Below are 1153433 nucleotides of genomic sequence, written 5' to 3'. Positions count from 1 at the left end.
CTGAGAAGTATTTGATTCAGTTCAGCATAGACTTTCTTGCGTGTCTGAAGGGGGGCTGGGCATAAGTTTGGGGTAGGAGGGTGTCAGGCTTTTGCTTAAGATCCCACCATTAAGTAGTTAGTCACTTTGTGAAAATGCGAACCAGTGGGTCCGGAGGACAGCATTCAAGGTGTCTGTGAACTTGGATGGGAAAAAGTGCATCCTAATTTTCACTGACCTCTAACTAAAATTTAGCAGCTCCTCCAAGAATGGAGGCATCAATCATGGCAGTCCCAGGCGATACCTGTGACGTCCTCACCAGCAGAAACCACAGGTATTTTCCTACCATGTTAGAGTTGGCGCAGGCACCTTGAAATACTTACGCTCATCAGTACTTTGGAATTATGGTACTGATTAGACCTACTGCTAGATCTTGCAATTTAAAATGTTAATAAAGATGCATATATGTTACTGTATCATTTTAAAAATGATTTTTATAATTATACTTCAATATAATTTTCTTTGTAATCATGAGTATTTTCTTTTATGTATTAGAAAGTATTATTCTGAGAAGGGGTGCGTAGGACTCACCAGATGCCGCAGACACAAAAATTGGTCCCCTGTGAAATCGATGTATATTTCGGGATTCTTCCTTCAGTACGGGGTTGCAGCTGTTTTGAAGAAGAGTTCATTGTTCGCCTTTCACCTGTTCAGAGAGGCCCTCACCAGACATCAGGGGGAAAGAGGAACAACCTGGGGAACCTTAAGAGGTTCTGATATGTTTAAGCCTCAACTTTCCATCTATAAAATGGGGTGGCCAAGCCCGTCAACAGGAGGTGCTCTCTTCTCATTCCTGACTGGTTGGGAGGTTGGCAGAGCTGTTCATGCTCCAGGTGCCCGGATTTGACACGGCTGGACACTGAGCCTGGCACAGTGGCTTCACAAAGTCAGCTGGATCCCCTGCGCTTCCTGCACGCCTAGATGCAAATGGCTTTTTTTCATTTGGGATCCAAGATGCTGAGTCACTGGCCAGACCACAAGAGTAGTTTTTGTTGTAGAAACAGTCCAAGAGGCCGCTCCCCTAATCCCTGCCCAGCAAGCTAGGCCTCGACCCAGTTCTGATTCTGAGGGGATGCCTCCAGGAAAACACTGCAGGGGGTGTGGGAGTGGGTGGGGCTTAATGAAACAGGTTCTAGGAGGGAAGTACAGGTTTCAGAGTTTCCTAGGGGTGAGCCCAAGGCAGGTGCCCCTCCCCTATACTTTGTCCAGAGTCTATGTTGTTCCTGAAGTCTTGTGCACCCAGTAACAGGCTCCAGTCTGTGGGGACCCTGAAGGGGAAGGCAGTTCCTGTTTGTAACGCCCTGACAATTAAGCCAGAGGTGTGAGAGGCAAGCCTAGCCCAGTAGGTACAACACACCTCCCAAAAGAGCTTAGGCGGTGCCCAGACAGGCCAGGACGAGAGGCCTGGAGGGAGCAGAGTGTGCTAAATGGGGGGGCAGAGAGTTGGCAAAGAGGCAGAGGCACAGGGGAGGGCATCCTAGGAAGGGATGTCAGCCTGAGCACAGAAGCAGGAGGGGTTTTGACTGGCGATAGTGAGGGGGCACTGTGGTGAGATTAACCAGGATCGGAGTAAAAGGCAAATATTGGAGCAGCGTAGGCTGTGGGAAGTAGGGTGTGGATTATGAAGGACTGGATGTTCATTGAAGTTGTTTTGAGCAGGAGAGTTGATTCTGGCTGTGTTGCAGGCTTGCAAGGAAGGGCAGGACTCCAGGTTTCTGCATCCAGGCTCTAACTTATTCCTGAGTTATGGCTCTCCTATCTTTCTAAATGTAGCAACCTTCCATCCATCCATTCACTTGTCATCCATTTATCCACCCGCTCATTCTCTCATCCTCTGCCTTCCTCCCCACTCCCATCACTAGTCCAGAGACTGTTCTCTGCTGGGTTCCAGGTTTCTAGAGTAGTTCCTGGCATACAGTAGGCCCTCAACAAATAGTTTTGAACAAATTCTCTCCCTGAGCGTTCACTTAGCTGTTCACATTTTGCACAGGACGCTTCTCCTGGAATATTGAGTCCTTTTGTCCCTGCTTATCACTGGAGCCACATCTGGTTATTGGGTCACTCCACTATCCCAACAGAGCCTCAGAGAGTCCCTTTCTTCTCTAGTTTAGCCTTGAACTGCATGAAAACACCTTGAACTGCATGAAAGAAGACCTGGGTGCTGGTTTCAGCTCTGCAGAGGCAAGATGCATGGCCTTGGGCACTATCATTCTCCTTGTTTCCTTGGCAGAGAGATGTCAAGCTTGGGCTAGGAGAGCTTTGAGAGTCTCTGGACTCTAATGGGCTATGATTCTATAACCTTAACTCATTCCACTGTAGGGCAAGGGAAACCACGTTAAAAACTGCTTGAATTCAAAGGGAAGTTTCTGCAGAGTCAGCGATTTAAGGTACATTTCTTGGCCACACAGAGATGCCCTAGATGAATGGCTAACCATTCCTCAGCCCTAGGAAACAATTCTCTTCTGATAGTCCCATTATGAATGCATTACCCCCTTCATCATTGGGAGGATACAGGAGCGCCCAGAAAGGGACTTAATTACTCTGAGATTACGTTACTTTCCTGATTAAGTCACTTAATAAATGACCACATCAAGTAGCCTGAAGCGAGGCATTTCCTAAGAGGGCCTAAATCACTTTTAATTTTCAGGGCTGTGTGTTTTCCTTGTGCAGCCTGGAGCGGCCATGCCCAGCTTGCCATCTGAGAAACATTTCTTCAAGGTGTCAAAAGGACGTGTCATGCATTTGGAATGAGGGCTAAATTAAAAGGCCATATAACACGTCGTTATATAAATAGCGGGGCTGTTTCCAATATAAACCACCCATTTTGGCTGTCTTTTCTTGAGTGGAACAACGTGTAGTGGGACACTTGCCTGACATTTACACCCCCATAAGCACATACAAAAACAACTATACACACATGTACATACATGCATAGGCACACATGCATGCAGGCAGGAAGGGAGGTGCAGGGCCCCTGGAAAATGACATACCAATTAGCCACCAGGATTTGTTGCTGCAGAAAAGGTGGGAAGATCGGTGACTGCTAAGTTGGCACTTCTAGCTTTCATGCCTGTTCTGAGAATGGCTTAACTCAGAGGTGAGGGAAAACGGAGTGATTTCATCCAACTTCCTCAATTGTTGTTTTTTAAATTAATTAATTAATTTTTGGCTGTGTTGGGTCTCCGTTTCTGTGCAAGGGCTTTCTCTAGTTGCGGCAAGCGGGGGACCACTCTTCATCGCGGTGCGCGGGCTGCTCACTATCGCAGCCTCTCTTGTTGCGGAGCACAGCCTCCAGACGCGCAGGCTCAGTAGTTGTGGCTCATGGGCCTGGTTGCTCCGCGGCATGTGGGATCTTCCCAGACCAGGGCTCGAACCCGTGTCCCCTGCATTGGCAGGCAGATTCTCAACCACTGCGCCACCATGGAAGCCCACCTTCCTCAACTTTAAGATGAGGAAACCATTGCCCAGAGAGGTCTGGGGACTTGCCAGAAAACACACAGCCAGAGGGAGCCATGCCAGTATAAGGACCCAGGTTTCTTGGTTTTTTGTTCCACATAGCCCTACCCTCTGAGGTTTCAAGGGTATCATTTACATCAGTGAGCAAAATGGCTGTCCTTGTCACTCTGATTCTGCTCTGCCTGGAAACTGGGCTGATAGGCAATCTCCAACCCCCATCCTACCTCCCCACCCCCAGCTCTTGTTGTCCCACCTCAGCCCAGCCACACAGCAAGAATGTTCTGGGAGCTATTTCTCCCTCCCACCCCAGAATTCATACCCTGGTGTAGTCTTTCCAGCACCGAATCTGGGCTGGCCCTTTTAAGCATTAGAGTTGGTGGAAGCAACACTGTGTGGCTTCTCAGGTCATAGAAAGCCTTGCAGCTTCTGTCCTGGACTTTGGAAACGCACAATCTGGAGAAAGCTGCTATGGTGTAAGAAGTCCACTGCTGAGAGACTACCGTTCTGTGAGGGAAGCCCAAGCTACCCCATAGCAAGAGTGAGTAGAGGTGTCTCCCAGCTGTTGCTACCGTCTGGGCCTGGGTGCCTGACACATGCATGAAGAAACGCTTTTCGGATTCCCAGGCTGGTCAAGCCTTCCCAAGACTGCAGCTCCTGCTGCTACCTGAAAGCCACTGCAGGAGAGACCCAAAGGGAGTGCTGCCCTGCTGAGCCCAGAAGCCATGAGAAATGGACATAAATTGTGGTTTGAGGGCCCTGCATTTTGGGGGCGGTTAGGCTGCAATAGATAAAAGGAAGGGACACAGACGCGTGTCATGCTTTCTCCCAGCTCTGCCTGCTGCTAGCCAGGGCCTCCTTCACCCCATCCCCTGGGTCCAGTCTCCCTCTCCCTCACCCTGAAGTTATCCCACCTCAGACAAGCCACAAAACAGATAATTGAGAGCAGGCTGCCTTGGCTAGTGATTTTATCCCAGGGAGAAAACTAGTGCTGTTGTCAGCGAGAGGTCCCAGCTGCTCACGGCGTGTTCTGAAGCTTCTGGCCCTGGAGAAGCCGTTGGCTTTGCTTCTACCTCATGCCATTAAGAGAGCATTTCCAATACCTGACAGGGGCTTTCAGATACTTTGCTGTTCCCATTTCTGCTTTTTAGCCTTGAAGGTTTTTTCTTTTTTTTTCATTTTCAGTTTTTACCAGTTAAACTCTCACTGGGTGGGATAGCCCACAGCCAGCCCTTCCAAGACAAATGAGGGTGAAAGAACTCAGCTCTCAGCTCAGGAATAAGCAAACTTCTGGGAAGAGAAAAAACCACCAAGCACTCCTAGGCCTTTTCCCCAGACTCAGTAATGTGCTCCATCCATCTCTTCCTGGCCCTATGGGGCTGAGGGACCATCTAGAGTAAATAGACCAGAGGCTGACCTCCAGAAAGCCTAGGGGGTGGTGAGAGGGCAGGGTAGTTTTCCAGAAAACTAGACCCAAACAAAACAAACAATTTCTGGGCACCCAATGTCATCAGGTGCTGGGCTGGGTGCTTCCTCGTTGGGTAATTTACTGAACCTCTCTGAGATCTGAGAGCTCCTGGCCCAAGATTGACCTCAGGCTAAGCTCGGGAAGGTGCTGATCTTTCATTCTTCCCATGGGGCTCCATCACTATCTCTAGTGGCCTAGAGATCTACCTCCTGCCCCCGGGGAAACCGAGGCTCAGACAGGCCGCTTGGTTGGAGACTTCAGAGCTCTGAGAAGTGCTTCCCCTGTTCTTGTTTCCCCTGTAGGGCTGCCTGATTTAGCAAATAAAAAGACAGGACAAAAAAAAAAAAGAGAGAGACAGGAATCCAGTTAAATTTGAATTTCAGATAAATAACAAATACTTTTGAGTATAAGTATGCCCCATGCAATATTTGGGATACAACTATGTTAAACAATGATTCGGTGTTCCTTGAAATTCCAATTTAACCGAGTATCCCATCTTTCACGTGGAAGTCCTGATTTATAATGCTCTGAGTAATTCTTCATTTGAGGAAAGGGGTCTGCTGCAGGGGAAAATACATTTACAAGTTACTGATTTAGATTAACTCACTTATCTGGCTCCCTGCGGGAGCCAGCCGTGAGTCAGGCTGGGAGCTCACCTGGGTCAGGTCTTTGGTCCGGTGTTACCTTCTCTATGGCACTGTCCTTGATCGCCCATTTAAAATGGTACAGCAGGGATCTCATTTGTGTCACTCACAAAAATGGTACAGCAGGGATCTCATTTGTGTCACTCACAACTGTATCCCCAGGTCCGTATCCCCAAGTGCCTGGCACTTGGTCGGCTTGCAGTCAACATTTGTTGGATGGATGAACGAAGGAATCTGGGACTCACGGCTCACAGTCAGAAGCTCTCCGCTCTGAAGCCCTCTGCTTTCCCTGTCATCTCTTTGCTGCCCTGCAGCCTCCTTGGAGCCAGGGAATTTAGGCAACAGCTGCTTTTGGGGGACCATGTGAGGATGCATGTTAGGGGTGGGCTTGGGGAGGGCAGCCCTTGGAGCTTTGCCCTTAAATCCCAGCCACTCCTGCCGTCCTGCTGGGTGTCCGCAGCTGCTGGTGTCAGGCAGGAGAGTAGCGGAAGGACTCTCAGGAAGGGAGAATGGTGTGACTAGTGCGCAGAGGGGCTCTCTCTGCAACGATGGGAACTTAGAGCACAGGTGCTCTTTCCCAACAGCACTGCCTCCTTGCTCAGAGTAGAGAGGCGAAGGTGTCCCGGAAAGAGCTCTGGACTAGAGTGACCCAGTGTGACCGAGTGCCCGCCTCTGCTCTGCCGGTCACCACCTACTGAGGGGCGGAGGGTGATGGGGAACTGCCCTTTCCATCTCAGGCTTGCAAATCACTGCTGGCCTGGAACCCTCACAAGTAGGGGAGCTGATCCCACCCCCATTACCAAAGACATATCCCAGCCCGAGTCCAACTGGGACAGATGTTTTTTTTCAGAAAAAGAATGTCAAACACCTCTGTCAAGGCTTTGACTTTGTAAAAATAATAAAATAAAAGATTCTGGAAGAGATAAGAAAAGAAATTATATATAACTGGAGCACAAGGGACCTACGAGGTCTTGTGATCAGACCCCATTTACTGATAAGGAAACTAAGTCTGGAGAGGCTGGGGTGGGCCCTGTTCCTCAAGTGACTCGGAAGGGCTGGGGGTAGGGGTGCAGAGCTAGAGCCAGGCTCCCTTCCCCCCATCTTGCCACCTACACGCATCTAGAAGTTAATGCTGTTGGGTGACTCTGAAAGTGGGTCTCAAGGGGTCAGGTCTATTGTTTGGGGAGTTCAACAGCGCCGAGAGGCTTAGGGTCTGCAAAACAAGAGACTCTAGGGTTTCTGGTGCCGGTTTCTCCAGGCAAGGAATGGAGGCAGAGCCTCGTCACAAGAGTGGCCATGGGCTGTGGGATTTACTTGCTCTTTTGCCATGACCTTGGGCAGATCTTGTTAAGGGATGAGATCCTTGGCTTCCAGAAGCTTCCATCCCTTAACTTGATGGGTGTTAGGTCTTGAGTGAGCTCCTGGCACGTGTGAGGGAGCGAGGGGTAGGGCAGCTGGCACCTCACCCCATCACAGGGGGCGCGAGGTCAGGGAGGGCCACTGGGAAGGACGGGGTCCATGAAGCTTCCTCCACAGATGGGGCTGGGGGGCTGGAGGGGGAGGGGGCTTGCCCAAGGTTTCATAGCTAGAGATGCCCCACTTCCTCCCTTGGCCTCCCCCTCCTGGACATAGCAAACAGGACAGCAGCATCTTCCTTTTACTGAGTCCTGATGAAGGCCGGCCGCAGTGCTTAGCATGTTACGTGTATTAGCTCACATACAATTCCAACAGCAATATGAGGTCGATGCAACTTATTCGCATTTAATAAATGAGGGAATGGAGGTCAAGTCTCTCGTGCAGCATCACGCAGCTAGGAAGCTGCAGAGGAAGAAGGAAAAGCCCTAGCACCTAACACTGATTTTGTGGGAAGGGCTTCACCTCACTGTGAGGTGAATGCGGAGGGAACCCCACCTTTTTTTACCTCTGCTGCTTAAGGACCCAGCTGTGCCTTTGAGCTTTCCCAAATTCTAGCCTTATTGGCTTAACGTGCAAACAGATGCCACTTCAGCTTTGCAGCCAGGGGTCCTGATTTATTTTGTGAACGATTCCATTTATCAGTAGCTTCATTACCATGTTCTCCGAGTGTCCAGATTACAAAGTTTATAAATAATTGTTTTCTTAATTGAAACATGTCAGGAGATTACAGGTGAGAAGCAGTTAATTATCTTTCCTTTCCAAATGGAAATTGACCTTAATTGTGAAATATTAATCCACATGTTTTATGCATTACACGAAACCCCCATTTTTGACATGGAGAGCAAGGAAGGCAGGTCTGAGGTTACATAATTGTTTTTAATGTAAGTGCATCGGTTAATTAATACTTGCAAAAAACCCAAGGTTTTTCAGGAAACTTACAATTACAGTCAATTTAAATGTACAGCTACATTAATATGGTGACAAGTCCAATAATACAGCTTAAGTGATTGCAGGCTAGTGCTGAACAGATGTGTGAACAGGCATGCAGGCGCTGGGTTGAGTATCACATCTTATTGGAAAGGAGAGCAGTCAGAGACCCCACTCCTGGGCCCCAGCCTCGCCTCCAGCCCGGACTTCAGCCCCAGCCCTGTTGCACGATTGTAGAGCTGGCCCCTGATATGGGCCACAGACAGATCTGCTCTCTCTTTCTATATTTTTTAAAAAATTGTTTATTTATTTTTGGCTGCATTGGGTCTTCATTGCTGTGGGCGGGCTTTCTCTAGTTGCAGTGAGCGGGGCTACTCTTCGCTGTGGTGCGCAGGCTTCTCACTGCGGTGGCTTCTCTTTGTTGCGGGGCACGGGCTCTAGGTGTGCGGGCTTCGGTAGTTGTGGCTCGTGGGCTCAGTAGGTGTGTCATGGGCTCTAGAGTGCAGGCTCAGTAGTTGTGGTGCACGGGCTTAGTTGCTCCGCGGCATGTGGGATCTTCCCGGACCAGGGCTCGAACCCACGTCTCCTGCATTGGCAGGTGGATTCTTAACCACTGTGTCACCAGGGAAGCCCCTGCTCTCTCTATTTTGATCAAGACATGACATGCACATCTGGCACTGAGGTCCGCATTTTCTTTCTTTCCTTAGCTATCGAAGAGAGTTATTTCTCAGCACTGAGAAAGTGGGCACCTCTCAGACTGGTTAGAGTCCAAAAGGGTCAGAAGGGTCCAAGGAACCCACAAGAGAGAGAAGAGCACTGGAGCTGCTCCTTCTTGCCCCCCTCCTTCTTAGCCCTTCGACCACCTTCCTGTAGATAATCCATTCATGTATCACCCATCAGTTGCCAGGGAGGACAACGACACCTGCACGGGGAGCCGGGGACGCTGCTGCCCCTCACCTGATGGCCAAAGCTGATTGGTTCACATACACACCTGACCATGCTGGGATAGTCTGCCTTCTTTTCTCTAGGATGTAACTTCGAGCCAGCGAAGACGAGCGTTGGCACCAAGTGCCCTGAAGAGAAGGGCCACAAATTCTGCTGCTCAGGCCCCCAGCTCCCCTGCGTCCTCCTGGCCTGGGGGTGCAGCTCTTCACTGGATCCTGAGGGCTCTTCTAGATATCTTCCAGTACATGCTAAGCCCTCTCCTTACCCCCTTATTTATGTATTTATTTATTTAGCCAGCCACTGTTGGTGTCTGGTACCAGTGGCCACAAGAAACTTAACGAGGACCAGCCACTTCGTGGTGAGGTTTGTAACCTGGCCTTCCCAGCTCACCAGCTCTGTGACTCCTGGCAGATCTCTTTCTCAGAATCTCCATTTTCTTATCAAAGTGAGGAAAATAAAAGACCGAATGCATACATGTATTATAAGGATTTTATGAGATAATCTATGTTTGGCATACATAATGTTCTGAAAAAATAAACAAACAAACCTGTTAGCTGCTGTTATTATTACAACTTGAGCTTAAAGAGTTGCAAGCAGGAACTCTGAGTTCCCTTTTACCATGCTTGGTGGAGCACATAGATAACAAACACAGATGACAAAGGGATTTACACTGATCTTTAAGTGGCCTTTTGACATTCAACGGAAGGTACTTGACCCCTGACAGCAAATTAATTTCTAGAACAGGGTCCTAGCCTTGGTGACCATTCATGGTTATCCAGCTCTTTACATCACAAAGGGGAGTCCTGTGGGCTGCTCTGCACTTTTTTTTTTTTTGCGGTGGTTGGGGTGGTGGTGGTGCTGTGTGAGTTATGCAGGATCCTAGTTTCCTGACCAGGGATGGAGCCCGCATTCCCTGCAGTGGAAGCGAGGAATCTTACCCACTGGACCACGAGGGAAGTCCCTGCTCTGCGTTGTTGATTGGAGCTAAGTCTGAGATGATGAGGTCAACCTCTGAGCACAGAAGCCAGAGAAACAGTCTTCCAGACCACAGGCAGCACCTTACTTAGCCAGCCAGTATGTGCCATGGGTCATCGGGGGCCTGGGAGCGAGTGTGGACGGCTCCATGTAACACTTCACCACTGCTGGAAACAGCTCAGAGTGTTTGACCCCAGCTGAGCCTGAGGCAGGGGTTGTTAGCCAACTGGGGTATCAAAGACTGGGATATCTGGGGTGTGAGACTTGGAAAGCGTGTGAGAGAACTCTGCCTCTTGGGCTCAGATAAAACTCCACATGGATTTAGCTCTGGAAGGAGATTCTCCAGGTGGAGTGAACAGCTGGGACCAAGAGGCCATGGTCTGCCGGCGTGATTCATCCCTGGGTCTCTCCCATCCTGATACCCACTGCCCCTGCCTTGTTGGCCCCAGGAGCAGGGGCTGCTCTTTTAATGCCCCAGCCCAGTTGGACACAAATGCTTCTCTTAACTCCTCTTAGCTCAGCTGTGACAGCTGGAATTTCTCAGAAGGCTTCTTAAAGGAGGGCAAAGGGAAATAAACCAGAAAATAAGAGTAAAAACCTGTCCAGCTTCAAGAAATCAGGTCCCTTCAGCTCTGTCTCATTCCCAGGAGGGTCCCAAGGAGAGATTCTCTCATTCATCCTCATCCCAAGGGTTGGGACACGTCCGCAGGCCCCTTGCTGGCTTTCCTTCTTAGCCAGATCCCCGTCGCCGTCCAGAAGGGCCCTCATGCACATCTTAGCCCACCCTGGTTCTGGCCAGAACTCCTCAGGCTCCCCCTTCATCTGCAAGACCTGAAGGGTTCAGGAAGAAGCTTGGTTCCTCAGAGAAGGTCCTGTCTTGCACAAACAGGAAGCAGTCTGGCCCTGTGCAGGTCCACTGTTGCAGGAGCATCTATACAACATGTCTGGAGGGGTGGTTTCTCATAAAGGTTTTACCTACACACTTATTTCACAGGTGAGAAAACTGAAATTCAAACGAGGTTAAATGACACGCCCAGGGTCCCTGACTGACGTGAAGGACAGGATTCAATTCATGTCCCCTGATGCCAAGCTGCCTTCTCTTTATTTTATTTCACACAGCCTGCTAGTTTATTATTTCATGACTTCCGTCCTCACTCCTCTCTCCTCTCTCCTCTCTGCCCCAGAATTCACTGTCGCATGACCAATGTCGCTGAAGCTGCTTTGATTTACTGATGGAGAAAATGTTTACAGAAAGTCAGCGGAAAAAAAAAGAAAAAGAAAGTCAGCGGACACGCAGTAAGTCCTGGTTGAGTTACGTTGGCAGAGTTGTTGATAATCGTAGTGATAATAATGAAACTAACCGATGCATTTTAAAGGGGGAAAGAACTTTCGTTGAAAGGGGATAAAAAGAGAGCAGTGACTTAAAATCCAATGACTTTGCAGGAGCAGGGGAATTTTTCCTGGGATTCCGTTTCAGCTCCGTGTGAGCTTTGGTGGGGGGATGTACCTGTTTCACAGGAGTGTGGGCGATAACATAACAATTACCATTAAATGTTTTTCTTTGAAGATTTTGCAGTCGAATAACTAGGAACAGCAAAGGTTTAGTGTGAGAAGCCAGGGAAACGTGGCCATAGGAATAACGTTCACATTTAATTGCTTTAAATGACAGCCTCAAATACAATGCAATTAAAAACATACAATAAACATGTGGTGGAATTTAGAGCATCTGGGTCTGTTTAAATTGCTCTTGTTTTTCAACATCAAGGGTATTATTGATAAAAACAAAAATCTTTGTAATCACTAAATTTAATCCAACTAACGATGATGAGAAGGCCGTTGTAAACATGAAACATAACTTGAGAACTAAAGCTTACATATTTTCCTCATTGGGAAAGGCATGTTTTGAGTCATTTGCATTGGAGAAAGCTGCAGAACCATCGAGGCAGGGCTTCTGGGCTGAGAGGCTGCCAGAGAGAGCCCCCAGCCAGCTGGTACTTCAGAACGATGCAACTGTTGGTCACAGTGATTTTGAGCAGCAGTTGTTAAGACCTTTGGTCTCATACCCATAGGAGGGAGAGAAGCAAGTGTGCATTGAGGTAGGAAGAAATTGAAAATCGGTAGAAGAAAAAAAAATGTCCCCGGGGAGAAACGTTGCCTAAGAATAAAATATAAACGAACCTATTTATGTTTGGCTTTTGCAATTCAAGTTTTAGGTCTAGTTTTACATTTTTATCCCTTCTTGATTCCATGGGGAACTTTCGCCATCAAAATTTCCATTGAATTAACAAGTATTTATTGAGTGTGTGGTCTTGGGCACCATGGGGGCTAGAATATGACCCCTCTTCTTGTTTGTGTAAATGGAGGTGCACTCACTTGGGAACAGGCACTGCTCTGGAACCATCCAAGGTGTCTTTTCTGGGAACATGGTGACAACAAATGTTGGCTGGTCTTCTCTATTTGTGCCTCACCCCTGCCTCCTAATTCACACACGTAGTTTTGCCCTAGTCGGTATCATCCCTTAATAAAACATGAAAGGATTCTTGGGACTTTATAAGGACAGCAAAAGATTAATTGAGAAGACCCAAATGCACACAATGGAATAGACTAATACTTAGTTTATTAAACAGCTATCCCAAGCACATCAATAGAAACAGTAAATTACATATCACGGATATACATGATAGGAGCCATGCTCTGATGGTTAATAGCACCTCCTCCAAGTTCCATATTGGTCTAACTTTCTAAGGAGGGGCTGTCCGAGGCAGCGTTCTGTCCCGGTGTTGTATCATCATCCAATCTGCTTCTGTGTCCAATCTGGTGTCCATACTGAAGTGCTCCTTCCTCAAATCGAAGGTAACATATTATTGCAAAACTTTCTTATTATTGATGTCTCTCATGTTCAAGTTCAGTCTTTTAAACAACATTAGCTGTACTTCTACTGCGTGAGCTATCTACCTGGCCACCATGAGGACGGATCCATGAAGTACTTAACTGTCGGAGATGGCTCTCTGGATATACTAAACTGTTTAGGAATGTTTCCTAGCACAGACCTCTGTATACTTCTTTGAAAATGTTATATATTCTGAGTGAGGAAAAAAAATCCATCAACTCATTAGAAAATGGGAAAAAGACATTTACAGAAACTCACAGAAGAACTCAATAGAAGGTAAACTAAAAATATTCAAATCTTATGAAAAGATGCGTCTCTCCAATAACATACAAGGCAATGTAAAACAATATCAACTTTTAAAATTTCCTGTCAGAGTAGGAAAGATGACAAATACTGCTGATAACCACTTTGGCAAAGGTGTGGGGGAAATAGGCACTTCTATGCTGGGGATGGGAGAGTAATTTGTACAGTGTCTTTTGGAGAGCAATTTGGCTTTGTCTGTAACAGTTAGAATGGACATATCCTTTGAATCAGAAATTCCACGTATAGGAATTTATCCTATGGAAATACACAACTGTGGAAGAAATAGATATATTCATTACATTATTTATAATAGCATAAAGTTGGAAACTCCCTGTTAATCATTAGGGAATTAGTTAAATAAACTATGGTAATTCCATAATCCACACAATGGAACCCTGTGTGATTATTGAAAAAAGATGAAGTGGATCTATATGTGTCCATCTGGGAAAAGGTTCACAATACACTCAAAAAACCAAGTTGTCCATAAGTGTGTATACTTTGACTTTTTTTTTCTTGAATTGTGTTTTCACGTGCACAGAATTTTCTGGAAAAAAATAAGGGGTTTGTCTTTGGGGGGGAGGATTTATGGCATACTTTCACTTGGTACTTTATAGACTTTTGCCTTATTTGAATCCTTTTTTTAAAAACAAGGAACCTGAATATAATGAAACAGAAACAGACTCATAGATACAGAGAATAAACTAGTAGTTACCAGTGGGGAGAGGAATGGGGGGAGGGGGAAGATAGGGGAAGGAGATTAAGAGGTACAAATTGCTAGGTATAAAATAAATAAGATACAAGGATGTAATGTACAGCACAGGGAACATAGCCAATATTTTATAATCGCTTTAAGTGGAGTATAATCTATAAAAATATCAAATCACTATGTTGTACACCTGAAACTAATATAATATTGTAACTCAACCATACTTCAATTTAAAAAAATAAAAAAACAAAACAAGCAACCTGTTTTATTTATAAAATTAGAAAATCCACAAATAATACTTTTAAAATAGAAGTCTATGGGGGCTGCTATGAGATGAGTTTAGAGAATGTTAAATCTTGCTGGGAAGCACTGGCTTTCAGCCTATGACCCATTATCCTCTCTCCCTGTTCAGGAGCTTTGTCTCTGGGTCTCATTTACATTTCCCCTCCTTCCTCTTCCTAGCTGGACCCTCCTAGGGTCCGTGGCTGGGTCTGACAATTAAACTGACAAAGACAAACTAACAGGAAAAAAGCATACAAGTTTTATTAAATATCATAGTACAGACCCAAAGAAGTGAACAGAGCAGAAAGCTTTTGTACCTTTTAAACAAAGAAACAATAAATTTTTGAAGAATTGACAAGACAGAGGGGTTTGGGTTACAAGTAGAAAATGGTGAAGAAATAACTAGGAAGATAAGGGTTAGTTTAGCAAGGTTTGTTTGTGTGGATTTCTTGGCCCCCAGTTCCCTGTCTCTGTTGATAAGAATGTCTTCCTTCCTCCTGGTGCAGAGAGGGTACCTTTCACATGGGAGTTTTATGGCCTGTTTCAGGGAAGAAGCATGAGGTGGGGGGGGTCAGAGTGAACGTCCTGCTTCTGCCATTATTTTTTCAAATTCCTTCAGCTTAAGATACACCAAGATGCCATATCTTGGGGGTAGTGTGTTTTGGACCCCATGACCAACATCTCCCCTCTTATGTTGACCATGTGACTTGCCATCTCAGTAGCATCCTGTCTTCCTCACCTCTTGTAGCCAGTTTCGCCAAGTCCGCAAAAGCAGCCTGCATGGTGTTCTTATATCTCTCTTTTGCATCCCCAGCAAAGTTGAAGAGCCTTTCTTGAACTTTACATCCTAATGTGACCACAACTTCCCTGAAACTCCAAAGCATTGTGTTTCCTTCTCTGATGCACCTGTCTGTTCTAGTTTGTATTGACTTAGTTCTGTGTGTTTCTCACCCTCCCTCCCCCACTCCATCTGGATCACAAGCTCCTTGAAGTAGAGGACCTTATTACTCACATCTACCTTTACCTTACTTACCTTTACCTCTGCAAATCTTGCACAGGGCCTCATGTGGTAGGTGCTCAAATTACTTGCTTGTTGGATTAACTTGAATCCCAGACTCCAAGTGCAGTGCATTGACTCGAGTTGAACTGGTCCCTGTTACTGCCTGTGGTCTGAGGACCCCTTTAGACCTGGCTCCCAATCTCCGGAGAGGCCTGAGGAACAGGTGCTACTTAGGTTCTGGTGGTTGTAAAAAACAGAGACTTACTTAAGCTACCTCAGGAGAAGAGAAGATTTATCTTAAGGATGCTGATGGCCTGGACCAGAATGTGGTCTAGAGCTGAGGGAGCTAGCACAGGCGTCTCTCCCACGAGTGGCCTGGTTGCTCCATCTCACTGTATTTCTGCATCTCTTGGTGTATCTGCTCCATTCTCCTTCTGATAACTCTTTGAGTCTGGCTTCTGTAACCTGTAACTCCTGTTCCCATGTAACTTTGGCTTATACTAGATTATCATGGCCTCTCTGGTTTCTTCTTACATCACAAACCTTCTGTTTTAGCCTTATCGCTAATTATACCCTTCCCTTGGCGTTTCTTGGTTCAAGTGCTATAGAAAGAGAATCCGATGGGCACAGTTTATTTTTTGGATTGGCTGCCCTTGATCCAGGTGTCTGCCCCCGGTCCAGTCAGCTCTTGCAGTGCTAGAACAGTGGGAAGAGTGGGCCATTAAGGCCCAAATATGGCTACTTAGCGGCTACCCTTAACACAGGTGTCTTCTGTCACAGTAGCGTGGAGGGTGTGTCAGGCTTCTGCAGCTAGTTCTGCCCAGTTTAGGGATGTCATACAGTGCTGTCTCTAGCTGCTGCATTGGGAACCAGGAACCCAAGTGAACGAAGGAAGGGCCAAGAGAAAGGACCTCCTGGTTGGCTGGAATCTCAGTTCTCTCATAACATTGCCTCGCCTGCCCCCAGCACCTTCTCACCAGACAATGAGAACGTTTCCCAACATGAGATGTATGAGGGTGAATGGGCTAGAAGGAAATCAGCAAACAAAGCAGTCCTCATACTGACTTGAGGAAATGCTGTGAATTTTACAAGTGAGAACACCGATCTTCACTAGGAAGATCACAACGAGAGAAAAAGAAGATAAACCCAACAGAGAACTTGATACCCAGCCAACTCAGAGGATGAAATAAGCCAGGCCCTTAGGATGCTGAAATGAGAGTCTAATAAAATGGCAGGTGATGTAATCAAGAGTAACTGCAGGTTTAGATACGAGAGTGCATTTAAAAGGATTGAGGATTGATCCTCCAACACTATTATAGGGTTGACCAACAAAGGGGACGCATCCTAGCCCTTCTGTTTGCAACTTCAAGGGAATTTCCTAAATTGCCAGTGGATTGGTCTTTTCTGCACTGCAGGAATTTTCTCTTGGTATGAATATGAAGATATTTTAAAAGAGAAAAGAAAACAGTTACAGAGCAATCTTTGTTCTGTATTTTGAGGATGATTAAATCCCTTTCTCCCTCCCTCCCTCCCTTCCTTCCTTCCTTCTTTCCTTCCTTATGAACATGTCTTCTGTCCAAGGCTTAGTATGCACGGAGTTTTTTACTCAGCAGCATGAGAAGTACAAATATATCCAGTACCAAAGGAAGTCTATCATTTATCGAATGCTTACCATGTGTCAGGTACTGTCTAATGCTCTTTACACATATCAATTATTAGCCTTAAAAGGTAGGTACTAATATTATCCTCACCTGTAAAAGGAAGAAACGGAGGCACAAGCGGTTCAGTAACTTTCTCAAGATCACGGTCAGAAAGTTGCAAAACTGAACATTTGGCCTCAGTGCCGGTGGGACTATGACCAATGTTAGTGGACCACTCGGGCAATCGCAGGATGTGCAAAGAGGGAAGCTCAGTGAGGGAAGGATGGAGGGAGCAAGAAAAGGAAGGGTCTGCTTGTCAGCTCACAGAGGACCCATTTTCCCCAGGATGATTTTTCTGGAGAGGGGAGTCTGAGGGGGGAGAAGGACCGCAGGGGCAGTTCAGTTTACCACAGGTTCCATCTGAGCCATTAAGAAACATGGAAGCAGGGGCTTCCCTGGTGGCGCAGTGGTTGAGAGTCCGCCTGCCGATGCAGGGGACATGGGTTCGTGCCCCAGTCCGGGAAGATCCCACATGCCGCAGAGCGGCTGGGCCCGTGAGCCATGACTGCTGAGCCTGCGCGTCCGGAGCCTATGCTCCGCAACGGGAGAGGCCACAACAGTGAGAGGCCCGCGTACCGCAAAAAAAAAAAAAAAAAAAGAAACATGGAAGCAGCTGATAGGGAAATCAGTAGAACACGAGTCCTGAATTTGAACGCTGCCTTCACTGCTTCCTACCTGTGTGACCTTGGACAAGCCTTTTATCCTTTCTTTCCATAGTTATGATCAAGTGAGGGGGCATTTTTTATACTCTGAAGGGCCATTCAAACATTTGATATGAAATGTCCATGGCCAGGTGGGACGTATTTGAGTAGAGCTAACTTCTGTGCCAGTGGCCAGCCCTTGCTCTGTATTGTAAGTACAGGACTGGTTCCTCAGTCCTCAGCCAAAATGTATTCACTTGCGTTGACCTGTCCCTTCAGTAAAGGTGAGTCCCAGCAAGGATGTGGAGTCTGGAGGAGCTGCCCTGAGAAACACTCAAGAAGAGAAAGGCCAATGGCTTTTCTTCGGAGAATTTGCTCCAGGACTATTACCATCTTTCTCAGACTAGCAACTTCTAGACCTTCATGAGGAATTACTAAGACAAGTTGGCTTGTGGCAAAATAAAAGGGAAGAGAAGGCAGACACAAACGGCCCCATATTGTATGATTCCGCTTACGTGAAGTGCACAGAAGAGGCAGATCTATAGAGACAGAAACCAGATTAGCAGCTGGTGGGGAATGAGAGGAGTGTGGAATGGGGGATGCTTGCTGCTGGGCAGGGGCTTCTTCTTGGGGGTGATGAAAGTGTTCTGGAATTAGATAGTGATGATGACACACTCTTGGGAATATACAAAAAGCCTTTGAAGAGTACACTTGAAAAGGGTGGATTTTGTGGTGTGTGAATTAAATCTCAATTTAAAAAGGTACAATTAAGAGAGGAGGCTCCCAGCAAGCTTCCCACTGCCGTGAAGATTTCCTCATCACGGAAGTCTCTCTGAGTGGAGGCAAAGCCATAGGGACCCGGAGCTGCAAAGAATGCCGCCCACTGAGGGGCCTGACTGAGGAGTAGACTCACAGGCAGATCCCCACACCCCCCGGCCCTGAACAGACGGCCTGTGGAGAGAGAGGTAGAGAGACCGCTCCCCAGACCCCCAGGCCCACTCCTCACTGGGCAGCGGAAGACCACAGCAAGTCAGCTGCCGCAGAGGGGACCCAGGTAAAATTTCTGCCTTTGAAAGCATGCCCCGAGCACTTCAAGATGGTCCCTGGGAGAGGAAGCTCTGACCCAGACTCGGCACATATTTTGTGATTTGGTGGTATTGGGTGGGGGGCAGGGACTGGTCCTCGTCAATGTCAGTCTAGAGCTGAAGGGTTGAAAGACTCCCTTGACTCTTTGCACCTTCACTTGTGGCTTACCTCAAGCCATGCACTCTCTCCTTCCTCCTGGAGGAGGTCCTGGGAGGAGAATGCTGTTTTTTTTTTTTAAGAAAATATAGTAAGCATTCATCTTGGTCTACAAATTCAGGTTCATGCACACACACACGCACCACTTTCTGTATTTTCTTTAAATCAACATAATTCCAGCTGTAAGCTCCCATCCTGTGCGCTAGTGGGAATTTGGTCATTGCTGGCTCCACCTACCACGTGGGCCCAGGCAGCACCAGGGTCCGGTTTACATGGTACCTGGAGGTGCGGAAGAGCCTTCAAGCTTTAGTGAGTCAAACTCCAGGCCTGAGTTCTCCCTTGAAGTCTGGCAGCATGGGCTGGGGGTCTTGCATGGGACAGGGACCCTCTCATCTTTCCTGCTGGGATCTTACCACCTCTCCCTGGAAGCTGCCCTGAGTTGTTTGGAGGGTCCCTGCTCGTGCAGGACCCATCACAGCCTGTTTTATCCATCAGATACAAAAGCCTAAGAGCTTTTCAAGGGCTCAGAAAAAGTCTGATCATCGGAAGAAAATCCATGGGCTCCAAAACACAAAAAAGAGAACAGCATAATAGAAATGAAGAAATGTTTAATTGTGCTTAGAAATCGAATACTGTCATCCTCATCGTGAAACTTAATATTCATGAACACTGCACTCTATGTGAAAACAGTTTGTTACTTAGCTTCTCTCATTTTGTGAGAATTTCTGTGTATAATAACGTTTGCTAAGTCATTCTTGGTCAGGAAAAAATTAGCAGCACCAGGGAACAACTCTAGAACCCACTAACCCTTCATGCTAGGCAAGTTTTCTTTTTCTTTTCTTTTCTTTTACTTTATTTTAGGCTGCGTTGGGTCTTTGTTGCTGAGCACGGGCTTTCTCTAGCTGCGGCGAGCGGGGGCTACTCTTCATTGCGGTGCACAGGCTTGTCATTGCAGTGGCTTCTCTTGTTGCGGAGCACGGGCTCTAGGAGCGCAGGCTTCGGTAGTTGTGGCTCGTGGGCGCTAGAGTGGAGGCTCAGTAGTTGTGGCACACGGGCTTAGTTGCTCCGCAGCAATGTGGGATCTTCCCGGACCAGGGCTCGAACCTCTGTCCCCTGCATTGGCAGGTGGATTCTTAACCACTGTGCCACCAGGGAAGCCCTAGGCAAGTTTTCTTAAAGCAGAACTTTGCAAAGTTTCATGTGCCTGGTGAGTCATGGGGATCTAGTTGCAATGCAGTTCTGATTCAGTAGGCCTGGGGTGGGACTGAGATTGCGTTTTCTAGAAAACCTCCCAGGTGGGGTAAAGCTGATGCTGGTCATCTCCAGACCACATTTTGTGTAGCAAAGCTCTAAGGCATGCTTTCATTTATTGCTTCTTGTTCAAGAACCTCCAGTACCCTCAGCTGACTTTAGGGTTAAGTCCAGAGTCCACTGGTTCCATCAAGTTTTTTTTTTTTTTTTTTTTGGTACACGGGCCTCTCACTGTTGTGGCCTCTCCCGTTGCAGAGCACAGGCTCCGGATGCGCAGGCTCAGCGGCCATGGCTCACGGGCCCAGCCACTCCGCGGCATGTGGGATGTTCCCGGACCGGGGCACGAACCTGTGTCCCCTGCATCGGCAGGCGGACTCTCAACCACTGCGCCACCAGGGAAGCCCTCCATCAAGTTTTGATACTTTGATATTGACACATCTTCCCCACTGGGGTCCCAATGAATTTCTGTGTCCAGGCAATGCTTCTTCCAGCCCCCAGGCTTATTCCTTTGTCCAGGCTGTCTCTCTGCCTATAACGCCTTCTCTTCTGATCTCTGCCAAGTGGGACCCTGTCTACTCTTCAGCCTCCCACCCGACTGCTGCTTCCTCTGTGAAACGTGTCCAGACTTGCCTGCCAATATCACTTCCTTCCTTCCCAAAATTCAGTTTTTGTGATCCTCAGTGTGGCTCTGATTACGTACCCTCTCCTGTTGTTAGCTAACTCTTTTGAAGATGTCTGTCTTCCTTCTCTGACTAGGCTGTAAGGCGCTGGCCGATGTTGCCAAGGTTTCTCACTCTTTCTGTAGTCTAGACTTGGCTCTGTCATTAATTAGCCACACGATCTTGGAAAAATCACTTTATTTCTCTGGGCCTTGAGTCCCTCATTTGTAAAACGAGGAGTCAAACTAACTCAGAGACTGCTGAAAGCCTGTCTGCTTCTGAAATTCCCTGGTTCCATATGGTTCTGACTGCCCCACGTTGCCTAGGACATGGTTGACATCCAAGAACACACCTAGTGGATTTAATTAAATTGAAATTTTAAGCAAGGAAAGTCTATATGTCCCCAGAGAGGTCATGGATAAATGGCCCTGGGGCAATGCAACAAATCACGGCTGTAGGAGAGATTCATTCTTCCTGAGCCTCCCCCATGTCTGGAATTTGCCACCTTTTCTCAGTGCTAGGCTCTTCATTCCTTCTATTCTTTACTGAGACCACAGAGAAAATAAAATGCAATGAGGGAAATGCTTAGGGGTGTGAGAGAGAAACAAGAGAGGAAAGGGGGTGGGAGAGAGGGAGTAGGGGAGGGAAAAGTAGGGGGGTAGGAGAAGAGTGGAACATGAGGTCATGATGTGGAGGGACAAGACTTCTCAGAGATCATCTGTCACAGCAACCTAGCCACCAGAAGATGTAAATAAACGAAGACGGTAATTCCATCTCAGATTTGCGGTGCTGTGAACAGCCCGTGGAAGCTCCGCTCTCACGGTGTGTCATGTCACCCACAGGCCTTGATGGAATTAGAGCCCTAATTTATTTATGGTTGGGGATATGCTATTCCTTATGGCATTGCAATTGTCTTTTATTTTATAGGCTGCTTGAAGCAATTTAATATGGTTGGATCCTGCAGAGGACGCATACCAACAAAACTCAGCAAGTGAGAGTTGGCTGGCTTGTGGGCTCACGGACAGCCAGCAGTCCAGAGCCATGCGAGGCCTGCCGGGACATGGGGCTTCAGGTTTTCATCGTCCTCATGGGGATCTCCCTGAGGAAGCAGGGACGCTACAGCGGGATCATCAGTAGTAGTCAGGGTAGGGATATTCTTCTCAGAGACCTGGCCTCAGCGGCGCTGGAAACAAACCCCCAGCAGGATCAAAGAAGGCCGCAGTTCAAGAGGACAGCTCCTCCGTGTTTGGAGTGGAAGCAGGACTTTGTTCAAACCACTCCGCATCATGTATGGAGGGCCTCGACCATCAAACAGTGTAGAATAGTGTCAGGATTTGGAGTCAGAATCCCTGCATGCATGTCTTGCCACTGTCTGTGTTGTCTTGGGCAGGTCACTTACCTGAACCTCAGTCCTTACAGGTAAAATGGAAATAATATTTTCATACCGCAGAAGGTTGTTGAGACGTAGGTAAAGTGCTTGATAATCTCTGAGTGTTGCATAGACGGTGGCTCCAGCCGGGGGAGGCAACGTGTGGCTGACTTCACCCGTGGCACAATCCCTCCTCCAGAAGCTCTTGAATCCCTAAGGGAACCAAGTCTCAGGACGATAAGGCCGCCTACTGGCATCCTGCATCCCCTGTGCTTTGACCAACCGTCCTCATGGGTCCTGAGTCCTCTCTTGCTGAAGTAACCAGACACTAGATGTCTCCAGGCTACACCACTGGCAGGCTTTAGATTCTTTTTTATTTATTTATTTATACTTTTGGTTGTGTTGGGTCTTCATTGCTGCGCGTGGGCTTTCTCTAGTTGTGGTGAGAGGGGGGTACTCTTTGTTATAGTGCGCAGGCTTCCCATTGCGGTGGCTTCTCTTGTTGCGGAGCGCAGGCTCTAGGTGCGCTGGCTTCCCTGGTGGTGCAGTGGTTAGGAATCCGCCTGCTAATGCAGGGGACACAGGTTCAAACCGTGGTCTGGGAAGATCCTATCGTGCCATGGAGCAACAAAGCCCATGAGCCACAACTACTGAGCTCACGTGCCACAAAGACCGAAGCAGGCTTTAGATTCTAATGGGCCAGGGGGTTCTTATCTCTTCTAACCTTTCCTCTCATCCCTCTTCTGCAGGAGTAATACATGCTTTGTTCATTTGATGGTTTTGTACATTAACTTTTCTGTCTTGAGACCATGGTAAGCATTCATTATGTCCTGCAGCAACATATTTTTTCCGTCTAGATTTCAAGTTTCTAGAACGTTCTGGAGTTTCACTTGAGGAAGACAGAGCTAGGCACAGACAGGAACTACAGTTGAGAACTATGTAACTTACTATATCCTAATTCCTCTGGAACACAGCTGTATGTATTTTAAAAAATTGTTAAGTGCTGAAATAAAGAGGGGACTTCCCTGGTGGTCCAGTGGTTAAGACTCTGCATTTCCGGGCTTCCCTGGTGGCGCAGTGGTTGGGAGTCCGCCTGCCGATGCAGGGGACACCAGTTCGTGCCCCGGTCTGGGAAGATCCCACATGCCGCGGAGCGGCTGGGCCCGTGAGCCATGGCCACTGAGCCTGCGCGTCCGGAGCCCGTGCTCCGCAATGGGAGAGACCACAACAGTGAGAGGCCCGCGTACCGCAAAAAAAAAAAGAAAAAAAAAAGACTCTACACTTCCAATGCAGGAGGTTCAGGTTCCATCCCTGGTTGGGGAGCTAATATCCCACGTGCCATGTGGCACCGCCAAAAAATAAAAAAATAAGTTAAAAAAAAGAAAAAAAGAAAGGAAGAAAGAGGAAGAGAGGAAGGAAGGAAAAAAGAAAGGAAGGAGAAAATTTTATATAACTGTACATCTTAGTATACACTGTAATTTCTTCACCTATGAAATGAGGAGTTTTGACCAAATGTCTCTGGCTGTCACATCCTATTAATAATATCCTATAGATCTATAGTTGATTCCATCATTGGCAAATATATTACATAGGGTTCAATGCCCATAGCAGACACCATTAATTAATCACAGCACTGTTCTGTGCTTCAAACAGTATCTTCCCAGATCATGTTACCAAGAGATGAAACCCATTTGGCTCCTGGGTTTACTCATTCAATCACCAAACTATTACTGAATAACCTTCATTTTTTTTACTTAAAATTTTTTTATCTTCCAACCTTCCCTATTCCCTTAGCTCCCTCATAACCATTACCATGCGGGAATTTCTATGAGAAAAATGCAATGGGTATGATTTCTGGATGAAGCCAAGAGGAGCAACGTCACGGAAGAGGTGGCATTTGAAGTATTATTAAAACAACACTAATAACCACTACCGTTTAGCAGAGGGCCTGTTCTATGACTGGCATTGAGTCTACACTTGATCTTACTAATCCTAACAATACTTCAAGATACTTATTATTTTTACCATCTTACAGATGAGGAAACTGAGGCTCAAGAGGAGTTAAGTCACTTGCCCAGGGACACACAGCATACAAGTGGCAGAGCTGAGATTCACTTTTGTAGCCCATGGTGGGTAGGATGTTCATAGATTGAAATAAAAGGAAGGAGACAGAGGCAGCACCTAGTAGCACCCCCCAAAATGTAATATTTAGGTATAAATGTAACAAAGTACATCTATACAAGATCTATATGAGGAAAACTACAAAGCTCTGATGAAAGATATCAAAGATGTCAAACCATGGTGAAAGCTATCTCCATCCAAAAATGGAGAGATATTCCATATTCAAGGATAGGAAGACACAATATTGTCAAGAGGTTAGCTCTTCCCAACTTCATCTATAGATTCAAGGCAATCCCAATCAAAATCCCTGCAAGTTATCTTGTGGATATCAACAAACTAATTCTTAAATTTATATGGAGAGGCACTTATATGGCCCAGAGCACAATATTGAAAGAGAACAATGTTGGAGGCCTGATGATAAGACTTACTGTAAAGCTACAGTAATCAGGACAAGTGGTCTTGGTAAAAGAATAGACAAATAGATCAATGGGACAGAAGAGAGCCCAGAAATGGACCCACACAGATATAGTCAACTGATCTCTGACAAAGGAGCAAAGGCAATTCAGTGGAGCAAAGATAGAAAAACAAATGGTGCTGGAACTACTGGACGTGCAAATAAAAAAAGAATCTAGACACAGACCTTACACCCTTCATAGGTAGAAACAGAGGGGAGGGGACAGAAGAGGCCTGAGGAAAAGAATATTGGATAATTATTTAAAACATATTGCAGTTGATATGTAAATGGCCCATGTGTAATGAGATCAGTGTAAGATGAGCGCACGAGGAAAACTGGCCCTTTGGAAAGCAGACCCAGGCATCCCAGAGCAGAGAGAGCCACCCAAGGTCACTGAGCGCTCACCAGGACAAGAGGAAGGAGCAATGGATCCACTAGAAAACTTCTGCAGACTGGGGAGCCCTGTGTCTCCATTCCTGCAAACTTGCTACAGGAGGGGGCAGGCCTCAGTTCTGGGTAGCTCGTGTGCTGTCTTCTGTGAAGAGCTCATGACTGGACGGGTAGGTTCCAGGATGAGTAGCAGGGTCCCTCCGCTTCACGGTTCATTGTAGAGAATAGAGTGCAGAGGGGTTGGTGGTGGTTCAGCCTTCGTAATGTTATTCTCTGATCTCTCCAGATTAGGGGGAGAAGGGTGTGTCATTCAATGGTCCTCGTAAAGTCTGGCTACCAAGAGGAGCAAGGGTGCGTTGGGGTGGCCAGGCCAGGCTGGGCCAAGTCAATGGGAGAATTCGGCCGAATGATTTCCTGAGGCAGCTCTAAACATCGGCTCAGGGTGAGGCACAAACAGCCGTGTGAGATTCTGAGAGGGAAACGACGGGGCAGGACAATCCCGGGATGCCTTCTTCCAATGGTCTGAGCAGGTAGTGGGTACCATGAGGAGGAAGTAGAGGACCTGGGGGCCAGTTCCCAACTTGATGGTAACGATTTCAGCGCCTTCCAGATGAGGGGGCAGAGTGAGGGGAAGGCTTACGAATGGCTCGCCAATTTCAGAGAGGTTGTTGGACATGATGGCCGGTGCCTTTTTCCGGGGAGGATGAGGATAAGAGACTTGAGGACATTCAGTGAACGAGGTTCTCACAGTCAGTGTGTCCCCACAATCACTTCCCATCCCTGGGCCTCCGTTTCCTCATTTTTAAGTGAGACACTTGGAGTAGATGGCTCCCCAGTGTGCCTTCCAGCTATACATTCTGTCCTATGAGAAGACACAGGAAGCCCTTGTCTTCAGGGAACTCCGAGTCTAAATCAGGAGGCTCACGCCGGGCACAATGTGGAGATGAGTTATGTAGATGGTGAATGTGGAGACGAGGGGGTGAGCCGGGGAGGCCAGAGATGCTTCAGGAAGCTCAGAGCTGGGGGCCTGGGGCCAGGACTGAGCTGAACTGAAGCCCTCTGATTGGGATGCAGGTCGGATACTGGCTGTGGTTGTGAAGCTCTTTCTCAGACCCCCGGCTGCCGGGCCTCCCCACAACCTCACGGTGGGGCAAGGGGCCGTCTCACAGACCCTGCTCCTTGTAAGCTCGGTGGCTCTCCTGCCTCTTTGGGCCACAGAGACGCTAACCTGCAGGCCCTGAGAGGCAGCTCAGCCCGCATCTTGAACTCATTTTCCAGCACGAGGGGGTCTGGTTTTATGTCGCAGTCCAAGGCACGTGTTTACTCAGCTTCTCTGCTCCCCAGCCCAAGGAAAGATAACTGAACTTGATGGATAACCACTAATTGGATCATTACCTTCATTTTGAAATGATTGCCCCTAGCCACCAGGGGCATTAGTTCCAAGCTGGGGCCCCCCAATCCGGCCCCAGGCAAGCTGTGGAGCAGAGGACGGCTCCATCTCAGACCCCAGCAGGACCGTGACCCCGCAAGGGCTCACAGCTGTGCTCCTGCCACACTATCCCCTCCAGCCAGCCCCCTCCCTGCTCCACCAGTCGGGCTGCACCTTGCTCCCTTGGACACTCCCTTCCCCCTCCCCCGTGCCCCCTTGTCCTTGTTCCCAGTGCTCCGGGGAACACAGCTCCCACTGAACCATCCTCTCTGCTTTTCTGACCATCCCTCCCTCAGGGCACCACCTCCCTAGGTCTTCCTGCGTATGCTTTACCTCCCCAGACAGAGAACAGGGTCCTTGAAGGCAGGCCAAGCCCTCTTCTCTCGGGCTCCCCTGCACTGCTGGCACTGGTCTGGGCACCCAGCAGTGGCTTCTTAGCTGATTGATGTTGTGGGGCAGGAAGGGATGGGCCGGAAGGGAGGGCGATTGATTCCAGCTGAGGAAGGAGGGAGGCAGGCACAGGCCGAGGGGAATGGATGCCAGGCGGGTGGGGGCAGGAGGGTCAGTAGCTCTGAAGGAGTCTGCCCCCCCTCCCTGGTGGCTCTGACCTAGGAGCTTGGGTTAAAAAAAATAGTTTACAGAAGTAATCCCTCTGAGAGTGATTAAATAAATTACCATAACTCCTGAGATGAAATATGACAGCCATTAAAAGTGCTTTGAAGACTATTTAATGATATATAGGGATAAAACCAAGTTACAGGATATAATGTAGAATAGATTCCATTAAAAAATGTTGTTGAAACATACATATAGGATGATGGTAGCTGACAGGTACTGGGCGTTTATGGCACTGCCTGCGTCGTGCTCTGGGCTTCCTCTGTGTTAGTTCCTGCAGGCTTCATACCAATCCTAGGAGCTAGGTTCTGTTCTTATTCCTATTTTATGTATGTGGAAACCGAGGCACAGAGATGAAGTAACTTCCAACTTTCTCTCTTGAAGCCTTTGGAGCTCTGAATTTCTTATGCTGCCTTGAGGGCCCTTCCACAGGGGAATTAGGTCAAAACTGACCAGTCATGTTCTAGGGAGTGTGGTTGGGGGTTTGTTTTGTGGAAGGTGGACCAGTTGTGCTCTGTGTGTTCCCAGAAGAGAAGGGGGGTGGGGGTACCTGGAGGAAGCACGACTTCAGCTGCTGGGCAGGGAGGAACCCTGTGTCCCTGGAAGTGATCAAGAATTAGCTGAGGGGGCTTCCCTGGTGGCACAGTGGTTAAGAATCCGCCTACCAATGCAGGGGACATGGGTTCAAACCCTGGTCCGGGAAGATCCCACATGCCACGGAGCAACTAAGCCCGTGCGCCACAGCTACCAAGCCTGTGCTCTAGAGCCCGCAAGCCACAACTACTGAGCCTGCGTGCCACAACTACTGAAGACTGCGCACTTAGAGCCTGTGCTCCACAAGAGAAGCCACTGCAGTGAGAAGCCCACGCACCACAACAAAGAGTAGCCCCCACTCGCCGCAACTAGAGAGAGCCCACGCATAGCAACAAAGACCCAACTCAGCCATAAATAAAAAAATTAAAAAAAAAAAAGAATTAGCTGAGAACCAGCTTCCTTGGACACTGGAGAGGGGCTTTCACACTAGGATGACCTCTGAGGACTTCTAATCCTCACAGCCTATGAAGAATGCCAGCCTGGGAATGAGATCTAGGCTTTCCCTGCCCAGGTGCCTGCACATAGAATCCAGGGGCTTATGAGTTGCTGTTTCACCCCTCATATGATCTAAATGTTTGTATCCTTCCAAATTCGTATGTTAAAACCCTACCCCCTGCATCTGATAGTATTAGGAGATGGGCCCTCTGACAGGTGATTAGGATTAGATGAGGTCATGAGGGTGGGGACCTCATGAATGGGATTAGTGCCCTTATAAGGGTCACAAGAGAGCTTGCTCCTTCTCTCACCCTCTCTGCCTTATGAAGATAGAAGAAAACAGCTGTCTGCATCTCAGAGGAAGGCCCTCACAGAGAATCTCACCACAATGTCACCCTCATCTTGAACTTCCAGCCTCCAGAGCTATGAGAAATACATTTCTGTTGTTTAAGCCCCTGAGTCTCTGGTACTTCGTTATAGCAGCCCATGCTGACCAAGAGCCCCCTCTGGGACATGGGTGCCCTATCCTGGCACTCTCCAGATTTCCTTAAGAGAGTATAAACCATGGTCATTCCTCCTAGTCCTCTCTGTCTCTCGAACACCCATGTGCTCCATGTGCTAGAGGCCCTGGAGCCCAAGAACAAGTTTCTCAACCTTTTCTACATAGGGGCACCTGGGCAAGTTTGGGCAGTGAAAGTGAATATTCTGGAGAAAGGTCATGCTACCCCAATAACAGTGTTGTCCTGCAGAGAAAGGCTTGGAGTAGGGAGACTGAGCGTCTTTTGTCCCCTCCTGAGATGTTGTGTAAATCTGGCCTAGCCGGGCCTGGGAGGTCTGAGACGTATGTGTGTGGTGAGGTGGGGGGACGTGTCTCCTGACTGAGATCTTCAACGTCCACTTACAGTTTTCTAGGCAATGTCCTGACCTTTGAAAAAGGACACTGGGATGAGAAATTCAAGCTGACATCCTCCCGTTATCTCACGGTGTGCCCACTGGTGTTGATTGTGGTGTTTGGTAATAAATCAATCAAGTTCTCTTTATTGCCTGGTAAGTGTGTATCCAGCTTTGCATGTGCTTATGCATGTGTGTGTGTGTGTGTGTGTGTGTGTGTGCGCACACATACATGTCTGTGTGTGTGTTTGGGGACGTGAGGCATGAAGAGAAGGCGTGGCCCTGCTCTGGGGGTTAGACAGACCCAGGAGGAAACCATTCATAGTAAACCCACAAAGCCGGACGCTGCTCTGTGGAGTTGGAAAGACTAGAGTGGCTTGTCAGCCACGAAGCAGCGCGTGCCTGCGGTCTGAAAAAGCCCCGAGTAGTCCTATGCCTTTTATACTTAGTAAAATACCTTTTACTCTGTGTTTCAAAAGAGGTCACTGAGCGCCCTCAGATGTGGAAGGAGTTGATAGGAAAGCTCTGGGCAAATCAGCCGCCTCCACCAGCCAAGCCCGTCCCTCTGCACTTTCTCCTCCTTCTACTTTTTCTCCCCACTCCCCTCGATTTAAACCTGTGGGGAAAATACCCCTCTTCTTCTGCCCTGTCCACAGCATCGCTTTTCTTTCTGGGGGGGGGGGAAGTGGGGTGGCATTTACTGGTGTTGAGCACCCAGGATGAGAGGCCTTGGTACTGGGCACTGCTTCTTGGGGACAGAACGTGAGCGAGACCCAGTGTTTATCCTCCTGGAACTCAGGAGGGACACTGCAGAGCCACGAGGAGTCAGGGTGTCAAGGACGGCATGAGGCTCCACCCCCCGGGGCGGCCGTGGGTGCTGCGAGCAAAGGTGGGGAGTGTGCGTGACAGGGGAGGGGACGACGGGTCCTTTGGGGGAAGGTGGTCAGTGTGGGTCCAGCCTGACTTTTGAGGGTGAGCGAGCACCGGCCACGCTTAGGTTGAACAAGGCGGCAATAAAGGCTGCTGTCCAGGCCCTGCAGAATGCGTGACCTTTCTCACTGACCCTGGCACCCCTGGCCAGGCAGGGATGCAGCCTGACATCTGACTTAGTCTCTGCTCTTCCTTGCGCCACCTTCCCAGAAATCTGACCTTCTCCCCTGGACCTGTCTGGATATTTCCTACTGGGCTCCGTGGGAAGCATCCCATGGCTGTGTACTCAGGATGTCTGCCCAGGCTGCGCTGAGGGCAGAGCCAGGCTCTGGGGCCTGGCCTGGCAGTGGTCCTCTCTCTTTCCCAGGTGTGAGGAGGACCCTCTGGAATGTCCCCACCTGCCTGGGACTGATTCTGATGGCTCCTCTGACCTGGTAGATGCGCCCTGGTTCTAGGCAGCACCAGCTTCCTCATCTCCCCCGACAGGGCCTGTCTTCCTTGGACCCCAGGTTTTCTCCCCTGTGCTGACACGGTGCTCCTTTCCTCAGGACCCTCGGGCCCAGGAGGAGTTGTTAACTTCTCGGTGGTCCCCGTGGACTCGGCCAGTGCCTCCTCTGAATCCACTGACCTGTTTTTTCTGCAGGACACCAGTCAGTTCCACATTCTGCACTCTCCTTCAGGCAGCTCAGCCCCACTCTTTTGAATGGTCCCTCTATGTCACTCTGTGGGGCTGGTTCTAACTCTTGGCCATGACTCTAATCTGCTGACCACATGGCAGCTGCCCTCTTCTGTCTTCCCCTCGACGGGAAGTGTCTTTAGCTCTCCCCGCCCCCTCCGTCTCTTTCTAGTATCCATCTGGAGAAGGGAGAGACAAACAATGAGCTGAGTGTTTTACTTTTTTTTTTTCCTCATTTAAGCCTCTCAACATCTCTCCTACATGGCGTTAGGCTTTTTCCCATAGAGAAGGAATCTGAGGCTCAGAAAGTTATTTCAGTTGCCCAAGGTCCTACCAGTGCTGAGGCTGAGCTGGGTTAGAAACTAGTCTCTCTGGCTCCAGGGCCCCTGCTCGGTTTTTGTTATGGGTTGAATATGTCTCTTAAAAAGAAGTATTGAAGTCCTAACTCCTGGTACCTGTGAGTGTGACCTTATTTGGTAATAGGGTCTTTGCAGATATAATCAAGTTAAGATGAGCTCGTAGTGGATTAGGGTGAGTCCTAATACGATTGCTGGTGTGCTTATAAGAAAAGAAAATTTAGACAGAGCCCCAGGGAGAACACCATGTGAAGACGGAGGTGGAGATCGGTATGACACCTCTACGAGACAAGGAACCCCAAGGCTATTGGGGGAGAGGCATGGAACAGATTCTCCTTCAGAACACCGCATGGAACCAACCCTGTGGACACCTTGGTTTTGGACTTCTAGCCTCCTGAACTGTGAGAGAATAAATTTCTGTTATTTTAAGCCACCCAGTCTGTGGTCATTTGCTGTGGCAGCCCTAGGAAGATAATACAGTTCCTTATACTTCACTCCAAGGATGCCAAGAATGCCTCTTTCTCCTGGCCTAACACCAGTGGACTCCTTCAGAAGCCACTCTCAGAATCCTTCTCTCTGGGGTTGACTCAGATCTGATTAAGAGCCTCTTGCACGAGTCCACCTGGGAGCCGCCCCAGAAAGGGACAGAGGACAACGAGTAAGTAAGCAGCTTATTCTTGCAGCCATCAGGGAAGGCTTTGCGGTGGCAGAAGCGTGGTGGAGAACAGAAATTGGAGATGAGGATGAAGAGCTGATTTGAGTGGGAAAGGAGAGCAGTGAATGTAAACGCACCTGGCATAAGGCACGGTGTTTATTACATAGTAGGTGGTCAATTAATGTCAGTAAAAGAACCTTAAAAAATGTGAGATGTCTTGAAAGCAGCTGGAACCAGGTATGAACCACTGTTAAGTTTGCTAGATACAGGTTTTAGGCAAGAGTATTGTTTTTTTTTTTTCTGTATGCGAGCCTCTCACTGTTGTGGCCTCTCCCGCTGCGGAGCACAGGCTCCGGATGTGCAGGCTCAGCGGCCATGGCTCATGGGCCCAGCCGCTTCGTGGCATGTGGGATCCTCCCGGACCGGGGCACAAACCCGTGTCCCCTGCATTGGCAGGCGGACTCTCAACCACTGCGCCACCAGGGAAGCCCTATTATTTATATTATTAATGACAGGTCAGGCTCTTTGCTGTCCCGCAAGTGCCCCATACACATTGAGTCTCTATGTCTTTGCTTATGATCTCTTTACCCACTTGGAAGTCCATCTTTGTTAGTTAGGATTAGATATGGATGCAAGTAACAGAAACCCAAGACAACAGTGGTATGTTTCCCTCCTGGAATAGTCTGGAGGCACGTCAGGGCTGGTATGGGTGACTTAGACCTTTCCATCCCTGCTGTGCCTGGGTTGCCATTTCCAAGGCCACCTTATAGCCCAAGGTAGCTGCTGGAGCTCCAGCCATTACATCCACATTTCAGCAAGGAGGAAGAAAAGACAGAGGGCAGACTTCTGTCTCTAAGGACACTCTGTGGGAGTTGCGTATGCCACCTTTTTATATATTCTATTGGCCAGAAATTAATCCCATGGACACATCTACCTTCTGGAGAAACTAGCAAATGTGGTTTTTATTCTGGGTGGTCATGTGCCAAGCTAAAAATCAGGGTTCTATTATCACTGAAGAAGGAGAGAAGAATATTTAGGGGAGAACTGTGGATAGTATCTCTGCCATTCCCTTTGTCTCATCTCTGTAGATCCATATTTCATTTTTCAAGATCGAGTCAAGTTCATCTTCCAAATAAGGAGTTTTTGTTAGGGAGATACATAGCTAGTCCCTATGACATGTTATGCCAGGCAGCGAGCTAACTGCTTTCCATGGATTATCTCATTTAACCTGCGCCACAGCCCTGTGGGCTAGGCACTAGCATTGCCTCAGGTTTATAGATGAGGAAATGTGGCTCAGAGCCGTGAAATGTCACAGTCTAGGTTTCCTGGGAAACAAACTCTGAGATGGAGTTTAGCAATTGGCGGGCAGGACGTGTATCAGAGAGCGCTTTGGGGGCTGCATGCCTGTGGCAGGGAGGGGATGGAAGCAGGATGGGGCAGAGGGAGAAGCTGAGCTGTGATGTGGTTCCAGAAAAGGTCTCAGCGGAGTTCCCAGGGAACGCGGAGCTGGGATAGCCCTGCAGAGTCGGTCCCCGTTGGCACTAGGAGGACAGGCCTTTAGGCCCCTGTGCTGATCACTCATTTGGACACAGGCTGCCCCAGGAAGGGGCCTGACCTTGGGCTAATCACTTTTCCGCTGAGACAATCCCCAAGGAGGCTGACAGCTGAGGGCTTTCTGCCGGCAGCACATCCCATGGCTGCTAGTATAAGTCCTTCCTTCCTGAAGCAGAATCCTGGAGGGATCAGAGTTCCCCACATGAAGTCACGTGACTGAGCTTGCAGCAAGTAGCCAGTGACAGAGAGACAGGACTAGTCCCAGGACATCTGACTCCAGAAATTAGGCTTCTCCTTCGCAACGAGGCCCGGCTTGCTCAGAGTCACAGCTAGCAAGGAACGCCCACAGTCCAAGCACCCTCATCGATATCCTAAATCAATTTGCTCTACTGCCTCTCTAGGGTCTCCAGTGGTGGTTCCTCCTGGGGACTTTACCTCTGTGTTTCCTATGCACCGGGTTCTTTTTTTCTCTCTGAACAACCTCTGGCACTTAATACTACTTTGGCTGAACTATTTCGAGTCACTCATTTTTTTGTTGTTGATAAAGGGCTCCTAGGGGCTCAGCCCTCTGCCAGGTGGAGTTGGATTCTGAGGACAGATCCTGTCCCAGCAGAGCTGCAGGCTGCTTGGAGCGCTGAGGCTGACGCCCGCGGAGATATCGGCGATTGAGGCAGGACTGAGTGGCCCTGTGAGTCCTGTCTGCCAGTGCTCTGGGGTTCAGAGGAAGGAAAGAGTGACTGGGGCTGGATTGAAATGCTCCCGGACTCCACCCACCCATCACAGGCTCCCGGAGGCTGGGGCCAGATGTTCCCCTCTTTCGGAATCCATCAAGTGCTAGTAAATGGGAAAGGATTTTAGAATCAGAGAACTAGAGGAGGATAGTCGTGTTTCTTATCTCAGAGATGGAAAACAGAGGCCCAGGAGGCAAAATGACCTGCCCAAGGTGACACAGCCAGGCGGTGGCACGGCTGGACTGAGAACCTGGGTCTTCTGACTCCCGGCCTTGTCCACCACCCGGAGTTGCCCCTGCTAAGTGAGGGCAGAAGGACCAGACGCAGACTTCAGGCTGGTCCCTGCCTTCTAACATTCTCAGCAACACATTCAGGACCACCACTGTCACCAAGAGAGAAACATAACATCGGACTGGGAATAGCAGGCCCGTGGAAACACCCCGCAGAACCCTATACCCTATATACCCTGATTTCCACCAGCCCAGCTGCCTCCTTGCCTGTTCAAGGCAGCTACCCCAAGAAAGGGGGCTGCGGAGAAGAGAGCACAAAAGTCCTTTCTATTTGGGGCTTAGCACCTGGGACTGCAGACAGCGCCAAGCCGAAGGAGAAGATTTAGGAGTGATTCCGTAGGAAGCCAGAGTGTAAGAAGCTTTAGCTCAACAGTTCAATAAGTGAGAAGCTTTTGCCCACCGCCTGAGAGAGGCTCCCTCACACACTGTAACCTGCATCTTCCCCCAAAACATCTTAGCTCCATGAAGCAATAAAACAGTCTGGCCTAAGTTACTGAACTTCTTTGAAGTCCTGAAGCGGCCCATAAATAAGGTGGGTACTTTGGAAGGGAGCGTTTTTTTTAGGAGGGATCCCTAAACGGCGTTCAGAGTCACATTGATTTGTAGCCGCCTCTAAGTCAATTTCCTGGGGTTCATAAATCTTGATTCGAGCAAAACGAAAACGTCATCAATATTTATTTGATGCACTTCTTACCACTCCTTAGGAAAGGAAGAAAAAAAAAAATGTCAGCATTCTCACCCACCACCCGGGAGCAGGCATGGGACACGGCCGTTCCTGGTTCCTGGCAGACTATTTCGTTGTGAACCATAAACTCCGGGTAACAAATGTACCATTTCATGGTCAGCAAGAGTGGTAACTGTCACTGGAGAAATAAAACTGAGTTATTGTTTCCAGTTTCAAAAGAACAGCAACAAGTATAAAAAAAAAAAAAAACTGTATATGATCTCTCTTCAGACACCTGCAACCATCTAATGTTTCACTGAATCCTGCCACAGAAATGCATAGCTTCACTCACTAATCCATATGGCTCCAGAGACCACTGTTACATGAGAACTTCAACTGATGGGGCCAGGCAGCCCAGGGCAGCTTAATCTTTTTTAATTCAAATCGACTGAGTCCCATGTGGCCGGGAGATGATACCCTATATGCTGCAATCAGACTGACCTAGACTTCTCGTGCTCTAAATGATTAATGAAACTGCCTCGAGTTTGTTTCTATGGTGATTGGAAACCCGACCCGGACAGAGGAATCTGCCATTCACGGGAACAGAACCGAAAGGGGGGCACTGGGGACCCTGGCTGCTAGTCGCTAGTCGGGAAGTGGGGATGCACAATGCAGTGAGTTCCTCTCCCAAACCTGCCACTGGGCTCAGAAAGTGGGGTGAGGGGATAGGAAAGAAAATGGCTCTTTTAGGGAAGTTTTAACTTGACTCAACTGCAGAATTATCTCCTCCCCACCCCCAGAAAAATCTACAAACTCTTTAAGTGTTTCTAAAGCAAATGACCCCAAGAGTTGAGGGAAGACAGTATTGAACTCACTTTTGGTTTCCTAAAATAAATCCATGAATAAATAAAATAAACTAAAACCCTGAAATCTTTTGATTCCTTCTTTAGAATGAATGGTTTTGTCCATTATGAATGTTACAAAACCTGCCGAGTATCTCACATTACTTGTTTACTCTCTGGTCATGTGTGGTTTTATTTGTTTTTCTTCCTCATTTGAAATAAGTACCATTTGGGCTTCACACAGCAAAACTTTGCAGTCAGAACTGGCAGAAGTAGGCAGCGTGGGACTTCGGGGACATTAGATGCTGCTGACAGAGAAGCAAAGGGTATGAATAGTTAGTGCCAATGGTTACCTGCTGCCGTCTGCCTGGAGGGACAGTTGGGTCCTGCTTCAGGATAGAGTCCGTCCTAGCTTTCTCGTCAGAGCCCCCAAACCCTGCTCGGGTGTCCCAGCTCCATGAAATCCTGAACCTTTAGAGAGGTCACGCCGAAAATACCAAAGGCCATACCTTGTCATTTTAAAATCCAAGGCCATTGACCGAGGAACAATGACTATAAAAGTTGGTGAGGGCATCATTCCCCTTCTTTCATTTTCCCTCCACTGCCCACCTACCTTTCTTCACAAGATCCCCGGCCACCTCCTTAAACATGGTTCCCTACCTGTAAACCTTTGATGCCCGTGTTCCCTAGAGAAGAAATTGCAGACTTTAGTAGGACCCACAAGGCCCTCCAAGGTCTCTCCCCACCTCCTGTTCCAGCTCGATCTCCCACATATCTCTGCCATCTGTTCCCTGAATGTCCTGCATGATTCCCCCATTCTCTGCCTTTGCTTTGCTGTCCCCTCTGTCTGCGATGCCCTCCCCAACGTCTGGGTCTGTTCCCCAAGACCCAGCTCAAGTGCCGTCTCAGCTAATGGGCATCCCAGCTCCTCAGCAGAGATCCTCCTCTTTCCTTCCTAATATGCCTTTTATCTTAGGGTGTCCCAGGCTCCGCCTTGCATGATAGGACATCTTGGTCCCGGTCACAGGGCTTGGCACATGCTGTGTGCTCAGTCTGTTTGCTCAGTTGAATTTCTTCTTCCAACCCTGCTCCTTGGCCCCTGGCTCCACGGTTAGCTGGGAAGTTCATCTGACCACCATATTTGTTGTCCCCCTGATGGTCACTACTAGCTGTCCCCAGAGGAGCAAAGGCTTCAGGACTTTGTGGATCAGGAACGCTTCTGGGAAAGCAACCCGGAGCTGCTCTAGTTCGGCTCTAAGCCTCTCTTCTGACCAAGCTGGGGCTCACTGGGCCCAAGCTTTTACAGCAGTTTCTCCAAATTGAAACCTTCCCTGTTGAGGGCCTGAGCTGGTTACAGCCAGGCTGGGCGCTGTTTAGAGGGTCTGTCTAGCCCAAGCTCTCACCCCAGCCCCTGACTCGGCCCTGCAGGGGTGCAGCCGTCAGGCAGCGTCCTCCCTCTGCCCTTGGCAAGAGGAGGGGAACCTGAGTAAGAACCGGCCTCAGCCAGCCTCTCGCCCATCCAATTAGACATTTCCACAAACTACCTGCTGGTGAGCAATCCCTTGGCCTTATCTGACTCTCCCACGGCGGGGGGTATCATGTGTGCCTGTTGTGTTCTCTGAAGGCACAGGTGGCAGAGCTTGGGTGTGGAGCCCTGTCGAGGAGGGAGCGGTATGCAGACGCCCAGGAACAGATCTTTGGGTGAGCAGAGACAGGGTGCTCCGTGTCAGTGATGAGCCCGCATGCGTTACGTCCCACATAGTCCCCATTTCACCAACTGACAGACCCCATCCCAAATCTCTCACCTGGACTCCCCCGTGCCCTAGCACAGAGCTCGTGGCATACGTCTCTGACATTTGTCCCGGCCTCTGCTTCACTTGTTAAACGGACAAGGCCATAACCCCTGAGTCTGTAACGCTTTGTAAATGGTAAAGAATATCTCTCCCCTGTTCCTCTTCCCTTCCCTTCCCCACCACTCTGTCCAACCAAACTGGTACTTGTTGTGGCTGTACATGTTTTTAAATCACATTTTATTTTCAGGGGTTCAGAAAAGTCCCATTGCTTCCATTCAGAAGGTTCTTCCCTGGATGTCGTGGGCACTCTGCCTGGGCTAGGCGGGGGGTGGGGTCTGGTGGAGAAGACTTGGGGGAGTTGATTGCTGAGGTGAGGAATGTGAGACGTGGTGAGAGGGAAGTGAAGCCATGAATATTTAGATGAGGAGGAGAGTGGAATTCAATCTGACCCTGATACACAGGAGGATTGGATTGATAGCAATAATCTAAAATTAGAAGCACTCAGTCATGGGAGTTTAGAGCTCAGACTCTAGAGACAGACTAGGTTAAAAACTGAATTTGCCACTTACCAGCTGAATGACCTTGGGCGAGTTACTTAACCTCTCTGTGCCCCAGCTGCTTCATCTGTAAAGTGGAGATATTAAAGCCGTTCCTCTATAGGATTGTAGTGATGATTGAGTTCCTGAAACAATACTTGACACATAGTACACGCTAGCTGCAGTTACAACTAAATAAAGATCAACTTCATGTACCTTCCTCAGGATCTCTCTTCTAGAGTTCCTTTTGCTGTTTTCCCAAACTCTCCGCCCCCCCGCCCCCCTTTTATTTGTTGTGGAGGAAAGGAGGGTCTAGCTCACTGCTGTCCAACAGAAATAGAATACAAGACACATAATAAGAAATTTAAAAATTTCTAGAAGCCACACTAAAAAATTTAAAAGAAATAGGCAAAATTAATTCTACCAGTATATTTCATTTAACCCAATACATCTAAAATACTATCCTTTCAACATGCAATCAATACAAAAAATCATAGATTAGATTCGTAGGACTGGAGCATGTCTGAGGTGGGTGTCCAGAATTTCAGGCGCTGGCTTGCGCTAGCCCCAAGTTCAAAGTTATCCCCAGAGAGAACTGAACCCACAAGATTTTGGAGTGAAGACCTTGCTCCATCTTTGCCCAGCCATCTGTGAGGAGGTGGGGAAGGGAGCTGCATCCCTACTGTCTGCTCCTATAGAGGGAAACTGAGCCAAGCTCTGCCCTGAGGATGCTCTGGGTTAAGAGTTACTGATCCACAGGGAGCAAAAATGAGATGGAGCAGAGGGAATCCACCTCTGTCTTTTGGAAGTTAAACATTTCAATTAAAAGGCCAGATTATCCAGGTCTAAATCCTGCTTTGATTCTTAAGTTTTAAACTTTGCTCCTCAATTTTCCCATCTGTAAAATGGGGTAATGATAGTACTGACCTCAAACAGCTGTTAATGAGGATAAAATAAGTCTTGCAGAGCGCCCAGAATGGTGCCTGTCATGTAATATGTTTGTCATATAAATGCAATATTTTAAGGAACTACCAACTATTTGATTCACTGCAGTATCTCCAGCCCATATAGGTGCTCAATAAATATTTGTGGAATGAAATAAGTGCTTTCAAGGAGAGCTTTGGCAACAGATAGAAGGAATAGTTCAATAAGCCACAAAAGTTACTCCAGCAAAAATCGATGATTGCTAACGTGTCTCCCGGGGGTGATGACGAGAGGTGAGTGTGGACAGCAGAACTTACTTTGTGACTGGGGGGCGAGGCTGGGGGTCTTTCTCTGCTCCTCACCCACTGCTCTTACTGTTTCCTCCATGTGTTTAATGAGTGTTTAAGGGCTACCAGTTTCAAAAGGTGCCAGTGATGTGGTCCAGGACACCCCCAAGTCTCTGTCTGACCCTGACTTCTAGCTTTGTCTATCTTTGGGTGAACTTGGGGTGTGGCAAAGGCTAGCTGGGTCACATTACACAATTCCAAGGAGAACAATCCAGAAACACAGGCCATTCTCCCAAGGACATGGGAGTTGACACCACGATGAACATACTCCTCCTGTCCCACCTCCCACCCCCCGACGATGCAGAGTGGGGTTGAGTAGAGAGAAAGAGGATAAACCCTATCTGCCATCTTCCTGTCCCATGGCTTCCCGTAACTTCCAAGGGAGTCCAAGTGGACTCCAAAATGTGCCCCCCTCCCCGGCCCTGCCCCCCTTTCTATGGTGGGGACATAATTAAATAAGGTATCACCTGTTGATAATCAAATGAGAACGACATATAACACATTGTGTGACCCAACAACATTGAGGACCATTAGAATGTGTCTCTAAAGATTGCCAAGCCCACTAGGGCAGGTGGCACAAGAGAATTACAGGGAGGTGGGATTCTGAGGATGCTTGGGCTATTTTAGTCAGTCTGGGGTATTCATTTGTTTGGCTAGTAAACTAATGACACCTTAAAAGCACTGAGTAACCACGGCCCCCGGTTTCCCACCAATACTCTGATTTTATCTCATAGGGACTCTGTGGCCCAGCTCTTCACCCCGGCTCCTGCACCAGCCCTGGCCCAGCCTCTGGTGTGCATGTGGGCTGCAGTCCGCTCCCCCAGACTGTAGACACTTTGGGTTCCTGTAAGTAGCTGTGACAGGACTCAGCAGTATTCCCTGGATGAAAGCTGTTTTCTTTTAAAAAACAGATGTTGATGACAATAAAAGTCTCAAGAGGAGGCTACAATATAAGTGGATTTTTAAATCACTTCTACTTAGAGGAATTCACAGGACATGTTTTAAAAAATATAGCCCCCTACATGATTCCTATTAGTAGCTCCATTGATGAAAAGACTCAACCACATTTGGTTGAACATCCTTAATACTAAGGGGCACCTCAAAACACATTTCCAGATGAAAAATGATGTAGATTTTTTTTCTTTTCAATTAGGCCTAACTTTCTGTCCGTGACTCTCCCGTTACCTCTGTTTTTATCCTTTTTAAAAATTAAAAAAAACCCCAACAATGCAAGTAGTCTCTTTCATTTCTGAGACAACTAAAAAGGAGAAGCAAAAAAGTAAATGATTTTATTGATATTTTTAACTATTTTAAAAATGGGAAGCACGTTAATATGATTGAAAATCTAAGAACAAAAAGATAATCACCAAAACCCTTCCCTCCCACCCCACTCCAGCCACCTTGCTCCCCTTCCCAAAGGTAACCAGCATTGTCAGTTTTTTGTGTAACTTTCCAGAGATATGTCCCTCACAAACAAGTATACACCCGCCAATTCTTTTTTCCTTTTTTACATATCATAGACACATGCTGTTCTCTCTATTGTTTTTTTCAGTTAGCGATATATCCTGGAGATCATTCCTTTCCATTATATAAGACTTCTTCATTTTTTCCAGCTGTATAGTATTTCATTGTATTCATTTAGTAAGCTGGCTGCAGATAGATATTTGGATTGTTTCCAATCTGTTGCTATTACAAAATGTCTGCAAAGAAGTGCTTTGTATACATATAATTTCTCATGTATGCTTACATATCTGTAGGATAAATTTCTAGAAATGGTAGCTTAAGGTCAAAAGATATGGGCATTTGTAACTTTGATGAACTAAACTTTCATTTAAAAGTCACTGGCGATCCCTTCTCCAGGGTGAGTCATGTTACCATTTTTTATGTATAATTTTCCAGAGTCGCTCATTTAATAAGCACTTACTGAGCCCCTAGGGGCTGAGTGTTCTGTTAGGCACTGGCCACACAACACTGAACAAAACCGACTTTGAGACCAGAGGGGAGGTACGCTGTGGGCAGAGCAAGTGCTCAGAACTGCTCAGGACACTTGGGTGTGAAAGAGTTATTCCCCCCAAATCCCATCACATCTGGCTGTCAGCACCACCCATGCCATGGTCTGCACTAAGTTCAACATTCCTTGTTGGGGTCATTTCCTTTCCCATGGATCATCCCAAAATCCTGGGGTTTTTGCGGCCAGAAAATCGGAGGCGGCTCTCGCATGCTCATCCCACTGCCACGGTCCTGGTGGTCCTCACATTCTGCCTGCTTTGCGAGCATCGCCGGCTCCCAGCCCTTGGCCGTTCCCATCAACCCCCGTGTGGGTTCCCACCAGCCAGGATTGCTTCAGAGTTGGAGGCACAGGCTTTCCAACCTCAAAGGAAACCCTCGTCCCTACCGCCTTCTGCACCTGGGAATTACTCAGTTTCCTGCTTTCTTTTCAAAACACCAGTTTCCATTCCTTCCTTCCCTTGCCCAATGCTAACTGCCTCCTCAGAAACCCACCAACACCTGGGAGATGAGACACTCCCCCAAACCTAGACATTAAACCACAGAGGTCAAGCTGCTTTGAGAATTGGGGGAAGGGAATCCCATTTTCCTTCTTGGGTTTTCTGTATTCATGGGACTAAAGCAAAAATGTATATGTATATGTTATGCCATCGCATAAATACATAAATTAAATTATAAGTGCAAACTATAAGTGCTGTTTTCTTTACTGCTGTATTCCCTGCACCTAGAATAGTGCCTGACACATAGTAGGTGCTCAGTAAATATTTGTTGACTGAAAGAATGAAGTATTATGAAGAAAAAAAAAAGGGAGAACGCCTGAGAGGAAAAATTAGTTAGTGGTGACTGCTTTGGACTGAGTAGTCAGAGATTCTCCAAGGAGATGACATTTCCAGTGATCCTTGAGGATCAGAAGAAATCAGCTCCGTGAAGTGTACGCGGAGGAACTGTCCAGGCAGAGTGTGGGGGACCTGAAGAGGAAGGGAACTTGCAGTGAAGCGAGCACAGGAAGAAGCCCTGGGCAGCGGTGGCACAAGGAGGTGACAGAGGAGGGCAGAGGCCGATCGGGGGCAACCTTGGAGGGTGTGTTAAGGAGTATAGACTGAATGCAAACCGTAATGCAAAAACTTTCCATAATTTTAAGCAAGGGAATAAAACTTTTTTTTTAGAATCTCTTTGCATTTTGGAAGGATCTTCCCAGCAGCTGTATAGGAGTGGATATGAGCACTGGATAGAGAAGTGGGTAAATAAGAAGATCATTAAGAGAGGCCATTGCTGGGCTTCCCTGGCGGCGCAGTGGTTGGGAGTCCGCCTGCCGATGCAGGGGACACGGGTTCATGACCCGGTCCGGGAGGATTCCACATGCCGCGGAGCGGCTGTGCCCGTGAGCCATGGCCGCTGAGCCTGAGCGTCCGGAGCCTGTGCTCCGCAATGGGAGAGGCCACAACAGTGAGAGGCCCGCGTACCGCAAAAAAAAAAGGGTCATTTTAATCGTCAGAGCAAGAACAGATGAGGGGTGTGGAGAGGATGGAAAAGTGCGGGAAGATTTAAGATACGTCTTGGGGACAGACTTGGCAAGACTTGATCCAATGTGGGAGATGAGAGAAAGAGGGATATTTTAAGTATTATTGTGAGCTGGGAATAATTGTGAGGGGAGGGGAGATTGCCGTTAAGAGATGGCTGAGGGAGGCATGCTGCAGAGTTTGTGTGTCTGTATCTCCGGTGTGGTGTGAAGAGTAAAGGTAAGACTCAAACTGCCTGGGTTCTGGTCCTGTCTCCCAGGTCAGCCATGGGATACTGGGCAAGTGACCCACACTTGTGCCTCAGTTTCCTCATCTGGAAGAGAATAATAATAGTTCCTTCTTACATTTTTGAGGGTTAATTGATTAATCAAATGCTTATAATAGTGTCTTTTACATAGTAAAGTACCTAATAAAATTTAGCTATTTTTATTATCTACTTCTACGTTGGCATTTATTTATTTTATTTAGTTAGTTTTGGCAGTGTTGGGTGTCCATTGCTGCACGCAGGTTTTCTCTAGTTGCGGCGAGCGGAGGCTACTCTTCGTGGCGGTGCGTGGGCCTCTCTGCAGTGGCTTCTCTTGCTGCGGAGCTTGGGCTCTAGGTGCACGGGCTTCAGTAATTGTAGCACGCGGGCTCTAGAGCGCAGGCTCAGTAGTTGTGGCGCACAGGTTTAGCTGCTCCGTGGCATGTGGGATCTTCCCTGACCAGGGCTCGAACCTGTGTCCCCTGAATTGGCAGGTGGATTCTTAACCACTGCACCACCAGAGAAGTCCCTACATTGGCATTTAAAACAGATGGACAGTATTCCATTTTATGAATAAATTACTTATCCAGATCCCCATTTGTATTGCTTCCAATGCTGCAGCTTAGTAATAATAGGATAGTGCAGACTCAGGAGCTAAACTGCTTGAGTTCAAATCCTGCCCATATATTTATTAAATCTATAATTTTGGCAAGTTACCTAACCTCTCTGTGCCTCAGTTTCTTCATCACCAAAGGTGAGGCTAATGATAGCACCTGTCTCAGAAGCTTCTATAAGAGTGAAGCGAGTTAGTGGGTCTAGATCATTCAGAACATATTAAACACCATGTCAGCATTTGCTTTTATCATCATGTGCCAGCTTCTCTTTTAAGCATGTTACGTGTATGTCCTCACTTAATATTTATAACATCCCTATGAGTAGGTACTACTCTTAACCCAATGTTACAGACCAGAAAACTGAGATACAGACACGATTTGAAACTAGACTCCAGAGCTCCTGGTTCTAACAACTACTATCAATGGCACGTCAATTTATATGTATCTTTGCTCATCTGTACAACTATTTCTTTAGGATACATTCCAAGAAATGGAATTGCATGATTTAAAAGTTCTTTTAAAGTATGACCTTTGATACATGAACACATCATTTTCCAGAGAGTTTGTAGCAGTTTACAATCCCATACAATTTACAATAGCTATGTTTTCTTGGTGAATTACTCTCTCTACTGTTAAGTAATTCTTATTAATTCACTAGATTTGGAGCAGTGGGTGAAGTCATGCCCAGTGACATCGCTGGTGGAAGTGACTCTCTCGGTGGCAGGTAATCGGGTATAGCGGCTGGCTCCCCTGGCCTTAGTTGTGCGCTGGGGTAGGCAGGCTCCTGGTGAGGCCAGGCATGTGGACAGCAGAGACTGGGAAGGGGCAGGACCACACGTTACGTTTAGTTGTCACATTCCTTAGTCTTCTCTGACCTGGAACAGTTCCTCAGTCTTTCTTTTCATGATCTTGATTTTGAAGAGTGTCATCCAGCAATTTGTGAAATGCCCCTCAATTTGGGATCAGACAGGGAATAACTATTTTAAATATGTTACAGAATTTATAGGAAAAGATGGCTATAATGAGTAAAGAATTATATGGGTTTTTCAGAAAAGAAATGGACATTCTAATATAAAACCCAATGAAAATTCTAGAACTGAATAATAAATTATCTAATACCATTCCACTTGATGGGATTAGAAGCAGATAGGACATTGGGTATCACAGAACAAAGGATCCATGAACTTGAAGATGGGACAATACAAATTAATCAAACTGAAGCAAAGTGAGAAAAAAAATTTTTAAATGAACAAATTGTCAGTGACACATGGAATAATATCAGATCGTCCAATGTATATGTAATTGGAGTCACAGAAGAGAGAGAGAGTATGACAGAAAAGTTTTCAAGAAACCGTGACCAAATATTTCTCAGATTTGATGAAAAACATTAATACACAACCAAGAAATTTAACAAACCTCAAATGGGATAAATATTGACACCTAGACCCATCATGGTCACATTGCTCAAAAAGATAAGAAGAAAATATTAAAAGAAGGCAGAGCAAAAAAAGATTCCATACAAGGTAACATGGATATGAATTATGATTTTTTAAAAATTAGAAACAGTGCAAGCTAGACCACAGTGGAACAGCATCTTTAAAATGCTGAAAGAGAAAAACCTTCAAGCTTGAATCCTAGAGCTAGTGAAATGATATACCCTTCAAAAATTAAGGCAAAATAAAGACATTTTCAAGTAAGCAAAAGTTGAGAGAATTTATAGTCAGCAGACCCTCAATACAAGAAGTGCTAAAGGAAGTTCTTCAAACTGAAGAGAAGCAATCCCAGATAGAAACACAAGTGAACAGGAAGAAATAAAGAGTTCCAGGAAATAGCAAGCATGGAGATAAGTAAAAAAGATTTTTGTCTCTTTCCTCAGTTTCTTTAAAGTACAATTGACAGTTTAAAGCAAAAAGAATAATAATAATCTATCATGGGGTTTATGACATAAGTAAAAATAAAATATACGACCATGAATACAAAGCACCAAAGGAGATAAAGGGAAGTTTATTGTTGTTTAGTTTTTCACTCCATGTGAAATAGCATAATACTAATAAATGGTAGTCTCTAAAAAGTTAAAGTTGCATATTGCAATCCTTAGAGTAAGAACTGAAAATAAAACAAAGAGGTATAACTAAAAATCCATTTTTAGAATGCTAAAAAATAATCTCCAAAAAGTCAGGAAAAGTGGGAAAAGTGAACAAAAACAAAGGGACAAATAGAAAAGAAATAGTAAGGTGGTAGATGTAACCTAATATGATAATTATTTATCAATAATTACATAAATGTAAACAGACTAAGCGCCTCATTTAAAACCTGAATGCCTTGGACATATATCTGGTTCTAATAACATTATTGGCCATTCGGTTTCTAACTTCCTTTCACTGCTTTGGTTTTAACTTTCTTTTTACATTTTCTGGTACCCGTGGATTTCCTTTGTACTTTTGAGATAGGCTAGGTAGGAATTATATTTAAATAAGAAATCCCATGTGTTTGGAAGGAGGACAGGGAATCTGGGGGCTGCTTACAGTGGTTTGGTTCATCATAATGGCAGCTTTATTTTTGAAATTTGAATAATTAATCCATCCTGAATTTATTTTGTTTTAAGGGAACAGATAAGTTTCTAACCTCATTTTATAAATTACTAGCCTATTGCCCTTATTTGTTAAATAATCTAGCCTTTCTCCACTGATTTGAGAAGCTACCTTGATTTCAAACTAAACTATTTTGTACCTTTGTGTACATTACTGAATTTCCATTCTGTTACCATGGTTGTCTGTTTTGTACTATTGTTTCTGCTTTACATTATTTCAGTTTTAGTGTCTGGTGGGTGAAGGCTCCTGTCATCACCCTTATTTGAGAGCATCATAGCTATTCTATTCACATGAACTATAGAAGAGTTTTGTTAAGTCTAAACATTTTCTGTCCGGACTTTATTTTGGGATAATGTTAAAGATGTAACATAATTGAGGGGAAGAATTGGTATTGAAGTGGTATTAGATTTTTCCTCCTCCTAGAAATGTGGCATGCTTATCCACTTATTCAAGACATAAATGTCTCAGGCTTCCCTGGTGGCAGTGGTGAAGAATCCGCCTGTCAATGCAGGGGACACGGGTTCGAGTCCTGGTCCGGGAAGATCCCACATGCCTCAGAGCAAATAAGCCCGTGCGCCACAACTACTGAGCCTGTGCTCTTGAGCCCACGAGCCACGACTATTGAGCCCGTGAGCCAGAACTACTGAAGCCTGCCTGCCTAGAGCCTGTGCTCTGCAACAAGAGAAGCTACTGCAATGAGAAGCCCGCGCACAGCAATGAAGAGTAGCCCCCGCTCGCCGCAACTAGAGAAAGCCCGCGCGCAGCAACGAAGACACAACGCAGCCTGAAAACTAAGAAAAAAAAAGACATAAATGTCTCTCAGGAAAGTTTTGCAATTTTCTTTGTGTGGCTTCTGTATGTTTGTCATAAGGGTATTCCTACATCCATATTTAGGAACTTGTTTTGCTACAGTAAATTAAATCTTTTTATCATATATATTTATCTACACATACAGTTTTTCTTGTCCTGAATTTATATTTAATGAAACAAAGTATTACAAGAAAAGTTTTTCTTTTAAAAAAATCATTAATGTGATATTGTATTCAAATTATTTTTCTTCCTCTTTTTTAGCCAACTATTTTTATTGAGGTATAATATGTGTACAGTAAAGTATATAAATGTATTAATTAATTAATTAATTTTTGCTGTGTTGGGTCTTCGTTTCTGTGCGTGGGCTCTCTCCAGTTGTGGCAAGCGGGGGCCACTCTTCATCGCGGTGCGCGGGCCTCTCACTGGTGCGGCCTCTCTTGTTGCAGAGCACAGGCTCCAGACGCGCAGGCTCAGTAGTTGTGGCTCACGGGCCTAGTTGCTCCACGGCATGTGGGATCCTCCCAGACCAGGGCTCGAACCCGTGTCCTCTGCATTGGCAGGTGGATTCTCAACCACTGCGCCACCAGGGAAGCCCTATAAATGTATGAATCTTAAGTGCTCATCTTGATGAATTTTTCCACACGTATACCTAGGTCAAGGCATGGACTCTTTCTCTCATGCTCCTTCTCCACCTACACCACCCCCTGAGGTAACTATTGTTCATTTTTCTATCAACAGGGAAGAGTTTAGCCTCCTTGTGAATTTAATATAAATCGAATCATGCAGTATGCATTTTAGTGTCTGGATTCTTCCACTCAATATAATAGCTTGAGGTTCACTCACTTTGCTGCACTTAGTAGTAGTTTGGACTTTGTTTTGTAGTAGACTACTACTACTACATTAATATGTAGTCGTCTGTGTGTGTATGTATACATCTGTGTGTGTGTACTCATACACATAAATATTTATATACTCTATACCACAATTTATCAATTTATTTACCCATTCGCCTATTGACGGGTCTTTGGGTTGTTTCTAGTTTTGGGCTATTATGATTAAAGCTATTATGAAAATTCTTGTACCTGTGTTTTTAGGAATATACGTACACTTTTCAGTTGGGGGTATACCTGGGTGTAGATTTGCTGGGATATAGAGTGTGTACATGTTAACTTTAATATATACTATCAAATGATATTCCAAAGTGGTTATACCATCCTACACTCCCACCATCAATGTTTGAGAGGTCCAGTGGCTGCATAACCTCATGGACATTTTGTATTATCCGTCTTTAATTTTAGTCATTCTAGTGGGTTTGCAGTGGCGTCTCATTAGGTTTTCATATGCAATTACTTGGTAAGTGATGTTCAACACCTTTTCATATGCTTATTGGCCATTTAGATATTCTCTTTTTTAAAGTGCCAGTTCAATATTTTCACACATTTTAAAATTGGGCTGTTTGAGTTTTCTTATTGATTTGTAGTTTTTCATAGATTTCAGGTATGAGTCCTCTGTCCTATCTGTTCAAAGATATTTTTCTGGGGCTTGCTTTTTACTCTCTTAATGATTTCTGTTGATGAACAGAAGTCTTCAATTTTAGTGAAGTTCAATTAATCAGTTATTTTTCATTTAGGGCTACTGCCTTCTTGTGTCCTGTTTAAGAAACCTTTGCTTACCCCAAGGTCATGAAGATAGTCTCCTACAGTTGCTTCTAGAAACCTTATTGTTTTACCTTTCATATTTAAATCTACGATTCATCTCAAATCAATTCCTGTACGTCATATGAGGCAGGGGTTCACAGTTATTTTCTTCCCAAGTTTCAGCACCAGTTGTTGGAAAGATCATTATTTCCTCCACTGAATGGCAGTGGTATTTCCTTGTGAATCGAGTGATCATACAAGTGGGTCTGTTTCTGCACTTTATGTTATTATTGGTCGAATTATCTATCTTGTCACTAATACCACTTTGTCTTAATTACTATGGCTTTTCGTCTTTGTAAGACTTGAAATGTAGTAGTGTAAATTCTTCAATTATGTTCTTTAAGATTTTCTTAGCTATTCTAGGTCCCTTGCATTTCCCTGTAAATTTTAGAATCAACTTGTCAATTTCAGCAACTGTAAACTTTCTGGATTTTGATTGGGATTGCACTAAATTTATATATCAGTTCAGGGAGAATTAATGCCTTAACAATATTGAGTCATCCAATCTGTGAGCACATGTGTGTCATTTAGCTCCTTTAATTTCTCCCATCAATTTGTTGTTGTTGTTGTGTTTTCAGTATATAAGTCTTGCATACTGACTTGTGTTTTGTTAATACTTGTAAATTTTGTTAAATTTATCACTAAATAGTTCATATTTTAATGCTATTATAACGCTGTAGGGTTTTTAAGTTTTCATTTTTCTAATTTTTTTATGGCTCTTTTACAGAAATACAGTTTTATTGGTTGACTTTGTATTAATTCAATTATTAGTTCAAACAGTTCATTATAGATTCTTTGGGGATTTCTACATAGACCATTATGGCAGCTGCAATTAAAGAGTTTTACCTCTTCCTTATCACTTTTTAAGGACTTTTATTTATTTTTCCTTCTGAAAGGGCTTCCAGATAATCTCTCTATAGACTGATGGTCCTAATTCAAGTCATGTGTAAAATGATCTATAAAAAGTGTCAGAACAGAGAAGGCTTAGTTGGAAAGCATATTGGATAATTTAATTGAAGCAACAATGGGTGAGTATGATTCCTCACTGAATGCCCCTGTTGATAGAGAATGTTTACCTTCACAAAAAGATAAGCAGAAAATATTAAGAGAAGGTGGAGCAAAACAGAAAGATTACATACAAGGTAACATAGATATGACTTATGATTTTTTAAAAATTAGAAAGAGCGCAAGGCAGACCACAGTGGAACAGCATCTTTAAAATGCTGAAAGAAAAAAAATCTTCAACCTTGAATCTTAGAGCTGGTGAAGTGATATATTCTTCAAAAATTAAGGTGAAGTCAAGACACCCACACATAATAAACATGCACATCAGCAACCACACGGCGAGTGAATCACCTTCACGGCAAATGTAAGAAAATTTTACCTGAAGGAAAATTTTTGTTCAATCACCAAAAACGCTCAAGAACTTGAGTGAGAGGTCTCAAGACAAACTTTGCTTATGTCAAGCTTTGTCTCTTGATCTTTTGGGACTCTTTGGAAAGCAATTTTCCCTGTATTTATCCACCTAAACACAGACAAGATAAGGGCAGGGTTCCTATTGTCTATTCCTACTCTGTAGTGTACCAATCAGGTGTTCCATGAATGTTCCTTGAATGAGTGAATGCATGACTAAATGAAAAGAGTGAATGAGTGGAATTATGGATAAGAGAAGTCAGCCCCAATCTTCAGTTCTCTTTGACAATCCACCCTGTTGAACTTTGAATGTATCCGCTATTTTCTGTTGCATGTTCAAATAATCCCAACCGTTTCCCATTTAGAACTTGGTTCCACTAAAGGAATATTCCAATCCATAGTAGACTATGTTCAAAGATGGCCACAGCCATCTCTCTCCCCCCACCACTGTAATCCCACTTCTCAGAGGTTGCCAATGGGAACAGCCAAGCAATAAAGTAGGAGAAGTAGATGTTGGACTGAATTAGACCTTTTTTTTTTTTTTGCTGTACGTGAGCCTCTCACTGTTGTGGCCTCTCCCGTTGCGGAGCACAGGCTCCAGACGCGCAGGCTCAGCGGCTATGGCTCACGGGCCCAGCCGCTCCGCGGCATGTGGGATCTTCCCGGACCGGGGTACGAACCCGTGCCTCCTGCCTCGGCAGGCGGACTCTCAACCACTGTGCCACCAGGGAAGCCCTAGACCTTTTTTAAAAGCTGAATTTGGTTGTATCAATCCATGTCTGTACATTGTATAGTTACGGTCATGGAAGAAATGCCATAATTATTGTCTAGCTTCAATGAGCTTCATTCGCCATCTGTCAGCTCTGGCAGGGCAATGAAAGAGGCCCCTCTACTCCATTTATTGAGGTAAGTGCTTTCACTCTCTGTCCACATTCAACACTCCTGCCAACGTCTACCAGCCCTCCACCCCTCACACTATAGTTTACTCACTATTCATGCTCATGTCCCTCTTGGTATACAACTTCCCTAGACCCTACTGAGCCCAGCCCCGTGCTTTGCAAAAAGTAGGCCCTTGGAACAATATTTTCTAGATGCACAAAATAAGGGAGGAAATGAGGAGAGGGGTAGACATAAAAGATGAGTTACAACTAATACTGAATGTTATATTCTGCAAGGTATAGTATACATACATTAAACTACATTGGATTCCTTTCTAGTAAATACGGTTCTGGGCTTAAAGTGGTTTTTCGAGAGGCATTAGAAATTCCTACTTTAGCTTAATCACAATGTTTAGTTTTCTCTCGAAGGCACCTTATTTATTTAATGTCACAATACTCAAATCATTTCATTCTGCAATGTTCAATAAACAGGAAAAAAAAGAAACCCTCAACATCTCTGCTAAATTGTTACCAACAAAGTAAACATTTCTCCCCCAGTTTTTCGGAGTTGATTAAGCACCAGTATATTTAAAAATGTTTCCCAAGCCTGAGAAAGTCTCCCCTCTGAACATACAACCATTCGGTGTCGAATGTTTTCCTACCACTTGATTACAATTTGGCAGTAGGTTCTGAATAATTTACAAATTTAAAATTTCTGTGCCCAAAACACACATGTGTTTGCAGCTAAACAGACTTGAAAGAATATGCAAATTGCACTTTTATGTCAAAAATGAGTGAATGCAGCTTCACGCAGAGAAAAAGCTAACTGCCACCCTCATGTTTTTGTTTAGACTAATCTGTGTGCTGTCGCTCCCACATCAGACTGCATCAACATTTTCTTTGGGATATTAGACGTAAATGTTTATGGCTGCAGATAGCCTAGAAGGGATTGGCACTTATTAAAAACGACCCTGGAGTATTTTCTTTGGTTTCCACATAAATATCCCGGGGAAACGTTCAATCAAACGAGGCTGCCAGGTGGAGGGAAATGAACATTGTAGCAGAGCCCTGGGGTCTCCCGGGTCCTGTGAAGTGAGGGGCCCCATCCAAGAATGGAGTAAGAAGGCTGACCCCAGAGAACTGGGTGGGGCTGCCTTCTTTTCACTGTGGAAGATAAGGCAGCGGCTGACTGGAAATGTCTCTCCCTGAGGCCAGGAATCCAACCCTCTCCACAGACCAAAAAAAATCACATTTAAAAGAGCCATCAAAAAACTAGATACCATATGTGGATTTCATCCCACCTTCAGCTGTAGGGGCCAAGGCTGGGTGTGGTATCAAGACGGGACAACCTCCCACGGGGCAGTCGGTGTCACTCAGGCAGGTGAGAGCCCATCGTATCTTCACAAATGGCAGGAACTGGTTTTCGAAGTTTAGGCCTGGAAATGTTCATTCTTGAATCCAGAAAAAAGCTGAGAAACTTATCCTAGGCTCTCAGACGCTGAGGATACTTCTAGCTCTCCCTGCTTCAGCTAAAATGTATTCAAAAGCCACTACGTAAAGGCCTATTAAGTTGTCCTGATAAAAATCACTTTAATGTAATCACCGTCCTCCAGCTTTTCCCCTAGACTCCCTGAGATCTAGGGAATGTAATCCCCCTCTCAGTGGCCTTCTACCCCCTCTCATCCACTACAACAGCTAGCGCCAAGGTCGCAAACAGCCTCCACAAGCCCAAGCAAAACGAGCAATTTTCAGTTCCCATCTTATCTTACCTCTCAATGGTATTGAACTCTTGGCCTATCCCTCCTCCTTGAAACCTCTTCTATGGGCTCAGTGACACCATCATCATTTGCTTTCCCTTTATGTCCAGCTACTTCTGTCTCCTTTGCTGCCTCCTTTCTCTCTACACCGTCTTCCTAAGTTGACAGATCAAATGCCATACGATCATTTCAAGAGGCACAAAAAAAGCATTTGACAAATCCAACACCCTTTCACGTTAAAGACACTCAGCAGACCCGGAACAGAAGGGAACTTCCTTAATCTGATAAAATACTAATACTCGTTGAAAATTAATACAGATTTTGGTACCTGGAAGTGGGAGCTGCTGTAATGGATTTCTGAAAATGTGAAAGAAGGAAATTGTGCTGTTTGTGACAGCACGGTTGGACCTAGAGGGTGTCATCCTGAGTGAACAAGTCAGAGAGAGAAAGACAAGTGCCTTATGATCTCACTTATATGTAAGTCTAGAAAACAAAACAAACGAACAAACAAACCAAAACAGAAACAGATTTGTAGACACAGAACAAACTGGTGTTTGGGAGAGGGCAAGGAGTGAGAAGTTGGTCAAAACAGGTGAAGGGGATTAAGAAATATAAACTTCCAGTTTTAAATAAATAAGCCATGGGGATGTAATATACCGCATAAGGAATTTAGTCAATAATACTGTAATAATTTTGCATGGTGAAAGATGGTTACCGGACATATATTGGTGATAATTTTGTGATGTATTTGATTGTCAGATTAACTATGTTGTACACCTGAAACTAACATAATATTGTATGTCAACTATACTTCAATTTAAAAAGTCTTTTAAATTAAAAAACCCCAAAATATCTGAAAATGCAGAACGGGCTTTGGAATTGGGCAGTGGGCAGAGGCTGGAAGCATTCTGAGGAACATGACAGAGAGAGTCAGACTGCCTTGAACAAACTGTTAGTAGAAATATAGCTGGTAATAAATCTGCCAGTTAGGACTCAAAAGGCAATGAGAAGCACAGTAGAGAAGACATCACTTGCCTTAGGTAATACCTACATCATCACCAACAGGCTGTTAGTAGAAATGTAGGTGTTAAAGGTGGTGCTATGAAGGCTCAGAGGGAACGAGGAACACGTTACTGGAAACTGGAGGAAAGGGGGTTCTGTTAGATATGGCAGAAAGCTTAGCAGAATTTCGTCCTACAGTTATGTGGAAAATAGAACTGGTAAATGATGGATTTCGACATTTAGCTGAAATTTCCAAGCAAAGTGTTGAAGGTGTGACCTAGTTTTCTTGCAGCTCATAGTACAATGCAAGAGAAAAGAGACAAATTGAAGCAAAAACCATTTTTTAAAAGAAGGATCTGGGATTTCATGATTTGGGAAATTCTCAGCTTAACCAGATTGCAAAAGATGCTAAGATTAAGAGATTCCCTGTCAGGGAAGAGTATTACTGGAAAAAATTTAAGAGTGTAGCTGGGCAACCTCTTGCTAATACCTCAGAAAAACAAAAAAGTTAGGATACCTAGTTACACAAAAGGCTCTTAGAGAGTAAGTGTATAACACATAGATCCCCTCTGCCATCTCAGCAGAAGACAAAAATAGAGGTGGGATTATTTAGGAAGAATCTGGGGAGGGACTTCTTGTCTAAAGGGACAGAGACAGAGTCTTAAGAATTTTATACCAGCAGAAACACTGCCAGCTTGGCCCAATAGGGACAGAGAGCAAAATAAAAGAAGGGTCTTGGACCCCCAACATTCTGCAGGCAGGAAACAGGCTGATAAAAATACTCAGCAGTAAACACGTTGCCATTCATGTAAAAAGGAAGGATGACTCAGAATATGGAGCCGCAGGTCCAGGGGTAGAGCCATGGACCCAGAGGTTGGAACTGAGAGCCCCAGAACATTGTTTCCAGACCTTGTAACCCAGTGGAGTTGGCCTGGCTGGATTTCTACATTTCGGGGGACCGGTGACTCTTTTTCCTTTTCCTTTTCTCCCTTTTTGAATCAGAATGTCTGTGCCTTTTTTACCTTTGTATTTTGGGAGCATATAACTTGTTTCTTTACTTTCACTTGTCCACATGGAGAGGAACTCTGCTCCAGAGTAGATTATACTGAATCTCACTCATACCTACGTTGATGATTTAGGTGATGGTATTTGGAACTTTTGAACTGGAGAGATATAGGTGAAGTTTTGGATTTGTTGATGCTGTAATGGGTTGAGAATTTAGGGGATCTTGGGATGGGGTAAAAGTATTTTGCCTATGGGACAGACATAAATCTTTGGGGGTCAGAGAATGGAATATGGTGGGCAGAATAATGCCCCCCTAAAGATATCCACATCCTAATCCCTGGAATCTGTGAATATGTTACTTTACGTGGGAAAAGGGACTTTGCAGATGTGACTAACGTTATAGACATTGAGACGGAACGAGTATAATGGTATATAATAACCAGTATAACTTGAATCCTTAAAATTGAGAACCTTTCCTGCTGTATTCAGCCAGAAGAAGATTTTCTTCACTGTGGAAGAAAAAGGAGAGAGATGCCACATTGCTAGCTTTGAAAATGGAGAAAGGGGTCCATGAGGCAAGGAATGTGAGTGACCTTTAGAAGCTGGAAAAGGCAAAGACTCCCCTAGAGTCTACAGAAAGGAAAACAGCACACCTGACACCTTGCTTTTAGCTCAGTGAAGCCCATGTTGGACTTGTTAAATGTAGAACTGGGAGATAATAAATTTGTATTGTTTTAAGCCATTGAGTTTGTCACAATTAGCTACAGCAGCAAAACAAACACAGTTGTCTGTGAAAAAGCCATAGATAACACCAACTTAATGATGAAAGACAAGGATCAAGAACAAAGACAAAGATCAAGAACAAGACAAGAGGGACTTCCCTGGTGACGCAGTGGTTAAGAATCCGCCTGCCAAGGCAGGAGACATGGGTTTGAGCCCTGGTTGGGGAAGATCCCACATGCCGCGGAGCAACTAAGCCCGTGCGCCACAACCACTGAGCCTGCGCCCTAGAGCTCACGACATTCAGCTACTGAGCCCATGTGCCACAACTACTGAACCCTGCTCACCTAGAGCCCGTGCGCCACAACAAGATAGGCCACTGCAACGAGAAGCCTGTGCACCACAACGAAGAGTAGCCCCTGCTTGCCGCAACTGGAGAAAGCCCACACGCAGCAACGAAGACCCAACACAGCCAAAAATAAATAAATAAATAAAATTGTATAAAAAAATTACTCTCAAAAAAAAAAAAAAAAGAACAAGACAAGCTTGTTCATTCTTGCCACTTCTATTCAACATTGTACTGGAGGTTCTAGCCAGGGCAGCTAGGCAGGAAAAAGAAATAAAAGGCATCAACACTGGAATGGGGAAAGCAAAACTAGCTATGTTTACACATGAAATGATCTTCTATACAGAAAATCCTAAGGAATCCATTAAAAAAACTATTAGGACAAATAAATGAGGTCAGCATGGTTGCAGGATATAAGATCAATATGCAAAAATCAGTTATATTTCTATAACACTGCCAGTGAACAATCAGAAAATAAAACTAAGAAAATAATTTCTGGGGGCTTCCCTGGTGGTGCAGTGGTTAAGAATCCACCTGCCAACGCAGGAGACACGGGTTCGAGCCCTGGTCCGGGAAGAAGCTACATGCCACGCAGCAACTAAGCCCGTGCACCACAACTACTGAGCCTGCGCTCTAGAGCCTGTGAGCCACAACTACTGAAGCCCATGTGCCACAATTACTGAAGCCCGCCCGCCTAGAGCCCGTGCTCCCAACAAAAGAATCCACTGCAATGAGAAGAACAAGCACAGCAACAAAGAGTAGCTTCCGGGCTTCCCTGGTGGCACAGTGGTTGAGAGTCCGCCTGCCGATGCAGGGGACACGGGTTCGTGCCCCGGTCCAGGAAGATCCCACATGCCGCGGAGCTGCTGGGCCCGTGAGCCATGGCCGCTGAGCCTGCGCGTCCGGAGCCTGTGCTCCTCAACGGGAAAGGCCACAGCAGTGAGAGGCCCGCGTACCGCAAAAAATTAAAAAATTAAAAAAAAAAATAGTAGCTCCCACTTGCCACAACTAAAGAAAAGCCCACGCGCAGCAACGAAGACCCAATGCAGCCAAAAATAAATAGACAAATAAATAATTTTTTTTTTTTGTGGTATGCGGGCCTCTCACTGCTGTGGCCTCTCCCGTTGTGGAGCACAGGCTCAGTGGCCATGGCTCACGGGCCCAGCCGCTTCGCGGCACGTGGGATCCTCCCAGACCAGGGCACGAACCCGCGTCCCCTGCATCGGCAGGCGGACTCCCAACCACTGCGCCACCAGGGAAGCCCAAATAAATAAATTTTTAATAAAAGAAAGAAAAGAATTTCTAATAGCATCAAAAAGAATAAAATACTTAGGAACAAATTTAACAAAACAAGTGCAAGACAAGCACTGAAGATTACAAAATGTCACCAAAGACTTAAAGAAGACTTAAAAAAATGGAAAGACATCTCATTCTCATGGATTGGAAGACTTTATAATGTTAAGAGTGCAGGCTCCCCAAATTGGTCTTCAGGGTCAGTGCAATCCCTATAAAAATCTCAGCTGGCTTCTTTGAGAATATTAACGAGCTTATTTTAAAATTCATGTGGAAATTCAAGGGACCTGGAATAGCCAAAACAATCTTGAAAAAGAACAAACTTAGAGGACTCACACTTCCTCATTTCAAAACTTACTACAAAGCTACAGTGACTGTAGTATCGGCATAAAGATAGACATGTAGATCAATGGAATAGAATTGAGAATCCAGAAATAAACCTTTATGGTTTTGGTCAACTGATTCTTGACACAAGGGTGTCAAGACAATTCATGGGGAAATAATAGTCTTTTCAATAAATGGTGCTGAAACAAGACAAGGTTGTATGTGAAGGATATTCACATACAGAGGAATGAATTTGGATCCCTACCTCCAAAACATATACCAAAGTTAACCAAAAATGATCAGAGACCTAAGAGTGAGAGCTAAAACTATAAAACGTTTAGAAGAAAATGTAAGTTTAAATCTTTGTGATCTCAGATTAGGCAATGGTTTCTTATATATGATACCAAAACCACAAATGATAAAAGGAAAAACAGGTAAGATGAAGTTCATCAAAATTAAAAACTTTTGTGCTTCAAAGAACACTGTCAATGAAGTGAAAAGACAACCCACAAAGAATGGAAGAAATTTTTTGCAAATCATATATCTGACGAGAGATTTGTATCCAGAAGAAAAAGACTTGTACACTCAGTAATAAAAATTAAAAAAAACATTTTAAAATGGGTAAAAGATTTGAATAGACATTTCTCCAAAGGAGATATACAAACGGTACACATATACCATATGTAGAAGATATACAAAAAAGATATACAAAAGCATATGAAAGAATGTTCAACACCATTAGAGAAATGAGAATCAAAACCACAATGAGGGGGGACTTCCCTGGTGATCCAGTGGTTAAGACTACACAGTCCCAGTGCAGGAGGCCAGGGTTCGATCCCTGGTCGGGGAGCTAGAGCCTGCATGCATGCCGCAACTAAGAGTGCGCATGCTGCAACTAAAGATCTCGCATGCCACAACAAAGGATCCCGCATGCCACAACGAAGATCCTGAGTCCTGCAACTAAGACCCGGTGCAGCCAAAACAAACAAACAAATAAATATTTAAAAAAACCCAAAACACCCACAGTGAGATGTCACTTCACACCTACAAGGATGACTATAATAAAAAGATGAACAATAACTAGTGCTGATGAGGATGTGGAGAAATGAACTCTCATACATTGTGATGGGAATGTAAAATGATGCAGCTGCTTTGTGAAAATGGTTTGGCTGTTCCTCAAAAAGGTAAACATAGAGTTACTTGATGGCCCAGCAATTTTATTTCTAGGTATATAAGGGAATTTAAAACATGTTCACACAAAAACTTGTTCATAGCAGACTTATTCATAAGAGCCAAAAAATGGAAACAACCCACATATCCATCAATTAATAAATGGATAAACAAAATGGATAGTTATATATATATATACACCATGGGATATTATTCAGCTGTAGTAAGGGAAAAAAATACAGCTAAATGCTACAACATAGACAAACCTCAAAATCATCATGCTAAGTGAAAGAAGTGAGACACAAATAAAACGTTCAGAATAGCAAATTCATAGATACACAAAGCAGATTAGTGGCCACCAGAGGCTGGGGGTGGAAATGGAGAGTGACTGCTAATAGGTACAGGGCTACTGTTTGAGGTGACAAAAACATTCTGGAGTTAGATAACTGTGGTGGTTGCACAACTCTGGGAATATATTAAAATATTGAGCTGTATATATATATATATATATATATATATATATATATATATATATATATATATATATATATATATATATATTTTTTTTTTTTTTCAGTACGTGGGCCTCTCACTGTTGTGGCCTCTCCCGTTGCGGAGCACAGGCTCCGGACAGGCAGGCTCAGCGGCCATGGCTCACGGGCCCAGCCGCTCCGCGGCATGCGGGATCTTCCCGGGCCAGGGCTCGAATCCGTATCCCCTGCACTGGCAGGCGGATTCTTAACCACTGCGCCACCAGGGAAGCCCGAGTTTTGAGGTTTTCCTCCTCCACTTGTAGGGGCCAGATTTAACTTACGTGACTAGTTACTTATTGGCTGTGTGTTAGGCTCCTACATGGACCACATCTGGGTTATCCTATCTGTACCCACTGTTGGGTGGTGATGGACACTTGGACTTGGTCAGCCTCAACCATGTGAGCTGTAACATGCCTCTGCTCCTTATTAGGATTTAACTTAATGGCAGTATAAGCTACCCTGTGTATTTGCTGAAAAGCAGAGACACTAAAAGGTATGCTGCCAGCCTCACAATTCTGCCCTTCTCTCCACAGCTTTGCTGGAGAAGCCTTAGACCAGGAGTAGAGAGGGAGAGGTGTAGAGGAATGCATTTTGGAGAAGGTTCATTTTATCCTCTCTTCTGCTGACAAGAATTGTTGCGTGTTCAGTTGAGTGTGCTGCATCCTGACCTTGACCCTTGCCCTTTCCTGCTCTTTCAGAGCCCAGGTGTCTTACAGTGGCTGACCACATACTGCCTAAGCTCCATGCCTTTTATGTGGTCCAGCTCACACTGTTGGTGACCAATAAACACAAGCTTAGCAGGTAAGAACACAGGCTTAGGGGGTCAGACAGCCTTGAGTTTGACTACTGTGTGACCTTGGGCAAGTTACTTTACCTGTCTGAATCCCTGTTTCCTCATTTGGAAAACTGAGATAATAATACCAACTCCCTCATGAGGTAGGGAGAAGAAGAAATGAGCTAATGTAGGGAAAGCAGAGCGCCTGGGACATGCAGGGGTCCAGTAAATGTTAGCTGTCACCACCACCGTGATCATCGTTCATTTTCATCATCATGATTGTATTCATCAGTTTTAGCTGCAAGTGACAGAAGTCCATCTCAAATGAATTTAAGCGAAAAGGAAAATATCTTGGCTCAGTTAATTGAAAATTCCAGGCACAGGCTGAACCCAGAGTTTCAACGATGTCATCTGTGCTCAATCTCTCTCTGTCCAAATCACTCCACTTTCCTCTGTCTTGACTGCATCCTCCAGCGGGTGACTAAAACGCAGCTGGGGGACTCTAGCCTGCAGAGGCCCACCTGCCTTGTCTTCCCACCAAAGCCTTGTGTACATGCATGTAGAAATGCCAGCCCACATGTCCAAGCTCCATCCACAAACCCACCTCCCCGTGAACAGCCTCCCTTGGCCACCCCTCCTCCTCTGAAAGGCAGACCTGGGGACGAGGCTTCCACAGGCTCTGGAAACAGATTCAGGGCTGTTTGGGCAGGCAAGCCTGGGGTCCTGGTATCAGGAACGTGGCCTGTGAATGGGAACAGAAAGGACGCAGACTCTAGATAGGCGTGTTCACGTGGTCCCACACAATCATGACCCCAGGAGGAAGGGGAGGGCTGGATGAGGGCTGAGCAGGGCCTTCTAACACAAGGGGCTCTGGTTGCCAGGCCTAAGAGAGCTATTTACTTTTTATATAGTACATGTTTCATATGGCGATCGTTGTGGAACAGTCTAAAAGCAATTCAAGACAGGATACCATTCAGTGTCATGGAGTAAGAAAGAAAGGATTCCTTGAGAAGGAGGCCTTGGAGGATGGGAAGATCAGGATAGACCAGGACATAGAGAAGGGCATTCCGGGTGAGGAGAGCAATGTGAAAAAAGGCCATGAGGTCAGATGGGATCTACTGTGTTGGGTCAATGGGGAGTTCAGTCTAGTAATACAGAAGGTATCTGCTGGGAGAAACAGATGATGGCCCATGGGGCCTACTGGTAGAAACTTTTTAGAAAAGCTCTAAGGGGGAGTCCAGGTCCAAACCTGTTATAATAAGAACTGGGGAGACTTTGAAGGTTTGTGAATAGAGGATGCTGGTTGAAAGTGGTGTTTGGGAAGCTGGACCTGGCAAGCACCATGTTGGTGGACCAAGGGGCCCACCCAGAGCTGAGATTTGGGGGAGTGGAGGAGGAACCAGACAAGGATTACTGTGAGGATGATGAGTGGGGGTGGGGGAGGAGTGGGGGGAGGAAGAGAGCTCTTATGCATGGTCAATGGAAGAGGGTAAGATGGCAAAGGGACCAAATCCAGAGCTGATGTCACCAGGAAAACCGAATGCCTAGCCCCGGGTGAGCTGTGTACAAATTCTTCCCAAGTTGAGCTGTCAGGACAGATGGGATGGACACAGGTCCAGTCTAATTTGTGGTTAAGATGATCAACTTAACTGCACCAGGTGTTTGCTTTTCATTTTTGTTCCAGTCCCCTGATGGGCAAATGAAATTCAGTGAGTCCACGCGATCTGACCTGGCCGCGGTTACTGTGTCTGGGTGTCCTACGGGCAGAGCTGGCGCCTCAGGCTCAGGCTGACGCGCTGGTGAAGTTCCTGTGGGCAGAACTGAGGGCTTTTCCCTGGCTGGTTTTGCTGGGCGGTTTGTAGGGCCTTGTCTGTTGACTGGGGGTGAATGCAAACTGGAATGTATTTGTAAAGGGGGCTTCCAGGCCTGGCCTGTACCCACCGGCTTCTCATCTGAGCAAGGGGAACCGCAGGCATCTGGCCAGCCACGAGACTGTAGCTGCGGGCCAACAGGTCCAGGCAGGCCCCTGCAGAGCTGTGGCTCCTAGAGCAGGAAGTACTCAGAGGGACCAAGGGTATTCCTGGGTGAGAGAAAAATCACGCCGGGCCATGCGATTCCCCCCAGCCTTTAAGCCAGGCAATTTGTAATTATGCGGTATCCATCAGCCCACAATTATTTATTTACTCCCTGTTCTGTGTCTGCCTTGTTGGTACCACATGAGAAGCAGAAGAAATCCAAATGACTTCTGAAGAGTCTAGTTTAAGTATGAGGACTTGGGTTCAAGTCCAGCTCTACCCTGTACCACATAAATGGACATTAACAAGTCCTTTAACTTCTCTTGTCCTCGGTTTCCTTGTCTGTAAAATGGGCACAGAAACACAATCTATTTAACAATGTTGATGTGAGAGACACATGAGGTTGATAATGATATATAATAAGCAGGCAGGTGTTTATTCTAATCTAATAAATGGAGATTAATGTAGTTTCTAATTTTATAATATTTGTTAAAATAATAAAATTTGTTCTAAAAGTCAATGAGTTCTGTGAAACTTTTCCTTGCTCTTAAAAAGCAAGTAAACTGATTAAGGGAACTAAAACTAACACACATGTAACAGGAATGAATATAAGAGAAAGAAAATATACCATATTTTGTGAAACAGAGGATAAGAGCCACTTGACATTTTCTCAATATTGGGCCAAATAAATTTGGTCATTTTCTTCCTTTCTTACTGCCACCTACCTCTTTGGAAGCATCTGGCTTCCCCCTAAGTTCCTAAAGGTGGAAAATATCTACAGTCAGAAGCTACTGTCCTCTCAGCCCCTGTTTACAGATGGGACAACCAAGGCCGTGGGAAGGGGAGGAGTCTTGTACTGCAAAGATTGCACCTTTAGGAAGCGGTAGGGCTGGGACTTGACCACAGGACTTCTGGCTCTTTCCATCCACTCTATTGCCCTCTGACCTGGAAGTCATCTTCCGGTGTAAGATCTGGGTCATTGAAGGGGGGACCCCTGGCTCCCTACCCGCTTCATTGCAGGCCATGCCTTGCTTTCCTTACCTGGGCGAGTCCCTCACACATGACCATAGGGGCAGAAATCACTGTCTTTGAAAATATTAATTTTGGAGTTAAAAAAAAAAACCCAAACAACAAAAACAGAGCAATGGGGATTTTCAAATGGCAATGAGGTAGAGAGACAGGTAAACACCCCTGTAACAGTGCTTCTCTCCCCAGGCAGGGGCCTGTCCACTCTGACCTTAGACCTTCCCGGTCCACACAGCCCATAGCTGTGGCTGCTCTCTGAGCAACCTCCAACCAGAAGTCTTGCAGAAATGCCTGACTCTGACCTGTGGCTGGGAAGGATGAGGAGGGTGGGGCTGTCAGGGTAGCTACAGCAATAAGGATGCCCCTCCAGGTGCTTTGGTGGTGGTAGTCGGAGTCCAGGTGGAGGGGAGCGGCCACCAGCCTCCCACTGAGCTCAGCGTTGGAACTGGGGGCAGCCAATAACTCTGCTTGGTTTTGCCATTTCCCTATCTGGCAGGAGTTGCTAATCCTTCATTACTAAAAATAACTTCTTTATCCAGGACCCAATCAGCATGAAACCTCCTATCATTTGGATGCTATTTCTTCCAATCCTGTATGGTTACTGATTTTCCTAATGATGTCCCTGAGGCCCTGCAACACCCTGGAATGCTTTCTGAATCACTGAGGGAGAATGCAGCTGTGTTCAGTCTAGTTTTAATGTGATGTGATTCTTACTTGTTTTTCCAAAGCATCGAATAAAAGGCAACTCTCATGGGAACTTCCCAAATGTTGTAGAGAAACAAAAGACACCTGTCTATGGAATGACAGTACATCTGGTCATTTCAGCCACTTCCGGGCACCTGCACGTCCATGTCAGTCCACGCGTATCTGCTCAGCTCTGGTTAGAGCTGTGAGGTTGGGTGTTTGTGGAAGTGGTGTGAGGCCCGCATTTTTTGTGTATCCTCCTTCCCTCGTTTGACTGCAAAGTTCTCAAGGGTGAGGAACATTTCTCATCATTTGTCTTCCCAACATGCTCTGCTGATGACTGCTCACTCCAGGAGCCGAGTCCCTGGGGCTGCTGAGCTCACTGCAGGGCCCACTCTGGCAGGATAACTGCCCATTCCTTGCAGACTCGTGTCACCTGCATAAATGTAAACCTGCCTCCCTAAGGTGGCAAATCTTGGCCCTTTCCCTGGAAGTGTCTGCCAGCGCTTCTCTCGAGGAGAGCTATCCACTCCCTAGTTTCTGCCCGCTCTCCTCACAGGCTGCCTTAATTACACTATCTGCCTCCAGGGACCAGACGTGGTGAAGGATGAGGGGAACTGGCTGGCAGGGCAGAGGCGATAGGAAGCGTTGGTAGCGAGACGGTAGGAAGCACAGATGGGCGTTGCCCTCTTTCCATGAAGTGGCTCCTATAACATAAGGCCCTTCAGGGCAAGGATCTTCCATGCCCAGTTCACCTTTATTTTACCAGCATTGAGGAAAGTGCTCTGTTTATGCTCAAGAAATATCTGCGGGAGGAACAGGACTTGGGGTCCCAAGTCAGCTCAGACATTCATGAGCTCCATGCATCGTTCACTGTCCTCATCTCTAAACCGAGGGGGCTACTTTTGTAGTTCATTTACTGTATTATATTTCATTGCCTAAATCTCAGAAACGTAATGTTGAGTAGGAAATAAGAGTAAGTAGTAGACAATGACATGCAATATTATCATTTTCCAAAGCTCAGAAGACAAGCAAAATAAAATGATATGGTCTTTAGAGATCGATAGTATCTCATCAGCCATTGCCACGATAATGCTGCGTAACAAACTAGTCCCCAACTCAGTGGCTTACAACATTCATGTATTCTCACTCGGGCGTCTGTGGATTGGCTGGGAGTTGGCTGATCTAGTCTGGACTCAGTTGGGTTTGGTTCTGACTTCAGCTTGGGTCCAGGTCTGCTCCACGTGTCTCTCATCCTGCTTGGACCAGCAGGTGAGCTCTGGAGCATGTCCTTCTCATAGCAGAGGCAGGAATACAAGAGGAGAAAGTGGAAACACGTGATGCCTCTTGAGACCTAGGCTCAGAATTGGCATCCATCCATGCCTACAGCAATCTACCGGCCAAAGCAAACCTAAATCACTGGGCAGGGAAGCGTATTCCACCTCTAATGGGAGGAACTGCAAAGTCATATGTCAAAGGGCATCTAAAGGACTTGGAGCAATAATGTAATCTACCTCGCAAACATTGCTGGCAAAATTATAAAAATAATCAAGGGAACGATAAATACAAGATTCAAGGTAGTGGTTATTTCTATGCAGGAGGTGTGAGAAAGGAATGGGAGGAGACTTCATTGTAATGGTCTAGTTCTAAGAGGGTATGGTGGGTTCGCAGGTTTTATGATTACTCTGTGTTCGGCTGCACCCCACAGGCCTGCAAGCCTTATAGTTGCCCAGTTGCAAGATTGAAGAAAAAGCCCAGAGGCAGTGACAGAGACGTCAGTGGACCGTTGGATAGGGAATCTTACAAGTCTGAAGCAAAAGCTCTGGAGCAACACCCCACTGTGTACAGCAGACAGCAAGAAGGAAAGGGCAGCAGTCTTTCCTACCGGAGGGAGGTGATGAGGGGAAGGAGGCTACCAGTTAAAGGGGGAAGTGACTGTCAGGTTGGCTCATCAGTTACCAGGGAAACCAGCAGCAGGGGCAGAGGGCAAGCATGTAGGCAGTTACTGATTAAGTCCTATAATTAAGAGGATTGGACAGTCATGTGAGTAGGGTGTAGGTGAAACAGGGACTGGTCAAACAGATGTACAGAGAGAGCAAGAGAACAGCCATCTTGAATGCCCTGACCATAAATGATGGTTTGTAATTTTTTTGCGGTACGCGGGCCTCTCACTGTTGTGGCCTCTCCCTTTGCGGAGCACAGGCTCTGGACGCGCAGGCCTAGTGGCCATGGCTCACGGGCCCAGCCGCTCTGCGACATGTAGGATCCTCCCGGACCGGGGCACGAACCCGTGTCCCCTGCATCGGCAGGCGGACTCTCAACCACTGCGCCACCAGGGAAGCCCCTGGTTTGTAATTTATGTAGACATTATTCTGTCCGTGTCAAATCTTACCTAATAAAAACAGTAAGTTTAAATAAATACTGGATGCGATACACTGATAGGAGAAGTTCTTTCCGGTGCTGACATTGTATGTCCTACAATTCTAAGGTAAACAGGAGCTGAGAGCTCTCGTTTGACGATGGAAAGCCTCTGAATATTCAGCAGTAGTCCTGGCTACCCAGCACCCAGAAATCAACCCGTGCTGGTTCTGTCTCAGGCCCAGTGGGGAAAATGAGAAGATATGTTCTCTACGGGAAGTCTCTAGAAAACAGTTTGGATGGCAGCTGAGATAGTACTGAGATCCCTGGCTTTGATTCCAATCTCACTGGACTGAACTCTTAACTGAGACACTCGCCAGCTGTGCAGCCTTGGGAATATTACTTAGCCTTTTGGAGTCTATTTCCTTACACGAGACAACTGTACCCTGGAGCGTCGCTATGGATCCTTGAATAAGTGAGTTTCTATTTGCTTTCTGATGTTGAGCAGAGAGGCCACCTTAGTTAGTTAATTAGTTAGATAGTGAGCTGCAAAGTCTGATACCTGTGTTTGAGTCTCACCTGTGCTGCTTATAAGGCTGGGTGCTCAGGCTGTGATTTAACTTTTCCAAATCTCCGTTGCTTTCTGTAATGTGGTGATGCTAACATTTTTCTTCAAAAGGCATGTTGGGTTTAAATTAGGTAGTGTGTACCATGAATCTGACGCACGTAGGGGCGTTCAGTAAATGTTAATCCCTTTCCCCTCCTGCTTCCAGCTTCTACACAGCTTCTTTCTGGCTGTGGCTCAAAGAGGATGGGGGGAAAAGGTCAAGTTCACGGCCAGGTGTCTTAAGGAGAATCCCAGTTCCCTTGGCTCCTTGGTAGGGGTGTCTCAGGTGTGGGTACTGGGAGGGGGGTTGGACCCAGGGAGAGATTATGTTTTCCATTACCCAAACATCTCCAATTTCAGCCTCCAATTTGGGGAAGCAAAATCATTTTGGGTCCCCACACAGTATCTGCCTCTGGAACTGATTATCTGCTGTGTTAAGTTCAGAGGCATTCTGATAAGGGTAATTGAATTAGGCTTCTCGGATGGGAGAGGGGCTCCTACAAGCAGGCCTGCTGCCACAGTAGGGGGTCTCTCTGTCCAGGCCCTGCAGGCAGGCTCTCCCTCCACACTTCTCTATGGAGCACGCCCTCCTGGGGTGCCCAGCGCCTCCGGCTTTGCCTTTGAAGATCTTTGCAGAGCAGCCTCTCACACTCTCCACACTTACAAGGCCATCGTGCTTCCCTGGGGTCCTGCCCTGAATCTGTTCCCAGCCCAATTTGGAGGCGTGGGGTATGGGGGGAAGGGAGGGGAGAGGAGTCTTCCCTTGAGGCAGAGGAATTTCTGGAGGTCAAGGAAATGTCTTTCCTGGGGACAAAAGAGCAGGAGGTCAAGGTTCAAACGATGTTGACCTAAATTTTTCCCAATTCCGGAGAGTTTCTCTCTCAGGAGAACTTGCCTCCACTCGCCCAACAATCTTGGCAGGACTCTGCCCATCTGAAATGACAGAAGCCCGGTCATTTGTGGATATGACTGTGACAGCAACCACTCAAGTTTTCAAAAATCAGCAGGCTGCAAGAAAAGTAGTTTGATCCCCCAAATGTGTGCAGACTCAGCCGCCATTTCTCACACCTCATTATGGTCTCCACACCCCCGCTCTCTCCCCGTTTCATGACCAGCGCTGAGAAAATCACAGGGTTGTTGTCTATTGCTGCATACCTCTGAGGGGCTGTTTCTTCTTCCTCCCACCAAACCAGGGTCCCATGGAAACTCAGCACAAAAAGGGTGACAGAGCAAAGTGACTGCCCAGTGTGCCCCTCAGGGCTCTCGGTTCCGTGATCTGTGGGTCCCACGCTACTTCTCTAACTTCTGCCCCACCAACCATCCTGTCTATCCACCTCCGGAGGAGCCAGTGAGCTCCCGTCATTATTATAAACAAAAGTGATGCAGTTTTAGAGACCACTAGAATAGATGTGGGTTCGAATTCTGACTCTGGAACTTAGTACTTGTGTGATCTTTGGCAAGTTAGTAACTTGGGAGGATTGGCAATAAAACAGAGGTTCTCAAGCTTTCTCAGTTTATGGTGTCCTCAGTATGTCAGTCAATTTTTCACAGTGTCTCTAGGCCTTAAGAAACACATAAGAGTCCCATTTACTAAAAGTTAGAATCAAATAGGAACCCTCTTACACTGTTGGTGGGAATGTAAATTGGTGTAGCCATTACAGAGAACAGTATAGCGGTTCCTTAAAAAACTAAAAATAGAGCTGCCATATGATCCTGAAATCCCACTCCTGGGCATATATCTGGAGAAAAACATAATTTGAAAAGATACATGCCCCCCAATGTTCATAGATGCACTATTTACAATAGCCAAGACATGGAAGCAACCTAAGTGTTCACTGAGAGATGAATGGATAAAGAAGATGTGGTGTATATATATATATATATATATATATATAAAATGGAATAGTACTCAGTCATAAAAAAGAATGAAATAATGCCATCTGCAGTAACATGGATGGACCTAGAGATGATCATACTGAGTGAAATAAGTTAGACACAGAAAGACAAATCTCATATGATGCCACTTATATGTGGAATCTAATAAAAACATACAAAAGAAATTATTTGCAAAACAAAAGTAGAGTCACAGATATAGAAAAAACTTATGGTTACCAGGGGATAAAGGTGGGGGAGGGATACACTGAGAGAACGAGATTGACATATACACACTACTATATATAAAATACATAACTAATAAGAATCTGCTGTATAGCACAGGAAACTGTACTCTATATTGTGTAATAACCTATAATGGAAGAGAATATAAAAAAAAGAATATATATATATCTGAATCACTTTGCTGTACACCTGAAACTAACACAACATTGTAAATCAACTATATTTCAATGAAAATTTTTAAAAAATTAGGACCAAACAGCTTAAGTATCTATGTCTTGACAAAATAATAAATATATATTAAAAGAAAAAAGTAGTAGTTTTATTTCATTCTTAAGTTAACAACAATTACTTATTAATGAGATGCATGCACCTCTTGCAACTCCTCAGACCTTGCAATCTGATGGGACCCTGCTGCCCTAATCCCTTGTTCCATGCTGATTTTCATATGGTTCTTGTTTATTTATTGCAGCTGCCACCAGAGAGCCAGCTCCACAAGATATGACATCATGGAAAGGAATGTAGTGTGATCTCACGTTAAAACTGTGAACTACCTTGAGCTAGGAGTTTGTACAGTGTCTAACAGATGTTGAGTATCATACGTTTCCTTCAAAATCTAAAATAACTCCCGGTTCCCCTGTGAGTTTGCTGCAGCACCCCAGAGTGGGGAGTATAACACTAATGTTTGAGAAATGCCTAACATATTATAGGTGCTTAAAAAAAGGTAGCTATTATTATTTCTCTTTAAACTTTTAAAGTCACTGTTGGTTGACTTATGACTGCATTGCCATGCCACCAGACTAGACTACAATCTCATTGAAGGCTATCTTATCCAGCTAAGACAGTCTTCAATGAGACTGGCACTTAGTAAGTGTTCAATAAATGTTTCTAGAATGGATGGATGGATGGATGCCTTTTGGACCATCCATCTGTTGGCTCATTCATACTAATTTCCATCTGTCCATCCATCCATCCATCCATCCATCCATGCATGTATCCAATCAACAGTAGAAAGTTGACTCTGCTGTCAGCTAGAACTGCCTTGCCTCCTCTGCCCCCCTCTAGTGGATGGTGTTGGCTTCTCTTTGCCTTCTTGTCCTACCTCATGTTGCCTTGAGGAACCATCATTCTTTGGGCTCCAGCTCTGGAATTGTTCTTTCATGTGTGGAACTTTCTTTCTCCAAGGTCTCTGCAAATTCCTCAAGGATAGAAACAGGTCTAATTCACTGAATCCCCATACTTTTTCCGACATGGAACGTTCCCTGCAGGACTGAACATAAAGTAGGTGCTCAGTAAGTACTTGTTAAGTGAATTATTTGATTTATGCTACGGCTCTATGCAACAAACCAATGTCAACATTTTGATCAATTTGTCTAGTGACTCAATTACAAAAATTGGGCTGGTAGTGACCATCTCATACATAGAAGGAAGGAGGAATTAGGATGACTTCAGCAGTCAGTGAGGGCTTTGCTGAGAAGGAGGCCTGGGTGTTGAGTGGTGGGGCAGGATTCAGAGGCGCTGAGGAATGAGGCAGGCATTCAGGATCGTGATAGTGGGCACAGCATGGGAAATGGCCTGAAGGAGGAAATGGGCTTGGTGTGAAACAAAAGGCTTAACTGGATAGAGAAGGAATGAGATGGCGTCATGTGGGATAACGTTGGATTAGCAATTTCTAAGATATTGAAAGCTAGGGAGAAGTATTTAAAAATGTGAACATTAGTAGTTAAGTGGAAGGTATACCATAGAGTTGATTGTGTAAAGGTGGTTGCACCACATTGAATCACTTTACCTAAAGAAGAGGGACAAGGGGTGGAGGGGAAATTAAAATAATATGCCCTGTTGCAGGAGAGGTCCAAATGAAAACATTTTGCTGGGGTCTAACTGGCCATAGGTCTGATGGTTTTCTATCCACCGCACAAGTAAATAGCTCAAGGGCAGGCTGCCGGCCAGCGTAAAACTTTATGTGGAAAATACTGCCAGTGTGGCTATGGAAAATGCCCTCTTGCTGACCATAATTATACAGAATGTGTGCAAATAAAAGCTGAAGGAAAACACTTTTGCAGTGGTGTATTTTTTCTGTTCTTATTTTGACAGAGTGGAAGACAAATTCACAGACGTTTTTCTCAGTCTCCCCGTAGGGGCAGAATGAGCTCATGCGGCAAGGCTGGGCTGGGGGTTGGGTTTCAGAGAGAGACCCCAAACTAGCTTCTACACAGAGACCTACGTTTATGGGTCTTTCGGGCCTGAGTTAGCCTCGGGGCAGCAGGGGGATTGTTGAGGAGGAGCCCAAAGAGGCATTGCCTTGTTTAGCTCTGCCTAACCAACAAGGTTTGATCTCATTCAGCCAAAGGGAAATGGGAGAGGTTGGGATGTTCAAACTATGATACCCACCTTTTAAGGTTAACTTCGGTGGAAGGTGATTCCTCTCCGTCTTCAGCTGTTTCCTGGGTTTCCCATCAGAGATAACCTCTAACTCTGAAGAAGCCCACAGCACAACAAAGGCCTCCAAGAAAGCCCTCTCCAAGCGGCAAGATGGCAGATTTGGTTTCTTCAAATTTTACATCTGCCCTTCCAGAAAGTTGTCCTTTCTCCTCTTTTCTTTGACGTTTTTAGGAATACTTGAGTGAAAAATGCTCAGGTGAAATCCCTGTATTTTCTAGTCTGGCTGTGGTCCATTCACAGGTTACCCGGCCCCTTCAGGGCCGGGCTCCAAAGTGCCAAGGGGCAAAGGACCGTCAAAGAAGAGGCACAACAAAGGTCCCTGCAGTTGCAGAAGGTTTGCTTCAGGAGCATGTACTCTGGATCTGGAGATGGATCAGGAACGGGAAAGCTAGAAGGAACAGTGGCGGCCCTGGAGACCAGCCCTCCCTGCCAACATTTCTCGTTCTGTCTGCCTGTCTGTTCCATTCTCTTCTCTGCTCACTCATAGTTTGTTATTTCACCTTGCATACGGCCCATCATGACTGCTGGCTCCCTTCACCTGTGGCAACTCTCTAGACAACTTTTGGTCTCTGTTTCCAAAGCTAACTGGTTGTTTCTCTGTGTCTTAAGAGAAATATAACTGGCCAACTGCTCTCGATCATTTTTGGGGGGCAGGGCCTAGTGCTCCGGTCAGCCTGTGGCTTCACTGCCCTTGTGTTGGGCACCCACCCAGAGTGCAGTCAGCTGAGGGGTGGGCAACATGCCACTCAGGAGGAGAGACTGTGAGTTGGGGTGTGGATAAAGCAGGCATCGATTGCCATCTCTAATGCAATAGTCATTCTGAACAGCACTGGTGGACAAGGTTATGGCAGGGACTACACACACACGTAGTTTTTATCAGTTTAGCTAACATTTATTTTACATGTGAAAAATATTTTTATAGGAATAAAAAACCTGGCTTTGAATACCATGTGACTGTGATATAGTCTAAGACATATAGGTGTGTTTATACCCAATAATATCCAAATGACTTGGCAAAGAATAGAAACTCTTTAGTATCATGTTGGGAAAAAAAAAGAACACATTCCGTCAAAGACAAAGAAAAATGATTTGACCGACTGAACTTTTAAAAATTTGCTTTTTAAACAAAATTTCTTCTACCCAAGGGAGAGAGGAGAAATAGTAATGTTTAGGTTACAATCTCCATTTCTTTTTCAACTTAACTTCCTGGTAGGACAACCCTCCTTTGTTCCAACCCATCCTCTGGGATACGTAAATGCGACCAGCACCTGTGAGCATGCATTCAGCATACACTGGACCCTGTGGCAGGTCCCCTCAGTTACAGCAGATACTGTACTCAGGCATAGCAGAGGGATACACAAAGGGCGGGCATGTCATTTAGGATTAGGTTTGGCTACTTGTAACTGACATCCAAAACAGCAGTGGATTAGACGAAGAAGTTCGTTTCTCTCTCAAGTAAAAGTTCAGGACGACGGAGTGGCTTTACTTCACAAAACCCTCAGGAACCCAGATTCATTCTGGGGTCTCCCCATTTGGGGGATCTCCAGTTCACAGGCTGGTCCCCCTGCTGTGGTCGAGAATGGAGTGCCCCCTGCCACGTCTCTGTTACAAGCAGCAGGGAAGAGGAAGAGGGGAAGGGGTAGCAGAGGGCAGGCGCCAGCTCTCTTTTAAGGAAGGTCCTTAGAATCTGCCACACAAACTTCTCCTTGCATCCCACTGGTCACATGGCCACACCGAGCTACCGGAGAGGCTGGGAAATGGAGTCTTTATTCCAGATGGCCATTTGCCAGCTAAAAGTTCTACTACTATGTATATTAGTCAGGGTTCTCCAGAGAAACATAACCAATAGGATGCATTTATATGTAAAAAGCGATTTGTTATAAGGAACTGGCTCATGTGAGCATGGAGGCCGGCAAGTCCAGAATCCTCAGGGTGGGCTGGCAGGCCACAAAGCCAGAAGAGCTGAGGCTGGAGTTCCAGTCTGAAGACCAGCAGGCTGGAGAGTTCTTTCTTGCTGCCAGTCTTTGTGTTCCATTCAGGCCTTCAACTGATGGGATGAGGCTCACCCACATTATGCAGGGCAATCTGCTTTATTCAAAGTCCACTGATTTAAATGTCAATCTCATTCAAAAACATCCTTACAGAAACAACCAGAATAATGTTTGATCAAACATCTAAGCACCATGGCCCAGCCAAGTGGACATGTAAATGACACCTATGTGTCATTTATGTGTCAACATCAATATGGCTATTGGGGTACAACAGCAGTCCCCGTCACCCTGGAGATCAGCAACTTCTACTCTGAGCAGGAACGTTAAAAATCCCTGAGGGCAATGACTGTGTTTGTATTGGTCACCACTGTATTTCAGTGATTTTCATAATACTTTGCACAATAATGGTGACCATTATTCGTTGAGTGAATATTGTTTGTTTGATAAGGAACAAAGTTAACGTATAGAGAGGATTAAAATGAGTTGGAACCACAGATGAGAACAGGATCAGCAAACTCTATAAAAGGCCAGAGAATAAATATTTTCAGCTTTGTGGGCCATATGGCCTCTGCCCAAATCCTCAACTCTGTGACTGTAGGGGAGAGCAGCACAGATAATATGTAAATGAATGGGCATGAGCAGATCTGACCCACAGACAGTAGTGTGCCAACTCCTGGACTAAAATATCAGAGCTGGGAAGGACCTAACCTCTCATCTGATAGGAAACTGGAGTTAACTGGCTTGGTCAAGGTTACACATGGGTAAGTGGCAGCAGAAGTGGGAATAGATGATAGGTCTCCTAACTCCTTGTTCAGAGTTTGAGCCCTAACATTCAAAAATTAATTTTTGAGGGTCAACAACGTAGAATGGACAGCTCCTCCTCCTTACTCAGTGTCACAGACCTTAGAAGAACAAGATGTGTGTGTGTGTGTCTCTGTGTGTGGCTTGTGTGAGGGGTATGTGTGTGAGTGGTATGTGCGTATGGCGTGTGTATGTATGTGTGTATGGTATGTGTGTGTGTGTGGTATGAGTGCGTGTGGTGTCTATGTGTGGATTGTGTGTGATGTGGGAGGACTGTGTGTGTGTGTATGTGGTGTGTGCTGTGGTATGGGGGCGCTTGTGTGGTTTGTGTACATGTTGACGGTCATGTGGAAGGATTATTGTCCTTCTGTGAGTCTGAGAGGGTACTGGTGTGCCCTGACATACGTCAGCTTCTTTGTCAGAGGAGACAAGAGTGTAGCGTGACAAATCCATACCCACTTACTGAAGTTATTCATGCGTTAATGGGTAGTTCATAGACTGAGGCCTTGTCCTCTTGGTAAGCAGTCATACTGATCAGGATAACAAATGGGAAGAAGATGCCAGGTGGTAAATGACGGGAAAGAGAAAGCCTGACCCACTTCCCGGAGTCTGAAACTATAAAAGCCAAGCTTCGGCCACTGCGGCTGCCATTAGCCATCCAATACGGTAGCCACGAGCCATGTGAAGCTACTAGGCACTCGAAATGTGGCTGGCATGAAATGTAGACCGAAGAACTGAGTTTTAAATATATTTACATTTAGTTCATTTAAATTTAAAAACTAATACTTAAGTTATTAGAAAACTTTTAAGTCTGTTTGGAACGACCTGTTTATATGAATCTACTTTTTCAACTGGATATTTAATGTAATTTAAATACAGATCTAGTTTTTCTAATAAAAATTCAGGATATGAAGAGAGAATTAAACTACACATGGGTGGTGAGGGTTTCAAAGGTATATGGGTATGTCCAAATCATCATATTGTATACATTAAACATCTGCAGGTTTTTACATCAGTTATACCTCAATGAAGCTGTTAAAAAAATAAAAGTAAACTACAGATGAGAACCTCAAAGCTTTAATGCAAAACAAAAGAATTTAAAACATCTCATTAATAATTGTGTATATTGATTATATGTTGAATACGTGTTGATAATTGGGCTATTGTATGTTAAATATATTATTAAACTTAATTTCAACTGTTTCTTTTTACTTTTTGTAGTGCGGCTACTAGACAATGTAAAATGACGTACTTCGCTCATGTTGCATTACTGTGGGACGGTGCTGTTGTAAACACACCAGCCCTACACGGCCCCAGGACGTCCTGATCTACGCTCTCATTTTCCCTCTCAGCTCCTACAGCAAAATTTGTCCTAACCAGGGTTCGACAGCTTCTCTGCTAGTCTCTGATTGTTTCATAAAACCATCTTTCTTTCCTCCCTGGTTGGGTGGAAGTGGAAAGAAGACTTCGGCACTCTCAACAGAGCCCAACATACAATAGGGATGGGACGGGCTAAGGACTGAGTGGAACAATTCCTGAGCTGGAAATCTGAAGGCTGGGACTTTGCTCTGACCTTACAGTAGACACAGTGGCGATTTTTGCAAGCCACCCCACTGCCCTGCGCTTCACATCCCTCACCTCTGAAATGATTCCTTGCACTCTTCTCAGGACTATTTTAAACATAAGCATTAATATCTGAGGAGAGCTGGAGAAAATGGAAATGCTATTCCAACGTTAAATAATTTGCATTATAAAGTGGAGGAATTCTGCTCTGGCCAGCCCTCCCTTCCCTCTCCTCCTATCCATTTAGCAAATACTAAGTGCCAAATGCGCGCTTCGGGCCAGGGCTGCACTGGGCTTACTGCACATCACAGACCGTCTTCCTTACTTGGCTCTACTCCACCCCTTCCCCGCCAGGGGAATCCTGGTCGTCTAAGCGTCTCACGCCTTCTCACCTCCTGGAATCACCTGAAGTTCACAGACACACCCTTGGGGCCAACAGTAGTTTACCCAATTTCATCTTCATCATGAACCCTGCATGAAGCCCTGAGGAAGAAATCAGCTCACACACTGCGTTTCAGGGCCCCCGTTACCCCCCGCATGATGAAATGTACACAGAGACCCTCAAAATTGGTGTTAAAAGCACATAAACCTCTTGGGTTGTTGAGATTCTAGCCCAAGCAGGGTGTGTGTGTAATATCACTAAAAGCAGGTATGATGGATAAAAATGAATGATGGCCCCTTCTCAGCGTAAACCAAGTTGCTCATCCCTCAGGGTTGTTTATAAATAGAGGGGAGTCCATTTGTTCACCATCCCGGGGACAGGCCGGCACTCCATTTAGATAAGGACCACATTTTGTGCCCAGCCATCACTCTCCAGCTTGCAAGGTGGTGATTAATCAAACAGTGTTTTGGTTTCTCCTGATACACATCTAGTTCTTCCGGTTTAGAGTGAGCTGAAGATGGCTTCAACAGTTTACAGAACAGCCCGGGGGCCAGTACATTAGAAGGCCGTGAGAATGAACGCCTAGGAGGGCCTATCGGGCTGGACATCGCAGTTGAAATTACAAGTTGAGAGCAGCTGCATGAATATGGATTCCAGAAGTTTAGTCCAGTGGAGGCCTGGCCTTCTGGGGTCATCACTGACCTATTATGCTCAGTCTGAGAGAGCGAATAACACTTGTCATTAAGATAGAGACACATGGAGTTGAAGGAACACCAAAATTGGACAAATCAGAAGGCGTATATTTTTCTGATAAGGTACTCAGATACAGACCAAGGGTAATACGGTCTCCCCACAGCCTCCTCAACTCCATCAGCAGCAATGAGGAGAGGCCCCGGCTTCCACGTGCTCTTATGAGACACTCCCACCCCAACACTCACAGCCTCGGGATCATGATCTGCCTTGCAGACCTTCATGCTCTTTACCCCTGTTTACGTCAATCACGCAAGGAGCCCAGGACTCCCAGACCATCCTTCACCCCTGAACTCTCCCCTCCAGACAGCTCCACAAAGCCCAGTCTTAGCCTGTCTCCCACTCCCCCAGTTCCCCAGGCTCTCTGGGTCTCATGGTCCATTGTATCCCCTCCATCCGCTGCTTCTCTCTGATGCTCTCTCCATGCTCTTGTTCCAACCAGAAGCTGGCTTTCCACTCAGGACACAGCTTCCTCTGTATCCCTCAAGTGGGGGCTGTTTCCTCTCCTCCGTCTCTCATGCTGCTGGGGCTGGGGCTGGAGTAGTGGCCCTCTCTGATCCTCAGTTCCGCTTGGGCATCGCTGTTCCTCCCTCCTCAATAAAACGCCTGCTTTGAAGCACATGCCATCAGCCTACAGACCCTGTGAGCGTCTCCTGTTGCAGTCATCTACGGAGCCCCAGCTCACTGTGCTGCTTCCCACACTCTGCAGTTATAAGTTTTGGTGATTCCATCGTCCATGAAGGGGATCCTCCCAACATCCAGACTTCTCAGTTCCTTCACAACCTCCTCTCCAATACCTTGTGTGCTACCCTATCACAGACACACACCTTATAACCTTCCCATCACTAATGACTGCCACCCTCTCACAATCTCAATTTCAACCCCGCCCCCCGCCTCTAGGATCACCACCTGCTGCCTTGTAGTACATCCCTCTAGTACTTGATTCTAACAATCCTTTGAGCTGGGGCTGCCATACACAGTTGTGTATCTTGGGTACTGCACAGAAGTCCTTGGCCAAGGGGACAAGTGGGCCTTGAAATCCAGCCCAAGCTCCAGAAATGACACTATAAACCCTGAATCATGGCTCTATCCACCCAGGGGAAGAGGCAGCTTTTTCTTTGCACAGTTGTGGGACCATATCACATAGAGGGGAAGTGTTTATCTAATTCATTGAAGACACTCCGTGAACTAGCACCAGCTCTGGTTTAGCCCCACTGGGACCTAGAACTTAGTGCTCTCACTACTGTTCCAATGCCCCTCATGCCCTTCCCTCCGTTGCCATCTTAGATTACATGTTCTGTGATTATAATCCCTTCTCTCAACTCCCTGGCCAACTTTCTCCCTTCATTGTATTCCTGGCAAAAGCCCAATCCTTTCAAAATGGAAACTTCCATGCCTGCACCCGTGTAGCTGAATATGGCTGGAGAGAAACATACATGGGTTCACGTCCATGAGCCCTAACTCCAAGCGGACCCTTAGTTCTGCCCGGTACTCCTGGTCTGGTCACTCTCCCACATTCTCAGATATCGATCTGTTGTCTATACCCAGTGAGAGCCTGCCCCCCATTTCTGTGAGAACACGAGCAGCAGAGCCCTCCACATGCTCCTGACATGACATCCACCCACGTGTCTGCATCTGTCCCCCATACTCTGCCTTCCCTCCCACACTGTGCGTGAACTGTCCCTGCTCTTATCCAAAACCAGCCCCTCCATTAGTACCTCAGATACGTCCCTTTTGCCTTACAAGGGCTTTCTGTAATCATCCTCTCTCCTTTCTTTTGTGTCATCACATTTTTTCTACTACTGGATCCTTTATATGAGTATATTAATGTGTTGTTATATCTCCCATATTTAAAAAAGCTCGCTCTTTACCCTACAACCTCCTCCCATTTCTCTGCGCCCCATAGCAAAACTTCTCTCAAGAGCGGGCTGTACCCGCTGCCTGTTCCCCATTCCCTCTCCAATTCAATCCAGTCAGGCTTCTGCCCCCACCACTCCACTGAAATCTTTCTTGTCAAGGTTCCCAATGACCACCATGTTACAAATCTCTTGGTGAATTCTCAGTCCTCATCTTACTTTCACCTACAGCAGCTTTGACACACCTGATCACCCTATCCTTCCTGAAACTCTTTTCTTGGCTTCCAGGACTCTACTCTGTTGGGTCTCCTTTTATGATTGGCTGCTGCTTTTCAGACTTCTTTGCTGGTCCCTTCTTCTTTGTTTCTTCCTGCTCTAAGCTGGTTCTTTCTCATCTCCTCAAACGCTGAGCACTGACATGGCCTTGAATGTCCTTGGGCTTTGTCTCTATCTACACACACTCCCTTGGTGATTTCATCCTTTCTTGTGGCTTTAATTATTGTCTATGTGCTGATGACCCCCACATTTCCATCTCCAGCCCCCTGAACTCTAGACTCACATATACAGCTGCAAGCACAGTATCTCCGCTTCATTATGGGACTCGGACATAACATGAAGAAGAGCTTCTGATTCTACCATCCACCCCAACCTGCACATCCTCGTCTTCCCATCTCAGTAAATGGCAACTCCAACCTTCCAGTGCCTGGGGTGCCATCCTCGACATCTCTCTTTCTCAGCTCTCTCTTCAAAATTGATCCAGAAACCAGGCACTTTTTGTCATCTCCACTACCACCACCAAGGTCCAAGTCACCTTATCTTTCATCTGATTTATTACAGTAGCCCCAGTCAGGGACTTCAGCTGGGGCTGTGGTCAGATCAGCTCCATAGTGGCCTGAGCTTCCTTACAATATAATGGCTGGGTCTAGGGACAAGCGTTGAGAGAGAGAGAGAGAGAGAGAGAGAGAGAAAGAAAGAGAGAAAGAGAGAGAGAGAAAGAGAGAGAGAGAGAGAGAGAGAGAGAGAGAGAGAGAGGAGAGAGAGAGAGAGGGAGAGAGAGAGAGGGAAAAGCTGTGTTGCCTTTTCTATCCTAGCCTTACTAAGGGAAAGGTATTACATAAAGTACTGAAGGCATAAAGATGAATAATAAGTAGTTTTGAGTTTCCAGACTGGAAGGGTACTGGGGAACTTCACATGTTAGAACCCAATGTTCCAAGTGCTGTCACAGGATTAAGCAGGGGGCACCGTGGGAAGTGAGATGATGGAGGTAAATCAGAATGGGGGGTTTGACTTGAGTCTGAAGGCTAAGGAGGAACTACAACGTGGAGGAGTAGAAAAGGGCTTCTATGTAATGCTCACATGCTAGAAAAAGAGGTTAAAAAGGGACTTATGGAGTTAACAGCTGAGAGACCTTGGGGTGAATCAGATAGACTTCTTGCATTTACTAGTTAAACTTGGAGAAATTATATAATCTCTCTGAACCTGTTTTCTCACTTACAGAATGGGAATTATTCTTTAGACTTGAGAAAACTCCTCTCATAATGTATGACACTTAATAGGCCTTCAAAAAATAATGATTTTCCAAAATGAGTTGGTTCAAATTGCCCAATATAGGTTTTTTGAAGTTTTTTCTTTCACCAGTCCTATTCCAACAGGCCCAAACCGTCTCCAGCGTTTCAACCTAAGACATAAATGAAGAAATCTGGGGAGCAGAAAAGCAGAAAGGTTCATTTCCCCCAGTCGCAGTTGAATCAAAGCCACACAGCCTGACTTACTGTATCTTCTCGTTCACATTCTCAATGCAGAAAGTCCTCGCAGCCGGCCATGGACTTGGTTCTGGGGCCTAATTTGGGGTTGCTGTCCCAAGATCTGGACTGGCCAGTGAGGCAGATTTCCAAGTCACGTTCCCCGTTATATCAGCTGGGGCGGACAGAGAGTGAAGAGAAAATAAAAAGGAAATAGAAGGTTTCCTTTTAATTCAATTTTTCAAAGTCTGTGCTGTAGAGGATAGAGTATACAACAGCTGGTCCCTGCCTTCTAGACGCTTACAACATATTTGAAGGGACCAGACACAAGCATATGAATCCGGGAGTAGAAGTCATAGAATATATCATGTGTTCCAAATGTCAGGACAGAAGGTACAGATCCTGGGGGCAGGGGAAGCTGGGTGGGAGGCTTCTGTCTTGTAGAAGCTGTGGTGGTCAGAGGTGTCCACAGCCTGCCTGTCCAGGTCTGACTCTGCTGGGGCACATGCTGTCTCTGCACCTACTCTCTTTTTCAGCGGTTCCTTCCAAGACTGCAACTTTCTGGAAAGTGCGTGCCAGCCGGACCCTAAAGCCATTAGGCCACAGATGCATCAAAGGGCCTGCCCCACATGCTTTGAGGATTAGAGTCGGTCTTATTTAACAATCTAATTAATGTTTTGATAATTTAACAATTTTGTATGCTTTCTGGAGGGCTTTCGAGGGGAGCGACCTTGGCAAATAAAGCCACGTTTCCTTTCATTCTTAGAGATGCCTTTTCTGATCCTATTAATGAGAAACATCCTTTCTATCTGGGCTGGGCCAAGAGAGTGAGAACAGGCTTTCCTGCTATTGGGATGCGGTGGGGAAGCCCCAGCAGTGTGGCCAGCGAGGGATGAGGAAGGTGGGGGGCAGAACTGCAGCCGTCCTCTCAGCACTCAGCCACCCCAGTGTGAAGCCCAGCCCCTGTTCACGTTCTACTGTAGCCCTCAGAGAGTGCAGCACTGCGAAAGGTGCTCTGACAGCGCGCTGTGCTGCATGGACCAGGCTCTTCCACTCTCTGGGACTTCATTTCTTCCTATTTCAAATGGACGTGGCAATCCTTACCTGACCGGCCTCAGGGGGTGATGAGCCAGGCCAACTGTAGCAGCGTAGGAATCACTGGGGAAGTTTAAATTACAGCCTGAAGCCCAAGGACAAGGAGTGCACAAGCTCTTGGTAGGCTGAGGTGCCCTCCAGGGAAAGGCACAACTACCTTCCTCCTTCCAGATCAAGGCCCTGAGGAGTGGTGGTGAGCAGCACGGGCTGGACGCACGGATGGGGGTTCTGATTCCTGCTCCATCACTGCCTTGCTGTGTGCCCATGGGTGCACATTAGTTAGCCCCCCTCAGCCTTTTCATCTATAAATGGGTACAACAATAGCTTCATCCTTCGTAGAGCTACCGTGAGAGTCAAATGAGGTGATGTACAGGCAGTGCTCACTTTGCAGAGTTCAACTAAGTATGAATTTCAGTTATCATGGTGTAGTTCAATAACACCGGTCCCAAAACATGGTTGCAATTTCAGTTACCGTGTGTATTAACTGTGAGTAATTGCATGAAGAACAAACTTCTCTGCTAGCTCTTTGACCCATAAATCTCTAGGTAAATGACAGAGGCAGGTCATGATCAGTGACCAATTGCATCACTTCTTGCAAAGCCTGTCGGTGACTGGTCCCGGCACATTTGTTACTCAATTCACACACAGGCAGCAAAGCATGTAGCTGTGCTGCCTCCTTGTGTCCCAGTGATAAACCCATGTGCTAATCACAAGAGGGAGCTGGCCAAGAAAAACAAAAGTGCAGCAAAGAAATAAAAGTGATCACGTTGGAAGTGAAATTCAAACTCAACATAAATGGAATCAGAGAAGAAAGAGCTGACCACGGGAATGTGGATGATGCCGCTCTTTGAGAGACTCTTGTATGCAGTGGGAGGAGCTAATGAACTTAGTGGCATAAGTGTGGAGAATGGTTGTGATGAAAAGGGCGAAGATGTCCCAGAGGAAGTGACACCAGCAAAAAACTTCACCTGAAAGGAAATCTCAGAAATACTCCACAACAGTGAAAGTACAAATAGTGTGTTAGAAGCTGATCCAAACTTAGAAAGGAGGATGACAATTTGCCAAGGCATAGAAAAGATGCTTGCTCTGTGTCATATGTTCTACAGTGAGAAGGAGGCGACCACTGTTCAAATTTTCCTGATAGACTTTTTACAAAGAAACAGTACATGTTAGCTCTTAACGTTTCTAATGTTTTAAGTTTCAGTATACTAAGTAAATGTTGGTTTTACTATTGTATTTCATTTCAATAAACATTTAAAACTGACAGTAGAGAGGTCTTAATGTTTTGACAAAAATTTTAAAGTTCACAGAACAATTAACATTTTTCCCCATGACTATTAAGATGGCTTTTCAGGGTTTCAGCACACATGGTTATTTTATAGTCCCTTACTATCAAGCAAAGTGAGGGCTCCCTGCATATACAGATAAATGCTGATAGATGGTAGCTGCCCTTATTATTACTCTATTGACCCAAGGAGTCCAAAGGAGCGAGTTGCATTGACTCTTCCATCGCCCTTTCTACTCATCTATCAGGTCAGAACACACTGACTGAGGAAACCCTGGGACAATGAGAGGTTATAATAACCAGGAGGAGGACGGGTCCTACGTTGGCAAGCCTTATCCGAGAACTTTTCTCTTGGAACGAGTAAGTGACTAATCTTCAACCACAGGCCACAAGGTCTGTGGAGATTTGCAAATGCTTCTTAGCATCTTTGAGGGTGCTTCTAAGATACTCCACATTTGGTGGAATCTTCAAATCCCACATTTAACTGAGCTGACGTTAGAATGGATAGAAACTTTCTCGTGGGTTCAAGCACCTGAAGACCACCCCTCCCTCAACCAACTCAAGAGAAGGGGTCTGTAGAGAGGGCCACAGATGGGTCCTGAATTTCCAACTCCCTCTCATTTCTCTAGTGAACCAGTCACTCTAAATAAAGCACTTATTTTATGCTCAGGTGGAAGGAAGGTGTGTGAGATGGGGAGGCAAGGGTTGTAGATGATTTGGGAGATGAGCTCTGTGCCAAACTGCCAGGGTTCAAATCTTGGCTCTAAACCTTGTATCTGAGGGACTGTGGGCAAGTTACTTACCCTCTCCATGCCTCAGTTTCCTCATTTGTAAATTAAATAGGAGTATCTTAGTCAGTTCAGGCTGTTATAACAAAAATATCATAGACTGGGTAGCTTAAACAACAAACGTTTATTTCTCACAGTCCTGGAGGCTGAGAAATCTAGGATCAAGGTGCCGGCAGACTCAGTGTCTGCTGAGGACCTGCTTCCTGGTTCACAGACAGCCATTGTCTTGCAGTGTTCTCACGTGGCAGAATGGCGTGAGAGAGCTCTCTGGAGTCTCTTTTATAAGGGCACTAATTCCATTCACGAGGGTCCTACCCTCATGACCTAATCACTCCCCAAAGATCCCGCCTTCTAATACCTCCACACTGGGGACTGGGCTTCAGTGAACTTTGAAGGGGCACACACATTCAGTGCATAACAAATAGTATCTATGGGGTTGGCCAAAAAGATCGTTCGGGATTTTTGTACCATTGTATGGAAAACCCCGAATGAACTTTTTGGCCAACCCCATACTTATACAGATGAGAGGTCTACAAGTGATCACCTATACTAAGCCCTTTGCCTAGTCTCTGGTATATAGTGACTGCTCCATACATGTTTGTTTTATTACAAAGTAATTAGTTAAAAGAAAAAAAAAATTCACATTCACACAGAAAGTTCCAAAAGATCAGATTTTTACCATTATCCAAATAAATTAACTCTATCCTAAATCATGTGGTACAGAGAATTTGTGCTGCCGGTATAAAGACGTAAGCATTATTGGGAGGCAGACCTCCGTGATCCAGTGGTAGCTTCCCAGCATCACCCATCTTATGGGCTCTCACTTCCTCTTCACCAAAATTAACTGTTCTCCTCTGAATGAGATGCTACTGGGTTAATTATTTATAAAAAGAAGGAGCTTCCCTTCATCTGTCTGCACCAGTAGGGACCATGGTGGCCGCTGTTTTATTTGCTGGAGGTGGGGGCATTCAGATCCTCTCCCAACCCTCTCCCCACCTTCTTCTTGTTAGCAGTGGCATGTTTTTTTGAGAGAGTGGGCTAGGGTTAGGGGTTAGGCTGTGGGAAGAGATGGAGATAAGGTAAGAGCATGACCTTGTCCATGAAGTTCTGGCCATTCCAGCCCATGCCAAGCTCTTCCTTCTCTGATCTCTTTATTACCACTGGTCCTTGGCACTCAGCATATCCCATACATTTGTCAGGTGTCATCCAGCGAGGTAGATATTACCACCCTTGATGCTAAGATGCCATCTTACCTCTCACACAGAGAGCCCTCGACAGCTGTAAGCAGTAAGTACATGCTGACTGACCAAGAGGAGGGACCTCTCAGGGAAGTGGGGTGGAGGCTCTTGGGCTGGGAAGAGCCTGGTGGGAGGGTGAGGGTTGGACAGCCAGAGCCTGCGTCTGTCTCATTTTTCTCCCCATAACTGGCAGTCAGGACAGTTTCCCGCCTCCCACCGTGTCGGCCTGGGAGTGTGCCTTGGATGATTTAACAGGTCTATGAAATGAAAGTTGGAAATGGGGGAGCTGCCTTTTCTGGAGACAGTGGGAGGGAAGGGCCTCGTCCCTCTAAGGACCGTGTGGCAAATAGGACAGGCCGCATCATTTGAGAAGCCCCGTGCAAAATGAAAATGTGAGGCTCCGTGTTCAAAAACTGTTGATAACTTTAAGAACGTCACAGCAGGGCATTAGACCAAGTGTGGGCCCATGTAAGCACCTGGAGCGCTTCCTGTGGACGGTCCTGACAGTTCAGTGTTTACACGGAGCATGGTGATATCCAAAAGAAAACTGCTTTTGTATTACAGCTCAGTTCCTTGAACTATGTAACATGTGTATCAATAAATGCATTTACTCCAAAAAAAAGAGCAGGGCCCTGCACTGCACAGGCCTTGAACCCACGAAGCCTGCCCTGCAGCAACCCAGGAGCTCTGCCTGGCTGGGGCACGGCACATTAACTCACCACCCACCGCTCCGAGCCCTCAGTGGGCTGGGGATGGTGGTGTAAGGGAGGAAGTACATAGCGTCCAGCTCCTTCCTTGCTGGCTGAGAGGAGGGATGGGAAAAAAGGAATGCTGGCAGGGCTAGAGCGCTGTGCCCTCAGAAGAGGCCCCAGCGGCCCCACGGACGGAAATGTTAAACACAGAGTCTCTGTGTTTATCTCACCCCATCGTCATGCAGCGTGACTAAGGCCTGCCTGCAATTCTACCCTGGGTGTGCTCGGGAGGAATCACAGCCTCTCCATGACAATATTTACTCCGCTGTTGCCCGGGGGAGCTCTAAATTCAGAGAATGGTGGTGGTTTTTTCGAGCTCTCCACCCTCACGCGCAGCTGCTTCTGCCCGCTGAGAGTGTTCTGGTTTGGGTCAAGAGTAGGATGCAAGTCATCTCTGGGAGAAAACCCAGGGGAGCCAAGACCTTCAAACTCTTACTATGGCTACCGACACAGTTCAATTTGCCCACCATATTTGGCCTGTGAGTGGTTTTGTTTTCTCTGAGCTCTTTGGGATGAGGACGGTGGCCAGGCCTTCTCTTTCAACCCTGCCCCCTCTGTACCTGAGGACCTATATGTAGGTGCCATTCACAGAATGGAAGGAGGAAGGGAGGGGGGCCAGGAGGTCTTTCTCGTGTGCTAAGTGTGTTGGGCATCATGAGTTGGCTAGAGGTGGTGTGGGAAGGAGGGCCGAGGAGGATCTATGTGCTCCTCCCGCGGGAGCCATCTCGTTCTCAGCTGCTCAAGGCAGCCCCAGCTGACTGGAATTCAGGTGTTGACTTTTCCAAATACTTTAAGAGCAATGAACGCTTAACAGCTTTGTGAAGCTCCCCACAGAGGCACCAAGGTTTTCCGAAGGATTTAGCCTGTCGTGAGTGTGTAACGCCTAAGAAAACTCTGCTTTTGAGAGTGATGTCCCAGAAAAGCCACGTAATACAGGGAGATGAGCCTCCTGTCTGCAGGAGTCTAGCAAACAGAACGTCCTTTTGCTTCCCATGGATACTTCTATCCTATTTGCATTGGTGGCAATACATTTCCTCTGGCATTGATTTCTATATGTCAAACCTATCAACCTACATTATTAGAATGATTGCACAGGTTTTTATCTTTTTTTTTTTTTTTTTTTTTTTTGCGGTACGTGGGCCTCTCACTGTTGTGGCCTCTCCCATTGCGGAGCACAGGCTCTCAACCACTGCGCCACCAGGGAAGCCCAGGTTTTTGTCTTTTATCTTAATAGCATAAGCTGATATATCTAACTAATGTAAAGGAGAAATAAGAGGAAAGTAATTTGTTATAAGCTGAAGTGTCACTATTTTAATCTATGTAATGTATATGCTATATATATTATGTTATATATGACATGTTAGTGTTATATATATTTTGTCAATTTCAGTTACTTAGAGGTAATTTAGGACTCCTCCCTCCAGACTACCAAATACCCAGATCCTTCTGTCTTAATTAATCTGGACACTTAATGTTGTTACATGCATACATTGAAGAGAGAGGCTAATTCTTTCAGCTGGTGGCTTCATTGGACTGCTAGCCATTCTGCCTTTTTATAATGTGGCACAATTACATCATACCATATGTCAGCAAATTGTCATTTGCTCTGTATCTTTTCAAATAACTTACTATTACACATTTCATTTGCAAGCAAGATTGGCTGCAAACTACGTCATGCTTTTATGAAGTTGGGCCTTGATAATGGAACACATATGTATAGCAGTCAGTATGTCAAGGGTGACCATGACGATTGCAGCCTTTTCCAATTGTTTTAGCCAATTTACAGAACTGAGTAGTAAACAGAACTTGCTACAGGGCTAACTTGATACTCTACTGTTTTCTGTAGTGTCTTTACTTACAAGTTTTCAAGCCTGGAGGGGCTGGGGAATTTTCTTCAAGCTAGGTCCTTAGTATCCACGATTCCCAACTTATTTCCCCACCACACAACTTCTGAAGCTTTTTCCCCCACTGTTGCCACTCACCTCACACTAGAGACATCCTTTGCACACAAAGTGACAGACTCTTGGTGGCTTCTCCAATAGCAACCGTCTACCGCTTTCCGGTTACCAGTGGTGATCTCCCGCCATAGAGTTCAAAATGGCTGCCTCGGTCTGGTCATGTGACCCAGTCCTGACCAGTGGGGCCTGAGAGGACGTTGACCTGAGGCTTCTGGGAAATATTTTCCTCCTCAAGAGAAGAGCAAAGAGAAATGGCATTTCCGGCATTTGGGTGTGGAGTGTGGCAAGTTAAGAGAATCCACACGCGGAAGATGATGGAGCAGAAAAATGGAGAGAACTTGGGTCCTAATGCCATGACCAAGTCTCTTCATTGACCGATCCTGCTCCTGCCCAGCCTTTCAACTTCTTGCTATGCGCGCTGATAAATTCCCATGTTTTTTTAAGCCGCTTTTAGTTTTGCACTTTGTTATGAGCTGCTGAGAGCATCCCTTCCAACTAACAGCATTCACTAATTAATGGTACACGTAGTAGATGCAGAACTCTATCAGGTATTAATGAAAAATTCAAAAGAAAGAGAAAATGGGTTTGTTTCCTTGAGTGAAATTATAATCTAGTTGACAGAAATAAAATACAAGTACAAATTAAGAATTTCTGCCCAGTACCTCAGGTTCATGTGCAAAGTACTACGGTATAAGTTAAATACAAATTGCAACAATTTCTGCAAGATTTGTTTATATTATCAGTTTTCAACATGGTGTTTTCAGTGTAAAGACAGGACCAAAGAAAAATTAAATATAAAACGTGGCTCCCTCCCTTTTCTTTTGTGAATCTGCTTGGAAGCTGACTTTGCTGTCTTTGAAAGCCACATACTCTGGTGTTGTTTTGGAAAGCACTGGGACAGAAAATATTTCTCAGAAATGGGAACTCACCTATAGAGGCTGCTGAACGCATACACTGCCGCTTATGTCTGATTTGAAATATGCAAGCAATTTGCCTCTTTAAGAATCTATTACCATCAGGTTAATAACCTTCACCTGACATCTAGAGAGTAACTCATAGGCGCCTTCATGTTCTTTTAAACTCTATCTGCGGCTGAGCAGTTAGCCAATGTTAGCACAAATGCCAATGTGATGGTCAGAAATAATAATTTTGTGCCTCTCAGTCTTCCTGGAAGCCACTTTCATTAGGCGTGTTCTGAAGATGGTAACAGAGTGCACTTGTAGGTTTGTGTTACACGGCATTAATTATGGTGGCAGCTCTGACTCAAACTTTCAAAGTTTGGTGAAATAAGCCTCGTTTGGAAGATAACCTGGTCAGTGGGGCTTCACATGTGTTCCCAGAAATACCATGAAATAAGACCATGATCTGAATTCCCTTAGAGGAGTCGCGGGGGTCCGGCAGCTGGGGAGTATCAGGACTTGATAGGACCACTGTCCTGATAGGAGGAAGTGAGAGTGACAAGAGGGGGTTTATGGATGCTGGTATTTCTGTTGTGTTGCGGTAGAGAGACACAAATGTAGAGTACAAGAGCTGCATAAACTCCAGATCCTTCCACAGAAGCCTTCCGTGCTACCTCAAGTTCAAGCTCCTCACCCAGCTGTTCAGCTCCTCTGCCCCACAGTTGGTCCCATTCGTCTCCTTGCCATCCTCCGAAGTATGTTCATTCTGGCTTCCCTGCCTTTGCTCATGGAATGCCCACTGCCTGGAATGCCTCTCTTCTTCCCATTTTTCTTCTACATCCCTCCTCCCTGCCTGTTCTTCACTGCCTAGCTCAAGTCCCATCTCTTACAGGACTATCCTGGTCCTCAGCGAGCTCTCTCTTCTTTTTTTTTTTTTTTTGCGGTACGCGGGCCTCTCACTGTTGTGGCCTCTCCCGTTGTGGAGCACAGGCTCCGGACGCGCAGGCTCAGCGGCCATGGCTCACGGGCCCAGCCACTCCGCGGCATGTGGGATCTTCCCGGACCGGGGCACGAACCCGTGTCCCCTGCATCGGCAGGCGGACTCTCAACCACTGCGCCACCAGGGAAGCCCTCTCTTCTTATGATAATAGTAATAACAATGTATTAAGCATGCAGGGTGTGCCACGTAATTCACACTCACTATTGTTCATCCTTGAAACACCCCTTGCAGATAGATAATTTGAAGAAATTGAGGTCCCAAGAAGTTTTAAGTGACTTGCAAGAAACTACACAAGTAAAACGTGGCTGAGTCTGGATTCCCATCAGTTCTATCTGGCTCTAGCTGTTCCAACTCTTTGACCGTACCTAATTGCCTCAGCTTTGGCGCCTCCTATCCAGACAGCTTCGCCTGCTTGGAGAGGGAATAATCAGGACTTTGGCCTTCCAGACTGCTAAATGCTCCTAAGTCATAGGCAAAGACTGTGCCATGGTGCACAGTATGGGTGTGGTGGGGTGTTCTGGATGTGAAAGCCTACTGTGACGGGATGGGGTTTTCCTACTCTCCATACACTGTTTCCATCCATCCCCACCTTGGGACCTGGTATGCACAGTGAAAAGGTCATTTGGTAACGCAACTCAAGAAATTTGATCATCAGAGCTCTTAGCAAAATGACGCTAGATTTTCTTGCAAAGGTTCCACCTCTAGGAGCTAAAGGCCCCAACCTGCTCAGAATGGAATGAGATAGAAATGCAAGCTGCTTAACGTTTATCAGAGGCTAGGGAGAGGCTATAGGACTCAAGGATCAGGGGACAAAGGATTAAAGTGGAGAGGATCTACAGACATTAATGATTTGGTTTCCTCATGATAGAAAGAGGGGTGGCCCCCTGGCTCTTTTTGATCAAGAGCCATGATCAAAGGACTTGCGGGGGAATTCCCAGGTGGCGCAGTGGTTGAGAGTCCGCCTGCCGATGCAGGGGACACGGGTTCGTGCCCCGGTCCGGGAAGATCCCACATGCCGCGGAGCGGCTGGGCGCGTGAGCCATGGCCGCTGAGCCTGCGCGTCCAGAGCCTGTGCTCTGCATGCGGGTCCTAAAAGGATCCTCAGTGGTCGACTGAGGAGCTGGGGGACGGGTTGAATAGGCAGAGGGGTACTCCTGAATTCCCGCACTACTGCAGACTTCAGGTGAGAGCTCTCCTTGAAAAGGAAGGGTTGTTTGTTTTTAGTTGCTTTGTATATTCTAAGTTTCAGGAAAAATTGTCCCACTCTTGGAAATGGACAAGAGTGTGCTTTCCTGGGTTGCTTTGAATGGAGTCTGTTGTCTAGTGGACCCTCTAGGTCCACTGACTCAAAGGGATTCAGCTTTGACTCTAATGATTAGGCTAATTAACAATTCTAGGGATACAAGTAAAGTGGTAAAGGATTTATAGCTGAAAATGATTCTAATCTATAGGAGTCAAAGACATTTTGTCCAGTAGTGATACAGTTATTTCAACCCTACTGACAAAGTGATCCCGAATAACACACTTTGTTGTGTTACAGGCTGTTAACCGGTTTTGCAAGTAGCTAGCAAATTCATTTCCGATTACCTGTACATGTATGCCTGTTCTTTAAATTCTTCTTTGAATTAGTTTTAACATCTTACTGGTTCTCTCACTTAATGATTTAAATAAAATCCTTGACACATGTTCATTCTGTATTTGGATAAAGGTCATGATTTTACCTTTTGGAAAATTATAGTTTAGCGTGGACTCAGAGTGCTTGGCTCGCTGAGGATGTTTGATAATGAATTCTGCTTTACCTTCTGCCTACTAGTGATGGCATCGTCCTGAGCTGAGCAAATGTAAGAGAGGCAGGGCTGTTTATGTTTGTCTTTCAGCTGTCATACCTCAGTGACTTGTGGGAATCATCAAGGAATTCTCATAACTAGAGTACCTTCTTAAAGCATTTTTAGCTCTCCTTCCACCGTCTCAAACCATCTGTGGTAAGGAACCAGTATTTTTATTTCCAATCCACTGCAGAATAATATTTTTGTCAAATATAATAAAAGTGAATTACTAGAAAATAACCAAGTGCTCAGATGTTGCAGCTATGTCAGATGGCTATAAAACTTGTTGAGTGCTTTCCCTAAATTCTCATACTTATCTCATGGAAGATGATTACAAACAGTTTGAAGGCTGGCACTGGTTTACGGTTTATACTTTGGGGAGTACTGCTTTATCTAAAGGGCAGAAAAGACTTCTATTTCCCTGGACCAACTTGTCCTACAAAATCCCACCAGACCAAATAGGCTCAGGTATACAGAGTTCTTCCTTGTGGTTGGGCAGGTTTGGTGAGTAATATAAAGTACGGGGACAAGGACTGAATCTCCAAATGGTTCAATCAGTTCCTTATTCTGAAACAAGGGCCCTTCCAGGATGAGGCTTCTGAAAGGAAGGTCCTCCATGGACATTCTTGCACTCCTAACTTTCCTCTTCCAAATCCAGTTTCTTGTCTTTATTCCTCTTGTTCCCTGTATTAAGTCAAATACAGGTCTGGCTCCTGTAATAAAATCCAAAATAACAGTGGCTTAAACAAGATGGGAGTTTATTTTTCTCTAGCAGTCTGAGCATGAACAGTCCCTAGCTATTATGACAGCTTTACAGTGTGTGAAACTGACTCCTGTCTTGCTGCTCTGCTATCCTATCCTCAAAATAACACCTTCCCCTTTGTGGTCTAGGAGCCACTCCAGCTCTCCTGCCATCACGTTCTAGCCAGTGGAAAGGGGGATCAAAGGAAAAGATGAGGCCATACTCCTTCCTTCTAGGGACATGACCCAGAAGTTGCACATATGACTTCTGCTCACATCCTATTGGCCAAAACCTAGTCACACAATGGTTCGCTGCCATACCAGGGATGCTGAGAAAAGTAGTCCTTATTCTGGGCACCCATGTGCTCAGTTAAAATTCAGAAATCTGTTACTAAAGCAAGAAGAAGAGATGGATATTGGGGGCCAACTAGCAATCTCTGCCACCATCTTCTTAAAGTTTCTGAGTCAGGTGCCGCTGTTTTTCCTTCAACAGTTCCTTCTTCCAACAAAAGGAGGAAATTCTGCCTCTTAGTACCTTGTTCCTTACAAAACTTTTTCTTTAAAATAAATTTATTTGTTTATTAATTTATTAACTTTTTGGCTGCGTTGGGTCTTCGTTGCTGTGTGTGGGCTTTCTCTAGTTGCAGCGAGCGGGGGCTACTCTTGGTTGCGGTGCGTGGGCTCTAGCTGCACAGGCTTCAGTAGTTGCAGCACGCAGGCTCAGTAGTTGTGGCTCACGGGCTCTAGCGTGCAGGCTCAGTAGTTGTGGCACACGGGCTTAGTTGCTCCGTGGCATGTGGGATCTTCCCGGACCAGGGCTCGAACCCGTGTCCCCTGCCTTGGCAGGCGGATTCTTAACCACTGCACCACCAGGGAAGTCCACGGCTATTTTTCTTACTAGGAAGTCAACACCTAAGTAAGGCAATACTTGAAACATTTAAAGGCACTATAGCATACTCTCACATGGTGAGAAGACTCTTTCTCATATTAGCATGGTTCGGCTCTGCCTGTTTGGGAATCATTGTGCTGAAGAGCCCTGGACTCTCTCCTGTCCCACCTGAGCCTGCTTGAATTACTCTCCCTTTGTTATCCAGGAGGGATGGTACCAACTCCGCATTCTGTATTCCAAGAAGCCAGGGATGATCATAAACAACTAAAACTTATTGAGATTTACCAAGGGCCAGGGGCTCCCCTGACAGCTTTACTTGGATTACTTTACTTAATGCTCATACTGACCCTTTGAGGTTGGTGGTATTAGTTTTCAATTTACAGATGAGAAAACTGAAACTTAGAAAGGGTGAGTAACTTGCCCAAGAGAATACAGAACCAAGCTCCCAAGTGGTTTAGATTCAAAAGAACATTTATATTTTTATTTGAAAATGAACAGTTATTGAGAATTTTTCTAATGATCACTTTCTATCATTTTTTTCTAATTATCAGTTTGCACCGCAGCAAAGTGTGAAGAGAAGAAATCGACATCACCCATCATACACTATTTTCACAAAGAAGGACGGTGCTGTAAAATGTTGCTGTATTTCCTTATAGCCTTTGCCTCGGTCAGTCTGTGTCTCTCTATGTTTATCCCTAGTTTTACTTGAATGGCTAATAAGCTAGGTTTTCCCAGAAATGCTTCCAGCTCGTAGGCACACTACGCCCCCTCGCTGTTAGCGTAGCTTCCGCTAAACCTCCAGCTTCACTGTGACCTTCAGAAATCGCTCAGTTTGGAAGTAACTGCAGGACGGGGCCCTTGTCGTGTAATATCCACACAGGGAAACGCCTGGAGAGGTTTTTCAGGCAACAACAGTAATGCTCGGATATGTAAAAAATGTCATCTGTGCTCTTCAAGTCGTAACTCAAATCCTCCCTGTTGGCTGCAGCTTGAACCCCAGGGCTGCAGTGGAGACAGGACGTGTGGCTCGGTCCCAGTCTGAAGGCCTCAGCTATCAACAAGAAATTCCCTCAGAGGAGATCCCAGGCTTTTTCAGGCAGGAGCCAGGAAACTGAATCATATGATGACATTAGATAATTTTTAAAAAATGAAGTAGCTCCAGAAGGATAAAATGCTCGGGACTATGCATTCACAGGCAGTAACTTACCCCGCTCTGCGTGGTGTCGGGGCCTACAGACTTGGGACATGAAAGACAAAATTTTACCTGACTAAAGGTAGCTTTCCTCGAAGCCAGTTTAATCTGGAAATGTTCCCTCAGATCGTTTAGGCGGAGCGACGTTAAGGAGCCTGTGATTCTTCGAACGTGGGCACATTTGGCCAGACGTTTTGGGGCAGGGAATACTCCCAGGATGCCACAGAGAACAAGACGAAGCATTCTCAAGCCTTCTTTTCTCTCTCATCCATCATTTAAGGCCCATCCTTCTCTCCTCTGAGTTCTTTTCCACATGTACTGATGCTTAGCAAAAGATGCCTTGTTCCATAAGCCATCTTTTGAGGGCCTCGGCGGCTCGTCTTCAGCGCTGGACGCTGCATTCATGGTGGCCTCTCTTGCTCTCCCCGGCGTCACCCTCATGGCCAAGCCAGGTATTACAGCACACAGCAGCTGCTGAGTGTTTTATTTGTTCCTGCGCTAAGCTGCAGAGGAAACATTTCTGAATCCAGCTACGCCAAAGAGCTCCCCAGACAGGCTTCTGGGGGCTCTCCATTCCCCCATTTAATCCTCACAATTCTCTGTGAGGTACTGTTAGCCCCATTGACAAAGGAGGAAGCTGAAACTCAGAGAGAGAGGTTTGCTCAAGGTCCCGCAGTGAGCAAGTGGCAGAAGCAGGGCTGGAAATGAGATTTTCTGAACCCCCGAGTCCAGCATTCTTGCCCTGATATGACAGCTGTTCTCACTTCGCCACAATTAGCGGGCTGTGGGAAAACCTATAGCCATGTGTGTGTGAGGAGGGGGCAGAGTAGCTCTTCCACGGCCCCTGCATTGCTTTGTCCGCGGGCCCATCGCGCCAGGCCGGGCTCCACGGTGCACTCTGGGCAGCCTCGGGCTCCTCCTTTTTCTACTGAGATTCTTTCATTCCTTTTCCCCTGCCCCCTCACCTCCCTGCCAAACACAGAAACGACCCCAGGAATAAAATGCAAGAGCTCGACCAACACAAAGCAAAGGTTAGAAATTGAATGCCACCCCTCCCGAAGCCAGGAAATTCCAGAGACGCGGTTCTCATGGCAAGGGGACTTCAAGTTACATATTTTGCAGTCTGGCTAACCAGTTGTACTTTGCAGTGTGAGGCTTAGGACAGGGTCTGCCTGTGCCACGAGGGTGCCTCCGGGGCTCTCAGACCCATATTAGATTGCACGCAGGCTGTACTGTGGATTAGCTGTGAGATGTGCAAATGTATGGTTTACAATGTGGTAAGAGCCTCGTGGCCCCCGGGAGCAAGCTCTGAGAGTGGTTACTCTGCGGGGCTGGTGTTGGGGGGATTTGCCCTTCAAACCTCAAGGCTGCGTTAGCATAGTTGGGGCCTACGGAGCTCCCCTGCCATAAGCAGCGGTCTACACTTCATTTAAAGTGATTTTCACGAGCCCTCCCTCTTCCCACGCAAACCGATGTGTTTCTCTGGGTAAAACCTTGAATGCTTCCCAAGTCCGCATAAGCCAGATGCCCAGGGTTTTAGAATCGGAAGGCTGGTCTCTGTTGGAAGCGGTTTCCTAGTCAGATGTGAGCTAAAGATGGAGGTCTCGTGGCCTACCTCCCCCTGGTCTGTGGGTCCCCAGTGAATGGGCAAAGCCCCTGTTCTAAAGGTCTTAGACTGAGCACCTACTGCCCACTGCCCTCTGGCCCCAAGGTAGGGACTGGAGAGTTCTCCAGCCCATGGGCAAGGCACACGGAGGACCCTCACTCCAGCCTGGAGAACAGCAGTGAGGAAACCCCAAGCTTTTCTCCAAAAGTCACCCTAGACTGGAAGCTGGAGAGGCCCATGTTCCTTTCCTGAGTCGTCCGTGACCCCACAGAGCAGGTCCCGGCTCTACACGTTACTTCCATGGTCCGTGTTTCAGCAGTGGAAGCTGAACCCGAGTCTCAGACAAATCACTGAATTGGCTGTTTGACTCGGGCATCTTTCTGGCTTTTCTTCTGCACTCATTTCTCCCTTCTAGACCCCTCCTCTATTTCGCTAGGACCTTCTTGTGCCTTGCAGGTCCCAGTCCCTTTCCAGGCCGGTCTGCCTTAGACCCTGTTCCCCTCTGGAGCTCTCTCCCTCCCCTCCTCTAACCCTCTTCCCCAGGCCTTTTGCCAAACTTCCTCCGAGCTACCTGTCACTCACAAAAAATCTGATAAAACTGAGTGATAACAGCTGATGTTACTGGGTTCTGTATCTGAAAAGCATAGTAACAAATACTCTCTCTTTAATCTCACATTAGCCTGTGATGTTCTTGCTGGATGGAGGAAATAAATATCTATCTTTCAAACAGGTTAAGTGGCCCACCCCAGATCAGGCAACTAAGAAGTGGTAGGATTTGAATCCAAGTCTTCTGATCCCAAATACCTGATACCCTTTCCTTTAGGAGCTGCTGCTTTCTCACCACTGCCCTGCTGGGGGTTCACTGCTGCTCAAGACTTAATTTGTTACTTATCCCAGTGGGGTTTGTGTTTTAGGAGCCGGCACTTCTGCCAGAAGAGCAAGCCAGCAACAGAGCGAGGCTGGTGGGAGTGCCCTTCTGACTCTCTTCCAAGCAGACGGCTCCCACTTGACCTGCTCAAGAGAGAAATGAGCTGTGCTCATGCAAAGAGCTTCTGAGGGTTCTCTGCTGCCAAATTCTAGAAGGCAGAGCCAGGGAGAGGAGACACTGCTGGAGGTGCCGTTTGGAGTGACAAGCTGACACTGTGGAGCCCCCAGGCTCCCCTCCTCGCCCTCCTCTCCCCTCCAGAGGGTTGTATCTTCGCCCCGAGGCAGAGAGGCTTCTCTCAGAGACTCTGGTTGTGGTTATAAAACTGTTCCTGTTGACTGGGAGGTTCATTCCTAACTGTGAGGCTGGTAACACCCCTCCCCAGTCCCCAAGAAAGCCCTGATTCCCCTTCCCTCCCTGCCTTTCTCCCTTCCCCTCCCTTATTAAATATTTGTTGAATGAATAAATGAACCAATGAATGCTGCTCTATCCCTCTGCTCTCAGAGCCAAGTCACCCAGACAGTTCATTCTTGTAGACGGAGCCTGAGGAGTTTAAGAGGTCACCTTGTGCTGGAGCAATGCTCAATTTTTAAAAAATGAATTACTAATGTAACCCGTAAGGTCCTATAGTTCTTGGCTAGAGAAGATAACTTAGCAGAAGTCACTTTAGTTTACAAGCAAATGCATTCAGATGAAAAGTGATGCAGGTCCCTTTTACATAATTGAACTAGATGGTTGCCCATTTGGTGTTAACTGGAGAGGGACTGGAATAGCTCTTCTATCCGAATGTCACTCACATCAGCCTGTCTCAGTGCCTGGGATTCCGCCATTAGAGATGCATTACTTGGCAGTTTTAAGAGCCTCTTAAACTCCTTGCCGTTGACAAGCTTTGTCAACAACTCAATATGTGGTTGGTATGACACTAAATATTCAGATACGTGCATCTCTGTGGTTGGAATTGCATAAAGATAGCATCATTATCCTAATCAAATTAAAGAAAATCTACACATGATGAAATTCACATGCTTCTTATTTTCTGAAACTGAAGGCACTTGGCTGACTCTGATTTTGCCTCCCCCTTTCTTCCCTTCCCCACTTTTGTCTTCTATATTCAGATACGGGTTCAGGAGCACCTTCTGCTCTTTGGGGTCTCCAGCAGGACAAAGTCATGTCCATGGATTCCAGGCCCAAAGCTTAGAAAGGGAAGGGAGGGCACATAAGGAGTAAGTGGCATTGGAAAGCAGAAAGATGGGGAGACAAGGGGACAAGCAAAGAATAGGACAGGAGAGAGGAAAAGAAAGGTGCTTTCGATGGGGACAGGAAGGAGAACTATGCACCCATTTTGTACAGGAAGCAAAGATTCGTCCTCGTGGGGCTCAGGCTCTAATCCGTTCCCTGGACTCATCTTATTCTAGTTTGTCCTAGGGCCTGCAATCCTCCCTTTAGGGATGAGCTGCTGCAGAACTCGACAGCTCTTTTGCAAACTTCACCGGCTAGCCTGGGGTTGGTTCTCTACACTCTGCTTGGAACTGCCCATCCGCCGTCGTCTTCTGTTCCTCTAATTGAAGGTCAGGTGCTGAGGCTGGGCTGTGCAGACCGGGCCTCTCATGTTGCTGTTTTGTTCACACCTTCCTCGGCACTTTCACAACCGGAAAAAAGAAGTTCCAGAAAGAACTACATGTGTGGCTTGGGCGTCTCATTGAGTTGCTCGGTGGGACTGTCTACCCCAAGTGCGGGATGATGGAGATAGAGATAGGAAGTTCAGCAGTGGCTGAGCAGTGGACTTTCTCCTTCGCAGCATCCAGCTCACAAGCCTCTGTCCTCTGGGTCCTTGTTCAGAGATCTGGGCGGGAGTCCGGGAGTGGGTGCTGGGGCCACGGTGTTAACTGCTTCTGGAGAACCAGACTGCTGAGCAGATGTAGCTTTGCCCGTTTTCTTTTTTGAACCAAGTCTGTGCCTAGATATTGGGTGTTTGGAAATCAGCCTTGACCCGACGTCTTCAGACGTCAGGGCCATGCATTCGCCCCCTTGGGCGGTGTTTTCTAAAGCGTTGGCTCTCCACCGCTAATGAGAGTTTCTGTCCCCATAGCATGACCTGCAGTGGGCAAAGGCTGCCTCACCCTTTGAACTTCTGCTGGGGCTTCTGGGCTACAGGCGTGGGGAGAGAATTCACCACCCTTTTCGACTCTCGCTTCCAGGGTGGGTATTCATGGTTCCAAGGGGCTCTCTCCTCTCAGCCTCCCAAGCATCTCATTCTACCTCCTTTAGAGCTTTGAAAATACTCACCAAAACTCAGGAAAAGACTTCTACCTTTAGCTTCTCCTACTGAGCCAGAGGTTTATAACTTAACTCTCTTTCCCCCAGTACTAAGAAAAAAAATAAACCCACTAATATGTTCACATAAATAATACTTTTATGAAAAATACCCAGGGATGTAGCAACAACAACCAGAAACCTAATGAGAAGCCCAGCATTGTGTTCCAGTTTTGAAAATCTTTTTAAAAATCGGTTTGATTCTCACACATACGTCTGCATCCAGTCTGCTGTGACATCACATGTCATACAGGCTGTGACAAACTCCAATGTACAATTGTAAGAGAATGAGAATGAAGAAAAGCAAATAATACCTTTGTATTATTGTGAAAATAGTTTCAGCTGATAGACCACATTGAGAACGACTGCTTTACAACATCAGAGTTGATAGGTTTCCCAGCGTCAACTGCCTTCTCTTACCCAGGTACACACATGCTTGCGCACGCTTGTCTGTCTAGTATTTCTGTTTTGGTAATGTCATGACGTTCTTGGGATAACTGAAAACTGTGCACTGGGAATCAGCATCCTGCATGGCTAGCTAGCGACAGAACAGAGGGAATGGTCCCACTTTAGAGCCACAAAGTCTCAGCTTTGGATCCTGGCTCCGTCACTGATACACTCTGGCCTGGGGACTATTACATAATCTCTTTAAAGCCTTGGTTTCTTCTTCTGTAAAAGGGGACAACAAGAACTTCTCTTCATAGAATTGTTGGGAGGATGAAGGACACATATATGTAGAGCAACACGTATCGTATCTGGCAGTGGGAGAACAGGTGTTCAATCCACAGCAGTTATGATTGTTGTCATTGCTATGATTTTTCAATAATGACGTAAGCTACATGAGTGTGAGGACTTTGTTCACTTCTGTAACTCCAGACCTCTAGCGAGTGTTCCAGAAATATGAATGCATGGCAATTTACACAAACAACTTCCTTCAGAACCTCTTAGCCTGACTCAGCCTATGAGAGAAGATCGGGTGGTCCCTACCCCTGGGAGCTCTTGGTCTAATTAGAGGGGAAAAAAAAGACCCACACTTGAGAAACGGGGCAGTAAGCAAAGGTGTGTGATGAAGGGTCACAGGCAGAGCTGCCAGCCTTTATTGCAGTGGCTCACAGGTGGGAACTTCTAACACCTGGTGCGGGGATTGCTGTTGGCTCTGAGGTCTATTTGCTGGCTGTTGTTGTTGTTTTTAACCCCTCTAGCCACTTGCCTGCACAACCATGCAGCGGGAAGGAGCCAAAACAGGTTGTCCTCAAAGATGACTACCGCCAAGCCCTCCTCTGCACATGTGCTGCCTCCCATTAAGAGGTTTATTTCATCTGGGCTGGCTTCAAGACTTACTTTGAACAGTAGCATGCTGTGGAGATGGTATTCTGGAACTTCCAAATGAGACTTTCTTAAGGCAGCTTCTGCTTCCTCCCTCTTGGAAGCCCGGGGCCATGTGAGAAGTTGGGCCATCCTAAAACTACCCTGCTGGGAGGAAGGGCCACATGGAGAAGCATCGAGGCACCAGACATATGCATGAAGCCTTCCTTGACCTGCCAGCATGGCCCAGCTAGCAGCTGAATGCAGCTACACGAGTGACCCCAGTTGATATTATATGAAGCAGAATTGCCTGGCTGAATCCAGCTAAGCCACGGAGTCCTGAGAAATAATACATTGCTGTCTTAAGCCATCATGTTTTAGAGAGGCTGGTTTCACGGTAAGAGAAAACTGAAGCGCGAGGGCAGGGGCTGGGCAAGAAGAGAGAAAGGTGGCAGAGCTACTGTGCTCATAAACCTCTGGGTCTGGTAGACGGCACCCTTCCCCTCCAGCCTCTGGGCACAGAGCAGATAAGGAGCCTCGACACACCTTTGCTAATGTGCGTCTGGATTTGAATTTATATCCCCAAAGGAAATTTCATCAACAATTGTCAAGTAGAAAAACTTTAGGTAACAGACGGCAGAGCTCCCAGGAGAGACATGTCCAGGGGTCCCTATTAGTAAACGTGCTTATCCCTCCTGTGGGTAATTGCCACTATTATGGGTTTTCTCTTGAGTATTTTTATTTTGCATTCTACTTCAGTTGGGGCTACCTAATTCCTGCTGCCAGGCCTTTTCTCATGTTTTTCCCATTCTCTAGACTACCCTTTCTCTTCCAGTCGAATCCAACGATCCTTCGACATCCCACCTGGCCCATCAGCTCCACTGCAGGACTGTCCTGACCCCAGCTTGCCCTGGTCACAGCCTCCCATGAAGGCCCACGGCTCCTGTTGTGTGTCACATACATTTTGCCACTTAGAATCCAAGTATCACAGGTGGTTAGAGAGGACTAGACCTCAGAGGTGGATCCCAGAATAGGAACCTGGAGCTCAGGGAAAGTGACTTGCCCAAGGTTTTGCAGTTAGTTAGTGGAACACGGAGCACCAATACGGCAGCTCCATGGTTTTGGTAACCCACATTTACCAAACATCTGAGTTAAAATGGAACCAAACCAGGACCACTGAGAACTGGCAAGAGCAAATTAGGTTTATCCGGAGGCAGTGCAGGGGATGCACAGTGTCTTGAAGAGCCAGAGGCAGACCCAGAAGATGCGGAAGAGGAGGAGCCCTAGATGGAGACCCTGCTCGAGAAGGGAGGTCGCTGGAGAATGAAGGTGGAGGGGTCCTTTGGCCATCAGGAGATTCAGAAGCAGAGTAAGAAAACTGCCAACACGTGGGACTAGACTGAGGTGAGAAAAAGTATTTGAGTTATTTGCATAAAGCCCATTCAAACTATGCAGGAAGGTTGGGTTTTTCCAGAATATTGACACTTGGGACCAAATGGTGGCCTTGGTGCCAAGAAGTGTTTGTACACCCATTGCCAAGACCTTTAAAAAGTTAAACATTCTGTGGTGGAAAAAGCTATTCCTTTATTTGTACAATGTGTTATTTTGCACCTAGGGGAAAACACGGTGATGTGAATCACCCTACGTTTCCATCCCTCTTAAGTCGGGTTGTGTTTGGGAGAGCCAGTAGACTTGAAAGCAGTAAGCATGAAAAATAAGCAGCTTACTGAAGTATTTCAAAACAATTCCTTCTTCTCCAAATGGAATCAGTCGATATTAAACAGAACACAACCGGCTGATGTAGGAGGGTTGGGGAACGGCAGGAATATGAATGTCAGTCAGAGCTGACTGTGCTGAGGATGGTGTAATGTCCCAGGCATTGCTTTAAGCACATTGTCTCACTGAACAATGAGGTAGTACTATTATTTACACGTGAGGAAGTAAGGCCCAGAGCAGTTCAGGAACTTGCCCTAGGTCCCCAAAGTGCTGGGATGATAATTCAGGTCTGTCTGACCCCAGCCCAGCTGATGATGGATGGCCAGGGAAGCAACAGCATGGAGATCTGAGATGGGACCACAGACAGGCATCAAGCCCTAAACCGAGAACAGTTTTGATGTGCTTAACATCGGGAAAGGATGGATAATCTGCCCTTTAGTGACTGTACCACTTACTGGCTACCTGAGACTTCTTGCTTTTTTCTGTTATTTACATTTTCATGCGTTTTTATCTTGTCCCCTCAACTGGACCAACAGCTCACAAAGAAGGGGACTGTCTAGTGGGTCTCTTGCCCCCTGCTCGGTACCTATTATGTTCGGAAGCCCGTCAGTGAAAACATAACTGATTAATTAGTCTTGTCAGTTTCTTGCTCTTCCCTCTTTGTACATGAATGACAGTCAGGCCTGTATATTTTTTAAATGTGGTGAATAAACTTTGTAAACACTTGACTGGGGGGTTTCTAAATTCTCTATCAGTGGAATGAATTTTAATGCTGCCCCCAGTTTTAATGAAATTCCCTTTATGCTGCTTCAGGTTGATGTTTAGAAGTTTACACTAGACTGTTTGTCAATTTTTCTTTTGCATTTAAATTGTCATTCTAGTGAGGTGAACAAAATGAATATTCAGGCTATCAAAATACCATCTTGGGGCTATCAGACTATTGCGAAAGTTGTTTTTTGCTTTAAAGAAAAAGAGGCTCTACAGTTGTCCTTTAGATTTTTTTTGTTGGAATAACATGTTGGCATTACAATGCTGAAAATATGGTCAAGAAGAAAAAAGAGAAAACACACACACACACACACAGGTTAATGCTAACCCTCCACTACTGTGCACCTGGGAGCACGGAGCCGACCCTATCAGGGTCTAGAATAGTTGACACACTGTCAACATGCCGATGACTTTCTGATCTGATTCCATTTGTTACTCTCTCCCAGGACTGAAATGGAGAAAGGGCCACACATCGTCCTACCTTTAGCAACAACTAGAACATCTTCCCAGCTGGAGAAGGGAAAGCCTCCCTCAGCATGATGCCAGCTTGGAAGGCGAGGAGCTGTAAAGGCCCCTGGGTTCATGTGAGTAGGGTTTAGTCTGGGCATTGTATAGTCTCAGAGAGAATAAAAAGGTTTCCTGAGGGAGGCTTGGGCAGCACTGGTGAATCAACTATTGTCGTATCGGACTTCAAGGAAGTCCAGCATTAGGAAGTCCCCCGTTTTGCGCAAACTGATCAAATACAGATGTTTCCAAGGGGTTGACGTTATTCACCATGACTTCACTGGAGATTGAATGGTGGCCAGCCGGTCAGCAGTGGGGTGAAGGCATGTTTTGGCGAAGGGGTGTAAATGTATATACAATCGACAGGATGTGGATGACACTGGACAAACATCTCTTCTCTTGATAAATACGTGTTTTATTTCCAAAAAGTTTTATACCAAGGAGATGTAATGAAAAATAAATATGGTTCCAGGCTTTGCTTAGGTGTCTCTCATGTATGTCAAACTCTGAAAGAGATGACGGGGAAAATATAGGGTTCAAACTTCCGTCTTCCTGAAATATCAGTTTTCATATAAAACTCATCAGCTGAGCTAAGTATTAGGCTTGATCAATGGCAGGAAACTAGGGGATCAAATGCTAATAAATCAGAAACAGATACCCCCTCTCGAGCAGAAAATATATCACAAAACTGACAACGAGAAAATCATCTGATGATTTTTTTAATGCATGCGCATGGAGAAAAGGAGCTTTTTTAGGGGGAGGAGGAGGGCTGCATCTTAAACAGTGACAAAAAATAAGATTCTTAAACACCTTAATCAGACTTTTACATGAACATATGCAAAAGAAACAAGGAAGATCCTGATTTGGGTGAAGGCTGGCTCCTGAGGCATGATGTGTTTGTGTGGGTGTGCAGATATTAAGATGGCAAAGTGAACACATTAAAATCTTACTACTAATATTTTGCTAGATATTTTAATGCATTTTCTCTCTTCCAGAATTACATCTGCAGCCCTCACCTCTCTGTCTTTTAAAAATGTATTGTCTCACAATCCCATTCCCTTACTTCTTAGTATTTTTTCTCATTCATTTTCATTTTGTGAAGTAAATGTTCTAGTGTAATAAAACGTATGTCCAGAAAAATGCACAAATCTTAAATTCACAAATTCCTAAGCTTGATGAATTTTCATAAAGTGGACACACCTGTGTAACTAGCACCCAGCATAAGAAACAGAACATTACCAGCATTCCCCAGAAGCGCCTCTTGTCTTATGTTCCCGTTGCAAACAGAAATCACTATCCTGACTTGTCACACTATGGATTTGTGTTGTCTGTTTTTGATCTTTATGTAAATGGATTCTTGGATGTATTCCTGCATCTGCATTTTTGCTCAACATTATGTTTGTACAATTCATCCATGGTGGTTTGCTGCGCACTTATTAATATTTTAAACTGTATTGTTTTTAATAATATACATACATTCATTTCATTAATGTAGTCTTGTAGGTACAGAAATGTCTCTATTTCAGCACATTGACCGGCATCAGTATTCAGAAGAAAGTTCAAAAGAGTAAACCATCCCCAGCAGAAATCACAAAGAATCTACTGAAAAAATTCTGAATTGACTTGATGGTAATGAAAGGCACATTATCACCAACAACTCTGAAACGTTCATCTTTGTTTTCCCTAAAAATACACATACAATTATTTTTTCTTTTACCCAACTTAAACAAGAATCCAGAGAGTGTGGTCCTGCTGCCTGAATGCAAACTGTTTGCTTCTGTGAAAACAGAGCAAGCTCAATTAAATTAGAAAATCCTGGTATTCAGTAGGACCAAATTTCCCTTCCTTCCTACTTTGCCGTTCCACAGTCTATCACCTAGAGTAATTAAGACCAGGGAGGTATCATCTTCACTGGATTAACCTTAACTAAATTGTGCTCATTCAACATGTGCCCTTTTGATTAGTCCGAGCAGGGCCTGCTGTCTCGGATACACCCACCTTGTAATTCTACACACTTAATTAATTTCAGATGAATAGCGGAGAGGATAAGCTAAATTCTCTGATTAATAAACTATAAGTCCTTATTGTCTGTCAGAGTAGCTCAAGATTTTCATTCTTCCCTTATTTCTTTGCCATGCAAGGGCGAATGGAGATTGAAATGTGCACGCACACACACACAAAACATACACACAGCTGCAAGTGTGTGAGGTCGGTGAACAGATCCCTGAGCAGTTTCACCACTGTAAAGGGCAGACCTTGAGAGAGAAAATACTGCAAGAATTGTTGGTAAAATAGATTATTTTTCTGCCAAGCGTAATTTTTAATGTCCTCCTTTACCTGAACCTTAGTTTTTATTTGCACATATTTTCGTATCCACGTACAGATACAAAACTTCAATATTAATGCCACTAATTTTGTACTTTTAAATGCATTTCTCAGAAGTAAAATACTATTAATAGTCTGAGAACCTTTCTGAGAAATGGTTTGAAGTTATGTGTTGAGTCATCAAATTTGACAGCTCTCAAATATATAATCAAAATTTGCCCTCATGGGCATCTCTGACAGCAAAGAAAATTATTTCCTTATAATAACACAGATCCCAAGGATGTTTATACGCTATAATTTATCTCATATTAAAAGATGGCTCGAAAATTATACAAGATAGATTTACAGCCTCTCCTTCAACCCAGAAAATTTGTGTCTGGTTATTAGTGACTTAAAAACTACTACTGATCTGCATAATTGTACATAAAGAGTTTCCCCAGTAGCTTTTATGTCCTATGATTCAACTTAATGAGGTCAATTATATTCAGGGAATTTAAATTACTGATACTTAGGGAATATAGCCAACATAGCTGTTAGTTTCTAGTTGGTATGCAAGGAATTCTAGTTACATAAGACAAAAATAACATATCTTAATATAGCCAATTTTATGTTTAATTAAGCAGAGACTTTTTTAAGGCCATTAACCTATTTTATACAGAAAATTGTTCAAGAAACCATATACTCAACTCATTTATGTCTTCAGATGTTGGAGCTGTTCCGATTTAGTCTTTGTTCTAAAATGATTAAAAAAAAAAACCTTCTAGTAATTCTGTTAGTATTTTCTACTAGTTTAGAAAGTTTAACTGTGAAATTCTTGCACTCCATTTTTAACCACAAATTCCCAAACTACTAAATATTCCTACAAGTTAAAATACTGCTCAATAATGTACCACTAAATGAGTGACAGGGTGTGGAAGATTTTACTGATCATTTTACTAATTGCTCATTTGTGAAAATTCTCAAACTGGTGGAGTCATTTGGTTAATTGAATGCAAATATTAAATAATTTTTGATTGATGACATGCATGCTGATAGGCACATCGTTTTCCAGGATGCATCAGCTAAAATGCTTTATCAGGTTTGTATTATCTCTTCCATCCGAGGCTGGGCACATGGGCATTTTAACTCATGTCAGGAAATCTTATTCTCTCTGCCTTCCCTAAAACCAGATCCTACATTTGACCTTTTAGAAAAACACGAAAGCAAGTAATTTAAGTCAGCCCACACCTGCACCATCTTCCAAAATATCCTCATAGGAATGTTTAGCACGTCTCATTCCTGAGCAACTGAGGCGGCCAAGGGACAATTTATTCCCTTTAAAGAACAAAACACTGACATTGCAGTGTGTCATGTTTGCGGTTGCAGTAAAGTGTAAATATTATTCATCCAAGGGCAGCTAAGCTTGGCCCTGCGATTTAGATTTACTATACAAACCAACTATTTTTGAATGATGGAATTAGGCATTTACATAAGGGGACTTAACAGTTCTTCAGCCTGGTTATGTTCTGCTGTTTATGTTACACAGTCGGGACCTGTGAATGCTGTTTTGGGTGATACATTACTAAGAATTTTTACATCAGGAAAGTAACCGTATTATCCGGGATTGTTAGCTGTAAGGAAAGTTGTTTAGCTGAATTCTGCACCTTAAAAAAGTAATAGAAAAATTCCTTAGAAAGTCTCCGAAAAATATAGTATAGTAGTCTCATCACCTAGCGATTTAATCGCCGTGTGTCTCGTACTCCTGTTGGCCTCTTTTAACAGGACTTCCATCAATAAATTCAAGTTTTTGTTTTTGCTTACAATCGGAATTTCAATTAGGGCAGGTCCACAGAAAGGAATTAAAGTTTGGATCCTTTTCGACATCATTTGCAGCTATTTATCACTCTGTCTTGTAAGACTAGCTCCCCTTTCCGCACACCCATTGCTGCCGCCTCCCTCGCTCGGTAAATGAGTCTGCGCCAAGCAAGGTCCCTCTGGGCCAGTTCGAATTTCTGTGCCTTCACCCTCGGATTGTCGGATCCCCCTCGTCTTTTTCGTGCATATCTCTGAAAAAAAATGTTTTTAAAAAAATTCGTGGTATTTCTACGCACGGATGGAAGGCAAGCGGGAAAAGAGGGTGCAGGTGCGGGCGGTCGGGCGGGCGGCGGCAAGGGCGCGGCGGGCTGGTGGCGGCGGCGCGGAGGCTCTTTCCGGCGCCGGGGGCGGCGCCCCAGGCCGGGTGCGGCGCCCGTTTGGCGCACGTGGCTCTCGGCGCAGCGCAGCCGGAGCGCAGAGAGTTGGGTGTCGGCGGGTGCCTGCGGTTTCCGCCTGGAGCCCGTCGCGCTGCGCCCAGCCGGGAGGGAGGAACGCCCGGGGCCCCGGGGCCGGCGGGCGGCGCGGGCAACGCTCGCTGACCCGGGGCTCCGGCGGGCGGCGTCTGCGCGGAGTCCCGCCGAGCATGCCCCGCGGCCGAGGGATGTCCAGAGGCGCTGGGCGGAGTGTAGGCGCCGAAACATATCTCCGATTCGCCGGAGGCCGACGGGAGGGCCTGGGGCGGCTGGCTAGGCAGCGGGGCAGCTCGGTGGAGAAGGCCCTGCACCCGGCGCAGCGGCCGCCCCTCCGTACCTGAAGGTTTCCGAGGGGAGTCGCTGCCTTAGCGGCGGCGTGCGGGGACTGCCGAGCTTGGGGCCCGAGAGACGGGCAGGCACGGGGCCAGGGGACTCGGGGTGGGGGGGCGGTGTGGGGCCCGGCCTGGGCGCCTTGTCCGGCGGCGGAGGTGGGCTGCCGCCAAGTGGTTTGCAGCCCCGATTCCGCCACCTCCTGGGCCACGGTAGTGGGCCCGTGGAGACAGGCAGGGAGAGGCGAACGAGGGTTTGCTCGAACCCTCAGGGCCCGGGTCGGAGGGCAAGACCTTAGGCGAGGGTGGCCGCGCGGCCTGGGAGCCGCGAGACCGGACGGCATTAGTGGAGCCGTCCCGACATAGGGGAGTTGGGGGGATGGTTGTGAATAAGTACGGAATGATCAAGGCTCCGGGTTTTTTCTCTCCTCTCTCCGCTTTCCCCGAAGCCCTTTAGAAGCAGGCGATTTGCGGAAACGTGGCTGCCCCGCGCCTCGGGCTCCCACGCCGCATCCCGCCCCAGGGAAGCGCCGCTCAAACCTGACCCCGGCTTGGGGACTTGACCCGGGCTTGACCTCTCCCTCCGCTCCGCCCGCACTCGCGGGATCTAACACTGCGGGCTGCCGGCCAGGACGTCGCCAACATCGCTCCTTAGTCTCGGCGCCCAGCTCCGGGCTCTGGCGCCGAGCTTCCAGGCTGGGGTCGGGACCACAGGACGGTGTATTCTGCGGGGTTTGGGGGTAAGCAGGGGAGAAGATCCCGGCTCTCCGGTGTCGCTAGCGGGTCAGGCCCAGAGCGCATCCTGCTCGCTCCGACCGTGCCGTGGAAGAGCGAGGCCTCCCCAGCAGACCCGGCTAGCCAGGGTCGGGGTTTCCCGAGCAAGGCCGGGCATTTGGTCTCCTGGCGGCCGAGGCTTTCGCGAGGGTGGGTTATCCTCCAGCCACTTTAGGGAAGAAGCGACGAGGCCAAGGAAGTTATGGACGACGGGGCACCCACCACTCCCTGCCCTCAAACTCGGGGGCTCCATTCCCTCTGCGGTTACTTGCGGCGCACCCCATTCCTCCCCGACACACTGCCCGCAGCGCTCACAGCCAAAGCCCGCGGCGGTGTGCACCGGCCTGTGCGGGGTGGAGAGGCGGCCCTCTTTGGGTCTCCTGCCTGTCACATCTGCACTTATTTAAAGCTCGGCTGGTGGTCCTCGCTCTCTGGAATGCCGATTGTGGGCCTGGCTGCCTACGACATTTGCACTGATTAGCGAGCCGGTCATGGGGGAGGCCAAAGGCGGGGCGGGGGGGGAGGGGGAGCTTTGGGGAGACTCGAGGTTCACAGTATTCTTCTTGACCCCGTTCCGAGAGCCAACTTGTAACTCAGCGATTCCCACCGCACCAGATAGCTGAGTGTGTCAGGAAACAGGCCTGAACTTCGAGATCGTTCAATGTGTATAGGAAGTGGCCATTGCACTTTAGCGTGTATGTTGTGGTCCGTGTGCACGCACAACCCGAAATCTGAAGGCTCCAGCGCTGAATCAGGCAGAGTGGGTGGACAAGTGCTGCGGCCCCACGCCACTCCAGGCCCTACAGGTGTGCAGGCAGCGTCTGAGATTTGCAGCTTCCTCAACGCTCGACTCTTAAGAAATATCTGCTGGTGCAAGTCCACAAAAAGAGATTGACCTGCTGCATTTAAAATACTGTAAACAAGCTTTAAAAAGGCACAGGATGCCTTCCTCAGAGTCCACACCCTAAGGGGAAGAGGCGTGGGGCAAGTTCGTTGGTGAAAAACAAGATGTGTTCCACCCTAAGGCGAGTCCCACAAGCGTAGGGTCCGGAGAGAGGCAGTTTTCATTCCATAAACCTAGGAGAGCTCAGTCTGATTTTGCATTTGCCTCTGGACTTGGTATAATTAAGGGTGAAAATAAGGCCCCTCTGTATTTCTATTCCCCTTTGCTGTCTGTGACGCCTGTACCCCAGAGGAAAGTTGTTTTAGTAATCTGGAAAAGAGAAACCATGTGCTGAGTCAGCAAAAATCACGCACCAGGCCAGTTCAGTTCAGTAACACAGCTGTGTGTTATGCACACGCTCTCTAGGCCTTGCGGAGATGATGAAAAATATATTGGAATTTTCATGGCATAGAAATGCCCACAAAGCCCGTTGGCAGTTGAGAGTCATATTAAATTCTGTGTCTTCTAATACAAGAATTCTGTTCTGAACATGTCTTCTAACAAGCATTAGACCCAACTCCATTTAATACGAGAGAGGACAAGACAAATGCAATTCTCCAAACAACCCCCAATTTTTTTTTTTCAAACGGTTGTGCTGCAGAATGTTTAAACATTCCTTTCTGCTTGTGTTCTTGTGACAGACGTTCAAGGTGGCTCCAGTGCATGCAATCTGATTTTTCATTTTGAATCATTAAAAGCATTTCTCGAAAATGCATCTTTAAAAGGTCCGACGAGTCTCCTTGCAAATCCTGTTAGAACCTTAATAACCCATTGGTGGTCCCGCCTTCCCCTTTATGTGCATGGAATAAATGTATTCACAGAGAGCCACTTGGAAGGCAACTCACTTCTTAAGCAACTATTTTGGAGAATGATTTCTTATCTTTTAACTGTACAAGTCTTATCCCAATTTGCAGAACTGGAGCATTTCAACTTTGGAACTACAGCCCAGATCATTGCATTTTTAGTGAGAGTATTTCTGGGAATACTTCTTCATAATTCTCTTAATCTCTTAGTTGGAAAATGTGTGGCTTTTTTCTTACACTAGCATATTGCGTAAAAAACCAGCCAAAAGTTTGCTTCTATTTCATTCATCTTTTCTATCTTAAAACTTAAATAGTACAACTTTTATGCTTTTACTCTTTGAATTCTTAAAGATATAGCTGACTTTTTTAGGTTGTTTCAGCATAATGCAAAAACATCTGGATGTAAAATGAAAAATTTAGTCTGTCACCGAGGTTCCAGATGTTTGGTGCTGTGTAGACAAAACATCAGGATGAGTGACTGAAATTTTTCTCTCCTAGCCAGATGGTTTAGTGCCTGGTGCTTCTATAAGGAAGCATATTTTCCTTTCTCTAAACATCACATCCTACTGTATCCCACGTAAGGCATGATTTACGCTCTTTCATCGACAAAAATGCTGGGCCATTTGGAGTGTAGCAAAGCAATCCGTAAGTGAAACTCTCAGTATGTGTTTTGGAAAATGTAGTCCAAGTACAAGTGTTCGTGTGTACTTAGGAGGGAGTGGTGGTGGAGGAGCCAGAAATGGGAAGGTAAGAGAGAGAGCCTTGTTCAATGGGGGGAATGACTTGACTAAAAGGACAGCCTTCTAAGAATCCATTTGTGGCATCCCATAGTCTTAAATAGGCTAAAGGTAGCATTCAGCAGCAGCTTGGACAGGGCTGCCTTTTGCCTGAGATGCAACTGGGCTGTGAAATATGGTTGTGTCCTCTGAGGCCCTCTTTCCCCTTTATTCCTTCTTGAAACATTGTAAAATAAAACAAGTAAATGTAATGTAACATAAAAACATGATTGCACAGGTGGGGAAATTCCATATTTGAAAAGTAAGGAAACAACGTGGTGAATATTTAATCAGTCAAAAAATATAGTGCCAGTGAATAGATTTCTCTTCATGTGAAATGTCACCACACTTTACAGTTGTTAAACTGGGGGATGAAGAGAGAGCAACATTTCTTCCTTCCCCAGAATCACAGAGATTAAGATCATGAGCAGAGTCTGAGCTTTTCCAAGTCACTTTGCCTTAGCCATGCAGAGAAAGAAGGAACAAATACAAGAGAGGCCTTCCACGAGAATCAGCAGATGAAATCAAACCCAGAATGAATTCCATTCTACTTATTACCTCACACACTCCCTGCGTTATAGAAGAGTGTTTAGACAATGGATGGCAGTGAATGTTAAAACATCATAAAATTTGACCACGTTAACAATTGCTGCAAGAAAAACATACCATTTTGAATAGACCTTCTTATAACTCAGTATCTGAGACTCAGATAATAAGACCCGGGATTTCAATACTGGCCCCAAATCAATTTTTAAAAATAGTTTACAGGGATCTAGTAGAGTTTCAGGGGTACACATACTGAGTCATCAAGAGTCTTGAAAGTCAAAAAGGAATCTTTAACACCATATAAAACAGAATCACAGTTATTTTTCTTGATTGCTATAATGGGGATGTTTTGGGGACTGTTTGGTGATGCATTTATTAGGATAATAAAATGAGGGGGCTGGAAGAGACTTACCCAGACCTCCTCTCTCCTTTTATAGATGAGTACATTGGGCACCAAAAACATTAAAGGACCTACCCAAGGTCACATATTGAAAAAGTGGAAAAGTCAGAACTAGAACCGCTTAGTTCCGGTTGTGACAGAGTCCAGAGCTCGTACTATGGCAGCTTGCCCTTGGAACATTACCACTCTGCTCAGTCACAGATTTCCGAGCAGTGTCCAAGAAACTGACACCCGTCACTACAGGCTGGAGACAGCTCAGAACCATTCATTTGTGTTACACATCTAAGAACAATAATACAAAGCCAGCACGAAGGCAGAGTTCCCCCATTTGTCTCCATAGTAAGAGGGACTATTGCAGAACAGAACTAATAAAACTCCAGCAACTTCAACAATTTGGCTAGTGGTCCTGATGACAACAAACGACAGCTTAGCTTTTTATAGAGAACTTGCAGCACCTTGGAGGAATGCCATGCACACAAACTGCTACAGTATCTTTTCTTTGAAAATAATGCATTCAGACATTCAAAGTAAGTGACCTTAATGGGGAGGAGGAGGTGGCTGTAGCCATGTCAACACGATTCTTTACAGAAGACAAAGTGTTCCACCTGACTCACAACCATCTTAACTCCCTGTTCCAGTGGCTTGTATGATGAAATGGAAGGTTAGGAGGCATTGGGTAGGTGGAGGGTGAAGGATGGGGGTCGGAGGATCAAAGAGGAATGCGCTGCTTAAGGATATTTAGATAGCAACTTGAAGCATACATACGTCCCCAGTTTTCAGGATCTAGGACCTCACTGGTTCGGTTCTTCACGGCATGAGCGAAGGAGTTGGTCTCATACGTGATGTTACCAAACCTCTTCCGTTTTATGTTTTATTTAACATCAAATGAGAACACAGAAGCATTGCTTCTAAGAAAGGAATACAACTCTTCATCATGAGTGTTTTGGTCCAAGAAATGCAAGTAAGGATAGCGATTAGGAGAAATGGGGGTGGGAGGAGTGAGTGAAGTCAAGACTCAGTATTCGGAGTTGTGAGGGAAGAGACAGTCATGTTTCCATTGGCCTGGAGAGAGGAAAGATCCTGTTAAGGCCTTCTCTTCAAGCTAATCCAAGGTCAGTGCCTCCTGAGAAGCAGGATCTGGCCAGAATTTGAATTGAGGGATGGGAGAGGTAGCAATGCTGGGAAAAGAGGTCTGACAACCTATATTCTTCTTTTGAAATGCTTAGGGGAGCAACTAAACCAGCCAAAGTTAAACCAAATAAAAGCAGCATGCCCGCTTACCTCTAATTTACTCTCCCAAACAGATCATCATTTGGGCTATTCCCCTGAAGTCAAGCATGAAATCTATTTAGCCGGAGAGCTACCCATTTCCTCTGACCTGCAGAAGAGATGCCCTGTTCTCTAAGAATCCCTGGAATGCCAGAATCCAGAGAAAACTGGAGCCACATGCCTGGGCCCCTTGAGATCCTCCCATTCCTACCCCCATGCCAAAGAAACATGTTAACAAAGAAGGAGCAGACTTTCAGCACCACCTGACCCAGAAGCACAGCTGCTGATTCATCAGTGTAGGTCACTGCATGACTTTAAAGTTGCTGTGGATTTAAGAGTGTCTCTTATCAACTGGAGGATTTAAATCTTTTTTGCGCCTGGGACCTTTTGGGCAGTTTTGTAAAACCTATAGCCTCCTCAGAAAAATGCTCTTAAATGCACAAAGGATATTGAACTAAAGTTATCAGAATAATTTTAAGAAACAAATTTGTGAGACAGTATTACATTTGCTTCCGTATTAACCCATTAAATGTAAAATCTACTGGTGGGTCTAATAACTTATGTAATATTGAAATAGGGATAAGTGTGAGTGATAATTCAAACTATCGTCAACAACTATAATGTGATACAAAGGTATCTGTGATTTCTGTTGGTGACAAAGCCACAGGGACAGCCAATGCTGTCTATGTTCATAATGAAAAGGAATGCTAATTTTCAAGTAGAGGTTTGTAGAAATGAAGATGTAATTTTTTCACACCCAAGTTTATGAACTTCTGCTTTTATGTGATTACATTTCCAAATCACTTGACTTCCAAGTGAAGGAAGGACCCCTTAGGAGGAAGAGCGGTTCTAGTAGTACTTTAGACATATGCAGTGGTCATAGCCGTTTGAATCTGTTTTGATTGGATTATACTGAGTCCAAATTTGGAAGTTAAACGTTGAGCCTGTGATATTAGACTTGGTCTGAGGTGAAAAGTAACTTTATATTGTAATCCAGTAGAGTGGAGATCTTGAGAAGTGTTCCCTTGCCAAGAGGACACTGAAGGGAGTGTCAAAGATCACCTGTCAAAGTGGGGTGGGGAGGGGAGGCATAACCAGAGCCAGGAAGGACTTGGTAAGGTGAGTGGGTCACCTCTGCTTGGTGCATGAGCCTGGGGTGGGGCTCAGACTGGAATGTGAAATGCAGAGGGACCTAGGGAAGGGTTACTGACTGCTGATGGCAGGCAGAGAGTCTCCCAGGAGGATGACAGTTCCAGCCTCCAAAACCTGTGGCCACAGAGGAAATAAGTCCAGGCACAAGTCAGAAATGCTATAGCCCCCCCCCAGGGAATCTCTAGCAAGCCAGTGGAGCAGAAGGGATCTGCACGTTAGGACAGAACAGCCTGTAGCCTGGGAACCGAGGGCAGAGAGAGAGAACCCAAAGCAGAGGGGCTTCCTGAAGGTGAAGAAACAGGCTGATATTATGAACTTCACTCAAATTAAGAACTTCCATTCATCAAAAGACATCATCATTAAGAGAATGAAAAGGCAGACCACAGACTGTGAGAAAAATATTCACAACATGTCTATGTGACAAAGGATTCATGTCTGAGAATATGTAAAGAATTCTTACAAATCAATAAGAAAACTACAAACCAAAGTTTATGAATGAACAAAAGACTCAACAGCTACTTCACAAAATAGGATATCCAAATGGCCAACAGGCATATGATAAGGTGCTCGATGTTATTAGTCATCAGGAAAATGCAAATTAAAACTTCCCTGAGATACACACGTAACAGACAGGCCACAATTTAAAAATAAAAACAAAACATTGACAATATTAAGCATTGGAGAGGATGTGGAGCAACTGAAATTCTTACATTGTGGGTAGGAATTGGTATAAAGTGGTACAACCACTTTGGAAAACTGGCAATAGCTACTGAAACAAAGCATCTGTTCATAACCTAAGGCCCAGCAACTCCATTCCTAGGTAGAGGCCCAAGATTGCATTTGCCCATCAATTGATGTACAAGAATATAGCTTTATATACTTTACATGTTTATAAATATAAATATTATATAAAGTTATATAAATATATATCAACTGCATTCATTATAGCACCAACATGGAAACAACCCAAATTGCAGTCTGTTTATACAGTGGAATATCATATAGCGATGAAAAAGAACGAACTCTTGCAATACACAAAGTGGATGAATCTCACGGATATAATGTAGAGCAAAGGAAGCCAGACACAAAAGAGTACACATCGTGTGAGTCCATCTACACGAAGGACAGGCAAAACACAGCCCTAGCACTAGAAGTCAGGATAGAATTTACTTTTGTAGGGGGTATTGATTGAGAAGGGGCACAAGGGCACCTTCTGTGGTGCTGAATTATAAATATTATTGACTTTCTGAAAAGTGATTTGGAAATGCAGTCAAGTAAAAGCAGCTGGCCATACTGTGGATTCAGTCCTCCTGACTCTGTGGTTTTATGTTACAAGAAGATTTCACTGGGCCATATGAGCATGAAGAGAGTGCAGAGGCGAGCGACAGACTGGCAGAAGATTTTCACAGTAGATATATCTGACAAAGGGCTTGTATCCTGTTAAAAATGTGTGGAAGACTTGAAGTGCCTTTCACAAAAGAGAATAACTGAATGGCCAAGAAATATAAAGAAAAATGCTCAACATTATTATTCTTCAGGGAAATGCTAATTAAAACCACAATTGGATACTAATACACATCCACCAAAATGACTGAAATTAAAAAGACTGGCAACAACAAAGACGGCTGTTATCTTGAGCAACAGAACTCTCCTAAACTGCCGATGGGGGTGCAAAATGGGATAGCCACTTTGGAAACTGGCTGTACCTACTAAAGCGTAATGTGCTTAGCAGGTTAGAGCTCCCTGTGGCTGGTCTAGGAAGCGAGTTAAATAAGGACAGGAGGAGGACCAGGCATTTTGGCTAACGAAGTCCACCAAGCTTAGAGAACCATATTCCAAGTGTCTGGGTTTTCCTTCGATTTATAGCAAAGCGCCTTATGCAAAATCCCAGCACTGTATTGGTTTAAATAAAAGGGAAGAGGAATCGTCCGTGCTTAGTTCAGAATAGTAAGGGAGGTGACAGATCAGGAGCCCCAGAAAACTCTGGAGTGAGTGGGAAAGTCAGGATGGCCACAGGGTTCTCTCCTGGGGCACCAAGTGAAAAGACCAGGAAAGCCACTCACCTCTTCCCGCTGCTGTCCAGGAGATGGCCCCCTCCCTTCTTAGAACTCCTGCTACCCATGGGTGGCATGGATCACACAAATGTCCTGAGCAAAGGTGTCTCTGCAGCCCTTACTTCTGTATTTGATGAGCCAGGGCTGTAGGAACTGAAGTGAGAGTCCACATTCATTGTGAAAATCCAGCCTGGGAGGGGAGGACAAAGGATGGAGGAGGGGTGTGGCGGAAGGGGAGCAAAGTGACCAAAGAAGCAGGGAAGCCCAGAGCCAATGGAAGTCCGAGGCCCAGGCTTCCGGCTATCCTCATGTGAGCCCATCCATCTGCACGCACTTCTGGTCACACATCGATGCTTCCCATGAACACTGGTGCCAGGATGGACAGGCTCCAGGGTGACTCATAACAAACGGCAAAGGGCAGAAGGATGGCTGGGGATTTGACATCTGTTCTTTGGCCCGTCAGTAAAACTCCTTTCCTCTAGACACCGAGGATGGTAGTTATAAGTACCAGCCTTTGTGTGTCACTGTCAGAGTATTTTTTCCTAGTTTGAGAATTTTCTCAGGAGATGCAACCAATGAAAACAGCCACCCCCAAACTTCCCGGATCATAGGTCCAAGTTCCAAGCTATCATTATCCTAGTGCAGCTAAATCCTTGAAGAAAATATGAAGTAGAAGATCTAGCTGTCTTGCAGATGAAAGATTTTTTAAATGATACCATTAAACTTCAACCTTATTCACATTTGTTCTGTTCATTTGGCTTTGAGGTTTGGGAGGCTGACTTTTCAACCTCATGTTCGTCGTCGTCACCACCTACTGATATGTACTAGGCACCTACTGGGTGTAGAATGCTGCATTTCTCATAGAAGGGATAAATTTTTTTCATAAAATTTATCAATAGAATGGCCTGAGGTCTTGTTCTTAAATCCTAAGATACAATTCATTCATTCATTCATTCACTCAAAGAAGGTTTACTGAGCCCCTACCATGCGCCAGGCACCGTGTAGGCTCTGCCCCTAAGATGTTTATAGTCCAGTGAAGGAGGGAGATTTTAATTTTAAAAATTCATGCCTCTCTGCACATTTCACCCTCCCCCCAACCCTAAACTACCTGAAATAGATAGTTGTCCATCTTAGGATAATCAGGAGTACATAGTGGGAAATAAATTCACTGCACTTGAGAGGGCTACAGACTAGGGGAGAAATAAGCAAATCAGCCCAGGGGACTGGTCATCATATGATGCAGGGGGTTGGGTTGGGTGGAGGGCAGCTGTGGCATCCTCCAAACTCAGAGACACAGTCCTGCAGGAAGAACCACACGTATGTTGTTCTTATTTGGCTGTGTGAGGCCTACACTCCCCACATGGTTAAGAATCCCCAAAACTGACCACAAGAGAGTAGGTGGAGTCTGGGGGGAGGGGTGGGAGGTGAGGCCTCAGGACAGGCAGACCTTGACTGAGGTCAAAGGGAACACCGTTCTAGGTCTATCTCACTTGACTCTGGGTCTCCACCGACAAACAAGAATGATGAGGGTTCAGCTAATACTGCTGTGCACTCAGGAAAGAGGAAAGATGATAGATTTGCATGCTGCTGTCTGGTTTATCAGGCTCCTTCACATGTATGGTTGCATTGGTTAACAGCCTTTTGAAGTAGGCAAGGCGGGCCCTGTCACAGATGAGAGAAGGGAGGTTGCTTTCTACAGGTTAAATACTTTGCTGCATACCACACGACCAATTAGTGGCAGAGTGGGGATTTGAACCCATTCCCTCTGTTAGTCCCGTATTCTTTCCACAGGCATAAATGTTATTATTTGACCTTGCAGAGCTGAGAACATGGATGAACCCCCCTCTCTCCCTCCCTCCCCACACAACCGAGGAGCCCAGAACCTCCCACGGTGAAGGCTTACTCCTGAACTTGGCAAACAGCATTGATGATTCTGCCGGGAAGGAATCTTGCATTTGTTGGACACTTCCCAGGAGGGCTTGTCTCCCTGTGTGCTGAAGGGAAAACAGATGTCAGCAACAGGTTCTCAACCTCCAACATTAAGTCCCACTTTATGATTCTCTTCCACAGGCAGATTGAGAAAGAGATTCTTGGTTGCCTGACTGGGCCAGCTCTATGCACATGGGAAAGAAATGGCCGTTCTAGAGCAGCGCTCAGCACACTTCCTGTAAAGGGCCAGGTAGTATGTGTTTTAGGCTTTAGGGACCACTTGCAAAACATGTGACTGCCTTTGCAGCACAAAAGCAGCCGTGAACAATGTGTAAATGACGGGGCGTGGCTGTGCTTCAGGAGAACTTTTTGGACTCTGAAATGAGAACGTCACATAATGTTCCCATGTCACAAAATATGACTCTTCTATTGATTTTTTTTAACCATTTAAAAATGTAAACACCATTCTTAGCTCGTGAACCATATAAAACAGGTGATGGGCCGCCCACGGGCTGTACCTTGCCAAGCCCTGTTCCAGAGGACCAAAGAGAACTCTCAGTCCTAAATATCGCCCCTACATGAACTGGGAATTCCACCATTGGTACTTCGTTTCTCTTGGGGTTAAACTATACTTCTCCAGACTCTTCTTTTAAGAAGTAGGCATCTTGAGAGGAGGAGCATATTAGATTCCTAACAACTTCATTTAAAAAGTTAATTAGATGAGTGAGGATGTAAGTGCCATGAGGGCAGGATTTTTCATGTTTCGTTCACTGCTCTGTTCATCATGTGCCTATAGGACAATGAACAGAGCTGCAGAGATACTCTGAACAAATTCTGGCTGAGTGGATGAATGAACTTTCCCCTCTGATCTGAAAGACCGAAGCCACTAGAAGGGGCAGCTGGGAGAGAACAGTGAGGGCAAGAGATACCAGGTGAGCTGGGCAGAGGGGATGAAGATAAAGCTTAAAAGTTAATGGTGTTGGGCTTCCCTGGTGGCTCAGTGGTTGAGAGTCTGCCTGCCGATGAGGGAACACGGGTTCGTGCCCTGGTCCGGGAAGACCCCACATGCCGCGGAGCTGCTGGGCCCGTGAGCCATGGCCACTGAGCCTGCGCGTCCGGAGCCTATGCTCCGCAACGGGAGAGGCCACAGCAGTGAGAGGCCCGCGTACCGCAATAAAAAAAAAAAAAGTTAATGGTGTCCCCCCTGTGGGCACTGGGCCTGGGAGACGCTCAAGTCTGCTGATGCTCCAGGAAGCCAGTGGGCTTGGCAGAGGTGGGACGCAGGGCCCGCCAGAGCCCACGGAGCCTGGGAAGGGCGTCAGGAAAGCTCCAGTGGCTGCTCTCGGCACCGCCCAGAGAAGCGGCACCCAGGCCCGACGGCTCACCCAAGCCATTTCAGTGGAGCGGTATGGTCCCTGCCAAGGACAACGTTAGGACTCGGCAGACTTGGAAATTCCCCGTAGCATCAAAGTTAGAAGGGTCTTTGGGAGATGGGGCACATCTGAACAGACGGGATGTCAAAACCTACTCCTGCTGCAGGGAAGAGCCGAGGAAAGGGACGGCTGAAAGAGGGGAGACGATGAAGGCCCTCCTCAGCAGCCACGTCTTCCTGGGTCAGACATATCATAAAATGCTGTAGGAATAAATGAATACGATGCCCATGGTGAGCGCTACTAAAAATAACCAGGGCTCCTCACTGTGACCACAATGAAAAGTATCAAGCTGGACATGTAACTGGATGGAAAAGTTCTTGGAGATGAGCTGTCCCAGCAAAGGGGCTTGATTTCTCACCCTGAAAAATCTCTCCATGTGTAGAGATCAACAACCAGCCATCCCCTGGCTGCCCTCTGAACGGATCCTTATCTCTTGCTTATGGGCTCTTAGATCTGACTTGGTGATTTCCAAACCTGGTAAGGGATGGACCAAATCATCCACTTCATCTCTGGTTAGATAAGTCAAGCTGGGGCCCTGTGAGACCTTCCAGATATTGGTACAGGGGCTGAGGTTCCCACACACCTGGCCCAGGAGCCCTAGGATGGGGAGGCACCAGTAGGATAATCTCAGATCCCCACTGGAGCTGGAGTCTGTACCCGCAACGGGGAAGGTCAATATTTGGGGCCAACGCAAGAATCACGAAATGTTAGGGAAGGCCCATGATGAAGTGTGGAGACATAGGCTGCAGTCTCCTCCTTAATGCACCCAGGGCGGCATGGCGTAGGAAGTAAGAGTTCTGTAGACCTGGATTGTATCCTCAACCTTGATCTCACTAGGTTTCTGACTTGGGGTAAGTTATTCTACCTCATGGTGGCTTGGTTTTATCAGCTGTAAAGTGAGTGATATTTACCTCATTGGCTGGTGTGACGCTTGAGTGAAATGATATGTGTAATGCAACTAGTACAGCGCCTGACACGTAGGCAGCGTGTGATAAACAGTATTTGCTGTTGTTATTTTTGAATTGCCATTTGATGAGACCATTTCCACTTGCTGTTAATCAGCAAGGCTTCCCCTCCCCCTTGTCCAGCTTCTCCGAAGAGAAGGGAAACCCCCTCCATGTCTCCTGACATCACACCACCCACTTCTCCAACTTGCCTGCCCAAGTCCCCCAGTGGAAAGGAGGGCAGGCAGGTGTCCAGTTGGGTGTGGCTCCAAGTGGCCCTTCGCCTTTGTGAAATTTCTTTCACATCTCAGCTTTAATTTAAACATTTTGGCCAACTCTGTATTTTACTCCATGAAGTGTGTTAATAGATTGTCTTATACATTTGTTCCCCCATCATCTATGAGTAACACTGAGGCTTCAAGAAGACAAGAGTTCACCCTGAACACACGAAGACTCTCAAACCGACATGATTTCTGCCTTTGGACACATCAGCAGATCGGGGGCGGGGGGAAGGCCCAGGTTAGACCATCACGGATGACTTCACGAAGAGGCCTTCACAGAGGCCTGAGCTGGCCGAACAGGGCTTGGACATGAGGAAAGAGGGAAGAAGGTAACGAGCAAAGGTCTGGAGGTAGAGAATACAAATGAAACTCTCAAAGAACCACAAAGAAACTTTGTTCCAGAAACCAGGAACCAGGGTTCTTTCTTAAATGAAAGTCATAATCTGTGTCTCGTTCCAGTAAAACCTGACCCCACAGGAGCCAGATCTGCTGTCCCAAGGCCATCAGTCACCTTCAGCAGCCACGAGGTCTCTTCTCACTCTCCTCCCTCACTCCCTACACATTTGCCATGTGGACAGGAGGCCCCATGCAAGCGTGGCTGGTGCCAGGCCTTGCTCACACGCCTCCCTCAGGACTTGCAGTCATTAAGAAAGTTCTCATAATGAGCACTTTGGCCTCAAAGCACCCAGCCTTCCCTGCCCCTCTCACAGCCAGCCTTCAGGGTCCGCCCTCCCCTGTCCCAGGCCTGGCACCTTCTCATGGTGGGAACGGTCCTGGATTCCCTCCCTCTCCCCTTCTTTCTCTGTGCAGCCTCCTTCCTGGAAGTGTTAACAAGGGCTGAAGGCCAGGGGGGCGTGAATCATGGCGCTCAATCAGTTCTGCTACACAAAGTGTGAGCTGCCTCAGCACGCGGAGCTAACTTGCTTTTTATCACCAGAACACTCGCATTTATCTCTCCAATGTTAGTCAGCTTCCTCTGGCTTCAAGGGGAGACATCACAGAAGCAGAGCAAGGTACATTCAATTGGGGGATCGAACAGTGGCTCCCTCCCACTGGCACATTCACCTCCAAGGAAGAAGGTCCAAAGAAAGCTGCCTTGGGATTCCCTGGTACAGGATGGTGCCCCTTGGCGCTCACCGGGTCCTAAGAGTTATTTCATGAGGTTTATTCAGCATCTTGAAATGACAATCCGTGCCTCTGGAGCCTGGCTGCAAGGAAGATGAGGCAAGTGGACTTCTTTTTCTGTATCCAAAGCAGGCAGCTGTGTCCCTGCAGATGGGTTCTGTCTCTTCACTTGTTGAGCATATCATAGGTATCAGTGACTACTTGGATGAAAGATTTACTGGTTTCCAGCCAACATGTTTTTAGATGTTTAGTCCTTTTCCACACAGAAACCAACATGGGGAACATTAGCATAGGAGGACTCTTTAATTTGGAGAGACAGAAGTTGTTATAGGGCAGCACGCAATGGCATGATGGCCTTGGCAGGTGGAGGAAATCTCGAAAACAAGCTTAGGCTTTTTAATCCAAATTTGAACCCAGCTCCTCAGTTGTAAAAAGGGGACAATGTTGCCTAAATAACTGGTACACTGTGAAACAATTCAGCCAGAACGGACACTTGGCAAAGGGTTTAATACATCGTAAATCCCAACCATGATCATTTACTTCTTCCTCTCTTTGGTCATCAAATTCAAGCTTGTACGGTGGATCCTTTGGAAGAGAAAGACGTGTACCTTTTAGACAGTAGAAGTCAACTTCTGCAATTCATTCTTTCTAGATGCGGCTCTGATGGCAAATACAAAGAGTTCACTGGAGAACTGGGACGCATCATGAACGCCGGATGCGCCGCCTTTAGAGGCTGTGGAAGAGGTTCCTCGTGGTCCCCGCACCAGACCATGCCCAGGTGTCTCAGCATCACGAGATTCCAGGCTGGACAGAACCTGAGTGCCGATACCATGGAGGCCTTTCTTGGGCTCTGACTTTCTTTGTCTCACTCTGGCCTGCCAATGGCACAGTGCCTGAGCTTAAAGTCAACAGGTGGTCAAGAGTGGCTTCAAAAGTCTCCTTAGGGCTTTGGGAAGGGACCTGGAGATGCTTGGAAGAGGTACAGCAGAGCAGACCCCATGGAATCACTGTCTTCTGTCAGTTAGGTGAGTCATGGTGGATGGCAACAAGGTGCCTTGTGTCCCCTCCTCTGGGCTTGTCCCCTGCTTGAGGCCCTGGACAGTGAGTCTCAGCTCTTCCGATCCTTTCTCCACTCTGGTCAAGGCTAGATGCTGCCCTGACAGAGAGTTAGGAGCCTCCAGCCACATGGGTGTGATGACCTGACCACAGCTCCGACAGGGTTTACCTTCCCAGGCTAAACTGGATAGCATTTGTTCAGTATCTGTTTAGCTTAGGCAACCCCACTGAACTTCAAGAACAAGTCAAAAGACCAATGAAGTTTGTGCAAAACAGGTTTTGCTTGTTTGTTTTTGTTTTCTTTTACTGCTGCAATGAGAGGGCAAGAACTAAACCTCAAACCTCTTTCTTTGCGAGGTTACCTTTATTTAAATTACACCTATTTTCCAGGAAGCTAGTAAATACAGAATGTGTCCCAGAGGTAGGCGTGGAGGAGTAATGATGTAAAAAGTAAAGTGGGGCTTCCCTGGTGGTGCAGTGGTTGAGAGTCCGCCTGCCTATGCAGGGGACACGGGTTCGTGCCCCGGTCTGGGAAGATCCCACATGCCGCGGAGCGGCGGGGCCCATGAGCCATGGCCGCTGAGCCTGCGCGTCCAGAGCCTGTGCTCCTCAATGGGAGAGGCCACAGCAGTGAGAGGCCCGCGTACCGAAAAAAAAAAAAAAAAAAAAAGTCAAAGTGATCTGCCCGATCACACGGCACGGGCACACCAAGGGGAAGGAGAGGCTGCTCTGGGACTTAGTTTTCTAAACCTCTAGTTTACAATTCTCTCTGGCAGTGGTCTGTATTTTTTGTTTAAAACTTCTCCAAATTTGCTCTCCAAACTTCGGCCCAAGACAAGGCTGTACTGGTCCTGGAGGTGAAGCCCAGCCATGTCAACCGAAAGGCTTCCTGCTGTCAGATTCTCCCTGGCTGGCCCCTAAGGCCCTTGCTTCTGGCTTCCCACTGCAGCTGTGGTGCCGTCACCAGCCAGAGTGTCCCCAGCCACATGTTCTCTGCTTCTGCTCCTGTTCCCAGGTGGCCAGGATGGCTGGAGCACAGGTTATTACGGCCACGCATGTTGGACGGAGCCAGGTTTCCATCTACAGTTTGCTTCTCAATGCTGCCCATGCCCTATTATTCATTACTGTTTGACTTTCTACCCCATTTCCTGCCTGCCTCCAATTTCCAAGCCATCCCACTCTTACATCACCTTCATCCCCGGCCCCACTCTCAGCACATGATCTCATCGGTTCCTTCCTCAAGAGGCTGCCAGTACTCTCACCCCCACCCTTGCCTTTATCTCTGGCCCATCACCCCTCCTTCTTGCTGCTTTTTAAGGTCAATCCCTCCACCCCTTTCTGCTCCCACCTGCCCCGATCGTGCTCCATCAGAGAGACCCCTCTCTGATATCTTTTCAATCTCTCCCTTCTTACTAATTCCTCATTAAATATTGTTCAAGGGCCCATCACCTCCGCCCCACCCCCCGCCGCAAATCTTTCCTTTCACATTATCACTGTGAAATTTCTTTAAATTCACTTTTGCTGCCTCTACTTCCCACCCCCTTTTTACTTAGACTGTCCTCCCAGAGGTAACCATTATCCTCTTTATTGCTTTATTGAACCCAAACAGCCCAGCATCTCCCTTGCTGGGGCCCCCTTGAAGCATCAGAAATGTGTTCCAGCTCTTCTCAAAACTCTCCTCTCTTTCCCTCTTGGCTCTTCTCCTACTCCCCCTGCTGTTCCCTCTTGTCCGTTGCATTGGCACCTCTCAATGTGGATGTTCCTGTCCTATTTTGGTCCCTTTCTCCCGCTGCTGTCCCTTGGATATTGCCTCATGAGAGTCACTGCCAAGAATTCCAGCTCCGCGTATCCAACTGGAACGGATGGCTTTTTCTCTCCCTCCCCGCAAACCACTTCTCTCAGAGTTCTGTCTCTGTCATGGCTGTGGGCATCCTCCCAGGCACCCCGAAAATAGCAAACGACTTGCTGGTGCTTCCCTTGCTCCCACCACATCTCGTGGTTGACCTCTGCAGGGCCCCCAGCACCCGTTCCCCCTCTCCAGGAGCACCGCCAATGTCTTGCAGCGTCTTGTCTTCCTCTCTGACCTGGGCTACTGAGATAACCTTTGGTCCCCCTGCCTCCACTGTCTTCCCTCCTCAGCCTGCTCTTTTTTATGGCTCACAGCGTCTATAATGAACACACAGATGGGGTCACATCACCACCCCCTCACCCACTCACCCCCTTCTCAAGGCTCCAACATCTTTAAGAGGTGACTGTGGTTTGCAAAATAAAGCATGGCTTCTGTGGCCTGCTGACCACAGTTCTCAATGTGGCCCCAGATCAACTTCAATTCCACTTCCCACCACCCTTTCCACCCCCGCCGACACCCCCCACAGCCCACAGACACTTGTCTTTTTCTCCTTTCATTTGAGACCACTTATCATTCTCTAGATACAACTTTTACTTTCATACCTCCATGGTATGCCGTGTCTTTCATGCTTATGCTGGTTCCTTACCCTGGAACATCATTCTCTCTTTTTGAAATCCTCCCCATCTTTTCAGTCTCATCTCCTCCTCCTTCTTCCTCCTGGCACAGCTCACTGCTTCCTCCCCTGAAGTCACGCAGCATTTTGTTTGTATCTCCATTACAGCACTTGACAGACCTAGCAACATGGCTTGCACACAGTGAGAATTTACTCTGCTGAATGCACGAGTGAATGAATGAGTAAAGTGTTCCAGTGTTGTATGGGGTGAAAAGTATAATCACTTGAGTGGTAGAGGACGTGCTCTCACAGTATCTATACCTTAGTTTCATCAGGATCCCAGCTCAGACTCAGCCACGGGCCACGTGAACAGCCCTCCAGCTTCACTTCCTCACTACCTTTCCATTCTTCCTTCTGGGGCATGGGCCTCTCCTCTGCACCTTTACCCTGGATTATATTAAGTCTCTACCTCTTCCATAAGTCTGCTGGCAGTCCTTTCATCAAGGGGCTTCCTACTTCTTCACAGGGCCACTGTGAAGGTGTCTGCTGGCTATGGCACCAGTCACCCCCCCACTGCTTTGCCCTCACTCTTCCAAGAGTTCCCCTCCTGCTGTTCAGATGCTGGTAAACTTGGATGCTTTTTCTATCACCCTCTCATGACGGGCTTTTTGCCTTGCCCATCACTGACATCATAGTGAAGATCTGAGTCCCTATGTTTCCCTGCCAAAGACTTCTGCAGTGAAGCCTCTTATGAAGTGCAAGTTTTGTCCCCTATTAAAGGCAATTTGCACCTTTGGAAAGGGACAGGGGAGCTCTGAGATGTTGAGATCCTTCCTCATGCTCCCAAAACCTGCAAGCAGCCATCTCCTCTATCTTCCACTGCAGTAAATTCAGGGAGGCCAGGACCACACAGAAGCCCTTCCCCTGAACAGTGTCCTAGCACGCGGCAAGAGGAAGCCATGCTGGGGTGGGACAGCTTGTAATTCTGGCCTGCCCCGAGGGTGAGTCAGCATTCCTACAGGTGGGCCCTGGTTCCTCTCCCCCGCCCCGTCTGGAGGGAAGATGCCAGCAGCACACCTTGTGGGCAGCCCCTGAGCCAAAGACCCCGTGGCTCTCCATCTGCACATGTCCCACAGGGCAGTGGGCCTGGTACCTCCTTCCCAGCACTTGATGAGGGGGCCTAGGAGGCTCCAGAGGAGCAGCCGCCGCCCTGGGAAGCCGTCCCTCTAGTGGTCGGATGAAACACCGACCTTCCAGAGAAGGGACAGGGCCTCGGGTCACGAGTCCATCGCCTGTACCTGCACGGGCCTGAGAGCGCTGAAGGCTCCCATCCCCAGGTGGGGTGTAAACGGAGCCAGCCAAGGCCACCACCGCCATCCAGGTTTCCCCGCACGAACCCTCCTACAGGCGCAAGGCTGGAAGGCCGCCTCCTTTGCCATGGCTTGAAATGGTTTGCACCGACAGAGGCCAGAGATGTAATAACCGTTCTCTATTTTCTATGAGAAGATTTATTCAAAAATAAATTTAGCTAAGGGGAAAAAGTTTAAAAAAAAAAAAAAGGAAAACAGAGGGACAGATTTTCTTGTTGACCGGCTGCCAGGGATTGAAACGTTGAGGCAGCCAGTCCCTTCGGAGGAGACAGCTGTAACATTTCACGGTGTAAAGTCAGCGAATTTCCACCGGCCCGCCTGCCAGAGACCACAAAATGGTTTCAAACAACGGCTCGCTTCATGCTATGTGTGTGTGTGTGTGTGTGTGTGTGTGCGTGCGTGTGTGTGCGAGTCCGCGTGTGTTTGAGAAAAAGGCGAGGGTGGGAGCTAAAAAGTGTCCTCCCGCGGCCGGCCGAGAGGACAGGGGCGCGGGAGCCGATTAATGAAAATGTTTCGCTGGCACGAGGGGTTAGGTTGCCCCACTGCAAAATTGCTTGCAGATTTGAAAACAGCATGTTTCATTTCAAACTCATTCTCTTGCCATACATTAGCACTTGTCAATGTAACCATTAAGCACAGGCAGTGCAGAAATTTAATTACAAAACCATTTATTTTATTGAAAGAAAAATAAACCCAAGCTACCTCAAATGCATTAGGTAGGTTCAAAACATGTTCAGCTGATAACACCCAAGGGTAGGGAGGCTGCTGCAGGAATAAATGCGTCTTTCATGTGCGGTGGGGACTCGATATTAGAAACAGCTGCCTATAGGTCGCTCTTTATTTAAGTTCAATTATGAATTAAAAAACAACTGATATAATGAAGGGACTTTTTATATCTGAAGTTACTCAGCTGTGGTATGCATTCTTCTCGTCCCATTTCTGCCTCCCCTTTTGGGCGTTTGAATTAAAAATGTTAATTAGGCAAATGGAACTTTTTATTGAATGGGTCTCCCTCCTCCCCACCTCCAGCTCAGGCTTGTCTTTTGTTCTCCTAATCGTGGAAGAACGCAAGGTCTGTGGTATTAAAGGAAGTCACAAAAATGTGCTAAACACATCAAAAAGTCTCCAATCTGTGTCTTATTTATGTCTTCTTCCCCTCTCCCCCATGTGTGTCTTCTGTACTGTTGGAAAGCCGGCAGCGTATGGCTCTCTGGTGAAATAATAGATTTGGGTCAAGCCATGGGCTGATGTCATGCTGGAGACGGCCTCTCTTAGCACTAATGGGCTGCCAATAACGCGTCTGTTTTACTATTCTGCTGGAAAGGGGAAAAAAGAGTTATAACCTTAGCGGTTTGGACTGATTTGTCAATTTAAAGTGTTTTTTTTTTTTTTTCTTTCCTGTCTGAGATATCTACCCTCAATTTCTTACAGACATCTCCCGCAGTCCACTCAGAGGAGGAATCTGGAAAGCGAAGATTTTTTTTTTCTTTCCCTAGTGAGAATACGAATCTCTAAAATTTCAAGGAGGCATCATTTGTCTGGCAGGAAGTGGGGAGCAGGATGTAGATCCCACAGAGGGGGCTCTGGGACTGAAAGTTCAATTTTAGCTCTTGGAACTAAACTTTTGCACAGTAGCGGACCAGTGACACTGAGACAGCGAGGGTTTACATGTGTCATTGTTTCCTAGGGTGAGACCTAAGGAGGACGTCCTGGCCTGTTTTAGAAGGGCCTCCAGACCTCCCTTGCCTCTTGCAGGACCACTGTTGATGCTCTCTGAGGGGGGCGGTGGGGATGAGCATCTGTCCAAACTGCGCTGAAACCTGCCAGGAGCAGAGCCTGAGCAGCCATGCTGTCCTGGCGTCTTGGAAATTATACCCGCTCCCTCGCCTGGATGGGCACCTCTCCTCAGACCCAAATGCTCTGCTCTGTGCTTAACACATGCTCTCCATGCCAAATACCCAGGGAGCCTCAGGCAAGAAAAACATTCAGAAATAGAGAAACTCACCACTCCAGGTAGCAAACCTTTTACCAGTAGATTTAGATAATCACTTGTTTGGGAAGGAGGAAATGGGGCAGAAGAAAACAGGATGAGGAAGTTGGAGGTGGGCGGGGGCAGGTGTTTGCGTCCTACTTTAATATTCTGAGAGAACTGGAATCTAAACTGAGGGCTGTAAATCAAGGAAGCCCCAGAGTAGAGTGGCCCTCCATCCTGTTATCACATGTGCACCCAGCAGAGAAAATAGCAAAACACGACAAACATTCGCTGATGGGGTCAAGAAGGTGATGCCCCATCCTGACCCAGCCAAGGAGAGACGCTCATATTCCATGACTGTGTGAGAGAAAGAACAAGGAGGAAAAGGGAGACGATGGGGAGAGAGGGCTGACTGGCTAATGCACTGTTACTGAAAGAATTTCCACTGGGAATACGTGCTGCAGACTTTCTGAACATCACATCACACTCAATAAAAGCACATGCCAACACCACGTGCTCCTGCTTATGTCTCTCCCTGTCCAGTGCTTGGGATGGATGAAGTTGCTTCTGTTGGCTCCCAACTCTTGTTAAGTGTGCAATTTCTAATTAAGTGATGTTTCCTGGCCTGGGTTGTAGGCAGGAGAGTTCCAAAAATGTATCCTAGTTTTAAAAACAGCAATGGTTTTTAAAATGAAGCAACTCAATGGATTCTTCAAGAATGATTTCTTTTCTCTTATTCCTGCTGTCTTTGGGAATAAGAAGTAAACTCCTAGGAAACAGAAGAGGTTTCCTCTCCTAGGAGTTGAGCTGACAAAGCAGATGGAGCAAACAAGGTCTTCAAAACCATCCTGTGGCTTAGAAGAACTGGGGAAAGTGAAATGAGCTTCCATCCACAGCAGCCTTCTGGGCAGTGTGGATGGATAAAGAAAATATGGTGTATATATACACAATGGAATATTATTCAGCCATAAAAAGGAAGGAAGTTCTGCCATTTGCTACACATGGATGAATCTGGAGGGTTTTATGCTAAGTGAAATAAGCCAGACGGAGAAAGACAAATACTGTATGGTATCACTTATATGTGGAATGTAAAAAACAAAAACAAAAAAAAACAAACTGATTTCACAGAAACAGAGAATAGAATTGTGATTTCCAGGAGCTGGGGGAGGAGGGAGAAATGCGATAATATAGGTCAAAGGGTACACATCTTCAGTTATAAGTTCTCAGGAGCTAATGTACAGCATGGTGACTATAGTTAATAATGATGTTAAATACTTGAAAGTTGCTGAGAGTAGGTCTTAAGCATTCTCACCACAAAGAAAGAGTTCACTGTGTTAACTATGTGAGATGATAGGTATGTTAATTGTCTTGATCTTGATAATCATTCTATAATGTATATGTATATCAAATCATCATTGTATACTTTAAATATATACAATTAAAATTGTCAATTTTTCTTCAAACTAGTTTAAAAATAAATTTTAAAAAGGGATAAACTTAAAGTATAATGGTCAATAATAATCATAAATGTGCACGTGTGTAAGAATAGAAGCTCAAGATACATGAAGCAAAAAATGACAGAATAAAAGAAATAGAAAAATTTACAATTATAACAGGATATTTTAACACTTCTTTCTGCAACTGATAGACCCACCAGACAAAAAATTCAGTAAAGACCTAGAGCTTCAGAACAACTTACTGATATTTATGTAACACTACACCCAACAAATGAAGGACATTATTTTCAGCTGTACAAGTTCACCAAGAGAGACCACATCCAGGCTAAAAACAAAGTCCTAATAAAATAAAAAGATTGAAATAATAGTAGTGTGTATCCTCTAATCACAATGTAATTAAATTAGGAATCAATAAAAATAAGATACATTGGAAAAACCCAAATATTAGGAAATTAAACACACACTTCTAAACAACCCATGGGTGAAAGAAGAAATCAGAGAGATACAAGAAAATATCTAAAATGTAATGATGGTAAAAATACAACAAAACTTGTGAGATGTAGGTAAAGGAGTGCTTAGAGGGAATTTTATGGATTTAAATGCTTATATTCAAAAAGAACGAAGGTCTAAAATCAGCGACTGAAGACTCCACTTGAGCCTAAAGTAAACCAAAGTATAGCCTACCGTCCAAGTCCATGGATGTGGAACCCAAGGAGATGGTGGGCCAACTGTACTAGACCATTTCATATAAGGGACTTGAGCATCCGTGAATTTTGGTATATGTGGGGGTCCTGCAACCAATCCCCTGCAGATATACTGAGGGATGACTGTAGAAGAAACAATAAATATGAGAGTGGAAATGAATGTAATAAGAAGCAGACAAGCAATAAAAATAATCAGCAAACCCCAAAGTTGTCTCTTTGTAAAGAACAAAAAAATTTGATAAGTTTTATTAGACTGCCTGAGAAAGAGAGCACAAATTATCAATATCAGAAATGAAAAGGGATTATCACAACAGATCTTACAGACATTAAAATAATAAAAAGAGAATATGAGAATGTTTTAAAGGAATGTTTAAAGAATGTTTAAAGAAATTATATCAATGATTTCTACAAAATAGAGGAAATAAAAAAATTCTTTAAAACTCTAAATCCCTAACATTTACACAGATGAAACAGAAAAGCTGAATTCTAGGCACAGGTGATTTCACTGGTAAATTCTACCAAACATTCAAAGAAGAAAAAAGCTCAAACTTACACAAACTCTTTCAGAAAATAGAGGAGGATGGGGTACAATTCTCAACTTGTTTTATGAGGCCATCAAAACTTTAATACTAAAACCTGTCAAATGCATATATAAAAGAGGTTAATATCCCTTATGAACATAAATGTAAAAATTCTTAACAAAATATTAGCAGATTAAACCCAACAATATCTAAAAAAGAATAATATGTCATGACCAACTAGGGTTCATCCCAGGAAGGCAAAGTTGATTTAATATTCAAAAATTAATCAATATAATTCACCACATTAACAGATTAGAGGAGAAAAATAATATGACCACTTTGATAGATGCACAGAAAGCAGTTGAAAAAATGTAGCATGTATTTATGATAAAAACTCTCAGCAATCTAAATAGAGAGGAACTTTTTCAGTATGATCAAGGGTATAAAGATGAAATATTGAACACTTTCCCAGTAAGTCTGAGAACAGGCAAGGATGTCTACTTTCATAACTTCTGTTCAACATCATACTGGTGGTGCCAGCCATTGCAACAAGGCAATAAAAAGAAATAAATGGTTTAAACATCAAAAAGGAAGAAAAACAAACTATTTGCAGATGGCATGATTTCTTAGGTAGAAAATTCTAAAGAATCTACAAAACTATTATTAAAACTATGAATGGATTTAACAAGGTTGCATGTTATAAAGTTAATATACAAATGAATTTTGTTTTTATATACTAACAGCAAACAATTAGCAAATGAAATTGAAAAAAGTTAATTTACAAGAGTGACAAATATACTTAGAAATAAATTTAACAAAAGATATGCGAGACCTATACACTGAAAACTGCAGAATATTTCTGAGAGAAATTAAAACATAAATATATGGAGAAATGTACTACGTTCATGAATTAGAAGAATCCATTCCTTGTTGTAAAGATGTTAATTCTTTCCAAATTTATCTATAGATCCAATGCAAAATTCCAGCAACCTTTTTTGTAGCAATGAACAAGTCAATTATAAAATTTATGTGGAACTAGAACCCACCTAGGATTGCCAAGGTATTTTATATAAAGAAGAACAAAGTCTGTAGTCCTCTACTACCTGGTTTCAAGGCTTGTCATAAAGCTACTGAAATCAAAACGGTGGTATTGGCCAAAGGACAGACATGGAGATCAATTGAACAGAATAGAGAGTTCAAAAATAGACCCACAGATATATTGTCAGTGATTTTTCACAAAAGTGGAAATGCAATTCAAAGGATAAAGGATGGTCTTTTTGATAAATGGTACTGGAACGATTACACGTCTATAGGTCAAAAAGAAAAAAAAAAGGTAAGAACAGAAAGAAAAAGAAAAGAAAGAACCTCTCTGTACCCTCCACACCTTGTAGCGTATTCAAAACTAAAAATGGACCATAGATCTAAATATAAAACCTTAGATTATATAACGTCTAGAAGGAAAAAAAATTTATGACCTTGGCAAAGATTTCTTAGATACATCAAAAAAAATCATAAGGGCTTCCCTGGTGACGCAGTGGTTGAGAGTCTGCCTGCCGATGCAGGGGACACGGGTTCGTGCCCCGGTCCGGGAAGATCCCACATGCCGCGGAGTGTCTGGGCCCGTGAGCCATGGCCGCTGGGCCTGCGCGTCCGGGGCCTGTGCTCCGCAACGGGAGAGGCCACAACAGTGAGAGGCCCGCGTACCGCAAAAAAAAGAAAAAAAAAATTCATAAAAAGAGAAATTTGATTTTATCCAAATTAAGCAGGAAATAAAGTATTATTTTATTAATAGTTGGAAAATTGAGGCTTGCACCAGGTCCCAAGGCTAGCAAATGGCAGAGCCTAGAAATGAACTCAGGGCAGTCTGACTCCAGAAACTACGTTTTTGTGTTCAGAAACAACTCCATTCACAAGATACAATGCACGGAGCACAGACTTCAACAGCTCAGCTGTGCTGCTGGGCTCATAGGCCAGGACTACATCCCCAATCCCCACCCTGAAACTGGGGAGGCCTGAGTGCTTGAGCTTTAACAACACTGAATGAGCTTTCAGCAAACCTGGCAATGCTTCATCGCAAAAGAAAAATGTTATGACGGAGGTTAGAACTGGGCTGTCCTCCCTGAAGATTTGGTAGCTCAATCTTACTGACTTGTTATTGCTTAAAACAAGGGCCATCCATGTGACTGGTGTCACCCCAGAGGCTGTGCTGCAGAGAATTCTGCCCCTCAGTCAGGGCTTGTACAGGGAGGGGTGGGTAGGGTTCGGGGCTGAAATCCCATTGTGGGCCCTCACTCACTGGACCTGCCGCTGCCTCTTTCTTTCCTGCAGTGCCTAACTCAGGACTAGGCACATGGTAGATTTCAATAAAGATACTGCTTGACAGATGGTCTGGAGATGCCATTATTCACATTAGGGATTTATTTGTAGTTCCAAACTCCAGACTTAGACCATTAGATTATTTTCTCTGTGTTCTATAGAGCGTCACATATAAATCTCTTTAAAGTTCAGACTCAAATCTAGTAGGTCTGGGGTGGGGCCCGAGATTCTGCATTTCTAACAAGCTTCCAAGTATTGATACTGATGCTGTCCATGGACCACACTGAGACTATCAAGGATAGAGAACACAAATGCCAGAAATAGTTTCTCTCTTCCCTTTTTTTTTTTTTTTTTTTTTTTTGCGGTACGCAGGCCCCTCACTGTCGTGGCCTCTCCCGTTGCGGAGCACAGGCTCTGGACGCACAGGCTCAGTGGCCACGGCTCACGGGCCCAGCCACTCCGCGGCATGTGGGATCCTCCCGGACCGGGGCGCAAACCTGCATCCCCTACATCGGCAGGCGGACTCTCAACCACTGCGCCACCAGGGAAGCCCTTCCCTTTCAACCAAGAGAGAGTTCAACATGAATAATCATTTTCCTCCGGGGAGGAAAGGCTCAATTAGTTCATTTCAATTCGTTTTGTGCATTCATTTATTTTTAAAGGATGGATTAAGAGTATACTATGTTTGTGTTACGGCTACCAGACCAGATGGAGAGCTGTGAGTGCCAGGGCAGGCTCATAGGATGGGGCCCTTCAAACACATTTGGGCACAGGTATTTAGAGGCCATACCAGCTTTCCCTGGTGACGGGGGAAATGTAACCCAGCCTCCCTACTGTCTTTCCAACCAGTTGGACTCTGGTTCACACTGGCAAACTCCTTAGAAAAGAAGTGTAGCAACTATCTGCTGAATGCCTCTGAGTGTCTCTTCCAGCCACACTTTCCTTCTTTCCACGAGACAGATCAAAGTGTATGCTACTTGCCCTCACACTCCCCCTGAGAAGAACCCTGCTAAGGTTAAGTTTTCCATCTTGTTATTTATAATAGCTTGGCATCCTCAGGAAAGGCCTTGACTAAGCCATCTTTCAATTGGTACAATTACATTTCATTCACCTATACTTTCTACTCAGCCCACTGCTGAGAAAACATAGTCTTTGCCTTCATCAAGCTTTCCATCTTCTTAAGGAAAGCAGGCTCACAGCTAAGCAATAAGAACATGTAGCGGAATACTGGATCAGGCTGTACCCAGCTGACTGCTGTGTAGGCAGGGACAGGTCACTGTGGCCTGGCGGGGCTTGTGGAAGGCTTCATGCAAAGGGCTGGGCCGGGCCTGAGGGACAGGAACATAATGTGAATCCAGAGGCAGAAACTAAGGCCAGGAAGGAAAATTTGCAGTCTGGACAAATGCACACAGGAGCACGCCTGCAGGTAGTGGGAACCCAGCTCCTCTGGGTTTTCAGAGATTCTCCAGCCCCTATGCCCCTCTTACTGGCACCTGGCCAAAAGATCCACAAACATTTCCATCCTGAATTCAGCCAGGTTGGGATATTTCATTCTAACAAAGAGAGAAGCCAGAGGCTTTGACCTGAATGCAAAGGATGAAAGTGGAAAAACAACGTTTGAATTTTTCTTCAGAAAAAGGAAGCAACCACCAATAATCTGGAAATTCTTAATAGAGTAGCAATTTAGGACAGCAGCTGAAAGTGCTTGACAGAGTAGAAAACTGTGAGGCACCTTCCCTGAACTGCAATTATGATCCCACTGTTACTAGGAGAAAGAGAGCGGGTGACACAACATTGCCGTCTTAGGTCTTTAAAAATCCACATCTGCCTCCGTTATCTGATGCTACAGCCAAGCCCTGGGCCTTTTCTTCAAGAGCACCACAGTAAAAGCATCCCCATGCATTCTTGCCATTCTTCTGCCTTGCGGCAGGCTTCAGGTCAGAGCAGTTGCAAGATTGGCTCTGTCTGTGGTGTGTTTGTAGAATGAAGTGTTTTAACCGTTTGGCGGAAGGAGGGAAGGGTGAAACCAAGATGGCTGGAGCGCTTACACCTGATGGGTCACTCTTGGCAAGAGAAGGGAACTACTGGGTAGCAGGGCAGAGGGAGGCCTAGGGCCCCTTCCTGTCAGCCCCCAACTCTGTGCAGCTGCCCAGAACCTTGAGCTGCTAAGGTCCCTTCAGAGGGGCAGCTGGGCAATGAGGAAGGCCCAGGTGTTAACAGCGACTGCAGAGAGTCAGAGCACAGCCCAGGCCAGTGCCACTGGGGTCACAGGGATCCTAGGTACCCACTACTTGGGACTTCTGCTCAAGGGGGCTTTGAGTACCTTGGCTTCCTGGCCATTCAGATTTAGGGGAGGAAAGACAATGCCAGGAACAAAATTGCATCAACCTCCCACAGAGTCCCATAGCATGTGGGGTATATTACATACCCCTTGACCAGGAATTCAAGGTCTTTAAAATACAGACCCAAACTATCTGCCCAACCTAGTTGCTTCCCTGCACACACCATGTGCTCCAGCGAGGCCAGGGTTCCCAGTTCTTCACTGCCCCTCCAGCCAGGCACAGCCTTTCCTCCTCTCTCCCCTTTCTTAATCCTACCCATCCTTCAAGATCCATGAAGCTTGCTGATTCTACAGGCCCACAATAAGCTCTTCTTCCTCTAGAACTGGATTACCCAAACTGCAGACCACGCCAAATTTAGCACCAGCAAAGCACGGACAACTAAAAGCATTGTTTGATTCCAAATAATTTGTTACCAGAAGATTTCTTTTAAAAGTACTGAAATAATCATCATGGGAAAACTATAAATTTTCTTGTATTTCTTTACTCTTATTTTGTTGTTTATAGTAATGCTTATTTTTTAATTACCTGGAGGGGGACACCCTGTAATCTTTCCCCTAGACCTGAACCATGCCTGTCCCTCTTTGACCACTTCACCCAGTGACAGCCTGTCCTGCATATCAGGGTCCCTAATCATTCATGTCTTACATATGGTTATGTAACTATTTTCTGCCTCACTTTCTAACTAATCAGAATCTCCTTCTGGGCAGGCACTAAGTTTTCAGCATGGTTAAAGGATGTGATGCATGGAAAGCTGTTAGGACAGTGCTTGGCACATTGTAAGAATTCACTACATGTTAGCTATTACTATAGTTGTTATTATTTTACTTCTTTGTATCACCCTAGAGAAGAGGTTTTTATTTTCCTCAAAGGTTAGACATGGGACTTCCCTGGTGGTGCAGTGGTTAAGAATCCACCTGCCAATGCAGGGAACACGGGTTTGAGTCCTGGTCTGGGAAGATCCCACATGCTGTGGAGCAGCTGAGCCTGTGTGCCGCAACTACTGAGCCCACACTCTAGAGCCCGTGAGTCACAGCTACTGAGCCCATGTGCCAAAACTACTGAAACCCACTCGCCTAGAGCCCATGCTCCACAACAAGAGAAGCCACTGTAATGAGAAACCCGCGCACCGCAATGAAGAGTAGCCCCCACTCGCTGCAAATAGAGAAAGCCCGCACGCAGCAACAAAGACCCAACACAGCCAAAAATAAATAAATTAAAAAAAGAAAAGATTAGACATGGGCAACCAATAGGAGCTCAATAAATACTTGTTAAATTACTTTGCAGGGATATACTGTCTACCAAATTAAAGTGTGGGATCAAGAGCCAGCATATCATAATGGTTACAAGCACAGCCTCTGGAGGTATAATACTTTGATCCAAATCATGGCGCCACCGCTTGAGTTCGATTACTTAATCTTAGGGTCTCTGTTTCCTTGTCTGTAGTGCCTACTTCATAGGTTTGTTATAAGAATTAAATAACATTTCAACAGTACATCACACTGTGCCTAGAACATTATAAGCCCTGTGTCAGTATCTGAAATACAAACATTACCACATAGACATTTACCTTAGAGAAAAAGCTTTCTAAGAAGTACCAAGAAGGTTAGTGCTTTTTTTTTTTTAATCAGTTTGAGAGAGTAAGTTCCTCTTTTTGCAGATGAGCCATTGGTATGCTAATTACATTAAGTCCCAACTCTTCTTCAAAGCTGATGCAATAGGATCTTTTCTTGGCAGGATTTGACTAATGATTAAACTTAAAGTGTATATCTTTGTAATATTTGTACTCAAACTCTTCTCTACCTTTAGGGGGGTAGATGCTGTGCTATGCCACCCTGACCCCTCCTCAGGACTGCTGGGAGTGCTGCCAGCTGTCAGACCTCCGCCAGAAATCTACCCTCAGCTGGGGAGAGCCCTCAGGAACAGCCATATCCAATGACTGGTGGGTGTGGAGAACAGAGGCCAGTCCCCCTCACACCAACTTGCAAAAACTGTGAAGGTCGTCCCAGCCCCAGTCAGCTGAGGTCTGTGATAAGACTGCCTTTCCTTCTTGCCTTCCACAGGTATTAATCGCAGGAGCTCTCCCTAATAGATGTCCTGCCCACTAATCTCCATCTCAAAGTCCACTTCCAGGGAACCCAGCCTGTATGTAGCACCAGGTAGGACAAATTCATTTATTTTCACTAATTCTGATAAGACCTCTAATTTACAATGACCCGGATTCCATCTGTAACACAGGTGAGTACACGTAATTATGAAAAGATTTAATTATTCATAGCAATCTCTTTTACTTTAAAAATATTCCCAGTTTGAACAATAAAGTATACCGCCATGCTATCTGTACACAACCTCATTGTCCCCAGGCCTCACTGCTACTGTGGAAAATGAGCTCTTATTTTTATTTTTTATTTTTTTGCAGTACGAGGGCCTCTCACCGCCGCGGCCCCTCCCGTTGGGAGCACAGGCTCCAGACGCGCAGGCTCAGCGGCCATGGCCCAAGGGCCCAGCCGCTCCATGGCATGTGGGATCTTCCCGGACCGGGGCACAAACCCGTGTCCCCTGCATCGGCAGGCGGACTCTCAACCACTGCGCCACCAGGGAAGCCCTGAGCTCTTATTAACATAGCCTAAATTGCCCTGGTGTGGAGCTCCTCTTAAATATAACTTTGGAACCTCAGCACCCTTGCGAAGCTCTTTCCACTAATCCTCCCCTGCTGCCCGGAACATCTGAGCAACTCTCTAGAGCTCACACACTCTCAACAGATCAAACTGTCGTTCAGCTCCTGCTCTCAACCCTCTTCTGAGGCTGCTGCTTGCACCCAGCACTGACAGCAGCCCTCTCCACTCTCCCCGGGACTGGTGGCTCTCACTGGCACTGCTGCTCCCGGGCATCAGACAGCCTCTGGGTGTTCCAGCATCGCCACAAGGCCCAGATGGCCTGAGGAGGCCCGTGGGTGCTCAGCCCTGACCAGGGTCTGAGTATCTATTTCAGTTGTATTTCATATATCTACCCTCCCATGAAATAAGTAAAGAAACACATTCCCTTTGTCTGGATCCCACAGCAGGATGGCATGGGCCCTAAATGGGGGCAGTTCATCTCATGTTGCCCACAAAGCTCTTTCCCACTCGGAGTCACACAGAGGCCATCAGCGTGGCTGGATCAGGTTGGGGTTGGATAACAGCCTCTGAACTATACCTGGAACCCCTACACCTACCTAACTCTAGTGGCTCAAGTTCTTTTTCCAGAATTTTCCTTACACTCCACATAATTGAGTTGGCACAAGCAGATGTGGAGGAATTGTAATCTAACTCTGCACAAACCAGGTATATATACAGGCAGTCCTCGCTTTGCAGGATACCGCAGGACCATAAAAATGCCTGTGTAAGTTGAAACCCTGCAAAGTGATCTTGATAATCGATGGGGAAAATTACAATTGTTCTGTGACCTTTAGAAAATTTTGTCAAAATGTGAAAAACTCTTACTGTAAGTTCCAAATGCATTAGGAAATGAAAAATTAGTAAAACTAATATTTACATATTACACTGTAATTTAAAACATTAGAAACATTGAAAATTAGTGTTTTGGTTTTTTATAAAAAAACTTATCAAAAGTAGTTTGAACAGTTCCTGCCTTCTTCTTCTCATTATATAACTGATGTTACAGAGCAAGCATCTTGTCTATGCCTTAGTGCTTTTTCACACTTCTTTCTAAATTTGGATTGGCTTGCAATATTTCTTGCAATGCCATGAAATGTCTATGAGCATTCCTTTAAGGTGAAGTTTTTTCGCCGGCGTCACTTCCTCTGGGACATGTTCATTTTCTTGGAATTTGGGTGCAAATTTCACTGTAGCACCCTTATCTGAGCTAGCATCTTCACCAGTAGCTCAACATCAGTCATCTCATGCTGAATTATGAAATAGTGAAACAAGCCTTTATTGGCAGCAAAAGTTCTTCTTCAGTCTTCTTGTAATTACCTTTTTCTTTTGATCCGGCAACTTACTTCAATGCTTCGGCCTGAATACTAGCCAGACTAATTAGGATTTTAAAATATTACAGTCTTCAATCCAAAATAGAAAAAAAACACCTCCGTTTCAACCTTAAGTGGCTTTCTGTTTCTAGTGCAATATAAACTAAAAGATGATGAAGTGACTTTATCTTGTTTTTTATACTCATCGGACTTTCCAGTATGGTTTGAGACATCACTTCTAGGGCCCCATGTCTCATCCTATCTTTGTTTTGCGGTTGCCATTTCCATATCTTCTATTCACATCCAATTTCACTTCCAGCATTAACACTTTTTCTCTGTTGTACTTGTATTTTTGTTATCTAACCCTCTATAGATTATCTATATTTGTAAGATATCATGTTAGTTTATCACAGGGAGATAAAGAGGCAACGTAGCTATATGCACTGCTGTCTGTGCATGAACTGAGTGGCAGATGCATGGTGACCAATCACAGACAGACTTTGAAAGAACTGACGCTATTGCTCACATCATGATGCACATGTGTTGTTTACAAAGTGGTCTGTGACCTGAAGAGTGGGCAGTGAAATTTGTACTCTATGCAATTACAGTCATGTACTATGGTGATGTAAATTTGAACCATTTTGTTGGGGACTGGTATTATTTAACTAAATCATGATAACTGAAATTTGTGCATATCAGAACCATGAAAAGGAAGGACTGTTTTATGAATGTTGTTTATCAAATATTTCTGAGCATATTTCTAGCATGCCATTTCACCCACCTTGTGGTTGGGAGGTTGCATGTGTTTACTCCTGGCTAGTGAACTGTGAGTGGAAGTTACATGTATCACTTTCATGCCAAAGCATTTGCTTGCCAGTCAGCACCCGCACAGCCTCTGAGGATATCTGAGAAGGTGGCTGCTCTGTTAGCCTGAGGCCCCTGCTAAGATGTCATAGACACATAGCATAAGCAAGATGTAAGCCTTTGTTTTAAGCCATGGACATCTTAGGGTTGTTCATTTCTGCAGCATAATAGCCCATCCTGATTGATACAGTATATAATTAGGAGAGAATCTAGGAAAAGGAGGACAGGGAACTGGGCAGAAGTCAGAACCCAGAAATTGGCAGCTAATAGTTAAAAAGGCTCCAAACTGGGGAGAGGTTGGGGGCTAGAGAAAGAATCAAGGGCATGTACTGTCACAAAGGCCAAGATGGCCTCCATTGGCCCAGCCTTCTCTCACTAAGCTTTTGATCCCCTAAGAAGTCTCCCCAGGCTCTGCACATCCATAGTCTTTCTCCCCATCTCTCCACCCCATCAGAGCCCACCTGCGGGGAGAGAGGGTCCTCATTTTCTCCGCCTTAGAAGATAAATTGTGACAATCACCCATCCTAGAGGTATATGGATTTTAAGCCACATCTTTCAAACACTCTGTCAAAATCCTTGCGGAACTGAAAACGGGTAGCCCTAAGCCCAAACCCAGCTTGGGACTATGTTTTGTTTTGGCTTGCAAGAGTGTTTTTGCTTGTTGGGCTTTTTGGTTTGTTTGTTTTAAGCTGAATGAGACCATTTGGGTAAGGGGCATTTTCTCTCTAGTTAGAGCAGAGCCTACCACCCTGTTTTATACTTTCCCTGTTTTCTGAGTCCCAGAGGTACTTGTGTTTGCCACCTCTATCTTACAGCAATCTTGTAGACAGGTGTTAGTAGCCCATTTTACAGGTGAATGAACAAGAACTGGAGAGGAGACGGGCCTGAGTGAGGCCTAATGGAAATGGGATGGGTAGTGAGTGCTCTGGGAAGCAGACCACATGGGGGAGAATGGGTGGGGGGCCCTCTCCAGCCCTGCCCAAACTAAAACCCACATTCTCTTTTCTTCCCTTTTACAGAGACAGCTCAAGGAAGCATGATAAAATGAGGCCTAAGATAATATTTGGGGGGAGAGTTTATTTTTCTATGGTCTGTTTGCATTAGACCGTCAGGCGAAGAGAGGCAGTTAAAGACTTGTCCCAAATGGCTGTGCTGGAGAAGCACAAATCCAATGTCAATAGATGGAAATACAAGTGTTTGGTTTCATTAAACTTCTTTTTAAAAAACATTTCTTCTTTCCTTTTCCTGAGGCAATTCAAGGGAAAGATGCATAGCCGGAAAGAAGCAGGGAGGAGGAGGGAGCAAGCCGGGGCCAGTGAGAAGCTGGTCCAGAAGACTTGCTCCCCTCTCGGTGTCTCCGCCAGCCCAGGAGGTTGTCAGAACTGACTAGGGGCAGCCACCTGGAGTCATCCGCCGGTCCCAAGGACTGTTGTTGATTGAGGGCAGAGGAGCCAGAGTTCTAGCATTTGCCCAGCCACAAACTTTAAAAAAAATAAGTGAATATGAACAAATTGTCAAATCAGGACCAGCTCTGGGAAAAAACAATTTGAATTCTGTATTCTCCTGTGGCCCCTGTTGCAACAGCTGTGTCCTTTCCCTCCCTCACCACCTTGCTGGCCCACGGCTACCCCAAGGCAGAGGCCACATCTGTAGAAGCAGAAGGAGGCAGGTAAAGTAGGCAGGATCTAGTCAGCTTGGGTTTTTAGGTTAAAATCCCAGCTCTGACACTTGTTAACTGGGTCATTTTGGGCAAATTCTTTGTACCTCAGTTTTCCCATCTGTAAAATTGATAAATAATAATACCATGGCTGTTGAAAGAATTAAATGAGGAAACAAATGCTTAGCATAGTGCCTAGCATATAGTAAAGTGTTCAGTGAACACTTGTTGTTGTAATTTCATTATTTTTAGAGCTCCCTCTCTACCTCTGTCCTTGCATTACATTCCGCCCCCCAGTAATCCCACTGCATTTGTCAACATAGATAAATGTACCCAGAAGAGTGAAAACACATATTCTCTTGCAGGGTACTTTGCACATTGTCCACCAAGACCCTCTCTCCAGTACGTTTCTAAACAGCTCCATGAATACCACTTCCTTATCCATATGGCAACATCTGCTTGGGTTGCCCTCTTCATTCACCTCCATCCACTCAAATCTAGTTCAAGGGCCACATTGTAACAATATACTTTCTGTTCCAAGAAAACCAACCCCAAGTTCATATAAGAAGAAAGAAAATGTATTGACTACACAGTTGAAAAGTCCAGGGGACAGGTATGTCTTCAGGCATGGCTTGATTCAGGGTCTTGGATGAAGTCACTAGTACCTGGTGTCATCTCTTGGTCTTGCTTACTCCAGATTGGCACAACTCTCAGACAGACTCTACATTTGTGGTGGCAAGAGGTCTGCATTGCAAGGTGAACTTCAAGTTCAAGCCCAGTGAGAAAGAGAACTTTCCTCTCTCCTAATAGCCCCAGCAGATGTTGCATGTGTTCCTTGGCTGTGATTGGGTCATAAGTCCATCCCTGGACCAATCTTATAATTGGGAGATGGAGGGAGGAATTTGGTGTTCCCACCGGTAACCCAACCTGCAGTTCCTGGGCTGATGGGGGTGGGGAGGGGTGCTTCTCAGAAAGAAATCAGGATAGTTTCCAAAATAAGGGAGAATGGACACAGGAGCCAAACCCCTGCAAATATCCACTACACACACATCTCTTCCAAAACCCATCCCCAACAATTCTAGCCAATTCTCTTCTCTGAATTCCTGACCTAATTCTTCATAATGCCACTCGTGCTGGCCATGTATTTTGCTGTGATCCCTTTGTTGAGAATAAATCTTGCTATATCAGCTACTCTATGAACTGCCTGATGAGAAAACTGTTCCCATGCCCTTCATTTGCCAATGCATCATGTACTGCCTTCTTGTACTGCACTGTTACACTTCTATTACTGATATTGAACTTCCCATATATGTATGTATTACCTTCCTTACAGATTGTAAACTTCCCCATGGAGGGAAATAAGGATACTTCTTTCTATATAATAATTGCTTGATAGAAGTTGTTGACTGATCAATAATTGAATGATATTTCTTCTCTTATACCTTCCATTGGTTAAATGTCTAGTAGGTGCTAAATAATAGTCTTAGAATTACAGATTTAGAAGAAATGTTGAATTAGGGCAGGACCTTATAATCTAATGCAGGTCCCTCATTTTATTGTATATGGAGTTAGAACAGGACCCAGGGTAACACAGTAATTATATAAGCAAGCTTAGAAAAAAATTTAAATCAAGATCCTTTGAACCACAGTTGGCACTTGTAATTGTTGATTACCTGATTGATTGAAAATTCAATGGTTTTTCCACTGAACTTTTATGTAAGACCAGGAGCAAGCCAAGGATGCCCACTCTCACCACTTCTATTCAACCTAGTATTTGAAGTTCCAGCCAGAGAAACTAGACAAGAAAAAAGAAATAAAAGACATCCTAATAAGAAAAGAAGAAGTAAAATTATGTTTGCAGATGACATAATATTATATGTAGAAACTCCTGAAGATTCTACAAAGAAACTCTTAGAGCTGATAAATTTAGTAAAGTTGCAAGGTACAAAATCAACCTACAAAAATTAGTTGCATTTAAAAAAATCATTTTATTGTGGAAATAACACTTAACATGAGATCTACCCTTTTAACAAATTGTTAAGTGTACAATACAGTATTGTTGGCCTTAGGTACAACTTTGTACAATAAATCTCTGGAATTATTCATCTTGCCTACCTGAAACTTCATGCCCATTGATTAGTAATTTTCCATTTCACTCTCCCCCTAGCCCCTGAAAACTACCATTCCACTCTTCTGTGAATTTCACTATTTCAGATACCGCATATAAGTGAAATGATGCACTTACCGACGTATCACTTCTGTGACTGACTTATTTCACTTAGCATAATGTCCTTAAGGTTCATCCATGTGGTCACATATTGCATAATTTCCTTCTTTTTAAAGGCTGAATAATATTCCATTGTATGTATATACCACATTCTCTTTATCCATGCATCGACTTTGATCAAAGCATATTTAGGTTGTTTCCATATCTGGGCTATTGTGAATAGTGCTGCAATGAACATGGGGGTGCAGATATCAACTTGAGATCCTGATTCCATTTCTTTTGGATAAATATCCAGAAGTAGGATTGCTGCATCACATGATAATTCTATTTTCATTTTTTTGAGAAACCTTCATTCTTTTTTTATAGTGGTTGTACCATTTTGCATTCTCACCAACAGAGTGCAAAGGTTCCAATTTCTCCACATCCTCAACATGTGTTTTTTGGGTTTTTTTGATAATAGCCATCCTGACAGGTGTGAGGTAATATCTCATTGTGGTTTTTATTTTCTTTTCCCTGATGATTAGTGATGTTGGACACCTTTTCATATACCTGTTGGCCATTTATATGTCTTTTTTGGAGAAATATCTATTCAAGTCCTTTGCCTATTTTTTAAATTGGGTTATTAGGTTTTTTGCTTTTAAGTTGTAGGGGTTCCTTACACATTTTGGATATTAACCCCCTAACAGATATATGGTTTGCAAATATTTTCTTCCATTCCATAGGTTACCTTTCACTCTGTTGACTGTTTCACTTGTTATGCATAAGCTTTTTAGCTTGATGAATTCACACTTGTCTATTTTTGTTTTTAATGCCTGTGCTTTTTATGTCATAAACAAGAGACAATTGCCAAGACCAATGTCATGAAGGTTTTCCCTTATGTTTTCTTCTAGGAGTTTCATAGTTTCAGGTCTTACATTTATGTCTTTAACCTACTTTGAGCTGATTTTTGTATATGGTGTAAGATAAGGGTCCAATTTAATTCTTTTGCATGTGGATATCCAGTTTTCCCAACACCATTTGTTGAAGAGACTATCCCTTCCCCACTGCATATTCTTGACACCTTTGTTGAAGATCAATTGACTGTATATGCATGGATTTATTTCTGAGCTCTCTATTCTCTTCCATTGGTCCATGTATCTATCTTTAGGCCAGTACCATACTGTTTTGATTACTGTAGCTTTGTAATATATTTTGAAATCAGGAAGTAATTGCATCTTGATCCCTAACATCACTAGAAGCTCCAGTCTGCCTACCTGGGCCTATTGGCTGGAGGCCCAGTGGGAAGACCAGCTAAGTCCAGCACAGGAGACAGGAGTACAGCCCTTAAACAGACAAAATAAACAAACAAAAATCTTATCTGGCTTTTCATTCCTCAAGGACCAGAGATTAAGGCAGAGTATATCCTTAACGCGTACAGGAAATAAATCTATAAAATAAGAAATACCAAAGGAGTGTTAAGCCAGTTTAGACACTTCATCCAAAGTCTTTGCCATTACCCGCAATGTAAGCTTGTGTACCTCCGGCGGTAACTCTGTCCCAGGCCCAAGATATCTCTCTGGGCCTTGGCCAGGGGCTTGATCCCAATGCAATTCAAGCTGAGCACTGGGCAAGGCCCAAGGTGAGCACTGCTTAACCTGATTCCCAGGTCAAAGGATCCCCAGGGACACCAACTAGCACCCAGCAAGGGCGAGGAGGGCTGCGGAGGCATAGAATTCAAAAGGCTCTCCAGTTCTCCTCAATCCTCTTTACCAGACAGGGGGGGCTCCCTAGTTGCCAGACCCAGGGCAAGAACCAGTGATCAGGCCAACATGGTTCTCTGTCCCACAGGAAATCTCCAGATAACTCCAGATAACTGCTCTAAGTTAGGTGACAGTCAGTTCTGAGGGCACACTATCGCTGCACCAACTGTACACCCCAGGCCACATCTCTGAGACGTTTGATTTCTCAGTGGACGATCAAGGCCACATCTCTCCTCTGGCCTGTGCCATGGAGCCATGGAGCAGTGCTGCCCAACAGTGAAGGGCACTGCTCTGGAGCCGAACTGCTGGGTTTGTATCCCAGCTCTGCCCCGCTTTCCATGCCTCAGCCTCCCCATCTCTAAGTTGGAGATAATTCCTATCTTGTAGGGTGGTTATGAAGATTGAATGAGGTAATTTAGACAAAATCTCTCAGAACGGTGCCCGGAACTTGTACTATAAGGTTGGCTGTTATTACCATGCGTCAGGAGCCCACAGAGCTCTCAAAACCACCATTTGAGCTAATATAAAGTCCAGGGTGCAGCTCCCCAGGACTTTGGGGGAAAGCTGAGCCTCTTGCACACAAGGGCCAGAAAGAGATGGCCTTTGATGTTCTCCTTCTCACTCTGTGGCCTGCAGATTAGAGGCCCTCCCAGCCTCCAGCTCCAGGGGGCCATTGGGACCGTGCTATTGACTTGGAAGGTAACACCCCATGTTTACACAATGCGGCCTGGCAGTCCGGATGTGGCCTCCTTTCCCAGCAGGCTCGTGCCAGGTGGCTCCATTTCTATGGGGTGCATTTCAGGCCTCCTCTCTATTATCAGCGTCTCACTTTCAGCTGCTGGATCAGGGGCAGGATTCTTCCCTTCCTCCCTCTGCCCCATCATTGGGTGTTTGTTTTCACTGGCAGCCTGGATTCCAGAGGTGAGCCACCTCCTGTCCTGGTGAAGGCTTCTCCCAGCCTGATGCTCAGACTCACCCCACATTGCCTCAGTTAGAACCCAACTCTTGCCTCCCAGTCTCAACCCCAAATGAATCTGTCTTGAGTGAGGGGTGGGAGGTGAGGAAGGGACTAGGTAATAACTATCCTGTCCATGCCACCCACAATTGAAGAAAAAAATCTTTCCTGCAGTGATGACTAGCACACCAGGAAAGACAGAAGGGGAGGAGAAGAAAATGGTAGAGAGGGAAGAAGCAAAGATTTACCCTGGAATCATGAACACCGGATTTACAAAATCTGCCATGCGCCACCCCCCGCTGCTCCTTCACTTGTACAGTGGCCCCTCCTGCTGTGCCCTTTCCCCTCTCCTCCCTGAAGCTGCCCTAGGACATCAGCTGTCACAGTCCTTCCTTCCTGATCATTCCTTCCCCCACTAGAAAAGACACTCTCAAGTAAAGCTGTTTTGATGCTCTCCCTCCCTTCCCTTCTCTCCACCCCCTGGCCAGGGGCAGGGGACGGGGGGCAGGAGCTGTGAGCGCTCCCCACCATACCCAGGTCAGCGCAACTTCCTTATGTTAGATGAATTCCTCACAACGGGGTGGGGGGCATTTCATCTTTGAATAAACAAACAAACAGAGAATTCTTTCATCAAAGAGCTCCCAAAGAAGCCTGTCAGGGGGAGGGGCATTTAGCAGCTTGTCCCTTTCCCTCCCAGGTTTTCGTCCTCACTGGCAATGCTCTTTTGTTCTCAGTGCCATCAAGTCACCTGGTCCGCCTTGTTCTGCCCAGGTGTGGGCTGCACCTCCACTGTCCCCCTTTGCAGGACTCAGGCTGGAATTCTCTAAAAATAATCCCAAAGAAAATCAACAAAATGAACAAAGAGAACACAAACAGCTGAAGGGCAGAGGCACTGACTGACTGAGTGCCGGTACCTAATCCAAAAACGACCGAAGTCTCACCACCCCTGGGCCAGCCGGGCCTGGGTTCCTCCCTGCCCATTCCGTCCCCCACTAGAAAAGACACTCTCAAGTAAAGCTTTTTTGATGCTCTCTCTCCCTTCCCTTCTCTCCACACCCTAGCCAGGCACAGTGGGCAAGAGAAGGGGCAGGAGGTGTTCAGAGTGCAGCAAACAGCTGGCCTTGTGTCTGAGCTAGGGTCAAAGGGGAGGCGGGCCCCTAAGTCTCTTGGTCACTCAGTGTGACCTTTGGAGAAGGGAGGTATCCACAGAGGGGGACGTAGGGTGGGGAGGGGAGCTGGTGAAACTAGGCTTGGAGCCAAGGCCAAGGTCTAGATGTTGGGAGCAGGCGCCTGGTTCCAGCTCTGCCTTTGTCACTCTGGCCACGTCCCCATCTTTTCTGGGCCTCAGCTTCCCCATTGGTAAGAGGAGGGAGTTTAAGTAGGTGATCTCCAAAGTTACCTACTCACTTCTAGCACTTGGAAATTTTTCAATTTTCCAATTTCAACCACCAGTTCCCCGAGGTAAGAAAACACCAGTCCACTTAGATGGGTCTCATATATGGTACCTTGGTGTAAAGGCATCAACTCCCAACAGCTAACTTCCTGAATGTTGACCAGGTGCCAGAAACAATTTCAGTTACTTTACATGTGTTGACTCATTTCTTCCTCACAAGATCCCTGAGCAGAAAGGCCTAGTCTCCCCATCTCACAAAAGAGAAAACTCATGCACAAAGAGGTTAAGACCATCCCAGGGTGGTAAGTAAAAAGATCGGCTTCAGGCAGTGTGGCTCCAGGGTCTGTGCTCTGATCCCCTAAACTACTTCTTCATAATGTGTGACTACAATATCTATCATAGGCACAACAGCCAAAAGGTGGAAGCAACCCACATGTCCATCAACAGATGAATGGATAAACAAAATGTGGTATATCCACACAATGGAATCTTATTATGCCTTAAAGAGGAATGAAATTCTGATATGTGCTACAACATGGATGAACCTTGGAAACATTATGCTAAGTAAGCCAGACACAACAGGACAAATATTGTATGATCCCACTTACATGAAATATCTGGACTAGACAAATTCACAGAGACAGAGAATAGACTAAAGATTACCAGGGGCTGAGGGGAGGGGAGAATAGGGCGTTATTGCTTGATTGGTACAGAATTTCTGTTTGGGATGATGAAAAGTTCTAGAAATGGATAGTGAAGATGGCTGCACATTACATATGTATTTAATGCCACTGAATTGTACACTTAAAAATGGTTAAGATGGTGAATGTTCTATGTTAAACATTTAAAAAAAAAATCTGTAACAGAATAGACACCGCTTATTGAGCATCTGCTATGCCCCTACTGCAGCAGGTGCTTTATGTATCACCTCGTTCAGCCTTTACAACAACCCTGTGCACTACGCTACGCTGACATTCCACCTAATTTATAGGCAAGGACACCAAGGCTCAGAGAATAAATTCCCCAAGGTCTCACAAGCAGTAAGTGGTAGAGCTGATATAGAAACCCAGGCAATACTGACAGCAAACTCAGAGAAGAGGGTAGAGAGAAACTTGAGCAGGCTAGGAACAAGCTGATATGAACCAGGGTGTGGGGCTTCTCACATCCCTCCTGTGCTGGCCACGTTCCACAAAACCCACGTTCATCTTTCTCACATCCCTTTCTGCATTTGTTATGCTTTTTTGCCCCCTGTATTTTAGCCAACTAACGCCCTCCTGCCTCACCCCTCCACATCACCACCTCTGCCTATGTCTGCCCAGGACACCTCCCCAGCACAGTAGGACAACCTGTCAGAATTTTGTGCAGGGGGAGGGCTCAGAGCCCATCAGTGTTTATTCTGTGCTGGGCAAGACAGGGGCCCAGATCTCTACTAAAGGTGACCCCCTGAGCAAGCAAATCCCACACCCCCTCTGGGAGTTCTGCTGGGGCCAGGGGTCCTGCTGGGGCCAGGGGCAGCTGGCTGATGACTGACTGTCTGCAGAAGAACCTTAGGGAGGCTGTGCAAGTGACTCCATGGGGTGCCAGGCCTTGGTAGGCACCAGTTTATCCCAGTCAGGGCTGCAGGTTTCCTCTGCCTTGTAAAAAAAAAAAAAAAAAAATGCACATTCAACTTTGCATTCAGGTCCCCCAGGAAAGCCAAGCACACCTAGGTCCAGGCCACCACACTCCTGTCCATTTAAGCCTCCTGAGGCGTTAGCCTAGCCAGGAAGCTCACGCGGAGGCACAGAGCATCCTTAGAAACTCCTCGTATGGGAAGGTTCAGGCAAAAGTGCCAGATGCCGAAGGTTGTGACTGGCAGGGCTGGAGGGGATTTTGTGTCACCCCACGACTTGGTTTCTCTAGCCCGAATCCCCCTAGACATTTCCCTAGCATTCTCCTCCTCCAGGCCCTGCGCCCAGCCAATGACTGTAAATCCCCAGAAGATGTTCACTGATGATCTGGAATCCCTCTCAGGGGACCCTGAACAAATAACACTGACCCAAGAAGTGAAATCCACGGGATTCCAGACCTCAGGCACAGTATGGAGGAAAGATGTTTAAGCAGATGAGTCTTCCTAAATACCCCTTTAATCATGTCCAGTAAGACTGACCCCCACCAGCGGGCAGATTTAAAGAATAGGCTCCCATGCTCTCGGGAGAGTCACTGTGGCATAACAGAGTGGACTCTAGTGTCAAACTTCCAGAGTCTAACTCCCGAGCTGCCACTAACCAGATGGGTGATCTTGAGCCAGCTGTGGCTAAATATTCCTTCTTTATAAACTAGAAACAATAATAATGCCCACCTCAGAATACTGAAGAGAACCAAATGGATGAAGCACATAAACTACTGAGGACAGTGCCTGGCACAAAGGTCCTATTCAATAAATATTAACTAACATTATTATGCAAACAGATAGTGGTAGTCAATTGTGGCATCTTTGCCCCTGAAACCCTGGGAGTCAAGACTCCTTCTCAATGCAGCATAGCAGGTAGCTACTACCAACTGGCCAGGGCACTGCATCTAAGACAAGATCTATTTGCAACCATTGTCCGATTTTTTCTCCACTGAGTTTACTGCCCTTCCCCTCTCTGTGAGCTGGGACTCCTCTACTTCTCCACCCTGTCTCCTATTACGCCAATTCTAGGACCACCCTCCTCATAACATGTACATGCACTTTAGATGCAAAACTGATCCCTGATTTCCCCATGCACAATTTTATTTATTTATTTATTTATTTATTTATTTATTTATTTATTTTTTCTGCATCAGGTCTTAGTTGCAGTGAGCAGGTTCTCCAGCTGCGGGGTGTGGGCTCTCTAGTTGTGGTGTGTGGGCTCTGTAGTTGTGGTGCCCAGGCTTAGTTGCCCTACAGAATGTGGGATCTTAGTTCCCTGACCAGGGATCAAACCCGCATTCTCTGCTTTGGAAGGAGGATTCTTAACCACTGGACCACCAGGGAAGTCCCTTTCCCATGCACAATTTTAAACAGCTTTATTGAAATATAATTCATAACTGTATGATTCACCCATTTAAAGTGTACAATTCAATGGCTTTTAGTATGTACAGAGCTGTACATATATCCCCACAGTCAATTTGAGCATATTTTCATTACCCCCCAAAAAAACTCTTACACCTCTTACCCATCACCTCCAAAAATTTCCTTCCCCCATCCTACCAGTCCTAGGCAACCACTAATTACCTTTTGTCTTTATAGATTTGCTTATTGTAGGGACTTCATATAAATAGAATCATATAATATGTGGTCTTTTGTGACTGGCTTCTTTCACTTAGCATAATGTTTTCAAGGTCCATCCACACGGTAGCATGTATCAATACTTTATTTTTATTGCTGAAAAATATTCCATTTTATGAATATAATACATTTTATTTATTTATTATAAATTTATTTTATTTATTTTTGACTGCATTGGGTCTTCGTTGCTGCACCTGGGCTTTCTCCAGTTGAGGTGCATGGGCTTCTCATTGCAGTGGCTTCTCTTCTTGTGGAGCACGGGCTCTAGGCACGCGGGCTTCAGTAGTTGTGGCTCGAGGGCTCTAGAGTGCAGGCTCAGTAGCTGTGGCGCACGGGCTTAGTTGCTCCGCAGCATGTGGGATCTTCCCAGACCAGGGCTAGAACCTGTGTCCCCTGCATTTGCAGGCGGATTCTTAACCACTGCACCACCAGGGAAGCCCCATACATTTTATTTATTGATTCATCCATTGGTGGACATTTGGGTTGTTTCCACTACTATGAATAATGCTGCTATGAACATTTACGTTGAAGTTTTTGTGAGGACATATGTTTTCATTTCTTGGATAGATCTCTAGGAGTGGAATTGTTGGGTAATACGATAACTCTATGTTTAACCATTTCAGAAACTGCCAGAATGTTTTCCAAACAGCGGTACCATTTTAAATTTCCACCAGGAATGTATGAGGGTTTAATTCTCCACTTCCCCACCAACACTTGTTATCATCTGTATTTTCGATTAAACCTATCCTAGAGGGTGTAAAATGCTAACTCATTGTGGGTTTGATTTGCATTTCCTGATGGCTAATGATGCTGAACATCTTCTCTCAGGCTTATTATTGGTAATTTGTATATATTCATTGGAGAAATATCTATTCAGACCCTTTGCCCATTTTTAAATTAGGTTATTTGTCTATTTATTATTGAGTTGTAAGAGTTCTTTATATATTCTAAATACAAGTCCCTTATCAGATGTACGATTTGCAAAAATTTTCTCCCACTCTGTGGGTTGTTTTTTCATTTTTTTGATGGTATCTTTTGAAGCACGAAAGTTTTTAATTTTGAAGCCATTTTAAGTAATTTTTGTATTTGGTGTGAGGTAGGAGTTTGACTTCATTCTATACATGTGGCTCTCCAGGTGTCCCAGCACCATTTGAAAGATTTTTCTTTCCCCAATTTAATTGTCTTGGCACCCTTGTCAAAGATCAGTTGACCGTAAAGTTGAGGGTTTATTTCTGGACTCTCAATTCTGTTCCATTGATCTATTATATTTATCCATATGCCAGTACCAAACTGTCTTGATTACTAAGCTTTGTAGTAAGTTTTGAAATCTGGCAGTGTGAGTTCTCCAACTCTTTCCTCATTTTCAAGATTTTGACTAATCTGAGTCCCTTGCATTTTCATATGAATTTTAGGGTCAGCTTGTCAATTTCTGCAAAGAAATCAGCTGGAATTTTGATAGAAATTATGTTGAATCTGTGGATCAATTTGGGGAGTATTGCCATCTTAAAATGTCTTCCAGTCCATAAGCATGAGATGAATTTCCATTTATTTAGGTCTTTAATTTCTTCCAACAATGTTTTGTAGTTTTCAGAGTATAAATTTTGTATTTCTTTTGTCAAATTTATTTCTAAGTACTTTATTATTTTGACACTATTGTAAGTGGAATTGTTTTTAATTTCAGTTTCAGTTTACTCATTTTTAGTGTAAAGAAATAAATTGATTTTTGTATATTGATCATGTATCCTGCAACTTTGCTGAACTCACTTATTAGAGATAATAGTTTTTTTGTGAATTATTTAGGGTGTTCTCTATATAAATCATGTCATCTGAGAATAGAGATAGTTTTACTTCTTCCCTTCTAATTTTGATGTCTTTTACTTCTTTTCTTGCCTTATTTTCCTGCATAGAACCTCCAGCACAATGTTGTATAGAAGTGACAAGAGTAGACAACCTTGTCTTGTTTTGAGTCTTAGGAGAAGAGCTTTAAGTCTTTTACCATTAAATAGAATGTTAGCTGTGGGGATTTGTAGATGCCCTTAGTCAGATTGAGGAAGTTCCCTTCTATTCCTAGTTTCTTAAGGTTTTTATCATTAAGGGATGTTGAATTTTGTGAAATGCTTTTTCTCTGTCTATTGAGATGATCATGGAGTTTTTGTCCTTTATTCCAGGGGTAAAGCCTACTTGGTCGTGGTGTATAATCCTTTTTATGTATTGCTAGATTTGATTTGCTAGTATTTTGTTGAGGGTCTTTGTATCTGTACTAGTAATAAGTATTGGTCTGTAGTTTTCTCATGAAATCTTTGTCTGGTTTTTGGTATCGTGGTAATACTGGCTTCACAGAATGAGTTGGGAAGTGTTTCCTCCTCTTTTATTTTTGGAAGAGTCTGTGAAGAATTGGTATTAGTTCTTTAAATGTGTAGTAGAATTCACCAATGAAGTCAGTTTTGGTAGTTTGTGCCTTTCTAGGAATTTATCAATTTCAACTAAATTAATATATTGTCATATATTTGTTCATAGTACTACTTTACATTCATTTTATTTCTGGAAAGTCTGTGATGATATCCTTTCTTTAACTTCTGATTTTAATAAGCTGATTCCTTTCTCTTTTTTTCTTCATCAGTCTAGTTAAGGTCTTGTCAATTTTTTTATCTTTTCAAAGAACCAACTTTTACTTTTGTTGATTTTCTCTATTGTCTTCTTAGCCTCTATTTCATTAGTTTATGCTCTAATATTTACATTTTCTTCTTTCTGTTTTCTTTGTGTTTAGTTTTCTCTTCTTTTCCTAATATCTTAAGGTGGAGCATCTAGTTATATGAGATCTTTCTTCTTTTTTAGTGGAAGCATCTACAGCTATAAAACTTCCTCTAAGGACTGCTTTAGTATGGTATCTTTCATTCACACTCAAATATCTTCTAGTTTCCCTATGATTTCTTCTTTGATCTATTGGTTTTTCAATAGTATGTTGTTTAATTTCTGCATATTTGTAAATTTCCTAATTTTTTTCTATTATTAATTCCAAGTTCATGCTATTATGATTAGAGAACATACTTTGTATAATTTCAATCCTTTTCAATTTATTGAGTTTTGTTTTATAGCCTAGCATATGGTCTATCCTGGAGAATGCTCCATGTGTGCTTAAGAAGAATGTTTATTCTGTTTCTTTTCAGCAAGGTAGTCTATAGATGTCTGTTACTTATACATGGTTTATCTAAGTTCTCATTAGTTCCCATTCCTAGAGTGCCTTTCCCTTTATCTCCATGGTACTAAACTGTATCCTTTACTCAAAGCATAGAGTAAATCTTACTTCAAATGCTGTGTAAGCTGCTATGGGCAATTAAAAATAAGGAAAAACTTATGCATTCATTATTAATGCTGAATAACAAATTACCCCAAAACTTAGTAGCTTTAAACAACAAACATTTGTTATCTCAGATTCTATGGCTCAGGAATCCAGGAGCAGCTTAGCTGGATGGCTCTGAATCAGCATCTCTCATAAGGTGGCAGCCAGACTCTCAGCCAGGGCTACAGTCATCTCCAAGCTTGACTGGGGGAGGATCTGCTTCTGAGATCATTTATGTGGCTATTGGCAGTCCTCAGTTTCTTGCTGGCTGTTGGCTGGAGACTTCAGTTTCTTGCCACATGAGCCACTTGCTTGCTTCTCCCAGAGCAAGTGATCCAAGAGAGAGCCAAAGGCAAGGAAACACCCAAGACGGAAGCCACAGTCTTTTATAACCTAATCTCAGAAGTGAGATTCTGCCATATGCTATCAGTCACACAGACAAACTCTGTACCAGAGTCTACACAGGATGTAAATACTAGGAAGAAGGGATTATTGGGGGCCATTCTGAAGGCTGGCTGCCAGAGTTTACAAATAATTTGTTTGAAGCAGCATAACACTGATCCCTAAATCTAATAAATGGCACAAAAAAGAAAACTACAGGTCAATCTCACTGATGAATTATTGAGACAAAATTCATAAATAACTTATTAACAAACAGATTCATGTGGCACCTTTTAAGAATAATACCCATATGTAAGTGGGGGTTTATCTTGGGAATGCAAGGATGGTTCAATATTCATAAATCTGTTAATATGATTCACCATATTAAAAGATCCAAGGAGAAAATTTAATCATTTCCATAGATGCTTAAAAGGCATTTGAATAAAATTCAACATTCGTTTCAATTCAACATTCATTTCAATGAATTCAGACTTGTTTCATAAATTCTTAATACAAGAGGGTGTTGGGCTGCACCCCACAGGCCTGCAAGCCCTGTGCTCGCCCAGCCTCAAGACCAAAGAAAGAGCCTGGAGTCAGTGACAGAGACATCAATGGTTTAATGGATGGGGGAGTTTACACATCAGAAACAAGGTCTTGGAGTGACACCCTACCATGTGGCAGGCAGAGGGTAGGACATGGCAGCAGTCTTCTCTCCTGGGGGGAGTGGAAGGTTACCAGTTATAGGCGGAATTGACATCAGGTTGGCTCACAGTTTACCAGGGAAACTAGCAGAGGAGCACGCCCCTTACCGCCCTTTTTATAAGCTATCATGGTGGAGATATTCTGATTTAAAGATTAGAACAATCACTAGCTGGGATGGGGTCAATTATGTAGGAAGGTCAGTCATGTGAGTAGGGTGTAGGTAAAGCAGGCACTGGTCAAGCAGGGGATGTACAGAGAGCAAGAGAACAGCCATCTTGGGTGGCCTGATCATACAGAGGAATAGACGGATTCTTCCTTGGTGTGATAAAGTATCTTTCCCAAAAGTTAGCATCTTGCCTAAAGGGAAAACAATAAAAGCAATTCCATTATAGTTAGGTAAAAAGACAAGGGTGCCCATTATCATTATTATTTAAAAAGCTCTGGAGAATTATGGCTTTCTCAGGGTATATGCCCAGTAGTGGGATTGCTGGGTCATATGATAGTTTTCTATTTTTAGTTTTTTAAGGAACCTTCATACTGTTCTTCATAGTGGCTGTATCAATTTACATTCCCACCAACAGTGCAGAAGGGTTCCCTTTTCTCCACACCCTCTCCAGCATTTATTGTTTGCAGATTTTTTTGATAATGGCCATTCTGACCAGTGTGAGGTGATACCTCATTGAAGTTTTGATTTGCATTTCTCTAATGATTAGTGATGTTGAGCATCCTTTCATATGTTTTGTGGCAATCTGTATATCTTCTTTGGAGAAATGTCTATCTAGGTCTTCTGCCCATTTTTGGATTGGGTTGTTGGTTTTTTGATATTGAGCTGCATGAGCTGCTTGTAAATTTTGGAGGTTAATCCTTTGTCAGTTGCTTCGTTTACAAATATTTTCTCCCATTCTGAGGGTTGTCTTTTTGTCTTGTTTATGGTTTCCTTTGCTGTGCAAAAGCTTTTAAGTTTCATTAGGTTCCATTTGTTTATTTTTATTTCCATTTCTCTAGGAGGTGGGTCAAAAAGGATCTTGCTGTGATTTATGTCATAGAGTGTTCTGCCTATGTTTTCCTCTAGAGTTTTATAGTGTCTGCCCTTACATTTAGGTCTTTAATCTGTATTGAGGTTATTTTTGTGTATGGTGTTAGGAAGTGTTCTAAATTTCATTCTTTTACATGTAGCTGTCCACTTTTCCCAGCACCACTTATTGAAGAGGCTGTCTTTTCTCCACTGTATATTCTTGCCTCCTTTATCAAAGATAAGGTGACCATATGTGCGTGGGTTTATCTCTGGGCTTTCTATCCTGTCCCATTGATCTATATTTCTGTTTTTGTGCCAGTACCATACTGTCTTGATTACTGTAGCTCTGTAGTATAGTCTGAGGTCAGGGAGCCTGATTCTTCCAGCTCCGTTTTTCTTTCTCAAGATTGGTTTGGCTATTCGGGGTCTTTTGTGTTTCCATACAAATTGTGAAATTTTTTGTCCTAGTTCTGTGAAAAATGCCATTGGTAGTTTGATAGAGACTGCCTTGAATCTGTAGATTGCTTTGGGTAGTATAGTCATTTTCACCATGTTGATTCTTCTAATCCAGGAACATGGTATATCTCTCCCTCTGTTTGTATCATCTTTAATTTCTTTCATCAGTGTTTTATAGTTTTCTGCATACAGTCTTTTGTCTCCTGAGGGAGGTTTATTCCTAGGTATTTTATTCTTTTTGTTGCATTAGTAAATGCGAGTATTTCCTTAACTTCTCTTTTGGATTTTTCATCATTAGTGTATAGGAATGCATATACCCTGAGAAAACCATAATTCTAAAAGAGACATGTACCACAATGTTCATTGCAGCACTATTTACAATAGCCAGTACATGGAAGCAACGTAAGTGTCCATCGACAGATGAATGGATAAAGAAGATGTGGCACATATAGACAATGGAATATTACTCAGCCATAAAAAGAAATGAATTGACTTATTTGTAGTGAGGTGGATGGACCTACAGTCTGTCATACAGAATGAAGTCAGAAAGAGAAAAACAAATACCTATGCTAACACATATATATGGAATCTAAAAAAATATATGGTTCTGACGAACCTCGGGGCAGGACAGGACAGGAATAAAGATGCAGACGTAGAGAATGGACTTGAGGACACAGGGAGGGGGAAGGGTAAGCAGGGACGAAGTGAGAGAGTAGCGTTGACATATATACACTACCAAATGCAAAATAGATAGCTAGTGGGAAGCAGCTGCATTGCACAGGGAGATCAGTTCGGTGCTTTGTGACCACCTAGAGGGGTGGGATAGGGAGGGTGGGAGGGAGGCGCCAGAGGGAGGGGATATGGAGATATATGTATATGTATAGCTGATTCACTTTGTTATACAGCAGAAACTAGCACAACATTGTAAAGCAATTATACTCCAATAAAGATGTTAAAAAAATTAAAATTAAATCATGGGGGAAAAAAAAAGAAAGCTCTGTAGATAGAAGCCAATAAAATTATGCAACAGAAAGAAGTTGGAGGTGTAAAATTTGAAAATAAGAGGCAAAGTTATCATGATTTGTAAATGACATGATTGTATATCTTGAAAACCTAAGAGAACCAACTGAGAAACTGCTGTAAACAAGAGAATTTGGTAATGAAGCAGCAATATTTTGTTTATAATAAGAAATATATATTTGGTCTTCATCTCATTTCTGGTATAGAGCTCCTAAAACCTTTAGAATTTCCTAAGTGATTAGAGCCATAAAAGTGTCTTTTGTTATGTTATTGAGGTGACTTAGGGCCTCACCTAAGGATGGGGACTTGTTGCTAGGAGAACCAACCATGTGAATAAGGCGTTGAAAATTTCAGTCCCATACCTGACCTCCAGGGAGAGGAGAGGGGCAGGAGGCTGAATGGATTGCCAATGGCCAACAGTCTAATCAATCATAACTATGTAGTGAAGCTTTGATAAAAACCCAAAAGCACAGAGCTTCCAGGCTGGTGAACACACGGAGATGTGGGGAGACTAGCATGCTCAGAGAGAGCATGGAAGCCCTGCACCCTTTCCCTATGCTCTTCCCTCTGGCTGTTCCTGAGTTATATCCTTTTATAATAAACCTGTGATTTATTAAGTAAAATCTGAGTCTGTGAACTACGCTAGTAAGTTAATCAAACCTGAGAAGGAGGTTGTGGAAACCTCCCATCTATAACCAGTCAGTTGGAAGTACAGGTGGCAACCTGAACTTGAAACTGGTGTCTGAAGTCCAAGGAAAAGTTCATGGAAACCTCTAATATGTAGCCATTAAGATAGAAGCACAGGTAACAAACTGGGCTTGCACTAGCATTTGAAGTTGGGGGGTGGAGGACAGTCTTGTAAGACTGAACCGTCAACCTGTGGGATCTGATGCTATATCCAGGTAGACAGTGTCAGAATTGGGTTGAATTCTCTGACACCCTGCTGGTGTCTGAGAACTGCTTGGTGGTGTGTGGGGAAACCCCCTCCCCACCACACACACATAAACACGCACATTGGAATTGGGTCCAAGAATCCAAAAGAGAAGCCAATTACAAAATTAATGTATGGTAAACAATACCTTTTATACATAAAAGTATCAACCAGTTAGAAGATATAGTGGAAGAAAAGATTGTATTTTCAATATCAATTAAAGTATAAAATAGCTGGGAATAACCTTTAAAATGTGCAAGAAATGTATGAAGAAAACTTTAACATACAAAAGGGACTTGAAAAAATGAAAAGGTATAATACCATAATCTTAGATTGGAAAATACATCACTGTAAAAATATCAATTCTCCACTCAGTTATTTTCTAAATCTAACACTATCTCAATAAAGATAACTACAGGACTCTTGTGAAATTAGAAAAGCTGATTGTAGAAGTAAACAATCAAGCATCGATATGAAAATTGGGGACAGGAGAATAATGAGCAAACTTTAGAGTGAGAATCAAGAAATCAGGGCTCCAGTCCAGCTCTGCCCTCATAAATTGAAGGACCATTCATCACTTCTGTTGGCGCTTCAGTTTCCTCATCAGCAAAGTGAAGCCCCCAGGCTCTAGAATGTTCTGATAGATTCTGTTATAAGAATACTCAAATACCCCAGACTTGGTTGGAGCTATGTCTATTCTAAACAGGTCCAGGACAACTTGGCTCAGCAAGGCACCTAGGTATGGGAGTTTCTGGGGTACCAGCTTCACCCTATGCTAAAAAGTGTTCCTACTCTTACCTTTACCCACATCCTTTCTCTGGTATCCCTTCTCCCTGGGATATAGTCAGTTGATTTGACCTGGCCTGTCCCTCCATTACCTTCCCACTGAGGAAGTCAGCAGTGTATTTGGATCTTGGTGTAGCTCCTGTTAGATCCTTTCTTAGGAGCCAATTTGCAAAGTAAAAGTAAGAAGATGGGGTGCACAGAGACCCCTCAGAGGGAGGATGAACTAACTACCCAGGGGAAAGAAAAGAGAACACAGAGACACAGAGAACAGACACCGGGCATTTTAGTCCCAGAGAGTCCATTCTGAGAGGATCATTGCCATTGGGCCTGATAGAGAGAAACGGATGCTCAAACAGAGAGCCCACAGGAAGGCACAAGACCTATACCCAGACTCAGGTGGAATTAATTGATCAATATCTTCATCTATGAAACAACAAGTGCATAATAGACTGAACTCAGTATTTATTGCCTTGAATAGAGAAGAATAATTTGCACAAGAAGAAAAGAAAAACTTCTCCTCTACCCAGTCAGGAAGGGGAAGAAGATGCTTGGTTAGGATGTGCTTTCTCCAAAATCCAGAGAAGTCACAGGAGAGGGAGATGGGGGAGGGTGGCCAGAGAGCAGTGAGGAAGACTTCACATGAAGAGAGAGAAGGGTAGAGGAATGGGGGGAGAAAGATACTAGCCCAGGATGGCCAAGCCCCATGAAGGTTCTGTGAGTGGGCTGACATAAAGTACATTGAACAACAGGGGGTGGGACGATGCCCCAGTACCAGGCCCAAGCATGGGAGTTTTAGAAGCAACTCTCTGGGAACTAGTATAATTCCCTATGATATTATTGCAGGGCTTCAAAGGCGCTCAGAGTTTGACCACTTCCAAGCATTCTCCATCTACCCTCAGAAATGTAAATCATGCTGTATTATTGCCTGTGGCCAGGCAATGGTTTGAGTTCAGGTCAACTCAAGTAATCGCTAAACTATTACCATGAGTCCAGCTCCACACTAAGGGCATGGTGACCAAAAGGGAAGTCAGAGCAGGGTCCTTGCTATTAAGGAGTTTATAGCTGGAAAAACACAAATTTCATATTGGAAAATCGTATGATTCATATTACTCACCCAAGTCCCCAATGAAATGTAAATGGATGAAAAAGTGAGTGAGGTAGGAGTTCAGAGGGAACAGAGAAAGACAGTGGGCTGGTGGCCAGGGAGAACTTCACAGAAATGGTGGAACCTGACACCAATATGCATCTGTGAGAATTTAAGATCCCTCTTCCTTCCTCCCTGCCCCAAGCTACAAGGGGTCCAAGCTGGAGCCCAGGAGTGGAAGAAGCAGCTTCTCTTCTGGAAGCTTAGAGGTGACGCTCTAAGTGAGAACTTTTTCCTATCCTATCTTTTTCAGTGCTGTTTATTTGAAAAGGGAATAGATTTTCCTGTTCCAACAGCCAAAAAACCAAAAATAAATCAAGAAAGGAATGACAAGGATGGACCTGGAAATGAAGTTAAAATATCTAGGCTTGGTGAAGACACCATGAAATGGTTTTCTCCTCATAGTGGCTGCTCAACTTATAGGGACGGCGCACCAGATTGCTCTAATGGATCTGGGGACGTATTCTTCTCCCTGACAACCCTGCCCACCCCTCTTCCCACACCATTTCCTCCAAAAGCCTTTTGCAGATGGTACCTCTCAGTTCCCAGAACCAGTCTGGAGCAGTGATTAAAAGATCAAAATTCCAGGAATCATTTTTTTCTTCTTGTACACCTTGGCAAATGCTTAAGCTACACTGAGACACAGTGAATCATTTAAGAATAACAATCAAGATGCTGGAGAAAAATTAAGAATTCCACTAGGCATGGGGCCAGTCCTCAAAAAAGTGGTTGTTTGGGAAAAGGTAGGATTCTGTGAAGACACTGGGAACGCTTCCTCCCCAGAGGTGCTCAGACCTCCCTCTTGCCTCTCCCCATTTTACATGGACAGGAATCAGTTACATTACTACCAGTTTTCTTCATATTACAGAGTTGTAACATAGCCTAGAAAAAAGAAATAATGAAAGACTCAGGACGTTATTAGATCTAATAACCCTGAAGAGTCCTTTATACCATGCCCCACATTCCACTGAAAGGACTCCCAGTGTCCTCTTGCCCATTTCGGTCTTTCAAAATTTTTCCTGACACTCAAGAAGCTCTCCCAGAATGAGGGGGAAAAAGACAAAGAGATTTAAGCATACAATCGAGTTTAAATAATTATTGTAAATATCATTTCAAAGCATGTAAGGTAAACAAATTATTTTTTGAAATATAATGTAAAATGTTAATAATTTAATAGTAATACATTGTTTCCCCATATCCCAGATCACACAACACACACACAGAAGATGTGCATAAGAAAGGATAGAAGGAAGTCAAAGAATGAAAATGTCTTCGTGTTACACATGGCTATTTAGCATTTTTTATTCTTAGCACTGGTATTTAAAAGAAATATGGCTTCAAGCACGTTTACTGACAGTTTTTATAATTGATAAAACAATCTGTGGGGTGTGTGTGTGTGTGTGTGTGTGTGTGTGTGTGTATGTGAGAGAGAGAGAGAAAGCACACCCAAGAGAGAGCAGCTAGTTCCCTTCCCTTTAATTTGATAGGAGGTCGTTTTTCCCCTTAGCTTTACTGAGGTATAACTGACAGATAAAAAGTATATATATGTAAGGTCTACAACTGATGATTTGATATATATATACATTGTGAAATAATTACTGTGTTAAAGCTAATTAACATACCCATCACCTCACATAGTTACCATTTTTTTTTCTTTCTTTTTCTGTGTGTGTGTGTGTGGTGAGAACACTTAGCATCTGCCCTCTTAGCAGATTTCAAGTATAGAGTCTGTACAGTGTTATTACCTATTGTCACCATGCTGTACATTACATCCCCAGAAGTTATGCTGCATAACTGAAACAGTGCCACGTGACCACCATCTTCCCATTTCCCCCAGGAGGTCACTTCTAAAGAATCTGTCTTTTGTCCCCACTGTTATCTCAGTTCTTTCACATTTCCCTAGCCCTGCAGGCCTCCATTTCTGGTTTCACGTGCCTTCACATCCAGCTTTGTACATTCTCGAGGGCAAAGGGGAAGGGGGGAGGTATAGGAGGAGAGAAGTGGACAGTGGATGATGGGGCTCTGCTCTGTATACTTTGCCCTCTCCGACATCACAGCCTAAATTGAGCTGAGCTGGGGTTGGGGGCGGGGAGAGGTGCACACTATGAAGATACTTCCCAGCCCTTTGTGCTGTGCTGTTTCTAATTTTTTGTTATTATCAATAACACAGAAATGAACATCTTTATACATGTTTTAGCTTCAAAACTTGTATTATTTCTGTACAAGGATATGGAGTGAGACTTTCCCTCTTACCCCAGAAAGCAACCAGGACTCAACACTAAGACTGAGGAAGCATGAAGTGCCACGCTACGGCAGGCAGCCACGCTATGCTTGGCTCCCAGGGATCGCTGCCTCCTGGTACTCACACCCGTATCTGAAGTGCAGTATATAATTAACAATCATTCCGTAAGTCTAAGTAGAGACTTTTTGATATAACTTCTAGAAACCTGAGAAAATGAATAAGTGCAAGGACATTTATTCAAAATAAGTTTTCCCAGTTAGTTGATTCTCCATCCTTTGCATTCAGCTAAATAGATGGAGGACCTAATTGAATTGTCAGCTGATAGATGATTAAAAATAACTTTTGATGATAGGTCACCATGTGATTTTGGTATACAACTGGGAAAGAGTTCAAAGAATTGCTATAATAAAACTCTTTCTATTCCCACCATATTTTTGTGAACACATTTTCTCAGCATGTATATCTACAAGAAAGGAAAACAGGAATAGAACTGAAGCTAAACACTGTCTTATTCTAAAAATAAATAACACTTATCTATGGATAGAGGAGCAAACAAAAAAGAAAGCCTTCCCATGTCAATGAAGAGATACATTTACAATAACAATGTATTTTTGTTATTTATTAAAATTTGTATTACATTTATGGTATTTTGATCAATTGTATAATAAAATTATTTTAATGCATAATCTAGAAAAGTTTTTTTTAACATTTAGAGGTTATAGTCACAGGAGATTTTTTAATGTTAACTTTAATATATACACACATTTTAATTTTTTTATACACACATTTTTATTGCAGAGAGTATGATAAGCATAAAAAGATATTAGAATAAAATTCTATGGGAGAAATGGAATAAAAATGCAGATTCAAAAAGAAATAGAAACAATATAAGATTTCTGATGGTAAAAAAAAGCTTCATGTACTTTTAAAACAAATGATGGTGAATATCAAACTGCTATGGTATTTATATTTCTTTGGATACATCTAAAAAGAGTAATGTTTCAGTTTTATAACTGTCACATTTCCAACATGCCAGAAATTGCACGCTTTTGTGATTACTTTTTAAATTTGTGATGAAAATATTTAGCTGTCAATGCGCTCATGCTGCCGCTCAGACCTGGCTTAGCTCTTCTCCTTATCTGGAATATTCTTTCCTTCCTAGCCAGGACTGCATGGGTACGGAGGACCTAGGACAGGCGCACACAGTGCGGGTGGGGTGCCTCAGGCTGCACTGTCTTCATCGCAGCTTTCCAGGGCTGTCCTGAACCCACCATTCTCCAAGAGCCAAGCAGAGGCACATCACACAGCTCACCTTAGGGATTATGCCCTCTGAGCTGAGGATAGCAACAGGCCCTGCTCACACAAATAAAGGGTCCCCAGGATTTTCAGGGCACAGACCCCTTCATTGTCCTCTGCCCTAATCAGTGATGCTTGGCTTCCTATGGGGAAGTGGGCTGAGGGGCCTGGGCTCCGTACCAGCCATCTACCATCCACTGTACAGCTTATGCCTCCTCCCAGCAAGCCCTGGGTAAGCACTCTGGAGACAGAGAGGGAAGACTGAGCACCCAGGCTGATGGAGGAGACAGTCTCTACACAGAGGTGGAGAGGGGACATCAGAATCCCTGCCCCCTTGTCCTCAGCCTAAAAGAGGGACTTTATGCTCTTAATTTTTTTCTTTATGCTCATAATTCAATATAATTGATGATTTAAAGGGTCCAGGGCCTGAAATAGTCACAGTGTACCTTTAGGACCAGCAACAACAGAAGATAACTACCTATATAATAGCAAGGGCATCAAACGCTTTGGGAAAGGCAATCTGGGAAGGCTGCCTGGAGGAAGTGAGATATTTGAACCAGTTTTTAAAGGAGATTTGAGTCTAAGCAACAATTCCATTATTAATTGCCTCCTGGAATGTTCTCTCTGTGGTGAGGAGTTATAACACTGACGATGCCAGAGATCAGCTAAAGACAGATTAGGCGAATTTTGGAGGAAAGGGGTGAGGGGGGTGGAGTGGGAGGAGAGAAAAACAAAAGAAAACAATCCTATTTCAGATCCAATAACATTGCCCTGCTTCATTTCATTACTAGAGATGAACGAAGCTTACAGATGACATTATAAGTTGAAATGTGATCCCCTGGGAAAGAGTATCAGCTACCTCAGTAATTATAGATCTGCTCCCTGCCTGCAGAGAGCTCCAAGAACTAACAGGCAGTATCCCCTTCCACTGAGGCCCATGAGGTTTTAGTTGTAAAGAGCATAACCCAGCACAGCTCTGACACTTGTTGCGTTGGTCAATAAACCCACAGGAGCTGTGCCCTGCTGCAGCTCAGTGGACAGGCCAAGGGGGATAGTCTTGGGAGAGGAGGACACAGAGCAGTGGGTACCTACCAACTTTCCAACCTAATATGGCCACTCCCTTCCAGGAACTCTTGGCTCCAGGATAACAAAGCTGTTTGCTCTTGCCCCACACCTCCCTGCCCTGTGTTCTCCTGCCTAAGCCACCTCCCTCCTTTATATGTCCTTTATTCCCATATCCCCATGTCGACCTCCTGCCATTCCTAAGGCTCCTCCTCTGGAAAGGTTTCTCTGTGTTCCCATCAACCCACCCAGCCCTTTAGCTGAAGATTGCCTGTCATCCTCTGCACTGCAGGCCCTGAGCCCCCATCTTGCAATTCTCTCATGAAATGGATCTCTTTCTACCTTGCACTATGGTAATTTAAATGGTCTGGTTTCCCCTTCCAGCCCGGGGCTAGAATTATCAGTCCCTGTTCACTTCAAATCCACAGACATGAGCTAAGCATTTCCTGGGTGCCAGGCACTGAGCAGGGTGCACTAATGAGGGTGGGAGATACGGTTCTGTGGCCAGGCATTCCCATCCCAGTAGGAGAGCAGAGGCCAAGCACAGCCCAGGCACCACCCTTCCTGGCCAGGTTCAACGCTTGTTCTATAACTTCGGCCCAGAGTGTGGCTTAGTTCCAGGTCGTTGGAAAATGGTTTATCTTTAGCCGAACGCAGAACAGCCTGTGACTGGGTTAGGGTCCAGGGAGCAGTGGTTGGAAGGAGGTCCAGCAAATATTGCTCAGCGCTCAGGGCACGGGCTTCCGGGGAATGGTGAGAATACCCTTGGTCATCATATTTTCTCTATGTGGAGGCCCAGGAGGGACTCTGAAGCCAAGATTCCTATGCACCCCAGCTGAGTACAGGGAGAACATTCAGTTCACATCCAACAGGTGGTTTCTAATGCTCTGAGAAGCTAATGGAAGTTCTGGATGTTCTTTCCAGAAGTGCACAGACTCCTGCACCCACTATTTGGCACATAATTTCAGGGGATTCACCTACTCTTGGAAATCTATCCACAAATCCCTGGATCAGTATCTTGGTGAAAACAATGAGTCCTTCAGCATGGTTGCGGTGGAACAATGGGCAAAACCTATACTCCCTGGGGGGAAATTTGCTCAGTAAATGTTTGTTGAATTAATGATGACCTTGAATTTAAGCAGGCCAAGATCCCCACTTGTGTTCACTGATCACTAATTATTTCTTGTACTGTCTGGTAGAGCCAGCATGAAGTCTCAGCCAGAGCCCATCCAGTGTTCAGGTGGAACAGGAGGCCTCTGCATGGTGGCATGTGGGTTCAGTGAATGCCTCACCCCTCAAACGTATCTTCCCCCAACAATCTTCCTTTGGCGGCATCATGTCTGAAACTCCACCATTGACACAACCATTAACACAACATCCCTTTGAAGCAAGAGGTCGGAGTCAAGAGGTTACTGAAGTCCTTTCGTCCTTCCAGGAGAGCCCAGGGGTTAAGAACAGACGTGTAGAGCTTCTCTTCCTCTTAGCCATGGGCTTGGCACATGGACTACAGTGCATCATACACACAGACTTCCCGACCTGGGCTCTGCCTCCCTCAGTGGTGATGTTCAGACTGTGGGGAACTGCAGAGACCTTAAGAGCGGTTTCAAAATCGAAATGCCACCTGTATGATCTGACAACACTGAAACACAGAAATATCCTGGAAAATCTTGAGAGTCAGTGAATGAAAACTGCCAAGCACCTTCAGCCTCCAGACTAGATTTATCCACGCGGGAAAGGGGTTGGGAAGGATGAGGATGAACATTTACTGGGTATCTGCTATGTGCCGGGTGATTTCCATATACTATCTCATTTAATCGTCACAATATGGGGAAAAGAAAGTATGATTTTCCCCAATGACAAGTGAGGAAACTGAGGCAAACGTGCCCAAAGGTACACAGCTGGTAAAATAAAGAAGCCAGATTCAAACTGAGGCTGTCAGTTTTCGGAGCACATGAGCTTCCCACTGTACAATAAATTCGTTTTGTTTCAGGACAGAACACAGATCAGACCTGTGATCACTTCAGCTCAGAAATAATGGAAAATCAGGGGAGACCAGGGTTGCCCTGAATGACATCAACTTTAAAGTTGGGGGATGAGTCCAAGCCCCACTATTTCCCATGGAACCAGTGCTGGGTTTGTTTCATGATCACGAGAACGAATCACTTTTCTTTATCAATGTACATGCTTTGCAGACCTTAAGATCCTTGTAAAATATGAAAATAGGAAAGATTTTCCACGACAGCCCAAGTCCAAATCTTCCAGAGGCTGGGGAACTGCTATACACACACTTCCACAAGATGCCAGGTTCTGAGGCCCAGCAGAGCCCGAGAAGGCTGACCCCTGTGACTCCAGATGACTGTGACCAAGGACTCATTTGCCCATACACTTCACAGTGCAAGGAAATTAGCAATCTGGGAAAATATTCAGTTTTCAACCACATTTATTATTTCAATTTTTTTTTAGTTCAAAATATCTTTGTTTTACTTTACCTCTTTGGCATTTTCTATTGTTTACGTGACCAAGTGTATTTCCCATAAATGTGATAATTATCATCAAGACAGTCAACGTCCAGGAATTCATCTGCAGTCTAAAAAGCACTTTCCTACAAACGCAAATCACAATCATGGGCCGTAACCAAGACTTCCTAAGACAGACAGTGTTGAGATAATTTTTTTCTTTGGGAGTAAGCAATTTTTGGTGTATTTATTAATTTTTGTGCCTGGATTTTTCCTCTTCTATTTCTCATAATTTTTTTTAACTAGATGATTTTGAATAAATCATTCTCCTACTGATCTCATTAGACAGGGAAATAGGAACCAACCAGGGTATCTACACACAAATTAATAGCTTTGCACACTAATATTAGCAAACTGATGACTTTCGAGGTCTAGTTAGAGTGGTTTCTCAGATAAAAACCATTTGTATAACATTAAAGAAAATAACTCCAAAACTGTTTTTCACTTCATAGAGGGCTCTGCAGAAAATATATTTGGCACCTCAGGTTGTCTTGTTGTTAATCAGCTCTTACTACAGGGGTTCACACCAGAATAATGTTCCAAAAGCTCTTTATCTCGTGACATAAGCAGAATGACATTTCAAAATCTCATTTTAAAAAGGCATTAAAAAAAAAAAGGCATTAGTCACCAGTATAACAAAACACATGCTCTGTACCAATAAAATTTAATGTTCAAATAAAAAATGCTTATTTACATGTATTTTTATATGGCTTCCGATATAAAAGAAACCATGTTTTCATAAAAGAAACCATGTTTTCATGAGATATTTCCCTTTGGGGAGTGGACCCTCCCTCCTATTTCTCTGACTAATGGGAAGCCAGCCCATCTCGTTGTCATCACCCCTGGAGATGAGGCAGAGATCCAAGAAGGGAGGAGCACATTCGGTAGTTATGACTTTGTGATTTGAAGATAAACAGTAGCTCTGCCTCCCCACTCCTCGACTCAGTCTGGTATAAGAACTATTTCTACAGGTGGGTCGTTGTTGCAATGAGCTTCATCATTTCTCTGCCACCAAACCCACCTGTGGTGGACCCTGCAAGAGGTCCCTTCTTTCTGCACCAACAATACTCAGTTGCATGTATTATAACAAGAACAAAAGGTGACAAAAGGTAGAGTTGTTTTTTTTTTTTTAACAGTCCTTTTTTAGTCCTAATTCCAGAGGAACCATCCATCAACAAAACAACTTATTAACTTTTACTTCATCCAAGATAACGAAATCTTATGAGATAGGGCAATAGTTCGTTTTACACCACTGTAACTCTATTTGATATCTGTAGGTTAAAATTTCCCCTTCAATCTAACTTAAATTTCCTCACTGAAGTTTATGCGCTAGCAGTATCTGATTTTTACCTGTGTTACTGAGTTTGATGTATTTCTTACATGCATTTAGAATTCACGTAGCTTAACATTGTAAACATAATACTAGGTCATTCATAGACTTGTCTTATATGCTTAGCATCCTGGGAAAGGATATCAGAGTTAAGGATGGAGTTTCTTGTAGGTAATATCTTCCTTTTTGGTTCTACAAACAAAAGTTAAGTGTTGTGTTAAGGAATATTTTATTTTACTAAGAGGTTAGAATTTTATTCAGCAGCAGGTTAATGATTTATTAGTCTTATTAATAAGATGACAAAGCCCTAACATTTTAAATTAAGCTTAATAGTAACAGAGAGGGACCAGGAGGACAGAGAAACAAGTCCTGGAAACTATTTATTTGTGTGTGTGGAATAAGTACAACCACCATTAATTCTTCCTTCTGCTTACCTGAAAGCCTTGCAAATTCTAGACAATCTACCTCTCTGTCAGAGTTCAGAAAGAGAAAGAAAAAACAAAATGAAGCTGACACAATTTTTTGCCCATGATGTCATTTGCTGTCTTCCAAAGCCCGTGGGTCTGATTTTGATGTCAGGGTGCATAGCTCCACAGTGACAGGCCCAAATGTATTTGAAGGGGGAAATAACCTTTCAGCTCTGCGGCAGTCATTTTCCCCACGAAGAAAAATATAGCCCAGGCTGAAATCACTTAGTGTCAATCAAGGTAACCAGATCACTTCAGCGTTAATAATGAATTTGATCACATGCCCCCCACAGAGAGAAAAGTGTGAGATAGCTGAACTCTCCTTCCATGGGACACCCACTGGCTTCTATGTCAGGCCACAGTTCTCCTAGCCCAGCTGGGAAGCAACAGGGTAATTTTGTCTGCCATCCACTCTAATTGCTAAACTGAGAGAATTATCAGGGTTGCCAGAAAGCGATTTCAGGGCCCTGAGTCCAGGCTGGGTGGCTGGTATGCAGAGCAATGCCTGGGATTGTCATTAGGGATGGACCCAGGTTTTTTGTGGGGTCTAAGGCTTATACAAGTCGGAATCTCTCCTTAAGGAAAAGAATACAAAATTACAAAAGCAAAATTAGGAGCAGGGCCTTGGAAGGGGCCCTCTTAAGTTAGAGGTCCTGAAGCTTAAATTTCATTAACATCATGGTAAATCTGCCTCTGGTTGTCATGGAAACCAAAAGAACATTAGCCTCCTGTCTGGGTCCTGGATTTTGGATTGACTGTCTCCAAGGAGGTATATTCTCTCTACTCTTATGTATTCATTTGTACCTTTCTGTGTTTTATTACATGAAGATGAAGTATATACAATGCTATCATGGGTACTGGGTCATCCCTTTACCAACCCCTCAGCCCACCTCAGATGTAACGTTGTGTTTCTGACTGACACCAATCATCAGTTGGTATGCCCTGGCTGTCCTCTATGATGCCAACGTTTAAAGGTTAAGAATATGTCCCAAATATCCCTAGTTTCCCCTAAATAATCTGCAGTAAAACTTTTTAAAAAGAGGATAACTACGAACTCAATCACTACAGACAAAAATAATGGAACAATGTAATCAAGGAGAACTCTGAAGCAGTCAGTTTTCAGGCAAACCAAAGATTGCCTGTCCTATTTAAGTTCTTACAAGCAAACATTTATTACCACAAATGGGAAAAATCAAATAGTGTTTAATCCCTCAAGTGCAATGTTGGTCCAACATTTCAAAATATTGTTCAATTAATAGACGAGAAGAGAAAAATTATATGATTATCTCAACAGAAGCAGAAAAATTATTTCATGAGATTTAGCACTCATTCCCAAGAAACTCTTAGCAACCTGGAAATAGAAGAAAATTTTCTTTTCTTGAAAAAGAATGTCAACCAGAAGCCTAGAGCAAATATCATTCTAATGATAAAACAGAATTATTTCTATTAACATTAGAGATAAGGATGCTCACAACTATTTCACATTGACTTAGAAGTCCCAGAAGTCCCAGCCAATTAACTGACAAAGAAAAGAAATAAGACATAAGGATTTGAAAGGAAGAAACCGTCAGTATTTGCAGACAGCATGAAAGTCTAAGAGAGTATGAAGCAAGCTATCACAATTCACAGAGTTCAGTTAGGAGGCCAAGTACCACATTAACATATGCAAGCAATAGATTGCCTCTGTTCCACAATAACTATGACAAAATGTCATGAAAAAAGATCTTATTCACAAAAGCCACAAAACCACAAAACTGCAAGATACCTAAGAATAAACTAAAAATATTCAAGATCTAAATGATAAAATTTTACTAAAGGACATAAAAGAAAACCCAAATAAATGGAGAAAATGTTCATGTATCTGGTTGGAAAGACTTGGCATCGTAAAGATGGTTGTTCCCCTCAAATTAATCTATACATTCAGCGAAATCACAATCAAATTCCCAGTGGGATTTTTCAAATAACTCACAAACTGATTCTAAAATTCTTCTAGAAGAGAAAATGTGAAAGAATATCCAAGGCAAATTTGAAAAAGAAGTTCTAAAAGAGAGAGCATGCTGTTCTAAATTTCTGAAGTAGCCCAACAGAGGCTGGGCTTGAAGATGAGTAAGAAGGAACACTTAGGCACACAGAGTACACGACTTGCATGTCATTGCAACTGACCTTAAAGGATAAGAGATCATATCAAGCAACAGAGCTTAGGGAGCACAGTTTCTTGGATTTACCTTAATTCCACCATAAGATACAGGCTTGAGTGCTGCCCATGGTCAGCCTGCCAGGGGGAAACTGCCAGGTACTGAGAAGTCCCAATCTGTGTTTTCTGGAGCCCATAGATTCCCAGCCACAAATCTCAAAACTCTAGAATGTTTTTACAAAACCACTGGATAATGTTGGTAAGGCACATTATCCAGACCTATTATCAGATTCAATTTCTTGCTATATTGCTATAATGCCATATTGCTGCACCAAGCACAGATTAAACGGTAATAACTAGGCATCACACATGTCTGGTTGACCTGAGACAATATGACAGGCCATGTGTGATGTCTGGTTATTATCACTACTTGTCCTAAAGCCCATTTTTTGGTGAACTGCTTCAAAAATATAGAAGAGCATGGGCTCCCTTTTAGAACTCCTTTCTCAGAATTTCAGGCAGGCATGTTATTTATCTACTAGGAGGAGCTGGGCAGGTCAAGCCTGGCCATTGCCTGTCACAATGTCAAAACATAATGTAAAGCTATGGGAAATAAAACATTGTGACATTGGTTTAAAATAGCTCAATAGGACATAAAGGGAAAACTGAGCCATGAATATATGGTTTTATATATATATATGATACATGCATTATATGATAAATGTGACATTTTAAATCAATAGGGAAAGGATAGATTGGCTGTTCAAAGAATGATATTGGAGCAACTTCCAGACCATTGGGAGAAATTCATTTACATCACTACTTTTCACTATTCAAAAATATAAATTCTAGGGCTTCCCTGGTGGCGCAATGGTTGAGAGTCCACCTGCCGATGCAGGGGACACGGGTTCGTGCCCCGGTCCAGGAAGATCCCACATGCCGCAGTGGCTGGGCCCGTGAACCATGGCCGCTGAGCCTGCACGTCCAGAGCCTGTGCTCCGCAACGGGAGAGGCCACAGCAGTGAGAGGCCCGCGTACGGCAAAAAAAAAAAAAAAAAAAAAAAAAATTCCAGAAGAATTAAAGACCTAAACACTATACAAAACTATAAAACCTTAGAAGAAAATCTTAGAGAATGTGACATAGGGAAAGCCAATGCAAAAATATAGAGGAAAAAGTGATTAAATTTAATTTTGTCAAATTTTAAAGTTCTGTCAACAGAAGTCACCGTAAACATACTAAAAGGAAAGTAACAGATTACAAAAAGATATTAGCTACACATATAACACAGGATTGGTATTCAAACTATAAGGAATTCACACAAAGAAAAGACAAATAGCCCAAGAGAAAATGGGTGAAAGCTATTAATCAGCAATTCATATAAGACCAACTACAAGTCAATATTAACATAACAAAAAAAAGTAAACCGATCAGCTTCTCTGCTCACTAGGAATAGATTAAACAGTAGTGAGATACCACTTCCATTATTTACTTGTGGTTGACAATGCTTTTTGTTTGTATACAGAGAAGGTCTTTATTTTTCCTTCATTTTTGCAAGATATTTTCACTGGGTATAAAATTCTGACTGACAGAGGCTTTTTCCCACCCATAGCACTTTTTTTTGGCTGCACTGGGTCTTTGTTGCTGTGCGCGGGCTTTCTCTAGTTGCTGTGGGCAGGAGCTACTCTTCGGTGCAGTGAGAGGGCTTCTCATTGTGGTGGCTTCTCTTGCTGCGGAGCTTGGGCTCTAGGCGCGCAGGCTTCAGTAGTTGTGGCACGTGGGCTTCAGTAGCTGTGGCACGCAGGCTCAGTAGTTGTGGCTTGTGGGCTCTAGAGCGCAGGCTCAGTAGTTGTGGAGCGTGGGCTTAGTTGCTCCATGGCATGTGGGATCTTCCCGGACCAGGGCTCGAACCCGTGTCCCCTGCACTGGCAGGTGGATTCTTAACCACTGCGCCACCAGAGAAGCACCCCCACCCACAGCACTTTAAAGATGTCACTCCATCATCTTCTCATAGTTTCTGACAAGAAATTTGCTGTAATATTTTATCTTTGTTCCTCAGCATATAATGTCTTTTTTTTTTTTTTTTGCGGTATGCGGGCCTCTCACTGTTGTGGCCTCTCCCGTTGCGGAGCACAGGCTCCGGACGTGCGGGCTCAGCGGCCATGGCTCACGGGCCTAGCCGCTCCGTGGCATGTGGGATCTTCCCGGACCAGGGCATGGACCCGTGTCCCCTGCATCGGCAGGCGGACTCTCAACCACTGCGCCACCAGGGAAGCCCTTTTGTTTTTTCACTGCTTTCAAGCTTTTCTCTTTATCCTTGGCATTCAACAATTTGAATATGATATGCCTAGGTTATTTTGTTTTGTTTTGTATTTATTCTGTTTAGTGTTCTCTGGGCTTTTTAGATCCATGAGTAGTGTTTATAATTAACTTTGGAAAATTCTCAGCCATTATTTCTTTAAGTATTTCTTCTGCCTTTTACCTCTCTTCTCTTTCTGGAATTGTAACTTCCATGTATGTTAGACTATTTGATATTTTCCCACAGATTTTGCATTCTCTGTTCTGTTGTTCTTTCTTTTTTCACTCATGTGCGTGTGCTTCAGTTTGGGTAATTTCATGAAGATAGATCTTCACGTTCAATGATCCTTTCTTTGGCTGTAACAAGTTTACTTATGAGCCTATTGAAAGCATTCTTCATCTGTTACCGTGTCTTTCATGTGTAGCATTTCCATTTGATTCTTTCTTATCATTTCCATCTCTCTACTGAAATTACCCAAACCATCTGCTATTATGCATTGTCCATCTTTTCCATTAGAACCTTCAACATATAAACCATAGCTATTTTATTTATTTATTTATTAAACCATAGCTATTTTAAATTCTGCTGATGGCTTTGTCTCTCGACAGTGTGTTTTTTCCTTGCTGTTTTGTATGTTTTATAATTTTTTTGTTGAAAGCCAGACATCTTGTATGTGACAGTAAAAATTGATGCAAATAGTTTTTATGCCTGGAAATGATTATACCTTTCCCTCTGCTAGGCCTTTGGTATAGGGGTTTGAGTCAGTATATTCAGAAGATGCTCTATGGCAGACACTGTTCGTTGTCTCCCCAACAGTAATCACTTCTTCTTCCTTGCTAAAAAACTCCAACATTGATCAAGTATTATGTGACAATGCCTTTAGGGAAGATAGGACCTTCCTCCAGTTTCAGAAGCTGAATCATGTTTGGTTTAAACTTATCATGGAAATCTGATTTCTCTTTGCCAGTGATTGGTTTAAAAATATGCTTGTGATCCAGTCCACACTAATATTAGTGTGAAGACTTCAGGGAGGAGTCTGGGAAAGATTTTCCCACATGATATAAAAAAGGGATGTGGAAGAGGCCTTAACAATTTTCCACCCTCTCTATCTTTCTGCCATGCTGTTTGAAGCTGTGGATGTCATCTTGTGACCATGAAGGGAGAACCAGAGGAATCTTAGAGACATGACTCAAAGCCCTAACATGATTGAACTGTTGAATGAATCCACCCTGGAATCACCTTATCTCTGGATTTCACATTGTATGAGAAAATGAAAAGTCTCTATTGCTAGTCTTGTTTCTTCCAGGGAAAGCTATCCCAGAGAATCTAATACTTAAAGAGTATTCATTGACAAAATGAACACAAGGCTCAGGGCTAGGCCACTGCTTAGCTCCAATAAAGTTCTCGATACTCCTCCACACCTCCTCTCTGCCCCAGCCATCCTGATCTTTGATTGCTTCTGTGACTGTGTTAGATGGTTTACACGTGCTGTTCTCTCCGCTGAAACCATCTTCCACAACGTCTTTGCCTAGCTAATTCCTATTCATCCTTTAAGTCTCACTTAGGGCATTGCTTTTTATGAAAGACTCTCTGCCCCCTGAGTATGTTTACGTGGCCCTCCTATGTTCTTCCATGGTGCTCAGTACTATCCCCTAAATAGTACTTGTCACACTAAATGGTTATTGTTCCTCACTAGACTATAAGCTCTGTAGGGCAGCGACCATGTCTGTCTTATTCACTGCAGCACTCCTGCATGGAGCTCAGGGCCTCACAGGTGGTTAGTCCACAATAAATATTTTTTGAATAAATGAATGAAATCTTACCACCTAGAAAGGAAAATAAGGCACACATATGTAAAAGAAATAAAAATATAAGTCAGGGTATGCTAAGTATCAAATAATCCCCACTAAATTTCAAGGGAGTTGGAGAGAGTATCTGGGAAAAGCTTCCCAGTGGAGGTCGAAGTGAGCTGGACCTTGCAGGAATTGTACCAGAGGGAGGAAGGCATTTCTGGCAGAAGTCGAGGTGCCTGAAGTGGGGAGAGAAGCAAGTAAAGCAGCAAGGCTGGATCCAAGGTGTCAAGTGAGGTGAGTGCCAGAGATAACACTGGACCAGATTATAGAGGGTCTTAAAGGGGTCTGAGCTTTATTGTGTAAGCAAAAGGAATGTCTTAAATATTCTGAGTGGAGCAGTGGCACATGCAGAGCCGAGCTTTTGACTATGAAATCTTGAGAGAGCAAGAGGCGGCTTGGAGCAGGTGGGGTAGAGCCAGGATGACCAATGAGTCAGTCGTTGTGATACTCCGAGTGTGAGCAGATGGGGGTATCTGCTTGAGTAATGATTCCGCTCCCATTTTTAACCCATGATTGGGTTAAAAAAAAAAAAGCGTGATTAGCGTATACAGCAGATACAAAAAGCGATTTAAAGAAGACCTGTAGAAAGAACAAGTCAGGCAAAGATTATTCCTCACCATGACCCTATAGACAGGAGATCAAGAAGCAGACCCAGGAAAAGAAGGAAAGAAGGTTTCCAGGCTACTTCTTTACCAACAAAAATGAGCTCTTTTTAAGTCATCTGTTTTGGCTGAGGCTACGAGAAGAAACTCGGTTCATTTTTGCAAATTCCAATGTCATTCACGGTTTGCAGTGTTTTCAACTGCAAGACAATTTTCCTGCTGTCACTAAGAGCTATAACTTTTCTTCAGACTACAAAGTTATGGTCAAAACAATACCGAAGTGGGTGAGTGTGCTTTTCTCTAGAAATGCCCTTTAAGAAGGGGCGTGAGGAGAGAGATTCAAGTAAGATTTTTGTTTCCCATAGCACTTTAATTATATAACAGCTTGAAAATTCTTAACACCTTTCATGTGAGGTGATCAAAAGCAATTTTATCGCACTCGTGGTTTTATTTATATGCAGAAAATCTCTTCAGATTTCAGAAGAGAGTTGATATATATTTGCATCAAAGCTACCAACTCATATACCTGACAGCAAGTCATATTTTACCAAAAAATGAAGCCTTAAAATTTTACTGTCATAAGGTTTCCAGTCCCCGCGTTGTATCTTAGCCTTCCTGCCAAACTTGCCAAGAGAGAAGGCGCCTTGAATTTTTCTGACCCTATTGTGTCAAACACATCTCTCATGCTTCATACTTTGTCTCAGTTCTTTTCGACAATCAGGTCTGAGATTTAAGAAATTCTCCACAGGAAAAACCTCAAAACAAGGACTGTACCTCCTACTCACATCTGGAGCTATATATCAAAACCTGTCCTCACAGGTTAGCTGCCAGCTCCTCCTGACAGAAAGGAAGGGATGTCCGTCTTTTGACTAGGAACTGGCTCCCCTAGGTGCCTGCCCTTCCCTCCTTTTCCCTCACGTGAACCCTTGTTTCCCCTTTAGGAAACTGCTCTCCTTCTAGAGCTCGGAGTCCTTGGACTGTCCGCCTCTGATATCCCAAGAACCCTCACGATAATTCCTCAACAGGGCTCAGCCATCTGTGATCCACCCCTCAGGCCTCAATCTGTGAAGTCAAATTTCTTCACTTCCAAGGAATATGCATATTTTAAAATACTAAGGCCCCACTGAATCTGAATCTGGGGGTGAGGCCCAGACATCAGTTTAATTTTTAAAGCAGCCCAGGTAACCTGCAGCCCACCTTCAGAACCACTAGGTTAGATGGTCTCCGAAGTTCTATCACCTTTAACATTCCATGATTCTAGGAGGTGCTAATGGCTTACTAGGATACACCACTTCCCTTTTCCTTTCATCACCAGAGACCCTGGAAACATAATGACGAATCCTAGAAAGGCAAATTGTTTCAGTTCAAAGGCCTACATCAATGGCTTTGTAATTGTTGTCTAGAGCTCTGGGGTGAAGTTTAAGGCAATATGTGGGTGAATGGGGAAAAAAGTTGTATCAACCAGCAGTGTCTGTCAAGAGCAAGAGGAATAGAGCGGCACTCAAGATTTTTCCCAGGCTGTCCTAATCCAAAGAGGACATTACACAGGAAGAGATCTCAGACATGGATCTAGATCAGTGCTATCCCTTGTTTCAGATATGTACTGCTGTGTAACAAAACATTTCAAATTGAAGTGGCTCAAAACAACAAGCACGTGCTCATGATGGGATAACTTGGACTGGGTTTTAGGGAGACATCTTATTGCTTTTCCAAGTGGTGTGAAGGGGCAGGACTTGACTGGGGCTGGAAGAGTCAAGATGACTTCCCATTACGTGTCTAGCACCTTGGCTGGGGAGGCTGGAATGGTGGGAGGTTGGCTGGGCCCCCCTCTCCAGCAGGGTAGTCAGATGTCCTTACATGGTGGCTCAAGGCTCTAAGAGAGTGAAAGTAGAAGCTACTGGGACTCCTAGGAGCCTTTTGCAAGGCTCAGAACGGGCACATTCTGCAGAATTCTGTTGACCAAAGCAAGTCACAAGGCCAGGCTAGGTTCAAGGGGAGGAGAACTCCACTCAATCCCTTGACAGGAGGCACAACAGGTGTGTCCAAGGAGGGGAGGAATTGTTGGCAGCATCTTTGCACACAGTTTACCACACCCCTTACTCAGCTCATCGAATGGGTCCTATTGTGTGTCTACTGGCCTGAAAACTGTATTATAAAGTAGGTGACAAGAGTATGTTGATATTCCTAAGTAACCACTTGTAATTTAAATTGTTTAAATAGTAATATAACCGCAGACACATGCATATTATATTCACAAACACATATATTTTCATCACTGCCTTAGCTAATATCTAAATATTATCAAATATGGGTCATCTATTAGATTATTATCTTCACCAGTGACCATCAGGAAGAGATAACATGGTTGAATTTTTACCTGACAATCCCTTGGAAGGACTGTATTTTGTTTTATTTAAGAATACAAGGGGAAATGGGAAATTAAGCCTACAATAGGAAGATAGCTGTTTCCCCCTGACCTAAACCCAAACTGGCGGATACTCAGTCTCTTGGGTGTCCGTTTCAGGATATGGCACATAGCAACAAGATTAAGAACAGGAAGTGAAACCAGGGGCTTAAAATCTGCTTCTTCTGAGAAATTACAACCCCAGCCCCACTCTGGCCTTCCCCTCTCGCTGCATATCCTTATCTCATCTGTCTCTTTTGGGAGACTGTGTTCACTTACTGAAACCCTTTGTATCCCTTCATACCATATGATCCCAAAGACTCTGGGGGGGATCTCCTTTTATTTTAACTACTCTTCAAACAGACCCTAGCCCTGGGACCACAACTCCAAGCAGAAAGATTTATTATCAGTTGAGTTTCACTTGTTTCCACATTGTAGTTCTATTGGTTAAAATTCCAAGACAACTTTTTGTTATTTAAACAAAAATGAGACTTGGGATATTTTGTAAACCACAAGACAATTCATAAGAAGGCCACAGAGCCATGGTTGATAGACTGCTTGTCCCATGAAGTTTGCTGGAAAAAATACATAAATGATGTCAGACAGAACCACACAGGCTATGCCCAATCATTTACTCAACAAGTATTCACTGAGCACTTAGTATGTTCTTGACATGGTGTTAAACACTGAGAAAACAGAGAAAAATAGGACTGTTCTGGCTCTAATAGTTGGAGTAGAAGAGAGAGACATAAAATCCATTACATCGCACACAATATATTAAGTATCCTAATAACAACAACAGAAAATATGCAGCATTTACCATGAATCAGGCATTGTCCTAAATGCTGCAACTTATACTAATCCACTTACTCCTCAGAATAACCCTATAATCTACATTCTCTTATTATCTCCATTTTACAAATGAGGAAGCTGAGACACAGACAGCCTAAAGAATGTGTTCAAGGCAAGCCCCTAGGAGGTGGCAGAGCTGGAATTTAACCCTATATGGTCTGGCTCTAGAGTTTGCTCCTTTCACCAGCACACAGAGAAGACAGCAACTAATTTGTCTGGGGGAGTTGGGAATGGTCCTATGGAGGTAGTGATGCTACCATTTGAAAGGATAGGGGCAGTTCCCCAGGGGAAGAAGAGACATTTACAAACTTGAAGACAACCTTGAGAACTGAGGAGAAAGCTGGTGAGGCCGTGGAGCTGGGGTGTGATAAGGAGGTGACGGCGGGGCCGGGGGGGGCAGGGAGGTGGGCATTGATGGTGACGAGCCCGGTGTACTGTGGCTGTGAAGGCGAAGGGTCCATTTGCGGACGGCCGACTCCCCCCCACATCCCCTGTTCAGAGCCTCACCCTTAATTCAGAGCCATGTCCTCACAAACAACATGTTGCAATCTGAAGAAGAGAGATGCAAAAGAATGGTCGAAGAAATCTCCATGCATAGTTTCAGTCAACACACATTCTCTTAGCTACACTTCATGTTTTGCAGTTGAGAAAACAGTCAAAGAAACAAGTGTCACCCAGTAAATTCATCTAGAAAGCCAGGCCTCAGACCAGGTCTTTGGATTCCTTATTCAGTGCCCTTTCTGTTGTGACCAACACAGTCCGTCCCCATCACTGGACCCCAAAACCTCCAAGGGTCCATTCAGCTAGACCTGGGTCCAGAGGGCCACTGTCACACAAAAAGGAGAGCTAATGACATTTAGAATGCTGAGACTCTAGAGGAGGCAGATGCACCCACAGCGAAAATGACATTAGAGTCTCGTCATTATCACAGTCACAGTGTGACCTGCAGGTCTTGTGTCCTCACCTGTAAAGTAAAGGAAGAGTGTTCAAGATGATTTCCAAAGGGCCCGTCCAGACTCATCTTTCTCTGCCTCCATCACTGTCTACACGTAGCTTCATTATTTTAGTCAGCTGCTGTTTTTGGCCATCACTGAGTGTCCAGTTCCACTCAAAACAGAGCTAAGCTGACAGACTGTGCCATTAGAGCTGGAAGTGCAGTGTCTGGGACACAGCCTCAGGCGTGTCTGTATTCCAGCCAAGTTCCTCTCTTCAGTTAAAGCTAACCTTGAAGCGCCCAGCATTTCCATGTCCCACTGAGGGATCTGCTTTGTAGGCTGAAATGAGATATGTGTCTCCCTATTAATATCCTCACACTGTCTGAATGCATTTTAAAAAGCTCACCGTGTTCGGCAACTTGTGGGCCTGTTTTTGTTATTGTTGGTTGGAGCCGTGCATACTTGACTTAAAAGTTAGCACCAAATGCAGCTTTATCTGATCAGGGAAGCATGAAATAGAGAAGGAATGGGTAAATTTCCTTTGCAAAGCAGATACCCCTGGATGCATTTTTCATGCTAGAGATTTCCATCAACTTGAATGAATGGCAGTGGTGGTTCTCACCAGGTGAAGGGAGTGCCAGTGAGGTCAGAGAGAGAACAGTATAGAGTACTGCAAACACAGACTGAGTCTACTGGGCCCAAGGAAAGGGACATGGGGCAATGACCATGTTAACTTGATTCCCTAATCTCCTCCTCTGTTTATGCAGGGCTCTTCGGTTTTCAAAGAGTCTTTATATTCCTTTATTCTTTTGACTTGCCACAGTACCTAGGAGGTGACCAGGACATAGGTCATTATCTCCAGTGACAGGAAGCTGAGGTTTGGCAAATGGCCAAGGTTAAATGGAAAGACTAGAACCCAGGTCTCCCAACTCCCTAGTCCAGGGCTCTTTCCTCTGCACCATGATGCCACAACCACTGGGATTCAAACTTGAACTTTTTGAAGGTAGAAACTGCCTCACTCATCAATGTATGCCTCAGGACTTGGCATACACAATCAAGAAATTTTTGTTGAATTTCTTGAACTTTAGTTTGACTAATGAGAGAGCCTGGCCTTTATGAACTTACTTAGGTTAGGCACAGACAGAAAAAGTCAAAGTCATTACAGTACCTGCAGCCTCCTATGTGATCTGGTCCCCGTTATCTTTCTGACCTCATCTCCTTTTACTTCTCCCATTGGTCACTTCACTCTGGCCACCCTGGCCTTCTTGCTGGTCTTTACACATGCCAGACATTAGTCCTGCCTCGGGGCCTTTGCAATGGCTGTTCCCTCGGCCTAGAACACACTTCCCCAGATACCCTCACGGCTAACTTCCTTGCCTCCCTCAAGTCTATGTTCAAACATCACCTCCTCTATAGGCTTGCCCCAAACATCATATTTGAACATGTAACTCACCCCCACTCTGGTACTTTGCAATTTCTCTTACCTTGTTCTGTTTTATTCATTGGTATTTTTTGCCTTCTATCCCATTGCACACATTTCTTATTGTTTATGATTATTTATCATCTGCTTACACCTACTAGAATATGAACTCCAGGAGGGCAAGGATTCACTGATGTGTATCCCAAGGGCATAGAACAGTGTCTGACACACAGTAGACTCAATAAATGTTGAACGAATGGGTTTGCAAAGTTACAAACACACTTTTATTTCATAGAGAGGTTTTCTTTCTGGTCTATCCAAGTGTATAAGCATAACTGTGGTATAACTGACCCTTTCTGGTACTGCAGGTTGGTCGGGGAGGAGCGAATCTGTCCCGTTGCTTTTGTTGGCGGGGAGGAGCAGCTGTGGCCTGAATCACTGATCTAGAATCTTCTCCCACTGGGCATGGGCATTTTGACCCTAGGTGGGGTTCTTGTAAAGAGGAATAGAGGGGCAGATGGAAAAAAACAGGAAAACATATTCCTCATGGCAGAATTTCAGAGGGGCTCTCACATCTCAGAATCAGTAAGGGAGAGCACTGAGAGGGCTGCAGAGAGCACTTCGAGATGTTGAGGAACAGACAGAATGTGGCACCAGACCCACTGACATTGCAGCACAGGGGCCAGGACAGGGATTCAAAGCAGACGGGCAGGCACTGAGTTCAACGGGCACACGGCTTCTTCCAGCCCTGGGCCCAGGCCCGCACTGACTAGTGGGGCAGGGGCTGAGGGGGCAGGGCATTTCCAATCATGCCAAGCCCGGGTACAGGCGAGCTGGAGCGCTGGCTTCAAGCGCCCAGACATCTGTATGGAGCAAGCTGGAGCCTTTGCTGTCACGGGGCTGCTTGGTCCTAGGCTGGCCACCTGGGCAGGACCCAGGAGAGACTGCAGCTCGGGAAGGAGGCTCATGCTGTGCTCAGGCAGGACGAGCAGCCGCTAGTCTGGAGACCTCAGGACTTCCTACATCACCCCAGGCCTGGTCCGGGAACTGGGGTCAAGTGGAGCCAAAGGGGGAGAACGGGGGGAGGGGTGTGAAGCAGCCCCAGCTGTGAGAGACGGAGGGGAGCAGGGCAGGGCCAAGCAGGGCTGACCCGGGGCGAAAGGCTTCTTCTCAGAGACGCCCGGCTCTTTATTCACCAAGGCCTTGTAGAGAGAGACTGCATGGGCTTTCAGAGTCAGGGTCAACGCCAATGTCACCGTTCTTTAAAGCTGGGCAAATTGTTACCACGTCAGAGCTTCAGTTTCCTCACTCTCTTTCCTCACAGGAGTGCTGAAATAACCAACAGAGAGCGAGCGCTCGGACAGCCTGTGTACTTCACGGGCACACTGAGGGGCCCCTCTCGGAAAGAAGCAGCGGCCTCCGAACTTTCTACCATGGCCCCCAGCCCAGGCAGGTTGGAGGAGCAGAGCCTGCTGCACGGCCTCCAGCCCACTTCCCATCTCCCACCCCACGCCCAGCGAGAGATGGTTTATTTGAACTAAGAATTTAAATGTAAATATGCAACATCCCTTCTCCTCTCCCTCCACGCAGTGGGAGAGAGCGTGTGTCCACCTCTGTCAGCTGCAGCGAGAGTGCCCTGTGTGCAGAGATCCTATCTACACCGAAAAGAGCAGAAATATTAGACGCGGCTAAATAAGAAAACACAGATTATTGCTGGAGACCCCTAAGGCCTACTTTGTCTGTGCAATAGTTTGTTTTACTTTTCACAGAATTTATTTTGGCTGCAGCCAGATTGATGGTGATTATATCTGAAATCCCTCCCACATATCTGTCACATAAACACTTCGTTTAATTCAGGTCTGTAAAAGCTACAGGCCAACAGGGAGCCGGGTTTTCCAATTAATTAGCAGACGCTAATGCTGGGCATCTTGTCACATGGTCCAACGGCTCAGAGGCTGAGGGCCCAAGAGGCGATGGCATGCGGCCCTGGCCCCTTTCTCAGGAGTTTGATCCCTTGGCCAATAAAGGAAAACCAAGGAAAAGATGGAGGAGGAAGGTCGCTCGCTGTCTAGGCTGCCTGGGGAGCGGGATTCCAGGCTGCAGAGTGGGCCAAAGTCGTCCATCTGGGCACAGCCAGAGGAGGAGGGGGGATTCGTAGGCGTTTTGAAGTGGATACAAAATAAACCCCAGGCTTCCCCGGACTCTCTGTCGATAGAATCACTGGATCCGACACCTTCTGAGAAGGAAAAGGGCCGTAGGGGCCTGTGGCTGGGGAGGGAGGCCCCTGCTCAGGCAGCCGAGGAGGGACATGGAGCCTGGAGCCTTGGCAGCAACGGCTCTGACTCCCCGAGAGCCCCAAACCGCCTGCTCCCCAGTGGCTGCTAAGGCCCTGCTGTAGCCAGCAGGATTTCCTTCTGTCTGATGGGAGCGTGCCCCTAACAGGCCGCATATGCCCGCCAGCTGTTGCGCGCCTTCTGCCCACAGCTGAGACAAGAAAAGCATTATTTCCTCCTGGCCTTCTCATCTCTGGGCCTCTCTAACTTCACAGGCCTGCTTCGGGCATCGTTAACTCGGTGCTGCTTCTCAGGGTGAGTCCCTCTTTGCTCAGAAAAGCCCCCTTTTTATTCTCTCCATCCCGTTTGCCTTTCCGGTTGACGCGGGGTTCCTCCACTAAGGGGCTGGGAGTATGCAGAACTTCAACAAGGATATTTGGTTTTCAGAGGCTTTACCTGCAACCTTACTGATTTGGAAGAGCCTGTCCCAAGCCTGGGAGAATTCCCGGTAGCCCAAGAACAAACATTTTTTGAGCCTCTGGTCTTTATACAGACCATCTCATTTAATACCAAAAACCCGGCCAAAGAGCTATTTTGAACCCCATTTCGCAGATGAGGGATCCGAATGGAGAAGGGAAAAGATGAACCAGAGGTAACCCAGCCAAGAAGAGGCTGAACTAGCCCTCAATCCGCGTCTGCCTGAATCCATGTGCTAGAATAATCCAGGGCTTTCCAGAAAGGACACTGGGATTGGAAGCAAGACTTTCCCACTCTTGTCTTTGCCGTACCACTGTAAGGATGGCCTGAGTCAAGTCCCCAGCCTTCCCTGGGTTTTGTTTCCCTCTGTGTAAAGGAGGGGAGGGTAGCATCCCCCAGGCCCTGCCCTCCAGAGCTGCCTGCCTCGATTCTACCTCCAAACAACCACAAGAACTGGGCCAACCTCAACTCTCAACCTGCGGAGGGACGGGAGGCCAAAAACCCAGCTCAAGCCATATCCAGTTACTAACTAAACACTCGTCTTTCTTCCCGACTGAAACTGGACAGACCTGGCGCTTAGGGCTCTTGAATTTTTAACCCTTTCACAGCACCTGGTTTTTTTCCCCACAAAGCGCATAAAACACAAGTCTCAGATTGGTCAGACATTACTCAGCTCAGACCTCACCTGGGGAGAAAGATCTGCAGGAGCCTTAGCGGGACACACCATTTTTGACTTAACCAGTCCTAGGCGTTCACTTCTGTCCCTTTTTGCAAATGTTACTTTGGAAGTGTGATTCCTATTTCACCCTCCTTCTTGAAACAAAGGGTGCCATTGTTTAGACGGCCGGAGGAGAGAGGGAGGGGACAGGAGTTGGGGTCAGGGGTCATGTCTTAGTACAGACATGCTGTTCCCTAAGGCGGAGCTGGGGTACGCAGGCTCCTGGGAAATGCCTATCCAATCAGGGCACCCCAAGTCTGCGAGGAACTCCCCATCTCATTACTTCAAAGGGTCATTTAACTCCTTATTCCTCTGAGGTCTCCTCTCAGGACAAGCCTGGGGTTAGAGTTTTGTTCTCCTGCACTGAAACTGACTGGATTCCAAGATTTTTAAAGCTCCACTCCCAGGGCCAAAAACAGACAAACAAACAAAACTGAAACAGAACGAAAAGCAACCTCGGGGGACAGTACTGTAGAAACCATGAGGATCCAAATTCCCAAACTCTTGCATTCAGCCCAGAATTAAGGATGTGATAGTCACAGCCAGGAAACAAATGCAGAGCCTGAGTGCTGGCCTCCGGGCTCAGAGGCCTAATTGTCAGACTGTGTTTCCAGATGCAAGGTTCCTGCCTTTGGCACGAACGTTTTCTATAACAAACCCACTTTGGGGTCATTTATCAGTGCATAAATACACACCTGGGAGGTGGGGGACAAGCCCCCATTTTTCTGGCTTTATAAATACGGAACTCACATTTCTCCCATTGACATTTGCAGAGGAATGATCGATTAGAGGGCCTTGCACCATGGAGCAATTTCAAATAAACGAGAGTCGGCTGTGCTTGCTCCAGCTCTCCACGCTCTACGGAGGAAACAAGCTTTCCCTTCCAGCCTCTTCCTTGTTAGGTGAGCAAAAGTAAAGACCCCAGCTGAGAGGCGGTCCAGCTTCAGGATTCTGACTCAACAAGGTATGGGGAGAAGGGTGCGAACTCTCAGTTCCACGTGCTGCTCAGCAAACGGCGTGGGAACGGGAAGTCCAGAACTCAGAGCCCTCAGGCCTCCAGGACTACCTGGGACCAAAGAGATGGAAGTGGGTGAGACTCACCGCTGGGTGACTTCCCAGCGTCACTAGTTATAGGGACCTAGGACCACCTCTGATTGTGGGCCAAGTCGGTAGTTATCCAAATGGAAAGATTTGAGAAAACCCCTAGCACTGTTGGCTAACCCAAAATATTGTCTGCATCTGATGCCTGCAGTGACACCACTGGAAACCCATTTCTTTGGGTTGACCATGTTACCAGCTTGTAACATGGTGAAGGTGCAGTGGGAGGAGGTGGGAATATACCGGGAGGAGATGGGGGTGGACTGGAAATTGGTAACAGGAAAAAATGCACCAGAGCCAGTGAGGACTCAGAAAGGGCCCTAGGGTTAGACCTGGACATTAATGGTCACCTTAATGAAGGCAGCTCCAGTCAGTGTGCGAGGAGGGTTGTAAGGCATGAAGTAGAGGCAGTGTGTATGAAACTTCTTTCTTCCACAAGTCTGGGACTGAAGGAAAGATGAGAGAGCTTCAACTACTGCTAGATAAGACAACTGAACGAGGGATTTGGGGGCACCTTCTAGACTTTTGGGGCAGTTCGCATAATACACTATATGTGAAAGTACCTTCAAGACAGTAGGGGGCCACATGGGTGAGAATTTGGGGTCCTGATTGTTAACCGGTAGGAGTGTTGAGTCAGCAGACAGGGGAGACCTGAGCGTCGGCCGGCCAGCCGTGCTGTGCCCTCCACCTCTCTGACCCTCCACAGCCTCTCGGGCTTTCTGTCTAGAACGTCAGTGACTGTGGCTTCTCCACTTCCGCCGTTATACCCGCCCCAGGAGATGAAGCCTGAGCCTTGAGTGTCTGGGAGGGAAGGGTGTGAGGGAGGAGTACTCCAGCCACCCCCTCCTCCCATTAGACCCTCTTTCAACACCAAGCAGGCGTCTGGCACTTGCTGAACTTTTAGAGGGAAAGACCAGCTTGGTGAGGGGAGGGCTAAGTGGAGCCAGTGAATGTCTTAGGAGGAGAATTAAATTACCCCAAAGAGGGCTCTCTTCTTGGAATCCCTGAAAGCTTGTGTGACAATATAATTAAGTAGGAGGCCACAACAGCCTGTCAAATTGGAAGTGTGCCTCTGGCTTGCCTAAGGGGATGGGTGGGTGAGCAGGGCTGGGGGCGTCAGGCCTGCCGTCAGCGCAGTAATTCCAGGTATGCACGTCTCTCTGTCAGTTCCTGAGAATCACAGACGAAGTAAACAGAGGCCCTGAGCCTTTAACAGGTGAGGATGCCAGCTACTCACCGGCTCACTTCAGCAGGACAGAGCCACCCACGGGAAGTTCTGACAGCCCAGCCCCACTCGACCTCTTCTTTCCCCAAGCTCAGCCTCATGGTCACCAACGCTAGTTAGCACTTTAGGTTGTTTTATTCTTTTTGGCGCCTATGCAGGAGCATTGCCCATGTATCACCACCACATTTGCTCCTCTGATATGGAGACTGGTGCAGCCAGGAGAGGCTTTGCATCCAGTGCAGAGATGCAGAGAGAAAGAGAAAGAGAAGGAAGGGACGGAGGGAGGGCCCTCAACGGAATAACAAGAGACCTTACTGCTAACTCAATGGCTCAGTTTCCCCACTTGTAATTCGTCCCCCTCCACCTCGACTTCTTCCCAGTCCACTGTGCCGCATCGTCCAGGTCCACCACCACCATCACCACACAGCTGTTTCAACCGAACTCAGGGCTCCAAACGGAACACATCTTTGATTGGAAATCATTGCTGAATAACCAACGGTGGCCTCCGAAGCAACTGCCATTATCCACTGACCACAGACACTAACACACATATGTAGGGATAAACATATATGTGTTCTGTCTCCCAAGCATTTTAAATAAATGTTACCACAACACCTCAGCTATGTATACTTTTTTAAAAAATCAATATTGCCTCAAGCTAGCAAATAAGGAAGGAAATCACTGGGAAATGCATTATTCATGAACTTGCCAGAGCGCTGATGACTCGCAGTGATAAAAGTCCCAGTTGTGAGCGAGCTGCAGTCTGATAGCTCCGTATCGAGTCAATCTATCCAGCCTGCTTCCTGTTTTTGGGAGCAGGGATATCGGCTCTCATCACTTTTCTCGTCTCTCTCATTTAGGAGAGTGGGATCTGTGCACCTGTGGGAAATGAACCTGGCTTCTGCTCCGGTCATGACACGCAGGGAGCAGCATGGAACCAGGCGGAGGAGAGGACCGAGCTCCGGCAGGGGGAAACCCTGTTGAGAACTACTTAGAATTCTGTCCTCTGTAGCTCTTCAGCTCACACCTTCCTGTGAGTGCGAAAAAATCACTCTCAGCTTTTGAGAATTCTAATCGTCATGAGGAAACAATGAGTGGACATTAGTCAATATAGAGCCCTTGCCTAATGAAATTATGGGAAAGGCTCTCAGAAGCCTGAGCACAGGGCTGGTTAGGAATGGCTTGGCTGCCTCATCAGTTAGCTTTCCTAGCAGAGACAGGTCACCAAGCCTGGAGAATGGAGGATGAGGAGAGAGGAAGGGCTCGTGGGGTAGGGAATCCTTGGGACTTATTCACAGATCCTCTGCTGGCCCATCGAGTTGCCTTGGGCAAGACACTCCACTCCACCTGGGCTACTGAGCACCTCCCCACCATTAAAGTAAAAAGTCAGGAACGCCACAGTGTCAGGAAAAGCAAATCAATTGCTTCTGAAGTGTTGCATGAGCTTGAGTGGAGAGAGAGGGAAAACGGAGGAGTAAGAAAAAATTGTTGCGTTCAAATGAAATGTCAAACGATTAACACAGACTCATGCATAACTTATGTGCACCTGAGAAATGTGTTATGTAAATGAACACAGTTCCAACGAGCACTAGTTCACACATGATCACACATGCAGTGGGCATGAATCCCAGAACAATAAGCACTGTGCCCGTATAAGACACAGAGATCATTGCAACAGGGAGATGATGGGTCATTTCCAGCCCTGCTGAATCAGCTACAATCATTTTCATTAAGCCTCTGGAGGAAAGTAAGAGTCAGCCGTCTGAAGCAGTTTGTTACAGGCCCCCACTACACTCCTTGCCAGAACTCCTGGCAGGCAGGGCGACTGGTACTTCTAGACAGCAGGGTGCAAGTCAGAGATCAACGGATGCAGTTCCAAAGGACGGGGTGGAGGGCAGGAGCAGGGTCCAAGGACCCAGTCCTCCAGCTGCCCAGGTGCCAAGCAGAGGGGAACAGAAGCAGTGTCATCCCCTTTCAGTCCTGGCCAAACCGGTCTCCTGGGCAGGCAGGCAGGGTGAGCCAGAACCAGTGCCGGGCAGAGCCCAGGCAGCAATGCTCAGCTGAAGGCAATGAGGCCATTACTCAGCACAAGCAATGAAACCCCCATTAGAAAAATCACACCATTTTTCACATGAAAAAGTGTGAGTTACAGATTTTTTTCTTCTTTATGTTACATTGGTATTTTCATGTGCATACAGGGCTTTGAAGGAGGTTAACAAAGATAGACGAGTAGCAGTTTCGTGGGTCCCACTTTACCAAATAGAGAAGAATCATCATTTATACTCACATGGTCGACTGTATTCAAGCACATGTTCCTGAATTGTGTGACAGCTGTGCTTTTAATTGAGCTACCTTTCCTCCTGCAACTTTATTTGTGCCACAGCAGTTACCTGAAGGAAATGCTTGCAGGAACCTCTAGACGGAACTATCATGATACCCACCAGGAAGTGGAAAGAATAGCTGAGGAGCAGAGAGCTTTCGCCAAGCTCGTGCATTGCACTCTCAGAAGACACATGTCCTTCAGCCTCTTGCGCAGATGTGGCACCTAAGTACCAGAGCCCAGGAGCAAAAAGCGCTAACAGCAGAACCACATTACCACTGACAGCCAAGGGCGGGCTGTGGAAACAGTTCTGTGTGTTTGCTTTCTGGGTCATGAATCTGGGTTCATTTAGTGTAGGGGCTGGGAGAAAAATACACAACAACAACACAAAACCCCTCTCCTTTTCTTAATAGTCCCAGAGTGTATCCCCGTGTTACAAAATAACATAGAGTAATAGGACTTGGTGTTAAAAGTCACCCTAAGAATCATTAGTCTGGTGTTTTCAAAACCGGGGTTTCCCAGAACATTTTTTCTAAGAGATGTTAACAGGTAGCCTGTATAAAAAGTATCCCACAGTCAATTCGTTTGGGAAATATTTCATACTCTCCCCATATATTCACAATGCACACTGAAATACTGAAGGCACTGAGAAGGACTGTAGTAGATAACTCTTCATTTTAATTTATTGAGCATCTGCAAATTTATCTAAGGATGGGACAATTTTCCCGTCAGTATAGCTAATAATATACTGTGTAGTATAATAATTATACTGTGTATAATACAAAATAATATTATTTTGGTTAAACATATATCTGTCTTCCCTCTCTCCACCCCCCAGATGAAGCCCTCAGAATACCTGCTTGAATAAGGCAGCTTGTCGTATATGATTGATTCCTTTAATGGCCCCAATTTTTCACCCTTCCCTGTATCCATATCTTTCGCCACGTAATTTTGCAGTTCCTTCCATAAAAGAGGAGTATATTCCCCACTCTTGATGCTGAGTTGGATCATATGACTTGGTTTGGCCAATAGAAATGACTGTGTGCCAGTTTCCAGCCTGTATGATTCAAGGGGTTGTATGGTTCCTCCTGCTCTCTTCCACCTGTGCCATTGCCACTAGAACATGCCTGGGCTAGCCTGCTGAGGTTGAAAGACATGTGGAGCAGAGCTGAGCCGCCCCATCTGCCCCAGACAAGGCCAGCCTAGATCAGCCCATAGCCAGTCAACCACAAGACAGGTGGCTGAGCCCAGCCGAGAACAGCAGGAGTGCCTGGCCGACTCCCCGCTGACCCCAGAGGGATGAGCAATACGCACTTACTGTTGCAGGCCACTGAGGTTTCGTGGTTGCCCGTCATGCACCATGCAGCATTACTGAAACAACAGATAATCGGCGCAGTACAGAAGGAGGCACATGGGCTTTGGAGTCAGTTATATTTATATCCAAATCCTAGCCCCACTCTCTTTCAACTGTGTGAACCTGAGCGAGCCACACAACATCTCTTAGCTTTAGCTTCCTTGTCTACACAACAAAGATAACGTCAGAGCATCATCATCAGGATCAACAGAGGTAACATATGAAAGCAACTAAAATAGTGTCTGGCACATGATGGGTGATCAGTAAATGTTGCTTCCTTTGCCTGGAATTCTTTAACTGAACCCACAGAACTTTCATCTAAGGCTGAGTACTTTGGTGTCTTCATGCATAGATGTGAACAGTCTGGAATCAGAATGCATCAGGATTCCCAGGCATAGAGGCCACCCTGATGTACATACTGTGTAGCAGCCACTGCATCACTTAGTGATACAGCAAAAACTTCTTTCCAATATTTCAATTTCTATATCAAGAGTCTTCTACATCCTTTTCAAAGGTCACAGAGTAACCCACAGAGTGAGTACATCATCATTTATTTTGCCATTTGGGATGTTTCCATCATTTTTCACCACTAAATAAGGAGTAGATGTGTATTAAATACCAAGATAGATGAAGTGACGTAATTATAAAAGAGCACATAATGAACAAAAGAACAGCAAAAAGAAGACAGTCTTTAAAACTGACATTCACAATAATGGCCCTGTGTCATCAACGAACACTTAACATCTCTGCAACATTTCTGTTGAAGAAGAGGCACAGGTAATATATTCTTGAAAACTGTCTGTCCTGAATGGTTAAAATAAAAGCTTTGCTGTCTGCAGGAAAAAGCCCCAGTTGTCTGAGAAATGTCACTTCTGAGGTGCACCAAAACCAGATAACTCAAATTTGCCTGCAGATTCTTAGACAGAAAAAAGATGAAGCCCAACCTTTTCAAATTTCAAGGGTTCCAACTGGTGAGATTTGGCTGTTAAAACCATCATGCTCTCCACCCTTGTGAACCTATATTTATTCCTGGTCCTCTCAGTACGTAAGACAAACAAGAGCAGCAGCATCTGCCTTTCTCCAAAGCCCTCTGTGAGCTCACAGTCCCCTGAAAATGCCATTTTCCCCCTCCCTAAGCCTTCCAGGGGAAACAGTAGGTACCTCTGAAAACAGCCATGGCCAACTAATCACCATTAGCTGATCGCTCGCTCCTGGAGGAAGTCATCCTGGCCTACAGCGGAAGTCCATTTCCAGTTATTACCACTAGACAAACGGCTTTTAAATTACATCCTAAAAGGCTAACAGGCCATTTGTCTTTTTCAGTAATGGCACAGAGATACTGTATTACTGCCACCCCAGCCCTGCAAAGGAGCTCTGACTTGCAAGGGGGAGTGTGGGTGGGTGGATAGGAAAGGGGTCCAGGAGACAGAAACACCTGACTTGGGGGGCGTGGGGTGGGATTTGATTCAGAAAACCTGGCGGCTTTTCTAGAGCCAAATGGGGGCGCGCCGCACTGGCTAGACCTCGGAGAAAGCAACGCTGAGGTGATTTTCCCTGGCAGGTGTCTAAGATTAACAGAGAGAACTGGAGCTGAGCTTCTGGAATGGGAAAGGTGAGTGAAGAGGAGGGGCACTGGAGTAGGGAGAGAGAGACCAGACAACGCCTATGACCGGGGCTCGGCCAGCAGGCTAGAGTTGGGACTTTATCCTCAAACATGCGACCCCAGGAGCATGGACTTCCCAAGGAAGCAGCCAGATGCTCTGACTCTGAGCTCAGCCTCTGGGCTTCCGGCCTTGCCCCTTACTACCCTTGGGACATCTTAAAAGCCGGGAACTGCTACCTCCACCAGGCCAGGCGTTAACTCTGTGACATGTTGTGAATAGGGAAACATTAAAGAAAGAATTCCGGCATTCCTCCTCCATGCTATAAAGCCTTTGTTTACCTTATTAGTCCAGGCCTGTCAGTTCCCCCGTGAGATGACAGGTCTGGAGGGTGAAGGAAGCTGTCACCGCATGGTTTCCACGCTGACAGTCTGTCTCGCCTTCGTTTCAGCACATAGCCTGCCTCGAGGCACCAAGTCACGCCACATCTTTCAGATCGTGGCCTCCCGGGGGCATGGCGAGACCAGAGCCCCCCGTCTGGAGCCCAGAGAATCACACAGAGGGGCCTCTGGGCCTGCCAAGAACAAAAAGCTGGCAGCTTTCAGGGATGGAGTTATCATCATCTCACGGCTGGCTCTCCCCGCCTTCCCAGGGAGGAGGTGCCGCTTCTGTGGGACTTTCTCCCTCCTGCTTTCTGCAAGACACCTGAAGCCCCCCCTCGTGGAAGCAATCACTGGCTGTTTAAGATACTCCACATACTAACCTCATGTCCCTCAAACTGGAGTTTCCCACTCTTAGATATGCTCACCGTACGAAGAGTAAGCATCACTTATGTTTAGGAGAGTCGATTTTATAATGATAAAGAGTTTGTGGGGGAACCACTATTTCTAGATTGGAACAAACACAAACATTAAGAAATAAAATGCATATTTTGTGTGCATTTTTAAAGATAACACAAAGTCCAAGGTATTTCATTCTTACGGAACGGAGTTAAGCCCCTGGGTTACTTGGATTTACATTTCCACTCTTCTCTGATATTAGGGATGCTTTGGTGAAAAGTTTAAGAACCACTTAACTCGCATGACAAATTACAAAATAGTTCCCAGTATCCAGTTTCCAGCAAGTCTACAGAATATGTCTGTCTCAAGTTCTTCATTTATAGCAATAATAAAAAAATAGTATTCATATGCCAAGTGCTATTCTAAGCACTTTATATGAATTATCTTCTTTAAATATGGCCACCAACCAATGAAACAAGGACTATTGTAACTGTTCAAAGAGGTTAAGTGATATGTCCAAGGTCATGAAGCTTCAAAGTGGTGGGACCAGGATTTAAACCCCGTCACTAGGACACCAGACCTTCCTTTCTTAGCCATTCACCCACACAGACTATAAAATGAAGGGCCTGGATCGAGCGATCTCAAATGTCTCTTTCAGCTTTGCATTCCCATGGCTAAAGTACAAGAAATACAATCAAATAAAGAGAAACCCTTTCTTATAAAGGCAAATCCAAGACAGTCAGGGTGTCCTTAGTTTGGTCTCCTCCAACCTTGGTAGGAGGGAATTTCGAGCTGGCTTCACTACTAGAATCGATTCAGGCAAAATGGAATCTGAGAAAGCTTCTTGGAGGAAGCCCTGGGAGTGGGCTCGGAGAGCAAGGACCCGAGGGGCTTTCCAAAGCGTACACAGTGCCAACATGTGTAGAGTGGGAGTGGCTGCTTAGCAGCTGCACCTGCCTAGAAAGCAAATGGAGGAGACGACAGTCAAGGGACAAACGTGTGATGTGAGAGGAGGCAGCACGGCCGAAGAGTGGGCTCAGCAGGAAAGCCTCTGTCTGTGGGCTCCTAAGGGCTCTGAGCACAGTGGCCCCTGAAGGACAGGGACACCTGGGGCCCAAACCCTACCTTCCTGCCCCTTCCAAATGGCCTTCCGGCCCTGTTCTTATAAAAAGCACAGTAAAGGCAGGTTTAATCCACCAAGTCAAGGGAAGAAGCAGACAGCCATGCAAGAGGTCCAGGGGAAGAGAATACAAAGGGAGGGGAGCCTCAGTGAGAAGGTGTGTGTGAGGGAGGGGAGGCCCCACCAGTCTCATGGCCCATCAAATGCTGGGGAATGGCAGTGGGGCCATGGGCTCAATACTGGAGAACATGGAGCTTTTATTAGCATTGACCTGAAGGCTCTCTTTACCCATCTGTCTCTAAACGTCCCCCCCCTCCTCCCCCAAACAGTCCAGAGCTCAATGCCTCCCCCAAAATGCTTGGCTCAAGATAATGCTGCCAAAGAACCTGGCGCCATATGGCCAAGGATGGGATGCGGGGGAGATTTCAGAATACTGAACTCTTGGTACAGCCTGGGTATCAACCAACCAGGACAGGGTTCTCACCAGATAACTTTGTGTTAAGTCCCTTCTGCCATTTAGCTTTGTAACCTTCAGTGACGTCTCCCCACGTGGGGCAGGCAGTCATCCTCATAATTAGCTGCTGTGGATTTCCCCCAGTGGCAGCACCTGCCTCTCTGCCCCAAATCCCTCTTCATACCCACATACTTCCCTCAAGTCCTGGGCTCTCTCCAGCAAAGACCATTAAAGCACATGACCCACCGGGGCTTCCCTGGTGGCGCAGTGGTTAAGAATCTGCCTGCCGATGCAGGGGACGCAGGTTCGTGCCCCGGTCCGGGAAGATCCCACATGCCGCGGAGCGCCTGGGCCCGTGAGCCATGGCCGCTGAGCCTGCGCGTCCGGAGCCTGTGCTCCGCAATGGGAGAGGCCACAGCAGTGAGAGGCCCGCGTACCGCAAAAAAAAACCAAAAAAAGCACATGATCCACACATCATTCACTCTAACCTCCAAGCTGTCACCCAACCTCTCCCCCTGGAAAGTGCCCTCTCCTCCCCTTCACTGGCCACATGTCCCTGCACTGAGCTCTGCCTATGGCCTCCTGACTCCAAGAATTCTTCCCTCCAGTCCAAACAGTGTTGTTAGCATCTCTTCCAGGACACTTTACCTGGACTTGGCGTTTGATGTTAGGAAGCTCTGCTCTTGAGTGAACACTGCCCTATCACGTTCATTTGACTGCTTCATCCATGAGTTCTGCCGCCCCACCAAGGTTGTTTGCTCCTTGAGGGCAGGGAGCAGGCTTCAGTCTCCTCTTGTAACCCCATGGTGCCCAGGGCAGGACTGAGCACTCTGCAGGTGTTTAACAACCACCAAGCAATCCAAACTGACCTATGCCTGGATCTGAGTCCTGGCCCTGACACTGGCAGTCACCTCTGTTTGGGGGCCTCTATAAGCTGAAAGGTTGGACTGTGGTTCCCAATGCTGGCATCACATCAGAGTCACCTGGGGACTTAGAAAAAGTCTCACTAGCCAGGGCCTACCCCAGGTCTTCTGTTTGAATAGTGTTGGGTGGGAACAGACATTAGTTTTTGTACAGTTTTAAAGCGTTCCCAGTGATTCCAAGGTGCAGCCAACACTGAGAACCACTGGATGAGATCATCACAGTCCTGTGCACTTTGTGCTTCCACGAACTGAAATGAATTGGACGGTATTCCAGGTGAGGTCATCCCTGAGAGAGGGTTAGCTTTAAAGCTCCTCCTCACTGACAGGCAGAGAGAGGCCACCGGTGAGGCTGTAGTAATAGCTGCTGTCAGAGCTCACGGGAGGGTCACACCTACACCCATGGCGGGTCCTCCCCTGGGGCTGTTCTTAGGTGACGCTTACTCCAGAGGACTCTTAGGTGCTAAATGAAAGGGTTAAGGCCTCCCCCACATCTGCCCCCCGCCCCCTCCCTACGTGCTCTTTAGAGTGTCAGGAAAAGTTCAAGATTGCTGCTGGCAGGTGTGCCAGAACTCTTGCCTGAACATATTGGATTATAAAATATGTGGATGTGACAAGCATATCTGACAGGTCCGTTTGCTTCATACTAAGATGATGTTTAGAAGAAAGACATGTTTTTGCACCGTTGTGGTTTAGAGTTTTCTGGTTGTTTTGTGTGTTTCCCAAGTGTTTTCATTCTTTCCTCCTTCTTGAAATACGGTCCTGACTTTGAGTTGTGACATCTATTAAAAACTAAGCTAATGAGAAAGCGAAACCCATGGGAGTACATTAAATGCCACTTAGGAAAGTTGATTCCGGATCCTTCTCAAAGCCAAATCTTGGACACTAAATCACGCTCAATCACAGACCTTCATTTTTCCTTGGATAGAAAAGTCTTTTTGTAACTCTCCCTCATTGTGGCGCTGCATAAATGGGGCACATTCATATTCTCTCTGACCCTCCCTCCCTCCTTCCTTCACTCTCTCACTTGTTGAAACAAGCACAGTAATTGCATTACCAGATTTCCAGGATTAACTTTTCGTTCAAGGAAAAGAGCTCAGTTTGAGCGTGTATCTGTAATTAGAGGTGGTAGGGTAATTAGCTGCACACAGCTAGATTGTGTCTACAAGGAACCTAGAAGACAGGTCTGTTTGTTCTGTTTCATCAAACAATTTAATCAAACAGTGAGTGCCTTGCTCACAGGCCTCACAGAACAAATATTTGCTGATTGATTAATTCATCAAACAACTGGTCAATTCAGCTAAACCAGCTCTTTGCTGTCCAGTAAGCCAAGGAAAGAAAAATAATTGACCTAAGTCTTTCACTTTTTAAATGGCTGCTTTGCTGCCTTATAGAAACAACCGCAGAACAGCACATGGTAAAGGTGTTGAAATCCACTTCTTTCTTTCCTTTTAATGTCTTTCCAAAATAAATAGCATTTAAAAATTAATAGGCTACAAAATGAAAATCTACAAAAGACACTCATCACTTTGTCTACCCAAAGGCCCCTTCCCTGAGTAGCCTGTCTCCTTGGCGTCAAGGTGTGTCCCATCATTGAGAGGCTCTTAAGTCAGCGCATCCCTCCAGCAGAGCAGGACTGACCCGTGGAGACAGCCTCTCACGTGCCAGGAGAAGGTGCAGCACATCGCTGGGGATTTTGCTGTGGACATGATGCCAACATCTAGATGCACAAGGAACACCCAGACCGGACCCTGGTGTCATGCCCCCCTCACAGAGAAACCTCTGCTTTCTTTGTTGCTATTAGCAGATGGTAATGACTGGCTAGAAGCCCTGCTTGGCCCTGCTCTGCTGGTAGAAATTCCTGGTGGGGAGAGAAGTGTTTCAACACACTTAATTTTCCATTCTGGACCAAGTGACCAGAGGAGATTTGTCTCTGTTGGGCCCAGAAGAAAGAAGTTTGCCCCACAGCAAGGCAAGGCTCCAGCTGTGCACAGAGTTGCCTGGCCAGAGAGGCTCTCTGCTGAGGCTGAGGAATGGCAGGGAGGCTGTTTTCCATGAAAAGCAATTTAAAGTGACATGATGTTAAAGGCCAAGAGTCCAAAAAAGGCAAACAGCCCATCACTTGTGAGTGATCCCCTGAGTCCAGTCACATTTTTTAAAAATCCATCTCACAAATCGTTCAGTGTTTAACTTGAAGTCCATTTGTTAATTTGGTAAACACTGGCATGATATTGACAGTATGACTCTAATCCAGGCAGGAAGGAAGTATCAGGTGTCAGATGACTTCAGCCCCCTTTCCAGTCCCTCCTCACCTGAGGGTCAGGGAGGGGGTAGTGACAGTTCAGACAGCAGGTGGAAGAGCAGCGAGACAGGGGCTCCTTAACCCTCCGTGTGCCAAAATGCTCTCACTTGGGGTGGAGGGTGGAACCTGCAGATCTTGCCTCTCTTTTAGCAGTACAGAGCAGTTTACCATTCACAAAACACTTCTCACAGTTCCTGACTAATTAAATCTTCTGGCCTATGAGACCAGCTGTGATAAGGGTTAATTTTTAAATTAACTTGGCTGGGCCACAGGGCCCAGCTATTTGGTCAAACATTATTCTGGGTGTTTCTGTGAAGGTGTTTTTTTGGATGAGAGTAACATTTTTTTTTTTTTTTGCGGTACGCGGGCGTCTCACTGTTGTGGCCTCTTCCATTGCGGAGCACAGGCTCTGGACGCGCAGGCTCAGCGGCCATGGCTCACGGGCCCAGCGGCTCCGCAGCATGTGGGATCTTCCCGGACCAGGGCACGAACCCGTGTCCCCTGCATCGGCAGGCGGACTCTCAACCACTGCGCCACCAGGGAAGCCCGAGATTAACATTTTAATCAGTGGACTTTGAGCGAGCAGATTCCTCTCCATGATGTGGTGAGCCTCATCCAATCAGCTGAAGGCCTGAATATCGAACAAAGTCTGACCATCCCTGAGCAAGAAGGAATTCTGCCCGTTGACTGCCTTTGGACTTGATCAGCAACTCTTCTCTGGGTCTGCAGCCTGCTGGCCTACCCTGCAGATTTTGGACTTGCCAAGCCTCTATAATCACATGAACCAATTCTGTAAAATCCGTCTCTCTCTCCTCTCTCAGAAATATATTTCTGTTGGTTCTGTTTCTCTGGAGGACCCTGTCTAATACACCCAAAGTGTTATCAACCCTATTTTATGGATGAGGAAACAGCTTCAGTGAGAACAGAAACCAAAATCAGGCCACTGCAATGTAAATTGGTCACAGAGACAGGTGCTGGGTCTGCATTCTAACATGATGACTTCGCCATTTAGTAACATAAAAACCCAGGGCTGGAAGAGAACCCAAGAGTCGGGCTTTAGCCCCTGCCATCAGACAGGCATATGTCTTGATCATATCACTTCTATTCTTGAAGATTTCCAGGCATGTAACCCCACTCCTCACTTACATGACCCGTTGCTTCTTCCTCCACTGCCAATTGGAATGACCTTCTCTCCTAATTTAAACTCATTTTCTTTGGTGATATCACCCACACAGGAGAAAAGTACTGCTTATAAAGTTTCTAGCAGGAGCCCTCCATGAACTAAAAGACAATTTTAAATAGCATGTGGCCCAAAGCTAAGAACACAGCAGCAGATGCACAGAATAAACAAACAATTGTGTTTGTGGTATCCTACAAAGGTGATCTAGGCTTTGTAAACTATAAGGCAAATATACAAATGGAAAGTACTGTCATCATTAATGTTCCAGGTTGCAGGACCGGATGAAGTTGAGAGTACACTCAGTTTCTCAGGTCTAAGAAGCAGATCATAAAAGCTTCTGGTTCAAGGCTGAGACTACTCCATTCTAAAAATTAGTTTAAGTGAGATGATATGAGATTTAACACTCTAAACTTAACTAAATAAATTCTGGACCCCTGGCTTAGACCCTCTCCAAACCCTCCAAATCCTTTCCTTTCTTCATAGTAAAATAAATAGGTGCCCCTTCTCTTATTAAAGAGAACTGTTTTGGTCGCAAGAAATGGAAACCATCTTACATTAACTTAAATGCACAAGTGTAGGTCTCACAGACCCTGAAGGCAAGAGCAACTAAACCTAAGGAGGGGACTGGAATCAGAAAATGGAAAGCCATGGGGAACCCAGGGGCTACTCCTTCTTCCTCTCACAAGGACTCCATTCTTGTCTCTCTGCTAACTCAGTCCACATAGTGGGGAAAAGCCTCCTTCCTGGTCCAAAATTTATAATGTCTTCTTTGTTCAAAAGTCTAGCCAAGAATGAAATCTCTTGGTCCTTATTCCAGATTCTTGGGTAAGGAATTTTGACTGTTCACCTTTAAGCCAGATGTTCACCCCTTATCCAGTTGACTGTGGCAGGGGTCTGGGGTCAGTTAGTACCTCCCATGTGGCTGGCAGAGGACCTATGACTATACACCCTTGTGATCCAGGACCGTAGGATGGAGACAGGAAAGTCACCCCCTAAATTGTCAACCATACCAGTGTTTCTGAAAGTTGCTCTGCATCCAAACCACCTGGAAAGCTTAGAAAAAACACAGATTCTGCAAGTCTACTCTAGCTCAGAGACCTTGGACCAATAGCTTCCAGCTGCCAGCAGCATTGTCTACTTTCCCCAGAATGTTCTAGGAAGGGGAAAGGATAATCAGTGCATATAGAAATAGCCTCTTCCCCTTTTCCCACCCCACCCAAATGGTTCTGTGCAACTGTCTGAATCCCCTTTTTGGGGAAAACACTGTAAAATATCATCAGGCAATGCAGAGTGAGAGATGGGGAATAATAATCTAATAACCCTGTATCAGCCTTTCACCTTGTGTCAAGTGCTTCCCCTCTTGCTAAGCGCTTCCTGCCAGCTGGTCATTGAGCGAGGCTGTTTAATAATTATGGCCTCTTTCCATCTTCACAACGATCCCACAAGGTACATGCTTTTTATTCTCATTTGACAGACGAAAAAAGTGAAGCTCAGAGAGGTTAAGGGACTTGCCCAAGGCCACTTAGCTAGTCAGTGACAGAACCACTTGTATGCTTGTCTCCCTCAGTTCCATGAGGCCAGGGATGATATGTCATTGCTTTTGCCCCTCCCAGGATCCATCTGCAGCACCTGGTGCCTGACACAGGACAGCTGCTCAGTAGTGTTTATGGGGCAAATGTAAAATAAATGAATGGCAGCCTGACAGTCTTCAGCAAGCCCATTCCACGTGTTCCTACCAGAGCTCCCCACCCGTCTGGTTGTTGCACCTTGGCAGGTCTTGGTGGGTTATAAGTCGACTGAGATACATAACCTCTCAGCTGCTGGGGCAGCCAGAGCCCTTAGACCAGTAGCTTCCTCTGGCTGGAAGCAGCCTTGTCTACTTTCCTTAGAATGTCCAACAATATTCTGTTCTACAGGTGGTATGATTTGAGAAAGTGTGGGAAGTACAGCACAGTCTCATTTAAAGAGTAAATATATGTCCTGCTAATTAAAAACTTGGAAGGTGGGCTGTGAACCCACCCCAACCCTTTCGAGTTATCCTGAGACATTTAGAGAATTGTTCTGGGACTTCCCTGGCAGTCCAGCACGTTGAGACTCCGTGCTCCCAATGCAGGGGGCCCGGGTTTGATCACTGGTCAGGGAACTAGATCCCGCATGCCGCAACTAAAGATCCTGCAAGTCACAACGAAGATCCCGCGTGCCACAACTAAGACCCAGAGCAGCCAAATAAATAAATATTTAAAAAAGAAAACAAAAAAGAAAATTGTTCTGTATCCTCTCTCTTGGGAAAGTCCTGGATGACAGCCCTCATGAGCCAGCAGCCTGCTCCCTTCCAGCAAGAGCACCCAAAGGCTCCAGAGTTAAACTCAGACCTTAATGAAAGGCCGGCAGCATCTGGCATTCTTCACGTGAAACCCAGAGGCCCCCAGCTTGATGCCAGGACTCCGAAATGCCTTTCCTGCCAGGGGATTATGTTCATTTGCACAGGATCTGAGACAGAAATTCCAAAGAGATGATACTGGAAACCAAAGGCCTATATCGTATTAATAATACAGACAGGAAGACTCCCTTGGCAGCTGGTAGCAAACCTATTACATAAAGAAGGGGCCCTGGTCCCAACCCCAGCCCCAGCAAGCCAGCCAGGTCATTTCAGATTACGAATAGACACAATTCAAACTTACTATGTCTATTAGAGACTTCGTCTCTGTTTAGCTATTAGGTTTACGCACTTACATGCTAATTTCTGAGTCAAAGAATCAGAGATCTCTCCAGATGAGGTATCCACCACAGCTCAGCAGGCTACAAAAATCAAGCTGTACTTACCCTTCATTGGATCCTCCGTGCCCGTGTCTGGGTGCAGCTGCAGCAACGAGCAGAGGCCAGAGTCGGTGGAAGGCTGGGTTACAAGGCACAGCAAGGAGAGCATCAGCTCTGCATTCAGAGACCTTGGGTCAGAGGCCTGTCTCGGCCACTCACCAGCTTGGTGACTGTGAAAGAGAGAGAACCCACATTTTTAATTGACGATTTTAAACTTCAGCCAGCCCAGGCACCCTCAGCTCTCACCTATCCCAAACCCCGATTCCAGTTCCCAAATTCCTATACCCACCACTTCTTCAGTCAGCAAGCAAGCTAGCTAAGCGGAGGTCAAAAGCAGACAATCACACCTTTAAATGGTATGATTTCAAATATACACAGACAGCCCTCAGCTTTCTCATCTATAAAAGGAGAACGCTAGTAATCCCTGCCTGGGTTCTGAACCCTTATGGGTTCATATTCTTGCTTGGGATCATTAGTTGTATAACTTTATTTAACCTCTCCTGGCCTCAGTTCCTCATCCATAAAAGGGAGACTGTCCTGTGGAGAGGGGTCATGAGATTGGTATATTTCTTCTTTTGTAAACCGCCACTTGTTCTTTTGGAACACTTAGATTATATTGGTTTGTAAGAGCTCTTTATATATTATAAACTTTAGCCCTTCCCCATTAATACCACATTTTTTGCTTAGTTTACCTTTTATTTATGACATATAAAGTGCTTAGCATGGTGATTATGACATTGGCAGCAATTTTATTATTGAGAAATGGTTTCTACGTGGAAAGTTCTAGAACAAGATGAGCTATCATTACTTTGTTATTACCAACAAGGGCAAGGCTGGACCCAAAGAAAAGGAGCTCTACCTTCCTGGAGAACTGAAGCCAATTTGAGCCAGCTGGAAGCAAGGGGTGCTATGGAGACAAACGTGACTGCCTAGGGCTATGCTAGAGACCTGAGGTCCTCAGGTGAGAAAGACAAATGTTGAGAGGAACCAAGATCCCAAAAATGAAGGGCTTTCCTGGAATCAGATTACATCCCATCACCACCCACAACATATACACACACACACACCATATATCGGACATCACACATATACATACACATCACCCACATCACACACACATACACATAACCCCCCCTCACACACACAACACACACATTCATACTCATCACGCAAACGTACATTTCACACCCATCTCTCTCTCTCTCTCACACACACACACACACACAACACACATGAGAGCAGTAGAAAGGCTCACAAGAAAGACTGCCTTACATCACACCTTTGGAGAAAACAGAGAGCAGCTCACCTGAAGAGCCGGCACCGGCTAGAACAGAAACCAGGCTGAGAAAGTGCCTTTGTGTGAACAAAGGTCACGGTTGCTTAGCAAGAGGAGCTTCTGGGAGCAAAAGGAAGACAGTAATCTGGGTGCCTGTGTGAAGACCTTGCAGGACCTACACTTTCTATGATCCTCAAAGCAGCCCTCGGAGGTGTCCGGGACAGGTATTTACAGGCCCTTTCACAGAAGGGGAAACTGAGGCTTAGAAGGTGCATGCTTTATTTTAAAACAGTTCACAACTATCAGAACCAGGGCCAGGGTCTGGGTCTTTTGATTCCTATTCAAAGTCATTCATTCAACAAATATTTACTGAGACCCTACCTTGGGCCTGGCCTTCAGTTGTCGGTTTGTTTTAACACCTGGTTATAGAAGGTTTCTGAGTTCCTCAAGCCTTTCCATGTTGGCCTAATGCACCCTAGGATTCCCAGAATCAGCATCTCAGGCTGCAAGGATCCTTGGAAAGGACTCTGGCCAGACTGGCATGTCTCAGGGTTTTGCAAATATTCCTATATCACATGCCTAAGAAAACAGAACATGGTTCTGTTCGCCAAACAGCTGGACCGTGGCAGCTCTAATAAAGACCAAGCTCAGGGACCAAGCAGAATCCTCCAGTTTATTTAATAGCATAAGGGGTTTGCAAGTCTAGGAAATACCTCTGGTTTCACTGCCCTGGTTGAAAACCCTTTTACATTCTACTTCCTGCTGACTCAGCACGATGAACATGGCTTGGGTTTGGGCTGGAGGGGTGGAAGATACCTTTGTCCCTAACCCCAGTTCACTGGCTTGCCAAAGCAGCCCCGTGGGCTCCGTCTCACTTCGTTCCCCCAGCAAGCTCCACCACCACCGCCTGGACTGTTCATGGGTCTGAGCAGTGATGAGACCACAGAGACCCAAAGCGTGCCCAGGAAGAGGTGCGACATGGAACTCACAGCTCTCTTGGTCCCTCCCTCCTCCCCGGTACCCTCTCCCTCAAGAACTGCTCCCCTTTCAGGAAAGTCTAATCAGCAGGCGGCCAGATCCGTGGTAACTGAGCTCAGACACTGGATCGAATGTCCGGTGGGCCCCCACCATAAACGGCAGGTCACATAATTCAACTTGATCCCTCACTCCATCCTACACTTTATATGCTTCGGGGGACACGGCGGCTGATGGTGAGAGAGATAAGTCCCTGCGATGGGGCTGCAAGATGAGGGATTGCTCTCAAATGGAAAAGTTACTTCGGATCCAAAGAGGAGCAACTGGCTCAAGACCTTGCAGAGGGGAGAGGAGGGGAGGGGAGGGGAGGGCCACCCTGGGGAAGCCCAACCCCAGTCCCCGTTTTCCACTCTGACCCCCATCAGGAAGACTCGACCCTCCTCCTTACTCATGCCCCAGGCAACCTCAGAACCCTGTTGGGAGGTTTTGGAAGCCCCATTTTCTCATCTGTAACATGGGAAGGAGAAAATCTGCTGAGAAAATGAGATAAAATAGCAATGCACATCAGTCTTAGGAGGAAGAAACTTTGAACTGGGCAAGAAGGTTATTTTCCATCCACATGACCTGGTAGCCACAGAGCAAATGCTTCATTTTGTTCACCAGCAGTGACAGGGTTGAGTGGGAATGACGGTGGCACTTGGTTTGTCACCGAAGGCCTATGCAGTTGATATGTAAGAAGACAAAGTCCTCCACAGGGCCTCAGAAAGAGGCTCGGACTCCCCCTTCTGTTTTCACAGACCCAGCGCCCCCAGACCCCAGGAAACCAGAAACAAAGGAGCAAGTGGGCCAGGCCTTACTCGTCTCCACCTGCTCGCACACTCCCAGCTCGGGAATCAGGCCGGAGGCCCATCCTCCCAGCGGAGGCCTCGTACCTTTTGCTGCAGTGTGCCCCAGGGTGCAATCGCCCCTTTTGCTGCTGTGTACCTTGGGGCGCCATCCCCCCATCACACCTGCGTCTGGGCTTTTCCTGTGCGCAAATCTCTCTCGTAACAGTTGTGGCCGGACAGGCCCAATGGTAGGGCCGCTGTGCAACAATCTTTAGACACATTGCTAAATATTTCCAGCTGCCCAGAGGGCCCCTGTACTATATGAGGTGAGACTGTGACGTTTCACCGCACAGGCGAGGACAGCCAAAGGGCATCCCCTCGACTTTTCTCTACTGTCCTCCATTTGATGAAAGACTTGTGGTTAAACCTTTATCTTCCATAAACATTTAAAATGCGGTTACCTTGATTTCCATGTCTCATTTTTGTTTTATTAAAAAAATGGGTTCCTTGCAGTAAAACATCTGATACTGTGGATGTTCTGCAGAAAACAGATGTTTCTCCATGTAATAGACGTTGGCGGGCCTCCGCATGCCCACCAGGCCTCAGACTACCACTCAGATGCACGTACCCACACATGTGTCTCATGAAAGGCCGGGCATGGCTGGGTCCCACGAGGGACCCTGAGGCCACAAGGCCGCAAGGCTTGAGCCCCCACAGCCGTGGCACCCTTGAGCCAAGAGGCCAGAGAGGTAACATGACCTGGGACTCACTGAGAGGGCTCACTGCCTCTGAGTTCCGCTCCCTCTCTCTGCCTCTAAGGGGGGCAGAAGCTTCAAACCAAGTAGGCACAATCTTCCTCAAGGGCACACAAAGCGCCCTCGCCAGCTCTATCCCTCAGGCGCTGGGGTGGACTGGCTCGCTCATTTCCCCAGGAATTTTCTCCCCGTCCCCTCTGGAGATTCGCCTGAAACTGGCTGAGACAGCTGAGGCTTGCTTCCTTCCCAGGGATAGTAGCACCTTCACGGACCCTGAAAAATTAAGGGTTATCAAGACCCAAAAGAATTAGCTCCCTGCTATGGAATGTCTCAGGTACTTAGAAAGCTGTTTCTGGGCAACAGGGGACTGTCACGCTGGAGGGGGTCTCCACCATCCACGTGGCCCTACCCACAGGACAGTGTCCTAGAATTTGCCCAGCACTGGGATGACTGGGTTCCCTTTCAACCTGCCTCTCCTTCTCCTATGACCCCAGCAGCATCACTTCCCCTCTCTGTACCTCAGGATCACTTAAGGAAGCTGGACTTTCCTCTCACTGAGCTCCTGTAGTTCCTACAAGCTGAAACTCTGAGCCAATGATTCTGTGAACTTATTTCCCTAGAATTATATTTATAATTCCAAGTAAGATTTGTGGATGCTTACAGAAGTGTACACAAATTTAAAAAAGAGAGAGAGAGAGAGGATGATGATGACGACGACGATATTATAGCAAATGACTAAGAATCTAGGGTAGAAAAAATAAGATGAATCCTGGTTGCTACACAAAATCTTTGCTAAGGAGAACTATAAATTTGTGTCTGGGCTTCCCAGATGCAGAGCAACGAGGATAATACTGTCAGTTACAAGAAGTACGGTGTCACTGAGGTGAAAAAACAGACCATTACTCAGAAGAATCACAGATATTCTCGGGAGTGAGACTTCAAAGCAATTTCTCACAGGGAATTTTGAGGTGTGTAGTAAACCAGTGCTTTTCATCTTGAAAAACAAAAACAAATGGATAACTCTTTTTTTCAAAATAAAATTTATTTTCAAAATGCAAAGAAACAAAATAGACAAAAAAACTGCTCTGGCTGAAGGGGAGTTTGGGGACAAGGGCTCCATGCTCTGTGCAGGACGCCAAAGTAACCCACAACCTCGCTCCCCAAACAGCTCAGCTGGATTGACCAGGCACTGCATGAGTCACTGTTTCCAAACCCTGCCAGAAGGTAGGAGCCCCCTGGAGGGCTTGCTCAGCACAGAGAGTCCACAGCCCCCAGCAAACCGACTGCACCAGAATCTTGGAAGGAAGGGAGACAGGGTCTGATCTGTGTCTCCTGGTGATCTATGTTCAGCAAGCTTTAGAAACACTGCCATAAACCAATACCACAACAGTCTGGCTCAATGAAACAGCAAAAGCTCCTTAGAATGGCGAGCCCCATCCCTGGGAATGTGGCATTCTTTGTAAGGTAAGGCCCCAGAGGGGTAAGAGTACATGGAGTAGGCTGCCAGGGCCACAGACTGCTGATCCGGGAGGAGGCAGAGAATTTCTCTGCTCCCTCTCCGGCAGCCGCGCCCACACCTCCACACCAGCCGCCCCTTCCATCCTGCTCTTCCCTGCTCTCGAGGTGAAGCAGTCTTGCTGTCCTCTCCTCAGAGACATGCAAATATCATGGCAACAATAACAGGCAGAGCAGGCGGCAAGGCCTCCCTTCTGTGCAGCAGAAGTTGCAGAAGCACAAACCTCAGGTGACCTGATGGGCTGTGGACATGTGCTCCATCTTCCTACTCCAGCTCACCCTCCATAAGCCAGGTCAGGCTCCCACAGACTCTGCTGTCATCAGGGCATCCAGCTTGCAAAGTCCTTCCGTGACTTTCCATCGGCCATGACTTCTGCGTATGGAATTATATCATGGCGGTTTAGAGCTTGGGCTCTGGAGCCATATCAGGTTCAAACTGTGATGTTCTCACTTTTGACTGGTGTGTCCTGGGCGAGTTCCTGCCTACTCAGAGCCCAAGTTTCCTCATCTGTAAAATGAAGGTGTCCACTAGGCAGGATATGCTAGCTTGTTTTGCAGTAGCAAACAACCCCAAAATTTCAATGGATTAAAACAACAAAGGCTTATTTTTTATGCAAGCAAAGTTGGCGATGGCTCCAGAGACCTCCCAAGGCACTTGCCCCGCTATGTGGAAGCTCAACAATCCAGGCTATTTCAACCATGTGCCACTGCTGTCTACCACACGCTTCCACGATTAGAATGGGACTCTGGAGGGCCTCGCAGAGACTTTTAAATGCTTCAACCCAGAAGTGATGCACGTCACTTCCCCTCACCAATCACTGGTCAAAACCAGTCACATGGGCTTCCCTGGTGGCGCAGTGGTTGAGAGTCCGCCTGCCGATGCAGGGGACACAGGTTCGTGCCCCGGTCCGGGAAGATCCCACATGCCGCGGAGTGGCTGGGCCCGTGAGCCATGGCCGCTGAGTCTGCGTGTCCGGAGCCTGTGCTCCGCAACGGGAGAGGCCACAACAGTGAGAGGCCCGCGTACAGCAAAAAACAAACAAACAAAAAACTAGTCACATGGCCCTGTCTCCAGCAAGGGTATGGGGAAGCATAATCAAGCTTGTACCTAGGAGAAGAGAAGCAGACATGGGGGAGCACTAACCATGGGGCAATGCATAATGGGGGGTTGGTAATCATGCGATCAATGTAAATCTTCAGCACACAGAAAAGTTTTAATAAATGTTCAACATCATTATTACTATCATGGCCTTCCAAAGCCCTGCCTTCTCTTCCGTTCTGGTTCTGGCCAGTGTTCTAAGGAGCAGTGGCCCATTTCCTAGCTTGCAAATCCTTTTACCCTCCAGGCTGGGATTTTTGTAGCTCTTCCTTTCCATTAAGCCCAGTATTAATCATGAGATTTACATCAGCCATCGTAAGAACTCTGGATGTTACTACAGCAAGAGGCCAAGGATGATTTATCATCCAATATATACACACAGCACACACATACTTGTTAACACGCGCATATTACAGAGGTCGTTAATTAATGTTTCATCAGCACTATCGCCATCAGTGAATACAGCTGGTTCAAGATCAAGAAGCAGGAGGGGTCACCAGATGCAGAGGGAAGAGCATTCCTGGGAAATGAATGAGAAGCCTGGGTTCTGAAACCTAAGTGTCCACATCTGTGAAATGGGGCTAATGTTCCTGCCAAGCTCACTAGGTTGTTGGTAGGACCCAGCAAGAGCAAGAAGCCGAGTCCCCTGTGAAGCATCATCCAAATGCAGGCCATAGTATCCCCTGACAGGTGCCAAGTACCACGCTGCCTCAGAAAAAAACTCAGCAGAGTCCTTTGAACATCTCAAGTGCTTCTTTTCTATCTCCCAGGGTTTCTCTCCCTAGAGATCTCTGTCCCCCACTAATTCTTATTCCCTTGATAACCAACTCACCATCAGATTGCATAGCCCAGTATTTTCCTCTCTCCAGACTTCCCGGTGAGGGGAGGGGGGAGGTCAGATTGTATTGGGGAGTGTGTGCAGGTTCCCAGCGCTTTTCCTACCAGAGCGCCGAGCTCTGGGCAACAGCTTACTGCTGCCCTAATCGTAACGAGGCTCACGCCACCATTACACAACTTTAGTACCAGCTTTTATGCGGGCATCTGGGGATGTGTGTACTTATGAGCAATCTGTAATGAAAAAAAGACCGACCTGCAGCAGGCTGGGAGAAGAGGGGCCCAGAGCACCAGGCAGGGCAGGCCCCATCACAGGGGCCGCCCCAGGCTCTGGGGACAGGGCTGCTGCCCTGGGACATTTAAGGCACTATTTGATCTCTTGTTAAGTTCCACATGGCTTCAATTTCCACGTGCTCTGAAAGAGAATGGAATTAGAGTCAACAGATCCATCGTGTCTTTCATAAAGATGTGTTCTTAATCAAGGAGATGGAGGAGGAAAGGAAACTCACATTCCTGGAAGGCCTACTATGTGCCAGGACCATGCCAAGAGCTTTGTTTCTATGCATTATCTCATATGAGCCTCACAGTAACCCACTGAGGTAGGATTTGTTATTAACCTTTGTGGTAGTTTGCAGAAAAAACCCCAAAAAGCCACAATATTTTGAGGTGGAGTCTGTTTCTCCATCCTCTGAATCTTGCTTGGGCCAGTGTGTTTGCATTAGCAAACACAATGCAAGCAGGGGCTTGAAAAGTGTCTGTGTATCAGACTTGCCTTCTCTTGCTGCTTTGAACCATTTCACTGCTATGTGAACAAGCACAAGCTAGCCTCCTGGAGGATGAGAGACCACATGGGGCATGACCCCAGCTGGGACCACAAACATAGGAGCGAGGCCATCCTAGCCCATCCAGCCACAGCTGAGGCAGCCCAGACCTGAAGAACACCCAGCCAGCCTGGAGATTCACAGGAAATACTAAATGCTTCTTATCATGAGCCACCCTGTTTTCGGGTAGTTTGTTGTTCAGTAAGAGCTGCCTGATACATCCTTTGTTACAGATAAGGAGTCTGAGGCCCAGAAAGCTCAAGTCAATTCTCCAAGGTTCCTTAACTGGTTAAACGGCAGAGAGGGGTTTGAACCCCAGGCTTATATTCAGTGCGCTGAATTACCATGGTTCCCCTACAGCATGCTGGCATGTGGAGTGGGACTCCTGAGAGCAAGCTGTCCTGAGAGGTGCTGACTCCCCCCACAGCCATTGCCACCATTCCCCTCGGAGGGAAGCTGGAAAGCCTCCAGTGCTCCGGAGACTTTCTGCCTAGGTGGGCTTCACATCTTACAAAAGGCACAGCACAGACCTGAAAACTTTTCTCTAGATGGCATTTTCATAAATAGAGTCTAATTTTTACATTGCTTCTTATTTAAGAATTGCTCCATCTTTCCGCCTAAAGAATCATCAGAAGACTGAGGTAGCCCCTGCAAGTTCTCTACTCCTCTGGCTCAGAAACCCTCACCTCTGGTCATGTGTGAGTGGTTTGAAGACAAACCTTTTTGTGTGTGATTTTTGTTATGATAAAATATACACAACATAAAATTTACTATTGTAACCGTTTTTAAGTGTACAAGTCAGTGGTGGTAAAGACCTTCATAATCTTGTGCACCATCACCACCATCCGTCTCCACAGCTCTTTTCATCTTATAAAACGGAAACTCTGCACCCATTAAACAGCATTTCCCCCATTCCCTCTCTCCCAGCCCCTGACAAGCACCATTCTACATTCTCTATGAATCTGATGACTCTCGGCACCTCATGGAAGTGGAATCATACAGTATTTGTCTCTGTGTGACTGGCTTATTTCACTTAGTATAACAGCCTCAAGGCTCATCCATGTTGTAGCATGTGTTAGAATTTCCTTCCTTTTTAAGGCTGAATAATATTCAATTGTATGCTTATCCATCCATCCATCAGTGGACACTTGGGTTGCTCTCGTATCTTAGCTACTGTCAATAATGCTGTTATGAATATGGGTGTACAAACATCTGGAAGATAAACCATCCAGTGTATCTGGGAATCCTCTTGTTCAATAGTTATACTAAGGGGAGTCATTTTGGATGTTTGAATTTATGCCCTGAGGAAACTACCTTCCTATCCCAACATCATGTTCCAAGGAGGGCTTGCTTAAATATGGACACACCAGGATCAGGGAGCCCCAGTTATGAATCCTCTGTGCCCCCAAAGGCAGTTAACTGAGAAGAAATCTCCCCAGCAAAATCCACTGTGCTTGTCAGTCTGTTCTTGGGCTAACCTGTGTACCTCACAGCGCAGCGGAACGATCACATACTTGTCAGTCTGTTCTTGGGCTAACCTGTGTACCTCAGAGCGCAGCGGAAGGATCACATACTTGTCAGTCTGTTCTGGGGCTAACCTGTGTACCTCACAGCGCAGCTGAAGGATCACATACTAGTTCTGGGTCCTAGGGGCAGGGCAGCCCTCCTTCCTGATGCCGAATTGGTTTTAAGTAGAATTTTGAAATAGCCACTGTTATATTTTAGCACTTCTGGGGCTCCTTGTCAGGTCCCTGCCTTCCCTACTTTGGAATGAGCCCTCCACCACCTCCTACCTTCCCAGCATCAATGTGCTCCACACCCTAGAATAATCTCTCCTCTCCTCCTCTTCTCTCTCCCCCTATTCCTCTCCCCTCCATTCCCCTCTCCTCATCATGTAGATGGGCCAGAGCTGGTGGGCCTTCTTTGGCTGTTCCTATTTAGTTCATTTTAACTATGTCTCATCCTCCATTTAGAATCCCACATATTACCTAGAAGCACCAGTGCTGTTTCACTGGTCTCTCACCTGGAAACAGAAGTGGAGAATCTGCTGGTAGCTGCACCAACTAGTTCAGTAACAACATAAACTGGATTCTAATCAATCTGGAATTTCATATGTAAACTCTCACATCTATGGTGAGGAAGGGGGTTGAGTTTGGGATCCTTCACAGCTTAAAATCTAAAGTCTGAACCTGTTTAAAAATAAAGTGCGTAGAAGACATTTTTTGATATGATTTATGGGATACTGTATGGAACCTGGAATTTATTCTTGAAAGCAATTGTGTGCAGAGAAATTAGCAGACACTAATTGCTTTCAAGAGAAAATTGCATCTCATTACAAACTATTGAATTTTTTTTTTTTAAATGACCTCCTTCCCTGCAGTGAAAACATCTGGATTCCCAGGGGCATGGGCAAAGCCAGAGCCTCTTCCAGCCCAAGATAGGTTTTGCAAGTTGCTGGAGCTCTGAGTGAGAAAGGTCACAGGACAGGGAAGTGTGGGATTTTGTTGTTGTTGTTGTTGTTTTTTGCATGGCAAGTTAAATCTAGTAATGGGGCCATCAGTAACACGGAATTGTTTAAAATCTCAGCTTCAAGCCCAAACTCCACATGGCATTCAAGGCTCTCTAAAATCAATCCAGCTCCTCGGCAACCTGAAAATCCTGTCTTCTGTCTTGGACTGGAAGAGGCTCTCCACAGAGCTGCCTCCTGAGTGCAGCGCTGACGACAGCAGGAAAAATGCCTTTCCAAGGTTGTGGCAATCGATGTGTTCCACGGCCAAGAATGAAAATTTTAAGAATGGTCACTCATTAAGTAATCAGCAAGAATGACTCAGGCACCCATGATGTGCGCACAGTACACCAGCAGCTAGTTATCAAGATCCTGCCTATGTAAACGTATCGGTTGGAGCACAGCAGCCCAAGGTCCCCAACAGCTGAAGGAGCCACAGCTTGATCGCGTCACGTCTGAGCGAGCTGCTACACACTTTTATTCTTCAGATGGTCCTTTTCCCAAAGGTAGAAGACGACTCCCTGGGAATGCTGTGTGGAGCAATGTTTTTTCAGACCGTTTTAGTCACAGAATCCTTTCTTCAAATTGAAATTTCACGTGGAAGTCCCGGATTTAAAACCCAAGGCCTACAGGACGGACCCCTTCCTTTTTGGTTCCTTAGGGGTCCATTTTTGGCTGCTTCTTGGGAAGGGGGCTGGGGGGTTGGAAGGCTGTACCCTGCTGTTTCTACAAGCAGATACTCCACATGACCTGGTAGTCCAGAGAGAGGGCCCTCCATGCCCGTCAAGACCATAGGAAAGTAGTTGCCCTCAACCTACTCTGAACCCCTCCTTACCTGCTTTCTCCTGGCTGAATCCCCACTGACTTTTCTGAAGGTCCAAAGCTGTTCTTTTCTGATGAAATCAGTCGACTGATCCAAAGCTAATACAAAGCCAGGCAGTGCAGTGAAGGATGGGGTGGGCAATACAATTCTGAGCCTCGTGTTTCACACTTTCTTCTCTGCATCACACAAGGGACCACACTTCACTGCCTGGGCCTTCAGAAAGGGTGATGAGGATGCTTCCTCCTTCCCTGACTCTCCTCTTCTCCCCTCAATTCCTTTAACCCTTTCCTCCCCAGAGGGTGGCAACCCTAACCATCTCCGTCCTTTCCCTGCCAGCCCCACCCTTCCCCATTCATGTATCAGTTTCTAACCCCTAAAGTCCCTCCCCATATCTTGCAAACATCACAGACTTCAGCAGCATCCTCTGACTGTCCCGGAGCCTCTTCCCAGCCCAGTATCTGCTGCTCTATGGAGTGAGGGAGGGTGCACTCTGGTCTTAAGGTTTTCCCACAACGTGGGGGCAGGATGGACAGTGGAGACGTCCTTTCCTGGATGCAACTGTCTTCTCAACAATAACTCACCATCATGAGGATCAATTCCCTAAAACAATAGCAACAACAACAAAACACTTCGGCTGGTCTTCAAGAGAGATTTATACTTCTCCTTTAATGCAACTTTGACTTATCTGGGGAGAGTTAATAACCCTGGCCATGAATAGCACCATGCCCAAATCTCTTCCTGTAACACCTAGGATTCTTCCTTTGTCACAGAACACAGAGAGGGGAGGAGTTGTTTTGTCTGTCTGTTTTAACTAGATAAAAGCAGAGTTGGTCTTTTTAAAATGGTGGATGGGTGGTAGAAATCCCTGCCCCTTGAACCCTCCATTTCTCTGCTGGCAGGTCCCCTGAATAAGGTTGCCAAACTTAGCAAATAAAAATATAGGATACCCAGTTAAATTGGAATTTTAGATAAACAATGAATAATTTTTAGTATAATTATGTTCCAAATACTGCATGGGGCAACCCTACCCCTGAGACAGCCCTAAGGAGCACTGACTGAACCCACTGTGTGGGAAATGTTGGCTTCAGTTAGGGGATCACAACAGTTGACCTCCAAGAGTCCTTCATCCCAAGGACTCTGATTTCTTATATACCAACACACTAAGAGTGGGGGGTACAAAGAACATGGGTCCTTGTTCTTGGCAGAAGGGCCCCCCTTCCTGAGCCTCAGCTCCCACCTAGGGCCCTGACTGTGGTAATGTCTCCTTCAGCTCAGGGGACTCAAACTCTGCACCTCGCTCTTTCCTCAGCTCCCAGACTGTCTCCATTTAGCATTACCAAGTGACCACCAACATTTGGTAACGGGCTCTGGCTCTGCCTCCCGTGTCTCCTTGACCTGCCTTCAAGGCTGGGACCGCCTCACTCATTCTCTACAACTATCACCTGACACTTGTGATGAGTAGCATTTGGCCAAGAGCTTGGCTGGGATATCAAGTCTCCCTCCAGACCAGCACAGGCCAATCTTTCCTTGCAGCAGGAGGGCCTGAGGCATCCAGAATGAGAATCCGTGTCAGGAAAGTAAATGAGGGTGTCCCTTCTTAAAAACAAGGAGCCAAGATCACCATATGAGAGACAGAACTGTGTTTAGTTTGGCTAAACTCAGGTCTAATGGAGGGTGTGTGTGATAACTATCTCCAGGCTTGGCTAGGGGATACAGATCGAAGAGGAAAGAGGAGCTGGGCAGGGGACTCAAAGAGTCAGAAGATAACGGAGGAGGGGAAACACAGTCCGAAATGCAGGAATGTACCCAGCTCTGGTTCACTGGATATGTTGAAGCAGGCTTACAGATAAAAAGATAAAGATGCTGTCAATAATGCTAGAGTCATCCTCCAGCAACCTCAACTTTCTCTCAAACTGAAAAGAAAAAAAGAAAAAAAAAAGAAAAAAGAGAGAGAGAGAGAGAAACCACCTCCATTTCTGTCTCATTTTAAAATGCAGGAGGATCACAGGAATCAGACTCCCTCACTTCAGACTATACTACAAAGCTACAGTAATCAAGACAATATGGTAATGGCACAAAAACAGAAACATAGATCAATGGAACAAGATAGAAAGCCAAGAGATAAACCCACACACCTATGGTCAACTAATCTATGACAAAGGAGGCAAGGATATACAATGGAGAAAAGACAGTCTCTTCAATAAGTGGTGCTGGGAAAACTGGACAGCTACATGTAAAAGAATGGAATTAGAACACTCCCTAACACCATACACAAAAATAAACTCCAAATGGATTCAAGACCTAAATGTAAGACCGGACACTATAAAACTCTTAGAGGAAAACATAGGAAGAACACTCTTTGACATAAATCACAGCAAGATCTTTTTGGATCCACCTCCTAGAGTAATGGAAATAAAAACAAAAATAAACAAATGGGACCTAATAAAACGTCAAAGCTTTTGCACAGCAAAGGAAGCCATAAACAAGACGAAAAGACAACCCTCAGAATGGGAGAAAATATTTGTAAACGCATCAACGGACAAAGGATTAATCTCCAAAATATATAAACAGCTCATGCAGCTCAATAATAAAAAAAAACCCAATCCAAAAATGGGCAGAAGACCTAAATAGACATTTCTCCAAAGAAGACATACAGATGGCCAAGAAGCACATGAAAAGCTGCTCAACATCACTAATTATTAGAGAAATGCAAATCAAAACTACAATGAAGTATCACCTCACACCAGTTAGAATGGGCATCATCAGAAAATCTACAAACAACAAATACTGGAGAGGGTGTGGAGAAAAGGGAACCCCCTTGCACTGTTGGTGGGAATGTAAATTGATACAGCCACTATGGAGAACAGTATGGAGGTTCCTTAAAAAACTAAAAATAGAATTACCATATGACCCAGCAATCCCACATATACTGGGCATATACCCTGAGAAAAACATAATTCAAAAAGAAACACTGACCCCAATATTCATTGCAGCACTGTTTACAATAGCCAGGTCATGGAAGCAACCTAAATGCCCATCAACAGACGAATGGATAAAGAAGATGTGGTATATATATACAATGGAATATTACTCGGCCATAAAAAGGAACAAAATTGGGTCATTTGTTGAGACATGGATGGATCTAGAGACTGTCATACAGAGTGAAGTAAGTCAGAAAGAGAAAAACAAATATCATATATTAACACATGTATGTGGAACCTAGAAAAATGGTACAGATGAACCAGTCTGCAGGACAGAAGTTGAGACACAGATGTAGAGAACAAACGTATGGACATCAAGGGGGGAAAGCCGCAGGGGGGTGGGGATGGTGGTGTGATGAATTGGGCGATTGGGAGACATGTATACACTGATGTGTATAAAATTGATGACTAATAAGAACCTGCTGTATAAGAAAATAAATAAAATTAAATTTAAAAAATTTTTTTAAAAAATGGAGGAGGATAATGCCTAGTTAATGTCAGCAGCAGGCACACAGCCTCCACCCAGAATAATCAACACATGAACTGACAAGTGAATGGACAAATACATGAAGGTAGCTGCTCAGTTAGAACTCCCTCTACATTCGAAACCAGAATATCTTGGTTCAGATCCCAGCTCTACTACTACTTACTCCATGGCCTTGAGCAACCGCTTGATCTCTCCAAAGCCTCAGTTTTCTCATCTAAAAACTGGCATTAATAACTGTATCAACTTCACCAGACAACGGTAAGGATCAAAGGAGGTGACATATCAGAAAGGGCTCATAAACTCTAAAGCAATTTCCAAGTACTAAATATTGATACCACAAAATGCAATCCCTACCTTTAAGCAGCTTACAGTCTAGGTCTGTACTGTCCAATATGGTAGCCACTAGGTACGTGTGCCTACTGAGCACTTGAAATGTGACCGATGAAAATTTACACAGGCTGCAAGTATATAACACACACTAGGGAGTGTGTGCGCTTTAATACAAAACAAGAATGCCAACATATCTCGTTACTATGTTTTATACTAAACGCATGATGAAATGGTAATATTTTTATACACTGAACTAAATAAAATGGCAGTAGCTTATTAGTACACAAATGCTGGCCAACCAATGTGTCTTGAAATGTAAACTAATGTGTCTCCTGGGCCTCTGCTGATCAGAAGAGCAAACATAAATACTTGGAACTCTAAGCAACCTTCAGGGCTGTCCAATACAACACCTTATTTTTTTCAAATGAAGAATCTTGAGGTCCAGAGAGGGTTGAGACTTAATCAAGACCACACAGCCCATGAACGACCCAGTGTATTTTCCATGAGACCACAGTGCAGTTTTTAGAGCTTTTCAAACCTTTTTTTAATAAAGATTGCCTAAAATCAAGTCACATGATAATTCTGGGAAATAACAACATATCCACAGCTGGCAGATGAAAAAACTGAGGCCCTGAATGACTAAACACACACAATTAGTGGCATCTTTGAGGCCAGCACCCTTTCACCCCATGCTCTCCCTCCTACCCCAGGCTCCCTTTCCAGGTCCAGAAGATGGTGCAATAACACGTAGCATCCCCTTCCCTGGTGCCTCCACCACCTCATGTTCAGGACACGCCCATGAGCATTCTTCAGCCTAATTAAATAATGGAACCACACTGATCCTTTCTTCCAAGGTCCAGGGGCACTGTTTCCTCTCCACCCCAGTTCTGCTTGGGAATGTTGACTTTGGAAAACGGCACCAAATACACTCTAACTGCAATTTCCAAATCAGAAACAGCCTCCAAATCTTTATTCAGCAGAGAGTAAAAGATCTCAGAAGGGCTGAGCCTGTCTAGGCCACGAGAGCCTAGAAGCTCTTCTGCCCAAAGAGCCTCCGGGGACAAACAGGTCATTACAAGTCAGCTCAAATCCACAAATGGGTACCTGCTGCATGTCCTGGAATTCAGAGGTGACTAAAACAAAGCTATCACCTCTTAGTCATTCCTGGTCCAACAGAGGAGATTCATACAAATGGTTAGTTGGACTATGAGGCAGAAAGACATGGGTACCGTACTTTGGGGGCCCAGAAATTAAGGAGCCTCAGGTTCAGGTAGGCTTCCTGGAGCAGGGGGGTCTGACCAAAGTCTTAGAGGGTGAGAAGGACATCATAGGCCGAGAAGGGACGGATAAACCCTCCAGGCAGAGAGAGCAGAGATTCAAGACAACTTTAGTCTTTGAGGACATGTGACACTGGGCTGGCTGTTCCTTTCTGGCACTCTCCAAGGTGACCGTGAGCTAAGCTTCTGAATCAGCAATATTGATAGTACCTCCTCACCTCTCGGGGATGCTTCATGGCCAATCTCATTGCATACTCACAAACACCCCAGAAAGCAGGCAGAGCAAATGTCACACAGCCATTCTCCAGATCAGGGAAGACTCGGGGAGATTAGTGCCCTGACTGGCTTCACATAGCAATTAAGTGACAGAGCCCAGGCATCACCAAGCGTTTCTGGGTCCTCCACCTCTGATCTTGCTTCCATACAGTTCAGCAGCTGAGAATTGCGTAGCTCCAAGGTTTTTCCACAACCTCCCTTGTCTTAAAGGCAACTTAGTTATTGCCAAGTACCACTTATGGGGCACTTTGCATGAATGGCCTTGCTCCTGCAGCTGTTTTCTCAAGGTTTGTGTCTTATCTCCCAAGGTGCTTCTTTTATCTCTCACAACATCTAGAAGGCGCTCAGTAGACTCATAGATTCATTGATTGGTAGGCCTAGTGCAGAGATGACGTCAAAAGGGAAAGGACATGTTAAAAGGATTTTAAATATTATTGCTACCTAAATTCATAGACACTTTCTTTGGAGGTCTTTAAAACACAGGGCTAGCCTCTCTAATTACGCCCTATCTCCATGCCTGTCATGTACCTACAAACGTCTCCTTAATCACATTCAACCTACCTACTCGCCTCCCTGATATTATGACTTTCCAGACTGCTAGATAAACACCAATCCGTTTAACATCTATATCTTGGGCACCAATGCACAGGTGTGTGTGTGTGTGTGTGTGTGTGTGTGTGTGAGAGACATAAGGGGAGGAAGGTGTTGTAAGGAGATGCATAGCCGTGCCCAGTCCACTAAGCCGCGAGTGGCTATCGAGCACTTGGATTGTGGCCAGTCTGAAGGAAGACCTGCTGTGAGTGTAAAACCCACACTGGCTTTCAATGATTTAGTGCAGACAAACAAAGAATGTAAGATAGCTCATTAATATTGAATATACAACAAAAAGATAATATTTTAGATATAATGGATTAAATAAAATACACTATTAAAATTAACTTCACTCGTTTCTTTTTACTCGTTAATGTGGCTACTAGAAAGTGTTAAGATACACGTGTGGCTCACGTTATATTTCTACCGGACATGACCAACCTTTAGAGAGGGTCTAACCCGGGAAGGGAACAGACTTGTGAACAGCCACGCAAGTAGGACCCAGAGTGTGGGGAGCGGCATCTCCCTCAAAACCTTAGTCTTATGGATCTTAATTTCTTTATCCATTTTCTCCATATTTGGTCCTTTAACTTGTCCAACCCAGTAACTATTTATATCTCCCATTCCACCAACCGATTCAAACACATGCAGTTCAGAAGGCAAGTCAAAGGCATCCTCGACCCATACCTGCCCACCACACATGCCTCTTGTCTGATTCCCTTTTCTTTTTATTGCTGATTTTGCCCAACTGCTGCCTTATCAGTCACAGGACAAAGCACCTGGCACAGGGTAGTCCCTCAACAAGGACGTGAATGTGGGTCTGAAAAATGGGTAAATGAATGTACAAAGTGCATAATGCAGATACGTGTGTGTGCGTGCGCACGTACACACACACATACACAGAGTCTTGTATTTCTTGTTTCATATACACGTCTTGTGTCTTTAGCTAGCTATGAGACTTCTGCCTTAGGACTTTACTTAAGCTTTAGCCATACTGTTTTTATGCTAGATACTCAATACATTCTTGTTGGCTAATTAATTCTTTTCTTTTTCTAAAGCCAAGGAGAAATCACTTCCTTCATAAAGTCTCTATCGTCTCCTTCCACACTGCTCTTCCTCCTGATTCCCATTGACAGCCTATTCTATACTGTGTGACAATTATGTCTTGTGTTTTCTTTTTGTTTCATGAATGAATCCTGCACTCCCTTTGGTCTTCCCTCTACCCACACTCCCAGTGAACTGTAAACTTCTTTGAAGCCTGAAACTATCTTCTCTTAAAGCTCTAGCACAGAGCTTAGCCCATGGTAATTGTTCAATAAAGACTTGCTGGTTGGTTGCTTGGGGGGATATACCTATAAGAGTCTTGTGATATATAATAGGAAACACACAGGCATACCTCAGAGATATTGTGGGATCCGTTCCAGACCACCACAATAAGTTGAATATCACAATAAAGTGAGTCAAATGTTTTGATTTCCTAGTGCATATAAAAGTTATATTTACACTATACTGTAGTCTAAGTGTGCAATAGCATTATGTCTAAAAAAATGTACATGCTTTAGTTAAAAAAATACTTGATTGCCAAAAAATGCTAACCATCATCTAAGCCTTCAGTGAGTTGTAATCTTTTTGTTGGTGGAGGTTTTGCCTCGTGTTGACTGATCTGGGTGTGGTTGCTGAAGGCTGGGTGGCTGTAGCAACTTCTTAAAATAAGACAGCAACGAGGTTTGTCGCATCAGTTGACTCTTCCTTTCCTGAATGATGTCTCTGTGGCAGGCAATACTGTTTGACAGCATTTTATCCACAGTAGAACTTCTTTCAACTAAGTTTATCAACTAAGTTTACAACATAACCTAAATCTTTGTCGTCATTTCAACAATCTTCATAGCGTCTTCACCAGGAGTAGACGCCATCTCCAGAAACCGTTTTCTTTGCTCATCCATAAGAAGCAATTCATCATTAAAGTCTTACCATGAGACTGCAGCAATTCAGTTACATCTTCAGGCCCCACTTCTAATTTTGCTATTTCCACCACATCTGCAGTTACTTCCATCACTAAAGTCTTAAACCCCTCAAAGTCATCCATGAGGGTTGGAATTAACTTCTTCCAAACTCCTGTTAATGTTGATATTTTGACCTCTTCCCATGAATCACCAATGTTCTTTATGGCATCAAAAATGGTGAATGCTTTCAGAAGGTTTTCAATTTACTTTGCCCAGATTCCTAAGAATAATTACTATCCATAGCCTTATGAAATATTTTTCTTAAATAATAAGACTTGAAAGTCAAAATTACTCCTTAATCCATGGGCTGCAGAATGGACGCTGTATTAGCAGGCATGAAAACGACATGAATCTCATTGTACATCTCCATCAGAGCTCTTGGGTGACCAGGTGCATTGTCAATGAGCAGTCGTATTTTGAAAGGAATCTTTTTTTCTGAGAGTAGGTCCCAACGGTGGGCTTAAAATATTCAGTAAACCATGTTGTAAATAGATGTGCTGTCATCCAGGCTTTGCTCTTCCGTCCATAAAGCACAGGCAGAGTAGATTTAGCATACTTCTTAAGGGCTCCAGGAGTTTTTGAATGGTAAATGAGCATTGGTTTTAACTTAAAGTGACCAGTGGCACTGGCTCTTTACGACAGAGTTAGATTGTCTTTCGAAGATTTGAAGCCAGGCCTTGACTTCTCCTCTCTAGCTATGAAAGTCCCAGATGACATCTTCTTCCAGTATAAGGCTGATTCGTCCACACTGAATATCTCTTGTTTAGTGTAGCCACCTTCATGATTATCTGAGCTAGATCTTCTAGATAACTTGCTGCAGCTTCTCCATCAGCACCTGCTGCTTCACCTTGCACTTTTAGGTTACGGAGATGGCCTCTTTCCTGAAGCCTCATAAAGCAAACTCTGCTCACTTCAAACTTTTCTGCTGCAGCTTCCTCATCTCTCCCAGCCTTCAAAGAATTGAAGAGAGTTATGCCTCACGCTGGATTAAGCTTTGGCTTAAAGGGATGTTGTGGCTGGTTTAATCTTCTATCCAAATGACTAAAACTTTCTCCGTCTCAGCAGTAAGGCTGTTTTGCTTTCTTATCATTTATGTGTGTCCTGGAGTAGCACTTTTCATTTCTTTCAAGAACTTCTCTTTTCATTCAGAACTTTGCTGTTTGGTGCAAGAGGCCTGGCTTTTGGCCTATCTTGGCTTTTGACATGCCTTTCTCACTAACCTGAATCACTTCTAGCTTTTGATTTAAAGTGAGAGATGTACAAACTCTTCCTTTCACTTGAACACTTACATGCCATTGTAAGGTTATCAATTGGCCTAATTTCAGCATCATTGTGTCTCAGGGAATAGGGAGGCCCAAGGAGAGGGAGAAACGTGGGGGAGCAGTCAAAATACATTTATTAAGTTCAACATCTTTATGTGTGCAGTTCATGGCTCCCCAAAATAATTATAATAGTAACATCGAAGATCACTGATCACAGACCACCATGACAAATTAATAATAATGAAAAAGTCTCAAATATTGTGAGAATTACCAAACTGTGATACAGTGACACAAAGTGAGGAAAATCCTTTTGGAAAAATGGCACCGATAGACTTGCTCAATGCAGGTTTGACACAAACCTTCGATTTGTAAAAAGGGCAATATCTGTGAAGCACAACAAAGCGAAGTGCAATAAAACAAGGTATACCTGTATATTCGGTCTTGTCCCCTTTCCTGGTACAGAGGCTGGGAAACCCTTGGAATTTCCTAAGAGGTGAGAGCTAGGGAGGTGTCTTTTTTTCCATGAATGATGTGGCTTTTGGAAAGCCCTTAGGTAAACTAAGGATGGGGGTGCTGGTTGCCAGAAAAACCAATCATGTGATTAGAGGGTGGAACTTTCCATTTCACCCCTGACCTCCTGGGATGGGGGAGGGGAAAAGCTGGAGATTGAGTTCAATCAGCAATGGTCAGTGATTTAATCATTCTCACCTCTGTAACAGCAGCCTCCACGAAAACCTAAAAGGATGGGTTCGGATAGCTCCAGACTGGTGACCATACAGAGGAAATTCGGGGAGAGTCGTCCACCCAGAGACAGCATGGAAGCTCTGTGCCCCTTCCCGCATACCTTGCCCTATTCTTCTCTTCCATCTGGCTGTTCCTGAGTTATATCCTTTTATAATCAACCAGCAATCCAATAAGTAAAACGTTCCTCTTAATCCTGTAAGCCTCCCTAGCAAATTAATCAACACCGAGGAGGAGGTCATAGGCTCCAAACTATAGCCAGTTGATCAGAAGCACAGGTGACAACCTAGACTCGCAATCACCTCTGAAGTGTTTATGTGCTGAGGGGGGTTGGAGGCAGTCCTGTAGGACTGAGCCCTTAACCTGTGGGATCTATTTCTAGGTAGTGTCAGAATTGAATTAACTGTCAATTTGAGTTAACAGACACACACTGGAGGACTTCAAAGGAGATGTATTTTGTAAGCTTGGTGCCTGGATTTCTTATCCCTTCTCTCTACCCCTAGCATTCACCTATGTCCATTAAAAATAAAAATACGCCAAATAAAAATTACTTCAAAGGGTGAGGCCCCCTCCCCCCCAACACACACACCCGGGGCTCCATGCACTGCCTGTCAATGGGTTTCTCCTTGCTAAGAACTCTCTTCACGAATGAATCAATTGGTCTGCTCAGAAACCAATCACAGTAAGGTCATTTAACCTGGGGCTCCAGAAAGAGGCCTCCAACCAGGAACTTCTGCAAAAACAGGTGCTGATTAAGAACTCCCTAATCTGTATCAGCTCTTGCACAGACAAGGATGGCTGTGAGTGGCCCCAGCCAGGGCAGGGAAGGCAGGCGGGCCTCTGAGCAGTGGTGAGTTCCCGGCAGGGAGGACAGGAGACCTCAGAACGAACATGACACCATGCTCTTTCCACACACAAAGCTCCTAGAAAGAGCCCACACATGCCAAAGTTTGGTCCCTCATGTTCACCAAGCCAGCAGACCAGGGCATAATCTCAGAAGACTCCACCTCCTGTGGCCTAGAGGCTGTCCCTGGGTCCTGCCCTCTGGCTTCCCAAGGCTCCTCTTATAGTCGGAGACCTCAGTGCTGTTCAACAGCGAGACACTGGGTGAGGGATGGCTGGAAGGGGAGGAGGGGCCCTGCTTCTGCAGTTGTATCTGGCCTCTTGACCTTCTTTACCACAAGGCCACTCCTGTTATCCTAACTCTCTTGAATTTCCATGGGGCTATGGGTGCCTTGCCCACAGAGCAACAGCCCCATGGCATCAACCAAAGAACGTGTTTGGAATAGGAGAGAGACTAGGCTTTGGCCCACAGGTGCTCCCTGGGCCACCAGTAGACCATTGCTGGGAATGCTCAGTGAAGCCGGCCATAGCCCTGAAATCAGGCCTAGGATTCTCCGACCTTCTTTAAGGGAGCATCAGGTCCCTTACCCAGCATCTCAGATCCTACAGGGCCTAGACCCGACGGGCCCGAGAGAACAGTGCTCCTCTAAGCTACACCCCACCTATCTCCGGGACCCCTCTCTCTTGGCCCCAGTAATGTCTTCTAGACTGAAATAACCAGGTTCACCAAGTGTCACAGGGGATGAGCCTTAGAGCTGTCTTTTTCTAGGAGGTCTCTACACCCAGGTGTGGAACCCTGACGTAGTTTTGAGGGTTCTGAGGGCTCATCCCTGACTCACTTTTAATTTTACCCAGGCCCTTAGAAGACTCACAGCATGGGTACTAACCCATTAGGAAACTTGAAGGCTATGGTCAGCTCCAGACTTTGCTGGCCTTTGGGGGGTTGCTCTGGCTGTCCCAGAGATGGTGGAGCCGCCAGGGACCCCAACAGAGGCATGCGTGGCAGCTTATTCACCATCCACTCACCTCCCCTCTGTGCTGTGAGGGGGATGGGTCTTCAGGCTCTCCAGGAAGGCCAACCCCTAAAGCTGCTGTGATGTTTGGGATCCCCCAGAGCTGACCTTGGCGTTCTCAGGGGCCATCCTCCTTCACTACTGCCAGGGTCTCTTAAAGCCCTGGTGAATGAGAGAGGACCCTGCACTCAGGAGAGAAGGGAGCCAGGAGCAAGGGGAGGAAACGGAGAAAAAGGCCAAGCATCTCCCAAGCCCAGGCACCAAGCCTGGTAATTTGCACCCTCTATGCCCCTGGCAGCACTCCGGAGAGCACCTCTCTCCTCTCTGGAGACCCCACTGGCTCTGTGGGAATATTCCTGGTTGTGCTGTGTACACAGCAGGTAGGCTGTAGTGGCAAAGGCAGGTTTGAGCTCACAGCCTCGATTCAAAAGGGCCATCCACATTCGAAACTCGGCAAGACTCTGAACAAATTTCTGAACAGCTCTGGGGCAGCCGAGATTGGGAAATTATGAGTGTACCCACCCTGAAAAGCTGCGTGACATATGGAAACGTTCTGATCACCAGAACTTACACAGGCCTTGGCTTGCTCTGCAGGTGCCGTGATGCTTCAGAATTTCTCACCAAGGCTCTGTGCTTCGTTCTTCTTGGGGCTAAAGCGAGGCTCTTAGGCCCAGGGACCTGCACATAACCAGTGGGTACGTGTATCCCCTGTGGACATCACTGCCATGTAGAAAAGTGGAGAATCACTGGACTGCCCTCAATGCTCTGAGAGCAGGAGAGCCTATCTTGTATCCAGCACCCTCCACAGGGCCAGCCACACGATAAGTGCTCAACAAAGACCCGCTGATTATAATGCATCAGTCTCTAAATGGATTTGTTAGTGACCTCAGTATAGGAGACCCACAAACAGGCCTCTCCTGGCCATGAGAGGGACACACTGCACCCCCATGCTCCCCTTCCCAGGGAACAGGCCGAGTCAACAGAGCAGGGCAGGCAATAATATGGGTGATGGGAGATCTAGAATGAGGGCAGTTGGAGGTCTGGAGGTCGGCACCCAGCATGACCTGGAAAGCTGCTGAGCCCGTGAAGGGACCCAGGCAGCCACGGAGCCAGCATCGCAGAGGACTGGCAGGCAGAGCAGGCACGGGGACCTTTCTGGGAGCGCCACTGGGATCCCAGGGAGGGCTCGGTAGGGAGCCCCGAGCAAGCTTCAACTCCAGATGAACTGGGCCCTGAGTGAGGCGGGGCAGGGCACAGACTGAAGCTCCAGGGGCTGAGAGGAGCCTCAGAGGAGATGGCCTGCGGCCCAGCTGCTCGTCCAGAGCCCCTGAGTTGCAGCAGCGTGCGCCCCGGCATCCAGGTAAGCCTGAGCTGGAGGCTCTATTCCTGGCCCCTGCAGGAAGGTGACAGGGACGCGGCATCAGGGCCTCTGCAAATCATTTCAATAGTCGGAGCCAAAGAACCACACTGACTGACCGCGAGAGGCCAGAAAGTAAACATACCACCTATGACCCGCGCCTTCAAGGAGAACCCTGAGAGCCCCGGCCGGGCCAGCCGCGCACACACCATCTCACCGTCCCGCGGCCTGACGTCCCCCTCAAGCTCCGCATTTCTCTTAGGCAGCGACTTCAGCCCACGCTCTTTGAGTGCGTGTGCTCCTGGACGTGTGCACACACCCACCTCAGGCATTCGAGGAGCAACGGTTTATGTTCTTCACTGTCCTCACAGGCATTTCTATTGAAGTTACATTTTCCTCAACCTTTACTGCAGGTGAAAGAAATGCATAACTGGGCAGGATGGAATTACTGACACGTTCAGGATATATGAGGGACGTTAAAGGCAGTTAGGATCTGACGACAGCTGCCAAGAATCTTTCCTATAATCATAAGTGAGACAAGCGCGAAGCCACGAAGGCGACAGAAAAATCCCAGCACGAGCCAGGGCAGGTGTTTCCCTGCTGCAGTTAATGACCCTGGGGGAGTTTGCCGCAGACCCAGAACATGTGCAGGTGCCCCTGGCCCCGGGCTCGGAGGGCCAGGGAGCCTCAGGGTGGGTCACTCATTCCTGATGTCAGTTCTTACCTGCGTTTTCCCGGCTGGGACTCCTGCCTGGGAAGCATGGCCTCCTGGCATTCATCTGTGGGAACCCCTGCCAGCCTCCGGGTCTCTCAGGCTCAGGCGGACCCTCTTCCTCCTGGGCAGGAAGCAGCCGTAGCCCCTCCGCTCCACAGTGCTCTTGCAGAGCAGGGCATCTCCTGGTTTCGCTGCAGGGCGCACGCTGCTCACGCAGGCAAACCTTTCACTGGGCTCTTATTAGCTACACCCTGGAGATACCCCAACGAACAAGGGGGTACCTACTGCCTCTACCGTTCTTTACTTTCAAACGCTTCCTCCCTTCCTTCCAAAAGTACTCTGTTCTGACACTGGCAAGCAACTTCATATGATGGATACACCCCACTCTGTCATCCCTACAGAGACCCTCAAGGAGCAGTCAGCCTGAGAGAAGCTGTGAAGTCCACAGAGCTTAACTCGGGGTGCTCAGCATGTCTGTCCTTCTCTCCCTCCACTCCTCTCGCCCCGCCCGCACCCAGGGCTCTCCAGCCTCTGGGGTCTCACACAATTGGAGAACTCAGAGGCATGGGGAAGGGATGAGGTGCAAGGGGGGAGGGCTGCGGCTTCAGCGCTAGGCCTGAAGGCAGATTCCAAGCAGTGGAGGCTTCAGGGATGGGCCTTCGCTCCAGGCGCTCCACAGCTGAGGCCGGACAGGGAATTCAGCCCACCCCCCGCCCCCCGCATTGTAGGCTAGTCAGACTGAGGGGGTGCGGCTCCCTCAGCCTGCCAGGAGCCGATGGGGAATGCGGAGGCTCTGGGACCTAGGGCAGACCCGCCTAAATGTCCTCACCTTTCCCCCCCACTCCTCAGAGAGAACTCCAGTTCCTAGGCTCTCGTGGCCATGTGGACCAAGCTAAGAGTCAGGGGAAATGACACCCCCATGTTCTAAGGCCCCTCATTGAACCAGGGTGTCATGGTTTGGTTTGGAGCTCTCCCCTAAGCTCCCAGATAAACATAGGTGGAGAGTCCACAGGCACCAATTCATAGCAGGAAGGGGCTTTAATGGTGGGAAGCTCTGGGCCAGGGGTCTTCTGGGAAATCCAGGGGGAGGCAGGAAAGGCTCCCAAGGCTTTTGGCTTTTCTATCTCAAATGCCACCTGCACTCACCCCAGGATGGCCCTCCTGCTGCCATGATGCTAAGCCCACCCAGATGATTCTTACTTCACCCCAATTCAACACAACCCTGTCTACCCCATTCATTTGCTGCATGGCCTCCAAGATCTGTCCACTTTCTAAGCCTGTTTCCTCATCAGTAAAATGGTGAAGATAGTAGCAGTGCTTCCTTCAGGGCTATGACGATTAAATTTCATGTGATGCACCTGGAGCAGTGGCTGACACACAGCAATTACTCACTGAACGTCAGCTGTTGTGGTTGGTGTTACAATTGACCCTTGAACAACATGGGTTTGAACAGTACCGGCCCACTTATACGTAGATTTTTTTCAACTGTAAATAGTACAGTACTGCACCATCTAGGCTTGGTTGAATCTGAGGAGGCAGAGCTGAGGATACGAATACGGAGGGCCTACTATAAGTTATATGTGGATTTTCCTCTGTGTGGAGGGCCAGTGCGCCTAACCCTCAAGTTCAAGGGTCAACTGTATTAGTATTATCATCGTTATTCTCCCTGGGTGAGCTCTGGGTTCTCCACTGACAGTTACCTTTTATGTGCAATCTTGGGCCTTATGGGCCTGGAGCCGGTGGGGAAAGGGAGCTGGGACCACGGAGTACTACTTACTGCTATCTGTTCGCACCGTTGCCAACTCCTTTCCACTGAGCACCCGCTCCATGCCGGCGATGGCATCTAGACAGGACTTCCCAAATGTTAGTGTGGAGATCTTGCTAAAGCACAAAACACCGGGCCACACCCTCGGAGTTTCTGTTTAAACTTGCATTTCTCCCTGGTTCCCAGGTGGGGCCGATGCCGCTGGTCTGGGGACCACACTTTGAGAACCACTGCTCTAGGATGCCGGAGGCATCCGCTTTGTCACTGCTGTGCCCCCGGCACAGTTCTCAGCACAAAGTAGGTGTTCAGTTACCACCCGATGCTTTGTTCGTGCCTTGCCTACTCTGTGGTCAGCTGGCACACCGCCTCCTGGCTTGGGGCAGCCGGACCCTCATTTGAGAAGCATGCGATCTGACTACTCAAGCGGCAGGGAGATCACTCAGTGCTGAACCTCCGCAGAGAGCCTCCAACAGAACTGGAGGCCAGCCCACACCCGCTGGCGAAGCTCCCCACCCTGCCACACCCGGCACAGGCTCCCCACAGCTGTCTGTCACAAGTAATCCGTGACATGTCCCGCATTCTTAACTGTCCCCGAGACAGAATGGAGCTGAGGTGAAAGGCAGATAGTGAGAATGGGGAAGGCAGGCAACCTGATGCCAGTGACAGCAGTGCTCAGCCTTTCAATAACCCACCAAACTCTTCTAGCCTTTTTTTTTTCTTCTCCTTCCTTTTTTCTTTCCCTCCTTCTTCCTCCTTTTCCTCCTCTTCCTCCTGCTCCTCTGCCTCTTCTTCTTCTTTTTATATACAGTTGACCCTTAAATGACAGGGGTTAGGGGTGCCAACCCCAGCACAGTCAAAAATCCGTGTATAACTTATAAGTTAACCCTCTGGACCCACAGTTCTGCATCCACAGACTCAACCAGCCACAGATCGTGTCGTACTGTAGCATTTACTGAAAAGAATTTGCATGTAGGTGGAACCGCACAGTTCAAACTTGTGTAGTTCAAGGTTAACTGTACTTTTTATTGGTTCCCAGTTTTTCACTTTTATCTTCTAAAATGTCTTCGACCATGACAAGGCACCCCCATGACCAATGATGAGATTTAGGAGTTCCTCACTGAGATAGAGGTTTAGCAGACCTTGGAGGATGTAACGCCTTCCAATCTGCTGCCTCCATCACATCTGCCTAAATCTTCCTTTGTAACATGACTCCATCCTGCAACCCAAACATTAGGCTCCCATGAGCCTCCACCCACCACATTCCCCATGAACTCAGCTCATTTTTATGATCATGGTAGACTCTTGCTCTGTCTCCAGGGAGGTCTACATCATTCTCCTTGTTGGAGCAAGTCCTCAGGAGAAAATGCCAGTGCAGCAGAATAGAACCGTGTCACCTATTCTCTTCTTGGGAAACAAAGTGAGGAAAAGCAGGGCCAGATGAAGACAGGTGGATTAGGTGATGGAGAAGCCGTTTCTGCTGAGGGTCAGAAGGTTGACGGGGAAAGCCTGGGGTGGGACCGAAGTGGAGTGGCTGCCAAGGGCCCCTCAGATGAGCTTCTGCAGGGCCCCTGGGGATGAGTGTGAGAGCCTAGCAAGCAGGAAATACATAAAGGCTGCCTGGCTCCAACTCCCCCACCAGAATTAACCAAGAGAACAGGCCTGCACTGTGCTATGAGCTCGCGGCAGGTAGGGGTACATGGAGCAGGGGAGGCCCTCTTCCCCTGACTCCAGGGCTGGGCACCTGGAACCCCGCAGGGAAAGTGCCCTCTCAGAGCAGTCAGTGATGGCCTTCTGGGCATAAGCATAAGGTGGTCCAAGGGTCCGCTCTGAAGGACAATACACGAGATTATGTGAGTTCTAATGGGGTTTTGTTCTTTTCTTAGACACGGCACATATGGTCCAATAACCTGGGCATTTTTCTGCTTTTTTTTTACCCTAAATTAAAGGGTTTGGGGCTTTGTGGGCCACACTGCATTCCTACGGTTAATGAGAACCACAGATGTGTCTTCTTCAGTTTGGGTTGAATCCCCCGTGGACTAGTTCGTTCTTTCAGCCTCCCCACAGCACCTGTAGGGGTTTCTGCCCACGGTGGGTTTGAGTGGTGCTCACCCGTCTACTCTCATGGGTTCAGATAATAGCAGTGGGGAAGGAGATTAGCTACGGGGAAGGAGAGGTTGAAACTCAGAGCTGCTGAACAGCCCCGCAGGGCCGGGGCCACCTATTATACAGGTAAGATTTGGCAGGCCACGCAGGGCTGAAATAGGACATTATAAACAGAGTGGCTCAACTCCCTCTTCAATCAAGAAAATGCATTTTTGTTTGTTGTTGTTTTGCTTTTCGTTTTTTTTCTGATCCTTCTTTCAGGAAAATGGAAAAGAGAAGGGAAAACAAACGAAAACATAAAACAATGTTCTCTTAAGCTTGACAGTGGCCAGAGCTTTTGATGATTCAACAGCAAGTTTACAAACTGTTCCCATTTGGGTGGTTTCACTGAGCAGCAGATAAGCAGCAGCTTCTCTGCATCTACTTATGGTATCAGCAACAAGCAACAGCATTTCTGGGACTGTTCACCATCGTAGGACCCTTGACATTAATCAACTCCATGCTCTGGCTCCCAGCAGGAAGAGCTCAACTCGAAATCACTCCAGGTTACAGACAACACACTCCAGTGAGTTACCACCTGCACAGCCTCAAACTTCACATCAACCATCTGAGAGACAGGTGAGAGACCCGTCGTACAGCCAGTGTTAGAGGCAGAGACTGAAAGACTGAAACCAGCCAGGGTCCCCGTAGTCCTTGGCCAGGGCCGGGCATCAGATTCACTGGGGGCTGGGGTTTCCAAAAGGTGCAAGCCCAGGCCCCGCCCTCAGAGGTTCCTTTTATAGATCTGACCCAAGGCATCTGTATTCTGCAAAAGCAGCTCAGTGATTCTGGTGTGCACCCAAGGTCACCATACACAGCTGAACAGTACATGACAGCCCTGTGGGCCCTCTAGTTCTAACCACTGGATTCGACCCAGCAAGGCGGCCAGCTTCCATGCAGAAACATGCTGGGACAGGATGAAGAAGGTTGGCAGGATGACCCTTTGCTAGCAGCAGAAAGCCCTTGTCATTCCGATCCTGAAGAGGCTGGGTGGAAGAGTGTCAAGCCACACCACCCAGAAACAGCTTAAACTACTGACTCATGGCCTATCCATCAGTCAGCAGGGTCCTGCCCAGGAATGACTGGCCCAGAGGGTATGGGCTTTTGAACTCTTTAGAGGAAAACTAGAAAAGAATTTCTTGGTTTAAAAAAAAATGCGAGGCTCAAAATGTAATGTGCCAAAACTTAGGGGGAAAGGTCAAAAAACCCTGCTGCCTGCTCCCAATAACCAGCTAAAACTCTCCAGTGACGCTGACTACTTTGGTGGTTTAAAAGCACAATGCTTGTGCCAGACTGCCGGGTTCAAATCCCAGCACAATCACTTACTGTGTGACCTTGCACAAGTTTCTCTCTCTCTCTCTCTTTGAGCTTCAATTTCCCCATAGGGTTGTTATGAAAATTAAGTGAGATAATATTCATAAAGTGCTTAGGACGGGGCAGGTCCAGAATGCTGTGTAAGCGTTAATTACTGTTGTCACTGGGTGCGATGTTCTCACGACCGCTTCCAGTCATTCTTAGGCACCAAGCCCCCAAAAATGAAGATCTGAGGAGACATCCCAGTGCTCCTGAGGGCAGCAGCAAGATGAAGACTCTCCCCTCTTCCAGCCTTTTGGAGAGACGGGTTTTGGAGAAAGATTGGGTTAGGAAGTATTTAGATGGACTGGTTGAGTCAACTGTGATACATTCAGATGACGGGATGTGATGTGACTGTTACAAATAACGGCGAGTGCATAGGAACACACACGGAAGACCTGTGTGATCCAGTGCTGAGTGGAATAACCAGGTAACAGAACAGAATGGCCCCGTTTCTGTTAAAAGCATATACGTGCAACATGTATGAATCATACTCTACAAGCTCAGATATGCAAGAAGTATCACATGTCGTTATTTAAATCAACTCAAATCTGACTTCAGGTTTTACCCTGCTGGGCTGGCAGGCAATTCACTCTTGGCATCGCTGAGTTTTCTTCCCCTACCCAGCATCACACGAGAACCAACATGCTAACGCGGTGCCCAGAAAACAGAGGCTGGCCTCTAGCCCCCCATCCCTTGGCCACGGTCAAGCCCACGAGTCTCTTGCAGGTAGATGGCTGTTCATGAGATGGGGATGTGTGGAGGTGCTCCTCTAGCAAGGCTGGGAGCTCAGGTGCCTTTAACCCGTCCCCTGGGGCAGTCATTTCCCTCAGGTGTCCTGTCCCCTCTTCAGGTGCTGCCAGGACAGCTTGGGTTCCCTGCAACTTGGGGCCCACCAGTCTGCATCCCTGACCAGGGCCAGGTGCTGTCTTGTCCCTTCTCCCAACCCCCCGCACACACCTGCCATAATACGGGGCCGGAGGGAGCTTGGGCTTTCCTGAGAGACGGAAAGAGGGGCAACTTCTGCTGCTTCCTCTACCAGAGGCTCCCCAGGCTAGGAATGCATGGGCTTAGAATAGGGAGGGAAGGGGCCAGGGAGAACGCACGCTGATTAGGAGCCAGGACGTTACTTAACTACATGCTTGTGTGTGCATACGTGGGTACGGACAAGTCTGTGTGTGGGAGCCCACATGTGGTATCTCTAGGGGAGGGGAGATTATGGGTGATTGGAATTTTCTCCTTTTAATTTCTCTGTACTTTCTACAATTAATATGAATCATTTGTATCAAAAATTATGAAATTTGACAGAAGCGTTTCGTAAGGAAGCTAGGACTTGTTTAGAAGCCCGAATGACAAGTTTCTGAAATAGGGGGAATTTAAAAGCTGGGCAATGGAAGCAGCCTTGTGTGCAAAGTGATTCTACCTCTAGTGCATGGTCTGAGCATTAAGTTCTTGTCCCGTGTAAATAACTACATGGTGCTAAGAGGCACTCAGAGCTCTGGGTGGACAAGTCAAGAGCTCCTCCCTGCCCCACCATCCCCTCCACCAGGAGCCAGCTTTCCCGAGTGCGTGGACGGGGCTGTGCCTGCTGATGCCGGGCAGTGTGTGTGTGGTGTGTGTGTGTGTGTGGGGTGTGTGTGTGTGAGTGGGTGTGTGGGGGTGGTGGGGGTGGGGGGGTGGTGTGTGTGGTGTGTGTGTGTGGTGTGTGTGGTGTGTGTGGGTGTGTGTGTGTGTGTGTGTGTGTGTGTGTGTGGTGTGTGTGTGTGGGGGTGTGGGGTGTGTGTGGGGGTGTGGGTTGTGTGTGGTGTGTGTGTGGGGGTGTGTGGGGTGTGTGTGGTGTGTGCGTGGGGGGGTGTGGGGTGTGTGTGGTGTGTGGGGGGTGTGTGTGTGTGGTGTGTGTGGGGGGGTGCGTGTGTGTGGTGTGTGTGGGGTGTGTGTGTGTGTGTGTGTGTGTGTGAATTTTCCATGCTGCCTCCTTCCCTGAGCCCTCGTTCAGTGCATCCTTCTCTGAGCTGCAGCAACACCTCCAGATGTGTTTATGTGTTTCACCACCTCCCCTCCCACAAGCCTTCCCGGGGCCACAGAACAAAGGAGAGGAGCAAGAGGGTCTGGGTGTCACTCATTCCCGTTCTGCTGACCCGGGGAACCTGGCTTATTTGTTTTGGTGAGCGGGCCAGCTGCAAGCTGTTTGGTTTGGGGCTATAGGATTAGGACTGTTTTCCTTTCTGAGTTTGGTGCAGTCGGGGGTGAGGCGAAGGATCCCAGGCTGAGGACAGCCAGGGTCTGGCCTCTCAGCTCTGGTTTCTCAGTGCTGCTGCTGGGGATTCCAGCTCCTGCAACAAGTATGAGGACGCTGCCTTTCAGGGAGGGGCAGCTCCCTGGACAGGGCAGCTGGTTGTCACCATGCCACAGGGGCTAGCTCCCCTAGCTCCTGGAAGAAAGCCCCTGGGGGCGGGGGGGGGCGTAAAATACAGAGGAAATAGGCAGGGCCACAGCCCCTCTCTCAGCCTCGGGGCTCCCCATCTCAGGCCTGTCAAAGGCTGTTTCCCCTCCCCCTCCCAGCAGATTCTCAGCACCCCCAGGATAAGCAGTGTTTGGGGTCCTCAAAGACCCTTTGATCTTTAGACCCTCAAATCCACTGGAGTGCCAGGCCATAAATATTGTGCTACTACCCCTGTCACCAGCCCTCTAGAGTGACAACGCCTATGTTTTAAATTCTGGCTTAGATAACAATGGCTAGGTTGTATTTAATGATTCCCATGTCTGAGCTTTTTCCCCTAACTTCATTAGGAGTTCTTTAAGGTAGACACCATTTTCCTACAGGCCAAAGCATAGGGCAAAAAAGGACCGGGCACCTAAAACACACTCGTTGAATGACTAACCTGGATGGGCAGCTGGATAGGTGTACAGACAGACAGATGGACAGATAGATGGATGGCAGACGTCCTTCATGGAAATCTTCCCATAACAGAAACAGTTTTTATGTGCATTTATCCAACAAATATTTATTGTGCACTAACTACATGCCAGCCATTGTTTTAGGCCATTGAGATTCATCAGTGAACAAAAATACAAAAAAGAGCTCTACCTTCCTGGAACTTATATTCTATCAGGAGGAAATCTATAAACAATAAACACTTAAAATCAAGTAATTTCATAGTATGTCAGAAAGTGATAACTACTATGGAAACAAACTAAGTAGAACAGGATGAGGAGGGCTGGGATTTGAGTAGAGGCAGTTGTACTATAAACAGGAGTCAGAGTGGGTCTCACTGAGATGGTGACACCTGAGCAAAAATTTGAGGGACATGAAGGAGTGAGTCATGTGGCTATTTGGGGGAGGAGCATTCCAGGAGAGTGAACAGACAGTTTGTAAAACGGAGCATCCTAGGTGTGTCTGAGGAAACGCCATGGGGTCAGTAGGCTGGAGTGGAGTAAATAAGAAGGATAGTAGGAGAGAGTTGAGAGAGGTAGAGTTGAGACGGTTGGCAGATTCTGTAGGACCACAGAGAAATGGGGAACCATTGAAAGGTTTTGAGAAAAGGAATGACATGATCTGATGACATGATTTGATTTAAATTTTGGAAGACTCCCTCTAGTTGCTGTTTTGAGAACAGATTGCAAGGAAACAAAGGTGGGAGCAATTAGGAGGCTATTATAGTAATCCAGGTGAGAAATGATAGTTTCCAACCAGGGTGATAGCCATAAATGCGGCAAGACTAAGCAATTGAAGGATGGAGTTGGCATCAACTGAGATGGAGATGGCTGTGGGTAGAGCAGGTTTATGAGGCAGGGGTGGGCATAGGGCAGACCAGGAGAGCATGCTGAACTTAAGATATCATCCAAGTAGACATCCAAATAGGTATCTGAAGGCTGGAGGTATAAACTGAAATTTGGACATCAACAGTGATATATGATGTGCAAAGCCATGAGATCACCAAAAATATTAATTGTAGAAAAAGGAGAGAAGAGTACCAAGGACTGAGCTCTGAGGTATATCAACATTAAAAGATCAAGGAGATGAGGAGGAACCAGCAAAAGAGACCAAGAGGGAGCAACTTGCAAGACAGGAGGAAAACAAAGAGAAGGTACTGTTCTGGAAGTCAAGGGAAGAATATGTAACAAGGAGGAAAAGTGATCAACTTGTGTTAAATGCAGCTGATCAACTAAGTGGTAAAGACACACCTGACCACTGAACTCGGCAATAAGAAGGCTGTCAAGAGTAGCCTGTTGAGTACTGGGGGCAAAGGCTGATTGGAGTGTGTTTAAGAGAGAATGGGAGGAGTCCACACATTTATGGTCAACTGACCTTCAACAAGCATGCCATGAACACACAATGGGGACAAGACAGTCTCTTCTATAACTGAATATCCACAGGCAGAAGAATGAAATTGGATCCTTATCTCATACCATATACAAAAATTAACTCAAAATGGATTAAAGACTTACATGTAAGACCTGAAACTGTAAAACTACTAGAAGAAAACCTAGGGGAAGCCTTCTTGACATTGCTCTTGGCAATAATTTTTTGGTTATGACACCAAAATCACAGGCAACAAAGGCAAAAACAGACAAGTGGAACTATACCAAATTAAGCTTCTGTACAGAATGAAAAGGAAACCTATGGAATGGGAGAAAAAAACTGCAAACCACATATCTGATAAGGTGTTAATATCTAAAATATATAAGGAACTCCTACAACTCAATTTTTTTAAAAGGTGATTTTAAAATGGGCAAAGGACCTGAATAGACATTTTTCAAAAGAAGATATACAAATGACCAACAGGTACATGGAAAGATACTAAACATCATTAATCATCAGGGAAGTATAATTCAAAACCACAATGACATATCACCTTATACCTGTTAGAACAGCTATTATCAAAAAGACAAATATAACACGTGTTGGCGAGGATGTAGAAAAAGGGAAACTTTGTGCACTGTTGGTGGGAATGTAAATTGGTACAGCCACTATGGAAAATAGTATTAAAGTTCCTCAAAAAATTAAAAATAGAACTACCAGGTGATCCAGCAACCCCACTTCTGGGTATATATCCAAAGGAAATGAAATCAGTATCTCAAAGAGATATCTCACATGTTTATTACAGCAGCATTCACAATAGTCAAGATATGGAAACACCCTAAATGTCCACCAAAGGACAAATGGATAAAGAAAATGTGACATATATATCACAATGGTATATTATTCAGCCTTACAAAATGAAGGAAATCCTCCCATTTGTGACAACATGGAGGACATTATGCCAAGTGAAACAAAACAGAAAGACAAATACTACATGATCTCATTTGTATGTGGAATGTAAAAGGGTCAAACTCATATAAGCAGAAAGTAGAATGATGGTTGCCAGGAGCTAGGAGGATGGGAGGGGGAAATGAGATGTTGGTCAAAGGGTACAAAATTTCAGTTATGCAACATGAATGAGTTGTGTATAGCATGGTGATGATAGTTAACAGTACCATATTGTATACTTGAAAGCTACTAAGAGGATAGATTTTAAAGTTAGATCTTAGGGACTTCCCTGGTGGCGCAGTGGTTGAAAGTCTGCCTGCCAATACAGGGGACACGGGTTCGAGCCCTGGTCTGGGAAGATCCCACATGCCGTGGAGCAACTAAGCCTGTGCACCACAACTACTGAGCCTGTGCTCTAGAGCCCGCAAGCCACAACTACTGAGCCCATGCGCTACAACTACTGAAGCCTGCGCACCTAGAGCCCGTGCTCTGCAATGGGAGAGACCACCGCAGTGAGAAGCCTGTGCATTGCAACGAAGAGTAGCCCCCACTCGCCGCAACTAAAGAAAGCCCGCGTGCAGCAATTAAAACCCAACACTGCCAAAAATAAACTAATAAAATAAATAAATTTTTAAAAAAAGATCTTAAAGTTAAATCTTAAATTAAATCTTAAAGTTAAATCTTCTCAACACACACACACATACACACAATGGTAACTATGTAGGGGTGATGGATAAATTATTGAGCTTGATTGTGGTGATGTTTTCACAATATATCAAAATATATCAAAACATCAAATATATCCAAATAGCCTATCGAATATATCAAAACATCAAGATGTACTCCTTAAATATATATAATTTTTATATGTCCACGATATCTCAAAAAAGTTGTTTTCAAGAAACAACTAATTGGAGACAGTGAGTACAGACAATTTTCTGGAGAAGTTCTGCTGTGAATGGGGAGCAAATCAAAAGTTGCAGAAGTGGGTTCAAAAGGAGGATTTTATAAAGTGGGAGAGACAATCACATGCCTGCATGCTGATGAAATGATTCAGGAGAACATGAACAATTGAAGATGGAGGAGAGAAGTGGGCAATATGGCCAGAGCAATATCCTTGAGTAGGTGAGCAGGGACGGGATCTGATGCCCAGGTGGAAAGGCTGGCTCTAGAAAGGGGCGTGGAGAATTCATCAAGTTACAGCCAAGGAAACGGAGGATATGAGGGAAGACGGAGGCAGGCAGGGAGATGTGGTGGAGTCCGTGGAAGTTCTCTTCTGGTGACTTCACCTTTGTCATAAAGAGGGAAACAAGGTCACATGGGAAGAGGGCGTTAGGGATCTGGAGAAAGAAGTGACAGTGTAAAGTCATCATCCAGGATAATGGCAGAGTGAGTGGACTAGGAGAGTAGAGGAGGATGACCTGGCAGCAGCTGAAGGCCACCTCGGAAATTGTGGGCATAAATTTCAAGTGACACAAGTCAGCATGGTTGTATTTTTTTCCCCCTAAACCAGCATGGAGTAAATGGGGAGTTGGATTTAACCTTGATTGTGGTTTACAGTACAATAAAATGAGAGGGGCAAGGGAGTGATTATAACGACGGACCAGGAATTTAAGTTGTATTCTAGAAAGAAGGGTTTCCATTTTAGTAAATGGGAACATGTGAGGTCTTTCACTTTGCCAGGAGTGAGCTGTGGATGGAAAAAGGCTAAGACTCACTGCCCTGGAGCCATCATTAACTCAGTGACTCCCTGAGGATTTAATGGAGGTGACCTGCCTTCCGAACTCGCCCTCAGGACTGTCTTGCCAAGAGGTGTGATATAGCACAGGGGCTGGCAGTAGAACAAGGAGGTGAGGGGTTGTCATATTTGTACTAAACTCGCTCTTAGGCTGCCTGTGGGGCACCCCATTCACCCCAAGACACAGTCCTCTCTGGGACATCAGCAAGCCTGGCCTTACCAGGAATGAGTTCAGCAGTCACCTCTGACCTCAGCCAAGTCTCTCAGCTCCTCCAACTGGGCCAACGTACCTCTACCATGCAGCTGCCTTTCCCTACCCTGCCATATGTGTTAGTCCCAAGATAGCAGCTCTATCTCAATTCATGTCCTCTGAATTTATTTTCAGGGATTTCTGAATCTCTGCTCCTGGCTTATATGACCAAGTCCTTGGCTGTTCCGCCCTCCATTCCTCCCCACCCAACCGGCCCCATCAGACATGCAGACTAGACCTCTGCACACCCACCTCACCAGACAGGCTCATTCTTACGTACTCAGACTGAAAGTTTGCTGGCTCAGCCTCACCCACCCACTGGCAGACAATCAATGTCTAGGCCTCTTTCCAGAATCATGACGACAATAATAATAACAACAGTAGTAACTACCACAGTATAACTACTGAGAAAACAAGAACCTGATCTACTTTGCTCACTGCTATGTTCATGTTCTCAGAATCCAGACAGAGCCTTACAATAGTAGGTACTCAGTAAACATTTGAGGAATAAAGGAGTAAACGAATAGCATCTACCCAGTGCACATAAAGCCCCAAGGACGGCACTACAGCTTTTCCACACGTGATCTAATTTTAATCCTCCGAGCAACCTCCTTCAGTGCAGGAGATGATACTGTACTAATTTTATGAAGGCGGAAAACTAAGATGCTAAGGGGTCATATAGCTAATAAATGCCAGAAACAGAATTAGGACCAGTTCTATCTTCTAACCCACTACCTTATATGGATCCAACCCAGTGAGTCCCCAAAGTCACCTTAGTCCTCCCCACACCTCCCCTCAAAGGACAGAACAAAAAGTTGCAACTGAGAGCACCCAGGCCAGAACCCTCACCAGTCAAGCCACATCTCGTGATTCACGGCATAAGAATGGCAAACCCCTGGCTCTCAGAAATGTCCTTGTTTCCCCAACCCCAGCTCTGGGACGCCAGGCTCCAAAGATGGCCCAGCACCTTCAGGAAGCTCTGCCCAGGGGTACCAGATGACCATCCAGAGCTCTGGCCAAGGACCCCAGAAAGTCCTCCCCCTGGTGACCACCCTTAGTCCCTTACCTCCACAGCCAGCCCCATTGTGCATTTTGGGCCGGTACCTCGGATATGAGGTGGACTTCAGTAATTTGGCAGTCCAGATAGTAGTCTTTGCAGATGAAACAGATGCAAAGACTACAAGGTGTCCCCATTCTCTCTTCATTTATAGAGAACTTCCAAGTTTTAGATGGGTACATGGCTACCCAGCTTGTCATGACCATACAAATAACTTCTATGCAATAGGATAACACCAGAAGTAATAGGTGCTTTCACTAGATCAGTGATTCCCAACCAGGAGTGACTTTCTCCCCACTCCCCAGACATTTCTGGTTGTCACTACTGGTGGATGCTGCTGGTATCTAGTGGGTAGAGGCCAGGGACGCTGCTAAACATCCTACAATGCACAAAACGGTCCCCACAATAAATGATTTTCTGGCCCAAAATGTCAACAGAGTCAAGGTTGAGAAATTCTATTCTAGATCATGCCCTTAAAAGGAATGTACATGACCTTCTCCAGTCCCTTCTACCTGTTCTCCAGGCTATGAGCTGAGGAAAATTGAAGCAATGTCCTTGGACCTAGAAATAGAAACCAGAAGCTTGGAGACAGCAGAGCCACCATGGCAGCCTACCTCCATTACTACCATGAAAAAGAAACAGCTTCTTTTGTTTAAGCCATTGTATTTTGGGGGTCCTTTTGTTACAGCAGTTTAGCCCATACCCTAACTGATACAATGGATTTTAAGAGGCCAGTGACCCAGACCACCTGAAATGACTTACACAGTCATTTAGGGCCAGACTGTGTCCTTTGGCCCATACTCCCAGACCACTATCTGGTGCTTGTCTGGGATGGTTTCTAATCCCAGGATAAGTAGGGTTTCAATTTAGTATAATTTCATGTAATTCCGTTTCTCCCATTCCCCGCACCCCCCCTCGCCTTTCTTGCTGTAATACCCTGCAGTAAGCAGAATTAACGCCTCCCTAAACATGTCTATGTCCTAATCTCCAAAACCTGTGAATGTCATGTTACAAGGCGCAGGGGAATTAAGGATGCTAATCAGCTAAGGAGGGTATCCTGGATTTTTCAGGTGAGTGCAATGTTATCACAAAGGTCCTTAAAGTAAAAGGGGGAGGCAGAGAGGCAAAGATGGAGTGATGCAGTGTGGGAAGGACTCCACTGCCCACTGCTGGCTTTGAAGATGAAGCGGGGGCCACAAGCCATGGAATGTGGCAGCCTCTAGAAGCTGGACTAGGCAAGGAAATGGATTCTCCCCTAGAGCCTCCAGAAGGAACACAGCCCTACTGATATCTGATTTTAGCCCAAAGAGACCCATGTAGGACATCTTACCTCCAGAGCTGTAAGATAATACATTTATGTTGTTTTAAGCACCAACTGTGTGATAGTTGATTAAGCAGCCACTGGAAACAAATATTCACCTTTCTTCCTTTCTCCTTCTTCCCTCTCTTTCTTTCCAGTCTAGCTTCTACTTAATCTCTGTAAGAGTCTGAGCCAGTGTGGCAAACAGACCAAGGCCCAAGCTGGTCAACTTCTGGGGCCTCCTGGAAAGCTCTTAAGAGCAGGATAGAATGAACACCTGGGAGAAGAGTCTGGTCATGCTAACCCAGAGCATGGTCTGGGTTCAGCAATTCATGGATTCAGGACTAATTCCCTTTATGACTTGCTTTCAGAAACATACATTTCACCTGCACCCAAGATCCTGCAGTCAGCAGCCCGGTCCTACTCTTTATGAAATCCAGGTTATCACTGGATTATCTGCAGTTCCAAAGGTGTCTCTGCCCAAAGCCAGGGACCACTAGGTGATAGTCATACTAACTGGAGGTGGAATTACCCAACCCTCTAATTCCAAAGTGTTTAGCTTTGGAGCACAAAAAGTTAAACACCTTCTTGCAACACATAGTAAACATGTCAGTGTGTTTAACATGTTAACCGTCCTCTGTTCTCCTGCCCAAGTATTTAGAAAAGAAACAGGTTATGATGTTTAACTAGTGAATGGATATATGTGCTCATAGCAGCTAACACTTTTTAAATACTTGTGGATGCTTAAAATTATGATGTGTTTAAGATTTGAACACATTTGCTTTTCTACACTCTTAATCCAATGAGTGTTGGCTAAACTTTTTTTTCCCCGAACAGCAAGGGTTTGCCCACCTTGCAAAGGCCAGTCTGCAATAAGTTCCTAGAGCTGTAAACTGCATTGTTGTTGGTGTTTTTGTTTGGGGGAGTTTTGTATTTTTGTTTGTTTTTCAACATTTTCTTTCATACATGGACCCCCTCACCAGGAGAGTGTAAGTGATAGTCATTCTTTGGAGGACGTCTGGAGTCCTATTCTATTAGAGAATCTAAAGGATTTTAATGGAATCAACACGGAAACTTTACCAATTTCACTATAATTTCAGAAGATAAAAACCAAAGAGGCTCCAGGTGCTGCCCAGGCCACGCAGAAGTGTGTGGAGGGCCTGGGGGTTAAGCCAGACCTCCAGGTGTCACCTGGGGCTCTACCTGTCTTCTCCAGCGAGCCTGCCCAAACCAGTAGCTGGAAAAGGCATTAAACCCTCCTGCTCCCTTCCAAGTGTGGGCTCACAGTACGTAATCGTGGAAAGGGTTGTTTGGGGTGGTTGTCAGTCTGCTTTCCTCTGCTGCACTGTGACCTCCCTACCCGAAGCCTCCATCCTTTCTCGCTTGATGTCTCTGGTGATCTCCCCATCCACTCGTGCCCACTCATTTCTCCATACCCCACTTCCCACCACAGCCCCTGCTGGACGTGGCCTTTAAATGGCCCCTCAGACACCCTGCCCTGACCAGCCTTGTTTCTTGCCAGTTGTCTCTCTCCCTCTCTATGCTTCAGCCACCCTAGCCTTCTTTTCATCCTCTCTACTTCCTGCCCCAGGGCCTTTAAATATTCCCTCCTCCATGATGAAAGCCATTCTTTTCTAGGTCTCCTTCAACTAGATAACTGTTTTAAACAGCGATGTCTCAGGAAAGGTCTTCCCGACTATCCACAGCCCCTCAAGTCTAGGCAGACACCCCTTCTCTATTCCATCCCAGCACTCTTTGTCCCCCTAGCATGTAATTATCATGTACTTAGTTCTGCCTTCCCCCATCGGTTTAAGCCTCCCATGAGGGCAGGGTCTGCCACTGTCTTTTCACCAGTGTATCACCAGCACCCAAGGCCAGACACAAAGTCAGCGGCTGATGAGTATTTGTTGAACGGCCAATGGGACTTCTGGCTCTTCAGCTAGTCTTGTGATCAAGGAAAGAAAGACTGCACTGTGAGTCGGGGGCTGTGAGCATAGTTTCTGACCTGGTGCAAGCTACTTAATTTCTTTGATTCTCAGACTGTCTGCACGCTGGATGGGGAATCCGCTCAATTCAGCCAATGTTTCTGGAGCTGGTACAACGTTTAAGGACCCTGCCAGGCTCTCCTGGTGCCTGCAGAGATGAAAACCACAAGGGGCTTGCCTTCCTTGCCCTCAAAGAGCTTGTAGTTTAGTGTGCAAGGTTAGACTTCTACATAAGTAACCACAATAAAAGGCAAATTTGATAAAGCTTCAAGATAATTTGAAAGGACTAGGGAAAGCATAGAAGAACCCACTTGTAAGTGACAGACTAAGAAGGCCTTGTGGAGGAAAGGACATTTGAGCAAACTTATGAACAGGTAGGGCTCCAACAGGCCAAAAAGTGGGGGAAATAAGAGGGAGTCTTCTAATCACATCAGTGACATTAAAGGCCCAGAGATGGAGAAGCCTGGGACATGCTTCAGGAATGTCTAGGATCCAGCTTGGCTGCCATGTAAGACACAGAACAGGAAGTGAAACTGGAGAGGTAGATTGGAGTCATGCATAGTAAGAGATCTTGAAATGCCACTCAGCAGTTTGGAATAAATTCATAAGGCAGTAGGGAGTGCTGGAGGGCTGTGAGTGGGGAGTGACCAGTGAGAGCTACACTTAGGGTGGTTAATCCAGCTACAAGGACTGGGCTGGGATGATCACTTGGGAGGCAACTACAATTGTTCAGGAGAGAAGGGAGAAGGCAGATGGCAGTGAGAGAAGGCAGCTGAAATCAGAGGCCGAAGATACCAAAGATAGAAGCAGAGGGATTTAGGGGCTGATTGGATATGCAGTCAAGGAAGAGAGTGAAACCCAACAAGGATGTCAAGATTTCAAGTCTGGACCAACAGGAACACGACGCTGCAATGAACAAAAGCAAAACACAGGAGTAAGAGAGGTAGGTGGGGGCCAGACAGCATGTTTCAGAAATGTTCACTGAGAGTCCCTGATGAAGCTGCCTGGTAAAAACACTGCAGGCAGTGAGAAACGCAGGAATGTGGATTAATACCTTCCCAGCCTGGCCACAGGGCTACTGGGGAAATCAAAAGAGATGGTGGGACAGAAGGCACTTTGGGATGTACAAGTCACTCTGGACGTGTAAGGCATGATGGTCTGTATTTTTGTTACTGGTACAGAATACATCTCTAAATATCTCAGAAGTAAAGATGGGGAAACTACGTCTGGTCTCTCTCTCTCCCTGGAGATTAGAAACCTAAAATTGTTCCTTGAGTGTTAAAATCCACCCATAGGGCTTCCCTGGTGGCGCAGTGGTTGAGAGTCCGCCTGCCGATGCAGGGGACACGGGTTCGTGCCCCGGTCCGGGAGGATCCCACATGCCGCGGAGCGGCTGGGCCCGTGAGCCATGGCCGCTGAGCCTGCGCGTCCGGAGCCTGTGCTCCGCAACGGGAGAGGCCACAACTGTGAGAGGCCCACGTACCGCAAAAACAAAAAAATCCACCCATAAAGAAGCAGCCTGGAGGTCCTTGAGAAAGACATAATGGGTTCAGGGCCAGCAGATAGTGGGAAAGGGGTTGAGTTGTCCTTGGGGACATGAGAAGGGAGAGCACGAGGCACCACTGGCCTTACCCACCCAGGCACTATCTAGGGATGCAGGGGCAGGAGCATTTCTATTTCCTTGGAAGACTTATCCCAGGCAGCACATGGTTCTTGGACCTAAGTATTCAATCAATCCATCAATGTTACTGATACCCGGATTCTGTCACCAGCAAACCTCATTAACAATTCCCAGGAAACAGAAATAGAATCTGGGTAATAAAATAAAGTCTGACCTTCTTTTCCTTTCCTTTGTGCTTAGTCTAGTTTCACTTGTTCACAGGGTGCTGTGGACAGAGGCCTTGACCCCGGCGCTTCAGAATGGAGTTCCCGGCGCAACGTGGCTGTGCCGACACCTCAGCTGGGAGGCTGCGTGCAGAAGCTGCGCGGGACGCTCAATTCAAGATGGCGGCGGCGGGCCGTGAGCAGAGGCTTGTGCCGGGCACTGGAGCTGGAGCGGGAGCAGCACAGCTCCGCCCACCCCGGAAGAACTCGGCCCCCTCCCCTCCCTGCTGCCAAGATCCCTATAAGGCAGCCTCGCCCACGGCCTGATGGGAGAGCCAGTGTTCTAGAGGTCTGTGCTCTAGAGGTCCCCTGCCCCCGGCGGGGGGCCTGTTAGGAACCGGGACGCACAGCAGGAGGTGAGCGGCGGCGAGCAATCGAGCGAAGCTTCATCTGCCGCCCCACAGCTCGCATGACCGCCTGAACCCCTCCCCCAACCCACTGCCGGTCCGTGGAAAAATTGTCTTCCATGAAACCGGCCCCGGTGCCAAAAAAGGTTGGGGACCGCTGCTCTAGAGCATGAGCTCGCACCTCTCCATCCTCTGATCAAAGAATAAAGATTCCCTTTGCTTCTCAACTGACCTTGGTCTCATTCTATTGGCTCAAATGACACCAGGCAGGAGGACCTTTGTCTGGGTCCGACTGGAAAGGGTCCGTAATAATTCTGTTCCCAGAGATTCAGATTTAATTTGGGGTATGGCCTGGATATTGAGGGGTTTTTTTAAAGTTCTCTAAATAATTCCAATATGTAGCCAAGTTTGAAATATATTGCTTAGTGCCTTAAGTGATCTCAAATTGTACAAATAACCTTCTCATTTCAACCTGACCTCTCCTGTGATTTGCCACCAGGGAAAGAATATGTGAGCCGGAAGACCTGGGCAGCTTAAACCTCACACCCATCAGAAGGGCAATTATCAAAAAGACAACAAATAACAAGTATTGGCGAGGATGTAGAGAAAAGGGAAGCTTTGAACACTATTGGTGGGACTGCAAATTGGTGCAGCCACTATGAAGAGTCCTCAAAAAATTAAAAATAGAACTGCCACACAATCCAGCAATTCCACTCCTCAATATTTGTCCAAAGAAAATTAAAACACTAATTTGAAAAGATATATGCACCTCTATGCTCATTGCAGCATTATTCACAATAGCTAAGATATGGAAGCAACCTAAGTGCCCACTGATCGATAAATGGATAAAGAAGATGTGGCATACTATATACAATGGAATATTACTCAGTCATAAAAAAGGATGAAATCTTGCCATTTGTGACAACATGGATAGACCTAGAGGGTATTATGCTAAGTGAAATAAGTCAGACAGAGAAAGAAAAACACCATATAATTTCACTTACATGTGGAATCTAAAAAACAAAACAAATGAACAAACACAAAACAGAAACAGAGTCATAGATACAGAGAACAAACAGGTGGTTGCCGGAGGGGTGAGGGGTGAGGGCAGGAAAGAAATAGGTGAGGGAGATTAAGAGGTACAAACTTCCAGTTGCAAAATAAATGAGTTGTGGGTGTGAAATGTACAGCGTGGGGCATATAGTCAGTAACTGTGTAATATCTTCGTGTGGTGACAGATGGTAACTAGACAATCACGGTGATTGTTTTGAAATGTATAGAGATACTGATTCACTATATTGTGTGCCAGGAACTAACATAGTGTTGTAGGTTAATTGTACTTAAAAAACCAACCAACCAAACAAACAAACTCATAGAAAAAGAGATCAGATTTGTGGTTACCAGAGGTAGGGGGTGGGGAGAGAGGGGAATTAGATGAAGACGGTCAAAGATACAAACTTCCAGTTATAAGATATTTAAGCACTAGGGATGGAATGTACAACATGATAAATATAATTAACACTGCTGTTCGTTATGTATGAAAGTTGTAAAGAGAGTAAATCCTAAAAGTTCTCATCATAAGGAAAAAATTTGTTTTTCTATTTCTTTAATGTTCTATCTGTATGAGATGATGGATGTTCACTAAATTGACTGTGGTGATCATTCCACAATGTATATAAGTCAAATCATTATGTTGTACCTTAAACTTATACAGTGCTATATACCAATTATATGTCAATAAAACTAAGAAAAATTTTAAGTAAGGTTTGGAAAATTAAAAAAAAATCAATACAGAATTATTTCAGACCTTGAATGAGCCATAACATTTTTTTTCCTGCCTGCCTCTTTTATTTAATTTTTTAACATCTTTATTGGAGTATAATTGCTTTACATTGTTGTGTTAGTTGCTGCTGTATAACAAAGTTAATCAGCTATACGTATACATATATCCCCATTTTGATGGCTTTGGAGCAGTCTCTCATTTCCCAGTTTTCTCATCACTTGCAAATGGGTAGCATTAGCCCCTCACACTCACTGAAGTCTGAGGCAGCCTCCAGATAGAATTATAAACCTGTGTTCAAAATATGATTTAAATGTCTTTCTCCCTGGGCTTTCCATTTTTTTCCCATGATTCCTTTGGGGACTGGGTGTGGAAGGCTGGTTCCCTGCAGGTGGTCTCCCAGAGAGGGAGACAGCCTTCTGTAGAGCCCTGTGGTTCCTCTGCAGTTTTCTGAGCCAGGGAACTTCTTGGGAGGTATATTAAAATGTTTAAATTTTAGATAATACAATAAATCACTCATCTCCTGAGGATAGTACTACTCATTGCATGATTCAGTGTCAGAATTTCAGCTGATGACGCCTGCTGGCTCGAGGTAACTGTCTGCTGGCTGGTCCTGGGACCGGTCAGGAGGCCCGAATTCATGGCACACAGCTGCAAATGTGAGTCACAAAGCACTTGATAGACATGGAGTTAGAGCAGCAGAGACCGTTTCTCCTTGCCTCTGGCATGCACAACCTGGTAGACTTTACTAGTATCTGCTAATCACCAGCTCTCATCCCCTTTCTGGCAGCAGGAAGGCTGCACGCCTCAAGCCACATAGAGCAGGGCAGAGCTGTATGCTGTGAGAGGGACTTCCAGCCTGAGGCAGGGAACAGCCCATGCATGGTTTTCCCTCTCTTCCTCTGCCTCGTTGATTAAGGAGGCCGCTTTTCAGACACAGGGCCCTCATGGGTCCCTGAGTTGTCATCCGGAGGACATTTGTTTTCCAGAGTCATTGGGACTGGTGTGAGTGAGAAGTAAATTGTGTGTGTTAAAACACTGATACTAGAAGATTGCATATGGAAATGTGACCCATACCCCATTTTTCATTTATTTCAGTGACATTTTAGCTCCTATAACAGATTGGTGACTATATGAATTTCTTACTGCTGTTAAAACAAATGGCCACAAACTTGGTTGCTTAAAGCAATACAAATTTATTATTTTACAGTTTGAGAGGTCAGAAGCCCCAAATCAGTCTTACTGGGCTAAAATCAAGGTGTTGACAGGGTTGGTTCCTTCTGGAGGCTTTAGGGGAGAATCCTGTTCTTGCCTTTTCAAGCTTCTAGAAGCTACCTGCATTCTTTGGCTCATGGCCCCTTTCTCCATCCTCAAAGCCATCCTTTTTCTCTCTCTGATCTCTGCTTCTGTATTCACATCTCCTTCTATTACTCTGACCCTCCTGTCTCCCCCTTATAAGGGCCTTTGTGATTACACTGGGCCCCGCCAGATAATCCAGGATAATCTCCCATCTCAAAATTCTTAACCAAACCTACGTCTGCAAAATCCCTTTTACAATGTAAGGCAACCATATTCACAGGTTCAGGGGATACATCGTGGACATCTTTAGCGGGGAATTGTTCAGCCTTCCACAGTGCCCCATGCATTTGCTTATCTGACTGACCCTCCCAGTCTGGTGGGATTTGGCTGGGAGCCACATGGCCTTCCCCAGGCAGCACGCTTCCATATCACCAAAAGCCATACATCTCTTCTTTTGAGATTCATAAAGTTCCATGTAGAATTGATTATGGGGAAATATTCCAAATGAAGATAAGCTGTATGCACCAGGGTGTTTGTGAAGCATTACAGATTTTGTTATTAAAAAAATTAGAAACACCTACATGTGCAGCAATAGGGGAACGTGCAAAGAAATTCTAGAGCAACGCATGTTTGAATTTTATGCAGCCATTATAAATGTTTATGACAAATTTTAATAACTGAAATTCTTTAAAATAATTTTTAAAGCAAGTTGCACATTTATATAATCTTAATTCTGAGAAAAACATGTAGAAGAGAAATGTATACACCAAAATATCAACAATGCCTTTTTTTTTTTTTTTTTTTTTTTGCGGTACACGGGCCTCTCACTGTTGTGGCCTCTCCCGTGTTGTGGAGCACAGGCTCCAGACGCGCAGGCTCAGCGGCCATGGCTCACGGGCCCAGCCGCTCCGTGGCATGTGGGATCTTCCCGGACCGGGGCACGAACCCACGTCCCCTGCATCGGCAGGCGGACTCTCAACCACTGCGCCACCAGGGAAGCCCTCAACAATGCTTTTTATTTGTTTTCCTAGAGGTCATGCATGACTTTTATTTTCTTCTTTACACTTTCTTTTTTTTTTTTTTTTCATGTCCACAAAGGATTAGGACTACTTTTGTAATCAGAAAGCTCTGTTGGTGATAAGAGCAGATAACCAGACTGGACAAGAGTGACCTGGCAGTCGTGGAGAATCACTGTTTATGAGGAAAGGTGCTTCATCTTCTCTCTGTAAGCACTTGAGGATTTGTGGCAGGGTGATTCCTTTTCCATGTGTGCTCAGACCATTGAGTGTCCCTTCTTTTGGGGTATTTGCCCTGAGGGAGCAGCTAGGACTTCTGCAGAAGGCATAGGGACCCACTGGGCCATCCTGAACAATGAGGTCCAAGGTTAGAGATATCAGATTGCTGGTTACCCACAGGCTTCTGTTCAGCTCAGCAAGGAGATGATCAGAAGAAGGTCTTCAGTGTGAGTATGAAAAAGTGCACCATCTTCCTAGGTGGCCAGAGCAAAGGAGAAACAAACAAACTCAAGCCACAGCTCCAGGGCACAGAAGCAGTGCGGGTCTGAGACCTCATCATCCCCAATGTCAAAATGGATGTCAGCCCATGTGGCATTGTCACCTCCCTGGTGGGGACATGTCCCTCCTAAAAGACCAAGGTGGGTGGGGTGGGTGAGGAACTGAGGCAGATGAGCAAGCCACCTGCATTGCAGATGTGATCTGAGTGCAAGGACACCGAAATGCTCTCTGCTTTTCAACTTTCTCTTTTCAGCCCAATCCCTGGGACCCCTTCCATTCACCAGCCTTGAGGGAAGTTAATCCACTCATCACCAAACACCTCAGGAGGATTGAATCCACAGCTGCTTCCCAAGAGGAAGGGGGCAAGGCACAAGAAAACTCTGGGCATGGGTGAGGATGATGCCCCCTCTGTGCTCATGGATACGGGGGCCGCCATGGTGCTCGGCCAGGTTCCCCATCCTTTACCTTCTTTCTCCAGGTCCTGATCCAAAGTCCACTCTCAAGGATGCTGCCTGTCTCAGACTATGAGCTCCTTAAGAACAGAGAGATGGGGCCACTCCCAGCACAGGGAGTTTAAAGGTGACCAAGAAAGGGGAGGGAGACAAGGGAGGAGGGAAGAGCGTGCCCCTTTATCCTAGTCCCATGCCTTGGTTCATGCTGAAACCTAAGGAGGCTGTCCCTCGACCACTCCAGTCCTAGTCGCCCTCCCCCTCCCCCGGCCTCGCCATCACTTAGCAGAGAGTTTAGCCAGCCTGGACTCCGCCTGCCGGCGCTGTGGCTGTGCACTGCCTGTGCAACGGTCCTGAGTCCACACCTCCACTGTGAGCTGCTCCTTGTGGGGACTCACAGGCCCTCGCTGCAGCCTTGATTGATTGGGTGATGGGGTGGCCAGGGGCTGAGACGCCCTGGTGGCTCCTGCCGAGGAAAGGGGAGTCCAGGGCACATTCCAGCCCTGTCAGCGCTGGCTCAGCCCGAGTGGTGCAAAGTCTCACGCCCGGGGTCCCGGGAGCCCCTGGTGCCAGCTGCAGTTTTATTGGTGGTCTGTGACTTCAAAGGCCTCTCCTCCTGAGTGGCTGAGCTGGGCGGGCTTGGAGCAGGAGGCCTTGAGCCCAGGGCACTGGGGAGCTCCTCTGGACCTGGACCTGGACCCAGCCTCTCCCCAGCCTGCCCTGTCACTGCCTTCTGTATTCACTAAAAGCCACTTTCCCAGCTCACTCTGCGACCACAGCAGATGGAGAGGAGCTGCTTGTTTAGGAGACTGCTTTCATGGACCTGTGTGTCCCAGTTTGCAGGCAAAACACTTGTGACCAAACATCTATTCAATGCCCCAACACTTTTTCCTATAGAAACCCCCGCAGTGGCAAGACAGCAGGCTGGGCTGTGGTCTGGGTGACATGGGTCCCGACTTGACATCTCTGTGCCTTACCTCACCTATAAAGGGAAGTGACACCCAGATCTGGCTGCCTGCCTCACCGTGCTCGGAGGCCTAGAAGAGGTCAAGTGTGGGAGAGGAGGAAAAAATCTCTCAGTGAAAAGTAGTGCTCACTCCACACTGCCGGCATCCTTCTCTGGCAGGCCTGAAACTCAATCAAGTGTTTAAGACACACTCTGAGTTTGAATCACAACTCTGACATTTCCCAGCTGTGTTACCTTGGGAGAGTTACCCAACATCTCTGTGCTTCAGTTTCCTCATAGGGATTAGTTAACACCGGGGAAACACTTGACTAGTCCCTGGCACCCAGTAGGTGCTAGAACAGTGTTTGCTATTATTATCATCACCACACATAAACCTCACCTTGCTTGTTTATTCCACACGAATAGGTGCGTCTGTCAGCGAGATGACAAGTTTCCAGCATTCTTTCCTCCTCCCCACGACACACATGGACACACAGGCACACCCCCAGGCTGGTATGGTAGCAAGAGCAACCCAGGGGTCAGATCCTGCTCTGCCATCTGCTTGCTAAACGAGCTTGGGTAAATTATTACAACCCTGCAAAACCAGCTTACTCATTGATAAAGACAGCCAAGAATAACCTGCTTCACACAATAGTGGAGAATTTACATGAAATTTAAGGAAAGCTACCAATAAGTATCAGTGAAGCTCAGTGTCTAGCCTATAGAAAACGTTTAGTGAACCTTCTAGTCTCAGGGCTGGACACACCATAGCTCAATAAACACGTGCTGGCCTGAGGTCAGTTCTGCACAAGATGTGTTAAATTGGAGGTGATGTGAAGTCACCAGCCTCACACCCCCATCACAGGCCACACCTTCCACGGCAGCCCCACACTCAGAAGGACTGAGAGAAGTGAACCCCTTAAGGGCAAGGGCTGCATCTTCTCCTTCACACTTGCCGGCAGCTGGTCCAGCTCGGTACAAACAATGCGAGACGCACCCCCGCAGAAGTGACCCTGGCTGTCTGAAATCCTGTCCAGAAGAAAATGATTGAGAGAAAGCTGAAGAAGGAAAAGCTGCCCTGAAACATACCCAGAATCTTGCTGGAGATGGAAACTAACAGGGATGGAAACATGACAGCAACAAAATACAGACAGTTTTGAAGTCTGCCCACCTGGGAGTCAAGCCACATTGAAAATCAATAAGGCATCAGGCCGGGAGCACGGAGAGCGGACTGGATACCTGCTTCTGCCTCCTTTAAAGCAAGGAAACCTTTGAAGTTGCAGACGACCAATAAAAATACAGCTGGCGTTTACAGCTTCAACTCCTCCTGCCTTTGCTTTTCACCAAGTATCACAAGCTGTAGCCAGAGTTGCCTCGGGCTGGAATGTTGGCCCAGGACCACAGGGCCCATGCCGTTGACAAGGACAATGTCTCCTGGCATGCACTGGCCAGGGATTGGTGATTAACTGTAGGCCTGCTGGCACCTTTCCAGGACAACCGTGGCTTGGGTTCTGGCCACCAGACGCAGTGGCTGAGATCCTCCAAAATCCTTTAGTAAGGTGAGCTCTGTCCGAAGCAGTCTAAGTCAAGGCCAAGTTGAACCACAGGGAAGCTCTCGTTTGCATGGGATACCTCCACTTGATTTAGCGTGCTTTCCATCCACTGGCTCTTTCTGTACTCCCTTTGGAAGGCCTGTTAACACCAGAAGGATACCTGCAGGAATGACGTCCCCCACCTCAGAAGATGGAGCAATCCAAACAGAACAGATTTAATCGATTAGTGACAAAGGCAACAAAAGTTATAAGGAAAGGGCCCTAGAACCCAGTTTCCAGCCCAAGGCCGATCGCTTAGGATGCTGAAGTTGGAGGCGCTTCTCATTTGTCTCATTTTTCTGCTTAGCACCCATAGGAAGCGCCATGACCTCACTCTTCTTTCAGTAAGCACGTAACAGGCTCAGGGCTCATGGTCCAGCCGGGGAGACAGAAAACCTCCAACAAGAAAGCAATAACGGAGTCTTTGAATGGAAGATATTATACCATACAACGTACATGGGCGATGTCAGGCTTAATGACCAAGCTGAGCTAATGTCAATAAACAGAGAACTATTAGGAAATTCATTAATCAAGGCCTTGTTTATACTCCTATTTGTCAACCAAATTATTTGTTTGACTTGTGGCCTCCCTGGTTTATTACGGTCATTTCTGTCATCAGAAGAGCTGGGTTGCTGGAATTTCACACATAGGCAGGGCCTGCACTGTCTTCAGTATGCTGTCTTGGTCACCCTTTCCAAGAACCAGAGATCTCATCAGGGGCCAAGGTCTGTCTTCAGTTAACAAACAACTGCTCTTCGGAATCCAGGGGCTCACTGGACCTTAATTAATTGATTTGCTAATCACTGTTTCCTGCTTCCAGAAGCTGACCTCTGGAGCACCCTCCTGCTCTTGGGGGAATGTCATCGGGAAGAAACTCGAGGCTGAAAAGCAACAGCAGGGTTGAGGGGGACCAGCAGCTCTCTGAGGACACCTGAAGTCCCGCCCAACCTGGATTTGGTCTTTAAAAGGTCATCTCTCGGGGCTTCCCTGGTGGCGCAGTGGTTGGGAGTCCGCCTGTCGATGCAGGGGACGCGGGTTCGTGCCCCGGTCTGGGAAGATCCCACATGCCGCGGAGCGGCTGGGCCCGTGAGCCGTGGCCGCTGAGTCTGCGCGTCCGGAGCCTGTGCTCCGCGACGGGAGAGGCCATAGCAGTGAGAGGCCCGCGTACCGCAAAAAAAAAAAAAAAAAAAAAAAAAAACCCGTCCCCACCCCGCTCCACAGCCCAGAGGTCAAGCTCCTCTGTGAAAGTGTCCCCCTGACCACGGAAGCCGGAAAGGATTTGTCCCACCTCTGGCTTTCAAACTACTCAGTCCCGACGATTGCCTCTGCTCTGTTCTGTTGGCACTGTTTATACCCAGCTTTGCAACTAGTGGGTAAATTCTTTGAGGGCAAGCCAACCTTAGGGGTCTCACAGCTTTGCATCCTTTCTCCTTGGCCCCTCTACTCACACACTCACACACACACACACACACACACTCACACACACAATGCTGGACCAACAGAGGATACTCTGCTCAGTGCAAATGTAACTTTCATTAGGGGTTTTGCTTCTCCCCAGACCCTAAGGTACCCCTGTTTAAGACCTTGCCCATAAGAAGATAAAGAATGATAATCACCTTGGCAACCACCTTCTCTGCTTTCATCTCCTAAGTTGAACTAATTTTGGGGGTTTCCACCTTCTTTGAGCCAGTGCTTCCTGTTTAGGAAATAAATGTTAAATGATTTCACCACTCAGAGTGATGATTGCAGTGGATTTCTGGGTAGCAAGCAGGCAGGGGAGCCCCCTTCCTAAAAAGTAGACATCCTTTATTACTTTGAAGGGAAAAGGGTGAAGGGCCTTGAGGGGAGTGGGATGAAGGGTCAGATTTCTCCATAATGACTCAGAGTAATATCTCCTCTCAGCAGCCACCCTATGAATTTTGACACATTTCAAAAAGCAGGAGTCTGGAAAAAGCAGTCAGAATCTCTTACCTTCTGCAAAAAGCTACTGTGCAGTCTGTTCCTTTGTAGTTTGGGTTTTTTTGTTTTTTTTTTTTTTAAATCAAACCATCTTGGAAAAATCAAAAAGCAGATGCACTCATAATTGAAGTTGGCAAGGGCAACAGAAACCTTGTTATAGGTGTTACAGGCCCTCGCACCCCAATTAACCTGGGGGGGGGTGGCTCAGTGGCTGTGGGTTTCCCTGCACAGATGTCCGAGGGGAGAGGCCCTGGTGGGCAAGAGACTGAGGTGCTCTGAGACCCTTCTGGAAACTCAGGGCCCAGGGCCCTCGCCCAGTCCTGATGTGGAATCACTCTCCAGCCTTCGGAGAGCCATGTCCAGGGGAGTCCTGGCCCAGGGCCGGCCCTGGAGAAGCGTGGGCCACAGCAAGGCCCACCCGAGAGCGAGCCGGGGAGCGCCCACAGCCATGACCCAGGGCCGAATTTTACTACCCGCCATTTACAAATTTAAATTTAAACAAATTTAAAACACCTGGACATTTACGTCTCTGATGGGTCGAGTTGCACTGTTCCATTATATTAACTAATGCAGGCGGTGCGCTTCAAAGGCCGCCATCTCCGGGAGGCCGCTGGGCACAGCCTGGGTGAGAGCGTGGCCTGGGCCGCAGGTGGGAGGGCAGCCTTGGGAAGAGCCGTGTGTGCGTTCAGAGGTGGAAGCTCGCGGTGAGCCCCAGGTTCTCACCTGTGACACGGCCCCTGCCGGCCACACCCTGCCCCCGACACACCACTGCCCCAGACTTACCAGCAAAATTTACTCCATTTGGTCAGGTCACGGAGCTCTAAAGGTCAGAGTGGGCACTGAGTGGAGAGGAGGTTTGGGTTGACAGGAAATATCAAAAAGCTAAGACTGGATGGCGAAAGCGGCTCAGAAGAAGCTGGGGAAAAAGTTTAGGATGCACTTGGGACTTTGGGCCCAACAGACCTCTTCAAGGCTGGGACAGCCAAGAGCAGCACTGCGGTAGGGGCGGGTGTGGGGGCCTCAGCATCCTGGGACCATCCAGAAAGCAGGCCTCAGCGCTGACCCTGCAGTGGGTAGGGGTCGGGGCTGGGTCCAGGGCTTTCCCCAGGCTCAGGAGGTGAGGACCAACTGCCCAGGAGCCGGGCAGGTGTTTGGAGACTGAAACCAACAGACTGGTTTAGGGGCTCATATGAGGTCCACCTTGGAAACTTTCAGAAAACCCCAGAGGAGAGGTGAGGGTGAGCTGTGACATGCTCTGGCCCTGAGGTGAGGGCTGTGAAGTTTCTTAGCATTTGTGCTCCACCTGTGAAATGGCGGGAACGCCTCCTGCTTCTTCTACGTCGCAGCGCCCTAGTGTGAGGACCAGAAAGAAAGTTTTCTGAAGGCACATTGTAAACTTAAGATGATGCAAATGAGCTCATATTAGTGCATTTGGGAAACGGGAGCCTGGGGAACACCTCATAGCCACGGCAGCAGGAGGAGAAAGGCTGGGAGAAGGGGCTCTCACTCCGGCCTCTTTGCCGTCCAGGCCCCATCCTTCAGGGCCCGCTCCCCTCCTCTCTGCATCTCCTCCGAGCATCTCTGCCAAGTTGTGGCTCCTTCCCAGTCTCTGGTGCTCTCTTCCCAGCCACGGCACCAGGGTGTAGAGAAAACACCAAGACGTCTCTTCTTTGTGCAGCGAAAAGGTTTGCTAGAACAGGTTTGCTCTTTGGTTTCACAGCCGTTATGTGGATAATAAGTCACTAATCAGTCCATACACAGGTGGCGCAGAACACTTAGGAAGGTGCCTGCCTCAGACCAGGGCTTCAGAGGCCTGAGTCCCAGACCTGGATCTGCCTGCATCTAACCGTGGCCTCAAGTGAACACGTACTTCACCTCCTCGGTCTTGTCACTTTGCAAGTGAGGGCACGGGGCTGCAGTCCTTGAAGCCATCCCATTCTCTTCTGTGGCTCTTGACCTTGGCGGCACATGTGAGTCATCCGAGGAACTTTGGAACAGAACCATTGCCTGGGCTCAACTCCCGGAAGTCCAGAAGTTTTGCTGTAATTGGGCTGGGATGGAACCTCAGGGGACTGCACCGTGTGGGCACGGCTCGGAAAGCCTGTGCTAGTTGCTGTGACGATTTTATTAAGCGACTGTCCAGTCTACATGGAGTGGTCCAGGGGCCAGAACCTGGAAACGTAAGAGGGAGCCCCTGGGAATTTCACTTCCCCTCCTGGAATAAAAAGCTTAAGAACTAAAAAGCTCTAAAGGTGATTCTGTGGTCTCTTTTCAGATGGTAGCACCGAAGTCTAGGCCACCAGTTGTACTACATAGGTCTGCTATATAAGAAGTGGGCCAAGTCATGGCCTCGGGGTTGGTTGAGTTCATTGGCCACAAACATTCCATTGAACTATCTTCAGGGGGTCTCCTGGGCAGGAGGGGTTTGCAGCTGGAGGGGTCTGTAGCTGGAGAGGCCTCCCCTGCTGTATCCAAACCCCCAAGTTGGAGGGGCCCTTTGAACCCCCATGCCACCCAGGCAGCATCCCTGACCTGTAATGTGTGATCAGTCATCCCTCTAGGCCTCAAGGGAACCTGAAAGCTTTGAGCTGGTTTGCCCCAACCACTGTGCAAAGTCTGTTGTGAGCAGACATATGAGAGAGAGACCCCAGAAAGTCACTCCTCTATGGACCAGAAGGGGAAGGACTTGGGGAGCAGAGAAAAGTTCTCCATCAGAGGCTTTAAAAGAAATTCTCTAGGAACCCTTTCAAGGATACCAAATGGCAGATGCTGGAGCCCAAGGAGCACCTACCTCAGACAGGAAGGGTGCTTATCCCCCTGTTACCTCTGCCGTAAAGACCCAGGGGAAGGGCTGAGGACGTGTCATCCATTGGTCTGCTCTACTGAAATAGGGTCATTTCTAATTAACCAGATTCCACATAAATGGGTGCAACTGACATGCTTGGAAAGATTTCCTTTCTTAAGTAATAAAATGAATCCTTTCCCATGATTGCATGTTTGATTCCAATGTGCTTGCACAGAACACTTCACTACCCCTTTGGATGAGTGAGGCAGGTATTAATGTCACTGTTTTAGACACCTAGTGTAAGTAATGACAGGGCAAAAACGTTCTGTAACCCAGGTCTCCTGAGTATCTGCCACGGTCTCATCTCTACCCCATGTTGCTGTTAAACAGTTCTCTCTCCAGCTACAATCAAGCTTATACCATTTGTTTGTTCAGGAATTTTATTTTTAATGTAAGGGCATATGTTGTGTCCCCAGTTATATCATAAAGATGTAAAGCATGATACGAAATTCTGTTTGATGTTCCCAACTTTGAAAAAAGCGTGTATGTGTGTGTAACTCACATAGGATAAAATAACCAAAATAAGAGACATCAAAATATTAACCATGGTTATCTATGGACAATGAGAATGTGGTTGACCTTTTTCATTTTGCCTTTCTCTATATTTTAAGACCTTTAAAATGAGCATGTGTTAATTTTGAGATTTTTGAAACAAGGTATTTTAAAAATAGAGTTTTGCTTCAGCAAACTGTGTAAGAGTAAGCTTCAGCTCAGCCCCGCCTGTGTCATTTTGAATCTAAAAATGACACCTATGCAGTTGGGAATGACAATCACCAAGGGAGGGCTTGTGGCTTAGCACCCCAAGCAAAGCCCCCGATTAATGGCCATTAGCCATTGCAATGGCCAGTTTCTCAGGGATCACTCCAATTAGGATCTTCTTCACAGCTTACAACACCAGCCCTCTGACTTCAGACAGGGAGCATCTGTGGCACAGCTGGAGCAGCAGGGTTGGAAAATCAATCACTGCCCAACAACTGTGCGACTGATGGCCCATCAATCAGAAACATAAGGCGTCCGCTCCATTTATAAAACACATACATTCTCTTGCGAATCTGCAAATGCAATAAGCAGTCCCAGCACTTCAGCGCTGGAGAAATGGCAGCACCACTCACTTTTGACTGGATGATCACAGATCCGCATCACCAGTGGAGCACGACTGACCCTCCAAGCCCCTGCTGTCCTCAGGGACCCTGAGTCTTCCTGATACCCACACTCAGGGCTGGCTTTGAGATTTTCATTGGCCCTGAAAGCAAGTCATGCTGTAACTCTGTGGGAATGCATCAGTACTTGAAGAATTTCTTTGAGACTTTCTAAAATGGCCATTTCCTCCTTCCTTCCTATTCTCTTTTCCTTCCCTTCCTCCTTCTCTCGTTCTTTCTAACCTCCACACATTAAAGGAGAAATGTCTTTTCCCTAGATTATGGTCAGGTGATGACCAGATCTATGGGACTTCAACACTCACCGTGTGAACATATATATATATATATATATACTGAATAAATGTATAAACAAAAGAACTCATATACAAGTCTGTCTGCTTGTAGAAGCACCAAAGCTACCTCTCTTCCCCCCAACGACACCCTGATGCTGTCAGGTGGTATCTCCTTCACTAGCCTCTGGAGGAAGTCATTGCGCTTTGGCTAATGGGGTGGAAAGATAGCCCAGCCAATATCTCTGGTCCCTACCAGGAGCACTTAAAATGTTCCTCTTCGAATAATAATAATGACGATGAACATTGTATGCTGCTGTGTGATTTATAGACGATCTCATTTGACCCTGAAAGTCTTGTAAAATAGGCATTGTCATTACCAATACAGATGAAGATGCGGAAAGGCAACTAAGGGGAAGAATATTTAATGAGCGTCTGTCAGTGCTGCGCCTGGCGCCATGCTAAGCACTTTTCCAATGTGAGATCATGTATTCCTCAGGACAGCCCTGAAGAATGTGGCATGTATGTATTAGCCCCATGTTACAGATAAGGAATTAAGGCTCGAAAAGGAAAAAGAATCAGAGAGATTGTAAGACATACCAAGGTTACATGGCACATGACCAGGTGAACTAGGATTTCTGGCTCCAAATCCTCAAAACTTTCCGACTACAGTTTTGTGAACTAAAGTATGGTAGGGACGTTGTTCTTTAAGTCATATGACCTTTCCTGGTTGATTGATGGCCTGGAGCTCAGGAATTCTTTCTAGGAGCAGGGCGCTGGACCAGGAAAACCCCAGAATGGCCCAGCCTGAAGTCCAAACTCACCCTGAGAATAGTTCCCTATGACCTACCCTAGTCCAACTCAGCCCTGAGGCTGGCACTCGGGGTTCTGGGGCTATCCTGACTTGCATATGTTACGTCAGGCCAACTCCTCTCAGTCCCTGCCCAGACCCCAGAACTGCAGGCTCTCCTTGCTCCCAATAGGATGCTTCCTGAAGCCCCAGGATCCTCCACCTGCACTGGTTTGGGGAAAGAAAGGTTGAGCTGCCTTTGCCCATGGCTGTGAGCACCTTTCTTTCCCTCTGTGAGCCCAGAACACATGCCACGGGCAAGAGGCAGTGCTGCTGGGGCCCCATTCCCCTTCCGAGAAACGTAATGGTATTACTACAGGCTCAGGAAACTCCAGGCAGCAGAACCAGACTGCGAAACCACGGCATGCCTCGGGGTGAGCTATGAAACAGCGACGCAGTTAGTGCACCGGCAACCTGGCTGGGTTAATGGTGTTCAGAAATAATCATTGTAGCGAGCAGTTATTGATCATTTACATGTGGCAGGTGGAAGGGTGATTCAACTTTTCTGTATGGTTCCCAGGGGAGGCATGAGGCCCACTGGGAAGAAGGTAAAGGGAGACAGATTTCAGGTTGTAAAGGGGAGAACACAGCTACGCAGAGATTCAAAGGGCCGCCTTGCGGGGCCGTGGTTCCTTGTCACTCGAGTTGTTCAGACGCACTGTGGACAATCCCTTGCTGTGATGTTGGAGATGGAATCATGGCATAGGGGAGCACAGGGTAAGGTCTGAGGATTTTTAACGTCCCTTCCAATGATGAGGTTTCTACGATTCTGCTTCCGTGTTTTAGCCATGCGCCTCCTCTTTACCATCCTTCAGACCAAGCACTTGCTGATATTCTCCAGCTCTTCTGGGCAAATGCTGTATCCCCGAAGCTCCTGGAGGGGTGGGGATGTGAGATCTCCTTTCCCTATGTCTCCCCACAAAGGTTCAAGGCCACGCCCCACAGCTTTGCACCAACGGGGCATTAATTAGTTCATACGCGGAGGCCTTCCTGTACTCTGAATCATAGCAACGTTAGATAAAATAGGAGATGGGGAAGTTACAAAGTCTTAGTCCCAATAGCTCAAAACCAGATAAACACCTCTGAGGACCTGAGATCAAGTAGAAAGACAAGCTAGCAGACAGGCGGCAGCTCAGCTCTTACAGGATAATGAGGGCATAAGTGCTCTAAAGAGGCAAGAAATGGATCCAGATTCATGGTCTGATACCAGGGGTTGGGATGCGGCTTCCCTGCCTGGGAAATGAAGCAGGAGATAGCTCTGAGCGCTGCTTGAGGCTCTGCTTTACCTGGAGGGGCAGGGGACATGGTGCAGCCTTGCATACGGACAGGGGCCCACCTGCCCACTGGCTCAAGACAGGAGAGCTGAGCAACACCAGGCCTGGGTCTAGACAGGATTCCTGGGACACTGTGTGAGGACCCTGCCAAACTGCTAAGCAGAGGAGTAAGTGCAAAGAAAGCGATAAAGAGCAAAACTGGATTTCAAATGAGCTTGCAAACAAAATTCCGCAAACCTCAGAAAAAGAGCCTGACATCAACAATCAGGAAATGACTTTAATCCAAAGGAAATGAAAATAAAAGAGAAATCTGAGGACAAATTTAGAATAAGTAGGTTTAGGGAAAGGAGGTAAAAGAAGTAAAGAAAGAAAAAGCAATTATATTTTTAAAATTGTGAAACAAAGAAGAAATAAATTAAGACAGAGAGAGAGAGAGAAATAAAATGATAATCTTGGAAATAAAAATATAGTTGATGAAATAAAAAATGTAAATTCCCCATGGGATACAGTTAAAGAGAAAACTAATAAATTAGAAGATAGTACCAAGGTATTTAGTCAGAATGCAGCATAGAGAGAAAAAGAAATTCTACATATGTATTATATATAATGCATATATACACACATGCTGTTTAAGAGACATGGAGCATAGACTGAGAGGCTCAAACATATATTTAATAGAAGCACCAAAAAAAAAGAATAGAAGGAATAAGAGAAGGAACATTCAAAGACATGATGCTGGGTATTTCCCCAAATTGAAGAGATACAACTCCTCAGGTTGAAAGTCATCACCAAGTACAGATCAGGATCAAGAAAAATACCTTGAGCCATCATTATGAAACTGCAGATCCTCAAGGAGAAGAGGAAAATCATCAGAAGCTCCTGGAGCCTGCCCCATTAGAGCTCAGAGAAGGCACACTCAGGGAAGCCGGGGCCTAGGAGTGGTAACTTCTCCTTCCCTGTCTCTAGAACAAGGAACCAGCTTGGCCCCCAACACCAGGAGGGAGTTGGTGTCCAGCCTGGTGTGCAGGGAAGCACCCACACACGCGCCGTGCCAGGGAAAGGGAGCCTGTTGGGTTCCTCCTGTGCTTCCTGACAAGTTCTTTATAAGAACTCTCAGAGTCACAGTTAGCCCTTTCTGGCATTTTCAATGAACATGGAATCCAGAACTTCTCTCTGTCGCTGAAATGATGTTTCTTTCCTGGTTCCCAAAGAAATGGGCCTTTTGCAAGGCATTGGATTCCTTCCCTGGCTTTTGCCAATTGCTCTTTTTCTTTACTTTGTAACTTGCAGTTTTTCCCACAGTATGTCACGCTGGACAAAAATGTGGAAATGAGGTTTTCACATGTCTGAGACAGACAGCAAACTCCCGTTGGACAAAAATCTCCAACCTGGAGCCCCCCAAGCCTGAGTCAAACTTTCCACGGACTCAAGATCTCTACTTGCAATTTGAGAGGCAAAATTAAGTTGTAATATTCCAGCAGATAGCTATAGCCACTCAGAATGCTACTCCTGGCTCTTTGGCCGCATCACAAACCAATGCAGAGGCAAACTGAATTACCTGTCAGGAACTAAATAAAAGGTTTGCTTCACCTAATACTCCCAGCGTGCAGGACAGCTATGAAAACAAGCCTGCTTGTATCAATCAATCTGCTGTTTACAGAGGCCCAAAGAGGAGCTGAGACACACAAGTGGGCTGCTTGAAGCTTCTGGAAGGTTAGATACTCTTTAATGCATTTGTCTACCATTCGCTCTTCCTCAGCTAGACTCAAAGAAACCACTGCTAACTCCCAAGAGCTCTTAAAACTCTTCCTTAAAAATATCCCATAATAATCTTTCCTTTCAGATGTCCAAAATGGCTAGTAAGGAAGCCCCACCCCATTAGCTTATCCACACCAGAAAGCTCGTCTCTCCCCGAGAAAAGCCTGTTTTCTGGGGTCTGCTGCCTATTCATCAAGACCTCCAGGCTGTCTGTTATCCCTGCCGGCATCGGCCATCAGTTGAGTCACAATAGAAAGAAACTTTTGGCACCTGGAGACTTTGGTGAGCTAGGCTAAGTTCACATCCGTTGTGCTAAACCTCAGTTTCCCCAACTGCAACATGGAGAAAATTGCCCCATCTACTCTACTTCCAGGGTTGTAGCAAGCCTACCTGTGATGATGAGTGAAAACCAGGGCCAAACTAAGGAGGTGTTACGATCACTGATTCAAATGGATATTAATCACCGCCTGGAGTCGGAGGGCCAGAGGGCAGGGGAGGAGGAGGGTCCATCTTCACAGAAGTCGGACATGGAGGCTGCGGGCAGCACACTGAGAACAGAGGGAAGGGGCGGGGCTGGACCGAGCACAGAGCAGAGCCCTGAGGTATGAACCGGGCAGAGACGGCCCGCCCTCAGCACCACCAGGACTCTCCTCTAAGGCTTAGCAGAAAGCCGAGTCAGCCCACCCCTGCTGTCTCAGGGGAGACTCTGAAAAGGTAGCGAAGTAGCAGCTGGCTGGAAATAAAGGGCAAAATCGGGACTGGGGGGCAAAGTTTCTATTTTTAAACAGCTTTTCTCCCTTGGGCCAAAAGTCAGCAGCGTCAATTGGTAGGGATGGACTCTACACTGTCGTGTCCCTAGGACATGTTACTTAATGTCTCTGAGCTTCGGCTTCCTTCTCTATAAAATAGATTCGGAACCAGTAAATAACTTTCTAAAGTGAAAATCATTATGGAAACCATTACTGCACCTTTATGGTTTCTGCCCCTTTTCCCTAGGATCCTGGAGGACTTTAATGAATGAAATGGGTTCAAGCGTCCTCGCTCTGGCGTTCGGAAGGATGTGAAAGAAAGGGCAGACTGGAGCCGCACCAGAGGGCAGTACAACCTGGGTCAGGGTCCTCAGCCCCAGGTCACGGGGACAAGTGGGCACATTTTTCAATGCCAATGTGAATGGTGTGATGCCCTGAGGCTTTGCCTGCTTGCTTTGTCCTTGGTGTGAATGTCCTAGACGTATAAGGGATGGATCAGAGCAGATTCTCCCCATCTGCCCCTAGATCCTGACACCCAGGTCCTACCCCCGCCTCTAGCAGGGCTCCCGGGACCAGAGGGGCTTCGTGCCCTTTCTCTAGACCCCTTCCCCATGCTTCACTCCCTGTCTTGTTGAGTTCCCAGACAAGTGCTGGCACAGCTGGGCCAGGACCAAAGTCTGTGACTCACCACCCCTCTGCTGGCCCTTCTGTCACTGGAGGAGCCCCTGGGCTCTATCTGCAGTCCCACCTCCCGGCCTCTGCCCTCTCTGCCTTTCACAGGTCAGGTTAGAGTGCACCTCCTCCAGGAACAGCTTCTCAACCTCTGTGATCTCCAGAGGGCCTTCCTTCACCTGTGCCCCTGCAGCCCTCACTGTGCTGGCTCCCAGCACAAGCAAGCAGGCAAAGCCTCAGGGCATCTCTTCAGCTGTCACACTCTACTGGAAGTAACTCAGGAGAGAGAGAGGCTCGGGCCAGCCCCACAGGTCTGCAGCCAGGCCTCCCTGCCCCTCCCCACCTCCTGACAGGGGATTGGGGTAGATGGACGGTACTGGAAACCCCACGGGCCACCAAAGCAATGTCTTATCCCCAAAGTCCTAGAAGGGGCTGAGAACAGTCTCACTCCTGACCTGGCCAAACTCAGGGAGGCCCAGGCTGCCCCAGCACAGCTGCCCTTTTAGTTAATGATGGAATAGATAATGGCTTTTAGAGATCCTCTGATTCCTTTTTCCAAGAGCAGGGAAAAGGAAGATGCTCCCTGCCACATCTTTAACCATCCGTTATCAGGAAGGCACTGCATTTTAAATTTCTCTCTGTGGTGTTTTCTTTTTTTTTTTTCCCTGAGCAGTGCTAATAAAATCTCTAACCCACGTGGCAGCCCCACTGCTCATCAACTATTAGCTGCCCTCAGGCTGCACCAGTCTGTTTATATTATAAATAAAGGCTGAAATATGCTGCTTGCTCAGTGCAGGCTCCTTGGGGGCCGGTGGCGGAGCAAAGCCAGCCCCTCCCTCCTCCCTCTCACCCCAGTTGGGGGGAGGGATGGCCCAACAGAGGCCTTGCCTGAAGCTAGCTCCTTTGGACATTAACAAACCACTACAAGGATCTACGATCCATCCCTGGAATCCTGGTTTAATTATTTAGGAAGAGTGCTTTATGCTCCCCCCAAGCTGTGCCGCTCCCCAGAGCCTGAGGAATCATTGTTCAATGCTTATTACCGCCGCAGGCCCCCCAGCACAGTGTGCCAGAGACCTCATTTCAATATTTACCACTTAGATCACTTAAGGGCTGTCAGCTTTAATAACATTTTATCAATTGGATACTTATATTATTCACGGCTTCATAAAAATAACAAGACCTGCCTTGGCATTTCAATCATAGCCGGGCTAATTTCAGTGACTGCTTGGGGATTTCGTTTTTATTAACGTTTAGATCCTACGTGACTGCTTCTCTTCCTGGATGCATAGCGCATGAAGTGGCAGGCAGTGGGGACTGAGCTGCACGGATCTCTATCCTGGGTGTGTGGTCAGCGAAGGTAGGCGCCCACACATCCCCAGGCCAGGCTGAGACGGCGCCCGTGGCGGGTGCGGTGGCTCAGGGCTCTGTAGGTGGGAAACCCTCTGCTCGCCCTTCACGATCGGGCCCCCAGCTTCACGTCCTTCCTTCCCGCTCCTAGGCTGCAGCCGCTGGGAACTGTCCCCTGAACTCCAGAGGCAGCATTCTCTTCCATGGGGCTCAGCCTGGAAAGCCTCTGCTCTGTCCTCTGCCTGCAGAACCCCTACGCAGCCTTCCAGGCTCACCTCCAAGGTCACCTCCGCCCTGAAGCCTGCCCTGCTTTCATGGGGGCTGCTCAGAGCGTGCCTGTGAGTGAATGGCGCCTCCTGGCCCTTCTGGTCACTTCCTGCAGATTCCCACCTCTTCTGGGGCCCCAAGCACCAGAGTTCAGGCCTTTTCTAAAGTCACCATCACTCTCCCTTCTGGTATCCTGAAGGACTGTGGCATTTACCTTGACTTTTCCTGCATTTTGCTGAGAAAAATTTTTTTGCAAACCCCTTCTGGTCTCCAAGGTGTTTGCTGTTGCTCGTAATTGCAGGGCAACACCAGGACTGCTGTTAATTGTTCAGACCCCAGAGATGTGACCCTTTCAGAGGAAATCCCACCTCATTCAGTGGCTGCCCCATCCTCAGTACTCTTGGCTCCAGCTCTAACTCCCTTTCTTGCTGCCCCCAGGCCCCCTGGCCCCTCTTCAGCCCTGGGCCTGCAGGTGTACTGCCTGCTGCAGCCTCTCAACTGGCCTCACCTGCTCCCCTTGACCCCTCCAGCCCATTCTCCTCACAGAGACCACAGTCCTTTCATGTCAATCTCCTGATTAAAGCCTCATCGTGGGTTTTTACTGCTCTCAGAACCAAATCCAATCTTCACCTTTTGCACGGTCCCTCCCTTGGCTCGGGGGCCTCACCGCCCAGCCCCTCCTCCAGCTCACAGTTCTCTGGCAGCTGCTCTATCAGAGACTCGACCCACCAAGCGCTTCTCTCCCTCAGAGCCTTGCAATGTTGGCAACCCTGGAAGGCCCTTCTCACTGCTCCCCACATGGCCAACGCTTGTGTCCACTTCCTGTCATCTAAGAGAGACCGGCCCTGACGCCTGGCTTCTCCTTCCAGCCCGTCATCCTCTATCTTGGTCCCCTTTGCTGCCTCCGTGAGACTGATCACAACGTGCAATTATTTTTAACTTCTTTGTTGATTTGTTTTGCTCCATGAACTCAGAGACTGTAACTGGCTGTTCAATGAAAATGTGGTGACTGGGTGAAATTATCCATTCCGTTCTTCCCTCGCCTTTGTGAGAATCCCTCACACTCAGCAGCCTTCCCTCTCACATCACCTTGGGTACACAGATGAGTAGGTAAAGGGGATCAGATGCATATGAGCCGTTCCTGTTACTGGGAAATGCCCAGACCAACCCACGGACAACATGCACAGTTGGTAGGGGCACGGGCTCTGGAGGCAGCCTGTGTCCACTTGTCAGATGTGTGCCTTTGGGCAAGTTCCTTAATCTCTCTGTGCCTCAGTCTGTTCATTTGTAACTTAGGGTTAGTGATACGTCATAGGGTCACTATCAGGATTAATATACGTAAAGTCCTTAGAATTGTGCCTGGTACACAGTAAGCGCTCTGTGCATGCCAACCACTATTGCTGTAGGTTTAGAGTGGCCTTCTGCATTTCCTACCGGGAAAGGTGTCCCCTCTCCCCTGCATACACACACCACCACTGCTCTCTTGGCTGGCTGGATGTCATTCACTGTTGAGCCCAGGGAGGTCCTTTCAGTGAAGCCGTGACTCCCTCACTTTTCGGGATGGGGAAGGAGGAGGTGGGTGAATCCTCGCTGCTGGCTGACCAAGCAGATCTCACACCTGGGGAGACTGGCTTTCTTGCAAGAAGATGCTTCTTGTTCTTGTCTACCGCACGAAGGTTGACTCTCTGGATCCCCCAAGAAAAAGCCTATTCTTTGTGATGGAGACTTACAGGAAGTCAGTTTCTCACAAGTACTCCCAAGAAAGGGTTGTCACATCTGCAGGCCCCATGGGGCCACCAGTGTCCCTGGAGAGACAGGGAAGGGGAAGCCTGGGCCGGCTTCTCTGGTCCCCCCTGCAGGAGGAGCAAAGCTTGGCCTGCCACTCATCTCCAGGGCAGCCGGAGTGTTCTCCACACACACACACACATGTTCCAGAGCTGCCAGGCTCCAAATGTGCCCCATAAACTATACTGATTCTACCGGTCAAGTTCTCCATTGCTTGAAGCTTCTATTTCTGTTAGAAAGACATTAAGTGCCTCTCAGGTGGCAGGGCTGCAGGGTTTCGGCCTCTCTCTCTGTGTGTGTGTGTGTGTGTGTGTGTGCGCGCGCGCGCGCGCGCGTGTGTGTGTGTGTGTGTGTTGGGGAGCTACGTGGAGTAAGACCTGTCCCTTTTGACACTCTGATTTGCCTGGGTTCTGTCCTCCCAAATGTTCTAAATTGCAGGTGAAATCACCCTGACAGAACTTCCCGCTGACAGCCAGTGTCTTGTTACAGACGGAGGTGTTGATCCTTCTCTAATCAACGGTTTAATTAAGTCTGCTGAGATGAAAGAGTCATTTTTACTTGGGGAGCAAATATTTATAGACAACCCTCTCCCCGGCCCCTGCACCGGAGGTGTTACCAACTTGAGGACTAAATCAAATAAAAATTATAAAACTCATTTCTCCACTCTACTAAAATCACTGGCAAACTCAGACAGAACTCTCCAGACCGTGAGCTGCCTACAGAGCAGCTTCATTCGTGGCCGGAGAGCCCAGCAGACATTGTGGCGCACGGTGGGCACGTGGGAAGCACTTGTTGAATTCTGAAAGAGTGGAGAGCCTGCTCGATGGCTTTCTTCTCCAGCAGGAATCACCAGGGCACTGTGATTCAGTCAGACAGACCTGGAATTGAACCCTAGCAGCCTGGTCACTCAGCTGTATGACCTTGGGCAAGTTGTTTACCATCTCTAGGTCTCTATGGCTGTTAATCGGGACAGTAATAATACCTAATTTTAGGGTTGTTACCCTGAAAGCCTGTAGCACGGTTTTTGGCACACAGAAGCAACTTTAGCATTGGCTGCTAAGAGCAGAGATGGTGGCAGTAAAGGCAGAGGTGACAATTAATCCTCAGAGCCTCTGATCCCATAGGAAGGTCTCCTGGGCAAGCTTTTAAGCCATCTCATTTCATAGACTTCTCAGTTCTGTTAAGAATGTATTAGGCTCCCTCATGAGGGAAGTGGAAATTAAAACTACAATGAGATACCACTTCATACCCACTAGGATGGCTATATTCAAAAAAACAGAAAATAACAAGTGTTGGCTACGATGTAGAAAAAACGGACCCTTCATACATTGCTGGTGAGTATGTTTGACGGTGCAACCACTGTGGAAAACAGCTTGGCGTTCCTCAAGAGGTTAGACATACTGTCACCAAATGATCCAGCAATTTCACTCCTGGATACACACCCCAAAGAACTGAAAACAGAGATTCAAACAGATACCCGAATGCCAATGTTCATAGCATCATTATTCACAAGAGCCAAGAAGTGGAAACTACTCAAATATCTATCACCTGATAAATGGAAAAACAAATGGAGATATGTCCATACAATGGAATATTATTCAGCCATAAAAAGAATGAAATTTAATACATGCTACATGAACCTTAAAACCATCATGCTAAGGGAAAGAAGCCAGACACAAAAGGCCGTGTATCGTATGATTGCATTTATAAGAAACATCCAGAATAGGGAACCCTATAGAGATAGAGAGTAGATTAGTGGTTGCTATGGCTACTCCATCTCCCCCCATACAGCTGAGGGGTATAGGGAGAGACTGCTAAGGGGTACAGTGTTTCTTTATGGGGTGATGGGAACATTCTGGAATTAGTGATGATGGTTGCACATCATAGTATATACTAAAGACCACTGAATTGTACAGTTTAAAGCAGTGAATTTCATATGATGTGAGCTATATCTCAACCAAAAAATAAAATTAAAAAAAAGAGACTGTATGGGGCCCCCAGTGGTCTCACTTCCAACTCATCCACAATGACTGTTTTCAAAGTGAAGCCTCTACAGTAGAAAACCTTTACTAACATTTTACAGTTTGCAAATCATCTTATGCCAGCCATGAAAATAGGCATTATTATCGCTATTAAACAGATGTGGAAACTAAATTCAGAAACATGAAGCAAATTGGCACAGATGAATAATAAGTAGAAAAGATGGAACTGGAACTCAAGCCTTCAAACTCCAACACCCTCTATTTTCCCTACCGATGAAACACAATGTGACCGACGGTGCTCTCAGATCTTCCCAACAGTGAGCTGCTTCCCAACAGAGTCTGGATTACCGAGGACTTCAGCCTTCCGCCTTATGTATGTGGGCAGCATTCCTGACGCTATCTGTGCCGGGCCCCCAGAGTACAAACTCTGCAGGTCAGAGAGCCTCGCACAGGACCTGTGAAACAGGTCACCCAATTCCCATTCTACCCAGGCAAAGAGTTTGTCACTTATCCAGCTGCCAGGTGCTCCCCCAAATGTCCCGCTGCTTTTGACATTGACTAAGCACCTCAAGCCAACAAGAGGCAGTAAGGAAGTCCCTGTTTACGGTTATTTCTGTCTCCTTCCTGCCCCATGTAAACCCCACTGCATTTGGAAGAGGGCTTCTCTCGAAGTTCAGAGACTTTTAGGTACAGAAGTGAATCAGGTGTTGGGAGCATCCAATCAGTGTGTCAAGAAGAAAAGGACAGATGTGAAGGAGCTGAGAAGAGTGAGGAGGGCTTTCCATTCCACACTACTGGGACGGGGAGTGAGCGAAAGGGAGGAAGGGGAAACCAAGGAATAAGAGTGGAGAAGGTGTAGAGTGTGTGGAGGAGTTCCTGAGGAGCTCTGCCTGCCTGGAGCAAAAAGGGCAGAGATGAGGCTGGAATAGCAGAAGGGAACCAGATTTATTTTATTTTATTAAAAAAAATTTTTTTTTTTTGTGGTACACGGGCCTATCACTGTTGTGGCCTCTCCCACTGCGGAGCACAGGCTCCGGACGCGCAGGCTCCAGACGCGCGGGCTCAGTGGCCATGGCTCACGGGCCAGCCGCTCCGTGGCATGTGGGATCTTCCCGGACCGGGGCACGAACCCGTGTCCCCTGCATCGGCAGGCGGACCCTCAACCACTGCGCCACCAGGAAAGTCCGGGAACCAAATTTAAAGGGCTGTGGCCACCAGGATAAGGAGGAGGCCACTCCCACAGGCAGTGGGGAGCCATTGGAACTTCTTGAGTAGGGGGCTGACATGAGAGTTTCCAAGTCTCCACAGTATAAACTGTCCATATGGAAAAGCCATTAAAAAGAAAAACACCTGCTCGGGGGGCCTTAAATGGAGTTTCTGTGGGTGGCAAGAAAGGCTCTAATAACCAAGTTGAAGGTTGCTTCGGGAACAGTAGGACTAATGGAGTACAAAACTTTTGAACAAAACTCCTAGCCATGAGATGCTGGAGAAAGGTCATGAAATCTCAACGCCCGCTTCTTCATTTGACCCCCCCCCCAGTACCTCACCGGACTAGACGACGACTTCCTTCAGAGCTGGTCAGGTTCAATAGGTGCAAAGAGGCCTTATCACTTTTTTCTGTAGTCACAACAAATCATTTCTTCTTAAGGCTGAAAGCGACCTTGAAGTCACTGACACTTCCATGTCAGGCCGAAGTTCCAAAGTCACATCCTTGCTACACTGTGGTCCAGCCTCTCGCTGCACACCCACAGCGACAGGGCTGTCACTGTCTATTAGGTGACCCTCTCTAGCTTTAGAAATGTCTGGCTTTTAGAAACTATTTCCTCTGACAAAGTCAAAACCTGACTTCCTGTGGGCTCCTCTCGTTGACCTCAATCTACCTCTTAGGGCCATTCAGAAACTCATTTGCTCATTCTTCCACACGACGGCCCTTCAATATTTTAAGCCATCTATTATACCCCCAGCATCTACTCGATGAGTCTTCTCTTCTTTGTATTTCTTATATGACACTGATTTGAAGCCCTAAGGCTTAGTTAGTTTGCTCTTTTTTCTTTTCTTACAGTTTACTTTTTAGGGAAGGAAAAATTCATAGTTTGCATTTCTTCTGAGATACTTCTGAACTTCCCTTCCATGGGTCAGCATTGCATCAAAAACTTTAGAATTTAGGCATGGCTTTATCTCCTCTTCACCCAGGAAGTGCTACATCTTGGGGCAACGCCATGCGTGGGTGACAGCAACAGTGGGACCTGCAGCCAGACCCGTCTGCTGAGGTATAGCAGGTTCTGAGAGGAAGTCAAGTACAACTGCAGAATGTGACATCTAAAGGGCACGGAAACAAAGCGCAGCAGCCATCAGAGTCAGCCTGACAGTGAGGGTCTCAAGGAAGATGTCCCCATAGATCCAGGGGTGGACATTCAGGAACAAGTGATACCCCACGAGCCAGGCAGATAGTCCGCACTTGGGAAGTTTTGCAGCAAGTGGCCAAGCCTCAGGCCCAGGGCCCTAGTCTTAAGGAGACTGGTATTCCATGAAGGCCATCAGGACACAGGTACAGAGAACTGAGCCCCAGACCTGGTGGCATGCCAACTCGGACTCACTGGTAGTGAGCCCTGGGGCGCCATGTTGAACAAGATTCTGGTTCCCCTCCGCTTGTCCAGCCTCATCTCTGCCCTTTTTGCTCCAGGCCGGCTGGGCTCCTCAGGAGCCCCTCTACACGCTCACCACCTTCTCCACTCTATTCCTTGTTTCCCCTTCCTCCCTTTCTCTCACTCCCCATCCCAACAATCTGGGATGGAATGCCCTCCTCACCAGCCCTTCTCAGCTTCACATCCAGCTCTTCTTCTTGACCCAGATAACTGGATGCTGACACCTGATTCATCTAGATTCTAAGATTCTAAGACTGCTTCCAGAAAAGTTTCATGATTGTTTGCCAATGTCACTTCAGGCATAGGAGGGGAGGGTGGTGGCATTTCCAAACTAGCCACAAGGTCGGTTGCTAGACCTGGGGCCAGGGTAGAATGGGAAGAGCAGCAAATGGTACTTGATGCTGTTGGACCAGAGCTGCTTCAATCCCTCCTGCCGAGGGACGGGATCCAGAGAGAACGCTGCAACATAGCTGAGCCTGTACGGGTCTGGGGAGAGAGAGTCTGCCAAGGCTGGGAGGGCAGGCAGGCCTGCCAGCCACAATCCTCAGGGCCCCAACATGAGGTTCTGGCTGTATAAATCTCCCAAATTGTGCTGATACTTTTCTCAGCTTATGTGGTAAAGTTGGGCAATCAGAAAAGCACTCTGCAGAAGCAACTTTCACAGTGAGCAGAACGAGAACGCCATCTGTTTTAGGTAAATAAATAAATAAATAAAGTGGAGCGTGGGGTGGAGAAGAGAGATGAAATGAGGGTCGAAATAGTAATATAGAGAAATAGACTTCTAGCATAGTAACTGGCAACATATTTGTGACTGCTTTATGTATATTTGAAAGTTTCATATCACTACTTGGAAGGTAACCCTGCGTGTGAAACCCGTAATAGAAACTGACTGGGTTTTCTCTGAATGACTTTATTGTAAAACACCTACATTCTTAATGAGGCACAGGAAAGTCAGAGGAGGCCACCAGGATGGACCATGGCAAAGGAGGAAGCGCGGCGTATCCTGAGATGTTTGAAGCCCGTCAGGACATTGGAGTAGGATTTTATGGAAATCCAATCAGCTCCAAAATCAAATCACAATTATTTAACCCATTATCACTGGTCCAGAATAATGCCAGACACATTATTCTTACCAGTCCTCACCCTGTCAAGATGAGGAAAAAAAAATACAAGTGTTTACTTTGATTAGTATGCATCCTGTTATGAGCCCCACCGTCGCTAAGTGCACGCAGCACCTTTAACTAAAGAAACTAATTGCAAGCCACTTTCAATATCTCTTGTTTTTTAATTTAATGCCCTCGGAGAGATATAATTGGGCTGGAGGGAAGAATTTTCACTGAAGTCATGAATTTGCTATATAAATACAAACAAGAAAGAAAGCTAATACAGTAAGGGAATATGGGATTAATTTTGAAATTGTCTGATTAGTGGATTGCTGCCCATCAATAATTGCCTTATATTTTCCCAAGGCCCTCTCTTTATTAGAGTCTGGCACCGCATCTGCCCACAGTCTGTCAATCAGCCCGTGCAGCTGGGAGGGTCTGCAGAGAGACCACAATTGGAAGCCTGCTGGGGCGCCTTGTTAGACAAAGCAATATATCCCAGACGTGAAAACGCTGCCATCTCGACTCGGCTGCTAACGTCCTTACACTCAATCCTCCCAGGTTGGAGAAGGGGCTCATGTGACTAGGTCTGATTTTTTAAAAAGGAAAAGAAAAAGTTGCAGTCGTTTCTTTACATGTATTTTACAGGCCTGGGCTCTGCTAGAGTTTGAGGTCACAAACGCCTTCCCCCTCCCAGGGGCTGAGTTGCCGGTAATGTAGTTAAAAAGAGCTTTGCAACAGCTGGAATTTCTAAAGCAACATCGGCATCATGGGGGACAACTAAACATGCTTCATACATTTAAACATTATGAAGATTATCACAAGGGTTACGAGCAAGTGTGCAGATGGTGGGTTTCTAACTTAATTAATGCTTAAAATCTGGAATGTTCCCCAAGCTCTCAGAACCTTTCCTGTCTATCGTCTCCAGGCCTGGTGTTCCCAAGTCCTTAAAGACTCTTGATCAGAGAAAGCTGAGGAGGGTCTGTTGACTGAACTCGCCATAAACATCTTTTCAAACCACACAGACACACACACACAAAGTTGCAACCTGGCTAATGATATGTTTATGCCATGTCCATTTCCTGAAATATTTATGTCTCTCTATCTTGCCAGCAATCAGTCAAAATATACAAAAATGGATTTGCATGTAAAGATGCTTCATTTGGAAGACAGAATATGATGATAATAGGACAAAGATGGCTCACAGCATGCTCTTTTTTTTTTGTTTTCTTCTTATCATCTACTGTTTTCCTTTTCTGTTTGGTAAACTGAGCATTTGTTTTAAATTGCGATTTTGTTCTTGTGAGGTAGGAAATAAAACGATCCTGGAGCCAAGACCCCTGCAGCACCCAGAAGGGTTTATTAGCTACTCAAGTGCAATTTCCTCTCAATGTGCAGGTCCCCGCTCTGCCCTGTGGCCAAGACTAGCCTTGTCGCCATCTTCTACTGGGCACCGTGGACATCTGTGTCTGCCCCTCGCCACATCGACAGCCTGCTAGGCTCAGGGGCCGAGGTCTGGAGGACAGAGCTTGACTCCCTCCAGTCTTGTGTGATAGGAACATGGCCGGTACACTGAATGCCTCGTTTCGTGCAGAAATCTTAGAAACACATCAATTCCCCTTCCCGTTATGTGCCATTTGGGTCCCAGCCCTGGAGTTGCTCACACCTCCCTCCTTCATGGCTGTGTCTCCCATTCTGAAAGACTAATAAGGGTAGGGCTCACTGGTGTTGCTGCTCGGATGGCCAAAAACATCCCAGTGGTGCTTAGTGCCCCGGGCACACTGTCCTGTGGATTAGCAGGACCAGGGCCACTCTGAAAATGTCCATCTCCTTCTGTTAGGTGGGAATGCAAATACTTACAGCAGAGGTGTGAGAGTTAAGCCAATAGAATGGAAGCACGTCTTAAGCTGTAGCCTAGAGCTTTCTGCCAAAGTAAGGGGCTATTTTGCTATTAACAATGCAAACCTTTAACGACTGCTTGTACAGCGGCACGGAGGCAGCCACCTTGGCGCCTTGCTTTGCTCTGGAGGAGCTGCCAGCTTAGGCCACGGGGACTCCGGGCTTGGCTCACACCAGCAAGCTTCCCCGGTACTGGATGTGGCCCCAGAGATGGCAGAGTGTCTTCCCCACCTCCGTTTCTCTTTTCCAGTCTGCTGCCCCTCTGATATTGGACCTCTTCTCACTCCACCTTGAAGGAAGTCACAACTTCTTTCCTTATGAATTACAACCCTCAGTAGAACAAAGCAGTGGCAGGCAAAGTCCTCCTTCCAGGTCTTCAATTGGCTTTAAGGACCACCATAGTGGTACCTGCTACTCCCCAAATGCACCCACCCCTCCTCCCAGGTTGATCTTGTTGTCCCCGAGGAAGACCTGGTCTTTCATTTATTCACCTTCTTTCCTCACCTGTGATACTTCCCTTCTGTACTTCGCTGGCCCAAGCCCGCCCCTCTTGAAAGCCCATCCTCACCTCACAGCTTCCAACTTCATCTCCCTCCACTTTCTCTGACCACACCAGCCCTTGCCATCTCCTCCTCTCTGATTCTTGTGGCATTTGTGATAGGTAGTTGCCACTGGACAATGATTGGTGGGTGTGTTCCTTTCATATGTGTTGAGAATCTCCTATGCGCTCGACACTGTGCCGGAGCAGATCCACACCAGAATATAAACCTTGATGTCATGTCTCATGTGATGTTTGTGACTTTCAACTGCCTGGCTTGATTTTAAGCTCCTGGAGAGCAGGAACCATATCTTATTCTATATTTTGCAAATGTTCATAGTTATCTGTCAATAAACATTAAGTAAGTGACTCAGGGATAACCAGGTGCTGCAGAGGTTCAAAGGGTGAGGTTGAACCACAGAGAAAACAAGCTCTTGAAAATCAAAATGTTGGTGCCCCAGTCAAAACAGCAATGTCCCTTGCCTCATAGATGGCCTGCCCCATAGTCCTCAAACACATAGCATGACAGATAAAATTAAAAAGTCACAACATATTCATATCCTCTCTCTAAAACAAAAAAATCAACTCTGTGGTTCAAACACAAAATGGAAAGACAGTACCATAAGTGGGCCGAAATCATTAGTTTGCCGATTCTCCATCCAGAGGCAGGTTCCCTGCTTGCAAAGGAGGCCAAACAGCTGCTTGAGACCTAGGGCTCCTGCCAGGAGGAGGCCACCAGGACCTGGGCCAGAGCTAAATCCATGAGATACCCAAGGTCACTGTGGGACAGGAGCCTTAGTCACCAATATGTAAGGCTTAGTTCTGGACTGGGAGGCCCAGGAAACTGGATGGAGACTTCCACAAAACTGCTAGACCAGGGCAGTGAGCTCAGGGGTAGCTCTTCCTCCTTGTCCAAATTTATGAGTGTTGGAGTGCCCCATGCTCAGTCCTTGGACCTCTTCTCTTCTCCATCTACACTCACTCTCTGAGTAACTCTGTCCTCTCCTACAGCCCTAATATTATCAAGGTGCTAAGGATGCCTGTATTTACATCTCCAGACTCAACCTCTTCCTGGGCTCCAGATACTCGGATGTCTCCTAAGTATCCCAAAGTTCCCATGTCCAAAACACACCTCTAGATTCCTGTCCCAAACCAGCGCTGCCCCAACCTCTCCCCTTCTCAGTAAACAGCATGGCCATTTACCCAGCTGCTCAGGCCCAAAACCTAGGGGTCATTTTTGAGTTCTCGTTTTCCCTCACACCTGGCATGCAATCCCTCAGCAAGGTCTGTTGGCTTTACCTTCAAAAGATATCCTGAGTTTGATGACTTCTCACTACCGCGACCTCTTGAACAGTACACAAAGCCAGCCAACACCTCTTGCCAGATTGCTGCAGCCGTCCAGCTGGTCTTCTTGCTGCCATCTTGTTCCCTACTCTCTGTGCTCCACACAGCAGTCCCAGTGATGTTTTAAGATCATAAATCAAACCATGTCAGCCCACTACCCCAAACCCTCTCCTGGCTTTCCCTTATACTTAAAATAAGATCTAAAATCCCTGTCTGATGTGGCCTCATTTCCTACTCAGCCCTTCCTGCATACTGGGCACCAGACACTTGGGCTTCTTGCTCTTCCTTGAACCCATCATCCTGTTTCCTGCCCTAGGATCTTCCCACCTCCTTGGTGTTCTTCTCCAGAATCTTTGGATAGTTCCCTGCCCCTACGCACCCCAGCTTTCACCCAAATGTCACCTTCCAAAGAACGTCTATCCTGTCTGCAATGCCTAGCTCCCACATCCTTGTCACCCTTTATCCTCCTTCCTGCTTCATCAGTCTTCACATTAACTGCCTGAAACGATGTATGTTGTTGTTGTTGTTGGCGTCTCCCCCATACAAGATCCATGATGACAGGGATTGTGCTGCTCTTGATCACTGTTACCTTTCCTGTGCCTGAACTGTGCTTGACACATTAAAGGCACTCAGCGAATACTTGTTACGTGAGTAAATTAGTGAATGGGTAAATAAGTAAGCAATAAGCTAAGACAACGTTAGTATCCTCATTATCATGTACACGCGACTCTCATGGAGCAATTTTTTAAAAACTGGGTTTGTTTGTGGGGGAAAAACGGTCCCCAAAAGAAAGAAAAACACTGGGGCTGATGACAGGACAGCACAGATCATAAAGAGAACCTCTAGCTCCCCTAATAAAGCAAAACCCAGACAGCACAAGTCTGGAAAAGGATGTCATGGGGAGGTGTGGCTGGACCCCCCCCTCCCCCCCTCCCCCCCAGGAGCTCTGGAAAAGGATGTCATGGGGAGGTGTGGCTGGACCCCCCTCCCCCCTCCCCCCCCCCTCCCCCCCAGGAGCTCTGAACCATTACTGCTTTCATCCCAGCTTTCATTTCTCAAAGCAGAGCTAAGACCAGACTGGAACATCTGAACAAGATGTCACCAAAGGTCCAGGGAGACTGAGGAAAGGCTTGGGTATAAAGTGAGGGGGGCACCAGGAGTTGTGAGGGCTACAGAAAAAGAAGAAAGAGCTCCAGATGGGACATTTCACTCAGGGCCAGGCTCACTTACAGGATGGGCCACTTTGGAAAAGATAACATAAGCTTCGGGTGGCAGAAAAAGGTCTTAGAAATGGACGTGGGAATGTGCTTATACTTTTACTTGTTCACTTCAGTCTCCCTCACCATACACGCAAGATGGAAGATATAATCCCAGTTTTTTTACAGGCAAACACTGTGCCTGGGGGCAGGAGTTGAAATTAGGTCTGCATGACCAGAAAGCTTTTTGAAACACCTTGGATCACCATTCCATTAGGACCCATTGAGCCAAGGTCCCTTCTCCAGCTGGCACCTAAAGAACATTGCACGAGTCTGCTCACATTCCACAGTCTTTAAGAGTCTACAAACATGTGTGCTGGTTTGTTTGAAAACAGATGCTATCGGGACTTCCCTGGTGGCACAGTGGTTAAGAATCCGCCTGCCAATGCAGGGGACACGGGTTTGAGCTCTGGTCCGGGAAGATCCCACATGCTGTGGACCAACTAAGCCCGCGAGTTGCAACTACTGAGCCTAAGTGCCACAACTACTGAAGCCCTCGCACCTAGAGCCCATGCTCTGCAACAAGAGAAGCCACCACAATGAGAAGCCCACGCACTGCAACGAAGAGTAACCCCTGCTCACCACAACTAGAGAAAGCCTGCACGCAGAAACGAAGACCCAACACAGCCAAAAATAAATAAATAAAATAAATAAATTTAAAAATAAAACAAAAGCTATCACCCTGATTCCCCAATGATTCTCACACCAAAATGGGCTGGGGGTGGCAGGAGGAAGGGCAGGGGATGCACAGGGGAAGGAAAGCTCTGAAGCAAAGCTACTCCCTAACCATAGGCCAAAACCTTGCTAGAAACATGACTGATGATGTGATAAGAGGGTGCCCTACCATACTAAATGCAAAACAGGAATTGCAAGGTGCATGTAAAGGACTAGGTAACGGGTTGCGTATTAAGAACACAGTTTCCATTTAGTCACTTGGAACAGAACAATCTGCAGCATTAAAGGAGAGGAAAATTTGGCAGGGCTCACTGGGAGGAGGCATGGGTGGAGAGAATTCCTAAAAGAGATCCTAACTAATCACTTGAAGCAGGAGACCAAAAGCTGCCTTCGGAAATAGATCAAAAGAGTTGTATCGGCCCAGGAGTGCACACACCGTATCAATCTCTAGCCCAAGTGTGTGAGCCTCCAGGCATCACCTCGGAAGCGTGCCCAGAGCGGCCTGGTTTTATTTGTAAATGCACAGGAAGGGTCTGAAAACAATCCCAGAGCAAGGCTCTGGGGCAGCAGCCAGGTGGAGTAGGAGTCAGGACCAATTGGAAATTCCCTCAGGTTTACTTTCCTACTGATCTCATTCCCATGGAACACACACTAAATCCATCCTTAAGCTGACAAATTAGTGGGGCCCCATCTAAGAGATGGGAAAGGGCCTGAGGCAAGAAAGACAGGCCAGGCCTGGCTTGCACCAAGGAGAGGACCTGCCTCTTTGGCCTATATCCTCATGAGCTGTACTCCAGTAACTGAGGCCATTGCTGTCGCCCATCTCAAGAGCTCCAGACTGGGCCCAGAGGCCAGCCTTTGCTCACCTAACATTCTGCACAGATAAGTAACCAGATAGGTACTGTTTTGTTTACACAAAGGGGATTAACTATGCACTTTGTTGTCCATCTTGCTTTTCTTGAGGCCCGAAGGCTACAAGGTATGTCATGAATTGAGGACCCAGGTGAAGAAAGACTGATGGAGTGTTACCCTGTAAGGTGAACTGTAATTTATCTAGTCCTGTACTGATGGACATTTAGGTTGTCCCCTCACCCCAGTTTTTTTTTTTCTATTACAAATAATGCTGCAGTGAACATCCTTGTAACACAACTCGGTGAACTCTTGCAGGTATATCTGTAGGGTAAATTCCTAGCTCAGCAACTGCACTTTAAATTCCTTCAGAATAGGAAAATGAATTAATCACCTTTCTTGCTTCTTTGCCTAGCATAGTCACAAAATTCTGTGTATAGTACAGACTCAATAAATATTTGTTGGACTCAATAAATATTTGTTAACATGAGTTAATGACAAAGACACAATCTATACCCTGAATTACAAAGCCCTAAGCATGAAACAGATAACAGGACAAAATGGTTTTTAACACAGTGATAAGCGGAATGATCTGGACCAGGTAAAACTGCTACAGGAATTCCAAATGGAGGGTTAGAATCTCAGATTTTTACCCTTTCCTACACCTGAATTTTATATAGCTTTGCTAACGTCTTGTTCTAACAAGCCAGTTATGGATAGGCCAGCTCTGCCTTCTTCCTCTTAGAGATAAGAGGAAGAAGAGAAAGATCCTGGTCACAGCTTGCTCCCTTCGCTGAGATTTCTGGGAGACATCTAGAACAGCATTTACTCATTAGGCCTGATCTTGGAACACAATTTCCCAGTGACCTGAGTGGCTCCATATGTTTACCAAAGATGGAAAAAAGCTGCTATAATTTGGAATTTTATATTTTCCCCTCAAAATGAATTTTTTTCAGAGCTACCTAAGGATATACTCCACCAATAACCAGAAGTTTCTGAATTCATACTGTATTACAGACATGAGGATCCCAGGGGTCTCAGTGGGATTTGGGACAGCTGTTTTTGACTTTGAAGCTAGCTGCTATTTCATTAAGATGATGTCATCATTATTTCATCAGCCTCTCGTTCAACACTGTGAGGACTTATTATCACCACTTTACAGGCTGGGAAACTGAGGCACAGAGAAGTTAAGTACTTGCCACCCCATACTTCCTAACAAGCAGAACTGATCTCGGATCTGGGTCTTCAAGTCTACTCTCTTGCCTTTGCTTCCAGGAGCAGTTCTATCACGAAGCTTCAGCTTCCAGCCCACACTTGCACCTCTCCTTTCAGGACCCTGGGAGGGGCCCTCACATCGTGTTTATACGGTCACATGTTTTCATAAAATTTGCAGAAGCAAGATCTTGAACTGTAGTTAAAAACCACTGTCTCTTTTCATTCTGACTTTCCTCTCTGACTCATTCACCTAGTGTTGGGTGGCCTCTGAGTAGTGGAGGGCATTTTTAGGATCTGGCTAAAGGGAAGGTGAGTTGGGCTATGTTCAGTTTGAGTCTGGTCAGAGATGTGGTTCACAATCACTTTGATGTCGAGTTAAATTATCGCTGGCTGTCCTTGTGCAAAACAAAACCAACCAAACAAAACCTTAATTTTACTAAAATAATATATGCACATGGGAACAAATCCAATAGTACAGGGGGCTTAGAGACAAGTTGGATGGTAGCACAAGACTTACAACAAAGTAAGTTCTCCCCACCTCTCTAACTACTTTCATTTATTTTAGCAATTTCTTTTCACAGTATCACCATATTTTTAAACAATATCCTAATATTTCAATATTCTAAGTCAAAAAACTGGTGGACCTGTAAATTTTCCTTAGAAAAATTATTTTAAAGAAATTTTGCTTTTGTATAGGAAACTATCTAAATTTGGTTTTGTATATTATAAATGGTAAATATTGTAGTAAACCTTATAATATTTTTATAATACTTTCTTCATTTATCAATATTAGACATTATCTATTGATTTCCTGTCATTAGGTAAAGCTATAGCTCTCTCAAACCTATTCACTTCCTCTCTCCCATTTTCTTTTTATAGTTCTGCTTTAATATTTGGTTAAATCAATAGTCAGAGTTTACAGTTTATATGACAGGGATAATATTTTTGCAAATATTAAATCAATACATTGTATTTTCCACTTAAATAATTATTTCCAACAGAAAAGCAGGCTTACGTTTACCAAAAAGACAAGTACAGGAATGTTCATAGGAAAATTATTCGTAATAGTCTCCTACTAAAACTTATCCAAATGCCTATCAACAGCAGAGTGGATAAAAAAATTGTGACACATTCATATAATTGAGTACTGAACATTTATGATAATAAATGAACTATTGTTGCATGTGACAACATGAATGAATATTAAAAACATAATATTAAGCAAAGGAAACCAGACACATGATAGTACTATATGAATCAATTACATAATATATCAACAACAGACAACACTAAAATAGTCAGAAATTAGTATAGTGGTTGCCCTGGAGTGACTGTGAGGAGGTGAGAAGAGGCTTTTGAGTGCTAGTGATGTCCTATTTCTTGATCTAGGTCCTTTTAATATGGGCGTATTATATATTCATTTTGTGAAAATTCAACAGTATATATACTTAAAATTTCTGTATTTTTCTATACATGTTTTACTTCCATAAAAAGTTTATTTTAAAATATCATTATAAAAAAGATATTTTATACCTCTATTATTAAATATCTATTGATCTCCCAGCTTTTAAAGATTTTGTTATTCTTACCCTAACATCTGTGTCTTTATCCCTTCTCCTCCCAACTTTTGTTACTTTATTTTTTATAATATCTTGGATTAGAATATATTCTCTTCTGTAATCAAAAAAGCCCACATTTCTTTTCATTTTAGTTCTATAGTGAAATAGATTTAATGCTTACCACCAGGTCATTTTATTGTAGTTTTGTCAGTTTTCTCTTAGGTAACTAAAGTGCATGCTCTTATTCATCAAAAAGGACAATGAAACAATAACCCCTCTACCATGTTCTTGCATATTCTAAACAGTTTGCTGGGCTTCCCTGGTGGCGCAGTGGTTGAGAGTCCGCCTGCCAATGCAGGGAACGCAGGTTCGTGCCCCGGTCCGGGAAGATCCCACATGCTGCGGAGCGGCTGGGCCCATGAGCCATGGCCACTGAGCCTGCGTGTCTGGAGCCTGTGCTCCGCAACGGGAGAGGCCACAGCAGTGAGAGGCCCGCGTACCGAAAAAAAACCAAAAAACCAAAAAAAAACAGTTTGCTGGTTGCTTTAGTATAGTAATGGGATAATAGTTTGGCTGGGAATAAAATTCTTGAGAAAAGAAAAGTATATTCATACTGCCTTTTAGTCACTCTGAGGCCTGTCTGATTTCACTTCCATTAGTTACTCTATTTTTTTTTTCCTTGCTTTCCCAAAGAATTCTTTGAGGTTCAGTAATTTTACAACACTATATCGCTAGGTTGACCATTCTGGCTGTTTTTCCTGGATGCTCCATTTGCATATAAAGATTCATACCCTTATTTTAGTTCAGGAAAGTTTTCATAAAGTATATCTTTATACTTTTGTCCTTTATACATTTGTCCTGTCCATTATTTCTGTTGCCTTCTTTGAAGACCTTACATTGAACTCCTTGGCTTGTCTACCATAACTATTATTTCTCCTTTAAGCCTCTACTCATTCATTTGCTTTCATTTCATTTTGCAATCTTTCCTCATTTCTACTCTCTCTGTTAGTCTTAAATGAAGAGTGCATACCCCGGGCAAAGACTTCCTAAGGAATATGCACGCATATATATAGTTTTAACAGCATCAATTTCCACGTCCTCAATTTCCATATATTCTCTTTCCAAAAAATTGATCTGCCAGAAAATGTACCTGAGGAGGTGTTTTGTGAGTTCTTTTTTCCCATTAACCCTTTCACAATCTCCTTCAGTCAAGGCATCATAAACCCTCAATAGGGCTTCATGTCTTTCCTCCTCTTGTATACATTTATGTTAAGCTTGAAACAAGGCATTAGAAACTGAGTATTTTGCCTGAATTGGCACGTTCTGAATTCATTGTAGCATAAAGCAGCAGAAGAAACGATAATTTTTGTTTACTAATTTCACCTCTTTTACCCCATAACTATTGTCAGGAATGCACTGCCTCAGGACTTCCCTGGTGGCGCAGTGGATAAGACTCTGCAGTCCCAATGCAGGGGTCCTGGGTTTGGTCCCTGGTTGGGGAACTAGATCCCACATGCATGCTGCAACTAAGAGTTCTCATGCCACAACTAAGGAGCCCACCTGCTGCAACTAAGATCTGGCTCGATCAAATAAATAAATAAATATAAAAAAAATAATGTATTGCTTCTAAGGAAGAAGCTTGTGAGAGTACACAAGGGACAAATTTATGTAAAGCTCTGGCTCTTATCCATCTTATCTACACCCATTAATCTACGAATTTTAGTATTAACATTTCTTTAAAATTTTATTTATTTTATTTTTTTGTTGTGCTGTGTGTTAGTTGTGGCATGCAGGATCTTTCATTGCACGTGTGGGCTCTTTGTTGCAGTGCACGGGCTTATCTCTAGTTGTGGTGTGCAGGTTTTCTCTCTCTAGTTGTGGCACGCGGGCTCTCTAGTTGAGGCACACGAGCTCAGTAGTTGTGGCACACAGGCTTAGCTGCCCTGTGGGATGTGGGATCTTGGTTCCCCAACCAGGGATTGAACCCATGTCCCCTGCATTGGAAGGAGGATTCTTTACCACTGGACCACCAGGGAAGTCCCAACGTTTATTTTTAAATGATGTATCAATCTGCCACAAATCACTCTTTCTGAATTTCCACCATTCTTGGTGATGGAATTGGGAGAGTATTTGCATTCAAGGCATGGATCGTGCCTTAGTCCATCTCAGATGCATTTCTGCATGATTTTTGGGAGGAGGAAGTGAAGCACTCCACACTAACTTCCAATGCTTCTAGCAGATTAGTGCAACATCTGGAAATGAAATATACATCTAAGTTAGGGTTTTATATTTTCTTGAACACTTATGCAGACTGGTAGGGGAAACATTTTCATTACTTTTGCCAAAAGATGGTTGGATGCTATGAACTAATATTTATTTTTTATTGGGGCATATGTCTCCTTCTGTTACTAGTCAACTACCTGCTGATCAATTATTCTTTTTCACCATGTAGTTATTAGATTTATATTATTATATATATTTTTTATTTACTTTAATTTTTATATTCCTATTACATTATAACAGGAATGTTATAGATTCTACTGTAAATAATACATATAGCAACAATGATTAATAAACTTTTTATAAGTCCCCCACTAACTGATGGTCTAACACTTTCCTTTTGCTATTACTTTCCACAAAGTAGTTTAAATTGCATTCTTAAAAATAGACAAGTAAGAGAATGAAAAGACAAATCATACTGGGAGAAATATTTGTAAGACATGTCTGATAAAGCACAGCCATCCAAAATAAACAAAGAACACTTAAAACTCAACAAGAAAACAACAATCCATTAAAAAATGGGCCAAAGGCCTTAACAGACACCTCACCAAAGACGATATACAGATAGCAAATAAACGTATGAAGGGATGCTCCACATAATATGCCATTAGGGAAATGCAAATTAAAACAATGAAATACCACACTACACACCTATTAGAATGGCCCAAATCCAGAACACTAACAACACAAAGTGCTGGCCAGGACACTAACAACACCGAATGCTGGCAACAGGAACGCTCATTTACTGCTGATGGAAATACAAAATGCCACCGCACTTTCGAAGATATTTAGTTTAGTTTGGTGGTTTCTTACAAAACTAAACATAGTCTTGCCATGAAGTACAGCAATCTCACTCCTTGGTCTTTCCCTAAAAAAGCTGAAAACTTATGTCTACACAAAAACCTGAACACGGATATTTATAGCATATTTATTCATAATCGCCAAAATTTGGAAGCAACCAAGATGGTCCTTTAGTAGGTGAATGGATAAATAAACCAATACATCCAGTCAATGGTATTGCACAAAAGAGATGGGTTCAGCACAAAAGAGCATTCAGCACAAAAGAGATGGGTTATCAAGCCATGAAAAGACATGGGGTGGGACTTCCCTGGTGGTCCAGTAGTTAAGACTCTACGCTTCCACTGCAGGGGGCATGGGTTTGATCCCTGGTTGGGGAACTAAGAACCCACATGCTGTGTGGCGCGACCAAAAAAAAAAAAACCAAACCAAAACAAAAAAAACTTGCAGTCTGAGAGAAAAGACATGGGGTAAACTTAAACGCATATTAGTAACGGAAAGAAGCCAATCTAAAAAGCCTACTTACTATGAGTTTTCAACTCTATCGCATTCTAGAAAAGGTAAAACTATGGAGACAATAAAAAATGATCAGTGGTTGCAAGGGATTAGATGGGAGGGAGAGATGAATTGACATAGCGCAGAGGATTTTTAGGGCAGTGAAACTACTCTGTATGATACTATAATGGTGGATACATGTCATTACACATTTGTCCAAACCCACAGAATATACAAGCCAAGAGTGCACTCTAATGTAAACTATGGACTTTGGGTGATAATGATGTGTCAATGTAGATTCAACAATTGTAACAAATGCACCACTTTGGTGGGGGATGTTGATAATGGGGGACCTTATGCATGTGTGAGAGCAGGGGATACATGGGAACTCTCTTTACCTTCTGTTCAATTTTGCTGAGAACTTCTTAAGTAATAAAGCCTATTAAAAAAAAATAGAACATCTACCGCTGTACAGGTGTAGGATAAAATGTTCCCAAAACATAAACTAGAACATAGTATCTTGAACTTTATAAAACCAACTTTATTTAATTAGGGATAATTCCTCCTTCTCAGATTTTGATGTGCTTTTCTAATAATATCAAACACGTAATTATAAACATGCTCCTTTTCAATCATTAAATAAATTACTAACTTATCTCTAACAACTGTCAAGTATCCAACTCTGTCCATCTGTCTTCCCATTTTAAGACATTTTAGGATATTCTAGAAAACTGAAATTCAGCACGATTATACTTTGTTCACAAAGGATTTATAATTTCCAATTAAAAAAATCTCAGTTTAAAAGCTATAAAAATGAAATGTATCTAAAACTTACAAGAATAAGTAATAGAAATTTTGTCTTGGAAAGGCTTTTTTTGGCAAAATTATAAGAAATTGAGAAAAAGAATGTCTTTAAAGACTTAGGAAACAAAATTTTTTGCAAATTGTGTGGTTTCTAATTCCTGGGTTTCAACAAAATTGCGGGAGGATCTAATCAAGTTGTCAGTGATGGAGCATTAAAAATAATTTTTGACGATCACTTATAATTTTTGATTTTGGCATATAACTTGAAGGAATTTCCAAGCCCTGGGTGATATTTTTAAAAATAAAACTCCTTTTACCTCCATCAAGTTATTTATGTAAACATGGGTTCTCGGCTCTGATATCTAAAAAAACTAAAAGGAGGAACAGAATTGACGCTAAGCCTGTCTCATTCTGAAAATGTCGTACTTGAATATTTACCTATAGTTACATGAATTAACAGAGAAATGCCTCACCAATATCATTAAGTGATAACTTTCTAATAACTTTTATTAATATTTAGGAGACTTAAGGATATAGGAATTTAAAACAAATTAAAAAATGTTTATTGAGGTATAATTGACATTAGTTTCAGGTGTTACAACATAATGATTTGTTATTTGTATATACTGCAAAATGATCACCACATAAGTCTTGTTAACATATATGATTTTTGTTGCAGAGAACTATGATAAGGTAATCAATAAAAACTTTTTTAAACAATGATATTGCACTGGGATATAATTATATGGAAGAAATGGAAAAAAATAGAAGTTCAAGGTAAAAAGAAATGGTAATATTTGACTAATAAAAAGAACTTATTCGTGTATTTTGGTGCATGTCAAGGCACTGTAATATTTAGATCTGAATGGATAATTTAAAAGAGTTATGTATGCAGCTCTTGGGTTGTAGTTTGCTGAATCTTGGTCTACAGCTAAGAAAGTGATAGAGAAAATGTAAATAATGCAGATGAAACTTACAAATATGACATGTCTGTAGCCATTACACTGTGAATAGCAAATAAAAAAACCCAAAATAAAAAAAACCAAACTATTCTTCTAATATTCAAAAACTATTATCCAACTCAGCAAAGATGTCACACATGCCTATTGATGAATGAATGAAACGCCAACATATGTCTTCATTATTTCACTTTCATCTTACTTGTTAACATCAACAAAACTATTATTCAACATCCATTTGGAACTACACTTGGGGAGCCAGCTGTTAAACATTTATCAGCAGCATGCACTATATTGGACTTAAATGTATGATTCGTTATTTAGTTCATCTCCTTTTGTTCCTAAAAACCAAATTTTGTCTTGGGGAAATTTCTGTCACCAGCCTACCCATTTTCCTCGTTATTGTGCACCAAGGATTTAGGTCTTACATTTCAGGATAAGTTCCTTAACTCTGAGAAACACACTTGGTAGTCTGTTCTGAAACCTGCAGGCACAAATCCTCTGCTTCTCTCTGCATGCTCCCCTGCTTGAGCACCACAGCTTTTGTTTTGTTTTTGTTTCATCCAGACTGAGTAATCTCTGCCCAGTTGTTAAGACTCTGTGCTTCCACTGCAGGGGGCATGGGTTCGATCCCTGGTCCAGGAACCAAGGTCCCACATACCGTGCAGCATGGCCAAAATAAATAAATAAATAAATACAGTAATTATTGATGTATTAGGGTTTACATCTACCATCTTATTATTTGTTTTATATTTGTCTCATCTGTTCTGTGCTCTTTCACTCTTCTTTCTTGCATTTTAAAAAGAGATTAATCAAATAATTATCACTCCATTTCCCTTTTGATTAGCTAACTACTTTTGCATTATTTCACTATTCTTTTCATGGTTACCTTAGAGATTAGAACATGCATCTTGATTTACTAGAATCTAACATAAATTTGTATTTTCACCAATGCAAGGGCCATAGAACACTTTAATTTCCTTTTCTCTCCGCCTGCCTTTTGTACTTGGTACTATCATTGTCGTGAATTTTATTTCTACATATTTTAAACACCTCAAGATAATATTATAAATGTTTTATATTGTCAGTATGTTAATATATTTATCCACGTATTTTTATGGTTTCAATATCAGGGAAATGCTGTCCTCATAGAATGAGTTGGGAAGTATTCCCCTCTTCAGTATTCTGGAAATGTAAGTGTAGAATAGGTGTAATTTCTTTATTCAATGTTTGGTTAAGTTCCCCAGTGAAGCAATCTAGGCCTGTAGTTTTCTTTGTAGGAAGGTTTTAAACCATAAATTCAATCTCTTTAATAGATAAAGCATAATTCAAGCTATCTATTTCTTCCTGAGTAAGCTTTGGTAGTTTGTGCTTTTCAAGGAATTTGTCTATTTCATCTCAGTTGTTGAACTGATTGGCATAAAGTTAGTCTTTTACTCTTTAATTATTTTTAATATGAATAGACTCTATAGTTATATTACTGCTCTTATTCCTGATAATAGTAACTTGTGTTTTATTGTTGTTTTTCTGATCAGTCTGGGTAGAAGTTTATCCTTTTTTCCCTCAAAGAGTCACTTTCTGGTTTCAATGACTTTGTTTTTCTGTTTTCTAATTCATTGATTTTTGCTCTTGTGTACTACTTTCTTTCTTCTGCTTATTTTCATTTGCTCTTCTTTTTTTAAATTTATTAAGGTGGAAGACTTAAAGGGCAAGGATTCCAAAGAGAAGAGTGGTATATTCTGTAAAAATTTCTTTCAGTGAATTTGCTGGTCTTAAGTGGCTCAGGTACAACAGGGAAAGGACCAAAGCAAAGAGCGTCAGCTAAGAACCTGGGAAGCCAATCAGATCTTTTGGCAATCTCTCAGGCTGGGTGACAGAAATTATAGAGATCAGAACCCACCAATGAGGAAGGACCCTCGTATACATCCCAGACTTCCAGTTAAGACTCTGGAAGAGTAACACTGTAGGTATAAGGCTCAGTTGGAAATAGAAGAGTATGCACAAAAGACTGAAACCCACCTTCAAATGAGCTCATCCCAGATTGGTTTAATGTCCCTACACTAACTGCCTGCTAAATGGCAGGTAAATCTTCTCTGGAAGAAGAAAACATTAGCCAGGGCCTCAATTTATATCTACAATTTTCATATATGATGTCTGGCATTCAATCAAAGAATTACCAGATATGCCATCTGTCAGTTCAAATGTGTTATACATGGTGTTTGTGGTCCTGGTTGACAATTAAAAAATTAAAAATAGAACTACTATATGATCCAGATATTTCAATTCTGGGTATTTATCTGAAGGAAATGAAAACAGTAACTCAAAAAGATACCTGTAACCCCATGTCCATTGCAGTGTTATTTTAATAGAAATAACTGAAGTGTCCATTGATGAATGGATAAAGAAAATGTGGTATGTTTATATGTATATAGAATATTATTGAGCCATAAAAAAGAAAATCTTGCCATTTGCAACAATATGGATGATCTTTGAGGGTATAATGCCCTCAAAGTGAAATAAGACAAAGAAAGACAAATACTGTATGATCTCACTTATATGTGGAATCTAAAAACAAAAACAAAAAAACCGAGCTCATAGATAGAGAATAGACTGGTGATTACCAGAGGCAATGGGTGGGGAGTGGGCAAAATGGGTAAAGGCGGTCAAAAGGTACAAACTTCCAGTTAGAAAATAAATAAGCCTTGGGGATGTAATGTACAGCACGGTGACTACAGTTAATAACACTGTATTGTACATTTGAAAGCTGCTAAGGCAGTAGATCTTAAAAGTTCTCATCACAAGGAAAAAAAACTGTAACTATGTGTGGTGATGTACATTAACTAGACTTAGTGTGATGATCATTTTGCAATATATACAAATATCGAATCATTATGCTGTACACCTGAAACTTATATGATGTTATATGTCAATTATCTCTGAATTAAGAAACAAAAGAAAGTAACTAGTCCCATCGGACCCCAGAAAGGTTATCTTCATGAAGAAAGTAGATTTTATTAAAAGGTAGTATGGTGAAGAAAATTAATGTTTTAAAGTTATGGTGAATATATATATATTGTATATATCATAAATAACCTTTATATAATGTATATATTGAAAAGAAAAAAGAAAGGTAATTAAAAGGCTGGGGGGGGTACTGTACAAGAAATGTGAAGCAACTAAAATACAGTATATTTTTTTTTCCTCAGAGTATAAAAAAGATAATTCATTTGACATGAGACTTGGAACACTCTCCTTCAAGAGTTAGTGATACAGGATTATGTTTCCTTCTCTGAGGCTCCAATAATACTATTTTACTCCACGGTTCACAATATTTACACAGTCTATAATAATTTAACCAATTTCTATTTTTTCCATTTTTAGAATAGGTTACAGACAAAAAAAAGTACACTTAATTATACTTACAAAGAAGAATATAAATGCCATAAATCTTAGTGTCGTAAAAATAACGGAATACTAGCAGATGTTGCAGGGCAACATAGAGAATAGAGAAAAGAAGAGAAAGAAAGGAGAAGGAACTGCAGATATGTTTTTTTTTCTTAGTTACAAAGTGGTGAATCAAAATACATACAGTCTAAAGTTGATGGGCAAGAAATAGAAGTTTAAATATGTTTGAATAATAACCAAAAATAGATTGAAAAATAACCAAAGAACTAAATTAATAATAAAATGAGCAGTCTCTCATTTTAAGATGGAAAAATAAAGAAATCTCTGACTCTGTTATGGACTAAATGTGTGTTTCCCCCCAGAATTCATGTTGAAACCCTACCCTCCAATGTGATGGTATTAGGAGGTAGGGTTTTGAGGAGGTAAATTAGGGTTAGGAGAGGTCATGCAAGTGGAGCCCTCATGAATGCAATTCCTCTTGTAAGTATCACGAGACAGCCTGCTTCCTATCTCAGCCTTTCACCATGTGAGGACACAACAAGACAGCAGTTTGCAACCCAGAAAAGGGTCCTCACTAGAACCCAACCATGCTGGCACCCTGATCTCAAACTTCCAGCCTCCAGAACTGTGAGAAATAAATTTCTGTTGTTTATACGCCATCCAATGTATGGCATTTGTTATAGCAGCTGGAGTTGACTAAGACCGAATCTGCTTGCTAAAACCAATCTGAAACAATAAGAATAAAAATGGAATAAAAACTCCATTTAGGAGGAAATCAGGTAACACTCATGACCTAAATTTTAATATTTATAAAGGGCTGCTGCCAAGTGCAGTGAAAATTTGACCACAGAAAGGACTCCAAAAGACGATACCTATTGTTGCAGAGCTCAAGTAGAGTCTACAGTTTTGCAAGGTAGTGGTATAACTTGAGGAGCAAAATCCAGTTCCTTGTGTGAAAAAAAAAAGCCTGAGGTTTGCAAACTGGCTCTAGAATTCTCTATGATCCCTTTTGAAACCACACAGACATGACATTCTGCAAAAGAATTTTTAAGATAATAGAGAAGCTAAGGTTAATGGGTGGCCCTGAAGCTACCAATTCTAGTCAATTAAAATTTTGTAAAGTTTGAATATACACTCACACTCACAAAATACTCCACTAGACCTTGTATATGCAGGGCTTTGTTTTAAGTTAGGACAAAGCCTTGTTGGTCCAGAGGTTGTTCAAAGCCTCTTACACCTCTCTCACATTTTCCTTCCCCATGTAACTGGTCCAGAAAGGACTCTGTGTGCAAAAAAGAGAACCAAAAACGAACCAGGAATAGTTTCACGACCCTATGAATGTATGTAAAAATATTGAATGATACACTTTAAGTGGTAAATTATATTGTATGTGAATTATATTTCAATAAAACTTTTAAAAGAAGGAACCAGGAGACAAAATCATTGCAGGAAAAAGGCAAAGGAGAAAACAAAACAAATTCCACATTCATCAGAAAAAAATTTATTGTGGAATAGCTGAAAACTGTGACCAAAAAATTTCTTATGGATTCAAATAATTCACTGAAGAAGTGGACTCCATGAATCAAGAGTCCAAAGCACAGATAAAAGGACTGAAGTAAGAAATGATAAGACAACAAAGGATAAGATAAAATTGACTTGAATGAACCCAGGAAAGACGTAGAAAAGTAATGACATACAGAAATGGAAATCGCAGAAAGAAGAATAAATGTTGTTGAAAACAAGCTAAAGAAATGGAGGACACGCTCAACAAAACTGAGCAAAAGAAGAGAAAAAAGAAAAGAATTTTAAAGAGTTATAGGGAAAAATATACATGGAAGACAGATGGGATATTCAGTTATGCATTCAGAAGATGGAACAATCTCAAGCACATAAAAAATATTCAAAATGTAATTCAAGAAAATTATTCTGAAATATAAGACTTGAATCTGTACATTTAAACAGGTACACCATCTTCCACAAAGAATCAACAAAGGTTAATCAGCACTAGAACATATCCTAATAAAGTTACTGGACTTCAAAGATATGATCTTTCAGACAGAAAATCAAATCACCTCAAGGGGAAGAGGTAGAAATCAAGCTGCTTCATACTTCTTTAAAGCAACATTCAACATTGTAGCAATTTAATGTCTTCAAAATTCTCAGGGATCCTATGACCCAAGAATTTTAGTTCCAGTCAAAGTATAGTTTAAGCATAAAGGCAACGTGCAGATGATTTCAAACATATAAATCCTCAAAGAACATAGTTCCTACGAATCTTTCTTTAAAAAACTACCAAAAAATAGCTTCTGTCAATTGAAAGACAAATGGAAAAGGTAAATAATTAAGTATCCAATTCAGTAAGTTAGAAAAAAAAACAACACAGTAATCTTAAGAATAAAAGAAAGGAGATACTATTAAAGATAAAGCAACAATTAAAGAATAGAACACTATACAACAAATAAACATATCTCCAGAATGTTCTTAAAACAAAACCAAAAAGGTAAAAATTTAGCAAAGCTAGATAAACAATATAAATAAAGAAGCACATATATAAATATGAAAAATGAGTATAGAAAAATAAGCATAGATACTTAAGAAATTTTAAAAATTGTAAGAGAATATATTGTTCAGCTTTATGCAAATACATAATCAGTTAGGGAAATATAAACTATTAAAACTGACCCCAGTGGGCTTCCCAGGTGGCGCAGTGGTTAGGAATCCACCTGCCAATGCAGGGGACACGGGTTCGAGCCCTGGCCTGGGAAGATCCCACATGCCGTGGAGCAACTAGGCCCATGTGCCACAACTACTGAGCCTGCGCTCTAGAGCCTGAGAGACACAACTACTGAAGCCCGTGCACCTAGAGCCCGTGCTCCGCAACAAGAGAAGCCACCTCAATGAGAAGCCTGCGCACCACAACGAAGAGTAGCCCCCTCTTGCCACAACTAGAGGAAGCCCGTGCGCAGCAACGAAGACCCAACACAGCCAAAAAAAAAACCCCAAAACAAAAAACTGACCCCAGTAAAAGAAGAAAGTTACAAATAGGTCAATTTTTAGAAAATTTTGTAAGTGAATTCTATCAAATCTTTACGGAACATGTAACTTTTCTTTTTTCTTTTTTTGGAACATGTAACTTTAATATTATTTAATGGTTCCAGAGTACTAAAAGGAAAGTTTCCAAAATCTTTTCATCAATTCGACGTAATACTGACATGGTCCAATCCCTAAACATTGTAAATAAAACATTAGCCAATAGACTCTAGTAGCACATAAATCAAATATATATCATGATGAAGGAAGACTCAAATCAATGATGCAAAGATGACATAATATTAAGGAATCTACTACATAATACAACTTAAATATATATCAAAAGAGAAATACTACATGAACATTTCTGTAGATGCTGAAAAGGTATCTAATAGCACTCAATATCCCTTTTGATTAAAAAAATGCTATTAATAAAATAGAAATAGACAAATAGTTTCTTAACATGAAAAAGTACATGTATCATTACAAATGCCAAAAACTATCCAGTGAAACACTGAGTTTCATTAAATCAGAAACAAAACAAGAATGCACATTATTACCAGTATTATTTAACTTGGGCCGATATTAGCCAATGTCATTAGAGAAGAAAAGGGAAGATTACAAGGGAAAGGAAAGAAAAAGGAAGAAAACATTACTATTTGCAGGTGAGATAATATTATGACAGAAAATCAACTTTAAAAATCATTACTACAAGAATAAGATAATTTAGTAAGGTGGCTGATAACGAAATTAAAACATGATCAATAGTTATCCAATATATGAACAATTACCTAGAAAATATTCAATTTACAAAAACAAGAACTACGATGGAATACCTAGGAATAAAAATACAAGATTCACATGAAGAAAACTTAGAAACACTTTGAAAGGTCATTAAAAAAGACCTGAATAAATAGTAAGACATTCTTAGATGATGGAAAATGATGGCAATCCTCTCCCAATAAATATATAAATCAAACTTCCTCAAGAAAAATACCAACACTATTATTTTGGAAATAAAGGGAGAAAAGACTAATGATGGAGGACTAGCCCTACCAGATACTGAAAAAAAGGATAAACATTATAGTAATGAAAACAGTTTGGTACCAGCACACGAACAGACAGATCTGGGACAGAACAGATATCCCGGAAACAGATGCAGATAAATACTGGGAGTAGTTTCTGATACAGCTGGCATTTCAAATCAGTGGGGTAAAATGATATATTTAATAAACAGTATTAGGATAAGAGGGTAGCCATCTGGAAAATATGAAACTGAATTCTGTCTTTCACCTACACCAAACTAACTTCTAAATAGAGTATTTAAAAAAATAAACATAAAGGTAACAGAAATGATATATCTGACTTTGTAAAAATTTTGGTTTTCTTTATGGCAAAAAATTCCAATTATATTCTTCATTTCCAAACATTCATTTAGTTCTTTTATCAGACCTACTTGATCACTTAAAAAATATTCTTTCTCCTTATTCAAATGGCTTATGTGTTCAACCTCTTCTTTCATTTAAATACATTATATTTATTTTATAATCTGTGTCTAATAATATCAATATGTGGAGGCTCTGTTTTTTACCTGCTGTCTCTTATCACAGTGGTTTGTTTCTTATTTTTGTTTGGTTTGGTTTTAAATTTTTGACTGTGGTATCATATTCCTTGAACTTTTCTGAGAGAATTCTCCTTCAGAGAAGACTTGCATTCACTTCTGCAGATGTCAAGGGGCACAATGTTAAATGATTTTGAGACCACTCAGTAGTATGAAATCAGCAGTGCTAATCAGCATTTTTTCTAATTCTCACTTTCATTACTTTTTTTCTAATTCTCACTTTCATTACTTCTTTGATTGATGGGTTATTTTTAAACTTCCAAATATTTGCTATTATTATTTTTTGCTACCCTCGATTATCTCCATGAGCATTCAGCAAGTGAACCTTTATCACTATGACCTTATTCAGGTCTTGGTTACCTCTCCCTTGTACTAGAACAATCACTCTGTATGATCTATAGCACCAATGTTGTCTCTGCACTTAGGGGAGAATGCTCTTTATTGTGTGTGTGTGTGTGTGTGCGCGCGCATGTGCGTGTGTGTGTTTAAACACATGTCTAATCCAGATCTTATGAAATTATTCCAGAGGAAAATTCACAGACAAAACCTCTTAATGAGGATATCAGTGATGAATTAAATCACCTGGCTTCACCTGAAACAATGGAGCCCATTGAATCAAGGCAATCAAACATGCCTCCTCTGAGGACACATAATTGATTTGTTTAATTTCTGAAAGGTCATCTGCCCTGAGAAAGGGAAGGGGAATTCTGCATTATCTTCCACAGTCTGCAACCTTATCCCTGACAGCTGCAGGGACACGTGCATGGGGAAGAATCTCTCCTTCTCCTCCTTCCCCCCTCCTGCCTTGCATTCACACATAGCTGTGTGGCAATTTTCTTTTATCACCATGGCCTGGAATGGGTTTTATTTGCTAGGCATCGTGTTCTCCACAGAGGCTTCCCATGGGAAAGTCTCTCTGAGGCCCCTCAAATCACCAGACCAGGCATTTTTTCCCATCTTGGGTTCATTCTTGGATGGACCTCAGTATATCAACAAGTTTTGATGAGTATACCTATCCATGCCCAACTCTGAGTCAGTGCCTATTCACACTGTCTTAGACATTCCCAGCTCCAGAAGGCAAAATACAAAGCAATAGAGCCCAAATCGAGCCAAATCCAGGCTCCCATGAACTTGTACTTTGATGGTTTCAACTGCCTCCTAACTTATATCCCTAATTTCTATCCCTCGTACCACCCCAATGTGCTTATAAGTGTCTGCCAGAACAATTGTCCTCAAATTTAACTACATATTTAAATGACCACCATCCCCTTCCCTCCACCAAAAATCTTCAGAGGATCCTCTTTGCTTAGAAAATAAGGTACAAATGAAGAGAACCACCAGGAATGATGGACAAAGAGGTTAATATAACAAGCTCTATAGAGTTTCTTGCTTTCCTCTTGCTGTCCTTTCTTTTATCAGCTTCTTTAATAGACATAAAATTATATAAAGTAATAATTATACTTATGTATTGCTAGGTTTGTAACATATATAGGAGTAACAATAATATAATATGATATAACATAACAAGTACAGAAAGGGGGAGAGAGAATAGAATTATATAGGAGTAATGGTTCTGTCTCACTGGGAGTAAGTTTCTATAAATCCGAAGTAGGTTCTGATCAGGTGTATCTGGTAAGCATAGAGAAACAATAAGAAAATAGCTCCAAAGACATCACGAGTAAAGAAAACTACAGACCAACATCTGTTATGAATACAGAGGCAAAAATCCTCAACAAAACACAAGCAAAGCAAATCCAAGAATATATAAAAAGGAGAATACACTGTATAAGTTTGCTAGGGCTGCTAATAACAAAGCACCACAAATTGGGGGGCTTAAGGAACAGTTCTGAAGGCTAAAAGTCTGAGATTAATGTGTTGGCAGGATTGGTTCCTTCTGAGGAATCTGCTCCAGGTCTCTCTCCTACCTTCTGAGAGTTCCATGGTTTGTGGCAGTGTAACTCCAATTTTCAATTGACATTCTCCCTGTGCGCATGTCTACGTCCAAATCTCTCCTTTTTATAAGGACATCAGTCACGTTAGATTAGGGTCCACTGTAATTCAGTATGACCTCATCTTTAATTACATCTTCAGTGATCCTTTTTGCAAATATGGTCATATTCTGTGCTACTGGGAGTTAGGACTTCAACATATACATTTTTCCAGAGACACAATTCAACCTATAACATACACCATGACCAAGTGAAATTTATCCCAGGAATGCAAGATTGGTTTAAGATTTGAACATTAATTAATGTAATACACCATATTAATAGAATTCAACACCCTTCAGGATAAAAATATTAAAGAACTAGGAATACAAGGGAACTTCATCATTCTGATAAAAGGCAAATACAAAAACCTCACAACTAAATCATACTTAATGATAAAGGACTGAATACTTCCTTTCTCCTTAAGATCAGGAACAAGACAAGAATTCCACTGTCACTACTTTTATTCAACATTGTACTGGAGGTTCTAATCAGAATAATCAGGCAAGAAAATTAGATAAAAGGAATTCAGATTGAAAAGGAAGTAAACTATCTGCATTCACAGATGGCATGATCTTACAACAGACAGTCCTAATGAATTCACTAAAAAAACGATTAAAAGTAATAAATGAGTTCAGCAAATTTGCAAAATACAAATCAATATAAAAAATCAATTGTATTTTTATACACTTGCAGCAAACATTCAGAGAATGAATATGTACAAGAAAACAATTCCATTTATTATTGCATCAAAAAGAATAAGATACTTAGGAATAAATTTAACAAAAGAAGTACAAAACTTAAACTCTGAAAACAACAAAACATTGTTGAAAGAAATTAAAGAAGACCTAAATAAATGGACAGACTTCTCTCCCATGCTTTATGGATTAGAAGACTCAATATTGCTAAGATGGCAATACTTCCCAAATTGACCTACAGATTTGATACAATCCCTACCAAAATCTCAGCTGATTTCTTTACAAAATTGACAGGCAGATCCTAAAATACTTATGCAAACACAAGAGATACAGAATAGCCAAAAATGAAAAAGAACAGAATTGGAAGACTCACATAACACAATTTCAAAATTGCTACAAAGCTGAAGTACTCAAGACTGTATGGTACTGCCATAAGCAAAGACATAAAGATCAATGAAATAGAATTTACCTATATGTCTATAGAATAGAACCCATGTGTCTATGGTCAACTGATTACTGATAAGAGTGCCAAGATAATTAAATGGGGAAAGAACTGTCTTTACAACAAACAGTGCTAGGATAACTGGATATTCACATTATTAAGAATCAGCTGGACCTCTACCTCAATCCATATACAAATTAACTCAAAATGGATCAAAGACCTAAATGTAAGAGCTAAAAGTACTAAACTCTTGAAGAAAACACAGGTGTAAATCTTTATGACCTTTGGTTAGGCCGTGGTTTCTTAAATATAACACCAAAAGCACAAGCAATCAGAGGAAAAAAATAAATTGGACATCCTAACAATTAAAAATTTTGTTCCTCAAAGGATATTATCAGGAAAAATTTTTTAAAAGTCCAGAGAATAGGATAAAGTTTTTATAAATCATATATCTGATAGAAGACTTATATTGAGAATACATAAGGAACTCCTACAATATAGAAAAAATAACCTAATTAAAAAGTGATCAAAGAGTTTGAACAGACAATTCTTCAAAGAAGATATACAAATGGCTAATAAGCAAATGAAGAGATGCTCAATATTATTATCCAGGAGGAAAATGTAAATTAAAACCACCTCACACCCACTAGGATCGCTATAATAAAAAATACCGATAAATAAGAAGTGTTAATGAGGATGAAGAAAAACTGTAACCCTTATACACTGCTAGTGAGGATGTAAAATGGTACAGCCACTTCGGAAAACATGCTGGCAGTTCCCCAAAAGGTTAAACACAGAGTAACCATTTGGCTCAGCAATTCCACTCTTAGATATATACACAAGGGAAATAACAACATATGTCTACATGAAAACTTGTACCTGAATATTCATGGCAGAATAATTCATAATAGCCAAAAAGTAGAAAATAATCCAAATGTCCTTCAACTAATGAATGGATAAAAAAATGTGGTATATCCATACAGCAAAATATCATTCAGCAATAAAAAAAAATGAAGTGGGGGACCTTCAAGATGGCAGAGCGGTAAGATGTGGAGATCTCCGTCCTAACCAGAAATACATCAAAAATACATCTACATGTGGAACAACTCCTACAGAACATCTACTGAATGCTGACAGAAGACATTACACTTCCCAAAAGGCAAGAAAATCCCCACGTACCTGGGTAGGGAGAAAGAAAAAAGAAAAAACACAGACAAAGGAATAGGGACAGGACCTTCACCTCTGGGAGGGAGCTGTGAAAGAGGAAGTTTCCACACACTAGGAAGCCCCTTCACTGGTGGAGACAGTGGGTGGGCAGGGGGGAAACTTCTGAGCCACTGAGGAGAGCGCAGCAACAGGGGTGCAGAGGGCAAAGCGGAGAGATTCCTGCACAGAGGATCAGTGCCGACCAGCACTCACCAGCCTGAGAGGCTTGTCTGCGGGGCTGGGAGTTGAGGCTCCGGCTTGGAGGTCAGATCCCAGGGAGAGGACTGGGGTTGGCTGCGTGAAGTCAGAAGGGGACTAGTGCGCCACAGCTAGCTGGGAGGGAGTCCAGGAAACAGTCTGGACCTGCCAAAGAGGCAAGAGACCACAGTTTCAGGGTGCGTGAGGAGAGGGGATTCCTTCCTCATGTGCCCACAGAAGGCAGAGCACCACCTAAGCGAGCTCCAGAGACAGGCGCGAGCTGTGGCTATCAGCTTGGACCCCAGAGATGGGCATGAAATGCTAACGCTACTGCTGCTGTCACCAAGAATCCTATGTGCAAGCACAGGTCACTATCCACAACTCCCCAACCCCCACCACCGGGGAGCCTGTGCAGCTCGCCACTGCCAGGATCCCATGATCCAGGGACAACTTCCCTGGAAGAACACACAGCACGCCTCAGGCTGTTGCAACGTCATGCTGGCCTCTGCTGCCACAGGCTCGCCCCACATTCCATATATAACTACCGTACACCCTCCCTACCCCTGGCCTGAGTGAGCAAGAGCGCCCTAATCAGCCGCTGCTTTAAGCCCCTCCTGTCTGGGTGGGGCACAGATGCCCTAGGGCGACCTACAAGCAGAGGTGGGGCCAAAACCAAAGCTGAACCCCAGGATCTGTGCGAACAACGAAGAGAAAGGGAAATCTCTCCGTGCAGCCTCAGGAGCAGCAGAGTAAATCCCCACAATCAACCTCATGTACCCTGCATCTGTGGAATATCTGAATAGACAACGAATGGCCCCAAAATTGAGGTGGTGGACCTTGGGAGCAACTGTAGACTTGCGGTTTGCTGTCTGCTACTGATTTGTTTATGATTTTTATGTTTATCTTAGTTTAATTTTTAGTGCTTGTTATCATTGGTGGATTTGTTTATTGGTTTGGTTGCTCTCCTTTTTTTAAATTAGTTTTTAAATTTTAATTATTTTATTTTATTTTATTTTTCTTTCTTTTTTTTCTCCCTTTTCTTCTGAGCCGTGTGGCTGACACGGTCTTGGTCTCTGGCCCTGATGTCAGGCCTGAGCCTCCGAGGTGGGAGAGCTGAGTTTGGGACATTGGACAACCACAGACCTCTGAGCCCCTCGTAATATCAATCAGTGAGAGCTCTCCCAGAGATCTCCGTCTCGACGCTAAGACCCAGCTCCACCTAACGGCCAGCAAGCTCCAGTGCTGGATGTCCCACGCCAAACAACTAGCAAGACAGGAACACAATCCCATCCATTAGCAGAGAGGCTGCCTAAAATCATAATAAGGTCACAGACAGCCCATAACACACAACCAGATGTGGCCCTGCCCACCAGAAAGACAAGATCCAGCCCAACCCACCAGAATACAGGCACCAGTCCCCTCCACCAGGAAGCTTACACAAGCCACTGAACCAACCTCACCCACTGGGGGTAGATGCCAAAAACAACAGAAACTACAAATCTGCAGCCTGTGAAAAGGGGACCCCAAACACAGTAAGTTAAACAAAATGAGAAGACAGAGAAATATGCAGCAGACGAAGGAGCAAGATAAAAACCCACCAGACCTAACAAATGAAGAGAAGTAGGCAGTCTACCTGAAAAAGAATTCAGAGTAATGATAGTAAAGATGATCTAAAATCTTGGAAATAGAATGGAGAAAATACAAGAAACGTTTAACAGCAACCTAGAAGAGCTAAACAGCAAACAAACAATGATGAACAACACAATAAATGAAATTAAAAATTCTCTAGAAGGAATCAACAGCAGAATAACTGAGGCAGAAGAACTGATACATGACCTGGAAGATAAAATAGTGGAAATAACCACCACAGAGCAGAATAAAGAAAAAAGAATGAAAAGAATTGAGGACCTCTGGGACAACATTAAACATGCCAACATTCAAATTATAGGGGTCCCAGAAGAAGAGAAAAAAAAGGGTCTGAGAAAATATTTGAAGAGATTATAGTTGAAAACTTCCCTAACATGGGAAAGGAAATAGTCAATCAAGTCTGGGAAGCACAGTGAGTCCCACACAGGATAAATCCAAGGAGAAACATGACAAGACACACACTAATCAAACTAACGAAAATTAGGTACAAAGAAAAAATATTAAAAGCACCAAGGGAAAAAAAACAAGTACATACAAGGGAATCTCCATAAGGTTAACAGCTGATCTTTCAGCAGAAACTCTACAAGCCAGAAGGGAGTGGCAGAACATATTTAAATTGATGAAACGGAAAAACCTACAAACAAGATTACTCTACCCAGCAAGGATCTCATTCAGATTCGATGGAGAAAATAAAACCTTTACAGGCAAGCAAAAGTTGAGAGAATTCAGCACCACCAAACCAGTTTTAAAACAAATGCTAAAGGAACTTCTCTAGGCAGGAAACACAAGAGAAGGAAAAGATCTACAATAACAAACCCAAAACAATTAAGAAAATGGTAATAGGAACATACATATCAATAATTACCTTCAATGTAAATGGATTAAATCCTCCAATCAAAAGACATAGACTGGCTGAATAGATACAATAACAAGACCTTTATATATGCTGTCAACAAGAGACCCACTTCAGACGTAGGGACACATACAGACTGAAAGTGAGGGGAAAAAGATATTCCATGCAAGTGGAAATCAAAAGAAAGCTGGAGTAGCAATTCTCATATCAGACAAAATAGACTTTAAAATAAAGACTATTATAAGAGACAAAGAAGCACACTACATAACGATCAAGGGATCAATCCAAGAAGAAGATATAAAAATTGTAAATATTTATGCACCCAACATAGAAGCACCTCAATACATAAGGCAAATGCTAACAGCCACAAAAGGGGAAATCGACAGTAACACAATAACAATAGGGGACTTTAACACCTCACTTTCACCAATGGACAGATCATCCAAAATGAAAATAAATAAGGAAACACAAGCTTTAAATGGCACATTAGACAAGATGGACTTAATTAATATTCATAGGACATTTCATCCAAAAACAACAGAATACACTTTCTTCTCAAGGGCTCATGGAACATTCTCCAGGATAGATCATATCTGGGGTCACAAATCAAGCCTTGGTAAATTTAAGAAAGTTGAAATGGTATCAAGTATCTTTTCTGACCACAATGCTATGAGACTACATATCAATTATAGGAAAAAAACTGTAAAAAATACAAACACATGGAGGCTAAGCCATACGCTACTAAATAACCAAGAGATCACTGAAGAAATCAAAAAATACTTAGACACAAATGACAATGAAAACACGACGACCCAAAACCTTTGGGATGCAGCAAAAGCAGTTCTAAGAGGGAATTTTATAGCAATACAATCCTACCTCAAGTAACAAGAAACATCTCAAATAAACAACCTAACCTTACACCTAAAGCAATTAGAGAAAGAAGAACAAAAAACCCCCAAAGTTAGCAGAAGGAAAGAAATCATAAAGATCAGATCAGAAATAAATGAGAAAGAAATGAAGGAAACAATAGCAAGGATCAATAAAACTAAAAGCTGGCTCTTTGAGAAGATAAACAAAATTGATAAACACTTAGCCAGACTCATCAAAAAAAAAAAAAGGGAGAAGACTCAAATCAACAGAATTAGAAATGAAAAAGAAGTTACAACTGACACTGCAGAAATACAAAGGATCATGGGAGATTACTACAAGGAACTATATGCCAATAAAATGGACAACCAAGAAGAAATGGACAAATTCTTAGAAAAGCACACCCTTCCAAGACTGAACCTGGAAGAAATAGAAAATATAAACAGACCAATCACAAGCACTGATATTGAAACTGTGATTAAAAATCTTCCAACAAACTAAAGCCCAGTACCAGATGGCTTCACAGGCGAATTCTATCAAACATTTATAGAGAAAAGCTAACACCTATCTTTCTCAAACTCTTCCAAATAATGGAAGAGGGAGAAACACTTCCAAACTCATTCTACGAGGCCACCATCACCCTGATACCAAAACCAGGCAAAGATGTCACAAAAAAATAAAACCACAGGCCAGTATCACTGATGAACATTGATGCAAAAATCCTTAACAAAATACTAGCAAACAGAATCCAACAGCACATTAAATGGATCACACACCATGATCAAGCGGGGTTTATTCCAGGAACGCAAGGATGCTTCAATATACAAAAATCAATCAATGTGATACACCATATTAACAAATTGAAGGAGAAAAACCATATGATCATTGCAATAGATGCAGAAAAAGCTTTTGACAAAATTCAACACCCATTTGTGATAAAAACTCCACAGAAAGTAGGCACAGAGGGAACCTCCCTCAACATAATAAAGGCCATATATGACAAACCCATAGCCAACACCATTCTCAATGGTGAAAAACTGAAACCATTTCCTCTAAGGTCAGGAACAAGACAAGGTTGCCCACTCTCACCACTATTATTCAACATAGTTTTGGAAGTTTTAGCCATGGCAATCAGAGAAGAAAAAGAAATAAAAGGAATCCAAATCAGAAAAGAAGTAAAGCTGTCACTGTTTGCAGATGACATGATATACTATACATAGAGAATCCTAAAGATGCTACCAGAAAACTATTAGAGCTAATCAACGAAGTTGGTAAAGGGGCAGGATACAAAATTAATGCACAGAAAGCTCTTGCATTCTTATACACTAATGACGAAAAGTCTGAAAGAGGAATTAAGGAAACACTCCCATTTACCACTGCAACAAAAAGAATAAAATATCTAGGGATAAACCTACCTAAGGAGACAAAAGACCTATATGCAGAAAACTATAAGGCACTGATGAAAGAAATTAAAGACGATACAAACAGAGGGAGAGATATACCATGTTCTTGGATTAGAAGAATCAACATGGTGAAAATGACTATACTACCCAAAGCAATCTACAGATTCAAGGCAATCCATATCAAACTACCAATGGCATTTTTCACAGAACTAGAACAAAAAATTTCACAATTTGTATGGAAACACAGAAGACCCCGAATAGCCAAAGCAATCTTGAGAAAGAAAAACAGAGCTGGAGGAATCAGGTTCCCTGACCTCAGACTATACTACAAAGCTACAGTAATCAAGACAGTATGGTACTGGCACAAAAACAGACATATAGGTCAATGGAACAGGATAGAAAGCCCAGGGATACACCCATGCACATATGGTCACCTTATCTTTGATAAAGGAGGCAAGAATATACAATGGAGAAAAGACAGCCTCTTCAATAAGTGGTGCTGGGAAAACTGGACAGCTACATGGAAAAGAATGAAATTAGAACACTTCTTAACACCATATACAAAAATAAACTCCAAATGGATTAAAGACCTAAATGTAAGGTCAGACTATAAAACTATTAGAGGAAAACATCGGCAGAGCACTCTATGACATAAATCACAGCAAGATCCTTTTGAACCACCTCCTAGAGAAACGGAAATAAAAACAAAAATAAACAAATGGGACCTAATGAAACCTAAAAGCTTTTGCACAGCAAAGGAAACCATAAACAAGACAAAAAGACAACCCTCAGAACGGGAGAAAATATTTGCAAACGGAGCAACTTACAAAGGATTAATCTCCCAAATATGCAAACAGCTCATGCAGCTCAATATCAAAAAAACAAACAACCCAATCCAAAAATGGGCAGAAGACCTAAATAGACATTTCTCCAAAGATATACAGATTGCCAAAAATCATATGAAAGGATGCTCAACATCACTAATCACTAGAGAAATGCAAATCAAAACTACAATGACTTATCACCTCACACCAGTCAGAATGGCCATCACAAAAAATCTACAGACAATAAATGCTGGAGAGGGTGTGGAGAAAAGGGAACCCTCTTGTACTGTTGGTGGGAATGTAAATTGATACAGCCACTACGGAGAACAGTATGAAGGTTCCTTAAAAAATTAAAAATACAACTACCATATGACCGAGCAATCCCAATACTGGGCATATACCCTGAGAAAACTATAATTAAAAAAGAGACATGTACCACATGTTCACTGCAGCAGTATTTACAATAGCCAGGACATGGAAGCAACCTAAGTGTCCACTGACAGATGAATGGATAAAGATGTGGCACGTATATACAATGGAATATTAGTCAGTCATAAAAAGAAACGAAATTGAATTAGTTGTAGGGAGGTGCATGGACCTAGAGTCTGTCATACAGAGTGAAGTAAGTCAGAAAGAGAAAAACAAATACCGCATGCTAGCACATGTATATGGAACCCAAAAGAAAAAAAAAAAGGTTCTGAAGAACCTAGGGGCAGGACAGGAATAAAGATGCAGACATAGAGAATGGACTTGAGGACACGGGGAGGGGGAAGTGGAAGCATAGCACAGGGAGATCAGCTCGGTGCTTTGTGACCACCTAGAGGGGTGGGATGGGGAGGGTGGGAGGGAGGCTCAAGAGGGAGGGGATATGGGGATATATGGATACGTATAGCTGATTCACTTTGTTATACAGCAGAAACTAACATAACATTGTAAAGCAATTATACTCCAAAGAAGATGTTAAAAAAAAAGAAAAAGAAATGAAGTACTGATGCATGCTACAACATGGATGAACTTTGAAAACAGTATTCTAAGTGAAAGAAGCCAGTCACAGAAGACCACATATTATATTACCCCAATTACATGAAATGTCCAGAAGCGGCAAATCCATACAGACAGAAAGTAGATCAGTGGCTGCCTAGTGCTGAAGGCGTGGAGCCACTGCTAATGGGTACAGGGTTTATTCTTGGGGTGATGAAAATAAATTCTAAAATTTATTGTGGTGATGGCTGCAGAACTCTGTGAATATACTCAAAATCATTGATTTGTACCTTTTAAATGGTGAATTATACTTCAATTAAGTTGTTACCAAAACCAAAACCCAAAGAAGATCAAGGTAAAGTTTCCCGAAACCAATTTTCGACTGCAGACTATTTTCCTTGGTCCTGGCTCTATTCACTGGGGCCAGCAGCTTTTATTAGTGAAGACTTGGCCAAAGCCCAAAGGAACTCTCTTCATCTGTGCTTTGCCTTGAGCAATTTATTTTTAAATAACCCTTGTCAAATTAGACATACACAGTCTGGTTTTGCATATCCTCTCCTATGGTTTTTGATGTTTTTATCTTGGGGATGGGGTGGGGCATCAAGGGTATGTTTTCCTCTTTAAAAGATGTGATGGGTTAAAGGCCAATTAATTGTCAGTTTCAGTTTTCTTGGTCCCTGACTCACATCCATTTTCAACTCCAACAGCTTCCAGTATCAATCACACAGGAGCCAAACTCTCCATGAGGCAGAGAGATCTCCCCACTGCTCTGAATTTCTACTTTCTTCTTTAATGGATCTGTGGCCTCTGCTCAGTGTTCTTAGAGATCTAGGTGGGAGGGAAGTAATCTAAGGGAAGCTTGTAAACAATGAAGATACAGAGGTTTCCTTAGCACCTAGGTTACCTGGTGCTGCTATAAACTGTGAGGCCAGGGCTGGCGAGGTTCTGGGGCTGGCTTGCTTCACAGCTGGTTGGGGAGCCTGGGTTAGAGTTGATTTCCACAAGTACAGGATAGGATCAAGGGATAAGAGGGGGAAAAGAGGGAGACGGTGAGTTCATGAGGCGGTGCATCATGTAAGCTAAGTTAGTTTGGAGGAATCGCAGTCCTAGTGCTCCAGAGGCTGTACTGGGCCAGTTTATGAGGCTCCCAGATTCACTTGCCTCCTCCTCAGCCAGAAACTCCATAGGAAGCACTGTTTGCAGTGGTTCATACACTTATCATGAAACACATTAAGGTAGATATAGGGGTACTGATATGGAAAGATGTGCATGACATATTGTAAAAAATAGAATATATTTATATAATCTGACCCTGATTTTTAAGAAAATCTTCATATATGAAGGAGTGTATATATAGAAAAAGGTTGAGGATATACATAAATTATAAAAGGTGACTACTTCTCAAATGACAAGGGACTTTTATTTTCCAACTTTTATATTTCGTTATTTATACTTTTTATAATATATGTATTTTCAATCAGGAAAAAAAATATATTTATAATAAAATGACCAAAAGTAACTTCAGATGTTTCTTATGGGTGTTACTACAGGTAAAGTGACAGTATATCTTACTTAGTTGTTTTGGTTATTGAAGTAGCAAATTATACCAAATTTGACTCAATTGGCCTTTTGAGTTTTAGCTCCATGGAATCATTTTAACCCTGTGAAGCAAAGAACCTGAACAAACGTTAGGTTTGACTTTCACTGGTGCCACCTTCTCTTTCATTGCCAAGAGACTTAAACCTGGGAAGGAGACGGGCGGATGTCAAATGGTCAAAGAACCAGCCACTGGGATGGGAGAAAGGCAACCAAAGGTTTGCTCCCTTGAGGAAATTTCCCGAGTTATTGTAGACCTGGTCATAGGAGGTGGAAAGTTTGTCAGAAGTGGGCCGCTTTCAGTAGCAGGCTGTCATTCTTCCATTACTTGACTGCTTTTGCAAAAAAAATACTGCAACAAATCTGGAGACTTATACTTGGCCTAATTGCTTGGATAAAACAAGACTTGAAACTTGAGACAAAACAAAGCTGGGCTATTCCAATGCTTTTTTCTCCCCTCCCTTACCCCATCTCTCCCCTTACCACTGTATCTTCAACTTTAGATTTTTCTGTAGGATTGAGCTATATAACATTTCAGACCTGTCACATTAGATGAGCTATATATAGTTGTGACAAATTCTCTGCTCCCTGAGAGGTTTCCCTGTAGTATTTAGATTAATAATTTATTTTCTTTCTTCAGGGTTAGACTTTTTTCTTTAAAAAATATTTAGTGGGGGGATACTGCAATCCTTATATAGATTCTTGATATGAGGTAAGAGAACAGCAAATCTTTTCTGGGGGTGGTTTTTAAATTAATTTCTAAAAAGGTAATTTTTAGTACTGACAGGACAAGAGTCTGCTTATCCCACTCTCCTTCTAAATAATAAATGCAGCCATCATGCACAGAATCATCCTCACCATGTAAAATGAGTGAGTGGGAAGAAATCTATATCTTTCTTCCTGTGGAACGGACTGCTTTGGCAATGAGCCCAGTCATTCAGGACTTCTCCATGATCTGTTATTTAAATCCAACTCATTATGACTAATTTTAGGCAGGAAGCCAAAATAAAAAGATCAACTAAATATATTTTTGGTTTTTCCATCCTGTCCTTTCTTTCCATCTCCAATTTTAACACAAGTGCTAACTCTGAGGTCAGGGTTAGATGTATAGACACCCTCAACACAAGCACTCCATTAATCCAAAACCAAGCATTCCAAAAGGGTCTTGTGGCTTCAAATGAGATGGGATGACACTATATTCTGAAGTAGATAGCAGCCAGGTTTAACTCCAAAATGCCCATGATATTTAACTTAAGATATTCTTTGCTGCAGCTTAAATTCCAACTCTAGGCTACAGACATCATCAAGATACCATATTCATCTTTCATCCCCAGCACCTGGCACAGGGTCTCATAGGAGGTGTCCAACAAATGTCTTCTGAATGGAACTTTTAGGTCTATAGGCCCATGCTTCCTCTATTTTTTCTTGTGTGCCAAAAACATGGCTATTTAGTCAGTTCTCAAAGCCCTTCTATGTTTGTTTGTAGTTCTTTTAAAATTTTATTTATGTTTAATTCATCTGGAACTAATTTTTGTGTTAGTGTGGCAATATGATTTTGCCCCAATCTGGAATGCCACTTTTAACATATATTAAATTCCCATTGATTTTAAATTCTCTGCTTATTCCACTCTTCTGTTTATCTATTCCTGTGCTAGTACGACACTATTTAGATGACAGAAGCTTTTGCGCATACTTTAATATCTGACAGGACAAATTCCCCCATATCATCCACCTCAATTATTCCTTTAAGATATTGATTTGACCTTTTTCACACTCTTCCAAATAACTTTAATTTTTAATTTAAGTTTGAATAAACAAACAAACATACAAACAAAAAGCAAAGTTGATTGAAATGATGATTGAAATTTTGGCAAAAGTAGATATACCTACATCTATATCTATCCATATCTATCTATCTATCTAGATATGATAATTTTTGGAGGACTAATCTTTCTACAATATCATGTCTTCCAGTCCAGGAACACAGTATACTTTAACATATTCTGCTTTTATTTCATATTCAATAGTAAAGTTTTATAATTTTTCTTCATATTAATCTTGCACATTACTTATTAATTTTTAGATTTTTAAATCAATCAATCAATTAATTAATTAATTTTTGGCTGCATTGGGTCTTCATTGTGGTGCATGGGCTTCTCATTGTGGTGGCTTCTCTTGTTACGGAGCACGGGCTCTAGGCACGTGGGCTTCAGTAGTTGTGGCATGCGGGCTCAGTAGTTGTGGCATGCGGGCTCAGTAGTTGTGGCTCACAGGCTCTAGAGCGCAGGCTCAGTAGTTGTGGCGCACGGGCTTAGTTGCTCCACGGCATGTGGGATCCTCCCAGACCAGGGCTCGAACCCGTGTCCCCTGCATTGGCAGGCGGATTCTTAACCACTGTGCCACCAGGGAAGCCCTATTTTAGATATTTTATAGTGTGCTGTTGTAATATATAGGAACCATTTATTCCATCATATTGTTTAACATGATTAAGGAAAACTGGATTTTTCTGAAAACTTATATTTAACCATTTTATTGAACTCTTTTATTAGCTATTTATTCATCCACTCAATCAACATTCGGTGAGTACCTATCACATGCCAGGCATTTTTACATGTAGAGGGGGTAGGGTACAGCACAAATGTATATCAGGGAATACATTTTTCTGTAAACCTCCGTTCGCCCCCCAATAGCTGAAATGAATATATGAAGCTCTTGTTTTTCTCACATAGTGTGAAGTCTAGAGTAGGCAGTTAGTTCAAGACTGCTTTAGTGCCTCCACAATGCCAAGATGGATTCAGGAACTTTCTGTCTTTCTGTTCAGCAGTTGCTATCTAGTGCTGGAGATGCACTGTTTGCCCTCCAGCACTTCCACATTCTACGTGCACTCCAAGTAGGAAGGAGGGCCAGGGCAAAGGATAAGAAAAGCATAATAGTTGAGCCTGACCCCCCCTCCCCCCAACTCTTTCTAGCCTTCCTAGAACCTCACCCCATGGCTTTTGCCTACACTCTCTAGCCAGAGCTATATCACACGGCCACATCCACATCCACTAGTCACATTATTGATCCCCTCAAATGAGAATTCCCTTAGTAAGGAAGAAGGGGAGAATTCTGAATATACATCTAGAGGACTGTGCCACAACAAGACAAAATCCCTGCCCCTACAGAGATGGTCAAAGAATTTACAGCTGAGTGTCTTAGATTTCCAACAACCCAGCTCTTGGATCTCTCTCTGCTCCGTATTATTTCTACTCATTCCATTGGTGATCTTAAACAGTCTCATGGCTGTAAGTACAGTTATACACTGCTGACTACCAATTTACGTCTCCAGCCCAGCCTTCTCTCCTGAACTTCAGACTGAAATAGCCAACAGTCTACCTATCATTTCCACTCAGACGTCTAATGAATATCTCAAATTTAACCTGTCCAAAATGAACTTTTTCACCAAAACTTCCCTCCTATCTTAGTAGATAACAATTTCATCCTTCTGGTTCCTTAGGCCAAAAACCATCCTAGACTCCTGTGTGTCTCACATCTTACATCCAATACACCAGGAAACCCTGTTTGACTATACCTTTACCTTTGAACTGTATCCGGAATCCTACCACTTCTCACCTTTTCTAACACTAACATTCTGGTCCAAGTCACCATTACTTTATACCTGCATTACTGCGACAGTCTCCAAAAATCATTGCACATATAGATAATCCTGAATTCTCAGTTCTTTCACTTCCTCTTCTCTAATGAGCTTATCCTTGTCCCCCTACCATGCCCTACCCATTGTTACAAAACCACTCCCCAAACTGTAATTTCAGAGTTAATAAGCATCCAACTTTTGACAACCACTCTTTCCCGTCCATTATACCCTCTATTATTCCCACTATAACACTTGCTCCATCAGGACCTATAATCCATCAATCCTATTCTTTCTCACTTCTCCTCACTCTCCCCTCATATTCTTACTTTTCTTCTTATTGGGCTTAAATTCCACGTTCAGTGATTTCATTGTTCACATGCCTTCAACTTCCTTGCCCTTCTTTCTATTGTATTCACTTGGCAAACTCCCAAACCTGATTGATTAGATCTGTCTCTCCACCTAATCTGGACCTGTACCACATAGTTGATGTGGATGAAGAAATATATAACCAAACTGATTGATCTTACATTCAATTGATCACTAACCTGGTAGGACATTTAACACGGCCTGGAAATCATACTCTGTTTCCCTAGGTTTTTCACTTTTTTCTTACCTTTTCTTTTCTTCTCGAACTTTCAACTCCTTTTTGCTCTGCTCTTTGGTCTCAGTCTTCTTTTATATTTCAGTAAGAAAAATAGAGGTAATACAAAGAGACCTTCCATGAGCACCCATCATCTATCTTCCTTCCTGCATCTGTGCCCACATATTCAATCTTCTCTCTTTTAATATGGATGAACTCTTTGTATCCCTATCTTAGACCAATCACTTGTGCACTATTCTATCCAATCTCCTCCACTCAGTGATCTCATTCTGGTAATTCTCCTCTTTGTCTCCTGTATCAAATTTTCCTGGATCCTTTCCATTTGCATATATTATTATTTCTTCTGTCTTTGAAATAAATACACAAACTCTCCCTGGATTCCATTTCCCCCTTCCAGTAACTCTTTTATTTCTCTTTTTCCTTTACAGCAAAACTCCCTGAAAAATTACCTATATTCAGTATTTCCAATCTAACTCCTCTTACTCTCTCTTAAACCCATTCCAATGAGGCTCTCACCTCCACCATTTATCAGAAAAAACTCTTGTTAAGGTCAATAAAACATTTGTCCCAGTTAAATTCCAGTCATTTTTTTATATCTCAGTTAAACCCCAATGAAACATTTTCTGACTTTTCGGAAAGGGCAATCCATCTATTATATGCTGTCACCATTACACTGCTTATCATGCTTGTAATTTTATATTTTTATATGATTTTTTGATTAATGATTCTTTCTTCTTCAATAAACTTCAAGCTCCATAAGGGCAGGGATAATCTCTATTTCTCTATCATAATTGTATGGTCAGTGTTTAGCACAATGCCTGGCACAAAGGAGACCACTAACACAATCTGGAAAAATGAATGCTTTTTTATCATCATCCCCATTTTAAACTTGGGAAATGGAGGCCCAGAGAAGTAGAGGTACCAGCTCAAAGGCACACTGTAGATTATTGGTAGAATAGGGACTAGAACTAGTTGGACATACTGACCACCAAGCACCATGCTACATTCTGCGGTTACCAGATAAATGAGATGTGCCTCTCTCCACCCAGCCTACACCTTATAGAGCACCACCATGTTTGGGCTGAACAGGACAAATCATGCAACCCAGTGCAATATCAAGTCCTCCTTGTGTCCCCAAGGGCTTAGCTACCAGGTCAACAGAGCTGCTTCATACTGTCGACTGCTCTGTTCCTGTATTCAAAGTGCCCAGGAAGAAGGCCTTTTCCCCCAAAGCATTTGTTTGACTACGTACGGTGATGGATGTTAACCAGACTCCTTGTGGTGATCATTTTGCAATATATACAAATATCAGATCATTATGCTGAATACCTGAAAATAATATAATGTCATATGCCAATTATACCTCAATTTTTTTTTTTTTTTTTTTTTTTTGTGGTACGCGGCCGTCTCACTGTTGTGGCCTCTCCCATTGTGGAGCACAGGCTCTGGACGCGCAGGCTCAGCGGTCATGGCTCACGGGCCCAGCCGCCCCGCAGCATGTGGGATCTTCCCGGACCGGGGCACGAACCCATGTCCCCTGCATCGGCAGGCGGACTCTCAACCACTGCGCCACCAGGGAAGCCCCTATACCTCAATTTTTTTAAAAAAGCATTTGCTTGAAATTACATTGCATGCTTCAGAATAAAACTCTTCAGGTGCATATCACTCGTCACTGATCTACAAACTAGGAACTGGGAGGAGTGAATGGGAAGATCAACTTAAAGTTACAACATTAAGATCCGTTGTCAGTTGAAGACCAGTAAGAGAGAAAAAGCATTTCAGAAATGAAATCATCAGGCAAACAGGAGTTGAGTTATACAACTTTTAAGGAACCCACTTATTAAAAATATCTATGTATACTGGTTGGAAGGCTGCATATTTCAAGAAAAATAAACCACCAGTCAGAACTGTCAATAAACACAGTCCGATTTACCACTTTGTAAGGGACTGTGACTATTAAGGTGATCATATGATTTATTATCCAAAATGGGGCACTTTGGAAATAAAAAGTGGCACTATTAAAAATTATGCCAGGACAATGAGCATTTACCAGGACTGACTGTCCCAGGCAAACAAGCAGGATTGGTCACCCTCCTTAGCCAACCATCCACTCGCTACACATGAAGAAAACCAGGCACTCATTCAGTCATGCAAATGACTCCACCAGGGAAATGAACCACAGCAGCCAGAATGGACAAGATACCCGTCCAGTGTGGTCTCTGTTTAAATCATTTTTACCCTGTATGGTCATGCTAATATTTACCATCTCCACTGAATAAAAACGGAGTTAAGAGGACTGGCTTCATCTACTTGTTTTTCTTGCCCCTTCACACCTGATCTGTATTGAATCTTTAGGCGGGCCATTTCTATCCCCATCTGGAGTTTGATCTTAATGCTTAAGAAAGAATATGCCTTTCTGTGATAAGTCAAACAGAAAGTCATTCTTCAAATTAATAGAGGCTTCCCTTTTCCCCAAAGGCACAGTTAGTTGGCTTATATGAAACTTGTATGAATATGTGCCACATCTTCGTTAATCAAGATTGACTCTTAGATCATTCACTGAATCAACATAGCAAAAACAAGATCACTAGCCACAAAATTTTATTGTAGGGATCAATACGTATATCCTTCTGAGAAATAGTTCGAGCTATTCACTTGATGGTTACAAACACATCAGGATCTGTTTTATCGGGATATCTCTGGTTTGTCTGGCAAAGGAAAATCATGAGTCAAGTCCAAAAGGCCTGATTTTTTAAAAAAATCTATAAAAAGAGAGGATTAAGTACTGCCAGCCCTACTGTCAAGAAACATTGTACAATTTAAATCAAGAAGATAGTTCCATACAAATCCAGCAAGGCATGTTGGCAAGTAGAAATGAAACAATCTATTATACAAAATGCAAAAGGAGTCAAAGATGAGTTATAAAAAATAAAATTTTGGTCAGAAAATCATTACTACATAAAGCCAAATAAAGATGTCTATTAGTTGCTTTTTTTAAGGGGAAAAGAAATCAAACCGTTAGCTCTCTATTTATCCAGAAGGAATAATAAGGAAAGTGTCTGGAAAATACTTCTGATATTAAGTGAATTCTTTCTCATCTGCTATCTAGAGCTCACAAACATCTGACTTATTCTTGCCAAACTGTAGAAATGAGGGAATAAAAATCAGTGTTTGGCCACCAGTGGCACACTCACAACACCCGAATGAGGTCCAGAGTAATCCGAGATCGGGGAATGTCAATGTTGAGTACTCGGACTTCCACTCTTTCTCCAGGGCCCAGCCCAAGACTCCTTCTCTTCTTCGTCTTAGAAAGTTTTGCTTCTGTTACATTTCGTATGGGAATCAGCCCTGATCTCCCCACTCCTATATCCACAAAAATTCCAAATAGGGTGGCATTCTCGACTTTGCCTGTAAGAACTGTCCCAACCTGCAGGTCTTCCAAGCAGACTATGCTTCTCTTGAAATCAGGTTTATCAAAATCTACAAGGAAAGGGGAAAAAAGACAGTTTGTATAAATAATAAAGCACTGTTAGACACAACATAGATTAGTGAGTAAGTATGGACTATGTGTCGATTGTGTGCCCAGACCAGTATTAAGCATTGAGGGGGGACGTAAAAGGAGCTGAAGATACAGGCCTGCCTTCAGAGAAGAGGCATCCTAGTGGAGAAACAGCATGTGCCAAGCAGAAACAATTCAAGAAAATTTACTCAGATACCTCCTTCACCTCAAATTCTATCTTGCTAGCATGTAAACATTAGCACTATACATAAGGACTAAAATTTTAGATCAGAGAGTCTTATTTTCTTCTTTATGAGGAGGTGATGAGAAAGTATATTTGTTCAATGAATATGCAAGGCTAAGTCACAAACACTGAGAAAATAAGACCCTCGGAGATAGAAGATTGGGAGCTTTTCCCCCAGTACCTGAGTTCTCAAACTGTTTAAAGGGGGTAGAACATACATAAATGTTTAGTCAAATGTGGATGAAATTTAAATGGTCTTCTCACTTCTCCCCATAAATTTTGAACTCAAGGATCAATTCCTATCCACTTTGAATATATTTATCCAATCAACATTTATGGATTCTTGATTATCTATTGCTCAGAAACCCAGATCAGCTCCTCATCTCCTTTCTCCTCTTTCAATTCAATTCATACAACATTTATTAACCCCTATTATTACCTCCTGGCCAGGCACTCCGCTGGGTGCTTGAGAGACAAAGATGAAGCATAGATCTCTGTTCTCAAGTTCCTTACAGCCCTCTTCCCTTGCTCACTCCAGGACATTTCTCTGTTCATTAACACTACACACCCAAAGGTAGGCACAAAGCCTGCCAAGGAATCATTATGGCTTTAGTTAAAACAAAACAAAAACAACAACAAATGTTTTATGGTGGAGAAGGTTAAAACTCACAATTTAAATGGGGCTTTTGGATTATCTGTGGATTCCGTTTACCCATTTACCCATGCTCCCCTTGGCCCCCTTTCCTAGGATTACTGAATGTTGACTCTAATAACAAAGAACACATTCTATGCTCCAATCTCCTTTTACTAAGACCTCATTTTCCCCTCCGCCCATTCCATTTCCTTTTCCTCCACAGCTGTTGCCTTTATCCTGATTACTTGTTGAAGCTATCCTTTACATTTGTATTAACAACTGGTCACCTCTTGGTTCCCCTCCCACAGCCCAACCATACTGAAATCAACGTTTTTAAAAAATTCACCTTTTGCCTTTAAAACAAAACAAAAACCCTCTTTAAACCTGAAATCTCATTTTTTTCATAAAAAAGCAATATGTTAACATTGGAATTGATTGTGTAGAATTCCACCTGATGCTGCAGCAGTGAATTCCACAAACAAAAAACCCACTGAATGTGCCATTACACTGGGCAAGGACTGTGTCAAAGCAAAGTGAAACAAAGTTGTTGATCAGGGTCAGAGGTAGGATGGTCTCTGAGGCCCCACAGGCATTGTTTTTATGCTTAGAAACTTTTTTCCCCCTTCTTTCTTACAGAGGTCCAGCTGCTACAGATTCCCCAAGGGTTCCTGATCAGCTGCTTAGTTTAATTTCGCATGGAAAATCAGAGTCAAGAACTACTTAACATGTTTCTGAAGACAGCCTGGGTCACTGAGAAATCAGAAATCCTCCATGTACCAGGCAAACTTTAACACTTTGATTGCCAAGGCTACATATTCAGTCCTTTGTCACGTGGATGCCTCTGATGAAGCCAATTATGGAAACTAGCAACCAGAGTGTTAACAAAATAGAATTGATTATGTCACTGAGAAAACAGAAGACAGGATGAGTATGAAGAAAGAATGAAGCAAGAAAGGAAATAATTTTGAGAAAATGGAGAAAAGAAAAGAGATGTAGCATAAATACTGTAATACAGAAACATCCAAAATACTATCTGCCTCTTCAAAAGTAAGACTGTCTGCCTTCCTTCCTGGGGATGTTTTTAGTATTAAAACGAAAGTTCTCAGGCATCTAGGAAACTGTGACTTACTCTAGGGCAAAAGTTTGTTTCAAAGAGATTTATTTGAAATTTCACTTGTCACAATGATAAACACTGCAGTAACTGGTAAACTCAGTTGAGAGCCCAGGTGCATCTGTTTCTGCTCAACCAGGTAAGGACCAACTTAGCTGTTGGTTGTTTAGCTGAACAATATAATTTGAGTATTGATCTTTGCTCTGAGTCTACAGTGTAACTGGGATAATGGAGCAATCAACAGCAAGACCGAAAAATAAGATGGACAAGGAAAGCCAGTACAGAGGCATATTTGCCAACCCTCTAATGTAGTGGTTCTAGGCATAGCACCCTCAAATCCCACCGTGCTTGAAAACTACTGCTCACTTAGTATTCCTGCTAGATAACACCTAGGTGGAATTCACACATAAGAATACCTGCAAAGGGAGATGGATTTGTCTACTGAAATATTCACTTTGGATGGACCACACAGAGGCTTCTACTCCTGCATTTCTGGCACAGGTCTTACTGTATGTTTCATTTTATTTTTCTCCAACCTTACAATTAATTTCAAACTTACACAACAGTTGAGGGAATGGTGCATTGAGCTTGCTGGGTTAGCACAAATTCCCTTAAACCTTTTCAAAGAAACCACCTCAACACAGCCCAACCTAGAATGCAAAGAGCCAAGCCCTAACATGGTATAAAACTGGTGTGAGACAAGCACAGACTCATTTAAATCTAAGGGCTTCCTATTCAAATTTCCTTGGGAAGTAGGTCATTTGAAACCTTAATTCCTTCTCACCGGGTCATTGCTCTCAACAACTATGGCTGTTATACTTCCCTCACCATCTACTTGTGCTGAAAGCCGAGAGACTTTTAGTTAGAAGGAGAATAAACAGAGAGATAGTATCTTATTTGTTAAATGTGTTCATTGACATAGAATCCAGGAACTTGGAAGGCTGTAATTTAGGGAGAAGATTCACTTTAGTTTGTGAATCGAATGCTTTACCTTGGACTTCTAACTCTTATGAGGTAAAAACAGTTTACAAAAGGATCATGAAGAATACATGCCTCCATGCACATGCCAGCACATGCATGATGCACTTAGTCTAGTGTGATGGGAAATAAGCCTGGGACAAGGGTTCTGGAGACCTGGCTTTTAGCTTCGGCTTTGGATACTAACTGGCTGCAATGACTTTGAAGGAAGGTCACTACGCTTTAGTTTTCTCATGGATAGAATGGGAGAATGGAGAATCCAACGGCTTAGGATTATTGTGAGCTATGCAAGTGAAAGGTGCTGTTATTCAAGTTCAATTGTTTACCTGTTCGAAAGTCAAAGCTCTCAGGCTGGCTGAGACCATCTATGATGACCTGTAAGGTGTGTACTGTTGTTTGCAATCTTTCTGCAGTTTTCTCTATTCCTTCTTTTTCAAGGAATGAATTTATTTTTTGTTGCATTTCAGGCTTGCCAATCTCACACAGTGTCCCTCCAACAAATGACAAAAACCTGCAGAGGAAAAAAAACCCCAACACTTATTAATAATATTACTTATTTTCCAATCTCCTTATACAGGTCACTCCTTATTCATCTCAGATCCATATATCAATCAATCAATTGGTCTTTATTGAAAATCTATTATGTGTCCCATGCCATAACAGATGACGTGTCTTGGGGGAATAAAAGGGAGGGGATAACTTTAGGTTTTTGTGCTATTTTCCAATGAAGCATCTGCTCAGAATCAGCACCAGAAACGTCTTACAGTGCAATGTTCATTAGAGTTTAGTGTCATATATATTTTCTAAATAAGGATACCTATATTTGCTTCATGTTTCCCAAAATTTCAGTTAGGAAAACTTATTTGAATTTAAATTATCTATTAGGCAAACAATAAATTGATGCTATCAAAATCTGGCAAAACATCCAACAAGCATTGCCAGCTTTTGACAAATAACTCACTCTATTCATATGCCAGATCGTCGCTCTTGACTTCTGTGTACCCATGATGACAGTGTTACCTGTGCAAGCATACGCTCAACCTAATAATTCTCAAATTTCATCAACAGTCAAGCCTCACCTGGACTAAATAATATCAAGTACGTTAAGCATTCAGAGTCAACAGAAAAAATATGAGGGGATTATCAAAAAGAAAAAGTAACTTTCTTCCAAAATGGAAGCATTGCAAGCAAGACCTCAATTGTATAATCTTAAGATGAACATTACGTTATATTCTTTACATATTATATAGCTGCAATATTTATAAAATAAAAACATTTGTCTTTCTCTATTTCCCTTTGCTATGTTTACCATTTCCCTTGCTTGTACAGCTGCCTCTCAATTACTTAGCTTTGGAGTTCAGTAATAAGTTAATTAAGAAAAAAACAATTATAGTGTTAAGCTGAATTTCCCTTCAATCTCATCTGAATATTAGGCTGTAGCTTACTTTCTTGATATTCCTTGGCTGGGTATTTTTCTACATCAAGTTCCATCCCCTATGATTAATGGCTCTTAAAAAATGTCAACACAGTAATCAGACAGATAGTGATACTAATGCCCTCAAATCCTTTCCTCTAATGATGTCTCTGGAATACAAACAGGGGAAAAGGAAACGGAGGCTTGTCTATGATCAGAATTGGGAGGTATCCCATTTGTCAGGTTGCTGCATGATCACAAAAGGAATGCTTGTGATTTTCAGTCTTTTCTTACATTGTTGTGTTCAACTAGAAAAGACCTCTTCAGTGATAATCCGGTAGTGATAATCTGTTATCTGGTGGAGATAGCTGTCTCAACTCTCATTTAGCCAGGGGCATCTCTTTGGGTTCGAACAAAGAGGTTCCTCCTACCTTTCCAAAGCTGTATTTTTAGTCAGAAACAGATTCACCAAAATCCAACTTATTTTCTTGAATATATTTTGGTTAAGGGTTTAATGAAAGACCAAAGAGTTGTCGCTTGGGCTCCCTTTTTTTAAATGAGCTTCCATCCCAACTGATGGCCAGTGAGATACACACTTTGTCTCTGTGCGTCCATGGCTTCCCTGGCCCACGGAGAGGCAGCGGTATCTGTTAGTGCTGATGGATGAGCAGTAGCACATAAGGGCCCTAGTGACAGGGAACAGCTGCTAAAGCTCTGACTGATGGGGCAGATGACACAGGACAACCTCTGCCCACAGCCAACTTCCTTGCACAACTTTCTAAATAAAACAGGCCCTGCTGAGCAGACTTCCCTGCTATTTACCCTCTTGGCTTGACTGGTCTGCAATTGGCTATTTAGCAGAACATCTTTCAAATCCCCAAGATTCTGGCTTACAATCAACTGATAAAATGCCAAAAAAAGTATATTCATGAGTTGAAAATCTATAATAACCTTGAACAGCATTTTATAACTAATAAAAGTAACTAAAAGGCAGAAACTTCCCAAAGTAATGTACAAGTCTTGGTCTCAATAACAAAAACACTGGCTCAGGAGGCTACTTGGAGTCTTAAGGTTGTGTGTGTGTGTGTGTGTGTGTGTGTGTGTGTGTGTGTGTGTAACTAACTGCTCCTAAAGTAACTTCCATATAAAGAATTCTGTTTATAGTGGTTACAGATGTACAAAGAATATTGGTTTGTTTAACCTGGGTGCATATTTCATATATTATTTTCATCCTCACACACACAAGCCTGAGGGCAATGGTAACTGAAATCAATAAAAAAGCACCAAATTGTGCTCCTAGCTAATGCTTCAGTATTGATCAACCCCATTTTTAAATGACTATGAAACAAAGTCAGATGCTTTTTTATTTTGAAAACTTTCTTAAAGTTACAACAGGGTTGCAGAAAAAGGAAAACAGGAAACAAAAGGGGAGAGGGACTATAAAATGAACTGGGAATAGCTTGAGTTTGACCTCTCCATTATTGGATTTCAAATATATTCAACTGTAAATGATAGGAAACAATGTTTCTTGCTCAGTAGCCACTCAATAAACATGTGTTCTTTAAATAACATAAGAATAATTTATTCTACATTATTCTCAATTTTTACTCTAGAATCGAGTGTAATAAGTAATGTCCAATACACAGTTTCATTTTACAATTGAGTATAATAAGAAATACACAATACAAAGTACTTTCTGGCTCAAAAGTGCCATATAAAAACACACTGTACTTTATGTGAACGTAAGAATGTATGTGAACATGTTCTGAAAAATATTTTCTGAAAAAACAGTGCTTGATAGATGTTCTCATTTAATCCTGACAATAATCCTGAAAGGTTGGTATCACATCATATAGAAAGGGAAAATTGAGGTTTAGGGAGGTTAACTAACTTGCCCAAGGCCACACAGCTCTTTTCACCAACTGGAGTTTCATGCTATACATATCAGTGTGTGTCTGTTTATAACCGCAGTTACATCAAAATTAAAGTGCTATATTTGGTTAAGATATAAAACAATACTTTGGGTAACATTTCACCAACACAATTTAATGGCAGATTAGTTTTAAACATTAGACAGTTAACACTGATAAATCCCAGAGAGAAATTATTATATATATGCGTTTAAGTAGACAATTCTCTCAAAAGTCCATGCGTTATTAAAATCATAGTCTCATTTTCTCCACTGTCTCTGGAAGGCTTTCAGTTTGCTAAGGACTGCTGTCTGACCTGCTGTTTTTATTTAATATGTAATTTCATCCATCTTACTTAAAGTAAGAAAGTAGCATAAATGCAACAAATAAGCACATCATGTTCTTTCAGCACACATCTGCACAAAGTTAAAATACAGACCTTGCAGCAGAAAGACTGCTTGTTTTTCAAACAGAATGCTATATAACCTAAAATCGCTGATATTTTTAACAGAAACTTGTTACAAATGCTAGTTTTCCCCCTCAAAAAATAAGAAAAGTCTTTGTAATATTTTTCCTGAAGAATAAGAAATTCTCAAGATTCATAAGACTTCAGATATAGCCATTCAGTTTTATGTAATCATTTCCAGCATGGAGAAAAAAATTTAGGAGCCCAGGACTCATTACACTAAAGCAACATGATACCCCACAGAGCACAGAAGAACCGTGGTGATCCAACTCCATCACTTTAAAAACAACTTAATATTAACATGTGCTTTGTGGGCTAAACACACCGGATTTAAAACTCTGCAAAGAACCATGCTGCAAGGGCAAAGTACTTCTAGTTGTCTATCCACTCAGGACACTTTTAAAAGAGACTTTTACACTTTATTTTTATCCATTAGTTTTTACTGTCTTAAAGTAATCACATCAATAAACCAATAAATGCAAGAGCACAGTCATTTTAGAAAAAGTAGTTACAGATAAAGCAGGTCATTATTTGCAATACAGGCAGACGTCAGTCAATGATTTAACAGAGAGCTTACACTCTAAGAGCTAACCTGGCCTTCTTAACTGATTATAGAGGAAGAGGTGGGACACAAAAGTTCGGCAATAATTTGTTACACCGAAAACCACAGATTCTATATATATGTAAAAATTTACTGCTTTTAATAATAAAGACTAAATATAAATTCCAACGTGCCTAAGGAGGGAAACCTGCTACCCCTTTACACTATCTACCAGGAGCTGAAATTCACCCAGGTGAGCGTGTAGCAGCACACTTTAGTTTCACTTAAAGGAGTGTGGCTTTACCACATCTGCTGTTTCAGCAGTCAAATCAAAGGGGTGGCAGTGTGAACTGCACTTTCATCAACATCAAAGAATCTTTTCCAATTTCTAACCTCTTTGTTAAACCGAGAAACTGAACTGGGCCAGAATCCTTAAAAATCTTTGCTGGTGCAAAATCCACAAGTAATAGTAAATTCAAGTAGAGTGCATTTACAGAGAGGCGCACAGAACAACCAACCGACTGTGCTTAATTAGAAGCTAGTAGGTGCCTAGTGAGGGTGATACTGAAATGGCTTTTGCTAGTGTATCATCAGCCATGGAAAGTTATAGCAAGTGATTTTTCATAAGAACTTAATAGCTTTTGATAACTTATATACTGCACATAAACTTTTAAAAAATGTAACCCTTTCAGAAAGGGTTAACAAGGTTGTTCTGAAAGCCTTTATAGACTTTGATCTGAAAGTATAGTTTTAAATGGTATGCAGCTATCTGGGTGGCAGGGGGGCACTTTCAGTGTCATTGCTTGGAAACATTCGGAGTGTCTTTGGAGCACCTCCTGCATCTAAACACACTCTTGGATCTATGAGCAGCAGAAAAAAAAAGAAGAACCAAAAAGGAGAAGCTGCCATAGATTAAGGAATGCAGTTTGTCTTCCAAAAGACTTGGTTTATAAGCATCAGACTTTACCTGCTTCTAACTTTGAAGAACTTAGTAAATGTTTCCTCCTTTTTCAAAAGTCTGTTATATTGATACGTGCACAGAAACTGGATCCTCGATGCACATTGCATTAATTGTATGTAGGAGAACAAACGTATTCTTAGAAAGCTGTTTTATTTTATTTTAGCAATTTAGTACAGGGAATTGACTTCGTAAAAAAAAAAAAAAAGCCAGTTAAAATGTGATATCCTCTAAAAGTGTGAGATTTAGGATGATCTTCTCTTTAGAAATAGTTGAAGAAGACATTGCTTATATAGTTACATCAAAAAAAATATCTAAGATCAGTGAAATAATAACCAATGCCACAAAGAATAAGCAGCATTGATTTGTACGTAGCTTTTCCTATTTCAGAACCACTTACTAGGTATGACGTATTATGATATAATTCAAGATATAATTTAAAAAACCAAATGTGTGTGTATGTGTGTGTATATATACACACACACACACATCCAAATGAGTGTGAGTATATAAAAATGGGAAAGCGTCATGTATTGGAATATTGTGATTACTGCTCTAAAGATTTCTAAAATCTTATCTTAGAAATAAATTTACAAGTGACAAAGGAAAATCAGTTTTATTACACTTGTTAAAACAATAATCCCCATTAAAAAAACACAGAAAAACCCCAAACAACCCAATTACTCAGTGTGATCATCCTCCTTCCATTGAGTCTGGGTTGTTTTAAACATGCTCATACTTATACACACAGATACACACAACACCCTCAAATGATAAAGATTTGCTAAAATCAAGGCTCTTCAAAGGAATGTGACAAAATGCTAAAGTGAATTAAAAATAATTTAGAAAAGTGTTCAGCTAAGTATTCATTTACTGTGGAAGAAGACTCTATGAAAGATGGTAACAGAGCTTTTGCCTTGAATGAACTTATTCTAATTTAAGTACTGACAGTCTATTGGAATAATCTTCCACTTATATCTGCTCTTTTAGAGGTAGGATTTTATATGCAGACAAATAGATATTTTGAAAGTGCTCAATAAAGATTTAAAGTTCATTTAATTCTCTCAACAATTTATTGTGGATATAAATTTGCAGATAAGGAAATCTAAACTCAGATAGATTAAGTGATCTGCCCAAAGTCACATAGCTGAGACCACAAGGTTGTAGCTAAGGTAAAAGTCATATATCACATCTTCATTAGCATTGCTTACCTCTTAACTCTGGCAGATTTTCAATGTAGACAGAAGATTTAGATCCCAGATAAAATCTGGCACCCAGGACCACTGCCTGGGAGCAATTTATTATTATTTTTTAAACCAAATTCAAAAGGAAAAAGTTTGGCTCTTTTTGAGTTACCGAATAAGAGTTATACAAAATTAAGTTAGTGGTTTCAAAGGCTGCGGACTCTCTACAGCTCAAAAACACTGTTCAGAATTCATGTAATTTAATTTACTGTCTGTAAAGCCATAACGTGGATTAGTGCCTGTGAATACTTGAAAGAGGAGGGCAAATAAAAAAGTAGTATTCAAAAACATACAGGCTAGTGATAGCAGAGCTAAAATTAAACAGCTCTGGCACTACTAGGTGATAAAGCCCATGTACTGTAATAAAGAACTTTCTTCCTTGGGAAATAGCCTTTTTACTATGAATTCCATCCTGTCAAGGAATCCTCCTTTTAAGAAATTTGAAAATGCATTTCCATAAATCTCCCCAGTTGTCCTCTGAATGCGCAGAGCCATTTTTATTCCATTTAAAGAGTGGGCAATTGAGGTCAAAGGGATTTGCTTATGGTCACACAGAGAGTCAGAAGACAGGCTAAGATTAAAATCCATAGCTAGAGTGGGGACAGGAAGGGGAGAAGGGAGATAATGGGAGACTAAATCAATACCCTACTGAGTTTCAGGCTCCAGACTGAGTGATCTAAACCTGAAGAAGAGAAGAGAAGGAGAAGGGCAAATACTTTGGAGACTGGAAGAGACGGAAGCAAGCACAACTTTATGGCTGGTCGGCAACTCCCTCTCACTTCTGTTCCACTGGGTACTACAAGGCTACTCCAGATACTCAGGTGAGAAAACAGTGTTTTCTTCAATTCTAGGACCCAGTGTTAACATTAATGAACAATGTTAAATTATATTATAATTTAATTATATCTGGCTCACATGGTAAAACATTTTTTTCCCTCGGAAACTAACAGCTGTAAATCAACCCCCCCCTTTTCTTTTATGAGTCAGCTTGACAGCCCCTTCTCAATCACGACAAAAATAACAGCAATGACTATAGCAATAACAATAGTTTACTCCGTCCCAGGTGCTAAGAATTCTATGTATATTAATTCATGCAATCCCATGAGATAGGTACTATTATTATCTTCATTTAACAGATAAGGAAATGAGGTAGAGGGAGGCTGAATAACTTTCCCAGATCAAATAGGCATGATCTGAACCCTCAGCAGTCTGGCACTGTACTGCCTCTACAGTGAGCTGTGGGAAGTTAGGCACCATCTCAGATTCTTAAACCTCCTATTTACCTCTACTAGCCTTGCCCAAAACTTCATGCAGCGTGTGTTAGAACAGTGTGTAAGACATCAGATATGACAATCAGTTCCTAAGTATCCCACATCCTGGTCATCTGATTCTCAAATGGGTAGAATCTCTTTCATCATTTTTTTCTTTTGTGAAAGCACTTTCAAAAATATGATGAATGTTACTTCCTGGGAATTATAGTAAGCTGTTTGGGTTTTTAACTATAGTATTAACAAGAAAAAAACAAACACCAAAAATCACTTTTAGTAATCTGTCCTTTTATCATCTTTAGGTTTGGTCTCTCTTTTATGATGCTATGTCTCTTTATGAAAAGGCAATCTAATATTGTCTAATCATAGTTCCATAGAAGAAGTTAATGTGCAGTAACTAACTGACACACATCCTAAGACATCACTTATCAAAAGCCAGAAAAGATTCTGCCTTAATTTTCATGTCCGAATGCTGCCAACTCTTGTGAGGCAAGTCCAGAAAAATTTAAGATCTTTCAAATTTGCAAGTAACTTTTTAGGTCTGTTTATCAAATCTTCATTTATTTTACAGCATTTGTAGCTGGGTTTCTTTTCAGGAAAGTTTCCCACAGAGAAACATGTTTTTATCATTGTAGAAGTTAGTTGGCACGTGAATGCAGAATAAAGCTGCAGTGAATTTTAGATGTGGGAGGTGTGCTAGACATACTCATTAGACTGACTTACCCCTCCGAAAAATTACAAAGCACCACAAGTCATGGGCCTTCTGAGTTGCTCACAGTCAAAACTATGAATACCAATGCTCTACTTCTGCCATTTTGTTTTGTTTTTTTAAAACAAAAACAACCTCAACTCCCTGTATTACAGCTGCTTATTAGCTAGAAGGCTTCTCTTCTCGCTGGGCAGAAAGCTAAACTTGGGAAGAATGTGATAAAACCTCTGAAAGCAATGCTAAAAAAAAAGAGTTCAGAGGTGCTCAATCCTTGAACAGGAATGGGAAAGAAACAGAAATTGAGATCTGCTCAGTCATTAAAGGTCTTCAGTATGGGCCACCAGTCACTGTCTGGTTTGACTATGTTAGCTCCATGGCAGAGAGCAAGGCAGGACCTCCGAAGGGACTCTCCACCCCCTTGGCCCCCAACTGCTTTTAGCCCAGAAGCACCAGTTGGGATCCATGTATTCATTTATCTAAACACAGAATCCTTGTTGGGTTAATTCTACTTTTGTGGGTTTTCTCCCCACCAGCTTCATTGAGATGTAACTGACACATAACATTGTATAAGTTTAAGGTGTACAACCTGTTGATCTGACACACTTAACAACTGCAAAATGATTACCACCACAGCATTAGCTTAATACCCCCATCGGGTCACATAATTACCATTTCTTTTTTGGGGGGTGAAACATTTAAGATCTACTCTCTTAGCAACTTTCAAGTATATAATAGAATATTATTAACTATAATCACCATGCTGTACATTAGATCTCTAGAACTTATCCATCTTATAATTGGAAGTTTGTACTGTTTGAGCAACTTCTGGTCTTAAAAACCAGACACAAGTTTTTTCCGTAAATTAAGAATAAACAGTGCTTGGCTTTTGTACAGAAGAGCTCCTGTCCCCAGGAAAATATTTTGTGAGGTTATATGATTACTCCTGTTCCAGACCTGAATTTTAAGTTAATGGTTATTTACTCTCTGAAAACATACTTTTCCACATTGATCTAAGGGTCAGAAATAGGTATATCCTCAGTAATAAAGGAAATAGCACATTACTATTAGAATAGTGCAGATACTGATATAAATCATCCCTCGAAAGACAACTTACCTAGTCCATCATTTTGGTGCTGCATATCATATTCCTGCTACACAGGCTGTTAAGCACTTCTAGAAACTAACCTTTTAAAAATTTTCCCTGATGGCCAAAATAGAAATAACAATTAAATACTAGCTAAAGCTTTATCAAAATGAGTGCCGAGTAAAAATTTAACATTAAAGTTCCTGGCATTTCTCAAGTTAAATCAAGAACATAACAACTTTCAAGCTTAACTATCTGGAGCGAATCAAATTCTTAATGCAGCAGATTCTTTGGGAGAGTGCCAGGTCTCACTGTGACACGTACCAATCAGCATAATCTGCAGCACAAAGCACTACCTCCTGGTACCTCGTTCAAGCAAAAGGGGAAATCGGACACTTGCCTTTGGCTCTCTTGATCTACCAGAATGGCAGGACAAAACCAGAGGAGGCGTGGGGGGTGGCAACCGCTCCCCCCCTCCCCCGCCCCGCCCCGGCTGCTGGCGATTTCACTCAGGGCCCGCAGAGCCAGCGCGATGAAATCACTCACACTTGGAGACACTGTGGCAATTTCTGGAGGACGGTAGAAAATGGGAAATAATCCTCTGTCATGGTCTGTCTCTGTTTTCTAGTCTGTAAAATCTAGGAAAGCCCAGGCTCTGGACACAATACTCTGTGGAGGCTTGGGATTTAACTTGGGGAGGTCCTAAAATTCCTTCAATCCACAAAAGATTCTCAAAGAAGCACTTACTCAACACAATGGCAGAAAGGATGATCGAGAGGTTCTATCAACAGTTTTGCTTACACAAATGCATTGACCTCAGCCAGTTTAGACTACATAAAAAATTTTTTTTAATTGGAATAAAGCTAGACACTTCATTTTGCTCTATTAAAACTGTCAATTCCTGGGCTTCCCTGGTGGCGCAGTGGTTAAGAATCCACCTGCCAATGCAGGGGACACGGGTCCAGAAAGATCCCACATGCCGCCGAGCAACAAAGCCCGTGTGCCACAACTACTGAGTCTGGGCTCTAGAGCCCGCGAGCCACAACTAATGAGCCCGCGTGCCACAACTACTGAAGCCTGTGCGCCTAGAGCCCATGCTCTGCAACAAGAGAAGCCACCGCAATGAGAAGCCCGCACACCACAACAAAGAGTAGCCCCACTCGCCGCAACTAGAGAAAGCCCGCGCACAGCAACAAAGACTCGACGCAGCCAAAAATAAATAAAATTTAAAAAATAAATAAATTTATAATAAAAACAAAATTGTCAATTGCTAAGTAGTTCTGTTTCCTCAGTCTTCTCCTATGTAGTCATCTTTCATTCTTTATTTCTATCATTTATTCTTTCATTAAACAAATAATGTCATATCAGTCTGTGTCCTAAAGCCATGAGACTAGAAGACACCACTGGGGAGTGGTGATCAAAGTTTAGTTCTTTAACTTCTCTCTTCCCCCATTGCCCTCCTTTACAACGAGTTTCCACTTCATCCTCCAGTGTCTCTGGCATTCACATAATTTTTGTCATTCATATCCACAATTACTGTCTTTCATACCCTTCATTCAATCTGTCAGCAAATCATATTGACTCTTCTTTAAAAATATACCTAAGAATCCGATAACTTCTTACCAACTCTTTTATCATTTTAGTCTCAGTCATCAACATCCTTCACCTGGATTACTGCACTTAGTCTAACTTGTCTCCCTGTTTCTACCACCACTCCTTATAGTCCCCCTAATACAGCAAACAACGGGATCCTTTTAACATGTAAGTCAGAGCATGTCACTCTTCAGCATAAAACCTTGCTGTGGCTCCTGATTCTGGCTCAGAATTAAGGCCAAGTCCCTATAATAGCCTCCCAATGCCCTTTTCACCTGATCTCCTATTTTTCTCTCCCTTGCTCACTCTGCATTAGCCTCACTGGCTTCCTTGCTATTCCTTGATCATGCCAGGCCTGCTCCCACATTAGGGCCTTTACACTGTCTGGTCCCTCTTCCTGGAACATTCTTCCCCCAGATATCTGCACAGGTAACTCCTTTACTTCCATCAAGACTTTGCTCAAATGTCGCCTTGTCAATGAGGTCTACCCTGACCACCCTACTTAAATTGGCAAGCCCTTATCCATAACCCTGGTAACCCTGATCTCCATTACTCTGCTCTCTTTTTCCCACTGATCTTATCACCTTTATCAACTATACAATTTATTATGCTGGTTGTATACTACCTGTCTCCTTGAGAGCCGGGATCTTTGAATGTACTCCAAGATTGCAGAACAGTACCTGGAATACAGCAGGTACTCACTCAGAAGGTATGTGTTTAATGAATGAATGAACAATCTGTTAACTCCAGCCTTGATTAATGGAAAGACAGTAGTGCCATTAACTATTCATCATGGGATAAGAGAGGAAGACCAAGCCTTTTGTTTGTCTGTCTTGTTTTTTTTTTTTTTTTTGCGGTACGCGGGCCTCTCACTGTTGTGGCCTCTCCCGTTGCGGAGCACAGGCTCCGGACGCGCAGGCTCAGTGGCCACGGCTCACGGGCCCAGCAGCTCCACGGCATGTGGGATCTTCCCAGACCGGGGCACGAACCCGTGTCCCCTGCATCGGCAGGCAGACTCTCAACCACTGCGCCACCAGGGAAGCCCTGTCTTGTTTTTATATAGGGCCGGTGAGGAGGATTAGTGGGAGGAAAAGAGGGAGTTATAAAGGGAGGGAGAAAGGAGGATACAAGTTTTAGTTTTAGATATATTGAGTTGGAGCTGCTAAGATATTCATGAGAAAATCTCTCACAGGTAAATGGAAAAGGAGAGCTAGAGCTTAGGAGAAAGGCCTGGACTAGAGATATTGAAATATAGGATTGGAATTAGCAGTGGAGGGGTGAGAGATAAAGATAGTCATGTGAGTGGATGCAGTCATTCAGGGGAAAATATAGAATAAAAGAAGAAGGTGACTAAGGTAAAAACTTGAAGAATATCTACATTTAGAGGGCCAGAGAAAGAAGTCAGAGAAGACAGAATGTGAAAACAGTCATGGAAGAAGATCAGTAAGTTGCTGGTGTCAAATGTTGCAGAATGGGTGAGTGGTTTAAAGACAGAAAGAGGCCACTGATTTTGACCATCAGGAGGTCATTAGTTGAGAGAGTAATTCCAGAAGAGTGGTAAGGATAGAAGCCAATCAAGAAAGGCTGGGAGAAAGCAAACAGTAAAAATTAGAGGCAGATAATTCTGAGAAGTCTGGCAATGAGAAAAAGGAGCACTGAGAGAGAAGTTCTAGGAGGAAGTAAGATAAAAAGTGGTTGCTGCTTTTAGCTTTTAGGAAGTGAAGAGTGGGAGACCAGAGCAACAATATGTCTGTGGGGCAAAACAAAAGGGATAAATTATGGAGACATTAAAGACACAAGAGACAGTCATAACATTTTACAAAGTTAAAAGAACTTATTCACTTGGCTGTCACTCTAACACTACCCCACACCAACTTTTAGAGGTGAGGCAACTATGACTCAGAGAGACCAAGAGAATGCCAAGGTCAAGTGTCCTTAGCGACAACCAGTGAGACGTGAGAATTGGAAGAGAAGCTGAATCAAGTGATGGAAGGGTAGCTTGGGGAAGTGTGGGACAGAATGAGTAAAGATATGGAGACAATTATAAGGAAGGTAGCTCTCAATTTTTTCAGTGACGTGGAATGTAAAGTAATCAACTAAATGTGAGAAGATCCTGAAACAAGTAAGAGATTGAGAACAGAAAGGGTTCAAAGGACTATTGAAATAAAAACTACCTGTAGCAAGAGTAGGTTTCTTAATCCCATGTTCCCCTTATATCTTCTATAATATGGAGTTTCTTACTGTTTTTAAATGGACATTTACTAAAAACCTCAAATTATCCCTTACTCTCTTACTTAAAAACACCTTCTGGCAGAGGTGAGTGCAATTCTAGGATGAGTATGCTACTCCTGCTCTTTACCCTCCTTGTCTTTTAAAATGAGAAGATACCAAATGTGGTCACTATCAACCTGCTTATTTTGAAATGTACATGTCTCATTCTAAAAAGCATAATGAAAGGAATTCTTTTCAGTGCAATACTCAGGAAACATCATACCTGCAGCAGAACAGCATAAAATTCTACATACGCTATGTGAAGAATCCATTTCTTACAGACCCCTTAAGAAAATAAATAGGCAAAGTTTCCTTTATTGGAGGAGGTAATGTTTTCTCCAGAAGAAAGAGAGAGTCTAATTTCAGCCATGTGATGATAGAGAATAACAGTCAAAGCTAGCACATTACAGATATTCTGTTTTTTGTTTTTCCTTTAGAAGCACACAAAACACAAGCCTTGTTACATTTCTGTGCTGAACACAGACTGTCTTTAAGGGTATGATTCCCTTAAATCTGAAAGACCATTACTATTACATTTAAATCTGGCTCCAAACTAGCTATTTAATTGTGAGCTCAGGCTTTGGAGTGTCATAGATCTGGTTCAGATCTTGGTTCCACCAGCTGACTTATCTTAGGCAACCTACTTCACCCATCGGAGACTTTGTATACCTAAAGAAGTGGGAATATTAACAGTACTAACCTCGTTAAGATTGCTGTGGGGTTTAAACAAAATGATGCTTCTAAGGTGCCTGGTAATGAGGAAATACTCAATGAATGTTTGTTTTTATTGGACTATTAACTAATCCTCAAATCTGACCTGAGCTATATTTTTTGGTCTCCAACCCTTTAAACATCTTTTTTCCTCTTTCTACTGGCTGAAAGACCTCGCCCAAATGTCACCTCCTGCAAGAAACCTTATAAGAAACTCCTATCTGGAAATGAGATCTTTCTCCTGTGAACAACTTTGTGCTTTGCAAAGGACCCTTACTAATTATTGACCTTTACTATGGTTATTTGTGAATAAGTTTCATCCTCCCTATTTTGGTAGGCTCCTTAGGACCATAAATCCCCTCTATTCATTTTTACATTCTTCAGGCCCCCCACCACAGTGCTTTGTACATTTGAAGTGATGAATGAAATCATCAGCAATAAAATTCACAGAATAAAAAATGAAACCATAAAGAACATGAAAAAAAATATGGGGAACACTGAATTGATCTTAGAAATCAGATATCTTAAGAGAAGATCAATTTGCATAAAAGCATGAAAAAGAATAGTAGGTTTACTTCATAAAAATTAAACATTCATATTTCAAAAACATAATAGCATTATAAGCAGATATAAAATTAAATAAACTAGAAAAAAATTCAGCCCATACAACACTTTAATATTTAATAGAGAATCCCTACATGTAAATAAAACTTTTAAGTAATATAAATAATAAAAGTAGTCCAAAAAAAAAAGTAGACTTTTTAAAACCACTAAACGACTAACTTAGGTTACAAAATACCATGATCTCAGTTTTCTAAAATATGAATGTGAGAGAGAATATCATAAATACAAAAGTAAAAAGACTTAATGGCTTCACATTTTGTTGTATTTCTGGGAGTGACATCATGGTAGGGTAGCATTAAAGCTATTTATGTTCCTACTGCTTTTCTAATATAACTAAAAATGAAATTTACTGCAATGGAACTTACTTTTACAGAACTGAAGTCAAACCAGTGATGACCTAATCACACCCATAGTGGGCTTTTCTTCCCTGGGAAGACACTTTTTTAACGCTATATGAAAGTTTGAACTACCTATATGTTGGGTGATGTCTTTACTAAGTAAACTTGAAAGCCAGAAAAGACCATCGCAGTTCCAAAGTGGATAATGGGGATGGTAAGAAAATTAGATAAACTACCAGTCTGTCTCCAGATTTTAAAGGTCAGGAGTTGAACTTCATGTAGAGAAATTTCCCATGAAAAAGTCCTCAAGTACCCTGCTTGTGAGAGACAAGCCTACTCCCAAAGGAAGCATAGCGAAGGGTGCAGTCACTGGTAGGGCTTTTATGCTCCACATGCAGAAACTAGCCCATGTGAAAACTGGTAGAGAAGTCCTGTCTGACAGGAGAAACTCAAGATTTCTCAGGCTTGAACACTGCTGGTGGCATTGCCAATCAGTATGTTACTTGGCAATGTATATTAAGAGCCACATAAACTTTCAAACCCTTTGGCAGAGTAATTCCACTGCTAGGAACCCATCATAAGGAACCCCTACTAGCACTACTATTACTAAACTGCAGTTCCATCACTTGATGGAATATTATTTAGTCTTTTAAAAAGGGATATGCAGAAACAAAAAATTTGTGCTTATATTAGAAAGCAAATAGAAAAACTTATAAACCACATTAGAACTACATCATAGAAACAAACAAAAATTAAAAAAAGACACTGGCTTTGCACAGAGCAAAATGCTAATTTAGTGCCCATGGAGATGTCAATTGTTGCAAGAAGTCTATAAATCCATATGTACATACGCCTCTTCTCAAACAACAAACACTAAAAATACAATTACTATAATATGAGACCACAATTTTATTTAATATTAAAAAAATGAGAACCACGTGCTAGGATTAAGAATGGGACAAGGATGCCCATTCTCACCACTCTTATTCAACATAGTACTGAAAGTCCTGGCCGTTGTAATAGGCAAGAAAAAGAAATAAAAAGCATGAAGATTAAAAAAGAAGTAGTAAAGCTTTCATCTATTTGCTGATAACATAATTGTTTATATAGGGAAATTTAAAGAATCTACAAACACACACTAAGAACTAGTAAGTGAATTTAGCAAGGCCACGGGATACAAGGTTACTATAAAAAAATCAACCGTGTTTTTACATATTAGCAGCAAACAATTAGCAACAAGTTAAAAAACATTCCATTTACAACAGTGCTGAAAAGAATAAAATACATTTAATAAAACATATGCAAGACCTCTACTCTAGAAACTAAAAAACATTGCTGACAGAAATGACAGAAGATCTAAATAAATGGAAAGAAAATAAGTTCATGATGAAAAGACTCAAGAAATATTATGAGAACATCAACTGTTCCTAAATTCACCTAGACTCAATGTAATCCCAATCATAATCCCACCAGGTTTTGTTTTTTTTAATGTAAATTGACAAGTTCATTCTAAAATTTATAGGAAAATCAAATCACCTAGACTATTCAGAGCAATATTAAAAAAACAAAGTTGGAGGACTGACGCTACCTGACTTAGAAACTTAGCATAAAACTACAGTAATAAACATACTGCGGTATTGACAAACAGATCAGTGAAACAGAATAGAGAGGCAGAAATAGACCTACACTTACACAGTCATCTGACTTTCAACAAAGGTACAAAACAATGGGTAAAGACAAGTTGTGTTGTTGCTATTACTTTTCAAACTGGTGCTGGAATAACTAAATGTTCATAATGAAGAAAGAAAATGAACCTTGACCCCTACTTCAAATCATACACAAAATGTAACTGCAGATATATCACTGACTTAAATGTGAAAGTTAAAACCATCAAGCTTGGGATTCCCTGGTGGCACAGTAGTTAGGAATCTGCCTGCCAGTGCAGAGGACACTGGTTCGAGCCCTGGTCCAGGAAGATCCCACATGCCACGGAGCAGCTGGGCCCGGGTGCCACAACTACTGAGCCTGTGCTCTAGAGCCCTCGAGCCACAACTACTGAAGACCACGTGCCTGGAGCCCAAGCTCCACAGTAGGAGAAGCCACCGCAATGAGAAGCCTGTGCGCCACAACTGGAGGCCTGTGCACAGCAACGAAGACCCAATGCAGCCAAAAATAAATAAATAAAATAAATTTATATTAAAAAAACAAACAAAATTAAAACCATCAAGCTTTAAGAAGAAAACATTGAGGAAAGATTCATGACTTGGGGTAGGCAAAAGTTTCTTAGGACAAATAAAGCAGTAACTTCATATAAAAGAAAAAAACGGATAAATTAGACATCATCAAAATTAAAAACTTCTGCACATCAAAAGACGTTAACGAGAAAATAAAGATGTAAGCCACAAACTGGGACAAAATATTTGTGGAACATATATTTGACAAAGGACTAATATGCAGAATATGTTTTTAGGGGGCAGAGTCAAGATGGCGGTGTGAGAAGACGCCGAGTTAGCATCTTCTCCCCACTAGGGCACCTGGCAGCCACTGGTGAGGGACCCTTACACCCAAGGAGACGGAAGGAATCCCCAAGTGAACTGGTAGGACGTGGGGGACAGAGTGGGGAGGAGAAGTGGAGGCCAGACAGGATCAGCACCCCTGAGGCCAGGGAGATCAGGAGAAGTAAGCAGGAGGGACCCTCTGGAGGAGCAGGAGAGGAGCTGAGGGTGACTGCCCAGTCCACTCGGGCCCGGGGAGCCTGCTGAGCTCCCAGGCTGGTCCCCTGTCCTCCAAGGCACCCCCACCTCCCTGGCTGCATTGGTCTTGGGGGCATACAAAGGAGGCCAAGGGGAGTTCAGGAGAGGCAGGCAGGAGGGACCCTCCAGGAGGAGTGGGAGAGGAGCAGAGGGTGTTTGCTCCGCCCACTAGAGCCCTGGTAGCCTGCTGAGCTCCCAGGCCGGTCCCCTGCCCTCCAAGGCCCCCTGCCGCCAACCCCTGGCCGCATTGGTCCTGGGTGCATAGGAAGGACGTCAACAGGAGAACAGGAGAGGCAGGTGGGAGGGGCCCTCAGGGACTGGAGGAGCAGGAGAGGAGAGGAGGAGCAGGAATGCCCTGCCCACTTGAAACCAGGAAGCCTGGTGGGCTCCCAGGTGAGGTCCCCCGCCCTCTGAGACCAGGGGTGGGGGGACACGCCTGGGCCCCTTCTGCTCCTTGAGCCTAAGCCCCACCCCCCACAGCCCCCAGGGCCTTTTCCAGCCCTGTGGGCCCTAAGCATAGGCCCCACCCACTGCCCAAACCTTGCCCTTGCTTAGGCCCTGCCCTCCACAACCACGGCCTTTCCCCTTGCCTTTTTTTTTTTTTCTCTTTTCCCTCCTGTTTTACTATTGTGGTACTGTTGTACCTTCTGGTTGTTGTTTCACCTATATTTTTATTTTTATATTCTTTCTAACATATCTGTTAGTTTCCTAGTCTAATTTTATTTTTCACTTTGTTATTGTTCTCTCTCTCGCTCTCTCTCTCTTTTTTTTCCTGCCACTGCATGCTGCTTGCAGGATCTTGCTTCACGAGCCAGGGGTCGGGCCAAAGCTCCTGCGGTGGGAGGTCTGTGTTGGAACCACTGGACTAACAGAGAACCTCAGATCCCAGGGAATATTAACTGGAGTGAGGTCAAACAGAGGTCCTCATCTCAGCACCAAGACCCAGCTCTACCCAACAGCCACCAAATTCCAGTGTTGGAAGCCTCAGGCCAAATAACCACTAAGACAAGGACAAAATCCCACTCAAAAAAAAAAAAAAAGAAAAAGAGACAGCAAAAAAAATACATCACAGATGAAGGAGGAAGGTAAAAACCTATAAGACCAAATAAATGAAGAGGAAATAGGCAATCTACCTGAAAAAGAATTCAGAGAGTAAAGATGATCCAGAATCTTGGAAACAGAATGGAAGCATGGATTGAGAAAATACAAAAAATGTTTAACAAAGATCTAAAGAACAAACCAACAGAGATGAACAACACAATAACTGAAATGAAAAATACACTAGAAGGAATCAATAACAGAATAACTGAGGCAGAAGAATGAATAAGTGAGCTGGAAGACAAAATGGTGGAAATAACTGCCGAGGAGCAGAATAAAGAAAAAAGATGAAAAGAATTGAGGACAGTCTGAGAGACCTCTGGGACAATGCTAACGCACCACATTTGAATTATGGGGGTCCCAGAAGAAGAAGAGAAAAAGAAAGGGTCTGAGAAAATATTTGAAGAGATTACAGTTGAAAACTTCCCTAACATGGGGAAGAAAATAGTCACTCAAGTCCAGGAAGCACAGAGAGTCCCATACAGGATAAACTCTAGGAAAAACAAACCAAGACACATATTAATCAAACTAACAAAAATTAAATTCAAGGGAAAAACAAAAAATAACATACAAAGGAGTCCCCATAAGGTTATCAGCTGATTTTTCAGCAGAAACTCTGCAGGCCAGAAGGGAGTTGCAGGATATACTTAAAGTGATGAAAGAGAAAAACCTACAACCAAGATTACTCAATCCAGCAAGGATCTCATTCAGATGCAAGGGAGAAATCAAAAGCTTTTCAAACAAGGAGAAGCTAAGAGAATTCAGCACCACCAAACCAACCTTACAACAAACGCTAAAGAAACATGTCTAGGCGGGAAACACAAGAGAAGAAAAAGACCCACAAAAACAAACCCGAAACAATTAAGAAAATGGTAATAGGAACATACATATCAATAATAACCTTGAATGTAAATGGATTAAATGCCCAACCAAAAGACAGAGACTGGCTGAACAGATACAAAAACAAGACCCATATATATGCTGTCTACAAAAGACTCACTTCAGACCTAGGGACACATACAGACTGAAAGTGAGGGGATGGAAAATGATATTCCATGCAAATGGAAATCAAAAGAAAGTTGGAGTAGCAATACTCATATCAGACAAAATAAAATTAAAAATAAAGACTGTTACAAGAGACAAGGAGGGATCCTACATAATGATCAAAGGATCAATCCAAGAAGAAGATATAACAATTATAAATGTTTATGCACCCAACACAGGAGCACCTCAATACATAAGGCAAATGTTAACAACCATGAAAGGAGAAATTGACAGTAACACAGTAATAGTAGGGAACTTTTAACACGCCACTTACACCAATGGATAGATCAACCAAACAGAAAATAAATAAGGAAACACAAGCTTTAAATGACACAATAGACCAGATAGATTTAATTGATATTTATAAAACATTCCACCGAAAAGTGGCAGAATACCCTTTCTTCTCAAGTGCACATGGAACATTCTCCAGGATAGATCACATCTTGGGTCACAAATCAAGCCTTGGAAAATTTAAGAAAACTGAATTCTTATCAAGCATATTTTCTGACCACAACGCTATGAGACTGGAAATCAATTACAGGAAGAAATTTTGTATAAAACACAAATACATGGAGGCTAAACATGTGCTACTAAATACCCAAGAGATCCCTGAAGAAATTAAAGAAGAAATAAAAAAATACCTAGAAACAAATGACAACAAAAACACGATGACCCAAAACCTATGGGATGCAGCAAAGGCAGTTCTAACAGGGAACTTTATAGCAATTCAATCTCACCTCAAGAAACAAGAAAAATCACAAATAAACAATCTAACCCAACATTGAAAACAACTAGAGAAAGAAGAACAAAGAAAACCCAAAGTAAGTAGAAGGAAAGAAACCATAAATATCAGAGCAGAAATAAATGAAATAGAAATGAAGAAAACAATAGCAAAGATCAATAAAACTACAAGCTGGTTCTTTGAGAAGATAAACAAAATTGATAAACCCTTAGCCAGAGCCATCAAGAAAAAAAGGGAGAGGATACAAATCAATAAAATTAGAAATGAAAAAGGAGAGATCACAACTGACACTGCAGAAACACAAAGGATTATAAGAGACTACTACAAACAACTATATACCAATAAAATGGACAACCAAGAAGAAATGGACAAATTCTTGGAAAGGTACAATTTTCCAAGATTGAACCAGGAAGCATTAGAAAATATAAACAGACCTATCACAAGTAATGAAATTGAAACCATAATTAAAAATCTTCCAACAAACAAAAGTCCAGGACCAGATGGCTTCACAGGCGAATTCTATCAAACATTTAGAGAAGAGCTAACACCGATCCTTCTCAAACTCTTCCAAATAATGGAAGAGGGAGAAACACTCCCAAACTCATTCTATGAAGCCACCATCACCCTAATACCAAAACCAGAAAAAGATATCACAAAAAAAGAAAATTATAGGGGAGGGGCTTCCCTGGTGGCACAGTGGTTAAGAATCTGCCTGTGAATGCAGGGGATGCAGGTTCGAGCCCTGGTCCGGGAAGATCCCACATGCCATGGAGCGGCTAGGCCCGTGAGCCATGGCCGCTGAGCCTGTGCGTCCAGAGCCTGTGCTCCGCAATGGAGAGGCCACAACAGTGAGAGGCCCGCGTACCGCAAAAAAAAAAAAAAAAAAAAAAGAAAAGAAAATTATAGACCAATATCATTGATGAACATAGATGCACAAATCCTGAACAAAATACTAGCAAACAGAATCCAACAACACATTAAAAGAATCATATACCATGATCAACTGGGATTTACCCCAGGTATGCAAGGATTCTTCAAGATATGCAAATCAATCAATGTGATACACCACATTAACAAATTAAGGAATAAAAACCATATGATCATCTCAACAGATGCAGAAAAAGCTTCCGACAAAATTCAACACTCATTTACAATAAAAACTCTCCAGAAAATGGGCATAGAGGGAACCTACCTTAACATGATAAAGACCATATATGAGAAAGCCACAGCAAGCATCATACTCAATGGTGAAAAACTGAAAGCATTTCCACAAAGATCAGGAACAAGACAAGGATGACCACTCTTGCCACTCTTATTCAACACAGTTTTGGAAGTCCTAGCTACGGCAATCAGAGAAGAAAAAGAAATAAAAGGAACACAAATGGGAAAAGAAGTAAAACTGTCACTGTTTGCGGATGACATGATACTATACATAGAAAATCCTAAAGATGCCACAAGAAAACTACTAGAACTAAACAATGAATTTGGTAAGGTTGTAGGATACAAAATTAATGCACAGAAATCTCTGGCTTTCCTATACACCAACAATGAAAAATCAGAAAGAGAAATTAAGGAAACAATCCTATTTACCATCGCAACAAAAAGAATATCTAGGAAAAAACTTGCCTGTGGAGGCGAAGACTTGTACTCAGAAAACTATAAAACACTGATGAATGAAATCAAAGATGACATAAACAGATGGAGAAATATACTATGTTCTAGATTGGAAGAATCAATATTGTGAAAATGATTATACTACCCAAAGCAATCTACAGATTCAATACAATCCCTATCAAACTACCAATGGCACTCTTCACAGAATTGGAACAAAAAATTTTACAATTCATATGGAAACACAAAAGACCCTGAATAACCAAAGCAATCTTGAGAAAGAAAAACGGAGTTGGAAAAATCAGGCTCCTCAACTTCAAACTATACCACAAAGCTACAGTAATCAAGACAGTATGGTACTGGCACAAAAATAGAAATATAGACCAATGGACAGGATAGAAATCCCAGAGATAAACCCATGCACATATGGTCACCTAATTTATGACAAAGGAGGCAAGAATGTACAATGGAGAAAAGACAGCTTCTTCAATACGTGGTGCTAGGAAAACTGGATAGCTACATGTAAAGAATGAAATTAGAACATTTCTTAACACCATACACAAAAATAAACTCCAAATGGATTAAAGACCTAAATGTAAGACCAGACACTGTAAAACTCTTAGAGGAAAACATAGGAAATATACTCTCTGACATAAACCACAGCAAGATCTTTTTTGACCCACCTCCTAGAGTTACAGAAATAAATACAAAAATAAACAAATGGGACTTAATTAAACTTAAAAGCTTTTGCACAGCAAGGGAAACCATAAACAAGACAAAAAGACAACCCTCAGAATGGGAGAAAATATTTGCAAATGAAACAACAGACAAAGGATTAATCTCCAAAATATACAAACAGCTCATGAAGCTCGATATCAAAAAAACAAACAATCCAATTAAAAATGGGCAGAAGAGCTAAATAGACATTTCACCAAGGAAGACATACAGATGGCCAAGAGGCACATGAAAAGATGGGTCAACATCACTAACTATTAGAGAAATGCAAATCAAAACTAGAATGAGGTATCACCTCATGCCAGTCAGAATGGCTATGATCAAGAAATCGAGAAACAATAAATGTTGGAAAGGGTGTGGTGAAAAGGGAACCCTCCTGCACTGTTAGTGGGAATGTAAATTGATACAACCACTATGGAAAACAGTATGAAGGTTCCTTAAAAAACTAAAAATAGAATTACCATATGATCCAGCAATCCCATTACTGGGCATATACCCTGAGAAAACCATAATTCAAAAAGAGACATGTACCACAGTGTTCACTGCAGCACTTACAATAGCCAGGACATGGAACCAAGCTAAATGTCCGTTGACAGATGAATGGATAAAGAAGATGTGGCACATTTACACAATGCAATATTACTCAGCCATAAGAAGAAATGAAATTGAGTTATTTTTAGTGAGGTGGGTGTACCTAGAGTCTGTCACACAGAGTGAAGTAAGTCAGAAAAACAAATACTGTATTCTAACGCATATATATGGATCTAAAAAAAAAATATGGTACTGACGAACCTAGTTGCAGGGCAGGAATAGAGATGTAGACATAGAGAATGGACATGAGGACATGGGGTAGGAGGGGGAAACTGGGGTGAAGTGTGAGTAGCATCAACATATATATATTACCGAATGTAAAATAGCTAGCAGGAAGCAGTAGCATAGCACAGGGAGATCAGCTCGGTGCTTTGCAATGACCTAGAGGGGTGGGAAAGGGAGGATGGGAGGGAGGCTCAAGAGGAAGGGAATACGGGGACACATGTATGCATATGGCTGATTCACTCTGGTGTACAACAGAAGCTAACACAGTATTGTGAAGCAATTATACTCCAATAAAGATCTATTAAAAAAGAAAAAGCATATGTTTTTAACATTCTCACAACTCAATAATAAAAAAGGTAAACAACTCAATTAGAAAATGGCTAAATGATATGAACAGATAGGTCACAAAAGAAGCTACAAAAATGGCTAATAAGCACATGAAAAAGTGCTCACTGTCACCAGGGAAATGCAAATTAAAACCACAAAGAGATACTACCACATACACACATATACTAGAATCGCTAAAATTAAAAAGACTAACATCAAATGATGGCAAAGAGAACGCTTAGCATTGTTGGTGAAGTGTAAAATGGTACAACTACACTGGAGCGTAGTCTAGAAGTTTCTAAGAAAACTAAACACTCACCTGATTTATGACCCAGCAAATCCTCTCCTAAGTAATTTTCCAAGATAAATGAAAAAAAATGTCCACAACAACAAAAAATTATAGAAGAATGTTCATAGCAGCTTTACTCATAATAACCAAAAACTGGAATAACCAAAAAACTGGAAATAGGCAAGCTTCCTTCAATAAGGAGAATAAACTATGGTACAGTCATACAATGGCATATTATTCAGCAATAAAAATACTTATCCATGTTACAACATGAATTAAAAATCTCTAAACATGTTGAAAGAAGCTTTATACAAAAGAGTACACTGTGTGATATCATTTACATGAAGTTCAAGAAGAGGCAAACTAATCTGGCTGAAGAAATGAGAACACATGGTTAGTGCTGAGAGGCTAGGTAGGGATTTTCTAGGAAGAGGTACAAGGGAACGTTCTAGGATGATGGCAAGGTTTTTTATCTTGATAGAGGTTTGGGTTACACAGATGTAGGTATTTATTTGCCAAAATTCAGCTCTTGAACACTTATAATTAAAATGTATATGAATTTTACTTCAAAAGAAAAAAAATAGGAATTACTGAGTTCTAGTTAATGATATACATGCCAAAGTATTAGCTGACAGTGTGTTGATGTCTGCAATTTTCTTTAAAATATGTATAAAGAAAGGGATGGACTCATGGACAAATAGATGGGTAGATAAGTGGAAAAACAGGCATAGTAAAATGTAAATGATAAAATCTGGATGTGGGTATACAGGAATTCACTGCAAAATTTTTTTTTCAACTTTTCTCTATGTTAAATTTTTTCACAATAAAATGCTGGGAGAAAAACAGATACGACTGCTTTTGATGTTGACAGAATATTATTTTTTACTTCCTTTTTTTATTTTCTAAGTTTTCTATAATGTGCAGTAGTCTTTACAATCTTAAACATTTTTAAAAGAAATTAAAATTATATTTCTTAAAATAATCAAATATAAATTATTTTTAAAACAAGTTAAAAATCTTACTTTAGATTAAATGAAAATTAAAATATACACTATTTTTAAACTCACTGTCATTTAATTCACTAAAAGCCTTAAAATATTTAGTTATGTAGAAAGTCATGGTTTTTGAACTAATTAAAATTTTTCAACTAATCAAATGTGGTATCAAAGTTTTCTCTTTTAATGTCTAATATTAAACTTTCCCTTCTACTCAAACTTCCCCCTGTGTTAATTAATGTATGCTCATTAAAAGTACATCATTTATTAAACTCTATAGTAACTAAGCAGGGCAACATTTCTTAAGAAATCTGAGAGTTGGCTGTTTACTAAAGGGCTTTACCTTTAGATAAGCACAAGCATTAAGCCAGGTGCTAGTCATTTGTGTCTTGTTAATTTCCAAAACAAACAGAGGAGAGTGCCATGCTATTTCCATTACACCCACTTCACCGTTAGGACCAGGGTTTAGGAGCTTGACATTGCTCCAGGAATAATGGTTTCATTCCTCACTGAAATAAAATAATGTGCCACATAAGTCAGCAATGTGGAACTTCTGAAAAATGTTGTCATGTTAAACATGGTCATATTTTTAAAGTCTCCATTATGCCAAAACAAAGGCCATTTGCTGTAGAGAACTCACTCTGGGCACAGAAAACTCTCACATGGGCCTCAGACTTACCTCATCGCTATGTCATATGATTCCGGGTGAATACAAGTTTGGTCCAAAGGATTTGGCTTTAGTACAGCATTCACTGCAGTTTTGCTCTTCTTCTTGCTTTGCTTCTCATTTGTGACTTCAACACCTGCTGAAGATGCCACAGCAACTCCCTGCATTTCACCAGCAGATTCAGTTTGCTGACTACTGTAACCATTCAAAACAACATGGGGGCGGTGGGGGGAGGGAGGGTTAGGGGGTGGGCAGAAAAGAGTCTTTCATTAAAAATGTGCTTATTTCTCTGCCATACAAATATACACAAACAGCAACCAGATTCTGACCATTCACTTCACAGAAATTACCACTTAGCTTAAACACTGTTAATAGGGTTTTCCGTTACTTAAAGCCAAAAACATTCTTAAGTGATTCTGCTTGTATAACTGGCATTCTAGGAGAGAACAGAGAGAAATGGAGGAAAATTAATTAAATAAGGAGAAGGCGAAGGTGATTTCTCAGAGCTGAAGAAAAAGCTCCCCAAAGGAATCTACTGAGTATAAAATAGATTGAATGGGAAAAGAATAAAAAAGACATATTGACATATCATGGGGAAACTTTAGAATATAATTTTTAAAATTAAGAGAAAAAAATAAAACAGATTATTGAAAGGAACTAGAATCAGACTGGCATCAGTTTTCTTACTGACAAACATCAGATGCCAGAACACAGTGGAATAATATTTTAAAAGTCTGAGACACAATGATTTTGAATCTAGAATCATATACCTAGCCAAAGTAGCATTAAAATTAAAATCATTTTCAGACATGTAAGGACTGAAGTACAACCCATATAATATACCCTCTCTGAAAAGAGTTTCTTAAGTATACACTCCAGCAAAAACAATGAATTCACGAAAAACGATAATGTGGGCTACAAGAAACAGTGATGAGCACAGAAACCATAAAAAAATTATTAGGTTAAATAACTGCTCATGAATAATGTAGAAAATATATTAAAAGGACACAGTCTGAAACTAAAATCCCAGATGATCTCACCATAGCACATAGTGTGGAAGGGAGGAAGATTGGTAAAGAGACCTAAGGTTCTAGTCTTCTCCAGGAGGAGGACAGAGAAACATATTAACTCCAGAGACCAATCCAAATCAAATTTAAAGATAATCACCAGAAGAATAAAAGTAAGATATACAAACTGAAATCACTAAGAGGAGATAAAGATGAGTAAGGAAGACAAGAAGAGAAACAGGGAGAAAACGTGTTAACTGATAAATCCAACAAACAGCATGAAAGGAAAAGAATCAGAAGGCAAGAAGAGCAAATATATAGTAAGATGGAAGATCAAGTCCAAACACATCAATAAATATAATAAATGTGAATGTATTAGTAAGACTGAGCAAACCTAGAAAATCTATTTGTTTATAAGAGTCATAAAAAATTGAATGTCATAGAAAGTTTGAAAATAAAAAATACCAAGCATATTCTGAAAAGGTAGATATAGCAACAATGCCAGCAAACAAAACAGATTTCAAAGTAAAAAACATTCAATGAGATAGCAAGAGGCATTCTGAATAAAAGTATGACCTATCAAGGAGGTATAATAGTCATGAATCTTCAAGTCCTTCATTACCAGTTGAAAAAATTTAAGGCTTTAAAACAACCCAAATGTTCATCAACAGGGCACTGATTAGATTAAATTATAGTCCATCTATAAATTAAATACTGTGCAGGCATTATATATAAATGATAATTTATATATAATGATATAGATAAATATATAAATCAATATGTAATATTTAGAAAGAGATCCAAGATATTTTACTGAAACTAATAAAACAAGTTTCAAATAGTGGTATAGCATGATTCCTTCTGTATGCATTTAAAAATAACAAATACGTTATTACTTTATATAAATTTATTTTCAGGAAGCAATATATAAGAAACTATTTTGAAGTGACAAGTTGAGGTGCCCTTTTCATTTTATTCTTTTTTATACTGTTTGAATTTTCTAACCAAGTGTTCAAAAAACATAAAGTAAGAAACCCAGTTTTTTTTGCTTCTGGGTTTGGTGGTCTACTTAGAAAGAACTTCCACTACTCCAGCGGTCTGCAAAATTTACCCATGTTTTTTTCTGGTACTTTTAGAGTTTTACTTTTCCATTTAAGTGTATGATCCATCTGGAATTTATTTGGGTATAAGGTATGGGGTAGGACTGTATTTTCTCCCACACATACCAAATTCCAGTTGTCATAATGCCACTTACTGGATAATTAATCAATTTTTCCAACTATTTGAAATATCACCTTTATCATAAACTAAATTCCCTCTGGGTTTGATAGATTTCAGACTCCTGTTCTACCTGCTTCTACATCAAAACCAAACTGCTTAATTACTATGGCTTTATAATATATTCTACTATCCAGTGGGGCTGGTTTTTCCTTAGTCTTTTCCAGGAAAAAAAAATTATTATTATAACTTTGTCAAAAGAAAAAAATACACATGAATGAATCAGGTAGTCCCAAAGAAGCAAATAAATAAAAGCCATTCTTTCATGATTACAAAATGCTAAGAAGCTTACCAAATTTCTTTGCATTTGTGCTACCAGGATTAGAAAGCAAGGATTTAGCTCTTAATCGACACATCTGATAATTAATGCTTTGGCCAGTTTTCAGTGAGGAAGGAGCGGGGAAACCCAACTATGCTTAGGGTAAAAGCTGTCAGTATGAAGTGGTCATTGAGAAGTCCTCTTTGTTACCTCATCTTATACCAGTCCTTCCCACTTGTGGTGCTCCAATCACACTGGCCTCAGTTTCATTTCCTGAATACACCAAAGTTGGTCCTGCCTTAGGATGTTGCACATGTACTGTTTCCCCTGCTTGGAATGCCCTCCTTCTGATCCCTGTGTGACTGGCTCCTTCATTTCATTCAAAACTCAGCTCAAATAACTTTTCAATGAATAACTCATATAAAGCAGTTTATTGCTCCCCAAAGGCAGTATCATATTGCTTTGTTTTAATTTTTATAACACTTATTACATCTGAAACTATTTATTTTTACTAGTTTATTTATTGTCTGTCTCATTCATTAAAATTTAACTTCATGAGGCCAGGGAATTTGTTGATTTGCTCACTGCTGTATTCCCAGTGCCTAGCAAAGATTAGACAGTTGACACAGATTGAATGAAGGAATGAACAAATAGCTAGGATTTATGCCAGTGAGAAGGATGGGTAACAGAAAGAGAGGAGGTTGATAATAGAACAGACAGCGTACACTTCAATAATGACCTGCAAAATGTTCGAATATAATCCTGGTTGACTCTGATGAAACCAGCACACTGTTGGAAAGATTTTGGACCTAGCCCTTTCACTTTCTTCAGCTGTTCTCGGTTGATGAATGGCCCATTTTTCTCACGCCATTCAATAATATTTTTGGCTCGGTTGGCATTGAGTCCAGCAATATGCCTAAAAAAGTAAACAAAATGAGTTATGTGGCCAATGTAATTGTTCTAAGAGTAATGAAAGAAAAGATCTCATCTGAAAAGACAATGATATAAAACATTTGCATCATAAAAGCAACTATAATTACATCTTGTCATATGTCTCTACACTATTCACATTCCTTGTGTTTCTGAATCAAGTAATAATTCTGCCTATTCCTGGTTAGCTTACAAAGTGAGTTAGCAGTAGAAGTTACAATAGCTACAGCTGCATTGTACTATTCTATTTTTTTGATCAGCCTGTTCTCATTAGTAAAGACTTGAACTATAGAAAGGTACTTATTCATGATATAAAAACTCTATCATTACACAGTTGGCTTGGTGTTGATTAGAGAATCTTAATTTTATTACAGAATTCCATATATGGCATTATGGAATGTTTGTCGCTGTGGTAGAAAAGCAACACCTAACAATGCAAGGGTTATTTTCTGCTATTCCAATTTCAAAGCAGAAAGATCCATATTTTTTCCAGAGGTCCAGAATTTCATGCTGCATCAGCAGAATTGTATAATAAATGCAAAACGAGGAACAAAAAATCAGCTCTTCTACAGTCACAGGGGAAAAAAAAAGAATGTATAAGACATGATCATAGTACAATGAAGATATTGAGATGTGACTTGTGGAATCAAGGTAAAAATATGGTAACCATACCTTGAACCCTCAGGATTTATCTTTTGGTGACTGCCAGCTTTGACAGATGTAAGCAAGAGACTGAACTAGTGAAAAATATCTACGCTCCTGTGGTGGGAAACAGCTCTTTTCAATGTTAACCTAATTTAAATTCTATTAGAGACATTAATGCACTCGATAGTCACCATATGTTCTTCACGTTAGATTTCCAGTATTAAAAATAACATGAATTGTTATAACTCTTTTCTTAAATGATGCCTTCCGCTCTGACTGATTATTGGAAGCAATGTATGAACTCACAGATTTTTCTATACTTGACAACTTTATACACGTGTCCCCTTGCTCTAGCTGAGTTTGAACTGGATAGCAAGTAAAACTCAAGATTCTGTGATCTTCAGCCACAGACTTCTTGTCTCACCTTAACAAAACTTCTGAACAGATGTTAATATCCACTCCTACAAAGCTGACACATTCTTCTACAACACTATCCAGTGTGGCCTTGAGTAGAGTCTGAGACACATCGTGCTGAAAAGACAAAGATCAAATATGAATCAAAAGTAAAGAACATGCAAAAAACCACATTTAAAAAAAGACAGACAAGATGAAAAGGCAGAGGGCTATGTACCAGATGAGGGAACAAGATAAAACCCCAGAAAAATAACTAAATGAAGTGGAGATAGGAAATCTTCCAAAAAAAGAATTCAGAATAATGACAGTGAAGATGATCCAGACCTCGGAAAAAGAATGGAGGCAAAGATCGAGAAGATGCAAGAAATGTTTAAGAAAGACCGACAAGAATTAAAGAACAAACAAACAGAGATGAACAATACAATAACTGAAATGAAAACCACACTAGAAGGAATCAATAGCAGAATAACTGAGGCAGAATGGATAAGTGACCTGGAAGACAGAATGGTGGAATTCACTGCTGTGGAACAGAATAAACAAAAAAGAAGGAAAAGAAATGAAGACAGCCTAAGAACCTCTGGGACAACATTAAACACAAAAACATTCACATTATAGGGGTCCCAGAAGGAGAAGAGAGAAAGGACCAGAGAAAATATTTGAACAGATTATAGTCGAAAAGCTTCCTAACGTGGGAAAGGAAAGAGCCACCTAAGTCCAGGAAGCACAGAGAGTCCCATACAGGAGAAACACACAGAGACGCATAGTAATCAAATTGGCAAAAATTAAAGACAAAGAACAATTATTGAAAGCAGCAAGGGGAAAACGACAAATAACATATAAGGGAACTACCATAAGGTTAACAGCTGATTTCTCAGCAGAAACTCTACAAACCAGAAGGGAGTGGCATGATATACTTAAAGTGATGAAAGGGAAGAACCTACAACCAAGATTACTCTACCGGGCAAGCATCTCATTCAGATTCGATGGAGAAATCAAAAGCTTTACAGACAAGCAAAAGCTAAGAGAATTCAGCACCACCAAACCAGCCCTACAACAAATGACAAAGGAACTTCTCTAAGTGGGAAACACAAGAGAAGAAAAGGACCTATGAAACCAAACCCAAAACAATTAAGAAAATGGTCATAGGAACATACATATCGATAATCACCTTAAACGTGAATGGATTAAATGCTCCAACCAAAAGACATATAGGCTTGCTGAATGGATACAAAAACAAGACCCATCTATATGCTGTCTACAAGAAACCCACTTCAGATCTAGGGACACATACAGACTGAAAGTGAGGGGATGGAAAAAGATATTCCATGCAAATGGAAATCAAAAGAAAGCTGGAGTAGCAATACTCATACCAGATAAAATAGACTTTAAAATAAAGAATGTTACAAGAGACAGGGAAGGACAATACATAATGATCAAGGGATCAATCCAAGAAGAAGATATAACAATTGTAAATATTTTTGCACCAAACAGAAGACAACTGCAACTGCTAACAGCTATAAAAGAGGAAATCAACAGTAACACAATAATAGTGGGGGACTTTAACACCTCACTTACACAAATGGACAGATCATCCAAAATGAAAATAAGGAAACAGAAGCTGTAAATGACACAAAAGACCAGATAGATTTAACTGGTATTTATAGGACATTCCATCCAAAAACAGCAGATTACACTTTCTTCTAAAGTGCGCACGGAACATTCTCCAGGATAGATCACATCTTGGGTCACAAATCAAGCCTCAGTAAATTTAAGAAAACTGAAATCATATCAAGCATCTTTTCTGACCACAATGCTATGAGATTAGAAATCAATTAAAGGGAAAAAAACTAAAAAACACAAACACATGGAGGCTAAACAATACGTTACTAAATAACCAAGAAATCACTGAAAAAATCAAAGGGGAAATCAAAAAATATCTAGAGACAAATGACAATGAAAACATGATGATCCAAAACCTATGGGATGCAGCAAAAGCACTTCTAAGAGGGAAGTTTATAGCTATACAAGCCTACCTCAAGAAACAAGAAAAACCTCAAATAAACAATCTAACCTTACACTTAAAGGAACTAGAGAAAGAAGAAAAAACAAAACCCAAAGTTAGCAGAAGGAAAGAAATCATAAAGATCAGATCAGAAATAAATGAAATAGAAACAAAGAAAACAATAGAAAAGATCAATAAAACTAAAAGCTGTTTTTTTGAGAAGATAAACCAAATTGATAAACCATTAGGCAAACTCATCAAGAAAAAGAGGGAGAGGACTCAAATCAATAAAATTGGAAATGAAAAAGGAGAAGTTACAACAGACACCGCAGAAATACAAAGCATCCTAAGAGACTACTACAAGCAACTCTATGCCAATAAAATGGACAACCTGGAAGAAATGGACAAATTCTTAGAAAGGTATAACCTTCCAAGACTGAATCAGGAAGAAATAGAAAATATGAACAGACCAATCACAAGTAATGAAATTGAAACTGTGATTAAAAATCTTCCAACAAACAGAAGTCCAGGACCAGATGGCTTCACAGGTGAATTCTATCAAACACTGAGAGAAGAGTTAACACCGATCCTTCTCAAAATCTTCCAAAAAATTGTGGAGGAAGGAACACTCCCAAATTCATTCTATGAGGCCACCATCACCCTGATACCAAAACCAGACACAGATACTACAAAAAAAGAAAATGACAGACCAATATGACTGATGAATATAGATGCAAAAATCCTCAACAAAATACTAGCAAACAGAATCCAACAACACATTAAAAGGATCATACACCATGATCAAGTGGGATTTATCCCAGGGATGCAGGGATTCTTCAATATACACAAATGAATCAATGTGATAAACCATATTAACAAACTGAAGAATAAACCATATGATCATCTCGATAGATGCAGAAAAAGCTTTTGACAAAATTCAACACCCATTTATGATAAAAATTCTCCAGAAACTGGGCATAGAGGGAACCTACCTCAGCATAGTAAAGTCCATATACGACAAACCCACAGCAAACATCATTCTCAATGGTGAAAAACTGAAAGCATTTCCTCTAAGATCAGGAACAAGACAAGGATGTCCACCCTCACCAATATTATTCAACATAGTTTTGGAAGTCCTAGCCACGGCAATCAGAGAAGAAAAAGAAATAAAAGGAATACAAATTGGAAAAGAAGAAGTAAAACTGTCACTGTTTGCAGATGACATGATACTATACATAGAGAATGCTAAAGATGCCACCAGAAAACTACTAGAGCTAATCAACGAATTTGGCAAAGTTGCAGGACACAAAATTAATGCACAGAAATCTCTTGCATTCCTATACACTAATGATGAAAAACCTGAAAGAGAAATTAAGGAAACGCTCCCATTTACCACTGCTACAAAAAGAATAAAATACCTAGGAACAAACCTACCTAGGGAGACAAAAGACCTGTATGCAGAAAACTATAAGACACTGATGAAAGAAATTAAAGATGATACCAACAGATGGAGAGATATACCATGTTCTGGGATTGGAAGAATCAATATTGTGAAAATGACTATACTACCCAAAGCAATCTACAGATTCAATGTGATCCCTATCAAATTACCAATGGCATCTTTTAAGGAAATAGAACAAATAATCTTAAAATTTGTATGGAGACACGAAAGACCCCAAATAGCCAAAGCAGTCTTGAGGGAAAAAAACGGAGCTGGAGGAATCAGACTCCCTGACTTCAGACTATACTACAAAGCTACAGTAATCAAGACAACATGGTACTGGCACAAAAACAGAAACATAGATCAATGGAACAAGATAGAAAGCCCAGAGATAAACCCACACACCTATGGTCAACTAATCTATGACAAAGGAGGCAAGGATATACAATGGAGAAAAGACAGTCTCTTCAATAAGTGGTGCTGGGAAAACTGGACAGCTACATGTAAAAGAATGGAATTAGAACACTCCCTAACACCATACACAAAAATAAACTCCAAATGGATTCGAGACCTAAATGTAAGACTGGACACTATAAAACTCTTAGAGGAAAACATAGGCAGAACACTCTATGACATAAATCACAGCAAGATCCTTTCTGACCCACCTCCTAGAGTAATGGAAATAAAAACAAAAATAAACAAATGGGACCTAATAAAACTTCAAAGCTTTTGCACAGCAAAGGAAGCCATAAACAAGACGAAAAGACAACCCTCAGAATGGGAGAAAATATTTGCAAACAAATAAACAGACAAAGGATTAATCTCCAAAATATATAAACAGCTCATGCAGCTCAATATTAAAGAAACCAACAACCCAATCCAAAAAATGGGCAGAAGACCTAAATAGACATTTCTCCAAAGAAGACATACAGATGGCCAAGAAGCACATGAAAAGCTGCTCAACATCACTAATTATTAGACAAATGCAAATCAAAACTACAATGAGGTATCACCTCACACCAGTTAGAATGGGCATCAACAGAAAATCTACAAACAACAAATGCTGGAAAGGGTGGAGAAAAGGGAACCCTCTTGCACTGTTGGTGGGAATGTAAATTGATATAGCCACTACGGAGAACAGTATGGAGGTTCCTTAAAAAACTAAAAACAGAATTACCATATGATCCAGCAATCCCACTACTGGGTACATACCTAGAGAAAACCATAATCCAAAAAGACACATGCACCCCTACGCTCACTGCAGCACTATTTACAATAGCCAGGACATGGAAGCAACCTAAATGCCCATCGACAGACGAATGGATAAAGAAGATGTGGTACATATATACAATGGAATATTACTCAGCCATAAAAAGGAACGAAAGTGGGTCATTTGTGAGATGTGGTTGGATCTAGAGACTGTCATACAGAGTGAAGTAAGTCAGAAAGAGAAAAACAAATATTGTATATTAACGCATATATGTGGAACCTAGAAAAATGGTACAGATGAACCGGTTTGCAGGGCAGAAGTTGAGACACAGATGTAGAGAACAAATGTATGGACACCAAGGGGGGAAAGCAGTGGGCGGGGGGGTGGGAGGGTGGTATGATGAATTGGGAGATTGGGATTGACATGTATACACTGATGTGTATAAAACTGATGACTAATAAGGACCTGCTGTATAAAAAAGTAAATAAAGTAAAATTCAAAAAAAAAAACCAAAGTTATGTTACACTGCAAAAAAAAAAAAAAAAGTAAAGAACATACAGTTCTTGGACTAGTCCCTTTGCGTATACTACTGGTAGCAGGCTGAGACACAGCAAAGTAAATTTCTTCATTTCTTTTAGACACATTGTTAGCCAATGTAATTGAGCTGAACTTAAGGAATCTGTTCTTACTCTCTAAATTACTCATACACTTGACTCAAATATAACAGCACCAGTATTTTTCCCTTTTGTGAAATTCTGCCAGAGCAGGGGTTCTCAAACTTTAGCTTGCCATCAAAATCACCTGCAGGGTTTGTTAAAACACAGGTTGCTAGGCCCCACATCCAGAGTCTTTGATTCAGTAGGTCTGAGGTGGGGCCTGAGAATTTGCATTCTAAGAAGCTCCCCAGTACTGTTGTTGCTGTTGGTTCTGGGAGCACACTTTGAGCCATACTGGTCACTATCATTCACGCACTGCCTTGTAGTCTTATCTTCACTTGCATATGTATTCTGTCCCTTAGTTCTTCTTAACAGGAGAGAGTGAATTATAATAGGAAGCAGAACACAAATACTCAGTAAATTTGACAGTAAACCAAACTCTCATATTTCATGAAACTGAAGATACTACTGCTTATAAGAAGCACCATTATTTTATATACCACTAAGAAAGAAGATATACCACCAATTAAATCATGACACAATGCTTTCTTGTTACTCAGAATTTTTGTTTTATAAAAATTAAAAGAACTCTTAGACTTATTTAGAAAGTTTTAAAATCATGTATCATGCATAGACAAAAAGGAAAATATAAGCAATTTAATCTGATTAAGGTATTCCTGAAATTTCTTCACATTAAACATTCAACTTTTCTGTATCACTTTGTAAAGTCAGAGTCATAGATGTCCAAATTCTTCCACCCATTTTATCTTTTATGCTGCTGAGCACCTAGATAATGCAGCATTTCTTAAAAGAGTAATACTCTATAGTTTCTGAGATTTTCTTTCAAGCTGTCAGACGCTCATTCTGTAGTCCTATCTTAATCTCAACACAAGAGATTTTAGACAGCAACAAAACTCCTACTTTTCCTTAAAGGTCCTTAAATGTTTCATTGTTCAACAGTTTATTGACTAGAACAGTGAAGAGCCTGCAGTTCAGCCATGTCTCCAGGATTCACAATCAAATTCACGAAGATGCTACACCATGATTTGCCACAGGGCCAACCAGAGGACATCATTAATTGGAAGATGCATCCTACTATCAGAGTGTTAAAATGTGAGAAAATATGCATCTTAGAATTGATGAAATGCAGTATCTGAATAACTATTTGTTCGTTAATTGAAGCCAGATTACCATAGTGAATGGTTCAAAACACTTGATGTTATTCACAATTCTAAAATTAAAGATCCTCCGTTAATGTTCCCAGACATGAAACTGTAATTCAGCATTCTTCTCCTCTCCATATGTCTTAAGGAATCAAGGATAGGTTTGATAACCTTAAATTCTTAGGAAGACAATATAGTAAGTAGACTCTCTAGGTATTGTGATTACACTATTATCATTTAATAACAGCTGAAGTTTTTGATCTGCCAGACTGTTTTTGTTTTTCAGAGATAACCTAGTTGGTAACTACTCAGACCACAGCTTAAAAATATAGACACAATTATAAAAATCTAATAAGCAAATATAATCATGAAAAATATCATAAAGTAAAACCCAAGACATCACTAAGAACCTGATTATTTATGAGCCACAGCTTTTAAGAAGCTGGATAGTCTTTTCTAAGTAGATGAGAATCAGCAAAATGAAAAGGGGACTTTACAAAATGAGAGGGTAGAAGATGGGTGACAATATAGAGGCAAGTACAATGAAAGTAACGAGAAAAAATATTTGAGGAAAGAGACATAACTTTAAGCAAATAGGAAAAACTAAGAGTAATAGTTAGGGGTCGCTAGAATAAATGCAAACAACTCCACATACTTCCAAACACACCAGATGCTTAGGATATCTAAATGAGTAGCAGTCCCTATAGCAGACAATCTTGGTTGCCTATCCTACCTCTAGTCTCCAACACCCTTTTCCTCCTTCCAGACAGAAGCCTGATTGTGTTTCATGCATCCACTCAACCTCTGTAAGGCCATATGCTTTAGGGAAGCTGGCCCTATTTTCAGCAGATGATAATGACCAGTTAAAACCAATGGTTTTCAAACTGAGGCTTGTGACCAATTAGTGGATCATAAAGTTAATTTGGTTGCTTGCCACACAGCATTAAAAAAATCAATAAAGAAATAGAATAGACCACATCAAGCCTGTTGCACATATCCTTAACATGGAATGAACAGTGTAATAAAAAAATGCAGCCAACTGAGATTACCATGTGAGAAGAATATATAAACTGGCCAGGAACATGTGTTTTGTTCACTGATGTCTCATTTGATCTTTTGATAAATGATGGTCCCTTTGACCATGGATTGATAGAGAGGTTAAAGAGTAACTTTACAGAGTTATAAAGCAAAGTATTTTAAAAAGTAAGTCAGAAAGAGAAAAACAAATATCGTATGTATGAATTCATATATGTGGAATCTAGAAAAATGGTATAGATGATCTTATTTGCAAAGCAGAAAGAGAGAAACAGATGTAGAGAACAAATGTATGGATACCAATGGGGAAAGGGGGGTGGGTGGGAGGAATTCGGAGATTAGGATTGACACATACATACTATTGATACTATGTATAAAATAGTAACTAGGGAGGACCTTCAAGATGGGGGAGGAGTAAGACGTGGAGATCACCTTCCTCCCCACAGATACATCAAAAATACATCTACATGTGGAACAACTCCTACAGAACACCTACTGAATGCTGGCAGAAGACCTCAGACTTCCCAAAAGGCAAGAAACTCCCCATGTAGCTGGGTAGGGCAAAAGAAAAAAGAAAAAACAGAGACAAAACAACAGGGATGGGACCTGTACCTCTGGGAGGGAGCTATGAAGGAGGAAAAGTTTCCACACACCAGGAAGCCCCTTCACTGGCGGAGACAGGGAGTGGCGGGGAGGAAGTTTCTTAGCCATGGAGGAGAGTGCAGCAACAGGGGTGCAGAGCGCAAAGCAGAGAGATTCCTGCACAGAGGATTGGTGCCAACCAGCACTGACCAGCCTGAGACGCTTGTCTGCTCACCCGCTGGATTGGGTGGGGGCTGGGAGCTGAGGCTCTGGCTTCGGAGGTCAGACCCCAGGGAGAGGACTGGGGTTGGCTGCGTGAACACAGCCTGAAGGGGGGGTGCAAGTGCACCACATCTAGCTGGGAGGGAGTCCGAGAAAAGCTCCTGAACTGCCTAAGTGGCAAGAGAATATTGTTTCAGGGTGTGTGAGGAGATGAGATTCAGAGCATCGCCTAAACAAGCTTCAGAGATGGGCACAAGCCGCGGCTAGCAGCGCGGACACCAGAGAACGGCATGAAACTCTAATACAGCTGCTACAGCCACCAAGAATCCTGTGTACAAGCACAGGTCACTATCCACACCTCCCCTCGCGGAAGGCCATTCATCCTGCCACTGCCAGGGTCCTGTGATTGAGGGACAACTTCCCCGGGAGAACACATGGCACACCCCAGGCTGTTGCAATGTCACACTGGCCTCTGCCGCCGCAGGCTCACCCAGCATCCCGTACCCCTCCTTCCCCCGGGCCTGAGTGAGCCAGAGCCCCCTGATCAGCCGCTCCTTTAACTTCCCCCTGTCTGGGCAAAGAACAGACGCCAGAGAGCAACCTACATGCAGAGGCGGGGCCGAATCCAAAGCTGAACCCCAGAAGCCGTGCCAACAAAGAAGAGAAAGGGAAATCTCTCCATACAGCCTCAGAAGCAGCAGATTAAATCTCCACAATCAACTTGATGTACCCTGCATCTGTGGAATACCTGAATAGAAAACGAATCATCCCAAAGTTGAGGCAGTGGACTTTGGGAGCAACTATATACTTGGGGTTTGCTGTATGCGACTGACTAGTTTCTGATTTTTATGTTTACCCTAGTTTAGTTTTTGGCGCTTGTTATCATTGGTGGATTTGTTTACTGGTTTGGTTGCTCTCTTCTCCTTTTTTCTTTTATTACTATTTTTATTTTAATAATATATTAAAAATTCTTTATTTTAATAACTTTAATTAATTTATTTATTTATTCTTTCTTTTTTCTCCCTTTTATTCTGAGCCATGTGGCTGACAGGGTCTTGGTGCTCTGGCTGGGTGTCAGGCCTGAGCCTCTGAGGTGCGAGAGCCAAGTTCAGGACATTGGTCCACCAGAGACCTCCCGGCCCCACGTAATATCAATTGGCGAGAGGTCTCCCAGAGATCTCCATCTCAACACTAAGACTCAGGTGCAATCAACGACCAGAAAGCTCCACTGCTGGATGCCCCATGCCAAACAAATAGCAACACGGGAACATAACCCCATCCATTAGCAGAGAGGCTGCCTAAAATCATAATAAGTTCACAGACACCCCAAAACATACCACCGGACATGATCCTGCCCACCAGAAAGATCCAGTCTTGTCCATGAGAACACAGGCACCAGTCCTCTCCACCAGGAAGCATACACAACCCACTAAACCAACCTTACCCACTGGGGGCAGACACCAAAAAAACCGGGAACTATGAACCTGCAGCCTGCAAAAAGGAGACCCTAAACACAGTAAGTTAAGCAAAATGAGAAGACAGGGAAATATGCAGCAGATGAAGGAGCAAGGTAAAAATCCACCAGACAAAACAAATGAAGAGGAAATAGGCAGTCTACTTGAAAAAGAATTCAGAGTAGCTATAGTAAAGATGATCCAAAATCTTGTAAATGGAATGGAGAAAATATAAGAAGCGTTTAACAAGGACCTAGAAGGGCTAAAGGGCAAACAAACAATGACGAACAACACAATAAATGAAATTAAAAATTCCCTAGAAGGAATCAATAGCAGAATAACTGAGGCAGAAGAATGGATAAGTGACCTGGAAGATAAAATAGTGGAAAAAGCTACCACAGAGCAGAATAAAGAAAAAAGAATGAAAAGAATTGAGGACAGTATCAGAGACCTCTGGGACAACATTAAACGCACCAACATTCACATTATAGGAGTCCCAGAAGAAGAGAAAAAAAAAGGGATTGAGAAAATATTTGCAGAGATTATACTTGAAAACTTCCCTAACATGGGAAAGGAAATAGTAAATCAAGTCCAGGAAGCATAAAGAGTCCCAAACAGTGACATATATACACTAATAGGTATAAAATGAATAACTAATAAGAACTTGCCGTATAAAAAAATAAATAAAATTATAAAATAAAAAAAAAAAGCAGCAAGGGAAAAGCAACAAATAACATACAAGGGAATCCCTATAAGGTTAACAGCTGATCTTTCAGCAGAAACTCTACAAGTCAGAGGGAGTGGCAGAACATATTTAAATTGATGAAAGGGAAAAAACTACAACCAAGATTACTCTACTCAGCAAGGATCTCATTCAGATTCAACGGAGAAATTAAAACCTTTACAGACAAGCAAAAGCTGAGAGAATTCAGCACCACCAAAGCAGCTTTAAAACAAATTCTAAAGGAACTTCTCTAGGCCAGAAACACAAGAAAAGGAAAAGACTTACAAAAACAAACCCAAGACAATTAAGAAAATGGTAATAGGAACATACATATCGCTAATTACCTTCAATGTAAATGGATTAACTGCTCCAACCAAGACACAGACTGGCTGAATGGATACAATAACAAGACCTGTATATATGCTGTCTACAGGAGACCCACTTCAGATCGAGGGACACATACAGACTGAAAGTGAGGGGATGGAAAAACATTTTCCATGCAAATGGAAATGAAAAGAAAGCTGGAATAACATTTCTTCTATCAGACAAAATTGCTTTAAAATAAAGACTGTTACAAGAGACAAAGAAAGACACTACATAATGATCAAGGGATCAGTCCAAGAAGAAGATATAACAATTGTAAATATTTATGCACCCAACATAGGAGCACCTCAATACATAAGGCAAATGCTAACAGCCATAAAAGGGGAAACTGACAGTAACACAATCATAGTAGGGGACATCAACAGCCCACTTTCACCCATGGACAGATCATCCAAAATGAAAATAAATAAGGAAACACAAGCTTTAAATGATACATTAAACAAGATGGACTTAATTGATATTTATAGGATACTCCATCCAAAAACAACAGAATACACATTTTTCTCAAGTGCTCATGGAACATTCTCCAGGATAGATCATATCTTGGGTCACAAATCAAGCCTTGGTAAATTTAAGAAAATTGAAATTGTATCACGTATCTTTTCCGACCACAACGCCATGAGACTAGATATCAATTACAGGAAAAGATCTGTAAAAAATGCAAACACATGGAGGCTAAACGATACACTACTTAATAATGAAGCAATCACTAAAGAAACCAAAGAGGAAATAAAAAAATACCTAGAAACAAATGACAATGGAGACACAATGACCCCAAACCTATGGGATGCAGCAAAAGCAGTTCTAAGGGGGAAGTTTATAGCAATACAAGCCCACCTTAAGAAGCAGGAAACATCTCGAATAAGCAACCTAACCTTGAACCTCAAGCAATTAGAGAAAGAAGAACAAAAAAACCCCAAAGCTAGCAGAAGGAAAGAAATCATAAAAATCAGATCAGAAATAAAAGAAAAAGAAATGAAGGAAACAATAGCAAAGATCAATAAAACTAAAAGCTGGTTCTTTGAGAAGATAAACAAAATAGATAAACCACTAGCCAGACTCATCAAGAAAAAAAGGGAGAAGACTCAAATCAATAGAATTAGAAATGAAAAAGGAGAGGTAACAACTGACACTGCAGAAATAAAAAAGATCATAAGAGATTACTACAAGCAACTCTATGCCAATAAAATGGACAATCTGGAAGAAATGGACAAATTCTTAGAAATGCACAACCTGCCAAGACTGAATCAGGAAGAAATAGAAAATATGAACAGACCAATCACAAGCACTGAAATTGAAACTGTGATTAAAAATCTTCCAACAAACAAAAGCCCAGGACCAGATGGCTTCACAGGCGAATTCTATCAAACATTTAGAGAAGAGCTAACACTTATCCTTCTCAAACTCTTCCAAAATATAGCAGAGGGAGGAACACTCCCAAATTCCTTCTACGAGGCCACCATCACCTTGATACCAAAACCAGACAAGGATGTCACAAAGAAAGAAAACTACAGGCCAATATTACTGATGAACATAGATGCAAAAATCCTCAACAAAATACTAGCAAACAGAATCCAACAGCACATTAAAAGGATCATACACCATGATCAAGTGGGGTTTATTCCAGGAATGCAAGGATTCTTCAATATACGCAAATCTATCAATGTGATAAACCATATTAACAAATTGAAGGAGAAAAACCATATGATCATCTCAATAGATGCAGAGGAAGCTTTTGAAAAAATTCAACACCCATTTATGATAAAAACCCTGCAGAAAGTAGGCATAGAGGGAACTTTCCTCAACATAATAAAGGCCATATATGACAAGCCCACAGCAAACATCATCCTCAATGGTGAAAAACTGAAAGCATTTCCACTAAGATCAGGAACAAGACAAGGTTGCCCACTCTCACCACTCTTATTCAACATAGTTTTGGAAGTTTTAGCCACAGCAATCAGAGAAGAAAAGGAAATAAAAGGAATCCAAATCGGAAAAGAAGAAGTAAAGCTGTCACTGTTTGTAGATGACATGATCCTATACATAGAGAATCCTAAAGATGCTACCAGAAAACTACTAGAGCTAATCAATGAATTTGGTAAAGTGGCAGGATACAAAATTAATGCACAGAAATCTCTGGCATTCCTATATACTAATGATGAAAAATCTGAAAGTGAAATCAAGAAAACACTCCCATTTACCACTGCAACAAAAAGAATAAAATACCTAGGAATAAACCTACCTAAGGAGACAAAAGATGTGTATGCAGAAAATTATAAGACACTGATGAAAGAAATTAAAGATGATACAAATAGATGGAGAGATATACCATGTTCTTGGATTGGAAGAATCAACATTGTGAAAATGACTCTACTACCCAAAGCAATCTATAGATTCAATGGAATCCCTATCAAACTACCACTGGCATTTTTCACAGAACTAGAACAAAAAATTTTGCAATTTGTATGGAAACACAAAAGACCCCGAATAGCCAAAGCAATCTTGAGAACGAAAAAAGGAACTGGAGGAATCAGGCTCCCTGACTTCAGACTATACTACAAAGCTACAGTAATCAAGACAGTACGGTACTGGCACAAAAACAGAAAGACAGATCAATGGAACAGCATAGAAAGCCCAGAGATAAACCCACGCACATTTGGACACCTTATCTTTGATAAAGGTGGCAGGAATGTACAGTGGAGAAAGGACAGTCTCTTCAATAAGTGGTGCTGGGAAAACTGGACAGCTACATGTAAAAGTATGAGATTAGATCACTCCCTAACACCATACACAAAAATAAACTCCAAATGGATTAAAGACCTAAATGTAAGGCCAGAAACTATCAAACTCTTAGAGGAAAACATAGGCAGAACACTCTATGACATAAATCACAGCAAGATCCTTTCTGACCCACCTCCTAGAGTAATGGAAATAAAAACAAAAATAAACAAATGGGACCTAATGAAACTTCAAAGCTTTTGCGCAGCAAAGGAAACCATAAACAAGACCAAAAGACAACCCGCAGAATGGGACAAAATATTTGCAAATGAAGCAACCGACAAAGGATTAATCTCCAAAATTTACAAGCAGCTCATGCAGCTCAATAACAAAAAAACAAACAACCCAATCCAAAAATGGGCAGAAGACCTAAATAGACGTTTCTCCAAAGAAGATATACAGACTGCCAACAAACACATGAAAGAATGCTCAACATCATTAATCATTAGAGAAATGCAAATCAAAACTACAATGAGATATCATCTCACACCAGTCAGAATGGCTATCATCAAAAAATCTAGAAACAATAAATGCTGGAGAGGGTGTGGAGAAAAGGGAACACTCTTGCACTGCTGGTGGGAATGTGAATTGGTTCAGCCACTATGGAGAACAGTATGGAGGTTCCTTAAAAAACTACAAATAGAACTACCATATGACCCAGCAATCCCACTACTGGGCATATACACTGAGAAAACCAAAATTCAAAGAGTCATGTACCAAATTGTTCATTGCAGCTCTATTTACAATAGCCCGGAGATGGAAACAACCTAAGTGCCCATCATCGGATGAATGGATAAAGAAGATGTGGCACATATATACAATGGAATATTACTCAGCCATAAAAAGAAACGAAATTGAGCTATTTGTAATGAGGTGGATAGACCTAGAGTCTGTCATACAGAGTGAAGTAAGTCAGAAAGAAAAAGACAAATACCGTATGCTAACACATATATATGGAATTTAAGAAAAAAAAATGTCATGAAGAACCTAGGGGTAAGGCAGGAATAAAGATGCAGACCTACTAGAGAACGGACTTGAGGTTATGGGGAGGGGGAAGGGTGAGCTGTGACAGGGCGAGAGAGAGTCATGGACATATACAAACTAACAAACGTAGTAAGGTAGACAGCTAGTGGGAAGAAGCCGCATGGCACAGGGATATTGGCTCGGTGCTTTGTGACAGCCTGGAGGGGTGGGATAGGGAGGGTGGGAGGGAGGGAGACGCAAGAGGGAAGACATATGGGAACATATGTATATGTATAACTGATTCACTTTGTTATAAAGCAGAAACTAACACACCATTGTAAAGCAATTATACCCCAATAAAGATGTTAAAAAAAAAAAAAAAAGAGACATGTACCACAATGTTCATTGCAGCACTATTTACAATAGCCAGGACATGGAAGCAACCTAAGTGTCCATCGACAGATGAATGGATAAGGAAGATGTGGCACATATATACAATGGAATATTACTCAGCCATAAAAAGAAACGAAATTGGGTCATTTGTAGTGAGGTGGATAGACCCAGAGTCTGTCATACAGAGTGAAGTAAGTCAGAAAGAGAAAAACAAGTACTGCATACTAACACATATATATGGAATATCAAAAAGAAAAAAGATTCTGAAGAACCTAGGGGCAGGACAGGAATAAAGACGCAGAAGTAGAGAATGGACTTGAGGACACAGGGAGTGGGAAGGGTAAGTACCACACAGGGAGTGGTACTCTTTTTGATTTATGGTTTTCTCAGAGTATATGCCCAGTAGTGGGATTGCTGGGTCATATGGTAGTTCTATTTTTAGTTTTTTAATGAACTCCATACTGTTCTCCATAGTGGCTGTATCAATTTACTTTCCCACCAGCAGTGTAGGAGGGTTCCCTTTTCTCTACACCCTTTCCAGCATTTATTGTTTCTAGATTTTTTGATGATGGCCATTCTGACTGATATGAGGTGATACCTCTTTGTGGTTTTAATATGCATTTCTCTAATGATTAGTTATGTTGAGCAGCTTTTCATGTGTTTGTTGGCAATCTGTATGTCTTCTTTGGAGAAATGTCTATTTAGGTCTTCTACCCATTTTTGGATTGGGTTGTTTGTTTTTTTGAGTGAGCTGCATGAGCTGTTTGTATATTTTAGAGATTAATCCTTTGTCAGCTGCTTCATTTGCAAATATTTTCTCCCATTCTGAGGGTTGTCTTTTCGTCTTGTTTATGGTTTCCTTTGCTGTGCAAAAGATTTTAAGTTTCATTAGGTCCCATTTGTTTATTTTTGTTTTTATTTCCATTTCTCTAGGAGGTGGGTCAAAAAGGATCTTGCTGTGATTTATGGCATACAGTGTTCTGCCTATGAACAAAGTTGATTGTAATAATAATTTTACAAACAGAGAAAACAATAAGAATGACAGACCCCAGATGTATTGTCAGTAATGATGTTCTTATAGATGACAGTTTAAAACCTTCAAAATTAAAAACCAAAGAAAAACATCCCCACCAGAATGGCTAAAATGAAAAATATGAAAAATACCAAGTATTGATAAGGATGTGAAGCAGCTGGAATGCTCAAAATATCATCATGATAAATGCATGTTAGGTCAGATATGCAAGGCAAGGCAGTTGTATGGGGGATTTATTTTGTATGGTTTAAATATAACTTCACATAAAACTGAATCAAATATATGTACACAATGTAAAAATGCATTATTGTTCAATATAAATTAAACTAAGTAACTGCAAACGAATAAAAAATGAAAATTCCTAGAAACAAAGAAATCGCCAAAACTGACTCAAGAAGAAATAAGAAAATCTTAACAGACCTATCAAAAATCTCCCAGAAAAGAGAAGTCTAGGACTGGATAGCTTCATTAATGAATTCTACCATATATTTAAAGAAGAATTAACATTAATCCTTCTCAAGCTCTTCCAGAAAAATAAATGAGGAGAGAACATCTCTTAACTCATTCTGTGAGGTCAGCATTACTCTGATATCAAAGCCAAACAAAGATACCACCAGAAAAGAAAGCTATAGATCAATATTCCTTATGAATATAGGTGCAAAAATCATCAACAAAATACTAGCAAACCAAATCGAACAATGTATTGAAAGAATTAAACACCATGACATAGAATACATATCATGCATTCAGTGGATGTAAACTCAAGAACTAGATACATATTTTTTTCAGTTGAAAAACAATTTGTTGGCATTTTATAACTTAATTTTGAAATAACTTCAAATTTAGAAAAAACCTGCAATAGTAGTATAAAGCATTTCCTTATAGCCTTCCTTCAAATAAATACGTCAGTGTGCATTTCCCAATAACAAGGACATTGTATTACATACCATTGTATGATAAATAAAATAAGGTAAGTCACCAAGAATGTAATATTATCTAATGCATAGGCCATACTCGAATTTCATCAATTGTCTCAATTCTACTTAACATCATTTTCTTCCCAGTCCAGAATTCAATCCAGGGTCACACATTGCATTTAGATGTATCTTTTTATACTCTGTGCTAGGCAGCTTCCAAGATGCTTCCCAATGATCCCCAACTCCTGATTTTCATGCATTTGTGTATCCTGTCTCCTTGAGTGTAGAATTCACTGATGATTCTTGCATGTATCAATTATTATTAAGATTATTTTACTACTCACAATTACCTATTTGTGTGAAAAAGTATTTATCTTGACTCAGTCAAAATTTAGAATAGGCCCAGTAGTGTACCATACAGTCTTACTGTCCTCATGTGTTCTGGACTGGAACAAATTCATGAATAGCTTATACTATATATTAAGTCTTTCCAAATTTTTGCATTTGAGGGTTTAAAAACCTTATATTTAAATATAAATAAAATAGTGTTTAAGTTTATCATAGGTAGTAAGGATAAGTATTATATTGAGAAGCTTTTATTGTGAATTATGTTTGTATAGAGAGACATGTACATATACACAAATATATGTGTGATGAGTATCTTGATCATGGTATAAAATGTATTTCCTACTGTGTGTCATGATCAAAAGGTATGAAAAATAATGGTATAAGCCAATCATAGTGGTCCCATTCCATTTACTCAATTAGGGCAAATGAAACGTGAGGGTAAATCTGATGGGGCCTTCAGAAAGAGACTTCACTCTCGTAAATATATACCCTTATGAAGAGCTGGTCTTTTCTTCTTTTCATTCAAGTACGACTCCTGCAGCCAAAGTAAGCATTATATTATGTGACTGGGACCAGCTTCAGGACAAAGCTGACTCAATGAGTATGGCAGGTGGCACACATGGAAAGACTTTGGTTCTCTTTCCTGAAATCCTGTATTGACAAGTTCTGGACTCACCCCTCCTCTGACCTTCTAGTAATGAAATTTCCTCATTGTTTAAGAAAGAATAATACATTTCCTTATCTTTCAAGCCACTCCCAGTTGGGATCTCCGATGTTTTTCTAACTGAAGCAGTCATTTTATTTAGGGGCTTGAAGTCCAGTGGGAAGACTAAAGCAATGAAAACAACTAACAATGACCATATACCAAAGCTCTTGAGATTTTACTGTCAGGCACTGTTATGTCTTCTATAATATTACCTAATTTAATCCTCAAAAGAATTATAAGACGTATGTGTATGATTTCATGCACCTTCATATATAAGAATTTATTCTAAGGAAAGAGCAAGACAAATGTGCAAAGATGTGTGTGTGTGTGTGTGTGGGTGTGTGTGTGTATGATCTAAAAATTCACCCAGAAGGTACTGATACAAATAAATTATGGAACAACCACAACATGAACTATTATGAAGTCATTAAAAAACATAAGGCAGAACAGCTATCTTACCAAAATGCCCTGTAAGAAAAAAGATCCAAGATAACAACATACTGAGTTGAAATACTTTTTAAGTCCTCTAGCATCTAGACTCATGTAAGAAAAATTTCTGCTGTCATCTATAATCCTGGATTTTGCCTACATTCTTCTCCAACTTTTTGCTTAGAAAAGCACTAAAGAGTTAATAGTATTTTCTAAAAGTAAAAATCATATATGTTTAGGGGAGGGAATACTGAACAAAGTTCCATATTGTCCTCATAATAATGTTTCTGACATTAAAGTAGCGGCATTGATTCTGTCATTCTAAAAACATTTTCTAAGCAACTATTATGTACCAGACACTGTGCTAGTTGTGCTCGGTGTTGAAAGTACAGGAAAAAGCATATGAATTTCATGTCTTCAAGAAGCTCAGTTTACATTTGCTTAAAGTTGGGCTGTGACACATCATTCTACTGGCAGTCATGAGTGTAAGAGGCAAGAGGACCCCAGGACTGATTGTGCTAACTGTCAAAGACTTGATGCCAGGAAAGATGAATTGTTCCATTTTTAAAAAGTAACCTAACTCTGAATTTCAGGGCAAATTATTTGAATTTTATAAACAGACTGTTCGAATTCAAGGAAACATTATTTGGGCAATTAGATTTTTACCTAAAATTTATGAGATTTTTAAAAAGGAATATAAGCAGTCATTTATGCTAGTCAGCTTTTTTGAGGTCAGAATCCACATTGTTATTATTGTTCTACCACAAACTTCTAAAGAATTGCTGATCCAAACTGCTCTTTTTTTTCGGTCCTAAGCACTAAAATTATCTCACAATTAGTTTTAAAAATCCTTCCAGATGAAACACTGGCTATGGACTATAGCAACAAAATTTCACTTTGCATATTCCATATAAATTTTAGGTTTATTCCCAAGTGGTTTTCTGATGCAATATTCTTGAGTATTTTCTTTAGCAATTATTACTCACTCATGTCCCTTCCTATCCCTTACTATTGCCAAAATATAAAATGCAGTTGGAAACTGAAGATGCAAAAAAGCTTTACAGGAAAAGTCTAGCCAATTTCAAATAAGACAAGTTTATTTCCTCATCTTACATTTACTTTTCTTTGATTGACATGTGACAGTTTAAAAGAGTCACCCAGAGGTGTGTGGGTTGAATGACCCATGAAAAACAGGACTGACAGAAGAATGGAAAACATTTGAGAAAACAGAATATGTATTCTTAAGAGCAGCTCCTCCTCCAAATCTTCAAATCCAGCATACGAGGTCATTATATAGTCCCTTTAAAGATTAAGACAACATTCAGTACCATAGAAATACTGTATTTAACACTATTTCCTAAAAGTAAAAATCGCATATGTTTAGGGGAGGGAATATTAAACAAAGTTCCATATTTTCCTCATAATAATATCTTTCTAAAAACATATGTGTCCTAACTCTACTGGATCATACATATTTACATGTAACAGACAGACATTCTTGAAAAAAGTCTGGAAAAAGACTTTAAAAATATTTCTTCATAAGCACAGTGTTTTAAAAAATTCTTTTAACACTAGGAAAACATTTTTGTTTTTTAAATGAATAAACTATAGCTACAATGAACAGTTCATTGTGCCTATGGGGCTCTGGGATTAAGATGGCAAAGGGCATTTCAGCACTGGAGGTACTTTTCTGAAAGATCTGGAAACATAGATTAAAGTACGGCCAGTGGTCATAACAGGTAAAAACAACATAGGAAGAGGTTCTCCTTGTAAATCCTCCTCCTCTGATAAAGCAGATGAAGGGTATGCTGAAGAATCCTTTATTGCTAACTCAGTATTTAGGCACCCAGTTGGCATTAACTTATACCATTTAATGTAAATCAATTTATTCGGGCTAACTTGACAGAAAGATCCCTAGGACAATGATTGTCTTCTCTGTTCTGCAGAAGACAAATGGAAGCTATTTTTTTTTAAATGAAACTTCCACCCTGACTCTGGGGCTAGAGTAGCTCCACTCCTAAGGCGTAGATCTTCTGGGTCTCAAAGGAGCCCCCACAGCTGTTCAGTGAGGTCTCCCCACTCTGGATGACCAGAATTTGTTTCCAGGACACTGTATAACCTCTGGAATCTCCAATCAGCACAAAACTTCAGCAGTTTTTATGCGCTGGCATTATGGAGTCTTGGCCTACAAATGTGCACCTTAATATCTGGTCAAAGACCTATTTGAAAAAAACAGACAAGACTTCTACTTTTAGCTATGACGGAGTAATTGGTACCAGAGTACTTTTCTCACCACGAACAACTAGAAAACTGGGTGAAATATATTTGGTGACTAATTTTAGATGTTAGACAACTGGCAGTGCAGGACTATGATTCTAGAGAGAGGGGAGCTACCTAAGTTGAGCCTCCACAATTGCCCACAATCTCTTTCTGAAGAGACTTTATAGACTGTGGCACAGGGAGGTGGCAGAAGCAGATCACAGCAGTTTTACTGAGCTGGGGAAGCAGAGACTAGAGTTCAAGATTGCTGAAGTGACTGGAATTTTAAGAGTAGTATACCAGAGGGAATGGAGCTTTGAAGAGCAGAGCTCCAGAAATCTGTATGAGGCCCCTAATGTATTTAGCTAAATACTAAGCTACATATACCCAGGGCACCAGGACAAGACTCTACAAACCAGGCAAAAAACAGCTGTCTGGAAGTTTGAGGCTATACAGAGATTCCTGTGATTGCAGAGCTGGAAGACATAGGATGTTCTACCAGTCACAGTGGGGAGACCTCACTGATCACTCAGATACTCTGTTGATACCTCAGAAAGGCCAGGGCTTAGAAGTGGGCCTACTCTAGTCCTAGAGTAAGGGCTACTCTACACCCATCCTAACAAACTCTATAAAACAATCCTTTCCAGACTGGTTCACTGGTATACTTCACCAAACATTTAAGGAAAAAAATCATACCAATTCTCTACAATCTTTTCCAGAAGATAAAAGCAGCTTTATTCATAATTGCCAAAACTTAGAAGCAACCAAGATGTTCTTCAGCAGGTGAATGAATAAATAACTGTGGTACAACCAGACAATGGAATATTATTCAATACCAAAAAGAAATGTGCTTTCAAGCCATGGAAAGACATAGAGGAACCTTAAATAATATTATTACTATATGAAAAGAAGCCAATCTAAAAAGGCTATATACTGTATGATTCCAACTCTGTCACATTCTAGAAAAGGCAAAACTATGCAGACAATAAAAAGATCAGTGGTTGCCTGGGGTCAGAGAGGAGGGAGGAAGGGATTAGCATAGCTCAGAGTATCTTTAGGGTAGTAAAACTGTTCTGTATGATACTATAATGGTGGATCCATATCATTATACATTTGTCAAAATCCATAGACTGTACAACACCAAGAATAAACCTTAATATAACTATGAACTTTGGGTGATAATGATGTGTCAATGTAGGTTCACCGAATGTAACAAATGTATCACTCCAGTGTGGGATGCTGATAGTGGGGGAGACTGTGCATATGTGGGGACGAGCGGTAATGGAAACTCTGTTTTTCCACTCAATTTTGTTGTAAACCTAAAAACTGTTCTTAAAAAAAGTTTAAAGTTTATTTAAGATGACATAATAATCCTTGCAAGATTCAATCTGATCTGATAATAAATTAACTGATTGCCAGAACAAAATTCAACACTCTAAAAGAAGACAAAACTTGCACTCCCAAGAACATAACATCCACAATGTCCACCATATAATAAAAAATAACTAGGCACAGAAAGAAGCAGACAAATATGATCCATAACAGAGTGAAAGTGAAGAACAGTCAGTGAATAGGAACCAATGTAAGATAACCCGGATGTTGAAAATAGCAGACAAGAACTTTGAAGTACTTAAAGGAAAACAAGGTCATAAATGAACAGATGGGAAAAGAAATAGTAGCAGAGAAATGGAAGCTATAATAAATAAACAAATGGAAATTCCAGATCCGACAATATAGTATCTGAAACGAAAAATTTACTGGAAGGGTTTAACAGCAGCTTAGAGATGAGTAGAAGAAAGGGTCAGTGAACATGAAGAGAGAGCCAACAGAAATTATCCTTTCTAAAGAACAGAGATAAAACAGAGAGGGGGGAAAAAAGCAGAGCCATAGTGACCTGTGAGAAAATATCAAAATATCTAAATATGTGTAATCAGAGAAGAGAGAATAGGGTAGAAAAATATTTGAAGAAGTAGTGACTAAAATTTCCCCAATATTTTGAAAAACATAATGTATAGATCCAAGAAGCTCAGTGAATTCCAAAAAGGATAAATACAAAGAAAACCACACTTAGGAATGTTAGAGTCAAACTGCTGGAAAACAAATATAAGGAGAAAATCATGAAAGCAGGCAGAGAGAAAGAACACATTGCATATGGAGGAACAACAATATGAGAAATGGCTAACTTCTTATCTGAAACAACAGCGGTCAAGAGACAATGAAATGACATCTTTAAATGTTGCATTAAAAAACAAAAATAAAACAAACAACCTGTCAACCCCAAATCCTGCATCTTTCAAAGATGAAGGAAAAATAAAGGCATTTTCAGGTAAATGAGAACTCCCAGCCAACAGACCAACACTACAAAAAATGTTAGAATTCTTCACGCTAAAGAAAATTGATACCAGGTGGTAAATGGTAAGTATGTGGATAAATATTTGACTATGCACATGTGTATGTGTGTGCATATGTATCCTAATTTTACTTAAAAGGCATATGACCATTTAAAGCAAAAATTATAGCACTATACTTTGGGATTTATATATATGAAAACAATCAAACAAAGAATGGAGGGTAGTGAGGTGGTATAATATTAACTCAGACTATGAAAAGGTAAGAATATAAATTGTAATCCCTAGAGTAACCACTAAAAAAAAAAAAAAAAAAAAAAGCAAAAAAAAAGCATGAAAGTCTAGGTGAAAAGTCCATAGAAGAATTAAAATGGAAAGCTAAAAATTATTTAATTTTTTTTGGCCAATATAAGGCAGAAAAGGAAAAACACAGGATAGAAAAACAGATGGGGCAAATAAGAAAAGAAAACAACAAAACTGTAGACCTTAATTCAACTATATTAATACTTATATTAAATGTTAATGATGTAAATGCTTCAATTAAAAGGCAAAGATTGTTAATCAAGATATAACTATATATTGTCCCAAAGAGACACAATAAATACAAACAAATGGGTTACAATTAAAAGAATGGAAAAAAAAGTATCACGCAAACATTAAGACTACAAGGACTAAAGCAGCTATATTAATATCAAACAAAACAGAGAAAATGTGTATTACCTAATCACTTCAAGAGCTTCAAAACACTTGCAGCAATTCAACTGCTAAATGTTTACCTAAGGGAAAATTTTATAATATGGCCCCCCCAAATCTTATACAAGGATGTCTATAGCATTTTTATTCATTAATAGTCAAAAACTAGGAACAGCCTAGGTGGCCATCAATAGGAGAAAGGATTTTAAAATGTGTATTTTCATATAATGGAATACTATTCTGCAACAAAAAAGAACAAATTGCTGATACATACAAAAACATGGATGAACTGAAAGAACTTGGGTCCAATGGGATACAAACTGTATACTGTCATTTATGCAAAATTCTAGAACAGACAAAACTAATGTGTGCTGAAAAAAATCAAAACAGTGCTCTGTGTGTGGGAAGGGGCAGGAGTGAACTTTCTGGGATGATAGAAATGCTCTACATTTTCACAGATGTGGGTTATGCATTTGTCAAAATTCATTGCAGTGTATCACTTTGCTCTTTTCTGTATGTAAATGATAACTTAAAAAAAACTATAAACAAAAATCCAACCTAAGTTTCTGAACTAGAAACTAATTAGACCAGATAATCATTTTAGGAGGGATTGGTGATACCTTAACTATAGATCTCTCTCAGGATTCATAACTCTAGAGCAGGTATCTGGGGTTTTTGTTCTTTGGAATCTGATAGAAGAGGTCCTCCCAAGGTGGCTCACCTCCTGAACCCAAAAGGTAATTCTTTTCTATATACAGTAATTTTCAAAGCCAGAATCATTCTCAGCATAGTTTTAGTAGACCACATGGGAACTTAGTTAATGAAAAAAAGCATGCAGTTAAATGGCTCAAGCATGCTAGTTAGCTGCTTGTTTGGCTATCATTCCATAATTATTAACATAAGATACTGATCCTGCCTTAAGAAGTTTCCCATGATGACTAAAATTTAAACAAAATGTATAATTCTTCATGAATCACGAAGCTAAAAAATGAGTCTTTTCATATGCTATCATAACAGCCCAGTGTTTAAATTTTAATCTAGTCAGGCTTTCATTCCATCTTCTAGTAGGTGCTCCTATGTCCCCTAGTGGATACAGGTCGACATGGTGGAAGAAAGACAGGGGCAATACTGGCTAAGTAAAGGTCCATAAATCCTAAATGTCTGCCTTGCCCACAGACTTTTCCAAACCAGTGCCTCACACCATCTAATTTACTGTAAACAAAGAAAAACATTAACACATCTAACTTAAGCCACACTTATCTGTCCCATGTGTGGCCATGTACAGGGCCTGGGCTAAAACATAATCCTGGCTTAGGACATATGCACGAACAAATGCATACCAATTAGCTAGACATTTTGACCTAACATAATACAAAGGAGTCAACATTTCCACTGTAAATCTCCATTTTTATAGATTTATAGCTTAGTCATAAACATGGACTTCAGAAAAATTTAGGGTGCAAAGATTAGCCACAAGAGGGAAATTTCCCTTCTAATAAGTTAAAACATGGTGTGTGGGAAGTCTGATCTGCAACTATTGTTTGTATGGTACATATATGAGAGAGGGAGAGAAATCCTTCTGCACAGAAATTCTGACAGCCTGGTGTTTAAACTGTTTGGGAGTGAGGGACAGGGGTTAGCGTTAAAAGGAGGTACTAATGCAAAGTAATAAAAAAGGTTTTTTCCTGCCCAAATGGTAGAAACTAGGTTCCTTGTTAATATTTAATTAATAAGTTCTAAAGATACATTTTCTCTCCCCAAATACACATACATTTACTCATTCGTGGCCACACATGCCGCCAGATATGAATTGGCTTCCAGTCCATTAATACTACACAGTAAATTTTCCCCAATCACACCTGAGGCTGACACCACCAGCAAAGGATCCACATCAATGTGTTTCCATGGGGGTAGAAGGTTAATACGGTAAAGTAAGGTTCCCTTTTGTTTGCAAGTCCCTTGCCTCTACAAGACTATGACAACAGAGAGCCCAGGGCTCCACGGAACGTGAAATGATTACTCTACACCTAGCCTCTTGCGCTGGTGGGAGTGAAGACAGGGATCCAAAACTCTGCCCCCCACACCACTCTTAACCCCACTGCCTATTTTATTTTTTTATCCATAGTACTTATCATCTCCGTCACACAGGTTTGTTGTGTGTATAAGTTAATAAATATTTATGTGTTGTTCACTGCTGTATCTTAGCACATAGCAGGCACTCACTACTGTTTTAATGTGTATTTCCTTGAAAACTGGTTTAATTGAGGATCTCTCTGTGAGTTTTCTGGCCATTTAGACTTTTCTCTGCATTCCCACTTCTTAACACCATGCTTCTTAACACATGGTAGGTACTCAATAAATTACAACTTAATTGGATAAAGGGAGGAACACCAGGGGCAAATTTCTAGCAGTTTTGCTTTTGGATTCTTCTTGCTGAAGTTGGGAATTTGGTTTAAGAAAAAAGAGTTACCTTAAAATAAAAAGAGACAGTAGTGACATAGAATTGCTTGAGGGCATTACAGCAATACAATTTAAATTCATATTATAGAAAAACTTTTTTAGCAGGAGTCAATCAACAGCAAGCTCAGAAGGTGATATTTTAAGATGAAAATCTAAGATGCTCTAACATAACATGTTAAGACTGACCATGGCCACAGGCTCTCTCACTCCAAGCCACCAAATCCTCTGGCAAATAGTTTCTGGTAGGTTTCTAGGTCAATAAAGAGTCCTGTTAACTCAGACCTTACTCACAGACTAATCGCTGATGCTTCTAATTAGAAAAGCTTAAGTATTTATTTTCCTGGGAATTGAGTTAAACTTAAGCTTCTGTCATTTTGAACATGAGCTAAAGTACAAGCATCCTGTCATATAATAAAAGAAGACCAAAGAAGCTGGAAGATTTGGACCCAGAATGCAAAGAAACCCTTAGGAAGAAAGTCCTGACTCACCAGCTCCCAGGTCAAGACTTGTAAGACTCATTTATGGGAATCCATTTATTTACCATAGACAATCTCATAGTCAACATGATTAGAAACTGACTAGGCACCTCTAGCAGAAAGGTCAAAAAGCATACCTTGATACATACCTTGATACAACTAATGGGTTTGGGGAAGAAAATACTTTTTGATATGAAAATGTTGCATTTAGACATAATCTTTTCTTTAAAGCTCAGTGTAGTATAATGACTCATTTTCGCAAAGTATCTGTATGAGTCATGGCAGAATTGGGCAAAATCAAACCCATTTGACCCCCAGAGTAACCAGGCCATGGACAAGGGTTAGGTCATAAAGTTAAAGAAAATACAAATTAGAGAATTCTATAATTTAGAAGTGGGAGACAGATGTTCCTAACTCTTCTTTACCAAGGAAAGAATTCTAGGGCATAAGAACTAAACGCTGGTCCTTATAGGATCAGCTATGCAAGCAAGACCAGAGTGCAAATAATTCATCTTATTCATTCCTCAAACCACCAAGGGGAATATTCTGTTGGAGTAAATCTCAGTTCAGAACTGACAGTTTATTTTAAATAAATTGGGTTTTAAAGTGAATTAGCAACTTATTTCCATTTTAGTATGAAAGTTTTTTTTTTTTCTGATATTGAGAAGAAATGGGAGGGAAAGGTGGTCTAGCTGTCTTCTTTTACGTGCCTCCCTTTTATAATATTCTAACAAAACTTCTTTCCTTCTCTTTGAGGCAGGAGTGTCTTTTGTCCATAAGAGTAGGTTTGTAATAAATATCTGCTGTTTTGAATGGAAAACTTCAGAATCAACCAAAGTCCCCCATTCCAATGGGAAGAAGCAGTAAGTTTCACTCTCTTTAAAAGTCACTTTGACCCAGGTATCACTTAAGAAAACCAACACTTTATCATTAATTACTGTAGCAGACAGACCCTGAGGTGACCTCCGTGATATTCACCTCCTCTAGTTCACTCGTTGTGTAATCCCCTCACCTTCAGTGCGAGCAAGACCTGCGACATGCTTCTAAGCTGTGGAATATGGCAGCGGTGATAGGCTGTCACTCCAGTGATTAGGTTACATTATGGAGGAAAGGTGATTCTCCTAATGCCTTGATGAAATAAGCAGTCATGCTGAAGAAGGCCATGTGGAAAGGAACTGTGAGTGACCTCTAGAACCTGACAGCGGGCTACAGTCAGCAGCTAGTAAAAAGCTGGAGATCTCAGTCACTCAGCCAGGCAATGAATTCTGCCAACACCGCGAATGAGCTTAGAAGTGCCCTGAATAGACTCAAAGCAAGCAAATAAAAAATAAACTTTCTATAAGAATTCATTCATTCATTCATTCAATAAACATTACAAATGTTTACTGAGTGTCTACTTTGTACCTGGCCTTGTTCTAATTAATGAGAGTACAGCAGCAAACACACAGATAGCATATATCATTAAATAAACAAATTAAAATTATAACTTGTGATAAATGCTATACGGGAAATAAATAGAGTAACATGATAGTCCAAGGAGTTAAAGGTGGCTACCTGGGTGACTGGAAATTTACTCTTTAAAGAAATATATTAAAACTGACACGAGGAATGAGAAGGAGCCAGTCATGGAAAGAGCCAGAGAGATTATTCTAGGATGAAGAAAAACAAGTGCAAAGGCCCTGAGGTGGGAACAAACTACAGTGTTCATGAAAGGAGGGCAGTGTGGCCAAAACACAATGAGGACGGCAAAAGTGGTCAGAAATAAGCCTGGAGAAGCAGACAAGGATCGTATAGGTCCCATGGCAAGGAGTTAGAATTTTATTCTAACTACAATGAGAACAGAGACAAGATCTGACACACATGTTCAAAAAAGTATGCTACAGAACATGGATTGACAAAAGACAAAAGTGGAAGCAGGGAGTCCTGGTAAGAGACTTTTCAGTGTATCCAGAGGGAGATGGCGGTTGTCTAGAGTCAGGTGGCTGGGGTGGAAAGAGGTAGATGAAATTAATATTGGGGGTGAGAAAGCAAAAAAAGGGAGACTCAAGGATTTTAATAAAAGTGATTTTTAAAAAATGAGAACAGGTTTGTAGCTTTACTATTTGGTTGGATGATGATGCCATTACAGAAATAGGGTAAGATGAAAGAGAAACAGGTTAATCGTTTTCGTTTCAAATTTGGAGGAGGCAGGGAGGTTAGTAGAGGGACGACAAGAGTTCTTTGCTAGACACATTAAGTTTGAGAGGTCTACTAGACCTCTAAATTGAGAGCTCCGGTTGGTGGGTGGATATATGAAGTTTGGAGTTCAGGGGAGAGATCTGCGGTGAAGCATTCTAAGTATAAACTGTCTAGCACGCAAATGGGAGGAACATAATAAACATAGAAAACCTTGAGAGGGAGGCAGAGTGTAGGGAGAGGATCTGGCAACATCAAGGAACAGAAGCGGAAATGTGCATATTGTAAATAGCTAAATAAACAAAAACCTTTTGCAGTTCCTATATGCAAATAATTCTGAAATTCATCTTTAAAAAAGAAGAGAAGGTGGTAACTACCTACTTGTTTTATAAGAAATGCTGCCTCCAGAATCCTTTTTATGTACATGTAGTAATTTTCATTGGGTGAGGTATGTAATCTTTAATGACAGGTACTTCATAAGTAAATGTCTGTGACAGGGTTGAATTTTCATAATTTGGTACAGTTTGCTCCACAAGGGAGCAAAATACAAAGTGTTACAGAGAAGCTATACTAAGCTGTCAAAGTTCTTCAAAATCCTTGTACAAGAAAACCCATTTTGTAGTGATAACACCAGAAAATATTTAGATTGGGTACTATAATATATATCGGGAATTTTACAATGCTAACTTAATTTATCCTCACAACCCTGTGGTTCTTATTATTGTTACATTATTATTTCCATTTTACAGAAGAGGAAACAGGCACAGAGAGGTTAAGTAAGTTGCCCAATGTCACACTGCTAGGGTATAGTTGAATGCAAAGGGTCTATCTCTTGAGCTGGAGCTCTAAACACCATGCCCCCCTGTTTCGCATAAGTAGTATCAGTTGATCTAGCAATGCAAATTCCAGCTGTCTTACTTGGGTTGCAAAAAAACTCCACTGACTTCAGCTATTTTATTTTTTAAGGGAAAGTTATGTATCAATCAGGAATACATTTTTTTGCTTATAAGATATTTTCTCTTCATTCATAAGGCTTATCATGATGAAAAATGTTCTGACAAAATAGACATGTTTTTAAAATTCTGTATCACATTGTTCTTATTACAAATCTTATATAAATGGTAACAGTGTCTATGCATAACAGAAAAAAAAGGAGATTTCTGAAGAAACATGGCAACTTACTTTGACAGGACACTAGTCTTTTCTATCATGAAACTATAATTTACTTTCTCCTTTTCACTTTCCCTCTAATTTTTCTATCCTTCTGTCACTAAGAAGGACCCACTGTAGCATTTTACTTGACAGACTGAAAATAATTATGATTTGTCACCTAACCAGCTCAGCTATGAATGACAGATGCAAATCTCTCTCAAAGAAAACTTTAAGACATTTCCATTCCTGCTTGGTTCCTTCACAGTAGCAGCACAGTAAGTACAGAGTTTGGGACATAAGTATCCACAAGTCGGAGTCAGAGGAAAAGGAGTATGTTCCAGCCACTGGCAGTTTTCCTTCTTTCTCCTGGGTAATGATATTAGTCCTGATCAAGTTCCAATTTTGACTGTAAACAACTGCATTTTTAAAAATGGAAAAAGCAAAGATTTTATGATTATCCACCTCCCTTCTGTTGGCAAACAGTGAAGGAGAAAAGAATGACGTCCAAAGGTCTTCCATTGGAATCTCAAAATTTTAGAACTGGAAAGGTTTATAAGAGATCATATATAGTATAACCCATCAATTCACAGATGAGAAAATCTAAACCCAGATGAACTTTACCTGTTAATATACCTTCTACCACGAAAAATAACTACAACCTGAGTTTCCTCAGTTTGGTGTTTCTATAGCCACGTTTCAAAAGACAACAAATTTTCCTTTATTCAGCAAACACCTGAGGACACAAAAAGAGGCAAAGTTGAAAGCTACTAATAGAAACACAGTATGATGAAGTACCATGGTTCCCAAATACCAGTTCATGACAAAGTTTTCAGTGATCAACAACAAAATGAGAAAAAGAACAATGTGAAAGTTTTTCAACAAGATCAATTTATTCAATCTAAGCAACCGTCCTTTACTATAGAATTATGACTTTCCTACTGTTTTGGTACTAAAATAGTCCGTTCCCTTTTCCTTGTTTGTGATAAGGAAAAAATTTGGAAACATGTCAGTTCTCCACAACTCTACTACATTAGTTATCTACTGCTGTGTAACAAATTACTCCCAAATCTAGCAGCTTAAAGCAACAAACTTTTATTATCTCACACAGTTTCTGAGGGTCAGGAGTCCAGGAGCAGCTTAGCTGGGTAGTTCTGATTCTCAGTGAGAGTTCTTGATGTGGTTGCAGTCAAGATGTCAGCTGGGGCTGAAATCACCTGAAGACCTGAGTGGGTTGAAGGATCCGTTCCTAAGATGCTCATTCACATCATTGTTGGCAGAAGGCCTGAGTTCCTCATATGCTGTTGGCCAGAGGCCTCAATTCCTCTCCATATGAGTATCTACCAGGGCTGCTCATGACATGGAAGTTGGCTTCCCCCACAGGAAGTGATCCAAGAAAACGAAAGCATCCAAGACAGAACTACAGTGTCTTTTATAACTTAGTCTCAGGAGTGATATACCATTCCTTCTGCCATATCCTATGGTCACAAAGACCAGTACAACGCAGGAAGAGACTACACCAGAGTGTTAGTACCAAGAGGCAGGGATTATTGAGGGCCATATTGGAGACAGGCTACCAGAACCACAGATATTTTAAAAAATTATTTTATCAGGCCCTGAAATCAAAAGTATAGAAACTGCCTGGAGTAGAAAGGACATAAAAGTTAAAAGATCAGGGACTTCCCTGGTGGCACAGTGGTTAAGAATCCGCCTGCCAATGCAGGGAACACGGGTTCGAGCCCAGGTCTGGGAGGATCCCACATGCCGCGGAGCAACTAAGCCCGTGCGCCACAACTACTGAGCCTGCACTCTAGAGCCCGTGAGCCACAACTACTGAAGCCCACACGCCTAGAGTCCATGCTCCGCAGCAAGAGAAGCCACCGCAATGAGAAGCCCACGCACCTCAGTGAAGAGTAGCCCCCCTCGCCAAAACTAGAGAAAGCCCATGTGCAGCAACGCAGACCCAACACAGCCAAAAATAAATAAATAAAATAAATTTATATTTAAAAAAAGTTAAAAGATCATTGCTCTAGTTGTAAGTAAAACACTAGCTAGTGACGGATAAATCACCTAATTTTTTAGGCTTCAGTTTCCTTAGACATTAAGGGGTTTGGGTTTGACAGTCCTTAGATAACTTTCAGTGCTAACAGACTACAATTCTACACTAGGAATGATGATGACTCTGACAATGACAAAGACTATGACAAACTTGATAACTTGCCCAAAGTCAGTAGGCTAGTAAATGGTAAAGCCAAAATTTGAACTCAGGCAGCTAGACTGCAGAGCCTATGCTATCCTAACCTTAGGAAACAAATGAGAATGAAAGGTAATGAGGAAGACCAATCAAGTCATATAACATCTTGCTGCCTTACTCTCATCAACTGTAAAAAGGAGAGGGTAATATCATCCTATCCCTATTAAGTACTTCATAAACACTAATTAACTATTTTATTATTATTGACTTAGGATAATGTAATGTAACAGCCCGCTCTAAGAAACCTGTCTTCAAATCAACTTGTAATAAAATAATGCTTCTTGTAATGTGAAATTTCCATTGTAAAATCATCATGCTTACTATATTGTTATGGTATCACTTCCAGACGACTTTGGTAAAGAACACCGACAGTCAGGAAACCTTCTGTGCAGGCTTAGAATGGAGGTGGGGTAGTGGTAATTTTTAATCTTAGTATTTTTCTTTCGTGTACATTCCTTTCTTCTTTTTCCTAACCTAAGAACTACTTTTAATTTCGCAGGGAAACTTTATAATAGCTTAGTTTTTAATGAATCTTTTTTTTCCAGTTAATATGTTTTTTGAGAAAATATCAAATACTATGCAAATAAATGGACCAAAGACCATACTATAATGGTTTAGAGTTCTTATCTTTCTCTTTTAGTTAAAATAACAATAATAATATACATATGCTAACTGGAATCATATTGAGAATAATTTCAGTTACGTGTTTTCTGTATTTCCTTTGATTGTCCTTCTCAGTTCCCCAAATACTAATGCTCTTCTATACCAGAAACAGAAACTACTGGGGGAACTCCTTTGGTACCAGTAAGAAACAAGGAAAATCTACAACTCTGTGATTGTTTCGTGTTCAGTAAAGGCAACCTTCCGGCATGAAAGCAAGGCCAGAAGTCAGCTAGAAAAAACGAAGTGAAATTTCTCAGAAACCTTGCCAGGGGATGAACATGAAAAATGGGGGCAAAATAACGCTGTCAAAGTTGTTCTCCATTTTAGGAACTCAAGGAAGACAAGAGGCATCTCAGGAATAGTAGACAATATTTCTCTTGCTTTTAACTAAGATAGTAGGAAAAAGCATTTAAGGTTTCAGGCATTCAAGAGTGACAACTGTCTTTCAGTTAGTTGGAAAGAACTTGAAAAAAACAGTTGTTGGAATAAATGGAATGTGCCTTGGCTTCTGTGGTCAAAATTTCTGAGACTCAGCTGAAACAAGATTCTGGCTTAAGACTTATATGGTTTTCATCACCCTATAAACATTAACATTATTGATGCAGATCCGTCGCTTGAAATATTTTACCCATATCCTCTACTGCAAGGAATTTTCTTTTTACCCATTCATCTCTAGTGACAAATTTGTGGCACTTACAAATTTAAAAGGCTGTCAGAATCTAATAATGAAATCTGGGGGAAGTCATGTGGGGGGCACAGATCAGAAAGAACCAAAATTAATTTCAGAGGATTTACTACACAGGTTAGGGGTCACAATGAGGTGAGTTTCTCTGTACAATGTGAAATCTACAGAAGCAATACCTTCCTAGAAGTAAAGAAAAAGTAGAAAAGGAATTAGTGCTAGTCAAGCCAATGCATGAAGTTAGAAACACATTACAGAAACCAATGCATAGATGGCATAGAAAACCATATGTTGTCAGTGACTTAAATCCATGCCTGGGCCCATGCTTGTTTTAATAATGGCTATTACTAAAAGTCAGACATACTTTTCAATTGATAACTCACCTAGGAAACTTTTCCAATCTCAACAGGGATTGAATTTAAAGGCTTGAGTTCTACAACTTTTCCCCAGGAAAGTGTAACAAAAATGGAAAGGTAGTTCAAAAAGAAACAAGGCCAGGGCTTTTTTCCTTTCCTAAGCCTCTGTGAGGTACCTGCTATTATAGAAAGTTCAACGGCTAAGACAACGTTTTCCTCAAGGTGTCTTTCGGCAGAAGGAGGAAGTTGCAAGCTGATGCATTCATGCTGGGGACCCAGTTGAGGGGGACTTACGAGTTGCCCTAAGTCAGGCAGAAGCTCTAGAGAGGCTCTGTCCTGGGATATGTTAGAGATCACATTGTATAAAACCTGAAGTGTTAATTCAAAGTCAGACTATAAAACAGTTGCCTTCTGAGAGAGGTAAGAGTTAACATGCCATAGACTGATTCCCAGCAAGCTGACTTCACACAAAAGGAGATGGCCTTCAGCACAGAATATCATGGAAGGAGTAGTCCAGTGCTTAAGACAAACCTGATAGAAAGTTGGGCTGGTGAATCACGCCACTATTTCAAAATGCCCCCAGTGCTGGAAATGCAAGTCCGGAGTGCCCAGTCCTCTTTATCAGGCCAGGGATTTGTCCCCCAACCACAAATGCCAGCTAGCATAACAAGAGTGGAGACAAAAGCTCTGCTACACTATAACACGACTGAGTCTCCCCAGGCCCTATTTATACAAGAGGAGGAAATGATCCTTGCCTACTCCTTAAACCTAAAATCTCACAGTCTAGGGACTGGGAATCCTTTTCTCGAGTCTGAGTTTTCAAATGTGTGGTCTGGTCCTTTGAAATTCTTGTGTACAGTCCTCAAATGCAAGAGGCTAGGAGGCAAAAGATGCTTCAAAGCTCTGGTGAGTATGCTGGTCAGGTCATTAAGGCTTGTTTGCTGCACACCTGTTTTAGTTTCACAGGGTTACCGAAAAAAATTACCAAAAACTGCGTGGCTTAAACCAACGGAAGTTTATTCTCTCACGGTTGTGGAGCGTAGAAGTCCAAAATCAAGACGCTGGCAGCTGGTTCTCTCTGGAAACTGAGGGACAATCTGTTCCATGCCTCTCTCCTAGCTTCCAGCATTGCCGGCAACGTTTGGCATTCCTTGGCTTGCAGCTGCATCACTTCACATTCCATCTCCACCTTCACATGGTGTTCTCTCTGTGTGTCTGTTTTCTCTGCTTACAAGGACACCAGTTGTTGGATTAGGGCCCACCCCAACCCAGTATGACCTCATCTTAACTAATTATACCTACAAGGATCCTATTTCCAAATAAGGCCACATTCTGAAGCCCTGGGTAGACATGAATTTTGAGGAGACGCTACTCAACCCGGTACACCTCCAAATTCACCAAAAGCAGCATCCAAAATATTTATTCCATCTTTCCAGCCAAATATTTACTTCTTCTTCTCTCACCAAAAAAGAAAAAAATGCAGGGTTCTTCACTAAAGAAACTAAAAAGTTTGCCCCAAGGAAAAAGTCTTCTGAAATGTGGCGTGTACACATTCCTCAGTTCAAGAATAGCTACCTCCCCTCAAGAGATCATGATAAATCAAAACCTGCTAATAAAACAAACTCTACCTGCATATAGCAAAGTTCCATTCAGTTCTATGAAGCCATATCCTTACACAGGAAGAGATCATCAAGGTTCTCCCAAGAAAGTAAAAAAGTCTCTGTCCTAAGAGATATCAAGGTAACAAACAGAAAAATAAATGACCAAAAAAAAAAAAGCAGGAGGAATGGGGATAGAGGGGAAAATCTCTTTGGTGTGTATTCTTAGGAAAATCAAAGAAAATATGATAGCTAAAAAAAAAAAAAAAGAACAAAAAATAACATAATATTACGTAAAAAGGGAATTAGAGAACAAGAAAACATATTTTAGAAGTTCAAAATGATTACCAAAATGAAATATTTAAAATAAAATGACTAGAAGATAAAATTGAGGGCTCCGCCAGAGCAAAGACAATGACAAAAATCAAGAGCTGAAAATTTTAGAAAAGAGAGACAGAGAGGTTCCATCTAAGAGCTCCCATTCCTACCTTAATAGAATTAGAGAAAACAAAGGACAAGAAATCAAATACAGAACACAAGATATTTTCCCAGAGTGGAAGGACATCTTCAGAATATAAAGGTACAAGAAGCATCCAGCCCAAAGAATGGAAAAAGACAAGCACCCATGCTTATAAAGGAAGATGCAAAGAACAGGTCACTCTCAAAGAAATGAGACTCAGATCACCACCAATACCACCAGATGATAGAAGACAACAGAATGGATGCAATATAATCTCTGAAGAAAAATTATCTCAACCACCTAAAATTATACACCGTGTGAAAATATTATTCAAGTGTAAGAATAAAATACCTTTTCGACATGCACAAACTCAGAACATTTACCTCTTACACACCTCTAAACAGTTACCCATCGGTGGTAGGATTTTACTTACTGCTTTGTCTTCTTTTCTAACGTTCCATGTACTATTAGTATAATAAGTGTATTCATTATCAAAGTATTTATAAAGTTATAAATTATGATAAAATTATCAAGATATTTATAAATGTATTTGTTATATTTATTATAAAAGTACTTGCTTAATGAACACCCTTTCCCTAAAGAGTTTAAAGCAGAGGTTACTTCTGCGACTTTCTTCCTTTTCCCATCACTCGTAAATAATTTTTAAATGGCACATCACGTTTCCTAGATATGAAAGTTAAGTGACTTAACCCTCATGAGATTATTACACATTCTGGAGAGCATATATTTTTTGTTCCATATAGAAACCAATTTTCTACCTCTAATCAGAATCCCCCACATTGGTTTCTTTTGTCAAAAGAAAACCAAAGGGTAAAACAAAACATATTTAAGATATTAGGCATTAGGTATATAGTACTATGAAAGGTGTATATCAAAGTATTTAACAGAGAGCTTTGTTTTTATAAACTCAGATGGTTATTGTAGGGGTTACGTTATGTTCCTGAATACGTTATGTAACAGAAACTGAGTATATCAGAATTAACATATTTGAAGTCAACAGAATTTTATGAGAAATAGGTATACTATTCCTTAGTATAAAGAAGAACGTTTATACCAAGTTTTCATGGTATACACCAGTATTTCCTCCCTATATCTTAACACATAATGTAAAATTAACTAAATATGAATTAACATGGTTTATTGTTTAATAAAGTATCAAGAATAATACTAAAAACCTTTCCTCCATTCATGCATAATCAAGAATGGCAATTGTTACTGTAAAGTCCCCTCCTCAATAGTATAAACAGGATGGTTAAAGATTTTCAGTGATGCTAAAGTATAATCATTATGCATACAACTTAACTATTAATGGCACTGACTTTGAATCCAAGTAGACTTAGCTTCAAATCTTGCCCCTATTACTAGGAGATTCTTAACCTCTTTGAGTTTCAGTTGTTTCCTCATTAAGATTGGAGGGGAGGACTTCCCTGGTGGCGCAGTAGTTAAGAATCCGCTTGCCAACGTAAGGGAAACGGGTTCAAGCCCTGGACTTGGAAGATCCCACATGCTGCGGAGCAACTAAGCCTGTGCGCCACAACTATGGAGACTGCGCTCTAGAGCCCGCCAGCCACAACTACTGAGCCCGCGCGCCCTAGAAACCGTGCTCTGCAACAAGGGAAGCCACCACAATGAGCAGCCTGCGCACTGCAACGAAGAGCAGCCCCCACTTGCCGCAACTAGAGAAAGGCCGTGCGCAGCAACGAAGACCCAACACAGCCAATAAATAAATAAATAAAAAAGATGGCGGAGAAACAGCACCTAGCCTTGTAGAATGGTGAAGATTAGATTACATGATTAATTTAAGTTTTATTATAAGACTGGCACATACTAAGGGCTCAGCAAATGGTAACTTATGATCAACATCATCACCACTACCACTATTATCACGTGCTGGGTGAGCAAAACCAAAAACAAAACCCAAGCACCGAAGTGGACCTTCTACTACTGACAGAAGAATTCAGCACTAGGCACAAAGCTGTACAAATAAAAACATCTGCATCTCAGAGGCCTGGGAGGTTACATAAATGTATGAATCAGGCCAGGAATGAAACAGAGATGGGTAGGGGCTGGTGGTACACTGGAGAGGACTGTGCCCTCTCCTAAAGGCATCCAAACTTAAATTATTTTAAAATTTCAGGGACTTCCCTGGTGGTCCAGTGACTAAGACTCCATGCTCCCAACGCAGTGGACCCGGGTTCGTTACCTGGTTGGGGAACTAGATCCCACATGTCACGACTAAGAGTTTGCATGCCACAACGAAGATCCCGCGTGCTGCAACTAAGAACCAGTGCAGCTAAATAAATAAATAAATAAATAAATAAATATATATATATATATATTTAAAGTTCTTTCAAAAAAGGTAAAATAAAATTCCAGTGCTAGCCAAGCAAAATCCTCCACTGGTGGAATATGGCCCATAGGTGATTGTTTTTCACCTTGTGAACTACAACCATTATTCAAGCCCTCAAGCTGCACCGAAAGAAATTAGAAAACAGGATTCCTAGATTCCAATGTGTCACTACTATTTTTTTCTAAGTTTCTCATTTAATAAACCTGTTTTTCTTCCAGCAAATAAAAGATACATGCTTTAATTATAGCAAATTAGGAAAGTGCACAGGTGCATAAAGGAGAAGAAAATAATATACGCAACCTTATCATTCAGAGCAACTCAACTTTTAGGGATTTTTCCTTCAACTTTTCCTAGGTATATTTTTCTTCCATAATACAAGTACAAATCCAGCTTTTTGACTATTTGAATATTTTATTTAAGATTCTTTGGAAACATTAAATGATTGTAGATTATTCAATTATATAGACACACTTTAGTTAATCCAGTCTTTTTTCTAATTGAACATTTTCCTTTTCTTTCTCAGTTCAGTTATTATAGGTAATACTATAAGAATATGTTTATGCATAAAATTTTAAATTAACTTACTTCCTTGGGATACAATCCCCAAAAAAGAATTGTTCAAAACAAAAAAGGACAATTTAAGGTCCTTTATACATAGTGTCAATCTGTACACTGAAATAGTTACAAAGGATGACATTCCCCCAAAAGGACAGAGGAATGCCTTTTTGGCTACCTGTTCACCAACTATGGGTCTATGAGTATTCGTAACACTTATATCAAATTAAGATTCCAAAATTGTTCCTTTCACATCATCAAAATAGGGGAAAAGAATTTAAACTCTTATTTAAAAAGTGATTCTGAAATCAATGCCACTATGACTTCAAAATTATATTATTTTAGGGCTTCCGTGGTGGCGCAGTGGTTGAGAGTCCGCCTGCCAGTGCAGGGGACACGGGTTCGTGCCCCGGTCCGGGAAGATCCCACATGCCGCAGAGCGGCTAGGCCCGTGAACCATGGCCGCTGAGCCTGCGCGTCCGGAGCCTGTGCTCCGCCAACGGGAGAGGCCACAACAGTAAGAGGTCTGTGTACCGCAAAAAAAAAAAAAGTTATATTATTTTACTAATAATGTGTTATAATGTATTGATCCTCTGAAATCTTCTATATTAATACAAATGGATATGGTATGATTTTATTTCAATTATCTAAGTTACTGGGGAGCAAAACCAGGGTGAGATATTGAAATTTAGGGATAATATCAAAATTATCATTTTAGCCAATAATTTCAACCAATATCAACCCTGAATTTCTCTCTGTTTCAGAGCTGTAAGTTAAAACACTGAATCTTACAACAACATTCTCAGAGGGCATACTGTCCAGCACTAGCTCACACTCTTGTGTATATGCTACAGAATGTAGTCTATGCACCTAAAAGTAAAGCAGCAGCAACATGCCAGCTACAGTTAATACAAACTGTATAATCACCCTGAATCAGCTATTTAAATTAAATGTGCAGGGGTGTGAGCTGAGATGGTGAAGATCAAAGCTTCATAAAGGTGATCAGGATCTATAGTGATTACCTATCTCAGCTCCTTGTCTTAAGACAGGTGAAACCAGGTATCACGTATAGATATTAGGGTTAATAGCTCCACATAGCACAACAAGTAGTGCCCAAAAATCTGGAAGTGAAACCAGAGTTTTCCATTTCCCAACAGATAGCATGAGACACAAAAAACCCACAGGCCCAGGATACTAAATTTTCTTATTCATCTCATAAGACTGTTATATGAAAATCAAATACAGTAACAGCTACGCATTTGAAAAACGAAAAATCATTACTATTAGATGTTAATAAATTATTGCATTTTGAAGCACTAATTATCAGTGAACTATAATAAGAAGATACTGAATTCAAAGTTCCTTAAAGGCGGGAATCATGTATTTTGTGACTCCTATGGTTTATAGTATATTGCCCTTGAAATTGAAGGCATAATTATTTGTTAGGTAAATTAATAAATAATATTAATAAACTATATTTGTATAGTATATGCAAAATGTTTTTCAAAATATTTTCACATAATGAATGAATCTGTAAGTCCTTGTAGCAACATGTTTACAAACATGTGAGATCCTCTATACTGGGAGAAACAATAGCAATATTCCTAAATTTTCTGTGCTCTGTAACATTAATTGCAAAATAAGTTCTTCTCAATTAGCATCATAAAGTAAAGCACTGTCCTAGTCCATTAGATGTTCAAGGGAGGGAACAAGGGAATGACTATATATGTCAATAAAAGCAATTATAGAACAGAAAGATGTTGGGATGAATATCCATCAAGTTAGTTTTAGAACACATAAGAAGCATCAGAGTTTTGGAGGGGGGAAAAAAGGCAAAAGTGCCCTATCTTGGCTGAGTAGCACTATTAAATTCAGATGCAGGGTTCTATTTAGCTTGGACAGGTCCCAGCCACAGAACAAAGTCAGTCTGTCTTAGTACCATAACTGAATTCTACAAGTTAACAGCTTTTCATGAAAAGCTGCCATTTCAAAATGTCAATCAAATCTGAGCATAAGTGGGAACTCCTGCAGAAATAACCAGCTGCAGGTTTGAAAAACATTTTTCACTGAAAGTGGAAACACAAAAGATGTTTGAATGGGATCTCTTTTCATTCCTGTAACAGTAGACGGCCATTTTCACAACATCAAGGACAGAAAACAGAGGACAAAATTGCAAATAATGTCTTGAAAGGGCTATTTGCAGGGGTGATGACTGATTCAAGTTACAAATGACAGAATTATTGGCAAATGGGAACTCATTAATATGAAATTGTTTGTTTCTCATTAACTGATCACAGTCTCAGACTATTCTTTTAATTGCACTTGAATGATTATGCCATACAGAATGAAATGTTGCCTCAAGTTTTGACATTTATTTCAACTTCTTTATAGAAATTGATGAGGGTATCACCTGGCTTTATGGGGGGAAAATCCACCAATTATAGTTTATGAACAAATAAAAAAGAAACATTATTTCACTTTTCAGAATGTCAAAGATGATAAAAATACCATGCATTAATATTGCACCTTTCTTCCAAGAAAAATTCCCTTATAAGCATGATGTAATAAAGTGAAACTAAATAACAGAGTAGTAAATATGATATACTATGAGAGTTTATATAGAAAGGAGATAGGACTTACTCAGGGAGATGCACATTAGAAAATAACTCTACAGAAGATCTGCCACCATGCTAGACCTCCAGAGGCATAAGATAGCATGAAGATTAATCAGAAAATAACTTTAAAAAATTGTTCCACAACTTGAAGAAAGTGATACAACACAAATACCCTCCCATTTTCTTTTTTACATCACACATTTCAACAAATCTTTTTTAAAAATTTGTTGGCAGCTAATAGGAGAATTAAAGTTCATAGAAATGATGACTCCTCTCAATACCAATGCAACTGTCTGTGCAGTAAAGATGATATCAATGTTGATTTTCTTTTACAGAAATGAAAGGTAAAATCAAAACTAGTTTAAAAGGCACTACCCATACCATAAGGTTCTATTAGAATTTTGGGGGCTCCCACAGTTGACCAATTTTTATCTATTTGTAAGATTTAGAGAACTTGTTTGAATCTTGTTTACTTATTTTACCCCATATTATTGTCACTTAAATATGAAAACAAAAAAAGCAGTATTTAGAAAGTAGACTTCCCAACCCCAAATAAATGCTACAAACTGTTCAAAAAGTGCTTTCATATGGTATGAGATAATTCAGGGACACTAGAATCTGTCTTCCTTTACTTCATAAAAAAGTTCAATTTCTCTCATTTTCAGAAATTTGGACTTTCTGTGTTTTGTTGACACAAATGTTAACACACATCTATCCCAAATGCAGATTTATTTAATTTTAGTAGGTATGGTCTCATTAACATACTTATCTCTAGCCCAAATTGTGATTCCCTGGTTTCACTCACCTTTGTATACCTGAGAATTTCTCTTGGGCTCAGACTCAACAACAGCAAAGCCTTCAAATAAACATCTAACAGTATTTGTATATAAAATTAAGCAGAGATATAATAAATCTCACTAATCTCTCTTAATCTTTCCAAAAGAGCTACACTCATGTTCAGCTATATACTACACACATTCTCCATTATAAAGAGAAAATACATCCTCTTTATCTGAATGAGTAAATGAATTCAGTTTTAACAGATGTTTCCAAATATGTGATAGTTAAGCCTTGGCACAGTAGTACCTTTTGCTTTACTTTAAGAACTTTTTCACTTAGTACTACAGCATCCATAGGTCTTCCTAAGAGAGCATCCAATATTTAGTTCCGAATGCTTTTAATTCTTGTGTTCAAACAGCTGTATGAGGTTGTAGAGCTTGTTTAAAAAAAAAAAAATTGTTGGGCGGGGGGTGGGCATGAGTTGGTAACCAGTTGTCACCCAAAGACAACAGTTACTTTTACTGGGGTATTACAAATGCAAATGGTTAATGTGGTATAAACTGTACACTAGATTTTAGTTAGAATGTCTAAAGCTATTACACAAGGCATTCATCTGCGTTCCCTGTTTATGGGAATGAAACATGTAGTCATTTGAAGTCCACAATATGTATACTGTGTTTGTAATAACTGCAGATTTTACAAGCACATTATTCTTTCCATTAGGATTAAAACCTCACCGAATAGCAATTTGTGAAAGAATTCTAGCAGGGCCCCGAGCCCAGAACTCTGACCTCTGATGAGATGCTTGGCAGCAACAAACTCCGAGTCTAGGCAAAACATCTGGTTTGAGTTAGACTTCCTGAAAAAATAGCCCCTGTACTGGGTAAACTGGTATTCACTCAGCTTTGTATATATACTTTGACTGACTTCAACACTGCTATAGGAAAAAAGAGAGAAACAGAGAGAGAGAGACAGAGAGACAGAAAGAGACAGAGAAAGACAGAGAGAAAAGTAAGACTCTACTAGAATGCTTGTCAATCACGACAGATCCCTTGGTGGCCTCTCTAGAATGAAGTTCTCTTATTAGCTAGAACAGTCTTTCCTTCCATATTCCTTGAGTATCTCCCCCCACATTATAGCATAATAGAATGTAGGATAACTTCAAAGTAAGTCCAGACTTTTTATTAGCAAACACAACAATACATTACTTTTCTTTTAATCACTCCAGAGGAGGAATCACTGGTTAATTTTGACTTCATTCTGTTTACATATATGAGGGAAAAAGATAAAACAGTAATGTTTTGAGGGTTCCTATAAATTTGGTACATACTAAAACTCCAAAAAATTAAATAGCTTCTAAATAGTGTTCCTTTCTTTTAAATGATAAGCTTACTGTAGTAAATGTTTATTAAGAGGTTCTTTGAGTTTTTGCAAATTTAATAAAAACCTCAATTCAAAAATGATTCTTCTAATATATATACTAGAGAAAAAATGCTCTGGATTAATATGGAAACATGAAACAACAATTTGGAGACAGGTCATTATTTAAAGGTTCTCCTGCCCATTTTCACATTCTGATTAGCAGGTTTAGTAAGACAAATGTGGAAATCCATCCACCACAATTTACAGTTCATTTAAACTCATCATAAAATTGTTTCACATTTTTATACAGACACACCATCTTCTGAAGCACAGTTCTTAAACATCAGACTGAAAATGGCCCCAAACTATGAATGGTGCTAAAAAAGAAAAGGCCAGCGTCTAGGTGAGCTGTTTTTTATAGCCAAAGGTTAACGTTTGGACCTAACAGAAACATAAAAGCAGGATATTCCAACGCAGTACTCCCTACCTTGACTGTGATTTGATTTGAGTTTCTAGTAAAAGCAAAAATATAACCCAATTTATCCCACTGTCAATGTGTAAGATTAAGGTCATATGGGATAATGATTTGGAACATGATTTCAACTTTGAAGGACGTGGGAGAGTTCTGTCATTCTCAGATGGTTGGTAAATTGCCATTTCACCTTTCTATATATCACCTTAGTTTAATTATTACCTTTGTGAATAGAAGTAGAAACTAATTTAAATTTAGTCTTTTGAGAGAATAGTGTGGAAGAGAATGCAAATTAATAGCTGTACATTTCTTTAGGTACAAATTTACTTTTCTGCCCAGTGGCATTTCTAGGGACCCTACTGAATAGTAACATGTTATAAAACATCAATATCTTTCTTCAACATGTACCAGCATTCTGCAAACCCCACTTTTACCTTACTTCAGGGAGCTATTCAGAAATAACCAAGATTATTTACGCCCTGCTTAAAGATTAAAAATAAAATCTTACTGACCAAACTCAAACCAGAGTCTGCTCGAAGTTCCTCAGAACCTCATGAGACACATGCACTTGTTTGTCTACTTGCCACAAACAGCATGGTTTTTAATGTATATCACAACTATTATTCAGCAAATTATAAACTTTGTACTATCTCCACATTATACAATTTTTAAAAATTCATATTTCTACCATCAAGTCTTATCATTTCTATTATAATCAGAATCAACAAAATAATCATGCAAAATAAAAAATTTTGCTTCTCCAAACTCTGTTTCTTGAATTCATAATTTACATATATTTTAACATAAAATGTTCCTTTGCCAGCTTTGAGTAAAATACCATGTAGCCTAAGTTCAGCACTTCCTTCCTCCACACCCTTGCAGCCTTCTTTTGTACACATACCATAAACGCAACCCCTCTACATTCCTTAGCTCACTATGAACTGAAATGTTTCTCTAAGATATTCATTTTGACACAAAATAAAAGGTAATAACAATGTGACAAAACTTCTCATTTAAATGTAATTTTTGAGAGAATATATTGTGAAATAAAATGCAGATTGATAATAGCAACTTTCTGTAAACACACATTTACTTTTCCACTCAAAAGAAGGATAAACTAAAGCTGTAGTGTTCATCTCAGAAAGAAGGCAGAGGCATTTTTTAAAACTGTGTAAAAATGCATGCAGAATTATCATACATATTTATACATAATCACACTGCAGGTATATGGCAATAGACTCAGGGATGAAGTTTTTAAAAATAACCATTGCCTGGGATGCCTACATAAATTATATTTGAAAGCCTGCTTTCCCTTAAACCTGACTGTGAAACAATCCATATTTGGGTCAGAGCACAAACATAAATGTACATGACTTGACACCTGTAGTTTTTTCATTTTGTCTGATGATGATAAAAAAGAAAATTATTATCATAATTCTGAAGGCCACTCAGATAGAGAAACCCTCCAAAGTACAGGGAAGAGGACTCCTCTGTCATCCTCCTTAGGACAGAAGTAGCAAGTAAAACACTTTCTTCCTGATACAGCTTTGGAATATATGTAGTTCAATCCTGAGAGTACAGATCCAAAAACTGAGTATGACAATGAATAGTAACAAAAAATAATGGTGGTGATTTTGTATTCTGGTAGTACTTTTATACTGGAATTAAACAGCAAATTTGCTTTCCAAAAGGCATAAAGAGCATTTCACTGCTAACTCCCCGCATTTTTTAAAGCTATGGCCACAAAGACACATTTATAAAATAAGCCCCCACTTGTTAAAACTGTAACACTGCCACCATCACTAGAGTTTCACCTTAGTGACTTAAATAAATATAAATAAAGTAATAAACACTATATGTTTTATAGAGTTCTATGAACCAGCAAAAAAAAAAAAAAAAAAAAATCACCTTACAAAATAACCTCCTGGCAAATGCAAAAGAAAAGCTAAGTTTGGTTTGCCCATATTTTCTGAGTTCCCAGAATATAAGAAGCAGCTAGGGGAAACCTAACTTATTTAACTGAGAGACTTTTACCTATTTCATTTTCCACATTAGCCTTTCTGGAAAGCAAGGGGAAAAAAGTATTAAACAGGAAAGGATGAAAGAAGTAGAGAAGAGCAATCAATGTAATAAAAAATATCTGGGGGTTTAAAACTAGATATCTTTCATAGTCTAGGTTTTAAGATGACCTTGATGGAAATCTTTCTATTGACTGGGGTTAAATATTGAAAATAAGCTCTATAAGAATCAGACATGATGGCTTGCTATCCTAAGTGGTCAAAATGTTCAGCAAGTAAGTTACTCACTTTGCTTCCTCATCAATTAAGTGATGGTAAAACTCTTCATGCTACTGCTGTCAGATTGCTTGTCAAGTAAACTGTTTCATTCAGAATTGAGGAATAAAAATTTTAATGGCTACTGTCATATGAACAACTTTAAAAAATATATAATTTCATACTTGTTAATATACTAATGGAGATTTTGTAAAGTTTGAATATAATTTTCAAGTCATCACCTGTATAATAGCAATAACAACAATACTTATTTTAAATAACTCCAAATTATATACAGTTGAGTAAATTTTAATTTGTTTTCCTTTAAGGTCTTCTAAAGTTGAGGCCAGCATGCTGAAGAAAAATATTAAACTATCTATAACCCTGTGTCAACATATGATGCTACTGGGAATGGTAAGTGAATTAATTTTCCAAGGAAAATTAATTACTTATGACTTACAGTTGTAAAAGCAAACAACGTAACTCTGGATTAGGGCACATTTAATTTCTGTTTGCAGTAGCGATTAAATTAATTTCATATAATTCATGGTATGTAATAGAAAGCAGAACAAAAATGAAATTCTAGACAATGACTGACACAGAAAAATGTATATATTTATGAAGCTGATCCAAAAATAAAGGTCATGGGTATTAATCACTGGATACTAAAACAGTAATTTTAATAGCTCTATAATAATGGATTTTTAGCATAGTTTTTGAGAAAGCTTCACCGAAAAAAGTGTAACACAGAGAAACAAGATAAAAAGCTGTAATAATAGCCTGTGACATCTCCTAAATTTCTCCCTTCCCCCCTTAAAAGGCAGCTGGAATAAGAATTTGCACATCTTTTCTTTATAACAATAATTTTTGTCCACATAGATTTTGGGCAGCTAAAATTTAATATACCATTAAATAATTTGGGGATGAAGTTCTTAAAATTACAACTAAATTCTCTTCCCCTGACACCAAATAGTAAAGTGCTTCTAAAATGGATCATCTGTGATTCATTTGATCGAATTATGTACCTGAGTACTACTAAGACAACAGATTTTGGCTAATAGGGCCCTAAGAATATATGCACAGCTGCACATATAAAAATACTCATCTTTACACCCCACCACATCCTACCTGTTCCAGTTAAGCCATACATAACCTTTTAATTTTGGACTCCAACTTCATGGTATAGTTCATGTGTTAAGATAAAGAATTAAGTCTTGCCCTGATACTAATTGTAATTAAATAGCTTAAAGTAGCTATTAGAAAATGAAATGTCATTCTCATGGTATATTAAAACACACATGCAAATTCAGAACATTTCATATTCTGCTAATAATCTTAAGTACTGACCACTAGCCACCTGGTGAAATCATTGTTAGTCAAATTCCCACTGACGTTTGGGATCATCTGGCTATGAGAGATCAAGCAATTTTGACACATTCTTTTAAAGTAAACTATTTCTATGATTTATGCTTTTAGAAAAAAGTATATGTGGATTTCTAATGAAAGATAGAGCATAAACACATGCAAATAGAAATAAAAACTATATATATATACATATACTTTTCTCAAAATTTTACTTTTTACAAATTTTAAAGTATTCCCTTTTGTAGTCACACCGTCTATAACAAAAAAGCACTCTTCCCACATTACTTTATCTTTAAAAATACATATTTATATAGAGAAAGACTATCATTTATGTAATGCCTTTGAGATCAAAGAGAAAAAAATTACTAAAAATATTCTAAATTCCATTTTAATCTTAAACCTATCAAAGGAAGAAGAAATAGTTACATTACTTTGGAGTTTATGAAAATAAAAATTCGTGGCACCGTAGTTTTTAAAGGGGTGTTTTTTTGAAGTAACTGCACTGTGAAAAGATTCATTAAGAGAGAAACTTTTCCATTCCTAGAGAAGCTGCGATTTAATCATGATTAGAAACCCTTTTTGCTCTATTTTGAAGAATAAAACTAAATGAAGCAACAGAAACCTCACCTTTCTGGCTTGTTTTCTTAAAACCCAGGGTTACTCTTATTTCAAAATGGACCTCACTCAGCATAATCCAGATTGAAAGGGGTTTGTTTATAAAATGTCCTCGATAGGTTCTCTTTAGGGTAAGAGGCACATTCAGCTTTTTTTTTTTTTTTTTTTTTCAGCTAGTAAAGCTACCCAGGAGGCTGAAACATCACCTTGGACTCTCAGAATTTAACTTTCCTTTCATTCTTGGCTTCGACACTGGAACAGGATTGTAAGAAGACAGAAAAAGAAGGAACAAAGGAACAAAACCATGTCCTTCCACACCAAAAAAAAAATCTATCCTGCTGCCCACATCAGTGCTGCCTAACTACACTCAGGAAAAGAAAACAAAGGAAAGAAAAGAAAGAAAAAGAAAAAAGGAAGGAAAGGAAGGAAGAAAGAAAGGGGAAAGAGGAAGGAAGGAAAGAAGGAAGGGAGGGAGGAAGGAAAGGAAGGAAGGAAGGAGGGAGGGAGGAAGAGAGAGAAAATGAGAGAACACAGAACCCTTTTCTGATTGGCAGTAGTCTACAAGACGGGGAAGTTACACTGAAACTCCCTCATTAGAAAACACACACAAGACACCCTCTACATTCCCTCAAGCCTGAAATGAATTTCAGAAACCTCTTCAGGCATCTTTCTTTTATTACAACCCACATTCATATTTCAGTAGAATCACTACAGGGGAATCACTAATTTTTTATCTAAACTATGACGTTTTGGCAAATGCTATATAACCAACTATAAATCTACAACAAGCCTCAAATACTAAAGACTTGGTAATTATATGATGAGAAACAGCTTGATTATGGGCGAGGCAAGGCAGGCTGTCAACAAACAAACAGCTGTTTCTTATTGACAATCCATAACCAGATCATGCATCCCAACCAAGTGAGGAGTTTGTTTCTGTTGTGTTTGTTTTTGACTGTTCTACCCTCTTCCCCTCCCACCTCCAAAATACTGAGTCAATTTAAACATTAGATGTGAACCACAACAGAAGAATCAGATATGCAAGGATAACAAGTAAAGCACTACAGACTTACAAAACATTCTCTAGGTAATAACTAACAGAAGTTTAAAGTGTACTTTCTAATTCAACTTCAAATGCCTATCTTTCCCTGTGCAACACGTCCTGTCATTACTATTTATATGAGGCAGCTCAGGCAATGGGCCTGTTTCCTCATTCCTGGATTATGAGCACAGCAATGCCGCCACTCTGATCCTTTGTTCTGGAAGTTTTCCTTGCAGATTCTTCTGTCCTCCCTTTTAGCAGAAGGCAATGAACATGCTTATACCTGCTAGTGTGAACTAAATGACCTCTAAGGTCCCTTGTGACTTGAAATTAAATGATTCTAGGAATACTTGAGAAGCTCAGCATATGAATAAATAATAGAAATAAATAGAACCTTAACACAAAGGTTTAAAAAAAAACCCCACCAACATCAATGGAATCTGTTTATTTGATAGTTCCATCATATGAAATAAAATGCACCTTTGGGCATTTTCATATATATGTGAAATATATATCTGAAATATATATATTCCTTTTAACATTCAGAAACCATACAGATAACCTTATTTTATTTTCCAACAAGGCATGAAGAAGTAAAATTAGTTTCCCAAGGTCACAAAGCAAATGCAGCTAAACCAAAACAAGACCACAGCTCCCTTTGGTGAACTGGGGCTTTGTGTTCCATTTCACTGAACCACACTGAAATGAAGAAAGGACCAGTGAGAACGTTTACACAATTTCAGTCTAAGGTAAGTTCCCTTTAAACACACCCTGAATTATAACTACACACCTGCAAGGGGGGGCATATGTCAAAGAGCATAGTTATGTGCCCTAGGTATGACTAACCAAGTATTTTAATCTAGAATCCAAATTTCCTTTGCAAACTTAATGATAAATACAGAATTTCTCTACAAGAAGAGAAATTCTCCTGTCTCACTCTCAACTACAGTGTTCCACTTTATTTAAAACCACGTCCTTACCATAATTTTTAAATCTCAATCCTTTAAAAAGTAACCAAACCATGATGAAGACAAATGCACATGGTGTCAAACATACTGTCTCTCGGAATGTGCAAAACATGGTTTCATTCTACTAGTAAGGATACCTGAAAGTTTGAGAAGCCAAACCAATGTCATTAAAATTAAGTCTTGCCTACAATCCAATTCCTTTTAAAATTAAATTCTTACCATAGTCTGTGACCATGGATGGTCATAACTAATCACTGTGGCTGAATCAGTCTCAAAGTGGACACGTTCTCACCAGGACTGACAGCACGTGATGACTAAATAACAACACAACCAGGGGTGCCAGTGTCCCCTCCCAGTCCACCCTGTTTACATAAACCACAGGCCTGGACCTCCCTCCTCTACACTGTCTCTAAACTATACAAATAATGTTTCTTCTGGCCTTTGCCAACTCGCTGGGGAAGCGCTATGAGGGAATGACATAATTTTTAGAGGAAATTTAGGGCTCTGAAGAGATATGTGGTGTGTCACTCCAAAGAAGCAGAGAGAAAATATAAAACTGACTGTCATCCTTACTTTCATAGAGCCTTGTAATATGCCAGGTATAAAATGCTTTAATGAATTCTTATCAGTTAAGACTGATTGATTTCTGAGTCCTTCTGTTTTTAAGTGGTTGACACTTGGCACATCTGGAAAACGAAGGGGTCTTTCAAAAATACTGCCAGGAAGATGACCTATTTTCCATCAGGTTCACATCACCAGATGATGCTGGATATGGCACAACTCCAGAGAAAACAACCTTTTCTTGGTCTCTCAGTGGCTGTTGCTATGAGTATACAACAAGTGCTTTATACCCCAAAAGCTTATCAGGTGGATGGCTGTTCTGTTAATTTCCTTCTAGAGTGTGTGTACTTCTAGGTGGCATGATATCCTCACCTTCTCCCATAACCACCCCCCACTTCCAAACAAACATTTGTCAGAGACTGTTTTACCTAAGATTGATTTTCTTTTCTACTACAGCATTTGTTTATAAATGCATCCAACAAAAGGGAAGAACAACAGGTGCCTCACTTTTTCTTAACTCATATCTGATACCAGATAGCTATCCTCATTGGTGGAGGGGTTAGCAGATTGACTTATTTATGGAGTTCTCCTCTGAGGTATATGTGGGCTACCTGGAAACCGTAAAGATGTTACCCACTTCCCTAATACCCTAACACATGAGCCCCTTTCTTTTCTCCCCCCCTACTTAACTTGCAGAACTATTTAGATCATTCACATTCATTAAATACCCAAAATAAAATAAAGGAAAAAATTTCAAGTTTAAAGTTGGACAAAAACCTTACAGGGGAAAAAAAGGAAGAAACCATTTTGTAGATAAACTTCATGCTCTGGTGCTGAAAGTTAAGGTCCACAAATCAAAAAGCAGTCATTTCTACAGAGCTAGGCTTTTCCACCGCTCTCTCAGTGAATCACGCTGTGGTTAGTTGAAAGTGCTGTTCACATAATAAATTAACCACCTCATTTCCTTCATCACCAAAATATACATAGCACCCCCATACAGATTTGTTTTAATAAAAGTAATAAAGCAAGCCCAGAGGTTATGGCTGTTATGACACAATCACACCTCTGAGATTTAAAAACACTCACTTGCACATCATGCCTCAAAAAGTCTTTGCAATCCGCCCTCCAACGAAATCTAACTGCACTCATACTCTCTGGCCCCATTTATTCCAAATAAATAATGAACAAAAGCCTTGTATATGGCAGGAGAAAATTCTCCCTTTCAGTTATACATTTGAAAAGAAAATACATCTTTTTTAATAATACTGTACAATAAACAGCTTGGGTAGCCTGATCTAGATTATTAAAGAAAATATATCACCAGAGGGACTTCCCTAGTGGCACAGTAGTTAAGAGTCCACCTGCCAATGCAGGCGACACGGGTTCAAGCCCTGGTCCAGGAAGATCCCAGATGCTGCGGAGCAACTAAGCCCGTGCGCCACAACTACTGAGCCTGTGCTCTAGAGCCTGCGAGCCACAACTACTGAGCCCACATGCCACAACTACTGAAGCCCACGCGCCTAGAGCCCACGCTCTGCAACGAGAGGCCACCGCAATGAGAAGCCCACGCACGGCAATGAAGAGTAGCCCCCACTCACCACAACTAGAGAAAGCCCGGGCGCAGCAATGAAAACCCAACGCAGCCAAAAATAAATAAATAAATAAATTTATTTTAAAAAAAGAAAGAAAGAAAATATATCACCAGAGTTAACAGTGCACAAAGAAGGAAGCCAACTAGCCTACTATCTCACCCAAAACCAAAGATATCTTCTAAAGTTAATTGTTCAAAAAGAAAAGCAACCCGTGTTTATTTCTGTGGAAGTGAGAAACAATCTTCATTCTATATAAATCCAGGCAAATTAGTTTTTCTTACCTGTAATGCTATTTTAAATTATTGAGAAAAACCCAGGGAAAAAGACCTCTCATCGATATAATTTTTCCTCAATACAGACTTTTCTCCTTAGAACTCCTTTCCATGATCACCAGAAGAAAGACATTGTAACACAACTGTCCACAGCATAAGAGATTTGCTGGACAAATGTGCCATGAGTGAACTCATACCATAAATGAACAAGGCCCATTTTCCTGTGTCTGCACCACATTACAATCACTTTGCAGACAGTTCATTTCTGACCTAAATTCTATCAAACTCACAGTCCTTTCTATAGGATCATGCATTTAATGCATATTATTACTATGATAATGATGAAGACTTCCTCTTGAATTTAAAATATAATCTTACTAGTAATTAAATTTATCTGTGCTATTCTCAAAGCCCACGATCAACACCCACCTCCAACACACATATTTAGAGGAATGAGTTGATCAACATTCCTGAACAATATCAGATATATAGAACATAGTTTTTAAATTCTCGGAAGTGGCCTTCCTAATATTTACACATTTTATTTCTCTTCCCAATCGCTATAATTATCTAGCACAATCCTTACATTTGAGTTTTCAATAATTCTTTCTAATATGAACATTATTATATTATACAGATAGTAGTGTTTTGCACTGAGTAAAGAATTACATCTCAGGTTCTCTCTTTAGTATGCCAAACAATTATCCATACATAATTATATACAAATATTCAGCAAAATATAATAGTAATATCTATATGAATGCCAGAATTAAACATCTTTGCAACAATCGTATTTTTAGTCTATAGGCTATCCATCCACGTACAACCAATATCAGACCTAACCAGTATACTAAAAACCTCCTTAGAGCTCTGTGGAGAACAAAGATGAAATTTTAAAGAATTTCCATAAGCTTACATTTTAATAGACAATTTCACTTTAAAGGAAAGAGTCTATTCTGATGAATTCCATGGCAACAAAGATTTTTCTTTGATAAGGATATTATACTGTATTAATCATAGATCCTTAGAAATACTGATTTACTAATTTAATCACAATCAAAGAACATTCCTATATAAGTGCTCCCTCTGATCTGTCCCGGTAAAAATTATTTCCATAGGGAAAAGGATGTGTGTTGTTGGGAAGAAAGAAATGAAGAGATACGTGCTATGAAGACTAGTTCTTTCATCCCCAGCAATCCTTTACATTCCACAGCCATTCTCACTCCACATGGCTATTCTAATGTTCTCTGCTCCTTAAGTTCTCGCTTTTCCCGAAAAGAGATTCATTAAAAAAAATACTAGTAACCAACATTTCAAGTTTACCAAACAAAATTTTTAAGTGAGAGGGTATAAAATTTTATGGTGCGTTCACAACAGAGTGAAAAATATAATAAGTGAGCAGCTATACCGATAATCTACCATTCGTTCATTGATTCAGCAAATACAATACTTACTGAGTATCTATGTGTGCCAGGTCCTGGGAGCTGTGGATAGAGGTGGAAACACCTTGTCCTCATATGAGAGTTTACATTCCATTAGAGGAGAGACAGTAAACAAAAGAATACTATGATTTCAGCAATCTTAAAACTAGCAGCTGTTTCTTTGGGGTGGGGGATGAGGCGTATACAACAGTAGGCTCCTACTTCAAAGAGAAAAAAAATGTTCAACCCCTCCCAGTCCTGCTCTCTTCCACTTCTTCCCAGTCACCCACCACCCCAGGAGCTTCTCTCTTCTGAACTCTTGTCCATTTCCTTCCTTAGCCTATTTCTTAGGTAAGCTGTGGGTGTCATCTCCTCAGGCATCTAGCTTCCTCTCTCTCTAGCATCTTCAACTTCTCCCTCTCTGTTTCTACTTCCTTCCTATAAACATTTAAACACATTTAAATCCTGACCTCCTTTGAAAATTCTCTCCTTTAAAGATCTGTATATACCTGTCTCTAAGTGCTCACCTTTCAATCAGTCCTCAATCTACTTCTGACTTCTGCCTCCACTACTCCAATGAAATTATTCTTGTTAGGGTCACCATCAACAATAAAAAATAATAAAACATGAAAGACACATTTTTAGTTCTTATCCTACCTTTATTTTTTTCAGTGTTTTACAATATTGATTTTTGCTTCTCAAGCTCTCATCCCCCTTAGATACTGGCATGTCCTGATTTTCCTTCTATATTACAAATACTGTAATGTGAATTCAAAACACCTGGAAATCTTGTTAAAATCAGATTCTGATTCAACGGGTCTGGGGTACGGCCCAAGAGGCTTTCAGTAGGGTCTCTTGCTACTCGAAGTATAATCCTCAGACAAACAGCACTGGTATCACCTGGGAGTCTATTAGAAACGCAGAATCTCAGTCCCCACCTTAGACCAACTGAATCAAAATCTGCATTTTAACAAGACCTTGTGAAGGGTTTTTTTACATTCAAGCTTGAGAAGCATTAGAGACCAGTGGTTCTCAAACCTTAGCCATTAAAACACAGATTCCAGTGCCCCACCCACAGAATTTGTGATCCTATATGTCTGGGAAGGGGGTGCAAAAATTTGCATTTCTAACAAGTTCTCAGATGATATTGATGCTGCTGGTCCAGGGACTGTACTTTAAGAAGCAGTGGTTCTTAACCCTGCCAGTACATTAGAATCACCTGTGGAATTTTAAAAAGTTTGTTGCTGTCTAGGGCCTACCCCAGACCAATTAAACTAAAATATCTGGGGAGGTAGTGTAGGCTAGGATTATTAAAAGCTCCCTTGCCTAATCTTAAGGTTTCTAATTTAGGTAATTTAGGAGTCTGTTGGTTGTGGGGGTGTAGTGGTGAAAAGAAAATAGTATAGGATGAATGCTAGTCATATTATGGTAACATTATTACAACACATTATACTATAACCCCTTAAACATCTGTTCTACCCAACTCTGTCCTGTAAATAAACACTAGAAGTTATAACAGTCTACAGGTTTGTCTTAGGCCATGTCTCTGAAATGACCATTTCAGGTAATGGAGCAAAGCAAATAATATTTAATTCTTAAAATTCACAGAGAAGAATCCAATATTTGTGAAATGAAAAAATATAGTGTTAAAACTCTGCATTAAAGAGTATTTGATTTGCTGTGAAATTAGTCTTAAAGATGAAAATTTGAAAGAATATTATGAAGAGAAATGTAACCTAGTATTAAAAGTATTTTTTCATTTTCACTGGAAAATGAAAATAGCTTTATTATTTTTCTGGTTACATAAATCCTCACAGTAAAATACACACACACACCCCCCAACGTATAAGGCAGAAATTAAAACCAACTGAAAGCCAAAGTTCCTGAGATAAAACACATTTATCATTTGACCCAGCTTTCTTGCATCTTTTTATAAAATTTGACTTACTTAACAAAAAAGTTATAAAGTATAAAGGACACCATGTACCCACCAAACAGCCTAAGAAATATAATATACAGTTGAAACTCCTGTTATACCCCTCCCCGTTCCCATTCCCCTCCCATCTCATGCCCCACTCAAGGTAACCACTACCTTAGATTCCAGTACTTATTTCTATATTCTTACTTTGTACATTGGTATTCATAAATAGTACACAGTATTATTTTTCATATTTAAAATTTTTATACCAATCATAAAATACTATACATATTCTGCAACTTGCTTTCTCTCTTAATATTGTATCTTATGAGGTTTATCCATATTAATATAGGTAGCTCTAATTGGGTCATCTTTGCTCCTATGTAATATTCTACCATCTGAGTATACTACAGTTTTATTTTCCTGTTTTCCAGATGAGGGACATACTGTTTCCAAATTTTTACTACTATAAATAGTGCTTCAGTGAAATTCTTGTACATGTCTTCTTGTGCACATGAGAGAGAGTTTTTCAAGGCTATAAATATCTAGCAACAAAATTAAGTTGAAGAGAATCCCAGTCTCTCAATTTACTAGTTTCCAGTTGCTCTCCAAAGAGGCTGTGCCAGTTTAGACTTCTACAAATAATGTGTAAGATTCCCAATGCTCCATATTGTTGCTAACATCCAAACTGTCAGACTAACTTTTGACAACCTGAAAGGTTTCCCATCATGGCTTTAGTTTGCATTTCCCCAATTATTAATCAGAGTGATAATTTTTTTCACATTTTTATTTTCTGTGTGTGTCTCCTCTTCTGTCAATTGCCTGTTCACGTCCCTTGCTATTTTTCTGTGGAATTGTTTTTTTCTCTTAATTTATAGCAGATCTTTATAAATTATGGATCCTTTGTAGGTTTTATGTGATGCAAATACCTTCTCCCTGTCTGTGGATTTTCTATGTACTGTTTTCTGATTCAGAGATGTTTTAGATTCTAATGCAGAACTTAAAAATCTTTTCCATTATGGTAGGTAGTACCTTTAGTGTCATGTGTAATTTTTTTAAATCATTCATGATAAACCTAGTTTAAAATACTGTGAAAATACTTTAAAGTTTTAGAAATCCTAAAAGTGATTTTTGTGCCGATGTATGAAACCAGAAGGCGAACTTAAGTAGAAACGGAAATTGATCTAGTTTCATTGTCCAAGGTCAATGACATACAAAGAGTAAGTAAACAAAAGACAAAGGTAATTACCTATTTCATTGTTAATAATTTAAGGTATTATTGGTAAAAGGTTTTTCAAACCATACCAACATTTCACATTTCTTTTAAAGATAAGTAATGGTGTTATACTAGGGTGTGTGCATATGTACATGGCTTATTACATCGTCAGTGATTTCTAAGAACCTGAGAAAACTATAGTTAATACCTCAACATAGGAAGCATAATTCAACCAGAAGTGAAAAAACATACCCAGAAAAGACATTTTAAAACTTTAAATTTAGGAATAACCAGGAAATTCTAATATATGAGTTCATGCTCCCAGTCAAGGTCAATTACTTGTTTTTGTTCAATTACAGAAACAGCTCAGTTATGGTCAAAATAAATGAAATACCTAAATTGCAAGGCTAAGTTTGAATTTCATGCATAAATACCTGGTAAATCAGGGATTCAAGTACAGCCCGTATCCTGGGATTTACAGTTAAGGGACAAGATTGTAAAAACGTTTGTCAAGGAACTCATCTATGTGAATACTGCCCAATTTCTAGAACAACTTCCTCTATGTTTCTTTCACATTTGCGTTTTATCCATTTCAAAATATTGCTTTAGTATAGGGGGCAAAATCCAGGTAAAGTCATCTAAGTGGATATCCATGGGACAGACTTTTTTCTATATTCCACTCTACAATAACACATAATTAAAGGATTAAAATGTTTAAAAAGATTTGGACAAACAATACAGGACAGATGAGAATCCTTATTACCCTTTACATACCTAAACTAAAACATTTCATAATCCCTACAATATTAACTATAAAATAGGTTTTAACAGAGTAATGTCACCACTGAAGAGTTGGGTTATTTTGGTTTTGTTTAGTTTTTATCCAGAACTGATCCCACAGAGGGGGTAGGGAAATAAAATACAAATTCCCACCTTTGAGTTTTTATGATGAAAAACTGCAGCTGGGAAGATGATTTTCCTTTTACAGTGACTCCTCATTATACATAATAATGAGGAATAAAGATGGCCTGGATATAGAAAATCCACTAAGGAGAAACTCATTTTGGAAAACCATTTCACTCTCTAATATCATCAAATGATCTAACAGAGAGGCACAAAGGAGGAAAGGGGACTGCCCTGTCTTTCCTACTTTACCGTGCATACTCATTAACAAATACAGGTGTAAATGAGCATGAAAGTATCTAAAACACAGTTCAAAGAAGAAATAAATAGCAAGTAAATCCAACGTATTCAAGTTGTACTCTCAGGATATGACAAGGCCAAGCTAAAACCATCATTCCCCATGTCCCACAGAACTCAACAGAGCCAACCCTGCATCATCCTGCTCTCACCCTGGAGTGTTTTCTTGGGAGTAACACCAAGCCACTTTCCAGCAAAGTCTTTAGGGGTCAGTTAGGGATATGCTGTCATTCGACCACACTGGCTGCCTCTCTCTCCAGAAATAATGACAGGCATGTGTTTTTGAAATCAGCTCTCCCCATTTTCTAAGACAAGGACTGGAGTGCTGCCTTGAGCATTTTAGCTGTTATTAAACCAAAAGTATTTTAGTTTCTATTGAAATAATATTATAGCTTCTATTATTTCATCTATTTAACATTCTTTGAACAGCTTTCATTTTTAAAATCAGCACTGTTTGTCCGGCTACTCATAATTTAAACCAGAATAAATGTAAGTATTAAATTTATACTAAAAGCACTTAAAGGTCCCAACTAAAAAGAAATCCAGCCCCACTCTGGTCGTACCGGAAGTCTATTGTATCAAGGTTTAAAATTAAGTGGCCCATCGGCTAGGAAATGGAAACAGATATTTGTTTTACAGCACATCTTTCCTAATACATAATCACTATAAGAAGTTTGAAAAAAAGTAAAAAAAAAAAAAAAAAAAGAAAGGAAAGGAAAAGAAAAGATTCCCTAATCACACCACCAACAAAGATATAAATATCAGTCACCAGCCAGTTACCTTTTTCTTCAATGTAAATGCACATCTCTAGTTCTAAAACACAAATTGGTTTAATTCTGTATCAACAACTTTATTGCAATTTAAAAATATGTCAAGAGCAATTTCTCATGTCATTAAATCGGCCTTGAAAGTCTAAATTTTTAATGGTTGTATAAATATTTCAACTGGTGGATATACCATAACTCATTTAACTATTTTCCTATTGTAGCTGCTTCCAACATTTTGCTGTAACAGCAAACTTGTATGTGAATTTTAGAAATAGTTCTTATTACTGCCTGAGAAGAGACTCCTAAAGGAAGAACTACCAGGTCAAAGGGATGCCTTTTCTTAAAGTGCATCTTGATTGGTATTAACTATTCGCTAGAAATAACAATTTACACTTCCACCAGCAGTGTTTGTGAATGCTCATTTCACTGTACCCTTCTTACTTGTACAGATATTTATCACTTTATTACAACTTTACTCAACTGTTAGGTTGAAATAATAACCCCTTGTCTAATTTGGGTTTGTTTGATAAAGAGAGAAATTTATATTTTCATCCATGGTGAATGGTATGTAGAGGCTCTTTGTCAATGTTTTGTAAATGTTTTATATAAACCAATATATAAATGTGTACAAATCAACAAGAAAATACCAAACTCTAATAATAAAATATGTACTAGTTATATGTACATGTATATTTGTGGCCAATAAATTCCCTACTTCATCATCTGTCTTTAAACTTATGTTACATAGCACAGCAAATCCACTCCTAGGTATATATTCAAGAGAAATGAAAACATACATCATAAAAACTTGTACACAGTTTTACTATACATCCATATCTCTCTAGATAAAAAGCCAATAGACTAGTTTGGGATGGATCCACTGAACAATGCTAGCTCACCTAAGAACTGAATATCTAATGATAATTTCTTGTTGCTCACTAACCAATACCTATTTAAAAATAAAATGCTAAATCTACCCACCCCAAATAAAATAAATTAAAATAAAAACTTGTACACAAATGTTCATAGTAGCATTATTCATAATGACCCCAAAATGGAAATAACCCAAACTTCCATGAACTGATAAATGGATAAACAAAATGTGGTGTATATATCCAATGAGATACTATCACCCATAAAAAGGAATGAAGTTCTGATACATGCTACACTACGGATGAACCTTGAAAACATTATGCTAAAGGAAAGAAGCCAATCACAAAAGGCCACATATTGTATAATTTCATTTATATGACAGATGCAGAATAGATAACTCAATAGATACAAAAAATAAATCAGTAGTTGCTCTAGGGCTGGGGAAGAAGGGAGCGCTGGAGAGTGACTGCTAATGGTTTCCTTTTGGGGTGATGAAAATGTTCAAAAATTAAGGGTAACAGTTTCACAACCCTATGAATATACTAAAAATCTTTGACTTGTACACTTTAAGTGGGTGAATTTATTCAAGTATGTATGTATGTATGATTTGTGATTATATCTCAATAAAGCTGTTTTTAAATGTATGTGTTGCTATGTTTTTCCTGAAAAAGAATCCTAATACTTCATCACTTCTTTTTCTTATACCCTCTCATGTTGAGTTGATCTGATCCAGACTAATATATTTAAAGATGAACATTATAGTTAAAAAACTATGAGACTCAACAATACAAATACACTTTACTGGATATGTGTGTATTGTAAAGCTCTCCACTGTTTCCTTACCTTGATCCTGTTTCCTCACAACATGCCTTTCCCTTCTTCGGACCTCCATTCCCCCTCCCCGCCCCATCCCCCCGACCCTCCCTCCGACACTTTAGGCAGGAGTAATTCCATAAATAATTCTTTCAAAGAAGGTCTGTAACAACCAGAGAAGGTGAATCATTACAGATCCAAAAATGCTTTTATTTTCCTCTCACACTGAATTGCTGGTTTGCCTGAATATAGAATTATAGGTTCAAAATAAAATTTTTCTCACAACTTCAAAACTACTGCATTTCTATCTTCTATTACTTGTTTTTTACCAATAATAGGACTGATGTCAACTTGATTCTTTCCTTTGTAGATAAACTATGTTTGCTCTCTGGAAGCTTTTAGTTAGTTCCTCCTCATTACTAGCATTCTGAAATTTCACAGGAAGGCATCTGAGTGTAGGTCTTTTGTTACTCTTTTATGCAGTATTCATTAGGCCTTTTCAAAAGACTTGTCTGTCAACTGGAGAAATTTCATTCTATTATTTCTGTGATTATAACTCCCCTTCACTCATTGTTTATTTGAACCTTCTGTTAGATGAATGTTGAAGCTTTAGAAGGAGCTCTACATCATATGACTTTTTGTTCATGCTTCCCACCTTTTTCAGTTTAAGACTGCACTCTAAGGAAGGAATCTCTTAGCTCAATCTTCCAATTCATTAATTTGCTTTTAGCTGTGTCCACTCTATTTCACCTGTTTATATGGGTTTTTTTTAAATCTTAACAATCATATTTTAAAATTCTTACATTGGTTTAATTTCATTCTATCCCATATTTGTTTTAGAAATGCAATAACCACTTATCTCTCTGTGAATGTTAATTTAACTTATTTCAGAGTCTGTTGCCTGTTCAGTGTTTCTTTGGGTGTTAGTTTTTTAAGTTTGATGCCTCATTTTTCTATCATAGGTTTTCCTCAAACATTTAGTGATTCTTGGCATCAAGATCGTTTCAGAGTCCCTCTTTGTCTGTGTATGCTGTTTCTGTTAAGCACCATGTGCCTCGAGTGATAATGTGGGATATGATGCCAGGTGTCATGTACATGTCAGGAGTTTGTCCTGCCAGGAAGAGACTCCTTGAGCTTCCTGACAATCAAAAGTTACTTGAGGGATCACCCAGCCTCTCTGGCCTCTGTGTTATACTCAGTGCTTTAGCTGGGACTCACAGAATATTGAGGGAGGGGGGTCTCCACAGGCCTAGCCACTCTATACACACCTGCTTATCTAATCCTGCAGGTCCCCTCCCCACTACTTGAATATGATTCTGCTTTGAGAACCCTGCTGATCTATATATTTTCGGGTGTGGCTCCACCATGTTTCATTCTTCTGTGGATGTGATTCTTCAGGCTTAATATCTTTAAAGAGTTCCTCAAATTTCTACCCACTGATGGGACCCTTTCTTATTTTTCCCAGACTATTATCAATTGATTCATGTAAGTGAGTGTTTACATAGGTACAGATATATATGTACAACCTTTCTGTCATCTTACGGAATTTGGTGTTGTGCATATGCCAGTGGTGGTGGTAATTTAGTTAGAATATCATGAGCTCTGCCCACCATTTTGATCATTTTCTTAGTGTCATTATTTGCTAAATAGTCTGTACTCCAATGTTAATATGGCCATATCTCTTCATCTCAGACTTGTATATCCAACTCCTAGTTTCCTGTATTTCTTACAGGCACCTCAAATTTAACATGTTTGAAACTGAATTACTAACCTTATCCTCACCATATCTGCTCCACTCAGGCATCCTCAGGACCTTTGGAGCAAATTCTTCACAACTCCTTTTCCCTCACTATTACCAAGCAGTCCCTAAAAACAGATTTAACTTCTTTCCATTTCTACTGCCATTAACTTTGTCCAAGCCACCATTATCTTTCACCTGGAGTAGTCAGAGTCAACATTTAAAAATACAAATCAGATCATGGCATTCCTCTGCTTAAAACTCTTCCTTTACTTCTCATTGCTGTTGGAATGAATTCCAAACTGTTTTCACGTTAAATGCTATCTCTGAATCCAAATCTGGAGACTAGGTCCCTGCTATTTACTTAAAGACCACTTTGATGCCAATAGGTTATTAGCCTCCTGGGCTCTATAAGTTTGACTCTCTCTTTCCTTTGTTTCACTAAGGAACCGAGGTATTCCATAACTTCCATAACTTCACCTTAAATTAATATAACTATAATTTCTCTTAACTATGATGCCTATATCATAAAACTGCTATAAGAGGTATACTCTTTAGTTACTAGGCATTTTATCTATCTGTAGCTAGATCAGTCCCTTTAGGAAGCATCCTCGCCAGTGAACAAGTCCAGTTAAAGGTTTGGATGCCTCTTGGTCTAACTTGCTGTACAATGGGAAAACTCCAGTTAAGTCCCAATATATGACTGGTTAGTCCAGGCTTTGACAGTGTGAGCCTGGGTAAAAATCCTAACTACTCTAGGACACAGCTTCTTTTCCTGTCAGATGAGCAGGGTAGGGTTGTATGATCTCAAGGGTCTCTTCCATTTCTAGTGGCCACAGATTCCATGACTTCATATAATATTTCCTTAGAGAAAGTATAGTACCTATCACTCAAATCTCATGAAAATTATATAGAGAGTAATATTCTATTTCAGGCTTAAGAAGAACTTTCATCAAAGAGAAAATAATTCAACTTGAGGTTTCTGGAGACCACTTAAGCCAACATGGATTCATTTTGCCAAGATTTAGTGCTGCCCTCAATTGCCTAAGGAACACAGTCTCAAGAACTGAAAATACAGCAGCAACACCAAGAAGCACTATTACTACTAAACAGTAACAAAAATGAAAGGTTTTAGCTCATACTGGGCAATGACCAAAAACTAACTATAATACTCAAATAGGAATGAAAACAGGAAAAAAAATCACAGTAGGTACCAAAGGCTTCTTCCTGAAAGATCAATAAAGATCAATAGCTCATACTGGTTTAGAAAAAGAGGCAACATACCCCCTTTCTCCACACCCCTTCCATTTTTACAGCGACATTAAAAGGAGAGGCTCTTCAGATTAAGTTACTAGTCGTATCTAGAGTTTTAATAGTCTTTAAACTGATTATAGTCCATTATGAGCCTTAATCAAAATCATAAAGACCAGGAAAAAAAACTCCCTCCTTCCTGAATAATTTATAACACCTAACTACCTTTCCACAAACTGTATAACCTTTGAAAATGGGAACTTATTCCCACTGACAATTACTATGCCAAGTTTGAGTACCGTCTCTGTACTGATGGATTTCACAAATTAAATGATCCACACTGCTTTACCTGATACATTCCAACTCCAATGTGCTTCGGCTCAATTTTCACTAGCTCAGCTAATGGATCTTGTACACGCCTTGCTATGGAAACTGAAAAAACAGAATCAGAAAACAAGTATGGCTTAATGTAAAAGCAGTATCCAGATAATTACTATTTTAGTTCCTCATAATGCATAGTTATCCCTCTTTATTCCTCCCCCCAAGGAGGCCAACAATTTAACCAAGTTTCAGAGTTCCTTTTTTTTTTTTCCACACAAAAAGTGAATGCAAAATTTCAGGATTAATTATGTCACCAGAACTCCTAGGTATTCCTGAGCACGAACACACTGAAAGGGTTATACATTTGGAAAAACAAATAAAACACTTAGTGGCTATATTTATACAATTACCTGTTCGTTCTTTAAATATAGTGTAGTAGGGCACCTCACACTTTAAAGAACAAGTAGATATTTGTTTTACTTTTAAATAATCCTGCATTGCTATAAACATGATACACATTTGTACATTAAATATGCTTATTAGGACTAGATCTTGATAAAGATGAGTAAATGATAGAATCATATCTTATTGCAATCAGAGATCGTTAGTTGATTAGTGAATACTCTTGAATCACCTTGAATATGATTGCAAGATTAGTCTGAGAAGTGATCTACGTCCCAACTGCTTGTTCCTAACACATGCACAGTCCTAATTACATCTCTTTCTTGACCATTACTTTCCATTTTTAAGAGACTTGAGAGTTAACTTTAAACATCCTTCGTGTCATGATTTTTATTTAGTCATCATTTATTATCATCTTTTTAAAAGCCATATGTTATTAACAAAATCTCATAACTAATTTAGCTTATAAGATAGATTTAGAGAAAAGAAATTTAGTTGCATTGAGTGTTTACAAATGAACAGCTTTTATTTTCTAAACACATGAAAGCTAGTCAGTGTCACCTACTCATACAGAAGGTTGGATGAAATATAAATTCATTAAGTAAAAACACTAAGGCCATTAAAGGAAACCCCATGCCTGTTTTCGTGTTAAATTGTTCAAGGTCTGGTAAAAGAAGCCAACTTCTTAGACGTAACTATCAGATTCTCCAGTCAGTGATTTGTGCCACCTCTCATCAGAGATAAGATCTACTGTGAACGTAAAGTTCACTGCACATTCAAGTCTTTTTCATATCTTTTATGATTACTGCTAACAGACAGTGACAATGGCAGCTTGCAAAGTAAGCTTAGAGAGCAATAAGCTGATGTTTTACAATCTGCCTATTTCTCCCACAGAAGAGATGGGGATTCCAAGGCCTTCACATACACCTTTCTCATCAAATCTCATAAAAAGTTAATTAGTGCAAGCATGCCAGGTTATAGGAGAAATGGTTTCCTTTAATAACCACATTTATAGTCATATGAAAACATATGCCACCAGAGAAATACCTGATATCCTCTAAAACCAAATAGTCAGGCCTCCATATCTGTGGGTTTCACATCCACAGATTCAACGAACTATGGATCAAAAATATTCGAAAAATAAGTTCCATAAAGTTCCAAAAAGGAAAGCTTGAATTTGATGCTCTCAGCAACTATTTATATTGCACTTACAACTATTTACATAACATTTACATTGTATTAGGTATTATAAGTAATCTAGAGATGATTCAAAGTATATTGGAGGATGTGCATAGGTTATATGCAAATACTATGCTATTTTATGTAAGGGACTTGAGCATCCTTGGATTTTGGTATCTGAGACGGGTCCTGAAACCAATCTCCTGTGGATACCAAGGGACAACTCAACTGTATTATTTCTTTATTCTAGCCTTTACATATATTATACAATAAGAGTGATTTTCAAACACGTACATACATTGCCAAAATATTTTTGGATTAAAAAAACAACCCACAACAGTAGACCAAGTTAAGGTAACAGGCATCAGAACGTTTGCTGTGTAGGAAGGCAATATTAGAAATTCAATAAAAGTATATCAATAATAGGTAAATCTCTCAAATCTACACCTTCAGGAAAACCCACATTATGAAAACCTAAACTTAGAAATTGTGTGAGTAGATCCCATATTTTAACATTTCTGAAATACACAAAAGGCTTTTAAACTATTTTCTACTGGATTCCCTCCTAACAGTTCACTGCCAGTGTATCCTTTGTTCATCCTAATACTGCTAAATATTAGCAACAATGGATTTAAAATGATGGCTTCTAGATAACATATTAATTCTACAATAAGTCCCAATGGCTTCTGGAGTTACACTGTACCCAGTAAACAACCCCCAACATAGATCTAATATTTCTAGAATTGGCATTTCACTTTCAGATGCTGTTCATTCTGTGTAGCATAGAAACCCAAGCATGGAAGAGATGGGAGGCAGGAGGAGGGAGAGAGATGAACATTGTTTAAAGTAGAATTCGAAAAGTAGTACACTCAGGCTTTGGAGAAAAGATGGTGGTGTTTTCCTGCTGGCAGGATAATCAAGAGAAGGGTTATGCAATAAACAGTAATAATGATCAGGCTGACAACAGATTTCTGAAAGTAAGAGACAGATAAGTAGTTCAGGCAAAAGGAGTTTAACAGATTGCTGATAAAAAAAAAAAAGAAGAGGGAGTAAGAATCATGGCCCGAAAACTTGGGGCACATTCATATTTTGAGACAGAAAAGAGAAGGAGGAAATGGTGAAAGAGGCAGAGAAGGAATGGTGAGGAAAAGTATAGCAGAAGAAGTCAAAAAGACTTCTGGAACATGTTACTTATGTAACATGTTACCCTATGTCCCTATGTCCCCAAGTTTTTAATCCTAGGTACATACTCAAAAGAAATGAAAACATCGGTCTACATAAAATCTTGTACATGGATGTTCACAGCAGCATTATTCATAATAGCCAAAAAGGTGAAAACAACTGATAAATGGATGAATACAATGTGGTATACCTGTATAATGGTAAATTATTTGGCAATACAGAGGAATGGAGTACTGATATATGCTACAGCATGAGTGAACTTTGAAAACACTATGCTAAGTGAAAGAAGCCAGCCAATCACAAAAGACCTCATATTGTAATGATTCCATTTATATGAAATATCCAGAATAGGCAAATCCATAGAGACAGAAGGTAGATTAGTGTTTTCCAGGGATTGGGAAGAAGAGGGGAAGGGGGACCGATTGCTAATGGGTATAGGGTTTCTAGGGGCGATGATAATATTCTAAAATTGGATAGTGGCAATAGTTACACAACTCTGACTATACTAAAAAATGATGACATATACTTTAAAAGGGTAAACTGTATGCTATGTAAACTATATCTCAATGAAGTTGTTATGTATTTTTTAAATGCAGTTTGTCCAAATGTATGGCAAATATTGACTATTTTGCCCACATGTAACGTCAACATTTCTCTGTATCACTGCAACTATTTACCACTGTTTAGGAAGTTCTAGTTAACGCAATTGGAAGAGAAAAGAAAGAAGGTATAATTACTCAAAAGACAGAAACTAGATTATTATTACTTGCAGATGATGACTGTCTACGTAGAAAACCCAAGCAAGTCAACTGAAAAAATATCAGAACTAATAAGATTTCAGTCAGTTGGCTGGTGTCAAGACACCCAGACAAAAACTGATGCTCCACCATATGCCATCAACAACCAATAAGAAAATATCATGAAGGAGAATCCATTCAGTGTCTGTGGTGTGTGTGTGTGTGTGTGTGTGTGTGTGTGTGTACTGCAGGTGAGTAAGAAAAATAAAATGTGCATAACATGGATGAAGGTATAAATTTAATGGAATTTCACTGTATTTCTACAGAGTTTGAAAAATATTAGTTAAATGGCTCTGAAGTTTACATAGAAAGGAAGAAATGCATAGGACAAGTGCAATTAAAAAAAACATTAAGGCAAGTCATATTATAAGCCACAGTAATTGAGTCTTGCATTGTAGCAGACTAGACAGACCAAGGAAAAAGGGAAAAAAGTACATATAGGAATTTCATTTTTAATAAATGGTAATTTGTTAAACGGTAATGAAACATATTGTGTAAAGGAAGACAGTAAAAAGCAGGGAAAAGGAGCTTCGACCGAGTGAAGATTATCATCCTAAAAGGTAAGCAACCAGAGAGCCATATGCAGTAGCACTGAAAACAACATTTCCCCCTCATTCATAAGGTATCTTATATCCAAAGAACAAAAGGGGTTCTATTGGTTTTGGTCTTCAGTTCCATGAAATACATAGAAGCTTAAAGCTTCTAGAGCAAATAAATGTATTGCTTAAAAGACTGTACTAAACTGTGTTCTCTTTAAAATTTGCCTTACTCTTGTTATCTGAGACTATCGAAGTGGAAATCTTTATTTTTAAAGTCCAATACTCACTTCTTTTTTGTACTTCCTCTTGCCATCAGACAGCAACAGAGGAATCCCCATGCTGTCTTATTTCATTCAACAACTTCAAATTAGAATTTTTTTCACTAAAAAGCTTATTAAAATGTAGTTTTAATGCTCTTAATGCAAATTTATTATAATCTTGATCCTCTAATTAGTAATTACATTTTTCAATAAGGAGCTGACAAATCTGCTGACCTAATATAAATACTCTATATCTTGATTGCAGTGGTTGTGGCTACCTGACTAGTACAAGCTTTTCAAAATTCATAGATGGTGTACCTAAAAAGGGTGAATTTTACTTTATGCAAATATACCCTTAAATTTGAAAGAAATATCTTTTCTCTAAGGATATCAAACTTTTTCTTTATTTTTCTTCTTTCTGTATAGTCTCTATTTCTTCCATGTAGTGTACCCCACCTCCCACCCCATATTTTGGCATCTGTCTTTAATAGCATAAGTTTTCCTTACATGTTAAGTGACCCCAGACTTTCCATCAGGAGTAGGGTACTAAAAAGCTGACTGTAAGTGCTTTGCTCAAAGGTGAGGTTTGTCAACTGTGGGCTTCACTATAGGGTGATTTGGCCATTTCTTTGTGAAATCTCTGATCTCAGTTTCTTTAAGTGTTTTCTCTTGTGTTAGTCAGAATCCCCTAGTCTCCCACATAAGGTTTCTTTAGGTGTTTTCTCTTGTGTTAGTCAGAATCCCCTAGTCTCCCACATAAGGTATCTACAACAGCATGTCAATAATTATTTAATCTCTCTTTTTTTTTAGTAGGTATTCCCACTCTCACCTATAACCCATGTCCTCCAGTGCAGAAACCTTCGGTTTAACCCTCTCTAGAGAACAATTCTCCAGTCTTCTGCAAAAGTGGAAGAAGGACAGTTACTCAACTGTGTGGAATGGGAGGTCTAATTCATTTCTTCTTTTTTTACTGATGTGAAATTCACATAACATAAACTTAACCATTTTAAGGTGTATCATTCAGTAGTATTTAGTATACTTACAACATTGTGCAAACCACCACCTCTATCAAGTTCCAAAACATTTTCATCACCCCCAAAGGAAACCCTGTACACATTAAACAGTCCCTCTTCATTGTCCCCTCTCCCGAGCCCCTGGCAACCACCAATCAGCTCTCTGTGTCTGCAGATTTGCCCATTTTGGACATTTCACATATATGCAATCATACAATATGTGACCTTTTGTGTTTAGCTTCTTTCACTTAGCATGTTTTCAAGGTTCATCCATGTTGTAGCATGTATCATTACTTCATTCTTTCTTATGGTTGAAAATACCCTTCCATCGTATGGATAGACCACATTTTGTTTATCTATTCACTTGCTGATGGACATTTGGGTTGTTTCCAGTTTTGGGCTATTGTGAATAGTGCTGCTATGAGCATCTGTGTATAAGTATTTGCTGAGTACCTGTTTTCAATTCTTTTGAGTATATACCAAGGAGTGGGATTGCTGGGTTATATGATATTCTATGTTTAACTTGATCTCACTGCTTTTTAAACAGACTTTCAATCAATCCTCTTATTTTAGACCCATTCTCAGCCCTCCCAAGATACTTCTAAAGGTGCTTAGTGCATTTCCTGAGTCTTTAGGGTTTCTACGATCTATTTCAGGTTAGCTCTGTTTTCTACAATGCTGTCTCAGTATTCCACTTTCTCAAGTTGGCTAGATCTCATCCGGTTTCCAGCTTCAAAACTATTGTTGCTGTTATCTCCTCTCCCATTCTCCTTGTCCTAGTAAGTTTATGCCTTCATTCTATCAAGTTACTGTCATTTTAATGAGACTTCAGAAGAGAGTGAAGGAGTAACAGGTATATTTAATCTTCATTTTAAATCAGAAATCCATAATAAACTTTTTAATACCAACTATCTACTATTCTATCCATCCAATTTAAACTGTCTCAGTACAATGAATTTATTATGAGGGGAATGTAAGCATATATAAGGATAACTTCTGTTTTCAATAAGCTGATAAACTGGTCAAGAAGATGTAGTAAGATAAAGGTCATTTTCTTACATATGTTTAACACTTGTATGAATGTTGAGGTTCTGTTATATTTGATACGGTAAACTTATGGAGGGTTGAAAGGTAAAACCCACACCCATAGGTAGGTCAGGTCTCAGATGAAGTACGAAGTCATCCCAGGCATCAATCACTAGGAAAGAGAAAGATGCCTAGTGAGAAAAAAGGAACTGAAGTGGAAGTGGGGCCTAGAAAGCCAAGAGTGGAGACTCTCAGTTAATTTCAATATTTGCTTCCAGGACCAGACTTTGAAGACTCAGAATGTCTAGGTAGGTGTTTTGAGTTGATATGGATCAAACATAGTCAATGCCAATGTGGAAACAAGCTAAGACAGAGAAAAATGGCACACCTGCAGTGAATCACAAACTGAAGACACAACTAGGTTTTGAAATCAGAGTAACCAGGACTATATACCAATTCCCCTTTTTATTATTTCCTATTTTCATAGTCTTGTTAGAATGTTGTGATCTTGTTCCCTTATAATACTGTGGCAGTTATGCACCCACATGTGCCAGTGGTGAAGAGGAAATAGCAGCCCCCTTAGCAAAGGGAAGTCTGAGGAACTGCCACCTCCTATATAATATTTTTCTAATGCCCTGTTGGATGATTACCTTTCAGTGCCCACTTGGGAGGCTCTGAATTTTATTTTCTATAAAGAAAAGTATCCTTTTATTACAGAAGTTACGTACATAAATATTATGTACACACTTGGCTATGCAGCCTCATTAAGCCTTGGTTTCCTCATCTGTAAAGTGGGAATAATAAATGACTCATAGGGCAATTGTGAGGATTAAATAAAATAATCCTGGTAATGTATTTATCACAATGTTTCATATATATTAAGTGCTTAAAAAAGATTAGTGTTAGCAGCTCCCTCCTCCTGTTATTATTATTACTATTGTTATTACAAGGCAAGTACCAAAAGAGAACATGGCAAGGAGGCAGAGACCACACTGAGTTGATGTGACATAGAGAAAAGCTTCACTGAAGAAGTAAGACTTTGAGCTGGGATCTGAGTTTGAAAAGATGACCATTTTAGGGGACTTCCCTGGTAGTCCAGTGGTAAAGAATCTGCCTTCCAATGCAGGGGACGTGGGTTTAATCCCTGGTCAAGGAACTAAGATCCCACACGCCTTGGGGCAACTAAGCCCTCGCACCTCAACTAGAAAGCCCGCGTGCCACAAACTACAGAGCCCAAGTGCTCTGGAGCCCAAGCACTCTGGAGCCCAAGCGCCACAACTAGAGAGAGAAAACCCACACGTCACAACTAGAGAGAAGGCTGAGTGCCACAACGAAGACCCGAAGCAGCCAAAGAAATTAAAATAAAATAAATAAATAAAATAAATAAATATTTTTAAAAGAAAAAAGAAAAGATGATCATGTTAGTCAGGGGACTGTGTCGTCGAATGAACAACTGAAGGGAAACTACAAGTTCTTTTGGATCAAAAAAGAAGTTTTTAACTTTAGATTAACGCAAAAATTTTCAAATACATATCATCAGGTGTAGATTTTAAGAACACTCAATGAAATTTAATGAGAATATTTAAGGAAAAAAAAATTAAATAAAAAGTCTATTTCCCCTAATTTGGAATTTCCCCAAATTGGGGGATTAAGAGATACAAACTACTATATATAAAATAGATAAACAACAAGGATATATTGTATAGCAATGGGAATTATAGCCATTATCTTGTAAGAAGTTATAATGGAGTATAATCTGTAAAAATACTGGATCACAATGCTGTGCACCTGAAACTAATATAATATTGTAAATCAACTATACATCCATTAAAAAAAATAAATAAATCAGTAAACACACATACACAAGCCACTTCCAACAAAGTAGTCTAAACATCCACCTATTACACAGGAAAATGCTCTGACCAGATCTATATTTTGCTTGTGATACCAATTATTGTCATTAGATGTAAAAAAATATCTTTTTTAAAAATAAATTTATTTATTTATTTATTTTTGGTTGCATTGGGTCTCTGTTGCTGTGCGCAGGCTTTCTTTTTAGATGCAGCAAGCGGGGGCTACTCTTCATTGCAGTACCCTTCATTGCAGGCTTCTCATTGCAGTGGCTTCTCTTGCTGCGGAGCACGGGCTCTAGGCACGCAGGCTTCAGTAGTTGTGGCTCCCGGGCTCTAGAGTGCAGGCTCAGTACCTGTGGCGCATGGGCTTAGCTGCTACGCAGCATGTGGGATCTTCCCGGACCAGGGCTCGAACCCGTGTCCACTGCATTGGTAGGCATATTCTCAACCACTGTGCCACCAGGAAACCCTCAAAATATCTTTAATTTCTTCACACACAAGATTTAAACTATTCCACATCACAGAAACCAAAGCAATTTTATACAACTAAAATCAAATCAGGCTGATTTAAACAATATAGTAATGACAATTCCTATTAGCAAGGCAAGAGAAACTGGTCATTTAACAAATATTTAGCTATAGCCTGAAAGTCTGTGCATGTTTATACATTTGCACTTTAAATATTTTATGTTAATATATTACTTTCCTCCAACAAAAAGCTGTAATAAGTAATATTTTGCAATAATAATAAGAGAACTGAGTATTTTATTGTTTTTACTATTAACTCTCTAGCATTTAATTTTACTAAAGATGTTTTGGGCTAATTTTTCACCACACTCTAGAATACTATGCAGTGTTCTTTAAAAGCAGTATTCTTCTACTTCTTTTCCATAATTCCCAGTATTATTCCAATCAAACACTTTCTTTCTAACATGACTGCAATGTATCTTCTAAAATTCCTTGGATATTTAAATATTTTGCTTGCTACAAATACAAGTCCAAAATATCAAAATCGCACGCTTTAGTGATGACCCACAGTTTCTTACCTGCACTTCTCAAATTAGGGTCCAGTCCTGGCATCTCTTTATTAGCTTCAGGGCTGACACTGTAGACTGATGCTCCTGCTTCACTGACGATACTGAAAAGAAAGAAAAGGGGAATATCATTTTCCAAACTTTCTACCTGCCCCAAGAAAATAAATGAATGAAACTAGGTATTATAAGAAAAGAAAACTGCAGGGCAAAGCACTCTCTTTATATTTCAATGATACCTATACTATTTAATTTTACATTAACATAAAGTGATTAAGCAATGCTTATTTTCTACACATAGGAAATACACAGGCTTAAATCCATAATGAATTCATCCAGTCGTTTTCTGTTTAAGAGAGAGTTTATAAATGAACACAGTGGATACTCCTCCATGATGCCAACATCAAAATTTTCAGAATACTTAGCTCCTCTTGTGTTTATAATCCATTATTGACTGACATTTATGACTCCCGTCTGAATCATTCTAAAGCATCTTGGGAAGCACAGACATGTGTGTGGATATGTGCATATGTGGATATACACAAAAAACCATTGCCATAAACATTGCCATTATTATTACTTGGTTATAATTAAAAACCACAATGTGAAAAGGAAGGGGAGCAGACAGGATCCCACTTCTTTTCAAGAGGGTCTGAAATCATCCTTTTGGTGAACTTGAAACATACCACTTCAGGCAGGTGTTAAACCACTTCATTTCATCACTTCTTTAATCAAAGCATCACACATATCATCCTGTTCCGTTCTTCTTTGGCTCCATATACTTTACAATCCACAATGGCAGCACTCTCTTACAGATGACGGTTGTATAGTGGTTGACATTTGTACAGTTTACCAAACATTTTAAAATTAGAGGCTTTCTTTATGACATAATACGTAAAGAAGCATCATCTACTTTAAGTATTTACAATACCTTTGGTTCTCTACCATGTGACCATCTAGATGTCACAATTCAAAAGCAGAAACATGTTAGTGCTTAATTTTTAATCCACTCTTAGAAACCTCTCCCATTCTCTGCTCTTCAGTAGTTACTTCAATTGTTAGACAAGTTGAGCAGATAACTTTTAACATTATTGCCCCAGTGTAACAACTCAACACTGATAAGTAAAATGTGAAACGGTTAGTTCGCTACTCCAAAGAGTTCTTTGAAGAACTCTTGATTGAACTTTGGCAACAATTATAAACCACAGAGACTCGAGAAGATTATTTGGGGGCAACGAGAAGATTTATATCTTTTGCAACCAAGATCTACTAACCCAAATTTCGTAATAGGCAAAATGAACACTCTGCAACTGAAAAGCAAGGCTGCTCATCCTGTTCCTCATCAACAGCATCATCATGATACAATAAGAGGTGCATATTATATACAAAGCACAAAACCAACCCCTTTATGAAACAGGATAAATAAGAATAGTCAGCCATCAGCCATGGAAAATTTGGTTTCAAACACAAATGAACACTCAGCCTAACAAATTTTTTTCTAAAAAACCAGAGTATCTGTGAAGTGCAGAAAAAAGAATATTTTAAAAAATCTTACCACAAATTTATTTTCTGGCATTGCCAGAAGCCTCCAAAATTACCTCTATTTGAGCAAAGGAACTTAAATGGTAAATAAAAGTTCCCATTAACTGTGGGCTTCAGCAGTTGGGTACCTGAGAATTTGCTGGGTGATTCACTGTCTCTTGGAAGTTATAATTCTCAAAAGACTGAGGGAAACTGTTGCAAAGAAAAACACTCAGATAATAAATATTCCTCCAAATACCAAATTGCCACTTCTTTTAAACAGAGGAATACAAAACAGATGTGACACGCTGCACCCAAAGATTTTAGATTAACATTAATATTAAATCAATACAAAATGCAGTAAATTTCATATGCTTTAGTTACTAGACAGCATGGGTCCAATAAACTGTTCAGTACTACGCACAGATCAGAATGCTTAAATAATCTAAATGAAGAGAAAAAGCTCAACACTGATTACTTCAATATAAAACATATAAGGATCTAAGAAGTATATGTGGCAAGAGTTAAGTGAAAGAAATCAAGCTGGGAGTGGTGATGATTCTTTCCAGGAGAAGCTGCTAAGAACAAAAGTTATAGCATTTCCCCCCTTCCTTTTTTTCTTTCCTATTTAGAGTTCAAGGATAGACATTAACTAGAAAGTATGCTAGATTTCACAAGGCACTTTCTGTTTATTAGGAAGTTTCCCAATAAACTATTAGAAAATTATTCCAATTATCTCTAGTATATTTTGAGGAAAGCAAAAGTAAACTTTGCACAAAATACAGATATCTAACATTTAATACGTATCATATGTCACAAAACAAATTTCACTCAGGTGTAAACTAATTAGGCTCATAATCTTAGCAATTTGATTATTTTATTTACTTTGCCATAAAGCAGACAAGACTCTGAGTAAAATTTATAATTTTGGGGGAATTTAACTGACACAGTTCTAACTGAACTCAAAGGTTTTGAGATTATTACAGTACTTGAAGCCCTTTCAAATTGTTTGTTTAGACAAATGCCTAAATAGATACATATCGTATATCAAACTTCAAATATATGAAAGTACACTTCAGAAGCTACCACTGGACTTAACGTTTTAGCAGATCTATGTGTTAATGTGCTAATTCTTTAGAATTAAATTGATAATTTTTAAAGCACTTTATCTAATTCAGCACTTTTCTAGAGTCTTTCTAGGCTTTTTAATCTGAAAATATATACGTATAAACCACACACTCATAACCTAAAAAACAAGTGAAATGCCCACAATATAGATGGATTTACTTTTAAATTCATTTAAAAAATTTTAACAAAAACCCTGCAAGTTAAAAATGCCAATTTTTGTTATCTCAAGTAAAATTCAATGCTGTTACATAAATCTGATCATTTATCAATATAATGTACTTTATTTTTTACACAAATATATGTTTAAACCACAGAATTTATATCTCCACAGTTTATAAGTCTCTTCTACCAAGATAAATTGTATGTTGATGAATCTTTTAAAACCGCGCTTGCAAGTACTTTTCTTACAGTGCCTATTCATTCTGACAGTAAAAGAAGGGCAACTTCTTTTGCCAAATTGAGATGGGAGAATTTTTTTCATGAGAGAGGAAAACTAGCTGGTTTTTTTAAGTTATTGGGCTAATAGTTTTCACATTCATTTACAAGGTTGCTTGAAGCCTCTGTATGAGTCTCCTCCCCTCTTCTTATTTCCCAAATATGAAAATAGCTTTTTTGTTTTTCTTATTTTAAAATAAATTGCATGCTTCCTATGTTAACAAGAAAATTCAATTCAAAGTTAACCTACTTAAATGAAAACACAATTAATATTTAGTAAGCTATCAAAAATCAGCCGGGATATATTTGCTTAAACTAATAAAAACTGATTTCTCATTTTTTATAAAAGTATACTAGAATTGCTTAAGTGTTACCAATATCTAGAAGCTTCCTTTTCCTTCTGCCCACCGAAAAAAATAGGTACTAAAAAGCTCCGATACTAAATGCACAGCTCATTTCACTAAAGTTTTAAAAATAATTTATCTAAAAAGTTTTTCCAAATTTTCAGGCTGAGAAACATTCATATGAAGAGAGGGTAGGTAAATGACCTAAGTTTCTCAACAAGTAACAGAAAATGCTATAAAAAGTTAATCAACACAGATCTTAAGTTTTTGCTTTGCATATGAGAACCTGTTTTGAAGTATGAAAGGATAGCTGTTTGTATTTTGGGGATAGGAGACAAGGCCAAAAACCAAACCACCATAAATAAAAGGGGCTCTAGGGTTTAATGTTTAAAGGATACTTATTTCTAAAAAAAAACAAAGCAATTTAAAATTCCTTTATTTAGTGATGAATTGTCATTTCAGGGAGCCTCAAATGAGCAATACCTAGTCACTTTAAAAACTAACATGGGAATTCCCTGGCAGTCCAGTGGTTAGGACTCCACGCTTCCAGTGCAGGGGGCACGAGTTCGATCCCTGGTTGGGGAACTAAGATCCCGCAAGCCATGCACACAGCCAAAAAAAAAATTTTTTTAATTAAAAATAAATTAAAAACTAAGGTAATCTGGTGATGATAAGGAAGCAGGGGAACAAATAAAATCCTATACTATTAAAGATATTTAAACTGTAAAACTCTTTTGGATGGTAATTTGAAAATATAGATCAAAAGTCACAAGAATATACATTCTTTCTGAACTGGCTATTATATTTTTAAGAATTTATATGAAGGAAATTTTAATTTACACAAAAATTTAAACAGCGTTATTCATCACAGCATAGCTCCGACCAAAAGAAACTGAAACCAAAATGCCTATCATTAAAGAGTTCTTTAATGAAAACCTATACTGTCATTTAAAATTACTGTTGTAATGTATTAAGTGGAAAGGCTGGTTATAAAAGTAAGACATGAGACCAACTTTGATATTTTTAAAATATAGGTATATACAAAAGAAAAAAAGGTTTATGTTAATATTAATAGTACTTAACTATGAGTTATTCCTTTAAAAGAATTTTTATTTCTTTAAATTTTTCTGCAATAACTGTAATATTTATTTGTAAAAAGAAAAAGTTTAAAATTTAAGTTTCAAATGACCATTATTTACCTGGCCAGGAGATCCAATGTTGCATAATAGCCAACATTTTTTTTTAATCAAACTTTCTTTTAAAGTTATCAAAGTTATTTTGAACTTAAGTGTGGGTAAATATGTCATTTGTTAGTAATAACTTCCAAACATGACTCCTAGGAAACCTCAAATAATAATATTTTATGATATTGTTTTATAACATGAAAGAAAGGTCAAGAATAACTCTTGATTTGTACATACAGGTCATATAAAAATCAAATGCACAATGAAAAATTTTATAAGAAAGTACATATAATATACAGTTTAAAGTTGTACTTAGTCCTTGGCCTGTGCATCCAACCCCCAAGTTATTCTTCATGAACACCACAGCACAATCAATTCACTACCCACAACAGAAAAGGTGTGAGGTGACACAGTTGTATACCAGGAAAGTAGTGTGTGTGAGAAAAAAAAACACTAAAGGCAAAATATGGTGAAAAAGAAAAAGAGCAGAAATACACCACCTCAAGATTTCAATGGCACCAAATTTACATGTAGGTATGTAACACTAGCACCATCTGGTGGAAGACCAGTTAGATGCCATTCTCCAACTATCACAGTTTTTTAAAAAAAATTCTAAGCTATCTTTCAAAGAATGAGCATTTTCCAAAGAGAACGAGTCTAGCAATGGTACAGTAATTATTTACACAGAGGACCCATAACAAGCCTGTGAGAACTTAAAATGTCTACCAAACAGAGGGTGAGTACATCCCGGGATGGACATCTTATCACATCCACTGAGCAGTATTTCAACAATACAGAATTCCCTTGGCTACTTTTCCTTCAGTGTCTCATAGCATATCAGATGAACACTTTCTAGCCACAAAAGAAACCTAAAAAGGACAACCCCAAATTAGCAACTACCAAACATAACTGTAATTTGGAATTTGGGGTTCCTCAAAGTAACAGCTACCGACTCTTCTGGGCCATAAACATAACAATAGTATTCATTCCACATGAGAATCTGATTCTGGTTTATGTTCACAATGATGCTGAGCTGCTACAATGTACCACAATGTGTAAAAATATTACACTTAAATCACTTCTACTGCTGTCAGTGGGCCACTCAATTTGACAAAATCACTGGTACCTTCAAATGCCATCAAGGGGAAAGCCAATTAACAAACTGAAGGACAAAGATGGAGAGCTTCTCTCTATTTGTAGGTTGAGTCCCTCTGCTGAGGTAGAAGCAGTTTCTGACAAAGAATGGAACCAGCAGAAATTGTCGGTCTCCACCACTCTCAGGGTAAGCATTCCTTTTATTTTCTTTCTCCCTTCCCTTCACTGTCTTCTGTTTTCCTTTTAAAAACAAAAATTCCTCCTTTATTTTTTTTTCCCCATTTATGTTTGAGTCCAACATGAAGTTGTTACAAGTACTGCACAGTACCACTAAAGGGAGCTCAAGGAAAAAAGTCACAGCAGCAACCAACCACAAGGCCTGATGCCTAAGTGGTGTTAGACTAGGCACAAGGACAAGGTCCCCACTGAACCAAGACACGAAAAGCAGGCTTGAAGAGCAGAACACTGGGACATCCCTGGAGGCGCAGTGATTGAGAGTCCGCCAGCCAATGCAGAGGACATGGGTTTGAGCCCTGGTCCGGGAGGATCCCACATGCCCCAGAGCAGCTGAGAATGTGTACCACAGCTGCTGAGTCTGCGCTCTGGAGCCCATGAGCCACAACTGCTGAAGCCCGTGCACCTGGAGCCTGTGCTTCGCAGTGGGAGAGGCCACCGCAATGTGAGGTGTGCACACCGCGGGGAGGAGTGGCCCCTGCTTGCCGCAGCTGGAGAGGACCCACGTGCAGCGGTGAAGACCCAACGCAGCCAAAAAAGTAAAATTAATTAAAAAAAAAAGAGCGGAACACTAACTGTGAAAGAGGCTGTTGTTTGCAGCAGTACTGTAAGCATTCCATGTTCGCTACTAACGAGTTCCCAAAAACTAACAGGGCAAGGAAGAAATACTGATCTAATTTTTGTGCTTTCATCAACATTTTGAAATGTCCTGATTTAAAGAACATGATGTCAACCTACCTGCCATCCCTACTGCCCCAAACATACCAAAAAGTATGCTTCTCCTGATTCTTGCAGTTAACTCCAAAACGGTCAAATTTTTAGGTACTCAGCTTGTATTTACTCATAGAATAACAGATTATCTGTGTTTGTTTATTCTTGTTCAAATGCAACTCTACATTTAGATATAAATCTAAGAGTATGAACTGGAGAGTTTTCTTACAAAGGGAGAAGTTTGTTTATTTTTTTCTTTTCTATCCCTATGTTTTTTTTAAGCTTAAGTACATCTATAGGAATTTATCCACTAATAAATAAGTGGAATTCAGACTGCTACGGCATAGACTTTTCAGAATGAAACTTATTGCAAGATATTTTATTCCTTTATTATCCATCCAATAACAGAAGTCAGAATCAGAATTACTAATTTAGAGGGTTATAATATTCTAATATTTTGCTAATAATAAGTGCTAAATAATAAAATGTGAATTATTAAAAGTTTTAAGAAAGAACAAAAAAGAGAGAAGCAAAGGGAAAAAGATAATGAGAAATAAAATAATTAAAGAGAGAGACAGAAGCCAAGATACACTTTGCCAGCAACTAACAGCCCAGTTCTTTTTACCTACAGTTGAATAAAGTTTTGGAAATAACAATGGTTTGTGCTACATTCCCTAATATTCTTCCAAATGCTACTGCTAAAAAGCTCAGTGGACTCCACTAATAAGTCACATACATTTTATCAGTTTTCACATCCTGTTACTCACTCCTCTTTTTCTCCCTTGTCTGATGTTTGTTTTTGCCTCCCACCCCCCACCCTGCCAACCTCTACTTTCCTCTGACGTGAACTTATACCTCTGTAGAAGTCATCACCGCCCACTTAAGGGACCCTATCTACAAACTTCACTTAACACATTCACCAACCAGCAGTCTCCAGTTTGAATCATCAGGCTCTTTTCTGGGGCAGCCTCAAACTTTAGAATTTCTTTTGGCCACCCAGATAATGCTAGGGGAAAAAAAAACCAAACAAACTCTGAAAGCACAGGCCAAATGTAAGATGACGACTCTAGATCAACCACTTTTTCTAATCGTGGTTTTCAAAAGTACACTGAACAGATGGAGGGAGAAAATGAGTTGTTCAGTTCAGCTGGCTGCTCCATTTACTACTTTATCTATGGTCAGATCTTTACTTTCTTGGGATCACTGCACATTTCTGGCTCTGCTATATTACACTGTGTAAATATTTAGGAGAAATAATTCCTTTCAAGGATCTAAACTTCCACTGTCGTTATGGCAAATGAACCTGTTTATGCTATGTTTGTTAAGTAACAGCAAGCCTAAAAGAACACAGGAATTTACTAATATATGTGGTACACAAACATCACAATCATAAAGCTTCTCATAGGGTCATATCAAGAACATGAAAGGCCAGTTTATTTTTACTCCCACTGCCCTGTAATTTTCTTTAACTCTACTACAACAGTCCTTAATTCAAACCTTTCCTACAGTTACAGTAACAGGGTAGACTGAATGTACATAAGCTGTACCAAAACTACTCACATCTCCATTTAACCTTCCTTGATTCTCAAGTGGTTATCAAACTTAATCCTACATCTGAATCTGCTGGAGGTTGTTAAAACACACATTGCCAGGCTCCACCCCCAGAGCTTCTGCTTCACTGGCGCTGAGAATTTGCATTTCTAACCAGTTCACTGGTGATGCTGATGTTGCTGGGACCATATAGGTTTTAAAGTCTTATTAAGGTAAAACTTACATTTCATAAAGTTCACCCATCTTAAGTATACAATTCAATGACTTAGCAAATGTTGTACAATCATCACCAAAATCCAACTTCAGAACATTTCCATCCAGAAAGATCCTTTGCGCCCATTTGCAGTCCTCATTCCCATCTCCAATCCTAGGTATCCACTAATTTACTTTTTGTCTCTATACATTCACCTGCCTGGACATACCATATAAATGGAATCATAAAATATGTGGTCTTTTCTGTCTGGCTTCTTCACTTAGCATAATGTTTTTGAGATTCATTCATGCTACAGTATCAGTACTTCTTTTTTATTGCTGAATAGTATTCCACTGTTCTAGAAATACCACATTTTGTTTATCCATTCACCAGTTGATAGAATTTGGGGTTTGTCCAAGTTCTCTGGTATTATGAATAATGCTGCTATAAACATTCATTTACAAATATTTGTGTAGACTTATGTTTCATTTCTCTTGGATATATTCCCAGGAGTGGAAATGCTGGGTTGTAAATTCATGTCTAATTTTTTAAGAAACTGCCTAAGTACAATGAATAAGGGCTCCAGTTTGTTCATTTCCTTGACAATACTTGCTGTTGCCTTTTTGACAACTATTCTAGTGGTTATGAAGTGGTATCTACTTCTAGCTTATTTTACATTTTTAAATCATTGATGATGTGAACACTTACTTAATGTCTTTGTTGGCCTTTCCCAATCTTCTTTAGTAGAATATCTGTTCAAATCTTTGCCCATTTTTATTTGGCTTGTCTCCTTATTATTGACTTATAAGTGTTTTTATGTATAAATACAAGTCCTGCATCAGATACATGATTTGCAAATATTTTCTCCAAATTTTTGGTTTGTCATTTTCCTAATGGTCTTTTGAAACATAAAAGTTTTAAATACTGATGAAGTCTAGGACTACACTTTGAGAGCCAGTGTTCTAAAGCCTCAGGTGGGGCATGCGGTGGTGCGTGCGTGCGGCGCCGTTGAGCAATGGGATAAGATAGAGGGGCGGCGGCGCCGCCAGGCCCACTCTCCGTCCACTCCACACATCGCACCGCCCGCCCGCTGCCCAGCGTCCGCCGCCTCCTCCGCCATGGCAGTGGAGGGAGGAGACCATCTCCCCGGAGACGGGCACACCTTCCCCAAGCACGGCCAGACCTGCGTGGTGCACTACACCAGGATGCTTGAAGATGGAAAGAAATTCGATTCCTCTAGGGACAGAAACAAGCCCTTTAAGTTTGTGCTGGGCAAGAAGGAGGTGATCTGAGGCTGGGAAGAAAGAGTTGCCCAGATGAGCGTGAGTCAGAGACCCAAACTAACTGTCTCCCCAGACTATGCCTACACTGCCTCTGGGCACCCAGGCATCATCCCACCAAATGCCACTCTCATCTTTGACGTGGAGCTTCTAAAACTGGAATGACAGGAACGGCCTCCTCCCTGAGCTCCCCGTTCTTGGATGTGCCATGGAAGGATCTGGCGCCTCCAGATGTGCACAGCAAGTCCATATGGAGCTTTTCCTGAAATTCCACTACACTCTTTGTATAAGCACCTTCCTTGGCTGAATGTGTTCCGTCACCAGCTTTGCTCTTCCCCTTTCTCCTGGTATGTATGTTGAGCTGAACTACATTACATAAACCTCGAGTTACTCATTTTAGTTTGTTTTCATTTTGGGGTGAAGACTGAGTTTCAGTCCTTTGGATCTAGGTTTCCAGTTAAGTACTAGTCAAGTGTTAACAGCACAAGAAATGGGTTGACTTCAGAATAGGAACTGGTGTGTGGGGTGCAAGAATCTTTATTTTATTTTGGATGAAAGTTTTATCTATTATATATATCTATTAAACATTCTTGCTGCTGTGCTGCAGAGCCATAGCTGATTTGAGGCGCTCTTGAGGACCGAATTATTCTCCAAGTTGAGAGACATCCTCGGGTTGAATGAAAAGCCCGACCCCAAACTAAAGTGGCCTCCACTGCCCCACCCTCCCCTCCCCTTAACCCTCTGCCTTTTGAAAGCATATCCTTTTCACTGAGATGTTGGACACTACAGGGTCTGTCCCTGGGCTAGCAGGGACCTCTGAAGCCTTCTTCATGGCCTGGCTTTTTTTTTTCTTTCCATCCTGTGGTTTTTCTAATGGATATTCAGGACTTTCGTAATCTCATAGCTATCCAAGCTCCACTTCCTAAATTTTAAGGACTTTAATCAAAAGTTAAATTGAAGGCGCTGTTTGTAGACACTTCACACCCATGAAAGCCCAGCCATCATGACAAATCCCTGAGTGTTGTCTTAAGAAAATGATGCTGGTCATCACAGCTTCAGCATCTCCTGTTTTTTGATGCTCAGCTCCCCCTGCTGATCTCAGAGTTTCCTGGCTTCTCCCTCTCACCCCTCTGCTGTCCTGTGTAGTGATGTGGTGAGAGAAACTGCTGCCTACTCCCTTACCTCCACACTACATATGAGTTTCAAGTTTTATTATTGCAATACAAGTGCTTTATGCCGGCTTTTCTCAACAACAACAAAAATGCCTCAAAAATTCAAAAGAAATAGTAAACCCTTGAAAAATGTGAAAGCTTAGTGGTTTCCATCTGCAATAAGCAATATGTAAATGTCATGCATAGTATCTGCTTTTCTGTTTTGTTTTGTTTTAGCAAAGCCTATCAGAACTACCATCCTAAACATACTTATTCTTTTTATGAGAAAGGGAAAAGAGAACTTGCAGCTTACTGGCTTTAATACATTATGGAATGAATAAATTCAGCTGCAGGTGGGCCTACCTGGGAATGCTGGATGGCATGCTGGCATTAAAGAACATGGACCCATGTCAGCATTTTCAGAAGCATTGGTCAGTCCATGGCTTTTGACACCATTCTTAAGAATATAAGAAATATGTCCACCTTACGAACTAATGGGAATAAAGATAAATGGTGCACCATAGAAGATATTATAGAAAAAGAGCATATTACCTGAAAGATACATTTGATTTATTTTGATATTTTTATTAGGCTTCACGTCAGGGCATTTTAAAACAATTCATATACCAGTACAGCCCTTTCTTTGTTGAAAATTCACTGTACCTTAAGTGAAGAGGAGCCAAAGATGGCAGCTAAAATTCAAATCTTGTCTAGGACCATAACTTGCAAATGTATAAAACATACTTCAGGAAAATATAGGATATGTTTGATTCAGGTATAAGCAATATTAAGATGATTCATTTCCAGGGTGAAACCCAAATTACTACACGTTTACCTCTTGATGATTATCCATGTCCACAAATCATAACAAAACAAATCATAAGAAAAAGAAGCTTATATGAACACACTATTTCTATAACCATGACCTAAGATACAGATTTTGTGATTTTATGGAAAAACTATAATGATAAGAAGGATCCAGTTAAAAGATAAAGAAAACCCATTTAAATTTGCAACAACAATCCTTCTTTATATAATTCAAGTCAACCTAGGACCCAAAGCAAGAAGTTTTGTATACTGAAGAATTCCCATGCTTCTGCTATGAAATGTTTTCAAATATTTATGTTCTAATTCATGGACCCTGCTCATAAAAGCCGTTAGTCCTCATTGCCTTTCAGTTGCTGGAGATGGATTTTATTATTCTACTAGTCTTTATAAATTACAATACAAGGAAGAAGCCTGCTGGCCAAAACTCATTCTCCTTTTTTCACTGAGCCGCTCAAAGCCACTTAAGAAGTTGTCCAAAGAGATGTCAGAGAATACAGTTTCCCAAGTGATCCACAGTCTCTCAACATGGTCTGGCACCTAATAAAACTTACAGGGCATCTCATCCAACCTTTTTACATTTTTTGCAATTCAAAATAACTAAAGTTATTGGAACATCTTTCCCAAATTACACAAAATTAAGCTATCATCATCTCTGTGATGTTACTGGCCCTGAGATCCAAGATAAAGATCAAGATGTAAGAAATAAAGGAAAGAGTTTACTCAACAGCATACAGCCAATTATAATTTATCCATAAGATTGAAAGGTAGGAATAAGCAAAATAATGTTAATAGGTTTTTAAGCCTTCATTTTATGACATGTTCAAGTCCCTTCTTCAACCAGTTAGATACCAGTTACTAGGTGGAACAAACTCAGCAGGTTACACTACTTTTCCTGTCCTTATTTAGCAATCAGTCCTCTGGTCTTAGAACACTAAGGCTCAATGAAAAAAAAAAAGGAAGCAGCAGCAGCAAGGACCTCAAGCAGGAGGTCTTACTCCTGGTCATTTAAAATTTGACAGTCATCAGTGTGTGTATCTGTATGACAATATGATCATAACAGAAGTCCATCCTCCAAAATCTGCAATTTCCTAGTGAGGTTCTTGATAACAATAAGGTGCAAGGAGAACTGCACCCCCTGACCCCAGCTCTTACCATTTATCCCATAAAATCCAAAAAAGTAATCACTAAAACCTCTGCTTATACTAACAGCAAATTAGTATCATGCCAAATAGGTACAAAAGTGAATAAGAACACATAAACAAACACCTTTGACTCTTCTGTACAAAATCGGTGTGCCTCTCTCCAAAGTAACAGAACTATACCACTTCAGCAATTCATCCATTTATGAACAAATGCCCTCAGCCTATTCCTGAGAAAGGGAAGAATGATCAGTTATATCTGTCTTCATCTTGTCTGAAAATCTTGACATTTTTCAGCAAGTAAAGTTTCCAAATGGCAGGTGTCAGAATGCCTTAGCCTCACATGTGGTGCTGGAAGGCAGGAAAAGCAGCAGCAGTATGTGGTCATGTCAGAGCCACATAGAAGCTGCCTAGAGAGCACATTCTGAAAAGAGCAAACCTCAGACTTGGTTAAATCAATCTACTGCCAGATGCCACTCTCAGAAAAAGCTGCAGTGAGAAACATTTGCAAAGCTGCCCAGAGAAACATTCAACTCAGAGCTCTCACAAAAGGGAAAATAGCTGAGTGCAGTGGCACCTGTCCATATCCTGTCTGATAATTTGTTCAAACTGGCTCAATGCAGAGATGAAAAATTGCCATAGAATTCTTTGCTTAGTCTACAAGTGAGTATTATTTCCTCAAGGTCATTTTCAGTTAATCTGAAGTAAATAATATGAATCTTCTGCACTCCCATAATATCTATAGTTTTCTAAAAGTGTTTTAACTCCTATAAGGAAGTCAGGATCATAAGTACCCTGTTCATTTTACCTGTGGGGTTAGAAAGAACCAAAGAGGTAAATAAAATTAAATCAAGATCATCTGAAACTAAGACTCAAAAAGGAAAAACTGGTCTCTGTACTGTTAGGCCAGGCTTCTTTCTACTTAGATGCCTACACTCTGCCCACTTCTCGCCTCCCAATCATCTTTTCACAGGTTTACCCAATAATTAGAAAGCTTTGGAGCTTTTTATTTTATTTTATTTTATTTATTTATTTATTTTTGCTGTACGCGGGCCTCTCACTGTTCCGGCCTCTCCCGTTGCAGAGCACAGGCTCTGGACACGCAGGCTCAGCGGCCATGGCTCACGGGCCCAGCCGCTCCGCGGCATGTGGGATCTTCCCAGACCGGGGCACGAACCCATGTCCCCTGCATCGGCAGGCGGACTCTCAACCACTGTGCCACCAGGGAAGCCCAGCTTTGGAGCTTTTTGAAAGTTGTTTGTGAAGGTCAATCAATAAGCATTTTTGTTCCCAGAGGTTAACGTAATTGGCATGATGGTCTACTTTATTTCTCCTCAGATCTGAGTCTATGAAAATGTAATGGTTTCTGAGGAAAACTCAAAGCAGGAGATGCCAAAGAAGCATAAGAACAAGTTATGTTTTAGGGAGGAGCATTCATTGTCAAGTCATCTGGTTAGATACATCGGAAACTAAACAAATTAGGATTCATTCAGATGAACAGTACATAGTTAATGATATAACCATCCGTGGAAAAGAATATTCAATATCATTTAGGTTTTTATACTCTATTGGAATATACAAAGGATCCCTGGGCCAAGGATTGATACCTCAAAACACCTGATTTCCTCTCATACCTCAAAAGACAAAGCACAAACAAGAGCCAGGACTTCCTTGAAGTTAACAGTATTTTAAAATAAAAGTGTCAAAATGAGGACATTTGGAAGCATCCAGAACAAGCATGATCTTCCAATTATTGCACAAAGAAATCGGATTCTTCCTTAACATTTTACTCCCTGTGGCTACACCACTGAAATGTATTAATTTGCCACACAATTGTGCATACTTTCAAACTAAAACAATTCACTGGAGTCTGCATTGTCTTGTCTTGCCTTCTAAGCACCTAGAAGGTACTGTTCTTCAACTCTGTGCAGTTGGTTCAAGTAATTTCTCATCTTTGTATTTTCCGATCTTATTCTAAGGCCAGTTAACATATACGGCACAGAAAGGATCAAAGTAAATACTAATTAACACAGACCCACATTCAGATAAGGACTAAGAGTATTCTCACATACATATTCTACAGTTTGAAAATCAAATGTATTAAATAAAATTAAAGTATTAAATAAACAGAAATTTCCTAAATTAATTTCTTATTCACCATTTAGTCTGCAAGTTTCTATTTCTATAAAACAAGTCATTTTGATGTGATCATTTTCCATGTCTGCTGTCTTTTTCCTACACACTTTGCTAACTTAATTGATTCCAGACTTCCCAGCATCTCATGCTTTTCTGTTTTACTCATTGAAATAGAAGAATTTGTTTTTTTCATTAACATGGATAAAAACCAATTTGTGTTCATGTTTGGAGTAAAGATGAGTGTTGGTAAAAACAAAGTGTGATGCTGTTGTCAAGGAATGTTTATTGCTCAAAATCATGCAAATGATAAACAGACACATGAAATGGACAAGATTTGTGCTGGCATCAGATTTAGTATACATTTCAAATGAAATAAAAGCAGAACTAGGACAAGCCAGAAACAGATAGCTCATAATTTTCAATGTCATTGTAAAGAGTCATACTAAGTCATCACTTTTTTTCATTCCACAAAAAAGCAAGAGTACAAGCTAGGGCACTTAAATGTTAGTTGGTTAATGACATTCACCGCAACCTCTTTAATTAAGCCTATGCTTATTAAAAGTCACTGAACATTCTCTAAAACTTAAAATCTTCTAATATCTCTTTTGGTATCCCTGGCAATTTTAAATCTTAATTGTTGGGCCTTATTTTGGGCAAATGTATTTTATCTCAACAATGCTAAGATGAAATCAGAAGTGGGGGGGGGAAAAGATCCCAAAACTAACAAATGAAAAAACATCATCTCCTGGTCTAATCTTACCTAAAAGTAATGACATCTCCCCTATCCCTTCATAAAGTTTCCTGCCCCAAATTCTTAAAACCTGGCCAGTAGATATTTATACAATTTTTAAAACACAATATACTAAAGAAAGTTAGAAGTTTGTTTGGATACTTAGTCATGCTGTAGCTTGAAGGTATAAACTCTTGAAAATTAAAAACAAATATAAAGATAACACAAATAAGAAGAAAGCTAAAGCTGTGTTCTTGAGATTCCCAAAGGTAAGAAAGGAAAAGAAAGTTATAGCAGTCACTTAATATGTACTTAACACCATGTGTGAAGAAAATCTGCGATATAATCTGATCCTGAAGAATTTAAACTACAGACTTCCTGATTCCCCAGTGCTGGCAATCACATCCAACAGTAACTGTGCGCAATGGCTGAAAGAACTTTTTAAATTATTTCATTTCCCCTAAGTTTGTTTTAAGTATGAAGTCTCCATTCCAAAGTAAATTTTAAATGATTTGATGTTTTTCTGAAAATACATTTTATATCAAAGGGCTCCAGTGAATTTTTCCTGTTAATTTCTAGTGTAGTAACTCAAACTTAGGACAATTACAAGTAAAGTTACAATCTCTAAAGTAATATTAATGTTTCACATCACACAACTGGTGTCATATTCCAACATCATTTTCATCTGAAAGTTAAAAAAAACAAAAAGATGTTAGAATACAAACTCCAGTGTACATGTGTTAATGTAACATTGACTTTTTACTCCTAGAGGAAAACTGAATAGTGGTGTTTCTTCTTTATGAGAAATTATAAACAGTGAATTGCTAGATGTCATAAGTGATTTTACTAAAAATGGATATAAAAGTGATCTAAATCCTAAGTCTTCATGAAACAAAACAAATCATTTATAGTCATAGGCATTCTTAACAATGCTATGAAAGATGTTTTCCTTCTTTTTCCCTTATTTAAATGGGAGGGGGGAAAAAAGAAGAGAGAAAGGGAGGCGGGGAAGGCAAGGGAAGGGAAGGGAAACAGATAAATGTTTTCAGGAAAGAGAGAGTGAGCAAGTGCACACATACACATATATGACTGGCAAATCTATTAAAACTTTTTTTTCACTAAATTATGTAGGATACAAAGTAATAATGACTTGTAAAGAAGTAACAGAACATAACCAATCAACCCTAAGCAGTCTACTTCTCCAAATCATCCACCCACCCCAATCTCAGGGGGATACACTGGTAGTGAAATGAATGCATTTTCCTCACCTGGAATAAATCACTACCATCATGAGCAAGTTTGAGAGTATCCATTTCCAACCTTATCTACTGGTTAAAAAACAAAACCTCACATATTAGAAACACACTCACAAAGAAGAAACTAAAAAGCACTCTTTTCTGTTCTTTCACCTATTTCTCAGGCATAGAAACCAGGCTTCTGTCAGCAGATATTTTTCAAACACATGCTTCGGTTTCAATTTGGCCCTTAAATATTCTCCAAAATACTTGGAGAAACGCAGGTTTCTAAGACAGTTTTTCAGAAATAAATTAGCATGCATGCTTATGTATTGTGTATGCACTCTATATTTTCTTCAACCTTTAACTTCTCTATTTAAAAATGTAAATTTTCCGTTATATAGAAAGAGATACACACCAAATAACTTGTACTGAAATTAGTCTCTTCCACCATTTTCAAATGCCATAGGGAAAATTTTTAAAGCAAATAATACTTCTGAGTTAGAAAGATGTAGATTATAACATAATTAAAGGAAAGAGGCCAAAAAGTTTTCACATTTTATACCTGAATTTATTGTCCTTATGGAATACTGTTTTTGTCACAAAGATTAGTATTTACTGCATTAGCCCCACATCCTAACATCTACAGAAAAAATTCTTTCAACCATGTAGGAGTATTTTAGGTGAAGCTCCTATGAAAACACCTGCCAAGGAGCTTGAGCTATCATATTAAATGGATCACAGGGTTTACAAAGTGTTGCAGACGTTCAAAGGCATTCCCTGCACTGAGTATCACAATCATAGCAAGAGAAGACTTTAGGCACATGCCTAAGTTGTTTCCCTGAATTGTTTCTTGTCAAATTAAAATGTCAAAAATTAGTCTATCAAATGCCGTCCCTGAGGAATCTAGCTCAACCCAAAGAGCAGCTACCAATTAGTAAAGTCGGGTGTTTTAATGGGGAAAATTTTTCTTTTTCTATTGATATCTGAAATTAGCAGGGCCCCCAAAGAAAAGTTTCATCTCAGCAGTTAGTTTAAGTGCTACTGATAGCTATAATCACATGCAGGCTGCAATTCCTTTTGAAAGGCTTTTCAAATGAACAAATACAAAGAAAAAAGAGAAACACGAGTGTTTTCACAGTGAATGACTGCCTAGGATTACAGAGGTAATAAAAAGCCAAGGTTAGAGATCCAGATATACATGAGTATTGTGAACTAACAAAACAAAGTCAAATGAAATTCTTGCTTACTTTTTTGACAAGGTCAGTGCACCCATCCCTTAGCACAATATATGACTGAATTTCGGGTTGTAGAAGGTGCTTCAGGAAAATAAAATCCACCACAAATCATTTAATATTCTCTATTAAGATCCTCCAAGAAAAACATTTCCTGTTCACTTGGTTTTTTACCAAAAGCTGCCTATCTCTCAGAGGCTGCCTTGTTGAAGTGTTCATTTGTTAGCAGCACAAGTGTGCAGAGGTAATAGATGTTCTTTGGCAGCCAAATCATACTGTATTTTTTTTTTACCTGATAGTCCAGATGAATTTATATAGTGCAACATTTGTAATCTACCCACAGAAATGTGAGCCATGTCCATGTACTAGAAAGAGCTACTGGTTGTCCATGAACTTCCCCCCAAAGGTTCTAAAACTTGATTTCAAAGGACAGAAATACAAGCAACAAGACAAACTCACAGAATAAGACTGTTTACATGAGACATGTACTTAAGTTGCCTAGGCTTACAGTTCGGCAAAAATCATTATATGATCTGTGGCTACTGAAGTAATCAAAAGGTTCAATTGTAACTGTGGCAAGGGACATTAAAAGCAAAAATTCAATGATATGTATATATTCCCACGTATACAGTCCTTTTGCACTTTTCACAAAAAGCCTCTTTGACTTGAATTATCAAACATTTCCCAATATTGTTGCCCTTTAAAGTCTCCATTCCCAAACACTAAGTTTCTTGGCTTTGTGGCTCAAGCGATGGCAAACAGATCATTTCCTGTTCCCTCCACTTACTTCATCACCAACAAGACTGCTAGAATCCAGTTATGTTAAGAACTATTTTCAACAGCCACCTTCAATTTCAAATGTCTGACATGATCACAGACTTCCAATGTTAATCCCCTTTCAAGGTGAAATACCCACGCTAGGGCCCTTTAAGACACACAGCATGGCTATTTTCTTGGCTTTGCCCTATCCTGCAAAGCTGCTGAAATACATTTGAATCCTTTCTCTCCTCCCCCATCACTACCAACCATCTCTTAAGCAAAGTAATACGCAGACCCGCATGCTTTTGTCAAGACCTAAGTCTTGAACAAAGCAGTTTTCATGGTTAAAACATTTTCCTAAGTATGCCTCTAAACCTGAAAGCTATTTAAAGAAAGGAAAAGAAACTTTTCATGTAACTGACTCTCATTTCCCCAAGTTCGCTGCCTATAGACTATATTTCCTTAGTTTACATACATTTGCATGACCTGAGTATATTTAATTTCCAGATCCTTATTGCTAACCACAATTCTGGACTTAGAAACTTTCAGTCTTGTCTATTCAGGAAGAATGCCCATCCCTTAACCCAATGTAAAGAAAACCTGAATCTATAAAGAATAATATTATCAACAAACTAAATTATACTTATCCGTTGAGGAGAGATTTTTAAATTTCAAAGAATAATATAATTTTCTGGCACACCAAATTCAGGCATTTATACCAAGAGCACATATCTAAGTCTTTACTATTTCCAAATGACAACCAATTGGGGCTTTGAACAAAAAAACCATGATTCTGCTTCATGTGTAGGTGGACTTATTAAAATCTTTTCTTAACCTGAATTTTCATAAGTCAAATTCCATTTTAACTGCATTTTAAAAGCAACAAGAGAGCTCAGGAACTCAGGAACTACAAAACGAACTTTTTACAGTACAAAGAACACCGGTAAAGCAACTGATCATCCTTTCAATTACGAGCTTTTAACTTGTGATTTTGTGTTTAGAATTCGCATAGTGAATAATACTTTTCTTTAAGCCTGTACCACACCTATGTTAATCATGGAAACATGGACCTCTATGTTCTACTGTTAGAGGAAAGATAGGTCTATCCCCTTAATGTACATCTAGTTTATGTTCCCAAGGAAACTGGGAAGAGTTAAAAACGTCATTCTGAGAAGGACCAAGCAAGAATACAATAACCACTCACAAATTACCCTTGGAGTACACTCCTCAGCTAACAGGAAGCAAAATCAGAAAGTAAAGGGAATCAGGATATGTCACCCCAAAATATGCCACTTTGACAGAATAATTATTTTAAGCTGAAGGAATCTGAGAAATGGCAAGTATAGGAAGGATTCGCTTCCCCTTCTACCCTGAAGCAGGTCGTAAGATTCTCATGTGAGAGGTGTCCTCCTTATATTTGGAGGAAAGGAGCACCCTTATCTCCAAAGATGGGGCGATACTGAGAGGAATCCGAAAGCACAAGCTTGCTGTTTCCCCCAGTTTACTACCCTTAGCTCATATCCTTTATGTCTCCTATCATGATTTCCCACAACTTTCTACTCTTCAACAAACCTAGAATAAAAACACTCAGGCTTAACCGTTTCTTTGGATCTTCACTTCCTTATAAAGGCTCCTGTGCCATGTAAAACATAATTAAATAAATTTGTATGCTTTTCTCTGCTAATTTGTCTTTGTTAGTTTAATTTTCAGGTCCAGCCAGGGAGCTCAAGAGAGTCAAGGAAGAGTTTTTCCTCCCCTACAAATCCAAGAAATCAGTTTCCACCTTCAAACTCTTTCCTTCCTGTTCATGCCACTATTATTCTATAACATTTAACCCATTGCTCCAGCAAGGTCACACCCCCAGGATAGCACAGTAGAAGTGGTGGAGAGATCTTCTCTTTCTTACTCCACTTTCTTCAACATATAAAACTATGTTAGGCCAAAGGGAATCCCTAAGTGATTATTTCCTGTCACCTGCTGAGATTTCAGGCTCATCTGGGTGCTGATGAGAACATATGACTAGTCTGCAGTCTAGTTACATAACAAGGGCGGCTTAACCCCAGAGAGTTCTACTCCTCCAGAATGCTCCCTTTAAAAAAAACCTTACCAGTTAATAAAGTAATTAGTTTCAACTTAGCATTGAGACAAATTTAGTTCATGCTGAATTTGAAAACATTTAAAAGTTGAAGAAGGTGGAAAATTCAAAAGAGGTGTTGCGTTTCACTACCTTTACAAAACTATCTAAGAGTTTTAGGGCCCACAAAGAACAAAATCTGGCTGGCTTGATCACGCAGCCTCAAGTCCCTTCTGGAACACGGGCTGTTAGACTAGATCTTTGAGGGTATTCTACCTCCAATACTACATCATGTATGACTTAGGAAAATTCCTTAATGCTAAAAAACAGATGAAAATGGATTAATCTGAATATAAACTCAGTTTCGTTAAGATGTTTTTTGCTATTTTCTCCACCATCTCCAAATGAACGATCGAAGGTAAAAGGTAAAATTAAGAATGTTAAAAATAGGCAAGCTTATTTCCTTAAGCCAAACTTTCTGGAAACACCATATTTAAACAACAGAGAGGTGCAAAGCACGTGTGCTGGAAATAGCATGAGATTTAAGATCAGGTAACCTGGACTTGAGTCCCCATTCCACTAATTCTTTCATTCGTATCAACCTGCAATTCAGGTTCCAAACCTGTAAAATGTGAATAATACAACCAGGGGTTTACTATGAGAGCTAAATAAGAAGAGGTGTAATGGCACTTGATAAGCAGTAGTAAATACATGGGACATTATTACAAAGAATTCTGAATCAAAGAACTTATTAAAATCTACTTTGGGACCTCCCTGGCGGTCCCATGGTGGAGATTCCCCACTTCCACTGCAGGGGCCATGGGTTCGAACTCTGGTTGGGGAACTAAGATCCCACATGCCACGCAGCACACACACACAAAAAATCTTCTTTTATTCAACTCTACGAAAAGTACATCATGATTTAAGTTAGAAATACGTAATACAACACAAAGTGATTTACTATAAAGTAAAAATAGTTTTCCCAAGTAAAACTCCTAAAGTCAATATTTGAAGGCAAGGTTCCTGAGTTGTTTTTCTGTTTTGTTTCGTTTTAATTTTATTTATTTATTTTTGGCTGCATTGGGTCTTTGTTGCTGTGCGCGGGCTTTCTCCAGCTGCAGCGAGCAGGGGCTACGCTTCGCTGGCGGTGCGCGTGCCTCTCACTGCAGTGGCCTCTCTTGCTGCGGAGCACAGGCTCTAGGCGCATGTGCTTCAGCAGTTGTGGCACACGGGCTCAGTAGTTGTGGCACGCGGGCTCTAGAGCGCAGGCTCAGTAGTTGTGGCGCACGGGCTTAATTGCTCCACCGCATGTGGGATCTTCCCGGACCAGGGCTCAAACCCGTGTCCCCTACATTGGCAGGCGGATTCTTAACCACTGCGCCTCCAGGGAAGCCCGGTTCCTGAGTTTTGAGGGGAGTAACTCCCCCCCGCCCCATTTTTTTTCTTTACGAAAAATAAACTATTTTAAATTCTTACTAAGAGTTTTAATTCCTGTAACTTAATTCTTCACAAATTCCCAGTTTATGAAATCACATTCTATGAGTCAGTGACCTACTGATAAAAGCACAGAAGCCAGGATAATTTATTGTGGAGAGGTAGCAGGCAGGATAACCAGCAGTACTAAATAATACAAATATAACTTCACAAGTTAATGGGTATGAATCTCAACAAAAATAAATAGAGAAATAAAATTTAGGCAACTCACCTATGGAAGAAAAGGAAAAATGATTACTTTACTGCCACACGTTATTTCCGAAAGTGCAAAAACACCATTCAAAAACACATCCCAAGACAGACAATTTAATTATGACTTAGTTTAGCTAACTTTCAAGGTAAAATTAGGTAGCAAAATAATTTTCTCACATGCTTACACAATCCATGACTGAAATGAAAACACATACACGTCATACTTCTGGACCCTTCTCGGCAAGAATAAAATGGAATGGGGGAGGGAGGGTGTTGGGACTATCTGACACCTTCAGGCTCCATCATTATCAAAATCAATGAAGAGTCTGACTCTGGTTTTCCAGAGAAAATATTTATTTTTATCACAGGCTCTCTGGAACAAATGCCTTTTGAAGTGTTCAAATTCTCATTTAAACTGCTTTAAAAATTATTAATCACTTATACCTTATATAAACAACTTTCTTATAACTTCAAATTTTATAGCACAAACAATTTTCAAGGCATTTTCAACCAAAACTCTAAGTCTGTCTTAGATTATGAACAGTTATGACAAACCATATTTTTTATCAAATATCCTTATTCAGTCCTTTAATCACTGTATATCACTCTTTAATTTTAAAAGGAATTTCTCAATCTCATGAGAAAACATATCACTAAACAATGTGACACGTGGAAACTAATAGTGCTTCAAGCTCAAGAACAATAAATTCAGTGAGAATCTGGGAACAAGAGAGTAGATGAAATTTTATCCTACTGGACACAAAGTGTAAAACCCCTTCAGAATGAAAGAAGACATTATTAGCCATAATAAAATAATAATATAATGAGTGTTAGAATTTACAGGGTCAGACACTGCTGTGCTGCATACATATTAATGTCTTTGATCTTCACAACCACCTTGTTGTCATCCCATATAACAACTGAGGAAACCTAGGTACAGAGAGGTTAGCTAATGTGCTGAAGGTTATGCAACTAGTAAGGGCAGAGTTACAATATGAGCACAGGTAGTCCTGACTCAAGAGCTTATATTCTTAACCACTATTTTGAGCTATTTATTATATTCAGCACAGTACAGACCTCATTAAACGTCATAATCCTGAGAGGCAGGTATTATTCTCATTTTACTAAGTAGCAACCTGAAGCTCAGAGAGATTAAGAAACTTGTCCAAAGTCAGACAGCTAGCAAGAGGCAGAGCTGAGGTTCAAACCCAGGACTGTAGGACTCTGAAGTCTATGCTCTCATATTTAGCACTGTACACACCACCTACCAAGGAGGCAGTGACTACATCACCACCACAACCCCTCACCAATCACTGTGATACTTACTTCTCCTCCTATAGCTCACTGCCATAAAAGGGTAGGTATAAAACTAAAATAAATTAAAAGGGTAGGTATAAAACTAAAAGGGTAGGTAAAAAGGGTAGGTATAAAACTGCCATAAAAGGGTAGGTATAAAACTAAAATAAATTATGTGAAGAAGGAAAATGAGCAGCCGAGAAAGACCTGAAACATCACCTAAGTATTGTGATTATTTCTAACTCAGCTCTATATTCAGAAAAACCATCATCACCACTTTTTTTAAATATGTCATCAAGAGGCAGAACATAAAATCTCCTTTCCATAATCACTGTGAATGTTAGTTGATTCGCTCCATGATGAGTCCTGGAGACACACTACAGGGAATCCCTGGGTGTAACTGTGATGTTTTTTAGCAAACCCTGTCTTGTCCTTTTTGTTGCCTACCTTTTCCTCCATTCAAAAAACACTTTAATCAAGTACTCAGCCTTGACTCTAAACACAGGGAAAAGGAAAGGGAGAGATCTAATAAGTTCACTTGAAAGTGCCAGAACTTACTGTGTTCAACTAGAAAAAAGGGATTTGAGATATACTACTAAATATACAGATTGTACCAAGAGTTAAAATAAGAATCTTTTACACTTAGGAAGGGAGCAAAGTAGACACTATAACATATAAACAAAACTATAAGGCAGAACACTATTTTTTTGAAAAATAAGTACTAGGGGTAACTAGTAGTTGGAGTTGTTTTCACAGATGGAAGCTGTGTGCTTAATAATAACCCTGGAAAGAAAAATTCATATTCTATAAAAGAACCATAAAATATGCACATGCAATAAAATAGCATTCAGCAGTCCTTAAAAAATGATATTATCTATAACACATAAAAGAGTGAGGAAAAAGATAGGTATTCATTAATGTTAAATTGTATAACATACACAACACAGATATACTTGGACTCATGTTCACCAAAATAATGACTGTGACCTCTGGATGGTGGAGTACAGATAATTTTCTACACTGCTCTTTAGACTACTCTATACTGTTTGAACTGCTTATAGGAGTACATATTTACACAAAAACAATAAAAGTATTCTTAATTTGTCAGTACTTAGTGTACACATAGAGAAGACACATTACAATTTCACAAAATATATAGTTAAAAACCAAACAAAAGCACTACAAGAAAGGAAAACAACAGACCAGTATCTCTCCTGTACATAGATAACAAATGTCCTGAACAAAATATTAGCAAATCAAATCTAACAATGTATGAAAAGAATTATACACCATGAGTAGGATTTATCCTAGGAATGCAAGACTGCTTAAACATTCAAAAATCAATTAATATAGTCCATCATATCAACAGGCTATATAACTCACATCATCATAGCAACAGATACAAAAAATCATTTGACAAAATCCAATACCCATTCATGATAAAAAGTCTCAGTAAACTAGGAATAGAAGGAAACTTCCTCAACTTGATAAAGACTATCTACAAAAAAAACTACAGCTAATATTATACTTACTGGTGAGACACTAGAGCTTTCCCACTAAGATCAGGAACAAGACAGGGATGTCCCCTCTTACCACTCCTTTTCAACATCACACTGGAAATTCTATCTTATACAACATGACAAGAAAAGAAAAGAAAAGAAAAGGTATACAGGGTTGGAAGGAAGAAATAAAACTGACTTTGTTCACAGATGACATGATTTTCTATGTAGAAAATCTGAAAGAATCAGCAAAAAAATTCCTGGAACATATAAGCAATTATAGCAAGGTTGCAGAATACGAGGTTAATGTACAAAAGTCAATCACTTTCCTATAAACTAGGAATGAACAAGTTAAATTTGAAATTAAAAACACAATACCATGGCAGGGAGGAAGGATCAAGATGGCAGAGTAGCAAGACGCTGAGCTCACCGCCCCCCCCCCATCCACCCATGAACACATCAAAACTACAACTACAGGGAACTGCCTGGTGGTCCCATGGTTAGGACTCCATGCTTTCACTACTGAGGGTGTGGATTCAATCCCTGGTTGGGAACTAAGATCCCCGCAAGACATGTGGCATGGCCAAAAAAAAACCCAAAAAACAAAACCCAAAAAAACAAAACAAAAAACAAACCTACAACTACATGTAAAGCAACTCGCACTTAAAATGACCTGGAGACTAGCAGAACTGCTCTTCTACAACCAAGTCTTTAAAGAAAGAACCACACAGAGTCTGGTGAGAGGCGAGGAAAAACGACCTAGTTGGGACCCACACCCCTAGCAGGTGACCTAGAAGAGGGGGGAATATCACAGGCTCAAGGATCCTCCCTGAGGAGTGAGGTGTTCAAGCCACATATTAAGCACCCCAGCCCTGGGGTCCTACACCAGGAAAACAAACCCCCTTAGCTGGTTTGAAAACCAGTGGAGCTTCCTGAACAGCTGTAAGAAACCAAGACTCTACTCTTAAAGAGTGCTCACACTGACGTTCTTGTTCCCAGTCCTAGCACAGAGGCAGCAGATTGAAAACTGCCTGGTGTTCTAGTCAGCTTGCCAAGATGGCCCCAGAGTCTGTACTGGGCTCCTGTTCCTGACCCTCCTGTTCTGATGCTGCTCCCCCATAAGGCAGAGGCTACCATTGCCAACAGTAGTGCACATACTTGGAGGGAATGGAGCTGGCTTGGGCTACAGACCTGCCTATGACCAGGGCACAGGCAGTAACTGCTGGTGGGCCTGGCCATGACCAAGCACATACTTGGGAAGGAGCAGAACCAGTTCAGTAGTGCAGCTCCAACCCCTCCAGCCCCAACCCAGCCTCTAACCAAGGCGCATACACTGGGGGAAAAAGTTGAAACAGCTCAGAAGTACAGCCCCAAGCCCTCGGGCCCTGGACACTCCCAGCTGAGGCAGCATCACAGAAACTCAATCCCCTCAGGGCTCCAGGCCCAGCCCACTGGGCTTGAATCCACCCCCAACTGGGCAGTGACAGTCACTGAGAACAGGGGAAGCCCTGACTTGCACCTAGCTCTGACTCTAGCTCCTCCAGCTCCAGCCCTACCTCCCACCAAGGTGGTGGCTGCCAGCACATCCGAGGGGAAGATGCAGCTCGTGCTCACTTCAGATCTAGCTCTCCCACCAAAGCCACAGGGCACACATATCCTGCAGAGGAAAACTCCCTCACAAGGACACACCTTCAAGACCTGGCTAGGTAACTGTTTCACCTAATTTCACAGAGTAAGAGAAAGATAAACAAAATGAGAAGAGAGAGGAATATGTTTCAAATAACAGAAGAAAAAAACCCCTAATGAAACAGAGATAAATAATTCACCTGATAAAGAGTTCAAGGCAACAGTAATAAGAATGGTAACTGAACTGGGGAAAAGAATAGATGGACACAATGAGAACTTTAACAAAGAACTAGAAAACAAAAAAGAACCAGACAGAGCTGAAGAATACAATAACTGAAATGAAAAATACACTAAAGGGAATTAACAGCAGATTAGGTGATACAGAAGAACTCATAAGGTATCTGAAAGATAGAATAATAGAAATCATCCAATCAGAACAGCAAAAAAGAAAAACAAACTTTAAAAAATGAGAATAGTTTAAGAAATCTCTAGGACAACATCAAGCATACTAACATTCACATGATAGGGTCCCAGGAGAAGAAAGAAAAAGGTAGAAAATGTATTTCATGAAATTATGGCTGAAAATTTCACAAACCTGAAGAAGGGAACAGATATCCAGGTACAGGAAGCACAGAGTCTCAAACAAGATGAATCAGAGACCCACACCAAGACAGATCATAACTAAAATGTCAAAAGTTAAAGAGACAATTCTAAAAGCAGCAAGAAAAAAACGAGTTATATACAAGAGAATATTGCAGCTATCATTTTCAGCAGAAACTTTGCAGGCCAGAAGGGAGTAGCATGATATATTCAAAGTGATGAAACAAAAAAATCCGACAATCTAGCATAGTGTACGCAGTTATCATTCAGTAGGATGCAAAGTCCCCCACTGTCATTGTATTATTGTCAATTTCTCCCTTTCTGTTAACATTTGCTTTATATATTTGGGTGCTCCTATGTCAGGTGCATATATGTTTATGAATGCTATACCTTCTTCTTGTATCGATCCCCTTATCTTTATATGATGCCCTTCTTTGTTTCTTATTATAGACTATGTTTTAAAGTCTACTTTGGGGACTTCCCTGGTGGTCCAGTGGTGAAGAATCCGCCTTCCAATGCAGGGAACACAGGTTCAATCCCTGGTTGGGGAGCTAAGATCCCATATGCCGCAGGGCAACTGGGCCCGCATGCCACAACTACTGAGCTTGTGCACCTCAACAAGAGAGCCCACATGCTGCAAACTACAGAGCCCACGTGCTCTGGAGCCCACCACAACTAGAGGGAGAAAACCTGCATGCCACAACTAGAGAGAAGCCCTCGCGCCACAACGAAGATCCCGTGTGCCGCAACTAAGACCCGACACAGCCAAAAAAAAATGAAAGAAAAACTTTAAAAAATAAATAAAATAAATAAATAAAATAAAATAAATTAAAAAAAAATAAAGTCTACTTTGTCTGATATGAGTATTGCTACAACAGCTTTCTTTTTGTTTCCATTTGCATTGAATATCATTTTCCATCTTCTCACTTTCAATCTGTGTCTAGCTCTGAAAGGAGTCTCTTGTAGGCTACATATAGATGGGTCTTTTTTTAATACAATCTGCCACCCTAGCCTTTTTTTTTTAAAAAAACATCTTTATTGGAGTATAACTGCTTTACAATGGTGTGTTAGTTTCTGCTTTATAACAAAGTGAATCAGCTATACATATACATATATCCTTGTATCTCCTCCCTCTTGTGTCTCCATCCCACCCTCCCTATCCCACCCCTCTAGGTGGACACAAAGCACCAAGCTGATCTCCCTGTGCTATGTGGCTGCTTCCCACTAGCTATCTATTTTACATTTGGTAGTGTATATATGTCCATGCCACTCTCTCACTTCATCCCAGCTTACCCTTCCCCCTCACCCTAGTCTTTTGACTGGACAGATTCACAGACACAGAGAACATGCTAATGGTTACCAGGGGTGAGAGGGGGAGGGGGAAAGGCAAAACAGGGGATGGGCATTAAGAGGTAAAAACTACTAGGTATAAAATGAACTTCAAGGAGGTAATGTACAAGAGAATATAGCCAATATTTTATAATCTTAAATGAAGTATGATCTATAAAAATACTGAATCATTATATTGTACACCTGAAAATATTGTAATTCAACTATACTTCAGCAATAGATAGATAGATTTTTAAAAAAATACTATTTACATTATCATCCAAAAATGAAATACTTAGGTATAAATTTAACAATACATGCATGAGATCTATGTACAAGTGAGTAAAACTACAACACTCTGGGGACTTCCCTGGTGGCACAGTGGTTAAGAATCGCCTGCCAATGCAGGGGACACAGGTTCGAGCCCTGGTCCGGGAAGATCCCACAGTTGCGGAGCAACTAAGCCTGTGCACCACAACTACTGAGCCTGCACTCTACAGCCTGCGAGCCACAACTGCTGAGCCCACATGCTGCAACTACTAAAGCCCACGCGCCTAGAGCCCGTGCTCCGCAACAAGAAAAGCCACCTCAATAAGAAGCCCGCACACCGCAATGAAGAGTAGCTCCCGCTCGCTGCAACTAGAGAAAGCCCGCAGATAGCAATGAAGACCCAATGCAGCCAAAAATAAATAAATAAAATTTATAAAAAAAAAAAACTACAACATTGATGAACTAAATAAAGGGGGAAATATTCCATGCTCATGGATAAGAAGACTCAATATTGTCAAGGTGTCAGTTCTTCCCAGAGATCTATAGATTCAATACAATCTCAATCAAAATCCCAGCAAGTTATTTTATGAATATGGACAATCTACAATTTACAGTTGACCCTTGAACATGGGTTTGAATTGCACAGGTCTACTTATACACAAATTCTTTTCAATAAATATATTGGACAATTTTTTGAAGAATTGCAACAATTAAAAAAACTCACAGTTGAACTGCATAGCTTGAAAATTAAGAAAAAGTTAGATATGTCATGAATGCATAAAATATATGTAGATACTAGTCTATTTTATCATAAAATATACACAAATCTATCATGAAAAGTTAAAATTTATCAAAACTTATTCACACATACACTTACGGACTGTATTCCTGGTGCTATTCCTGGTCAAGAGAAACATAAACAAATGTAAAGATGCAGCATTAAATCATAACTGCATAAAATTAATTGCACTACATACTGTACTACTGTAATAATTCCAAAGCCACCTCCTGTTGCTACTGCGCTAAGCTCAAGTGTTGCAATATCTGCTTAAAACACTGTGTGATGCTAATCATCTGTTTGAGCAGTTCATTTCTCTAGTAAATTGCATATCACAGTAAAAAGTGATCTCTTGTGGTTCTCACATATTTTTCACTGTATCTAGTGCAATACTGTAAACCTTGAATAACACCTTGGGACCCACATGAAGCACAACTAGTGATGATGGAAGTGCTCCCGAGAAGCAGAGAAGTCATGACATTATAAGGAAAAGTTGAATTACTTGATATATACCATAGATTGAGGTCTGCAACTATGGTTGCCCACCACTTCAAGACAAATGAGTCTAGCATAAGGACCAATGTAAAAAAAGAAAAGGAAATTTGTGAAGCCATCAATGCAGCCATGCCAGCAGGCACAAAAACCTTATGCTTTTTGCAAAATACCTTTCTTTCTTGTACTGAAAATGCAGTTTTTATGTCGGTGCAGGATTGCTATAAGAAAGGCATACACCTATAGACTCTAAAATGATTTAAGGAAAAAATGAAGTCATTATATGACAACTCTACACAACAGGAAGGTGAAAGAGAGAATTTAATGCCAACAAAGGATGAATTTAATAATTTTAGAAAGAGATCTGACTTTAAAAATGTCAAGATAACAGGAGAAATAGCTTCTGCTGACCAAGAAGCAGCAGACAAGTTCCCAGAAGCCATTAAGAAAATTATTAAGGAGAAAGGATATCTGCCTGAACAGATTTTTAATACAGACCAAAATGCCCTATTCTGGGGAGAAAATGCCACAAAGGACATTTATTAGTAAGGAAGAGAGACAAGAACCAGGACTTAAGGCAGAAAGGGATAGGCTAACTCTACTGTTCTGTGCAACAAAACTGCCCTTATCTATTAAGCTGCTAACCCCTGAGCCTTGAAGGGAAAAGATAAACACTGCCAGTCTTCTGGTTGTACAAGAGGGCCTAGACAACAAGCACCCTTTTCCTGTATTGGTTCCATGGATGCTTTGTCCCTGAGGTCAGGAAGTACCCTGCCGGTAAGGGACTGCCTTTTACAATTCTTTTGATATTGGACAATGCCCCTGGCAACCCAGAACCCCACCAGTGTGACACCAAATGTATCAAAGTGGTCTACTTGCCCCCAAACACAACATCTCTTATTCAGCCTCTAGACCAAGGGGCCCATAAAGACCTTTAAGGCTTACTACATGCTGTACTCTAAGGAAAGGACTGTCAACACCACGGAAGAGATCCCCAATAGAAAGAACATCATGAAAATCTAGAAGGATGACACCACTGAAGATGACTATGTTACAGAAAACTCCATGAAAGCCATCAAGCCCGAAATGATAAATTCCTGCCGGAGAAAACTGTGTCCAGATGTTGTGCATGACTTCACAGGATTTACAACTGAGCCAATCAAGGACATCATGAAAGAGATTGTGGATATGGCAAAAAAAAAGGTTGGGGGTGAAGGGTTTCAAGATATGGATCTTGGAGAAATTCAAGAGAAAACTGACACCATACCAGAGGAATTAACAGAAGACTTGATGGAGGTGAGTGCTTCCAACCCAGTGCCAGACAACAAGGAAGAAGATGTAGAAGCAGCAGCACCAGAGAACTAATTGACATTATACAATCTGACATAAGGGTTCCCATTATTCAACACTGCTTCTGACTTCTTTTACAACATGGACCTTCTATGATACAGGCTCTGAAACTAAAGCAAACAGTGGAAGAAGGACTGGTGCCATATAGCAACATTTTTAGAGAAATGAAAAAGCAAAAGGCAGAAATTACAATGTATTTCTGTAGAGTTACACTGAGTGTGCCTGCCTCTCCTGCCTCCCCTTCCATCTCTTCCACGTCTTCAGCCTCTGCCACCCCTGAGACAGCAAGACCACCCCGCCTCTTCCTCCTCAGCCTACTCAACATGAAGACAATGGGGCTGAAGACCTTTATGATGATCCACTTCCACTTAATAGTAAATAATCATTATGCCATACAGTTAATAAACTTATCTGTTGTGTATGTGTGTGTCTGTGTAAAAATATAGTAACTGTACAGCAAAACTGTTTGAGACATTTTTGTGTCATCATCATCACCACCTAGGAAATCACTGTGTATAACATTGTGCACAAGACTTGTATTGAAGTGGATAGCCTACCCTTACATAGGCATAAGGTTAGAGTGATACTTAGTATAAAACTAATAATGTGTTAGTTTTCTTACTGTTTTATTACCTTGCTTTCAAAAAATTTCATTATTGCACAGTGTGCCTCTCTTTCTCCTAAATGGAGAAACTGTATATCAGCCTACCATTACAGGTAAGTGGTACTAAAAAAAAAAAAAAAAAAAAGTATTTCTGATACTGTATTACAAATATGACTAATACTGTATGCCACAAAAATTTTATAACGATTCATTCATTAGGGTATAGGCTAGGCCACCATGAAGCAATCTTATCAATTACACTAGGCTACCATAAAGCAATCACGTTGCTACTTCTTCATTATCAATGCTTGAATCATTATATCTATAAATATGAATTTCTTTTTTATATTACCTTTTTGCTTTTGATGTCTAGTGTTAGTAATACTAACTATATAACATCTACAGTGTTTTATATCATGTAAGACAATACTGATGTAGGTACTGACGGATGATTCATCTTAGAAACAGATGACATAAATGTATAGTATCAATAAATACAGTACAGTACTGTAAATGTACTTTCTCTTCCTTATGATTTCCTTAACATTTTCTTTTCTCTAGCTTATTTTATTGTAAAAATACAGTATACAATACACATAATACAAAATATGTGTCAACTGACTGTTTATGTTAAGGCTCTGGTCAACAGTAGGCTATTGATAGTTAAGTTTTGAGGGAGTCAAAAGTTATACATGGAGTTTCCACTTCATGGGGGGTGTTGGCATCCCTAACGCCTACGTTATTCCCGGGTTAAGTGCTTATGGAGAGGCAAAGACCCAGAACAGCCCACATAACACTGAAAGAAAAGAACAAAGTTGGAAGGCTGACATTACATGACTTCAAGACTTATTATAAAGACAGTGGGGGGCTTCCCTGGTGGCACAGTGGTTGAGAGTCCGCCCGCCGATGCAGGGGACACGGGTTCGTGCCCCGGTCTGGGAAGATCTCACGTGCCACGGAGCGGCTGGGCCCGTGAGCCACGGCCGCTGAGCCTGTGTGTCCGGAGCCTGTGCTCTGCAACGGGAGGGGCCACAACAGTGAGAGGCCCGCGTACCGCAAAAAAAAAAAAAAAAAGACAGTGGGTATTAGTGAAGAATAGACAAATAGATCAATGGAACACAACAGAGAGCTCAGATACAGAACCACATAATATAGACAACTGACCTTTGACAAGGAACAGAGGCAATACAATGGAGCAAAGATAGTCTTTTCAACAAACGGTGCTAGAAAAACTGGACTTCCACATGTAAAAAAGTGAACCTAGACACAGACCCTACACCCTCACAAAAATTAACTCAAAGTATATCACAGACCTAAATATAAAATTATAAAACTCCTACAAGATAACACAGGAAAGATGACCTTGGGCGTGGAAATGACTTACAGTATTTAGATACAACACCAAAGACACGATCCATGAAAAAAACAATTGATAAGCTGGATTTCATTAAAATTAAAAACTTCTGCTCTGCGAAAAATGATGTCAAGAGAATGAGAAGACAAGGTACAGACTGAGAGAAAACATTTGCAAAAACTATCTGATAAAGAACTTTTATCCAAAAAATGCAAAGAACTCTTAAAACTCAATAGTAAGAAAACAAACAACTCTATTTAAAAATGAGCCAAAGACACTGCACCAAAGAAGAAACACAGATGGCAACTAGGCTTATGAAAGGATGCTACACATGATATGTCATCAGGGATATGCAAATTAGAATAATGAGATACCACTACAAAACTATTAGAATGGCCCAAATCTAAAACACCAACCACACCAAATGCTGACAAGGATACAGAGAAACAGAAACTCTCATACATTGTTGGTGGAAATGCAAAATGGTACAGCATTCTGGAAGACAGTTTGATGGTTTCTTACAAAACTAAATATACTATTACCATACAGTCCAGCAGTCACGCTTCTTGGTATTTACCCAAAGGAGCTGAAAACTTACAACCACACAAAAACCTACACACAGATGTTTATATATAGCAGCTTTATTCACAACTGCCAAAAACTTGGAAGCAACCAAGATATCCTTCAACAGGTGAGTAAACTGTGCTACATCCAGACAATGGAATACTATTCAGTGCTAAAAAGAAATGCACTATCAAGCCATAAAAAGACATGGGGAAACTTCAATGCATACTACGAAGTGAAAGAAGCCAATCTGAAAAGCCTACATACTATGTGATTACAATTAAATGACATTCTGAAAAACGCAAAATTATGGAAACGGTAAAAAGATCAGTGGTTGCTAGGGGTTTGGAGGTGGGGGGAGAGATAAGCAGGTGGAGCACAGAGGAGTTTTAAGGCAGTGAAACTACTTTGTATGATACCACAATGATGGATAAGTATCATTATATAGTTGTCCAAACCCACAGACTACACAACACCAAGAATGAAACATAATGTAAATTTTGGACTTTAGGTGATTACGACGTATCAATTTAGGTTCACTAATTGTAACAAATGTACCACCCTTGTGGGGGATGTTAATAGCTGGGGGAGAATGTGTGGTGTGTGGGGCAGGGAGAAGAAGGGAAATCTCTGTACCTTCCTCTCAATTTTGGTGTGAACCTAAAACTGCTATAAAAAAAAAAAAAGATAAAGCCTTAATTTAAAAAAAACTAAGAACTTTCACCATATATATGCTGTAAGGGATTTTAAAATCGTTCTGTAGGGTAAGGCATTTTGTTAATGTAAATGCAAGATAAGATATACTAGAACCCATTAAGTTCTGGTTAGACAGAATCCATTCATTTAGTCAAGAATACATGAGTAAGTACCATGTGCTACATGCTGCCCTATATCCGGAGGAGATAAGAGTAAATGGCCAAACTTCCCTGTGCCCATGGAACTTATATGTTAGTAAATATTTACTAATTATTAAATTGAAAATGTATAAAACTCAATAGCGAAAAACATATATACTGATATTGAGTCACAGTATACCATAGCAATAAAAAAATACAAATTTCCACCAAAAAACAGCTTTCCAGAAGAGTTATACTAATTCATACACACTAATTCATACACAGTATATGAGGATATCTATCTCGCTACACACTTGTCAGCATTATTACTTAAATTTAAAAAAATAAATGCAAACATTATTAAAACATATATTCTTCCCATTGTTTTGCTATGCTTATTTTATCTTCTAAATAGCCCTGTTTTGGCATTTTCTATTGCATTTAGTGATCTCTATTCCTATTTTTGCGAGTGTCACAATGCTTTGTAATATGTTTAATTTCAACTTTTACATTAGTGAGAGTCTTCATTTTAACATACTGTGATCACAAACAAGTCTAAAAAATAAGTAGGTTACAGCAGGGCAACTAAAAGCAGGAAAAGTGCTAAATCCCTCAGAATAGATGAAAGCTGTTTCAGAGAAAGGAGAGGCTGGTGTGACAAGCTCTGAATAGGTCTAGTGAATTCGCTGAGCATTAATTTGTTGAAATTTCCTGCTGACATTACAAAAAAGTTAACTCTCAATTAAGTCTTTGAATATAGTTTCAGAAATAACCTGATCAATTTGATATTTTACTTTTTATGTACATACAAGAGTAAAATATGGTAAAAAATGTAAGTCTAGGTAATTCGAAAAGCTCTATGTGATGATAAAGCACAATGTCATAATTTAATAGTCACTTTTTTTCTTAAAGGTACATAAAAAAATGGTGTGTCTTAAAACTGATAACATCTTAGATTCATTAAAATACAATAATACATTTAGCCCCCACAACGACCCTATGAGTTAAGTATTATTATCATGAACATCTTTACAGGTAGGAAAACTGAAAGGCTAAATAAATCATCCAAGTATATAAAACTTATAAAATATCAAAGTTAACCTTACTCTTCTATGCAATACAGACCCTTCAAAGAATCTACCGAATATTTAAGTAATTATCCACAACACCTCCCAACTTATTTGAGCCCTGCTACATGAGATTATTTTGAGCAGAATGAATAGCAGAACAGTATTATGTAGAAATTTCCAAACAAGGCTGGCAGCACTAGTCAATCCAGGTATTTGTGAGCAGAATGGAAGAGGGAAGAAAGAACTGAGGTACTGGAAGAAGCCTCAAAGCCCCAGGTCATGCCTCTCATTACCTGAATACAGGTAATACTTTGTTTGGAAAACGACAGCTAAGGATGAGGTAGGTAGTAATCTTCCACTTTGCATTTTTACAACATGCCCGGGGCTTTCTTAAGAATCATCTTCTTTATCTTTTTGAAATACTATAAAGGAACAGTTTGGAAAAGGACAGATCACAGAATAATGACCCCACATTTTTCTATATGAAGAACATAGTTGTATTCAAGCAAATAAATCACTTTAAACACAAATGTCTGGTTTGATTATTTTGTTCACATTAATGAGCCAATTTACAAACTGCCAAAGCATATTTTGTTTGTACAACTAAAAAAATTTATTTCAATCTCATTTTGCTCAGAGATGACAGAGTTGGACTTTCTCTACGACTTTCTCAATGTGAGCTCCTGAAAATGAACAAGGCTGAAAAAAGAGGTAAGGAATGGATGGATCCTAGGAGGGCACTGAAAAAGAAAACAAAATATTTAGTTTTCTCAAATACAGATAAGTATCAGTTATTCCTGGAAAGACAAAGGGAACAACTTTATAGCCCTTACCAAACTACCATACTCAAGGGTGCTCAACTGTACAACAAGGGTACCCCTTTGCCCTCACTACCACCTCACCTCACCTCACATCTCTTTCAAATTACACCTTGACTTCCACAGGCACACGGAAAGGAACACCTTAACCAAAGCAAAAAAGAAACAACACGTTCATCTGGCCTGTTGTGCTTCCAAGGGCCCGGGTGGCCATTTGAGTTTACAAGGTTATCTTTGATTAAGTTTGATTTTCACTGTGCTCTCCCTCTCTTCCATTCTACTCTCTTTTATTTCCTTAAATACATTCAACATGTGTACACTATATTCTTTATGTGATAATCCCAACAACTGCATGTTTGTTGGTTCAAAAGTAAATTTGTTACTTCTGCTAACTCAGGCACATATATTACGTGATTTTTTTTTTTAAGCATGGATTAATTTTCTCTGGAATTTTAACTCCAGAAAAATCTTTGATGTCTGAGTTTAACATGGTTTCCCTTCAGAGAGGATGGAATTTGCCTTTGCTACACAGTAGTGGAGTACTCTTCAAAATACTTAATCATTTAATCCCTGCAACAACCTTATAAAGTTGCTCTTAGTGTTTAAAAAAGATATATCTATACAATGAGATATCATCTTACACCAGTCAGAATGGCCATCATCAAAAAATCTAGAAACAATAAATGCTGGAGAGGGTGTGGAGAAAAGGGAACACTCTTGCACTGCTGGTGGGAATGTGAATTGGTTCAGCCACTATGGAGAACAGTATGGAGGTTCCTTAAAAAACTACAAATAGAACTACCATATGACCCAGCAATCCCACTACTGGGCATATACCCTGAGAAAACCAAAATTCAAAAAGAGTCATGTACCAAATTGTTCATTGCAGCTCTATTTACAATAGCCCGGAGATGGAAACAACCTAAGTGCCCATCATCGGATGAATGGATAAAGAAGATGTGGCACATACATACAATGGAATATTACTCAGACATAAAAAGAAACGAAATTGAGCTATTTGTAATGAGGTGGATAGACCTAGAGTCTGTCATACAGAGTGAAGTAAGTCAGAAAGAAAAAGACAAATACCGTATGCTAACACATATATATGGAATTTAAGAAAAAAAAATGTCATGAAGAACCTAGGGGTAAGACAGGAATAAAGACGCAGAACTACTGGAGAACGGACTTGAGGTTATGGGGAGGGGGAAGGGTGAGCTGTGACAGGGCGAGAGAGAGTCATGGACATATACACATTAACAAATGTAGTAAGGTAGATAGCTAGTGGGAAGCAGCCGCATGGCACAGGGATATTGGCTCGGTGCTTTGTGACAGCCTGGAGGGGTGGGATAGGGAGGGTGGGAGGCAGGGAGACGCAAGAGGGAAGACATATGGGAACATATGTATATGTATAACTGATTCACTTTGTTATAAAGCAGAAACTAACACACCATTGTAAAGCAATTATACCCCAATAAAGATGTTAAAAAAAAAAAAAAGAACTAAAATAAAACAGTATTGAGGCCAAAAAAAAAAAAAAAAAAAATTCAGACCTGTGTGTTTTTAGGCAGAATTTCCCTTCTTTAAACTAAACAGCTACCATCAAGGAGCATTCATTCCTACTTGACTGACTAAACTACACTTTAAAAAAAAAAAAAAAAAGATATATCTAAAACGTGAGACACAGAAAAGACAAAAGTAAAAGAATGGAAAATTACATCCCAGGAAATTACTAATCAAACAAAAGCATTTCCAGATGTCAGTCAAGGAGGGCCCAAAAGCAGTCAGCAGTGGGCAGTGCAAAATCAGGAGCAGCAGATTCTGTGGCCCCAGTGGTACTTCTGTGCTATTGCTGGGTTCAGTCAGGCCCATGCCTGCAGAAGTATATCTGTTCAAGTTATGAATCTGGTTTGATTGAAGAGCATCTGGAAGAGATACCCTTGGCAGCCCAGGATACCTTGTGAGAAAGATTCACAACTGTTCACACTGCCAAAGAGCAGTTTGCTTTTGGCATCTTTGATGACAGCTTCAAGATCTCCACATTCACCACCAGAATGCAGCCAAAAAGCTGCAAAGAGCTTGAGAAGCAGTGGAAGAGAGCACCAGTTCCAGGATATATAACTAACTCCTACAACTCAATAACAAAAGACGGACAAGCCTATTAAAATGAATAAAGGGCCTGAACAGACATTTCTCCAAAGAAGACATACAAACAGCCAATAAGCACATGAAAAGATGCTCAACATCATTAGTCATTATGGAAATGCAAATCAAAATCACAATGAGATACCGCATCACAGCTACTTGGATTGCAATCATAAAAAAACCTGGGATAATAATAAGTGTTAACAAGAATGTGGAGAAACTGGAACCCTTGTGCATTGCTGGTAGGAATGATATATGATACGACATGGATGGACCTTGAAAATACTATGCTCAAGAAAGAAGCCAGACAGAGAAGGACAAATATTATGTGAGTCCACTTATTTAAGGTACCTAGAATAGGCAAATTCATAGAGACAAAAGGAGAAAGAGGTTACTAGGGGTGGGCAGAAAGGTGGTAGGGCAAATTATTATTTAATGGGTACAAAGTTTGGGTTGGGTATGATGAAAAAGTTTTGGATACAGACGGCTGGTAGCAATTGTTACACAACATTGCAAATATCTTTAATACTACTGAATGGCACACTTATGAATAATTAAAATGATAAATAACATGTTATGTATACTACAGTAAAAAAAAAAGTTAAAGCAGTGCTGGTGATAAATAAAAACTAAAAGGATAGAAATAACACAAAGTATGTTTTACAACCAAAATGGAATAAAATTAGAAATGAGAAAGAAATTTGGGAAATTCACAAATATAGGGAAACTGAACAATACACTCAACTAATTGGTCAAAGAAAAAAATCAAAAATGGAAATTAGAAAGTATTCTGAATGAAAGTAAAGACAAAACATACCAAACATTATGGAATATAGCTGAAAGATTGCTTAGAGGAAAAATTACAGCTCTAAATGCCTATATTAAAAAAAAGAAAGATTGCAAATAAAGACTTATATGTCCATGTAAGACACTGGAAAAAGAGCAAACTAAATCTAAAACAAGCAGAAGGAAGTAATAAAGATAAGAACATAAGTTAATGAAGTAGAGAACAGAAAAACAATACAGAAATTCAATGAAATAAAAAGTTGGTTCTTAGAAAATATCAACAAAATTAACAAACTGTTAGCTATACTGACGAAGAAGAGAAGAGATGAATTAAATTACTAAAATTATAAATGTAAAGAGGACATTATTACCTTTATAAAAATAAAAAATGACTTTAAAGGAATAATAAGAAAAATACCAATAAATTAGATAACTTAGATTAAATGGACAAATTCCTGAAAAGACAAAAACTACTGAAAATGACTTAAGAAGAAAGTAGACTATCTGAATAGACCAGTAACAAATAAAGATGCTGAGCCAGTAATCAAAGAACTGTCCACAAAGAAAAACCAGGACCAGATGGCTTTATGACTGAATTCTACCAAACATAAAAAAAAAAAAAAAATTAACACCAATTCCTCACAAACTCTTCCACATAGAAGGAGGAACACTTCCCAACTCATTCAATGGGGCCAGTATTACCCTGATACCAAAACCAGGCTAAGACAGCACAAGAAAACTACAGATTGATATCACTTATGAATGTGGATGTAACAATTCTCAACAAAATACTAGCAAACCAAATCTAGCAACATATTAAAAAGAATTATACACCAAGACCAAGTGGGACTTACCCCAAGAATGCAAGATTGGTTTAGCATCCAAAAATCAATTAATGTAATATATCTTATTAACAGAATAAAAAACAAAATTCATATGATCACCTCAATAGACACAGAAAAGGCATTTCACAAAATCTAACATCCTTTCATGATAAAAACACTAAAAAAAAATGAGGATAAGAAGGGAACTTCCTCAACTACATAAAGGGCATGTTTTAAAAAAAACCCAAAAACCTCATAGCTAGCATCACAGTTAATGGTGAAAGACTGGATGCTTTTCCTTAAGAATAGGAACAACATAAGGATTCTATCCTGGCCACTTTTATTCAACACCGTATTGGAGGTTCTAGCTAGGGCAATTAGGCAAAAGTAAAATAAAATAAAATTCATCCAGACTGGAAAGGAAAAAATAAAATTATCTCTATTTATAGACGACATGATCTTAATATAGAGAAAATCCTAAGGAATACACTAAAAAACTGTCAGAACTAATTAACATGTTCAGCAAGGTTGTAAGATACAAGATTACAAAAATCAGTTGTATTTCTATACACTTGAAATGAACAATCCAAAAGTGAAATAAGAAAATTCCATTTATAGTAACATCAAGAAGAATAAAATATCTAGCAATAAATTTAACAAAAGAAGTATAAAGCTTTTACTCTGAAAACTGTAAAACACTGTTGAAAGAAATTAAAGAAGATCTAAACAAATGGAAACACATAACATGTTCACGGATTGGAAGACTTACTGTTTAAAAAATAATAACAATCTCCAATAATCTCCAAATTGATCTACTCATTCAATAATCCCTATCAGAATCTCAGCTGACTGCTTTGTAGAAACTGACAAACTGATTCTAAAATTCATATGGAATTGCAAGGGATCCTGAATAGCCTAAACAACCTTGAAAAAGAAGAACAAAGCAGAGGACTCACACTTCCTGATTTCAAAACTTACTATAAAGCAATGATAATCAAGATAGTGTGATAAGTGGCACTAGGATAGACAAATAGATCAATAAAATAGAATCCACATATAAACTTACACTTATTTGGTCAACTGATTTCATTAAGGGTGCCAAGATCATCCAATGGGGAAAAAATAGTCTTTCTAATGAATGTCACAGGCACAGCTGGATAGCCACATGCAAAAAACTGAAAATTGACTCTTACCTTACACCATATACAAAAATTAACTCAAAATAGATGAAAGACCTGAATGTAAGAGATAAAACTATAAAACTCTTAGAAGAAAACATATGAGTAAATCTTCATGACCTTGGATCTGGCAAAGGATTCTTACATCAGATGACCTCAAAACATGAGCAACCAAAGGAAAAAAAAAGATAAACTAGATTTCAGCAAGATTTAAAACTTTTGTGCTTTAAATGTGATCATCAAGAAAGTAAAAAAGGCAATCCACAGTATGGAAGAAAGTATCTGCAAATCATCCATCTGATAAGGGACTTGTATCTAAAATTTATAAAGAACTCTTAAAACTCAGTAATAAAAAGACAAATAATCTAAAAGAAAAATTAGCAAGGGATCTGAATAGGTATGTAATCAAGGAATTTATACAAATGGCCACTATGTATATGAAAAGATGCAGGACGCCATTAGTCATCAAAGAAATTCAAACTGAATCCACAAGGACATCACGTCATACCCACTAGAATGTCTATAAATCAAAAAGTCAAATAATTAGTGTGGTGACGATGTGAAGTCAGAACCTTCATACACTGCTGTTAGGAATGTAAAACAGTACCAACACTTTGGAAAACAGTCTGCATTGCCTCAGCCAATTAGACATAAGAGTCACCACAGCAATTCCCCACATGTCCACACAAAAACTTGTACATGAATGTTTACAGCAGCATTATTCATAATAGCCAGAGTATAAATAACCCAAATGTCCATCAACTGATGAATGGATAAACAAACTGGTATATCCATATGATGGAATATTATTCAGCCATAAAAAATAACATTCTGATACATGCTACAACATGGATGAACCTTGAAAACATTATACTAAGTGAAAGAAGACAGTTACAAAAGACCATATATGCTATGATTTCATTAATATGAAATGTTCAAAACAGAGATATCTATAGAGACAAAAAGTAGATTAATGGTTGCTTAGAGCTGGGAGGAAGGGGATGGGGGGTGATAGCTAAAGGAACAGGGTTCTTTTTGAGATGATGAAATGTTTTAAAATTGACGGTGGCAATCACTGCACATATTTGTAAATATACTAAAAATCACTGAATTGTACATTTCAAATGGGTAAAGTGCATGGTATGTGAATTATATCTCAATAAAGGTGGTATTTAAACAAAATAAGTGAATTGAGGCTTCCAAAACAACAAACAAAACTAATAAGAACCCAAATGTCCATCAACTCTAGAATAGAAAAATACTGTATAATTATGGAATGCAACACTAAAAAGTAATGAATCACAGTTATATATGTATATATATCAAAATGAATGAGTCTATGAAATAATCTTGGATAAGAAAGGAAAAACTACTCACAGAAGAATACATGCAGTAGGATTCTATTTCTATAAAGGAGCCATCATGAAAAATAGGAAGGGAATTACTAACACAGAGTTCAGTAGAGTGACTATTTCTGGCAGGGGAGACAGGAGATGTGTTGAAGGAGGGACAGACAGGGGGGCTTCAAGAGTACTGATAATGTTATATGTCTTAAAAGCTGAATGGTGAGGACACAATATATAATTGTTTAAATTATACATTTTCTTTTGTTTGTAAGGTATATTTTAAAAAAAATTTTTTAATGTACTGATAACATTTGGTTCTAACCTGGAAAACACACCTTTTATTTTTTGTATCCTCCACAGCCCTTACAGGAGTACATGATGCCCAAAAGAATTATGTATGCAAATATATATATATACGTACTCTCCATATACATATGTGCAGGTAGAGGGAGGGGTTAACCAGTTTTAAATCAATTCACACTTCTGAGTACCAGCACAGGCAAAACACTGAACAAGGTACTCTTCTAAAAGCATGGACAACAATGCCTCCCCTAGACACAAGGGATTTTCCAGATAACAGTTACACAGTAGGAACAGTACAAAGAACACTATATTTTAAGTGTCATAGTAGAAGTACATAGAAAGTTTTGTGAGGATACAAAGGAAGACAAGATTAATTCCAACTGCAGGCACCTAAAAGACTTTCATGGAGGATGTGGCACCTCAGACAGGCCCTGAAGTATAGGTAGGATTATAATAGGCAGAGGATCAGGAAAGGGTATTCCATTTTTTTAGTAGTTATAATAAAAATAGTAGCAGCTAATATTTATTAATTGCATACTATGTGCCAAGCATTATTCTAAGTGTTTTAAAATGTATTACCCCATATAATCTTAACCAAAATCCTTTGGTAGATACTATTATTATCTCCACTTTGGAGATGAAGCGACAGAGAGATTAAATAACTTGTCATTGTGGCAGTAAGAAATAAAGCTGTAATTTGAATCTGGCTCCACAGCCTGTTCTTTCAACTACAAAAGAGGTAGAAAAAAGAAAACCACACATGTTCAAAGAACAAATATTCCAATTTACCTGGCATATAACAATTATTGATAACTGAGGATACTTGGTAAGAGGAGAAAGGGCACTTAAGTGGAATCCACTGAAAACAAGAACCAAAATATCACTGTAAATAAAGGAGCACATCAGGGGAGGACTTAAATGAGACTACCTTGCAAAATAAAATATTGAAAATGGATATATTTTAGCTTACATTTAATAAAATATAGGCTTATAAATTATAACTGTGCTAATTCTTATAATGAATCAACTGTTGGTTATAAGATTAAATTACATGATTACTTAACGAATGGCATACCAAAAAGATAACTATGTAGACTTGGATTACAAATGCTTGAATGATGAATATCATGTCTTGGGTTGAAAGGAAATATAAGAGATTATATTAGAAAAGTAGCTTGAGGCCAGCTCATGAAAGGCTTAAGCCTTAACCCTCAAAGGGAGAAGACCAGCAAACACGAGACACTGAAAGAAAGAAACAGGAGAAACATTCCAGAGGGAGAATTGACAGGACTTGCTGACAGTATGAATGGAGTATATAGCAGAAAAAGAAATAAAAGATTACCAATTTGGGGCCCAAGGAATTGCTAGCCCATCAGCGAAGGAGGGGCTTAAAGAAGAAAAAAAATCACATGAAGAAAACTGGGATTGGGAGCCAAAGCAAGGAGTTAAGTTTGGTTGAAACAGTGGGATACTCAGGAGACTGGCAGCAAGCCACTGAAATTTGAGTCCAGATCTCTGGAGAAACTAAGGATGTAGATTTAGAACCCAGAGATGCAAAAGATGAAGTCCCAGAAGTGGATGGAGAAATTAACAAGGAAAAGAAGATACAGGAAGATAAAGAGAAGAAAAAGGGAATGAAGAAAATATTTGGGTGCTGTCTAAGAGCACAGAAGGATGCATAGAAAGGATGACTAGCAGAAGTTCAAGTAAGATCATTCAAAAGCAGTGGGAGAAATATCAGTATACGAAACTGAGAAGGAGTCCAGATGAGCTCGACCAAAGGGTAACTGAAATATTTCACTTCTATGTAGTAACAAAAAAAGGATGCTGTGCATACACCAGATTTTGGAGACAAACTCCCCCTCAAGATATTAAATTCAACAGAACAGATACAGTTTACATTTTTCCACTTAACAAAAACCTGTCACTTCTCACTAAGGAAAGGCAGTCAGAAGGAAGACAGAAAAGAAAAAAAAAAAAAGCAGTAAGAAAATGAAAGAGTGGAAGAAATCAAACCTGAAAAATCTAAGATACTTCAAAAGTCCAACATGTTCCTGAGAGAGTCTCAGATCAGTTTTCTCTATCAACTTCTCATACCTGCCTGCCAAAAACCATGAATGAGAAAAATATCGAGTCCCAAATTGAAAAATTTGAGGAGAGGTCCTTAACATTCTTCCAGTCTTTCTGCACCCAACAAAATTTTATTAAAATAGAAAAAATACCAATTTCTTGATAGAAATTTTAATTATTACTCTTCCCACCAAAGTCTAAACCACCTAAAAGTAGCATTTCATTTTAGAACCAGACACAGAATCTCCCAAAAGGCTTTGTTAGGGCTCCCCTAACAAAGGAGCGGAGATAAGAAAGAAAACAGGTATCAGGGTTCTTCTTATATAACCAGTGAATTTTAATTTAAAATAAACCTAGGACCTGGAAGAGAAGGAAATCATTGAATCCTAGAAATTAGAGCATGTGGCTTGAATAGAAATGAACATCCTTAAAGTATTTCTTGTTATACATTGAAGACATTATAGAGGCTTCTTCACATCTGTATCTTTCGTCAAAGTTTTTGCATTTTGGTCACACCAACATCTGAATTCTGAGCCAGAGACATCCACAATATGTTACTAAGTGTCGCTTAAAATAGCAAGTAGAATATGACAATGACAATGATGGCCGCATCATGATTTAAACCATGGAACTATCTGAATTTAAACCTGTTGGGAGTTGGGAGTGTAGTCTAACTTCTTATGGCCCCTTCTGCGGTTCATGAAAATTATGTTGAAAGGAAAAATAAAAATACTTCGAAGAATAGTAGAGTTTTAGGTAAATGAGATAACTAAGTAAACTAAGAATCAGTCAGAAATATACTGATCAACTGCTAAGCTGGTGACTCACCTCCAAGCTCAAACTGCTTATCACTAAGTAACTAATAAATGTCACTTACAACCCTTCACTATGTTGACTCTTATCGATCAAGCTTTACATTAATTTATAGTTAATAAGTTTGAGTATCATGCAATAATACTGAATAATAATAAATGCAATAGTAGGGCCAAATCATGTGCTTTTAACGATACTAGTCCTAAATTAGATAGGATACACAAAACCTCAAAAAAAAAAAAAGGTCAAAGCATGAGTCACTATGTCAACCAAAACACTCCAGAAGTCTGCCTCTGAAAAGCTAAAATCCTTGCAAAAAAAGATCCTGATGACTTTTTTAGGCAGTGTCATGCTTCATTGTCTCCCAATTCCCTATGACTATGATGAGTCATGTCAAATTATTAAAGGAGGCTTCCGTGGTGGCGCAGTGGTTAAGACTCCACCTGCCGATGCAGGGGACACGGGTTCAGGCCCCGGTCGGGGAAGATCCCACATGCACGGAGCGGCTGGGCCCGTGAGCCATGGCCGCTGAGCCTGCGCGTCCGGAGCCTGTGCTCTGCAACGGGAGAGGCCACCAACAGTGAGAGGCCCGCGTACCGCAAAAAAAAAAAAAAAAAAAAAAAAAAAAAAAAATTAAAGGAACATATCTTATATGCAAAAGAAGATGCTGTTAACTGTGAAGGGGGGATGGGTAAGGGGTTGAAGAAAATTGTGGCATGAGTGGAAATCTATACATCTTCCAGCTTTCATTCTACTATTCATTTGCTAATTTCCATCTCTCTCAACTCCAGAGGCCAGTCTTTCTAATGCCAGGGGCGAGCCATATATGGCTTATGGCAACGGCAGCAAGCTCTGGATTTCCTATATCAACAAATGGACAAGATGTACCTCTCCCACCTCCTTCCTTAATCACAGACTCAAATGCCATGCAAACTAAATACACTGCTCACTTTCGACATATACTAAGTAAACTATCCCCCTTCAGGAGACCTCTGTAGCTCATTCTATGTTGACAGTCTGTCTCAAATATCTGCTTTCCTTAGAAAGAAAAGGCCATTACCAAACTCCTCTGTGTCAACTGTAGTGTTGGTTTCTTATACCTTATAGGCCAAACACTTTAGTTCAATAAATCACCAAGACCAGGTCTGGGTTATAATTTATTTTCCCACCATATAGGAATAAAAAGTTAAACATGTAAATGCAAACAAAATTAAAGAATATCAGGAGAATATGCTATTTTTAAAGCATTTTAATACTATAAAAATACATCTTAACAGATACTAATCACAAAAAAGTTTTTATTACAATAGATTTTAAAAGACTTCCACAAGTCAAGGTTATGTTAATAAGTTGAAAATAAAGTATAAATTTGGAAACAAGTAAATTTCATTTTATGACATTCTGCAATTTCTATTCCTCACTATTCTGATTTAGTTCTATGGTAAAGATGATAGGAACAGATCCACAGACAATGCTTGTGATTATCTAAAAAGCAAAAATGGTTTTAAATATTTTTTCTTAAGTAAGAGAAACATCCAACAAATATTTGTGAAACAAAGAAGGAATCAATTTCAAAACTGAGCTACGAGAAGTTCTACCCCATATATTCAGCCTAGAACAGAGACGATAAATAGCCTCTAAAACAGGCGTTTACAGGAAAATAAATATTCCACAATACATATGGCAAACCTCCTCTGAGTCCTGTTTCCTTTGTTCTTCTTAAGACTCAGTTTCCCACATTACTATGTTTAAAAGCTTTTTCTCAATTGGCTCAGTAAAGAATAAACAGGCTGTGAAGTTAAACTAATTAAACAATCTCTAATAAGATACTGACACTGCCTTTTATTCTTGCTTTCACAGAGGTCTAATGAATTCTCTTTGGTCACCCTCTTAAGTCTTCTTATAACCCAGATGAGTGCCTCATCATTCTGATCATAAGTACCACACTGGACTAAACACCCCCCAGCCCAAAGGAACATACAAAAACAAGCCATCGTGGGAGGAGCACAGTTGAAAAAGAATATGTCCTTAACTTTTCATTCACTCTCTTCTCTAGCTAACCATTGCCACTCAACCACCACCACCACTGCCACCGTGAAGCACCCCCCCAAGACTGGAAACAACTGCTTTAAATTTCTTTTAGTGCAGCAAGCGATAGCTTGTAAAAGGATGCAAAACAGCTGAAACATTTGACAGACAGTGTTAAATACCAGGGAATTCCTATCAACCATTTTACTTTAAAAGGTACTTTGATGTTGGCTATCTTTCATGTACCTCTTTCATGGCACATTAATAAAGAAAACGGAGCTGAAGTAAATCAAGTCCCAAGGTCACATCTAGAATTACAGCACTGTAGGTACCTGATGAAATACGGATTAATGCTGCATGAGCAGTGAATAAATAAAAGCTCTTCTACCCACCAATCAGGCAAGTTTTACAAGTGCTTCTGAACTTTATTCTGCAACTAGACCTGAGACATCTTTAATCCCCTATGCCCCTGAAACCTAATTATCATAATGTGAACCCAAATGTTAGGGTCCCTTCAAAATGCAAGTGCTGTGAAGCGGAAAAGTAATGGGAATTAAGCTGGGTGTAACCTTAGAAATGTACGGATGTGGGAAACTTGAAAGTGGTATTTCAATAAGTTAGGAAAGCGTAACACAAAGATTTAGCCACATAAAATACATTAGAATCAAAAGGTGCCCCCTCAAAAAAAAAAAAACATATAAAACACAAATAAGGTGGATTCAAAAACTATTTACAAATACCAATTTCTGGCCCCAGAATCTTCAAGTTCTACATAACCAAATGAAAAAGATGTCAACAACAAAGAATTCTAGCAGTTTTGCATTGTTCTAATGCAACTGAACTATGAAACAGAACCAGAGTGATTCTGCACAACCCAAACAATTCTCATAAAGAAAAAAATTTTAATGTTCCCAAATAATCAACTGAATACAATGCTGGCCAAAGGTGAGGGAGAAAAGCAAGCTGTTTAATGCCAAAGAAAAGAGAAAAATATGAATCAGAATAGGCCAAAGAGTTGACAATCTCAAGGCAAAACTCATTCCGTTAGTAATTTGTTGATAATGCATTTACACATCTAATTTATTCCAGAAACTACAATTAAAAAAGAAGTAAAATTACATAATACGAATACATTCTTCTTGTATTCACTATACATCTGTGTTCACTATAACACAGAATTCAGTGTAAATCAGGACTGAATTGGGCTCTAATCACAGAGACGGTCACTTACAGTTCCAAAATATCTACACTACAACCCTATAATATGGTTGCTAACTTCACCAAATACATGAGTTTTTGAAAGATCAATGTATAATTATTTCACCTACCTATTTATAAGCATTAGAATCTTAAAAATGATTTTTTCTACTCAACAATGTGTCTACGACAAAACAGCATCTATCTGATGCACGTACTTTAAGAAATAACAGAACTATGTTATTTGTATTTTCATATGTATATATGAAATTGGTGAACTCCACTCTACTTTCAAGATCATAGTAAAATGTTAGTTTAGAGGAGGATTTAAGAATATAAGACTGTACATACACAAACTGATATGGATGGAGAAAAAATATAAAACAATTGTTCAAAATAAGGCAGTGTTCCTTTCATTTCTAAAGGTTATCAAAAACACTCATAACATTCCAAAGTTCATCAGTTCTTACATTAATGTTGAACATATTTAATATACATTTTTGGTTCTGTTATAGCAAATACACTTGTCTAAACAGAACATCTGTTTTGGTTACAATGCATTGTATCTTTGGCAAGAACTTATAATAAAACTAACAAAAACAACCAAGAATCTTTATTGGATCTGGCAACAAAAGCAGATTTGTAACCAAAAACCTTAAGACGTGAAATGACCATCACTGGGCTCTAGGCCAGTTCTAATCTAAGTCAATAAACAAAGATCTCCAAGAGTTAAGGCGGGGAGAGGGAGGCTGGGTAATTCCTGCAGATACTTAAGCTGGACTTGGAGATGCAGAAACACACGGGTTACAAACTGCTAAAACATATTTTATTTTGATCAAAAACTGTCAAACTGAATCCGAATCCAAATAGTATTTTAAAACCACACACACACCATAATTATTCATTCCTTACGTCTCCTTTCCAACATACCTCACTGAAATGGTGTACTTATACAGGTATATTTTAAAAATATTCTGGCCCTTTCAACAAAATGAACATAAATTACACTGGCTGTAAAACAATTTTAGTTTTAAATTTACTTAATTTCACAAACATCCCAGAAAGTAAGCCTTATAAACAAGACTCTAGTGTTTATAATAGTCAAAGAAATGGAGGAAGGAGTATCAGTAGGTGAAAGGAAACAAAGTCCTAGAATATCACAGCACATTTTCTAAAGCCATCGCTGTAGAAAGAAGTGAGACAAATACTATAACACCTTAACTTGTCATTAAGCATAATAATCAAACTAATATCCAAAAAACAATTTAGGCTGTTCTAGTTCTAAAGCTAATTCACCTTGTCCTACACATCTCTTCCATCTAAATGTTCATCTGTATCCTATATAGTATCCTTTTATAATAAACCACTTAAGTAAGTAAACGGTTTTCCTGGGTTCTTTGAGCCACCCTAGCAAATTAATCGAAATTAATCGATTGGGAACTCCAATCTACAGCCAGTTAGCTGGTCAGAAGTCCAGGTGACAACCTGGGCTTGGGACTGGCATCTGAAGTGTGGGGGGTGGAGGCGGAGTTAACAGTCCTGTGGGAATGAGCCCTTAACCTGTGGAATCTGATGTTATTTCTAGGTAGATAGTATAAGAACTGAATTGAATGGTAGGACACCCAGCTGGTGTCAGAGCACTGCTTGTTATACATGGGGGACTATATATAGGGGGACGCCACACACACACTTTGAAATTAGGTCAAGGAACCCAAAAGAATTGACAATAAGAAATACTCTCTACATGTCAACCCAGTACACAATACATGTATGTAACTAAAACAAATATTCATGAAATAATACTTAGCCTTACTATATGAAATGAACTCTATTTTCTATTCTTGTCTATTGAATTTTTTTTTAATGCTGTTGGGACCCACTGCATTGCCTTCACCTTCCACCAATGGACTGCAACCTACAATTTGAAAAACATGGCCCTAGAGAGCTCATATGACGTGGAAAAGATGAGGATAATGAGGACATGAATCTGGATGCTGTAGATAAATGAGGATATAAATTCATCACACTTTACTTCAGCCTGGGTGGTTTCCTTAAAATATATCTCATATACCATACCACACAAACAGAATTCCTATCACTAAAAGAATATCTGTTATATCTATATCTACCAAAAAATGTCACTTCTTCTCCCTCTCTATTCCCTTACCTTGCTTTTAATTCTCTATATAGAATTTATCACTAACTGACATAGTATACACACACACACACACACACACACACACACACACACACACACACACACACACGTTTTCATCTGTTTTCCTCACTACAATAAAGGCTTCAAGAAGGCAGGCACCTTGTCTGTCTTGTTCACTGCTCTTACTCCCAGCACATAGTATTGTGCCTGCCATACACTTTGGTACTAACAGTACTTTGCTGATTGTATGAGAGCACATGGGATGGTTTTGTTCTGGCTCAAGTCCCAAAAGCCTGTTTTGCTAACGTTAGCAATCCTCCAACTTCGTCCTATAAAATGGGTACGTGTTTGAGGAGAGGGACAGGAGGGAGTTAGAGCTGAAAGAGACAATTTCTTTAAAAAGATAGTTGGAATGCTGTGGCATTTCTCCGGCTGCTCCAATACCTCACGTGAAAGTGTCCCACTCACCCCATGCCAAGTGATGGGGCTTCACTGGGACCAACCAATATGTGAACACAAGAAAGAGAATAAAGGTAAGAACAAGCATAGGAGAGAAAGAGAATGAAAAAGGGGAGAGCTGCACTAAGGATAAGTTGCTGTTCCCCCTTTGAGAGTAGGCAAGGATGTATGAACCAATCGGGCCTGCAGGAGGAAGTGGGAGGTAGCTTGAAAGAGATTCTGTCCAAGAGCACTGAGTAGCAAAAGGAACCAGAGAAGAGCAGCCTGTCTGAAGCCTGGATCTGAAGAAGGAGAGTCAGAACCAGTCAGCCAGAGAAGATATCTGCCAAGTCACACGGATGGCAGCTCAAGGACGCTGTTGGTGAAAATCTCAGAAAACAAAAACGAAAGTTTTTCAAAAACAGCCCATGGAAGAATGAATCAGCAGTGGTAAATGGGCCACCGAAAGGACTCTATCCTTAGACTGCAACTGTCCCCACTTTGTAAGACTATGCTCCTTTTCCCTATTCTCAACTCTGAGGACTAAACCTGGAGAAAATTCAGCTAGTGAATTGGGGAGAAGAGAAAAATAAGAAGGGAAGAAAGAGGAAGCTAAACAAGCCCCCTGCAAAGCCCTACAGTAAAGTAGTATTTCCCAGAAGGACATGGAATTTAATTTATCTCAAGTTGGAGCTTTGATTATTACACTAGAGAAGATATTTTGATTGCTAAAATGAGACTGTTCTAATGACTAAAAGGAAATGAAGAAGCTGAGATCTCTCCATTATTTCAGACAAGGATGAAAAGAACTACTCAGGGGCCATGGCTCATGATTACGGAGTAGGATAGAAATTAAGTTTTCTTCTTGTACCTTACTGAGTCTACCTCAGTCAATTAATCATTTACATGTGATAAATATCTGTCAAATAAATGAATATATAACTAAAATAACTAGAATAAAATATAATAAAATATTAATAGCATTCTCGGAGTGGTGAATTACAAATTATTTTTATTTTCCTTTTTGTATTTTCCTAGATTTTTCAAAACTCTTTTGAGCATGCTTAAAAGAAAAGAAAGACTATTAAATTGACAGAGAAAAATGTCACACACATGTTTCACAGGCATTCATACCCAGAGGAAACAAGTAAAAGAAACAAGTAATTCTTAATTCAAAAGTATAAACTGAGGGAATCCTTGGCAGTACAGTGGTTAGGGCTCGGAGCTTTCACTGCCACAAGCCAAGCAGTGCGGCCAAAAGAAAAAAAAAGTGTAAATCAAAATTATTTAAAATGATCATCTTCTAATTTTCCCTTATGGTTTATGTCTCTGCTGTCTGAAAATGCCAAATTTGAAATTTAAAGTAGACTAAAAGTAGAAAATCAAGTATTGACCTTGTTGCCAGTAATAGGGAAGATTGGCTACCTGGATCAACAGTTTACTGAAAACAAATAAACATACTAGATATAATACAGCTTCTTAAATGCATCAGTGAGTTGGCAAGAAAATAAAAATACTCAAGCTAAAAAAAAGAACATGGAAACCTTGATTTCTGAAGCTTTCACCTGAGGGCATTGCTGAGCCAGGTGAATTTTATGGCCTCAGAGAGCTTCACAGAACTAGAGGATTAGAAGACAAAACCTAGGGTCCACCTAAGATCATAGTAACAAACGATTCCCCCAACTCCCTTCCCACATATAAAGCCGATATCCCAAAGGGTTAAACCTGCAGTATAAGGGTCAAAGTATATACCCTGTACCCTAACTCCAGGATATTGCAATAAAAAATGGACTATCTCAAACCTTGTCACAGGAGGAATCTCTGATAAGAATATGGAACCATAAGCCATCTCTCTCGTTTGCAGCCTAAATTCACAAGACCTGGGTGGCCAGGAAAAAATTCAAGCTGAGAATTTAAGTGTCTACAGGAGCCTGGCAGAAGCAAATGCAAATCTTCTTTCAAGCGATTCACAATCAATCCAGGCCTCCATGAATTCTCACAGACAAAGTTCCATGAAAATAAGGAGTTTTCAGTAAAAATTAACCGAACAGAAAAGGAAACAAAGCAGAACCAGCAGTAACAACAGATGGCAGAAACAGAATTGCAGGGATTTTAGATATCAGAATTATCACAGTCTGCAAAATAATAATTCTTAGTATGACTAAGGAAATAAAAGATAGGTTTAAAAATATATTCAGGAACAAGTAAAAAACTGTAAGAATGATCAAGCAGATTTGAAAAATATAAACTTTCTAGATATAAAAAATATAACTGAAATTAAAAATTAAATTGATGGATGTCAGTTTTCTACAAATTAAATTATAGAGTCAACTTAATTCTAATCAAAATCCCAGCAGGCCCATTAGAAGAAACTGAAAAGCTGATTCTACAATTTATGTAGAAGTGCTATGGACCTAGAATAGCCAAAACAATTTTGAAAAAGAAGAACAAAATTGAAGGACTACACTATCTAATTTCATCACTTATTAAGCTACACAAATCAGCACTGAGTAGTATTAAAGATACAAAGATTAGTGTAAAGACATACAGCTCAATTAAACAGAATAGACTCCAGAAATAGATCCATACATTTATGAGCAGTTGATTTTCAACAAAAATGTCAAAGCAATTCAATGCGGAAAGGAAAAATCTTTCAACAAATGGTACTGGAATAATTCATAGCCATATAGAAAAAAAGAACTGCTTATCATATATAAAAATTAACTTTAAATGGATCACAGACCTAAATAAATTTAAAGCTATAAAACTTCTAAAACAAAACACAGAGGAAAATCACAGTGACCTTAGTTTTTCCAAACATTACTTAAACAGGACAAAAAGCAAGAATTTATAAAACAAATTGATAAACTGGACTTCATCAAAATTTAAAATGTTTGCTTTTCCAAAGACCATGTTAAAAAAGGAAAAGGTAAGCTTCAGACTGGGAGAAAATGTTTACAAAACATGTATTTAACAAAGGAGTTGTATTCAGAATAAATATAAAATACTCTTACTCAATAATAGGACGAAAAACAATCCAATTTTTTTTTTTTTTTTTTTTTTTTTTTTGCGGTACACGGACCTCTCACTGCTGTCGCCTCTCCCATTGCAGAGCATAGGCTCCAGATGTGCAGGCTCAGCGACCGTGGCTCACAGGCCCAGCCACTCCGTGGCATGTGAGATCTTCCCAGACCGGGGCACGAACCCGTGTCCCCTGCATCGGCAGGGGGACTCTCAACCACTGCGCCACCAGGGAAGCCCAATCCAATTTTTTCTAATGGTAAGAAGATTCGGACAGATACTACAAAGAAAATACATGGATGACAAATAAGCAAATAAAGATGCTCAACATCATTTATTGCTAAGGATGTCACTTAAAACTACACTGCAATATCACTGCACATCCACTAAGATAGCTAAATTTAACAGACTGGCCATACCAAGCAGATGGATGAGAATATGGGGAAGCTGGAACTCTGATACACTGCTGGTGGGAATGCAAAATGGTAAAACCACCTTGGAAAACAGTTTGGCAGTTTCTTAAGGTAAACATACACCTACCATACAACACAGCCATTACACTCATACTTATGTACCAAATATAAATGAAAGCATATGTCCATGCAAAGACTTGAACAAGAATGTTCATACAGTTTTATTTGTAATAGCCAAAAACTGGCAACAATCCAAATATCCATCAACAGGTAAATGAACAAACTAATTATGATTTAACCATACAACAGAATACTCAGTAACAAAAAGAACAAACTATGGCATATATAACATCATGGATGAACCTCAAAATAATTATTGCACTGTGTGAATATATACTGTATGATTCCAATTATATATGTCTAGATGATGCAAGCTAATCTATAGCTATGTAAAGCAAATCAGAGGTTGCCTGGGAAACAGAGGGATCAGGGAAGGCAGGACGGATTATAAAGGAACATAAGGAAATTTGGGGGCTAATGGGTATGCTCATTATCTTTTTTTTAAATTTTATTTATTTATTTATTTATTTTGCGGTACGCGGACCTCTCACTGCTGTGGCCTCTCCTGTTGCGGAGCACAGGCTCCGGACGCGCAGGCTCAGGGGCCATGGCTCATGGGCCCAGCCGCTCCACGGTATGTGGGATCCTCCCAGACCAGGGCACGAACCTGCATCCCCCGCTTCGGCAGGTGGACTCCCAACCACTGCGCCACCAGGGAAGCCCTCATTATCTTAATTGTGGTGATAGTTTCATGGGAGAACACATATGTCAAAACTTAGGAAACTGAAAACTTTAAATATGTGCAGTTTATTATATGCCAATTATCTCTCAAGCTGAAAAACTAACAAATAGGACTTCTAGAAGTGAAAAATATAACTTCTAGAAAAAGAAAATTCAATGGACGGGTCTGAAAGCTAAAGAAAAAGCTAGTGAATTGGAGAAACGATTTGAAGAAATCAACCACAAAGCAGCCCAGAGAAACAAGAAATGGAAAATGAAAAGAAAGAGGTTAAAAGGCATGGAGGATAGAGTGAGAAGCCTGAATAGATATTAGAATTTCAGAGGGAGAACAGAGAGAAAAAATGGGACAGAGGTAATATTTGAAAAATGATGGCTGAGATTTTGAAGAATGAAAAGATATCACTCCACCGATTCAAGAATCCCAATAAATTTTAAGTAGAATAAATAAAGAAAGCAGTATAAATGCTACCTAATAGCAAAAAGGAACAATAAACAATTTGATATTTTATTTCTTATCAACATAGCTATACTCTTCTGACTGAGTTGTCAATGATAAATTTGGAAACAGAAATGCCCTTTCTCCTCAGCTCATTACAAACACCATACTAAACATGCCTATAAATAAATACTGAAATTATGGTCAATAAGTCTGTACTGATAGGTTTAAAACTAAAGATACATCAAAGATTGGAAATAATCCAGCTGTCAAACAACAGGAGATGTCAAAAATATGGTATAACCAAACAAGAGAAGTAAGGTAGGGAAAAGGGAGGGAAGAAGGAAAAAAAATGAGGGAAGGAGAAAGGAAGCAGGAAAGGAGAGGAGGGGAGGAAAAGGAAGGGAAGAAATCAGGTGTCTCTGCTGTTTACAAAACACCAGAGTTGGCGAAAAGAGAGGCCTTAAGAAAGAATGGGGGAAATCGGCACCCATTCCTTGTTCAAAACTACCCTCAGGTTATCTAACAGCCTTCTACTCTGTTTCTGTTATCTAAGCTGACTGAAGTTCTCTCATTAATTTTTGGTTTCTTGGAGAATAAAGTTTCAAAGCAGCCATACAAGTAACTGAGGATAATGAGGTTTTGTGGCTTCAAAACAAAAAGTCAGAAGACTTAAAAGTTTCAAGCATAATACAAAACTCAAAAGCCATAAAGAAAAAGACAGACAAATCTGAGAAAATAATATTTTAAATTCGATATGAAATACAGCTCAAATTGTAAACACAAAAACAGGGGAAATGATTAGCAAAATTTGCAGAAATTATGACAGATTAATCATTACTATAGACATTTACAAATCTGAACAAGATAAGCAATTATGAACAAGATGAAAACCTCTTAAAGAAAAAAAAAATGGGCAAAGGACTTCCCTGGTGGTTCAGCGGTAAAGAATCTGCTGCAGGGGACACGGGTTTGATCCCTCGTCAGGGAACTAAGATCCCACATGCCACGGGGCAACTAAGCCCGCATACCACAACTACTGAGCCCAACCAGAGAGCCGGTGTGCTGCAAACTACAGAGCCCACGCACTCTGGAGCCTGCGTGCCACAACTAGAGAGAAGCCCAGTGCTTCAACGAAAGATCCCACGTGCTGCAACTTAGACCCGATGCAGCCAAAAATAATAAATAAATAAATAAATAAATAAATAAAATGGGCAAAGGCCACAAACAAGCCATCCATACATACACAAAAAATCCAGAAATGGCCAATAAATATATAAAAAGATATTTGACCTCATTAATAACAATAATAATGTGCTGTTCTAAGCCCTTTATACTATATATAAACCCATTTAACATTCAATGATAACTCTATAGGATGCGTACTATTATTATTCCACTTTATGCATGATGAAACTGAAATAGAGACAGGTTTATTGGTATGAGAAGATGATAATATATTAAGTAGGGAAAAGGTTGTAAACCATGTACAGTGAGTTCCTTTTCATAATACACACACGCACACAAGAAAAATCTAGAAATATGCTCTAAAATATAAATAACGGTTTAGATAATAGAAAATCCTGTCACTTACCTATATTTTCCAATCAATCTATAATAAATATTATTATCTTTAAAGAAATATATGTTTTTTAAATTTTAATCAAAAGATTCTCATTAGCTTCACTATTATGCAGTTTTCACAAATGAGTTAACCCTTTGAAGATCAATCTATTCCCTACAATTAAGTTATACTCTGAAAGGTACATCAAGTTATCTCAAGCAACAGAGCCATGATTCCTTAAATTGTATCTTCCGGGCTTCCCTGGTGGCGCAGTGGTTAAGAACCCGCCTGCCAATGCAGGGGACATGGGTTCGAGCCCTGGTCCAGGAAGATCCCACGTGCCGCGGAGCAACTAAGCCCGTGCACCACAACTACTGAGCCTGCATTCCATAGTCCGCGAGCCGCAGCTACTGAGCCCACGTGCCACAGCTACTGAAGCCCGTGCACCTAGAGCCCGTGCTCCACAACAAGAGAGGCCACCGCAATGAGAAGCCCGCACACCGCAACAAAGAGTAGCCCCCGCTCGCCACAACTAGAGAAAGCCCGCGCACAGCAACAAAGACCCAATGCAACCAAAAATAATAATAAATTAATTTTAAAAAATTATATCTTCCTTCTGTTAAATGTCTGGTATGCTTCTGAAATAAAAGAATAAGAAAGAGGTCCAATGTGTATTCCACAGATGTCCAAAACCAACGCTTTTTTCCTAATAGGGTCTGGCTACCTGCTTAACCTTCACTGACCAGGCCCCTTGGTATACATCTAACCTCAAAAATTAAAACTCCAATCCTCCACCACAGCTCCCCTTCCCTTTCCTCATTCTGTCGTCACATACCACACCTTATCGGTTCATTCCATTTTCTAATTCTTTTCACTATGCTAATGAATAATGTCATTCGGAAGCAAAATTAATTTCTCTTCTTTTCTATATTTGCCTGCTCAAAGTCATTCATATATTGCAGCTTTTAGAGTAGAAACATTAAGCATGGGGTCTGAATTAACAGCACAAAATTTTATTTTCCATTTTCTGCTCCCAGGTTTTGAGGGGTTTCATGTATCTGTGATTCTCCAGAATGTACATAATGCTGTGATTTCTAGCAATGTTTCCACTAACAGCATGAATCTTGCCAATCATGGTTTAAAATATAAGACAGCAAGTATTAGAGATTACTTATAATTCTTTCATAGTTCATTAATAAATATATAACTCTAACCATACAATATTTTTATTTCAGAAATCATCATTTATCTTTGGCAAGATATAAGTCTATAATCCATCAAATGCAAATTTCTATATCAATGAAAAAATACAGAAAACAGTACATCATAGGTTTACCAAAGCATTAAGCAGAGGGGAAATTTTCCGTAATTGTTGCAGACATTAATTCCTGTCTATAGCCTTGAAAAGACTTATCTGATTAAAAATAGTTTTATTGTTAATATTTGACAATTCAAATTAGTAATATTTATTGAGATGCATCTATAAGTACAGAAATATGCAATGTGAAGGAGGCAGTGCATCTATCTATAAGTACAGAAATATGCAATGTGAAGGAGGCAGAGATAAGTAAAACATAGTACCCTGATTTAAGAAGGTATCAATGTAGGAGAAACCAGATACAGTGCATATAAACACAAATGTCTCATAAGGAGCTAGCCATTTCTACATTTCAATAAATTTTACCATTGCTACACAAAAGAAAACACTATTTTTTACCAAGGAAAAACGGATTTTTTAAAAAAAAAAGAGAGAGAGAAGGGCTTCCCTGGTGGCGCAGTGGTTGAGAGTCCGCCTGCCGATGCAGGGGACACGGGTTCGTGCCCCGGTCCGGGAAGATCCCACATGCCGCAGAGCGGTTAGGCCCGTGAGCCATGGCCGCTGAGCCTGCACGTCCGGAGCCTGTGCTCCGCGACGGGAGAGGCCACAACAGTGAGAGGCCCGTGTACCGCAAAAAAAAAAAAAAAAAAGAGAGAGAAGAAAATAATCAAGTGTGACATTTTAAAATGAATGGGAACAAATATTCAGACACTCAAAAAATAAAGTGACCGCCTACTATGGGCCAGAGGATTGAAAAGAACAGATCATTCTAGCACATACTTAAAACAAATGACACATATAATACTGTAGAATTTCTTTTCACAAACACTTGCAACTTTAAACGTGTGACAAACTAAGATCTAGCATAGTTATATTCTACAACTTAATCCACTTTTTTTCTCCTTTGGTAACTGAGATTTGAAGCTCTGGATGACTTCCTCCATAAGAGATATAAGTATCAGAGTTTACAAGGTATTTTAAGAGAAATGACAGAAAGAAGTTGGATGGATGGGTCAGGATGCATGGGGTTTACAAGTTAGAAGATAAATCATGGTGTATGTTAACCTATGGCAAGTAGGTCAGGGCAAAAGCTGTTAGAAGGAACAGATAAGAAGGAATGTGCTGGTGGATGTGTCTGGAAAAGGTTTTCCAGGATGAGCAGAATTATAGGAATGCCTATCAGATTATCTGTTCAAGACAATCTGTTCAGATTATCTGTTGAAAATGACTGCTAGAAAAGCATGGGAATTTCAACTTAAGTGTAGTTTGCGATGTAATTTCAAACCAGTAGATGAGAAAATATGGTTTCTTCATAAAGGCATGTTGAACTGGCAAAATGATAACAAAATGAAGTTGAACAGCTGATTCCCTAAGCACACACTGTAACTTCTGATTAAGTATTTGCATCACTGAGGATTTCAAAAGCACATAATAAAATACTAGCAAATATATTCCAAAAGTACATTAAAAGAATAATACACTACGACAAAGAAAAGTTCAACTCAGAACTGCAGAGATGGTTCAATTGTAGGAAATCTACTACTTTTACGATTCAGCATATTGATCAAAAGAGGATAAAAAACCTCTTTAGAGAAAAATTATTATGGCAAAATTCTGAAAAAGCATTAACGTTATCTTTTATTCTTGATTTTTAAAGTATAATAAAACAGGAATCAGTATTTTTAAAACACTCATAAATAAGACTATTTCCTTTAAAAGATTTTAAAAAAATACATACAAAAGGCAGTACCATACTTAAGGGAAACACTAGAAGCATTCTAATAAAATTAAAAGAGGAAAAAAAAAATCCACTATCACTACTACTATTTAATAGCTTTTCAAAGATACTGCATGATACCTTTAAAGAGAAGAAAATAAAAAGGTATAAAACTAGAAAAAGAACTGATAAATTCATCATCTTTTGCAGATGATATGACCATATCATATCTCTTGAAATCCAAGAAAATGAACTGAAAAACTAATTATAAACAATGAAAGAATTCTGTACTATGGTTGGGGGACCAAACTAACATTAAAAAAGTGCTCCTTCATAGAGATATAAAGTAACGTAGTAAAGTAATTCTTAATACAAACACAAAAAGAGAGACATATAAAAGAAAGTTTTAATATTGAATATAAAAAATAATTATAAAGAAAACTTCAAAATGTTACTGAAAGCAAAAGCATTCCCCATTTTAATGATGGAAAGAGAAACTCAGAGAGGCAGAGTAAGTCTTCCAAACTTGCATAACTAGTAAATGGTGACAACAAAAGATGAACCCAGATTTGTCTGGCTCCAAAGCTCATCCTCTTTCTACTACCATATACTGCTGCAAGTTCAAGAAAGAGAGCCTCTGTAAGCAAGCAAATTCAGGTGTTTCACTATTCACTATTTAATGTTTCTAATAATTTGAAAGTTCTATTTATAATCACTATAAATGTACCCAAGATATTTATATCTAATTAATGTGAACAAGTTAAAAAGAAATCAAAGAAGTTGCCTGAAATAAACTGTATTTGCTATGTCAGGTCCTTATGGTAGGTTCTCAAAAGGACTGGGTACGTGTGCAATTCCCAGAATAGAGAAGATCCACAGTATTTCCCAGACCAAACTGAATAAGAAGGAGAGGGAAAAACGCTGAGCCAAACTATTCAACCTGATCCTTTACTGAACCATGATCCCATGGCACCTACAGTTTGTCCCTGACCTTCTAATCCCCTTTGGTTACTCTGCATTTGTTTTTCTAGCATCTTGATTATACTCTTGGCACACGGAATATTACACTAAATACAAGACCCCTCTCTTTTGGCCTATCTGAATGGATCCTAGAATTCTTCTTCCTGTGTTGGCTTTTGGCTTTGTTTTGTTGAACGTGATCCCATACTTATCAGTTGACTATTCTTAGTTATTACATTTCTCAAAAAGCAGTGGGAGATGGCTCTTACATGCTCTCCCCTAGATATCATCTATTATAACTATCTTCTCTCCTGAATTAAACCCTTTAGGATTTAGCATTCTACCATACTTTGGAAAAGGTAAAGGTGGCCATTTGAGGTTAAAAGGGAAAGTAAGGAAACAATGGTGAATGACAGCAAAACTACTACAGATCTAGGAGCAGGACTAAAGAAATGGGTCATGCTAATACAAAGTTATTTAGAAGTCAACTGTATGCCTATACAAAATGAAAGCATGTGATGAAGAGATTAACAAGAAACGAACATCAGAAATGCTTTAAAAAAAAAGAAAAGAAACACTTTTAATTTGTAATACTTACCTTGGCTCTCAGTTCTGAAGGCCAATGACTCATAGTCATCAAAACTTTGGGAGAAGAAGGCTAAGTTATCCATGGTCTATAGCTGCTAGACCTATACACCATTCTACTTACTAGTCACTAGTTAGCTAGAGCCATCACACAAAGTACTGCCTGGAAAATCCCATGAATTCAAGTAAGCCCTAACCTGCTGCATCTGTGAGCGGTTTCAGGATACTGAAATGCCAATTTCTCCAAGACGCAGACACTTTACATTGTCCTGCAAAGCTCTTATGAATAGGAAGAAGTGATATGAGGGCAAATAAGAAGTACATCTTAAAAAGACAAGGGAGAATTTATCACAGAAGGAACTTCAGAAGTTCCTTTGCCTCTCAAAGAAAACAAACATTCCTAACATCCTTACCAGTAAACAATGTCCAGTGGTGCAAAGTAGTTTTTCATTATCAGGTCAGCAAAGTAAGCTTCTGTTTCCCGGCAGGCAGTTCCATTTCCAATCACCACTGTGCTGCAGCTTCAAGGAGAAACAGAATGAGAAACTGGATGAGATCAAGGCACGCTTCTAAATCAATCAGGAGAAAATGGACAGAATGCACGAACAGTATTATATGATGCTCTTATTCTCTCATATATCCAAGCAATCTCTCCACTATCTCACAGGGGCCACGCAGACTTATGTAGAATCAAAGACACTGCTCCTGCACTTGGTATTATAGGAGGCAGTGGAGAAATGTCTTATGGTCACACAATCTCAAGAATAGTCAGCTTTCTTCCCATCTAGAAGGAAAGAAATTTAGACATGAGTAAGTAAACTCTGGAACATTCTAAGCCATAATAAAGAATTATGACTGAATTATGTGATATGTTTTCAAGTAATTTCTGAAGCTTCTCTAACTACTGCCACATCCATTCCTCAGATCCATGAAAAAGAAAGAGAGAGAGAGAGGGAGGGAGGGAGGAAGAAAGAAAGAGAGAGAAGGCCCAAACTGAAGAATTAAAATCTCACTTTTGGTCATATTACCACCTTTGTTTAGTGAAGGCGGCAGAGGAAGGGAGTAGCATTCCTCCAGAGTCTCCAAATGTAGAGTTCTCCAGCAATTTGCCCCAGCATTGTTTTACATGGTTCCTTTTCTAACACCAAGGCACTTCCCTTAATCCCTCCCACCAAATTACGGACTTCAAAGATATCTCTGATTGGCTGAGCCACTGAAATACTCAAAAGGTTACTTATTTTCATACTTGAAATTCAGCAAAAGCCTCTTTATTTTCTCTGCCTCTCGGAAGCCTTGTCCACAATGCAAGTATACCACATCGGTATGAAGTATCTGACCTTAGGAAAAAATGAAAAGAAAAGGCCATTTTGTAAGAAATTACAAAACATAACACACCACTGATTTGATTAAGCAAGTTGAAATGAAAAGGGGACTGGTTCACCTTTTAAAATGCAGTCTGAATCTTTCATATTCCTTAATCAGATTCCCCCTTAAGCATTCTAAAATTCTGTTACCTCCAAAGTTATTAGAACTCTGTTTTGCTATACAAAAATCATTATCAACTAGATAATATGCCATGATACTAAAAGAGAAATGATTTTTAATAACACTTAACATCAAAAATAGTAAAAGCTGGGACTTCCCTGGTGGCGCCGTGGTTAAGAATCCACCTGCCAATGTAGAGGACATGGGTTCGAGCCCTGGTCCAGGAAGATCCCAGATACCACAGAGCAACTAAGCCCATACTCCACAACTACCGAGCCTGTACTCTAGAGCCCACAAGCCACAACTACTGAGCCCACGCACCACAACTACTGAAGCCCACACACCTAGAGCCTGTGCTCAGCAACAAGAGAAGCCACCACATGAGAAGCCTGCGCACCGCAACGAAGAGTAGCCACCCAAAGAGCAGCCCCCACTTGCCGCAACTAGAAAAAGCCAGAAAACCTGCATGCAGCAATGAAGACCCAACGCAGCCAAAAAATAAATAAAATTAAAAAAAAATAGTAAAAGCTAACATTTACTGAATATTTACTATATATCAGTGAGTGTTGTAATACTATTCTATTTCTTCCTTTGGGTTGTAGATATGTAAATTTCTTTACCTTATGTAATTTTTTCAGCTGCATACTTATGAACTGTGAGCTTCTCTGTACTATATTTCAGACAGAAATATATTTTAAATTTTGAGGGTAACTCCTAAAGAACAGAAATAATGAGCTAAGTGACCAAATTAGGAAGTTAGGAAAAGGACGACAGAATAATCTCAAAGGAAGTGGAAGGAAGAAAATAATAAAGTTAAAAAAGCAGAAATTAATGAAATAGAAAAAAAACATATAAAACAGAGAGGACCAATGAAGCTTAAAATTTTAAATCACCTGTTAAGAAAAATACATACTTTTAGCTATACCAATCAAGTAAAAGAAAGGATGACACAAGTAAATTATATTAGAAATGAAAAGGGAGTATAACTAGAGATTCAGCACAAATTTAAAAGATACAGAGAGATTATTATAAACAACTTGATGTTAATTTAGATTAAATGATGAAACGGATAAATTCTTGGAAAAGTCTTACCAAAACAGACTGAAAATACATATGCATGTATGTATGTATGTGTGCATAAAATTTTAAAAAGAACCATTCTATAAACAATACAAATACAGTAAAGGACAAAAGCCATATGATAGCTCAATAGATTCAGGAAAAAACACTGACAGAATATACTTCCCGTTTATTGTAAAAATGCACAGCATGAAAAAAGAGCAACTTAGAACAGCAAAATCAAAAGCCCATGACTATATTTATAAAAAAAAAGTATCCCCACAAAACACAAAAGGTGAGCAGGTGGGAACAATGCACCAATAACCACCAAGACCAATGTGCATCAGCATTTCTGTGGGAGGAGGCACAGAGAAACAATGGAGTATCTCATGGACCTGCGATTGGAGGAAGCCTCAAAATGTCAGAAGGTACTTCCCTGGAAATCAAAACTGGCCCATCTGAGAATAGAAAGTAAAACTGGAAAAGACCTTTGCATACTGTAATTTATAGGTCAGTACAAAGGTTGCACAGTAAGTTCAGAAAGAACTGGAAAACTCTGATCTCTGAACTCTTGAAATTAACAAGTAGAACATTCTTTTCAAGACAAAACCCCACAGAGAAAAAACTGTTGAGCATCATATTCACATTGAGCAAGGTAAGGACAGTATGGACAAAAGGGAAAAAAAGTCTAGATAAAAGGAAAGAAAGCAATAGGAAAGCAAATTTCAGAAAGTATAAGGTTATCTCTCTATCCAAATAGATAAGGTTTTTCTTCTCAATAGTTTGGAAAAAGTAGAAATGATAGTTCTAGAGATATACAGCTAGCTTTCCATCCTAAAAGTTGAGAAAAACTAATTTGATGTAAAACTAAGCAACAGAAAAGGATCATAGTCAAATTTCATATAGAATGATTATTTTTCAAATCAGGAAATAAAAAAGACTAGTATGATGTCCTTACAGAAAGATGTGCCCCAAAACAGAGGAAAAACTGTAACCTAATATATAAGAACAAGCTACCAAAAAAAAAAAAGATTAGAGAAAATGAGAATAAAATAAATCAGAATTAGAAATGTCAGAAGTAAGATGAAAGAACTTAGGAATGAATTAAATATGAAAGAAAAAGTTATTCCAGGAATGAAAACTTAAACCAAAAGAAACATAAGAAAAATGTAAACAATCAAAAAAATTAAAAGGTGAAGAAGTTCACCACAGAACTGTAATCTATTTTTTATAAATACCAAATGGAAATTCAAAAACTTAAAAACATAACTTAAATAAATAACTCAATGGATGGATTTAATAGCACATTAGACATAGCAGAATAGAGGATTAATTAACTTAAAGACAATCAATAAAAAATAAAAGAATTGAAAATAGAAGAGGAAATTGAATGGTCTAAAATACACGTAATTAGAATTCCAGAAAGAGATGCAAGAAGGTCTACAAACCTCAAGCAGAATTCACATCCCCTTCCCTCCAAAACAAATAAATAACACACACACAAACAGCTAAGCATATAAGAAAACTTCTGAAAGCCACAAAGAAAAAATCTTAGCAGGCAGAGGAAAAAATTATCACCTTCAAAGGAGCAATAATAAGACTTTTGTCTGACTTCTCAACAGAAACTGTAAAAGCCAGGAAAAAAAAAAAAAAAGAAAGAAAGAAATGACATCTTTAAAGCACTGAAAATAACTGCCAATCTTGAATTCTACACCCAGCAAAAATATTTTTCAAAACCGAAGGCAAATCAGAAACTTTCAGACAAAAAAAACGAGACAATTTGTCACTAGCTGATCCACATTAAAAAGAAACAGACTAGAGTTTTAGGAAGAAAGAAAGTGATCTCAAATGGAAACACAGAAATGCAGAAAGAAATGAAGATAATAGAAAGGGCAAATAAATGAGTAAACAGGAAAAAAAATACTGACTGGACAAAACAATAAAAATGTCTCATGGTATTTAAAATATACACAGAATCAGGACTTCCCTGGTGGTCCAGTGGTTAAGAATCCGCCTTCCATTGCAGGGGACGCAGGTTCAATCCCTGGTTGGGGAACTAAGATCCCACATGCCACAGGGCAACTAAGCCTGTGAGCTGCAACTACTAAGCCCGCGCACTCTGGAGCCCACGTGCCACAACTAGAGAGAAACCCACGCACAGCAACTAGAGAAGCCCGTGTGCCGCAACAAAAAGATCCTGCATGCTGCAACTAAGACCCGATGCAGCCAAATAAATAAATAAATATTTTTAAAAAAACAAAAATAAAATATACACAGAATCAAAATGTATCATATATAAATGCAGTCAGTATAAACAGAAGTTGATGGGGGATAAGCAGAGTTATTAAAGTCTGAGCCCAGTTAATCCTCAATATATCTATTGTGACCTAGGAAAGGGCATAAATGATAGTAAATGTTGACTGAGGCTACAAACAGGCCCAACAGGAAGCTTCATCCTGATTCCTATATCGCTTTTTGTGAGAAAACCATCTTCTGTTCCTTGAAAATTAGCATTATTTCCAAATCCTCATGAAGTATATGAAGTGAAATTTATGACCAACCAAACAACTTCTATATAAAACGCTGAAAGGTATGCTTACTGGTAGGAGAAATTATAGCTAATTTGCAACCGTGTTTATAACCGGGATCCACTCCCATCAAGGTACGCCCTGGGACAGGGCTTGTTAAAAGGAGCTGACGAAGGTTCCGTCCAAACATCATTACTGATTCTTTCTCTGCATCTGATGTTAGTTTGGCTCTTTAGAAATAGAAAAAGAGAATAAAAAAGATAAAGTATTCAGTTTTCATTCATTCAAATTTTCTTCCAGAAAAAGAACACAATTATTCCTCATTGGAGCATTCATTATAACAAAATAACTTAAGGTCTTTAGAAATAGAAAAAGAGAAGAAAAAAGATAAAGTATTCAGTTTTCATTCATTCAAATTTTCTTCTGGAAAAAGAACACAATTATTCCTTATTGGAGCATTCATTATAACAAAATAACTTAAGAGAAAAAAATCACATACAAAATTATATTGAGTCTCTTTTTGCTAAGCTCAGTAATGCAGATACCTCAAACAATTTTGTGGTATCAAACCTGCTGAGTTTGTCATACCTACACTCCTCTATCTGCTCACCCTTATATAAGAAATCTACATGTATAAAGTATCTGTGTATATGAGAGAGACAGGGTGTATAAAGATTTGGACATTACATGAGATGTCAAAGTTTATCAGCTGATTAAAAATATAAACACATAATTAGTGGTCAATTACTGAATCATAAGTAGCCTCCTCCAACAATGCTTAGTTTTATACCCTCACCTATATATATCTCAAGGCCATCTTCTCACTTTATTCCATTCCCCACATCTATCCCCTCGTCATTCTCACAGTGATGTGACATGACCACAGATATTAATACCAGTCCAGAACCCTGTCTCACATAAATAATTTCCCAATTTTATCCAGAGAAGCTATTAAAAGTCTAATTTTCAAATTTTTTCTAGGATAAAAATATATATCTCTATTGGACTTAAAGGCATTTGGAAACTAAGTTTTACACCATTTGCCTATTTAACAAGAGTTCTTAACATATTATCTCCTGAAACTCAAAAGAATTTATTAAAAGTGTGTCTTCTCTATTAGCCTAGGTTAAAAACAAACTGCATGCCAATGGCCACAAGAGCAAAAGCAATTCAGGGCACATTTCTATCAGCGTTGAGGTAGAATTATCTACATATCTAAAGGCACATACAGCTAACCAACATTTGTTTTCCTGGCTTAATTCAGCTTCTTATGGCTTTTCTCTCATCTTCTCTAATATTTCACTGTCATTCTCCCTGCATTCAGCCAAGCAACATGAAGATATCATTTCAGGTATCTCTAAATCTTCACGTTTAACTTTATTTATTGAGTGAGCACTTGTACTCAATCTTATATAAAGTACTGTGATTGATGTAAGAGATACAAAGCTGAAAAAATCCCTACCCTGAAGATCACTGTCTAGTGGAAGAGACAGAAAAATAAACAGATGAGTATAACACATGGTAGGGATAGCTAAATTAGGATAACTTTCTAAGAGATGTCTTCTCAGGTGAATCAAGAAGGATAAGTAATAGTTAAGCAAACAAAGGCAGGGATAGTAGCTGAAGAGCATTGAGAAAACACTCTGGGCAATAGAAGCAGCAGATGTCAAAGCTCATGGCTTATTTATAGAAAAAGCAAGTAACTTCATATGATAAAATAAAAAGAAATACCAAGACAAAGGGCTACAGAGGAAGAAAAACACAGACCACAAAGGGTTATTCTAAAGAGCTTGGATTTTATCCTGGAGACAAAGAAGATCCACTGAAGGATTTTAAGTAGAAGAGTATGAAATAATCAGATGGGAATTTAAGGATGGCAATGTGGAATATGTATTAGAAAATACAAGACAGAGATCATCTATGATCCTAGTATAGTAATTCAGACAAGAAATGATGATAACCTGAACTAACCATGGATATACTTTCTCCTAGTAAAGATGGAGATAAAGAGGAAGCAAAATTCAAGATATAATAAAAGATGGCATAATAGACAGCACTTGGTAATACTGATAATGTAGTTTTCATGAAAGAGGTATGTGTGAAAAATGACACAGGGATGAAAGATCATGACAGTCATGGAAACAAAAATGCAGAAGTAGACTCTGAATCTTATATAGTCAACTGAATAAAATGGCTGCAAAATAATATAGTCTATTTGATCTCTTTTAATACACACATATGAATGGAGAAAAGTCTAGTTAACAATGGCTATCTCTACGTGGTGAAATTATATGGTTTTTTTTCCCTTTGTTTTACTGATTCTTTCAATTTTTCTGCATTTGGACAAATTTCTTTTTAATTAGAGAATTAAAGTAATTTAATTACTTTAATAAATCAATTGAGGGTTTTCCCCCTCAACTGCTGTTTCAGGTAATTACAAGTATTTCTATGAAGAGACACATCTGTAGACAATGTCTGCAAACCAACTTTTGGAATGAAATAAGACATATTTTTTAACCACAGGCATTTTAGAAAAAGAGGAGGAAAGTGCTCTTGCTTGCCACTGCTAATGGAAGTCGGAGAAGAATTATACATTAAATAATCCCACAGCAAACTGCACACATTAAATCTCAATGAAACTATTCCACAAGCAGTAAAGCTATTCACATCAAATATATGCAAAAATGTCAAATGCACCACTGGACATTATATGCGACATGAGAACACAAGATAAAAGGATGAATCAAGAGAATGAATGATTTTGATAAAAAAGAGGTTGGACAAAGGACCTATATGTCCTTTTTAATAGTACCTGCTCACTCCTGACTCTAAATGCCCCCAAAGTCAATGGCCAAGTCCAGTAAAAGAAAAACAGACAAACATAAAGGCTGCTACAAATTCTAGTGAGGCTGAAGAGATGTCTAGAAATCTATAGTTTCCAGGTGACCCTTGCTGAAACACTAAATAAGTGGGAATGAAGAAAATCTATAGCAAATAGAAAGGCATATATGAAGGCATGGCTGGTGTCTAAACATTGACTACCAAGACAAAGGCTAGAGAGAAGCAGGAAAGAGGGTTTTTGCCTCCCAACATTTCTGTCCACCTCCTCCCCTAAAAACAATTCGGTACCTCACCTCTTTTGCAGTTCTTTGTAACCTTTAGTTCTTCTGCTAGTCCATTTAGATGGTCACCTTAATAATCTCCTAATATTTGTTCATCACTGCTGATAATTATTCATTGAAACAACTCCGTCTGCTAATATATATTAGCTTTCTCTCATAGTAATACATTCATCACGTGCTCCCCTGATATCCTTATGCTTTTTTTGGCTCTTTTACCTCTAAAACTGCTGCCAACTAACTTCTCCATTAACTTCTTAGTTTGTTTCTCCCAAGCCAAATCTCTCATCAATAAAACCATTTGTCTGGCTTGGTTGTCAAATTGCAAGACTAGTATTGCAGAACTGGAAGGGGTACACATTAAGTGGTCAAGATTTGAAAAGTATACCGTAATTAAGAGCTGTGTTTTGTGATCTATGCATGTGAATGCCTCTACAGATTGAAATCTATGCTTAAATTTAAGACTCTGTGATTATGACTCAGTTCTTTTGATTGGCTAATGGATCAACAAATATTTACTACACGCTTTAATGGGCCTATTACCATACATAAAAGTAAACAGTCCAGAAAGTTAAATAAGACAAGATGCATACCTGAACTCTCTACAAAGGAGAGGATAAATAAGGCGTTTAAAGGAATCATCCAGTGAGTTGTATAAGATCTTCATTAACTCTGGCCTTGCAAAGCCACGTGGTCTCCACCTGCAAAAAAGAAAAGCCTATACTAAAACTGATGTAACAATAATAAGGCCATAAAAGGGCTCCTGGAAGAGCAGAGAGGAAGTGGAAAAGGGGAGAAGAAACTTTATTGAATCCAAAGTAACATAATCTGTAAGGAGAGACAGTGATGTCTGAAAATTATTACTATGACATCTGGAGTTCTTATTTTTAAAAACCTGGTAACCATGGTAACACATAAAACTTAAGGGAGGAAAAAACTTTCCTATTCTGGGGAGAGTCCCCAAGGCATTATTAATAATGGTAAAAATTTTTAAGATATGAGAAAGTCACCAAAAAATTACTGAACCACTTCTATAGACTGAATTATGTCCCCTAAAATTAGTATGTTGAAGCCCTAACCCTCAAATCGGATGATATTTGGAGACGGGGCCTTTGGGAGGTAATTAGGTTTAGATGAGGTCATGAGGGTAGGGCCCCCATGAGAGGATTAGTGAGTGCCCTTAAAAGAAGAAATATCAGATACCCCCTTCTCTCTCCCCCCACATCAGGTGAGGACATAATGAGAAGGCTGCTGTCTGCAAGACAAAAAGAGGGTTCTCACCAGAAACCAAATCAGCCTGACCTTGATCTTGGACTTCCAGCCTTCAGAACAGGGAGAAAATAAATTTCTGTTGTTTAAGCCACCTGGTCTATGGTATTTTGTTATGGCAGCCGAAGCTAAGACAAGCACTATGTCCTTCTTTTTCCATTTCTTAATCTCTTCCTGAGAGTTAAAGTAGATTGAGCAAAGGAGAAACTCTGTTCTAACCTTTGCCTCTTGTCATCCTTGAGTAGAACTCACTCTATTCCTCAGGTTGTACTGTTCTACTAGGCAGTGTATCTGCATACATACTGATAAATACAAATGCCAGAGAACCCACTGTTAGTAGAAACTGGAGAAAGAACAGTAAGAGAAAAACACAAGCTAAAAAGGACAAACAAATTCAGTCCTACCACCTCTGTGTTCCCTACTTCTACAGCATCTCTGCCCATGTCCTTCAATGGCTCTTGAATAGAAAACATTAATATTTTATCAATGGTTCCTAATAAACCATTAATATACTTCAGGGGCACTGTCATCTCCCTTACTTATAATGTGATACACCAAAGGCTACATAATAATAACTAATTGAATTCCTTCCATAGAAGGGTATTATTTGAGTCTAGTTTTGTTTTTTAATTTGAACGAAAGTGCTTTTAGGCAGGTCATACATCCTTCCTTCCATCCAAATCCTTGTTTCTCCCTACTGTCACCTATAACTGAGGGCATGAAACGTAGGGAGAACTAGGATATGAATTAGAAAGTTATTAATATTATTTTGTTATGTTACAGGCATACCTTGGAGATACTGTGGGTTTGGTTCCAGACCACCACAATAAAGTGAATATCACAGTAAAGTGAGTCACATGAAGTTTTTGGTTTCCTAGAGCATACAAGAGTTATGGTTATACTATAATGTAGTCTATTAAGTATGTAATACCATTATGTCTTAGAAAACAATGTATATACCTTAACCAAAAAAATAATGCTATTGGAAAAATGGTACCAATAGATATGCTCAACACAGGGTTGCCACAAACTTTCAATTTGTAAAAAAAACAAAAAAACCCAATATCTGTGAAGCACAATAAAGCAAAGTGCAATAAAACTTATAGCTGTGTTGTTGTTATTAATTGGGGAAATTCAATGTCAAACAAAGACATCCCAGAAGAAACATCTGAGACGGCTTTAAAAAAATGAATTGTGGTTTACCAAGTAAGACAAAGGAATAAAAGCATTCTGGGAAGAAACCATACCATATGTAAAAGCTTAGAGGCATGAAAGAGCATGATAAGCTCGAGTAACTAGAAGCAGATTAGTAATACAAGGGCATAAAGCTGCAGGATCAGGTTGCGGGGTAGATGAGGCTAGAAAGTATGGCAGTAGCCAGATTACTGAGGCTCTTATCACCATACTCTGGAGCTTGGCCAGTTAGGAGAGAACATAGACAGCCCTGGGTCATGGGACAATACACTAGGAAAAGAGTCCTTAGAGGCAGGAAGGCCCTAAAGGAATGATTCTTATAATGAATCTATCCGATGTCTGCTGGGGGGTCATTCCCTTTAAAGCCAAACCAAGGTTTCCACATTGCTTGTAGGAAAAAAAATGGAAATCTTTAACATTAGATACCCAATTTCTCTGGAAGCCCCAGTAGGCTTCCTTAAACCTCAAGGTTCTCCTGTGGCGTGACTGCTCACCTCCCTGGAACAGAGTGCTGTGGGTCTATTTTATAACTAAGGATGCCTCAATTATACTCATTCACAGTGACCTTTAGACCACAGACCCAGCTATACTCACTTCCTGCATTACAGAAACTCCTCTTTCTTCCTCACCCCACAGCAATTTCTGTCTCTTGACTGGCTTCCTGTGATCTATTCATTTAGCACTCGAAGGGACCTGAAACAGTATAGCGAAGCCACAGACCTTATTACTTCTAAACTTAAAGGAAATACAATGGGTTTCCCTTACAGGGTATCACTGTAAAACTTGATTCTTCCTCTAATTCAATAGTTAAACACTGCTGAATAAAACTAAGAAGGACCTCACTTTAACTAAATTTCACAATACAAAATACATGCTATGTAAGATGTGCACAATGAAGCATACAAATTAAGACAGAGGTCACAAACTCAAATACCTACGGGGGGTCAGGAAAGTACTGTAAACAAATGAATAAGACCCAGGGCCTATACGTATGTTTTTGACAGAGACATGCTTTATTCACCCATTACAGACAAAGAAATATTCTCCACTTTGGCAAAGAAATATATTCCCCCACATTCGGTATCTATAGATAAAGATAGGCTCTCTCCATCTAGCTTTCATTTTCCCACATTTAAAATAAAAATGGATACAGGATATAGTTCCCCTTAAATCTACCACAAGAAAAAAGCAGCACCATTTAGTGTAGCATTTTCCCAAAGTGATATGACAGACATTTGCGGACAGAATAATTTACAAGACTATCCTATGCATTGGCACTAAAAGCTAGTTTTAAAAAAGAAAAAAAGCTAGTAGCCAGCCTCAGTCATTCATCTGTTATTCCTATAATATCTGATAAATTAAATTTTTGATTCAATTATCCTTAATAAACAAAACATTTCAGATATACTATATACAGTATGTTTCTATTAATTCATTTTTCATAAAAGAAAATATACTCTTTATAAAAGATTCATATGGTACAGGATTATAGTAAAAGTCTCTCTCCCTAGAAATAATCACTATTAATAATTCTTATGTACTTCCCAGATATTTCCTATTTAAACATACACAACATATGTACTTTTTAAATTAAAAAAAATTTTTTTAACATCTTTATTGGAGTATAATTGCTTTACAGTGGTGTGTTAGTTTCTGCTTTATAACAAAGTGAATCAGTGATACATATACATATATCCCCATATCTCTTCCCTCTTGCGTCTCCCTCCCACCTTCCCTATCCCACCCCTCTAGGTGGTCACAAATCACAGAGCTGAGCTCCCTGTGCTATGCGGCTGCTTCCCACTAGCTATCTATTTTACATTTGGTAGTGTATATATGTCCATGCCACTCTCTCACTTCGTCCCAGCTTCCCCTTCCCCTCTCCGTGTCCTCAAGTCCATTCTCTATGTCTTTATTCCTGTTCTGCCCCTAGGTTCGTTAGAACCTTTTTTTTTTTAGATTCCATATATATGTGTTAGCATACGGTATTTGTTTTTCTCTTTCTGACTTACTTCACTCTGTATGACAGACTCTAGGTCCATCCACTTCACTACAAGACACTATATCCATTGCCTGTCACTGTTTTTGTTTTTTTTAACACAATGGACATCTTTCCATTATCAGTACATATAGATCTCAATATAGCATTTTAAAAATGAAAAAAAGAATATTCTGTAAAAATCTATAAACAGACCTGTTTTGGATGCACCACCTACAGAACTCATTCTTCACTCCATCAGAAATGTTAACCTTGACCGTCAGTATCTTCAAATTTTCTCCACGGTTAATTGCCAGAATCTGAGTGCAAACATATATGGCAAAGACTGATGATCCACAAAATATATAAATGATCAATTTAACCAGTCAATATTTGTGAAACAAATTGGGTGGTTATCCAGCCTAGAGCTATATCAATTTTGTATTCATTTATTTACCAAGAATGTATTCAAAAATAATCATTTCTTTATATTTTTTCAAGTATTTTCAAAATAAAATACAGGTACAAAGCCTATAATATTCACAGGAAGAGATAGTGTTGATCTAAAAATCTCATTTCAGATCCTATTAATTGAAAGTTTTTGATCATCTAGAGTTAGAAGGATATACTTCTTATATTTGTGAAAAAACATTACTAAGATAAATACAAACATGGAAATTTCTAAGTGGAATATTTAATAACTACTGTTACCATTTATTGAGCACTTACTAATTGTCAGGCCCATCTAAGCACTTTAAATACATTAACTCATTTATCTTCAAAGCCACCAGTGATGTATGTATTAACATCTTACTCTTGTATGATAATTTTTCTAAGACTAACTTTTCCTAAATCACAAAGCTAGCAAGTAGCAAAGGAGGAATTTAAATGCAGATCGACCTGTCTCTGCTTTTAATTAATATATTAAAAGAACAATTGCTTTAAAACACATTAAAAACACTCCTTAAAGAAAAGCAAACAAACCTAAAGCAAGAAGAAGAAAGGAAATAATAAAGAACAGAGGGAAAATTAATAAAATGGAGAATAGAAAAACAACAAAAAATATCAACAAAACCAAAAGTTGGTTCTTGGAAAATATCAACAAAATTGACAAACCTTTCACTAGAGTGACCAAAGAAAAAAGGGAGACATTCCAATTATCAAAATCAGGAATGAAAGAGGGGCCATTAATATGAATGTTATAGAAATAAAAAGAATCATAAGAGAATACTATGAACAACTGTATGCCAAATTAGATCACTTAAATAAAACGAACAAATTCCTAAAAAGACACAAACTTCTAAACTAGAATAAAAAAGAAATAGAAAATTCAAAATTATCTATAACAAGAGATAGAATTAGTAATTTTAAAATTTCCCACAAGGAAATACCCAGGCTCATATGGCTTCACCGCTGAATTCTACTAAACATTTAAAAAAGAATTAATAAGAATTCTTCACAAACTCTTCCAAAAATACAATAGAAGAAAAAACTTCCTGACTCTATTTACCCTGTTCTTGCAAGAACACTGCAAGAGAAAAGTAAAGACCATTGCCTCTTATGAATATAGATGTAAAATTTCTCAATAAAATACTAGTAAACTAAACCCAGAAACATATAAAAAGGATTATACACAAGGATCAAAAGGGATTTATTCCAGAAAAGCAAGGTTGGTTTAACATCCAAAAAAGAAGTAATGTAATACATCATAACTATAGAATAAAAACAAAAATTACATGATCATTTCAATAAATGCAGAAAGAATATTTGAGAAAATTCCAGCAGTTGTTTATGATAAAAATACTCAAGAAACTAGGAAGAGAAAGCAAATTCTTCAACATGATAAAGGGCACATACAAAAACTCCACAGATAACATAATGTTTAATAGTGAAAGACTGGATGCTTTCCCTCTAAGATTACAAGGGTGTCTCCTCTTGCACTTGCTTTTCAACATTGTACTGGAGGGTCTATCTAGGGAAATTAGGCAAGAAAAAGAAATAAAAGCCCTCTAGATTGAAAAGAAAGAAGTTAAAACTATTTGCAGATACTATGATCTGTATACAGAAAATCCTAAGGAAACCACTATAAAACTATTAGAACTAATAGAGTTCAGTAAGGTTGCAGGATAATCAATTTCTACACACTAGCAATAAACACCCTAAAAATAATTTTTTAAAATTCCATTTACCATACCACCAGCACAAATAAAATACTTTCCAATAAATTTAACAAAAGAAGTTCAGAATTATACACTGAGAACTATAAAATATTGTTTTTAAAAAAAATTGAAGAAGACCTAAATAAATGGAAAGACATCCCAGGTCCATGGATCAAAAGGCTTAATATTGCTAAATAGCACTAATCCCCAAATTACTTCATAAATTCAATGTGATCCCTATCAAATCCCAGCTAGCTTCTTTGCAGAAATTGACAAACTAATTCTAAGATTAATATAGAAATGCAAGGGACCCAGAATAACCAAGTCTATTTTGTAAAAAAAGAACAAACCTGGAGGACTTCCACTTCTCAATTTCAAAACTTACTACAAAACTACAGTAATCAAGACAGTGTGGTACTGGCATTACAGATAAACATACAGATGAATGGAATAGAATTAGAATAGAGTCCAGAAATAAATCTATACATCTACCATCAAGTGAATGTCAACAAGGGTGCTAAGACAATTAAATGGGGAAAATACAGTCTTTTCAACAAGTGATGATGGGACAATTGATGGCCAAATTCAAAAGTATGAAGTTGGACAGCTTCTTCACACCATACACAAAAATTAGCTCAAAACTGATCATAGACCTTAATATAAAAACCAAACCTATAAAATGCTTAGAAGAAAATACTTGAGAAAATCTTCATGACCTTGAGTTACATAAGGCCTTAGGTAAAACACCACACGCATAATCAACACAAGAAAAAAATAAATAGATTGGATTTCAACAAAATTATAATTTTTATATCTCAAAGGATACTATCAAAAAATTGAAAAGAAAGCACTTAGCACAGGAGAAAAGTTTTACAAATCATGTATCACATACAGGACTTATATCTAAAACATACAAATATCTCTTATAACTCAACAATAAAAAGACACAACCTAACAAAAATGTGCAAAAGGTCTAAGGAGACATTTTTTCAAAGATAATATAGAAATGTTCAATAAGTACATGAAAAGATGCTCAACATCATTAGTTAGAAGAGAAGTGCAAACCAAAACCATAATGAGAAATCAGTTCATACTAAAATGGCCATAATCAAAAAGAGACAGGGACTTCTCTCATAGTGCAGTAGTTAAGAATCCACCTGCCAATGCAGGGGACACAGGTTCAAGTCCTGGTCTAGGAGGATCCCACATGCCACAGAGCAACTAAGCCTGTGTGCCACAACTACTGAGCCTGTGCTCTAGAGCCTGCAAGCCACAACTACGGAGCCTGCAAGCCACAACTATGGAGCCCAAGTGCCATAACTACTGAAGCTTGCGCACCTAGAGCTTGTGCTCCACAACAAAAAGAAGTCACTGCAATGAGAAGCCTGCACACCACGATGAAGAGTAGCCCCCGCTCGCTGCAACTAAAGCCCACGTGCAGCAACGAAGACCCAATGCAGCCAAAAATAAAATAAAATAAAATTTATATATAAAAAAAGATAGACAATAAATAAGTATTGGTGAGGATGTAAAGAAACAGAACTTTCATAAACTGCTGGTGGGAAGGTAAAATGGTATAGCCACTCTGGAAAACAGCAACCTTAATTTATATAAATTCTAAAGGTATTTTCAAGTAAAATGTTAAATATAGAACAAATCCTCAAAGTTTAAAAAATTACAGATACTGGGGCTTCCCTGGTGGCGCAGTGGTTGAGAATCTGCTTGCCAATGCAGGGGACACAGGTTCGAGCCCTGGTCTGGGAAGATCCCACATGCCACGGAGCAACTAGGCCCGTGAGCCACAACTACTGAGCCTGCATGTCTGGAGCCTGTGCTCTGCAACAAGAGAGGCCGTGACAGTGAGAGGCCCGCGCACCGCGATGAAGAGTGGCCCCAACTTGCTGCAACTAGAGAAAGCCCTTGCACAGAAACTAAGACCCAACACAGCCATAAATAAATAAATAAATAAATTTTAAAAAATTACAGATACTTTAAAAAAATTCTTTAAATATATTTGAGAAATTTCTAAGGTAAACATTGGCAGAAATAAAATAATCAGTTAAAAATAAACTTCTAATACAAAATAAACTTTAGTTTGGGCTGGACAAAATCTTCAATGTCTGCCAGCTCTCTGAAATACTGAAAGGAACACTGAACAGTAAATAAAAGTTCTTCATCCAAGAATTTATCAGTAATAAATTCATTCATGCAGAATACAATATTATAGGGGAAAAAGAGTTATTTAATTCAGATTTATATAAATACACTATTAGGGACTTCCCTGGTGGTGCAGTGGTTAAGAATCCACCTGCCAATGCAGGGGACATGGGTTTGATCCCTGGTCCAGGAAGATCCCACATGCCATGGAGCAACTAAGCCCGTGCACCACAACTACTGAGCCCGCGTGCCACAACTACTGAAGCCCGTGCGCTTAGAGTTCGTGCTCCGTAACAAGAAAAGCCACTGCAATGAGAAGCCCACACACCACAACAAGGAGTAGCCCCCGCTCGCCACAATTAGGGAAAGCCCACGCGCAGCAACAAAGACCCAATGCGACCAAAAAAAAAAAAAACCCAAATAAATAAAAATATAAATACACTATTGTATCAAAATATATTATTGGAGGGTGCTTTTTTTCCCACCATACCTAGTAAAGTCATAGGTCAAACTTTAAAAAATCTTAACATAGAAGATCCATGGTATAAAAGGGAGTGGAGTAGCAGAAACAGAGCTTGGGGCAAAAACTGAGGTTGAAAGTAAATACAGAGTTAAAGCAGAATTACTGTAGATGGCAGTACTGAATGTGAAACAGGTATTTTAAAAGACAAAGAAAGTGAGACATTAGTGAAAGAAGCTACAGAAAAGAATGGGAAGGCTGAGTTACAAATTCATGTAGTGGAAAGCAGCACATTAAGGACCAATGTGGAGAAGAAAGAAAACAAGATGCAGCTAGAAGAATTAATTTAGTAGACAGCTATAACAGCTCTTCCCACAGCATTTGGAGAAGGAGTTCCAGGTACCGCTGTTCCTTTACTACTGTCTATCATCATTCTCCCTCACTTCTGTATTCTGGGATGCTGTATGCTGGGCTATCTAGGTGAAAGCTGAAAAACAGAGTCTGGAGTCAGGGACATGAGGCCTTAGCACTACAGGGATTAAAAATCCATCTTTGTGAGCTAGTATATCATCACTCTAGCCTGCAAGATAACTAGAAAGTTCTCAAAACACAGGTCCGTTTTTCAAAACTGATATTCCCAAAATGTTCTACTTTCTCAGGTCTTAAGACTGTCACACTTAGAAGCCTGTGTTAGTCACAAACTTAGATTCAACCACAAACTAACTCAGAATGCCACATGTGCTAATAAGCACACTAGTTAAAATGCAGAGACCAAAATGTTTTCAAGCAAATACTAGAAAGACTAAGTTTTAATAGAGTAAAAGTATTCATATTTTTCCAAAGTTGCAATAAAATTAAATCAAATAAAGGGAGATAAAATCCAGCAGCAAAATCATTTCTGCAAAAGGAATTTTAGTATTTTAGTCACTGGCTTTATTAAAAACTCTTTTTCATTAGGCTCTATCAGTAGACAATAGCTAGGTAAGTAAAATTTCACTCTTCTAACAATTTTTCCAATTATCAAAAGTATTCATTTCACCACATATTTTACAGTGTACACAAAGGTAAAAAGAACAACTTCGACATAATAGAGAAACACTTCAAAAGTTCAACAGCAGGGACCATGTCATCTACATACCCCAAGTAGGCACCAATACATAATAAGTGTTCAAGAAGTATTTGTAGCGTAACTGAAGACTCTTCATGTTATGTTACACACACACACACACACACACACACACACACACACAGAATAATAACATACCTTTTCATATCTATACCACCGTAAGTTTTTTTAATTACATTTTTAAGGAAGATAACTAAACATTATCAATGAAAAGCGACGCATTCTTGTCTTTTTCATTATCCTCTCCTTATAACGGTAAAATTCAGAAAGGAAGAAAAAGTAAATTTAAAAAATGATTCATTGAGGAATTTCAGGTTTAAAGAACACTGGCAGGCCCCTCATTCTAAATCCCCCCCTCATACTCCTATAAAACCAATAAAGTGAATAAATAAAACAACACAGGACCCACATCTTCAGCATTTCTAAGAAACAGAGAATTAGATTGGCATCTGATTTCAAAAACAAGCAAACAAAAAAAAAAACTTGCAAAGTAAGACAACAACAGAGCAACACGTTTGACAAACTTAAGGAAAGAAAGTGCAAACAAAAAATATTATACTGGGCTTCCTTAGTGGCACAGTAGTTAAGAATCTGCCTGCCAATGCAGGGGACACAGGTTTGAGCCCTGGCCCGGGAATATCCCACATGCCGCGGAACAACTAAGCCCATGCGCCGCAACTACTGAGCCTGTGCTCTAGAGCCCACGAGCCACAACTACTGAAGCCCGTGCGCCTAGAGCCTGTGCTCCACAACAAGAGAAGCCACCACAATGAAGAGTAGCCCCGCTTGCCACAACTAGAGAAAGCCCACGTGCAGCAATGAAGACCCAACGTAGCCAAAAATAAAATAAAAAATAAAATTTAAAAAAATCATTGGATTATTAAAAATATATATATTTACTGAGCTAAACTATCCTTCAAGTATCAAGGACATAGGAAACAATTGTGACTGTGTAAAAACTCAGAATTACAGGCATATCTCGGAGATATTACAGGTTCAGTTCCAGACTACTACAATAAAACAACATCACAATAAAGCAAGTCATACACGTTTTTTGGTTTCCCAGTGCATATAAAGGTTATGTTACACTATACTTTAGTCTAGGTGTGCAATAACATTATGTCTAAAAAAAAAGATGTACATACCTTAAATTAAAAGTGGCTATCATCAAAGAGAACACAAATAACAAATGTTGGAAAGGATGTGGAGAAAAGGGTACCCTGTACATTGTTGCTGAGAATGTAAATTGGTGCAGCCACTGTGGAAAACAGTTTGGAAGTTCCTCAAAAAACTAAAACTAGGGCTTCCCTGGTGGCACAGTGGTTACGAATCTGCCTGCCAATACAGGGGACGTGGGTTTGAGCCCTGGTCTGGGAAGATCCCACATGTCACAGAGCAACTAAGCCCACGAGCCACAACTACTGAACCTGCGTGCCACAACTACTGAAGCCCATGCACCACAACTACTAAAGCCTGCATGCCTAGAGCCTGTGCTCCGCGACAAGAGAAGCCACTGCAATGAGAAGGCTGCGCAACACAACGAAGAGTAGCCCCTGCTCACTGCAACTAAAGAAAGCCCATGCTCAGCAACAAAGACCCAACAGAGCCAAAAATAAATAAATTAATTAATTAATTAAAAAACAAAACAAAACAAAACCTAAAACTAGAACTACCATATGGCCCAGGATTCCACTCTTGGGTATACACCCAAAACAAAAACACTAATTTGAAAAGATAAATGCACCCCAATGTTCATAGCAGTATTATTTACAATTGACAAGATATGGAAGCAACCTAAGTGTCCGTCAACAGAAGAATGGATAAAGAAGATGTGACAGATAGATAGACAGATATAGATACACACTGTGGAGTACTACTCAGCCATAAAAAAGAACAAAATTTTGCCATTTGCAACAACATGGATGGACTTGGAGAGTATTATGCTAAGTAAAATAAGTCAGAAAGAGAAAGACAAATACTGTATGATACCACTTTTATATGGAATATAAAAAATACAACAAACTAGTGAATATAGCAAAAAACAAATAGACTCACAGATATAGAGAACTAGAGTACCAGTGGGGAGAGGGAAAGAAGGAGGGGCAAAGATAGGATAAGGGGATTAAGAGGTACAAACTACTAATATTATGTATAAAATAAGCTACAAGGATATATTGTACAACACAGGGAATGTAGCAAATATTTTATAATGACTACAAATGGAGTATAACCTTCTAAAATTGTGAATCGCTATACTGTAACCTATAATTTATATAATATTGTACATAAACTATACTTCAATAAAAATTAAAAATAAATTTTTAAAATTAAAAAATACTTTAATGCTAAAAAGTCATAGTCATCATCTGAACCTTCAGCAAGCCATAATCTTTTTGCTGGTGGAGGGTCCTGCCTCCGTGTTGACAGCTGCTATCTGATGGGGTGGTGGCTGCTGAGGGCTGGGGTGGCCGTGGCAATTTCTTAAAAGAAGACGACAATGAAGTTTGCCGCATCGACTGACTCTTCCTTTCAGGAACAATTTCTCTGTAACATGCAATGCTGATAGCATTTTACTCACAGTAGAACTCCTTTCAAACCTGGAGTCAATCCTCTCAAACCCTGACATTGCTTTATCAACTAAGTTGATGTAACACTCTAAATCACTTGTTGTCATTTGAACAATCTTCACCAGGAGCAGATCCCATCTCACAAAACCTCTTTCTTTGCTCATCCATAAGAAGTAACTCCTCATCAATTAAAGTTTAGTCATGAGATTTCAGCAATTCTTTCACATCTTCAGCCACCAGTTCTAATTCTGTTTCTCTTGCTATTTCCATCACAGCTGCAGTTACTTCCTTTACTGAAGTCTGGAACCCTTAAAAGTCACCCATAAGGATTAGAATCAATTTCTTCCAAACTCCTATTAATATTGATATTATATCTCTTCCCACGAATCACAAGTGGTCTTAATGGCATCTAGAGTGGTGAATCCCTTCTAGAGGTTTTTTTTTTTTTTTTTTTTTTTTTGCGGTACGCGGGCCTCTCACCGCTGTGGCCTCTCCCACAGGCTCCGGACGCGCAGGCCCAGCGGCCATGGCTCACGGGCCCAGCCGCTCCACGGCATGTGGGATCTTCCCGGACCGGGGCACGAACCCGTGTCTCCTGCATCAGCAGGCGGACTCTCAACCACTGCACCACCAGGGAAGCCCCTTTCTAGAGGTTTTCAATTTACTTTGCCCAAATCCATCAGAGGAATCATTATCTATGGCAGCTATAGCCTTATGAAATGCATTTCTTAAATAATAAGACTTGAAAGTTGAAATGACTCCCTGACCCATGGGCTGCAGAATGGATGTTGTGTTAGCAGGCATGAAAACAACATTAATCTCATTGTACACCGCCATCAGAGGTCTTGGGTGATCAGGCATATTGTGAATAAGCAGTAATATTTTGAAAGGAATCTTTTTTCCTGAGCAGTAGGTCTCAACTGTGGGCTTAAAATATTTAGCAAACCATGTTGTAAACAGATGTGCTGTTACCCAGGCTTTGTTGTTCCATTTATAGAGCACTGGTAAATGAGCATTGGCTTCAATTTCAAGTCACCAGCTGCATAAGTCCCTAACAAGAAAGACCCTATCCTTTGAAGCTTTGAAGCCTTGAAACCAGGCATTTTACTCCTCTCTAGCTATGAAAGTCCTAGATGGCATCTTCTTCAAGTATAAGGCTGTTTCGTTTATAATGAAAATCTGTTGTTTACTGTAGCTACCTTCATTAATTATCTTAGTTAGACCTTCTGCATAACTTACTGCAGCTTCTACATCAGCACTTGCTGCTTCACCTTGTACTTTTTTTTTTTAATAAATATTTATTTACTTACTTACTTATGGCTGCGTTGGGTCTCCACGGTTGCGTGTGGGCTTTCTCTAGTTGCAGCGAGTGGGGGCTACTCTTCGTTGCAGTGCGCGGGCTTCTCTTGTTGCGGAACACAGGCTCTAGGCACGCGGGCTTCAGTAGTCGTGGCTCATGGGCTCTAGAGCGCAGGCTCAGTAGTTGTGGTGCACAGGCTTAGTTGTTCTGCGGTATGTGGGATCTTCCCAGACCAGGGATCAAACCCATGTCCCCTGCATTGGCAGGCGGATTCTTAACCACTGTGCCACAAGGGAAGTCCCTCACCTTGTACTTTTATGTTATGGAGAAGGCTTCTTTCCTTAAACCTCACGAACCAACCTTTGCTAACTTCAAGCTTTTCTTCTGCAGCTTCCTTAACTCTCAGCCTTCATAGAACTGAATAGAGTTTGGGCCACGCTATGGATTAGGCTTTGGCTTAAGGGAGTGTTACAGCTGATTTGATCTTCTATCCAGACCACTGAAACTTTCTCCATATCAGCAATAAGGCTGTTTCACTTTCTTATCATTTGTGTGTTCACTAGAGTAGCAGTCTTAGTTTCCTTCAAGAACTTATCCTTTGTATTCACAACTTGGCTACCTATTTGGCACAAGAGGCCTAGATTGCAGCCTACCTTGGCTTTTGACATATCTTCCTCACTAAGCTTAATCATTTCTAGCTTTTGATTTAAAGTGAGAGATGTGCAACTCCTTCCTTTCACTGAACACTTAGGGGCCACTGTTGGGTTATTAAATGGCCTAATGTCAATATTATTGTGTCTCAGGGAATAGGGAGGCCCAAGGAGGATAGAGACGGAGGGAACAGCTGGTCCATGGAGCAATCAGAACACACATAATACTTAACAATTAAGTTTGCTGTCTTATATGGGTGCAGTCATGGCACCTCAAAACAATTACAACAGTAATGTCAAATATCACTGATCACAGATCACCAGAACAAATATAGTAATAATGGAAAATTCTGAAATATTGAGAGAATTACCAAAATGTGACACAAGAGACACAAAGTCAGCAAATGCTGTTGGAAAATGGTGCCAACAGACTTGTATGAAACACAGTTGCCACAAACCTTCAATCTGTAAAACACACAGTATCTGCAAAGCACAATAAAGCAAAAAGCACTACGGAATAAGGCACACCTGTACTATACACATAAAATCTTCTTGAGAAATATACAAGAGCAGAGGCCAGCAAACTATGGCCCATGGACCAAATCCAGTCTAACATCTGTTTTCATAAATAAAATTTTATTAAAACACAACCATGCTCATTCATTTATGTATTAGCTGTGACTGCTTTCATGCTGCAATGGCTGTTGTGTAGCTGCAGGAAGAGGCATCTAGCTCACAAAGTCTAAAATATTTTCTCCCTGATCCTTTACAGAAAAACTTTGCCAACTACATACTAGACTAGAGAATAAGCTTCAATCAGCTTAAAAGAAGACTGGAAAATTTTGGCAAAAGGACTAAGGGCAAGCATTTCATATAATTGTAGGGCTAAGAGTAAAACAAGGGTGAAATCAATTTCCATTAAGAAAATACAGGTTGCAATCCTGATACCAAAGTAGACTTCAAGCTAAAAACCATTAAACAAGATAAAGAAGGACAGTTCATAAGGTTAAGGCCACATGCTGGTTTTGGAATAGAACAGGGGAATACACACCACACTTTAAAGATGCTGTCAGGTGTGATATCACCAAAGTGGTGGAGTAGGGAATTCCAAAACTCCAAACCTCTACAAAAGCAACAAACTGGCAAGAACTGCCAGATTCTACTTTTTCAGAACTCTGGAATCTAATCAAAAACTTACAACAATCAGAGGAACACTTAAAGAAGCTGCAGAATTTTGGTGAAAGAGCACTTTTAACTTACCCACTTACCATCCTCCACTCTGCAGTTCAGCAGTGGCAGTGAAGATAACAGCCTACTTCTGCTAGTACCAGAGGGAGCAATATGGACCTTATTCTCCAAAGTTTGTGATTATGTGTTTCGATCTGTCTCATGGCTCCCTGACGGTTTGGCTCAAGGGCTTGCCTTTGTTTTGCTTGTCTCAGAGCTTCCCCAGGAAGCTCCTGGGTGGCATTTGTTCAAAGTATTTAAAGGCAATGTGTTAGCTGCAGTTTCAAGGGGTAAGGGATAACACCTGGGGATAAGGGATTATAGTCAGGGCAACCATCAGACAGACCAGAAAAACCTGGGAAGGAAGAGGCTAGTAAAGGAGATAATTGAGAGGAAAGGGGCTTTTTTAAATTTCCACATATTTTAGGAAATCTAAGAGGTCATGCACGCATTCAGGACTAGACAGACACCTGCTCTGAAAAGACCTGGGAAGACATTAAGTTTTCACCTCTGTCTGACCTTTGAGCTCCACACGAAGACAAAGTGAAGGCTAAGGTAGAGTTGTAAACAGCCTCGCTAAGCATTGAAGGGTGCCCCAACATAGAGCAAATACGCAGGACCAGGAAAGTTGTTATTTGTTTTGGCTCTAGGAATGAAGGAAATCTCTGTCAAGTAACTAGCTGTCCACTAAGCTAATAGACCAGGGACTGCAGTGGCCAAACATGACAAAGAATACAGACTACAGAAACAGTTCAGAAGTCGCTAAATAAACCACAAAACCCCACAACAGCAACAACAACAAATGCCGGGGAGGGGGGAAGAATCTGATTTTCAGTGTTGCCAACTTATAATATTCAAAATGACAAGTTTTAACAAAAAATTACATGGCAGGCAAAGAAACAAGAAAATATGACCCATTTACAGAAAAAAGAAATTAACAGAAACCATCTCTGAGGAAGTTCAGACTTCGGCATTACTAGACACACTTTAACTGTCTTAAATATGCTCAAAGTTAAAGGAAATCAGAGTCCTAAAGGAAATCATGAGCATGTTATCCCAACAAATACAGAATATCAATAAAGAGCTGGGTATTATAAAAAAGAACCAAAGAGAAATTCTTGAGCAAAAAAGTACAATGACTGAAATGAAAAATTTACTAGAGGGGTTCAATATTTGAACAATCAGAAGAAAGAATCAGCAAACTTGAAGATATGTCAATTGAGATTACATAGTCTGAGAAGAATTAAAAGAAAGAAAAAAAAGAAATAAACAAAGGCTAAGAGACTTGTGGGACACTCTCAAGCATGCCAACACACATATAATGGGAGACCCAGGAGAAAAGGGATCAAAGAATATTTGAAGAAATAATGGCCAAAATTTTCCCAATTTTGATCAGAAACATCTAACTACACAACCAAAAATCACAACAAACTCCAAGAAAAATAAACTCAGAGAGATCCACAGCAAGACAAATTATAATCAAATTGTCAAAAGTCAGAGAATCTTAAATGTAGCAAGAAAATCAAGTGCATTCATCATGTGCAAGGGCTCAGTGAGGTTAACAGCTGATTTCTCGTCAAAACCATTAAGGCCAGAAGATAGTGGGGTAACATTCAAAGTGCTGAAAGAAAAAACTGTTAACCAAGAATTCTATATTCAGAAAATCTATGTTTTGCAAGATAAAAAAATTCTGGAGATTGGTTGCACAATGTTAATATACTTAACATTACTAAACTGTACACTTAAAAACAGTTAAGATGGTAAAGTTTATATGTATTTTATCACAATTAAAAATAAATTTTAAAATATAAGGAGAAATTAAGACTTTACAGATAAACAAAAACTGAGGGAGTTTACTTGCCCTACCTGAAATGTTACAGAAAGTCCTCCAGGCTGAAATAAAATCTAGATAGTAACTCAAAAGCATACAAAGAAGTAAAGAATACTGGTAAAGGTAGCTACACAGGTAAATACAAAAGTCAGTATTACTGTATTTTTGGTTTGTAAAAAAAATTTTTTTCTATATGATTTAAAGCCACATTCCACAATGTAGATATATAACCTATAACTACAATTAGGATAAAAATTAATAAAATGAAATGTGAAATTAAAAGACTGAGATATAAGTATGATTTATATAACTGAGATCTCTCATATTTTATTTATTCTAAATCAGTTATCTCTATTTTGTATTTCACATGGAAAAGATCCAGAATTGAGCTCAAATCCAAGCATACTGGGAAGGAAACTCTAATAAGAAAGATCACCAGCCAGAGAGTCAAGATACGGAAGTGTTATACTGTTAGCACAGCTAGTAAGTCTCAGTGTCATTTACTAACTTCTGTGGGTCTTGAGTTCCCCATTTGTCAAATGGGGAGGATATAACAATATTATAAAAATTTATATGAAGGAAGAAAATAGTTGATTGAAAATTCTTTAGTAAATAAATAAGCAAATCTGAGGTATTATCATTATTACTACTATCAGCATGCATAAGCAGTTTTCGTATTTACCTGATGATGTTGGATGTTTCTTATGTTGCACGAAAAATTTTGGTAGAGCAGAAACTTATCAACATCTTTTTCATTTACTTTTTTTGAGGATACCTTTGCCAGAGATGACTGGATACAAATATATCTATTTTGGCACCTGTTCAGATACACAAATATTCAAACATTAAGTAGTTATTAACATGTGCTTTAGTAAAGAAACACGTTATATAGAAAGAAGATTAACAAAAAACTAAATGAGATTTACCACATGAGATTTTTTTTAATGATGCTCAACTATAAAAATGTCATTGACCCATCAAAAGGGGACTCCTCGCCTATTCATGCTAGCATAGGTGTTCCAGATCTATTTATATTTCAACCCAATCCTCCCATAAAATGCCTAAATGAGTTCAGATACTATCTGCAGTTATGCAAGAGACTAATAACTCTGGCTTAGATATCATCCTTTTCTAACCACTAAGTTAGAGAGTCAGAACCAATTAAAAGCTAAAAAGAAGGGAAACAAGATGATGTGTTAGGACAGCTTCCAATGACAATTTATGAAATTGAACCAAATTTCAGCAGCATAATTACTTGTAAAAACACATTTAAAAACCTGCACAATTCTCCTACTTCAACTCATTCCTGTGAGGGCCACTGAGGAAAAAGAAAAATTCTCTCCCTTACATTAACAAAAACCCTGACAAGCTACAGTAGTCAACCGGTTCATTTTCACCTTTACTCTCCTCTGCACAGCTCACACAGCTAGAGATGTGGAGAGAGAGGAAGAGTAGACCTCTGCCAAACCCTGTCCTCTGATACACAGAAGCACAGGAAGGACAGAGTGCCTAAAAATAAGGTTTTTAAAATAATATCCTTTTTTAATAAGGCATAAAATCCATAAGCCCAAGTAGGGTCTAGGTCAAAGGGTTTTACTCTCTTATAAATTGGGACTATGATACTATGGATAAGCTGCTCTCTCCATCAGCTAAAATTCATTTTGACGTCAGCACTTTTATCCATACCTGATATTAAACATTCTCAAGTTAACCCAACCACTGGTAAACATTATAAAATTAAGTGCATACAACTCAATACGTTTAAAAAGCAATGCCACCCATTCTAAATGGTTATGAATCTCTCTGTAGCATATATTGCACAGTGCAGTGGTTTTTAAACTGTGTTCCTCAGAGGCCTCTGCTAAGATGCTTCAGCGTAAGGAGGATGAACAGGCAGAGTTCCAGGCTCCCTGCCCAGAATTCAATTAAAGCAACTTTACTTTTATGTTTTATGTATTCGGGTTCTGTTGTTTGAGCAGAGAGCTGTGCTACTAAAAAAAAATTTTAATTTTTAAAAGTCTGAAACTAAGTTTTTAATGAACACTGGAGTTAGCACTAACCATGCGACCCTTAACATCATGAGTCCACAAGGCAGAAAACTCTAAGAGTTACTCACAATTTCCGAATGAAGTCAAGCGTGTCTTTGTCTTTAGCAATCATGTCTGCTAAAATATGCTGCACTCCTGTTTCAATATCCTGGAGTGCTGAAAGCCCTTTAGGAGAAGGGTAAGAGGGAAAACAAAAGCAAGAACTACAGATTGGTTTTTAAATCTATAAATAAATCACAATAAATTTATTCCAGTCAAAATAAAACCCTAAGTTGACAAACTTAAGACAGAAAAGTATCCTCCGTGGTGACCTAAATGGGAAAGAAATCCAAAAAAGAGGGGATATATGTATACATGTAGCTGATTCACTTTGCTGTACAGTGGAAACTAACACGACATTGTAAAGCAACTATACTCCAATAAAAATTTAAAAAACAAACAAACAAAAAGACAGAAAAGTATCATAGCAGTGACTAGCTTCCCTCAGCAATAAAATCAAGTCTCCAAAAACAATAATACAGGACCTTAACATACCATATAACCTAGTGGTGAAAAATGCAGCTCTGGAGCCAGCTGCCTGGTCTAATCCTGGCTCCACCATCTACCAAATGTATGACCCTGGGCAAGTTACTTGTTCTCTCTGTGCCTCAGTTTCCTATAAAAATGGAATAATAATAGTATCTACTTCATGAAGTATTTACAAAGATTAAGCATTATAGGATTAAGCATTATAGGTTATAGGAAATATATATTAATAGAGTCATATCCCAAGGTATACTATTTCATTCCAGTTACAAAAATTCTCCTTTGCAAATAATTTTATTAATATTCCTGTTTTGGCTTATGAGACAGTTATTCACATTTTCAATGACCTATTTGAATTTCTCAAACCTCAAATGAGCACAAAACAAGAGCCATTATGTGGTTGTTCATCTTCACAGCTGAACTGTCTACCAATGGCACATTAAGTTCTCTCCAAGTGCTTTCAGTTTGCTAATTTACAGCAGTGTGTCTTGTACATTATGGCTCCTGCAATATGAACTTATACACTGAGAGAGATCATTTGCAATGCATTATTTATTTCTTTTGTCTTTATTGCTCTATTTTCATTAAAGCTTCTTTTTTTCCTTCCATTAAAACTTGAATTACACAAGCACTAAGTATCATAAGTATGTTTTTCTGAGGGTATGGTTTTAGTGAGTAACAAGTACAGAAGACAAAGAGGACAGGAGAACAAACTTACAGAGTAATTAATAAAGAGAAAATGCCTTGTTGGGTTGTATTATGATAACTGATAACTGATCTTAACTAATGATGTAACTGCATTTATTCCAAAGAAATTTAAAGAAAGAAATTTGGCCACTGAAATTAATAGGAATCCTGTTTACATTTTAGGAGAGTTTCCCTATGAGGGAATTTTCAGGAACAAATTACCTTTGAGAGGTGTTAGATTGCATACGTAAAGACTTACAACAGCTGTGGCGCATAGTCAGGAGTCAGTAAGTGTCTGCTCTTGTGTTAGCTTTCTCACTAGATCAGTCTTTATCCTAGAAAACCACTCACTATGCATTCATTCCTGGAGTCCAAAAGTACCTCACAGCATCATTACCCGAAGTTTAATGAGAATACCAGGGTGAGAAGTCAGTAGTAAAGATGGAACCTACAATGAGACCAATTAATGAGAGAGACTAGAAAGAGGAAATTATAGATTTTGCAATTGTAACAATGGGCTTTTGTAAAGCCCACATCATTCAGGGGAAAACAATTTGTAAACCTTATGTTATCAAACCTACTTAGTAGGAACTCAGTATGTGTGTGAACTAAGGAAAACTTTGTACCAGAGGAGGTGAAGAGTGGAAGGAAAGAAAATAGACCAGAAGAGAAAAATAAAAACTGACCATAAATCATTATGCATCTAACATTCTGAAAGCTCCAACGTTTGATTCTATTGATAAGAAAATATACCATCACTGGGCACAGATAGTTCCCACTGTGGCTAATCTTAACGCATGGCTATATGGTCTCAGTTAATATTAAAATATTAAAGTTGCAAACATTTGAAAATATAACGAAAAAAGTAGAACAAACTTGAATTTTACTCATTTCAACCCATCTCTAAATTCAAATATTTACCACTGCTTTTTCTTTTCATTATTGCCCTTTTCAATATAGATATTAGGATGTGTGTATTTGTGTATGAGCAGATATTCATATTTTCACAGACACATAATTTTTTTAATTGCAAATTCACATTTGCCAGATTATATAAAATAAACATAGATTTTGGTATGCTTATTCTCTACAGTTTAGTACATACATCCTGTAGATTTTGTTGTCAGAGACTGCCCCCTACAGACACTCTCCCAGCTTAAAGGAAGGAAGGCTAAAAGGAACTAGAATCAGAGTAGTAATCACCAGAGCATCAATCTCCCCATTCAATCCTAGCATCAATCTCCCCATTCAATCCTTTCCACTCCCTGGAAAAAGCCACTCTTACTCAAAAAGCTCTCACTCCAAGGCTAATTTTGACAATAAAACCAATATACCTTGACACGTATCAGTTGACACTTTCCTTGGGTTCTTCTTAGAAATATCTCTCCCTTACCCCCTTCCTCTCTCATTCTCTCCTGTGCACGCACACACACGAAGTGAAAGTAAGATTCACTTAAGAAAAAGACAAACACTTTATTCATGGAGAGTAGAAGTGTGGAAGTAGGACTTCACTTTACAATCCATGTCTGTCCGAATTGTTGAAGTTCTTTTCAAAAAGTAGATATGATTTTTATAATTAAATAAGTTTTTAGAAATAGAATAAAAAATTTAAAAGACAATACAGGAGGATCTTTATAACCTTGGATATAAAGGAAATTCTTTAAAAAGAAAAAGAAGCAATTATCTAAAAAGAAAAGATTAACAAAATTGAAAAGATTAATAAATTAACTATGATAAAATTAAGACCTTCTATTTACCAAAAGACAGCATAAAGAAAGTGGAAAGAGGGCTTCCCTGGTGGGGCAGCAGTTGAGAGTCCGCCTGCCGATGCAGGAGACACGGGTTCATGCCCCGGTCTGGGAAGATCCCACATGCCGCGGAGCGGCTGGGCCCGTGAGCCATGGCCACTGAGCCTGCGCGTCCGGAGCCTGTGCTCCGCAACGGGAGAGGCCACAACAGTGAGAGGCCCGTGTACCGCAAATAAATAAATAAAAGAAAGTGAAAAGAGAAGTTACAAGCTGGGAGAAAAGATTTGTAGCACATGTAACTGAGCAAGAATATCTAAAAAATACTTATAAATTAATAAGAAAAAGTGAAACACCACAATAGAAAAATGAGCAAAAGAGTAGAACAGGCACTTCATTAAAAGAGGAAATCTGAATAGCTAAGCAGGAGGTATACTGGGATTTGTTTTATTAGAATTATTTACTCTTTATATGCTGTAATATTCTTTTGTATCATCATTACTTAATGAAACAATTTTTTTAACCTAGGTTTTCAAATTAAAAAAAGAAACAGGAGCGACCTCTTTATTAAGTAAAGCTGGTACCTTTAACATTGGGCCTAATGTAAGAGAGCAGATTGAGGTCCCCTGGATTCTCAAGCAGTGTCCTGGCTGCTCCTTCTAATCCCAGCTGCTTTGCTCTCTGGGCTTTGGTGCCCTTGCTCCCAGTTTTATATGGTGCTGACTAGGAAAAAAAGTCAGAAAACATACCAAATTATTCAGTTTTAAAAAGCAAAAGTTAAAAATAGGACACAAAATTAGAGGACATGTGAGAATGCTAAAGACATCCTCTTCTCAACCCTTTCCTCTTCCTTCAAAGATTAATGCTAACAGAGAATACAAGTTGTACGAAAACAGTTGTTTCTTATCAGACTCTTTATACTTTTCTACATGCTTACAGTTAGCTATCTGCTTGGATTCACTCATCACACAAACTCAGTGCTTGGACTGCCAGGACTGCAAGTCCTCAACTCAAGCAAGCTCCTCTAAAAGATGTCCTCACACAATGCTTCTACTTCTTAGTCCACATTCACTCCTCAACCCACTGCCCCCTGGCTTCTCTTTCCACACACCTTGCTGAAAGTGGTATCACAAAGATCCACAATGATCCTCTAATTACCAAATATACATTTTTCAGTCCTTATCTTGCCAAAACTCCCTGCTATATTTAATTACTTAACCATTGATCATTACCTCCTTCTATGACTCTCTTCCTTAATCTTTTATGGGCATCATCATCTCCTGATTCTCTTCATACTTCTCTATTCTTTCCATGTCTCCTTCTTAGGCTCTCCCTTCCTCCACCCATGCTTCAAAAGTTAGTGTTCCTCAATGTCTATCCTGACCTGCTTACCCCATGATCTCTCCTTGAGTGAAATCTTCCATTTTCATGGTTCCAAATACCAATTACATGCTGCAGACACTCACATCTATGCCTCCAGCTCAGCACACTCTCCCTTAAGCTTACGCTTCTGTTACCTACTCTCCTTTTTCCCCACTCAACTGGGAATTCCTTGAAGACAAGGACTATGTATTAGTCATCTTTGTATTGGGTTGGCCAAAAAGTGCCTTTGGTTTTTAAGTAAAAATAAAAGACACTTTTCATTTTCACCAAGAACTTTACTAAACAACGTATTCACCCTTTTGTTCCACTACCTTCTGCCATTTTTCAGGCAACTTCATAATTCCATCTTCCCAAAACTTTTTATCTTTTTGAGCAAAGAACAGTTCCAGGTGCCTTTCACAGTCTTCCAGGGAACTGAAATTCTTTCCATTAAGAGAATTTTGTGAAGACCGAAATAAATGGAAATCCGAAGGTGCAATGTCTGGCGAATATGGCGGATGAATCAGAACTTCCCAGCCAAGCTGTAACAGTTTTTGCCTGGTCATCAAAGAAACATGCGGTCTTGCATTGTCCTGATGAAAGATTATGCATTTTCTGTTGACTAATTCCAGACGCTTTTCGTTGAGTGCTGCTTTCAGTTGGTCTAATTGGGAGCATTACTTGTTGGAATTAATCATTTGATTTTCCAGAGGAGCTCATAATAGAGGACTCTCTTCCAATCCCACCATATATACATCCCCTTCTTTGGATGAAGACAAGCCTTTGGTGTGGTTGGTGGTGGTTCATTTCACTTGCCCCACAATCTCTTCCGTTCCACATTGTTGGACAGTATCCACTTTTCATTGCCCGTCACAATTTGTTTTAAAAACAGAATGTTTTCATTACGTTTAAGTAGAGAATCGCATGTGGAAGTGTGGTCAAGAAGGTTTCTTTCGCTTAACTTATGTGGAACCCAAACATCAAAGCAATTAACATAACGAAGGTGGTGCAAATGATTTTCAACGCTTGATTTGGATATTTTGAGTATGTCAGCTATCTCCCGCGTGGTATAATGTTGGCTGTTCTCAATGAATGCCTCGATTTGATCGCTATCAACTTCAACTGGTCTACTCTACTGTGGAGCATTGTTCAGTGAGAACTTTCTAGCTCGAAACTTCGCAAACCACTTTTGACACGTTTGATCAGTTAGAGCACCTTCTCCATATGCTGCACAAATCTTTTTTTCCACAAATCTCTTTTTGCATTTCAGTTGCATTTTTACCTTTCTTGAAATAATAAAGCATAATATGCTGAAAATGTTGCTTTTTTCCTTCATCTTTAATATTAAAATGGCTACACAAAAATTCACCAGTTTTGATAAGTCCTTTTTTTAAATGCACGCTGATATGACAGCTGTCACATACAATCTAACAAAATTGTTTTGAATGAAGTTAAAGACAACTAAGTGCTACTAGAGCCATATTATGGGAAAAAACGATCGAACCTTTTCGCCAACCCAATAAACCCAAGTGCCTATCACAAAAAAGTGCTTAATAGATATTTACTGAATAAAGAATATTTTATTGAATTAAATAATGATGGTGGCTGATGACTTTAGCTTTTTATTTCAAGCTCTTTAACTATAAGACCCAAATCATAATATACTGAGGTAAGTATTACATTAAAAGATAAAAAGGATTCCTTACCACGTGTTCTAGTTCTTCAAAAGTTTTACAGTTCAGCAAGGCTTTTAACAAGCACTCAGACATCTTCCCCTCCTTCTTAATTTTTTGGATTGTGTTATAAGTCTTCTTTGCAACAGCCCTGAAAATAGAAACTTTTATAATATACAAGACCTATATGTTAAAACTTTCTTTTTGAAGCTATATCAAACTTACAGAAAAGTTGTAAGTAAGGTAAAAAGAACTTTTCCCCCGCTCTGAACCATTTGAGAATAAGTTACCATCATCCCCAAGTACTTTAGTATGTATTTTCTATAAACAAGAATCTTCTCCTATAACCATCAAAAGCAGGTAATTAAAATTGATATTAACATTGATATAATACTGATATATTCTAACCCTCAGATCTCATTTAAGTTTCACCAATTGTTCCTATATATGTCCTTGATAGTGAATTCAGCTAAGAATGGGTTTTATGTAATTGCTAGGTGTCTACAGTCTCCTTCAAGCTGAAACAGTATTTCAGTTTCTCCTTGATTTTCAAAACCTTGATACTTTAGAATGTATTATTATTACAGCCTTTCATCCTATTTCATTACCTGTTACGATTTATAATTTCTGCTTAATAATGGTATTGCTAAAATGATGGGCAAAAGTTAGAGAGATGATAATATAAATTACTAAAAATGACTGATGGAAAAGAAAACTAAATCTACTTATGAAAAAAAAGAAAGGCAGAAGATTATAAGTTAATGAGGAAGAATATGCAGTCCTTAGATCACACTTCTGTGTCTTCTACATTCCTGGTAGCCCAAGACTGTTTTCAGAGGCTGAAGCCTACCAGGGTCATTTCGACAAAAGGCCAATGACCTACTGGCTTGCATATGAGGGAGAGGAAAGGCATCTTTAGAGAAAATTCAGACGTTTCTTACTATCCATAATCATAATCTTTTTTTTTTTTTGCGGTACGCGGGCCCCTCACTGTTGTGGCCTCTCCCGTTGCGGAGCACAGGCTCCGGACGCGCAGGCTCAGCGGCCATGGCTCACGGGTCCAGCCGCTCCGCGGCATGTGGGATCCTCCCAGACCGGGGCACGAACCCGCGTCCCCTGCATCGGCAGGCGGACTCTCAACCACTGCGCCATCAGGGAAGCCGCATAATCATTTTTTGATTCACTTTTTTAAGTGACCCTCAGTAAGAAATATTTTTACCTTGCAACCCAGTATATACACATATATAATTTCATATTTAATAAACAGTTAATAAACATGATAGTTTTATGAAATAATATTTACCTTTACCACAGAAACTGCACTCATATTTTCTATTCTCTATTTCATTTTTGTTAAAGTGGTAATGACCTACCAAATCAGTTTCACTACTCATTTATGAGTAGCAATTAATAGGGTAAAAACCAATGCTCTAGTTATAGAAAAAGCTGAGCTCAAGAAAAGTAGAGACCATACCTCATTACCAAAAAGAAATCTCTGTACGATATAAAAAGATCTTCTAAGTCCTAGTCAATGCCACCACTTACTTGGAGAAATAGTCCTCTACTAATATTTAATGTATTCCTCTATTAATAGATACCCAGAGAATGAACTCTGTTGCAGCTAAAGTGTGTTTTTAGAGAAAAAGAAAATAATAATGTTAATCTTGACATAAAGCTCCTATTTGTCCCCCACCCAATCAAAAACTGGTAGAATACCTTTAATTTTTTTAAGTAAACTATTCTTGATTATGTTTGTGACACTTTCCCCAATTTCAGATCCCAAACCCTTAAGATTTTCTTCATTACTTTGCCTTCAACCAAACAGAAAGCTTACTTCCGAATTTGCAAATTGCTGGACTTCTAGATGTGGCCTGTAGATGATTTTGTTTGACCTCAAAATTTTTTTACATAAAAATTCAGATTATCAGTTTTTCAAAAATAGGAAGATACAGCAATCTGGGTAGAGAACCCCACATGTTATAATCTGATGGAGATGAGTAGCAGCTGCCCCTCTTAGACAGGACTTGTGATCTCCAGTTTGCGTCCCTTTGTGCTTGATTATACTAGCCTGGCCCTGGGTGATCTGAATCTGAAACCACTTGAATAACTAGTCATTTATTTTTCTGGGTTGGCTAATTGATTTTGCCTCTTGATGAAATATAACTTTCCACATATTAGCATTTAAATCTTCCTGGCACTAAAAGAAATTCAACAAAAGGGGTAAAAATGTTAGTGAGAGGCAAGTTCCTCCAAAATCACAGAGGCTTATTAGGCTCGTTCTAAAAATAACACTTAGTGCTTTTAAAATGGCTTCATGGTAAGATTATATCCAATATAAATCATATCCTTGTTGAAGAACACACATAGCAACAACACAGCACTTGGCATGTAGGAGACATGCAAAAAATAAATGAATGGTAAAGACTGTTTTAATAAACTCTACTGAATACAGTTAGTTTTATAGCCTTTATATGCTTATTTCTGAGTTATTACAATAAATCCAGAGGAATAATTTTTTAAAGAGTGCTTTCCATTCTATAACCATACAAAACTCACAATCCACTAACATTAAATTACCATGCCCTATAAAAGAATAGAAAAAGGAAATATACATATTTCCTACCAAACTCTATATAGCCAAAGAACTCTCCATTTAGGGACTTCACAGTATTAACAGGACAGTTTTATGTAAGCTATTGAAGACTTAGACTAAAATGTATTTTTCTGAGTTACCTGCTGGTAGTTCTAATTTTTCCATTATGCAAAATCATTTCTATGAGAAAAGATGACATTCAAACTCATAGGCACAGACTCTTAATAATGCAAACCACCTTTTGCAGATACATGCCCAAGCTATGCATGAACACACCAGCAGAGGGACTCTGCACACCCCTAAATAAGTAAAATGGAGCTGGCTTCCTCTGTCAGAAGGGGACTATATCCAGATTACAATAAATCAAGAAAACAAAATATTGGAACTGTCAAAATATACTATCACTCACTTCCTCACTGTTTCGCCTCATTGGCTCACACACCCTCTTTCCCCTTACACAAAGCTCATCCCTTCCCAGGTTTCTTACCGTAGCTCCTCTAGAGTTTGTTGAACTTCTCTCAAGGAATCAGCATCAAGGTTATTAATAAGCTCTTTTCGATAACGTATAATGAAGGGAATTGTGTTATCATCATTAAAGAGACGAATAACGTTGGCACAAACCCAAAGTTCAATATCAGTTCTCTCAGATAAAACCTGTAAATTAATATTTAATGATTTAAAACTCTGAAAATTAAACATCTGTATTATAACATATGGTTTAAAATACAGCAATTAAATAATGTTCTCCAGCCACTTAGAAACAAACTGCTGTGGTTTTAAAAAAAGAAGAAAAGGAAATTGTATGAAATATATATATATACTGACAATCACAGAATAGTCATTTCACTCATTCTATAAAATCCAATCGAAACCACTCTGTATTGCCCGAACTCTACAGGGCTCAAATGAGATATGCATTTTTCATCTCTCAGATTGGCACCAAAGAAGGAGATGGTAACTCACTGTGCTGGCATAAGTGATGGGAAAAGGCACTTTCAACTATTGCTAGTGAGAAAGTACAATGGTAAACCTCTGGAAGAAGAACAGTTTGGCAATATCTATCAAAATTTACAATGCATAAACTCTATGACCCACCAGTTACACTTCTGGAAATTTGTTCTGATATATTCATACCTCTGGAAAATGACATTATTTACAGTGATATTTTTTGAAGAATTTTTTCCAGTATGGTAGAAGTCAGCAAAAAATAGTCTACAATGGGGAATTGATAAATTATGATATGCCTGTGGAGCAGAATACCACTCAACTTACTCTTATATGAACGGATATGGAATGAATTACAAGAACTTGGAACATGGCTTATTTTGGGGAAAGGTAACTGGTTAGCTTAGAACTAGGGCAGGAAGATCTTTCTATATCTTTGAAATCTTGTATCATTCCCATATACTACATATTCAAAATAATTATTTTTTAAAAAACAAGTCTACAGTTTTCAGCAAAAATGTACATGTAAGCAGAAAAGTTTAGAGAAGTCAGCCTGGAGAAAAGAAAGAATAAAATGCAATTCCAGTAACTGTTCAGTAACTGTTCTCAAAACCTAAGCCGATTTATTTATTTATTTATTTTTTTCTCGGTACGTGGGCCTCTCACTGTTGTGGCCTCTCCCGTTGCGGAGCACAGGCTCCGGACGCGCAGGCTCAGCGGCCATGGCTCACGGGCCCAGCCACTCTGTGGCATGTGGGATCTTCCCGGGCTGGGGCACGAACCAGTGTCCCCTGCATCGGCAGGCGGACTCTCAACCACTGCGCCACCATGGAAGGCCCCATGCCGATTTTTTTAAAGTAAAGCATGAGAGGCATAAGCTTTATTATTATTTCAATCTTGATGCTCAAGATATGCCAAAAATGTAAGAAAAAATTCAAAAATTATTAAAGCATTAACATGGTCAACTGCTTAACAAAATCAAGTCAATATATAAAATACACTGAATTTCAAAACTACAGATGAAATAAATGGCTGAGCTCCAGAGACTATTAAGGATACCCTCATTCCTCTGTGCACTGTATATCCGAAGGCCTACATCTTAGCACCCATTCTCAGAATGCCAGCTTTACGTCTCCAGCCCTACCTCTCTTCTGCATGAGCTCTGGACTCATTTAGCCAGCTACCTGACCTACCTCTTGAAATCCTATTAGGTATCTCAAACTTTGCATTCGCAAAAGTGATCTCCCTCTCAAACTTCTTCCTCTTCCAGTTTTCCCCTTATTATGTCCATTCAAATTACCAGTTCAGGCCTGAAAACTAAGAGTCTTCAACTCTTTTGACTCCTTTAACTCTTAAATCTACTCTATCATAAGAATCAATCAACTCTAGTGGCAAAATATTTCTTTAGTCTATTACTGCTCTTCATTTCTGCCCTATAGCCCAGTCTAGTTCAAGCCAGGATTACTGCAACTGCCTTTTACTATTCTTCTTGCATCCATAGCAATCTCATCTATGTCAATTTCCATAAAACAACAAGAATTATCTTTCCAAAATCTATATTGGATCATGTCACCTGACTAGTCAAAACCTTTCAATGATTTCCCATAGCATTTAGAATCCAAAGTCCTTACCATGACCCAAAAAACATGGGCGTCCCTCTCCAACCTCATCTTATCCAGGCTTCCCCTCATTAGAAGCCAGCCCCAATGGGCTGCTCCTAGAACAATGTTCACTTCCTAGAACAAGCTCAGTTGCTTCCCTCTTCAGAGGCCTTCATGAGGCTGCGCCATCATGCAGAAATGCTCTTCTTGCTTGATATCATCCCTGACCCCTACAAAGTCATGTTCATTAGTATTTTCTCTCTCATCCTGTACCTCTTCCTGTTCCCTATTCCAGTTAACATTATCTCCTACCACAGAAACCTTTGGGGATACTGTGGTTATCTCCCCCAACAATACCTCCCCATTATGTAGCAGCTTTGTGGCTGAAGAACACTTGACCTCAACTCCACCTCTACAGCATTTTGTTCAGTAACCAGTTGTTTTAGAATTACAACAGCCAGAGTTTGGACAGAGAGATGAGTCCAGTCAGCAGGAAGCTCAAGATCTGGCTTAGAACTCTGGACCCTGGTACAATTTCTTCCTCAGGAGAAATATGGTTTATACAAGTAGAATCTTGAAGTTGGATGGCAGTGCAAAGAGAATTGTGGAGAGACTATTGCAGTGCACTTAGGTAACTTTCCTGTTACCTAAATCAGTAAATCTCCTTTATTGCTTAAGCTAGTTCAAGATAGGTTTTCTCTTATTGCAACCAAAAGCATTCTAATCAATGTCCTCAGTTTCACTGTGTGTTCTCTATCTCGCTCTTCTAATCTGTCACCAAGGAAGCAAACTGAACTTCTAAAATGTCTGTTCTTTCCCCTCAAGCTCCCTTTCTATTATCTTCTGTTATCTAAACCACAGAGCATTTTTTTTTCTCTATGCATTCCACCCAACCTTTCTGCATTACTACTGATTATACTTCTAAGACACATTTATAATAAGTCCCTTATTTTTTTCCTCTTTTTCTTCTTTTGAACATAAGCTTCAATGACTCTTTCCCAACTACTAGTAAAAGTCCAACCATTGTAGCCTAGTTTTAAAATCCTTTCCCAAGCTTGCTCCCAAATTTCACTGTCCTCATGGAATAAACGATCTAGAACGGAAGATAAAACATTAATATAAATAAGTACAAATAAAACAGATTACACCAGGGAATAAGTGGTATAACATCTTCAGAGAAGAGAACCATCTCCCTGGTGTAATCAAGGAAGGCTTGCTGCAGGGGCAGCATTTCAGCTGGCCCTTGAAAGGCCAGATTCTGAAAGATGGACATAAGACACGAAAATGACAAAAATGCTCATTATTTTGGAACTGAGTGATTGTTAGAACCCACGGGCTCCCACTATCCTAAACTAGTTCAGTGACTGTTAACTAAAAGGGACCCAAGACAGCTAAGACTCCAGACCCACATCTGAAGTGTACCAGGTCCTGACAAATCCAGAAGCATCATATGTGTTGAGAGTGTATACTGCTGCTTATGAAAATTTGCTTCTTGAAATTAAGGATAATAAAACTACATACAAGCAGTCACAACTTTGGGGCCTCCAAATCATCCAATTTCTTCTGTCTTAATTTAGTCAAACATTTATTTTAGCTCATATTATATGCCAATAACCATACTAAGCCAGTAATAAAATGTAAAAAGCCAAGTCCCTCTTGCCAAGAAGCTTATAAGCTAGAAAGAAGAAAGACACTCAAGTCGACAGTTAAAATACAGTGTGATCTGTACTCTGACAGAAGCATATACAGGCTCTTTGAGAGCACGTGGGAGGAAGAAACATCTACCTCTGCAGAAATTGAAAAGTAACAAGGGAATGAAGGTATCTCAGGCAGCCAAATGAGGGCAGGAATTCTAGGAAGAGAGAAGAGCATATCAAAAGCCACTGATGAGGAACCACTGCACATTTAAAAAAATTCCTATGTTCAGTAATGCTAAAATGTACAAGGTGTATTGAGATGAGTGAGAAATGGAAAAAGGGATGGAGCTAGATGGTGAATTCTAAAAAAAGTTTGAACTTTATCCTATACTTAATATCAAGCCACTCAATGACTGATCTGCTCATTACTTGATTTCAGCTGTTGAGTCAACCCCCCACCCTGTAAACTCCCTTGACATTTTATGAGTCAATGAGATTTGGGGACTAGAGTAGTGGTGCACAACATGTGATTCCCAAACCAGCAGCATAAGCATAATCAGGAAACTTGTTAGAACTGTAACTTCTTGAGCCCCACCCCAGATCAACTGAATCAGAACCTCTAGCGTGGGGCCCAGCATCTGTGTTTTAGACAGATGAGGCAAACGCCAAAGAAACAGCTAAGCGTTAAAAGTAGAGATCAAACTTTAGGGATGGGCAGGGAACGACTAAAATTTTTACTTTTAAACTACTACTTATTTCAACTATTACACTTATTACTTTAATAATTTTTATAGTTAACTGGTGAATAGGAATGAGGGTAAAGTAAAAAGGAAGGCAGTCTCGATATTTTTTTCACCTCTAAGACTTAAATAGACAGACACTTTTTGTGACTGTTGTTGTTTTAAGCTAATACCTGTATAGGGCTTATTATGCTCTACACACTTTTACATATTCAATATTAACTCATTTTACAGATACAAAAACTGAGACCCAAAGAAGTTAAGTAAATAGCCCAAAGTCCCACAAGCTATATTTCCTTTTCAGAAATTTGTGTGCAAAGCAAGATGATTTTCTTCAGCCACAAGTATCAATACAAATTAATCAAATCGCCTTACTTTTCCTCCTGAATCCAACTGCGATGAGACACGGTGCCTTCATACTGTCCTCTACTGTCTAAAACCTCCAACAAAATGGCCTTCTCCGCAAGTGGCATGAGAATTTCCTCCTTCAAAATCTATATTCCCATTTCCTCAGTTAAAAAAGGAAACTGCTGGGTATCAACAGCTAAACTATTGCCTTAATCATACAGGCAGCATTTTAAAAGAACTAGCATCTAAATTAAATGACACTCAAATGAGCAGATTGACAGATAATTTTTTATTTAAAATCAAACCAGCAACTGGACACCTCCCTTCTAAAACAGTTTTGATTACTGCTGTTCTCTTTTCCCTTACCTATTCATTTTATTATACCACTTATTTTACCACACACATAAGCTTCCTTAAAGACTGCAAAAGGAAAAACTATGCTGTTAGAAGTCAGAAGAGTGGTTTTAGGCAAGGGGATGGAGGATTGAAAAAGTGTATGAAGGGATTGTAGGGGGCTGGTAATGTTCTGTTTCTTGATCTGAAAGCTTGTTACAATGGTTACCATTTTTATTTATTTATTTATTTTTGTGTGTGTGGTACGCAGGCCTCTCACTGCTGTGGCCTTTCCCATTGCAGAGCACAGGCTCCGGACGCGCAGGCTCAGTGGCCATGGCTCACGGGCCTAGCCGCTCCGCAGCATGTGGGATCCTCCCGGACCCGGGCACGAACCCATGTCCCCTGCATTGGCAGGCGGACTCTCAACCACTGCGCCACCAGGGAAGCCCTTTGGTTACAATTTTGAACATTCATGAGTTGCATATTTAAGTACAATTTTATATATATATATGCATATATGTATACATATATTTCAGAAAGTTTTTTTTAAGCCCATAATAAATACCACGAGCTAAATTATAAAAATAAAAAGGGCCAATACAATTTCTTTTCCTTAATCTCTCCTGGAACACACAGGTTGACCTAACGGATGGTGCATGCTTAGGTGTAGAAGTGCAACAAGAAAGCCAACTCAGAGACACCTGCCTCCTTACTGTCCCTCTTCCTTCCCCTATACTTTCATCCCATGCTCTTCTTCACCTATATAATCCCACATCATCTTCTTGCAAGAATGGGGAAAATGGCTAATAAAGGGGTTTTTGCTTGCTTTTCTTCCCTAATTTAGCAAACATTACTAAGATATTCTATATGGCTACTCCATGCCCACCCCCCTCAAAATAAAGACACTACATAACAACAGTCATCACTTGGGAGCATTTAATTTTCTCAAAAACTGCTTGTAGCTAGTCACCTCTTAAAATTCTTACAAAGGTTATGGTACTCACAATATATTTGTGTAATGATAAAATATACTTTAACAAAAACTAGTTTCTAATGGCAACCACACATGTGTGGCTTGGGGGAAGGGCTGAAGTAGGTTGTTTCTCAAGGAGTCTGGTGATCGCCAAACCTGATTAGGAAATAGACACAAAGTGTGTTTATACGTAAAGTCTACAAATAAATTAAGTATTGACAATGTAGTTTTCCCTCCCCAAACAAGACAGTGATATTCCTGAAAAAGCTGTGGACTTTTCAGAAATGAGAAACACACCTTGAAGAGAAAAAACATTTAGAGGATCGAAGTGTCATGGTGGGTAGGGTCCATGGGGAACAGCACACAAAATGAAGGAAACATAAATGACATTTCCCTCATGTTCAATTAGTAATAATAATTCCTATACAATTAATTTCCATTGACTATTTCTTACTAACTAGGAACTTGTTAGGACTTCCCCAAAGAACTTGGACATACATTTCATTTTGTGACAGATAAAATGCATACCACAGGCATTTCACTGACTCTGGTCCTCACTCAAATGTTCAAAGCCTTCCTGATTGTCTCACTTGGCATTGCTGACCCTCGCTCTTCTCAGCTCCTTTCCCCCTAACACCTGCCACTATTGTAAAACATGTTTGGAAGCAGGAATGCAGTGCTAAGATAGAAGGATTCTCTCTCCTGCTTATAGAGAATAAAAAGTATAGGACAGGAAGTCCACATACACTAAAAGACTTGTCTGTAAAAGTAACTCAAGGTTAGACAAGGATGACTGAATCTGGGTAAATTTTTTAAAAACCCAAACATGTAAATCACCCCTAAAGTTCCCCAGGCAATTTCCCTAAACCGATCTAGAAAATGCTGAGCGTACTAGTTGTCCTCAGGGTGCTCAGCGAGGGCGGCAGCTGAGGCACCCGCTTCTCCCAACTCACAAGCAAGGAGTGCCACATTCTGAGTATAGGCTTGTTTGAGCTGTCAAAATCACTTTCAGTAAGGAGGAGGAGAAAAAATGCTTGGAATTGAACAGAAAGACAAGCACACCCATATTACCCAAATAGTATGGCCAAAGGCCATAAAAATAGTTCTAGGACCTGAAAACTTGCTTCCATTTGATATTCAAACAACACAACCATGGACACTGCTGCTACCGATTTACAAATGAAGCTTTTACTCCTGGCTGCTCTTCTTCTGCGACTCACCCTCTGGCAGTTGAGAACCTGTTCTCTCTGTACACTTCTCCCTCTTCACAAGCTAAAACTAATGGTAAATGAATTGTGGAGCTGTCATCTTCCACCTTCAGTGAAGAAGCGGGGAAATCTGGTCTGTTGAGAGGAAATAACAACTCAGACAAACAGAGAAGGGGCAAAACTGGGTGATCATGAAACCTCTGAAAGAGAGAAAACTGAGAAAATGACTTCCTCGAGTCCTCAGTTTTCCAATTTTTGGTTCAAGGCCTTTAGGAGACTTGATCACACTTTGTCCCTTGCATCTCTGAAAGGACCCTGGTCCTTGGTAATAAACTCTTTTCTGCTTAAGCTCATTAGAAGCAGGTTTCTATTACTTGTAACCAAGAGACAGCTGGCAAAGGTAGCGTCATTTTCATCTCTTTCTCTGTTACACAGATTAGGAGATAGGGGTGTGAAGCAAAGTTTCATAAAATAAGTAGCCCTTGACTTCCTTTTGTAAAATTTATTTCCACAGTTCAAGCGATTTCCTGGGCTTTGAAAGCTTCCTCCCTCCCTCCTGCTCAGGGTCAGCTACTAAAGGTAGATCTATGTCAGAGGTAAGCTTAAAAGTAAAGGAGAAGAGAAGGGAAGTGGGACACATCCACCTGCCCCTGTAGGTCTGGACTGGAACGAAGGAGTCTGCCTGTTAAGAAAGGCTTCAGGGTGAATCTGATTCAGGCTGCCATGAACCAACCTTTTAAAACAATTCTTTGTAGGCCTAAATGAAAAATGAAAAAGAAGGCATAGAAAGGAGCCTAATTATACTGTTTCTCCAGGAAACTCTGAACTGTTCAGGAACAAGAAGGAGAAGAAAGCTATGAGGCAACATTCTATTCCTTAATAAGTCAGAGAGAAGAAAAATCATAATTAAAAATTACTGGTGATGTTCAACTAATAGGTAATAGAAAAGGCAGCATGGATAAAAAGAAGTTCCTCTGAAAAAAAGGTAACACACAGACAATCCGAGACTGAGAAGCAGTATTACCCAGCAGAGACACTAAGCTCTAGAGCAGTAATTCACAGCAGAGGAAGGAGTACACATCAAATCACCATGGGACAGACAATAAGGAGGGAGGTTATCCCCATTTACACAGAGGGGCACTGCTATGATTAAGTTTGAACCATTCCCAGAGTGTTGGGACAGACAAAAGGTTGAGAATCACTGTTTAAGAGTCACTCTTCAGGTCTTCTCTACCATCCCCAAAGCCAGCCAAAGAAACTGGGAGAAATCCAATTTCTCCTGTATTAAGAAATATAATTATGGCAGCTCAAGTTAGAATTTGGATAAAATTTTCCTTTAAGAAATTACTAGGCCTTGTTCGTCATCTATTACAACATTACACTAAGAGTTAACAGATGTACTAATGGTCAATGACAATAACTTGCACTGCTTTTATAGGCAATATAGTCCAAGTGCAAAGCAAAAACTTAACAAGGAACTTAGGAGGGCCCAATCTGTTGATGCAATCTGTCTGTATAGGACATGTTCACTAGAACACCAAGGCGGAGATCTACCTTGCCTGAGGTCACAGCTTTTAGCTAAAGAACTGATGACAATAAGCAATAATACCAAACCGCATACCCAGGAAAGGAACCAGTGGGCAAAGCCTCCAGAGACCACTGGCAAAAGTGAAAAGAGAACTGAAAACTCCCAGCCCTTCCCTAGCCCCATCCCAGTCAAAAAGAAAGGAATCAAACAAATTGAAGTGACAGAAAGAGGCTGCACATACCTGTACTATGTCCCAGTTCATTTCCACCTCCTCCTTAATATTGTTGGCATTTGCTGGAAACCTGACAGGCTGCCCCTGAGGACACATTTCCGTCTTCACTTTCTTCAGAGGGGACTGACTGCATGTGAAGTCGTCTTCACTCTCCTCCTTCTTGCACCCACCTTCCCACGTGGCGCTTGTGGACGGTGTCTCTGTGCTGTTATTCCCGCTCTCTAAGCTGCTGGCTTTGTTGGTTTCTTCATCAGTTTTCAGCTTTTTGGTCCTCCGAGCTGAAGGTGACTGAGCTGAATTTTTCCGTTTCATCTTTGCTGTTTTCAGAGTTTGCACAGTCTCCAATTTATTTTTTCTGTCTTCCAAATCAACATCAGCAATAGGCACAGAGCTATCCTATCAAATCACAAAGAGATCACACAAGAATTAGATGATAAAAACCAATGGCTCTGGAATATTATTCAGCAATGCAAAGGCACAAATTGTAGACATACACAATAATTTGGAAGAATCTCAAGGAAATTATGTTGAGTGGAGGGAAAACGCCAATCTCAAAAAGTTACATACTATATGATTGCATTTATACAATATTCCTGAAAAAATTAGTGGTTATTGGGGGTCAGAGATGGGGGTGGAGGTTGGGAGGGAGGTAGGTATGACAATAAAAGGGCAATACTAGGGATCCTTGTGATAGGACTGTCCTGCGTGGTGGACACACAGACCTACACATATTGTAAAATTGCACAGAACTAAATATACACATACACATACACACATATAAATGAATACAAATAAAACTGGAGAAATCTAAATAAGATCAGTGGATTTATCAATGTCAATATCCTAGCGTGATATTTAACTATAGTTTTACAAGATGTGACCATAGGGGTCAATGTGATAAAGGGTACATGATATCTCTCTGTATTATTTTCACAACTGCAGGTGAAGGTTTAATTTTTTTAAATAAGTGGAGAATAGGTGTACACCTGGCAGAAAAAACAAGATTTAAAACTTGCAAAAGTCAACACTTTAGAGGGAGAAGAGTAACACTCACAGGTTCATAAAACTCAACATGCTACACCTGCCACCAATTTACGCAGAAAGAGAACACAAAACATGGCAGGACAGCAGGGTAGTACCAGGCATTTTTCCTTAGTAAGAGGCTGCAGAGCAGTACATGCAGGTGTCCAAGGGCTACTCTCTGCACCACCCACCCCTCCCCCCAGGTGACAACTCAGGTGTGAAGCAATGACATCTGGCACTCATTTTGAGACTAGAGTAGTAAATAAGATACAGACCCTGCCCCACAGAGTTCACAATTTCACAAGCTAGCCTGTTTTTAGTTACCTAAGTGATGTAGATGGCACGAACTCAAACAAAAGAACTGCTCCCAAACTAAATTTCAGTCAATATTGAATTTTCTCTCCTATCAGATAATTTTCCATAATTACTGACTACTGAAAACACTGGGAACTATAATAAAGAGCACACCTCCTCCATCCTAATGCCCACCCACCACCACCTAACCTGGAAATGATATATAATACATTAAATAGCCCTCCAAGTATTACATTTTTAATTGGAACATAATAGATAAGAACAGAGGTATAAAAATAGAATGCCTCCTCAAGTCCATAAGAGTTGATAATAACCTGATCAAATTAATTGACATAGCTAAAGAATGTGTCAATCATACAGAGAGTTGTCAGCCCTAGAGGAACAGAAAAAGGAGAACTGTAGAAAGCAAATACAATCAGCATTCTAAGTAACATACAAAGAAGAGGAAAGGTTAGCAAACAGATTCTGAGTAATTTGCTCCCAATGGTTAAGACAGCCCTCCTGTGAGATGGATACATCAGATTACCTTAGACTCATGCAGTTAAAACATTCAGTTCTCATTGTGACAAGCACAGTACCTCGACCACAGAAGGCATTCAATAAACCCAAATGAATATTTATCTAATTCTCCTATTCGGAGCCCATGCTCATCAAGTAAATTTCTGACTATTATTTAATTCCCTACTTACTTCAGCCTCCAACGAGAGACAGTACTAGTCATAAGAATTTAACTCCTTGCGACGGTTATATCAAACTATTAATTATTAAACCAGCACTCTGGTTTTATACACCACTCTTATGAGCATGGCTGATGTAAAAACACCCACGAGAGATATATTGGTTCCTGAAATGCTGACAAAATCATGTTCTTGACTTAGAAACCCAGTTCCATTACTTACTATCTGTGATCCATGAGCAAGTCACTTAACATCTCTCCCCTTGGCTTTCTGGTCTATAAAATCAGGATAATTAAAGCACCTGCCTCAAGGGATTGTTGTGAAGATTAAGTGATATCATGCAAATGCAGTGCTGAACATGTCACCGGGCTAACGGTAAGCAATCAAATATCTGCTGTTACCACCATCATTACCATGACTACCACACCCAGACTACCTCCCAGGAGAGGGAAAAGGAAGTAGATGAAGAAATAAAGAAAAAGTAAAATGACTAAAGGTGGGGGGTTTAAAGTAAGAGGGAAAAAAAGAAAAGCCAGCAGTCAAAAATTAGACACTTAAAGGTATCTTCTCTGGAGTCTTCAGGCAAAATATACCTAGGGTTTCTCAGTGTTGTTCATAGACCCCTGAGACCCTTTCAGGGGGTCTGCAAGGTCACAACTATTTTCATAATAATGCCAAGGCACTGTTTGACATTTCACTGATGGTGCAAGAGCAATGGCAGCAAAAAAACAAGGCAGTGGCACCAAGCTGTACTAGAAATCACTGTTCCCTTCACTGTCACACACTTGCAATAAAACAAGGTCAGCTTCACTTAAGAATGAAGCAGTAAAAGTTATTAATTTTTAAAATTTCAATCCTTGAAAGCACATCTTTTTCACAGTCTGTACTGAAATGTACATAAAGCACAAATGTACACATAAAGCACTTCTGCTGCAGGCCAATGCATACTGACATGCAGTGGTTGTCTCACAGTAAATCAATTAGTGAACCAGTATTTTCCAAATGACCAACATATAACGTTACAAAATCATGCATAGGTAAAAGAGCCATTCAAACAACACAGACCAATGGATTTTAATGTAATAGAATATAGTATGGTTACAGATTCCACAATGAAACCTTTTAAACTACCACTTACTGAGTTTTGGTATAGTATAAAATAATATCTACAATTATCTGAAAAGGCTATTAAAACACCATTCCCTTTTCCAAATACACATCTGTGTGGAGGCTGGGATTTCTTTTTTATTTCAAATATCTTCTAGTAAATCAGACATTAAAGACATTTGCAAAAATGTAAAACAACGTCATTCTTATCATTAATTTTTTTGTTTGGGGAAGTATATACCTATTTTTCATTAAAACATGTTATTTGCATTAACATGTAATAGGATTATTATTTTTTTAATTGATGAATATTTTCTCATTTTTAATTTCTAATATGGTAAATATTTACAGATATAACCCAACTCAGCAAAAGTTCCTTGGGGTCCTCAGTACGTTCTAAAAGTGTAAAGGATTCCAAAGACCAAAAATTTTGAGAAAAGTGAATCCAAACATGTTTAGATCAAAACACAGATCAAAAACATATGGAAAGGGCTTCCCTGGTGGTGCAGTGGTTAAGAATCCGCCTGCCAATGCAGGGGACACAGGTTCGAGCCCTGGTCTGGGAAGAGCCCACATACCGCAGAGCAACTAAGCCCATGCGCCACAACAACTGAACCTGCACCCTAGAGCCCGTGAGCCTAAACTACTGAAGCTCACGCGCCGAGAGCCCGTGCTCCGCAGCAAGAGAAGCCCATGCACCACAACAAAGAGTAGCCTCACTCGCTGCAACTAGAGAAAGCCTGTGTGCAGCAACGAAGACTCAATGCAGCCAAAAATAAAATAAACAAACAAACAAAAATATGGAAATAACTCTCCATTTTTAAAGCTTCTAAGATTCTACAGCCTTCCTCAGTGACATACTCAAGTTTAATAAGCTATGAAAATATTTTTCCTCCTTATATTTAACCTGAATCTTTGACACACTGAAAAATCACAGTTCATTATCTTTTGCCTTCATGGGTTTTTTAATCACTCAACATTTCAAATGGTAATTATGTAGCCTATAACTAAACCCAGAACTCCAGGAAGAATCTGACCATTCTTTTTGCTATCTCTGAAAGTCGTAAACTGTCTAGATCAAAAAAGTGGCTCACTGTAAATATCTTTATCAGTTGAATCAGTCAGCAGGCCTTGGCCTTGACCTTGTGTTGTATTGTGTGAGCTTGAAAGATAGCTGGAAAGGGATATGGAGTCAAGGGAAGGCTTCTTAAAAGTTAGATGTAAAACAGCATTTTATACTTTGTAGCAATTGAGGAAGAAAAGTTGACAAGAGAAAAGAAAGGAGATGACAGAGGGAACAGAGACCTTGCACAAGAGTGGATGAGATCTTAAGCCCAAGCGGCGAACCAATCCTTGGTAGGAGGAATGACATTTCCTCCATGGCAATAGGACAGAAGGTGAACACAAATATAGATAGCTTGGTCGTGAGAAAACTGGAAACTTCATATATTCTCAAATAAATAAAAGGCAATGTCATCAGCTGAGTGAGAGAAGAGAAAGGAATTCAGGAAGTTTAAGAAAAGAGAAAAAGGTGGAAAAACAAACCTGCTGAAGAAAAATAATGAGGTTACCAGATATTTCTGATGCAATTTTGAGGTCTGAGATTATGAATCTAAAGTAAAACAAAAACAGGCCACTGGTGAGACTGCTTCCTGCAATGGTTAGCTGCTCAGTGCAGGCAGGAGAGGCTATGGCTCACCCAGTGCTGGGGTTTAATCAGCCATGTAGGATCGAATAAAAGAAGGGCAAAATGGTGAGACTATTCAGTAAAAAGTGATTATGTAATCTAGGCTAGATTAGGTAGGAAAAGAAAAGGGCTGATGGACAGTGACAGAGCCCTAGAGTCAAAGAATTAGGTAATGGATCTCAACTCTGGCTGTACATAAAAATCACATGAGGAGCTTTAAGAAAATAATACCACTGGTGCCAAGGCCTACCTCCAAAATTCTTTCCAGATTTAATTGGTTTGGAAAAGGGGCCTGGGCATTGGTTTTTTTTTTTTTTTTTTTCCCAAGTTCCCTAGGCTGAGAACTACTGATGAGAAGTTGTGACAAATTTGCAAAATTACAGCAGTAAGGGCACCTGAGCAAGTAAGCTGGAAAAACAGGAAATGATGAGCTGATGGTACAAAAGTGAGATAGGAGGGAAAGAAATGTCAGCGGTAGCACAGTTTCTGGTCATGACAAGATTCAGGTTGAGCTCACGAGAGGTGTGGTGAAGGCAGAGAAGAAGAAAAAGGCACTGGAGGTGGGGAGGTTAAAGAACCAGGAACACAGGGTATTAGAAGGCTCATCCAAGTGGAGGAGGGTATCACTGAGAAGAGTGAAAGAAGATGCAGAGAGGAAGATACAAAGCAGGAGCTAAAGTCTTCAAAGAATGAAGAGGAATGGCCAATGGACTGGCAAATTACAGCAACATGGAGAGGAAGAGACTGAGTAATGATGGATTTTGTCTACAATGTTTGCTAACCATAGATTTTTAAATTATTAAGAGGCTACCAATTCTACCTCCACCCAAAACCAATTCTAGCTCCACCTAATTAGGGTTTTCAATTATTTTGTTTGGTGGTGGTTACACAAGAACAAGATGCCAAACCAATGAAATGAAATAGTCTAACATGCTCTATGTGCTTTGATTGAGCCAAAAAACTTGTGGAATATCTCTTAAGTGAGAGACTTTCTATGTGAATTCCCTTTTTCCCTTTAAAAGAAATATACATATACCAAGCACCATGGGAAGGATCAAGAAGTCACCATGACAAGCGTTCTTAAGCTGTATGCTCTTGAACCATACTTTAAAACTTATGTGTACATTTTACTGAAGAGAAGGTTCATAACTATAATCAAATTCTCAAAGGGTTTGTGACCCCAATACAAAGAACCCCGGAACTAAGAGATATTTCCTAATTAGGCAGTCAAGCTACTTTTAAGTGCAGCTATGCCATGCTCAACAAAAAACCTCCAAATTCTGCCAACAAGTCAATACTTTCTCAGCTATAGATAAAGCCTACCCACCCACCCACTAAAAGTGTGTTCAGTGAAAAGCTTGCATGCAAAGATGAAGAAACAGAGGTGCTGGCTGATAGGAGAAAAGATCGATTCAAATGTCCTATCCAAGGGTACAGCAAGGTACGATGTAATGTCCCCTCTATACACGATAAATGAGTCCCTGGGAAGTCACGCATCCACTGCATATTAAAAGAGTATTCTTTTAAATGAACTAGGGAAGCTGTTATTTAAAGGAATACCACAGTAAATGATTTTGGAAATGCATAATCCTTTCGGTACTGCAACAGAGCCTATAATTTATTGTTGTTGGTTTTTTTAATCCAGATTGGTGTAGCCACAGTGTTTGCTTACAGCACGATATACATATGTGCCAGTTGATAAATATTCCTTCTGCTCCAACACGGTGGATCTGATGGTAAATACTATTAAGGCCCCTGGCAGAAGGCACCATTGCCCTGCAGTTTTTGCCATTTACCTGCTTTGTCCTAATCCATGTAAGGAGAAAGTAGCATCACTAATTAGGAAGGCACAGCAGTGTTCCTTCTATCCAGCTAAAGCACCTACCAGCTCTTCCTTAACAGCCACACCTTCTGAGCCATCTTTGGTCTGTAGGGTGTTCTTCTTCACCCGTGGCGCCCTCTTCAGTTTGGATTCCTTGGAAACAGGCAGCTTACGGCTTCTGGGGACCTTCTTTTGGGGCTCCCAGGCACTATCCTCCTTGTCATCTTCAGAGGCAGATGATCTAAAAGTAAAACAATAGAAAAATTTCCAGAAAAAATGAAGCCAAATGTTAAAGGTGAAAAAGAGATATATGTTTTTTGAAAAAAGAATAAGGTAGAAGGCGTTTAATATAAAATGAAGTGATGTGAACACAGAATATGAAGAGATATTGCTAAGAACTAAAGCAAGAGAGTTGACCAGAAACACCCTCCAATACATTATAAATCACAGGTCTCCCTCCGTTCTCCTCTCACCTAACCAATACACGCACCTGTACACTCAAAACATAAGAAATCATGTATTACCTTAAGTAATAAGTGGGTCATGTCACACCATAGTCATAGTGAGGTTTTCCATTTTTAAACAGTGTCTAAAGACATTTTTGATTGTCCCAACTGAGGTGGGGGAGGGGATGCTATTGGCAACTAATGGGTAGAGACCAGGGATGCTACTAAACATCCTACAATGTAAAGAACAGTCCCTGTACCAAAGAATTATCTGGTCAATAGTGCTGAAGTTGAGAAACTGTGCTCTAAAGGAATATAACAAACTCCACTGCCCTCATGGACCTTATATTCTAGTGTATATATTTTATATTTAGTTGGTCACTTTCTCCTTGTTCAATAGTTTATCACCAACACCTAAACACAGCCTGGGACACAGCATGAGTTCAATAAATATTTGTTACATAAATGAATGAAAAAGACACAGCCTTCTTCAACACAAATGACTTCAGAAGTTAGTAAATGGCAGAATGCATCGCCTTAAAATACACATCATTCTCCCACCCCATATGAAACCAGTATGCTTACAACTCAGAGAAGGAAGAGAATTCATCTTTGGATACCACAGTCTGGACCTTTACTTTTGCTCTTCTTGGCAATGATGACATCTAAAAGAAGAAATACAACATGAAATCAGTGTGATTTAAATCACTGATCACTTATTTTCTCTACAAAATGATGTGCCATTCAAAACTAACACTCCAATACCTCTGCTGCTAGAAAATGTCACGGGGGAAAATGACAGTCATTCACAAGCCTAAACACTTGTTTCCCCTCCTATGTGGCTGCCAATTATAAGGGCAGCTAACAGCCTTCCCATGGTTTCAAAAGCCTGATGAGTATGGGCCATCTCTGGAAACATATAAGTTCCTGTAGGGTGAGAATTCTTCATTTTTTAGAATTATATGCTTGCATATACTGCAAGTATTATTTGATAATTTATCAGACAGCAAATTATAAAGTCCTTTATTAAACTCTATCTCAAAGACAAGAAATACCTTCCTTCTTCTTTATCTTCTACAGTATAAGTAGAGGCCCATCTACAAAGTTGGCAGTCAAATAAGCAATGCTGACTGACTGAATAAGCAGCCAGGCTATTCCTAAAACAAGATAATCTAGTCCCTTATAATAAAAGCTCACAATTTTTAAGTAAAATAATTAATCACAAATGCCACTAGAAAACATTTCCCAAATTCAAAGGCCCAGCTCTAAAAAAAACAACAAAAAAAAGGACTCAAATAACCAGAGACATCATACAATACAGGAAGTAAACAAATTTACTTTAGCTGATAAATTTTATTACCTAAAGACTGTATGTCAAACCATAAAAACTACATTAGACTCTGACATGCTGTAAACCTTTAAACAAGTTCCTAAACCTGTCATATGTTACAATGCCTCCGTTCTAACTTCCACTTGGAGAAGGAACAAACACCTCACAGAAATACCAAAGTGGTTGTCACAAAAGGGAACATGTCTCCCTGGCAGCTATAGCTCAACTCAGTCCAGTGGGTACAGAACTACTGGACAGGAGAGTGCCCAGAGGGAACCAGGACAACAAAAGAAGTAGACAGGATATTCTTCCATCTTTTCCTTCACCGCCTTTTCTGAATTTTATGTTTATCAAGGTCATCATTCCTCAAATAAGTGCTCCTAGATACTGATCATAAAGGAACGGATAATTTGTGATTTCTGTGTTGTACGTATTTTACCACAATAAAACAAAAACAGAAAGAGTAAGTCAGTGTATGATGGAGTGGCATTTCAATCAATTTTATTTATTCATTTATTTTTGGTTGCGCTGGGTCTCTGTTGCTGCGCGCAGGCTTTCTCTAGTTGCGGCGAGTGGGGGCTACTCTTCGTTGCGGTGCACGGGCTTCTTGTTGTGGCGCGGGGTCTTCTTGTCGTGGTGCGCATGTTTCTCATCGCAATGGCTTCTCTTGTTGCAGAGCACAGGCTCTAGGCGCACAGGCTTCAGTAGTTGTGGCTTGCGGGCTCTAGAGCGCAGGCTCAGTGGTTGTGGTGCACAGGCTTAGTTGCTCCAGGGCATGTGGGATCTTCCCGGACCAGGGATCAAACCGGTGTCCCCTGCGTTGGCAGTTGATTCTGAACCACTGTGCCACCAGGGAAGTCCAGAAATGAATTATTGAATAAGTGGTATTAAGACAAACAGCTATCCCTCTGGAGGAAAAGAAGTGTTTAATTCTTGCTGCCACACCATGAACTAAAATATATTCCACACTGACTAATGATTTAAATGTACCAAATAAAAGTACAGTACTACAAAAGGCAAAGAAGACTGTTTTGATAATTCTGAGTGGAGGTGGGAGAATTAAGGTTTTCCTAGGCATGACTCGAAATTCCAAAAGCCAAAAAGATTAGCAAATTTTACTATATAAAAATTAAAACCCCAAGTCAGCAGTGGGAGCATTTCAGAACCAAACCAATTTACTCTGCAGTATCCTCAAAAAAAAAAAAAAATCACAGGACATGGTATCTGATACCTTGGAACTAAGGGTAAAGGGAGTCAGGGCTGGGTGTAAGCTATCTGAATCAAAGGAATATCTCTAGATGCCCTACTCCACTTCGTGCTATTAACAACTGCCCCAGGAAAAAGTCTGGAGGTTTATTCTCTGGAGAAGGTAAAATAAGTCTCTAGACTAGAGGACATGAAGTACAGTTGTGGACATGGGAACCATACAGGCTGAATGTTAAACTGAGATTCCCGGCCCCCTTCCCCCACTATGCTCCTAAAAAAGCCTCCTACCCTCCAGGGAGGAGCATGGGAAGATTCTTTGGAGAATCTGACCAGCCCAAGAATAAAAAGCTGAAGGTGCTAAGCTCCTCGACAAACAGCCCAACCAGATCATCCACTCCCATCACCCCCTTCTACATTACACCTGAATTCAGAACTTTCCCACACAGACCACCATGCACCAATTCTAACTCCACACTTCAGCTTGAACAGAAGTGTGTTATAAATAGGGGTAGACAAATCCTTGGGAAGCTCATAAAATTGTAATTAACCACTGGAGAAGACTTTCCTAAAACAAATATTTCCAAATGCTCCTTTATCAGGCACTCTGGAGGCAATGCTGCCATTAAGAGGTGATCTTGTCTTTTGACAAGTAGCAAAAACAATATGAATTTGAAAAAGGAGGTGGGAAAGGAGAATATGCATGAACACATAGGCCTATTTCTGGCAAATCAGTTTTAGAAAGAGTATATACAGAAGGTAAGGACTTAGAAATTCTTTCTTAAAAACTGTGTACCTATCTAGGTATACTCCCAGGGGTATGTATACTCCCAGGGGTATCCATACTCCAGTTTTACCACCAATGTTCTGGGAAGTGTCCATCTCCAATCCTCCCATGTTCTCTTATTTCCTATCATAGGATTTGTAGATTAACCAAAATTTAATCCATTTGCATGGTTTTAAATACTTGTATCACCTACATACTAACAAACCTAATACCTCCATCACAAATCTTACCTCTGAGATTCAGATTTACATAATAAACTGCCTGCCTATGAAACTATCTAGATGTTTCACAGTTATCCCAAATTTAACATATCCACAATGGAACTCCTGATAAACTATTCCTTGTCCTAAAACCCATTCGGATCTCAGTCTTTCCCATCTTTGTACATGGCACCACCATCCACCTAAGATGAATGGTTCTTTGCTAAGTTAGAACGTTGTTAAAATTTTAACAGTTTCATTGAGCTATAACTAACATACAATAAATTATTTGTGTTTAAAGTGTACAGATTTGATAAGTTTTGACATATGTATACTTATCTCCACCATCAAGATACTGAACATAACCATCATCCTCTAAAGTTTCACTTGCTAAACCAAAACCTTGCAAATCTGTTATTTCTTTCATCTCCCACATCCAGTCTGTAAGTAAGTCACATAAATTCTGCCTCCAAAATGTATCTTAAATCTTGATGATCTCCAGTGAGGCTTCAGTCCCAAACGCTTCTCACCTGGACTACTGTAATAGCCTCTTAACTGGCCTCCCTGCTTCCACTCCTGCTCCTAAAACTCATCCTCCACAAACCCATTCAATCTAACATTTAGAAAATGCTTTAAAACCATTCAATGACTTCCTATTCCATCCTCCATTTAAGAGTCAAATCATATTTTTTACCACAGCCTTCTAGAACGCCTTGAAGAAGTGACCACTGCCTACCTTTCTAACCACATTTACCACTCCCTGTAGCTCCTCAGCCACAGTCACAACATTCTTTCAGTCCGTGTAACAAGCGTGATCCTTCCCCACCCCAGGTTCCCTCTGCCGGGAGCACTATTCCCCCTGCTCATCAATAGGCTGGCTCCTTCTCAGCGCTTAGATCTCAATATTTTAGGCCTAACATGCATTTCTCAGATAAAGTATTATTATAGGACACTATTTATTTCCTTTATACAGTACTATGTAACATAATCTATAATTATCCTTGTTTATTGTCTGCATTCCCCACGTTTACTTCATGGCGGTAAGCACCACAAAGTTTGAAGAAACCACATTTGTCTTTTTCACTTCTGTATCACATGGAGCCTGGCACTTAATAGCTGCTCTATAACTATTTTCAAATGAACATAAGAATATATATATATAAATAGTCTCTACACAGGAATATACATTTCTTTCCCCAGCACTATTAGGCAACATCACACATGGCACTCATTGCTTTCTTGAAAGAGTGATGGTACAAGAGAACATCCCTATTGTTAGTGGCTTGAGATTTTCACTCCTCCAAGCTCTCTTATCTCTGTGGGTACGAAAGCTGACTCAGAATCAATAACTTGGAGGTTGCTATGATGTTACTGAAAGGAGGCACCAAGCCAGGGCAAGTGAAAAGCGGAGGAGAGGCTGGAAAGACCTGCACACACACAAATATTACATTAAAATTGTAAAAACAACAATTAGATAACTTAAAGGAAAACAGGGGGAACAACTTTTTAAGAGGCACCTAAAGAAGTTTCCCTGTGTACCAACAAAAGTCCTTGGAATGTCAGCACAGATCCCTAACTTAGTAATAAAAATAAAATACTAGAGCTGGAAAGAGCCTCAGAAATCAGACAGTCCTGCTATTCTCTTTTATGAATAAGAAGCCTGAGATCCAGTAAAGTGATATGGTTTACTCAAAGGGAAGATCTATGTGGCATAAGGACCAGAACCCAGAGCCCCAAACACAAAGCCTGGGCTCGTTTCCCATTGCACATACATTATATTTATGACATGCTGGCGAATGGGAGGCTCGAGAAGAGGTGCCTGGAGTGTTCCCTTTCGTTCCTTTCCTCTACAGTTATTCAGTACCTCCTACGCGCCAGGCACACTACTGAGGATGCAGCTGATTCTGCCAGGGCCATGATCTGATAGTGAAAAGGGCGCTTCCTCCCCCATCTCCGATTTGAGGTTTGAAAACAATCTAGGTCTGCCCGGGCTTTCCCACGTCTGCCCCTTTGCGCTAAGAGCTTGTCTGAGAAGACGCGCCAGGTGACACGCGGCAGGTAGGAGGGGTTTTCGAGGGTACGGTATGAGATACAGACTGCAGACAGTAAACTGTAATGAAACTTCTCACTTTAAAAAGGGATGTTATTTCCCAAATGAGCGCTCAGAACTTTCTTAATGGCCCCAAAAATACCGGAGCCCGGACGCCGGGCTCCCGCGAGCCCGCAGGAAGACCGCCAAGGCGGACGCTCAGCTCACCTTCCCGCCCGGCGTGTCAGAAGGCCCGGGATTCTGTGTGTGCGACCACATCTTCCGGTTCCCGCCGGAAGTTTTTCAAACGCCGGAAGTCCCGCCTGGTTTTTCCCTGACTCGCCGCATAGGCGCGCAGCTCCCGGAGAGGGGTGGAGCCGAGCCAAGCGGAGGCGGAACTAGAGCGAGGATCCCGTGGGACCCGCTCGTCGGCTGGGGGCGGAGCTCCATTTACCCACATCCGGCGGAGGGGGTCGTGAGGTTCTTGAAAAGGTCGACGGCTTCCCAGTTTTATTTCTTTATCTTCTGTTAATCCGCTTTGCTTGTATTTTCTTCTCTTTTAAGTTTAATCAAGAATGTTTCTGTTTATTGCATTATTTGTAATTTGCAAATGTGGAAAAACGAAAAACAATCAAGCTTTATTCTAACGTCAATCTTAAATGTCAGTTAACTTCCCTAAGGGTGTTTCCTAAACCCTGAGGTAAAGGTTTGCTCGAGGCTTATGGAACTATCCCAGTTTTGCCTCTTCTGTTAAGCCCTCACGCAGCCCCTGAGGTTTATGGGAGAGTTTAGCCCTAGAGTCATTACTGTCTTACGTTGGTCTCTCAGGCAGCTTGGGGGAGGCTTCCATCAAGATGTCGGAATAGAAGGACAGGGGAGATCACCTCCTCTCACGGGTACATCAAAAATACATCTGCATCTGAAACAGTTCTCACAGAATACCTGCTGAACGCTGGCAAAACAGCTCAAACACTCCAAATCACAAGAAAGATCTCCACGTGACCAGGTAGGACAAAAGAAAAAAAAAAAAGGAATCTCAGGCAGCTTGGTACACTGCCAAACACACTGATTGGGAAACCCGGTTTTCTCAGGAACTTACTCGTGCTCTGGGCAAATACTTTATGTCTTTGGATTTATTTCCACGGCCTACCCCTCCATCTCACTCCTTACCTGATAAGGTACCCCGCACATATTAGTGGTGAATATTCACTGAATTAATTTACTTGAGGCAAATGCAGGTCCCAGTTACCTAACCTTTTGGGGCAAGAATGGAAAAATCCATTTCATTTTTAGATTCTTGAAAAGTGCTGTGTCTTAAGTCCTGATAACCTAGTAACCTAGGTGAGCTATCCTCCATATCCAGCAGTTCCATTTCCCTTCCCAGAAAACAAAAATAGCCCCTACTTATTATCTTGATGAGGCCAAGTATCTCAACCCCACTTCCATACTCAAAGCCCCACTTTTTTTCACTAACGGAACTTAAAAGCTATTATAAAGGTCTCCCAAACAATTCTTCTTTCACTTTCCCTTTAATATATTTTCTCAAAATCAGTTCTCATTAGAAATGAAAAATGACTTGTTTTTTGGTGTTGTGTTTTTTACAAAGTACATTAAACTCTAAGCGCCAAAGAAATTAGATTGTAAAATTAGGGAAATAAGGCTGCTGTTAGTCTAGATTAGAATTTAGCAAATCAAAACCCCATGGATTCGTTTTAGAAGACTCTAAAGAGCAGCTTTCCATGCTACTGAATCATTTCCAGGAACTCTTAAGTGCTGAAGAGCTGAGCAAGCTATTGAAATGGCCCTTTGGGTGCTACAGATTCACCCACAATGAACATAAATTTTATTGGCTAATTTTTGCAATGGGGAGGAAAACAGGACCCCTTAACCTTATTAAGGTCTCTTTGTCTATATCTAAGATCCTTGGTGATAAGGATCCATTTCTGAGATTGATTAGGGATTTGTTTTTTTTCTTAATTTGCAGCCTTATGTTGCGTTTTGCAATGGTTGCAGTAGATCTGCAACTCTGCTGCAATCAGTCTGCTCCACAATTTCTAGTTCTGAAGGAATTCTAGAGAACACATTATAGTTCAGGATATGGGGAAGTGAAACCAGGTCATAATAATCAACAACAACAATTTACAATTTATCATTCACCTACTTTTGATGTCGAAGTGTGCTACGTAGGTTTAAGGTACAGGTGGGTAAAGTTTAACCAATATTCTACAAAATCTTTTGACAAAATTCCTGTCCTGAAGGAATTTTCAAATAAGACTGGGGACTAGATACAGCCACAAGAGACAGAGACTCAGACAAGACAGTCTAGATTCAAGGACTAGGTTGTACATGGGAGTAGCCACATTACCAGTGAGAACAAGAGTAGGGCCTGGCCAGCGTAGTGTTGGACCTTGATTCCCCTCTCCTCTACCAGGGAGAATTGTCTTTCAACTGGGGAAGAAAAAAGATTAGTAAGCTAAAGTAAATAACCTGGTGAGGTTTTAGACATCAGACACCTGGGGAAAATAAAAGCTAGGGCAGTATCTTCCAAAATTAATGTAGGTAGTGACCTACTCCAAAGGCAAGTAAGTTTGTCCAGAACATATTTCCCTTAGAATTTTGCAAGAAAGCTACTCCCACTAAAATATGTCAAGGGAAATTTGTAATCACTAGGTACAAACCAGACTCCACGGCAAAAACTGTCTTTTCTCTCTAGAACCTTGCCCAGTCTCTTGTTTACCTTTGGATCTTAAGTGCTGAATTCTGAGAAATTCATGGGTTTAGACTTACAGCCTGGAATAATCTGAACACCAGCCTGAGACTAATGCAGTAGAGTTTGGGAGTAATGAAAACATGTTTTGGATTTTCTTGGAGGTTATTTATTTTATTGCTCCAAAGCAAATAGCTCTTTGTATGCTATTCATTGGTATGTATTACTGTAATAATAATAGTTATAACTTACAGTCATTCCTCAACGTGCCAGGTGCTAAATTAATGTTTTTACATGTATTTGTGTATTTAACTCATATCAGCTCAGTGAGATGTTGCTATTATCCTCTTTTTATGAAATGAGAAGGCCAAGGTATAGATAAGTTAAATAACTCTTCCAAAGTCACATCAACTATTAAATTGCAGATCTGGGATTCAAACCCAGTGATCTGCCTTACTCCAAATCTAGAACTCTTAAAGACATCCATATACTACCACCAACTTGAAGCAAGTTCTTTTCTTTCTCCATGATGGTGGCCAGTGTAAGACTCAAAATCCTTGAGATGCTCAAGAACCATTGAATCTCTAAATGTACTAAATAAAGTACTATCCACCCACCTAAAACATAGCAAGGCCATTTTCCCTATTGACTTCAAACTAATTTACGTTCCATGAGAACAAAAATTTTTAATATAGATGCAACTGTTTCACCCACTAAATTGTAAGATATTTGGATCTAAGTCCTGGAACTAAGTCTTAATCATTTTAGTCTCCCCGTCTCCAATTTCTCCTTCCACCCACACAGTGTCTAATAATACGTTACAAATAATACGTACCCAATAAAATAGTAGACTAGCTCTTGGACCCAAGAATGTGCCTGGAGTAAAGAAAAATCCTTCCTTGTACTAGAAAAGTAATCTAAAGCTCCTGCCACACGGAAGGGGGGGTTACCATTTTAAAAATCAAGTGTACTTTTGGAAATTCAAACATTTTGTCACTTAAGAGTCGATCACTTAGCAAAGGCAAAAAAAGTCTGTTTCAGATTAGAGGATGTACAAATTGAAACTGAGCCCTATTTCATAAATGTGTGTGTTACCTCCTGCCCATCCACTTTCCCACTATCAGAAGCTCTCATTCCTAAACACTACAACTCATTGGCTTCAATGAGCTTCTCTCAATAACTCAGCCAGGAAAATGGAGGATTTTCTGCAAAATCTAAGACATTGGGAAGCAGAGAGGGGACTGCCTCTGTTTCCCAAATGAGAAAGGGGTTTCTTGTCAAGTGAGGTGGACTGGGCTGGTAGACGAGTTCCCAAACTTAGACTTCCCTGTTGCTCTTTCATTCTGGCTAGGAACAGCAGCATAATTCCGGAGTGCTAGTCTAGTACTGAGGACAATGCTCTAACCCAGAGTGAGTTTGTCAGTCTTTTGTGTAAAAGAAGAAAGATTCAAGGGATTAAAATCCTGAGTTTTGAAAAAATATTGAATGGATCTTGAGAAGGCATCAGTTAAGCGTGAGGAAATTAATTGTACAGATTTTTCAAGGAAATGGATATTCATGCATCATTCAAAAGGATTATACACATTTAAATTTATCTTACGTGAAGTAAAATTGTGGGATTTACATATCAAGCTAGAATATAATTTTAATCTTTCGCTGAAAACTGAAATTTTCAGTGTTTTGTCCACTTAATCTTTTACAAATCCTCAAAGGATTTTTGTAATGAATGTAATTAAAAGCAATGTTAAGGGAGAAAAAAGTCTGAATCATCGACAAACCACTGTATCTATTGCATGGCCCACTGTTCCACTTATCATCTGCCTGGCGAAGTCACTGGCTCAATCAGTGGCACTCAATCAGTTGCACTCATGAGCAGACATATTGCAAAATTTTCTCCTGGTGAGTGTCTCATCCTCAAGTAAGTGTCCAGGGACCACTTCAAAGGCCTACAATATCCATTGAATGGCCTGAGATCCAGGCATAGACACCCCAGAGAGCTCATTAGGAGATCCTAATGATGGCATGGCTGGTTGAGTTGCAGGGAAGGAATGGAAGGCAGTATAGTGGGACCAGATTTATTTTGTTCATCACCACAGGGAGCCATGTCTGAAGACTCTGTACATCAGAACTAGTAGTTTGTTTGCAGTACCTTGAGTCCCATCTTCCAGCTTAATAAACTGGAACTATCTGCAAGGTGCTTGTTTGAAACACTCATCCAGAACCCTATAGTCAGCGTTTTAATACTAGGAGCTTCACACACTAGCTGGAATTCAAATTTAGAAAAGCATCACGTGTCAAATCAGTCTATGTCCAAGTTTGTGTGTACTCATGTTTTTAAGTCAAGTTTATTGAGTATAATTTACATAGAGTAAAACTCAACTTTTTTATTCTGACAAACACATACAGGCATGGAACACAACCACAATCAAAATATAAAACATTTCCATCACCTAAGGAAAAAAAAAAATGCCCCTGTGTAGTCAACCTCCTCCCCTATGCCAGCCCTCTGGCAACCATTCATTGTTCTCTGTCCCAATAATTCCATCTTTTCCAGATTATCATGTAAACAAAATCACACACTATGTAGCCATTTGAGTCTCTTTTTTTTTTCCACTTAGTAGAAGGCATTTTAGATGAATCCATGTTGTTGCATGTTTCAGTAGTTTGTTTCTTTCTATTGCCAGTTAGCATTCCATTGTGTGAATGTTTGTTTAGCCATTCCGCAACTGATGGACATCTAGGTGTTTTCTTTCCACTTTTTGGCTCTTGTTAACAATGCTTCTATGAAAACTCACGGACAAGTTTTTGTGTGGACGTGTGTTTTCATTTCTCTTGGTAAATAAATACCTAGGAACAGGATTGCTGAGTCACATGGTGAGTGTTTAGTTTTATAAGAAACTACTAAATTGTTTTCAAAAGTGGCTGTACCATTTTGCATTCCCACCAGCAATGCATGAGAGTTCCAAATGCTCATCCTCACAGGGACTTGATATTGTCAGGTTTGTCTATTTGTCTGTTTGTTTGATTTTTGCCATTTAATAGGTGTGTAGGAGTATCTGATTAGAATTTTAATTTGCATTTCCTTAATGACTAATGTTTAGTTATTTGCCACTCACGTATCCTCTTTGATGAAGTGTCTGTTCAAATATTTTGACATTTTTTAGTTGGATTTTTTGATTGTTGAATTATAAGAGTTCTTTATATGTTGTGGATACTAGTTCTTTATTAAATATGACACTTGGCTTTAAGAGTTTTGAGTTATTACATGCAACTGCCATCATAATAGCACACAGAAAAATGATTCCTCCTCTGACTATGAAGAAAACTCTAGCACAGCCAAGTGTCCTTCAAGAGGCTAGCTAACAGATGGTATCAAAACCACCAACCTTTTTACATGCATGAATTTTCCTGAAACGACCATTACCACAGACAGAAAACATTCTTTGTAGAAAAATGGCCTAACTTCACAGTGAAGGATGATAAAAGTATGAGCTTAAAATACCCTCAGCATTTGTCACCCTAAAGGAATGCTTTAAAATTGAGAAAGTGGCATGCACAAGCTTTTAGCAAATTATGTGGAAAGTTAGCTAAACCATAATGTTCATACAGAAGTGGGTATTTTGTTTAGACTGGACCATGACCTGAGTATAAGAAAATCCAAAGAGTTTACCAAGAAACTCCTGTTGGTTTCTGAAAGAGAGTTTAGCAGAAGTAGGTGTGGCATATATAAGGGCCTTTCATAACTTTCTGCCATGAGCTTTTTTTAAAAACATTTATTTATTTATTTATTTATGGCTGTGTTTATCTTCATTGCTGCACGCATGCTTTCTCTAGTTGCGGCTAGCTGGGGCTACTCTTCATTGCAATGCACAGGCTTCTCATTGCAGTGGCTTCTTTTGTTGTGGAGCACAGGCTCTAGGCACGTGGCCTTCAGTAGTTGTGGCTCGCAGGCTCAGTAGTTGTGGCTCTCAGGCTCTAGAGCGCAGGCTCCGTAGTTGTGGCACACAGGCTTAGTTGCTCTGCAGCATGTGGGATCTTTCCGGACCAGGGCTCGAACCCGTGTCCCCTGCATTGGCACACGGATTCTTAACCACTGCGCCACCAGGGAAGTCCCTGCCATGAGCTTTTGTTAGTTAGGAGACCCAGATCTATAATTCCTATAACTTTCAGGCCTGTTTCTAGAAATCATTAGCTAGTACTTCTCAAATTTTAATACACATAAGAATCACCAGCAGAACTTCTTTTTAAATGCTAATTTCCAGCCCCTAGCACCCAAAATCCCAACTGAATGAGTTTACCATGGCATCTACATGTATCTCAGTACACTGGATGATTCTGATGGGGTGTTTATACATTACTGGAAAAACTGGCCTAATTCTTACCATGTACTTGATTTAGAAAGCTTAGAGGACTGAGCTGTAGCAGTAGGGTTTCTACAGTGTTTTATGGTGCTTAACCTTAAACGCCACCTTCCAAAAGGTAGACCAGGTAGTTCCTGCTAGCCACACTGACTATGATGGTATAGTTTATTAACTGAAAATAACTTATACTTACAGATTGCTTAATATTTGTAAGATAATTATGGTAATTATATACTTTTTTGTTTTGTTTTTAAAATAGTTTTTGAGGCAGATAGATGATATATTTATCCCCATTTTAAGGTGATAAAACTGAAGCTTAGAGCATTCACCCAAACTCACCCCAAATTACAGAGCACTATTAAATAAATGTAAAACGAACTAAAAGAGTAGTTTTATGCAAAATAGTTTTATACCTACTTCAACTAAACCCTTATATATTATTTATCTATTGCTGTATAGCACATTACCCTGAAATATTTTTTTCATGCTGTAAATATTTTAAATAACCTCCTGGTAAATAAACTGGATGAACTGGATTCCAGAGAGACTGAGTCTGGTCAAGTAAGAGTGCATATTCAAAGATATATTGAAAATAATGTCCCAACTATTTCATAATATAGCAAAAACGTCCAGTTATAAGACAAATAAGTTCTAGGAATGTAATGTACAACATAATGACTGTAGTAAACAATATTATATTGTATATTTGAAAGTTACTAATAGAGTAGATCTTGAGTTCTCATCAGAAGGAACTGTTTTATGTCAGTTGCATGTTAAATAATCAACCTTATTAAAAAGTAAATTTATGTAAAAGTAAGTCTGTCCTAATTCTAGGAAGTATTGTTTCTGTACCCCAGCACACAAATCCCTGAAAATTGTTCATTTTACTGCTGGGCCTTTAAGCTTTCTTTACCTCAAACCTGCCTGTTGATGAGAGGGAACCATAAATGCCAACAAGAATTGATGGTAATCACCCTGGAACCTGTTGTTATCCACACCCAACCAGCACTGGTTGGATCCTATCTATGTCAAACTTGAAAGCTCTGGCCCTGAAAATTCTGCCTCTATTCTGTATTGAACTTTTTGAGTTCTTTTTGGAATAGGCCTGAGATCTCAGCTTGGCCCTACTTGGTAACTATTCTTTGCCATCTGGAATTGCTAGGATTGATTTTGCTTACTTGAGATTTAATACTACTTTTGTGTGTATAAAACATTCAGAGTGGTCTGGGAAGTGGCTACTTCCATTTCTAAATATCATCATCAACAGAAATGAATCAGCAATTCTGTTTTAGTGACACACATAACTGCCAGCATCTTAGAGTCATGCATTGCAGCTGCCTCCTGGTTTATTTAGCAAACACTATGTATGAGCTATCATGGTAACCCAATGGTTGCCAAGTGCTTTGGTGCCAATTAAACTGTTTTTTTTTTTTTTTTTTTACTTTTCAAGACGTTTCTCACCCCACCCTCCCTAGATACTGCTAGATGATTCTGCTGAAAGTCATGTCTTATAAAAGAAGAACATCTGATATATTTATGCTTTGCCTTATAGAACAATTTCATCAGTAGAAATGTGAAGGAAGCAATGAGGCAAACAGCTATAGTGAACTTAATTTTAACTAATAAAAATCTGCTTGATTATTTACAAGTAACAGAAAACTTGGGAGAAAGGGACAATGTCAGTTGGAGTTAGTGCCCAGCCAGGCACAATGCTGGACTTGGGTTGAGATTGGGGCACGTGATGGCACAGCCATTACTAAGAACAATCACAAAACCATGTACAAATCTGCACAGAAGTAGTGGTATCAGGAGGACTCATGTCCAGTTGCACTTTTTGAATTTGAATTATTGTTCAAATGTTTCATTTATTAATATAATTATGATTCAAAATGTGAAGGATACAAAAGGGAATGCAACAGAAATCGTCACCTCTGCTTCCCAGTCACTTTGTTCCCCTCCCTTTGAGTGATCTTTTTTACCAGTTTCTTGCAAATTCTCCTAGAGAAAATTCTTTGCATATGCAATCAAATGAAATAATATACTTTAGCAAACCTAGGATCCCATTGATTGGAAGATGTGCCATTATTATGTTTATATATTATTAATATACATATACTATATATATTATATGGTGTGTTGTATTATATGGTATGTATTATACATATACTATAATTATAGTATGTTATACTACTACAAAAGAAATTTTTAAAAAAGCACTGTCAATTAAACTGTGATTTGCCTCTATTATACAATGAATTCTGGTTTCGGAGACATTCAAAGTGTGAAAATATGTGCATTTTAGAATCAATGAAGTATGACTTATATTCTTTTTTTCAAATTTTACACAAAAGATTGTAGCCTATGTTTATGATTCTGTATTATGTTTGCTTCACTCAACAATACATCCTGGAGCTTATTTCGTATCAGTACATAAGGTATTTCCTCCTCCTTTTTTATGTGGGAGAACTGTGAAAAGAGGACTTTAATGAGTATGTTCTATGACAGAAAGTGAAAAAGGAAGGAATAGGACACTCTTTGGAAAAGATAGTGAATAAACTGCAGATGACTGAAAGAAAAAACCATAATAACCCTTATTTTGCTTGTTTCTTCTCCAAGGATAAAGATATTCATATTGGAAAGTGTAAGATAGATAGCATGAAAAAAGGGCTCAAGTTTGCCATAAAAGAAAAAAGAATAGTAAGATGATGTCTAGATAGTTTATAGGAGTTAAAGCCTCTGAACCCGAACAAATACAAACCACAGCACTAAAACACACAGACATGACAAAATCACTTGGGGGAATTTTTGTGAAATAAGGAAGAGGTGACTGAAGATGTGGTGAAAGATTTGTACAAAAGTGAAAATTATAGGAAATACAGACTAGCAAATTTTCCCATTCATAAGTTTTAAAATACATTATTAAAAATACAGTTTATTAGCACTTAAAAAGTTAAAATGTCATGCTTATTTTAATTGAAAAAAAAAGAGGTGATTAAAAGGAACCAGAATAGGTTCACTAGAAATGTTATGCCATGGCTAGGTTGTGGCTATGGTGAGGGGGAAGGAACTGAAGAGAAGCTTGCTTTGCCAGCATACTAAACGACTGCCCCGCCAACAGTCAGGGAACATTCCCTTCATTTGTGCTCTGAGTGACACACTACAAAGGACAACAAGGTAAAAAATGGAACTGGAGTCAAGTTATGTCTCAGATGCTACCTAGTAACCTTGGAAAAGTCACACATTTTGTTTTTCCTTATCTAAAATAAGGAGACTTCTTTTATTGATTACTAAATTCCTTTCTGTAAATTACATTTTAACTATAATCTGGTTATAACTATATTACATATAACTATATATTATCACTCTAATGTAGAAAATTTGAAAGATCAAGAGTTTTTTGATGTAAGCAAAATGTCTGATGTTTTTCATGATATCTTTATGGAAGTGATGAACAAATATGGATTAGGTTCCCATCTAGTTCCAATCAGGCTGACATTTCTATGCAACAGGTTGATCAATAAATCAAATAAAAACATAAGATTGGGAAAATGGGAAAACCAGTGTTCAAAATCACCTCAAATTACTGAAAATGTGCCTGAAATCAATAAAAGGAAATTTAATAAAGTTGATCTTGAACACCTCTACTTTGATTGTAAAAAAAAAAAAGTCATTTATGATGTGGAGAAATTATGTTGCTGGTGGAAATGTAAAAATTGGTGCAGATGCTGTCGAAAACACTTTGATGGCTCCTCAAAAAGTTAAACATAGAGCTGCCATATGACCCAGCAATTCCACCCCTTGATATACACCGGTGGGAAATGAAAATGTGTTCATACGAAAACTTGTACATGAACATTCATAGCAGCATTTGCAAAAGCAGAAAAGGGAAACAACCCAACTGTCTTATCAATTGATGATTGGGTAGTATGTCCACACAATGGAATATTATTCAGCCACTAAAAGGAATGAAATACTGATACATGCTACAATATGGATGAACCTTAAAAACATTATCCTCAGTGAAAGAAAACAAACACAAAAGGCCACATATTATGTGATTCCATTTATATGAAATGTCCGGACTAGGCAAATCCATAGAGACAAAAAGTAGATTAGTGATTGGCAGGGGGTGTGGTAGGGGGCATTGGGGAATGCCTGCTAATAGGTATGAGGTTTCTTTGGAGGATAATGAAAGTGTTCTGGAATTAGATTGTGGTGATAGCTATGCAATCTTGTGAATAAACTACATACCACTGAGTTGTACATTTGAAAATGGTAAATTTTATGGCATGTGAGTTATATCTTAATATAAAAATTAATTAAAAAGTTATTTACAGGGGCTTCCCTGGTGGCGCAGTGGTTGAGAGTCCACCTGCCGATGCAGGGGACACGGGTTCGTGCCCCGGTCTGGGAAGATCCCACATGCCGCAGAGCAGCTGGGCCCATGAGCCATGGCCGCTGAGCCTGCGCGTCCGGAGCCTGTGCTCCACAACGGGAGAGGCCACAACAGTGAGAGGCCCGTGTACCGCAAAAAAAAAAAAAAAAAAAAAAGTTATTTACAGAAAATCAGTATGAGAGACCAGACTTCATAGTTTAATAAGGTGAAAACAAAACAGCAATTCTGAGTTGGCTGTGAGCTCTTAATTGAATCAACAGACTGAAATGGCTGCTTAAGAGAGTACGCCATCTTGAGTTTTGTTAATGCTTACTGAGAACATATTGAGAATTAGGCCAAGCATTTCCAGGATCATCAGAACAACTCTGTAAGTGGCTGTTATTATCTTCATTTTACAGAAAAGGAATCTGAGGTTAAGTGACTTGCCCGAGGTCACCCAACTAGGAAGGGGAGGGCCAAGCTTTGAACCCAGTTAATTTGACTTTGGGAACTATGTACCTGACCACTGCACCATACTTGTGTTAAGAAAAGATTAAAGTCCAGATCAAGGAAGGTGATAGCCTGACAGCCAACTACACTAATCATACTTTATCTTGGCCATCATGGCCAGTTCTGAAAACCACACTGATGGTTTTAGATTATGTCCGCAAGCTCTTTGATGCAGCCCCCTTCAAAAGGTGAAACTAAACTTCCCTCCTTGAGTGTAGGCTGTGCTTTGTAACTGGCTCCTATAGAATAAGGAGGAAGTAATAGTGTGTAATTCTGATATTAGGACATAAAACATGTTATGGCTTCCCTCTTGCTCTCTCTTTTGGATCACTACCTCTGGGGGAAGCAAACTGCCATATTTCGAGGACGCTCAAGCAGCCCTATGGAGAGTTCCACACGGCGAGGAGCTAAAGCCCCCAGGAACTCAGGCCTCCTGCCAAAAACCAGCAGTGACTTGCCAAGCATGTGAATGGGCCTTCTTAGAAGCAGATCCTCCTGTTCCAGTCAAGCCTGCAAATGACTGACTCTTGACTGGGACCTCATGGGAGACCCAGAGCCAGGACAACCCACCTAAGCTATTTGTGGATTCCTGACTCTTTCTTTTTGGACTGATGAAAGTGCTCTGGAATTACATTGTAGTGATGGTTGCACAACCTTGTGAATATACTAAAAAAAATCACCGAGTTGTAAACTCAGAAATGATATAAAATAATACACAGTTAAAGCATCAACTAAGTTTTAGGGTAATTAGTTTCATGGCAATAGATGACTAATACATAACTTTAAGGGACACTGAAAAACCTAAGTGTGTCCCAAGAAGGACAACCAGGAGGTCCCTAGGGTTTTAAGCCCTGTCATGTGTGGAATGTACTTGAGGTGTTTTTGTCTGGACTAGAGGAGTCTGAGGCGGACCTAGCTTCTGTGTGCAAAAATCTTCCAGCAGGGTGACATCAGCATCAAAGCTGAATAAGATGTCCCTCGTCGTGTCCCACCCCTCAACAGCAACAATTTGGCATCCATCCATGGACAAAAGTGCCTGTGGGAGCTGTGGAATCCAGTGTCATGCCAAGGGGCCTGGGAGTATTCTTGCCCACCTGTGCATCAAGTAATAAGCATACAGACCTCAAAGCCATGAACAGACTCCGCCCTTCCTGACCATGGACTGAGAGCCCCTGGGAAACATTGCCTTAGACAATCACCCGTGGATGAGAGAGGCTTTGTGGAAGTCCAGATTTCCAGTGGAGGTGTTCCAGCACACTGTTGGAGCAAAGAAAATGCAAGTTTGGACACGTTGGAGAGGTTAGTAAAGACTGGAGGAGGTGACTGCTACTTCAAATGCCAAGACAGTGATGCAAAACTTCACAGAACATGAAAAATCAAGGAAACATGACACCACCAAAGGACCACGATAATTTTCTAGTAACTGACCACATTGACATGGAGATCTACAATTTACCCAACAAAGAATTCAAAATAGCTGTTTTAAGGAAACTCAACAAAACTAAGAGTTGTTTTTCTGAAAAGATAAAGAAAATTGACAAACCTATAGCTAGACTAAGAAAAAAAGAAGATTCAAATAAATAAAATCAGAAATAAAAGAAGAAACGTTACAACTGATACCACAGAAACAGAAAGAATCATAAGAGACTACTATGAATAATTATACACCAACAAATTGGACAATCTAGAAGAAATGAATAAATTTCTAGAAACATACAACCTACCAAGACTGAATCATGAGAAAATAGAAAATCTGAGCAAACCAATAATGAATAAGGAAATTTAATCAGTAATCAAAACCGCCCCAACAAAGAAAAACCAAGGACCAGATGGTATCCCTAGTGAATTCTACCAAACATTTAAAGAAGAATTAACATCAATCTTTGTCAAACTCTTCCAAAAAACTAAAGAGGTAGGAACACTTCCAAACTCATTTTACGAGGCCACTCTGATACCAAAGCCAGGTAAGGACACTACAAGGAAAGAAAACTATAGGCCAGTATCCCTGATGTATATAGGTGTAAAAATTCTCAATAAAATAGTAACAAACCAAATTCAATAACACATTAAAAGGATCATACAGCACAACCAAGTGGGATTTATCCCTGGGATTTAAGAATGGTTCAACATATACAAATCAGTAAATGTGATACAACACATTAAGATAATGAAAGATAAAAATTATATGATCATCTCAGTAGATGCCGAAAAAGCATTTGACAAAATACAACCTCCTTTCATGATTAAAAACTCTCAATAAATTGGGTATAGAAGGAATGTACTTCAACATAATAAAGGCCATATGTGACAACCCCACAGCTGACATTATACTCAAAGGTAAAAGGCTGAAAGCTTTTCCTCTAAGATTAGGAAGTTTGAGGAGCAGGAAGTGGTGCCCTATGGGATACAGAGATCTGAGAAAATCTCCCAACCTTTTTTTTTTTTCTTTTTTAACTTTCTTTCCCATTCGAGCCCCAGGCAAGCCCCAGACATAAAACTACAGTCCTGTGATGGATGGATAACATCTGGGCAGTAATGGCAGTGGCTGCCAATAGGCACCTAAAACCTAGAGGGAGGGGATTGCTCATCTCTCACAATTGGAATGTGATCCTAAAAATATAGGGAGAATCCCCATTGCTTTTTTTCTCTATATATTCTCCTGCTGTTTGGCCCCAGAGGTAGACTCACTTGCAGGAAGTAAATGGCAGAAAAGGGAAATTAAAACTTTGGATTTCTAATCAGAAGACCAGGAAAGGGGAGCCTTGGAAACTAGACAAGAGGCAGCTCAGGAAAGGGATTCTATAAAGTATGTATCAATTTTTGGGCTCACACCTGAGCTGCACATGCATGGCTATGATCCTAAATTCATACCAAAGACTTAAAGAACTGAACTATAAAGGAGATCACCCAGACACATCTCAGACTGGTCACTGGATGGCACTGATGTGCAACAGATCTGAATAGCACAGCAAAGTCTTTGAAAGTTGGACATTGAAATCATAGCTCATAGGAGGCAAATTAGACCCTGCAGTCTGAACTTAAAAGGCTTATTGCCTGTTAAAACAAACAGGCAAACAAAAAGTTGATATTCTCCATGGGATTTAAATGAGACACAGAATTCTTATGATATTTTAAATGTCAATTTAAACATTTAGGATCCAATCCAAAAGTACTCAACTAATGAAGAACCAGGAACAGCTCAATAACTAACAAAGGAAAAGACAATCAACAGACACAAATTTCTAGAAAATACAGATGTTGAAATGATCAGACTTTAAAGGAACTTCTATAACCATGCTCCAGTAAGTAAGTGTGAATACTCTTGAAACAAATGGAACGATAAAAAGTCTCAGAAGAAAAATGGAAGCATTGAAAAAGAACCAAGTGGAGTTTTTAGAACTGAAAAACGCAGTAAGCAAAATTTTAAAATCACTTCAGAGGATCAGTTGCAGAGTGGAAATGACCAGAGTCAGTGAACTTGGAGATAGGTTAATAGAAATTATCTAGTCTTGAAAGCAATCAAAGAGGAAATCTCAAGGTAAATTAGAAGGTCTTTTGAACTAAATGAAAATGAAAATACACATGTCAATTTATGGGATACAGCTAAAATAATGCTTAGAGGGAAATTTTTAGCACTAAATGCTTAAATTAGAAAATGAGAATAGAAAGCAAACTACAGACTGATATCCTTCATGAATATAGAAGTGAAAATCCTTAACAAAATATTAACAAATGAAATTTAGCAATATATTAAAAAAAAATACATGATGACCAAAACAAGGCTGATTCAGCATTTGAAAATCAATCTATGTAGTACACTACATTAACAGACTAAAGAAAAAAATTATCATATTAATTGAAGCAGAAAAAGCATTTGACAAATTCCCATCCATTCATGACAAAAAAAAAAAGTCTCATAAAACTAGGAATATAAGGACACATCCTTAACCTAATAAACTGTATCTACAAAAACCAACCTCTTCCTCAAGATCAGGAAAAAGGCAAGGATGTCCATTCGTATGATCCCTATTCAGCATTGTACTTGAAGTCTTGGTCAGTGCAATAAGGCAAGAAAAAAAGGAAAGGAAGAAATAAAAGTGTCCCTACTTGCAACTGATATGACTGCTTACATAGGAAGGTCCAAGGAATTTACAAAAAAAAGTTTCTAAAACTAATAGTTGAGTAGCGCAAGGTTGTAGAATACAAAGCCAACATACAAAAAGCAATAGTATTTCTATATACTAGCGATGAACAACTGAAAACTTAAATCTTCTAAAATACCATTTATATTAGGCCCCCCAAAATGACACCTAGGTATAAATCTAAGAAAACATGTGTAAGACCTATATGCTAAAAACTATAAAAACTACAAAACACTGATGAAGGAAATCAAAGAAGCCCTAAATAAATAAAGAAAAATACTATGTTCATAAATTAGAACACTCAGATAGTTAAGTGTTAATTCTCCCCCAACTAAAGTTGCCAAATTTAGGAAAAAAATTACAGGCTGCCAAGTTAAATTTGAATTTCAGATAAATAATGAATAATTTTTTGTATAATTATGTCCCATGCAATATTTGGAATGCTATGATGTTAAATATTAATTTATTTTTATCTTAAATTCAAATTTAACTGAATGTCCTACATATTAATGGCAATTCTACAAGGCCCAATTGATTTTATAGATTTAATGGAATAACAATCAAAATCTCAGCAGGATTTTTGGTAGATAGAGGCAAGCCAATTCTAAAATATATGTGGAAAGGCAAAGAACCTAAAATAACCAAAATAATTTCGAAAAAGAAAAACAAGAGTTCGAGTACTCACATTACTCAATTTCAAAACTTATCCTAAAGCTAAATAATCCAGACAGTGTGGTCCTGGTGAAAGTTTAGACACATAGATCAATGGAACAAAATAAGATTCTAGAAATAGATCCTCACAAATATGATGAACTCATTTAAGACAGATTATTTTATTAAGATAAGATTCACATTACATAAAATTCACCATTTTAATCATTTTAAAGTGTACAATTCACTACTGAGATGAAGATCAAACCAGTGGTTGCCAGGCATGAGGGGCAGAATTTCACCTATGTTAAAATAAGGGAATTTGGGGTGTGTGTGATGGAACTGTTCTGTATTGATTAGAGTGGTGGTTTTATAAATCTATACATGCGTTAAAACTCATAGAACTGTACACACACATATGTACACATCCAAGTACACTTCACTCTTTGTAAATAAAAGGGATACATATATTGAAGACATTGTGCTCAAATGTTTAAAATGCTAAGGATGCACCATCAAAAAAAGTTTGGGATTGGTGCGGGCCCCTTATTTTACAGTTGGGGAAACTGAGGCCAGAAGGCAAATGTAACATAAGCCCAAAAGAATTACAAAGCAGCCACAGGGGTGGATTTTTTCTTGGAACATATCTCTGATGCCTGTTTCTTACCACAGGCTCACCCAGGTTTAATTGGGCTTCTGTTTTTCTTCAGGCAGTTTCTAAATTCAGAGTTTTCTGTGAGAGACAGAATCATGGTTATGTGTACAAGTTAAAACAAAATCAGTATGAATGAAAGAAATATATATCCTATTTTACCGAGTATGCAGTCAGCATGAGCCCGGTTGCTGATAGGCAGACCTATGGGGAGATGCTTGCAGGATGCCTGAGGTTGCAAAACAAACAGACAAACAAACAGGTGGACTCTGGGCTACTTGTGTCTTAATCCAGGCTCTGCTACCTACTAGCAGTAGGACCCCGGGTACATTGCTTAGTTTTTCTCCATTTTACTTGCTTCACCTGTAAAATGCACCCTAATTTTATGTACTACTATGAGATTAAAAAAAAATTTCACCAGCCATTATAATATGACATATTACCATGGATTATAAAACGTTAAAATGTGATTTTATTTATTTATTTATTTTTAGGCACGGTGCTGCGCTGCTTGTGGGATCTTAGTTCCCCAACCAGGGACTGAACCCAGCCCTGGCAGTGAAAGCGCCCAGTCCTAACCACTGGGCCGCCAGGGAATTCCCTAAAAGGTGATTTTTAAAAATGTCTTAGAATTGGAGAAATATGGTAATACCTATTTCACTGGGCTGTTTAAATGATTAAAAGAGTTGTTACATGTTAATGCATGGCACACAGCTCTCAACCAGTAGTTGTTAACTGTCATTAATGTTGCTACTATTGTTACTATGACTCCTATTACTACTTTAAAAAGTGAAGAGTAGGAGACTAGCCTTGCAGTAAATGGTAGTAAACTGCCCCTCCCACTCCACCCTGCCTTCTTCCCCCCTCTACCCTCTTTGCTGTTGAATTTTCAAGCTCTGGCACAAGCAAACACAGAATGTGGGACGAGACCAGAGGAAAACGTGAGAAACATTTACCACTTCTCTATTCTTGTTAGAGAGAAACCACAATGACACACTCTGGGCTGTGTTGGCAAGGTCAGTTCTTGCATTGGCTTGTGCCCTGGTTCCCACGAGACGAGGGAGTCAGAGTGGGAACTTGAACGAATGGAGCAGTGTTTGTGCCAATCCTGCGCCGAGGGACGGGGACCGGAGGCCGTGTCCAGGGTGGCAGGAGCATGGACCTTGTCTGCAGTTCTGGGTCTGCCGCCTGCCCACCCTGGAACCTTAGTTAGGCAGGTGGCTTCACGCCATTTCAGTCTGTTTCTTCTCTGAGAGACAGAGATAAATAATTACTACTTTACAGCCACTGAGGGTTCCAGTTGGGTTAAATGGCTGGAAAACTCAACCGCAGCTGCAGACGGAAGCTGGTTAGCCACATGACTTGTTTTCTTATTATTTATATTTTTATTCAAGTTCCTTGAATGTTTCCTACAGTCCTCTATCTTATCGTAGGAAGGAGCAGTGTAGAAGGGGTACCCCATACATGGTCTCAGGGCCATTCTTAGTGGGGTGCTGGGCCCAGGGCAAATCCCTTTGTGCGCCTGGACCCTTCACACCAAAACCCCACTATCCAGAAGCCATGGTTAAAAGGCTATGGGGAGAGTGGACTGTCAATGCTAGAGATAAAAAGGATTTTTAAAAAATGTGCCTTAGGGGGCTTCCCTGGTGGTGCAGTGGTTGACAGTCCGCCTGCCGAGGCAGGGGACATGGGTTCGTGCCCCGGTCCGGGAAGATCCCACATGCTGCGGAGTGGCTGAGCCCGTGAGCCATGGCCGCTGAGCCTGCGCGTCCGGAGCCTGTGCTCCACAACAGGGGAGGGCACAACAGTGAGAGGCCCGCGTACCGCAAAAAAAAAAATGTGCCTTAGGGAGTGAGTATGTAAAGGCATTTCCTAAGACCTACTCAGTGTCAGGCACTGTACCCATCTGTAGCACAATACCTATTGTTAATCGATAAGGCGGTTGTTACAACACCTTGTTACATTTGAATCAACCAGGGCCCACTGAGAGGCGGGTAATTTGCCCCAGATCCCAGAACTAAGTCCCTGAGCTTCCAAGCTGGACTCCACTCCACACTGCACTGTGCTAAAGGGACAGGCCAGCCTGTCCAGGTTGCCCAGGTGACAGTGCTGAGGGCTCTTAATGAGAACCCCTGGTCTGCTAAACACTAGCCAAGGATCCTTTCTTCCTTTCATTTTTTTCATTTAACAAACGTTTGTTGAGAGCCTAGCCTGTCTGTTGAGACCTAGGAGTACCCCAGGGAACCTGACATACAGTCCCTGAATCAGGGAGTTTGCAGAGCAATGGGAAATACCACAGGAAGACCCGGGTTGCATGTGGCCTGAAGCTTAAACATTTGAAAAGCCCCCTTTAGGAAAAAGAATACAAAATTAGGAATATAAAATTAGGAACAGGGCCTTGGAAGGAGCAAGGGAAGGGCCCTGAAATTTAAACTGTATTAGCTTTGCTGTAACTCTGCCTTTGGTGAAAACCAACAAGTAGACCAGCACTAACAACAACGTGTATTCAGGGCTGATGGGGGAGCGTTTCTCTGCGAAGAAGTGCTGTCTAAGCTGAGACCCACAGGATGGGGCAGGGAGCCCTGGCAGAGGGAATAACTGGGTGCAGGACTCAGGTCAGGAAATGGAGCTGGCGTGGTTTTCAGGGAATGAAGAGGGAAATGTCCATTCTCGTTCCTTCACTAGACCTCAGGCCTCAGCGACCCTCCCACAGCGCAGGGCCCTGAAGGGGCCACAGCCTGGAGGTTAACAGGATGTCATCCCGGGCAGGGCTTCCACCTTTCCTCCAAGCTCCCTGGGGGATCTCCGGTCCCAGAAGAGGGCTCCCGTGCTTGGTTCCTGCACCCCACCAACAAAGGCCTGCCTCGGCTAGGCCTGGCTTGACTCTCCTGGTTAGGTTGTTTGCATTTGCAAGAATAAAACAATCCAGAAAAGCTTCCTTTGTTAGAAGTTAACGACAGAAGTGCAACAGGTTCAGAGAAAGAAAAGATAAGGGAGGGGAAGGGAAAAAAAGCAGACAAAGACTGACTTTTATAAGAAAATCCTTCAGTGAGATAAGAATTTGAGAGATAGCTATCCTCACCCAGAGGGGGGTGCAGGTAGTGCCCCCCAACCCTCCACCACCACCCCATCCCAGGAAAAGCAATCAGCAGGGTGCCCAGTAGCTCTAAGTTCCTCAGGGGGCAAAGGGCATGTTTAGTGCCTTCCCCGCTGGACCAGGATGCAAATGTGCCCCAGCCAGCACTCCTTCGTTAACTACCACCCACACCGCCCAGGCCAGTTAGGCAGCTGAGGGTGGGTAGAACGGCCTCCATGCAACCCACCAGCTGGAGCAGCAGCCTTTGCCTTGCAGGGCAATGAGGCGTCCTCATTGAGGAGACTCAGTTTCCAGGGAAATGGGAGAAGAGCCACCCACCAGTGACTTGATCATACTCAGATAGAGGGGGTAAGGTTGGTCTTGTGGGAGGCCCCATCTAGGGAGCCAGGTTCTGCTCTGGGCCCTGATCCTGTGTCCACTTGAGTCCCTACCCTTCTCTGAGTTCCAGTTACTCTCCTCTGTAAAATGGGGGATGATAATATTTGCTTTGAACTTGTGGTTGAGAAGTGAGTAGTAAAGGAGGGATAGACGTAAAATCTTCCTTAGAAGTTCAAAGTACAGAACAGTATTATTATACATCTGATGCTTGCGCCTGGTGACTCACTTTCACCCCACACTGCCCTGCAGCATCTCCCAGGTCACCTGGAGGGAGGACCTTGACCAAGTTCACTTGTGGGTTGAGAACTTCCCCCCACCAGGAAACAACAGGTGTCTCCCACCACGTCACAACTTTCACCAAAGATAAGGGCAACTTGGCATGTTAATGGGCAGAGACAGGGAGGGGCTGGAAGACGCTGTCCTCTCTAGACACTGTAGCCCAGCACACTGCTTTCTCCTGTTTCTTGACCTTTATCTTGACTCGCACCTGCACCTGTATCTCTCTTCACAACTGTAGAGTCTTTGTAGCTCTTTTTAACACATAAGATAGGGAAAGAATGAGGATAATGAAGAATGGATCAAATTTGTACTATAGGTTAACCCAAATGTCATCCTAATCTCCAACCAAGGGGAAAGGACCAAGTGGGAAACAGCTCTTTGCTCACCAAAAGCCATGCTCCCCTCACCCTCCTGGCACTTGACCAGACTGTTTCCCTTGCAGCTACATGTGGCCATGTGACTAAGTCCTAGCCAATAGGATGTGAGCAACCTGGCCCATAAATACGTTTCTGGCTCCATAATCCTTCATGTTCTTTTCTCTTTATGGATGGGTCCATTGGCTACAATCCCCAGGGTGACTATGGAAGCCTGAGAGGAACAGGGCCACCCCTCTGGCCTATTCACCCACTCAATACCGTTAGGTGAGAAAACATAAACGTCTCTTGTGTTTGAGCTTTTATATATTAGAGGCTGTATCTCCGATAGAGCAGTTAGCCTACCCTAATTCAAACAGAGCAATATAGCCCACAAGTCCTGCCATCTCCAGGAAGCCCGTGCTGATCTCTTCCTTCTTTGCACCATCTATACCTCTATCAAATGCTACCTTATGTTGCTTTCTGATCATTTCACAGGAACGTAAGCTAAAATTTAAACTAGGGACTCATGTCTTCCTTTTTTATTTTATGCCATGCCTAGCAAAGAGATGCTTAATAGTTTTGGATTAAATCTTTTCTTCCTTCTGTGCACTTAGTGGGAAGTTCCTCCACCAGGAATGCCATTTCTCTTTCTCTCTGATACTTTACCCCATGTCCGCGCCCACTTTCCATCTCTCTTTCTCCACGGGGGCTTCCCTTACCACTCTAGGCCGTAGTGATCTTTCCTTCCTTAAAGTGTACGGAACCTATGGTCACTCACCTGACATTTTCATCGAGGAAACGTTTGCATTATTGTCTTAGCGTTCTGCAGTGTAATTAATGATGCATTTAAGAGATGGGCAGAGGAAGAGAAGAACAAAAGAAACTGGAAAGGAGAAGCCGAGGAGGCAGGGAGAACATTTTGGAGAGCTCAGATGTCACGTAAACCAGGGGAAGAGAGCATTTTAAGGACGGAGGGGGAACAGCATCCCATGCTGCCGAGAGAGTGGCCAAGCGAGGTGTTCACTCCAAAACTGGGCTTAGCGGGGTGGAGGTGACTCGTCCCCTCCATGAGAGAGGGCTCAGTGAGCCTCATGGCATGGGCTGAGGAGGGAGTGGATTGTAAGAAAATAGACAACGTGAGACTAGGTAATGCTTAACTTTAGGGAGGGAGGAGAAGAGGTTTGAGAGGTAGCTGGCGAGAGATGTGTGGTGACGAAAATATTTTTTAGGATGGGTGAGACTTACTGATGGGAAGGAATGGTGGAGAGGGAGAGGTTGAAGGCGAGGAGTGAGGTGTCATCAGCAGTGAAGTCCCTGAAACGGAGGGGTGGGTAATGGATCCAGGGCACAGGTGGGGGCCTAAGCTGGAGGGACCCGCTTCCGTGACAACCGGTGGGATGGAGAAGTGACACTCATCCTTTCTTCCTTCCTAGGTGGTTGTTGGGTTAAGTGGCAAAGTTAGGTCAGCCCCCAGATGATGGCTTCTGTGTTTTTCGTAAAAGGAAACCAAGTGGGCTTCCCTGGTGGCGCAGTGGTTGAGAGTCCGCCTGCCGATGCAGGGGACGCGGGTTCCTGCCCCGGTCCGGGAGGATCCCGCATGCCGCGGAGCGGCTGGGCCCGTGAGCCATGGCCGCTGGGCTTGCGCGTCCGGAGCCTGTGCTCCGCAACGGGAGAGGCCACAACAGTGAGAGGCCCGCGTACCACAAAAAAAAAAAAAAAAAGGAAACCAAGTTATCTGCTGGAATGAGGGGAGCAACCTCTGAGGGGACCCCAATCCTCTGCCACTCCCAGTGCTTCCCATTCTGAATGCGACTCCTCCAGCAGGGTTCCTTGGCCATTTCTCACAACCCTCACCTCAGCTTTGGGAACTGACCAGCCGTCTTAAATCAAGAAAAAAGCAGGGTTGGTGTCTGTGGCCCACAGGGAGGCCCTTTGAGTTCTAACTCCTCAAAAACCTGGACCGCAACTCTTTCATTTCTGTTTTTCCTGGACCCAGCATGGATTTAACTGGCAAACGGATGGCTTATTGCTCTAATGCAATGATAGGAACATAATTCTTCACTTTAAGAAGCCTAGTTGTTGAAAAAAAAAAAAAAAGAACATTATTCACAGTATTTTCATACCGCAGGTGCTTGCTGACTGCATCTGTCCCCTGCTCCCGATGGGCATGTGGGTATAGCCAATGGTCCCATGCCAGGTGGTCTGCCCCTTGACCTCAGCTTTTAAAGAAATCCTAGAGCTCCCAGAGTTTGGAGCCCCAGTCCGCGGACACAAGAGTAAGCAGAGGCGGTCAGAGCGCCGGAAAAACCGGGCTGGGCGCGCTCGCGTCCGCCAGAGGGCGCTGTCGGCTCGCGGAGTCCGGCGCAGTGGCCGCAGGCCCCGAGGTGCCCTCGCGACGCCGCCCAGCAGCCCCAGTGACTTATCACTACAGCCCCTGGTTGCCTTGGAGCGGAGCGAGCCAACCATCGCCAAGGCGCTCATCTGGGCAAGGACGGGAGAGGCTAAAAGATTCGTGACACTCTTATTTCACAGGGCCATCCTTGTGACGAATATTTATAGAGCGCCAACTTGTACCTACCATGTCCAAGGTACTGGGGAGCAGGTATGGAGATGAGTCATATTTCAGAGAAGGGGCAGAGTTAAGACAGGTACCAAATAAGAGACTTATAGCTGACTGGGCAATAAGAAGTGAGGAGGAGGTGGTAGGGGAGTTCAGGGAGGACGATACATAGCTTCAGCTGGGGGAATAAGGACCGGGCCCACGGAAGATTTGGGCTTTAAGGAGAGAAGGAATTGCCACCCTGCATCACATGTTGGTTGTAACAAAACCTGTGAATTTAACCTGTTCTGGTTTTACATTTGTTATAACTACATGATCCTTATTGGTAACGAGAAGCAATGTTCCCTGCCCTGGAGCCCCAGCTCCTTGATCCTGAAAAGTAAATTAGAAGTAGAAATGGATTAATCAAATGTCCAGAACTTGTTAGAGATCTATAACCTGATCTGAACAGTCAGATCAGTCATTCTGCTAATTGATAAGATATCCACGGGGAGCCTCGGGAAACAGCTGCTATACTTGGTGCAGGTATCATAAAACCATCTGCCGAAAACACATCTGATTGGTGTTAGGAGAGAAGAGGTAAAAATAGAGAAGTTGAGGAACAATAAAGTCCTTTTGTTTTCAGGAAGACCTCTAGCAATATCATAGTCCCCCGAGAATTATTGTAAGTCTATAATATTGTATTTCACCCAGGCCAGTTAAACTTGAAACCAATACATTAAAACAAACCTGAACCTTAGATTTACAGAAATTTTGTTTCCGAGGTATTAAAATGGAACTGGGGTTATTATCATTACATGGCATTGCATTGGTTCCAGCAGGACAATGTAGAAAAAAAGTGAACTTAAACTAGTAAGTGCAAGCATTGGTTTTGACCTCTAAATAGTGTTTTGGTTATTATGATTATTTTTTTCAATTTTCTTGTGTGGCAAGTCAGTTAACCTCTCTAGAACTGAGTTTCCTCATTTAATAGATGAATATAATAAGAATTAAGGATATAGGCCAGGTAATCTCTCAAATCCTGCAGAGTGAAACAAACAAGTTTTAGTTCTATTGAGTCCAAATGCCTCCTTAGTGCTCATTTGGTTCTGAAGTCGCTTCTGAAGGACCTGCAGGTCCTGTGAAGTTAGACATATTGAGGGAAGGGGAAGAGGAGCTTAGGTGGTTGCTAGTCTGACACTTGGTAGGATTCTCCAGTCACCGGAAGTCTTCTGTATGCCGTGGCCCAGGGCCATTGGACGTCAAACAGTCCCACTCTGATTGTGATAGCTGCTCTCCCTAAATGACTATAGCTCTTTCTGACTGTGCCATTTATCTGCCATTTACTATGTGCTATCTTGAATTATCTCTAGGCACCAGTTATCTGAAGACAGGGTCTAGGGCAGTCTTCAGTGCTATTCACCAAACAGTCCAGGCTCCTCCCCTCTGCAGGTAGGAGAGCTTCCCAGCCCCCTCATGTCTGGGGAAGGGAGGCCACGTGACTCGTTCTAGCCAACAACTAGTGAGCAGAAATGGAGGTTAGCACTTCCGGTGGGCTATTGAATTGCCTGAGTAAGACCTTCTAGAGGTCCTTTTGCTCTCTGCCTGTGACCAGCTATGTTCCAGAAAGTGAGAATGACGTGAATGAGTGAGAATGATGCTGATACGGAGGCAGACCTGCAGCCAACCCTGCCATGGACTTTCAGCAGTGTGAGAAGAGATCTCTTGTTATTTTTAGACCTTGAGATTTGGGGACTGTTTATTAGAGCAGCATGAACTGGCCCATCCCAACTAATAAAGGGTCACTGTGTGTCATCATCTTCATTTCCTCAGTGCTCTAGATGACATGGCACTCAATACCGACTGCTAAATATATGAATGACTGCCTGAATTGATCTTTCTATCTCCCCCACTGGAGTAGGAATCATCCACGTATCTGTTTGTTCTCCTAGAACACCTGCCCCAGTATTCTGAACATAGCAGGTACTCAGTAAAGACGGATGGGTTAATTCATAGATTTAAAAGTCCCAAGATGCAGCCCAACATCACAGCCAAAGAAGATGTGGTATGTGATACTATTTTCCATATGGCACCTGAGAGAGTGGGGCTCAGGGTCAAAGGAACTGAGGAGGGAGGGGCGCCAGGCCCTTTCCTGTCCACATCCACCTTTAAGCTCTATGGAGTTACCTCTGATCCCTCCATCTCTCTGCACGGTGGGAATGAAGCCTGGTCTCTGGGTCATTGCAACAGGGTTTAGAGCAGAGACAGGGCCCAAATAAGCAGACATGGCAGGCCAGATATGGGCCAGAAACAGGAGGGTAGGCCTAGGGCGGGGTTAGAATTGGGGTTGGAACTAAGGTGGGGACTGAGCCAGGGCAGGGTCAACAAAACTCTGCAAGGTTTTCTACTGTTGTGCTCCTGCATATTCCATCACAGGGCCCAGGTGGTTGGACTCTGTTTCACGGAGCGTGTGTGGAATGTATGAGAGACCCTGACCAGGCAGACCTTTGCAGAAGCCATTAACATCCTGTAAACGGCGACAACCAGCAGAGCAACAAGGCCATGAATCTGAACGCGCTAGTCTAAGGTTCTGGCGTCCCTCCCTGCTTCCTTTTACCCAGCTCAACAATATCCACAGACCGTTCCATTTTTGATCAGATGGAGTGTAAAGCATCCTCAGACTTGGAGCTTCTGTTTCTCCGACAGCCTGTGTTTGGGGTGAGTCTTCTGGAGAAAAATTACAGCAGAGGAAAGGATCCATCCAGTTATGCTGCTTTTCCACTTTACAGGGATCCTTGTCTCTCATGGAGGAAGTTCAGACTTCCTTTGCAGGCTCTACAAGGCCTTAATTATTAAGTCCAACCTACCTCACCTCCTCTTACCTCACAGGCCAGGTACACCGGTCCCTTACTCATCCCAAACAGCCATGCTCTTACCTACCTGTGCTTTATACACTCTGTTCCCGTTGCCTCCAATGCCCTTTCCTCTCCTCTTTGCCTCTGAAGGAATTCCTGTTGAAAAGCCTAGGCCTGCCGGGTGATGCCTTCCCAGGCAGCCCCAGGCAAAGGGCTGATCCTTCTTCCGTGCTCTCCCAGAGGCTGGTGCAGCCCTCCGTGGGCTACTATCACACTGCCCTGGGGACTCTTGCTCCATCAGCCTTTTTCCATAAGCCTTAATTTTAAAAGGAGAAGGTCACCATCCTGATCATTTTTGTCAAATTCTTCTATCACTTTTCTTCCCTTCGTCTTCCCTCTCCCAAAGATCACAATACAACTAGGCCATAGTCGGAATCCAAAGGGTGTTTTACTGAATGTCTATACCCATGGCTGTCCTGTCTTTCAAGACTATACAGGGGCCAAGAGAAGGATGAAGTAGGCAGTAATTATTGACTGGAATTGTACATTGTAAAACTTCTGCCCTGCAAGGGCTTGTTTTTCTTTTCACATGAAATCTGGAGCAGAGGGTCATTTTAGACCCACTGCCCCTACTCCTCAGGTAAATTTAAGGGTTTCCCCCTAAAGAGGCTCACGTCTGGCATCTCCATGGTGCCCCTGGAGGATACATATTTTCATTCAGCCAAGTTTGAGAGGAGGATGGTGAGAGATTTATTTAGAAATAAGGATGTAATAAGGGCAGGAAATTAGCAATGTTTGTATGTAGACAGCCAGCATTCTCCCTTTTTATTTAAATACTCTTCCAACACAAAACAGAAAGTTTGTTTGGCCAAGTTTTTTAGTTACCCCACTTTCCTCCACCCCCAGACAGAAAGACTTGTAATTGAAAGGAAAGGTCACCCTGGGATCGGCTGCATCTGAGGACTGCAGGCTGATTTATTCACACGGTGTAACAAACATTCTGCTAAGAGGCGGATGCTGCCTTCCTGTAACCTTACCCAGGTCCAAGGAAATGGGATTAGAAACTTGTAGCTTATTGGTTTTAACAACGCCTGGTCACTGGGATGGCAACAGACCCTATTTAATATCATTGGGGTTCTTGCCTGGGGAGGTGGGGGGAATCTAATATCATGCCAAAAGTTCAAGTTTAGTGTGTCTTTAATTCTAAACGTATTTCCTGTTGAACACATAGAAGAGGAGGGATTTTGACCAATGTCCTTCAATCCCTGTACTTCTCTGTTTGCAGGTAAGATAGGACTCACCCAGAGAAAGAGTAGAGAGAAGGTGTGAAACACTCAAGAATCCCTAACTTCACGAAATCTGTGCCTTTCTCCACCGCCCCAAAGGGCTGGGGCTGGTGTGGGGCAGGTGAAGCCCTCATCTCGGGCACAAAATTTCAGGGGTGCCAATAAACTCAGTAATACAAAGACTATTTTAATGCAATATTTTAAATTATTCAAAATTTGGATATTATGTTCACCCCGGAATTCTACATTCGTTTTGATTTTTTTAAAAAAAATATTGCATTAAAATATTATTTGTCTTGATGGCCGAGTTTGTTGGTAGGCCTTCAATTTTGCCTCTTTGTCAGGCATCGTAGTCATCTCTCTCTAGCTCTTGCTCTGCTCCCAAATGCATTTTTAAAACATAAGCCCTATTTGCCATTCTCGCCCATCACATGCCCCATGAAGGGGGAAACATGTTTAGTAAGAACAGAATGATGGCAGTAAGAAACAAGGTGGAAAAAGTTATGATGATCAAAGAAATAAAGTTAAACAGCAACGAGATATCCCACCTGTGCTTTGTCAAACGGGCAGATTTTAAAATATGCCTCCAGTTGGTGGGAGTGGCTCTGGAAGGCACAACTTTTATATCTTGACATTTTACATGTGAGCGGTCTCAATTGTCCTTAAGACTGCTTGGTAGCTCTCTCTCTACCCCGCTGCTCCATCCAACAGGGCGGGCTTCGAGAAATTACTTCTAAGTTCAGGAGAGCGCGGTGGCTGCAGGCCTTCGGAGAGGATCTGCCTGGGGCTTTTCGGATCATTTTTGCGACCTGCGTGCTGCACTTGGTATCCTGTTGTTCCAGGGGCCGGCCTTCTTCTTCGCCTTTAAGCCTTTTTAAGCCTTTAAGCCACAATGATAACCTTTTTTCCACTGAGAAAAAGTGATCGAGAGGTGGGTTTCAAATTTTGGCCGACACTAACCAGACTCGAGAGATAAACACTCAGCTTACCACGATTCCTACAAACTCCCTGACTTGACTTGACACACGGGGCAGGGCCGAGGTTTTCTTTTTCCGTTTGCACAACCCCCCGGCTCGCAGGTTGCGGAGATGACCTCTTCCCAGCGCTGTCCTTCTGCTGTTCCAGCCAGGGCCGCCACCGGGACCTCCGCGCTCTCCGCCCCGGCCTCCCAGGTTCGTGTCCCCAGGCGCGAGGCCGTCCCTCGCCGGGCCGCCTTCCCAGTCCTCGGCTCCCCGCGGAGGAAATTCTTCCCCAGCAGCCCAGGGCTCGTCTCACGTGATCAGCAGCCGCCGCGGCTTCCAGCGAGAGTTTAAAGGTTACAGAGGAAATTAGCACGGACACAGACCCTCGCCCCTCGGAGGACGCACCCCGTTTACGCGCATCTGGGACGGCCGCTGTCAGCGCGCTGATCAGAGCCCAGAAGGGCACAGGCAAGGTCCAGAGTAAATATGAAGTCACTTCGTAAAATATAAACAAACACACAAACCGAGCCAGGGTGCTACTAAGCTTTCACTTGTCAACAAGTTTCTCGCAGCCCGATAAGTCTGGGACAGACCCCCAAAGGGAGAATGCCCCCAAAGAAAGGGAAGAGAGAATAAATGTTTTAAAACTCATACGGAGCCTTGCACGCCCCTCCCTTTCCCCCTTCCCCCACCACCGCGGAGCAGAGCGTCTCCGGACAGAATGACAGACAGACCGACCAATACTCCGCAGGCTGCCCTTGCCAGCCACGGTCCGAGGAGGGGTGGGGCCGGGGGAGGGTCCCGAGTCCTCTCCGGCTGCGCGACCCCTGCCACTTCTCCACCCTCGGCTCTAAAAGACAGTGTTGGCCACAGAGCCTGGAGAGATGCGCGGCCCGCTCGTCCCCCGGCGGAGACCACAGACCAGGTATCGACAGCCGGCGGGCTCGCACCCCAGCCCCCAAGGCTGCCACTCTCCGGGGTCCCGCGCGGGGTCCCGGTCTGGCTCCTCCGCCCGCCGCCGCGACCCCGGCAGGCTCGCCCGCTCTCGGTCGTCCTCTCCTCGGCTCACTTTTCCTGTACTGCTCCCCCAACCGGCAAAACTTTCTATTTCCCCAAACACAGGAGCGCGCCCGCGCGCGTGCACACACACACACACAGACACACACACACAGACACACATACACACACTGACGTCTTTTGCGCATTTCCTGCATTAGAAGGAGGGAGACTCGCTCGCACACCGACGGAGGGAGAAGAGACCGAGGGGGAGAGCGGGCGGGCGGGCGGGCGGCGAGCGAGCGGCAGCCGAGAGCTGGGACGCGGGGAGCGCGGCAGGCGGGCGCCAGCGCCCGGGAGGTGGGGCCGCGCGGAGTCGCAGTCCCGTCCCCGCCGCCGCGCTGCGCACCGCCCGCTGCCGGCCTGCGCCCCGAGCCTTAGCGGCGGCCACCCCGACTCCCGACCCCGCGCGGATGTGAGATTCCCGACTCCTGGCGCTTCCCGATCGCCGACTGAGGCGCGGCGCGGCTTCGCCCAGGAGGAGGCGGCCGGGCTGGCCGTGTGGCTTGTGGATTTTTAAAAATTTGGCTCCGAGGAGGACCATTTCCTCTCGACATGCATCCCTCCGGATAGACTGCACATCCCTTGGTCCATCCCCCCGCCCCGCGCGGTCAGAGGCAGGCGCTGGGTGTGCGAAGAGGATCCGGGTTGAAATCTGCGCCCCCGGTTCTCGTCCCCGCCCCGTCTCACCGCCCCCTCCCCCTCCCGGAGTCGAAATTTCCCGGGGATTATGTTTCGGAAAGGTAGGTAAGCGCCGGGAGCGGAGCCCGCTTCCCCGCAGCCCGGACCCAGTGAGGCGGCGAGGCGACGACACAGCCCCCGCGGCTTGCAGCGGAGCCAGCACCTCATCTCCTCTTCTGGAGGTGCTGCTGTTGGGGTAGGGGGGGAGAGACTTGCTCCAAACACGGACGTCCCCCAGCTCTCCCCCCCTCCCTGTTTTCCGTTAGGAACCCGGTGAGGAAATACATGCACTGGCTGAGAATCGCCCGCGCCAGGGCGCAACGCTACAAGGTGTAGGGAGAGTGTGCGGTGGGGCGAGAGGGGACCCAGGAGTCCCCGTGCTCGGAGCGCCGCGGCGTCGGTTCTTCGTTCCTGCCCTCGGGGCGGACGGAGTGACCCCGGCCCCCACTCCCCGCCCCGACCATGGTAGTGTTCAATGGCCTTCTTAAGATCAAAATCTGCGAGGCCGTGAGCTTGAAGCCCACAGCCTGGTCGCTGCGCCATGCGGTGGGACCCCGGCCGCAGACTTTCCTTCTCGACCCCTACATCGCCCTCAACGTGGACGATTCGCGTATCGGCCAAACGGCCACCAAGCAGAAGACCAACAGCCCGGCCTGGCACGACGAGTTCGTCACCGATGTGTGTAACGGGCGCAAGATCGAGCTGGCCGTCTTCCATGATGCCCCCATCGGCTACGACGACTTCGTGGCCAACTGCACCATCCAGTTTGAGGAGCTGCTGCAGAACGGGAGCCGCCACTTCGAGGACTGGGTGAGTTGGGCGCCTCCTGGTCCAGGAGCGCGGCTCTGGGGTTCCGGGGGAAGACTCTTGGCCTTGGCTTTGGTCGTGGGGCGCAGGGTCTTAGTGCCATCTGAGGTGTGTGTGTGTATGTCTCAATTACTTTGGGGAAGCACAGTCCACTTCGTAGTTGGGAAGAAGTAGGCATTGGGGCAAGGAAGAAGAGACTTGGAAAGAGGGTACGGCCCTCTGCCCCTTCCAGACAGCGGGTGCTACAGGGAGCTCGCAAGCTGGGAGCCCCGAGCCGCCGGTGCTGAAGGTTGGCGGAGAACCCGGCGCCTTCTGCAGGCGCGCGGTGGGCTGGCTGTGTGTGATTGTGTGTGTGTGGGTTCCTCCGTCCTTGGAGAGGCACGTGGAGCCCTAGACTGAAGGCTTCTTGCACGTCCTGGCTTTGTCCTGCGTAGCACTGAGGAGCTGTTTTATCTTTCCCTCCGGGAGGAAGCTAGCTCGTTTCTATTCTGTTGCCTGGCGGTTAGCTCATCTGCTGACATACAGGGAGAAAAATGTCTTCTCCTCTAGTCCCCTCCAGGGTCCCAGAAACATCGGCCGAGCTGGTTTTGCCCAATGCATTGCCTATCCATCCAGAACGAGTGTTGTATTCTACAAATGGTTCTGCTAGTGAGTAATTGGAAGTCAGTGCTTTGAATCCGACTTCAAGTTATGTCGTTTCCCTGTTTTGATTTTCAAGACACTGTGCAATGAGATACTAAGTATGAGACTGAGTTAATTGATGACATTGTCAAAATATTAGGGACTTGGAAACAGGCCTTGTGCACCTACTATAAGCCAAATGCATTAAACCTTGGCATTCGGAGAAGCAGGGAGAAGCAAGCTTGCTTTAGCTCTGTTTTAGGGGAAAGGTGTTCAATTAGGAAATGGATTTCTTTATTTTCAGATTTGTTACATGTTTCCACCAAGAGCAGGTGTGGCTCTGGGTATATATGTTTTCAGGGTTTTTTGGTCTACCCCAAAAGAGAGATATCTGATCCTCATGGAGAGGTGTTTAATTATTGAAAATGAATAACTTCATGATTGTCCTATGGTCAGAGGTTGCACATGAATCACCTTGGCATATCGCCTTACATATATATACATATACGTACACCCGTATATATGCATATATAGATGTATATATATTTTAAGGATATGGAATTTTAGGGGAAAATAGGAAGAAGCCTCTTCCCTTTATGCTCACAGCTGTGATGTAGTCTGCCCGAAACCATGGTTACGGGGCTTACAGGGAAGCTCCAACAGACCACACCAAGTATAGCCCTAGGAGATTGTGGCTTACACTTTGGGAAGCAGGCAAACCTTTATGGAATCCCAAAGAACACAATGCTATTCCATTCCATTCCAGTTCACCAGTGGCCCTTGCCACTGCCTCCCTCGCACCACTGGCATTCCCACTCATTTCCCATTTCCTCTCCACACTGGCCTCCAGTCCTTTCACTCATGAAAGCGGTGCATGTCTGAGGGGGAGCTGAAGGTATAACTAATTTCAAAGCCAAATCTTAACACCAAAAACCTGTGGTTTTCAAGTTGTTGTTGTTGTTGTTGTTGTTTTAGAACGTGAAGGGGAAGAAAAAGCTATGACTGTGGTAGTGAGGAGATGGGGCGTTTTGCCGTGTATTCAGATGAAGGAGTTGGACAGTGAGCCAGAGAGCAAGTAGGGTGAACAGCAGGTCTGCTTTTATCCATATGCAGATGCTGGTTGGAGGGAAAGGTGTCTGAGTGTCTCTGATGATGCTTTGCTGGGGCCCACCCAAATCTTGGGCACATTGGGGCACCATCCCCACTTTGGAGCATGTCCAGTGAAGTGTGCCTTGGGCACTAGTCTTGTTTGGCTATCATTCTCTAAGGTACTCAAATTCACGTGGAACTTGGCCCTAGACCAGATCATCTAGTGCACAGGCAAGTTTCACAGACAAGGACGTTGAGTCCCAGAGCAGCTAAGTGGGTACCTGAGGTCATGTGACAAGCAAAGGGGGCAGAGTTGGAAGGAGGGACCACACCTCCTATTGTTCACGGCTGGCCCAGTGGAGAACTGACCCCTCTGGCCTCCCAGTCTAATTCTCCTTGCAGAGTCATGTGCTGTGGTCCCTGATGTTTTTATTGTACCTGATAATTTAAACTGCTTTCAAAATCAGTGTTTCTTTTGCCTTATAGCAAGTATGTATTAGATATGACAGGTATTGGATAGATTCAAAAACTTGAGATACGGAAAGGCCAAAGTCACAGGATGAATCAAGTAGTGGAGCTTGTTCTGTTTGCCCATTTGTGGTTGTTTCCACAAGGGTTCTTTGGCCATTCTGGTTTTTCCAGACTGAGGGTGAGGATGCAGCAGCAGAGGTGACTGGCCCTTGGAAACAGACAAGCTGCCACTGGAATGGCTGAGGTCACCTTTCCCATCCCTGTCAGCCAGGGGACACCCACAGAATCACACCTTTGGGTAGAATTTCCTAGGCTCTGGCTTCTGTGCTCTTCACCTGACAGTGATGGAGAGATGTGGCTGAGAAATCTGGCCTGGAGTAAGGAGATGCTGAGGGCCTGCAACAGCCACTTCTCTCAGTGCTGTGGAACATTTCATTCAGCTACATGATGAGTTCCCACGTAGTCACTGAGTTCCTGTTTTGTGCTCGGATCCAACCAGGGACGTTTAGCTCTCTGGGTAATCCAGGAGTAAAAGAGACCATGGGTTACTCTCAGGAGGCTCGGTTTCACTAGGGAAATGACACTGCATAGATCCATATAGACACTTAAGTAGCGATTATGTTATAAACGAGTGGTACCTTAAGTATGTTACAGGAATTCCAAAAGGGAGTGTGCTGGGGTGGCTGGAAGAATCTGGAGGTTCCTGGAAGGAGGCATGAACTGGGTGTGAAATGATGGGTAACATTTAAAGAGACATTTATAAGAGGAGATAGTGTTCCCTGGGCACGGACACTCTGGAATAAAGGCAGAGAATGCCTGTGGTCAGAGACACATGGCTGGAACTGATGGTGCCTGTCAGAAAGGACAAAGGCAAATTTGAGGTTTCCCAAATTTAAGACCTTTATCTGAGTACTGCCTGTACTATTACATATTTATTTAATATTTTTAAACATTGATGCTTTTATTTCCCACTGAAGCCCCAGTATTCATGAAATCACAGGTTTGGATACTGTAGTTACAATTTTTCTTCATTTATATTAACATAAACATTGGGCCTCTAAAAGAAAAAGAAAAGTTTATCTCAGATGCCTCTTAAAATCATTAGTGCTACGGGGGCCACCCTCTGGAAACACTGGAGCGGGAGAAAGTTTAGAAAATTGAGGTGGATTCTAGAATGTTTAAAACCAGGCTGAGATCATTATTCTCCAGACCATGAGAGATGTATCAGTTCTGATGACAAAAGGGATTGCTTTAAAGAAAGCTTATTACAGAGAGAGGGGAAGATTGCATTTGTACTTGAAGCAGAATCCCATTAAATACTATTGCCATAGCTTGTTTCCTAAGAACTAGATAATGACGCTACTCAGACTTTGGCGTGCAGAAGAATCACTGGTTGAGGGGCTTAAAAATATAGGTTCTCCTGCCCCACCTTCAGAGCTTTTCATTCTGTAATTTAGGACGAGTGCTAGGAATACTCATTTTTAACAAGATGTCCTGGAGATTCTGACCAGACCATACCTTAAGAAACACTGAATTAGAATAGAAATAATTAATGTACCAAGACTTTGTACATAGAAATGTCCTGAGATTTTTGAATGGACTTTTATCGTTCCTAAAGCAAGATTTATAAGCAGGATTGGGTAGACTAGAAGTATTGGGATTCCCGTGAAAACCAGAGGCTGAATGGATGTTGGCTGGAGCCGCGCTTGCATTTTAGGACAGATGATGGGGGAGCAGGGGGATGGCAGAGAGGGTGGGTGGAGCGTGCCGCTACAGCTGGCTGGTCCTGTCACACTCTGGAGTTTACTCTTTGTCACCTCAGTAGTCTATATCCTTAGCCTCAGTTCTCTCCTGTTTTCCCCTTCCTGCCTCTGAAGATATCTTTGGTTGGTGTCACTCCCATGCTTCATCCTGTGGAAGAGGCACTCATAACAGTGCTAATGACAGAAAGTCATTGTCTGAGAGGTGGCGTGGCAGAGCACCTAAGGGTAGAGCCCTGGAGCCTGGCTGCTTGGACTTGAATCTCACCTCTACCACCAACTACTTTCGAGACCTTTAGGGAGTGATATAACCTGTGTTTCTGTTTCTTCCTCTGTAAAAAGTGGGGATAGTACAAGTCCCTACCTGTAATGAAACGGGCTTGTCATGGGGGTAGAAGGAGCACATAAAGTGTATAAGCCAATGCCTGGCCCTCAGTCAGGACTCTGTGAATGTTTAACAACTATAGCTATCATTGTTATGTCCCCCTAAACCTACCATGGGGCTGGCCCTAGAGAAGGTTCTTTCCTGAGTTGATTATTATACAGGACCTAAGGAAGCCAGTTTTTCTTAGCCTCCAAAATGTTTTTCATTCGGGGAGTCTCATTTGGCAAGGAATGGGACTCTAGTGTTTCTGTTTCATTTTTCCAAAGTAGCGCATTGACAGGGCTTCTTAAAATTATCCCACCCTGCTGACCCTGGGGGATAGGCCGATGCCCCTTTTGGAGAGGTTAGGCTTGGGGGGGCTGGCGATGCCCCTGGGCCCCAAAGCCCTTGGGGAGAGTCTTACAATGCCGAAGCCAAACAGAGGGGCCTAGTGGTTCAGCTGGTGGTGCCCTGGGCAGAGCCTGAGGACACGTGTTCCAGTGAAACTACCCTAGCTGAGTCTGCTCTGCTGGTGGCCTGAGCACGTGTTGATATACGCTGCCTAAAGGCCCATCTCCTCTGTCTTCAGGACTCTTGTAAGGCAATCTTTCGGAGGATTTCTGAAAACTTCTATTATCATTTAAATAGAGTAAGGTGGGATGGTCTGGAAAGGGGCACCGAAGCCCTGGGAAGGGTCCACACCCACTTTGTGGGCACCTATGCCTTGAATTCGTCCCCCAGCACCTGAGGTTCCAGATCTCTCCCTGCTCTACTTCCTACCGACTCATATAATACTTAACCATCTAATTAAATATATTGCTCCCCACGGTACCTAATTACTTATTTAATCACTAAGAGTGATTCTTGATCCAGTGCTATCATAGAGAGCTGCTTGACTTTGGGTGCCCGAAGTTAAAGGGCCTCGAGCCTCATGGGCTGTCAGGCCTTGTCTGTCTGTCCTGTTCCTCTTTCTCTGTCTTTGACCAGCAGCAGATCTAGTGAATATTTAAGACCATCAGCTCCCTAGCTCCTCAGTGGGCCCCTCGCCCTGAATCTGTGAGCTCTAACTGCAGGATGCCTGGACCAGTCACTAGCTGGGTGTCTTTGTGTACGTGACTTAGGCCCTTTAAGTCTGTTTCTTTGTTTGTAAAATGGGAATATAATAGTTCTTACCTCTTAGGGTTGCTGTGAGAAATAAGGGAATCTATGTAAAGTTCTTAGCAAGGGGCCAGGCTACAGTACATTCTAACAATTTTTATTAATAGTTGAAGGGTTATGTGCATGTATTCATAGTTTTAGAATCTTAAATCAGAACATATTGTCCAGTGAAAGATATTTTTCTCTTTGATTTGTGAATGTATTTATATGAGAAGTCTCACATTGTCTAAAAATAAAGTTGATTTAGTTACACTTAACAATTGCCTTTTTGGAAATATTAGAATTACTTGAAATGAGATTGTTTTGGAAAGTCTAGAACTGTGACCACTGGAGTCAAAGGTTAATTATTTATTGAAGTATATGAGTAATTGGAAATAAGAATATTTGGGAGCTGCTCTTTTGGTTTTGCTGTAGCAATTTCATCTAGTTTCATGGGTTTAAATACATTCTCAGTGCTGTTGACTCTAAATTCCTAATTCCAGCCCATACCTGCTCTTGAGACTCACAACTCATATATGCAACTGCCTTCTTGTCATGGCCATAGGATGGTATAAAGGGCATCTCAAACTCAATTATGTCCCAACCTGATGTCCCCCCTCCCCAGTTTAAGCCTCTCGTAGTTTTCCCCATCTCAAGAAACGGCAACTCCATCCTTCCAATTGCCCAGGCCATTCTTGACGCCGCTCATTCTCATGCACCCTGCCCCGTATGCAGTCCCTCAAGCAACATCTCTTGTCTCTGCCTTCAAAATATGTCCCACATCTGATCAGCTTTCCATACCTCTGCCGACGCCACTCTGGCCCAAGTCCAAGTCATCTCATGCCTGGATTATTTCAACAGCCTCCTAAGTGGTACCCCCTGCCCCAACTTCATCAGATCATGTCACTCTGCTCACAAACCTCTCAGGGTAAAAACCCTTATCACCATCTGTAAGGCCACCATGGTCAGGCCTCCTGCTATGACCTCTCTGACCCCATGGCCCAGTACTCCTCACCGTTCAGTCCTCTCCCAGTCACATTGACCCACTTGACACTCTTACACTTACTCACTATGTTCCTGCCTCAGTCTTTGCACCTGCTATTCCATCTTTCTAGAATATTCCTTCCTCAGATACCCTCATGGTTCAAGTCTTTACTCAAATGTTACATTCTCAGTAAGGCCTTTTCTGACAATCCTGTCTAAAATTTTACTCTTCTCCTTGAAACTTTATATGCTCCTTTCCTGCTTTATTTTTGCTTTTTAGCTCTTATCTATCTTATATATTATATAGTTTTATTATTTGTCTTCATCTCTAGCACCAGAACAGAGGTTCAATAAATGTGGAGGTTTTTGTTCACTGCTCTATTCTTGGTACTCAGAACAATTCCTGGCACACTGTTGCGTTAAAGAATGAATTTAGTCAAACAAAGGTGTATTCCCCTAGCACCCTCTGTGGTCTAGCACTGTGGTAGATACTGGGGGCTTGATAAAACAAAGTGGTGTATGGTATCATTCCTGCCTCTGAGGAGTAGGAAGTCTAGTTGGGAAGACCAGTAAGATAAGCAGTTGAGTGAATTCCTTGAACGATCTTTCTGTATGGTTGAAAGAAGAAAGGATAAGGCAGGAGAAGAGGATATTTTATTTTATAAAAATCTATGGGATCCTTAAAGATGGATCTTTTTGTGAGAGAATGCTGTATTATTTCCATGAGGCAATTTGCACCAAGCTGAAGCATCTCTATCAAGTCTGAGGTTTCTTTATTTTTTTCCAGCCTACTGAGATATAATTGACAAATAAAAATTATATACATTTAGGGTGTACAGTGTGATGATTTACTATATATATACATTATAAAAAATTATATATGTATATATATATATACACAGACAGACATATATATATATATATATATTCTTTTTCAGATTCTTTTCCATTGCAGGTTATTACAAGATATTGAATATTATTTCCTGTGCTATACAGCAGGTCCTTGTCAAACCATTTTTAAGGGTGGAAGCTGTCACAAACAAATAAAGGTTCCAAAAAGTATAGAGTTTCCTCAAAAAACTAAAAATAGGGTTGCCATATGATCCAGCAATCCCACTCCTGGGCATATATCTGGACAAAACTATAATTCAAAAAGATACCTGCACCCCTATGCTCATAGCAGCACTGTTCACAATAGCCAAGACATGGAAACAAACTAAATGTCCATCGGCAGATGAATGGTTAAAGAAGATGTGGTGCATATACATAGCGGAGTACTACAGCCATAAAAAGAGGGTGAAATAATGCCATTTGCAGCAACATGGATGGAACTAGAGATTATCATAGTAAGTGAAGTAAGTCAGACAGAGAAAGACAAATACCATGTGATATCACTTATATGTGGAATCTAAAATATGGCACAAAAGAACTTATCTGTGAAACAGAAACAGACTCACAGACATAGAGAACAGACTTGTGGTTGTCAAGGGGGAGGGGAGGTGGGAGAGGCATGGATTGGGAGTTTGGGATTAGTAGATACAAACTACTATATATAGAATGGATAAACAACAAGGTTCTACTATATAGCACAGGGGACTATATTCAATATCCTGTGATAAACCATAATGGAAAAGAATATGAAAAAGAATGTATATATATGTATAACTGAGTCACTTTGCTGTACAGCAGAAATTAACACAACATTGTAAATCAACTATACTTCAATAAAATAAATTTAAAATAAAAAAAAGTAAAGGCTACAAATGGTATATAACCATTACGGAACAAAATGATTGTCTGAGGTTTCTGAAAGAGGGAACTGTATACCCTGTGGGTGCTCAGGGCCCATGCAAGGTGCTGTGATAGGGGGAGAAGGAAAAGGCCCACTTGTCTTTCCTTTGCAGAGTTTAAAACTAAGTTTAAATTCTCATAAGGGCTTTAGATGCAACACCCTTTGTAATTGGCAGCAACAAGAAGTGAAATTTTACATTCCAGCACCTGAACTCACAGAGCTCATTGAAGCACATGCAGACAAAGCTTCCAGGGGTTTCACTTAGTTGAAAAGAACTCTGGAGCAGGCCTGCAGTATTTAACATAAGTAAAAGCTATACTTGGCAAAACATTATATTTCTCTTCAAGTCCCTCCGGGTATATATGGGCTTGTTAAGTAATTACAATCTATTATAATGCTAATTAGCAGGCTGCACCTGTTTGAAATCTAATTTTCTGGCAGAAACCATGCAAAGTGGGCAAAACTCTGCACTGTGCTGGGAGAACGGGAAGGACAGGGACGGACTGTTGTCCTTGTACCTCGCCGACCTCTAAACAGAATGGAAATTCCGGACAGAATACGATTGAGCTCTGTAGTATCTATTGCCTGGGAAGAGGAGGGGCACAAGCCTGTCACCAGATCCAGGTTCAGGAATGAGGACCTCCCCCCCATCCCCTGTCCTGGTCCCCTCTACCTCACCTTGAAGTCTCAGAGAGTTAGTTTTGAAGCTAGTGAAAAGTCACTTTCATTTGCCAGCAAGGAATAAACTCATTGAGCTACAGACGCAGCTTCAAGGTGTAATCAGGTTCAAGAAGGGTTTAGCGGGTGCATCTATGATTAATTATTGACGAAAAAATTGACTTGGAGTTTGCTTATGTCCTTCTTGAATAGATTTGTTTATTTTTTTCAGACTAGAACAACTCTTGGTGCCCATTGTCTTTCTGCAGCCAGATGTAAGCATCTTGTTTTCTTCCTTTAAAATAAATTCTGGGTTTATTTATATATTAGGAAAAAAAGACTTTTTTTTTTTTTTACGTCAGTCATGGAGTCATAGAAAAATTGAGAAGAGATACAGAGATTTCCCATACACCCTCTATGTATGCATGTGACCCCTCATTATCAGCATCTCCCACCAGAGGTACATTTGTTACAACTGATGAACCTATACCATAATCAAAATCACCCACTGTCCATAGTTTACATTAGGGTTCGCTCTTGGTGTTGTACATTCTGTGTTTGTACAAATGTGTAATAACATATATCCATCATGATAGTATTATATGAAGCAGTTTCACTGCCCTAAAAATTGTAAGCATCTTGTGAGCAGACGTGTCTTCAACGCCAGTCAGAGTATGAGCCACTCAGAAGGTGCATGTAACCTACTCACTCATCCGTGGGTTGAGTAAAAGGTTGCTTCTTTGGAGTCTGTCTTGTAGAATCTTAAATAAGCAGCACTCTTTCATCAGACTAACTTAGCTTCTGCCCCTCTTAGAAGTTCATCATCCAGTACAGTGCTGAAAAGAAGGATGGTGGAACCCACAAAAGATTCTAACCAGTCGACAAAGAGGAGTCTTCCTTCATTGTTCCAGCCATCCTTTCAGCCATTTAGTGAATATTCATTGAATACCTTATATGCCAGGCACCATGCTAGAAGCTGGTCCCCGATCTCATGGAGTGTATAGACTAGTAGGAGACACAATATTAATCAAGGAATAACACAAATGTCCTGGTATGTAAAATTACAGCTAAGAAGGAGAGCTCTTCACACAAAACTTTCAGAGCCTGGGGACACCTAGACCTCACCTCTTCAGAGTTGGATTGGCTAATACCTTCTTCTTTCCCTGAAAAATTTGTTGAATGGTGAGTCAGGTGACTTCTATTACCAAGTGGCATTGGACCTTAAACTCCACATCTGTGAAAGCAGGAGTTTGCACAGTCTAGAGACTTAGCAAGGCCTGTGTGAACAACGATCCTGACTTGGCTGTCTGCATTTGGGGCCTTGACTGTGCTCAACCTAGCACTTGATAGTATTTTATCTTTATTGGTCTCCATGTAGCTAAGTCTTGTCTCCCCTGAGAAACTTCCAGCTTCTGCCTTTTCCCCTCCTCATCCTTCTTCGTTGTTGTGATCAAAATCACAAAGTTATTTTTGAAAGCTCACTTCTTCGCCTAGTGTTCAAGGCCCACAAAAATACTCTTATTTTTAAAATGGAGCCCTCTGTATCCTTGAGCCATTCAAAGGATATTCTAAAAACAAACAAACAAGCAAGCAGAATTTCTAGAATGCAGGGTCTGTGAATCCATCTCTCTACCTTCCAGACTGATGATTACCTAAAATGTTTGGGGCAGCTGATCGAATCATCAATCCGCCAGCAAGGATGGAGCATGTGATCGACCAGTATTTGCCAGCATATCTTTCAAATAGTTTCAGGTTGCTGTGATCAAAGAGTTTGGGAAATGTTACAGAGTCAAATGCACATTAGTATATTAAAGACTCCAAGATGGCCTGTAGCAAAGGGACTTGTATAACTCTGCGTGGAACCACTTATTTCCAAAATTATTTTGTCATAGAATGCTCTTACTTGTTAAAAACTGTTAGCACCATAGAGCTAGTGTTTTGTGGACATATTTTGCAAAATATTATAATTAGAAAAAAGAAAGAATGGACTTCCTCAAGTGGGCCACTTGGGGATTCAAAGGTAACACCCTTTTATGAAAGTGAACTCGAGGAACTGTGGGAATTCACAGGAGGGGGCATTACTGTGGGTTCTGATAGTTGGCAGAGACTTCTTGGTAAGATTTGGAGCCAGTCCTTGTAGAAAATGGAATCTGAATAGACAGGGAAGGGAGCCTCTAAGTTGAAAGGAGACCATAAAGAATATTGGACTGGCAGTTTCTAGCATTTTGGGTTATGAGGGCAGTCAGGAAATCAGTGAGATTAAAGTAAGAATGCATTCCAAAAATAATTGCTTCAGTAACAAAACACACACAAAAACCCCCCAAGGAATAAGATATCCAATAAAAGGGAACAGTGAGTAGCATGGGGTATTCATTCATTAATCTATCCATCTGTCTAGCTGGCCAGCCAACTAGCCGGCCAGCCATTCAACAAATACATATTGAATAGTTTCTATGTTCTAGGAATTTTGCTCAGAGCACAGTGTTGAACAAAATCACTCGTGATATATTGAACTCTTTATTAGCAAGGAAAACTATCCTGAGGGCTAACATCAGTCTCTCATCCTGTATTTCCAGTTAATTTTCCTTTGTTTATTTCTTGATAGGCCTAATAGAGATGGAGAATAGCTTTGTAGCATCCTTCATGTAATTGAGTGGTGGCTTGTCCAAATTCATGAACATAAAAAAAATTGTGTGGGCTTTGGAGTCAGTCCATCCTGGGTTGAATTCTGGTTTATCAGTTTTGGCTGCATGATCTTGGGCAAATTATTTGACTTATATCTGTACCAGCCTCTTATCTATAAAGAGGAATAATAGCTGTCTTGTAGAGTTATTGTAATATTAGATGAGAAATGTGAAAGTGCCCAGCTTCTAGGAAGTTTTTAAAAAAATGGTAGTTAATTATTATTGGGAAATATCTGCAATTAATATTTCTTACTAGATACAGGTAAAATTGTGCTTTGAAGATTTTGTTCAGTAATTCCCAGCTAAGGAGTCTTAAGCAAAACCTTTTTCAGTCCCTACTTCCCTCCCTCCCTGAAATGAGCTAGCAACAGGAATTCAGGGTTTGCTAATTCCAAGTGTGCAGAACTAGAATCCCACACTTAGCTCTTCTTAGGTGACCCCTTGGGGTGGGAGGTACAGGGAACATAGATGACCTGCCCTTGGGCTCTCCTTTGGTCCTGATGGACAGACCTTCCCAACAAATTGCTCCCTCTTGCCTTTTTAAAAAGCAGAGACAGTGTTGCATTTTGACCTGAACAACACCTGCATCAGTTTGTGAGCCTAATGTGGTAACTGAGGTTTGAGGGTTTTTTAACAGCCCAGTTTGCTGTGGTCCAGGTGTATGTCCCATTTCTCTGGGCCAAAGCATCTGACTTCATTTCCCTACTATGTGTGTCTTCTGTAAGCCCAGCCTCCAATGCAGTGCATGCCGGTCGCTCTGTTGTCCTAGCCGAAATGCTGGCGGCACCCAAAGCCACTCCATTTAGAGAGTAGGACTTTGCTTTTGACCCAGACACTGGAGTTGCTAAGGAGTACCAAGAGTTGAAGAATAGCCAGTCTTTTGAAAAGATTACTGTGTGCTCATAAGGAACTATACATTTACTGGTTAATTTTCTGTTAAGACCCTTGGTCTTTCAGCTCAGATTTCATTTTAGATAATTTATATTGAAATAACAAAAATAAGTGTGGCAGATAGCTCATCTGCCCTTCTTTATGGGTCAGTTCTCAGAAACTGCCTTTTCTTCTCTTCAGTCATAAAGTCCTTTTCTTCCTTCAAATCCTTCTTCAGACTTCACCCAGGAGCAGCAGGTCTGGTTCTTTTGTAGCTTTATGACTTTGTGAAGATTCACTTAACATCCTCAAACTTTGGTTTCCTAGTTTATAAAAAGCGTTAGTACTAGTTTTCATTTTAGAGAAGACTATCTCATTTAAGTTACAGGTGCCTGAGTACTAATTCAGGACGGCAGCTTTAGGACTGGTTTTCGTATCTTTATTAGTCTGGTTCTCCGGAATCCAGAGGATTTGTGCGAGAGTTGTACGGTAGCACTAAATCCCCTTTCTGGGTGCTCAGAACCAAGGATAGTCTCCACCCACCCCAGGAGCTTATAGGGTAGAGTCCAGCCCCATCATCCTGCCAGACATCCAGGGCCCTGCGTGGCTTGCCCCCTTCCCCGTTTAGCGGATCCCACATCTTCTGCGCTAGGAACCTCCTCCACGAGGGCTTGTTTCTGTCCTCTGCACCCAGTGTTTCCTTGTGCTCTGATTCCCCATGTCCATCTTCCTGGGATATTCTTGCCACCCAACCAACCAGTCTCATCCTTTTTGGGCCATGATTCGTAGAACTCTCCAGGCTACTGCTCTTTTGGCCTTTGGAATCCTGGTGAGGTTTCGCATCTGTGCCCTCCCTTTACAAGTATTGGTGTCTGCTGTTGACGACCCCATACCCTCTGTCTCTGTTCTCTCACAGAGGCAGCAAAGGTCTCTGAGAGGAAAAACTTGTGCCATTTTGTGCTAACACTTGGCGTATTGCCTTGAACATAATAGATACTTGCTGGGCCAAAAATTTGAACGTTAAATACAGTAAGATTTACCTAAAAAAAGATGTCCTTTAGATATTTGTTCTGGGGTGTTCTCCTTCCTTCTATGACAGAAAAGAATGTCATATTTTAAAAATTACACACACACACACATCTGTATGTGCTTTAAAAAAGAAAAAGGCAAGAGAGAGTGCTGATACATGGGGAGGATTTTTATCTTTTACTTTTATTTCAGCATTTTTAAAAAAATTAATAAACTTTATTTTCTAGAGCAGTTTTAGGTTTACAGAAAAATTGAACAGGCAGTACAGAGAATCCCATAAACTCCCTCTGTCCCCTACCACCCCAGGTTTCCCCAATTATTTAATATATATTTTGACTTTGAAAAAAAGCAGGGGAAAGATGCAACACAGCCACTGCAAACTGAGGCAGGTGGTGTCATGGTTAAATGCAGAGGCTTTGCATTAGAGGGAGGTGGGTTCTAATCCTGGTTGTACCACTGAACCAGCTGTGTGACCTTTTGACAAACTGGGTAACCACTCTGAGCCTTCATCATCCGTAAAACAAGGTCAGTAATCTCTACCTATTACTATTGTGTTGTTTGGAATAAATAATATAATGCATAGAAAGTGCTTAGAAAAGTGCTTGTCACATGATAATCACTTTAAAATTTTAGCTATTATTATTCTAATTCTATTGTAGATTATGTGGTTTGGGATTTATGATGTCAGAGTCCATTTGATTTGATTTTCTGTGTTGGAGGGTGACTTGGGCTTGGGGGTTGCTTTTTGTCTGAGGGCCGTGTCTCCGATAGACGGTAGTTCTTGTTGTAATGAGTGACATAGGAAATGACTGTGGTTTGCCGAGTTTGTATTTGCTGTCTGCGTCAGGCATTTATAGACCAGCATACATTCACAGAGTGCTGTGTTCACAGGGGCTTGTTTATTCTTTATCAACTCAGCTGCGCTGCTAATGAGCTGTGTGACCTTGGGGAAGAAATGTAACCTCTCTGATCTTCAGTTTCCTCTACTGTAAAATAGGAATAGTCATATTGGCTCTGCCTACCTCATGGTGTTGAAAGACTCATTTACTATACCTCTGAAAAATGAAATATGTCACACACATGTTAAGCAGCGATGATGAACCACTTTGGGATTTGGGGGAGGGGTGTGGCATTTTCATGTGAAGTTTACAGATGGGAAAATTGAGGCTAGAGGTTGTCCCCTGGCAGGGACTAGGGTGGATCTTATCTCCCCAAAGTCCCTGATAAAACTGAGCGGTGAGCAACATTTGGATTTCTGAGCCAAACAGTCTGCCTTACCCTCACATCATTAGGGCTGAGGATTTAAAATTGATCTGCGGGCTTTGTTTCTAGGAAACTGGCGTCTTAGAAGCCCACCCCCACAAGCAAGAGAACATGTCTCTTTCTCCTTGCTTCCTTATCCCTTCTTGGCTCTTAAAATTTTTGTCTTTATCACTGCTTATCATATGACTGGGCACAGACAACCGAACGCCAACTATTTTAAGGGGAAAAGGGGAGGAAGACAGATAAGACAGTGATTCAGAAAAGAGCAGGAAAGTGGAGTCATGTGGTCGTCCCCTGTGGGTGGGATGTACAGCAGTTTTTGAGACTGAGGAGGCCTCCTGAGTGCCTGGAGAGTAAATTAGGCCTGTCGTGAATGTGTTTTGAAGCCCTTCCCTGTGCTGGGAGAGATCCAGGGCCCAGAAGGAGCACACGATCCACAAGTCATGCCCTCCAGCCCTGCTCTGTGTCTGGGGCGTGCTAGGTGCAGTGGAGGCTCCAAAGGAGAGGCCTTGGCGCCTGCCCCCTGGGAATAGGAAAGGGTGAAGCGATGCCCACTTGAAAAGACCGCTCACATCAGTTTCAGAGTGAGAGGAAACTGGGTCTTGTCCTAACCTATTGGTGTGTTAGACCTGCGCGGTCTCCTAGGAGTTTCGACTCGCCCAGGAAACAACAAGAGTCGGAAGTCGATGCAAAACGCAAGAGGTTTATTGAAGGCCGGTGCACCGGGGTTCCTTGGTCCTCACGCAGGAGGTCGAAGAAGGAACCCTTTTGGGCGCGAATATGTCAGTTTTATAGGTTCCCACTTTCCCGTATGTAAATTATAGATTTGGTTGTGTTCTCCTGCTGATTGGTCCCGGCTTAGGCTCGGACCAGAGAGGGAACTTGTCCCCAGCTGCCTGATTGGTCTTTGACAGACGCCTTTTTTACATTTTGTTATCTCCCTCCTTCTCGGAAGGGGGCCGGACATCCTGGAAATTCACCCATTGTCTAAGAAGCCCCTATTGTCTGGAGAGTTCTTAATCATTAGCTGGAACAATGTCCCTCGAGTCCCACAGGTGAAGGTATAAATTAGTGAAGCCTTTTTTTAGAGAGCAGCCTGGCTGGTAGTATCTGTAAAAACCAAAATGTATATAATCCAGATAATATTTATAATTAATTCCATTGTTAGTTATCAATCATATGGATATGTTACACCGATACTATCTGAGATCCAAACCATCGCTTGTCCCTGATGGCTGAAGGGGGGGCCATGTTGGTGCCCGCATACCGTGAAGACTGCCATGTGACTTCTCTGATGGAATTGGGATTTTAGACAAGGGAGCATCATTTGACCCTTTCAAATTTAAGTCGATTAAGAACTTTCGGAGCTTTCGTCTATTTTTTTGTAGGAGGATCTGTTTTTCTTTTTGATGGGGAAAGACATGAGAAAAGAGAATAAGGGTACATCTTGTTGAGTTTTTCAAACCACAGGTCAGGGCCCATCCACTGAGGTCATGAGATCAATTAGGTGGCTCTCAAACAGCGATTTTAGATATGGAAATAGAATAGAACAATGTCAAAATGACCAGAATGCATTGCAGGCAGTAAGCGTAAATATTACTTTAGAAAACTTTTGCTTCAGTTTTATGTGAGTATTATTTATATGATGATCTTAATTCTCACTGTGGGTCCCAGTAAAAATTTTAAAAAATTTGAGAAACATTGGCGTAGAACACAATTTCTAATTTAACAGACTTTTGATGAGTACCAGTAAGAGGGAGATAAGAAAGGAAAGAAGATAGGTTTCCCTGCATTCAATAAGCTTCCAGTTGGACTTCCCTGGTGGCGCAGTGGTTACGAATCCACCTGCCAATGCAGGGGACAAGGGTTGGATCCCTGGTCGGGGAGGATCCCACATGCCGTGGAGCAACTAAGCCCGTGTGCCACAACTACTGAGCCTGCGTGCCACAACTACTGAAGCCTGTGTACCCTAGAGCCCATGTGCCACAACTACTGAGCCCGCATGCTGCAGCTACTGAAACCCGCGAGCCTAGAGCCCGTGCTCCACGACAAGAGAAGCCACTGCAATGAGAAGCTCACGCACTGCAACGAAGCCCCGACACAGCCAAAAAAAAAAAAAAAGTAAGCTTCCAATTTCCTCACCCTCAAAATTCCATAAAGGTGGTGGCTTTTGAAGAATGGGTGGGATAGACTGCTTCTGGAAAACCTGCCTGAGTCTTCCTTAGTGAACAAGTTCACAACAATGTAGGATGCAAAAGTGACCTGATGAACTGAAATACCTTATGTTCTCAAAGAGCCCCCATCTCCTGACACCCCTGCAAATGGCATTCAGTATCAGATAGTGGTGCCTAAGGGTTCACGTGTTGAACTATCCGAAGTTCAAGGTTAGAGAGCTCCGTTCGTGCCCTGTGATGTGTGGTGGGTTTCTCCAGCACTAGCTACACTTCAGCCAGCACAGGATAGTTCTGTACTTTTTCATCAGGAATGTGGTGTCTTTGGAAAATAATGTGTTTTGACCTCACCCCTCATGGCACTGCACAAGGTTAATACATTTGTTCAAAAGCCTGTACTGTTTCTCTTGATTTTCCCATCAAACTTGTATGGTGGTAAATAGATGTTCTCCCTCGTAATTTAACATTCGAGGACAACAAGACCCAGGGGAGTTAAATGATGAATTGGAGGCTGGGGCAGGTGAATGAGGACCTGGGTCTCTTGGTTTTTAGGATGAGGCTATTTACTGCACAGGTACAGGTACATAGTCTCCCAAACACACTGACCTAGGGGACCCAGGGCCTGGTCCAGAAAGTATTGATGTCAATACCATTATACACTTAATACCGTTATATATTTGTACATTTAAGCTGTATTCAAAAGGCATTCAGATGAATCAAAATTCCTTCCTAGGGCTTCCCTGGTGGCGCAGTGGTTGAGAGTCCGCCTGCCGATGCAGGGGACACAGGTTCGTGCCCCGGTCCAGGAAGATCCCACAGATCCCAAGATCCCGCGGAGCGGCTGTGCCCGTGAGCCATGGCCACTGAGCCTGCATGTCCGGAGCCTGTGCTCCACAACGGGAGAGGCCACAACAGTGAGAGGCCCGCGTACCACACACACACAAAAAAATTCCTTCCTACCTTTCTCTTTCCCTCCTCTTGCTTCTCTCTCTCTCTCTCTCTCTCTCTTTCTCTTAGGAATGATCAGATGGAGGAAAGGTCCATGGAACATTTTCCCTCCAGCTGAAATTATGCAAAAACTGCTATTTAATACGAGATATTCACTTAACGCTTATGTATAGATGGAAAACTCTTAAGAGCTCAGAACGTCGGTGATTTGATCAAAGTAAAAACTCCAGTAGAGACAGTGAAAATATGAGAAAACAGGTTTCCTCATTCCTATCAAGGTGATTGTATAGCTCCACCACGTTGGATCCAACCATCACCCACCTACCAGGCTTCCATCCTCCAGCATTTTCCATCCATCCCATTTATTGGTCATAAGTTAATGCCAATACCATGTGTCTAGAACTTTTAGTAAGGGAGGTTGATCTATTTATTTATCTTTTCAATTTGCTCTTCAGCTGTTGACTGGGGCAGACGATCAGACCACCTTTGGGCTGACGAAAGTTGAAACTTGCCTGTTTGATGAGATGACCATTTGCCTGTCTCTCTGGGGTTGGTCTTTACATGTCAAGGGGATGGTAAAAACCGTGATGAGGGGTAATTTTTAAAAAATAAGTTCCCTTTTTCTTCCCCCGACTTCCAGAATTCTCTGGACTGTCAGGATACGTTGATTTTGTAATTCAGCCTACTGTACTGACAAGATCCTTCCTTTCAAGTTGGAGTAGGGTTTCCCAAAATGTGTTCTGCAGAATAAAACAAGTTATTCTTTCAAAAAAGGAATACATTCAAAAAAGGAATGCTGTGTCAAGTAGATTTGGCAAACAATGGATTAAATAAAGCAAAACACTTACTGTAGGACTTTTCAGAGCCTTTAATGTGCTGATTTCCGTTAGTCTTCTTTATGGCAATTGAGTGAATAGTGCTCCCAGACTCATTGGGCCATACAACACTGTTTGGGGGACAGTCCTTATATATCTTGAAGTAGTATCATTTAAGAAGTACTATCTGAGAATCTGGCCTCTACCATATAAAGCAAATACTACATATTTGGGGCCGTTGACCAAGGGAGACTGATGTGGTGAGCAGGAAGGGATCATTATTAGTTTCCGTTAATCTTTTAATTAATTTACTTATTATTTTATTTTATTATTTTTTTTGCGGTACACGGGCCTCTCACTGTTGTGGTCCCTCCTGTTGCAGAGCACAGGCTCCGGACGCGCAGGCTCAGCGGCCACGGCTCACGGGCCCAGCTGCTCCGCGCCATGTGGGATCTTCCCAGACCGGGACACGAACCCACGTCCCCTGCATCGGCAGGCGGACTCTCAACCACTGCGCCACCAGGGAAGCCCCCGTTAATCTTTTAATCATTAAGTCTAGACCTTTGTTTTTTAAAAATAGGATCCCAAGTGTTGTCCATAGGCCTCTGACCCTAAAGGGAGAGAAGCTGAGGCTGGACAGTTGTTTTTATATGAAAAAAGGAGTGCAAATAGGGCTTTTATTAGTAGGATTTTCTACATGATATTCTAGTAGTTCATTGTTGTTCTGTCTTTAGCCAGTGACATTATAAAGCGGTCGCCAAGCTAATGTTATGCTTCCTGGGGTCATTCATATAGAATTACATGGGCTGAGGTCAGAGGCCCGTGGTTCCTCCTCCTTCCTGACTCAGGTCAGGCTGAATAGTATCCAAGTGCCATTTAACTCTTGCTCCTTCTCTTCAGAAATCACTTGTTACTGGGTTGCTACCAATCAACTCTATTGTGGAGGCATGTTTTAATATTTCATTTCCTTCCGTTTATTAGAAAAGATTGGGGGAAAGCTACATGCAAAGATCTGAGTGTGATCGTGAGAGCTGACCTGCAGTTAAAAAACGTGAAGGAGGCAAAGATTGATTTCAGGTTTTCATGTCTTTGAGGGCCCCTCCTCGCCTGGGGCCCAGTCAGGGCTCCTGGGTTCCTCTTGGCTGATAAACTCATTTACACTGGGGTGTCCACAGATAATGAGTTATACAGGCTGGAGAGGGAGCAATCCTTCACCCAGAAGGCGATATCTTCACCTCTGGAGTTTTCAGATGTCAGTGATAGGTGAAGATGAGCTTTTTTGGTGGAGAGGAAGCTTTCAAACCAGGTACTGTCCTGTGACCAGGCTATTATGGAGACTATGTCAAGGGCTAGGGTCTTCACATAAACCTTCAGCAGTGGGTCAGGACCCAGCTCACCTATGCTGAGTGGACATATCTCGAGATTACCTCACACTGAAATGCTTGTCTCCCTCGTCTGTGAGGGATTAGTGCTTTTCCGCTTTAAAGGAAAAACAGGCCATCAATTACTGCGGAATTTTATGGCACTGTCCAAAGCACAGTTTGGAAGCCAAGGAAAAATAAAACTCCAGCTTCTTTATGGAAAGTCAAATGTAAAAGAGAGATTGCTTCCTGAAAAGAGGGAGGCGCTGCCTAAGGGGAGTGGAGGGATAAGAGACTCGAATTTAGTCTGTAGAAACTCGTCTTCTGGTGCCCCTGAGGATTTTAGGAGAACTCCGGGCCTCAAACTGATGACCTTGGAGGCAAAGGGAAGCAGGGGGTTGAACTGTTTGGAAAGTAGGTGAGAAAAGTGATTATTTTTGGTAGCAAGATTTTTGTGTTTGGATTATGCCTGCTGTAGATCTAGTATCTTAATTTACATTCGCCTCAGCAAGGCGAAGAATTCCCTAGGTCATTCATACACCTGATTCCAATTCGAGGCTTGTTAAATGTTGGAGAAGGAAAGGAAGGGGTGGTGTGGAAGTTTCTGAGGCTGGCAGACCAGGGAGAAAGCAGACAGATCCTGGGGGCTGGACTTCATCATAAATTACAGACAAACAGAACACTCTAGAACATTGTATGTTGCAAAGCAAAGTAGGACCAGCACAAGAAAGCGCTTTGTACACATACGTGAAGCAGTCTCCTTTCTAGAAAATGTTTCCTCAAACTAGGAAGATCAGCAAGCCTTGTATCATCTTAACCTGAGCCTTCAACTCTTTTCAGCTGTCCTTTTCTGACAGTGGATACACATGATGCTGTAAGTCTTTGCTTTCATGCCTTTATCCCATCTCAGAAGCAGTGGGGGGATTGTGACCGTATGGGGGGAGTAGTCATTTCACTGTCATTTCTTGTTTCAGCATTGGAGTGAATCTGAATGAATCATAACAGTTGCATTTAATAAATTCTCCTGGGTATTAGCTACTTTTAAACCGGTCAGACGAGTTTTAAGGTCCATGTGGTTTGGGGAAATTCAGCGGTGCATTTCCTCGTTTGGTCACCCCTTATTTCCCTCCAACTTTGTTCCTTTTCAGCAAGCTGGTCTACTTGGCACAGTTATCTTTGATCATCTGAGGTAGGGAGGAGGGGAGACTGGGGAGGGGCTGGGCTGAAGATCATGCAAGAAGCATTCAGGCCTCTGCTTGTTAGCCAGCACTGCTGGGAATTCCCAGGGGTCTTGGGGAGCTGGCCTTCAGCTCGCAGAGGGCCCCAGGTGGGAGGCCGCCATCCACCAGGAAGCTTCCAGCTAGCACATGCCGGGCAGGGGAGGGGGCAAAACTCTGATGGTGGAAATGAAAGTATCTCAGCATTTTGCTTCTTTTCCTCAAGTCCCTGCCTCCACTCCAGGCTCTGACACGAGCAGCTTTAGCCTCTCTACGTTGACTTTCTGCCTCGGCTCTACAATCATGGTGGTTAATGGATGCCAGGTGTGTTGGTTTTTTTTGGCGAAGTTATTTACTACCAGAGTGGGGAGATCTTCTGGGTCATGGGAAGTTCAGGGAGCCCCAAGACAGCGTCACTGGAGGGGATCATTACCAGAATCACCCTCAATCTCAGGAGGTCTGCCCCCACCTCCCCTTGCTTCTCTGCTAGATGTTCAGCCCTGTCGACGTTTCATAGCTCACCTGAGCAGGTGCCCCCAGTAGCCTGTATCTTGATAATTGTTTGCCTCACAGGGCAAGCATTACAGTGATTGAAGTGTTGCTCTGTGAAGGAGATTTTTAAAAACCCAAACAAGTGCAACAAAACCATTTAAAACATTTTAATAATTTCTTAAAGGATGCAGAGCCCTTTCCTCGCCTAACACATGCAGTTCAGAATGACATCAATAAAGACTATATTTTCACACTAAGAGGAGAACTCAGTTCAAGGCTGGAGTGTAGATAGAGAGAAGGATGGTTCTGCTTGAAGTAAATTCTGACCCACCCACCAAAGGAAAGCCAGGAAGTGGCACCAGGGGGTGCAGATACCATAACCCTTTCATTCTCTACCAGACACACACATTGTTCCACTGTGATGGAAGATTTGTGGTTATGAAGAGGGTAGTGAAAAGCTCAGTCCAGGTTCTAGGGAGGTTTGGAGTAAAGGCAGCACACGCCCATCCTTCTGTGGTTAGTCACTGCTAGTTGCTGAAGGAGGGAGGTGTCAGGCATCTCCATTCTTCCCTTTTTTCTTCCTCATTTCTAGATCATTCACTCATTCATTCAACAGATCATTAGGGAACCCCTGCCTTGTGCCAGGCATCAAACCAGGCCCTAGGGATATAACTAGGTCATGATAGATGTATGCACCCTGACCTCAGAGACCTTCCAGTCAAATTGGGGGACAGATAAGCAAATGGGCAATTACATAGTATGGAAGTGCTGTGACGTGTGCCACTCTAAAGGGGCCTCGAACTAGGTTGTGGGGTAGGGAGAGGCTTTTGGGAGAAGATGACATTTAAGCAGAGACCTAAAATGAGAAACTAAAAACGTGACTGCATTGTGAAGTGGGGTGGTGGATGGGAGTGGGTTGGAGGCGTGGGCAAGAGTAAGATTTTTTGTGTCAGCTGGTCCCTCCCTCCCCCACCCTCCCCCTCCCTCCCCCTCTCTTCCTGTCTCCCTCCCTCCCTTTCTCCCTCCTTTTCTCCCTTCTTTCCTTAAGAATTAATCCTTGGATCACAAGGAGCTACTTTGCGCGCATAGCAATTTGTGAGTTTGAGCTCTATTCTGGGGGCAACAGGGGAGCCAGGGAAAGAGTTTTAAGCTGAGAAATAGCCTGACCAGATTTGCAATTTATCACCCTGGAGGATGGACCAGAGATAGATTGAAAACTTAGGGAACTGTGGTGGTTAACCCGTTAGAGATGCCGGTGACCTGGAGTGGGAATTGGCAGGGCTGATAGTGATCGGAGAAGGCAGAGCTGGCGGTGGATTGAACACGGGGATGAGGGTGGCTAGCATCTAGGATGAACCTCACGTTTCTGGCTTGAGCCATGAGATGGCTCTGGGTGTCTTTGTGGGTGCTGGGGCCTTTGATGGCTGCTTTAGATCTGCTTTGGGGAATTTCATCTTGGAATAGATAGAGCTGTTTAAGGTAGCGAACATGAGGACAGTTGAAACGTGAATTAAGTGATAGAAAGTCTGCAGAGATAGTGGGAAGTGAGATGAGCATATCACTAGCTTTTCCTGCCCTCTTCTCTGCCCGCACAGTGTAAATATCAACCTTATTTTATGTGAGTCTGAAATATCCTTTAGGACCAAATCAACCAAGTTGGTGGTTCATCCACTGATCCAGGAGAAAAGCTTTGTTTCTTTGTTGTAACAAGGGAATTTTGACTTACCTAGCTTTTCTGCCTTCCTCAAGTCTTTCTTTTTGGTTTTCTTGGATTATATGTGTATGTAAATACTTCATTATTGAAATTTTGGGCTTTTCTGCTTAAACTTTTAATATTCTACCCATGTTCACATGCATTCGGAATATACAGTATAATTCTTTTGAATTACATAGTGCAAAATATTCTTAAAATGTCCTTTTTTTAATTAAAAAAAAGAAACCAAAGTTAAGATTTAAAATTTTATTTTGGTATTTGTTACTAGTGTGATGTATAATTCTAGTGAAGGATCAGGTTTTAAAAATCTCTCCAATGTTGTTACATTCTGCAGATTGCAAATGTTTTGCAACAGCTCTTGCCAAATAAAAAATGTATGTGCTAGTTAAGGGCACCAATTGTTTCTAAACTTCTTTCTGATTTTAAGGGCACAGAGTAAACTTGGGTAAATCAGAGTGTTAAAACAAGTATCAGGTAAGGACATTTTATAGATGAGAAGTTAGAAGGCAAAAACGTTTATATTAAGGAAAATTTGGAGGGAACTCTTCTTCCAAGACAATTAAATTATTTACCATTCAGAAATTTATCCTGGAATTTTCTGGAAACCTTTTTCATTTCTCTGAGTGTAAGCTCAGGCTCAGTGGACTCAGATTTCACAAATACAATGTATTTTTAAATTCTAGAAGTCATGCATCTGTGGGCATTTGGGAAACTTAGTGCAAATAAAATGAAGAGATAAATATTTCAATTGTTTCTGCTTTATTCTCCTTCCATTATCTCATTATCAGCAAGGTTCATCCTTGATGAAGCCTAGACAAGTGGAAAGTTTCTCATTTTGAAGTTTAGTTGTTTTTTAATTGGTCACGCCAAAGAAAGGCTTACATTGATTTTGGAAGACAAAACATGTCATTGTTTTTTTCACTCATGCCCAACTCCTACATGGCTGACTGGATATTGTTCAAATTTTCCAAAAGAAAAAAAAAAAAAGAAAGAAACACCCTTATTTTGGGTCAGAAGCCAATCATGGAAAATTTCATCCCAAAAGGATAATTTTTCATAAACATGTAAGCAGCAAATGGCAACGTGACTACAGTAAACTCTGCCCCTGAACTTCCATAGAAAATCTCTCGCTGTAAATACTCAACTTCAGGCACACACATTAGGTCCAAAAGAAAAACACAGTATCGGAAGCCTAATTATGCATTTCCACTGGAACTGAGACATCTTCTTCTGAGACCTGTAGTGGGGTAGGCACAGGCCCCAACTTCGTTTTTATTCCTCATTCATTCATTCATTCAGTTTTATAGCATGTCTACTATGCAAAAGGTGGTTTTGCTAGGGAAAACTCTGCCCTCTGCAATCCAGTTTGGAAAATAAAGTGCACATATTAAAATCTAAGTCCATTTGTAATAAGTGCCAAGGATGTGATAGAGACAGGAAGCACTATATATCTAAGAAGGTCAAGCTCATGGGTATACGGGCTCTAATAGTTGGGGAAGTCCTCCTAGGAGAAGTGGAACTTGAGTGATAGGCTGAGAGATGGGGTGGATTGAAGCACATGTGCGATACTTACACAACGAAGGGGGTGTGGGGAGCGTGTGATCGCAAAGAGCAAGTAGCCCGGCACCTGCGGGTGTATGTGGGCCTCTGCTATGGGTTTGTTGATTGACCTGTGTAGACACTCTGCTCTTCCGTCATCTGGGTTTCTGCCAGCTGGAACAGAGAGGCTGGCTCAGCTCAGCCCTTCTGGGTTTTGCCCGAGGACTATGCAAAGTGAAGGTGAAGTCTTTGCCCAATAGAGCAAAGGTCATGGGAAATCTATTTTCCAAATCCAGGCTCTGCCTATTTCCTGCATTTTTATTCCATGTTATTAGATCTGGGAAGGGGTTTAGCGTCTCTCGATGTTAATAGAGGATTTTGAGAGAGAGTGTATACTGAGAGAGAGAGAGGCAAAGAGAATCAGAGATGAACAGGTGTGTGTTGGGATGAAGGGTGAGGGTACGGGTTTGAAGCTAGCGTTCACAGATGTGGTGCTGGCTGTCCTAGAAACAATAAAAGTCACCAGACAAATCATGAAGGGGTGGATTTGTATTGGGAAATTTCTAGAGGCTGTCAACTTTGTTGAGTTTAAATGGTGAGCACTAGCCATCACAGGAGGCCTCGCTGCAAGATTTGTTCTTTCCAAGTTAGGAGATTCTGGTGTGTTCAGGCTAATAGAATGGACTCTGCATACCCCTCTCTCCCCTCACTGGGAGGGAGAATGGAAAAAGAGGATCATCCTCCTGATATCCCAAATATGAGCTAATACATGGTAGGGATGCTCACCCCAGCCCTTTAGGCTCAAACCTGTTCCTTTGACTGATAGTTTTTTGGTGCCCAGGGTTAAACATTAAAGTCAAGCTGTTTATATGCTCAGGACATGGAGAGCCAAACTGGGAAAGTAAGATAAAGCACAGCCCACTTCTGCCATTAGACCAGAACTCACACACTCTTGGATATATGCATACATCCATAACCAAGGCATCTTGCTGTTGAATGATCTTCAGGAGAGCAGAAAAACATTTGAACAAATGTCCATATTATAGAGACTTGCCAATAGCCTTCTACATTTCAGCTTGTGAAAGTAAATGAGGAGGTATGGTTGTCTCAAGGTGCTTATAACAAAAATCTGACTGATACACATAAAGCAGAGCTTTGTCCTAAACACTCTACAGTTCTTATACATCATATTTGTTCTTCACTCAACAGACATTTATTGACTACTATGCTCCAGGCACTGTGCGAGAGGTTAGATATTTTAAACCTTGAGAAACTTAGGCATTACAGCCTATAAAATGTCATTTAAAGACATCGTGTTTTCTTCCTATACTTACTATAACCACTCTTCATTTTTCTCATGATAGGAAGTGATTGTGATTGAGTATCGAGGGCCACATAGTTATTCTAGACTTTAGCCAGGTGTTTTTTTAAATTTCCATTTAGAAATTGGTCCTGTTATATTTATCTGTAAACCAAGTCATAACGTTTTCAGAGTGACCGGGTAGGAATTTATGCACATAACTAGAGGCCAATCAGATCTGTTTTGGTTTTAGTGTTTTTACCTGTGGTTAATGCCCCGTTTGACTCCGTAGGTGATTTCATCTGTGTTATTATATTCCAAAATTTGTCTAGTTGTGTTGGTTATCCCTTCCTCGGCCTGGGGGTGAGACCAGGGATACCAGAAGCTAGGGTCATTTCTTGGTGACACAACTACCATGAGTGGACAGGAATGGGTAATGCCTATGGGAATCCAAACACTGAGACTGTGAGAGGAATGCACACCCTGTATTTAAAACAGCAAAGGGGCTGGGTTCCCCCTAAGTGAATACAGTCAGCAGTCGCTACTCCTATAACGTGTATTGTCTGGGTCACTCATTTGGCACTTATTACATCCTGTCTTGGGTTATTAGTAACCGTTGCATGCATCTGTTTTTTCCTCCCCAGCTACACTGCCCCGTTGGTGTAGTTACAGGCTTTCCTCCCCATTCAAATTCTTTCCCAGCGCTCTTTATGGGGAGCAAACTTGATGATTGTTTTTATTATGAAATAGGGGTGTTTGATTTATTAAAATATAAGTATTTTTTTCAAACAATTATAAATTGCCTAATCGAGCCTACTTTTAAAAAACAGATTGATTGAGGCATCGTTGACATAGAATAAACTACATGTGTACAGGTGATAAGTGTACAATTTGATAAGTTTGGACTCGATAACTTTTTTTTTTTTCAAAAAAAATTCAGTAAGCACCGACTTTGTGTAAGTTGCCAATCTAAGAGTGTGAGGTAGGAAGTTTCAAAATGACGCTTGTGTGGTGGTGAGGGGGTGATTTGGCTCCCAGATGACTTTCCAATTGTAGTTTTCTGCCTTGGTGAGTTGGGGTGCTTCTGGGATGCAGTGGACATGTGATAAATCCTGCTCACTGAAGGTCATGTGTGTGTAGTTGTAAAGTCTTCATCTCTGTGCCCTTTAAAAAAGCAGTATTTTACGTCTTTTATTTGTTTATTTTTTAATGAAGGACAGTTTTTAAAAATATATTTTTTCCCAGCTATACTGAGGTATCATTAACAAATAAAAATGGACCTATTTAAAGCATACAACATGCTGATTTGATATACTTATATATCGTGAAATGATTACCACAGTTAAGTTAATTAACATATCTGTCACTTCACGTACTTTTTTTTTTAATGGAGGATCGTTTATAATGCCCTCTGCAACTTAGGACATTTTATCCTCTTGACAAATCCAGATGATTTTACTTTCTGAGTGAAGGGATGCTGGCTGGCCAAGGCTTGGTTGGAAGATTCAGTCAGGAAAGTAGGTGGATATTCTTATTGCTGCAGAATCTCTTCCTCTCTGGATCCTTCTTTGATTTTCATAAGGGCTGAGTGAGTCCTGCAAGCGAATTGAGTGCCAGGGCAGGCCAGCTGAGTGTTAATTGATTCTAATTAACACCCCCATAGACTGTAACAATTTTTTTTTTTTTTCCCTCCAAGCAGTCAGCCAAGTGGCATTAGGAAAGGTGAGACATCTTTCTTTGGAATCATGGAAGAGGAAAAACTATTTTCAGGCTCTGTCTCTGCAAGTCCTGCCTTTCTCAGGAATAGGGAGGAAGTGAGATAAGGAAAAGAAATACCTGAGGAGACAGGTGCCAGGAAATATTCACTCTAAACCTAGCTGTGGGCTTAGTACAACAGGAAGAAGATGCTTAAGGTCTTTGCACTCAAGTACCTGCCAGTCGAGTTGGAAAGAATGAGAGATGGGATGTAATCAAGCCTTAATGTTTCATGGGAGCTGGGGAAATGTTTCTTGGGAGCAGTATTTATGGACATTTCAGAAGGCGTTTTCTTACCTTGAACGAGTCATTAGAGCTGGAACTGGACGCTGCTGCCAAGAGAATAAAGTCTAAGAAAACAAACAGTCTGCAGACAGTCCTGAATGCTCCCTCCCCTTTCATCCACACTCAGCGGGGACCCAGTGCCTGCCTGTAGTAGTAGAGGCTCCCGTTTTCCCATCCCTTGGCAAGGCAGACAGTTTCCATTAATGGGCAGCTAAATTTGCAGCCAATTCTCAATCATTTGTGGTGTTAGGGGGACAGAAATAATGTGGGAAGCTAGAGCCCCAAGTCAACCCAAGGCCTTACTAGTCAGAAATTTCAATCTTCCTTGCCATCTAACACCACAAACAGCTTCAGAGTACAACTGGCTTGGTCTTGGGGGACTTGGGGGAGGGAGGAAGTGAGAAGTTATGCCAGAGCTGGACAAAATTGTGAAGTGAGGTGGGGATATCTTCATTCCCCTCCCCTCCGTTCAGTAATGCGATGGTTTTGATGGTCACTTCATCAAATCTTACTCTCCGACACATGTGCTATCAGCCATGTAGACCCCAGTATGACTGTAAGCCTCTGGGTTCCCATTTTTAGGAAATTTGCCTTTTGAATTTGGGTCTTCTTGGTGAACCGAAAGGCCTGGGCTTCTGGTGAAGGAATCATAAGGAGTTGAGGAATGGGCAGGCCCGATTCTGAGATGACACTCGGGAGGAGAAGGTCTGCCTCCTGTGCACTCAGGAGAGCACCGCGGGCAAGCTTCACCCTGGGTTTTCAGAGGTGCGAGCTAGGCCCACAGTAGGAAATACCTTTTGCCTGTGGCACAGGGCGCACACGTGAGGAGGAATGGAAGGATATTTACCTTCCTACGTGAGAGGCACCTGATCCATTTTAATAACCTGTGGCTTAATTTAAATAATGTTGACTGGATCTACTAAACCGATTCCACTACCCACAAGTAGCATGTGAGTTACAGGACCAGGCCAAGCTGCAGTTTTGGGTTTCCTGTACCAGGGCGCCTCGTCAGGGGGCTGGTGTGGGCAGAACCTTGACTCTCATTTCTCTTGCCAAGCGGGTGCCCAGACTTGGGGCTGGGTCTTCCAGAAGAAGGGGTGCCTTTTAGAATGTGTACACGGAGTGATCCTTGTGCCCAAGACTTGTATGCATGGGACTTGTGTGCCCCACCCAACACCATTTGGAATTTACAAATAAGATCTCTGTGGCTGGTAATGTCCTGACAGTAGGCACTGTGCAGAAGAAAGAGAGGGTAGAAAGTTACAGGTCAGGAGAGACTAGATCCAGAGTGAGAAAGGATGCCTGCTATGGCTCTGGCACTGGTGAGAGTACAGTTGACGGGGATTGGTTCCAGCGCCCCACAGATACCAAAACTGGTGGATGCTCGAGTCCCTTATCTAAAATGGTGACGTATTTGAAGTATATAATCTGTGCACCTCCTCCTGCATATTCAAATGTCTCTAGATTACTTGTAATACCTAATACAATGTAAATGCTATGGAAATAGTTGCCAGCATGCAGCAAGTTCACGTTTTGCTTTTTGGAACTTTCTGGAATTTTTTTCTCAAATATTTTCTATCCGCGGTTGGTTGAAACCTTAGATGTTGAATTCGCGGATATGGAGGCTCCAATTGTATCTGTTCCCGGCTTCTTCCTCGCATCCCATTCGCTTTGTGGTCAAAAGATCAGGAAGGTGCTGAACCACGACAAGGAGAAAAGGGCCCATGTGACACTGGCCACTGCTTCTTAGATTTCTCTGAAGGGAGGAGCTAAATTTCTGTCTGTGATGGAAAAATTGGGAAAGAGCAATAAGGAAAAAATATATGTAATAAAAAATGAAAATAAACAATAAAGGCAGCAAACGTCTGTTGAAAACTTTCTCTGTACCAGAGACTGAATCAGATACTACATTGTTTAAATAGCTCCTTATAGTCACCATGGATTACAATAAATTCTTTTGAAAAAAGATGAGATTTACCCATCTGCATGAGTGCTCTCATTTGAATTCTATGATTTTTCTTTATTTCTACCTAGTCACTAGGCATAAATTTCCTGAAAACAGAAGAGACTCAACTACTGTTATTCAAATAACGACCATTTTGCCAGGAGGGAATGTCAGGGAGTTAATTAAAGCTAACAAAACCATTGCCAGGTTTCCTAGGGTAAGGAAAAGTTTTCTTTTCCCCCGTGTTCTTTTTTTTTTTTTTTTTTGCGGTACGCGGGCCTCTCACTGTTGTGGCCTCTCCCGTTGCGGAGCACAGGCTCCGGACGCGCAGGCTTAGTGGCCATGGCTCACGGACCCAGCCGCTGCGCGGCATGTGGGATCTTCCCGGACCGGGGCATGAACCCACGTCCCCTGCATCGGCAGGCGGACTCCCAACCACTGCGCCACCAGGGAAGCCCTCCCCTGTGTTCTTGATTACACTATGGAAAGCATAGAAGACTAACAGGCATTTCTTTTGTGTCACTCAGAGTTTCTCATTCAGCAAATACTTACTGAATATCCACTGTGTTGCAGACACTGAGTAGGAACCTGGCATGAAGCAGGACTAAGAAATCCTTGACCTCAGGGAGCAGGGTTGAGGGGAAGGTAAGGCTTACTCATGAGCAAGAAAGGGCCCTGAGACCCCCTTATATGGGGATCACTAAGGGTCCTACGCAGTGTGTACCAGTTAGGATTAAGTGTGCCTGCATGTGATAGAAAACCTAAATTAACAGTGGCTTAAAGAGACAAAGTTTTATTTTTTCAAGGGTAAGAAGTTTTGATCAGGGCTGATATGGTTTTCCAAGATGCTTTCAGGGACCCAGGGTCCATCCAACTTTCCACTTCACCATCCTTAGTGTGTGGTCCTCTCTCACATGGTCCAGTGTGGCTGCCAGAGCTCCAGCTCCACTGTGGCTGCCATAGTCATTCTAAGAGAAAGAGAAGAAGGAGGGCATACTTTCTCCCTTTTAAGAAAGGTTGGGAAATGTAGTCTTTATTCTAGGCAGTCATATGCACAGCTAAAATTCAGGAGGTTTATTACTAAGGAGGAGAGGGGAGACTCGATATTAAGGTAAGCAACTAGCAGCCTCTCCCCAAGCATGGGGTACAGGGATGTGGGAAAGCTTTGTAAAGGAGGTGGGATGTGACACAAGCTTTCATGGACTGGGTAGTATTTGGATGAGATTGGCTGACACCCTGTTCACTGTACACTAGACCCGTCCTCTGCTGTGGCAGTTGTAACAGAGCTTGCGAAGGTCCTCCTCTGGCAGCTTGGTTGCAACTTGTCCATTGATAGAGCCCTGACCACCCAGTAGTCCCAAGAGTCAAGTTGTAGCTTAGCATGTTTTGATTATTATTGTTATTTAAAAATTTAAGTACAGGAGATTTTGTAGGTATAACCGAGGAAATCACACCTGCACGTTCTTAGAATGGAATCTTAGTTCCTTGTTTTTGGTCATCCACAAAACATACTCCTGACCCTATCAAGCATGGCAAATAAAGGGGAGGGGAAGGCAAGCTGAAATCCAGAGAGACCCAGCAGGGGGAGTGCAGTGGGATGGTCCTAGAGAAAAGCTTTTCCTTCTTCATAATTTCCTTGCTTCTGTTTCCCCCACATCCCAGAGTGGATATCGGCAGTTTGATATTCTCCCTTCTTTTTTTTTCTCCTCTGAGCTTCTGCAGAATACAGAGCCAAGCAGGATTCCATGGATTGTTAAGGGTCATGCTGCCAACAAAATAAGGATGTCTAATACCACTGCCTGTATTAAACATTGTTCTGTAGGTACTCGCTGAGGCACCTGGACAAGAGAAAGTATACCTGTGGAAAGCAAGAGGTGGAATTATCATTATATGCACGTGCTATGCTTATATACTAAATGATATACTGTTTATTATAAAAAACCAGAGAGTACAGTAAGGTAGTTCGACACGAAATTAATATACAAAAATAGCTTTAGAGAAAAACAACCAGGTAGAAATAGGAAATAGAGTGGAAGCAGAGACTCCATTCATAGCAAGGATAAGTGAGAATAATTAAGATGAGCTAGTTTTACAGGATATTATATATTTTAAGTGATATTATACATATTTAAGTAGTATAATACTGACCCTTGAATAGACAGGAAGATCAGTAGTATAGAACAGAATCCAGAACTAAGACACCGATATATATATGGAAACTTTGTCTTTAGATAAGGGTGGCATTTTATATCAGTAAGGAAAATGATAGGTTATTCAATAAATAGTTTGAGACAACTGGATAGCCATCTGGAAGAACAAAAATTGGAACAATACCTCACTTCTTATGCCAACATAAATGCCAGATGGATAAAAATTTAAATATTAAATGTAGTAGAAGACAAGTTTTAAAAGTCTTGTGGTAATACAGTCTTCCTAGGTATAACACAAACCCTAGAAATCATAAATAAAAAGATTTATATATTAAATTTCAAAAAACTGAAAAAACCCAGGCCTCATTGAGGCTAGGTCCCTGACAGCTTCATGGACAATCAGAAAGTCAAGAAACAAACAATGAACAGAGAATTATGTATAAAAACCAAAGGACTGGGCTTCCCTGGTGGCGCAGTGGTTGACAGTCCGCCTGCCGATGCGGGGGACACGGGTTTGTGCCCCGGTTGGGGAGGATCCCGCATGCTGCAGAGCGGCTGGGCCGGTGAGCCATGGCCGCTGAGCCTGTGCGTCCGGAGCCTGTGCTCCGCAACGGGAGAGGCCACAACAGTGAGAGGCCCGCGTACCGCAAAAAAAAAAAAAAAAAAAAAAAACCAAAGGACTAATATCCTCTATAAAGAGCTCTAATCAATTAATAAAAGATCAACAACATAATGGAAAAATGGGGAAAGACAAGAACAGATTATTGACAGAAAAAAGAAATAAAAGTTACTCACATATATAAGAAGATATTCAACCTACAACAGGGTTTGTTTGTTTGTTTTTTGATTATCAGAATGGTAGTTAAAATTTTTTAAACTATCAGAATGATAAAAAAATTTATCATTGAGAGTGAAGGGAACCAGACATTCAAGCATAATGGGAGCATAAATTGGAACAACTTCCATGGTGGGTGTTTTGATGCTCTTTTTTGAAAATAAAAAGTGCACATTAACTCAATAATTCCACTTCCAGAAATGCTATCCTTCAGAAATATTTATGTGTAAAGATATGTATGAGAAGATTCATTGCCTCATCTCAATGTCTTCATTACTCTGTGTTTCATTCTGCTCATCTGTGAGGTGGGAATAATGATTCTAGTTTCCTGAGACTTGAAATGGCTGGTATAAGAACATCTCAGAAACAAGCTAGGCTGCCTGAAAGAAGAAGAAAGATAGTCTTTAAATTCAGGATATTATTCTGGTGTTTCAGAAAAACGGTCTCAATTATAAAGCTATTGGCTGTGCTTTGAAATACCAGGGCAAAGCCAGCACAGCCATGCTAGGTTTACACCTGCTTCGCTACTCTGGTATCAAGAGTTGTGTTTGGAAACACTTGGAAGGCCTTTGGAGGCCAGCGTGATGGAATGGCTGGTAGCCTTTTTGGCACAGGGCCTCAAGAGATGGAGCAATGGGTCAAAGCACACCTCACCACTTGGGGACATGTGGCCCGACCTTCCCGAATGCCTCAAGATGGAAGCTCTCCTAGGGCTGTCTTCCTGGGTCCAGCATGTGGAGAGCCCTCAGATTTGACATTACTTTCACACCAACATTAATTTGACACAGATAACGATGCAACCTGTTACACAGCCCATCAGCATAATTATAGGTAAGGAAATTGCTAAGGGAGGTCCCTGAGCAGTTGGAGGCCAGAAGGAAATATTTTCAAGTAATTAATGGGTGACAGGTGAAAGATTTTATTATTAAAAAAAAATAAGAGGGCTTCCCTGGTGGCGCAGTGGTTGAGAGTCCGCCTGCCGATGCAGGGGGCACGGGTTCGTGCCACGGTCCGGGAAGATCCCACGTGCCGCGGAGCGGCTGGGCCCGTGAGCCATGGCCGCTGAGCCTGCGCATCCGGAGCCTGTGCTCCGCAACGGGAGAGGCCACAGCAGTGAGAGGCCCACGTATTGCAAAAAAAAAAAAAGCAAAAAAAAAGAAAGTCCTAGAATAAGATGTTATAGCTCATATCTGTCCAGAAAAAGGATATATACTAGAAGAAGTTAAGCTGAAATTCATGGAGGCGCAAACTTTGATTTTAATCTCTTTTCTTCTTTAAAATATCATTTTAAAATACCTTGTTATATTTCCTTGTTTTTTTTTTCTTAACCCCCAAATAAGGCCTAAAAAAATAACCATTCTGAGAGTTCATAAACAGCAGAGGCTAGAATTTACCAAAACAAAGAGAATTTAACTTGGATGAATACATTATGCATAAAAAATAGAGCATCGGTCTGGGCTTTGTTAATGGCAAACGCCTAAACCACCAAATGATTGTGTTGATTCTGTGGGTTTCTTGAAAGAGACCAAGTATTTAGCAACTCTCTGACTTATGTAACACTTCAGCTAGAGCATTGGTTAAGTCAAGAAAAATAAGGCACGGGGAACAGGATTTCAAATAGAGCTTCCTATCTGATTGGAAGAATACACTGTAGTGATGTGTTACGATCGTTTTATAAATTGCACTGATAGCAAATGCACCTTGGGCCTGGGGTCAAGGGCATTAGCTGAAGAGACTGTTGTATCAGAAGGCTTCTGAAATGCCTGCATGAAGCAAAATTCAACAGTTGAGCATCAACAACATAAGCGAATTGGTGATGACCTTTTGGGAGCTCATGTTTCAAAGCAGATCTCACTGATGTGGCCAGAACCTTAAGAACACAAGGAAAATGAACCAAATGTTGCAGGCACAGATGAGCCATCTGCCTGCTCTGTTTAGAGCAAACCTCATACAAGAAAAACAGGGTGAAAGAAACGTGAATGAGTTAGGGATCATTTCTTTGCTTTTCATGAAGGGAGAGATTTAAGCACAACTTGTAGCATCTTGGGAATAGAATTTGATTTAAAAGAAAATCTGGATCACAGATTCCCTGTTTTAAGCATGTCATATAAATAAAACAAACAGCAGTGACGCCTCATTTACCTGGGGAGTAGATTTCAGGTAACCCTGGGCAACCGGAACAGGGCCATGAATACGGAAGTGCTGTGGAAGAGCAGCGAGAACTGAAGGGCCAGAGGTCCAGCCTCCAGCCACCCTCAGGCCATTTTCTGGACCTCGGTTTCCTCATTGTTGAAATGAAGGTATTAGTTTCAAGGTCTCTCTCCCTGTTAAAAATAAAAAGTGTGTAATCTATGCTTTATTTGTGTTTATACATTTATATATTTATAATATTTAAAAAGATTTAATAAATATACTTTGTAAAGAGTTCAAACAGTAAAAAGGCAGATGACGAAAAATGACCTTTCCCCTTATCCCAGACTACCAGCTCCCTCTGCAGAGGCAACCATTATACTAGCTCCTTGTATATCCTTCCAAAAATATTCTATAGGCGTATTATGTATATATCTCTTGAAAATGAATGGGATAATTGTCATACACACTGTCCTGCTTCTTGTCTTTTTTACTTAACCATTTTGCAAACTTTTTACAGTTTTGGGAATTGTAACTATAGGCTCCATCTGCTTTCTTCCTTTTAAAGACTCTACAGTATGATAATCCGTAGTTCAGTCATTAGTTTAACTAATGTCTTGTTGATGAAGAGTCAGTTTATATTCATAGATCTTTCCTTCGACTCCCTATAGCTCTAAATTCCTATGGCTTTAACATCTTGGTGAAAAGATATCTGAGTAAGAAAAAAAAAAGATAGCTGTTACAAATCACATGTACTGCTCCTCTTGGGAGATAGAAGCCCACCTGTTATCAGCCCTTGACCACAGGTGCGTATATAGTGAGGCGACTCTAGTCCTTACATCAGCGGAGGCGGGAGATAGAGGAAGCATGTTGATTCCCACAGGGTGGGCCTCCTGCACTGTCATTTTTACCCAAGTGAGAACCCCTGTTGATGCCTGGGTCATTCATTAGTAAATGGGTAAATCAGATTTGAGACCAAAACTTCACTGCCTTTTAAAATGATAAATACACGTTAGAGGTTTTGCATTTCAGAAAATTAAAAGAAGAATTTGGAGTTGCCGAAGAACCTGTCAAAGAGAGGGCTGAGCACGTGGTGTGGGAGACCGAAGTAAGGGAGTTCACAGTTAGGGAGGTAGAGGGTGGCGTGATTTTCCCTCTGTATCTAATGACTGAGTGAAGAGACTCCTGCACTCTCAGGGTTGCCGAGGGGACAGTGGAAAGGCGATCGTGGACTGCCCAGGTGCTCCCGAGCTGCAGAACAAGTGACAGTGGCAGTGTGGGCCCTGCTCAACTAGCCCCAGGCAGATGAAGTGCTGGCAGAGTGGGGACACAGCACATTTATCTTGGAAAGAATTTTATGTTTAGTGTTTACCAAAAAGCTTCAAAGTAGTCATCATGGGAAAAGCCTGAACTTTGTTGGACATCCTCCTCTTATGGCTTAGTAGTTGTTTTATTTAAAATCACACACGTGGGGAACACTGAGTTTTTAGGACTGAGGATCTACAGGCTGTAACCAGGCCCGAGAGGGGGCTTCTGGAAACCAGCGAGCTGTGTCCGTCCGTGGCCAGGCTGGGCAGTTCCCCTTTCTAAGCCGGGCAGGGAAGAATGGACCATTTGCATTTGTGGGGCAGGGGGTGGTCGTCTTGCCACCCCCACCAGGCTTGGTTTCCTCACAGGAACAGGGCTGGGCACACCTGCCGCTGCTCTGCTGTGTCTCCAGAGAGGTTGTGGGTTTTCACTGTGACTCATGAGCCTTATTTATGGCCACCACACCAGTGGAGACACACAGACGGAGTGACACAAGCTAAGAGAGTGTTTCCCCTCTTTCCATTCAGAGGTTTTTCTGGAACGCCCCCAGCATGTTGGCTTTCAGTGTTCAAGAAAGAGAAAAGAGAAAAAACTCATTCTTGGGCGAATTCAGCCACCTTCTCCCCACCCTGTTCATTCCCAAAGGCCTTTGGTTCAAGGGTCCACTTGGCTGAATTGCAAGCATTTTGGTGTCAGCATGGACATCTTGATAATTACACTCTGCTTTACTTTGCGTGTGAAGAGAGACGCTGTCCTTATCAGCCTCCACTCCCCATGCCCCTTTTAGTGAGTCTCGTTTCTGCTGGCTGGTATTTGAGGTCATCAGCTTAGTGGAACAGGGCCCTGTGCTAATGAGTCCAAGGTCACAGCTTTGCACAGAGGGTGGCCTTGCTCTCCCTTGGAGGACACCTGCAGGCCCCGCCAGCTGCTTTGCCCACGTTTCCATGAGGTATGGGGAGGCCAGGTGAAGAGGGTACAGGTAGCTTAAACTCAGCCCATCTCTTTTTCTTTCTGGACACAAAACACAGAGCTGAGGTTCTAGTGATTATGGGTCAGTAATTCTGTCTTAGGAAATTATAGTTTAAGTATGAATATACATTCAAGTTTAAGGGATTAATTTTTAGAAAACTCTGCATGCGTGGCCAGAGTTCCTTGGTGTGCGTGGTTCATTTTTGTTCATGAATTCACCGGGATGTTAATGAGTTTCAAGGACTCTATGGATACTGAGAGTTCACAAAGAGAAATTAAGATGCAGTTCCAACCTGTGTTAGTTTCCCAGGGCTGCCGGCAACAAAGTACCACAAACTGGGTGGCTTACAACAACAGAAATGTATTCTCTCAAGGTTCTGCAAGCTACAAGTCTGAAATCAAGGTGTTGGCTGGCCCATGCTTCCTCTGAAGCCTGGAGGGGAATCCTTCCTCGTCCAGCTTCTGGTAGCCCCAGGCTTTACTCGGCTTGTGTCAGCAGAACTCCAGGCTCTGGCTCTGTCTTTAACATGGCTGTCTCCCTCCTTCTGTCTTCTCTTCTTATAAGGACAACAGTCATTGGATAAAGGGCCCACCCTAATGACCTCATCTTCACCTGATTACATCTGCAAAGGCTCTATTTCCAAATAAGGTCACATTCACAGGTGTGAGGACTTAGAACTTCAACATACCTTTTTGGGGGACACAATTCAACCCACAACCCCACCTGTCCTTAGGTACCTTCTAATTCATGAGGGAAACTGATGGAAAAGGATGGTGAAATCAGTGCTATAAGAGCCCCAAGCACTGTGTTGTAAGAGTCCAAGGAAGGATACACACACTCCCAATACCAAACATGCACCTATGGCATGATGTGGAATGGTTAAGTTATAAAGGCTCTGTGGAGGAGTTTTCCCGGGCATGTGGCCTTGAAGGATGGGATTTAGTTCTAGAGAAGTAGGCAGTGAAGGGCATTTCAAACTGAGAGTAAGCAGGGACTTCCCTGGTGGCACAGTGGTTAAGACTCTGCGCTCCCAATGAAGGGGGCCTGGGTTCGATCCCTGGTCTGGGAACTAGATCCCACATGCATGCTACAACTAAGAGTTTGCATGCTGCAACTAAGATTTCGCATGCCACAACTAAGGAGCTGGTGAGCCGCAACTAAGACCTGACGCAACCAAATAAATAAATAAATAAACCAAGTGTGAGCAAAGTTATGAAAGCACACTTGGTTAGACCTGGGAAGAAAGATGCTTCCGGCAGAAATGTGAGGGCAGGATTGGAGATCTGGAGACTGGAGGCCAGTTGGGAGATTCTATAGGAGCCCCAGGCAGCTCTGGAGGACCTGAACTTGGAAATGGTGGTGGGGTGAGAGGTCAGGGACAGATTATGAGGAGTGGGCTGGGGGCTGGGGAGTTGGTGGAAGGTGGCAATGGACGGGTAGGGGGAGATGATCAGGGGAGAGCTGACCCTCAGACTAACGGTGGGATTGACTGGGAGGAGGGTGATGCCTTTCGACAGGAGGGAGAGCTCAGGAAGAAAGCACATTTGAAAGGGAAGATAATAAGTTTGTTTGTAAATACGCTGAGTTTGAGGTCATTGTAGCTCTAGGTGTAGAGGCTCAGCACAAATTCTGAAACTCGAGATTAGCACTCCGGAGGAAGTGGTCCAGGTTGGAGGCGAGAATGCCAGCATGCTAGCTGGAATCATGGGAGTGGATGAAGTGACCTGGAGAGAGAGGGGACAGAGGCAGAAGAGCAGAGGGGCAAAGCCCAAGCCTTGGGGAATGACCGGGGGATGGACAGGGGTAAGAGACAGTTCAGGTCAAAAGGCAGGGAGGGAGTGGAGAGTTTAGAGGAGAGAGTACACCCAGCAGGGCTGCAGCGGCCTTGCGTTAGCCGAGAAGACTGGAAACTAAGGAGACTGTTAGAGCTGACAGCTGGTGTTCTGTCTGAAGGCTGATGGGGAGAAAACCCTCTCAGTGAAGTGATGGGGACAGAATCCAAATTGCAAGAGGTTGAGGAGATGAGCGGGAGATGTGGCAGCGAGGGTGGACTGTCACTCTTGAAAAGGAGAGAAGGGTACACTGTCACTTCTTGCCAGGATGAAGAGAGAAGGCAGGTCACCTGAAGAAGCAGAGTAAAAAGAAGGAATAGTCAGTCAGGAAGATAGAAAAGCGGATCATTAGTTGGTGAACTGAGTTCTGGAAGAGCCGGCAGGCTGTGGGGTGTGTAGCCGGGAGAGAAGGAGAAGTTTAATTGAGACTCTCAAGGGAATTTTGAGAACAGTGTAAGGAGTCATGGTGTGACTGCAGTGTGAACCTTGTGGGGATTTTTAATCCATGAGGATCATTCTTGTGGGGGGCTCCCTGAAGACTAGAGAATGGACCAGTTGACCTGTGGACACAGAATTTTGTGATTATTGGCCTCTGCTGCACCCCACCGCCACGGGGACTGAAGGGTCACACCCAGCTCCAGTAACTTCCTCAGAGAGTGTCTAACTTTGTCATTTTATGGCTGTTTCCCAAACTAAGGGACAGCTCCGCCATCCTAGACAGTCTTTCTCTGACCCAAGAACTAATGTGTCCTCTGGGTAAACAAAATCGCTATAGGAACCTGACCTAGAAATAGCCATTTTCCCTCTGTCACCATCCAGAGGAACTACTATGCTTTTCTCCTCACCCTACCTCTCTCTAGATCTGAATTTCTGGATCTGGATCTGGATCCAGGAAATGGGCAGGAGAGTGGGGGTGGGGTTAGGAAGCCTGAAGTGAGTGACCTCAACCCCTTGCCGTGCTTATATTTACCAAAGGCATCAGTCAGTCCAGCCCTGTGCTAAGTGCTTCCAGATAAAAGAGGGATGGGTTCCCTGCCTTCATGGACTTCCATGGGACTTAGAGCCTGTGCTACGCTGGTAGAGGAGACAAGAGTTCCCTGAGAATTGCATGTGTGCTAGTGTTGTGGTTCAGAAAGGAGAAGCAAGGTCGGTGTTGGCTGGAGTGGTTGAGAAGGGCTTCGTGGAAGACAAGAGTGGGACTATGAATGATGGGTCGATTGCATAGATCGATAAGAAATGCAGTAGCATCCCAGGTTGATGGTCAACGTGCTGGAAACAACGTGGCGTGTCCATGAGACAAGGAAAAGACTGGCCAGACTAGAGGGGACTGTATCTGGGAGTGAATGTGATCGGATAGGAAGGAGGCTGGAGTTTGGAGGGCTTTGAGTATAAGGCTGAAGAGTGTGGACTTTTTCCTGAGAGTGAGTGGGAGCTGCTGAACATTATAGAGTAGGGGTCACATGGGCAAGTCAGTGTTTTGGAGAAAGAATTGCCTCTCCTGTCTACTTCACTTTGGCTGTGTAGAGCTAACCGGCTCATGAAAGATGTGTTGGCTGTGTTCCCTGCCCTTGTGGAACTCACCTACAGGAAGGGCACTTCCTCCTTCCTGTTTCTCCTCTCTCTGTTAGGAAACATCCCCCAGGAACTTGGGTTCATTCCTCCAAACTGCAGAATGTAGGTTACTGTAAAGCTTGAGGGGGAAAACATGTTTTTCAATTTTTCTCTTCTTTTTTTTCCCCCCTCAACATTGGTCTTTTGCCCTTAGCCTCTGAGGATCTCGACAACATTCTTCTTCGGATGTTTCCTATTCCCACAATGAGTTTTCTGAAACCATCACCGCTCCCAGAAGAGAACCCAATCCCAGACCGGAGGTGGAGAGGCCGATTGCGTAGCAGTCTTTCTCACCTTTCCTGCGGGGAGATGGCGTGTGTTAGATAAATGCACCACCACTTAATGAAATAACTACCCATCACAGAGCTCCTTGAAGAAATCCTAAAATAACAATAATAGAACATGTGCCACGCTCGTGGGCAGCAAGGGCTTTGTGGGGAAGGGGGTAGGCAGCAGAGAAAAGAAACAGATTTTAATGTCGGGCTGACAAGAGTTTATTATACACATCAGTGGTTAAAATAATTACTTTTTAAATTATGAAAAAGGCTTTGGGGGGGGGCCCTGTTACATATCAGCTGCAGTTCCTTGCAATAGATTTGCTGGGGCCACAAAAGAGACACCTTGCTTTTCCAGATCCCTGTGGGAATTTTGGCAGGAGGCAGCGAAGTACACCCACTCTCCTCCTGCCCTCACGTTTCGGCTTTTGGTTGCAGTGCTCTGTGTGTCCTTGCTCTCCTGAGGCCTTCTTCGATTTCTCCATCTCCCGTCTTGGGTTTGCTTCTGCTTCTCCATCTTCCCACTGCTCTCAGGAGAGAAGTCACAGGGCCACAGGGCAGAGGAAGGTGCCACTTGGCATCCTCTTTTCGTTTTCTCTGAAAAATTTAAGCCTTGTCTGGAATAAGCAAAAGGTGTGACAGGGAGCTGCCAAGATGGTGGGATGAGTGCAGACCTGAGAACTTGGATCTCAGTTTTCCCACCCAGCTAGAATCTTCTCGCAGGAAGCAGAGAATGCTGACTGTCAGATTGTTCCACATGGTCTGTGTGTGATGTTCCAGCATCAGACCTCTCATTACATTTCTAGACTCATCACAGAACTTGAAGAGCTCTAATGCCCTTACCTGTGCAGGTAAGGACGACCAGGCAGCGATTGCTCAGGACACGGCTTGGTCATGTGACCACAGCTCCCTAGACACAGATCTCCTGTTCTCCCCCTGGAACCCTGAACCCCACTTCCTTTTTTATTCTGAACGTCCTTTCCCCCTTGGCTTCTGTACCTGCCAAAAAGGGCCATGTTTGGTACAGAGCTGAAGGCAAGTCCTTTTATGACCGCTCTTCCATTCATGCCCATGGTGATACTGGGGATTATCCCCTGAGATGAAAGGTGGATTTCACTCTAATACTCAGGAAGACGCCTCCATATAAAATGAAATGCTCTGGTGAAGATGACAAGGATCACTTCCTCCTTGCAAAGCCAGTGCTCTGCCTGGGAAGGCCTGGGAGGTGGAGAGGGGAATGTCACCCCTGGCCTTGCCCCGTCCTCCTGGCTGCCCACATTCTGCTTGGCTCTGGTCCTGAGGATTTTTTTCTTTTTTTTTGAGCTTCGGGAAACTCTGGTCTGGCTCACATTGTCGCCCTCTCTGCCTCCTAATGGTGTTCTGCTTCTCTACTGGTTTGGGCCAAAATATGGGTGTAAACCCATTTTCTTCTTCGTTTAACCAGAACAGATGAGGACTTTTACTGTCAAAAACAAAATGAAATAACCAAAGCAAACAGACAAAACAAAACAAAACCAGAGTGGGAATGGCAACCAGAACCTCCCCCCGAAAGTGAAGAAATTGGGGTCCAACATAGAACAGGCTTCTGCTCTTTACTCCGTGTGGACTGGTTGGCACATGTACAGGACACCTCCAGCCCCCTGTTTTCACTCTGGCCCTGGTTACCTCATGCCTTAGGTGGCTTCCTGCAGGTGCCAGCTTCACCTGGAGGCCCAAGGACCTCACCTACCTCCATTCCCAGGAGCTGGCCGGAAGGAGCTTCCTGTTTCTAAGCCCTGCCCTTTCCTTGAGGCTCCCATTTTAAAGCTGAATGAATTTCCAGACCAGCCCAGCTCACCACCCCAATTCCCAGCGAGGTTTTTGTGGATGAACCAGCACCCAGATATTCCTGCAGGCAGGTAAACTTTGTCCCCAGTTTCTTCAATTGTGTGTGGATTCGCTTTCTACCTTGAAAGAAACTCAGAACATTAAAACTCTTGAGGACTTCATTCTCAGCCAGTGTGAATGGAGTGCAGCCTTTTGACAGAAGAAAGAGACCAGTTTCCAAAGAGCTGTGAGCGTGTGTCATCTCCCTGTAGACTTATTTTCAGTTTCCAGGCATCTGCGATTGGTGTGGACGTCAAGCCTGTGCTAGCTTTATCTTCCACACATGCTCCATTGGGTGCCACGTACAAATGTGAACAGTCCCCACTCATTTTGTGGACGAGCTTCTGGACAAGAGGTTAAAATAGGATTTTGTGTGTGATTATCTACTTCATAGATGTACATTAAAGTGCCCAGATTACCGGTAGGTGAATTTGATGGAATCTTTTTTCTACCAGAATCCCAAATTGTATTTCGAATCTTATTTTAGTAAAGTTAATGTAATCTGGCTTGATATAAAACAGAAATCTCCAGTTGGGGGCTGGGAGTGAAGGAAGGGGCTGTTTGGGGGGAGTGTCCCCCCCCTCCCCCCCAGTCAGCGTGGGGCTATGGCTCCCTGGGGGGAGGGTGGGGGAGGTGACAGCCTTGATTTTGCCCGACATCTCTGCTAACGATGCGGTGCTCGAGTAAACAGCACGTTAATGGACTTCCCAGATATGTGAAATTCAGCAGCTGTTGCAAACAGCAGTGAGCACAGGAAAAAAAAAAATATTATAGAGGAAGAGAGAAGGGAAGAGGAAAGAGCGGAAGAGGAGGGGAGAGAGGTCGGCAATGTGAGCAGGAAACAACAAGGATGAGATTCCATCTTTCAAATCCAAATTCTTGTATCTGGGCATGATTGCAAATGCACGGAGCTTAGGAATCCATCTGGAAAACCCACGAATCTGAGGAAGCCCCCGAGGGCGACCAAGGGCAGCCGTGCGGCCTGGAGTCCTCTGGGTTTCTTCGGATCTGGTTGTGCATGTAGAGGTGAACCGAACAGGCATCATATAGAGAGGCAATAGGTGCTGACACCCCTTTTGAGAGAATGAACATCCGTGACCTTCAAAATTCACCATCAGTCTTAGGTTAAGATTTACGTATTGTCCAGGGAGTGGTAACAAATTATGCCTTGTCAGCTAATCATAAGACCCTTTATGAACTGCCCCCAGTTTTATCTTTTTAGCTTCATCTATTTCTATTTTTACTGGATACCCTACACCACAGGCAAGTGGTGTGGTTTGCTGTTGCCATAACATCTTATTCTTTGCCTCTGCTTGGAAGCTTTGCCCTACGCCCCCCACCCCCTCCCACCCTCCTCCCTGTCTTACTGGCCTTTGCAGGCAGAGGAGGGGCTTCCCCGAAGCCCCAGAACTCACCCCCTGTAGCCCTTTTGCACTTAACTCTGTTGGGGCATTCACCTCACTGTCTTCTCATTATCTGATTCCCTGTCTCTCTCTCCAGCGTCTCTAAGGTGGGGACAAAATGGACCTCTGTTTTTTTTCTTTCCCTCTATCAGTCCCGTTGTCTTAAATTGTTCCGTTGACACTGTAAGAACTCAGTAAAGGTTGTCTGAGGGACTGAATGCGATACGAGTTACAAAGTGAGAGTGAAGGAATGGCCACATGGCCTTCCTGCGTGGTACCACACAGAGCTCCTCAGGTTGAGGGGCTGCTGATGGGGGCTGAAGGACCAGTCCCGGTGCTGGGTCACTATAGGCGTAGCTCTGCTGTCCTCATCAATACACGGGCCAAGCTTGCTTTAGCCATGGTGACTGTTTAAAACGGATCTCAAGGAAACCTGCCGTGTTTTCGATGGTCCTGGAGAATTTCAGAAGCATATAGGTGTGTGTGGTGTTCAGGGTTGAGCAGGGTGTTAAAAGCACGAAATTAAATCCTCAGAAAGTAGTGGCTTTGAGGAGACTGTGTGTGGCTGGCAGCCGCCGAGGAAGGTGTGAAGTGGAAACACCCCTTAGGGCCCTGGGAAACCCTAGTGCCAATGTCGCCTCTTGTGTCTACTGGGGAGTGAAGACATTTGTTTCCCACACTGATGAGGGCTGGATGCAGGGTGCCGGGAGCTGTGGAGTTGAGGGGGTAGCGCTGGGTGAGAGCCCTTTCGTTCTCAGCGATTGCCAGCCATGGACTGGGCTGGAGAGGGGAGGCAGTCTGGGCCCAGCCTGTGAAGGTGGAAGGCTTAAGTCACAAGGCTAATGACTGCCCTCAACTAACCAGGCTGCTTGGGGCTGAAGATAAACTGGTTAGCTGAGTTTTCTTTCCAAGGACAGAGGACTAAGGTCTGAGCCCCCCCTGAGAGCCGGGAGCTGTGCTAAGAGTCAGGAAGACAGCCGTGAGCAAAGAAGGGAGGTGCTCGCGGTCGGATAGCGGAGAGAGACACCTATCAGATAATCCCAAAACAAATGGAAAATTGCAACAGTGATGAGGGCGATGAGGGAGAGAGAGATGGTGTGCAGAGATCCTGAAGTAGGGGGTTTTGACCTGGTCTGGGAGGTCAGGGAAGGCTCCCTCGGGTCAGGTGCTTGAGCTCCTTGGAGGAGTTGAGCAAAGAGTTGGGGAGAGGAGGTCTGAAGCAGAGGGAGCCCGCAAGAGAAGCACAGCACTGTTGATCTTTGATGTCATAGACTCCTTCACGGTATTTGAGTCTGTGCTTCCACCTGGCTGAGGATAATCTAGGAAATGAAACTGAATGTTGCTATGACCAGGACCTTGTAGGACCTTGAGGTTATCACTCCCTCATAGGTGGGTGTTATGAGTTGAATTGTATCCCGCTCCCCCAATTTAAGGTATGTTAAATTCCTAACCCAGGATACCTTAGTATTGACCTAGTATCTCAGAATATGACCTTCTTTGGAAGTAGGGTCTTTGCAGATGTAATCAACTTACGGTGAGGTCATTAGGGTGGCCTCCAATCCAGTATGATTGGTATACTTATATAAAAGGGGAATTTGGACACAAAGACAGATGCAGGGAGAAGATGGCTATGTGAGGATGGACGCAGGGGTTGGTATGATGCGGCCACAGCCAAGGAACACCTGGGGCTACCAGAAGTTAGAAGAGGCAAGGAAGGGTTCTCTTTTAGAGGCTTTGGAGAGAGCACAGCCCTGCCAACGCCTTAATTTCAGACTTCCAGTCTCTAGAACTGCAAGAGAATGCATTTCTGTTGTTTTAAGTCACCCAGTTTGTGGTTCTTTGTTGTGGCAGCCCTAGGAAACTAATACAGTGAGGAAGAAAGGAGAATGAGGGCTTGTGTTGAAGATTAAACATAAGATATTTACACCTAGAACAAGACCTGAAAAATAATAATAGTCCAGTAACTATTGTTATCTTATTGGGTAGATTCCATTTTGTTTTTCAGATTTGTGTGTGTGTGTGTGTGTGTGTGTGTGTGTGTGTGCATGCACACATACTTTGTGTTTCTTTTTGTAAAAACTGGAAAAACTCAGAAGTTAAATCGGGCTGCCTTATATAGATAGACTATTGATAGCTACGGTAGAGAATTTTTACTTCCTTATGCTCAAAAAAATGCCCTGGTCAGTCCACCTATGGTAAGATCTCTGGCCCTTTATCAGAGGACAGAGCTTTAAAATGCAGGTGCCCTGGGAGGTAGGTCACAGTGACTTGCAGAGGCGCTAGCGGATAAATGATTGATTCCCCACATCCTCTGGGGACAATTTTGATCTAGAGAGGGGAGAGCACAGAGCCTACTAGGGCAATAAAGGCCTGAGCTACAGAAGAGGCCATTCCAGAAGGGATAACACAGTGAAGAAAGAAAGTTTTGCCCAACTCGTTGTAGGTTAACCCAGGCATGGCCCCAGGTGAAGGCGGAACTCTTCCTGTTGGTCCAGGCAGCTTCCCATTCCCACTTACATTCCAGGCTGATAAAGGCCCATCTTTTACATCGGTGTTTTAGAAAACATCTGAATTCTTAGACATCAATGGGTCTGGATTATTTCCTTCCTTCCTTGGTATCTGAAAATTAGACTCACCTAGCAATACAAAATCACAAAGCAAATACAAAGGTGAGTAAACCTGAAATGGGGAGTTACCAATGAAGCCTGAATCAACGTGGTTTTGGTAGCTGGCAAGGAGGCCTTGGTGTCAGGTGGCCTGGGGTTCTAGTCCCAGCCCTTGGACAAGTTATTTGCCTTTTGTCAGTGTCAGCGTCCTCATCTGTAAGATAAAGATGATAGTACCTGCCACTGCATGCAGTCCTGTGCCGGTGATCAAATGAGAGCATCAGTAAGTTGCCAAGTCAGATGTTGCTGTGTTTACTCTGAGCTGTGGGATTTATGCCTCCTGAAGGCTGATCTCTGGGATCTAGTTTTTCTTTTTTCTATTTTTTTTCCAGTTTTGTTGAGGTATGGTTGACAAAAATTATATATGCACATATTCTTTGATGTATAATGTGGTTACATCGGATAAACTCATCGTTAGTTGAAGATACCAAGTCGAAAATACTTTTAATACACCTAACCTATTGACCATTGTAGCTTAGCCTCACCTACCTTAAATGTGCTCAGAACACTTACATTAGCTTTCAGCTGGGCAAAATCATCTAACACAAAGCCTACTTTATGTTTCCCCTTGTGATCACGTGGCTGACTGGGAGCTGCGGCTCACTGCCCTGCCCAGCATCACGAGAGAGTATATATTGCATATTGATATATTGGGAAAAGATCAAAATTCAAAAATCAAAGTACAATTTCTACTGAAAGCGTGTCAATCTCATACCATTGTAAGGTTGAAAAATCCTAAGTCGAACCATCATAAGTCAGGGCCATCTGTATTTAGGTTATGCAACATGACTTTTTTTAAAGGTGTACAATGTGATGATTTAACATACGTATACATTGGGATCATTGTGAAGTGATTGTGAAATGCTTACTACAATCAAATTAACATATCCGTCACCTCACATAGTTACCGGTTTTTTTTTTATGGTGAGAACACTTAAGATTTACTCTCTTAGCAAATATCAAATATACAATATGGTTTTATTAACTATAATCACCATGTTGTACATTAGATCCTCAGAATTTATTCATCTTATAACTGTACCCTTTGACCAATATCTCCCCATTTCCCCCAGCCCACCCCCAGCCCCTGGCAACCACAGTTCAACTCTCTGGTTCTATGAGTTTGACTTTTTTAGATTCCACAAATGAGTGAGATGATACACTATTTGTCTTTCTGTGTCTGGCGTATTTCATTTAGCATAATGTCTTCCAGGTTCATCCGTGTTGTCACAAATGTCAGGATTTCCTTCTTTTTTGTGTCTGAGTAATATTCCATTATATGTATGTCTCCCTTATCCACAGGGGATATGTTCTAAGACCTCCAGTGGATGCCTGAAACTTTGGAGAGTACCAAACCCTATATATACTATGTTTTTTCTATACATACATACCTATGATAAAGTTTAATTTATAAATTAGGCACAGTAAGGGATTAACAACAGTAACTAATAATAAAATAGAACAATTATATCAATATACTGTAATAAAATTATATGAATGTGGTCTCTTTCTCAAAATATCTTATTGCACAAATGTAATGCTTTTCCCTCTTAACTAAACAACACGCACTATGGCTGTAATTTTTGCAGTTTGAGGTGCGACAGCAAAACTAGCACACATTTTTTTTTCTTCTTCACAGTTTCGCACAGAAGATTCATTCTTATCATAGGTCTTAGCAACGTCAGCATATGATTTTTTTTTCCTTAACAAGTTGAGAACTTTCACCTTTTCACTTAAAGGAAGCGCTTTACGACTTCTCTTTGGCATATCTGAATTGCCAGCATCACTACTCTTGCTGGCTTTGGGGCCACTATGAAGTAAAATAAGGGTCACTTGAACATAAGCACTGAGATACCGCAACAGTTAATCTGATAACCAAGACAGCTACTAAGTGACTGAGGGGCGAGATATGCTGGCCAAGTGGGCAGGATGGAACGGGATAGCATGACATTTCATCACCCTGCTCAGAATGGTGTGTGATTGAAAACTTATGAATTGTTTATTTCTGATATTTTCCATTTAATATTTTGGGACCACAGTTGACCACAGGTAACTGAAACTGCAGAAAGTGAAACTGAGGCTAACAGGGGACTACTGTATAGATACCACATTTTTTCTTTTTTTAAATTGAAATCTAGCTGATGTACAATATTATATGTTACAGGTATACAATATAGTGATTCACAATTTTTAAAAGTTACTCTCCATTTATAGTGATTATAAAATATTAACTATATTCCCCACGTTGTACAATATATCCGTGCAGCTTATTTTATACATAATAGTTTGTACCTCTTAATCACCTACCCCTATATCTCCCCTCCCCCCTTCTCTCTCCCCACCCATAACCACCAGTTTGTTCTCTGTATCTGTGAATCTGCTTCTTTTTTGTTACATTCACTAGTTTGTTGTAATTTTTAGATTCCACATATCAGTGATATCATACAATATTTGTCTTTCTCTGTTTGACTTATTTCAGTAAGCATAATACTCTCCAAGTCCATTCATGTTGTTGAAAATGGCAAAATTTCATTCTTTTTTATGGCTGAGTCGTACTCCATTGTATGTATATATCTTTTCAAATTAGTGTTTTAGTTTTTTTCGGATATATACCCAAGAATGGAATTGCTGGGTCGTTTGGTAGTTCTGTTTTTAGTTTTTTGAGAAACCCCAATACTGTTTTCCACAGTGGCTCCACCAAGTTACATTCCCACCAACGGTGTATGAGAGTTCCTTTTTCTCCACATCCTTGTCAACATTTGTTATTTGTGTTCTTTTTGATGGTAACTGTTCGATATCTCTTTGTGTTTGTGTGTGTGTGTGTGTGTGTGGTACGCGGGCCTCTCACTGTTGTGGCCTCTCCCGTTGTGGAGCACAGGCTCCGGACGCGCAGGCTCAGTGGCCATGGCTCACGGGCCCAGCCACTCCGCAGCATGTGGGATCCTCCCGGACTGGGGCATGAACCCGTGTCCCCTGCATCGGCAGGCGGACTCTCAACCACTGCGCCACCAGGGAAGCCCTCTTTGTGGTTTTTATTTGCATTTCTCTGATGATTAGTGATGAGCATCTTTTCATGTGCCTGTTGGCCATCTGCACGAACTCTTTGGAAAAACGTCTGTCGAGGTCTTCTGCCCATTTTTTAATCGGATTGTTTGTTTTTTTGAGGTTGAGTTGTATGAGCTGTTTATGTATTTTAGATATTAACCCCTTATCGGTCATATCATTTCCATGTCATTTTTTAATCCGTATCTGTTGATGGGTACTTAGGTAGTTTCCATAGCTTGGCTACTTAAAGCACCTAGTTTTGTACCTGATTCCATAGATATTTATTGAATGACTAATGAATGAGATTTAGCCAATGTTCTACAACAGTGGTATCCAAATTATTATTATATTTTAGTAGTAGGAATCTCCTCCCCTTTTTCCCCAAAAGCTCTAGGGGAATCCCAGTACATACAGTAGATCCAAGAGGAGCTTCTCTTGTTGAACACAGGGCAAGGGCTACCTCTCTTTGTCCCCATTCCCTTTCCTTCATCCTACTGAAGACAACTCCCTAGAACGAGCAATTTGAAAACCTTATACTGACCATAGGACTGAAAACTCTACTGGAACCAGAAAGGATTTTTGCTTTTTGCTTTTTCAGGAAGTCAGTCCTTACTCCTAACTAAAAATCTTAAAATTTAGCTGTTCTTAGTAAGGGTGGAATGTGTTGGGCCTCAGCTTCTGTGTAATTATTTTTTGCATTCCTGGTGACTGTTGTTAGGTTCTCCCTACCTGAGTTAAAGACCACAACACCATTTCCTTTCCTCCTAAGTTTTATTCTCTAGCCCGTAAATGAACACCTCGATTTGACACTCCTGGAGGGCAGGGCTCATTTGGAATTTCCTGAGCACCTCCCGCTTGAAAGACACACAGAGGCCCTCTGTTCATGTTCATGGAATGATTCTTCTTTGGATTTTTTTTTATTGTCCTAAATAGAAAGCTCCACTTATGCTTGTAAAGATTCTTTCCTAGAACATTTGTTTTGTCTTTAAAAAGACAATAATTGGGCTTCTGTCACAATCTTTGGAAAACTATCTTTAACTATGCAGCCTGTTCACTTGCAACAAAACATTCATATTCTTTCCTCCATATGCTCACAGAAGATAAAGCTAAAATAGCTTGTGTTACAAGTATTAAAATGACAAACATGTCTCCAAATATCAAATGACTGGAATAGTACAGATTTAAATTCCACCTAGATTGGGAGGCATTATTACTGACAACAGTATTATTCCATCCATTCATCTATCTATCCATCCATCCATCCAACATTCATTGAGCATTTACTTGGGGCAGGCCCAGAGACACATGGGTGATATATACCTGCATAGAAAAAGGCCAAGGAAATCATGGCAGGGAGCAGTGTATAATATTTGAGATTATTAACATTTTACCTCCATTTAATTTCTTTCATTGTCTTTAGAATTAAATATAGGAAAAACAACTCTATGTGCCTCTTCAATGTAGTATATCTGAAGGACACTACTGGATTACTATGTAGGGGATGGTTTTCTGGCTTGTAGATTGTTCCATTTCATTCTTTCCCCATCCCCTGAACATTCCATAGTACTTTGGGACTATGACCGTCTGTTTTTTTTGTTTTTGTTTTTTCAGATGGAACTTCAAACATTTAATTACTGAACAGTGTAGGAAGTACAAAAACAAATGCATACGAAGTATGCAAGGTTCAGTGGTAGCACAAGGAAGAAAGTGTCCAAAACTTGAAAAAGAGGTGCCCAGAGAAATGATTACAGAGAAAATATTTTATTTATTTATTTATTTAATTTATTTTTTAACATCTTTATTGGAGTATGATTGCTTTACAATGGTGTGTTAGTTTCTGCTCTATAACAAAGTGAATCGGCTCTACATGTACATATATCCCCATATCCCCTTCCTCTTGCGTCTCCCTCCCACCCTCCCTATCCCACCCCTCTAGGTGGTCCCAAAGCACTGAGCCGATCTCCCCATGCAATGCAGCTGCTTCCCACTAGCGATCTATTTTACATTTGGTAGTGTATATACGTCAATGCTACTCTCTCACTTCGTCCCAGCTTACCCTTCTGCCTCCCCATTCCTCAAGTCCATTCTCTACATCTGCATCTTTATTCCTGTCCTTCCCCTAGGTTCAGCAGAACCTTTTGTTTTTTTTTTAGATTCCATATATATGTGTTAGCATACGGTATTTGTTTTTCTCTTTCTGACTTACTTCACTCTGTATGACAGACTCTAGGTCTATCCACCTCATTACAAATAGCTCAATTTCATTTCTTTTTATGGCTGAGTAATATTCCATTGTATATATGTGCCACATCTTCTTTATCCTTTCGTCTGTTGATGGGCACCTAGGTTGCTTCCATGTCCTGGCTATTGTAAATAGTGCTGCAATGAACATTGTGGTACATGACTCTTTTTGAATTTTGGTTTTCTCAGGGTATATGCCCAGTAGTGGGATTGCTGGGTCATATGGTAGTTCTATTTTTAGTTTTTTAAGGAACCTCCATGCTGTTCTCCATAGTGGCCTTATCAATTTACATTCCCACCAACAGTGCAAGAAGGTTCTCTTTTCTCCACACCCTCTCCAGCATTTATTGTTTGTAGATGTTTTGATGATGGCCATTCTGACCAGTGTGAGGTGATCCCTCATTGTAGTTCTGATTTGCATTTCTCTAATGATTAGTGACGTTGAGCATCCTTTCATGTGTTTGTTGGCAATCTGTATATCTTCTTTGGAGAATTGTCTGTTTAGATCTTATGACTGTCTCTTTTCAGAGACTGGGCGGTTGGAGAGGGACAGGAAAGGAAGGACAAGTCTTTAGTTTAGATTTTGTTAGCAAATCCTAAAGTGATTTTTCTGTATAAAATGTGACTTGGGGTCTTGCAGTTTTCCTGAGCCTGGCATTCTGGTGTGAAGACATGGCCTTTGCCAGCAGATCCACTTGAAGTACCCACTGGGAAGTACTAGTTCTGCCAATTACAGGCACACCTTGTTTTATTGAACTTTGCGTTATTACAGTTCCCGATTTTTTTTTTTTTTAATTGAAGGTTTGTGGCAACCCTTCATTAAGCAAGTCTATGGGTGACATTTTTCCAACAGTGTTTGCTCACTTCCTGTCTTTGTGGCACATTTGGTAATTCTTACAATATTCCAAACTTTTTCATTATTATTAGTTTGTTATAGTGATCTGTGATCAGTGACCTTTGATGTTACCGTTGTCATTGTTTTGGGGAGCCATGCACCGTGCCCGTATAAGATGGTGAACTTTATCAATAGACGTGTGTGCTCTGACTGCTCCACCGACTGGCTCTCCCCCTGTCTTGCTCCCTCTCCTCAGGCCTCCCTAGTCCCTGAGACACAACAGTATTGACATTAGACTAGTTAATAACCCTACAGTGGCCTCTAAGTGTTCAAGTGAAAGGAGAGTTAGTCAGTATGGCAGCCTTCGTTATCGTCTTCTATTAAGAAATTGACACAGCCATTCCAGCCTTCAGGAACCAGACTCTGATCACTCAGCCATCAACATCGAGGTGAGATCCTGCACCAGCAAAATGATTATGACTCGCTGAAGACTCAGATGATATTCAGCACTTTTTTTAGCAATAAAGTACTTTAACATTAAGGTATGTCCATTATTGTTTAGACATAATGCTATGCACACTACCTAGACTACGGTATCATGGAAACATAACTTTCATTTGTGGTGGGAAACCAAAAAATTTGCGTGACTTGTTTGATTGCAATATTCGCTTTATTGCAGTGGTCTGGCACCAAACCTGCAATATCTCTGAGGTCTGCGTGTACTATCTGGGTATCTCATCCACCTCCTCTGAAGAATGGGCATCGTGGTACCAGTGTTGTAGAAGTTTGGTGAGAATGAGGTGCCTGGTATTGTGTCTGGAAAGTGTGGGTACTCAGTAAATGTCAGTCTCTTCCTCCTCCTAATTTGTGAAGATACCGAACAAGATAACAAAGTTTTAAGAACCTTTGATAACATAGTTCAGTGCCATATTTTAAGATTCTGTTGGAACTCCTGTACTTACCATTAAAGGCTATAAAACTTGGCCCGGGAGGACCAGGGGTCAAGAGGGTGGTCTTGAACTTACCAACCGTGGTGTAATGTGACCTTAAGTCATTCTCAGCCCCTCTTTTGCTCCCATTTTACCATCTGTCATTTGGGAGCTGGGGTGGGGGGGTGGGTCCCCTCTTAGCCCCAGGGCAGCCGTGTGGTATGTATGAGATAATGGGATCAAGTATTTTGAGAAGTCTAAAGCTTACAAACGCTTGCAATTCACTATCATCACTATTTGCATAGGTCGAAATTAAATTTGAGCACCTCATTCACTATCACGTTTGGAGGCATATCTTTTCACACCACATTTAATGCATACTTTGTCCCTGGATCTGTGGAGATTGGCCCCATGTAACCCTAGGGGCCTGAACTATTGCTGTACTCACAGGACATAATTTTATGTGGGGGGAAGTAGCAGCCTTTCTTTCACCTGCTTAAAACTCTAAGTTGCAGAAAAACTTGGCTCAGACTTTCCAAAATAAATTCACCTTTGAATTGAATCCAGGAGTGGAAAATTTTAGCTGGAAACGATGGCTTGTCAGAAAACATAGGAATGACTGCAAAGGGGGGCATAGGTCCCCATCAGAGAAGGCTGGGTGTAATTGCAACCATACCATCCCCTGCCCTCCCCCGAGTATAGGTTACAGGCTCCACAGGAGGGGGGAGGCAGGAAAAATCTTAAGAACTGTCTGTTTTTTCCACCGTCAGATCAACCTCAAGGCTTTAGCTTCTGGAGTGATGGGTGGGCTCGCTTTCATTTTGTGGCTTTGATAGCATTTGACTCTATAATTATTCCTCTCAGCTGAATATCCCTGAATATTGTTTGACATGATGGTGGTATAGGTGGCTTTACCAGACATAATTCCTATAATCCACGGAGTGTTAAAAGAAGGTGCTTATTTTCAGATCAAATGCTGCTGACCTGATTAAGCCTCCTGTCTTGCCTTGGAGCAGAGGATAATCAGTTTGTCCAGCGCACTGGCTGGTGGGACGTGAGGGGCTTTTTTAAGATGGTTCTGAGGCTGCGTGCTGAGCCGGCTTGTATAACTCTCAGACGTGTCGAGTTAGATGTATGCTTTGCAGCTCTGCGCCTGGCTTTCTATGCTCTGTTCACTCTGTCCCACACGTCATTTTGCAGATAAAGGGATCTCTGGTCCTGCTTGAATTTTCCACTGTTTGAGGACTGGAAACTATTTCTACCAGGGAGTTCACCTGAACAGCAACGTGTCCAGATGAAAGCTGGGGGGATGGGGTAGAAGGAGAAGAAATGGAAGCCCAGGGATTTGGGGGGTGGGGTGGGGGACGATTCTGAGTTGATGCTGGGGTAGAACTGCCACAGGGCTGGCGGGGAGGCTAGGGCTTAACAGCTGCTGTCATAGTTGGCAAGAAAAGTAGGCTATGAAGTGAAATATTACACAGAATTGCTCTAGACTCTCAATGGAAAACTTTTTTCCCCTTCCAACAGAGGAAATAAGTACACAGTAATGGTAATGAGAAAATAAGTCTCTGAATGTGTCCTGTTTTTCTTCATTCTCATCTTTCCCTTCTTTTCCCTGAATCCTCTCTGCCCTTGTTTCAGGCCTTACCCAATCTGTCAACCAGTCTGGAAAGGTATCTGGAAACCTGGGCTCAGCCCTGGCAAGAGTCAGACTAGAATCCAGAACGATCTTTGCTCTTGCTTCTGTTCTGAATGAACAGTTTACAGGTGTCACAACCTCTACTGTCTCATCCCAGCAGTGTCTTCTCTCCTGTTCATCCCGAGGTAGCCTTGTGTGTTGGCTGCAGGAGAGATGAGACCCACCACTGTGAATTAAATTCCAGAAGAAGGAAAATGGGAACCCCTGTCTTCTGTGTGTGAGGGAATCTGAGAACACTGTAGGGGATTCATAGGGAAGAAATACCTTTCATCTGATCAGTGTCTTTTAGTTGCCAAAGTGCTTCCCCATCCTGTACTCTTCTGAGTAAGAAACTGGCATATTGGGGTGGTTAAATAACTTGCTGAAGATCCCGATCCAAATAAGTGATGATAGACAGAAACCTGTTTTGCCTTTCATGAGTCAGTTTTCCACTTTTACTTGGGAGCTAGCTCGTTTCCCTCAAGGACTGGGGTCCGCACCGAGTGTAGAAGTCTCGGATTTTTTCTGACTGTGTGTTCCTCGCAGTTCAAAGATACCACACCTGAGTCTGTGAGAGTCGGCTTCTGTGCGGTGGAAGTGATCCTCGTGGATCACAGTTCACTGTTTTACATGCGGATGTTTCTTGATTAGAGCGTGCATCCCAGAACATACCGGGCCTATGTCTGGCACGGGCTTCTGCCTCAGGACCCATTTCTTAAATGTGGAGGCTGCCACGTTGCTCCGACTCATTGAGGTGGAGCCTTTGCCAGATTGTAATTGTTATCAAACATCTGAATTTGCTGGAGAGGCATGAAGGGTGAGTGGATAATAACACCTTATATTCTCGTAGAAAGCATTATACTTTCCAGAGCCATTTACACATTGATTATCTCATTCTAACTTCCGAACAGCTTTTATTATCTCCATTTGACAGATGGGGAAAAAATGGAGACAGAGAATCTGTCACTTGCCCAAGGTCACAAAGCCAGCTAATAGCTGTGCTTGCTTTTTGATCTCTCCCCTCTGTTGGCCCCTTTGGTGGTGGAGGGACTTTGTCTGTCCCCTGAAGGCAAGGGTGTCCTCACCAACGTTTTTCCTGGCTCCCTGCTTTGGAGATGCTGCAGTGGGGGAGGGAGAATGCTGCTTCTGTGGCTTCTCATGTCTGTGGGACACAGTTCGTGATGAATATAAAATAAAATGGAAACAGCTCCTTCTTCCTTCCCACACAGATGAGGCGAGAGTCTGCCTCTGACGTGAGAGCTGGGCATGGGGGCGGGTATGGGGGCAGAGGAGGCTCTGGCTGTCCCCTTCTCCTTGCTTCCCCCCCTGCAAAGTAGATCAGGGAATCCCAGGCATGAAGCTCCGGTGAGTCAGACCGTGGTGTTCCTGCAAGACGGCTGGTGCCTGGCACCCCTGCAGGCCCCAGTCCTCCCCTCCTCCTGTTCGACAGACACGCACGGGGGGGCCTTGCTCTGTGACAGGCCATGGGCGAGGAACGCGGGGCTGCCGCACGAGCTGCCACACGGTTCTTGCCCTCGAAGAGTTCCCCGTCTGCTACAATCTGTCCCTCTCGCTCCTCCCTGCATGTCATAGCCCGGACATTGAGGGCCATCAGATTCCCTTTAAAGTCACCTGGGCAGAGCAAGCCTCCAGCTTAAGCTGGGGCTCCAGTCTAGGACCATCAAGTGCCGCAGAGCAAAGGCGTGAGGTCGATGGCAGCAGGTGGCCTTTGTGTCCACCAAAGCCTCTTTCTTCTGTTCCCTGGGCAAAGAGCTAGACTGCGCCTCCCAGCTTCCCTTATGGACAGGTATGGCCAGGCGTGGCCAGGTGGCTAAATCCTGGCCAGTGGAAGATGGATGAAAGGGATAAGTGGCTCTTCTGGGCTAGCCCGCAAACCCTCCAGGGCCACGCCCCATGTGCCTTCCACCTCCGTTGGCTTGTATCAGCCAGTTGTGGTCATCGTGGGGGCCATGAGTTGAAGGTGGCAGAGTCACAAGGAGGAAGGAGCCATGGTCTTCACATCCCATGTGGATGGCGGCGCACGGTGGGACTTCAATTGCCTTGAGCCCCTGAAGATCTGGGGATTTCCCTGCTTCCCTAATAGGCCAGTTTTAGCAACAGAGATGCTGGCTTGAGTCAGGAACATGGAATCAGTCTGGATGAGACAAGTGAGGTTGTGGAACTTTTTGGGCTGCTTCTTCTAGACTCGTGCTCAGGCCCGGAGCCACCTCCAGTGTGAACATGTAGGAGGTGAGGACTCGCAATCCCCACTTCCGAAAGAGGAGATTGAGCCTGAGGTCTCTAGGGACTGCCAGAGCTTGGTGGCAGGTGCTGGTCTGGAACAGCCTGCACTGGGGCCGGTGCACGGCAGGCCCTGCCAGCCCCGGGTGGCAGCTGCTTCAGCCATGCCGAGACCTAGATGCTGGGCTCCCAGCCTCCCTGGGGCACGGCCAACAGGCCGAGGTGGTCGCAGCTGCTCCAGATCCAGCAGCCCCTGGCTCCTCCTCCTTTCCCACACCAGCCAGCTACCGTGACCTTGGACAAGACCCTTCTCTGGCTCTCAGCGTGATTCTTTTCCTGCCCAGTGGGCTGGGTGTGCACTGGATGCTTTTGGATATTTCTGAGTGTGAATTTTGAAAGCTTTAGTATAAACTACACCCCAGGAATTTCTAGCATCCTTGGGCCATGCCACCCCATCCTGGATTCCAAGGCCCTGACTCTGCCTTGGGATAGCTGCTGTGGCACGTTGTTGAATAGCACTGCAACTTTCCCTGGGACCCGAAATCAGTAACTTTCAACTTTTAAAAAATCTATAAACTCTTAAAAGACATAGAAACACCTCGTCCCCATCCCTGGCCTCCATGAACTTGTGCGTGATGGTATCCTCCACCATGAGACGTGCGATGTCTCATGTTTCCCCCAGCCCATTTATCTTATTTAATCAACATATATATAGCACTGCCTAGGTGTGATGTACTGTTCTCAGAGCTTTCTATATATTAACTCATTGAATCCCCATAACCTGATGAGGCAGGTACTATTATTATCCTCCTATAACTGGGGAGAAAACTGAGGCCTGGAGAGATGAAGGAACATGCCCAAGTCTCTAAACCAGTAAGTGGTCAAGCTGGGATACGAACCCAGGGAGTCTGGCTTCAAAGTCCACACCCTTGACCGCTGTGATACTCAGCCTCTCATAAGTGCTCCTTCAAAGTCCCACAGAACCTTTAAAATGTCCTCCTGGCGGTTTTGCCCTCCTGCTTCAGAATCACTACCTTAAATGGTCTGGTCTTAGCTAAACCCTGGTGAATTTTTTAGCTCTGTTTCCTTCGGTAAAATTTCCTGCATGTTTTCCTCCGTAGGAAGCCAGTCCATAGATTAATGATTCCATGGCCAGGCCCCAGGCCAGGACTCCCAGTCCCGAGAAGTGGCAGGAGAAGGCTCTGGACATTGCGGCTCCAGCATGGCCCAGAGTGTGCCTGGGGCCTGGGGCGCTGCTGTCACCAGGATTTACAGCTGTTGCTAACTGACATCTTGTTTTTGCCAAGACCAATCAGTGAAGCCCGGACCTGACTGAGATATCATTGTTTGCCACCCCCCTGCCCCGTTCCCAGTGCCACGGCCTGCAGATCCTCACGCCCAAGGGATCGGGGTGTTTTATTGCCCAGCTGACAGGGTCTGACTTGTATGCCAGGCTGAGCAGGGGTGCTGGGAGAGAGAGGAACTTGCCTTCTCTCTTCTCTGCTTAACACTGGGTAGAAAAACTTATTCCGGCTGCTTGCCCTCTCCTCTCAGCGTTCAGCCTTCCACTGAGTTGCTGCTCCTTCTGTTTTTCGTACTTTTAGAATGAAGGGAGAGGGGAGGGCGGTTAAAAGCAGTCACACAGTGTGTTAAAAGCAGACTGCAGGGTGCAGTTTGTAACTCTACCACTTACTAGAATGCGTAACTTTGGGCGAAGTGCTGGTTCTCTCTGTGTCTCGGTTTCTTTACCTGCAAAACAGGCACAGAAAGAGTGCTTACCCAGGGCTTCCCTTGTGGCGCAGTGGTTGAGAGTCCGCCTGACGATGCAGGGGACACGGGTTCGTGCCCCGGTCCGGGAAGATCCCACGTGCCGCGGAGCGGCTGGGCCCGTGAGCCATGGCCGCTGAGCCTGCGCGTCCGGAGCCTGCACTCCGCAACGGGAGAGGCCACAGCAGTGAGAGGCCCGCGTACCGCAAAAAAAAAAAAAAAAAAATGAGTGCCTACCTCATGGAATCATTGTGAGGACCAAAGTAATAAACAATGACTATAAGGCACTCACCACAGTGCTGGGACATGACGAGCAAGAGGCCATGAATGTGACCAAGAGCCAAGGAAGGGATTGGGGTCAGATTGCCTGGATATAAATCCCAGCTCCGCTACTTACTGCCTGTGTGACCTGGTGTAAGTCATTTAACGTCTCTGTGCCTCAATTTTCTCATCTGTAAAATGGGGATAATTAAAATCCTTATTTTATAGGATTGTTATGAGGATTAAATGGACTAGTGTTTGTAAAGCACTTAGAACAATACCTGATACCTATCAAATGCTATCTATTTGTTAACTAAAATACATATGTTCTCAATATATGTTGGTCATTATTTTTATTATATTTTTGTTATGATTAACAACTTTATCATAGCCCCATAAGGGAGGCAGGACAAATATTATTATTTCACTTTTCAGGTGAAAGGTTAAGTGACAAGGTCAGATCTTCTGCTTAGCTCCCCCACTGAGCTAAGTGACAAGGTCAGATCTTCTGCAAGCTCCCCCCCTTGCCTGAACAATTATATTTTCTCACTGATCTGTGTCCCCAGGTGCTCCTGTTAACTTCTAGCCAGATCTGTTCGTGCTGTCCTGCTGTTTAACACCTCTGATGCAGGCAGGTCCTGTTGGCCTCCGGAAAATCTCCCCTCCTTAGTGAGACCTGTGAGCCTTTTGGCTAGTTGGCCCTGGCTGATGCCACCAGACATCTGCAGTCCCTTCATGATGTGTCACACCGCCAGGGCCTTGGCACACTGTTCCCTCAGCCTGGAATGGCCCTTTGCTTCTTCTCCACCCAGCGAAGCCCTCCTTCAGGTTGTAGCTCAGATGCCCCCTCCTCCTTGCTCCTACAGACAGTCAGGCTGTCCTCGTCTGGGCTCCTAGCTGCGTGGCTCTAGAATTCCATTGTGCGGTACAGGTTTGTTTAAAAGAGATGGTCAACTCCTCTAGTACACTTCCCTTTCCTTGATGGGCAGGGACCATGAATCCTTTACCTTTGTACCGCCCAGCCCCTGCCACATGCCTACCTCCTTGAGGTTGGGAGAGCCTGTGGCACATGGTCAATGCCCAGAGATCTTGAGTGGAAACATAATGATGAGAACTACAGCACTGTTGCCTTGCATCTCCAATGCACATCATGATTTCAAGGCTCTGACACCTTTGCATTTTCTTCCTAGTTCTGCTCTGGGGTTGACTTGCAGCACTGCCTTCAGTAAGCTAGCTCATCCCCTGGACCTCAGTTTTTCTACCTGTAAATGATCTGCAGTCGTCCTCACATCAAGGATCTTGTAGCAGTGAGTGGATGCTTACTGAAGAATTTGTTTAGGTTGGAGCTCTAGACATACGGAGGGCATCACTGTTTTGCACATCTTGCCCTTGGACTTCATGGCCGATCGCCTGGCCAGATGGGAACAGCTATGGGAGAGCACAAGCCTGGGCATGGCTGCTAATGCATGTTTTTCTGTGCCCTACCTAGTTGTGCAGTGCCTGGTGGAAATGGAGAGCTGTAAAGACTCATTATGTCCCGTGTAGCTGCAGCGATAAGTGTTCTTTTCCTGCGTTACTGTCAGGAGGCTGCCCCCCGCCCCCCGGGGAGCCAGCCAGTGCACAGGTAAACCCTGCTGTAAGAAAACTCAGTATCCGAACATCCAAATCCGTACACTGGGAGATCATTAATGCGATCAGAAATGGTTCTCCATTGAAAGAAAGGATCCATCGGTATATCCTTAAGCAGGAACCCCTGAATGTTTATGGGTTGAAAACTTAAAACCTACGTAATAAAGAGCTTGATAAGGAAAGGGAAAGGCAGAAGATGCTAAAGCTGTGATATTAGTGTCCACTGTTGGGGAATGAGAAGTGAAGATAAAACACCTCCAAGAAAGGGAGTCTCTTTGGAAGTAGATGTGGATTTGCACACATTTTGTTTATAGGTATCTGTTTCAGAAGTAGGTCTGTGGTTTTAACAGAGGGACCCCATACTATGTTTGCTTACGCGAAAGGACTTACTCTATAAAGCATTGGTTTGCAAACTTTTCATTTCTTGAAGCAACAAAATGCCTCCCCTCCCTCCACCTTTCTCCCCTGAAAAAGGGGAAGGTACCAACCTAGAGTTACGCTCTTTTAATTTTACTAAGTAAGAATTTAAAAATAAATTTACCTTCATAATTATTTCACAAACAGAGCATTTTCATTCAATGATTGGATAAGCATTTATTGAGAGTGTGTGTGCTCCAAATGCTGTGCTAAGTAGTGGCTGTTTAATGGCAAACAAAACAGGAATGGCCCTTGCTCTAATGGGACTTAGAGTTGGGTGGGGGATTGGCACGAAACAAGCCCATAAATAAGCACAGGTTCTAAGAAGGGATTTGAAGAAAAACAAGGGTCTAAGATTGAGGTGAGGAGAGGAGGCTGCCTTCCAGTGGCATGTCCAGGGAAGGCCTCCCCGTGGAAGGGACAATGAAACTGAGGCACAGAGGGAGCGAAGGAGCTGGAGGTGGAAAGGGCGATAAGTGTTCCAGGCAGAGGAAACTGCATATGCAAAGGCTCTGAGGTGGGAAAGGACTTGGTGTGTTCAAGATAGAAAATCCAAAAAGTAAGACAAACATATCTCAGAATAAAGGATGGCTCTTTCAATGAAATATATTCAGTGTTATGAAAAACTCAAAACAATGTCTGCCTTTCTGTCTTCCTCCCTCCCTTCCTGCCTCATTGTGCTGTGGCCTAGTAAAAGGTTTTCTTGTCTCACCACTGGTAAGCCTGTTAAACAGGCGATGTCCTTTCCATGTGGGGAGTGTGGACCATGTGGGGGAGGAGCCTGGGGGATCAAGGTTAGGCTTCACAGATGACCTCCCTGACTCAGTGGACGGACCTTGAGGCTGTTGAGCCTGTCCTGGAATCTCTTGGCGTTCTTGGAGTGTAATTTCTGTGTCCCTAAAACCAAGGCAGACCGGAGGCATTGCCGCTGGCCTGAGAGTATTAATATCTGCCACATCTGTGAGTAAGCTGGTTACAGCCTCGTGGTCTGCGTGTTTGCGTGGCACTGACAACCGCAAGGCACTTCGCCTCTCGGCTTCACAGTCTCCAGCCTTTACAGGTTCCTCCCCAGACTTTGTTGTTTTCCCTGAAACAGGCTGGAATTGTTCCCTAGCAGAAAATGAGATGGGATTTCACAGAGCTTTTCCGAAGGCGAGCGACGCAAAGCTGTGAATTGAGTGAATAAATCATTCATTCAGTTAACAAATATTTTTTGAGTGCCGACTGTATGCAGCTGTGTATGTGGCTTCCCTGGACTCCCTTGATCTGCACTTTGTCGTCTTTTCCCATGGACTCTCCCCAGTGTATGGGCTGCCAGATGAAAGCTCTACCGGGAGGGAGCTTCTCTTGATTTTCTGTTCTGACCCTCTCAGCACCTGGTGCCCCTTGACACCCCCAGGTGGAGCGCCTGAATCTTAAATTATGTCACCCGCCTTCAGATCCTCAGGGAAATCAGTGTCCTTAAGGACATGGTTGGTTTTCTCTCTGACCAGTTCCAGCTCTTCCTCTTGGAGGAAGACCCTCACATCCTGCTTTCATCCATCCACTGTCCCTCATTGTCATGGAGCAATGTCCCTTGCTTAGGAGCGAGGGACTCCTGCTGTCTCTCACAAAGACTCGGCTTCTTCTGGAATTTTCTAGGAGTGTCTGTCTACTGTCTCCATAGAAACAGACTAGTATATTCTAAGGAGTTGGATCTCTTTCAAAAATAAAGTCTGCATGGTGGGGTACAGATCCCACCATGAGGGGTTGAAGATGGGGTGAAGATGGGGTGAGTGGGGAAAGGGAGGACCATATATGGATGGATTCTGAGTGCCCCCTCAGAATCCATCTATATAGGGATGAATGGATACGGATTTTTTTTCAATTGTCACTTCTTTTTACTTTATTTATTTATTTAATTTTTTGGCTGCGTTGGGTCTTTGCTGCCATGCGCGGGCTTTCTCTAGTTGCAGCGAGTGGGGACTGCCCTTCGTTGCGGTGCACGGGCTTCTCATTGCGGTGGCTTCTCTTGTTGCGGAGCACCGGCTCTAGGCATGAGGGCTTCAGGAGTTGTGGCGCGTGGGCTTAGCTGCTCTGCAGCATGTGGGATCTTCCCGGACCAGGGATCAAACCCATGTCCCCTGCATTGGCAGGCGGATTCTTAACCACTGCGCCAACAGGGAAGTGCACCACTGCACCATCTGGGGCCTCACAGCTCTAGGAAGGAGGCCTTGTCACCGTCTTGCAGAGCAGGAAACTGTGTCTCAGAAGGTAAGCCACCTCTCCCGAGATCACTCGGCTTCTCTGTGATGGAACCAGGCTTTGAGCCCGGTCTATGGGGCTCTGGAGCCCATGCATGTACCCCTCTACCGTGGTGACTTCTTTCCTGAGCTGAGAGCTCTCACTGGTTCCTGGCGAATAATGGCACTGTGTGTGTGTGTGTGTGTGTGTGTGTGTGTGTGTGTGTGTGTGTGTGTTGGGAGTGCTCACTTTTTATCAACGTGGCTTAAGTTGTCTTGTTTTTCCTACTTTGAACTCTTGTCTGCTAGTTCAACTTTTCTTCCTTCTTGCCATCTTTCCTCACCACATAAACTGCTTGTCTCTGGTGACTCAGTTATTTCCTCTCGCTCCTATTTTTGGGACAGGATGGGGTCTGATGGTTTGGGACAGGTTGAGCAGTGTTAGCTGAAGGCAAACGGAGTCCATAAAGCCCGTCTTTATTGCCTGTCCTCCCTTTCTGCACTTTGTCCCTGGAGCCTCTCACCTCAAAGCACCCCTGAAGCCCTCCCTCCTGGGGAGAGGCACCCAGGCCTCTCCTCCCAGGGCCGTGCCCCACATTCTCGGCTGAGTCCCACCTGCCCAAATCCGGTTTTCAGTTTTTAACCTGGAAAGTGCCTTTTGAAGCCTGCAAACCCTCCCGTCCCCTCCCTCCCTCTCTGCACTCGTCTCTTACTCACCTTCAGCTGTTACATGGAGGCCCAGGCAGAATTAGAATCCTCCGGAAGGGTTGTTTCTCCAGCTTTCAAAGGTCAAGGCCAAGGCCATGGTGATAGTCCAGCTGCCCCAACCTGTTCAAGGTCCTTGAGGGAACGGATGGGGCTCCCACTGTGTCCTCCACCTCCCAGCTCAGGCTGGGCCCAGGTGAGGTGACATAACTGCTTGTGGGAGGAGGAGCTTAGTCTTTTCATTTGTCACCCAGAGTGCAACTTCTCTGGCTTCCAGGTTGTTGGTGTGTCTGTGTCGTTGGACAGGGAGGAGAGCTGGACCTGTGAGTTAAGGAGAGCACTTGGATACCAGCCACCTGGGAATCTCTCTCAATCCATCCATCAACTGTCTATCTACCTGTTCACCATCTGTCTTTTTCTGTCTGTCTACACAAGGGCACATGTGTGTCAACACAGACACATCCATAGTTTGGAGCATTTTGCTTGCATAAGGAAACCAGCATTGGGTTCCTCCCAAAGCATAACTGGTCTTTGTGCATATTTGCTGGTCCCACAGAGCACAATGTGTCCCTTCTGTCTGAGGTCTTTAATCTCTCTCGACTTCAGGAAGAGCATACTGAGGCTTCTTTCCTAATGTCTTGTGTTTTTAGTGGTGATGACAACGTTCGGTGCACTGAAGTTGTCTGCGACGAACATTCACATCTTTTGCTTCTTCCCCTGTGATGGGAAAGGAGGCAGCTGGAGTACCCACTGGCCTGGCTGCTTCCGCTAGCTGGTCATTACTTTTTGAGCAAATGACATTCCAGCTGTGTAAATGGCTTCATGTGTCCGTTAACTAAGTAGGTGGAGGACAGGGCCGAGGACCTGTTGTCACAGGGTCGCTCTGTGTGTGACTGGCCTTTGTGTCTAGCCCCAGGTTGTATATCTTGTGGACATTAAAGAAAAGGCTCCTTCTGTATGGGTGAGCAGAGATTGACCCCCTGCAGAGGCTGATGGCTGGTTGTCAACAGTCCTTTTGGGGTAGCATTCATTGTTTTGGTCAATTTATCAAGATTCTCAACCTTGCAGACCAAGACCATGGGTTTATAGGTTTCCCACCCTCAGCACTATTGGCATTTTAGACCAGACAGCTCTTTATTGTGGAGGCTGTTCCATGCATTGTAGCAGGGGTCCCCAGCCCCCTGGCTGCAGACCGGTACTGGCCTGTTAGGAACTGGGCCGCACAGCAGGAGGGGAGAGGCAGGCGGGCAAGTGAGCAAAGCTTCATCTGCCGCTCCCCATCGCTCGCATTCCCATCTGAACCATCCACCCCTCTGCCCCCCATCCATAGAAAAATTGTCTTCCACGAAACTGGTCCCTGGTGCCAAAAAAGTTGCAGACTGCTGCATTATAGGATGTTTATTTAGTAGCGTCCCTGGCCTCTACCCACTAGATGCTAATAACATCTTGTTGCCAGTTATGACAACTAAATACGTCTCCAGATATTACCAAATGCCCCCCATCCAGGGCAAAACATTCCTAGTCGGGACCCACTAGGTTCGAACATGAGAGAGGCTCCAGGTATTTGGGGAAGCTAATGGTAACCGCGTGTTTGCAACGGATGTATAACGTTGGGGTGTCAGTTCATCCCGTTACAAGGAGAATTGGATGTTAGTCTAAAGTTTGAAAAAAAGGTTTATCAGCAACAGGTGGGGGAGGCCTGAGGCATCAATTCCCACCACAAAATCCCCTCCCCTGCGGGCAGTGCTGGGCACTGTCATTGTATGCTTTGAGATTTCCCTCTTCCCTCGCTCTCTTTGTCGGTCCCCCCTGCCCCAGCCCCATCCCAGCCTCTTACTTTTTTGAGATGATGTTGAAGTGTTGAATCTGGTTGAGATCTATTCTAAGTGATTGACTTTTTAATTTTTATGCTGATTCATGATTGTGTTGATCTTACAGTTTTATTGTTGGAGGGCAAACTGTGTTTCTTATTTTAAAGTTTTTTCTTAAGAAGGATATCAGTGGAGTCAGGAGGGCTGACCCCCCTTTAGGCCATATCCCCAGGGTGTCCTGTAGACCACGGGAAGAACTGTTTGGGCATCTGCCCATCTTTGTTTCCTCCAGCCCTTTCCCACTCTCAGGAATGCAGTGGTTGGCACTGGGCACTTGGGAAATGTATACTGAATGGATGGATGGATGAATTGATGGTGAGTTGCATTTGAAAGACAGGGTCAGGGTTTTATCTAACAAATATTTCAAGGTGTGATATATCTGAAATACATGTGCACAATACATAATATATAGTCATTAAACACACGTAGCATGTAGTTATGGCTTGGAAGAAATTTCCTCTCACTCCTTTGCAACCTGGATCGAACAAATCATGGCTCCCCGTAAAACAATTAAAATACTCAGATTGCCTGTCCTGAGTTCACACAGGGCTTGTTTGCTGAAGTCCCTTCCCAGGGATCACAGTCTGAAGCAGTGGAATCCAAATTCACACAGTAACAGCATTCCTTGTCTGCTTCCTGTCTCTCTCTGACGGAGCTGCGGGCTGCCTGCCAGAGAGAGTGAGGGAGTGGGGCCGGAGGGCTGAGAACTGTGATGAGGTGCACTAGGTGAAGGGGACACACCCCCAGAGCTGGGAGTAGACACCTCCCCACCCCTCTGGGAGTTGAGAGTAAGTGAAGTGATGCATCATCATGTCAGCCTATTGGTTGGTGAGAGAACCAACCACCTGGAATGTTGGAAGAACTGGCATTCCTCCTAGGGGTTTGAGGATACCCTGGAGAGCCCCCCCGGGAATGGCTTGGGCAGGAACACTGGGGCCCCTCATCTATGAGTGAGGGAGAAGCTTATGTCCTGAGAGGTACAGTATGAGGCACCAGGATGCTGAGAAGATGTTCACGTCTGAGATAGAAATCTGTGGCATTTGGATGGATGGAGTTTTAGGTAGGTCCCTGCCCACTAAATGCCAATAATTCATGCTCACTAAAAGCCAGTAGCCCTCTTTTCCCTCCCTTGTTTCCTAGTGTCCCTCTAGGAAGGGCATACTGTACCCCGGTGAGACCCCAACTTTGTGCATTGATTCATGCCTCATTCATTCATTCACCTAATAAGTGTGGGTGATAGTTAAGGCCATTTCTGCCTATCATGGCAACACAGTTGGGAAGAAGACTGATGAGCCTCCTGCACGCCAGCACCTTGCTTGGAGCTCAAGGTTGTTGGTTGTTCGTTCTCAGAAAAATCCTAAGTTATGTGGTGTTGGTAGAGCAGGTAATTGCCTGTGGTTCACAGAAAGTCTGCCTGCTCTGAGTTTTAGAAATGAGGAAACAGGCTTTGTAACTCGACCAAGGTCAGCCTGCTAGTTAAGAGGCAGAGCTGGGATTGGGACCCATTTGCACAGTTCCACATTGCCTTGGGAAGCAAGACACACCCTTGGGGAAAGTTAAACAACAGGAGTTACATAACCCAGGACAATAATGCAGGGGAGGTCACAGGGCAGAGTGTGATGAAATGCTAGGTGGTGTGGAAAAACCAGTTGTCAGGGAGATCAGAGGGTGGAATTCTTAGAGGGCTGGGTCATCTGGAAGATTTGAAGGAGAACATGGAGGTTGAACTAGACCCCGAAGGATGGGTAGGGTCTGATGGGCAGAAAGCAGCAGGGTTATTCAGATTTAGTTTCTTAAGAAACAGATGGGATGTGAACATCTTTCTTACGAACCAGTGGTTCTCAAACGTTTGGGTCTCAAGAGCAAAATTGAAATGATTTCTATTTAAATATTTTAAAATTACTGAGGACTCCAGAGAATTTTTTGTTTATGTGGGTTATATCTATCAATATTTACCACATTAAGATTAAAACCAATACATTTTAGAACTAATTAATTAAAAAGAAACCTATTTCATGTTAATGTAAAAGCATATTTTTGTGCAATATTAACTACATTTTCCACAACAAAAATCTTAGAAGCATGGCATTGTTTTACAGTTTTGCCAATCTCTTTAATGTCTGGCTTAATAGAAGTCAGCTGGATTCTTCTATCTGCTTCTGCACTGTTGCCGTATCACACATCATGTAGCCCCTGGAAACCCCCCTGGACACTCCTGAGAGTATGAGCGTGAAAGAGACCAAAAAGAATGTGTGTGTATTATTCTGAAAATAATTTTGACCTTGCAAACCAACTGAAAAAGTCTCAGGGACCCCCAGGTATCCCCGGATCACACGTTGGGAACCACTGCTAGGAATCAATAGAACTTTCATGTAGGCAGAAGAGGGTGCTGCACTTGGGATGATGGTCTTGGTGAGTCTCCCTTGGGAAACAAGAAGAAAGAAAGCAGACGGGACACCGTCCTTTCACTTCCTGGAATGATCGCGTGATCTGACTCTTGAATCTGAGTGTACTAACCAGGTGTGATTCAGTGCTGGTGACAGATTTGGCCTGTTTCCATTTGGAGTTCTAATCTCGCCTTTTGTGTGTAACAAAGGCACCTCATGGCTCTCTTCATAGAAACCCAGGAATACACTGTTGTCAGTTAGAAGCTAAATTCACAGCGTTTCTTCTCCATTTCCTGACAGTGGGAAACAAGCAGAGTTTGAGAGGCGACTTCTACCCTCTCGGAGCTTTCAGTCCACATGGTTTACACATGTGGTTTTCCACCCCTGGAGATTCTTGGAGAAAATGCCGTGAATCCTCCCTGCTAAAATATGCAATAGGGGAAGAGAGGCCCCGGTGAGCCCAGAACCCAGTTCCCATGTGTTCTCCTGATAGTACGTAGAGGGTGCCTGCCTGAGCCCCAGGAATCTTTCAGGGCCCGAGTTTTAAGTGTCAGTTTTCAACACAGATGTGCTTCTGGGCTTCTGTGCTCTAGGTTAAGTGTGTGCTGCCTGTTGCTGTCCTTTGGGAAGGGACCGTCCTCTTTCCTATAGCCAGTTTGGCCCGTGGACGGTCATGATTCACCATTCACTTCTGCCCACTGTGGAGTTTCTGCTGCTCAGGATAGCTTACTGGTTTTGAGTTGAACATTCCAACACATGTTCTTTTAATTTCTTCATGCTGTGATGACATGGCCTGTTTTTACATTCTTTTAGGAGATCCTGATTTTGGTTCTTGTTTTGTGAGCAGTTTAAACAGTCTAGAATCTCTAGTTACCACTGCCTGGCTTCAGATCCTGGACAGTGTGCTGGGGTCTCCACTGCCTAGTTTTGCTTCTCAGGATCTATTTTTCTTAAACAAAATATGACTGATTTAACGAATCAGATGTGTCCTGGGAGCCTTTGGCTTCTTATAGTGCCTGTGCTTTCAGCCCTCCTGTTTTCCCAGGTGACATGAAAGGCTGTAGGGTGGCTGTAGGGCAGTAGAAAAGGAATTGGAACTGGATTGCTGACTTTGCTGTGTGTTGGCTGGGTGACTGTGGTTAAGCCACTTAACCTTTCTGAGCCTCACTTTCCTGATGGGAAACAGGTATAAGAGTGCATGTGAGGGCTTAGTATGGTCAGGCTCCATTCAGTTTAAAATTTGGCCTTAGAGTTCTTATTAATAGACCTGCCATTCGCTGAGAAAATTTTCTAGGTGAGGATATATTCCCGGATGTGTGTCATAGTACACTTACTTATCTGCCCAAGGTGAAATTAATTTTCTATGACTGGGTATAGTTGATCTTTATTAGGCCAATGGTGCTATCTTCTCCTGAGAAGAGAATTAGGTGCACATTAAGAATGGTTTACTTACACATTTAAGCCACAGTTATTTATTCCGTGTGAGCCAAGTGCAAGGTGAAATGGGAGATAAAATAAAACCCTTTGGAAGTCCTTTCGTGAGCACGAGGTGTATTTGGAGGACAGAAAACAAGCAATGGCAGAACGCTTTGCATGTCCAGTGAGTGCTCAGCAGTAAATGTGAGAGGGTGTCCCTAATGGGAGAGACACTGGGTGCAGTATTACCAGTGGAGGCTTCCAGGACGAGGGGGCAGGCGTGTTGAACTCTGCCTTCAAGGATAAGAGGATTTGGACTGGGAGGGAGGGCATTTCCAGTAGCTTAGAGGATTGGGCAAGCTTTTGTGCAACATCTGTCATGCCGCCCAGATGTGCTGGCTGTCACTTAAGCCCTGATGACACTGGTTTCTTGCCATTGCAGTGGTCTCTGCTTCTTGGCGCCACGCTTGGGGCATGTATTTTCACACTGTATCAGAACTCTGGGAAGCCAGGAAGGACACCATTGATGCTGAAGCCCTGACTGGTTTAAACTAGGCTACGGGAGGGGGAGTATTGTGTAAACACCGTGCCTCGCTCTCTGTTTAAGTATGTTTTTTAAAGTGTGACTTCACATCCTTTCTGAAAGCCTTTTGTAGTCCATCAAGGGAGTAAGGTGATGGGTGAGAAGCCATTCTATATAAATTAAAGGCACTTTGGCTTTTGGCTTCAAAGGACAAAGAATCAAGGTTAGGGTGAAGAGACATCTCGCTCTCCTGATTTCAGGGGAAACTGTTTTTAACAAGACCTGAATTGCCTTCTTGGCACCTAGACGGCCAGAAACTTCTCTAGTTGCTGGTCTAGAAAACCCAAGCATAACAATGCAGGCAATGCCAGTTGTGGTTAACCAGCGGCACCCCACCCCCTCCTCACCCCTCCCCCAACACTCCCACGCCAGACACGCTCACTCACTCTTCACATGCCCCTGTTGTGCACATAGCTTCCTTTGATGCGGGAAGGTTTCCCGTTAGGTTTTCTCTCTGCTCTCACTTCTTCCCCCGTTTCCAACCCTCTCTCCTTTCCCCTGTCCCACTGGGGACCTCCTTCTCTACTATGGTACAAAGGTACATGGTTGCCATGATGACTCAGGAGCCTGGGCCCCTTCCTTTAGAGCCTTTTCAGTGGTTCAGAATCCTCATCCTGGGCATGTAAAGGGGCTGATATCACATCACTGATACCAGGAGTCCTGGGCTCGTTAAGTGAGGCAGTTAGGGCAGTGGACGGCATAATGCAGTCCCTTATTGCATTGGTTTGTGAGAGACTGAGCAAGATATAGTAGAGAGAAAGTGGATGGAAGGCTCCATGAGACCCACCTCCAGCTCAAACACATGCCCTCTTAGCTGGAGTCAGTTGCATCATCTTTACCGTCAAAGAGTATGTTCCCAATTTGGATGGCCTAGGATATACCAGTGCAGATGTGGTGCTAAGCTAGCTGAGGGGCTCCTGCCTGCATCTCCCACCATTGCATCTGTGTTTCTCCCTTTCATTCTCTTTTCTGTCTTTCTTCTCCCCTTCTTATAGCAGTAGCCTGAAGGATATTACTCAGACCCCATAAGGCTATGACCTCTGGCTTACGTGAATTTTAACACGGTATTGGAGGGACATGTATACTCAAGAATGTAGCCATTTTTGAATCTGTACCAGAGATTCTAGGCTGTGCCAGAGGCTTCATCCTCTACGGGGCTTATTTTTCAAGTTTGAGCAGAAAATAGTCCAAGGGACATTGGGAATGTAATTGATCAGCCTGCATGGTGACTCTGATGCAGAGTGGGGGCTGAGGGATGCTCTGGTTATCCTTCACAGGGATAAAACTGGTATGTTCACCTCACCCCAAGGAAGATAGACTTGGCAATGGCTTAGAAGTCTACCAAACTGGAGGCAGGGTTCTAGACCCTTCTGGGTTCTTATGAGGGAAACAGATCACTATGGAGAAGATCTTTGGGTCACGGGCATATTTTGCCTTTTTTTAAAGGATATAGGGTCATAATTTTATAGTGCAACGACCCTGGATGCTTTTGAGTCCCTTCATTAATCTTGGATTAGAAAAGAGGAAGAAAATGGGAACCACACATCAGAAGAACAGCACTGGGGGTACAGTAGTGTTGCCGAGGACACCAAGCCTGAATTGCCATTTGGGGCTTAACAGAGCACAGCTTTTTTTTTTTTTTTGCGGTACGCGGGCCTCTCACTGCTGTGGCCTCTCCCGTTGCGGAGCACAGCCTCCGGACGTGAAGGCTCAGCGGCCATGGCTCATGGGCCCAGCCGCTCCGTGGCACGTGGGATCCTCCCGGACCGGGGCACGAACCCGCGTCCCCTGCATTGGCAGGCGGACTCTTAACCACTGCGCCACCAGAGAAGCCCCAGAGCACAACATTTTTAAGTGTCAAGAGCTTTCATCACCACCAGTTTCTTTTCTGTCTCTTAAGAGACACTTCTCCCAAGAAAAAGAAATCAACTTTGTGTATATGCCCAACAGATCATAGGAGACAGAGAGTTATTATTTGTAAAATGTTTTAAAAATTTTTTAAATAAACTTTTACATTCGTGGGCCATGAGAATGATATTCCCCAGATATTCCTGAAAGGAAACCAAATCCCACTGGTGTGAAACGACACATGGAGACTGTTAATGAAAATTTTGAGGTGAAGGAAATAGGAATGTGGAAAATGATGGAAGATTGGGTGCTTTTGAACCAGGAAGAAGTATCAGGCGGTGGTCTAGGGACTGGTAAGAAGGTATTTTAGGGCCAGTTGATTACCATGGTTAGTGAGCGCTCTGCTTTGCTTTTAGAGAAGAGGGGTGTTACAACGACCGTCAGGGTAGCAAGGCGGCATGACTTCACTGAGAGACACACAGTCTTTGCCTCTGATTGACACGTGGTGTTTTCCCGTGGTTTAAAGATGGAGGCCACTTGCTGAAGAGATGGCCTACTTTTCACAGCTCAGCCTCTTGGACCCAGAGTGTTCGCTTTGAAAGAGCAGCCCCTGTGGTTTTCTGGTTAATATTTCAGGACCACCAATTCTATGACTTATGTGGGTCTGATGTGTAAATGTACCCCTTTGGGAGAGATGCCCAAAGGGGTGGGGAGATGAGTATTATTAGAGTAAAAAGCGTCTGTCTGGAGATGTCTCATTGACTGAGTTTGTCTTAAGGTGTTTTGTTTTGTTTTGTTTTGTTTTGTTTTTGTGGTACGTGGGCCTCTCACTGTTGTGGCCTCTCCCGTCGCGGAGCACAGGCTCCGGACACGCAGGCTCAGCGGCCGTGGCTCACGGGCCCAGCCGCTCTGCTGCATGTCGGATCTTCCCGGACGGGGGCACGATCCAGTGTCCCCTGCATCGGCAGGCGGACTCTCAACCACTGCACCACCAGGGAAGCCCTTGTTTTGTTTTTAAATCATGGTAAGAACACTTAACATGAGGTCTACCCTTTTAACAAAAACTTTAAGTGCAGGGACTCCCCTGGTGGCTGGTAGTAGTGCTGGTAACAATAATAATACTATTTTTTTAATTAATTAATTAATTTGTTTATTTTTAGCTGCGTTGGGTCTTTATTGCTGCATGAGGGCTTTCTCTAGTTGCGGTGAGCGGGGGCTACTCTTTGTTGTGGTGCGTGGGCTTCTCACTGCAGTGGATTCTCTTGTTGTGGAGCACGGGCTCTAGGCGTGTAGGCTTCAGTAGTTGTGGCACGCGGGCTCAGTAGTTGTGGCTCATGGGCTCTAGAGCACAGGCTCAGTAGTTGTGGCACATGGGCTTAGTTTCTCCGTGGCATGTGGGATCTTACCGGACCAGGGCTCGGACCCATGTCCGCTGCACTGGCAGGCAGATTCTTAATCACTGCCCCACCAGGGATGTCCAATAATACTATTTTAGATGTCACTTCCTCCAGGAAGCCTTCATGGATCCTCCATGTTAGGCTATGTGCAGATTTCTATGTGCTTCTGTGGTATCTTGCCTCACTTCCCCCAGTCAGTACCTAACACACTCTTTGATATTTTCCTGTTCGTTTGTTTCTTTTCTTTCTCAAGTAGAATTCCACCTCTGGACCACAGAACAAAAAAATGACATGAATGACTATTTTCTCGATCCTCCCAAGGACGGTACATAACTAGGACAACTGTAGATGCACAGGAGAGATACTAATTCACTATGATTAATAGACGCCCCAGATCAGAGGCTGGCAACTTTTTGCCACAAAGGGCCAGATAGGAAATGTTTTTAGCTTTGTGGGCTATACAGTCCCAGTCAAAACAATTAACTCTGCAATTGTAGCGCAAAAGCAACCACAGACAATGCAAATAAATGAGTTAATAAATTAATTAATGTTTCAATAAAATTTTATGTCCATGAACAGGCAGTGGCTGGGATTTGGCCCAGGGGCCATAGTTTGCTGACCCCCATGGCTTAGGGCATTAGGGTTTGTTCCTCTCTCAGAGCTTGTTTGAGAAAGTACGAGATTGATGGTGAGCTTGGTGAGGGCAGGGATTCTGGCCGCTCACCACCATCTCCCTGGTGGCTGGCCTGTCTCGGTACATAGCAAGTACTCAGCAGATACTAGCTCTTATTCATTCATTGAACAAGTATTTATTGAGTGTTTACTATATTCCAACTCCATTCAAGGAGCTTTGGATACATCAGTACAGAAAACCGAGATGCCTGTGTTCATGGAGCTTAAATGGAAGACAAATAATAAACACTAAACGGAGTAAATAGTAAATGATATAGTATGTGACGAGATCATAAAAACTATGGTAAAAAAAATACCAAGCAGGGTAAGGGGCACTGGAAGCCCCTGGGTGCTGAGGGAGTGGGCAGGCTGGGGTATGATTAGTCAGTAGTACATACGGTCAGCATTGGCCTCATTGAGAGGATGGGGTTTGAGCCAAGAGTTGAAGCAGGTCATGGAGTCGGCCAGGTAGCTGCCTGAAATGCCATTTCTCCTCCCTTCCACATCCCCACATGCCATCCTTCTCTCTTACCCCAGGCAGTTGGTAGGTAGAGCTCAGGGCTTAGGGAGTTGTGGATTCCAGATGCACCCTGTGGTCTCTTTCTGTCTGCTGAGTCATGATCTGCCCTAGGCCTGCTGAACCCTGCCTTCTCAGAACTCTGATTTCACAGCAAGCCAGTGTCTCGTGCGATCCAGTGTGGAACTGTTACTGTGTAACAGTTCTTGGGGTGGTCTCAAGAAAATCTCCTTGAAGGCAGGGCCATCCCCTACTTTTTATGGACATATACCATACAACAGATGGCATAGCACGGAACGTGCCGTCGAGGCTGGGTGATCGTGAATTGGTTAAAAAGTGCCCAGTTTAGGTTGTTCGGGTTGGAATTGCAGCCTGATGGACAACATTAAACTGAAATTCAGTTCTGGTCTACAGTCGGCCCTCATCTTAGGCAACGAGTGCCATCCTGAAAGGCAGCACGTTCGTCCGGGCAAGTGCACGGTTGCCTGTGTTGCGTGGCTCGGGCATTGGAAGTGAGTGAGTGTCTGGGGAACAGCCCGCACTGTGGTGCATCTTTGGAGTCTGACACGTGGGAGAGGAGGGAGGCGCCCAGGTCTGTGCTCCCACCTTCCTGGGAGCAGCAGGACTTTGGCCTGAGCCTTTAGTGTCAAGATAACCCGTGAGCCTCAGCGTAGTGGTGGTGCACGGACCCCCTACAGGCTTGAAGCATTCATTCCCCCAGCTGCCGGGAGGGATGACTGACGGCTCGCAATCACCACAGGCCCCTCTCTTCCAGGCTGTTGCCTTCAGAGGAAGAGAGCCTTCTGGCCCAAGGTCCACCCCTCCCTGGGGGCAGCCCCTATGGAATGACCTGCTTCTGGGGAGTCAAAAGGCCCTGCCCCCTTACCTCAATGGGAGACAGCTCTGTAAAGCCATCCTCGCTGCAGAGCACCCCTGAGACTTGGCTAAGACCTTTAAGGCTGCATCACAGTCCGTTGGGCCCCATCCCGCTTCCATCACTCCTCCCACAGGGGTTGATGCTGAGAGCAGTCTCCAATAAACCTCCTGCACGGAAATCTCCGTCTCAGAGTTGGCTCTCTGGGGACCCAACCTGTGACACTAGGCCAGGCCAGCCTCTGGTGGAAACAGTTGCCGGTGATGTGGGCAGATCCCTGGAGCCATAGGGACAGACATGACTGCCACGCTGTCTGTGGTCCATCACCCTGGGGGGTGTTTTGGGGACTACGGTAAGGCTGTCCACCATCGCTATCCCCACTGGAAGTTTATGTCTTTGAGTTAAATGTGCTCCTTGCTTCAGGCTCTCCTATGGCTCTATGCATTCCTCAGAGATCATCACCTCGGTATGAACAAATATCTCAGAGTGATTTAGTCCCTGCGAAGAGTAACCTAACGAAACTGTAAGACACGGGGGCAGTGCAGTCTGGGGCTAAGGACGTAGACTTTGAATGGGGACTGCTTGGGTTTGCATTTCAGCCCCTTACCTGTTAGCTTCGGTGACCACAGGCAAGTCCTTTAACCTCTCTGTGCCCAGCTTCATCATCTGGGAAACGGGGTTAATGATGGTGCTCACCTCATAGGGTTGTTTTGCAGATTAAGTGAAGTAGTGCCTGCAAAGCCGTTATGGGGGTTCATGACACACACCTGTGTGAGTGTTGGCTCTTGGAAAAGTAATAGGAAGGGAAAGGAGCTCAGGGGAGATGGGAGGAGGCAGAAAAGTCAAATGTTCGCCAAAGAGGAAATAGCTCTTAGAACGTGACTGTTTTGTACATTTTGTCTGAAGATGCACATGCAAATGAATGAGGAAGGCAGGCCAGACCCTTATCCTGGGGAGGATGGGAGCAAGGACAGGAGACACTTCTCATGAAAGCCAGGGCTCAGACTCTTAGCATTGGGGGCGGGGGGGAGTGGGGAAGGGAACTAACGCTAACTGGGCACCTATTGTGTGCTAGGTGCTGTGCTAAGCCCTTCCATGTATTTTCCCATTTATTCCTTACCGTTTCCATTTGACATACATACTTTCATGCCTATTTCATAGGTGGGTGGGAAACTGAGGTTGTGAGAGATTAAGTTGCTTGCCCCAAATTAGAGAGCTATTATGTGATAGGCAGGGTTGGAAGGCAGGTCTGTGTGACAATAGGGCCCGTGTTCCTGTGGCTAGGTCACACTGCCTAAAGCATTTTGCTTCAGTGCTGTCATGTGCCAGGGCCAGAAGGGCATGAGAAGAAATCAGTTGCTTCAGGTTAAATCAACCTGTTAGGCAAATCAGACAGAGAAGCCACCTCCTCCAGGAAGCCTTTCCTGAGTTCCCTTGTCCTGGAGTCTGCCCCTTGCTCTGATTTCTCTGATGCTGATGGCATCTCCATCAGCTTTAAAGCTCCTCTCACTTCCTGCCAGGTGTTGTTTTTACCTGAGGAGCCGTTCTCAGTCCTGTTAACACAGTCCAGTTTCTAGAGAACATGAGAGGCTGAACCTCTTTCCTTCCATTGACCTGCACGTTGCCTGTCCCCTAGCATCCTCCAAAGTGTGCGGGAAGTCTCATGGAAAGAATGAACAAGTAGGAACACTAGACAGTAATAAGTGACTGGGTCCTGCAGCCTCAGGTGTCTTAGAAATCCGATGGATATAAGCATCATTTTGGAGACGGGGAGTCAGGGGAGGCTTCTCTGAGGAGGTGAGGCCCAAACCCGGATCTTGGAGAATGGGAACAATTCGGGGATGGGTTGGGCAGAGAGGGAAGAGGAGCACCATCATTCTGAGGGGCAGCTGTCAGTTGTGGGTGCCTCTCCTGCTGTGTGCTGTCAGGGCCGAACCTGGTGACCAGCGTCTCTCCCGCCACACAGGGGGCTGGACGGTTCCCCTGGGGGAGTGTGGATATGCCAGCCTTGCCAACTTGAGACCAAATGTTCCTCCTACACAGCTGTCTTCAGAATGAAATCCTGACGGCAGGTGGGTGAGCGAGCGAGCGTGAATTACCCCTGGCCCACGTCCTGGCGCGCTTACAGGCTGCCTGCCTGCCTGAGCGTCCTCTCATCTTTTAGATGAATCAGGAACCCCCAAACACTCCTCATGGAGTCATTCCCCCTCCCCCTCCTTGCCCTGGCAGAATCAGTCATGGGACACTCTGTGCTCTTCCTTGGGACACTCATACACATGTTACCTGTCTACCTTTCACACGGGCGGGCCGAGAGGCAGGGCGGGAAGCAGTGTGTCCATCCATACAGCTGGAAACTGAGGCCCAAAGTGGAGGCCCATTTGTCCAAGGCTCATGGCTCCTCTCAGCTGCCTGGCAGAATGATACTGGTTCTCCTCTGATTTCTCGGCTCCTTTTCTGCCTCTTTCATGGGTGCCTTTCCTTTCATCCCTGACATGTAGCTGCTCCCCAGCATCTGCCATCACTGGTCCCCTTCTACCCTGGAGCCACAAGCTGTAGACAGTCAGGTTTGGAAGAGTCAAGTCCAACCAGGTGCCCTCTGCTGATTCTCCCTCCCATCCTCTCCTGAAGGCTCTCCATGTTCTGCTCGGGGACCTCGTCCACCCCACAGCTCTTCCTCTCTCCTCCCTCTGGGTCCCGAGACTTTCCCCATCTGCTAACTTATTTGCATTTCTAAATGCTTCTTGGACATCTCAATTGGACATGACCCCAGCATCCCAAATTCAACTAATCCAGCAATGCACTGAAAATCCCTTCCCTAACCTTAGCTTCCCTTCGTGATGGTAACCGCACCTCCATTCTTCTGGTCTCCCTGGCTTGCACCCTTTATAGCGTTCCTTTCCCTCCTTGTTCTCCCTCAGTACTTCCTGGAAGGTCCTGTCTGTTGGCGCTGACAGTCTCTGGCACCCAAATCTTCCTGTGCGCAGTCCCGGTGCGGGCACGTGTCACTTGTTGCCTGGTCTCCTGTGGTTTCCTCTCACTGGCCTCCCTGCTGCCAATCTCTCTCATCTCCAGCTCAGCCTACACACTATTACCAGGTTTATAGTTTTAATTATGTTAATTGAAATCATTAATTAGCACAGTTTTAATTATGTTATTTTCCTGCTCAAATCTTTCAGGGTTTTCTCTTCCCTTTAGAATTAAATAATGACTTCTTGCCTAGCAATTACAGTCTTCTTCAGTATTCTCAGTCTTTCTGACTTAATTCCTTTATACCTGTAGATAAACTACACCTGAAGCAAAGGGCTTATTTGCTGTTTTCTGCATTAGCCGAGTATTTCCTTCCTCTGTGCCTTCCTGCTCTCCTCCACTGTTTGAAATCCCATCCCTTTTCGAATAACATGTCTTCAAGGATCTTATTCTGATTTTCCCAACCAGATGTGTTTTCTCTCTCCTTTGAATTGCATTCATGATAAAGACTGTATCTTATTAAGCCTTATATAACCACAGATCCTAGCTTTGTACCTCGTTCTCAGGAAGCATTGGCTGGACTGGACTGGATTTGGTCACCTTGCAAAGAGCCATGCTGAGAAGTCTTGGATGTTTGGCTGTAATGTGTGGCCTAACAAATGCTTTGCCTTTGGCCTTAGGGTTATTGGGAATTAAGATGTGATAGCTCTGAAAGGTGCAGGATTGGGAATCATGTTTCTAGAGTCTGAAATAGAAGAATTTTAACACCATATATCTGTGTAGTTTACATGGCCCTGTCATAGGTGTTATTTTATGATCCTTCCAACATCTCTGAGCAGTGAGGTTGCTTGTGTATTACTTTTATTAAGCAAATAAAGGGACTGTATTGGTTCAAGCCCGGTCCAGGGATAGATGGAAACAAAGTTGGATCAGGGTGCTCACACATTGGTGTCATCACGTTGCTGTCTTGTCCTTGTAGGCTGCTGTCTTCTGGCTGGCTCTATTCACAGGCAAGTTCTTCCCATGTGGTGGCGGAAATGGCCACCTGCAGCTCCTGGCCTAAGTTCAACTATTGATATTTTAGGAACCCACAGAATGACAAGAGGAGGTATCTTTCTTCATAGCTTCAGCAGAAGTCACTGGGAGGGTCTGTCCCTGAGTTCATCACTGTGGCCAAGGAGATGTGGTGCTCTGATTGGCTGGGTCTGGTCCTCATTGGACACAGAAGGAAATTGTGACTCTCAGAAAGGCTAAGTGACTTACCCAAGATCACAAAGCGAATTGAAGTATGTGTCTTCTGACCACAGTTCATGTTAGCCTAAGTTGTTCCAAGGCAGCCAGTGTCTTTCTACGTCTGTGTGTGAGCCCTTTTTATTTAGGGGCAGCCCTTAGCTGCAAAGGCGGCAGATTGTATTTTGGGGGTTCCTACTTTCCTTTGCCTGGACCTTTCGGGGCCTATTTGAAGACTCAGCTAATGCCCAGTTCCTTCTAGTTCTTTTTCTTCCTATCCTCTTTAAAAACCTGATATTGCGCTCAAAAGTATTATGCTAAATGAAAGAAACCAGACTCGGAATGCTACATATTATATGATCCCGTGTATATGACATTCTGGAAAAGGGCGCAACTTCAGGTTTGGAAAACAGATGCCAGGAGTGGGGTAGGGGTAGGGGTAGGGGATTGACTACAAAGGGACACAGGGGAAGATTTTTGAGGTAATAGACTGTTTTATATCTTGATTGTGGTGGTGTTTACAAGACTGTATATATTTGTCGAAATTCACAGAACCATACACAAAAACAGGTGAATTTTACAGCATGTAAATGATACCTTAATAAAAACAACAACAACAACAACAACAAAAACCCCTGATCTTAGATCCTGTTCAAGCCTGAGTGACCATGAGATTTGCGTCTTAATGAGCATCAAAACTTTAGATTGTGATGGACTAAGTAGCTTTGAGATACCACCACAATCTAATAGCAAGAATGAAAAACCACAAAGTATTTGAGTCATTCAAGAATAGTTACTCATGGACTTCCCTGGTGGTGCCGTGGTTAAGAATCCGCCTCCCAATGCCGGGGACACGGATTGAGCCCTGGTCCGGAAAGATCCCACATGCCGGAGCAACTAAGCCCATGTGCCGCAACTACTGAGCCTGCGCTCTAGAGCCTGTGAGCCACAACTACTGAAGCCCGCGTGCCACAACTACTGAAGCCCACGTGCCTAGAGGCCGCAAGCCACAACTACTGAAGCCCGCGTGCCTAGAGCCTGTGCTCTGCAACCAGAGAAGCCACCGCAATGAGAAGTCTGCGCACCACAAGGAAGAGTAGCCCCCGCTCGCCGCCACTAGAGAAAGCCCGCACGCAGCAATGAAGACCCAACGCAGCCAAAAATAAATACATTTAAAAAAAAAAAAAAAAAGAAGAAGAATAACTCGCATTCCCTGGGAAGGGAATGAGCCCTCCCCGAGCTGAGTGAATCAGTGGCTCTTCTGCTGCCGCCGCCATCAGACTGGAACAGGGAGGCTGTGTCCCAGCTCCCCTCCCTTGGGCTGAGTCAGGGGTGGAGGCTTTCTAGGGAATGAGGGGGATCTGGGATTGGTGTAGAGGGCTTAGGGCACAGCATGGGTGACAGAGGCTGATCAGTTGGCAGGAGAGGGGGAAAGTAAGACCATTCACAGTGTTTAGCATCTACCCCCCTCATCCCCCTCCCCACTGCTCTGCCACCCTGGCCACTCTGTTGTTCTCTATGATCCACTTAGATGCCTCCTCCCCTTCCCCATTGCGAGTCCTCCCCACACAGCTTCCCTGTCCTTGGCTCCAGGAGTGTCCCCAGGGGACTGTCTCATGCCAGTCTGTGTCTTCCCTCTTCTCCCAAACTCCTCCCCGCTCTCTCTCTCTCAGCTCATCTCATTACAATGGGGGCATTTCACTTTAACATTCCCATCTGATTATTCCCTTCTGCACCCCCAAATGTTCTGATTTCTCCTGCCTCATCGCAACTCGGTCTCATCTCAGACCACATTTGTTCAAAGGTGAGGCGTTACCAGGTGATACTATAGAATATACAAATGACAGATGGTTTCTGAAGGTTTAGTCGCCTTCTGTTCCGTGGAAGTCTCTACTGACGGGAAAATTAGAAATACTTTCAGCTGTAGAAATCTATCACATTTTCTGATTTAAAGCATCTCATTAAAAATATATATAAGCTGCAAACATTTTAATTTTTTCTGAAATAATGCTCTTGCCAAAAAAAAAAAAATGTTGCCTGCTGATTACAAACTAAAATAGAGAAAGCTCTAGTGGTGGAATTGAGGCGTTAGGAAGCTTGTCGCAGCAATCCCAGGTGGGATCCGTTCTATCTCTGCCTGTCAAGGAGTCACTGATTATGGAGGCAGGTTTGTACTAAGCTGCAGGTAAGAGCAGTGATCAGAGTAGACCTTTATGTGTTCAGCATCTAAGGGATATATATATATATATATATATACACACACACACACACACACACATATATACATATATACATATTTATATTTTTTTTAGGTGTGAAAGACTTATGGAAAAAAATATACAACTTTATTGAACAATGTAAGAGCTATATAAATGGAGAGACGTACCGTGCTTTTGAATGGGAAAACGTAATAGAAATTCTCCCCAAATGAATCTGATAAGGTCAATAATTCAATTTTATAATCAAAATCTAAACTAGCATTTTTTACAACATTGGACAACCTGATTTTAAAATTGACATAGAAGCATAAAGGGCAAGAAGAACCAAATAATTTCAAAGAACAATATGGGTGAACTCACCCTACCACACACCCAGATCTATACCCTGCTACGTAAAGCAGTAGTTAATTAACTAGTATGGTCATGACCCAGGTAAACATACTAATGGAAAGGTCTGCCTTTTCACCCTTGTTTCCTAACTCCTCTTTGTGTATAGCTACATGCCAGCCACTCTGAATGATACATGCCAACACTCACGCCTTGGGAATTCCAGTACTGTGCCTAAAGGATTTTTTTGATGAGTTGGAAATCAGATTGAAATACATACCCTGGAAACAAGGTTGAAGCCTAGACTCTAGTTCTAAGAAAGCTCCTAAGAAACATTTCCTGGCGGTTGTTTATAGCTTGCTTTTAGCTAAATGGGTCTGACACTTTCCAGTTAAGTTACACAAAAATACTCAATCAGTTATAGGGAGTGAGACAAGGGGCTTGAGCCCACTGGGAACGAACATCAGGGTCTTCCTGGGGCGGGTAGTGCCAGAAGAATGCGGCCTGGCTTTGGCAGAGAGAGACCAGGAGCTCCTCTGGGGGAAGCCAGCACTGCCCTGGTAGAACGAGGCCTGCTCTCCTGCTCTGACATGGTGGATCCCCAGCCAGGGTCCACCAATCACGTCAGAGATCTTGCCAGCCCAGCCCAGCAGATGGGCGTGTGCATGTTTTGGGCTCGTGCCTGGGCTGGACCGCGTTGCTGACAGGCTGTGGGCTGTGGTCTCGAAAGGCAAGTTCAGGAGGGAGCTCGAAGCTAATACAGCCTGTGCTGGATTAGCCGGGAAGGCTGTCAGCACCACTGCCACTGCGGCCAGAGAGTGCAGCAGGGCTCTGCGCCTCTGGCACCATCCTCGACGTCATGAGATGCAAGGGTCTCCCAGTTAATCCCCCGAAATGCTAGTTACCTGCTCCGCCTCGGACAGCACCGGCGGGTGCGCTGTGCTGTAGTGATGTTGGGAAGACAACCTGTGGTTAGAGTGCAGAGGACTCGTGTGTTCCTGCTTCCGGGTGCTCCCTGCTTCCTCTCAGGGATGGAAACAGGTGCCTTAAGACACATATTGGAGCTATTAGCAGCGATAGACTTGGGTGAGCCTCTGGATCTACCTCCTTGAAGGAGGTATAGACTCAGGAGCCGGCTGAGGTCTGGAGGGAGGAGGCTGACAGCTCATGCCTGGGGACATAGCCAAGGCTGTCCTGGTCTCAGAGAGGCAGGCTTAGAACATATCCAGGAGAGGGGGCGTAGTTCAACAGCCTGAATAGCCTTGGTTTCTTTTCTCTTTATTAACACTAAAAATTCTAAGAATCGGGGATAAAGAGTCGGCCAAGGGCATCTTGATGGAAGTCTTTCTCCTCTCCTGCTATTTCCTACCCCTCACAGATGGGTCCAGGAGCCTTCCAGACTAGACTGATGCTTTTCTGCCTTTGAAGTTGCTTCGGAGAAAGCAACCAGGAGAAGCTGACGTCGGAAGTTAGCTCATCCCTTCCTACTGAGCCAATTCTGGTTTATCTTTCAGATCCTGCCCTGCCTGGCTACATCTGTGTACATTTACTTATTCTTCACATCCGTATTGTGGGCGTGGGTAACCCCCCTCCCACTCCCCCACTGCTTCTTTTCAAAACCTTGCCCCAAGCATGAGGTCTTAGATTCTGTTTAGTCCAAATAGTTTGAGCCAACACACCCACATTAGCAGACTCTGCAGAGAGCTTGATTCCGGCCCTGGTCCCTACAGATGTTCTCTCAGCTTCTGGGCCATCAAAATAGGAAGCTGGCCTGGCCAGAGACAGCCTGAGTGCCAGAATGACCTCATCGCTGGGCCCTGGTGAAGGGTGCGGAGACCTGAATGTACAGGAAGGAGCTTGACTCCTGAGAGCTAAGTTGATTGTGGATTTGGCGGTTGTTTTTTCAGATAGTGCATCTAATAAATAATGTATGGGAAAGAGGCAGATAGCCCTGGGTTCAAATCCCAACCATCACAAGCTGGGTAACGTTGAGTTACTTGCTTAATGTTTCTGAGCTTAGTTTCCTCATCTGTAAAATGGGAATAGAGATACCAACTGTGTTGTTTGATATGAGAAAAAAGAGACAATATGATTTGTGAGTCTCATGTGGTGCCCTAGAAACTGTATTTTTCAAAGTTCTCCAGGTGATTCTGATGTGCTTTCTGGTTGAACCAAAAGGAATGAATTGCCCCAGTGGAATTTTAGATATTGCGGTGGGGTGTAGTGTAGTTGGTGCAAAGAGGGGAGGTTTGCAGGGAAGGATGGCCACTTTCTGGGGACTCTGAGATCAACCACTTCTTATAATTGTCCTTGTTTGTTCTTGGGGGTTCTAGAGACCACTCCATTCTGCGTAATCTGCCCCTTCCCGAGGCGATGGAGACAGATGGTGGTGGAAGTGGTGAGTCTGGGACGGGGGAACCCTGATACCCAGATGGCCTTTGTCTCACTGTGCTCTGACAGGCCTGCTGCCCCTCTCCCTGCAGTGGCCTCAGAACTTGTGCCTAGAATCACAGCCTTCGAGGCTTCCTTTCTCCATCTGCTCTGGTGTGTTTACCTTTCTCATCCCTGGTTTTTTTTTTTTTTTTGGCGGTACGCGGGCCTCTCACAGTTGTGGCCTCTCCCGTTGCAGAGCACAGGCTCCGACGCGCAGGCCCAGCGGCCATGGCTCACGGGCGCAGCCGCTCCGCGGCATGTGGGATCTTCCCGGACCGGGGCACGAACCCGTGTCCCCTGCATCGGCAGGCGGACTCTCAACCACTGCGCCACCAGGGAAGCCCTCTCATCCCTGTTTTAAACAGTTTTTCTTTCTCATGCCCTATCCACATCACTCACTCTGCCCTGAAGGTATCTGACCTCCGGATCTTGCTGTAATTTGAGGAAGTTTTCTCATTTAAACTGAAAGACTTGGTTTTCCTTTTCTGTGCTTAGGGTCTGTATAGATAACCTCCCCCAAACAGAAGTGGGTATGGTATTAAGAAAATTTTAATCTCACTTCTAATCCCAGTCAGTTTGTTTCTGGTGGTTAATGGGATGCCTGGGGGCTGGAGAGTTGGCTCTGACCAGCCTGATTAGTTTGTCTCCCAGGGAGATCATGGATGTGGACCAGAGCATCCCCAATATCTGAACAGTGGTGAGATGGGGGAACCAGAACAATATCGGCGTTCTTTCTGAGAGTCAGAGTTTCAGTTTCTGTATTTTGTTTTGTTTGGGTCAGCATCTAATTTTTTTTTCCACCTTGTTTCAACTCTCTCTAGCCCTGAGTCACTGGGCTAATTCCACCTTGTTTCAACTCTCTCTAGCCCTGAGTCACTGGGATGGTCTAAGAGGTCATTATACATCAAGCCACAAACCTGTGGACTTTTACTGTACTATGATGTTTTTTCTCTTTTGTAAATTATGTTAATTATTGTGTGCCCACGTGTGATAGTTAAGAGAAACCAGGCAGTGGAACTGAAGGAAATTAGGCAGCAATCCTAAGTATGCCTGTCTCTCATTTCTGAGAATTTCTCTTTTTCCACTCTTTCTTTCTTTCAAGCATTTATTTGTATTTGTAGGAAAGACTATCATCTATATCCAGTTCCATGGCTTCAAATACATCTTATATACTGATGGTTCTTAAATTTTTACGTCTGTCCAAACCTCCCCTCTAAGACTCATGTATCCACCTGCCTGGGTATCTAATAGTCTTCTCACACTTCAGCTGTCCAAGAAGAGGGAGTGCCTGGCACGTAGTCAGTGCTCAATAAATATTTATAGAACAAAGAACAAGAAAATGAAGAGTTCATACCTTTGTGCTTGGAGTCAGGAATGGAGGGCTCCATTCCGAACTCTGCAGCTAATGAAATGTGTGTCACCAGAGGAGTCGCTCACCTCCCTACCCCAGTTTCTATCCCACTAAAATGTGGGTAATATTACTATCTGTAGTGGAAGTACAAGGACATAATGAGAGAGTGGTGCTGGGTAAATGCAAGACATTATACTATACACCTTCCCCAGAGCATTCAGTGCCCCCCTTTTTCCTGCAGCATCACGTGGACATTTAACCCAGCTTTTCTTCAAGACTGCTTTACACATCTCTATCAAAACCTGTCTACCCAAATGATTTCTCAACAGGCTTCTTCTCTCCAAGGTGACAGATTTTCACATTGTTCCTCTCCCAATCCCAGGCCTGGAATGCCCTCCTCTATCTCCCAAGCCCTTCTAGACTCTTCCTACCTTTCAAGGCTTTAGTTCCCACCACCTGAGTCCCCCTGACTCTGCAGCTGCACTGATTACTTGCTTCTCTGATTTCTCCAGGACTGACCCACATTAGATGGTACCCTGCCTCATTCTGCATGTGTTTATCTTCTTTCCTCAGAGATTGTAACCCTTGAGGCCAGGACAATTTGTTTCTCATTCTCTTTCGTCCCTATAGTACATAGCATGAAACAACTATGCACTTTTATTTTTGGCAAATTTTTTTTAAATGTGGTAAAATACACATAAAATTTACCATCTTAACCATTTTTAAGTGTAATGTTCAGTGGTATTAAGTACATTCACATTGTTGTGCAACCGCCACCAACCTCCATCTTTATTATTCTTTTCATTGTAAAACTGAAACTCTGTACCTGTTAAACAACAACTCCCCATTCTCCCCTGTCCCCAGACCCCGACAACCACCACTATACTTTCCACCTTCATGATTTTTGACTACTTTAAGTATCTCATATAAGTGGAATCATACAATAATTGTCTTTTTGTGGCTGGCTTATTTCACTTAGCATAATGTCCTCAAGGTTCATCCGTGTTGTAGCATGTATCAGAATTTCCTTTCCTTTTTAAGGCTGAATAATATTTCATTATATATATATATATATATATATATATATATATATACACACACCATTGAGTTTATCCATTCATTTATCAAAGGATACTTGGGTTGCTTCCACCTTTTGGCTCTTGTGAATAATGCTGCTGTGAACATGGGTGTACAAATATCTCTTAGAGACCCTGCTTTCAGTTCCTCTGTGTATATACCCAGAAGCCGAATCGCTGGATCATATGTTTAACTTTCTGAGGAGCCACCGTACTGTTTTCCATAGTGGCTGCACCCTTTTACATTCCTATCAGCAGTGCACAAGGGTTCCAATTTCTCCACATCCTTGCTAATACTTTGCTAATACTTTGTTTTGACAGTAGCCACCATTTACATTTTCCTAAGATTAGAGATATCGAGTACCTTTTCATGTGTTTATTGACCATTTGCCGATCTTCTTTGGAGAAATATCTGTTCCCGTACTTTACCCATTTTTTAATCAGGTGGTTTCTTTTTTTGGTTGTTGAGTTGTAAGAAGAGTTCTTTATATATTCTGGACATTAACCCCTTATCTGATATATGGTTTGCAACAACTGGGTAATTTTGACTGGGAACTCATTGCTCACCCTTCACACAGTATTATAGGAGTCTGCATTTGAAGGTCCTGAAATGCCAGCTGGCAGGTAATTTGAAAGAACTTTTCTGACCTGTGGACACACGCCAGGCATTTTCTATACCCGCCCTCAGAGAAAACTCACAACAATCCTGTCAGGTATGCAAGATCACGTTCATTTCACAGATGAAGAGACTGAGGCTCAGAGAGGTCAAATAATTTACTCAAGGTCCTCCAGCCTAGTCAATGGCATAACCGGGAGGTGAAGCCATGCCTGCCTGCCTCCCCTCACCTCCTGGGCCTTCGGGCTGCGTGTGAGAGCGTGCAAGCCAGCTTCACACATGTGTTGCTCATCACTCTCGTTCCCTGGATTTCATTAAAGAAACCCCTGTGCCTGGCAAGCGAGCCACCGCCAGCACCCCTGACTCTGCAAAATGTGATCCCTCCCTGCATTCGGATCTCCGCCTGACTCAGATACCTGGGGTTCCTTTACCCAGTCTTCACTGGGAGGGCAGATACTCTGGCTTTTCCAATCTGTTATCTCCACTGTCCTGTTTCTAGCTTAGGACTTCTCAGAGCTGTTCACATGCATTAATCAATTGGATTCAACAGGAAGTTAGCGCTGGGCAGAGAAGGCTTTGTGTTGGGATAGGGGGATGGGAAGACAGTCCCGCCCTGAAGGATTAGACACCCCAGGGGCTGGACTGGGCGGCAAATGCAAGTCTAGAGCAAAGAGAGATGTGCCTTTGAAAGCCGAGTAAACGGTGTAGTGCAGACTGTCAGGGCGCCAAAACAGGGAGGGAACAGGATTTTAATGTGCTCCTGAATCATCTTCCCTGACCCACGGCGGGTGTGTGCTCAGAAAAGCCAACCTGTTCAATGTCAGGCTGAACAAAATATATTCAGGAAGGAAATACGCTACAAACAAATGACACAGTGTAGTCCAAAGCTAAGAGATGTCGTCTTTGGATTATGCATTTTTCTAGCTCCCTGGGCTTCGTGTTTCATTGGGATTGAATGTCTACCCCGGAGTGTCGCTGGCATGTGGCTCAAAGCCTATGGGATGCAGTTCTGCTACAGGACATAGACCAACCACTTAGATGAACATCAGACAAAAACTAAGGGAAGTCATTATAGAGAGGGTTTCACCAGCCTCCAAGAGGGATTCCACAGTTCCAGATATGGAACGGCATTCATAAGATGTGAATTGCATATTTTAGCACTTATAAAATTATAACCCACATTATGAGTGCTTAACTACTTTATGAATGCAATCTCACTTATTTTTTATAAAAATCCTATGAAGTACAGGTACTATTATTAGTGAGGCAGAGTGAATTCTCCCGAATCTCACAAGTGGTAGATGATGGAACCCAGGCTTGAACGTGATTCTGCTTCATTTCTCAAGTCTTTGCTTTCCAATGCTGCACGAAACCACCTCTCCATCACACGTGCTACCAGAAGATAGGACATCAGTTGAAAAAAGGAAGACAATAGAAATACCTCTTACCTTTGTCCACACTTAGTATTCTTCCAGAGATATTTGTAGGGGTCAAAAACCATGTACAAGAATGAGGAATTCTGGGGGGAGAACATCTACTCTGTATTAAAGGAAAACTCACTTGTCTGCAGCCTGAGTTCTTTCAGCATGGCTGATTTCTCTTGGCTCTTAAGTAGTGAATAATATACCAACTTCAACAATTCCCTTGTCCTTATACCCCAAGGGTTTTTCTTTCCTGTTAGGGTTTTTTTTTTTTTTAAATTGTGGTAAAATACATACTATATACAATATATCATTAATGACATTTGGTAAATTCACAGTTTTGTGCAACCATCACCACTATCTAGTTCCAAAGTATTTTCATCACCCCGAAAAGGAAGCCCTGTACCTATTAGGCAGTCACTCCCTATTCCTCCCTCTTCCAGCTCGTGGCAAACATTAATCTGCTTTGTATCTCTATAGATTTGCTGATTCTAGATATTCATATGAATGGAAACCTATAGTATGCGGCCTTGTGTGTGTCCTGTCAACTTTATCACTCATGGTTCCTCCTTTCCATACCAACATTTGCAGCCCCACTGCTCTAGTGGGGAGCTGTGTTCCAGGGTGGGTACAGCTTCAGGATCAGAGTGATCGAGCTGGGCAAGTTTTATGACTTTGAGCTGATCAAGGTCGTTGGAGGATTAAGTGAAATGATGTAAAGCTCCTTGTTCTTGACCTTAGGCAAGCTAGTTAACACTTCTTTGCCCCAGTTTTCTTTCCCTATAAGATGAAGATATAATAATATCTGCATCATGGGGCTCTTCTGAGGATTGAATGAGGAAATACATGGAAGTATGTAGAAGGACGCTTGCATATGGGAATGGCTTCATATGTTAGTATCACGTGCTTGGTTGGTGGCATGAGTTAGACCAGGCCTGACATCATACACTGGAATAATAATGGAGGCCCCTCAGTGGCCTGTCTGCCTGCAGACCCAGCCTGAACGTTGTCACCAGAGCCATGCTGGTCACTCACTCTTCATTTCAGGAAACTTCCAAGACTCTCTACTACCTGGAGAGTTCAGATTCCTTAGCTTTGTGTTTAAGACCCTCTGCATCTCGCTTCTTTCCTTTCTGGTTCCTCTTCCCATCCTCTTCCCCATGAACCCTTTCCCTGCCACCATGCTGGACCACCCTTGGTTCACAAGGGCCCCCTGGGCTTTCCAGCCTCTGTGCCTTTGTTCCTACTCTTCGCTCTGCTGGGAATGCCCTTCCACTCATCATCACCTGGCTATGCTCCTTTCTTCCCCTCAGTTCTTTCATCCATCATAATTGTATGGACATCATAGGGTTCTGAAATCATTTGACATAATCTCAGTACATGACCAAGATGACATGTGGTACATAATAATGTTAATTGAGATAAAAAGCACACGTGTGTGGGAGACATCTGGTAATTGTTCAGGATGTGTTAATTATCTTCATCTCATATCATTACATCATTCTATGAGGACTGTTTGTACACACCTGCTTTCCCAGCTAGACTGCACATTCCTTGAGAATAAGGCCATATCTTATGTTTATACCCCCGTGGGTGCCTAGATGGAAGCTTGCATCTAGAGTTTCCATAATCATGTATTAAATTGAATTAAAATGAGAGATCTCCGTGGTTCTTCCCAACCCCTGTTTTCTTTAGGGGAAGAAATCAGTTGTCAATGAAGTCATAGCCAGTTGTGGAGACAGGCTGAGTTTGTCCATTTTGACCTTTCAGGCTCCCAAACTATACCCTGGCCCCCAGTGTTCCCATGTGGACACTGGGTTCCCAGCGACCCTCTCACAGGACCGCCATAGCCAGGCCCCCTTTTCCTGATTTAGGCCTTTCCCTCCTTCCTTCCACACTTCAGAATGTACCCATTTTGTGTTCCAGCGTTTCTCCAGGTTTGTGGTAGGCAAATGGCTAATTAGTCTGACACTGATCAACGCCACCTTGCTGAAGAGGGGCCAACAGTGCCACAAATGAACGGTGTGACCTTTAGCAAACCCCTTCATCATTCTGACCCCGAACTACTTTCAGGTGCTGTTTCTGGAGATTCCTCCAGGAAGGGCCTGCCCCTCTGTGCTTTTGTTTACTCTCTTCCCTGTGTGGAATACTTCCTTCCTGGAGACTCCTGGCTTGTCATCACTGCCCTTCATTCTCCCTTCTTCATGACTCCGTGTGTGTGTATGTGTGTGTATGTGTGTGTATCCACACTCATACATGAATACATTCAGCTCTTTGTATCCGCGCGTTCCACATCTGCATATTCAGCTACTATGTTTACAATCAGCAATTGGTTGAATCTGCCCATGCAAAATCTGCCAATACGGAGGGCCGACTATACCAGGCCATTTTACATAAGGGACTTGAGCATCTGTGGCTTTGATACCCGCTGGGGTCCTGGAAACAGTCCCCTACAGACACGGAGGGACAACTGTATGCATATATATGTGTGTGTGTGTGTGTGTGTGTGTGTGTGTATGTGTATATATATATATATATATATATATATATATATATATATATATATATGAAATCTTCACTTGACATCACGTACTGATTTAGTTCCCAAAAAGTTCCTCTTGTTTCTCTAATCAGATGTGAGTCAGGAGGGCCTTTGGCTTCTTCTATTCTCTGATCTTCCATGGCATTCAGCACCAGGTTGCGCAGACAGAATAGAATTAATACATACCTGATGAATTTAATTAACTTAAACAAAAATTAACGAAGCAACATGTGTGTACAAGTTTTTGAAAATACAAAAAAGAAAAAAATTACCTGTAATCTCACTTCTAGTGCTACCACTACTAACATTAAAACAAGTTAATGTTGTATGTAATAAATAACGTAATTAATGACTGCTTGCTATGCGCTAAGCCCTTTGCTGCCTAGCCATCTGATTTAACTCATGTGTTCCCACTGTGAGGCAGGTGTTATTATTATCCCCATTTTATAGACTAGGAACCTCCTGAGGTGCAAAGAAGTTAACTTATTTAAGGTCACAAGGCTTATAAGTAGAGGAGCTAAGTTTGACACACAAGCAGTTTGACTTTAGGGTCTCTACTCACCTTCCCCCCTCCCCATACCCTTTGAGATGCCCCCTCCCCCATGTTTAATAGAACAAATCAGCACTGGGACTCAGGGAAGCTGGATTCTCTTTCCTCTGTGCACTCACTGGTTGTAAGACATTAGGACGATCACTTTTTGCCTCTCTGAGCCTCAGTTTCCTCACCTATAAATCGGGGAGCTGGCCTCAGCGATCTCTGTTATTCAGCTAGAACATTCTGTGATTTTATGAATTAAACACTGAAGCGGGGACTTGCTTTGGTGTGTGTCCTTCCCCGCTTCCTCATCTCCGCACCTGCAGGCGTGTTATCTTCCATCCAGTCGGGTCACCCTGACCCAGGTACCTCCCCCCACTTCTGTGTGCCTGCAGAAGCCTCCAGCTGGCCCCTACGCTGTCAGTGGGGTTTGCCCAGCGGTTGGGATTTAGTGGGTTATGTAAGCCATTTACGATCCATTTTAATAGAGTGTGCGCCCTTTGAACTGCAGATGGGGCGCCTGCTGTTTCTGGGGCTTCCTGGAGCGTGGACTTAGGGGGAGGCTAAGGGTGTATGGGGCTTCCCAGGGCACAGGCATTTAATGGCGGCTGTGTCTTTTTGTTTCTCTTCCACTACCAGCTTTCTGGCCCTGGCGGTGGCTGTAGAGCGGGGTTTGTCTGAGCAGGAGTGTGTGTGTTCACACCACTGCTGTGTATACAACAGGCTCAGAGCAATGTCTGGCCCACCTAGCGCCCCAGGTTAAAGAGCATCAGAATCACCCAAAGACTTGTTAAAGCACCTGGACCCCATCCTGGAATTTTTGATTCAGGAGGTCTGGGGTGGAGCCTGGTAATCTGCATTTCTAACAAGTTTCCAGGTGTTGCTGAAGCTGCTACTCCTGGGACCACACCTTGGCAACCAACTGTACCAGGGAATTGAAACTTTACATTTCTTTAAGTACTAAGTTGAAACGAAAATATTTCTGTCCATGTTTTTAGGTAAACATCCTTCACTTGTATCCATAGTATACTGAAAAAAATAATCGAATATCTTCTTGATATCGATAGTCATAATTATGATTATTCATTATTGTGGTCGGCTGTCATTTGGAATGTCCTAGACCCTCTGGATGTTGGCCCAGGCTATTTGAGTTGCTGGTTTGCATCTGACATTTTTTTGACTCTTGCCTTGAGGTCAGGTGGTCACGCTGGCTGGTGTGCCTGTAGCATTCTTCCCTGCCTGAAGCTTTTTTTTTAAAAAAAAAAAACTTTCTTGTTAAAACATCTGCCCTTTAGGAGTCAGGAGAGTAGAACAATGAACTCTCATATACCCATCATCTAGATTTTTAACATTTTTGCTTCATCTTTTTTTTTTGTGGAAGTATTCTAAAGCTAATCCCAGACATCATCACATTCCCCTCTCAAATATTTCCAACTGCATCTCTAAAAAATAAAGACATTTCTTGCACAACCACAAGACCATTATCACAACTCACAGACCCAATAGTAAGTCCTCAGTATCATCTAATGTTCAAACCATATTCAGATTTTCCCCAGTTGTTCAAAAACTTCCAGTTGAATCAGGATGCAAAAAAGGTCTATGTCCACATTGCCTTTGACTGTTAAGTACCTTTCCCTTCGAACTTGCTATTTTGGAGGGTCAGGGGATCTGCAGGGAGTTGGGGATAGATAGTTGCTCCTAGTTGCCGACAGCTGATGAAGTGTGTCTAAAGTAGGGAAAACGGGTTTTGAGTTAGGCTTTGTGAGAAGAGCGCAGTTCTCTTGCAGGGGCTTAGAGACGTCTCTGTCTTAGAAACAGATGCGCGTTAACTTTCTTCTCTTTTCTTTGATCTTCAGAGGCAAGGAGGCCAGGCGTGTGACTTCCAGCTCGGTGAATTGCTTTCATGTGGGAATATGTATCTGTTAGAAGATGTTTATAAAGCAGCTAAGCTGCCCGGGGTCGGCAACAGAGTCTTTCGCCCCGAGGCCTCTTGGCTGTGGGTGTTCTCGAGTGTCTGGGATGTGTTTTATTCTCCACGGGCTTTCCTTTCTCCCTCTGTTAATAATCCACCCTCCATCCATGCTTTGCGGGGGGAAGAATTCCTTGGAGCTGCAGGCTCTGGGAGCTCGCACACACACCTAGTCCCCTTGGGTGGCCTGGTTTCTTGCCAGAGGTATGATGAATAAATATTGATGTGCTGTGGCTGGCCCCCTTGCATCCCTGCTTCCATGCTCATCCTTCACGTAGGTGTTTCAGACGTGTTACAGGCTTCTAATTTAACTTCCGCATCAAAATCAAAGGTCCCTCGCTGCAGTTTAAATGCCACAGTGTACCCGTGGCTGGGGCTGACGTGGATTGGAAAGCAGAGCTGTTCTGCATCACGCAGCATCCGCTGTACTACCATATGGGCCACAGCCTGGTGCTAAGAGGGGCTGCCAACTTCAAGCTGGGCTGAGGATGGAATCATGAGGCTGCCGGGAGGGGAGGGACCTTCTGGACAGGGACCTGATTGTCGGTGGCTTCCGGGGGCTTTGGACCACTGGTTCAAGTTTCGGGACCAAGCAGCAACACTATGCATGGAGCTGCCCTAGATGACCCACAAGGAGGGCCTGGAGGAGAGGGGAGAGAGCTTGGCTCATGGCCTCATTTCAGCCCCTGTGCTGCCTCCCCGACCCCCTGACAGCCCCCTTTGTGCATCTGTTGTGGTCCCCAGTGTGCTTCATCAGGGCACCAACCACACTGGATTATAAAGGGCTATTGCCTTATTCTTATCCTCCTCTGGACAGGAAGATCCTCAGGGGCAGTGATGTTCACCATGTTGCTGTTTGACACACAGTGGCACTCAGTAAATGTGCAGCGAACACATTACTGCAGCCCAGGAAATGGAGAGAAGGGAGGGGTCTTTGTGGTGAGTTAGGTTAAGCACACAGTACAAAAGCAAGTCAGAGATGGTCCTGAATATCATAGTACATCTAACCTGCCCAAGACATGGGGCTTCATTCTATCGTGACTGCTCCTGGCTGCCATCTTGCTGAGAAACCCTTAACCACGTGCTGTTCCTCACCTTTTCCTGCCTGGCAAACCCGCATGACATTTGGCTCAAATGTCTTATGGCAGTTACCAGCCTGCTTAGAAATATTTCAGTTGTAACTATGTCTTATCCATGATCTGTACTTTATGGTGCATGAGGGTGGCATTTATGCTTGGTTTCTCTTTTCATCCTCCTTAGCCTTGCCACTGTGGTTTATACATACTAAATCTAGTTGCCCAATGACATGCAATGCTGTGTTTGGGGAGTGCTAAAGAAATGGCTCAGACGGAGGCTTCTTTTGAATTAGGGGAGGGAGAGCTCCCTGGGTGCTGGAGTCATCAGGAGAACCCTCCTATAGGGAGTTGGAACTGATTGGCACATGGAGAATTGGGGAAGGAGGAGAGAGAGCAGGTTCGGTGCTGGGAAGATCAGGGGAGGCTTTGAATCTCCATGGCTGGGTGTCATAAAAAGGTGTGGCTAATTAGTTTGGAACCACCGAGTTCTGGGTGTTTACTAGACACACAGTGAACTGCCAAGAACTATATAGACTGACCGCAGGGAAGGGTGGCTACAAAATTTTTAAAACATGATGCTCACTCCAAGCTCCTGGTGAGACTGATGGGGATGAGTCAGGTTGAAGCCGAGATAAACATTCACTTATCAGATGAAGAGCCATCCTATTATCTAAGTTCTTGGATTTTGAAAAAGTGTGGACCCAAATACCAGATAATGGAGCAGGGTGGAAGAAGAGGATAAAGGGGCTCTTGCCCCAGGGCTTTGGTGGTTTAGCTGGAAAAGAAATACTGAGATGGGTTGGAGACGATGGAAAGAAGCAAAGTTTCAGGCTTAGAAAAGTGGTGATTGTACAATTGCTTTGGAAAACAATTTGGCAGTGTTTCTTAAAAAGTTAAACATAAACCTGCCATGTGATCCAGCCACTCCACTCCTAGGTGTTTACCCAAGAGAAATGAAAGCATATGTCCATACAAGGTCTCGTACAGGAACGTTCATAGCAGCTTTGTAATAGCCCCAAACCGGAAACAACTCAAATGTCCGTCAAGAGATGAATGGATAAACAGATTGTGGTATGTCCGTACAATGGACTACTATTGAGAAATAAAGAGGAAGAACTGGCTGAATCTCAAAATAATTATACTGGATGGAAAGAGCCAGATTTAAAAAAATACGTATTGTGATTCCATTCGTATAAAAGTCTTGAAAATGCAAACTAATCTATAGTGACAGAAAGTGAAACAGCAGAAGGGACAGGAGGAGGATATCACAGAGACGGATGAGGAAACCTTTGGGGCTGCAGGATATGTTCATTGTCTTGATTATAGTGGTGGTTTTACAGGTGTATATATATATATATGTCGAAACTTATCAACGTTTACTCTTTAAAGGTGTTCAATTTATTGTCTGTTAATTATACCTCAGTAAAGCTGCTACAAATAAAGTGGTGATTGAGAGTTTCATTTCAGTTCAATCAAACAAGTCATAATTGCGAACTTGCCCACTCCTGAACTAGAATTGCTTCATTTCAGTGGAAATGAGAAGAGAAAGAACGGACAATTTCAAGGAGGTTAGGATGGCAAGGAAGGGCCGGCCTCGATGGAAGCTAGTACTGACGAAAACAAAAGGAACTGCCTTTGAGAATTGGTCAGAATGAAGAGAATGTTAAAAGCACAGAGGTGCCAAATAAGAAGGCCTAAAAGATAGAATCCACAAGCTGTGTTGAATTACAAAGAAGAGGCCACACAAGGAAGGCCAGTGGTGCAGTTTGAGAAGGGCTAATATCGAGAAGTAGGGCTGCATGGGCTGGTGGCAGGGCCCAGGGGGTGGATGCAGACGGCCTGGCTGTGTGTCTTGGATGCACACACTTAGAAACTGGGCAGCATTTGGTCAAATTACCTAACTCCTCTGAGCCTCAGTTTTCTCATCTGAGAGATAGTCCAGATCTCATAGGATTACAGTGAACGTGAAACCAATTAATGTACAAAACGTATTTAGAACCATGCCTGGCATATATTAAGTGCTCAATAAATGTTATTGCCGCTGCTGTTATCCTTATCATCATTATTATCATTATCTGCTATTGGGCAGGACCCTGAATGCTAACCTTTTGCAGCTGACTTCTTTCACTTAGTATGTTGTTTTTGAGGTTCATTTATGCTGTAGCATGTATCAAGAGAGCTTTGTTCCTTTTTATGGTTGAATGCTATTCCACTATATTGCGTATGACACATTTTGTTTATCATTTCATCAGTGATGGACAGTTGGTGGAGTTGTTTCCACCTTTGGGCTATTATGAATAATAACTGCTGTGAACATTTACATACAAGCTTTTGTTCCCCTCCTTTTCTTTAAAGCTCGTACTTTTTGAGACTTAAGCATGTTCTGCCTCCCACATGTTTGAAATGACAAAGTGAATTCAGTCATTTAAAGGTAACTTTGAAGATAACAGAGACCTACTGTACAGCACAGGGAACTGTACTCAATATTTTGTAATTAACTGTAAGGGAAAAGAATCTGAAAAAGAACACATAAATATGTGTGTGTGTGTATATATATATATATATATATATATATATATATATATATATGAGTCACTGTGTGTTACACTTGAAACTAACACGATATTGTAAGTCAACTATATACTTCAGTAAAAATAGTAAACAAACCTAATTTGGATACTTTAATTTTAGACAGTTTAAAATACACTAGTTCAAAATTTAGAGAAAATTATTTTTCTAATTAAAAAAAACTTTGTGAAATATGCAACAAAATTGAATTTCTAATAAAATAAGAAGAAATTAAGAAAATTAAAATATTTGCATAACTATAAGGGAGAAGATTCACATACAAATAATACTGAAACTAATTTGTATAGATAGTGTTTTCTGGCTGTTAAAAGTTCAAGGTATGTTCTTGATGGACTAGAGTTGAGTAAATTAAGCAAGGCACATATTGCTACCTTAAATTTTCTTTATAATATCCTAGCAATGAAATGAGTCAAAGAAGCATGTGTGGTTCTAGATGTTGCACTATGAAATGGCAAAAATCTTGGTATCAGTAATATAAAATTATATAATTAAATTAAATATTTTTGAACTAGTTTCTGTGAAGTGTTCATTTTTCAAGTGTTATCCCCATTACAGTGTTTGAACGTAAAAACTTACAGAATTATTCCAAGTATTGCATCATAACTTTATAAACAATTTCAGAGCAGTTTTTCCAAATTGAAGTTTTTAAAGCAAATAAGCATATTTAAGCACTAAAAAAAAAATTAATAAATAAGGGACCTTTGTGATTTTCCAAACTTTCTCCTTTTCCCGTTGGGCACGGTGCCCTCTCCTGCTCATGCCTCACAGGGAGAGTCCCAGCTCTAGATACACGCAGGAAATGAATAGGCCAGAACGAGGCAGCACCAGTTGGTGCCCCAGGAGAGGCACGCGGGGTCATCGGTTTACTCTGTCATGAGCTGTTCCGTTTTGAAGGGGAGCCGACTCCAGGTTCTGTGCGGAAGGAACGCGTTAGGCGGAGGGGGCGTGGAGGCTGGGAGAGGCGCTGACACATGTGTCAGAAGAGGGGCCAGCCAGATGGCTCTGATTTATCCGTGTCAGGACGGGGCCGGGAAGGAGCCCAGGCTGGCTGGACGCTGCCTGGAGGCTTCCACGCTGCTCGGCCCTTGGGAGGCTGGGCCTCTGCCCTGGCACCTGAGCTCCCTGAGGAAGCAGGGGCGGCAGCGGCTGGGAGACGCCGGTTGTTCCTCAAGTTCAGCAATTAGCGCACCCTCTTTCAGGGCAGACCTCCTCTTAGCTGTAATCTGAAATGTCAGTTATTACACTTGTTTGATTTAAGTATAGAAGCGCCTCGGTTATGCTCTCAGGAGTAAGACAGAAATAGCTAGTCAGCGTGGGTGAGTAATCTTCTAAAAGCATTCACAGGGATCATCCTTGCCATGGCATCATGTGCCGTTCAAAGTCTGAGTGAATGTCAGGCGTTTGGCATTTAGGGTTGGCGGAGGGGAGGTGGACGATCGTAGGGAAATCCTGGGTTAAATCCCTCAGAGTTTCTGTACTGGGTGATCCGTCAAGCGCTTAATATTCTTTTAGTCCCCAGTGTGTGACTGGGGTTGGATTTTATGGGAGGTACTAAAAAGCGCAGGACGCAGCCCTTGGGCCCTAGCTTAGGTGCCCGTTAAGAGGACTAGCACTTGTGCACAGGTAAGAGGCTGCATCTGAAAGCACTGCGTGCGAGGGGCAGTAGGAGCTGTTAGCATTCGGGCAGGAAGGGATCCTGTGGACTGGGTGGTCAGCGAATATTTCCTGGAGGAAGCAGCATGTGAAAAGGTAAAAATATTAAGGATAGAACGTTTTGCTTTAACTTGATCCTCGCCCTGCCTTTGTCTACTAAGGGTGGAAGCATCTTATACAAGAAAGTTAACAAACATAAATAGAAAATTGAGGCCATAAAAAAGAAAGAAGTGGCTAATCTAGTTGCTCTGATGGCGCCCTGAATTTGGTTTGGAGCAGCCAGGCCAGGATGAAAACCAGGTTAATTACGTAGCTCTCTTGATCAGAAAGGGGAAAATCTACCAGCTCCTGAGGGGAAGCAAAACTCTTCCTGGCACATTTTTCCAAAATCATTTTCTCATGTAGGAGGTTATACAAAAGACACAGGGGCGTAATAGACATTGATCCATCAGCAGCAAAAACCTTTATGAATGTGGAGGATTGAATGCCAAGGTGTGACCCGGTGAAGGTAATCAGGCCAGTGGCTAAGCTGGCAAGATCCAGTTATGTGGCTTTGGGGGCTCTGACTTGATGCAAAATGAACTGAGAATCATTCTCTGGAAGAGTAGACAGAGGAGAAATCCTGATGGAGCCTTTCTAGTGGAAATTCAGAGGGGAAACCTCCTTGGTCCTGGTGAGATTATACCCAGGGAAAGGATGTGGATCCTGTCTCCCTGGGTTCCCACTGTCCAGCATATAATTATCCTGTCTGGGGATCAGATCTGGTGCTGAGTGTCCTGGCGGCCAGGGACACAAAAGGAAACACACGTCTCATTCCAGAGTCTGGAGCTGGTCTTGTCTCTGTTACCAGCACCCCTAGTACACTATCCCTTGGTCTATGTTAATTGAGGCCGTAAAGCACTGGCTCTTGTCTCTGACAATTTCTCAAGCAGTTTGAAGTCTAGAAAGGGTAGTTTTACTTTAAAAAAATGAATCCAAGATAGGCACGAGTACAGAAGAGATTACATGCTAGTAGGTTGGCTTTGTAACTATTCCTACTATCGCTATCTGCCATTGGTTGAGTGTTTACTCTGTCCCAAGCACTTTACCTACATTCTCTTTATATCATCCTCAGAACAGCCTCCTGAGGTGTGTGCTGTTATTATCTCCATTTTATTGGGGAGACTGGGGCTTGTGGAGATTTAGATATACTCTTAAGCCTCCAGTTTGAGGAAGATTCCAGCTGGCCTCACTTTGGGATCTTGTGGGTTGAGTCCTGGCTGCCTGACCAATCCCTGGCCATGGATCTCCTCCTCTCCCATATCACGCCTGGCAGAGGTTTTCTGTTTCAAGCTTGTCCTGGGTATCCTGCTAGTCCCTGGCCTTTTGTATGAGATAGGCACTTCCCCATCTGATCTCAAAGGTTCTTCTTCTGGGCCTCATGCTGCCGTGTCTGTCCCTAGAGTCACACCCTTTCTCATCCTTTATGCTTGAACCAGTTCTGTCTGCGTCCCATCAGTCCGTTCCAAGAATCATAAAAGCAGTGTCCAGGTCTCCTTGTTTTTACAGCCCGTGTTCCATTCAGGACCTTCCAGCAAATTCCTGCTACCCATCAGGGGTACCGGGGATCAGGGACTGAGGGAGGGTGAAGCCTGGCTCTCGGTTCCATTCCACCCCTTCACCTGGGTTCCCCTGGTTGGCTCTCTGCTCAGCCACTCTCCAGGGCCATAGCTGCCATGTGTCAGTGCCATTTTCTCCTATCAAAAATACTTGAAAACTGCATTAAGATTTGCACTCTCATCAATGGAGGAGGAAAGCATTTTGTTAAGCTGTCTTCCTTCTTCCTTCGTTCGTTCGTTCGTTCGTTCGTTCGTTCCTTCCTTCCTTCCTTCCTTCCTTTCTTTTCTTTATTTCACTGCCTTGGGTCTTAGTTGCAGCATGCGGGATCTTCATCGTGGCATGCGGGGTCTTTCGTTACAGTGCACGGGCTTCTCTCTACTTGGGGCGCGTGGGACTCCAGGGCACACTTACTCAGTAGTTGCGGTGCGTGGGCTTAGTCGCCCCGTGGCATGTGGGATCTTAGTACCCCAACCAGGGATCAAACCCGTGTCCCTTGCACTGGAAGGCAGATTCTCAACCACTGGACCACCAGGAAAGTCCCAAGCTGTCTTACTTCTGAAAGATTTGGGATTCTTCTTTTTTTAAAAAAAATTAATTAATTTATTTATTAATTTATTAATTTTTTGGCTGCGTTGGGTCTTCGTTGCTGTGCGTGGGCTTTCTCTAGTTGCGGCAAGCGGGGGCTTGCGGAGCACGGGCTCTAGGCGCACGGGCTTCAGTAGTTGCAGCACGCAGGCTCAGTAGTTGTGGCTTGTGGGCTCTAGATCACAGGCTCAGTAGTTGTGGCGCACGGGCTTAGTTGCTCCGTGGCATATGGGATCTTCCCGGACCAGGGCTCGAACCCCTGTCTTCTGCATTGACAGGCGGATTCTTAACCACTGTGCCACGAGGGAAGTCCCAGATTTGGGATTCTTGCTGTCTTTGGACCCCAGGATCAGTGTGCATTTATTTCTGTAGGGAGAGATTGTGTATCTGGAGATGATGGCAAATTGGTCCCCCTGTGTTGGGAAAGCTGGTGACCAGCTGAGTAACTCGGGTTTAGGCTGAAATTCCTGCCTTCGCCCCTGTTCTGTCTCTCTTCGGCTCCCATTGACCTCTGTCACTGGGAACAGGATGAGGAGAACTAGGTGGCCTCAGATGCACATCTTCAGAGGCTCAGAGGGAACCTTCTGGAACACCAGGACTCTTTTTTATTCTTTGAAGCTTTTGAAGGACAGTATTTTCAATGGGATCCACTTGGCCTCTTGTGTTTGGCTGTTGCTGGAAGGGCTGGCCTGGGAAGGCAAAGAAGGTGGCTGTCTAAAAGATATACTGTATGGTAGAGTCACTTCGTTAAATTTGGAGAAAATATCAGTTGAATATCCAAGTCCAAATAACCACCATTTGTATATTGGTCAGTCTTTCAAATAAAGTTGCACTTCCATGAAAAAAATAAATAAAAGGTATATTGTAAGCAGCTCTCACCTGGGACTCTACACCTGAAAGTGCACTGATGGCTTAATTTCTCCATCACCACAGTAGCTGCCCTTTACTGAGTGCTCGCTAAGTGCTTCGAGTGTATTACTTGTTTAATCTGCACAGCAACCTAACACATACCTATTAGCCCATTTTACAGATGAGAAAATAGCAGGACCAGAATGGGAAGACCCTGTGCTATAGGAAGCCCTCAGGTTGTAAGGTCCAGAGTGGTCCAAGGGCCCTTTGAGGTGGTTCCCTCTTTGGCCCCTGGAGATCTTGGACGTGCTTTGGCTTGGGCGTGTGGATGGGAGAGGTGCTTCCTCCTCAGATGAGGAACAGTTGCAGTACAAAACAGCAGAGACCTGTCTGGTAGAAGTTTATGCCAGAGGGTAAGGGCTGAAATGATTTCATATCATCCTTCTTCCCCATCATCCAAACCCAGACCCAGTGCTACACAGCCAAGTGCGGGAAATGTCAAGCCTTTGACCATGTCCCATCTCTCTCCCCGGACGTCCTCTGGAGATGACCTCAGCCCTCATTGACTTCCCTTCTTCTCTGAAAGTCCCAGCATTTGGATTCTGTAATATCCAGTCTAGGGCTTGATTCTCCAGCCTCCCTTGGTAACAACCCCTCACACTGTTTCAGTCATTGCCCCGCCTCTCCTGTCCAGTCCCTTTTGCTGCCCTCTGGCCTAGACTCAGTGAGCCCCAGAGTCAGGAAGGACCTAAGGGGCATGTAGTTTAATCTACTCATTTCATCAGTGAGCAGAAAGTGTCTCTTTCATGGCAGAGGGAAGAATTCTACCCCCTTGTTGAAGGAACCCCAACCTGAAATGAACAGATTGGGAGCTTTGTGTATTGTTTGTTTTGGTGGATGCTTTCCTGCGTGCCTGGGATTTCTCCACTTAGATCTAAAATCCTTTTACTGAATTAACCCCATTCTCCCCATACCCTTCCATCCTGCTTATGTTCTAGGCTGGTTCTGATTTTTAGTATCAAATCACAGACTCTCAGAGCTGGAAGGAATCTTTGAGGCCATGAAGTGCGATCCCTTCAGAGCAAATGCTTTAGATGATCATTTACAGCGTTCTCCTCATTCTCGAGAAAGGCTTGTGGGCACTCACTGCTAGACTGAGGTCACTGCTTCAATTATAATACCCCAGGAGTTCTTATTACTGGTTACTCTTTGGAGGAACCAAGAGGACTTCCACACCAAGAATAGTCATCTTTTATCTTTTTAAAAAAATGCTGATTTTCTTATTCTGAGTTTCTTAAAGCAAAGCCCACCTGTATGAATGTCAATGGGGTGAAACTATTGACTCACTTAAGTTACACTTGTGCAGTACCAGATGGATGAAATTTTAATCTGCTTGAGGAAATTCAAGCACATGTTTTACTAAGAGCCTGTAAATGGAGGTAGAAGATTTAGTTCAAAGAAAGAAATGAGTATAGTTGACAATTACAGCCAAAGTAGGACCTTACGTGAGGAGTAATTAAGTGATGAACGAATTAATCTGCTAACCAGCTTCTGTTGTCACTAGGGTTCACTCTTTAGGCTTGACCTGTATGTACACGCGTGCGTGGAAGTTAATATCTGCAGCTCAAAGAGTGTATAGTGTGACGGTCAGGGCCCTTAAACCCAACAGAGGAATTCCGATCTGAGGCTGAGTGAAAGAGGTGAGCGACAGCAAGTTTAAACTCTCCAAATTTTTCTTTATCCCTTTGCTGAAAACCTATAAAAGTTGAGAACAATTCAGCTGTTCATTTAGTAAGCCCACCCAGAAGTAAATTCAAATCATTATGTTCATGTCAGAGGCTAAAGGAAGGAGTTACTATTACCTTTGGAGTGGAAAGAAATTACCATCTGAGGGAGATGAATTAGCCTACATTGAAGAGAAAAGTTGAAATCATACAGCAAAAATATCTATAATTCCTCCCTTTATTCTTTGTGGTCTTGCCCTTATATCTCACGGAATGGGTTGATGTGAATGCCTTAGAGACAGAGGGACCTCTGGCATCTCTTGGTTCTCTTTGCCATCAGGAGCAGACATGCTGAAGAACCTGGACCCCACTTGAGCCACCAGCCTTCCTCCCTGTGGCCTTGGCCTGGGGCAGTTCTAGATGTCAGATCCTCAGAACCCACCCGCTGACATGGACCTTGCTCTCAGCCAGTCTTCAAGCCCGGATGGAGGAAATGTTTTACCCTTAACATGTTGTTAAGCCATGTATAACTTTCTGAGAAATTTCGCCATGTGTTTCTAATTAATTTGCACCTAATTCTTCAGTGGGTTTTCTTCTCTTCATTTTTTTAAAAGAAGAAGTCACATGATGAATAAGCCTGGAGATTAAGCTGCTCTCTGAAGAGATTTCATTGACAACAAAAACAATATGTTTATAGAAAGATACAACTAATGGCCAAGGGCTATGGAATAGGCAGGTTGGGTTCTCAGGTGTGACCTGTGGATGGAGTTCTGAGGAGATGCTCCATTTGCATCAAAGTCACAGGGTACCCACCTCCAAACTGGCCTCATTCTCAAACTCTGCTCCTTCCTTACAGGACAACTGTGCTGTGTAGCAATACCTTTTGTGGTTTGCTGCCAAAGTCTTCATTCAGTACCTAGTATTTCTCCCCGCAGTGTGTGGTCCTCCTCTTCTACTTCTTTCTTCCTCCTCCTCTCTTTCCCTTTCATTTGGGGGAAAGGGCTTATGAAAAGAGATCAAATATCTTGGCTGAAGTTTTTTTGTTGTTGTTTTGTTTTGTTTTTTTTTTTTTTTTTGCGCGGGCCTCTCACTGTTGTGGCCTTTCCCGCTGCGGAGCACAGGCTCCGGACGCGCAGGCTCAGCGGCCATGGCTTACGGGCCCAGCCTCTCCGCAGCATGTGGGATCCTCCTGGACTGAGGCACGAACCCGTGTCCCCTGCATCGGCAGGCGGCTCTCAACCACTGCACCACCAGGGAAGCCCTTGGCTGAAGTTTTGATGGTGATGGAAATAGAACTCTGGAGCATTGACCCCCATACCCTGGGCCCAAAAATGAGACCACCCAATAGGATCCTGGGCTGCCCCCAGAGCTGCTTCCCAGAACTGGGCTGTTGGCAGAGTTTGCCTTTCAGAACTCAGAGCATTACTGCACACAAGGGGATTTCCCCTTTTTCCTGCCCACCCCCCACCCCCTTCCCACTTCCAGCCAGAAGAGCCAGTCTCAACCAAGTTTAGGAAAAGGGAATTACACTGGGTCAATGTAGGTAGCTGAAATAACCAAGAACCTTGTTGCAGTGAACTTGCAAGTACGGAGGCTGGTTCCAACCTGACATCACCACCACCCCCACCCCCACCCCCGCAACCACCTACTTCCAAGCAGCAACTAGAAAACTTAAAAGAAATACTGGAGATGGAGAGATTCTCTCAGGACTCTGGCAAGCATAGCAGTTCCCTTGTGTTGCTGGCAGGTACCCAAGTTTATCCATGTTTATGGGGATTTGCAGTGTTGAACTGCGGTGGATAGAAGTGTGTAGTTCTGCAGGCTCCATAGTCAATTCAATTTCCTGCTCATCCCCAAGCTTTGGGCCAAGATAATCAACTGGGAGAAGGAAAAGAGAAGGCTGTTTATTGATCTGAAGGATTTGCACCAATGTACTATTACCTTTTGGGTTCAGGGTGCTGTGTAGATCTTTGTCGATTCTGAAAGAATTGAGAGGCCATTCTAGCACTTTCTCACTTGAGTAAGAGAGAAAGTCCTGTGGCCACTTGCAGCTTGGTTCCATTCTCTTCTTTTTCTCCAGCCTGCAGACCTTCTAGTTTACTTTGAATAAAATCAGAGAAATTCCTAGAGAATTAATGGAGATACAGAGAGAGGCAGAGAAGAGGTGTTGAGAGAAGTTTGATAAACAAATCACAGTAAGACCAAAAAAAAAAAAAAAAGAGCCTGGGGTGTAACTGTTTAACCCCTGTTATAATGAATCTTAAAGATGGAATTTCAGACCCTGGGATGGGCTGATGGATGGAGGGTATTTTTTTTTTTAACATCTTTATTGGGGTATAATTGCTTTACAATGGTGTGTTAGTTTCTGCTTTATAACAAAGTGAATCAGTTATACATATACATATGTTCCCATATCTCTTCCCTCTTGCGTCTCCCTCCCTCCCACCCTCCCTATCCCACCCCTCCAGGCGGTCACAAAACACCCAGCTGATCTCCCTGTGCTATGCGGCTGCTTCCCACTAGCTATCTATTTTACGTTTGGTAGTGTATATATGTCCATGCCTCTCTCTCGCTTTGTCACAGCTCAGGAGGGTAGTTTTTGAATAGCATATCCTGAGCCTCTTACGTCATGCTTCATAGAGGGGCCTCTTCCACTTACATTCAAGTTCCTAGCAGTGGGACAAAAAAAAAAGGTCTGACAGCTTGAGTAAATTTGTGAAAATGGCATGCCCCTGACCTTCTTTGGTCTTCATGTTTACCTCCCTCAGAGATGTACTATTTACTTGAATGGGATCTGCGCAAATAATCACAAAAATAGGATGAAGGCAACAGTTTTCTCAAAAACTTCCCTGCAGGAAGGAGGGTGGAATTAGCCCTCCTCACTCAAGACATCGATGCTCTTTGTAATTGTGTTTGTTTTTTTTTTTTAAAAAAAGCAAGGAAATAAAATGTCTGTACCACGTTGTCTCCTTTTAATCAGCCTCTTAATGGGCCATTCTAAGCACTTTCAGGATTTGGAAGAGTGCTGATGTCAGGAATGTGTATCATCTCAGCATCCTTGTTGTGTTTATCCCAAAGTCTTGCCTCTTCTCATTCTGAGGGCATGTATGTAGAAACAGAGTATGTCATCAATCAAGTTCCTATTACAGAGAGAATTGATACAGGAAGACCCTGGCATAGTCTTTGTGATACTGAGGGCTGTACATAACTAACGGAAGAATTTTCTAATCCAGCACACTTAAACTACTGGAGCATACTTTTTCTCTAATCATTGAGGTTCTATTAAGGTTCTATTAAGGATCAAAGAAACTGCCTTACAGAGAATGTGTATCAGGTTCTGCCTTACAGAGAATGTGTTCTATCAGGTTCTATTAAGGATCAAAGAAACTGCCTTACAGAGAATGTGCCTTCACTCTCAGCAGAAGTTCTAATGACTTGCTGGCTACCTGGCATGGGCGTCCGCTGGGAAGGATCCATGAGTTGGATTCCTACTGGATGATTTTACTGGAGGAAGACTTAGGGCTTTATTTTAGGAGTTAAGGACCTCTCTAACCCTACCCTTCCAGCTGTCACAGGTGTTTGCCTCCCGGAGCTTGGTGAAGTAGAAACACCGAGGGATAGGAAACGTTTGTGGGAATAGTAGATTCGTGCAGAAATAACCTCAAGTGCAACATTTAGCCTGATACCAAGCAGAGGAGTTAAAACTCTGAGAGCTGAGCCTCCAGAAGCTTTCTGGAGAGGGGCTGTTCCTTGACAGCAGTGCCAGTGCCCTGGTGAGAAGCAAAAATCCTGGCCGGGCCTTGTGGGTAGTTACCCAAGCCCAGATGTCTGAGATCATGGAAAAGGAGCTCTGAGGGAATGAGCTTTTCACACCCTTTTCACTCAGATGTTTTCCAATAGGTGGAAACCACCTCCGAGGACGTTTCACAATTTTGTTAATAGAAAAAAGTCAAAACAAGGACAGAACCTCCAAAAGCCATTACATTGCTAAATGTACGTTGTGGGAGTGCTTTTCTCGTTGGTCCTATCCTGGCCTGGTTCTAATTAGTTGTAGAGACATCCGATTAACTCCAAATGACATGGTCTATGTGTGAGTCCCATGGGGATGGGTTCTGGAAGGAACCATATCGCATTTCATCAGCTGGCTCTCTTCTTGCAGGCGCTATCCAATTTGGTTGAGAAATGAAAGACACTTCAGCATTTCTTTCCCTATTTTCCTTCCACAAAAGCTTAAGCAACTGATAGTTGGCCAGAGGGGTAGGAGGATAGGGGAGAGTTTGAATGGGGACAGTCAGGGTTGGGAGTTCATTCTTTTACTTCTTACCTGGAGCCCCAACTGAATAATGCTCCCAACAGATGGGCAGGAGAATCGATATTGAGCAGTGATGCTGTCTTCCCTCTGTTTTTCCAAATCCTCTGTGTCCTTCATGTGCCAGGATGAAGGAAAGCCCACCCTCGCTTTCAGTTATCTGTCCCTTCTCTAAATAGCAGCAGCAGTTATGGGCTTTACCACAAAGTTTTACACAAATTTTACACCCACTGACACTGTTTCTCGTATTAAATGGTGTGTGTCTGCCTCGCAGTAGGTTATTGGTGGCCTGGAACTGATTGGACATCTTTACATGACCACGTTGCCAGGACAGGGCTTAGCCACCGATAGTTATTGGTCATCTGACTGTCCTCCTTCGGACACATTCATCTTGTCAAGCCCTGGTTTCAGTGTTTAGCAGATTGTGGGCCGTTTTGGCAGCAGAGCCGTGGGGCAAGATTTAAGTTATTTGTTCCCATTTATCAGTGAACTGGGCAATCCATCCACATGTACAATTCCCTAATCGGCTTAGCTCCATTTTAATCATCTGGAGTCTGGCTGGGTTTGTTCTGTGTAGGAGCCAGCAAGGCCCAACTGTTGCGCTGACTTCCTTTATCGCTCCTGATGAAGGTCTTTTTGTCCTCGCCCACCTTGCGCCTTCAAAACTATGAGTCAGGGCTTCCCGGGTGGCGCAGTGGTTGAGAGTCTGCCTGCCGATGCAGGGGACACGGGTTTGTGCCCCGGTCCGGGAAGATCCCACATGCCTCGGAGCGGCTGGGCCCGTGAGCCATGGCCGCTGAGCCTGCGCATCCGGAGCCTGTGCTCCACAATGGGAGAGGCCACAACAGTGAGAGGCCCGTGTACCGCAAAAAAAAAAATTTGAGTCAAACTGCTTTTCGAAGAGCTTTTTTTCTCCTTCCTCCTCATGGGTACTTTTTAGCTGCCATTTTCTCTTCTATCCCTTTTGTTAGGTTTTATGACTGCACAGTCATGCTGCCTCCTCTTCAGCTTGACTGGAAGGAGTGTGTGTGTGTGTGTGTGTGTCTGTGTGTGTGTCCATCTGCATTTGTGATGTGTCTGTGTGGGTTTGTGTGGGTACTCGTGCGCACATAGGTATATGTGTGTATATCTGCACACACCTATGGGTACACACACGTGTGTGGGTTTCGGTGTGTGTATCTAAGTGTTGTGCGTGCACATAGCCACGCACATTTGCTGGTGAATAGCCCCTACTTGACTGACATGGCAAGTGAGTAGGACCTAGGGCCCCAACAAAGTGAACAAAATCACTTTTTTCCCTCAGAGACTGTAGTTTATTCCTCACTGACATTAAGTTTGTTTAACCAGTGGTGCAGAATTGTGGAGGGATTCTGGTTCCTGAGTTTGTAAGTTATTTTCTTTTCTCTGGGCTTAAGCCAGCTTGCCTTTAGCGTGAAGTTTTGTATACGGTGCTCATGTATCTTGGTGTGCTTTGCTACCTGGCGTCATACCTGGGTCTAGGATCAATCAGATATAGATTAACCTGTGGACGGTTAGCCTTTGCTAAGTGCATACTTGTCTCCAAACCCTCATATTCCAGCACCCTGGATAAAACCGTAGGAGGAAAAGGGAGGAATGGATGGACAGATGCATGTACACAACCCCAGTCTCCATGGTTCCTTGCTCTTGCCAGGGCGCAAGCGTGTGCCTACCCCATATTCAGTCACTCAAGCACATCCTCACTCCTGGATGCCTGGGTAAATAGTCTCGCAGGGTTACCACCAAGGATTTGCAATTCTGCAAGCGGTAGGGCTAGGAAACACTCTCCTCTTGTCCTCACGGGTCTCCTATCCCCTTTCCTAGGTGGTTCTTATATAGGGGACGCCGAGCATTGGCTTGGGGGTGAGCTCCTACCCGCTTTCAGGGGCCGCCCTCCCGGTGGGCGATGTTCAGCTGCCGCCCACGCCCCTTGCCCTGTGGAATTGCTTGCTCCTCTTCCCTAGGGTCAAGCGCTGAGCAGTCAGGCACGAGCTGGAATTACTATCCAGATGCATCTGGAAGGTGGAAATTCTGCTTCCTCTGTCTGGAAAACACAACCCTGGCTGTGGCTTTTTTATTTTAGGGACATAATGTCACTCTTCTGTTTCCAAAATATGAGTATTGCCCAAGCTTTTATGTTCGTGAAGATTGTGGTGTTTGAGTCCTGTTTGCAGTCACGGAGATGGTAACATTAGAGGTAGAGTCTGAGATGTCAGGTGCATGGCATCCCTTCTGCAGTGCTGTTGGGGCCAGCAGGAGTATGAATTTCTGTTTTATCAGCAGCCTGGATATCGGTTTAGCTTTATACCTTCACAGGAGGACCAGGCTGGCACAACCGTGGTCCCGCCCCCAAACCCACAAAAACAGGTGGTGGCCGTTATGATTATCTTTACTTCATAGGTGGATGATGAAATTGAGAGAGTGAGAAGCCCAGGGGCCGGGATGCCAGCCCTCTAACTGCACCCACTCTCTTGACCTGTGGGTTGCCAGAACCGGCCCCACTGGCAGCCGATTATTTCTTCCTTCCTAAAAATCCAGGCCGCTTCTGGCCATGCGGAGACAATGAAATCCTCAACCACGGTTGAAAAAGACCAACCAAATCCAAACAAACAAGGGCTTTTTTTTTTTTTTACACTTTTCTTAGGAAGTCATTAAGGAATTATTGAGCTGATTAATGTGAGTGGAAAATATTTAAGTTTGGTCATTGTTTAGGCTGGCCAGTTTGGCTGCATTAGGAATGGACTTTTGGAAACCACTGTACTGTTCTCTCCAGGAGTCCACTTAGCTCTAGAGTACTCCGGGACTGGGTCAGGCCACCCCCAAACTCAGGGATGAGGAAGGGCTGCCACAGTGTTTAGGGGGACCCTGGGTGAACAGGGAGCTTGGGGGTGGGAGAGGATGGTCATTTCAGGCTTCCCCAGGCTGACATTCTTTCTTGTCCTGTGTTGGCCAAGATGGAGATGCCCTAGAAGCTAAAGGGAAAACAAAGGGATGGACTTAGGAAGAAGGCAAAGCAAAAGGGAACAAGCGGGATCTGTTTATATAGGGCTTGCATTAAGCAGATCCTTTTCCTGGCAGAAGCTGCAGCTCGCGGTGGGCTGGGGAAGAGCCTCGCAGACGGCAAACGAGAGGTTGCTCCTCGCCGAGCGAGCCTGCGGAGACGGGGAAGCTGGCGGCCCCAGGTTGACCTCTCCCCGCAGCTGCCGGCTCCTCTGGGGCACGATGCCGCCGCATGTGCTCTGCCGCCCAGGGTTCTCCTCCTCCTGCGAGCAGCCCTTTGTGACGTGGACTGAATCCTGGCCATCTTCCCCTTCCTCCCCCTTTGTCTTCTCTCAGAACTTTCGTTCCGCTTTTACACTTGCCTGAGACACAGGGGAAGTGGGGTGGTTCTTACTGGGGTGATTCTGAAAGTGGCTGTGGGGGGAGCTGCCCACCACCAGGGGCAGGCAGGGTGTGCCTCTTCCTCTTCTGGACGCCCCCAGCCCCTTTCTGCCCCTGCTGGAAGCCTTTTCCGAGGGTCCCAAATCTTGCATAGGCGGCCAGGGGTGGAGAGAAGAGAGTAGAGCTAGAACCACACGCGTAACTCCAGCTGCCTGGCTGGGATGCTCAGTCATTGCCATTAGGGCCCAACCACTGCCCCTACCCTCTGGAAGCAAGCGGTAGATGGGTGGAAGGGGCAGGAAGGGAGGGCAACCCCTCCTTGTATCATTTCGTTCTCCCAGCAGCTCTTGGAAATGTCTCCATTTGACAGAAGGGAAAACTGAGGCCCAGAGAGACTGAGTGGCTTCTTCGACCAGGTTAAGCAGTAGAGTCAGAATTAGCCCCTAGACATGCTGGTGCCTAATTTAGTGCTTTTGCATAAAGCTGGAGAGCAAGGGAAAAACAAGGGCAGTAAAAGTAACTGAAGGAGAAAGGGGAAACAGAGAGTTATAGGACAGAGAAAAGGGAGCTGGTGGAACCGAGGGAATGTTAGGACTCTCCTAAGTTAGTGAGATGTTCTGTCTGCCTGCAAGGGTCGCAGAGAGGGAAATGCAGATTTTGTTCACTTGCCCTCTTAGTTCTTGATCCCTTTCACTAATCAGTTAAAAAAAAAAAAAGCTTACTGATCATCTTCTGGTCACTCTGCCTGGCCCTGAGCCCTCTGGGGACACTTGAGATTGAGGAGAGACAGGCTCTTCCCTCAGTAAGCTTGCAGCCTGTGCTGGACCATCATGCTTGGAAGCGCTAAGTAGTGTAGCAAGAGGTTGTTGATGGAGAAACTGAGTTGAGCATCTGCCGTGTGGTCGGCTCCATTGAGGACCAAGCCGTGGGTTCTGAGGAACAGACTCTGAGTGGGAAAGGCGGTCAGGGGGGCGCGTCTCAGGGGAGAGGAGCCTGAGCTAGAGAATGGGACCCCTCCCGCTCTCATGGGGAAAGGCACTGGAGAATGTAAAGTGGGCAGTGCTGGCGCCATGCCCCAGACGGTGCTCTGCACCTGTGACAACCTAGAGAGTGACCTATTTGCTGGGTGTTCAGAATCGAGCTTGCTTGAATGGGGTGGTGATGGCAGGTGGCCGGTAAGATGTCTGGGCTGGATATAAAGCCTTTCTGAAAGCAGGGAGCTTTGTCGTTCCCAGGAAGGCAAGAGCCCTGCCCAGTGGTCTCCTCCTGGCTCCTCTGTCCCTTCCCCTTCAGGTTACCTTGGGCACTGGCTGACTGGCCCCTGGAAGGGGTTTTCTTTCCAGGCTATGAGTCCAAGAAACTGCCTTAGCTCCTGTGACCCGCAGCCCTCCAACACTGCCCTTTGCTGGACGAGCCAGCCAGAGAGGCTGTGTCACTGTCCCCAGGATGCCCCCAGGAGAAGGGCACCCAGGCTGCAGGAGGGTGGGGCGAGGTGGGAGTGGGGGCAAAGGAGACCCAGATCCAGGCTTGCTCCTGGCCAGCTGTGTGGCTTAGGTGAAGATAACGAGGATGAAGGTAGCAATAGTCACCACTACTTGTGCCCAGACTGTGTAGAACATCACAGACACAACTCGTCTGATCTTCCCAGTGGCTGTGTAAAGGGGGTGCTGTCTTTACCCTCCTCCTGCAGATGAGGAAGTGGAAGCTCAGGAACTCATGGGCACCGGGAAGCAGAGTTGAGATTCAAGCCCACTCTTCCTGACTCCCGAGATGCTGCCCTAATGATTAGGGCATACTGTCCCCTTAGCTATTACTCTGGGCCTCTCTTTTCTCTCAAGATGAGGACTTGAATGAACTGACTACTTGGGCCCCTCTGGGCACCATCATTCTAGAATTTTAGGGAAGGGTGTCCCCAAGGACATTGTAAAGGCATTGGCCTTGGGAACAACGGTCCTTCTGAAATGATGGGGAGGAAACCCAAGCTGCTGAGACCGTTTGCCCCACGGCAGCCTGGGGCCAATTTCTCAGCTCTTTCTCCGCTGGCCGCCCTGAGCACACCTGCCCTGCTGGGAACACTCGGGGACTCTAGGGGCTATTTTATGTAGAGCCGCCCATTTCTGGAGGAGGTGCGCTGGGGTGGGATGGCTGAGGCTCCCCCCGTTGCGGGCTGGGTCCTTAGCACCATCCCCGCAGAGCGCGCTGCTCACCAGTCAGAGCTGTCTGCCGCTGTCATCCCACAGCTGCCGCTGACTGCCACATCAGGTTAGAAATAGAAACTCCCTGCTGGGCCCCCAGCCCTCCCCTCCCACTGCTGCCGCTCATCTGGGGGGCCCCCCGTGCTGCCTTAGTTGGTGAGGCCTCTCTCGGAGGAGCAGGGGGCTGGAGGAAGCCAGGGATGTGTCAGCCTGGGAGCTCCAGGGCCAGCCCCACTGGGATGACCACCGTGTGGTCAGGCCCTGCGATGGGCTCACAATGTCCAGGCCTCCCCTCTCTCAGCAGCTGCTTCTCAAGCTCCGGGAAGGTGATTTGACGCTAGCCTGGCAGGGGGGCTCACCCTGCCACCTGCGACTTCCAGCCTTCCGCTGTGGAGGGCCTCCCTGCATACGTGTTGAACTTGACTTTTGAACACAGGACCAGGCAGAACCCCAGCAGGGCTTACAAAGGCAACCTCGGCACAGCCTCAGGGGTTGAGTGCTGCATTTTGGGTTTTTTCCCCGAATCCCTTTCCTCCCCGTCTCTCCTGTCTTCCCTCCATTGTGCCAAAGCGCCCTGTGCCCCCTTCTCCCCCCGCGTGGTTATCTGCCTTGCGAGCGCTGAATGTTAGGAATCAGGGATGGATTTCTGTGTGACCCTTCAGAGCAGGGCGGGGGGAGGAGTGGCGTTCTGCCCAGGGGTTGTTCTGAAGCCGCAGGCCTCTGGGGAGACAGACAGGCCTTGGCCTCTGGGACCATCTTCCCTCCATCCCTGACTCCTGACAGCTGATCCAAGCCAGGAGGCCTGGCCACCCTGACTTTGACCCCTTCCTGGAGAGGCCAGCCCAGGCTGCATCCCTGGAGCCAGCACACACCCTTCCCCCTGTGCCTCTGAGCAGCGGCCCTGCTCCCCCCATTCCCCAGGCTGTCTCCAAGTCCAGGGTGTCCGCTGACCCGAGGAAGCACAGTGACACCGTCCCAGCAGGGTGTGGTGAAGGAAGTTGTTTTCATCCATGGTAAACAGGGTAGTAAAACAACAATAGCAGTGTAGTTGCTTCGCAGTTATTTACCAGTGGATTCATCTGCATTGTGGATAATCCGTGGCTTTCTCTTCCCAAGGTGGGATTGGTTCCTAGGGGGTATTAGCAGTAAGGAAGGAACTAAGGTTTATTGAGACTGTACTATGTGCCAGGCACTGTGACAGGCACTTTACCCACATTTGTTTTTGTCATTGTCCCCTAAACCTCATTTGTCCCTGTTTTATCCTGTTTGCTCAGGAAGAACTAAGCCTCGTGGACTTTAAATAAGTCGCTTATGGTCACATGGTTAAAAAGTGTCCTAGCCGGGCTCCTGACAGATCTGCCTTTCTCCAGGGGTTATGTCTTCCTACCCTGAGTGTGCGGGGGTGTGTGGGCAGACACACGGAAAGATGGACTCCATAAGGCCCCCTCCCCCCGACCCCATCCGCATGCTTCATGCAGTATATTTGAGGCTCATGAAATCCTCCCACCAGCAAGAATTTATTCATCCCACCATGAGTTTCCAGGGGCATTTTAAATCGAGGTGGCCCCAAACATTTCCAGATAGTTGTTGTTTTCCACTTATTTTTATACCTCCCTGGAATATGGAAAGGGAGTGCTGAGACCATTACAGGTTGGGAAATTGAGGGTCAAAGAAGGAAAGAAATCCAGGATCTGACCCCTCCTTTGCATTTCTACCCCCTGTTCTGGGCCTCCACCATCTGCCAGGATCACTGCAGTGGCCTCCTCATGGGTCTCTCTGCATCTACCCCTGCTCCCTCCCCACTGCCCCAGCCAACACGGTCTTCAGATTCTGTTATTCGTCTCCCTGGATTCCCATGATGGGTCTTCGTCATGGTGAAAACCGAAATCCTTCTAACAGCCTACATGGCCCTGTATGCTCTGTACCCCCATCCCTACGTCTCTGATTTCATTTTATATTTTGCTCTCCCAACTCATTCCACTGGCCTTTGTGCTGTTCCTAGAACGGACGAGGCACTTTCCTGTCTGTACTGGCCATTCTCTCTGCCTGGATCACTTCTGATAGCTGAACCTCTCCCTTCAAGTCTTGCTCTGATGACCCGGCAATGAGGCCGTCCTGGATACCCTGCTTCAAACCACCACGCCCTTCCCCATTCTGATCCTCCTCGCCCTGCTTTATCTGTTTTTTTGGTCCAGAGTACTTATCACACTCTAAAGTGTCATACAATTTACTTTCCTTACCGGTAGTATGTAGACTGTCCTAGGACAGCCATTTCTTCCCCTCTTGTCTTCGTTGATATAGCCCAAGCCTCTAGAATAGTGCCTGGCACATAGTAGGCACTTTAATAAATGTTGGATGAATGAATGAAATCACATATCAGGTTAGTGAGGGACTCATGAATAGAACCTGGTGTTTTACTCCAAAGATAAGGATTCCCCCCAAGTGTTTGTGTTAGAACAATTATACACACACACACACACACACACACACACACACACACACGTATATATATTTACAATAAAACTTAACATGGGCATAGAAAGCAGAAGAGCCTCAACATGTACTGTGCATGAGATATGTGCCAGGTACCGTGTATGCATTATCTCACGTGTCTGCACATCTTTCCCGGGAGGAAAGTGACACTCAAGGAAGATAAATGATGTGCCCATGACCGCAGCTACTCAGAGATACAGCTGGGTTTAACCTCAGATCTGTCTGGCCTCAGAGCCTCTTTCCTGTTCTTCCCTGGAGAAAACAGCACTGATAAGCTAGCTGTTTGGCCCTCACGTTCCTGCCAGCTGCACAGAGAACCAGACTTGATGCTGAGCCCACTTGTCTGGGTCCTGCTCCCCTCCCCCAGTTTCCTGTGGGCTGGTCTCTGTCTTGCTCTTCCTTTCCTGGGAGGTCTTGGGTGGCCAGGACCGCATTCGTACGCAGTCCTGGTCGTCACGCAGACCTCGTCGTCAGGCCCTGATGCTTGTAGCAGCTAAAGTAAGCCAGGGGGTTGCAAAAAAGCCATGGCAGCGTTTGGCTACTCGCTGAAGGACACATTGGCAGCTGATTTCCAGGGCCCGGGCACCACTGCAGCCCTCCCCTCCTCTCCAGCCAAGCTTAGCTGTAGGTTCCCGTGAAGAGAGCCTGCAGGGAAGTGCGATCCAGACCAACTTGCGACTTGCGTTCTCGTCCCCCTGCAGGCTCCTCCCCAATCCTCCAGGCTGGGGTTGCAAGCTTCTGAGAACCAACATGGAACAGGTTTGAAAGCCACCCAGGATGAGCGTACACCTGTCTATTTTAGAGGGACTCACCATCCGGATCATGTTGGGGGCCGAGGAAGATGCAGTGAGAGGTGAATTCATTCCTTTCGCTCAAGAAGTTTCTGTTCTACTCATGGAGATTAGATATACATACTATAATTAACATTACAAATCCGCGAATCAGGAACGTAAATGAGCTATGGATTTTTTTTTTCAAGAAGGACATGAAGCCTTTATTAAACTTTTCCACTCGACCTGTGGTTTGAGAGGCCCCAAAGTGGGGCCCAGCTGACTGACCAGGCCCCTTGAACCCCACAGGCCTCCTGCATGGAAGGGCAGTTTTGAGGAACGACATAATGCACAAAAGAGGGGTGTTTCTTCAATTGGTAGTTTGGAAGTGAAAAGCACTATATAACCTATAACTATAATGTGTTCTTAAAAATGGAAAGAGAGAAGTGTGGAAATACGGCAAATAGAGAGTTAATCCCCATGTAATGTGGGTGCACATGTAACTGTAGGTTTTTGTGACAGAGGTAGCATCATCTTTGAACATGAAGGGCCAGGATACACGAAGCTAGGGCTTGGGTTATAGTAGCGTATGTTCATTGGAAGTAGGTATCCCTTTTGCCCAGAATGGCCAGGAAAAAAATCCTGTTGGCTACCGAGAGGGTGATAATTAGGAACATTGAGAGCACCTTTCAGAACATTGAGTTCCAATGAAGGGAAAGCTTTGGAAGTCTCCACGGAGACAGGAACGCTTCACTTAGGCTTCGTGTGGTAATTTAAGGGCATTTCATCCCTGCATGCGCTCAGGTACCAGGGAACCCAAGCTGCTTCTTCTCCCTCAGCCTCAGATCTTCGTGGACTGTAGGGGAAAGTTTCAAGGGTTATAACAGAGACCAGTAGGATTGAACTAGTTCTTGGAGCGTTTGGATTTCATTTACCACGGGAGTGTTATAGAATTATAATTCTGCCTTCCAATATTTTAATTAGACAATGGATTCAGCACTTATTGTGGGAGTGAAGAGTGAAGCTTCTGAGAAGAGACAGTCTGATGGAGACTCCGCCCCTGCTTAAGGCCCGGTTCCAACTTCCCCCACTCAGCCCTTCTTCTAGAAGACATTGTTTCTTGGCCACCAGCTCCACCATACTTAGATTCTTCTTGTTTTCTCAGCCATTCCTTTGGCGTTTTCCCTGAGGTCAGGAATCAGACATTATACAAGGCGTTCGTCCTCACACACCCTCAATAAATGCAGCTGACTTGAGAGGAACGGAAACTGCCGTTGCCCACCGAGGAGAATGAATAACCAGGAACTTGCAGATTAGAGGACAAAGGGTGACTTTTCTCAGGGCATCTTAATAAACTAACCAAGCCTAGACTCTCATCCACATAATCTGGCCGGATTTTCCTTAGGGGACTTGAATCTTCACTCCAGCATCAGGCTTGGTATTTTCCAGTAGGTGGTCTGCTTGCAAACTTATTTGCTTTGACTCAAGCCCTGCCTCTGAGAACTATTAATTCAGATGATCTAATCAAAACCACACATGAGGCTTTAATGATGCTACCCCTCATCCTCTACCCTACCCCCACCCCCATTACACTCTGATTTTGTTTAAAGAAGTCCAAGCACGGTTGAGTGCCTTGGAGAAAACTGTCAGAGGAGGCCAGCCTCACATGGCTGGACATCCCCACTGGCCTCTTTTCATAGATGACTGATGCTGGTTCTTTTCTGGACCAGAACTCTCCAAGCAAACTCCTCCCAAGAGCCTAGAATGTTAACCTTTTCTGCTGATTATCTCACCTATGAGAAGGATCCCAGCCTTAATATGATATTGTTCAGTGTGTTAGAAATGTATTAGAAATTAAAATGTAGAAATTAGAAATTAAAATTTCATTTTATTATTTCATTTTATAAGCAGCCCTTAGGAGCAGCGTGGCCTCGGGAGAAGAATGCAGGTCTTGTGACCTCACGGGGTACCAGGGGCCTCTGGATGCCGTAGGACTTACTCTGTTTCTTGATCTGGGCACCGGTCACGCAGGTGCTGTCACCTTGCACACTTTTCTGTAAATATATTCCACTTCAACCCAAAGTTAAGAAGAAGAGAAAATAAGCAAGAGAATAACAAACACAAATTTAGGGTAGCACCCCCTTGGGGTGGGGGAAGGCAGGGAGGTGGTATTGGAGAGCCGTGTGCGGGCAGCTTCAAGCCTCCATTCTAGTGTTTGGTTTGGATTTTAGGTTCCTTAGAATTCTTCTCCATAACTCACACATATAAATATCCTTTCATAGATATCAAGTATTAAATAATAAGCTACATGGGGTTATAGAGAAAAGATCTTGTGGGTTCTGTGGTCAAACTGACCAGGTTTGAATCTTGTCTTGCCACTTACAGGCTGTGGGGGTCTTGAATGAATAGCAAAAGCTCCCCGACTCTTAGTTTGCTCATCTGCAAAATGGGGATTGCAATCCACAACCAATAATTCAGTTGACGTTTGGGGTATGTATTACAAAGCAAAGTATAGAGTGTTATGAAAGCATAAAACAGTGGGACCTAACCTAGTTGAAGGGGGATGGGGTGGGAGTGGGGTGTTAGGGAAAATTTCCTTGAGAAGGCAATGTTTGAGCTGGGTGTCGATAGAGGGCTAGTTTTTATGTTTTCTTTAGTTTATTTATTTATTATTTTTCGCTGCGTTGGGTCTTCGTTGCTGCGCACGGGCTTTCTCTAGTTGTGGCGAGCAGGGGCTACTCTTCGTTGCAGTGCGCAGGCTTCTCGCTGCGTTGGCTTCTCTTGTTGCGGAGCACGGGCTCTTAGGAGCGAGGGCTTCAATTGTTGCAAGGGCTAGTTTTTTGTTTTTGTTTTTTGTTTTTTTGCGGTACGCAGGCCTCTCACTGTTGTGGCCTCTCCCATTGCAGAGCACAGGCTCCGGACGCGCAGGCTCAGCGGCCATGGCTCACGGGCCCAGCCGCTCCGCGACACGTGGGATCTTCCCGGACCAGGGCACGAACCCGCGTCCCCTGCATCGGCAGGGGGACTCTCAACCACTGCACCACCAGGGAAGCCCGCAAGGGCTAGTTTTAAGTACACAGAGTCAGTACCTGGATTTCTCTCTCCTCATACTCATACACTAGCTATGTCCTGTGGCGAGTGGGAGATAAGTGTTCCAGAGAATCATGGAACCTCACAGCCACAGTGGATTTCAGAGAACAATACATAACCCACCGTCTCCCACCCTCACTCTTCCTCGATTGTGCCAATGAAGAAAATGAAGCCCAAGAGATAATGTGACTTGTCCAGGCCCCTCAGCTGATGAACAGCAGGACCTGGACTGAAACACACACTGCATTTACCCCTGTCATGTGCCAGACATAGTGCCAGTGCTTTACATTCTTGATATTTAATCTTCATTAACATCTCTATGTACTAAGTCAGTGATACTATCTCTTGCTTACAGATGAGGAAACTGATGCCCAGAGAGGTTAAGTACTCCCTCAAGGTCACACAGCTAGCTCAGGAGAGCAGGATTTGAACGCAGCCTGACTGCAGAGACCCCCACATTCCTAATTACCACCCTGCACTTCCTCCTACCAGAACCTCGATTTGCAGTATTTCTGCTAAACCATTTTCCCTGCCCTCACGGAACTACAGTCTTTTTGGAGAGAAAAGGTGTCTTCAATACAGCACAGATGAGAAAGCCCAGCTGGGGGAAGGGTCGGCTTTGGGAGTAACCTGTCAGATCACCTCTTGGGATTAACTTTCTTCATTGGGAACGTTGAGGAAGAGTGAGGGTGGGTGACATAACGTTCTCTGAAGTCCATTGGCTGGTAGGTCACTGGCTGGACTTCAGACCAGTGGCTGATGACTGGCAACTGGCAGAGGAGTTCATTTGGTCTTGAGGCATTGGGGTGCCAGTGTGAGGTTCTGGGCAGTGGGACCTGAAGAAGGAAAAACCGAAGAGGGCTTTATCTTCCAACTACGTTTCTCTGGAGGCTGATCTCCCAAGAGGACACGCCTGGCTGCTTAGGTCCACAGAGTTTGTGCTCCCAGGAGTCCCTGACAGGGGGGACTCATGGCCATTGGTCGCATTCATGTTCCTCTTCAGATGAGGAAGGTTGAGTCATGGTTTGGACTTCTAGCAAGTTCTCACTCTCAACTGGAGTTCCCTCTTTGCGACGGTACCTCCACTTTCGCTCAACATCCCCTCCGCTGCCCCTCCCGCCATTATTCCCACCATTCCTACCCACCCCTACAGAGAGACCAAGGGATCCTGGATGGGGTTTCATCATTGGTACTGATGGAAGTTCTTCTAAGTTGGTGCATTTTCTCCTGCTAACCTCTATTTTAGTATTATGGGGAAATTAATAGAAATGTTCTCCTTTGTATCAGTATGAGAAGAATGTTTTCCCCTTCGGATGGCCCTCCTCTCTATTTGCATAATGGCGAGAAAACGCTACTGCCACCTAGTGGGAGTTCAGAGTGTGACCTTCAGAGCTCCTCCTCCTGACCCCAGCACATTATTTCTATTATTAACATTTAAACTAAGGAGCAGTTCTGAGTACAGTGTTCTTCCCAGTGTATGGATTCAAGTGGATTTCAGGTCCCCTTCCCATTCTCTTAAAACTTGCAGCTGCAAGTCTTAGAGGGGTTGTTTTGTGTATAGCAGACAGAGCCTCTGAAATAGGTACAGGGAGCTTGATCTGCTTTCCCCTGGCTTATCTTTACAGCAGTCCAGTGAGGAAGGTACCTGCATCCCCACTTACAAACGAGGAAATCAAGGCTCAGAAAGGTTAAGCAACTTAACTCACCTGTGTCGTAGGCCTCCTAGGTAGTATGCGGATTATGGCTTGTTTTCCTCTAAAAGTGTACTAACCAGACAGAGTGGCAACGTGTTGTCAGGTCCTAGCCATCTTGTGGAGGGAGAGGCCCTTGTGCCCTGAGGTAGTCCAGCAGGGCTTCCTGGATGGAGGAGGTGGGTCTGGAGCTGGGATTTGGAAGTCTGAATGGGAGGAAAACGTTTGGTGAATGAGGGCACAGAAGTAGCACAGGAATGGGGCTGTCTGTGAGTAAGGAATATTAGCCAGTCTAGAGCTGAGCCTCATGTCATGGATGGAGGTCCAGGATGCAGAGACCTTGAGAGCTAGGCTGGGGGCTCCAGGGAGTCACTGTGTCTACTCCCACACTGCCTTTGTAAATTGAGAAGTGGGACATGCTTGATGGAAGAAATTGAAATAAGGCAGAAGTATGTAAAGTAAAAAACGAATACCTCCCTCCAGTTCCATCCTCCCCCCAAAACAGGATTGATAAAAGTTTGCTGTATGTGCTTCCAGAAGATTTCCTATGTCTGTAAACTTATATAGATAAACATGCCCATTCATATATACATAAATTAATACATGCAGTCATAGTATGAGTTACTTTAAATAGGATTATTTTAACTACAGTTTTTAAATTTTATAAAAACTCTATATTATGGTCATCTTTTAGCTGTTTAAATAGTCTTTTACTATGGAAGCTTTTAAACATATATAAAAATAAAACAGTCTAATAAATCCACTCTGACAGTCTCAGTGTTTGTGAATGTATGGCCAGTCTTGTTTTACCTCTACCTCTCTTCATAGGTTCCTCCCAACTGGATTATTTTAAAGAATGTTCCAGATCAAACATTTCATCTGTAAATATGTCTGTATCTATCTCAAAAGACAAGAACACTTAAAAAAGAACCAAAATGCCACTATCTCATTGAAGAAAGCATGAACTCCTTTATATCATCAAATATCTAGTCGGTGTTCAAAGTTTTCCAATTGTCTTAGAAACTTCCCTTTTGCCAGTTGATGTGTTTGAATCATGATTCAAATAAGGTCCATATATTGCATTTGGTTGATGCTTTTTAAGTCTCTTTTCATTCATAGGTTTCTATTTTCTCCTTTTCCTTTTTTGGTTTTTGCCTGTATTTGTTGAAGAAATGAGTCATGTGCCCTGTAGTTTCCCACATTCTGAATTTGCTGATTGTATCCCCGTTGTATCTTTTAACCTGTTCCTCTGTTCCTATATTTCTTTCTTTCTTTCTTTCTTTTTTTTTTTTTTTTTGCGGTACGCGGACCTCTCACTGCCGTGGCCTCTCCCGTTGCGGAGCACAGGCTCCGGACGCACAGGCTCAGCAGCCATGGCTCACAGGCCCAGCAGCTCCACGGCATGTGGGATCTTCCCGAACCGGGTCACGAACCCGCGTCCCCTGCATCGGCAGGCGAACTCTCAACCACTGCACCACCAGGGAAGCCCTGTTCCTATATTTCTTATAATCAGGTGGTTAGTTTGAGGGGCTGGAGAAGGATCAGACTTGATTTCTTTGCAAAAAGGTTGGAGCTCCTTAGGTAGGGGAATGAGGTGACCAGGAGCAAGAGTGGTGGCTTTAGGAAAGAAGGGGACCCTTCATGGGCCTCCCAAAGTCAACCCCTTGATTTGCTCTTCCTAGGTGCAGGTAGGAGACAAAGGGCGGGGGTGCCCCCAAACCTCTGTAGGGTTGGCTTCTGGGATGCTCATTTGCTGGGGGGGCAGGGGGGGCGTGGTTTGCATCTCATCAGCGCCTTCCGGGGGGCATCTGGGGCCATCAGATCCCATCATTTGACCAGCACCTGGCTCTCATGACAAGTGGAAGCCTATGGCTTCCTCCTCCTGTGGTTTTGCCCTGGCTTTCTTCCCTTCTTCCCATAAGTAGTAGATCTCCACTTAAAACACACACACACACACACACACACACACACACACACACACACACACACACACACACACACCATAAAAATGCTTTTCTTTCCTCTTCTCAACTCATTCATCCAGTTGACACTGCTGACCCACTGAGGACAGCTTAACTGTCTCAGCTCAGAGTTAGGAAAAATCTGGACAGTGTTTACAGACACTGCCCGTGCTCTTGAAATGCTTTACACATTGTATCACAAACTCCTGCAGGAGAATCATTTAATTTAGAAATTAAATGACAATCTCCAAATCCTCCTTCCCACCTCATCCCCAGAAGATGACTTAATTTTCTATGTAGTCTTATCTCAGTAAAATGTATGCTTTTCTTTAGGCCTTCTGAAATATTAAAGATAGTTTCTCATCATCACTTTCCGGAGCTCCTAGGAGTCGGGGATACCAGAGGATGGGGTTACTTTTCTTAGAAACTGGATTCATCAGCCTCCCTGCTGGAGGGGACCACAGGTAATAACCTGGTCCGGGATTCTGCCTGAGCCATCCCCTCCCCTGCCCCTTCACTTAAAAAAAAATATTATCTGACTCGTAGATGGATTATATCATCTCTCAGAATCAATAGGTAATAAGTAGAGGTGAGGTTTGGGCCTAGTCTTTGGTTATGTCTGTTTGAGTTTTATCAAAATCCTTATATTTTTTATGATTTACCCACAAGGTAAAGTCCATAATGAAGGACATCCTTCATATATGCAGTTTGTGAATTGGGGATTATTCCTTCTGAAATATGCCATATAAAGTCTTTGGAGCTGAGTTAAGGGAGGGATGCTTTCTTGTCTAAGTTACCAATGCTTCACCAGGGCTCTTCTTATTGTCCTTTTGTTCACATCCTTCTTCTGACTCTGGCCTAGCAAGTACTCACAGGCTCAGCTGCCCACTTCCTAGGAATCCATGCTGATTTGGGGGACTGTATGTACATCCTTGCCTGGAGGCAGTGTGGTTTAATGAAACAAACCCAAGACAGACTTAGGTTCACATCCTACTTGGTAGCAATGTGGTGTTTGAGCAAGTCACTTAGGTTATGATCCTCAGTTTCTTTCCCTCTAAAATGGGCTGACAACCCCAATCCCAGGACTGGCATGGCCATTCCAGACTGTACATCTCCAGCCCTTGGCAAATACCACATGCTTAATAAATGGTCACCATTGTAACCGTGGAGAGGCAGAGTTGAATCCAGCCTTCAGGGAAGCAGGGAGGAGAGAGATCTAAGATAGAAGGCCTGTGTTTTCAGGATAATGTATGCTTTTGTCTGACCCTGAGATTTGGAAAAGTTGGTTGTTTTTTATGAACTACCCACTTTTCTTCCTCACAAGCTAAAAACTGTATTGAGATAATCAGCTCTCTGTCATAAAGCCTCTTGAGTCTTTTTGTTTGTTTGTTTGACTGATTTTATATACTCATATACGTGGACACACACACACACACACACACACACACACACACACACACAGCAAGTGGGGAAACTCAGCAAACCTCCACCTGCAAGTTGGCCTGTGATTTCTGGTAAGTTGTTAGTATGGTTCCCTCATGTCTGAATCCAGAAAGCAAACTGGGTTGGAAACAGTTCATAAGAAACATGCCCTCAATTGACCTACTCAGGTACTTCCTCTTTATTATTTCATTACTTTTCGTCCCAGAGAATTTTGCTCTTACAGTTTCAAGATAATCAATTTATTTGCACACGCCTTCCCCATCCAAATTGGATTACAAATATAAACAGGCATGTCCTAGCCCCGGCGGCCAGGCCAGCCTGTGCTCCCAGCCTCTGCTTGGCAGCCTGGGTCCTTGGGCAGCCTGGGCTGTTTGTTTATTTTCAATTGAAGCTCTAAGTGCTGGAATGACTCCCCCCTCCTTCACACACAGCCATGTCAACACCGCCTTTGTTCTCTGGTTGCGGAGGACAGATACTTGGGGTTTTTATTAGTTGTGGTAAGAATGCCAGTTCCCTTGGCATCATCCTGCTGGTTGCTGTCCTGTGGTTAGCCTTTTTATTTAAAACATTTTCTAAATCATTCTGTCCATTTGTGCACACACACAGCCCCACCCGCCCAAGGCTGTACCCTGAAGTTTACCTTACTGTTGGTTTTCCTTCCAGGAACAGAAAAACACCATGGTGTAATGTTATAAGGAAAACAGGACAAGGTCCCAGGTCAGGAACTGTGGTTTCCTTTGCTGGGGTTCAGCTTTGCCCTCATTGGGAATCTACTTCTATCTGCATTTTTTTACTTCGTGCCACCTTTGGTCGTATGCAAGAGTTTTCTTATTGTTTAATCCCACCTCCAGGGACAGAGGTAGAATTAACTAGAACTCAAGTTGGGCTCTGCATGCCATCCGGGAACACCATTTTGCTTGGTCTTCTAGGTGTGAGGATGTTCCGTATCCCAACTTGTTCTCTGTTCACAGGTGGTATGTCTCTTGGCGTGGTCCAGAACCACTGACGTTAGAATCTTCTGGGAGCTGGGGAAGATACAAACTCTTGAGCCCTATTCCAGACTTGTTAAATCTGAAATTTCTAAGAGTGGGCCCCAGAAATCCGTGATAGGAAATTCACAGAAACAGTGTTGGTCTGTATATAAAATGCCATCATTGAAAATACTGGGGCTGCTACCATTTCTTCCTTTCTTTCTCTTTAGGGCTCTGACTTTGAACCTGTAGGTAGTCACTCATACATTCATCCCTATGTACTCCTCTATCTCCAGTATCTTTTCATTTATGCCGAGATAATTCTGTGCTTGCCCTCAAGGAGCTCAGGGTCTAGTTGGAGAGATAAGGTGTGTTCGTATTATAAGTAACAACAGAAGGCAAGGAAGGCTAAGTGCAAGTGTGTAGTGTAAACTTGATTTTAAAGGAGAGGAGAGGTGTGGCCTTGGGCGGGACCCTGAGGAAGGACAGCGCAGGGCAGGAGGTAGGTGGGAAAGCAGCCCCTCAGAGGGAGCCGCGTGAGCAGTGGTCCACTTTGGGGATGAGGGGCACGTGTGGGTGGGGAGGGGCGCAGGACCTGACCACAGAAGGAGGAAGAATGGGGCTGGTTGTGAAGGAATGCAAGCCTAGGAGAAGACTTTTTATGGGGAGCTTAAAAGATAATCAGATTAATTAGGATTTAGGGGAGAAGATTTGGCAAATCAGCGCTATAATCAGCATCGTGTTGGGATTTGCCAAGTCAGAATCCAATTTCCTGATCGTCCCCTTTCATTAGTTCAGGGTGCCCCGAACTGTAGGTCTCATTGCCATTGAAGTCTCTGAAGAAGACTGTAAGTAAAGTTATGGACAGGGTGTTCCATAACTGAAAAAATTATTTTTATCATGAAAAATTTTAAGCACATACAAAAGTATGACATTATCATAACTTTTATTTAACAATGAAAAAACCATCACTGTGAGCCAATAACATGAAGTTCAAGAACAGAAGAAACTAGTCTATGAGGATAGAAATGAAAATGGTGGTGGCCTCTGGTTGTCAGGAGAGGTTGCAGGGGAAGGGGCATGAGAGACCTTTCTAGGATAATGATAGTTTTTTGTCTTAATTGGGGCATCGGTGACACAGGTGTATCCATTTGTGAAACTCAGCGAACTGTGCACACTTAAGACCTGGGCGTTGCACAGCATATAATTCTACCTCCAAAAAAATAATTTTTTTTCTTTTCTCCCAGTTTTCTTTCAGTCCTTCTGATCATATCAAGGAAAAACTCTCAGGTTGGGGTCAGAGTATCAGTAATATGTCTCTAATATTTATCTCCCTTTTAAAACAAGAGTAGAAGCCCTCAGAAGAATATTGTTTTTATTTTAAAAAATAATTGCTTATGATCACTGATACTAACTTTCCTAAGTAGTAGTATAATGTGTGTTCTTCAAAAATAAAATTATTTAAGAAGAGAGCTAAGTGGCGAGGATATAGAGTGAAAACTGTAGGTGGGAGGTGACTGGCAGACATTTGAGGACCCTTGGTGAAATGGGGAGATACCCTGTAGGGCAGAGGAGAAGGGTCTTACTGGAAAGTACTCTGTTCTTACAGTGTCACTCAGACGTTACTCGCAGAGTTTGGTTTTGCTATCTGAACTCCTGGCAACAATTCGCCACAGAACCAGCAGCATGGAGAGGTGGCCGTCAGGGTTAGGCCCCTGTGAGGCCTAGAGGAAACAGCAGATGTCAGTGGTTCAGCCGGAAGCAAAACTCTGACCTCCAGCTCACGGGTAGCGCCTGGTCGCTGGGAGGCTTGGCTGTGCTGTCTACTGGAATGAGACAGAGAGGAAACTGCCCTGAACCCTCTCCCTGCTCACCTGTGACTGTGTCTGGTGCCTTCTAGGGCTCTCCTGCAGGAACAGCAACAGGTTACGGCCAGGCTGCCTTGACGCTGCCCAAGGGCTGAGAGTCTCACAGCCCTGCTGGCTTATCGTGGGGCTGAATAGATACCCCTTCTCTCCAGGGAGCCGAGGCCTTGCAGTGACACCCGCTGGGATCTTTGTTTGAAATAAGTAATGTACGGGGAACATGGTTTGCAGCCCTCTAGTGAGTTATTGATGCCCAGTGCTGACCCTGTCCTCTGGTTTCCAGGGAGCCCGGGCTCTCCTGGACAGCTGCCCAATGTCTCTGCGAATACGGTAGAATTCATCCCACATCTCTGGGGGCGGGAGGGGGGTTACAGTGAAGAGACAGTTCAAGTGACAGATGCTGTTCAACCACCTTCCATGGGGTTCCTAGAAAACTGTGACATCGGCAAAGTTTGTGCCCCTGCCCCGTCTTCCGTCTCTGTACACCGTCAACACACCCCACTCTGTCTTTTTCTGGCTGCTCCTCGTATCTCCTTTCAGCCATTTTATCTTTCGATTCCATCTGCCTACAATTTGCTTCACCGCAATAAGACCAGGTAGACCTGAAGGGGTTGCTCCCAGGGACGGGATAGGCCTCCGGGGCACAGTGATCTTGGATGCTGGAGGTTCGCTGGGAAGGCAGAGTATTTTGTGTGAGAGGTCGGAGGTGGTGGGCAAGGCGGCAAGGTCCAAGTTCATTATCAATAGCAGCGAACCTTCCTGGCGGGTTACCGTGCGCCAGGTGGGCTCTAAGTGTTTTCTGCGCCCTCTAGGCCACCGAATCCTCCAACACCCCAGCAAGGAAGCCGCTGTCACTACCCCTGCTTTACAGATCTGGAAACCGAGGGCTCAGACAGCTTAAGTCGCTTGCATGAAACGGCATGGCAGTAGTAGTGCAGGATTCAAACCCAGGCATTCTGGTTCCTGAGCCTTACGGGTAACCATGAATCAGTGTTTCTCAAACTCATCCAATTATAGGAATCACTTGAGGCTTTGGTGCATGTGATGGAACTCAGGTGGTTCCACCAGGAACTAGGATCCCATGGGTTTAGAAACCTATACATCCATGAGATGCCCTTAGTGAATTGCCTGGTGGTGGGTTTAGGAAATTCTGCACCAGGCCATTTGAAAGTGAGGTACTGTCCCCTCAGCTGGGAGGAGTCAGGCTGTGGTTGTAGGCTTTGCTGGGAGCAGAGCTGCTGGCAGGTGGCTTCCTGACATCTGTGTTAGCTGGAACAGAGCCTGGACTTAGGAGCTTGGTCAAATGAACTTCCACGTACAAGAGCTCAGTTGGCAGACATAGATGGGGTTGGGGATGGATTTGGGGAACAAATAGAGAGCCTAACAAGATAAAATGTAAGGAGGGGGTTCTCACCTCCACACCAGCCTTAACACTGGGCAATATTGGCTGTAGGGCTGGACTTAGCCTGTAGGGGGGTTCTGGGGTTGGGGACCTGGTAGGTCCTTGCCAAATGGTTTCCTAATGGTGTTTCATGGAATTTTAATGGGAGGGAGGAGTAACAAGACTTCAGCTACTAAGAGCCCTTCAACCAGGGGTGTCCCATGTTATCTTTGTAATATATTTGGGTTCCATATGAGATTTCATCTGCAGAGGGGAAAATGTGAAAACAAGGGCCTTACAATATAAACAGTGGTCGGGATTCAGGTATCATCCCAGGGCTTTGCATTTAAAAGAATTGTCTAGATGGTGGTTAGCGTGGCCTCCAGGGAGAACGTTCTTAGGAAGGGGTTGCAGGCCTGGAGACCCTGTGCATTGGAGATCCATTTAATGGGAGGCCAAGCTAGAGCAATCAGGTCCTGCCAGCCAAGAAGGATGCCCTGGGACTTAGCTGGGCCTGATCTTAGGTTGTCAGTGAGAGCTCAGAGGACTGTGTCTGTGCCCCGGTACCTAGAAACCCTGAGGGTCAGGAGTATCCATTACCATTTCCCCCTCTCCGGCCTCACCTTCTCCTGAATCTGATTGGGAGGTGGATTTCTTCTTGGTCAAGCTGCAGCTTTTCCTGCTAAAATGTCTCCTACAGAAGTCTGTGGCTACCTGGGAGCCCCAGGAGATGAGTCATTCTGGGTGGCAGTAATTTCCAAAGAGCTCAAGATTCATCCCTTTCATCGCACTTGCTGTTTATTATTACTGGTTTTGAGAGAAATCATCATATATTTCAGCTTCCATAACCACTTTATCGTGAGCATCATTTAACTTGACCTGAGTGACTCCGGACTATTCTTAGGATTATCAGTGCTGTGGCACCTTGATGTCCACAGTGTCCTTTCATTAAAGAACCCTGACTTTCATGCTTTTTTTTGTGCTGTGTCTACTGATTTCAGTTTTTCTGTCTCCTCCCTATTAGCGCTCACTTCTCACTGCAGTCAGGGGACCTGCTTCTAATAGTCTCTCTCCTCTTTTCTACCTGCCCCCTCTATCACTTTTAATTTGCATGATTCTAATCTGCTGTTGGTTTAGAAACCAGATAAATGATCTTGTTTCAACGATGTATGCAATGAAATGAACACGCTCCCCGTGAGGGCCCGAGGGACACTCAGCCTGAAAGGTGTACGTGGCCATCATGACGTCAAATTCAGGTGTTCACTCAGATGCCTTTATTACTTGCTTCCTATTTCAGGTAGGCAAAGTAGTGCTGTTCTCTGGATTTTTAGATCTGAAAAAAGGTCTGAAGATAAATTTCCTGAGTTCTTCTCCACCTTCATGTGTTTGAGGGTAAGCGAATCAGAGAAGTTCAGTGACTTCGACCAGTGGTCCTCAACCCTGGCTGAATCCTCAAACAATTTTCAACTATCAGGGCTCAGCCCCATCCCAGACTTATTAAGTCAGGATCGTTGGAGGGGATGAGTCCCAAACATTGATGTTTTAAAAAAAAATTCTGCAGATTCTAATATGCAACCCAGGTGGAGAACCACTGATTTAAATCCCTGCAAGAGCATCACACCAAAGCCCTGTGTTCCTTTAAGACGGGGCTGCACAGGAGAACCATGTGGATGATGGCGCCTGTGCTGCCAGGTGCTTCTAATGAGCAGTCGGGGCTGAGAACCACACTGCTGTAAGACATTTTGCCTGCAATATTGCTCGTTATAAGTCTGTGTTTTCTGAAGGGCTCGGATATCTTTTTTTTTTTTTAATGCATCAGCGCCTTTCTGGAGACAATGACAACATTTGTCTTTAGATTAGCTTTACAAATCGAACACCCAAACGGTAGCATTTGCTCGTGTTGGAGTGATAGGAAGGAAAGGAGGACTTTGATCAAACACCTGGGATGCCACAAATTTGTCTCTGATCTTGAGAGTGGAAATCCCAAGCGCAGCCGTGAATTACAGGTCTGGCAGGGCTCCCAAATCGTTTGTGGAAGGATCAGCTTTTGTGATGGCCGCCTGGACAGACAGCTGTGTGTAACTAGCTCTTCCGTGTTTTCTCACCTGCATGTTTGTATTTGCAAAAATGCACATATCCGTAAATGACAGCATCATCCTTCAGCTTTCAGATCAAATGTGCAGTTGAATGAGGGATGCCAAAAAAGATAAATCAATGCAACAACATTCTCCAGTGTTGCATGAGAGCAGCGACTTAAACCGAGCTCCGGGGAAGAATCATGAGAATCTGTGTCGAGGAGGCCAGAATGTGAGGAAACTTGCAGGATGCGCTGAGAAAAAAACACACACGTGTGTGTTCCAATCTCACTGTTTTTGATTCTCCAATTCACTGTTAGGGCTTGTGATATATTTAGCCTTGTTATCAGAGCATAGAGCAGGTTTTCAAGGCTTGTAGGATGTATCTATTAAAATAACCTATGTGACTGAGCAGCTTCTCACTATAACATTGTTGTTCCACTGAAACACAATGAGAGGAAACGGGGCTCCAGGAAATGGCCGTTATATCAGGGGATCCAAAGCAGCACAGGGCCACTCCAGTATTTACACACATTCTGGCCATTGTGCTTGCAACCTTGGGTAACCCTCTACTTTTTTCTGCTCCTTTTTAATCTTCTGCAGACTTTGAAGGCTATCACTCTTAAGGAGGGATGTACTAAGCTCTGGGCATTGGGAAAATTGATTTGTGAACACACTTTGTATCTCTTTCTCTGCCTTCCTTGGAAGATTTCAAGGTTGTTGATTTTCTAACCAAGCAGCTGACAGTATAACTTTGTGGTCCAGATGGTGTGGTGATAGTGGTGGTTGGGGGATGGGGGTGGGGGATGGGGCACAGCCCCAGCAGACCTGTGGCCTGTACTCGATTCTAGACCTCTATAAAAGCATCTTGGCCTTCCAAGGAGGTCAGGTCCACCTCTCTCCCCTTTTGTCGTCTACAGCCAGCTCACTTTGGTGACAAGGGGAGGTTTAGAAATTGGCTTGTAGAGGTGCCCATGACCTATATGGGCTTGGCAGGGATAGATCATGGTGGCCTACACTCTCCTGGCCCCCAGCCCCCATTCCCACCTGATCAGCTCCCTCTGTCCATTTTAGATATTGGACTTTCTGATAAAGAGGATCCTGCTACTAAAAGACTGAAATCCACTACTTGGAATAACTCACCCTGGAGATGGAAAAGACCCCAGGAGCTGTAAGTCTGGCTCTGAGGCTTCCAATGGGGGAAAGGCCATAGCCTAGCAGGTGGAGGGACCGGTCCAGAGCCCTTTGCCCAGCGGAGCCCATATAGCAGTCCCTCAGCCCAGTCCTGTACCCAAGAGGTCTTGCTTCCTTCTTTCAGGCACCCCTTTGTGCCAATTGGATCCACATACACCCTACTTTTTTTTTTAAACTTTTTATTTTATATTGGAGTATAGCCGATTAACAATGCTGTGATAGTTTCAGGTGCACAGCAGAGTGACTCAGCCATACATATACATGTATCCATTCTCCCCCAGACTCCCCTCCCTTCCAGGCTGCCACACAGCATTGAGCAGAGGTCCCTGTGCTATACGGTAGGTCCTTGTTGGTTAGCCTTTTTAAATATAGTAGTGACACATACACTGTACTTTTATAATGCCCTAATTTGTTTCCATATCCTTTCTTTCTTTAATTTCTTTCTTGAAGTATGGAGTCAGTTAAGTAACCAAATAGAAACCCAGTAAATACCTGCTGAATTGAATCCTGGTAGCTAATTTGACCCCCCATCTTATGGGTAGCTTGACAAAGCAGTTGTACTTTCCTTAAAGACAGCCTGGTCTTGATGGGGGGTTACTGTGCCCAGATCTGCCCTTGCTGCTATTAAAGCAGTACTGAAGCTCGGATACTCACGGCCAGCTCCAACTCCAGCAAGAGTATCATGGTTGATAGCATAAACTCTGCCACCGGCTGTGTGGATGGGAATCCTGGCTCTAGTACAAGCCCACTGCGGGACCTCTCTGGATCTCGGTTTTCTCATCCATAAAATGAGGATAATGGCGCCTATCTTGTAGGGTGTTGTAAATGACCGCATGGGGTTCAGTTGACACATAGTAAGGTCTCAATAAATCTTAAGTGTTATTGTCACTAGCACTTCCCATCACTATCCTAAACACAAAGCTAGAGAAATAGCCCCTCCCGCCTCTTCACCTCTGTTCAGCTTATTCCTCCAGCTCTAAGACACCAGAGAGTGTGGTGGTTGAGTGTGGCTTGTGGCACCAGACTGCCCAAGTTCATGTCCACTTCTACCACTCACTGACTGTGTAACCTGGGGCAATTTACTTCACTTCTCTGTGCCTAGGGTCTCTCACTTGTAAAATGGGGTTATCCTCCAATAATCCTATATTTGTTTTTAGGATTGAATGAGATAATGCTTATTAATGTATCCATCCATCTATCATAAGAACTGATAAATGGTAGGTGGTATAATCCATTTATTTACCTTCCCTTTTTCCAGAATAGATTTAAAACAGGGCACAGAAGAGGTACTCAATAAACAAAATGTATTGGAAAACTCTGATGACTGTGAGAGAGCTGTGAAGGATCCTTCCTATTTGTTGCATTTGGGTGAATGGTGAAAACGTACCGCTTTGAATCCCACTGGTTCTTGGTCTGTTTGCTGGGCTTCTGCTCTTCTTTCTCGCTTGTTCTCTTTCTTCTTTTGCTAGCCTGTGTTCTCTGTTTGGTTAGACAGTTCTGGGGGAGGGAAGCAAGCTGAGAGAGGAAGAAGGAAGAAGAAATTGTATCTAGACTTCCCCAAGCCTTGCTCTTTGGAAACGCTGAGAACGCTCAGATGTTCTGTCTCTTGTTTCTCTGTCACAGAATTCCTGAGCAATAGCTTCGGCCTGTATTCCTCCAGCAGTGTGAGGTTTGTGTCAAAAAGCAACTTCTAAACGGCCTCCTCGGCTTCCTGATTTTCTCTCTAACGCTCTCGCTTTTACTTCTGAATAAGCATATGTTGGGTAGCTAGCCAGTGCCAGGTGTGGGGCTCTATTTGCACAGCCCTGATCAACGCCAACCTCTGTGCTTTGGTTGAGGCCGTCCGGAACCATCAATAAAAGGAACAATTGTTTAAATTTCCCCACAGATAGAGTCGGCCTTCGGTATCCGCGGGTTGGGTATCTGCGAGTTCCGCATCGCAGATTCAACCAACCGTTGATGAAAACATAGCACAAGATCTGTGGTTGGTTGAATCTGCAGATGCGGAACCCGTGGATGTGCAACCTGAGGATACAGAGGGCCAATTATGGGGTTTGAGCATGCGTGGATTTTGATATCCACTGGGAGAGGCGGGGGTTGGGTTCTGGAACCAATTCCCTGGCGGATACTGAGGGACTCCTGTAGGTTTAGGTCCAGGATCCGGGCTCAGCCAGAACCTGTGCAGGTGCCTGTGATGGATGAGGACAGGGTCTTACCTTGCTAAACAGCCAGGTGAAAAGGGCGCTGAGTCATGACTGTGCAAAGTGTTGGTTTTTTGCTTGATTCAGATTGGTTGTGGTTATTGGTGCATAACAGAAGCTAATAGATTTAGATAAAACTCAGAGTAATCCCACAGCCCAGTTCCTGAATCCCAAAGAACCTAAGATTCTGACGGTCACTGAAACATTGCCTCATTATTGAGGGGCAGCGGCTCTCCACTCTGGCTGGAGACTCAGGGGCCGCAGATGTTTCAGCCTGTTGCAAATGGAATTGCTGAGCAGTCAATGCAGAACGCTTCCTCGGGAGAGTGGCGTCACTGATTTATGAATTATGGCCCTTTTAAACTCTCTGCTTGCCTTCTCAGATATCGACGTTTTAAAAAGTGATTTCTCATGTGGATCCTTTTCAAAAACACACAGGGCCCAAGATTAGCACTTATGCCGGAATAAATGGAGTGGAGCTCTCTGGGCTGATGTTTCCTTTGAATAATGAATTATTCAGGGAGAGGTTTTTGTTTTTGAAAATGGCAAATGCATTGCCAGGCCAGACAAGAAAGGGTTCCACTCAGGGTTGTGTTTCTTCCTATCTTTTAGGGAAGGGTTAATCAGCCTGAATGAAACTAGAAGCTCATCTTTCCAGCTCCTGCCTTATTCTAGCACAGTCCCCGGTGCAAAACTTTTCTGTGGTTCAAAGTGCCTGGGGAAGAAACTCGGTGCTGCTGTTGCTAGAAATCTTAGGAAGAGCGCGACGATCACCCAACAATGCCATCCCTGGGGGGGAGAAGTGTGACTGGTCCCTGATCGTTCACAGCTTTGTTCTTTTCCTTCTGAGGGTCTCTGACTTCCTGTCTTCCTTACATGGTGCCAGTTTTGGGTGGCTGAAGTACCGTCGTTCTCCATTTCTAGTCATTTGCAATCGTAATCATAACTAGAGCCATCGCGGACTGGTCACCTGCTGTGTGCTTGGTCAGTGTGCTGGGTGGTACGGTGTCAGTCAATTCTCATGGAACCATATGGCGGAGGGGCTGTTAGTGCCCCATTTCTTTTTTAGCAGAACCTCAAAGACGTAGAAATTTCAAGATCACAGAGGCGATGAGAGCAGAACAATTCAGATCCAGTTTTTGTAGTTGTTTGTTGTTGCTTTCCAAACTCTTTTCTTTATTCTCTGTGCCACCCACCCTTCCCTTGCTGCTGCCAGGTTGAGGGGCCCATTTCCACCTTCCTAAGGAGGTGAGGCCAGCCCCTCTTCCTCTCCTCCAGGTCCCACCCCACTGGGGTTTCCAGAGACTGCAGCACCCATGCTATGAGCCAGCCAGGCACCCGGGCTCAGAGTTCCCGGTCCTGCTCCAGCAGGTGTGTCTGCCGCAGGGACCCGAGGTTGCACCTGGAGCTTCTACTCTTGAGACGTCTTGTGGCACAGGTGCTTTCCGACCTCGGGCTCCTTAACTCCTACCTTCCACGTCTTCCCCTTCTGTACACCTGTGCTCTCCCTCGAACCTCGAATGGTTGAACATTTTCAATTTACTCAGCCTGTGATCTGCTGCTTGGCTACACCAGATTCCCTGCCTGGCCCAAAGATCACAGTCAGCTACTCCAGAACCATACTCCCTGGCTCCCTGGGCTCTGATTCCCTCCCTAGGGGCTTTCTGGCAATCGGCCGCTGTGCTCTGAGCCCTTTCTCACTTCATTGCCTGCCAACCCCACCCAGGAGCCTAGGAGCCGGGCAGAGCCGGGCAGTGCCCTTGGACTCCATGCGTTTGTCCACTGTGGATTTATGCCTTTTTTTTTTTTTTGTATGATCTCTACTGAGGCGTGACATTGCTTTAAATTTTTTCTTATTACAAACAATTTCAGGCATTCAGGAAAGTTAAAAAGAATAGAAAAGGAAACACAGCTCATTATCTCTAAGGAATTCTCCCATCCTCGTCTCCCTTCACTGTAGCCTTACTTGCATTTCTTTGAATGCCGTAATGCTTCGTGCCGCTGTGCCTTTGCCCATGCTATCCCTTCAGTGTGGAATGCCCTTCCCTGTTCTACTTGCCTAACTCCAGCTAGTTCTCTGACATCTTCTCCAGGATCTCCACCCCAACCCCTGCCTCAGGTTCGTTGTCCCTCTTCTATGTTCACAAAACGTCCAGGTGGGGTTAGCGTAATGTGCCTGGTAACACAGACCAAGGAGCCAGGCTGCCTGGATTCAAATCCCAGCCTGCTTACTAGCTGGAACCTTGAGCAGTTACTTAATTCTGGATGCTTCAGTGTCCTTGCTTGTAAACAAGGTGATAATAATTATTTCTTAGAGATGTCACGAGCATTAAATGTTCCTATATGTTATGCACTGAGAGCAGTGCCTGGTACATAGTAAGCGCCACATACGTAAGGGTTGACTATTACGGATGTCCTATGATACCGTTTAGTATTTACCAAACTGAAATTATCAGTAACCTTGAACCTGAGAAGAGGCACTGCCTTAACTCGGGCAGTCTAATGCCGGGCAAGTCAACTTAACCTTTCTGACCTTAGCTTTTCCATCTGGTAAACGGGGTCACTATAATATCTACTTCACTGGGTAGCTGGGGAGATGAAATGAGCAAAGAGAGGTAAAGTGTTGAGAACAGTGGCCGGTGCGTCGTGATCAATAGGGAGAGCCATCGTTATTAGTTAGTGGGCATTTCGCTCAGGCTCAGGTCAAGAATTGTAGAGCTGGAAAGGTCATGAGTTTTTTCTTTTTAAACTTTACAAATAAAGATAACAAAGTAGCTTAAAAAATCATTCAAGGTCACATAGCTCTACTTGCTATTTATTTGAGATATAACAATGCAGGAGAGTATGTGCCTAGGAGGGTCCAAGGTGTTTCAGAGAATACAGACTTGAAAGGGGGGGAGAGAGGAGGGAGTGGAGTGTGTGATATTTTCACACTGCCTATTACCTCCTCTGTGTAACAGGTCCAGAGGGTATTCTTAGCCTATTGTCCACGTGGAGAAACTGCCCCCAAACCCACTCTAGCCGACGTCACACAGACGTCACACAGCTGGCCACTTGTGGAGTTCAAGATCTCGTCACCTTACTCCTTTGGCCACATTGCTCAGTCTTCTTTGAGCACAACCCAGACCAAAGACAGCTGGCTGGGTGGGTTGGGGAGCGGAGCCACAGATCCCCACGTCCTTACTGGAGTGATTCAGCTCTCCATGACTGGCGTGACAGCGCATCCCAGTGTGCCCTGGACAGTCCCGGTTTACACCTGTGGACCGAGTAAAATGGTGCATAGCAGACCTATTGACTCTCACAAGTGTCCTTTCCAGAGCTTGGGGGCCACCTCTTATGCCTTATTTTGTAATCTTCTGGGAACAGGGCTGAAATCACTGTTCCCCTCAATTTATTCCCTGTGCAAACCAGTTGAGCCCACTGATGCTGTGGAAGGTGGTGGAACCCCTCAGAGAGACTGAGCATTTGAACAGGCCCTGCACCAGGTCCTTTTGGAGGGTCTCACCTGCTAGGGCAGAGGCCTGTTGGAACGGACAGCTGAGACTCCATACACTCAGGAAGGGCTGCCATGCACTTCATCATCTTTTTGACTGGGACTGCCTTGGCACCTTTGGTGTTATGCTTTTAGGGTAAATGGTGCTGTGCTTTATCTCGGTGAAGGCCAAGGGGGTCTAGGCCTCCTCACGGGGCTCTGATATTCAGCTGGATTTTGGTTAGAATGAGAATGCAGACTGCCAGTACAGCAAATGGCCAGGGCTTACACAGCCCCTGGATTTGCCAGAAAACAGGGATGTAGCCTTGTTCCCATTTCCTCATCTTATATTCCTGTGGAGAATTCTCGGGGATGCATAATCTCATAAACCTGGGAACCAGCTCCTTGGTATCCTTGGAGAGGCCAAGTTTAATGAGGTTTCCAGGGCCACCGCTTTAAGTACTTTGTCCCAGCTGGATCTCAAGGAGCCGCAGAGTCATTTGTGCAAAGGAAGCGCACGGCTGAAACGATTGTTGCCTTGGATTAGGCTAAATGAGATTGTAAAAGGCAGATGGGAAACATGAATAAGGAATTAAAGAATGTGAAAGGGAAATTTACATTATGGAACATATAATACGAGCTAGGTTTTACCGTGCCCATTTTATAGATGTGGAAACTGAGGCTCCCAGAAGTTAAGTCATCTAGCTAGTAAGTACGGAGCAGTGATTTGAACTTGAAAGTCCATGCTCTTACCACTGAGACACACTGCTTCCCGCCTAGGCTCATATACGTGCTGCCCCCAGCATTCATGGGACGTGGTGTAGGTGCTAACTGAACATCATGTATCTGAATATTGAAACAAATTAACTGTTAAATATGTGCTAGCTTCCTAGCTTGACAAATATATCCTCAGAATAACAAAATTTTAAAATGTGTAAAGCCAGCTCCGTTTTTCTATCTCAAGATTGCTTTGGCTGTTCGGGGTCTTTTGTGTTTCCATACAAATTGTAAAATTTTTTGTTCTAATTCTGTGAAGAATGTCATTGGTAGATTGATAGGGATTGCAATGAATCTGTGGATTGCTTGGGGTAGTGTAGTCATTTTCACAATATTGATTCTTCCAATCCAAGAACATGGTATATTTCTCCATCTGTTTATGTCATCTTTGATTTCTTTCATCAGTGTTTTATAGTTTTCTGAGTACAAGTCTTTTGCCTCCTTAGGTAGGTTTATTCCTAGGTGTTTTATTCTTTTTGTTGTGATGGTAAATGGGACTGTTTCCTTAATTTCTCTTTCTGATTTTTCGTTAGAGACATAGACATAGAGAATGAACTTGAGGACACAGGGTGGGGAGTGGGAAGCTGGGGCGAAGTGAGAGTAGCATCGACATATATACACTACCGAAAGTAAAATAGATAGCTGGTGGGAAGCAGCATAGCACAGGGAGATCAGCTTGGTGCTTTGTGATGACCTAAAGGGGTGGGGTACGGAGGGTGGGAGGGAGCTCAAGAGGGAGGGGATATGGGGATATATGTATGCATATGGCTGATTCCCTTTGTTGTACAACAGAAACTAACACAGTATTGTGAAGCAATTATACTCCAGTAAAGATCTATTAAAAAAAACGTGTAAAGCCAGATTTTTATATGATTGAAAGTTATTAGCAAAATGTTAAGTTCAGCTTGCACATTTGATGGGAATATTTGTCTCCCTAATTTTCATTGTTTTGATCAGTAGTTAAGTCTTGAATCTTTACTAAATCAAGAATCTGTAATATTCTGTTTCAAATTGTAGGTAGGCCATGCTCAACAGAAGTCTCTTTTCTTTCAGTGTTTGCAGTTTTTAAAAATGTAACATTTTCCTTCATTACTGATTTTCTATTCTATTTTTCTTTTGTTTTTTCTTTTCTCTGAGCTCCACTTTCTTTTCTGTTTCTACTGTGATCTCATATCCTCAGTGATCTAAAGAATTACACAATAAATTATAATTATATTCAAGGTATAAAAATTGAATATATTTTTAATCAGATATATAAGTTGGAATACAAAAATTAAAAAATTAAATTGTTTTCAAAAAAAATTCTTCTTCTAAAATAGTCAATATTATCCATGAAATTAAAAGGCAAAAATATATAATTTAATGAATATTAAATTTTAATTAAAATTACTTAAAGCTAAAATTTTTTTTCTAGTTAATTAATTAATTTATTTATTTTTGGCTGTGTTGGGTCTTCGTTTCTGTGCGAGGGCTTTCTCTAGTTGTGGCAAGCGGGGCGCACTCTTCATCGCGGTGCGCGGGCCCCTCACTATCGCGGCCTCTCTTGTTGCGGAGCACAGGCTCCAGAAGCGCAGGCTTAGTAGTTGTGGCTCACGGGCCTAGTTGCTCCGCGGCATGTGGGATCTTCCCAGGCCAGGGCTCAAACCCGTGTCCCCTGCATTAGCAGGCAGATTCTCAACCACTGTGCCACCAGGGAAGCCCTAAAATTTTAATTTAACTTGAAAAATTAATTAAATCTCATTAGATGTTTTTATATAAATAAAACCATTCACAGCTTTAGGATTCTAATCCATTTAGTTGTCAATATACAGAGTCAGTATCACTTTTCTCTTGCTATATCTAGACCTAAGTCTACACACATTTAAGAGTAGTGTGAATCGATATTGCAGAATGTTCCTCAGCTGCCATTGCAACAACCAATGCCACACGAATTCATGAGTATCTCTGGAACAAGGAATTGGGACACAAAGAGAAGCAAGAAAGTGATTGTTTTTAAAATTTATTTATTTTATTTATTTATCTTTGGCTGTGGTGGGTCTGTTGCTGCACACGGGCTTTCTCTAGTTGCGGCGAGCGGGGGCTACTCTTCGTTGTGGCGCGCAGGCTTCTCATTGTGGTGACTTCTCATTGCGGAGCACGGGCTCTAGGCGCGTGGGCTTCAGTAGTTGTGGCTCGCGGGCTTCAGGAGCTGTGGCTCGCGGGCTCTGGAGCGCAGGCTCAGTAGTTGTGGTGCACGGGCTTAGTTGCTCTGCAGCATGTGGGATCTTCTGGACCAGGGCTCGAACCCATGTCCCCTGCATTGGCAGGCGGATTCTTAACCACTGAGCCACCAGGGAAGCCCAAAAGTGATTTCTTGACACTGATGAAAAATATACTTGGTTACACAAGTCTCTGTTGCATTCAGTCATGTGATATGAAAGGAAGACTTGTTCAGACTAATTAGTTTGCTGCTTCTCTTACTTTAGCATTTAGAGCCCTCAAATCTCCCTACACTCCAAAGCCAGGTTGGTCTCCACTGTCTGAAGCAGCACCACACACACATCTTCCTGGCATTTGGATAGTCATCTTTGGTTTTGAGGACCTGGGACAGGAAATGTGGGGAAACATGTCCCTGGGGCCTGAATTATGTTGACACGAGAGAGATGATTAGAGTAATGTGTCGCGCTGGCTCTGTACTGTGCATTGGCTCCTTAGCAACAGAAACACCATGTGCTTTTTTAATAAATTAAACTTTTTTGTATGTTGTGATATGCATGGCTTTCTAAGCAGGGCCGGGCCAGGGCCGGGCCAGGGCTGTCCAGCACAGGCAGGATTGGGAGCTGGCATCGCATCTTTGGGCTGTGGCTGAGGGAGGTAAGCCCTTAGCATCTGGATATCTGGACTTCTCGTCCACGAGGCGAGGAGAGCTGGGGTGGGGTACTGCCCCCCTGGTGGCCCTGGGGAGGGAGAGGACAGGTATGTGGGTAGTTCCCTCCAGGCTGGCCAAGCTGGCAGGGATTTCCTACCTGGTTCGCTTGGCTGTATAACGTTGAGTAGATGAACGTACAGTTGCAGGAGGTGGGGTGGGAGTCGGTGCCGAAGAGGCAGGCTGCCCCAGACTGGGTGACGTGTTACAGCAAATGCAAGAAGCAGTTTTGTAAACTCTGTTCAGTCCAGTCACAGGCTGCTAGGTGAGGTGGGGTAGGGTGCCCCGCCTTCCCTAGAGCCCCACACTAGGCCGGCCACTCCAGAGAGCAGTCAGGTCACCTGTGTCTTTGGCCGTGATCTCAGGCCAGGCCTGGGGTGACCAGACCCCCAGCAGACCCGCAGGCCCTGGCAGGTACTAAAGGAGGTACTTTAGTACCTGGCAGGTACTAAAGCCTGGCAGGCTACAGGCTCTGGCAACAGGCACTGGGAACCCGGTCTTAGACTCAGGTTCAAGGGCAGCCTCCGTTCCCTGGAAGGACTAAGGACTAGAGAAAAGGACGAGAGACAACCACGATTTGGCAGAAGTGGCTGCTGGGCAGGGGTCAAGACCATGCCTTAAGCCTCGTGGGGAGTTTTAACCTATAGAGTTTGAGGCAGAAGAACAAAATAAAACTCCCATCATTAAAACTGGGGAAGGGGGCTTCCCTGGTGGCGCAGTGGTTGAGAGTCCGCCTGCCAATGCAGGGGACACGGTTTCGAGCCCTGGTCTGGGAAGACCCCACATGCTGCGGAGCAACTAGGCCCATGAGCCACAACTACTGAGCCTGCGCGTCTGGAGCCTGTGCTCCGCAACAAGAGAGGCCGTGATAGTGAGAGGCCCGCGCACCGCGATGAAGAGTGGGCCCCGCTCGCCGCAACTGGAGAAAACCCTCGCACAGAAACGAAGACCCAACACAGCCAAAAATAAATAAATTAATTTTTTAAAAAAAAAGGTAAAACTGGGGAAGGAGAGTAGAACAGAACTAGTAAAGCTGGCTGCCCTCCTTCCTTCTACAAATATTCGTGATTTCTCTCCTGTGCACAGCGCATTATGCTAGGCACTCACACACAAGTACGAATGAGCCAGGGTCCCAGCTCCTCCCCACCAGGTGATTCAAATCCACCCTAAGAGGTGGATAGAAGAGAGCATGACAGTACACGGACACCAGTGCAGCCGTAAAGGAAATGGATTGCTGACCTGTGTCAGAAAAGATTCCTCAGCAAGTTTCAGAGATGGATAAGAATTAGCTGGTAAAGGGATTTCAGGAAGAGGGAACCGCGCGAGCAAAAGCAGAGAGGTGAGTGACAATGCTGGAGTGTTCTGGGTACACCTGGTAGGGTGTACCAGGTTTGATGGAGGGTGGTTGGAGGTGAGGCTGGAGAACGTCAGCCACACCTGGGGGCCCGGCTTGCTAGGCTTGGGTGCCTCTCGGTGGTCTCAGAGGCCATGATGGAAGGATTTGAAGCTGAAGGGTTGCCATTTTTAGTGCCTCATTAGAGATTGGATTTTGAAATGAATTTATCAGGGATGCATTTAGAAAGGAGAAGACCAGAGGAGGGAACCAATTTGAGGGCTGTCTAGAATCCAGGCAAAAGGTGGCATGAACAGGACTGGGGCATGTTAATTGGAATGGAGGGGGCAGACTGGAGAAATATTTAGGAGAATCCCCAGGACTTAGTGATGAGTGTTAGGGGTGGTGGAGGGGAGATGAGGGGTCCAGTTTGGGAGCTGGTAGAGAAGGGTCTGTGGAAGGCCTGGGGTGCACAGTGAGAGTGGAGGTTCTGGGGGAAAGGAAGTGAGGTCCCAGAGAGGATGTCCTTCCCTGATGTCTCCTGGAGGCCACCAGGCAAGCTGCCTTGCCCGAGGGAGGGAGGGAGGCCACTGTGGATCTTAGGATGGTGCCCAGAACTGGTCAGGAAACCGAGTCAGGGTCCCAGCTTTGCTGCATGTACCAGCCCTGGGACTGGGGCTAATCTTGCACTTCTCCTCCTTTCCTTTTCTGCAAAATGTGGATAATAATACCTACCGTCTAGGTTCAGGTTTAAAAGCATTATGCTGTTTCCTTGAGTCTAAGATGCAGTTTTGTGCCTTTTAGCATCTGTGAATTCCAGATACATCTTACAAATGTCTGTTACACTTTAATTGGCAGCATTTTTTTCTTTCTTAATGATAGATAAAATAATGGTTTATCTTAAAAGTGATGGTGTCTGAGATTAGATGAACTGCTGTCATTAATGTGTGTTTCGAAAATCTCAACAGAGTAAGACTATTATAGGGCCCTTGACAGCCTACCTCCCACTGAAGATGAGGCTGTCTTCTGGCTTAATCTTCACAACGACAAACAAATTAAAATGGATTAAGGCACAGTTCTAAACAAATGGAGTAAACCCTCCAGGAAAGCTGGAACACTTTAGAACACTCCATTCAGCCCCCTTTCATGGCAGTGGATTTGATAGCTCTCTAAAAGCAGAAAGAGTTTTGAATACCTAGGGGCTTTCCTTTTGTTCCTTCCATAAAGATCCCGTTTAGGGACTTCACTGGTGGCATAGTAGTTAAGAATCCTCCTGCTAATGCAGGGGACACGGGTTCGATCCCTGGTCCAGGAAGATCCCACATGCCGCGGAGCAACTAAGCCTGTGCGCCACAACTGCTGAAGCCCGCGTGCCTAGAGCCCGTGCTCCACAACAAGAGAAGCCTCCGCAATGAGAAGCCTGCGTACTGCAACGAAGAGTAGCCCCCGCTCACCGCAACTAGAGAAAGCCTGCAGGCAACAGCAAAGACCCAACGCAACCAAAAGTAAATAAATAAAAAATAAATAAATTTATATTAAAAAAAAAGATCCAGTTCAGTGGTTCTCAAACTTCAAGGTGAATTAAGATCCTTGGACACAGAAACATAAGCATAAACAATATACATACTCCATGGTGTGGGTGATTTAAGACTTTCTAGGACAGTTTTGACTATTGCTTCAATTTGCTTAGTCCCTGACTTGAGAACACAGCTGGCATCTGTATACGATGCGGTGTCCCTGTTATCCCCTGTTTATTGTGGAAGCCTCAACTGTTAGATGAACTGTAGTCCAACTCGTGTGGAAGTCAACTAATTTTATGAAAAATATTACAAAATGCAGATATGTAGACAGAGATGCATATTTTTAAAGTAAAATGTGGCTTAAAAGTTGGAACCTAATCTCTAAACAATATGCCAAAGCTACTTTGATGAAAAATTCAAAATTTAAAATGTCAGACAGTGGTGGATCTCTGAGAAATCATGTTAATCACCGCCACACGTCCCGGAGCAAAAGGGGAGTGTTTAGAAGCAAGAGAACAAGATTTGGTGTATGCCCAGGTGTTGGAATTGTACAAGATGATGTGGTCCCTTAGCTGTGACAATTTTGCATTGCAAAATAAGACAAGAACAAGAATGTTGGACAGTGCTTCGGGGTCTGTGTGGGGTTGTAGGAGCTGGTACTAACCCTGACATCATCAAGTTTCAGTTTGTCTTCCCCACTGGGATTTCACCCCCTGGGCAGTGTCAGCTGCCTTTGGCCATGGGTTGCCATCAGAAGGTGGCCTGTGATTATGCTTTTCCCACTGGCGTTGTCATAGAGAGAAGGGTTCCCTAGAACCCCTTTGGCCCTGCTTGTCACATTTGCCTTAAGAGAGTGGTCATTGGGAGGCTTTTAACTTTAATCCCTCTCTGCTTCCAGCTGTAAACTGGCCTTTAGTATTTGTTGATGGCTTGGATTTGGACGGTCCTGGACTTGTCGCCATCCCTAGCAGTTATGAGTGCTGACTCGGCCACTGTGGGCTACGCTGAATAAATGTTTGGTAAATTGTTTCTGAAACGTTTAGTAACCGAGTGCTCCCCCCAGAATATTGTATACACTATAAATTTACTCTCAAACAACGTATTATGCTTTTTTGGAGGGTGCTCCCATAAAACAGTCTATCTAAACTTGCAGAGATTCTGCAGCGAGAATGTTATTTAAATGGGCAAAGCTAGAAGTCAGGATTCCCAGGTCCTCATCCTCAACCCATCCTGGGAGAGGGACCTTTGGTCACAAGTTTGAGCCTAGCGTCAGATGCACTGTCTTGCGGGAACCCATATCTCCCTTCCTGGACGGGGGGTCCGGGGGTGCTGTCTGAGGCTGATTCATCTTTGTTTCCGCTGCCGTAGCGTTCAGTTCAATGTCTTGTCTGCCGTGAGCGCTTAGTGTACGACACACATGAGAGCTTTGTGAAGGTGCAGCGAGGTACAGCAAGCTTAATGCCGTGTAGCTAAAGCCGAGAGTCGTTAGGGAAAATAGTGGAGTGGGTCTGAACCCTGGCTAAGCGTCGGCACGATCTATAGCAGCATTAAAACATACGGATGCCCAGGCCTCACCCCAGACCTACTGAACCGAATCTGGAGGAGAGGACCCGGGCACGTGGTGTTCAGGTAGTTGCAGGTTATTCTAATGGGCTTCCAGGGCTTTGTCCTGATTAGGAATAACTTCTCCTACTCTGAGTTGCTGAAGGCTGTGGGTAGGGGAAGGACCAAGCCCTGGGAAAACCTAAAGCTCTATGGGCTTTGGAGTTGGCCAGCTCCTCGCGGAGACCAATGCTATGGGGAGGGAACATGGTTCCCCTTGGAAAGCAATTCAGCTCTCGGATTGAGAGAAAAGATGGCTCTTCTGCCCCCTCCTCCACCCAGTGACTATGGAGACCCAGGGAATTAAGTCTCTGGCAGGAGACTCCACCATGTTGACGTCGGATGTCGGAAATCAGAGATTAGGGCAAGTTAGCACAGGAAGGCCGACCAGGAATCAAATTTGATTGTTTCATAAGACGTCTCTATTTGTTTGCTTCTTTGGGAGATTTTGTATTAAGCCTTTAAATTCTCTGTTCATTTAACTTCATCAACTGTTTTTTGAGCACTTAGTGTATGTTCCCAGTTCTGCTGCCTAAATCCTTCTAGAATGAGGTTAGATATTTGGAAGCAAAGGAGAAGGGAATACAAAAGACACGTCAAAGACCCAATAATTAGACTAGCTAAGCCATGAATATCTCTTTTTCCTTTTCAGATACTGTTCTGAGCATTAATTTATCCAATCTTTATAGGAACCCCATGAGTTAGACACTATTTTTAGGATCCCTATTTTATAGATAAGAAAATGGAGGCACACAGAGGGTAAGTAACTTGTCCAAGATCACACAGTTGGATTCAAATCCAGGCTAGCCACATGGTTGTAAGGGCTTAACCACTATACATAGGGCCTCTTAGGGAATTTAGAACCTGGTGAGGAGAAGTTACACAATTAGGGATGAATCCTCCTTTCTTGGCCGCGTTCGGCGCTCACCCAGCCCACCATGGTGTGTTTACCTGTGTCTGCCCTTTCCTCGTCTGTCTCCCTGGGCCATGACTTCTGGAGGACAGGACAAGGTCTTACAAGAACAGGCCTTGGCAATTAAAGATCCTCAAAGAACTTTCACTTATCGAGAGCTTGTGCTAAGTATTTGCATGCATTATCTCCTTGCTCCTATCACAGTGCTCCCGTGTCACACGGGAAGAAATGACCTTTCGAGAAGCCAAGGAACTTGCCCAAGTTTGCACAGCCATCCAGCGTGTCCCTGCCCATGCCCTTGGGCTCCCATGTCCCACTCAGTCAGTGTTTGCTGAATTGAGCTCAAGGGCTTTTAGCAGCCCCAGGGGACAGGAGGAGGTGAGGCTGGGGCTCTCATCCCGGGCTTCAAGGGGAAAGTTCATACTCCACACGTACATCACTGAGAAAGTAGATTCTAGAAGGGTTTTGCTCTGGGGACCCTGGCCAGGTCATCAACCAAACGAGCTCATGTGTGTGAGAAAGCTTGTGGACTGAAGAGCACCGTACACATACACAGCGTTATTATTCCACTACTGGCCCGTCAGCAGCACTGCCCCGCCGCACCCCTGTCTTGGCTCAAGCATGTCTATCTCTCGCTCAGCTCATGTTCATTTCCACCTCCTGCTGCACCTCTGTGAGCAGTGGATACAGGAGATATAGGCTGCCTGGAGCGGGACTCAGGAGATCCCATTGTCTTCTATCACTGGATCCTCCATTCATTCATTTATTAAATTATGGTAAAATACACATAATATAAAATTAACCATCTTGGACTTCCCTGGTGGCGCAGTGGTTAAGAATCTGCCTGCCAATGCAGGGGACGCAAGTTCGAGCCCTGGTCTGGGAAGATCCCACATGCCGTGGAGCAACTAAGCCCGTGCACCACAACTACTGAGCCTGCGCTCTAGAGCCTGCGAGCCACAACCACTGAGCCCACATGCCACAATGACTGAAGCCCGCGTGCCTAGAGCCTGTACTCCGCAACAAGAGAAGCCACCGCAATGAGAAGCCCGCGCACCTCAATGAAGAGTAGCCCGTGCTCACCGCAACTAGAGAAAGCCCACGAGCAGCAAAGAAGACCCAACGCAGACAAAAATAAATAAAATTTAAAAAAAAATTACCATCTTAAGCATTTTTAAGCATACAGTTAGTTCAGCGGCATTAAGTACATTCACATTGTTGTGCACCCATCACCATCATCTTCAGAACTCTTCATTCTCCCCAACTAAAACTCTGCGCTCATTAAACACTGACTCCCATCCCCCCTCCCTCCAGCCCCTGGCAACCACCATTCCGCTTTCCGGCTCTGTGACTTTGACTACTCTGGGTATCTCGTATAATTGGAATCACACCATATTTCTCCTTTTGTAACTGGCTTATTTGACTCAGATGACTTGATTCTGTCCCCTCAGTTGTTCTCAGGTTGAGTGAAGGTGAGGGAGGACCCGAGGGGGTTGAGGAGGAGAGTGTGCCAGGAGAGACCATGGGTGAGTCAGGGGCCTAAGGAAAGGGACTGAGGAAGCCCTGAAACCCCAGGGGCCTGTGCGGAGGGGTGAGGACCTGACACTCAGAACTTCTGAGAGGCTGGTTTCAAAATTGAGTCCCTGCGGACGTTTTGCCCAGAGAGCCAGTTCTCACTGAGGTTGACAAGAAGGGGCTGAAACAGCATCCAAGAGCTCTCCGCAGGTCTGGGTGGACGGAGCAGGACAGGCCACAGGGTGCAGGCCTGGCACAGGCTGGGGAGAAGGTAGACCTTGGTTTTGCGTACTGGTTCTGTCTTTCATCAGATGTGATTTTTTTTTTTTTTTTTTTGGCCCCATGGCTTGTAGGATCTCAGTTCCACGACCAGGGATTGAAGCTGGGCCATGGCAGTGAAAGCCCGGAATCCTAACTGCTAGGCCACCAGGGAACTCCCATATTAGATATTGTGATCTTGAGCAAGCCACTTAACTGGTCTCAGCCTTAGTTTTTTCATCTGTAAAATGGGGATGATAATCCCTACCTTGCAATAATGTACGTAAAGCGTGAAGTACTGTGTCCGGCACATAGGTGTTCACAAATAGTAACGCTGGAATGATCCCATCTGGGCTTCTCACACTCACTCGGCATTTTTAAAGAAGGTGAACTCTTCACCTGGACAGTGTTTTCTGGTTATGACTGCTAATTTCTCTTTAAAACAATGTGTTTCACACAGAAATGAGAAGTGGGAGTGTGGTAGAGGTGGTAGGTCGTGGTTGACGGTCTAGTGATCCTATGTCTACACAAACAGACAATAGCAAAGGGCAGAAAGCTATTCATAGAAATGGAGAAGAGCAGGATACAAATTAAACAAAGCGCCACTCCCATTCCATCTCTCCTCTGGGGAAAGATCTCCCGGAGCTTGCAGCGGCTCAGCATTCGCGGCCCTCTACAGTCTGGTGCAGTGGTTCTCACACTGCGGTCCCCAGACCAGCACCATTAGCATCAGCATCACCTGGGAACCTGTTAGAAATGCAAATTCGGAAGTTCCACCCCAGACATCATGAAGCAGAAAGCCTGGGGGTGGAGCCCAGCAAGCTGCGATTTAACCAGCCCACTGGTGCACGCACAGGCTGAGGACCACGGCTCCAGCCACGCCCTCCCCCCAGCCCGCATTTCTGCTTTCTCTCGCCTGCTGTGTAACACAACCTCTCTGGTCCAGCCAGACTAGTCTCCCTTTTGAAAATACAAGGGACATTTCTACTCTCACTCCTTTGCTGTGCCACTCGCTGCACCTGGAATGTTCTTTCTTTTACTTAATTGGGATCTTATCTATCCTGCAAGGCTGCCCTCAGAACTCAGCTCACCGAGTACTCTGAGTCACTCCAGACTGTAGTGGTCGCTCCCTCTCTGATCATCTGTAACCCTTAGCACCCTACCTACTCACCTCAGCTTTTCTCGCCGGCTAACTTCTCTGAAGGTTGGTCTTGTCCCAAACGTGAGTTGTAGGTGGCTGGCTGGCAAGGAGTGAGCCTTCCAGTTCTTTCTTTCCCCTTCAGCATTCAATGTGTGTTTTACCCTGGTGAGCACCAGTAATAGACACTCAAAATATACCTACTTGATCAATGACATTTGTAGCTTTAGAAGTTTGAGAAAAGGAACTGTAGAAAATTGTCAGGGGAATACTGTTCCTGTCATCTTTGATGGTACATTGCGATCAACATTAACCAGCACAAGAAACTGTTATTCCCTGCACTGGCTTTTTGTGTGATTAGAGGAAACTCAACACAACAGGTGTTGCTAGAGAGCTGATTAAACAATTATCACCCCTCCCTGACTTCCTGTTTGTGTACAGTCTGGAGAAATCACCGATTCCGCCAGCCCTTCCTCTACCACTGAGCTAGCTGCCAGGGAGCTGTCAGGACTGGAGCCCCCCCCCCCCCCCCCCCCCCCCCCCCCGCTGCCTGGGGTTGGGGGTGGGCGCGAGGATTGTCTCTGCACCTGGCCCTGCTGAGCTGAAGATGCTCTCAAGAGACTGTGTTGCTGAAAGAAGTATATACTTTTAGGCCTAGGAATCACCTAGTCCAGTCTCAGCTGAGGAATCTGAGACCCAGTGAAGGAGAGCTAATTAGGAGCAGAGCTGAAAGGGATGATTCTTCCCTGATCCTAGCTTAGTGCTTTTTCTGCAACTGTACTCTGGATTGGCACGTGTAGAACTATAGTTTGGGGTCTCTTTATATATCCTGCCCCCTACCCACTGGCAGGCCAATATTTCTAAGTCATGACTGTGCCCTGCCCCAGTCTACCCAGAACTAGCACCGGTGGTACTTATCCATCCAGGTGACTTGTTCCCTCTGTGACCTTGTGGGTATGAGATTGTGAGTGAACTCATCGCAGGCCAGGACCTCGGTCTGGGTGCATCCTGGACTGATGGGAAGGGCTGAGACACCCCCCATCCCCCATCCTGAAACTCTACAGGCCTTCACATAGGTCCCTATAGTTTTCTGATCTAAGTCTTCTCAGGACTAAGATGGCGTCTAAATCAATAAGTTTGCGTTGGAACCTGGACATTTGAGAAACTTGTGCTGATTTGTTACCCTGTAGCAGGAATAGTAATTAAAAGTCATTCATGACTCTTTTTGATACTAATGACCACTTAGAATGTGACCTGAAGAAGCATTTTGAGTAAGGGCTCTGGGGGAATTGATTAATGATGTCTGCCAAGAACAGTCTAAAGGAGAATTTGCAGCTGCATAAAGATGAAATCGCGACATATTCTGTTAGTAAAAATTTCTCTTGGAAGTCATTTCACTGTTAGGCTTCACTGTAACAGAAAACTCCAAATAACAGTCACTTAAACAAGACAGACATGTGTTTTTCTTATACATAAAAGTCTAGATGAAGTCCAAGGTGGGTGGGGTGCTCCCAGGTCTCAGGCACCCGCCGGGCTCCTTCTGTCTAGGGTGGTCTCAAGCTTATTGTCCAAGATGGAACCATCTGTGTTCCAAGCAGCAGGATGGAGAAAAGGGTTATTAAAGGATAATGTTTTTAAAGGTAAAATCATAACTGTCATACAAATGTAAAAATAAACACACTGTAAAGATGTTATTTAACTCAATTAATGAGGGAACTAGTAAGATGTCATAGTTGGTTCAAAGGAGAGCTGAAGACATACACATATATAGGCCACAAGAATGCTGACGTGAACTTAGATGCAAAATGGATCAATATTCACTGCGAGATCAACGTCATCTCCACTGACGTAATTTGCATTTTTATGAATGGGGCTCATTTGCATTATTGACAGTATTTGACCACTCACAGAGTTGTAAAGTAGCTCAAAGACAGCCAGAGTCTGACATAATGCAGGAGTGGGCCCTGGACAGGACACCAGTAATTATTTTTGTTCATTTCACAGTGTTTCCTAGCGAGATGAAGATGAAGCAAGTAAAGGGGGTACGTTTGCTTTCTCTCAAGGGAGGTTCCTAAAAATCCCCACATATGCATTTGCTTACATCCCTGGCTAGAATTTAGTCACGTGGCCACACCTAGTCGCAAGGGAGGTTGGGAAATGTGGCCTTTATAAAATTCTCTCGTGTGGAAGAAGGGGAACCCCGATATTGGGGAGACCCAGCAGCCTCTGCCTCAGCCATTATCTATGGTTGTTGAGTCATTGTTCTTAGTAGCAAACAGTTGGAAGCAACTAAAGGTCCATCAGATAATTCGTGGTACATCCATACAATGGAATATTATGTAGTCATTAAAAGGAGGGAGCTGTATAAGTACAGATGTAAAGATCTCCAAGATACACTGTTCAGTGAAAAAACACATGCAGAAAAGTGTGCATAAGTCTACAATTTTAGTTGGAAAAAAAAATGTATGGATATCCTTGTAAATACTTAGATTCTCATTGAAAAGAATAAGAGAAGGGAGTAACAGTTTCTGGGTGACTGGGGACCAGAGAAAAAAGGAAGTCTGACTTTTCATTATAATTGTTTTTTGGTACTTTCTGAACCTGAGCAATGTTCATGTATTATCTATTGTTGATAAAATAAAATAAAAGTCACCATCATGTATGGCTTGAAGGAAAATTGGAGCTGGTCTGAGGCTGGGAGGGGGTAAGGTTTCTAAATTGTTACAGTAGGTCATCCAAGTATGGAAAGAAGAGGGAGGCTTGGAGAAGAAGATGGGCCCTCGAATAAAAAGCCATGATAGGGAGTCTTTTCACTGCACACCATTTTGTGATTCTTGAATTTCGAACCACTTGGATTTAATATTATTTTAAAATGTTGATGCCATCTAAAAATATTTAAAAATATTATTTTAAAATGTTGATGCCATCTAAAAAAAAGTTTAAATCTTTTGACCCTCATCAGCACTAATTTAAATAAAATTTTGAAATTACGGTACCTATTACAGGTATCTCCACACCTCTGCACATCCTCTCCTATTTATCTCTATCTTGATCTCTATCTCTATCCCCATCTCCATCCATATCCGTATATCCCTATCTGGGGAATTCCACTACAGAGCAAATCTCCTGTCAGTGATTGTAGCCATCTCTTCCTAAGGTGGGAAGAAGAGTGAACCAAGAGATAGGAAGCCTGGGTTTTAGCCTTAGCCTCAGCCTCAACCCAGAAAAGCTGTGTGACTTTGGGTGAGTCACGCCACCTCTCTGGGTAAAGGTTCTGCCTCATTAGAAGAGGCTTACACATACTTGTTCTACTTACATTACGGGAACGTTCTCAGATTTGTGTTTGGGGGAGAGGTGATCTGTTGACGCTTGTAAAAAATGTAAAGCATTGTTCAAGTGCAGAGGATTGTTATTACCCACTGACAGAAGAAGCCACGAATCTCAGATCTCGGATAGGAAATTCAATCGTAGGCAGCAGAGAGGCTGTCTGAAACATGAAGCCGAAGAGTGAACTGAGGAACTGTCTGCCAGTGAAACTAGTATTTATGGAGCACTGTTGTGTGTCAACCCTGTGTCAAGGACAGCAGGGGGTGGGGCAGTGGCGTGTGATGGTGAAGAGCGCCAACTCCAGGACTGCTGGCTCCCCTCCCACCTGCTGGGTGACCTCAGGCTGGTGACTTAGCCTCTCTGTGCCTCAGTGTTCTCTTCTGTACAATCGGGGTAATCTTAGTGCCCACCGCATAGGCTCATTTTGAGGATTAAATGAGTTAATAGATGTATGAAAACACATAACCAACATGCCTGGCACATGGTCAATGCTATGAAATGCCGTGCCTCAGCAGGTGATGGTCATAAAATGTGCTATTGATTTGTAAAGTACCCAGCGCAGGGCCTGAAGCCCATGGGTGGCCTCACGGTAAGTGTGGTGGTGGGAGTGAAGACACAGAAGTGTTAATAGCATTTTTCTCTGCTCTTGTGTGACTTACAATCTAGTGGAGGAAAGACGCCTGTGAAACAACACACACTAGCAAAATAACAGTATACCAGGTGAGTATTTCAGTGTCCAGCGGGCATATTAGAGTCATGAAGCTTTGTCAGGGTAGCAAGGAGGGTTTACTTAACTCTCTTAAGGAAAGTTTTTAGCTTGGTTGCAAAAAACCACGAAGGGCAATTAGAAGAAAATGGCTATTGGAAATTCCATTTCTGGGTTTCCTGGCCCCGCTCGCAGCCCAGGAATGAGCCTCGCTGGGGATGGAGTTAATAAGCTCTTGGCGTCTAGTTCCAGGCTGCAAAACTTCAGGGAATTTGGCATTATCTCATCTAGTGTGTTGATCACCAGCCAGGAGGCCACTGCGCCTTCCTGAGGCGTTTCTCTGCGGTCCTGGGCTGGGCTCACAGACCTCCCTCTGCCAGGGCCTTAGGGCTGGCCAGTCACGGGTCATTTTTTAAAAGGGCCTAAAAGTGACCCCAGCTGCATGAGCAGGAAGGGGCTCTTGGGGTTAATGGCTAGAGGGGTGCAGATGGCTCTCGCTGGCGACTCTGGCACGAAGCAAATGCAGGTGCTAATGAGGACAGGGTTTGTCCCTGAGCAGAGAGGAGGGGGAGGGGCAGTTTTGTTCTTTCCTTCCCCGTTCCCAGCCCCCAGCAAAATGCATGTGGGACATGAAGGGACCTCAGGAGTCACCCCTGCCCTTTTACAGAGGAGAAGATTGGGGCTCAGGGAGGTGCGAAGAGGTCACCCAGCGCTCCGGCCCTCAGAGGCCCAGTCTGGGCGGGGAGCGGGTGGGGAAGCAGGCAGAGCAGGGTCCAGATTATGGCCAGTCAGGAGTCTTCCTCTGCAAATAGAAATAACCCTGTGGGGTGTGTGTCAGGAATCTCTGAGATGGTGTAAAGTGCCCGATATGGCTCACCGACTACATGCCCCAGAACGTCTGCATTCGTTCTCTACTGTTGGGTATAGATACAGCTGAGTTTAGCTGCATACCTGTGAAATCTGAACCTCCGAGAGCATGTACAGTAACTCAAAAATGAGTATAGTTTCTGTGAATCCAACACGAACCATTTCAATTGACACTTATCAGGGAACAGAGCCCCCATGGTAAGCAGAATAATCAGAAAAGGCCCCTCCCGGCCCCCCCACCCCCAGGAGATTAATTTGAGAAAAAAATGAGATGTGAGTGCAGGTTGGAGTGAGTAGAGGGTAACCACCCCCCAGCCATTGTGATGAGGCTGGTGGTGGCCAGGAACCCGGGCATGACTTTGCCACCAGGTTGAGAAGAATCTTGAAGTCAGAGCTGGAGACTGGAAATGGCAAACTGGTTGGGTCTGATCAAATTCAGCCCACCAGGAAGGATGCGGAGCCCGCAGACCTGAGTAACCCGGCGGTCCCTGTCCCCCTGCCCTGCAGCCAGGGACTGTCAGGTGACTTTGCAGAAGTGCTCCCTGCAAGGAAGCCAGCCTTTCCAGGGGACAGCTGGGGAGGTCAGAGCCCTGCCTCTGTCCAGATCTCCAGTGTCATTCCTGGCACCACTGCTGGGGTCCGGGCTCACTCCTCCTCCAGTGGGATTTTAGAAATCTTTCATGCTGAAAACAGGGAAGGCAAATAAAACTCATGGAGAAAATATGTAGCTGTATGTGCAAAAGGAGGGATGGATAGTTCCGCATCCCCACCAGTTTGAAAGGAAACGTGCAGCCCCAATTCTCCTGGGGTCCGGGCTGCTCGAGGGTGCAAGCCAAGCATCTCGATTCTTTCAGGCCTCAGGCACATTCAGGAGGGGCTTAGGCGCCAAGAATATTTGGGGCAGCAGAGTTGCTGAAATGTCCTAGCCCTGGACAGTGTCTTGCAGGGCACTTTACACTCTCTGGAGGGAGGAGTGGAGAGGAGGATGGGGGAGGAGGGGGGAGGGGGAGGAGGGAGGAGGGGGGAGGAGGGAGGAGGGGGAGGAGGGAGGGAAGAAGTGGGAGGCAAGAGGGAGGAGAGTTTTCAGTAGCACCTCAGCCACAAGCTGCACTTCTCCGGATGACCCCTAAGGAGGAGAAGAGACCCAGGAAGGGGTGTGGGGACGCCCTCCCATGTCCCAGGCTGGGAGGCTGTGGCAATATGATTTTTCCACAAATGAACCTACAAGGGCATTGGGTTAGGTTCTAACTTCCTTTCGGCTCTACAGCTCCGTGCTCCTGGTTTGAAATGGCTCCAGTCTCACCCATTTAGAGCAGGGGATCACAGGTCTGGGTTTCCACCCTGCTTCATATAGTCAAGCATCCCCCTCTCCCCCAGAGGAGAATTACCCAGTGGTATAATTTAGTTCCCAAGCCAGAACCTCATTACCATTTAAGAGGGCACTAATCTCATAAGAGGATTATGCAGGAAATTTGATACAGAAGTCCTCACGCCCACCCCGCCTTCTCTTCTCTTCGGTGGTCAAGAATATGACTTTTTTTTTTTAAACAATGTTCAACAAGAAATGTGTTTGGTAAAGTGCTGGTTCTAGAACCAAAGGAAAGCAGTGTGTTCTTTGAGGTGTGACCGTAGCAGGTGGGCTGTAATTCCAGATGTTTTGAATCCTCTGCCCCAGAGCGCAGGTGGAGTCTTCCCAGACTCCCCAAGAGGTCCATCCTCTCCCTTAACCGAGTCTAACTGGATACTGTTCTTACTTTGCATTTCATTGCCTCCTTTCAGCTTTCCAACCTTGGATGCTCTGTCATTTTCTTCCTGGGTTTCCTCCACTGGCCAAAGATCACATCCTGATCAGTCACTTCAGAGGGGAGGTGGCCTAAGTGAAAACCCCTCAGGCAATTAGAACCAACCCAAAGTTCAGGCAGAGTCTCCAGCCCCTGTGCAGGGAGAGCGTTTTATTGATAGAATATTCCAGCAAATATACCACTTTCTCTATTTTATTTATAAGAAAGAACCAGGCGATGTGGCTGAGGAGTGACATGGGGTCAGAGTAGGAAATCAGCCCTCCTGGCTCTTACTACGAGTAGAACTTGTGCCTCTGCTTCCTGTTAGATGATCTGGGGTAAGTCATCCTCAAGTTTTGATTTCTCCTCTGAAAAATGGCAATGATGGTATCCGCCCCACCAATCCAGTGCCTGTGCTGGCATGATGGATGTGAACGCTTATAGTGCAAGTGAGATGAGTGTTAACACGAGCACCTCCATGAACCTGGCAATTAAGGCACGACACATCCCAGTGGAGGTGGGCCTCTCATTTCACCATTTTCTCTTGGTCCCTGAGGAGTACTGAAAAGATACGTCTTGATTTATATTTGTATTTATTCATCTGCTTGTCTATTATCACAACTACTGAAATTTCTACTACGGTCATCGCCTGGCACCGCGTTATACGGAGGTTTGCTGTGTGAATGTACCGTATCTCAGGATTCTGCTTTAAAGGCCCCATTTACCTCTTCCCTGAGTCCCAGACCGACTTGTGAATGGGGAAGGGCACTTTGTCCTTAATGACCAGGCTGAATGGAATTTGTACTCTCTCCCCTGGACTGTGGTAAGGTTTTATGTTTTGGGGGTGCCCTGTGGACCTAGGAAGTCATTCAGTGATTTGTCTTGGGGATGAGACCGAGTGCACTTTGTCCAGGATGTAGCGCACAGGTGGATAACTCGGGACCTCATTCTCCCTCACACCTAGAGGCGCACTTGACTTTCTGTGTCAACTAGACAGAAGCAATGCAGCGCTGGCCAGACTCCAAGCTTCTTGTGAAACTTCTGGCTTCGGTTTGTTTTGTTTTGTTTTCAATTAATCTTTCTTTCCTTATCCTTAGGTTCCTGCCATTTTATTATTATAATCACTTTTCAAGTGCCAGGACTTTGTTTTCGGCATGCTCTTGCTTTCTCTTCTGTCCTCTCCTCCACACCCCTTCTCCTGTCCCTGGTCCCACCCCATGCTGTCCTGCATCCCCATCCCCATGCATCAGATGCTCCTTCCCTGCCTTCCGGTTTCCCCCATGCCTCCTTGGTCTTCCTGTCGGCCTCCATTTCCTTTTCCCTAAGTGTTAGAGGGTGAACTGGCCCAAGGTATGAACCAGGGGGTAAGTGTGATTCCCTTCAGAGTTGTTGCACTTTAAAGGAGAATGTTTTAGAGAACAAAATAATGATACTACTTAGCGTTGATGAAAATGTAAGAATTTATTCATGCACTGCAAGCGAAGTGTAATTTATGAAATCTTTCAGGAGTGCAATATGGCAAAAAATAGCAAGGACTTTAAAAACAGGCATTTCTCTTGACCCAGCAATTCCACTTCTAGGTAAGAATGATCATAGATAGGTATAAAGGGTGTTCTTTTTAGTGTTGCTTAAATTATTGAAAAGCTAGAAAATAAATGTCCCAAACAGGAGTATGTTGTAGATACTCAGAATTAGTCAAGTTAAACAATTGATTAAAACTTGGCTCATCCCTACTATGGAAGAGTGTGTAATCATGACAGTAGAAAACATAATGAATAAAATGCAAAGATTTTCAAAATATATTAAGCGGCAAAGTTTGCAGGTCATATCTTATGTTTGGTTTGGTGACTCAGTGGACTCTGCCTGGGTTTGAACCCAGGCTCTGCCACTTACCAGCTGTGTGACCTTGCACATGTTTCTTAACTTCCCTGAGTTTCAGTTTCCTCATCTGTAAAATAAAGGATGAACAGTACCTACTCAGGGGATTGTTGAGAGGATTATATGACTAAAAACATGTAAAGTGGTTAATTCTGTACCTGGCACACAATAAGTATTCAATACTTTAGCTATTATTATTAAAAAATCACTCATGCACGCATATACATACACACACAAACAGCTATGAAAGGCTGGAAGGAATATATTGCAAATTATCTATGGGTAGTGAGATTATGGTAAATTTTTTTTGGTTTTATTTCTCTTTTTTACAGTTACTACTGTGAACTTTTGTAATAACAGAACTACTAAAATCCTTAGGGGCGTAGAAAGTGGGGGGAAAATGATTGTTCTGTAAGGAAATTACTCAAGTGACAGAATGTCTGCAGGGAGTGTGTGTGAGTCTCTCTGTGGGTGTTTTGGGTAGGAACATGCCCCAGGGGAGGGACAGGCCTCTCTCTGGCACTCCTCTCCACCACCAGCTGCAACACTAACCTTTGGAATAATAGCAGTAGCTAACTTCTTATTGGGGGTTGCAGGTTACATGCAATAGGGCTTTACAGTTTGCCAAGTACCAACTTTCAAATATCTTATCTTTTAAATTCCTCAAATAACCCTCAAACTCTGCTGATCCTGAGGCTTAACTGGGTTTAGTGGCCTGACACCACCCTTAACAAAGGAGAAGCCAGGAATGGAGCCCTGTGTCTTAAGGCAAGGGCAGTGTTTGCTCTACCTGCCTGCAGAGAGCCGGGAAGAGCAGGGCCAGCTCCACCCCCACCCCACCCCCCACCCTGCTCTCAGGGTTCTGGGCAAGCAAGAGGCAGGGTTTCATCCAGCTGTGTTAGGAATCAGGAGAAGCTCAGTCTCCTTGGAATTTCTCCTTGTTAACCCTGGAGTCCTGCAGAATTTAAATCAGTTTGGTCTTTCAAGTATGAAAGGAGAAAAGAAGGTCAGGCATTGATTTGGTGACTTTCTTCCTTTGGGTGCAGTAGGAATTTCACAATCATTTTGCATAAGCAGTCGGTCCATAAGGTAACCTCGATTATCTGTTACATAGAAATGGAGGTTCTGTTTTTATTTTTTGGCATTCATAGGACATGTTTTTGTTACATCAAAGTGGTCATTCCAAATATTTGGGATTGAAGGCGTAAACAAAAATCAATCCTGTGACTTGTAGATTTCTATCTCTTTGGCTTCAGAAGATGGATAGATAGTCTGGCTGCCCCACACCCCCTTCTGAATTTGAACATTGACTTTCATCTGAGCCATAAGAATAACATTTACGAGATCAACACCCCAACGGAAGTTTTAGCAAAGAAAGAATAAACTACCCTGAGTCTCAGTCATCATAACAGATGTTTTGCTCAGGAAGGACAGGACTGATGGGCAAGTCTCAGAAACTATGTTATTAAGTGAGGACCTCTAAAGGGTTCATCTTACACTTTGGGGTTCAACCCTTTACCCTGATTTCATCCTCAGTTTTTCGCATCTGCCTTATCTCCTTCCCAGGCCGGCTCTTGGAGCCCACAGTTTGAATTCAGAAGAACAAAAGACTCGAGGAGCCTGTGGCTTTGGTGGAGACTGACCACTGCAGTTTTTTTTTTTTTTTTTTTTTTTTTTTTTTTGCGGCACGCGGGCCTCTCACTGTTGTGGCCTCTCCCTTTGCGGAGCACAGGCTCCGGACGCGCAGGCTCAGCGGCCATGGCTCACGGGCCCAGCCGCTCCGTGCATGTGGGATCTTCCCGGACCGGGGCATGAACCCGTGTCCCCTGAATCGGCAGGCGGACTCTCAACCACTGCGCCACCAGGGAAGCCCCCACTGCAGTTTTAAGATGAGGAGGCGGAGACCTGTTTTTGATCTTTTCAATGCCGTGCTTTCTCCTCTGCCCTGCTTCAGCGCTCACCACACGTTTCCAAAACACGTATAATGATAAAAACCTGTATAAGCATTATTGAATTTGCCACCAAGTGGATCCAGTAGCTCACAAGAAATCTGGGGTGTTGGCCGAGGAGAGGAAGCAAGTGAGATCAGTTCACCGTGATGGTTTGAATGCTTGAATGGATATTTAATGTTTGAGATACAGGAGGTGAAAAAAGGAGGTAGGAAAAAAACACGATTTGGAACGTAGTCTCCAGTGACAGGAAGATCTGTGTTGAGGGTGAGGCGTTTGCTTTTGTGCCTAAATAAAGAAAAGGAGAGGAATTAATAATAAAAACCACAATGATGCTGATGACGATAATAATAATATTTACTTTGTCAGGCATAGTTTCTATGCATTTTATATAAATTAACAACAATGCTATGAGGTAGGTAATGTTGTTATCCCCAGTCTGCAGACTGAGAATGAGGAATCATTGACTTGCCCAAGGTCACACTGCTATTAAATGGAGCTGGTGCCCAGGAAGTCTGGCTCCCAAGTCCACTTCCTGCACCATGTGCTATGGCTTTACTTCTTAAGAACTCAACCTGGCTCAGAATGCTGCCTTTCCTCTGGGGCAGTCAGGGAGAACACCACTCTTGTGAGTCCAGGTCTAGAGGTGATCCAAGGGGACACACTGTCAGTTACAGCCATGGAGCTGGTGGCCGTTCTGTCCCTCCAAGCCTGGGGTTTCAGGGACGCTTCTCTTCTTCCAGCTCGTTCTCTGCCAGGCTGGCTGGTTCTTCCTGTTCCTGGACTGGGGGTGGGAGTCCAGGTGATGGAAAGGCAGCACACACGTAGTGAGGATGGGATGTGGGAGGTTGGAGGAGGGAGGTTAGCTCTGGATGACACCATATAGCAAGATGGTTTGCGAAATTGCTCTCCACAGAGGCTCGAGAGTCACCAGCGAAAGCTTTGAAACCCATGTTGGTGAGCTGGGAAGTGTGGAATATAAGGCAAGTCATAATTCATTTTTCCTATAAAGCTTCAGACCTAGCTCTCTGGGTAAATGAAGAACAATGGTAGGACTGCAGAGAAGCAACAACACAAGGAAATAATTGCATCAAGATGGGTGTGGGCCGTGTCATTGCACAGCCCACTGCCTTTGTAATGTGTGGATCTGGGGTGGCTGATTCTTTGAAAAGTAATAGGGAGTTTAATGGGGGTTGGAAGTGATCACTGGTCTGGGGAATGCAGATGGAAGTTGGATGCAGCACTTTTATAGGACTGAGATGAGCTCAGCAGCAAAATAAAGGAGGATGTTTTCAGGGGGTTGGACCCAAGGAGTGAATCTTCAATGGAGTTTTCCAGCTGAATGTAATGGAAACGTCACGGAGTCTCAGTTTTTCTGGGTGTTACATCATTTAACAAACAAGGGTTTATTGAGTACTTTTCAGCAGTGTTCCATGTGCTCATGGTGGGGAGAGGGGACTCTCCAGGGATGAGCTACAAGGATATAGGAGAGGACCTGCCATTGAGGGACACCAGTGTTGAGAGGGGAAGCAGATTCAGGTGGAGATAGCCCTGAAAGTTTAGGTAGATTTTATTTGGGCTTTTGGTGAGGGGTGGTTTGGAAGGGACAAAGTGTGCTGAGGAAGGGAGAGTGGGATGTGAAAAGCCTGGTACAGTAGGAGAGCAATATGGCTGAAACATAAGGGGGTGGGAGAAAGAGCTGGAAATTCCAGTTGGGGCCCAGTTTTAAAGAATGTTAAATGCCAGCAAGAGTAGTTGTGACTTGCGGCAGTAGGAATTACAGAGTTGAAGATTTTAACTTTGTTATTTGGAAGTGAGTTTCCTAGGGGGCCTTCTATCCTTGAGTCTTGATTCAGAACCCAAAGGCCATTGAAGTTTTCAAACTGATAGCTGCATTCTCTTCGCTTGTTGCGTTCTTGATTATTCTGAACATACTGGTTTATGCGTGATTGTGGCAGATCTCTTCCCTGCCCCTGTGGGAGTTTACAGTTGAGGCAATTAAAGCTCTGAGAGATTGTCCCGGGTCATGTGGACCTTAGTGGCAGAGGCCAGGGTGAGAAACTTGGCCTTTGGGCTCTTCTCCTCCATGACAATGAACTGAAATCCTATGAGGTCTAGCTCCCTCCCCTCCCTCCCTCCCTCCCTCTCCCAAGAGAGCTTGTTTAGGCCTGGTGACAGATCACCTTACACAAGGCTGCATAGAGCCAGCGTCTCTGAGCCTCAAGGGTTGGGGGAGCCAGGCTCAGGGCAGGGAAACGGGGGAGCCTCTGGTTCAGAACCTCTAAGGCTAGTCTGGGATAATTCACCCCTTCAAGCTCCCCGTCTCCCCCAATCCATACCCTGTGGTCACCTCATAGGCTGTAGTAGACACACTACCTTTTTGTGCTATTTAGAAACTGGTTGATATATGGAAAGGAGGTGTAGCATTTAAAAATTATTGTTTGTGTCTAGAGTCACTTTACTCAACATCGAACACCTAGAAGTTGAAGGAATCATCTCTGCTAAGTTACAGATGCTAAAGGAAAAGATGGAGCATCACAGCCTGGAGTGGAAGCAAGCAACAAATAAATGTTTATTGAAGAGCTCCTTTGTGGGCTGCTCTGCTAGGTCCTAGAAGCTGAGGGATAGGGGTGGGGGTTAAGGAAGAAGGAATACAGGGCGAAGGTGATGCCCCTGAAAAAGTAACTTTGGGGACTGGTAATATAGATGAGAAGAGAGTTCCTGACAACCTAAATGATGCTCCGTGCCAAAGGAGTGGCTCAGACGGGCGCAGGAGGAGGCTGGAGGAGGCAGGCTGGGTCCCAGGAAGGAACGCATTGGAGCCCAGGGTAAGGCACGTGTTGGGGGGCTTGGGCAGGATGGTGGCTACGTGAGCCTGGCTGCAGCACCAGGCATCTGCGGTGGCAAATAAGGAATAAGAGGAACACAGCACAGTGTAGAGGAAGTGGGCTGCCATGTTGAGGAACTGAATGTCACCCTATGGGCAGAGGGAAGTTTTGGTGGAAGAGGCATCGTTGTGATGACTGTTTTGTACATCAGTGGGTTGGGTTTCCAGAAGGGTGGATTAGTGCTGAGAATAAGGAAGATCTAGGAGCTACTGGGTGGATTCTATTCAGTATGAGGACTGGCACCAGGGGTGAGCATGGAACCAAAGTGTAAGCACAGAAGCTTATGAAGAAAGTGTTGGGGCTCAGTGACTGATGAGATAGGAGGGGCAGAGTGTGGGAGGACCTGGAGACAGCTCCAAGTGAAGGACCTGGGAGAACGGGCTGCAAAATGTTCGGGCGCTTGTCCAGCACTCTCTCCTTCCCAGTTCTTTGTATATATCGTCTCAGAGGTTATTGTGTTAAGTCAGCATATATCAGTTATTGTGTATATCAAATACGTGTGTATACAAAGGCACAGGGAGACAGGAAAGCTTATGTTCCTGTCATCTCCAGAGGGGAGAAGAGTAATTTTGTAGTTTGGGGAAGGCCCGTGGCATTTTAAGAGCAGCTGGTTTCCAGAGGATGAAATTTGAGCCAACCCTGGAGAGAAGCGCAGTGGCTCTTGGGAAAAATGAGAAGGCGGCCCAAATCGTGCACCCACGAGTGGCCCCAGTAGATTAGGTTGTAAGTGGGTGTAAGCCCGCTGGAGCTCCCCGCTCCTGCCTGCACAGTTGGGGTTGTCTGTGGATGAGTTTGTTGTTGGAAGTGGAGGATAACCGCTAGGGACCCCCAGCTCTGCACGGCTACTTTCTTCCTTCTTTCCTGAGGATGGATGCCCTGTATGCCCTGAGCGGTAGAGAGCTTTATGCCACTGGACTTTGCACCTTCAACCTGGTTAACTCAGGTGGCTTGGCCATTGAGGTGCTGGTAGGGGTGCAGCTGGGGCTACTGTGGGTAAGAGATTCAAATCGATGTCATTCACTGAATGGGTTGCATAATTAGGGGTAAAATCTTTCTCATAAGACTGACTTTTCTTTTTCGATTAGGAGTGTTTGCTTTATAACCTTCTCTGTTTGCTTTATAACCTTCTCTCTCAGTGGGGAGAGTTGCTTCTTTTAATTTTGGCAACGATTCCCTTATGCAAAACATAAACTCATGTTAATAATTATCCTCATCCCCTCTAAGAGGTCCTATGATTGATAGTTAATGGCCCAAACAAAATGTAACACCAGGTAAGTGAAGTTCCTCTTGAGTCTTCTGATTGGGTCCTGGTAGTCACTTCCCTGTAACTGACACCTGTTCCCCCCACCCCACCCCAGTTGCCCAGGTGCCATGCCGGGCCTGGGGAGACAAAGACCAATGGGAAACTGTCCCAGAAGAGCCCAGGCTCCTGCTGAGGTGGCTCCCCGTTGTCAAGCCCGGCACCCCAGGTGACTTGGCAAAGAGTGAGGTGAGCTCCATTAGGGCTCTGAGCATTGGAGTGAATTCCCAGGACGGTGATTCTTAAGGCTTGAGAAGCTGGCCAGACAACCACATCCTTCCCACTGCCTTAAGCAACACCCCTGGGACTGCCAGGTTTGTCAGCAGTAACTTTGATCCCCTGCTCTCTTTGGATGAAAAGAAGTTGGAATTTGTTGGAAAATATTTCACACCAAATGGCTGAGCTATTGAAATCACCTTCTCAGGAAGGCTCTGGCAAGCTTTGGGTCCCTTAAGTTAGGAAACCTGTGATTCGCCCTTTGGTTTGTGAATTAAAGACTCAGAGTAACTTGACTTGCGAGAAGCAAGTGGTGGATTTTCTCATATTTGACTAATTGGGTACTAGGGTCTATGTTACACTCCAGGAGATTTACCCACAGTGACAAAGTTGTCGGGGGAGGGGTAGCAAGGCAGCCATGAGTGGGCCCTGGCGGCACCTCCCCACACACCCCGCCATCCCCCAGCTGCTTGCTTTGATGCTCCCTGCAGGCTTCCGAGGGGAGCGTCTTCCATCCGTCTGTGACAGAGAACTTCAGGTTTTCCATCCCTTCCTCTGGCTGCATTTTGCTTGTTTCCCAGGTTGTCCTCTGAGCCCAGTTCCACCTCCGAGGGCTCGCCGGTAGCCGCAGAGGCATCTGAGATGTGTGTGCTCTGGACAGCTGTTTCTGTTCTTGTGCTGGTGGAGTTTTTGTACGGTAGATACCAGCCAGAGGGTCACAGCCCCGGGGATGCATGAGGGCAGGGTGTCTGGCTCGGCTGACATGGCCCAAGCTTTGCACTCCCAGGGCATATGCCCATCGGATCGCTGGCTTTCCCTGGGCACCGCCGGGAGGTTGGCAGGCTTACTTCATACTCTGGAGGCTCCCACAGCCTTCATCCCCGCAGAAGGCTGACTTTGCACACTGGCTTGCTGTGGGGCACAGCCTAGTGTGGTCATATGGAAGCTGACTGGGTTTAGTGGTGGTGAGGTAATCTCTAGGCAATCAAAGCAAATCAGGGATAATTTGCAGGCTTCAGCGGGACAGTCACATTGTTAACACAATTAGTTCCATTAATCTTTCCTAATCATCTAAGGTAAACAGATGGCTTTTGAAGTCAGGGAAAACATCTCTATGAAGAAAGGAAAGGATGAAGTGATCAACTCCTTTTTTCTTCAAAGCACTTATTGTGTATCCTGACTAAAAAAAAAAAAAAAAGCCACCGCCTACTGTATGTGCGTGAGAGGATCAGGGAAAGGACTTGGGGAGTCTCTTCAGAGGGGCATGAGAAGGGCCAGATGGACAGCTGTGGCTTGCGTTTATTCATCCCCTGTCCTCTGTGGGGCATTGGCTTAGACTGATTGGAACAGGAGGTGGGAAAGGCTTGGGTTACCTGAGGTACCCCGCTCCCCAGTTAAGGTCTTTAAGAAAGGCTAAGATGAGCTGTGGGACATCAGTCCAGTTGGGGTATAGAAGTTGTCCACTTTCTCCCTCCCTTCCTCTTTCCCTCTTTTCTTCCCTTCTCCTTCTCCTCTTCCTCTTCTTTATCTCTTATTATGGAAAATTTCAAACACCGACAGAAGTAAACTGAGTAGAATGATGGATTTCTGTGTATCTACCACCTAGTTTCAACAGAGATCATGGCCAACGACCAGTTTTCCAGTTGATGATATTTAATCATCACCACCCCCTGCCTCTCTGGAGATGTTTCTTTATTCACTGTACGTTGCTCATCTGTTTATGAATGATAGGGCTCGCAGATTTTCTGGTAGAGATTCCTTGTCTCTTCTTTTTTTTCTTCCTTAGAGGTCGAATGGGCCAACAATTTAGGTTGATACGGAGGTTTTCGGTTCCTAGGAATCTGCATCCAGGGCAGGAGAAGTGGATGAGGGAGGTTGGGTCGTGGGGCCTGGGAAGACAACAGAACCTGGGTCCATTTGGTGGGCTAGAAGGACTGATGAGTGAAATATCTTTTCATTTTTATTTTTAACTGTTGACAAGGCCTCTTATCTGCGGCCAAGCCGCCCACCGTGGAGCACATGTATCCACAGGAATGAACATAGGAATAAGAGCTTCGAGAAGAGCAGCTGCCTCAGCCTCACCTTTACCTGGCTGAGGTTTTAAATCCTCTCAACCCTTTCCTGTGTCTTGCCTTAGAGCACACAAAGGATCCTCTGTGGGAATCTTGTGCCTCTGTAGTCTAAGAGGGCACCTCGGACGGGGGTTCAGGCACCCAGCCTCTTGCTCCATTGTTTTCTTGCAACGGGCCTGGGACTTGGGGTGCCCCACCGCAGCCCCCCTGCCCCTACGTCCTGACTGAATTTAGAGTTGGTGTGTCTAATGGCGGGGGGAGGGATACTCAATCTGTTAGAGCAACAGCAGCAGACAGACAGGCTTCCCAGAAACAGGAAATGCCTTTATGCTAACTTAAAGCATTATTTCAGTTTTTCTACAGTTTTTTTTTTTCTCACTGCACAAACCCCACCTTGCAACAGATACAGCCAGTTAGTTTAGTGGTGCATGAAGTCAGCGTCACATCAGGCTTAACAAGAACTACTGTGTGTGTGTGTATGTGTGTTGGGTGGGGGTGGGTAGAGACGTTTTCTGCCTTCTCTTTTGAAGACATAGAGAAAGCTAAAAAACCAAGGTTTTTATTATCCCCAAGTCTGGGATGAGTGTGCATGTTTGGTGGTGGTGGTTTGGAGGGAGGAAGGTGGGAAGTCAAAGCCAACTCCACCCAGGGCGGTCGAGGTTGGACCTCTGTATCGAGGTCTTTCTGACATCTGGGCAGGTCCCTCTCGTCTTCCCAGTCCCTATGTGTCCTCCTGGCTCAAACTACAGATCCACATCCCTTATGCAAAAGCCCCCAAGGCCAGATATATTTAGAAATTCAGACTTCTTTGTATTCTTAAACAGCGGTCCCCAACCTTTTTGGCACCAGGGACCAGTTTTGTGGAAGACAATTTTTCTGCAGACCGGGGCTGGGCGGCGGTGGTTCAGGCGGTAAAGCAAGCGATGGTTCAGGCAGTGATGGGAGCGATGGGGAGCGACAGGGAGCAGCAGATGAAGCTTCCCTCACTCCCCTGCCACCCACCTCCTGCTGTGCGGCCCAGTTCCTAACAGGCTGCGGACAGGTAGCAGTCTGTGGCCCAGGGGTTGGGGACCCCTGTTCTAGAATGTTATTCTGTATATTATTGAATACGTAATAACTCCAGTAGATTCTGGGGCAGTCCTTTAAGAGGAAACAAATTAATATTTCTATAATGCAATTGTATGGCTGTTTACACTAAGTGGAATAAATGGAGACAATAAATAGCTGCGTGTCAGCTTGGGTCAGGGTTTGTGGCCAAAGGATTTTGACCCAAACTTCAAAAAAAGTCCAGGTTTTAGAGCATTTTGGATGTCAGTGTTGTGGGTCAGGGGTTTCGGATCTGTACTGTGTCTCTCTGCTAGTGACATCCAAATTCAGATCTTAAGCTTGGACCTCTCCCCTGCCCTTGGCTATCTCAGAGGTGTCTCCAAGCGTGCCTGTCCAAACCCCGCTCTGGGTGCCCCCCTCCCGCCCTGCCCCCCTCCCAGTCCTCTCCTGCTCGGCCAAGGACAGCTTCATGTTTCGCTCAGGCTCCAAATCTCCACGCTAGCCTCGAGCCCTCTCTTTATCTTATACCCTGCGTCCAATCCACCGGCAATCCTTTCGGCTCCACCTTCAAAATATGTTCCGGAACTGACCACTTCCCGTCACCTCCACTATCCCATCCCTTCCCAGCCACCATCATCTCCCCTGGATTATTGTGATAGCCTCCAACTCTCACCTGGATTATCACGATAGCCTCGTCAGTGGCCTTCCTGCTTCCTCACTCGCCCCTAAAATTTATTCTCCACACAGTAGCCAGACTGATCCTGTCAAAGTGTAAGGCACAGCACGTCACTTCTATACGCAAACTCACCTCTGGCTTCCCATCTCGCTCAGCGCCAAAGCCCAGTCCTTACCATGTTCCACCTCTGTGACCTTGTCGCCAGTGACCTCCCTCACTCTGCTCCTGTCACTCCATCTCCTACCCTGGCAAAGGTCAAGTCCTCTCCCACTGCCCAGCCTTTGCACTTGCCCTTCCCTCTGCTCGTTACGCTGCTGGTATCCTCCCCGAAATCCACAGGCCTGACTCCTTGAGTATCAAGAAGGCTTTCCTTGATCTTAGATAAATGAACCCTCAGTCACCAAACCCAAACTCTGAAATTTGCCTTTTGACGAACAAGACATGAAATACTCTAAAGGGAAACCAACAAAAGGTTCAACGTTAGAAAAGATCTATTAACTAAAAAAAGAAAAGATCTATTAACTAGAAAAGATCTATTAACTAAAACTTGGCTCCAGTTACGTCTACTCTGGGCAATGAACAGAGCATTGACGATTCTAAGGATAGACTTGAAAAATTTAAACTTTATTTTCCTTTGATGCCTCTGAAAGGCCAAGGACTTTTTTTGTACTTTCTTCTATTTATTTCAAGCCCTGACTTCGTTAATTAATGATTATAGATAGCCCTAAACTATCCTCACAGAGTAGATGGAATTCATAGAATCCCTCCCATTTGGTCTGTATATAACATGACATACTTGTGATATGTCTTTTCTGTGCTTGTCCAAAATATATGGAAATCTGATGTCCACAAGAGAAAGCCACACATTCAGAACTATTCTGACATTCAGAGCTTGGACAATTTTCTGATCCCCTTTGCTATGCGCTTCGGGAAGTATCTTCCCTTCTAGTTCCGTTATTGGTGGGGTTTCAGCACATGTAAATCTGATTTGTGAGTCCAGCTGCATTAGCCTGTTCATTGTACAATGCCTGCAGCTTCATAAAGGTATAGAAACCGAGCAGAGAATTATAAGGAGAGTTGCCCATTTTCAGAGAATAGATGGTCCCTGCTTTCATATATTATTTGTACCTGAAAACCTACGTATTCGTTTATCTATAGGAAAAACCCAGTTGAACATTCACACATGCTCATTAGGTTACATGTTAAGGTAGGCTTTATCCCAGAAAGCTGGAAATTATGTCAGAATTTTTATTTATATCTTTACTATTTTGATACAAAATCTAAAAGTTTTAAAGCTTTCATGTTTTCCTTCAAAATTCAACAGTCAAATGATGAACATCTAATTGAGGGTAAGATTTTGCTGACGTTGACCTGCCTAATAAATTCCATTTTCCTCTATATTACATGTTTGAGACCTATGCTTGGTTTTCTTAGAACCAGCATTTTAAATTTTTTATAAATTAAAAAAATTATACGTTTTATAGGACACTGAGGACAAATGGGAGAATATATTCCAAAGAACTCCTGTAAAACAAAGATGGTGACACTGCATGGCTAGGTGATAGCACAGTATAGTTATGTCTTGGCAGAAATGTTTGCTCATTACCTGATTGACAAAGTCTATGTTGTTATGGAAGTTTATCACATACAAGGTAGTTTAAAGGTTAACCGTGTATAAGGTATAAAAATGTGGGCCACACCACCCCACAAAAATTGAGGAAGAGCATCGTACAGAGAAGGAGATTTGATCAAAGCAAAGGATTTTTAAATGAGTGTGTTCTATTTGGTTGAGCTATTGAAGCTTCTCTTAAGATGTTCCAACTGTATTTGACTGAGGAATATGCCTGGCTACTAACCCCTCATAACTGGTGATTAGGATTGAGTAGTGCTGTGAACCATTTGACCAGAAAATTACACTTTTAAAGAAGTAAGTAAATTTAACATAATTTGTCCCATTTTTACCTTGCACCTTAAAGAATTCTGCAGTGAAAATCGGGACAACTGAGTCAGCTGTGGTTAATTTACTGAGATGCCTGAGTGGGTTGCTTGACCTCACTGTGCTTCAGTTTCCTTACCTGTAAATGAGGGGACTGAGCCACATAATGTCCTTCAAGCAACAAGTTTATTGTCTGATTTTTTTTTTAATCACAAAAGTTATAATAGAAAGTAGAAGATTTAAAAGACAGTTTAGAGCTTCCCTGGTGGCGCAGTGGTTGGGAGTCCGCCTGCCGATGCAGGGGACACGGGTTCGTGCCCCGGTCCGGGAAGATCCCACATGCCGCGGAGCGGCTAGGCCCGTGAGCCATGGCCGCTGAGCCTGCGCGTCCGGAGCCTGTGCTCTGCAACGGGAGAGGCCACAACAGTGAGAGGCCCGCGTACCGCAAAAAAAAAAAAAAAAAAAAAAAAAAAAAAGACAGTTTAGAAAAACTATGGTTATGCACAAAGAAAAAAATCACATTATTTTACTCTCCAGTAGATAACTGGTTTTTTCCTTTGTATATGTACCTACTTACACACATTTTATTTTTTAAAAATTGGATCATAGTATATATATTCCTTTATAATCTCATTTTTCCTTCCACTTTTAATACCATATTTTGAATATCTTTCCATGTCATTAAATATAATTCTGCAAGATTTTTTTCATGATGGCATGGTATCTAATGATTTGAATATGCTACAATTTATTTAAATAGTTTGCTATTATTGGACAATTAGTGTCTAATTTTACACGCTTCAAAATGTTGTAATAATGATCTCTGTATTTAAATCTTTTTGCACATGTGTGATTTGGGATAAATTCCCAGAAATGGAATTGCTAGGTCAAAGGATTTTTGTTATATAATGCCAAACCACCCTACAAATTTTGTGCCAATTTATACTTCATTAGCAGTGTGTAAGGGGGCCTATTTCTCCTCCACTCGCACCAGCCCTGGATAATATCATTTAAGACGATGCGTTTTTGGAATTTTCATTCAAGGTGGTCTAGGAGCAAATACGTTTATTGCTTTGCCTACTCAAGATCCCATTTAGATAACAGAAAAGGAAAAAGGTGTGGGGGGAATACAATTTTATAACGAGTAAGTGAGCAGAAGGATGCCATCATTAAGCTATTTCAGTGAATTTCTGGGAAAAGAAAGGAGAGGGCAGGGTGGAAACTACAGAGCAGGATAGAAGTACAAAGGAGCCACAGCCCAGAACATGTGTGGGGGGCTACCGGAGCCTAGCCTAGAGCCACCTGTTCTGCAGGACCCTTAAGGAGCTCTGGGCATGGAAACTGTAGTCACCCCAGAGGCAAGAGTGAGAAGTGCAGCTGAAAGCAAGTGACTATTTGAAAGTCTGTATGTGGCATGTGTAGTGAGTATACTCACTACTCTCACTGCTGAAGGACCTGGAGCCAGACCCTGACCCCCAGGGTCAGAAATTGGAAAGTTCTTGTAAAAAGCAATGGAATAATGGTTTGGGGAGAGCTATCATAGATGGTGGGGACCCTTGCTATCACGGCCAGCTCCTGTAACCCTGTGTTCACAGAAATAGGTTGTGTCCATAAAACACAAAAAGAAAAGGATGCTATGAGGAGAAAGAAGCTGCAGAAAATAGGAAGGTGCTTCTGGAATCTTAACATACTGTTGTCAGAAATAAAAGTTCAGTGGAAGGGTTGTAAGATATAGTCAAAGAAATCTAGAATATGGACTAAAAGAAGAAAAGAGATGGAAATATATATAACAAATAGTAAGAGACAGGGATTAATTCTACTGGTCCAATAGCCAAATAATGGGAGTTTCATACAGAAAATGAAGAGGCCAATAGCAAAGGACAAATTAGAAGAATATCTCCCACAAATTCAGTGAATCAAAAGAACAAGTACAATGAATCAAAAAAAGATACCCTGAGACATATCACGTTGGAATTTCAGAACACTTAGGGTAAAAAAGATGCTAAAACTTCTAGAGAGTGAAAACAAAACAAAGTCACATACTAAACAACAGTAGCCAGGCTGACATCAGAGTCCATAGGCAATATTGATGTTAGAAGAAAGTTCTGATAGGTAATGATTTTTTTTTTAACCTAGAATTCTATATCCAGCCAAACTATCAATCGTGTGTGAGGACAAGCATGCAAGGTCTTAGAAAGCTAGCTTTCTATGCACTCTTAATCAATATTTCAATCAGAATGTACTTTACTGGCAAAAAACAAAGGAATAACCCAGAACAAGGAAGATGATGGATTCCAGAAACAGTGACTGTTTCCAGCAGAGCAGTGAAAATAAGTCACGGTACTACAGCTGCGCAGGAGACCAGAGAGTAGTCAGCCCAGATTAGGGAAAAGTGTACAGTGAGGGTCTCCAGAAGGACAGACCCTGAGAGAAGGGGACCCAGGGGAAAAACTTGAGGATCTGAGAAAGGCAATTGATAGAGTGAAAAAAAAAAAAAAAAGAATCCATTCGAATTTGATGCTAGGTATATTCGCCATTGAGTGGTAGATGAGTTGGCACATTGGACCTGTGGAAAAGAAAGTATATGTGATATCATTTACAAAGTTATAATATTAAGTAAACACTATTAATTCATCTTCAGATTTTGGAACCAGCATATACACAAAGCATGGAACTCAACTACAATTAGAAAAAAATGTCAGTTTTGTCAATGTTGATAGTCTAACAGTAAAAATGCAGAGGATGGGGAGGGCGGGAAGCACTCATGTCCTCCAGTTAGAAGGTGTAGGGTCAAGGGATATTGTCTATAGTTGATGGAACAAGAAATTGACATTTAGATTGCTTTTTTTTTTTTTTGCAGTTGTCAAGAAGAATAGAGAAGGAACTGAGAATTGCGACGTGTAATTATTTTGTGAAGGGAGGAAAGTGGCGTGAGGTGGTGAGTGAACTAAATCCTCATCTCTCACAGCAGCAGGGCAAGAGTGAATGTCTAAAACAAGAAATCAGGAAACTGAGGTATAAACATTTTATTTAGGGACATGGCAGTGATGACCAGAAAAAACCAAATAGAAGTTATTAAAATTGCCTCCCTCTGGGGAGTATAGGGCAAGAGACTGCTGCCTCTCATTGTAAGTTTTGATTTTTAAAAACTGAACACATCATGATACTTAATTTTGTTTATATATTAATAAACAAATAACACAAGGATACATAGCCCCAAAGAAACTTTGGCTAAATTGTTAGGCAAAAGACAAAAAGTCTTACCCTTGTTTAAATTTGTATTTCGTTGCTTATTTGGACCAAGTGATTTCAAAGTTGCTTATGACTGTTAGCTTTCATGCTTCTGTGATTTTTATAAAACTCCTCCTCACTGGACATGTTTCCAACTATATGGTGCAAAGCAGTGGCAAATAGGACTTGCTATACAGAAAATCCCAATACAGCAATATTTCCAAGAGGGCATTTACTCCCTGAAGCTGGGCGTCCTACCCTGTGTCTGTGTCTCATAGTCTGAGCCTCCCAGCTGTTTTGCTGTGGGATTGGTGTTCCTTCAACTATGAGCTCCAGGAGGACAATGAAAAAGCTTTACTTTCATTGTTCTTGTGCCCAAGAAGTGACTCCACCATCACGCACACAGCGTGGGCTCCTTGACCAGCTCACGATGTGTTCTTTCCTCAGGATCTCCTTGAGTCCATGCCCTTGGCTGGGTCCAAGGTAACCGGAGCATCGGGGTGGGAGTCGGAGAGCCCTGCCTTAATTCAGGCTGCTCTTCTTCAAGCTGTGAGAATGTGGGCAAGCCACTCAGATCCATGAGCCTCAGTTCTCTCATTCCTGAAATGGTTCAGATAAGGATATGGCCTCCCTCACTCAGATAACGCATGTAAAGTGCTCAATAAAGGGTGTTTATTAGAGTTGTGATTATTATTATGAATAGAAGAGTCTCCATGAGGAGCTCAAAGTGCTGAATAACAATTATAATGTCTTAGGTTTAGAAGGGAGTCAGGAACTGAATGTCTTTGTGAGTAGCTGTTGGTGAAAGGTCCTGCTAGGTTGTGATATAACAGAGACAGAAAAGTTCCTGGTCTGGAGATAATTTTTCTGGTTGCACAATCTTGAGCTCCCGATTGAGCTCGGCTCTGTTCCACGTGGATCCATTCAGTTCCACTTGGAGTCTCTACTGATTCCCTGCCATGTGCCCAGCTGTGGATCAAGAACTGTGGAAACCTTCCCACCCCCTCCAAGGGACACGTGGCTCTTCCCAAGAGGGGCTCGCAGTCTAGGCGGGAAATAACCCTAATGACTTGACAGCTGACATTTAGAGGATGCTAGCTGTGTGCTAGGCGCGGCTCCAAGTGCTTCACCCTCTCATTTGAGCCTCCCAACCTTCTGAAGCAGATGCCACTGACATTCTCAATGTGTAGATGAGGAAATCGCAGCAAGGGCCACACAGCTTGTGACAGGCAGAGCTGGGGTTTGGACCCGGGTAAGTTAGCTTCAGAGCCTTGACTCTCAATCACCGCAGTTGGCTTATTAGTGTAAAAAAATAGGAAACGTGCAATAAAACACATGGATGAAAGTGCACCCAGTGAGAGAGAGAACTGCAAAGCAAAACGCAAAGTGCGCATGGGTAGTGGGTATTTTTCACTTCAGAACACTGAGGGTAAGTGGCTACATTTCCTGCTGTTTGCACTCAGCATCTCCTCGTGGGAGTCAGTGGGAGGACAGTCATGTACTGCCATTTCCCTGAAAGAAGAGAGGAAAACGAAAACGACACCATGACCAGGCAATGCTTCGTAAGCCATTGCACACTCTTGACATTAGGTTTGGCTTTTTGGATGTTTTCTCAGCTCAGAAAAGCATCTGCATACACAGACTTATTTGTTTTTAGCCACCTCTGTCATCAGAGGGAGCCAGCTCTCTGGGTCTATTCTGCGCCTGTTGAAAAGAGGAAGCAGGTACTAGCTTGAGTTTACTCCATTTGTGGCCTGTGGGGAGCTGGGATCTGGAAGGTAGGCATGCGGTCCAGCCAATGGGACTTTCGCATGGAGATAATGACTGCTGCTCGGTTGGTGTCTGGGACCTGGGTACCGGGGGATGGACAAGCAACGTGTCAGCCAATTTTGAGGGGCGTTTCTTTAAGAAGTGTCTGGGAACCGAGGCAGGCTTCTCTCTGGGGGACCGGGTTAGAAATAGGTAGTGAAAAAAGGTGTTGACAGATATTGTGACAAGTTCACTCAAGGACACGATTTTAAAAATCAAATGGTTCAAAAGAGCATAGAGTGAAGAATAATGCCCCTTTCCTGATTTCTCGCCCCTCCATCCTCTAGTTTCCATCTCTTGAGGCAACCAACCCCTGTTTCCTGTTGATTAAGACTCCTTCTAGAGATAATCTATGCCAAACAAGTGTGACAGTGTGTGTGTGTGTCTGTTTACCCACATGCACACCCATTTTATTCACATGATAGCCTAGCATAATAAACATATTATACCATCCTTTTTTCCCACTTAATATATCCCAGAGATAGTTTCATGTAAGTCAGTACATTTAGATCTTTTTATTCTTTTTTTAGGGCTTGCATAGTGATCTACCAAACGGTGTCCCACAATTTATTTAAGCTGTCTCCTATTCATGGATATTTAGGTCCTTGAGGTTGTTAAAAGCCATTCTAGAGCATTTGGCCTAACTTTTTTTGTTTTGCATATGAGGAAATTGAGATCCACACACAGAAAGACAGGTTTAGATAATTCAGCAGGGAACCTACATTTTGGATGTGTTTTTCTTGCTATTACCGTATTTTGATCACAGAAGACAAGAGAAGGTGGGTTTGAGCGTGTTTTGCACACGTGGGTGGGTGTGTGAATGTGTGCCTACACAGGTAGGTGTACATTATGTTGGGTGACAGATGTGTTCTTGAAAAACTCTGAATGAACCCTTTTATTTTTAAAAATGGAATATGAAATCTTAAATGCCCTGAGGGTGGGAAGATGATTTGTTATTTAAAGGAAAATTGTAGAGCAATCCTTATGTGAAATGATGACTTCTTTTTTTCCTTTTTCAAAAGCGACTTTATTGAGGTATACTTTACATGCAAAAAAAAGAATGCATCCATTTTAAGTGTGTGGCTTGATTCAGTTTAACAAACATACACATTCATGTCACCACCGCCCAATCAACATATAGAAGACTTTCATCTTCCCCAAAGGTCCTTCTGTGCCTCTTTTCTTTTTTATTGAATATATACTTTACTATTGTGAAACACAATACTCAAAATCATTCAATCATCCCCTGTGCCTCTTTGAATCCAGTTCCCATGTCCACCTCCAGGAGATCACCGATACGCTTTTTGTCATGATAGATTAGTTTTGTCTGTTCTGGAACCTAATGTAAGTGGAATGGTAATCTTTTGCGTTTGGCTTCTCTCCCATAGCATTCGTTTTGTTGCCTGTACCAGGAGTTCATTCTTTACTGCTGAGTAAAAGTCTGTCATATGGATACAGCATGGTTTGCTTATTCATTTATCTGTGCTTGGACTTTTGGGTTGTTTCCAGTATTTGGCTGTTATGAATGAAGCTGCTAGGAACACTTCCGTACAGGTTGATGGCTTCCCAAGTAAATCATCTCCCTAATCCAGTTGTGCAGGTTCAGTTTAAAATCGGGCCATTCATCCATTGAGCCCACATGTATAAATATGTATTAAATCCCTTCCATGTGCTGGACAGACAGGGCTCTGCCCTTCAGGGATGTACATGAAAGCCCACATAACGTCTTTGCACTACCATGGAAGGCATATGAGAAAGGAGCAATCCTCCTCTCCTCTTATTTTATGAAAGTAAGTGCTGTTCGAAGCCTGTGAACCGAGTGGAACCCTTAAAATATTTAGTTACACGTGCACCCTCTGCTTTTTAACCAGCCAGTGCACTCTACCAATAGATCTAGTAGCAAACTCCTCAAATGAAGAGTCTTTAGTTTAATTGGTGGCTAGCTCCAAAATCACCACCCAGCGGCTGCTCAAGAGCTGCCCATCATAGTGCCTGCACGTTTTGCGCTTTCCAAAAGCAGCAGCTGGGAGGACGCCTGCTGCTTGAAGATCTCCTGCTCTGTCTGGCTTGCCTCTTCCGTGCCAGGCACCTCTGGGGACAGTACGTGCCTGAGGGGCCTCCAGGGGAAAATAGCCAGCAATACAGGGGGTGCAGACCTTGGGAAGCGGGTCCTCTGCCTTGGGAAAGAAGCCCTGAGTCTTCTCCCTTCTTCTCCTTCCCACCTCCTCATCCCTCACTCCCCACCCTCCTCCAGGAAAAAAAAAGAAACAGCCTATTATCTGGGACTTAATTGGTGCAACATGGACAGTGCAGCCTCTTTTCCTCCTTTTCCTCCTTTCTGGAGTCATCCTTTTCTGACCGCCCCCCCCCTTTTGCTTCTTTCTAGGACCTGGTGCCTGACACCAGATGGAAAAGGAAGTGAAGCTCAAATTGGGTCTGTGTGACCCTTGTGGGCTGTTCTGAGGAGAGGCTTGCCTAGAGGTCTCCAGTGAAAGTTGAGCCTGTGGTTAGGAGGAAGCTTGACTATGAATTTCTTGCCTCCTGTGTCTCAAACTCGATTACCCCCAAACACAGGCACACAGACACCTATGGGTCACAGTGACACACAGTGGTGACAGCTAAGCGGGCTGCATGGCTGGGGTGCAAGTCCAGTGGTCAGGGTTCTTGCTGGACAGGTGTGGTGTGCTGGGAGGAGTATAGGACTCCGAGTCAGGAGCTGAGGGTGCAAGTTATGATGACTCTGCCACTTACCTCTGGCTGTTCAGCTCCGGAGGACTTGTCCTCAGAGACTACCGTGTGAATGGTGCCCCTGCAGTTATGCCGTGTGTGCGCTCTCACTAGCCCTGCTTATCTTCCTTAACCTCAGTTTTCTCGTACCTACAATGTTGCTAATAATACTTGTTACCTTACAGGTTAATTGTGAGGAATCAATGAAATAATGCTTGTGAAGGACTTTGTCAATGCTCAGGTACCACCCAGAAAAGCGCCTGTGTGTCTTTTTGCTTTTCAGAGATGGCTTTTTCCTGGTTTCTGTGGTTTGGGCTCTTTCCCCATTGCTTTGTACCTAAGTCGCAGGAATAGAGCTCTTGTTTATGTCCAGACCTTCCCCAAGGGCTCTGGGGGGGCGGGGGTGTGGGAAGGGGAGGGCAAGGTGTTCAATGAGTTGCTCTGACTTAAACGGGCCCGGCTGGGGAGCCAGTCAGTTGCACCTGAGAAGGAGAATGAACCCACGGAGGACAAGCCAGAGGCTTAGAGTTATGAGAACCCTGAGACCTGGTTGTCAGAGAAGGCTTTGTGGGGCTTGAGATGGGAGCTCCCGGGCTGGGTGGGGCTCGAGGTGGGAGCTCTGTCAGAGTCATCTCTCCGGTGTGCTCCAGGCAGCAGCGCTGCACGGGAATCCAGCTGAAAGCTCTCGGTACCCCAGTTTTTCTATCTGAAAAGTAGGGAATATGTATTGCTGGCCTCCCAGGAGATTAGATGAACTAATACAGGTGAAACCTCAATACAGTGTCCCAGGCCTAGTAGGTGCTCAGACAATACGTGGTCATCCTCAGCTTCTCCTTCTCTCGTAATCACCTCGTGACCCTCTGATGACCAGGGCTATAGCCTTTTTTCCCACTGGGTTTCCTCCAGGGCTCGGTGAGAAATTCTCACCTTAGGTCTACATCTGATATTCGCAGCACTGTGAAACCATCAGATGTCCTGAAATAATATGTAATAACGTCAATTTGGGGCAAGAAAATGCTTTTTTGGGGGTGGGAAGTTTCATAGAGTGGAAAGAACATCACATCGGATTAAGTAACAGATTTGAAGACTTGGCTTTTTAATAGCAAGAACAGCAACAGTTACCGAGAGTTCTGTGCCAGGCGCCATGCTATGCACTGTACGTAGATTTTCACATTTTACATTGTGACACCCCCAGTGTCGCAGGACCTGTCATTAGCTCCATTTCACTGAGGAGCAGTCTGAGTCTTAGAGAAGATAGTTGCTTGCTTCAGGCCAGAGAGCCAGTAAGTTCACTGTTAACCACCATATACTGAGTAACTCCTAAGTGCCAAGTGCTTTGCATGTGTGTCTCATGGAATTGTTACAATAACCTGTTTCACAGATGAAGAGACAGAGGTTGAAGTTCAGGGAGAATAAATAATTGCCTGACCTGTAAGTGACAAGACTGGGATTCAGTCCTGGTGTGACTTCAAAGGCTGTGTTTGTCTCCGCCATGGTTCTACTGCCTTGCTTCTGGCCTCAGCTGGAGGTTGAAAGAGAATCATAGTCAAAAACAGAGATAGGGGCTTCCCTGGTGGCGCAGTGGTTGAGAGTCCGCCTGCCGATGCAGGGGACACGGGTTCGTGCCCCGGTCCGGGAAGATCCCACATGCCGCGGAGCGGCTGGGCCCGTGAGCCATGGCCGCTGAGCCTGCGCGTCCAGAGCCTGTGCTCCGCAACAGGAGAGGCCACACCGGTGAGAGGCCCGCGTACCGCAAAAACAAAAACAAAAACAAACAAAAAAACAGAGATAGTATCTGGGAAAGTGCATCAAATAAAGGTATGAGGTTCAAGGAGATTTGATAAATGGGGTTGCATCTGGGAGAATTGGGAGGAACCTGAAGCCGGGGAGAAGGAGCTGAGAAGAAACCCTGGGAATGGTTGGGAGGAGGGAGGAGGCCTGCTTTTATGTAGTGCCAGCTGCCTGGTGGTGATGCCAGCTATCATCTTGCAGGGGTTGTGCAGGGCTGGGCACCTACATTGCTTCATTATCCGGGCCACATGATCGTGAACAGAATTGTGATTAAGTTAATTTGGCCATGAAGTGACAAGGCATTCCACCCCCTTTTGTACCTGATAACCCCTCTATTTATCCACGTTGAAGTCCCACCACCCTGCATGGATTCTCAGAGCCCTCTCACTTGGCTGGCTGGCGCTCAGCCAGTGCTCTGCGGCCATCTGCCCACGCTGCAAAGCCCTTTGTTGCTCTTGGCATGTTTAATAGCTTAATTTCTATTTTTCTGTTTGAAAATGCAGTTCATCGGCACTGAGGCAGCAGTGGGTGCTAAAATGGTTTCTGATTGCTATCTTGAATGTTAATATCCTAATACATTTTATCATCAATGACCTGTCCCCCGCCACGAGTTCTCACTCCCCTTTTGCAAAGAAGGGCACGCTGCCTGCCTTCCGACAGGCCTCGCGGCCCATCTCATTCCTTTGCTGTCTCCCTCCCTGCTTTTCTCAGATACCATTGTACTTTGCCAGTGAAATCCACAGTCGTGGGAAATCTTTGACTTGGAGGATATGAGAAAGTGTTTCATTTTGCCGGCGGGGTTTAATAGGGATGACCTAATCTCTAAGAGGCGTACATTATTTAAATTCCATGCTTTCGGACAAGGGGGCCCCTGATACTTTTGAACTGTGGCAGGGACAGGATTCTGGTTGGGCTCTGTTGTTTTTCCTGTTTGCAGTACAGTGCAGGGGCCAGGTTATGCTCGTGGCACGGGACAGTATTAGTGGTGAGAGTGGTGGAGAACATTTTCTTTACCCAGAAACCTGAAATCTTTGGCATCACGAGTGTGTTATTTGGTTCTTATCTGGATCCCAAGCTCAAGGCCCCAAACCCAGGTGAGCGGTCCCTGTGGGGCTACCTGAGAGCTCCCTGCCCTCCCTCCCTCTCTGCCCTGACAGAGTACCTGAAATATCACAGGGACCTCACCTGGGGGGCATTGAAGACCCATGTTGGTGGAATTAAAATTTTGAGGGAAGCCATAAGCACTCTCAACCACTAAGAGGCTGAGACTGGAAATGAAGTGAGGCTCACGAATGGCTCAGGGAATCTGCATTAGGAGTGGAGTGAGATGTCGGGGGAAGGGACACAGGGAGCATCAGTTCAAGGTGAGTTTTTAACCTCATAGGGAATATATGGTACTCCTGGTGTAGCTGCCTCTTCTTCCCCTCTTGCCGCATTGGAACATCATTTTAGTACAGATCACCTGCCTGCCTTCCTTCCTAAGGAAGGGGCTTGCAGGAGTGAATAATCCCAGAATAGGCTCCGGGACACAGAACATTTTCCCACCTCCACAAAGGTTTATTGGGTGTCTCCTGACCAACAGACGGTACGCTAAACACTAGGGATGCAAATAGGCTTGTCATAGTCTCTGTCTAGCCGAGGAGAGAGACATACTGGAGCCGCGGTTGAGATATGTATGTGTACTATAAGAACACAAGTGAGGGTGGTTAATTCTGACTCGGAATATCTGGAAAGGCTTCAGAGAGGAGGCAATAACTGACCCTGACCTTGGAGGAGGAGGAGGTGTTCACCAGGCTAACCCTTCCCGAGTAGTACTTGTTAAACGTGTGCCTGCTTCTCGCTGAGGACCGTGGAAAAGAAAGGGAGGGGCTCGTGGCTCCTGCCCTCAAGAAAGCTCACAGCTTGTTGAGACCAGCCTGGCACATCTGAGCCAACTGGAGCTCTGCACAGACAGATGGGACTGCGGAGGCGGGGGTCGGTACCAGGGGTACTCAGTGATCCAGGGTTTCCAGAGTGGCTACTCTCTCAGGGAGAACACGGTCTCTGTGAGGACCGTGCAGACCCTGGAAGGATGTTGACTGCAAGCGGCCCAGCCCCTCTGGCTCTCCTCGTCATCCTGCCAGTAGCTTGCTGGATTGGGAGGTGGGGAGGGAGGGCACGAGGGTGGGTGGAGAAGGTTGGTGGGGAGAATTTAGCGACATCGGCTCTCTCCTTACAACCCTGGTAGAGGCTGGGGTTTGCAACACGCATGCGCCAGCATACCGCGAGCATGGTGGCCCTTCAGTCCCGCACAAGCACTACTCGCATGCCCAGCCTTTGCTTATCTGTTGCTTCCACCTGGAATGCTTTCCCTTTCTTGCCTTCGTGAAGTCTTCCCAGGCTGCTCTTTTACACTGATTTCAGGTTCACCAGATACTTTATATCTGTTATTCTCTGTCCCTCATCATTAAGCTGGGTTCAGCATTGTTCTATTTTTGTTTTAGACTCCCTAGTGAGATTGTAAACACCTTGAGAGTGGGAATAATGTCTTATGCTTTTTTCTTTTCTTTTCTTTTCTTTTTGCGGTACGCGGGCCTCTCACTGTTGTGGCCTCTCCCGTTGCGGAGCACAGGGTCCGGACACGCAGGCTCAGCGGCCATGGCTCACGGGCCCAGCCGCTCCGCGGCATGTGGGATCTTCCCGGACCGGGGCACGAACCCGCGTCCCCTGCATCGGCAGGCGGACTCTCAACCACTGCGCCACCAGGGAAGCCCTGTCTTATGCTTTTCTTATCTCCCGTGAGCAGTTTGTGTGTATAAAGAACAGGGGCTTCTGTAGACAGTCTTGGCATTGGATCTCAGCATCGCCATTTACCTTGGAACTTTGAGCTCAGTTTCCTTGTTTGTGAAACGGGATTTAACACAGGGTTTTTCAACCTTGACACTGTTGGCATTTGGGGCTGGATAATCCTTTGTTGTGGGGACTGTCCTGTCTGCTGTAGGATGTTTAGCACATCCTTGACCTCCACCCATTAGATGCCAGTAGCCTCACTCCCTCTCCAATCATAACAATCAAAAATGTCTCCAGATGTTTTCGTGTCCTCCAAAATGTTCCTTAGGTCAGGTGTCCCCAGTGTAGTTCCTCATGTCAGGTTTCCCTTGTGCAGCACAATTGCTTCCAGTTGGGAACCACTGGGATGACACTACCTGTCGGGTATGCATCAGACCTCCTTGTTACTGCATCTGGAACATAGTAGACATTCCACAAATGCTGATTCTCCTTCATCCCTAGCTCACCCAGCACTCGGTGTGTTGCAGATTCATGGAGTGAATGGAGCTGTGACTCCAGGTTTTAGCAGTTTGGGGTGGAAATGCCGTGAACTCTCGGGTTGCCCCTACAATGCACTAACAGAGTCACTGTCATTTTCTTAATTGCAGATTGATCTGGAGCCAGAAGGAAGAGTGTATGTGATCATTGATCTCTCGGGGTCATCGGGTGAAGGTAGGAGAGTGTGAGCTCTCGTCATTGTTCTTGTCCACCGACCCTTTTGTCTTTTGGTCTCTCCCTTCCCTCCTTGGCTGGGACATATTCCAGTGACATTTAATTAATTGGCACCCTTTAAAGGAAAAGGTTATTTTGAAGATGCTTACGCCTGTGTACCAAAAGGGACCAGCCATCTGTTAGCTTTGGTGGAGCAGAGGGAAGATTTTCGACTTAGGGAGTGAGGCCAGTAAAGCAGGCGTTCCTGCGCCTGGGTGCCCAGGCGGGCTTCGGTGGGGCGGCTGCTCTCCCCGGAGGTGCGCGTGGGGTCAGCGTGTGTGTGGTGGCCAGGAAGTAAGACCGGTTGGTCTCACGGTATTCAGAAATGACACAAATGAGGTGTCAAATTTCAGAATCAGAAATGTTACTTCTATAAAGAGGGATGAATGAGGAGTTTGGGATTCACATATACACACTACTATATATTATAGATAACCAACAAGGACCTACTGTATAGCACAGGGAACTATACTCAATATCTTGTAATAATCTATAAGGGAAAAAGAATTTATATGTATATATACATATATATATATTTATATGTATATATACATATTTTTTATGTATATGTGTGTGTGTATAACTGAATGAAAAAAATAAGTGTTACTTCTCTTTACCAGTTCTTTACCCAGGCAAAAGCTCTGCTCTTAAAGAGAAATAATGGGGTGAGGATATCTGCTCCCCAGTAGCTGATTAAGTAGGGTATAAATGTTCTCTGATCGTTGGATTTTCCTTCTTTCTTCTTCTTACACCCTCTTCTCTCCATCCTGTCTTTGCTCACTTACTACCTTTCAAGGCTTGTTGCGTGGTGAGGGCTGAGCAGTCGGAGTAGAAGGGAAGACTGGACAATAAAACCTGTGGAAACAGGGAGATGGTGGCAGACTTGGGCTCTAGGGAGGTTGGGAATTAGGACTAAAGTTTAGTTACTGGGACCATCTTTCTTCTCCTCTTCTCTTTGTGGGCAGGGGACAGAACAGTTGGCTTTAATGTCATGGCAGAAAGATGGGACGAGCAAGGCGGGTTCTTCTTGGCAGTGAGAAAAAATGGGGATTAGAGGTTGTGGCCCCAAGGGAAAGGCACAGCTCCTGGCTGGGAGACTTGGGCGTTTTATAGCATCTCCGCAGAATACTGGGGATTATAAGCACAAAGTCACAACCCCACAGTTTTGGGGATGAAGCTCTAGTTTAAATTTCTATAATGGAGGAGGGACTATGTAAGCAAATTTAAAGGAGCTGGTCAAATGATGCACTTGACAGTGGGGCCTGATGACTTTCATTTAACTAATTTAATCACCTGATTTCAACAGGTGTTCAGAATAATTCAATAATTGTGTGTATATGGAGCTCATGATAGAATTCAGTCCTCTCTTAATAGATCTCAATTATTTGGCATAGGTTTAAAACTTTAAACATCCTTCCAAAATTGGTCTCTTAACATTTTCTGCTCTTTATTGCAATTACATTTTGGTGTTTCCAACTTTCCCTCTCTACTCTCAGCTCTGAACAGCCCAGAATAGAAACTATTGTAGAAGATTTAGAGATCTAACAATATTTAGTATGAATTATTCAAGATGTACAAAAGGGCCTAAAATATAATAAAATGGGTACCAGTGTACCCGCCACCCAGATTAAGAAATAAAGCATCCAGTAAGGTAAAGCCTTGCCTTACTTTTAACACAGCGTGTGATCCCAAATTTACCAGACTTTACAATATTACAGTGATCTCCTGATTGTTGATACTGGTGAAACGTTTGCTGAGCAAAATCAATCCCCCTTTTTCCTTACATAATGTATATGCAACAGGATAATTAACTAAATATGTATTCCCTGTGCCAAGACCCTGGGCAATCAATGGGAGGCTTGGATTATTTTTTTCTTTGAAAAGATTAACGACTTGCAAAATTATAGAAGACATCCTTTTTTACATTAGAGGGGAAGGATATGGACAAATGAATGAATAAATAAATAAGAGGCAATTGCTTTTTTTCTTCTTGCTTCTACAGTTTATTGCATGTGAATGACCAAAGCAGTTTTCATTAGACTGAACTCATAGCCTATTTTTTTTATCTCTTTCATCTAAAGAAAATAGAGTTTACTTCAGAAATGCTGACACATGCCAGACTCTGTCAAGTGTTAGCATGTGTTGCTCTGAAGAAAAGAAGTTTTTCTGCTTTTTCTTAATTGCTTTTCCTGGATTTGGAATTCTTTCTCTGGATAGTGGGAAGGACTTCCAGTAATCTCTTTCTAGAAGCTGATCTTGGTGTGTTCTGTTTGTGTTCTCCACATTTGTTCTCCCACTCCTGCTGCTGGGACTGTGAGCGCTCCTGGCCCAGAGGTGGCTTTGTTTTTGGAAGGATTGAGAGGGTGAGAAGAGGAATGGGAGAATGAGTAGCCACAACACTTGCTATCTGGGTTGCATGGGAAGGGTCCAGGGCAAAAACACGGTTGTCACACCCAGACTATGGACATTCATTGATTCTTATTTAGGTCCCTTTCTTTAGTGAAAATTCCTAACTCTATATTCTGAGAAAGGGTGAAAAAGAGAATTGAAATGAGGCACAGCTGACATTTTCACCACTCTATTATTCTGCCATCAAGCATCCCTTCAGCTCACCTATTTCAAGTGCTCCAGTCAGTCCCATCAATGGAAAAAAAGATATTCGTAGCAATTGCACAAACTCTACACCACATGCAAATACCAAAGAGCCCAGAGAAAGGTATGGGGGTGAGACTGTGTGAATACACCCCCTTCTTCTGGGATGTGCTAAAGGATTCTTTTTTCTTGCTAACGCGCTGTAGAAAGCCTGGATGTTTACGTCTGCTAGAGCTGGGGTTAATGTGCTTTCTAACTATTTAATAAAATTCCATTGCTTTCACGTCCTGTGCAGTTCATCATAATGGGATTTGACTGGTGTGTGCTTTAGCTAAACCTGGCAACCTAACCCCAGGTGTAAGGGGTCAGGCTGGATGACAGTCAAGGTCATTTCTGGTCATTCAATTTTGATCGTCGGTATAATGTGAATAGACATCTATCAGAGCTCAAGGCTGAAGGCTGGCTAATATCTGTAGCCAGTAGAAGGGATTGACAGGTACAGTGCCAGGAACTTTACCTATGTTATCCCATGTAGTAAACCTTCTTAGGATGTTTTGTGTGTTGCTCCAGGCTCGGGTGCCTCTTAGTGTCTGCTTTTATCATAAGTAATGGCCATGGGGCTTCCTCGTAAACATGGCACTACAGGATCACCAGATACTTAAATCAGAGCATAATTAGCCCGGGCAACAGAAGCATAAGCAACAATGGATGTAGTTCTCAATTGTGCAAATTACTATTTCCTGTTGTGGACATTAGTTACTATTTCTTCCTTTTTTGTGATGTAATTTGTATATTACTTCTATTCTTCATAGTAATAGGACAGTGAACCATCATTTGCAGGCTCCCCAGAGGAGGGGCAGTCAGGGTCTGACCCAGGGATTTCTAGGCTCTTCTTCCCCCACCTTCCTTCCAGGTGTCGTGTTCACCCAGGAGAGTTTTTCAGAGTCTTAGGCAACAATAGCAAGAACAAGAAGTGGGCCTCAGTGGTATGTTTGGGTCCCCAAACTGTTTCTCCAATAAAATGCCAAAGATACAAAATAATTGGAATGGTTTTTGCAGCACGTCCATCACAAATACTGTGGTTAGATCAGGTTGTGGAATGAGTGCATATTGTGGAAGCAGAAGATGAAGAGGTGGGCTCAGGATCCAGCCCTCTGCCCTTCTTTCTATAGCCACAGGCTCCAGAAAGCATTCAATATCGTCTCTGGGACCGGCAGCAGAGAGAAGAAAGAGAGAGCCTTAGGAGTCCACAGTCCTGAATGTAAATCCTGTCTCCAGTGCCTACTAGTTTAGAGCTTCAGATTTCTCACCCATCTGTGGGGATAATGGGATGTATGGTAGGTATTATGATAGGACTGCTATAAGGACAGTGCCCTCACATAAAGGTGACGCTCAATAAATATCCTAAAGGCCCTGGAGACCTGAGGGCAGGGAGGTGAGCAACGTTCTAACCCAGTGCCCAGGAAGGAGCAGCAGGCAGGGTATCCAGGGAAGCAGTTTGAGGGCAGGTTTCTGACTCTGGGGTGTGGCATATTCAAAAGGTCCAAGAATAGAGCAAGGTGACAAAGAGGCAACTCATAGAATAATATCTGTATCTGGCAGGGCCTATGAGGTTGCTTTTTGCAGAGTTCAGACCTTCCCATAGTTTTGCCCCATCTTCTGTCTTTCTCTTTCTTCCCAACCCTTCCCCCATTGAAGTATTTCCCAGAAGAACATTCTTTAGCTTGTCTGTGTCCTGTGGCCCTTAATGTTAGAAATGTCTCCTTGTCAGAGCCTGGGCTTGTGCCCTGTCTTCTCAGTGCAGACAGAACATGTTGTCCTTACACTCTCATCGGTCCTGGGTAAAAGCCCTGCGTATATTTGAAGACAGTTATTAAATCTCTCTTCTTCAGGCTGAATCAATCAAACCCCTTAACCTTTCTGAAGAGAGAGTTTAGAAATCTTATCTCATCTTTGCAGCTCTCTTCTGGACTTTTTTTCAAGTTGCACAGACAGGTAGACATGATCAAACCTGCTTTGCTTCGTTCTAAAATGATCACGTGTGTATAGCAAGTATTACCCGCTGGTGGGAGATGGTGACTTCGAGAGGTCAAGTGATGTGCCTGTGGCCAAACAGTTGATTACAAGGCCCTGTTGGTTCCAGACCCCAGGCTACGATCCAGGGCCCTGCCTGGATCATGGCCCTAATCATGGCCCCATGAGTTTGCCAACAAAGACCTCCTCGCTGCTTTTAACATTTTAGTGCTTTTCTTCAGGAAGCTTTTTACAGAAATAGGAAGGTAAAGTTTATAGCTTTGAATCCAAAGATGACCCAGAAAGTCCCTTTCATAAATCAGCAGATCTCTTTTCCACTCTCTTTGAAATGAAAACTTCCATGGTCCCAGTTCAGTTCTGGTCAGCTCCTTGTCAGGCTCTCTGTAAGGTGGATCCTTAACTAAGTCTTGGTCGGACTCATCCCAGCAGGTTAGGAATCTTTCTTACCTGTGTCCATGGCAAGCATTAGAGCACTGCCTTCAGGGTTGAAATAGAGAGGTAGGCCTTCCTCTTGACCCTCTGCCACTGGTAGTTTCTATCTAGATAACGTCTTTCAGATTCCAGAGTCCCATTGATGCTTCAGTTCATAAGAAGTCTACCCTTTTCCTTAGAATTTCTGCATTATTTAATCCAATGCCTTCTGATGATCAGATAATTAAGAAGAACCATTCATTCAAATGAAACGTAGTCACTAATGCACTTTAGCAAATGTGCCCAGTTTGGTGCCCATGCTGAATCGGGCGACAGGGAAGTGGAAAATGAGAGATGGCATTTACAAGAACACATGGCCCTTGACTTCAAGGAGCTTGCAATTCAATTAGGAATCCTAGGCTTACCTGAAGGCCAAAAGCATTAGGGAACAAGGCAAGGCAGTATCACATTGAGTGCCTAATTTGGTGTTACCAGGAGTTCTCCAAATGGGAATAAATTGAAGCCGGAATAACCAGGGAAATTCAAGAAAGAGGCAGGGCTTGGGCTGAAAAGGAAAAGTTAGGTAGACTGGATTGACAGGGAAGAAGCAGGGAGGCCATTCTTTTTTTTCTTTTTTTTTTTTTAAATACTTATTTGGCTACGCCAGGTCATAGTGGCTGCACAAGGGATCTTCATTGCCACATGTGGGCTCCTAGTTGTGGCATGTGGGACCTTGTTCCCTGACCAGGGATCTAACCTGGGCCTCCTGCATCAGGAGCACAGAGTCTTAACCACTAGACCACCAGGAAAGTCCCAGGGAGGGCATTCTGAGTAGAGGGGATCATGCCATCATTATCAAAGACAGCTTTGAAGCTCTTATTTTTAGGTAAGTCTGGAGAGACATGATAAATTAAATAGATGCAATTTGTGTTCTCAGGGTGCTTCCAAACAGAGTCATCAGTGTGGTGGACAGACATTTTCAAACAAGAAAATGAAATACCTTAAATGATGAAGCTGTATTTGAAGGCAGTTCTTTCTGGGTGTGTCTTCATGGTCAAGGCTTCTCACTTACCTTGGTCACCAGGGAGAAGGGATGTTCTAGGTCAAGTATGGTCAAGTCTGGGACATTGAGTAGAGCACATTTTATAAGCATGGGACTTAAGTGATTAGGAGGTCAAGACTGGTACAGGCATCCCTGTATATCTTTTCTGCACTCTCTTGTTTCTCCCTCAGCAGTCTTATGGAGTCCCATGGTAAGCCCTCCACCACCCTCAACCTTCTCCTCCTCTCCAGACTATCTAGCTAGTGTCCCGGTGTCAAGCCCTGACACTCCCACCCTTTTCAAGTTCTGTCCAGTCTCTAATGAGAAACATTGCTCGACATGTTAAAGGGAGCCCTTACCCTCCCAAATTGGGGATTTCAAAGTCAGGCACTTGCTCCAAGGAGCTGATAGGTCTGCCTCCTGTGAGGTGCCTCAGGCAATAAGATGGTGTCCTGCTCACCCCACGGCGTCCCCAGACATCCATGGACAAGTTGGATTCTCCAGTAGCATGTGGGGAACAGAAACAGCCTCAGCATTTGATAAGGGTGGAAATAACAAAAGTCAGATGTTCAAAAACATTGATCTTGCAACGTGTACCCCGCATTCCCCCGACCCAGCATCACTGCTTGCCATTGCTACTCAGACTCAGGGAGTGGACCCTCTTTTTTCCAGATTTTTGTCTCCATCCTTTGTCCTGATAGAGTAAATGCTTGTTCCTGGAAGTGGCCATATGCACCAGATGAGACAGGGGGAGTCAGCTTGAAAGCAACGAGTAGCTAAACCCCCATCAAGAGGTTTCTCATGTCACAGAGACAATGCTAAAAGGCTTGATGAGAAATACGCCAAGAAACCCTCATTTCCTTCCAGATAGGCTCGAGGTGCACAGCAGTTCCTCTGAAATGAATCATCCACAGTTAACAACACCAAATGCCAACCATTAGCAGATGAAAAACAGAATTGGATCCTGAGTGTTTGGAGAGCAGAGCCCTTTAGGATCACTACCAAAGCCTCCTTCCTCTCGGCCATTATGGGAGTGTAGATGTGCATTTTCTATTGACGTGTGTGCCTGTTTTACTAATGAAGTAATTGAAGGAGGGAGACTCAGGTTGAAGAAATAAGCTTATAGAGAGGGTGGGTTTATAATAGATCCTTAGTCAAGAAGTGGGCCCCGTGTTTCCTGGCGGGGCCTCCAACTCTGTCTCTGTTGTCTTGCTATACATCATTTCTTTGTTTTACAAAGAAGATGATTTCAGGAAATTCATGTTTGCAGCTCAGATCGTACTGGGTCAAAGTGGCATATAATTGAATTGTTTACTGTTGTTGATGTCCTTGTGATTTGGCTTAAAACAAAAGGGTATTTCCGTTCATCTAACCTAATTTAGAGAGTCGTCTTTCAGGACCCATTACTTTATTCTTTTATCCAGTTGAAATTGGCCACTGCTGACAGTTTTATTGATTTTCCTTATTACCTAGCTTCGTTGAAACATTCACATTTTCACAATCAAGTGCATTCACCATCTTATTCAAGCTGCTTTTATTTTCCTCCTTTATTATAAATCTTTGGTGTGAGCTTGTGGGGGCCTGTGAGAGTGTGTGCCTTTGCCCATATACATACAGCTGAGAACGAACGTCTGTGAATCTCCCATTCTAAGCTCCCCTTCGTCCTCATTGTCCCTCATTGGAGTCATCATTTATTTACTTACCTAAGAAGTACTAGGCCCTGGGAATATAGAGTTAATGAAGATGGTCCCTGCTCTAGGGCATCTGTACTCTTACAGAAGGAGGCAGGCAGTAGACCAGTAAGTACAGTAATATGTTTTATCAGTTGGGTAGCTGTTGGGAGAACAGGGTGCAGTGGGACCACCACGGAGACTGCTCTTTCTAGAGTAGGCAGTCAGTAAATGACAACCACTGATACTTCCTTCCACATGCACGCATCAGCTCCATGGCAACCATGAAAGGCAGGTAGTAACTGTTATCCTCTTTTCTTGGTTGAGGAGGCAGAGCCGCTGTCCACTGAAGGTCATCCAATCAGAAGATAAAATAAAGGCAGAGTAGGACTTGATTTACCAAAGTGGGAACTTTTCAGGAATACATCTGATTTATAAATTAATTTATTCAACATAGAGCTATTGGGCACCCTTTCCAGTTACTCTTCTCAGTACGAGGGGCACAGAAGGGAAGAGTGAAAACAGAAATCCCTGTCCTTAGGCACCTTCCATTCTAGTGGACATGCTTGCCTGTGTGTCAGCTGTCTCTTCGAGATACATCACACACTGGGAACAGCAGTTGTCTCTGGGGAAGGGAAGGGGTGAATTTAGAAAGGAGGAAACCTTTGTTGTCAATGCCGATAATCTTGGTTTTCTTTCCCATTGATGTGTATGAGCCGCTAAAACGATTACTCAGAAAATTTGAAACAAAATGAATTAGGTGGCAATGTGACCATTCCCATACCTGCGGAGACCATGACTTGCCCATGGCCAGAGGTTATGACAGGTTTCAGAAGACCCAGGCAGAGAGGAATGACCGGCTTAATCCATAGCGTGAACGTCTAAGGGCAGGGAGCTCAGAAATAGTGCACGTGGCCCACTTCATGTCCTCCGTCGCCCAAGACACCTCTGATTTGGAGTGGGAAATACTGAAATTCAGGATTTCCTCCGATAGTGCCCATCACCGAGGACTGAATGCTGCCAACGTGGAGAGGCAGGTGGGCTAGGTAGCCAGACTCCGTGGAGCGAGTGATGATGAACGATGCACGCAGAGCGTTCATTCCAGGGAGCCGCTGGCCTCTGCGTGCCCAGTCCTGCTGCTGAGAGGCTGCACCCCTCTGGATGGACAATCCCACGTGGGTGTTTTTACTAGTGCCAGGCAGCACTCTCCAGCGTTTAGGGTCAGCTGCTCCTGTCCCAAGCTTGGCCATCTCCACACACGGAGAGGCTTCGCTAGCTGGGGTCCCTTCTGCCCAGCTAAGCAGGGCGCACTGGCTGTCAGTGGGTTATTCCTACTCTGCAGACACTCAAGTTTGCCTCTTTCCTGACACTGAGAATAATGGTCATGTTTTAGTTCAGAGAGCTGTTGCCTGCAGCAGAAACCCGTGGTCTCAACTATTAGCCAGGTATAAATTCTTTGGGAACTGTCGGGAAGAATGAAGTCAGGGGAAGTTAAGTCCGCTTTCAGGTGTATCTGTGTGTTATTGGGACTAGGATTTCGTAGACACCTGGATTTTAGCTTTTGTTCCACAGTTAGTTAATTACTGAATGTACCGATCGATTCAACAGATGTATCTGGAGAGTCTGTTGCCTGCCCGGCACCATGCAAGAGTTGGAGAAACAAAGATGTAAAAGACATAGGCCTTGCCCTTGAGGAGCTCCCAAGCTAGGGCACGTCAGGCAACAAATCATCTGTTCCACTTGGACCTCCGTGGCCTCCTTGGTACACAGAGAGGGAGGTGGGACTAATGGCCCCTTGGCCCTCTGCAGTGCTGAGTTAAAACCAAGAGAAGTTTGCATAGAGCTGGGCACCTGGAAGGAGGAAGGGAGGCAGAACAAAAATTTTAAGCCAAATCTCTGTAGAGAGATTATTTTATTTAAGCGTAAATGGATCTGCCATTTTATCATCCCTATTTTACAGATGGGAAAACTGAGGCTTAAAGAGTTTTAAGAATGTGAATCAGGCTTCCCTGGTGGCACAGTGGTTGAGAGTCCGCCTGCTGATGCAGGGGGCGCGGGTTCGTGCCCCGGTCTGGGAAGATCCCACATGCCGCGGAGCGGCTGGACCCGTGAGCCATGGCCGCTGAGCCTGCGCGTCCGGAGCCTGTGCTCCGCAACGGGAGAGGCCACAACAGGGAGAGGCCCGTGTACCGCAAAAAAAAAAAAAAAAAAAAAAAAAAGGATGTGAATCACCCGGATCCTGTGAAGATTCAGATTCCAACTCCTCAGTGGGCCTGGGGTGGGGCCTGAGGGGGACAACACTTTGAGGAGTGAGAGTCTCTTAAGACCTGTGATTTCCCCTCTGAACCAGTTTCTATGGGATTGAAAATTAAGAGGGAAATCTGCTTTCTCTCTTGCCCAACTTCCAATCATTTAGTCTTTCTCAAAGTCAAGAATTTTGAATGCCTTTTTATTTAGTATCCTTCCCCCCACCTTCTCCTTTCTTCTGGAAAAGGGCTAGGAAGGCACTTGGCATATTCTTAGGGAGGTAGGCCATGTCCAGGCCCTGGTGTTCCAGTCCCGGCTTTAATCATCTGCAGAAGGTCAAAATGGATAGCATCAGTGCTCTTCAGCTAGGAGAACAGGCACCAGTTTATACCAGGAAACCGAAAAGCAACCAGTCAGGGTATTGGATTTTGTTGTTTTCGTGTTTGTTTTTCTATAAGTACCCTCAAGCATTGAGTGGTGCTTGAATTTGATCCCACTGTGCTAATTTCCTCCTGACTCCTGGGGCTTTAATTAAAACAACTCACCCAGGGACCTTGCTAAAACTTACCTCTACGTGATCCTCCTCTGAGGCAGGCACGTTGCACCTGCCTTTAATGGATGGGGAAACGCAGGGGGAGTTCTGGGTTAGGTGCTGGGTACACAGTAGGGGCATAATTTTTAACTTGTCGCATAAATGAATGCATGACTACATGAAATAACAGGAGAAGTGTCACTATAAAAGGAAATTATGGAGAGAAACAAGGCGTTGGGACTGATGTTGCTTTGGATAACCGGTTGTTTCATGTTCCAGTGTACAGTCAGTTTCACGGGTGGGCGTGGGCCTGCATGATTACTTTCTGTGCCTAGCACTTATTAGGGGCGCTCTGAGGCCACCTCAGGGTCTCCACACACACCAAGTCCCCTATTATAATATCCTGTACCCTTCCTGTTAATTCTCTGTTCTTTCAGAATTTGATTTCAAGTTTGTCTCCTCCTGGGAGCCTTCCCACGCTCACCCACCCACCCCAGCCTGCTGGTTCACACACTGTGCTCCCACACTCCTCTGTGTCTTTCTGTATAAGCATGTACTCAGATATTTACATTGTGTCTATAACTAGAGTCCTGGTTGTACCCTGCCTACCCCAGTGAGCCACAAGTTATTCAAGGGCAGAGGCTTCTAGAACATGGGCTTCGAGCTGAGAGCTGGCCCAGTGCACATGAGGCTCCCGGCTGGTCTCGTGATGTAGCCGTGCTGAGCCTAGGGTGCTGTCCTGCCATTCGGACTACACAAAGCCAGACTGGGAACAAGGGCCATCTCTGTAGTTGGGGCCTCTCTGTCCACTGGGGAGCCAGACCACCCCAAGCCATTGTGGGCCTGGCTATCATGGCGGCACCGACAAAGTCCATGGGAGTCCTGATGTCACAGGGCCTCGTAGTGCTGGGCACAAGGCCCCCAGTTAGCTACACTGAATTCAGCAGAAGCAGCCTTCTGATGAAGTGTAGTGGGAGCAACCTCTTTACTGAAATCAGAAGCTTGGATTCTGTTCCTGGCCCTGCTTCCATTTTGAAGGTGAACGAATGATTGTTTCTGGCCCTCAGCTGGATGGCATCAAAGGTATTAAGATGCTATGATTCAGTGAATGCTCAGGAGTTTGGATTCTAAGATTTAAGACTCTCTGAATACAGGTGTGAGCCAATGAGAAGGTTTCCTAATCTCTCTTTATACTTATCACGAGGGAGCCAGACTCAATTATTCCTCAGCAAAACACAGGACCCTGAGTAGTGGGTGAGGCATGGTGGGTATCGTAAGAACTTAAAGTGTTGCCAAGACAAATAGGGAGAGAACTTATCCCGTGGCTCCTTAGGGCAGCTCTGGGACCAGAGGGGTAGAAGTTACAGGGAGGCAACTTAAGCTTAGTTTAGTAACTACTCGTTAGCAGTTAAGTACATCTGAGCAGTAAGTAGGGAGCTCTCCATCTCTGCAGGTATTCAGAGACTGAATGAGCATTTTAAAAAATTGTAGAAAGAGGGAAGAGATATGGGAACATATGTATATGTATGACTGATTCACTTTGTTATAAAGCAGAAACTAACACACCATTGTAAAGCAATTATACCCCAATAAAGATGTTAAAAAATAAAAAAATTAAAAAAAAATAAAATAAAATAAAAAAAAAAAAAAAAAAAAAAATTGTAGAAAAGATTCCTCTTCTAATGGCCTTTTGTAAGATGTGAATATCTGTAACAACTTCCATAAGTATCTACAAATGGAGGATAAGGGAACTGTTTATCTTATTTGAAAAAAATCCAAGGTCTGCATGGAAAAAAAGGTAGAGAAAAAGAGTGTATGAAATAATAGGAAAAGGGAATCAGCTGGATCGCAGCATCTATTTACAGAATAGTTGTATTTCTTGAAAATTTAGTCACAAATGGAAGTGTTGAAACTTGAGTCTTATTTCCAAAGATCTGGGGAAGGATTCTGTTTGAGTGGACCCCAAATTGTGTGAACCCCTCCTGGAAGCCTTTTTTAAGTGGAATAATCTCTTGTAACACCAATCTCGCTCCTTAATTCTCTCTCACATGGGGATGCACGTGGAGTTCAATTAAAGAGTGGTCCATTGGTTGAGCAGGTCCATGTGGGGGAAGGAAAAAGGGCAACAGAGGTCCCTGACTCGAGGGAAAACATCATTTTGTCATGCTTGTCCATGTCTGCTGGGAGGTAAGGATTTTCTCCTTAAACTTATGAGGGTATTGCATGGAAGCTACAGAAGTGGGAAGAAACTGAGGTTTCTTTGCCTCTTAGCCTCTTGCCCCGGGAAAGGGTTTGATTTTGGGTGGATAGCTTCTCACTATGGTGGGTGATGATGGCCATGAACAGGCTAAACCATTTACTGCCTATGTGAGGTGGAGGTACCAGGAAGGTAGTTGACAGCCTGCCCCCAACCGTTGACCTACCTTTTATCTAATGCTTGAAATTACCTTCAGAGCTTTCACACTGTTGTTGGTTTTTGAGGCCATTACGTAGTTAACTCCTCCTTCCCTCAAAAAAACAAAAACACAACAAAAACAAACAAAACCCAAAGAACAAACCCTTGTAGAAAGATGAAATCCTGTCTTTTTAACCTCCTCATTCATGAAGTACCAGCAGCCAGCCTTGCAGTCCCCTAAATTTGTGCATGATGCTTTCTAAAAAAACATGCCTGAAGGGCAAAGCAGTGAAAGTTTGAATAACTGAGTTAAATGTTATAATGGGAGATTCCATTCCCAGAAAATGAAAATATCTTACAAAATCCTCTCATCATGTCTCATTGTGTAGACACGATTTTTAGTAATATTTCCGGCATCTTGTTTTTTTTCCTTTTTTTCTCATTTGGTCATACGGGCAGCGTGTCAACCTGCTTAAGTGCTAGGAGGATCCAGCTGAGGCTAAATAGGGGCCTTTGCAGCCCCCTGAGGACCCTTTGCTGATTTGCTCTATTCCCTAAAGGAGAAAAGATGCATCTCATCACAAGGGCCAATATTTTCACTTTTTTCCTTACCCATCATTTTTATTTAACAAAAAAGGGCAGGAGCAATAAAATATTCAACAAATGCACAAGTGCTTTCTTTAGACTCTAAACTCTGAGAAGGCCAGGACTGTGTCTATTTTGGTCTTTGCTGGACTTTCTTGGCCTTAGTGCCAGCGTACAGCAGTGCTTAGGACATATTTGTTCCATGAATTAATGAGCGACCGCTGTCCAGGTGGACGTGGCGAAGGTGTGGAGGCAGCACCGGGGCTTGGCAGGCAGAGAGCACTGCTGTGAAATGTCATTGCTGGCTGGTGGCGAGTGTCCCTGTTTGGCCTGTGTGTTGTTTGAAGGCGAAAAGTATGAAAGTCAAGAACTGCCTGTAATAGGTGGGTTTGGGGTCACCAGGGCCGTCGGCAGTGCGCCTGGAGCCTGGACGACAGACTTCACCTGCTTAATTACAGATGGCCATCTAGCTACTCGACCTCTCCCTGGCTGTAATTATGACCCTTGTAGCCACTATACTGCCAGGCCGACTAGAATCACCTAGCGCTGCCTGGAGACGGACCTATTTTGCTTTTATTTTTAATTTTTTAAAACAGAAATCAAACCAGCGTCCTTTGGATTTAACACTCACTTCCTATATTGCATGAGGCCTTCACCAGGCTTCCTTGCCTTGGAAAACCAACAAATGATAATTCTTTTGTTTGACTTAAGGAAAAAATACCGTCAGTGATTTGTTCCCTTGAACCAATCTGTCCTTTGGGATTGATTTAAATCAGCCTTACCTTCCCTCCCTCCTGCTAGTCATGTGTACCTATGAGCCAGATTAAGAAAAAATGTTTCCGGGACCTTTGCAGCCTCCGGGGCCCTTCACTGACCTTGTCTTTTCTTCCCCAAAGGTAACTACTATCCTGAATTTTGTGTTAAATTATTCTTTTTTTGCATTTCTTTATGATTTTACCACCTATATGCACATTTTCTTAAATAATATATTGTTTTGTCTTACCTACTTTTTAGCTTTTTTAAAAGAGTACCATCCTATATAAATTCTTTGATTCATCCATATTGACGTGTGACGGTAGTTCATATTATTCCATTTATTAATATATCAAAATTCATTTATCCGTTTTCCTATTCATGGACATCTGGGTTATTTTCACGTTTTTGCTATTAGGGACAATACTGTATTCTGGGGCACACTTGCACCTATAGTTTTCTACATTATTTACTTAGGTGTGGAACTGATGTTTCAAAAGGTCTTTGCATGTCCAACGTTAGTAAGTAATGATAAATTATTTACTAGGTAATGATAAATTGTTTTCCAAAGTGACTATACCAATGGATGCTACCACCAGACATAAATGTACTTCAGTTTGCAGTTTCCTGTTACTTTATATCCTCACAAATACTTTAAAACTTTAAATTTCTGCTAGCGTGGTGGGTGGTGTGTCATTATACTTTTAATTTGTATTTCTCTGATTATTAGTGAAATTGAGAATCTTTTCATGTATCTACAGGTTTTTGATCTTTCCTGAAAAATATCTGTTCATTCCTTTGGTGCATTTTTCTGTTATGCTTTTGGTCTGTTCGTATTGCTTCAGAGGCAGTTATATTTGTTGCAAACATCTCCCCCTAATTTGTAGCTCATCTTTTCACTTTCTCTACAGCCAACTGATAAATAGAAATCCAAAGAATGAAACTTGGTGGACCTTGAACAAGTCATTTTTCACGTCTGGGCTTCTGTTTCTGCTCGGGTAAATGAGCACACTGATGTATCCCGCCCAACACTGAGTGATGGCAAAATGGGCTGATATGCAGGAAGGCACATTTTGAAAGTAAAACACCAAATACATATGTAGAAAGTCTAGTTTTCTTTCTACATTATCATACTGCCTCCATTTTTATACTAAAACATACTCTTTGGGAATATTTTTTGTTTTTGAGCTGCTTTTTTTAATAGCACTTGGTGCTTTTTTAAATTGTTTGTTCACTTATTTGTTTGTCCCTCTAGCATGTAAGTCCCAGAGGACAAGAATTTTATCTTACTTGTTTATCACTGCATCCCTAGCAACTTGGAATAGTGCTTGGAACATAGTAGGTGCTCAAAAACTATTTGTTCAATGAATGACTAAACCAATGGTGTTAGTAGTAGTCATGATACCATTGCTATGTAATCATCCAAATGCTGTTTTTAGGATTTGCTCCCTGTTCAAATAACTTTCAAACTGATGCATTGTATTGTTCAGTGTATCTCTGGCCTTTTCCTTTCCAGAGAGGGTGGGTGGAGCCAGAGGAAGGGAATTGTGCCCTAGGGAATCTGAGAGCTCAGTTTTTAGACTTGTAGCTGGGGCCCCCTGATGGGCTGGCACTCCTCTGAGGGCAGATTTCTAGGGTGAGACCAGAATTTCCCAGGCTATTTTTTTTTTTTTTCTCCTTCTGCATGGTTGCTGTCGAATTTGCTGCTTTTTCAAACCCAGTTGGCTTTTGCTTTGTTGCTATGGAAACCGGAGCTGATAGTTTGGGGGAAATATGTGTGCACATGAGTGCTGGGGGAGGGGCGTTTTGTGGAAGTGGAGGAGAACCAGAGCTGGGTGGTGGCCATGGACATGGAGTAAGTGAGGACAGCAGGAAGAGACAGAAGTCTCTGGGAAGGCCCTGCCCACTTGGGCAGTGACTCTCTTCAGAGAGCTTTTGATCTCGAATGGTGCACACTTGGGGAACAGGCATCTCTTTGTAGATCTGCAGGGCTCCCCTGGCTCCAGTCCAGCCCTTCAGTGGAACATCTGGAAAGCCTTGGCCCCTCCCCATGCCAGAGCCGCTGAGCCCTGGAGACAGCGATCAATGACCTCTTCTTGGCTGCTCCTTAACCCGTGTCCCAGACAAGCGTTTTTTTGGGAACCAGTGAGTAACACAGATCTTTGATGCCAAGGCTTGTGGGCTGCTGCAGGAAGACTTTCACTTTTGCTAAAAGGGCGGGAGCAGAGAAAGGGTCTGTGCAAGGAAAGCAATGAGGATTTGGCTTTTCAGGAAATCAGAGCCCAAGCAGGGAGCCCCGCTTCCTGCTCACTGGTTTTCTGGCTGAGAAAACAGCAAGCTGAGCTATTGCCTAATGTTAATGCTCCTTCAAGCTGGGGGTGGGCTTGAGGCTGGAGACGAATTTGGTTCTGACCTCCGCAGGCAATCCTTGGACCCCCTGGGAGATAATTCTGAAAAAGCACAGGGTGATTTTTTATTTTATGCACATAATTTATCACACACTGGGTTGCGCTGAAAACAGTGAAAAGAATTTACGATATATAATAGATGGGGATAAATATGCCATGTGATTACCTGTTCTGCAGTAATGTTTTATAACCCATGTGTTAGGTTGCACATTTAATATTTATCATAAAAAATACATGTATACACAATAGAAAAAATATAGGAAGAGTAGAAATGCCCTTAACCTATCCCTCAATAAATGGCCTCATCCTACTTGAGGTCAGGTGCCCAAGATCAGTTTACCTTCAGTGTCATTAAAATAAGAGCTCTTTTTTTCTTGCGTATGGTGGGTATTCAGTAAGTGCCACGTGAACTGTTGAGAGGAATGCAATTAGTTTCCCTCGACCCAGAAATTCTGCTGCAGGTTTATCCCACTGGCAAACCTGCTCAGGTGATGTAAAGAGAAATCACCAGATTTGAAACAGAAAAATGTAGAAAACAAGGTAAACGTCTATAGCTAAGGAGCAGTTTGTACCTCCCTATAATGGAATAATAAGCAGCTTATGAATTTTTAAGGCTGATTTGTATATATTAATGGGGAAATATGTTAAAAATAAATGGTTAAATAAAGTTGGAATAGTGTGTGAAATGTCATTTGTGCAAAAAGAAACACACATACATACACACACACTAGACTTGTGTACACAAAAACTTTTACCTCTGAAAAGTGGGAAGGCGGACCAAAGGACTTTCGCTTTCCTCCCATGTCCTTTGAACTCATTGATCTTTTTCCCTTGAGCTTATAAATATTTTAAATCTGTTCTTCTGAATTCCTCATTATATTGCCTCCTAGTATACATGAGTACCTTTCCCCCAACAGTTTGCTCTTCCCTCTCTCTTCCGGGCCTCAGCACCTGCATAACACCTCCTGGACCCTCCCTGGTGTGTTTTGTTCTCCTTTCTGAAGCACCACAGAACTCCCTGGTCATACAACTCAGCAATGCATTAGGCCTCTCTGAGGTCGTTCTCTGCCTTATTTTGTGGTGTCGACTACCGGCCAACCAGACTGTCAGGAGGGAAGACGGTACTGGGTATGAGACGGCATCAGGTACTAGCCACCTGTGCAGTCTGAGAGGCAGGGGTCTCTTTGCCTGGCTCTTTTGGCTTCCTGTGTCCGTGGAGCTGGAGTCTGAGTCACTGACTTTACGGCCCATTTCCAAGGGCTGCCGTGCTAGGAAACCTATTTCTCGGTCATCCCACAGGTGATGTAAATAAGGGTGCAACGCCCAGGGCTTTGGGTGCTGCAGTAAGGGCAGGTAGCTCATTACCAAAGTTAACTCTGTTCTGCCCCCCCAAGGCTGTGTGTGCGCATGCGCTGCACCCGCCCTCACGCACGTACGTGCACGTTCACACGCACGCGTGAGCTCGTGATCACCTGTGCGGCTGCTCCTGGGCTCTGAGCTCGGCTGGTGCTACATCGGCGCTGGAAACTGAGGTACCCTCCTGCCCCAGATTGAGTGTTCTGGCTGAGAACCATTTTGAAAAACAGCCTTCCTGGTTCTCTAAGTCCCTGGTGCCAAAGGCTCCGTAGCCCCCGCTTTCCCCAGTTTGCTGGGACCCTGCGGGGGGGAGGGAGGGAGTGGTTGGGGACAGTATGTGGTGTTTGAGTGGCTGTAGGGTTGTGGGAAGGGGCAGCCAGACTCCCAGTTTGTCCTGTTAATGGGGGTTGGGGGTTCTGGGAAGGAGGGTAAACCGAGCTAGGCTCCCCATGGCCTGACATACCGGTAGCATTGGGCCTAGATCCTACGGCCAATTTTGTTTAAAAAAACTCGACTCTTTAGGAAAACCGAACGGTCTCAGGGCCACCCACCATGTCGCCTACTAACGTGGCTCTTGCTACTTCCTACCTAAAGACGGGACCCCTGGAAGAGCCGCGTTCTGTTCTCCCGGCCTGCTTTCCAGGTCACAGTAGGCGTCCTCAGCGTCAGACCCCTTGGCCTAGGGACCTTGACGCCTCTGACATTTCATGAAAGGTTTTCTGTATATTCTGGACACGCATTTTAAGAGCAGAAGGTTTATAGCTTTGCTCCAGTTTCAGAAGAATTCAGGACCTCAAAAACCTTAACGGTAATTGCTTTGGAGAATGGTCTCAGGTCCTACCATGCCACCCTGGTGTAACCTTTCGTCTCTGCCCCTCCCCCCCCAAAATATTTAGGAATGAAATACTTGACACAATAGACTGTTCTTAGCAATTATTTTTCACTTGAAAGAAATGTAAAATGTTGTAATAGAAATATTTCTAAAATGTAAACTTGGTTGCCTCCTTAAGGAGAATGTACTGAACACAGCTGATGTGTTTAGTATTTTGGACATTTTTATGAACATCAGTTGTTAGCCTGTAGTTTTCTGAGGACCCCAGGTCGCTTTGTTTTTAATTCTTCCCCACCACACCTACTTACTTGTCCTGTGTCATGGGTTATAAAGAGAGATCTTAATTTATGTGTAATCGTTTGCGTGGGAGCCTGAGGGTGGCTTCAGTTTCTCTTTGGAAATGAATTGCTGTGCTTATAATCACTACTTCCTGCTTGGGCAATATGGAGTTATGTTCTAGATGCCAAAGTAGTGGGTCTCAGACTTGAGCACACATCAGTGTTACCAGAAGGGCTGGTTAACGTACAAACAGCCTGCCGGGCCCCACGCCCGGAGTTTCTGATTCTGTAGGTTTGGGGTGAGGCCCAAGAATTTGCATTCCTAATATGTTCTGCTCTTTGAGAACGACTGTTATAAAATAGCCTTTCTCAAATTGAATGTGCATACAAGTCACCTGGGGAACCTGGTCAGAACCTGAATTCTGATGCAGAAGGTCTGGGGTGGGCTCTGAGATTCTGCTTTTCTAACTGGCTCCCAGATGATGCTGATCCTGTTGATCTGTGGATCCTGCTCTCTATAGAAAGACTTTAAAGCAGTGGTTCTCCATTCCGACCACACATTCACATCACGTGAAGAGCTTGTGGAAAAATGATGGAGGAGGTGGAGGAGGGAAAGAAAAAAAAGAGTTATGTCTTCAAACAGAAAAACCTGAATTTCTGGAGGTGGAGCCCCAGCATGGGTCTAGCTGCCCAGGTGATTGGATGTGCACTCAAGGTTGAGAACCTTGTTCTTAAGGTTGTAAAGTTGCTGAAAGTCTGTCCTGTCATTAAATGGAGTGTCACAGTATTAAATACTTGATTGACTAGTCACTGGCCTCCGACTGTGGTTTCACATTTGAATCATCTGGGAAGCTTTAAAAGATATTGATACGTGGATGAAATAATATGTCTGGGATTTGCTTCCAGATAACATGGTGGGAAGAGAATTGGGTGAGAGTATCGATCTGTACTATCCAATATGTAGCCATCAGCCACCTGCGGCTATTTAAATCGAAATTAATTAAACTTTTTAAAAAACTGAAAATGCAGCTCCTCCCGGACCCCAGGCACATTTCAAGTGCTCGTTAGTCACATGTGGCTAGCAGCTATATTGGACTACATGGTTATGGAACATTTCCATTGCTGCAGAAAGTTCTATTGGGCAGCAGTGGTATATGAAACGACATTGACCAGGAGTTGATAATTATTGAAGCTGGATGGCTGGGTACCTGCGGGTTCATTCTCCTTTCTTGGCTACTTTTATATATCTTTACTTTTTTTTGGTAAAATGTTTTAGAAAGATGCTCAGGCATTAGGAGTGGGGGCGGGGACATCAGTGGGGTTTTGGCGGCTCCGCAGGTGATTCCAAGGTTCACCGGAGGTTGAACCCCCGACCCTGGGCTAATTGAACAGGTGGGCTTAAGAATGATTAGAGCCAGCTGTGTTCCTGACCGGCCTAGCCTTCACTCCATTGTTCGGTACCTTTTTTCTCTCTGTCTCTTCTGGTTAATGAGGGTGGAGAGAGATTTGTCCTGCTTGCCTCTCAGACGTAGTAAAATCTGGAGAGAAAAGGGTTGAAAAGGCTTCGAAAAATGTCAAGCGCTGAATACACTAAGAGGTTTGATGCTTTTCCTTGTTCCAGGTCTTACCACAGTGAGGCCTTAGGGGTAGGATTGCCAGATAATGCGAAGAAAAATACAGGAGACCCAGTTCAGTTTGAATTTTAGCTAAACTACAAACACATTTTAAATTCTTTAATATGCTCCGTGCAACATTTGGGACATACATATACTAAACACTTATTTGTATTTTATATGGAAACTGTGTGTTGGTACTTCTGTGCGCCCACGGTGGGTAGAGGCCCTGAGGTTTTCCTTTGTAGCTGCACATCCATGAGGCTACTGCCTTCATTTAGGGAATTTTCCTGTTAACCATCATGGTGAAGAAATGCATTTCTGAACCTCTGATTTGAGATCAGGTTAACAGAGTTGGAGAGTTTGCTTTTAAAATTCAGTGTCGGGCTGCTCATTTATTTAGATCTTCTTTGATTTCTTTTATCAGGGGGTTGTAGTTTTCCTCATGCAGATCATGGGCCTGTGTGGGCTTTTGTGTGTGTGTGTGTCTGCGCTAATGTGTTTTTAAGTTCAAACTCAAATTGTTCATGGCCAGTATGTAGATAAACAATTGACTTTTGTATATTAACCTTGTATTCTGCAACTTTGCTCCAATTGCTTATTAGTTCCAGGATGTTTTTTGTCAATTATTTGGGATCAGCAGTTGCCAGAGGTTTCGGTTGTGGGAGGGGAAGGAGGGAGGGAGGGATGAATAGGTAGAGCACAGGGGATTTTTAGGGCAGTGAAATTATTCTTTACAGTAATGATGGATGCGTCTCACGATATATTTGTCAGAACCCATAGAACGTATGATCCAGAGTGAATCCTAATGTAAACTATGGATGTTAATGTATCAATATCGGTTCATCAATTGTAACAAACATACCACACTAATACAAGATGTAAATAACAGAGGAAACTGTGTTTGTGGAGGGGCAAGGGGTATTTGGGAACTTTGTACTTCCTGATCGATTTTTCTATAAACCTAAAACTGCTCTAAAATAGTCTATTAATTTAAAAAACACTGCTAGAGGGCTTTGGTGAAATGAAGATGCCCGGGTTGGTTGGCACATTTTGAGTCTTCCCTCAGATGAGGGAATGACTTGCCTGATTATTTGATCATGTGATGAACCTGGGTGTTCCTTAATTTCTTTCTTGGTGTTTAGGCTAAACATGCCGTGCTTTTTCCTCTTTGTCTTTGGGGCCTTGAATAGATCTGTGCTTCTGTAAAGTGGTAGCCTGTTTCTAGAATAAGAATGAAGTAGATTCAGGTAATGGTTACAACACTCAAAAAATAGGGCTTCCCTGGTGGCGCAGTGGTTGAGAGTCTGCCTGCCGATGCAGGGGACACGGGTTCGTGCTCCGGCCCAGGAAGATTCCACATACCGCGGAGCGGCTGGGCCCGTGAGCCATGGCCGCTGAGCCTGCGCTCTAGAGCCTGTGCTCCGCAACAGGAGAGGCCACAACAGTGAGAGGCCCGCGTACCGCAAAAAAAAGTAAAAAAATAAATAAAAATAAAATGCCACGTTAGCAACCATGTCACAAGGGGAGTGGCTCTGAAGGGGTGGGAAGGAGTGAAAGCCTCCGTTTCCTCATCTGGGAAATGGGGATGATGATTCTCTCCCCCTCCCCTTGGGCTCTGGTGATTAAATGAGGGGAAGCATGTTAAATGCTGGGTATGTAGTGAGAGTCAGTGATTACAAAGACCCTAGATCTTTGAAGAGGATAAACCTGGGGACCAATGGCACTTAGGAGGAGCAGGCTTCCCAGAAGATGGTGAGGGAATGCTCTGTCCCCAGAAGCATTTGGGCATACCTTGGGGCCTGGCTGTCAGGGACATCGTGGAAGGGACTTCTCAGAGAGTGGCATGCTCCAGGGGCCTCCAGATGCTTCCTTCCCTCTGAAGGAACAGGGATCCGGGATGTCCTGTTCCTTTAGAGGGACTGTGGTTGGGTGTGGAACGATCAAGCAGTCACCTCAGTTAACCACCGAGATGGGAAGAGACCCTCTTTCCCCCACCTCCAAGTAGCTGACCTGGCCTTTTGGCCTCACCCCTGTCCCTGGAGAGGAGAACCTCATTTGTGTATGGCTCTGGCTTTGAGAGCATTTTATACCCTCCCTCGTGGGACAGATGGAAGGTCCAGCAGGTCGACACATGCACCTGCATCTGGGACGCAGGATCTTTGTCCAAAGGTGCATTTAAATGGATAAAACCCTTTATCTGTGAGACCTGTGGTTAGATGATCCAGCACGGGGTCGTGAGGAGGGGGGAATCTGTCAGTAATGGCTCTGTTGCTTTGTGCTTCTTCTCTTGATAGAACGTAAAGTGTGTTTTCTCAGCAGCAAGGGTGATAAAACCGTCTCAGAGGAGGAGGTAGATTTTCCTGACTCCTTGAGAGCAGATGACTTAGAGGCATCGCTATAGGAGATTAAATGGAATTCAGGTAAACAGCTGAAGGGTTTACATGGGATTGAGTTTTTTAAAAAGCCCTCCTAGAGGGTATTTTGCTTTGCAGAGATAAGGGTGCAAAGTAGTGGCTTTGGAAGGCAGGTCAGTGGTGAAGAGTGGACTTTTCCACACTCCCCTCCAGAGACAAGTGCCCAGAGATGGGACACAGGCCTCTTTCACACCTGTTGGAGTCATCCCCTGAGATGCTGAGATGTTTGCTGTCTGGGTCTGGTGACCAAGTGGAGAAGGGGCAACCGGAGGACCTCGGACCGCCCAGACAGTGACCCACAGAACTCCTCCCTCGTTCCACAAATGTACTGAACTCCTGTGTGCCAGGGACTGGGGCGGACACTGGGGCTGTCACATGGACAAAAGGCACAAACATCTCTGCCCTTGTGGCCCTTACCTTCTGCTGGAGGAGACAGATCACAGACAAGATAAAGTAACTGTTACATCACTGTAACTGCTAGGGAGAAAAAGTTAAGCAGGAAAGGGGGATATGAACTGTAGGGAGGGAGGACCCTGAGATGTTAGGGGACCAGGGAGACCTTTGGGTAAAGTCCTGAAAGAAATGAGGGAATGAGCCATGCAGGGATGAAAGAAGAACATTCTGGGCAGAGAAAACGGCAAGTGCAAAGACCCTGCAGGCAAGGCAACGTGACTGGAGCTGAGAAGATAGGGAGGCAAAGGGCAGAATGCAGGTCAGAGAGGCGGTAGGGGGCTGGCTCGGGTGTGCGGGGCACGGGGCTTTGCTCTCAAGAAAGGTGAGCAGAGGAGTGGCCGATCTGGGTTTTAGGAGGATCATTCAGGCCACGGTGTAAGAGCGGACAGTGGAGGGGCCTGTTAGGAGCCGCTGCCGTGAGCCAGGCTGGCGATGAGATGGCGGTGGCCTGGATAGCCGTGGTGGGATAAGAAGAAGAAGTTGGATTTTGGATATATTTGAGCAGGTAAGTTGAGAGCTGTATTGATATGTTGACAGTGAGTTGTGAGATAAAGGGAGAAATGAAGGATGACTTCAAGATCTTTGGTCTAAGCAATTAGAAGGATGGAGTTGCCATTAACTGATGGGGCAAGACTGTGAGGGGTGGGGGCCTGTTTTGGGGCTCCGTCGTGATCAGGTTAAATTTGAGATGTCTGGGAGGTATTGAGGGCAGATGTTAAGTAGGCAGCTGGATGTATGGCTCCAGCGTTCAGGGGAGAGGTCCAGGCTGGAGACATAAATTGAAGAGTCCTGAGCATGTAAGTAGTCTAGAGAGCTGTGAGTCTGGAGGAGAGCATGGCACCTGGGAGCTGGAAGGGTCCTTGGTAGCTGCCTGGTTCAAACTTGTCATCTTCTCAAGGGAAGCTCAGTCACCTGGAAGTTAAGGATTAAACCCAGGGTTATACCTTGAGTCAGTGGAAAATCTGGATTAGAACCTGGGTCTGCTAAGGCCTACCCAGCTACACCTCTTTACGGGGTTTTTGGCTGGAGCCGTAGAGCTGGTGGTGATTGCTGGAGTCCGGGTGACAGGAGGCAGCCCTCCCACATATGACACTGTCCCCATGTGGGGCGGCCACTCCTCAGTCTTCCAACCTAAGGCCTAGAGTGCTGCTCCGGGATGGTGCTGCCCATGAACTGTCTGCTGCTGCCGCTGACAGATGAGACCAGAAATTGATGGGAAGCATTAGAAACTCGTGACAATTCAGCATCGCCACAACATCCAAAGGTGACACCGGTGGACTTACCTTGTCGAACAGGGTGGGGACACGTTTGGGTGTTGCTGATCTCCGGTGATAACTCGTTGGTGGTACGGGCTGCCTATTAGTTATGCATAGTAGGACCGTGTGTTAGATTGCAAACAAATAAGTAAGAAACAGGTCTGTCACCACAGGTAGTTTGAGAAGCTCAGCCCCAGCATGATGCCTGCTGAGGAAAACAGTAAATGCTTGTTAGATGTATGTTCAGAATCTTGTGCTCCTTTTACTGTTGTCTAAGGCTCAGGTTGTATCTTTTGCCAAACGATGAAGTCAGCAGATTACCTTTGCCCTCGAGGCGTCTCAGATTTCTCCTCTCTCCTCCTGGAAGGCCTGTGGCCGCACTGTAACCATCTCCCTGGAGACGGCATGCTTCTCAGCTCAGTGTTCATCAGTCTTTCCCGAGAGCAGTTCTCCCAACGACACAAGCGTTTTGCACTTGCTTCTAAAATCTCACCACTAATTGGGAAGGAACTAGCCACACTGACCACCACTAGGGCTTGGGGGGTCACATTAGGAACACTGAGAGGGGCAGGTGGCAGGCGACCCCAGCATTGTGCACTAAGGCACACGTGTAACCCACAAGAACTGAGTCTCTCGTCTTGGCATTTCAAGGGAGGAGATATATTTTGGCTTCAGTCTAGAGGGAGGCACTGAGCTATTGTAGAAATAACAGGAGTTTTGGAGGGAGATAGACCTCGGACAGACCTTGTTAACCTTTCTGCATTTCATCCTTCCCTCTCTAGAAATGGGGCAATAATCTGCAGGTCAGAGCAATGTTGGGAGGTTAGATGAAGTAGTGGTGTGAGGTGCCTAGTAGAGGAGCTGGTGCTAAAGAGATTGTCAGTGAAAGTTCTATCAAGTCGCACCACGGGGATCATTTCCTCCTTAGGATCCAGCCTTGCTCCAGTCTTCCATCTCTCAAACTCCTCACTCGGGGACCCTCCTTTCCCTGTCCCTCCCTTCCCTGCCTTGTCTGCCTATAGGGTCTATGGTCCATATGCTGGATCCCAAGTTGCTGGACAGGCTGCCATGTAGGCTATTCACCCACAACTCCACAGGGCTCCATTCCTGCTGGTGACCGAAGGAGGATGCTGTAGGGGCTTCGGCAATTGCCTTGGCTCACCCTGAACTTGTACCTGTCCTCTCATCTCCCACTCTGCTATCTTCAAGGCTGAATGAAGGAGGCTCTTCAGCCTAGAGTGGGCTGCCAGCGGTGGGATAGGTCCTCCCTCCAGTTGGGCAAAGCCTCCCAGAGCTGTCTTTCCCACTGGTCACTTGCCTCTGAGACGGTTGCCGATTACCACTTTTCAGGGCTCCCTACCTCCTTCCTCCTAACTCACTGATTTGGGTCTTCGGAAGAGTCACATTGGGCAGGGCATGGCCATGGGGTGTGTCAGACATCAAGCTTGGGGGCCTCACTTGTTTTATTCTTACTAAAGTGCCATTTAGGGTAACCCTTGCCTTCAGGTTCTACATTCCCAGTGATTAATATGCAGCTGATGGCTTATCGTTCCCAAAGCTGCATCCCACAGTTTACAGAGAGGGAGGGTTCCTGCTTTCTGCTCACTGCCGGCCCTGGATCTCAGAGATTTCACAATATGCCACTGAAGAGATGGCAACTGGGGATATTTGGGAATTAAGTGCCTCATGCTCTTTGTCTGGTCTGGCCTATTTTAATTTGGGGATATAGGTGAAATCTATTTGCCCTGTGTTTCAAGCAGGGAAGAGTATCCTGTTTTTCTTATTTCATTGAGAGGAAATATATACAGATATGTGAATTAATTATGAAATATATGTGTGTATATATATGCATATGTGTATGGAGAGGGAGAGAGAGGACATCTCAGACCAGGTGCACCTGATCTCTCTGTAACCCCTGAGATGCTGCAAGATCGAGCATGTGGGTGACATAGGCATGAGGGACGGGAGTGCACAGGCCTTCAACCAGCTCCTCCAGGTGAGGCTCGGAGCAGAAATGGTACAGCAGAATCTGGGAGGAAAGAATAAGCAAATGCAGATTTCCCTGTCTGTTAAAAGAAAGTCATACATTTAAGTCCAAGGTTCAGCCATCAGTATTTGTGGTAAAATTCAGCATATCTAATTCCATATCTTAGCATTTTCATCCATTGCCTCACGGTGCTATGATTTAAAGCCTGCTGATTCAATGTCCACAGCTGTGTTGAAGACTCTTCAAGTTCGGGGTCAGTTCTGGTGTCACATACTAAGGAGGATGTTGGCATATCAGAGCCCAGCTCCGGAGGAACGAGGAGAGGGGTCCAGAGGCTCTGATGGAGGAGGGTCTATAGAAGAGACACCTTGCATGTATCAAGCCCCTCAAGTCAGTCATTTCCATGGGAAGGGTGATTATATAGATATAAGTTTATTGTGTTCTGCATTGATCAGGAAAACAGAGTAAAGACCAGTGGGGTAAAAATGTAGGGTCACGATAAAGACTTCCCACAGTTAAATTGGCTGCTTTGTGGAGGTGGTGAGCTCCCATCACCCTGAGTGTTCGTGCAGATGTCGGCTTACTTTCTGCCTAAAATGGATTCCAACAATGCCTGGGAGGTTGGACTAAATGAATTTGCAGACTCATCATAGACTTTTTAGAAAATGAATGATATATCTTCTTAGTTAAAAGTGCTGAGTTTTTTGTATTTCCCACAGTGCTAAGCAGATACCCAGTCCTTAGAAAATGCTAAATAAATAACTTTACTGTGGGCAGATTTTGGAATTTCAAAATTAAGCTGATTTTTGAAGAGTTTGATAACAGTGGTGGCAGTAACCTTCTATGGGTGCTGAAAAATCCACCTCTGCCTCCCAGATTTTGGTGTTTCCATCTGGGGAGTAGGGAATAAGAATCCATGCTTCTTGTACATCACTGAGTGTGTTGACTGTGGCTCTGAAATCAACAGTGGTCTAACTGGTCTCCCTCCTTCCAGTGTCCCTCTTATTTCATCTTACACAGCCTTGCCTGAGTGGCTTTAAATGCAGATCTCATCAAATTACTCTCCAGTTTAAAATCCTTTAGCAATTCCCTGTCATCTGCAAAATATAAATGTTAATTCCTTTTCAGAATACGAACCGTCTATCATCTGGCCCCTGTGGTTCTTTTCAGGTCATTTTCAGCTTATCCTCATCTCCAGATTCACACTTCAGCCACATCATTTCCCAAATAGACCAAGTTTCTCTTTTTTTAATGTGTGCTTAAATGCACTAGCTGTTTATTAACTGTGCTTAAGTCTAGTTATTATATTGCAGTTTGAGGTCATAAATGGTGCCCCCTGTACCTCTTCTAATACTTTTCAACCATTTAGGATACATTCTGTGATTTTCTTTTGTCTTGCTCCTGTGTGGATTGGCCAAGCCTAGCCCTCCAGACTTGCTTCAGGCCATACTTCCTTTAACCTCTACACCTTAACCATACTGACCTTCTATCAGTTATGCTTTCCTACTATTGGACCTTCACAGATGCTGTTACTGCTACCTGGAAAACTGTTCTTGGCCAGGTTGACAGCTTCTCATTCCTTATCATTTACTTTGTCTGTTGTACGAAGCATACCACTGGATGTTTAAAAATCCAGTCTGACAATCTTTGTCTTTTAACTAAATAAGTAGTCTACTTACATTTAATGTAATTACTGATATATTTGGATTTAAATCTAACATTTTATTCCTTCTACATGTGCCCTGATCTGCATTTCTTTCTTTCCTTTCTTGATTTTTTTGGACTGAATTTTTTAATTTTATTTTATTTATTTATTTTATTTTTGACTGTATTGGGTCTTCATTGCTGCTAACGGGCTTTCTCTAGTTACAGCAAGCGGGGTCTACTCTTTGTTGCGGTGTGTGAGCCTCTCATTGTGGTAGCTTCTCTTGTTGCGGAGCATGGGCTCTAGGCACGTGGGCTTTAGTAATTGTAGTACGTGGGCTCAGTAGTTGCAGCTCATGGGCTCCAGAGCACAGGCTCAGCAGCTGTGGCGCACGGGCCCAGCTGCTCCGCAGCATGTGGGATCTTCCTGGACCAGGGCTAGAACCCATTTCCCTGGAATTGGCAGGTGGGCTCTCAACCACTGCGCCACCAGGTAAGCCCTGGACTGAATTTTTTAAAAAATTTTGTTTTCTCCATTTACTACTTTGGAAAATATGTACTCTCTTTCTTGCTTTTTTTTTTTTTTTAGTATTTTTTTAAATTTTTTAATTTTATTTTACTTATTTTTTTTTACAGCAGGTTCTTATTAGTCATCAATTTTATACACATCAGTGTATACATGTCAGTCCCAGTCGCCCAATTCATCACACCACCATCCCCACCCCGCCACAGCTTTCCCTCCTTGGTGTCCATACGTTCTCTACATCTGTGTCTCAACTTCTGCCCTGCAAACTGGTTCATCTGTACCATTTTTCTAGGTTCCGCATACATGCGTTAATATACGATATTTGTTTTTCTCTTTCTGACTTACTTCACTCTGTATGACAGTCTCTAGATCCATCCACGTCTCAACAAATAACCCAATTTTGTTCCTTTTTATGGCTGAGTAATATTCCTATATATATGTACCACATCTTCTTCATCCATTTGTCTGTCTGTGGGCATTTAGGTTGCTTCCATGTCCTGGCTATTGTAAATAGTGCTGCAATGAACATTGGGGTGCATGTGTCTTTTTGAATTATGGTTTTCTCTGGGTATATGCCCAGTAGTGGGATTGCTGGATCATATGGTAATTCTATTTTTAGTTTTTTAAGGAACGTCCATACTGTTCTCCATAGTGGCTGTATCAGTTTACATTCCCACCAACAGTGCAAGAGGGTTCCCTTTTCTCCACACCCTCTCTAGCATTTGTTGTTTGTAGATTTTCTGATGATGCCCATTCTAACTGGTGTGAGGTGATACCTCATTGTAGTTTTCATTTGCATTTCTCTAATAATTAGTGATGTTGAGCAGCTTTTCATGTGCTTCTTGGCCATCTGTATGTCTTCTTTGGAGAAATGTCTATTTAGGTCTTGTGCCCATTTTTGGATTGGGTTGTTTTTTTTTTAATATTGAGCTGCATGAGCTGTTTATATATTTTGGAGATTAATCCTTTGTTGATTGGTTTGTAAATATTTTCTTCCATTCTGAGAGTTGTCTTTTCGTCTTGTTTATGGTTTCCTTTGCTGTGCAAAAGCTTTGAAGTTTCATTAGGTCCCATTTGTTTATTTTTGTTTTTACTTCCATTACTCTAGGAGGTGGATCAAAAAAGATCTTACTGTGATTTATGTCAAAGAGAGTTCTCCCTATGTTTTCCTCTAAGAGTTTTATAGTGTCCAGTCTTACATTTAGGTCTCGAATCCATTTCGAGTTTATTTTTGTGTGTGGTGTTAAGGAGTGTTCCAATTTCATTTACATGTAGCTGTCCAGTTTTCCCAGCACCACTTATTGAAGAGACTGTCTTTTCTCCATTGTATATCCTTGCCTCCTTTGTCATAGATTAGTTGACCATAGGTGTGTGGGTTTATCTCTGGGCTTTCTATCTTCTTCCATTGATGTATGTTTCTGCTTTTGTGCCAGTACCATATTGTCTTGATTACTGTAGCTTTGTAGTATAGTCTGAAGTCAGGGAGTCTGATTCCTCCTGCTCCGTTTTTTTCCCTCAAGACTGCTTGGGCTCTTCCGGATCTTTTGTGTCTCCATACAAATTTTAAGATTTTTTGTTCTAGTTCCGTAAAAAATGCCATTGGTGGGCTTCCCTGGTGGCGCAGTGGTTGAGAGTCCACCTGCCGATGCAGGGGACACAGGTTCGTGCCCTGGTCTGGGAAAATCCCACATGCCACGGAGTGGCTGGGCCCATGAGCCATGGCTGCGGAGCCTGTGCATCCAGAGCCTGTGCTCTGCAACGGGAGAGGCCATGACAGTGAGAGGCCTGTGTACTGGAAAAAAAAAAAAAAAATGCCATTGGTAATTTGATAGGGGTTGCATTGAATCTCTAGATTGCTTTGGGTAGTATACTCATTTTCACAATACTGATTCTTCTAATCCAAGAACATGGTATATCTCTCCATCTGTTGGTATCATCTTTAATTTCTTTCGTGTCTTATAGTTTTCTGCATACAGGTCTTTTGTCTCCCTAAGTAGGTTTATTCCTAGGTATTTTATTCTTTTTGTTGCAGTGGTAAATGGGAATGTTTCCTTAATTTCTCTTTCAGATTTTTCATCATTGGTGTATAGGAATGCAAGAGATTTCTGTGCATTAATTTTGTATTCTGCAACTTTACCAAATGCATTGATTAGCTCTAGTACTTTTCTGGTGGCATTTTTAGGATTCTCTATGTATAGTGTCATCTGCAAACAGTGAGTTTTACTTCTTTTCCAGTTTGTATTCCTTTTATTTATTTTTCTTCTCTGATTGCCATGGCTAGGACTACCAAAACTATGTTGAATAATAGTGGTGAGAGTGGACATCCTTGTCCTGTTCCTGATCTTAGAGGAAATGCTTTCAGTTTTTCACCATTGAGAATGATGTTTGCTGTGGGTTTGTCATATATGACCTTTATTATGTTGAGGTAGGTTCCCTGTATGCCCACTTTCTGGAGAGTTTTTATCACAAATGGCTGTTGAATTTTGTCAGAAGCTTTTTCTGCATCTATTGAGATGATCATATGGTTTTTCTTCTTCAGTTTGTTAATATGGTGTATCACATTGATTGATTTGCGTATATTGAAAAATCTTTGCATTACTGGGATAAATCCGACTTGATCATGGTGTATGATCCTTTCATTGTGTTGTTGGATTCTGTTTGCTAGTATTTTGTTGAGGATTTTTGCATCTATATTCATCAGTGATATTGGTCTGTCATTTTCTTTTTTTGTAGTGTCTTTGTCTGGTTTTGTTTCAGGGTGATGGTGGCCTCATAGAATGAGTTTGGGAGTGTTCCTTCCTCTGCAATTTTTTGGAAGAGTTTGAGAAGGATGGGTGTTAGCCCTTCTCTAAATGTTTGATAGAATTCACCTGTGAAGCCATCTGGTCCTGGACTTTGTTGGAAGATTTTTAATCACAGTTTCAATTTCATTACTTGTGATTGGTCTGTTCATATTTTCTATTTCTTCCTGGTTCAGTCTTGGAAGGTTATACCTTTCTAAGAATTTGTCCATTTCTTCCAGGTTGTCCATTTTATTGGCATAGAGTTGCTTGTAGTAGTCTCTTAGGATGCTTTGTATTTCTGTGGTTTCTGTTGTAACTTCTCCTTTTTCATTTCTAATTTTATTGATTTGAGTCCTTGCTCTTTTTCTTGATGAGTCTGGCTAATGGTTTATCAATTTTGTTAATCTTCTCAGAGAACCAGCTTTTAGTTTTATTGATCTTTGCTATTGTTTTCTTTGTTTCTATTTCATTTATTTCTGCTCTGATCTTTATGATTTCTTTCCTTCTGCTAACTTTCGGTTTTGTTTGTTCTTCTTTCTCTAGTTCCTTTAGGTGTTAAGGTCAGATTGTTTATTTGAGATTTTTCTTGTTTCTTGAGATAGGCTTGTATAGCTATAAACTTCCCTCTTAGAACTGCTTTTGCTGCATCCCATAGGTTTTGGATTGTCATGTTTTCATTGTCATTTGTCTCTAGGTATTTTTTGATTTTCATTTTTTCAGTGATCTCTTGGTTATTTAGTAGTGTATTGTTTAGCCTCCATGTGTTTGTGTTTTTTACGTTTTTTCCCCTTTAATTGATTTCTAATCTCATAGTGTTGAGGTCAGAAAAGCTGCTCAGTTTTCTTAGATTTACTGAGGCTTGATTTGTGACCCAAGATGTGATCTGTCCTGGAGAATGTTCCATGTGCACTTGAGAAGAAAGTGTAGTCTGCTGTTTTTGGATGGAATGTCCTATAAATATCAATTAAATCTGTCTGGTCTATTGTATCATTTAAAGCTTCTGTTTCCTTATTTATTTTCATTTTGGATGATCTGTCCATTGGTGTAAATGAGGTGTTAAAGTCCCCCACTATTATTGTGTTTTTGTCGATTTCCTCTTTTAGAGCTGTTAGCAGTTGCCTTATGTATTGAGGTGCTCCTATGTTGGGAGCATATATGTTTATAATTGTTATATCTTTTTCTTGGATTGATCCCTTGATCATTATGTAGTGTCCTTCCTTGTCTCTTGTAACATTCTTTATTTTAAAATCTATTTTATCTGATATGAGTATTGCTACTCCAGCTTTCTTTTGATTTCCATTTGCATGGAATATGTTTTTCCATCCCCTCACTTTCAGTCTGTATGTGTCCCTAGGTCTGAAGTGGGTTTCTTGTAGATGGCATAGAGATGGGTCTTGTTTTTGTATCCATTCAGCAAGCCTGTGTCTTCTGGTTGGAGCATTTAATCCATCCACGTTTAAGGTAATTATTGATATGTATGTTCCTATGACCATTTTCTTAATTGTTTTGGGTTTGTTTTTGTAGGTCCTTTAATTCTCTTGTGTTTCCCACTTAGAGAAGTTCCTTTAGCATTTGTTGTAGAGCTGGTTTGGTGGTGCTGAATTCTCTTAGCTTCTGCTTGTCTCTAAAGCTTTTGATTTCTCCATCAAATCTGAATGAGATCCTTGCTGGGTAGAGTAATCTTGGTTGTAGGTTCTTCCCTTTCATCACTTTAAGTATATCATGCCACTCCCTTCTGGCTTGTAGAGTTTCTGCTGAGAAATCAGCTGTTAACCTTATGGGAGTTCCCTTGTATGTTATTTGTCATTTTTCCCTTGCTGCTTTCAGTAATTTTTCTTTGTCTTTAATTTTTGCCAATTTGATTACTATGTTTCTTGGCATGTTTCTCCTTGGGTTTATCCTGTATGGGACTCTCTGTGCTTCCTGGACTTGGGTGGCTATTTCCTTTCCCATGTTAGGAAAGTTTTCGACTGTAATCTCTTCAAATATTTTCTGTGGTCCTTTCTCTCTCTCTTCTCCTTCTGGGACCCCTATTATGCGAATATTGTTGCATTTAATGTTGTCCCAGAGGTCTCTTAGGCTGTCTTCATTTCTTTTCATTCTTTTTTCTTTATTCTGTTGTGCAGCAGTGAATTCCACCATTCTATCTTCCAGGTCACTTATCTGTTCTTTTGCCTCAGTTATTGTGCCGTTGATTCCTCCTAGTGTAGTTTTCATTTCAGTTATTGTTCATCTCTGTTTGTTTGTTCTTTAATTCTTCTAGGTCTTTGTTAAACATTTCTTGCCTCTTCTCGATCTTTGCCTCCATTCTTTTTCTGAGGTCCTGGATCATCTTTACTATCATTATTCTGAATCCTTTTCCTGGAAGGTTGCCTATCTCCACTTCATTTAGTTGTTTTTCTGGGGTTTTATCTTGTTCCTTCATCTGGTACATAGCCCTCTGCCTTTTCATCTTGTCTATCTTTCTGTGAATGTGGTTTGTTCCACAGGCTGCAGGACTGTAGTTCTTCTTGCTTCTGCTGTCTGCCCTCTGGTGGATGAGGCTAAGAGGTTTGTGTAAGTTTCCTGATGGGAGGGAGTGGTGGTGGGTAGAGCTGACTGTTGCTCTCGTGGGCAGAGCTCAGTAAAACTTTAATCTGCTTGACTGCTGATGGGTGGGGCTGGGTCCCCTCCCTGTTGGTTGTTTGGCCTGAGGCAACCCAACACTGACGCCCACCTGGACTCTTTGGTGGGGCTAATGACAGACTCTGGGAGGGCTCACACCAAGGAGCATGTCCCAGAACTTCTGCTGCCAGTGTCCTTGTCCCCATGGTGAGCCACAGCCACCCCCCGCTTCTGCAGGAGACCCTCCAACACTAGCAGGTAGGTCTGGTTCAGTCTCCCCTGGGGTCACTGCTCCTTCCCCTGGGTCCCAATGCCCACACTACTTTGTGTGTGCCCTCCAAGAGTGGAGTCTGTGTTTCCTACAGTCCTGTCAAAGTCCTGCAATCAAATCCCACTAGGCTTCAAAATCTGATTCTCTAGGAATTTCTCCTCCCGTTGCCAACCCCCCAGGTTGGGAAGCCTGATGTGGGGCTCAGAACCTTCACTCCAGTGGGTGGACTTCTGTGGTATAAGTGTTCTCCAGTCTTTGAGTCACCCAGCAGTTATGGGATTTGATTTTACTGTGATTGCTCCCCTTCTACCGTCTCATTGTGGCTTCTCCTTTGTCTTTGGATGTGGGGTATCTTTTTTGGTGAATTCCAGTATCTTCCTATTGATGATTGTCCAGCAGCTAGTTGTGATTCTGGTGTTCTCACAAGAGGGAGTGGGAGCACGTCCTTCTTCTCCGCCATCTTGGTTCCTCTTCTGTATTCTCTTTCTATTCTTGTAGTGATTACCTTGGAAATTACCACTTAAATATATTTATGCCTACTTATCAAATTTTAAAATTAATCAAACTTTTATCCTCTTTCTGGATAATATAAGGACCTTAGAATAATTAATTATATTTACTTTCCCCATGCTCATCTTACATACTAGTGTTGATGAAAATTTTAATTATATTGAGGGACACTCTACAAAACATTATATTTGTTTTATGCAGCTAATTTTTATATTGATATATCCATATATTTACCACTTTCTTTTCCCTTCATTCTTTCCTATACTTTAGACCTACCATTTGGCATAGTTTTCTTCTATATAAAGTACATCCTTTGTAAATTCCCTTACATTTCACATTCAGTGTGCTGTTGTTTTATTTGTTTGAAAATATTTTTCAATCTTAGTTTTATTTGTTTGAAAATATTTTCAGTCACCTTTATTCTTGAATGATTTTGTTGTTGCTATATAGAATTCTAGGTAGAGAGTTATTTTCTTTCAGTATTTTAAAGGTATTTCACTATCTTGGGTTGTTGTCATTGAGAAGTCAACTGCCAGTCTGTTGCTCTTTTGAAGGTAATATGTTTTCTTTCTTTTATATATATATATATTTATTTGTTTATTTTTGGCTGTGTTGGGTCTTCGTTGCTGCGTGCAGGCTTTCTCTAGTTGCGGCAAGCGGGGGCTACTCTTCGTTGCAGTGTACGGGCTTCTCATTGCGGCGGCTTGTTGTGGAGCATGGGCTCTAGGCACATGGGTTTCAGTAGTTGTGGCACGTGGGCTTCAGTAGTTGTGGCTCATCGGCTCTAGAGCGCAGGCTCAGTAGTTGTGCACGGACTTAGTTGCTCAGCAGCATATGGGATCTTGCCAGACCAGGGCTCAAACCCGTGTCCCCTGCATTGGCAGGCAGATTCTTAACCACTGCACCACCAGGGAAGCCTGGTAATATGTTTTTTCTTACTCAGGACCCCTTTAAGATTTCTCTCCTTGTCTTTGATGGTGTACATTTTCATAGCAATGTGTCTAGGTTTGGCTTTTTTTTTTTTTTTTTTTTTTTTTTGCAGGACGCGGGCCTCTCACTGCTGTGGCCTCTCCTGCCACGGAGCACAGGCTCCGGACGTGCAGGCCCAGCAGCCATTGCTCATGGGCCCAGCTGCTCCGCGGCATGCGGGATCCTCCCGGACCGAGGCACAAACCCATATCCCCTGCATCGGCAGGCGGACTCCCAACCACTGTGCCACCAGGGAAGCCCTAGGTTTGGCTTTTTATTTTTTCTTCTCAAACTCCAGTGGACTTTTAAACTTACATATTAGTATCTTTCAGAAGTTCTGGAAAATTATCAGTCATTGTCTCTTTAGATATTACCTCTGCCCCATATTTTTTTTTCCTCTTTCTGGGATCCTGATTACGTATACTCCATTCTCTCACTCTTCGATGTCTTCTATCCTCTGTGCTGTATTTTCCATCTTTTTGTCTTTTCATGGTACACTCTAGATGGTTTCTTTTGACTGTTCAAGTCTCTTTCCAGCTGTATCTAATTTAATATTAAACTCTTCTTGAGTTTTTAAGTTTTGGTATTGTATTTTTTAATTTCCAGAATTTCTATTTGGTTTTTTAAAAAATCTTCTAGGTCACTCCATTTCCTGTTCCTGGCAGATATTTTCAAACTTTTCCTTTTTTAAACATTTGACATTATAAGCATCATTTATGGTGTGATAATTTCAGTACTTGAAGTTTTTGTAGTTCTGTCCTTAATATGCTTTTTCAGGTGGTTCTTGCACATGGTACCTTGTTTCCTTGCAAACTTGGTTATCTTGGGTTCATTGTGCTGAAATTTTTATTTGTGACCTGTTATGAAGGTGCCTTCCTCCAGTGTTTGCTTCTGCGGGTGCCTAGTATCCAGATCCAACTTAAGCCCAATTTAGGGCTTGAATCTCTGTCTGAGTCCATCCAGGCTGCTATTTCTGTCTTAGTCTGTTTGGGCTGCTATAACAAAACATCATAGACTGGGTGGCTTATAAACAACAGCAATTTATTTCCTTATAGTCCTGGAGGCTGGGAAGTCAAAGATCAAGGTGCTAGCGGATTCGGTATCTGGTGAGGGCCTGCTTCTTGGTTCTTTTGCTGTGTTCTCACATGGTAGAAAGGGCAAGGTATCTTTCTGAGATCTCTTTTATAAAGGTACTAATCTCATTCATGACGGTTCCACCATCATGACCAAATCACCTCCCAAAGTCCTCACCTCCAAATACCATCACACTGGCATTAGGATTTAACATTTGAATTTTGATGGGGGTGGTGGGCAGCATAAACATTAAGTCTATAACTGTCTCCCAAGTCACAGATCTACATAAGGGTTTATTTCCAGTCTACCCTTATGCTAAGGCTTGGGACCTTTTGGGTCCTAGCATATTGAGAGGAGGGTCTCTCACTTGGATCTGTTCTTTGAGCATGCCCTAATCTTTTATTTTTGTCCTCCTGATCTTGAAAAATCCTCCAAATTTTAATTTTCCAGAATTGGCAAACGCCCCGAGGGCAAAAGTGCCTCCCTGGGTTTCTATTTTTCTTCCATTCCCCTAGTTCTTCACTACTGTCTTGTCTTTGATACTTTGGAGAAGAATTTTAACAATTTTATCTGGCATGGTTTTTTTTTTGGCTATTTTTAGTGGTACTGTTGGCTCAGATAATGTAGTCTGATTGCCAGAAACTGGAGGTCTCACTTTGAATGCCACGTCCTCATTCGAGAGGCTGAGCCCAGTCTTAATTAGGACTCCTTGTTATACACTTTCATAACCCTGTGTTTTTCCTTCATGACATTTATCTCAATTTATAACTTTATGATTAAAGATTCTGTTTACTGCCTCGATGGCTATGAGAGGTCAGGAAGTATATGTGGACCAGTGCCTAGCATAGAGGCTAGTTCTCACTAAGGGCAGAATCAATATCTGGTCCCTCAAAAGATAAATGCAGCAGAGTATTTGTTGATCGATAGGTGCCTGGCAAGATGCAAAGGACTAGGGTGGTTTGAATGCAGTTTTGCAAAGAAGCACAAATTGTCCCATTTTTATAGATCAATAAGTGAGAAATAGATATTAAGGGCTTGCAACAGCTCTTTCAATATTTCAGGGTGCTTTTTGCCTTCAGGGACTGCAGCTGACATCGTAATGCGCTCACCTTCCCCTGCTCTGTGCCTTATCTGTTGGAAGAAGCAGAACCGTGGAATTAAGGCAATCTTATATAGAACGTGCTGTGTTTTAACTTTGTGCTGTACATACTGCAAAACGGAGGATGAGGCCAGTGTTGTAAACTAGGTGTACACGCTAAAGAAGATCTAGCTGTACACATTTTAAATTGACAATTTCCAGGCCTTCTTACTAATTTTTGATAATATATAGTACAGATAACCTTTAAGTACCTAAGTCAGAAATTTATGAGTGTAATACATTTTTGTTGCAATTTAAAAGTCTTTTACTCACAGTGCTTAGTAGGTCCTCAGTAAATGTTCATTAATAATAACAGCCAACTCAGAGCGCTTACTGCATTCCTATAAGTATTTTAGCCATGTTATGTAAAGTGATTCATTTAATCGTTTCAACAGCACTATATGGAGGGTCCTATTATCATCCCCATTTTTACAGATGAGGACACTGAGGCCCAGGGTGATGGAGTAACTAGGTCACACAGTAAGAGGAAGAGCTAAGATTTGAACACAGCTGTCCTGGCTCTGATGTCTGTGTTCTTAATCTTACGCTCTGCTGTTACAAGGAGCAAGATTGAGTGATAAGTGGCTTTTCCAGGCTACCCAGGGCTACGTGCAGCTGTGCAGGTTAACCAGAAGCTTGGTGTTAGCTGGCAGACCTCTGGGCATAGGGAGCTCTGTGCATCGTTCTACCACAGCCTCTGTAGGGACTGTTCTCTGCCTGCTGCTGGGTTTATGAATTATTTCCAGAAAGCTGATATGCCAGGTCTAACTGGCTAAGGGGAAAGGCGTTTCTGTGGAAAGAGAAGAAAACCAAACATATGGAAATAGTTTTTAAAGCTCAGAGATGACATTGCCCTATTATAGCTGTTTCTCCTCTTTGGTGACTTGTCTCACCTACTTCCTTCCTATTTCATGGTGACGTAATTAATAATATACGGAGAGCAGGTTCTGAATTTAGGGGAGAGGCTGTCCTGTTGGTACACCTCCTCGTAGAAGCTGTGAAGGGGCGCCTGTGGGTTAATGTGACACCCTTGCCTGATGCTCTCAATCACACAGTGGTCTGAGGCGGTGACCTCTTGGGGGTTACTTCGTTGGTCAGTTATCCTGTGCTGTTGGGTCAGCTGCTGGGATTGAAGAATATGAAGAGGTGTTAGGGACTGGCCTTCAAGGACTCTGGGGAAATGATGTTTGGAAGGTTATCATTGCGGTATAAGGTGTTGACTGGTCTCCTCGCAGATGCTTTTCCCTCGATATTTGGTGGGCATTTTTCTTTTCTGAATTACCCAGAGAATTGGCCTAATTCTCAATGACTCCCTCACCCTGGGGACCTGTCCACAAATGGAGGAGAAGGATGAAGAAGAGAGTGGGTAGAAAGAGCCTGCCTGACGAGCTGGAATCTCTAATCCCGCCTGCCCCTTTGGGCCCGCGCTGAACTTGTTAAATTTTCATGTGGCCCCTCTGAGGCTGCCGATTCCAGGACAGCTCTGCCTTCTGTCCCTGCCGCCAGCCGGATGACCCTGTGTGAGCACAGGCAGGCTCCATTCTGCAGGACTTGGAAGTTGTTAATAGAGCGGCCACTGCTCAGAAGTTTGCTGTTGGTTCACCTGGCAAAGCTGGACTAAAGCCACACTCTACAGCAGTGTGTGGTGGTGACCAGTCACTGCTGAAACAGTTGGCTCTCTGGGCCTTAAATCTTAGTGGGGTTTAAAAAAAAAAAAGTCCTCACATATTCAGATCCACGTCTTAGCACTGTTTTTAGGTACTCGCCCTCCAGCCACCGTCGTATCTGTCCACTGCCTTTGAGACCTGCCATGTGAGGGCTGCTCTAAACAGACTGGTCCTGAATAGAGCCAAGTATGGATTCTGATTTTGTAGAGATTAACTGGTCATTGAGTTTGCATTGATTGAAGGCAGCAGAGCATTCCAGACAGGACTCTGAGGGCCCTGCAGGGATGCCTCTTGGCTGGCCGCCTCTGGGATGTGGGTGAGTGCCCGAGGCCTGTTACCCCACCCCATGGCCAGAGCCTGAGGCCCGGTGGCAGCCAGGCCTATGTGGAAGGCTCCTGGGGCCAGGTGCTAGGGCTGCCTCTGCCATTCGGATCGACTCCTCTCCCAGGCTCGGCCCTGTGGGGTGTTGCTTTCTTTTGGGGTGGGAGGAGTTAAGTTCATACTGTGTTTTTTCTCGCATTTATAGTTATTCTCGCGCAGGTGCTGAAAGTGAGCCGTCACACTCACAGTGCCACTCCACCACCCCTGGGCGGATGGCGTCAGAAGGCTCCTGAGGAAGGAGTTGCCCTCCTCCTTGCTGGAAGGAAGGGCAGGCTGGGCCAACAAGTCTGTTTTGCACAACCAGTGTGGGAACGGGGTGGGGTCACAGTACAGGCGGCAGGGGGTAGGCGGGAGCAGTCCCTTCCCTCGCACCCCACACCAGCCCTGGGAGGTACCCAGGCTCAAGCTTTAGGGAAAGGGCCGGGGAATCTTTCCTTGGAAGTGGCTTCCCTAATGGTCAGTGCTCTGCAGAGCTGAGGGTTTTTTTTTATTTTTTTTATTTTTTAATCTTTTCTGCAGAGCAGCTTGGAATCCTCGAGGCTGCTGCAGGCCTTCTGGGGCACGGGAGCTGTGTTCTGACAGCTGCCCTTACAGTGGGTGGCTCCGTGGACTGCCCGCCGGCCCTTGTTCCCACCACACAGTTTCTAGTACACGTGTTTTTGCAAATTGTCACAAATCAAGACCATTGTGAACATCTGGAGGCCTGAAAACAGCACTGTTTTAGGTGGAGGGGACAGCTGAAGAGGTGGCCTGGAATAGCAGCCAGGAGGTGGAGTGAGAGGGTTTCTGGGTTCAAGTCCTGTGTGTCCCTGGGCAGGTTACTTGTCCTTTCTGATTTCAGTATCCTCTTTGGTAAAATAGAATACTATTTACTCATTTGTTGAAAGGATGCCTATGATAGTGTCTCCATGTGATTGATGGGTGAATCAAGACCCAGAAGTGACCTGACGAAGGTTCCCAGTGTAAAGACAGGATAGTGGTGAGGAAGGAGGCCTGAGATCAATTCCAGGTGCGCTCACTGCAGCCCCTGTGGCCCCAGGCAGGACATTTAGCGTCCAGAACCTCTGTTTTGTAGAGGTAGAATGGGAGTAGTGTCTCCAGGGTGTCTTATCTTGACGCCTATGACAGTGTTACAGGAATAAAGGGAGGCAGTCTGTGCCTTAAAAACTGTAAGGAATTTTATAGCTACAAAACAGTTCCACCATTACAGCTTCTTGGTGATGAGCAGGGCTGACACTGAGCTCTTCAAAGTTCCTGGCCTGTGGGCTCTTGAAGTGATGTGTTCATTGCTAGATTTTCTAATTAAAAAAGTAATATTCATGGTAAGAAGTCTACTAGGACAGACGGGTGTAGAGTGAAAGACACCCTTCCCTGTATCAGTTCTACTCCCCAGAGATGACTTCTGTTTACTTGTTGTGTAACCTTCCAGTAATTACCTAGACACATGGATACACACAGATGTGTACGTATATAAGTATATATGCTGCATGTAATCGATTATATATGGGTCATAATTTTTTTCACCAAAAGCCCAAATGGCGAAGATCCAGGTAGTTGTTAGTATTTCGGTTATTAGATGCAACGGCAGGGTGAGCAGAGACACACTTCCACCTTGGTGCCCTGGATTTAAAACAAGTGGTGAAAGCACTGCCTGGCGGCTCGAGGCTTTCAGAATGGTCTCTTTTGCACTTGGCAGAATCTCTCCTCAAAAAGAATTATGTTGTTAATTCTGTGGTTTTCCACTACTCCACCCAGTTAAATTTAATCATGCCATGTGACTTCCAAATAAAATGATGTGTGTGTCTGGAGGGAAGGGACCTGAGAAAGCTTCCCTTTTTTTAGATCCTAGAGAATACAGCAAAGCTGTCTTCGGAAGACCCTGCTTTCAGAGCCCTCCTGCCTGGGATGTTTTTATTTGCAGCTCACTCTTTACCGTCCTTGGAGGAAGCTGTTGTCATTAATCGGTTTGCAGAGGGTGGCTATGTATTTTTTTAAAACATGTCTTCCTACACACAAAAAAAGCCCAGCCAACTTTATTTTAAAAAGCAGCTAATCTACATGAATTCATACATCCCTTTGATGATGCTGTTTGGGCAGTGCATCGTCAAACCATAACCAGATTTCTTTGCCTGTTGTGGATGACAAATGGGGTTTAGTTCTCTAGTTAAAGCAAACACTTCAGACATCCTGAAGTGCATGTTTTGGGGTTAGAGCAGCTCCTCTGATTCCATGTTGCAGTGGGAAATGGTTTTTCTTACGGTTTAAAAAAAAAATCTGCAGATTTGTGGGGTTTGTGTGCTTTTTTATGTTGCTGTTTTCCCAAAATGTTATGCATCAGACAGTTTAGAAAGCTAAATCTTCTATTTTAAATGCACTAGGGAGCCTTAAAGGAATCCTGTGGAGTTAAATGTTTTGTTCTGTTTTGTTTTAATGAGGGCTTTTTGGTCCTATAAACCCAAGAATCAGGTGTGGAAGGGATGTTGGGCCCAGCCCTCTTGAGGGCCTGAGTCCTTCCCTCAGGACTCCCAGATCAGTGGCCTCTCCATCCTCCTCTTAATCAAAAGGCCTGCTTGGGCTCTTGCCACAGCCCCAGCTCTTGCTGACAGGTGTAACACCCTTACGTTGCCTGGCTCATGGGCTTTGGGCCCCACGTGCTGGCTGTCTTCTGTTCTGGGCTCTGAAATGCATGGTGAGGTGATTGCAGAGCTGCCCTCAGCCCTGGGAGCTCTGGCTCTTGGTGACTCTAATTCCCCTCCTGTCACTTGTCCCAATTCCTAACCCACTCCCCCTCTGCACACTGAGAGCTCCGAGCTCCTCCCTTTGGTCTGGCTGCTGCCTGCTTTCCTGCCTACTTAGACTGTTTCTTCCTGAGAACCCCTGCCTTGTGGCTGTCTGTCAGCTTAGAGCAGCGCTTACAGATTGTGTCAAGAGGATTTGCTTCCAGGGGACGTGGCATTTTAAGGCTAGCAGTGAAACAAACCTGCCATATTGATTTTCTGTTGTGTCAAAAACTGAAGAAACAGGAGTGATGCCTGCTTAAAAACACCAACAAACAAACAGCAGCAGCAACAACAAAAACTCGGAACTATGTGGGTACAGGAAATCTTCCAGCCATCTTGTATGACGGCACAAAAGGACAGCTGACGTGAAAACAATAACCTTGCAACGAGTCTTGACAATCCTGTTGAAGTGAAATGATTTTTCCAGTGCTTGGCTATAATCTAAAGGAGGTATTGCACTTTCAGTGCTCTGATTTTTTAATGAAGCTCATAAAACTGTCTCTAAACGTGAGACCTGTCATACAGAGTGAAGTAAGTCAGAAAGAGAAAAACAAATATCGTATATTAACGCATGTATGTGGAACCTAGAAAAATGGTACAGATGAACCGGTTTGCAGGGCAGAAATAGAGACCCAGATGTAGAGAACAAACGTATGGACACCAAGGGGGGAAAGCAGTGGGGGGTGGAGGTCGTGGTGGGATGAACTGGGAGATTGGGACTGACATGTATACAGTAATATGTATAAAATGGATAACTAATAACCTGCTGTATAAAAAAATAAAATTAAAAAGAAAGAATCTTATTACAAATAACACACTGAGGTCTGTCATTTTCAAAAGGTTTTTCACATTTGATAAAACCGTATTTTAAGTAATCTTCATTAAAAAAAACTTTCTAAATACAGTGTGCTAAAAAGTTATATGTATTAAATTTAGCAAGTTTCTTTAAGAGTATGGAAAGAAAGGCCTTCTTTTCTTGGTTATGATTTCTGAATGCTAGTGATAATATTAGTTAGTCATAGTAATGCTATCCTTTTAATAGAACTCTTTTTCCCCAAAGGCCTTCCAGGTCTACCCTCCTCCTTCCCATGAGGTAAATGATGTCACTGTCCCCAGTTGGAAGAACAGGTCTGCAACTCAGAGTTTAAGTGACATGGGTTGGAATTCGAACCCAGGCATGTTGTTCCTTCCTGTAAACTCTTCTGTTTGGGTTTTACATGGTTTCTGTGTATAGCTGCTGCTCCAGAAGGAGTTGGGCATCATTACTGCTTGGGAGGCAGACATCTATGTTGACCTGACCCAAGATGCATGCTTGGCTGCAAAAAGCCAGCTTTGTAAGTATCCAGCGTTTGGCTACAGTCTGCCATACAGGAGATTCCCCACCTGGATGGAATATGGACAGTGACTCAGTTTGAAATCCCACAGCCATCAAGGTGGGACTGAGAGGTTAAGTCATCCTTGCTGAAACACCACTTGAGTTGGAGCGTTGGTCATGATTCGGTCAAAGGAAGCAGAATCCACTCGAGTAAAATTCAGGAGGAAGGGATTCATTGTAGGAAATGAAATGGCTTGAAGGCTTATGGAGAGTTCTGAAGACACAACTCTCTAGCGGAGGTTTTAGGAATGAGTGTCTCAGAGCCACGCTGAGGAACTGGAGCACCAAGGAAGCTGCTGCTTCCACAGTCGTCAAGCAGCTTCTCCACAGCCACGTGGGGATGGCCCTGACCGAGAGGCTCCCAGGATCAGAACCATGCCACACCACTATGATCCAGACCTGCAGACAGGTGTCTTGGTCCTGTGTCCTGGCACCCGTGAAGCTGGCACCTGGGTGCCGGCACCTTGGCTAAAACTGTCACAGAAGAATCGGGTGCCTCCTGGACTTCACTTGATGAGGAAAGGGCAGCAACTGCCGAAGTATGATCTCTGCCTCAGTTTTCTTTCCAGATTTCACAAAAGTACGTCTGGTTGGCCAAACCTAACTCACACTTGGAACCTTTGCTCTAAGACATCTGGGGGATGTGGTTTTAGCTCTTCACCCCCTGCAGGGCAGGTGGACACACTAGAAATTCTTGGAAACAAATCCGTCATATCCCTTAGGGCCCGATGGTTAGTGGAAACGGACCTTGATTTCCAGAGTCAGCTGAAGAGTACAGAACTGAGGTAATAGCTAGAGCATGGAATGTTGGGAATCTTTTTGGGGTTGCGTGTCTATGACCTCAGATAATAGGCAGCAAAGAGTTAAGGGTAGCAAAAGGCCATGGGGTTGCCCTCTGGCTTCTGCTTAGCTTTGGGATGGTTAAGCTAGAGTTGCAGCATCCCAAGGGGGAGTTCTAGAGAACTCAACTCTCACTGGATGTTATTAGGGGAAACGATATGAAGAAAATATACGATACATGTCTTAATTGCGGTCTTTACTATGCTAATGTATGTGACTTTCCAGATGGGGATGCAGCGTGCAGGGGTTCCTCAAATTTATCTGGCCACAGGAAAGCCCCACTTCTAAAAGCTGCAGAAGTACTGTTTCCCAATATATGTGAGGAGTGCTGTTTCAAAGAGGAAGCCAAGGAGCACCTTGGAGGAAAGGTTTGTTTTATTTCCAAGGAATTGACCTTTTCAGTGACCTCGATCGGGCACATTCACCATTGAAATGATAGAATTTTCTGTACTGAGGATAGCGTTCTGCCCTTCAAGAAGGACTAAAAAAGAAGAGACACTGCCCAGAGAAATGAGCCTGTGTGGACAGAGGGTTCTCTTAGGAATCCACATGGCCTGAGAGTCATGCTTAGGGACCTCTAAGGAGGTAGCTTTGTAATCACTAGTAGTAGTTACAACAGTAACAAGGTATTAATCAGTTGTTGACCACATCTGGTGTGTTGATCTGTTATAGAAGCAGATGGTGTTACAGAAAAGGAACTGTGTTTAGCTCAAGGAAAACAAGGGCAGCAAGATAGGGAACTCAGTCTCTGGTGAGAGTGTCCTGAGTGGAGGAGGGGACAGTGGGGGTGTGAGTGCAGGAGACTTCTGTGTGAGTGACAGCCACAGCGGAGCAGAGCATGAAATGCATGAGGACAGGAGAAAGCGGACCCCTGCTTGGAAGGATTTGCAGCCATGATGGCAAAGGCCTAGAGATAGTGATGAGAATCGAACCAGTAGTCAGTAAGCACCTTCCAAAAATCAGATGCTGCAGAGGAAGGCAAGAGAAGACACCTTCAGAGATGAACTTAGATCATATAGTGCATCGTTCATTGATTTTATTTTATTTTTTAAATTTTATTGGACTATAGTGGATTTACTGTGTTGTGTTAGTTTCAGGGGTACAGCAGAGTGACTCAGTTATACGTATGTCCACTCTTTTTTGGATTCTTTTCCCATATAGGCCATGAGAGTATTGAGTAGAGTTCCCTGTGCTGTACAGTAGGTCCTTATTAGTTACCTATACGTTCATCGATTTTAATTTTCTACCTTAACCATCTAACAAAGAGTTTGTGGCATGTGTGCGTCATTCTCAAGCAAATCTTTTTGAAGTTTGAGTCTAAGCACTGAAACAGAGCACTGGCAGTTTGAAAAAGCACTCAAATCTGGGTGTGCTCCTCTGTGTCTTAACACTAGGAAGGCAGTCACACATGCCTTAAGTGGATTTATGTGCAGCCTTCCTGGGAACCAGGAAATGGGAGTTAGACGATTAAATTAGTTTGCTGAAAGGTGGGAGTAATGTCCGTACAGAATCACAAGCATGTTTCTGACTCCCTAAGTTTTTCTGTGTTCTGATTGAGTGAACCTGAAGTTACGGGCTGGTTACCAGGGTCCTGTGTATACGAAGGCATCTCACGGTGTCGACTTCTCCTCCTCTTCCAGTTCCCGTTCAGAGGAGGATGGCGGTGGGAAGGGCAGGAGCCCTGCAGTGGAGGGTATCACTACCCCTCCCGCCTGCTGTGTTCTTTGGGCTCAAGTCCCTCTGTGCTGATTACCTTATTGAAGCGCCTTTTGTTTTTCTCTGTAAGCACTTTATTAAATGGAGGTTTTACATTATTACGAAATCCCAGCTTTTCCTAAAAACATGGAGTTCGCTGCTTCCTGTCTATCCTAAGCAATTATCACACAGTCACCAGAGATTTCAGTCCCCTCTCCATTTGTTCTAAGGTTCTCAGGGATAGTCTTAAATGACTATAAAAACTAAATTTTTGATAGTTATTATTCAATCTTTTAAAGCTTTAATTATGGGAAATTTCAGTATCAAAAGTAGAGAGAATAGTGTAATAAATTCCCATGTCCCTATTCCTAGCTTAAGAGTATGTGCTCATGCCTGGCCAGCCTTGTTTCCTCTCCCCCATTATTTTGAAACAAAAAAAATCATAAAAATATTTTTGTTATTCTACCCTGATTTCTCTACTGTTTCTCAGTATTTTTATATAATTTTCTAAACATTGCAGCAATAAGGACTTTTAACTTTTTCACATTTTGCCTTGAATATGTAAACGTAATCCAGATGGGTCTGCAGGCATAAACAGAGTGGCTCCCCTGCCCAGGGTGCTATGCTAGGTGTGGGAACAGGTCAGGTTTTGTTGGATGGCGGGGGAGTGAGGCAGCAGATGTGCCCACACTCAGGAGAAGCTGTGGGCTCTGCTCTGATAACCCTTGCAGTCCAGTTGGTCCTTGGGAGGCAGGCTGACCGAGTGAGCACAGGTTAGGTGCCCAATGAGCATCTCTGTTCAGATGTGCTAGGGTGGCTCCGCAGAGCAAGGGGCTGTGTGGTCTGGGAATTTGGGGATGAAGATTTTGAGGAGGGGCACAGAGCGTGGATTGGGTTGAATATTGCTGTCAGCACGATTCTGACTACAGGAATTTGTTGGGAGCCCACTGGGTGACTAAATTAGGAATCGTCAGACTGGAGCATGGCTCCCAGACCACAGGAAGCTCAGCCCAAGTTGTGCCACAAGAGCTCTTTGGCTCCATCACCATGCCTGAGGCTGCCCATTGCTGCTGGATGCCTCCTCTGGGGTTGCATCCTAAACTGTCCCTATGTCTTTGTCACCCCTCAAGTTTCAAAGTCCCGACGAGACTGTCTGATTGGTGGAGTAGGTCACACACCAGAACGGTGGCTGCCCAGGGTCGGGGGCCGGGGAGACAGGAACAGGGGGTTTGTCACCTTTAGCTTCTCTAGAAGACATGGGCTCTGCCTTCCAGCAAGAAGCATACAGTGAGGGGTCTTCCCAGACATAAAGGAGTTTTAAATCCTAAGCACCCAAAAAGATAAGGGTCCACTCTGAACATCCCCGTCATCCTAGACTCTTTCCTCTCCATTGTTTTCAGCACAGACAAGGTCTTCGTTTTCCTTAAAAAAGCCATTTGCGTCTGTTGCTCCCGGTTTCCCATCCCCATGGCAACTGCGAGCGCCCAGGTGCCCCTGAGCATCTCCTGTGCAGTTTTCCTGCTTCTAGTCGCTCCCACCTCCATTCCTGCCTACACAGTGCTGCCGCCGCTGCTTTCATCTCCACCAGAACAGCACGGCAGCTCAGAACATCTTTGATACCCTCCTGTTGCCTGGAAGACAAAGGCTAACTTTTTGCATTGGCCCTGCCTTCCACAAGTTGACATCTGGTCTCCATTTTCAGCCTTATCTGTCATTCCAGAAACCCTCGTCTCTGGCTAAGCAGGTCCCCAGGCACACGCTGTGCCTCGCCAGCTCCGTGCATTGCTCATCAGTAGTTCTGTTGCTTGGGGGCCCTCCCCTCTCCTAACAGAATCCTTGTTCTGCTCACGTTCTGCTGACCTCCCTGGAGAGAGGTGACTGCTTTCTTTCACTCCTGTGGCACGTGTGTGCCTTGCTCTGAGGCCCTTTCGGCCCTGGCATCTGTCTGTGTAGACCTGTGAGCTCGCTGTGCAGCCTGCTTGCACGTCTGTGTGTTTCTCTCCTGTGCCAGCACAGGGCTGGGCATACGGGAGCTCCCTAGGTATTTGAGGTTTCCTTTTTCCATAGAAGGAGAGAACAGGGGGGAAATTAGAAGTAGGGATGGTTAAATGCAAAATACAGAGGTGTAAATGCTGCAGTCAGAAGTTGAGGTCAGCAGGCTGAGGACTTGAGGACGGAGGCAAGCCGGAGTGGGAGGCGAGTTTGGGAGAATGGAGCGGTTGGTTAGGTATTTGCTCTGTGGTATAAACCAGATGGGGGCACTTCGGTTCTATGCTCCCAGGTATGTGAGTGCTCACCTGGTTTAAAAGGATGCTCTGGAGGTGGCCAACAGTCAAACAGCAACGATTTCTGGAGACTCGAGTGCGTGTCTCTATAAATAGCAGTGAGAGTGGCAGGTGCGGGAGCAACCTTGGCCGCTGACGGGATGTGGATTTCCGGGCACACACTAATGGCAGATGGACTGTCCTCACAGCTCGCACCCGCGTGGCACTTTGATGTGTATCCTTGTGCGCTTTGCAGGAAGAGGGAGTGGAAATGTGTAACAGTCAGTGATGCGCCCCCTGGGGTTGCTCCTGACTGCTGACTTCTCTAGGGCAGCATCCCCAGACGGCTCAGGGCATCACTGGGAAAGTCAGCCTGGGCCTCCTGCCCATTATCTCGTCAGCCTTGTTCAGCTGTTCAGAGAAATGTTGCATGGGGCCCCCGATTTGGGCCTACGTGTTTGCCTCTCTGCAGGGTTCACAGAACCCTGAAGGCCATGTCTACAGATTCAAGTACAAAAGAATGAGAAGGGAGAGTTGGGAAGGGTTGGGGCACCTGGAGGGTGTTCAGCTGGACAGTTTGGTGGAAACAAGGAAGTGACCTGTGCCTTGAGAGACTGTGTGGAGAGTTGGTGATAGAAGGGAATGCCCCATGAGGATGACTGCAGTCCGGCAGGGTCAGCGTACTGGGGGCTCTCAGGAGAGGCTGGCCGTGGGGATCAGCCTCTCTCCCCCTCATCACAGCCTGGCTCACGTCCTGCTCGGAGCCTCCCTAAGTGCCATCTCCTCCCACTGCAGGGGCCACTCCTGTTGGGACACTCATCGATCCTGCTGCAAACACTCGCTTGAATTGTAGGTTGCTTTTCTGTTGAACAGCTAGGCTGGAGCTCTGAGCCCGGGGCTGGTTTGTTCTGTATAGACCCTAGGGCCCTTAGCACTACCCCAAGCAGCAGGGGGAGACCCAGAGGGGCTGGGGCTCTAGGGCCATAATCCTTCCTCCCTGCTTCTCGGCGAAGGACTTCCAACCTAAGTCTGCTCATTTGTAAAACAGATAAAAACATATCTCAGATTAAAGTGGTAACGTGTGATGTCCCGGACATAGCTTGCACTCGGCGTCCAGCAGACACAGTCTGGATGACCACCCTCCCATATCCTGCAGCCCATACATGTTGCCACACAGGATCGGTATGTTACGGTTGTTTCATCAATACATGTCTGTAGATTTAAGGTGGTGAGAGTTGTCGTGATATCAGTTGCGAAGGTCTCTTTTAGAGCTCAGCTTTTAACCTGCAAGCATTCAGAACTAGACCTGCTGAGGGGAATCCTGGAACTTGTCTTACTGAGAGTGATTAAAGAAACAGGTTGTTTGATAAAGGAAGATTAAGGCGACTAATTGCTGAGCAATGAATATCTGGCTAATGCCAGATAGAGACGTCTTAAGAGAGAGGAAGTTAAGCATCCAGTAAAGGGAACAATAAAAATGAACAGGGGAAACGTAAGGGGAAAAATAGATGAATGCCTTGGAGTGAGAAAGTGTTATAGTAACACCCAAGGATCTTCTAAGGGGAGGCAGCCTGGCAGTATGTCGGGGAGGGCAGATTTCTGCAAGTTACTCAGAGCATCTGAGCTGAAGTTTCCTTAACCCTAGAATGGGAGTAATAATGCCATTTCACAGAGTTGATGTGAAAATGAGATTAAAAATTTTTTTAATCAAGTTTTATTGAAATATACATATAATAAAATTTACCAATTTTAAGTGTAAATTTGATGAGTTTTGACAAATGTATACAATCATCTAGTCACCGCCACAGTCGTGATGTGAACATTGCCATCATCCCCTTGGCAGTCAATTCCCTCATTTCACCTCTGGCCACTGGCAATCAGTTATCTGCTTTATGAATCTAAAGCTTTACATTTTCTAGGATTTCATAGAAATGGCATCACAGACAACATATTCCCTTGTGGCCGGCTTCCTTTACTTATGTAGTCTTGTTGCACATAGCCTCCATTTGATGAAGACGGGATTTGACAGTGAATGTGAAACACGCGCCGTGTTGCCTGGCACACAGTAGTCCCCTTCCATTTCCCTCTAAAAAAAAAAAATGTTCATTTTAAAAGTGAGCTCATCAGTGTCATCTATCCTTCTGTCTCTACCTGGGTAAACTAGGGACTTAGAGGTGCTTCTTGAGGACATTAGTTGTAAGGGTTTGGCCACAGGCTGAGGAGAATGTCTGCTGAGAAATGAAATTTTTTCCAGGACAAGTGTTGTCGATCAGATACATTTTCACCAGTTGATTTCTGTTTTTTCACTCATGGTCACTAGGTGTGCTCCCCTGGAACACAGCCCCAGTAACAGTAGCTCCTAGCAGGGGTGAGCCTGATGCCGGTAATACTGACTCTGGGAAATTTCAGTGAATAGAAGAGGAACTTTCTCTTTAAAAAAAAAAAAAAAAAAACCCTGCTCTGCAGAGGTCTGGCTGTCACTTTGCACCCTGATGCCATTTGGCTGGACCCTAGACCGTGGGGATAAATGGTACAGCCAACTAAGGCAAGACAGCCACGTGATGATTTTAGAAGGACTTACAGGACACCAGGAAAAGCCTAATTCATTCTTTACTTCTCTAGTTTGGCTAGGGGAAAAAAATGCTTTTCTGGGTATATGCAAAGTGATCATGTTTTATTCATCATTTGGTCGAAGTCACTCTTGAGGCATGCAGGGTTGATAATGTCAGCTTTTCCATCTCAGCAGAGTCAAATTTGACTGAGCCCTTCGGTATCTGTGTTAGGGGCTGGGGAAACCAAGCAGAAGAGGGCATGGTGCCCATCCCAGTGCATTAGGAAAGCAAGAATCAGCAAGGTGAGATCTGCTCAGGTGTAGAGGAAGTGCTGTGGGACCACAGAGGGAGGAGACACGAATACAGAAGGGTGGGGGGCACGGGCTGGAGGTTCCGGAGGAGCTGGTGTTTGGGCTGTGGCTGCAGCTCACTGAGGAAGGTGGAGGAGGGCGCTGCAGGCAGAGTCCCAGCTCTTTACGATTCCTGTCCTGGACGCGCCTAAACCAGGGCGGTCATCCACGAAGGAGCATGTGTTACCTTGGTGTTGCCCCTGCACGGTGGGTGTGGGAGGATCTGGGTTCTGGTTCTCACCTTCGACCTGGCTCTGTTACCTTGTCCAAGTCGCTTAACCTCTTTCAGGGGCACATAGCTCTCTGTAGGTTGGTTCAATGGTCCTAGTCATCCCCAACCTACCTATAGGTGGTCTGTATAGGCTCCAGGGGAAGAAATTTGAAGTCCTGGGCTTTAAGCGGCCATGGCTAAGAGAGAGCTCTTTGTTCCATCTTCTCTCCTGGAAGTTTCATCTCCCAGTCCTCCTGCAAGGATAATACGACCACCCGAGTGCCTGGTTTTCCCTTTCAGCCTTTTTTCTGTATTTCCCTTCCTTGGCTTTTTATAGATTGGATTTACGTATTTGAATCAGGTAATCAGTTTCGTTTTTTTGTAAATAGCATAATGTAAATATTTTCCTTTTTAAGACAGGAGACAATTTTGAGTCAATATACCCCTATCAAAGGAGTGAAGTACACAAATACTTTTATTTGAATGGATTATAGAGAAAATATATACAGTTGGTAAATAATCCTGAGATGAAATATATACGTGTTCCTAAAACCCAGAGGTAACCTGCTTGTGATTCAGAGCTTATGTGCAGCTTTTAAAAACAGGGATGTATGAGGAAAAAATAATGACCATTAATAACTGGATTGGTGGTTTCATTAAATATAATATGTCCTTTGAAATAGCTAAACTTGTATTAAGTATGCACTCAAATAGAGAACTGTCCACTCTTTAGTTCAAGAAGAAGTGTAGGCATTAATATCTGGCTTATCCATCTATCCGTCCATCCATCCCCTAGACCCTATTTCATGGAAGGTGATACCTTCAGACCATTTGTAAGATGTTGCTTTTCCTCATAACACAGCTCGGGAATTGCTGTTCAAGGCAGTGTGCCAGTGGGTCTGATGAATCAAGGCTCCTCTTTTTAGTCAGGCTGCCCATTTTGGTCCATGCTCACAGAAATAAGTCATTTGATGGTTTTTATTTTATATTTTTATTTTTAAAAACCTGAGAAAAGTTTATATAGGTCAGAGGGATGAATGAATAGCTAGTGTTACAGAAGATAACACAGTCGAGGATCGTTAGAGGATAAATGGCATTTTCGCCCAAGGTAACTGCCAAATGTCGAGTGGTATACAGGAGATGGTGCCACATTCTCTGCCACTGCATTTGGTGCCTTTCATGGCAAAGCTGATCTGTCTTCTCTCTTGGGTGGTCAGGCTGAAGAAAGAGGAGTCAGAGTCAGTTCAGTGGTGACTTAGATGGAGGGAACGTTGCAATATGGTGTATGACTTGAGAGGAGAGCTTCCCCAGCCACCCAAATATCTTTTTGTTGGTCTGCCAGCTGCCAGAAACTCCATCACTAGAGATTCAATTCTTTGACTTAAGAATTGGCTTTTAGGGCTTCCCTGGTGGCGCAGAGGTTGAGAGTCCGCCTGCCGATGCAGGGGACACAGGTTCGTGCCCCGGTCCGGGAAGATCCCACATGCCGTGGAGCGGCTGGGCCCGTGAGCCGTGGCCGCTGGGCGTGCGCATCCGGAGCCTGTGCTCCGCAACGGGAGAGGCCCCAACAGTGAGAGGCCCGCGTACCGCAAAAAACAAAAACAAACAAAAAAAAGAATTGGCTTTTAATTGGCTGGCCAGAGTTTGGTGAGAGGGACACCCTGATAAACTGTTGGGAAGATATAAATTTTCCCAGTCTTTGGTATAATTTGTCAGTGTGTATGGCACTCATTTAAGAAGTATATACCTTTTCTTATCCAGCAGTTACACGTTTATCAGTTTATGCTAAGGACACAGCCAACAAGCACACAAAAAGCACATGGACAGTTTCCCACGGCAGCCTTGTTAATGATAAAGACAACTGACAATAGCCTAAATCACTTACTTTTTTAAAAAAAAGGATTGCTTAAATATATTTTGATATACTTAATAAGATACTATGTGGCTATTCCAAATACTCTTGTAATTTTAACTTTAATGACTTGAAATAGAGTTCAGTATTGTTAAATGGCAAAAAACAGATTCTAAGTAATATGAGCTCATTTTTGTAAGAAAAATAAACAGCACCAAAAAACACACACAAGTAGGAAGCATGAAAAGTTATATCAAAATGATAAAATTATCTGGGTGAGAATGAGTAATTTAAAAATTTTGTCTTTGTTCTTACCTATATTTAAATTTTTTTTTTTTTTTTTTTTTGCGGTATGCTGGCCTCTCACTGTTGTGGCCTCTCCTGTTGCGGAGCACAGGCTCCGGACGCGCAGGCTCAGCGGCTATGGCTCACGGGCTCAGCTGCTCCACTGCATGTGGGAATCTTGCCGGACCCGGGCACAAACCCGTGTCCCCTGCATCGGCAGGCAGACTCTCAACCACTGCGCCACCAGGGAAGCCCTATATTTAAAATTTTAATAAAATTGAAAAATTTAATAAAATAAGCATAGATTAATAGTATAAAAATAAAAGATTTTTTTAAAGGTAAACCTTCTAAAAGTATATATATTTCCTAAGTATATATATAAAGTATATATATTTCCTAAGTCATAGAAAACTGTATTAGGTACCTGTTGATGCATAACAAATTACCCCCCAAATTTAGCTGCTTTATATAATAAACATTAGCTTGCAGTTTTTGTGGGTCAGGAATTCCAGAGAAGCTTAACTTTGTGGTTCTCTCTCATGAGGCTGCAGTCAATCTTCTGTGTGTTACTAAAGTCATCCAAAGTTTCACTGGAGCTGGAGGATCCACTTCCAAGCTGATTCTCTCATATGGCTGTTGGCAGGAGGCCTCAGTCTTGCTTTGTGAGTCTGTTCATAGAGCTACTTGAGTGTCCTTACAACATGGCAGCTGGCTTCCTCCACAGAGAGTGACTGGAGAGAGCAAGGATGAAGCCACAGTGGCTCTTGTGACCTAGTCTCTGAAATCACGTATCATCACTTCACCTTTTTTATTCCTTAGAGGCAAGATACTAAGTCCAGTCCATGCTCAAAGGGAGGGGAATTAAGCTCCACCTCTTGAAGAGAGGAACATGAAAGAATTTGTAGACACATATTCATACAACCACAAACATGAAGTCATTTGCGATCATTAACACATCAGCGTGATTAGGATCTATGCACTGGGAACCGCCTTTCCTCTCAGTGGGTAATTGAGAACAGTCCTAAAGGGGTGAGAGTTTTGGTTTTGAGATTAATATGCGCTTGGTAATGTTTAAGGAACAGAAAGCCACTCACCGAAAGAGGACTGGGATTTTGGAGCCTAGAGACTTGGTTCTACCACACACTGCTTGCATACCTTCGGTAAATCAGGTGTCTACTCGGGTTTTCTTATTAGGTTGTGTTGGGGGTCAAATAAACTAATGCAGTTGAGAGCCCTATGGAAACTGTAAAGCAGTAAAAGAAGCTGGCTCTTGCTGACACTATTACCCCCACTATTGTTATTGTTGGAAAGGGGTACCCATGTGAGAGTCAGGGAAGAGTGGGACACAGACATAGATTAGGGAGTAGAGAAAGGGAATTGAAAACCATTCTAGCCAGATGAGTATTTCCTAGGGCTGGAGAAGGCCTAGCTCGACCATGAATTCACATGAGGCCATGACAGTTATAGGGATTTCTGTGTAGGAGTGCGGTGTTGGGTCTTCATAGAACACAAAACCTAGTCCATGAGAAAGGTGACTACGAGCATAGAATGTATCAAGAAGACAACATTCTCCAGTCTCTGGGATCAGAAAGTCCTCACTCTTCTTAGATTGGTGTCGTGCATTCATTCATTGTTTCAGGAGCTATGTATTCATTCCCAGCTGGGTGCCAAGCCCTGTGCTGAGGGCCAGGGAGATACAGTTAAACTGGCCACAGCTTTTTCTCCCCAGCATCCAACTCCAGCCGGAAAGGCTGATGTGCAAAAATTTTGAAAAGTGGAAGACTGAGCCTTGGCTGGTGGCCTCATTCCCCAAGCCTGGATTTGAGTTTCAGGAAATAGTTTTCTCAGATGGCCTTATTCTTTCAGAGGTCACATAGCTCTGAAAATTTTATGTCTTTGGAGATTAAACCCTTTTCCCTCCACTGATGTTTATAGGCTCTTGGAGTGTTGGGCAAAGATAAAGCCAGGCAATTGCATTCAGATGGCTGTAATTTCCACTCCTCCTTCCTTCCAAGTCTTAATGGCCAACATCACACAGTTTCCAAAGGCCCTTTCATGCTCTTCCAGAAATGGCAGGGCCTGTAGTTAGTGCTGCACAGAGCAGCTCCTGCCTGAGATTCCACTTGCTGTCGGCTGGGGCTGTCTGCAGAAAAGGTTGACACCAGTATGGTGAGAAAGCTACCCAGCAGTTAGTTCTCTTTTCTTTTACTTGCCTATATTTCTACTGGGAGGTACTCTAAATATTCAGAAATAATCCTCGTTCTGTTAGCCTAGGCTGAACTGTGAAAGGTAAATTATTTTTATTTAGCTGTCCATGACTTCTGACTGTGCCTTAGGTGGTAAACCAAGTCAAAGTTTTTTCTCATTAGAACCATTAATCTATAACAGACCTAACTGGGAACTGTTGCTTCAGATAAATCCAGTTAGCAAAAACAAAAACCAAACAAAAAAACAAATCCCAAAACAAAAAACAAGTCAGAAAATAACAAATGTTGATGAGAACGTGGAGAACTTGGAACCCCTTGTGCACTGTTGGCAGGAATGTAAAATGGTGCAGCCATTATGGAAAACAATATGGCGGTTCCTCAAAAAATTAAACATAGAATTACCATATGATTCAGAAATTCTACTGTTGGGTGTATACTCCAAAAAACTGAAAGCAGGGACTCAAACAAATATTTGTACACCAGTGTTCAGTGCAGTATTATTCATGATAGCCAAAAGGTGGAAACAACTCAAATGCCCGTTGATAGATGAATGGATTAACAAAATGTGGTATATCCATACAATGGAATTCTGAGACATGCTACAACATGGCCACATCTTGTATGATTCCACTTATGTGAGGTCCTAGAGTAGTCAAACTCATAGGGACAGAAAGTAGAATAATGGTTGCTAGGGGATGGGGGAGGTGGGGTTGAAGAGGGTTAGTGTTTAATGGTACAGATTTTCAGTTTGGGAATATGAAATGGATGGTGGTGATAGTTGCACTGCCATCACCAGCCCTGAATGAGGCTCTGGGGTTACAACATTGAGCCACGCAGAGGACCTGACTGCAAGGAGATCTTTTAGATTATTTTCTACTGATGGGGCATGGACGATAAACATTTAAAGCATGAGGAAGGTAATACAGGTACTGTAAGGACTTTGAGAAACATGAAATCAGGAGTGAATGTGGTAGAGAGCTGTCTCGTACTTGTGTGTGGGGTGTGGGGGGCTTTAGCTGGGGTGGCCCCAGGAAAGACTCTGAAGAGTTGATATTTGGGCTAAGTCCTGAATGATGAGAAATGATTTGACCGAACTACTGAATATATCTGGACCCCATTTTACCTGAAATCTCATTGAGATTTCTGAGATACAGAAATGGCCACAAAATCCAAAATTTATTATGAATTGTGCTTGCAAAACAAGAGTGTCTGTGTTGTGTATTCCTAATTGATTGCTTGAGGATTGAGATGGGGACAAACAAGGCATTAGCAGTCTAGAATGTTACAGTGTTTCTTACCAAATACCAAGTGCTCAGACCTGGCAGTGTTTTCACCCAGGAAATGTGTTAGCTGGTTCACATATTTTTCCAGGAACTGAATCCAATGAAGTTTGCCATGGGCCTTCTTGGAAAGCCTTTTATGCTTTTTAGAAAATAATTGATTTACAAAAATCAGTTTATTACTGCTATTTTTATCACTTGTCATTCAAAAGGAGATTAGTCTATTTCACCTTGGAAACCAAGGCTATTTATTTTAAGCTTTGAGTGTGGAGTTTGAAATTTTTTGTATAATTGGCTTGAAATGGAAAGAAGTATGCTTCTGGGACAATGAAGCGTGTGCACAGTTGATTTGTGTGATGTGTTTAGATTTCCAATTATGTATTTTAGAGACTCCCCTGTTGTTGCCCAGGTTTTTCTTTTTAAATCAGAGTCTCAGGGTAGAAGATGAGAACTCCATGAAGACTATGGAAATGCGGTGGAATTGTTAGAAGTCTGCATTGCACAGGCCTTGATTCATGATGGAGCTCACAGCGCGGTGTCTGTAAAACCCTGAAGCCCTGCCAGCACATTAAATAAAAGAGGCCTGTGACGTCAGTGCTGGAGAGTAGGTCATTTTGCAATCTGTTCTTTCTTATCAGAGTACATGGCCATCTTTGCTTCAGGATAGTGAAATGGTATTTCCCAGGACAGAAGAATTGAAATCATTTGAATTTCAAAGCTGCAGATCCTATCTATCATATTTGGGAATTTTGACCTATAAACTAATTGGGAAATTATTTCAGCCTCGTGGAAATCTCGGGTCTTCTCAGGTCTTTCCCTCCTCCACTGGTTTGGGTTGGGGTTAGGGTGTCTGCCGGGGGGTGGTGACTGATGCAAGGGGGCACACAGTGCATGGCTCAGACGGCAACTCTGAGGTTAAGCTTTTCATCTTTCCTGGCGCACAAGAGAAGCCAGCTCATGACTCTTTTAGGAAAACCATCCCTTGTTTCTGAAACCTGTAACGATTAGAACACGGGGGCATGAATAGACATACTTCTGTCAAAAAGCATTTACCAAAGGCCTACTGGATGCCCGGCCCGTCTTGCAATAAGGGGCTGTGGTGAAGCAGGAAAAGTGTCACCACAAGTAGCTTCAAGCCTGGTTGAGGAGCCAACATATAAAGAATCAGAAAACAATAGCTAAAGAATCAAGTCAGCATGGGCTTCCCTGGTGGCGCAGTGGTTGAGAGTCCGCCTGCCGATGCGGGGGACGTGGGTTCGTGCCCCGGTCCGGGAAGATCCCACGTGCCGCGGAGCGGCTGGGCCCGTGAGCCATGGCCGCTGAGCCTGCCTGTCCGGAGCCTGTGTTCCGCAACGGGAGAGGCCACAACAGTGAGAGGCCCGCATACCACAAAAAAAAAAGAATCAAGTCAGCATACTTGGATTAATGTCCTGAGGGCATGGGGTGTGTGAATTGGTGTGCTGGGAATAATTGCTGAATGGAAAGTCAGAGAAACAAAGAAGGACGTGGTCAGTGTGGCTGGAGAGGCCAGGAGGTCAGGGAGGCTTCGTGGGGCAGGTGGAGCTTGGGTGCGCCTTGAAGGAAGATGGAGATAGAAGGGGTCTTGGACCAGGGACAGGAACACTTCTAAAGAATCCAGAGCCCCAGACCTAAACTAGGGCGTGGAAAGAAATACTATCTAAAGGGTTAGTTTTGTTTGAAAAACATTCACCTGTTTCTAGCATCCCAGTTGTTATCTGTAGGGTTAAGAGGCATTAGGTGGGGGTAGGGGCAGCCCGTGTGCTCTGTGGTTGAGTAAGTTCGGATCGTGCTGGAATAAGCAGCTCAGAGTTTCCCCTGCAAGACTCCTCAGGCCTTTCATACACTGATGTTCCCAGTGACTTTCCCAGATGGGCATAGACAGCGTGCAGTTTCCTGCTTATTCAACCACAGAACCATGTTTTTTCCAGGAAGATCCTGTGGGAATAGAGTTCCAAAAAGTATAATTGAGTTGGGGAAATACTGGCCTAAATGATTTCATTTCAATGTGTTTTTTAGTGCAAGTCACTAGCAATAGAGCCATGTTTTCAGTGGTCTGAAAGCCCAAGGGGATCGATTGGAAGGAAGTTAGAGGGACTTCATTTAAAGAAACCAGTGAATGTGAGTGGTCCTCCAGGAGAGCTTAGACTGGAGTAAAATACCCTGGGGCCATCTTAATTCAGAAGTTATTCCTCAGTATATTGAGACACTTAACGTTGGCTTTAAAAAAATACTGTTTTTGTTAATATCCTTCCTTTTCTTCTCTTGAAATACGGGAAGGAGTTTGCATCAACAGCACAGCCTCACCATGGGGACAGAAATCTGGGTCACAGCAGGTGGGGCCGTTAGTGAGGGTACAACTCAGAGCTGGAAGGACTGGAGTTGCAGAAAAAAATACAGGCTGCCCAGTCACATTGAACTTCACATCAACTCGGCATCATTTTCGATATTAACTATGTCCCAAATAGTGCACTGGACAGACTAAGACAAAAAAAGTGTTCATTATTTATCTGAAATTGAAATTTAACTGGACATCCTGTGGTTTTGTTTTCTAAATCTGCCACTCTTGCACAGAATGCTTGGGAAACGTAGACATGTGGACCAGAAGGTGACTTAAGATGTAAAGGCATGTAGCACGGATCTATTCCGAGCTCTTGAGAGCCTGGGTCCTTCTCCTGGGAGACGGGTCACTACATCCTCCCGTTCACTTTTATTACATCTCCCTCAGTTTGGGAGAGTTTATACACGAGAGGTTACAACCTGGATGGTATTTTATTTGGCTCACACACTTTTAAAAACAAATATAAGGTCCAAAACTTTGCCTTTGGGGAAAAAAAGCACAGATTTTCAGCTTCTTTGGAAAATGCAAAAAGCATATAGTTTCATAGAAGGAAACCAGTTGTATCTTAACCTAGAAATCTTGAACCCAGAAGGACTACAAGTTCCCCGCCTGCAGTGAACACAGTGAGGGCTGGCCCATTGTACTCCAGGGCAAATGTCAGGGTGGGGGAGAAGAGAAGAAGATAGGGTTTCTGAATACCCCACCCTCCAGGTTTGGAATTTAAAATGTAATTGAGGACACCGAATAACCTCACATGTGAAAATAAAGCAATGGTTTAAAAATTTGTATTGACTCGGGATGAGAGTTTTGCGAGGGAGAGATGGGCTAGTTTGGGGTACGGGAGGTTCCGGGTGTTCCTTTCCCTGCCAAGAGGTGAAATGTCTTAGCTCCACACTCGGTGATGATTACTAAATGGCCAGGGCTTACCAGCGGGCTCTGCTCAGCGATCTCATAGGGAGGAAAAAGAATCAAGCTAATCTCTTTGTGGAAAAAGTCTCCCTGTGACCTGCTGGGGGGCTGGACCGCCCGTCCCATCTGCATTCTTCTTTTCAATGACTCACCCCTCTCCTCTCTGCCCCAGAAGCTCACCTTTCCCGCAGCCCCGCACGGGACATGCTCCTGAGAGCAGGGACTTGGGGGGAGCATGGGGGCAGCCCCTGTGCTGTGAATGTGTCTGCCGGTCCTGGAGGGAGGAGTCAGGGATTCTGGGGAGCTGGGCCCCGGGGGCTGTGTTTGAGAGCAGGGCTTGGCGCTTCCGCTGACCATTGTACAGACGCTGGCAGGGACTCTAAGGTGCCTCTGCGGGCATTGTGGCACAGAGCATCGCTGGCTGCCACCAGAGTAAATCACACCATGGGTGCTTGCTGTATCCTATGGCAACAGTAGCTCCTTGTTAATTCAGTGATGCTGGGGGCAGGCAGTATTACAGGCTCCTTCACATTGGCTGGGCGAAACCAATGTGAGCCCAGGTCATGAGCATCCTTGATTTATGGCCAAGCCCCAGCAACCTCTTTGCTTCCTCTCCAACATCCCTGCTACCCCTCCCCCCAGCTCTCCAGTTTTGGAATTTGGTAGTGGGAGGAGAGGGAAGCTCCAATAAAATGTTATTCCAGAGGGCAAGCGGAACCCTGAATAATGAGTCCATTAAACTCCACGATCGATATCCAGCTTCTAAACATTATGTATGTTGATGAGCTGATCGCTAGGAGACTAGTGCTGAGGGACTTGGATTCCGTTTTACTGGGACCACGTTGGTTGTTGATGGGCTATAGTAGACTGTGACTTTAATAATCAGCTAAAAACATCCTGCCATCCAGTAGAACACAGCTTCAGCACATCAGAGCCCTCGTGTGCTTTCCTGAAAGCTGGGCAAGAGCAGGGCTTTCACTGGGCCCTGCATCATGGCCCTACGGGCTCTTCCTAAGGGGCAGATGGGCTGACCAGGGCCCCGCTGAAGCCTCCCCTGGTGCTGGGATGAACAGAGGGAGACAGGCAGGGAGGGCGGAGGCAAGGGGGTAAGCCTTTCAGCTGTGATGTGAAAACACGACGTGTGCTTCCTGAAGGGTGCGTGAGGACTGGCTCCTGGCCCTTGTGGTCAGTGCACACACACGCCGACCTGAACTGCTGACCCAGCTCTGTTCTCGGGACACACAGGTCACAAACTGAGTGAGCTGTGCTTCCCACAGTGGGAAGGAGTTCCTTTTACGGTCTTCTTATCCGAGAGGCTCAGTAGGAGGAAGGCTGTGTTTGTGTGCAGTATGGCGTTCGAGTGTGTGTGTACGCACGGGTGTGTGCGGGGGGGGGGGGCGGGGTGCTTTCAGTGAAGCACTTCAGCCTTCCTTCCCCACCCGCACTTCCCAGGTATGGAGCATGACATGGTTTCCCGGAACACGCTGGAATCTAATATAAATTCTCCTCTTAATAAGCTGGGCCAGAGCCGGTCACATGGTCACTGAGGCCAAGTTGAAGAGTGTCGAGCTCCTGGCCTGTCGGGCATCCCCTGCGCCTTTGGGCTTCTGCTGGGTATAGAGATGCTCAGTCTGGGGGTCTATTGCTGCTCATAGGGCATAGCCTGGGCCCGGACACTGTCAGGTTTGGGAGAACAGGTTTCTGGAGGCAGGAAGTTGCAGGTAATTAGGTTAATTAAGCCCTTACAGCTCTCCAGCTGGGAAACTGCTCGGAGATACTCTGGAGATTTCAAATTGGGCATTTACTAAAGCAAAGCCCAAACGCCCACAGTTAAACCAAGGCGCGCCCCTTCTCCCTGGGGTGCTGTGCACTGCTCCGCGCAGTTTGTGTCAGGGCAGGGTTTTAGGGTTTCCCACGTTCTCTCTGGATATCTCTCATCTGATTCTGAACGCAGGCCTGGCTGGCGTGACCCCGGGTCATTCCTCAGTCTGACCCTCCGCCGGGGCATGGTGGGCAGCTGCGTCTGCCTCAGCAGGGTGCTGTGTTCCTCCACATGTCCCTGGTTAAGGGGCAGCGGGAGCAGGGCCGTGATCTGTTGCTGCTGGCCCACCGCCCTCTGTCAGGCAGGAGCTCTGGGTGTCAGTGTTCCAGCAGCTTCTGAGATGCCTGGCTGGGTGTGCAAGGCCAGGGGTGGGGGAGTGCGGTGGGGGAAAGGGAGCAGCACTGTTGGAGATCGGTTCCCCCGCTTGGCTGGGCCAGTATCTGGCAGGAGGTCTGCCTGGAGGGCTGCACTGGGCTTCTCATCGGTCCAGGCCCAGAGGACCTGGTGGGCGGTCCTGAGTGAATGAGGGCGCACAGATGGCATCCCTCTCACGGCCCCTGCGGGCGCCGTGCTGGGTGGTGCCCCTGGTCAGCTCCAGAACAAGGGAGGGGAGGGGTAGGTGTGGCGAAGAGGGGAGAAAGGCAGTCAGAGGGGCCCCGGGTGCATTAAATTGCTGAAGAGCGAAGGTTAAAACCCTTGAAGCGATTGGATCAGCAATGGAGGAGGAAGCCGGAGAGAAGAAAATTGAGTCTTAAATATCACGGAGCCTCTGACTGGGAGTGAAAGGGGTTTAAGTTGACCAAAGGGAGAAATACATTGGCCCCTGTTGAGCTACTTTCAGGAATTAGAGGCAGACCGACTGGATATTGAGGAAACATTTGAACGTACTGGATTATGTCTGGTTTCAGAGGCTAAGGATGTCTGAGGCCCTTCTGTGTTTTCTGAAGTGTTTCTGGGGTTACTCTCCTGCAGAATTAGGAAGAAGTCAGACTAGACTGGATTTATCCCTGGCGGGAAGGTAACCGCGGTAGAATGCATTTCCCACCTGTCCTGCTAGACTTTCCCTGCGTGGAGGTGGCATTCGAGGGTGTGGCCGGCTCTTGTCATGCACACGCCTGTGTTTTCCCCCAGAGCCCCTCTGCCCGGCCTTGACTGCATCGCGAACTGCGAACTGTTCTGTCCTGGAGAGAGCAGCAGCCTGGAGCAAGTGGGAAGCTTGGTTCCGAGGCCCAGATCTGCCCTGGGCCTGCACCCCGAGGCTGAGCAGAGCAGATCTGAGCCTGCTTGCGTCCCGGCATCGCTCTGGCACTCCCCCACCTGCGTGACCGTCAGCAAACTTCTTGCCTCTCTGGGTCCCGGGCCTCAACCTAAACGGGGCACACCAGTAGTATCTGCGTCTAGTCTTGTGCCGGTTAGATGGGTTAGGATTTATGGAGTGCTCAGAACAGTGCCTGGCATCTATATTAATAAAGAAAACATTGTCCAAACTGATCTCTCATGTCTCTCCTAGTTTTCACTTCTGTAATTCTGTTTCATCTTCTCAAACCTCTAAGGTGGGGAGGGTGATCATCACCTTATTTTGGAGATGGGAAAAGCACAAGGAGACCTTGGGTACATTTTCTGAGTGCAGGTGGCTGGTTAATGGATGGAAAACTAAGAACTGGGTTCAGAAGGGGAAGGAATTGCATTCGAGTTGAGGGGCCCCGACTGTCTCTCCACTCCCCAGTCTTGTCATTGGCCCTAGGGGCCCGCTTCCCAGGCACAGGATGAAGATGATAAAGCAAGTCCTAGGCATTAGGAAGAAACAGTGCTGAGGAGTCAGCCGGGCCCCTGGCCATGGGAGGAGGCTGGCAGGCCAGTTGCTGCACAGCCTGGAGGGAGGAGGGAAGGGGAGGGCTCCAGGGTCTCGGCTTGAAAGCTCAGAGCGCAGCCTACTTCTGAGTGCTAAGGAAGTGTGACCGGAAGTGGCCACTCCAGCCACTCATGCCCTTTGGACAAAGGCCTAGCATCTGGAAAGAAGCATTTCCCACAGTGCCAAAGGGGCCGACCCACAGGTTGTCCTGAGTGGAGAGGAGGAGAAAGCTGGCATCTCAAGGGGCCCATCTAGCCTATCGGTTTCTTGCTAGAAACAGGCGTGACCTGCGTGGGGGTCCCGCTCCTTACCAGATGGTCAGGATGCAGGGGCTACAGTAACTCATCAGGATTAAGGAAGGTGGTCAAAGTTCACCAAATACCCAACCAAGGAGTCTCACCCTTGCCACCACCCCCCCACTCACTAGCTCTCGGGTACCAGAGCAGCGTTTCCTCAAATGTTAACTGCACAGGAGTAACCTGGGCATCGCGTTACCATGTAGATCCTGACTCAGTGGGTAAGGGTGTGGCCGCCGAGTCTGTGTGTCTTCCCAGCTGCCAGTCTCGCTGAGGCTGCTGTTCAGGGACCTCGTTGAGAAGTGAGGATCTAGAGGGCACGCTGCCTGGCCTGGTGTCTTTCCATCAAGAGCCCTCTCTCCTGGGCTCTTGTGCGCGGGCTCTGTTTTCCTCCTCACGATCACAGGTTTCTCAACACCAGCCAGATGGGAACAAGCCTGAGTGAGGCTAACGAGGTCCCACCGGGGCAAAGTGGAGGACCTCTCTGAGGTGTTGCTTTCCCCAAGAGGAAAGGCCTATCCTCCAGGGTTGGCAAAACCCTGGCGAGAGGGGAACAGGCAGGCTGTGCCTCCCTCCTCCTTCCTCCGAGCCCTGCAGTCATCTGTTCAGGCAGCTTTCTACTTAGCACTCTGATTTCTGTGTCCAATCGATTGGCCACTCTTTGTGCCACGTAAAACTGCATGACTGAGTTTTGACCTTGAAGCCAGCCAGCCAGCCATGCAGGCTTCTGTCTTTCACTGTCTTTGAACTTAGAGAAAGATGAGGGAAGAAAAACAGCAAATTGTTTTGCCAAAATAATGTCGTCATTAGTAATACAACCTCTTTGCATTAAATCCTGTAATTATTAATAATACGGTAATACCACTCCCTTCCATTTGTAGATTATATTATGTTTTACAAAGCACGTTCACAGTCATTATCTTACTTGATACTCAAACTGCCTTTATGAGATGGAAGGAGATTACTGTCTTCAGGAAACTGAGGCTCAGAGTGGTTTAGGAGCTTGCCAGAAGTCACAGGGCAGTGGCTAACAGAACTGGGCTGCGTGCACATCTTATTACAGTGACATTGACAGTTGCATAGACTTGCCGACACTGCGGGTCATAATTTGCTTCATCCCAAACATTGTGATTCCATACCAAGGAAGACTGTTAAGGTGTGGTCAACCCGTAGCTGAGTGTTTAGGACTGTTCCTGAAATGATACTGGACATATTGTTCCTGAAGTACGTAGCTGAGAATGCTCTGAAGTTTAAAAAGTGTTAAAATAGCAACTAAAGCCAACAAAATCAGCAGAAACAAATAAAACCATAGGAAAATAAGGTAGAAAATGTACACACACACACACACAGTGCTTAGTGTTAACCTTCCACAGTGAAGCATTTAGAACACACACACACACACACACACACCCCCACACACACACCCCCTTAGTGTTACCTTTCCTGGCAGGGTTAACCTTCCACAGTGAAGCATTTAGAAAAGCCATCCAGGCAGGGATCAGTCGTGCAGTGCTTGTTGAAGTCGTTCCTGGAACGTCCCCTCCGGGTCACCACACCTGTGTCCTTCCTTCGGACAGGCATTCCAAGCCACTGCCCGTGACAGCGTAGGCCAAACACATGGACAGCCACAACTTAATTTCCCCCAAACCTTCTTTAGGTCCTTATTCCACATGCTGCTTAGGGTTGCCATGGAGACCGTCTACTGCCTCCTCCCTCAGACAGAGCCGGAATCTCATTTCTGCTTATGTGCAAGGTAGAAGCGACAGAGTGGCATTTCTGTAAATGGCCCTTTCCAGTAAACTCCCCCCACCGCCTCCACCCAGCCAAGTGCCCAGGAATGTGTGAGCAGGGCCCCCGAACTCACGCTGCAGTGTACTTAAAAAACAAAGCAAAACAAAACACCTGAGAATAATCACTTCTAAGTTCCATGTGTAGTTAATGATTCTAGGAATGCCACTGCTAAGTTGCTGTTTAAAAAAAAGTCGCCACACACAACCGGAGCCTCCCCACAAGACAGTCTCTGTCTCTGAAGGCCATGGACCGGTTGTTCTGGAGTCCGGAGGGCTGCGTGCTTAGTCCTGGACTGGGAGCAACTGGGAAGTGGGAGGAGGCGGTGGTGAGGAATCTGGAGAGCGCTGAAATGGGGCCCGAACATGCCTTTCCGATTCTAGCGCTGCCTTGGGGCTCAGGCCACTCGGTGGGCAGGGGCACGGGGGCACCGGGCACAGAGACAGGCTGCGGGTCAGATCCTAACTCTTTCACTTACCAGCTCAGGGTCTTCGGGTGAGTTTCTTAATATTTTAGAGCCCCAACTTCTTTCTCCTTCCTCAGGAAGGCAGTTGCGAGCATCACGTGACCTGGTGTGTGTTGAAGAGCCCAGCACGAATCAGGTCCTCAGTGGACACTAGTTCAGTCTTCTCCTTCCCACCTGTAGAGGAGGGTGGGGCAGGGGCGGAGGGGTGGGCAGGGAGGTCCCGAGGCTGGGCGACAGCACAGCCAGGGCTTGGGGGTCGGAGCTGTGGGTGTGGAAGGGGCAGTGAACAGTCCCAGGAGATGCTGGACAGAGACCCACCCCGAATTCCCGGCCCAGCAGCAGCCCACGTGGTGTGAGGGCAGCTTGTTGAGGGTCACGGCTCTCAAGGGGGAGTGGGAGAGGGAATGGGGACTGAGGCAAGAAGTGATGCCCATCACAAAATGAAAACCGGAACCGCTGTGCCATGGGTGGATGGTTTCGGTGTCGTTGAGCTGGGCCGATTGCTGTGGGCTGCTCACGTGTATGTGCCGCGGTTCAGACCTAAGGAAGGGCTTGTGTCCTCTGCCTCAGTGTCCCAAGAGGTACTGACCATTGGCATTTTCCGCCTAAAGCAGTTTTCTTTACAACTTGCCCTGGACCGGAATCCAGGGAAAATGCTTCTCAATCAACATTAAGAAGATATGGGTCATTTAAGACCAACAAACAAGAAAAAGCTGTGTCTTTTCCTATAAATGCCTTCCCCAGCCCCACCACTATGCACCTCTCCCCAGCATTTCTGAAAACACGAGTTGCTGAGGAAATGGGCTGCGGCGTGGATGACGCCTGCCCAGCACCAGAGGATGTGTGTTCTGCTTTCCAGAGGCGCTGCGTCGTGCGCCCGGAGCGTGGCGGTCTCGGGATGACAGGTCAGTGAATCCCAAATGTGGCCCGAGCGGCTGTGATTCTCCATCTCCAGGAGGCCACGTCCCTGGGCTGCATGTGGTCTCATTTCCCCTAAACCCTGGAGACAGTGTGAGAAACTGCTTTGCAAGAGTACTCTTTGCAAGCCCCGCGTGAAGGCAGAGGATGGATTGATGAGATGAGCATTCAGAGGGTCTGTCAGTCGCAGTTTCCTGAGACTTCAGGAATCCTCCAGGCCAAAGGATAACTGGACCTTTCATGTTGTCTGGCTTCCAGGACTGGAGACAGGGTGGTGCAGTGGTTACAGATGGGGGGGTTGTTGACAAAGAAACTAGAGAAAAATAGAGAATCTTTAGTTTGCCGGGGAGCCAGGGGAATCCTGCTCAACCCTTTTGGTAACTGAGTTCAAGGGAGTGAGTGTGTTTTGGGTTCTTTCTCTCTCCACCAGAGCAGCTTCCTGGGTGGGGGGACATGTTGGTCGTAGTATTAGAATAATACCAGTAATAAAAGCAAGCATTTTCCAAAGTACTTTCGTAGTCTCAATGGATCTTTACGGTACTCTGAGAGATAGGCGGGGAGGGTGTGATCCTGGATCAGAGAGCAGATGAGAGGTCAGTGTCCTGCTGGGAGCCACATGGCTAGTCTGTGACAGACGGACGACCTATAATCCATGCCTCCGCAGCTGCAGTGGCATTGCCCTCGGAGCGAGCTCCAGGTGTGGCAGGATAAGGGCAGAAGTAGGAAAGACGTCACACGTGGCCCTCACCCTGGGCCTACTCTGCTTCAGGTGTGTGGAGGAGAGGCTCTGCCTTGGGAGTGTAGCCTCCTGCCTGGTGGGTGGAGGGCCACATGCTGCAGGACCCTGATTGTGGAGGGTGAGTCTAAGCCATTGTCAGGGAGCAGGCGTCTGACAGCTCCCAGCAGTGGGGATAATTCAGGAGGCTGATAGGAGCCTCTCTGGGGACAGTGAGAGACAGGCTTTGCAGGTGGCATGGAGTGGCCTCAGAAATGTACCTTAGAAGCATCTCTTGGCAGAAGCCATCACGTGGAGCAGCCAGGACCCCTTCTTGGCCTCTGGCTTCAGCCAGATGGAACGTGAAGGCTTCTAACACAGAGTAGATTTCAAAGGGAAAGCTTTGAAGAGAAAAGAGTCTCTGAGATGAAATGACACAATAGGTTAACTTAGCTCAGGAATCTGGAAAGGGGCCATGTGGAGATGGGCAGTCTGCTTCCTGGAAGCCTCCTGGGGGTCACTGACCGACCCGTGCCAGACCCTAGAATGAGGGTCCTGCTGAAGTTCAAGCCCACACTTCACTGGGCCACTCTGGGGACACAGCAGTAACATGACGGCATTGTTGAAAATGTGTGGGATTGGTGCCTAGGAACCGCTTTCCTTAATGAGGCAGCTAGACGAGTACCCTCACCATAGGTGTCTTGTCTGACCCACGGGTTCATGGAGAAGAAAGACAGAGCCTGTGATCGCTTTGCGTCAGGAGAAGGCACAGTCAGACACCAAGGAGGCGCTGCTGAGAAGTGGTTGCTTTATTCAGTGAGGCAGGGAGTCTCGGCTCCTGGTCCAGACTCTGCTCAGCGGCACGCTGGGGTCCCGGCGTTCCTTGGGTTGGATGATTCTCACTGAGAGCTGCTTGAAGTCTTTGAGGACCAGCCTAATCTCATCAGCCCCAGTTTTCAGGACTTGTGGCTGCAAGACGTACTTCAGGATCAGTAGACTAGTTTCTCTGTCTACCTGTCCATTTTCTCACTCACTCACTCACTCGCCAGCTCTAATGTATTGAGCACAGCCCTAGACTTCTGGGGCCATAACCTGCAGACATTGCCCCTGCCGCCCAGGTGCTTCGTGTATAGTCAAGGAGAGGAGCCAGATGTGTAAAGGTTATAGTGCAATACAGTGTGTATCTCTCAATCATGATGATTCCATGACTTTCCTGGTAATGCCAGCCAGCCAAAACTTGAGTGTCTATTCCTCAAGTGCTAGAAAAACAGGGGTTCTTCCCTCTACCCCATTTCTTTTTGATGCAGAATTTGTGGAGGTTTCATTTGTGGCCTACAAACTTAATGGAGTCTAGTACTTTTCTTCCTGGGTGGAAACCGTTAACAATGTCAAGAGCTGTTAGTGGATGCAGTTTTCTCTGCATGTGTAGCAAAGTGTAATTCACATTCTGGTCCTGAAATAACTTATTGGTGACTTAAGTTACAAATATGCATATGGTATCATGCTAGGTGCTGTGAGGACATTAAGGCATTTACTATGTAATTATTAGGGAGATAATAGATCCATGTGTGAATTCAAAAAATAATGGTGCAAGCCCGGTGGAGGGTAAATGCCAGAGGGCCTAGGATAGCTAATAAGATGCTAAAGGTGGATGGTAGGTCCTTGGGCTGCCTATGGGAATACAAGGGGAAGTGACAAGTTCTGTTTGGACACACAGAGTTGGATATGTCTTGGGGACATCATAACCAGAAGGCGGGGGGATCTCTGGGCCTGGAGCTGGGAGGAGTGCTCTGTGCTGGAGATCTCAATTTGGGGATTAACATTCAGAGGATGCAACGCCATGATGGTCAAGGAAGTATGTGTAGAAAGAATACGACAGAAGCGAAGCCAAGGACAGAGCCTGAGGAAGCTCCAAGTGCATGGAACGGACAGAGGGAGACTGACCAGAGGAGCGGGTGTGAGATGCTAGAGTGCAGTGGAGGCTGGTCTCCAAACCAAAGAGCATTTTGAGAACAAAGCGGGTGGTTAACAGTCTCCTATTCAAGAGGGATCAAAATGAGCTGCAGCACCTGTTGGATCCTGGCGCCCTTGGGGAGAGCAGTCCCAAGGGGAAGTCAAGGGCAGAGGCCAGAGTGCAGTAGAAAAGAGGGGCAGTGAAGGAGTGGAAAGTGCAGGAAGACCCCATTTTTAGGACTGTAAGAGCAGGAGAGAGCCTGGGTGAGAGTTTTCAATATCCCTCCCCAGCCCAAAGGTGGGCGTTATTTTCTGTTTACAGAGGAGACCGAGTTTGGAGAGGTGAAATAATTTGCCCTTTCCTACATTACTATTATGAACAGAAACTTCCCTCCACCCCAATAAAGGTTTTTATTAAAAACGTTTCCAAAACATTTACAAAAAAGGAAGTGGCAAAGTGGGGATTCAAATGCTAATATACCTGACTCTGAAGTCTAGGTCTTTGCTACTCGAAGTGTAGTCTGGGGGCCGGTAACATGGGCATCACCTGGGACCTGGTTAGAAATGCACATTCTCATATCCCACCCAGACCTACTCAGACTGCATCGTAACAAGATTCAGGTGATGCACATGCACGTTGAAGTGTGAGAGGCACCGCTCTGGGCTTTCCGCTCTACCACGTTTTAGTAATCCAGGTATCAGGTAAGAAGCACATGAATTATCAAGTTGACTTAAAAGCAGAGAAACGGGTGGGAGAGGCATGCAACTTCCTCCTTTCGCTGAGTAGCACAAGACATCTGCATGTCCTCAGCTGACCCTCTAAAGCTCCTCTTCACCATGAAGGGCATCCACGGGCCCCTGAGGCTTTCCATAGAGCCTGGGAGGGGCCTGCTTCACCATAGGGTGATGGAGCACGTTGGGCTCTGAGTAAGCTTTGCTACATTTTCATTAACAGCCATTTTCTCCAAATAATAATGCAGATGCAAAGGAAGCAAAACACCCTTTCAATCGCTAGCATAATTAAGCTGCATAGATTAGGCTGATATTTGCTGCCTCTCCAAGGGAAGATAACCCACGTGCGTGGAGATTTGCTCAGGTGTTTTGCTTCTCAAGAATTCAGTAACTGCCTACCTGTGATGTTCTTTAATTACAGAGGTCTGCTCTTTGAATACCTGTTTTTGAATGAGCGCTCCCTTCAAGGTTCTGTTTGGTCCCTTCTCTCCCGTACCTAAAACAACCAAACCACGTGCCAAACGCCAAGAGAATCTAAACCCATGGTTCCTTCTTCCTGTGGGCACACTTTCTTATTCTCACCTTTACTCTCTGTTTCTTGGAGGTTATGTAGTTCAGTGTTTTCATGAGTTGGTTGTGAAATGAATTTAGTGAGTCTCAACCAATGTTTTAAAAAAAATGTACAAAATGAAATAGAACATATCAAAGTGCATCACCTGCAGTAGGGGCACCAAACGTTTTGTGAAACTTCTGTTTCAGTTATGTAAATGTGCGTATCCTGAGTTTCAGTGCAAAGATGGTTTCCATCCTACGGGTCACTGTCAAAAGTATGAGAGCCACTGATCCATTTCAGTGGTTCCCTATTTATAGAATCATTGAAATCATAGAATGTTTTTCAATTACCTATTTCCAGGCCAATTTCCACCCTTTGGTTTCAGTAATCTGTATTTGAAAGCATTCCCAGAGATTCCAACCATCAACCATGTTTAAGATCTGCCGGTGTGGTTCAAACTCCCACCCCAAGGAGGATTCCCTTTAATATTATTTCTGGCAGGTGACACTCAAGCCTCTGGGTGCCAGCATTCTCTCCCTGTTCACACCAAGCATACGTATGAGGAGGCTGATTTGTGAGCACGCTTCCCCGAAGAACAGCACGCAGCCCCAGCTTTGTGGGATGTGCCTTCTCGTTAGAAACTTCTGGGGACTGATCCAAACCCGGCTTGCCCGCAGCTTTCATTCTTGGAGGCTCCAGTGGTCAATCCCCTGGAGTTCTACAGAGCACATCTGTCATGTCCTCCACACTGACAGCCCTTCAGAGACTAAAGAGCAGCTTTTATTTTCCCCTACAGCTTCCTTTTCTCAAGCGAAGTAATTCTAGGGGCTGAAAGCATCCTTTATCGGTTACAGTAGCAATGCTCTTCCTCATCCTACTTTAGCATCTCTGAACTACTCTTTTGTCGAAAGGAGAACACAGTTCACTGAATACAGTGTAAACAGCGCTGTGAGCCAGGAGTTCCACTTCTGTTAGAACCAGTGATGTGACCCTGGGCAAGCCACCTCGTCTCTTTGGTCCTGGGTTTCCTCGTTTGTCTAGTGAGGCTGCTTGGCTGAGTGACCGACCCACTTTACAAAGTTCTGGTTTTAGCATTAACTGGGAGGAGGGTAAATGGCTCTCAACAGAAAATATGATTCTCATTTCATGTTAAAGTCAACAAGCCGTAATCAGATGAGGAATTTTTTGAGAGTCCATAGGGTCTTTCACTGACGGCAGTTTAATCAAGTGTTGCTTTTATTGGCTTGTCACACATGGGAAGGAATGAATACCATGCATAGCTCTCCAGAAGCACCCAGCTCTTAGGGATTACACATGCACACCCAATAGAGAACCCTTTCTTGGGCTTCCCTCCTCAAATTTCTGTTTTCCTTTACTATCAGCCCCTGAAAAAGTATCCTTTTGCTAGAATTTACCGTAGTGTGTTTTAGACTGAAGAGATTACTGTTCTTTCCTTACCCTGAAGTTTTATGCAAAATAATTTAAAGTAATGGAGGACTAGGGTATGCTGTCCTTTCAGCCCAATGAGAGTCTTCATTTTTTGTTTTATTCTGTTTTAACAATAATTAGATTAAAAAAAAAAATGTCCAGCCAGTGCATCTGTTGTTGTTGGCCTCTAAGCACGTCTTAGGGATCCAGGGCAGGAATTTGCAAGAAGGAAGGTTTTAAATATTAATAAGATTGGGAATTGGCTCTTCTGTATGAGCATTCTAGAATTCGCTAAAGCTCTGGTGAACCCTGAAGAGCTCAGCTCCTCCTCATTAGAGAGCGAGCTTCCCTGGAGGCCTTCCCAGGAGCAAGTGCTTTTTACCTGAAACGTGAACAAAGGACAAATGAAGCGTTCGAGCCTCTAGAGGTGGATGTATGTTTTCAAGCCTCCCCTAGGTTTTACTAAACCCACCACAAGCTCTTCCGCGTTTGCCGTTGAGCTGGCCAGAGGGTGGTGCTGGTGGGGCTAAGTCGTGGCCTTGTTTTGGTGTCACTCAGTTACCTGTGACCTTGGTCTCAAGAGGGAAATGGCAAGAGATGTGGGTGGACTGCGGGCTGTGTCCCACGGCCACCCCCGTGGTGACTTCTGCAGCACCTGTGCCCTCTTAGAACGAAGTTGACATCAGCCAGGAAAAAGGAGGGCCGATTTTCTGAATTAGTCTGACGGAGCTTACCACTTACGGTGAAAAGAGGGCAGAATTTGGAGGGTATGGTTCTGGGGCTCACGTGAGAAGAGATGGTTTTATTGAGAAGGAGCTCTGTGGACACAGAGAACGACCGATGTGGTATCTGGTGGGTTTTGTGTTGGTCTTGTCTGTCGCTACTTATTTTTTCTTTAAAGTTATCTAGGATGTGGAGTTCTTAGGACAGGAGAGAGCAATAGATTTCTTTGTATTGAGGAAATTTCTTACTTTAGAAAGGTAAGTCTGTAGGGATAATGTTTTATCTGGGCAATTTTCACATCCTCTCACATTGAGGGTTTCTTTAGCCAAATAGAGAATCTTAGATGCTCTATTCTTTTAAAGGAGCATCATATCCAAACACAGTAAAGACTCATTACAGAGTGTCTGTTATTCATAAATTTACTTAATATTGCAGATAAAACTTCATTTGCTAGCTGTAGAAGAGGTAGGTGGAGTATTTCATTCCCCGCCGTGAGGGGGAAGTTTGTAAGGATGGCTTTAGCTTTATCTCTTAATGTCTAGTCTCTAACAAGACTTCTCCGACTCTTTTTCTAAATTGTAACTCACCTATTTTTAGTGAAGCTCTGATCATTGTACCAGACAGTGTTTATCAACAGCACACATTTGAGATTAAGCGTCTGCTGTTCAACTAACATTTTGCAAGGACAGTGGAGGAAAACAGGACCAGAATCAAGAAGCACCTGGGGGCTTCCCTGGTGGCGCAGTGGTTGAGGGTCCGCCTGCCGATGCAGGGGACACGGGTTCGTGCCCCGGTCCGGGAGGATCCCACATGCCGCGGAGCGGCTGGGCCCGTGAGCCATGGCCGCTGGGCCTGCGTGTCTGGAGCCTGTGCTCCGCAACGGGAGGGGCCGCAACAGTGAGAGGCCCACATACAGCAAAAAAAAAAAAAAAAAAAAAAAAAAAAAAAAGTAGCACCTGGACTTGTTAAAGGGTCAAGGTAAAGGTAGCTGTTACTGTTGGTGTTATTAAGGCCTGTGCTTGCAAAACACAGGCTTAAATGTTGGCTATAAAAGACCACGTAGGATTAAAGACCCGAAAAGGGTTGAGACAATAAATGCAATTGGAGGAGAGAAAAGTCACCGTATAAATTATTTTTAGGTTTCTGTAGTTCCTTTAAAACCAGATGATTCAAATTCAGCTGAAATCCCTGAAGCTTTCATGGTTGTGTATAGTAAACCAATCTGTCCACCAGCCAGGAAGTCAAGGCACTTGTAGGAATTACTTTCTGTGGGCCAGGTTTATTGCTGGCTTGAGTCCTCCATGGTGGGCAGGCGAAGGCTGGGGGGAGAGGTGAGGCACACAGGAGCATGGTAGGGGGCCCAGGTTGGCAAGGGGGCAGGACAAGGAAGGCAGAAGCCAAGTCCGCAGAGCCTGGCCTACGTACGAGTCCGTCTGTGTTTTGCGGACTATGTCATACAGAACATCTGAGGTTGGAAGTTTTCACAGCTCCTTTCAGGGCCCAAGTTATGTTCCCCTTTCTTGTCAGTCATTGTCTTCCAGGGGAGGCAGAACTGAAAAGCTAAACCACAAGGCAAGATCTATGATGTGAACATACACACACACACACCCCCACCCACCCACCCACCCCCGAGAGGAAATACTTCAGAATACATAGTGTTGTGTTTCGATGGTAGAGTTTTGAATGATTTTTCTTTCATTCTAGTTCAGTTTGCCAGATTTTCTTTAATAATCTTGTATAGTATTTATGATGAAAAGACTGTTAAAAGGTAGCTATTTAAGAGATGTCACAGCAGATGAAAATGAACACCAGAGCGGGTGGGACGCACAGTGCGTGGGCCGGGGCCATTGGTGGCTGAAGCCGTGGGAAGGTGTCTGTAGACGGGAAACGTGGTCTGGGGCGGAAAGTGCGGCGGGCGGAGAGGGTAGCACCTTCAGGGGCATGGAGGCGCTCGCCTGGGCAGAGCTGGCAGGATATGGCAGTGGCCGGAGTGTCACAGCTGGGCTGGACAGCCACCCAGAGAGCGTGCCGGAACAGTTAGGCCTGGAGCCAGCCCGTTTGGGTTTGACAAGGCGGTTTATGTAAATGAAGGGTGTTATACGGAAACAGCTGGTTTCACTTTAGTTTAACTGAAAACAAGAGAACATCAGGGTTGGGGAGACGAGAGGGGAGGTGGGTGGACAGAGGGGAGAAGAGACGATGAGCTGGGCTCATAGGACGAGGCAGTGCAGGCAGTCTGTCCGGGGAGTGAAGGCAGGCAGACAGGTGTCAGCGTCAGTTTAGCTGAGAAGACCAGGCATGGGCAGGCTGAACCCGGATCCTCCAGGCCCGGCTTGGCCTCAGAGGTCCCCTTCCTTGCCAAAGCTCGGGATCTCCAAATTACTTGGCGATGGAGACCACAGGAAAGCCAGTGTTTGTGAAGGTGTTTGCCTTCTACCCTCCAGTCTCACTTGATTTGCTACCTTTCCACTGACGTGTGTGTTTATGCCTTGTTTCTGGCTTGAATTGGGGGACCCTCCCCCTCTGGGGGAGCCCACGCCTCTCCTCCCTCTTTCCTGAGGTGAGCCGGCACCCAGGGGTGCTCAGTGGTGTCAGGCTCGCACTTTGGATAACGCTGAGAAAATCAGGGGCGGGCAAGGCAGAAGACAAAAGGCCATGGAAGAGTAAGGAGGCAGCCCAAGAGAACACAGATTGTTGTCAGGCACCGCCTTTTTAAAAAAATCCAGGCCTTCTGTGGCTGTAGGGCGAGGGCCGGAGAAAAGCACGAAGTAAGCAGCCCGCGTACACTTGTCACAGCATGTGTGGGGTCCTCTGACAAATGAGAGCAGAGGAAATAAAGAACGTATCCAAAAGAGGTAAACAAACACGTGTGTGAAGTCTTCACTGTTCAGGCGAGCACTAGTGAGACCTTTAGGTGTGGCAAGGAGGCGGGTGGCTGGGTGGAGGGAGGACTCAGACTCAGGAACTGGCTCCCTTCATCCCGTTGCTGAGTGACCGCGGGCTGGCGGGCGCATCTCCTCCTCGTTTCCACATGCAGGCACGGTGGGCCCAGCCAGTGCAGATACAGCCCTGCCCTCTTAGTCTCCTACAGCCCCGAGGCTGGTAGGACAAGAACTGGTAGCCCCTGCTGGAAGGTAAGGACACAGCTTCACTCTTCGACAGTCGAGCAGGGGCAGAGCAATCTCACAGTCAAGTTTCTCTTTGACAAGAGGAAACTTTGCTCCTAAGATCTCATGGAGGAGAGTAAAGTGACGTTAGCTTGAAGCTAAAAATTTAGAAGATGAGTACACTAAGGCCTCAGCTTGAGACTTTCTAACTGTCCGATAATGAGCTAAATGGCAGAATGTAAAATGGGCAGCTGTGTTGGAAAACCTTCTCGAACGATTACACATAGAGTTACCATGTGACCCAGCAATTCCACGCCCAGGTATATTCCCAGGAGAGATGAGAACGTATGTTCACACAAAAACCTGTAATGTTTACAGTAGCATTCTTCGTAATGGTCAAAAACCAGAGATGATTCAAATGTCCAACAACTGTTGAGTGGATAAATAAAATGCGGGATATTCATACAAGGGACGATTATGGAGCTGTAAAAAGGAATGAAGTACTGATACATACAGCACCATGGATGAACCTTGAAAATATTGTGTGTGAATAAAAGAAACCAGACACACAAGACCGTGTGTTGTATGATTTGGCTTTTAGGAAACGTCCCAAATAAGGAGGTCTAGAGAGACAGAAAGTAGATTAGTGGTTGCCTAGGCTGGAAGTGGGGAATTGGAGGGTCGGGTGTGATAGTTAAAAGGTAGGTTTCTTTTTGAGGTGAGGAAAGTGTTCTGATGTGGACTGTGGTTACGGTTGCACATATCTGTCAATATACCCAAAAAACAAAACCCACCGAATTGTGCAGTTACAATGAATGAACTCATGGTATGTGAATTATAGTTGGCTCTTCATATGGGGGTGGAATGGGGGTTCTGTATCTTCAGACTCAACCAAGCAATTGGTTGAATACACAGGTGCAGGAACTCCCTGGATATGGAGGACTAGCCGTACTACACCATTTTACATAAGGGACTTGGACATCCATGGATTTGGGTATCTGTGGCAGGTCCTGGTACCAATCCTCCATGAATACAGAGAGACAAATGTATATCTCAATAAAGTTGTTTTTTTAAAAAATCAACCAAATGTCCCTGCCTCCCTCCTACTCCTTCTGTCCTGCCCCCACTCCCCCTCCCTTACTCCACGCACATGCCTGTAATTAGGCTTTTCCAGCCACCAGCCAGGTTCTCAGCTCTTCCCTGCTGAGCTGAGGAGACAAGAGGCTCGCTCACTCTAAGACATAAGTGCAGTGCAAGGAAGTCTACAGGTGGCCCAGCCCTAAACAATTTAACCTAAAAATATTGTCACACAGTAGACGGATTGGGCAGAGGTCTTCAGTGAACCAAAGGAGACTGAAGACTATGGGCCAAAGTGTCGGGAGGGGGTACTTTACACGGCAGAGTCCCGAGTAGAATTCCTGAAGTTCTTGTGGAGACTTGGTACCCAGGAGAAATGTATGCAGAGTTGGAGCTGCTGAAATTCTTCCAGCTTCTGAGAGGAACTGTGCCCAAGGATTATAGAAAATAAAAATGAATAAGGTACGGTGTCATAAAAAGCGTTAACAGGGTCCTCTTAAAAGAAAAGATGGGGAACATGGTGACGGTTTGACATTCATTGAGCCCTTATTCCGTGTCAGGCGCTGTTTTATAAGTTTTGTGTGTATTAGCGTATTTGTTCCTCTCAACAAGCCAGTGAGTTAGTTGCTATTACTATCGCCATTTTCTAGATTAGGAAATTCAGTCACAAGTATTTGGGTCACTTGCCCAAGGTCATACAGCTGGTAGGTGGTAGAACTGGAGGAAATTGCCAGGGTGGTCCTAGTGGCCAGAGCCCCTGGGCCCGCTGTGAGCAGCTTCATTCGGTTACCTCTATGTGCTGATCAAACATCATCACTTTTCACACACCCCATTCTGTAACAAAGGTGGAGTTGCGGAGCGCCAGAGCCCTTCTGTGAGACCTTTGAGGGGAGACCTAGGGTTGTCTTCATTTTGATCTCTCTTCCTGGTGTGATGCCTGCTGGCTTATAGAAAGGGCTCCATACATATTTATTGCCTTGGACTGAGTTAATTTGGATGTATAATAAATGGAGAGAGTTAACTGATTTCTACACTGTTTTTGATATTTGGTTTAGTAGTGGGCATAGCATTATCATTATAAAAATATTTATCCATATATGCCCATATAGAAAGGAAATGAAAAGGTTCAAATGAGATTACAGGGGGCAGGTGCTCCGAGATCTCAAAAAGAAACCCTCTCTGCGTCGGGGACTTCTTACTCCTTGGGACTTGATTTTCTTAAGGGTACCCCATAGTGTGAATGTGGTTGCTAATGAGCTGATGTCCCTCTGGGAGGTCAAGTTGAAAGATCTGGGGTGGAGATGGCGTGAGTGTCTCTCTGTTGACATCAGTTTGAGGTTGACTCTGATCCTGGGGGATTGCTGTGGCCTGGAGAATTAAAATCCATGGAACTGGTTCAGGACACACCAGTTAAGACCTACTACAAAGGCGCTGTCCCCAAGGAACCCTCTGGATTGGTGTGAATTGCTTTTCCTTTACTTTCCATTGCCCAGCTTTCAGGCAAGAGGTGACTAAACCGGGCACTATGAAAAGGAGAGTCCCGTCTCTTAGTTCCCTTGTCCTGCAGCTCTGCCCTGCACCGGTTTACTGTTTTGCATTGTTGGATGCGTTGGTCTCTCTCTATCCAGTTTAGCCCCTTCCTAGGGTATCAGTGTATTAATACACCGGCCCCACAGAAAGGCAAAACTTCTTCCAGACACACAATTTTCTCCTCTGATCAACAACCCGGGGATGAGCAGGGCAAGTACTATTATCCCTTTTTTATGGATGAGGCTTGGGAAGTACTTTTTTTCCAGTTCCAGAGCTGGTTAGTGGAGGTCACTCGCCAGCCCATGTATCCTAGGTCTGAAATCACCACGTGCTGTCTGATCCTAGATTCTTGTGTCTGTCTCTCACAGCATCTGGGAAAGCTTGAGCTCCATAAAAATCTGTCAAATCATGCCTTCAAGAATCTCTGTTAGCTTTCGTATTATATTTAGCGTGATTCATTGGGAAAGATGGACTAGAGGTCCCCAAATTCAAATTTCTGAAGCCAAGCTCCCTCGTATTGGTTTTGTTTTGTTTTGTTTTTGGCTGTGCTGCGTGGCATGCTGGATCTTAGTTCGCTGACCAAGAATCAAACCCGTGCCCCCTGCAGTGGAAGCACAGGGTCCTAACCACTGGACCACCAGGGAATTAAGCCAAGTCTCCTTGCACCCTCAAGGGGCATAGCATCTAGAGAGGGAGAGAGGGGAGTAAGAGGTTAAGTGCAAGGAGATGCTTCAGGCCTCCCCCGAGGGGGTTAACTGCCTTCCCTGTGCCTCATTTTGAATTCCTCCTTTAACCTCTGGACAACCTGCCACCCACTCCGTTCCCACTGACTGTCTTCATTAAACCCTTCCTCCTGCCCCACCCCAAACCCACGTGGCTGGTCTCTGCCTGGGGGCCACCGGCTCAGATCTGTGCTTCCCACCAGGCCAGAGCCGCTCTTTAATAGAAATATGCGGGCTGATCCTCCAGCTTGTGTCGCTAAGCACTGGCTTTCGGTTGCCTGGAGATTATCATGGAGTCGAGACCGCAGGATGGAAAAGTGTGTCTCATTCTGCGCTGGGATGTGCTTGGACGCCTAAGAACCACCAAACCTTTCTTTTGCAGCTCTGATTTTACATTAAATCCCTGGAACTTGAGGATACATCCTTCACATGTTAGTCATTGGGAATAATAAGTGCACAAAAGATCATGTTCTGATACCCCTGGGTTTATAGGGGTCGGCAGTTCTTCAGGATATAAGGGGGGAGAGCGATATAACACATGTCTTCTGTAAAGCAGGGTAAAGGGCAGAAACAAACTGAGCTTTTGTGCTTATAATGGAGGGGAGGAAAGCAGTGCTTTTGAATTTTCCTCAAAGTCACTATTTATTTGTAGGGGGAGCAATAATTAGAGGAGTAGGCCTCACTGAGTAGAGAGCACTTCAGAAAGTTCCTGCGGGAGAGACTTTGGCACTACAAATCTTTTAGAAAATGCAGAAATTAGAGGTCCCTGGACCCCTGGGCTGATGCTGTGACACATTTACCTTTTCTTGAGGTATTGGCAACTTTCAGATCCAGAGATGGGAGTGCTGTCATAGGATATGACAGGATTTAACCCGTCGTTCCGCCAGAAGAGTGTGTGTGTGTGTGTGCGCGCGCGCGTGCGTGCGTGCCCAGAACAGTGTCCAAGAGGAGGCACTGACAGCCCCGAGGCTCACAGAGCAGGGTCTGGAGGTTTGGGGAGGAGACGCCACAGGGGGTTGGTCGGATCTGCGACTCTGGCCTGCAATTTGTCCATTTGACACTGGCCTTGGAGGTAGAGCAGCCGAAGCCCAGGGAGTCCTCCAGTTTCCATCAGCCAGCCAAGTGTGTTCATCACCTCTGTGTGTTCCCAGCCCCATTTCAGATGCGGTGGCAGATACAGGAGCACAAGACACGTGATTTCTGCCCCCAGACTAGATGAGAAGACACACGTGAAACCAATGTGTGACGGTGTATAATTAAGCACTGACTTTTGCAGCAAAGACTTTGCAGGTAGGAACACAGCAGGGAGCTTGCCCTCAGGATTCGAGGGATTCTGGAAGCTTCATGGGCGGTGGGGCTGGAGCTGGCCATGGAGGATGCATTTCTATGAGCAGAGGGGATGGAGGGAGGAAATTCCAGGCAGGAGGGGCCTGGTAACCAAAGGTGCAGTGGTTGGAGTGAGCTTGAAATGTAGTAGGAATGTGTGGGAATGAGCTCACCTGAGCAGAATATTCTCAGGGGCAGCCGGCGATGCGGGGAGAGGGAGTTACGGGAAGCTTTGAGAAGAGTGGTGTAAATAAATCAGCATTTCAACATGAGTTTGCTATGTCCTGGCTCCTTGAGGTGCTGGGGACGTGGGTGTGAGCACTCCCTCCACAAGCCTTGATTCCCCATAAACAAATGGACCCGACCCACTGGGCCACACTCTCCCTTCTTTCCTGGGACTTAAGCCTGCAGAAACTTCCACAGGAGCCTCTCCTTGTAGGTGGGAAACAGGCAGTGGAATTGACTTTCACGCCTGGCTGTTCAGTTGCTGAGTAATTGGTTTCTTGATCATTGTAACAAAGGGAAACAAAGGTAAAGCAAAATGTCCGCTGCCAGAAGAAAGAAATCCTCGAGCCAAATTTGAGGCTTTACCAGACCAGTTGTTTTTGAACAGGAAGGCGAAGGACTGAAGGCAGGGGAGACATTAAGAAAAGTGCGCTTGCTGGGGTCAGTGAAGCATTCCTCCCTGTACTGGGTGTTCTGTGGAGGCAGGATGGCAGAGAGGCTGGGAGTGCAGCCTCCCTCTCCAGACTGGATCAGGGCTCTGCCACCTCCCAGCAGCAGGGGCCCTTGGGCTGATTATTTAACTCACCAGGGAAAATACCAGTCCCGGCCTCCCTGCTTCATGGAGTTGTTGAGATCCTTACAAGGTTGAATACACATATAAAGGGTTTGAAAGAGCGCTTGGCGAATACTATGTGCTCAAGTAAATGTTAGTGAGAGATGCAGGTTTATTACTGGCCTCAAACACGACGCTGAGAAAGACGGGTGTTTTATTCTGTGTTGGTTGCAGCAAAGAGTTCCACAGAAATTGATTGATGGGAGAAGCGAGGCTGAATGCAGAACGTGGATTGAGCACAGATATGATGGAGGGCATAGGCCAGTGACCAAGGCCAGGCCTGACCCAGGCTGTGCAGAAACCAGCAGAGCCCTGGAGGCCTCAGCCAGCTGGGATGTGGACAGCTCTGAGCCCAGAGGATAAGGGACCAGCCTGAGGGCCCGTGGCAGCCAGGGCTGAGCAGCCAGAGTTCTTGGGTTGCCCAGTGAAGGGAAACTGAGAAACATTGAAGAGGATCAAGGCAGACGAGGGTGGGCAGAGTGTCTTAAAGGTATCCAATCCTGCCTCAAGGGTAAGCTTGCTAAAATCTTCAAGTAAAGAGAACTGTCTGGAGCCTGACATCAGGCAACCAGGACCTGAGGACTATTCTTTATGATGTCCAGTTCCTCATTTTTGACACATACGACTTGTACTGAAGGGCGGGGCTTTTCTCCTATCCTTTCTTACAGGCAAATTGTCCTGATAACTTACTTCACCTGACCTTGCTAAGCATCCCGCCTTTCTATCACCAGTTATTATCAGCAAGTATTTAGCGTGTCCCTAAGATGCATCCAGCTAGCACTGAACCCAAGGAAGAATTTTGGGGCCCAAGTTCAGGGAGCTCACAGGCTGGTCAAGGATCACTTAGACGGAGGTTGCTTTTCTCAAGCGCTGAGATCTGTGATGTTGATGAGAGAAAGCTGCTGTCAATCGTTGAGGGCTAGGAAAGCCTGGGCCGACTTCCAGCAAAGGTGGGCCTTGGGCGTGGACGTCAGGGTCTTCATAAGCAGACAGAATGGGGTAGACACTGCTGGCCCCCAAGTAGGGGCATCATGAGAGTGGGGTTCAGTGGGGGAGGGGTGGTCAAGGCTAATTTAAGCGGGTAGAGGATCAGATGAGGAGAAATTCAGTAGGCAGCACGTTAGGCGCCTCGGTACCATCCACCTTGGGTTGGGAATTTCTAGAAGAGCATTTTGCCAGTTTCTCCTACATCTCAGGAAACTGGGGATTTGAATCTCACAGACTGGTACAGTATAAATAACTCAGAAATTTTGAGAAATGACAGGGTTGGCAGGCATAAATTTTCAGTCGGCTGCTCAGCAGCTGCGTGTGCTGGGGCTTGCAATGATATGCATGGGAACTTGGTGGGCTAATTTTGAATTCTCCTTTCTCCAGAGCCCTGGCCAAGGATGTGTAGGGAAGAGGGGTTATCCTCCTTGTTTCAGGGCAACTGCCATGCATAAGCACTTTCTTCAAAGAAAAGCCTGTCACAAATTTCCATTACACAGCAAGTCAGGAGGGAGCTAGTGAATTCGATGAGTTAAATGAGTACCTACATCCTAAGGATCCTTTGTGTGTCATGGTGATGGTGATGGTGGTGGTGGTGGTGGTAGTTGCAGTGATGTTGGTGGCAGCAATGGTGGTAGCAGTAGTGATCATGATGGTAGTGGTGATGGTGGTAGCAGTATTGGTGGTGATGGTGGTAATGATAGCAATGATAATGGTGGTGATTATGGAGGTGATGGTGATAGTCATGATGGTGGGGGTGGTGGGAATGGTAGTGACAGTGATGGGATGAAGCGGTGGAGACCTTATACTTACATAGTTACGGCAGATTATGTAGCTCTTCTATACAGGTAATTTTACTTGAGCCTAAAGCAAAACTGTGAGGTAGGCAGAACAGGAATTGTTACCGCCAATTGAAAGACACAGGCTGCGATTCAGAGAATTTGTAAGCCAGGGTTGTTGTTTTGTTTGTTTGTTTTGCGTCACTGTGTCTCTTGCCAGTGAGTGTCAGATGAATAGCATGGACAGTCATAGATAGAAGTGTTCAGACAAAGAAGGGCTCCTGTGGGCCAGAGCCACCAGAAAGGGTTTCTGGAACTAGAATTTGAGCTTAGAAGTTTTGGCTGAAAAGTAGGACACAGGAAGAGTCGAAGATGTTAGAATGTATATATGTGCATATGTGAGTGTGTGTGTTGTGGGGAGGGGGCTTGTCAGAGAAAAGGGAGATTAGAAAGTAGAGATACAATCTGTGAAGTAACAAATCGTGTTGGATTTCTCTGGAATTGGAACCCAGAGAAGAGAAGGAAGTTAATATTCATTGAACACTGCTCAGTGTGCCAGGTCCCGTGCTTTTTATATACCTTTTAAAAATGTGTCTTTTATATGTATTACCTAATTTAATTCTCACAACCTCCCTGTGAAGCAGATACTGTTGTCTCCACTTTATACAATTGAAAACTGACCCATAAACAAAATAAATACCTTCCTCAAAGTCACCTAGAAAAGCCACACGAATCCAGGCCTCGGGTCATAACTTTGTACCAGGGATGCTGAGTGTGGTGTGTAGCTGCCGGCCTGAAAGTCCGCAGCCTGGGGTGTGTTAGTGATTCTGCAGCCAGGCTGAGGGGCGTTGGAGACGGGGTTTCGTCTCCAGAACTGCAAATCAGCAGGCGGTCACCTCTATGTCTTAGAGGCTGGTGCTCTTTCCTGCGGTGGATTTGAATATTTGTCTTACCATTAAATAGGTAAACGTATAACTGCTAACTGCTGGTGTAGGCTGAGGAAGAATACGGCTTTATTTTTCTTTCGCTCTGGGAAGACTTTTCTGTAGCGACTTTGGACAGTCTTTGAGATATCCAAGGTTTCATTCAGGTGTGCACCTTCCATAGTAACTGTTGCCCATTACATGTCCTGGGAGGAGGAGGAGGAGGATGGATGGGCTGAAGGATCCCAGTGGATGTGAACTTAGCCTTTTTTTTTTTTTTTTTTTTTGCGGTACGCGGGCCTCTCACTGTTGTGGCCTCTCCCGTTGCGGAGCACAGGCTCTGGACGCGCATGCTTAGTGGCCATGGCTCACGGGCCCAGCCGCTCCGCGGCATGTGGGATCTTCCCGGACTGGGGTACGAACCCGCGTCCCTTGCATCGGCAGGCGGACTCTCAACCACTGCGCCACCAGGGAAACCCTGGACTTAGCTTTGATGAGCCCAGGACCTGGAGAAGGCTGTCTGGCTTTTGTATGTTCTTTGGGGACCCTAAGGTCGTACCCCAGCACTACACCCCTTGACTTCTAGGGCTCCCTCTCTCCTCCCCTCTAGGTTCTGGTTTCTAGAGGAACTTGTCCTGTGCTGTGACCTCTGGGAGGAGGTGGCTTAGTCCCCGTGCCCTCTGCAAATTTTACTCGGGGTGTTTATCATGGATTACAGGTCAGACTCATGACAATAATGCTTTACATCTGAATGTAACCTTTTACTTTTCTGGACATGTTTATTGTTCCGTTTTAGTCCTTCCACACCCCGTGTATAGAAGTGATGTGGTTATTTTTAACACAAGGATGCCGACTCCGAGAGAGGTGAAGTGCTTTCCCTGGAACGGCAGGAGTCGACGGCAGGGATGGGGCGAGTGCAGGGTTTTTATAGTCCCACTTCATGCGTTTTCCCGCCTCCCAGCGACAGTGCTGATGAGCTTTTATTTTTCCTAGAAAGCTCTGCAACTCGTGCATAGTTATACGCGCAGCCAGCGTTAGAGCGTTCTTTTTGCAGCTGATAGAGCCCTCCGCGCCTTTGGGACCTTTGGCCGGCCTCCTCAGGCCTGGCTCAGGGGCATCAGGGGCCTCTCGGTGGGAGTCCGGCCCTACCTGTCTGAGCCCTGCTTCTTCGTGCTTGTTGTAGGGCGGAGCAGCCCTTCCTAATGTGTTACCGTTCAGTTCAGAATTGTGCGTTCTTGCTGCTTTCCCCTTTTAGAAGGGCTGGATTTAGCCCTGGCGCCAAATACAAGCCCTCACTTCATCTCGAGAGCTCTTTCCATCCACCCCTCCTTGGGCAGGCTATTTACAGACTTGTCATCCCACCATGCGGGTCAATCCACCAGTGAAATGAAAGGAAGGAGAGGCCCCAAGCCAACGAATTCGGGCAGATGAGCCTTATATAACACGTGCTAAAAATATGTAGATAATTGGAATGGAAAAGCGAAAAATGAGTTGCGCTTAAGCCTTAGTCTGAGACACCAAAGAGTGATGGGGAAGCAGTTTCTCCCAGCAGAAGATGCCCATATATAAATCATTTTACTCTGTGCGTACTCTCCTTTTTGTGGCTTTTCAACCATGTTCAGTTCCCACTCATCCCCCCACAAGACTGAATTCGGGCAGCAGAAACCAAGACTGAGGGAGCATCAAAGAAAAGATGCAGAGAGCTTCTGGCCCTTCAGAGCAGGAGGAGGCGGTGCCTAGGGGCGTGGCCAGATGTTAAGATGGTAAATAGAGCTCCCACTTCTGACAGCTTCCAAAACCAAACACGTGGAAGACTCAAATCATCAAAGGATTCTTTCTGCTCTGGAAGTTAACGTTAGGGATTTTTCTAAAACTGAAGAAGATAACTGTTTTATTCCAGTTCCATCCCCATCTGCACCTCCCTGCCCCCCAGGTCCTCACTCTGTCAATTATCTCCTCACCTTCTCTTGGCATCTTTAATTGCTTTTTCTCCTGGCTTCTTCCCCTCTGCCTACAACATGCTCTGTCCTCCCTCATTGTGCTATATTGTGTGTGATTAATGATTAGGCTCTGCCTTTCCTATAGAGCGGGAGCGAGCACCCTGAGGGCAGGGCCTTGGTCTGGCTCAGTGCCTAGTACAATGCCTGGTCCAAAGTGAGCACCAGATCCTTGCTTGTTGAATAAATCAGTCATTCAGTGGATCAGTGAATGGGCAAACCAAAGGGGATGTGTTATGATTTCCGAAAAATACAGTGTGAAAGATATGAACCCTGTTCTTCGTATTCAGATCTGATGCTGGTCTCCTTGACAGTCAGATGACACTTCATCTAGCTCATCCGGCACCTGATGACTGTTCTGTGTGACACCCCACAATGAGGACACGAGGACTCTAAAGATAGCTGAACAAGATGTAGTGTTTGGAGAGCACGTGGGTTGATTAAAGATTTGGAGGTGACCTGGTACTGCTGATCAGTTTTAAAATGAGAAAGTGGAGAGACCTAGGGTGTTCAGATTTGGCCAAAATGACATGGTTAGTGAGCGGCAGTCCAGGCCAGTGCCTGCCGGTTCATGTTGGCTGCTTAATCAGTCTTACAAACAAGCACAGGGTGAGTCTTCGGAACCCAAGTTCAGAGCCTTCCACGGACACCACCGTGCCCCTCACGGGGGGAACGGAAACATCCATTGATCCATGATGCTGGGCCGCCCTCCCCCCTCACAGGTAGCTCCAGGGAAGGCTCTCGCTGCCCACCTTTCAATCTGAATGCCTGTCTTTGCTCTGCGGAGGGCATAGCAGTCACTCTGTGATGAACTCTGCTGCCTTGTCATTGGGGGCCCGTCACCATCACTCACGTGGTTTATTCCGCCTAGAATCTACTTCCTCCATCTTTGGCCGACTCAAAAATTTGTGCCTGCTGAGTCACGTTGATGAGAGGTCCACTCCACAGCCTCCCATTGCTGGGGTGTCCTGGGCAGCCCTGCTTTTCTCTTCCTATGGCTTGGGGTTCAGGTCTTCCTTGGACTCCATGAGGTGGTCCAGGTCTTCCCAGTAAATTCCCCTTTGTGCTGAAGCAGCTTTTAGTCTCTGTTACTTGCATATGAAAGAAGCTGAGCTGATCTAACATTGGAGTAGGAAGGAAGCAGAGCATCCAATTCCTCACTTTTCAGGTAGGAGAACACTGAGGTCCCAAGTGGGGAGTTTGGTGGTCCCACATCTCAAAGGCAGAGGATGGCGGAGACTGCATAGGGTCTCAGTCCCTGGGTTCCCCACCCACTGTCCACAGTGTCCCCTCTGAGAATCACAGCAGGGCTGTGGGATCCCAACACCTGCTCCTCCAACAGTAGGAGGCTCTCAGCAGGTGCTGGGTCAGGGAAAGGAAAGGGCCTTGATGGAGGGAGACCTGGGGAAGAGACTTGTAACACTTAAGGGTAGCATGGGGTACATGTTTGTACTTAGAAATTTATAAGGCTTTTTATAAACAACCCCTGCCCTAACTGGGGTATCAAATTATTCATGAGTTATGGGCCTTAAGACTAGAACTGTGAAAGTAATAAAGAGACATCTGGTTCATGGAAAAAAATGTGTGGGTGCAAAAGGGTTCCAGGGGATAGGTCAGAAAGGCGTGATGTGCAGTCCCCCGACCCTGGGAGCTGGCTTCCAGAAGATTTGAGGAAATGAAGCATTGAAGAAGGATCTAGATTCCACCTTCTTTTCTGCTTAAGATCACAAGTCTACACAGGCTTTAGGAGAAGACAACTGCCGTACTTGCCTGTGTGCTGCTGGGCACATAAATGTGTCCCGGATCCCCCATTTCCTGAGCTTTATCTCATATAATTTATCTCATCCTTACACCAGCCTTATGAGGTCACTACTGTCCTCACTTGGAGGTTGCAAAGCAGAGGCCAGGGATACTATATACACCTGCCCAAGATCTGTCATGCTTCCAAGCCAAAGCTCGCTCTTTATTATGAAGTTGCCCCAGATACATAGTCTAATATTTCTAAGTCCCCACGTTCGCTGACAACACATTTAATATTTACTATATCATTGTCATGTAATCCTAGTATTGTATATTATTACTGAACAAGTGGTTTTGATTCTTACGGCATGCCTGGCCCCGTGCTAGGTTCTGGTTTATACTAGAGAAATAGCCCAGAGTCCCTGCTTTCGGGGAGCGTATAGTTCAGGTGAATACTCATCAGACCTTCACATAACAAAACAACGCACCATGTGATTAGATGCCAAGATGAATGACGTAGGTGGTGAATGCCCTAACGGCACCTTCTGGTACCATCAGCTCGTTGATCTGAATCTTCCCCACTCCTAGACGACTCCCTGATGCTGAATTACATGCTGGTTGAAGCCAGGTGCTTCCTATTTCGCACCATCAATGTTCCATTAGGGCTTGACTTCCCCACACTCTTGTGTCCTAAATAGTCCATAATTGAATGCGTTATTATATGCAGTGCTGCATATGACTGACTTTCTTATTTTATGTCAACTTTTAACGTGACATATACACACAGAAAAATGCATAGCACATAAGTGTACAGCTCAGTGAATTTTCACAAAGCAAATACACCATATGATCAGCATCAAGATGAAGGAACAGAATATGACCAGCCTCCTCCATGCCGCCTTCCTGTCCCTGTTCCCCTGCTCCCGCCATCTTGACTTCTAAGGCCATGGAATAGTTTTCCTTGGTTTTGAACTTTAAATAGGTGGGTTCATACGATATACAGTTAACCCTTGAACAACATGGGTTTGCACTTCACGGGTCCACTTGTACGTCTTGTTTTGTTTTTTTTTCCCCAGTAAATACTACAGTCCTCCCAGTCTGCGGTGAGTTAAATCTGCGGACGCGGAGCCATGGATATGGAGGGACGACTTCGGGTCTTGAGCATCCTCAGATTTTGGTTTCCACCTGGGCTGCTGGAAGAGGTCGCCTCTGTGGATACTGAGGGATGACTGTATACTCTTTTGTATCTGGTTTCTTTCATTCAGCATTCTGTTTATGCGATTCATCCGTGTTGTTGTGTTTAGTTTGTTTTCATTCTCATTGCTGTGGAATTGCGGGAATACCTATCCATTCGGCCATTGATAGACACGAGGTTATTTCCAGTTTAGAGGTAGTACAAATGACGTTGCCACGAACATTCTAGTTCGCGTCTTCTGGTGAACAAATGCACGTGGTGCTGTTGCACATGTACCTAGGAATGGGAGTGCCGGGTCATGGGGTGCCCACTGTTCGGCTTCAGTAGATTCTGTCCGTGTCCCAAAATGGCTGGACTGATTTGCTGTCCCACCAGCTGTGTGTGAAGAGTTCCAGTTGCTCCACAACTCTGCCAAAACTTGGTATTGTTCATCTCTAATCTACTTTCAGCTGTTCTAGTGGGTGCGTTTCATTGTAATTTTTCTTTTATTATTGTGGGAAAATATGCACAACACTTACCATTTTTAAGGTGCGGTTCAGTGTCATTACGTACATTCACATTTTTGAGCCATCATCACCACCATCTACTTCCGGAACTTTTTTTGTTTTTCCAAATTGACACTTTGTACCCATTAAACACTAACTCCCCATTTCCCCTCCCTTCACCAGTCTACTTTCTGTCTATGAATTTGACTACTCTAGGTGCCTCATATAAGTAGAATTGTGCAGTATTTATCCTTTTGTTACTGGTTTATCTCACTTGCATAATGTATTCAAGACTCATCCATGTTACAGCATGTGCGAGAAATTCTTTTTAAGGCTGAATGATATTCCATGATATGTATGTACCACATTCTGTTGATCTGTTCATCTTTTGATTTCGTTCTGATTTTAATTTGCATTTGTCTATAACTTTGCATTTCTCTTGAGCACCTTTTATTTGATCAGTAGCTGTTTGGGCAGAAGACTTAAGCAGGCATTTCTAAAGGATGATATCCATTTTCCTATTGCATTGTCTGCCTTTTTCGTACTGATTTGTAGGAGCACTTTACATATTCCAGATACGAGTCTTTTCTGAATATGTGAATTGCAAGTCCTTCCTTCTAATCTGTGGCTTGCCTTTCCACTCCTTAAGAATATAGTTTGATAGCTAGAAGTTCTCAGTGAATGTAGTCCAATGTGTCCATCTTTTTCTTTATGGCTAGCATTTTTGTGTGTGTTCTACTTAAGGAGGTGTTGCCTACCTGAAGGTCATGGTATATCCACCTTTGTTTTCTTCCAAAAACCTTATTGTTTTCACTTTCATCTAATGTGTCCGCTTTTTCATTTAGGAGTCGTTTTCGATCCTGGGGAGACTGGGGTTTGCAGCGCAAGCCTAGTATGTGGGCAGCACTATAGTGAAACCACATTAATTTGGGCGAGTGGTAACCGGCTCAGGTGATTGGTAGAACCCTACATGGGCGCAGGTGTCCCTTGCTTGGACATCAGATTTGTTTTCTGAAGAGTTACGTGTAAATTCTATCTAGCAAATTTGGCCACATTAGAAAGGTCAAGTCTGCAGCTTTTCAGACATTTCCACCAAAGTTTAGGAGGGATTCTCCTAACCCACCTCTGCTTTACAGACTTGCTAGACTCACTGTACCTCCCATTTCTTCTGACCCCCAAGAGCACACTTGAAAGCTCTCATCTACGGCACAGCAGCCTGCTCTCTAGAACTCCCTGCGCTTCTGTCTCCATCATTTTAGTCGTATAATTGTGAAAAGTCACTTGTTCGTTGTTCTTCTTGTAATTACATAATTTTGATCTAATCTCATTTAATGTATGAAGTAGGAGCAGGAAAAGAAAACGTTTCTATGAAAACGAAGGTGAATGTGTTGGAAAGAGTCACTGAAGATAAACTGCTAATAAAATCGCTGTTGAATTATGTGCAAGAGGGAAAACAATAGAATCCTAAAAGGGGGAGGGGCCAGATAATAAAGCTCTAAAAAGATTCTCAATTCATATTGTTCATGAATGTCTTTAAGTTTTTGCTCCACTGTAAAGAAATCAGAATTAGAAGTGGTAGATACTCCGTCATCTAGGAGAGAGAGTGCAGAACGCAAAACGGAGCATCCTTTCACGAAAAGTCGTTGGCTTTGTTACTGGCCCATGGGTGTGCATATTTTCTGATAAATGTTTGAAGTTTGGATGGATGCTGTCAGTTAAAATACTTAAAGTATATAGATGTCTTATTTTTGCATGAGTCTCTGCTTTAATTGACTCTTTGTTAACTAAGCACTGTTCCTTTCGTCATAGATAAGGGGGTGGAGGGGTAGGAATCCCTCCCCTCCCGCGGCCATCCTCAAGCTAGGAACTTCTGTGAAGTACTGTTTTGTCTTAAAAAAAAAAGTAGTAATACTTCGCAATTTGCATTTTACTCCATGTTTAAAAACAAAATAAAAATAAGCATTTTTCTTCATCAAAATCTTCAAATAAAACCACAGCTCAGCTGAGTTCTTCCGTGGTAGGAGTTTGGGGATTCCAGTCGCCTTCTAATGTATCTGCTGGATCAATGCCACTGGAACCCATGGTGATTTTTCTGGCATCACCATGCCCGTGCCCCGCAGTCCTGGGATGCAGGCTTGCCTGTGCCATGCGGTGCCTGGTGAAGCTGGGCGTCGGGGCCACTGCCCTGCCCTCGGGATGTGGACATATGTGTACGCGGTGGTGAGGATGCTGCTCTCTGTGGGTGTGGGAGCCCCTCCATTCCAGAAGCTCGGTACTGCACTGTCTGGGGGCCAGTCTGCTGTCCTGCATCTCAGGCTGGATTCTCTCAGCTGTGAGCAGAGCTGGCAGGCACAGAGGGCGGGCATGCCTCTCACGCCAAGGACACCATGTGACACACTGAAAAACAGTCTGTTGCTCCGCTCCCCCCAACTCCCAACCCCCGCCCTCCAAGGCTACCTTTTTGGGGGTATTCATCTGCTCCCTCCGGTGGCAGGGTAGGTGGTTATTTTACCGGTTAATTTCATTTATTAGTTCCATTCTCCTCCACCCCACCTCACCCCCCCTCCCCGGGGGTAATAACGGTAACCAGTGCCCCAGGCCACGGCGCTGGGAAAGTGCTTAGGAAGCGAGGGGAAACCTTTCGGGCCGGCGCCCACACGGTTCTGAAACACCCGGGGCAATCAACCTGACTCACTGCCGCCAAGGCAGGAATCATCCAGTAGCGCTTCTCCGCTCACCGACGTCGTCCTCCTCCTCCAACGTTGTTTCTGACTTTTCCGGAGAGGAAGCCTGCGGGAAGCCCAGGTCAAGGCGTTGACTCGCGCGCCCCCGTGTGGTCATGGTGGGCGGGTTTGGAAAATGCGGCCAGGTTTTCCTTTCCCCAGGGCCGGAGAAGGCAGCGGGCAGCCTGCGACCCGTGCGCACACCTTAAAAAAGCAGACATTTTGCATAATCTTTGATTGCTTATTTCTATTATTTTTTTCAAAATTTATTCAGTCGTTTAAATTATAATGGTTAATTTAGTGAGTATGTTGATTCTTATGAAAAATTATGTGATTTTATTATAATCATTACTTGGTCATAGTAGTGTCAAGGTGAGCTTTTTTTTTAAAGAGTTTTTTAATTGAAGTATAGCTGATGTACAATGTTGTGTTTCTGTTATTTTTAAATTTTATTTTTATTGCTCTTATTTCTTAACAGTTAAGCATCCTCAGGTCTTATTCAACTCGCGTTACAAGGCATGGCTTTTGGAGCCTGCAAATTTTCTGTAGGTGTAGGCAATGCCCCCTCCCGATTCTGGGAGACTTCCCCCAACCCGCAGCCTATTACTGGTGCATGTTTTTATTCAAAAGGGACAAGAACAAAAGGTATAGCTCTGCCTGTCCCTTTTACACTTTCAGGCTATAGTAAATCAGCAGGTGTTCGCACCTGCGAGGGCCGAGCTATCGAATCCCCAGCATTGAGACCAGGGCCTAGTGTGGATACAGGGCTCCCAGTGCTTGTATTTTGAGTTCCACAGAGGTCTGGACCTTCTTTTATGGATCCTTTGGGCAGTGATGACGAGAGAGGAGTTGTGCTCCCCAAGGGATGAGCAATGTAATCCTCTCTGGGAAGAAAAGATTCAAATTCCATCCATTTAAAAAATCTGCTGCTTTAAAAATTTTCCCATTGTGTGTAGTTTTATAATGGTCCTTCAGTAAAAATACCTGTGTGTGTGTTCAGGGGGGTGGTTAGCAGATGCTGTTGGTGCCCCAGCACGGCTGTAGTCCTTGACCTACCACTGCGGTCAGCTGCAGAATACCCTGTGACTTCCCATGTCTCTCCGCCTGAGGTACCCTAAGCCCCGATGTTATGGGGTGGGGGCTAAAGCCTGACGGGCCCCCGTTGTGGGTCGTTTGATGTTAGGAAAATTCCTCTTAGGTCTACATCATTATTCCAATAACAGCTACCATTCTTGAGTGGCTACCATGTGCCTGATACTTTATAATGAGTACGTTGTAAAGGTCACACTAACTTTGGAAGCAGATGTTATTAACCTTTATTTAGAGATGAGGAAACGAAGGCTTAGCAGATGGCTGCGGGATCTGGAGCTGAACACAGGTCTCGCTAGACCCTGTTCTCTCCCCCCTTGCTGGCTTCTCCGTGGTGACAGCGAGCTCCATGCGTGTCCCTCTGAGGGCTCCAGCCCCCAGATCCCCACTGTTTCTCTCCCCTTCCAGCTCTACTCTCCTCTCCTCCTCACCAGCCCCCCTCACCCTGTTCCTCTCACGTCCTCAGGAGCCAGTGTGGCCCCAGAAGTGAAGAATTGGAACCTCACACTATTACCATCTGTTCAGGAGGCAATGGGAGCGCTCCCTGCCTCGGGGCAGGCGGAGAGGGCCATTTTCAGCCCCTTAGAGAGGCTGTGCAAATGTAGAAGCCAGTGTAGGTGGCTTGGCTGAAGGCGGTGCTGTCTGGCAATTCGGTGCATGTTATGGGCTTTGAGAGCAAGGTTGAGTAGTTTATCCTCCAAGAAAGAGCACAGTTGAGAGGGAGCGGTGGTGCTACTCGTTATGCCTCCGGGAAAACAGGTGAATCCCAGGACTCTCCTGGGTGAACCAGAACCTGCGTTCTCCCTTCCTGCTCTATACCTGTCCTGTATTTCTCACGTTGCTTTTAGATCGACCTCTGGGTCCCTTTTAAATTTTGGTACCTACTCTTCTTGCCATCATCAATCCTTATAACAGCCGTTTATTCAGGGAGCAAACTTGGTCTGGCCTCCAGTTTTCGTTCTTTTCTAACTTATAGACCCCTTCTCGCTTGCCTAAGCTTTGCCTTTTCCTGCTCATTTGACCATAAATTCATCATATCATGCCTTATTCAGCAACTTCTGGAACAGACGTACAAATTTGCTTAAACTGAGTAAGCGTATATTTACAAAACTGTGACGCTTTTCTTTCTCACTCATTTATTACGATCTCAGGAACATCCGCCCCCTTCATGGTCCATGACATTGTAAATCCCCGGGGGCAGAGGCTGGTCCTCTTGCCCAGTTAGGCGTAGTGGGCACCGCGTGGGCCCTAGCGCTCCTAGCTCTGCCTGGGCACTCGGAGTTCCGTGGCTGAGTCAGCACTCAGGAATCCAGTGCAGCAGGTTAATTCCCTACTGGCTCCGACCCCAGCGAGATCCAGCCCAGAGCACCCCGCCAGAGTGGAGGAGGTGCTGGCTTGTCACTTACCAAGTTATTTCTTCTCCTGGAAAAGGTGAAAAAAACAAACAAACAAAAAAACAGGCCTGTATACATCGTACTCCTGAGCCTCTTTCCTGTGGTTGCTGTGAGTCCATGGTGAAATAATCGGTATTAGCGTGCCTGCAGAAAGTGTGAAATACTATTATTAAACATCCTAAGAGTTTATCTTTGTAGCGCCCCGATAGTGACAGACAGGAGACAGGCTTGTGTAAAGTCAGCACCGCTGCCTTCCTCAGGGGTCACCATTTACGTTCCCTAATAAGCAGCCCTACTGTCAGGCCCTGGAGCTGGCCTTTTCGCTGCTCTATCATCATTTTATATCCCACCGTTCTGGAGAGTAGAATCTGGGCACTCTCTTTCACTAGATTACTAAGACTTTCAAAGAGACATTTCCAACTCCATGTCATTAAGAGAAAATGCAATGACTTAAAAAAAAAACAAAACTGTTTTACTTAAGTGATTCCAGCGCCAGTTAGCTAATGCACTGTTAAGTCATGCTTGCTGTAAATTGTTGCGGGAATCTGCTGTCATTTCTGAGATGTGGGTGTAACCCATCCCCTCACCATGCTGGGCTGGCAAGTACATTCAGAAAACAGGCGCCCACACATGCCCTCTCCCCATATAACCTTAAAGAGTCTCCTTGCTTAGTTGACTTCATGTTTTAGAGCTCATCTCTGCGTCTTCCTGGGGGCTTCCTTTGGTCCCTCACTTCCTGGCTTCTAGAAAGTAGCATCAGCAATGCAAATTGGAGGTTGTCCTCATGTGCAAAGGACCCCATTTCCAGCCTGGCATTTGCTTTGAATAATCCAGTGCTAACCCTCAGCAGGGTGTGTGTGGGTGTGTGTGTATGTGTGTCTAAGAAAGGGGTGAGAAGCCGGATTAGGGGCCATTGTGCTTTAGAGACGTGGCCTCCAGTGTAGAACTTGCATATGGTGTGGGTTAGGCCACATGAGCCACTGGGAAATGGGAAACAAACAAGAGTCCTTCCATTTGTATCTGTTACCTAAGAAACCAGAAAATGATTTCATTTTAATATTTAATATATGGATTGCCAGGGCTACATGTTTATAATTTGTAAGAAAGTAAACTTATATGTCAAAGTTGTTACTGATACTTGCAGCCAAAAATACGTGGAGACATTTGCCTTAGTCGATCCGAATAGGTCCAAGGAATGGAAGAAGCAGAGATCATGTTAATCAGAGCAAGAGCTAAGGTGATTACTTGTGTTCAGGGTCATGTGTACACACTTGTGCATGCACACTCATGCACTCACACAAGCTATACACACAGCTTGCATGTGCACACTCACGCATGTGCTCACACTCACATGATTATACTGACACACCCAGCAATCATACTACACCCACTTACCACATGCATATCGCAGATACACACCTACCTTCACTCACTCCTGCACACACTCACTCCCACTTATATTCATTCACAAACACAAACTCCCATGCTCCCCCCAACTCTCACACTCACATACACACACACATACACCACATGCTCTCAAACACAATGCACCTTCTGCTTAATAAACTTAATAGACGCCTATTCCCAAGGGGAAGCAGCGCGGTTAATCCCTTAGAGACACGCTAGCGGCCACTTGCTGCCTGACTTAACTCATTCTGAAGGTTGGCATCAGACCTGAGCCTCAGGAGGTCGGCGTCCAGCATGTACATGCTGAAGCGTAGTGTCCGGGACATCTGCGTATTCAACACCATCGGTGTAGTCATCTATAGGTCAGGTGACATGAGGGCAGGTGAGAGGGAGAGACATGGTCTCTAGACTTAAAAGACACTTAGTATCTGGATTGGGAGATTATACAGACCTATGTCAACTAGGCACTGACAGGTGTTTAGACTGGAAAGCAGTTAAGAGGAAGGAGGGACAGGAGGTCAGTGGGAGGGGTTTGAAGAAAAAGCGGAACTTCTGCTGGGCATTGAGGGATGGATGGTTGAATTAAAAACGGAGAGGGAAGGGAAGATTCAGCCAGCACAGTTCTATCTGTTGAGGGGCTGAGGATCAGGGGAGCTTAAGTCACTTATTCTGAAGTGAGTAGCCCCCTGGTCATTGGGCAGTTCAAGCATGCACTGGAGGAACCTAGAGGGATTTCAAGTGATGGAAAGTTATTGAGCTAGACACCCTTTAAGGTCCACTTGAGCCCTGGGATTTTATGGTGACATGACAGTCTTTCCTGGCTGGCTCTGGCTAAAAAGGTGATAAATTCACTGATTATGGGGAGGTTGTTCTTTGGGATGAAAGACCCCTGTTGCCGGAGAGGTTTACCTCTTCTACCGTGATTGAAACAGGAGGTCCAGGCAAGAGGCTGCTGCGGTTAGCTGGAAGTTCTGTCGGAGTGGGGTCCGTCTTCCCAAATAGTTCTCAAAGCAAACTCTTAGAAACCAAACCTAATTGCTGTTTGGAATTTATTTCTTCTTGGGGCATAACACCCCTAGCCTGGTCCATGGAATGTGAGCAATCCTGCTTAGAGAAGTGTCGGAATCAGGCATGAAAAACGAATATGTTTTACTTGTCATGTTCATCTGAGGCAGATTAATACGGTTCTATTTCTACCTGTTAAATATTGACAGAATGAATTGTGCTAGTTAAGCTCCAAAGACACCAATTAAAGAAACATTTCGGCCAAAGACAATGCCTTTCTGGGTGTACCCTGAGATGCCTGGAAAAGATTTACATGTGGGAAGGGATAATTACCATGATAACATCATTTGGTTGATGGCATTCAAATTGTATAAAGGCAACATTTTCTTCTTAGAATCCATTTAGGTGATACAACTGAGCAAATCTCATGTACATTTCATGCATGTGTCACGTACAGAGGAACAGCCCTTGTGATGTGAAAAGTCCTAATAGCTCTCAGGAGGGGCCCTGCAGGGACTGGCACAGGCCGTGCACTTAGTGAGTTGTGTTGGCCTGATGATCAGGTCCTCATAGGAAAGCTTAGAACATGAATGGATTACGAGTTCTCTCCTTCCCTGTGCTTTGTTACAGAAGCACACTGTTCTGATTCTACAGTGAATTCCTGGGCAAGCCATTTAATCTCCTTGAGATTCAGTTTTTTGACAATAAAATGCATTGTATTTATTATAATACACATGTATTTAAACGAGTATATGGATGTCAAAACTCTCTGTAAACTTTAGTCTTACAGATTATTTAAATAATAAATACCGTATGTGCTTACAGGAAAGGACTGAATAACACGGAGGAATGCTTTAGGGAGTAAAAGTTGCCTGGGCTTCCCTGGTGGTGCAGTGGTTGAGAGTCCGCCTGCCGATGCAGGGGACACGGGTTCGTGCCCCGGTCCGGGAAGATCCCACATGCCGCGGAGCGGCTGGACCCGTGAGCCATGGCCACTGAGCCTGCGCGTCCGGAGCCTGTGCTCCGCAACGGGAGAGGCCACAACAGTGAGAGGCCCGTGTACGGCAAAAAAAAAAAAGTTGCCTGACCTCTCGCATCCCCTTCCCGGAAGTCAGCTGCTGTCCCTTTCTTTTATATATGTCAAAGTGCTACACAGATACATGTGACTATGATTTATTTCATGTACTCTTTCAACTTTTGTAGTATTTTGTAAATTGACAAATCATTTTAGACAAAGAGAATGATTACATCTTGTGAGCTAGGACATAGCAACGAAGATTCAGGAGGATTTAAGAGCCCATTATAGGTAATTTTCTACTTGTCTACTTTTATTATAGGAGGTAGATTCCTTTGTGAAAGGACATCATTCAGTTTCCCCTAAACCTAACACTCCTTCATTTATTCCTCCATTAAAAAAAGGGATTTTTGCACTTACCATGTACAGAGCACTTAACCAGCCTATGAAAGATTAAAAGGACCATAAACATCTCAGCCGGGAGACAGGAGTTGCACGCTGGTAACTCTATACAGTACTGGGTATATGTGTGTAAAGAGGGGTGTGGGTAGAGGGCCACAGGAATTGTCCACGGACCCCTCTAGCCAGGGGCTTCCTGGGAGGAGGTGACATTTGACCCGGGTCTTGCAGGTGAGTTAGAATTAAGACATACAAGGTGAGAACTAGTTTCCCTACAAAACTTGAAATCTTTGAGATTACACAGACCAGAATTTCTTCTTTCCAGATTCCTTTTTTCTTTCTGAAATGTTTTTGAATTCCACTGCCCCAAATGCCCTTGAGGAGGACACAGTAATATAAAGTTCTCACCAGATGACACCACAGTATAAAAATGTGTCAGCTGAGTTACACTATCTTGGCATAAACCCAGCCTCCGCTCCTGCTTTCCTGGGTCCTCCTCATGAAGAGTCCCCATTTGCAGAACGAACCAGACAACTGCAGGGGAGGCTGTGTCTGTGTTGAGTAAACAAGGGAGAATTTGGAGTCCCCATGCTGTGAAACTGCCCTGTCTAGATCATCAACACAGGATTAAGTTGCTAGAGCCAGAAAAGACACAGATGAGCGTTTGGTCCACAAAAGCGTTGTTTGACAGGGTTTGGAGACTGAGGCACAGAGCTGTGATGTGATTTACCCCAAGACAGTTAGATGGGGAGGAGATGTCTGAGTCAGGTGTGGGAAAGAACCTAGGTGTCATGAGTCAGTTCCAGTGCTCAGCCACCATGGTCCCCCCACAGGGCCATTGTTTGTAGATTCTTGCCTGGATTCATTGATACCACAGCCTTTAGAATTGAATCACCTAGTTGGTGACTCAGTTCTACCACCCATCCTGCTTCACTAGTTCCATTTACTCCATTTAGGCTTCGCTTTTGTTCTGCACCTTTTGTTCTGCACCTTATGGATTGCCGCAGCCATCAGGCTGTAGGGGAAGGTCCGTGTCTTCCCGGTGGGCGTTCCTGACGTGTGAGCTGTGCGTGGGACGCCTTCAAGCCAGTACAGAAAAGACAGCTCAGCTTGGGATGGCGGCTGCACTGGTGTATACGTTTTGTCAGAACTCATTGACTTGACACTTGCGATCTCCGTGTTCTACTTTCTGTAAATGAATATTTAATTTAAAAAAAACCATTCAAATGACTTCACTTGTAAATCCTTGGGTATCTCGGTGGGTAAATTCCACCTACCTTCAGAACCACTTTGCGGTGGTTACAGAGGTGTCACTCGGTAAAGAGGGGGCTCTTGTCTTCTGCTCCCAGCCATCACTGACCTTTTCCTCTCCGGGAATGGTTTTTCCATTTCCTGCTCCTCTTCCAACCCTCCACCTGCCTCCCATGGGCCTCCAGCTGCCATAGGTTGGTCCCATCAGGCAGGGAAAGGACTGCCACACCAGAGCACTAAGAGTAGGGTGTGTCCTGGGAGGACTTTAGTCTCAGAGGAGGACCTCAGAGGGCCACACTGCACAGCTGGCACTGGTTGAGCACGTACTGTGTGCCAGGCCCTGTGCTCGAGAGGAAAGAATGACTTGCTTACCGTAGAGGGTCGGGCACTGGTGAGGAAGGCCCTTTGGTGAAGGGCTTTTTCATCTCTTTCAGTGAGACCACGTGAATAGCCACCTGTATCTATGGGTATGGCCAACATTGGATGGCAGTGATGCCAAACCCAAAAATGGACTGGATTCAGTGCTCTGCATGTATAAGTCATTAATGAAAACAAAACAACTAGGGCTGCCATTAACACCCCCCCACCCCGATCTGCAAGGCCAGGATTTATTGTGAAGTTGACAGAGGCCCTCCCAGGGTATAGGATGTTGGCTGAATATCAACTAAGGTGACCAGGGTTTGCAGACCCGTTTTGCAAAGGATCCCCGAGGAGCCCTGTGTCTCTCAAATCCCTGCCCTGCACCGGGTTCCCTGCCCTCGGGACCCTTGATCAGATCACCCGTGGCTGTGAGTCACGCACCATCACCCCGTGACTGACGGTGCAGTAAGGCCACTTGGCCTCTTTGTCTTCTGGAGCACTTCACCTGAATCTATTTTCCATTTAAATGATAGAAATGAAATGAGTTATAAGCGACCCAAGTCAGAACATTGGGACATGCTGGCTCAGCTCTTCCCAGGGTTTGCAGGGAAAGCAGGGACAGCTGACACATCTGTCCACTTGAGCGGAGAGAAGGCGAGGGCCTGGAGAACAGAGCTGTCTAATCCCAAAGACGTCAGCCTCGAGCTCTTGTTCAAAGGAGAAGGTCAGCGATGGTGAGAGATCGGGGGAGTCACCCTGCCAGCTCACTGCCCCTTAATCTTTTTGAGATCCATGCCAGCACCCTGGGAAATAGCCAGTTATAGTTGTAGGAGGTTCTTATTGGAGTGCCGTGGAGGAAGAGATGAATTAAAGGTCGGCAGAACCGGATTGTGATAAAGGTACCAACATGATTTGCGGGGTTAATCCTCCCCTGCTTGCCTCACGGAGTTTCCCAGGAGAGAAAGTCTGGATGAAGCGGGGTGTGACCACCCTCTTGAGTAGTTCAGAATGCTGCCCCAGTGCAAACCTGGGCTCTCACTGCCCTCCAAGGGGGCAGCTCCTACACACCATGGGTTGAAGAGTGAACTTGTCTTGTCTTTGCCGTGGCCTGGTTCTCCAGAAACTGCTGTCTGCTGTGGATTCAGCAAATCTTCACCGCCACCCTCACAACTGCAGGGGTAGACTTTGGAATCAGACTTGGGTTCAAAGCCTGCTTTGTCACTTTCTGTTGTATCACTGTTGTACCTCTGTAAATTTTAGTCTTCTCGTGTGTAAAATTAGGGTAGCGAGGGTACTTTCCTTGTAAGTGGTTGTGAGGATTACTGATAATATACCTTAAACCACCTATCACCATGCGGGGGCATAGCAAGTAATCAGTGGTGCCTGCTGTTACGACAGTGGATCCTTTCCTCCCTCCTAGGCCTTTGAGTTGCATGGCTCCTGTAATCCTTAAGTAAGTTCAATCTCTAGGCCCCAGGGGACAGTGTCCTCTTCACTCTGCCTCCTCTGGTGCTTCTCTGGCCTCAAACTCCTGGCTGAGTAGCCTCAGCTCTGCCTTGGCCAGGCTTTCTGTAGCGGGGAGCTGCTCTGACCCCACAGCCAGGTCCATGCTCTGGCCTCCTGATCAGTGTCCTAGGACTTTCCATGCATCTGGGCCTGCCCTTGAGCCCAGTCCCATGCTTGGGCCCCTCCTCCAGTGGCTGGATCTCCCCGGGCAGCTGGTCGCCTGTAGGCCCCTCTGCCTCTCCTCTGCCCTGCACTCTCTTTCCCAGCTCCCACCTGTCCAGCCCTTCCTACTTGTGCTAACACCTCTGCCCCCCCCCCCACCGCCCCCATTGCTTCCTTTTCTCTCTGCCGGACTGCACTAGTTGTCAACTCTGCCCCCCTAGAGACTCTGGTCCCTGGATCCAACCCCTCCAGTCTGGCCTGTCCTACCCATCATCCAAGTCCCAATTATGACCCAGTAGACCTAGACTCTATGAGACATTCGCTACCCTGAGGTCATCATTCAGCCACCAAAAGTAATTCGTGTTAGAATAGGGTAGACAGAAAACGCCCCGAACCTCTCTCCATCACATAGAGTTCTTATTGCTATTGTAAAGATAGTACCACATAAATGAAGTATGGTATATCCATTCAATGGAACATTATTCAGCAATAAAGAGAAATGAAGTACTGATACATGCTACAATATGGAGGAACCTTGAAAATATTATGCTAAGCGAAAGCAGCCAGACACAAAAGGCCACATACCGTGTGACTCCATTTATACGACACGTCCAGGATAGGCAGATCCATAGAGACGGAAGGTGCATCGGTGATTGCCAGGGACAGAGGGAGGGAAATGGGGGACGCCTGCTAAAGCATATGGGGGTTTCCTTTTGGTGTGATGAACATGTTCTAAGATTGTTTGTGGAGATGGTTGGACGTCTGTGAATATACGAAAGACCATTGATGACACACTCTAAGCGGGTCGGTGGAACAGTGACCCATGATATTGGGACATGATGTCCCAGTAAAGCTGTTACCAAAAAAAGACAGTTAAGGAATGAATGTATCAACATGTTAAAAGATTAAAACAATGTTTATAATAATACAATGCGAACACAACTGTTTTAATTTTTACCTATCTTCTGATCTTCGGCTACTTGAAAACCACCTTTTTATGTGGTTATAGCCTCAATGTACTCTTTTCACTGTTCTTTTTAGCAAACATTTGTCCATTTTGTTACTTAGTCTTTATAATTATCATTTGTATTCTATCAGTTTGATATCTCGTTTAATTATTTTCCAATTGGTTAGGCATTCATGGCTCCAGATTCGTTGTGGTAGTGGTGATTACGATAGACAGTGTTTCTGTTCTGTAGAACTAAAAAATGTCTTTAGGATAATTTCTTTGGAGATGGACTATTCAGTCAACATTCCTTGCAATGAAATTTATGTTCCTTTTCTAGTCTATTTTACCCAATAAAGTTTGGAGATGTAAAAATGCCTGAGAAGCAGGAGGAAGTCGGAGCACAATGGACATGTGAGGTCAGCAGTGTTCTCGTTAAGCAGTAATAAACCTCCCTCTCCCACCCCCATCCTAGACAGTGTTCAGGCATTGCTCAGTATAAGTGTCTGTTGTCTACATGTTAGACCTTGGCTAGTAACTACAGCCGTGGTTAGGTGGAAAAGCAGGAATAATTTAGTGGCAATCTCACAACCCCTAGTTAGCAAATATAAAAATGTAATATCTGCTTCAGATCTTTTTCATTGTCTTTGTTAAAGACATGAGATACAGTTGGAATTCCCTTGAGAAGGGATTTCTACTCCTCTTTCCCCAGAGGTAACCACTGGGCTGAAGTTGGTGTTTAGCCCATTCATGTGTGTGCATGTGTGTATGTTTATATATATATATATATATATATATATATATATACACACATGTATATATATACATATATAAAACGTGTGTGCATAAATGTTTTGTGAATTTGATTTTATATAAATGGTAACATTCTGTACATTTTCTTTTGTAGCTTCTTTTATTAAGGAAACATGTTTTGAAGATTTGTCTCTGTTGACATACAGTACACTCATTTTAACTACTAGATGATATTCCTTGTATGACAATATCACAGTTTTTATCCATTCACTTGTTGGTGGACATTCAAGTTGTTTTTAGGTTGTTTTTTTTTTGAACTACCACAGTGTTCCAGTGAACATCTTTGTGAGAATCTCTTTGGGTGCACGTGTGCAGATTTCCCTAGGGTTTGTACTTAGGATGGAACTGCTGGGCTGTAGGCTATGTACATGCTCAGCTTAGCTCATTATTGCCAGATTGTTCTTCAACCTGGTTATATTAGTTCATACCCCCTTGGGACAGTATGTAAGAGTTTGCTTCTTTACATCCTCATCAAAACTTAGGAATGTCAGATTTTTAATTTTTACCAACCAATAAGTATAACGTGGCACTCATTATTGTGTTAATCTGCATTTCCCTGATTACCTGTAAGGTTGAGGACCCTGTTAGGATTATTGGCCAACTGTATGTCCACTGAGAAGAAACTGTGCATATCCTTTGCTAATATTTCTTTTGGATTATTGGTCATCTTCTTATTGATGGTAGGAGTTTTTGATACATACTGAAGTACCAAATCTGAGTCTATTATGTGTGGCAGATATCTTCTCATAGTGTCTCTGGCTTGTCCTTATAATTTATTTCTGGTGTCTTCTGCTGTGCAGTTTTATTTACATTTTAATATGATTATAGTTTTAGTTTGTGCATTTTGCATTCTGATGAATAAATACTTCTCTAAATGACAGAAATATTTTTGTATTTTTTAAATAAAAGTTTGAGTGTTTTGCTTTTTACACTTGGATCTAGTTCTTTTTTTTTTCCATTTTGACAACTTGTGGACCTAGGTTCCGGTTATGATCATTCCCTGTTTTCTCCACTGATCCTCCTGCTTCAGATCTCTGTTCTATTCCTTTGGTCTGTCTATCCATCTCTGAGCCAACACACATTGTTTTAATTGCTCTAGCTATGAAACAAATCTTGGTACCTGTAGAGCATGCTCCCATTCTTTATTCTTATTTGTCAATTTTTTTTTTTTTTTTTTGCAATTTTTGGCCATTTTTCTTTTGTGAATTTTAGGTTCAGCTTTTCAAATCCCATGAGAGACCTTTTGGGATTTAAATGCATTAATTTTTGAAATACTGATTTAAAAAGTGATTACAGATCTATTCAAGTTTTTAATTTCTTCCTGTGTTAAATTTTTGAAGCAAAACACTTGCCTAAAATAAATTCTTGGAAAATATTTTCCTAATTAGCACCCTGGGGAACACAACAAAGATGGCTTTCTGTGAATGCAATTTTGATCAAAGACTGAAGCTCTCTTCAGCTAAGTTGGGTTTTGCCTTTCCTAAAATCAATATACTTACCCAAAACGAATGCTTAGTTTTAACACTAGTCATAAACATACATCACTGCTTTGTAGATCAGATAATTTCTTACCCCGTGGTGAACATCACCCAACCTCTGACCTTTAGATGAGTGCGTTTGACTTTCATATTTTCTTATGAAAAGCTTTATCTTGAAATTTGCTGGCAGAATTTCAGTTACACTCACTGAGAGTTAATGTATTTCTGCTTCTCACTTTCTAATTTTGAGGGTAGCTGTTACAGATGTCACAGCGCATTTGCATGGGGAACTCTGGCTGGGCGAGGAGAAATTAACTTTCAAGGTCATCACCGGGCTTTCTTCTTGACTCTACTCCAGTTTCCCCAGGGACTACCAGATGCCTGGTTTGATGATGCCCCAGGCCAAGTGTCTTCATAAGCAACGGAGTAAAAGAGATTACTGCAAGCACATAGAGGGCAGAGAGGGATGGGTGCTGAGGGGGCGGGATGCAGGTCAGCACGGTGTCTGCCCTGTCTCCGTGGTTCAAACTCCTCTTGGCCTCAAGGTGACAGGTGTTTGTGGATGAGTAGCAGCTGGAGGGCAAGTGGGAGGACTGGCTTTCCTTGAGTATCCCTGAGAACTCGGCTCCCTTAATTAAATGTCCACAGACTACCAGGCTCATTTCTTTGGTCTCTCTTTGCCCACTGGGTGGCCCAGATTGTCTGCCTGGGACCATGTTCACTTGGCCACCATGACAGAAAGCCCCAGACGGTGTCCTTGCACTTCTGCTGGTATCGTCTATCCCTGGTCATGATTGTGAATTATTCTCCAATCCTTCCACAACTAGTACTCGGGGCCCGGACAGTCACTGTAACCAGTGTTCTTCAAACACTGCCATGTCGTCTGTGCTGCATCGGTGGCACCAGATGCCCTCGGGAGCTGATTGAAATTACAGATTTCTAAGCTTCACTCAGTGGGGCTGGGAAGTGGTTCAGGAGTCTGTGGCTGCACCAACTTCACAGGTCACTGCAATAAGCATCCAGGTTTTGGGAACCACTGCTCTGTACAATTTTAACCTAGGACTCTAGGAAGGAACCAGGTCATCTAGGAAACAGCTTCGTAAAGACTGTTCAGTGACTAATGTTACCAGTCACAGTCATTTCTTTAGATGCGTCCCTCCGCCTTGCAAGTCTTTGGGCTTCCATAAATCCCCCTTAACCCTGACTTCCACACTCAAACTAGGTGATATTTATGTGTACATGATCTCCACACCTCCTCTGGGCCCAGAAGGATAGCCTTTTGTCATGGGACCCCACTTTGATGTTAATCACAAGAATTGTGCTTTGCTGCTGTTAGGTTTAAAGGTCCTGCTCTCACCAGGGCCAGGCTAGAGCATGCAGCACCTAATGCAACGGGGAGCCCCAACTGAGCTAATACAGCCCTGTGCTGGGGGCAGATGTTGCAAAGGCTGAGTACTTTTGTGCAGTGTACAACCTGCACGACCGCACACAGTGAGCTTGGTTCTCCCACACCTCATCCTTCTAGTCTGTGCCAAGCTGGATCAAAGCACTAATAGGAGGGGTTCTAGGCCTGTAAAATTTGTCAAGCTTGGATGATCCAGACTCTTCAAAGAAGCCTAAAATTCTAAAATGCCAGAGCTGAAAAGGACTTTAGAAATCACCTAGTCCAATATTTCTGACACACAGATATATAAGCTAAAGCCCAGAAAAGGAAAGGGACTCCCTCAATGGCACGCAACTAGCTGGTGGTGAGCAGAAGGACGTCGGGCCCCAACCCATAATGATTCAGCTCATTTCATTGCACCATGTTGCTCCTGGGCCTTCGTAAGCACAGGCAAGTCATCATTGTTCTCTGTATGTAAGTGGCTCAACACAAAGAAGCGCAGTAGAGTTTTAACCAATAAAACACCCCTCCTTTTGCTGCAAATATTCTGAAGGAACATGCACTACAGCAGAATTTATTATAACATACCCCAAACCCCTTAAGGGTTCAAATTAAGGGAACATAAAACAACCTCTATTTTACATTGAAATTGCTATGTTAAAATTTAGTTTTACCAAACAGTTGAATTAAGCTACAATTATTAGCATTACCCCCAAAATTGTCACTCTTCAAAAGCACTCACCACAAGGCTCCCTTATATAGCACTTAATGTACATTTCAAATTGAATTGGATTGATGGACATTCCATTGACACACAGCTTTCTAGGAACACAGCTTTTGTAGAAAAAGTAAGAACACTGAGTGCTGTGTTTAAGCCCTGCCCCACGACGCAAAGGTTCTGTTAGACGACCAGTTCCTGCTTCAAGGAGCTTATGAACTAACAGGACAAAACGCAGTAACCAAATAAACCTACAGATTACAGAATGAGAATTTGTTTTACTTGGGAAGCTGAGTTCACCCTTAAAGGTGGAGGAAGGTCGAGTCAGCTGCCTTTTTTTTTTTTTTTTTTTTTGACATTTTTGAGTGATGTTTGAGATGATGAAATTCTCAAATAATTGAGAGCTCCAAAATAACCCTCCACCACCTGTCCTCAAACTTTAGCCTTTGCATTCAGTGGCCTGGAAGATACTCAGCTCTGATGCCTCTTCTTCTTCCCCTTTGCGGTGGGGTCCAAGTTAATGTCTACTGAACACTCAGGTGATGTTGGTAAAACACACCTGGAGATTCTCAGAAGCAGAAGGGACCTGAAAACACACAGCTATCCATGTAATATGGGGGAAGCTGAGGCCAAGGCAAGACAAATGGCTCACCTAGGGGTCACATATATGATTAGTGTCAGATCCAAGACTCTATCTTCCATCACCAGGCTCTCAGTCCTGGGCAATTTAAAATTGTCCCTGCCTCTTCTTCTCTCCCTCCCTCTCCCTGAATACCAACTCCCTTTCCTTCTCCCTCTCTTTCCCTCTTGGACTACCTCCCCTGCAATATCCATTTCTGAGTCGTGCCCCAAGACATTGAACCCAAACCCTCGTTCAGTGTCACTGGCAGCTGCTGGGTCAGAAGCCGCTGGCTTGATCAATGCTGATGTCCCCCTGGGCCTCTCCTGATTTTTAACGGCCCCACCATTAAAAATGTGGGTGCTTCTCCACACTGGCTGCACATTACAATCTCCTGGTGGGCTTTAAAGTACTGGTGCCTGGGCTTCACCCACAGAGATTGTGAGTCAGTTGTCTGGGGTGGGCCGCGGGCACCAGCAAATCTCGGGACTCTCCAAGTGGGTCTGGTGCGCAGGCAGGATCGAGGGCACGTGTCATGCAGTATTAGTTCTAGTTATTTTTGTGCACCTGCTGACCCTCATTTGCCAGTTGATGTGGGTACAGCACACTTAGGGAGGTGAATGGATTCACCAAAGCTGTCTATTTTCCTAACAAGGCACAGAAGCCGTACCCCCCCTCCCCTGCAATCTTACCTAGTGCCTTTGCCTATTCAGAAAAATAAAAAGGACTTATTGAAATGCCACTTTCTGTAACTCTCTTGGTTTGGGGAATAAAACAAATCTCTTGGCTGTGGAAATGCTCTCATCACCATCTGGAGGGCAGGGAGAAGAAGAACACAGGCTTCTTTTGGGCCACGAAGCCTAGATCTGGTTCACTAGTGGATCTCAATTTTGACTCCAGGTTAAGATCACCCGGGAAACGTTTAAAAATTCCCCGTGGAGGGCCGGCCCCATTTAAATGGGAGTCTCTGAGGGTAGGGCCAAGGCCTCCGTGTGTTTTAAAACTTAAAGTCCCCAGGGCCTCTCGCTGGGAGAGCATAGGAAGAAGCTAATCCTAAACCAGGGCTTCTCCAAGGTGGTGAAACCCCAGAAGGGTGCAGATCTGGGTGTGCAGCCTTCAGTGCCCTCTCCTGGGGGTGGAGTACATTCCCCACAGTCCCTCCTTCAGCCTCTGGAAGAGCCAGGCTCAGTTCTGGGCACAGCAGGTGCTCTGGGGTGGACGTGGAATTGCAGGGTTCTCCTATTGGCGCTGCTCTCCCTTTTGAACCTACACACGTGTATCCTTCACACGACTGTTTGATCGACGGCCAATCAAGTCCTTAGTCTTAGTCACCTGCTCTCAGGAGATGCTTCCTGGCTGACCCAGTAGTTCTGCTCCTAGAAGCTTCTATCAGAGATTCACAAAATGTGGGAGCTGCAGACTCCCTGGGAACACTGCTTTTGAGACTGTCTCAGCATTTACTATTTGTAGACTTTTTGATGATGGCCGTTCTGAACTATTGCTTACAGGTGGAGCCTAAAAAGTAATTCAAATGAATCTATATACAAAACAGTAACAGACTCAGATGTAGAAAACAAATTTATGGTTGCCAAAGGGGAGAGGGAGGGAGAGATTAGGAGAGTGGGATTAAAAGATATGAGCTACTATATATCAAATAGATAAGCAACGGGCTTCCCTGGTGGCACAGCGGTTCAGAGTCTGCCTGCCTATGCAGGGGACGCGGGTTCGTGCCCCGGTCCGGGAGGATCCCACATGCCGCGGAGCGGCTGGGCCTGTGAGCCATGGCCGCTGAGCCTGTGCGTCTGGAGCCTGTGCTCTGCAAAGGGAGAGGCCACGGCAGTGAGAGGCCCGTGTACCGCAAAAAAAAAAAAAAAAAAAAAAAGGCAACGAGGATTTGCTGTATAGCACAGGGGATTATACCCAATATCTTGTAATTACCTATAATGGAATATGCTCCAAAAAATTGCTGTACTTTACACCTGAAACTAACAATATTATAAATCAATTATACTTCAATTAAAAAAAAAATGACTCTGGAGTCTCCCTCCCTGGGGCCCCCTGGGGCTGTCTTGATGGAGGGATGGTTCAGAGCACTGATGGATTGAAGAAGTCTCTGTGGCTCCTCTTTTCTCTGGGGCTATTTCCTGTCTCTCAGTCCAGAATTCTCTGATAATTCTGGCCACCCACAGGACCATAGATAGTCTCGGGCGGTCTGGGATGCTTTTTTGTTTTGCTTTTGCGGTACGCGGGCCTCTCACTGTTGTGGCCTCTCCCGTTGATGGCCCAGCGGCATCAGCGTCACCAGTGAGCTTATTAGAAATGCATGTTCTCAGGTCCCAACCCAGAGCTCCTGAATAGAAACCCAGGTGGGGCCCAGCAACCTGTGCTTTAACAAACCTCCAGGGATTCTGATGCAGGCTAAAGTTTGAGAACCACTGGCCTAGTGGTTTTGTTTTGTATTCACTGGTATAGTAGCACGTGCCTGTCTATTTTATTTTGTCTACCTGGGTGTAATACCTAAACGCGAACCTTTAGGCTGTAACTAGAAAGGGCTGGCCTTTGGCAAAATTATCAGTTTGGACAATGATCTCGTCAACTTTCCAAGCCTTTTCAATGCTCCCTTCCACTTTGGAGGGGGCCTTAGAGGCGTGCCAGGATGTTTGTGCAGCCCCAGTGATTCTGGGCAGGGATGAAAACAGTTCTCAAACTCATCCACACACACGACTGTGCTATTATTGAATGGAGTCTGTATATCTAAACGAAGTGAAGGCTGATGGTTTCCTTAAATTCAGTACAGAGTCAAAAGAGTTTAAATGCCAGCTGGAAAATTTCTGAAGAAAAAATAATTTCTTTATCAATATTGCGTTTTCCATTTATAATTTACCATAAACTAAGCAAAGGACAAATAGTGAAATGTAATATGAGATTCGGAATACAATGGCAATAACCCAGCACGATGTTCTTCTTGCATCACTGTTCTGCAGGATTAAAAGACTAATTAAATTGGCCTATCTAAGTTAAATATAAGCATGCATGAAAATTGGGAACATCTGTAGAGGGGGTCTATTAGCTCAAGATGCTTGGCCAAAGACTTCTAGAAGAAAAAAAAAAAATAAATGTATAGACTTCATTTGATTATTGTTTAAAAAAAAAAAGGAAAATAACCCAACCCTCATTTTAATGTGACATCAGGAAATGAATCTAATACAGTGGAAACAATTACACATCAAGAAATGCATGTACTTACTGTGCTATTGTGGGTCCTTTAGGGATTGTTAAATTGCTTAGAACCAGGCATGGCTTTTATTTTGTGAAAAGACATTTTAATCACCTTGTATGCAAGGAAAAAATCTACAAAGGTTTTGAGCTATGAGCAGATGAATTGCAATATGTTTAATACCACATTGCATCTCTTACCTACTGTGGTTGATATTTCATTCAGTTGATGGTTTGAATTAGGCAATGGAGGTGCTGGGGTGAGGTTGGAGAGATGGACACGAGAAATCTTAAGGGCTTCCTCTTCTAAAGTAACTAGCAGTGTAGTTACAATAGGAAACAATAGGAAAACCACTTCAAGCACTCAGAGTGTATAATTAATGTTTAATGGATGAATATCAAATTGAATAGTGAAGACTCCAAGTCCTAAGGTGCTTCAAAGAGGAGGAGATCCCTGCTCTGGTAGGGAAAGTTTCATGAAAGGTTTAGATCTTAAAGGATGGGAAAGATTGAGATTAGGAGAGGGGAGAAAGCTGTGTCCTAGACAGGAGAGCTGATGTAATTAGAAGCTTGGAGGGAGGATTAAATTGACTTCTGTGAGGGGGCAGTCGGGCGATCCACCTGGTTAGGGTGGTGAGAGGAGGGAAGGCAGAACGAAAAGCCCACGGATTAAAGGCAGAAGCAGACAGTGGAGGGGACCCTATTTATACCAGATACCCCAGCTTTCTCTGGAGTCATGTTTACAGCCTATTCTGCTCACCTGAGGTCTTAGTTGTGAAACTTGTTTAGGCAGATGTTCACTCTAAACCGTCCTCAGGGCAGTTCTCTGTATCTTTAGTAGCTTTTGACACAGAGCTGAGGCTCTAGTAGGTCCTCCCTATTATTTTTTTTTCCTTTTTTTTAAGAAAAAAATTAAGGTATCATGTAGATGCAGCAAAATTCACTTGTTTTAGCATACAGTTTTGTGAGTTTTAACAAATACATACAGTCAGGTAGCCTCTACTACGATCAAAATATAGAATAGTTTCACCACCTTCCAAAATTCTCCCATTATCTTTCCCTGTCATAGTCAAACACTTTGCTCTCCCCCGAGCCATGGCAACCACTGATTCTTTTTCAGTGCCTAAAGTATTGCCTTTTCCACAATGTCATTCACATGGAATTACACAGTATGTAACCTATTGAGCTTATCTTTTTTTTTTAATTTAGTGTGGCACGTTTAAGATTCATCCATGTTGATGATTGTATCAGTAATTTGTTCCTTCCTTTGCTAAGTAGAATTCCACTGTATGGATGTACACCAGTTTACCCGTCCCCCAGTTGAGGGACCTTTGGATTATTTCCAGTTTTTGATGATTACAAATAAAGCTGCTATAGATATTTGCATATAGGTTTTTGTGTGAATTTCATTTGAGTAAATACCTAGGGATGGGATTGCTGGATCGTGCATGGTAAGCGTGTGTTTGATTTTATAAGAAACTGCAAACTGTTTTCCTAAGTGGAGAAACTATTTTGTTTTCCCACCAGCAATGAAAGTTCCAGTTACTCTGCATCCTCACCAGCACTTGATATTTTCAAGCTTTATGTTAATACTATTGTTCTTGTTATTTTAATGTTAGTCATTCTAACAAACGTAGTGGTTTCACTGTGATTTTAATTTTCATTTTCCTAAAAGTGATGTTCAGCATCTTTTCATGATTAATTGCCGTCCGTATATCTTTTTTGGTGAGCTGACTTTCAAATATTTAGCCCATTTTTTAAAATTTGGGTTGTTTCCTTATTACTGGGTTTTGAGAGTTCTGTATATTCTAGATATCTGCTTTACCAGCTATGTATTTTGCAGATATTTTCCCCATTTGGGGACTTATCTTTTCATTCTGTTAACAATGTCTTTTGAACAGTAGTTATTAATCTTGATGTTCAATTTATCAGTCTTTTATGAATTGTCCTTTTAGTGTCATAGCTCATAAAGCTTTGCCTAACCTTGTGGTCACAGAGATTTTTTCCCAGCATTTTTCTCCAGATGTTTTATAGTCTTAGGTTTCACATTTTTTTCTGTCATTTATTCTGAGTTAATTTTTGTACAACACGCAAGGTAGGAAACTGTGCTTATTTTTGGCATATGGATATTCAGTTATTCCAGCATCATTTGTTGAAAAGACTAATCTCTCCTTTGAATTGCCTTTCTACCTTGTTGCACATCAGTTGAAACTATGTGTGTAGACTAATCTCTGGACTCTGTTCTGGTCCATTGATTTGTCTGTTTTTTGTTGTAATGGTGGAAGTGATGGTCCTTCCAGCTTTTTCTACATCCTAAGCAAGGCCCTAATTTCTTTTGAATAAATAAGTGTATCACTTTTAGGTGATTCGGATAAGGGATAATGTGGTCTAGACTGTTCTTAGAATTTGGTCCTGGGCCAGCAGCATTAAGATCACCTGCCAACTTATTAGAAATGAAATTCTCAGCCCCTCCCCAAACTTGCTGAATCAGAAACTCTGGGGATGGGTCCAGCGGTATGTTTCAAGAAGTTCTCCAAGCAATTCTGGTGCATGTTGGAATTTGAAACTTTAAGGAGGTGAATTTAGGTTATTTAGAAGAAAACAGTGATGGAACTATGTTAATGGCTTTAATTTGGGTTCTTCTGTTTTCTAATTCAGTTTTTTTTTTTTTTTTTTTTGGCTGTGTTGGGTCCTTGTTGCTGCACATGGGCTTTCTCTAGTTGCAGCGAGTGGGGGCTACTCTTAGTTGTGGTGCACTGGGTTCTTATTCAGTGACTTCTCTTGTTGCAGAGCACTGGCTCTAGGCGTGCAGGCTTCAGTAATTGTGGCACACAGGCTCAGTAGTTGTGGCTTGCGGGCTCTAGATCACAGGCTCAGTAGTTGTGGTGCCCGGGCTTAGTTGTTCCGCAGTGTGTGGGATCTTCCCGGACAAGGGCTCGAACCCATGTCCCCTGCATTGGCAGGCGGATTCTTAACCACTGCACCACCAGGGAAGTCCCTCTAATTCAGATTTGATGAGAAACTGTGGCCATTGTCTGACAATGGCCATTGACTGTGGCTTTATCTGAAAGAGAGAAGAACCTTTTTTCCATTCCTTCTGGCCTTTTATTCTGAGCTCCCTTGCCATCACACTCCAACAGGAAATGAGATGTCCCCTTGGGGAGTGAGAAGCCATTTCTGATACCTAGATAGGTTTTCAAGCCAGGCATCAACGTGAGAGAGAACCAAATTGGGGGTCTAATGGGTGTACATTTCAGGTTGATAAGTTGAGAATCACCCAGAAGTTCTGGTTAATGATTTGTCAAGTTTCAGGTTGCTCTCACCCAGAAATCAACTGGCGTCCTCTTGAGCAGCAAATAAGGGGGAAGAATATTGTGCGAGCTTATTAAAAAAAAACCCAAGCTTCCCTAGTGCAAGAGCAAAATTGTTGTCCTGTTCTACCCATTCAGCAGTAGATGCATTAAGAGCTCTCCTTTCCAGTAGATCATTTGGGCCAGACTCTGCTCACCAGAGTGGCCAGAGCAGCTCCAGAAAGGAGGGATGCCTTGCCTTCTTCACCACTGCAATCTCGGGAAGATGATTTGAAAGAATAAAAGATATAATGTCATATCGTCATTTTAGTACTTCTACCTTACACACACACACACACACACACACACACACACACACTTGCTATTTTAGCTTCTCACTTCTAATTTTTTTGTAGCCTCAGGAGTGAAGAGGGGACTGATGTGGAAAAGAGAATAGGCTTTCCTTCGTGGCCCCGTGTTCCTGCCGACCGCAAGCTGGCTTGAGGCAGGTTTGGGGAACATCTTGACCTAAAGCTTTCTTCCTTGCTTGGCTCGAGCAGATAGAAACTTTTTGTTCCAGGAGGTGGTTGCCTATGTGATGAGTATATCTGCTCCTGCATCATACCTCACGTCTCCTCCTGCCTTTCACAATTCTGTAGGGAATGCCTGGAAGCAGTACAAATCGGCTGAAAGCAAGGACTCTGGTCGTGTTCCTGTCACTCCCCCTGAGCTCCCTGGCACGTGTGCTGTGAGTCTGTCATCTCTATGAATTTTCATTTCCTGTGACTTTGCCAGCCGCCTGTTTTCCAAAACAACTTTCAGAATTTCTCATTAAACCCTACATTCACTTAAAAGAAATGGGTCTCTCTCGTTCCAATCTGCTGTTAATTTTTCACATAGCTTTTTCATTTACAGCATTGGAGAAAGAAAGTTCATTTAAAAAAAAAAATCTATAAACCACCTGTTAGAATAAGAGAAACAGCACGCTTGAATTTTCTTGAGTGTTTTTTTCCAGTTTCTATATAAGAAGAAAGGGGAGAAGAATGTCCGTTTTATTTTCTTTACTATGTGGAGCATGGTGGGGAAACCATGAACTTGTGAACTTTGGAGCACGACAGTCCTTGGTACAAAATCAGGCTCTACCACTTAATAACGATGCACCCTTGGGTGAGTTATCGAGATTTTCTTAGCCCCAGTTTCCTCATTTGCATAGTGGAGAGAATAATACTGATCTTGCAGGATCCTTTCAAGAAGCAGAGAAAATACGTTTTAATCACACACCGTACGGCAAATGGTACCTATTATTTCTATTATTAGATTTGTTTACACATGGATTTTGTCTTTTGCTTCAGACTGTAAAGTTTCCAAAGTTTCTCTCCTAACCCCACTCTCCCTGCAGGTTCTATATGATTTTTCTAGCTTCCCAGTACGACCTCCCCAAAAAGGATCTGAAATTCGTTCGTACTAAACTCATAATGGCCCTCCCGCAGGATCTGTGTTTTAACAGGGCTTTAAGCCTCAAGCTTAAAGGATAAAGCTGACACAGTGGAGCTGAAAGTATCCGGGATGGTTTGGTTTTCAGGACACCAGTATCTCAGGAGCCAGGTCAGCCTAACTCACTTTTCTATAGGCACCAGGATCCCTGTGACCGTGGTTCTAATATAATCTTTCCTCTCAGTATTTATTTCCCTTTGTCCCTCCCCATAGGCAGGATAAATGTGTAACACAAAGGCCTGGTACCTAGCATCCCGGAGGCACTCAGTAAATATTGGTTGAGTTGAATGAACAGTTCTCACAGTTAAAACGTTTTCCTTCTGATGTTTACCCTAAGTCTCTCCTGCTTGGTTTATCTATTACCTCCTGAATTAGATATGTTGCTGAGTAACAGATTATCCCAAATTTAGTAGCTTAAGACAATAAGAAATTGGTATTATTCCTTATAGTTTCTGGGGGTCAGGAATTCACGAGTAGCTTTAGCTGGATGGCTCTGGCCTGTGGTCTCTCGTGTTGGCCGGGGCTGTGGCTGACCAAGGGCTCAATTGGGGCTGGGGGATCTGATTCCAGGATGGCTGACACACCTGACTCATGAGTCAGTGTTGACTGGAAGGAGGTTTCAGTTTCCCACCGAACGGACCTCTCCGTAGGGCTGTTTGCGTGTCCTCAGCACATGGCAGCTGGCTTTCCAAGAGTGATCCAAGAAAGAGCAAGGTGGAAGCTGCAGTGTTGTCTTTTATGACCTAGCCTCAGGAGCCACACTCTGTCATTTCTGCAAAATCTTTTTGGTTACACGAGTCAGCAGGGCATCTCTAGTCATTGTAGGAGGGGCCTACATTGAAGGTGTTAATACCAGGAGGTAGGGATCCCTGGGGGTCATTGTGGAGACTGGCCACCATACCTCTCATTCAACCCTTTCTTTTTTTCTCCCAGAAAATGAAGTTTCTTCTCAAGGCTTTCCTCTAGGTAGATTTCAGTTCTCTCCTCCTAGGCATCTCATGACCTATTAGGGGCAGCCAGACTCACTAGCACTGCAGAGATGTGCTTTGGCCAGGGCCAGCGCTAAAACATCACTAGGGATTCTTGACACTCTTAAGACTGTGGTAGACCTTAACTGCAGCTTAACCTTTGCTGTCTAGTCCCAGTTAATGCTTAAGCCAAGACCTACCGAAAGGGTGGGCAGGTGACTGCACTGTATTCAGGGCCCAGATTTCCAGTTTAGGAAAGTACCATCTTCTGTAAGTAAAGACGCAGCTCTGGGGCTGCCCTGAGGGAGGAAGGTATAGGATGGGAGTTGGGTTTTTAGGAGAGAACTTGGGTAATATTTGGCCATAACTACTACTTCCCGAGAGCCCTGGTGACCAAGAATGGATATCTGCGAGAAGTTTGCTGAGATTCACGGCAGGGCCTGTGTCCACAGTTCCCTCTGGACAGAGATAACTTACTCATTTGGGGAATTTGACCTCCATTTGTACTTCATTAGCACTAAGACCTAAGCTAACTGGGTCTCCCTTAAGCATCTGTGGCTTCAGAATATTTTCTTAGGTTCATTAAACTAGAAAGAAAAAAAGGTTCTCCCCTCCCCCATCCCCATCTTTTGTTCTTGATGATTTTCGTTTTCCGCGTATGCGAGTTTATAGATATGAGACCCCAAATTTAGCAGGTGTCTCTGTTGTTTTGTAGAGCTAGTAGAAATACATTTTTCTCCTCACATCGTGACTCTTCTTTCCCCAACATTCTTCTGTCTCTCTGGAAGACATCTCATGGAGAGAGAGGAGTTTCTGAGACCCTAAGATGCAATCCTGGAAATTCATTAGTTTTTCCAGACTGCAGTGTTCCCTGGAAAGAGGTGTCAGCATCAGGTGGGTGGGACGCATTGCGTGTGCGTGTGCGTGCGTGCGTGCGTGTGTGAGCCTGTGCACCTTGAAGGGGCACAGGGTTGGATTCTGGATTGCTTTGCTTTCAGTTATTGAAAGCATTATTGTTTTTGACCTCCTTATCCCTCTCTCTACATGCAGAATTCTGGTCATAGTCTCCATGGAACATAAAACTTTTCAGAAAAAGTTTAATTTAAGCAGGTTTTTGAAGCCAAGGGAGAAGATATAAGTTCCACGGGCACTGTGGCCATGATCACTGTATCTGTAGAAGGACCTGGGGCTTGTTCACCTGTGTTAAGCTTCCCAAGGAAAGTCCATCCTCCCAACACCCTGCCCTGGAAACTGGCTAGACCTGGGTTACTTGGAGGGACAATGGAAGGAAGGTGAGCTCACTTCGTGGTCCAAGGGATGGGGAGAATAGATTGTATGACTTAAGACAAATCCATCTGCTTTCTGGAAAGGTGTGGGGTTCACTTGGCCAGTTACCAGCCTGGACTTTGTGGCTTAATAATCATCTTTACTTCTTTTCATCTTCTTTCTCCATCTCCTTTGTCTTACGGGTCTTTCATTGCCTATTTTTGTTTGTTTTTATCTCCTGATTCCCTGAAACTATTCTTCTTTCCTAGTTAGCCTGATAAATACCCATCTGGCCAACTTCCTGGGAACCCTGCTCAGGACTTCAGATCTCTCTGGGGAAGGCTACGGTTTTTCTTTTTAATTTTAACTTTAAAATATTAGTGACAGTGCAGAACTGCCTTAGCAAACAGAGGAGTTTGGGGAAAGTAAAGAGTGAGTTCATTGTGGCATTTTGGGAAATTGTGCAGGCGGTTAATTTTGAGAAGGTCTCTGGAGCCTGGGGTGACGGGGTAAGGGGACCACTTGGGCATTGGAGGGTGTCATTTTTAGGTCACTGTCCTTGAACCTTTCCGAATCCTGCCTGCCGCTGACTGGATGATGTCGAAGGGCTGATAGCAACAACACTGATGGGTGTGGGTTTTTCAGTAAATAATCCCATAACCTTTTTGGCCGGGCTACCTTGTCATTAAAAGGCTTGTGATATATTTGAAAAGGGGGGTGTCAACCTTCACTTGGCACTGACGCCCCCCACCCCTCCACCCATGACCACCAGCTAGCACCTGGGAACGGACAGATGCTCTGCTGAGACTTCTGCCACTGCTTTCCCACAGGCATTTTTTAATAGAGCATTTTAGAAACATGAACCACAGACATGACCTCGTGGACATGAGCTCCACAGGGCTCAGGTGCCCAGGAATTCAGCAGCAGCTAAGTTTCCTGTGATATGAATCACAGGACCATCGCTGGTACCAGTGAGGACTCTGGCCCCGCCCTTGGCTGATTTCCCTGGATGAGAAGCCTCTTTGAGCATTTAGCAAGTCTGCCTGGAGGGGTTTTGCTCTGCGGTTTTTCTCCTGGCAAGTAGTGACTTTTCCTGGGTACCAGAAGCATGTAGTAGTTCCAGTGTGACTGCAGTGTGTAATTTTGAATGGATGGAGGAGGGAGGAAGGGAGGGAATGAATAAATGCAGACAGGCAGGAGGCAAGGAGACTTCCTGCTTGCTTAAGGACGATCATTGTTCTCCAGTGGTTCTCCATGTCCCCATGTGCTCTGCATCAGAGCCTGGGTGGTGGGATTGGGGGGCTGCCCGCCCCCTTTCTCCCTGGTGTGCTCTCCCTCAGTGACCATCCCATTGTCCCGCCACCGCTGGGTTTGACCTTAGTTTACCGTAGCGCTACTCTCCCTACCCTGTCAAGCGTCCAGATTTTTCACGTTTTTTTTCCCCCCAGCAAAGCACAAACTAGCTTAAGCTTTATTTTAAATAAGTGGACAGAGCATACGCCCTGCCATGAACACAAAACAGGTCATTCAGAAAGTAAAGATGAGAAAGGAGAAAATGGTTTACATTAAATTTGAGATGCTAATCTTGAAATGCCACCAGTGCTCTTCTGATTAGATTACACACAGAATAGCACATGCAGACAATTCCAAGCCTCTCCTCCTAGACATTTCTGCTTCACATTGTGTGGCTCTTTGGAAAGGCATAGATAGCACAGACTAATCTCACTAGCAGAATTAATTGCTGTTTCCTCTTTCCTGTTTTGAACAGAAATTTTCTTTATTGTGTGAGCACAACATGTAGAACATAGTCTTCGGCACCACATAAATATTTACTTAATCATTAAAACTCACTGTCATGTAGCATTTGTTTCAACTTGAAAATATTATAATCCATCTTCCTCATGGAAAATAAAATGAAAAGGCACTGCTCCTTTGATTTTCAGTACCTAGTTTTGTTTTGTTTTGTTTTATTTCCGTGATCTTGCATTTTTAACGGTAAGTCCATAAAGTTAAACCAGAGATTTACTGAGAGGGAAAATTAAGTAAACTCTTCAGAGACTGAGTGGGAAAAATTCCATTTAGTGTCTGTCAGGAGCTCCTCCCCACACCCCGGTCATAATCACCGTTGTCCGGACTGTGATGGTAGTTCCTTGCTTTGTTAGTGGAGGCTCATCTACTAAGGACCAAATCCAAAGTATTTGAGAAGAATAATTTAGAGAGTGGCTATGCCCCTTCCATTGTGGCCAAGAGCCTGTGCTCAGAGCCCTGCCTTCCAGCCAGTATCCACATAATAAACATTTTTTAGGATGTACAGTTTTTTTACCCTTCAGAAAGTCTCAATGTGTATTTCTCCTTATGCTCTTTGACGATATTTATCCTTTTCTCTTTCTTATTTTATTCAAATATACACTATACACGTTTCCTAGTTTTCTTTTTCTACTTATTCTTTCTAGGTGGACTTAGCATATCTGCTTTTTGAATCCACTGCATTAAATTTTACTGTGTGGGTGTGTTATGAATTAATGAGTCCCCTTTAGCTTTCTTTTCTAAGTCTCTAGATGAGAGCAGGATGCATGTGTGGAGAGGTGGGTGGGCAGCAGCCGGGAAGAGACTTCCATACACACAGTTGGGTACCAGGGATCTAGGCTATTCCGCCGTCCTTGGGAGGTGTGAATGGATGGGCCAGGGTGAGAATTCCTGAACTGACATTCACTGTTAGCTGTGTGACCTTGAACAAATCAGTCATTAACATCTTGGGGCCTTGGTTTCTTCATTTGTAAGTCAAGAAGAATACCACCTCAAGATGTTAGAGGGTGTGTATAAGTTGCTTTCATACCTCGTGTATATGTAATGATACCTCATGTATATGTAATAGTACCTCATAGATGTGTAACAGTACCTCGTATAGAGAATAATACCTCAGATGTAAGATGGTTAGCACATGCCCATACACGCAGCTTCAGAATCATCCAGGATTTGACAGTTATTTAGACAAAAATACCGGGATGGGGCTTCCCTGGTGTTGCAGTGGTTGAGAGTCCACCTGCCGATGCAGGGGACACGGGTTCGTGCCCCGGTCCGGGAAGATCCCACATGCCGCGGAGCGGCTGGGCCCGTGAGCCATGGCCGCTGAGCCTGCGCGCCCCGAGCCTGTGCTCCGCAATGGGAGAGGCCACAGCAGTGAGAGGCCCGCGTACCACACACACAAAAAAATACCGGGATGGCTGAGTTATTTTCTTTGTGTCGTGAAATAACCTGCCTTGAAGACTGTATTCACTCTTTGCTTGGGTTCCAAGATGAGCCATCCGAGGACATTCCCAGCCTTTTTCGAACTAGTCACATTTCTTACTGCTTTTGTCCTAGAGCTGAGTCAATGCTCCTTGCCCAGCCCAGTCTTCCCGAGAGTTCTCCAAGTCTGAAGATGGAGTCTGCTTCTCCAGAGCCTCTGTTGGATGGGGTTGGGGTAGACCATGACGACTCTCTCTTTTATTCACAGTGGCAGGGGTGGACCATCTGGGGGCAGCCGGACGCCAGCAGGGGTAGGTTTTGCTGGGCAGGGGATGAGGCAGTTTCACTCCCTCTCAGTAAGGAGGTGCCGTGTTGGCACCTGGGGGAGAGAATGTGCCAGCTTGGTGTTCAGGCAGAGCCATTGATAAGAAAACAGAAGCCCAAAGAGGTTAAATGACTTGTTCTAGGATACAAAGCAAGTCTGGGGCAAAGGCAAAATTTGTCCAGTCTCCCAGCACCTATTTTAACCCTACTGGTAGAAAGAGAAAGTCAAAAGAGGGAGGTCAGAAAAAATAATGAAGACCACCCATGACGTACTTGCTTGTGGAAAAGACCCCTGTGTGCCCTGAACATCAAGAGTAGGTGACCTTCCTGCAGTGAGGAATGACACTGGTGCCCAGAGGCGGCCGGTCATGCATATTGGTCCTTCTGACTGGTCCAGGCTCCCAGCTCAAGGGTCTTGGGCAAGCTTGATCCTTGGGTTTGGCAGTCCTTGTTACACATACCCAGGGAGGAAGTTCTGGCATCTGGGAGTTCGTCAGCGTTAGCCTCTTAGAAATTCCCTGCTAGATATTCTTTAACTGAAAGGCATTCCCAGAGCACTGAGGTTAAGGGTGCCCATGACCTTGTGTGGGGGACTGTGTTCAGTCCGGTCAGCTCAGCCCCCTTTTTGTGCAGGAGGACATGAGATGAGGTGAGGGAGGTGATGACGAAGCAGTGAGACCTTCAGTAATCAGACTGGCCAGAGGAGGTGGCATAGGGTTTGGTGCCAGGGGCTGCCTCTCCCTGTGTCTCTGAGTGTCCCTCTGGTCTAGACCGAGAAGTCTCAGCCCAAGGAAAAGGGGCCAGCTGAGACTGATGCACAGAACAATAACTGCGAGGTGTGGGTTCTTTGTGCTTCTCCTGCCACTTGCCTGCAGCCTGTCATAGATTCTTTTGAGCACTGGGGCTGTAAGGTACCTATTGGTGTTAGAAGCCCCTAGGAGATTGAGCTTATAGGCAAATCAAACCAAGCAGAAAACATTCCTGGAATGTTGTTAGAGATTGGAATTGCTGAGGATCTCACAGCTGCTTCATAGGGTGTCTCCTTAGCTTTATGCCTTTGTGAATTCTTGTCACGGTATCTGACCGGCCAAGATCTTCATTTCCACAGAAAGTTTCACGAGAGTTATCCAACTTTGCGTTGGCCTTTCCCTCACTTGAGTCACCCCTTCTACTGTGTGGTAGATGCAGCCATAAAACAAAGGATCTGTGTAGGGCAGGAAGGGCCATCGGGGAGGAAAGCCAGCATTGGTTTTGCCTCATGGGCTGTGGCAAATGAAACGTTGCCCCAGGTGGGTGTGGCCGAGTGCATCCAGTGACGGCAAAGAGCATCCTTCAGAGCAAGTCGCAGATGTAGGGGCAGGTGGGGTGACTCTTCACGCAGTTCAGAACCACAGGCAATTGGGGAAGCCAATAAAATGTATATTGTCTCTCCTGATCTCCATGCCAACATCTGGTGCCCTTTCCTCCTCATTCACACCATGCAGCCCCCCATTCCTGCAACACGAGGGACCCTTCCATTACCTAATGCTTTAGGCAGAACTGCTTTTAAAAGTCATTAAAGAGCATTAGAGAACATTTTTTCAAATATACAAATACATACTCCCATCATCCTAATGTAACGTAATTCTTACTTCCATGTTACCTTCAGCCTGCAAACGTGTTTTACGTAGGGTTGTGTTCCTGTGCCTTCTGTTTCCCCACGTTCCTACATAGTCTTTCCCTACCATTTTTAAATTGCTATAGATGTAATATAATTCATTAGACCATTCTCCTAATGTGAGACAGTCAAGTTATTTCTATTTGATGGCCGATTAGACATGCCATGGGGAACATCGATAAGTTATAAGTGTATAGCTTTTAGTTTCTGTTTAATTATTGACTTGGCAATTCCTTAGGAATTAAAGCTTAATCAGAGGTTATGAATCTGTTTGTGATGTTTGCTATGTACTGTAATATTGCTTCTGAAAATATTATGTGACATTGCCTCTAGCAGTGAATGAATAAATCAGTTTCACAGCAGCCTTCCAAATAGCTGATAATACCATTTTAAAACAAATTTGTTTCTTTATTAGGCATTAAACGGTATGTCAGTGGTATGTCAAGACTGCTCTGCTTTGCATTTTAAGAATTCCTAGTAAGAGTGAATATTTTATATTTCTCCTCCTATAAATTTTATGTTCATGTCATCTACACATTTATCTATAGATAAAGATTTTGATGAATATATTTTTTGTGTGTTTTTTAATACATTTTTTTTAATTTATTTATTTTTGGCTGCGTTGGGTCTTTGTTGCCGCACGCGGGCTTTCTCTAGTTACGGTGAGCGGGGGCTGCTCTTCGTTGCTGTGCGCAGGCTTCTTCTTGCGGTGGCTTCTCTTATTGTGGAGCACGGGCTCTAGGCATGTGGGCTTCAGTAGTTGTGGCTCGCGGGCTCTCAAGCGCAGGCTCAGTAGTTGTGGTGCATGGGCTTAGTTGCTGCGCAGCATGTGGGACCTTCCCGGACCAGGAATCAAACCCGTGTCCCCCGCGTTGGCAGGCGGATTCTTAATCACTGTGCCGCCAGGGAAGCCCCTTGATGAATATATTTGGATTTGTTGATACGTAGGTCTCTATGGTATGCTTGCCATTGAATTGGAAACTAATCAAAAGGGAACAAACAAATCCAAGTTGTAGAATGTTCCATAAGACAATATCCTATATTTTTCATAAACGTATCATAAAAGAAAAATGTCAAGAAAATTGTTCTAGATTAGGAGATTAAAGAGACATAGCAACAAATGCCATGCATGAACTCTAATTAGCTCTTGGATTAAACTTTTGAAAACAACAGCAACGATAAAGGACATTTTGGGGACAATCAGGGAGATTTGAATATGAACTGTATATTGGATAGTTATGTCAGTGTTAAATTTCTTGACTTTGATACTGTGATTATGTAGGAGAATGTCTTTGTTCTTAGGAGATAAAGGCTGATGTATTTAGGGGTGAAGTGTTGCTTCAAATGGTTTGGCAAAACTATGCATCTGTCTATCATGTATTTCATATTATGCAATAATATATTGTAATTAATATAATTATAACCATGCCATAATATAATATATCATAATGATATTATGTTAATGGCATACATATATTAATATATTATGCTATATTATATGTAAGTATATAGTATATAAATTATGCATGATTTATTTGATATATATGTTAATTGGTATTATACACACAAATATATATATGTATTTATAAATCTTTTACCCCCGCACCGTGCACTCTCTCCTACCCATGCGTGAGTGTGCCTGCGCACACACACAGTGCGTTACTCCCTTCCCCGTGGAAGCCGCATTTTAATAGAGACCCTTCACATCAGTGGGAAATGCTGAAGGGATCCATTGCTAGCAGTGACTCCAGGCCCAGCAGGGAGGTTCTCTGGGGCTGCGGAACCTCGTGGCCCCCCTGTGCAGAGGTGTGTGGAATGGGGGTGTTTTCATCAGCCAGGGGCCCCACCCCCTTTCTCCTGAAGCTTTGTGTGCAGGCCTCCTTGGAGCATGAAGTTTACCTGTGTTCTTCCTCTCCTGTAGCCTTTTGTCTCCCCACATCTTGGATGCAGAATCTGACTTTCAAAAGACAGGGCGTATATGCTTTGGGGCAGCGTAACGGAACCCTTTGGGGAAGTTAGATCAGAGAGACCCCACCTTAGCAGGAGCTGTCCTTGGCTCTCTATCTACCCTGCGCCCCAGACCCTCCCATCCCCCAGCCCCCACCCTCTGCAGGCTTGAAGCAGCTTCTCCCCCGGTGTCAGTGCACCCCACCAAGAGGTCTTCAAAAGTAAATGGAATTAAATTAATTGGTTGCTGCATTTATCTATTAAATCAGTGTAAGCACAGTTTAGAATGTTCAGTTTGGTTGCTGTGGTCATTTCTCTAAAAGGTTGAGGAATAAGGCCGTCAGGGAGCCCTATAACCCCCGTTATAGCAGTGCTCCCTTGAGAAGACTAGATTGAACTCATCACCATTTTAACTGAAAACACAATTTCCAGGATCACAAATGACTCGCAAATCTGAGAGATTCGTAAATCAAATTGCATCTTAAACACATTAGGGCTTACTATTGACATATATTCCGTGGTGAATCCTTCTTTGAAAGAATTTGAAGGGTGCCTTGTACAAAGAGAATCCACATCCCCTGGCCTGAGCTGCCCAGGGCTGAGTTTTGGGGTTTGGATTTTTGTAGATCAGGTTTGTAGCAAGTAAGGGCTATTGAAAAGATTTGTTTTTTTTTAAATACCACATTTTTTCCAGCTTATAAAAATAGAATAGTCTAAATATACCGAAAAGTAGGAAGCAGAAATGAAAGTCACCTCTAATTGTACAGTTGAGTGATGATTGTCATATTTTTGCGTGTGTGTGTGTGTGTGTGTAGATGTCTCTAGTTAGAACTGGGATCTTCCTGTGAGAATTTGCTCAGCTGGCTCTCACCCGCTAGGTTGTGGCCAAGTAGGAGGTAGTGGGCTTTCTATACCCAGAGGTAGTCGGTGTCAGAGACTGTTTGAAACAATAAGCACCAGTTAAAAAGGAAACCCAGGCAGGGTGGGGGCTATGAAGCAGGAGGTCCACAGGCAGACCCCCGTCTGGGTCATCAGGGGCAGTGCTGAGGATGCAGCCTGGGAGCGCAGAGGGCAGCCTCCAGTCAACGGCCCCGCCTGTTTGCTTGCAGGCTGCTTCCCTCTAAAAGCACACGCTAGGCATTTGTTCCCCGTCGTTCTTGCCTTTTTCCTCCTTCAGTTTGATTTTCTCTCCACCCCTACCCTCTCTGGATTGACAAGATGCCCTTGGATTAAACAGATGTTTGGCTCACACACATGACCTCGGCTGCAGGGAACCTTATTGTCAAAGAGGCCAGGAGGACCAAAGCTTGTTCCCCTGAGGACTGACACTGTTATGCTGGAGTGTTGGGCACTGGCTGGTGCCGGGGGGATTTGGGGGGCACGGAACCTTCCTCGTGCATTTTCACTTGTGCCATGCAGGTGACCTTCCAGGGCATACTTGAGAGTGACAGGAGCTTGGCAGGAGACCCATAGCCTGTATCCCCTGCCCTCGGGAAAGCCACAGGCAGCGCAGCTCTTCCTTAACGAGAGCCACCCCGTGAGAGCTCTGGGGACTTACTGTAGGGAGAGTGGGCTGTCCCTCAGGGCAGCATGTGGCCGGTGGAACCTTGACGTCTCCCTCTCTGGGTTAGAATCTGGGCTCCACCACTAGACAGCTGTATTAAGAGAAACAGGCTACTTGAACTCTTCATTCCTCAGCCTGCACACCTGCAAAAGGCGGGTAATAGCAGTACCCCTCAGGTGGGGTTGTTGTGATGACGCGTGTCATGCATGTAGCATAGTGCCTGCCAGAGTGTAAGCCCTCGGCAAACATGAGCCATTATCATCACCGTCTTAGTCTCCTCAGGCTGCCGCGACAAATACCTTAGACTGGGAGGCTTAGATAGCAGATATTTATTTCTCACAGTTCTGGAGGCGGGACGTCCGAGATCAAGATGCCAGCATGGCTGGGTTCTGGTGAGGGCTCTCTTCCTGGCTGGTGGACAGCCACCTTCTCACTGTGTCCTCACACGGCAGAGAGTGAGCCAGCTCAGGTCTTTTCCTTTTTAAATATTTATTTATTTATTTTGGCTGCGCCGGGTGTTAGTTGAGGCATGTGGACTCTTAGTTGCAGCATGCAGACTCTTAGTCGTGGCATACATGCAGGATCTAGTTAGTTCCCAGGGATCGAACGGGGACCCCTGCATTGGGAGCATGGAGTATTACCCACCGGACCACCAGGGAAGTCCCACTTTTCCTTTTCTTATAATAGTATTAATCCCATCATGGGGGCCCCACCCTCATGCCTGCATCTAAACCTAATTACCCCCCAAAGGCACCCCCTGCAAATGCGATCGCACTGGGGTTCAGGGCTTTAACATATGAATGGGGAGGGGAGGGCAGGGGTGGCACAAACATTCAGTCCATAACAATCTTTATTATTACTTTTGTTGTCCCTTTGCAGGGTGTCCTTAGGTTTGGGACAGGCTTCCAAGGGGAGGGAAGGAAGAAATGAGGAAGCTCTTTTTGTCTCCAGTAGGGTCTTCAAGCCCATGGTGGTGGTTCTTGAGCCTTCTGGAAACTGTCTGCTTTCACAGTGTTTTATTTCCCTCTCCTTTTAACCTTTGGGGAAAGGCTCTTTATTGTCCTGGTCTAGGTAAGAGGGAGAAGGAAGAAAAGTCAGGTTTATTAGGCAGCCGGGGGTGGAGGGAAGTCACACCACTGACTCCAGGCCACGCCCTTTGGTGTTATCCCCATTGACGGAGGACAGTGCCCGCCGAGGCTCTGGGCCAGGAACACCAGCAGTCCAAGGTCACGCTACTCACAAGTTTCAGGGAGATTTGAACGCTGAGCCTTCTGACCCTGCACCCTTGCAACACGTAGCTGGTGTGGGGAGGAGTGGAGCGGCCAGACCTGGAGCAGGACTGGGGTTGGGATGGATGCTGAGTGCAGCTGTCATGGCAAAGTGCACAGTCTGAGCCTTCCCATCACGGGGTGCTTGCTCGCTGGAGCTGAGCGGTGAGACTCCTCAGACCCCTGAGTCCCTCGACCAGTGGAGGCTGCGCCCACGCCCCCTTCTACCTCCATATCCCCGAGGCTGGAGTAGCTCTCCTGCAGGAGGTTATTTCAAGGGACGCTAATCCAGACTGTGTTTTCTCCTGTGCTCTTATCCTTCCCCAGCCCCCAAAGACAATGAAGAACGCGTGTTCCGGGAGCGCATGCGGCCCAGGAAGCGGCAGGGGGCTGTCAGGCGCAGGGTCCACCAGGTCAACGGCCACAAGTTCATGGCTACCTACCTTCGGCAGCCCACCTACTGTTCCCACTGCAGGGATTTTATCTGGTAAGGCCCTCTTTCCTGGAAACCTCTAGTTACGCTTTCTTGGCAATGAGAGGTGGGGGGAATGGGTCAGGAGATTAGAAACTTTACGTAAAAAATGCTGATGTGCTTTATTTCTTTTTCTGACTACAGAAGACTTTTCTGGAAGACTGAGTGGTGCTTGGGGGGATAGATAGAAAGAAGAAACTGGTTCCTGGTGCCTCTATACTTAGGATCATATCATACATCATATTTAAGGAGTTAAGATTTTATAATCAATAATGGTATTGTGGTTTGTTTTTTTAAAAAATCCTTATCTTTTAGAGAGGCAAGCTGAATTATTTACAAATGAAATGATAGGATGTCTCAGATTTGTTTAGGAAAAATATAAGCTGGAAGGAGGGGCGAGGGGCCAGGGGTAGAGATGAAACAAGGCTGGCCATGTATTGATCGTTGTTGGATCTGGGTGATGGGTACATGAGGGTCCACTATATTCATCTCTCTCTTCTAATATACATCTGAATTTTTCCATAATAAGCTTAAAATATTTGATTGCCAGTATTTATAATACAAAACAGTTCTTAGTAACTGTCATAACACTGGTGCTGATAGGATGCTAAGATTTCAGAGGAGGGAGAGAGGAGCGTTGCCTGGAGTGCTCAGGGAAGGCTTCCTGGAGGAGGTGGCATTTCTCCTTTCATGATGACTAGGATTTTGATAGGCAGAGATAGGTAAGTAGTAGGCCTTTTGGGGAGGTGGAGAAACATAAGGAACACTGGCCTTGGGGATAAGCAGGGAACTTTTGATGAATACCTACCAATGTGTCAGGGTCTCTCTTTGGCTCTGGAAATCTCTAATTAACTCTTCCCAGCATCCTATGAGCTATGTATTATGAACCCCATTCCACTAACAACAGTGCTGAGGCTCAGAAACGAGACCACTCTACGGCCCCCCAGCTAGGAAGTGTCAGAGGCCTGATTCCATCCCTGGTAAGCATGACTAATAGCTCATGCTCAGTCTTCCTGGCATCCTCTCTGAAACTGATGTGGAGTTTGCCAACACACTGGGATCCTGCAGGGGAAAGTGAACAAGCCCACACTGCAACATGAACCCAGAAGAGGGACATTCGAATTGCACTGAGGACCCCCTGGATTCCCATGGTATCCAGGAAAGCCTCATCTCATCCTCATGGTGTTCTAGAACTAATCATAGAGGTTGGCGTGGACATCTGAGGTGACACAGCTTAGAGCAAAGTCAACCTGACTGAAGCAGAAATAATGCCCCACTCCACCCTCAGACGTGTCTCATTCCTGGGGCTGCCAACCATCTGACCTCCATCTCTGTATTTTGGTCAGGAATAGGGGGAACAGGTTCTGAAAGCTTAGTCTTAGAGACTCAGGTCTTCTCTAACCCGTGGCCAGCACCACTCAACTCTAGGCTCCCTTAGCTGCAGCCCTAATGACTTCTGGCTCCTTTCGCTGGGCTGGGCTTTCACTGCAGGGAGCTAACCACTTGGTGACGGTGCCCCGAGGACAGGGCTCAGGCCAGGTGGGTTGGGTTGTTCTGTGTCCAGGCTGACCCTAAACCTGCCCTAGGGGTACCGTACTCTGGCCATGGAAGGACTCTCTGGTGCTGACCTTCAGGTGGTAGATTGAGCTCCCAGTCCTGGCCACAGACTGCCCCATAGCCCTTGGCTGCTTCTGCAATGCTCAGGGACTGTGTCTGCCAGCGACAGCCCTCCTCCACGTTTATCCATGAAGAAGGGCACACTCGACGCCTCGAGGCCTGTGGAAAGCAAGCAGAGTCTTCGTGGCTTTCCAGAGCACAGCTGGGCCCCTGGAATGGTTGTTTGTATAGGAAACTGAGCCCTGACACTGACCAAACCTTGCACCCAGTGGCCTTCAGAGAGAGTCATTTTAAGGCACCCTGCAACTGGGAGTGAGATCACTACCCCACTGCTGGGTGGACTCCAGTGTGCTTGGTGCACTGTGGGCAGCGACTGGAATGATGGGAATGGGCTGGCTTTGTGTGGCTTTTGACCTACTGAAATTCATCTTCTTAAAGGGCCGTGTTCTTCTTTTCAGGGGTGTCATAGGAAAGCAGGGATACCAATGTCAAGGTAAGAGGGTATTGTATGAAGTAAATCCTTGGGGCCCCCAGGTCGATCCAGATCACCCCTGCTCGTGGGAGGCGGGTGCTGGGTTGGGTGACATCCAGAGCTCTGTACGCTGTGCACACTTACGCTCCCTCCCCACAAAGCAAGGCCCTGATTTTCCTTTGTCCCTGCCTGGCCACCTCTCCCCCATAATTGTGTGGGAGCGGATGTGCGGGACCACCATCTGCAGGTGTTCCAGGGGTCTCAGCCTTGTTTTGTAGCCTCTCTGGTGCACCTTCTTCTTTCCCCATGAAATGTAAAACTTCCGTAAGATGCCCATTAGAGGCCGCCTGTGTCGTGAGCCGGGTTCTGTGTGTTCTGTCAGCTCCCTCACTCTCCCACTCCCTGAAGAAGCTCCCTCACCAGCTTGTCTTATTCAGTATCACTAATGGTCCTTGCTGGTTCTCTTTTTTGTCTCTTCAGTGCCGTCATTAGCTCTTAAACATTTAACAGTCACTTGAAAGTATGGGAGGGTTTGTTTTTTTCCCCAGTTAACTGACTACAGGTGCGAGGTTAAGTTGTCCAGAACTGGATGGTGGGTATGTGATGAGGTCATGTTGAGGTTTCTCTGTGGTTGGAGCTGGGAGACCATGCCGTCTCCTCGCCCAGCCACTGGTTGACTTGGGTCTCACCCCTGGGGGACTGGGGTAGCTTCTGTGGGACATGACTGTCTCGGGGGTAGCATGTACGCAGTTACACACGTGAGACTTCTTAGGTTACTTGCAGCTACCTGCTGCCCAGAATGGCCCGTGACACTAAAGACGGAGCTCTAGGCCACCTTGGGGAAGTATTACATTAAATGAGATTTGTGTTTGGCACAGAAGGGCACAAGCAGATCAAGAAGCTAGAGCACTTCTGTGCCACAAAACATCCCTTTGCCTGCTGCCGGCCGGCCTGCCTGTCACCCCAGCCAACCCTGGTGGGACCCTGAATGGAGCACATTCAGAGCGGCAGTTCCCTGGGTAGACAGTGCTTCATGGCTGGCCATTGTTCCCTGACCTTGGCATAGAGAAGCAAGAAAATTGATTGATACTCCTGAAACTAGAGGAAACTGCTGATGCCCTTTGGATATAAATGGTCCATTCTTCTCCAGAGCACTTAGGAAACCCTAATGGCTCTGATGGCAGAGTGCTTTGAAATGACTACATAAAGGGCTTCAGGTAGGGCGTTACATTAAGACTTGGCTACAGAGACAGAAGGGCGCGGCTCCCCCCCCCGCCCCCCCCCGCTCCTCTGCAGAGACCTAATCGAATCTCGGGTTGGAACCTTTCTGCCCCTACTTGTCGCTCAGCCCTCTCGTGTTTTGCTCTTTGCAGTTTGCACTTGCGTGGTCCACAAGCGATGCCATGAGCTCATAATTACGAAGTGCGCTGGATTAAAGAAACAGGAAACTCCTGACGAGGTAAATATTTATAGCATTGAAATTCTGGGCTTTCTTCACCGCCATCCCCACCTTCCACTGCCTCCTCTGTGGTCCCCGAGAGAAACCTTATCTCTTTGAGGTCCCGCTGCTGTCTTTATTGTGTTGATCAAAAATGAAGGGAGTTGTCCACAGTCTTCCAATGTGAGGTACAGCCTACGGAATGAGTGTGGCTCAGAGTCGGGTTTAGGTGTGTGAATAGGATGCCAAGAGCTGTGTGATCCCCAAATGAAAGACCACAAGGAAAATGTGAGTTATTTTATGTCATTATCTCATCGGAACAGTGAAGGGGCTCACTGGCATGTCAAGGGATCCACACAGTTCATAAGTAGTAAGAGACACAACATGCAAGTGGGAACCTTATCTTTATGAGGTGATGGGGAAATGGAGTGGGATTAGCAAATCTAAGAAACACTCAGGAGCCTGAAAGAACCGCACTAATAACAATAATAGCTGACATTCATCGAGTACTTGCTGTGCACTGATTTAAGCACTTTATCGTATGTTTTTTAAAGCCTTAACAACCTTAACGAAATCCATGTTGTTATTACCTTCACTTTCCAACAGAGAGAATAGGAGCATGGAGAGGTCAAATTAACTTGCCCCAAACCTCACAGCCCAGTATATGAAAAAGCCACGTTCAAATCCAGCTAGTCAGTTCCGGAGTCTGAGCCCTTGACCACTGTGTTCTCTTAATCTTAGAAACTAGTGTTAGATTGACTGTTAGAGAAGTTGTTAGGGGTAAGGAAGAGAGAAGATTCGACTTGAAGCCAGGTTTCTCCTAACTGAGTGATTAGGAGAAGAGTGGTTCTACTAACAGATGTAAAAACCTTTTGGGGGGGCTTCCCTGGTGGCGCAGTGGTTGAGAGTCCACCTGCTGATGCGGGGGACGCGGGTTCGTGCCCCGGTCTGGGAGGATCCCACATGCCGCGGAGCGGCTGGGCCCGTGAGCCATGGCCGCTGGGCCTGCGCGTCCGGAGCCTGTGCTCCGCAACGGGAGAGGCTACAACAGTGAGAGGCCCGCGTACCACAAAAAAAAAAAAATAAAAAAAAACCTTTTGGGGAAAATGACAGGTGTGAATCTAAGTAGAGAAGTTATCTGTGTTCATGACAATTGATTTCAAATACATGATTTTAATTCTTGGTGAAATAAATAAATACTGTATAATCAGGCCAGTAGATTTGGGAGTCAGAGAGGCCTTGGGTGGATTTATAATCACCTGGGTTTATAATCAAATGGGTTTATACTTTGGCTTCTAAAAGGAGTCACCTATAGAGATCTTCTACCTGCTTCTTAAAAAGAATTCAGCCAAGTGACATCTCAACATCCAAAGCATTTTCCGTCTTTTATCTCCTTTTGATTTCACGCCATCTCTGGAAATCAGGAAGGGACGAGGCTTAGATTGAGTGTCCCATGTCCCTGGAGGGCAGACAGTACAAAGCACCAAAATTATTTACAGAGGTTCTACTGACAGGGTAGAAATTGCAAGTCACTGTCACCCGGGTCTCCTGGCTCCTGGTCTAGGATCATAACCCGAAGTATGTTGTTACCCTCATTAGTTTAAGTAAATGAAAGAAAAAGATGATTAGCTTGCTGTCTGTCTGTCTTCCTTCTTATGGACATTTTATTGAGCGTTTATTGAGCACTTCCTGTATGTCAGATAATTGTTCCATGTCCCAATGAAATAAAGAGGAATACATGATTCCTGCTTTCAAGGATCTCATAAGTCTCAGTAAGTTAAAAAAAAAGTCTCGTAAATCTTATGAACTGCGAACCTCTACAGGTTTATTTATATTCACAAATAGGCACACGTATGCTGCAAATCTACGGAGGGGTGGGCACGATTGTTTTCAGTAAATACTGGGATGCTGGTGCTGGGGTAAGTGCACAGTAGACAGCCGATGCACCTCAAGCAGGGCTCAGTAAGATGCTGGTGCAGCGGCAGGCTCAGCCATTCCTTGTTGCCGGGTGATAAGGAGGTTGATATGAAGCTGAGTGACCCTGAGGGTGTGTGTGCACATACCTCGGTGTTTGTGTTCACATTCACGTCTGTGCCCAGCTCTCACCACCCCCATGAGGGCTTTTCACTCACCAGGCAGCAGTGAGCCAAGGACAGCTCCTCTGCTCTGTGCCGTCCCTAATGCCTGGAGTAGCAAGAGTGATGCTCTCTCGAGCCCAGGGGCTCTCAGGTGATGGTGCCCTGCTGTCCTGAGAGGGGCAGATTTTGTTCGTGTGGCTAGAGATGTATCAGTAGGTGGAGAGCGTCTCTTAGAGGGCAGAGGGAGACCCCTGCTGACGTCTTGCTTCAGTTAATGTTTCCCACCTCTTCCACCCCCAGCGTGTCATTGACCCCACAATCTTGTCGTATTAGGTGGGTTGGGGGTGTCATCCTTCTTTGCTGGATAAGGAATCCAAAGCCCCGAGAAGTCAGGAAACTTGCCTGAGACCCCACAGGGGGCTGGTGGCAGACCCAGGCCTGCAGATCAGATGCCTGGACTCCTCTCCGCCATCCTCTGCCCTTCTGTCTTGCCACCTTCTCTTTACTCCTTTTAAATAATGAGTGGCAGCATAGTGGTTAAAAAGCCTGGGCCCTGAATTCAGAGCCACAGCCTCAAATCCTGGCTCTGCCACGCACCCGCCTGCAGGCCATCTCTTAATCTCCCTGTTCCTTAATTTCCTCATTTGTCAACTCGTGCGCACCCCGTAGGGTGGTGGTGAGGTTTAACTGAGCTGGTGGTGCCTGGCCTGTGGTCAGCACCGATGCCTCAGCGCCCTTAGTGGTCACCACTCAGTGTTAGCCATCTCCATCGTGGTGGTTGTTGGTCCTAACGGATGACCTACAGTTTCCACGGCTGTGCTGGGTTCTTGGGTGTTCACAGAATCCCACATCCACCATCAGGCTGCAGAAAGACTCTGCCTAGCTAGGCTCTGGTGCTCAAGCAGCATTAAAAGCACATAATGACAGTTCTTTAAGGTCAAAATGTGAGGTACAGGTTGAGTGCTGTGTGCCATGGGAGTTGGAGGTCTGGAGTCCCGGAGGGGACTGGTGGGGGAGCAGAGTCCAGCAGAGCAGCAGAGAGAGTGGGATAAGGGTCCCAGCAGGGAGGTTCTCTTCACCTCTTTCCCAGGGCAGCTTTCAGAGCAAGGAGCTGAGCGGTGACCCTGTGTTTTGCCGTCCCTGCAGGTGGGCTCCCAGCGGTTCAGTGTCAACATGCCCCACAAGTTCGGGATCCACAACTACAAGGTTCCCACCTTCTGCGACCACTGCGGCTCCTTGCTCTGGGGCCTCTTGCGGCAGGGTTTGCAGTGCAAAGGTAAGGCGCTGGTCCTGGCCTCCTCCCCCCGCACCTGCACCCCGATGTCCCTCCTCTTAAAGAATCTTTTCATAGCCTTGAGAGCGCATTCCAGGCCTGGCCAGAGGACTGAGCCCAAGCCCTCGCTAAGCCCTTATTAGTTACTCCGAGCATTTGTTAAGCCGTCTCTGTGCAGAGGCCATTCAAGGGACTCTGTAGAGGGAACCAGAAGAAGGAAGGCGTGGTTCCATCTTTTAAGATAGTGAACAAGCTGGGGAGACAAGATGAGCCTATGAAAGTGCAGAAGAAATGTAAGGAAAAAATACATTAGAGTAGAAGGGAAGAAAAGTTTTCAGAGGTGGGCCTTGAAATAAGTCATAGAGATTCTTCTGTCACCATCTGTGGTTCAGAGCTTACTCTTGGAAGGAACCCTGCTAAAGCACTGTCACATCTTATTGATCCTTTGTAGGCCTGTGATAGATGTTATATTATGCCCATGGCCCCCATGAGGAAACGGGCTCAGAGACTAAGTAATTTGATCATGTCATGTAGCTTGTGAGCAGAAGTAGGGTTTGAACCTTGACTTCTGAGTCTTGAGTTTCTTCCTGTTTCCTGCTGTCCTGCCTGTGAATTGATTTCTGCTCAAATGAGTGCTAAGTGACACAGGTTATGGCATGTAATATGGGGAGGTGGGGACGTACCCTGGGGGCCTGGATAGAGTGTCCAGTTTCACAAGCTGGTCCCAACCTGCTCACAGAGTTGGACAACCGTGAACTATTGGGCAGGAACGTCTCATGGACATTATTTAAAAACAGTGTTTTGTTATTTTAAATTTAATTAAAAAATGAAAAACATTAAATTTTATGAAATTACTTTATGTTATAAAATCAGTATTTTATTATTAGTGAATGTATTATTGATAAATACCTATTGTGGAAAAATTGGAAAAAGAGGTAAAGTATAAGAAGGAAAGCTGAAGCCATGAACCAATTGGTCATTGAAGGGATCCCAATGAGAAATTATGAGGACTGGAAATAAGGTACTGGCTGTGGTGGGAATAAAGAAGGAAACCAACTTAAGAGGTATCAAGGAGTGATTTATTGGCTGTAGTGATGAGATCCAACTGGGAGGATGGTGACATTACTTGCTGAGACAGGGAACACATGAGGGAGGGCAGGGCTGGAGGCAGTGATGGTGGAGTTGAGCTGGGGGCATGTTAACTTTGAGGTGCCTGTGGGAAGTTTACATGGAGCTGTCTGACTGTTGGACGTTCTCATCGAAACTCCGAGGAGAAGTCTAGACTGAGCATTTAGATTTGGGATTTGTCAATGTCTAAGTAGTAGTTAAACCTATAAAGTAGATGTCATCCCCAGGATAAGTACCTTGAGTGTGAAGAAAGAAGAAAACAACTTGGGAATCTGGGGGGTGGGGTGGGGTACCAGCATCCTAGGATGAGTGTGCAAAGGAGCTGGGAGGGAAAGACCTCAGAGGTAGGAGGAAAAGTAGCAAGGGATGGCATCATGGAAGCCGAAAGTGTAGAGAGTATTTTTTTAAAATTTAAAGAAGGAAATGATGGATAGTGCCAAATGGTTCCAAGAAGTTATTAAAGTAAGAAGTAGAACATGGGAAAATAGAACCACCATATGATCCAGCAATTCCACTTCTGGGTATTTTCCTGAAGAAAATAGAAACACTAATTTGAAAAGATATATGTACCCCTGTGTTCATTGCAGCATTATTTACAATAGCCAAGATATGGAAGCAACCTAAGTGTCCATTGATAGATGAATGGATAAAGATGTATACACACACACACACACACACACACACACACACACACACACACACACACACACACACACACACACACACACACACTGGAATAGTACTCAGCCATAAAAATTAATTAAATCTTGCCATTTGTGACAACATGGATAGACCTAGAGGGTATTATGCTAAGTTAAATAAGTCAGATAGAGAAAAACAAATGCTGTATGATTTCACTTATATGTGGAATCTATAAAACATCAAGTGAACAAACACAAAACAGAAACAGACATAGAAACAGAGAACAAACAGGTGGTTGATGGGGGGAGGGGGGAGTGAAATAGGTAAGGGAGATTGAGGTAAAAACTTCCAGTTACAAAATAAGTGAGTCAGTCACAAGGATGAAGTGTACAGCATGGGGCATAGACTCAGTAATACTGTAGCACCCTTGCACGGCGACAGATGGCAACCAGACCTATGGTGCTCATTTTGTAATGTATAGAAATATTGAATCACTGTGCTGTGCACCTGGAACTAACATAGTGTTGTAGGTCAATTATGCTTCAATGAAACTTAAAAAAAAGTTGAACATGGGGTTGGATTTAACAGCAGGGAGGCCACTAGTGCCCTCAGCAGGAGCTGTCTTGGTGGGGCAGTGGGGATGGATGCCCAAGTGCAGAGGCTGAAGTGAGAATGGAGGGTGAAGTATTTTCAGGTTATTTTATATAATCAGGAAAAAGACAGTGGAAATGGTGAGCCAGGAGAGACAGGGGACCATTGACAGAACAGGGACAGAGAGATGGATACTCCTTCTCCCAGTGGAAGGAAAGCCTCAAGGCCAGGCCAGGGTACAGATATGTGTCCTATGTTGGGGAAGGGAGTCCAGGAGGAGGTGATTAGGCAGAGTGATCATTTAAGTTCTGAATCTTTTGAGGGCATTGCAAATAAAAATAAGGATTTCTGAAACAGGAGATCCTGTTCAAAGTTGAGGTGAGAAGTGGGGGTGGTGTGGAAGGCGTGAGCAGGGTTGGAAACAGCTGTCGCGGGAAATGAGGACGACCTGCCCCAGGACAGGAGGAAGTGCTGGCTGCTGACACATCTCGTGTCCTGTGTGAGCTTCCCAGACATTCACATTTCCCTTTCTAGAATTCTAGCACGTGACCTGAAAGAAACAGGGCCTACCCGAAATCCTTTTTGCCATTACGTGACATTAAAACAAAGGAAGAGAAAGAAAAAAAAATGCAGCAGGAATCTCAGATGTTTTCAGAGGAGTGATGCATTTTTTGGAAAGTTGAGTGGGGTTGCTGGGAAGCAGAGTGCCTGCTTTGGATGGGACTCTGATGAAGCCATGTCTGGTTTTTAGTAAATCTATTAATTATTGATCTATCTAGGGAATCTAAATGAAGATTCGTCATATCATAAATATTGATATCTTAAGAAAGCAGCCCAGATGCCCAGACGCAGCAACTAGGGCTGTGGGTCCCTGGATGACCCCGGGAGAAGGCAGGGCCCTGGGACGGTGTATTCAACTCTGTTTTGGCAGGAAACACTCTCAAGCCTGCTCAAGTAAAGGATGGGATGAACGAGGCTGCCTAGAGCAAGGATTCTTGTTCACTGGAGCCCAGGGGAACGTGAGGGGGTCAGGCCACACAGAGACGAGAAGGTAAAGGCTGTTCAGAATTTAGGGCCCCCAGCAAAAGTTCACAGATGTTCCCTGTCCTTTTCCTCTGCTACCATGACTTGGCCATTTCCTCCTTGCTCCTTTCCTACTCTTGCTGTTCCTGTCTCTCTCTCTCAATTAATAGACTTTACTTTTTTAGAGTAGTTTTGGATTCACAGCAGAACTGAACTGAAGGTACAGAGATTTCCCATATATCCCCTGACCCCACATACACTGAGCCTCCGCCACCATCACCATCTCCACCAGAGTGATACATTTCTTACAGTCGCTGAACTTACATTGACACATCATAATCACCCAATGTCCGTAATTTACATTAGTTTCACTCTTGGTGTCGCTTTTGATCCTTTTTCAACCTCAAGTCTTTCTGCCCCTGCAGGACCTTACCCTGTGGAGAGTTTGATGACCAGAAGAGGCCAAGAAGGGCCAGGGCAGGGGCCCCTCGTGTCTGGGTCTAAGCCTGGTTCCGCTCCTATGATTGCTAAGAAAAGGAAATCAAGACTTAGTTACCTGCCCGGGGTCCCAGAGCAAGTCCCCATGGAGCTGGAGTTAAACCCAGGCAGCGGGCTCCTGCCCTGGCTCTGACCCATGCTCCGTGCCCTCTCCTGCTCGGGGAGACTCCGTCAGATCCTCACCTCTGCTGCATCAGGCTGGCTTGGCCTCCTGGACTGGAGCCCCTATCCCCTGGTCGTGGTGGGACACCAGCCACTTGGCCTGCTGGTCTTTGGCTTCAGCTTTGTTGCCCGTCCCGCTCCTGGCGATAATCGGTTTAGGTATTTTTAGTGAAACCAGTTTCTCTCGAGCCTGGGTCTATAGGGAAGGATCCATGAGACTGTCCTGGTCACTCTCCCTTCAGCCTAAAATTGCCTGAGCCACATGGGTTCAAGTGTGGTGCATGTACTCTTTCAGGGATCGTCCCTCTGTCAGCCAGGGAGAGGGAACATAATTACCCCCTTTTTACTGGTGGAGAATGGAGAACAGTGTGCAAAGGGGGTACAACAAGGGGCCTGTGGGACGCACCTCTGTCCTCCGGGCTGCCACCTCCCTCCCACAGCCCAGAGGGGACAGATGCTTGGAGGATGCTCACGGGCTATTTTTGGTAACTGAGTCCTTAATCAGGGCAGAAAAACACCAGCACTAAGTGATAAGGCAAAATATTTCATTCCTGTCCTTTGTTTTTTTGTTTTGTTTTGTTTTGTTTTTGTTTTTAGCTGTGCCACGTGGCTTGCGGGATCTTAGTTCCCTGACCAGAGATTGAACCTGTGCCCTCGGCAGTGAAAGCACGGAGTCCTAACTACTGGACTGCCAGGGAATTCCCTCCTGTCTTTTGTCTTATGATTTGAGTGCTGGCGCAGTTGCTGTGTCTCTCTCCAGGCTCGTTGAGGGTCTGTCTGAGCCCTCAGCCACTATTAGTCCAGAAATCAGCTTCAGACGTTCAAATATTAGCGTCACTGAGGCATTTGAACCCTTTTTGTTCTTCACTTTATTTGAACTGTGCTGCTTCCCCAACCTGACCACCTGCAGTGAACCTCCTAGGGTCCTTTTGCACCTGTGTTTTGTTTTTCCATTGACTCATGGAGTTATTTCCGTGTGGAGGTAGAGACTCCCAATACCTTAGGATTTGTGTTTCCTTCTCTAAAGAAGATGTGGGGTTCTCACGTGTCCTGTGGGTCACTGTCCGCCTCTCTTCTGCCCATGAACTCACACTCATGTCTCCAGCACAGCCGCCCTGAAGTCATCAGGCACCGAAGGGCAATTTAACAGAAAGCCAGACCTCTTTTCACAATCCACAGTGCCCTCCTGGTTTGCCGGTCCCCATCTGCGGTGGGCTCCCTACTCCTGCCTGTCCCCTCTGACTGCAGCTCTGTACCGAGGTGGAGGATAGGTACAGGTGGGAAAGTTCTGGCCTGGAAATTCCTGAAGAATCTCCTTCCTGGCTTCCTGACTCTCTCTCAGATCCTATCCTAGTAACAGCTGTGATCCGAGCCTGCTTTTGTGGGCTAAGGGGCAGAGTGTCACTGTCCCATGGGTAATGAAGAACAGGCCATCTTGTTTAGGGGAAACCCCTTAGGCAGAGAACTGTGGCCAGTGAAGATCCCAGATTAGGAGTCCAGGGAACTGGTCTGTCCTGGTTCTATCACTGCCTGGCTGGGCAATTACAGGCAGGGCCCATTGGCCAGGTGACCCCAACTGCCCACCTACCTTCTGAGAATTATAATGAAAGTAATGAAAACAGAGTGATCTTAGCTGTATATACCTCGTGGAGTGGCTGCAAGAGCCATAAAGGTAGGGGGAAGGAAAGGTCTTCTCTCTCCCTCCCTCCCTCCCTCCTTCCCTCCCTCCCTCCCTCTCTCCCTTCCTTCCTTTTTGGATATTTAAAAAACATTAGAGACATGAAAAAGGATTTTTATTCTCATCATTTTTGAAAATATCAGCCCTTCACTATTATTTTTTGACAGCTAGGTTCCTTGTCATTTCTTCAACTTTTATTCGTATTTTTAGAATTAAAAAAAAACACAAGGGGCTTCCCTGGTGGTCCGGTGGTTAAGACTCCGCACTTCCATGGTGGGGGCGCATGGGTTCAATCCCTGCTCGGGGGACTAAGATCCCTCATGCCGCACAGCATGGCCAAAAGACAAACAAGCAAAGCCACAAATAATACATAAATAATTCTCACTAGGAAAGATTCAAGCAAGACTTAAGTCTTAAGCATATGTATAAAAAATATTAAAATCCTTTGTGTTCTTTTTCCACATCCATCCCCAGCCTTAACTGCTACTAACAATTTGCTGTGGATCCTTTCAAGCCTTTCTGTGTGCATTTGTTGCATGAATACTTATATACACACATATACGCTGTAATAGGCACCTGTCGGTGCATAACACATTATCCCAAAACCTAGTGGCTTAAAACAACCAATATTTATTACCTCAGAGTTTCTCTGTGTTGAAAATCTGAATGCAGCTTAGTTGAGTGCTTCTGACTTAGGTTTTCTCGTGAGTTTGCAGCAAGCTGACAGGTGGAGCTTTGGTCTCATCTGAAGGTTCAACTGGAAGAGAATCCCTTCCAAGCTCACTCATATTGCTGTTGGCTAGAGACATCAGTTCTTTGCCACATGGGCCTCTCCAGAGGGCAACTTACAGCATGGAAGCTGGTCTCCTTCAGAGCAAGCCAACAGGAAAGCAAGAGGGGATGCCCAAAACAGAAGCCGTACTGTTTTGTAACCTAATCTCAAAAATGACACCCCATCACTTTTGACATTTTCTGTTCGTTAAAAGAGAATCACTACATCCAGCCCCCCATTTAATGGGAGGGAATGGTGTGAAGGGTCAGATACCAGAAGGTGGAGATTATTATAAGCCAACTTAGAAGCTGCCCACCCCCCTTCCCACCATACACACACACACACAGAAATATGATCACTTTCTCTGGGAGGCCTACCCTTCTACAAACTGAAGCTCCCATCTCTTAACTTCCTTCACCTTCCTCTGCTTTTTTTTCCTCTTTAAAACAATTGTCACATTCTAATAACTTAAATTACCTATATTTTATGTTTATTTCTTTCTCTCCTAATCAGAATATAAGATCCATGAGGGCAGAGGTTTTTTTGGTCTGTTTTGTTCTCTGCTGTTTCCCCAGCATCTAGAACAGTGCCGGACACATTAGCATTCAGCAAATGTTTGTTAATTAAATGCTATAGGCATTGTTCTGTAATTTGCTTTTCCTACAAGTCAGCGTATACAAGGTTACATCATTCTTTTTACTGGCTGCTTAATGTTCCACATCATGGGACATTCCATACATTATTTAAAGCTTACCTTCTTGATGGACATTTACTTGTTTCTGTGTCCTCACCATTTAATGCTGCTGCAGACATCCTCATATATGCATCTTCATGCATTTGTATGAATAATTATGAAGAAATGCTCATAGAAGTCCTGTAGTAACTTCAAGCCCTATCTTTTGTGGTTGAACCACATAAGGAGGGAATTACAGAAGGACACTTTTCGTCTGTTTGTTGCTTGCTTGTTTTTACATAAGTCATGTTCACTGCCTGCTTCACCTTCTCGTGCCTCGACATTTAATTTTGCATGATCAGAAACTGCCTGTGTAGTGACTTCAGGATTTCAGTTACCTATTATCTGCTGGGGTCTGGTCATTTTTGCTGCCTATGTGTTAACTAATTTCCACAGAGTTAGAATACACTGGAAAGCATGGCATCCTGGTTTGTGCAAGACATCAGGGAGAACTTGGAGATAAAACATCACTTTAGTATTCTAGAAACTTGCCCTCTACTTGGGCATTAAAACATAAGTTAAATATAGACAACAATTCAAGCAGTGAATCAGAAATGCGTGTGAGCAGTTCAAGGGCAAGAGAGGCCAACAGGAACTTGGTCAGGACAGGCTTGCTGGGGGGAATGGGGCTTGAGCTACACCTTGAGGGAGGAGAAGGACCTGGAAAGGAGGGCCGGGGAAGATGTTCTAGGTAGGTAACGAGTTACACCTAGAGGGCAGGGGAGGAGGAAGCAGTTCCCTGCTCAGCACTGAAATGCCACAGGAGTCTCCTTGGTTGATTGTGAATCCTTGCAGTAGCAGCTGGCAATGCCTGGGGATCATGACAAATGCCCCGCATCATAAGTGGAAGGTCAGTGGGAGACTCAGTCAGAGTTTTCGTCCGAGGAATGCCACGTAGCAGACAGTCGGCCAGTCATTGCTTCTGGAAAGCTTTGAATGGTGGTTCCAGTGCCCAGTCTCTATCTGGTGACAGTTGGTGCCCAGTTTAACCCCCAAGGAGCTCCCCTCTAACCTCCTGTTCTCATCTTCTGCCCAGGACTCTGCATCAGTCACTCTCCCACCCCTGCCAACCTCCACGGCACAAGCACACGATTTCCTGTTCAAAATTGTGTGTGCTCTGCCTCTGAGCGTGGCGTGGCTGACTAATCTGTTACGAAATCAAACCACTGCCCTGGCTTACCCTCTAGGGCCAAGTAACCCTCATGTAAAGAGATTTCTGCAGGGCACATAGGCCTGCCCATCTCCCTTTGTGATTGTTCTGACAGTGTCATCCGCTTGCTTTGGGAGAAATCCCAACAGCCTGACTTGCCCCATTGCAACCCTCGCTTTAATCTCAGCTATGAAAAGGGTGGAAACATGGAAACCAAAATGAAGATCAGAGTGCTCGAGCCCCCATCTGTCCTGAGGATGACACTGCTGCTGCAGTACCACCCAGCACAGAGTGGGAGCTCAACGAATACGTGATGAAAAACTAGGTAGTAGTACTATAATGATCCTCCTTTTAGAAGAGCCCCAGCAGGGCAGCTCTGTTTCTTCCCAGTGCAGTTCATCCAGGTGGAACAGTTGAAAATGAACAATATGAAGCTGCCTGGAAAGGGAAGCCTTAGGGGCAGCCTCGAGCTATGAGGGGTTTGGGAGCCTTGCCACTGGGCCTGGGTGCTCACCAATCGGGATGGGGCAGAGGAGTGCAGAAGGGGGGTGATTTGGCTGGTTTGTCTGCCCCAAACGTTTCCCCTTTCTTTTTTTTTAAACATCTTTATTGGAGTATAATTGCTTTACAATGGTGTGTTAGTTTCTGCTTTATAACAAAGTGAATCAGTTATACATATACATATGTTCCCATATCTCTTCCTTCTTGCGTCTCCCTCCCTCCCACCCTCCCTATCCCACCCCTCCATGTGGTCACAAAGCACAGAGCTGATCTCCCTGTGCTATGCGGCTGCTTCCCACTAGCTATCTGTTTTACATTTGGTAGTGTATATATGTCCGTGCCACTCTCTCACTTCGTCCCTGCTTACCCTTCCCTCTCCCCATATCCTCAAGTCCATTCTCTAGTAGGTCTGTGTCTTTATTCCCGTCTTACCCATAGGTTCTTCATGACCTTTTTTTCTTTTCTTAGATTCCATATATGTGTGTTAGCATACGGTATTTGTTTTTCTCTTTCTGACTTCGCCTTTCTTTTGATTCCAACTGGCACATCCACTTTCTCTTACTGATCTGCAGCCTCTGGGTGTCACCTTACAGCTTCCAGGAGCCCCACTGTGGCTGCCTAAATTATGTCAAGTTCCTCTCCCTCAGCCAACTTTGCCCTCTTGTTTCCAGACTTTTCAAAGCACTTTCAAAGTTGCTTTTTCATGTGGTCCATTTTAACTGACATGTTATTGGATTTTTTTTTAACTTAACCTATTGGGACAACTAGACAGTTCTCCTAGGGAAATAACAGAATTTAAAAAAATGAAAAACAAAGTCTCCGAAGACCGATCCTATCTTGCTGACCAGCCAACCTGAGCTAATTGTTTCATTAGGATGGACAGGTCTGGCATTACAACACCAGGGGGCGCCAGTGACTAAATCACCTAGATAAGCTGCCCCTGCTGAGAAATTCTCACTCTTCATTTGGTTGCTTCATTCTTGTCCTTTCTGTCACCTCAAGAAGAGACAGAAGACGACTTGCGTGAAGTTGGTGGGCAGGTGCAGGTGAGGTGGGCTGTGTGTCAAAGGGTAGCTGTTGCTAAGGGGAGTGGGACAGAGGATTCAGAGCTGAGTGCTGCTGCCTGCAGTCTGGGAGGCTCTGAGGATTTTCAGGCATTGTTAGTAATAACTCAGTTAATGGATTTGGCACCTTGGCCAGGCTGTGGTGGAGCTTTCTCGTTCGTTTATATTGTCTGAGAAAGGTCCCCTCCCATCAGCGCACATGCTCCCCCATCCCCACACCCCTGCCTTTGGTTCTGTGGGCATCTTCAGCTCCATAATTCACTTGAACTCTTCAAGCCTGGGTTGGGAAGGAGGGAGAGTGGAGTCTGCGCTGTCCCTCCCTCTAGGTCAGGGAGCAGGCCGTGAAGGGCCAGTAGGAGGTCTGGCCATCCTGCCTGGTTTCACTCCAGAAACTGTGTGTGTGTGTGTGTGTAACTGTATGTGTGTGTGTGTGTGTGTGTGTGTGTGTGTGTGTTTTAATAGACTTTAACTTTTAGAGCAGTTTTCGGTTCACAGCAAAATTGAGGAGCAAGTACAGAGATTTCCAATATACCCTCCTACCCCCACCCATGGACAGCCTCCCTCACTATCAATGTCCCCACCAGACTGATATATTTGTTACAATCAGTGAACTTAAATTGATACATCATTATCCCTCAGTTTACATTAGGGTTCCCTCTTGGTGTTGGATATACTGTGGGTTTGGACAAATGTACAGTGTGTTGTATCCACCATTATAGTATCATACGGATAGTTTCACTGCCCTAAAAATCCTCTGTGCTTTGGCTATTCATCCTTGCCTCCCCCCAACCCCTGGCAATCACTGATCTTTTTACTGTCTCTGTGGTTCTGCTTTTCCAGAAAGTCATATAGTTGGAATCATATAATATATAGTCTTTTCAGATTGCCTTCTTTCACTTAGTAGTGTTCATAAGTTTCCTCCATGTCTTTCATGGGTTAATAACTAATGTATTTTTAGTGTTGAATAATATTCCATTGTATGAACTTACCACAGTTTATTTAGCCATTCACTTACTAAAGGACATCTTAGTTGTTTCCAGGTTTTCATAATTATGAATAAAACTGCTGTAGACATCCATGTGCTGGTTTTTGTGTAGACGTACGTTTTCAACTAATTTGGGTAAATACCGGGAGTGTGATTGCTGGATTGTAAGCTAAGAGTATGTTTAGTTTTGTAAGAAACTACCGAACTGTCTTCCAAAGTGGAAGACGTTTTTCATTTCCACTAGGAATGAATGAGGATTCCTGTTGCTCCACATCCTCACCAGCATTTGGTGTTGTCAGTGTTTTAGATTTTGGCCGTTCTAAAACGTGTGTAGTGGTATCTTGTTTTAATTTGCAATTCCCTAATGCCATATGATGTGGAGCATCTTCTCATATGTTTGTATGCTATCTGTATATCTTCTTTGGTGAGGTTTCCGCTCATGTCTTTTGCGTATTTTTTTAATTGGGTTGTTCATTTTCTTATTGTTGAGTTTTAAGGGTTCTTGCATATTTTGGATAAGCTTTTATCAGATATGTCTTGTGCAAATATTTTCTCCCAGTCCGTGGCTTATCTTCTCATTCTCTTGACAGTGTCTTTTGCAGAGCAAAAGTTTTTAATTTTAATGAAGTCCAGCTTATCAATTATTTCTTTCATTAATCATGCCTTTTGTGTTATATTTAAAAAGTCATCGCCATATCCAAGGGCACCTAGATCTCCTCCTATGTTATCTTCTAGGAGCTTCATAGTTTTGAGTTTTATATTTAGGTTTATAACCCGTTTAGAGTTAATTTTTGTGAAGGGTGTAAAATCTGTGGGTAGGTTCTTTTTTTTTTTGCATCAGATATCCAGTTGTTCCAGCACCATTTGTTGAAAAAGACTATCTTTGCTCCCTTGTATTGCCTTTGCTCCTTTGTCGAAAATCAGTTGTATGTTTATGGAGGTCTATTTCTGGGTTCTCTCTTCTGTGCCATTGATCTGTTTGTCTGTTCTTTCACCAGTACACACTGCCTTGGTTACGATACCTTTACAGTAAATCTTGAAGGTAGTGTTGGTTGTCCAACACTTCTTCAATGTTATGTTGGCTATTCTGGGTCTTTTGCATCTCCATGTGAACTTTAGAATCAGTTTGTCAATCTCTACAAAATAATTTCCTGGGATTTTGATTGAGATTTCAGTGAGTCTATAGATCACACTGGGAAGAACTGTCCTCCTTACAACATTGAGACTTCCTACCCATGAACATGGAATATCTTTACATGTATTTAGTTCTGTTTTTGTTTCTTTCATCAGTTTTGTAGTTTTCCTCAGTCTTGTACATATTTTCTTAGATTTATACCTAAGTATTTCAGTTTTTAGGTGATAATGCAAATGATATCATGTTCTTAATTTTAAATTCCACTTAATCATTATTGATAAATAGGAAAGTGATTGGCTTTGTATATTAGCCTTGTATCCTACAACATTGCTATAATCACTTATTAGTTCCAGTTTTTTGGTCAGTTCTTTCAGATTTTCTGCATAGATAATCACATCATCAGCAAACAAAGACAGTTTTATTTCTTCCTTTCTAAGCACTATACCTTTTACCTCCTTTTCTTGTCTTATTGCATTAGCTAGTACTTCCAATGCAATATTGAAAAAGAGTGGTGAGAAGGGACATCCTTGCCTTGTTCTTGGAACTAGAAAGCTTCTGGTTTCTTACCATTAAGCGTGTTGTTAGTTGTAGGGTTTTGTAGATGTTCTTTATCAAGTTAAGGCAGTTCCCCTCTATTTCTTCATTGCTGAGAGATTTTATTATGAATGGGTGTTGGATTTTGTCAAATGCTTTTTTTCTTTTTCATTGATTGACAGGCTTTGTGATTTTTCTTCTGTAGCCTGTTGATGTGATGGATTACATTAACTGATTTTCAAATATTGAACCAGCCTTGCATACCTGAGATAAGTCATACTTTGTCATGATATATATTTCTTTTTATACATTGTTAGATTCAACTTGGTAGTATTTTGTTGAGGACTTCTACATCTATATTTGTGAGAGATATTGGTCTGCAGTTGTCTTTTCTTGTAATGGCTTTGTTGGTTTTGGTGTTAGGGTAATGCTGGTCTCATAAAAGGAGTTAGGAAATGTTTCCTTTGCTTCCATCTTCTAGAAGATATTGTAGAGGATTGGTATAATTTCTTCCTTAAGTGTGTGGTCCTGGAATTCACTAGTGAACCTATCCGAGCCTGGTACTGTCTGTCTTGGAAGGCTATTAATTACTGATTTTATTTCTTTAATAGATATAGATCTTTTACACTGTATTACATGTGTGAGTTTTGGCAGATTGTATCTTTCAAGGATGGTTTTGCTGCATCCTACTAATTATGAAAAGTTGTATTTTCATTTTCAATCAATTCAAGATATTTTAAAATTTCTCATGAGATTTCTTCGTTGACCCATGTGTTACTTAGCAGTATGTTATTTAATTTCCAAGTATTTGGGGATTTTTCCAAATATGTTTCTGTTACTGATTTCTGATTTAATTCCACTGTGGTCTGAGAACAGACATTATATGATTTCTATTATTTTAAAATTGTTAAGATGTGTTTTATGGCTCAGATTGTGCTCTGTCTTGGTAAATGTTCCATGTGAGCTTGAGAAGAATGTGTGTTCTGCTGTTGTTGGATGAGACAGTCAATAAATATCCAGTTGATTAATGTGGCTGTTGACTTCAAATATGTCCTTACTGATTTTCTGCCTTCTGTATCTGTCTGTTTCTGATAGAGGGGTGTTAAAGTCTTCAGCCGTAATAGTTGGTTCATCTGTTTCTCCTTGCAGTTCGCTGTTTTTGCCTTACATATTTTGGTGCTCTGTTGTTAGGTGCATACACATTAAGGATTTTAATGTCTTCTTGGAGAATTGACCCCTTTATCATTGTGCCCTTTGATGTCTCTGATAACTTTCCTTGCTCTGAAGTGTGCCCTGTCAGAAATTAATATAGCTACTCCTGCTTTCTTTTGATTAGTGTTAACATGGTATATCTTTCTCCATAACTTTAATTTTAATCTATATGTGTCTTATATTTAAAGTGTATTTCTTGTAGATGATATGTACTGGGTCTTGTTTTGTGATCCATTCTAACAATCCCTGTCTTCTTATTGGTGTATTTAGACCATTGACATTTAAATTGATTATCAGCATAGTTGGATTAATGAGTACCTTTTTTGCTATTGTTTTCCATTTGATGCCCTTGTTCTCTGTTCCTATTTTTGTCTTCCACATTCTTTCCACCTTTTGTGGTTTTAATTGAACATTTTATATGATTCCATTTTCTCTTTTTTCTTAGCATATCAGTTCTTCTCCTTCTCCCCCCTTCCTCTCCCCCTCGTTCTCCTCCCCCTCGTCCCCCTCCTCACCTCCTCCTCCTCCTCCTCCTCCTCCTTTTTTCTTATTTTAGTGGTTGCCCTAGAGTTTGCAATATACATTTACAACTAATCCAAGTCCACTTTCAAACAACACTCTAATACTTCATGGGTAGTGCAAGTACCTTATAATAACAAAATACTCCTAGTTCCTCTGTCCCACTCCTTGTATTGTTGTAGTCATCCATTTCACTTATACATAAGCATATATTTTCTATACATATATATAAGCATAATAATTGAAAACATTGTTGCTATTATTATTTTGAAAAGTTGTTATCTGTTAGATCAAGTAAGAATTTAAAAACTAAAAGTTTTTATTTTAGCATCACTTATTCCTTCTCTGATGCTCTTCCTTTCTTTATGTAGATCTGAGTTTTTGACTGATATCATTTTCCTTCTTTCTGAAGAACTTTTTTTATTTTTAAGTTATAAAATATTTTTTATTGTAAAAACAGAGTCAATAGAGGTTGACAACATAAATGTTTTCTCAGAACATTTCCCCTTGGTTCCTGAATTTGCTAGGTTCCTATGTACCAGCAAGTCTCCATTAGCACGTCTCAGATTTCATGGTCCTTTTTGGATATGTTTATTGATTATATGTAAATATTGCTTAGAAACAGAAGTCCATATGATATTAAAACAAACAAAAAAACCTGTTGTGCCTTTCTTTCACATTTCCTACAGGGAGATCTATATATCTCAGGTGCTTTCACAATTTAAAAGTAAAGTTAGTACCTTAGCCAAACCAAAGAATCCTCCATCACAAGTTACTAAATCAAACCTCTCATGACATTTGCAATATATCCAGATTTAAAGATTTTAAAACAAAAGAATTTAGAATTTAAAACAAACTTCAGACTGATTTTTCATATTTGAAAGACTACAGTTATTTGCAGCGTGCAAATGGAGAGAGTAGTGCAGAATGCATCAAGTGTTATATGATAAATATACTTTCAACCTAATGGCTGCTTCAAAAGCAAAGACTGAAAAACTACCTCTTCTTAAAAGCAATCTAGACTGACTCAATAAAGTTCACAATTTAGAAAGATCAATTGCTACTCTGTTTCCATAGATTGCAAAATGATTTCAGAAACAGATTAAACATACAGTTGTTTTACAAAACTAGAAATATTGTTCGGGACTTTACAAAACTTTATAAAATATAATACTATATTTGTAAATTCAAGATAGTTTCACACTGAAATAGAAAATACTTCCACAAATATGAAGTCTAGTCAAACTTAACTGGTCTCTCCCAACCATCCTCATACATTATTTCTTCCAGATCTTCAACCTGAGTAGATCTGTGCTCTAGCATGAGATTTTTTTAAAGAGATTGGTTAATTTCAAGAAGTTGTATAAGATTTTTCATTCTAGAAACAATGTTAAACAATGTTAAAACAATGATTTACACCTAAAAATATGTCTCACTAAAAGTAGAAATAATGCAGTGACAATTTGTATTTGATAAATTTCAAACCAGATTCCTCAGAATGACAATTATAATGTGGTACCTACAAAAAGTAAAAATATACAGTAATCACAACTATTTTATGGAAACTATTTATTCATATGGAATAAAGAACCTCTAAATTTAGTTATTTGTAGCTGTCAGATGAGAAGTACTTTCTAATTACACCCATTTATAACATTCATTTTACACCTCAAAGAGCACCAGTGTATTTTTTTTTGTTTTTTTTTTTTTTGCGGCACGCGGGCCTCTCACTGCTGTGGCCTCTCCCGTTGCGGAGCACAGGCTCCGGACGCGCAGGCTCAGCGGCCATGGCTCACGGGCGCAGCCGCTCCGCGGCATGTGGGATCCTCCCGGACCGGGGCATGAACCCGTGTCCCCTGCATCGGCAGACGGACTCTCAACCACTGCGCCACCAGGGAAGCCCTGCACCAGTGTATTTTTAAAACAAACTGAAAAGTGAGAAGGTAGGGGCTTATTCCATGCAACAGTGGTATTATGATAAGGCACCACCTGGTGTGTGAAAAAGCCAAACAAAGTATTTCCAAAGCATGTATTTCTGTTACTGGTGTCTTAACCTTTAGATAAGATGGTTAGAAAAAAGCTAATAACATTATTAGCTAACCACATCATACTCCTTTTCCATCATTCTTTGCTTTTAGTTTTTCCATATTACAGAACATATAATAAACAACAGTAGAGTACATGATATGTTAAATAAACATCTTTCCCCAACCATTCAAGAAAATAGTGTAGAATTAAAACAAGAATAAGAAACCAAAAACTTTTCTGATATATTCGCAATAGTCTGTCCCTGTAGAAGTATAGGGAGCTGGGGGAGGTGAGGAGAGAGTGGCAGCAGCAGTTGGGGTTGGGGGATGGTAACAGGACCTCCTTTCTATAGAATATATTGAGGCACACAGGTTAAAAGTTTCTCAGGCAAATTCATTGCTAGAGCAAAACTGACAGAAAGCTCAGGATTTTACATTCCCCCCAGAGCTGATTTCTCAGATAGTCACATCCGATTAAATATTTCAAAATATTCCCTTAGTCACTGCTATCATCGTCGTCATCATCATCAGATACATCATTTAAAGGAGACTTCAGTGACTGACTATAAGAGTCCGATCTAGTAGGCTGGCACCTGGCCTTGTCCCCAGTAGAAAGCAGGTCATAGTAGAAGTCACAAATCCTCACAGGCTTAGAGGACTGGCTGGGAAGAAGTCTCTTTTCAGAGCAGGGCCCACAGACAACAAAACTACATTTGCGGCAGTGGTGACGACGATTAACAGGTGTGAATCTTGCTGTCTGACAATGCATACATACAGTTGCCTCAGAGTCAGGAACCCAGACGGCAGCACGTTCATACTGGGTGTCTTCCCACTTTTGGAGAGCAGATCAGTATCACATTTATCTATGTGATTCGTCCATTCTGATTTCTCAGTGGCAGTGGCAGAATAAGCTGCAGATGATTTAGTTGGTGTCTTGATCAGCCATCCATTCCTCAAGTCTCCCTCATCTGTGAGAGAATCAGTTGTGACATTTTCCAGGGGAATAATACGTTATTTGTTATATTTTTTCTTCTGGATGGTAATATTGCCATACACAAGAATATCATTAAATAAGAAAAACTGCCTTGCTTTAGGCTTTTTTCTGCACAACTTAGTCAATACTCCTTCTCCAATAAGAACCCGTCCAGGTATAGTTAAGGGTTGGCCAGCTGCTCCAAAACAGTTTTCTACTATATTTTTATGTCTAGTATTTGCTTCACTGTTTGCCAAGCGATCCACCGTCTTTTGCTAATAGCCTCCAAACTCGGGAACTCCACACTCCAGAGGCCCTCCTTTCCACATGCTGCCTCTCCCCTTCTGCCTGAAGAACTTCTTTTAACATCTCCTGCAAGGCAGGTCTATTGGCAACAAATTCCCTCAGTTTTTATTTGTCTGAGAAAGTCTTTATTTCTCCTTCACTTTTTTTTTTTTTTTTTTTTTTTTGTACGGTACACGGGCCTCTCACTGCTGTGGCCTCTCCTGCCACGGAGCACAGGCTCCAGACGCGCAGGCTCAGCGGCCATGGCTCACGGGCCCAGCTGCTCCGCGGCATGTGGGATCTTCCCGGACCGGGGCACGAACCTGTGTCCCCTGCATCAGCAGGCGGACTCCCAACCACTGTGCCACCAGGGAAGCCCTCTCCTTCACTTTTGAAGGATAATTTCACAGGCTACAGAATTCTGCATTTTTTTTCCCCTCTCAGTACTTTAAACATTTCACTCTACTCTCTTCTTGCTTATGTGGTTTCTGAGAAGAAGTCAGATGTAATTCTTGTCTTTCCTTCTCTGTAGGTGAGGTGTTGTTTCCTTCTGGTTTCTTTCAGGATTATTTTTCTTTACCTTTGATTTTATGCAGCTTGTGTATGATATGCCTAGGTGTAGTTTGTTATTGGTTTTGATTTTTGTCATTTATCCTGCTTGGTGTTCTCTGAGCTCACTGGGTCTGCGGTTCGGTGTCTGACTTTAATTTGAGGACACTCTCAGTCATTTTTGCTTCAAATATCTCTTTTGTTCATTTCTCCCTTTTTTCTTCTTCTAGTATTCCCATACACATATGTTACATCTTTTGTAATCATTCCACATTTATTAGATATTCTGTTCCTTTTTTTTTTTTTTCAGTATGTTTCCCTTGCTTTTCTGTTTTGGAAGTTTCTATTGACATATCCTCAGGCTCAGAGATTCTTTTCTCAGTTATGTCCATTCTACTAATGGGCCCGTCAGTGACCTTCTTCGTTTCTGTTGCAGTGTTTCTGAGTTCCAGCATTTCCTTTTGAGTCTTTCTTAGAATTTCCATCTCTCTGCTTGCCCATCTGTTCTTACATGCTGTCTACTTTATTGATTAGAGCCCATAGCATATCAATCATAGTTGTTTTAAATTCCTGGTCTGGTTATTCTAACATCTCTGCCATGTCTCAGTCTGGTTCTGCTGCTTGCCCTGTCTCTTCAAACTGTTTTTTGCCTTTTAGTGTGCCTTGTAATTTTTTTTTTTTTTGATAGTCAGACATGATGTGTTGGGTAACAGGAACTGCAATAAAAGGCCTTTAGTAACATGGTGCTAAGGTGCTGGGGGAGGGGAAGCATTCTGTAGTCATATGATTAGATCTCAGTCTTTCTGTGAGCCTGTGCCTCTGAACTATGAGCCTTACACATGTTTCTCAGGGTCCCCCCCCCCCGCCCCCGCTCCACCTTATGTGGGACAGGATAGCTAGCATGGGCTGGAGTTGGGTATTTCCCTTCCCCCAGGTTGCTTAGGATCTGATAAAACTACAATAGTTTAGTCTCTGGCAAAATAGCTTCTCCTGAGAGTAGGCCTTGTTAAAAACAGGTGCTCTGGTATATTTCAAAATCCTTTCCCTCTCCCCCTGTCATAAGCAGGAGGGAATTTTTCTCCAATGTTCACTGTGAGAAACCTGGTCAGACAGAGGTAAAGCTCCCAGAGTGCGGGGACCCCTATGACGGGGTCAGCCTAGAGTCTTTGACTCTCAGACTTGTCCGCTCTGGGACCCCAGCAGTTCGTCAATTTCAGTGCCAGCTTCCCTACCCTGCACTGGTTTCCACGGGGTTGCTGCTCGGGAGTTTCTGCTCCGCTAAGTTGTGATTCATATAGTTACCTGTCTGTCTCTCCCTCAGGGCAGTGGTTTGCCCTGTGACCTTACTTCTCTGATAAATCTTAAGAAGAGTTGTTGATTTTCCAGTTTATTCAGCTTTTTACCCATTAGGGCAGAACAGCAACTTCCAAGCTCCTTATGTGCTGGATTGGAAACCCAAACAGTTGACGTCTTCGCCTTTGATGTCCTACACCAAGGACAGTGAAGTGATGTGGACAAAACAGAGACATTCAGGCATGGCCTTTGTCCCTCTGAACCCAGATTTTGGATTTGAAAGGGGCCTTGGAGGTCACCTCATTCAGTCTCCTTGTTTTCAGATGAACATCTTGATAGGCTGTACTGTGGGCATTCCTCTCTCGGGAATATTCCCACATTTCAGCAGAGTAATAGAGTGAACTGTGTACAGGGGACCCATTTGGGTTCAGCATCCAATTGAACTTTCTTCAGAGAAACCGGTTAAGTTCTATGGTCAGTGTTCTGCTCCCTGAAAGGAAATTTCAATGTGATTTTTATTTATCCGTAAGCTGGTTATCTCCATATGGTGGTTTGGTGGATGATTTTAGTTCTGTGTGAGGGGATGATGGGTGATCTTTCATTTTTCTTGTTTTGTCTTTCTCCATTTTCTAAATTCTAACAAATGAACGTGTGTTCCTTTTACAACCAGCACAAAATAAGGTAATGTTTTAGGCTATGACCATTTGGAAGCCTCTCCTCTGTGCTTCCTTACAGTCTGCAAGATGAACGTTCACCGGCGCTGCGAGACCAACGTGGCTCCCAACTGTGGCGTGGACGCCAGGGGCATTGCCAAAGTGCTGGCTGACCTGGGCGTCACTCCAGACAAAATCACCAACAGTGGCCAGAGGAGGAAAAAGGTAACTGGCTCTTTGGTGGTGTTTCTGGAGCTCTTTGTGAGCCAGCATCTCTGTGTTGGCTTCCCGAGAGTCACTTGGAGTGACGTTCTGAGACTGCTGGGTTTGAGACACTGGACTTGAAGCAGCACGTGCTTCAAGGGAAAAGAAAAAAGAAAAGGTCAGGCAGGTAGCATGAAAGTCTCCTTCGGTTCCAGAGGTGGGGAAAAGCTAAGCAAGTCTCAAGTGTGCTGTTTCTTAGGGGAACGTCAGCTTCAAGATGAGGACTCTGGAATTCCCTCCAGAAAAGACTCGACTCTAGACAGGGAAATAGACTTATCTGCCTCCAGGACTGGCATGAAAGCAATGTCAGTGCTCAGACTTTGCCTCTGGTATCACTTTAATGAGGATAAATGGATGAAGAGCTGGAACCACATTCTCTTCTAGGAAGCAAGCCAAGAAGATTTGTGTTAGTGCCGGCACTCGGCTGCCCGAGGAATATTGTTATGTCCCGCGACATGAAACATCTGGGCCTGTCTTTGGAGACCAAAGCCCTGTCTCTATCCGTATAGCATTCTGAATGTCAGTAGGAAGAGATCCATTTGCTAAAATGTTATTTTGGTAAGTCAGGGCCCACAGATGTAAATAGAGCTAAAGGTATCCGTAGCATTTTGTTTGAAGGCCCTTCCTAGCCTTGGATCCTAGCCTAGAAAATGTAAGAATTCTCTGAAAGACTTAAGTTATGAGAAAATTGGAACCATGTTAACTGGGCAAGAAATCCTGGTGGGGGTGGGTGGCCCTTGTTGCCCGGTATTTTTTTTTTTTTTTACTAGAAAACAAGCCTGACTCTGGGCGCCTCTACAACTTGACTCCTAAATGTCCCTGAATTTTCGCTTGAAATACCTTCTGAAGGGCATTTTAGAAGCTGCCCACGCCTTTTCCCTGCTGCCTCTCAGAGGAGCCTTTTCCCTGAAATGGGAAGGTTTGGGTTGTTTCCATCTTCTTAAACTTCTTCTTCCTTACCTTTCCAATAAACAAAGCAGTTTTTTAAGGATTGGAGGAAAAAAACATTCTCTTCTCTGGTTAACTGTGAGATTTTGTGCTTCTGGTGTCTCTTCTCAGCTCTGTCGGTCCCCCTGGTGGAAACGGGACTTCAGTTATTGACCCAAGACATGGGAGTTGCAAGCAGAATGTCAGCACCCAGAATGCTGGGGCTCCACCGGGGAGGCAGGTTAGACGAACAGCCTGTGATGACAGTGTTGAACACACAGATTTATGAGCTCTACAGAGAGCCCTGTTCAGGGGACATGATTTTGTTTCTTGCTAGAAGTAAACTGAGGCAGAATCCTTATTGCCATGAAACATTTCAGAGAAAACTCAGTACCTGCCCCCTCCCCTGTATTTACATGGGCCATAATGGCAGTAGCCAGGCATTGTCTATCTGTCTTGGATTTGGGAGATCCTGGAAGTAAGAAGCCAACATGGAGAAATTCAGGAAGGAACAAAGTCAAAGACTAAAGGACTTCAGTCCTGATGTTTTTAATGCTTTGATGCTTCTAATGCAAAAGCTGGAAAAAGTCAAGTGAACCAAATAGTAGCTCAAGTTAGTACGAGAGGATGGGAGACAAGTGCCCTTGGCCAGAAGCTTCAAGGGCTTCTTTGCAGGAGCGTCAGGCTTGCTAGAGCTTTGGTTCCCTTAACATGGCCCCTTGCAAGTAGTCCATCATCCAGAAAGAACGTGTGTGCACAGCAGGTAGATCAAGAGTAAAAGGGAGCAGAAGGGCTTGCAATCTCTGAGTCCAAACCTCTGACTTAAATGGGAACTTAAAGTGGATATGCCAGCATCTATGCCGGGAAACAGACTTCCCTGGGGGTGTCCTGCTAAAATTTGCCAATTGCCGACAAATACCCACACACCTGAAGACGTTTATTGACCTTCTGTTGTGTGTATCACTCTCTGCAGTCGCCAGGGGCAGTACAAATACTAGATAGGGTCTAACTTTCAAAGAACCTACAGTCTACCTGAGTAGCGAGCCCCAAACGAAATGAAGCTGAACAAAGTAATGAATGGCAAGCAGCTGTTAGAGGCGAGTGTCAGGTTGCACTGGATGAGGTAACTTGCGTTTCTTGGGTAGGCAAGGAGGTTTCATGGAAGGGGTAAGGTTGGGCTTCGCTTGGAAAGGTCAGCTGTATTTGGACAGAATAAAAATCAAGCAGACTGACATCTCTTGTTTTCTTCCCTTTAATTGGCAAATGAAACCTTGAGTCTCTGCCTTCAAACTGTCAATTCAGCAGCTGCTGCTGTGCGCCAGGGACTCCTAGGGCCCCTGGCATCGTTTCTTGATGCTTTTGACCTCGGGGAAACTCCCCACGCTCCCTTCTGATCCCTCTCTCCCCTCGTTCTCTCCTCCTCTCTAGCTCATTGCTGGGGCTGAGTCCCCGCAGCCTGCTTCTGGAAGCTCACCGTCTGAGGAAGATCGATCCAGGTCGGCCCCCACCTCCCCTTGTGACCAAGGTGAGACTCTCAGATATGCTTCTTTACCTCTGAGCTCTGTCCTTGGAAGGACGAGGGAGCCCGAGGCTTCTTCATCCAAGCATGGCCTTGTGAGCAGAAACAGCCAGCAGCCCTGGAGGGTCTCCAGGTGACCTTTCCCAGCTGACTCCTTAGCTGTGCTTTCCCTCTACAAGGCTTTCTTGAGGGTGAGGCACTAAATGGCTGTGCCAGCCTGAAATGCCCCCCAGGCAGGGTGAGAGAGAGCGAGCTGGGGTGCTGTGGTTCTTTTTTTCTTTTGCCTCTCCCTGGTTCCACGTTCAGGAGAGGGAGAAGCCCTTCTCTTACCCCGCTGCCCAGTGTCTGTTCCCAGGCCCGTCAGCACTGCTCAGTTGAGCCTGGCTTCCTTCCCCCCTGACTCTCATCAAGGTACCCGAAACCTGAGAACAGGGCAGGAGTCGGGGGGTATGGATGGGGGAGGGCGTCTACCACGTGGGTGGGTGGGGATAGGAAGGTGAGGCTGGCGAAGAGCCTGAGAGAAGCAGTGGGGAGGAAGCCAGCTCTGGGACTGACTCCCCTCTAGAGCTCAGCTCAGGACGTTTCCTTTGCTGTCAGAATGTGCTGAAAGTCCTCAGAGTTTCTGAATTCTACAGGCAGCCAAGGATGCCGAGGCTGAGGAGGCACTTACACGTTTAAGACCTTCCCCTCTGGCGACCAGAACCAGATCTCACTGGGAAGGGATTTTTGCACCGGCAGAACAGTCACCACCATTAGTGAATCCTAACAGTAGCGCCTTGATGTTCTGTAGCCCCTTTTCTCTCGTCTTCCTGATCCTGATTTTATGCTCACGCCGACTCTCTCGTCCATGCTCCCTTACTGTCCCCAGGTGACAGGGTGGGAAGTGGAAGGCAGAGAGTTGAAAAGGTTTGTCCAAAGGTCAGGAGCTAAGTCAGGGGTAAGGGTGAGACTGCGCCCCTCCTGGCATAGGGACCCCATTCTCAGAATCCATGCCATCGAACCCTCCCTGGGGGTCATCCCTGTGACCCAGCCCTTGGCGTGACCCTAGCCCTTACCTAGGAGTGAATAAAACAGCTGCAAGGGGGTGTGCCGGTCCTGAGGCCACAGAATAATTGGTCTGAGCGCCTCTCCATGCTGCTCTGGTTCACTTTCTGCGTCTTTATACTCTGCTCCATTTCAAAAGAGGTGTGACCCATCTGTTAGCAAGCTGACGGTCCTCTGGGGCCTCCAAGCAAGCAGGTACTATCCCGACCCAGTGTGGGTGTTTTCACGTTTCCCTTTTTTTAATGCTGAGAGCTCCTTTGAGAGCTTCAAGGAGACAGGGTCATATGGTGAAGAGACCCCAAGTAAGGGATGAGGTGCCCGGGTTTCTAGGCCTGGTCCCTGCCCAGAGTGCTGTCCAGCCTTGGCAGGACACCGTGCCCCTCAAGACCTCTCTTTGGCCCCAGTCAGTGCAAGTGCAGCATTCCCCAGCAGTGTTGTGAGCACAAAGGGACGTGAAAACCCTCTTAGCAAGACATGGCATTATTGCAGAGCAGAAATAAGGCACTATTCCTCTTCCCTCTGTTGTAAGAACACATAGAAAGACATTTTCTTCAAGTTTTGATATCCCCAAGCATCCAAGTTCTGTCTTCCAAAATCCATTTATTAACTTGCCTTGGAAGTTAGGCTGAGAAGCTCTGTGCTGAGACCAAAAGTTATACTTATTTAAGAATAAGAGATAGAAAACTGCAGAATTGGCGTGGGCATGTCTGTAGACTCGGAAGCTGTCTTCACCCCTCCCCTCTACCCTGCCCCGACACATCTCAGAGTAGTCAAACTCCAGATGCAAGGAAGATCTCCAGGTTCCTGGAGTGAGCTCTCATGGGCCTCAGTCCTTCGGAAAAGAAGCCAAAGTTGTCTTTATGTCAAGCAGCACGTGGTCACTAATGCGTGATTCTGACTCCCAAGGGTCAGTAGTTTGTGTTCCCCTCCTGTGATCCCAGTTATTCACGAGCATCTTTTAAAAATGGGTTATGCTTAAGATGCCCATTTCTACACAGAGGAGTGTACGTCTTGGTGAATATATAGCTAACAATAAAGCTTCCTCAAACAGAAAAGGTCAAAGGATCATCCAGCCTTATCATCCCCAGGTAATTCAGGTCACATACTCTGGAGGGGCACAAGGCTGTGTCATAGTTGTGAAATTGTACTGAGGAATCCCTGTCCCGTCCTAGATAAATTTGCAGCATGTCACTCTTGGGAAGCAGTTCTTTTGGTGATGATAAGCCCATTGCTCATTTTGTTAAATAACCTTGTGTAGATGGGTATTTAGAATAAACCCAGCAACAAGGCCAAATAAAGTCCCTTAGAAGGTAAAGGCTTCTTAGTCCCAGCTATTGAAATAATTACCTCACCAATAATTACTGTAACAATGGTTCTCCATTAGTCATTGTTCTAATTTTCAAAGGAAACTGGAAGGGTACCTGTTGCCTTTGGGACTCTGCGAGGTTCCAGAGAAGGCCAGGATTCCTCCATTACACCTAGAATAATGGAATAAATAGGCTACTGGCTGAAGGGGGCTTTCGGAGAGGTGGCCTGGTCCCAGAGTAAAAGGAAGATCTGAAGGAGTTGGTTGGCGGGGACGGCCTTCTCTTTGCATGCCTAGGCCTTGCTGTACGTTAGGTGCCAAGGAAAGTGTGCAGAGCAAATGAAGCCACGTAAAGGGATGCCCCACTGGGTCTGCTGCTGTGAAGAACCAGAAAGAGGGTTGAGAGCTCATGGGGGTAAATTCTGAGTATTAAATCCTAATGGGAAGGGCTCGTGAGGTATGCGCTCATGCAGTATCTTGTCACCCTTGGCCCTAGAAATAAAAGAACTTGAAAACAACATCCGGAAGGCCTTGTCATTTGACAACCGAGGGGAGGAGCACAGGGCAGCAGCGTCCACCGACGGCCAGCTGGCGAGCCTGGGCGAGAATGGTGAAGTCCGGCAAGGCCAGGCCAAGCGCTTGGGCCTGGATGAGTTCAACTTCATCAAGGTGTTGGGCAAAGGCAGCTTCGGCAAGGTCTGTGACATGCAGGGGCAGGGCTGCTGGTTTGGTCCAAGATTAAGTGATGAACATTTCAGCCTAGTCTGATTATGTTTTCCTTCCTTGTTGAGTGCAGATGGCCTGAGGCCAAGCAGACAGGAGCCAGGGTTCTCCTGCTAACTAGCTGTGGGAGTTCAGTGTAGTCATTCCACCTCTCTGGGATTTAGTTTTTCTCGTTTGTCAAATGGGGACAGGAATCAAGTGAGAGAGTGGGGGAGAAAGCACTTGGAACGGTTTAAATTGCACTACGTGTGCCTGGCGTCCCATTATCGAGAATAGTAATGATAGCTTTCTTCCCTTCAGAGATCCGTCTGAAATTCTGGCTTTAATTCATCATGAAGACTTTGGAAATGAATTCTAGAATCTCTGCCCTCAGTGAACTTGGGGCTCAAAGGAAATCTTAGCATGTATTACTTTGGAAATATAATGTTATTCAACTGACTTTTCTGCCACTGACTAAATGTCTTGTTTGTCCTCTGCACCTGGCAAGAGACTGAGCACAGCTGTCTCATGTCTTGGATGAGGGGCCACTGCCCTCGGTTCCATTCTCCCTCTCCTGCTGTGTCCGAGCCCGACACAGCGATGTGGGGCCTGGGTGCAGAGTGTGCCCGCTAAAGTATTGGCAGTGATCAGCCAGCATTCTGAAGGTGGGGTGAGATGGAAAAATAATCCCGTTTATTTTAGAAAGAAGATGGAAGGGCAGAGAGCCTAGGAAGCTGGTTAACACTTCTGTTTAGACCCCTGATTATTCCTGCTCTTCCCAAAGCCATGCCTGGGGGTCGATGGGAGTCATCTTTCTAGGACTTCCCAGAGCAGAGCGCCGGTGCTCTGGGGCCCAGGTGCCTGGCTCTGGGAGCTCCCAGGGGTCCCATGCCCTCACGCGTCCTGGACTTTTGCAGGCTGAGCTGCAGACCTGCTCCACTTCTCTCCAAAGGGAGTGGCTCTCTGGAAACCCCAGGCTATGAGCCCCGGTTCTTAACCCGTCTCACCTGCCCCATCTCATCCTGAGATCGCAGTGGCAGAAAAGGAACTGGCATTGGCTTAAATGGCAAAAGATGAAGCAATCACATTCTTTGGAGACTGGTTAAATAAGAAACAGACCCCAGTCCTCTGAGGAGGCATAACTCTGGGATGTGAGCAGGACCTGGTTTAATTCTGAGCAAGATTCAAGGGGAAAGAAGCAGGCTCAGAGTTTCCAGGTTTTCATAGGGTATAAGCAGGATGGGAACTGTGATGACTCCGGAGCATTTAGGTTGCTTCTTCAGAGAAATCGCAGCCAAAGTTTGAGCCAGTTTTAAAGAGTTTGTAGTATACGTGGGCGACAGAGGTCTTCAGGGTAACATCCTGAACACCCTCGTGAAGCCTCTGAGTTACTGTTCTTTAGCTCTACTAGAATGCTGTGCTTGGGAGTTATTCAGTGAGAGAAAGTCTTGTCACATTTATAGGGAAATGAGTGCAAAAATATCAAATGATAGGAAAACTTTAAGAAAATAGAACTGCTAATTTGCTCTCTAGAGAAGGAATCACATTCCCAACTTTAAAGCTATAGAGGAAACCATAAAGGTAAACAAGGACAGATTCGACTACATAAGATAGGGGACCCTGTTCAATAGAAAAAGATAACAGAAAATCATAAAACAGTCTTAGAAAAACATTTGCAGAAAGTAAAGTGGGGGCTTCCCTGGTGGCGCAGTGGTTGGGAGTCCCCTGCACGGGTTCGTGCCCCGGTCCAGGAAGATCCCACATGCCGCGGAGCGGCTGGGCCCGTGAGCCATGGCCGCTGAGCCTGCGCGTCCGGAGTCTGTGCTCCGCAGCGGGAGAGGCCACAACAGTGAGAGCCCCGCGTACCGCAAAAAAAAAAAAAAAAAGTAAAGTGGTAGTAACTTTATATACCAAGCTCATACAGATGTGTAAGAAAATAGATAACTAGACGGAGGAAATTGACAAATACTTCGCACAAAACGTAAATATAATTAGAAAACAAATATTTTTAGTTTCATTACCAGTTAAAACAGTATTGAGGTAACATTTCACACCCATGACATGAGCAAAAACGTTTTTTAAGTGAAAGCACCCACTGTTGGTAAATTTGCATGAAACTAAAGCACTTCTACATTGCCAGCGGCAGATTATATTGTACATCCTCTTTGAAAGTCAGTTAGGAAATGTGCAAAATATTTAACTCTATAATCCACTTCTAAGGCTTTCCATCTTAAAACTGTGATATAAAAGAAAGAAAAAATAATATGTGTAAAAATGCTTGATGCAGTTTATATAATAATAATTAGATGTAACTCAAATGTCTAATATGAGATAAATGGTTAAACTGTTACTGATATACTTGAATTGAGTACCAGCAACTATGATATGGTGGAGACCATGTAGAGAAATGCTTATGAAATAATGTTCAGTTAAAAAACAATCTATTTGCTGTACTCTAATTGCAAGTATGACAAATTATATGAACATACGAGTAATTATTTAATAGATGTGCATTGAACTTTTCTTTGCCTGGACACTGTTAGAGATTAAAAATAAATAAATTGTAGTAGCTGTATTAGGATGGGTAGTCTTTACATTTTAAATACTATTATGCTATTTAAAATTAAAGAACAAAAAGGAGATTTTAAAGCATTTGATGTTGACTTGGGTTTCTTTTGATTCCCTACAAGTATAGACTTACGGGGTGGTTTTGGTTGATTACAGGTCATGTTGGCGGAGCTCAAAGGCAAAGATGAAGTATATGCTGTGAAGGTCCTGAAGAAGGATGTCATCCTTCAGGATGATGACGTAGACTGCACAATGACAGAGAAGAGGATTTTGGCCCTGGCGCGGAAACACCCGTACCTAACCCAACTCTACTGCTGCTTCCAGACCAAGGTATGTTTTAGAAGAAGCTGGTGGACCTCCATCTTGGGGTTGTGCCATAGGACACTATGGTATCTTGACTGTCAGATTAAAAAAAGTCAATCATAGATCCCCTATATTCTTTTCTCAAAGACCTTGTAAAGTGGAATGGATTTTACCCTTGAAAAGATCAAGGTATATTTGAACAGTATTCTCTTTTTTAAGGGCAAGGGATTTTCCATTCAAGGTTGTGCTTGTGAAGGGATGAGAGGGCAATAGAAGTCTTTGCAAATGTAGCTGAACAAAGCCGAATGACTAACCCCGGTGTTTGCTCCTTGGAGAAAACAACAGGCATGGTTAGTCCTTTCTCAGCTCCTACCTTTCTGTCACTGGGCAAATCCCTTAAGTTCTTTATGGCCTTCGGATCAAATGAAAAAAGAGTAAAGGCCACCTGAACCACATCTAACCTGTGTAATGTCATATGAGGTAAAGGATGTGAACAAGTGCTTAAAATGCCATCGTGGGGAATTCCCTGGCAGTCCAGTGGTTAGGCTTCGACGCTTTCACTGCCGGCCTGGGGTTCGATCTCTGGTCTGGGAACTAAGATCCCGCAAGCAATGTGGCATGCCAAAAAAAAAAAAAGGGTTGCCATCGTGAACCACAAATATAAGGTAGCATTTTAAAACTACCAAGTAGGTGCCTGGGGACCAGAAGGTGGCAGTAAAGAAATGAAAATAATCTGTAAGTACATTATGGAGTCTGACCGATGAGTATCCTTAACTCATTGGTTACTTATTCTTAGTAAAGAAGAGAAATGCCAACATTCTTCATGAAGCTCTTTTATTACCCCATTTCGGGGAATAAAATGAGCGAAAGTCTTTCAGGATGCCTTAAGGATTTGGAGCCCTTAGCTCCTTGAGGAGGCAAAGGCAGCCTCACCTGAAACGCTTACCCGTGTCCATCTGGAGCCCAGACAGTGACGGGTGCCACCCTGGACAGATGATTCCCTGCTCCTTGGCATACTCTCACCACCGTGTCGTTGCGAATGCCAGGCTTTCCACTTGGAATTCAACAATTACTCATTTGGTCATTTGGCCAATTTTTATTTTATTATATTTTACTGAATCCTTTCCATGTGCCCAGTGTCGTGCCAGGTGCTGGAGAGGTCGTGGTAAGCAAGGCCCAGTCCCCGACCTCAGGGAATTTACAGTCTCTTTGGTACACTATTTCCCAAAGGGTATTTCTCTGAACCTTCCTCACTTGAGAAACTTTTCAGAATAAAAGGGACGAAGTGAGAGAGTAGCATGGACATATATACACTACCAAATGTAAAACAGATAGCTAGTGGGAAGCAGCTGCATCGCACAGGGAGATCAGCTCTGTGCTTTGTGTCCTCCTAGAGGGGTGGGATAGGGAGGGTGGGAGGGAGGGAGATGCAAGAGGGAGAGGATATGGAGATATATGTATACATATAGCTGATTCACTTTGTTATACAGCAGAAACTAACACAACATTGTAAAGCAATTATACTCCAATACAGATGTTAAAAAAAAAAAAAAAAGAATGAAAGACTCTGTGGCCCATAGTTTGGGACACTGCAGTCTTGACCTCTCTTAGAGTGTCTCAACATACATTTGCTTGTCAGAGTTGCTGAGGAGAACTGCAATGGAAAAATATATATGTTACCTTTACTTAATCTACTGTTTCCCAATGACGTGATCCCAAGCTTTACCTTACTGTCACTACCCATTCCAAACACTGATCAAATGAAATTTTTCCTAACCCTCTGAAATCTCTCAGGAGAATATGAAATATCTCCTGAAAAATCTGGAAATCCCTTTACTGAACAAGTGTAGGACTTAACACGCATCCAGAACAAGGATAGCTAGTGTGTATTGCCTGATATTTGTGGGTCCGTGTGTGTGTGTGTGTACACGCGCAGAATCCAGTGTGACAATAGAGGGTCAGTCACGACGTCAACTTTCCTCTTTTCTCCATGTGAGCATGATCCTGGATTAATGAGAAATGTATCCTATATCTCTTTATCTTCCATGGTACCTGTCAGAGGGCCTCACAACCGGTAGGTTGTCACTCTCAGAATTGGAGGGTTGGAAGATTTTTTAAAAATTCTCTCTTCTAATCTTCTTTTTGCACCAGTGAGAAAATCAGATTTCAGAGAAGTAAGTCTTTTGCCCACAGATACTTGGTATTGGCCAGGTCGAACTTACCGTCTCATCTCTGCGACTCCCAGTCCAGCGGGGACTTGATCTGACATCACGTTGTGTCCCCTCTGTGGGGAGACGCCCCTCTTCCCCTGCGTCTAGCAGCTGTGCCGTCTCTTTCGCCCTCTGGGCTGGTTTCCTAGGCAGGCATCCACACGAGCTTGCTTTCTTTGGACGTGTTGCCAAGAGGTCTGACATCCCAGGAGGGGTCCAGTCCAGTTGTAGGGACCCTGTGAACCCCCTGTACGTGGTGGACCTGGAGAGCCAGAGGGGAGGCTCTGCCTCCCTGCCCTCTTGGTGAATGAGTGAGGGAGCAGGAACGATGTCTTCAGTGTCAGCAGTGTTCTCTTCTGTGCCGTTAGAATTCGCTGAGGGCCTTCACTGCCCTTGGAGCGCAAGATGGCATCATACAACACCATGAGTTTCCTTTACGGCAGAACAGTGACCAAACTGACATGGAGATCAGTGTCTGGGTGGTAGAGGGTGAGGTTGGGGAGAGAGGGGACTCTCCTCTGAAGTTCAGAGATTTGCTAACTCTTTTCTCAGGCCGGTGTCAGGTAGCGACAGTTACAGGAGCAAGTCCCAGACCACCGTTGCCCAGTAGAACATGGCACGTCTCACTTTACGTGACAGATGTGTGCTCATCTAATTTTTCTAAAGCAAATCATATTTTAACCTCGCCGAAGGACCTCTGCTTACTAGAAAGGAATCTTATGAGGAATCATAACCTCCCAGCTTAACCGTCAGAAAATGTGGCTTCTCCTATGGCAGCCAGTCATCATGTTTTTAAAAAGGAGCTGTTGTTCACCTGACTCTGAGGTAGGTGCTGAGTATGGAGTTACCAGCAAAAAGGAAGGTGATTCTCAAGTGGAGGAGTTTACTCAATAAGGGATGGGGCTTGTAAGTTTTTTCACAGCAAAGGAAAACATAAACAAGACTAAAAGACCACCCTCAGAATGGGAGAAAATATTTGCAAATGAAGCAACTGACAAAGGATTAATCTCCAAAATTTACAAGCAGCTCATGCAGCTCAATATCAAGCAAAGAAACAACCCAATCCAAAAATGGGCAGAAGACCTAAACAGACATTTCTCCAAAGAAGACATACAGACGGCCAACACACACATGAAAGGATGCTCAACATCACTACTCATTAGAGAAATGCAAATCAAGACTACAATGTGTATCATCTCACACCAGTCAGAATGGCCATCATCAAAAAATCTACAAACAAGAAATGCTGGAGAAGGTGTGGAGAAAAGAGAACCCTTTTGCAGTGTTGGTGGGAATGTAAATTGATAAGGCCACTATGGAGAACAGTATGGAGGTTCCTTAAAAAACCAGAAATAGAACTACCGTATGACCCCGCAATCCCACTACTGGGCATATACCCTGAGAAAACCATAATTCAAAAAGAGTCATGTACCACAATGTTCATTGCAGCACTATTTACAATAGCCAGGACATGGAAGCAACCTAAGTGTCCATCGACAGATGAATGGATAAAGAAGATGTGGCACATACATACAATGGAATATTACTCAGCCATAAAAAGAAACGAAATTATTTGTAGTGAGGTGGATGGACCTAGAGTCTGTCATACAGAGTGAAGTAAGTCAGAAAGAGAAAAACAAATACCATATGCTAACACATATATATGGAATCTAAAAAAAAAAAAAGGTTCTGAAAAACCTAGGGGCAGGACAGGAAAAAAGATGCAGACATAGAGAATGGACTTGAGGACACGGGGAGGGAGAAGGGTAAGCTGGGACGAAGTGAGAGAGTGGCATGGACATATATACACTACCAAATGTAAAACTGATAGCTAGTGGGAAGCAGCCGCATAGCACAGGGAGATTAGCTCGGTGGTTTGTGACCACCTAGAGGGGTGGGATAGGGAGGGTGGGAGGGAGATGCAAGAGGGAAGAGATACGGGGATGTATGTATATGTATAGCTGATTCACTTTGTTATACAGCAGAAACTAACACCATTGTAAAGTAATTATACTCCAATAAAGATGTTAAAAAAAAAAAGAAAAGAAACTACTAGTCGAATTTTGCTGTAAAATAAATAAGGGATGGGGGTGGGGAGTTATACTAACTTCCATAGCAAACAGCTTTGAGACGGTACATTCTGGGTGGAGGTGTTCGAGCTGGGAGGACTCAGAGGAGGGGATGAGCTTTAGTCTGGAGGTGGGGAAAGAGCTCAGTCTAGGCTCTGCAGAGTGGGGAGGACTGGGACAGGACTTGGGTGGGAATGGGAGCCGAGTTCAGTGGCCATCGTTCAGTCCAGCTTTAGTTTCACTTTTCCTGAAAAGAAAGGGCAGTGTTTCTGAGCCACCGTAAGCCTGGTTTTGACTAAGACTCTAATACATGATTAAGGAACACAAGACCTGCTTGCAATCCTATTAAGATTTCTTGCGTTCTTGTCTGATTATGACACAGAGAGCGGCAATAATGTTAAGTCGGGTTTGATTATTTTTAGATGGGCCTTTAGTGTTTGGTATGTAGAAGAAACAGCCCCTACGAAAGCATTCCTTTGAGAATTTCCTGAGGGATTGCACATGGCTTCAGGGCACGCGCTACGCAGATTGCCGGACAGGACTTGGAAGTGTGTGAGGTCCCATGTCTGGTATGGTGACCAATGGCAATGATTGTGTAAGCCTACTGGCGCCAATCGTGACGTCAGGTCATGAGTTAGGTCTGGTCACCACAGCCCACTGAATGACCAAGTTACAGTTAAAGAAGGATGTGGCCTTTTCTGTGCCAAGCCCACCTGCCCTTGGCTTCTGCACTCTGATTGTTCTCCATGGGATCTAGAAGGAAAAAGCAAATGAAATGGCTCCAGAGCTTGTGAGAAAAGGCAGAAAGCCCCTCAAATTAAGCCAGTAACTTCAGTTTCAATCAAATTCACACCAGTATGTTTGACTTGAGTTCCCACTATGCTGTGTGCTCTCTGGAATGCGGCATCTGTTATATGCCAGACACTGCTAGGTTCTGGGGCTACAAAGCTCAAAACATTCTGAACGCATGGAGATTGCTGTTTAGTGGGGAGACAGACATGCAATGATATTCTACAGCATTGTAACTCTTCTAGTGGAGCCCTGTAGGTGATTCATTTGAAGCTCTGCAGAAGGCAGTTGGGAAGGCTTCCTGGAAGAGGTGGCACCTAACTTGGACCTTGAAGCACGGGCAGCATTTGGAAAAGGATAAAGGCAAAGAGATGCTGATGAAGCCTAGAACTCATCTCCAACTCTCATTTTCATTGTTATTTTTCCAACACTAGAACTCCCACCTCAGTCTGTGTCCTGCTTCTTCCAAGGAAATGTCAACAGCTAAACAACCACAGGGAAGGAGAAGAAGAAAGGGGAGGGTATTTGGAAAATAAAGAGGGAGCTTCCTGCGTCTGCAAGATCAGATGTTGAGTGGTAGAGAGGGGAGGTAATACTGGGAGGCTGCTTCTTTGGGCTCTAAAAGTTATGGGCTGCTCAACATCAGGGCTTAGGGGGAGGCGTGATTTCAGGAATTGCCTCTTCTGGCTTCCCACTCATCCACGGAAGGCTGGGGATGGGAGAGCCACTGAGTGGTAGGTTTGTTTTTGCTTTTGTTTTTCTAGTTATAAGAAATAAAATTCTCAGGCATTTTGAGCCGCTGCATGTGATCCCCATTGTGAAATCATCCCTTCCAACTAAACCTGACTTCAATAAATTCATCCGTGATTTTTCCTCTTTAAAAATATGAGTCTCTACCTAATTGTCCTCATCCCCCACTCTTTGGCATTTCCTGCCAGGCCTGGGAAGACAGCTCCTGGAGGGCTTGGTCAGTGTGAGTTGCTAAGAAGGAAACAGAGGGTGAACTAGAGAATCTCCCTTGGCCAACCTCCCTCACTGCCCTGGGGGAAATGCAGGATGGAAAAATCCTTAAAAAGCAACCGGAGACATTTTTCAAATGAGTTTTAATAAGCTGTGTGAGCAGGGGGTGAAAACTGCTGGGAAAGGAGTGTTGACTATGCAGGGGGGAAACTGCGGTTTCAAGGAACTTGGACATTCTTGTGACTGTCAATTCTGAAGAGCAGCAAACACGAAAGCAAAAAAAAGTAAAAATTAGGGCACTGGTAGTTTTTTTTTTTTTTTTTAAAGAGGTGACTGTGTCAGATTAAATCTAAAAAAGCTGAGAGTGAAGTATGGGTCTCTTTTGTACTAGAGCACGCCATCTGAGGCAGCATGGTGTCTGAGGGGTGGGAGGGGCTTTGACTGGATTTGACGAGTGCCTCAGGAGCGTAGACTGAGACGTCCAACACCGTGAGATGGTATATGGGTCAGGCAGCCACCCGGGAATCGATATGCTTGCTAGGAAAAGAGATAGCCTCCGTGGTTTCTAACAGATTTCAGTGAAATGAGATCTATGGTAGAGGGTACAGGCTTCCCATTGGCAGAAGCCATTGTCAAAGTGATGAGACTCCAGCAGACTCTATCTCCTTACTTCCAAAGACCATCCTGCCCTAGAGCAAGCCGGTCAACAGAGCCACTGCTTTTAATCGGCCAGGAAGACATCTTCAACAAGGGCCTGCAGCGTGCAAATCACCGCCAGGCTTTACAAGACTTCTGTCAAAGTGGTGGTCATAACCACTGTTCACTTGAGGAGGACGGGCTGAGGCCTGTGGAGGGCTGGTGGGGATTATGGGGGTGGGCGTGCGGGTGGTAGGGAGAGAGAGAAAAACAGTGAGTATGTGAATGAGTGTGGATGTGGTGGGGGGGGGGGGGTGCGTGTCTGTGTGCAGACCTACCAGGGGTGCCCAAGCCAGTTGGAGAGAGGAGATCACGGTTTTCATAAGCAAGGCTTCACAGAGGTGGAGGGCCAGGTCTAGAAGCATAATAGGATGCATTCTGCATGATGAAAGGAAAAGTTACAAAGTTAATTACTGCTCATGTGCCCCCTGGGGCAGAGAGAGGTGTGTGTGTGGTGGTGGTGGGGGGGGGCTCTTAATCTAAGGTGCTGCTGCCCCAGGCAACTTCTTTGCCTCCAAGGAAACCTTGCATTTGAATAGGACAGTTACTTTTACAAATGCCTTCATTTCATTTAGATCAGCCTTCCCACACGTTCCTAAAGATGTCTCTGTGAGACAAGTAAGGTCACTCCCTTCTATGGATGAGAAAACCGAGGCCCAGAGAGGTCTTAACAGCTTGTCTGAAATGGAACCCAGGTTGGAAGCAAGGTGTGCTGAAGACCTTTGTTGTTCACAGGGTGCTACTCTGTGTCCAACACCTCCCTCTTGCCCAAGTTCTCTACTTCACATATTCCTACCCCCAGCCCGCGTCTCCCCAGTCCCCATTTGCTGTCACATACATGAGAAAGGTTCTGAGTGACAGCTCTGTTTTACCTGGATTCAGTGAGATTGGAATTTAAAAAAATTTAATGCCCCTTAAGCTGGTGAGAGTAGCAAGATCCTTCACCCTGTTTCTCGAAGCTTTTCTGTTTTCTGAAAGTGCAAGAGAGGAGAGAGGAGAAAGGGGGCATGGGCATAGGGATTATATCCAAAATGGGCTGGAGCAGGACGAGGCCCTCACACCTGTCCATTCAGCCACTGTTTATTGACCATCTACTATGTACCCAGTGTACCGTGCCGTGGGCATCATGGGACGCCATGCTACCTGACAACAATTTAACAGTGAACTCATTGCTTTGTTCTCCTTCAGAAACTGTTGGCCTTGGCCTTTAAAAAATAATAATAATTTTTTTTTATCACAAAGAATATTTGTTAATTGTAGAAAATTTGGAAAATTCAGAAAAGGACAAAAAGAATTATTCTAATGACTGCTGCTAACATTTTGATGTGTATATTTCCAGCTTAAAAATATGTATCTGTTTATACATATATATTTTAAAAATTGATATCATACTTTCAACTGTTTCACCAAAGGTATCTTGTAGCTATTTCTGTTGTCACTAAGTATTCTTTAACCAAATGATTCTAGGGTTCACAGTATCCGAGGGCCTCCTGTAGAGAAATCCTGAGTTTGGGGGTTGTGGGTCTCCAGTAAATGCTTGGCTTCCCATGGAGCTGATGTTAGCAGTAAGTGAACCAGAAAGCACTGCCCGGTGTTGCGCAAAGATACCATTTGCCTCTGTGCAGCAGAATGGCCTCTTTTTGTTTTTGTTTCTCTCTTTCTGTAACATAAACTTGAGTACAGCTTGTAAATACTCTGACACTGGCATCTTGTAGAACAAGATTTAAATTCCTTTGACATCATATACGTGTATATATGTTTGTTTAGTAGATGTTTTTTCAGCAGTGTGGAGTATATTTACCTGTCCTCCTAAACAATTTGCTTATTCCGCTAAGCTGTAGTTTCTGAATTGGTTTTGTGGAGATGCCTCAGGAATTGCTGTGTGTGTGTGCACATGTACACACACACACACACACACACACACCCCTGGACAAAGAGACCCTGTGTGTGCTATGAAGAGAGGACTTCCACACTCCTCTTTCTATCCACCCAGAGCAGTCCCACCTTCAGCTGCTTCTCGTGTTAGTATTCCAAGTAAGACGTCATTTGAAGAAAGGATTTTACTTTGGGGAAAAAAATTTAAAGCCACTGCAACTTCCGCTGACAGTTTGGAGTAAGTCTTGATGGTTTTAACCTACCTATGTATAATCGGATATATATATGCAGGATGTCATTTCTTGAAGGTTTACATTATAAATGTCCTTCTTTTATTAAAATGGGCACATTCCTGAGACTTAGGTAGAGATAGAATTTTGGAAGCAGATTCAAAACTTAACATTTCTCCTATTCTCTGTGAGTGCTGTCTCTAGTTCGGTTGGCTCATTAATAGAAACCACTTTGGCTCGCTGAGAAAGGTTTTCCACCATAGAGAGAGTAAGGTAGAGAGAATGTAGCTGGGTTATAACATTACTCTGGTGACAAGCAAGTTGACCATGAGAATCTGCTCTGTACCAGAACCTTATTAGGTGCCACTGGGAGATAGAACTGGGACTCTTATGTGCAAGAGCAGATGACAGAGCATACATAAAATAGTAACTTAGAATAAAGGTGGTAGGTGATAAAGAGGAAGGAAAGACTTATTGAGCACCTGTTAAGCGGCAAGCCTGGTGCAAGGACCAATTTCTTTAATCTTTCCCGAATCCCATGGTGTATAGGTATTGTCCTTTCTCTGGGCAGAGGAAGAAGCTGAGACTAGGGGAGGCTTTACAACTTGGCCACTGATAGTTTAGTGGTGGGATTCAGATCAACCATCCCCACCCTCGCCTCCTATGGGAGAGAAGGACCACTGTGAATGAGGAAGGTGTGCTGGGTGGGGGAGTTTGGGGGGATGATGTCACTGGAGGAGAGGGGGAGGAGCAGGGCACAACAAGTCTGAGGGAGGGAGGAGCTTGACCCCCAAATTTAGGGGGAGTGATGACATGTTGTACCAGAAAAGCAGGCTTACATTGGGAAGGCATGAGAAAGACCACTTTGTAAGGAGAGTCTGGCTAAGCCGTGGAGTTCTTAAAATTTCAGACAAGGAGGAGTTTGGACTTATCCTGGAAGTAACAGATTCCTTGAAGGTGTTACAGGAAGTGATGACTTAGGAAGCATAGCGTGGCAGCTCTGTGTGGTTTGGATTAAAGGGGAAAATAAAAAGCCGAGCTGTCTGTGTGGAGGGTATTTCAGTGGCCCGCAAGTCTGGAGGTTGTGGGGAAGAACTTCTGAAGGAAGAATTGCCGTAGGCCGTTCTGTTTCCCCTCTGCATCTGGGAAGGCGGGCCTGCCCGAGAAGGAAGAGGAGCCCTGCATTTAATACTCCGCAAAGTATCCATCATACAGCCCCGAACTGATTAGAAACAAGAACTTAGGTTGCGGCCAGTTGGGTTTAGAAACAAGAACTTAGGTTGCGGCCAGTTGGGTTAAGTGACCTGCACACTTCTACGGTGTCATTTGCCCACAGTCAATGGGTACCTAATGATCGAATTTAAATTAAAAGTTCCAGCTTGAAACCTAAAACCAGAGGTCCAAGTTCTCCAACCTGTTCACGGAACAAAGCCAGTTTCCTCATTGGTGAACCTCAGACCTCCCATCTCCCCCCAGTGCCATCTGTTCGATTTCAGGATTTACCTTGTTTTTTATCGTGTCTATTTTTAGATCCTAGTTGAATTTGATAGTGGACTGGTGGTGTTTTCTACGTGGGGCGTTTTGTAGAAAAGCTTCTACCCGGTCTATTGAGATTAGTCAGCTGAAGCAATGGGCTTACCTCACATAACCTGAATTTTTTCTTCCAATGGTCTCAGATACTTCAGCTAACTCTGCTGGCCCTTGGTTCTTTGGCTTTGAAGATTTTGCCAAGGGGCGGGTGTGTCCCATTTGCCTCCTTGTGTTCATATGTGCCCTCTTCATTGGTAAGGAACATGGGATCCGGGAAAGAGGGCACCGTGAGGCAGGAAACTCTGGTTCTAGCTCTGGCTTCTGCCACGGATGCTTGGCTGAGACATTTCCCTGTGCATTGATTTCCTATCTCATAATAAAAGATGAGGGAGGACACAGAGAGGGGAGTTAGACGACATGATCTATAAGATTCCTAAATCTGATTCTAAGTATCTGGGAAAATGCAGCATTGGAACTATACGTGGGACCATTACAGACTGACTCGTTGCTGATGCGTGAGTGAGAAGAGAACAGTGATAAAATCACACGAGAAGTGCTTCTGTTTAGTGTTCATTTTTCAAAGCTCAATTCAGAGAATGATCCCACCCCGAGCAATGCCTTTATGTTCACAAGACTGTCATTCTACACTACGGTTCCAAATTCAAACACACTTTGAATGACTGATGGTTGTGCATCAGGAGGCCTACCGGGAAGTATTGTAGTTGTCTTACTGAAGCACAGCACAGTCTCTAGCACACACCAGGCACAATAACTTTTAGCTTCTGTCTTATCCAGTTAGCAGTTTCAGTATATGCTTTATATAAATACTCCACCCCCGCCCCCAAGCCGGACTGAGAGCTTTGCCATGTGTCTGTTAGCCTATAGGGACGACCTTTTCTGACCAGCTGGCCAAACATTCATGAAACAAAATTGAGAAACCATTGTTGGTAGATTTGAACCCCCAGGTACACTAGCTTCATAAAGAGAATATATATATTACCTAACCCCTAACCTGAGCCCAGATGTCCTTAACCACAGCTATGGCCCAACCCCTTAACCTGTCTCATCATCTCACAAGTATATCAGGAGGGCGTCAAGCAAAAGATTACCAAGAGCCATCTCTTCTCCTGGAAGAAATCTGTGCCCAACCAGAGGATGAATGCCTTATTAGATCATTTTTGTTTCTTAATTATAAAATGGATTCTTAAATCTTAATTATAAAATCTAGTGAATTTAGAAGTGTGACTAGTTAATGTGAAGAACATGACTTTGATTTTGTGTCCCTAGGAGTCAGATAGCTTGTCCTTCTGACTGCCTGACCCATAGATTGAACTGGGGCCAGTACAAGTGGGTCACCATGACATTGGCTTCTGCACGTTTCCTCTGAATGATTTCTTTTCATCCACAAGATTCCGGTGAATTCTTGCTGGACCCTTTGTCTCCTTCTTGTCACTGGCGGGGCTGGGGGGGTTGGTCCTATTTAGGACTGACTCCCCAACGTGAGGAGAAAAGGTTTCTGGTTCCAGTAAAGAACATCTTAGAACTGCCCCCTTGCTGGTTTGTCTTTGGCCAAGAAATGAGAGAGACATGGGTCATCCAGGTGGGCTACTCATCACCTCCCATCTCAGGGTCATCCTTGGCTCGATAATAACAACCAGAACAAAAACGTATACAGTGCGTGTTAAATGCCAGGTTTAATGTCAAGCATTTTACACGTATTAACTCATTTAATCTTCACATCAACCTTCTAGGTAGGACTATTATCCCAAAGAGAGGCCACACAGCTGGAAGTGGCAGATCCTGGATTCAAACCCAGGTAGTTGGCTTCCAGAAACTTCATTTTGTCTGAGTGCCATGGGGAGATTAGTCTCCTGAGGATTAATGAACACAAGTCAAAATCTCAGGAGACCAAGGTGTAAATAAAGTAATACAATGGCAGTTGGTTAATTTATAGTGGGATGACCAGATACTTATGCCTGTTACGCAGGGTCCCTGGAATGACCCTATGTGGATATTATCTTAGGCAATCCAGACTGTATTAGGAAAGCAATAGAAGGAAAAACAGACGCTCTTCTTCCTGTTATGAAGACTTTTTTTTCCCCAGAGGCAATGGGAAGTTGAACCATCCACTTTTGACCCCATCAGAGCATTTTATTTTACCATGACATTCCAGGGAGAATGCCAGGAGGGATCACACACAAAAAGAATTCTCTTAGTTGACCCCTGTCGTGTGGTAAGAGGTACAAATTAACTCCTTTGTTGGGTCAATAGGATATTCACTTGGAATTCAGCAGCAATGTGTAATCCATTTTGTCTGGAACACTTGTGTGCAGGTTGCTAGGGAACTAAGCTCATTACCTGGCCCTGCCTCTTAGAGCTGAAGCCTCCTGGCTCTACAGCTTGGTTTGGACCTGACCGACTGATAGTGAATGACATGGGTGGTGATGGGGATTGTGGCCTTACCTCATCCTCCAAAAGGTGCAGTCCAGTAAGGGTCTGAGGATGGGAGTGGTTGGAGAAGCTGATGTCTTTGTTCTCGATGTTTCTTCCACCATTTATCCAACCCATGCCAGTTTTGTTTTCAGCTAATAACTTAAATTCAGCCTCCATTATCAAGCCCTAATTTATGAACGTTTTCTAGGTGCACCAGTGTTAACACTAAAACCACACGAATGCAACCAAACGAAACACGCTGCCATCCACGTTGAAATACTTCCATGGTCTAATTCACCCAGAGTTTTGTTCTTTGAGGGGAGTTGATTAGACATGTGGGAAGTATTTCTTGATGTATATACATTGAAAGGGAATGTAACAAAGAAGTACAAGTAGGTCCACTAGAAGAAAACTTGAAAATAAAATCTGGCTTTCGAAAACAATAATTATAAATGTAGGTGTGATGGTTCACCTTGTAAAAGCCAACTCCTTTTATAAAATGTTCATAAAAGAATTCACCACTTCGGGGTGGCAAGACCCATTTGGATTGCCAGGTGGGGTGGCTGAGGGGTAGATGTAATAGGCAGAGTAACTGGAAGCTGAAGTGCTAAGAACAGCCGCAGGAGAGGAGCGGTACAGGGAGAGGAGGACACAGGGAACACACCCCACCTGTCAGGGAGGAAGCGCTCCGCTTTAGTGAAGTCGACAACCAATATTTTCCCAGAACCTGGTATGTCTTCAGCTTCGTACCAGGTATGGCAGGGATGGAAAAAGACACAGCCTTTATCCCAAGAATTTCTAGCTTGTCTAGGGAGGTAAGACTAGCACAGTTGAGCCAGAAAATGAAATATGATTCTGTGTAAAAACGAGTGGCGTGGAAATTAGCTTAGAAAGTTAGAGGAAGAAGCGCTGTGAGTGGGCTGGAGGAGTAAGCATACTCCTGCAGGTGGGAGGGACATTCTCCTCTCATATATGAAGAACTTTGTCACAGGAGGAAGAACCCTGGGTCCCATCTATCCTAGGGGAGCACAGTGGTGAGAGCCCATTAGAATCTATGGGATTGGCACAGTGTGGTCCCGTCACTGTGTGACATTGTGTGACAAACCCTGACTGAGACAGCCTTGCATGTTTACATAGTTCACATCCTCCCATCCAGCTGCCCACCCAGTGCTGATCTCTGCAGCTTTAAACCACAGCAGCCTGTGGGTGAGGGAGGGGGAATCAGCCCATTACCATGGGAACTGAAGAGAGCCCAGTGTCCTAGGCACTGGGTAAACACAGGAAGTCAGTATCTTGCGGATGCCACAGGCAGGAACAAACCGGGTCCTTCCAAAAACTTAAAATGATAGATGGCTGCTTCCAGCTCAAAAACCATGCATCTACATCTCCTGAAAGGCAGATTCTGTTTAGCTCTTTGAGCTACTTGTTAATTCCTGGATCTTGAAGACACTAAGTTCAGCACAAAATGCAGACATTCAGATGCTCCTTCCTCCTCTGTAGGAAATGGTACTAACAGTTTGCAGGACTATGAGAGTAAAAATTCCACTTGATCCAAATAGGTTTTTTTTTTTTTTTTCCTGCAGTACGCGGGCCTCTCACTGTTGTGGCCTCTCCTGTTGAGGAGCACAGGCTTAGCGGCCATGGCTCACGGGCCCAGCCGCTCCACGGCATGTGGGATCTTCCCGGACCGGGGCACGAACCCGTGTCCCCCGCATTGGCAGGCGGACTCTCAACCACTGCGCCACCAGGGAAGCCCCCAAATAGGTATTTTTGTGGGCGGGAAAAATGCAAAGTTAGAGGGCTTTGTGCAAATCTGTACAAGTTGTTCAAAGGTTATGGTAGTGATGTGAAATTTAAAATCCCAATTCCATAAAAAGGGACATTTAGATCTGATAGGTAAGGAAGGACAAGAACAGAGAGGAGTGAGCTGTTGGACAAAACTGGAAAGAAACATAGAAGACTGTGCAAAAAAATATTAGGAATATGGTGCTTGGGGGAAAAATGTCTCCTTTTGGAAGATGGTTATCATTTGGAAGGTTTGAATGCATTTCTTCGATCTTTAAATCTACCAAAAACGTCACTTTGATGTAAGGAAATAACATTTTAATCCAAAAGTTGAGGAACTGGCCACAGCTTACCGGAGTGTGGCAGACAGTTCACATCCAAGGGAAGAGAAGGACCCAGTTCAGTTGTTGTGTCATGATATTTTAGGGAGAATGTTTCAGGGATTTTTTTTAACGGCACTTTTAAAAGAGTAAGAGTGAGACCCTTAAGAACTGAGACCTCATCCAGAAGAGCTGGTGATTAAAAAGGAGGAAACACAGACCAAAAGTGCAAGTCAGTCCAAGAAAGAGCTGTGCAGCATAACTGCATTTACATAGAGTCCCCAAACAGGAAACACTAAATAATATATTGTTTAGCGATAAACATGTAGGTGGTGAAACTGTAAAGAAAAACAAGGCAGTGATTACCTTGGTGGTTACCCCTACCTCTGGGTGGGGAGTGGGGGAGAGGATGCAATCAGAGAGGGTTAAAGAAGCTTTTGAGGACCAACAACCATCTCTTTTTTGTCAAGATGCCTATGGTTAAAAGGAAGTTTGTTTTGATTATTCTTTAAAATATATATCTTACATATTCTTCTGCAGGTATATTATGTCATGAAAAGGGGGAGAGGAGAACAAGATCATGAAAGTATCCAAACTACCATAGACATTAGCATTTTAAGTGATGATATCGCATCAAAAAAACCCCCAAATTCTCACTATAGTAAAAACTGAGCTTGAGGACAATGTCTGCATATCATTATTTTGCCTCTAAAGTCTTGATTTTCGTGTTGTCTTTGGCAGTGAGGTCTGTCTCAAGGACAGGAAGTGTGGCCACTGGTCCCATGGTCTGTTTAGCTGGAAGGATAAAGCATAGGACCCATCTCCTTGCCAAGAGGGAGCTGAGTCTAGGGGTCATCCACAGAGGCGCTGGCCCATCTTCAGCCCAGCCTGGGCCCTCCCGTTCACAGGTTGCGAATTCTTAAGGAGTAACCCCGCTCAGCCTCACCCTTTCAGCACGCAGCTCTGATTAGGGAAGAAATCTTTCCTAGTCTCCACTACTTCAGTGTTTCTCAACATTTTAAAATCCTGTCTTACAGCCAAGAAGATGTCATCAAACACTTTTTTGGTGACTTTTACTATGAAAACCATAGACATCTTTTCATTTTCCATCTACAAAATTATAAATTAACCGCTTTTAAGCTATATGCATACGTGTTCTCTCCAGATCCTGACATATCCTCTGTGGGGGACATAGCCCTTCCTGTGCCTCCCTCCCCCCTCCCCCATAGCTTTCCTTGCTGCCATCCCCAGCAGCGAACATTTATAGAATGTTTTCTGTAAGCCCAAAATAATGGTAGCTGACATTTTTACACCATTTACAGTGGACCGTTTTCAAAGCTCTTGACGTATATTGATGATATAATCCTTTCAAGGGCCTTACAAGGTAGGCATATCCTGAGGCACAGGGAGGTAGAATGCCTTGTCAAAGTCACACAGCTAATAAGTAGTAGAACTGGGATCTGAACCCAGGCAGTGTCCACTCGGTTGTCCTCGTGCTCCGTATTCCGTGCCGCCTCACGTAACGTGCTACCCACTTTGCAGGTGTGATCGACTTACCACATCTCTTAGAGTTTTATTATCCCCCCATTTTATGGATAAGCCTACCGAGGTTTGGAATTTCATCTCACAAAGCGAAGCGTTGGAGGTGGGACCAAGGAAGATCTCCTTTGTTCATCCCCTGCCCCGCTCCTTCATACACACAGCCCCACACACCAACCCCCTTCACCTCCCCGTGAAATGGAAAGTCTTCCCTTTCCCCCAATCCCAGGGTGAGTGGCCCCTGCAGCGGGAGGAAAGAGCAGATCCCGGAGTGAGAGCATGAGCAAGCCCGTTCATGTGTTACTAATTGCTTCAACATCATGGAAAGGAGTTTGTCTTACTATGGGGTTTTCTTGGTGGGAAAGCTTTTCGTACAATGCTGGCTGACTCCTGAGCCTTAAAGTAAACAACTACATCATCCTGTACAGAGAGAGTCAGGAAAAAGGAAACTGTAAGAAAATATCAAAGCCCTCCAGCTCGCTCGCTCTCTTTTTTAAAAATATAAGTGGAGGAAATGAGGTTTAGGGGGATTTGCTGGGGTCCGTGTAACAGAAGGTGCTGTGAGTAACAGCCCCCTTCCCAAGCTGTATATTTGAGTAAATGCTTTCTTCTCAACGCCCTCCCTGTGATGTAAGGAAGGAAGTACACCCAGAAAGCATGGCCAAAAGACTCTCTAAACCCATTAGAAAGTTAGGCTACCTCCCATCAGGGAGTGGTGAAAAGTCCTCGCTTTCAAAACTGCTAGGTGGCTGAGTGGGGTGACAGAGCTGACAGCTCTCTGTGGTCCTTGAATCCTGGGGGTGGAACATGTATGATTAGCTCTGTCTCCATTGTCTAAGAACATGGACAAAATTCTAGGCATCCCCCTGCACTGAGAATACAGCACTGCAGAACCTTCCAGTTAAGGGTACAGTCAGAAACACAGCAGACTTGCTGAGAAAACACCAGTGCCCTAGCCGTAAATCACCTTGTCCAAGGTCCACATCCTTTAAATCCACACTAGGACTTTCTGGAGGGCCTTCCTGGTTGCCTGACTTTAGCTTTTCATGTCAACCCAGAGCGGTGGTACTTGGCAGTGGGGGTGACTAGAAGGGCAGAAGATGCAATTATCCAAATCGCCTGTGGGCTTTTCCAACCATGCACCCACCCCAAAGGTTCTGAAGTGCTATCCGTCCTCTTCCATCAGTGTTACTTCTGAAAAGCGATTGCATCTTTTAGAGGTGATTGAGGGATGTAGACGATACAAAGCTGCTGCCTTTAGGATTGCCGGAATGAATGTCTCCTAGAGTTGATGCTATAGTAATGCTTTCCTATAGCAAATTGTAACTATGTCCCAGCAAAAAGGAATTACCCCCTTCAATGAATTTGCCCTTTCCCCCCGCAATCCACCACTTGTTTCTCCTGGTCCCGCATGATGTGGGACGGTCCCTGTCTTCCTGACCCGCCCCCGCCCCGCAAACCCTAGGATCCTTGCCATCTTTGTCATCCATAGGATAAGTACGTTTCTTTACCCTGAGAGTAGTAGTTTTCATTCTGTGTTTCCTTTTACGCTAGGTGGGAACTTCTCTGGGGTGTGTATCTTGCACTTGCCCTAGCATTCATTACCTGTAGGGCTGGGGTCCCAACCCCCGGTCCACGGACTGGACCCTTAGGAACTGGGCCGCACAGCAGGAGGTGAGCAGCGGGAGAGTAAACGAAGCTTCATCTGCCGCTCCCCGTCGCTCCCTGTCGCTTGCGTTACCTCCTGAACCATCCCCCCCATCGCTCCCATTACTGCCTGAACCCTTCCCCCGCCACGGGTCCGTGGAAAAATTGTCTTCCACGAAACCGGTCCCTGGTGCCAAAAAGGTTGGGAACCACTGCTGTAGGGCCTCCTGGTTTCATACAGCTTTCCTGTGAGTGACGTAGCCAGCCCCGTGTATGTAAGGATAAATATTTAAACGGGCTTCCCTTAAATACTATTTTGGGTAGTAACAGCAGCAACAGATCTAGTGGGATAACTGTTTGATTTTTATTTGAAATGAACCGCTCCTCGAAGGAGTTTTACAAATACAGCAAAAGAGCTTGCCCGCTTTTGCCACCCTCTTCTGAGACTTTGGGCAGCACCCACGGCCTGTAAAATAAAATGTCATTTGTCGGATCTCCGCCTGCCCTCTTCAGTTTCACTGCCCCCTTTCTGGATACTGCCGGGCAGATCCCTGCCTTCCTGCTTGTTCCCCTTGCCTAGGATGACGCAGCCGCACCTCTCTGATTATCCACGTCTCCCGCTGCTGCTCTCACGTCCCACCCCTTCTGTGAATCCGTCAGTTCGTTCGAACCCCTTTAGTGTTTATTGATGACTCTTCTCACTCGGCACCCAGAATATACAGCATCACTGGCTGTTAGATTTGTATGCACCAACGACTTATCTCCCCAAGCCAACTATGAGCATCCAAAGGCCGACACAGACTTTTCTACCTGTCTGTGCCCTTCCCGTGTGCGTGTGTGCGTGCGTGCGTGCATGTGTGGGTATGTATAGGAGAAGCCCACTTACTTATGGAGAGTAAGTGTTCAGTAAAAGCATCCTGTGACGGGATGAGAGCTAGTGTGAGAGCTAGTGTGATTATACCCAGCAGGAATCGTTTGGGGAATTAGAATCAGCTGATTTAACAGTGACTGTCTTGCAGCGAATCCATCATTCTCCCTCTTTCAGCATATGGCTGTAGAATCCTGAATAGGATTCTCTTCTGTTCTAGCCACAATGATCCTCACAGCTCCTACTAATTGATTGGAATTAGCATGGGAGAGAATCCAAACCTTTTTTTCTTTTAACTGCTTCTCACCTTAGACACACTCATCTGTCAGCCCGTTAGATACAGGGAATCTCACTTTGAACAGGTGTTTAGTTTTCAGAGACCTATTATTTTGTCTGGTTTTTAGAAAACCTACAGCACGTATTAAGACTGCTCATGAATCTTGGTTTCCTCCTCCACAAAGTGGGAGTACAGTTGGTCCTCTGCATCCTTGGGTTCCACATCCATGGATTCAGGCAACCACGGATGGAAAATATTTGGAAAAAAGTTCCAAAAAGCAAAACTTGAATTTGCTACGCCAGCAACTATTTCCATAGCATTTACATTGTATTAGGTATCATAAGTAATCTAGAGATGATTAAAAGTATGCAGGAGGATGTGTGTAGCTCGTGCAAATACTTCACCATTTTATATAAGGGACTTGAGCGTCCACAGATTTTGGTGTCCATGGGGGCCCTGGAGCCAATCCCCTTTGGATGCTGACGGATGACTGTAGCAGCGCAGCCCTCAGAGGGGCTGCCCTCAGAGGGGCTGCCCTGAGGATTCAGTGATAGCTTGCAAGGCCTTTAGCAGAGTTCCTGGCAGGTAGCACGCACGTAACTCTTAAATTGCTTTCCGGAGTCCTTTGTACGTCATGGCCTCACTTTATCTTCACAGAACCTATGAGACAGACAGGGTGCTAGCGTATTTTCCTGTGATAGACGAGGAAACAGGCACAGATCAGTGAAAGGACTTGCTCAGGGCCTGTGATTCATGAAGAGCCGGGACTGGATCTGAGGTCTTTCCCCGCTGCTCCAGCACTCCTCCTGCTGGCAGCATTCATCGTGGGGTGGCGGGAGAGAGGGCAGCCTTCGCCTGTGGAAGGAACCCCCGCCCCTGGCTTCTGTTGAGGAAGCTACCAGCCGTCTTTTAAAGTGGGCATGAGTGTGTCGGCAGGACTTGCCGTCGTTGTGGTCAGGCTGCCTCCTCACCCCCAGCCTTCCGGAACCTTCCTCTCTGCTTGCGGCCAGCAGTAGGATTTGTGAAAGGTTAAAATACTGTGTATTTGCCTTACACCCTAGTTATCCCAGAAAGTTCCAGGATGACTTGGGCGATTTTATGGGCTCGGCTGAAAAATACTCAGGCAGTGATAGGCCTTGATGCTTGGAGGCAGGCTGGCTAAGAAAGGGGTGATTTAGGAAAAGCCCTGTAACCCTAGAAGCTCCTACTCAGGAGGCTGAGAGAAAGGGCTGAAGCGCCTTAATCCTCTCCGTCGTCTCCTCATTACTCTCATTAGTCATGGGTAAAGTTTCTCTTCTGAGGTGTGTGCTTTTCGGGATATTAATGAAATTTCAGGTTTCCCAGCTCAGGCTTCCACATCTGCGGTCTGCCAGTGTTTTCATCAGTGAGAAAGGAACTCTTTGCCAAGAATTCGTCATGTACTGGAAACAGGAAAGTATGGAAAATGAAGCGTTTATCATCAGTGCTGCTGCTAAAGGTCACGGTTTCTTTTATAGAACTGAAGCCATCCAGCTGGAAGAGAAAGGTCCATTCTTGTGTGCAGACAGCATGAAGGGTGTAGGAGCACGGATCGGATGGCCTCCACTCATGATGCGATGGCGAGAGGTCAACATGTACTTACAAAGATCAGCCGTTTCTGGGAGGATTAGAGAGGAGAAAAGGTGAATCAAACATTAGTTATGGACTTAGATCATTTTCAGCAACGGGAATGACAACACATCACCACGTGGGCATTTGGGGACAAGAGAGAGGTCAGGGAGCCATTGCTCCCCATCTCTTTCACTAGGCAGGAATTTGGGAAGTCCCCCCCCCAAGCGGGAGATCTTCTTGGTCTCCACAGCAGAACCCCACGTTCTGTGTTATGATCGCTGTCTGAGTGGGTGAGTGCATCACCCGTATGGCAGGGTTCTCAGTACTAGTGTGCATGGCATCTCCCAAGGAGCTGGTTAAATGGCAAATGGTAGGTCCCGCCCCTGGAGATTCAGATTCAGCAGGACCCTGATCAGCATTTTTTAATGCAAGGCGGGTGCTGGCAGCACTTTGAGAAACACTGCCTGATAGTGGCATCGTTACCTACTTTTGGAGAGAGCTGGCTTTAAAATTAATCACCAAGTGGCTGCCCTAGGCAGTGTCCTAGGCCTGCTGGGATTTGCAAGAGATTCTTATGCTATGAGCCTTATCCTTAAGGAGAGTATATTAGGAATGGAGTGGGAAGCACAGGATTTGCCAGAATCAGGTGCCGGGACATTGTTGGGGTACCAAGAGGGCTGGAGAGTCAGGGCCAGCTGGGCGGGGGGGATTGCAGGGTCTGCACTGATGGCTCAGAGGGGAAAGAGGGCATTTCTGATGAGGGGCTACCAGCGTGCAGGCAGCCTCGAGCTTGATATTTCACCAGGCTGAAAACCTGTGTCTCGGTTTCGAGAAAGTAATAGGCTCAGCGGGCGTTTGGCCAAGGCTCCTTGAAATCTGGTGTTAATGAACCTGGAACAGGCACCAAGTTTGAGCAGTGGCCCAGCCCACCATCAGCAGGTGAGGACTTAGCCCAGACCATGCTGGTAATGACAGATACCACTCTGGACTTTTGGAGATTTTGCTCAGAAATAGAGGGTATCTGGGGTCACCATAGACTGTGGTGTTTGAGAGTTCAGAACCTCAGTATTTGTACCTTGAGGTTACTTGTAAAATGTGTTCCAAATTTCAAAGCACTCAATCCTCCGTGATCCTGAGGTGGGACTTAGGGGACTGTCACCTCCTTTAATGGGTTAGAAAACACATGGGGTGTTCTTGAAATTCTCACAGAAATACGGGGTGGAATTGAGTCTCTCGTACAGGCCCTGTGACCCCCGGCTAAGATTATCCTGCTGCCCCATACTGAGGACGTTTGTATGAGAGGACCAGAGCTCTTGGAGTCGTTTTTAAAGCTCTGTCTTTAAAAAAATATTTCTTCTCTTATTGGTCTTCAAGTCTCTTTCTTTACAAATAGCTGCGTGATCTGCGACCCCCCCCCAACTTCCTTCTAAACAAGTCTAATTTCTTCTTCCTTTTATCTCCCTAAGACTGTTACTCTACAGTACTATGTCCCCTCTGCTTCTTTATATGGTAATTATGTCTGTGATGGTATTTCCCATCACACTAGACTATAAAAACCCTGAGGCAAGGAGTTAGATAGTAGTCACACTTTCTTTCTTTTTCCTCTGCTTTGCCTCTTAGGATCATAATGGATAAAAATACTTGTTTGCACTTGGTAACCCCTTAGTGTGAACTTACTGATGGATTTCAGTCTACCTAATCATAAGAATTACAATAGTTATATTGATAGATTCAGTTATCTATGGCTATGCAACAAACCACCTCAAAACTTAGTGGCTTAAAACAACAATAAATTATGTCTCCTTGTTCTGTGGACCAGGAACTCAGGAAACTGGGCTGGGTGGTTTTTTTGCTCCATGTGTCATCAGCTCGTGTCCCTTGCTTGGCTGCATTCACTTGGTGGCTGGGCGGGGCTGGGCTGGGCTGGGCGGGGCTGGGCTGGAAGGTGCCAGGTGCCTTCACCCACATATTTGGTGCTCTCCACATGAGTGAGGTCTTATCCTTTGGTGGCTGGCTGAGCCCAAGCTGCTTTCCAGCATGGTGGTTGGCTGCCCCCAAGAGCACAAAAGCAGAGGCGGCCAGACCTCTTCAAAGTTAGAGCCAGAACTGGCGTAGTTAGCATCACTTCTGTGCATTCCGTCGACCAGAGCAAGCCGCAAGGCCAGCCCAGGCTCAAGCGGAGGGAAGCAGACTCTGCCTTTTGATGGGAGGAGCATATGCTCATCAGGGAAAGCGGGGACTGATGGGCCGTCTTTGGAGACCATCTAGCACAGTCATAAGGGCAGCTGATACTGAGCTTTCACTGTTGTCAGGCACTGATCGTTTAATCCTCACACAGTTCTATGAAGAAGGTGCTATTACCGTTTCCTTTTCATATATGAAGAACCCGAGGCTTGGGAAAAATTACGTAACTTTCCCAAAGTGACACAGCTCACCTTTGAGAGGAGTGGACTTGAGACAAGGTGGTCTAATGTAGAACCCCTTCTTGGCAAAGAGGCAACCTCGATGGAACTCGTAGACAAGCTCTGAATCCTCTTACGTGCATGGTTTCGCGTTACTTGCTGTGGGAAGTCAAAAAGTATAAGCCATATCCGGGAAACAAGGCTGAAACGTACAAGATAAGTAGAGACACATATGCCAATAAGTAATGATGTGTTAAATGGGATGGGCCAGGCAGTAAATGATGGAGGAGTTTGGAAAAAGAGGAAGTGCAGATACCTTGAAGGAGGTAGGGAGACTGGTCCTTTGGATGAGCTGCTGCTTCATTAGGAATGTTGGGTGGGGCTAGGAAATAGCCTGAGCCCCAGCAGGGAGGCTGGAAGAGGCTGGTGCTCACAGGTGAATCGGCAGATGGAGAATAGCCTGGGTCTTGACTCCAAGGAGCTGGGAGAGCTGACCGAGGAGTTCAGACTCCCTGAGGCAGCCTGGAAGGGTCCTTTTTAGATGGATCCTCAGATTTCATGGCTGGAGAGGATCCCTCCAGGCTGTTCCTTGACAGCCAGGACTATGACTTGTCCATTTCTGCTTACCCTAGAGGAGCCCAGTGCCAGGCAGAGAAGTACCCTCAGTTAACGTACATAAAAAGAGTGACGTCAGAGGTCTTCTATCCAACTTCCACGTTCAGAGATGGGGAAATCCAGGTTGACCCCTGATCTCAGGGCTCACGAGCAGAGAGTGCTCACAGCCTCCATCAGCCAGCCCTTCCAGGTCCCCGCCCACCAGCGGCCCTGCCCACACCTCAGGTCACGAGACCACACTTGAGGGCTTAGTTGGTACTTGTGTAGAAACATCAGAACTGAAGCGGAGCTGAAAGCCCGGGGACTTCCCTGTGGCCCTAAGGACCTGAGCTCCTTTCTCACAGAGAACGAACAAGGTCCAGATCTCCTGGGTGGCAGGAAGCACAGAGGTACCAAGTACCAGGGCTTGGTACAACTGGTCCATGCCTCTCACTGAGGCTCCCTTCAGAAAGATGCAGACTAACCTGAAAAGTTCCCCATTGACCTCTCAGGGCTGCCAGCCAGGAATTCATCCTTGAACCAAGTGTCGAACGGGTGACTCTACTGTTCTCTTGTGAGCACGAGCCCAACCTGGCTGCAAGATTGTAATGTTGGAGATAGTGTGATAACAGGACACCTGGTCCTTCCTAGTCACTGCCTGCTTCACTCCCCTCCCCCAGTAACTCCCTTCTTCAGACCAAGGCGTGCCCTCCCAGCCTTGAGGAAGGAGCATGTGAAATGAATAGACCAATAGGGTTCTGAACCCAAGGACAGAATAATATTGTCATTTATAACAAATATCTGTTGAGCATTTATGCTCATATATATATAAACAGTAAATGGTAAATGTAAATTACATATATATGGTATGTCTGTATATGATATATACCATATGTATATGATAAATACACACAGAACATATAGCCCAACACTGCTAAGCAAAAGGGCTATAATAATATAGAGATAGTCATTCATTCAACACCTGTTTCTCATGTGTCTACTACATACAAGGCGCTGTTCTGAGTGTTGGCCATCCAGCAGTGAAGAAAACAGCTGGAAATCTGTGCCCTCATAGAACATATTCAAGTAGGGGGAAAAGGGCAATAAACAGATAAAAAAGTCCATCATGTCAGGTGGTGATAAGACAAAACAGGGACAAAAGCAAGGGAAGATGAAAGTGGAGTTCTGGGAAAGGGCATTTGTTCATTTGTTGTAATCTGGGGTATTCACAGAAGCCTTTCTGATAAATTACAGTAACATTTGAGCAGGGCCATTAAAGTGTGAGCCATTTACCTAGGGGAGGAGTATTCTAAACAGAGGGAGCAGCCAGTGCAAAGGCCCTGGGGCAGGAGTGTACCTGGCATTTCTGAAGAACATTGAGGAGGCCAGCATGGCTGGAGCAGAGTGAGCTAAGGACAGGATAGGAGGAGATGGGTCAGAGGGGAGGCACCTGACCATCCTAGAGAAGAAAGAACATAGTCTCGTAAAAACTTGGGTACTGGCACAAGGTGGGATGTGGTAAGTGCAGACTAAGGGACCCTGTCGATTTTAGAAGAGAGGAGAGAGCATCCTCCCTGGGTTGGGGAGTGGTCAAGGAAGGCCGCCTGCAAGAGCTAGGACTCAAACTGACCAGAAGAAGGTCAGTGCACCCAGGTAAGGGCTGAGGATGTTCCTGGCAGGAGAAACGTGAAGGATGCTCTGAGGAGAGTTTGCACAGGGGCCTGGGGAAGGTAAAGCGGAACATAGAGGTGGAGGCTGTGTTTAGAGGGCCTTGGATGGCGGACAGGAAAGTTGTGAAAAATCAACAGAAGCCTGCCTGTCCCACATCCCGTCCTACCAAGCAGGCAGCTTAGCCCAGGCCAGTGGAGAGGCTGGCTCTTAACATCTTCCCAAACCCTGCCCCGGCCCAGGCCCGTCGCCCTGCCTCGGGTTCATCCCTTCTGTGCTGACTCAGACTTTCCTGTATCCCTTCCAGTGATGACTGTGGCTCTGCCAGGGGCACAGACCAGGTCCCCTCCCAACCACAGACACCCTCCGCAGACATAAATCTTTGAGGTCTGGAATTCTCTTTCCGTCGTGCTGGGACCACTGGATTCCCACACGCAGAGGGTGGGCAGCTGTTCTTATGAAAAGTATTGCTCAGTTTCTGGACTAAAAAGGCATGTGAGAGCCGAAGATAAGGATCCCCAACTCCAAGTCAGGCTTATCTGCAGGCAAACCCTGAGACTTAACCTCTTTCTTTCCATCAGTAATGACCTGTGTGTGAGAAAAGCAGGGAGGCGTCGTTGCCATATGCCATGGCAAAAAGGGATTAGCCGCTAATGCCATTTGGTTTAGAGATGCATTGTTACATAAAATACTCTGGAGGAGTTCAAATGTCCCCCAAGCTAATGCTTACATCCCCAGGTTGGTAACACTATAGCTGAGTATTGTTTTACTTGCCATCTTTCAAAAGAGGGAGGAAAAATACACGAGCCATTATTCGGCCTAGTAATAATAATTTGGAAGGAAACAACCACAACTCCCAGACCTTACTTCTGTGGGCAGGATGTGGTGAGGCTATTGCTCCTCCCTAGGCCACCTTTCAACCTACAGAAACTGCTCTGGGTTACAGTCAGATTACAGGGAGTATTAGGAGGCTTTTGGGAGTTAGAGAGTCTTAAAGATGGCAGCCTAGCTCTAGCAAAGAGGATGATCACTGACTTCAAAGCCAGACACGCGTGACCTCTATTTTTGGTTGACTCTGAGCGAATTGTTGAAATTCCTTAAACCTTAGTGTTCTCATCTTAAAAAAAAAAAAAAAAAAAAAAAAGTGGGCAGGTGTTAGCTGACACTGTGGAGGTAATCATTTTGCAGTGTGTAAGTGTATCAGATCAACAGGTCGCATGCAATGTGTTGTGTCAATTATTATCTCAGTAAAGCTGGGGGGAGAAATGGGGATAGGGTGATAATGACCATCTCCTAGAGTTGTTTCAAGGTTTGGATGTGAAAAGGTCTACACAGACCTACTAGAGAATGGACTTGAGGATATGGGGAGGAGGAAGGGTAAGCTGTGACAAAGCGAGAGAGAGGCATGGACATACATACACTACCAAACGTAAGGTAGATAGCTAGTGGGAAGCAGCCGCATAGCACAGGGAGATCAGCTCGGTGCTTTGTGACCGCCTAGAGGGGTGGGATAGGGAGGGTGGGAGGGAGGGAGAGGCAAGAGGGAAGAGATATGGGAACATATGTATATGTATAACTGATTCACTTTGTTATAAAGCAGAAACGAACACACCATTGTAAAGCAATTATACTCCAATAAAGATGTAAAAAAAAGAAAAAAAAAGGTCTACAAAAGTGCCTAACACAGTGACTAAATAATGGCAGTTTCCTTCTTTCCTGGCTAGCATCAGCTGGGGAATCAAGGAGGGCAGTTGGGTGTGGTACTGAGTGGCTGGAGGCCCTTCCTCTATATTTATCTTCTTTTTAAGCCAATTATACTCTTGGTATAATTTTGAGAAAAAAAAATTTAAGAGGCTACATAGCATTTAAAAGTCTTTAAAAAAACAAACAAACAAACAAACATACTGGCAACAATTGCCAAATTATTGAAGTTCCCAGACAAGGGAGCAAATGTTGGGTCTTGGCAAAGTGGGATGGGGAATTTCTGAGTGTGATTTTTGAATAAAGAAATCTAAACTGGGAGGGTGGGGTGGAAATTTCCCCAGATCTTATAATTGTGCAGTGAAGAGTTGTATAAAACCTGTTTGTCCCCACCACATGTTTACTTACCAATGGGCACGATATCTTGCAGGCCAAAAGTTCAAACTACTGTTAGCTCCCAAGTGTTGTGTGAACTTCAAATGAACCAGCTTCAGAAGTGGCTCGAAAAATGGCTCTGACCCACGAATGTTCCTGCCTCCTCAACGTTCCCCAGTACTTGCCACAGTCCTGGGGGATCCGGTGTTAAATATCTGGAAAGATGAGATGAAGGCTTGGTGATAACACTCTCCCTCCCCAATGCAGACTCTCACTCTCAACACTTTTTCCAGATACTTCCTTGGGAGTACAGTTCTTGTTCCATTACATCAAGCTTCTAGGCTTAGCCATACTTTATAATGAAAAACTCTGCCAACTCCAGTGAATTGACAAAAATAGATGATTTATTTGAATTCATTTCATAAATGCGGGTTTAGTTTTTGAATTTTCATGCTTTTTGCTGTAGCAACTATGAATGTGTTCAAGTTGGGACCTAGGTCTTACTAATCAACATTTGAAGTGTCAGCACTATTCCTGGCTTCTAGTACAGATTCAGAAAATGTCTTCCAGGTGCAGTTTATCTAGTTCCTTAGGCATCGTGTCTACTGTTAACATGCAGTTTAGTGGTAGTAAGATCATGGCCTTGGCTTAAATCCCATCTCTGTTTTAACTGGCTGTGTGATTTTGGTCAAGCGACTTAACTTCTCTGTGCTTCATTTTCTTCATCAGCAACATGAAGATACCAGTAGCTAATAAAGCTACTTTGGAGGATTCAATAAATGAATCATGAGAAGTCTTTAGTAAACTATATGACACATATAATTTGCTGTGATATTTATTCCTGTTCTCTTCAAATTTACCATTTCCCTCCTGCCTTATACCAGTTTCTCTGCACTTCTCACACCTTCCTCTGTGAGAGCAGTAGTTACAGGGAGCTTGGAAACCCGTTGTCAGCTCTGCCGCCATTTTCTTTTCACAATTGCACTTGCCTCATCAGAGCCTCAGGTCCCCACACTGATGTTCCTCAAATCTGTTGCTAAATCAACAACAGTCTTATTGACCACAGTGAACAAAAAGATGGGAACGGGAGAACTGAGACCTCCAAATTCTGCCATTGTGCTCACAGCACTTCTTAGAAGCTAATAAACGTAAGGATGTCCCAAGGGGAATCTTATCTAAGTCCCAATCTTACCCCAACCAAGGCACCCACAAACACAGAAATGACACCCGTGCTCTCAGACTGCTTACCAGGTACATAGGAAAAAAGACCTTCTCCTCAAATAAACCTCGACCTAGGCTGTCCCCTTTATCTCTACTGACGGTGTTTCTCTGGCTGCATGATGGGTTCATGTTATTAATTTTAAAACAAAACAAAAAAAAAGGATAAATAAAACCAACTTTGCTCCCAGGGTCTAAGTTGAGTCACTGGATTAGTTCAGCCTTCCTCTTCCAGAAGACTGCTCTGGCTAGTATTCTTTCAAGTATCTCTTTTCTTATTTATTGTTTATTCAAGAAATAGTTAAGGATGACAATGCTGACGGTTGGGATAAGGCTGCCCCGATTCGGCCCCAAGTCTCAGCTTGCTAGTTCCCTCTGTGGCTCATGTTCACCACTGATTCAGGAGGAGGATGTTTGGGGTCCTACCACCGTCTCCTCCCGTTGGGATTCTCTGTGGGTCTCCGTGGCAATCAAGACTTACTCATCCTCCACTTGAATTGGTTCTGCTTCCAGGCTGTTATGCTTACAGGCCTGTGCTCTTTCTAGAATTGCCATTTTTTAGCTACTGAAGGTAGGACATTTGATCTGGGCTGATACCTCAGGAAAGTTTGACTTCTCGGCCATGGCTGGAAGCTCCCGGAAGGCAGGTCCTGTGTCTTGGGCATCTGAGCTGTACACAGGGTCTGGCTTCCGGTGGGTACCCACAGAATGTTAACTAAATTGAACTGAACTGGGCCTCGAAGGATGACGAGGATTTAGCTGGGAGGACTGGAGAGCTAGAGGCATTCCAGGGAGAATTTTCTCCGAGAAAGAAGAGACAGGTGGGAAGCAGGAATTACCAGGGGGTGAATGGCAATTTAGTTACATATGAGAGTGATTGGAGGGCAGACTGATGGCTGTGTGCTTTGAATCCTTAGAACATTGTTGCCTGTTCTGGCTTCAGGTTAGAATCACATGGGCTACTTTAAACACATACACCCTCCTGGCCTCACCCTAGTTCAGTTAAAACAATCCCTGTGGGTGGGACCTGGGGAGGTTGAGAACCACTGACTTACGGCTTCTAGGGACACTTTACAGACTGTGTTGAGAGTCCCACACCAGGTGTCCCCTTTTACTCTAAATTGCTAACAGTCTTGGGGAAATGGCAGAATCTGCCTCAAAGTCTTCCAAGCTGGAGTTTAGAATTTTAGAGCGATCTAGAAAGAATTGTGTAAAACAATCAGTGAAAGAGATCTGTTGACGACATGGCAGAATTCTCAATAAGGACTAGTAAAAATCAGGGTGGGCAGTGCCACAGACTTCTGAAGACTTCACCACCCCTACTTGCCCTTAATTGTAACCCTTGCACTCTGAACATTGCTAATTTCCTGAACGCTCGCAAACTGATGAATCTCAATTTTTTAAGTGTAGTTCAGATTTCACCCTATATCTAAGTCACAGCAAAAGTCGCTGTATGTATCAGGAATGAGAAGTTTGCGAGTCAATTAGGGTGCTGTTTATATTTCCAGAATTCAAAATAAATCATTCCATTTAACTGTTGTATCCTGACTTTCTAAAAATCATTTCTGTTCGTGAGTAACATAAATGACACAAGGTGTTCATTTCCTAAATAGGTTTAGGTTTTGCAGGTGTTCAAGTTCATGGCAAGGACACAGTCTCAAGTGTGTCTCATATTGGTACCAGTCATTGAGTCATAGGACTTAAACTCGCAAATAATCACCCTTGATTGTGGAGTCCTGGGTATGCCCATGCCCTATGTAAGAATTTTAAAGCAGTATTAAAACAAAACAAAATGCTTCTCATGGAAGGACCCATTCATCTGTCTTTCCTTCCATAAGCCATCATCTGATACTTGGGCTTTCATTAAGTCACATACACTTAATACAGCATACATACCCCTTTGGGAACATATTGGGTGTTAAAAGGAGAAAATCACATATGCATATTTCTCCCTACACCTGTCCGAACTCTGGGCATATCCCTGCTGGCTTCTAGAAGAAAGGCTGAAAACTTTACAGTGCAGAAAGTTGTAGCATTCGTAGGAGCTAGAGGAATCTCGGCACATAATCTTGGACAAGCAAATATTGGCCTGAGTAACCATGAAGCCAGCGACTTTGGGTTTGTTTACCAAACTAGCTGCCAAGTCACAAATAAGAGCCTTTTTGGCTTCATGAGGAATGAACAACATGGTACTGAAGTGTTTCCTTGTGAAACCTTTCCATGTGCATCATAGCAAAGTAGAGATCAGAGGACATTACATTGTTTAGTTAAATTCAAAATTCTTTGAGCTGGAGGAATTTCCCCTAAAACTGCACCACACTGCCAACAATTTAATGTTGGAAAAGCCATGTTCCTTTTTTTGTTGTTGTTGTTGTTGTTTTTTGCGGTATGCAGGCCTCTCACTATTGTGGCCTCTCCCGTTGCGGAGCACAGGCTCCAGACGCGCAGGCTCAGCGGCCATGGCTCACGGGCCCAGCCGCTCCGCGGCATGTGGGATCTTCTCGGACCAGGTCACGAACCCGTGTCCCCTGCATCGGCAGGCGGACTCTCAACCACTGCGCCACCAGGGAAGCCCCCATTTTTAATATTTGAGATTGAATACTCTTATTTTCTCACTGAAGACATTATAGGACATTGAGCTTTTCTGTGGTTGTTATCAAAATGTGTGACTTCTATATCACAGGTTGTAATATAGTTTGATATGACAGTCCCCTTTCCAGGAATCCCATTTTTATTTTTTGTTGTATTTTTTTTTTTTAATATATGAGCTATTGCCGAACTCCAAAAGGTGACTGCCAGGAGTACCAGCCAGTTAATATTAACATTATTGAAAATAGTAGGTTAATGTGAAAAAGAGAGTCAAAATTGATAAATTTGCTGTTTATTAAGGACCTGTACCTGCTGGTCTTTATAGTGTGTGCAGCTCATTGATTTCTCCAGCTAAGAAGGACGGTGACTTCCACAGCTGACCTACATTCTGTCTCTGTGAGTTCCCCCTTCCTGTTCACTTTTTCCCTCTACTGTCCTAGTCCCCAGAACATAATCTTGCCCCCTTTTATCCTTATTGAGGTGAGGAACAGAGTTTTTCCCATTTGTTTACTACCTAGATAAGTTGGAGTTTTTTCAGAAGGAACAAGAAGGGAAAACAAACAGAAACAGGAGAGGTTAGAGTCCAAGATTCTGTTCCAAATTTAAATACGGTCTAGCCACAGAGTGGAATGGCCAGCCAGGCTTAAGAGGTGCGTATGTCACCCTGTGGTTCTTTTCCTTTGCCTCTGGAGAACCAGGGCCAGAGCCCCCCTTTAAAGCCCATGGTATGTCCCCCTCTTGGTCCTTCTATCTAACTTCAACCAGTGGAATGAGCCCTGAGCAGTATACTGTTAAGTAACCGGTGGGAGGAGAAATCTCCTCCAGGCCTTCTCCGTGGGAGTCTTCTATCCATCTCATAAAATCCCAGAGGCAAGGGGCAAGGGCTCACTCCTACTTCTCCCAGGTTAACCAATCTGGTTACTCCAGCCTGACTCTGGGCCTCTTCATATATATCCTTATTCATAGGCACTGCCCTGGTCAGCGTTTTGATGTTCAGACATCACTCTGCTGATGCTGTTGTTTCGTACATAGGATTTTTAATAGAAGGAGAACATAGTAAAGTTTCAGAAACTATATTGTCCTCTCTGTAGCTCCTGCCTTTTCAAGCCTTTTCAAGCCTTTTCACATTGTGGTGGTTTCCTGAGAGACTCTCTCTGTTTTATAATTTCATTCTAACTCACAAGACAACTGCCCATCCAAATTAAACATTTGAAGTAGGAAAACTTTGTGGGGCCTTCGGAAAAACACTTTTTGAAAGGTGTGTAAATATGGGATTATTACACCTCCTTTTGCCAAAATCATGTCAAATAAAAGTTTCAGATCTGTTCTTTTACTGACCCAAAGCCCTCTTTCATCACGATTATGTCCTTAATCTGTTCTAGGATTACTGCCATAATATTATCGCTCTAATTATAGCCCCCAAAAATGTGAAATATGTTATATAGCTCAGAGCTTGTTTGGACTTCTTATAGACGTGCTTATATGGCAAGAAAAACAACTTTCAGTCCAACAGTGGAGAGGAGGAATCATACGCGTGGTCGTTCCTCCAATTTTTTTTTTAAGTATTATTAGAAATGCCTGGCTGATGCCTTTTTGTAACATATTACATTAAAAATTGTAACTCGGGGCAGTTACGTGGTACACTCCTAGAGACGTGTGGGCCTGAAAGCAATTGCTGCCTCTAAGGCATTATGGTAAATAATCTACCAGACGATGAGGGCACTCACCTGTTTGGACAGTGGGGGGGCAGGAAGAAGGGTTTGGGTAGATAGGTTGGGACCAGACAATGGAGGGGCCGTAGATCCCACTGTGAGAAAAGGCTGCCTCATTGGATGACACTGGGCAAAGCTGGAATGTGTTTGACCCACTTTCTTCCCCAGGCTGGAGGAGTAGATGTGAACCCATCAGTGGGTCCAGAGCTCCGTCTCTGAGTGGTCGCCCCACAGCTGTGTGTCTTCATGGATGTGTGGCACCATGTGATGGTTGTGTCATTCTCGTGTAGTGGTTCCAGCATCTTTCCTTACAAAATACTCAGGTCAATGGCTCTACCAATTCTTCCCCTGCCCCTCCAGCGTCTGCTAGTCCCTAGACTGTTTTTACATGTCAAAGAAGGCTAGCAGTGGCCTTAGGTGATCCCACATGATGCTACGGGGCTTTGATTCCAGAGCGACAGCTTAATTTTTGACTGGAGCCATTCCATATACGGAGTACTATTGTATTAAGCTGTGACATGCTCCCTTTTCTGATGCCAGCCAGTGCTCAGAATTTTCTCTTCATGTTCTTGCTCTGGAGCTGAGGGGGTTGCTGATTTAGCATGTGGTTGTTCAATTTGGGGTTTATATCATTCAATATTTTCAGTGCAGAGTCCTGTAGAAACCTGGAACTCCCAGCAGCTCCTGAAAGCAACAAGAATGCCATAGGGTCACCATACACAAAGCTTTTGCTTATGCTCGTTTAATTATAGGTGGTTGGCAAATAAATAAATTAAGGCGAGTGACCTGTGGACCTGCTCATGCTCAGGGGTTTTCAGCTCCTCCCTGCCTCTCAAGCAGGGGGCATCTCCTCAGGAGGAGGGCATCGCTCTATCTACGCTGAGTGATGCTACTGTATGTTAGATCCTGCGCTTGTATCTGATTATCCTATTGTGTACTTTATTGTATGTGTTGTATATTTGTACTCACATTTTATTTTACAGAATAGTATACACAAAACCATATATCCTATACTCTACAGGCAAGTTAAAGTAGTATTTTTCAAACTCCAGGTCATGTTTGACTAGTGGGTCATGAAATTCACTGAGTGTGTCTCTGTGAGCATTTTTTCTTTAGTGACATAGAATAGGATAGAAAATATGAGAGTGCATCTGTATTTTCTACATGGAGTAAAGATAAGGGTTATCTTGGGAAACTTAATTGCAGTTACCTGTTTGTATGTGTACGTGGGTTTTGACCTACAGTGTGGGGCCCTGGCCAGGGGAACTGAGTCAGCAGATGGGAGACCAAAATAGCATCCCTAGAGGGCAAAGACAACTCCCAGAAGGAGGCCTGAATCCCAGAGGATTCCCCCCACCCCCCGCCTGGTCACGGGAAGATGGTGTCTGATGGTCAGTGAAATGCCTCCCCTTCTTCCAGAGAGATCAGTGCCCGCCCCCTCACCCAGCAAGCAATGGCTGGAATGCCTTCCTAGTGGAGGTTCTGGGGTGAGGGCCATGGGGCAGACCCTATTCCTAAAGGATCAGCTGCCATCCTTTGTTCCAAGCAAACCGGCTGCTCAGAGGTCAGCCAATCAGCCAGACTCTGTCTCCAGGCTGACCTGGCATTCTCCAGCAATCCCGTGTGGGTCCGGGCCTTGTCTGGCCTCCAGGGCTAGACATGACTCTTGCCAGCAATACGTTGTGATACCTAGCTCCACAGGACAGTGTTTCTCAAAGAATAGCCCAGAGAACTTTGGCTTCACATGAATGTCACCTGCTGAAGCAGAACCTCTGGGTTGAGTCCCAGGTGATTTTTTTAAATTAATTAATTAATTAATTTGGTTGCATTGGGTCTTCATTGCTGCACATGGGCTTTCTCTAGTTGCCTTGGTGGGGGCTACTCTTCATTGCGGTGCACAGGCTTCTCATTGCGGTGGCTTCTCGTGTTGCGGAGCTCAGGCTTTAGGCATGTGGGCTTCAGTAGTTATGGCACATGGGCTCAGTAGTTGTGGCTCACGGGCTTAGTGGCTCCGCGGCATGTGGGATCTTCCTGGACCAGGGCTCGAACCCGTGTCCCCTGCATTGGCAGGCGGATTCCTAACCACTGCACCACCAGGGAAGTCCCAGTCCCAGGTGATTTTAACAAGACTTCCAGAAGATTCTTCTACACATTAAAGTTTGAGATCTCAGCTTTAGGGTTTCTTTGATATACACATCACATTGAAAGATGGAAAAACTTAAGCTTGGAGGGTGTGTTATTTTTTAATTTTTTGATACGGTTTAATTTGGGATTATTCTTCTTGGTCAGGGTTGTTTTTGGGGTTTTTTTTGCGGTACGGCGGCCATGGCTCACGGGCCCAGCCGCTCCGCAGCATGTGGGATCTTCCCAGACCGGGGCACGAACCCGTGTCCCCTGCATTGGCAGGTGGACTCTCAACCACTGTGCCACCAGGGAAGCCCTTGGTCAGGGTTTTTATATAACTGTTTGAAAACTTAAAAGGGGGCGAAAAAGTCAACTGTTTATCTACAGCAGCAGCAGGATAGCACTGCTCTAAATGCCTATATCTTGGGCAAGACCCCTTCAGGAATCCTCTTGAAAATACTCTCTGGTAAACAAGGAATTGGATGGGTTTTAAGAGGTATTCCACATTCTCTATTTATTTCTATAATGAGTGAACATTGTTAGAAGAGCCCTATTTCCATTTTCGTCTGTCCGTTAACAAACAGCTCTTAAAAGCCCATCTTGGTTCTGACACTGAGCCTTCTGTCTCTTTCCTCAACTCAGCATGGAAAGGCTTTTCTTAGCCTTGTTCTCTGTCGCTTCTCCTGCAGTGAATTCTTCTAAGGTCAGGAGAGATGTATCTGATATCCAAGGACTATTTGAGGGAGAGATTCTGTGGCCTTTTTTTTTTTTTTTTGCCTGGAGACCCAGCCTACCTGTCTGTGTTTATCCCTAGTTAGAGAAGTTTAAAGGCAAAGGATTAAGAGGAGGCTGGGCCAGGCAAGCCAACTGTTCTCCCTGAGCTGGACCACATCTGATAACACTTCGCTGAACTGTTTTCTAAAAACTCATCAGAGAAAGAGTACAGAAATATCATCTCCAGTTGGCCAAGGGAACCCAGGGCACTTGGACTTGACAAGATCTCGTTAGGGGCTGATAAGTACACGTTTACCTGGTGATGCAGGTGCTCTTTTATAGAGTGATGAAGACTAGTGGCTGGAACAAGAAGAAGGCACAACACATGTCTCGGAAGACGTGGTCCTGGGAAGTCACCTCCCCTTCTGCAAGCCCGGAGCTCACAGTGCTGTTATCACCAACACAAGGAGGGCTTTTGCTGGCTACATCCTGGATAACTTACTGAGTTAGAGATTGCCATAGAGCTCAGGCCATTAATCCCATTTTAGATGTTAAATGTTGGAGAAGCTGTGCATCTCAAAACATTGAAGTGGCTTTGGACAGACTCAGCAATGTCTGTTGTTTCACTTGTTTAGAGCTTCAAATCAAAGCAGTTCCCTCTCTCTCCTCCTCTTATTTACTTAATTAATTAACTCATTTACTTACTTATTTTTTAACATCTTTATTGGAGTATAATTGCTTCACAATGGTGTGTTAGTTTCTGCTGTATGACAAACTGAATCAGCTATACCTATACATATATCCCCATATCCCCTCCCTCTTGCGTCTCCCTCCCCCCCACCCTATCCCACCCCTCTAGGTGGTCACAAAGCACCGAGCTGATCTCCCTGTGCTATGCGGCTGCTTCCCACTAGCTATCTATTTTACATTTGGTAGTGTATATGTGTCCATGCCACTCTCTCACTTCGTCCCTGCTTACCCTTCCCCCTCCCTGTGTCCTCAAGTCCATTCTCTACGTCTGCATCTTTATTCGTGTCCTGCCCCTAGGTCCTTCAGAACCTTTTTTTTTTTAGATTCCATATATATGTGTTAGCATATGGTATTTGTTTTTCTCTTTCTGACTTACTTCAGTCTGTATGACAGACTCTAGGACCATCCACCTCACTACAGATAACTCAGTTTGTTTCCTTTTATGGCTGAGTAATATTCCATTGTATATATGTGCCACATCTTCTTTATCCATTCATCTGTCGATGGACACTTAGGTTGCTTCCATGTCCTGGCTATTGTAAATAGAGCTGCAGTGAACAGTGTGGTATGTGACTCTTTTTGAATTATGGTTTTCTCAGGGTATATGCCCAGTAGTGGGTTTGCGGGGTCGTATGGTAGTTCTGTTTTTAGTTATTTAAGGAACCTCCATACTGTTCTCCATAGTGGCTGTACCAATTCACATTCCCACCAACAGTGCAGGGTTCCCTTTTCTCCACACCCTCTCCAGCATTTATTGTTTGTAGATTTTTTGATGATGGCCATTCTGACTGGTGTGAGGTGATACCTCATTGTCGTTTTCATTTGCATTTCTCTAATGATTAGTGATGTTGAGCATCCTTTCATATGTTTGTTGGCAATCTGTATATCTTCTTTGGAGAAATGTCTATTTAGGTCTTCTGCCCATTTTTGGATTGGGTTGTTTGTTTTTTTGATATTGAGCTGCATGAGCTGCTTGTAAATTTTGGAGATTAATCTTTTGTCAGTTGCTTCATTTGCAAGTATGTTCTCCCATTCTGAGGGTTGTCTTTTTGTCTTGTTTGTGGTTTCCTTTGCTGTGCAAAAGCTTTGAAGTTTCATTAGGTCCCATTTGTTTATTTTTGTTTTTATTTCCATTTCTCTAGGAGGTGGGTCAAAAAGGATCTTGCTGTGATTTATGTCATGGAGTGTTTTGCCTGTGTTTTCCTTTAAGAGTTTTATAGTGTCTGGCCTTGCATTTAGGTCTTTAATCCATTTTGAGTTTATTTTTGTGTATGGTGTTGGGGAGTGTTCTAGTTTCATTCTTTTACATGTAGCTGTCCAGTTTTCCCAGCACCACTTACTGAAGAGACTGTCTTTTCTCCATTGTATATTCTTGCCTCCATGGTCAAAGATAAGGTGACCATAGGTGTGTGGGTTTATCTCTGGGCTTTCTATCCTGTTCCATTGATCTATATTTCTGTTTTTGTGCCAGCACCATACTGTCTTGATTACTGTAGCTTTGTAGTATAGTCTGAAGTCCAGGAACCTGATTCCTGTAGCTCTGTTTTTCTTTCTCAAGATTGCTTTGGCTATTTGGGGTCTTTTGTGTTTCCATACAAATTGTGAAATTTTTTGGTTCTAGATCTGTGAAAAATGTCATTGGTAGTTTGATAGGGATTGCATTGAATCTGTAGATGGCTTTGGGTAGTATAGTCATTTTCACAATGTTGATTCTTCCAATCCAAGAACATGGTATGTCTCTCCATCTGTTGGTATTGTCTTTAATTTCTTTCATCAGTGTCTTATAGTTTTCTGCATACAGGTCTTTTGTCTCCTTAGGTAGGTTTATACCTAGGTATTTTATTCTTTTTGTTGCGGTGGTAAATGGGAGTGTTCTCTTGATTTCACTTTCAGATATTTCATGATTAGTGTATAGGAATGCAAGAGATTTCTGTGCATTAATTTTGTATCCTGCTACTTTACCAAATTCATTGATTAGCTCTAGTAGTTTTCTGGTAGCATCTTTAGGATTCTCTATGTATAGTATCATGTCATCTGCAAACAGTGACAGTTTTACTTCTTTTCTGGTTTGGATTCCTTTTATTTCTTGTTCTTCTCTGATTGCTGTGGCTAAAACTTCCAAAACTATGTTGAATAAGAGTGGTGAGAGTGGGCAACCTTGTCTTGTTCCTGATCTTAGTGGAAATGGTTTCAGCTTTTCACCATTGAGAATGATGTTGGCTGTGGGTTTGTCATATATGGCCTTTATTATGTGGGGTAAGTTCCCTCTATACCTACTTTCTGCAGGGTTTTTATCATAATGGGTGTTGAATTTTGTTGAAGGCTTTTTCTGCATCTATTGAGATGATCATATGATTTTTGTACTTCAGTTTGTTAATCACATTGATTGATTTGCATATATTGAAGAATTGTTGCATTCCTGGGATAAACCCCACTTGATCATGGTGTATGATCCTTTTAATGTGCTGTTGGATTCTGTTTGCTAGTATTTTGTTGAGGATTTTCACATCTATGTTCATCAGTGATATTGGCCTGTAGTTTTCTTTTTTTTGTGGCATCTTTGTCTGGTTTTGGTATCAGGGTGATTGTGGTGTATGTTCCTATTACCTTTTTCTTAATTGTTTTGGGTTTGTTATTGTAGGTCTTTTCCTTCTCTTGTGTTTCCTGCCTAGAGAAGTTTCTTTAGCATTTGTTATAAAGGTGGTTTGATGGTGCTGAATTCTCTTAGCTTGTGCTTGTCTGTAATGGTTTTAATTTCTCCGTTGAATCTGAATGAGATCCTTGCTGGGTAGAGTAATCTTGGTTGTAGGTTTTTCCCTTTCATCACTTTAAATATGTCCTGCCACTCCTTTCTGGCTTGCAGAGTTTCTGCTGAAAGATCAGCTGTTAACCTTATGGGTAGTCCCTTGTATGTTAATTGTTGCTTTTCCCTTGCTGCTTTTAATATTTTTTCTTTGTATTTAATTTTTGATAGTTTGATTAATATGTGTCTTGGCATGTTTCTCCTTGGATTTATCCTGTATGGGACTCTCTGTGCTTCCTGGACTTGATTGACTATTTCCTTACACACATTAGGGAAGTTTTCAACTATAATCTCTTCAAATATTTTCTCAGTCCCTTTTTTTTTCTCTTCTTCTCGGGGACCCCTATAATTTGAATGTTGGTGTGTTTTATGTGGTCCCAGAGGTCTCTGAGATTGTCCTCAATTCTTTTCATTCTTTCTTTTTTATTCTGCTCTGCAGTAGTTATTTCCACTATTTTATTTTCCAGCCTACTTACCCATTCTTCTGCCTCAGTTATTCTGCTATTGATTCCTTTTACAGAATTTTAAATTTCATTTATTGTGTTGTTCATCATTGTTTGTTTGCTCTTTAGTTCTTCTAGGTCCTTGTTAAATGTTTCTTGTATTTTCTCCTTTCTATTTCCAAGATTTTGGATCATCTTTACTGTCATTCCTATGAACTTTTTTTCAGGTAGACTGCCTATTTCCTCTTCATTTGTTTGGTCTGGTGGGTTTTTACCTTGCTCCTTCATCTGCTGTGTATTTCTCTCTCTTCTCATTTTGCTTAACATACTGTGTTTGGGGTCTCCATTCCGCAAGCTGCAGGTTTGTAGTTCCTCTTGTTTTTGGTGTCTGCTCCCAGTGGGTAAGGTTGGTTCAGTGGGTTGTGTCGGCTCCCTGGTGGAGGGGACTGGTGCCTGTGTTCTGGTGGATGAGGCTGGATCTTGTCTTTCTGGTGGGCAGGACCGTGTCCAGCGGTGTGTTTTGTGGTGTCTGTGACCTTATTATGATTTTAGTCAGCCTCTGTGCTAATGGGTGGGGTTGTGTTCCTGTCTTGCTAGTTGTTTGGCGTAGGGTGTCCAGCACTGTATCTTGCTGGTCGTTGAGTGGAGCTGGGTCTTAGGGTTGAGATGGAGGTCTATGGGAGCGCTTTTACCATTTGATATTATGTGGAGCTGGGAGGTCTCTGGTGGATCAGTGTTCTGAACTCGGCTCTCCCACCTCAGAGGCTCAGGCCTGACACCCACCCAGAGCACCAAGACCCTGTCAGCCACACGGCTCAGAAGAAAAGGGAGAAAAAGGAAGGAAGGAAGGAAAGAAGGAAAGAAAGAGGGAGAATAAAATAACGTTATTAAAATAGAAAAAAATTATTAAAAATAAAAAAATAAGTAATAAAAAAAGAGAAAGAAAGAAGGGAGCAACCAAACCAAAAACCAAATCCACCAGTGATAAAAGCACTAAAAACTATACTAAGAAAACAAAACAAAGCTGACAGTCACAACCCTAGGACAAATGGCAAAAGCAAAGCTATACAGACAGGGCTTCCCTGGTGGCGCAGTGGTTGAGAGTCCGCCTGCCGACGCAGGGGACACGGGTTCGTGCCCCGGTCTGGGAAGGTCCCACATGCCGCGGAGCAGCTAGGCCCGTGAGCCGTGGCCGCTGAGCCTGCGTGTCTGGAGCCTGTGCTCCGCAACGGGAGAGGCCACAACAGTGAGAGACCCGCGTACTGCAAAAAAAAAAAAAAAAAAAACTATACAGACAAAATCACACAAAGAAGCATACACATATACACTCACAAAAAGAGAAAAAGGAAAAATATATATATAAAAGGAAGAGAGCAACCAAATCAGTAAACCAATCTACCAATGATAATAAGCTGTAAATACTAAACTAAGACAAACATAAAACCAGAAACAAATTAGATGCAGAAAGCAAACCCCAAGTCTACAGTTGCTCCCAAAGTCCACCGCCTCAATTTTGGGATGATTCGTTGTCCATTCAGGTATTCCACAGATACACAGTCTACAGCATCAAGTAGACTGTGGACATTTGATCCGCTGCTCCTGAGGCTGCTGGCAGAAGTTTCCCTTTCTCTTCTTTGTTCGCACAGCTCCTGGGGTTCAGCTTTGGGTTTGGCTCTGCCTCTGCATGTAGGTCGCCTGAGGGTGTTTTTTGGGAAGTCTGAGGTCTTCTGCCAGCGTTCAGTAGGTGTTCTGTAGGAGTTGTTCCACGTGTAGATGTAGTTTTGATGTATTTGTGGGGCGGAAGGTGATCTCCACGTCTTACTTCTCCGCCATCTTGAAGGTGGCCCCTGAAACAGAGGCCAGCTCAGCCCTTCCTCAGAAGACCTTTTGGGTCCTGCATCCTGGGCTCCTTGGTTCCCCTTGGCCTGGCTCTTCTTCCTTCTCATGAGCTCACAGCATGGAGCCAGGCAAGCTTTCTACCTCAGTGATTTCAGAAATCGGGTGGATTGTTCTTTGTCTCAGGAAGAATTCATTTTGAAGATGCCGGTGGCCTCAGCTCTGGCTGGTGGCCAGCTTCAGGAAGTGTGGCTCACAAGCCATCAAGTACTGTGCATACTCCACATTCCTTGGGTAATGCAATTCTGGACCCAAATCGATTCCAGAAGTCTGATCTTCCTAGAGGAGCCAATGCTCTGCTCGTTTATTTTTGAGTGAGAATGCTGGATGACTCAAAAGCAAGAACTTGGGGGAAATTTTTTTTCTAAATTAATTCATTTATTTATTTTTGACCGCATTGGGTCTTTGTTGCTGCGCGCGGGCTTTCCCTAGTTGCAGTGAGTGGGGGCTACTCTTTGTTGTGGTGCGCGGGCTGCTCATTGCAGTGGCTTCTCCTGTTGCAGGGCAGAGGCGCTAGGCACGTGGGCTTCAGTAGTTGTGGCACGTGAGCTCAGTAGTTGTGGCTCGCGGGCTCTAGAGCGCAGGCTCAGTAGCTGTGGCACACAGGCTTAGTTGCTCCACGGCATGTGGGATCTTCCCAGACCAGGGCTCAAACCCATGTCCCCTGCATTGGCAGGCGGATTCTTAACCACTGCACCACCAGGGAAGTCCCAGACATTGTTTTAAGAGAGTCTATCTTGGCCTAAAAAAAAAAGTCCCATCATAGCATCTCCATTTTGATTTCTGACCTTTGACCTGCATACAGGATGTCTTCTCTCAAGTACCAAACAAATCCTAGAAAACTGAACATGATTTTAAAATACAATTGTCTCTCTTGGTTTCACTCAGACCAGGTGGGTGGCTCATTAAATGTAAAAAGTGCTTTGAAAATTAGGAGGCCAACATATGTATGTTAACTATTATCAACAGTCATGAAATCAGTGTCTCTTAATTTAAGTCCTGTTTCTGCACAGTGGGCCAGAATTCCACAGATAAGCCCAACTGCCCACTACTGCAGGGTTTACTGACTTGCTTTAAGGGCACATGGGGAAAACTAGGAAGAGGAAGATGAAGTTCTGTGTTCTGTTCTTTTTCTGATTAGCTGTAGGCCCTTAGGGCAGCTACATGATGATTCTTTTGAGCCTCAGTTCCCTCATCTGTGAAATGGGTTCAGCATTCCTTGCCTACTCCATTCAAGGCTGTCCTGAGGCTTAAACGGCAGCATTTTGAAAAGTCCTAAGGGTAGTCGTAAAATGGAAAATTCCCACCATGTGTTCTTTTTGTATTGTATATTCTCCCATCCACCTTTCACTTCCTCACCTTCAACAGGAACCCACGTGGGGCTCACTGCACTACGTCCCACCAGTAGCCCTCTGCCTGCACCTCCCACCAAACAGCTGGCTTTCTGGGCAAGGGACACAGAGGGGTGGGCAGGTTTGCCCAGTGTAGACATCTGCCCAGTTGTCCTTGATCCCTTTTTTCCCTAACACTTGGCCTTTCTCCAGGGAGAGGCAGGTGATCGGCTCTGCATGGGGATTTTGGTGGCAGTGAAGGAAACCAGTGTCTGACAGGTGAGCTTTTCCTTTTGGTAGGAAATTCATTGTGCTTTGAATACAAAAGGGTCTTCTCCACCTGGACACATTCTGCCCATCCTGCAAAACCCAACTCGATGTGACTCTTGCCCTCTTCGTCCTCCTTCCCAGAGAGAATGCACTCTCCCTTTTCACACCTCCCCATGGCAAAGACCAGAGCGTAGTAGTTGGCTGTGGGTCATGTAACTCTCCAGTGACGCCTGATGTCTGACTTTGGTAGGGGGAATTCAGCAGAGTTTCTAAAAGCAATTTGATTGGCTCGTCCCTGCTATCTGAGTTCCCAAGGCTTTCCTTGGAGTCCCCTGATAGAGATTATTGACCTTTATAGTCAGAGTCAGACGGGCAGAAGGATGAGACAAGCCTCTTTCTTTCTCCTTCTGAACTGACCTTGGGGCAGAGTTGTCTGTCCAAGCCTCTCCTTGCTAGAGTTTTACTGACGCCATTCCCTTGCCCTATTCAGTGGTCTGCAGGGCCCTCAGGGTTTCTGCTTAGAAACTTTCCAGGCAGTCACTAGGCTTAGAGTGTGATGGAAGCCCCCGCCCCTGGATCATGAGGCTGTGGTTTCTTTCCAGCCCTGACAGTTCACACAGCCCAGCCCTCTCTCAGGCCTCCAGATCCTTTAAGCCTCTGTTGACTTAAAGTGGTCCGAGACAGGGTGAGATGGGAGAGCATGCGGCAGATTGGGGGGCAGAGCCCTTTACACACACATTTTGCAATGAAGTGTGAGCCCAGATCAGAGTCCAGGCTTTGAGGAGCCAGGCCAGTTTAAGCCTGGATGGCTCCCAGGAAGCCCTCTGGTCAGGAAGGAGCATCTGTGAGTTTTATGCCTGCTGCAGGGAATACCTTCTGGTCTCCTTGTCGCTGTGGGAAAGCACTTTCACCTGATTCCATGTAGGTCACCAAGGGTGGAGGGGCCTCACCTCTGCTTTTCTATGAATTCTTGTAAGCCCCACCTGTTCTAGAATGTCTGTCTTGATCTCCATTAGTTTCCCTCTGCCCAATTCCTCATTCCTTTTGCCAACTTAGCGCTTGAGGATGTAGCGTTTTATGTTCTGTGACTTCTAATTCTCCATCATGCCTAGAAGACCCTTGGGGCAAAGACCAGGCCCTTGTGTCTGCTGACTCCAGCACACACTGGCTCCCGAGTGCCTGCTATGAGAGGGCCCTGAAGCACAGTCCTCAGGGCCAGCACTGGAGGCCGGAGGGTAAAAACCAAGCGGCACCTGATAGGGAAGTACCAAGCCCTTGCAGGGGCTCTCAGGGCCTGGCGTTTCCTCCATTGGCCTCCCAGCGCTCTCTCTGCCGTCCTGTTCCTGGGATGGCTCAGGTGAGCTCACGGCCTGGGGTGCACAGTCTCAAATCCACAAAGCCACTTCCCTTCAATCGTGTTTACCTTTCACAAGAAAAGAGCCAAAGCAGGAAAGCTTAACAGAAACACTACCGCCAAGACTCTGGCACTGGTCATTTCTTATGAGCCTTTTGTGACTGTCAAGTTTATGAAATTTAAGTCACCAGTCTTCCCTCTAATCCCCAAGCCGTGAGAAGCTGTCTGAGCATTTGTTTGCCATCCCTGCGTGCCTGTCCCGGGGCACACCTAGGCTCTAGAGTTCCGCCCATCAAGAGGTGTCTAATTTCTGTAATCATCTCTGAGTTTAATGGCTTTCAACCACATGGGTTGCAGCCAAGAGAAGACATCATTTCTAGTCATTTGGTTTCTTTCATGCCTTCCCCACCTCCTCTCTCTCTCCTTGCCCCTCCCTCATGAGCTGGTGGATTATAAAATGTTAGGTGTGACCTTGGGGGTAGGAAGGAACAAAGGTTTCAGTTTCCCCCTCCCTCCTGCTCCCCCAGCAAGGGCTCCTTGATGAGGTTCCAAAGGTAACGGGGTGATTTCAGGACACAGCCACCGGGGCCCGGAAAGAACATAACTTGGTATATATTTAATTTTTTTTTTTCCAGCAATGTCCCAGGGGTTACTGGGGGGCTCACCGGCACAATATGGGTGTGTCTTCTCCCATTTCTCTTTTTGTCAAAGCCTCCCTCTTCTCCAGGAAACAGCACAACACAACACAGTGATTTATGCCCACGACGGGCAGTAGCGTCCTCTGTGTGTCATCCAAGAAGTCCCATGAAGGCCCTGGTTCTTAATGATCCTCTTATCCCCTCCCTGCACTTCTAGCCTGTGCCCACTGGAGAGGAAGGGAGAGAACAGCTGATGTGCCAGGCTGAGGGGTTGGATGCTGTTGTCTGTGGCAAGCCCACGAATAAGTGCTGAGATGACCTCAAGTCCTCCCACAAGAGCTATGCTGGTGACAGCTTCTCTTTGCTACTGCAGTTCTCAAGACACGTTCAGCTCATGTCATTTGATGCTCAGATCTGACCTTCCCAACCAGGGTACCGAGAATGGATTAGAGGCAGACTGTGATGTCACTCCTCCTGTCAGCTCTGGGGATAGCCCTGGGGCAGCCCGGGGTGGTGGGGCCCTGGGCTGGTGGTTCCTGGTAGCAGGGATCTGTCTGCATTCCTCAGTGTATCACACACGTGCTATCACTTTCTCTCTGAGCTGTGATCATAATGGTTGGGAAGCCATGAGCAGGGCGGAATCTTTATCTCACTTTTCCAGATGAGGAAGCAGAGGTTCAGAGAAGTTACGTAGCCCGTGTCATTGCCGATCCCCTGAGTATGAGGCACTATCCTTGCTATTCTTCTCACCAGCCATGGATTTTAAGATGGCTCTGATATTTGAAGTCATGCTACGTATCAGTTTCCTAGGGGCTGTTCTGTCTCTTTAGTGCTTTACCATTTGCAGGCATTATGTTCTGTTTTGTTGGGTTTTTTTAAGGCATCACTGGAATAAAGTGAGACACAAATACTCAGGGAAAATTTCCAGTGTAGGGAGAGAGGGAGGAGAGAAGCTACGTAATCTAAGGTTGTATCACTGTCAACATGATCCCCTCTTTCCTCTGGTTGTTGAGTATATCTAAGGTTTGAGCCTCTTTTCAAAAGGCAGTGTGTGCAAATAACATGATCCTATATGTAGAAAATATTAATGAACACATACATGCAAACACACACACACAAAGGACCTACTAGAACTAATAATCAATGAGTAGAGGAGGGCCACAGGATGTGAGATCAATATACAAAAATCAGTTGTATTTCTATATACTAGCAATGAGCAATCCAAAAGTGAAATTAAGAAAGTAGTTCCATTCACAGTGACATCAGAAAGAATTAAATGCTTAGGAATAAATTTAACCAGAGGAGCTGGGGACTTACGTACTAAAAAATACAAAACATTGTTGAGAGAAATTAAGGAAGATCTAAATTAATGGAGAAACAGTTCATGTTTATGGATTAAAAGACTCAGCATCATTAAAATGCCATGTCTCCCCAAGTTGGTTTACATATTCAATGCAATTCCTACCAAAATCTCAGCAGGTTTCTTTGCAGACATTAACAAGCTGAACTTAAAATTCATATGGAAGTTCAAAGGACTCAAAATAGCGAAAGGAATCTTGAAAAAGAACAAAATTGGAGGATACATATTTCCTGATTTCAAAACTTCCTCTAAAGCTACAGTAACCAAAACAGTATGGTGCTAGCATAAAAATACACAGATCAATGCAACAGAATTGACAGCCCAGAAGTAAACCTTTACATTTATGGCTAATTGATTCTCCACAATAGTGACAAGACCATTGAATGAGGAGAAGATGGTCTTTCCAATAAATGATGAACATTTAGATTCTGTTCCCACACCATACACTAAAATTAACTCAAAGTAGACCTAAAAACAAGAGTTTTTCATACAACTTCCTGTGAAGTTAAAAGGATGAGAATGTCAAAGGCTGGGTGGGAGCACCAGCAGAAGAGTTATCAGTAAGATTATCTTTTTGTCAAGAACTTCAGTGATTTCAAAGAAATAACTGCGTGTGAGAGAAAAAAACAGTGAAAACGTGGTGAGAAGTCCTGCGCTGAGGAGGAAGCATCCTTCTGTCACTGTTCAGACTCCACTAGTCATTTGCAGCCTAAGAAATATGGACTCAATAAGGGACCTTACTATGTTATAAGGAAGCTTACTTTTTAATATAAAATAGCTACTTTTTATTTCAAATTCTTCTTATTTCCTATGTGTAGCTTCCCCCCACCCCCACCCCAATCTCCTGGTGACGCAGGAAAAGAGTTGCCATCATCTTCATTTTAGCTAACGTTTCTCTCATGCTCGCCATGTGCCATGCTCTGCTCCCAGCACTTTACTAAGACACTGGATCCTCACAACAGCCCTAGGAGGTGGATCCTGTTATCCCTGCTACTTTACAGATGAGGAAATTGAGGCCAAAGCGGTTTTGTGACTTGCAGCTAGCAAGACGCAGAGCTGGGAGACAGATTCTGGCAGCATGATTATGGGACTGACCGTTCCACGCCCAGTGCCACCTCTTATCACTTGTGTTTGATACTTGAGGAAATTGCAGTGCAGGGACATTGAGTGATTATGCAGGGTTGAACAGCAAGTTCTGTGTCATTTTGTCTAGTGTTTTGCTTCTGCATCATGTGCTCACCCAGTCCCCCACTAAGAACACACAGCCCTCATAGGTAAGGTGTTAAGAAGAATTACAAGAGAATGAAAATCTTCATTCATTCCTTCATCCCTTAGGGCAACTCTTATCCCAGTTTAGAATCTCTGCAATTTCAACCATGCACAGAATCCTGGGGTTCAAAGACTTCTCTTAGAAATCCCCTAGTTCGGTCTCTCTGTCAGGGCTAAAAATGCATCACAGCTCTTCTGCGGCTTCTGCTTGTGTATTTTCTGCAATAGGAAACTCAGTACCTTGTAACTGTCCGTTATTTGATGCACCTACTAGCTAGAAAATTCTCCTTTTTGAGCACTGGTCAGTCAGTATTGGCGTTGCTGTGACTTGCATTCTTAATCTTGGTTTTGCCCTCTGGAACAGTGTATGTCTAATTTTTACATGTCAGGGCTTTGTCGTTAAAAGCAGGACTCAGGAGTCCGATTGCCTGGGTTTGAATCCCGGCTCTGCCACAAACATGCTCTGTAACCTTAGGCCTTAGCTTCTTCATCTGTAAAATGGGAACAGGCTGTTTAGAGGAGGCATCAGATAAGCCACATCAGCAGGAGCTCAGTAGCTGCTCACTGTTACCATAGTTGGAAACAGTAATTACATTCTATCTCAGTCTTACTTCTTCCCTGTTAGTATCCCTGGTTCTTCAAATATCTGTCCTCAAAACACAGAAGCCAGAACCGAGCTCAGTAACCCCTGACCCATCTGACTACGCCTGCTTGTGAGTAGAGCACGTAGTACTTTTTAGATGGGGTTCATTTGTCCAGATGAAGCCTTCTGATAAAGCTGTTCGTTTCGTGTGTATTACCTGGAGGGACCGTGTGCTGCCTTCCTCAAACCCACTCTTCTTTCCTTTCTCAAAAGGTATTGTGTTAAGATAGAAATTGGCAGTAATTAGTGAATTTAGGTGTTTCCAGATTTTAGATCCTTTCCTTTTGAATCACTATTCATTAGAAACTTTACTGTGCATTGTGAGTATCTCTTTATCTAAAATTAAATATTGGATACTAGTCAAGCGTGGAGATAGATTTTGTCATCATACCATGCTTCCAGTGGGTGGTGGCAGAGCTGAAATCACCTTCTCCCGTAACTTTTTTTTTTTTTTTTTTTTTTTTTTTTTTTTTTTGCGGTAAGCGGGCCTCTCACTGTTGCGGCCTCTCCCGTTGCGGGAGCACAGGCTCCGGACGCGCAGGCTCAGCGGCCATGGCTCACGGGCCCAGCCGCTCCGCGGCATGTGGGATCTTCCCGGACCGGGGCACGAACCCACGTCCCCTGCATCGGCAGGCAGACTCCCAACCACTGCGCCACCAGGGAAGCCACACCTTCTCCCATTCTTAAAGGTGGCTTTCAAACTTTTCATTTTTAGTGCTGGAATCCATGGTTCTAATAATAATGAGAAATAGTTCTAATACTAATACGAAAACCCAAGTATATAAAACACATGGAAGCACTTCTGCTCTGACTGAAAGATGAGACTTGGAGCTGTTTTGATTACTTTTGCTGCAAGAGATCAGCCTCGAAACTTAGAGGCTCAGCCGGTTGGTTCTGGCGCAGGGCAGTCAGAGGGTGCTTGGAACAGTGAGGGTGGCAGGGAGCTGAAGTCCTTGGGGGCAACCTGTCGTGAGGATCAGAAGAGCAACAGCTTATGAAAAGATGTGAGTGTGAATATCTGCGTTAGGAGTATTCACAGTGCTCTTACAGCGGCCGAGACAGAGGAGAGGCAAACGTCCACTGAGCAGCCGACTGGCAGATGAAATGCAGCAGTTAGATTCAGTCCTCAGGAGTTGCCTCCTAACCTAGTTCCTTTTCTTCTGCTCCCTCTTTGCCCTCACTTTTGGGCTTTCAACGTTAAAACAGTGAGTGAATTCATGGGTTTCTCAGTGTTTTGCAGTTCCAGCTAGAAGGAACCTCGGAGGCCATGTAGTTCAATTCCTGTGAGGTTCAGTGGCCTTCTGCAGCTCACACAGACGGGAGACGTGGCTGGCGGGAGGGCCACGGTTTGCAGCTTCTGGAGGGAGCAGCTGAATTTAGCTTTCTCTTCCGACAGGACACAAATGTCCTGAGCCAAGTGGCCCGCAGCAGGTCAGGACGAGAGGAGGAGCCTCTGGAAAGCTGGACCAGGACTGGCTGGGGTCCAGGTGCGCATTGTGTGGGGATGAAATGAAATGTTTCCAGAGGAACTGGCTCATTGTTTAGGACGCTAAATATTTATTTGATCAAACCAAACTTTAACTGAAGAAGCCAAAGGGTCTGAATTTCAAGTCCCACAAACCCAGCTTGGAGGGAACAGGGAAGAGGAGGTGAGAGTTGTTTCCAGTCAGAAAATTGTGGGAGAGATGTTAATGCAGGACACGGCAGTGTGCAGGTGTCTGCACATCACCTGGTGAGAGGGGATGGCCTCCCACCAAGCAGGACAGACCGAGGTGCTGCTAGGTTTCCAGATGTTAAAACAGTTTTACCACCTGACATGGGTTCAGTCACATGGAATGATCCTTCATTCTATTACTTGAAATGATACCTTTAAATGAAATAAAATAGTATCAATGCCTGTTTTCTTGCACTTTAGTTGTTTTCCTTTGGCCTCTGAAGTTCTCTTCTGCAACTTTGTGGGCGTCGTGGCCTCAGTCCATAGATCATTCCATCAACCAGGGCGATCCTTGTCACTCAGCTCCTTCAAGTAAGCCTGGCTGTAAGTGATAGGTTAGTTCTTATAAATCAAAACACCCAGAATCTGATTCAGGAAAAAAAAAAGAAAAAAAAAAAAGCCATTTTCAAGACCATTGGGATTCATCTTGCTTCTGCAGGGATTAGTGATCTTGCTAATGGCTCCCAGCCAGTGGGAGAGGCATTTCATCATCTTGGTTATCCCCTGCTATGCCTGTGCCTCTTCTCCAAGCCCAGTGCCTGGTTTGGGCCATCTGCTCACCACTTGTAATGTGATCCTTTAAGACAGTATCTGAATTATTATTTTTTAATGAACTAAAATTCAAGAGATGTTGGACCTTTTAGAGATTAGCCAGCGAGAGTGTTTCTTATTGCTAACTTGACATTTTGGTATTGCTTTATGCTAAGGTCATGTGTTTGCACTATTACCACATATACGGTAAAAATGGAAACCAAACAAAATTAAAAACTTTAAAGGACTAAGAAAAAATAGGCATTGAATTAATTGAACAGGAATTATTCTGTATTTTAACTTCAGAGCATATTTTTGGCTTTGAATTGTGTGCTGTTAAATGTTGGGAGAAGAATGGTTTTGCTGTGTATCTTTTCTCTAAAGAACATACTGTGTACTTCAATTTAGCAATGCATTTTCAGCTCCCCCAACCCTGACCAAGAACTGAGCTTAGCAAAATGAATGACTGGGGAAGCTAGTTCATATACAATCATTACACATAAGACCAGACAGCCCTTCCCTTCCATGTACACAGTCCAAGAACCTGCGTGACTCTGTCCAAGGTTTCACGATACCTGCTGTGAATGAGATTTTGGGTGGGCAGAGCAGCAGAGGGTAAAGTCTCAGAGCTCTGCTGCTCCTAGGCATCCCACAGGCACACACAGACAGAGCCGGCGTCCAGAGGGAAGTGGGCAAGAGCAGAGAAGGCGAACAGCACCCACTCTGTGCGGCACAAGCTGCACAGCCGTCCTTCCCTCCAGTGCTGCCGAGTTGCAGTGGGCCAGTGGGAACAGGGCTCCAGGAAAGTTCTATATGCTTCTAAGACGTTCAGCCCTGCTCACATCGAAGGTATCTGCATCCGCGTGTCCATCTCAGTGACCAAAAGAATACTCTGGGGGCTTCCCTGGTGGTGCAGTGGTTCAGAGTCCGCCTGCTGTTGCAGGGGACTCGGGTTCGTGCCCCGGTCCGGGAAGATCCCACATGCCGCGGAGCGGCTGGGCCCGTGAGCCATGGCCGCTGAGCCTGTGCGTCTGGAGCCTGTGCTCCGCAACGGGAGAGGCCACAACAATGAGAGGCCCGCGTACTGCCAAAAAAAAAAAAAAAAAAGAATACTCTGTACTCTGTCTAGTCCTGTCAATCTTATGGTCAGTTTTTTTTTCTTTAATTGTATCCTATTCGTTCTGATTTTTTCTATATATTTTTTTTAGCATTATTCTCTGGTGCAGAAAACCAGTTCTCTCTGGTACATTGTTCTGCTGAAGCCAGTGTCTTAGAGCGGTGGTTTCAGGCTGTTTACAGTAAGGGAATGACACCTGCAGAGCAGTGCACTCTGTAAAATTATACGAGGGGAAGCCCCTTTTATTCAGGGGAGCCGTGGGACTTGGCTGCCTGGGAGCTGGCCCCCAGTGCACCTCCTTGGCATGTAAGATCCCTGGAGGAGAGTTTTCAATCCCCTCTTTTAGTTGTTGGGGGAAATCGGGACTGGCAGAGTTTCCTGGAGATCAGCGTCACACTTGCTTTCCTGAGTGTGATGCTTTCAGCATCTTCTCATTCATGCATAAACGAAATATTTCTCACTGTCCTACTAGGTACAAAGCGCTGCGTCAGATGCTGGTGACATGGAAATGAGTAAGTTAGACAGGGCCCCTACGCTCTTGCGGAGGACAGGGTTTTAGACTTTCAGGAACAAAATCTGCCCCAGTGCGCCGGCTAGTCAGTGTGTCCTGGTGACAGGTCATCCTGTGGGTGCCCCCTGGGCCGATGTGTCTTACCCGATCTGGTCGGCCTCCTCAAGCAGAGTGTTCCCCTTATCAGGAAGCCATGAGAGGCCCAGCATGCCAAGAAAGTCCTGCTGTGATTCTAAAACTATCCCGGAGAAGTAGGGACTGCACGCAAACTATGGGGACTGAGAGGAAAATTGGGCAGAATGAGGGCTGAGGTTCTCTTTAATGTAATTCCATTCAGTTTTCTTTTGGATTGACTAACCCCTCCCCCTGCCCCCACTTTACCACCTCTATTCTTTTAACTAGGGGTTGAAAGATAAAAATTCAGCTTATTAATGAAGGTTTTCCTACACTGAAAACAATAACACACAAACCTTCCAACATGTCTCACTTAACTAAGTGTATTCTTGGAAATCAGAAAGAAGAGGAGTAAAGCTGATCATTTTTCCTTTAGGATCCCGTTGCCAAGTAGCTTGCAGTGAACTTCTTTTGCCACTAGAGGGTAATCACAGTCGGAAAAGTAGCGCTGAGATGGTCAATACTGAACCAGGGAATATTGACGAAATAGCAACCGGTTATTACGTTTGATGGATACAGGGCTAGAAGGAGCAGCCTGAAGAGCTAAAAGACTTCTGGCTTAGCTGGATGAGAGAATTTGTGATGTTCCAGGAGAAGAGATTTTGGAATTGCTATATACTGTTTTTTTATGAGCAAGATCCTGAAGTTAAGCAGAAAAGAATGGACAAAAAGTCAGGGGCAGGGCTTCCCTGCTGGCGCAGTGGTTGAGAGTCCGCCTGCCGATGCAGGGGACACGGGTTCGTGCCCCGGTCCGGGAAGATCCCACATGCCGCGGAGCGGCTGGACCCGTGAGCCATGGCCGCTGAGCCTGCGCGCCCCGAGCCTGTGCTCCGCAACGGGAGAGGCCACAGCAGTGAGAGGCCCGCGTACCGCAAAAAAAAAAAAAAAAGTCAGGGGCAGAGCTGTGCTATTCTTTTAAAAATAGATACATAGAAGCATGTGTTTGTTTGTTCCTACTTGGTGTTTTTGTTTTACTTCTAAATTGAGAACAGCTGAAATAATTTCTGAATTGTTCTGGACTTTTGAGCCCAGACTCCCAGACGGTTTCTGTGGTCTGGGCCTTCAAAAACCCAACTGATGAGAGATGAAGCTCATCTTTGGAAAAAGCTATTTGAGGCTCTGTGAAGCAGCCCAAGCTTGTTTGTTTTCCCCTGCATTTGAAAATGGAAGTCAAGCATGCTCCCAGGACAGAGGATTCTGCCATTGTGACCATCTTAAAAGGGGCAGGAAAGGATTTGCAGTTTTGCCAGGCAGAGCAGTAACAGTCTCCGTTCTTTGTGCTGTAATAATCCTTACTGGTGACTTCTAAATTGGAGTAGCAGTTTCCTATCAAATTCATTTAAGAAGCAAATTGTTCAGTAACTCGGGAAGAGTGTAGAAGATTCATTTCTGATGACTTTACAGAATCCTAGTTCCTCCCTGACCCCGAGAGTTGTTGACTATAATGCAGTTTTAGTCCTCAAATTTGCCAATTTTTGATGACTATAAGAATGGTTAACTGCCTTTAAGATATAGTGTTATTCCTTTGACACCCCAAAATCATCTAAATATATTTATAAATGCATTTCAGTTAATGATGTATTTCTTAATACTGGCTGATAGGTAACCCCAAGTTAATTAGATTTCCTTGCACCGATGGTTTCTTTAAGACATGGTATTACATGATAATGGAAAGGACAGTCTTGGCAACAAATGCTTAAACCGTAGCCCAAGGGATTTAGATTGTCATCAGCAGCCTGTAGCAGAAGCAAAGTCTTACTGAATGCTATCTCTCTTCTAGATTAGATAGAAAGAAGAATTGGGGAGATACAAGGAAACATTTTCTGGTTATACTCTGATTTGGGTGAGGGTACAGACTATGGGAATTGGAAAGTACCTCATTGGTCAAAAACTGGTAGCACATAAACTACTACAGGTGGCAAAATTATTATTATTTTTTTAACTCCCTTGGGCGCTTCCTTTGGGCTCCTCAGTTCAGTAGTATAACTACTGTGGGGGGATTGAAGGGGAGGTCTGTTGTTGCTGATAGCAAGCGCATGCTTTCTGCAGATGTGGCTCTTGTTTTTAACCAGAGTATGGAGGAGAAAATAGTGACTTTCTAACTTACAAAACCGTGCTCTTAACTTATTTTACCCTTGCCCTTTCTTGGCCCTTCAAAATATTTAAATTCTTCCCCACTTCAGAGCTAGGATCATAGAGTGTCTGATAATAATTCTCCAAGCTTCTTGTATTCAGACGGGTAAAGGAGTGGGGGGGGGGGGGTTGGTGTAGTTCCTGGTTTATTCAAACCTAAAAGCCTACTATTAAGAGGGGAAGAGAAAAGGGGGAAGCGACTGTTTAAGACCTGCACCTCGAAAGAATGCTGTTTACCTAGTCTCCCCAGAGCAGGGAATGTGTCTGTGGCTGAACTAAACAACTCCTCCAAGAATCTCAGAAACAGTGTTTTGGGTTTGTCATAGTTTCTCGCATACTCTGGAAATAGCGAAAGCAGGCGTTGTTTCACGCACAGACTTCCTCTGATACCCCCAACAGGCCTTCCATCCTACGGTCTGTGCAGTTAAGCTTCACAATCAAAAAAAAAAAAAAAAAAGGAGCACACCGTTTCGGTGAATAATTTGTTATTCTTCCCATCTGAATAGCCAGCGGTTATTTGTGTGTGAGGACCACAGTTCAGATAAGATCTGTTGTAACTGTAGTAATCTGGAGAAAGTGCTGTTCAGATTTTAGCAGAATCCCTTTTACCTTCTTATTCTAGAATTAGCTACCTCTGACCGGCCTTGGCATTATCTTAATGATCAAGATCTGATGTCACTGGAGGTTAGAAACACATACAAAAAAGAAAATTTAAATATCTTCCAATTGGAAAATTATCCTGAAGTATTTGTGTTATATTTCCAAGCCATAAATGATCACAGGTGCTTTGAGTCATGTTGCCGATTCCAGGAAAGTGTTTGCGCAAGTTTAGAAAATAGAGCAGACCAGTTGATTCATGCTTTAGCTGATGGCATTGTCTCCTGGGGAGCTAAGGCACCCTTGCCTTATGCACAAGGGGCTGGTGGAATGCTGCTGTTTAGTTTGTCTTAACTCTCTCTTCTGGGGCTGTCTTGCACAGCCCCACTACCCTCACCCCCCAACCCATTTATAAAGATGCAGCAGCGACCCTCCAGAGATTACTATTTCACAGACATTCCAAAGGGCTGGCTGCCACTAGCTCAGCCATTTTAATCCTTGCATTTCCCTTGAGAGAATATAGGAGTAACGGGCCGTGACCTAGGGGAAGAGTGTGCAAGTGGTAAGGGGCTTCACGGGTCTTCGGGGAGATGAGATAGCCCAGTGCAGTATCGGGTGAGGGGGAAGCGTTTGTAAATTTCCTTCCTTGTGTTTTGTTGTTTCCCCTCTTTTTCCGCCAGCACGCCCATCTGAGTGTCGGCTTGGCTCAAGTCACCCCAAAGGAAGTGTTGAAGTAATAAGAGTTACCTACCTTTATTCAGATCTTGCTTTCCTGCTCTCCCTTTCTTTTCACAGAAATTTGCGAATGAAGGTAGATAAGGCGAGGTTGAAGTGGCCAAGGCTGTAGGTTGCCTCTTGATAGTCTGGTCTCTGGGAAAGAGGGCAGGGAACCATCTACTCCCATTGAAAATCCTAGGCTTGTATTCATTGAACAACTTTATGTTACCCAGTACATTTTGTTGAAATAAATTGTGAAAATAAGTTATTTCTAGTGCTCAGGACATAGTCTGTGACCTGATCTGTCTGTATCTCTCGTAAATTTTCCATTTGGATGATTAGAGCAGGGCAGAAGTTTCTCGCTGTGCTGTTAGGTTACAGGCAACTGTTGTCACTGGCTGACCCTGGGTTGTAAGTACGTGGGAACTTGGTCGAGGGCTTCACGGAGAAGAGGAGAGTTAGTCCTGGTGAGGTCTGCCTTTGGGGTTAGTGGGGAGCTCTTGCTAATGATTCTTTGGTCAGTGCTTCTGTTTTAACCAAGTTGGCAGAGTTTTATCTTATCCAAACAGATGCATAGCAAAAGAAAACTAATTTGGGCAATTAGAATTGGTGGTAAGTCTGAAATATATGGAATGTGTTCAAAAAGATGACAGGAGTTAGAACTGCTCACAGATTGTCGCCAGGTAGAGGTTCCTCAGAACCTTCCCTGATAAAAAGATAAGGGTAATTTGAATTAGCACACTGGCCAAATAGATGGGTGCTGTTGGTGTACTTAAAAACGTGTGTTCTTAATTATAAAGGTTTGTACATTTGAGCATTTGACTTGGCTATCAATTGGCTAAGCAATGTATTTCTTTATAAAGATATATTTCCAGTTTGCTCCTGTTCAAGCTATCACAGTCTCATATTTGAACAAATGCCAGACTGATGAAGTGTACTAGATAGTGAGTCCTTGTCCATCAAAATACTTTGGTGCAGTGGTTGAGCAAAGAATGGTATTAAAGTATTGGTTTAGAGCCCTGAGAAGCAGTTTCGGCCATGCCTGGGACGCAGAGGTGAAAGGGTATCTCTCAGCCCAAGGCCGTGAGCTGAGTGCTGTTTTAAAGTCATGCTCGTCTCATCTACATATTCAGATACTCAGGTGTAGGCCCAGCCGACGTGGTACAGAATGAAACCACATGTATAATTGCAAGGGTAGACAACGTCTTGGAGTTTGGAGAGAGAGATGGAGAATGAGCAGTTTACGGGTGGGACTGTCTAGCATCTAGTATGTGCTCAAGTAGTATCTGCCAGGGATTGATTGCCTTTTATGAAATGAATGAACCAAACTTCCATTTAGTTTAGCAGAGCCTGGAAGCCCAAAGTTGCAGGATCGCCCATCCTTATAGAGCCAGTTCACTGCGTAATCGTTTCTTAGCTCTCCTCCCACGTGGCAAACCAAGAATCTGACGCAACACAGAGGAACAGTAAAAGTCATGTGAATCTGGAAATATACCCCCTTTCCAGGCATTTGTTAGAGCTTCCTGGCATCGGATTGTTTGTGAGTCAGTATTGCAAGAGAATGCACATTTTTTACATAACACTGTGGTTGAAAGTAGGGTTTCCTCACCAGCTCACTGATTATTTCACTAAGTAAGGAATTAGTCAGAAGGCAATTGAAAAATCTTTTGTTTTTGTCGTCCATGTGAGACTCTGATGGTTTGCCTGTACTTTACATCATTGGTGGGTAGACTCCCCAGTGGAATTCTTAAAAGTAGGGTCATGAATGGGTATAAACCTAAGCTGGTTTGTATCCAGGAGGAAGAGAAGTAGTCCATTTGGGCGAGCCACTCAAGTAATCAACCATGTAATTTCTGAGCATGCCTGCTCTGTTAGGTCCAATAAAGGATTCAGGAAGAGACCTCGGGGCCGCTCTGAGAACGAAGACCGTGCAACAGTGTTGAATTGGCTTGTCTAGAGTAATGATACTCACCCATCTTAGTAGTTTAGACAACCTTACCCAAGTCGAACCAAAATTATATTAACTATGTTGATCGGTAAGTCTAATTAATCAGTCATTATTAATCGATTGACTATTATATGCAAGGTATAATTCCTGCTCTCAAGGACTGAGAAAGTCCGGTTGAAGAAGTGGGGTGAAAAAAAAAACACTGAGTTAAATAAACTTCTCTGTCCTAACAATGTAAGCCAATGGTATAAGGTTATAATGTACAGGGTGTGATGAATCATCACATGGCTGGTTTAGGTACTGCCATGAATTCACAGGAGGAAGAGTTTTCTCAATACTGTCTTCATTGGAAAAGGCACCACCGAGGAGGAAGAGAATAGGAAGAGTCTGATAGGTGGAGAGGAGGGACCTGGGGCAGAGTTGCCAGGATGGTTCAGAAGTGACCAAGAGCGAGGAGTGGTTGCCACATGAAGAGAAATCAACTCAAGCAGGAAGTTGTGAGATAGGCTGAAATTTAGATGACCACCAGACTGGGGGCGGTTCTAACCTCAACTACTCAAAGTGGGATCACTCAAAGTGGGATCCCTAGACTAGCAGCATTGCATCACCTGGGAGCTTGCTGGGACGAAGCTCATTTCTCATTCTGGGAAACGCGGAATCTCACATCCCAACCTAGACCTTACAGCCTCAGTATTTTGGGGCCCAGGAATCTGTGTTTTTTAAAAAGTGTCCAGTTGACTCTTAACGCATGCTAAAGTTTGAAAAGCACTACTACTTATAATTTGGGTTTCGTTTCAAGTGACTGAAGGCTCTTGAGTGGAGAAGTAGCACGTTTTTCAGCGAGGCAACAAATTAGAGCATCTGGGATACTGTCTTTTACATGGAAGCCTCTCTAGAACTCTCACTTACAATTCTCCCTTACCTACAGCTCACCACCTGCAGGGTGAAGCCTCTCCGAATTGCCAGTCATGGAACTGGTAAAGTTAAGGTCATACAACTGTTCTTTGCAGTGATTTCTGAAGGCTAAGGGTAGGTCTTGTCTGGGTAACGGTGTGATATGCATCTGTGGTATGTTTCTATAAGTAGAGATTTTTTTTTTGAGTGTGTGCTGTGCAAGAACTATATGAATCAGCAACAATAACAAATGCATATGGTGCTTTACAGTTTAAAACATAATATCCGTTCATATATTTTCTGACCATTTAAAAAATTAGTTTCCACTACTTTGAAATCAGTTCATTTATCTGGCATTTATCAGGAAATTCAGATTTCCATGTTACAAAGGTAATATGAGCTCTTGTCAACCAGTAAACCTTTTTGATGGAAAACTTTTTCCAGACTGTATCATTGTATTATCACTAATACCAATAGAATTACTGTTGTAATAATAAAATCAGCACATATTTTTAAGTCTTGGTAGAAAGAGTTTTGAATGTTATTTTAGTTTTACTTGGTGACTTTGGTATAATAACACCTTCAGGGCTATGAGAAGTTAGGACTGCTGTTCCTACTTTAAACAGCCCCAGATTGGCAATTTTTTGGTCAATTCTAGTATACTCCTTTATCTTTATTTCCCACCTTACTGCTCCAGTAAGCTAGGAAGAGTGGAGTTTTCTTAAGGTTAAAATCCTAACCTTAATTTTGCCTGCAGTATCACAAAGTAGCCCTTGGCCCATGGACTTGAGAGTGGTGTTAGCTTCTGTTGTCGTGGATAATGTGGGCCGTGGCACCAGTGTTTTCTCTCCCCCACTCCGGGGACATTTTTCCCCCTTACAGTTTCACATTGGTGGTCCAGATGGTGGAATTTGTCAAAGAGCAGACCACTGTATAAAAGACATGACGTTGTATTCACCTAGATTCTGTGTTGACTCTAAAGAGGGTCAAGAGTCCCAGAGAGAGGAACAAATCCCTGTCACGCTGCTTCAAAAAGCACCAGAATTTGTGTCCTAGAGATTCAAGACGGCCTCTACAAATACAGCCTGAGCAGAGGTTTAATGTGCAGACGTGAACACAGAGTCTCTAACCTGAGCCCCAAGCACCATTATTTTTGATACATAAAATGTGACCTCTAACGTCAGCTTATTGAATGATGCTGAGGGTGATGGAAAGAGCCCTGGCTTAGGGGCAGACAGATCTGGGTTCAAATTCTAGCAGTACTACTTACCAGTAGCCTCAGGCAAGTCAGCTTACTCCTCTGAGCCACTGTTTCTTCGTAGAAAATGGGGATATTAACACTTGCTTTCAAGATTGTTGCATCAGTGGAAAAGTAGCTCATACTTCACAGGTAGTAGGTGCTCAATAAATTAGAGCCATTGTCAGTTTCCACTTGTTAATTGTGTCCTCACATTAATCTTAGATTATAATTTTCTAAGAAAAACGGAAAGGCCGCGTTAGAGATGGTTTGCTTCAAACAGCTAGACCTCCTCACCATTCCCAAAGTCTACCAAATGCATCCCATCTCTGTGACTTCACGGTTCTCCTACACCTGGAAGACCCAAACTCTCCTCATTTTGATTCCCTTTCACCTCTAAGTCCCAGCTCTTCCATGGAGCTTTCCTTCACTATTTCTTCATCATAAATCCACAAATAATAAAATACCCTCCTGTGGTGTTAACTCTTACTTCATTGGAGCTTCTCACTCCTCCAACTAGGCTGTAGCCTTTTTGAAAGCCCTCTATAAATACAAACTAATGGACTGATTTGAAATGTGTTCATCACTGAGCCATATGAAGCCACTGAATGGAAGCTTGTGAATGAAAACTTGAAACTAATATTTTCCAGAGCACTTTTTTGGGGGCCAGGCACCTACGATAAGGATAATCTATTATAATTTTCCAAGAAGTAGCTACTATCGAATCTTGATTTTACAGATGGGGAAACCAACACCCCTGATTGTCCAGTTCACACAGCCAGAGAGTAGCTGAGCTAGGATTTGAACACGAGCAGTCTGGGTCCAGAGGCTGAGTTTGGACCGCTACACCATGCAGGTGAGGATGTGGATGGAGAAGGCTGTCAGAACATTCAAGAGCATCCACTGGCAGAGTTCTACAAACTTGACTACAGTCAAGTTATGGACATTTCATTTGAGGTTCTCCAAGTCTTTTTCCTCATTCGTGTCATTAACAAGGCCATTGAGATCATGGATTTCTACATTTAGAGAAACCAGCCGCCTCTCGGAATTGCCGGCCCTCGGTTTGTATCAGAGGCCAGACTTGGTCCTGAAACTCTCACTTGCTTTGTCTATTTCACCACCTTTTCAGGTCATTAAGAACAAAAGGTCTGTGCACAGATTAAACACAGGCTGTTTTTGTTCTGCTTCTACAAACACCTACACCTGCTGAATGTAGACTGCATAGTGTTGATGGGAGTCCGTGCTCATGGATTTTTTAGAAAACAACACATGCCGGAATCCAGCTGAGGTTAAACAGTTCCTTGGAGAGGACACTGCGCTATTACACCAAATACGTACAAGTTTATCTCACCGCACTGCCTGGGGTTCAGAGTAAACCCGGGTGGAAGTATGGAGATCAAAGAATTTAATAATGAAAAACCTCTCTTCATGCTCTATCTGTCATCAAATGAAAGTATTAGTGAAGTGGTATGGAAATCCTCTTCAGCTTGCCCGCAGCCACCAGCCATGCCACTTAAGATTTAAAACAATGTGATCAAGCGTCCAGAATCCACAAGATTGAGTTGTATGCATACATTAGTGTATTATTTCCAAGTTGCCAATTTCCCCCAGATTAGCACATTTTCATTTCGGCTTTATTAAAGGAGTCAGAACATGAAAGGGAATTTAGCACAGCGGAGATGTCAGCAGAGCTTTCTTGCCATCGTGGTGTGGTTTATTTGGTTTGGGGCAGCCATGCATATGAATCCACCGAGGTGTCTGTGGGACTGCAAGTCAGGCCAAGTGGGACTGATAAACTGGAAAAGACAAAATACAATAATGTGGTGAAACCACAGCTCTCCAACTGTGGGTGGGAATTTCAGGCCCTTGATTTGTTTTCATATGGCCCCGCACTTGCAAATCCACGGTACAGCGTGGTATCAGCTACACATAAGAGCTTTATTATGGCGTTAGTGGAGTGGCTTGGATGAGCCCAGCATGGTACGAAGCATTGCAGGGATGCAGGAGACATGGCCCTGGTCACGGCAGGAGATACCTCCTGTTGTGGAAAGCCATGCTTTTCCTGAGAGCACACCTTGTCTGTCAAGAGTCCTGGGCTGAAGGAAAGCTAGAAACCACTGGTCCAAGAATTTACACTTTGTTGGACTTACCGACACATGAAATTCTCACAAAAAGATGCAGAACCCAATGCAATGAAATCACCAAATCCTGATGTCAGAAGCCAGGACAGTTGTCCAGTCCAGTGGTTCCCAAACTTCACTGAGCATTTGGAGCTACCTGGGGAATTTAAAACGAAGTGAACGTTCCCAAGGCCCAGCCAGAGTTAGAAGCTCCGATCAAAGGGCCCGGAAATCTGCATGCTTTAAAACGCTCCCAAGGGATTCTGTGGCTCAGCCAGCTCATCTGGCCCATCCCCTCAATGAACAAAGAGGGTTTCTGTTAACAGCCCTGCAAAGTGATGATCCATACAAGGCTGGCCTCCTCAGGTTGGAAGGAATTCACTGCAGAACAAGGCAGCGGGATCCAGACAGAAGGCCGGAGTTCTTTAACGTCTTTCCTAGACGTTGACAAAAGGGGCCTCGGTTTATCTTCTACCCATTGGTCTTAGTTAATCTGCAATAACACAGATTGTCTTTACCAACATGGCAGTCCTGCAGTTGATTACCAACATGGCAATACTTCACTCGTTTGAAGAGAGTTCCTCTTCAGTGTGTTCCTTTGTTTGATAGCTAATTCATTTGTTCATTCATTCATTCAGCTCGGACTCTCAGCATCCTCTAAGAGTGGGTTTCTTGAGGCTGACAATGGCCACTTCCTTCAGCCGCTTCTTATAGGTCTCGGCTTCTCCACACCCTCCTGTTTGCCATCCTCTGTAAGAACTCCAAGTTTGTCAGCATCAAATATGGTGCCCAGAATCGGATACCACACTGACCTTGTGGTATGACCAGCAGAGTCCAGCTGCTACAGGAGCAGTTGCTACCTGTGTCCTGCTTCTACTAAAGAGTGTTGTAAGAATAACCAAGAACTCAAACTGGTGCAGACAGAAAGCTCCGGAGCAGATAGGAAGGGAAAAGGTCAGTGTTGGCTGAATCGGGCGTGAGCCAGGTCCTAGTGAATGGGTAAACTTTGGAATGGAAGAGAGTGCCGTCCTTCCAGCATTCCAAGTGGAGAAATAATGTTTCATTGGAAACTCAGATATTTGCTGCATAGACCACAGTGTGCATCTGTTTTCCGGTCTGCAGGCTAAACAGAGGTTCTCACCACATCACTGCCCGCTACGTGTAGGATCAGCTCTGACTGCTACACCAAGCCAGGGGGTGTGAGGGGAAGCTTTCCTTCCTTCTCTGTACGGTGGGCTCAACCTAAATATTTCCATCTAAGCAGGTTGTATTTCCTTCCCACAACTGAAGAGAAATAGTGATGTACCTTCTCTCCTTAGGGTCAGCTACCTGGTATTTGCTTATGTTTAAAACTGTCACAAGAACTTTGTATATTCTTTGGGAAGAAAAGGAAAGGTAAGAAAAGAGGAACTATTGTGACGTTGACAGCTGGATGTAAAGTTAACTGAACGGTTGTTCCTTATGTGTAAAATTGGAAAAACATTTCCTTGATTACTTTTCACTGAATAGACGGGTCATTTTAACATTGATGTGGGTACATTCTGATCCCTGAATTGGTTAGCAGAATTGCATTCTAAACCGAATTAAGCAAGCAAGCAAAGAAACAAAAAACAATGAGAGAGAAAACAGCAACAACAATTGCAGCCATGACACAGTTCGTGGCTGGCCTGACCCAGGACTGTAGGCTTTATTTACAACAGCAGGTGCGCGAGCCTCCTGGAAATCAGACCTCAGGTGTGACCTCTGTAGGGGCTTCTTTTGTGTTGGGCACGGGAAATAAGGTGGCATCTGAAGTTTCTGGAATCAGAGGAGCAGCGACATGGGCTGCTTCCATTCTGCCTGGGGTCCATCTCTAGCATCTGAGCTGGAGACCAGAGATACTCACTTAGTTCTTCTTTACCAGCTAGACATGCACCAAGCCTAGATAAGCAGGGGATACACAGGAAAGGGGAGTCTTGAGGCCCACCTGTTGGGCCTTACATCCTGCTGGAGACACAGGAAGTATTGGCGGGACAGTCAGAGTGTGATGCAGTCACACACTGGATTGAGAGGGAAAGACTATGACATGGGCCTTGGCTGGATGGGGAAATGGGCTTAGAACAGGAATACTTTCATTCCTTTGCTTAAAAACACTTACAGGGAACCTTCATTCAGTTCTTAACTTTGGCTTCAGACAGCTGACTGCTGGTGACAGTGGTGACAGTGTTTTCCTTCTGTTTAAATTAACTCTTGGTATCATCAAAGACAGATTTGGCCTGTGTCACCATCTTGCCCAGAATGGGCAGACCAGATTCTCAGTGGGCAACAGGCACACTGCAGAGCGTGAAACCTCTACAAGATGGCCAGGCTGCTAAGTTGGGCAGACGAGTGAGGGGCAAGGTTCCTGATGCCTTGCTGCTTTCCTGGAGTCCAGGTCAACAGCCAGGGACAGAGGACAGTAGCCAGAAGCCACACCCCAGGAGTGGCACTTGATGGAGAAAGCAGCCGGAGGGTGAAAAACCAGGAAGGAGCCTGGTACTGTCAGGTGATGCTGACGCTCTGGTAATGCAGTGGAATAAGAGGGAGCCTCAGCGAAACCACACCGCTGCACATTTCACTGCCGTGTTCCCCATCTAAACCCCCTGGATTCTATCATTTTCAAAGAGAAAACTAACAACAAACCATTATTCCTACTTACCTTTAGATGTTGCTCTTATTCATGGCATGAGGTCACTCTGGTGTCAGCATCATCGAGATGTAGCCTATTTGGGGGCCATTCTGTATGTCCTATCATATCATGTGATAGTAACTTCTGTTTCCTAAGATGTTGATGACCCTATGAAAGGCAAGTGTTCTCTGACGTATTGAACCAAAGCCTTTCCCCCTTTGCCCTGGCTTTCACACGCAGATCAGTGTGCGTGGGGCAGGTTGGCAGTAACTTGAAGATTTTCCCTGGGCTAAGTGCGGCTCTAATCAGAGGCAGGAAATGTTTATTTTGAGCTTTATCGAGTGAGTCAGTTTAGTACAGCTTTAGGTCACTTTAGACTTGAGGTGTCCTGTGTACTTCCAATAAGCAGGGTTAAAAGCAGTTGGAAACAAACATTAGATGGACATGAATGAAGTTTATACCTTCTCAACCAGCAGACTTTTGCGTGGAATTTTTACTATTTGGCCAGTTCTGATTAGGTTAATACTTCCCCCAAGAAAAATACTTCTCCCCTTTTACCCAAAGGAGGGTAGACTCTACCATCTGTGACTTACGGAAGATTATTGTAAGAAACAGCGATGTGAAAACCCATTCTGTATTCTCCGTTCCACTCTTGGCGTTGATGGAATTGGCCGTGGCTGTAGGAATTTGGTTGAGATAAATCTGAATTCGGCAAAGACCACAACCGAGTAAGGCCTTGCACAGTGGGAGGTGAGAGGGGGAGAAAGCTGAGAAGGGCTGAGGACGGGTAAACGTGAATCTTTTTAAGTGACATTTTTGGGGTGATAATTATTAGTGTTATTGCATAAGAAAATTTACATCACTGCTCATAATTATTATTCAGATGAGACTCTCATTCTCTGTTAATTGACAGGTAAGTCTTCCGTGAGAAGAAAGGTCCTTTCTTTTTATTATCTACAACTCTCTTTCACCAAACTTAGGGGAAGGTCTGTGACACCAGTTGAACAAGGCTCTGCCTGTAGTCCACAGATGGTACGTCTCCCTGTGAGCTGGAGAGTCTCACTCATGACTGACTGTTTTTAGTTGATTGTGATGTTGGCTGTTCCGTCTTGGTGGGGAAATAAAATTGAGGTGGTTACGTTTCCCGAAGTGGTCGGATCTTTCCCTTCGTTCGATCCAGGAAGTGTAATAGAGGAGAGGGAGGGTTGCTTGTTGGTCTTTCTCAAAGATAATAAAACATTTAACACAGTGGAAATAGGGAAGAGATGGAATAACTTCAAGCAACCTTCCTTCAACCCATCCTAAACTCTGCTTTTAGAATAGTTTTTTTAATCAGCTTTAGTTATGCCAATGTACAGCTCAGAAGATCTCTAGAGGTCTTTACTTCCCACCTGTGTTTTCAGAACCATCTGGCCTCACCCCACCATCGAATCTGTCTCCTTCATTCCTATATCCAAGTTTTTTCACTGGTTTACTCTCACCCTCCTCATATCCCCATATGCAGTGGCCACTCTTGCTTACCTCTGCCCTTCAGGGCTGTGCTTCTAACTTGCCAGGCTCTCTACTCCTTCCACCTTCTGTTGTTCAAGACCTCAATTGTGGTCTTTCCCTAATTCAGATTTGTCTCAACAAAATTCCTATAGCAATGGCTAGTTCCATCAATACCAGTTGTATTATGGAAAACAAAATACAGAAAGAATTTTCTTATGAGTGTTTCTTATAATGATTTTCTGTAATAAGTGCTAAGGCCTGGATGACAGACAGTTCTTCTCTAGGGGCCTAAGAAGATAAGGTCCCAGATACATAGGTTTCACAATCTGATTTGATACAGAAGGGTTTAGCACATAATGATAGAGCATTTCGTGTTGCTTTCTGTGGTTTCCTGTGTTCAATTCCTAGCTCCCAAAAATCAAAACCATGGCTTATATCATCTTCCATATCTCCCAGTCACCTACCTCAGGGCAGAGCACCCAGGAGAGACCTGTCGAGTTGATAGGTTAAATGATGGAGACGTGGAGAGAAAAGGAGATGCTACAGAGTGTGAGGTCAGGCCCCATGATTCCCTCAGATGGTACCTTAGAGAAATTGTTCATCCTGTCATTGGCACATCAAAGGCGGACTGTTCCAAGTCCAGTCTTTTGTTGGGCATTCCTGTGAAATTGATTCAAAGATGATAGAATCTTTGCACATATAAACAGCTAACAAACAATGGAGAATGTGTGTCTAAACAAACCCAATTGGCAGGACATGCTGTGCTGCTGAGAGGAAGCCTCTGGCTATCCATCACACCTTGAAAGATGAACAGGGAGGGCCTAGTTTTCCCTTCAAAGTCAGGAAAGGTTAGCACTCTGGGAAAATGGAGCCCAATGGGAATTTCAAACACGTGGCGTGGCCCTTCCGGCTTGTAGGTCATTATTAACTATTCTTACCCTAAATCGCCATGACATATAATCTCTTTCCTGATTTTATTATTTTACTTGCTATCGCAAGACCGTAACTTTTCAGACATTCAGGTGTGATTAAGGGAGGAGGAGGTAGAATAAGGCTTTTAAAATCTTTGATTACCTCAGAAAACATACTTGCTTACTTTACAAGGAAGTTGGGGTTTTGTTTTGTTTTGTTTTCTACTGATGCCAAGAGGGGATTAATGAGTAGCTGCTGGGTTTGCCAGCTTTCTTTTGATTTCAGTTTATGTAATTAAGCAGTTCCCAGAATGACTTGAGGTTCTCACTCTGCATCAAAACATGCTTCTCAAATGTGTTAGGTGTGGAGGTCAGAAACAATCCAGACTCACTGAACGGAGGGAGGAGAAGTGAAAAACTTGTCTTGCTTTAAAAACAGTCCCTCCTGTGTCACAAGGGTTGACCATGCTTTGGGACCATGCACGTTGAGCTGTATTGAGTAGAAAACCAAGTTAAAACTGAAGTTCAGATGGGCTGAAGTTAGAATAACTCGAAACGCGGTTAACAATAGAAGTAACGTGGGGAAACCAACTCTGGTTTACTGTTGAATTTCCAGCAAGCAGGGCCTCATCTGCGGTGGGTATTTAAGACCTCGTGCATTCAACAAAGACACACTAGGAACCCACTCTGTGCCAGGCTCCATTCTAGTCGCTGGGGGTACAATGAGGAACTAAACCAGTGAGAGTCCCTCCCTCAAGATGCTAACGTGGAGTGAATGTTGGATGAGCAGATTTTTATTGAGCGCCTCTGAGCTGGTAGTGGTGATGGTGATTGCTGGGAAGTATAAGGTATGTTCCTCAGGGAACTGACCATCTCACGGGGAGGTGAAGACATCTGTCCACGGAACCAAAGAACTGTTCAAAGCTATACCAAAAATTGGGTGCTGATACAGACAGACCCCCTGAGGGGGAAATGGTCTGAATGGGCACTCATGGGCACATTCTGCAGGCAGGAGGCCTAGTGCAGCAGGCTGACTTGTCTTGAAGCCTTTAACTCCCTAAGCAGTAAGAAATTGCAGATACAAACATCAGAGCACCCTTTGGTTTTGTTTCTCTCTTAGAGCCCCCTAAACTTTTTTAGTTCTTCTCCCCACATGATGCTTGTTTTTAAAGGGAATTATAGCCGCTTATCTTTGGGGTTAGACTAATTCCCTTACAAACCAACAGGGCAGAATTACCAATAGTTCCCACCCTCATGAAGTATACAGACTACTGGCGGAGAAAGACATAAATCAGTGACACAAATCAAAGACCCACCGGAGAGTGTCGCATGTAATAGGGGGATTTGACCTGGTCAGAAAAGTTAGGGACGGCTTCCTAGAAGAAAAGATGGTTGCACTGAAATCTGAAGGACAAGGAGGGATTCATTAGGTGAAAGGAGAGGGGAAAACATGCCAAACAGAGGGAGCAGCATGAGCAAAGGCCCTGTGGCAGGAGGGAGTTTGCTGTCAGGGTGGAGGGAACAGGGAACAGCTGAAAGTGCTTCTTACTCAGAAGAATTAGATAGGGCCAGATCACACAGGCCACGAGGCATGTTAGGGAGTCTTCTGTTTATTCCAAGAGTATCAGGAAACGTTTGAAAGAGTCAGTAGAATGAGGGAAGGAAGGGGGGATGCATTGTAATCAGATTTTCATTTCAGCAGGGTAACTCTGTCCATAGTGTGATGAGCGTTTGGTAGGGAAGGGTGGGGGGAGCTGGAATCAACGTAGGGAGTGTCAGTAAGAGGCACTTGCAAGAATCTCAACAAGAGATGATAACTGCTTGGGCGAGAATGGTGGCCATGATGGTGGTGACAACAGAAAGGCAAATGTAACAGGTACAGAGGTAATAAGTGCAAAGGTACAAAAGGTAAAAGCAGTAGGGCTTGGTGATGGATATGAGGGATAAAGGAGAGGAGGGAGGTATTGAGAATGACTTTCAGGTTTCTGATTTATGCACTTGGCTGGTTGGTTAAGCCCTGCCCTGAGACAGGCACCCTGGACGAGGACCAGTTTGCTGGGGGAAGATTATGGAGCAGTTTTGAACATGTTGGGTTTGAGTGCCTTTGAGGCATCAGAGGGAGATGTCAGAAACACAGCTGGGTAAATGGGTCCACACATTGGAGGAGAGGTCTAGGATGGAGGGAGACGTTTGCGAGTCATAGGTGTCAAGGTGCGGTAGCCACCGTGGGTGTGGATGAGATCACTCAGCAAGTATGGAAAGGGGGGGGCCTAGAACACTGCCTTGTGGGATTCCAACACCTAACTTTAAGTTAGGCTGGAGAGAGGAGAAGCCTACAAGAGAAGGCAGAACAAAACCTGCCACAGTCACAGGGAAGAACCAGCTGAAAGCTAAGGGGAGCAAGCGTTTATTGGGAGAGGAGGTGATCAGGGGAAAATACTGCTGAAAGGACAGGGAAAACGAAGACTCGATAATGACCGTATTAACTATCATACCTCTAGCTAGAATACTGTAGTAACAATAGTAACAGACAGTCTTTATGGAGGAACAGTTATGAGCCAGGCACTTTAATATGTAATTTAATCCTCATAAGAACTTTGTAAGGTGGGTCCTATTATCATCCTCATTTTCACAGATGAGAAAACTGAGCGCAGAGGGCTGAAGTCATTTGCCTGAGGTCACACAGCCAGTAAGTGATGAAATCAGCGTGGGAGCTCTTCTTTCTCCCTCCATGGCCCCTATCTTCAAATGCCGTGTGTCCGGTGTTGGAGTATAAAAAGCAGCCAGGGGGAGGGCTTCCCTGGTGGCGCAGTGGTTGGGAGTCCGCCTGCCGATGCAGGGGACGCGGGTTCGTGCCCCGGTCCGGGAAGATCCCACGTGCCGCGGAGCGGCTGGGCCCGTGAGCCATGGCTGCTGAGCCCGTGAGCTATGACCGCTGGGCCTGCGCGTCCGGAGCCTGTGCTCCGCAACGGGAGAGGCCACAACAGTGAGAGGCCCGCGTACCGCAAAAAAAAAAAAAAAAGCAGCCAGGGAGGCAGGATGGGGAGGGGAGATTTTTCCTCTTTAGAAATTCGGATTCTTTCAGACACAGGCAAGGAAATACTCCATTGTTGCTAAAGCCCAAGTCCAAGTTGGTGGCCATGGACTGGCATTGTAGCAGCTGCTTCTGACGGTTCAGCTAGATTAGGGCAGTGTTGAATGCATGACGCAGCTGTTCTTGCCATGGGAAAGCCTTGCCCCAAGTGCTCTAGGGCAGTGGTTCTCAAAGCGGGGATCCCTGGCCAGCAGCATAACATCGCCTGGGAACTAGAGATGCAGAGTGTCAGGCTCCAACCCAGATCTTCTGAATCAGAAACTCTGCGGGGCGGGAGGAGGGGGGAGGAATCCATGTTCTAACAAGCCTCTGTCAGATTCTGCTGCACAAGTTTGAGAACCTGTGTTCTTGGGAGATCCCTGAAAAGATAAAAGAGGAAAACTCCAATAACTTGTAATCCATATATCTCACCTTGGCAGAAACCAGATGGAAGAGTGGTTCTCTACCCTGGCTGCCCACCGGAATCACAGGAGGACCTTTGAACACTACTGATGCCTGAGTCCCATCCTCAGAAATTCTGGTTTCGTTGGATTGGGGTTGGCCTGATCATTTGATTTTTGAAATAAGGATTTGAATGGGGACTAGGTGATTCAATGAATGGTTGGCTTCTGAATACTTCTGAGTACAAAATTGTACTTGGGGGAGAAAACAAGGCAGGCTTCAAAGTTCCTTAACTCAAGATAAATGGAAGAGAAGCTAGCCCTTAGGGCCTTGGTGAATACCAGTAAAGCTTGAATAATCCTGGAGGTTGTGGTGGGGGGAGAAGGTAGTCTGAATTCGTAACAATTCTTAAGGATGGACTTATTTTCAAAGAGATGCCAATTATAAAGTAGATATGCCGTCCAGGCTGCTCCCTGAATAAAGTGTCACTGTGATTTTTACTCAGTCTTCATGGAAATGCTTCTCCTAATTCTGGTTGAAAACAATATGCTGACATCCTCCTGGCAGCTCCGCTGAGACTGTATCTGTATGTTAAGAATGTACTCTGACCCTCTGGCCTCTCACCTCGCTGTTTCCCCTTTGCTCCATGAACGTTCCTCCCCTGCTGACGTAGTCAGTTTACCGGTCCCCAAGCCTTCTCTGTTCCCATGTCCTGGTATTTGTTGACACCTCCCGCACCTCCTCCTCCTCTAAGTGAGGGCCTAGCTCCTTCTAGAATCCTCCATGGACCCCACCACTTCAGAGAGCTCCCCTTTCTCCTAATCCTTTCAGCACCCAGTGTCTTTAAGGCACTCTTCTCCTGTTCTGTTTTCATCATTCTACCTATTTCCCATCTCTGCCCCTGGATCATAACCGCCCCCCCGCTGCCACGGCCGCCTCAGGACAGTGATGGTTTATAACGCTTTGCCTCCTGTCTAGCACAGCACCCCACACTCTACGGGCTCCACAAACTGTAGGCAAGAAATTGTGCAAAAGTGAATTTCGGTCCATCTTCTTCCCACCTCCAAATGGTGGGCAGATGAGAAGGCACCACCCCTAATGAGGGACGACTGTGGTTTGGCCCTTCTTGAGGACAGAATCCATAGGAAGCACGCCAGGGTGTGGGAACCCCAAAAGGAGCATCCTCCAGAGTGAGACGTGGCCCTCATGGGAGGGGCTCTCACCATCTCATTAGTCCATGTTGCTTTGTGTTAGTTTCCTAAGACTGCCGTAGCAAATCACCACAAACTTGGTGGTTTAAAATAATAGAAATCTGTTCCCTCACAGTTCTGGAGGCCAGACGTCTGAGACCAGTGTCCCTGGGCTGAAGTCAAAGTGTCGGCCAGGCCGTGCTCCCTCCAGAGGCTCTAGGAGAGATCCTTCTCTGCCTCTTCCAGCTTCTGGTGGCACCGCCTTCCTTGGCTTGTGGCCGCATCACTCTAACCTCCACCTCCCTGGTCACGTTGCCTTCTCCTCCCTTCTCAAATCGCCTCTGCCTCCCTCTTGTAAGGACATTTGTGACTGCCTTTAGGGTCCACTCTGGTGATGCACAATAATCTCCCCAACTCAAGATCCTTAACTTAATCACAACTGTAAAGTCCTTTGTTGCCATCTAAGGTAACATTCACACATTAAGGGATTAGGACATGGATACCTTTGCGGGGGTGGGGGGGCATGATGTAACCCACCACACATATCAAGGTAACTGGAGCCTGCAAAGGGACAGAGACTTGTCCAAGGTCACACTTCAAGGTCATAATGGAAATTATACAGAGACCCAGATCTCCTTTCTGTCAATTTTGGGCTTCTCCCACTAGACCAAGCTGACGCCTCTAAAAGTAAGACAGACAGATTTTAGAATAACACTTCGTACCCTAACTCCTTCATCTTCTCTCCAGAACGTGTGCTACTAGGGTCCTTGAGTCCCGGTTCTGTTACTTTGGACTCACAGTACGCTTGCTGGCCTGTGTGGGCAGCTGCAGCGGAATTCGCTAAATGGCATTTCCTCCTCTCCTTTCAGGACCGCCTCTTTTTCGTCATGGAGTATGTAAATGGTGGAGACCTCATGTTCCAGATTCAGCGGTCCCGAAAATTCGACGAGCCTCGTTCCCGGTTCTATGCTGCAGAGGTTACGTCAGCCCTCATGTTCCTCCACCAACATGGAGTCATCTACAGGTACCTCTCCTCTCCTCCTCTCTTCCCCAAAAGCGAAAAAAATAAAGAGCTTTCCGGATGCTTGGACTGACTTGGCTCCTGCCCCACTGGTCTCTTAGCAACCCGCTTTAGATTAGCTGTTTGTTCCAATTTGCTTACAGAGGGCTTTTTTTGGGGGCTGTTTATCACTGTGAATGTTAATATTTGAATGGCCCCGGGAGATCTGACCCACTGTTTGTGCCAGTTTTGATTGAAAGCTTAAGCACGACATTTTAAAGGCTTGGCGCCAAGTAACCTTGGGGTGACCTTCGTTTCTCTGCCCCACCCCCTACCCTCTTCCTTGAACATCAGGGCATTCTCTTTACTTTTTCCTTCTGTGCCATGAACTTCCTCCCCTTCCCAACCTCTTGCCACTTCCTGAGTTTGTTTGGCTTAGTTGTCTCCAGCAGATAGAATCGGAGAAGGAGGAGTTCCTTGCGGGTCTCAGGGTTTATGATCTTGGGGGGGAGGAGGGGAGGGGAACTAGACAATATCCAACAGGAAGTGACTCTCTACAGATCATCCAGTCCCTTATTACTGCCTTGTCCCCCTTCCAAGAAAACATAGAATGAACACACACACACAGAAATTTTCCAGTAAGAGAGCGAGACTACGCAGGCTCTTCTGTGAGGTCAGGAATTCTGGGAGGAGTAAATATTTATAATTAGCAACAAGGACACTAAAGTTCCTTAAGGTTTTTTCAATGACTGTCAATTTCTTTACTCAGATTTTGCTTCCTCCTTTTTTTTTTTTTTTTTTTAAATTGGGTAGAAGAATAGCTGGCTTGGTTCAACCCAGAACTAATCCCTCACCAGAACTTCACTGACCTGCTCCCGGGAGCAATGCCCTGACTAAGTGTTCTCCAAGGGGTTCTGACCAACCCTCACCAGCTCCCTAAAGTCCCTCTGCTCAAAGATAGTCAGTGGCTCCCTATGGCCTGCATAACAAAGCCCATACTTTTTAGCCTGCTTTCATGGCCCTCCACGACAGGAGTCCATGTATTTGTTTCCTGTTACTGCATAACAAATTACCACAAACGCAGTGGCTTAAAACAACACCCATTGATTATCTCACAGTTTCCACGGGGCAGGAGTCCAGGCAAGGCACACCTGGGTTTCTCTGCTGTGATCAAGGTGTCAGCCAGACTGCATTCCTATCTGAAGTTTGGGCTCCTCTTCCAGGCTTACATGGTTGCGGGCAGAATTCATTTCCTTGCAGCTGGAGCATTCACGTGGCTTCCTCAAGGCCAGCAGGAGAGAAAGTCTTTCCTGCTTTGAGTCTCTAACTTCAGGGAGACCTGGACCCTCTTTGAAACAGATCATTTGATTAGATTGGGCGCAGCCAGGCTAATCTCTCTTTTGTTTAACTCAAAGTCAAATGACTTAGGGACTTTAATTATACATGCAAATCCCTTGGCCCTTGCCCTCTAATGTCATATAATCTCAGTAGTGATATCACATCCCTTTTCCACATTGTTTTAGTTGGAGGTAAGTCACAGTTTCGCAGCCACCGTATACAAGGGGAGGGGGTATGAAATTATACCAGAGTGTGACACCTTGGGGGTCACCTTAGGTTATGTCTGCTACAACCCAGAACATCTTTGTCCCCTCACTTCCCATGATCTCTTGTTTTGAACCTACCAAGGTTCTTAGCTTTCCTCAAACTCACCTGCCAATTCCCAACTTCCTCATTTTTCTGCTCTCCTCTCCACCTCCTCTGCCAGCCCAGAAGCCTCATGCAATACTGCCTGCCGGCTCGAAGCCTGGTCCCACCAACCAGAGCAAGTCTCTCCATCCACCACACTTTATTTGCAGTTTGGGAATGAATTGCAAGTTGAAACTAATTGCTGCACCTGCCACTCTTCACCTTGTATTAGGGTCGGGCATCCATGTGGGTCCTTCACTAAGTCCCACCCTCTCCTTTAGGGCCATGGCTGCTGCTTTTTAACCCTTTGATCGTCTTATTTTACATCCTCTTCTTATCTTGCACGTAGTAAATGGTCAACAAATGACCATTGGCTTCAATTAGTTTAAAACCCTAATGTCTGCCCCCAAAACTGGTTGCAGGCTAGTTAAAGATACCGGGGTTAGATATGTGAAAAGATCACCCATACTACAAGGCAGTGCACTGTTAGGTGCCAGTGACAGGAAGAATTGTCATTCATTGATATACCATCCCCATCCCCTCCCTATTAGAGTGGGTATAATCATCCCCAGTTTACCAGCAGGGATTCAGACTTCCCTTAAATCATTTGCCCCAGGCCGTAAGTGACAGACTTAGGAAGTGTAACTGATCAGTAAGCTCGTGCTACACATCATGACACTTGCCATGGGGCTCATCAAATCCAAGTCCACACTTGACTAGTCACTCCAGGTGCTCCAAAACTTGACTTTTGCTTACATGTCTGGTTTCTTCTCCTTTCTACTTCCCTCGTTGAATGCTTCCCTCTCATCACACCTGAGAACACTTTTGTTCTGTTGACTTCTATGAGCCATGCATGCCCCCTCTCTTTCTCTCCTTCCCATCTCCTTGACCATTTCGCTTCAGTCTCTATATCACCTGGCCTGGTCCTTCTCCCCTCCACCCCCATCTTCTAAATGCTGGGTTTTCCCACGGCCTTCATCCCCAACTACTCCTCCTGAGCAATTTCAGCATTTGCATGCCTCCAAATGACACCCGTGTGCCCGTGACTTCCATATCACTCTCTCCAGAATCCCGCACAAGAGCTCTCTCTTTCAAGACAACCTCCAAGGCCTTCTTCCTTCTTCCCTGGCTAGTTTGCAAGAATTTCTTGACGTGACTCGCTCACTGCCTCTCGGTTTTCTGCCCTTCTGTCTGTCTACCTCCCTCTCCATCGCTGCCCAGCGTTCTTTCAAAGCACAGGCTGATTGTCACAGGATCCCCTTCTTAGCATCCTTCAACCCTCATAAGATAAAGCACAGAAAGGGGTGCTTTTTCTACCCAGAGGAGACGCCTTTTTGTGTTTCTCACAAAGACACCATGCATGCTGACAGGGCCCTCGTGGACCCCAACGATCTTTTGATCCTGTTCCCCCTTCCCCCAACTGTGTATCCCACCCTCAAGGCCCTCCAAATTAGGCCATTCTCCCCCAAATACCCTTCTCTTTCATTTCTCCTAGTCTTTGTCTCCACTGTCCCTGGAATTCCCTTGCTCCTAATCTGTGTCTTGATCAGTGAGTGGCTTCCAGGTCACATCTATGGTCTGACTGCCTTAGAGTCTCTGGTTTAAAAAATAGGTAGATTCCAGAATACTGGACAAGGGGACTAGATAAGGATATAGGTGAGGAAAGAGTGGCCATGAGTTGGTGATCGCTGAAGCTGGGTGATGGGTACACAGGGGTTCACTATTCTGTCTGCTTTTTGTATGTTTTGAATTTGTCATAAATAATCTTTTTTTTTTTTTTTTAAAGAATAGCAATTCCAGGGTACCATTCCTAGAGCCTTTGATTCAGTAGGTCTGGTATGGGGTTCAGGAATCTGTACTTTCTTAAAACATTCCTCAGGTGATTCGGGGACCACGGGTCTAGAAAAATTCCGTTCTGCCCTCAGAACTGTGTCAGATGCCCCAGCTCTGGGAGGCCTCCCCTGACCACCCAGCCCTGCCGTGGGGGTCATGCCTTCCCTGAGCGACAGCATCTCTCTGGATCAGGCTGGTTCCCTTTGCCGACCTTGTATTTTCACTTAAGATACCTATTCTGTGATTGAGAACTCCATGCAAGCGTGCTTACCTGGCTGGCCTAGGATGGTACCCTGCTTGTAGTAGGTGTTCACTAAATACTTGTTCTAGTCTCTAATGCTCCAGAGCCTTCCAGTCTAGTGGGTTGCTACCTCATACATGTGCACTTTTAAAAGTCTGTGTTGGAAGCATCTGCAGCACACACACACAGTTTTTTTTTTCTTTGCCCCTGAACGACCCCCCTTCCTTTATCTCTCTCGATTCATAGATGAATGAGGACCATGTGATCTCTCTTTCCCATGCTGCTTTGTTCGAAGCTTCCAGCACACGGGCTAGATGGTATGTGTGTCTGCATATTCGTCTCTGGCTGCTCCGAAGCCCAGGTGGAGACCATATTTGGGGTGGTGCAGGGGTTTATCTGGGAGGTTGGCAAGACCAAATTTTGCAGGAGGAACCTCATTGCTGAAGTTGAGATACAATTTTCCAGCTTTCCTGCTGGAATTTGTACAGAAACTAATTAGCAGCTAATTGGCCAGGGTTCAGGAACTAAGGGAAGAAGTCGTTTCCCTGACTGGGGGCTCACACTTGAAGTCGAGCCCAGGCTGACAGGCTCCCTTTCCTCTGGGCCCTCTCTGCTCAGGTTCCCCCCATGGGCGGTACAGGGCACTGTCTCTGTGTCCCCTGCCCAGCAGTCCTGAGGATCCTCTGTGTGCTGCAGTGGGAGCAGGCGTTAGCTTACTGTGTGTCCATGCTTCCTAACTATGGCTTTTAAAAATCTCTTCCCCTCCCTTACGCACTCACACATACCATGACAGGGGGAGGTTTTCAGGGGTGGACTTTCTTCCAAAGGTTGATTCAGGGAACTTTCTCCTACTCTCCATCATGCTCAGAGCTTGTCTGTTTTCCTCTGAGCTGCTCAGTACAGCAGCTGAGTCTCAGAGAATGCTCTTCCGACCATGGGATATGGAAGAGAGACTGTGGGATCCACCTCAGACACAGAGGGCAGCGGGGGTTCCCTGGGAGGAGAACCAGAGGCTTGACAGACAGGAATGCATCTTCTTCTCTCACAGTCACACGTACTGCGGCAGAGGGTGGTAAAGAACATGGCTTCTGCGGCTCTGGCCAAGTGTCTTAACACTAGAAGAATGAATTGCTTCCTTCATTTTTATAAAATCGAATTCCTTTTTTTAAAGTATAGAAGTAGTAGTCATAGGGAAAAATCAAAATTTAAACAGCAAAGAAAGGTAAAGTCAGTTTTCTCTCCCCCGACCTCGTAGGTACCCAGGACAAAGCAGTTGAACAGCTGCTAGAGAATCCTTCGAGAAATCTTGAGCAGGTTGCTGAACCTCTTCATGACTGGCCTCCCGGCGGGGTTCGGATAATACCTGCCTCGTCTCCTTTCTAAAGTAGTTGAGAGTGAGCATGACTAGTCGGACTGTACAGGTAGAAGTGAAGGATATAAAAACAAGTGGGGAATGACAAGGTATTTTATTTATATCAAGTATGACTGATGATGAACATGCCTCACTTACAGCACGAAAATTTGGCTTTTTACCAGCAGGAGAGGAAGTTGTAAGTTTCAAAGCTCTCCTGAGAGAGCTCCAAGATTTCTCCAAGATTTTCAATCTTTAATGAGCCATCATCATCACCCCCCAAAAGTCAGTCCGCCCTGGGTGAGGGGCAGTAAGGGGACCGGAAGGGAGAGAAGGGCATTCTGCTTTGGCCCCATCTAGATCACTCTGTACTCTGGAGGTGCTTAGAAAAGGCTTTCCTTGTTGATGATAATGTTTATAAAAAGTCAATTAACAATTAAGAGCAGGGAACAAAGATTTCGTTTCGACTCAGATAAGCCTGAGTCTGAAATGTCGGGTCCTCTCCAGGGCTGGGGGACAAAGCCCAAAAGGAGGGACTTGGGAGGGATTTCCCTAGAAAGAGCTGAAGATGTACAGAGGTCTCTGGCTGTGCTCTCCAAGCCCAGCCTCCCTGGGAAATGCATACAGAGTTGTGATGTGCGCCGTGGTCTTGCCTTCCTGGTGGTCTAAGGGGGTTGTGTGCCTGGTCTGCGGAATGGTAGCCTGCCTTGATCCCTGGAAAGCTTTCCTGCCATAGGCAGTTAGGCGTTTCCTGAGTTGATGAAGGTCTCTGGTTAAAGGCTGTGTTAATAACTGGAAAATCTACTGTCTAGAGTCTCATCTTCTTTCAATACATTTCCAGTGTAGCTAATGCTCGTACATAGCAGGGGAGTGGAGGAATTGGCATGATCCCTTCCACTCTCCTTCTCAGTCTTCTCAGGGCCTGGCCCTTAGAAAATCACGGGGGGATCTTTGTTCCCACAGAGCACTGTTCTCAGCCGTCAGCATTCCCCCACCCATTGTAGAAAGTGATACTTTAGTGTAAAACTCCTAAGGACCTAGGGGCTGAGTGTGTAGTGAGATGATACCAGTTCCCGTGGTAGGAATCGCAGTGTAAATGTTAGATCAAGGAGGCCCTCAGAGGCTGTCTAATCCGACTCCATTTTATAGATGCGGAACTTGGAAACCAAAGCTGGGCAGTAACTCACTCAAGTTTATGCAGTGAGGTGTTATAAAGCATAGATGTTATTTTAATCAAAGATATTCATATAGATAAAGATTCAAACAGTCCTACACAGTGCTTAAAGAAATGAGAAGCCATTTTCTGCCCTTCCTCTCCACCAATTTCCCCTCCCACAGAGACAACCACTTACAATTCTTTTAGCTGACACTTCTGGTATGGACCTTTGTATTTCAAGATAACATGGTTTTTTTTGGTTTCTTTTTTAAATTGACGTATAGTTGATTTCCAGTGTTGTGTTAGTTTCTGGTGTGCAGCAAAGTGATTCAATTATACATATACATATATTTTTTCACATTTTCCATTATGGTGTATTACAGGATATTGAATATATTTCCCTATGCTGTACAGTAGGACCTTGTTGTTTATCTATTTTAAATATAATAGTTTGTGTCTGCTAATCCCGAACTCCTAATTTATCCCTCCTTCATCCCATTCGCTCTTTGGTAACCATAAATTGGTTTTCTATGTCTGTGAGTCTGTATCTGTTTTGTAAATAAGTTCATTTGTATCATAATTTAGATTCCACATATAAGTGGTATCATATGACATTTGTCTTTCTCTGTCTGGCTTACTTCACTTAGTATGATAATCTCTAGGTCCATCCATATTGCTGCAGATGGCATCATTTCATTTTTTTTGGCTGAGTAGTATTCCATTGATATATATGCCACATCCTCTTCATTCATTCATCTGTCGGTGGACACTTAGGTTGCTTCCATGTCTTGGCTATTGTAAATAGTGCTGCTTTGAACATTAGAATGCATGTATCTTTTCGAATTAGAGTGTCCTCTGGATATATGCCCAGGAGTGGGATTGGTGGATCATATGGCAACTCTATTTTTAGTTTTTTAACGAACCTCTGTATTGTTTTCCATGGTGGCTGCACCAGTTTATTTTCCTACCAACAGTGTAGGAGGGTTCCCTTTTCTCCACACCCTCTCCAGCAGTTGTTATTTGTAGACTTTTTAATGATGGCCATTCTGACCAGTGTGGGGTGACACCTCATTGTACTAAATAACATGTTTTAATGTTATTTTTTAAATTTTATTTTAGACATTATCTAGTGACTTTCCACTATGGAAGTGAGAATTTAGTTCTCTGCCCCACCTACCACCTACTCACCACCCTATCACATCCACATAGCCTTCCAAATGTCCCATCTTCTCAACAGAGTTTACTGTAATTTTTGTTAAATGAATGTACATTGTATACATTATTATGACTGTGAAATACTATTTGGAACTAAGCCACTTGATAAGCTATAATTACTTTTCCTTTCCTATACATTTTCTCTGTTTGTTTTCCCTGGAGATAACACAGATGCTCTCCAGATTGTCCACATCTCCCTTCAGGGTGGCTAGGTGCAATAGGCATTCTATCAGTATTCTTGGATAAATTTCCACCGGTGCCTTCTAAACTGCTCCAGTCTGAACAGTTGTCCTCAGTGCCTACTGCAGAGCTGTCACCCTGGGATCTCCCTTCACTGTTGTCCAGGCGTCTTTGCTTCTTCCATGTGAGAGCTCCTCTCTTATATCACATGTCTCCTCTTTCTTGATACACTTTCTTGATGTGGTGATGTACCTTCTGAGAAAGCGTATGAAAAGTAAATTTTTGAGATCTTCCTTTTATATCTAAAACGATCTTGATTGTACTCTCAAACTTGATAAAGAGTTTGGCTAGGTATAGAATTCTAGATTGAAAACCATTTTCACTCACAATGTGAAGGTATTGTTCCACAGCCTTCCAACTCCCAGTGTTGCTATTAAGAAGTCCAAAACTATTTTGCTCTTGATCTTTCGTATGGACCTATTTCTTTTTTCTGCAAGCTTGTTAATTACATGTTAATGATGTGGTGTAGACCCATTTTCATCCATTGCACTGGGCCTTAGATAAACCTTTTTAATTTAGAAAATCATGTCCTTCAGTTCTGGGAAGTGTCTAATTTCTTTAATGATTTCTTCTGTTCTCTTTCTGTAACTATCATTCAGATATTGGAGTAGTCAACTTGGGCATCATTACAATGAATCATCCTATGAGCCATTTATTTGGGGGAACTTCTAACTATCAATATTTTTACAGTTTTTCTATTGGAGTCCTCAGATTACCCTGGGAAGACTTTTCCAGAGTCCTGTCTGAAGAGACAGGGCTTGGCAGCCAGGTGAGCCAAATGAAAGAAGAGGGTTGAAGGCCCAGCTCCCAGAATACATATATCCATCCAATTGCCCTATTTTTAGTTCTATACGCTGGTGCCTGCCCTCTCCCCTGTTCCACCCTGGTCCCGGAGACTTTCTGTTTCTCCCCTGAAGAGAATAAATCTCTGATGTAGAGAAGGGGCTGTGCAGAGTAAGAAGAGAATCTGAGTTTATAGTTGCTTTTCAACCAGATCTCTTCACTTTATCTCTTTCTACATCATCCTCATCTCCAGGGGTAACGGTTACTGCAAATTCCTGAGCTTTGTTAGAGCAGGAAGTGGGAGATTCTACAGCGTAAATTTGATCATTCCTGACTTTCCCCATTGCTGGTTCAGGATTCAGCTCTTTCTCAGGTCTACTGAGTCATGTCCCATTCACCCCTCTGCTTTCCAGCTTCCAAAATTACGTCGCTGTTCTTTCTTCTCTTGTTCGCCCCATCTTTGTGTGTTTAGGCCCTTGTGTGTAATTTTGGGATGGAGAGAAAAATAATTTGTTGTGGGTATTTGAGAAGTCAATAATTTTATATCTAGAAGTCAATAATAATAATAACAATAACAAAAATAATAACCACCACAGCAGTAGCAGCAACAGCAACAACGATAGCAAGATACTCATTTAGCCTTCGTTACCAGCCAGACTCTATTCTGAGCACTTTGTGCCCATTAACTCATTTAATCAGCACACAACAGCCCTGTGCGGTAGATACAGCTATCATCCATGGGATTTACGGTATTTCCAAAGAAGGAGATCCTGCCAGATCCCACCCCACTGCCGTCACTGTCAGGTCACCCTGTCCGTTGCTGCCAGCTGCGGTCTTGCGTGGGAAGCAAAGTTGTATGCTGGAGACACAGCGCTGAATTTGGAGTCGGAGAACTGGGGCTGAATTCAGTGTCTGTCTCGTCTTTATTGTGTTTTCCTGGGCAGAATACTTAAACTGTTTGAAGTGTAGTTCCCTCACTGTACCATGGGAATTAGAATGCAAAGCTCCCTGGACTGGGTGGAAAATTACATGAGAAAACATTTGCAGAAGTGCCGAGCGCAATTCTTGGCACCTAGGAAGCTCCATAAATATTGGTTGGATGAATGAGTGGGAGGAGGGTTATGGAGTCAGAGGATGTTATGGGCTGAATTGTGTTCCCTCCAAATTCGTATGTTGAAGTCCTAACTCCTAGTACCTCAGAATGTGGCTGTATTTGGAGATAGGCCCTTTAAAGAGGTGAGAGGTAATATAAGGTCACATGGGTGATCCCTAATCTAATAGGACCAGTGTCTTAGTAAGATGAGGAGCTTAGGACACAGACATGCACAGAGGGAGACCATGAAGACACCAGGAGAAAACCCATTTACAGGCCAAAGAGAAATCTCAGAAGAAACCAGTCCTCCATCTGGGACTTCCAGCCTCCAGAACTGTGAGAAATACATTTCTGTTGCTTAAGTCACCCAGAGTATGGTACTTGGCTATAGCAACCCTAGCAAACTAATATAGAGAATGCAGGTTGCAGTCCCAGCATTGCCACTTACTAACCATGTAACCCTGGGCAAACGACCTGATCTCTCTGAGCCACAGTTTCCTCATCTGTAAAATGGAGCTGATAATAAATATCAAATCAAAATAAGATGGCCAGGCCTGCAGACTTGGCATAAATTGAAAGCTTTAGATAAGCTAATGGACATGAAAGGACTCTATAAGTTGTTTGGGGCACAGCGAGGTGTGGGGAGGTGCAGACACCCCAGGAACGATGACACCCTGTTTGTGGGGAGCAGGGTGGTGGACATGTGAGGCTCTGTCCCCATGCAGGTCAAGGGCCCATCTAGGACAGGGCCTAGATCTTAGAGTCAGGCAGTGTTCCGGGGAAGGGAGCCTCTCTTTGGTGATTCCAATACTGTGAGCATGCAGGGACCCTGAGGCAGGGTAAGAGGGTACTGAGAAATGCACCTAACAGTGTCCAGTGGGCTGGAACAGCCGACAGGTGTGCTTGCATAGGAAATCTGCAGAGTCTGACTTCCGTGCCTCGGCCTCCTGGACGGAGATCTACCATCTTCATGAGCTCCCACTCCACCCCCCATCCCCATCCCGGACTCCCTACATGACCACCTTCAGCAAAAAAGCTGACTTCAAAAATGTGCATTTTGGTAATGAGAGTCATTTGGTCCCTCTACCGTGTTGTATAATTGAAGGGCTTGTCTCCTGATAAAGGAATACTAAGTGTAATTGTGGGGTTTCAGGGGCAGTCACTTTTTTGTGGGTCTAGGCTTACTCAGAGGTGAGACCATCTTCACCCCAAACTCCTTTCGTGCAGTTTCACCTGCCAATGACAGTGTAGGGTGAAGTCGTTGTGACATGATAAAGGGGAGGGGAAGAGAGAGCAGAGCCTGAGCTGGTTGGGATGAAAGCCAAGTTTATATTCTTCTGAGGAAGCCATGTTATTGCCGACCAGATCAGAAGTAGAATGCTGACTCCGTTGACATTGGAGGCGCAGAGCAAACAGGAAGTTTGGAACCAGAGGGAAATTCCTGATTAAATGTGTCTGAGTGTTTCAGCTAATAGTGTGTATTCAGAGAGAAAATGATCAGGGACCCTGTCATCTACTTTTGTGTCTCTCATTATACCTACCACAGAGCTGAGAACCCGTTGTAGTGGGTAAGGACTCCTGGCTCAAATTCTTGTCTCCACTTCTTATTAGGTATGTGACCTTCAGCAAGGGACTTACTTCTCTAACCCTCAGTTTCTTCATCTGTAAAATTACCTCCCTCAAAGAGAGATTGTGAGAATCAAATACATGTCAATATGTGTAAAATCATTACGATTGTGTCGGGTACAGAGTAAACACTCACCGAATGCTTGCTGCTGCTATTGCCATCGTGATTCTATTTCACAAGAGGCTGAGCAGACAGTTGGTCAGATTCACTTTGTCCATCTCAAAAAGTTTGCCATGAATGTATCTTGCTAGCTGGCAAACTGATGAAAACACCTTGTCAGGTTAGAGTCTCCCAAACAAAAGCTAGTTTGAGGACTTTGGACCTGTATTATGAAGCAGAATTTGGTCTATGTAGCTTTTATGACCATGCAGTGTTCTATAGAAAGTAGACATCTTGGAACATGTATTACTGCAGTGTATTCAACAGTAGAGCCTGAATTCTCCTGGGCTGAGTCTTAAGATTGTGTTTCTTCAATGCCTTTGGCTAATGATTGAACTGCAAAAAATGGGAATTGTTTTAGCAAACAATGGGCGGCTTTGCCACGGGGTAAGCAGAGTCTGTGTGAACGTCTGAGTGGATCCCGCGGTCTCAGCCCTGGCTGAGTCCAAGATGACTCGGGCTGTTGGGGCCGCTCCTCAGCCCATGGAAGCGTTAGGGGCCACAGTTAATTAGCTTTGTTTCTCTCTTTGGTCATGTGGTAACAGGCTGATGGATTAATCCTGGTGGTTGTTGCCACCTTCTCTCTCCTTGCTTCTGGGTCTCTTCTCCCACCATTCCTACAGCTTAACTATCATAAAATAAGGAGCTGGGGCACTTTCTTGCTCAGAAGTCTGCAGTGACTCCGTGTTGTCTCAGGATATTGTCCAGACTCTTCCACCTCTTACCTGAAGCCATCTCCAAGCTGACCCTCTCACTAACTTCTTCTCCAGGATTTGCACACAGGTCTCTTCCCACCCACCCTGCCTCCCCAAGTGCTTCTCCCACCGGGCTCCTCCCTGGAAGGTGTCCTCATCAACACAGCCACACACTGTGCGTTTATCACCCAGGTCCCAACATCAACTCCTCTCTTTGCCTAGGAATACCGTACATTTTCCTAGAATACCAGACCTTCTTTTTCACTTTTTATTTTTTCTCACTCTTTCCTATCCTTTAAGATTCAGCTTCAGTTCATCTTCCCCTGGTCCTTTCTTCCTCCCGTTAACGCGGCATCTACTCCATTATATTCTAGCATTTCTCACGTTGTACTGACAACTGTTTCTTGGTGGAATGATCTTGTAGAGCTTCTGCGGGTTATGCTGAACTTACGGTTGAATCCAATCGCCCTTGAGTTCATGGCCAACCTATTCAAATGGATCAAGCAAAACACCTCCAGGGAGGTAGGGGGACTTTCTAAATATATTTGGCCACAGGGATGCGCTTTCTGATGGACTTCTCGCTGGACCCACCTTTTCCTGGGCTTCCTTTCTGTGTGCACTGCCCCATTCCACGGTCTTTTTATTCTTCGCAGTGTCTGGCTGATGAAGTGCTGCAGTAGAAAGAACGTGGGGCCAGGAATCTGATAAAGCTTTGCCTCAGTTGGGTGACCTCAGGCAAATTACTTCTCCTCTCTGGACCTCGGCTCTGTACATGACGGCTGCATTGGAGGATCTTGCTCTGTGAGCCTAAGGTTGTTGGTCTGGGAATCCCTTGAACAGACTCTGAAAATGAATCTCAAAAAATGGCATCTGCAGATGACCTCAGTGAGGCTCCAGAGGTAACTGTATTTAACTGCCTGGTGCCTTCTGGAGAGTTTAGAGGTCCTGGAACGTGAGACTTGCTTGACAGGTGGTCTCATGCTCTGTGCTCTGAATGTCAGATCACCCTCTGTGGATCCCCGACTCCAGTGTATCCACAGTCCCCCCTCTTAATCAAAACAAATGGTTTCTCAAGGGTCTGATGCTGCCAAGTTAAGTGTTTATTCCTGTAGTGAGCGGAGCTTCCTCCAAGGGCCATAACCCACCATATGGGCAAGAGTTCCTGTCTGAGGAGCAGGGCTGTTTGCTTAGAAAGTCATGTCCCGTCAAGATTGAGAATCTCACTCCCCAGGATTCAGAACCTTCTCTGAAGTGGGAAATCTCTCAGATGAAATTCCCTCCATTGTTGGAAATATGCTAATGCAAAAGCATTCATCCAAAAGGGATTTCAGTTTGGGTTTGTACCATTTCTTGAAGAGTACCACTCTGTTGTTCAGAAGCTGTGTGTTTAAGCAGATGCTCGTTTATTCAGTCAGCAATGACTGTGTAAGCCTCGTTGGTGTATCAGGTGTAGGCCTTGGAGATACCATGAAAAGGAAAAGACACACACTCTCTGCCCTCTTGGCACTTAAGGTTGGGTGGGGATGCCAGGCAATAAAATGAACAATAACAATAAAACACTGATAAGGATGGTGATAGGGAAAGGATAGGGTGCCAGGGAACTACATAGCACAGATACCTCAGCTGGATGGGGAAAATCAAGGAAGGCTTTCTGGGGGAATTGACCTCTCCCAAAGAGGCCCAATGGGGTAAGAGTTGGCCAGAGGAAGAGGTCATGGGAGAGTGTACCAAGGAGTGGGATCAGGATGTGTGAAGGCTTGGGCAGGCGGGATGCCAAAGGGGTCTGTGGGTCTAAAGAATTTCTACATGCCTGGATCTCAAAGCACAAAGGGAGGCTTGGTGAGCAGTGAGGCTTGAGGGGAGACCACAGACCCCATCCTGAGGGGCCACAGAATGACTGTCCGAAGTCACGTGACTGCACACTGTTGTGCTGTTAGGTTGTGTTATATGTGGGCATTGTGGAAGAAGGGCCTACTATTTAATAGAATTTTAGAGGTGTGAGTAAACTTGGGGGTCAGCTACTCCAACGCCATCTTCTATAGATGAATAAATTAGGGAGGTGGAATGACTCGTCCAAGGTCATTCAGCCTCTTGATGATGCAGACAGAACCACTGGTGGGGGCTCTGGGGTTTTTTGATAGTGTGGGCTGATAAACTGACTCCAAATAAACAAACAGAAGCACCTGGCTTGTAGCTGATTTCCATGGTGTAAATATTCCCTCCGGGGGAAATTTCAAGCTACCCATGTTTCACAATCAGCTCACAACGCTCCTGGAAATTTAGCAATCTGATTTGTGAGCCGGCACCAAAGGGGGAAAGCTATGCACATCTCTTCCCAGCTCCGTGGCCAGTGACATTTTGTTGGTAGGTTGATGTCAGCCATGGTGGGAGTATTGGTACCATGGAACTCAGCAAATGCTACAGATCAAAGTTTGTTTCCCCTGGAAAGCTATTGTTAAATACTTACCGGTACCCCACTGTAAAATGAAATCTATAGATTAAGTTGGGCAGTGCTGTTCGGGTCAACTATACCCCTCTTGGTTTTCTGCCTGTTTGGTATATCACTGAAAAAGGGCATTTGTGCATTTCTCCTTTCAGTTCAATCATCTTTTTTCTAACAGTTTTATTCCAATTTAATTCACATACCATACAATTCATCCGCTGAAAGTGTACAGATCAGTGGCTTTTAGCATATTCAGACAGTCATGCAGTTATCACCAAAATATTTTCATCACTCCAAAAAGAAACTCTATTTCTTTTAACCATCAACCCCCAGTCCTCTCCCACCCTCACTCCCAGCCCTAGGCAACCACTTACCTACTTTCTCTATAGATTTGCCTATTCTGGGCATTACATATACATAGAATTATACAACATGTGCTGTCTTGTAACTGGCTTCTCTTACTTAGCATGTTTTCAAGGTTCATCCGTATCGTAGCATGTATCAGTGCTTCATTCCTTTTCATGGCTGAATAATGTTTTGTCGTGTGGGTATACCACATTCTGTTTATTCATTCATCAGTTGATGGGCCTTTGGCTTGTCCACCTGCTGCTGTTACTATTACTGTACAAGTCTTTGAGTGGACATAACGTTTTCATTTATCTGCCTAGGAGTAGAATTGCTGGGTCAGATGGCTTAACTTTTTGAAGAACTGTCAAGCTGTTTTCCAAAGTGACTGCATCATTTTACATTCCCACCGGCAACCTATGAAGATTCCAGTCACTCCACATCTTCACCAACACTTGCTATTGTCTGTCCTTTTCGATTATGTGTCCAAGTGGATGTGATGCAGATCCAGTTGTGGTTTTGAGTTCTATCAGTTTTTGCCTCTATTTAGACACTCTCTTGTTCAGTACATACCTGTTTAGGATTTTTAGGTCATCTTGAAGAATTGACCCCTTCACCATTATGTAATGTACCTTATTCCTGATAATTTTCCTTACTGTGAAGTCTGCTTTGTCCGAAGTTAATATAGGTCGTCCAGCTTCCTTTTGATTAGTGTCAGCTTGGTATTTCTTTCTCCATCCTTTTATTTTAATCTATCTGAATCTTTATTATTCAATGTGTGTTTCTTATAGACAAAATATAGTTGGGTCTTGGTTTTTTTAATTTTTTATTTATTTTTTATTTTTGGCTGCATTGGGTCTTTGTTGCTGCACACAGGCTTTCTCTAGTTGCGTTGAGCAGGGGCTACTCTTTGTTGTGGTGCGCAGGCTTCTCCTTGCGGTGGCTCCTCTCATTGTGGAGCAGGGGCTCTAGGCGTGCAGGCTTCAGTAGTTGTGGCTCACGGGCTTAGTTGCTCCGTGGCATGTGGGATCTTCCCAGACCAGGGCTCGAACCCGTGTCCCCTTCATTGGCAGGCGGATTCTTAACCACTGCACCACCAGAGAAGCCCTGTTTGTTTCTTAATCCACTCTGACAATCTCTGTCTTTTAATTGGTGTATTTAGAGCATTCACCTGGAAAGTGATTATTGATAGAGTTGGATTGATATCTACTATTTTTGTAACTACTTTTTACTCATTACATTTGTTCTTTGTTTCCTCCCCCCACTTTTTCTGTTGCTTTCTTACTTAAAAAAAAATTGCCAGTTGTAATTGTAAGATGCATCTTAACTTCAAAATTGTTAAAATGTAAAAAAAGAATTTTTTAAAAAGTGTGTTCTAGACTCGATGAACCATGGTCATAGTACCCCGCCCCCTATAAGGAGGTTGTAGAGCTTAAATAGGTCTGTGCATCAAAGTACTTGGTGCAGTATTTGGTATGGCAGTGAGCACTAGGTATTAACCATTACCATAATTATTATATTAGTCCTACCCAGTTACTTTGTGGACCTCACAGCTGACCTAGACACCCCAGTTCCATCACTGTATCACAGTTGAGAATAATTGCCCTAAATACATAGGCATATGGTTCTGCACTGAGGTTTTTTGTGGTCCCTTACTGCAAATATGTTCTCTTGGCCTGTTTGTTCTGTAGTCCACAGTCAAACACAGAACTCTGAGGTCAGACAGCCCCATATTTGAATCCCAGATTCATCACTTACAGATACATGACCTTGAGAAATTTCTTAACCTCTCTAAGTCTCAGTTTCCTTACTTATAAAATGTATATATTAATACCTTCCTTACAGAATGTGGTCAGGACATAGCAGGCGCCCAAATCATAGCTATAATTATTATCAGTTGTCATCCTCTTTCTCTAAATAAGATGCTTACTGTGCCTCAGTATCCCTTTTTGAGCTGGAAACTCTAGGCAGGACCTGATGGGTGCATAGAAGAATTTAAACATCAGCAGGGGAAATGCCTTGAACCATAGGGACCAATCTCTCCAGGTAGATTTGGCAGTGGGGAAAGGGGGTGGGGCTCCTTCCTAGCATGCCTCACATAGGAGGTTCCCTCTTAGCCCTGGAGAGGCTCAGCTTTAACGCAAAAAGATTCCTGACGGATGCAGGCACAGCAGGGGCAACATGACGGCAGCCACCCTTCTCACATCCATCATAAGGCAGTTCATCCTGAAGGAACACCGGCTGTGTATTCGTTGGTCCTGGCTGTTGTGGGGACACCAGGTGGGTGACTGTGCTTCATCTCTGCAGTTTTCTCCTCAAGAATATTCTAGATAATGCTATTTATTCATTTTCCTTTGCTTCCTTAATTTTGTTTCCCGAATCTGCAGTTTGGGTTTAATGGGAATGGATCACCCACCGCGCTCTCTCTTCACTCCCCAGACACATTTTTAGTGTCTGAACAACACCGGGCTGGGCCTCTAGACCCAGATGAGCAGGAGATGCACATTGACAGAAGAATCCTATAGTGCTTGGCTCTCTTTTATGGTGGTGGGGGTGTGTTGGACAGCATCAAACTGAACATGGGCAGAGCTAGTCCTGCCTAGAGGAAATTTCTGTGTCTGTTTAGTTTTGTGTGGTCAGGGGACTTTGTTCATGGTTTTTCTGAGTCAAGGCTGCAACTTTCCCAGAAGCCGGGCCTCGCCTGGCCAACATGGCTGGAAACAGTAGTGCCCTTCCAGAGCCCAAGGCTTCTAGAAGGATCTGGAATTCTTAACCTCAAGACAGATACTTTGCTGTGCTTTATGATTCAGTGAGAATTTTGTGATGTACTGATGTGAGTTTAAAAAGAAAAAACCAGTATGACTTAGAGCAATTATCTGGATTACCCAAACCAAGAAAAGGGCAGGATTTGGAGAAAAAGGATTTTAGGCCTCAATAATATATATTTGGGAATCCCTTTTTCCAAGATTATATGTTCTAGAAGATCCCAGGAAATCCTGTCCCATTGGGCTGGGCTGCTGAGGAAAGTCAGCCACAGTTCCACAAAGCTTCCAGTCTGTCCTGAGTCAGCCTCCATGTGAATGACACCCTTGGAGAATTTCTCCATGCCGTGTCCCACCTGGACCACAGCGGAACTCAAGCCTCAGTCCTAAGCACTGTAAGGTTATATCAATACTTGGTAAGGGGTCAGGGGCGTATTATTTCACAAGTTGTCAACTACCCAAAGCAGAACAAAGTTTTCAAACTGAGTGAGTCACCTTGGATTTTCGCCCCCAACCTTGCAAGCTTCCACTGACAGGTCTGTTTTTAGACTCTGTTTCCCATCCTTTCCAGGTTCCTGTGAGGTAGTGGAGGTATGTACTGTTTGTGAGGGTCTGAAAACCTAACTTATTTTTTGCATAAAGAAATACTCATGTCGTTAGACCCCAAACCCAGTGAAAAACGTCCACCCAGTGTGTCTTGTCCAGAGACTTGAGCTGCTAAGCACATGGCTAGAAGAATAAGCAGAGGGGTGTAAGGAATCCAGAAGCCCCACTTTCCTGCAGATGTCGTGGAATTCTCCAGTGGGGACCCTTTATTGTCAAAGGTGAATTTGTGTGCATACAACACGGTACCAGCCATCAATGAGAGGTATAACTCTGCAGGCATGAAGCCAGATTTGGGAGCTATCTATGTGTCCATCAGTGCTTGCTTCAAAGCTACTGGGTTCTATTTGTGTGTTTGTCTAAATTATAAATCAGTGTTTCTGATGGAAGCAAGATACAGAGTTATATTTAGAACCTTCTTAGAATAAGACACAGGCTCCTTTACCCCTCTGTAATTAGTACCCCATTACAGAGGGTACGCTGGGGAATGCAGCTCAGAGAGAGTTTTCCCATCATTTGCCTTCTTTTCTTTTATCTTTGTATATAAGTTTTCATCTTTGCTTTTCTTTTCAATATAAGACAAACAAAATTCCTTACTATTAGGAACCAAAGGCCTAAAGTTACAGAAAGAGAGAACTTGCTTTGTAATATTGCAGGGGCAGGGGGATTGGGGTGAGAGTTCCCCAAAAGGTGAATGAGTATTTATTTGTACAGTGACTTATGGGATTTCAGACTGTGGGTAGGGACGTAGTGCTTGCTCAGTCTCAAAATGTTTCACTTTTGTTAGTCTTGTCTCCCAATTTAAATTGTTAGCCCTTGGAGGTCTGGGAACATGACCTCTCCTCCTCTCGGGTCCTCCAAGATGCCCAGCATTGGGCTGTATATGAGGTAAGCCTACTTCAGGGAGGATATCCCTGTTTGGCAGGTGGGCACATTCCTGCAGACGGAGGATGTCAAATGAAAGCTGCCTTTTAGAACTTCTCAGAGAACAGCATATGCACATGGATATGAACTGCTTGGCAGCTACAACCTACAGGAAAAGTCTTGGATGCTAATCTAAAACATCCAGCGTAATAAGCAATTCAGCAACTGTTGCCTGTATGCTTTCATCCTAGTTTCAAATAAAATAAGATGATGATGAAAAATGTGAAAGGAGATTGGCGAGCTGCTGGTGACCCAGTGCTGTTGACACCTTGGAATAATTATGGAATAAGAAGCCTGGGATATTCTGATGGTGTTCCTCCCACCCCCCCACCTCCATTTACCCTTAGCAGAAACCGGTGGAAGAAAACAAAAACAGTCATTCGAAAAGATATATGCACTCCCATATTCATAGCAGCATTATCTACCATAGCCAATATATGGAAGCCATCTAAGTGTCCATCAACACATGAAAGGATAAAGAAGATGGGGTATATGTATACAATGGAATACTACTCAGTTATAGAAAATAATGAAATTCTGCCATTGGCAACCACATGGATGGACCTGGAGGGTATTATACTTAGTGAAATAAGTCAGACAGAGAAGGACAAATACTTTGTGTTATCACTTATATATGGAATCTAAAAAGTAAAACAAATGAATTAATATAACAGAAAAGAAACCATGTGAGCCATTTAATTGATGGGATTTGGTCTGTACTGGTAACGATCCTGAAACCACAGCCTTCACGTTCCTACTACCCGAGTTTATGGTCCATGCGTTTGTCCCCACTCTGCCCTGTGGTTGGCCAGCAACAATAATTTAACCATCACAAATAATAATTTAATAAACACAAACATCCTACAGTGAAATTAGAGGAAGGAGAAAGAGTAGCAAAAAGAGGGCATGCTTCGATAGTTAGATTTGGAGGGGAAAACGAAAGCATGGGTAGCAGAAAGACCTTTCACTTGGAGAGTCTAAAGAATCTTGTGGTGGTTTTTCTTGCTGTTGCTTAAAAGGAAGCCCGCAGTAAAGAAAATTATAGGTCAAATTTCATAGAAGAAGGAACATGAAACAAAGGATTTTATCTTTATTAGCTAAGAGCCCAATTTAATGTTTGAAGGAAAGTGAGAACAAAACAAAACAAAACAAAAAACCAGCAATGGAGTATCCAAAAGGGCTATAGAATCCTGTCAAATTAGCTCTTCCAGAAAGCATGTGAGGGCTTCAGGGGCTGGGAGTTTCTCAATTCTGCCATAAGGAAATAGACTGATTTTTTTTTTTTTTTAAGCAAACACAGCAGAGTTTACACATCCAAATGAGGATTATCATCTGCTTTAAAAGAGTCCTCTTGGGAGACTTTATTCTCAGGCAAAAATACGCCTTTTCCTTTGAATATTTTTATACTCCTCTCTAGATTTTACTTTGAATATAGCCTCTTTTGTGTCTAATCATCCTCCTTTGGAGACAAATCTGGTTTCCGAACATCATTTTGTACCAAAAATAATGTGTGCCTATGATGGAAAAGCCCTGATTTCTCTGAGTGGCTGTGAAATGATGGATTCTGAAAGACGTTCTGCATATGGTCCAGGAAGCAAGTGGGCAGAGGCAGCAGCCTCAGTCCTTTCCACAGTAACCTCCAGGGAACCCAACATGCAGCAGCATGGCTGGGTGATTACACACCTGTCGGCCAGACATACCTGGGGTGATGTGATCCTGGCTCTGCATGCTGGCCAGTTCTTCTTCCCTTCTGACCTTCAATGTCCTCATTTAAATCCTGGGATAACGTTATGATTGTTGTGACTGTTAAATGAGGTAATGCTTGAAAAACACATAGGAAAGGCTTTAGTAATTGTTTATTGTTATTATATTCTCTTACAATACCTTAATGTGGAGCCAAGTACATGGTAGGTAATCACTAAACATTAGTCAATTGGTTGCAAGGTTGATTCTGAATATGTCAGGTTTTGACTTGAAAGTACAATTGTACTTGAAGTGTGGGGTCGTCTGAGGTAACTGCAGAAAGGCTAGGAAAACACATTTCTAATCCTTAATCCCATAAAACTATTCCAGAATGGCCTTTATTTACCTTGAAGGTCCATCCCAGCTCTAATAGTCTATGAAATTGACTGTTACATCAGATAATGGAATTAATATGAACAATAAGAAAAAGTGTTAAGTAGCATAGACAATTGAAGAATAAACTGTCAGAGAGTCAAGTAACTTTATAGGTACAGCTTAGGGGGAAATACCTTGAAAAACCACCTTAGGACACTTTTGTGGGATTGTCAACGGGAAAGACTCCTCTGTGGCCTCGTCACTTAAGACGATGAAGTAATTTGTTTAACCTGGGCCTGAGAGGCATTGCCAAGAAGAAAACTTACCTGAAATTGCGCAAACAAAGGAGAGTGGGCCTTTGGGGAGTTAGGGGACAGGGTGGGGAAAGAGAGAGTGCCCAAGGTTGACCAAAGAGCTTGTCACCTTTTTATAACGATCTCAAGTTGGGTAAGAAGGTTTTCGCCGCTTTTCAGAAGATTTGAAAGAGAGAATAGATACTGGCAGCTATGAAAACACTGTGTTGACTGCAAAACCCGGTGTGTGTATGGTATTATAAGCAAGATATTAAAATTAGGCGGGGGGAAGCAGAGACACAGTACAGTATCCCATTCACGGAACGCCTTGAAGTAACAAAAAAGAAAAATGGCGATGAGGCTGTTTAATTATTACTGCATTATGACTGACTTCACTAAGGAAGCTCCTAATGCAATCTTGTAACCAGAGAAGACAAATCAGGAAGAAATTGACTTAAAGCCAAAGAGATGCAAGGTGAGGCATATGGAAGAAGACCTTCTTGCCCTTCTTGAAGATAAAACATGAAAATGAAGATTCTAGTGATGGACAAGAGCGATGGACCTGGAGGTTCAGGCATTGACCTGTCCAAAGGTAGGCCTGGAACATGGGCCCCAGGGAGCCCGGGAACTTCTGAGAAAGCAGATTTTTGACCCAAGACCCTCTGATTTTAACAACCGGATGGAATCCCAGCCTGGGATAGGACTGGAGGAGGAGAGTGGATGGAGATTTTCCTTTCACTAGCTCCTTGGACCCATGGAGTCAACACAATAAAATTAGCAGCGTTAAGTAGGCAGATTTGTAGGTTTGGAGGCATAATTGGTCCTGTTTTTCTCTAGTCTTGACCTAAATGGAGTTCACTGGGTATGTAATGGAAAAAAAACAACCAGCTTGATATAAAAATACAGGAAATGCCTGCAGTCACTGCTGATTACAGTAGCAGCTTTCCTTCTGTTATTTTTGTGAAGGAGAAAAAAACAGGGTTTGTTCGGTTTGGTTTGGTTTTGCCTCTTTTTTTTTTTCCCTTTCCTAAACGGTAGAAACAGCTTGGCCTATTAGTTCTTTTTAGGGCATTCTTTACTTTAGCTAAATGATGTCATTTAATCTTTATGAAGAAGGGGGAGGGCAGGGCAAAGAAGACATTTAAATTCTTATCATAAATTAAATTCCTGTAAATATAAAATACATTCAGATGGTTCTAAATATGGTTTATTGGTCCTGGGGGCTCATGTTTTCTGAATTTCCTCCAATTTCTAATCTCTCTAGGCTGACCAGGATGAATTTAGTTTTTTTTAGTGTAGTGCCTGGTTGTGCAGTGTGATGTACATTAGTGCTAGGAGAGGTAATACTGTTTCCAGCGATTTCTTTTCCTAGAAACCATCACTTTTTAGCAAATTGAAGACTACTGCAGTGAGACCTTCTGAGCCAATGGACTAAGAGACACACACTATTCCAGGAGCAGAGAGAGAGCTAGATTCTCACTAACCAGGAGCTAGCAAGCAACATCCCACCCAGTCTGTTAGTGGAATTCAGTTAAGATATCTTAATTTTGGCTTTAGGATTCACAATTTCTGTGGCTGGAAATCGGATCGAACAGGGGAAATCTGTTTTAAAACGCTACCAGGGAATTTGTGGATTCCCCTGGCTTTCATCTGGGGGTACCCTGGGATTTTGCGGATGAGAAACTCACCGGGGCACTGCCCAGGAGATGCTGTGATTCGTGGGTAGGGCCATGAGGCTCCAAGAGGTGTTGTCATTCTAGACAACAGGGTTACGAAGCTCAGTTCCTTAGCATGGTGCTCAGGCAAAAAGGAGGATTTGCTTTTCCACAGCAGCCCTGTTTAGGAGGAAAAGCACCGAACTCAGGCTGGGAACACTGTCATTGGCCATAGTTTCTTCACCTCTGATGAGATTAGAGCAGCTGATCCCTGCTGCTCCTCTGGCACAGTGGTTCTCAGCTGGTGCTTCTGCCTCCAGGGGACATTTGACAATGTCTGGAGTCACTTTGGGTTGTTGCAGCTGGGGAGGGGGCCCTGTTGCTGGCATCTAGTGGCTGGAGGCCGAGGGTGCTGCTAAACATCCTGCCGTGCGCAGGGCTGTCAGTTGCACGAGGATGACAGACCTGTCCCAGAGTGCTACGATTATGCAGCTCTAAGGCTTGGAGAGGTCATGAGTTAACAGGACCCTTGTTTGGGCTGGTAAGGTTTATGCAGCTTAAGTGGGGTACAGCCAGAATGGCAGGCTTTTCAGACCCTGAAGAAAGCAGGTCAGGCTTTTTGAACCCTTTTGAAGACAGAGGAAGGCATTTCCTCTCCCTTTTCTCCACTCAACAAGGTTCTACAATCTAACTTCTTAGACTGTATTGGCTTTTCTTTCAAAGGGTGCCACCCATGTTTGAAAAACCAGAGGTTGTTGGGTTGGGGATTTTTTTTTGTTTTTTTGTTTTTTGGTAAATGTTAAATCAAGAAAGATATATAATCTATTCGTATTATAAAAACTAGCATAGTCTTAATATGATCTTTTCTTATTAATGTATTAAAATCAGTTTCCCACCGCGGTGATTCTCCTGCACGTTTCACATGAACATGTGGCAATATCCATCTCCAAACCAAAGCCACTCCTGTCCAGATAAATTTTCTTTCAAAAACAAAGTTTCTCAAAAGTCATTTTAGCATCACAACTCAATCGAACCAGAGCACCTTCACGTTACCCCACTCTTTCAGTGTCTTTTGTGGGGAAGTTTATGCCAGTAATGGTTTGGCGTTCTTGGGATTAAAAGGATTAAGAATACGCAGGCAGCCAATTTTCATTTCCACTTCGGTGCGCCCATCGTAAAGTAGGCATTGCCTTGTTTATGGCTCTTTGGACCGGACTGTCTTGAACATTTTATGGCATGAGACCAGACTGAGGAGGCACCCTCCCCGTGCCCTGGGACGGGCCTCACCTTGCACACTGAGAGAAGTCTCCTGGGTCTGTTCTCTCTGACACCAGGGTGCCCAGGGCAGGCACTCCCTGACTTTGACACCCACAGGTGGATGCCTGCAAATACCTGCCCAGTCTGTACAGCATAGCATAGCGGGCTCTGAGATGGTATGGGTGCCCACAGGGAGTTCACAGGACCTGGAAGGGTACTGGGCTTGTAGGGGATGGCCAGAAAATGTTGGCCAATTTGTCGATGGGAAATTCTGGGATGATGGTCAGGCTTATCGGTTTCAGTAGGAGGCTCATGTGGCACTAGGTGTTCGGCACGTGTCAGCAGGCACGTTCAGACTGAAGACAGACCAGCATGCAGTTTCTGAACACTTACCCCCATGGCCTCACACATCTAAATACAGACCAAAAATGATGCTCACGAATGCCTCGGAACAGGAGTTAGGATCTGATCATGGAGGAGAGAGCACAATTCTTTCCGGTCAGTCAGCTCAGTCACTGAATAGGCCTCTCCCGAACTGGGTTTGTGGGTGGCTTAAAAAGAGCAAAGTAGACTACAGGAAACATCGTTTATGCCTGTCCCCCCTTTCTTTCCCTCTTTTTTTCTCCCTCCCTCCCTCTTTGCCTCCCTTCCTCCCTTTCTTCCTTCCTCTCTGCCTCCCTTCCTTCCTTTCTATTTCTTTTTTCTTGGTGAGGTATAATAGGCCCACAGTTCTCAGATGTTAACAGGTTTTTACATGAAAGTGCACCTGTGTAACCCAGACTGAGGTAGAGTCTGTTTCTGGCATCCTAGCAGGCTGATGCCCCTTCAAGTCACTACCAACCCCCACCCCAGGGGTAAGCACCCTTCTGACCATAAATAAGTTTTATATTTAGGTCTCTTTAAAACTGACCTTAGTGCTAAAATACCCTAAGTAGCCCTCATTGTATCCCTCTGACCTTGCCCAAGTCTGGGTTGGTATGTGAAGCTCCTCACTTTGAAAATTATTAATAATAATTATTGAGGAGTTAAATTGTGCCCGGCAATAAGTGTTTTTCCATCTGTTCTTTCATTTAACCCCTGGGAACACAGCCTGTGAGGTAGATCGTATTGTCCCCATTTTACAGATGAAGAAACTGAGACTTCAGGTTGTAACAGGAAGCAAGAAGTTTCCAGAACCAGGAAGTAGGGGAGCAGCATTGGAACCTTGCTGTATCTGATACCGTAGTCTGTATTCTTTAGCATTGTGCCAACAAGCGTTCGCCTCCGTTATACTTAGAAAAGCTAGCAAAGCCAAATTATTTTTCCTATAAAATTGAGTTCAGTATTCCCTAGTAAAGCTGGAGAAGAGATTCTAGAAAACTTGGCCAGACCGCCTTGCCGTTGGTTATTGTGGCAACATTTACTGCCCAGTGGTCAGAGTCTGAAACCTCTCTCTGTAATATATGTTTAAATTCAAGAAATAAGTTTACTCAAGTTCACTAACAAAAATGTGCAAATACAAGGAAAGGAAAAGCTTTACAGAGGAAAATACTCGAGCCCCCACTCCCCTTTTTTTGTCAACACACTGCTCAAAGGAAACTCAGAGTAAAACGATAAGCAAGTCACACACTTTAATGTCTTAAACTATTCCTCCAATTGTGGAACAGTTACTGGGAAGTAGTGAGACTAGAATAAGGTTCAGTGAGATAATGAGGATAAAAGAATTGGGGGAGGGGGTCAAAAGGCAAGGAATTACTTCTCTTGGGGGAATGAAATGATTTCTCTCTCGTTTACTGTTTAGGATCCTGAAGAATTCTGGGGGGTTTTTTGTTTGTTTTTTTTAGTTATCTATTTTATATTTAGTAGTGTGTATATGGTTTTTTTTCACAACTCACACGCACACACACTGTATTTTATTTTTACAAGAGACAAATAAACTGACACCAAGCATTGTAAGCGGATGACCACAACAAAAGCAACAATGATTGCAATTACCAAACACGAAACACATTCACACTATGTCATAATATTGACATTCAGTCCAGTAATCCTCCACTGTAGCAGCTCCTTTACTTTGCAGTGAAAATTGATTTGTATATTTTTTGCCTCTGAGTCCTTGTGGGATTTTTTTTTTTATTCAGGACTTCTGTTTTGTATCACATAGATCAAAAACAAACGTATTGGTTTTTACATTACATTGTATTTTAGTCCTTCTTCAGCCCTCTTAGGTTGTAAGGATTAGTGCCTTTCCAAGCGCAGAATAACCAAGCTTCCAACAATGAACAAAGAGACCAATGTTTATGAGGCACATGCTGATGGAAGGGGAAGCAAACTCAAGCACGGCTGAGTTCAAGCACCTGACAGTAGTCAAGCGATTTCGTCAAGGCTTCCCAGTTTGAAAAGTGATTTTAAATGTTTGCTTGTATAGGAAGAAACGTTTGTTAGCATCACGCAGTGGACACTATTCTCATTTCTAATTAAAATGGAATTGCTGCCTTCTGAGATATCATAAGGAGTATGAATAAATAACCTTCTAGGAAGAATTTCCTCTTAAGGAATAGTTCAGTCTAATCAGCTGATATTAATAGAATCAAGTCCCTCCTCCTCTATGAAACCTTATTTGATCAGTACCTATGACACTAGTCTGTAATTCCATGTTCACTCCCCAACTGGAAATCCCTACTTGTGTCAAAAAAAATTGACCATGTAAATCCACAGCTCTACATTTATGTTAGGGCCTCTGGGTAGAGGAAAGAGGTCATATTCATAGGACCGAGTACCTCACTCATTGATACAACTTTGACACACTATAAACTCCTTAAGGACTGGGAACAAGTCTTATCTCTCTCTGATCTTCCACTATATCTAACAAAGATCTTTACAGAGTCCGTGTGGTAAATGATAAGGATGGTTGTGTTGCATGTTTATATAATGTTAGGTGACCCTGAACAATTAAAACTATTTCTCTACTAGCAGCCTCCACATAATTGGTAAATATGGTGAGTCTTGAAAAGAACCCCTTACACACAGTTAAGTCTTTTCTGGAAAAAGGGATGTCACCCTTGGATTCTCTCACTGGGGCACAAATAAGATACTCTGGTAATTATTTGTCTTGCCTACTTTAGCCGCTGATTGCCCAATACTTTCTCCCTGTAGCAATTTCTCGAATTCTTCACTGCCATGCTTTAGTTATATATATGTACACAAACTTTAGAAAACTGGAATGTAATTGATTCGCATTTATATTTATCTAAATGTTAGTAAAAATGTCTTTGGAAAGAGTAGTTGGGAAAATGAATTGATGGCCTGTACCACAGTTCACACATTCCATAGAACTCAGGGATCCAAATTCTAATAGGAAACATAGGCATGGTCCCCATTATGGGGTTGACAAAGAGGATTGCTTGGTTTCTGATGTACTGTGCTCCTCTAGAAAGTTTTTTGGAACCAGCCAATAAGTGAACAGAACAGTGACTTTTGGTGAACATTTTTAGGTAGCGATGACTGAGTTTAAAATAAAAGTTTGAGTTTACAGGAATCAATTTATCTGGAACAGAGGAATCTTTTCTGAAGTTGGTAAATCATGCCAGAGTTTGGCTCTTCCCATGCAGGGCTTAAAGGGGGTTGGGGGGGGGACAGAATGTCAATTTCCTAGATGTGGTTAACTGTGTATCATCAGGAGGGAAATGAACTTGCATTGACTTCATCTAGCCAAATACAACTAACTGATGGAATTTTTCCACTTTTTAGTGTCTTGGAATAATTCCCTTCTCCTAAGTTCACCCATGCCAGTAAATAGGTACCTTAAAAAAAAAAAAAATTAACAGTGCGAAAATACTTAGTAGGTACGTAAGTAAGCACCCTCTGAGAAAAACAAATGTCGCAGCCTATGGCAGTGAGTCATTCCTAATTCACATTAGGATTAAATAAGCATGAAAATCAAAGTCCATTCCGTACATAATTACTGCCCTAACAAAATGGAGTGTGAATCAAAATCAAGTTGTACGTGTCTCCATTGTATCTAAGGGAAGTACTTGTTTAAAATGATTAAAACTTATTTAAGGCAAGTTAATCTGTGCAAACAGCAGGGCGAACGTAAGCAACAGGGTTGGGGCCGCCAAGCCAGGGTACTAACAGCCCAGCGGGTTGGCTCTCGTAGTGTGGGGTTAGGCGGTGTTCTTTTAGCCACAGCCGTCCAAGCGGTGCCACAGGCAACACTAAGTTTTCAGAAGAAAATTTCTTCATGGATCTTTCCTTATTTAGTACTCCAAGGTGCTGGCTATCTGGGAAGCTGACCCCCTTCAGCCCACAGCGCTCTCTCCGAGTCTCCTCTGAGTGCCTGTTAATTCTTAAGAAGTCAGCCATCAGACATTTACGAAGTGCTTACAACATCGCAGGCACTGTGCAGGGTCCTGCACAGGTGAAGTGGTGAACTTGACTGGGTCCCTTTGTCCCCTTCTAGTGCCCAGTGGGGGAGACAGACAAACAGGCATTCACGTTTCATTGTCACGAATACCGTGGCAGGGGAGGTCCAGATGCCTTGGCACCTCTTAGGAAGAGCAGTGAACCTAATTGGAGGAACCCATGAAAGCTTCTTGCAGGAAGTGATGGGTGGTGACCAGTGAGGGGCGGAGAAGAGTGTTACAGGCAGAGAAAACAGTTTCTGCAAAAACCTGAACATGAACACTCAATATTTATACCTTTTACTTCACGTTTCTTGACACTTAAATCTATATTTCCCATTTTAGTGTCAGATTAAAAGCTTTTTTCCCAGTGGAAACTCTTTAGTGACCTTGGGTCTCCCGCACAGAAGCTGCCACGGAGCCTGGTGTTTGGTAAGAGTTTGACAAATGTGAGCTCCCTTCCCTCTTGCCTGGAGCACTCACACTGGAGGCTGAATACTGCTGCCGCAGCCTCTTGCGGGAGCTGGTGGGGAAGAGCGGAAAGAGCAGAGAGGCCGGCAGGCCCTGGACCAGGGAGAGGGCACCACTGAGGACAGACAGGGTGAGGTGAGGAAAGCTCCGGATGGTGAAGACACACCTCACTCATTTGCAGTTTTTTTGTTTTGAATTTTATTTTATTTTTTTATACAGCAGGTTCTTATTAGTAATCTATTTATACATATTAGTGTTTATATGTCAATTCCAGTCTCCCAATTCATCACAGTTTTCTTAAGGCCCAGCATTAATAGACTTACCCTAGGGCTTCCCTGGTGGCGCAGTGGTTGAGAGTCCGCCTGCTGATGCAGGGGACACGGGTTCGTGCCCCGGTCCGGGAAGATCCCCCATGCCTGCGGAGCGGCTGGGCCTGTGAGCCGTGGCCGCTGAGCCTGCGCGTCCAGAGCCTGTGCTCCGCAACGGGAGAGGCCACAACAGTGAGAGGCCCATGTACTGCGCAAAAAAAAAAAAAAAAAAAAAAAAATAGACTTACCCTAGATGAGCTCCTTTGAAATATGGATGTTGTCATTGAGCTTTAAAAACTGGAGTCCGTTTGTGTTATTTTAAGCCTCCAGACCCTTAGCCTAGGAGTTGAAGGGCAAAGTATGGAAAAAGCAAGGGTTCAGGGCCAGAAAGCGTACAGATTGGGGCCTTCCCAGTAGCTCTGCTGCTGCTTCAGTTTTGATTCGTTATTGAGCTTTCAGGTTTGTTCAGTTCAAACTCATTGATCCTTGCCCTTAAACAGTTCATCATTGATATTTTCTTCCCATATTGCTAATCTAGTAACCCTAGATTCTTAATCTCTTAATACAGCGTCCTGCACGATGATTCCTCTAGGTTTTAATAATATCCCTTATTTTGAACTTCGAGGAGAAACAGCTGTATAGACTTTTTTTTTTTTTTTAAAGGAAGAGAGCTTCTGGGTCATGTCAACATACACCGAGTAGCTATTATTTGCCCCGACCTTCTCTTAGAGCATGGAGACCAATGCATTTGGTATTGTTTGTCCTCGTTGCTCTTCTCAGTATTGGTCTCTGCTCCCAACCAATGCTGTGCACAGAGTAGGTGGTCAACAGGCAGTTGTGAACGTATGGTGGCCGGCAGGGCCTCTCTACTCTCAAAATACACTGGCCTAGCTCCTGAGATAGTTCCAAGTTTGTAAGCCTTTGACAACGAGCAGCTGTCCTCACGGGCAGCCTGTGTGAGTGAAGGGTTTTTAGATTGGCCTGGGACTGGGAGGGTTAGTCAGGGGTCTTAGTAATAAGCATGGCTCTGGCCAACTTGTACAGAAAAGGAATTTACTGGACAGAGAAGGGGTAGGTCACAGATACAACAGGCAAGCTGGAAAATCATGGGGAAAATGGGCAGGGGCCAAGGAGGCCGGACACAGCCAGGCCTCTTAGACGTGACCACGGCACACCCCAGTGTGGGCAGATCACAGCCCCTTCACCTTTGTGCCCTTGCCTCAGGAGTCACAGGAGTACCGAAATGGCCATGTGTCAGTGCCCCGTGTTCCTCCACGATTCACAGCCGAGGCACCTTGCCCATCCACCCATAACAAGTCAGCTACAGTGGCGAATTAAGACAGGATCTGAGCAACAAGAGCACAGCCTCCATCCTACAATTCCTATTTATATTTCCTCATTCTGCTTTCCCCTTCTGTTGGTGGCGGTGGTGGTTTGCCATTGTGTTGCTCCCTTACAGTGTCACTTAAAATGTAGTCAGCCTAAAAAAAAAAAACCAGCAGATATTTGCATCTGTTTGTGTGGCAGACAGTCATTTTTTGGGCAGTTAGAGAGGAACAAGAAACTAGTGGTTTGAATGATCAGGTTTGGAAATTGCTCATGAAGGGGAATTGGAACTAATATTAGTCAAGCGCCCACCCTGTGCCAGGAACTATGATGAGTTCTTCACATATTATCTTATTTAAGCATGACAGTAAGCCTTTGAAATGAGTTATTGTTATCCCCATTTTACAGGCAAGGGGCCTGAGGCTCAGTGAGGATCACTCACTGTCCTCACATCTTGTTGATAATAAGTCAGAGCCAGAGTAATCTTCAAACTCACATCTGTGAGACATCACAGTCTCTCCTGCTCGGTCTCCGGTTCTCTGCCTTACTAATCCTTACGTGGTATCGCAGAGAGTCCCTGTTTTGGTGAATGTCCCCTAATCCTTATGTCACTGGTCTTTAACCAGTTTTCCAAGGGCCCCAAATCTAGATCATTGGTAGACCATTAAAAATAAGATTGACAAGCCAATGAAATGTCATTATTGGGAAGTCAGTGCTGGATGACCACACACGCAAAGACCTTCTGGTCTGGAAATTTGGGTGGGTGATCCGGAAGTGAGAGCATGAGAGAACAACCAGGCTGTCTGGTTTACTGACTTCTCCTGGCACGTGCACTGGAGCAGGCAGTATGGACCTGGGGAGGATGTGGACGGTGGAGCGGATGTGGCTCCTTCTTCGGGAAGCTTACAGCTTCTCAGGAGCTCCTTTAGTGCACATGGTCTCCACCAGCCAGCGGAGACACACGTGGTTAGGATTTTGCTCTACAAGGTGCAAGTCTTGGTTCCCACCCCCACCTTGCTTCTAGGCAAGATATTTACCCTCTATAAGTCTCAGTTTTGTCATCCATAAAATGGGAGTGATGGTAGTCCCATTTCAGAGAATTTGGAAGAGAATTAAATAAGATCATCCACGTGAGGCGGTGTCTTTAGGGTTTTCTCCTGGCTCCACCTGCAGATGGCAGAAGCCAAGTCTTAGAATTCTGTCTCTTGAAAGTCATTTCACAAAGGCCCAGACACTTAGAAGGTGCTCAATAAATACTTATCACTTAATGGAAAAGAAACAAGGACATGGACCGGAGTTCATCTCAGCCTAAATGCTCATAGCACTTTTCATTTCTTAACATACTATTTATTGTTATGTTAATTGATGGTCAATTTCCACATTAGAATGTAAGCTCCGTGAGGGCAGGGCAGGGAATTTGTTTCCTCTATGCCAAGAACAGTACATGTTACACAGTAGTTGTTCAGTAAATATTTGAATGCCTGAATAAATGGTCTTTTCTATGAAAGGGAACTAAGCTGGCTAGAAACCTGTGGGCAGCCTCTGCCCTGGAACCTCCTGAGCCCTGGGCGGACCATCCCACTATCCCACAGGGACTCCAGCCATCCTTGCGTTCTTGCTGGAGGCCATCCGTGGGAAGCGGCCTGTGCCTTCCTCTGGCCCCAGCTCCAGCCAACTCACCTGTTGGGCCCAGGGCAGAGCTTTCCAGATTGGCAACTGCTCAGTTGGATGTTGTAAGACTCACTGAGAATTGCTGCCATTTGGATTTATGATTTTAATTGTTTTATAGTTTATACTTGTGCCCTGCAGTAATTTTCCATTAAATCAGAACATTTACGTTTCAAAAAAGAGCTGATGTGGTTCTGGGTATATATACATATATCTTAACAGCTAATCTCTGGCAATAAAAACTGACAGTTCTCAACAGATGAGGAAATTAGCATTCGTTTAATTAACTTCTGTTTGAAGCTGTTAGTGCATGAATATAGTGATTTTCTTTTTTTTAGCCTGATAAGATGACAGATTTTGCATTTGTGTACTCTGAAGGTTCAGGAGTAATTGTTGTTTCTATCCCTGTTTAGCATGAACCAGTAGGTAAAAATAAGTTGCAAAATTGGGAGGCGACCAGTAACTCCAAATACAGTCTAAGAAGTCACATAAACTTCTACTGATTTTATGTAAAACGTATGCTATATGTACATATATTATAGTATATATGCATATAATATATAGAATATAAATACATATATCCAAATAATCACACCAAATATTCGTCATATATATTAATCCAACTAGAAGCTTTACCATAGACATACTTTATTGCATGTGTGTATATAAGCAACACGACTCCCAACATCTCTCTCTATATATGGTATGTATTAATCCTACTGTATATTTATTATATATATGTGCAGTTGACCCTTGAACAACACAGCGGTTAGGGGAGCCAACCTTCCATGCAAAAATCCATGTATAACTTAGCCCTTCGCACCCACAGATTCAACCAACCATGGAGTGTGTAGTACTGTAGTACATATTTATTGGAAAAGAATCCATGTATAAGTGGACCCATGCACTTCAAACCCATGTTATTCAAGGGCCAATTGTACTTCATTATATATACCTTATTATATACACAATAAAGTATCTAGTATGATTAATATATGAGAGAAAGAGATTGAGAGTTATATGTTGCCTGGGCTCATTCTCATGCTACATGTTAACTACTTTCGGCATACATACTTCGTTATATTATATTTATATGTGTAAATATATATTCACTGCAGGGTAACACGTAACTCTCAATCTCTCTCTATATATCAGTGTCTCTCTATATATTAATTTGATATTCTCTATACTAACCATAATATTGATATATATTTTATTACATATATAATAAAGTACATATACAATAATATATACTGATGTATGCATGTAATAAAGTATATAGCATGACTAGTATGACATAGAAATGTACATATAAAGAGAGATGTTGAGAGTTATATATTGCCTGGGCACATCCTACAGCACGTTAGCCACCTTTTTAGTTTTCGCTAAAGTTTCCGTTTTTGCCACAGCACTTGCTAAAAAAAATTTCACAAATCTTGATTTCTTTATTGCAGAATAGAGTATTTGGAGGACTTGTTTGTCATAGATCTGAATCCCCAACACATTGCACATTCCTGTGTTTAATTTGGTCAAAGCACTTGCATTCTGTTTGAGAACTATTCCTCTCCCAGACTCGCCACTGTCTCCACTGGGTTGAGCTCATTCATTGGCCCACTGGCTGACCCCACGCACTGGCTTCATGAAGAAACCAATTAAAGTATGTACCCTGAATAGGTAGAAATTGCTACTTATCATGGATCCTCAGGGTACCTCAAGAATAGAAAGCTATAACTGCTAAATCTGAGGGTCTGCTGTGCTCTGTGTGTGTACCCCATGCCCTCAGTACACTTCCATGACCTTGATTGTAATTGAAAGAGACTTTGTTCAAAAGCCAGGTATCACTTTTTCCCAAGGCAGAGATGGACCAACCTTTTATAAGTACCTCCCTCCCTTGAATGTAACTTACTACTATTTCATCCACAGCTATGGCCAAACAACCTGCTCTACTGTGAGGATACATTCTGCTGGTGATCTCCAGCCAAGTCAGGGAATAAGCAGCACTCTGAATTTTAGCTGATAGACATCAGGAAAATCCAAATCCTGCTCCAGGAATGGTCCTAGGGTTGAAAAAAAAAAAAAAGCAGCTGACTCAAGCTGGACTCAGAGGCAGGGATAAGGAGGTGGCCACTAGGAGAGCCCTGGAGGGGACCTCAGCCCCCTCCAGGCAGGATTTGAGAAGTGGTATTGAGGCTGTGCCCCCTGCCCCATCTCCTCCACCAGCTCTCCAGAGTCTTCTGACCAGTCTGTGTAGGTTCCTGGGGGAAGTTGCGTACCAAGCCATAAATGCCTACCTTAGCTTAATGACATTGAACAGATTTGCAGGTCATTCAGAAGGGCTTGTAGTTTGGGGGAGAGTGAGTTTTAAAGGGAAGGGAGTAAAGAAATATCCTGAGTACCCCTTCAGATGGTGCAGTAGGTAGGGAGTGCCAGGGAGGGCAGCCAGAAGGCAGTGGGCCTGGTGGAGTGGAGAGAGGGACCCGGGAAGCTGGGCTGTTGTTGAGCTGGGGCGCCAGTGCACCCACTCACCTGGAGGAGGCGGGGAGGAGGGGAAGCTGCTAGGTCCTTCTTGGTTGGAGACTGGAAGGCTTCTGGAAAACACAGAGCTCCAGTGGGTTTTTTCTGAATGGGGATTCTTCCTATGTGGAGACGAGACCGTCTTATACAAAGACATGTCTCCCAGTGTCACTTGCAGAATTAGTGCTTTATTTTTTCCCCTGAGTGGAATTCTGGAAATTCCTTCTCTTTTTCCCATTGACAGGTTTGACATTTTCTTTTCTTTACTAAAGCTGTTCACCGGGCCAGCCCTGGTACGTGATACCTCTATTGATCTGGCAAGTCATTTCTTGAAATGTAAAATTTATTATTATTATTATCACTACTATTATCATTATTTCTAAATTGGAATCACAAAGCATAAAGAGAAAATATCAATAAATATAAATAAAGCCAAGGGACTCTACCTCCTGGGCCTCAGTTGGATAAAAAGAACTCTGAGCTACTGAATCACCAAACTTGAGACCCGTCAGCAGCACGGCAGTGACTGGCCCTGCCCTTTGGTTGAGATTGTCCCTCCTCCTTGGGCCTCCTGGGCATCCAGGCTTGTGAGTTTCCTCTCTGATGGTTTCGTTGCAAGTCCCACCCATTAAACGTTGGGCTTGCTCACAGACCAGTCTTAGCTTTCTTCTCTTCTCACACTATACTATCTATCTTCTCAGAAAATCGCACCCACACTCATTCTTTCTCCAGCCCAGACCTTCATATATCATCACCTGGCCATCACGTGCAGTTAGATGTCGCCAAGGCATCTCAGACTCAGCATATGCAAATTGAACTACTGGTCGACCCCTGCCCTCACTCCACAACCTGGACCTCACCAGCACATAGTAGGTGCCCCGTAAATATTTATCAGGTGGAGCATTGGAGGTACTCTTAGCTCTAATCGTATTTGTTTCATAAACTCCACCAGATGTGTCCTCCCTGATGAAAGAGAGGAAGCTTTCACAGGTCCTTGCCTCATCCTCATGGACCTGTGCATCCCCCTCGACCTGAGCCGACGAACAGACGTGTGGCATGAACACACCGTGTACCTGTCCCTAGTGGCATGTGTGCCTACACGCATGCGCGTTCACATCCCTGATCAGCTGAAAAGCGCCACTTGGTCTCAAAGCAAATACCTTCTGTGGCCAAATTAAACAAATATAAATGTACAACTTCTTTTTTTAAGAATAATAAAATCTGTTTTCTGTCCTTTAGAGGTCAGTCCATTTTCAGCTCCCTGGCCTTGCCGGAGGCCTCTGATATCCTCCAAGTAACTTGGGTGACCCCCGCTTTGCAGGAAGACGTGCTTTCCCTACATCCCCCTCAACTTGTCAGGGTTACATTTGCGTTTCCTCAGCTCTTTATCTGGGCTGGGCTGACCTGCAAGGGGCTGACCACTGTCTTAGCACGTGGCTTCTTGCGTGGCTGCACACGGAAGCCCTATACTTTCTGGTTCTGGCAGCTTGTCGTACTGACAGAGGAGCTTGAGGAGTAGTTTTCTGGCCTTCCTGTCCGGGAATTAGGGCCCTGCCTAGGGTTCCATAGTCCACTTCCGCCAGGCTCCAGGCACGCCCCCAGAAAGGTTACTCTTGGTCCTTTAGCTGGAGTGGTCCTTTCTGTGATGACAGAGTGCTGGCTGGGTTCCGAGCTGCAAATCGCTGGGCCCAGAAAAGGCGAGACCAGCAGCCCTTGCCTTCTAAGGGCAGTGGTGGTGTCCTGTTTGTCCTTCTGGTGTAGAACTTACCATCCCAAGTATCCTGGACTCATTCGTGTTCACTTCTCCCTTGAGGACAGGGACTGTGTCCTCTGTCAGTGTCCTCCTAGCACCAAAGCAGACCCTGAGTGGCAACTCAGTAAGTACTGTGGAGCATTATGTAGTAGGGCCAAGTAGGCAACGGATGTATTAGGAGTTGTAGTCATGCCATTAACTAGACTGTCATTAGAATGGACTTAGTACAGATCCTGCTCATTAGCTCATCCAGGCACTCAACAAACATGGAGTGCCAGGTGCTTTGCAGGACTCTGGGGACCGAGATGCAAACACGAAGACATAGTTCTCGTGGAGCTCACGTGAGGGAAGCCGTAAACTCAAGGGCATAAACAAGCAAAGTAATTACAAATTGTGATCACTGCTGCAAAGGAAATGACCCTGGTTACTGAGAATACAGGAAGGGTCGGGGGCGGGTGGTGGTGGGACACTTTAGACAGGGTGGCCAAGAAAGGCGTCTTTGAGGAAAGGAAATGGAGGCAGAGACTCAGATGGCAAGGAGTCTGTTTTCCAGGGAAAGGGAACAGCGATGTGGCAAAGGTCTCAAGGCAGGAAAGTGCTCGGTGAGCTTGAGGAACTGTCAGACACCCCTGTGGCTGGACAAAGGGGAAGGTGACTCCAAATGAGATGGGGAAGGGCCAGCCCCAGGGCCAGAGTAAGGCACTCGGATGCTAGTCTGACTGCCGTGGAAGTTGCTGGGGTCAAAAAGGGGTTCTTCCTGAGTATAACCAGAGGATGGATTGGAAGGTGCAAGAGAACATCAGATTCAGCTGCCTCTGATGGTTTGGGCGTTAGTTTTAATATTTTTTTAATAATAATATGTTTTAGTAGTTCCGTACATTATCTGAAAATAAGGTCATCTGGCTGGAGGGGCCATGATCCACAAATTCACTTCTCTACTCACTCATTCCTTTGACCAACAGGTATTGAGAAGCTAGGATGCTTCAGGCACTGGGGGGATTCCCAGGCCCCGCCCCCATGGCGTGGGCCATTGTGGAAGACAGATGCTCCCAGTGGGGCCTGGGTTTGCCAAGACATTGAGGCAGGAGACAGCCTCACACATCTGGGAACCACCCCCAGTCCCCAGGTTTGGATTGTGAGGGGGTGGGGTGAGGGATGAGGCTAAAAGGCCAGGCTGGTGGAGACCACACAGGGTCTTGCGCACCATGTTAGGAAGCGAGTTCGTGGGGCGCCCTGGAAGAATGCAAGCAGGAGGAGAGCGTCATCTGATTTACATTTTGTATAAAAACGCCTGCTGGCAAAGGTTTGCTCCAAAGTGGAAAGGGAAACATTTGGTGTCGAACAGCTAGGACTGCAAGTTCAAGCTTCATGTGCTCCAGCTGCCTTGGCTTCCCAGGGTCTTAGACGAGAAGGATCCTTGGGGATTAATTTATCCAGCCATCATATCTCATATTTGAAGACAGTAAAGCTCAGAAAAGCAGCTTGCTTGAGGTCGCCATTGTCCTTGGTCCTGGTCTGTACGCTGAATCCCAAATAGCCATTTCGAAGCCAGGTTGTTTGATGACCTGGAGAGGAATGAGGGGACTAGGTGTAAGTATCATGGTCAGGGCAGCCCATCCTACTTGCTGGGGACACAAGTCAAGGTCTGTTTCCCATCAGTGGAGGTCAGGATATTATCCATGAGTATTAAGGATAAGGATTTGCTTTCAGTACTGTGGATTAAAAAAAAAAAGTAATTGGAAAATCATGCTATCAGATAAGTGATCCTGCGGTGATTCCAAGTCTTAATGCCCAGGTAGAGCCCCAGGCTATGTATTTTGGCCGTGAACAGGGATGCTCTTTCACACCTCAGGTTTTCAGCTGTCAGTGTGGTAGCTTAAAGTCTGCTGTCTTCAGACAAGGGGTCATCTGTTTGGTCAAAACAGCAGTGTCTAGCTTATCAGTTGCATCTTGTAACCATGTTGCTGTGAGTCAAAAGCAACCACCCTCCAAGAGCAACAGTTGTGTTCCCAATCCCGCAAAACGGCAAAAACGTGCTACAGTTTTTTTTTTTTTTTTTCCCTCCCCAAGCAACATAGCAAAGTGATTAAGAACATGGGAGCTGATGTCAGACAGCACCGACTCTGTCACTCACTACCTGTGTGTTCTGGACCAGGTCAATAACCCCTGAGACCGTCTTTAAAATGGAGATAATAATAGTCTTACCAGCTTCATAGGCTATTTGTGAGATTAAATGAGTTAATGCATATAAAAGATTTACCCCCGAGCCTGGCATGCAAAAGCATTTGAAAAAGAAAAATGGTGGTTATGATTTTGTTCCTAAATGATTGAGCTTTTCCTGTGAAAAGACTTGGAGAAAGATTTCTCTGCAGACTGGCCCAGAGTGAAATATTATCGTCAACTCTCAGGTATCAGCACTGATACGGAGAATTTTGTAATCATTTACCTTGGTTCTGAAAGCAAATTATGCTTTTCTATTTGATGGAGAGGCCGGGGGTACACTCTCCTAGGCTTCTCGCTTGCCATCCCGTCGTAGGGGTGTAGGGTCGTACCTGAGTGACATGGCCTTCCTGGGAGTGATGGGAGGTGGCTGCCACAGAGAAAGCTGGGAGAAAGGGTGATGGCTCGTCACCAGCATTGGCGACCACCTTGAGGGGAGTCTGACTGCATTGAAGGGGCAAATGGTCTTTCTCTTGAACATACTGTTAAATTTATGAAAGTGTTTGACATCGTCTGCCAGAAGAGCCTGGATTCCCATGTGATTAACCACAGTCGTTTACAAGTCTCCACTACTTGTCCAAAAACAAGCAGAGTTCCTTCATAACCTCGCCCCAAGGGCCTGCTCTCTGGTGATCCAAATACTTGGCATCCCGAGAAGTAATCTTTCTCATCTGTTATCTTCAAGTAAATGGAAGAATTTGCTGTCGTTTCTGTGGCACTCAGGCCTGAGCTTTGTGGAATTAGCCTGCCGGTGGGGTGAGCATACCAGGAAGTGAGGGCATTAAAAAAAAAAAAAAAAAAAAATGGAGCCAGGGTGAAGGAGACAGGAGCATATGGATATCTTCCTTTAGGGCAAGTTTACAAGTCAAGCAAAACAAAATTTTTTTCACTTTTTTCTTGTGTGTGAAGGGTCTCACGGGTGTCACCCCTTTGCTGACTGCTCTGTGGTTTACAGAAGAGTTTTCTGGCCCTTATTCTCGGGGAATCTGCCGTCAAATTGGGACACTAAAATTTTACAAATGGCAAAGGGTGAATTTTCAGCTGAGATGGCTGAGGTGCTATGGGAGGGATGGAGGACTTCACCCAGCTTCTGAAGTGCAGGCCCCAGCTCACCTCCCTAGGCTTTATTTCCCTCCAGGTTCTTCTGTAAATTGGGGATGATGCTACTCATTGCCAGGGCTGCGTGGTAAGAGAGATAAGGCATGTGATAGCCTTAAGGTGTGTAAGCCTGGAGCTTAGGGACAGGTTACAGCTGCAACCACAGCAACCCTTCAGGCCCCATTCCCAGCATGGCATCCAGGTCCTGAGAAGTTTGCTAACTAAGGGTCTGGAAGCTGTCACAGCAATCCTGATTAGAAACACCTGTATTGCCCCACCCCCCCCCCCCCTACTCCCTACCTCCCACCCAGTTGTTTTCTCCCCTGGGGCTCTAGGTGTTCCCATCAGCTGTCATTCCCCAGGCCCAGTGGAAAGGAATCTGTGATTTTTCTCACTGGACTGGACTGAAAGTTTCAGTCTCTATCTGTGTCTGTCTGTTTCATTTAAGTATCAGTCATCACTTTCTTTCATATATTACAGTTGCATATGCTTCCTATTTTTCATCCCACAGTGTCTCTCTCAGTGGCTTATACACAGTAAGAGGTAATAAGTATTTTTCAAAAATTCTAGTGACTTGCCCTCACGTGGCAGGTGTATTTTAAGAAGTGACCGTTAGAGATCCCTGGAGAGGACAGACTTTCTGGGGTAACTGCCATGTCTCAGGCACTGTGCTAGAGCTTTCATGTCAGTTACATCAGTCAACCGTGGCAGTATTCTTCCCATTTTACAGATAAGAAAACTGAGTCCCAATGATATTTTGGACCATGAACATCATCCAGCTTGAAAGTAGCCAAGTTAGGATTCAGATTCAGAACTGCCTCACTGCCTATCAGGAAGAGACAAGTTGGGGGACCCCCACCCCCCACCAGCATCTCAGATCAAAACATAGAGGCACCTACGTCTTAGACATAGCCATTAAGTGCATAGATAGCCGTGGGGGGCAGGGGCGTACAATTCTTAGGAGCCAAAATATGTATTTCAAATTGTCGTGGACACATTTCTAGAGATAGCAATAGCTGATTCCATGTCATGTTAAAAGTAAATTTTTGTTAAAAGCAAAAGTGTCATTTGATCTACTGCAGATTTCGGCCCATCTGTAACAGATGTCCCTGATATGAAGACCTTCTGTACACCTTACTTATCCTCAGGACAAGACCATTTCTTCCCCAGCTCACAGTAAACTCACTTTAGGGATCTTTGCTTTCACTCACAGATCCCTTTCCCATTTTCCAGCCCAATAAAGCAGTGCAGTTGGTCATAGAAGAAAAGCATTTTTTTTTCCCTCCTTAAAACCAACTGCAAGGTCTCACCCCTACCCCCATAGGTTTTACAGAATGTTTTTTTTAAAGGTATGTTGTTTAGGGAATTTTTCTTGGTGCCTTTTGAGTTTCTGGAAGAGATCTGTGCTCCTGCCCCAAGGGAGCCTTGGTCATACCATCCTGCATCTAAATCAGTCCTTCCCTGTCAGCCACTGTGACCTCTTGGCCTCTGTATTCCCCTTCTCACCACGAAGCCTTCCTTATCCAGCCCAAAGGAATTTGGGTCCAATCAGCAGATGGAGATTTCCAGCTCACGGGCCTTCCATTTGGTGTAAGGTGATCACGGGCAGCTGTGTGGAGTCAGCTCAGTGCTGCTTCTTACCAGCCCTGTGACCTTGGGCAAGTGACTTGCCTTGCCTTGGGCAAGTGAGCCTCCATTTCTTCATACATTTAAAAAGGTGGTTGATGGGACTTCCCTGGTGGCGCAGTGGTTGAGAGTCCGCCTGCCGATGCAGGGGACACGGGTTCGTGCCCCGGTCTGGGAAGATCCTACATGCCGCGAAGTGGCTGGGCCTGTGAGCCATGGCCGCTGAGCCTGCGCGTCCGGAGCCTGTGCTCCGTAACGGGAGAGGCCACAGCAGTGAGAGGCCCGCGTACCGCAAAAAAAAAAAAAAAAAAAAAAAGATGGTTGATGATAGCAGATGTCAGCAGGGTTGGTGTGTCAGGGTTCTTGTCTCCTAGGATAAAATGGCAGAGGATACTGTAGGCAGTTGCACCCTTTCCTGATAGCCAGTGCATGGCTCCCAAATCCCTGTTTGGCTTAATGATCTGGGTTAGGCCATCTTGGAGCTTTGATCACTGTTAAGACTTATATCAGAGAAGTAGCTGTCTGCCAGAGGTCCTGCAAAGAGACGTTTGGCCATGTCTGGAGCCGTTTCTGGTTGTCGCAGCTTGGTTGGGGATTGCTAAGAGCATCTAGTGTGTAGAGACCAGGGATGCTACTAAACATCCTACGGTGCACAGGACAGCTCCCCACAACAAAGAGTTATCCAGCCCAAAGGCCAGTCCAGCTCCACGTGCCAAGGGTGAGAAACCCTGGACCAGAGGGACAGGGCATATGACCTGCTCCTTACCCGCTTCTCTCCAGCCCCCACACAGCCCGTTTGGACATCTGGCAGCTCGGGGAGTCAGGGAGGTTCCATGGAAGTTCTCACAATCCTCAGCCTCGTGGAGAAAGTACAGTAAGGAAGCCTTCGATCCAGGTGCCACGTGACAGGGGCTATAATAAAGGTATTCTGCCTGAGGACCAAATTCTGGGAGCCCCACCCCCTAAGATCAGGGACTACCAAAGGCGCTCACTCTCACCGTTATTCTTCAGTACTGTTCTCAAGGTTCTAGTCAACACAATCAGACAGAAGAAATAAGTTAGCAATATAATCCCTGAAAAGGAGGAGGTCAAAATGATCACTGATTACACATGATATGGAAAATCCAGGAGAATCAACTGGAAAAACTCCTTTACAAAAATAAAGATGATTCAGTGTAGCAGCAGGGCACAGAATGGTTAGCAGAAATCAATAGTACAAACGTGTGTAACAAGATAGAAAATGGAATGGAAGGAAAGCTCCTATTTACAATAGGAATGTGAAATATAAAATAATAACTTGGATTATTTAGAAGTAGATTCAGTTGCAGTTAACACATGAAACCCAGACAACAGTCCTTTAAATAAAGTACAGGTTTTTCTTTTTCTTATGAATGTTATCTGGAAGTATAGGTAGTCCATTCCTGGGACGTGGTCCTTATCTTTATGGTCGAAGGTGGCCGCTAGGACTCCAGGCATTACATCCTCATTCAGGCAATAGGATAGAGGAAGGAAAGCAGAACTGTAAGGCTCTTCCTTTCTAGGAGACTTCGACACATCTGATTGGCTAGAACTTAGTCACATAACCACGCCCAGCTCTAAAGAAGGCTTTGAATTCTAGTTTATAGCTGCATCACTATGTGCATGGCTTAAAAGAAATCAACATTCTCTCACTAAGGAGAAAGGGAGAATGAATATTGGGACAACCGGCAGGCTGCCATGAAATATAACAAAAGTGTACTACAAGATCTATAGGAGAGAACTTTAAAATGCTCCTATAGGACACAGGCAAGATTTGAACAAATGGAAAAACAAACAGTGTTATTGAATAGGAAGACTCAACATCATAGAAAGATCAATTCTCCTTGAGTTAATTTATAACTTTAAACACGTTTCCAATAAAAAACATCACTAGGAATTTTTTTTTAACTAGACAGATGATTCTAAAGTTTGTATGGAAAAATAAATATGCAAGAGTAGCCAGGAAATTTTGAAAAAGAAGAAGAAGGGGACCAGTCCTGCTGGCTATTAAAACATATTTTAAACCTACAATAATTTAAAAAGTATGGTACAGACCAATGTTATAGAGTGAAGGGTACAGAAATAAATCCAAATATATATGGACATTTAATACCAGTATTTATTAAAGGTGGTATTTCAATCAATGAGGAAAAGATGAAGTATTTAACATATTGGATTGGGGCAACTTACTAGAAGTCTGGAAACAAAGTTGGATCTATACTTCACACCTTTTATCAGGACAAATTCCAATTATATCAAAGACTTAACGTTTATAAAATGAAAGCCTAAAAGTACTAGTGAGAAACCTTGGGAGAATGCTTTTATAACTTTGAAATGGGTAAAACAAAGACTTTCAAATGAAAACATAAACTCCAAAAACCGTAAAATTAAACATCAATTCAGTTACATCAAAAGAAATAAGATTGGCCTGGCAGAAACCAGCATAAGCAATGTCAGAAGTCAGAGAGTAAACTGAGACAAGTATTTGCAATTCTTAGCCCACACAAAGGTTGTTTCCTAATATAGAAAGAACTCCTAACAATCAATAAAAATCAAACACCACCAAAGGAAAATAGGTAACAGTTCACAGAAAAAAAAATACAGATCACTTTTAAATATAGGAAAAAATGCCCAAACTTAACAGAGACACCTAGGGATATACTGAAATACTATTTTTACCTATCAGACTACCAGACACTTGGTAACACACCATGGTAGCAAGCAGGGACTATCATATATGCTTATGGAGATGTAAACTGTTCAACCTCTAAGGAGGGCAGTTTGACAACATTCATCAAAATCCACATTTTTTACTATTTGACTCAGAAATTTCTAGGATATGTGTACAATTACTTTCATATATGCACAAGATGTCATTATGTACAAACTTAATCACAGCAGCACTATTTATAATAGCACAATATTAGAAGCATCTTAAATGGCCCCCCCCAAAATACGGTGGAGTATCATACAGCCATAAAAATGAATTAGGAGACTCTTCATGTGTCAAGACAGAAAGATCTCCAATATAGCCAATATATAAGTAGAAAATATAAGGTATGAATGAGTGCATATAACAAGCTTGCATTCAGTTAAACGGGAGGAAATGAATGTATATTCACATTTTCTTTTTTACGTATAAAGTGTGACCAAGAGGATACACAAGAGGGGAAAGGGGTGTCTGGTAGGAGAAGGGGAGGGAAATCATGAGGGGACCACCGCCCTCAGCCAGCTGTGCCGCTAGCAGAGCTTCGGGGATACCACCTTCTCTCTGCAGGCTCCATCCCCTCTCCCTTGCAGGGAAGGGCATTCTCTCTCCTCTCTCATTCTCCACCTGAGCAAGCATGGCCCTGGGCTTCCCTGAGCACTCCCATCCCCTGAAACCCCACTCAGTAACTCACTTGGAGCCCGGGACAAGACAAATTTGGTCTCTGTGGTATGAGTATTTTTCTTTTTAAAATGAAACTGAAGACGCCCAGAGAAATAAAGTTGCAGTAGCAGCCTTCCTGGCCCCCAGGGGTCTTTCAAGCTGTGCTAATCTTTCCTGTTACAAAAGGAAAGGAACATAAATCACTAACTCTTCCTTGGGACTTGGATTCCCATGGGGAGTTGGAGTTTAGATAAATACAGGCAGTGGAGGGGGACTCCAAGGAAGATGTCAGGCATCATCGACAGGACAGTGGGAAGAAATGCTTTGGCCTGGGGCCTCCCTTCGCCACAGCAGAGGGGCAGCTGCTGCAAAACATGCTCGGCCCTGGTGGCCGCCCTGGGCCTTCAGCAGGAGTGACTTCTCTCTCCAGGGAGCAGAGGGGCAGGGAGCCCAGGGATGGTGTGCACCTGGGCCAGGGCAGGCAGAGAAGAGCAGGAGGTGGGGAGAAACTAGGTGGTCCACCTTCTCTTGCTCTGAGTAGGAGCCCCCCGAGCAGAAGGAAAGGCTGAGCCTGATGGGCCGGAAACGCTGAGTCGCAATTTTCAGCACAAAGGCAAGGTTCGGGTTGGCTCAGAATCTTCTGAAATCTATTCCATTCGTACAAATGAGAACGAGTCCTTCCTATGACATAACAAAGGCTTTAAAAGAGAGTGCTTGAGCGATGGCATGAGGGGTCCTTTATATTTTGGGGGTTGGTGACTGGCACTGAAAGTCATCCACCACTGAGAAGGCAGGAAGGTAGGGGAGTGTAGTACATGGAGGCAGCGATGCCAGCCTTCAGAGCCAGGGACCTGAGCTCAGGTCACAGTCCCACCAGCACCGTGCCACCTTACGGAGGTCACTTGCCCTCTTCCAGTCTCCCTGTGCTTGTTTCTGACGCCGTCGTGCAGAGTGTGCTCTTCCTCGCTCTCAGGGTTGTTCAGAATACGAATGTGGTTTGTAGACTACCAGGTGCTTTCCGCAGGTTGTCGTTACCGTTAGCGTGGGTGTTGCCATGGTGATCATGGTGGGCAAGGGTAGGTCTTGGAAAGGCAACTCTATAGACTGGAGAGCGTGTAAGGGGCCCTAACTCAGCAGGGCCGTGGATCAGCCTCTCAGCCACTCAAACGTTAGCAGGAAACCCGGCTCCCTCTCAGTTTCCTCATGAAGGAGGCGGGTGTTAGGGTATCAAAGACCGGCTCTTTCACACACCTCATCACAGTAACCCTTCACGCCAGCACATGGGGTTACAGGCCAGCAAGGTGACTGCACCAGGACCACACCCCAGTAGTGACTGCAACCCAGGCCGCCTGCACCCGAGTCATGCTCCCCTCACTGCTCCCCTACCCCAGCCAGAGCGGAGCCTTGACCACGCACGGTGGCCAGGGTAGGGACTCGGGGAGCCCTGGTCCCAAGGGCCCGGGCGCGCTCTTCTTTCTGTAGCCCGCAAGCATTTGCTTAGAGCAGCACATTTTACGTGCTTTCTCTTTTCTCAAGAAGTCCCAGCTGTATGAGGAAATGGGGCCACGGGTGCAAGACAGGCTGGCCTTAGAGTGTTTCCTGCCCCACCTTTGCACTCGGGCCTGGATTCCTGACGGTGGCCGGAGTTCAAGTCCAGACGCCAGCAGGCTTGTGAGAAAGGCCCCTCTTGCTCTGTGTGCCGGGCAGTCGGCCTTCTTTGCAAGGCCCCCCCACCCCAGAGTGACTGCTGAGGGAGACCCAGGGTGAGGACCTCCATCTAGGTCTTTATATGGGACAGGTCTGGAATTTGCAGACTTGCTAGGGGAATTCTTATCCAGAACCCTAGATTCTATACGAGATCTTAGGGGAAACCCAAACTGTAAAATAGGCCATATGGAAGCTGTACTGGCTGAGGCCTGAGAACCACCCAGCTCTATGGGGCCTGGTTATTGCAACCAATGGGCCTTCCTTCCTGCACCCAGACCCTTCCCCTGCTTGGCCTTCTTGCCCCTAAGAGACTGATCTTGCAAATGTGTCGTGCGCGCTTGTGCAGGCTGGGGCTTCAGTTACCCTCGGCCCCTCAGCATGAATTTCAGACCCCCCTTCCTGGCGTTCTGGGCTCTTCGGGTTTGGTTTCAACATGTCTGCCTTGCCTCACCATTTACTGGGACTCAGTTCTCTGGTCTCTTCACTGCCTTTTGCATGTACTGTGTTGGCCTTCCCCTCCCTCCCACCTTTTCTCTTCATGCTCTGTCCAAACCTTACCACCTAGCCAAGCTTCTCTTGAGTCAGTTTCCTGGGAGCCCTCCCTGCCTGCGCCAGCCATCAATGGTCTCCCTCCCCCGCTGCCCCCAGAACACAGCAGCTCACATAGTCCGTGTCCTGTAGAGCAGCGCCTGGTTCTTATGTGGTTCAGTGTGCTTCATTGGTGCCAATGGGTGTCAGTCTTGTCCCCCCACCTGATCCCCATGATTAACTGATAAAGGGAGGGGCCTAAGTTCCTTCTTTCTCTCTTATCAAGATCTGAATAATATGAATTTCAGCATGCAGTAAGGCTTCCGTAAGTGGCTGCTGACTTCTTTAAACCAAAGCAGTGTTGAGACATTCCTGAGGTTACAGAAGCTCCTCCCTCAGGCTGCAGTGAGTGGGGGGCACTTTGGGGGGTTGGCCGTTGTGGGCAGGAGCCCTGGACTGGGGTTGGTTGTCGGCAGATCAAGCCTCCTTGAAGACTTTCCTTTCTGTAGCAGAGTTCCCTGAGATGTGCATACCTCTTCACCTCAAAAAGGTCATATTGGGATAAGTGAAGCATTAACCGTGTGGTTCTGGCCCATCTTACAGGGATTTGAAACTGGACAACATCCTTCTGGATGCAGAAGGTCATTGCAAGCTGGCCGACTTCGGAATGTGCAAGGAAGGGATTCTGAACGGCGTGACGACCACCACGTTCTGCGGGACTCCTGACTACATCGCTCCCGAGGTGAGACCACGGACAAAGGGCTGCCTCCACCTGTTGCCAGGGGTGAGGCCTGAGTCCATCCCCATAGGCCAGGGTCATCCAGCGGTGCTGGGGAAGGCTCTGGAAAACCAGAATGGATTCCGGGGAGGAGGGAGAAAAGGCAAGGTAAAAGGCTTGCCGACTTCTGCATAAGGAAGTGGTGGTGATGGGGAGATGACGGTGAACTGAGAGTAGCAGGCCATTCCCCAAAGCTGGCCAGGCCCTCCCTGAGCATCCTCTCACCCCAGTCCAGAACTACCAGCAAAACTAGGACCAAGAGACGTTTGTTGACTTGTATGATTGCTTTCATTTTTTTAATAACCAGAATAAAGGAGAACCATTGATAAAGGCAGTGATTAGCTTTATCAGCTATAATTGGCCTACAGTGAAACCAAGAAGTAGTTGCCATTTCTAGTGCAGCAGTGATTCCTCATGGCAGGCACACAGGATTGAGCCGGAAGACGAGAGCGCCTGGGCCTCATTTTAATAGAGATCGGAGATGTTCGTGGTGAGCCTCGCCAATAGGTTGCCTTTCATGGGAGTTGCTTGGGTGTTTTGTGCATCATAAAGTGTTTGTTTGCCTTCAGTTTCTACAGGTCAGTCTTGCCTAGACTGAGAGATATCTAGTGTGGTATGATTCAGATTTAAGACACAGTCTGTCATAAATACTTAATAAAAACGGTCCTGAGTGTTCTGACACATGTGAGATGAGAAGGAAGTACCAATCCCCTTTAAGCATTGTCCATGGTGGGTAGGGGTTAGCACGGCCAGATTTCATTTCCTTCCAGTGGGCATTGTTTGAGCACCTGCTAGACACAAAGCCATGTGGGGATGAAGAATTGACTAAGACCCTGGTGGCTCTCCTAAAATGACTTTGTGTCTAAAGAGAGTGACAGATAAGTAAACAATGAATTAAGCAGAATGAATAGGTACACAACACAAGACAGTAACCTCAGGGATCGGGGGGGTTTCTTAGAGCACCTGGTGGATGAATTGAGTTGTAGAGAATCAGCAGGATTTCCTTTGGTGGTATGGAGTGGGGAGCATTCCTGAAAACAGCAGGAAGGACTGGAGTGGGCGTGGGGCAGGCAAGGAGGCTCAGTATTCCTGGGCTCTGAATCCTTTAAGGCAGGGCTATGTTTCTAATCTGGGTACTCCCAAGCTCCGGCACACTAGTCAGTCTCTTAGTAATGGTTTGTTGAATGAATAAAGGAATGAGAACTTGTGATGCTCCAACATGAGCAAAGACCAGGGGATGAGAACATTCTTGGCCATTTTTAGAAAGGAAGATAGTGTGGCTAGAAGAGAGGATTTCTTAGTGCTCTTAGTAATGAACAAGGTTACGAAAAAGGACCAAGGAAAGTGGCCTTTATTCTGTAGGATCTGTGGACCCACTTAGGGTTTCCCAGTAGAAGGAGGGTCATCATCAGACCTGTCCCAGAAAGAAGACAGGCAACAGCAGTGTAGATCAGAAGCCAGAGGGTCAGGGAAGGATGGTTGAGAGTCTTTCCACAGCCCAGACAAGACACGGGGAGGCCTGAGGAGGGTCATAGAATAAGGATGGTAATAGGTAAATTCTCACTGGAACCTCCATCTTCTAAAAGATCTGAAGAATAGAGATTTCAGTCTGTCTCTGCTAGTATGTTCTCTTAGCAGGGACACTAGGAATTTAACCTCCAAGGAGAAATCATTGCAAGCAAGAGCTCTCGATTGAGACTTGCTTTTTCTACCACCTTCCTCGTTCACTCTTTATCATCAGAATGCTTGGTCCTAGGCCCTCTGTGAATTGATGCCAGAGTCAAAGGGTTGGCAGCCCAGTGTACTAGTCAAGGACCCGGTCCAAGAGAAACATTCACTTTATGATGAACAAAACACCCACACAGCTTTCACAAAAGGCAATCCATTGGTGAAACTCACAATGAATAACTCCGGTCTCTGTTGAGAGTGGGCCCTAGACACTCTTCCTTCCCATTCTACACTTGTGCCAACTGCAGCATCGCCACTCCACGCGAAGTGAAATCCCTGGTCTTACTGTAGGCAAATTACAGCTGATAAGGGTATCGCTACCTTTATCAAAGGGTCATCGGGAAGATTAAATGAAATTACGCCGCTAAAGCCTTTAGCACGGTGCCTGGCCCACGGTAAGTGCTGGGTCAGTGGTGTCTCCGTCACAGTCATCGTGGTCGTTGGGTTGTGCGGTGGGGTGGGAAAGCACAGTCCTGAGAGTTGAGATTCCAGGCCCGACTTAACCACTAATGCCCCCATGTGATCCTGACCAAGTGGCAAAATGTTTTGGACCCTCAGGTTCCTCATCTTTCAAATGGGAAAATAATTCCTGCCCTACCCACCTCATCAAGCTATTTTGAGAATCTAATGAGATTAGAGCATGGAAATGCTTCAGAAAGCATAAGCCTGTATTCAAATAGGAGGGGTTGTGAGACACCTGGCTAACCCCGGAACCAGAGACGCGTTCTGAGGCATTAGCTCTGCCCTGGGGCTGTTCTTCCCACGGTGTGCCCTTGGCTGACCTCCATGGCAGCCCCTCTCCTTTCTCCATGCCCAGCCCCCGCTCCCCGTCAAATGGCGGCCAGCCCTGGGTAGTGCCTGACGTCATCAGGCCCAGTGCCCGCTCTTCTACCCCAGCTCTGACCCATCAAGGGGTTGGCCGCTGCACCAGGTGCCCCCCCCATGGCATGTGAAGCCTTGCCCTTCTCACCAGCTCCATCCGTGACAAGGCGATTAGGAAACAGATAATTAGGGCCAAGCCTAAGGGGAATTTTAGAAAAGATGCCACCCAAAATAGGAAGACTCTGGAGGGGCCTGAGGAAGGGTGGGCAGGGCTGCTCTGTGGTTTCCCCAGCGCCATCCTGTCTGAGCACACGCAGGGCCACCTGGAGGCCACCTCCCCACCACACCGAGGAGGCATAGAACCCAGCTACCTTAGCACCAAGGCCCTCAGAGCCCAGGAGAGAAGGGAGCATGCCCAGGAAGATACACACGGTGGGCACACCTGCCAGCCAGTCTCCCTGAGTGTTGGAACTGGGCTGGTCACAGGGGTAGATTCAGAAAAATATAGAGCCCCCACCCTCTGGTGGCTTATGGATGCCCTGGGGAGACAGCTGACCATGAAACAAGTAGCTCAACTGCTGGTAGTATGTGGAAAGTGCCTGGCAGATCTTAGGGCAAGGGTCTTGGGGTGTCAGAGGAGAGGAGAAAAGCTGGAGAAATCCGGGAAAGCCTTCTGGAGGAGATGGGTGATGACCATGACCTTGAAGGTGGTACCACGGTGAGCCAGGCTGGGCCGCTGGGTCTTTCAGGGTTGAGGGAGTCTTGGGCTTTGGCTTTCCCTTTGCCTTTGGAACAGAGCAGAGTTACTGGCTCCTCAGTGGAGCCTGTAGCTCTGACCTTACAGATACCCTGTGCTGAGCACTGGGCTGAGACCAAAGGTCCTAACCAAGCGGCTTTACCAGCCCCAAATAATTTAAAGCTGGCTGCATTTGCTCACATTCCTTTTCATTCTAAATTCTGAGGAGTCCTAAAATGTGCATGTTTTTACTGTTTTCAGAATGCTTCTGCCCATCTTTTGATTTACTCCCAAGCAATCTACAACCTCTAGAAGGGCATTTTGAGTAGACCCCAGTCAGTCTAGATACTTGGGTTCAGCCTCCTCTTCCATCTTGGAATCTGAGCTGGAGCCTTGTTCTGTAACGAGTTACCTGAGAAGTTACCTGCAAGCTGGAATGGCGTTTGCCTACTTGGGGGGGAGTCCTCAAAATACACCCCCCTTGGGTACCTGCACTCCAGCCGTGCTTCCCCACAGCCTTCACCTTTTGGAGTTCTTTATAGAATGACAGCGCTGAGAGCGGCCAGAGATGTCCTCCCGCCCACCCGCCTGTCTCTGGGCAGTACCACGCCTGGTCTTGCTCTGACTGAGCATTATTTCTGCTCTGAGCCAAACACACATCAGTGACCTGCTACATTCTATGTAAACGTGGAGACCAAACCTTATAGAAGAAAAACTGGATTTAGTACCACCTTGTAATTATATAGAGCTTTGTAGTTTGCAGTCGGTTTTCAAAATCTTCCACCTTAATTAATCTTGTGAGGTTAAGCTGAGAATCTGAGCCTCATCTGATACATGAGGAAGTCAAGTGACTGGCTTGAGATCACCCAGAAATCTAATGCCAGACTTGGAGTGAAACTGGATGCAACCTGGTTGATCTTCCATCTCCTTCCGGCACATGGCCAGTGCTGAAGAAAAATTGGGATGGGGCAGTTACTTGCTTTTCCAAAAGTTCTGCGGCTTCTTGACTCAGAGTAGAATTCCTCTTGTGCACTGACATTCTGATTCTGTTTGTAAAACTGCAGTTCTTACACACCGTTCTGCAGGAAGCCCATGGTGTTGAGTATTCAGCATCCTGTCATACGTGCATGTAACCTAAGTGACTTTGACTCCACACACTTGGTCAGAGAGAGAAAAGAGAGGCAGAGAACGTAGATAAGAAAAATGGCCACCGTCAAAGATAAAATGCACCAGACAACCAAGGAGAGGATTTGATTTGAGATCTTGGAATAGGGAGAATGTTTATGGAACACCTCAAATAAAAAGAAGCGGGTCTGGGGCTTCCCTGGTGGCGCAGTGGTCGAGAGTCCGCCTGCCGATGCAGGGGACACGGGTTCGTGCCCCGGTCCGGGAAGATCCCACATGCCGCGGAGTGGCTGGGCCCGTGAGCCATGGCCGCTGAGCCTGCGCGTCCGGAGCCTGTGCTCCGCAACGGGAGAGGCCACAGCAGTGAGAGGCCCGCGTACTGCAAAAAAAAAAAAAAAAAAAGACGGGGGTCTGGGGCGTTATAGAGGCAAGAAAACAAGGATTCATCATCGAGCTGTAGGAAAGTCATGGGTCTTTTCTCAGAATATGCAAGAGCATAGTGGTCCTGTATGATTAGAACACATGTGGGTGGGGAAATTTATTAACTCTAGTTTCTTTTCCGAGAGCACAGGCCTCCTTAAATTCAGCATTGTCACCATTTAAAGAGGACTAAGATTCCGCTCACCGTTCCACTCAGTGAGCCATGCCCTGGGCTGAGCATGCAATGGGAGCCCCAAATTTGCTGCACGCACTCACCCCAATTTTAGTGTCAAAAATGTGCACAGCTTTTTACGTGGCCCTCAGTTCAAGTCAGGAACTTCATCTGGTGCTCAGGCAAAGAAGCAGTCTGCTCCCCCTGGAAGACAGACTGTGGGTATTGGTTTTTGAAAGCTGGCCCCCAACATGGTGCCTCCCAAACTCAATTTTCACTCAACTTGCTGATTTAGAACCTAATTTTATGTAAGGCAGCTCCGCCCTACAAAGGAGCAAGCTGGAAATAGAGACGCGCGTCTTCCCACGGGCGCTGGTGGCGCAGGTGTAGCCACGGAGGGCAGCTTTCGGTGGACCCTGACGTTGCCCGTCTCCCAAACAGATCCTGCAGGAGTTGGAGTATGGCCCCTCGGTGGACTGGTGGGCCCTGGGGGTGCTGATGTACGAGATGATGGCTGGTCAGCCCCCCTTCGAGGCCGACAACGAGGATGATCTGTTTGAGTCCATCCTCCATGACGACGTGCTCTACCCGGTCTGGCTCAGCAAGGAGGCCGTCAGCATCCTGAAAGCTGTGAGTCACTGGCCCTCACCCACCTTCTGTTCCCCTGGCTTTCCCACCTCTCTCTCTCCCCGCCCACTCCTCCTTTCTCTCTCTCTCTCCCCGCCCCCTCCTCCTTTCTCTCTCTCTCTCTCTCTCTCTCTCTCTCTCTCTGTCTCTGTCCCACCTCTGCTCACTGCTGAACAGAAGGGGCGGAGAGCAGTCACTGCTGGGAGCTCAGGCCCACTGCACCCGCTCCTGCCAGAAATGGGGTCTGGGACAAATTACTGTTGTTGTGGGAAAGGGACACCATGTCTGTGTTTCCCGAGGAAGGCTCCATGCACCTGGGTCCTCCAGTGCTGTAGAGGGGTCAGAGCCAACCCCTGCTCCACTGGGGTCACCCCTGCTGCTTGCACTCTGGGGGCTGGACCCTCCTTCCTTACCTGCACCCATGGCCTGTCTTCCTCCGGGGCCTGCAGTGGGGGAGGGAAGGGAGGCATTGCGCACCTGTGTCCGCGACAGCATCGCTGATCAAAAACGATGCGTCCACTCAAGATCCCTGTGGCCACGCTGGATCCAGATGTAATAGAGAGACTGCCCCCCCACCCCCCGCCAGCAAATAGTCCCTCCCAGGTGACAGTGCTTAGTACGTGCTCAGCATACCCGTTGCTGCATTGTAAGACACTTGTACTGTGGCAAGTAAGTGAAGTTACCTGTCCCCCTTGGAATGCTGGGGGAGCTGAGGTGCACGGAAGGTAAGCAGACCAGCTTACCTGGGAACGGTCACCCCGCTGGACTGAGGCCATGACAGCCCAGGAATCTTGACTTCCGGTCCTGGCTCCTTTCGCCCATCAGAATGCCCCACAGTTCAGAGCTGGCGTGCCTCAGTCACGGAATTTGCCACATCCAGATACCCGCTCTACCGTGATTTAGTTTTGTTTTTTCAATCGAGTCCCCAAATCTACCTAATTATATGTATTTTATAAAGAAATGTTATATAGCTATCATAAATGGAAAGAGTATCACTTGTCATAATTAATTAACATAGATTATCCCATGAAAATGGTAAAAATGACCTAAAATCATTTCGCAGGCATCTGGCAGGGGACATGTATCAATCATGTTTTGGAAAATGCCACAGCGGAACATGTTGCTTCTTTCTGCAGTTCATTTTTGCCTTCCTCTTCCCTTCTTTCCCTCACCTCATTTCTTTCCTCCCTTCTGCATCTCTTTCTCTTTCCCTCCCTCCCTCCCTCCCATTCACTGATTCAACGAACGACCGTTTGTTGAGTGTTTCCGGCGTGCGGGGCATTGTGCTAGATGTGAGTAAGCACTGGTGAGTGTAACAGCCGTCATCCCTGCCTTGTGGAGATTGTGGTCCAGCAGGAGAAGGTGGGCAATAAATAAAAAACACATCCACGTGTGGTCACAATTGGGATAAGAGCAGTGAAGGAAGCAAACGGAGTCTGCTCATTCACTCAGTCGTTTATTCAACACGTATTTATCGGGCCTCTAGGATGTGCCAGACGCTATACCAGGTGCTGGCTAAGGAAAAACCTGCAGCAACTGAGGCGGCCAGAACACCCCCAGCAGAGCTGGTCACTCACCCTGGGCCCTGAACACCAGCCTGACGCATTTCCCTGTGAGCCCCCTGCTGGCACCCGAGGTGGGCCTTTTCATTATGGATGACCTAGAGCAGTGGTCTTCAGCTAGGGGTGATTGTGTCCCCCATCATCCCCCAGAGACATCTGGCAACGTCTGGAGATGGTTTTAGTTGTTACAACGTGGAGGGGAGGGGTGCTATTGGCATCTAGGAGGTAAAGCCCAGGGGTGCTGCTAAACTTCCTGTACTGCACAGGACAGCCCCCAAACAGAGAAGTGTCCAGTCCAAAATGTCATTAGCACAGAGATTCAGAAGAGGTCACGCCTGTGTCAGCTGGTTGGTGAGGGTGAAGTCTCTGGGAAAAGAGAAGAGCCTGTGGCTCGGGGTCAGCTTCCCGAGACGCTAAAACCTGTATGTTTATCCGTAGCCCTGATACTTCCCCTCCCAGAAGTGGGAGGACAGGAAGAGCTGAGGGAGCAAAGAGAAGTCTTCTACTCCCTTGGCCTTGGAACACTTCACTTCCTCACATTGTCACCTGATTCTAGGGCCAGGCCAGGTTTTCCATGACTCTGGCCACTGATCTGTGTCTCTGAGGGCTGCTGCCTACACACAGAACTCTCCAGAAGGCCATTTGCACCAGAGAGTTATGCAGTGCACAACCTGTGCAACAGTAATGGCATTCCTGCTGCCTCCCTTCCTCAGCACTGTGCCCTGAGGCCCAGGCTTCAACCCGCTGTTCACTCATCTCAGAGTACTGAGTGCACAGTGGGAGCCAGGCACTGAGCCAGATGCTGGGAAGATAGAACTGATTCCTATATCATAGAGCTCACCAAGGAGAAGAGATGTTTAGACAAATTATAATTTAAATAAACGAGAAGCATGGTGTCTTAGATGTCCACAGAGTGAATCTGGGGAGGCTTCACAGAGGAGGCAGCATTTTGACTATTTCTTAGAGGATAGTTAGAGGCTAGAGAGGGGCCTTGGACCAGGCAAGTAAAGGATGCAGTAGGCGAGCAAGAGAGACTGGCTACAGACTGAGTAGTTTGTGTGTGCCAAACTAAGGGGTATGGACTTTATCCTGTGGGCGATAGGAATCAGGGGTGGGTAAGCAGGGGTGACCTCTGCCAGCTGTTCGATTAGAAGGATGAAGTGTGTTGGCACCATTCCTAACTCCTCACTCTCTCGTCCGTGGCTCCCCTGCCTTTCAGGGGTGCCAGGCAGGAGGCAGGAGGAGGCTCCTACTGCCCAGGAGAACCTCCCTTGCTGATGAAGCCTAAAATGCTATCATTATAGATTTATCCCTTTGGATTATAATTTGTCCTCTTAGGTTCCTTTGTTTAAATCTAAACTTTCAGCCTTCACCCCATGAAATATAATACTCAGTCTCTGACACACATGCACACACACACCCCTACCTTTATTCTGGGTGGCTATCAGAAATATTTCCACCTACCAGCACTGATTTGTTTCAAGGTTATGTTACTATACGTCTGCTCAGTGAAATTAACATTTGCCATCAGGACTGACTCATTTAACAGGAATAATCATTTCACCTGAGTGTGTGAGGTCACAAGACACCAGCCAAAAAGTACAAAACACATCAATGTGTTTTTTACAGACAGGCATTGAGAAGAAGTAAGCCTTTCTTTTTCTTGTTTTTTATCTGTTAATCTATGTGGGGGTTTGTGCTAGAGATTACAAAGTCAAATTTTTTTAAAAAGTAGGAGGGCCTGGGTCCAGGAAAAGGAAAGAGGAGGAGGTGCCTTTGATAATTGACCTTTACATGAATATCTGATCTTCTTTCCTTCCCTCAAAAAGGACTGCTGACCTCTCAGTGTGAGTTTATCAGACCTCAGTCTCCCTGATGAGAAGACTTGAGAATCTGAGGGGGAATCAGAGGGTCAGAGAGTCTGAGCTCCTAATCCTGACTTGATACCTTGCTGGCTGTTTGACCTTGGCCAAGTTAATTAACTTCTCTGTGCCCCAGCTACCTCACTTATAAAGTAGGGATCATGATAGTACCTCAGAGGGTCACGCTGGATGAAATGAATCAATGCGTGTATATGTAATACTACGTGTAGCACGGTGGCTGGCGCACAGTAAGTTCTGTGTAAGAATGAAAGAGCACCCTGAGGGGCAGAGCCCCCGAAAATGTAGAAAGTGGGCTTGGGAGGTGACGCTAAAGATGCTGCCTTGGCTGAGTTCCGTCTTCCCCTCACAGCCTGTGCCTGCCGGGCCTTTGTCACTGATTCCATCTCTCTCCTCATGCCCGCAGTTCATGACCAAGAACCCTCACAAGCGCCTGGGCTGTGTGGCGGCGCAGAACGGCGAGGATGCCATCAAGCAGCACCCGTTCTTCAAGGAGATCGACTGGCTGCTCCTGGAGCAGAAGAAGATCAAGCCACCCTTCAAACCTCGAATTGTAAGTAGGCCGTGAGCTCGTTCCGCGGCGCGGGCGGGCCTGGCTCCCATGCGCAGAGGCGGGGGTCCGGGCACATTTTAGAGCCAAGATGACAAGGGCAGGAGGTCGCCAAGAGGCCCGCTAAAAGAGAGTCTCCTCGGGCCTGGCAGTTTACTGTCGAAAACACATAACCGGTAGCGGTAACCAAGGTGATGATTTATATGGGACACAGAAGAACCTTTTGTAGCTTAATCAAATTTTATTTATCTTGATCAAAAATTATAGATGATACTGGTTTTCCATGTGTGGTAGCAATATAAGGTTTCCTTATAGATAAGGTTTTTTTTAAATGAGTCAATTTAAAGAAAAATGTTAAGTAACTAATGGTTGCAGTCATTCTGTGGAGCGAGCACAAAGCGTGAAGCTGAGGCTCAGAGATGGCCGTTTGCAGAAGACTGTCCCCCGGGCTGCCCATGGGTGCTGGCTCTATAAGACGCTGTTTCTTTAGGCCACATCTCTGCCCTCTCTGATCCACTCTCCCTTCTGCCTTCACTCCAGCCTCAGCACACACTCCTTCCAGGTTCTTGGGCCTGTTGTGCTCATGCCAGTCGGAGGAGGGTGCAATAAAAGGTGTTTGAAGCTCAGAGGTTGGAAAAAGGAATAGGCCTGTCGATTCCGGGCTTAACTCAGAGACCGTGTTGTGGCAGTGACCTTCTGCTGGAAGGGGAGAGGGCCGGCGGTGCTCTCCTTAAACTTAGAGAGAGAGTGTGGGTGTGGGTGTGCATGCGTGTGCATGTGTGTGTTTGTGTGTGTGTGGGGGGAAATTCTTATCTCTGTTGGATCCTAGCCCAAGGAGGCAGTCATTTAGACTGAAACTTTGGGTAGCCAGCTGGGTAGCGTCCTGGGGGCAAGGGAGGGTATGTAACATAGCAAGTTATAGGGCAGAGCCCCAGAGTCGTGGGGCTGGGGTCTCGGGCAGGGAAGACCTGAGATGATCCATTCGGCCCTCAGTCACCCCACATTCTGTCAGAGGACCCCTTCTTCCTCACTTGCAAGTACAGAAAAGACCCTCCTGTGCTTAGGGAATCATCAGAGAGGAAATCTGTATTCCAAGACATTTTCTGGGGGGCAGGGGTTGAGAGTGCGGTGCTTCTCAGAAATGTTTCACGTCGGGGGTAGCTCGCAGCTGAAGGGTGTGGTCCAGGCCTCAGCCAGATGCGGGCATGGCAGGTGAACGGGCCCTGGACACTCAGTCCTGTCTCCATTCCTCGTCGGCTTCCTTCTTGGGTGCTCATGATCTTCACTGGCTGGCACACAGCCTGGAGCAGGCTAAGTTCAGCTTTACCTTCTTTCTTTGCTAGCATCACCCACAGTTCTGGGGCCTGTCACGCCAAAAGCCCATGCTGTGGGCTCAGGACAGGGCTCACCGCGTGTACCAGCCTGCCTGAAGGCCGCCCCACCCCATCCCGAGGGTCTCTGAAGGTGGCCTTTAAGGACAAGATGAGCTGACAAGGTTCCCCAGACAAAGTGAGGGGAAGCAGGAAACCAGAGGCCAGGCAGAGGAGGAGAAACCAAAGACTCATATCTGAGGGTGAGATGTTATTTTAGGTTCAATCTAACTTAATCAACCCAAAGAAAATTGAGACGTAGAACTGAGTAAGGAATCCAGGCCCAACAAGCAGGAACCTGGGACGAGAGCAGGGACCAATCGGCCAGGGCAGGTCTGCAAGATGACCTGGACTCCAGTCTAGACACCAGCTCAACAAAAGGACTGGACACTAGCCTTGTGGGGGGGGAGGGGGAGGACTTGAGGAGCAGCTTTCTCCCAGGGATGCAGCCTGGAGGGGACAAGCGCCAGGGGACCATCAGCAAAGCGTGTGAAGGGAAGAGGGGCCCTGGGTGGGGCAGAGGCAGACTTTGCCGAGAGGCCACAGGGAAGCAAGGAATTCGGGAAGCTCTTTGTGATAAAAGGCGCAAGGAAGCTCTAAAGGATGGATTCGCAGAGGAGGGTCTCTCACTGGAGTAGAATAGTGGCAGATCATCACTCAGATCCAGTGCAGGTGATTCCTCTGAGATGGCCAAAGACCCGAGTGGCTCTGGTCTCCAGGAGCTCTTCCCAAAGCCCTAGCAATGCCAGGGGCTCCTCAGTGGGGCTTCCAGCCTCCAGTCTGAACTCTGAGCCCAGTGAAAATGCAGACCTGAGCGGAGTGACACTTTGAGCAGTCGCTGGCTTCCCTGGAGTACGGGGAGGGCAGGAAGGACAAGTGCGAGATGTCTGTGGACCTGCAGGATGGGCAAGGAACCAGACAGAGGAAGGGGGAGGAATGAAGCGTGAACCAGGAGGCCGAGCAGGTGACCCAGTCCGCTATCCTAGAGCTGCCCCTGGCCAGAGGTGCAGGTGCTCCTGCAGTCAGGGGGTGACGGCCCCCCAGGAACCAGCAGTAGAAGCCCATCCTGTGGGTCAGGTGGGACTACCTCTCTACCTAGAGCACAAGGGCCCTGCACTTCCCTTCCCAGGGCCTCCCACCGGGTCCCCAGCCTGGGACCAGAGGGCAGGACTCTGCTGGCTTCCTTCGCTGAGGGGCTCAAGTAGGCTTCGAGGGGCCGTCCAGGAGCTCCCACTGAGTTCAGAGCTGTCTTAGCGTTCCTAAAGACTGAGTCCATCATTGCCTTGGAAGTCATCCTCTGTGCGTGTTCCTCCTCGCCCCCCACAGACCTCCAGAGTCATCCTCAGCACTGTTGGGGGTCAGGGCGTTTATTTGGTTGGTGTGAATTCAGTTTGGAGGAGAGAATTAGAACATCCAAAGGAAGGGTAAGAAGGGAAACTTTGTGTTATGTGTGTGTACAAGAGGTGTTTCTGGTCGCATTTGGAGCTGAGTAATGTTGATCCATGCTGAGTTCTCGGCTGTAGGTCATTCAAGAAGTATTCAGGTTATTTAGATCTCTGATCACAGCTATATCCTTGGGACTAGAGATTTCTCTCCAGAGAAATACTAAAATCGGAAAAGAAAAGAACAGTCTTCATCTAGTCAGCAGGTTGGAAAGGTGTCCCAAATCTGACCCTTAAATGGAAACGCGTTTCTGAAACATGTTCGTGACACCACCCTGAGCCATCTGTGGGCTTGTGTACCACAGAAACAGATTTTAAGTTGAATTAAAGCCCACTGCAGTGGCGGACATACTGTGTTTCTCATCCCTAAAAGCCCCGTAAGGCCCATGTGAAAACTCACACAGGTGTTTATGAGCCATCACCCCCTCTAACCATCTCAGGACTCACCACAGGGGTGTGGGACTGCCTGGCTCAGATGCCAGGGGTGAACATGGCTCTGTGCTCCAAAAGCAGGGTCAGCCTCACCCCCAGACAGAATAGATGGCCACACACAAGAGGTCATTGGAGAGACACTGGGAAGCTGAGGTATGTCTCCACAGAAGTCATCTTCTGTTCACGGGGCAGGGAGTTCCAACACAGGACAGGCTTCCCGTGGGCTTCGGGTATCACATAACTTGAGGACACATCAGATGCCTTCCAAGGAGAGCAACAGAAGAAAGGTTTTGTCGGAGGGAGGAGAGAAAACTGGTCTGGAGCCTGACATTGGGAACAAGTGGCCAAGATGGTGGGTCGCAAGCAGCCAGGGATGGTGTGAGTTTCTTAGATCTTAGGGACAGACTCCGAGTTAAAGGAAAGCCACTGTGAGAAGGAAGGGGACAAGTCTATGAGCAGGCATCTCCAGCCATGCACCTTGGTGGTGGCCTGGAGAAGACACTGGGCATGAGTTTTAGCAGCAAGGAAAGCGATGCACAGACTCCCCTGTCTCATGGGGCTGAAGAGCCCCAGGGCGCTCGGTCGAGGTCCTGCGGCTCGTGAGGGAACTCCAGGGCTTGTCTTGCTTCCTACCCATGCCCCGCTGACGTCACACCAGGATACCACTAGTGCCCAGGATCCTTCGGAGTAGCTGCTCTCCACTCCTCAGCTGGCCCTACTGGATCTGGGCACCCTGGGGGGCCTCCTGCCTGTCTGATTCAGGAAGGAGTTGGTTTTGTCTGGCTGGGGGGAGACTGGGTGAGGTCATGTCATCCAGTCTAGGAGTTACGAAGAGACAAGACGTAGTGGCCTATTTTCCACAGCTCCTGACCGTCCCCACTCCCCCGCACAGACGGAGCCCCTCCACAGCTGGTGGGCACAGCAGGCCTGCACTCTGCCCAGGTTGGCTCAGCTGGAGGCGGGGGTCCCTGGATCACCCCCACAGGGGCTGAGGATATGGCGGGAGAACAGCTCCCAGGCCTGGTTTCCATCCCCTCTGCAGGAAGCCTCGCCCCTCTGAAGATATCACCCAGGACACTGTCCAGATCCGTAGCTGGAATTTGGCCTCTGGGCAGGTTCCATCCCGTACTTCAGTTGGCTGCTGTCCCCTCCAGGCCTTTGCCTTCTTGAGATGTTTGCTGAGCTGAGACTTCTGCTCCCTGGCGCCTGAGCCTCCGTATCTAACCACTGCCCTGACTCGCCAGCTGTCAGTATTCCACTGGGTTTCCCGCCTACAGCTTCTCATCCCTTTGCACTAACCCCACCCCAGGACATTTTTCAGTGGCTTTTGCTTCTGCGTGAAGATTTCCTTCTCATCTTTCCTCCCAGCTGTCTTATCTTGTATATTCTCCCCCCTCCACTTTCCTTTTTATGCTCCTCCCGTCCACCCTTGATCCACCCACATACTCGACTGACGTTGCACAAGCAGTGTGCTCTCAACACCAAACCAGAGACCTGGTGCCGTCATGCGCTCAAATCCATTTTCTGGGGGTGGCTGGCTTCAGAGCAGGGCATACAGCAGTGGACAGGTGGGGGAATAGAAAAGCCAGCGAGGCTGGCTCCACGGCCTTTGATGCTGGAAAAAGTCGCCAGGCGTAGAATTCACTGGTCCATCACACTGGGGATTTGCTTCCAAAATGGCGGCACCATTTGCTGCCATTAAAAGGAGCCCACTTAGCTTTCGTGTTGCCATGGGGCTTGCCTTCCTTGGGGCCTGTAGGGGAGAGAAGTGATGTGTTTGGTGTGGTTGAAGGGCATCATCCAACCTTGTAGATCTTGGAGGTATTTTGCTCCCTCCTGGCTTCTCTCCTGCACACACCTCCCCCGCCCCAAACGCATTAGGCTCTGAGATTATGGCTCCTGGGGCTTCGGCGCTGGAATGGGGGGGAAGCCGGCAGAGGAGGGAGAGGTCTGCCTCCCCAGCAGCCTAGCTGTCCTCAGTGAAAGCCAAAGCCAATGAGGGAAATGCCAGCCAAGTAAACTTCTCTTTGTGTACGTGTTCTCTCTTTTCAAGTTTGCTTCAGTGTGAAAGTCCCTCTTTAAGGTAAGGCCTCCAGAGTGGGGAGTCTTTCCAGGTAGGTGAGCCCTCAGGCCGGGTGACACGGAGGCCCCTTTCAACCTCATGATCTGTTCCATCCAGCCATCCACACTGCATGGCGGGACCCCCAAGGGAGGCCTTTCCTGCATGCTCCTGCATGACTGGGCTGTGCTGAGAGAAAACTGGGAAGTGGGCCTGAGACCCTCACACCCTCACCAACTCAGCGGCCGGAGGAGGAGCCCTGCTGAACAGGCAGCCCCTTCCCCTAAAGCCAGCCCACTGGCCAAGGGACCTCCTGAAAGCGTGAACCATGAAGACAGAGCCCCGGGGACCATGAGAGGCTGTCCTCACCTTCCACCTGGCAGAGCAGGAATGGGGCCCAGTCGGTCCCTGCAGACATGTAAGGACATCCCGCTGGCCTGTGTCCGTGCCAGAGTGAGAGCCCTTAGCCTCCGAGAGGCTGCAGGGTCCCTCCGAGAGCCAGGATGCTGGCCCGGGGCTGGAGGGCATGGGAGAAGTCCAGGAACCTGTTTTTAGTAGTTGGCCCAGGTGATGGCATGGAAAAGTGGACAGGGCACTCGCTTTCACCCCAGAGAGGCCTGGGTAGGAATAAAATTGCTGTCCCAGGATAGTCGTGTGAACCTGGGAATTCACTTCCAGCCTCCTGGAGCCGCGACCTCCTTATGTGTAAAATGGGGTTGAGGATACCCGCTCACAGAATTACCCCAGGGTTAGTTTACAAACCTCAGATGTTCTGCATACTACAGATTCTCAATGAATTTTAGTTCCTGTCTCTCCATTCATCACCCCCAACCCAGCCTGTTAAAGCCCCTCTCCTTCTTATCCCAAGACTCCAAGAATCAAGAGTTAAGGATTGCAGGAGGTGGTGTGGTATTTGGAGGCTGGGGTGTGGCATCAGATGCAGCCAGGTTCTGACTGTGGCTGTAGGATCTTGGGAAAGTCACCTCCTCTCTCTGAGCCTCAGTCTGCTGATCCATAGAATGGGGATGATAAAATCTACCACACTGGATTGCTGTGAGGAGAGGAAAAGCTAACGATGTGAGATGATGAGGAGAGCCCTTCATACACAGTGAGTGCTGGGGATGGCGCTGATGCTGTCAGTGACGGAGACAGTGGGGGCCTAAGCTGAGGGAGGCCGGTCTGGACAGTATTTCTGTCCCAAAGGGGTGGAGGGGCCAGGAGTTCAGATGAGGGATGACACCCTGTGCTCAGGGCAACAGCCGTCCATTACGGGGCAGAAAGGCAGAGACGGGCAGAGAACACAGTTCAGACGCTGCCCGAGAGCCTCCTGGGCTTAACTGCGGCACAGCCACTGGTCTGAGCTGGGAGGGTACTAGAAAGGAGGCGCTGCAGGACAGGTACTCACCCCAGATGCCAATATTCCCAGTCCTTTGCCCCTTGGAAGACCCCCGAGGTTCCCCAACTTTTATTCTGTGAACGTGCTCGCCAACTTTACTCTCCCTGCCTTTGGTCTCGGCAGTGTTTTTGCTGAGCAGGGCTGTGTGGCTCTCAGTGCCCCAGCCCTGAAATGGTAGCAGTCACAGCTTCCCAGGTATTTCTAAGCCAAGCAGCCTCAGTGGGGCGTCCTTGACTCTACACAGGAGATTACTCCATCGGGGAATTCTGACTGCAGGAGCGTCTCTGTGGCCGAGGGCTGGAGGGCCCACCTGTGCTTTGCTTTGGTCCTCCCAGCACCCACCCCAGGGGAGGGATCTGAGCCCTAGGCTGGGCATTTCCATAAGCTCCAAAGTTTTTATTTACGACTTAATAGCTGTGAGGTTGGGATTCGCCTTCATGGATTCACCAAACTAGTGTAGATGGAACTTAATCTCCTCCCTGCCCCATGGACACTTAAGGTAACACACACATCCTACCTGGGAGCATGGGACCCACTAGGCTGTGCCTGATGGAAAGTGGGGAGAGCAGGGGCCATCGGAGAAGGTTCTCGAGAGTTGCTGGATCTTGGCAGAGAAAGCCAGGAAGGGTTAGGAAGAGAGAACTACACGGGACAAGGCATGAAAGGGAAAAGGGAAAAGCAGGATTCAGATCAGCTCTTCTTAATGGGTATTTAGTGAGCATGTGCTCCGTGCCTTCTGGGAAGGCCTGGAGGGGGAGGTAAACATAGAAGAAAAGAATCCCCTACGAACACAAACACGTTCAAGTCACCGCGTGACGTGAGGAGCTTAGATGGCAGGAGGAGATACTGAACACGAAGTACTTGAAGAATACCAGGCAATGGGATGAAATTCAGGATTTGTCTTTGGGAGGGGAATCTTGAGGCTTGCCTGTCGAGGTTAGAGGACGGAACGAAGAAGATGGCCTCCCCAGTCAGGCCTCTGTGGGTCACAGGACCCACTTCCCACCCGAGGTCTCATAGAAGATCTTGTCCAGAAGGGCCACGTAGCTGGATGAGCAGTGCCCTCCTGCCTGTCTCTGCAGAGAAGGCTACAGGGTGGTCCTGCAGCCGGGGGTCGGGGGGGCATAGCGGTCAGAGGCTGGATAATGTGAGTCAAAGTAAAGGCAGATAGAATCTCAAGCTTTTCCCATGGAGGGGCTGCGTCCTCCAGCCCTCAAGCCAGCATTTGCGCTCTGAAGGGTGTAGGCACCAAGGGACATTTTGCCACCTGACAGGGTTCCCCCGTCCACACCAGCCTACAAGTCCAGGACCTTGAAACTCCAGGGCTGCATCTGTCATAGCGGAGGGAAGCTCTTGGAAACCCAGTTTTGCATCTCGGGGGATCCGTGCCCTGTTTACTCCCCATTGTTTGTGCTGGGATAAGGGGTGATAACAGAATTGGACTTGGCCTCAGCTTGACGCTCAGATGTTATTCTAGAGTTCCAGGCTCTAGCAAACACACATTGGGTTAGTGAAGCTTCGTTAAGGTTGTTCATCAACCTCAGCTCTTCAAAGAGAGAAGACCTGGCTCACAGGCCTGCATCTTTTTGAGCCTGCATGTTATTCGGGTCCCTCCTTTCTGAGACCTACTCCACCCCCAAAGGGGTTTTCTTGAGCACAGAGCTTGGATGTCAGTGGAGTATTTCAGGTGTGTGAGCCCAGCTAGGTGTGGAGGAGGGTCCAGAATGATGGGGACAGTGAAATAAGATCATTGCCTGAAGTAGGGAGATGGGCAGATAAGACTGGAGTGGGGATTGTCAGCTGAGATGACTTAGAAAATAAACCAGACCTTGACTGGGAGCTTCAGCCGCTCCTTCCTTCTCCCCGCAAGCAACTGGCGCCTCCCCTAGTGTTGGAAACGACAGGATTGATGGTCCTCCTGGGGAGGTGTGGCAGATTCAGGCTACAGGTACCCAGGTACCTAGGATGTGGGTGTTCCACTGAATGATCCAGAATACTTCACCCCAAAACAGGAGCTTTCAGAACTTAGCCCCGACTCTGTATCACAGGCAGTGAGCTAAGAGGAAAACACTGGACGGGGCTGGGTCCAGGTCCCTGCTGTGAGAGCCTGTGAAACCCTGAACAAGGCGCTGAATCTCTCTGCTCCTTTCCTGTAAAGTGAGGGACTTGCATTGTCCCTAAGGTTTCTCCCAGCCCCAGGCACTCTGTGTAAACGTGCTCCATGAGGGCAGGGATGTTTGCAGGTTTTGAATCAACTTTACTATAATAACATTTACAGAGCTGAAAAGTTACCTGTTTAAAGTGTCCATTTTTTTAAATTTATTTTGGGGTACGCGGGCCTCTCACTGTTGTGGCCTCTCACATTGCGGAGCACAGGCTCTGGACGCGCAGGCTCAGCGGCCATGGCTCACGGGCCCAGCCGCTCCGCGGCATGTGGGATCTTCCCGGACCGGGGCACGAACCCGTGTCCCCTGCATCGGCAGGCGGACTCTCAACCACCGCGCCACCAGGGAAGCCCTAAGGTGTCCATTTTGATGCATTTTAACAAACCTATGTAACCACCGGCTCATGAATGTAAAGAACATCTCTAGGGCTTCCCTGGTGGCGCAGTGGTTGAGAATCTGCCTGCTAATGCAGGGGACACGGGTTCGAGCCCTGGTCCGGGAGGATCCCACATGCCACGGAGCAACTAGGCCCGTGAGCCACAACTACTGAGCCTGCGCGTCTGGAGCCTGTGCTCCGCACCAAGAGAGACCGCCATAGTGAGAGGCCCGTGCACCGCGATGAAGAGTGGCCCCCACTTGCCACAACTAGAGAAAGCCCTCGCACAGAAACGGAGACCCAACACAGCAAAAATAAATTAATTAATTAATAAACTCCTACCCCCAACATCTTCTTAAAAAAAAAAAGAACATCTCTATAGCCAAGCAGTTCCCAGGTGCCTCTGCCCCCGGCAGCCCCTGATCTGCTTTCTGTCCCTGGAAAGGAGATTTCTGTTTCCTAGAGTTTCACGTATATGGAGTCATGTTGTATGCACTCTTTTGTGTCTGGCTTCTTTCACTCAGCATCACGTGTTTGAGACTTATATTTTTACCTTTTTATTATGGAAAATTTCAAGCATGTACAAAAGTAGCGAGACAAGTGGAATCCCCATGTGCCCATCACCCAACTGCAAAGACTACTAGGAGGCTCTGCTTAATGTGTTAGGGGAGGGATGTGTTTCTGTTTCGTTCACAGCTGCGTCCTCAGCAAAAACTCCTGGCACATAGTAGTAATTCATATATCTGTGTGGAATGAATGAATGAATTCTATAGATCTACAGTGTTTTTCCAGAGAATGTTTCTCTCTTAGTTCCATCTCAAAATTCTCTTCTCACCTTTTATGGCCCAAGAGCTATGCCAGTATGTGCCTGGGAATTTGGGGTGATAAGATCCTGCATTAGGAAACCTGAAATTGTTGAATGGTAAGAGAAGGTGGGTGACCTCATCGTGATTTGAGAGGCATCTATTAGCGTGTTTACAGTTCCCGTTTCAAAGCCAGTAGGCAGAGCAACCATATGTCCCAGGCCAAGAGAGCTTGATCTCCACCCAGGACATGTTCATAAATACGGGGCGGGGGATTGGAGTGGGGGATTGTCGAGTGCAGGATCAGGGCTTTCGCCAGGACTGATTGGAAAGTTTCTTCTCTGAGTACCCAAAAGCATCCCTAGAGTGGCTAAACTCAACAGCTGTCAACAATGACACTGATGTGAAAAGTCGATGATAAATGAAAAAGGGCCCCGGTTAGAGGCAGAGTGGGGCTGGCTTTGCCGCTGTGCGTCTGCCCACTTGCAGCAGGAGCAGCCACGGGGCTTGCCGCTGCACGTCCCACTGCGTGGGGCCAGCTCGCTGCGGAGCCTGGCAAGGGGCTCAGGCCTTGGGCAGGCCGCAGCAGGCAGGGTGCCATCTCCTCCTAAGGCTTCTTATTCCTGCAGAGCGACATTGTATTTTCTACACATTGTCAGCTCCAGACATCCCTGCTCGGTGCCCCTCTGCCCTCCTTCCAGGTCTACCCATCAGTGGGTTGTAAACTCAATTTAGTGGGTCAGGTGCAGAAAACATTTTTCATGAAGACTAGGATAGGGTAGAATTGGGTCGAGTAGAGAAGAAGAGAAAAGGAAAGAAAAGAACAAAGTAGAGAGGCTAGAACACAGACTGCATCACATCCGGTGAGGGTAAAGTGTAGCAGCTGCATCTCTTCTTGGGGACGGTGGAATGAGGTGATGGCCACTAGGTCATATATAACATGTATTTCTTACTCTTGGTCATAGCGAAGAATTTCGAAGGGCTGTCTTCCCCTTCCCCCCTAGGAAATGACCCCCGAGGGCCTAGTGGGGACGGCAGCCTCGTGCATTTTGAGGGATGCAGGGCGGAGGGCAGTTGTTTGCTTGTTGGCTGATTGGTTGGTCGGTTGGTTGGTTTATTGGTGAAGCCGGTGGCTTCGGCGCTTCAGCCCTTTTGCACAGGTGACCGCCTTGACGCCTCTTAGCGGGAGGCAGGACGGCACACACCAGGGGCCCGGCCCGGGGTCAGAACAGGCTGAATCCAACCCTGGCTCCACCCTGGGCGGCCCCACCTTGGGCCAGCTGCTTGCTAGTCTTTGCAGTGGGAGTTGGGGTAGCTGTGAGGTTAAATGCATCAGGCAGGTCTCCATCCCTGAGCTTTATTATGTTGTCCACATGGAGGGACTGAGCCGTGCTGCTGCTGGAAGTACACGGCAGGCCCCCGAGCAGGGCCTCTAGCCTGTGCAGGAGACAGTTACTGAGTAAGTCACTTTTTAGCCCCAGTTACAAGGAGGGCAAGGAAAGAGAGGCACAGGGCGATCAAGGTATGTGAGGGGGACCAGCCTGGGTTGGGGCTAGTTCTCTAGGAAGGGGCATTTCTTTCCCACATAGCAGTTCCAGACCCTTCTTATTAGCAGCAGGATGGAGGCCTTGTGGCCTCAGGAATGGTTTCCGAGCTCCTTTGCAGCATTTGAGAGGGAAACGGGCATTCCTTTCTTCTCATGTCTTGTCTTGGAGGGGGCGGGCTCCCCTGTGTGAGAAGAGCTCTTGCTCTGGGCTGTCACCTGGGGACTCAGCGGGGTCCACTTAGTTAAGGCCCGGCTGTGAGCTGGGTACTGCGAGCGACAGAAGATGCAGGTGGCCCCGAGATGCTACTTGCCTTGCCAAGGAGCCAGTATTCTTGGGGCACTTGGAGACACCTCTAGGCCATTTAAAACTCCAAACTGAACGTCGTCAAGGGCCAGTGAGAGCCGTACAGACTATGAGGGTGCGTCCTTGACCACACGGCCCAAAATGAATCTTGACTGACATATATGCTTTATACTTTTTTACCAAGTTTTAACAGCAGATAGTCACAGCCAAAGGTGTGTCCACGTGTGGACCTGGGCAGGCCTGGGAGGGTTTCAGGAGGCAGGTGTCAGCACCGCCCTTCAGAACTGCCCAGAAATGTCTCCTTCCCTAAAAGGAATGAAGAAATGCTGTGTCTGTGAGGCCAAAGCTACGAGACAAACGGTTCCACCTGGTCTTGAAATAGCCTTAGACAGAGAGCCTGCGTCCGGGGGACTTTTCCCAACCATTTTCATAGGGACCCTTCAGCCTTCCCATGGAGCACCACACAGGCCCAAGGCAACGCCCCATGTAGGGGGCCTCCATGGTACGAGGGACTTGAGCGAAAGGAGACATTTACGGTCCTGAGACTGCTTCTCAGGGCTTTCTGCTCTCTGTGGATTCCTCAGAGTTATTGTTCCACAGAGAATTTCAGGCCTTGTTTGAGGGGAAACTTTGAAATCTGTGATTCCTAACTTAGCAGTGAAGTTGCCACCCCTTCCAGAATCTGCTGCAGTGAACTCTCTCCAGGAAAACCCAAAAGTGCCCATACGTACAACACACTGGATTGTATTTCACGAGGTTCCCGGAAGCCCTGAAGTCCCTCGTCTAGTACAGGGGTCGGCAAACTCTGACCCACCGGCCAAGTCCAACCTACTGCCTCTTTTTGTGCAGCCCTCAGGCTAAGAATGGGTTTTACTTTTTTCTTCAGTGGTTGAGGAAGAATGGTGACACTTGACCATTATAAGAAGTTCGAATATCTGCGTCCATAAATAAAGTGTGACTGGGACGCAGCCACTCGCAGTCACTGACACTTTGCCTAGGGCTGCTTCGTGCCACACGGCAGAGGGGAGTGGTTGTGACAGAGACCCCATGGCCCACCAAGCCTAAGATATTTACTAGCTGGCCTTTCACAGACAACGTGCCATCCATGCTCTAAGAGTGGGAACCCAGGTCAGGAAGTCTTGTTTGAAATATTTTAGTTTTACTTCAAATGATTGAGCCATGGAATACACAGGTAGAAGCAGCTTTGAAAATCACCTCAACAAGCTCCCCACTTTATCAGGGACCACATTCCCTGCTTCTGTGGGAGCAGGGGATACAGGGAGTTGTATCTTGGATTCCCCTTTCAAGCTTCTGTAGGTTTCTAAGCTGGCCCTGCCTTCCAAACGAACCTTCAGGTAGAAGCCCCCAAATTTTGTTTAAAAAGCACCATAACAGATGTTCCAAGTGTGGTAACAGCTTCTTTAGAACAGGGATACCTGCCCTCCCCTGTAAAGGAGATCCCAGAGGGCTGAGTCTGCAGACTCCTGTAAACCACTGATGTACAGACAAATTGTAGTTGGCTGAACTCCTTTGATCCCTGAAGTATTTCTAGGTGTGAGGGAGGAGGTTAGTGGTAGCTAATAGGAGTTTCCAAAGCAACTCTTCAAATGGAATTTGTAAAACTGTGGATTTTTTAATAATCTGGGAAACAGTTACGAGGGAAAAGGAGAGACGGGGAATAGTTGAATTCCATCAAGCAGTGGATTTGACAGAATTCAGCTGTAGTTGGTAGTTCAGAATGCCTCTTGGTCTGAGGGACTTAGTCCATTTAAAAAATACATTTACGGGCTTCCCTGGTGGCGCAGTGGTTGGGAGTCCGCCTGCCGATGCAGGGGACACGGGTTCGTGCCCCGGTCCGGGAAGATCCCACATGCCACGGAGCGGCTGGGCCCGTGAGCCGTGGCCGCTGAGCCTGCGCGTCCGGAGCCTGTGCTCCCCAGCGGGAGAGGCCACAACAGTGAGAGGCCCACGTACCGCAAAAAAAAAAAATAATAATACATTTACATATGCAGACTACCTCAGGAGTGAAGCGGCTTTCCCTCAGACATGGTTTAGATGAGGTGGTGGACCAGATTATGGGGGAGGGGGCATTCGACCTGAGGCTTGGGTGGCTCCCCATCTCTGTATGCTAGTAGCAGAGGCCAGCCTGCTGCCATGATTCTCTCCTGTGGACCAGGGAATGGCCAGGAACCAAGTGGCTTCCCATTTTTACATGTCATGAAGCTAATCATTTGTGCCTAAAAAGCAAATGGGTCTTGATTTTCTTTTTCCCTAAAAGGTGGAAACAGCTTTACTAAATAGAGGCCACAAGCTGGAGGGCCGTGCAACCCATTCAACCAGGCTGCTCTATTTTTAATTGAATTCGTTGGCAAACATTAGGAGATCTAACATGAAAATGTGTCTGGGGTATTTGTTGGGAATTCAGGAGACCTAGGAACCCTGGGTCTGTGTCCCTGAAGGAACACACCAGCTGCTGAGGCATGTGCTGCCCACTTTGCCACCAGCTCTGCAGCTCCTTGTGGACACACACACACCCTCCGGCTCATTACAGAGAAAAGAAGAAATGATGTCATAGCCAGCACTGCTAAAAGTAAAATTCATCTTCTTTCTTCCTTTTTGTTTTTCTTATCTTGCTTTATGCCAGAAAGTTTAAAGACAGCCCACTAGGATATACAAAGAACATACTGTAAATGTAATGGCAGTGAAAATGAGGAAAGACAAACAAGGTTAGGAAGGCAGTAAAAGGATCAGGAACGTCCTTTTGGGTGGGTCACAATTCTGGCTCTTAGCTTTTGAGAGAAGACTCGTTAGTCCTAGTATTTGGAGTACACAGGAGATGAAAGCACACAGGTCACCCCGGTGATACAGTGATTATTCTGTGAACTGAGATCAGGGATCATCCCAAAGACAACGCTCTTTGTTCTAACCATACTGTTGTGATCAATATTGACAAAGAAGCAATACTAATAATTTACATTTACTCTCTGCTGTGTAATGTTCTCATCACTTAAATGTATTATTTCACTTAATCCTTATAACAAGTATATGGGGAGGACTACTAATATCCCCATTTTACAGATGAGGAAACTGAGGCACAAGAGAGAATTCCTGATTTGCCCAAGGCCACAAAGTTTAGCGTGCATGCTAAACCACTAGGCTACGCTGCCTCTCGGAGGGCGACATCTGAAGAAACCAGTGTGGTTTGCCAGTGAGCTCTTGGGTATCCTGATTTTATGAAGACCGTTATAAAATAACTAAGGAATGGCATGAAATTCAGAAGGAATACCAGTATATTGTGTGACCCTGAGGGGAAGCTGAATCCAGAACAAATAGGCTTTCAGACTACAAAAAGTCCCTTTGAAACTGCTAAGAAAAAGAAGGAAGAAAGAGATCCACTGCTCCTTTACACAGAGGGACTCAGCAAGGCTGCACATCAGAATCACTCACGGAGCTATAAAAAAAAATGCAGGGCTTCCCTGGTGGCGCAGTGGTTGAGAGTCCGCCTGCCGATGCAGGGGACGTGGGTTCGTGCCCCGGTCCGGGAGGATCCCACATGCCGCGGAGCGGCTGGGCCCGTGAGCCATGGCCGCTGAGCCTGCGCGTCCGGAGCCTGTGCTCCGCAACGGGAGAGGCCACAACAGTGAGAGGCCCATGTACCACAAAAAAAAAAAAAAAAAATTACAGAGGTCTGGGCCCCACCCCCTGGACATTCCAATTCACGAGGTGTGTGTTGAGGCCCAGGTGTCCATATAGATGCATGTTTGTTTCTGATGCACAGGCAGGATAGAGAACCACTGACTGAAAACAATGACAAATAGCAAGGCTGTTATTTTGCCTCTAACTTTTCCCCAAAGAGAAATATCTTCAAAGTTCAAAGATTAGGGCAAAAACCACTCTTGGGTGAACTGAAACCCAAGAGACGTGAACTAATGAATTATATCTAATGAAGTCACCTGGGAGCTATAACTCACCCAGGCCAGATCCTGGAGCAGTTACCCTGAGTCTCTGGGGTGGGTGTAGCATCACTCTCATTTAAAGTTCCACGGTGGTTCTGTTGTACGGCCGAGTTTGAAAGCCGCTGTGCCAGGCCCAGGTGAGTTATCTCTCAGGTTAGTGAAGAATCAGCCGTGCCCACTGTTTGGTTATTTGGATTTGATGGAATAGAGCAGTGGTACCAAATGGTGGGGCATGGGCAAACAGTCTCCCAGTATTCAGAAAGAGGGAAAATGAGGTTTGGGATACTCTGAGATGGATGTGATTAAAGCAAGTTTCTAGAAGGTTTTATGAGAAGATAGTTTGTGGACACTTAGGGGAAAATGGTAATTGCTTGGAGCCAATTAACTTCACCTCTAGACTAATAGATGAGAGAAATGCTGCAGGCACTGTGTATCTTTATTCCAGCAAAACAATTGAAAGTCTTGGATAGCATCCTCCTGAACAAGATGGAAAAAGTGACCGTGGCTGGTTGATTCACAGTGGATTTAACACCCGTACCCGCAAAGTGCTGGTGCGACTGGGTAGGTCAGCTTTGTGAGAGAGCTCTTTGCAGAGGGCAGGTCAGACGGCTCTGAGCCTGAACTTCCCTTATATAGTATTTTTATATGCATCTTGTTAAAGAGATGGGAGGCATGCCAATCAGATTTTAGGATGACAGAAATCTGAAGGGTATGGCAGAAAAGATGGATGACAGAATTAAAATGGCATTCATATAGGACTTCAGAGTTTACACGAGGTTTACTTATATGCTCTCGTGCAATCCTCAGCACGCTAGGTAGATTTATTATCCCCACTTTCTTGGTAAATAAACTGAGATTCAGAGAGGTAAATTACAGAATCGTTATTTACGGTAATCTTAACAACCTAGAAATAAGTACCACCATAAGAAGAAATCAAGGTTAAGTGTCAGAGGTTACATCTGGATGCAAAAAATCCACTTCAGAAGTTGGGGATTTGTATTAGTTTCCTAGGACTACCATAAAGTTCCACACGCCGGGTGGTCTACGACAACAGAGATGTATTGTCTCACGGTTCTGGATGCGAAAGTCTTTGATCAGGGCACCTGCAGAGCCGCGCTCCCCCTGACACCTGGAGGGGAGGAATCCTTCCTTGCCTCTTTCAGCTTCTGGTGGCACCAGATGTTCCTTGGCTTGTGGTAGCATCACTCTGCTCTTCGTGTGGGTTCTCCCTGTGTCTCTTCATCCGGTCCTCCCGCTGTGTGCGTCTGCCTCTGTGTCCAAATTTCCCCTTCTTATAAGGTCACCAGTCATACTGGATAGGCCCCACTTTACATCTGCAAAGACCTTATTTCCAAATAAGGCTGAGGTGCTGGTGGTTAGGATTTCAACATAGCTTTTGGGGGAGACACAGTTCAATACATAACAAGGTTAAATTGGGTTGATAAAACTGTAAGAGCGTCACTGTTTTATCACAGTTACCTCAGAAATGATAGAACAGTGACACCGTCTTAGGCATTGATTTAATTTGAGAGTTTCCACCGGGTAGAGGGTCATGCCACTTCCCCTGGCATTGCTCAGACCACGGAGTCAGGGATCGAGCCATCAGTTCTGGCCACCACATTCTAAGAAGGAAATGGATTAAAACATGGTAGGGCACCACCATGGCAAGAGAGGTGCTGTGAAAGCTTCCACTGGCAGCCTAGACAAACCCTCGATGTGTCTCCTCTGTTTTCTATATAAGGAAAATCCAAAAGTATGATCAATTCTTGGTTTCTCATTTCATTTAACGTCATGGGTGAGCGTGTGTGTATAAGCATATGCACGTGTACTTTGTCAATATATGGGTATAATGAATATATGTGTATATGTAAAGACCCAGTTAACTGATGTTAAGCAAGCATTCTAGTTATTTAAATTCTCCCTTTTTCTTTGAAGATATTTAAAAGAAGAAAGAGCTTAGATAAGAATATTGACATTTCAGAGCTAAGAGGAATCTTGAGTTTGACTGTTGCGCAAATAAGAGGATTTTGAGCAAATGAATGTTAAGGGATTGCTGTGTGCCCTGCTTTGCAGTAGGTACCTCGAGGGATACGAGAGGAAAACGTGACACACATAAAAACATGACAAGGAGGGAGCAAATGCATGTTCCAGGGACTGCCGTGGGGGACCGCAGGAGGGAGGCTGGGGTCGGAGACTCAAGAGGGAGGTGGAACCTGAAAGCTGGATTTTTGGAGACCACGTGGAGACAGCATGTCTCCCCAGAAAGTTACCGTCACACACATGGGTCCGGGGACCCTAGCTTGTGGTCAGTCTACTGCCTATGGCCTTGCTGTCACGCCAAGCACAGATGAAGAGGTGGTGTGGGACCAGCACGGTGACTACAGGCCTGTGCCCCGGCCTGTAAGACCAGGGAGTTTTCTCGGTGCTTTAGAACAAAGTCATCTGTTGATCTCGTAATCAGATAAAGACAGAAGCAGAAATCGCTGGCTCCTCTGAACGCTTGTATTTATGACTTCAGATCAGTGAGGGCTATGAAAGAATTGCGCCAGCCAGACAGGAAGCGAGCATACAGGCAGCCTGCCCACGTCCGCACTGGGGTCCAGACACTGCCACAGTCGGCTGAGCCTCCGGCCCTCAGTGGCCTCAGGGCGATTTAAAAGGCAGGTCCCCTACCTTTGCCTCTCCAATGCAGTTTCTCAGAGGCATCTGGAGTGACCTGTAACTCTGTTTCCATAGTTCTACCTCACTCCCCTGCTGCAGATGCCAGAAGTGTGCCCTCCCCGCAGGGTCAGCCCCAGACCTCAAATCCAAGACCTCACTTCTCAATGAAGCCAAAGGGAAGAGGAATGTTGTTCTCCCCTGACACCAACTGCAAATACCCACCAAGTCCGTAAACTTCTCTTAGCCCATCTGTCTTGGTAGAATTTGCCCAAACCCTGGTTCATCCTTTTTCTTTCTCAGACCAGCAGTCAAGGAACCCTAGTGGCCCAGGCTGACCACTGCAGGGAGAGGAAACCCCATTAACCAGCCCTAAGCCTGCCTGTCTCTCAGGGTGCTATGGGGCAGCCATGGGCTGGGGTGCCCTGCTCCAGGCTCTTTGTGAGTCAGACCTCAACCTTCTCCAAACAAAAACACCCTCTGGCACAAGAGTGCCACAGGTTCTGAACCCAGATCACTTCAGTGGCTCTAGATAAAGGAGCAGCAAGAGACGTGCATTCGATTATTTTTTTCCTCTGATATTTCTTGAGCGCTCTCTACGTGCCAGGCAGTACGCCATCCCGGGGATGGAATGGCGGGTTCAACCCAGTCCCTGCCCCCAGGAGCGCACAGATTAGTTGCAAAAGGAGGCGGACACCCAGGGTGGTAAGTGCCGTGATGAGAGTTAGGAGAGGTGATAGAACCCCCATAAGAGGCCTGGAGGGACAGAGAAGGCTTCCTGAAAGCAGGGCATCTGAGCCAAGATGGGAAGGTGAGCAGAAGTCAGCTCGGTGATGAAGACGGGGCAGGAGGCAAGGAGGGGAGAGGGTGCCCCGGGCCGAGGACTAGCTGAACAAAGACTCGGTTGCAGGAGCAAAGCCAATGAGTCCAGAGGACTTCGTGGTTCCCCCGGGCCCGGGAGATGAAGCTGGGCAAGTGGACAGGCACAAGATCCCAGAGGGCCTTAGAAGTGGGTAAGAAACTGGAGCTTTTTCCGAGAGCAGTAAGCCACCGTTGGAAGAATCTCAGTGGCTGGAGGAAGCACGGGATGTTCAGGCAGGCCCTGGCTCAGCACTAGTTCAGGATTTGAAAGCATCCAGAGAACTGTGGGCTCAGGCCCTGCCCTCACGAAGCTCACGGCACCCGTGGGCAGATCACATAGGCTGTGCTGGGGAACACAGCCATGGCCACGGCACACGGTGCTAAGACTCGGAGGCAGGATAGGATCCCACATTTGTTGGGTGCCCATTGTGTGTTGGGGTCCGCACGAAGGCACCCCACATCTGGCATCTCATTTAGTCCTCAAGGCAATCTGTAGGGCACCTGTGACCACCCCCCTGTTACAGATGAAAAGACCAAGGCTCAAAGAGGTGACCTTCACAGTGTCATCTAACCAGGATGGGAGGTCAGCCAGTGCTCTTTCTCCTCCTGCATTCAGCCTTCCTTCCGTGTGGGCCAGAGGATGTGGGAAGGACTTAATGGAGGAGATGAGGTGCGGAGTTAGAAGGCTGTCCCGCTGTCCCAGTGTCACCTCTCAGGCTGTGCGGTGGGGGCCGAGAATCAGGCATTTAGATATTAGGAGGGGCACATGGGGCGACTAAAGATCGAGTTAAACAGGGAGTGTCTCTAGGAGTTTGCCCATCAGAACCCTGGAGTGGAGTCTCGTGCCAACTCTGTAAGGGAGACAGCAGCTTTCCAAAGAGTAAGACCAGTGAGTATAGGATAAAATCCCCAGTCCTCTCTAAACTTGAGGATGCTGTGCTGCCTCCAACGGTATTAACAGGGGATGGGGTTTCTCAGAAATACTTGCTTTGGAAAACTCCCTAAGCCTCTGAGGTTAATTAATCGTCAGGAATTGTTAGTTATTTGAATTGGGAATGAGTGACTGACATGCACCTAAGCTGTCTCCAAGGGAACTAGGGCCTGGGCCGGGCTGCGTAAGGGGTGCGTGAGCCAAGTGCGTTCTTCCATAGAGCTCTTGAAGAATGGCACACTCGCTCCAATGCCACAGATGATTCTGGGACCACTGGAAAGCCCAGAGCTGAGCTAGATTGCTACCCAAGCCAGCCCGCCATGGAGCTAGAGGGCCTCTGGGAATGACGTCCCTAGCTGTATTGACTGAGCCCGATTCCCTGGTAAGCAGTCAGCAAGTTGGGACATTCAGACATCCTGTGGAATCTAGCTCCGTCACTATGCTCATTTGACCTCAGGAGAAGAAACCAGTTTCCATGACTAATGGACACAAACGATTGAAAGGTGAAGCACAAGTAGTTAAACAGGGGAGCCGATGCCAGAGTGTTTACAGGTTTCCTGAGGTTCTCTATACACTGGCTCCCCTCCCCCATTAGTGACCAGTGAGAGGGAGCCAGGAAGGAGGTGGTCCTGCCCCTGAAAGTACCTGGGCGTAGCCCACCATTGGTGGTGTTACCAATTGAGTTTCCCTCCTGCCCTATTCCTTGCCAATCTTCTTCACCAACTCCCGCCCCTGGTCCCCCTCTCCTCCTGCCCCCACTGAGGATGCCCCTTGGTCGCCTTCTGGGATGATACTCAGTGCTTCCCAAGTCTTAAAGTCTTGCTGCCACCTTTTCCCCATCCTGCTGCTCCCCCAGCACCACGGGCCCATACTCTATAACCCCTCTTCAATCAAAGTGAACCCATCCCTCCTTCGATAGGGATCTTCAGAAGAGGCGTCACCACACCCTTTCCCCAGGCACCTGCCCTCCCACGTCCCTCATGCGTCACTTGGGTTTGGGCTCTGTGGTTCTCCTCTGGAGTTCCTCTCCATGAGGGCCCCCCTTTTCCTCGTGCTCTGTACACACTGGAGATGGAGAACGCGTCATCCTCCTGCCTGGGACCAGCCCTCCTGTAGAAAAGACTAAGCCACTCCTCGGTTTTCCCATCTCAAGGGGCGACACACACATCCTGCTGCGGCAAGTCCTGTTTCCATCCCTTGGGCTTTTCTGTGTCCCCCTTTTGTCTCCCCTCCAAGGTCTCTGAGACCTACTGAACTATGCAGCTCAAGGCCAGAGAGAAGACGCCAAGCAGGACTGATGGGTGCTGAAAGATGGGAGAGACTAGCTCATCTCCGCTCTGTGCTGTCCATCTGATTCAGATCTCAATCTGGGGAAATGTGAAAACAGACTCCCCTGCCAAGCTCACCTCACCATGTCACCACTCTCCCCAGCCCACAGACCTCTCCCACCATGCTGGCTTACCAGCAAGTCGTTCTGGCTTTGCTTCAGCCTAGTGGTTTGACCTAAATGTCTCCTGTTTGAATTTGACTCTTGCCGTGTCTTCCCCCGTCTCCAGTACCCAGCTTTCCAGACGTTCTGCACCACGGGAGGCATCGTGCTGAGAGCTGGATTTGAGTCTGGCTCTGCTCTGAACTCACTGGGTGACTCTGGGCAAGTCACCAAACCTTTGTGAGCCACGGTTTCCACATCTGTAAAATCAGGATAATGACACCTGCCTGTTGCAAGGATCAGTGAGCAAATAAACGTGAAGATGCTGTAAACTGTAAAGCAGCACTTCCCAGACGATGTCCTGCAGAACTTTGCTCCCATCTTCCTAACCATCTTCCTCTCTGCCGAGGTGCCTTCCTCCCGTCTCTACCGACATGATTGTAACTCGTGCTTCAAGTCTCAGCCGGGCCCTGACTACTCCATGAAAGTTTTTCTAATGATTGCACTGTGTTCTAGACAGGAATACTGATTCCTGATTCAGCAGTGAACCCCCAAAGGCAGAGAGCATTATTCATACTTGCTGATTTTCTCCAAAACCCAGGACTTGTTTGATTGATGCCCTCCACCCTCCACAGACCATAAGCCCAATTTTGGTAACTTGAACCTCCAGCTGGGATGGGTCTTTCTGAGCTGGGAAGTCAGTGGTGGGCTTGCTGATGTATTCACTCATTCAGTAGATGCTTAGTGCAGGGGACTGCTGGGGACCCAAGGCTGAGTCAGACAAGGCTTCTGCCTTTAAGGAGCTCGTGGTCAGGACAAAAGCATTAACAATTCACTGCAAGTCGGTGTCTTGAGTATAATAATAGAAATAACGTGGGAACACAGAATAGCAGGTGAGGAGCAAGGGAGGCTTCCCAGAAGACGGTCCCACCCCCCATCCCATGCATCCTCCTACTTATAGAGAAGATGACATCTGGAGCAGACATGGCAAGGTAATGGGGGGTTTACCTTTATGGAAGAAAGACCACTGGAGACCTTGTGGGAGGGAGATTCAAGTTCACTTCCTGGATCACAGGAAGGGAGGTCTCAGTGGAGCCAGAGGGTTAGGGCAGGTGCTGGAAGGGGGAGTGTCCGCAACACACACACAGACATGCACACACACACTCCACCCCACACACACAGTCTATGGGAATCCCACTTCCCTGCTTTTCCATCATTCCTCTCACCCCGTCTTCCTTCTCACCTGGACTCATTCTTCCTCTCCAAGTCCTCCATCACCTCCCGGTCCTGGGGCCATTCATCGTTACCTCATTGGAACAGCTCGATGTCTGCTCTCAGTAGCTAGAGGTCTGCTTTGGCGAGAGGCTGGTCAGCGCGATGCCCACTCCCTGCGGGGGGCCCTGGGGAGGAAGGTCAGCCTGGAGTCAGTGCTTTCTCTTATCTTCCCACAGAAAACCAAAAGAGACGTCAATAATTTTGACCAAGACTTTACCCGGGAAGAGCCGGTACTCACGCTCGTGGATGAAGCGATTGTGAAGCAGATCAACCAGGAGGAATTCAAAGGCTTCTCCTACTTTGGTGAAGACCTGATGCCCTGAGAAGCCGCTCCAGGTGGAGTTCGGTGATGCTGCAAGCAGGGGCCCTGGGAAGATTCCTATTTTCCCGTAGGACAGTCTTGAACTACTTCTCCTCCCCGGAGCCCCAGTCCCTTGTCCACCCTCTATTTATTGCATTCCCTCCCCCCAGGCCAGCTCCTCCCTCTTCCCACCTGGTGACCAGAAGGCACTCTTGGTTCCTGTCTCACCAGTAATGCAGAATCGTGTGGCGTCAGCAGTTCACTGGACCCAGTGCCGAGTCTGGTCTGTTGGCAAGCCTGGCTTCACTCCACGGGGGCTTCTGGCAGGGAAGCGACTTCAGGCCTTTTACTGAAAAGAAAAGGAAAAAAAAAACCAACAAAAAAAAGCTAACGAGACTCTGGCTCTGCTCATGGACGCAGAGTCCTGACAACTCTTGCTTCTCATCCCTCCAGTCCCCCCCGCCTGCCACCATCTGCCATTCTATCCAGTAGAAGAGACTGGTGCTTCTTCAGCCCAAAGATGGGCGCCCTCAAGGCATGCCCAGGAAGGAGAGAGGCTGGGAGATGCCCGGGTTGGCTCCCTGTGTTGGTTTGCTCTGGAATGGCTAATTCTCGCTTGCTTTGGTTTTAGCTTCGGGGCATGCCAAAGTTGTGTAAGCATGTGTCTCGTGGAAGAAATCGCTCTCCGTAGAAAAAGAAATTTGATTTTGAACTCGATTAACATTTGAAAAATAGATGATCAAATTTGCTTTCTAATTGGCCAAAAGATATAAATTCCAGTGTTAATACAGGTATATATTAAAGGGCTAATAAATCATCGTCCAAGGTTTATGCTCTTAATGCTTTCGTGGCACGTGAGGCTCTGTGAATTGAGAGAAAAGGAAACTAGTAGTGCTCTTCGTTATTCAAGTTCTGCCTGAACTCCAAGGCCACCGCAGAGATGGCCGAGGCCTTGGGGTTCTAGCAAAACTCGCCTCCCAAATTCTCTTTCCAGTTTCGTCCTAAGTCCCCAGCATCAACTCTATTTATTTTCTGCAGCAGTGTGCAATTTTTGCGCACTTCTCCCAAATGGTAGTACTACTGTGTTGTGGTTTTTAAACATTAAATGTGTAAAGTTAAATATGAAATATCTGCTTTTGGAACATGCAGAATGAGGCTTAACATGGGTTATGCAGAGGGTATCAGGAGATTGAAGAGCGACTTATTTGAAAACTGACAGGGTGGCAAGATGCGCTCGGAGTTTTGTTTCTGTGTGACATGGAATGGCGACTCATGTGGACACTATTTAATGGATGTGACATTACCTCCTGTAGATATGCTAACAGTGTTACATTCTTTGATTTCCAAGGGTTCTCTGTGGCTTTGTGTACATGTTTCCTGGAGGTCGTTTGATTATCTATTTTACTGAACCGATTTAGCAGGGAATGGAATCCATTCCAACTGTTGCACGTGGATTTCCCAGCTGCCCCTAAATATATATACTTGTGAGTGGCAAAGTGGCACTAATGAAGCTTTTTGCCTTTTGTACATTTGAGACTTTTGTATATAGTGTTTGCTGCAAGGCCTGTGGAATTAATTCATTGAATTTAGAGGTATCAACTGCTGCATGTTCAGGCATATTATAAAACTTTAGTCTATGAAAGAATAATTATAATAATGTCCAGGTGCAATACTCTCTGAGTGTATTGGTTCAAGTTACCGAGAGATAAGGTGTGTTTCCTTCTTTCTTTTTTTTTCTCGGGGGGGGGGTGAGGGGTGTTCTTTGTATTGTTTATTTCATTTTGGTTTATTTTAAAAGATGTAAACTCACATATAGTTCTCCTGCGCTCTGTTATGCCCTGATAGAGATGGGAAAGAGAAAGGAATGTTCTGGATGGTGGTTTCGAAGTTTGGTCAGTGACTAGCTGCGGCCCATTAGCTGGTGTCCATATGTGTATCTGGCTAGTCACGTAGCCTTGGTTACTAGTGATGCCATTCAGTTCTCTTTTGTTTTGATTTTTTTAAAAACTCAGGTGTAATTATTAACTGTTCTTATGATAATTTCAAATATTATGCTGTATCAATTTGTGTGTTTGGCATACCAGTGAAGAGATGAAGAACAGTAGGTTAATTGATCTTCGGTAACTTGACGTACTGGGGAGAGACTGTCTTCTGGAGTTGAGGACAAGCACAGAAACATCTTCATGGTGGCATCATCTCATTCTTTAGGAAGACATGACAATACTGCCCATCTTACTCATGCATCACCACTGCTCTCTGTTTTCTCCTCTGCTTCTTTCACCCTGATGGACTTTGAAACACCAAGCAAACTCTAACTATAATGCCAACTGGCCTTGTCCAAGGTATTCCCGTGTCAGCAGGGGCTGGACCTTCCTAAAGGACAACTGGCATTTTTGTTGGGAAGTCAAATAATAATACATTCCACCAGGCAGCTCCAGGCAGCCACTCAGCGGGTTGCCTGGCCCAGAGATGCCCCCTTCCAGCCCCCAAAGCTGGGCTGGCTGGGATGCCTCCTGTTTGGGGCTGGAGCTCATCAAGTTCTCACACAGGCAGATTCAAATCCCACGTAGTCTATAGAATAAGGCTTGTGTGTTCCGTGAGTAGTCATTGTTTCATTTTAGCTTTCACAAGAGTTTGGAAGCAGACACACTGTTTCATTTCTGCCAGTTCTTTCTAATCTTTCCAGGTCGCTCACTCACTTTTTTTTTTTTTTTTAAGAAAAAACGGGGGACGGGAGTGCAAAAAAAAGCCAAAAAAATATATGAAGGATAGCTGTTCTCCTGTGTTCTCTCATAATGGACTTTGTGAAGTGGAAACATTTTTTTTTTCCTCCAAAGGTGAAAAAACAATGCATTCTTGCTTTAAAAAAAAAAAAAAAAAAAAACAAGGCTAAAAAATTACCTCTTTTTAAATTATGTGCAAAATAATTCTGGCTAAATATAAAATGTATTCAATTTTAGGGATTTTTTTTGTATTGTGACGCTTTATTTGTACATTTTTTCCCTTTCTGGATGTAATTTTAATCTCTTGCCATTCATTAGTGTTATTTCATTGTAAACATTATTGTGCCAAATGTACTGTATTCAAAAGGATGTGAATGTGTATTGTTTCGGAACCTAATAAATACAATGACGTTAAATCTTCTTTCTCAGTCCTGATGAACATTTTTATCTCCTTGGTGAGTGTCAGGGTGGCACTAGTGAAGCTTACTGCGTTTTAGACATTAGGGATTCCACATTCCCAAACCTAGATGTGGTTTCAGCTTTTCTCTTACCCTTTGAAGACGCACAAAGGATGCAAATGACCATATCGGCAATGCCCAACGCCCACCCCTGCCTGGCCTCTGTTTCGGGGACTGCCAGCCAGAGGCGTGGAGGGCGCCTGAGCAGACTGGGTGTTGCTCTGGGCTGTCTGGGTGTGGAGCTGCCCTGGAGTGCCAGCAGTTGGGCAAGCAACACAGGAGCACTTCGTTTTCATCTTTCTAGAGAAGCAAATGCTGGATCTCCTTGCAACCCATTCAAGCCTCTTCAGGACTCAGTTTCTGACTGGCTGCTCAGAACTTTAGGCCTTGGGAGTCCTAGAAACCCATGCGAGGCTGGGAGCCCCTTGGAGGCTGGGCCTGGAGCACAGGCTAGCCAGTGGGGCTCCATGCTTGGCTTGCACCCTCCCTGCCACTCAACCAGCGTTCATGGCCATCACAGTGACTCTGAGCTCTCCAGGTTCCTCCTTCACGCTGGGGCTCCTTTCTCACACTCCACTCATGTTGCACTGCTCCTGCTAGGCTCCTCCGCTTCCTTCTCCAGCATAGAATTTTCAAGAATGTTTGAAACCCAAAAGGATGCTCTAGAGTACACCAGAAATTTCAAGTAACCAGAACTCCCTGTTTCTTAAGAGCTATGGGCATGATTGCAGTTTTACAATTTGTCATCCTCAGGCCATCCTAAGGAGATGGACTAACTTATCACCCTTTCAGCCCTTAAAATCACTTCAAAAGCCCTCCCATGACTTTGCTATGTCATCCTGAAGGTACTCGCCTCTCAGTCCCCTCTCCCACCCCCACCAGCAACATCGTCTGCCTACCTGGAGATGTAAGCATGGACCTCCAGACCCACTCCAAGAAGAAGGTTGTATTTATCTATTTTTCTCTCTGGTTCAGGCAGCTGTTTCTAAGTAAGTGACCATCCCAGGAGAAACAAGCTTCCCACCAGTGTGTCTGAGTTTAAATTAAAAAAGAACTGAATTAAAAGATGCTGTTCTTAGAAGGTCAGAAGACACCTCCAAGCATTTCAGTGAACGAAATATGACCAGTCTACGCCTCCCTTGTCTAGTGGTCCAGAAGAGACAGCTCCAAAGTCCTGGAGATGAGGAAATCCATCCTCCCAAAATCTGTGTGCTCCACAAGTCACACAGAAGCTAGAAGAAAGGTCAATGGCTGATCAGAGTCCCTGGTTTGGAACCTCTTCCCTCAATCCCAACCATGTTCTGGGAGAGGAAGCCAAGCACTGCCATGCCTATTCCAGGAAAGCCGCCATGGCCACTGGTCCCTGACAAGGGTTGTTAGGTGGCTCCGGAGCTCCTTGAGGAAAGCCTGTCTGTGTGGCTTTGCCCCCGAGCTGAGAAACGGCAGGTCTAACGGATTTCTTGCAGAGGGAATCTCTGGGAAGACTGGTCCTTCTCTATTTCCTTGTACCTGAGTACAGTCCAGTGCTTGGATTACTAGAAGCCTGAAGATCTCCATGCAATAAAATTACTGAACCACAAAGCATGCGTCGTCATAGTGCTTACAGTGACAGACAGACGGAGTGAAAAGAAAGCGTAGAAGCCACATCATGAAGTCTGTTTTTCACTTTGAAGTTCTTTAGTCTAGACAATGATACAACTTGTGTGGTATGCCTTAAGCTAGACCTGAAGGGTGAGCAGCTGTCCTAATCAGGAATACACCCTCCAGGGATGGACAGCTGATTGAATAAATAGACAGTGTTTATTCAGAAGGTACTACAAGTGCTTCAGCTCTCTTTTAACTCCCATCCACTCCTGGGGGTTTTGTTATTAGCATAAAGAATGCTAGAAAAGGATTCTTAAGGAAACCCATAGCTTGTTAATTAGCATAAAGGATGTCAGAAAGGTAACGTTAGTGATGTATGAGGTAAGTAGATTGGCAAAGATATTTAAGACAAATCTCCATATTAAAAAAAAAAACAGGATATAAGAAACTAGAGAGCCTTCAATTTCCCTAGTAGTCAGGGAGATGCAAATTTAAATCAAACTGCAATACCACTTCACACCCACCAGAATGACTAAATCAAAAAGGCACACTTATCAAGGTTTACTAAGGATGTGGAACAACCGGAACTTTCAGTGTCTCAGGTTTGAGTCTAAAGTGGTACAACGACTTTGGAAAACTTCGGCAGTATCTACTAAAGCTAAATATGTATACACTTGACGCAACAGAAAATTTATCCGGTGAATAAATGAATTGGGGGATGTTTATACAATAGAGCACCAGGTAGACATGAGAATGAATGATTTACAACCACACACAACATCGTAGATGAACCTCACCACACAGCATTGAGTTTAAGAAGCCAGGCACAGTACAGACTGTGCGATTCCATCTACATAAAATACAAAATAGACAATCCGTGCTGCTAGAAATCAGTCTAGTGGTTGCCCTTGGGGGAGGAGAGGCCATGACTAGGAGGGGGCGTGAAAGGGCTTCCGGAGAGCTGCTTTAGTCCCCTTATGATCTGTGCACTTTTCTGTATATGTATTGTATGTCAGTAAAAAAGTTTCCCCCCCAAATCTAGAATGCCTTTGTTCTGTCACCCTTAGGGCTGGCACCCAGGCTGGATCTGTAAGCTGTCCGCGTCTCCCTGCTGTCCGGGAGGCATCTTGGTTCTCTTACTCCCGTAGAGTAGCCTGATCCTATGGCTGGAATAGAGTGGCATTTGCCTTGGGTGGACCTTTCCTGCGAGACACTATTGGAAACATCCAGACAGACAGCTGGAACTTCATGGGGCTTTCAGAGTGGCCCCAGGACTCTTCAGGGCCTGCTTGCTGATAAAATGTCTCCATATCTCTGAATGTGGTCTGTGAGGTCATTAGGGGGCAGTTAGGCTTCCCCTTTGGCATCTACTGAGATCTACCCCAAAGAGCCCAGGGTGTGCATCATGAAATTGGCTTACGCAGTCCACAACAAGCAAGGTTTGGTTTCATTGCTTTCACCTCGGGCAGGTAACTACCTTTCTAAACCTGTTTCCACGTTTATAAAATGGCTATAACAAGACTGAATTTTCAAAGACCTGTTCTGAAATGTCAGCGAGATAAAAGTCTCCAGAGCGCTGTGCCTAGTACTGTTGACTTCGCAGGAAAAAAAAAAAAACGGGGCTTGAGAGGATGGTCATGTCCCAGGTCTTGGGTGAGCCCCTGGGATGGGCCACCAGGTAAGGGTTAAGAATTCAAGAGCGAGTCATAGCGGTAAAAGGTGAAAGCAGGTTTACTTAGAGAGATATACATTCTATAGACAGAATGTGGTCCGTCCCTGAAAGTGAGAGCGGCCCCGAAATATGGGGTTAGTTTTTATGGGCTGGGTAATTTCATAGACTAACGAACGGGAGGATTATTCCAACTATTCTGGGGAAGGGAGTAAGGATTTCTAGGCACTGGGCCACTGCCCACTTTTTGCCTCGGAACTGTCATGGCACCTGGGAGGGTGTCATTGAGCATATGCTAATGCATTACGGTGAGCATGTCATGAAGCTCAAGGTCTGCAGGAAGTCGAACCTTCAGCCATCTTGGACCTACTTGATTCTAACCAGTTTATGTTGTGTCCTCAATGGCTTTGTCGTTCTTTTCAAGGTTGTGCCCTGATCCCTCCCCTCCTGTCTGTCTCATTGCTGCTATTTCTCCTCCTCCCCACATCCTTCTCATCTTTCAGTGCCCTCTCACCACTGCCTCTTCCAGGAAGCCTACCTGGATAACACAAACCTGACCCCTTTCTCCTGACTTCCCTGGCCTCATCTGCAGGGCTTTGTCCCTTGCGTCTGCCTTACGCTGCTCTTCTGTATCAGGCCCGGTCTCGTCTCCTGCTGTAAGTTTGAGAGTCGGGACCTTGTCTTTGCAGCTTGTGCTCCCTTGCTGCCCCAGAGAGGGTCCTTCATGGCGTGGGGTGTGTCAGGTGGCCCAGGAGTGCTGAGGGGCAGGACGCCGGAATGAGGAGGGGAACACAAGTCAGAGAGAAAAAAGAAAGGTGGCTCTTGTCTATACCAGGTCGCTCTTCCCAGGGTGCAGGCTGGGCTCTGATCGAGAAGGGCAATGCTGCAGTAACCCTCACACCATGTCTCAGCAGGGGATTGTCAAGGTCCCGGAATCCTTTAAAGTAGTGTGATGGTCTCTGCAGGTGGTACAATCTCTGAGAGGGCCCAACCCTCCTCTTGAGTAAAGACCCCCTTGTCTTTGTGTAGGATGGGGGAGTTCAACTTTCACTGCCTACTTTCTCAGGGTCAGGTAGACACCGCCTGAGGGTTGAGATCAGACCAGCCTCAGTTCTAGGACCCAAATGCTGCATAAACGATTGCAAACCTCACTGCTTCTCAGGCTTTCTGCACTTTGCAGCAGCTACCTTCTTTGCCTGTCGTGAGAGGCTTTGAAAGGGCCCTTTCTGGGCACCAATTGTAGATTTTCATCCTTCATGCTTCCGTCTTTAGGTTATTAATCACTTAAGTGTAACATGTATTATCTTCGTTGTTCCAGACATTGTGCTAAGTACTTCACGTAAGTCATCTATTTAAAACCTCACCAAAAAAGCACGTGGAATAGATATTCTAGTTATCCCCATTTTATAGATGAGGAAACTGAGGCTCAGAAATTATATAACTTATTTAGTCCTTACAACTCCAGGAAACTGTTGTATTCTTATGCCCATTCTACAATAAAATCAATTGCCCAAATTCTCAGACCCAGTAGAAGCTGTTTGGACAGGACATAGTATTTACACATAGGACAGGTGACAGAACTATTCATTCACTCATTTATTCAATAAATTTATTCCACAAATGTTCATAAAGTTCCTACTGCATGCCAGCCATTCACCTAGACATCACTAAACAAAAATCTGCATTCTTACAAATCTTACGTGGGGGTGGGTTATTGACAGACAGTAAGCAACAAACATGACCATTAGTGTGAATTATATAATGTGTTAGAAGATCCAGGCCACCCCTAAGATTTGAAGCAAAGGTACACATGGAGGTCCAGACCAGAGGGCTGAATATTTTTTGTTATAAATCAAGCTATTGTTAAATAAAATATGCTCTAGCCTTGTCCCTTGACAAAGACACCATCCTAACAACGTGCAAGGCCAGGTGTGAATTTGGAGAGCAGGAGGAGAGTGGGAGGAGAGAGCAAGGGGGGAGAGGGACTCGTGAAGGAGGAGAAAGACCAGGAGGGAGGAGTGGGCAGTGGCTCACTGCCCTGGCAACGTGAGTCCATGACTCTGTGCCCCCAGCCGTGTCAGCCGCTCTAAGGAGGTCCCACTCATGAAGGCCCATCCTAGTGGGCACTGTTCACCAAGAGGCAACAGTAGTGACCCACAACACAGCATATGAACTCAGAGCAAGGAGGGGACTGGGTAGTCCCTCCCTTGTAGCCCTCCCATTTAGCCAAGGCCAATTCCTCCCCCGGAGCTCAGCCCCACCGTAGGGGTGGGATCAGAGGGCCTTTTTCTGGTCAATACCGCCTTCAAAATCGTGGTCCATGCTCAGGTCCTTCTTTAAAGGGCCCTGCTTTGCATTGCACCCATCGCAGCTGTGCTTGGGGGTGTTTAAACTGTCTCTCATGTGGATATTGGGGTGAGGTGAGGGCTCCTGGGTGATCCCTGGCAGGGGAAGAGGACAGATAGAGTCCAGCGTGGTGAGGATAAATGCCGCCACAGGCAAGGGGGCTGGGGCCAAGCAGGAGAGTCTGTTCTCCCAAATCGCCAAATCACTAGGCAACAGGCAGTTAAAGAAACGAGGCGAGCGGGGTGATTGCTAGAGACCAGGATGTGCCTGCAGGGGTAGAAGGGAGGGGAGGCAGGGGCCTGGGCAGGAGCCAGCAGCAGCTGCTAGGAGAACTATTTTGGCAGAAGTGGAGCTGATTAGATGGCTCGGGAACAGACGTGCCCCTATCTCTTGCCTAGGTACCCCTCTGCCCTCCGTCGGAGGGAAGGAGACTGGCTGCCGATGTGCCTTCCCTGGGCCAGCTGGGCACCGTTCCACTGGGGAGGTGGTCATTATTAGGTCCCCCGTTTGAGAAGTGAGGGTTCTGAGGCACAGCAAAGTCAGGAAATTCTCCAAGCCATGCAGGCAGCCCCTGGCAGATCCAGGACGAAGCCTGTGATTTATATCTGCCTCCAGTTGGGGCCAAAGACTTTGCTCTTCCCACTGGGTTCTTGGTCGTTGTCCCAACACAGGTCCTGCGTGCTTTTGGCTTCCCTCTTCTAAGAAATTCCACCTCCTTGTGAAATGATACGATTGTTTGATGGCATTAGACTGTGTTGCTCTGTCTAAAGACTACGGACGTGAGCCCTAAGGAAGGTGCGGCTGGGAAATCGGGCAGAGGCATCTGGGGACTCTTATTACTCTCCTTTCCCACCCTTTTCTCTGTGCCACCTCCTAGCAGGGCCCTGAGAGCTGGTCCTCAAGCCCAGCAAAGCCTACATCCTCTACCCTCAGACACCCCTCCCACCACCAAAAAAAGAAACCATCCCTATGGACTATTCTAAGCAGGAAGCCGAGTTTTCAGTTCACTGGAAAACAGGAAATGCCTCCAAGGGTCTGAAGTCTTTTTAGTCCCTGCGCCCTCCATGCAGGGTCTGCATCCCAGGCCAGCTGCTGAGGACGACGCCCTAGAAGCAAGGTCATCCCAACCCCCAGCACCGAGAGTGTGACCCTTGGTGCCACTCAAAAGCCCCCTCTACTGTTGGAGCCAGAGCTGACGTCATCTGCTGCTCAGGAGACTGGACATTCTGGACCAGGCAGGAGGGCTCGGGATTCCAGGGATGCAGCGCGAGCACCTCAGAGGATCATTCGCTTTGCGAGGAGCAGATTCTGACCGTGGACGGAGCTCTCACCCCAGCCAAAGGCTGACCACTGATCCCCGCCAGATGGATCTGTAAACCCTGCCAGAGACTGGCTGACCCCCAACAAAGCCTGACGCCCTAGCCCTCTCCTATAGTTGATTACCCCATCCTGGCTCTAGACTGACCCTCTCACCTTGACCTTGTCAGAAGCTAACCTTGAATACTAGCCACAGCAAAGCTTTCTAACCCTGGGCACAGACCAAACTCAGGTGCTTGCCAGCTTCCTCATCCATTCACAATCATCACTGAGCTTCTGTGGAGTTCCATGTGCTGCGAGCCCAGCACAGTCCTCACAGACCCTACAGCCTGGGGGAGGAGGTGGGCCCCACACAAGCTTTAATCAGATTGTGAGCTGGGGGGAAGGGTAAACAGAGGCTTGTCGGACACCCCGGCACTGTCTCCAACTTTGCTGGGTGACCTTGGGTTGGTCACATCACCTCCTGGGCCAGGGTCTTCTGCCTTCCTCTGCAGTGGGCTGGTGTGTCTAGATGGTGTCCAGGATTCCAGTCCTCAATAGCACATGCCAATGGTGGAAGCCTAGACCACCCTAAGCGTCTGGGATGTGAGGCGTCATCACTAGGGTTGGTGTTACTCTTGCGAGTAGGAAAGCCAGACTCAGGAAGATAGAGGCAATCAGGCACCTTCCCTTCCGCATGGTAGATGGGGATTCAAGGAATCCCTCCTCTGTTTGAACATTGGTTTCCTGCTTCCACTACAGACAGTGGGGCCCTGATTGGACACCATTGATTCTTCTTCCTGCCTCAGCTTTTCCGTCTGTAAAACGAGCTGTGACACCAGCAGTTTGGGAACTTTGGAGGCAAACAGAGGGGCCTGTATGAACATGTGGTGATTCAGACAGAAGACTTTTCACTGACTGGAAAGCAAAGATTCTGGCTGTCTTTGTGTTAAACCTAAACGTTAGAGGAAATAGGATGATTTATGATCAAGATCACCCAGGGCCTGGCACGGCCTGATTTCCCCAAAGGGCACTGGGATGGGGGTGGGCAGAGTGTGGATGGCTGTGGAGGGAACAGACTATTACCTGAAACCTTGTCCCCACCTGCCATCATATCTCTCATGCACTGCCCACTGCCTGAAAGTCTACTGTCATGAAGAAGTAGCAACGTCAAGAACAGGCGCTATGTGCACATCACCTGCGTATCACCTGTCACTGGCCTACGTCCTTTACCAGCACTCTTCCTTGAATCAGCTGAGAGCAGGACCCTGAAAGAAGAGCAGATACTGACTGGGAAAATCCACTGGAGCAGCTGAAGATAGATAGGTCTAGAGGAGCAGTGCTCAAAGTGAGGTCTGACGACTCCTGGGGGTCTCTAAGATTTTTTTCAGGGAATGCGTTAGTTATCTCTTGGTGTGTCATAAACTACCCCCAAGACTCAGCAGCTTAAAACAACAAATATTTATCACCTCGCGGTATCTCACAGTAAGTCAGGACTTAGCTGGATGCCTCCCGTCAGGGTCTCTCACAGGCTACCATCAAGGTGTCGGCTGGGGCTGCGGTCTCATCTGACTCACCTGCGGGAGCGTCAGCTTCCAAGCTCAAGGCCGCGGTTGTTGGCAAGATTCAGTGAGGAGCTTCCTCACTTGGGGCCTCGGTTCCTCACTGGATTTCGGCCAGAGGCCTCTCTCTGTCCCTTGTCAGGTGGGTCTTTCCATCCTGAAGCTTGGAACATGGCAGCTGACTTCTCTCCGAGCAAGAGAGCAAGAGAGGGCCCCCTCTAGACGGAAGCCACAGTCTCTCTGGGACGTAATCTTCAGAGTGTCATGCCATCACTTTTGCCGTGCCACTTGTACCACTCACTTCCTTGGAGCGAGTCATCTGACCCAGCCTACACCCAAGGGGAGGGGATTACAAAGGGTATGAAGGTCAGGCAGTGGGGAGCCCTGGGAGACACTTTACAGGCTGCCTGACACAGGGCATCTGCGAGAGTTTCTTTCCAGCTACCTACCTCTGGGATACTTGACTTTCTTCCCATGCTTCAACCAAAACACATAAGAGATTTCATGCAGAAGCACATATAAGAATCCAGCTGGGGCTTCCCTGGTGGCGCAGTGGTTGAGAGTCCGCCTGCCGATGCAGGGGACACAGGTTCGTGCCCTGGTCCGGGAAGATCCCACATGCCGCGGAGCGGCTGGGCCCGTGAGCCATGGCCGCTGAGCCTGTGCGTCCGGAGCCTGTGCTCCGCAACGGGAGAGGCCACAACAGTGAGAGGCCCGCGTACCGCAAAAAAAAAAAAAAAAAAAAAAAGAATCCAGCTGTCCTGTATTAAGCTCACAGTAAAGAAACTTGTACAAATAGAAAACAATGCCACTATAGTGGTAGATATAACCCACATTGATAAAAGCTCTTTGGGGTCGTCATAGTTCTTAAGAGCATAAAAAGGACTTGAGATCAAAAAGTTTGAGAACTACAGGTCTGGAAAGACAGAGCTAGGACACGGCCCAAGGAGGGCTGCCCTGGGTGGGGAGGGGATGGAGGACACACTGTGAGAAGCCTCTCTGCCAAACGCCATCAGAGGCCTGGCTGCCTGGGAAAGGGGTGGTTAAAAAAGAGCAAGTGAGAGGAAGGGCCTACCGTCTAACTGTCACTTTCTTTACAGTTGTGCACACAATGCATCTCTGAGGGTTTGCCCTTTCTGCGTCTGTGTGCAGATAGGTTCCCCATGCACAAACGTTAGCTGGCGTGAGCACACATGTGCACAGGTGCATCTGTGCGAGCATGTGTAGAAGTTGTCGTGTGTGTGCCTATACCTGTGTGCGTTGCCTGTTTAAGCAGGGGTGTGCCTGGGGCCCCTGGGAGTGGGCAGGGCCTGGCCAGCAGGCCCAGGGACACCCTGCGAAAGGAGAAGGGGCAGTGGAGGGTTGGGTGGCATGATCGCCACCACCATGGCTGTGTGTCCCTGTAACGCCCTCTGTCCTCAGCCTCCGCTTTCAGCACGACTCTCAAATATTATCATCTTCTATGGGAACTTCCTGATCAGCTTCCTGTTGTTCTTGGACTTTTCTTTTTCAGTTAGATTTTTTTTTTTATGTTGTAATTCTTTCATCTACCTTTTTATTTTGCCCGGGGAGGCACTGTGGTCCCCAGCTACCTCTGAGAGGGGGGAGAAAATAACCTGCCAGGGCAGGCCAGCTGCTTGGCTGGAGTTAAAAGCGCCCAGGAGTTGGGACTGGGGAATCAGCTCCTCTTTCCATCAACATAAACTAATCCTTCTAACCCCCCAGCTGATTTTGTAGAAGATGTTCAGAGTGAGGGGTGGTGGGAGGGAAAGAGGCCTGAAGGGGAGTGGAATCGGCCCCCCCAAAATTTGTGTCTTTGGCACCAGGATCACGTTGAGCTGATTAGTTTGAGAAACAGAGATATGGGAGGAGTTGTAAAAACAGAGTAGAAGTTACTCTTTGGTAGGGAAATTTATAGGAAATCTCCCTTTGCGAGGGTGTCCACTGTCAGTTCTCAGAAGAGAGCCTTTACCAGAGAGAGATTTTCCCACCTGAGAAACTGCAGAACAGGGCAAACTTAGTTTTCCTTCCATTTCCCCTCTCACCTTCCCGGATTGCCTCCTCCCCGCAAAAAGCCCCAGGCCCCTGCCCCTTTCCTTAGCTCAGGATGGTATATAAGCCTCAATTATCCGTGCCGCGAGTCTCCTATGTTTGTGGGGCTCCTGTGCGTAGGTACCAGTACAATTAAAGTGTTTCTTCTCCTGTTAATCCGTCTAACATCAGTGTCATTCCTAGACCAGTCACAGAAACCTGAAGGGTAGAAGGGAGAAGGTTCCCGCCCCTGCAGCCTCGGGGCAGACTTCTCGGAGGGTCAGGGAGGGCCCGGCTAGGGCAGTGCCCCAGGTTTGCAGAGTCCAGTAGTGATTCAGCACTTCTGCCCTCCGCCCGCTTTTCCTGCCACCTCTGAAGCGGCAGAAGGGAGTGCAGCTAGCGAAGAATTCAGACAGCGGCTAGGCCCGGCCTCACCTCTAGGCGGCCCCCTCCCCCAAATGGAGGGACCTCTGCACAGACTTGCCTGTGCCCTCGCTGGCCCTCTGCTCGTGCCCTTCCTTTCCCAGCCACCCGCCACTGAATCAGAGTCTTCTTTCAAGTTGCCTTCAGAAGGCCTTCGGGAAGCCTTCCCTGGCACTCCCAGGCCAAGGGGAGAGCTTTGTCCACAGTGCCCCTCCCCTGGGACCCCCTCCTCAGGACTCCCATCACCTGCCCCAGTAGCCAGTCCGGGGGTTGAACCATCCTTGTTCTAACCCTCTGGATTTCCTGTGTGCGCCAGTGGGTCTCCAGTTGCCACAGGGCCCTCCCCTGAGACTCCAGCGCAGTCCCCTGGGTTTTGAGCCTATTCCTCTTTTCTCCCCACTTTTACCTCTAGATGCTCCCAAGGGTGGGTCCCAGTCTGGTTTTCTCGCTGTTACTTGTCTGGGCTGTGAGCTGGCACAACTGGTCCTGACTAAGGATTTGTTTTTCTTGTTGTTTACTCTCCCAGTGCGTTGATTCAACAAACTCACCCATATTCAACTGGTAATAGCTGATGTGCTCCCCGCAACCCCAACAAAGAGGTGACCCTTTTAGCTGGAGATAAAACCTAACCCAAAGGAATAAATCTGACTGTGGAATTCCAGGCACCTTGGAGGAGATGGGGGGTGGCTGCCTCTTTCCCTCCTGCTTAAGGCTGAAGCCAGCTGCAAGAGATCAAAGCCAGGCCACTCCGCTTTTCTTGCCTGCCTAGAAAGGGAAACCAGTCTCCTCCACCCCCCAAGGTGGCCCGAGAGGCCCCCACATAAATGGGAAGCGGCGTTGTCATTTCCAAGTACCATTCAAGTAAAAATGTGAATTCTTGAGCTCCACCCCTCAACCTGTGAAGTCAGATCTGAGGGTGGAGGGTTTTAAAGGTGATCTGATGCACAACCAGGGCTGTGAAACTGTCCTCCTGTGGACAGGGTGTCCTGACTTCTAGCTGAGTGACTGCCATTGTAGGTGCCCCATAAACGCTCGAAGAATTGAATGAGAGGCAGGGAGGAGCAGTGCAAGGAGCACGGGTTCTGAGCTCTGCCACTTTCTATGGGACACTGGGCAAGTTTCTTGCATAGGCCAAGTAGAGACACACCCCTGCCTCACAGGGTTGCTGGGAGGGCAGCAATGCCAAACGTTCCTAGGATGGTCCCTCACGGGACACAGGGGAGTCTCCAAGAACGGTGTGCAAAGAGAAACCTCTGCGCCTGTCTTCAGGGCCTAGGGAGGGCCAGCAGCCACCATTTCTAAGTGCGTTTCCTCCCCAGCTTTGGCCTAAGGGGGCTCCTTGGAACTGTTATTTATGTGACCCACCAAGATTGCTCCTCTGGGCCCATCCCAAGCAAGCAGCATGCCTGGAATCTATTGTTTATGAGCAGGGATAAGAGGACAGGACACCACTTGCTGGTTAAACCATCTCCTCTAGAGCTTATCTCTGCCTGGGATGTTCCAAACAGCCAGCCCAGACGCTTCTGCCCCTGAGGCTGCTGCCCTCTGAAGCCACCGCAGCCTGAAGAGGGGGTCTGGGCTGTGAGCCTGTGACCCACATCACCTCCAAGAAGTTTCCCTTCCTCCCTACTGTCTCCCTCTGGACCCACTGGAGGGGATCATCCCCCCCAAACCAGCTCAACTTCCACCATCTACCTTCATTTATGTTGATAAAGACCTTATCACCTCAGGCCTCCAAACCCCCAAGCCAAGGAATCAAGAGAGTATTTTTTTTCTTTTTTGTGGTGCGCGGGCCTCTCACTGTTGTCGCCTCTCCCGTTGCGGAGCACAGTCTCTGGACACGCAGGCTCAGCGGCCATGGCTCACGGGCCCAGCCGCTCCGCGGCATGTGGGATCTTCCCAGACCGGGGCACAAACCCGAGTCCCCTGCATCGGCAGGCGGACTCCCAACCACTGCGTCACCAGGGAAGCCCTCCTGGGCCTAGTTTTATCCAATCCTCTTCTGTTCCTTCTTTCCCAAGCCCGTGCATTGGACCTCCATCACCTGAAACCCACCTTTAGCAAGCTCCACTATGTTTTCAACCTCTTTGTCCCTTCAGGCCCTCCTAGAATTCTGCCTGTCCCCTGCAGCCCTCTCAGGTGGAGGCAGGTTTCCACAGGTCTAAAACTGGGGTGGGTGTTTTCCTTGCTCTCCACTGACATTCCCAAGCCTTTTTATTCCTTCCTTCAAAATCCCATCTCCTGCGGCACTGAATCCATCTCACCAATATTGTCTGCCATCGTGGTCCGTCTGCTGACCTCCCGGCCCTTCCCCTCATTCACTGAAGACTCTAATTCCTGGCTCACTGTTTCTCATTCCTGCCCTCATTCTAAGAGGCTTTAACATCCATGTGGTACCACATCTAACACGCTGATCTCCCCATTCCCTGCCCCTCTTGGCGCCAACTCCAACTCAGCCACCACCCTCACCCCTATGGTCACCCCATCCCTATTCAACACCGGCAACTACAGCACCTCTGAAATTCAACTACAAGCCTCACACCCTCACCACAACCTTCTAGGCCAAAGTGCACCTACTTTTATATCCCCTCAAGGAGTCTTCGACTGCCAATCCACTGAGCCCATCACTTTTCCACTATCATTCTTCTTTTGTCTTCCCATTCCTCTCTACCTAGCTTAGATTCCATCATTGCTGTACCTTTCAAGCACTGTCAGCTTCCTTGGGACTTAGTGTTACTTGTCTGGCAAAATCCCAAACTTGCTTAAATCCAACAATTTCACTGAGCTTACCCCTGAGCAGCTGAAAATTGGTTGAGAAAATTCACAAACTCTGACTCACAAATTTCTCTTTATGTTCATGACCACAAACACGGTAGGCGTTTAACTCTTCCTGGAAATCCTTGGATGGTACCCAAATAGGTTTGTTCCCTCACTCTAGAAAATGATTAGTTAATTACCTTCCCCTCTCACCAAACCCCTGACAACTTCTTCCTATCCCGCCACTTACAGCTGATGACTTTGCCTATTGCTTCATGGAGAAAATAAAAGCCATTAGTCAAAGGATTCCTTATCTTCCCACCTTCAAATCTACCACGGTAAAGACAACTAGGACAATTTGTATAGAGTTCATTGTAGTGGACAGTCATGATTTGTCTGGTTTACCAGCAAACCTATAGCTTCCATATTAGATATAATGATTGCTATAGGTTTTTGAAAGCTGTCTCTTTTCATATTACTTTCTAATATTAGTTTGCTATGAGGTCTGGTTTGTTTGTCTGTTTTACCAGGAGTGAGTGTTGGATTTCATTAAATATGTTTTCTATATTGACTGATAGAACTATATGGTATATAGTGACCATAGACAAATGAGTAAGAAATAACTGTAAATCACTGGAATTTGAGGTGTTATTTGTTGCGCGGCACTATCACAGCAAAATCTGACTAATGTGCTTGGCCACAACCTGCTGTATGTGGGATCTTAATTTCCCAACCAGGGATGGAACCCATGGCCCCTGCAATGGAAGCCCAGAGTCTTAACCACTGGACCACCAGAGAAGTCCCTTTCTTCTCTTTCTATTGTCTGAAACAAATTGTATATTTTCTGTTCTTTGGAACAGCTTCCTTATGAAGCCATTTGGGCCTGGTATCTCTTGAGAGAAGGAGGCTTTTGTTACTGATTCATCTTCTTTTAGTCTCATTGGCTTATTTATTTATTTAAAAAATTTTCTTCATGAATCAATTATTACTATTTATATTGTTCTAGAAATGAATTCAAGTTTTCCATTTATTTAGCATTTTTTATTCTTTCTAATATGTGCATTCAATACTATAAATTTCCCTCAAAGCAGTGCTTTCACTGCATCACATAAATTTTGATATCTGGGTTTTCATTTTCATTGAGTTCAAAATATTTTAAAATTTCCCTTGAGATTTCTTCTTTGACTCGTGCTATTTAAAAGTGTGTTGTTTATTCTCTACGTAATTGGGGATTTTCCGGTTATCTTTCTGTTATTGATTTCTAGTTTAATTCCATTGTGGTTTGAGAGTAGACAAAACATTATATGATTTCTGTTCTTTTCAGTTTGTTAAGTTGTGCTTTATGGTGCAGTATATGGTCTACCTTGGTGAATGTTCCATGTGAGCTTGAGAAGAATGTGTATTCTGTTGTTGGATAAAGTACTCTATAGATGTCCATTATATCCAGTTGCTTGATGGTGTTGTTGAGTTCAACTGTGTCCTACTGATTTTCTGCCTGCTGGTTCTGTCCATTTCTGATAGAGGGGTATCAAAATCTTCAACTATGACAGTGGATTCTCCCATTTCTCTTTGCCATTCTATTAATTTTTGCCTTACATCATTTGTTACTCTGTTTTTAGGTGCAGGCACATTAAGGATTGTTATTGTTCTTGGAGAGTTGACCCCTTTATCATTATGTAATGCACTTCTCTATCCCTGATAACTTTCCTTGCTTTGAAGTGTGCTCTCTCTGAATGTAATATAGCTACTCCTGTTCTCTTTTGATTAGCGTTAGCAAGGTATATTTTTCTCCATCCATTTATTATTAATTTGTATGTATCTTTGTATTTTAAATGGGTTTCTTTTGGACAACATATAGTTGTCCAAACAACATAGATTCATATTTTTTGATCCACTCTGACAATCTTTGTCTTTTGATTGATGCATTTATATCATTAATGTTCAAAGTGAATATTGCTATAGTTGGATTAATATCTGTCATATTTGTTACTATTTTCTATTTGTTGCCTTTGTTCTTTTTCCCTATTTTTATCTTCTATTCATTTTCTGCCTTCTGTGCTTTTAATTGAGCATTTTATATTATTTTATTTTCTCTCCCTTTTTAGCACACATTTTTTTGTGTGCATGCTTTTTTGTAGTTGTTGCCCTAGAGTTTGCAATATACATTTACAATTAATCCAATTCCACTTTTAAATAACACTATACTGCTTCACAGGTAGTATGAGAACCATGTTATAACAAAACATGTTATAAAAAATAGCGCTATTTTCTCCTTCCCATCCCCTGTATCATTGCTATTATTCATTTCATTTATGTTTAAGCATATATGAGTAACATATACATTATACATACTATATATAATTTTATTTTGAACAAAGTGTTATCTGTTAGTTCAATTAAGAATGAGAAAAATGTAAGTTTTTATTTTACTTTCACTTATTTCTTCTTCAGTGCACTTCCTTTCTTTCTGTAGGTCAGAGTTTCTGACCTATATTCTTTTTCTCTGATATTTACTATGAAAACCTGGTCAAGCTCCTGGAAGTAAAATTTACGAAAGTGTGGGATCACCCCATGACTGAGCCCCCCCGGATTTTTTAACCCTCAAACTTGTCTGCACTGAGACTCTAGCAATTTGTTCGTTACAGTTCACGTTTTCCTACCCCAGCGTTGGGTCTCATTATGTTTCCATTCATGAGTCTCTATTCCGGTAAGCAGAGACTCCCTGTATTCTCTTGTCTGTCCTTCTAATCTGTGGGCAGTGGTTTGCCCTGTGCCCTCACCTCTCTAATGTATCCAACAAGGATTGGTTTGTGGTTAGGATTGAGCGTCAATTTCCAAGCTCCTTACATGCAAAACAGGACACCAGAAGTGGCAATCTCTATTTTTAAAAGTTTTTTATATAGATGAGGCATTCACAAGGCTTACAAATCAAAAGGTATAAGAGTTATATGGTAAGACTTCCCCTCTGATGATGAAGTAGACGTCTCCAACCTACCCTCCTGCTGAGAACAGCTGAAGAAGTAAGATAATATTTTTAAAAACTATCTTAGAAACATCAAAGAATTTGACAAATACTAAAGAACTGTTGGGAGACAAGGACAACCCAGAGAGTTAAGACAAGCCACTTTAAGCCATGTTTGCCTTGAGATAATATACCTGGGTAAACAGCTATAAAGACAACCTGAACTCCTAGTTGCCTCATGAAGTCAGGAGAAGGGGACAAAAGTCAGAGCCAAGAGCTTATCAGGAGTTATCAGGAGCTCTGCTTAAAGCACTCTTCACTGTGTCTTCAGGGTAGAATAAACCAGAAATAATTCAGCTCTGGCACCAGCTTGCAGCCCTCCTTCCCATTATCTGGAGGTTAGGGTATCTCAAGTCTTTAACTTGGATTAAGGTGGTCCTTGACAGGATCAACAAGCAAAGATCCATTGTATAGGAGGATAGCATCATTCTAGGAGTAAAACTGTTCCTCAAAATAATTTTTACATACAGTCTACGAGTCTTTGATAAAAGAAATAATCAGGTGTACAAGGAAACGAGTGAATGAAAACTTAAAGAAACAACAGACAACAGAAATAGACCATCCATCTCAAGAAGTCAGGAAAAGAATGGCAAGGTAACACAATGAAAGTAGAAGGGAGAAAGAATAAGAATCAGAGCGGGAATTAATGAAATAGAAAACAAACATGCCAAAGAGAAGAGTTAAAAACTTAGAAGTGGAAAGATTAATCTTTGGAAAGATTAATAAAGATAATAAGCCTCTAGCTAGGCCAATCAAGAACAAAAGATAAAAGCATACATAACAAATGTTATAAATTAAAAAGGGCGCATCGTTGCATATTCTGTAGACATTATAAAAATAATAAAGTGATACTGTGAAAATTTTTTCACTACATTTGAAAATTATACAAACTAAATTCCTAGAAAAATATAGCTTACTTAAAGAAAAATAGAAATTCTGAACAATCATAGAATTATAAAATAAATTGAATCAGCAGTTTAAAATCTTTCCACAGAAGAGACTCCAAACTGTGGATGTCACTGGTGAGTTCTACCTAACATCTAAGGAATGAATAATTGCAATCTTATAGATACGTCTGAAAAACACGAAGAGTATATACTCTCCATCTTATTTTGTGAGACTAACAAAATCTTGATATCCAGGTAAGATAAACATAGTTGGAAAAAGAAAATTACAGGCCCATCTCACTCAGGAAATACAGATGCAAAAGTCCTGCACAAAATAAAAGCAATCTGGACCCAGCTGCATATATCAAATAAATATATCAAACAATTTGGCTTATACTAGTAATGTGAGATTGATTTAACCCAGAGTTTTTCAGCCTGGGCACTATTGCCACTTGGAGCTGGATAATTCTTTGTTGTGGGGAACCAACCTGTTCATTGTAGAACGTTTAGCAGCATCATTGGCCTGTAGTCACTACATACGAGTAGCACCACCACCCCCATTTCTGACAAGCAAAAATGTCTCTTGTAAAATTGTCCATGGTTGAAAACTAACATTACAAAATCAATCAATATAATTCATCATGTTAATAATTACAAGCCAAACTCATATAATAATTTTGATAGATGCATAAAAATGTTTGTTAAAAGTAAACACCAGTTATGATAAAAAAAAAACACCTAACAAGTTAGGCAGGAAAGAGGCAGATACAACACTTCAAAGACATAGATCTCCTATTTTTTTTTTAAACAATCAGAAATGTATTGGTTCAGGTAACTGGGAGGCTCAAGAGGTGATATAACATTAGTACTGGCTAGATTCCATGCCTCCAGCAGTTCATCAAGACACTACCTTTCTACTGGCTCTGCTTTTGTTCTGTTGACTTCATTTTCGAGCAGGCTCTCTCCACACAGTTTGGGGTGGATACCAGCAGCTCCAAGCTTTTACCTTCTGTGGGTTGAGTAATCACTCACTATGTGATAGTTCCAGCAAAGTCCTGGAAATGAGTCTCATTGATCAGGTCTGAATCATCCTTTGAGCTGGAGTCAGGGGAGGGAGAAAGCCCTGCAACCCACAAAGATGGTTCCCCAGAGGAGAAGAGATATTCTTTCATCAGAAGAAGAAATGCTGAACAAGTGAAACGACAGATGTCTAATATAGAGACTTTTCAAACTGTATCCCATGAATGAGAACAGCCTAGTTTATGTGGCCAGGAGTTCAGGAGCTGAATGGTTCTAGCTCTGGGTTTCTCGTGGGGATATTGCCTAGGGTTGTAGTTTTCTTAAGGTTTGACTATAGCTGGAGAATCTGCTTCCAAGGTGACTCCCTGATAGGATAGGCAAGTTTGTGGTCTTTGTTGGTTGAAGGTTTCAGTTCCTCACCATGTGAGCTTCTCCACAGGGTAGCTTGAGTGTCTTCTTGAGATGACAGCTGGTTTTCACTAAGCAAGTGATCCAAGATACCAAGGAAAAGGCTGAAATGTCTTTCATGACTGGCTTTGGATATCATCCCTCATCACTTCTACAATATCCAGCAGGTCACACAAGTCATCCCTTTCAGTTTTGGAGGGACTAAACAAGAGCATGAATACCAGGAGATGATGATCAATGAGAAGGGGCAAACATAATCAAGTAACTAATAGAAGAAAATTCCCTAGATAGGAAGCTCATGAGAGTCTAGATTAAAGGGCTCTTCAAGTTTGTAGCACAATGGATTAAAATAGACCATCTCCAATGCATATCATGAAATTTCAGAATAGTGAACATCAAAGAGGAAATCTCCCAAGATTCTGGAAAGGAAGAAAAAATATGTCACATATAAACATTTAGAATCAGAATGACTTCATAATCCTCAAAAGCAAGTTTGTATGACAAAAATATAATAGTGTTTTCAAAATTCTATTAAACTATTTTAAATATAGCATTTTATACCCAAGACAAACCATCAATCAAGTTTTAATGTAGAATAGAGACATTTTTAGATATTCAAGTTTAAAAAATTGTCTCCCACCCACCCTTTCTCAGAAACTTTGGGAAAACAGAAGATCCAGGAAGCAAGGGATTCAATACAAGGAAAAGGAGAAGGAAATCCCCAAAATGATGGAGAAAGGAATTCCAAGAACAACAGCTGTGTGCCAAGTGCAGAGGGCAAAAGGGACTGACTTAAACAGATCAGAGAACTCAGAATGTTGTTCCATGAGAATATTAAATCTATAGAACACAAAATGTGTTTGAACATAATAAGGGATTTACACAACTGGGAGAGAGTTTGAAGTCGAGTTTGCCAAAAAGTAAAATAATAGGAAAATAAAGCAAGTATTAATTCCAGAGAAAACAAGACACTAGGTAGGAAAAGGTAAGCAATCAAAGTTTACTTTATGTCTCAGCTGGAACTGGCATTTACAAACTCACAAAAAATGTAAACACAGAATAGTGACCTGACTAAATTATAATGTAACTATATTGGGAAGACAGAAGAATGAAAAGTGTGATGGGGCAGGCCAGGGGTTAAAAAAGAGCTAAATCCTCATTTTCCATAGTGGGAGATCAACAGGTAATATCTAGAACTGAAAAATCAATAAACAGCGTTATAAGAATGTTACTCAGAAATGTGGAAGTAAATACCACGTGAATTAACTAAAGTTGTTTGAAACTAGTTGCTTCTGGGAAGCAGCAATTCATGGAAGGTATGGGGGTAGAGGTGCTAATTTTCATAATAAGCTTTGTATAACTAGTGTAATCTTCCAAATATGTTCATGTAAATTTAATCAAAATAAAATTAATAGAAAGGATTCTGAGAAGATGGGAGAGTGGGGAGCACCAGGAATCTGTCTCCCCACCTGGACAACAATTGCACTGGCAGAATCTGCCTGATGTGACTATTTTGGAGCTCTGGAGTCTATTGAAGGCATGCGACTTCCAGGAAAAGGTTGAACAGTAAATTACTGTTAATTTCAGTCAAGTTCAACTCTTAGGGCTATTGCAGTGGCCCATCCCCCACTCCCAGCCCCATGGCAGGCAGCAGAACACATATTCCAGGAGAAGCCTGCATGCAGCGTGTGAGAATCAGGGTGAGAAAAAAAAGACTGTGTCCTCCAGATATCAGGGTTCTGTGCCCCATAGCTGACTGCTGCTTCTGATCATGGAAGTGCAGACAAAGAGGCTGCCACCCATTGTCGTTGCATCTCCTCCCATTGTTGCAAGCCCCTCTCCCTCCAACTGAAGTTACTTCCAGGAGATTTGAAGGCCTGACATCCTCTTTTTCCTCCCTTCCATTTTTCTCTTTTCCCCTCTTGGGCGCCAGAGACATTAAAGACTATGATATTAAAAAGCAACTTTGGGGGCTTCCCTGGTGGCGCAGTGCTTGGGAGTCCTCCTGCCAATGCAGGGGACATGGATTCGTGCCCCGGTCTGGGAAGATCCCACATGCCGCGGAGCGGCTGGGCCCGTGAGCCATGGCCATTGAGCCTGCGCGTCCGGAGACTGTGCTCCGCAACGGCAGAGGCCACAACAGTGAGAGGCCTGGGTACTGCAAAAGAGAAAAAAAAAAAGCAACTTTGTAAATGAGGAAAGTTAGAAGGTGACCACACATGCACAGGGAAAGGTGAAGGTTCAGAAGAGACCTGAGAGGACCTTAAGTTTATACCTCAGGCAGATCCCTGGCACAGAGACAGCCTGCAATTGCTTAAAAAAGAAAAACAACAAACAAAAATAATAATTAAAAGTGGCAAACTCTGGAGAAGGGGGCAGAATATGATTTCCAGAGTTATCACATTATTTGATTCAAATGTCCAATTTTCAACAAAAAAAATCACAAGGCATACAAAGAAACAGAAAAGTACAGCCTATTCAAAGGGAAAACATTAAACCAACAGAAACCATCCCTGAAAAAGACCTAAAGGCAGATCTACTAGACAAAGACTTTAAAACAACCAACTTAAAGATACTTCAAGAACCAAAGGGATATTTGAAGAAAGTCAAGAAAACAATGTGTGAGCAAAATAGAAATATCAATAAAGAGATAGAAAACCTTAAAAGGGTTTTTTAAAATTTGGAGTTAGGTGCTGGTCTTGGGATGGAGCTCAGGGCTAGTCTTAGGGTACAAAATGTTTGAGACGTTGTTATTGAGGCATAGAATTAGGTTCAGCTCTGGGTATAAGGACCTTAAGGTAAGAGAAGTCTTGGAAGGCTGGTCCTGAGGCACCTGTGCCTGGGTCCCTACCCTTGGAGCTGCTGCTAGAGGTTCCAGGAGATGGGTTGCAGTGCACGAAATTGCAGAAGCCACCATAGATACCTTCCCTCATCTGCTGACAGCATGGCTCCCAGAAGTCAGTGACAGGAGACAGCTTGGCGTGAACAGTCTGGCTGTTGAACCAATGGTTATTGAGTTCAGCCACTCCCTGAGCTGCATCCTCCTCATGCCAGAATTTGACATAGACATTGCCCACAAGACGGCCCCTCAGATGGTCACTGAACTCCCTCAGCTTTTATTTATCTGGGAATGTCTTGATTTCTCCTTCACTTTTGAAGGACAGTTTTGCTGGATATAGAGGTCTTGGTTGACAGGAGGGGTGGAAACCCCCTTAATATTCAAAGAGATACATAAATACAAAAGGGAGAAAAGATAAGACCAAGAGGAAAATAGACAAAGAATATGAATAGACATTACAGAAAAAAGAAATGTAATCCTCAGTAGACACACGAAGAAATGCTCCATTTCATTCCTAATTAAAGAAATGCAAATTAAAGCAATGCCATGCTGATTTTCGTAGCATATTGGCACAAAGTTGTACTCATCATTGGTGAAGGTGGGTATAGATCAGCAGGAGGTGGGAGTGCAAATTGGGGCAGTATTTGTTGAAGGCTAACTTGGAAATATCTATGAAAATGTATAATATACCTGCTCTTTGAGCATCACCTCTTCTGGGAGTTTATTCTTCATACATAGGTCACAAGTACACATTCTGTATTCAAAGGTGTTCACTGGAAATCACACAGATGTTTCTCAGTACAGGACTAGCTAGACAAATAATGATACATCCTTCTCATGGTATCTTAGTCTATTCGGGCTGCTGTAAGAGAACACCATAGACTGGGTGGCTTATAAGGAACAGAAATTTATTTTCACCAATTTGGAGGTTGAGCAGTCCGAAATCAAGGCACCGGCAGATGTGGCGTCTGGTGAGAGCTTGCTTCCTGGTTCACAGACAGTCTTCTCTCTGGGTCCTCACATAGCAGAAGGGGTGAGGGAGCTCTCTGGGGGTCTCTTTCATAAGGACACTTGTCCCATTCGTCAAGTTTCCACCCTCATGACCTGATCCACCTCACAAAGGCCCCACATCCAAATACCATCACATTGGGGATTAGGTTTCAACACGTGAATTTTGGAGGGACGCAAACATTCAGTCCATATAAGCACATGCAGTACTCTGCACCATTAAGAAGAGAGACTGCTCTGTATGTGCTCATACCAAAGAGGGCAAGATACTTTAATATAAAAAAAAGTTTCTAGCAGTATTTATAGTGTGAGTCCATTGTATGACAAATGGAGAGAAGTAATGTGTGTAATGATCTGACCCCTACTTGATGGTCACTAGAAAGTACTTAGCTACCTTCTCTAATGTAAGCTGTCAAACTAAGCAGCTTTTGATTGTGATTCAAAACACAATACAAAATTCATTTGATAATGAGGCTCACTTGGCTGCAGAGGTCATGTCTAATCTTGACTTTACATTTTTGTGTGATGTACATCAGCTTTGCTGTCCTCATTCATCGACTTGATGATGAAATAGAATACATTTGAACTTAAAAAAATAAATTCCTAGAACAGTCCCATGTGCTTTTAGATGTTTTGTATGTTTCACCTATTGGGCTTTCTTTTCTTTTTTTTTAACCATGCTTTCTTTTAAAAAAAAAAAAAAGTATGTAGTTCTTTAGCTTAAAAAAAAAAAACCTAGAAAATAATATCTCCCATTTCTTTTCCCAGCTGGCCTGGATTTCCCTGACCCAATAAGACCTCAGCAGATTTATCCTGGACTAGAATTCAGGAGACCTGGGTGCCAATCCTGGCTCAGCTCTTCACTAGCTGTGTGACCTTGAGTAGATCCTTTAGCCTTTCTTAGTTCTTTTTCTCAGCTGTCACATGGGGCACAGTACCTTTCTTACCTACCGCATGGGATGATTTTGACGTGTAAATGAAATGATAGGCATACAAACTCATGATTTGTAAAGACGACAAAAGTGAAAGGGCTTTTGTTTTGATAACGAGGGGATCCTCTCAAGAGGTTACATATTTCTATTTTCTGGTTTCCCCAGAAGGGAGGCAAGCCTGGGTATCTATTCAATTAACCTAGAGTGCCTTTTCTGGACCAGGCACCATGCCAGGGGCTGGTGATCCAGAGTCGAATGTGATGCAATTCTTGCTCTCAAAGAATTCAGTTTGGTAGAGGATGCAGCTAATAATTGCCGTAAGATGTGAGAAATGCAATAGAATGGTTAGAGATGAAGACTGGTGGGACAACTCTCTGATTGGGAAGGCATCACAGAAACGGTGACATTTGGGTTGAGTCTTAACGAATGTGTTAGATTTTGCCAGGTGAAGAACTGACTGCTTACCTGGTTGAACCCAGGCAGTGCCCAACCTTGGACCAATTTCTCACCCATCTTTATCACACTTTCCCTGTGCTGTGTCGTAGTACACGTTACTGCCGCATTAATCGCATTGAATGCCTCACGGTTTACAGAATTCTGAAATGTCGTGGGTGTAAAACCAGAGATTATTCGTATGCTCAGAATAGTTGTATAAATCATTAATGAATTCAATATCCTTTTCATACTAATTAGGACTTGTTGGGCTTTTTGGATAACACAGTTAATTACCAGTCGATACTGATAATCACTACCAAGCTGATATTTCATGATTAAATTAGTTTCATTTCCTGAAAAAAAAAAATCAGAAACTTGCTCTCAACTGCCCGTCCTATTGGAAAATATTCGTGAAAAGATGTTAACCACAGGTTAGGTGTGTTTCCCTCCCAGGAATATATGCACTGGGGTCCAGAGGGTGATACGAGTCCCTACACACAAAGGAATCATAAGAATGTTTTAGTTTTACAGCTTACATTAGGGGAAGTACCGACGTGCTTTCTATTGGCTGCCAATTTGTGCAAGATATTTACAAACATTACTTTTCTTCATTGTCACAACTCTGTTTTCTCGCTTATTATAGATAAGGGAACAGGATCACCCGGCTAGTTAGTGGCAGAGTCAGATTCAAACTCCGGGCTATCATCTTGCGCGTCCTTTGGCAATGCTGGGAAATGGGCAAGAAACGAATATTACCCCTCTTTAGGATGGGAAATCGGGACTTGGAAAGCTTTGCTGGGGACCCCCAGCTAGGCTTCCAGACTCTGGCTCCATTGGGGGCTGTTACCTTGCTGTCAGGGTCAAAGCCCTCACAGGCAGTGGAGGAGATCCTTTGGGGTAAGGCTGTCTCCTTGGCGCTTCTCAAATCTCATCTCGGGGAATAGCTGCCCCTGGGTCCAGGTGTTAGGTCTGCCCTGGTTGGGCCTGGGACCCTGCTGTTCTGGAAAGTTCTTTGGAAGAAGATACCTTTCCTTGTCTGTCTTCGCCACGAGGTGGGCTGGGCGCCGTCTACCAGAGTCTTCCCCAGGTTAACACTCTTCCTGCCCTTGTTCAAGGAAATGACAGGGACAGTGGAGGAGAGTGAGCCCCCTTGGCTTGAGACAGTATTTGGGGTGATAAAGAATAGCTTCCTCTTTGATGGACTGCTCGGGTTCGTTCACTGAGAATGGACCCTTTGTGGGGTTGCAGAGAGGAGTAACTGAGGAGCTAGAATGGTGCCTTGCCAGGATGACGTCACGTCTGAATACGCATCACCTCCTGACCTCTTGCGATGCGGTCCTCCGACCCACCGAATCTTTCCTTTCTCTGTCCAGCTGTCTCCCTTGGTCTCTGCCTCTGTCCTCTCTCTCCGTGTATCTCTGTCTGTCTGTCCCGGCTCTCTCTTCCTCGCTCCCTTTTCCCCTCCCTCTCTCCCTCTGTCCTTCTCCCTCCCTTTTCCCTGCCTTCTCTTTCCGTCCACAACCCTTTACCTCGTCTCCCACTTCGCCTGCCTCATGCAGACCTACACACGTTTCGGATTCCTTGTTCTCCCTGAAGAGATTCTCTAATCACTTCTGTTCAAAAGTAGACGAGTTGCACTCTTCAGATGCTAAGAAAAACCCAGTCATCTTAATTTAACCTTTTTTTCGGCCCACTGGCCTGTGGCTAAAGCAAAAATAGGTCTCCCCGCTTCTGGCACACACGCCGCCCTCCCCAAGCTGTGAGCCAGCCCAGTTGGCAGATACGCTGCGGGGGCCAGAATCCTGTTACCAAACACATGGCCAGGGCCAGAGCTCCAAGTCCAGTCAGGCCTCCTAGCCAAGGCCGTGCATCGGCCTGGGGCCTGAGGGGGGCGGGGGGCACGGAGGCTCCTGCCCATCTGGCCCTCGGGCTGTGGCGGGTGCCAGTTAGCTGCCTCCTTCCCTTCCCCAGTGGGGCTGCAAGAGGCGTTCGGCTGGAGCCCTGCCCCCTCTCAGCTTGTCACCATGCCGGGTGACACCCCACAGGCCCGGGCCAAGCTGTCAGGTTAGTGCCCAGTCTAGCACCGTTAAATTTATTGGACTAACATTTGAATGAGGATTTAGAGTTACATAATGTTCTTACCTCATAGCAACCTAGTAGAGGAGGTTTTATTGAGTCCTTATAACGACCAGACTGAGGCTTATACAGGTTAAGTTATCCAGTTAGGGATAAAGCCGGTACTTAGGACTCGAATTTCTTGCCCCAGTGTCCCCAGACCAGGTTCCAGAACCTGCACGGGCCACTTCCCCAGGCCTGTTTTCCCAGGGGGGACTGTACCAGGCATGGACACTATCTCTAGTCTCAAGGTTGGCTGCAGGGCACAAGTTTGCTGGCTGTGGGTGGACATTGGACATGTAGGCTGGAGTGTCCCCAGATGAGTGTGAGGTCCTCTGCAATGCAGGATGTTGCTGGGAGTAGCAAGAAGACGAGAGTGGACTGAGGGCCTGGGACTGGGGCCTCAGACCACCACATTCGGGCGTGACCTCCCAGGAATCTGAAAGTTCTCAGTTTGAACCTGGTCTTCCAGGTCACTGTGAATGTGCATTTGTGGAGTTAGGAGGATAAAATATATTTCACTTAATAGTTTGTTGACTCAGTTTAGAACTGAAATATTGAAATTTATGTTAATTGGGCTGTCACTAGACTTACGAGCTCTGGGTCCCGTAAATGTTAGAGGCGGGCCTGGTGAGCGCATTTCATGTGTTTTTTGTGGCTGGCTGGGATGTCCTCTTTTGTGAAGTTCCTGTTCGAGTCTGTTGCCCACTCTTTTATTGGGTCATCTCAATCACATTTGGATGTCTTTGTGCCTCTACCCTTTGGGAACGCCTTATCTAGACCCAGGAGGAGGGGCAGAGTTCCAAACAGCGTCACTCAGCTTACGGCTTCATCTCAGCCCACCTGAGAGGTTGGTCGTGCTTCGTGGTTGAAAATATGCTCGTCACACCTGCCATCTTTCCATGTCCTGATGCAGATCTCCCTCCTGACCTCCGTCTGAATGTCCTAAAAGGTCCTGCCACTCAACCCAGTCTCTCTCCCAAACCCATTCCTCCTCATGGTTTCTATACCCAGGGGTCTTTGACTGTTTCCTCTCACCCCCAAACCCCATCTACCTATCACCAGATCTGATCGATTTCACCTCCATAAGGTCTCTGTGAAGTCCATGCACGGGGCTCTACCCCACAGCCACCGCCCCGTTCCCCTTCAGGTCCTCTCTGCTGGGCCCAGAGAGAGCCTCTGGACTGCTGTCCCCTCCTCCAGCCCTGGCCTGCTCTATCCCACTCTCCACACTGCTTCCTAAACAGCTCAAAATATATTCCAAGTGCCTCGCTGCCCGCAGACTAGAACTCCAGCTTCTCAGCCTGCTCTCCAAGGTGCTTGTTTCATTACGGTGTTTGTTGTAAAGTCAGGTGGCCTCCTGCAACAGGGATGGGGAGGTGGGTAGGAGCACAGGGAAATCGGGCAACGCAAACGTCAACCACGTGGCTAGACCTGGCAGAAGCCAGGAAAAGCCACCAAGAAAGACCAAGGTGGACACAGGGTCAGAGTTCCTGAGGCTGGAGCACAGTTTAGGGGCTCAGAGCCTGGCCACCTCATGGCCTCCTCAGCTAGACCTGGCAGAAGCCAGGAAAAGCCACCAAGAAAGACCAAGGTGGATGGACACAGGGTCAGCGTTCCTGAGGCTGGAGTACAGTTTAGGGGCTCAGAGCCTGGCCACCTCATGGCCTTCTCAGCACTTGAGCTCAGCTCTTGCTACAGAAGGACTCGCCCTCCTTCTCCTCCCTCGTGGCCTTCTTCCTTTCACTCTCACCGCAAACCAATAACCTTTCCTTTTTCTGTCGCTACTTTAACACTCCCACCCCCTGGCACAGGGAAAGGATCTATTGACCCAATCAGTCCCAGTATTCCCTGGGCAGAGAGTTCTTGCCAGCCCATCCCATGGACAGGACTTGGAGCAGCTACCTAGCCTGATCCAGCCAACTGTGAACAGGGAGATGGGGGTCCCAAGGTAAGCTGGTCTCCTCATCCTGGAGTGGACTGGTGGACCTCCTGAGGTCCCCATTCATCAGCCAGACCCACCATCTGTAGAGGTTCAGCTATTTGAGATCCCAGTGCACCCTTCCAGCCTTCGTCATCTCTGCTCACGCTGGGCCCCTCACGGGGTACACTCAGCTTTCACGGCTCCGGTCCACACTACCCAGACTTTCTTTCCCTTCTCAGCCTTCTCTGAAGTCCTCCAGCTTGAATTGACCCAATACTGGACCCCTGTTGCTAGTTGCTTGTAACATCTTGTTAGCACTGATTTCCTTTTCTTTCACTATTGTGAGTTGTTACCTGTCTGTCTCCCTAATTGGGTTGTAAACACCATGAAAATGAAGATTCTATTATCCATCTTTGTATAGAGTCTAAGTGCTTAGTACAGAACATTGCATAGAATAAGCTTCCAGTTAAATACTTTGTTGGAAAAATAAGTGAATAAACGGTCTGGATAAGCCAGCATAGCAGATGATTCCCCAATTTTTTTTTCTCCATGATGCATCTTATAAATTTTTTTAAATGCCAAAAACAGATGTTAAAACCCTGAGAGCTCAATCCCCACACCCCCACAGCCCACCCCCACCGGCAGCATCTCACCCTGCACCAGCTCCTCCTTAGCCAGGCCCAGGGTCCTTCCCTCTGTCCCAGCGGGCAGGCTGTGGTGAGGGCAGCATGGGCCACCCAGGAGCCTGTGTGGTCATGGGCTCTGCATGGAGGGCCTGCCAGGGCAGCCCGGGATGTGGCTGGACCGCTGCTGGGGCCTGGGCGGGCTGGGAGGCGTGGGCAGCACCAGCGTGCTCGCCCTCACGTCCTTGAAGCTTCCCCTGTCCTCTGACTCAGCTCCAGCATCTCAATTCGTGGATGAATGCCCTGGTCCTAGACAGAGAGCCGATTCAGCCCAGCAGGGTTTCTGGAGGGCTCCCAGGAAGGGGAGGCCCAGAAAATGGCCGGGGGGCAGTGAAGTTGGAGTGACGGCCAGTTCACTCCAGCTGCAGCTCAGGGCATGTTCTTCTCCGCCCCCACTCCCACCCCACATGCTTCTGGTGCCCTCAATGGTGCTGGGCTCTACGGGGCAAACAGGAGCCTGGAGCAGACCTTGGGAGGCCAGCTTCTAGTGTCCTACGCTTCCCAGCCCTTTCCCCATCACTTTCCCGCATCTGGGTTTGTGTGTGTTCGTGTGTGCTTGTGTGTGCATTCTGCCAGCAGATGCGGGTGACATCTCTACTCCAGCGGGGGTCCCTATACCCACTGCAGAGCAAGTTGAGCCCCTTTTGAGCTCAAAGAGCCCCCATATCAAAACTTGGCACCATTTGATAAATTAACATACAATAAAATGCACATCTCAGTTTGACCATTTTTGACAATTTGGGTGTAGCTACCACCCAAATGGTCCAGTATCTCCCCCACATCCCCAGAAAGTTCCCTCACGCCCCTTTCAACCCCCTTCTCATTTATGTAACCATAGATCCGCTTTTAAATCTGCCTCAGAGGAGATGTGACCAGACTTTGTGCTGTGTGAGTATAGTAACTGCCTAGCAGCACCCATTTCTGAAGCTAAGGGGCCTCCTCCCATCCTCCTTCCCAGCATCCCCACTCCACACCTGCCCCAGGTGCTGCATGACAGGACAGCAGGATCAACAAACAGTGCAGGGAAAGAACAGAGGATATGGGCGAGGGCCCTGGGTTTACGTGATGCGATCGGGGCAGTCACTCGCTCTTTTGGAGTCTTGGGATCTGTAACTCTGCCCTGGGGATGGTAACGGTCACCCTCGGCCCCGACGTCCCCAGGGCCTCTGGGAGGGCAGAAGCCAATTTTGCAGCCAACGTTCTATTTGGAGAGAGGGCATCAATCAATTAATTGACTGATGCATGTACTGAACTCCCTTGGGGGCCAGGCATCATGCTAACAACTTCCTTGAACCCTCAAGTCCCGGGGGTGGGTACTACTTTTTATCCCTATTCTACAAATGGGAAACCTGGGGCTCAGAGGAATTAAAAGACTGGCCCCAAGCCAAACAATGAGAACATGATGGAGTTACGTTTGCCCGTAGGCAGCCACTCACGGCTCAGTCTCTCGATCCTCTATACCATTCTTTTTCCCAGATGGATCCATTAATTGACAGAAATGAGCTATAGCTGACAGTAGCTTGTTGACAGAGATGTGCAATGCAAATGATGCTTGTTATCATTTCTATCGGCAAGTTTGGAGAGCCAGAGAATTAGATGACAGTCCACAGGCCTCACCTCCCTCCCCAACCCTAGTTGGTCTGTCCTAATACATTTCAGAATCATGACTCCTGCCTCTTCTCCATGGACCCACAGACTATTTCCGCTTCAGAGACAGAAAGTCCTTCTTCACATCTAACTTCAGTCTCGCCTGCTGGAGTATAGCCAACATCAAGTTGACCACTGGCCTTATGCAAACGATGTGCATGTGGGTGCTAATCAGCTTTCCACCCTGCAGGGCACCCCAAAGTGCTGAGGCCTGAGGGGGGCAGGTCACCACAGTCCCTTCCCAGTCCTAAGCTTGTGAGTCCTACGGGATGGAGGAGTAGAAAGGAGGGATGGAGAGAGGGCGTCTGAGCTCCCTCCTTTCTGCTCTTCTCAGCTTCCGCAGAGACCCCTGTGTCTGGGTCTTTCTCCTGCAAATCCTCCACCCGCCACAGACTTCACCCCACGTCCTTGTAGCATTTCTGTGAGGCTTGTCACTGGAGGGGTTTGGGAGACAGGAGAGCAGAGGGTCTGGCAGACAGAGCCCTTCAAGAGCAAGGCCTTGCACCGGGGAGCTTAGCTCAGGGGTACAGGCCTGCTAGCTCACCGCTTGCCCTTGGTCAGGCCAGGTCTGTCTTCTCCGCTTCCAGGGGAGATAATATTACTGCCTCTCAGGGCTGGGCCGAGGCTCGGATGATACCAAGACTGGGAAAGGACTTGGCAAAGCAGAAGCTGAAGTTCAACCCAAGGGATTGAGACACATTGTGCTGCAGGGAAGGGCCTGGATTCGCCCAAGAGAGCTCAGGGCCAAGGATCTGGCTCGCTGACCGCCTTGTAAGCTTCTCATGGACCCCTCTGAGACAGAAGGACAAACGGTCAATCCACCCCTATGCCCCCATCCACCCAAACCAAAGGGCCCCCTGCTGTGCTGTCTGTGGCCTGCCTGTGGGCCTCTGTGTTGCCTGTGAGCACCTGTCTGTGCTCTAGGGTGCAGGCAGAGGCCTCTCTGTGATGGCAGAGGAGGTCCTGGTCAACAGCACCATTTTCTGGGGGTCTCTGTGTATGCGTCCCTCTGTGCGGGCTCATGTGTGTACATCATGTCACAGAGCATCTATTTTTTAAAAAGCTATGTAGGATTTATTGTCTGTTACATGGGAATGGGGCACCTTAGCCTCTAGGCCTCTGGAGGCACAAGGATTATGTTGTGAACTGTGGGTGTGGTGGCCACAGGGCTCCAGAGCTGCCACAGGGCTCCAGAGCTTCCCATGGCTCCTTATTCCTCAGCGCAAATGTCTTAGCCTGGTGCTCCAGGTCCTCCACGCCTGGCACACGGAGGCCTTTCTGGCACAGTCATCCACACTTACTGGGCGCAGACAGGAGAGACTCTGACTTCAGGCTTGTTCCTTCCCCTCCGGGCTTCATTCTCTCAAATGTGAAGTGAGCTGCGAAAGTCATCTACGCACTGTAAAGCATGACACACAAGCAAGGGATTTTTCCTGCAGCTTCCTGGATTTGGGGTGCATAGCCCACTCTGGGCCTCTCCTCCTGTTGTCCCAATATCCCCACTCCCTGACTGCCCTCCCCGCCTTCTCTGAATAGTCAGGTTCTGCCCATGCTTCCCCCCGTCAGCGCTCTTCTGCCTGCAACTCTCCTTCTCTGTTCCTGCTTCTCTGAGGATCCCTGTTTGTAAGTCTGTGTGGGTGTGTTGTGTGTGTGCCCCTGTGTGTGCACTTGGGTCTACCCTCTGAATGCACCTTTTGTTCATTCAACAAGTATTTACTGAACACCTGTTACCTGCCAGGCATCACGCTGGGTGCTGGGGATTCAGCTGTGAACAAGGCAGGTGCAGAAGCAGTACTGGCGCACTGGGAATCTGCACAAATAGGAAAAAGCTACCCTTAGCGGGAGATGCAGTCCCAGGGCTGTATGGCTTGCTGAATAAGTGATGCTTTTTTTTTTTTTTTTTTTTTTTTTTTTTTTTTTGCGGTACACGGGCCTCTCACCGCTGCGGCCTCTCTCGCTGCGGAGCACAGGCTCCGGACGCGCAGGCTCAGCGGCCATGGCTCACGGGCCCAGCCGCTCCGCGGCATGTGGGATCTTCCCAGAACGGGGCACGAACCCACGTCCCCTGCATCGGCAGGCGGACTCTCAACCACTGCGCCACCAGGGAAGCCCAAAGTGGTGCTTTTGCACAAGGAAAAAGGAGCCTTTTCTTCCTGGTGGACACAGCCCTGAATTAAGGTCCACAGCTTGGGAAGCAAGGATAGGGGCTGGACTTCAGCCCCATGCCACCTCCCTTGGTTAAGCCAGCCACCCTTGGGCCTTGAACAAAACACACATCTCAAGACGGCAGCCCAGGAAAGCCCTTCTTACCCTTGAAGGTAGCACTCAAGCTCCTTCAAGGAGCATCTTGAAGATGTGTGCATCTCCGTACTGCTTGTGTGCACACATGATGCCAGTGTGTGCCTCTGTGCACGTGTTCCTGCTCTGGTGGACCTCTCTGTAGCCATGTCTGGGCGTGGGGGGGAATACATATGTGTGGGTATCAGCCTGTATACGTGTGCACCCGCGGCCCTGACGGCTGTTTCCTCACCATCCTGCACATCTCTCGGTTGGCTTTCTCTGCTTACCTAATTGTTCATCTTCCCCAACTGGACCCCAGGCTCTGTGAAGTCTTTCCTCAGCAGAGCAGGGTGGAGCTTAGCCTCAGGAGTCAGTGGACCAATGCTGGGCCCAGCCTTCCTCCTAACCTTCTGCTTCTGCTTTTCCCTTCTCTGGAAGGAAGGACTGGGGCCCTCTGGTACCAGCATGGGCCAGGGAAAAGGGCACAGCTGTTACATGGAGGACCTAGGCTCCCTCTGCCTGGGAGTCTCTGGGAGACCCCGGGCAGATCCCTAACCCCTCCTGAAGACTTACCCACGTGGAACATGATGGACTTGTTTGTTCTGTGCTAGACACGTCCTGCCTCTGCATCTTTGCTCAGCCCACTCTCATGGCGTGCTCCCCCATCCTTCAAGACCGAGGGCCACCTGTGCTATAAGTAGTGGCAGCAGCGACCCACTGCAGAGCGCTCACCTGGCACCAATGTGGTAGAAGGGTGGATTGCACACATCGTGGACCTTGCTGTTTAGATGCTTATCATACACACGATCTCACTGAAGTCTCACAGCGGTGTAATGAAGTAGGCATTATTAACATCCCAGTTTTTGAGCCAAGGAAGCCAAAGTTCAGAAATGTCCACGAACCTGCCCAAGGTCACACTGCCTCACTAGCTGCCTGCGCCTCAGGCTCCCGTGCTCCTAACCTCAGGTCAGCCTCTGACCTCTGCAGCCCAGTCACTCTCCCTGCTCTGAGCTCCTGGTGTCCCAGTGGGCACAGTGGCCATCTGAATTTATACCCTTAGCTGTGGTCTTAAAAATATATTTCTCTTTTTTTTTTTTAACATTTCACCTACCTCCCTGACTAGATTATGCTTCTGAGGGTAGCGACTGTGTCCTTTTATGCCTTTGTTTCTCCAGCCCCTCCCACCTACAAGGTGATGCTGCTGCTGCTGATGGTGAGTGACCCCCCTGCCTGTCTCTGGGCCACAAGGTCACAGTGACGGCGTTGTGTGGTTTCCTCCTTTGTGTGACCTGGAGGAGCTGTGTCCCTTGTAGGAGAGTTTCTTGGTTTGGAAGGAGAAGCCCTGGGCAGTCTGTGCCTCTGGCCGGGGGATCCCAAAGGGCTCCTGCAGCCCTGAGGACAGCGGCAGAGACGGCGCCTCCCTCGCTCCCCCTCGAGCCTGCATTCTGGCTAATTCCCCACCCCTGACTCCCCAGGGCCCTGGGCTTTGCAGGCCTGGGTGGGGAGGAAGCCGGTAGGAGGGGGGCCTTCCACCCTGCCTCTGCAGCTCTGGTGCAAAACTATGTGGTCCTTCCAGTATGTTCAGAAATCCCATCCCCACAGAGGCATGGACTAGGTGGAACCGACGCCCTGCGGGCAGCCTAGCCGGATGGTCTGGACCTGGCAGCCGCCTTGGAGGTGCCTGACTGCAGCCACGGGGTCTGGGCTGTGACGTCTCCACTTACGTGAAATCAGAGTGCTACCGTCTAAGAGGGGGGCTGTGGGACCATATTCTCCACAGTTTCATCCAATAACCAAGGGCACAGTGAGCACTTGCCACTGGGGGTACATCTCCGAGATGCATTTCCTGCTCCATGGGTGGAGGGGCTACCTATAGCCAGTCTGCTCACACAAGGAAAGGGATGTTACCTTCAGAAAGCAGCGCTGGATACCAGCAGTGCTGTATTACGTTCAGGAGGGAAGAGCGTGATGGGTCAGAGGGGTCCCGGAAGGCAGCGCAGGGAGAGGAAGTGGGGATGGCAGTTCGGCAGGGAGAGGCTCAGAGGATCGGGTAGGTTATCCTTGGTGGAGAGGAGCAACACGACCAGAGGGATGATACCGCACACACTAGTCCGTAACTGGTGGGCTTCACCTCCCCCAACAGCGTGGAGAAGCCACCAGTGCCCAGACTTGACTCCAGTGTTGATACTGCCATTTTCTAGATGTGCAAACGTGGGACAGTTACTTCGCTTCTCTGAGGCTCCGTTTCTTCATCTGTAAAACAGCGATGAAAATTCTAACCTCTGAAGGTTGTTGACTTTTTGTTTCATCATTCTTTAGAGAGAGAGAGTATTCTCAAAGGGAATGTCTATTCGTTCTCTAATTTGAATGAAGTGGAGAACAGTACTGTTTGGATTCCCTGTCTGCTATCTATCAAAAAATATTTATTTACGGGACTTCCCTGGTGGTGCAGTGGTTGAGAGTCCACCTGACGATGCAGGGGACACGGGTTCGTGCCCCGGTCCGGGAGGATCCCACATGCCGCGGAGCAGCTGGGCCCGTGAGCCATGGCCGCTGAGCCTGCGCGTCCAGAGCCTATGCTCCGTAACGGGAGAGGCCACAACAGTGAGAGGCCCGTGTACCGCACAAAAAAAAAAAAAAAAAAATTTATTTCCATGAGCTCTGCCCAGTGTTGTGTGTCATAAGGGAAGCAGGGCCTTTGGAATGGTCAGGCCTCCCTGGAGACACGGACATTGGCTCTGGGGAGACAAGATTGTGCCTTGGCACAGTCCAGGGCCGTGTGGACTAACTTCATGGGCCAGACAGCAGGGGCTGCAGCAGCTTGTCAAAGGGGCACCACTGAGGTCTGGATTAGGCAGGAGACACTTGCTGTAGAGGCTGGCACTAGAATAGAACGTTTGGTTGGTTAAGATGTCCAGTCATGTTTTTTTTAACATATTTATTGGAGTATAATTGCTTTACGAGCTGTGTTAGTTTCTGCTGCATAACAAAGTGAATCAGTTATACATACACATATGTTCCCATATCTCTTCCCTCTTGCATCTCCCTCCCACCCTCCCTATCCCACCCCTCTAGGTGGTCGCAAAGCACCGAGCTGACCTCCCTGTGCTATGCGGCTGCTTCCCACTAACTATCTATTTTACGTTTGGTAGTGTATATATGTCCATGACACTCTCTCACTATGTCACAGCTTACCCTTCCCCCTCCCCATATCCTCTGTGTCTTTATTCCCGTCTTACCCCTAGGTTCTTCATGACCTTTATTTGTTTGTTTGTTTTTCTTAGATTCCATATATATGTGTTAGCATACGGTATTTGTTTTTCTCTTTCTGACTTACTTCACTCTGTATGACAGACTCTAGGTCCATCCACCTCACTACAATTAACTCAATTTCGTTTCTTTTTATGGGTGAGTAATATTCCATTGTATATATGTGCCACATCTTCTTTATCCATTCATCTGTCGATGGACGCTTAGGTTGCTTCCATGTCCTGGCTATTGTAAATAGAGCTGCAATGAACATATTGGTACATGACTCTTTTTGAATTATGGTTTGTTCAGGGTATATATCCAGTAGTGGGATTGATGGGTCGTATGGTAGTTCTATTTGTAGTTTTTTAAGGAACCTCCATACTGTTCTCCATAGTGGCTGTACCAATTCACATTCCCACCAACAGTGCAAGAGTGTTCCCTTTTCTCCACAACCTCTCCAGCATTTATTGATGATGGCCATTCTGACCAGTGTGAGATGATATCTCGTTGTAGTTTTCATTTGCATTTCTCTAGTGATTAGTGATGTTGAGCATCCTTTCATGTGTTTGTTGGCAATCTGTATATCTTCTTTGGAGAAATGTCTATTTAGGTCTTCTGCCCATTTTTGGATTGGGTTGTTTGTTTTTTTGTTATTGAGCTGCTTGTAAATTTTGGAGATTAATCCTTTGTCAGTTGCTTCGTTTGCAAATATGTTCTCCCATTCTGAGGGTTGTCTTTTTGTCTTGTTTATGGTTTCCTTTGCTGTGCAGAAGCTTTGAAGTTTCATTAGGTCCCATTTGTTTATTTTTGTTTTTATTTCCATTTCTCTAGGAGGTGGGTCAAAAAGGATCTTGCTGTGATTTATGTCATGGAGTGTTCTGCCTATGTTTTCCTCTGAGAGTTTGATAGTTTCTGGCCTTACATTTAGGTCTTTAATCCATTTTGAGCTTATTTTTGTGTATGGTGTTAGGGAGTGTTCTAATCTCATACTTCTACATGTACCTGTCCAGCTTTCCCAGCACCACTTATTGAAGAGGCTGTCTTTTCTCCACTGTATATTCTTGCCCACTTTATCAAAGATAAGGTGACCATATGTGCGTGGGTTTATCTCTGGGCCTTCTATCCTGTTCCATTGTTCTATATTTCTATTTTTGTGCCAGTACCATACTGTCTTGATTACTGTAGCTTTGTAGTATAGTCCGAAGACAGGGAGCCTGATTCCTCCAGCTCTGTTTTTCGTTCTCAAGATTGCTTTGGCTATTCGGGGTCTTTTGTGTTTCCATACAAATTGTGAGATTTTTTGTTCTAGTTCTGTGAAAAATGCCAGTGGTAGTTTGATAGGGATTGCATTGAATCTGTAGATTGCTTTGGGTAGTAGAGTCATTTTCACAATGTTGATTCTTCCAATCCAAGAACATGGTATATCTCTCTATCTATTTGTATCATCTTTAATTTCTTTCATCAGTGTCTTATCATTTTCTGCATACAGATCTTTTGTCTCCTTAGGTAGGTTTATTCCTAGATATTTTATTCTTTTTGTTGCAGTGGTAAATGGGAGTGTTTTCTTAATTTCACTTTCAGATTTTTCATCATTAGTGTATAGGAATGCAAGAGATTTCTGTGCATTAATTTTGTATCCTGCTACTTTACCAAATTCATTGATTAGCTCTAGTAGTTTTCTGGTAGCATCTTTAGGATTCTCTATGTATAGTATCATGTCATCTGCAAACAGTGACAGCTTAAAGATCAGATCAGAAATAAATGAAAAAGAAATGAAGGAAACGATAGCAAAGATCAATAAAACTAAAAGCTGGTTCTTTGAGAAGATAAACAAAATTGATAAACCATTAGCCAGACTCATCAAGAAAAAAAGGGAGAAGACTCAAATCAATAGAATTAGAAATGAAAAAAGGAGAAGTAACAACTGACACTGCAGAAATACAAAGGATCGTGAGAGATTACTACAAGCAACTCTATGCCAATAAAATGGACAATCTGGAAGAAATGGACAAATTCTTAGAAATGCACAACCTGCCGAGACTGAACCAGGAAGAAATAGAAAATATGAACAGACCAGTCACAAGCACTGAAATTGAAACTGTGATTAAAAATCTTCCAACAAACAAAAGCCCAGGACCAGATGGCTTCACAGGTGAATTCTATCAAACATTTAGAGAAGAGCTAACACCTATCTTTCTCAAACTCTTCCAAAATATAGCAGAGGGAGGAAACTCCCAAACTCATTCTACGAAGCCACCATCACCCTGATACCAAAACCAGGCAAAGATGTCACAAAGAAATAAAACTACAGGCCAATATCACTGATGAACATTGATGCAAAAATCCTCAACAAAATACTAGCAAACAGAATCCAACAGCACATTAAAAGGATCATACACCATGATCAAGTGGGGTTTATTCCAGCAATGCAAGGATTCTTCAATATACGCAGATCAATCAACGTGATACACCATATTAACAAACTGAAGGAGAAAACCACATGATCATCGCAATAGATGCAGAGAAAGCTTTCGACAAAATTCAACACCCATTTATGATAAAAACCCTGCAGAAAGTAGGCATAGAGGGAACTTTCCTCAACATAATAAAGGCCATATATGACAAACCCACAGCCAACATCGTTCTCAATGGTGAAAAACTGAAACCATTCCCCCTAAGATCAGGAACAAGACAAGGTTGCCCACTCTCACCACTCTTATTCAACATAGTTTTGGAAGTTTTAGCCACAGCAATCAGAGAAGAAAAAGAAATAAAAGGAATCCAAACCCAATCGTGTTTCATATGGGTGATTTTTCTGCTTATCTTTTGATTTTTTTATGTTAGTATATTAGTTATCTATTGCTACCTAACAAACAATGCCAAAACATAGTGGCTTAAGTTCTAGAGTGGCTTAGCTGAGTGGTTCTGGCTCTGAGTTCTCATGAAGTTGGCATGGGCTGCACTGTCATCTGAAGGCTTGATTGGGCTAGAGGATCCACTTCTAAGTTCACTGCCATGACTATTGTCAGGAGGACTCCGTTCTGCACTGGCTATTAGCCTGAGGCCTCAGTTCCTTACCATGTGCATCTTTGAGTGTCCTCATAATGTGGTGGTTGGCTTCCCCCAAAGGGAGTGGGCCAAGAAGGAGAACGCAAGGAGGAAGCTGCACTGCCATTGATGACCTAGTCTCTGATGTTATACACCATCACATCCTCTGTTCCTATTCATTAGAAGCCAATCAATAGGTACAGCCCACATTTAAGGGGGAGAAGAATTAGACTTCACCTATCGAAGGGAGAAATATCAGAGAATTTGTGAAAATATTTTAAAGCCATCACATTTATGGACATTTTTTCTTTCTAACAAGGAAAACGTAAAACATTTGCAAAAGCAAAGAGAATGGTATAATGAGCCCTTATACACCCATCATCCAGCTGCTGACTGTGAACAATTATGAAACCAGGCAAATATTTTTATCAGGTTTATTGAGGCACATATGACATACGATAAACTGCACATATGTAAAGTGCACAATTCAATAAGTTTTGACATATGTTTACACCCATGGTACCATCACCACAATCAAGCTAATGAGCACATCCTTCATGACCAAAAGTTTCCTTGTGCCCCTTTGTAATCTATTCCTTACCTCTTACCCACCTTACCCCATCCCCAGGCAGCCTTACCCCATCCCCAGGCAATGACTGATCTTCTTCCTGTCATTATAACATAGTTTACATTTCCTAGAATATTATGTGAATGAAACCATAAAGTATATACTCCTCTTTGTTGGATTTTTTTCACTCAGCCTAGTTATTTTGAAATCCGTCTATGTTGCTGTGTGTATCAATAGTTCATTCCTTTTTATTGCTGAGTAGTATTCCATTGTAGGGATATGTTATAATTTGTTTATCCATTCACCTGTTGATGTACATTTGCATTGTTTCCAGTCTGGGGCTATTACAAATGAGGCTGCTATGAACATTCATGTAAAAGTGTTTGTATATACATCTGATTTCATTTCTCTTGGGTAAATATCTAGTAATGGAATGACTGAGTTATATGGTAGGATGTGTTTAACACTTTAGAAAACGGCCACACTCTTTTGCAAAGTGGTGTTACTAATTTACATTCCTGCCAGCAGTATATGAGAGTTGGTTATTCTACATCATCACCAACACTTGATATGATCAGTCTTTTTAATTTTAGGCACACTGAAATTAGTAGTGGCATTTCATTGTGGTTTTAATTTGCATTTCACTAATGACTAATGAAGTGTAACATTTTCATATGCTTATTTGCTATCTATATATTGTCTTTGGTAGAGTGTCTGTTGAAATGTTTTGCCCATTTTTTTTTATTGAGTTCTTTGTTTACTTCTTACAGAGTGTTGAGATTTCTGCATAGATTCTGGAAAAAAGTCCCATCTCAGAAGTGTGATTTGCAAATAGTTTCTCCCAGTCTGTGGCTTATCTTTTCATACTCTTAAATGTCTTTTAAAGAGAAGTTCTTAATTTTGTTGAAGTCCAGTTTATTCTCCTCCACCTTTAAAATAGTTTTTTTTTTTTAAACAAAAGGGAGCATGTTTTTAGTGTTGTATCTAAAAGATCTTTGCCTACACCAAGATCATAAAGATTTTCTCCTATGTTTTCTTCTAGAACTTTCATAATAATTTCAGATTTTACATCGAGGTCTATGATCCATTTTGAGTTAACTTTTGTATTTTGTTCAAGGTACTGGTCAAAGTTTTGTTTTGTATGCATATATGCAGTTTCTCCAACACCATTTGTTGAACACTATTCTTTTTCCACCTTTGTCAAAAATCAATTGGCCACATATCTGTGGATTTATTTTTATTTCTGGACTCTATACCATTCATTGATTTATTTGTCTATCTTTAAACCAATACACACTATATTGATTACTGTAGTTTTATAAGATTTTCCCTGTTTTTTAATTGAGATATAATTCACATGTTATAATATTCACCTTTTAAAGTATTCAATTCCATGGATTTTATATATTCACAAAGTTGTGCAACTATCACCACTCTCTAATTCCAGAACATTTCATCACCAAAAAAAGAAATCCTATATGCATTAGCAATAACCCTCATCCCTCCCCTTCCCCCCAGGTCCCTAGCGAGCACTGAATCTACTTCTGTCTCTATGAATTTACGTCTAATGATATGGTTGCTTTTAACAAATAACCTTTCTTTCCTTCCCCCCACATTAAATAATAGTCCTGAATCCTGCATTCTTCATATCTTTGTACTCCTTTATAAGAGTCTTGCTGTATCTACATAATTCCTAAAATGCTGTTTTAAAAAATTGTAGCTTTTTGAAAAGTCACAATGCATGCAATTTGGGGGGACTCACTTCTTTCACTTGGTATCATGTTGCTGACTTTTATTCATATCGTTGTCTATCATAAGTTTCTTTATTTCAACCCCTATGTGAGAATATACCACAACATAATCTTCCGCTCTCTGTAGAGGGACGTTTGGGTTGTTTCCAAGTTTTTGCTATTGTGAATAGGGCTGCTATGAATACTCTTGCACATGTTTCCTGAGTATTTGTGAGTGAGTGAAAATCTAGGGCATAGGTTATGTTAATTTTCAACTTGAGGAAATAAGGAGTAAGACTGTTTTTTCAAAATGTTTTCACCAGTGTAAACTCCCACCAGCAATGTACAAGCATGTGCCTGTGGATACACATCCTCCAAAAGTGGTATTGTCAGACTTTTGAAAAAATGTTGCCAGTTGATTAGGTTCAAAATGGTGTTTCATTATGGGCTTGATTTGTGTTTTCCCAATCACCAGTGATGTTGAACATCCCTTTATATGTTTATTGACCATTTATGTTTCCTTTCTATGAAATCCCTGTTCATGTCTCTTGTCCAACTTTCTGTAGGGTTGACTGGGTCCAACATCTTATTTTAAATGATTGTGTTATATATATGAATATATTCTTTTTTTTTTTTTTTTTTTGGCTGCATTGGATCTTTGTTGCTGTGCATGGGCTTTCTCTAGTTGTGGCGAGGGGGGGCTACTCTTTGTTGCAGTGTGCAGGCTTCTCATTGCAGTGGCTTCTCTTGTTGCAGAGCATGGGCTCTAGGCACACGGGCTTATATTCTTAACACTAATCCTTGTCAGTTGTGTGTATGGCAAATATCCTCTCCCAGCATACAACTTGTTTTTTCACTCTCTTTAGGTGTTCTCTTGAAAAACAGAAATTCTTAATTCTAATATAATCAAATTTATTCATCTTTCATATTTTAGCCAATGCTTTTTGTGTTTTAAGAATCCTTCCCTACTCCAAGGTATAAAACATACTCATATATTTTCTGCTAAACATATTAAAGTTTTGTTTTTGACACTTCAGTCCTCAATCCACATGAATTATAAAGAAGGGATTGGATTTAATCTATTCCAATTAGAATACATTTCTTTCCAGTTTCATTTATTTATGAGCCCTCTTTCCCTGTCGGTTGAATATATGTCATCTATCATATACCAGAGTCCCACGCTGCATGGATCTGTTTCTGAGTTCTCTGTTCTATCACATTGGTCAGTCTCTCCAACCCTGGACCACAGGCGAAGTGCACTGTCCTAACCACAACAGCTTCAAAATAAGTCCTGATATCCAGTAAGGTAATTCCCTCCTTGATTATCTTCTTCAAAAAATGCCCTGGCTATTCTTGGCCCTATAGTTTTTCAAATAAATTCCAAATAGAATTATTTTCTCAAGTTCCATAAAAATTTCTTAATGGATTTTCAGTGAAATTATATTTAATTTATACGTCACATTGGGAAGAATTGACATCTTCATGATAATCAGCTTTCCTGTCAATAAACGTAGTATTTTTTCCTATTTATTTATGCTTTTTAAATATCTCTTAATAATATTCCCCTGGTCATCAATATCTTTTTCTTAAAACCAGCATTATGTGAGAATCTTTATTTTGACAAATAAGTACACAGTATTTTTTTAAGATTTATTCCTGCGTGTTCGATATTCTTTAATGCTATCGTAAATGATACCTTCCCTTCAATTGCATTTTCTAGTTATTTGTTGTTAGTATATAGAAGTGTAACTGATTTTTGAGCATTGCTTTTATATCCAGGAACCTCGATCAACTTTCTAGGCTTTTGTAATTTTTGTCTTTAATAACCTTAAACCTTGCTGCACTGGATAGGTTTAAGCTTTTCCATTTTTTTCCTGTTTGGCCCTCTCCAGGTCCTTTTAATCTGATGTTTCTCAGTTCTTTTGTTGTTTTAAACTTCAAGTTATATATCTCTATTATTTTATAAAGTATTTTCTCTTATCCCTCTTTATTCCTCTCTCTTTCTGATATCTTCTATTATTCAGATCTTAGCATTTCCACCTCTAAAATTTTTATCTCCTTTTTCTGCATATTTTCTATTTCTTTCCTTTTTCTGTTTGGGCTTTTTTTTTTTTCAATTTCATTTTCTGGTTTTGAATTCATTTCTCAGTTGTAACCATCCTGCTATTTATCCATCTAGTCTGTTCTTTATTTTAAATGTTGTATGTTCATGACTAATATTTCTACTTGGTTCTTTTTTTATGAGATCTTTGAATGGCCAGCTGTTTTGGCTGGGGTTCATTTTCTCCTAGAGGTATTGGCTTCTATGTCAGGCAATAATTATGGGGGTGGGCCAGACCCTAGTCCAGGAAGATTCCAAAAGGTTCAAGGGATGGCTAATGAATAATGGCTACCTTAGGGTAGAGAGAGCCTCAGGCACCAGGAAACCACAATTCCCTATCCATAACTATAGCAGGCCAGGTGCCCAGGGTCCATGATACTTTTAATGGCCCACAAAAATATGTTATTTCTAATTTATTTTAATGTAAGGAAAAAATGAATATAATAATAATGACTACATAATAATGAATCTAGTCTGGATTATATTAATCTTTATAGTAATATGGTCGTCAAATAATATTTACTATATTTTATGAAGGAAGGATGCCCAGGACACACTGAAGTCATAATGCAGCTCTATCTCCAACCCATAAAACACAGTCAATCACTGCTCATTCTACAAAAAAACTCTCAGATCAAGTCTGGTCTTCACTCTCCCTTCCAGCCCCAGACAGAGAAGTGCATTAGGAGGAGACACTCCTTAGAAAGTAATTCACCAGCCCTGGGGGTTGCAAGGAGACGGGTTAAGAAAGGAGGCCCGTTGTTCCCCACCTGGTTTTGTCAGCTCCTCTCAAGCTCCGGGCTCCTGCACTGCCCTGATTTCACCTCTGTGGCACCAGGATAGGGAAAGGCCCTGTCTGACTCAAGGAAACGGTGGTAGAGAAGCAAGAGCAGACTGCCAACACTTCCCGTTCTGTTTGATCCTCCCAGGGAGTGCTAGAAGCCAGAGTGCTTGTAGCCTCAGGCCAAAGTCACCACCAGACACAACAAATAAAAATAGCTCCTATCATCCCGGGGGTTCTCACTGTTTTCTATCTCACAGTTCCCCTGGGCTGATCCTGGAGGAAGAGAGCCAGCAGTGGTGCTGCTTAGAGATGCAGTTCTTACTTTGTCACTCAGCTGGTTAAAGAGCGTTCAGTGGTTTCCCATTGGGCTCCTGGATTCCCAACTTGACTCGTTTAGGAGGAAGGAGAATTAATTATAACCTCCATGTGTACCCCCTTTCTAGCTCTCCTCTGAGGAGCGTTAGTAACCTGAACGCCTAAAGTGGAGAACCGCTGATTTAGCAGCATAGAGAAGCGGGCGGAGGTGCTGTGCATTCGTGGGTCCTGTGCACCGCTTGTCTTTCTCCATCCAGCTGGGTAGGCAGGTTGGCTTAGTAGATCTGGCCCTATCTTACTCTGCAAACCTGGCCGATGTACTCCCCTTTGTCCTTGATTTCCTCCATACAGCCCCAGAAGAAGACAGAAGTTGGTGAGCATACAAGCTTTGGATTTGGGCCTAGAGGGAAGCAGGAAGTCTTTTTCAGCTTAGAGTCTAAGCTTCATGCTTCAGCCCAGCTTTTGTTCAAGATCTGCACTGGTACAGCTAGTAATTGTCATTTTGATTCCTGTTTGGCTCCTGTTCCTTCCATTGGGAACTTTCTGGGGCTGAGAGGAAGAGAGAAGAAATGATCAGCAGTGTAGGATTCTGACTTTCCAGAATTCCTGACCACAGTGACATCAAATGCCAATAGCACCGCTTTGCTCTTGATGGCGAAAGTTGACCAGCCCCTCTGTGAACCTGCTCGTGCCCTACCGTGGCTGTCTGCTCGCCATTTCGCCTTGCCCGGTGGTGTTCCTGCCATACGGGTCCTATTGGGTATCCCCCAAATTTAGCATGGTGCCTGGCACTTGGTATGTATGTGTGTGTGTGTGTGTATATATATATAAAATATGTGGAATGGATAAAGCTAAACATGTCTTGGCACCCCCATTTCCTAGATGTAACTCAGAGAAGATAAGTAAGTTACCCAAAGTCACACAGTTCTCTATGACATCAGGTTGGCTTGATTCCCAGTCCCTCCTCCTCTCCACAGGGCCAGGCAGAGAGCTGCCTCCCTTGGCATGGCCCCATTTGCATCCCAAGAGGGAAACTCGGGCTCGTGGAGATTACATGCCCAGTGCTGACGGCTTGCTCAGCTCATCCACTTATCTGCCATCTATCTTCCTTACTCGTGGAGATACTGTGGGCATAGTTCTTCTTAAATTAAGCATGAGATTAAATCATTTAAAGCCTTTTTACCTGTCCATTTCCCCAGGGCAGTTCTTTATGAAGTGATTTCTCACATTTTCCGAGTGACTCAGTTAGTTTGATTGGTGATGTGCCAGGAAAAGGTTGAGAAAGGGGAGAGAGAGACAGTGAGCTCAGAAAGGACGACTGGGTGGCTGGAAAGGAGAGCTCGGTACACGAGGTATGAGGAGAGAGAGAGTATGCAAGCCTACAGTGAAGGCCCTTTGCCCCCAGAGAGCCCCCTGGGAGCTAGCCAAAGTGCCCTCGTTAGAAAGGATGCCCTTTCTGAGCTTTTCCCTTTTGAGCACTGATTTCCCCCAAGAGAAAAAGCAGCTGCCCTTTGCTAGTGCAGGAGGGCCTCAGGGCATAAGGCAGGTCCTGAGTTCCCAGAGTCCTGGGAAGCAAGCTGGAAAGGCCTAGGAAGGAGAGGAAGGGTGAAGGCAACACCAGAGGCTGGACTGCATCCAGCGTAGAGTGTTAAGGAGGCTGGACCCCTGTGAGGGAGAAAACCTCCCTAGGGTGGGATTCAAGGCCTGAGATAGTGACAGGGCCTAAAGAACCAAAAACTGGTCAAGGTCTCACCACCACTGCTATCAAAACTTTGAGAAACTCCACAGTAAGAGTGAGGAGAATTTGTGAAAAGAGGCAAGTGGATTGGGAATGGAGGCACTGGGCTGGCTGTCACTGTACTCTCTAGCCTCCGAGTTCCCATGGGGCAGGTGATGTGTTGGTCTGACTGCTCTCTGGACAGGGTCTTCTGCCTGGGCTGAAGCTTCCTGATGATGACTGATTTTGACCCCGAACGACATCTGTCACACGACCGTGTATGGATCATACACAGGGTTCTTGAGGCCCAGACTCTGTCAGGAACCTCAGTGTAGACAAAACACCTTCTTTTACACCTCAGACTTTGGAGTAGGCTGGCCACACAGGCAACCCAACAAGATCAAGATCATTGGCCTTGAATCAGGACACCTGAGCCCTCATACCAGCTTCCTCTGTGACTTTGGTCAAGTCTCTAACGTGTCTGGGCTTCAGCTGTAAAATGAGGAAAATACTATTTACCCTTGTAACCTCAAGGAGGTTGAGAGATTTGAATGGCGTATGACTGTGAAGGGACTTGGAAGTATATACAGAGCAAGGCACTATGATCAATACTGATATTGCTATACAGCTATGAAGAGGAGACGATGATACCCCAGAAGAAAGGACACAAAAGGTGTTTTGCTTATATTAATTTAAAAATATATCATTTCCTTTAAAGAAAGAGATCATTCCAGACTAGCCATACAAGGTGCTGGTCAGAAATACTGTCCCCTACAGGGAAGCCTAGGTTTTCACCCTGAGAGACTCCCATCTACAGGGTCATCAGCATTGGTGCCATGTGACATTCCTTTTGGCTATAACCAAAAGGACAAGAAATAAGTGTAGGCAACCCTACAGGCTGGCAAAGTAGTACGTACGAAATTTCTGCCCCACAGTGGTGTGATCTACTGGATGCTGACTGAGTGATCCACGACACACGCAGGTCTATCCCTCATCTTTAAAATCTTCCCTCCACCTCACAACCCTGTTCAGCCATGGCCTCATTCTTCTGTTCTACTTTATTTCAAAACACCTTGAAAGAGTTGTCTAAACTTGCTGTCTCCTGTGAGGAGGAGATCTTCTCCTCTAATCAAAGTGGGTATAGAGAGTACATATCTCAACATAATAAAGGCCATTTATGACAAACCCACAGCTAACCTCATACTCAATGGTGAGAAGCTGAAAGCTTTTCCTTCAAAATCAGGAACAAAACAAACATGCCCACTCTTGCCATTTCTGTTTAATAATATTGGAAATCCTAGCCACAAGAATCAGATAAGAGCCGGGCGCGGTGGCGCGTGCCTGTAGTCCCAGCTACTCGGGAGGCTGAGGCAGGAGGACCACTTGAGCCCAGGAGTTCTGGGCTGTAGTGCGCTATGCCGATCGGGTGTCTGCACTAAGTTCGGCATCAATATGGTGACCTCCCAGGAGTGGGGGACCACCAGGTTGCCTAAGGAGGGGTGAACCGGCCCAGGTCGGAAACGGAGCAGGTCAAAAAACTCACGTGCTGATCAGTAGCGGGATTGCGCCTGTGAATAGCCACTGCACTCCAGCCTCGGCAACGTAGCGAGACCCCGTCTCTTAAAAAAAGAAAAAAAAAAAAAAAAAGGAAAAAAAGAATCAAATAATAAAAAGAAATGAAAGGCATCCAAATTGGAAAGGAAGAAGTAAAACTGTAACTATTTGCAGATGATATGATACTATATATAGAAAACCCTAAAGTTTCCATAAAAAAAAAAAAATCTGTTAGAGGGGGGAACCTTCAAGATGGCAGAAGAGTAAGACATGGAGATCACCTTCCTCCCCACAAATACATCAGAAATACATCTACATGTGGAACAACTCCTACAGAACACCTACTGAATGCTGGCAGAAGACCTCAGACCTCCCAAAAGGCAAGAAACTCCCCACGTACCTGGGTAGGGCAAAAGAAAAAAGAAAAAACAGAGATGAAAGAACAGGGATGGGACCTGCACCAGCGGGAGGGAGCCGTGAAGGAGGAAAGGTTTCCACACGCTAGAAGCCCCTTCGCGGGCAGAGACAGCGGGTGGCAGAGTGGGGAAGCTTCAGAGCAACGGAGGAGAGTGCAGCAACAGCGGTGCAGAGGGCAAAGTGGAGTGATTCCTGCACAGAGGATTGGTGCCAACAAGCACTCACCAGCCCGAGAGGCTTGTCTGCTCACCCGCCAGGGCGGGCGGGTTTGGGAGCTGAGGCTCAGGCTTCGGAGGTCAGATCCCAGGGAGAGGACTGGGGTTGTGCTGCGTGAACACAGCCTGAAGGAGGATAGTGCGCCACAGCTAGCCGGGAGGGAGTCCTGGAAAAAGTCTGGAACTGCCTAAGAGGCAAGAGACCATTGTTTCAGGGTGCGCGAGGAGAGGGGATTAAGAGCACCACCTAAACGAGCTCCAGAGATGGGTGAAGCTGGATATCAGCGTGGACCCCAGGGACGGGCATGAAATGCTAAGCCTGCTGCTGCAGCCACCAAGAAGCCTTTGTGCAAGCACAAGGCACTATCCACACCTCCCCTCCCGGGAGCCTGTGCAGCCCGCCACTGCCAGGGTCCCGTGATCCAGGGACAACTTCCTCGGGAAAACGCACGGCGCGCCTCAGGCTGGTGCAACGTCATGCTGGCCTCTGCCACCGCAAGCTCGCCCCACATTCCGTACCCCTCCCTCCCCCTGGCCTGAGTGAGCCAGAGCCCCCAAATCAGCTGCTCCTTTAACCCCGTCATGTCTGGGCGAAGAACAGATGCCCTCAGGCGACCTACACGCAGAGGCCGGGCCAAATCCAAAGCTGAACCCCAGGAGCTGTGCAAACAAAGAAGAGAAAGGGAAATCTCTCCCAGCAGCCTCAGGGGCAGCGGATTAAATCTCCACAATCAACTTGATATGTGCCGCACCTCTGGAATAGCTGAATAGACAACGAATCATCCCAAAACTCAGGCGGTGGACTTTGGGAGCAACTGTAGACTTGGGATTTGTCCCAAGGTTCTATCTAGGGTTCTGTCTGTCCGTCTTTTTTGTTGTTGTTGTTTGCTTTGGTTTGGTTTTGGTTCTTTTTGTATAGTTTGTAGCACTTGTTATCATTGGTGGATTTGTTTTTAGGTTTGGTTGCTCTCTTCTTTCTTTCTTTTTATTACTTTTATTTTTAATACTTTTTTATTTTAATAACTTTATTTTATTTTACTTTTTTCTTTCTTTCTTTTCTTCTTCTTCTTTTTTTTTTTTTCTCTCCCTTTTCTTCTGAGCCGTGTGGCTGACAGGGTTTTGGTGCTCTGGCCAGGTGTCAGGCCTGAGCCTCTGAGGTGGGAGAGCCAAGTTCAGGACATTGGTCCACCAGAGACCTCCCAGCTCCACGTAATATCAAACGACAAAAACTCTCCCAGAGATCTCCATCTCAATGCTAAGACCCAGCTCCATGCAACGACCAGCAAGCTACAGTGCTGGACACCCTATGCCAAAAAACTAGCAAGACAGGAATACAACCCCACCCTTTAGCAGAGAGGCTGCCTAAAATCATAATAAGGCCACAGACACCTCAAAACACACCACTGGATGTGGTCCTGCCCATCAGAAAGACAAGATCCAGCCTCATCCACCAGAACACAGGCATCAGTCCCCTCCACCAGGGAGCCTACACAACCCACTGAACCAACCTTAGCCACTGGGGACAGACACCAAAAACAACGGGAACTACGAACCTGCAGCCTACAAACAGGAGACCCCAAACATAGTAAGTTAAGCAAAATGAGAAGACAGAGAAACACATAGCAAATGAAGGAGCAAGATAAAAACCCACCAGACCAAACAAATGAAGAGGAACTAGGCAGTCTACCTGAAAAAGAATTCAGAGTAATGATAGTAAAGATGATCCAAAATCTTGGAAATAGAATGGAGAAAATACAAGAAACGCTTAACAAGGACCTAGAAGAACTAAAGAGCAAACAAACAATGATGAACAACACAATAAATGAAATTAAAAATTCTCTAGAAGGAATCAATAGCAGAATAACTGAGGCAGAATAATGGATAAGTGACCTGGAAGGTAAAATAGTGGAAATAACTACCACAGAGCACAATAAAGAAAAAAGAATGAAAAGAATGGAGGACAGTCTCAGAGACCTCTGGGACAACATTAAACTCACCAACATTCGAATTATAGGGGTCCCAGAAGAAGAAGAGAAAAAGAAAGGGACTGAGAAAATATTTGAGGAGATTATAGTTGAAAACTTTCCTAATGTGGGTAAGGAAATAGTCAATAAAGTCCAGGAAGTGCAGAGTCCCATACAGAATAAATCCAAGGAGAAACACGCCGAGACACATATTAATCAAATTATCAAAAATTAAATACAAGGAAAAAATATTAAAAGCAGCAAGGGAAAAGCAACACATAACATACAAGGGAATTCCCATAAGGTTAACAGCTGATGTTTCAGCAGAAACTCTGCAAGCCAGAAAGGAGTGGCAGGACATATTTAAAGTGATGAAAGGGAAAAACCTACAACCAAGATTACTCTACCCAGCAAGGATCTCATTCAGATTCGACAGAGAAATTAAAACCTTTACAGACAAGCAAAAGCTAAGAGAATTCAGCACCACCAAACCAGCTATACAACAAATGCTAAAGGAACTTCTCTAGGCAGGAAACACAAGAGAAGGAAAAGACCTACAATAACAAACCCAAAACAATTAAGAAAAGGGTGAAAGGAGCATACATACTGATAACTACCTTAAATGTAAATGGATTAAATATTCCAACAAAAGACATAGACTGGCTGAATGGATACAAAAACAAAACCCGTATACATGCTGTCTACAAGAGACCCACCTTAGACTGAGGGACACACACAGACTGAAAGTGAAAGGATGGAAAAAGATATTCCATGCAAATGGAAATCAAAAGAAAGCTGGAGTAACAATTGTCATTTCAGATAAAATAGATGTTAAAATAAAGACTATTACAAGAGACAAAGAAGTACACTCCATAATGATCAAGGGATCAATCCAAGAAGAAGATATAACAATTGTAAATATTTATGCATCCAACATAGGAACACATCAATACATAAGGCAAAAGCTAACAGCCATAAAAGGGGAAATCGACAGTAACACAATCATAGTAGGGGACTTTAACACCCCACTTTCACCAACGGACAGATCATTCAAAATGAAAATAAATAAGGAAACACAAGCTTTAAATAATACATTAAACAAGATGGACTTAATTGATAATTATAGGACATTCCATCCAAAAACAACAGAATACACTTTCTTCTCAAGTACTCATGCAACATTCTCCAGGATAGATCATATCATGGGTCACAAATCAAGCCTTGGTAAATTAAAGAAAATTGAAATCTTATCACGTATCTTTTCCAGCCATGACACTATGAGACTAGATATCAATTACAGGAAAAAAATCTGGAAAACATACAATCACATAGAGGCTAAACAACACACTACTAAATAACCAAGAGATCACTGAAAAATCAAAGAGGAGATCAAAAAATACCTAGATACAAATGACAATGAAAACATGATGACCCAAAACCTGTGGGATGCAGCAAAGCAGTTCTAAGAGGGAAGTTCACAGAAATACAGTCCTACCTCAAGAAACAAGACACATCTCAAATAAACAACCTAACCTTACACCTAAAGCAATTAGAGAAAGAAGAACAAAAAAAAAACCCCCAAAGTTAGCAGAAGGAAAGAAATCATAAAGATCAAATCAGAAATAAATGAAAAAGAAATGAAGGAAACGATAGCAAAGATCAATAAAACTAAAAGCTGGTTCTTTGAGAAGATAAACAAAATTGATAAACCATTAGCGAGACTCATCAAGACAAAAAGGGAGAAGACTCAAATCAATAGAATTAGAAATGAAAAAAGAAGAAATAACAACTGACACTGCAGAAATACAAAGGATCGTGAGAGATTACTACAAGCAACTCTATGCCAATAAAATGGACAATCTGGAAGACATGGACAAATTCTTAGAAAAGCACAACCTTCCAAGACCGAACCAGGAAGAAATAGAAAACATAAACAGAACAATCACAAGCACTGAAATTTAGACTGTGATTAAAAATCCTGCAGCAAACAAAAGCCCAGGACCATATGGCTTCACAGGTGAATTCTATCAAACATTTAGAGAAGAGCTAACACCTATCTTTCTCAAACTCTTTCAAAACATAGCAGAGGGAAGAATACCCCCCAACTCATTCTATGAGGCCACCAACACCCTGATACCAAAACCAGACAAAGATGTCACAGAAAATGAAGACTACAGGCCAATATCACTGTTGAACATTGATGCAAAATCCTCAACAAAATACTAGCAAACAGAATCCAACAGCACATTAAAAGGATCATACACCATGATCAAGTGGGGTTTATCCCAGGAATGCAAGGATTCTTCAATGTACACAGATCAATCAATGTGATACACCATATTAACAGATTGAAGGAGAAAAACCATATGATCACCTCAATAGATGGAGAAAAAGCATCTGGCAAAATTCAACACCCATTTATGATAAAAACCCTCCAGAAATAGGCATAGAGGGAACTTACCTCAACATAATAAAGGCCATATGACAAACCCACAGCCAACATCGTTCTCAATGGTGAAAAACTGAAACCATTTCCACTAAGATCAGGAACAAGACAAGGTTGCCCACTCTCACCACTCTTATTCAATATAGTTTTGGAAGTTTTAGCCACAGCAATCAGAGAAGAACAAGAAATAAAAGGAATCCAAATCATTCCTATACAATAATGATGAAAAATCTGAAAGAGGAATTAAGGAAGCACTCCCATTTACCATTGCAACAAAAAGAATAAAATACCTAGGAATAAACCTACCTAAGGAGACAAAAGATGTGTATGCAGAAAACTATAAGACACTGATGAAAGAAATGAAAGATGATGCCAACAGATGGAGAGATATACAATGTTCTTGGATTGGAAGAATCAACATTGTGAAAATGACTGTACTACCCAAAGCAATCTACAGATTCAGTGCAATCCCTATCAAACTACCAATGGCATTTTTCACAGAACTTGAACAAAAAATTGCACAATTTGTATGGAAACACAAAAAACCCCGAATAGCCAAAGCAATCTTGAGAAAGAAAAACAGAGCTGCAGGGATCAGGCTCCCTGACTTCAGACTATACTACAAAGCTACAGTAATCAAGACAGTATGGTAGTGGCACAAAAACAGAAATACAGATCAATGGAACAGGGTAGAAAGCCCAGAGATAAGCCCACACACATATGGTCACCTTATCTTTGATAAAGGAGGCAAGAATATACAATGGAGAAAAGACAGCCTCTTCAGTAAGTGGTGCTGGGAAAACTGGACAGCTACATGTAAAATAATGAAATTAGAACACTTCCTAACACCATAAACAAAAATAAACGCAAAATGGATTAAAGAGGTAAATGTAAGGCCCGACACTGTAAAACTCTTACAGGAAAACATAGGCAAAACACTCCATGACATAAATCACAGCAAGATCCTTTTTGACCCACCTCCTAGAGAAATGGAAATATAAACAAATGGGACCTAACGAAACATAAAAGCTTTTGCACAGCAAAGGAAATGATAAACAAGACAAAAGGACAACCCTCAGAATATAATATAACCCTCAGCAATCCCACTACTGGACATATACCCTGAGAAAACCATAGTTCAGAAAGAGTCATGTACCACAATGTTCATTGCAGCTCTATTTACAAAAACCAGGACACCGAAGCAGCCTAAGTGTCCATCGACAGATGAAGGGATAAAGAAGATGTGGCACATATATACAATGGAATATTACTCAGCCATAAAAAGAAACAAAATTGAGTTATTTGTAGTGAGGTGGTTGGACCTAGAGACTGTCATACAGAGTGAAGTAAGTCAGAAAGAGAAAGACAAATACCGTATGCTAACACATATGTATGGAATCTAAAAAAAAAAAAAAAAGGTTCTGAAGAACCTAGGGGCAGGACATGAATAAAGATGCAGACGTAGAGAATGGACTTGAGGACACAGGGATGGGGAAGGGTAAGCTGGGATGAAGTGAGAGAGTGCCAAGGACATATATACACTACCAAATGTAAAATAGATAGCTAGTGGGAAGCAGCCACATAACACAGGGAGATCAGCTCAGTGCTTTGTGTCCACCTAGAGGGGTGGAATAGGGAGGGTGGGAGGGAGACACAAGAGGGAGGAGATATGGGGCTGTATGTATATGTACAGCTGATTCACCTTGTTATAAAGCAGAAACTAACTCACCATTATACAGCAATTATACTGCAATAAAGATGTTTAAAAAAATTAGAACTAATAAATGAATTCAGAAAAGTTGCAGGAACAAGATTAATATACAGAAACCTATTGCTTTTCTATACACTAATAATGAACTACCAGAAAGAGAAAGCAGAAAACGATCCCATTTAAAATCACATCAAAAATAATAAAATACCTGGGAATAAAGTCCTCTCCTTATTTCTTAAACTCGTTCCAGTTAGGCTTCTGCTCCCATCCTTCCACTCTGGAAGGAGCCACCAATGGCCACTGTGTTGCAAATTTGATGGTCAATTCTCATCCCCATCTTCCTCTACATCCCAACAGCATATGACACAGTTGATCATTCTTCCTTGAGGTATTTCTTCTTTTGATGTCCAAAACCACTCTTTCTTGGTTCTCCTCCAACTTCACTGGCAGCTCCTTCTTGATTTCTTTTGTAAGATCTGCTTCATTTTCTTGATCTTTGAATGTTGAAAGATCCCAGGGCTTAACCCTCAGTGCTTTCTCTTCACCGTCTATACCTGCTCTCCAGCTGAGCTCATTCAGTCCCATCAACAACCATGAATAAGCTGGTCATCCCAAATGTATACTTCAGTCCAGACCTTTCCCCTAAATGCCACTCGTATATTCAGTTCCCATCCAAAATATCCACTTGGATGGCATCTCAAACTAAATATGTTGAAAACCACACTCCTGACATTCCCCATGCCCTCTCTTATTTTTCTGCCTTAGCCACCTTATTCTTTCAATTGCTCAAGTTAAAGCCTTGCAGTCACCCTTGAGTCCTCTCTCATTCTGTGCATGTAATTCATCAGCACCTCTTGTCAGCCTGACCACTTTATACCAACGCCACAGCTACCACCCTGACCCAGGTCACTCAGAGACCCGCCACAGCCTCCCTACTGCTCTCCTTGCTCCCCCCCACCCCCCGTCCCCGTCCCCCTCCTCCATTCACAGCAGCCAGAGAGATCCTTTTATAATATGTAGATCATGTTATACATTTGTCAAAATGGGAAGAGTGAGCCCTACTATAAACTATGGACTTGAGTTAATAATGATGTATCGATACTGGTTCATCAATTGTCGCAAATGTACCACAGTAATATAAACTGTAAACAATAGGGGAAATTTGGGAAAGGGATATGTAGGAACCCTGTATGGCAATCAATTTTCCCGTAAACCTAACACTGCTCTAAGAAGTAGTCTATTAAATTTGGGGAGAAAAGTAAATCACATCTGTGCTCTAAACCATCCAGGGGCTGCCACTTCACCTTGGGCGGGTGGGGGGAGAGGGTTGGGCAAACCCCTTCAATAACCCACAAGACCACCCATAATGGGGTCTCCAACCTCCTCCATCAGCCTCTCCTTCACCCCTTCGACGTGCTGCAGTCACAATGGCCTCTTTGCTCCTCCTCCAATACAGCAAACACACTTCCCTGCCTCCCCAGCCCAGGGATCAATACCTACTCTTCCCATTGCCTGTAAAGCTCTTCCCCGGCTGTCTTCTTGCTTCACTCCCTTGCTGTCTTCAGATCTCACCTTGAAGTTCACCTTGTCAGAGACGTCCTCCCTTACTGCTCTGTGAAGCAGGGCACCTTCTCTCACTCTCTCTCCCTTTACAGTGCTTTATTCTTCTCTGCACATAGCACCGCCTGACATTCGACACATATATATGTGTCTGTTACGTGTGTGTGTGTGTGTGTAATTTTTTTGCCTTCTTTCACTAACATGGAAACACCTTGAACATGGGGACTTTGTGTATTTTGCCTACTGTTATATCTCTGGTGCCTAGAAAGAGCCTGGTACAAAATATGTATTTAATAAATATTTGTTGAATTGATGAGTTAAAAAAGGATTAGAACCAATTAGATTCCTTCCTGGGAATCTGCCCTGGAAAGTCTCAGAAATTCAGTACAGCCAGAGAACAGAGAATGGCCCAGTCACCGTAATGATGGAGTTTGACAGAAGGAGCTTCAGCGTGCTTGCTAAGGAGATGGCTAAATGACCATGTCACTACAGCTGTGTTGTATCCTAAACAATGAAATATTTTCCAGCGGATGGTTCAGGCTCCCTGAGACTTGGCTGTTTAGTACATTTGAGGTTGTTTCCTATTAGGTTTTTTGAAGAGCCTAAACATGTCTCCTCTCTTTGCAAATAGAGGACCTAACATACCGAGAGGTATAGACCCATCCTCATGCCAAGTCTAAAAATTCAGTTTTAAGTTTAAAATTATTTGCCTGATTAACTTCTTGACCAACCTCAACTTGTACCGGGTTTCAGGGAATCAAAAACAACCGATGATAACGTTGTCTCAAAATGTTTATGTTACAGATAACATCTTTTCAAATAAATCTTTCTTTGCATCTCTGATCATATCCTCTGGCTTTCTTCCTAACAGCAGAATGATTGAGTCTAAGGCTGTGAATCCCAACGATGCCCTAGTGTGAGACAGGTGTTTGGTTTTTTTCCCCTTCTTGAATTACTCCTCAGAAGAGAAGGCATCACTTATTGTCAGGTGCTTGTGAATACTTTTATTAGCAGCACTCTTTAAATTATTTTTGACAGCAAACAGCCATTGGAAAAAGATCCCTAAATCCCGTGCTTCTCAAGCCTGGCAGGAGTCTTAGAGGAGTTTAAGAAAATCCTGATGACCCAATCCCACCTGAGACCCATCATATCAGAATCTTGGGGATGGGGGGAGGGTGCTGGGCATTGCCCTTTTTAAAAAGCTTCCCAGCCGTTTCTGTGAGCAACTAGAGCTAAGTGTCTCTGCCCCTGAAATGACCTCAATCCTTGCTCATGATGTATATTTATAAAAGTCATTGCTCAGAGTCAGTGTCCAAGAAGCTAAAGAAATTTAACTTGGGTTTTGTCATTTTTCTTGGGGTTTTTTCGTCTCTTCTTATCCACCTATTCTCAGGAAACTGGCAAGCTCAGTCACACTGAGGTGTCAATGACTGATAACAATCTAGCGTTAGTTAGCCTTTAGGCAGGACATCCCTTGCCTTCAACGTGAGCTGGGGGCCTTCTGCCTCCATGCCCCATTCTATCTCTCCAGATAGTAGCTGCCCCCTATAAGACCATCTGGATTCCTGAGAGGCGCTCTAGGCCTTCCAACCAGAAAAACAGGGCATTCCGGGGCCATAACTAGCTCTGGGCCTGGGAGCGGGGCAGTGTCCCTTTAATTTGCTGCTGGAATCGGGCAGCATCTGAGATCAAGACCTTTTGAAATATTTATCTGCTTGTTATTTATCTGGACAGGGTGCGGGGGAGAGCAGAGGTCCTGGGAACTATGCCCAGAGCCAGAGAGAGTACAGGGAAAACTTGCTAAATTTGTTTTAATAACTTTTACTGTACTTTTTTTTAATTATAAAAGTCACAAATGCTTACTAGAGAAAACTTGGAACGTGCAACAAAGTATAGAGAAGAAAACACATAACCCATAATCCCAGAGTCCATCCAGAGCTATCCAATGTTAAGAGTTTGGCATATATCCATAGAGAACTCTTTTTTAAGAACACACACGTGCACCGTGTGTAATTATATATAGTGTTGCATCCTGTTCTCTTTCCTTAACATTATATCATGAGCACATTTCTATGTCATCAAAAATTCTTTTAAGACATAATTTGGAATGGCTCCATAACGTTCCCTCATTGGCTGTCTCATAATTTATTTAACTGATTTCCTATTGTTGGATGTTTAGGTTATTTCCAAGTTTTCATTTTAATGAAGAATAATGAGACTAGCAACCGGCCAGAGATCTGCTCACATTTCTGATAGGTTTTAGTTGGATTTTGACCAGGAAGTCAACATAGTATAGAGAAAAGCACACGATTTTTTCTTCTCTTTTTCTTTAATGATTGAAGAAAAATTTGCGTTAACATAAAAGTCACCATTTTAACCACTTTAAAGTGTGGGATTCAGTGGCTTTTAGTACATGCACAATGTTTTGCAACCATCACCACTATCTAATTCCAGAATATTCTCATCACCTTGTACCCATTACTCAGTCACTTCCCATCCCTGCCTCTTCCCAACCTCTACAACCACTAATCTTCTTTCCACCTGTATGGATTAAAGCTCACTGTCCTTGTCCTCAGAAATGTCATGATTCAAAGCCTGATTTACCCACTGACTAGGCTTGTGACTGTAGGGAGGTTACTTACCCTTGTTCAGCCTCAGAATCCTCATATGTAAAAAACTGAGCTCTTGATGACTTAAATGAGATACAATAGGGGAAAGCTCATGGCACACAGTAGATGCTCACTAATTTAAAAACTAAAAGTATCACAGCTGAAATGGACTTTTGGAAATAATGTAATACAACCTATTTATTGTACAGTTGAGGAAACCAAGGCCAAGTGGGAGAAAGCAGCTGCATTCAAGCTTATGCTAGTTTGCATGTGTGTTTTGGACAGACAGTGCTCTGCTTTTTGTGAAAAATATAGTCCCCAGTTCCAATAATTACAGACAACCCTCAGGCCCAGAGGCCAGCAGCTTGCAGGGTTCCCCAAGAATTCCACAGCTGCTGGCCTCAGACTAGTGTTGAGAACCCAGGCTGTACCATTGTCTCTTTCTGTGTTCCCAAAACACCTGCAAAGATGCTAAATAAACCAAAGATGGCAGTCTCAAAATATCACTCCACATATTACTTATTAGTTACAACGGGAAAAAGGTAACTTTACAATGGAGAAACCTGGTTGAAACCACCTTACCAACGTGGTCAAGCTTGGCATCACTAAGCATGGGACAAACTGACATCACGTGCCTTCTGATGTGATGTACTGAGAAGGACACAGTGTCATCCATGCAGTATTTTTCCCCAAAATATCTGACCTTCTACTCATAAAGACATATAATCAGGCAAACCCAGAGACCGTCTCCAAACAACAGACCTGGGACCCTTCTACACTGCCCTGTCATGGACAAAGAAGGCAGGGGACCCATCGAATAAAGGACACTAAAGATGTGTCTGAGTCTGGATTAGATCATGGATTTTTAAAAAAAGAGTCACAAAGGATATTATTTGGGGAAGTTTGAATATGGACCATATGTTAGATGCTATTATATCATGTGTAATTCCTTGAATGTGATGATCACATTATGTTTGCAGAAGAACATAGCCTGTTCTTAGGATATACCTGCTATAGTATTTAGGGATGAAGGATCATATGTTTGCAACTTATTCTCAAACATCTAGCAAAAAAGAAAGCGTGTATGTATGTAAAGAGAAAGAGAGCGAAATAAAACAAATGTAAAATGCTAGCAATAGGCGGGTCTAGGTGAAGCTGGAATATGGTATTCATCTTACTCTTCTCTCAACTTTCCTGGATTTAAAATTTTTCAACATAGTAAAGTTGGGAAAAATAAAAATTAAAAAATCATTTAATCTAGCCCGTAGAAAGGTACAAGTGAACTTTGCAGTGTGTTTTAAAAAATTGAGCCAGTACTTAAAAATTGAGGAATTTCACTTAAAATTTTTACTTCCAGTTTCTTTTAAAGAACTATCAAATCTGGTCACACTAAGCCCATATTCTCAACAGGGCAGCAATTTGTGCTGCTGAGTGGCTTCCTTCTACTTTAAAGGGTCTCCCCACTCCAAGGACACATGCCTAGGCTCTTACGCTCCCTGACATTGACCAGGAAAGCCTTGATGCTGGGGAATTTGCACACCAAGGTGTACATGGGGAAGGAAGGGGTTCTGGACCAAAGCCCTCAGAAACCTACACAGCAGGTTGGGTTGCCAACACAGCCAATCAAACCAGGAGGCTCCTAACAGCATGATCATGGCCCTCATCCCAGACAGATGATTCATGGAGGATGGGGGCTGAGCCTCCTCAGACTGGGGGCCCTCTCAGGGCCCTCTCCTCACCAAATGAGGGGTTTTCATGAGAGCAGAGACCATAGGCTTCTGACTTTATGTTATTTCCAGAGAAATAAGGGCATGTAGCCTTGACAGCAGGCACCCAACTAAAATCTCAACAGGTTGAGATTTTAGGAATCTCAACCACACCAACATCCATAATGACCACTCCTAATAAAAGATATTGCTCCGAAGCCTATGGGCTATTGGTAGCCAACCCATCACCATGGTGCCCATCGTCCTGTCCAACCAATCACAGATCAAAGCAGGCTGGGGCAAGAGCAGCACCTCCTGTCCTCGCAGAAGATTATGACACTTAATTGGCTAAGATGAGTCTAATTAGGGGACACATATACATGCTTCATATGACATCATCATAGTAGGATAATGTCCTTGACCCTGGTAGAAGAGAAAGAAAATCCCGATGCTGGTCTCAGCTTCACCACTGACTCACTCTGCAAGGTTGGGTGAGGCATTTAACCCCTCTGAGCCCTCACATGCCTCATCGATCAATTGCAGGTAATTGTCCCTGCCTCGCCTACTTCACAGAGATGTTGTGATGAGAGAATAATAGGTAGGAAGGTTTTGGAAAATAGGAGTACTGAGATGTATTTATTTACTATTTAGGGAATATTTTGTAATTTTTTCCACCTAGAGACATTGTCCGAACTCCAAGATCATCTAGTTCTTTTTTTTTTTTTGCCATTGTCTCTCCTTCAAACTTTTCTTTGTTCCATCTTGGAGTTCCTGAAACTTTCAGGAATGGCTTTCCTTGAAGGCTGTAGCCCCAAAACATGTACAGATGAGACCAGGACACTTGAGCCTCAGGCTTCCACAGGAGCAGGAGTGGGCCTACCTGTCTTTCCAGCCCATGACTCTGCCATGGACCAGGCACCAAGTGGGAGCATATTACATGTTTGTTGACTGAATGAGTGAGTGACTCAAGGATGTAGGTGGGTCCTGCCTGAGTTGGGGAAGGAAGGAGGCAGGAAGGAACCAGCAGCCACGCTCTACACAGCAGAGGGTAGAGAGGAAGGTTCTTGATTTGGGGCTGAAGGGCAGAGAGGCCTTCCACCCTGCTGTGCAGAGAAGCCTCTGGTTTGGGCAGCTTCTCTCCTCTCACACCTGCTGACCTGGGAGCCAGCTGAGCAGCATAGAGTGGGTTCCTTATGGTCTGTAATCAGGCCATTAAGAAGCCCCTCACCTGCCCTGTGGCCTGATAGGAGGGGCCTCTGCAGCCACCACTCTTGGATTCACTGGGCGGAATGAAAAAAGCTTCACCTTAAAGCCGCTCAATTTCACTCTTCGAGTTTGTTTGAAATTTCTTTGGTGTGGGAAAGACGTGGACAGGCAGAAAGACTCTCAAGCCCGCAAAGCACTCCAGCGACAAGAAAAGAGGTGAGACACAGATGAGAAAATGAGTGGTCGGCGTGGGGCTCGGGCGTAGCACCAGGCACTGAGGGTGCTGAAAGAGGCTCTCCTAACCCAGCCCCCTCCCCCAGCCCCCGCCCCCTGAGCACATGGGGCTTCCTGCAGCATCAGAGAAGGGGGATAGAGCATTAGATGGTGGTTGTTTGAAATGAGCGTTTTTAAGAACACTTTTTTGCATGTAGGTAAGCACACACTTGTGATAAGAGTGATTTTACTTTTAAGTTACTTTTTCTAAATCCTAATCTTCTCTAAAAATTTTATTGAAATATAGTTGACTTACAATGTTGTGTTAATTTCTGCTGTATAGCAAAGTGACTCAGTTATACATATATATATATTATTCTTCATATTCTTTTCGATTATGGTTTATCACAGGATATTGCATATAGTTCCCTGTGCTCTACAGTAGGACCTTGTTGTTTATCCATCCTATATATAATAGTTTGCATCTGCTAATCCCGAACTCCCAATACTTCCATCCCCCACTGCCCTTCCCAACCACAAGTCTGTTCCCTATGTCTGTGAGTCCGTTTCTGTTTCATAGATATGTTCATTTGTGTTGTATTTTAGATTCCACATGTAAGTGTCTAAATCCTAATCTTAAATGCTTCAAAACAAGCAAAGGGGGCTCCCCTGGTGGCGCAGTGGTTGAGAGTCCGCCTGCCGATGCAGGGGACACGGGTTTGTGCCCCGGTCTGGGAGGATCCCACATGCCGCGGAGCGGCTGGGCGCATGCGCCATGGCCGCTGAGCCTGCGCGTCCGGAGCCTGTGCTCCGCAACGGGAGAGGCCCCAACAGTGAGAGGCCCGCGTACCGCAAAAAAAAAAAAAAAAAACACAAGCAAAGAATTGGGAAGATGTAGTAGAAAAATGTAGGCTGTGTCGGCATGCAT

The 1153433-nt window shown here is 43.8% G+C and overlaps 3 protein-coding genes, 2 long non-coding RNA genes and 2 pseudogenes across 10 annotated transcripts; 3 read left to right on the top strand and 4 right to left on the bottom strand.

Annotated features, from left to right (window-relative positions):
• Positions 1 to 319308: 319308 nt before the first annotated feature.
• SRBD1 (S1 RNA binding domain 1) lies at positions 319309 to 550039 on the bottom strand. Of its 2 annotated transcripts, none has more exons than XM_067703090.1 (21): positions 549968 to 550039; positions 544776 to 544855; positions 543808 to 543985; positions 537123 to 537509; positions 528053 to 528219; positions 525006 to 525123; positions 522522 to 522660; positions 519049 to 519145; positions 517615 to 517750; positions 503672 to 503775; positions 499608 to 499715; positions 495968 to 496125; positions 492070 to 492160; positions 491237 to 491344; positions 427603 to 427694; positions 418334 to 418416; positions 353942 to 354048; positions 352682 to 352858; positions 349411 to 349593; positions 323517 to 323701; positions 319309 to 320204 (listed from the first exon to the last, which is right to left on the bottom strand). In XM_067703090.1, the coding sequence occupies exons 1-21, from the start codon at positions 550016 to 550018 to the stop codon at positions 319915 to 319917; spliced, it is 3039 nt and encodes a 1012-aa protein (XP_067559191.1). In that variant the 5' UTR covers positions 550019 to 550039; the 3' UTR covers positions 319309 to 319914. The 2 variants fall into 2 exon arrangements, with proteins under 2 accessions (XP_067559191.1, XP_067559192.1); XM_067703091.1 differs by having other exon boundaries at positions 349411 to 349590.
• LOC137205670 (peptidyl-prolyl cis-trans isomerase FKBP1A pseudogene) lies at positions 437134 to 437576 on the top strand (annotated as a pseudogene).
• Positions 550040 to 550097: 58 nt separating the features above from the next.
• Positions 550098 to 574624, top strand: LOC137205225 (uncharacterized). Of its 2 annotated transcripts, none has more exons than XR_010934059.1 (3): positions 550098 to 550231; positions 550568 to 550745; positions 572681 to 574624. It is a non-coding gene; the product is annotated as an uncharacterized lncRNA (long non-coding RNA). The 2 variants fall into 2 exon arrangements; XR_010934058.1 differs by lacking the exon at positions 572681 to 574624 and adding an exon at positions 567632 to 567814.
• Positions 574625 to 579697: 5073 nt separating this feature from the next.
• Positions 579698 to 1090484, top strand: PRKCE (protein kinase C epsilon). Of its 4 annotated transcripts, none has more exons than XM_067703065.1 (16): positions 579698 to 579814; positions 580893 to 581436; positions 767127 to 767190; positions 897387 to 897546; positions 899607 to 899641; positions 900994 to 901079; positions 904283 to 904412; positions 924599 to 924741; positions 927136 to 927232; positions 930073 to 930272; positions 933003 to 933176; positions 1006098 to 1006252; positions 1054240 to 1054378; positions 1059859 to 1060047; positions 1063893 to 1064039; positions 1087216 to 1090484. In XM_067703065.1, the coding sequence occupies exons 2-16, from the start codon at positions 581089 to 581091 to the stop codon at positions 1087360 to 1087362; spliced, it is 2214 nt and encodes a 737-aa protein (XP_067559166.1). In that variant the 5' UTR covers positions 579698 to 579814; positions 580893 to 581088; the 3' UTR covers positions 1087363 to 1090484. The 4 variants fall into 4 exon arrangements, with proteins under 4 accessions (XP_067559166.1, XP_067559167.1, XP_067559165.1 ...); XM_067703064.1 differs by lacking the exon at positions 579698 to 579814 and adding an exon at positions 580243 to 580688; XM_067703066.1 differs by lacking the exons at positions 579698 to 579814; positions 1087216 to 1090484 and adding an exon at positions 1069334 to 1069363 and having other exon boundaries at positions 580241 to 581436.
• LOC137205763 (pleckstrin homology domain-containing family F member 2-like) lies at positions 920972 to 924218 on the bottom strand (annotated as a pseudogene).
• On the bottom strand, positions 951594 to 957119 carry LOC137205668 (uncharacterized). The gene is made up of 3 exons (XR_010934247.1): positions 956686 to 957119; positions 956403 to 956571; positions 951594 to 954013 (listed from the first exon to the last, which is right to left on the bottom strand). It is a non-coding gene; the product is annotated as an uncharacterized lncRNA (long non-coding RNA).
• A 47730-nt stretch (positions 1090485 to 1138214) lies between the features above and the next one.
• Positions 1138215 to 1138557, bottom strand: LOC137205543 (putative uncharacterized protein encoded by LINC00596; the record flags this gene model as incomplete). Its single annotated transcript, XM_067703857.1, is given in 2 exon segments — positions 1138215 to 1138327; positions 1138482 to 1138557. Coding segments are annotated over 2 exon segments (189 nt in total), but the record flags the coding sequence as incomplete, so codon positions are not given.
• Positions 1138558 to 1153433: the final 14876 nt, after the last annotated feature.

This window comes from Pseudorca crassidens, chromosome 14, assembly GCF_039906515.1.
Source record: "Pseudorca crassidens isolate mPseCra1 chromosome 14, mPseCra1.hap1, whole genome shotgun sequence".
NCBI classification, from domain to species: Eukaryota; Metazoa; Chordata; class Mammalia; order Artiodactyla; family Delphinidae; genus Pseudorca; species Pseudorca crassidens.
The sequence above is the reverse complement of the archived record's forward strand: the minus strand, read 5'-3'. Positions and strand labels throughout refer to the sequence as shown.

Coding starts and splice junctions, on each gene's coding strand:
- PRKCE (XM_067703065.1), top strand. CDS start 581,089: ATGGTAGTGTTCAATGGCCTTCTTAAGATCAAAATCTGCGAGGCCGTG. Junction 897,547..899,606: donor CACTGCAGGGATTTTATCTG/GTAAGGCCCTCT, acceptor TCTTCTTTTCAG/GGGTGTCATAGGAAAGCAGG. Junction 1,006,253..1,054,239: donor CAACATGGAGTCATCTACAG/GTACCTCTCCTC, acceptor CCCATCTTACAG/GGATTTGAAACTGGACAACA.
- SRBD1 (XM_067703090.1), bottom strand. CDS start 550,018: ATGTGGTCGCACACACAGAATCCCGGGCCTTCTGACACGCCGGGCGGG. Junction 544,856..549,967: donor CTGACACGCCGGGCGGGAAG/GTGAGCTGAGCG, acceptor TTCTTCTTTTAG/ATGTCATCATTGCCAAGAAG. Junction 543,986..544,775: donor TTCTCTTCCTTCTCTGAGTT/GTAAGCATACTG, acceptor TTTTACTTTTAG/ATCATCTGCCTCTGAAGATG.